Source organism: Bemisia tabaci, chromosome 7 (assembly GCF_918797505.1).
Source record: "Bemisia tabaci chromosome 7, PGI_BMITA_v3".
In the NCBI taxonomy this organism is placed as follows: domain Eukaryota; kingdom Metazoa; phylum Arthropoda; class Insecta; order Hemiptera; family Aleyrodidae; genus Bemisia; species Bemisia tabaci.
The window spans coordinates 6,502,316-7,314,361 of record NC_092799.1 but is presented as its reverse complement, the minus strand read 5'-3'; the positions used below and the strand labels follow the sequence as shown (position 1 = coordinate 7,314,361).

At 40.1% G+C, this 812,046-nt stretch overlaps 14 protein-coding genes and 1 long non-coding RNA gene across 21 annotated transcripts; 9 read left to right on the top strand and 6 right to left on the bottom strand.

The window, feature by feature from the left end:
- The first annotated feature begins 28,924 nt into the window (after positions 1-28,924).
- Positions 28,925-222,205, top strand: LOC109032661 (G-protein coupled receptor 158 smog). Its single transcript, XM_072302120.1, has 12 exons — positions 28,925-29,174; positions 78,722-79,183; positions 94,644-94,752; positions 109,712-109,836; positions 127,034-127,181; positions 137,456-137,524; positions 145,201-145,310; positions 149,834-150,069; positions 172,075-172,319; positions 189,351-189,506; positions 212,976-213,101; positions 216,505-222,205. The coding sequence occupies exons 2-12, from the start codon at positions 78,753-78,755 to the stop codon at positions 216,727-216,729; spliced, it is 1,980 nt and encodes a 659-aa protein (XP_072158221.1). The 5' UTR covers positions 28,925-29,174; positions 78,722-78,752; the 3' UTR covers positions 216,730-222,205.
- A 5,645-nt stretch (positions 222,206-227,850) lies between these two features.
- LOC109032719 (glutathione S-transferase) lies at positions 227,851-235,281 on the bottom strand. Of its 2 annotated transcripts, none has more exons than XM_019044987.2 (5): positions 235,078-235,281; positions 232,172-232,316; positions 230,964-231,131; positions 229,904-230,046; positions 227,851-228,445 (listed from the first exon to the last, which is right to left on the bottom strand). In XM_019044987.2, the coding sequence occupies exons 2-5, from the start codon at positions 232,302-232,304 to the stop codon at positions 228,278-228,280; spliced, it is 612 nt and encodes a 203-aa protein (XP_018900532.2). In that variant the 5' UTR covers positions 232,305-232,316; positions 235,078-235,281; the 3' UTR covers positions 227,851-228,277. The 2 variants fall into 2 exon arrangements, with proteins under 2 accessions (XP_018900532.2, XP_018900533.2); XM_019044988.2 differs by lacking the exon at positions 235,078-235,281 and adding an exon at positions 235,012-235,034.
- Positions 235,282-240,511: 5,230 nt separating this feature from the next.
- On the top strand, positions 240,512-281,756 carry LOC109032674 (lipase 1-like). The gene is made up of 9 exons (XM_072302504.1): positions 240,512-241,317; positions 246,774-246,957; positions 265,316-265,430; positions 272,936-273,189; positions 274,100-274,111; positions 275,037-275,212; positions 276,351-276,438; positions 277,770-277,912; positions 280,373-281,756. The coding sequence occupies exons 1-9, from the start codon at positions 241,126-241,128 to the stop codon at positions 280,523-280,525; spliced, it is 1,317 nt and encodes a 438-aa protein (XP_072158605.1). The 5' UTR covers positions 240,512-241,125; the 3' UTR covers positions 280,526-281,756.
- Positions 281,757-282,819: 1,063 nt separating this feature from the next.
- LOC109032672 (B-cell linker protein) lies at positions 282,820-309,068 on the top strand. The gene is made up of 5 exons (XM_019044916.2): positions 282,820-282,983; positions 284,011-284,281; positions 291,122-291,199; positions 303,032-303,180; positions 308,352-309,068. The coding sequence occupies exons 2-5, from the start codon at positions 284,221-284,223 to the stop codon at positions 308,478-308,480; spliced, it is 417 nt and encodes a 138-aa protein (XP_018900461.2). The 5' UTR covers positions 282,820-282,983; positions 284,011-284,220; the 3' UTR covers positions 308,481-309,068.
- Positions 308,962-526,125, bottom strand: Rab3GAP1 (RAB3 GTPase activating protein subunit 1). The gene is made up of 16 exons (XM_072303011.1): positions 525,708-526,125; positions 520,391-520,697; positions 519,595-519,731; positions 518,751-518,949; positions 514,304-514,539; positions 512,761-512,939; positions 511,201-511,263; positions 509,984-510,165; positions 348,412-348,466; positions 331,348-331,417; positions 322,516-322,730; positions 320,327-320,464; positions 317,729-317,828; positions 316,392-316,729; positions 314,621-314,851; positions 308,962-311,901 (listed from the first exon to the last, which is right to left on the bottom strand). The coding sequence occupies exons 1-16, from the start codon at positions 525,907-525,909 to the stop codon at positions 311,674-311,676; spliced, it is 2,880 nt and encodes a 959-aa protein (XP_072159112.1). The 5' UTR covers positions 525,910-526,125; the 3' UTR covers positions 308,962-311,673.
- On the top strand, positions 380,201-509,491 carry haf (leucine-rich repeat and fibronectin type-III domain-containing protein hattifattener). Of its 2 annotated transcripts, XM_072303012.1 has the most exons (12): positions 380,201-380,254; positions 456,658-456,922; positions 491,352-491,741; positions 492,502-492,837; positions 494,244-494,408; positions 495,305-495,620; positions 500,783-501,123; positions 503,683-503,934; positions 504,682-504,849; positions 505,414-505,660; positions 506,358-506,543; positions 507,306-509,491. In XM_072303012.1, the coding sequence occupies exons 3-12, from the start codon at positions 491,367-491,369 to the stop codon at positions 507,578-507,580; spliced, it is 2,661 nt and encodes an 886-aa protein (XP_072159113.1). In that variant the 5' UTR covers positions 380,201-380,254; positions 456,658-456,922; positions 491,352-491,366; the 3' UTR covers positions 507,581-509,491. The 2 variants fall into 2 exon arrangements, with proteins under 2 accessions (XP_072159113.1, XP_072159114.1); XM_072303013.1 differs by lacking the exons at positions 380,201-380,254; positions 456,658-456,922 and having other exon boundaries at positions 491,269-491,741.
- Positions 526,126-536,457: 10,332 nt separating the features above from the next.
- On the top strand, positions 536,458-635,728 carry LOC109032652 (uncharacterized). 2 transcript variants are annotated; one of them, XM_072302476.1, is made up of 8 exons: positions 536,458-536,721; positions 554,899-554,977; positions 582,848-582,990; positions 583,847-584,033; positions 595,412-595,742; positions 600,370-600,539; positions 624,192-624,311; positions 633,012-635,728. In XM_072302476.1, the coding sequence occupies exons 2-8, from the start codon at positions 554,902-554,904 to the stop codon at positions 633,311-633,313; spliced, it is 1,329 nt and encodes a 442-aa protein (XP_072158577.1). In that variant the 5' UTR covers positions 536,458-536,721; positions 554,899-554,901; the 3' UTR covers positions 633,314-635,728. The 2 variants fall into 2 exon arrangements, with proteins under 2 accessions (XP_072158577.1, XP_018900441.2); XM_019044896.2 differs by having other exon boundaries at positions 624,189-624,311.
- On the top strand, positions 616,443-619,593 carry LOC140225011 (uncharacterized). Its single transcript, XM_072302360.1, has one exon. The coding sequence runs from the start codon at positions 616,674-616,676 to the stop codon at positions 619,569-619,571; it is 2,898 nt and encodes a 965-aa protein (XP_072158461.1). The 5' UTR covers positions 616,443-616,673; the 3' UTR covers positions 619,572-619,593.
- A 2,106-nt stretch (positions 635,729-637,834) lies between the features above and the next one.
- LOC109032689 (protein phosphatase 1 regulatory subunit sds22) lies at positions 637,835-655,995 on the top strand. Its single transcript, XM_019044944.2, has 11 exons — positions 637,835-638,077; positions 640,398-640,461; positions 641,241-641,336; positions 642,901-642,969; positions 643,723-643,766; positions 644,702-644,898; positions 645,217-645,379; positions 648,940-649,056; positions 650,882-651,073; positions 653,071-653,240; positions 655,213-655,995. Exons 2-11 carry the CDS (start codon positions 640,446-640,448, stop codon positions 655,214-655,216), a joined length of 1,068 nt encoding a protein of 355 aa, XP_018900489.2. The 5' UTR covers positions 637,835-638,077; positions 640,398-640,445; the 3' UTR covers positions 655,217-655,995.
- Positions 655,996-656,837: 842 nt separating this feature from the next.
- LOC109032688 (tubulin beta-1 chain) lies at positions 656,838-729,739 on the bottom strand. 2 transcript variants are annotated; one of them, XM_019044943.2, is made up of 8 exons: positions 729,489-729,739; positions 679,108-679,216; positions 669,762-669,991; positions 663,150-663,278; positions 661,202-661,401; positions 660,337-660,567; positions 659,468-659,792; positions 656,838-658,698 (listed from the first exon to the last, which is right to left on the bottom strand). In XM_019044943.2, the coding sequence occupies exons 1-8, from the start codon at positions 729,543-729,545 to the stop codon at positions 658,612-658,614; spliced, it is 1,368 nt and encodes a 455-aa protein (XP_018900488.1). In that variant the 5' UTR covers positions 729,546-729,739; the 3' UTR covers positions 656,838-658,611. The 2 variants fall into 2 exon arrangements, with proteins under 2 accessions (XP_018900488.1, XP_018900486.1); XM_019044941.2 differs by having other exon boundaries at positions 669,762-670,006; positions 729,489-729,738.
- An 8,349-nt stretch (positions 729,740-738,088) lies between these two features.
- Positions 738,089-738,853, bottom strand: LOC140225049 (probable squalene--hopene cyclase). The gene has a single exon (XM_072302503.1). It carries the CDS (start codon positions 738,851-738,853, stop codon positions 738,089-738,091), a length of 765 nt encoding a protein of 254 aa, XP_072158604.1.
- Positions 738,601-742,816, bottom strand: LOC109032722 (squalene--hopene cyclase). The gene is made up of 2 exons (XM_019044993.2): positions 742,666-742,816; positions 738,601-740,081 (listed from the first exon to the last, which is right to left on the bottom strand). The coding sequence occupies exon 2, from the start codon at positions 739,994-739,996 to the stop codon at positions 738,947-738,949; it is 1,050 nt and encodes a 349-aa protein (XP_018900538.2). The 5' UTR covers positions 739,997-740,081; positions 742,666-742,816; the 3' UTR covers positions 738,601-738,946.
- A 3,713-nt stretch (positions 742,817-746,529) lies between these two features.
- On the top strand, positions 746,530-760,646 carry LOC109032673 (uncharacterized). The gene is made up of 4 exons (XR_002008950.2): positions 746,530-746,881; positions 747,169-747,280; positions 751,295-751,343; positions 755,894-760,646. It is a non-coding gene; the product is annotated as an uncharacterized lncRNA (long non-coding RNA).
- Positions 760,647-764,871: 4,225 nt separating this feature from the next.
- LOC109032693 (constitutive coactivator of peroxisome proliferator-activated receptor gamma) lies at positions 764,872-780,620 on the bottom strand. 3 transcript variants are annotated; one of them, XM_019044951.2, is made up of 11 exons: positions 780,453-780,620; positions 778,694-779,130; positions 777,408-777,574; positions 776,100-776,466; positions 775,068-775,337; positions 773,987-774,194; positions 771,932-772,258; positions 771,088-771,257; positions 770,386-770,592; positions 768,846-768,944; positions 764,872-766,827 (listed from the first exon to the last, which is right to left on the bottom strand). In XM_019044951.2, exons 3-11 carry the CDS (start codon positions 777,500-777,502, stop codon positions 766,747-766,749), a joined length of 1,824 nt encoding a protein of 607 aa, XP_018900496.2. In that variant the 5' UTR covers positions 777,503-777,574; positions 778,694-779,130; positions 780,453-780,620; the 3' UTR covers positions 764,872-766,746. The 3 variants fall into 3 exon arrangements, with proteins under 3 accessions (XP_018900496.2, XP_018900495.2, XP_018900494.2); XM_019044950.2 differs by having other exon boundaries at positions 780,464-780,620; XM_019044949.2 differs by having other exon boundaries at positions 778,827-779,130; positions 780,464-780,620.
- A 136-nt stretch (positions 780,621-780,756) lies between these two features.
- On the top strand, positions 780,757-789,399 carry LOC109032695 (formylglycine-generating enzyme). Its single transcript, XM_019044953.2, has 4 exons — positions 780,757-781,591; positions 783,000-783,171; positions 784,373-784,556; positions 787,606-789,399. Exons 1-4 carry the CDS (start codon positions 780,919-780,921, stop codon positions 787,765-787,767), a joined length of 1,191 nt encoding a protein of 396 aa, XP_018900498.2. The 5' UTR covers positions 780,757-780,918; the 3' UTR covers positions 787,768-789,399.
- Positions 789,400-812,046: the final 22,647 nt, after the last annotated feature.

The following is an 812,046-nucleotide window of genomic DNA, read 5'->3' as shown; positions in this document are numbered from 1 at the left end:
TCCCAGCGATCTGGAAAACCTGGAAAAGTCAGGGGAAAAAAATGGCCTGGAAAACATGGAAAAGTCAGGGAATTTGCTCCAAAAGTCTGGAATTTTTTCAAGTACTGAGAAAAAAAATTTAATAAGTAAACAAATAAAAATAAAAGAATTGTGTGTGTGTTACTACCAAACCAGTACATATTTTGTCGGCGTTTAGCCGAGGGTAAAACCCTCGTTTCCACCGTCCACCACGAGGAGGAACCGACATCAGACGGCACGCTTCCACCGTCCAACTTACAACTCCCATGGCATACGTTAATTTGAAATTCAAAATTTTGAAGAAATTTTGAAAAAATGGAGAAGAAATTTTGAAAAATGGAGAAGAAATTTAAAAGACAAAGGCATGGGGCTCATGCCTTTGTTGTTAGTGAGATTTAATAAGGATAACCTTATTTTTAAATTTTTTTTTTAAATTTAATAATTATTGAAGATCTCATGCCATGAAGAGTTGGGTTGGCGTTCTGGGCGCACCCTCACTCACAACAGTGAACAATTCGCCAATGACCGAATGCAGGGAACTCCTCTACCACCGTGCGATCCAGCAGTGAGACAACAAACTCGTAGCTGGATACTCTCTACAGAGATAGAGATTGCTGAAACTTTGTCCGGCTTGTTCGGCCCAGGAGAACAGAATACCCTGAGCCACGAGACCCCGGGACTCTCGTGAAGTATTCGGCTCGTCCTGCATCAAAACCTACTTCAATCTGCAACATCGCCCCAACCACCAGCCCGTTTGAGAGGTGTCCGACCCTCCGGTTCCGACTTTGCCTGGTCTAAAGTGTCCCGGGGGGGATGACGGCTTTAGACTTAATGCGCAAGCATCGGCAGATACCGGAGGTTGACCAGTACAGGATTGCCAGGCTTCGATCGGTCACCCCTGCAATTGGTCACTGGCGAATCGCGCAAAGTCGGTCACAGATCGGGATTTTCAGACCACTGTGTACCGGTTGATCCTTGCACCTCGCGGTTCAAGGATATGGCCTAACTACTATCAGTGGTCTTCTGAAGATCATCGTTCCCCTCATGTTCCTAAGGTTCCGCTTGATCTCTTCCGTAAGCCAGGGATATGGGCTAACAACCAAGGTAATAACGTACCAAGGTTCCGCTTGATCCAAGGCTGCAATGGATATGGCCTAACATCCAAGGTGTAAACAGCCCTGCTGCGCGCGAAGCAGGGCACCGAGGAAGTGGTTGATCCATGCCCGAGCGTATTAGGGATATGGGCTAACAACCAAGGTAATAACGTACCAAGGATGCGCTTGATCCTAAATTGCTCGTTACGATGTGTGAAGAGATATGGGCTAACAACCAGAGGCGAGGGAGGGTGCAGAATCACAACAGGTTTGCCGGCGTTTGGCACGGGTCAGAGACCCGCTCCAGGTCCACCACGAGGAGGCTCCGGCACCAGACCCTTTTCTCTCTCTTCTCACGTTTCCTCTCGCTTTTCCTCTCGATTTTCTTCTCACTTTTCTTCTCGCTTTTCCTCTTGCTTTCCTTCTCGCTTTCCTTCTCGCTTTCCTTCTCGCTTTCCTTCTCGCTTTCCTTCTCGCTTTCCTTCTCAATTTCCTTCTCGCTTTCCTTCTCGCTTTCCTTCTCAATTTCCTTCTCGCTTTCCTTCTCAATTTCCTTCTCGCTTTCCTTCTCGCTTTCCTTCTCGCGCTTTCCTTCTCAATTTCCTTCTCAATTTCCCTCTCACTGTTTTACTGTGTGCTTTCACTGTTTTATTCTCTTTTATGTTCTCTCTATTCTTCTCTTCTTCATCTCCCATGTCTCTTCTTTTCTCTCCTCTCTTCTCTCTTTTCTTCCTGTTCTTTCTCTTATCTTCTTCTTCCTCCTCTTTCTATTCTTCTCCCTCTCCTCAAACTTTGATTTTACCTTATACGAAGAGGTACTTTCACGAATGAGCCGTAAATAGTAGTTTTTTTTATCGTAGAATATAGTCTATTTGATCCCCAGGGAATCTAGTAGCCAGTAATAGACTTCTGACAGTGCTTCAGAAGACAAACGCACACTCCGTCACCGAGACAGAGAATTGACGAAGGAAGTGATTCGGTCACTTCATTCGAAGTTAGGAAAAGTCTCAAAATGGTGAGCAATAGAAAAATGTTGAACATCTTATTTATAATCAAGAATCTCATTCCTAGACAAAAGTCCTGAGGACAGAAGAACTTGCGATCCCAGTGGCGTGGCGTGAATTGCGATATATCGATTGTTATGCCATTTAAATCCATGGTAAAAAATCCAATTATTAAGGTGTTCGCTACGAACACCCTGTTTATCGATCCTTTTCCATAGGTTTAAATGGCCGATAAATCGATATATCGCAAAGCGCGCCACGCCACTGCACGAGCCGTCCATTTTTCATCATTTATTCCGGTAGAAATAACGTTGAATCAATAAGAAACTCAATGAAACACAACTACACCGAAACACACTCGTTCATCATATGTATGAACTGATATTAATCAAAATTAATCATTTATTGTCTCAAACTGTGTTTTTTGCTAAGTCCTGACGACGGCTGAGGCCGAAAAGCTTCGACTATTAAGTTCCTGAATTTCAAGTTAACGTGAGTTAACAGTTTATTTTAACCCATAGCACTGGCTACCCAACAAACCAAAAATTACACAAAAACTACTACCATAATGTTGTAAATCAACACTTTCAATACAAATTGTCATTGAAAGAGCAAAATTGACCAAGACGGATTATAAATATTAGTCGTAAAACAGTAACCTCAGGCGGAATTTTTTTCGTTTTGCAAAACAACCTCTAGTATAGCAATAATGAAAGTTTTGGTGGTTCACTTGCCTCGGCACAGTAAAACTAAACTTAAGAGAGCTCATCGTTTCCCGCATGAAAGAACGTAACTTCATTTCAATGTTGCCAAATGTCCCCTCGCAAATTGCATATTAAGTAGGAGGATCTTGAACTTTCCTAACTGGAAATTTCATTGATAATTTTCCCCGAGATTTCATGCAAAATTAAAATAAAAATTACACAGGCACATTTTCATTAATTTGTTTTACAAAGTTGTGCCTGAAAATTGCACAGGCATAACTTTGTAAAATAAATTAATTGTTTGAGTCAATTTGGTGACCTTGGAATGGAGTTACATTCCTTCGTACGGGAGACAAGTTTTACATTTAAACGTCTGGTCAGTTCTACTTATATGTGACAGACGAGGGTTAAATGGACTACATTTTGCAATTAGGAACTAAAATTTCTGGCTCATCCTTAAAAACACTTTTGTGCATCGGGAAACTAATGGCTCATAAGTTATTTCTAAACTGAGTCAGAAATTATAGTTCCCAATTGCAAAATGTGGTCCAAATGAGTCTGGAGGCTATTGGAGCGGAGGAAAACTTATTATTCATGTGGAAGCTACCTTTCATAACAATATGCCGGGCCCCTTTTACTAGTGACCAGATCTGTAAGAGGAGACCTATCTTTCTGGGGACAAAATTCCTTTACTCAGGAAATTTGATCCTAAATCTCAAAAACTGTCGTGAAGCTTGAAGACAAAAATTCCTAGGTTGTAGAAAAATGTTGTTCATGTGTTCGCAAAAAGTTAAGAACAATTTTCTCCCGGAGGAGAAGCTCTTTTTACACAGATCCACACACAAATGGACTGCATTTTGCAATTGAGCACTAAAATTTGTGTCTCAAGTTTAGAAACAACGTAAGTACCCATAGTATCATATGCACATAAGTGTTTTTATAGATGAGCCAGAAATTGTAGCTCCGAATTGCAAAATTTAGTTCAAATTAAGTAACGTTGACTCAGACCGCTCTCGGCGCTCTCTGCTCAATCTTCACCAGATTGAAGGCAAGAAGGAAGTAAAGCAGTCGATAACCTAACAAGGTTTAACAGTTAATTTCCACCACGACGCACTTTTAGACCCCGGCTCGTCAAAAATTCTTCCAAAGACACGAGGCACTCTGGAAATTCATGAATAATCATCCAAAATTGTTACATATTGTTACTTTGCTCTATGATGACCCATGTCTCCAGTAAAAATCTTAGCTTGAGGATACGTCTGGTTTTAGAAATACAGCGTTGACAAGTTTCCATATTTAAGCTTTAAAGATTATCGTATTATCAAGTATCTTACTTTCTGTAAACAACTGTCATTGGATGTTTCATGATATTTTAAGACATTTTATCAACAGTCAGTGTACATTTTTCTAAAAAAATACGTTAATAATAAATAATTTTTCTACGTTAATGCTGTTGATTCTGTTGATACAACGTTGCAAACTTGACATCACAGACCTATAAAAATGCTCATTTTGTTCCGTTTTTTAATTAAAAAACGAACTTATTGACCACCTAAAGGTATGATAATGTGGTTTAGCTGAAATTCTATGATAAGATTAGTCTTGTGTAAAAGTTTTACCGCGAGTGTAAGTATAGATTTAACGATACAGCGTTGCAAAGTTTATGTATATAAGCTTTAAAAATGTTTTTATTTTTAAGTTCAGTGTTTGTTTGTTTTTGTTTTTTTTTTTTTTTTTTTTTTTTTTTTTTTTTTTTTTTTTATGAAATAAACCATTTACGTTATCTGCAGGTGTAAGATTGATTTGTAGTGATACAGCGTTGCCAAGCTTACAATTTTAAACTCAACGAAATATGATTTTTTTCAAAATTTTTTTTCCAGTTTAAGATAAAATCAATGGGTGTCATCCCTCATATCAAGCCAAAATATCAAGGTCTGATGTCTGTTCCAAGTGACAATTGGTTTTTGCAATAATACTTTCGCCAAGTTTATTCACAATTCTCTCCAAGCAATAAATAATAGACGATTTTAAAATAAAGATGCTTCCAGTAGTTATTTGATTTTGCTTATTTTTTTATTTACATTGACATTTTTTTCTTTCAATTTTATATGACTTTCTACCGTACATTATTTTCCATTTTTTTTTTATTTTTGTATTTTTTATAGTTTTTTATCTTCTTCCTTCAAAATATTTTATTCATGTGATGCTTCAGTATCAGTCCTGTCTTGCCTTCAAATCTATAGAAAACGCCTCAACATGATGCCAATTTTAAACTTTCACCCTCCAAAAGTCATATTTAAATAATTTTAAAATTCTCTCTTAAGGAGGCGTCTGGGTTTTTTATACATTAACGCAACAGTGATTTAAATATTCTATTTAGGTTTTAAATTATATTTTATTGTTTTGTTGGTGTATTTATTATTTTTCGTTCATTTAATTTGCATTTTTTTTTTTTTTTTTTATTTCTTTAATATTTTCAAAATCTTCCATTCTTACGTTCAACATACTCAGTTTTTTAAGGCATAATGAATGTATCGTCTATATCAAGATTTATTTCTACTTAAAAAAACCCAAACGCCTCCATATTCTATGTTAGTTTCTTCATTACACCTAAAGAAGGTTGAATTTGCAACTTAGTCTAGGCAGAATATTTCAGATCTTGAAAGCAACACTGATGCTGAATCATCATTGTATTCCAAAAATCCTCTGGAATTACATTTTAAAGTAAAATAACTATTGGAAGAATCCTTACTTTTAACTAATTTTATACAATCGAATGTTAAAAGAAAAGCAGATAAAATTTGCAACGATGTTATTTTAATGCAATTGTCACTCAGGATCAACATAAAGCCTCCACATTTCGCTTCACACTATTAACCATTAACTCATATTGTATCTTGTCTCCAATACAATAACAAGAAAAAGTAGACATTTTCATCGATGAAAGATGTAAACTTTGCAACGCTGCATTGCCTAAAATTATCGTACACTGATATAAATTTTACTATGAGTCTGCGAGTATCTACAATATACAAAACTATAAAAAATGGGTATTTTTAAAGGGCAAGAATGTAATTTTTGCAACGTTATACTGCTATTAACGGCTCATCCACAATTTGAAACTTTTACTACGGATTTTCTTATAATTTTTCAATTACGCGTCATGTTTACTTGAAACTTACATTACTTGTTACTTACATTACTTTGAAATTGGCTTTTGGAAGAAATTCTTCAAAAATATGAAGATTTTTTAGACTCAAACATGCAAATTTTGCAACGCTGTAACTCCAAAACCAATGGCGTGGCGTGAATTGCGATATATCGATTGTCATGCCATTTAAACCTATGAAAAAGGATCGATAGACAGGGTGTTCGCAGCGAACACCTTAATAATCGATTCTTTACCATAGCTTTAAATGGCATGAGAATCGATACATCGCAATTCACGCCACGCCACTGTCCAAAACCAAACGTATCCTCAAGCTAAAATTTTTACCGGAGGCTTGTCTCATCATAAGGTTTCATTTCGGTCACGTACGAATGAAATCCCCGGGTTTCAAAAAAGGTCGCTCCTCTGACATAAGGACGTATCTCACTTTTCACATGAACCGCAGAAAGCATGGATTTGAATGTGACCCAGGGCTCACGAGGAAATTGAGATTCGCCCTTTCGTCAGAGGAGCGACGAAACGGGGCCACTCATTGGGAGGCTTTTTAATCTATTTTCCTCCCTCAATTGGACTGCATTTTGCAATTTGGAACTATAAATTCTGGCCCGGTTTAAAAAAAAACGCATGTGCCATTAGTATCCCTATGCACATAAGTGTTTTTTTCAGATGAGCCAGAATTTATAGTTCCAAATTGCAAAATGCAGTCCAATTCGTCGTTACCTCCCACGAAAGAACATAACTACATTTGGATTACATTTTGCAATAAGGAACCACTATTTCTGACTCTTCCATAAAACCACCGTTCTGCACAGGGAAACCAATGGCATATACGTTGTTTCTAAAATGAGCCAGAAATAGTGGTTCCTTTTTGCAAAATGTGGTCCATTTCATTGTTGCCAGATTTCGCCTCGTAAATTTGAATTTGTAAAGGAAAATGTTAGGTATTAATTGTACATTTCACTGATTTTCCGCTGATCTCATGAAAAACGAAAATAAATTTTGGATAAAGATTTCGCTTTCTCGTGTTTGTGAAAAATTGAATTCTTTGAATCAATTTGACAACCTTGGAATGGAGTTACGTTTCTTCGTCCGGGAAATGACAAAAAATGAAGCTGAATCCTGTCGTAGCGAATTCAGTGAATAGTTTATTCTGCAGAATCTTGGAAAAATAAGACAGTTTCAAGGCATTATGTTCCGTAGTTCTGCAGTATTACAGAAACAGAACATCAGGAAAAACTAAGCACCGTCAAATCGTCGCTCCTCTGACGTAAGGGCGTATCTAGATTTTTGCATGAGCCTTAGAAAGCATAGAGTTATACGGAGCACAGAGGTCACGTAGAAATCAAGTTACGCCCTTACGTCAGAGGAGCGACGAAATGTAGTTAAGTTGATTCTACCTAAAATCGCCCGAATGATGACAGCGGCGATGATCAGCGTTGAGGAAGAATGAGGGGCTTGTAGGACAAAGCGCGTAAGTGCAGTTTTTGCTACCTCGAGAAATATGTGTTTGAAGTTTTGAAATTACATCGATCCTTATGGCGGAAAGAAAGTTCAAACTGACTTTTTGAAGCTTAAAAATTGAAATTTGAGAGGGAATTTTTCACAAAATATGCACTAAGACTAGTTTTTTACTTGAAATCATTAAAATCTAAACTTTTTCCAAAACTGCACTTATGCGCCTTGTCCTCCAAGCCTCTCAAATATTTTAGCAGCCCATTTCAAAAATTGAAATTATTGACGGTAACCGATTCATTAGAAGTTGAGATGATTCGATGAACGCCATATTTTGTGCCAGAACGACATGCGAAATATCGCGTCGATTGGTTTCATTTTTTCAGCTACTCGTCATTTTTCTCGAATTTTGAGATCGCAATTCTGTTGTCAGGAGACTAAAGCACTCGCTTACCAATTTTAACAAAGAAATTCAACGTAATAAAGGCGTGGTTTTTTTTAGAGAGAAAATATCGCATTCAAGTGCAGTTTCGATATCAGTATCGAATGCGTGTTTTCTCTCTAAAAAAACCACGCCTTTAGTACGTTGAATTTCTTGTTAAAATTGGTAAGTGAGTGCTTTAGTCTCCTGACAACAGAATCGCATCTCAAAATTGAGAAAAAAATGACGAGTAGCTGAAAAAATGGAACAATTGATGCGATATATCGCATGCCGTTCTGACACAGAATATGGCGTTCCATCGAATCACCTAAGTGTAGAAACACGCGTTTCCGTCTGCTACTCAACAGATTTTCTGTCATACTTCATTTTTTCTCGGGGGAAACTGGTTTACCTAATTTCTTTAAAACTTCCGTGATTTTTTTTTTTTCAATGTTTGCAGAATACTACTACTGTAAAAAAACCACGCCTTTGTTACGTTGAATTTCATTGTTAAAATTGGTAAGCAAGTGCTTTAGTCTCCTGACAACAGAATTGCGATCTCAAAATTGGAGTAAAATGACGAGTAGCTGAAAAAATGGAACCATGATGCGATATATCGCATGCCATTCTGACTCAAAATATGGCGTCCATCGAATCACCTTAAGTTGATTTTACCTAAAATCGCCTGAATGATGACAGCGGCGATGATCAGCGTTGAGGAAGAATGAGGGGCTTGTAGGACAAAGCGCGTAAGTGCAGTTTTTGCTACCTGGAGAAATATGTGTTTGAAGTCTCGAAATTACATGGATCCTTATGGCGGAAAGAAAGTTCAAACTGACTTTTTGAAGCTTAAAAATTGAAATTTGAGAGGGAATTTTTCACAAAATATGCACTAAGACTAGTTTTACTTGAAATCATTATCGAGAAATATGTATTTGAAGTCTCAAAATTACACGGATCCTTATGGCGGAAAGAAAGTTCAAACTGACTTTTTGAAGCTTAAAAATTGAAATTTGAGAGGGAATTTTTCACAAAACATGCACTTAGACTAGTTTTACTTGAAATCATTAAAATCTCAACTTTTTCAAAAACTGCACTTATGCGCCTTGTCCTCCAAGCCCCTCAAATTTTTTAGCAGCCCATTTCAAAAATTGAAATTATTGACAGTAACCGATTCATTAGAAGTTGAGGTGATTCAATGAACGCCATATTTTGTGCCAGAACGACATGCGAAATATCGCGTCGATTGGTTTCATTTTTTCAGCTACTCGTCATTTTTCTCGAATTTTGAGATCGCAATTCTGTTGTCAGGAGACTAAAGAATTCACCTACCAAATTTTGACAAACAAATTCATCGTAATGAAGTCGTGGGTTTTTTTTATGAGACAAAATATTTCATTCGAATGCAGTATTTTTCCTCTATTTTCCTCACGCCTTTAATACTTTGAATTTGTTCATCAAAATTGGTAAGTGAATTATTTAGTCTCCTGACAATAGAATTGCGATCTCAAAATTCGAGAAAAATGACGAGTCGCCGGAAAAATGGAACTAATCGATGCTATATATCGCATGCCGTTCTGTCACAAAATATGGCGTTCATCGAATCACCTTAATTTTCGAAATAGGAGGAAGCTTGAGAGATCTTACCGTGAAGAAGCGATGATCTGCAAGGTCAGGAACAGCTCTGATGCGGAGGGTGAAGATTTCCATCCTCGTTCATCCCCTTCTCGAATGTTGGCTGCAAAGAAAAAAATTAAACCCTTTTAGAGATAAATTCAACGTAACGCATTGTTGCACATTGTCTAGTATATGGAACAGCTTAACAAATAAGTTGAAATAATGTTGAAAAATAATGGAATAAAACTGCTTTTTTTACCACAAAATTACAATATTCTCAAATAATGTATTCAATAATAATCAATTTTCAACGATAAAACATTTTCATATCGACGACTTAAGGAGATTTGATGGACGCCATATTTAGTGTCAGAAAGGCATGCGATATATCGCATCCATTGGTTTCATTTTTCCATCTACTCGTCATTTTTCTCGAATTTTGAGATCGCAATTCTGTTGTCGGGAGACTAAAGCACTCGCTTACCAATTTTAACAAAGAAATTCAACGTAATAAAGGCGTGGTTTTTTTAGAGAGAAAATATCGCATTCAAGTGCAGTTTCGATATCAGTATCGAATGCGATGTTTTCTCTCTAAAAAAACCACGCCTTTAGTACGTTGAATTTCTTTGTTAAAATTGGTAAGTGAGTGCTTTAGTCTCTTGACAACAGAATCGCAATCTCAAAATTGGAGAAAAATGACGAGTAGCTGAAAAAATGGAACCAATTGATGCGATATATCGCATGCCGTTCTGACACAAAGTATCGCGTCCATCGAATCACCTTAAGTGTAGAAACACGCGTTTCCGTCTGCTACTCAACAGATTTTCTGTCATACTTCATTTTTTCTCGGGGGAACTGGTCTACCTAATTTCTTTAAAACTTCCGTGATTTTTTTTCAATGTTTGCAGAATACTTTGTATAAATTTCAAGCTATGAAGTTTGCTTGTTTCTCTTCGAAAAAATAAAATAAAGTTGGAAAGTTTATGACACCACAATAGAAATGCATGATTTTCCACTTTGGCCATCGATTTATGAAGAAGTTAGGTACTTCGCAAATGCAAAAAATTGCAACACATTTCAATACGCTGAATACCTCGATAACTCCACTGATTGTGAAAAAAATCTCGAGAAAATCAAAAGATTATCGCCCACAGGGATTCTCAAATTATATATCGATGGCCGAAGTGCGAAACCACCTATCTCCGTCTGCGACGTCCCGGACCTCCTGTTACACTTTATTTTTTCTTGGTAAAACTAGTCAACTTATTCCTTGAAAACTACCTCGATTTTTCCTCTCTTTTAGCAAAATATTCACGGGAAAGAAAACACATTGGATCTAGAGTCCAGACTCTTAAAAAAACATCAACAAGAAAAAGTACTCTTGATTCAATCAGAATCTAACTTAAATTAAAAACCAAGCCTCTTAATTTAAGCGGATTTCGTTTTGATTCAAGCAAAAATCCGATTGAATCAAGAGTATTTTTTCTTGTCAATGTTTTCAAGAGTCTGGACTCTAAATGCAATGTGGTTTTTTTCCAGTGTTCTGTAAAGATATCAAGCCCAACCGTCGACTTGATTTTCCTCGAAAAAATAAAATGGTAGAATAAATTTTACTGGAAATACGTGGTTTCACACTTAAGTCATCGATATTAAATGTACCACACTTCTCTCGTAAAAAAAGAAAAAATGAAAAAAAAAAAACATTTTGTTGATGACATCAAGCGACTTACCGAATCAACGCTGAGGAATATACGTGAGCAAAATGACTTCCGAAACTATATCCTCAAATCAAATTTCACAGAAATATCGATGAAAAGACACTACCGAAAATTCGCACGATGACAACCGACACGAGTGACAAATACTACTTCCACTTATTGTAAAACACGGCAAACTATTACTCTGGACAGAAAAAGTAGAGGCTCGCTGACGAAAACTTTCGGCGGATAGAAATCTTTCGGAAAGTAAGGCTGCTCAACTATTCACTGCACCTTCTATATTCACGGAATAATTCACAGAGAAAAATTTTAATAATAAAGTACCGAACACGAAAATAAAGTACCGAACACGAAACTATAAAGTACCGAACACGAAACTAAAGTACCGAATACGAAACTACACTGATGGTAATACACTTGAAGCACACGACTATCACACGCGGTCCCGAGATGAATATATTTCCGATAAAATATACTTCCGATTAGATTATCCTCCTAGGGGTTGAGCTCAAGCTCAACCCCTACGGCTGCGCGACTTCGACTGACCAAAGTACCGAAAGTTCCGAGCCTTCGAGGTCTCCAACTTTTTCCTCGTTCTTCTCGAAAACAAAAGAGTGGCTTCGATTTCCAAAATATCCCTACATTTCGGGTTTCCCAGGTGAAAGGTCAGTGCAAGCACACAAAAGAAAATGTCTTCATTGAACTGAAAACTAATTGGATGTATTTCTATCAAACGGAAACTATGTGCGTTAAGACATTAGCCCTGAGACCCATACGAATATGTCCATAACAGGGCTCACGTCATAATGCACATAGTTCCGTTTGATAGAAATACGTCCAATTATTACAATAATTAATGAGGGTACCTGGATTTCCCGGATTAATTCATCTCTCACTTTTCACAACTTTCCTTTTTTTGCTGAAAAGTAGTGCGATTTCGTCCATGAATTACAGAACCCATTTTTCCCGACCTTTGACTTCTCCTTCTCCCTTTGTCCTAGATGTCACTTACCTCCACCCCCCCCCCCCCCCGAAAAATGTTTTCATTACAAGCGTGCCTCCCTCTTTTGCGTAAGTGTGGGTCGTCACGAACCCTTGCCACGGGTGCATCACATATGAATTCAAGTGTTTAAATGACTCAAAAACAACATAAATCACATAGGAAAAATCTAGAATCCACTCCTCCTTCAAGGCATTTCTTGATTGTAATCGACTCGGCTTGAATTCTGCCGTGCTAAGGAAGAACGCCGCATTAAAATTCGAGAGTTGCCAAGTTTCCATTTTTAAAGATTGTATTTTTTACGACATCCATGCATATTTTTCCTTTAAAATTACCGATATTTAGATTAAAGTGCGTGCAAAATCGTCTGAAAATTTCGGGGGAAAATATTCTGTATTTCGCGGTAAATAGGTCAGTCGCGTTGGTCACAAAATCGTGGTTTTATGCATGATCCTTGTAGTAGATCAGCTAAAAATAATAAGATCCGTCCAAACAGCAACTTGCTACGTTCAATATTAACCGAGATATCGCCCTTTGAAAAGTCTGGTTTTTGATGTCATCCATCGCGGTGGTGACACCCTTGGTTTTATTCACCTTGCTTTCATCCAAGTATCACGCTGAGTAAGCAGTGCATCACTGACTGATAAAAGCGAGGTGGAAGAAACCAAAGGTGTCACTACCGCGATGGATGACGTCAAAAACCGGACTTTTTAAAGGATGATACCTCGGTTAATATTGAACGTAGAAAGTTGCTGCTTGGACCGATCTTATTAATTTTAGGTGAACCGCAATAATCAAGCATCAAAACATGATTCTGTGACCATCGCAACTGAGCCAACACTGGAAAAAAAACCACATTGGATCTAGAGTCCAGACTCTTGAAAACATTGACAAGAAAAAATACTTTTGATTCAATCAGATTTAAGCTTGAATCAAAACTAAATCCGCTTAAATTAAGAGGCTTGGTTCTTGATTTAAGCTGGATTCTGATTGAATCAAGAGGACTTTTTCTTGTCGATGTTTTTAAGAGTCTGGACTCTAGATCCACTGTGTTTTTTTTCCAGTGAATCCGGTTTTTGTCAAAAGAAACTTGGCAACGTCTGAAGGCGCATACGGCGTTCTTCCTTAGCACGACAGAATTAGACACTAAGACTTGGATTTAATGTGCTATTGTCATGTTGCCTGGATTGTGCTTTGTAAAATCCTCTCGGACCCGAGCGTCCGATGCGTCTCAATCAAGATGATCAGGATGCATTTCCCCGAAAGGGCAATTGCGCCAACACGAATTCTCGAATGCATGATGCTATGACCGCCTCGATAAAGAGATGCTTTCACTTAAAGCCATTCATCTCATCCTCATCTCGTACGCAGCATCCTGGGCTCCCGCCTTGCCAGATCGTCATAGACGTCGACCGTCATTTCGTCGCTCCTTTGACGTATGGGCGTATAACAATTTCCGCATCAGTCTTGGAAGCATGGATTTGTATGGAAAATAAAGCTCACGTGGAAATTGAGATGTGTCTTTTCGTCGGAGGAGCGACGATTTGATGCGTGATAATGTCTTGATTCGTCGATCCTTTGATGGAGGGACGTAAGCTCGTTTCAAGGTTGGAAAATTGATCAAGGAATTCGATTTTTTATAGAAATATGACCGGCAATGGCCTGATCATTGCAATTGATCGACAAAGTTAAAGATAAAGAAGACTAAGAAAAAATATAGCGATCCTATTGATTGAAACGGCCGATTATTGAAGACTGCGGTCCGCTGTCTAAGACAGGGAAAAAGTAGGATTCGCCAGGGAATGACAAAATGAACGTATTTCTACCAAACGGAACTATGTGCATTAAGACATGAGTCCTGAGACCCATAAGTGTATGCGCATTACAGGGCTCACGGCATAAATTCAGGGTTCCCAGCGATCTGGAAAACCTGGAAAAGTCGGGGGAAAAAATGGCCTGGAAAACATGGAAAAGTCAAGGAATTTGCTCCAAAAGTCTGGAATTTTTTCAAGTACTAAGAAAAAAAAATTAATAAGTAAACAAATAAAAATAAAATAATTAAAATTGAAATTGCAATTCCTTCGTTATATATTGAATTTTCCGTCAACTCATCCTCTTCATCGGCATTAGGAACGAATCGGAACTACTCGGAAGTGTTCGGTGGCTCCCCCTGCAGGTCAGCCATAATGATGAGGGCATCTTGTGCGACCGCTTGCGTCTAATGAAAAAAGAGATCGCAGGAGCTAGCCACTCCTCTTCACTCCTCTTCGACAGAGGCGTAGGAAGAGGGGGCCTGCCCCCCCCCCCCCTAGAATTAGAAATAGTATCATCTGCCCCCCCCCCCAGAAATTCTGGATGTTGCAAAAAGACCTTCCTCAACGGTAAGTCTCTGTCGCCGTGGCCCGTGAGAGGATGCCTATAAATAGAAAAACCTGTTGAATGCAACAATTTCAAAGTATTTCAACCTTAAAATGTAAAAAACTGGGTGATTTTTAGGCAGAAATTGAAGGAAGATTAGCGCCACAAGTGCCTCGAGATGCGCTCAAGTAGAGTTAAAATTTCAAAAATTTTCCGGCGGAGGCCCCCCGAAGTCCCCCCCCTGAGGCTAGGTCATTTTGCTAGGGGGGCCAGGCCCCCCTAGCAAAATGACCTAGCTACGCCTATGCTCTTTGATCGGGTAACCCTCAATCTTCAATGTAAAAGTTTCAAGTACACTCACTAGGATATCTTGCGCTTAGCTGAGAACTATGTCTGCATGCTAAGGTAGAGGTTATTTTTTTTGTAACTCCGCCTCTTTTCCCTGGACAATACGCTCATTTAAAAAAATATATATGCATTTCTCAGTTTTTTTAAGAATAGTTCTTAATAGTCTGCAGAACGAAGACTGCAGGTTGGATTATTTTTTAAAAGAATCTGTTCAGTGCTCTTTTCCTTAGCATAGCAGCAATACCATGATGGGATTTATTTTTCAAATCCAATACTACTATGAGTAAATGAAACAAATTGAAAAATCATTTGCTTTCACCAATGCATATATCGTTTAAGAAGGCGTTTATATTTCGCCAATTTTTTTTCCAACACATTTTAAGTTTTTTTGTGATTTCATTCGTGTTATGATACTATCCTAGCCTGGTTCTTATAAAAAAAAAAAAGCTGAACCAGATCAAAAATTGATGAAAATAGAGGAGTTTTTACAAAAACCGAAAAATGCGCGCGCTGTCTCTTTTAGGGCAAATTATTTGAGTTTTTTCCACGGAAAAAGGCCTGGAAAAATTTTCATTTTGGCCTGGAAAACCTGGAAAAGTCAGGGATTTTTTTTCCGAAATTGGCTGGGAACCCTGGACATTCTCCGCATGGAAAATTTTCAAACCTTCTCTAGATACATTCAAGAAAAAAATGAAGATAGGAGTACAGAGAGATGGAGACGGGCGCGAGGGAAGAAGAGTCCAGGGATCTTTACTCAGGGATTAATCGATGAAAAGTAGTGCGCCTTCAATTTTGTAATTGATAACGGCACGCAACTATTCGCGCTCCACAGTTGTCCTCGTTGCATACGCAACAACTTGAAGGCGTTATGCCGCTCGCCGCGCGCTCCAGACTTAACAAGGCTAACTCATGAATTCTACTCCCTGTGCTCTATGCAGATCTTGTCCTTTCATTCTGGAACCGCCGATTATTGAGAAGGATGAGGTAATGAATTTGGTCGCTTTTCAAGTTTAAGGTAAAAGGAACTGAGTTGCACCCAAACCGTATATATGTTACGGTCAATGTGAGGGAATGGGGAAGTGTATGTCATTGGCCAGCGATTTTGGGAAATGTTTTCTTAACAATAAAACCGTCACATATTGACCGGCCTCTGATGTCATTGGCTGGCCAATGTACTGTTTGGCCAAGGGGTGACGGCCAATGTTGGATCTGTTATCATTTATCAATTGAACGTGAGAGAGTTGAGTGACCAAGCGGCAACCGCATCACCGTGTATCCTGCAATGCCGGGTGATGATATGTCTCAAAATTAAAACTCAACGTTGCTTCTTGATATAATTATTACAGCTGTGGGATAAAAAAAACAAAAACAAAAACAAAAACGAAAAAAATGCTCCAATTTTTAAAGTCGAAAGAAATGTAAAATAAATAAAAAAAAACCTTCTAAAAAATAAATCAAACAGCTGTAGTAATTACACATTCACTCGTTTGTTTCCTCTCATGTGGTATGTTTTAAGTTTTACGGTGTTTTATAATGTGAACGAACAATGGCCGTCAGTCATTGGCCACTGTCATCATCGGCCGGCCATTGTTCACCTCACGGTGAAAATGTTAACAGTGACCGGGCTTTTTGGCCGGCCAATCATGTCAATGGCCCTCAATTTCGGCCGATGCTATCATTGGCGGTCAGTGACAGCATCGGCCGGCCCCCTAACATTGACCGTAACATATACATAGTTTCTTTTGATTTAAATGAACACATCCATTTATGTGAGTGGTCACCTGAAAAGGTACTTGAAAACATGAAAATTTAAGATGAACTTTGTGAAAATAGAATACACGAGTGTTCTATTAATATTTTAAGACAAAAAATACTAAAGAACGTCAACTAGAACCGGGGCGATTTCGGTAGTTTTTAGAAAATGCTATAGAAAATGTCATTTATGTCCAGGATACAAAAATTCGGCTTCTGTTCAATCGGTCTCCATGAAGCTTGGTGTGGGCGGGCAGGGGGAAGGGTGTCGTCATTTTTGGAAGAGAAACTCGGATTTTTAGTTAACTTTGCAAAATTCGTAAATCCAAGATGGCGGGTGCACCCTAAAATGTTATCTCGCGGTTACAGTTCAACTGATTTTAGTGACACGTGGTAGCAAAGGCTGCAAATGGTGTTTTTGGACGAATCCTCAAATTGTCAGTTGAAGTTTAAAAATCAAAGGTACAAAAATTAGTCTATAATCCGCCTGCAATTTACATTCAAGATCACTAGAGAATTTCCTTCCTCCTGCTTCCATGGATTTGAATGTTGACAATTTTTTGGGCAATTTGTGTCCATTCTTTCCCAAATGTTTTTAATGTGTGCCGTCCTGAGTGAAGTTTACCTCCTTCCCCTTTGCGCCACTCCCTTATATTTGGACTAAACATTGCTTCGAGGAATATCGGGTCCTTTGAAGAAATTCGTGTGCCATTGTTTTCCCTATTCAGTTAGGTGCTTTTGTAGATGGACCAGAAAGAGCAATGCCATATTGCAAAATGTAGTCCACTGCAGCTGAAATTGCACTCAAAACGTAGCGAAAAGAACTCGCCAAGAATTTCCCTTATAATGTCTACATAACTACCGTGCTAGGGAAGAGCCTCGTGTGAACATTCGAGAGTTGCCAAATTTCACCGGTCAAAACGTGTATTTTTGAAGAAAGTCATGCATATTTTCCCTTGAAATTTTGAGATGTTTCACATTAAATTGCGAACCAGAATGTCCGAAAATCTTGAAGAGAAACATTCACAAATTACTCAATAAAATTATTGTTTATTAGACAAAATTTGGCAACGCCTGAAGGTTCATACGGCGTTTTTCTTTAGCACGGCAGATAAGTGCCTCGACATTTTATGGAAAACGTATCTCAGCCAGACGGCAGCGCGTTCACTCTCCCGTAGTGAAATTATCATGCAAAAATAAGTATCCATAACTCACGGGAGGACAGCGAAAAAATGCAAGCAAGCGCGGTCTAAGTCTCTCTTTTATTGACTCTATTTTTCTTGACCGCGCCATCAAATCGTCGGACTCCGGTGATTCTTCCGGGTTTTGCCACTGGTGGACCAGATTATTTATGCCAAGATCAACGTTGTCGTTTTTGCGGAGAAATCACGGATTTTCGCGGAAGAAATGAAATTATGAAAAGCAAATTTTAAAAATGAAACGCGTGATACCAATATCACCAGATGAAGAAGTTAGGCCTAAATCACGCGCTGAGTATGGGCACCTAAACTTAGCTGAGTGTAGGAGTCATCGGTCCGTTGTTGAGTGGTGCGGAACCGATGAGGATGGGGCTCGCAGCAGTTATCAGTTTGGCTGAACTATTTGGATAAGCTTAGCATAAAATAACTAGAGGCCTGTGGTCGCTACGCGGCCACCAACCATTGAAAAGAAAACTTCTTCTTCTTCTTCTTCTTCTACTAACGACTAGGGCATGGCCCTGTTTGTCAAGCCTTCGAGTGCCAAGCACAAAATATTAAAAATTTAATAATTATCTGTAAAGATTCGTCAAGTCAATAAAATAAATAGCAACAGGAACATTCAATCATCTTCAGGAGAAGAGAGCCAGCTTTGAAAAGAAAACTACACATGAAAAAATGTACAAGAACCATGTTTAAATGATTTAAAAGATGAATGGATTCAAAAACCGACGGGTGCACGCGAAAGAAAGCGTATTTATCTCTGATTCCAACATTATGCACAACGTTATGTTTTATTTTTAATCAGTGTTTTTAAAGCCGCACACAGTTTTTCTAAAAAGTTTCCGCGACTTTTCCTGAACGTTCTCAAATAAAAGCATCGAAAATCTTGACGCGATATTTTCGTGTGATCCATTTTCTTATTTACCACCTATATTATCTCTCTCTTCTCTATTTATCACCCGATATTAAATTGTTGCAGTATCTCTACTTCCTACAGATTTGTAGGCGCTAATATGCGTTTCACGCCGTATGACCGACAGCACTGCGTTTGGCGCAATGCAAGAAGTATTCATGCAGTCTTGTAGGCGCTAACATGCATTTGACGCCGACCGCACTGTTTGACGCATTGCGTGAAGTATTCCCCCAGTCTTGCAGGCGCTAATATACGCTGGCCGTACGGTGTATGGCGCGATCTTTCGAACTCGCGTTAGAATAATCCCAGCACTTTTTTCCTGCAAAATGTTTTACTGCTTTTTGTTAACTCATTTTTTTCAATTGTTTTAAATGAGACAGAAGCTAACTTTATGGCTTGAAATATATGCAGAATATTCTGCTGAAGGAGAAGAAAAATTAAGATAGTTTTCAAAGAAGAAATATGGTATGGCAAGGAGTCTGCAACATCGCAACAGGAGATTAGTTATCATAAGAAGAAATAAGGCATGGCAGGGAGTCTGCAAAGTCGCAAAAGGAGATACGTGGCTTCGCACTTTGTTCATCGATTTGTTAATATCTCGTTCAAAAGTTAATCTCCGAACTTCCCGTTGTGTGAACAGTTTTTCACGTAAAATTTTAAAGAGATGAATGTCTCACAAAAAGGACAACACTTGAAGAAATAAAAATGAACTTTGACCAACAGAGAAGTAGCGAATGCAGCACTAGTCTAATGTTCATTTCTTACTCTGTTCATTTTATACGCTCATGAAACTCAAAGTTTGTACTATTTATTTCTTAAAAGTGACGTATTAAGCAAATTATCTTCGAAACAGGCTAATATAAGCCTCGAGAAAACTTGAACAGTGATAGCCCCTGAAATTAATTATCTAAAAGCAATGGTGAGTAAGATCGGTAGCGACTGGGTATCATATCGTCCTATCAAGGAATAACAAATCTCCTGCATTGAATCATAGATTCACATTAGAAAGAGACAGAGTGAAACTCAGACCCAGAGTGAAAAAAGGGGGATGATGAATGGTACGGTCTTCGATACAATGGAAATAATAAAAGAGGAACCGCCCTCTTTTATTTCTATCGCGCATTCCGAATCGATGCAAGGAAGAGATGAATCCTCTGGCGCCTGAATTCGGTGAGAGAGTAACGGCCAATCACGGAACATGATGTATTTCTTCCTACGTGCACGTCGTGTTTTTGTATACCCGCAATTCTGCAGGGGTCTTTCTTAGTGAGCCAGTTTGGCGCTCTCCAACAAAAGGGCGTATCTCGATTCCCGCATGAGCTCCAGAAAGCGTGGACTTATATGTAAAACACGGCTCACGTGGAAATCGAAATACGCCCTTACGATTGAGGGGCGACGAATCGCCAGTGAAATATGACCGGGTGGTGAAAAATGAGCATGATGGGTTGGAATCAAAACAACTTGAGACGATCAAATCTTTGACGAAACGTCTGCAGAGCGCAAACAAAACAGTGCAGAGGACGTTGTTTGAAAGATGGATTTTCTCGCAAAAAGCAAGTTGGATGACGTCATCAATTGCGGTAATGCATACAGTAAAGTTTTTCGCAAATCCATAGAATTTTTCAATGAATGATGATTTTGAATGATTTTGACGTATTTTTTCTACTTTTTTTTCGCAAAACTCAAAAATAAAGTACACCCTACCCCTCCCCTCCTTCTTGAAACTTGGAATTTGCAGCTGGGGGCAACCCATAGGAAAACCCATTAACCCATAAGAAAATCCGGGCCTGACATAAATTATAATAACCAGCAGAAATCCGTGGGAAAATTTTCATTTTAACATAGAAAAGTCATTAAAATTATCCCTCAAGGAACACTGAAAAAGAGGAACGGTAGAATTTGCCATTCCTGCACGCTGTATTTCACACAGCGTCAATTCAGAGTAAATTCTGTCGGAAGAAAGGTAAACGTTACTATATACTGGCACGGGTACCAATTCCTCTGGCAGAATTTTGAATTAACTAATTCTGAAATTAATTTAATTTTGAATTTAATTTTTTAATTTTGTAAAATACAACGTGAAGGAATGGAAAATTCTACCGCTCTTTTTTTCAGCGAGCCCTTGATTCACCGAGCACCGTTTGACCACAATCGGGCCATCAGACGAATCACTCAAAGCAACCGGTACGAGGCAGGAACCAAAAGGTCCCCGGTGCTTGGGTCCAGGAGAGTAAACACTCGACAACTAAGTGGCGCCCGGAAGCTATACAACCATAAATATCTCTGAGACACGGGCCGAGTGTCAGCTTTTGGCCCCTGGAGACAGTATCGTCGCTTTTCTGGCGTAAGGGCGTATCTCCATTTTACACGAGCCCCAGAAAGCATGGATTTATACGGAGAGCACTTAATTCAAACTGCAATAACGTCTTTACGTGGAAGGAGCGACTGGTTCAGTGCGCCTCTTGCAGTGGCGTGGCGTGCTTTGCGATATATCGATTGTTATGCCGTTTAAACCTGTAGTAAAGGATCGATAAACAGGGTGGTCGCAGTAAACACCTTAATAATCGATTCTTTACCACAGGTTTAAATGACAGAACAATCGATACATCGCAATTTACGCCACGACACTGACCTCTTGGCTTCTTAACAATTTAACTCCAAGATGGACTCGTTGTTCTTCGCTTGTATTTTTCCGCACTTCGTTTACTCAGGAAGTACGGCGTAAGAAAAAGGACAGCCTCGCGGTGTTAAATTCGAGTTGTTTATTATTTAAAGAGGAATGAGCTTCAATCTCCGACCCGGTGTGAGTCTGTGAGTGGATCTCTAAATCGCTCCTGTAAAGAAAGCCGTATGAGCCACGAGATGTTGCCGAGTTACCGCTGATGCGTAATCCTATGAAAACAGTCCAATTTGCCCTCCCAAACATTAAAAATTTTACTTAATTTTTTAGATCGAGCGTTTGTTTATCATTGCATAGCATCATACCCTGCAATTTAATTTAATCTTCCGCGCTTTGTGAGTTTTAAACTCACACGTGCGTGATCTCGTCTCACATTACGCGCTCGACCAATTGGCCACGAATGCTGCACTTAGAATTTCAAAAAGCAAGTAACCGCACAACTTCCTCGCTTTTCGAGTTTTAAACTTAGAAATGAAAGAATCCGTCTCACATAATGCGTCACACCGATTAGCCGTGTTTGCAGCCTTAAAAAATTTCAAAAAGCACGTAATCGCACATCTTCCCTGCTTTGTGAGTTTTCGACTCATAAGTGAAATATCTCGTCTCTTATGATGCGTCCGACCGATCAGCCGTGTATGCAGCCATAAAAATCTCCAAAAGCACGTAACCGCACAACTTCTGCGCTTTTTGAGTTTGAAACTCACATACGGAAGATCTCGTCTCACATGATGTGTTTGACCGATTAGCCGTGTGTGAAGCCGTAATAATCTCCGAAGCCACGTAACCACACAACTTCTGCGCTATGTGAGTTTTAAACTCACAAATAGAAGATCTCGTCTCACATGTTGCGTTCGACCGATTAGCCGTGTATGCAGCCCTAAATATCTCCAAAACCACGTAACCGCACAACTTCTGCGCGTTGTGAGTTTTAAACTCACAACGCAAAAATCTCGTCCCGTAAGATGCAATCGACCGAATAGCCGTCTATACAGTCATTAGAATCTCCAACCGCACAACTTCTGCGCTTTGTGAGTTTTAAACTCACAAATGAAAGATCCTGTCTTACATGCTGTGTCCGACCGATTAGCCGTGTATGCAGCCTTAAGAATCTTCAAACGCATGTAATCGCACATCTTCGACGCTTTGTGAGTTTAGAACTCACAAGTGAAAGATCTCGTCTCACATGATTCGTCACACCGATTAGCCTTGTATGCAGCCTTAAAAATCTCCAAAAGCACGTAACCGCACATGTTCCGCGCTTTGTGAGTTTTAAACTCACAGGTGCAATATCTCGTCTCACATGATGCGCTCGACCAATTAGCCGGTGTATGCAGCCCTAAGAATCTCCAAAAGCACGTAACCACACAACATCCGCGCTTTGTGAATTTTAATCTCACACGTGCAAGATCTCGTCTCACATTATGCGCTCGACCAATTATTAGCCTTGTATGCAGCCCTAAGAATATCCAAAAGCACGTAACCATACAACTCCCCCGGTTCGTGAGTTTTAAACTTAGAAATGAAAGATCTCGATTCGCATGCGAATCGAGATCTTTCATTCATCATGCATTTTCACGCATCTTTCACGCATCTTTCACGCATCATGCATGATGCGTTCGACCGATTAGCCGTGTATGGAGCCCTAAGAACCTCTAAAACCACATAACTGCACAACTTTTGCGCTTTGTGAATTTTAAACTCACAAATGAAAGATCTCGACTCACATGATGCGTTTGACCGATTAGCCTTGTGTGAAGCCCTAAGAATCTACAATTCCACGTAACCGCAGAACTTCAGCGCTTTGTGAGTTTTAAACTTACAAATGAAAGATCTTGTCTTACATGCTGCGTCCGACCGATTAGCCGATAATGCAGCCTTAAAAATCTCCAGAAGCACGTAACTGCAAATCTTAGTCGCTTTGTGAGTTCTAAGCTCACAAGTGAAAGATAGCTAATCGCATAATGCGTTCGACCGAATAGCCGTGTATACAGCCCTTAGAATCTCGAAACGGACGTAATCGCACATCTTCCGCATGATTCGGGAGTGGACATAATCAGACCCGCGGCGAGAGCAGATGAACTCAGAAAAAGTTAAATATAATTGGCAACGCGTAAACCAAATTAGAAAAAAAAACCTTACCTCAATAAAATGCCGAAAGTATGCCCTACAAAATCCTTTTCGTGGACTTTCTTAATATATGCTCCTTTTTGAGAGATAAAATAGGGAACTTTACTATGGACATACCCTCGTAGTTTCCTCTGGATATCTACTCATCCGGTTCCCGTGATTCTTGCATCTGTTCCTCTGAATGATCCCCTTTAAACATTTGAAATTATTATTTCGCTATTACCCGGGAAGCTGCTCTTTGAGGGCGCAAAACGTTCTCCAGGGGCTAATTCGCTTAGCGACCATCAGGGGGCGTACCGCTGCGCCCCTTGGTAATTTATAAGTTCTCTCTTGTGTCAGATCCAAAACATTAAGCCACTCAAACGATTCAGAACTCAAATTTGCATGCCGCTTGCTTTGTCTCCAGGTCTCTTCCCCACTATCTTCGTTCCGTTTTGTTTATATCCTTGTAATTCGTTGTCCTTTCATTTAAACAGGACGATCCAAGATTAAACCACGGACTCCGAGGGCTTGTTCTATGGGTCAAAATAAGATTTTTTCTTCTCTCATGAAATTTTTCTCAAACTTTTTTTAGGGAGACTACAGCACCCTTCCCCCCAAAGTTCGGTTATAGGACATTTCGTCAACGGTTGTTTATCCACGCACCATGTTGTTTTCAGTAGTTTACGTCAACGCGTTTTTTCGGCAAGGGAGTTTGGTCCACGTACCAATGGAGATGTTGCATGTGTGAGGGATTTGCGATTTGACTGCTGTCTCTTATGTAAAAGTTCGCGAGAAACACGATGGTGCCACTGGTTTTCTCTGAAATCAACTCCCAAGCGCAAAAAAAGCTCTCAAAGTGAGGCCAAAATGGAGGGGATATCCCGCCCTACCCTGAGAGTCCACCTCTACATCAAAACAAACTATCCATGCAAAGATAGGGAGCAAATACATTAGCAGGGTTGCCGTGTTTTCAGTTTTGGAGTCCCCAAAGAAAGTGGCAGCCCTGTCAATGTTTTGCTCCCTATCTTTGCATGGAAAGATTGTTTTGCTGTAGAGGTGGACTCTCAGGGTGGTGCGGGATATCTCCTCCATTTTGGCCTCACTTTGAGAGCTTTTTTTGAGCTTGGGAGATGATTTCAGATAAAACCAGTGGCACCATCGTGTTTCTCGCGAACTTTTACATAAGAAACACTAGTCAAATCGCAAATCCCTTACACATGCAACATCTCCATTGAGACCCAAAGTTAATTAGTCCACTTGTAAATACAAAGGACAATTCTGCCGTGCTAAGGAAGAATGCCGTATGAACATTCGGGAGTTTCCAGATTTCCTCAATAAAAAAGAAAAATAACATCAAGCAGAAACCCGCTTTCATTCAGCGATTTGATTTTTTATTCAAAATAAAATCCTCTTGACGGCATACTGAAGAATGCTTCTGCCAAAATCGAGTCACCTTTTTCTCTAATGAAATTCAAAAATTATGCTAAACGTTATCAATGCGGATGTTAGAACTCATTAAGTTTTTGGACTACCTCTCTCTTTTTGTGCCGTAGTATCTTGATTTATTGTGCAAAAACTCTGTACTCTTAAAGGATGCCTGTCATTCTCAATATGATGGAGTGCCTTCAATTTCGTATGATACTGTGCAACACCTCTGTTGTGAAATAGTTGCTTGAGGCGCCGTGGCTGGCACACTGGCGCCTACAAACCTAAGGGGATACTTCAAGTATTGCGCAATGCGTGGAGTATCCCTTTAGGTTTGTAGGTGCGAGTGCTCTTTTCTCGCTGGCAGCACGCCGCTCCGCGTTAGGTTGAATACTTAAACTCGCGGAGTCAGCGTTTTTCAACTCTTCACTTTGAAATTTTTGTACCCCCTGCATAGATTATTCTCATTTAAATTGATGGGGAAAAATATGTATCAAAGGAAAATAAAATGTGTGTTCTGTAAATATGTATTAAGGTGGTTTCGTGTCAAATTTAATGATTTCCAAAGCACTTTAGATTTTTCTTTTTTTGTGCTTTTACTGTGCTGCAGCGTGAACGCGCAACCAAACGCTCAAAATTGGACGTATTTGACTCTAATAAATCGATCTACTTATAGGCTAAAACCAAAGATTGCGTGCCTCTGGTTTTTCTCTCTTTTATTCATTTTTGTATAGTTTCTTTCATCACAACTTTCCTTCACTTTCACTTTCAACTTTCACGTTTCCTTCAATAAAATTCGAATTTACTGGAAAATTAGTGAATATTTTCCCCCAAAATTTTCAGACAATTTTGTGCGAACTTAATCTACAATATCTGCAAATTACAATGAAAAATGTGCATGAATGCCGTTAAAAATTATTGTTTTATCAATGAAAATTTGGCAACTCTCAAATGTCCGTACGGTGTTTTTCCTTAGCATGGCAGTATAGGTACTCTAGACGAAGTCTGACGCTGAGTATCTGATTCTAGAGAAGCCCGTCCAATTTGGCAAGCACGCCACACCTACTCGTCCTTACAATTCTCTCCCCATTCATGACTCGGGAATGGAGCCCTGGCGCTGAGCGTCATTCATCCGTGGATGATTATGAATTGTACACGCACTCGATGTCAACTTTCCATTTTCGCGCGAAAAATCGCCCGACTCCGGAGGAAAAAAAACCCCGGAAACAAAAGCCCTGGATGAGCACACGAGCAGCATTGCAGAGGCTCATTGTTGAGCTGTAATCGTGCTGACATTTATCGTCGCTTCTCCGACTTAACGTCGCATGTCTGTTCCCGCATGAGCCCCGAAAAGCCTAGATTCATGCGAAGAGCAGGGCTCATGTGAAAATCGCAAAACGCCCTTACTTCGGAGCAGAGACGTTATAGCAGAGAAAATCCTGTGGCATTCTCGGAAGCCCTCTTTGAATACTTCCTTTTGTTCCCGGTTTTATTTTCCTGCAGTGAGCAAAAACGTTTTTCTGCTCTTTACTGATAAACGCCTCGACTTAAATACCAGGTAGACTTTGGAAAAGCTTTGTTTGGAGTTAAAGCCATCGATTCGGAAATCTCTCCGTCCAGCAGCTTCAGAATCGTATTTGCAGGTAATTGGGAGGGGGTGATTAATTCCGCCGGGAGGGGAGGGGCTAATCCTTTTGGTGAGCTGGAAAATCTTACGTTCGAGCTTAATCTCTTTCTACCTTGCAATATGAACGGAGGCTCATCTATTTCTGAACAAAATACTCGCAGCCAAGAAGCATAAAATCTCAGACTGAATGAAGGCGGAGAAAAAAGTTGATTCGTAATTTTTTTTCTCTTTTCAAAACTCAATACTTCTTATTATCTGATTTCATAACGATTAGCTCTCCGGAAATTTTGAAATACCGCCATCGAGATACGTGGTTTCGCACTTCAGCTTTCGGTATCTAAGACCGTTGTCATGGGCACTGAACCTTGCCTACGCCGTTGGTGACGAAAGACCATGATAAAAAGGCCCTGGTAAAAATTGGCAGTAGAATCTGTGTTCCAAAATACCATAGACCTAAAGCCAGCTGTAAGATCTCCAATAGCTTCTATAGCCGGCTACAAAATTTCTAATAGCCGTTTATAGCCGACGGCTACTAAGCAACAGTCAGGCGATAAAGTGTATGCTGAACTTTACTAATTACGGATGGTAGGACTTAGTGAGTTTTTGGACTACCGCTCTCTTTTCGGGCCACAGTATCTTGATTTAATTTGCGAGGAAAGTTCCGTACTTTTGAAGGATGCCAGTCATTCTTAATATGTTGGAGCGCCTTCAATTTCGTATGATACTACGCAATACCTCTGGTGTGAAATAGTTGCTTCCGGCGCCTCGCCGTGGCACGCTGCGGCGCGAGCGCGCATTGACGCCTACAAACCTAACAGGAATGCTTCACGCATTGCGCAATGCGTAAAGTATCCCTGTTAGGTTTGTAGGTGCCAGTGCGCCATGAAAAAAATATGTATTAAAGAAAAATACAATGTGTGTTTTGTAAATTTTAAGGTAATTCCGTACAAACTTAAGGATTTACAAAGCACACGAATTTCTACACAATTTCTTCTAGCCTTTTATAGCCGATGCATGACGATAAAGCAACAACCAGGCGATAGAGTGTAAAGCCCGGCGATAGGAACTATAGCCCGGCTCCATAATTTGTTATCGCTTCGTATAGCCAGGCCGTATGATTGTCTCCGCTTTCTACAGCCAGCTATATAATTTTCTATAGCCTTCTTTAGTCGGCTATAAGTACTCCTATGGTATTTTGAAACGCAGCTCCTATCGCCAATTTTTACCAGGGGGACTTCAGTCTACAATAACTGAAATCTAATCATTGACCCTACATGTAAAAAATTCAATGTCCAATTCAACTTTTGGCAATAACTGATGTGGCTTAGCTCCTTTCCGCTTAACGCCATGCAACCTCTGCTCTCCCCAAATAGATGGCCAAAGTTGGAAACCACGTACCTCCTATCACGACGTTGCAGACCTCCTGTCACACTTCATTTTGCTTCGAAAGATCAGTCAGCATAATTTATTTAAAAAATCCTTGATTTATTCCTCTCCGTCAGCAGAAAATCTCGTATAAATTACAAGCTCGAGAGTTAACTATTCTTTTTTTTCGAAAAACTAAAACAGGAGCTGGCATTTTGAAATACTGTGATGAAGATACGTGGTTTCGCTTCTTGGCCATCGAAATGTGACTCGGACCCTTCCTATTGAACCGAGTCCAAATTGATTATTCAATTAGAAATGGATCCCACTCTCTCTCTAAAGGTAACCTACGCGGGACAACCTTAAAAGCACGACCACTAGCCGCTCCTATAAAACACCCGACGCCGAAGGCCACAAATAAGTGAGGTGAGCACCCCCTGCAGCGCTCACGTGAGGGCACATCTCCAATTCCACAAGAGCCCCAAAAACCAAAGAGTAATTGGGAGAACGCAGCTCACGTGGAACTTTAGATTCGTCACAGGAGCGATTTATCGAGCAAGCTGTGACTTCCCAACACCGCGCTCCGGTGGCGCCCCCTGTCGGACGCACCGGATTCAACCGTCTACTCAGCCCCCATCAATGAGCCCGGAATTTCGGGGACGACGCCTTTTACGGCCCCGGCACCTGGGTCATCCGCCTGCATTTCGGATACAAGATAAAACGCCCGGAAAAACCGCATTTTAAAACACCCTCGAAACATCCCCCGAGCAGGGATGAAGAGGGGAGGAGTCGGGCGCGAGGGGGGGATACAAAGAAAATCCATGATAGCGCGGGAGGGGGATGCCCGGATAATTCAGGCAGGCGCCGAGACTCGGGTCTGGAGGGGGGGAGGGGTCTGGGGGTGGAGGGGTCGAAAATGCTCCGGCGCTCCCGAGTGAGAACAGTATCCTCGACCACTTTCGTTTGAGCTCACTGCGCCTGCATACCAGCGCGATACCTCAAGCGAAGCGTTCGTGCGTCGCGGGTGAAGGCGCTCCGTCGGTGGGAGTTTTTTTTGTCTCGATTTCGTGCGTGTCCTGTGCGGATTCCCACGGTGGTGTGTTTCGCGGTGTGTTTCCTTGGTTGTGCCTCGTGTTTGCTCGGAATTCGGAGTGACTGGTGACATGGAGTGATACGAGCGCCGTGACGGAGGAATAAACAGGTTTGTTTACAATTCATTATCCCGAGTTTCGGGAACTTGTTGGCTTCTGTTTTCCTTTTCGTTGTTTTAATATTGCTATGGTGATTCTCCCTCGCGAACATTATGTTTGGTCTTCGGCTGTATTTTTTGACGGTAAATGGTTTGCGATTTCTGCGATTCAATCATCGAAAAATTGAGACGACTAATGGTGGGAGAATCCTTTTTCTTTGTCAACACTGGGGAAAAAAACACATTGGATCTAGAGTCCAGACTTTTGAAAACATTTACAAGAAAAAATACTCTTGATTCAATCAGATTTTAGCTTAAATCAAAAGGAAATCCGCTCAAATTAAGAGGCTTGGTTCTTGATTTAAGCTCAAATCTGATTGAATCGAGAGTATTTTTTCTTGTCGATGTTTTTAAGAGTCTGGACTCTAGATCCAAGGTGTTTTTTTTCCAGTGAAACCAAAGTTAGCTTTGATACATTCTCTATCTTCTTCCAGAGGCGAAGTCCAAAATAATATTGTAACCTTTCTTATCCGTATTTTCATGCACTCATGTGATTTTGTTACTTTTACAAGCGAAAATAAAAAATGAAAACATTCTACGCATCAAAAGAGGATTATTTTAGTTTTTATCTGATTTAATTTTATATTTTATGTTTTTTTTTAAAAAAAATGGTAATAATTATTAAAAATCTATTTCAAAAACAAAAGCGTTTGTTTATGACTCAAAATATTTTAAGGAAAAACTCTTACAAGCCTTCAATACCCAAAGGGCTTTAATAATTTTGTATAAATTTCATTATTTAATTTATTAATTTTTTGAGCGTATTTTAGTATTAATTTACGAAGTTTATGTCTTTAGTGTAGTGTTTTTACTAGTTTTGCCGGTAGCTACAACATCTGATTTCCTTTGATTTTTTTTTCTCTAAAAAAGTTTCCTTGTAGATAAACGTAATTTTTGTATTATAATATCAGTACACCTGCTTCATTCAATCGCACATTTTGTAAATAATCGTTATTTGCTCAATAAATTTTCTGTGATTCACTTCGTATTTTAATATTATTACTTTAGTTCTATCACTCTAGTCTACATACTAGCATACTTACTTATAGTGCAACTTAGTGTAGTGTATATTATTTGCTCGCTTTTATGCTATTGTGCTAAGATTTAGTTACTCAAGATAATCAGAATGAATGACTCATAGTTATTAGTTGATAATTGGTTGAATTGATATTGAAACATTTTATTCCGTCAAAAAAAAAAAAAAAAAAAAAAAAAAAAAAAAATAAATCAAATACCACTTTTTTTAGCACTAACATGGTACCAGTTAACTAAGTCTTCTTGTGATAAAAAGTTTTTTTTTTTCATAGTATGGTTTATTTATTGAGATTCCAACGAATTGTAAAATGCGGTGCAACGGCGAAACCACCCACTGATTGAGGCTAATTTAATTTCAAATCTAAAAAGTGCCGAGCCATTGTAATTACACAACTGTAAGTTTAAGCTTCCGTCTCTATCAGGAAAGTTCAGGGAGAGCAATCTGCTATGCCAAGGAAAAAGGCCGTAGGAACGTTTTAGAGTCGCCAGATTTTCCCCACTAAAACGTTTATTTTTGAGGAAAGTTATAAATATTTTCTCTTGAAATTTTCAGATAATTTAGATCTAATTGCGAAGAAAATTCTATGAAAAATTGAACGGAAAATATTCACAAGTTTCCCCGAGAATTCGTTTTTAATCAAAGGAAACTTGGCAACTGACGAAGGTTCATCGTTTTTCCTTAGCACAGCAGAATTGCTGTGAATGGTTTGCTGTGATCGCTTGTGAGTGATTGAACGGTGTCTTAACAGACATATACATTGAAATAAAAAAATGCTTCGCTCAAACATAATGATTCTTGAATTTGACGTCATGGGCTATTGGTCAGTTGGCTTGTCCCTCCTCAAAATAATAAAATAGGAGGGGGAATTTTTGAACACCGCAACGGAGGTATGCGGTTTCAAACTTTAGGCATCGATATGAATATACTTCTGTGCTAAACGTCTTAAAGATATTTGAATGTAGCCGAGTGTCTGCTAATACGAATTGGATTTGCCTGAAAATGTACGTGCATTTTCCTTTCATTTTTAATAGTGTTTTTGACAATCTACAAAAATCAACAAGAGCACACCTTAAAATTTCAAGGTAAAATGCGCATACTTTTTGTCTAAAATGAATAGATTTGCCGGCGACATTTGGCAACCTCCAAATACTCATTTGACGTTCTTTCTTAGAGCGGCAGTATAGGCCCATCACTACCAACAGTGAGTTCCTTTTAATTTTTCTCTCGACCGTTATAAGATTGGATCCAGCTCCTTCCAGGCTCATTAGAGCCCCTGATAATCGCAAGGATAAAAACTTTTACATAAATTGCACTTTCCAACTTTAAAGGAGATTTTTCATGCCGTTCCCATTGTTTTTAAAGTTCGGTGCGAACCAGCCTGAGCTTCTCCGCGCGCGTTCCCCCTATTTTACTCGGGAAATATTTTCCCCAGGGACATAAAGCGTACAAATTGCTCCGCGCCGTGGCGGATATGCAACCCGCGAGGCGGTAGGTATTAATATCACGAAGCCGGGTACATATGCAGCTACCTATCTCTCTCGGCGGTCCCATTTTTCAATAGAAAGCGTCGAAAGTTGGGGAATGTCAGTGCTCAGGTCTACATTCAAAATTGCATTATTCATCCGGGGGCGAAAGCAAAAGGTAATATAAAACACGAGGTGACTGAATCTAGACAAGGCAATGGTAGCTCGTGTCACACTAGTGAAAATGCGCCTCTCATGCTACACTAGTTAAGCTTTAGATGGCGAGAAAAAAAAATAGAAAGAGAGAAAAACCCTGGGTTACACGGCAATTTGGACGGTATAACCAGAGATAGCCTTACTACATCGCACTTTTTCTGATTTAAATAAACTGCGTTAATAAAGACAAGGTTGCCACAGTCAGAAAATACTTGGGAAACCGGGAAATGTCAGGGAATTTTAAAAAAGTCAGGGTAAACCTGGAAATGTCAGGGAACATGACGAAAAAATCAGGGAAAAATTGTTAGGTCACTTTTTTTCCTTTCTAAAATAGCTCTGACGTTTCCAACGACAAATTTTGCCTGCAAACTATTTCAAATCATGTCTTCTGAAGCATTTGGTATATCCTCAATTGTTAGGAAACATGAAATGTCAGGGAATTTCATTCTCTAAATTCTGTGCCAACCCTGCAAAGAGTGAATAAACATGTCTAACCGTGGTCCGGCTTCTATTAATTACTTTTAGACTCTTGAAAAACCACGCAATATGCGACTCCGTACGTATTCCCTGATTTCTTGTCATGATTTATTTTATTGTTTCTGACAGAAAATTAAACAATGTGACGCCTAAAATTGGTTTGACAGTTTCTTTCAGAAAATAATGAATATACTCACAATATTTCAATTTCGAGTTTGGCTTAGCTTTCTGTCAATAAAATGAAATGAGAAGATATTAGACGACGTCGAATGTATTCAACGGTTCACTGAGAAAACAATTCCGGTTAATAATTCCTGAAGAGGATTCCATTGAATCAACTGAAAATCTCTTAAAAATGACAGAACGTCTCTTTGAAATAACAGAAATATTGTTCGAGGCGAGGGAATCTCCTCTTGACTCAGCGAGAATTTTCGAATAGGAGTTATTTATCGAACAAAATGAGCTTCGCTGCGAATAAGTTTTACTTTAACGCTGCTATGCCACGAAAAACGCCGTATGAACATCGGTATATTGCCAATGTTTTCTTCATAAAACATTCATTTTTGAGGAAATTTGTGGGTGTTTTTCTTTGAACTTTTCAGATATCTTAGACCAAATTACAAATTAAATTCTCCGAAGAATTGAAAGAAACTTATCCACAAAATACCTTGACAATTCGTGTTTTATCAGAGGAAATTTGGCAGCTTCTAAACACTTTTACGGCGTTTTTCCTAAGCTCGGCAGTATGGCTCAGCTCACAATCAGCCTTATAAATTAGAAACAGGTAAACAGTTGCAAGTTGCCTACCTCGCCTTTTCAAAAACGAACAGAAGGCAAACAAAACCATACAGATTGACTTTCCCGCCGCCTTGGCGTTCTGAGCAGTGCCCACAGTCGTGCGCGTTGCCTACCTGGCAGGCACGCTACATTAGCCCCCGAGTTTTTCCCTGAACAGAACCAGCTTTCACCGCGAATAAGTTTGGCTTCGGCGTCTGTCCCGGGCCCAATTTACATTAGGGATAATTCGATTCGGCGCAGGTGTGCCGCGGGCGAAGACTAAATTTATCTCGGGAGTGCCGGTAACGTGCTCTGCGCTCTCTCCCTCCCTCGGAAATACCGCCGTTAACCCCAACCTGATGCATATCGCGGCGGCGGCGCACAGTGGATCGAGTCAATCACAGAAGCCGGACATGAAATTTTTGACTAAAACTGCAAATTTTGATGTTTATTTCGTCACATTTTAAACTTTAAGGGGTGCTTTCTGTAGACAGATTTCGCGAGGAAACCAATGAAACCACTTTGAGAACCGCAAAGTATTGTATGAACAGAGTTATAAGCGTTTAAAGTTTCCAAATTTTGTCCGAACTCTCCTATTGACTCAACCCATTGTGCGGCGGCGGCGAGGGAACGCATTATTCAGGGGAAACCGCCCCCAACGCCGCGGGCGAAATGCGGGAGGCGGAAGATATTTAAAACATTTATGACGGACGCGGGAACACTCGGCGCCGTCCATCGGGGTGCTTCTTCGAACTCGGGGGGGGGGGGGGGTGTCCCGAAACGGGGAGGATTAATTTTGTCACCGGAGCAGCTAGGGGAGAGTGGAGGTTTCGCCTAGCGCTCTCGTCGCGTTTTAATAAGGGATGTCGTTCCGGCCGAATCTGAGATTCCGGTGGTTTCTTTTGAGATGTGTGATGGAGTTAGGCGAGATGAAATTTACGGCGGAAGCTCTCAATGTGCGACTACCAGAAGAGGCCTGAAAAAGAAAATTACGTCAAATGTTTCCTCTCTGGAATCGCACGTCGGAGACGATTGGACGAGATGGTCCCTTTCTGGCCAAAGTATCACAAGCGCCATGAGACATTTCAAAATTTTCGTCACTATTTTACTTTTTTTACAGAGAAATTGTTGGTTGAATCTGTTTCAAAATTTCGCTGAATATTATCGGCAGCCCAAAGAAAATTCCGTGAAATTTTCGGACGGCTTTATTGAACAATTTCTCTGCAAACAAATAAAATGACGGTGACAATTCTTAAACGTCGCATGGCGCTTGTGATACTTTGACCGAAAGGTGACGAGATATGAAAAGATTCTTTGGCATAGGTTATGCAAATGACTTATTTCTCCAATAATTGTTCAATTCATGCACCAAGACGACTCGTGTTCAGTTCACTCAGTAGTTTCCACTTAAACACAAAATTCATCAAATTTCAAACACTTGCAAATTCTCTATTGCGAATGAAAGTCTCTAAAAATGTCAAGGGAAGAAGTTCATGAGTTTTACAGAAAATTTATCGGAGGAAATTAGATAATCATCACGCCCCATGGTTCATACGCCGATTTACCTCAAGTAGAGATGGGAAAAGGCAAGGAAGCCTCCTTTTCAAGGTGAAAAATATTATCTCAACTCCAATCCCTCACGCCTCATGCCGATTCAGCTTCCATCGACGTTGCAGTCTGAAAGCGCCACGGCCCAAGTCGCAAAGGGTAGATGGTGTACGTAAAATGTTTCTCTTTAAAATAAATGAAGGGCTCGCATCTTTTAAACAGGGCGCAAAAGGGTCATTAAAAAGCGGATTCTGCACAGAGTCAACACGGAATCGGTGATTAAACAGGAAAGTTAAACAGACTTGCAAAAGAATCTCTAAGTTGGAGGTCTTAAAAGTTTCTTTCCGTCTCGGTTTCGTCACTGTCGGTCGAGTTTGCCCGATTGCGGGGTAAAATGTCAACTTTGAAGATCAAGACAGGGGGTACACCCCCTGGCCGCTTTGCAGTCCACCCCCCAACCCCTCCTTCCCCAAGAGCTTTACGCCTCAGACGTTACGAGTTACGCATTACACTTATGATTTCATACGATAGCATATGATTATTTGAAAAAAGGTGCCGATTTGGAAATACGATGTGGCAACCACGGTCTGACATCATCAAATTCAAAGCGGTGGGAGATTATTTGAGTTTTCAAGCCGGGTGTTATTTTAAGGAAAAAATGTAGTCTCTTCATTTTCCATCTTGAGTCCGAATTATACCGGGAATAACGCCACGTTATTCCTGGAATAAGTCACGCCGGGAGTAACCGTTAAATTGGTCTCTGGTTTTGATCCAGACGTGCAATTTATACTAGTTAAGGCAAACTAAAGTGCTTTGCGAGTTTTTTTTAAAACTTTTTTTTCATTGAATTAAATATTCTGAAAAGTGGGGAAAATCTCTCGCAGAAATAGAGCTGGGGAGTAAGTGATCTCTCTGTCTATAGGTTGTTGTCTAGTTGTTCCCTCTCTCTTTAGTTGTTTGTGTAGAATAGGCGATGAGAAAGGAGTGTATTTAAGTAATGAAGGGCCGTGAACAAAAAACCAGGCCTTAGGATACGAAAACCCAAAAATTGAGTTATTGTTACAACAAAATAAAGGAGGGCTCCATAAAAATTTTCGGAAAAAGCAATACCAAAAATATCAATCTAAATTGGAACCAATGAGAAAGATTGAAGTTCGCGATTCAGAGAAATATTCTGAAAGAAAGATATTTGAAGATAATCGTAATCTGATTTGTTTAAGGCAAGGTATTTCTGGATTGTAAACAAAATTCAGTACTTTTTTCGGCACAAAAATAAATTAAATCGCTCTCAATCTAGTTTTCAAAGCATTTGAGTGAGCACGGAAAAAAGTGTTGATTCGTCACTCCAGATATCGCGAGGAGAAGTGAACGGCAATTCAAGAGGTGCTATCGTATATCCACCGCAACAATCAATTTAGCATTCTAGGATGTAAAATTCTTTGATGTTTAACCCAGTAATGCGATTTTTTCTCCTCACGAAGTTCATTCATAAATTGAAGGCGAAATGGTGTGAGGCATAAACTCGCAATGCTCCGCTCTATGCTCTTAATGAGATTTCGCTCAAATTCGAGAGATAAGTTAAAAAACGAGGCCCGATTACATCTTTCCCATCTTCGACTGTGGCGTTCGCATGGCCTTGAAGCACTACTAAAAATGAGACACGAGCCAATACATGGTAAAAGAGCGAGGGAAATGACGCGCGTTGACGACGGCGCAGAGATACAACTATTCGTACTTGATGGATGTCCGTGTTGCGTCTGCAAATTTGAAGGCGCTTTGGCGCGTGACGTGAACTCGCAGTGCTCCGCTCTATGCTGCCGATGAGGTGTCGCTTAGATTCGGAGGAAAAGTTGAAAACGAGGCTCGATTACGTCCCTTCCATCTTCGGCTGAGCTCGCACTAGATTCATTTCTCTTCTTTTATTCAATTTGATGTCTGATTCTTTTCTAAGGAGTATTGTAGGCCTGTATCTAAAGCTTGCGTATGACGGCTTCAATACTCACCCAGAAAAGATAGTTGGTTCTACTCGACCCGGTTTGAGATTTCTAAGGGTAGTTGTCAAAAAAAAATTCTTGGCACTCGAATTTTTTCTTCTTTTCGATTTGATGGCTGATTCCTTTTTACAGTGTTTATTTTAAGACGCATGTCTAAATACCGTATGCACCAGCCTCATAACCCACGGGGCTTGTGCCTTTAGCAGTCTTCGGGTAAATTTGACGTGGCTTGGGAATCTGAGGGTTAAATATTAATTTAGAATCTTGAGAGTTCGACACAATTTTGCATCGAGAAACTACTATTTCGTGGCTCATTTCAGAAGTAATACACATATCGATGGTGAAACTACCAAACCACGTATATCACTGCGACATTTTAGACTTCGCATCACACTTTATTTTTTCAATGGAATACCACTCAACGTCAATTCTTGAAAATCACCGTGATTTTTCTTCTCTGTGCGAAGAACATACTCTGTGGAAACTGTAAGGAATGATATTGGTTCGTTCTCCTTCCAAAAATGAAATAAGTTGAGGCGGAGGTTTTTTATACACCGCAAACGAGGCATGTGGCCCAGCAGTTCCACCTTCGACATGTACATTATTAGATTTCCGATGCGGATAGGTGCTTATTTGATGGATGAACCAGAATTGAATGTGCCTAATTGCAAAATGTGATCAGTTGTCGTTCCCTTTTCAAATATTCAAGATGTAAAATCAAAATTTTTTCCGTCCATAAATTGGCCATCACAATCTGAAAGGCCGACTTTTCGACAGAACTCAAGGAAAGTCGTTCAACCGAAAAGTACTCTACAATGAGCTAATGTCCTTTTTCCTATGGACGCCGCAAACATTTATCCGTCACAGAAATACACAAGTCGAATTTTAACGACAAGAGCCGTCACGCGCTCTGCCTTTAAACGTTAGAAAATCAATCATTCCGCGAGGACGAAATACGAGTTTACGATGTCAAATTTAGCCGAAGGAACTCGACCTACCCTGTCTCCTCTCGTCAGCACTCATGGGAAAAAGACGGCTGAATTCCTCGCCCCCCTAACGTAAAAGCGTATCTCGATTTATACGTGAGCCCTATTTTACATGTGAATTCATGCTTACCAGGGCTCATGTGGATATGGTGTTACGTTTTAACGCCGGAGGAGCGGCGAATTGTGAGGGTATCTCGTATTCCAGAGGCGTTTGGGACAAAGCAGCGAATCGATGACTTCACCGGGAAACGACCGCACGTCGGTCGTCGCTCCTTTGACGTGAAGACGCGTCTTTATTACTGCATGAGCCCCGAAAAGCGTAGAGTTATACGGAGAGCAGGGCTCGTTTGGAAATCCATATACGTTTTTACGTCAGAGGAGCGATGATGATTGCCGAGCTAAGCAAAAAGTGTGGATTTACGTAAGGGGACCGCTTGAGTTGGGTGGTTTCTGCCCGTTAGACGTTACAGTGAAAATGTTTTCAGGATGCGGGTAAACTACCTTGTTCCGTTTTCTTTTACATGCAGGACTTGATTCATCCTTAAATTTGTGTGTTCTTGCGTGTTTTTTGGTGTAACGTTGGTGTGGTGAGCTGCCGTGCTGAGGAAAAACGCCGTATGAACCTTCAGGTGTTGCCAAATTTCCCTCGATAAATCACGAACTTCTGGTAAAATTTGTAAATATTTTTCCTCCAATTTTTCAGGTAATTCGGTTCGCAATTTCAACTAAAGTTCCTGAAAATTTCAAGGAGAAATATTCATGGCTTTCCTCGATTGTACAAATTTTATCGGAGAAAATTTGGCAACTCTTGAATGTTCATACGGCGTTTTTCTTTGGCACGGCAGTGCGAGTGATGGAGGATTTGACGAATTGGACCACATTTTGCAATTAGGACCTTTAATTTTCAATTTACTTCAGAAACAACGTTCGTGCCATTAGTTTCTGTATGCAGGCGAGTAATTTTACAAATGAGTCAGGAATTGTAATTTATAATTGCGAAATGAAGTTCAACTGATTCAACAGATTCAACCGCAATCGGCCTAATTGCATTACACGCCATTTGAAATTTTTGCCTGATATCCTAATTTTTGTCTCTCGCATTTTATTTTTTCAATAAAAAACCTAACACTCAATGGCTTTAAACTTTCCGTTTATTTAACCCGGATTATATAGTTACTATTCACAAAATTACAAGTTTCAGCCTCACTTTTACAGTGAGAAAAAGTAATACTCGTGTTAATAGGAGTAGAATGAGGAGTAACCTAAACGTGTGGTTGATAACTTATGGTTAGCTTTTCTTTGGGGGTTACATTGGATTAATTTTTGGGCTAAAAATTTGCCATCCCGTTAAAAATCAGTACGAGCGCCGAATGGCAAAGTGATAGTGCACTCGTCTATCATCGCCGCGACTCGAGTTCGAATCCATACTGCGGCAGTTCCGTTTTACGTTTGCCTGTCAGATTTTCACTCCCGCCAGAGCGCGAAATTTGCGCCGAGCTTATTTCGCGCCGGATCCATGCATTCAGAGTAACAGGTGGTCAAAATAGCAACTGAGTAAGCGTGAATTTCGCTCCGGGATTTTCAACAGTGTAGAAGTCCCAAGACTCGGCTGGGGTTAACGATACATCTCTTGCATGTGCAACAGATCCGTCTCGCATTCAAATCCTACGACATGAAAAAACCGGCTGACTGCACGTATATCTCCATGAAAACGCGATATCGAATGAATACTCATTTGGAGCCGAGCAAAACCCGGGAAACTGACGTTGCTGGAGGCTTAAACGCGCTTGAACGCCGACGCAACGCGCTGTCGGGACACGGCGCACGGTGGATCGCGTCAATGAAAGAGGCCGGACATCAATTTTGTTACTGAAATTGCAATTTTTTATGTTTATTTTGTCACATTTTGAAGTATAAATGGTGCTTCTGGAAGAAAATTTCACGAGGAAACTCATAGAACCACTTTTAGAACCTGAGAGTTTTGTAGAGACGGAGTTACAGGCGTTTAAAGTTTCCGAATTTTGTCCGAGCTCTCCTATTGACTCGATCCATTGTTCGGCGAGGATTTTCTAATTTCGTTCGTTTTCCCGCGTATTCGATTTCATTTTTCCCGGCGCCCTGCGGTGATTTTCACGCCCGGCCCGTTGCTTTGCGATGATTTGATTCATCTGTCATTTAAACCTATGAAAATTGATCGATTTTTTACTAATCGATTCTTTATCATAGTTTCGAATGAGAATAAATCGATTCACGCCGCGCCTTCAGCCTAGGCCCCGACTCCGGCCGAGAGACACCGATTAATCTGCAATTTAAACCTATGAAAAGGTTCGATTGTTCAATAATCGATTCTTCATCTAGCTTCAATGAGATAATCGACTCACGCCGCGCCTTTACCCTAGCCCGACTCAACTTGAAACTCGATTATCTGCAATTTAAACCTATGAAAAAGGATCGATTATTCAATAATCGATTCTTCATCATAGCTTCAATGAGAATAAATCGATTCACGCCGCGCCTTTAGCCTAGGTCCCGACTTCAGCTGAGAGACTCCGATTAATCTGCCATTTAAACCTATTAGAAAGGATCGATTATTCAATAATCGATTCTTTGTCATAGCTTCACATGAGAATAAATCGATTTACGCCTCGCTTCCAGCCTAAGCCTCGACTTCGGCTGTCGAACTCCCGCGACAGGTCAATACACCGCGAGTATTGTCTCGTGACTGGCTCCAGCGGCATCGAGCCTGGTCCCGCGTGGGTGCTCTAAAGAAAATTTCGTCGCCCTCCTGACGTAATTACACCACGCGATGAACCATGTACTCCATATCATTCAATGCTTTCCCGGGTTCATCTGTAAGTGTCGTTGTGTCCTTTTGACAGCCAAGCGACGATTTGTTGAGGGGAAATTGCCCTTCTTAACACTTGTCTGACAGGCTTGAATCTTGGGACTACTGGCGTTTGTCAGCTGAGGATGCAGTAGGAATTGAAACAAATGGAAGCAAGAAGAAGATGAAAAAAGAGCTAGGGAGGAGAATAGTAGGAGGAATAGAAAACAGAGAAAAAGATGGAGAGGAAAGCAAAGATGAAGAACAGGAAGGAAAAGACGATGAAGATGGAGGAAGAAGGAAAGAGATAATTCGAGGAATGGAAGAAGAGGAAATAAAGAGAAAGAAGGAAAGAGGACGAAAACGTAAGAGTTAGCATAATGATAAGCATGAATAGAAGAAGAAATGGAATGAGTGGAGTAGAACAGGAAAGGAAGGTAGAGGAAAAGTAGGCAGAAAAAAGAAAAAGAAGTATAATTCCTTTTTTCCGAATTTTTTCAGTTTTATTTTCTCCTTTTTCCTTCCTATCCTGCTTCTCAATCTTAATCCTATCATTTTTCTCGTTTCTCTTTTTTCCTGTTTGATCCGTTCTCTTTTCCCTCTTTTCTCGTTCTTCTTTTTCTTCTTTTTAAATAGATTTAACCGAAATTAGCCTAACTGCACATTTTTTTCACTACAAAATGCAACGAACAAAAGTCCTGAAAATATCTGTCAACTTGCTTTGGAACGGGAGGACATTCCTCACACAACACGCAGGAAAGAGGAAAGCGACAGCAGTGCGCCTTCTGTTTTGTCATTAACAGCGTGCACGCAACTATTCGTGCTTCACGGTTGTCTTTGTTGCATATCCAAACAGTTGAAGGCGTTTCGGAGTTTCCCGTGCTCTCAGCGCATCCTAAGATCGTTTTAATGGCTTTCTCTCTTCTTTTGACGGAGGTGCCTTTATCTTACGATAACTCCTGCTTGCCCTAACTGCACGTGCGTTGAGAGGCATACAATTTTGGACGCCTTTCGGCCGTTAGGAACGTTTGTTTACTGACGACCCTAATAGTTTTCAAGCAGAATGTTGCTCAGCTTCCTGTAAAAAAAAATTAGACACAGAGGAAGTCAGACATCATGTTGTGTGGTAACGTTACTTCTGTATTGAGCGAACCAATTCTCTTTTGAGATATATCGATGGCCAAAGTGTGAGACTATGTGCGTCTCCATTGCGCAGTTTCGAAATCTCCTCTCCTATTTTATTTTTTCGGAGAGGAACAAGCGAACTTCATAGTTTGGAGTTTACCCAGAATATTCCAATTACAGAGATGAATAATTAAGGAAGTTTTCAAGAAATTAAGTTGACTAGTTTTCCATGGAAAAAATAAAGTATGAAGGGAAGTCTACAACATCGCGAAAGTAGATTCCTGGTTTCGCACTCTAGCTAGCTATCAAAATAGAATTCTCGTAACAGCATACCGTTATTACTCATGAGCCTAAAGCAACCTTACTGCAGTAAATATTCATGGAATATTCACGGAATAAAATTTCATGTTGCTTCAGCATTCATGATGTTGAAAAAATGCGCAACAAGTATAAATGCTGACTTCGCAATAAAGAAAAATGCTACTTTAACTACGTCCACGATTAAATGATCAAACTAAATGTTGAGTTAGTATTTTTTATTGTAAAATCAGCATTTGATTCTTGAATCGCATTTAGCAAAAGGGACCAGCGCGATTACAGTATTTTCAAAATTGTGTAACTTTTTCTTCTCCTTAAAAAAACATAAAGCTCGAGAATATTTTCGCCTTAATCGAGTTACTTTTTTCTCTAATGAAATTCAAGAAATCTACCAAACGTTATTAAATACGGATGCTAGTACTGAGTGAGTATTTGGATTACCGATCTCTTTTTGTGCGGCATTAGATTTATTTTGCGAGGAAAGCTCCGCACTCTTAAGAATGCCTGTCGTTCTTGACATGTTGGAGCGTCTTCAATATCGTATGATACTGTGCATTGTGCAACACCTCTGTTGTGAAATAGTTGCTTGAAGCGCCGTGGCACGGCGTAACATGATGCCAGCGCGGAACGCGCTTTGGCGCCTACAAACCTAAAGGGATACTTCAAGCATTGCGTAATGCGTGAAGTATCCCTTTCGGTTTGTAGGCGCCGCTTGGTTAGGTTGTTCCGCGCTGGCATCATGCCGCGCCGCTCCGCTCTGTTATGCTCTAATATTTAAACTCGTGGAGTCAGCGTTTTTCAGCTCATGATTTTGAAATGTTTGCATACTCTGCATGGATTATTCTCAGTTGAATCGATAAAAAAAAAAAAAAAAAAAAAAAAAAAAAAAAAAAAAAAAAAAAACCATATAAAATATGTGCAGTAATAAAATTTAAAAAATTATTTCCCTTTGAAATGAATAATATTTTAGTGGGAGGAAAAAGCTATTTACTATTTTGATACATTTTTTGGAAAATTATGAAGAGACAAGAATTTTATAACAACGTAATCACGCTGGTTCCTTTTTGCTGAATGCGATCCACATGTCGCGCATTTTTTAAACATTATGAATGTTAAAATCAACAATCGATTTTTTCTCGTGTTCTCGTTGGATCCAAAGCAAAATCCGCGCACATTTTCCATCCGTCGGGCTTTGAGGAGAGGACGTGAAACAGAGATGGGGGGGGGGGGGGGGTAATTCTGAAAAGTTAGCGACAGACGTTTTCACTTTTCGAGTTTTGTTACTGCGGCGCGGCGTCTTTGTCTGACAAGGAAGCCAACGACCGCGGGTTCTGCCTCAGGACTGGGAGCAGTGGCGTGGCGTGAATTGCGATATATCGATTTTTATGCCATTTAAACCTATGGTAAAGAATCGATTATTAAGGTGTTCGCTGCGAACACCCTGTTTATCGATACTTTTCCACATGTTTAAATGGCAAAACAATCGATATATCGCAATTCACGCCACGCCACTGACTGGGAGCTTTATTGATGACTCGGAATTGGCTGTCAGTATATACTTTATCGACTCGCTGTCTGACACGTTCAGGCGACAGTCTGACAGCTCGGCCAGCTCACCTTTCCGGACGCTTTTGCACTCATTTATTTCCACCTGGACGCGCCCTTCTCTCTCTATTCCCACCCGCTTACATCCCAACTGGACTCGTGATGGTTTGGGTTTTGCGGTTGAAAAAACGCGGTTTTTGAGAAGCACCTATTTAAAACTTCTCTTTTCTATTCTAACCACTACCAGGGGGCACCGCCCCCTGGCCGCTACGCGCTCCCAGAAGTTGCATCGCGGCCAGCGAAATCGTCGAAGTCTCCAGGACAGACTAATTGAAATCGCCTAAGTTGGACTTTGAACTTCCCTTCCTCACCCCGTCCATCGAGCATCTTAAAAATGATTTTATTAGAATGGAGAGGATTTTAATTTGTCCTTTTTCACTGGTGTTTGCTCATAATGTTTTTCTGAAATGGGAAATTGTAGAAAAATAGGTTTATAAGTGAGAAAATATGCTGCCTTGTGACGTCATCTGGCGGTTTTTTCAATTTCAACCCATGTATCTTATCAGATTAGAGCATTTTGTCATATTTCCTCCAATAATTGTTCAATTTAGGAATCATAGATATCCTCGCGCTCAGTTCTCTCAGCAGTTCCATTTGAAATGTGAAATTTACAAAATTTCAGACACCTACCTATTCTACCATACTAAGGTAAAACCACGGATGGACATTTGAGAGTTGCCAAATTTCCCCTGATAAAACATATACTTTTGTCGAGTTTCATATGCATATTTTCCCGTGAAATTTCCAGATATTTTAGATTTAATCGCGCACAAAATTGTCTGAACATTATGGAAAAAAATATTCAAAATTTTATCAGTAAATTCGGTTTTTAATGGAGGAAATCTGGCAGCGTCTAACGGCTTATACGGCGTTCTTTCTTAGCACGGTAGTTTCTCCTGCCCCGTGCTAAGGAAAAACGCCGTATGAACATTCGAGAGTTGCCAAATTTCCCTTGATAAAACATGTTTTTTCACGGACATCTATGCACATTTTTCTTGACATTTCTCAGATATTTTAGATTCCAATTGAGTCACGAAATGTCCTGAAAAATCTAGAAAAAAAATATTTACAATTTTCCTGTAAATCCGTGTTTTATCGAAGGAAATTCGGCAACGCCAGAAGGCTCATACGGCGTTCTCCTTAGTACGGCAGCAAAGCCACTTGCAACCAGGGTTGCACGCGTGAAATGAAAAATATGAAAAATTGGAAATTTCCTTGGAATATTTCATGAAATTTCTCGAGGCTGTGAAATATTTCATATTTTGCAGGGGTTAGAGTATGCAACCCGCGCTCAAATACGGAAAAATAGGAGAAATTCGCAATTTTTACATTTTGCGAAACATGACAAGGAACCGGTATTTTCCAGTATTTTTCAGAAATTTCTGAAAAATTAAAATTTTATTTTTCATGAAAAATTGCAACCCTGCTTGCAACTCGATGTTTTTGCAGACGCGACCGAACGCCAAACAGCGTCCGATTTCTCAACCGCGCCGTCCCTCCGCCGAAAGTAAGCGTATGCTCTCGGACGAAATGAGCGTAATCTCGAAAGGGACAAGGGACAGGATTTCAGGAGCACCGAAACAATCCGCCAAGCTCGGGCTCCCCGAAGCGGAGCTCCGGAGGAAATTGTTTGTTATCCCGGAAACTTCGCCGGGTCACCAGGAGATTAGAGTCATTTATTTTGGACCCGCTCAGAATTTATGTGATTTTCACAACCTAATTCCTAAACACGCTTCCGTGATCCCTCCCCCCCCCCTCACCTAGCCGCACTTTTGTGTGTGCTTTTCTGATGGATGATTCAAAACACTGTGCGTGTCTAATTGATTCTTCCGAACGGGTCCCCGGTTCAAATCCCTGGAGATGCGAACTATTTTCACGAAACTGAATAGACATTTTTCGTAGATCTTGGGTATTTCTCATTGAAATAAAAGTTCTCCTACGTAGGAAAATAAGGGCTTTGAAGGCTGCACGCATAATTGGACTGCATGTTGCAATTTGGAACTATAAATTTTGGCTCTTCTGGAAAAACACTTATGTGCATAGGAAAACTAATGGCACATACGTTGTTTTTAAACCGGGCTAGAATCTATAGGTCCAAATTGCAAAATGTGGTCCAATTATGTGCGGAAAAAAGCTAACGAATATAAGTTTGCTGAAATGGAAATAAATATAATACTAATTTGTCTTAGGGTAGAGAGAGCTACGAGTTTTTTTCGTATCCATTTCTATTAATGAATTTAGACTAGCTATTGTCAATGTCAACTGAGTAGAACAGCCGAAACGAAATTCACTCGGATTTTGTCATTAAACGTTTTAAGAGCCTTAAAAATGGGTGCATTTTTGTCATTTCATGTAAAATGATGATGAATAATGTTCATCATGTTTATTAATAATCTCTCTATTTAATATTTCTTGGCGTGACTCCAACTGAATATAATAATGCTAACTGCCTGAGCTGAACACTCACTCCCCTCAGTTTCGTACTGGTACGCATTAGAGTTCAAAAAATTTAATTTTGACTCTAATTATAATTTTTGGGATTTTTTGGCTTTGTTTTCCCCGCGAAATAGTGTGGATCCAGCATTCCAGCACCATTTCTCTACCTTGTTTATTAACAAAGAAACAACTTAAAACGGGACTAAGGCCGCAAATAATAAAAAGAAACACATAAAATAAAATAAGAAACCCGGGACGTTTCGCAGAGATCACACCCGCATTTTCAACCGGCAAAACAAGAAAATTAAAAGAAGGACACTATGAGCCTCACCGTTGTTATTGCGAGACTCAAATGTTTTATTAATAATGCTCGTTCCGAGCGAATGTAAATTATCGAATGGACTGCATTTTGCAATTTGGAAGTGCGATTTCTGGCTCAGTCTAGAAACGACGCAAGTGGCATTAGTTTCCCTATGCACATGCATAATTTTATGAATGGGCCGGAAATTGTAGTTCCTTATTACAATATGTAGTCCAAGTCAGCTGAGTATAAATGGTTGAGAAGAATTGATCTCTCTGTGCTGTACAAATCGATCTCATGATTCTCTGCATGATGAGGTTCCCAACTTCCCATGTTGAATTGTGAGTCAAGTCTGCTTCAGAATTTTTCTGGGTAGTCCATTTATTTGATAGACACTGCAGACAAACATCAAGCGAAGCCTCTCTAAATACAAATCCATATCAATTACTAAATCAATTTATTGAATAGGAAGGAGGTTGAGGAAAAAAACTGGGATTAATTATTGTAATCGAGACTTTGAAATGAAGTGAAGGAGAAATATAAAAAACCTCATTTCAACTCCATAATGGTCCGATTGAAGAGGAAAACCCTCTCGGAGTCCTTCACGCTCATCCGCTCATCATTGTGCGGAAACACCATCCGGACAGACGCCCAGTCATACTGCCTTGCGATGAAAAAACGCCGTATGAGAGCTTAGATGTTGTCAAATTTCCTTTAATAAAATTTGATTTTTCGGGAGACTTGTGAGCAATGTTCCATTTTTTTAAAAACATTATACTAGCAATCAGCCACTAGGCAAGGCGTCAACTAGAAAAAAATCACATGTCCTCTTTTCAAAATTTTACATATGGAACTATTCACAGAATGGAAATTATGAAAAATAACTTCCGAGCGAGATATTAGCAAGTATTTCCAACACAGTTCAAATGAGAGTAATGATACAAAGGAAGTCGTTTATATTTTTGCCATTTAATCAGTGGATATTGTAAACGCCATGCAATTCTATTTTTTCTCCACGGAAAAAAACGAGCACGGGGTTGTTGGGTGATTTAGACATTTCCATTTAATTGCGGTAGTACCTCAATAAATTAGGTTTCGTATCCAAATGTTGCGGCACTACCCCTCTTGAGTCGCGGTACTACCACAATGAGCTGGAAATGCCCGTACACTCAAAAAAAGCTCCGGCCGTGGAGGCCAGAAGCCGCGGACCTGGAGCACGGAGTGGATGGGCTATATGGCACTACCGTTCGCCTACGCGCCTGACGGCCGGAGCGCTACGTGCAGGGACGACGCGGATTGCTACGGACATGAAAACCGTAAGTCGCGGCCTCGAGCGGCATAGGCAGCTTGCGCTCTCGGCGCTACTTACGGGCTGGACGGCCGGAGCTCTGCGCGCCGACGCTGTCCGCGACGTGGTGGATTTTTTCGGAACTACAGCTGAAAATTCACCATTAAAGTACATAGAAAAGAAAAACTTTCCAGCAAAGTTTTAAACATTGAGTGAATTATCTTGTGTCAATTTCTGAACAAGATTTTTTTTCTTTCCTTCTTTTTAAAATAGGTATATATTTCTTTGTTGATAGTTCATAACAATTTAGTTTCAGGAAAGTTATGGATAATTCACTGTCTAAGAAAGAAAAAGAGCATATGAACGTTAGCTTGTTGATCATGTTTCAGATATCAAGAGAGATTTGAACTCCTTGGCTGATAGTTCAGCAAGTCAATTTCAGAAAAGAGATGAATCTTAGAGAAGAGATGATGCTTATTGAGAAAGAAAATCAGCATATGAATGTTAGCTTATTCATCGTGTAGAGATATCAAGAGAAATTTTCAAAAACCTAACTTTAATGTTGCAAGCTTTCCTAGAAATAAATAAAGCACTGGGGAAGCACTGGAAGGAACAAATGTAGATAGATCAAAAATTCTTGCTACCTATTTTAAATGTAGAACAGACTGCACAAGGTATGATAAATTGCTAAAACTCATTGCAGCGAAAAATGTAAATTGAAAAATCATTTTTATCACTTGGCAGCCCGTTCTCAATAAATGTAATTACTTTCACTCAATGAGAATTCAGCATTTGTCAAAAACAAAACCTGGTTCATCCCTCAATAAAAAATACGAATGCAAAGTAGGAAATCACCTAAATGATTAACAAAGGAAAACCACAGGCGTAGGTCTGGGTACTTACAGATTTTTACTCCTTACGACCAGAAGAGCTTCAGAATCTTGAAAATGAGGTTGAGAATATTTCAAAGTGTAAATTCAGTAGTAAAAGTTGACAAAACTTCAAGATATAACTCTCCGCAATAACTACCGGATACAATTTCCACAAAATATTGGCGAAGAAATATACCACCGAAAATTGTCACACTCAAATTGTAGATCTTCCCTTCAGCAAACTGAAGCGCGATTCACACAAAATTTTACCACTATTACAGTACACTGAGCTCCCTAGAATTGGGATATGGAATCAGAGAGATTATTCACAGCAACAATGTTTGCACTGGCTCTTATCGGATAATCAACGCAGGCAAGATTGGCTTATAGCTTCCGCTGGCGGACAGCTATTTTGGCAACAGAGAAGGGAGGTGTTGGATGTCGGAGAGTGAAATACTACCTACTCTCAATTGAAAACATTTAAGTATAAGCCAGAGATTAGATTGAAATGGAATAAAAAATCAATCCAATCTTATGAGCAAGCAAAGGTGGCACAATGAAGTTGCAATCGGTAAATAGACATTCTCGTGTCTACATTATCAGTATTTTAGTGTGGCGGTAATTTACTCTGTGGGAAGATGCGTGGCAGGTAATTGATTGCTTTTCTTTGATTTAAGTTCTTTCCCTTAGTAGGGGGAAAATAAGTGAATTGCAAACGAACTTACAGGAGGAGAGGATATGAGCTCAGTGCGTAGGTAAAACTGACAATTTTCACTTAACTCTCGTCGCATTTCCGAAAGTATTTGACAAGCGTTATCACACAGAACTTTAGAATCAATCGTGCACCGCACAGAATCAAGAAAATATATCGAAAACCTCCAAAATTAAACGAAAAACGAACACACGTAATGAGCAATGACCAACAATGACAAGCAATTTACTAGATTCTAACCTCAATAAACAACGCTGAGTGGTGGCTGCGATCGCTCCCGAAAATGTTCAAGGCTGGCGGCAACTTTAAATTCACGCACTGAATAACATTGACGTAAAATATTATAATTTTCTGCGAATATACACGTAGCCGTCTCAATTTTAATCTGATGGTGACGCCATTTTCCGAAAACTGAATCTCACCTCACTGCCAACGGCCGTGGAAGCGGTTGGTTCCGATCCTGAAACCCGTAACTTACGCTCGGCTCCTAACCGGTCTTACGGCCACGAAGGCCGCGCGGATCCACGGGACATCGGCCGCTGGGTCCAGTACTAGCTGGCGCACGGCGCGTTAACGCCGGGATCACCAGTGTCCAGAGCAACCGGGTCACAGGGCCGTAGTTTTTTTTTTGAGTGTAGCATCCAACAAATTGGGTTAGTGCCACAATTTAAAGGGACAACCCCGAACACTTGTTTCCCATGTTTCTGTCTGATTTCTGAGAAAAAGGACGAAAATTTCTTTCTTTTTTTGTGATTCGTTTTCTTAAAGAAATTAGGCAGAATGAGAGATCAGAATTGCACTGTTAGTTGCACTGGTGAAGGTACATATATAACAAAAACCGATTCAACTTAATTAATGTCTTTTTAGAAGTTGTGATTTCAGTTTCAGTGTGTGATTCGTTTTCCTCTCAAAATTTTGAACAAAAATTTGAAAAAAATTGAAAAAAAATTGAAAAAAAATCATGTTTATTAGAGCTTTCATTTAGAATTTGTCTAGCGGTCCATTTAAACTGAAATATCGGAAGGCGGAATATTCACATCTTTCCTCGAAAATAATCATTTCGCTATAATAGATTTGGCAACGTCCGATTATTCATACGCCGTTTTCCTGTATACCAGTGCGGAAGCATAAAGCCAAGTCACGGAAGAGCGCTGAAACTCATCTCGGCGTAGTCGTAATATAGCGGTGAAAATGATCGGTTTCCCGGTTCGCCTGCCTCTGAAATCGTCATCATAAGGGCGCGTCTCTATTCCTACTTGAGCCCAGAAAAGCATTGAGTTTAATGGAGAGCAGGGATCAAGTGGGAATTAAGATGAGCCCTTACGTCAAAGGAACGACGAAATATGAGGATTTTCCATCGTGAGCGGCATTGCGCCATCGCTCGGCGCTTGCGATCGTCATTACTTTAAGCGAGTGAGGCTTCGAGCTTGTCGCTTTTTACAAACGCCGCACAATGGAGCTGGTCAATGGGAGAAGTCGGACAAAATTTGGAAACTTTAAAAGCTCGTAACTGTATTATTACAAAAAACGGAGGTCTTAAAAGTGGTTCCATTGTTTTTCAAATAAAAATTACTGTAGAGAGCACCCCTCAAACTTCAAAATTTCACGAAATTAACAACTATTTTTGCTGTTTTAGTAAGAAAAAATCATGTCCGACCTCTCCCATTGACTCGATCCGCTGTGCGCCGGGGATTCTTTTCCTCCGAGTAAGAGCCCATCAATAGAAAAATACGATCGTTGAAGCTCTTTAAGAAATATTGGATCATGAATAGCAGGACTCATGACAGCTTCTCAAAACTAAAACTAAGGACTTACGGAGCCTTTTCAAAGACTTCCGGAGAATTTTTCGAGTACCCTCGAGGATGTGCAGAAAAGTTTTAAAGGCCTCAAGAATGGCTTGAAAATAGAAGTTACCTATTTCTTCGTGTACTCTATTTTCATTTGCTCATAAATAAAACACCGAAAAAAAAAATGCTGTAGTAACATCCCGGATGTTACGGTTGTTAAAAAAATGTGCGTCAACTCTTGGATGTTGCTATTATCACTCTGGCAGTTAACGTAGCATTATAGGATGTAAAAGTAACATCTTAGGATGTTAGGTTTTGGTGGCCAGAGTGGTAATGACAACATCCAAGAGTTGTTGCACATTTTTTTAACACCCAGGATGTTACTACAGCACCTCTTTTTTTTCGGTGAAGGCACATGTTTGTATGAATAGCAGGACTCATGGCAGCTTCTCAAAACCAAAAGTCAGGACTTTCGGAGACACTCTAAGAGCTTCTGGAAAATTTGTTGAATATACCCTTAAGAACATGCAGAAAAGTTTTAAAGGCCTTAGTAATGATTTGAAAATAGAAATTACTTATACTTTTGTACCATTATTTTCAGTTGTTTGTACAGGAAGACGCTCACTTATGTAATAATATAGTTGTATAAAATAAGTGGGTACGTGAAAAATTTAAGTAAGGCTGTTGAATGAATTCATTTTTCAATTTTAGTACAATATCTTGCAATTTTCAACATTTTAAGGGTTTAATTCTTGCCTGACACTACTAATTTAAGTTTTGCTGATTTATTTTTGGACTAAATTTTGCAATTAGAAACTAAAATTTCCCGCCCAACCGTAAAAAAAAACTTATCTGCACAGGGTTCCGCACTATGCTGCGAATGAGGTGTCGCTCAAGTTCGTGAGAACTGGTAAAAACGAGGCCGAATACGTCTCTCTGATCTTCGGCTGTGTTCCTTGCATAGCCTTTGAACCACCACTACAAGTAAGTCAAACGAAACCAACACAAAATGGAGACATAGCAAGTGAAATGGCACGCGGTGATGACGGCGCAGAGATACAACTATTCGTACTTGATGGATGTCCGTGGTGCGTCTGCCAAATTGAAGGCGCGATGGAGCGAGACTTGAACTCGCAGTGCTCCGCTCTATGCTGCCGATGAAGTGTCGCTCCGATTCGGGAGAGACGTTAAAAAAGAGGCCCGGACACATCTCTCCTACCTTCGACTGTGGTACTCACGTAGTGCTCGAAGCACCGTTACGAATAAGACAAACGGAAACAAACGCAACATGGAAATAAAACGTGGGAAAGGACGCGCGTTTACGACGGCGCAGAGATACAACTATTCGTGCTTGATGGATGTCCGTGTTGCGTCTGCAAAATTGAAGGCGTTTTGGCGCGTGACGTGAACTCGCATAGTGCTCCGCTCTATGCTGCCGATGGGGTGTCGCTCAGATTCGGAGGAAAAGTTGAAAACGAGGCTCGCTTACGTCTCTCCCATCTTCGGCTGGGATCGCATTGCTCTTTCCTCTTACTTTATTCAATTTGAAGTCTGATTCTTTTGTCGGTTTTGTCCCTTTTCGTTTTGTCTATCCCTACACATTGAAATCTATGTCCCTATCTGCCCCGTTTTCTCAGGTTCTACCAAATGGATTCTTAAAAACTTTTTTTTGTTAGACAGGTCTAAATGTGTTCTTTCAATTCACATGTAATTATTTCGATTTTACTGAAAAATAAAATTTTGAGGTATTTTTGAAATTTTCATTTTATTTTTAATGATTTTTTCACTTCCAAGTCTTCTAAAAACTCTATTTAACAACATATCAGAGCAATCATGTGTCAGTTTAAAGAGGAAATTTAGAGCTGTCTAACAAAAAAAAATTTGAAAATCCAATCAGTAGATCCTCAGAAAAAAAGGGCAAACGTGTGCAAAAACTAAACTATTCAGTATCGCAAAGTGAAAAAGAAGAAATTACCTTTTTTTGACCTGACTTTGCGTGAAAATAACTGCTGTAACTCCTCCAATATTCTCTGGAATTTAAAAAACTAAAGCTTAAAATGATCCTGAGAAGAATGTGTGTAATTTATTAGGATGAAGAATAGAAAATCGAATTTTTGAAAAAAAAAAAAAAAAAAAAAAAATCAGGACCGACCGCACTTTTAAAGATGACGATAAAGCACAAAAACATAGCCCGAATATACGAATTAAGAATAAGGAGAGAATTAAAATATGGTAAATAAGGCTAAAACATTAAAAACACTAAAAGGCAGGACATTTCGAGCTGTTACTAGCTCATTTTCAGCTGCAAAAACACACTCAACTCACGCCACTCAATTTTTTACTTGTTTCTATATGTTTTGGTAGCTGAAAATGAGCTGGTAACAGCTCGAAGGTCCTACCCTTTAGTGTTTTTAATGTTTTAGCCTTGTTAACCCATATTTTAATTCTCTCCTTATTCTTTTAAAGATGTATTTATTGACCTATATCCAAAGCTCGCACGTTCCGGGCCCATAATATAACCCGCAGGACACGTATTTCTAGCAATCCTCGGGTCAATTTGACCCAGCTTGGGTATTTATGGGTTAACTGTGTGATTGCGTGGGTAACAATTTATTTTCGCCACGGCCTTGGTTGCTATTATCCCAGACAGAAACTGGGCTTGCACCCTTTTGATCCCTTACGCCTCAACTACAAAATGGACGTGTCAAGTCTCAAAAACATCTGCCACTGCAATACCACCACCCCCAACCCCTCGAGGCCAAGAGCAAGCGATTCACTTCACCCCTATTTACCCGGTCGGGTCGCTTGTCGAAACAAAAGCGGCGGCGATTCGCGGGGACCTATTCGGGGAAAAGAGTGGGAGATGAATAAATAACAGATTGGTCCCGGAATTCACTTGAGATCCCTTTGAGCGAGTCGATTCTTTTCCGGGAAACCCGCGCGAGATCCAGCCTCCGTCTCGGGGCCTTTCATCGACGGAATATATTCAGCTATGAATTTCTAAGCAGTCCGTTCCGGCCCGTTCCGCCGGGGATGAAATATCATGGGAATTTATCGGGGGTTGCGGAAAAACCGCGTATGACGCGAGGATTTGATGCCGCTGAGCATCCGTCCGGAAAATGTTTCTCTTCCACACGAGTTGTGAGGATTTTTTGTGGACACTTTTGGGTACAGTTAGAGTGCCTATATGATAACAGTGGAAAAACAATGAGTACCAACAGTACCCATATGAGGACTTATCGGTAGCAATAGCGGATGTGAAAAATTACCTTTTCGAAACACGCTTAAAAAACTGTTTTGTTCACACAAAAATTTAATATGTTTGGCTCTGGCATAATGTACAGATCTCGAAAGCCCTGACATATCGGTAATATTGGAGGTTAGGTCATAGAGCTCTTAGGGCTCGAAAGAGGAATCAACCTATGAACTCAAATTAGGCCGAATAATTCTATTATTACAATGGGTCAGTTGCGCTGGTTACAGAATTGTGTATTGACGCTTGATTCCTGCAGATCACCTAGAAATAATGCGATCTGTCCAAACAGCAACTTTCTACGTTCAGTATTAACCGAGGTATCGCCCTTTGAAAAGTCGGGTTTTTGACGTCATCCGCCGCGGTAGTGACACCCTTGGTTACTTCCACCTTGATTTCATAAGTCAGTGTGGCGCACATTTGCAAACAAACAATCTTTTTTACAAGAATGCACCAGTGCAATTTCTGTTTAGAATTAATGCGATTTTTGCATGAGATCCAAAGAAAAATCGGTGAAATTTCCAATCGGAAATGCCCAAGATACTCCTGGTGAAAATTAAATTTGTGAGGGGGGGTTTTGCAGCATTGAAACGCAGTTACGTTCTTTCGAGATAAAATTACGAAATTTGGCAACAATGGACGTTCACGCGACGTTTCTCCCGCGGCAAGACAGATTTGCATCGAGGGCTGGAAAAATATTCACCCCTGAGCTCGGTTTTGACGTTTACGCCTCATTGTCTTCCACGCGGGGGGCGGAAATTACGCAGTTTGGAAATCCGCGATACGTTACGCCAAGTTCCATTGAAGTTATGGTATTAAGGCTTTTGAGCATCTGAACGTAAGTGCCTCTCATACAACAGGAGCGTTTAGCACCCATCAAAGAACCCATCGCAAAGTTCCCGCATTTCCTGAGACAACATACGTGATGGAGCCGAGCCGAATGAAGTTTGAAACGAAAGCTCACGATTTTTGACACGGTGAAAGCAAACTTTGAAGCGCTCGTGCTCCGAGTTCGTTTGACACTTTTGGTTGTTTTTGTACTCAAATGTTCCTTAAAGACTTTTCTGTACAAGAGTGCAGGTAACTCGCTGAATTTGTCGGCATTTAACACGGAGAAAAAAACTTCGTGCATGGGACCCGAAGTTGAGGTCATAATGGATCTCTGAAGTTTTCTGATCACGCATCCGAAAACTTGAGGTCGAGCTGCCGAAGTTCGGGTCAGACATCGAGGCGCTTCGGTATGTACCGGAGTACTTCAGACGTGTGACCCGAACCCTTTGGTATATATCGAAGTACTTCAGATGTCTGACCCGAACTTCGGCAGCTCGACCTCAAGTTTTCGGATGCGTGATCAGAAAACTTCAGAGATCCATATGACTTCAACTTCGAGTCCTACGCATGAAGTTTTTTTCTCCGTGAAGTATATCCAATCCGAGGATGATCTTACATCGTTGGATCACATTTAGCCAAAAGGAACCAGCGCGATTCCAGTGTTTTTAGAATCGTACAACTTCTTATTTTCTTTTAAAAGTACTTAATATAGGTACAACATTAAAATTTACACAACTATTTGCCTATAAATTGACAATTTTTTGGTGAGGGGGGGGTGGCACAAACTGTTCGCTATTCTCGGAGATTTTTTAAAAAATCATGAAGGAGCAACATTTTTACAACGCTGTAATTGCGCTAGTTCCATTATGCTAAATCCAATCCAGTTGGCAATGCCCTAGTCATAGTGAGTTTCAATGAATTTTGATAAATAAAAATTCAATTTTAACGTAATTGCCTCTGTGATTGATAAAGTGCGAGTTTTAGCATTATTATACGTGTTTTCTGATACAAATTTTATATAGAACACGGTATGTGCTACAGAAATGGAGATGTTGCATGTGCGAGAAATTTGCGATTCGACTACTGATTTGTATGTAAAAGTTCGCGAGAAACACGATGGTGCCACTGGTTTTCTCTGAAATCATCTCCCAAGCTCAAAAAAAAGCTCTCAAGTTGAGGCCAAAATGGAGGGGATATCCCACGCTGTCCTGAGAGTCCACCTCTACATCAAGACAAACTCTCCATACGAAGATAGGGAGCCAATACATTGACAGGGCTGCCTCCTTATTTGGGGACTCTAAAACTGAAAACACATCATCACTGCCAATGTATCTGGCCTCAACTTGAGAGCTTTTTTTGAGCTTAAGAGATGATTTCAGAGAAAACCAGTGGCACCATCGTGTTTCTCGCGAACTTTTATACGAGAATCAACAGTCAAATCGCAAATTCCTCACACATGCAACATCTCCATTATGAATATTTTTCTTCAAATTTTTCAAACACTTTTGTACGCAATTTGACTAGAATATCTGAAAATTAAAAGAAAAATATCCATAACTTTCCTCAAAAATATATGTTTTGTCTGCGGAAATATGGCAACTCCCGAATGTTCATGCTGCGTTTTTACTTAGCACGGCAGCATACTGAATCGCAACGTCAGCGTTTTTGGGTAAAAGGGCAAGGAGACCGTCTGAAACTGACTGCTCTGAAAGCGACGCTGCTCTGAGCTGAGCGCATTTTGAGTTTGACCAAATGGTCAAAAATATTCCATGGTGCTATATCCACCGGTGTCATGGCATGCTTTGATATCGTCGATTGATCTGCCGTTTAAACCTGTGGAAAAGGATCGATAAACAGGGTGTTCGCAACGAACGCTTTAACAATCGATTCCATACCACAGCTTCAAATGGGAAAATATCTGTAATAGATCATTAACGCCTCGCCGCTTGTATCCACGGAATCGCCTCGTATAAAACCGAGAGTGGGCTCAACACGTCATCTCGTCGGTTTGACGAAATGACCGTCAAGACGTAACGACATAATTCAACTTAGAGTTGAACCCTACTATCCGTATATATCAATGCTTTCCAGGGTTCCGCGAAAATGAAGTTACGCTTTTTCGTCTGCGGAGGACGGAGCGATAACCTCACCCCCCTGCATGGGAATGGTGCCTATAGTTACGGAATTCTGAGATGTCGTAAAGCCTATCAATTCACAGAATACGGTTATTTCGGTAAACTTCCGCGGAGACAATAAAGAGATTTCCCTCACTCTTTTATGTATGAGGCAGATTTAAGCTGATAGTCGCGTCCCGTTTGTGTCTCTCACACACCCGGAAGTAAATTTGAATTCATATTTTTTTTATCGCTGCGATTGATGCCAACCATTCTGCCGTGCTGAGGAAAAACGCAGTATGAGCCTTCAGACGTTGCCATATTTCCTTCAAGAAACACCAAATTTACTGAGAAAATTATGAATATTTTTCCTTAAATTTTTCAGTCAATTTTGTTCACGATTTAATCTACAATTTCTGAAAATTTCAAGGAATAACATACACAACTTTCCTCAAAATTACGTGTTTTATTTGGAAAATTTGGCAACTCTCGAATGTTCATACGGTGTTTTTCCTTGGCACAGCAAGCATTGCCAACCATTGGAGAGAATAAAATCGTCATAATAACTCTAAAAAAACCTCAGATCTCAAAAACGCCTTTAAGCGCTGAGCTGTTAGCGTGCACTTTTTGCTTTCAACCCGGCTCGATGCGTTGGTTCCGAAACGAAACAACGTTACTGCATTTCAACGTTGCCAAAGTTCTCCTCAAAAATTTAATTTTTACCAAGATAATTTCTCACATTCTTAACTGTTAATTTCACCGATTTTCCCTCTGATCTCGTGCAAAAATCAGACAAATTTTCGACAGAAATAATTGCATAAGTATGTTTTTGAAAAAAATGAATTGGTTGAGTTATATTTGCAACCTTGGAATGAATTCTCTCGCCCAAGACGGGACAAATGAGCCACTAGATAGTTTGCTACTTGATATTGCTGAAAGATAGACTCTTCCTTGAAGATTAAACGCTGGAAAAAAGTACATTGGATCTAGAGTCCAGACTCTCAAAAGCATCGACAAGAAAAAATACTCTTGATTCAATCGGATTTTTGCTTAAATCAAGAACCAAGCCTCTTGATTTGAGTGGATTTCCTTTTGATTTACGAAAAAATCTAATTGAATCAAGCGTATTTTTCTTGTCAATGTTTTCGAGAGTCTGGACTCTAGATCCAATGTGTTTTTTTTCCAGTGGACGAATAGAAAAATAAAGAATGAAAATGAAGTCAAATTCGGCAACGGTTGATTTCGACGATTCTTTTCCCTTAAATTAGATTCGATTTAAACCTTGTCTACTCAGCTGACCTGTTTTCGTTGCATGTAGAACACGTTTTCTTGGGAGCGGGGCGCGGCGGTTCGGCGGAAAAAGCACAGCTCGAGGGTATCAAGGAACAGCATTTTCAGAGACACTGAAAAATTACCGGGCTGAAGCGACTTTGTCTTAAGAGGGGCTCGATCAAAATAACTCGTGTTAGGCCTAGCTTAAGGCCGTGGCTAAATCGAAGTCTCTTTCTCGACAGCTTCAAAGCCCTCTGTAGCCAAATCTACCGGGGATCGCGCCTTTTATTGCTGCATGTTTTTATGGTCCGAATGGTGAATCTCACGGAAAAAGATGGATTGCTAACTTAACAAATCAATTCTTAAAAAATGTGTCCGACATGTTTCAAATGTACATTTTAAAATAGAGAAAAACCCCTGAAGGGGTGGTTAAATTAGCATTTTTTTTCAATTGTAAAATCTATATTAAAACATGCAAGACACTTTTTTAAACGACAAAATTGTTAAATCAGCAATTTCATTTTTTCCGTGCCGTTATCTTAATATTCCTGAAAAAGACTGATTTAGTCATCATGACTGTAAACGTGAGCCTTCTGATCCTCAAAATGTTTTTTTTTTTCCTTGGGCTAATTTTGTTTTACTTTTGTGGCTATTGATGGCCCCAGATGAACCCGCTCCTTTCAAATTTTGGAAATATGTCCCAATTTTTGTATATAAACTATGGAAAAAAATAGTAAATTCTCCCATGTAAACAACGTCCATGTTTATTTTTTTCACAATCGTTTTCGACAGATCTGTAGTTCTACCGGGTTGATTTGCCAGATTTTTGCGGCTATCGGCAGGAGATGTTCCCTACATGAGCCCGCTCTATTTACTTGTAGGATCCTGCAATACGGGGCGCAAAGCATCTTTTAGGGGTTGTTGCACCCTTTGCATGTGTTTATTTGAAATTTTATGATTTCAATACATGGGCACAACGCATACATAGAGTTTTTCAAAAATATATTTGCGATTAGTATTGGTGATTGAACACGTGATTTTAGTCCATTAAAGGGACTTTGAAAGTTCCCAATCCGCAATGTGGAAAAAATCAAAGCTAATTGGAAAATTACTTTCCTTCTGAAGGCTACGTAGTATAGTGCCTTTTTGATCTTTCAAGTTACGACTCAATGTAGTCTGCGCCTCAAAAAAAGAGTCTGACCCAGGGAATTCTTTTTCTTTAAGGAAGTTTCCCTCTAAGAAATAAAGGAGGTATTCGAGAATACAAATCTTTTGAAAAGTTCGTGTTTTAGAGTGAATTGAGCTAGGTGTAAAGACAAGTTAGCTCTTTCAACACTTTCAACTCGATCTGAAGTATTGCGAGCAGCTGAGCGAAAATTTGGTTTATCTTGGTCAGTGTTCTCCTCTGCGATATAATTGATAATGGATCACATATAACCAATCATTTTTTTGAATGAAAATGTTACTTAATTTTAAAAAAATTCAAACTTTTTAAACGTGGCAAATATTTGCAAAATTTTTTCTAACAGATGGCATCGATATTAATCTCAATGAGCCGTACTTAGGTCGAAAGGAACTATACAAAAATGAATATAAGAGGGAAAAAACCAAGAAGCACGCAATCTTTGCGTTTAACCTATTGAGGGTTTGGTTGCGCTTATACCATGCTATAGCACAGTAAAAGCACAAAATATAAAAGAAAAAATTGAGGCTTAGGAAATTTTTAAATTTGACACGGAGATTTACATAACGATTTACATAACACACATTATGTCCCTTTAACACACCTCCTTCATAATTTTAATGAGAATAATCCATGCAGATTGTGCAATTATTTCACAATCATGAGACACTGACTTCGCGAGTTTAAGTATTAGAGCCTGACACAGAAGGGAGCGGCACTGCCGGCAAGAAACGCGCTTTGGCGCCTACAAACCTAACGGGATACTTCACGCATTGCGCAATGCTCGAAGTATCCCCTTAGGTTTGTAGGCGCCAAAGCGCGTTCCGCGCTGGCAGCACGGCGCTGGCAGCACGGCGCTTCAAGCAACTATTTCACAACAGAGGTGTTGCACAGTATCATACGAAATTGAAGGCGCTCCAACATATGAAGAATGACAGGCATCTTTTAAGAGTACAGATCTTTCCTCGCAAAAGAAATCAACATACTACGGTACAAAAAGCGAGCGGCAGTCCAAAAACTCACTGAGCCCTAGCATCCGTATTTAATAACGTTTAGCATAATTTAAAATTACAGTAGAGAAAAAAATGACTCGATTCAGGCAGAAACATTCTTGAGTATGCCGTCAAGAAGATTTTATCCTGAAACAAGAATAAAATAGCTGTATGAAAGCGGTGATGTAAGTGAGTTTTCTCTTAATATAAGCATATTTTCTTCGTTAAGCAAGCATTATTTTCTTTAAGTATTGATTCATAAGGAAATCTTCTCGGCGGTAAATTTGAGCGTATTTCTGCTTGAATTACGTCACTTTTTCCTATAAGGAAAATCAGTTAAAAAACCGTGCAGAACGTTATTGGATACGGATACTAGGACTTAGTAAGTTTTTCGACTACCGCTCTCATTTTGTCGTTGTTACTCGATTTAATTTGCGAGGAAACTTCCTGCTTTTGAAAGATGTCATCAATCATGATACGTTGGGGTGCCTACAATCTCGCATGACACTGAGCATCACCTCCGTGGCGAAATAATAGCTCAAAGCGCCGCGGAGTATCATACATAGGAACAATTTAAGAGCCCTTAGGTGAGGCAAATCAAAAGGTTTATCCGGTTCAGGTATAACAAGATGGGATTTGCTAAAAAGATAATTAATTCCTGTTGCAATGAAGACGTGTAGAGAGTTTTAGTGAATTTTTCCTCATGGAATTGACGCTCCCTCATTTTTACAAAAAATCTCGATTATAAATTTTTCTCCGCTGGACAAAAAAAAAAAAAAAAAACAAAAAAACAAAAAACATGCAAACCCTCAACCCCAACCCTCAATCACTCAATCAAACCCTCATTCTTCCAAGCCGCATCATATATTTTTCATCCAAAAACATTGTGAGCAATTGTCGTTTGTACTTACATGTGGACCAAAGAGCTTTGGGTCTCAATAATTGGTAAGACGACCAAAACTCCCCTGCCAAAAAAACGCGAGGACGTAAATTAATGGAAAAAACAGGTGTGCGGACAAGAAATCCTTGACAAAATGTCCTAAAACCATCTTACCAGAAGTGTCCGATCAAAATCGCCATTCGCACAAACTGCGTTTAATTCAGCATTTTTTTGACATTTCCAACTAAAAATTTCACTTAATTTTCTTCTGATCACATTCGAAAATCAACAAAATCTCAGAATAGAATCACAATCATACCCTTCTATAAAATCGAATCGTTTGAGTAAATCTTGCAACCTTGGAATGACATACGTTCTTTCGTCTGAAAAACTGACGAGCTCAGCCATAGCTATAGACATAACGCACAGTGGCGTGGCGTGCTTTGCGATATATCGATTGTTATGCCATTTAAACCTATGGAAAAGCATCGATAAACAGGGTGTTCGCAGCGAACACCTTAAGAATCGATTCTTTACCATAGGTTTAAACGGCATAACAATCAATACATCGCGGTTCACGCCACGCCACTGATAACGCACCGTGCGGAAAGCTAAGCGCGGACAGTTCTTCCGGGTTAAACGCCGCGCAATTTGCGGATAAATTATTCCCGACGTCAGCAAAAGCCCATCGAAATCAAGCGGGGCTCGGAGCCTTTGATGCGTCCCCCCTCTTTCCCCTCCCTCCCACGCCCCCTCCCACCCCCGCGCAGGGATCGAAGTCTGAATAAAACATGGCTCGAGCCCATCGATTGAGCTCCGGAAGAGCCGGACGCCACTGCCGGAAAATTTCGGGAGCGGGACACGGACAACTCGGTCCGGAACGGAGCCCGCGGCGAGGGAGAGGAAGGAGCGTATTAAATAAACAGTCGGAGCTCGAGCCGGGAGGAACGAGCAATTAAGTCTCATGGAGTTGTTTGTCGACTTGAAGTGACACGCGATTACTCCTTTTGACGTGTTATTGAGCTCGAGCCACGTGTCTTGCGTGCTGCGTCCCGCGCCGCGAGCTCGCTAGCCCGCCGAACGCTGAGGGAGATATTATACGAAGCGGTCGAAGAGGACCTCCGGGATTTTTATGCAACCAGCCGTGCTCGTATGAATTTTCGGGGAAACGTGATGGTACCACTGACTTTAAAGAAACAATTTAAAACGGGACTAAGGCCGCAAATAATAAAAAGAAACACATAAAATAAAATCAAAAGTCCGGGACGTTTCGCAGGGATCACACCCGCATTTTCAACCGGCAAAACAAGAAAATTAAAAGAAGAACACCGAGCCTCACCGATGTTATTGTGAGACAACACAGTTTATACAGGGTGTTTCAGACCACCCGTACCAGGCCTTTTTCTCGGTTGTTTTAGGTCGTACGAAGTCGGGGACCGCGAGGTTGAATAGGGAATCGACCCCAAGGAATCCGAATTTCGTGGTCCCGTCACGATGGGAAAGAGAAAGATGAAAAAGATGGTTTCCCAGGTCATCGACCCCGAGGACTCTGAATTTCATGGTCCCTGAGCTCTGCGGGGTCGATTACCTGGGAAACCATCTTTTTCTGGAGAATCGACGTCAATTTTGCGACCAAAGAGGAATCTTGAGACATTTTTGGAGGGGGCGAAGCCCCCCTCCTCAGGGGGTTACTCTCTGCTGTTCAGGGGGGTCAATTAGAACTCTTGGGGGTCACTTAAAATGTAAATGTGTTCTGCTCCTCAATTTGGATGCAATCGATTTGCGATTCGGAAAGGAGCCCCGATTTTTAAAATTGGGCCCCCCCGTTTACTCCCCAAGGGGGGCTAGAGGAGCTTCGGGACCATGAAATTTGGATTTCTCGGGGTCGATTACCTGGCAAACCGTCTTTTTCTGGAGAATCTACGTCAATTTTGAGACCAAAGAGAAATTCTGGAGGGGAGTACTGCCCCCCTCTTTAGGGGATCATTTTTGGGCCTTAGATGGGCCGATTTTGGATTTTTAGGGGTCAATTTCACGTGAAATTTTCCGTGCTTTTCAATTCTGATGCGATTTATTCGCAATTCGGGCGGGAACCGTGACTTTTAGCATCGTGACCCCCCCTTTATCCCTCAAGGGGGGGGGGTGGGGGGTTTCGGGACCACGAAATTCGGATTCCTTGGGGTCAATTCCCTATTCAACCCCGCGGTCCCAGACTTCGTGCGACCTAAAACAACCGAGAAAAAGGCCTGGTACGGGTGGTCTGAAACACCCTGTAGTGTTCTTCTTTTAATTTTCTTGTTTTACCGGTTGAAAATGCGGGTGTGATCCCTGCGAAACGTCCCGGGCTTTTTATTTTATTTTATGTGTTTCTTTTTATTATTTGCGGCCTTAGTCCCGTTTTAAGTTGTTTCTTTGTTAGTGTTCCGGGCCGATTAAGTTGTTTTTACTACCACTGAATTTACTGACGTGCCTCTACACAACTCTCTTGGAGGAATTTTTGAGGAAATGGGCTTTGTAGCGTCTGCGAGAAAAATCTCATTGAAAGAAGCCTTCATTGTCCGGGTTTTTTTTTTTTTTTTTTTTTTTTTTTTTTTTTTAAAAAAAAAATAGACGTCGTATTAATATTCAAGAATCATCAAATTTCTCTAGATGAACTAAATATTTTCTGGCAAACTTTTCACCTCCTTCGATTAGATCTTCCTACGGTTAGTTCGAAATTTTATGTAGTGTATCAAGAAAATTTCATAAAAATAAATTTTCCCCTTTTCTCTCAAAATTAAATACGTTACCTTGAGAATTTTGGGAACGGTCGTGTGTTTATTTGCTAGTCTTTCTGAGCACGGGAGAATAACCCACAGCCGCGAAATTCCCAACTTCCTTGCTAATAACGCCTCGATACCACTATTCGTACTTAAAGGATGTCCCTGTTGCATATCTAAAAAATGAAGGCGCTCTAGCTTAGGTGTAGGTGCAACGTTGCGGGGAACTCAACACGGGCGCCAACATTTGTAAGTCCCCTCTCTACTCTGTGCGTGCGTCGGGCTCCACCACTCCACTCCTTGTTTTATAAATGTCGCAGCAGTCTCCTCCTTGAAGAGCGAGCGGCTTTGCGAGGATTAAGAGAGCCCCTATTTCATCTGTAATTATCTTCGATGTTCCCGGCTCGAAATTGTTTCCCGGGACACATTTGTAAAAGCCCCGGCGGCGGCGGCCCCCACCCCTTTTTAAACCCTTTTTTCTTCGCGGTCAGCAGCTGCTCGGGAAATTCCCCCATCAGCCCCCCCTCCCCCCTCGAGCTGCAATTTAGCCGGCGTCACATCTAACTTATACAGTTTGATTGATATCTCCGTAATGAATTCTCGAGATTTCTCGCTCACGCCCATTAGTGGCGAGTTGACTTGATGGCGCGCCGCGAGAAAAAGGACGTAAATGCGCTCTGAGTTGAGCCTGTTCATCCGTATGACTCAATGCTCACATGAGCCCACGTAAAAATGGAGTTAGGGTTTTTTTTGAGTCATCTGATTCGGGCTCTCCTTTTTCATGGAAAAGAAGTTTCCGCCAGGGTCTGGATTTTCGATTAAACCGTCCGATCTTTGTGCAACACTACACAAAAAAGAAGACGGGGCTTTTCTTTTTTTTGATCAAACTGTTGAAACCGTACTAATGATCGTTCTCAAACAGCATTTTTCATCCGGAAGTCCCCGTTGGTTTACATTTTGATTGAGGGAGGTTCGAGATGATCTTTCACATACACCGGAAAAAAACACATTGGATCTAGAGTCCATAGACTCTTAAAAACATCGACAGTAAAAAACAAGCAGTGAACTCCAACACAATGTGTTGATAAGGCGCGTCATTAACTCACACATATCAACCCCTTTAGTTTTCATTAACAGAGATTTCAAAATAGGCAAGTAGCACAACAAGAGAATTCATACGATCCAACTCTTCGACGACGCACTTTGACGAGACCGTGTATTGTGAATGTAGAAAGCCATTCGAACGAGTTTAAGTTTTTTGATCTGCCCCCAGCAATATCTTATCAGATTCTTAAAGAAAAGTGCTACGGAATAATTTAAGCGAAGAAAGGAAAAATTCTGTCGAACTCCTGAAAGATACAGTCGATTTAAAGGTCTTTTTGGGGCTAAAATATCCAAATCACCGGTACCTATTATAAATCCCGATATATTATTGAAAAGAAATTGACTCGATATAAATGCAATTGCATTAAATATGTCTTGATTTTGTTATTTTGAACGTATTTCCATGCAAAGAAGTTCAACCATGTCCATGCTTTGTTCATTCATGAATTGAAAGTAAGCAATCTACATCCCAAAAATCTACCGATTTGCCGTAAAAAATTGCAGAAACTTGATATACCAGGTCGATGCACTCACTCATTGAATTTACCAACCAATTTCGTGGGTGCAAATAAATAAAAATCAATATGCTATAGTCATTTTGGGTGCATTTATTTTTCATGAAACAATCATAATTTCAATCCCGAAAAACCATCAATTTTCCGTATAAAATCGAAAAAATCGAGATGTGTCGACTCCCTGACGTGAAAATTAGATTCTACGTGTAAAAATACTTTCACATGGATATGCTGAACAGAAACCATGTGTGGACACAGTTAGGATACATAGCCCCAGAATACTTTTAAAGCGCCTTTACTTTCCAGAATCTTGACGGAATTTTTTTTTGGCTTAAACGACTCAAGAGACACTGTAGTTAAAAAATATTTAGAATTTTCGATTTTGACACAAAAAAAAACGTTCGTTCAGGCACACCCTGTATTGTATGGAGTATTGCGCTGGTATTCAATCCTTGCCTTCAGATCAAAATTCTTACAAGGAAGCCCCTTGCAAGAGGCGAATTTTTTGTAATTTCTCCCAATTTTTTCTCCGTTATATAGTTGAATTGCTTGCCAAATTCTGAGGTCAATTATATTTAATTGTAATTTATACATTTCTTCTTTCCCCTTCATTTTATTTTTTGTATGGAGAAGTTTCGTTGATTTCTTCGAATTTCGAATACTGCAACTTCTCTTCTATTCGGCCGATTTTTATGAATGAGACCTCTTTCAATTCGTCTTTGAACGGAGAGTAAGGAAAAAATTGTTAAGTACTCGCGAAACAATTTTTTCGAAAATTTGATGGATCCCAGCGTGACGGTGAAATGGGTAATCGAGTGAAAGTAATTAGGTCTGACTGTGACGAGGACCGCGAGGGTCGCCTTTTGTTCTTCAGCTGGGAAGCGACGCGGCGAACCGAGCCAGGACCGGGACACTACCTGGGTTTTGTGCCTTCCTGTGCACTGTTTTGGCCTGATAGGGGAGTGAATTTCTGTATGGGCCACGGTTAGCACATGGTCTAATGAGTCTCGAGGCTCATCACAGATTGCACTTACCACTATCCTGCTGGCCCCGGCTATCAGAGCAAGAGGTACCAAATTTTGAAAATCTTAACAGGGTTGTGGAGATCTGTCAAAGCAACGTTTTAAACAAAACGAAGAAGTGAAATTCTCATTCAACGAGTGCCGACCTGATCAGCCATCCTCGAATCAGTTCGCTTGCTTCTGCTTATATATGCATATTTTAAATCAGCGCGTCGCATTCTAAGGTTTTTTTAAGAAAAACCAAGTAACGTAGACTCTTGGTATTCATTACACATAAACTAGAGAGCCCCAGAATGAGAAACAACTTTAAATCATAATTATTGACGGATAAATAAACTTTTTACACGCTTTGGAAAATCTCAGAAGTTCGCGGTAGTCACTTTTCGGTAAGGAACTAAGGGACTCGGTTATTGTATCGAGTGGGGGGTCGAAACGATCGCAAAGGCGGTATACTACGTATACGCGCCAATACTCTTGATTCAATCGGATTTTTGCTTAAATCAAGAACCAAGCCTCTTAATATGAGCGGATTTCCTTTTGATTTAAGCAAAAATCTGATTGAATCAAGAGTATTTTTTCTTGTCAATGTTTTCAAGAGTCTGGACTCTAGATCCAATGTGTTTTTATTTCCAGTGTAACAGAGAAAGGACAGTTTAGGCAAGCCTTGGGTAAAAACAGCTGTATATTCTCGGAGATAAATCCATGTAAGTTATTACATGACTTTCCACAGCGGCGAGGCGTGTATGATCGACTATCGATATTTCTCCATTTGAAGCTAATGTAAGGAGTCGATTATTAAGGTGTTCGTTACGAATATCCTATTCATTGATCTTTTTCCATAAGTTTAAGTTGTATAAATCAATCGTTTTCACGAGGGAAACGGATCACTCGACGGAAAGTCTGGAAATCAACTTCTGAACAAGATGTAGGTGTTTGCAATCAATATTCATTCAACGTGACGTCATTTTCATAATTTAACTTTTCATTTTCCACGCATTTGCTCGTGTTAAAAATACTTATTATTTGTTCAGGAGTTGATTTCCAATATTTCCGTCGTATGAAACGTTTCATACAAATACGAGCCGTGGGCATGTATTTAGAGCCTTGTGGACAGGGCTCATGAGTTAAAGACCGCCCCGATCGTCGTTGCCGCTGACGTCACCGACGCTTTATATTCCCCATTCATTCTTATGGCCCGACCACTAACGAGCACACCCCATCTTTCCCTCTGCACATAGTTCTCTCTCATAGTTTGATTGGAATTGCGGCATTTTCGCCTAGGACGGCAGACATTCCTACTATTATTATTGGTGGTACGGTGATTTTCATTCCAATCATAGTGTTCGAAACTTACCTTTGAGTTTCAGGAGCCATGTGGCGCATCAAGCTCGAATTTTAGGGGCCATTGAAGATTTTTTGGGGGGCATTGAAGATATTTTAGGGGCCATATTGACTTTTTGCCTATATGTCACGGCGCATTTAGTGAAAAGTTAGACGCAAGATGGTTTAGTTACAGAACTAGTAGCTGTAACTTGGAAGAAACTTCGAAAAATCACCAAACAGAAAAATTAGGATTTTTTTTCGGGGGGGGGGGGGGTGGGGGGCAATTTTTAGGGGTCATGTTGGCGTAGAGCCTTCATTTAGGCTGGCGCCATGACCAATTTTTAGGTGCATTTGACGCGTTGGCGCCTGTGAGTTTCGAACACTGATTCCCATGTTCAAATAATATGAAATGTAGTGACGTTCTTTCGAGAGGAAGACGACGAACTGCGTGAAAAATGATCTATCATGTCCAGAGCAATATTTCCTGCAGTTGAAGAGCGTAAATGCACCGAGGCGTTGTTCCGGTGTAGCCGAGCCACGCCCTTGCCTGTCCGCGAAGCATTATATTTCCACTTTGCAAACAAGGAGGTTCTCGGAGGGCGCGAGCGGAAGAAAAGAGGGACGGCGACAAAGAAACAGTCGGGTTAATGTAGGAAAACAATTTCCCTGAAAGCCGAGGCAACAGAACAGAACACGGCCCCCCGATCTTACAAAGTCAATCTTATTAAACCGCCACGCAAACTAACTCTGAAAGAACCGAACGCAAAATCAAAAGTTGCACAAACTGCGTAATGAGACGCCCGCACCAGCAACGGCACCGGCACCGGTGCGGTCGCATTTGCATGGGAAAAGTCGTCGCTCCTCCAACATAAAACCGTATCTCGCTTTCCACTTGAGCTCTACTTGGCATGTAAATCCATGCTCTCTGGGGCCCATAGTGAAATCGAGATACGTGCTTACGTCAGAGGGGCGACGAAGTGAGACGGAAGGAGGAGCCGTGTTCCGGAAGACAACAGTAACTCCATTTTTTATTGGTCCGTCGTTAGTGTTTGTTCTTATACGCTCTCGGGTTCGGTCTAAAATGGAGTTACTGTTCTCTTCCGCAACGCGAAGGAAACACCCGACCGCGCTCGCGGATCAAAAGAAATTTGCTCGTCGAGGAAAGAAAAACAATGGCGATACAAAGCGACGCTCTCCTGATGTAACGGCGTAACTGCGCTTTACGATGAGCTCTGTTATTTGTAAAAATCGATGTTTTTGGGGGTTCGCGAGGAATTGGAGATACGGTTTTTTGCGTCAAGGAGCGACAAAAGGAATCGAACGGGTGGCCGGGGACCTGGAGCGAAAGGAACACCGGGCTGAAAGCATAGCACGGTTGCCGGATGGCTCACTACTAAGGAAAAACGCCGTACGAATCTTTGGACATTGCCAAATTTCCCTCGATAAAACACGAGTTTTGGGGGGAACTTGATAATATTTTTTTTTCAATTTTTCAATGAATTTTGATCTCAATTTGATCTAAATTCTATTGAGATTTCAAGAAAAAATACTCATAGCTTTCCTAAAAAAATGAATATTTTATCGTTGGAAATGTGGCAACATTTGACAACATTTGAATGTCTATACGGCGTTTTTTCTTTTCACAGCAGCATAATCAAACCCTGAATTTGAAAAAAGTTGCAATGACGTAGGTAATCATTTTCCCAGCTCCTAGTCTGGTTTATTTTTAAGACAAAAAATAAGAACTGTTGTTTTTACGCATATCTGCTTCATTTTCCAAGACCTCTCAACTCGGAAAAGACAAAAACGAAACGTAATGTTTGAAAAAATAGAATCAACCATAACTTTGTCAAAAATTGACCGATTTCTGCTCTGCTTTCACTAGTTCACCTCTCTGCCCTTTTGCCTCATCCGTGCGCTCAATTCGATCCTTGTTTTATTCCAATTGTTTAATCTTTCTGAACGTTCAGAACAATTTTCATGATGGTTTGTAACACTGTGAAAGTTTTAAATGCGATAAATAATCATATTTCGATTCATCTTTTCTTCATTCTCATTTAAAAGTTGCCCGAGAACTTACACCATGTTGAGCTTCCCGCTGCGCTGCTGAGCTGAGCTGTCACCAAAACTAGAGCGCCTTCAAATGAGTGTATATGCACACCGGACATCCTAAGAGTACGAATAGTTGTATCCAGGCGCCTTACGCGAGGAGCATTAAGATTTCGCGTCTGGGGGCTATACTATCGTGCTAAGGACCGTTGTATGAACTTTCGAGTATCACCAAGTTTCTCTCAGTACAGAATATATATTGGAGAGAAAATTTTCGTTTACTGAGGACGGTTATCATCACTTCCAATCTACGACTGAATTTATCGGGATTGTGAGTTTTCGTGATAATGAAACTGTAAAGGTCACTTCTCATAATACTTTCTTCTCTCGGGGTGCGAACATTTTTGTTGACATTAAAATATCTTCATTCCTGCCCCTGAAAATTTTAGAGGTCGTCTTTCGCATTAACAACGCGTTACTTCTGCAGGTGTGTAGTTTTCACACTTTTTTATCCACACTAAAATATTTGGACCGAAATTGTAAACTAAAAGCCAATTGACGGTTTCATCGGCGTCATTGAATATCTCCATCGATTCCAAAGCTTTTGCTATCAAAGTGAGTCTTCAAGCCTGAAAAAGGTGAAAGTCACTTGATGCCAGGTCTGGCAAGCACAGAGTGTTGGGAAAATTCGGCGCCATAAGGACATACCAAAACTTCCCCATGAACCATGTTGACTATGCAACTCAGTGCTTCCCTGGGCTCACCTCAAGAGTAATTTTTCCTTTTTATAGCCGAACGACGTGAAATATCCCATCTGAAGTACTTTGAGTGTCCTGGGTCTCGAGAAATTTGAGTGGTTCATGGGAAGTGAGGTCGTGTATTGCAGCGGATCATAAGGATTTGATCCGTCAGAGGTCCAGGGCGTTTTTTTTCTTAAAGTTTGTCCTAAGTTTAGGAAGAACTTCATCAAATAGAAATAACATGATCCTGCATCAAAACGCAAGGTTAATTTATCCAAACTTCTCTTTCGTTTATTTTTGTGTTCCTTTTTGTATACATTTTTGATCGAGTCGGTCGCGTGTGTTACTCCCGTTCACCTCGAAGTTTGGTTCACAAAAACAACGAAAAGAGTAAAATTAAACACACTACCGACTTACAGCGGGTGGCTGTATTAAGTTCCTCATCGCTGCTGAGCGACCAAAGTCCGAACGCCTTCAAACCAGTGAAAACGCAACGCGGACGTCATAAGAACGCGAATAGTTGTATCAAGGGGATTTTAACACGAATGGTTGGGACTAAAATGATAGGAGTTAGTCCAAGCTTGCCCAGTGGTCAGCGTTAGTGGTCTGGAACTAGGTCAGTAGGTTTCGTTCGAATCCCGGTAGTTTGCGATGGCGACATATTGTCTGGGCGGAAGAATGATCCATAGGAACAAATTCCACGCAGCCTCAATCCTTGAAATTTTGAAAAGTCTATGGCATGTGTCGTCGTTCCCGGGGCGAAAGAACGTAAATCAATTCCAATATTGCAAAATTTACTCAAAAATTTTTTTAGAAGAATGAAACCTAGCAATTTTTTATCGAAACATTGCCTGATTTTTGCGTGAGATCAAAAGAAAAAACAGAGAAAATTTCAAACAGAGATTCCCAAGATTCACGTGGTAGAATTCATTTTGCAAGGAGAGATTTGGACTGCATTTTGCAATCTGAAACTATAAATTCTGGCTCATCTGAGAAAAACACTTTTGTGCATGGGGAAACTAATGGCACATACGTTGTTTTTAAACCGGGCTAGAATTTATATTTCCAAATTGCAAAATGTAGTCCAAATGTAGTTGGGTTCTTTCGTGAAGAGAATGACGGTATGAATGTGCATATTCTCTGATGTCAAAGTGGAATAAAAAGAAACTTTAGATGCCTGCAGGCGCCTACCGGAATAAAATTCCATAGCCGAACTGAAAAAAAGACCAAACAAAATGTCGAAATTTCAAAATCGTCACCTCAACTCCGGTTCCACAGACAGCAAAAGCTCCAGCGTTTTCCTCGTATATTACGGAAGGTTTTCAACTTAGCTCTTGAAACCGACGGAAAGCTAAGAGAATCGACTTTTGTTGCGCGTAAGAATCTCGCCCCCATCTGAATGTCAAAAACCGTCCAAACATTTCGAGAGTGCTTTCTTTTCGCCGCTTATCTCCTTTCAAGTGGTTGATGAGATGAACTCAAGCGGATGGAACTCTCGATTTTTCGGAGACGGGTGTTAAGCAAACGCTGCGGTCCTACAGGCAGAGTGCGACGCGCACTTCGTCGTTCTCATTAAGAAAGAACGTACCTACATTTTAATGTTGCCAATTTTCCCCTCGCATTTTGCATTTATACCGGCATTTTTAATTAAAAATTTGATTTTTCCTCTAATCTCACACAATGATCAGAAAATTATGGACAAAAATAGCGCAAGTAATTTGTTCTGAAAAATTAAACTGTTTGAGTCAATTCTGCTACCTTGGAACTTGGAATTTTTCGTCCGGTAAATGACGAATTATTCTGCGATGTTAACGAAGAGAGCGCAGTAAGTCAAAAATTAAGTTTAGTGAGCTTGGATTTAGTAACGTTCAGTGGAACATGTTATCGAATAAGTTTTCCGCACAGTGGTCTCAAAGTAAAAAACAATGCGACAAACATGTAATCAAAAACGATTTGCAGAGGGTGAGTCTATGGTTCGTGTACACTTAAAATCGAGAAAAATCAAAATCTTGGCTGGTCCTATTTTCGAAATCATTTTTATTTATTTGTACATTGAATCGGTGTTGATCGATTCACGTTTCTATTTTTCGTTCGATTCATGTCGATCGAATAAATATCCTCTTGTCACACGCACAATTCCTTTCATACTCTTTTTTTTACCGAACAATTCGCCTTCTGCTGCGTCTGCAGCAACTGCTGTTACGAATATGTTGTGCGTGCTGGTTTCAGGTCATTACATACTCGACTTTCTGAAGGCGTTTCACGTGTCAAAGCAATTCGCCTTCAGCTGCATCTGCAGCAATTGTTGTTACGAATATGTTGTGCGTGCTGGTTTCAGGTCATTACATACTCGACTTTCTGAAGGCGTTTTATGTGCGCGAATAGCGCACCCTGTTGGAGAGCAACAGAAGTGGGATTGAAAAGATCGCTCAAACCCTACTTCGTTTGTTCTCCGACAGACTGCACCACTTGCGCACATAAAACGCCTTCAAAAAGTCGAGTATGTAATGACCTGAAACCAGAACGCACAACATATTCGTATCAACTATTGCTGCAGGCGCAGCAGAAGGCGAATTGTTCGATTAAAAAAAAGAATATGAAAGGAAGTGTGCGTGTAACGAGAGCGTATTTATTCAATCGACATGAATCGAGCGAAAAATAAAAACGTGAACCGATCAACACCGATTCAATGTACAAATAAATAAAAAAAGCTGATCAAAATCAGTGGAAAACTTCCAGTTACTATGAAAATTTCAAATCGCGATATTTTGAAAAAAGTATCAGCCAAGATTTTGATTTTCGGATATTTCGAATGTGCACGTACCATGGTCTCACCCCGTGCAAACCGTTTTTGGGCACATGTTTGTTGCATTTTTTTTTTTTTTTTGTTTTGTTTTTTGCTTCAAGACCACTGTGTCCGATGTCCGGGTTCCGTAAAACTTTCGCTGATCATCCAAAGGACCATTACCAGCCGTTTGAGAGGTAAAGAATCAACGATTATACATTTCACCACAAATATCCGTTCCTTTGGCGTAAGAGCGTATCTCAAGTTTCATGTGAGCACTGTTTTACATATGAATGTATGCTTTTTGGGGTTCATGTGAAACTCGAAGCACGCCCGTACGTCAGAGGAGCGACGAATCGAAGGACCCTTTTAAAGAGGCGATTATTCATTTTACTTTAGAAATGACAGCCGTGTGTGCAATACTCTGTGTGCTTGCTTGGCTATTCATTCAACAAATAACAAATACATGTAAATATTAGGCGTTAGTACAATACGGCTCAAGACAATTGCAAGAACAACATTTTCTGGGGGGTTATTTTTCGTACCACTGTCATATAGGGGATGGTGTCAATTTTCATGCCTTTCCTTATTGTTGACAACCAACGTATTTTACAAGGAGGGCGGATTGCACCGTTATTGCGTATCACATATAGTTGATTTAAATTAGATTGGTGGAATTTTGATGTGAACTCTTCTTCCTCTTTTTCTTAGGCTGTTCTTATTTTTCTGAAGTTTCTCTTCTTTTTCTTGAAGTTCTTCTTCTCTTTCTTAAGTTCTTCCTGTTCTCATGACTAAGGCTCGGGTACGGTTTTTCCAGCCATCATCATACCAAGCATGCATGAAAGCAGTTGGCGTGTATAAAGAAAATGTGTCTGTATCCCAAAGGACGGTCATAGAATATTAAAATGTAAATCACATCCATTCATCTTTCGAAAAAGAGAGCCGAGCTCTGCACTCATCTGTTGGGCAGTCGTCCAGGCGTCCTGTCCTCTCGTGATCGTTGAACTGTACAAATGAATAGCATCCCATCATCTATTTTGAAATTATTTCTGAGTCATGATTTTGAAAGATAGCACACAACTCTTTCCATTCGAATGAGAACCGATTTTTACTTGGTACGGAGTCGCGTTACCCATCGTTAGGAGAATTTGAGCGTGGAATTTCGATAAAAACTTTCACATTTTAGGGAAGATAGAAGTGCGAGTTCTTAAAATTGTGACCAGATTTGTGAAAAGGGATGGTATCCTTTTGTATATGCATAGTTGAGGAAATTTTATTTTAGTAAAGTTTGACCCTATAATCTCAAAATTGCACGAGATATTCCAGGCCTGAATTTTCAAGATTTGAATGCCGATGAGATTTTAGAGAAACGTGGTTTAAGTGTTCGAGGAAATTTCGGAAAATTGTCGCCCTGAAGTGAAAGTCCCTTTTCACAAATTCGGTCGCAAATATATTTTCGAAACGTGTTGGTAGAGGCTCAATACAAATTTAAGTAACAAAATAAGCAAGAGATCCGCAAGCCTTAATATTTTTCATTTTATCTTCGGAGAAACTGTTTACATGGTGCAAAGTTTTTCGGTTTCGCGATAGCGAAGCTTTTCGGCCCGTATCAGGCCATCAAAAACCGAAAAGCTTTGAACCATGTAAGTAGTTCCTCCGAAGATAAAATGAAAGGTACCGAGGCTACGCATACTTTTCTTCTTTTATTATAATTCACAAGTCGGTGGCCAAAGCGCTGAACCACGTATCGCCATTTGCGGCGTTGCAGACCTTCCATCATATTATGTTTTTTCTTTGGAAAAGTGATTCACTAATATCTTGGAGACTTCTTTGATTTTTCCTCTCGATCGGCAGAAAGTTTTGCATAAAATTCAAGCTAAAGTATTGGTTTTGTGTCTCTTCGAGAAAATAAAATAGGTGCGGAAATTTTGAAACACAGCAATGGAGATACCCGGCACCAAACTTTGGCCATTCTGCCGTGCTAAGGAAGAACGCTGCATGAACATTCGAGAGTTGCCAAATTTCCCTTGATACAAGATTTATTTTTGACGGCATTGATGCACATTCTTTTTCAGAAATTTCTGGCATTTTAGACTAAATTTCATATTAAATTGTCCGAAAATTTTGGAAAAAACATTCACAATTTTCCCTGTAAATTCGGTGTTTCTTGAAGGAAACTTGGCAACGTCTGACGGCTCATACGGCATTCTTCATTAGCACGGCAGTATTGTCTCGGGTAGCTTTTAAATCATTACGCGCGGTGGCGCGGTCGATTTTGCGCGGGCAAAGCCGCGCCGCGCACCGCCTGTGAAACCGTGGCTCAAAGCGCTCCCAGCTCGAGGAGTCGGAAGAGTTTTCCTGGATCCACGTAAGCTCTGGATAGAGAGGGAATGCGAGTCATCACTTTGACGACTCCTCCGCGGTTTTTTCCGTCACCTGTTTAATTGTAAGAGCTTCACTCAAATTCTCCGCGGCAAGCGTGGGCTCGCGGTGCCTCTTTCAATTATCGTTGTTCCATCAACGGAAGGGAGTATCTCCATTTTAACTTTAGCCCTGACAAGTGCGGAATTATACGGAAGACAGGGCCTATCTCGTTACGCTCTTACGTCAGAGGAGCGACCTTATGGGAGCGTCGTAAAACGGAGTGGGAAGGCTTTTACGGTGCGTGGCATTTTCCAAACACCTATTTTTTTCGAACGCATTCTCCTTTCAAACACCTTCGTTTCTCGAGCACCCACGCTTTTCGAACACCTCTGTTCCTCGAAGGTCTCCACTTCCTCTAAGTGTTGATAATTTCGAAAATGTAGGTATGCTTACACACCCGCCAAGGATGTTAACGTCAATTTTCCTCTGTCTTTTACATTCATTCATCGTGCATACTTACGTTTGTATTATACTAGCTTTTTATTGAGATTACATACGTTCAGGAACACACTATCTGATTGAGTCTGAAGTAGAAGCTTTTGGTTTTATCGTTGACACTCAAAGTCTTTCAAAGAACCATGTTTAAATTTCTACTATAGTCTTCGACACGAAAAGGGGCGGCTGAGAGGCAGAGTCAGATGAGCGGTACGATATATTATTGTCTGAGGATCAGAAGCGGATCCAGCAATTTGGCAACACCGGATTTAAACCTATGTTATATAATTGATTCTGGTCGGGGCACCAGGCCCCTACAAGAATCGATACATTTATATGGGTTTAAATGGAGAGAAAACGATGTTGCCAAATTACTGCTTCCGACAAAGGGTAATTTTGACCCCAAAAAAGCGCAGCTTCAGTTAAAACTTACATACACCAATATAAGTGTGCAAGAGGTAATTTATACTTTTTTTTTCATATATATCAAAATCAGATCACATTCAGAGATTACCGCAAAAATTATTTACTTCTAATAACTTCAACTCGCAAACGCCACAAATTCAAATCAATGCAAGCAATTTAAGGCGCACCCGCGCGCATATAGTATAGCGCCTTCAACATCGAAGAAATACTTCCAACGCTACACCGTTTTACCCATGCTATCTGATGTGCGAATTGCCTATACTACGTGCCGGAGTGTACATCGTGTTTCGAGGTGCACTTTATGCGAGACGCTATTGCGAGCCTTCCTGCAAGCTGTTGAGCGTCCTCAGTGCCGCCAAATTTAGCAAATTAATCGGTCTTTTAGACAATGAAGCTCTTGCATGTGTCTGGATTTGCGATTTAAGTACTTCTCCTTGATTTTTGCGCAAGAAACACGATGGTGTTTCCATGTGTTAAATTGAGAAAAACAATGTTGCCAATTTGCTGGATTCGCCAATGCTAAGGGTTGGTTGACTTCGGCGAGCCCGGGTCCATTGCATGTGTTAATGTACCTGCATTTCGACCCCTAAATGGACTGAGTTAAGCAGAAAGGAACCAACCCACAATTAGGAAAAAATTGAGTTATGAGTGGTTTTGAACTCAACCACTGCTCTACTATCTATCGCCAAAAATTCAAAGTTTTTGTTGGAGCAAATTTTGCAAAAATTGAACTTGAAGTTTAATTTTTACATTGAGTCTTATGCAGGAGCTAAACTTTAAGCCTCTTTTTTTCGGTTCGATCCCGATGTGGCTTGGTTCCTTTCTGTTTAACTCCGTCCAAATGATAATGAAATTGATAACTATTACTCCACCTTTTAGCCGCCATTTTTCATGTCGTGGGAGTCAACTACACGAAAAAAGATGGCTAAGGGGCGAAGTCAGTGACTAGCTTGCTGTGTTCTTTAAGGGCTGAAACTCAGGTACATTGGCACACTGAAAGGGTCCAGGCTCGTCGAAGCCAATCAAACTTTGGATAGTAGATCGAGCCGTCCCTTTTCATGTCGTAGACCTATCATTGTGGTGTCGCGTGTCGCGACGTTTTACCAACAAATATATTACCGACGTGACATTTGACCTACACCTTTTGACATACAGACTATTGACCTATACAATTTTTACCTGCAGTATTTTTAACCTAAAAGAAATTTGACCTACAAGTGACCTATACAGCTTGACCTATACCCACAAAACACCCTTTTAAGGTATTTAAAAACAGACCATCGAGGAAATCAAACGTAAATATTACAAAAAACACATCATCACTATTTCATCCATTTGCAGGTCAAATTTCCTCTGGGTCAGTTACTAGTAGGTCAAATTGCTTCTAGGTCAAAAAATCATCGTAGGCTCTATACTCCTAATACTCTACTTTTCTTCCGCCTTAGCCTAAATGGGTTGGGAATGGTTTGATTTGGCGATAAAGTCATTTAGTTAGCCTCCATTAGCTGCTTACCTCACGCTTAGCTCGTAGCGCTTCTTCTTCCGTTTGACGTGTGGTAGTTTTGGGTGGGTGACCACCTTACTCGGTCCGGCGGGGCTCTAATGGCTCCCGTTGGTGTGTTCACAGAGTCTGGAATGAGGACGCTCGGGCCGCTGGCATGTTTCTAGGGGGCGTGGCCCACCGGCGGCTCCTCCTCTGGCGGCTCCTCCTCCCGCTCCTGCAGCTCGTCTGGGTCTGGGCGCCCGGCGTGAGCGTCCTCCAGCCCCCGGCTCCGCCCTCGGCCACGCCCCCGGCCACGCCCACGTGCCTCCGGGTCCGCCTGCCCACCCTCGTCACGCCCCACCATGCGTCCTCGTCCACGCCCACCCAAGTGCCTCAGAACAAGTTCGTCTCCGTCGGGGTGGCCGGCGGCAACCGCTACGTCGTCGTCCTCCACCGGGTCCAGAACCTGACCAGCCTCTTCGTGCCCGCCCTCAACAGGTTCTCCTACTCCTCCAGCATCGCCGAGATCGGAGTCTGGCTCCCCCTTTCCGGATGCTACTCCAAAAGATGGATGTACCTCAATACCTTCGAGTCTCGCAATATTCCGTAAGTCCGCGCTTTTCATCATCTTAAGGTTCCGCCGTTGGGCAGCAGTCTCGGTAAAAACAACATGTAGCTCTTTCGTAAAAAGGGAGGGAGGTTTTAGAGGCAACAGAGATGGACTTCTGGCGTTGATCCGCTGGTATTTCCAGAAAGGATCGCGTCAGGAATGAGACGGTACGGGAGATCATGGATGCCAAGCAGACCATCGTGCATGACATTGTGACAAAACAACTCATTTGGTATGGTCATGTCCAGAGAATGGCAGGAGACAGGTTGCCGAAGAAGGTCCTTGATTGGGTTCCTCCTGGGAGAAGACGCAGAGGGCGCCCAATGAAAGGTTGGAGGGAGGGGATTGAAGCGGAAATGTTAAGGTGCCCCAAGATTTGTGGTTTGAAAGAGGGCAGTGGAGGTTAGAAGTCGTAGAGCGCGAGGGAGTGCTGTAAAGCAACTTATATGTATGTATCAGTGGCGTGCGGTGGGTTCAGAGACAGGGCAAGCTCTAGCATTCGTCATCCGGGGGGGGGGGGGGGGTGGTTTAACGTAGCCTCTTTTCCTTCCCCCTCCCCCCAGCCACCCTAGAAAATTCTTAAAATTTTACTCTATTTGCTCTATTTTTCGGATGAAATCTGATGGAACGTCTTGAAAAACTGTGGTTTTATTTCTCTCTCTCGTATTTATGATTTCATTTACTCAACTTGTTTCGAATGTTATTGATCATTGAAGGACGGCTCCATACTCTTAACTCCTAATTTTGCCACTTATTTGAGGTATTTTAGTCTTTATTCTACAGCATTTAGAATTTTTTGAGTTACTTCAATTTCCCACCCCCCAAAAAAGGGCTTTCTGCATTTAAAACAGGATTGAGAATTGTCTAATTCATCACCAATTTGATCCAAGTGAGCGAAATTTTATAGAATATAAAGGCATTTGCTCCGGAGGAGTAATTACAGCCGCGACGGAAAGAGGGAACAAGATAGCGCATCGGAGGCAGAAGCAGCGCGCTGCGGTGACGGGCCAAGAGGTGGCCAAGAGAAGCGAGCTGCGATCGCGCAGCGAAGGGCTCGGACTCGGATCGTACCGCACTCCCCGCCTGCCTTGATTCCGCCGCTGAGCAGTGGCGCTCCGCTCAGCTGATCGCAAGCGATTCTCCAGCGCATGAGTTGGCCCGTGTTCAGGCCGCGCAGCGCGCTGCGCCACCTCCATCCGCTCTGCCGCTTTCCTACTTCGGTGGCTTTATACGTATTTCTGTCTCCCTCTCTTTCTGTTTTTAATGCAATTTACTTACTGAGCACATTTTATAAATTATATTTGATAAAATGTAAAACATTTAATAGGTGTAATTTTCTTCTTTCTTTTGAAATCTTTGGGTAAGCAGTGCTTGCCTTGCTTATCCGGACCGCACGCCACTGGTATGTATGTATGTATGTATGTATGTAGCTCTTTCGTTTTGGAACAGCTCTGATACGGAAGTCGGTGCCAAATCAGTGACAGTAAGACTAAAACCAGTAAAAAAGACGCTGATGTCAGCCATGGACAGAACTAATTAAATGAGTTTTTTAAAAGCTCAGAAAGACACCTCGCCGAGAGGGGGTCTAAGGGAACTTGCCTAACTCAAAGAAGCAATTTAAGGGCCCCTGAAGATATATTGAAAATTGAGACACCTTTGGAGTAGTTTTAAGCTGTTCCTAATTGAAAATTTTAGTTGAGAAAAATGATGGTTTAGAAAATGATGTACCACGTAAAATCCTATAAATTTTTTGAATAAGGTCAATTTAGAATCGGGAGGGGGCGCGCCCCCGCGGCGTGCTGCCGAAGCGAAAAGCTTTCTGGCGCCTACAAACCTAAGGGGATACGTCACGCATTGCGCAATGCTTGGAGTATCCCGTTAGGTTTGCAGGCGCCAATGCGCTGGCCGGGCCGGCCGTCCGCCGCGCCACAGCGTGCCACGGCGTCTCAAGCAACTATTTCACAACAGAGGTGCTGCACAGTATCATACGAAATTGAAGGCGCTCCCGTCCGGGCGGGAGACCTCTCGCCGGCTCCAGCCCCTCGTTAAAAATCCGTCCATAATTTGGATTACATTCTGCAACAAGGAACCACTATCTCCGGTTCTCTTCCATAAAAGCACCTTTTTGCACAGAGAAATCAATGGCAATGGCATACATGTTGTTTCTAAAATGAGCCAGAAATAGTAGTTCCGTATTGCAAAATGTGGTCCATTTCATGTAATTTTGATCTGCTAGTGTCAGTCTTGTGCTCATGTATACTGACCCTGAGCCTAAACATACTTGGTCTGAGATCAATGCTTCGATATCGGCGCTGAAAATGCACCCATTACGCCTAATATCTGCTTCATTTTCATTGGTCTGAGTCTTCGGCCTACTCAAGTGTTACTTGGTGCAAAACTCAGTGTCAGATCTATTCAAAAGGCAGATGTTTTTACGGTTCTTTATGCACCCGAGACATTCTCAAAAGCTCATTTTTTTCAAATTATTTTTGAATTTGAAGTAGAATCCGACTACTTTAGGGGTCGTCTGTAAATTACGTAACGCCCCAGGGGCATGAAGAGCGTTACGGCATGTTTTTTACATGTTAAGGGATAGAGACCTACGTCATAAAAGTGCCACAAGGGGGGGGGAGGGTCAACAATGCCGAAAAGTTGCGATACGTAATTTATGAGCACTCCCCTATAAGAATTCAGGCAGCAATTAAAATTAAATTAATGATGAAATTGAGTACTCTGCTTTTACAGATAAACGTCTTCCAATTCTTGCTGAGTTACGACGTTCAAAATTACTTGAGAGGGGCCTGCATCATCACACGTTCCACTAAAAATATGGCTTTTTCAAACTCCTTTGAAAGAGCCAAGTTGCAACCCCAGCAACCGTTTCAGTCGACCTTCGATGTAATTCCTCGCTTTAATTTGAAAATACCTCAGTCGTGTGGATTCACTCCACTCCAATTTAATGATGCTTTCATCTCAAATCCCAAAGACCCAGAATGTTAATGAGCTAAACTCCGAAAACCTTATCAAAGACTTACTGTTACTTAACTCGTGACTGTAATCACAATAATTATGTCGCCATCCTAACGAGTCAAGATACACGTCATAGCCGCCGCCAAAGCAAACAGTCCTCTCATCCGTAAATAGTTTTGATTAGAGTTAAGAAGATACGTACAGAGATTGAGGGTGGAAAATGTAACATACTCTGGGAAAATAGCGGTCTTTCTGAAGGCGAGCCCACTTAACTACCTGAAAAAATTAAGGAAAATCTAACATACTCCGGGCGAATTTCGGTCTTTCTGAAGGCGAGCCCACTTAACTAGCTGAAAAACTTCAATTAAATTATCTAGAGGCAAATAATATAATAACAATAACTTCATAATCTTTTCTTATTAAAGTTTTTAATTTCATAAATAGTTGGACAGCTTTTATTAGAGTCAGTCACTCGCGTTATCTGATTTCGGTAGGCAATAGACTCAAAGTTTGCCCGAGTGGTTCTTAAGTTCATGTTCATGCTTAATGATTTTATAGAAAATTCATAGCACGTTCCTAGGGATCATGTTGAGTAGTTTTTGGTTATAAAATTGAAGATGAGAAAATTGGAAAACGTAAAATCGAGGAAGGCTGATGAAGTGGTTGAAGAGGTGCGACTACCTTTGATTTTTAAAAAAATCACGATAAATTTATCTTAAACCACAGTACAAAGGTACAGACATATATTTTAACGATGTTTTACGATAAACTGTCACCTGCCTAATACTGTAGACTCTTATTCTAAGAAGCTTTAAAATTTTTACTCTGAAACCCCGCTTACAGCCGAGCACTTCATCAGAGGTTCCCTCTTCCTTTTCCTTTTCAAATTCTTTCGATCGAAGAAGATAATTATTCAGGACAGAGTTCTTCTAAGAGTACTTTCAAGGGCTGAGCCGTCCGTTAAATAAATCGGGGAAAGTTAGGATATAAAGTAAGCGGCTTAAAGGCAACTCGACTCAATTTTAAAACGATCGCCTTATAATCGTGTTAAGTTATAAATCAACGATTTTCAGTATTTTTCCAGGCATCGTCGCGCGAAGTTCCGGGAGTACTCAACAAGAATTTTAAGTGGCACAGCCTCTGCGTTTGCGAAATAAATCAGGTCGTCTTGTTGTTCGGTATTAGAGTTTAAAGTAAAGTTTGACGTCGGATGTGTGCTAAGGAAGCACGTTGGATGAGATCCAAAATACTGCCAAATTATTCCCGATAAGATAATTTAATTTGGGGGGGAGGGGGGTAATGAATATTTTTCTTTTAAATTTTTATGTACCCAAGATAGAATTGCGAAATAAATGGGACTGATGCATGCAAGAGATACTCATTTAATTTTAATACATTATTATATTAAGGGATTTTCCATCGTTAGTTTTTGCGATTTTACTGATAGACAAGCAGCGAATTCCAACACTGAGTGTTGAGAGAGCGCGCCGTGAGAATAACATTAAGTTGTATGCTTTTGTTGTAGCGTGTCATATGCACGGCGCGCTTATAAGTCTATTCAATTGGCTGTATGATTATTTGCGTGCAACAGGCCTGTTGTGGTAGGAAAAATAATGACCTATTAGTCTTTTCGAGAAATGTACGAAAATTAAAGGAAATTTGACAATATCTGAACGCTCACAAGGCGGTTTTCCTTAGGAGGACAGAAACGTATGTGGCTATAGCTTGAAATGACGTACACCTTCATTATTCATATGGGGACACCCTCACTTTGCACCACCAACTTGAGAGGAAATTAGCTTTTGAACTATTCTCTGTCTGCTGAAGCTCACATTGGCAAACACTTTTGAGCTCTCTCACTTGTTTCATTCATAGAAGAATAATAAAATACACAATGTCTTTTTAAATAAATGCCCTTAACAGAGGTATTTTCTCCGACTTTGAAGTCTGTCACTACTTGAGCACAATGAGGATATAAATACATTCATTTTTTTGTTACAATAAGTGCGGATATTTTCATTTTGATGGCGTATTCACGAATCGTGCATCGTCAAAACTGTGCGGAAAAATCTTCTTTACGTCCTCAAAATTATTCCTAAAGTCGATAAAATACATTAGGACCAATAACCCCTTATTTAACGCGTATTGAAACACTAAAATCTGTGTGCGAGTATCTATTTCTGTGAATACGTTTATTTCGACTCGGAGGATTCTTTTTGTGCCGAATGAAGGATTACTATGCACATACATATAGTAATTTAAAATCGAGGCCTGTGATACTCCTTCAATTTTTACCGAGTAGGCAAAAACGGTTATAGGACATTTCGTCAACGATTATTCGTCTGCGAACCTGTTTTTTTCTGGTAGTTTACGCCCACGTGATACTGTGTAACATCTGTGATACTGTGTAACATCTGTGATACTGTGTAACATCTCTGTTGTGAAGTAGTTACTTGAAGCGCCGCGCCGCGCCATGGCGGGCGAGGTCGATCAGCGTGACACGTGCATTGGCGCCTACAAACCTAACAGGGATACTTCACGCATTGCGCAATGCGTGAAGTATCCATGTTAGGTTTGTAGGGGCCGGTGCGCGTGCCGCTCCGCTCTACGTATGGCGCGAATTTTGAAACTCGCGGAGTCAACGTTTCTCAATTCATGATTTTGAAATGTTTGCACACTCTGCATGGATTATTCTCATTTAAATTGATGGAAAAAAAATATGTATTAAAGGGAAATATAATGTGTGTTTTATAAATATTCAGGTAGTTTCGTATCAAACTTTATGATCTCCTAAGAACGTTTATTTTTTCTTTGATATTTTTTGCTTTTACTGTGCTACAGCGTGGTGCACGCGCAACCAAACTCTCAAAATTGGACTTATTTGACTATAAAAGATCGATGTAGAAGTGGGTTAAAACCAAAGATTGTGTGCTTCTTGGTTCTTCCCTGTTTTATTCATTTTTATATAGTTCGTTTATGTTATAGTCGTTTATGTTATATAGTTTTGAAACATCTGTTAGGTTTCGTTTTACCTGAATTTTATTTTAGAGATGAATCTAACTAATATGAACGGAGGATAACGCAGAGAGAACTAATAATATGAACTGATAAGTTTGTGCATAGGATAAGTTATGAGAGTTTTTTCCCGTTGCATCTAGCTGCTATCAAAGAAACAAGGCACAAAACTTTCACCCTTTGAAAACTCTTTCCGAGGTGCTAAATATGGATATCCTTTGATTGTTTTTCTTGAGCATGCACAACAATATTAATAAAAGACCAAGTTTCAATGAGAAGACGAAATCTTCCGAAACTTATCTTCGACCCTCTGCAAATATCCTTTACTCCATACAAAGCTTCTCTCTTCCAAATTTCGAAGGAAAGTTTTCTCAAGCCATCGAGAACTTACCGTTTCTATTACGCACATCTCTAAGAAAGGGACAAGAAAAGTTAGGCTGTCCTTACTCTCCTCTGCAAAGGCTATCTAGATCAGGTCAACAAGATTATTTTGAGGAAAGTGTGTGCTCAACTATATCAAAGCTCCTTATTATTTTGGGAGCATTCAAAACCTTTTGAAATTTTCATCCTTCAATTCCGCAAATTTCAACAACAGCATTATACTAAACTTGTTATTTGGGTCTTTATCATTGATATGATCAGACGAACAAATTTTGTCCCTAAAGAGTCGCGCATTTCATTGATTCTTTTCAAAATTTAAAATAAGAATTATCGATGTGGAAAAAATGCATATTAGCGGTTGCTAGATTTCTGATTTTACATTGATCTCTCGGGAATCGAGTAGCCAGCACTAAATTAATCAGTGCCTAGCACATAAATGGCCAACGATGACCAAATGCGTGATTAAATCTGTCAGGAATCTGGCAGTGCCTACTAAATTTCCGATGGATCCTGTAAGTACCTCGAAACTAAAACATTCCTAACTCACGTAATTGGAAAAATTGAGTTAATGGCGTTTTAAAAATCTTTAATAACGGTTCCATCTGTTTGGGAAATTCAGTAGCTCGACTTACGCTGGTTATGAGGTACAGATTTTTTCCCTTCTTACTTTTCAAAAGTTTCAAAAATTGCGATTTACATTGGAGTCAATGGGGGTAGACAAGCAGACACGCGGGTTTCCCGTGATATCTCAAAATAACTGAAATAGAAATAAGCACCCTCCAACTCTGATGTAATGATATTCAATCAGGAATTTAGGAACTTGTATTATTCTATTTCATCCGTGTATTGTACCTTTCAGTAACATTTAGAATTGAATTGATCCACCAAAATCAATAATAGCGGAACATTTGCAATGACACTAAGATTTACATGTTTACAATTTTACTATTAGTCAAGGAGATGTTTAGTAATAATCTCGAGAGACTTTTTTCGCATGAAAAACAACAACAATAAACGTGCCGTAATTTTTGTTTTGTATTCTTAATGAGAGCTCTTGATTTTTTCTATTTTAGCATAGTAATGCTCGTCTAAGCCCCGCGAAATCTGTTTTGAACGTTGCAAAAAATTGATGAGGGTGGATGCTGGAGGCAGCGCCTTGTGCCTAGCAGCACCAATTGGCTTTCTTTCGCCAATTGTTTATCCTTGTTCAATGACCGAGAAATGATCAGAAAATTTAAAGGAGGTAGAATTGAATGTCACGAGGGAAAAAGAGAGACAGTCAAACAAAGCAAAAAGAAGTAAAAAAGCTGCCAATAAAAGACTGGCAAAATCAAAAGGTTGCAAAACTTGCAAAATTACCGATATTTTTATATGTGAAAACGGGACCACTAAGAAACTGCATAAATTAAAATTAAAGATGGAACTCTAATCTTTTGCGGACAAAAAATGATCTTTAATACCGTACTCAGTATGTTAATTGATGACTCACCTACGTGTATTTGAATTATTTTTTTTACAAATAATTATCCTGGACTTTTAAGGATTTGTCAATCAAGGTCAATCGACAAGATGGAAATTGAATATTTATGATTGCTCTTAGGGCTCGTCTCTCTGTTCAATACTGTCTAGCAATATTTGCTGCAATATTGTTGCCATATTGCATCAATACATACTCGTGAATATTGTCACGCAGTATTTGAATGTATTGAAACTCCTCAAAAATATCGTGCCCTCGACGAGACAAGATATTTTCAGACGCTCTTGGCTCTCTCAGCGATGCGCTTTCTTTTATGCGTTTTTATTTTATATTTTCATTTTTGAATAAAAAATGAAAAAAAAATCCTATCTATCTAACTAGTGCACTCTCTATTTTTTAAAAAAGCAACAAGTAAAAATTGCAGGTCAAGCTTTATTAACTTAAAATTGTATGCCTATTCCAATCGGGAAGGCAATAAAATCGTCAAAAAATTGCTCATAATTATCTAGGGTTTTCTTTAAATTTGGTGACCGTGCTTCTCGCAAACGAGCTGACCGGGCGAAGTACTTCATTCGCGTAATTGCTCCGGGGGAGCCCAGCAAATGAGGGAGCCTCTCTAATGCAGCGTTTTTGTTCGAGGCGCGCGTAACAGCTCCTTTAAAGGATAATTAAGAAACGTAAGTGCGCATCTTAGTTTCCCGACTGGAGAGGTCCCTCGTCTCCTCCCTGCAGCACCCCCGTCCCTTCAGCTTAATCCGGATGCAATTTAGAACGTTAACAGCCTGCAATTTCATCTCATTTGAACCGTGAAAGCGCTTAAGGTTACATTCATCACAATTCAGAGGCAGTGAACTAATTTAGAAATATCCCTGCACGTGAATCCAAATTCCGTGATCACTCGGAAGGAACTAAGTAGGATCAGTCTGACTACATTTTACGCTAATTTCTCTCACTTATTTTTTTAAATTTGTATTTTTTTTTCTGGTAAATTAAACAACATAACACAGTAAGGGAAATGGAGAGGCTAATTATATAATGTTGTTCACGTAGTCTTTAAAGCACCACTAAATACACACAAACAGAATTAACATTAAAGTAAGGTAAGGCAGAGAACGCGCGTTGATGACGGCGCAGAGATACAACTATTCGTACTTGATGGATGTCCGTGTTGCGTCTGCAAAATTGAAGGCGCGATGGCGCCTGACGTGAACTCGCACGCTCCGCTCTTATGCAGCCAATGAGGTGTCCCTCAAATACGGGAGAAAAGTTGAAAATCGAGGCCCGACTACGTTTTTTTGATCTTCGGCTGCGTTCACTCTAGATATTTTTCTCTTTTTGGGCGCTTCTGGGTACCAGATGCGCCCTTTCCAGCCGTTCGACTCCCCCGATGTAACATGTACTATACTACATACCGTTTTGCCTCATGGGTAATGACGCCATTCTGGTACACCCGGGAAAATTTGATTTTCTTCTGCATCTGGTATTCGTAAAAGTTTTCGTGAAATGTTTTGCTTTTAAGCATAACAATCTCGCACGGACGTATTACCTGGTTAAACTATTTTGGGGCTTCGTTATGCTTAAATGCCTCATATTCGAGGTTGCAGTTTCAGATTGATTCGAAAAAATCACGAACAGTCACGTGATCTCTTCATTTTAGTGACGTATTACTGTGCTATTTTGTGATTGGTTCATTTTCTCGGCGCAGCATCGTCAAGCGTCAGCTGTTTGCGGCTCTGGGTTGAAGGTTTAAGGTTATGTCAGAGAGAATAGAAAGTTAGAGGCCCGACTCGATGCTAGGTAATTGAAACAGATGCGCTCGCAGCGCGCTCGCTGGCAACGTACGCAACTACTATTTTCTATTGTTTTCCAGAGACTAGCGGCGGGTATGTTGCTGCCGAACCACCTTCACGTAGGCAATTTGTTATACATCGTCCGTCCGCAATACTCTCGCTTGGCCGTATGAAAACGTTCCTCGCATGCGCAGTGTGAAAGAAGCGCCCTCCCAACGCTTTGGCGTTGGAACTGCTTGTTTTTCAATTTGACGTGTGAATATTTTTAAAAGATTTACTTGTAAACCTTTATCTAAAGCTCATGTGTAGCGGCCCCATAACTCCCCCAAATGAGACTATTGGGTCAATTTAACCCGGTTTGGGATTTCTGAGGGGTAGTTGCCAGAAAATATTCCCTGACACTCCATTTTTGCTTTTCGTCAACCTAATACCCCATTAATTTTCTACAATGTATATGTTGACTTATATCCAAACCTCGTATATACCAGTCTCTCATAACCCATGGAGCACGTATTTTTAAAAAAACTCATGTCAATTTGGCTCGGTTTGGGCACCTACGGGTTAAACGCCCCTTTTTCCCAGCTACATAACAATCAAATGGACTCAAGTTGTAATGGATGCAACTGCAATTTTTGGAACTACTATTTCTAGCTCATTTTAAAAATAAAGTATGTGTCTGTAGTAGCTCTATGCAGATAGGTGGCTTTAAACTTCGAAAAATAATCCGCTGGTGTACGTGAGAGGGATTATACGACATCAACCGAATCACGAAACCAAATCCTTTTACCCCTTTATTTGTCCTCGAACTTTGAAGTGTTTGATTTCCCCAACTGAAAGTTCTTCGTCGAATCTTCATCGCGCTATATTGCGCAGTAGAATTATCTCTTTAAGGTTTATTTTTCGGCATTTTATTCAGGGCGCATATTGTTGCCGTTGATCTCTCAGTTTTTCTATTTGCATTGACTTGAATTTATTAAACTCGAAATTGTTTTAGTTACTATTACTAAACCAAGTTATTTCAAAAGTACAGGGTAAGAATGATGAAACTTCATGGAAGCTCAGGAAAATGCATCGAAGTGTGTCTTGGTAAGCAAAAGGCCAGTGAGACGTATGCATGACCCATAGGGCCCTACTTTGACCCAAAAATTAGTCAATATTTCAAAATCGCACGAAAGAAGGTCAGGCAAAAATCCTATTTTCCATTATTGTTTGTTAGTGCTTCAAAGCTCTTGGTCATTGTTGAAGCTTTGATGCATGATAAAGGAAATTTTCGGTGTCCAAAGGATTTTGGTGCCTCAATCATGGAAGTACAATTTGCCACAAAGAGATAATTGGACTGCGTTTATCAGAAAGGGACCAAGCCACATTAGCTATCGCCTTTAACAAGGCTATTTAATTTTGTATGAGAGAACGTTTGTGTGAATTTCTATGAAAATTTCAAAATCGATGAAAATTTCAACAATCAGCTTCGTACTATGCAGAAAATTCACTGAAATTTGCACAAAAATCCGTGCAACTGTTTCCATGTAAAAAATTAAATTGCCCAATTAAAGGCAATAGCTGATGTGATTTGGTTCCTTTCTGCTCACCGCGGTCCAATTTATAACAATCTGAAGTAAGGTACCAAAGACGGCCCTTTTTGGCACCTTTCCATTCCCGGATTTTGCGATTGAGACCCCCCGACTTCTTGGATTCAGATTGGGAGTATCTCAGGCGCCCTTCCTTGTTACGGAACCATCATTTGCATCAGGAGCACATGAGAAAACTTTCGTCGGGGCGATGAGTATGCTGGCGCCATCCTCGCTAATGCACAGTGCAATTACGCCTTCCTCCGCTCAACAGGTGTCTTTCGCGGAGCTCAGTCGCAAAGTGTGTAACACCTCGTTGATTTGATCGTTGATGAATATCAACGGCAAAAGTTGCTGAACACGTATCTTGTCTCGCGGCGTTGCAGACTGTCTATCAAATCTTGGTTTTAAAGAAGCCAACTGATAAGAATACTGACTTTAAATTTTCACTGAATTAGCCACCACTGAAAAAAAAACTCTGGCTTCAGAAGACGCAATTACAGGCTATATAGCACCACCGTACGTTTCGGGTGAGGAGACCGTAAGTCCCGCATTCAGGAGCCAGAGCATCGGCCTCTGAGCCGGGACCTCTTAATGCTACGGGTTTAGAGGCTGTTTCTCCGACTCCTGAATACGGGACTTACGGTTTCCTCACCTGAAACACACGGTAATACTATATAGCCCGTAATTACGGCTTCTGGAGCCATTGTTTTTTTTCAGTGTGAAGTTGTGAACCTTGTGTTTTTTGTTTAATATTCTAAATTTACCAGATGAATAGATTACGTGGTGAATTAATCGTGTATTCTTGGAGCCAAAATCCTCGATAAGCCCACTTATAAAAAGTCTATAGACTCGAAGGAATTTTGAAAGCGCCGGATTGGCGGGAAAATGGTAGAAGTGATATACTATACGGAAGTCAAATCGCTATCTCCTAATATTTTCTATCTATGTTCGTTAAAATAAAACGTATTTCAATGTGGCATTGTTGCTTGTTTATTACAGATAGCATGCATTATATTCGAGTCTTTGATTCTGAACATATATATAGTTTTCATTTCCTTATTGTTTCCATATACTCGTAGTGGAAAGATATTTGACGGACGTCGTAAAAACCCTTGCTCGCTTTTGATTGGTGCCGGATGATATCACTCAGTTCGGCAGGAAACCGGGGAGTTTTAAATTTGCGGGGAAGTCGCGCTTTTTGGACTGCGCATTTTTCGGTTTCTACGTTACATTTTCGCATTTTTGACGTGCGCATCGTATTCAACGCGTCATTTACCTATAACAGACTGTATTAACAGGTCAAACAAAATTCGCTCATAGTTTAGTGACCAATTTTCTTCACGTTCCGAAGAATATTCTTAGCAAATTCCCAACGATTAATTCCATCAGCTTTTGTAAAGAAAAATAAAGTAACGGCGTGAATTTTGAAACATCGCAATCGGAAAACTTGCTTGGCAACTCTCGCCATCGATCTCGTAACCCCCCCTCCCCCTCGAAAATTTACGGCTTGCCCAGACAACCCGTAAATGGACCGTTCTGTTTTGAGCCAAAGTTCAACTTGCGATAGGGATGTTAACGCGATTTCCTGTTAACTTTGGAAGCTACATTGACCCAACTTGCGGCCTTTCGCTACCAACAATATTTGAACCGAGAAATTTAAATTAAATTTCCTCGCAGAGGAAAACTTTTCTAGTGGTCCTCAAATAAAATCTGGAATATTGAGGGTAAGCTATTACTCTGAGAATACCTGGAAATATTGTTGCATCTGTTCACCAAGCATTAAGCTTGACGCACAGTGGTCCCACTATACAGGATCAACACGAGTCTGGTAATAGAAAAGGTAATATATCGATGGTGAAAGACGATACATGTGTACATGTGTATATAGATTACGATGTTAAAAATCTTCTGTATTGTTTTAAAATCTATAAACGTTAATTTTTGAAATGTTTACAGAATATTTTGCTTGGGTAAAGGAAAAACAGTAAAAATTCCAATAATTTATTTTCACAGGTTTTCGTTAGAAAAAAGTAAAATGTGAAACAATTCTGTAGCATTGCAACTATTTTTGGACAAAAATCGCTCCAAAGGCCATTTGTGGGCACACTAACAGAAACACACCAAGTTCGATAAACATCCAACCAACGAAATGCGGTTTCAAGTTTCATCCCTTCGTGAAATCAATTAGTTTGACGAGCATTTTCGCGTTCGAAATATTGTTTCTAGACTTTGAATTTATTTTACAGAGGAGCGATTTACAAGCATTTAAATTCAAAGCTACTCCTAAATAACACCCCCCTCCCCCAAATACGACTCGGTGCGTCGTTGAGCCTGGATCACACGATCGAACTGAAGCCATCAACACAGCGAGGTCAACGCGCAGTAGGTTCTCGCTCGTCAACGAAAGATCTCCGATTTTTATTCGCAGAACCAATCAGAATCCTGACTTCGTAAGATTGATAGCTTAGTTCGATCGTGTGACCCAGGCTTCAGAGCCGATCGATCTTGCCTCCAAGCTCCTTCCTCCGTGATCGTTCTATCTCGCAACTCTTTCATCGTTGTAACGCACTCTCCGGCCCGTAAAACGATAAAGTTTTAAAAGCCTTTGTTCGTAATTCGTATCGCCGAACAAACCACGAGTGCAAGTGGCGGGAAATTTTTACTCCCTCTATAATAATCCGCCACGCTCGGTCGCCAGATCTCCAGGCGCTTTAAAAACCGCTCCGGCGCCCGCTCCACGCAAAATCGATCGCCCGATTTGGCAACCCGCGACGATAAAAAATTATGGGGTAACAGGGTTGGCGGAGGAGCCGAAGGAGCAGAAAAAAAACGAGACTCGGAGGGATTTGGGTGTCCGCGAAGGACGAGGGACAAGCTCGGAGCGGGGGGATTTGAGCGAGAACAGCACACTTTCATCACTTAAACGCGGTGACGGGACGTGAGGCCGCGGCTGTGAGTAGCCTCATCTTCCCGTGAACTACTTTTGTCAACCGGGAAGAGCGAGGAGGTTAAAAGCTCCCTTGGAGGGTAATTAAGAGACGTTTATGAATTCTTCCCCGCGAGGACGTAAACGCCCATCGCTGCCAGGAAGTGCTGAAAATCAGCGCATTTCTCCAGCTGAACCCATGTAAATGACCGAATTTTATCGCACAATCTGGCAACATTGTAAACGCCGCACCCTGGACCGAGTTAGTAGTAGAAGTCGGACGATATCTGGAAGCTTTGAAAGCTTGTATTTTCGAAAATATGAGACAAAAATGATCAAGCGTGGTTTCGTTGGCTTTTTTTGGTGGAATTTACATTTAAAAACACCCTCTGAAATCGACTTTGTGATGAAATGAGCATCGAAATTTAAAATCTTAGCCAAAAATTTCATGTCCGGCCTCTTCTATTAGCTCGTTACACAGTGCGCTGTTCTGATGGCCACCGATCGTCGAGCCCTTGCTCTACTCTTCCGTGCTGAGGAAAAACGCCGTATAAACCTTCAGGCGTTGCCAAATTTCTTTGATAACATACGAATTTTTAAGAGAGTATGTGAATATTTTTCCTCCAAATTTTCGAAGAAATTTTGTACGCAATTTAATCTAAATTATCTGAAAATTTCAAGGGAAACTATGCACAACATTCCTCAAAAATACATATTTTATCCGGTGAAATTTGGCAACTCTCGAATGTTCTCACGGCGTTCTTCCTTAGCACGGCAGTGACTGTTGGCCTGTCGTGCCAACTCTCCTAAAAACGATAATGTTCGTGAGTGAAACATGGTACCATGTTGACGCCAACATGTGCTATCAACGTGATGTCCAGATTGGGCAAGTGAGAAATATATGTCCTCTGTTAATGTGGAATATATTTGTGCGGCCTCCGACGGCGTGCTGCCAGCTCGAAACGCGCACTGACGCCTACGAACCTAAGGGGATACTTCAAGCATTGCGCAATACGTGAAGTATCCCCTTAGGTTTGTAGGCGTTGGTGCGCGTTCCTAGCTGGCAGCGCGTCGCGCTCCGTGGCGGGTCTACATCTTGTTACCAACATGATAACAACTTGGTCAAAGTAACCAATAGACCAAGGATAAAGTGACGAATATGGTACCAACATGGGGGCAAGGTTGCCACTGCCTCATCCGACGCAAAACATTGTTGCGGCTACGTTGCGCCATGCAAGATTTCAGGAACATGCACCATTGCACCCCAAATATGAAATTAAAAAAACTACATAATTAAGTATTTTTTGTTTTTTTGATTGATTTCAGGGGCTCCGCGGGTGTATTCTACTCTTTTGAGAATGTGGATCTGAATAAGTGCGATCAAAATTTTCGGGCCATCTTTGACAATTCCAGATGTGATTCAAATTACACTGCGGTAAGCTTTTTTCCTCGTCTCTCTCGATCCGATACATATTTCGTTGCTCCCCTGACGAAAGGGCGTATCTCTATTTTTGAGTGAACCTCGGAAAGCACGAATTTATATGTAAAACAGAGTTTATGTGGAACAAGAGACACGCCCTTATGTTAGAGGAGCGACCATTTTTACTGTGTTGCTAAGATAGGGCATGTTGTTCTTCACCGTAAAATAACTGAAATACCTCCACTGAAAAAAAAATGAAGTTAATTTAACGTTCTGGATGCAAAAAAAGTGTGCGAGAACTTACAAAATGCTGAATTAACTCCTACAGCAGTAATTTTAGCAATTTCAAGATGTAAAAGTAACTGCCGTAGCGGGTAGTTTAGCATTTTGTGAGTTCTCGCCAACGAACTACACCTCTAGAATGGCCGACCAGTGTTAGAGACCCGGTACGTTTTGAAGTTGATATAGGTTAGGTTTACTTGGGCTCACACAGCAGGCTGCCATCTAAACCCATGTCAGACGCTGCCCACATTTTGCCGAATATTGTTGAATAAAGTGATAGCAATGAAAAGATTGCATAATAATCGCACCTCCAAAGGTTTTCTTAACTCAAAAAATAGGAACTTTGAAAGCAAACCTAAAAAAAAATGAAAGTTTACATAGGTTGAAATTTTCACATGTAATCCTTATGGGCAAGACGCAGCAGAAATGGAGATTGAGGTTAGCTAACTTGGGCTCCCACCCCCCTCCTGCCTTCAAAAACCGGCCCTTGCGCGTTACGCAGGTTTGCTATCTCGCGGCCATTCTAGAGGTGTAGTTCGTTGGTTCTCGCACACTTTTTTTACATCCAGAATGTTAAATGGACCGTGTTAAACAGAAAGGAACCAAGCCACATCAGCTATTGCCAAATTTAATCCGGCAATTTAATTTTTTACATGAAAACGGTTGTGCGGATTTTCGTGCAAATTTCAGTGAAAATTCTCCATGGTGCGAAGCGAATTCCTTAACATTTTCAAAGAAATCCAAACAAATGTTCTCGCATAAAAAATTTAATCGTCCAGTTAAACTGATGTGGCTTGGTTTCTTTCTGTTAAACTCGGTCCAAATCAACTTCACTATATTTTTTTCGGTCCCGTTTTATTGATATTTTATGAGGGAATTTTCCCTGAATTTTGGTATTATTTTCATGACCGTACTTCGCATTCTGAGGTCACTGAATTCCCATTAAATGACATTAACAGCACACAACCTCAGCAACATCTGATTGATCTTACCAAGTTTTAAATTTCCACCTTTCATATCGTTGCTCCTCTGACGTAAAGGAGTATCTCAATTTCCTCTTGACCCCTATGGACCATACAATCTCATACTCTCCGGAGTTCATGAGGAAATCGAGTTACGCCATTACGTCAGAAAGTGTGTGAAAGGTTCAACGCATGGACCTGTCAACGTAAATTTCTGAGAAAGAAATTCGATCGGATGCCGTTTTTGGCATCCCTGTATGTGACTAACTTCGCGATGAAAATACAAAGTCGAGAGCGAAACCATGAGGATATGACTACCGTGAACCACGGATAAAGTACAAGAAATATTTTTCGTGGAAAAGTGTACAGCACTCCACCTTTGTTCTCGATTTTCTCAAAATCACGGAAAGTGTTCTTGACAGGTTCATACGTTGGATCTTTCATACCCGGCAAAACGAAAGCTCCAACTAAATTCCGGTCGAGGGATGAAAGAAACGAATGAATAAAGAATGAAGAGAGAAACAGGAAGGAAGGGGTATAGAGAAGGGGGGAGTTTCCTTGGGGAAACTTCGTGGTGCACGTCAAAACGACGCGTTTATGCACTTCCCACCGTCGCAACGCATGGCGGTGCGTCAATTCGTCGTTTTTCAGACGAAAAGAACGGAACTGAATTTGAACGTTGCAAAATTTTTACCCGCAAGTTTTACTCTTAAGCGCGGGCTTTTGGGCATTTCTAATGAAAAATTCGCTGATTTGTCTCTTAAAAGGATCGAGAATCAGCAGAAGAACAGGAATCGCGCAGTTGGATTAAAGCCAATTGCGCATTTTTGATGATGATTTGAATCGATTTATTAACACATACAAAAATTAACTTATTTAAGAGTCGATTCTTTGCTTTTTACATAAAATACTGTTTCGACTTCCGTATTGTTTTCACATGAGGGGAATAGAAATGCATTTCGTCACATTCCGGCCAGTGTATCAGAAGTGCCATGTGAAGTTTCAAAATTTCCGCCGCCATTTCATATTTTTTTAAAGAAATTTTTCAACTAAGCTGTCCGAAAATTTCACTGAATTTTCTCTTTGCTGCCGATGAAATTCAGTGAAAATTTCAAACACATTCAACCTACAATTTTTCTATACACAATTAAAATGGCGCGGCGGCAGAAAATATGAAACGTCACATGGCGCTTGTGATATTTTGACCGAGGGTGACATTTCAAGGAAGTCAGAGAAACCCGTGCTCGCTTCTGATTGGTGCCGGATGACAGCATTCGGTTCGGCAGAGAACTGGGGCATTTTAAATTTGCGGAAAAGTCGAGCCTCTCGGTGTCAGAGTTGTTTTTTCGAGTTTTTAATGTGCCCATCGTGTTTTACGCGTCATTTACCTTAGGATAAATGTATTCGCAGGTGAAAATGCGTTCATGGTTTTTTTCTTTTCTTTCTTTTTTTCTTTCTTCCTTTCTTTTCGTCCACCGTTCATGGTTTAGTGATCCATCGAGCTATGCCCTTCGTAATTGGGGCGACGAAATCAGACGGAAAATAGCCACCGACGAGGTCGGTGCACCGCAAGTTCTCGACGCGACGGTGCACGGTTGACGGATCGTGACGTAAAATTTGAATATTTAATGTGGGGTTGATGGGGAAAGTACACTATGTGGCAACGATGCAACGGTGCGATGACGGGGGCGAGTGTTTCCCTTTTTTTTCAAAAATAACGCGAAGTTCGGGAGAGAAAAAGTGGCGTGATTTATCTTGGTTGAGAGGGAGTCGCTAAAGTGACACTGTGGGTAACAACAGAAATCCCTGGACGGGGAACAGGAGCAGCCGGGCTGACGGGGTGCGCAAAAAATAAAAGGGTTGACGGGGCCGGGACTCGAACTTCACGTTGTCAGCGAAACAACCAAGTAGCAACTTCAACTTGACCGCTCATGCGAGACGCCCCCGCGAGCCACGCTGCAAGCTGTTGAGCGTCCCCGCTGCCGCCAAATTACGTTGATTAATCGACCTTTCAGACAATGGAGCTTTTGCGTGTGAGGGCAGTATGAGCCCACGGACCCTTTTGTCCGGATTTTAATCGAGATTTTAGAAACGATTACCCAGATAAATATGTGAAAATATGTCCCGGTCCCGGTCCTGCCGGAGGATTATTGAAACTTGTTAAAACTTTACAACACTGTATAGTTTTTAGTTGCTAAGTGATTTCTCCCTGCTGTTCTGTATATGCTGTTGATATATAAAAAGTTATTGCGATTCAGTTTGGTTTCCTCCGGTATTTGAGATTATTTATTTACTGATTAGTTTAGCTATTGAAAATAGCTCCATTTGGTGACCTCGACGTGATTATATACTCGAAATCTCTAGTCAAAGTGAAAAATAATAAGGAATTAGAGTGAAGATGAAATGTTTGTAATTGAGATAACCTAAAAAAAAATAAGAGAGTAAAAGTAGACGTTGCGTTTAACACTTTGACAAGAGCATTTCTTACTAATTTATTATTGAGGATGCAGTGAGCGGTTTTTCGCCTCCATCCGATAATAATATGAATGCAGTGAGCGGTTTTCGCCTCCATTCGATAATAATATGAATGCAGTGAGCGGTTTTCGCCTCCATTCGATAATAATATGAATGCAGTGAGCGGTTTTCGCCTCCATTCGATAATAATATAAATGCAGTAAGCGATATTGTCGCATACAAACTGAGAGCTTAAAAGCTACATCATAGAGAATGTAGTGAGCGATATTTTTCGCCTCCATTCCCGATGTGAACTCATGAATTAAGCTTGGATAGAAATAAGATTGCAGTGAGCGATATTTTCGCCTCCATTCTTATCCTTGCAATACTTGTGTAAGACCTGGGCCTAGGCTTCTCATTCGATCGGACAGAGGCGGTGTCTCGACACGAACGAAAATTCTAAAAAAAAAAAAAAACGCATTGCTAGGTACATTGTTGCCAGGCAAGCTTGATGATGGATTAATGTCATTTAGACTGCACAATTTGATAATTTGAAATTGTGTAAATCCATTTATTGATTTGTAATGCCGTTGAAAGCGGTAAAGTGCGGTTCTTAAAAAATAATAATGAAGAAATCAAGAACTGTCAAGGCATCGAAAGCTTCGCGAATCAGCCCAACGCTTCCCAATACTGATCATCATGAAAAGTTGAATGGATTATTAACCTCAAAAGAACAATTGGAGCGTCAGCTGTTGAATTTTAAGAAATCTGTGGAAGGTGATGTTTCCTCACTTTCAGCAATAAAAGCGCGGTATGATGAATCCGCGGCATTGTTGCCACATTATTTCAAAATTTTGCGTGAAATAAAAAGCATTGATATGCAATATGGAAATAATAGTCATGTTGATGAAGATAACTTTGATAAGTTTGAAAGCACTTACTATGAAACTGTTGGAAAAGCTAAAGAATTGTTGGAGACGCAACCAAGTGTGTTTCCAGTAGCCAAACCTACAACGGCTTTGAAAACTAAATTAAAACCACCAGAATTACCGACCTTTTTTTGGAGCTTATGAGCAATGGCCTTCGTTTTTCCAAATGTTCAATTCTTTAGTTCATTCAAACATGAACTTAACGGAGATCATCAAATTTCATTATTTACGGTCGTCTTTGTCAGGAAAAGCCCTCTCTTTGATCAGAAGCATCGACTTCACGGAAGAAAATTATTTAGTTGCGATTCAAACTTTGAGAGATGAATTCGAAAATGGTGGTTCATTTAGCAACTGCAAAATTCGATCAAAGCACACTGACGGAATGGGAAAAGATGGTGCCTACAAAAGATCCCCCAAGGCTTCAAGAGCTGCTTGAGTTTTTAAAGAAACGTTCATTTTTACTTGAGTCGGTAGAGCGCAGAAAGACGCAGTCAAAATCAAATCAAATCTTCTAAATAAATTTTCCAGCTTGAACAAGATACTACGAATTCTAGCATATCTATTAAGGTTTATTAACCGTTGCAAAAATGCAATCAAAGGCTCAAGAAAAGTAACATAAAAAAGAAGATGAATAAGAGATGAATAGAAAAGTCAAGAAACCTTTGCGTGCGCTATATTCAGAGAGAAGCATTTTCTCAAGAAATAATGTACCTGGCTAAAAAGTCTGGAATGGTTCTCCCTTCAAGCAGTGTTAGATCGCTGCACCCCTTTTTGGATGAAGCCGGAATTTTGAGAGTTGGAGGCCGTTTGATAAACTCTGAACTAACATTCTCACAAAAGCATCAAATTCTGCTGCCAGCAAAGCACAGGTTTACAAGGCTGTTATTTCATCAAGAACACCTCAAACTTTTACACTGTCCCCCGATGTTTTGGAAACTAGCAAGAATATCCTGATCTGATCCTTCACCCAGGATCAGATGGCATCACAAGAGTAGAAAACAGCAACATCCACACTAGTGAGAGCCATCACTGAAGTTTGTGTATTACCGTTAAGTGATGACTAATTTAAATTTAATGTGCTTAAAAAAACACACACACACAGCTTTTACTGATGAAATTTCAATTTCAAAATTTTCAAATTTTTAATGATATTCAATCTGTATACATTTTTTAAGGGGGGAGAATGTAAAAACTTTACAACACTGTATAGTTTTTAGTTGCTAAGTGATTTCTCCCTGCTGTTCTGTTTATGCTGTTGATATATAAAAGGTTATTGCGATTCAGTTTGGTTTCCTCCGGTATTTGAGATTATTTATTTACTGATTAGTTTAGCTATTGAAAATAGCTCCAAAACTGATAGACAAAGCTATGGACAAAAAAGACATAGAAATCAATCATATTTGTTGAAATGGTTGGTTCCTATTGACGAAGGGAGATAATGTTGGGATTAACTATAGGGTCTCTTGTGAGTTGCCGTTAATTGGATTGCATTTTGCAAAAAAGAACCAGGAGCATTGCAATGTTACTAAAATTGTGCAACTTCTTCTGTCTTGGAAGAAAACGCTGATTATTCATTGACAGTTTCTATTTTACTCGCAAAAATTGTAAATTTAAGACGATTTGAAAAAAAATTAACTAAGACAAAATTTAATTTTCCTCATGATATCAGTGATTTTATTGCAAAGTATGAAATTGCACAATCTTAGCATCATTGCAATGCTGCCTGCTCCTTTTTGCAAAATGCAATCCAATTAGTCTATTACTCGTACCTACCTCCTATGTCCATCGCATCCACCCGCTTCCACAGATAGGATCCCTCCGTATCTCTTTTGCCTCCTTTGTCTATATCTTTGTCTATCAGTTTCAATAATCGGTTCCCAGCTGTTCATTCGAACATTAGTCGGAACTTCCATGAGCCTAAATAAAGGGGCCTGGAGGACAAGGCGCATCTAGACAGTTTTCTAAAAAAAATTCGAGGCACTAATGATGTCAAATGATACAAGTCTTCATATATAGCCTGTGAAAAATTCAGTGCTAATATACAACTTCAAACATCGAAAAGTGAGTTTGAATTTGTTCCCACTATGAGGCTCCATGTAATTTAAAACTTTAAAACACGTGCATATTGAAGTAGCAAAACCTACACTCATGCGCCTTGACCTCCTAGCCCGTCATTTAACCAGGAGTGCAGAAATTTCTTTAATGCGCACTTTCATTAACAATCCGTGAATTTTTACTATATACACAGCGCGGTCGGTGTGATTTAAGCAGAGCGATTTCCGTAATCGAGGTAATTTCAGAGGTGGAGCCAGCAATTTGGCAACACCGAAGTTCCTCCATTTAAACCTATGTTAAATAATCGATTCCGGTCGGAGCACCAGGCCCCTCCAAGAAACGATACATTTCCATGGGTTTAAATGGAGAGAAAACGATGTTGCCAATTTACTGCATCCGATAACGGGTAATTTTGACCCAAAAAAAGCGCAGCTGCAGTTAAAACTTACTTACACCAATATAAGTGTGCGAGAGGTAATTTATACTTTTTTTTACATATATATCAAAATCAGATCACTTTCAGAGATTACCGCAAAATTAATTTACTTCTAATAACTTCAACTCGCAAACGCCGCAAATTCAAATCATTGCAAGCAATGTAAGGCGCGCCCGCACGCATATAATATAGCGCCTTCAACATTGAAGAAATACTGCCAACGCTACACCTTTTTACACATGCTATCTGATGTGCAAATTGCCTATACTACTTGCCGGAGTGTACATCGTGTTTCGAGGTGCTTTTCATGCGAGACGCTATTGCGAGCCTTCCTACAAGCTGTTGAGCGTCCTCAGTGCAGCCAAATTTCGCAGATTAATCGGTCTTTTAGACAATGAAGCTCTTGCATGTGTCTAGGATCTGCGATTTAAGTACTTCTTCTTGCTTTAAATTTCGCAAGAAACACGATGGTGCCACTGGTTTTCTCTGTAACGAACTGTAAAGCTTACAAGAAGCTCTCAGAGTTGAAGTTGTAATGGAACAAATGTATCAGCAGGGTTGCCGTGTTTTGAGTCTCCAAACAAGTGCCAACCCTTTTAGTTTATTTGCTTCCTATCTTTGCATGAAGAGTTTGAATTGATATGGAGGTAGACTCCCAGGATAGCGAGGGATATATCCCAGGCATTACGGCCTCAACTTTGAGAGCTTTTTTTGAGCTTAGGAGTTGATTTTAGAAAAAAAGAGTGGCACCATCGTGTTTCTCGCAAAACTTTACATATAAATCAGTACTAAAATTGCAAAATCCTGACACTTGCAAGAGCTCCATTGAGTTGCTCTTTCTCAAAAAGAGTTAAGCGCCAGAAATGAAAATATGAGGAAACCATTTAAGCTGTTTTAATCACTCCGTATACAATTTTAGATTAATTACAAATGCGATTAATTAGTTAATTGTTCAAATACTTTAGAGCTCTTGGGTCGAAGTTTTCTGTTTTTCTTGTAATTTAAATTCTGGTGCTTGAGTCGTTATAAGAATGACCGATTCAATCGGGCTAAATTTTGCAATTAGGAACTACTAATTTTAGTTCCCTTACAAATGCCCCTCTCTACACCGGAATACTAAGGACACAAACGTTGTGTGTTAAACGATCCAAAAATTGTAGTTCCCGTCGCAAAATTTAGTCAAATTTGCTCACAGAGGAAAATTTGTCATCTAAAACGGGTTCTTTCGAGTCGGGCTAACAGCCCTTTTAAGATCCCGACGCAAGACTCTTTCTAGTACCTGTAAAAAGGAGTTGAGAGGGTATCATTAATTAACTTTCCGTGTGAATTGAAAGCATGAAGTTGCATTATAATCCGATAAATTTTTCCTGTTTTCAATTATTATCTCGCTTGGGAAAAAAGGCAGAAAAAACTGTTGGATGATATGGACATTTCCAATTATCAATTGTGGTAGTACCCCAATAAATTAGGTTCCCAACCCAAATGTTGTGGTACTACCAAAATTAATTCGAAATGTCTGTATCGTTCAAGAAATTGGGGTAGTATCTCAATTTTAGGGGATAACCCCTATGACTTTTTTTTATGACTTTTTTTCCTGTGAAAACTTCATCTGTTCGCTACTGTCTTTCATTCATTATGTTTCAAAATCCTTTGATTTTTTTTTGCCACAGAGGTGTAAATAATCAAAGTCGCTGGAACATTGCTTGAAAATAAAAGTACCGCTCCGCGACTCTCCGTTTATTTTCCACTCGGAGTCTGAGATTGCATATTTATTCAAGTGATAGATTAATAAAGATACGGTTAAAGAGAACTCCTCCAGCACTTCAAAGCTAGAACTACAAGCTCGGAGCGCGTAGGCTTATCCGCTTTTAAATCGCGTACATATTTCATGCGCTTCCACTCCGAGATCCGGAGACAAAGGGATCGGTGGCGTGGCGTGCTTTGCGATGTATCGATTTTTCTGCCGTTCACAACTATGGAGAAGGATCGACAGGCAGGGTGTTCGCAACCAACACCTTAAAAATCGATTTTTTACCTCAGTTTCAAATGAGGAAATACCGATAATCGATCATTCACGCCTCGCCACTGAATGGGATAACGAGTGTGGCTTTGCGAATCCCAGTTCACAGAGGAACAAGCGGGGGGGGGGGGGCGAATATTTTCCGCTTCTACCTCGCGTGGCTCCTGCCTGGAAGCTTTTACTGTACTTAAATATCCATCCTAAAGACAACTTTTTCGGGGTGAAAAACACATGTATATCAACCGGAAATTTATCGAAAGAACTTTGAAGATTGCGATTCACGTTTCTGGGAGCTTAAGTTCCAGTGCGGCCGTGTTTTTAAGATACTTCAAGAGTTTTAGATGAAAAATATTGGGGCTTTTAAACTCGGTTTGGCTTCGAGATCATCTCATCACACTAATTTATAACTTTTTGTCAGGATTACATTTTTTATATATATGCGCTCCTTTCATTCAAATTGCCGGTGAAACTACCAGACCACGTATTTCGGTTTGAGATATAGCAGACTTCTCATTTTTTAAATGGAAAACTACTCAACGTCAATCATTGAAAACCTCAGTGATTTTCCCTCTCTGAGCGAAGAAAACTCTGTGAAACCTTCAGGTCGTGATACTGATTTCTTCTGGTTATAGGACATTTCGTCAACGATTTTTTGTCCGCGCACCTGTTTTTTCCAGTAGTTTACGTCCACGCGTTTTTTCGGAAGGGGAGTTTTGGTCCACTTACCACTTGAGACCCAAAGTTAATTGGTCCACATGTAAATACAAACGACAATTGCTTACGACGTTTTTGGATGAAAATGTTTAATGTCTTGGAAGAATGAGGGTTTGCTTGTTTTTTTTTTGTTTGTTTGCTCCAACGGAGAAAAATATATAATTGAGATTTTTGGTAAAAATGAGGGAGCGTCATTTCCATGAGAGAAAATTCACTAAAACTCTCTACACCTCTTTGGTGCAACAGGACTTAATTATCTTTCAAGAAAATCCCATATTTTTATACCTGAACTGGAAAACCTTTTGATTTGCCTCAGCTAAAGGATCTCATATTTTTCCTGTGCATGATAACTTCGCTTCGGCACTGGTTTGCCGCAGCGCTTCGAGCTACTATTTCGCCACGGAGGTGTTGCACAGTATCATATGAGATCGAAGGCACCCCAACGTATCATGATTGATGGCATCTTTCAAAAGCACGAAGTTCCCTCGCAAATTAAATCGAGTGACGACAACAAAAAGAGAGCGGTAGTCGAAAAACTTACTGTCCTAGTATCTGTATTTAATAACGTTTAGTATGATTTTTAACTTCATTAGAGGAACAAGTGACCTGATTTAAGGAGAAATATCCTCAAATTTACCGCCGAGAAGATTTCCTTATGAGTTAATAAAGAAAATAATGTTTTCTTAGAGAAGAAAAGATGCTTTTATAAAAAGGAAAGTCACTTACATCAGCAAAACCGCTTTGTTCACCTATTTTATTCTTGATTCAAAATAAAATCTTCTTGACGGCATACTCAAGAATGTTCCTTTATCTCTCTTATCTCGACTTATTTTGCAAGGAAAGTTCCGTACTCTTAAAGGATGCCTGTCATTCTTATTGTTGGTATGTTGGAGTGCCTTCAATTTCGTATAATACTGTACAACACCTCTATTGTGAAATAGTGAAGCGCCGCGGCACGTGGCACGCTGCGGCGCGGCGCAGCCAGTCAGCCAGCACGGAACGCGCATTGGCGCCTACAAACCTAAGGGATACCTCAAGCATTGCGCAATGCGTGAAGTATCTGCTTAGGTTTGTAGGCGCCAGTGCGCGTTTCGTGCTGGCAGCACGTCGCATCACTCCGCTTTATGCTAGGGCCTATTATTTAAACTCGCGGAGTCAGCGTTTTTCAACTCATGATTTTTATATGTTTGCACACTCTGCATGGATTACTTTAATTTAAATTGATAAAAAAAATATATCTATGAAAGGAAAATTTAATGTGTGTTTTGTAAATATTAAGGTGTTTCCTTGTCGTATTTAATGATTTTCAAGCACATTAATTTTTTCTTTTATATTTTGTGCTTTTACTGTGCTGCAGCGTGGTGTGAGCGCAACCAAACGCTCAAAATAGGACGTATTTGACTCTGAAAGATCGATGTACAAATGGGCTAAAACCGAAGATTGCGTGCTTCTCGGTTTTTTCCCTCTTTTATTCATTTGTGCATAGTTTCTTTCGACACAACTACTGCTCATTGACTTTAATATCGATGCCATCGCTTGGAAAAGGTTTTACAAATATTTGCCACGTTTTAAAATGTAAATGTTTTTAAAATAAAGTAATATTTTCATTTAAAAAAAGTATTTATAAGGTTTATTTTTCATCGAAAATTTTAAGGATGGAAATAAAACCAAATATTCACCCATGACAATTTAAAAAGATTGATCAAAAGAAGGAAATAACATTTCATTTAAAAAATGAGTTACCACAACAACTCTTCCGTCCCTCTCAATTTTCTCATTTCATTTTTGTCAATATAATTTTACATACGGACTAAAATATGACACTTGGACCAAGTCACTGTTGCTTATTTCACGCGTGGACGTAAACGTACTGGACAAAAAATCGTTGACGGAATGCCCTGAAACCATTTCTTCTCCTTCAAAAAAATAAAATAAGATCGGAGAATAACCCTCGCAAACGAGATATGTGGTCTAATAGTTTCACCGTCGAAATGTAACTTAACTATTGAGATTATTTTACTCGATTGATTTTCTATGATTTTGAGTGACAAATGTTAATGAAAGTACATAGCATAAACATATTGAGCAATATTTTCGTGTGGCATACGACGATTATTTTAATTATTTATTATTTAATAAAATTAATATATTAATAATATAATTAATATTAATATAATTAATTAACACGTGTTAAAAATTGAAAGTTGAAACTTCTTGGTCTCACAACATCAGTTTGAAATTTTTTCATGTCACGAGGTCCTTGTAATTTTTCATCTTCGAAAATGTTTTCCCTCCAAAACGCAAAAATGTTTATGAACTGGACCGTTCAAATGAAATTTGGAAATCTGTACCTCAGCTGCGTCAAAAAAAATGAAATATTTGGAATGACTTTGTAGTCTATATTTCGCCCCTTCCGCGCAATGACGCAACTATCTGTTTGTGGGTAAAGCATAAGACTTTGAATCGAAATTTAAGTTGAGCAAGTGTTGTAAATACATCATCAAAAGACAAAATCAACCGTGCAAATTGCACATAATTCGCGTGCCTCGAAGCGCATGCCGTTTTTACTGTGCTATACTCTTTATTGTAAACATTTGGTGCTGAAAATTTGCATTTTAATTACTCTCTCACGGCAAAGCTATTTGCCTTAAAGCATAAACTTTCTAAGAGAATTCCGCATTTTATTGGTGCTTTCACTCTATGAATTTCAAATATGTAATGGCGAAGACAACCGAGATTCGAATTTTTTCATTGTTTCAATAATCACACCTGCATAATTATCGACAATGGAACTACAAAAATACCGGCAATGCATGATTGCACGAAAGGTCTAAGAAAATAAATGAGGATTGCGCGAAAAAGGCGCAAAGATTGCACGAATAGAAACTTTAACATTTGATACAGGAATGCGCAAATTTAAAATGAAGTTAATGTAGGGTAGAAGTTTGGCAAAACAGAAAACAGTTGGAAAATTAGCGCATTTTTATTTTAACGCTAGTTTAGGTTACTTTGTTGACAAATCATCAATGTCTTACCTTCTGATGATAAATGAAGTAAAAAAAAAAATTGAAAAATGACCGTGGGTATAAACAACTTGCCTAACTTTTCTCCGAAAAAATATTTAATCGGGCGAAACGAGGCAACATCGGAATGCTCATACGGCGTCGAAACACAACATGGGCCTTTTAAGCTCTATTATTCGACCCGCGATTATTCTAACGCGAGTTCGAATCATCGCGCGGCCGGCGTTTAACGTATTATTAGTGCCTGCAAGACCGTAGGAATACTTCACGCATTGCGGTGGACGCACGGAGTCGTAAGACAGTATGTTGGCTTTTTAGCCAACGTGAGTTAAAAAGTCAGCATAAAGCTGAATATCTCAATGAGCTTTTTCCCTCTGTATTGAGATATCCAGCTTTACGCTAAATTTCAACGCACGTTGGCTAAAAAACCAACATACTAAAAAAATACGATGCGAATAAAAATTGTACTTCATCTGAAAAGAACCAACCCACATTAAGTTGAAACCAGGAAAAAGCTTTTAGACTGCCAGTTTTTGGCAGGAGAAAATAGACGGCTAGTGAAACTAAAAAACATTATTGACTCAATTTTTTTCGGAAATGTGGGTTGTTTCCTTTCTGATGAACTCGGTCCAAATTGCATCATAGAGAATACCACTGCACTGAAAAACATGTATGCACTCATGCCTCATAAATTATGGGTCGGGTCCACTTACGGACTGTGAAAAATTTGATGCCGACCTATGAATAGAGATAGAGTCTATTTTAGTATGAACAAATATTACATACGAAGAGTATGTACTCTGAGTCCATACCATACCTATGGACCCAGCGTCTATGCTGTATGAACCCAGCGTCCGTACCGCATGAACGGTAAGTTCATACACATGCTTTTCCATACACGACATGTTTATGGCACATATCTGCTCTAGTCGTGAGAGCCAGACCGTATGTGCGAGCAGTTCATACCTTAGATTTTTCAAGCACTAGAGGCTCTCACCACACAACCATTTTTTTCAGTGCGGCATCAGCGCTGGGCCCATTTCAGCTCAGGTGGACGGCACCAGCTGTTTGCTTTGGATGAGGGCAAGCAACGTGATGAATTATGATAATGTTTTTACAGTATGCATAAAACATAAAGGTATATTCAAGTTCACTGTGCAACCTCGGGGGTGTTTCATGATTTCCTTTTCACCCACACTGAAAAAGATCTTTTCACATGAACGTGTGGCAATTCAGAACTTTAACTACACGAATTCTCTGAAATCCTCGATTTCTACTTCTTGCGTGGGCTTTGAAAAGAAGGAGATATTTCGATTTGCATGGTGATTTTCTATAAAATACGGATCGTTATCATGTATCACACACTTCTTGAAGTGGCTTGATAGAATGCACGAAAAAAACAACTTAGCGCTGAGTGTACGGCTCAGGGCTCAGAATACTGCCTTTAGTTGGTGCTATTTTACCTAAAGTGTAAGAGCTGGGCCTGTTGCAAAGTTTTGCTAGAGCACAAAAAAGAGTTGTTCCTTATAAAAAATGTGTCAAAAATCTCGATGCGCGCATCGGCAAACTCTGAAATGCACTCCTAACTTAACAATCTGCGTAAGAAATTTGCGTTTTTTTTTTTTTAAAGATTCCCGCTTCAAAAACGATACCACGGCACAGGTGAATATTTCGCTAGGAATGTTCACGAATATTATGCTCTAGCAAAAGTTTGCAAGAGGCCCATTTAATCCAAAACATGTGAAAATTTCAAGGAAAAAGATGCGTCCTTTTTCTCAAAAATAAATATTAAGTTCCAAGAAATTCGGCACCATTTGAATGCTCATCTGGCGTTTCTCCTTAGCAAGACAGTACGGGAGACAACGAGTGAGTTTTTTCATAGTTTCAATTTCACTTATTCATTTATTCCCGTCCGTGGAGCTCACACCGCGGATGCTTATTTTGATCCGGTGGCGGACCGAGGGGGGGGGGGGGGGGGCGGCGCGGGGCCCCGCTTGTTGCTGTTTGAGTAATTGATTGAAAGTAAGCAGAGCTTCAATTAACTTTGGGTGTTTACTCTTCTCGCGGTGGGTGATTGGAAATTCTCTTGGTTGTTGCAGTGCATCAGTCTCCCCGGCGTGGGATTGAACCAGGAGGACTACCGATGCGAGTGTGTTCCCGGCTACCAGCCCTACGCCCTCGAGACCACCGCTAACCTCACTATCCAGCTCACCTCCTTCTACAGGTGAGCGCTCTCTCCAATGTTGTCACTCCAATATTTATGTCGCATGCAAATAGTCAAATCAGGTATTTTGTCAAAACTAGAGTACCCATGTAGGGAGAGTATGGACAACTCGAAATATGTACCTCTTAGGGCCCAAAAGGGTAGGTAACCTTTGAAAACGAAAAATGTTACTGTCAATCTTTAGGCTCCAAAATCAAACGGAAATGGACAAGAAAATTCATAAGTAAGCATTCTTCCGCAAAAATGAGTAAGTTTATGCAAGAACCAAGTCAAATGCGTGTTTTACCAACGACAGTTCCCAACAATTGTGATTATAAATCACTCTGGATATTTTGAATTCATCTAACCTCAAAATTTTCGACTTGTCCATACTCTCCCTATATAGGTACTCTAAGTCAAATCAGGTATTTTGTCAAAACTGCCTGTGCATGCGGGAAATTTGAAATGCGTGTCAAAAACTATATAGATTGCGAGTTTGCGAGAAAGAGTGGCAACATACACACACACACACACCCTTACAGACTTACGGACTTTACAAACGTTACAGACGTTACAGACTTTTTTCATGTGCTCAGCGTGCATTTCGTGCGATTTGGAAGAAAACGTTCTCATTTGGTTGGATCTCTTACGTGCATCAAACCTATTTCGATTGGTTCATTTTAACCAATAATCGATTTCCAATTCTTTCATAAAAATTTCATCAAATAATCCACTTGAAATTCAACAAAATTTCAATCTCTATGAAACTTAGCGAAATTATCTCTAATTTCACTGTCGAAGAGTAAAATTCGGTGCCGAAAGCTGTGCAGCACCCAAAAGCTCAGAGTAATATGAATGCGAAGTGAGATTAGCCCCATAATAAGCGTACGACACTCCCTAAAAAGAGTAGATTCCGCTCCGTAATAATGCAAGTCACTCCTTAAGGAGAATAAATTCCGTTCCATACTCATATCTTTCGGGATTTTTTTGGCGCCAGATAGGTCGGCACAGAATTTCACTCCAAAATTGTCAACGATTTAATTTCTTACGGAAGAAAATAGTAAGTAAATTTTGATGTACTCAATAAAAAATCAATTTCGTATCCTCCGTGAAGTTTCATCAAATATTTCAGGTGAGCTTTCACCTCTATATTCCTCATGAAATTTCATCAAATATTTCAGGTTAACTTTCACTACTTTACTCCTCATGAAAAAAGAAGGAGAGAAGTAAAACATGCATGGGTAAACAAGGCTAAAACATTAATAACACTAAGGTCGCCACTCAATTTTTTACTTGTTTTTTGTGTTTTTTGGCAGCTGGAAATGATCTGGTAACAGCTCGAAACGTCCTGCCTTTTAGTGTTTTTAATGTTTTAGCCTTGTTTACCCATGTTTTAATTCTCTCCTTCTTTATTCGTATATTCGGGCTATGTGTTTGCGCTTTATCCTCCTCATGAAATATATCAACAGCGCCCCCATCTACTCTCCAATGCAAGAAAATAGTGAGTCAATTTCGATAGGAGCCATGAAACCGCCAACCTTCGTGCTAACCGCGGTTTGCGCCGAGATGCACTCACTGGTGTTCACTTCGACGCACAATGGACCGAGTCAATGAAAGAGGTTGGACATGAATTTCGTTACTAAAATTGCAAATTCAGACTTTTTTTTGTAAAGTTTTAAAGTTTAAGGGGTGCTTTTTAATGTTAATTTTACGGAAAAACCAATGGAAATGTAGCATGTGTGAGGAATTTGCGATTTAATTGTTGATTCTTCTGTAATAGCTCGCGAGAAACACGATGGTGCCACTGGTTTTCTCTGAAATCAACTTCCAAGCTCAAAAAAAGTTCTTAAGTTGAGGCCAAAATGGAGGGGATATCCCACGCTATCCTAAGTGTCCACATCTACATCAAGACAAACTCTCCATGCAAAGATAGGGAGCAAATACATTGACAGGGCATGCCCATTTCATTTGGGGACTCCAAAACTGAAAACATGGCATCACTGCTAATGTATTTGCTCCCTATCTGTGCGTGGAGAGTTGGTCTTGATGTAGATGGGGACTCACAGGATAGCGTGGGATATCCCCTCCATTTCGGCCTCAACTTGAGAGTTTTTTTTGAGCTTGGGAGTTGATTTCAGGGAAAACCAGTGGCACCATCGTGTTTCTCGCGAACTTTTACATAAAAATCAACAATCAAATCGCAAATTCCTCACACATGCGACATATCCATTGGATCAGTTTTAAGCCATCCACGATTCTACGTTTTGTGATAATAAAGTTATAAGCTTTTAAAGTTTTCAAATTTTGTCTGGCTTTTCCCATTGACTCGTTCCCCAGTGCGACGTGGCCGAAAAGCGATTCCGCGAACCGCGAAACTTTGTTTACCCGCGTTCCGCAGCTCTTCAACAAGTGAGATGTCGTCTCGGAAGATGTCGTTGCTGCTACGGCGTATCTCAATCTCCACGTGAGCCCTGGCCTCCGTATAGCTCTATGCTTTTCAGGGCTCATGCGGGTGCAGACATACGCCCTTACGTCAGAAGAGCGATGATGTGTGCGCTCGCATTACAATTGCCGAATTTCGCGAGGAAATATGGATACTTTACATGGGTTCAAATGGGGGAAAGTGCGGATTTTTCAGCACCAACTGGCAACTATGGCTCAAATCTCCTTTACCTGGGGTAAATAGGAAATAGAGTGCGCTGGCTGTGAGACTAGAAAAACACGGGGACGTGAGGATGTGAGTGGAAACACGCGAACGCGTCCCGCGTTTCGAGGTTTTCGCTATCCGGTATGTTTTTACAAGAGGAGGATACCTTGTGCTCTCGCGTTAGATTTGAACAGAATTCTTTTTGACTGTTTAAAATACAGGAAGTGAAACTAAAGAAAATGAGCGTGCATAAATGTGTTTTAAAGTTTTCGACCTTTTTATATTTTTTTTAGAGGAGAGCAAAAGAATACCTCCGCATATTAGTTTTGGAGAGTATTTTCAGGTGTATTGTATTAGAAAAATTGGATAAAACAGAATAACGCGAACGCAAATGCGTTTCAAATTTATTCGTTTTTATTTTCATTCAATTCTATTTGTTCTTAAATGAAAACTAGTCCTGGCATGTAAGTTTGAAAGCATTAGGATATACGATTAGGTAATTTATAAGATTAGTCAGGAAAATAGTGATACGTTCAAAGGTACCAGAACTTTGACGTTTGCTTTATTCTGCAAATGAGAGGTAACTTACTTTTTCGTATGACATATTTGAGAATATTTGTTTTAATGATAAGGATAAGCAGGTAAAACATATATTTTTTATGGTTTTCTTGGATCATATGAACTGACAGAAAGTGTGAAACGTTTATCAAGAGTCCTCTAAGTTAAACAGTCGAACATGTAAGTCACCATGTAAGGGAAAGGAAGCATGACATAAAAATGAACATAATTTAATCCAAAACATTGAAGAGACTGCATGGTTTTTACCGCCGACTTTTTAAGTTCATCGAGTGTATTGTGAAAATTGAATGAATTCACCGAGAACTATTTTTCCTCAAAAATCGCCATCTTTTGCTCAGCGTCCACTTGCAATATTCTTCTTATTAAGCTCCTCAGCTTTAATCGAATAGCTACTCTAGCCAATCAGGCGGAAAGGATTATCCCACGGAGAGACAATTCCGTTCTAGGATTAACGAGATTGATCCTGGCAAACGCAATCTCCGAAACGATTTTTCCTTCCAATGTTCCTCAAATCAACTTTTCTCAAGGATGGTAAATTTCGTTAAACAAAAAAATTCCTTTTCAATACTCAGACATGCGTAGGTCAAAATCAAATTCTTGGTCACAAAACGAAAAACAAGTTCACTGAAAGCTATGAACAGCATTTCGTTGTTTACATAAAAATGCGGTGGCAATAATCACAATTTGGCAATGACGTTTTCCCCAACAGAAAGTTATTAAAGACAATCTACCGTAGATGAAGAAGCCTTTTTCTATAGATATCGATTGTTTTACGACCATCCAAATGGATGGAACCTTGTGTTGCCAAACTGAAAGAACTACCACCCAGCCATGAAAATGCAAAATCACCCCTTGACCCAAACCCCAAAACCCTCGGATGATTCTAGGGTTTCCCAATGGACCACTAGACAAGGCACGAATTCAAGCATTCTGATACATGTTTCTTAATCAGAATTTCACGTAGAACACAATTCGCGCAACGAAAATTACTGAAACTAACTCCTGACGAAGATCCTGACCTTTTTATTTCACATTGGTTACGCGGATTTTGAACTGCCCGCTCACAAGAAACTCAAAGCTCCACGTGAGTCAAAGCGCGCACTACAACAGTTTCAGCAAGCCTCTCAATCGAGCACTGTTCATTTCCCACCATGTGTTGTTCAAATGATAAGCAATTTGCTATAGCTGAGCCAAAGCGTCAAAATTTTGGTTGCCAGATCTCCATATCGCAGAGACTGTCACGATAATATTCAACGCGCGATGTGAATCACGTAGAGCATTGAGTTTTATTGAGCGGGCGGTTTGAATTCACGCATCAGGAATCATTAAGTATCTTCGTAAGGAGTTGATTTCGGTAATTTTTGTTGTGCGCATCGTGTTCTACGTGAAATTTTGGTTAAAAAACATGTATCAGAATGCTTAAATTCGTACCTTGTCTAGTGGTCCATTCCCAGTTTATCAATTTTTTCTGTGCTAAATTCAACGCAATCTGTACTGGAATCAATACAAACTTTAAGTTGGTTCGTTTTTCACTTCTTATTTAAAGCAAAAGTAAAACGAAAATTCAAGTTTTTTTCTCAATGTACGCGGCCTCCCTTTGGGTGGCATATCTCTAAAAATTATGAAATTCGGCACAGTAAATTTCCAGGAACGAATTAGGATGAAAAATCGACGTTTGGGGTGTCAAGGACCTTACCGGTGGCCAAAGTGTGAAACCACGTGTCTCCTATGCGATTGTTTCAAAATCTCCGCCCTAATTCAATTTTTTTTGATGAGATTAAGGAACCCAACATTACAGGTTGAAATCCATACAGAATATTCCTCTGACATGGAAAAAAATCTACGACAGTATTCAAAAAATTAGGTCGACATGTTTTCCGAAGGAGAAATGAAGTGAGACAGGAAGTCTGCAACGTCGCAAACGGACATACGTGGTTTCGCACTTTGGCCATCGTTAAGGATATAACTACTAAAGGGATTCAAACCGTTATCAATCTATATTGTAACAAGAAACGATGTCGGAAACACAAATATAGGTCCCAGGATTTGGCAACATTGCTAGATTAGGAGCTTGGGGCGCTTTTCTCACATTCCCCTGACACCCTCTCTTTGGCGAATGCGTAAATGCACTCACTGCTCACTGCCATTCTTGGAAGTCGCTGAGCGACGCACTCGCAATAATAAGATAAGCTATAATAACAATGCTCAAGGGGGTGAGGGCAGAGGAAGGAAGGAAGGAAGAGGGATTAATGAAGAGAAAGAGGAGAAGAAAGAGAAGAAGAGATAGGGATACCGTTGATTAAAAATTCGCCGAAGTCAATAATATTTTGGCGTGAACTTTTTGATTTACTCTGGCACTTCTCTCTCATCCAATATTCGATTATACCTCTCAGTCTCGCCTCTGAGTGCACAGCGCGTTGCAACATTTCCTCCTGTATATCATTGGGGGTTTTTTGGGAGGAAAATAAGCTCCGAGGTTAAACTTATTCCGATTTTCACTTCAAGATTTCTAACATTTTACTGGTCCATTCCGCTCTCTTTAAATTTTCAGTAAAAAATAACCATGGTTACCGCGAATCCTTGTGCATCTACGTTAGGGTTAAAAAGGGGGTGGCGGTGCGGGTATTTATTTGACCATCGGTCTGCAATCATACTGTCGCGTAAGAACTTGACAGAATTTTTTCTTTTTTGGCTTAAATTACTCAGTAGCCACTGTTCTTCAAGAAGCTGATACGTTTTTGCCTGTAGCAGATCAAAAAATCTAAACTCGTTCAAATACATTCACAATACACGACCTCGTCGAGGTATACGTGTTGACCTCACAGCGTCGGATCGTAAATTCCCTTCATATGCTGATTACTTACATTAAAATCTCTGTAAATGAAAAATCATCAGGCGGTTGATATATGGACCGCGTTCAACAGAAAGGAACTAAGCCACATCAGCTATTGCCCACTTTAACTGGGCAGTTAACTTTTTTACGAGAGAACGTTTGTGCCGATTCCTTCAAAAATGTTAAGGAATTTGCTTCGCATTGTAAAGCGAATTTACTGAAATTTTCACAAAAATACGTACAACCGTTTTCATGTATAAAATTAAATTGCCCAATGAAATTTGGCAATAGCTGATGTGGCTTGGCTCCTTTCTGTTCAACGCCCCTGGTAAAAATTGGCAGTAGAATGTGTGCTCCAAAATACTATAGACCTAAAGCCGGCTGTAAGATTTCCAATAGCTTCTGTAGCCGGCTGTACAATTTCTTATGGCCTTTTATAGCCGATGGCGATTAAGCAACAGCCAGACGATAAAGTTTATGCTAAACGTTACTAAATACGGATACTAGGACTTAGTTAGTTTTTGGACTACCGCTCTCTTTTTGTGCCGTAGTATTTTGATTTATTTTGCGAGGAAAGCTCCGTACTTTTGAAGGATATACCTGTCATTCTTAATATGTTGGAGCGCCTTCAATATCTTACGAGTATGATACTGTGCAATACCTCTGGTGTGAAATAGTTGCTTCAGACGCCGTGGCGCGCTGCGGCGCGGCGCATTAGCGCCTACAAACCTAACAGGAATATTTCACGCATTGCGCAATGCGTGAAGTATCCCTGTTAGGTTTGTAGGCGCCAGTGCGTCGCCGCTCCGTTTTGTGTTGGACTCTAATATTTAATCTCGCGGAGTCAGCGTTTTTTAACTCATGATTTTGAAATGTTTGCGTACTCTGTATGGATTATTCTCATTTTAATTGATGAAAAAAAATATGTTTTAAAGGAAAATATAATGTGTGTTTTGTAAATGTTAAGGTAGTTCCGTATTAAACTTAATGATTTCCAAAGCACACGAATTTCTACCCAATTTCTTATACCCTTTTATAACCAATGGCGATAAAGTGTAAAGCCCGGCGATAGGAACTTTAGCCCAACTGAATACTTTTTTATAGCTTCGCGTAGCCCAGCTATATGATTTGCTCCGCTTTCTACAGCCAGCTATATGGGTGGTTTCACGATAACTGGAATAGCTTTGTCGCCATAACAGACAACACATTTTTCGGTCATATTTTTAGAATAATGATAATCACTCGAATTTTTTTGCATTAATCTACACAAGGTTACGTGTTACAACGCTTTTCAAAGATTCGTTGCTCTACTTTTTAATTTCACTATATATAAATGGCCGAAAATGTGCTGTCTGTTCCGCTGACATTTACCGCGTAAACGACAGCACATTTTCGGAATTTACATAATATTAATTGAGAAGTGGAGCAACAAATCATTAGGAAGCGTTATAATACGCAACCCTTTCAAGATTAATGCGAAAAAATTTAAGTAATTTTCATTTCTACTAAAAATATGACCGAAAAATGTGTTAGCTGTTACGGCGACAAAACTATTCCAGTTATCGTAAAAACATCCATATGATTTTCAATAGCCTTCTTTAGTCGGCTATAAGAACTGCTATGGTATTTTAAAACGCATCTCCTATCGCCAATTTTTACCAGGGGCGGTCCATATACAAGTATGACGCGCCTTATCAACACACTGTGTTAGCGATCACAGCTTGTTTTTAAGATTTCTAACATTGTACTGGTCCATTCCGCTCTTATTAAAATTTCAGTAAAAAAAAACATGGTTACCGCGGGTCCCTGTGCATCTGCGTTAGAGATAAAAAGGGGTGGAGGTGCGGGTTTTATTTATTTGACCGTCGGTCTGCAATAATACCGTCGCGGCAGATAGCTCGCCCTTCATAAAAAAGAGCGAAAAACCGGGGCACAAAAACAACAGGAGGACGGACAGCGCTTCCAATCTGTACAGCGCTATCAATTTCAAATAAAAATAAATGCGATTCGACCGCAGAGCAACGCTTTCCGCGGCAATTCGCTTCGCTTTATGTCTATTTTATGTCCGCGGGCTAACTGCATGATTCCTGTCCCGCCGTGTTAAGTAGGAACGTTCTATGAGAGCTCAAATGTTGTCAAAGTTTCTCTCGAAAAGTGTTCTGTTTTAAGTTTGATCTACGGTTTTTTAAAGAACCATACGATATTCAATCAAACAATAGAGAATTTACAAGTGTCTGAAATTTGATGAATTTTGTGTTTAAGTGGAACCTACTGAGTGAACTGAACACGAGGATACCCTTGGTTCATGAATTGAACAATTGGACGTATTTCTATCAAACAGACCTATGTGGAGGTGAGAAATATGGGGTGTGCTCTAAGAAGCTGCATAAGAAACAATGTAAAAGTGGACGTGATTCCTTTTGAAGAATTGGCAAAGCGGGATTTTACATTCTACCAAACAGACCTATGTGCCAACTGAATGCGGAACTCATGAGCCGCGGGCATGGCAAGAGAGCGTTGTGGACAGGGCTCATGAGTTTATGCGGAGGCGGGCGGACGGGGGCGGCGGAGGCGGGCGGCTTCGTTGCCGCTAACGTCACTGGCGTTTTATTATTCTCATTCACTCTTACGCAAAGAGAACTAACGAGCACACCCCATATTTCTCACCTCCTTATAGGTCTGTTTGGTAGAAATACGTCCAATTATCGGAGAGGATACGTTAAAATTATGTACTCTGCTAAAATACATGTGTTTAAATGGGAAATACCGCCAGATGACGTCACTATTTTTTTACTATTTCCAATATCAGAAAAAAATCATAAAAAACTGTCAAATCAGCTCTAAGCACTTTCATATGAAGCAATACAAAATTTGCCTGCAAATTATCATTGGTAATTTTTGAATTTTAGGATTTCTTGAGATATTTCGATTATCTTATCACGCTGTAGTGCGTCAGGTATTAATACAAAAAATTTGAACAAGGAATATTGTGAAAAAGCTCAAAAAGTACGTCCCGATTGAAGGTCGGAAATCAAAGCGTCGACCAGTGGCGATTATCGATACTTCCCTGTTTAAAGCTATAGTAAAAAATCGATTATTAAGGTGTTCGTTGCGAACAGGCTGTTTATCGATCCTTTTCCATAGGTTTAAATGGCAGATCAATCGATATATCGCAAAGCACGTAACGCCACTGGCGTCGACTGTATAATTATAGGAGGTGCCGGGTTCGATTTCCAGGCAGTTAGATGTTTGATGTTGACCCGAGCTTGAGTACTTGAGCCCGTTGCCTGAGACTAGATGGACAGTAGGGACTAATAAATAAGGAGGTTTGAGCTTAAACTGAAAAATCATGTGTTTTATTTAAAGGAGAATGGTTGTGTGTGGTATTTGAAAATTTTAGGGAATTTTCTCTGTCATGAAAAGCAAATTCCCTTCAATTTTTAAGAGAATCCATAAAAAAAGATCTTTCGTCAACAACACAAAAAAGGCCCACATCAATCTGGTAACGTCAAATATCACCTGGTTCTTGCTCGAGAAACCCCTCCAATATGCTCGCCAAATTTCTACGTAATGCGCTACATTTAATTGCGAGTAAGATTGTCTAAAATTCAAAATTTGAGTTAATTCCTTCCAGTGCTTTAATTAAACGGATTTAATAAAAATCTGCATTTCAAATCTCGCAGCTTTCCCTCATACTTCATTTTATCAACAGGGAACTTTTCAGTTCTCATCTAGTTCTTTGATGTTGTCGGTACTACACACTTTCTAACTTTTTGTGCATTTCCCTAAATTATAGAGAATGTGCTCAGAACATGTCGAGTTTTAGAGTTTCTTAGTTTTACGCTCAAAAAATTAACTAACAAAGGAAATTAGGCAGCGTCGGGTGTAGTTAGGTTGATTTCGATTTAACACGTCCAATTCTTACCCCGAGTTTATCAATTTTTGGCGCGTTTATGTGGTATACCACCTTTTCGATCGTTCCGACCCCCGATCAGATACAATGTGTCGAGTACGTGAGATCCTTGCCGGAAAGTGACTGGCGGACTCGTTCTGCATTTTTGAACGCTTGTGAAAAAAGTTACCGATGCTTCAATCTTTTATCAATTTTTGGAGTCAAAGAGTGGATTTATCGACCTGGTATAACGGGTTCTTGCGATTTTTTACGGCAAATCGGTGGATTTTTGAGATGTGGATTGCTTACTTTCAATTCACGAATGAATAAAGCATTGACATTAGCTGAACTAATTTGCATGGAAAGATGCTGAAAAAAAAATCAAGACATATCGACGGCGTAAGTCAGCAAATAGAGTGAGTTTTTGGATTACCGCTCTCTTTTTGTGTCGTAGTTGATTTACTGTGCGAGGAAATATCTGTACTCTTAAAAGATGCCTGTCATTCTTCATGTGTTGGAGCGCCTTCAATTTCATATGATACTATGCAACACTTCTGTTGTGAAATAGTTGCTTGAAGCGCCGTGGCACGGCGTGGCATGATGGCAGCGCGGAACGCGCTTTCGCGCCTACAAACCTAAGCGGATACTTCAAGCATTGCGTAATGCGTGAAGTATCCCCTTAGGTTTGTAGGCGCCGGTTGGTTAGGTTGTTCCGCGCCGGCAGCATGCCGCGCCGCTCCGCTCTATTATGATCTAGTATTTAAACTCGCGGAGTCAGCGTTTTTCAGCTCATGATTTTGAATTGTTTCCATACTCTGCATGGATTATTCTCAGTTGAATCGATGAAAAAAAAACCCATATAAATCGACGGTGTATGTCGACAATCACATAACTCGGTTTGCGACGTCGCAGACTTCCTGTCATACTTTATTTTTTAAACGGAAAACTACTAAACGGTAATTCTTTAAAACTGCCGTGATTTTTCTTCTCTGTGCGAAAAAAATTCTGCAAAAACTTCAAAGAATGATGTCAATTTGTTCTCCTTTAAAAAAATAACATAGATGCGGAGATTTTTAGACACCGCAAACGAGATATGTGATTGCCGACTTACACCGTCGATATTTAATGAAATTCCTTTTATACCGTGTCAATTTCTTTTTCCCATAATATAACGGTATTTATTATTGGTGATTTGGCTATAGCCCCAAAATACCTTTGAATAGACTTCATTTTCCGCAAAAAATCGACAGAATTTTTTTCTTTTTTGGCTTAAATTACTCAGTAGCCGCTGTTCTTCAAGAGGCTGATAAGTTTTTGCTTGTAGCAGATCAAGAAATTTAAACTCGTTCGAATACATTCACAATACGCGGTCTCGTCGGGGTATGAGTGTTGACCTCGCAGAGTCGGATCGTAAATTTCCTTCATATGCTGATTACCTACATTACAATTTCTGTAAATGAAAACTCATCAGGTTGATATTTACAAGTCAATGACGCGCCTCATCAACACACTACGTTAGCGTTATTCACTGCTTGTTTTCCATGTAAAAAAAACACACACTTTTTTGACGAAAATTTGGCAAACTTCAAATTTTAGCACGCCGTTTTTTCTTGGCGCGGTAGTTTCGATCACATGGTTATCACTTTTTCTGTTCAAGTATGTCAATGTTCACATTTGGGAACAATCGCGTTCGTGTGGGATTGCTTTGTTTAGTGTTTACTGTGTAAACACTTCGACCCTATGAGCTGATCTGGTTCGCGCTACGTAATATAAAATGCAAATTACAAATGCTGAGTGTATCAGATGATCATTAAAACTTTTGTTCGAGGCGCATTTCCGATTAATTTTTGCGCTATTGACCGACAGACCGGATATTAAGCGACACAATCCTCGCGTCTACATCAAATTGTCATGTTCAATACGATGAGCGCGATGAAAATGTTCAGAGCCGATTCAGTGAGAAAAATCGTATTCATTACGAGATAAAACTGTCTCTTTGGCAGTTTTGTTGTGCTGAGGGGATATTACATGGCCCACACCCAGCGATTTGAAAGCACGAGAGGGTAATTGCACACTTCTCAATTTCGGTGGTTATGCAATTTGAACCATATGAAAGTCGAAAGAGTTGTATCGTGATCCTCGTTATTTTGGGGTCTATGAAACTGTTCGTTGCTGTCCAATTGCTGACAATTGTCCATTATGATAGGCCAAATGAGCCTGTTGCAAACTTCGGATAGAGCGAGGAGAAGTGTTGTTTCTCACGGGGAATGGCTAAATAGTCGGCTAAAAGATGAGCGCATTTGAAAAGTCTGAAATACACACCTAACTTCACTATTCGTGTTAAAAAAATGTTTGTTTTTTTTAAACGGTCCCTTTAGCAATTTTGTTGTGCCGAGGGAATGTTGCATGACCCACATCCGGAGATTTAAAAGCACGAGAGGGTAATAGGAGACTACTTCATTTCGGTGGTTAATTCGAGCTGTATGAAAGTCGTAATAGTTGTATCATGACCCTTGTTATTTTGGCGTTTATGAAACTGTTAGAGGCTGGAGATGTAAAAAATACGATAAAAAGAGTTTGCGTCAAGGACTGGACACATTCTTGAAAATAACAAGATCTTGATCTCATAAATTACGGCCCATTGGGAAAGTCTGAAGTACTAAAATACGCTAACTTCACAAGTTGCGTTAAAAATATGTGTTTTTTAAAGCTTTCCGTTTCAAAACGATCTACTACGGAACATTTCGTCGTTCCATCCAACCCCTGCGATATAGGATGCTACGAATTATTCAACATGTCTGAAACCAACCCGCCAAAATACACGTGGCAAGACGGGGTTTTATCAATCGGCGTGTGTATACTTACATCGTATGAGACCGTGGTGCCTCCTCACGATTTGCGCGCATAAAGCGTCAGCAACTTTGAATATTGTGCAGCATTCTTGTGCAGAATTTTTGGATGGAACCGACTCACAAAATGTTCACCCATGTTGTAGTATCGTTTTTACGTGGGAAGCTTAAAAACGCATAAAATTAACACATACTGTGAAGTTTGGAGTGTATTTCAGATTATTTCAATGCGCTCATCGTGATTTTGAGCCATTTTCTGTAAGAACGCAGCAACGGGTCCGTTGACTCAATCTGGCGTCCTTAATATAAGATCAAGATCTTGTTATTTTTTTCAATGCGTCCAGTCCTTGACGCAAACGCTTTTTATCGTATTTTGTATATCTCCAACCTCTAACAGTTTCATAAACGCCAAAATAACAAGGATCATGATACAACTATTTCGACTTTCATATAGCTCGAATTGCATAGCCACCAAAATAAAGAAGTGTCCAATTACCCTCTCGTGCTTTTAAATCTCTGGATGTGGGTCATGCAACATTCCCTCGGCAGAACAAAATTGCTGAAGGGACCGTTTAAAAAAAACATATTTTTAACGCGAATAATGAAGTTAGGTGTGTATTTCAGACTTTTCAAATGCGCTCATCTTTTAGCAGACTTTTTAGCCATTCCCCGTGAGATAAAACACTTCTCCTTGCCCTATCCGAAGTTTGCAACAGGCTCATTTCGACCTATCATAATGGACAATTGTCAAAAATTAAAACATGAAACATGCACAATGCACATTCATCCCCTAGCGAAAAGAATCAGCTCTGCGCCCATCCCTTGGGCGTTCGTCCTCGAGTCCTTCCCTCGCTTTCCTGAACGAAGCGCCGCCCGATGGATCGAGGCAATTAGGGGGGTCGGTCTTGAATTTTTTGACTAAAACTGCAAATTTTGATGTTTATTTCGTCACATTTTTTAATTAAACGGTTACCTCTGAAAGAAAATTTCACGAGAAAACCAATGGAGCCACTTTTAGCCACCTCGAAGTTTTGTATAAACGGATCGATTTATAAGCGTTTAAAGGTTCCAAAATTTGTCCAAACTCTCGTATTGACTCGATCCACTGTGCGCTGGGCGAAAAAATATTTTTGTTATCATTATTTCATGTACCAACCATTCTCTCCTTCAAATTTCTCGTTCAGGGAGCCAAACTCTCACCTTAATGACGCCCTAGCTCGTCTCTTGGAGTGAGTGTTCCATGGTAACGATTCTATTTTTTAAACTCACCCGGGAGAACCTGAATGGAACGAGTGCAATTTATCCCGATCATTATCCGTCTTTTCACGACTCCCGCAGAAACCCGTGAATGCGTCGAATTTCTCCGAGTCCGAACTTTAAAAAGGTTCGGAAGCTCAATCAATGCAGTTGTTAAAACCTAAGAAGCTTTTCAGTATAAAAAAGGGGCGAATAAAGAAGAAAAATTAAAAAGATTCTCATTCCTTTTTGCCGATCGAGAGGCAGCTGCAGTTGATCCGTTGACACTGAAAAATTCCTCCTTCTTTTCCTCTCCCTTAAAAAAAGGGAAGTATTCCTGAGGGGAAATTGATATCGGTGGAGTGGCGTGCTTTGCGATACATCGATTGATCTACCATTTGAACCTTTGAAAAAGGATCGGTAAATGGGGTGTTCGCAACGAACACTTTCATAATCGATTTTTTACCATGGTTTCAAATGGAGAAAATGCCGATAATCGACCATTCACGCTTCGTCACTGATTGATAGCAGAGGCGTGGCGTGCTTTGCGATATATCGATTGTTATGCCATTTAAACCTATGGTAAAGAATCGATTATTTAGGTGTTCGCTGCGAACACCCTGTTTATCGACCCTTTTCCATAGGTTTAAATGGCATGACAATCGATATATCGCAAAGCACGCCACGCCGCTGATTGATAGCTAGGAGGAAAAACTGACGCCTCAAAATCGTGCCCTTCCGCAAGTATGCTCGCGTTGAGAGGGTGCATTTTCGCGGTCATGCAGGGTTATTAATTTTTATACTTTCTCGTTGCATAATTAATGGTTTTCATCCGCTGAGGAAATTGCAACTCTTTGGAAAAAATTAAAGTGATTTTTAAATGAAAAGCTTCTGCTTTGAAGTGGGTTCCGTGTGGTTTTTGCTAATTTGTAAGGAATCTAACAATGCAGCACGTGAAAAAAAGGAGGTTTTGCAAATGGAGAATTTGCACGCACATTTTTTTTTTGCTTCGCATGTGAAAGTGCCTAAAGAGCTGATTTTGCAGTATTTTTTATACAATTTTTTTGCTGTGGGAAATGGTATAAAAATGGATTTAAAAGTGAGAAAATTCACCGTCAAGTGACGTCATGTGGCGAAATTTCCCATTTAAACACGTGTATTTTAGCAGATTGGGTTATTTTGTCATATATCTCCTCCAATAATTGTTCAATTTATGAACCAAGAATATCTTCTTGTGCAGCTCACTTGGTAACGTCCATTTAAACACGGCGGAATTCATTAAATTTCAGACACCTGCAAATTCTCCATTGGTGAATGGCTTCGCCACTCACCATACTGCCATTAAATCTTGTCACCCATAAAACGCGCGGCAAAGCGATCGATATCAAAACAATCCGTATGGACGGTGAAACTTCAAAACCGTGGATCTCGATTTGCGACTTGCAGACTTCCTGTCTTATTTTATTTTTTAAATGGAATACGATTCAACGGCAATTTTTAAAAACTACCGTGATTTTTCTTCTCTGCGCGGAGACAATTCTGTCAGAACTTCGTAAATGGTATAGATTTTGTTTGTAAACGGATTGTTGAGGTGAGGAAAGTTTAAAACACTGCAAACGAGGTACGTGTTTTGGTAGTTTCACCATCGATATGTTCCGGGTTGAATCATCAAACGCATCGAACAACAGTGTCACTGAATCAATTTATGCGCCATCCTCATTCCTCATAGGTGATTTTTGCAAGATGAGTACATTGTTTTTCTTTCAATTTATCCATCATTCACCTTGAAAATCTTAAAGTACTTTAAGCTCGAACTTTAAAACTTTAAAAATGGATAGATGCCAGCTTCCGGAGGATCTCTACCATGACAGATTCTTGTGGCGGGTAGGCGTCGCAGAGCGCCCTAGCGTGCCGAAAAAGCGGCTCATACATACATTTATACATTCACCTTGAACGTACGAGTACCTTGAACGTACGAGTACCTTGAAGCATACCGGATTTGAATCGGTCATTCTCCAAATGATTTAAGCGCCAAAAATGGATCTACGAGGAAAGCCTTAATCCCCATCTTAAATGACCCTTACCTCAGAGCTTTGAAATATTAAAGCAATGAATTAATTCATGACATTTTTAATTATTCTGCGACTTAAACATGGCGTTCAATGCGGTTTCTACTGATTTTCTTGTATTTTCATGTTTGGCGCTCAAGTCTTTTTGAGAATGACGGTTCAATTGGACTGCATTTTGCAATTTGGAGCTATAAATTCTGGCGCATCTGAAAAAACACTTATGTGCATAGGGAAACTAAAGGCACATACGTTGTTTTTTAACCGGGCCGGAATTTATAGTTCCTAATGGCAAAATTTAGTCCAATTATACCTCGGAGCATATCCTTGAACAGCAATGCCTAAATTCATGTTGCTATCGTAACAGTTATTCGGAAGTACATTAATTAAACTGCATTTTGAAATTAGGAGCTATAAATTCTGTCACATCTGAAAAAAACTGGCATGTTTATTGGGAAACTAACGGGACATACGTTTTTTTTAAACCGAGCCGGAATTTATAGTTCCTAATTGCAAAATGTAGTCCAATGGAGATGTTGCATGTGTGAGGAATTGGCGATTTGACCACTGATTTTTATGTAAAAGTTCGCGAGAAACACGATGGTGCTACTGGTTTTCTCTGAAATTAACTCCTAAGCTCAAAAAAAAACTCTCAAGTCGAGGCCAAAATGGAGGGAATATCCCACGCTATCCTGAGAGTCCCCATCTACATCAAGACAAACTCTCTATGCAAGGATAGGGAGCAAATACATTAGCAGTGATGCCGTGTTTTCAGTTTTAGAGTCCCGAAATAAAGGGCAGCCCCTGTCGATGTATTTGCTCCCTATCTTTGCATGGAGAGTTCATCTTGATGTCTCAGGATAGCGTGGGATATCCCCTCCATTTCGGCCTCAACTTGAGAGCTCTTTTTGAGCTTGGGAGTTAATTTCAGAGAAAACCAGTGGCACCATCGTATTTCTCGCGAACTTTTACATAAGTATCAGTAGTTAAATCGCAAATTCCTCACACATGCAACATCGCCAATTATGACATCTTCTGTTTTGGTATTTTTTCTCTACTCCTTATACAAAAAATGTGTGCTCAATCAGTGATCACCTCTTTCCTTTTTGTTTCCAGATGTGCTCCTGAATGCATGACCGACGAGCTATGCTCTTCGATGTTCTCAGAAACGCTGATTCGGGCACTAATCATCAGTGTTCAAGTAGGATGCATGTGTTTTACAGTTATCGTAGCAATAATCATCTTCAAGAAGCGAAAATGCAAGGTAAATCTCCTATTAAATTTTATCTTTACCGACACGGAAAAAAAAAAAAACACGGTTATTCGACGGTTACCACGGTAATAATGTCACACGAGATTCCACGGTAGTGGAACCGTGGATTTTGGTAATATTATTGATGAGCACAGTAGCATAACCATGGTCATAATAGTATGTCTGTGCCCACAGATAATATTACGGTGAACACGGTCATATCACCGTGCTCATCGTTACAAGAATCAAAATCCACGGTTCTACTACTGCGGAATCCCGTGTGACATTACTACCGTTGTAACGGTAGAGTAACTGTTTTTTTTTCTCGTGTGTATTTTTTTATGAATTTTTCAGTTGCAGAGACATTGTTTGCTCATTAAATATGACAATTAGTCTCGTTTTAGTTTTTGTTTGATTTGGAACATCTTACTCAAAAAATGTCAAATGTGTGTCCAAGAGATGATTTTAGGAATTTATATCAAGGGTTTTGAGCAAAATTTCCACCAAAACTTGAAGAATAAAAATCCCCCGAGGGTTATCAAAGTATTCTGACCCTCGTTAAGCATTTTAAAGTTTCCCCCAGCTACCACTCTGACGTGCTAAGAAAAAACGCCGTATGAACATTCAAGAGTTGCCAAATTTCCTCCGATGAAATGTTTATTTTTAAGGAAAGTTATGAACTTTTTCCTTACAATTTCCAAAAATGTAAGGTGAAATTGCGAACAAAATTATCTGAAAAATTGGAAGAAAAATGTACATAAGTTTACATTAAGTCTGAAGCATCAAATGTATGTATACTAGGGAATAAGCTATCTTAAAATAATAATTGCAAATGGACACAGATGCTACAAAAAAGGAAAAATTAAAGGAAAAGGAAATTAAATGAGGATATAAATACCTATGCAATCAGAGAGAATAAAACAAACACATTAGAGACATTTATATGCGATGAAAGTATTAAAAAAAACACACACACTCACCCTCATACCCCAGTGAGCTCATAGCGATTCTGAATTCAAACTTTAGTATCGTTGAGCAGTTTTTAGAGCCCTACGCCACCGATAATTTTCTCAGGAAGTAAAAATGAACTTTTGCTACTGCAGCGAGTCAAATCGCGCAAGGAGACCCACGGATTGTCACTTTCCTCCACCCGATGAGACTGACGTCCCAGGCAAATGTGTTTTTGAAGAAATGATCCCCATCGTTGCTTTATCTCCACATATCTATTCTTGTGCAAACGATGTCACTCTCCGGTAACAAGGTTCTGTGACAAAATCATTCTTGTCTTGAGAGTCTCCGAAATGTATACATCATAATGATCAAATGTCCAATCACTCAGAAAAATCGCTCGTGCCTCTCGCGTAGTGAGTGACTAGAGGTCCAAAAAAATACTTAAACTTTTAAAAAAATTTGCTTCCCTGCAAGTGCCCCCCTTCCACTCCTAATCGGAGATGGACTCATCCTACTTATGAGAGAATCGCTTATTTTTGCTTATTTTCGGCGACAGAAATGATCGGAAACTTATAAAACTGGCTACCTGTCATGCTTTTCTATACGTCGCGATAAATCTAGTCTAGAAATGGCTGTGCAGTGTGCATAGGTATTATCTAGTGGGATATAAGCCAATAAACTAGAAATAAGTAGTTAGAAATAGTTTAGTCGATTCAGTTGTTTTTTATTATTTTATTATTTTTTATGTATCTATAAACATATACATATATTGCCCTCAACACCTCATTATGGATCACAATTGGGGCACTTTTACTCGTCTTAGTAACTTAACAACAGAGTTATCATGAAAGTAACCTTGATGAATCGTTAGCTCCCCTATAAAGGCGAGAAAACTTATTAATAAACCTACAATGAGACCAATGAAGGCTGACTGTAGATCATTCAAATTGTACACCCTAGGCTCATTTTTATCCTTCATTTCAGAGAAATTAACAACATTCATGAAATCAGTCGGTAAATCATACAAAATTTTTTTAGCATGTCCACCTTCCAACAAACGAGCATAAACACGATTGAGCTCATCAAAAAAGAACGAGTTCCTCAGGATTTGGAAGATTATCGGGTACGTCAGAAAGCATTCTCTTACCAAGTGGTATTCTTTCGCTGTACGTAGGAAAACATTGTCTATGGTGACACTCTCTCTTGGGTTTGATGTGAAAGGTATTGTTAACAGCAGAGCGTCAGTTGCCATTATCGAACGCATGTTGTTTGAAACATTTTCATTGGCCGCAAAAAGGTCCCCAACATCAGTAGACGTCGAGGAATTCGTCGGTTCCTGATCAGACGAGTTTTGCTGTGAGTAGAGAAAAATCTCGGCAGCAATATCGAACCAGTAGAATTCATAATTGGGCTCTAGTTTTCTTCGCAATGATTCAGACATGTTTTGAAAACAAGCTCCACCTTTTGCAACGCTTCCTTCGCCCGGTAACAATTGAATGAAAAGATCGGATTCCTCCAAAGTCTTCAAAGAGTTAATTTCTGGGTATTGGACTCGTTTACTCAGCAATGTCGTCATACTACCCAGGAACGCTGTAGAAATTATGATTGTAGAGAAACTGAATATTGAGAAAAGGATGTTTCCCGTCAGTAGTCGGCCCAAGTTAAGAGAGGGCGGACTTCCGCAAACGAAATACGCGTAGATGGTCAATATCGATGATGTTCCTCTGATATGATCTTTTTGTGCTTCGGAGTAGAGGCATCCAAGCGATGCACACTGCGTGTACTGGAAAGCACATTGAATCAAGATAAAAGTAGAAATCGTAATTAAAGTCAAAATCCACACGATTGGTGTGAAACTTTTGAAAATTACAAGCCCTTGAGGCATGAAGCCACTGTGAGGCGTTGCGAAGCATAGAGCGCCGGTATCAATGCTCATCAAATAATCAACGCGCGGGTTATCAGATTCCCCTAAAATAATTGCATCACCAAATAAATACAAATCTATGCCATATTTTAAGCCACCCTCTACATCAAAGTTATACAGCTTGATTTTCTTTGGGTCTATCAAATGTTCGATTATACTACAGTTAACGGAGGAACCAAAGTGTTTAACAGCCATTTCGTGTAACGAAAACCATATCGGAGAGGACCCCGGCAGGAGAGATGAAAGTGTATCATCAGTGTTATAATAATCATAGAACACTTTCACCGGTTTTCCATGCATATCATCCCAAGAGAAGTCGAAAAAATTCTCATCAGTCTCACTCTGGAGTGAAATCAGGTTTTCTGTGAAAGAATCATACTTCTCACAACCTTGTGGATGACAGATAATCGCTTTCCGACCTTTGAAGAAGCGCCAGAAAAACTTGAAGCAAAAAGCTATTCTTCCATGCATATCTTGTGAATGCTTATTGATTGCTTGCCTCTCGAATTTTCGATCTTTCAAGATCTGTAGAGGAAAAGGTTCCGACGTATTGTGTTGGTGGGCGTTTTTCAAGAAAAAAATCAAATGATTTTTAGAGTTCCAAATTTTGTTGACGTACAGACCCTGAGTTGCATTAAAAACCTCATCACTTAAAATAGAGCCGTCTTCCAATTCTGCAGATTTTATTTCTATTATTTTACTGCAATTTTGTATCTCCTCAAACCAAAGAAAACGCTTATCAATTTTAAGACAGTGGCGTGGTAAGATCTCGGCTGAATGATTTAGACTATCTGTTTGGTTACATTCGGCATGTACGGACTTTTTACAGTTTAAGTCAAACGGTTCTGGTTCAGCAATTGTATGAAAAATCAAACTGAACAATTCATTCATATCATTGACGATGAATATGAAATTCTTGCTCTGATGGGTGAACACTGAGCTTGTCACTTTGCTGTGGTGGGAAATCACAATAGTTTGAATGGCCGCCGCATGTAAAAGTTGCACAAAATGCATAAAAAGAGGATCTGAATTGAGCTCTACCGTGTAAAACAACGTTTGCTCTGATTTTTTAACGACGCTCTGACATACGCTGAAAGCAAAAGAACTAAGAGACTCCCATTTATCGCTCGTGGCATGCTGAATATTAAAACAACTATGCAAACCGAATGCCATCAAGAATGTAAAATGAAAAATCACCCGGAAAAACTTAATCATCGTCACTGATTGATTGAATGATAGACTTACCCCTTTAAGGCTTTGATATTGAAATTCGATTCAGTAAGGTTCATCTCCTGTTAACTGAATAAGCTCATTTAGTTTCCATCATGGGCTCATATTTGGACGTATTTCTGCCAAACGGAACTATGTGCATTAAGACATGAGCCCTGAGACCCATAAGAATATAGGTATGCATGACAGGGCTCACGTTATAATGCACATAGTTCCGTTTGACAGATATACATCCATTTGATACCTAAATTAAATTGCGATCATTTAACATTGAAAAATTCCAAAAAATTGTTCTGAATAACATGAGCTATATAGGAGCAGACTGTACCTTTACAAATAATTCATCATGGGTAAATTACTGATTTGTCGAGTAATGTTAAGTTGCTGTCTTCTCCTTTAATTTTAAGTCTTTCAGATTTGAATTACACTGTATTTTATAAAATAGAGTTTATGAAGATTTAAGCATTCAAATATTTGCGCGATGGAAAAGTTTCCACTCAAGATTTTTAAAACTCACTGTTTTTTTATAACACGGTGTATACTAAACGACAATAAGCATTCAAAGAACTGCGCAATGAGAATACCTTTCTTGGGATTAAACTTTTATCCCCTTCCCTCTCAAAGAGAAACTGAAAAATGCTTTTACAAAGCATTTTGTTGGTTTATAGCTTGAAAAAGAACAAATACATATACGTTGCTTGTCTTACTTACATAAAATTTGGTACAGTTGGTCTAAATAACAGCATGAGGTACGCGGTAGCCGATTGTGTCTTAGATACTGCTCCACAATGAGAAAATCAATGCCACCAAAAGTTGTGTTTTTTCAATGTTATGTCGCTCAATAGATTAGTAACTATCTGTTTACTTTTAAAGACGATGTAGGTATGAAACAAAAAACACTCTAAGAACTGAGTTGAGAGAATACGTAATTCAGAATTAAAATTTGATATTTTTCTTTCGGAAAAAAACTGAAAAATGCGCGAGGCAAAACAATTTGTTTGCTGTGAAGCTTGGAAAACAACAAACACGTTACTTGTTGTAAACTTGAAAAGAAGCAAAGCTACATGTTGTTTTTCAGCCTTCTCCGATGGATTGAATGAATGCAATCTTGACGAAAGAAGGTTATAGTCAGTGAGCCTTGAATCCCATAAACACACGTGATACCAAGGCATCAGCGAATATTCGAAGAGTTTTGTTGCCGTATTTTTAAATCTAATCAGTACTGCAATGAGAGAGGTTTCCACGTGCAGTTCAAAAAGTTTTTGCTTGTCGAAAAGCCACGTGTAAGCATGAGTTGACCTACATTTTGCAATTAGGAGCTATACCATTTTCTGCTCATTTTCAGAACGACCTCCTACAGTTTCCTCATACAGAGAGGAGTTTTACGGTTGGGGTAGAAATAATAATTCCTTATTGCACGGTGTGCTACTATGTCACGAGAAGAGTTAGTATTTCAAAAGGAAAATGTGACGATTTACTTTTCTAGAATGACTCTGAATTATTGTTTTTGATTATGAAATAAGTATAAGAAAACAACAAAATATTCATTCTTGCAAGGCATCGATGACTGAATTTATCTATCAAAGTCTCATCGTGTGAAATGATTTGATTGAATTTTCGAGAATCTCTAGAGTTAGGGGTATTCTTTGCGAACGCCCTGCATATCGATCCTTTTCCTTTGATTTAAATGGCAGATCAATCGATAAATCGCAAAGCAGTATGCCACACCACTGGTAGGGAAACCAATGACTCGCACGCTGCGTATGAAGGGAGCCAAAAATTCTAGTTTCCTATGGCAAAATGTAGTCAATTTTATACAGGCGTTATTTCGTCACCTCCCAGCCAAAGTATCAGAAGCGCCATGCGACGTTTAAAAATTGTCGCCGCTATTTATCGTTTTGCAGAGAAATCGTTGGTTGAATCTGTTTGAAACTTTTACTGAATTTAATCGGCAGCACAAAAAAAATTCAGTGAAATTTTCGGACAGCTTCGTAGAGCAATTTCTCTGCAAAAAAATAAAATGGCGGCGGGAATTTTCAAACGTCACATGGCGACTTATGATACTTTTACTGGAAGATGACGATTTTGAAACAACATCGCGGCGGCTTGCTGCTTTGCAACTCGTTGAGAATTCAGCAAGAATGCTCATATTCCCATCTCAGATGGGCCCCTCTCATCCCACATCGCCTCTACATATCCCTTTACATCTGGATTCATTCTCTTTTCATACCCATTTATATCGAACTATCCCGATGTGTCCTCCTGCATCCCAAATTATCCGTACGCACCTGGGAGAAACGGGACCCTTTCGTGAGGAGAGGGCCAAATGGGCAACTCGTTGAGGGGAGTATGGGAAACACAGAAAGGCACCTCACTAAGGAGGCTCTGCAAGACAATCCAGTTTCAATGGAGGGTTTTGGGGAATTTCTCGGACAATTTAGAAAAATTTAGTCGTTTCAGAGGCATTGGACCACTAGATACGTTATTTGGACCGAGTGTATCAGAAAGGAACCAACCCTCATTTTCGAAAAAATTGAGTTGAGAATGTATTTGAGTTTCACTAGCCGTATATTCTTCTCCTGCCAAAAACTTGAATTCGAAAAATAGAAATTAGTTTGTGAAAAGATGGATTAAAGTTTACTTTATGCATTGAGCCTTATGCAGGAATAAAACTTCAAACCTCTTTCTCTCAGTTTCAACTTAATGTGGGTTGGTTCCTTTCTGATGAACACGGTCCATTTACACCTCGGTAAAATGACAAAAAAATGGCAGGATGTATAATGACCCTTTCCTCTGCTCTGCCGTTCCAAGGAAGAACGCCGTTTGAACATTCGAGAGTTGTCAAATTTCCTCCGATAAAATTTTCATTTTTGCGGAAGGTTACGAATATTTGTCCATGAAATTTTCAGGAACTTCAGGTAAAATTGCGAACAAAATTATCCGAAAAATTGGGAAAATAATCATAAGATTACCAGGAAATCCGTGTTCTATCAAAGAAAATTCGGCAACGCCTGAAGGTTCATACGGCGTTTTTCCTTAGCGCGGCAGTCCTGGGGTTCAGCCGGCGATCGGTCCTCTGTTATCCGCGAACCGATTAAGTGGCCGTTTCGGGCCGAACGCGGGCGTTTTAAGTGGAAACCCTCGGCGCAAATCAAGTTGGGGCACCCGCAACCGAGCGTTTTACATCAAAGGTAAATCAAGGATTTCAACGAGGCTCGTTTGTTACGTCGATGGCTCAACACTTGTGGTGCGGATTAGCTTAATTGCATCTTGTAGTGACGTAGTCCCGCCCTCCCCTCCCGCTCACCCCCCCCCCCCGCCCTAGAAACGGCCTTTACGACCCCTCGCTAATTAATTCCGAATGAATGGCCTCGTTGCGACTTTGCCGTGGATCGCTCTTCGTGGCATCGAGGCGTGATATCCGTGCCTGGAGTCGAGGAATGCGTATCTTCGGTGAGAGCGCTGGAAATGGTTTCCAGTTTAACTGAACACAAGAAATCGGGTAATCAAGGCCGAAAATAGTAACATGAGACGGAGCCCAAGCGCCTTCAAATCGGTGTGTATGCAACACGGGCATCCGATGAGTACCAATAATCGTATCAAGGTGTCAGTAAAAAATGTCGCGTTCTTTAAGCGGTTTATCGCTTTGTTTATTCCTTTCTATGATCAGTCATTGAACATTTAAATAATATTGGGGTAAAAAACGGAGCAATTGTAAAGTTAAACAATAATACACACAAATAGCTCGAATAATTCAACTAAAAATTACAAGAAACGGGTAATCAAGGCTGGAAATCCAGAAACACACAGCCTGAGACATTTCGGGGTGGTTTCAACCCTCTCCTTGACCAGGAAACAAAAATACATAAATAAGTATAAAAATCAAAATCTTTAAACCCCCATTCTTAGTAAGAAAAGAGGAGGCAACGCTTCATGTTTATTACGAATGGGGGTTTATCGATTTTGATTTTTATACTTATTTATGTTTTTTTGTTTCCTGGTCAAGGAGAGGGTTGAAACTACCCCGAAATGTTTCAAGCTGCGTGTTTCTGGATTTCCAGCCTTGATTACCCGTTTCTTGTATTTTTTAGTTGAATTATTCGAGCTATTTTTGTGTATTATTGTTTAACTTTACATTCGCTCCGTTTTTTACCCCAATATTATTGAAATGTTCAATGACTGATCATAGAAATGAATAAATAAAGCGATAAACCGCTTAAAGAACGCGACATTTTTTACTGACGCCTTGATACAATTATTCGTACTCATCGGATGCCCGTGTTGCATATACGCCGATTTGAAGGCGCTTGGGCTCTGTCTCGTGTCTCCCACGACCATTTCTTTGTCTATCAATTTCTAAACGCATCCCGTAGTATCTCGCTCTGAGATTTCTAACAACGGTGCTTATGTCACATGTAGGACAGTTCATGCGTTCAATTCATCGGCATCGCACTTTATCAACTCTATCAACCTGAAACATATCATCGAGAGCGAGCGGTTTTTTTAGAGAGGCTCTTTTCCCCGCACACACGATTATTTAAAAGGGGGAGAGCGGGAAGGCAGAAAAGTCGAGGTAACAAGGTAAACAGGCTCAACAAGTTTGTACAGGCGACCGAGATTTTCCGAGCGACGCACACTGGATTGAGTCAATGGGAGAGGTCGGACAAAATTTGGAGACTTTAAAAGCTTATATAACTCCGTTTATAAAAAACTTTGAGGTTTTAAAAGTGGTTTCATTGGTTTTCTCGTGAAATTTTCTTCTCGAAGCACCCCCTATATCTAAAATATGACATAAAAAACCATCAAAATTCGCAGTTTTCGTCAACAATTTCATGTCCGACCACTCTAATTGACTCGATCCACTGTGCGGCGCGTAGCGTACGCCTAAACGGATCACCGCCGACCCTACATGTATGCGGTCGCTTCGTCTCGTCATGTCGGTCCTGTCTCCATTGCTGGACTCGCACCAGTGGGGATTTCACAAGTTGGCAACACCGTTTTCCCTCCATTTAAATCCATTAAAAGTATCGATTCAGGTTGCCTCGCCAAGGATCGATTGGTTTAAATACATTTAAATGGATGGAAAACAGTGTCGCCAACCTATAAAACCGCCATTGACTCGCGAGCAGTCGCCATTCTCGTAGTTGCTAACACTGGACGTTACTCTTTTAGGTGTATGTGAGGCAATCAGCGAGAGTTTTTATTATCCAACAAAATATCTTACTCTAGTATATAAAATTATAAGAGTAACGCATAACTCACAACATAAACACATAATGCACAGCGTAAACGCATAACGCACAATGTAAACGCACAACGCACAACGTAAACGCATGACGCATTGACGCACAACCCAAACGCATGACGCACAACCCAAACGCATAACGCACAACCTAAACGCACCACAACGTAAACGCACAACGCACAACATAGACGCATAACGCACAACATAGATGCAAAAGTCCTGAGGCTCGTGTAGTGCTAAGAAGGGGGGCGGGGGGCGGGGGGTTGAAGTACTGTGCGGTTGCGGTTAGGCGGCGTACCCTCTACTCAAGAACAAATTTTCGTTGGAAGACACATTTTTGAGCACTCTAACGAGGGGGCAACTATTGGGTTGTCTTACCTAAAACAGGGAGAAAAATGAAAGGGTCACTGGAGTAAAATAGGTTTGTCGAGCAAAAGAGTTATTGTCTTGTGAGTCGACTTTTTAGGCGGGAAATGGCAAAGAAGTATCGATGGTAAATTATAAAATTCTTCATCATCAGGTGAAGTATAATCGATTCAATACTCAAAAAGTCGCTCATCAATCATTATCAGGCAAAGTTTGACTTTTTTCTCCGCATTTCTGCCGTGCTATAGAAGATACACCTTCCCAGTTTTGCTTTTATAAACAAAAAATTTGCAAGAAAAATTTTGAATGTTTTTCTACAATTTTTTTAGGGAAATTTCTTTGCAATTTAATCTAAAATATCTGAATACTCCAAGGGAGAACACGCAAAATTTTCCTTAATATATGTAATCCATTTTTTATCCGGGAAAATTCGGCAACTCTTGAATGTTTATACGGCGTTCTTCCCTGGCACGGCCAGCTTTGGCCTTACCCGATTACATCTCTCAGATTGTTAGTGCAGGGTCTCTAAAATGCATTGTGCTCTGACACAGCTTTTCTTTCTGTTTTCAGACGATAGCTACCGGTATGTGGACCGTCCTAGAAATGATCTTACTTGGAATATTTATCCTATATTTTTCTGTAAGTATGAATTTTTTCATCCGTACTTATTATGCAGCCTATTTTGATTTTTCCCACAGGAAGACCCATTATCAATAAACATAAATTTTTACGAAGTAGCCCGAGACAATGAACAATGAAATAAAAACAAGGAGGGGGGAGGCACAAGGCTAAAAATACAACACTAAAAACCCGAGGCGCTTTGACTCAAAACTGCGTTATTTTCAGTCGGAAAATGAGTTAAAATTAGAAAATATTGAAGAAAAACCCGAGACCTACATGTTACCTGATCTATAGTTTTTTCTCGGATCTCGGCCACTTAAATGTAGGTCTCAGGTTTTTCTTCGCTATTTTCTAATTTTTAATTTCATTTCCAACTGAAAATGACTCGGTTTTCAGTAAAAACGTCTCGGGTTTATAGTGTTACATTTTAAGCCTTGTTCCCGTTTTCCTTCCTTGTTTTTTCATATCATTAATGAATAGATAACAGTAAAAATGAGCTCATCAACCGCCATAGCAATAATTTGTTTTTCTTTTAAGTTTTTGTTAAAAAATATTCGTTTAAAGGAGCATCCGTACTGTTCTGCTTCCCATAGCTCAATTTTGTGGTCCCTTTGTCCATGGACGGTCACAAATCGTCACGCCTCTGACGTAAAGGCGCGTCTCTAAATTCCCACTTGAGCCCTGTTTCACATATGAATATACTTTCTGGGGCTCATGCGGAATTTTATATACGCTTTTACGTCAGAAGAGCGAAGAAATGTGTTCCTCGACAAAAATGTCCCAAACAGAAGATCGTTGGCCCTTGCAAACACGTCATTACAAAAACGCTCGCTCCCCTACGTTTTCGTCATATCCTTCAATGACTGTTGCTAAAGTTTTTGTGAGCTTTTACTCGCGGATTTCGGTCTAATCCTGTTTCCCGTGGCGCCTTTAGCGAAATTCCGCGCCGGGTGTTGTGTGCTCATCGCAAATCCCGATCTCACGGGGAAGCTCCATTCTGTCATGCTAAGGAAAAACAGCATGTGGACATCCAAATGTTGCCGAATTCTTCCGGATAAATTATTGATTTTTGAAGAAAGCTATGAATTTATTTCCTTGAAATGTTCACATGCTTTAGATTAAGGGCTGTATTCATAGTCGTTCCTTAAACAGCTCCTTTCCTTAAACCTCCCTTAGGATCGTATCCATTGTCGTTCCTTACTCATAGTTCCTTTCCTGAAGAAAACTCATATCGACGGTGTGAGTCGGCAATCACATAACTCAGTTTGCGAAAAACCATTGTAAGCAATTGTATTCCTTCTTTCGAGAGTGCTTTACGGGGTGAGTTCTTTGTATTTCTCAGAACTTTTTTCTAAAATGGGAAATTTCAGAAAAAAGATTTAGAATGTAGAAAACTCTCCGTTTTGTGACGTCATAACGAAAACTAACCACCTCAATTTAACGGCTAAAATTAACCACCGATACGATTTCATTTTGAATCAATAAAGAAAAGAATGCCTGTTTAAAGATGAAAAGATGCTTATATAAAAAGAAAAGTCACTTACATCAAGCAGAAATCTGCTTTCATTCAGCGATTGTATTCTTGATTCAAAATATAATCTTCTTGACGGCATGCTCAAGAATATTTCTGCCTTAATTGAGTCAATTTTTTCTCCCATGAAATTCAAGAAATCTACCAAACATTATTAAATATGGATGCTAGTACTGAGTGAGTTATTGGTTTACCGCTCTCTTTTTGTGCCGTAGTTGATTTATTTTGCAAGGAAAGATCTGTACTCTTAAAAGATGCCTGTCATTCTTCATATGTTGGAGTGCCTTCAATTTCGTATGATACTGTGCAACACCTCTGTTGTGAAATAGTTGCTTGAAGCGCCGTGGCACGCGCTTCGGCGCCTACAAACCTAAGGGGATACATCAAGCATTGCGCAATGCGTGAAGTGTCCCTTTAGGTTTGTAGGCGCTGAAGCGCGTTTAGTGCCGGCAGCACTCCGCTATTCCGCTCCGCTCTGATGTGTATAACATTCACTGCAGATTGATATTTCATCCGGGATTAAAATTTGGGGGTGTGCTTTCAAATGCAATTATTCTGACGTGGCAATACTCCATAAAAATATTGATCCCCAGTGGGGACTCGTACTCACAGATTTCGGGCCAGACCTAGTGAGCTCACTGCCCGCCCAACACGAAATATTGCAGCAATATTGCAGCAATATTGTCAATATTGAAACAATATTGTCATGTAAATATTTCCTTAAATACACTGCAGAAATATGTTGACAATATTGCTTAAATATTTCATGACAATATTGTAACAATATATTTATAAAAATGTTTTAAATATATTTACAAAATATATTTATGTAATTACTTTAAAAACAATTTGTAAAATATATTTACAAAATATTTTAAAATTATTTTAGAAATATTAGTTTAAAAATATTTGTTTAATATTATGTTAAAAATATTTTATAAATATTTCAGCAATATTTTTAAAATATTTCCGTGTTGGGCGGGGCGGCGGTTCGAGGGAGAGTGGCTGGCTTCTCGCCCCTTTGTTTCAGACCTCGTTGAGAGTGTTTGATCCTTCAAACGTGTTTAAGTACGATGATCGAGCATACCAGGACCATTGCGGAAAATTTTAAGACTACGTTATTTCCATTTTTATGAAATGCTGTCCAGAAGGGAAAAAAATAAATAACATAACATAAATACATCGACATAAATTCAAACTAGGAAAAAGCTCAAGTAATTAAAACTGGAAAAAGACGCAATTATAAAAAACAGTAATTTGGTAAAGAAAAAAATGAGAGAGAGTTAAAAAAAACGAAAATTTGTAATACATGAATAGGAATATGTTGAGTACAATTAATAAAGAATTTGAAACACAAATTACAGGATGAAATAAAAAATAATAAATAAATAATAAATAATAAATTCTGGTAAAATATTATAAGAATCCGTCAATAAACAAACATATTACGGACTCAGAGGCCTGCGATAGTTAAGAGATTGAATTTACGGGCCCATCTACATCAAGCCTGGCTGGTCTGGTGGTAAAGTACTGGACTTCGGATACCAACTCCACCCCGAGGCGTGGGTTCTAATCCCGACTAGGACGGCGCGGATTTTAAGGTCAGTAACAACTCTACGATCCACAACCTGGACGCATGTGTACATTAGAAAGAAAATTAGTACCAAAGACGTCTCCTAGAGTGCGCGCACACGGATATGGAATATGATAACCTCATGTAATGTACTGAAAACATTTTGAAAACATTCCATTGAAAACATTTTGAAAACATTCCATTGAAAACATTTTGAAAATATCTCCATGTAAATATTTTCAAAATATTTTCGGTAAATATTTTCAAAATATTTACACGGAGGGAACATTAAAATGTTTTTAAAATATTTTAAAAATATTTTTAAAACATTTTAAAAATATTGTCAAAATATTTTGACAATATTTTAAAAATATTTTAAAAATATTTTTGTGCTTTCTGGGTGTTAGGCTCTAATATTTAAACTTGCGGAGTCGGCGTTTTTCAACTCTCGATTTTGAAATGTTTGTACCGTCAGCATGGGATATTCTCAGTTTAATTGATGGGGGAAAAATCATAGAAATCAATGGTGTAAGTCGGCAATCACATAACTCGGTTTGTGACGCCGCAGACTTCCTGTCATACTTTATTTTTTAAACGGATAACTACTCAACGGCAATTCTTTAAAACTACTGTGATTTTTCTTCCCTGTGCGAAAAAAAATTATGCAAAAACTTCAAGGAATGGTATCAATTTGTTCTTTTTTTTAAAAAAAAACCTAGATGCGGATATTTTTAGACACCGCAAACGAGTTATGTGATTGTCGACTTTCGCCGTCGATATGGTTCACATGCTGAATAAGGAAGTTCTAAGGAGATCCTTAACGAAGCAGCATAAAGTGGAAAATTTTTACAAACATCGAGTAAAATTTAGGTGTAAAACTCTGTAAATGGATCCTAGAGGTATTATAATGATGTTTCAGTGCAAATCGTATGTTCGTATTAGAAAATAAAAAATTATTTGATTTTGACAAATTTTAACGGAGGTGCGAACCTAGCTTAAAATTTACACCACTTTTTTTCTGTGTTTTGTACTTTTTGCGATGGTAGATCATTGAAATTCATTCCCAGAGTCATGTGGCTGAATTTCACTCAAGGTTTGCAAAAATAGATATAAATTTTTAAGGGCAACCCAAGACATGATAACAGTGGAAAAAACAGGAGGAAAAACGGGAAACAAAGCTAAAAATACACAATTTATAAAACCAGAGACGTTTCGACTCATAACTGAGTCATTTTCAGTCGGAAACAATAAAAATTTAAAAGAATAAACGATAAAAAAAACTTTTGCCAGGTTTGCAAAAATTGGCCTCTTCATGATATTATGCTAAGGACTCCCTGAACCTTCCCTTTAGTTACAATGTAAAATAAATGGGACCTCTGAAGAAATGAGCCTTTTTATGAACGACTATGAGTACGGCCTTAAATGGATCACTAGACAAGGTATGAAGTTAAGGGTTCTGATACATGTTTCTCAGCCAAACTTCAACGTAGAGCACGATTCGTGCAACAAAATTTACTCAAATTGACTCCTAACCAAGATATTTAATGTTTCTTGACGCGTGAATTCAAACCTCCCGCTCATGAAAATACAATGGTCCACGTACTTCAGATCGCAAACGTTACCGTGGTAATCTCTGCGATGCAAAAATATTACAGTCTCAATCTTGACGCTATGGCTCAGGTATAGCAAATTATTTACCCTTTGAACAATAAAGGGTGGGAAATGAACAATCTTTGATTGAGAAGCCTGCCAAAACCGTCGGAGAGCGCGATTTGACTCACGTAGAGTATTGCGTTTCTTGTGACCGGGCAATTCTTTCCCGTAACCAATGTACAATTAAAACGCTCATATCCTACTTAGAAGTTGATTTTGGTAATTTTTGTCACGCGAATCGTGTTCTCCATGAAATTTTGAGGAGAAAACATGTATCACATTGCTTAATTATCCGTACCCAGTCTACTTGTAAAGCGCGTTCGCGCGCTCTCCAAGTAGCGCCTTCGAGTCGGAGAAATACTTCCAACGTTACACCGTTTTACACATGCTAAATGATATGCAAATTGCCTACTCTGCACTGACCGTACACTGTGTACACTGTGTTATAAGGCTTATTGTGAAACCTTCAAATATGTTTTCAATTTCAGTAGTTGCGAAAGTAACCCTATAAGTCTGGGAATAGTTTTTAAAGTAATTTACAATACCCAGGTCACTAATGTAGTGCATAGTCCGTTTGATGGGCACACAGTGGGCAGTTTAAATTTCCCGTAATCAATGCAAAATAAACACGTTATCATCTTAGTTGTTGTTGTTGTTTTTTTTTTTTTTTATTGTTTGAATTTGTGTTACCTTCTCAACGAGAAATATAAACAATTATTTTACATTATGAGGTAGTGTTACAGAATGCATCAACAGTTTAGAGGCATTTTTTCTTAAATCATCTTAGTTAGGAGTTGATTTCAGTAATTTTTACCGCACGAATCGTGTTTCACGTTATATTCGTGTTTTACGTTAAATGTTGGTTAAGAAACATGTATCAGAATGCTTAACTTCGATCCTTGTCCAGTGGTCCATTGTGAGTAAAATATTTTGAAAAATTGAGCAAGTATATTCATAAGATTTATTTTCATATGGGGAAATTTGGCAACATTTGAAGGCTCATACGGGGTTGTTCCTTAGCAGGGCTCTATTTTCAATAGGATCGCTGATCCCAAGTTCAGCGGAGGGATCGTCTGGGTCGCTCCCACGAGCCTCGAGGATGAGCGAGATTATCGCGAGCTGAACACACACAAAAATCGATCCCTCCGGATTCCGGGGGGCTTTTGTAACGGCCCGGAGTCGCTCTAATTCGGTCTATTAATTTTGATCCGGTCTGGGAGTGCCTTTTCCTTTCCCTTTTCTTGTCTTGCTTTTTTGAAACGCGTCCACGATTCATTCATCGTCGCTCCCCTTACGAAAGAACGTAAGCACTTTTCAATGTTGCCAAAGTTCCCTCGCAAATTGCATTATTACCAGGAGCGTCTTGGGCATTTTTAACTGAAAATTTCACTGATTTTTCTTTAGAATTCATGCAAAAATTAGAAACATTTTTGATAAAAATTGCAAGGATACATTTTTGTAAAATAAATTTATTGTTTGAGGCAATTTGGCACCCTTGGAATGGAGTTACGTTCCCTCGTCGGCATAACCGGCCGGTGGCGCGTGGGATCAACAAGTGGGAGAGCCTGTAATTGGAAAATTGATGACCTTCTCCCTCGCTCCTTCGTCTCTCTTCCTTTGCCCTCTTTCTCTCTCTCGTTCCCGATTTCCTCCCTCCTCTTTCCTGTCTCTGTCTGTTCCCTCTTTGTTTCTCTTTCCTTTCTCCTTCCCTCTGTTTCTTCCTCTACATTCTCTCTCTCTCCACATTTCGATCCCGTTTTCTGTCCTCCTTTGTTCGTCTCTGAAAAACATTTACCTATCATCGCCTTTTCCCTATTTCTTACTTTCCCTCTTTTTCTTCTTTTCTCCTTTTTATTCTCTTCGTCTGGGTCTTTTCTTTGGTTATTCCTTCTTACTCTCTTCTTATCACTCTCGGTTTTGTTATTTTTTTATTTCCTATTCTATAATTCAATTGTATAATTCTAGAGGATACAGTTCGTCGTCTCCCGGAGGAGGGAACGTAACTTATTTCCAAGGTTCCCTAATAGACTCAAACAATTCCATTTTTTACAAGATTGAATCTGCGCAAATTTTGTCTTAAATGTGTCTAATTTTGGCATCAGTCAGAGAAAAATTTGGTGAAATTTTAGTAAAAAATGCCCAAGATTCTTCGTGTAAAAGAGCGATTTGGAAGAGTAAATTTGGCAACATTGAAATTTAGTTGTTCTTTCGTGAGAGAAACAACTTTTAGAAATCAACCTAATTTAAATTTTCATTAAGAGAACACCTCTGTGCCACCCTTAGACAAGAGAATCAAGACACAGGAAAACGCAACCCCTCAAACATAGATATCTTGCAAGGAGTATGTTGATTTGCTTATCTCGGAATTGAAGGCGAAATAAGAAAGCACTTAACCGACGCACCCCAAACCCCGTCGCGTCAATTCAATTCTATCTAAACGTTCATTCAGAAAACTCCATTGTGCCAGAAAATACAGCCGTAATTTCGCCCCGTCAGTCCAAAAAACGAGGGCGCTGGACCTCTTACGCCCACGGCCTTTTACACGCGCAGCCTTTGACTCCAATTCCGTCTATTAATTTGAAGCCGGCCGAGAATGCCCTTTCCCTTTTCTTATCTCGCACGTCTCAGACGCGTCTTCTGTTCGACTCATTTCGCCTCCACGCAACTTCATTTCGAAATGAGCCGCGAAAGACCCGGAGTTATGTGAAGAATAAAGTTCATCTAAAAATGCACTTATGCTGTTTCGTTACGATTTGTGCTTCACTCATCTCGTGCCCCTCAGACGTAAGAACTTAACTTCATTCCGAGATGAGCCCTGAAAGACACGGAGTTATCAGGAAGATAGAGCTCATCCGAAATGCACTTACGTTCTTATGTGCGAGGGGCTTCTCGCCTTGTTCGCCTATCGATCGCCACTAAACTCTCTCCTATTTTTAGGTAATTGTTTACGTCTTCAAGCCTTCGACTGAGCGCTGTATCTTGGAGCCGTGGGGTCGAGAGCTCGGCTTCGTCGTCTGCTATGGTGCTATTGTTCTTAAGCTCTACAGGTAAGCGTCAGCCTTCATAAAAAGTGTCATGTTTTCATTGAGTCCTGTCAATTCGACTGATTGATGCCTCTGCCTCGATAGGATCTACCCGAAAATGCCGCGCTGACGCTGAGGAAAAACGCCGTATGGGCTTTCAGGCGTTGCCAGAATTTCCTTCGATAGAAAACGGATTTACTGGAAAAATTCTGCATATTTTTTTTTTCAATTTTTCGGACAATATTGTTCGGAATTTAATTTGAAATATCTGGAAATCTGAAAGGAAAATATGCGTAACTTTCTTCTAAAGTAAACATTTTGTTAGAGGAAATTTTGGCAATATTTGAATGCTCAGACGGCGTTCTTCCTCAGCACGGCAAAATAATTCCCCCATACTCTCATGAGAAGTAAAAACGCCGTATCTACATTTAAATGTTGTCAAATTTCCCCTGAGAAAATTCATAATTTTCGGAAAACTAGTGCAAATTTTTGTCTAACTTTTCGGATAATTTTATGAGTAATTATTATTGATATATCTTTAAAATTTCGAGGAGATAAATTCATAATTTTGCTCAAGAATTGATAATTTATCAGAATAATATGTGACAACATTCGAATGGTTATACTACGTTTTTCCTCAGGACGGCAAAATGAGTCTTTCGCTTCTTTCAGCTGTCCTCGTGTCGATTAATTTTACAGACTCATGACTCTGTAAATTGAGAGGTAGACCTTCGAAAATTGAGTGCTCATGAAACAGTTTTGAGTTCTATCAAATTTTATAATCGGTCGATCGGAGGTAGGGTTATAATAACTTGAGTGGTTGAGGAAAAAATTGTAAATTTGGTTCTAAAATGCTTCCACGTGTTCATGAAATTCCTCCTAATGAAATCAAAACACGTACTTTACTTACTTTTGTGAGGTAAGAGTTTAAGTTTGACATTATTCGTAGAACCTGATGCAACAACATATTTAAATTCTAATTAAAGCTGGAACTTCCAATTTTCTTTTTTACAGTTTGTGAAACCAAACTCTAGCTATACTTTTGAAGCTCTCAAAACTCATTATTCTATCCTTTATTTTAAAAAAATGATCAAATAAATAAATGTATCTTATTTAAAGATGATTCAATAATTAGTAGTACGTTACTCCAAGGTAATTTAAAATTTCAACTATTTGGCCTACGCTACAAGGTTTAGGAGGCATTTTTGTTATGATTTTAACATAATTTTCTCGAAAGGAGGCTCCGACACAAAATGAGAATTAAACCAGCTTAAGTTGAAAGTCGTCTAAGTTCTTTATTGGAAAAAGGTCATTTAAAACGAATCTTAAACGACTTGATGCAATTAGTTCTGACTTCAAAGGGGAAAATAAACAAACAGTAAAAAACGTTTTTAATTAAATGCATCGAGAAGTTTGTGATGGACAGTTCGCTGCAGCTCGCGAAACGGCGCGAAACAGGGAACAGGGATTGCATTTTAGTTTTGAACGAAGAAACTTTAAGTTTGATTAGGGAAGAAGCTTTGAATGAAGTTTCCGGAAATTAGAATTACACAAGAACTCTGTCACGATAAATTGAAAATTTGTCCTCATCGCCGTTCCCTCCCAAAAGAACTTAACTCCATTATATTGTTGCCAAATTTCCCCCCGCAATTTTACTCGGAGAATCTTGAGCATTTTCAACCGAAAACGTCTCCGATTTTTCTTAAGATTTGATGTCAAAAATTAGAAACATCTGAATAAAAATTTCATCGGTACATTTGGATTGCATTTTGCAAGAAGGAACCAGAAGAATTGCAATGATGCTAAGATTGTGCATTTTCATCCTCTGCAATGAAATTACTGAACCCATGAAAAAATATGAAATTTACAGGGTAATTTTTGTCTTGAATTTACAGTTTTTAGCGAGTAAAATAGAGTCTGTTAATGGATAATCAGGTTTTTCTTCCAAGACAAAAGAAGTTGCTCAGTCTTAGCAACATTGCAATGCTCCTGGTTCCTTTTCGCAAAATGCAATCCACTTTCGCAAAATAAATTAATTTTTTAGTCGATCTGACAACATAGGAACTGAGTTACGTTCCTTCGTCCTGCAGCCTGATTATTGAAATTTTTTGTTTGTCGGATCGACATAGATGCCATAGGTTAAAAGGCGGAGCGTGATTGGTCGGCTATGTCTTATCGCTGCTTTATCGTGCCTTTGTCAGGTGGAATGATCGACATACTGTCGGAAACTTAAGAGGTGCCGTTAGCTTGTCGATCATTCCACCTGACAAAGGCACGACAAAGCAGCGATAAGACATAGCCGACCAATCACGCTCCGCCTTTTAACCTATGTCATCTATGTCGATCCGACAAACAAAACATTTCAATAACGTTATTACGACATTAATCAGCGCGCATTCATCCTGAAGGGCGTGTTCTCGGAAACACGCGAAAACCGCTTCTTTTGAGATGCAATTCGTAGATTTACAACGCAAGTTAGGGCGTTCCGAAACTCGCGAGGTATCACCTGAAAAAATGACGTGGCTCCCTCGCGAACTTTAAGAAGACTCATAAGGATAAAAAACGAGCAAACATTTATTGGTCTTTTAACAATGAAGGTAAGAAGGGGGTGGGGGAGGGGGAGCGGCGCTACTAACGTTGCAGCAGTGTCTACGTTAATCTCATTTTAATGGCATCTTTTTCTGTCGTTTTATGAATTCAACAAGAGGCACTGCCAGCTTGGCGAAGCTCCGTAATAGTTGTGATCCCGAGACGCAGCGTGCGGATGCTTAAAAAACCATATTTTTTGCAGCCAACTCTTAGTCGCGCTTTTGTTTGGCAGTAAAATAGGAAGCTGTTGGAGAAGATAATTGAGCCTCTTGAAGCCGTAACCAGCGCAGCATCACAAGTGCAGGAAGAATGAATTGTCCTTGAGTGGTTCTTACCTACGTATGACGTTGTTCAGTGGACGTAAATATGGTTGTATTCCGAGACTCAAGACTTTCTCTCTTTACTTTCTTTCCACTCATGCAGTTTATTCAAGTTTTTTAAGGGCGATTTGGAGGAATTATTTTTATGTTTGAGGATAGATAAAACTTAGAAAAGTTGAAGTAAGATAGGTTCACCTAAATGTGTACAATATAGCTCGTTTTACGGGCTGTAAGAAGTTGTTTCGGTTATAAACTTGATGCAACAATTTTCAGGTATTTCTGAGGAAAGGTTTCAGAGCACTAACTGTACAAAAAACTTCATAGCATGATGATCTACGAATAATCTCAAATTAAAACTCTTACCTCTTGTAATTAGGTAGCATAGGTGTATTGGCCCCTTTATAAAGGAAAAATGCTGCTTTAACGTATACGTAAATTTGTTTTTCGTGACTTTTATCGTGACGTTTATCTTAAATCAACCGATTGTAAAATCTGATCGAACACTTAATATAAATTGCAAATAAATGTGGTAATTTATTCTCCTTTATGGAAAATTTAGTTTATTTCTATCAAATCTGACCGTGAAAAAGTGTATCAAAGTGTATCTCTCCACGTATCTCTGCTTGCGACGTAGTAGACTCTATCTGTCATGATTTTTTTGTCTTTGGAAAACTAGTCAATTTAATTTCTTGAAAATGTCTTTGATTTTTCTCCTGTGTTAGCAGAATATTCTGTATAAACTTTAAGTTATAAACTAGGCTTCTTTCTCTTAAAAAAATGAAATCGGAGCGGAAATTTCGAGACACCGTAATGGAGATACTTAGTTTTGCACTTTGGCCATTGATCTATTTTAAAAATATTTTCATTTTCGTGTTGGGCGAAACTTCTTCTGGAGTATTGAACTATATTTTGCAATTGAGAGACACAATACCTGGCTCGGCTTAGAAATAACGTAGCTACCATTAGTTCCCCTATGCAGAAAAGCGTTTTTACGGATGAGCCAGAAACCGTAGTTCCTAATTTGCAATTAAGAACTATAAATTTCGGCCTGGTTTAAAAACAACGTATGTGCCATTAATTTCCCCATGCACATTAGTGTTTTTTGCAGTGTTTTGAAAAATGCAGTCCAATTGGATAACATTTTGCAATAAGGAAACACAATCTCTAGCTCCTCTATAAATATACCTTTCTGCATAGGGAAACCGATGATTCATAAGTTGTTTCTAAAATGAGCCACACTGGGGGAAAAAAAAACACATTGGATCTAGAGTCCCGACTCTTAAAAACATCGACAAGAAAAAGTACTCTTGATTCAATCAGAATCTAGCTTAAATCAAGAACCAAGCCTCTTAATTTAAGCGGATTGCGTTTCTTGTCGTTCCTTTTCGATTTTCTTTTCAATGTTTTCAAGAGTCTGGACTCTAGATCCAATGTGTTTTTTTTCCCCCAGGGCAGAAATTGTAGTTCCCAATTGAAAAATGCCGTCCGATTTATCAAAAACTTCGGCAACGCCGCCTGAACTTCCCGTTGTATACATATTCATTCATTTTGGCGCGGGGTGGATGTGGCCGTAGCGCTCGGCGGAAGATGAATGATGGTGGCTGTCTTTTTTTTCTCGGTGACGGCGCCCCGGTGCAGGATTTTGATGGAATTCCGGACGCGGAAAGCCCGTCGATGGGTCGTCAGAGACAAAGACTTGCTGACCTACTTGCTGGGCATGGTCGTCGTCGTGGTGGCCTACCTCGCGGCGTGGACCGTTTCCGTCCTCAACTTCCTCCAAGAGGGCTTCTCTATCCTCATCCGAGTTCACGCCTTCCCCAACCCCGAGATCGTCGCCTGCAAACCGCTCTGGTGGGACCATGTAACTCAGATAGGTGAGTCCTCTATCATGTATCTAGCCCAAGTAAATAGTCAAATCAGGCATTTTGTCAAATGCCTGTGTGCGATAACTCCGCGATGGCACCGGCGTGCCGCGGCGCTTAGAGCTACTATTTTGCCACGCAGGTGTCGCAAAGTATCATGCGAGATTGAAGGCACCTTGACGTATCATGATTGATAGCATCTTTCAAAAGCACGAAGTTCCCTCGTAAATTAAATCGAGTGACGACGACAAATAGAGAGCGGTAGTCGAAAAACTTACTAAGTCCTAGAGTCCCTTTATACTGAGAGTCAAGACAATGTGAATCCATTTCTGATTGGTTCCCGTATTTTAGGCCTTCACAGTGCCACAAACGGGAATAAAGATTACAGTTTCACCGATTGCGAAGATTATAATCTGGAATGGATCGGGGAATTGCGGGTTCGGCAAGGAACAAACGGAATGAGGGAAGGAACGAAGAAAGGAATTAGAGAATGGGCCGATCAAAGATTACGAAAAACGTTCAATTTCTGTAATCTTTATTCCCGTTTGTGACTCCATGAGGGGTGTTGTCTTGACTCTCAGTATAAAGGGACTCTACTAAGTCCTACTATCGGTATTCAATTAAGTTTAGGATGCTTTTTGAACTTCATTAGAGGAAAGAGTGACTTGATTCAAACACAAATATGCTCAAATTGACCACCGAGAAGATTTCCTTTTGAATCAATAAAGAAGACAATGCTTGTTTAAAGAAGAAAAGATGGTTATGTAAGAAGAAAAGTCACTTACATCAAGCAGAAATCCGCTTTCATTCAGCGATTTTATTCTTGATTCAAAATATAATCTTCTTGACGGCATGCTCCAGAATATTTTTACCCTAATCGAGTCACTTTTTTCTCTAATGAAATTCAAGAAATCTACCAAACGTTATTAAATACGGATGCTGGTACTGAGTGAGTTTTTGGATTGCCGCTCTCTTTTTATGTCGTAGTTGATTTATTTTGCGAGGAAAGAACTGCACTCTTAAAAGATGCCTGTCATTCTTCATATGTTGGAGCGCCTTCAATTTCATATGATACTGTGAAACATCTCTGTTGTGAAATAGTTGCTTGGAGCGCCGTGGCGTGGCATGATGCTAGCGCCGAACGCGCTTTGGCGCCTAAAAACCTAAGGGGATACTTCAAGCGTTGCGCAATGCGTGAAGTATCCCCTTAGGTTTGTAGGCGCCGCTTGGTTAGGTTGTTCCGCGCTGCCATCATGCCACGCCGCTCCGCTCTGTTATGCTCTAATACTTAAACTCGCGGAGTCAGCGTTTTTCAGCTCATGATTTTGAAATGTTTGCTTACTCTGCATGGATTATTCTCAGTTGAATCGATAAAAAAAAAGAAAACCATATAAATCGACGGTGTAATTCGGCAATCACATAACTGGGTTTGCGACGTCGCAGACTTCCTGTCATACTTTATTTTTTAAACGGGAAACTACTCAACGGCAATTTTGTAAAACTGCCGTGATTTTTCTTCTCCGTGCGAAGAAAATTCTGCAAAGACTCCAAGGAATGATGTCAATTTGTTCTCCTTAAAGAAAATATCATAGAGGCAGAGATTTTCAATTACAGCAAACGAGATATGTGATTGCGGACTTACGCCGTCGCTATACACATTAGAAGAAAATATAATGTGTGTTTTGTAAACATTAAGGTGGCTCCATGTCAAATTTAATGATTCCAAAGCACTTTAATTTTCGTCTTGAATATTTTGTGCTTTTACTGTAGCTCTGCTGCAACGTGATGTGCGCGCGACCCAACTCACCCAAATTGGACGTATTTGACATTAAATTGACGTATTCGGGCATATGCGTAGAGTAATAATATCATACTTTACGCCGAAAAAACGAAACTGAAAGTTAAATGCGTTAACTTCCAAAAACCATACATAATCCAACGAAAATAAATAATTGGTAAATAACAGCTTTCTTGTATGCAAAGAAAAAAAATTAAAAATGTTAAAAAAGAGATGTCGACACAAAATTACATAGCCCCTTCAATTCTGAAGATACTACAAACGAACTGTACCTTAAAATGTTCATATCCCAGAAGCAAAAGTTCCCATGACGAATATTGCTATCGCTAGCGATTGCAAAAACCAACTTGTTAATTTTTTCCTCTCTTTTATAAATTTTTATATAGTTTTTTTCAACACAATACGTTACATTGAGATTGATATCGATGCCATCGCCTGGAGAAGGTTTTAAAAAGATTTGCCACATTTTTAAAAAAGAAAATGGCTCTAATGTGAAATAATATTTTCAAAAAACAAAAATAAAACCAAAACAAAAAAACAAAAGAAACAGCACGTGAGCGGACAAAAAATCTTCGACGGAATGTCCTAAAGCCGAAGAAAGGACCGCAACCACATTCTTTTATATTTTATCGGTAGAAGCGGGTGGTTGCATTGTTGAAGAACAATAAAAAAATTACCTTACTCAAACATGATAAAACAAACGAGGAGGTTGTTCTACCTACCGGCATTATTTCTCTGATCCCACCGTAGCACAATTAAGGACCATTTAAAGTTGCTACCAGGCAAAATCCACCCTCGACGCATTTTACGCCCTGCTCAAGATATCATAAAAATGCGCTCAACAGGATGAATAATTTTCTGCAATTCGCGTCGCGAATAATATCATAATAGTCGGGTGCACCGAAGTCTTTAATTGGATTCATTCTCTGCGAGATCCGAGCATTTACGGAGAACTGAAGCTTTGCCGTTTAAAGGGAAAACCACGTTTTCTCCCGTTGAAATACATCTATAGATGTAAGGTTTTTGCTGTGAACGACAGGGCTGGATTCGCACTGGGTATCTTTTCCCATTAATGTCTGTTATTTCGCTCCATCGAACAAAACTTCAAAGCATCCTGATTTTCACTCGAATTAATTTTAACGCGCACGGAGGAAAAAGTCGGAAGAATTCGCTCGTAGGTATTTCCGTCGCCCGTCTCTCGCAGTTCGGTTCTACGGGGTGTTCTCAGTTCATCGAGAGCAAATTCAAGGAAGTATTTGAAGCGTTTATTGTGAAAAAGTCCCAACTCTGACGAACGAAATTTTGCAACGGACGAGAAAAACTTCACAGGAGGTGGACCTGTTTGCATAACAGGTCTGTTGCAAGGAACACGGAGAAAAAAACTTTGTGCGTGGGGCCCGAAGTTGAGGTCATATGGATCTCTGAAGTTTTCGGATCACATATCTGAAAACTTGAGGTCCAGCTGCCGAAGTTCGGGTCAGACATCTGAAGTACTTCGACACATACCGAAAGGTTCGGGCCACACATCTGAAGTACTCCGGTACATATGCCGAAGTGCCTCGATGTCTGATCCGAATTTCGGCAGCTCGACCATAAGTTTTCGGACGCGTGACCAGAAAACTTCAGAGATCCATGTGACCTCAACTTCCGGTCCAATGTACGAAGTTTTTTTCTCCGTGAGGAGATATAGCCCACCGAATACACTCTCTGAGGGAGAATTTGCTCGAAAATCACGCTGGACACATTAAAAAAAGTCCGAAATCCACCCTTAAGTGGGCAATCTGCGTAGTTTGTGACACGCTTTTTGTCATGGGAACGGAGTTCCCCATGATATTAGAATCGTTCCGTTGCCTTCGCTATGGGATTCCCTATACCGCTGCGACCTTGAGCGTTTCGCCCAGTCTCCGATTTTTGGTTGATTTTCCGATGTATCAAAAACCGTTGTATTTTTTAGCCAATCATGTCTCTATGTCAAGTTGTGTTGATTGCTAAAATTCGCTTTCAGCGAGTTTTTTTTCTCCTGGAGATGTCGCGTCTGACTGGTAAATCTGCGCAGAACCACGAAGTTCCGTTTTTAGGCAAATTCTTTTTTTTGGGAGGTTCTGATTGGTTATTTTTCGCCATCAGTTTTCTGTTCGTTGGTGCAAAAGATCGCCTACCTCGGTGTTCTTGAGAAGCCGCCATTATCCCACCTCAAATTTGAAAAATAGAAGTAAAGAAATAATAACCATCGAACAAGGTGGAAAATTGTTCTGGAGGACTCGTTACGGATAAAGAAGTCAAAATCAGAGCTCGATTGATTGATTTAATTCATGGATACGCAAATATTGCCTTAGCTCAACTGCCGCGATCGGAATGCATAATGGGATGAACCTCGAGACGCATTAAAACAGTGCGAACCATGGCTCCTACAGCAATGCGCATCCCAAAAGCAGTCAAGGTCTCTTGTGATAAGTCCCGCCCATTGCCCGAGTCTTTTAAATGCTATTTTTACTCCCGCTCACGTGGATCCGTCATAGCCTAGTTGACCAAGCCGCCTCGTAATTGTGATTAGACGCGGGCGCCCGGCGATCGTGAATTCGATACCCGACGATGGGAACTACTTTTTAATGATTGTATTGAATGTTTTAGACTAATCATCAAAAAATAATTAATAGTAGATGATAAATGTACGAACATTTTCTCGTGAGTTAATATGTTAAACAAAAATACTGGAATATACCTCCTTCATATAATCAGCCACATGTTCCCCCAAATTAATGACGTTATTTTCTTTTTTCAATAAAGTTAATTTGCATTCAACGTTCGTAAGTTAAGCAAAAAGTACCTATTGATACAAATAGAAAGACATGAAAATAGTATGTCTAACATTTCAGTTTTTTTTTTTTTTTTTTTATTTATTTATTTTTTGTTTTTTTGTTTTTTCAATAAAACAAATTGACTGGGACTAGAATCATCGTATCTCTGAAGACAAAAGCTAAGTTTTTTGATACAGAAATACTAATATATTCATCCTTTATATAATCAGGGAGATGTTGACCCAAATATTGATGTATATTTTCTCTGTTCGCCCAAATTAATGATGGTATTTTCTTTTTTCAATAAAATTAATTTACATTCCACGTTCTTAAAGCAATATTTTCTCAAAAACTCAGCAAAAAATAACAATTTATACCTACGCAAAAAGTAAATAAATAAAAAAATAAATAAATAAAGCAATGACATGAAAGTAGTATAGGTAGTACACATCTAACATTTCGGTTACATCTATTTGAATGAAAAAAATGGCAACTTAGGAAGCACATAGGTCACTTATCGACGGTGAAACTACCAAACCACGTATCTCGGTTTGCGACGTCGCAGACTTCCTGTCATACTTTATTTTTTAAATGAAAAGCTACTTAACGTCCAGTCTTGAAAATTTCCGTGATTTTTCCTCTTCGTGCGGAGAAAATTCTGTGAAAATTTCAAGGAATGATATTGATTTGGTCTACTTCAAAAAAATAAAATGTGAGCGGAGATTTTTAAACACAGCAAACGAGATACGTGGTTTGGCAGTTTCACCGTCGTTATGATGCGTATTCGGGCATATGCGTAGAGTAAAAATATCATACTTTACGCCGAAAAAACGAAACTGAAAGTTAAATGCGTTAACTTCCTAAAACCATACATAATCCAACGAAAATAAATAATTGGTAAATAACAGCTTTCTTGTATGCAAAGAAAAAAAATTAAAAATGTTAAAAAAGAGATGTCGACACAAAATTACATAGCCCCTTCAATTCTGAAGATACTACAAACGAACTGTACCTTAAAATTTTCATATCCCAGAAGCAAAAGTTCCCATGACGAATATTGCTATCGCTAGCGATTGCAAAAACCAACTTGTTAATTTTTTCCTCTCTTTTATAAATTTTTATATAGTTTTTTTCAACACAATACGTTACATTGAGATTGATATCGATGCCATCGCCTGGAGAAGGTTTTAAAAAGATTTGCCACATTTTTAAAAAAGAAAATGGCTCTAATGTGAAATAATATTTTCAAAAAACAAAAATAAAACCAAAACAAAAAAACAAAAGAAACAGCACGTGAGCGGACAAAAAATCTTCGACGGAATGTCCTAAAGCCGAAGAAAGGACCGCAACCACATTCTTTTACATTTTATCGGTAGAAGCGGGTGGTTGCATTGTTGAAGAACAATAAAAAAATTACCTTACTCAAACATGATAAAACAAACGAGGAGGTTGTTCTACCTACCGGCATTATTTCTCTGATCCCACCGTAGCACAATTAAGGACCATTTAAAGTTGCTACCAGGCAAAATCCACCCTCGACGCATTTTACGCCCTGCTCAAGATATCATAAAAATGCGCTCAACAGGATGAATAATTTTCTGCAATTCGCGTCGCGAATAATATCATAATAGTCGGGTGCACCGAAGTCTTTAATTGGATTCATTCTCTGCGAGATCCGAGCATTTACGGAGAACTGAAGCTTTGCCGTTTAAAGGGAAAACCACGTTTTCTCCCGTTGAAATACATCTATAGATGTAAGGTTTTTGCTGTGAACGACAGGGCTGGATTCGCACTGGGTATCTTTTCCCATTAATGTCTGTTATTTCGCTCCATCGAACAAAACTTCAAAGCATCCTGATTTTCACTCGAATTAATTTTAACGCGCACGGAGGAAAAAGTCGGAAGAATTCGCTCGTAGGTATTTCCGTCGCCCGTCTCTCGCAGTTCGGTTCTACGGGGTGTTCTCAGTTCATCGAGAGCAAATTCAAGGAAGTATTTGAAGCGTTTATTGTGAAAAAGTCCCAACTCTGACGAACGAAATTTTGCAACGGACGAGAAAAACTTCACAGGAGGTGGACCTGTTTGCATAACAGGTCTGTTGCAAGGAACACGGAGAAAAAAACTTTGTGCGTGGGGCCCGAAGTTGAGGTCATATGGATCTCTGAAGTTTTCGGATCACATATCTGAAAACTTGAGGTCCAGCTGCCGAAGTTCGGGTCAGACATCTGAAGTACTTCGACACATACCGAAAGGTTCGGGCCACACATCTGAAGTACTCCGGTACATATGCCGAAGTGCCTCGATGTCTGATCCGAATTTCGGCAGCTCGACCATAAGTTTTCGGACGCGTGACCAGAAAACTTCAGAGATCCATGTGACCTCAACTTCCGGTCCAATGTACGAAGTTTTTTTCTCCGTGAGGAGATATAGCCCACCGAATACACTCTCTGAGGGAGAATTTGCTCGAAAATCACGCTGGACACATTAAAAAAAGTCCGAAATCCACCCTTAAGTGGGCAATCTGCGTAGTTTGTGACACGCTTTTTGTCATGGGAACGGAGTTCCCCATGATATTAGAATCGTTCCGTTGCCTTCGCTATGGGATTCCCTATACCGCTGCGACCTTGAGCGTTTCGCCCAGTCTCCGATTTTTGGTTGATTTTCCGATGTATCAAAAACCGTTGTATTTTTTAGCCAATCATGTCTCTATGTCAAGTTGTGTTGATTGCTAAAATTCGCTTTCAGCGAGTTTTTTTTCTCCTGGAGATGTCGCGTCTGACTGGTAAATCTGCGCAGAACCACGAAGTTCCGTTTTTAGGCAAATTCTTTTTTTTGGGAGGTTCTGATTGGTTATTTTTCGCCATCAGTTTTCTGTTCGTTGGTGCAAAAGATCGCCTACCTCGGTGTTCTTGAGAAGCCGCCATTATCCCACCTCAAATTTGAAAAATAGAAGTAAAGAAATAATAACCATCGAACAAGGTGGAAAATTGTTCTGGAGGACTCGTTACGGATAAAGAAGTCAAAATCAGAGCTCGATTGATTGATTTAATTCATGGATACGCAAATATTGCCTTAGCTCAACTGCCGCGATCGGAATGCATAATGGGATGAACCTCGAGACGCATTAAAACAGTGCGAACCATGGCTCCTACAGCAATGCGCATCCCAAAAGCAGTCAAGGTCTCTTGTGATAAGTCCCGCCCATTGCCCGAGTCTTTTAAATGCTATTTTTACTCCCGCTCACGTGGATCCGTCATAGCCTAGTTGACCAAGCCGCCTCGTAATTGTGATTAGACGCGGGCGCCCGGCGATCGTGAATTCGATACCCGACGATGGGAACTACTTTTTAATGATTGTATTGAATGTTTTAGACTAATCATCAAAAAATAATTAATAGTAGATGATAAATGTACGAACATTTTCTCGTGAGTTAATATGTTAAACAAAAATACTGGAATATACCTCCTTCATATAATCAGCCACATGTTCCCCCAAATTAATGACGTTATTTTCTTTTTTCAATAAAGTTAATTTGCATTCAACGTTCGTAAGTTAAGCAAAAAGTACCTATTGATACAAATAGAAAGACATGAAAATAGTATGTCTAACATTTCAGTTTTTTTTTTTTTTTTTTTATTTATTTATTTTTTGTTTTTTTGTTTTTTCAATAAAACAAATTGACTGGGACTAGAATCATCGTATCTCTGAAGACAAAAGCTAAGTTTTTTGATACAGAAATACTAATATATTCATCCTTTATATAATCAGGGAGATGTTGACCCAAATATTGATGTATATTTTCTCTGTTCGCCCAAATTAATGATGGTATTTTCTTTTTTCAATAAAATTAATTTACATTCCACGTTCTTAAAGCAATATTTTCTCAAAAACTCAGCAAAAAATAACAATTTATACCTACGCAAAAAGTAAATAAATAAAAAAATAAATAAATAAAGCAATGACATGAAAGTAGTATAGGTAGTACACATCTAACATTTCGGTTACATCTATTTGAATGAAAAAAATGGCAACTTAGGAAGCACATAGGTCACTTATCGACGGTGAAACTACCAAACCACGTATCTCGGTTTGCGACGTCGCAGACTTCCTGTCATACTTTATTTTTTAAATGAAAAGCTACTTAACGTCCAGTCTTGAAAATTTCCGTGATTTTTCCTCTTCGTGCGGAGAAAATTCTGTGAAAATTTCAAGGAATGATATTGATTTGGTCTACTTCAAAAAAATAAAATGTGAGCGGAGATTTTTAAACACAGCAAACGAGATACGTGGTTTGGCAGTTTCACCGTCGTTATGATGCGTATTCGGGCATATGCGTAGAGTAAAAATATCATACTTTACGCCGAAAAAACGAAACTGAAAGTTAAATGCGTTAACTTCCTAAAACCATACATAATCCAACGAAAATAAATAATTGGTAAATAACAGCTTTCTTGTATGCAAAGAAAAAAAATTAAAAATGTTAAAAAAGAGATGTCGACACAAAATTACATAGCCCCTTCAATTCTGAAGATACTACAAACGAACTGTACCTTAAAATTTTCATATCCCAGAAGCAAAAGTTCCCATGACGAATATTGCTATCGCTAGCGATTGCAAAAACCAACTTGTTAATTTTTTCCTCTCTTTTATAAATTTTTATATAGTTTTTTTCAACACAATACGTTACATTGAGATTGATATCGATGCCATCGCCTGGAGAAGGTTTTAAAAAGATTTGCCACATTTTTAAAAAAGAAAATGGCTCTAATGTGAAATAATATTTTCAAAAAACAAAAATAAAACCAAAACAAAAAAACAAAAGAAACAGCACGTGAGCGGACAAAAAATCTTCGACGGAATGTCCTAAAGCCGAAGAAAGGACCGCAACCACATTCTTTTACATTTTATCGGTAGAAGCGGGTGGTTGCATTGTTGAAGAACAATAAAAAAATTACCTTACTCAAACATGATAAAACAAACGAGGAGGTTGTTCTACCTACCGGCATTATTTCTCTGATCCCACCGTAGCACAATTAAGGACCATTTAAAGTTGCTACCAGGCAAAATCCACCCTCGACGCATTTTACGCCCTGCTCAAGATATCATAAAAATGCGCTCAACAGGATGAATAATTTTCTGCAATTCGCGTCGCGAATAATATCATAATAGTCGGGTGCACCGAAGTCTTTAATTGGATTCATTCTCTGCGAGATCCGAGCATTTACGGAGAACTGAAGCTTTGCCGTTTAAAGGGAAAACCACGTTTTCTCCCGTTGAAATACATCTATAGATGTAAGGTTTTTGCTGTGAACGACAGGGCTGGATTCGCACTGGGTATCTTTTCCCATTAATGTCTGTTATTTCGCTCCATCGAACAAAACTTCAAAGCATCCTGATTTTCACTCGAATTAATTTTAACGCGCACGGAGGAAAAAGTCGGAAGAATTCGCTCGTAGGTATTTCCGTCGCCCGTCTCTCGCAGTTCGGTTCTACGGGGTGTTCTCAGTTCATCGAGAGCAAATTCAAGGAAGTATTTGAAGCGTTTATTGTGAAAAAGTCCCAACTCTGACGAACGAAATTTTGCAACGGACGAGAAAAACTTCACAGGAGGTGGACCTGTTTGCATAACAGGTCTGTTGCAAGGAACACGGAGAAAAAAACTTTGTGCGTGGGGCCCGAAGTTGAGGTCATATGGATCTCTGAAGTTTTCGGATCACATATCTGAAAACTTGAGGTCCAGCTGCCGAAGTTCGGGTCAGACATCTGAAGTACTTCGACACATACCGAAAGGTTCGGGCCACACATCTGAAGTACTCCGGTACATATGCCGAAGTGCCTCGATGTCTGATCCGAATTTCGGCAGCTCGACCATAAGTTTTCGGACGCGTGACCAGAAAACTTCAGAGATCCATGTGACCTCAACTTCCGGTCCAATGTACGAAGTTTTTTTCTCCGTGAGGAGATATAGCCCACCGAATACACTCTCTGAGGGAGAATTTGCTCGAAAATCACGCTGGACACATTAAAAAAAGTCCGAAATCCACCCTTAAGTGGGCAATCTGCGTAGTTTGTGACACGCTTTTTGTCATGGGAACGGAGTTCCCCATGATATTAGAATCGTTCCGTTGCCTTCGCTATGGGATTCCCTATACCGCTGCGACCTTGAGCGTTTCGCCCAGTCTCCGATTTTTGGTTGATTTTCCGATGTATCAAAAACCGTTGTATTTTTTAGCCAATCATGTCTCTATGTCAAGTTGTGTTGATTGCTAAAATTCGCTTTCAGCGAGTTTTTTTTCTCCTGGAGATGTCGCGTCTGACTGGTAAATCTGCGCAGAACCACGAAGTTCCGTTTTTAGGCAAATTCTTTTTTTTGGGAGGTTCTGATTGGTTATTTTTCGCCATCAGTTTTCTGTTCGTTGGTGCAAAAGATCGCCTACCTCGGTGTTCTTGAGAAGCCGCCATTATCCCACCTCAAATTTGAAAAATAGAAGTAAAGAAATAATAACCATCGAACAAGGTGGAAAATTGTTCTGGAGGACTCGTTACGGATAAAGAAGTCAAAATCAGAGCTCGATTGATTGATTTAATTCATGGATACGCAAATATTGCCTTAGCTCAACTGCCGCGATCGGAATGCATAATGGGATGAACCTCGAGACGCATTAAAACAGTGCGAACCATGGCTCCTACAGCAATGCGCATCCCAAAAGCAGTCAAGGTCTCTTGTGATAAGTCCCGCCCATTGCCCGAGTCTTTTAAATGCTATTTTTACTCCCGCTCACGTGGATCCGTCATAGCCTAGTTGACCAAGCCGCCTCGTAATTGTGATTAGACGCGGGCGCCCGGCGATCGTGAATTCGATACCCGACGATGGGAACTACTTTTTAATGATTGTATTGAATGTTTTAGACTAATCATCAAAAAATAATTAATAGTAGATGATAAATGTACGAACATTTTCTCGTGAGTTAATATGTTAAACAAAAATACTGGAATATACCTCCTTCATATAATCAGCCACATGTTCCCCCAAATTAATGACGTTATTTTCTTTTTTCAATAAAGTTAATTTGCATTCAACGTTCGTAAGTTAAGCAAAAAGTACCTATTGATACAAATAGAAAGACATGAAAATAGTATGTCTAACATTTCAGTTTTTTTTTTTTTTTTTTTATTTATTTATTTTTTGTTTTTTTGTTTTTTCAATAAAACAAATTGACTGGGACTAGAATCATCGTATCTCTGAAGACAAAAGCTAAGTTTTTTGATACAGAAATACTAATATATTCATCCTTTATATAATCAGGGAGATGTTGACCCAAATATTGATGTATATTTTCTCTGTTCGCCCAAATTAATGATGGTATTTTCTTTTTTCAATAAAATTAATTTACATTCCACGTTCTTAAAGCAATATTTTCTCAAAAACTCAGCAAAAAATAACAATTTATACCTACGCAAAAAGTAAATAAATAAAAAAATAAATAAATAAAGCAATGACATGAAAGTAGTATAGGTAGTACACATCTAACATTTCGGTTACATCTATTTGAATGAAAAAAATGGCAACTTAGGAAGCACATAGGTCACTTATCGACGGTGAAACTACCAAACCACGTATCTCGGTTTGCGACGTCGCAGACTTCCTGTCATACTTTATTTTTTAAATGAAAAGCTACTTAACGTCCAGTCTTGAAAATTTCCGTGATTTTTCCTCTTCGTGCGGAGAAAATTCTGTGAAAATTTCAAGGAATGATATTGATTTGGTCTACTTCAAAAAAATAAAATGTGAGCGGAGATTTTTAAACACAGCAAACGAGATACGTGGTTTGGCAGTTTCACCGTCGTTATGATGCGTATTCGGGCATATGCGTAGAGTAAAAATATCATACTTTACGCCGAAAAAACGAAACTGAAAGTTAAATGCGTTAACTTCCTAAAACCATACATAATCCAACGAAAATAAATAATTGGTAAATAACAGCTTTCTTGTATGCAAAGAAAAAAAATTAAAAATGTTAAAAAAGAGATGTCGACACAAAATTACATAGCCCCTTCAATTCTGAAGATACTACAAACGAACTGTACCTTAAAATTTTCATATCCCAGAAGCAAAAGTTCCCATGACGAATATTGCTATCGCTAGCGATTGCAAAAACCAACTTGTTCAAAGGAGGAGTTGCGTTTTGGGCCTTTTCCGGCCCCACCTGGATTTTGCTAAATGTTTCATATTTTCAAAGTACTAGTTTTAGGTAGACCCTGTGCCAAATATTAGACCGAACGGAGCCCATGCAAGGGCGCAGCAGCGCCTCAAACCCAAAATCCTGGAATCGAAAAACAATTATTTTCGTCGACTTTTTCGACTGTTATCACTCTTCCAGCACATGATTCTTATGTATTTTTTTGCGTACTTTTCGTTTCTGGCCTTTTTAAAGGCCTCCGATCAATTTTAAGGGGCCTTATGGCCCATTGTTGCCATTTTTGGCCCATTTTTAGGGGTTTTTTCCATTTAACACATTCAAAACTCAACTTAATCCAAAAACTGTGTACATTTTTGAAAAGTACGTAAAAAAATGAATAAAAAATGTTCGTAAAATTTTTTCCTATGTTGCCAAATTTCCGAGAAAATTGGTCCCAAAGTGTCGAAAACGGCAAAAAATCGATAAATCGCCGCGTCTAAGGTTCAAGAAAGTGGAGTACATTTTTCATACTGTACCAGATAACAGCTCTTATCCATCCATACAACATACTAAAATATCATAGTTGTACCTGGATTCCCACGATGTGAAAATTGACCGAGATGTCGATTTTAGCGGCCTTTTTATACTTGAAGGCAGCTCTTTTGAATGTTTTTCGACCTTAGTCACCCTCTATGGGTGTGTACTATATGTATTTTTCTACGTACTTTTCATATCTGGCCATAAAAATGGCTTCCTGTGAGTTTTAAAAGGCCTAACGGTCCATTGTTGCCAATTTTCACCAATTTTTAGGGGTTTTTTCAAGTTTACGTGTTTGAAACTTAATTTAATCTAGAAACCGTGTACAATTTCGGAAAGAACGTAAAAAAATACATAGAAATGTGATTTGTACCTTTTCCCTACGTTGCCAAATTTTCGAGAAAAATCGTCCTGAAGCGTCAAAAATGCCAAAAATTGGATTAATCATCACGTCGGAGGTTCCAGGAAGTGAATTATGACATTCATGTGGATCGTGGGACACTTTCTCCACGCATTTTCTGTTCTTCGGTATATTTGGCCTGTAGCAAGCATCTTGAGAACCAAGGATTATCTCGAGGTTACAGGAATAAAGAGGTGAACTGGAGTGAAGGATAACGTAAAAGCACCTTGAGGGCCCGTTTTGTCACGTTCATCTGCGCCATTACATGTTCCTTGAGATGCATTGCAATTTTACATTTTCGATACGTTATTTGTAGTGAAAAAAAACTTGAAATTCACTTCCTGGAACCTCCGACGTGATGATTAATCCAATTTTTGGCATTTTTGACGCTTCAGGACGATTTTTCTCGAAAATTTGGCAACGTAGGGAAAAGGTACAAATCACATTTCTATGTATTTTTTTACGTTCTTTCCGAAATTGTACACGGTTTCTAGATTAAATTAAGTTTCACACACGTAAACTTGAAAAAACCCCTAAAAATTGGTGAAAATTGGCAACAATGGACCGTTAGGCCTTTTAAAACTCACAGGAAGCCATTTTTATGGCCAGATATGAAAAGTACGTAGAAAAATACATATAGTACACACCCATAGAGGGTGACTAAGGTCGAAAAACATTCAAAAGAGCTGCCTTCAAGTATAAAAAGGCCGCTTCACTAGGTCTGGCCCGAAATCTGTGAGTACGAGTCCCCACTGGGGATCAATATTTTTATGGAGTATTGCCACGTCAGAATAATTGCATTTGAAAGCACACCCCCAAATTTTAATCCCGGATGAAATATCAATCTGCAGTGAATGTTATACACGAATATTTATTTACAACTTAAATGGGGGTACCGTTTTTCTTTTCTTTTTCTTTTTTAATGTTTAAAAAATCAGCGTGAAATTTTTACAATTGAAAAATATTTTAAAAGCATTTGGCAGGCAACAAATATTTTTAAAATATTTCAAAAATATAAGCAGTAAACATTTTTAAAATAAAAGCTTACAAATATTTTAAAAATAATTTCAAAATATTTTCTGGGAATAATTTTACAATAATAATTTTAAAATATTTTAAAAATAGTTTTTAAGTAATATTTTGAAATTATTTACAGGCAATATTTTTGGATTATTTTAAAAATATTTTTTGTAAAAATTTTCAAAATGTTCCCCAAAAATGTTTTAAAAACATTTTAAAAATATTTTGAAAATATTTTCATGACAACATTGTTATGAAAATATTTTGATAAAGGTGACAATATTTTCAAAATATTTTCAAAATATTTTGTGCTATCTGGGCTAAAATCGACATCTCGGTCAATTTTCACATCGTGGGAATCCAGGTACAACTATGATATTTTAGTATGTTGTATGGATGGATAAGAGCTGTTATCTGGTACAGTATGAAAAATGTACTCCACTTTCTTGAACCTTAGACGCGGCGATTTATCGATTTTTTGCCGTTTTCGACACTTTGGGACCAATTTTCTCGGAAATTTGGCAACATAGGAAAAAATTTTACGAACATTTTTTATTCATTTTTTTACGTACTTTTCAAAAATGTACACAGTTTTTGGATTAAGTTGAGTTTTGAATGTGTTAAATGGAAAAAACCCCTAAAAATGGGCCAAAAATGGCAACAATGGGCCATAAGGCCCCTTAAAATTGATCGGAGGCCTTTAAAAAGGCCAGAAACGAAAAGTACGCAAAAAAATACATAAGAATCATGTGCTGGAAGAGTGATAACAGTCGAAAAAGTCGACGAAAATAATTGTTTTTCGATTCCAGGATTTTGGGTTTGAGGCGCTGCTGCGCCCTTGCATGGGCTCCGTTCGGTCTAATATTTGGCACAGAGTCTACCTAAAACTAGTGCTTTGAAAATATGAAACATTTAGCAAAATCCAGGTGGGGCCGGAAAAGGCCCAAAACGCAACTCCTCCTTTACCATCGATATGCATTCATAGGAGTTATGGCACATTTATGACTTTCAACTTTTTCCAAAATATTCCTAATTTTTTGCACGGGATCAGAGGAAAAATATAGAAATTTTCAATCAGAAAGGCCAAAGATTCTTTAATAGTAAAAATAGAATTTGCGAGGAAAAATTTACAGGGTGTCTACACTCTACAAGTCCGGAATTTTTGGAATGTCCGGAAATAGTACTGATTTTTTAAGGGCGGCCCGGTAGTACTGAAAAAGTGCGGAAATTCCGGAAGATGGTCCGGATTTTTTTTTTCATTTTTGTCGCAATTTGAGCGAGTAATTCAAATTTTTTAAACTTTTCGAATTTCGTAAATTGGAGGCCCAAAAAAGTACTGAATTTGCCCGCTGAGGAGGTACTGAATTTCGCGGGAATGTACTGAAAAAGTACTGTGAAAGTGCTGATTTTTTGCTAGCCTGTTTTAGTAGACACTAGACACCCTGATTTAGCAACATTGAAAGGGTATCCCGGGATAAGCATGTCAAAATGCCCTTGCGAATTGATTTTTATTTTAACCATTTTAAGTCATCAAGGGTGTCCTAAAACTTGGGTTTTGGGGGATTTTAGCCCCCCAACCCCCTCCGACCCCCTCACACCCCCAAAAACCGCTTTTTTGGGCTATTTTTGACTATGCTAACGTCATTTCCTCATAACTTTCGTAATTTTCGATAGAATTGAACCAAAATTTGTCAGAATCTACATTAATTAGCTTAGTTTTTGTAGAAAAAAATTCATTATCATCGGATAATATTTTAGCCTCCAAAAAAATTTGTAAAATTTTTGAAAAAAATCATTTTTTTTCCTTTTTTTGCGGCTAGGTGGCGTATGGAAACATGCACACAAACAAAAATTGTCTCCTTTCTTAATTTACACATCCAATAAGATACAGTAAAAATTTCGTGTTGATCGGAGTGGTGCGCCATACTTAAAAACGCAATTTTCTAACCTCAAAACGGCCTGAATGCCACCATTAGCCTCCTTTGATGACTAGGCGTGGAGAAATGTAGAGAGAAATATCCGGTTTTATCGTCTCACCTCTTAAGTGATCCACTTAAGTACCTTGAGTCAAAATTTCGAGTCGATCAGAGTGGTGCGCAACACCCAGGCACGCAATTTTCTAACCTCAAAACGCCGAAATTGCCCATTTCGGCACACATTATCACTCCGTGTGGAAAAATACGAAGAGGTACATCCGATATTATTGTCCTTCCTCATGAATTAGACACATAAGTGCATTTAGTCAAAATTTCGTGTCGATCAGAGTGGTGCGCAACACCAAAGCACGCAATTTTCTAACCTCAAAACGCCGAAATTGCCCATTTCGGCACCCATTATCACTCTGTGTAAAATGATAAGAAGAGATACATCCGATATTATAGTCCTACCTCATGAATTAGGCACTTAAGTGCATTTAGTCAAAATTTCGTGTCGATCAGAGTGGTGCGCAACACCCAAGCACGCAATTTTCTAACCTCAAAACGCCGAAATTGCCCATTTCGGCACCCATTATCACTCCGTGTAAAATGATAAGAAGAGATACATCCGATATTATAGTCCTACCTCATGAATTAGGCACTTAAGTGCATTTAGTCAAAATTTCGTGTCGATCAGAGTGGTGCGCAACACCCAAGCACGCAATTTTCTAACCTCAAAACGCCGAAATTGCCCATTTCGGCACCCATTATCACTCTGTGTAAAATGATAAGAAGAGATACATCCGATATTATAGTCCTACCTCATGAATTAGGCACTTAAGTGCATTTAGTCAAAATTTCGTGTCGATCAGAGTGGTGCGCAACACCCAAGCACGCAATTTTCTAACCTCAAAACGTCGAAATTGCCCATTTCGGCACCCATTATCACTCCGTGTAAACAAAAGAGAGGTGGGTACATTCGATTTTATAGTCCTACCTCATGAATCAGACACTTGAGTACCTCGAGTCAAAATTTCGTGTTGATCTGAGTGATGCGCAACACCCGAACACGCCGCTTTCTAACCTGAAACCTCCCAAAATTCCCATTTTGGCATTCATTATCACTGTATGTCAGCCAAGATCCCGCTTGAAAATTGCATGATGCACATTTCAAAGTTTATTTTGGCACCCTGCCGCGTAGCAGACCTGGTCACTCAGGGAAACCTCTCCTCATGAATTGAGCCGTGTTTGGTGGGATCACGGGGCGTGCCGGGCCTGGTGAAGTCCTTTCAGCGCCGTAGGGGAGATCTGGGTATTTCCGCAGAAATTTTTGGCGTCTTGCGGGGTTTTATTGCATCTGTCACGTAATACGTAGGACAATTAGTCGAATTTAACGCTTAAATAGCCGAATTTAACGGATTACAGTAGACGTATTTACCGAAATATAGTCGTATTTACCGTAATATGGTCGTATTTACCGTGGTCTAGCATTGGCCTCAGTATACCCTTCAGCTCTCCCAGAGGGATTCCCTTCATGAATCCCCAGACACACTACGTGAAGTCTGACCCACTTCAAAAAAAAAAAAAAAAAAAAACACACCTTCAATTTGTCTTTTGTTTTTGTTTTAACCTAATATACGTGCAAATTGTTTCAGAGGTAAACAAAAAAAAATTGTAACAAGCAAGTGTTTGTTGACAAAGTCTGTTAAAATGAACCTTCTTTGCCAAGAAAAAATCATACCAAATACCAACCAAATTAGATGAAATTTATCTCGTGCTTCTTAAAAAAAATCTATCCTGTAAATTCAAACGCAAAATTGCGATTGACACTAGCAAAATGGAGCAACTTAAAACCATTAATCACTCGTATTTATTTCTTGCAATTGATTTTTGTTTATTTTCCGATTTGCATATCATGTCTTACCTTAAGTAATAATTTTGTCATCTCTACAATTGTAAATGTTAATTATATTTAAAAAAAAAAAAAACCGTTTCTTTCACTCATAACAAAGTTTCTTTACTGAAAAAGTGTTTTCCTTTTACTTTAGGATTCTTTCTAACCTCTTGTTAATTTATTGACTTGAATTTGCCAGTACTCATTGCACCGCTACGTATTATGGAAGTTTGGACGAGGGAACGCTTCTTCGTGGGGGATGAGCGAGCCTCCCTACCGTCATATATATCCTAGGAGTTTAGAGGTTTCCTTGAGTGACCAGGTCTGCTACGCGGCAGGGTGCCAAAATAAACTTTGAAATGTGCATCATGCAATTTTCAAGCGGGATCTTGGCTGACATACAGTGATAATGAATGCCAAAATGGGAATTTTGGGAGGTTTCAGGTTAGAAAGCGGCGTGTTCGGGTGTTGCGCATCACTCAGATCGACACGAAATTTTGACTAAATGCACTTAAGGTTAATCTTCAGCTGTAGTTCCGAAAAAATCCACCACGTCGCGCTGCTAAAATCCGACTCCGAAATCAGTGATTATTTAAATATCACAATAGGTATCTTAAATTCTAAGACTCATAAGTTCTAGCAGCATACGTCTGGAATCCTTAGAAACAAACGCGAGCTTTGAAAGTCTAATAAGAAAAGCTGTAAATTGATCCCAGTTTCTCTTACGGGATATCTGTAAGTGCGAGAGAGACAGCTCACGGTGGGAGAGAGATATCTGCCAACTGCTGAGAGCGATCAAGCGCGATTGGTTGCATCAAGGTCATCATGCATGCTTAACCCTACTTTTTTCTGGGATCAAATTGCAGAGCTTCAGAAATGACTTTTCACGTTGTTTTTAGGGTCAATAGGAAGAAGAATGTTATGGCTAGAACTTATAACTCTTCGATTTAAACAGAAATTCCTTCAACTTTTATAAAAGCTCAAGGACTCACGTGGAGCTGTACGGACTCTAAAACACAGCGGTGGCGCCCCCTGCGCGGAGAAATTTCTTACTTCACGCAGTTGTAGATAAACCTTAAGTGCCTAATTCATGAGTTAGGACTATAATATCGGATGTATCTCTTCTTATCATTTTACACGGAGTGATAATGGGTGCCGAAATGGGCAATTTCGGCGTTTTGAGGTTAGAAAATTGCGTGCTTGGGTGTTGCGCACCACTCTGATCGACACGAAATTTTGATTAAATGCACTTAAGTGCCTAATTCATGAGGTAGGACTATAATATCGGATGTATCTCTTCTTATCATTTTACACAGAGTGATAATGGGTGCCGAAATGGGCAATTTCGGCGTTTTGAGGTTAGAAAATTGCGTGCTTTGGTGTTGCGCACCACTCTGATCGACACGAAATTTTGACTAAATGCACTTATGTGTCTAATTCATGAGGTAGGGCTATAATATCGGATGTATCTCTTCTTATCATTTTACACAGAGTGATAATGGGTGCCGAAATGGGCAATTTCGGCGTTTTGAGGTTAGAAAATTGCGTGCTTTGGTGTTGCGCACCACTCTGATCGACACGAAATTTTGACTAAATGCACTTATGTGTCTAATTCATGAGGAAGGACAATAATATCGGATGTACCTCTTCGTATTTTTCCACACGGAGTGATAATGTGTGCCGAAATGGGCAATTTCGGCGTTTTGAGGTTAGAAAATTGCGTGCCTGGGTGTTGCGCACCACTCTGATCGACTCGAAATTTTGACTCAAGGTACTTAAGTGGATCACTTAAGAGGTGAGACGATAAAACCGGATATTTCTCTCTACATTTCTCCACGCCTAGTCATCAAAGGAGGCTAATGGTGGCATTCAGGCCGTTTTGAGGTTAGAAAATTGCGTTTTTAAGTATGGCGCACCACTCCGATCAACACGAAATTTTTACTGTATCTTATTGGATGTGTAAATTAAGAAAAGAGACAATTTTTGTTTGTGTGCATGTTTCCATACGCCACCTAGCCGCAAAAAAAGGAAAAAAATGATTTTTTCAAAAATTTTACAAATTTTTTTGGAGGCTAAAATATTATCCGATGATAATGAATTTTTTTCTACAAAAACTAAGCTAATTAATGTAGATTCTGACAAATTTTGGTTCAATTCTATCGAAAATTACGAAAGTTATGAGGAAATGACGTTAGCATAGTCAAAAATAGCCCAAAAAAGCGGTTTTTGGGGGTGTGAGGGGGGTCGGAGGGGGTTGGGGGGCTAAAATCCCCCAAAACCTAAGTTTTAGGACACCCTTGATGACTTAAAATGGTTAAAATAAAAATCAATTCGCAAGGGCATTTTAACATGCTTATCCCGGGATACCCTTTAGTTACGTTTCTCTCTTAGAGTGATCCTACGAAAAACGTCCTTGGATTTTTTCTCTTTGAGCTCTGCACACTCTGTGCTGTTCCATCCCTCCGTTTTAAGAACGCGTGAATTAATATTATTATCTCATTTTGTGCTACGGATTTATTCATCGGGTTACGGTCCCCTTTCATCCGCCGCTGAAGTGAGAGTCTGCCGCACCGAAGCGCTATCTGACGATTGGTTCTGTCGTTTTGCTTTTACTGACAGAGGGAAAAGATGAAATGCATAATGAGATTTAACTCCTGCTTTCGACTTCGATCGAAACTGCAATATCTCACCGGTGAGTGATGCGTAAAAAAGCATGTTCCTGAACCATCCTCCGCTTCCGCGTGCTCCGATCAATACTGCGCGACTGTATTTACGACAATCGGTATCGGTACTATTTACATTGGAGTCCGAGTTTCCGACTGAAGCGGGAGAATTCACCGTTTTGATTATTGTATTTATTGGAAGTATTTCTGCCGAACAGAAGCAAAGGCAGGTAGGAAAGGGGGAGTGGGCTTGTTATTCGAGGGCTGTGAGAATCAATGGGAATTACAAGTCGCTAATGACGTCAGCAGCGACGAAACCGACGCCGTGGTTGCCATTGGGCGTCTTTAACTCATGAGCCAAAATCTATTATTTTTGAGCAATTTTCCAAAATCCGAGCTCATTTCAAGCTCATCTCATTTAAGTGTTGGGTAATTATTAATGAAGGAACAGTTTTTATATGCGTTCGAAGTTTTATACGTCGATTAATCGGTTACTCGATTGTGAGGTTATGAAAAATCTAAGAAGATAACTCAGCTCATTTAAGACGTATTAATTTTTGCTCTCACGGCATTGCCATATTTCAACTCGCCTCCGGTTGATTAAATTTAATATATAAACTATTCGAGGGAACTTTGAATCGCTTCCTTCTCCGGCACCCGAGGGCCGGAGATGTTAGCTTGTTTTTAAATGAAAAATTAGCATTTGATACTTGTCGCACATTTTTTTCCCAGTATGAATGCTGAATCAACATTCAATTTTTTCCGTTTATGAGTAACGCCTGTTGATTTCGAATGGGATTTCGGTTTTCAGCGGAGCTGATGTTCCTGCTATTTGGGCTGCAGTTGGGCTACGCGGCCCGCAACGCTTCGGTGCAGTTCAACGAGAGGACGTTCCTGAGCGGGGCCGTCTTCGTAGAGATCCTCTTCAGCTCGGTGTTCTACGTCATCCGGATCCTCTACTGGTCCGCCATGAGCCCCACCAACGTCCTCGTCGTTGCCTTCATCCGCTCCCAGCTCACCAACTCACTCGTCCTCCTTCTCATCTTCTCGCCCAAGGTAAGAACCTTCCTTCCGCCCCAATACATTTCTAATCCATGCTTTAATTGAAAAACTACGTATCTCTATCCCTGTAATCCAAAATTTTCGCACTTCGATTCTCGGTCAGGTGACCCGAGTCAGGGTTGGAGTCTGGGTCAAGGAATACCGGGAAAACCAGGGGATGTCGGGGAAAAATCGTCAAATCATCTTTATTTGCCTACAAAAAATTTTGCCTAAAAAGTATTTCTCGTGGAGGAGTCGGCTTAAATTTTGGAAGCCTATCAACCAATAGAAGTGTTTGTTTATTCACGGCTGTAAGGGCATCATGCTTGCTTATAAAACTTGTGGACTAATCAAAAAGCGGCACAACTTTTTTCTACTAAAGAGATAAGAATGACCATACTCTGTCGGCATAGGTACTCTATACGTGCACCCCATACGGTGCACGACGTTTGCGCACACTTTTCGTACCGATAACGTTTGCGCACAAAATTCCGAATTTTCATTTGCGCACAGTTTTACCGATAACGTTTGCGCACACTGCACTATGTGGCAACGCTGCATTATACGGAGCATATTTATACGCACGCATTGTTTAAAACCGAACAGAGGGGGCGAGTAAACGAGTGATGAAACAGAAGTGAGTGAGTTTGAGAGTGTGTGTGAGGTTCATTTAGATTTTCGGTTGCTTTTCTCTTCAGACTGGTTCTTATAAGCTGCAGCTCGATTTCTTTATCACTTGGTGGAGCATGTTGCGGTCTGTGTTCCTTGTTGGTCGTTTCAAGCAAAGTAGTCATCGGTACATCTGTTTTGATCGTAGCCCGGCACTCTTTTTTCGAACACCGCCAATGTATATTTTTTTTTTTAACGCGAAATTGTCGGAATTTATAGCCTTCGACTAGTATCATTGGTTTGCCTTTATTGCTTCTCATTATCTGAAAGCCCGTATCAGAACTCATTTTATTAAATTTTAACTGAAATACACTCACACACACTTGCGAATAAAGGAATAAAAACGGTTTAAAATATGCTGTCAAACAACTCACGATTATTAAAAACGATTATTATCATTAAAACTGTTTAAAACTCGAGCTAAAACACGTTAAAAAGTTGCACATTAAAACAATTTAAAATTCGGCACTGTGTTGACAGCAACGGTCCGCAGGTTACTGAGTTACTCCTTTCCAGACACACCTCTTCCTCCTTTTGTCGTGGACCTTCCTTATCACAACACGATAATGCACCTCGCCGACAATAACAAACCCGGGCCCGGTGTCCGGGTGATTCGCGTTGCGTAGGTGCAGCGTTGCCACATAGTGCAGTGTGCGCAAACGTTATCGGTAAAACTGTGCGCAAATGAAAATTCGGAATTTTGTGCGCAACCGTTATCGGTACGAAAAGTGTGCGCAAGTGTCGTGCAGCCATACAAGGCCACACGTCTCAGACGTCGGCGACAAATTTTTACGGTTCAAAAAATTTCATTTCATCGCCAAATTGTTAGATTTGCCTCAAGGGACTTAAATTTCCGCGACGTTACGGCAACATCAGACTTCCGTCTGTGTTTTTACTCCACCTTTGTTCGGAGTCCAGGGGGCCCATTCTATTTGTCAATCGGATTAATCCAGTCTCGGATAATCTATTTTATCCAAATGCATTTCGGAACAGGAACAGCAGGACTAGGTGACACCGTTGCGCTATCGTGATAAGTCACCTTTCCGCAAGGTATACGAGAAACAGGAATTTTCATGCGGTCCGGCAACGTTACAAGGAGAGTTTAGCGCGCTTCGTCACGCAAGGCACGTTGGGAGAAATGTATTGAATTACAGGAGATTCACTTATCAGCCCCCCTTTTTCCTCCCCCTTCGCATCCCCCACACGCTACCCCCCCCCCCCTTCCAGCGCGGAATTAGCAGATCGCTCTGATTAGCATTGATTACGGGAGGACAATGACAAAAATTGACCGTGACTCGCTACTGTCAAACGTTCGGAAGCAATATTACAGCGCATCATTCACTTCGTAAAAAAGTTCGGATCCTACGTGGAAAAAAACTATTTCGATACCTTTAATATCATCCGCTGTTCGAATTGGACGGCTTAGCTTCAATTAGTCCAACTGCATTTCTCGTTGTCTAGTTTATCCTCGCTCGTATATCGACGATGTAAGTCGGCAATCACATAATTCGGTTTGCGACGTCGCAGACTTCCTGTTACAGCGCCGTGATACGGCGCGGCATGATGCCAGCGCGGAACGCGCTTTGGCGCCTACAAACCTAAGGGGATACTTCAAACATTGCGTAATGCTTGAAGTATCCCCGTAGGTTTTGTAGGCGCCGCTTGGTTAGGTTGTTCTGCGCTGGCAGCATGCCGCGCCGCTCAGCTCTGTTATGCTCTAATATTTAAACTCGCGGAGTCAGCATTTTTCAGCTCATGCTTTTGAAATTTTTGTATTCTCTGCATGGATTAATCTCAGTTGAATCGATGAAAAAAAAACCCATATAAATCGACGATGTAAGTCGGCAATCACATAACTCGGTTTGCGACGTCGCAGACTTCCTGTCAGACTTTATTTTTTAAACGGAAAACCACTCAACGGCAATTTTTTAAAACTGCCGTGATTTTTCTTCTCCTCGCGAAGAAAATTCTGCAAAAACTTCAAGGAATGATGTCAATTTGTTCTCATTTAAAAAAATAACAGAGGCGGAGATTTTCGGACACTGCAAACGAGTTATGTTATTGCCGACTTACACCGTCGATATATTATTCAAACCAAAAACCAATCAGTATAATGGCTACTTTTCCATAAATTTCGCCGGAGGGTAGTAGATTTCAAAATGGGTATATAAATCTTTTACGTCAAAAAATACTTCCTTTCAGCTAGGGTGGCAAAATAAAATAAAATTCAATAATAAAAAAAAGAATGGTCCTTTATCATAGAAATGTAAACTTGCGAGAGCTCCACTTGAAAATAAATGTGTTACACCACTACCTTTACCCTTCTATCCCAGGCAGCCTTGACTTCAAGCATGTTGTCGCACCTCTGACGTGACCAAATGTTTACGCGAGCCCTGAAAAGTATTGAGTTGTATGGATAATGGGGCTCATCCCAAAATTAAGTGAAGCCTTTACGATGGGGGTCAAAGATGTGTGAAGAATTTTGTCAGGAGGAGAAACTTTTTATTCTGACATTCCAACCCTTCTTCCTTCCCCTCACATCCTCCAATGAAAACTTATCAGAGTGCCATCGCGTCACAGGTACTCATTTGCGTTGATTAGCACACCGCTAAACGCTGCCAGCGTCAGTGTTTGGTGATTGATGATGCCGAGTTACGCCGCACAGTAGAACGGACAATTGAGACAGGTGGGACGATATGAAATTGGTGACTAAAACTGCAAATGGACCATATGGGCGGGAAATTTCTACAAAACATGTTTTTATTTTTAAATCGAGAGTTACGTAATGCAAATCGAATTTATCGTAAACTTTCAAAATTCGCGGTTAACTCTAGCTTTCCACTGACGGAAAACCAGAATCAAAGCAGGGTAAATTGTCTACTTAATACAATTCTTTACATACCTAAGAGCCGCTCTCACAGCGCACCCTAGCGCTCTGCGACACCGATTTCATCCATTCAGCAAATAATTTGTGTTTGGTTCGACAAAATTTTGCCTATCATCTCATTTATAAGACTAAAAAAATTATCAAGAAACATCCAACGTACAGAAAAAGTTATCTGTTCCATTATAAAACGTGAAAAAGTTAGTTTAGTACGCGATTTGTCTCAAGTGTCTACTTGAGACACTTACAAGCAAAGTGTGGTAGGTTTTTATGTGAACGGCAGCTTTGATCCGATGCATACAAAATACACTATTTTAAACTTCTTGAATAGAATTTGGAATTTTTTCATGCATCCTACGTAAAAGTTTAAGTGAGGATACACGTGATTGCGGTTCTTAATTTCATACACTAACTGGCGGCTGATTTTTGAAATTGATGTACAAAGGTATGGACAAAAAATGCAAACGAAAAATGCAGCTATCTCATCGGCTACAACGGCTAGTTGTTATATACTAAGGAAGAAAACGATGGACTAGGTGTAGGATCTCATTCGTATTACCGTTAGTTTATCTATTCCTTACTTCCTTCGTTCATTGTAACCACCCGCTTCCACCGAAGGATCACTCAATTTCCCCGTTTTCTCTTTCTCTATCGCTTTGTCTATCAATCTTAATAATCAGCTAGCAGGCGAGGCTCAGAGTCATGGATCAAACGACTATAGTAATGAATTAGCAACGTCTCACGTCTTCGAGCGCCTTCAAACAGTCAAAGCGCCTTCAAACAGTTGTATATGCAACACAGACATCCCATGAGTACGAATAGTTGTATCCAAGGCGGCAGCAAGAAATGTTGCGCTCTTCCAGCAATTTCAATATTAACTATGAAACTTTCGGCATTAAGGAATCGCGGAAAACAGGCTTAGAAAGAAGACCATTAAATTTGAAGTTTTATACCTTCACAATGCTTGATATAATGAAAAAAACTTCAAGGTGTGAATCTATTTTCGCACATCACACATCGAGAAATGTTGCAAAGATGGGTCATTAAGCTATAAACGAATTTTGAATTGCGAATACCTTGTTCTCAAGGTAAATTGCGCGTATAACACGATGCGCACACTAAAAACGCGAAAAAGTAACTCAATAACTGAGAAATATGCAGTTCAAATCGCTCAACTTAAACGCAAATTTAAAACGCCCCGGTTTCGCGCCGAACCGAATGCTGTCATCCGGCAATAATCAGAAGCGAGCACAAATCTTTACGACTATCGTAAATTATCCATCGTATGTGAGAACACTATACTAAAGTCGAAATTATATCCTTAGAATTAAAGAATCGAATGCCACTTATGTTATCTGTGGTGAACAAGCAATAATTTCACATTGAGACACTTTTTATTTTAACAAACATCAGTGGGAAGTGAGAGAAGACTGCGATTTGACTACCACAGTACATTACCACCGTTAGTTTCCCGCCTTTCGGGTGCGATTGAAATGTCTTGTAGTTTTTGGATTTTTCAAAAGCGGTTTTCCTCGCGATTTCGGCTCCATAAAAATGCGAAAAAATCACCTTATTACGAGTATCTACTGACTTAGTACTTTCAGAATATCAAATAAAATGAACACGTTTTAGTGACCCATACTGACTTTTCCCCCAATACTTGTCCGAAAACGAATCCGTAATGCCTATTAGCACATTTTCGCTGTTTATTCCAAAAAAACTTTACTCATCGATTTCAGCAATCAACCCAATGGTGGTCCATCTTAATGGTTACTTCGTTACATTAAGAATATTAAGGGACGCTTCCCGGAGGAAATGCGTTAAAATCATTAGAAATCAGTTTTAAAACGTCTACCTTTTTTATTAATGTAAATACCATCTTTAAAAGTTTCCACGCCATGTTCAACTGCTCACATTAACTCGTTCCACTGTGCGCCGGGACGGTTTCCCATGAAATTCTGCATCAGAACATTAAACCGAACCTTGACGGCTGCGAAAGGATGAGGTTAAATACGCTGGGTAAATGTAAGCGAGACATTTTGGAAACTTTTGTTCGGGCATTAGATATGTAAAGGCTCCGCATCTTGGGCGCCCGCTTTCAGAACTAAGTTCACTTTTCATGCGGATATATGCACAACTTTCCCGTCGTAATTATACGGCATTGTACTTCTCAACTCCTGTGGCAACTTTTCGTCCTCCATGACTTTTTACACGATGAGATCATACCGAAAAGAATGCTCTCGATTTCCGACTCTTTCTCTACTCCTTCCATTTTTTCTACCGGATGAGCCTTTCTGCGTAATGGAGAATTTGCATGGGTCTGAAATTCAATGAATTTCATGTTTAAATGGAAACTACTGAGTGAAATGAACACGAGGATACCCTTGGTTCATGAATTAAAAGATCATTGGAGAAGATATGACAAAATGATCTAATTTGCTTGAATACATGTGTTTAAATGGAAAAAGCCGCCAGATGACGTCACTATGCAGTGCATTTTCTCACTTTTAAATCTATTTTTACACTATTTCCCGTATTAGAAACAAATTATAAAACATACTGTGAAATCAGCTCTTTAGGCACTTTCAGATGAAGCAATAAAACAATTTCATGCAAATTCTCCTGGTGACCGCTAAAAATGAGACAGCCACCAACAGGGTATCTCAAGTAAAAAGGAAGATTGGACGTATTTGGATTTTCACCGCAATAATGGGCCTGTTGCAAACTTTTGCTAGAGCAGAATGAAGAGTTGTTTCCTATAGATAATGCCTCAAAAATCACGATGAGCGCATCGGCAAAGTCTGAAATGCACTCATAAATTCACAATCTGCGTAAGAAATTTGCGTTATTTTGAGCGTCCCGCTTCAAAAACGATACTACTGCACAGGTGAACATTTTGTTAGAGGAGTCGCTCCATCGTCGGCAATATTCATCATGGCCGACGCTTGCGCAGTTTCTCGCGTAATTCGAGGAGAGTTCAAGGTCAATTAAGGTGGGCGAGGAAAATATGAACGTAAACACGCCGATTGTTATATAGTTTAATCCTGTTCAGGTGTTATCTCGTCCCATCACACGTGTTTTGGCGGACTGGCGTCGGCCATGATGAGTATTGTCGCCAATGGAACGACTCCTCTAACAAAATGTTCACCTGTACCGTAGTATCGTTTTCGAAGCGGGAAGCTCAAAGAACCGCAAATTTCTTACGCAGATTGTGAAGTTATGAGTGCATTTCAGACTTTGCCGATGCGCTCATCGTGATTTTTGAGGCATTATCTGCAGAAAACAACTCTTAGTTTTGCTCTAGCAAAAGTTTGCAACAGGCCCATTCAGGAGGATATCTACTTTCTTTTCAAATCTCCTTGCATTTCCTGACTTTCCCTCATATATTTTCTTTTAATTACATTGGCTTCTGCTGATTCCTTCTCCCAAAACTCCCTGAATTCTACTACAAGTTGAACTCCCTAACTCTCCCTGACCTTCCAGGTTATCCAGGTCGTCCGAATCCCCGTCTATACTTCATACAATTTTACAAAGTAGCATTATTGAATATTTCTATCAAAGTTGAACATTTCTCCCAAGAATCGGTTTTTTAAAAACATTGTATTACAGTTATTTTTCTCTCTTAACACAAGAACTAAAAGCATATATTTAAACACTTAAAGAGCTCTTCCAGAATCAAGAGTACCAAAGTTATTTTCTAAATGCGTAAAAAGTTTAGGTTGCTCAAAAGGTAATTTCTTTAGTACTTTTTGAAAATTCGTTTCTTTAAGTTAAAAAGATAAAAGATAAAAGTTAAACGTTTTTAGGTACAACAATATCCTTTTCCTATGCTATATTAGACTATAAGCGCGGTTAGCGGTAAAGGGCTGTTAGTAACTTTTTTCTTCTTCTTTTTTTTCGTGTCGGTAACTGGAACCGAGCCTGAAGCTCTCTGGCGGCGGTAGGTGTTGAAGTGACGTCAAGGAAGCGTTGTCGGCATTTTTTATCTAATAAAAGGCGCCGCGCGGCTTTCTAAGAGCGGAGCGCCGCGCCGTGAAAAGTGAAGGATCGTAAATTACGCCCCGCCGTTCGGAGCCATTTATTTCGGAAAAAATCCTAATGCCCTGAAAACTCTTTCAGGCTCTCACGCCACCCGAGGCCCGCCGGAGTTTTTCTAAATTTAACTTTATCTGAAATGCGAACGAGTTTTCCCTGAAAGGGAACATGTTCATTTTCAGATGAGCTCTATGTCACTAATGATACCAGGTAGCCCAGGGCTCCTCTGAAAATCTTCTCGGAAACAACTCGAGGGGACGTTTGTTTTCGGTGCCGCACAGTGGGGCAAGCCAATGGGAGAGGTTAAATTACCAGCGGGCTGATTATTGAAATTGTCAGACAAGGCTATGGACAAAAAAGATAAAAAGAAAATGGAGCTTTCCACAGTGGATCGAACCAATCAGGGAGGTCGGACAGGAAATGTTTGACTAAAACTACAAATTTTGACGTTTATCCCGCCAAATATTAAATTCTAAAAGGTGCCTATCGTAGAAAATACCACGAGGAAACCAACAGAACCACTTTTAGAACTTCAAAGTTTTGTGTAAACGGAGTTTTAAGCTTTTAAAGTTTCGAAATTTTGTCCGACCTCACCTACTGTCTCGGTCCACTGTGCGGCCCTGCGATCTTTTTGGTTGAAACGAGTGGCTGTCATAGACTAAGAGTGAAAATTATGTCTAACCTTTGGGGTCGCTCGTAGATTACCATTAGTAAGCTCTCACCTACCGATTTTGTCCAATGCAACCACTGGATTTCACACATTTGTCTATCAATATCAATATTCATTCCATTGAAGATTAATAAATTGGAACTCATTTATAAGTGGATCGCAGGAACTAGCGCGATTACAGTGTTGTAAAAATGTTGCTTCTCATAATTATCTAAAAAATCTCATATGAATAGCAAATAGTTCTGATTTCCCACCAAAAAATTGTTAATTTTAACGGGAAAGAATTGCGTACATTGTAATACTGTACATTTATTAAGTATTTTCAAAAGAAAAGGAGAAGTTGCACTATTTTGAAAACACTGCAATCGCGCTGGTTCTTTTTTGGGAAATGCGATCCAAGTTGGAAGCTAAATTTGATCAGCTAAATTTGAAGAGGTAGTGGAGCTCTTACGGACCCAAGGAGCCGCCAACATATGCACTCAAATTATTCCAAAATACTTATTATGACAATAATTACCGCTACGTTTCATTTTAAAAATTATTGAATCACAAATTAGACTTTGATTTTTGCGTGAACCCCCTCGATTTTGCGTTAAAACGCTCGTTTATAAACACTGTTGGCTATTTTCTTTTGACATTTGAATGTGAGGGTTGGTAGTGACAATGCAGTAGTTCGTCTCCTGTGGGAGGATTGGCTGCCTTTCTGGGCCCTGAGGGCTCTATATTTTGACATGATCACACTCTCTTTATCTAGCGGGCTGATTTTTGAAATTTATTGATAAAGAGAGAGACAAGGGGCAAATGGAGTGATCTCATTGGTAGGGAGGCGAGTAAAAGACTAACCAAGGGCAATCCGTGAGAGACCGTTTAGTTACTTTATCATTTCCCCCTTAGTGTTTAACAACCTGCCGTTTCAGTCAATAGGATTGCCCCATTTTCCCTTTGCCTAATACTCTATGTCTATCCAGTCTATCGCTTCGTCAATTATAGATTTGGTCCCTTCAACCCCAACATTTGGTCGATTTGACGCAGGAAAAGGTAACGCAGAAAAAGTTAGCCAAGAGTTTGCGTTACCTCGCGTTTCAATTTCCATATTAACACGAAATATGGCAATTATTTCTATCACACGAGTTAAAAGCCAAAAAAAGGGTTGTTTTTTACTTTTAGCTCGTTTGTTATACTTTACATACATACATACAGGGTGAGCGAAAAGTCCCCGACCCCCCCTCTAACTTTTGAACGAATTGAGCTAGGGAAATGAAACTTTGGGGATGTTCCTATCTCAAAGGGGACCATCTTTTGGGGGGGGTCAAAATTTTGGTCCCCCCCTCAGGGGGGGACGGGAGCCCCCCAACTTTTTTTTTTCAAATGGCAACCCCTATCTTGTGATACCTCATTCAAAAGAGCATGAAAAACTAAGAATTTTGGCGCAAACCGCAGATCAATATCTTAATTTTTGACCGAGTTATGATAGGTCAAAGGTCAACTTTGACCTATTTTCAAAAAATCATAACTCCGGTTCAAATTATCGTAAAGGAAAAAATAAAACGGGAAAATTTACCAAATTGTGTCCGCTTTTAAGTAAAAATTGCAAAAATCACTTTGATTTAATTTTAAGGGGGGGCTCGGACCCCCAAATACGTCAATTCAAAGGTCATTCAATTTTCCCGCGAAATAAGCCAATTTCCCCTGGATTTGCCTCCACATTATCTCAGTAAGGTCAAAATCAGTTCAACATTACGTTGGCAAGTCCCCAAATTTCTGGAAAAGTTAAAAAAAATTATATTTAAGGTAATTAAATTTGACCGTTTAAATATAATTTTTTTTAACTTTTCCAGAAATTTGGGGACTTGCCAACGTAATGTTGAACTGATTTTGACCTTACTGAGATAATGTGGAGGCAAATCCAGGGGAAATTGGCTTATTTCGCGGGAAAATTGAATGACCTTTGAATTGACGTATTTGGGGGTCCGAGCCCCCCCTTAAAATTAAATCAAAGTGATTTTTGCAATTTTTACTTAAAAGCGGACACAATTTGGTAAATTTTCCCGTTTTATTTTTTCCTTTACGATAATTTGAACCGGAGTTATGATTTTTTGAAAATAGGTCAAAGTTGACCTTTGACCTATCATAACTCGGTCAAAAATTAAGATATTGATCTGCGGTTTGCGCCAAAATTCTTAGTTTTTCATGCTCTTTTGAATGAGGTATCACAAGATAGGGGTTGCCATTTGAAAAAAAAAAGTTGGGGGGCTCCCGTCCCCCCCTGAGGGGGGGACCAAAATTTTGACCCCCCCCAAAAGATGGTCCCCTTTGAGATAGGAACATCCCCAAAGTTTCATTTCCCTAGCTCAATTCGTTCAAAAGTTAGAGGGGGGGTCGGGGACTTTTCGCTCACCCTGTATAAGTCGCTTTACAGCACTCCCTCGCGCTCTACGACTCCTAACCTCCACTGCTCTCTTTCAAACCACAAATCTTGGAGCATTGAGCACCATTGCTATCATTTACCATGTCTTTAATAGTTTAGCCAGCCTTTGGCATTAAATCATACTAACACAAAATTTTGGTTACATTTTCTTACTGTGATGGTTCCACTGTGCGACGGTTTGACCTCCACCCCTGTTGCTTCCGGGCTACCCGACACCTTCGCCTTGCTCATGAAGAACCGCATAACTCCAACATAAACTCTCTTCAGATATACGGTTTTGTTCGAAAACCAGGGGACCTGGGATTCGGACGCGCGGCTGGCATGGACGGGGACTAATTAACGACGAAAAAAAGCGAGGGCGAAAATGACGGGCGTTTAATTCGCAAACTAGGTACCGCGCAACTCTGCGGAAGGAGGAAGGGATTAAGAATTTTTTTTTAAAAAATGAGAGAGTGCCTGCCGGGCTGCTGCCAAGCGGGGGAGGGTTAGCAGGACGAAGGACGGACTTGGTGGGGGTTGTCAAATCCGTACTGCACGGAAAAATTGCAATCCATTAGGAGAGCGATCCGCTAGAGGCGAAATGCTAAACATCATAAATTGCTAATCACACGGAAAGTAGTGCATGTGCGGTTTTCTGGTGATATTTTTAAGTGAAAATTAAACAAATTAAGAGCGTTAAGTTACTGACACTATTTTTAGACTTCTTTTCGGCATAGAAAATATGAACGAAAATGAACTCCCAGTGATTTTTCCTATTTTTCCTCGTTTACAGTACGTACCAAAATCTTTCTCTTTTTTCCACCGAAAAAATGAAATTGCTGATATAACAATTAAATTGCTAAAAACCGTGTCCGACATGTTTCAAATGTACATTATTAAATAATGGAAAGCTAATTTAACCACGAAGGAGGTTAAATTAGCATTTATCTGTGTTAAATTTACACTGAAACATGTCGGTCACTTTATTTAACTACAAAATTGTTAAATCAGCAATTTCATTTATTCGGGTGGAAAAATTGAGGAGAGATTTTGGTACATACTATAAGCGAAGGAAAATAGGAAAATTCACGGTGATTTCATTTTTGTTCATATTTTTTTATGCCGAAAAGAAGTCTGCAAATAGTGTCAGTAGCTTAATGCTCTTAATTGGATCGTCTTTTCACTTCAAAATATCACCAGAGAACCGTCCATGCAGCAACCTGGCCCAGCCACTTTCCCTGTAATTAGCAGTTTATGATGTTTTGCATTTCGCCACTGGCATAGGATATCGGTACCAAATGGACCGCGTTAAACAGAGAGGAACCAAGCCACATCAGCTGTCGTCAACTTTAATTGGGCAATTTAATGTTTTACATGAAAACAGTTGTGCAGATATTCGTGCAAATTTCGGTGACTTTTCTCCATAGTACCAAGCAAATTCCTTAAAATTTTCAAAGAAATCACACAGACTTTCTGACGTAAAAAATTACATTGCCCGATTAAATTTGGCAATAGCTGATGTGGCCTGGTTCCTTTCTGTTAAACGCGGCCCACATGTTGTCAGCATATAGAGACTTTCTTCAGCATACCGAGGATGTGAGAAATTTTGAGTTTACCAAAAAATTTTGGTCACAGCCCTCTCACTATACCATAATGATATTAAGCTAGTAAATATAATTTTACTCACAGTTAATCTACACAGTGAGAGAACAATATGATATGGAACAAATTCTACTATACTAGTTTCATTTAAAAAATTTCACAACAATAGTTTTACAAAAGAGATTCATTCAAATAAAGAAGCGGAATATGCTTCTAAACGTGATGGGTTCGGGTGTTTTCGTTCTTGACAAAAACTTAGAAAGAAACCAGTGTTTTAGCAAAATGTATTTGAAATCCTGATTTTTGCGCACTCCTGCCACAGAAATCAACCTTGAAGTTTGTTTCTTTATACCAAGCATCCTTAATATGTAAGACTTCAAACTTATTATTCTCTTTTCTAAGTCCATTTTCCAGTATTATTTCCGTCCAAACGCTGCCTAGTGAGTGTAAAAATTCCTTTCAGAACGCGACACTCCTTTATAACTCCTTGATACAACTATTCGCGCTTATTGGATGCCCGTGTTGCATATACACTGATTTGAAGGCGCTTGGACCTTGCATGGGCGCTGGAAGGCGCAGTACGCTGCGGCAACTGTTGCTGATTCATTAGTTGAGTTTGACCCGTGATTGAATTTTTGACAGAATAATCTTCTTGAGGGTGAAAACATCTTATTGCTTCGCGGTTCTCCCAAATTCCTCTATAAACGGATTTTCTCAACACTTTAATATCTCTCTTAGTGGCGTACTTTTTGAGCCACCTCTCCCAGCGCAGGGTGCTTCCTAATGAAGCACATATAGCATTATTAGTATGGTCACAAACTATGATTTTTAACATTGTCATCGAATCCAAATGCTACTTTACTGTCATTATAGTGCTAAAAATAGTATCACTGAGCGGTTTTGCGCGGTTTAGTGTATCGCAACCAATATTTCAAAAATCTGAATTTCTTGCCCAACCTTCCACATGAGGCCGTGCTTTTATTGCAGAACGCTGTTAAAAATCGAGAAGTAAAATTCCGTGCCGGAGTCTATAAGTATATAGTGTCCAAAAGTCCTAAAAGATAAGAATATATAGTGAAACTAGCCCCATAAAAGCGTATTACATTCCGCAAAAGGATTAGATTCGACTTCTTACTAGGGGTCACTCCGGAACGAGAATATATTCCGCGTTCATTTATCTTTAGAGGTTTTTGGGCCCAGAATTTCACTCCAGAATTTTTAACAGTGGAGTTATTTGTTAATTTTCTCGAGCAAAAGTATGAAGAATTGACGAAAAGCTCAAGGTTTTCCGAGTTTTCTCAAGACTTGACTTTTAGCAGTTACAAATTTTTTAAATGGCCCGTTACTTTAACTTTTACCTCATTCGGTGACATTGGGTAGAGTGTTAGTGCAGGGTCGCTAAAATATATAGTCTCTCTATCTATCTCTACTATAAGCTCTGAAGCCTCCTAAATTTTCATTTCCGGTAAAGCGTTCTACCATGCCGATTTTCATGATTTTTAGGGCAATCTATATTTGCTAGGCCATAGATGAGCCTACTATATTTAAATTTTGGAAATTTGACCCAGGTTTTTTAATATTACGCGGTGAAGTTGCGAATTCTTCCATTTAAACAATGTAAATTCTTATTTTTTTCACAGTTCGTTCTAGCGTTCTACTGGGCCGATTGCCATGATTTTTGAGGGGATCGACAAGTAATAGTCCCTATAGGAGCCTGCTTAATTCAGATTTTGGATATGTAACCCAGGTTTTTTATACAGGGGTTGACTGGAGAGCTACACAATGTGTGTGGGGGGGGGGGGGGGGGGGCAATAAGCGAAATTTGAAATTTCCGCCAAAGCAAGAAGGCGAGAATTTCCAATTTGGCAGAAAATTGGACTAAACGAAAAATGTTGGAGGGCGCTAAGCATCCTTTGAGGGCTTGGCCACGTATCAGCCAGGAGCCTAGTAATATACTATCTCTCTCAATAGAGAAAAAAAGGAGGTGTTTGCATTTCGGGCATCTTAGATTTTTTTTGATAACGTAGGTCGGTACAGACGATTTTTATCATCGATTTTCTTGGGAACGGTGTAGTTTCTGGAAGAAAGTCATACTTTATAAAGTGTTTGAAATTATATCATGAGTTGATTTAAGCAAAAAAAATCGGACATTTTGGTCCGTTTTTCATACTTCGAATTCCGGATTTTGCTGACCAGGAAAAGAAATTCGTGCGTGGGACCCGAAGTTTTGGTCATATGGATCTCTGAAGTTTCCGGATTGAGCATCTGAACACTTTAGGTCCAGCTGCTGAGGTTTGGATCGCACATCTGAAACTTCAGTTCTTACATCTGAAGTACTTTGGTTTTCACATCCGAAAAACTTCGGTTCTCACAACTGAAGTACTTCAGATGTAAGAACTGAGGTTTCAGATGTGTGATCCGAACCTCGACAGCTAGACCTACAGTGTTCAGATGCTCAATCCGAAAACTTCAGAGATCCATATGACCTAAACTTCGGGTCCCACGCACGAATTTTTTTTCTCCGTGTACGTCATGAGGTAAACAATCCTCAAGATGCAAACACCTCCTTCTTTTCTCTGGGATCTCTCTCCGTTGTTAGAGCACTCGAGCCGGCAACGCTGCCGCGGAAAATAAAATCAAGCTCAACAACGGAGTGGGTGAAAAATTAAGTGCCCTCCGGGATGGCGGATCGGGGTAGGTGGCCCGGGCGAGCGCTAAACGCCGCGCAACTCTCGGTCCGTCTTTACGTGATATATTACTCCCCCTCCCCCCCTCTTTTTTTGCCCCGGCCCCGGCTCGGTTTTTCACTCGACCATTAGATTTTCACTTTTGCCCTTCGCTCCTCCGTTTTACCTCCGATTTTTCTCGCCGTCCACTCACTCTCCGACTTCCACTTCGTCGCTGGGCCGACACAACGTCGTGAATACACTTAGAGATGAGCCCGGGAAAGCATTGGATTATGTGTATTACGGGGCTCATCGCGCAAGTGTAGATACGTCGTTTTGTCCGGAGATGACGACTTCCCGCGGCGACACGCGCGAGTGGGGTCTCGAGGACCCGTTTCACTGGCACCTGACAGAGGTAGCCGACATCAATTCTAAAGGGGAAACGTCGTATGAGCAATCGGTGTTGCCAAATTTCTTCCCTTAAAGTATATTTTTTCGAGAACTCATTTTTGTTGAAGTTAACTCGCGGCTTAATCTTCCTCAGGAATTGATAAAATGGACGTATTTATTCTAAAAAGAACTCAAACACTGTGCACATAGTTCCTTTTAGCATAAATACGTCCAGAAAACGCTCTAGGGGAGAGACGGGTCGAGGAGATCGGTTCGCTATTTTGTTTTTACACGTCGAAGGATAGCTATGGCCAAAGTGCAAAACCACTTATCTTTATTCTGCCGTGCTAAGGTAAAACGCCGTATGAACTTTTAGGTGTTGCTAAAGTTCCTTTGATGAAACGCGAATTTTCTGGTAAATTTATGAATATTTTAATCCCAATTTTTCAAATAATTTAGTTCGCAATTTTACCCAAAGATTCTGACAATTTAAAGGAAAAATATTCATAATTTTCCTAAAAAATAGACATTTTATCGAAGGAAATTTTGCAACTCTCGATTCTGCAACTTCACAAACAGATTCGATAAAGTACGTGACACGGACTGGACAAGACAAAAATGATTCAATTTTTAAAAAAACTCTTAAAAACTCACTTGCACCCGATTTCATTTATTTTATGCAAGGAAGTTTTTAAAAGTTTGGTTTTAATAATTTTAATCATTAGTCACGAACAGGGATACGTGGTTTCGTACTTTGGCCATCAATATAGGGACCTACGCTACGTCACAAAATCGTTACGAGGGGGAAGGGAGGTCGAAAGATCCGAATTTTAGCGCTACGTATTTTCTCAACAGCCTCCTTTCTAAAAATATTGAAGAAAATTACGCTGAAAAGTATCGTTATTGAATGCAAGTGGTATGTTGCACGCAAGAAATACAGCCAAGAATTTTTTTCAAAACCATGGCTAGATGAGAGACATGTAGTACAAAGCGCATAAGTGCAGTTTTTTTTAAAAATCGAAAGATTAATTACTTCAACAAAAAATAGTTTTAAAATATAGTTTTTAGAAAAACTCCATTACAATAATCCAATTTTTCATCCCCAAAAAGTGAGTTTGACTTTTCTTCCCACTGCGCCGTGCGACTCTACGTAATTTTGAAACTTTAAACACATAATTCTTTGAATAGCAAAAACTGCACTTATGCGCTTAGTCTCCCAGGCCCCTCAGTTGATGGTTCTAACGCACTTCCTCTCAGTGATATCACAATTGAATCGGTTTCTGTCATACGGGCGTGAGTCCAAAAACTCATGAGCCCTAGCGTTCTGAGTGATCAGTGGGAGCCGGGGCTCATGATTTTTTAGACTTACGCCCGTGTAACAGAAAATGTTTCATTTGGATTGCATTTTGCAAAAAGGAACCAAGGGCATTCCAATGTTGCTAGGATTGTGCAACTTACGTCATTTGCAATAAAATTACTGGAATCCAGGAAAAACTTAAATTGATCAAGGTAATTTTCGTCTTGACTTTATAGTTTATTGTAAGTAAAGATAAAACTGTTTAGCTGTTCAGTTCATAATTGCAAGGTAAAATCATTTGCACAATCTTAGCGACAATGGAATGCTCTTAGTTCCTTTTTGCAAATCGCAATCCAATTATGTTACAAATTCTCATTTTTTTACCCATGCATCTTGACCATCACGATTTCGTTGGCTTGTCCCCAGTTTTGGTACCAGCAAAAGCAGACGCGGGACTTTCTGGAGCACTCGCTGAACCACGAGCTGTCTGACGTCATCAAGGCGGACAAAGACGGGATCCTATTCACGGAAGTGGAAGTGACGGAAATCAGCATATCGGAAATGAATCCGGATGATATAAAGGTCAGTCCAACTTCCAATTTCCAGCATTAACGCCCGCATCGATCCGAGACTCAGCTACGCTAAGAGCGGTTCCGGGTTGTCGTCTCACGAGACTCCCTCGAGTTTTTCTCATCGCGATTTACAAAAGTTGGAGCCCGCACTAGAGTCCCTTTATACTGAGAGTCAAGACAATGTGAATCCATTTCTGATTGGTTCCCGTATTTTAGGCCTTCACAGTGTCACAAACGGGAATAAAGATTACAGTTTCACCGATTGCAAAGATTATAATCTGGAATGGACCGGGGAATTACGGGTTCGGCAAGGAACAAACGGAATGAGAGAAGGAACGGAGAAAGGAATTTGAGAATGGGCCGATCAAAGATTACAAAAAACTGCCAATTTGTGTAATCTTTATTCCCGTTTGTGACTCCATGAGGGGGTATTGTCTTGACTCTCAGTATAAAGGGACTCTAGCCCGCACCAGGGCGATAGCTGCCGTGCTAAGAGAAAACGCCGTACGAGCCTTCAGATGTTGCCAAGTTTCCTCCGATGGAAACCGAATTTACCGGGAAAATTGTGAATATTATTTTCCTAAATTTTAAAACCATTTCATACGCAATTTGATCTAAAGTATCTGAAAATGTCAAGGAAAAATATACATGAATGTTGTCAAAAGTACATGTTTCATCAAGGGAAACATGACAACTCTCAAATGTTCATACGGCCTTTTTCCTTAGTATATCAGGATAGCCGCGGGATGATTATTGCTGTTGAAAGGCAAGGCCATAAATCTTTGCCTCAATTTCTATATTTACTTTTGTTTTATACTAAAAAAGTATCAATCGTGTTTAGTTACAATTTCTTAGTTTAATGTATCAAAGCTTTATAAACTTCATAGCTTGAAACTCGCTTGAAACAGATTTTTTGGCTAACATAGATGAAAATTCATGAAGGTTCCCTAGAAACTGTGTTAAGTACGTAGTTTTCCACAGAATAAATTGATTACATTTTGCAATAAGGAACCACTATTTCTGATCCATTTTAGAAACAACATACATGTCATTGGTTTTCGTATGCAGATGTGTGACTTTGTGGGAGAACAAGAGATAGTGGCTCCTCACTCCAAAATGTAATCCAAATGAAGTGTGACGGGAAGTCTACATCGTTGAAAACTCACTGGCAAAAAAGTCGCTTGGATCTAGAGTCCAGACTCTTAAAAACATTTACAAGAAAAATTACTCTTGATTTAATCGGACTTTTTATTTGAATTAGAAGGAAATCCGCCTAAATCAAAAGACTCGGCTCCTTTATTCAAGGAAAAATCGGATCGAATCAAGAGTATTATTTTTTGTCAATATTATTAGGAGTCCGGACTCTAGATCCAGGCGACTTTTTTTTCCAGTTCTGAGATGCGTGATTGCGCACTTTGGTCTTCGTTTTATTTGTGCAAAAAATGTGTGCACACACTCGGTAGCGCCGACTAAATCATGAAAGCTCTACACAAATTCGCTATCAAACGAATAAATGCCGTGCGAGTTCGAGTTCCCTCTAAATATTTAAAGTGAGATTATAAATCGGGTTCGTTCGGTTGCCTGAGAAAAACGAGTGCATAATCTTAACGCGACGTGACGCAGCACTTTTTATGGAGGACCCCCTTAATTCCCCAAGCCCCTTAATTCATGCGTGCGGGCCCACGGGGTTTACTGTCGTGCTCAGGGGAAACCCCGTATGAATATACGAACGTTGCCAAATTTCCTCTGGTTTGATATTTATTATTGAGGCAAATGTGACAGGATTTGTGAGAAGGAACTTTATATTCCGGGAGAAAAATTCTGCCGTCCATACCATAAATGTCGTAACTCCATTCTTGGTTTATTAAAATTTCCCCATAAAAATACAGTATTACGAAGAAACTAAAGAGCATTTACTCCTCATAATTTTAGAATAATTCGACGTGTAAGTCGGCAATCACATAACTCATTTGCGGTGTCTTAAAATCTCCGCCTCGATGTTATTTTTTTAAAGGAGAACAAATGACATCATTCCTTGAAGTTTTTGCAGAATTTTCTTCACACGGAGAAGAAAATTCACGGCAGTTTTAAAGAATTTCCGTTGAGTAGTTTCCCGTTTGAAAAATAAAGTATGACAGGAAGTCTGCGACGTCGAAAATCGAGTTATGTGATCGCTGACTTACACCGTTGATTTATATGATTTTTTTCCCCATCAATTTAACCGAGAATAATCCATGCATTTGTCGGTACAAACATTTCAAAATCAAGAGTTGAAAAACGCCGACTCCGCGAGTTTAAATATTAGAGCCTAACAGAGCGAAGCGGCAAGGCGGCGTGCTGCCGGCGCTAAACGCGCTTAGGCGCCTACAAACCTAAGGGATACTTCACGCATTACGCAATGCTTGAAGTATCTACTTAGGTTTGTAGGCGCCAAAGCGCGTTCCTCGCTGGCATCAGCACGGCGCTTCAAGCAACTATTTCACAACAGAGGTGTTGCACAGTATCATACGAAATTGAAGGCGCTCCAACATATGAAGAATGACAGGCATCTTTTAAGAGTACAGATCTTTCCTCGAAAAGTAAATCAACTACGGCACAAAAAGAGAGCGATAGTCCAAAAACTCACTCAGCACTAACATCCGTATTTATAACGTTTGGTAGATTTCTTGAATTTCATTAGAGAAAACAGTGACTTGATAAGGCAGAAATATTCTTGAGCATGCCGTCCAGAAGATTATATTTTGAACTGATTATATTCATATTCGGGTCGCTACCCGAGTTATGCGATTGCCGACTTACACCGTCGAATTACTAAAATGCCACTGAGAGCTCAAATTGACAAAATGAAGCACGTTGGTAATCAGGATGTATAAATCAATATTATGACGAGAGAATTGAAATTTTGATTGGAGTTACGGCGTTTTTGCTGTAGTCGGCAGAACTGTCCAGTATATCTTCATGTAGCGGAAAAAGTCAAAATTGGCGATTTTTAGTTTTCAAAGAGAAACGCTCTATCGAAGACTTGGAAACAAGCTACTCGCGGTTTTAGTCTGATTTCCCCGCCTGAGAGCTGTTTTTTGTGTGTATATGTTAACATTCCTAATCTAAAAACCTAATACTTTCACCAAAAACCTTTACCTGAAACTTAAACACTTTTGTTTTGGAACCTCATGTTGTCGCATCTCTCACATTTTTGAGCTTACAGGGTCAGCTTGCGTAAACCGTCCAGATTTTCTTACCCAAAGAAGTGATACCAGTAACTCAATTTTGAGTTTTTAGAAGAAGTCTCTTTTCACAGATCCTGTCAAAAAATATGTGTATTTTCCCTTGAGAATTTCAGTTATATTAGATTGTAATGCGTACATGGGCATTAATAATCTAAAAAAAAGTACTTAAAAAGATTTATAAAAAATTCGGTTTATATTAAGAAAATTTGGCGGCATCTGAAGGCTCATACACCGTTATTTCTTAGCACGTCAGTTCAGCTCCTCGGAGTCGGGATTTTTTCAAGGTTGTCGGATTAGATGATAAAATATGCACATTTTATATGGGGTCAAATGAGGGGGAAAAATTCTGATTTTTCAGCACTACCTGGCAAAAACGGTCGTTTTCAGATGGCTCCAACATTCATCTGGCGAGCTTAGCTTTTCTGCTCAACGGCTGATTCCGTGTCCGCCCACGATGCTACCTTTTGAATGACAAAGTAGGACAAGAGCGAAGTTGTCTCCCCGACCAATCTAACGACCAGCCCCGAGGCAAAACCGCCTTTGAGCATCGGATTTCAAGGCTCAGTCACGCGGTTTCTGCTCAGCGGGACGGAGTGGAGAAATGCAAAGTAGTCAAGCTTCGGGAACAGTTGCAATGGAAGAATCTGAGGAAGCATATTCTAAATGCTCTCCCGCGAGTAACAAGATACGGGCGATTCGTCGCTAACTTTTATTTTGTCCGCCGGGAGGACCGGATAAAGGAGGGGAAATGAAGAGGAAAATTATACGGGCTTTTTTTCTCTGTGAGAATGGGCTTTCAGCTCTTATTTCTTGATTTGTCGGAAGTGATGACTTTTTTGAACTTGATGAAATATTTATGATACGATAATTTTAACCCTTTTCATTCAAAGAAGTATTTCAATATCTGCAACCGTGGCTGTTTCTGTTTTCCCAATGAGGATTTTTGATCGGGAATGACGAAAATTTTTGAACTGGAATAACGAAAGGAGAAAAGTGATAGTTTTACGATTGACCCGTTTGTTTTTAAAAATGCTACCCTCGGATCGAATTTTTTAAGGAGACAGCAGTGGATCGCATTAAAAGGAATATGGACGAAGCCTTTTGAATGGAGACTTTAGCTGCAAGGGATTTATTTGGTTTGGGGTACATTAATATATTGCCTTTTTACCTACAAAACTGGCAACGCTGCCACGCGCTGCGTCAAAAGGGTAGCCTAACGACCCGGAGGATTCGCGATTAAGATCGCATTCATGCCTGAAGATAGGAGTCGGTGTTGTCATATCGTGCTTGTCATCGTCTCCGTTGCAAGAATCCACCAACCACGTGTATCTGTTGTCGAAGAGAGCGGTAATTAAAAAATTGACATTCTGATTTGAAATCTGGGAAAATAGACTTTTTACTATAGTTCACTGTAAAATTTTAATGATTGAGCTCGCCGTATTTTGTAAAATGTTCAAAAATGATCGAAAGAACTATTATCAATCATTCTAAACTAATTCTTCGGCAAAATGGTCGAATTATATTAATAATCTTTACATTTTAGACATTAACGCGAGCTGATAGTAACACTGATAGTCAGTCAGATTGTTTCGGCGCTTTTTCAACTCATCGGGCCCGTTTACTCACACGGCTATAAAATTTCGGATCCATTTTTGTTCCCTCAAAGGTTCCTATATACTCAGACCTCTTTTCCTTTTCTTTAGGAAAGCATACGCATAGACTTGAATGAACATTATATTTCTCGTCATATCTGGGCAAAATTACGACGGATTTCAAATGTTTCATACTCGTACACCTTACACCTGTAGAAGACAGGTAGTGTGAAACATGTAACGTCGCAAATCGAGCTATGCATTTTTTTTTATCTCATCGACGGTTTTCAGAAAATTTGTAACAGCGCACGCGCTACAGTGTAATACTGCCGTGCTAAGGAAAAATTGCCGTACGAACCTTCAGGCGTTGTCAAATTTCCTTTGATAAAACACGGATTTCCTGGTAAACTTATGAATATTTTCTTTCCAATTTTGTTGATAATTTTGTTCACAATTTCATCTGAAGTTCCTGAAAATTTCAAGGAGAAATATTCATAAGATTCCTCAAAAATAAACGTTTCGTCGGAGGAAATTTGGCAACTCTCGAATGTACACACGGCGTTCTTCCTTAGCACGGCAGAATATCATGCGGTAACCGTGATCTGCTGCCATCAAGTCGAAACGACACTTTAGAAGGCGCTCCAAGCAACTATTTCACCTTGGAAGTATTGCACAGTATCAGGCGAGATTGAAGGCGCACCAACGTTTGTAAATTGACCGGCGCCGTTTACCGCTGTGCAGAGTCTAACTGAAGACAGGAAATCTGCAACGTCGCAAATGGAGCTACTAAGTTTCAAACTTTTGCCATTGATGTATTGTTTCTGGGATGAGCTAGATATAGTGGTGCTTTATTGCAAAGTGTAGTTCTTATGAAGATGTAGGTATCCATGCCCCTCCCCGTAAAACCGCCCAAACGCGAAATGATGATTGCTCGTGGACGTAGAATTGGACCGTGTTTAGCAGTAAGGAAGTGAGCTACATTAGATGATGCCAAATTTAATTGTGCAATGTAATTTTTTATATTAAAATGGTTTTCCGAATTTTCAAGCAAATTTTAGTGAATTTTCTGCATAGTGAGAAGCAAATTTCTTCAAATTTTCAAAGAAATCCGTGCAAATGTTCTCTTGTAAAAAATTGAATTGCCCATTTAAATTTGGCAATAGATAATATAGCTTGGTTCCTTTCTGCTGAACGCGGTCTAAATGATGATTGCTCGTGGACGGAGAATTCGCTTTCCTCGCGGTGGAATTATTTTGCAGGGAACTGAATATTCGAAGAAACCAAGGACGTGCGACCGGAAGACGTGAAAAGAATCAAGACCAAGGAAGGAAATTGGGTTCGCAAATACTGTAAGTTCGTATTTTGATCCTTTCACAGGTCAAAGAATTCTCAAGGGACTTTATGTTAGTCGTTTACAAATGATCAAAGCTCCGTTTTTCCTACGATCTTTGAGTCCTCTCGGATTGGACCGCGGTTACTCGCTCAAGCAGTTCACTAATATTTTACTGGAATGGGTCTGAACGATATTAAAGTTTTGTATAAATCGCAGAAAAGTCTCATCAAACGCTTTTGGTCGAAGCCTCCTAGTTGAGGCGGAGTGTTTGAAGCTAATTTTGTCACAGTATTGCCAATCTTGTTAGGTATAATATTTTTGTGAAAAAATTATAGCATTGATTATATCGATTGAATTTTGTAATTTTGAACTAATATTTCCGGCTCATCTATAAAACCACATCCCTGAATAGAAAAAACTAATGGCGCATCCGTTGTTCCTAAGCAGAGCCAGAAATAGTATTTCTGAATTAAAAAATGCAGACCATTTTAAAAGATTCAACTGGAACCAGATTAACTACATCAGATATTGCCTAATTAGCACTAATGCTTGATTTTGCAGCACTAGAACTTGAGGTGTCGTTCAGATTCGGGGGAAAAGTAAAAAAAAAACAAGCAGTGAACTCCAACACAATGTGTTGATAAGGCGCGTCATTAACTTGCACATATTTAGTTTAGTTTTCATTTACAGAGATTTCAAAAAAGGCAAGCAGCACAACAAGAGAATTCACGATCCAACACTGCAAGGTCAACGACGCACCTTGACGAGACCGTGTATTGTGAATCTAGAAAGCTATTCGAACAAATTTAAGTTTTTTGATCTGCCTCAAGCAAAATCTTATCAGATTCTTGAAGAAAAGTGCTGCGGAAAAATTTAAGCGAAGAAAGGAAAAATTCTGTCGAACTCCTAGAAGATAAAGTCGATTTAAAGGTATTTTGGGGCTAAAATACCCAAATCACCAGTATTATAAATCCCGTTATATTATTGAAAAGAAATTGACTCGATATAAATGCAATTGTATTGAATATGTCTTGATTTTGTTATTTTAAACGTCTTTTCATGCAAAGAAGCTCAACCATGTCCATGCTTCATTCATTCATAAATTGAAAGTAAGCAATCCACATCCCGAAAATCTACCGCTTTGCCGTAAAAAATCGCAGAAACTTGATATACCAGGTCGCTGTACCCACTCTTTGAATTTACCAATCAATTTAGTGAGTGCACGTATGTGAAAGTCAAAATGCTATAGTCATTTTGGGTGCATTCATTTTTCATGAAACAATTGTAAGTAATTTCAATCCCGAAAAACCATAAATTTTCCGTATAAAATCGAAAAAATCAAAATATGTCGACTCCCTGACGTGAAAATTAAATTCTACGTGTGAAAATACTTATGTATCGATATGCTGAACAGAATGCCCGCCTCTCCTCGTAATTTACAAACCGTTCCTATACTCATCTTAAAATTTTTTTCAGAGCTTTGTGTTATTATCAGCTTCCATTTAAACCCCGGTTTGATGGCCGAATCGGCTGCCCAAAAAGCAAGCCATTTTTGAAGGGCTCTATGAGAAATTCGTGATATTATCAGCTCTCAGGAAATCACCCCATGGGTAAAATTGCTGGTATAAATTTTCGAGTGCTTAAAATAATCGTATTCAAGAAACTAAGGCATTAAACTATGGAGTCAATTTCGTTTTAATAATATAACGGGATTTACTTGTCTTCAGGTCAAAACTACAAGGAAGCCCCTTGCGAGAGGCTAATTTTTTGAAATTTCACTCAATTTTTTCTCCTTTTTATAATTGAATTGCTTGTCACATTCTGAGGTCAATCATATTAAATTGTAATTTATACATTTCTTTTTTTCCCCCTTCATTTTATTTTTTGTTTGGAGAAGTTTTGTTGATTTCTTCGGATTTCGAATACTGTAACTTCTCTTCTATTTGGCCGATTTTTATGAATGAGACCTCTTTCAATTCGTGTTTCAACGGAGAGTAAGGAAAAATTGCTAAAAACTCGCGAAACAATTTTTTTTTAAAATTGGGCGAATCCTAGCGTGACGGTGAAATGGTTAATGAAGCGTAAGTAATTGGGCGAGGGGCTGAGGATCCCGGCCTTGCTTGGCGACCGTCATTAGCTATTGTTCGTCGAGACGCCGACGCAGTGATTAGGAGCGTGGGGAAGAGAGGGGTAAGTGGATTCCTGTATGAGCCACGTTTAGCTAATGGTCTAATGAGTCTCGAGGCTCATCACAGATTGCACTTACACAGACTGCACTATCAGAGCACGGGTACCAACTTTTGAAAAGTATAACAGAGGTGTGGAGATCTGTCAAAGCAACGTTTTGAACAAAAAGGAGGAGTTATATTCCGAGAGTGCCGACCTGCTCAGCCATCCTCGAATCAGTTCGCTTGATTCTGCTTATATATGCATATTTTAAAGCAGCGCGTCGTACTCTTAGGCTTTTTTTAAGAAAACCAAGTAACGTAGACTCTTGGTATTCACTGCACATAAACTAGAGAGCCCCAGAATGAGAAACAACTTTAAATCATAGTTATTGACGGATAAATAAACTTTTTACACGCTTTGGAAAATCTCAGAAGTTCGCGGTAGTCACTTTTCGGTAAGGAACTAAGGGACTCGGTTATTGTATCGAGCAGGGTTCGAAACGATCGCAAAGGCGGTATACTACGTATACGCGCCAACAAGGTCGAAATACATCTCCCCTATGTGTTGCGCAAGTGTAGCCCTTGAAGCACCCCTACATAGTAAGACAAACAGAACCAAATTGAAATAAGTCAATGGAGAGAACACGCGTTGATGACGGCGCAGAGATACAACTATTCGTACTTGGTGGATGTCCGTGTTGCATCTATAAAATTGAAGGCGCGATGGCGCGAGTAGGAACTCGCAATGCTTGGCTCTGTGCTGCCAATGAGGTGTCGCACAGATTCAGGAGAAAAGTTGAAAAACGAGCCCTAACTACGTCTCTCCTATCTTCAGCTGTGTTAACGCTCGTTTTTCCTCTTTTTTCAATTTGAAGTCTAATTCTGCTTAAGGATGTGTTTGTAGACCTATATCTGAAGCTCGTCGGTACAGGCGCCATAATGGAGAATTTGCAAGCAAAAATTGTATTGCTTCATCTGAAAATACCTCATGGGCTGAGTTTGCAGTATTTTCCTTAATTTTTTTCTAAAGTTGGAGGAAAATATATTTCAAAGTGAGAAAATGTGCCGCCTTATGACGTCATCTGACAGCATTTCCTATTGAAACACAAGTATCTTAGTAAATGGAGAATTTGCAGGTGTCTGAAATATGATGAATTGAATTTTGGGTTTAAGCGGAAGCTACTGAGTGATATGAACACAAGCATACCCCTGGTTCATGAATTGAACAATTATTGGAGGGAATATGACAAAATAACCTAATCTTCCAAAGTACACGCGTTGAATGGGAAATGCCGCCAGATGACGTTACTAGGCGGTGCATTTTTCAACTTTTATATCTAATTTAATACTAATTTTCCTTATCAGAAAATAAGTTTAAAAATACTGCGAAATCAACTCTTTACGCACTTTCAGATAAAGCAATAAAACAATTATTGCGTGCAAATTTCCATTACCCCGGAAGAGATAGTCGGGTCAATTTGACACGATGTGGGTCGAGAAACACATTTTTTCAGTTTCAACGTCGAATTGTTTTCGTAGACTTACTATTGAAGAAAAGATTGACATCCAGGAACGAACGGTAGAGGAACTGAAGTCGCCAAAAACTCCATCAATTCCGAATCGCGACAGCAGCGCGGCGCGCGGCTTCGCCCGGCAGAAGAAAACACGAGTTGCAGCGGTCCAAGTGGTGACGCGTAAGACACAGCGCCCTTAACTTTTTATTGATAAATTGATTAATAAATTGAACAGTCTTGTTCCCTTTCGGAGGCGCCAGCACTGCCAGCAACGCCCCAACACAACAATTCGTTTAGAACCGTCATTATTCACTCGTAAAAACTGCCATGCTGAGGAAAAACGTCGTATGAGCCTTCAGGCGTTGCCAAGCTTCTCCTGATAAAAAACAAATTTTTAAGGAAACATGTGTACGTTTTCCTCCTCATTTTTCAGAGAATTTATCCCGCAATTTAATCTACAGTTTCTGAAAATTTCAATGAAAATAAGTCATACATTTTCTCAAAACCGAATATTTTACACACAGAAATTTGGCAACATTCGGATTTTCATACGGCGTTTTTCCTTAGAGTCCAGGATCAATAAACCCTGCTCTTTTATAATCTTTGTTTGACGTCCTGTTTTCGTTTGCGACCGGTCCGGTCCGGTTTTTTCCCTTATTTTTCGCTTCGTCATTTTTCCCTCCCTTTTGTCGGGGAGCCGTAAACGGGCGATCAAAAATAGATAAATAAATGGAAATGAGGAAGCGGGTGAATAAATACATACGTCGATGAGCGGAACTCGAGATAATAAATTTCCCGACGAAGGAACATCCGTTTGGGCGCGCGGGCTATCGGCTCCCCGATCAATCGTAAAGATGACGCGCTGGGTCCCCGAATGAGTCAATCAAGGAAACCGGGCTTCGACGCGCCTTTTACATTATTGCGTTATTAGAACGGGAAGTTGGACGCAGCTTAGGTTGTTGGAATTATGGGCCGTTATTGTCGAGCCGTTGAGAAAATTATTAAAACTAGTCGCGTCTAAAAATAAACTTTTGAAGTTAGTTTTAGATTATGTGCTGGTTACACGCTCAAATTCCCATCAATTTCCGATCAAATGGTGACTGGTGCGCACCATCTACCATCAAATTTCTGCGGCCTGCAAAAATTTGATGGTAGATGATGGAGCTGTGGGGCTCATCCTTCATCTGATTTCCACACAACCGTGCTTATTTCATGCTTATTTCAATCAACACGCTGTTTTAATTAATTTTACTCATCAATCTAGATAACTTTCGACCTCCATCTTGGTCATAATTTTGATCGGAATTTGACGGAAATTTAAGCGTGTAACCAGGCCATCAGTCAGTTCTTAGACAAAGGAACGTAACTCTATTCCAAGGTTGCAAAATTGACTAAGACAATTTAATTTTTCACAAAAATTTACCCACGTGATACTCGTTGAAAATTGTTCGGATTTTTGCAAGAGGTCAGAAGAAAAATCAGTTTACTTTTCAGTTCCAAATTCCCAGGATACCCCCTGTAAAAGAACAATAAGTGCAAGGAAATTTGGCGACATTGTAATGTAGTTACGTTTTTCGTCCGTGAAACGACGGATTAAGCTAGGATTTGGTTTGCGGCACTTTCAAGTGAAAGTTTCAGAGCTTTTCTTCGTATTTTTCATTCTTGGGGGTGGATTAATGGCACGTGCATCACCACAATAAAGACGGCAGGAGGTACAGCTCTCTCGTAGAATAATGTTAACTTACTACCATTTTGTCTGAAATGACATTAATTTTTGCGTACTCACTGTTTATGCATCTCGTTTTCATACAATTATGATGAATATTGGCTAAAATAGCTAGTTCATTCAAATTTGCCCGGTCAAATTGTGAAGGTAACTTGCTTTCGAAAACGAAGGCACAACGGACCTCGTTGGTAATACAGCAGACTTTTTTCCAACCATCATATTCTCATAAAGCGGGCTTATTTTCATAATAGTCGTACCTTAAAAAGTTCCTTTCCTATGGAGGTCCCATATGGTTTACATTGTAATCGGGGGAGGGGGGGGGAAGAGGCCCCTTAAAATAGCACCAAAAGGACAATGTTTGCCAATTCCGAGTGAAATTCAAGGACATAACTTTGGAAATGGGTCCTTTGCAGGGATCACAATGATTTACCACTGCAAAAAGCAAAAAATTCGGAAGAAAAAGTTCTACGATTTTGACACACTTTAAGATAGGTACAAACCTACCTTAAATTTAACCAAATGCGCCAGATATGTTCTTTTGTATTTTTTTAAGTGCCAAAACATTGTAATCACTTGCAGGGATCCATTTTCAAAATTGTACCGCTAAATTTGACTCGAGATTTGAAAAAAAGATTTTCCCTTTTATAATGCTGAACAGAGAGAAATTTCAACACAAAAAGTTGGTAAATACGGGAAGTAAAACACAAAATGACCCAAGCCTTCGGTTGACGGTTTTCAAAGTTTTGCAAGTTTTCTTAAAGAAATTAAATGAAAAAAGAGTTGTAAATACGAACGTCGTAATCGGAGGAATGCATTTTCCCAGTCTTTTCATGGTTTTTTGCTCTGAATTCACCGCAAACTGTCCCAAAATCAACACAAAATTTGTGATGGTTTGTGTTTCACTCCTTTATCGACCAAAAGTAACACAAGAACACAAATATTTTTATCGATGTCCTTAAGACCTTTTTAATACCTCCCTTAATCATAATGTAAACCATGGGTCCTCCAAAGGAAAAGAACAGTTTAAGGAACGACTAAAAATACGACCTTAAATGACGACGCTTTTTTGTGTATACGACGAGGACCGTTCTCATTCATATGAGGCATATTTACTAGTAACCTCACATCACATATTGATGGCCACGATACGCAAGAATGAGCAAAACAACAGCGGTGCGCCTTCAATTATATCATTAATAGCGTTAACGCAACTATTCGTGCTCCACGGTTGTCCTCGTTGCATATGTAAACAGTTGAAGGCGTTTCGGCGCTTCTCATGCTAGCTGCCCATTCCAAGTTTGTTATATTCTCATTCTTTAATTTTTTGACGTAGGTACTTCTATTATTCAATAGTTTCCAACTGCCCATGCGTCGAGAGGCATTAACTTTCTGAAGTCTATTGACCATTAGGTGCGTTTTTACTGATTGCCGTAATAGTTTCGTGAAAGCCTTGATTTCGAGCAGAATGTTGCTCAGATTTCTGGTTTTAAAAGAGAAAGTCAGGCATCGTATTATGTGGTTACGTTAATTCTGCATAAAGCCAACCAATTCCAAACTAAGCCAACCATTTTATCGGCAGCTCAAAGAAAATTCATGCCGCAATCACATGCTGAATGAGGGAGCTGAGAGTGGCTTGAATGTGGAAATCATCGGCTCGATGCCTGAATTTTGCGCGTGTCGCTCAAAATTCAGCAACAATTCTCAGCGACCGTCGGATAATGTCGGATTTGTCTGAACTATTCAAATAAATTTGATACACATCTGGATGAAAATAACTCAAATTTGCGAAATTTCAGCTGATGAGCGATGACTTAACTTCCATATTCAGCTGCAAAATTCTGCGTGTGATTCCGGCATCAGCGAAATTGTCGTTCGTTGAACAATGGACCACTACACAAGGTACGAATTTAAGAATTCTAATACATGTTTCCTAACCAGAATTTCACGTGGAACACGATTCGCGCAACGAAAATTACTGAAACCAACTCTCTAAGGAAGATATTATCGTTTTTATTTCACATTAGTTACGAGGAATTTGAAAGACCCGCTCACAAGAAACTCAAAGCTCTACGTGAGCATTGAGTTTTCGTGAGCGGGTGGTTTGAATTCACGCATCAAGAATCATTAAATATCTTCGTAAGGAGTCGATTTCGGTCATTTTTGTTGTGCGCATTGCATTTTACGTGAAATGGTTCAGAAACGTGTACTAGAATGCTGAAATTCGTACCTTGTCTAGTGGTCCATTCCTTCGTAAAAAAATGAAATGGCGGCGGAAATTCTGAAACATCGCATGGCGCTTGTGATACTTCGGCCGGATGGTGACGATTTCTCGTTAGCCGTGACACATCATTCAGCTCCAGCTCAATCCGGCAACAGTGGTTGGAAGCGCGGGCGGGCGCGGAGGCCGGGAGATTGGCTGGAGTGAGGAGTTGATACCTCTTGATGGTGCTCGAGCGATGAAAAATAATGGGACGGGGAGAAGTCCCGATCGTCATTTCGCTTACGCATCCCTGCGGCCCCTTCAAAGTTGCCAAGTCGTGCAATTAACGTAAGATATATAATATGGGTTTAAGTGGGGGGATAGTGCTGATTTTTCAGCACAGTCTGGCAACAATGGCCCTTTCGAGCCTCCGACTCGACTCCATCCCTGCGGCCCCTTCGGCGTTGCGCGTTCCCGAGTTCGGGGAGCTCGGCCGCGCGCCCCGGGAAAAAATACGCGGGTCTCTTTTTCCGCCCTGTGAGTCCCGCCCCCGCGTCCGTAGAACTTGGCCAAGGAAGTTCTGAAAGTTTCACATCGATGAATAGGGTTTTAAGGAAATAGGAGTGTCCTGCTCGGACAGCATGCATATCCTATGCTTCTCAACTATGCGTATCCATCGTAAAATAGAAAAAGAAACTCGTATTTATGTAGTGCAGTGTATTTTAATGGACCACTAGAAACGGTGCGAATTTAAGCATTCTGGTACGTGTTTTTTTACCAGAATTTTACGTAGAACACAATTCTTACATCAAAAATGACTGGAATCATCTCCTAACCAAGATATTAACTTTTTTATAACACAGTCTTATAACACAGTGTACCCTCCGGCCAGTGCAGAGTAGGCAATTTGCACATCAGTTAGCATGTGTAAAACGGTGTAACGTTGGAAGTATTTCTCCGATGTCCAAGGCGCTACTTGGAGAACGCGCGAGCGCACTTTACAGGTAGACTGGGTACGAATAATTAAGCAATGTGATACATGTTTCCTCCTCAAAATTTCATGGAGAACACGATTCGCGCGACAAAAATTACCAAAATCAACTTCTAAATAGGATATGAGCGTTTTAATTTTACATTGGTTACGGGAAATTTGAATTGCCAGCTCAAAAGAAACACAATACTGTATGTGAGTCAACTCGTGCACTACAAAGGTTTCGGCAGGCTTCTTAATCAAACATTGTTCATTTTCCACCCTTCATTGTTCAAAAAGTGGACAATTTGTTGTAGCTGAGCCAAAGCGTCAAGATTGAGATTGCCATCGCAGAGACTGCGACGGTAACGTTTAGTTTGCGATCTGACGCACGTAAACTATTGTGTGATCATGGGCGGAAGGTTTGAATTCACGCGTCAAGAAACATTTAATATCTTGGATAGGAGTCAATTTCAGTAATTTTCGTTGCACGAATCGTGTTTTACGTTCAATTTTGGGCAAGAAACACATATCTGAATGCTTAACTTTGTATCTTGTCTAGTGGTCCATTCCCCCCTTAATTCTTTCAAAAGCAATAATTTTGCTAGTAAAATAAAGAAGAGAGAAATCAAAACACGTATTTTGATATAAAATATTTTAATTCACATACTTTTATTAAAACTCATATGCATTTCGGGTGTCAGAGACTGATTATTGGAAATATAATAAATGAAAACATCGCAATAATTTTTCTCAATCAATCACTTCAAATCAAAAATTCGGATCTGATATACACACATAAGAGCCGCTTTCACAGCGCTTATTGTGGTGTGAATCCAATGGAACAGTAGACAGAGTACGAACTCATGCAATCTGATACATGATTTTAAACCGAAATCTTACATAGAATACAGTTTGCGTGAAAAAATTACAATAATCAACTCCTACCTCAGATATTATAACGTTTTCAGTTTACATTGGTTGCAAAAATTTTGAATTCCTCGCTCACATAAAAAAAATGGTCTATTTGAATTTATTAGCGCACTATAAACGGGTTCGGCAGGCTTCTAAATCGAGCAATGTTCTTTCCCCGCCTTGTGTCATTTTAAGTGTTGACGATATTCAACATAAATCATCCGAGGCAACCAAATCGAGGCTGCCGTCTCCTTATGCTGCAGAGACTGTCACGAGAACATTCAGTGCGCGATTTGACTCTCGTAAACTTTTGCTCCTTCATGAGTGGAAGGTTTCATCATGTATGCATCAAAAAACGTTAAATTGCTTAGTTAGGCGTTAGTTTCAGTAATTTCCGTTGGGCAAATTGTGTTTTTGAAATTTTGGTTAAGAAACTTGTGTCAGAATGCTTAAATTTGTACCTTGTCTAGCGGCCCATTCGAATGAGCTTAACCCCGACTTGAAAAGCCGTGAACTACTTCTATCGAATCTCGGACGCTCCGTCACTCCGGTCGCGTTAAAGTCATAAACAAGGATCTAAAATCCATTGAAACCAGAGAAATTGGTGAAACGTTCACCATGCGCGGTGTACCGCGCCCACAACGTATGCATTTTACAGCCGCACAGCGCATAAAGTGCGATACGCTATCGGCGCGGCAGCCGGTCTCAGTGGCTCAGTGCGCCTTCATTTTATTAGCTATGCCGTTCCACGACACGAGAGTTAATTAAGTCGCATCCCGCTCCGTTGTCCGGCGCCGCAAGCACAGCGCAATAGAAACAACAGCGTTGAGCTGCACCGGCGTGGGTGAGGATAGGGGAAGGGGGAGGTGGCTCATCGCAATCTCACCCTGCAGACGAGGTTCTCGGGGATAATGCACACTATCGTGTTGAGAAAGAACATCTTAAGAGTTCTCGGAGGTTGCCAAATTTTCTCCAATAGAATATTTGTTTTCGGGAAAAGTTATGAATATTTTTCGTTGACCTCCTTAGACGTATCACATTTAAGTGTGACTATAAAAATGGACGTATTTGAACGAAAGAAACCTGCCTCCACAAGAAGTTTTGAAAAAAGACACGCCTGCAAGTTTAGGAATGCAAACATACAAAATTGAATCAGTGAGAAAGAAAACACACCAACTCGAAAAAATGGAAACAATCAAGACGTACACAAAACTGCATAGTTGGTGAAGAAGTTAGTCTATGAAAACTATTTTTGGTGCCAAAAGGCAAGTACTTTCGGACATTTTAAAGGTCTCAGTTGGAACAAATGCGCTAACTTCAATGTCCTATATGAAAAGTGACTGTCTTTAACCAAAATTAAGCATTTTCGAGTTGCCGAGTTATTGGTGTGTTTTCGTTGTCACTGATTCGATTGAACGCCTAGGAGGCGCCATCGGGTGTTGCTAGGATTGTCAACGGTGTTACGCACTGGTAAAAGTGAGCTTAAGTGCATTCGCACAGTAAAACTTTTACTGGGATATTTAAGTAGAAAAAACAACCAAGGGTAACCAAGGTTAAAAAATAAACACAAAGCTCAGAAAATGTCGGGGTGGTTTCAAACGTTTCCTCGACCAAGGAACAAAAAATATATAGAACTCATGACCCTCAGGCTCCTTTTTGTAATCACGAATAGAGGTCTAAGGGTCTTGATTTCTATAATTGTATATATTTTTTGTTTCCTGGTCGAAGAGAGGGTTGAAACCACTCCGAAAAATCCCAGGCTTTATGTTCGGTTTTCAACCTTGGTTACCAATTTTCTTGTGTTTATAGTTGTATTAATGCTAAGAAATGTATATAACTCTGCAGTAATTCCGACTGCACATTATCACATGAGACTAATGCACCTATCAATAGCTGGTTTCTATCCAATTCTACGAGGTTTAGCCGTAAAATTCGTTTCTTAAAAAGTAGTCTAACAAGCATGTAGAATTACCCTGTTCCTTTTTTCCTTCTCTACATTTGACGGACTGGAAAATATTTCTTTAATATCGCTGATTTACAGAGACACCCTTTAGAGCTCTGTAGAATGAACTCAGTGCCTTGTTTAAAAAATGACGATTGAATATAGCTCGATTTCCAACGGGAAAATCGGATTCAAAAGCCTCATCGAGGAAATCCAATCGACTGAAAAAAAACTCGGCTTCAAATCCCTCCCGAGCCGCCGGCTCTCAGCGAAAAACCTAAGGATCCCTTACAGCTGACGATAGGCGGATTTTTTTTCCATCGTGCGCCCATCGGACGATCCCCGGATGGTTCAGTGGACTTATCCGCCGTTTTCAGCAAAAACTACGTACCTCCACACAGATTCAATCGAAGATACGTTGTTCTTGTTAAGAGCTGCAGTGATGCGGGCTTGATTGCTCCGGCCGATAGGCACTCATCGAATGTTATTCCGATGATCGCGTGTAGACACACGCGCATTGTTTGCCGACCGGAGTTTTCACATTGTGCGATAAAACATATCTATTTTGTATTATGTCGAATGGGAAAGTGCACAAATTGACGACCGTGTTTCCATTGTTGCCGCGGATTGCCATGGTGACGTCATTTTTAGCGCGGTTTAGTGGAATTCTTCTGCTCAACTGGTGTCTGTGCAGCGCCTCGTCGTGTTTGACGTCCGGATGATGTTTGCGTCAGTTCCAAAGATTGAATTAGTCGCAAACTGCCCCATCAGCGGGCCCTGCGCCCGACAAATTTAGCCAGCTAATAGGGGTGAGTGGTTTCGCGGGTGGGCTACCCGCCCGGCGCTGCTATGCGCTTGATGCTGCATATTGGCGCCGGCGTTGCCACAGTTACGACTAATAGAGCATTTATCGGTGACTGAAAATTTGTTTCGAGTCACTTTTGAACGTATTTATTGATTAAAGGAACTACTGACGTGTGGAAAGGTGAGGTGTGCTCGTTTGAGCTGGATGAGAAACAACGTAAAAGTGGACGTGATTCCTTATGTCAAAGTGGATGAGAGGGATTTGATTTTAAATCAAAAGGAACTAAGCGCCAAAATATTCTAACCCACGATCTTTGAGCATGCAACAACAGCGTTGTGGACAAGGCTCATGAGTTGGATCGCACTCAGCAAATTGGAGCCAGCGCGATTACAATGTTATAAAGATGTTGCTTCTTCATAATTATCAAAAAATTCTCCCAGAATGGCAAATAATTTTTGCTTCCTACAAAAAATTGTTAGTTTTCAAGGAAATCAATTGTGTAAATTTTGTACATATTTTGAGTATTTTTAAAAGAAAAGAAAAAGTTGCACGATTTTTAAAACACTGTAATCGCGATGGTTCCTTTTTGCTAAATGCGATCCAATTAAAGGGTGTTCCTGTCCTTGTGTGGGTTTCCGTCGTTGACGAAGGCGTCATTGACTATGTATAATTCCAATGGGCCTGTTGCAAACTTTTGCTAGAGCAAAACTAAGAGTTGTTTCTTATAGATAATGCCTCAAAAATCACGATGAGCGCATCGGCAAACTCTGAAATACACTCATAACTTCTCAATCTGCGTAAGAAATTTGCGGTTTTTTGAGCTTCCCGCTTCAAAAACGATACTACGGCACAGGTGAACATTTTGTAAGAGGAGTCGTTCCATCGTCGGCAATAATCATCATAGCCGACGCCAATCCGCCAAAACACGTTTGATGGGACGAGATAACACCTGAACTGGATTAGACCAGATAACAATCGGTGTGTTAACGTTCATATTTTCCACGCCCGAATGGATTGACCTTGAACTCTCCTTGAATTACGCGCGGAACTGCGTGCAAGCGTCGGCCATGATGAATATCGCCGACGATGGAGCGACTCCTCTAACAAAATGTTCACCTACGCCGTAGTATCGTTTTTGAAGCGGGAAGCTTAAAAAAACACAAATTTCTTACGCAGATTGTGAAGTTATGAGTGCATTTCAGACTTTGCCAATGCGCTCATCGTGATTTTTGAGGCATTATCTACAAGAAACAACTCTTATTTTTGCTCTAGCAAAAGTTTGCAACAGGCCCATTCCTCAACTAACGAGCACAGTGCACACTCCTTCCTGCCCACCTGTCTCTCGTTTTTTTAAGCATGAATACATCAAAATATGACTGTCTATAAAGGGGGCAAAATGCTCTGCATTTGCCCCTCTTTTGAGTATCTGGGGAACTAACTGGACTACATTTTGCAATTAGAAACAACTAACTTTGGCTCACCTATAAAAGCGCCTGTTTTCACAGGGAGACTGAAATGAGCCAAAAAGTGTAGTTCCCTAATGCAAAATGCAGTTTCCAACTGAAATGTGGTTAAAATGAAACGTAGGAATAGACCGCGCTCAGCTGAATGGAACCAAGCCACAGCAGCTATTGCCAAATTCAATTGAGCAATTTAATTTTTCACATGAAAACGGTTTCCGGATCGAAGTGAAAATTCAGTGAATTGTCTGCACAGTTGAAAGCCTTTCTCATAATAAACGCCGTCCAAATGGAAAAAATCTCTATACGATATTTGGTTTGAGTTCAAACCTGGTTTCGGCAATACACAGTTGGTAAGTTCACATCTATAATGCACAAAGACAATGCTGTAGCAACAATCCCATCTTTAAATTAGGCTAATACCATAGGCGTGTATTAGGTCATTTTAGACCATGTAGATAAAGTCCCTGAACTCCTCAAAAAGGGATACAAATTATTTAGGAATCTCATTCGACGGGAAAACCGAATGTTATTGAAGTAAGTCACGATTCGTTTAGATTATTTACTTGTTTTTCATTAGAAGGTGTGAATTTGCAATCCGAAAATGCCGTCCCCAGAACATGTCGGATTGTAATTTTAAACAACTTTATTTAGGAACTGTCTTTTAACACTGCAAAATTCAATTTCGCATAGCTTTAGTATTTGTTCCAACATTTGTGGAATTTTTTCGTGAGTATAAATGTTCGTAAAACATCTCTGTGCTTCAGAATGAATAATTCGATTTCAAATAATTAAATGTTGAAATGAAACCTTATGATTATACAATTTTTAATGTTTTAGATTTAGTTCAAAGACGGTATCACTGCTACAGATTTGCTAATTTTGCGTTCTTTAGCGTATTTCATTCATGTTGACCATAGATATGCACTCAGCACTCACCGAAATTAAGTTTGAAATTACGTACCATAGTTTGTGAGTTTGGTACGTGTTGCAGAGTTTCCGGTATGCTAAGGTCAAATCTATCTTTCATCCGCGCAAATAACGAAACTTTAATGGAAAATTTGCAACGTCACAACCCAAGAAAGCAATAACCTCTTCGCGCGTTACGTGGTCTTCGAGTTTAACTATCAATAGTTGTAAATTAAACAATTTGAGAGACAAAGACCAAAAACGTATCATTGGCGAGGCATGAATGATCGATTATCGATATTCCCCCATTTAAAGCTATGGTAAAGAATCGATTATTAAGGTGTTCGTTGGGAACACCCAGTTCGTCGATCTTTTTCCGTAGGTTTAAATGGGAGATTAATCGATAAATCGCAAAGCTCGCCACGCCGCGCCACCGAAACATATAATGGCAGCTCTACGAGTGGTAACCATTCCAAGTGGACGTATTTCTACCAAACAGAACTATGTGCATTAAGACATGAGCCCTGAGACCCATAAGAATGTATGCATAACAGGGCTCAAGTCATAATACACATAGTTCCGTTTGATAGAAATACGTCCAATTACAGTATTATTGGCAACGTTATTGCGCCCTCTGTTGCGGGACGTCTGGCAGTGGGCCAATCAACCAATATGGATATTTGCTCATATTGAGCGCTATTAGACTTTATGGCCAGATTGACAATATTCCCCCTTTGTATAGGTACTTAATCCCTTGTATATTTGCACAGCTCCAAACAGAAAAGGTTTATTCATTTCATGTCATGAGGTTCGGTAAAAAGGCGCTCGCCCATACAATTGAAAGTTCATACTGAAAAGGACTCTGGTTTTTGTCGCTAAACATCGACCATTTTATCGTGATTGAATTGAGAACGTGGGTTCGGAAAGTACTCTAGGCTAATTTTGAACTGATAAAAAGAAGTTATTGATCGGGTAATATCTTTCGGCCCATTTAACTTCGACAAAGATCATGGGAAAAAATGTTTCGTTCTCTATCTGTGTACGATTTCATTGGATTGTTGTTTTTTGTTTTCTCGCACAAGAAAACTGGCCCTCTCTTTGTGAAAATAGTGACTTGAGTTGGAGTTTATTTTGCAATTAGGAACTACCATTTTTGGCTGACCGTTTGCCTGCAAACTGACGATTTTACAGCACGAAGAAAAAACTTCGAAGTGTTTGTAATTTAAAGGTTTAATTTGCAATTTTTTATACATTGCAGCGTCGTTACAGCGCTTCGACGGAGAATTAGTAAAACTAAAAAAAACTTAAGCTTTTGTGTTTTATTCTGTAGAATGCGGCAACTTCTCTGATTCATTTCTGCTAAAATTCTCAGTTAGGCAGTATTATTCCTCTGGCATTGTTATCTGTAAAAGTACTTATCTGCACCGAAAAACTCATGCCGCATTTTTTTTTTTTTTTTTTTGATAAATAGCCAAAAATATTCGTTCCTTTTTGCATTTTGTTCGTCGGCCTTGTTACCCGCGTTATGTGATCGTGCAAAACCGTGGCCACTAAATCAAGCCAAGATCCCCGAACGTCCAAGATCTCGTGTCCGATAAAGGGACAGTATGACGTCAGTCTATATCGTAGCAACTGACAACGATGTGTCATTATTCACTGTGTAGCAATGAGCATCATGCTTCAAGTGGCATGGGAATGAGCGCCTATCACTCAAATCCTCCCTCCCCTCCGCCCACCCACATCCCTCGTCCCTTCTCGGACTTAACAGCTCGGGAGGAGGGGGTAGGGGGGGTAGGGACCATGTGTCGCGTCGGTGGAACAGTGATTTGCGGGTTGCCTACACGGATCCCAGGACGGCGCCGGGTTCAGTCGGGAACTTTTGTTGTCGGGAACACCTTCGTAAATCTACCCAAACATGAATTAATGCGCCCTGCGCTCAGTTTGTTGAATCTTTATCGATCGGAGCTTAATCGATTGAAAGGCTTGCTGAGATTCAGATTCATCGATCGAGGTCAATCGATAGCAAATCAACATGCGACCCGCTGAACTACCTTTTTGGCCGAGTTATTATCCGAGCAAGGGAAAAATTTATATTGCTAACTTTAGTTGGATTGCATTTTGCAACGAGGAACCATTATCTCTGGCTCATCTGTGAAAGCACCTTCCTACATAGGAAACCAATGGCATTTATGTTGTTTCTAAAATGAGCCAGAAATAGTGGTTCCGTACTGAAAAATTCTGTTCAATTCTACTATGCAACGGAATGCCAAATTCCCTCCAATGAAATATTGATTTTTTCAGGAAAGTTAGTTGAGGAAGTTTTGCTTCCAAATTACGAAATGGAATATCTAGAATTAATTAATAGAGAGGAATATTCTCTGAAAATTTAGACGAAAAATAGGGACTAGTTCTCCAGGAAATGTGCGTTTTTTGGCGACGGTCGAAGGTTCATACTGGGGGCTGAGGAACAATATAGCCTGACTGAAAATTTTGGCAAAAATGAGTCAGTGATTATAGCGCATTATGCTGGCTGATAATAATTTTAGTTTTTTTCCCCCTTCTCAAATTCTGTGTAGGGGAGCGCTTATTAAAGCGCTCCCCTACAACCTTCCTTCCGCGCTTTATCCTTCTTTCATCCGCTTATATTGGACTGAATTTCTGGTAATTTTTCGTAAAAATAAAACCAAATTTTACCCATTTTTGCTTTTTCTGTTTCAGACGGAGCTAAAAAGAGTCTACACGCAGCTGGAAGTATTGAAAAATAAAACCTTGCGCTACAACAATCCTCACATTTCGAAGAAACGTGGTGGCCGTAAAGTGGCCCATCGCAGATTTTCCTTGCAGGTAAGATCATGTGCAAAGTTTTAACACGACAGGTGTAGAATTGCAACTTTCATTTCAGATTCTTTAAAAGAATAAATAACGAAGTTTGAAATTAAAGAAAATATCAAAAATAAAACCTCGGCTAACGTAGAACACAATCATTGAAACCAATGGCAAAAGGTGGAGAGTGCAGCAGATATTTCTGAGGAAACAAATATGGATCCATAGAATTACTTGTCTCAAATTAAAATTTTCTAAGACAGATAACCTCAGAAATTTGATTTTTAGCTGCGTAAAAACAGTTTAAACTTTCCTGAGCCGAATCAGGTCAGAACGAATTTTTAAATTCTGAATTCAGTTTTATCGCAAGTTGGCACCACGGTTCTCTCATCATTTGAATCTATCATAAATAATCAATTCCAGGTGAAACAGCCTGCTTTTATATATTTAGATTTTTTACATATATTTAAAGGGACCGAACCCAGAGTTGCCAATCTGGGCAAGTAACACTGCTTACCTCTTCCATTGTGCTCCATCCTAGTGTTACACCAAACAGCATACCTCTTTGATGGAAAATTGTGCTCATATGAGCACAATTAATATGAGCATAATTTTTATGAAAACTATTATCGAAAAATTACTATAATAAAAACATATTCAATAATAATGTGTCTATTAATAATATGTATTTTGGAAATCAAATAAACTCTTTACATTAAAATAATGGGTGTCCCTCTGTATTGAGATTTTCAGCTTCACGTTAATTTTTAATGCACGTTGCCCACATTACCAACTTTTTATCTAAACGACCCGTGCGTCTACTGCAATTGGTTTGTGACATTTTTTAGTGTTTATTTCTTGTCTTTTTCCGAAAAAATGTGTCCATCACGCTGAACATTTTAAAATGTACACTGAAAAAAAGGTAAAGTTGATTCAACATTCAGGATGTAGAAAAAGTGTGCGAGAACTTAAAAACTGCTGAATTACCCGCTACGGCAGTTAGTTTTACATCTCGACGTTGCTAAAGTAACTGCTGCAGCAGTTAATTCAGCATTTTGTGAGTTCTCGCACACTTTTCTTACATCCGGAATGTTAAATCAGCTTCAGTTTTTTTTCAGTGTACGCGCATTTTGAATCGGTATTTTTCATATTTTACCGAGAACTGGCTGCAGCAACGAGCGTAGCCGCCCCCGTTGCCGTCACAATTTATGTGCAACTTTGGCTTAAGTTCAATAAATAATATCTCCCTGGTGCCGATTATTATGTTCCCGATCGCCTCCCCTGTCGAGAGGGAGGTAGATAATGATCAATACTCAGGGACTCATCCATCATGACGTAGCTAATGAAGCGGCGTTATCAAGTCGATTGAGCCCAGTGCCATATTTTTCTCCGGCATCGCGGGTGCCTCCCGAGGTGTTCGAGGCAAACACCAGCATGTACATCAACAGAGAGGAATTCACACAAAAGAAGATGAAGATGCATAGAGGGATGATTAAGGTGTCCGTTGCGAGCACCCTATCAATCGATCCTTTTTTATAGTTGTAAATGGCAGAGTAATCGATACTAGGGGGCCCTGCCCCCTGCCCGCTACGCGGCCCAACCCCCTGGAGGGCGCTTCGCGCCCTCAGGCCTGCTTCGCAGGCCCTTTACGCATATGTATAGTCAAAAATGTTCTTCCACTTTAATACACAATTTTGTGTTTGAGCTGCATCGATTTCAAAATTTTTAACGTAACACTCAGATTTGTAAATGATGAGGAACAGGTGGATGTACATAATGTGGTATTAATGGAGGCAGTATATTGACGGCTAAAGTCGGGAAACGTGTATCTCATTTTGCGACGTCCTATACTTCTCGTCATACTTTTTTTTAAATTTTTTTAATTTATTGGAAAACCAATCAACGTACTGAATGTTTTGAAAACGACTGTGATTTCACTTCTGCTCGAAGAATATTCTGTGAAAATTCAAAGCGATAAAATTGGCTCATTTCTCTTTGAAATCTTAAATTAGATGCGGAAATCTTGAAAACCGTGAGCAAGGTACGTGGTTTTCGACTTTAGCCATCGTTATGCAAAAAGAGCTCTTATGCTATGCAATATATCGCTAAAATTGTTGAATTCGGCATATATTTTTCGGCGAATCCAGTCCTCATGCATTTTTATACTTTGACAGAAAATGTGCGCTGAAATTTCAAAAAATGTATTTTTTGACATTCACATCCGCACGTTGAATTTAACTTTTCTTTTCTTCTTTTCCTTTGAGAAAGGAAAGGGATTTTAATTGGGCTGCGTTGAATAGACACGCATCAAGTCGCATGTAGATGAACTCGAGAAAAGGGAAAAGTGAAGAGTTAGTTGAGCTGAAAACTACTCTTAACTCAATTTTTTGGAAAATGCGACTTGGTGCGTTTTTGTAGAATGAGGAAAAATTGAGTAAAAAACTTATACTTTGGACCTTGAACTTTGAACCCTGAGCGATGCACCGTCCCTCAACTCTCGTAATGAGGAGTCCTACAAGAGCTTTTCTATTGTTCTATAGTTTATTCGAGTCACTCAGGTAGAATCCCACACCTCGACATTTCTAGCGGAAACGACATATCTCTCACGCTATTAACATTGGACATAAGTAACATGAGCTTTAAAAGCTCTAAAACATTAAAAGTTTGGGGTTTCATAATGTTTTGCACATCTACAGCTATTACAGATGACATACATGTAAAGATCATCCTTATCGGTCCGGTAGTTTGTCAGAAATAGTGCTTCCAAGATTTTGCTTGTAGCTGTATAATATAGATATCGCAAATCGCGCCACGCCGCTGCTATTCATCTTTCTCTCCTTGTATTTCTTCTCTTTCTTCCGATCTCTGATGCGGTTTCATCAAACATAAGTTCGGGGTTCTCCGATTTACATAAGGAATCAATCCCAAAAAATTAAAAAATATAATACAAAAAAATAAAGAATAAACAAAAATACTCTGACTTTTATTATATTATAAGAGTAAAAATTAATAAATTCTTTTGTGAAAAATATGATAGATACACTGGAAAAAAAACACATTGGATCTAGAGTCCAGACTCTTAAAAACATCGACAAGAAAAAATACTGTTGATTCAATCAGATTTAAGCTTAAGTCAAGAACCAAGCCTCTTAATTTAAGCGGATTTCGTTTTGATTCAAGCAAAAATCCGATTGAATCAAGAGTATTTTTTCTTGTCAATGTTTTCAAGAGTCTGGACTCTAGATCCAATGTTTTTTTTTTTTTTTTTTTTTTTTTTTTTTTTTTTTTCCCAGTGTGCTATTCCTCTTTCTCTTCTTGTATTTCTTCTCTTTCCTCCGATCTCTGATGCCGTTTCATCGCATAAGTTCGGGATCCTCCGATTCGTGACTGTCAGACTAGAATTAATGATTTCCGTTTGTTTCAGACCCTGTTACGGAACCGGTCGTTCCGGTTCGGACGTGGGGTAGGCGAGCACAGCGACGGCTGCGAGGTGGAGGTCTCGCGCACGCCCGAGGAGTCCGTGTGCAGCATCGAGGGCCAGTCCTGCGCCATCTACTACGACCCCCCGTCGGCGCTCAGCGAGGGCATGGCCTACTCCAACCCCAGGGAGCTCCCCAAACGAGCCAAGCAGCACGAACTCACCGTCTAGGTCCCGAGGCGCCCACTCCAATCTAACGCCCTCACGCCTCGATCCCAGCAACATTCTCGCACCATTGCATTGCAGTTGCGTCGTATGGAACTACAGGAGCTTTCTTGGGTCCGGGGCGAGGGATTCCATATTCAGCGTTCTTACGAAGCCCAGGATGAGTCGGAAGATTCTGAAGTACGAGGTACCCCGTTCGACAACCCTCACGCTTTGATGTTTTTTGCGGTATCACATTTTTTATGCTGAGTTGCCGGTTGCGTCGTTCGGATTTGCAGGCGTTATCTCCGATCCGAAGCAAGGAATTCCAAACTCAGCGTTCTTTCAAAGTCTGGAATAATTCAGCACATTTTGAAAGGCAAGAGACCCCTTTCAACCCTGACAGTTTGATCTGGGTAACGTGTTTTCTCCACTACGTTGATGGTTACTTCGGCTGGAACTGTCAGCGCTCTTTCAGATCCGGAGCAAGGTGTTCCTTCCTCGGGTGCAAAAAGAGCTATCTACGCTTAGCGTCCGTGGAAAATTCAGAACGTCTTGAAATGCAAGAAATTGTTTCTGAATGTTCTGAGGCTAATCCCGGGAACGTCTGCGCATCACTACGTTCTGAGTTGCGGATTCCGTGCTACGGAAAAACGCCGTATGAACATTCGAGAGTGGCCCAGTTCCCCCCGATGAAATGTTTATTTTTGAGGAAAACTATGAATATTTTTCTTTAAAATTTTCAGGAACTTTCGGCGAAATCGGAGACAAAATTATCTGGAAAATTGACGGAAAATATTTCTTAGTTTACCAAGAATTCGTGTCTTGGTAAAGGAAATTTCGCAGCATTTGAAGGTTCATACGGCATTTTTCCTTTGGACGGCAGCATAGGTTCTCATATTAGGACCCGGGGCATGAAAACTGAACTCGGGTGCAAATATAACCGAAAATCTACGCTCAGAATCCTTTCAAAATCTCAAAAAAGTCGGAAGATGTTGAAACCTAAGAAACCCATTTCAAGCAGCTGTCAACACGATTTTGTGTCATATTCATAGTCGTTCTTTAGACGTTACGACCTCCTTAAGCCATTACAATGACGCTGTTTGAGAACGTCTGAACGTTAAGTAACAACTATGAATATGACCCTTAGTTGAAAAGAACCTTTTTCATTTTTACGAGAAGTCCTTGAAATAAATGTAATTTGCAAGAAAGACACATGACTGACTTGACTGTAGTAGATAGCTCATCGTTGTTATTTATTGACCGAAATCATTGTATGTCGATGGTGAACCTCCCAAATCACGTATCTCGTTTGCAATGTCTTAAAATCTCCGCTCCTTTTTTAATTTTTTTAAGGTGAAGAAACCAACATATTTCTTTGAAGATTCCACAGAATTTTCCTCGCACGAAGAAGAAAATAATGACAGTTTTTTTAGAATTGCCGTACAGTGGCGTGGCGTTCTTTGCGATACATCGATTCATTTGCCATTAAAACCTATGGGAAAGGATCGATAAGCTGGGTTTTCACAACGAACAGCTTAATACTTGATTCTTTACCATATCTTCAAATGGGAAAATATCGATGATCGATCATTCACGCCTCGCCACTGTTGACAGCAACAGACTTTCAGACTTTCTGTCATACTTTATTCGATAACTACAGAGTTTTCCAATAAAGTATGACAGAAAGTCTGCATCGTCGCAGACCGAGACACGTGGCGTGGTTTGGAAGTTCCACCGACGATGCGTATTTTAATGTTGAAAAATCCTAAGTTGCGTTTTCATTTCCTTTCTTTTTCCAAAAGAAATCTGCTAGTTTATAGACTTGAAGGTGACGGTCCCATGTTCTGATGCTTAAGGAACTTTTTTGAGAACATCATAAAAAATTCCCTTCGCAGCTTTTTCATTGTACCTAGGTGAAATTTTTTTACGCGAATTTCTGACAAACATCTTTTGAATTATTAAGAAGGATCGTTTTCAAGAGCTTCAAACATCTGCGTTCATAATATTGTTTAGTGCCTTTAATGATACGAGTATTGATTACTGGTCTTGCAGGATTGCAATGTATGGTATGCCTTTGTATGGTTGCGTCGCAACAAAAGTTTTACTCATGAAATGCTATGCTTATTGTAAAAATAATCCTAGGTGAGAAAAAACTGTGAAAGTTTAGAATTTTCTCTGTTTTTAGTCATGAGAAAACGGAAGCTTACGGGTTCGTGGCTGCCGAGTCTGGAACTACTTACAAAAATTTTCCTTCAACACAAAAACTGAAAATTTACGTCCTCTCTTTTTGATTTTCATGGATAAGTTTAAATCTAAAATCTGGTTTTAAACCTTCATCAGGAATAAAATATAGCAGAATTTGGTTGAATATTTTCTTCAATGCTTTTGCCAAGTCAAAAACTTAAAACATACACAAAGCGCGCTTTAAAATGGAAAGAATAGGTTTCAAGGTTCTGTCTTTGCAGCCTGTGATATGTGAGGTTGAAAATTTACTGATATAAATTAGGAAATATGCTTGTTATCTTGTATAATACGTGTCTGCAAATTTTAAAATATGTACAGAAAACATGTGAGCAAAATTTCGAATTATATGCCACCCGAAATCCACTGAATATTTCCGGGTAATGATGTAAATAATAATTGTTTTATTTTCTGAATCAAATGTGTCTATGTATTTAATCCCGCGTGGAAATGAAACGGCATCTGGTTGAACAGGTTGTTTGAAGAAAAGCGTGACCGCCGAAAGCCTTACTTCGAGAAAACACGAAGGAAACTCGATTCCTCCGAAAATATTTCACATTTCTGTTCGCAAAAATTAACTAATGTTCTACATGTCATCGTAATAAGACTGCGGTCACTCGAGTAGGGAAAGAAATCCAATTTTTTAAAATTTTGGAAGATTCGTCCTTCTTCTACAAAAATTCTAATACTGCTCAGTGCTGCTATTTTTAGCAGTATTTTGACCTTGGTTCTTACCCTTACTCGTGGGTTTTTTCTTGAAGAAGCACCCTGTGCTCGGATAGGTGGCTCGGAACTAGCGTCCTCCTTCCACTAAAGCAGATATTCAAATGTGTATTAGACATTTCGAGAGCAATTTTGGTATTGTCCCTCGGCGTCCACTCTTCAAGAATAGCATCCCACCGAGAACTTAATTCCTGAAAATTTGGAGGTTATGCTCTTCTTCAAATAACCCCATCATTTACGTTATTTCTGATGTGTATAACAAGAGAATCCACAACACAACTGCCCTGAGTTTACACTGTCCTAGAATGAATTGTGATGGCGTGTTGAATGCAAAAAAAGTGTTCGAAATCAGCTGAGCGCTCGGAAGGCTCGAGTAAAAATAATGACGCGACAAAAACAAGACATCGCAGACAGCTTAGAGGGAGAGCCCTTTTTTGTGCTGGGGAGCAATAACTGAGACTCGACGCTTCATCAATCAACATATTGCGCGCACATCCAAAATAAGGAAATTTATGAGAGGCTTCGATCTCGAAACGCAAGTACCTTTTATACCTACCATTTATAACCCTGTCGCTCATCTTACGTCTACGTCACCGTCCCCTGCCGTCGAAATCCCGCACATCGATGACATTGATGACGTGCTGCGGCTGGTCGTTGCTTGTTCGTGCCAATCCGAATACTGCCGTAATAAGGAAAAACGCCGTATGAACCTTCAGGCGTTGCCAAATTTCCTTTGATAAAACGCGAATTTCCTGGTAAATTTATGAATAATTCCCTCCCAATTTTTCAGATAATTTTGTTCGCAATTTCACCTAAAGATTTTAAAAATTTAAAGGAAAAATATTCATAACCTTTCTAGAAAGTAAACATTTTATCGGAGAAAATTTGTTCGTGCCAGTCTGAATACTGCTGTAATGAGGAAAAACGCTGTATGAACCTTCAGGCGTTGCCAAATTTCCTTTGATAAAACGCGAATTTCCTGGTAAATTTATGAATAATTCCCTCCCAATTTTTCAGATAATTTTGTTCGCAATTTCACCTAAAGATTTTAAAAATTTAAAGGAAAAATATTCATAACCTTTCTAGAAAGTAAACATTTTATCGGAGAAAATTTGGCAACTCTCGAATGTTCATACTGCGTTCTTCCTCAACACGGCAGAATAATACTACGGATTTATTTCGTCTTCCTCTTTTTTTCTACGGATTTTACGGATGGACCGATTCGGCTGAAGGTGGAAGCAGATTGAGTCTTCAGTCGTCTCAGCTGCTCTTGTTAAAAATGGCACAACGGGCTGATTATTGAAATTGATAGACACAGAGATAGATAAACGAGAGAAAGGGAAAATGGAACAATCCTATTGGTGGAAACGTCGGTAGTTGTTACATGTTACAGACTGTAGAGGAAAATGATGGACAAATTGTGGAGTCTTTCGTCGGTTGCCATTAGTTAGTCGATTACCTAGCTCCTTCCTCTATTGCTAACACCGGCTTCCACCAATAGGATCGCCCCAATTTCTCTTTGTCTCTTTTGCCTATCGCTTTGCGAATCATCATCAATTTCAATAATTAGCCCACAGTAAACTGTTAGAAATCTGGAGATGGAATTCTGTGTGCATTTCACTGTTTCCTATTAGACGGAAAGAATTCCTACTAAGGACCCATAACATGCGACGAGCAGTATTCACAATTGGCAACACTATGGTGGCAATTAAAGAAGGGCATTTTCTACGATCTATTAGAACAACCGCACGTAAAACCTCAATGTTTTGTTTGGGAGATGGTTTATAGATGCTAGCGGGTAAAAAACTACGAATAAAGTTTTCTACACGAATTTTTGAAAAAAAAAACCCGTCTATCATAGCGATTTCGATAATTATTCGATTCTTGAGTTATTCAATGTTTGAGACGGGGTTTAAAGACGCACAACAAATGGCAGCCACCCTCACGGTAGGGATCGTGATTTTAATCATTTAACTTGCCCTTTGATCATAACTGGAATTGGTAAACTGTTATTCTTCCATTGAGTGTCACCGAAGCACGGTACACAGTGGATCGAGTTAATAGGAGAGGTCGGACAAAATTTGGCGACTTTAAACGCTTACAACTCCGTTCATCCACAACTTTGAAGTTCTAAAAATGGTTTCGTTGATTTCCTCGTAAAATTGTCTTCTAGGAGCACCCCTTGAAATGTAAAATACAACAAAATAAACATCAAAATTTGCAGTTTTAGTGAAAAATTTCATGACCGATCTCTCGAATTGACTCGATCTATTGCGCGGCATGCGGCGTCAAGGTAGACTCAGTTGTAATTTATTCGGTTCTGTTCTCGGTTTGAGCTTCCCATTGTCATTTGTTAAGCGTCACTTCTTGTTGTCTATGAAGATTCATTACAATATAGCAGTACCTAATTATTGTTTGTACATTCGATGTATTATTTAAATCAAAGGAGCTCGACCTGTCGAGTTTTATTGTCGTTTTTACATAAGTATAAATATATACTTCCATTTTAAAAAAAAATAAAAAAGTTTTCTCATAATTTGTTATTTTTCAATCCCAACTTTTCATTTCAATTGATTTTCTTTCATTCCTTCTCACCTATGCATATACTGATGATAGGTGAGGAGGTCAACAATACCAAAACTATGAAACCAAGCCTTCAATCAACTATAACTTCATCAAAATATTAGATACCTACTATAAAAAAAAAATATGGCTAGATAGCCATAATTTCGGGGAAAAGAGATTAAAAGATTGAATCATTCGTAAGTTTTTGCTTCGAAGATTCAGAACGATTCCGCCAGTCACCTTCCAGGGAACTCAAGCACTCGATACACTGTATCGAGTGAGAGATCAAAACGATCGCAAAGGCGGTATACGTACCAACGGGCACGCACCGAATTCGTGATTTTCAGCTCTGCTGGTAATCACACGCCTTTTGCCTAAAAAATTACAACCCAGAAACGAATTCAGTAGACATCTGAAACATGAGCTTAAGTTGACTTTAAAAAATTGAGTCTCGTAAATGAGAAAAACTTCTAACTTCCTCTTTATTCCACTTCAGTATTACTCGTTTCAGCCTCTCTGCTGATTTAGGTTAATATTTGACACCAGATTTCATATATTTGGACGTATTTCTGCTAAACGGAGCTATGTGCAGTGAGACATGAGCCCTGAGACCCATAAGAATACATGCATAACAGGGTTCACGACATAATGCACTAAGTTCCGTTCGGCAGAAATACGTCCATTTGAATTACGAAATTATTTAACATTTTGAACACAGTTTTCTTAAAAATGTTAGTGTTAAGAATCGAAAATCGAAAAACGATCTTCCTGACTAAGGATAGGAATTCTCGCTTTACAGAATAGTATAGGTTTTCACCTTAAGATGATTCGATGGACGCCATATTTTGTGCTAGAACAACATGCGAAACATCGCATAGCTTAGTCCTATGTTTTCAGCCACTTGCTAATTGTAATTTTTATCAAGTTTTGAGATCGCATTTCTGTTGTCACGACACTGGAGAGTTATCTTTCCACATTCGACAAACAAAAGCAAAGTAATAAAGGAAGGGTTTTTTAGAGGAAAAATATCGCATTCGAGTGCAGCTTCAACATCAGGATCGAGTGCGATGTTTTCCTCCAAAAAACCTTGCTTTTATGACGTTGGTTGAATCTGTTCGTCAAATTTGATAACTGAATTCACTAATCTCGTGACAACAGAAATGCGATCTCATAATTGGATAAAAAAGAAGAGTTGCTGAAAACGTGATCGATGCAATACATCGCATATGTCATTTGGCAAAAGAAAAGGCGTCCATCGAATCACCTTAACGACCCTTCCCTGGTAAAAATTGGCAGTAGAATGTGTGTTCCAAAATACTATAGACCTAAAGCCGGCTGAAAGATTTCAAATAGCTTCTGTAGCCGACTGTACAATTTCTTATAGCCTTTCACAGCCGATAGCGATTAAGCAACAGCCAGACGACAAAATTTATGCTAAACGTTACTAATTACGGATACTAGGATTTCGTTAGTTTTTGGACTACCGCTCTCTTTTTGTGCTGTAGTATCTTGATTTATTTTGCGAGGAAAGCCCCGTACTTTTGAAGGATGCTTGTCATTCTTAATATGTTGGAGCGCCTTCAATTTCTTATGATACTGTGCAATACCTCTGGTGTGAAATAGTTGCTTCAGACGCCGTGGCACGTTGCGGCGAAGCGGGCGGGCCGAGAGCGCGAAATGCGCATTGGCGCCTACAAACCTAACAGGGATACTTCACGCATTGCGCAATGCGTGAAGTATCCCTGTTAGATTTGTAGGCGCCAGAGCGTCTCCGCTCCGCTTTGTGTTAGGCTCTAATATTTAATCTTGCGGAGTCAGCGTTTTTCAACTCATGCTTTTGAAATGTTCTCTCACTCTGCATAGACTGGACTATTCTCATTTTAATTGACGAAAAAAAATATGTTTTAAAGGAAAATATAACGTGTGTTTTGTAAATATTAAGGTAGCTTCGTATCAAACTTAATGATTTCCAAAGCACACGAATTTCTACATAATTTCTTATAGTCTTTTATAGCCAATGGCAATAAAGTGTAAAGCCCGGCGATAGGAGCTATAGCCCGACTGTTTACTTTTTTATAGCTTCGTTTAGCCCGGCTATATGATTTGCTCCGCTTTCTACAGTCAGCTATATGATTTTCATTAGCCATCTTTAGTCGGCTATAAGAACTCCTATGGTATTTTTAAACGCAGCTCCTATCGCCAATTTTTACCAGGGTTTGGCTCGACTTTATCAAATACAAATATATTGATCTGCTTTCACTCACTTCACCGTAAACGTACGAATTATACGCAATCTCAGTAACATTGTAAAGTCAGTTGTAATTCCTCGTCGAAAGTTCGAGAGAGAAAACTTGCTGGCTAAAACGAGGAGTATCAAGGCACCACCGGGGTTTCCGTCTCAAAAGTTACACACCCCCAACTCTCGCAACGACTTACCTACCTAACGGATGGCGTAAGATTGATTGCCCAGAAAACCTGCACCTCCAGTGGTTCGGAGCGCACATCTAATTGGAAACTTTTGCCACACCGTGCGCTAATTTTTACCGAGTTGATTTTGACAAATCAAGATATCTGAATTAAGTTTGTCTAAAATCGATCGTCTGACCTCGACTGGCGGGAAACTTATCGGTGAGCTTTCAACACCTGAAAGGCGAAAATGATTGATCGAGGATTTTGCGCCCAAGTTTCGGAATTTAATAATGTAGTCATGGTTTTGAATTGTGGTGCGGTGTGATGCGAAACTTTATGATGCATAGATGCCATCCTGTTAAATGCATCTTTAGCAAACGGCGAAACATTTTCCGCGGGTGGTTCCAGAGGACTGGTTGTAGGGACGGAGGGGGGACGGGCACGGGACTAAAGCGCGAGGATTAGCTCTCGTGGGCTATTTGAAGTAGGTAAAAAAAAAAAAAAAAAAAAAAAAAAAAAAAAAAAAAAAAAAAGTATACGCTTATTCAAAATTTTCCCCGCGAGATTTTCTATGAGATGGCCGGAACTCCTTTTTTCCAAATGGAGCTTGACTGCTTGCATTTTTCAATTAAATAAGAGGGCGTTATTCTTCGTTATTGCATGCATGTTGGGTCATACGTTGGGTTTTTACGGACGAATTTTAAACTGCATTCATTTCAAATCATATGCCGTGCTTCCCATCCTGATCAATAAGCATAATGAAGACAGCTCTGGAGCACTCGGAAAAAAAATGACGAAACAAAATCTGGACTTTTCCAAAAAAATATTTGATGTCATGTGGATTTCCTCGAGAATTTTTAAACGTTTTTCCCAGATATTTTCACAGAAATCTACTCGAACTTGAAGGAATCCTATACAAAAATTTCAAGAACTAATTATCATGGAATGTGCAAGTTGATTGCATCATATTTTCCCGGAATGAAAAATTTATTTGGTCGGCCCGGGGAATGAGAGCGTAAACTCCACATAGCAACATTCAAATTAAGAGCGTTGCAACGACATCTATTTGGGATGAAGGATGATAAATTTCCTATCCAGAGAACGAGACGTCATTTGGGACATCACTGAACAATCGAAGCCCAATTTTGCAAGATTAAACATAACCTAATTTTATTAAAATTCACTGACTGATTGTGAATGGCTTCTTTTGGCTCCCCTTAAGAATCCAGAGTTTTTGGCGATCAAGGTGCTGTCATATTTTAAGGATATTTCCATTAACCCTTAAGATGCTGAAGCCCGGTCAAATTGACAGGAGGCTTGTTTAAAAAAACTAGCCACGCGAGTTGTGAGGGACCGCGGTACATACGAGCCGTAGATGTAGGTCTGTATAAATATTTGTGCATTAAAAAAAGAATCAAACCTTAAATTGAAAAGAGAATACGAAATAGTTGAGGAACAACAAAGTCGAGACGAAATCGGGCATTTTAAATTTTTCTCTCGAATCGGAGCGACACCTCACTCGCAGCATAGAAAGGAGCATTGCGAGTTCACGCATAGCGCCAGCGCGCCTTCAATTTTGCAGATGCGACACGGATCTCCATCATGTACGAATAGTTGTATCTCTGCGCCGTCATCAATGCGCCTCCTTTTACTTTGCTCTATTTCCATACTGTGTTTGTTTCAGTTTGTCCTATTTGTATTTTTAGCGGTGCTTTGAAGACTGTATGAGCAACACAGCCTTAAATAGGAAAGCCGTAATAATCGAGCCTCGTTTCTTAACTTCTCTCTCGACACCTCATTGGCAGCCTAAAGCGGAGCTGCGGAACATCGCGAATTCACAGCTCGCACCATCGCGCCTTCAATTTTTCAGATGCAACACTGACATCCATCAAGCACGAATAGTTGTATCTCTGCGCCGTCTTCCAATTAGCTCTATTTTCATATTGTGTTCTTTCCGTTTGTGACATTTGTAGTGGCGCTTCAAGGGCTATACGCGAGCAACACATGTCAAATGATGCAAATAAATGAAATTTAACTGACGTTCAACTGATTCAATGACACGGATTACTTAAAATCCAAGGTACATCATTGAAAAATATATCTGTGCGTCGGCCATTGCAAGATATCAACATTTTAAACTAGTTTTTTTTTATATTATTATTATTTCATTTTTCTTTCATTGGTCAATTCAAATACATTACATTATAAAAGAATATTAAACTACAAGTGACAAGGGTTAGAAATGTAAAATGGTGTGACCGTATTAAAGGAGACAGAGAGAGAGAAGAGAACCGGAAACGCAATGAAAGCATACCATCGGCACTCCTCTCCCGTCCTCCGGTAATTGGAGGACAAGATAACAAGACGACAGGGGACAAGATTAAAAAGAAAATGGGATGATGCACAGATTTAGGTGTGTTAGGTTAATCTAAAATCGATGGCAAATATAGTGCCTTAAAAACTGAAGATTTAACACTAATCACTTCTTTAGCAAACTTTTTAAACTAGTTGACACTCTTTGCTCCATTCGCAGACAAGAGGCTTGTTCTTATGCCACAACTTTTAGTGCGTTACGGAATAGAATTGCATACACAGATGAAGTAAGTCGTTTTGACGACCGCACATCATTCTACATATATTTTTAATTTAACTCCATTGAAAGTAGTCATACCTGCATCGATACGCTGACCGACTTACATAATTTAACAAATCCTGGATCGGCAAGTCACGAGCCCTTGAAAACGAAGATGTTGTTCAGACACAATGACACACTGACCAATTTTCCCCCGCATATCAAAAGAGGTCCGTCACCTCTAATTTCAATCTGCTTGATGACTTGCCGATGCGGCATTCCAAATCGGGACAAGCCACGCCGCACAGTGGATCCAGTCGATCGGAGAAGTCGGTCATGAAATTTTTGACTTAAACCGCAAATTTTGAAGTTTATTTTGCCACATTTTAATTTTTAAAGGATGCGTCCGGAACAAAATTTTACGAGGAAACCAATGGAACCACTTTTAAAACCTCAAAACTTTTTATGAACGGAGTTTTAAGCTTTTAAAGTTTCCATACTTTGTCCGACCTCTCCTATTGACCCGATGTTTGTATTCATTCATGAGATTTGTCCCTGGAAAAAACCTCACTTGCGAACTTGAGAAAAAGATTGACTATATCAAAAGGAATTGCAGTGCATTTGATTACAAATGGTGACTGTTGAAATGAATTTAATTGTGAAACGAACATATATAGAAATAATTGACACCGAAAGAATATCAAAGAGAAAAAATGGAGAATCGAATGAAAAAACACGCTATAGGGGAGCATGACTGAATCCAACCGAAAGTTTGAGCTCATGTTAATATATACAACAAAATGAAGATATAGCCTAAAATGTTGGCATAGTGAACATTTTAATGTATGATTTTCCGTTGAAATTATACATACGAGTAAACTGTAATTGCAGAAATATTACAGATGGAATTGAATGACTTGAGTTGCAAATAAAATAATGAAGGGGAAAGGAGAGGTTACGTAAGATGCTTTGATTATATTATCTCGAAAGTATTTTAACAAGGAATAAACCGCTGAAACTTGACAAGGTTGAGAACGGCTCATTGTAATGCTAAAACTGCAATCACCAGTCGGTTTTCGGCCTCTTTGCAATCCACGCTTTGATCGCTGGAAGGGCCTGCACTTTGTCCCTCAAAGCCCTGATGTGAGGGTGTTTTTCCTCCACGGTAAGTTTCGTATAATAATTCACAAGTTCCAGTAAAGAAACGACCCATAAGTCCGCCCAGGTCAACTGAAAATAATGTAAAAGGGAGATTATTCAGTAGAAGAATCGCAAAATCCAAGTACTCTCTTTTGAGAATGTATTCTTTTGACAGTTGATCATCTTAAATTGGCCGAACTTACACTGAAATTCTAGCACGTTCCTCAATATTTCCTTAAATTAGAGATGTTTGACAACCTTCTTGTCTCAAAATTTATTTATAATTGCAAATGATATTAATCTCAATCAATTTTTGAGATTTCATCCATCTTCACCGCGGATAAGACGCACGCGGGGATTTTGTGACCCCTAGGTTTTTAAATGAAACGTACTCACATTAAAACGTTAATTTGACCGCTTGCTTAATTCATCCTTTCCTAGCTATACACGCTATACAAGACATAAAACTGCGAAACTTGGAAAACAAATAATATAGGCAAATAAAAAGAAGTGTAGGAGTTGACCGCTTATACGCTCCCATGCACCCGTGTGGTATGAATAACAAATTTAGAGGTTCCGGGTTGTTCTATGTTCTCCCCAAGTGGAGAAATTATTTTTAGCGATTTTCAGATCTAAAATACAGAATTCAATTATTTTTATAATAAAATTATTTGGGCAAAGGAAAAGAGAAGTGCGTAAAATGTACAAAAAATATGTTTTGAAGACATTATATTTCGAACAGGATGCTCTGTGACTCAACCGCCTGACGTTTCGTATCCTTCTCCAAAAAAATACCTTTCTTTCTCGCATTAATGAAGAGTCATAGAGAGTAGGGCGGCATTACTAAGTTTTGCGGTTCTTTTTTCGATTTATACAATCTTAGGAGAATGAACTTAAGGGAGCCTTAACGGAAGAATGCTTTCAAGAATCGGAGAAAGGATTTGGAATTATTTACCATTTATAATATTTTGAAGATGAGGTATCATTTGAATGAATACAATTTATCTGTATACTATTCGTTATTTTAGTTTACTGGCTTCGAAGGTAAGGTACCTCTTTAAGGTATTAATCTAAACGTTCAGTCAATTCCCGGCGAACAGCACTGAAAAAAAATTCTCGGCGTTTTTACCAAGGTCCGTTGGTACCTTTACCATCTCACTCTTTTTACCAATTATTGGTAATTTTACCAAGACAGACTGATAAGCTTACCTGAAAACCCGTATTTTTACTATTTTTTGCAGGTAAGAATTTAACCACTTTTATTGGTAATCAATTCCCGGTAACTTTGCCATTTTATCTCAGTAATTTTACCACAGTCGATAAAAAATATTGGCTTTTTTACCAAGGTCCGGTAAAATTACCGAGAAAGTTCAATAATTTTACCGAGATTTCTCCGTAAAATTACCAATTCCATAAATGGTAATTTTGCCAAGAAAAAACTTGGATCAAATAGAACCCTGAATTATTGGTAATTTTACCCTTTTCTTAGTAAATACACCGAGATTTTTTAATTCAGTGAGGTAAACTTAACCACAAGCGAGCACTTACCCTCCCGTTCACAAAATATCCTCCGTTTTCTTTCACTTGCTTCTCCAGTCGCTCCATGTAGAACGGAATCGTGTCTTTGATCAATGGGTCGTACTTCCTCCTTTTAGATTCCTCATCAGGATCATAATAGTAGTTTGCAATTGCTGAGGAAAAAATTTATATTAAATTATTATAAATATAAAATAGTGCAGTGAGAGCTTTGCCTCAATTTAAATGAAATAGACTGCATTTTGCAATTTGGAACCATGAATTCTGGTCCGGTTTAAAAACAACGTATGTGCCATTAGTTTTTCTATGCACATACGTGTTTTCTCAGATGAACCAGAATTTATAGTTCCAAATTGCAAAATGCAGTCCAAATGATACTCGCTAAGAATCTTCCGTACGGTAAGTTTTTCAATAAGGATTACGAGTTCCGTGAAGAGACTGCTCATGAAGTGAGGATTTTGTCACAAAAATTAAGAATTTATATCCCTTCTTGCTGCAGGTTCTCTAATTGTGACCAAAGATAATTGGCAAAAACAGAAAAATTTGCAACATTGTTTTTCTCCATTTAAATCTATGGAAATGTATCGATTCCGAAAGGGGCCTGGTGCTCCGATAAGAATCGATTATTTGACATAGGTTCTAATGAAGTGAGTCTGGTGTTGCCAAATTGCTGGATCTGCCTCTGCCAAAGGTCGGCCTTAATATGCATTGCTTTCACCCATAGAGTACCAGTACCTAGAGTCGTAGTGCAAGTGGGAGAGCTGGCGCTACACTTAAGCATTTTCCAGGTCCCGAATTCCGAAATTCCTGTGCGGCGCCGGGTCTCTTTTTCGATACATAATCGATTGTATCCGATGCTTGTGGACCCGGCCATATTCTACACCGCCATTTTGGATCGAATATGTATCGAAAAAGTGACCGGGCACACCGGGCTGGGAACTCGTCGAGCGGAACATGACGCCAGCTCTCCCACTTACATTACTACTCTATGTACTCTATACTTTCACCTCAAAAATAAAATAGGATTTAAGCTTGAGGCTTGAAGCTTGAAGGATTTAGGATTGAAGCTTACCTTGTCGCATATCATCAAAAGTACCCACTGTGGCGTCGATCAGCAAGTCTTCCCAGTCATCTTTGCCATTGAGACCACACTTTTTGGCATAGTAACGGCAAATAGGAGAGGCTTGAGTCACAACTTTTCCGTCGATGTCCAAAACGGGCAGCTTCCCGAAAGGTGTTGCTGATGAAGTAAATGGATAAAACGAAGAGGTTATATAAAGTGTAAAGCATTTATGGGCTTTATCTTGCGCCAATTAATGAGCACAAATGATTGTCGAAGTATCACAGTACAACGAAAATATTGAAATTAAATTACGATTTGATTTCAATAAAATGTATTTTTTCCCATTAAATTGGAATATTTTGACAGCATTTAGTCGATTTATGCCGATTTTAAACAATCAACAAAACTAGCTCCATGTATCAGAAAGATAGGCGATATGCAATGCAATGACAATTTGCATCTCATTTCAATTGTATTACAATAAGTTTCAATGAATGGGACCCCTTCAAATAGGAGCTAGGCAACAAACACAACACTCAGTGGAGTTGAAATATTTTTATTACATAATTGCCACTTATTGCAATCTGTGCTTCTTGGGTGCTTAAGATTTGTTTTCATTGTCATCAAATTGGGCTTAAACTACTTCAGGTTAAGTTCAATAATGATGTAGGTATTCAATAAAAATTAATTGAGGCCAACAAAATGTCACCGTATATGCGGTTTTCCGTAAGTTGGAAAAATTGAAATTGTGCCCTTCTGATCCTAAATGCCTCATTTATGAATTAAATCAGAAAATGTTCAATGTGTTTAAAATAATATGGTCTCCGAGTGAAATTTTGATAAAATTACGTGTTTCAGTATGCTTGGTTCCTAATATTGAGTAGTGGTCCATGAAAGTAAAGCTACTTCTCAATCTCACTTAAATAATAACACAAAACTTTTTAACTCATATCTTTATTGTGTCTTATACATGTTTATAAATGTTTTATAAATTATCGTGTGCTTTCAGCCTCGTCCACGCCTTTTCTTGTCCCATTTTATATCTTTATTTGTATACATCATAAAATAATACTTAGAATGTACCAAATATTGTATAGTCCCTACATTTCCTCCTATCTAGAAAAACCAATGTAAATAGCATAGCAAAAATAGTGTAATTTCTATGTACACAAGATCAATAACTCTTAAATTGAAAAAAAAGAAGAAAAAAATCTTACTTGGTTTTATTGTTGGCCAGTTGTTAGCGTCGATTCTGTCATCGATAAATTCCTCATTGGCGTAAGCAAAGATGAAACGGATCGGTTCTGCAAGACCCTTGATGGGGAAGTACGTTAGCTTAGGTGGAGCCATTACGATTTATAGCTAGAATTTGAAATGAAAACATTCACTGACGAGCGCATGAGGATAGCGAATTATAGAATAATTATTTTAATAAATATACAATAATTGAATAAGCGTATTCAAGTAAGAATACATTCCATATGTATTCAGTCGTCCAAAATCGTGCTCTTGAAGCAACTATACGTGTTTTAGGTGTGCGTGGTTCCTGCTTTCCAAAAATTAATTTTACATTTGAGGGGCTTGGAAGACAAGGCGCATAAGTGCAACTTTCGAAAAAAATGAGATATTCATCAACTCGACTAAATCTAGTTTGGAAGTATACTTAGTGAAAAATTCACAACTAAAATACAAATTTAAAGCATCAAATACGCGCGCTTCGCGCGCGTATTGTAGACGCGCGCTTCGCGCCCGCTTTTTAGTTTGAGTGTCCATTCCAGTTGTTCTGTCTTCTTAAGCGACCCGCGCGTTCACCGCGGGAAGAGTGTATTTTCCGAAGGGGGGGGGGGGGGATCAATCTGTAAGGGAATGAATTAAGAATTGAAACAGAAGTTGAGTTGTGAGCAGGTGAGCACGTTGTGAGCAAGAAGTTGCGTACCTTGTCGCGAGAGTGCGCGGCGAGCGGGAATCCCACTACTGCGCTGATTGACCAGAGACGAGAGTTGCGGACGGACGATGTACGAGAAATTGCCTACGTGAAGGCGGTCCGGCAGCAACATACCCACCGGCAGTCACCCGGAAAGCAATAGCACAAAATAGTAGTTGCGTACGTTGCCAGCGAACGCGCTGCGAAAAGTTATGACGGTTAAATGGTGAGATTTTGTTCAAGAACAGATCATTTAACCTGACCCACTGTGCGACGAACAATTTATCCAGCATCTTCCTTCCCTTGACCCACTGTGCGACGATCAGCTTGTCCAAAAACTTTCTCCCCCGACCCACTGTGCGGCCCTGCTCCGGTCGGCTCCCCTCATGCCGCGCACCCCTCGCCTAAAACTTTCAAAGCTCGCCATTCTTAAACGGCTCGGCCGATTTAGCTCAAATTCAATACCAAACCAGTTCTAGGGGAGAACTACCACCTATAAAAATTTCAGCTCAAAATATTCATTTTCGCTCGAGTTATCGAGTGGACAAGATTTCACCTCCCCCCACTTTCGAGCCCCACCCCTCAAAATCTATTGCCTCAAATTTCAATTTTTTTTCGCAGAATAGTAGTCCTAATGAGTCTCTACAAAATGCAAAAAAATTGGTCAAAATATCTTTCAACGTAAGAAAGATATAACCACTCAAAAATCGAAAAATCTTCAAAAGGCGGAAATACATACATACATACATACATACATACATATATATATACACATGAATTTGAATAGCATATATTTTCGTGATCTACGACCCGTGATCGGTGCTCTTCACAATGTCTCAGGTCTGGGTCCGACATCATGGGAGAATGCAATAGTGTATTTCCTTCGGAAAATACACTAAAAGTGATTTTAAACTTCCTTTCCGCCATAAGACTCCATGTAATTTTAAAACTTTAAACACGTATGTCTTGAAATAGCAAAATATGCAATCATGCGCCTTGTCCTCCAATCCCCTCATTTCACACTAGAAACATAGTAATTTAAATTTTCGTTTCCTGCTGTAAAGAAGTCTTACCTGGCTGTATTTTCGGCTTAAATTATCTATTTTCATTGGGTTTACGTGCCAAAATAGTTCATTTTAGCATAAATACGCTCAATTGATCGTACATACGATTTCCGAGCAAAGAAGCTTCCAAAGTCTCCCTGATACTCCATTACCTATAACCTCTCGTAACGTTTGATTTCTCAGTTTATTATTTTTTTTTTTTTTTTAAATTTCGAACTGTTGACGGGAACGTAAGACATTGAAAGTAAAATAAAATTAAAAATTCTCCTCGGTTTTTTCTTTTTCTGAAATCGTAAAATTGTATTCTTTATTCTGCTACACAATCAGTATTCAGTATTCTTATTAGTCAGCGCTGATTGAATAGACTTAGCTATCCCCAAGGCGCTTATATAACGTCCAATCTATTTAGTCACCCGTAAATATCATTTTAAAAATGATTTAATATGCTCAATAAAAGGAACTTCGTATTAAAAGTTATTTACGTGTTTCATGGTGTTAATCAAAAAAATAGCTAGTTAGTTAGTTTGTTAGTAAGTTGAACGACGCTAATCAGCAAGGATATTTTCGTCAGGAGCACATCTTAGTCAGTCCTTAAGTATTTTAAGTTGAATTTTGAGGTTATGGTACACGATACGAGATTATTAAAATATATTGAAGCAAATGCCTCATGTAATATTCGTCACCATTGCAGGTAGCAGTGATCGCGATAAGTTGCGGTTTGATCGGAAAATGTGTAGAGATTTTATCGACATCGATTTATTGCAATAATATCAGGTACAAAATTGCTATTTCTTCGCATTTTCCAATAAATCGCGATTTTACTGGTGCATGACGATTTATCTCAATATTATCAAACGACATATCGTGGTAAATTGAGTTAAAATTTCGATTTTTTCAGACGCAATTTTATGGAGATAAAATTGCAACAAGATTGAGGATAATCGCTCAGACGCTGATGATCCTAGCGATTTCAAAATATCAAACAAAATTTCAAAATATCACGATTTCTCCATTTGAAAATGCTACTTGCGTATTGATAAACACAAAAATTTAAACAGTCAAACGTAACTATATTATTTTCTGCACGCAACGGAAAAATCCAAAGATAAATGAAAGAGCAGAGTGGCGTGCCTACCTTCGAGAAGAATACCAGGATGACGTTCAACGTGGCTGCACCTTTAAACGAAAATGACGAATGATAACTCACAAAGTTACACCTTCACTAGGCGAGGATAGCAGTATGACACTTAGAGCAGTGATAAGTTCGATGTTCTTCCAGTCACGATAAGATAGTGCAGTCATACAGCATACACCCACTTGCGTTCATATCCTATTATTAAACAGCTCGTTATTGTCCAGCTAGTTGGCCTTGGTAACCGTGCGAGTTGATGGCATGCACCGACCGACAGTTTGAGAGCTTTTAATTCCAGTCCTATACAATAGATCTTTATTAATGTTGATGCTCCCAAAGACCTTGAGCTTACAACTATTCTCGTCTTCTTCTATATTTCTTTCATTGCCTTTCTTACATTATTCAGTCCTTGCACATATTATATTCCTGAGGATAGAGTGAGATTTATTGTTAATTTTGCCACTATCGACATGATTTTCGCAGAATGTTACCGTCCTCGAGAGATTCGACCATCGTTTCGAACAACTCAAAAGTAGAGAACTTGTCACCATTGCTTACAGCAATTTTTTATCAGACAATTTTGGCTAGAGCACCTGTGTAGCGAGAGTATGGACCAAGTTACGTGGACCTGGTTTCATGGAGGGTTCAGGGCCCAAAAGAACAGGCAACTTGATAACACACAAAATAAGCGAATTTTCGCGGTCGAATATCATTCACCGTTGAATGATATTCGACGATTGTGCATTTTTTTTCAATGATATTCGACTTCTTCGTTGGTCTCACCAGAGACCGTTGAAATCCATCAATTTGAAATTTCGAATTCACCTCGGGACTTGAATTCGATTTTTGAATTGATGCAATCGATGTCAGAAACTTCATCTCTCACCAAAATTTTTGTTCTGTCATCTCTATCTGTTGTTGTGTTTTGTCAATTCAAGTCTGGTGTTTTCGCAATTTCTGTGTTTTAGTGTTTCGTGTTTTCTTATTTTCTTCTTAATTTCATTTAGGAAAAAAATCTGAGCTCTGATTGGCTCCTGACATCACCGATCATCGGCATCACTCAGCACTGATCAATTCGTTTGATGAATGACATTCGATCGCGAAAATTCGCTTAATTCCTCTGCCAATCTACGTACATATATGTATAAGCCGCTTTCGTAGCGCTGTCCGCGGTATTGACCGGATTATAAAATTTAAATCAATCCTTTCACAAAATAAGACCAATGTATAAAGAAAAATTACCCATGTGATTATCCATTTACTGCCCAAATGATTTTTCAAAAAACAATTGAACGTTTTTGCCTCGTATTTTCTAAATAAGTCAGAGAAAATGGACTAGACGAGAGAATCAAACGCACTTTGTGAGGATACAAGTGTCCGCAAATGTAGTGAATTTCAAACTGCGTGAAAGAGAGAATGTAAATGGATAGTTTCACGATAACTGGTATAGCTTTGTAGCCGTAACAGACAACACATTTTTCGGTCATATTTTTAGTAGTAATGATAATCACACGAATTTTTTTTGCATTAATCTACACAAGGTTACAGTTATAACGCTTTTCAAAGATTTATCGCTCTCCTTTTCAATTTTAATATATAAAAGGCCGAAAATGTGCTGTCTGTTACGCGGTAAAATGTCAGCGTAACACATTGTCGGAATGGACCACTAGATAAGGTACGAATTTCAGCATTCTGATACATGTTTCTTAACAAAAATTTTACGTAAAACACGATGCACACAACGAAAATTACCGAAATTAACTCCTTACGAAGATATTTAATGATTCTTAATGCGTGAATTCAAACCACCCGCTCATGAAAACTCAATGCTCTACGTGATTAACATCGCGCGCTAAACGTTATCATGACAGTCTCTGCGATATAAAAATCTGGCAACCTCAATCTTGACGCTTTGGCTCAGTTATAGCAAATTGCTAATAGTTTGAACAAGACATGATGGGAAATAAACATTGCTCGATTGAGAAGCTTGCTGAAACCGTTGTAGTGCGCGATTTGACTCACGTAGAGCTTTGAGTTTCTTGTGAGCGGGCAGTTCAAATTCCTCGTAACCAATGTGAAATAAAAACGTTAATATCTTCGTTAGGAGTTGGTTTCCGTAATTTTTGTTGTGTGAATCGTTTTCTACGTGAAATTCTGGTTAAGAAACATGTATCAGATCGCTTAAATTCGTACCTTGTCTAGTGGTCCATTTACATAATGTTAATTGAGAAGTATAGAGCGATAAAGCATTAGAAAGCGTTATAATACGTAACCCTTTAAAGACTAGTGCGAAAAAATCAAGTGATTATCATTTCTACTAAGATTATGACCGAAAAATGTGTTGTCTTTTACGACGACATTACTATTTCAGTTATCGTGAAATCACCCATATGGTGCGAAAAAGAGCAGATCATATGCATTTCTGTGTATATTTTCTCGATTTCTGTGGAATTTTACTCTCTTAAAGCCAACTTACTGTCAGTCGGCTATACCTTTTCGGTGCAACAGACCCGTTGATTTCACCCACTCTTTTTTATGACTACAATTCCCCCATCACATTCCTAAATTTCTACAGTGCATCAGGTTTTGATTCGCCACACTGTAATTGCGAGGCTCACGCTATGTTTGGGGGCGAGAACAGGGCAACGAAGATTTCCGGGACGGTCCTGGAGCTGAGTGGATATTAGATTGCATTTAATCGAGTTAGGCCTAATTCCCTCATCTACTCTCGATCAAGCTCCCATTAATATCGCTTGATAAGCCCCTCTACGAGACCCAATCCTCGAGAACTCCGGATGCTAGTGAGATGTTTCAAGACGCGCCTTCTGTTAAGGCCTAGATAAACACGGCGATTAATAGCCGCGATTGAAAGACGAAAGCCAATGGAGAGCCTTGATTTCGATACATCGGCGTCAATGGATCGAAATTCAGGCTCTCCATTGGCTTTCGTCTTTCAATCGCGGCGATTAATCGCCGTGTGTTCGCTTTTAAACGGGAAGAAATAATCGCGCTGAGCAAGAATCGCATATTTGCATAGCTGCACTCAGTGGCGGATCCAGAGTGAGTTGAGAGGGGGGGGATTTTCTGGTTCAGTGGAGGGTCGGGGTGGATTTTTCCAGGGGCGTCCAAGTTTTTAAAAATAGCAGTTCTCCGATCGAATTATAATCAGTTTTAGCACACAATTTGTGCATTATTCAGACTGCATTTTGCAACTAGGAACTACAATTTCTAACCCATCCGTAAGAACACGCATTTGTGTAGGGAAGCTAATGGCACATACGTCGTACTGAGCTAGATACTGTAGTTCCAAATTGCAATATACAGTCCAATTAAAATTTGAAAGTTGACGAAGAATACCTCTTTTAGCGTAATTTTGATGCAATTCGTATCGGTGCCGACGAAGCGCGTAAAGTTCTATTCTAAAGACTACCGCTCTCTTTTTGTGCCGTAGTTGATTTATTTTGCGAGGAAAGATCTGTGCTCTTAAAAGATGCCTATGATTCTTCATATGTTGGAGCTCCTTCAATTTCGTATGATACTGTGCAACACCTCTGTTGTGAAATAGTTGCTTGAAGCGCCGTGGCACGGCGCGGCGCGCTGCCAGCGAGGAACGCGCTTTGGCGCCTACAAACCTAAGGGGATACTTCAAGCATTGCGCAATGCGTGAAGTACCGCTTTAGGTTTGTAGGCGCCAAAACGCGTTTAGCGCCGGTAGCACGCCGGCCGCCGCGCCGCTTCGCTCCGTTAGGCTCTAATTTTTAAACTCGCGGAGTCAGCGTTTTTCAACTCTTAATTTTGAAATGTTTCTACCGACAAATGCATGGTTTATTCTCAGTTAAATTGATGAGGAAAAAAATCATATAAATTAACGGTGTAAGTCGGCAATCACATCAATCGGTTTGCGACTGCGCATACTTCCTTTCATACTTTATTGTTTAAACGGGAAACTACTCAGCGGCATTTCTTTAAAACTGACGTGATTTTTATTCTCTGTGCGGAGAAAATTCTGCAAAAACTTCAAGGAATGATGCCAATTTGTTCTCCTTTAAAAAATAACAAAGAGGCGGAGATTTTCAGACAGCGCAAACGAGATATGCGATTGCGGACTTACGCCACGCCGTCAAATTATAAGACCTGAACATGATAGATCAAAACAAAGATTATAAGCTTTGAAAGGAGCGATTGTGTGCCTTGTGAATGATTAGAACGTATATCGGAACAAGATGCCCTCGATTGGTGGCGGCATCACTGATCAAGTTTGAATGCAACTATTCGTATTCGGGGACTGCATGTATTGCATATACGAATAATTGAAGGCGCTTCGGATGGGTTCCCCTTACAACAATGCGCGTCGCGAGTTAGAATAATGCTCCAATGAGAGGGACCTGGGAAAAGTATAAAATTACCCCCCCCCCCTTCCTCGCCTTGGGCATCCTTTTATCATCAATGCACCAAAAATTTATCGTAAAATCTAGCTCTTGCGTTGGCACCTAAATAAGTTAAGTCGTCGCAAAAAAGTTTCGGAAAAGGAACTTTTCCAACAGTCGGATTTATCAGCACAGAAAAATCTCAGCTCAAAGATTGACAAGCAACAATAAATGCATAATAATTTTCAAGGAAAGTTCGTGCAGAGGCTGTTACAGGCAGATGTTTAAGAATTTTATATTCACCCATGATTTGCTTGGAGACCTGCATATTTATGGGACGGATTGGTCAAAATTAGAACAGTAATGACTTCAGAAATTGTTATAGAATAAAATAACAGAGCGAGTATCAGAAATAAAATCAAGAATGATGATGCCTGACATGCTACCAAAATTTAACAGACATTTATCCTCGAGGAAGAAAATTAGGAATCTTACAAACATTTGCACTATTTTTTTCCTGGCGGTGAAAAATGCGAAGAAATGTTTTCGAGATTAACTTGTAACCTCGGTGACACACACACGACTTTGAAGATGAATTGATATGTGTTCCGGTATTTTAATGAGTATTTTAATGAGGATCGCAATGTTATCTGAAAGCTTTGAATCATTTTGTCTTCAGTTTACTCAGATGTTTCTTGAATACGCAGCCCCGACTGTTAATAGGCGGGCAACGCACAGTTGCCACAAATTTAATTTTTGAACTTTTAAAATAGGTTATGTTTTCCTACAAACTCAAAAAAGGTTTGAAGAACAAATGTCCTCCAATCTCCAAAATTTTTGGTTTATTTTTCATCAAAGACTTCAAAAACATCACGCTATCAACTCGGTTTTTGACTGATATTTACTACATAACAGCTCGGAAAAATGTAGCCCTAAAAGTTCTAGAGGTATTCGCTCTCTCGAAAAAAAAAAATAAATGAGAAAATATGAGAGCAAATTTCAAACACTGCAAATGAGATCTGTTGTTTGGCTGTTTCACCATTCATGTGTGGTGAATCATTCCTCTTTATGCCTTATGAACATGGAAGTGTGAATTCTGAGCAATTGAATAATTGCTTTTCAGCATCAAAAATGATGAGAATTTTCCACCAATTATGAGGGCTAAATTGAACCGCGTTTAACAGAAAAGAACCAAGCCACATCATCTTTTGCCAAATTTAAATGGGCAATTCATTTTTTTACAGAACAGCGTTTTTGTTGATTCTTTTGAAAATTTTGAGGTATTTGTTTCGTACTATGCAGAAAATTCACTGAAATTTGCACAAAAATCCGCACAACCGTTTTCATGTAAAAAATTAAATTGCCCGATTCAATTTTTGCAATAGCTGATGTGGCTTGGTTCCTTTCTGCTTAACGCGATCCAATTGTAAAATTGATGCTCTGAGGTTCTGCTATTTTCATCGATAGGTACGTGAAATTTTCAGTTCTGATTTTAGAGATACACAGATAGTGCGAAATCCCATTTACTCTGTAATTTTCTTTAACTTTCCTGGTTGCAGACGTGATCATTTATTTGTTTTGAAACATCGAAACGCCAGTAGTGTGTCTTTTAAAATTTGAGTGTTTACATTTTTATTTTGGCGTTAATTTTAATCGGAGCGAAAGTTTGCTTGTGTGATCAAGCATGAGGGAAAAAGTTGAACTAACATTCATTCTGACGACACTCACATTGGGATGTTTAGACGCACGAGCTTCCTGGCCTTTTTCCTACACCTTCCCATCTCTCGACAGCATGGTAGCCAGTGCTCTGGGAGTCCGGCAACAATTAGAAGAATTAGGACTAGGAGCTACCTACCCTCTCGCCTACCTGCCAACCGTTAGTTACTTGTTTTCAATTCCGGTAACACTTTTTAAGCTCTCCGAGGTAATTTGTGAACCATCTATCCATTATTTATGTACCAGTGGCGTAACTAGGAATCTTTTCTTTACGCCCTCCGCCTTTCTAAAGCGCTGGGGGTTCTTTTTATCTCTCTTCTCAATGCTGATTTAGTGGCTTCGTCATTTGATATAATATCGAACCCTTGGTTCAAATGTAAACAAACACAGAACCTTGTTTCTGATTCGCGCCCATTCGTGCCTTTTGCAACATGGTGGTAATTGGCGTTCAAATGTTTCTTACAATCAAAAATTCTCGTGTTCAATGAGTCCTTAATTGGACGGAGTTGAACGGAAAGGAACTAAGCCACATCGGGATCGAACCGAGAAAAAGAGGTTTAAAGTTTGGCTCCTGCATAAGACTCAATGTAAAAGATAAACTTCAAGTTCAATTTCTGCAAAATTTGCTCCAACAAAAACTTTGAGTTTTTGGCGATAGATAGTAGAGCAGTGGTTGAGTTCAAAACCACTCATAACTCAATTTTTTTCTAAAATGTGGGTTGGTTCCTTTCTGCTTAACTCAGTCCAATCGATGTATGACCGGTCAATGACTAAATTTAAATAAATTGACACGATTACTTATGACGAATTTGCACATGAGGCTATGTTAGTTTGTTTTGGTTTGAACCAAGAGTTCGATATTATATCGAATGACGTCAGTCTACTCTCACTTGCCCCTTGCAACGCACATTATTCTACAGGGTGATCAACAAGTCGCGCACCTCAAGCACGCATCACCCTCGTAACTTCTGTACAAAGTGAGATACAGACTTGAAATTTGTGAGTGCACCTAGGTCAAAAGGAACTGCTTTTGGGAACTGCCAAAATTTTAAGGGGAGCATCCTTAAAGAAAACAAGAATGGACCACTGACCACAATCTGATATATCAACGGTGTAAGTCGGAAATCACATAACTCGATTTTTGGCGGTTTTGAGTTAGCTGCAGAAATGAAGTGTAGTAGATGCCCTTTACCTGCTGTCAAATATTTCAGTCCAAAAAATCTGGAAGTCACCTAAAAACGTAGAACTCAAAACACATATCTCGGCGTTAATTCCAATAACACATAACCGCGACGCGCCGCATTTTTACACAACGCGCGCTCTCCCGGGAAGAATCGTGAACACTTTAGGAGGGAAAATTAAAAGTTAGTACGTCACGGAATCTTCAAACAACAAAAACATTGTCATTGTTTTAACATTAAACATCTAATCCGACGGATAACTGAGTAATCGTCCGCTTATTAGCGGCTCTGGTGCTTGCACTAGAGCTGCTATTCCGGACGGTCCCAGCTGGGGAGTATCAATGCAGCATGTTACATTGTAGAGACCGCGCGTTGGTTGATGGGAATCGGCGCCATTTTCGGCTATGTTCCTTGTCATGACTTTATTTTATTGCATACTGTTTTATTGTTAGTCAATGCTATGTTGTGTATTGTATTTTTGGAATCATGGTGATACAGTCAATAATTCAAAACTTGTTTGTGCTTTTATCTCGTGATGGAAAAAATGTACTTTACGTTCAAAATTTGAAAATTTGAATTTTAAAGTTTTCGCGGTTAAGGAAGCTTTAACCACTGGGTTGGAGCTTCCTAGTTAATTACTCGATATCAGCTGATAGCAAACAAAGGTTACCAGGGAAACCGTAAACGTCTAACAACTATCGTGGCCATTGGGGCGATTATTGAAATGATATCGACTGTATGTCGCCGCTTACGACAGGACATAGCCCTATCTTAACTGTGTAATATATCGCAATTCGATATTGTTTTGATTTTTAAAAGGAGCAATTCATTCATACAGTTCCGATTAGTTTTGGCGAACGGGCCCTTAACCTACGGCACTCGGCTCATGGGAATTTTTTAACTTGTCCTGGACGGACTCGTCTGTAGCGCCTCGTTCTTCGTTGTGTGTGTGATTTCGTGAAGAAGTTTCTATGGCAATTTGCTTTTATTTGTGAGCTGTTTTTTCCATTCCGGGAACATATTTATTGAAAACGGCGACTTTTTCAACAGTCCTATTTTTATCTACAACATCTAAGTGGCCCTTCATAATCATTTAATTTTGGCCCCTGGCCAGAAAAAGGTTCGGAAATTGCAGTGATTTTGCCGAAAATGCTGAAGTAAGTAAATTTGGGCATTTTTTTTCCTTCTTCAAACTCTGTGGAGAAGCACTTCTCCTCCAGTACATCTATTTTTTTACTTATCTCTCGCAAGGTACATTTACAGAAGGTGTGTTCCAGTATTAACAGTTCAGATTCGTGGTTTTTTTATTATAACGCTTATTTCGGAAAGCAATTATTACATTGTTCAATTCTACTGACTTTCAACACTCGATTATACTCCCGGCAAATTCTGCAGCAGCGTTTCAAATGTTGACTCTAATGCTTCCAACAGCCATCCGATGTCTAAGGGTTTATCCCTAGATTTAGGGATTTTCCGGAATTTCCAGGGATTTAGGGATTTTTCAGGAAATCTAGGGATTTTTTTTTGATGAGGTAAAGTTACCAAAAATCAACTTTTTAACCTCAATTCTAGCTTCGACAATCGAAAACATTTTTTCATCTATATTTTGTAGGCCTTTTTGGCAACACTATTTTCCCCGCAAATAAGCCGGAAATTAAAACGATTGCGTCCTTCGATGTACTTGACATTCAACTGCATTCAACCTGTTAATAATAAGAAATCAACTAATATTCTTTCATTTTATTGGTCTGGATTAGCACTGCTTTCAGAGAGCGCCAAAATTCAAACGAGCCAATCAGATTTAAATATTGCAAATCGCTACATCGAATGACATCATGATTCTTCGTTAAAAATGGCGCTTTTTGCAAAATCTAGGGATTTTTTAAGTATATTTGAGCAAATCTGGGGATTTAGGGATTTTTAGCGAAATCTAGGCATTTTTTTTCTTCCCCGCTAGGGATTTAATATCGGAAGACTGGCTTCCAGTATCGTAGCGTTGATCGTCGCTGATGTCGAAATGGAACCTAATGCCGGACTTACTGTAACACCTCCATTCCTCAATTCCGGTGAGGAATACGTCTCTACCCTTAACTCAATATAAATATACAAATTGATAAGTGAGTGCTTTAGTCTCCTGAAAACAGAATTGCGAAACTTAAAATTGGAGAAAAATGATGAGTAAATGAAAAAATGGAACCAATTGATGGGATATGTCGCATGCCATTCTGACACAAAATATGGCGTCTATCGAATCACCTTAACTAAATAAAATAACCAAATTTTCAACTCTCAAACTATCAACTATCAACTATCAAATTTCAAACTATCAAAATTTCCAACAATGACAAAAATGATTGTAATATACCTATAATGTAATGAAATATACACGCTCTAATCATTTAATTTGTATTACCTTTATGTTATGTACCTACATGTTATACTATTTTTATAATAAATTTTGCCAACATGCTTTTCAATTCAGTCTACAACATTTCATTCCGACGTGGCAATAATGATTTATAATGCCCCTAATCCATTAAAATGAATTACAATAGTAATGCCGCATTATAATGTCGTATTATACATCGCAACGATTCATGTCCTACTGATTATTGATTATTGTAAGATGAATTCTGTTTTCTCTGATTGTATGTTTCATACGTGCGAAGCAAGTACGGGTCACTAGAAACGTGGTTCGTACGGGTGGCTGATGAAATTGATCTTCGAATACCTTTTGATGAGCTAGGGAAATGGAACCATCTGCATCTCATGGACAATAAATAGTTGCCGTAATTAAGGTCATCCCGTGATTAAGGTGCCGTGATTTAAGTCATAAATTCTTCATCTAATTCTTGATTCATCTCCAAAATGTCTGCTAAAGCTTTCATGCGCTTCTCCTTGTATGCATGAATGAGCAAATTGGGTATCGAACAAGCGGACACTTTTTGAAAATTCAGATGATTCTGGACAATATCGTACAGAAGTCCACGAGCTGCAGATAGAACCATTACCTCTAGCTCATCAAAAGTTATTCGAAGATCATTCAACAACCTCTTTGACAAGTTGCAAAAACTTTTCGTTAACAATAGTGTCACACGGTACTAGGAATATTTACTATTTAACGAACCTTATATTTCCCTGACTCAGTCCTAAATTATAGAAGTATGCGTTACTTTTCCAGCAATCCAAAAAAACAATTATACAAAAAACCAATACCTACACTTTCAGATATAAAAATGCAAATTTTTTGCAGCCTCGCTAAACGACTTATCAACCAGAGATTTTTTAGGAAGCGGACCTCCAAAGAGCTTTCAAAATTAAAAGTATACAACAAGTGATAATGCCATGTATTCGCCATATCAAAGCCCAATACACATTTATACACCGGCTACGTAAATCTGCTAAGTTACAAAACATGAATCGACAGTTGTCGGATTGTACATCAATGACAAAATGTGTCTAGGCCCTCATTCTTGACTACAACTACTGCCCCCAGAGCCGCTCTCCGACGCCAATGCGTTGGAGCTTCCTGCTTGTTTTTTTTATCTTCATTTCATTTTAATTCGTAATTCGACGGCGTAAGTCCGCAATCACATAATTATCTCGTTCACGGTGTCTGAAAATTTAAAGGAGAACCTCGACACATTTGACATCATTCCTTGCAGTTTATACAGACTTTTCTTCGCATAGAGAAGAAAACTCACGGCAGTTTTAAAGAATTGCCGTTGAGTAGTTCTCCGTTTAAAAAATGAAATATGACAGGAAGTCTGCCTCTGCGACGTCGTAAACCGAGTTATGTGATTGCCGACTTAGGTACGCCGCGCCGTCGAATTGTTTTCCGGTGTCGTTCTAAAGATTCGCAACCAATTAAAGTTTGTTAAAAGGAACTTTAGGTTACTTTTAAAGTGAGAGGAGTCTTATTTGGTCTTTATTCAGTAAACATCGGCAAAGAATAGGTTTGAATCAGTAATTCGCCAACCACGTATCTCGAAATTCGATGTTGGACCTTAGTTCCACAAACACATAACTCGGTTTTTCGGTCATTTCTCCTTACAGACGCGAATATTATTCAAAATGATAATAGAGTCTTATGAAGCATCTTATCCTTGCTGTCTCTAAGAATTATTTCTCCTCTACCTTCAAAGATGAGGAATGTAGAGAGTTTTTTCCCCTCTCCTGAAAAATCGCGTTTTCCGAGTTATGTGATTGCCGACTTACACCGTCGATATATTGCAATAAGTTTCAGTAAATGGGGCCCCTTCAAATAGGTGCTAGGCAACATACACAACACTCAGTTGAATAGCAATATTTACATTATGTACTTACTACGTATTGCAATCTGTGCTGATATTTGTACCTTGTCTAGTGGTCCATTCTGGGTTAAGGAAGTGGTGCGGGATTATTGGATCACCTTGTACATTTTTCCGCATTCCAGGACAAACTCATCGAGCACTGGGGGTTCAAAGCAGAGACTCACTACGTCACAACAGAAGACGGGTATATCTTGGGAGTGCATCGAATTGCAAACCCATACACAATGTATCCACCCGTCTACTTCCAGCATGGGCTTCTTGCCTCCTCTGATCTGTGGTTAATGCGTGGTCCGGAGGAAGAATTAGGTGAGTAAAAAGAGTCAAAAGTTTATTTTAAGGTTATTTTCTCACCAAAAAAACCATAAACTTATTTTCCGCAATTGAACTGAGTTTAAGATGAGGAAATCAAGTCGTATATTCACGAAAAATGAGTTATGAGTGACTTTAAGCTCAAATATTACACTCAGTTTTCCTACCAAAAAATCAAACCACGAATGATTAGTAGTGAATGATAGTATTTCCAAAATAAAAAAAAAATTCTTGTACATTGATATCTTTATATAAATATTTTAAATCATCGGCTCGAAATTGTTTCTTGGAATCATAAAAAACTGGAATTTTTCATTGGTGTCAGAAGGTAACGGTAATACCATATTTTTTTCATAATGGATAGAAATATGAGCATTCCTTTGACATTTTTGCAGTGATGAATGCATAGCTGAAGTGCGCTTCAGCTAGAATTGTATTTAGCAAATGGGTAATTTTTATACGAGGATTAATAATAAACAATGGGTACGGAACAAACCAAAAGAATATGAACTATATAATGGACCGTAGGTTGATTTAAATTTCTGACCGAACTGTTTTCTAACGCTTCCGTCAAATAAAACACAAATTTATTGAGTTGCATTAGCTCGTAAAATCAGTCATTCTATTGATTTTGTGCTCCAATTTCTTGCGAAACTACAAACCAGATATCGACACTTGGCTGTTTTGAAAACGCCTTCAAATGCGGCGTGATACCTCACGCATTCCGGAGAGTTCAAATAGTTGTATCATTGCGCCTTAGAAATGTGACGGAAGATTACAATTGAAATAGCCTCCATACACGCTGGGCTTGTCAATTTCCTTTGGCATTTTTGCAGTGGTGACTGCATAGCTAAAATGCGCTCCAGCCAGCAGTTTATTCACCAAATGAGTAGTTTTTATAGGATGATTGAAAACAAACAAATGGTAGGAAATCAAACATAATAATAAGAACATTGCAAAACGACAATCGGGTATCGAAACTTGGCTCTTTTGAAAACGCCTTCAAATGCGGCGTGATACCACACGCATTCCGAAGAGTTCAAATAGTTGTATCATTGCGCCTTACGAATGCGACGGAAGATTAAAATGGAAATAGCCTCCATGCACGCTGGGTTTGTCGATTTCCTTTGACATTTTTGCAGTGGTGAATGCATAGCTGAATTGCGCTCCAGCTAGAATTGTATTTAGCAAATGGGTGGTTTTTATACGAGGATTAAAAATAAACAAGTGGTACGAATATAACAAAAGAATATGAACTATGCAGAACGATAATCCGGGTATCGGAACTTGGCTCTTTTGAAAACGCCTTCAAATGCGGCGTGATACCTCACGCATTCCGGAGAGTTCAAATAGTTGTATCATTGCGCCGTAAGAATGTGATGGAAGATTACAAGTGAGGACACCGCACCTAGAACAGCCTATAGGCGTATATGTCGTTATTACGCCCATCTGCTTTTCGGATTCTACGTACCCTGGACTAGGCTGTGGTAGCAATAGAATATAGATAGGTAACGGCTTGAGGTCGAAAAACCTTTTTTTTTCCAAGTTAAGTCAGGCCTCTGGATCGATGGGTGCAAGAACGAACTCTACAAGGGCCTATAAACTTAAGGGACTATAAGGTGCTAGTTACCCCTTCCTATACTCACTATCGATATTCTTTAATTTTTGCGTTAATCATGCGTGATTAAATGATGTATACTTCATATTGCCACCAAAATGACTGTTGGGCGTAATAATGGCCTATAATCAGCTTTTTAACTTAAAAATATGAGAGTATAAACCTAAAATGTATCGCAAAATCTACCCGGCATCCTTCAAAAGAAGGGTTATATTAGGACACCCAAAAACACCAAAGCAGGGCACCGGGTACCTGCAAAGTTACAGTGACTTCTCAATTTGCGCGGTTGGCAGCAGTAATTCGGAATAAAGGAGAGTGTGTAGATACAGAGTGTTCCTGAAGGTATTCTCGATTTTCCAGGGATCCTTGTTGTCATCCCGGCAGCAGTCATCCCGAAAAAAGGAGAGTGCGTAGATACAGCGTGTTCCTAAAAGTGATCCAAATCTTCCACGGATCCTTCTTCCTAAGGAGCCCAGTATCAACTTGGTGAAATTTCAATTTTCACGGTTGGCAGCGGTCGTCCCCGTCGGAGGCGGAAAGCGCGGATACAGGGTGTTCCAAATAACCTACCTGCACGGCTCATCGATGCTTTGTTCGAATGGGGGCGGCAGTTTGTGATCGGGGAATTCCCAATTTGCACGGTTGGCATCTGTCAGCACTGATCGTGAAAAAAAGCGATGATACAGCGTGTTCCGAAAACTGATCCAGAAGATTCTTGGATGCTTGCTGCCAAGAGAGGCACGCTTTAGTTACAGTGACTTCTCAATTTGCGCGGTTGGCAGCAGTCATTCGGAATAAAGGAGAGTGTGTAGATACAGCGTGTTCCTAAAAGTTATCCCGATCTTCCACGGATCCTTGTTGCGAAGGAGCCCAGTATGAACTTGGTGAATTTTCAATTTTCACGGTTGGCAGCGGTCGTCCCCGTCGGAGGCGGAAAGCGCGGATACAGGGTGTTCCAAAGACCTGCCCTGCACGGCTCATCGATGCTTTGTTCGAATGGGGGCGGCAGTTTGTGATCGGGGAATTCCCAATTTGCACGGTTGGCATCGGTCAGCACTGATCGTGAAAGGAAGCGATGATACAGCGTGTTCCGAAAACTGATCCAGAAGATTCTTGGATGCTTGCTGCCAAGAGAGGCACGCTTTAGTTACAGTGACTTCTCAATTTGCGCGGTTGGCAGCAGTCATTCGGAATAAAGGAGAGTGTGTAGATACAGAGTGTTCCTAAAGGTGATCTCGATTTTCCAGGGATCCTTGTTGCCCAGGAGCCCAGTATTAACTTGGTGAATTTTCAATTTTCACGGTTGGCAGCGGTCGTCCCCGTCGGAGGCGGAAAGCGCGGATACAGGGTGTTCCAAATAACCGACCTGCACGGCTCATCGATGCTTTGTTCGAATGGGGGCGGCAGTTTGTGATCGGGGAATTCCCAATTTGCACGGTTGGCATCGGTCAGCACTGATCGTGAAGAGAAGCGATGATACAGCGTGTTCCGAAAACTGATCCAGAAGATTCTTGGATGCTTGCTGCCAAGAGAGGCACGCTTTAGTTACAGTGACTTCTCAATTTGCGCGGTTGGCAGCAGTCATTCGGAATAAAGGTGAGTGCGTAGATACAGAGTGTTCCTAAAGGTGATCTCGATTTTCCAGGGATCCTTTTTGCCCAGGAGCCCATTATGAACTCGGTGAAGTCTCAATTTTCATGGTTGGCAGCAGTCATCCCGAAAAAAGGAGAGTGCGTAGATACAGCGTGTTCCTAAAATTGATCCCCATCTTCCACGGATCCTTGTTGCTAAGGAGCCCAGTATCAACTTGGTGAATTTTCAATTTTCACGGTTGGCAGCGGTCGTCCCCGTCGGAGGCGGAAAGCGCGGATACAGGGTGTTCCAAAGACCTGCCCTGCACGGCTCATCGATGCTTTGTTCGAATGGGGGCGGCAGTTTGTGATCGGGGAATTCCCAATTTGCACGGTTGGCATCGGTCAGCACTGATCGTGAAAGGAAGCGATGATACAGCGTGTTCCGAAAACTGATCCAGAAGATTCTTGGATGCTTGCTGCCAAGAGAGGCACGCTTTAGTTACAGTGACTTCTCAATTTGCGCGGTTGGCAGCAGTCATTCGGAATAAAGGACAGTGTGTAGATACAGAGTGTTCCTAAAGGTGATCTCGATTTTCCAGGGATCCTTGTTGCCCAGGAGCCCAGTATTAACTTGGAGAATTTTCAATTTTCACGGTTGGCAGCGGTCGTCCCCGTCGGAGGCGGAAAGCGCGGATACAGGGTGTTCCATATAACCGACCTAGACGGCTCATCGATGCTTTGTTCGAATGGGGGCGGCAGTTTGTGATCGGGGAATTCCCAATTTGCACGGTTGGCATCGGTCAGCACTGATCGTGAAAGGAAGCGATGATACAGCGTGTTCCGAAAACTGATCCAGAAGATTCTTGGATGCTTGCTGCCAAGAGAGGCACGCTTTAGTTACAGTGACTTCTCAATTTGCGCGGTTGGCAGCAGTCATTCGGAATAAAGGTGAGTGCGTAGATACAGAGTGTTCCTAAAGGTGATCTCGATTTTCCAGGGATCCTTTTTGCCCAGGAGCCCATTATGAACTCGGTGAAGTCTCAATTTTCATGGTTGGCAGCAGTCATACCGAAAAAAGGAGAGTGCGTAGATACAGCGTGTTCCTAAAATTGATCCCCATCTTCCACGGATCCTTGTTGCTAAGGAGCCCAGTATCAACTTGGTGATTTTCAATTTTCACGGTTGGCAGCGGTCGTCCCCGTCGGAGGCGGACAGCGAGGATACAGGATGTTCCAAATAACCGTTCTGCATGGCTCATCCAGTGGCGTGCGGTCCGGATAAGCAAGGCAAGCACTGCTTGCCCAAAGACTTCTATAGAAAGAAGAAAATTACACCTATTAAATGTTTTACATTTTAGCAAATATAATTTATTAAATGCGTTCAGTAAGTAAATTGCATTAAAAACAGAAAGAGAGGGAGACAGAAATACGTATAGAGCCACCAAAGTAGGAAAGCAGAAGAGCGGACGGAGGTGGCGCAGCGCGCTGCGCGGCCTGAACACGGGCCAACTCATGCGCTGGAGAATCGCTTGCGATCAGCTGAGCGGAGCGCCACTGCTTGGCGGCGGAATCAAGGCAGGCGGGGAGCGCGGTACGTTCCGAGTCCGAGCCCTTCGCTGCGCGATCGCAGCTCGCTTCTCTTGGCCACCTCTTGGCCCGTCGCGTCGTCGCGTCGTCACCGCAGCGCGCTGCTTCTGCCTCCGATGCGCTATCTTGTTCCCTCTTTCCGTCGCGGTTGTATTGCTCCTCCGGAGCAAATGCCTTTATATTCTATAAAATTTCGCTCACTTGCATCTAATTGGTGATGAATTAGTCAATTCTCAATCATGTTTTAAATGCAGAAAGCCTTTTTATGGGGGTTTAAGTAACTCAAAAAATTCTAAATGCTGTAGAATAAAGACGATAATACCTCAAGTAAGTGGCAAAATTAGGAGTTATGAGTAAGGAGCCGTCCTCCAATGCTCAATAACATTCGAAACAAGTTGAGTAAACGAAATCATAAATAAGAGAGAAAAAAATAAAAATACAGTTTTTCAAGACGTTACGTTCCATCAGATTTCATCCGAAAAATAGAGCAAATAGAGTAAAATTTTTTAGAATTTTCTAGGGAGGCTAGGGGGAGGGGGAAGGGAAAGAGGCTACGTTAACCCCCCCACCCCCCCCCCCACCCCCGGATGGCGAACGCTAGAGCTTGCCCTGTCACTGAACCCACCGCACGCCACTGGGCTCATCGATGCTTTGTTCGAATGGGGGCGGCAGTTTGTGATCGGGGAATTCCCAATTTGCACGGTTGGCATCGGTCAGCACTGATCGTGAAAGAAAGCGATGATACAGCGTGGTCCAAAAACTGATCCAGAATATTCTTGGATACTTGCTGCCAAGAGATGGCACGCATTAGTTACTGTGACTTCTCAATTTGCGCGGTTGGCAGCAGTCATTCGGAATAAAGGAGAGAGTGTAGATACAGAGTGTTCCTAAAGGTGATCTCGATTTTTCAGGGATCCTTGTATCCCAGGAGCCCAGTATCAACTTGGTGTATTTTCAATTTTCACGGTTAGCAGCGGTCGTCCCCGTCGGAGGCGGACAGCGCAGATACAGGGTGTTCCAAATAACCGACCTGCATGGCTCATCGATGCTTTGTTCGAATGGGGGCGGCAGTTTGTGATCGGGGAATTCCCAATTTGCACGGTTGGCATCGGTCAGCACTGATCGTGAGAGAAGGCGATGATACAGCGTGTTCCGAAAAATGATCCATAAGATTCATGGATGCTTGCTGCCAAGAGAGGCACGCTTTAGTTGCAGTGACTTCTCAATTTGCGCGGTTGGCAGCAGTCATTCGGAATAAAGGTGAGTGCGTAGATACAGAGTGTTCCTAAAGGTGACCTCGATTATCCAGGCATCCTTTTTGCCCAGGAGCCCATTATGAACTCGGTGAAGTCTCAATTTTCACGGTTGGCAGCGGTCGTCCCCGTCGGAGGCGGAAAGCGCGGATGCAGGGTGTTCCAAAGACCTGCCCTGCACGGCTCATCGATGCTTTGTTCGAAAGGGGGCGGCAGTTCGAAGTTCGAAAGGGGGCAAAAACTGCTCCAGAAGATTCTTGGATGCTTGCTGCCAAGAGAGGCACGCTTTATTTACAGTGACTTCTGAATTTGCGCGGTTGGCAGCAGTCATTTGGAATAAAGGACAGTGTGTAGATACAGAGTGTTCCTAAAAGTGATCCCGATCTTCCACGGATCCTTGTTGCAAAGGAGCCCAGTATTAACTTGGAGAATTTTCAATTTTCACGGTTGGCAGCGGTCGTCCCCGTCGGGGGCGGAGAGCGCGGATACAAGGTGTTCCATATAACCGACCTAGACGGCTCATCGATGCTTTGTTCGAAGGGGGGCGGGAGATTGTGATCGGGGAATCCCCAATTTGCACGGTTGGCATCCGTCAGCACCGATCGAGAAAGGAAGCTATGATACAGCGTGTTTCGAAAACTGATCCAAGAGATTCATTGATGCTTGCAGCGAAGAGAGGCAAGCTTTAGTTACAGTCACTTCTCAATTTGCGCGGTTGGCAGCAGTCATTCGGAATAAAGGAGAGTGTGTAGATACAGAGTGTTCCTAAAGGTGATCTCGATTTTTCAGGGATCCTTGTATCCCAGGAGCCCAGTATCAACTTGGTGTTTTTTCAATTTTCACGGTTGGCAGCGGTCGTCCCCGTCGGAGGCGGACAGCGCGGATACAGGGTTTTCCAAATAACCGACCTGCGTGGCTCATCGATGCTTTGTTCGAATTGGGGCGGCAGTTTGTGATCGGGGAATTCCCAATTTGCACGGTTAGCATCGATCAGCACTGATCGTGAGAGAGGGCGATGATACAACGTGTTTCGAAAAATGATCCATAAGATTCATGGATGCTTGCTGCCAAGAGAGGCACGCTTTAGTTGCAGTGACTTCTCAATTTGCGCGGTTGGCAGCAGTCATTCGTAATAAAGGTGAGTGCGTAGATACAGAGTGTTCCTAATGGTGATCTCGATTTTCCAGGTATCCTTTTTGCACAGGAGCCCATTATGAACTCGGTGAAGTCTCAATTTTCATGGTTGGCAGCTGTCATCCCGAAAAAAGGAGAGTGCGTAGATACAGCGTGTTCCTAAAATTGATCCCCATCTTCCACGGATCCTTGTTGCTAAGGAGCCCAGTATCAACTTGGTGAATTTTCAATTTTCACGGTTGGCAGCGGTCGTCCCCGTCGGAGGCGGACAGCGCGGATACAGGGTGTTCCAAATAACCGACCTGCATGGCTAATCGATGCTGTGTTCGAAAGGGGGCGGCAGTTTGTGGTCGGGGAATTCCCAATTTGCACGGTTGGCATCCATCAGCACTGATCGTGAAAAAAAGCGATGATACAGCGTGTTCCGAAAACTGATCCAGAAGATTCTTGGATGCTTGCTGCCAACAGAGGCACGCTTTAGTTACAGTGACTTCTCAATTTGCGCGGTTGGCAGCTGTCATTCGGAATAAAGGTGAGTGCGTAGATACAGAGTGTTCCTAAAGGTGATCTCGATTTTCCAGGGATCCTTTTTGCCCAGGAGCCCATTATGAACTCGGTGAAGTCTGAATTTTCATGGTTGGCAGCAGTCACCCGAAAAAAGGAGAGTGCGTCGATACAGCGTGTTCCTAAAATTGATCCCCATCTTCCACGGATCCTTGTTGCTAAGGAGCCCAGTATAAACTTGGTGAATTTTCAATTTTCACGGTTGAATAAAGGTGAGTGCGTAGATACAGAGTGTTCCTAAAGGTGATCTCGATTTTCCAGGCATCCTTTTTGCCCAGGAGCCCATTATGAACTCGGTGAAGTCTCAATTTCATGGTTGGCAGCAGTCATCCCGAAAAAAGGAGAGTGCGTAGATACAGCGTGTTCCTAAAATTGATCCCCATCTTCCACGGATCCTTGTTGCTAAGGAGCCCAGTATAAACTTGGTGAATTTTCAATTTTCACGGTCGGCAGCGGTCGTCCCCGTCGGAGGCGGAAAGCGCGGATACAGGGTGTTCCAAAGACCTGCCCTGCACGGCTAATCGATGCTTTGTTCGAAAGGGGGCGGCAGTTTGTGATTGGGGAATTCCCAATTTGCACGGTTGGCATCTGTCAGCACTGATCGAGAAAAAAAGCGATGATACAGCGTGTTCCGAAAACTGGTCCAGATGATTCTTGGATGCTTGCTGCCAAGAGAGGCATGCTTTAGTTGCAGTGACTTCTCAATTTGCGCGGTTGGCTACAGTCATTCGGAATAAAGGAGAGTGTGTAGATACAAAGTGTTCCTACAGGTGATCTCGATTTTTCAGGGATCCTTGTTGCCCAGGAGCCCAGTATCAACTTGGTGTATTTTCAATTTTCACGGTTGGCAGCGGTCGTCCCCGTCGGAGGCGGAAAGCGCGGATACAGTGTGTTCCAAATAACCGACCTGCATGGCTCATCGCTGCTTTGTTCGAATGGGGGCGGCAGTTTGTGATCGGGGAATTCCCCATTTGCACGGTTGGCAACGGTCAGCACTGATCGTGAGAGAAGGCGATGATACAGCGTGTTCCGAAAAATGATCCATAAGATTCGTGGATGCTTGCTGCCAAGAGAGGCACGCTTTAGTTGCAGTGACTTCTCAATTCGCGCGGTTGGTAGCAGTCATTCGGAATAAAGGTGAGTGCGTAGATACAGAGTGTTCCTAAAGGTGATCTCGATTATCCAGGCATCCTTTTTGCCCAGGAGCCCATTATGAACTCGGTGAAGTCTCAATTTTCATGGTTGGCAGCAGTCATCCCGAAAAAAGGAGAGTGCGTAGATACAGCGTAATCCTAAAATTGATCCCCATCTTCTACGGATCCTTGTTGCGAAGGAGCCCAGTATCAACTTGGTGAATTTTCAATTTTCACGGTTGGCAGTGGTCGTCCCCGTCGGAGGCGGACAGCGCGGATACAGGGTGTTCCAAATAACCGACCTGCATGGCTCATCGATGCTTTGTTCGAATGGGGCGGCAGTTTGTGATCGGGGAATCCCGAATTTGCACGGTTGGCATCGGTCAGCACTGATCGTGAAAGGAAGCGATGATATAGCGTGTTCCGAAAACTGATCCAGAAGATTCTTGGATGCTTGCCACCATGAAGGCAGGCTTCAGTTATAGTGACTTCTCAATTTGCGTGGTTGGCAGCAGTCATTCGGAATAAAGGAGAGTGTGTAGATACAGAGTGTTCCTAAAAGTCATCCCGATCTTCCACGGATCCTTGTTGCTAAGGAGCCCAGTATCAACTTGGTGTATTTTCAATTTTCAAGGTTGGCAGCGGTCGTCCCCGTCGGAGGCGGACAGCGCGGATACAGGGTGTTCCAAATAACCGACCTGCATGGCTCATCGCTGCTTTGTTCGAATGGGGGCGGCAGTTTGTGATCGGGGAATCCCCAATTTGCACGGTTGGCATCGGTCAGCACTGATCGTGAATGAAAGCGATGATATAGCGTCCAAAACTTATCCAGAAGATTCTTGGATGCTTGCTGCCAAGAGAGGCACGCTTAAGTTACAGTGACTTCTCGATTTGCGCGGTTGGCAGCAGATATTCGGAATAAAGGACAGTGTGTAGATACAGAGTCTTCCTAAAAGTCATCCCGATCTTCCACGGATCCTTGTTGCTAAGGAGCCCAGTATCAACTTGGTGAATTTTCAATTTTCACGGTTGGCAGCGGTCGTCCCCGTCGGAGGCGGACAGCGCGGATACAGGGTGTTCCAAATAACCGACCTGCATGGCTCATCGATGCTTTGTTCGAATGGGGGCGGCAGTTTGTGATCGGGGAATCCCAATTTGCACGGTTGGCATCGGTCAGCACTGATCGTGAAAGGAAGCGATGATATAGCGTGTTCCGAAAACTGATCCAGAAGATTCTTTGATGCTTGCTGCCAAGAGAGGCACGCTTTAGTTACAGTGACTTCTCAATTTGCACGGTTGGCAGCAGTCATTCGGAATAAAGGAGAGAGTGTAGATACAGAGTGTTCCTAAGGGTGATCTCGATTTTTCAGGGATCCTTGTTTCCCAGGAGCCCAGTATCAACTTGGTGTATTTTCAATTTTCACGGTTGGCAGCGGTCGTCCTCGTCGGAGGCGGACAGCGCGGATACAGGATGTTCCAAATAACCGACCTGCATGGCTCATCGATGCTTTGTTCGAATGGGGGCGGCAGTTTGTGATCGGGGAATTCCCAATTTGCACGGTTGGAATCGGTCAGCACTATTCCTGAGAGAAGGCGATGATACAGCGTGTTCCGAAAAATGATCCGTAAGATTCATGGATGCTTGCTGCCAAGAGAGGCACGCTTTAGTTGCAGTGACTTCTCAAAGTGCGCGGTTGGCAGTAGTCATTCGGAATACAGGTGAGTGCGTAGATACATAGTGTTCCTAAAGGTGATCTCGATTATCCAGGCATCCTTTTTGCCCAGGAGCCCATTATGAACTCGGTGAAGTCTCAATTTTCATGGTTGGCAGCAGTCATCCCGAAAAAAGGAGAGTGCGTAGATACAGCGTGTTCCTAAAATTGATCCCCATCTTCCACGGATCCTTGTTGCGAAGGAGCCCAGTATCAACTTGGTGAATTTTCAATTTTCACGGTTGGCAGCGGTCGTCCTCGTCGGAGGCGGACAGCGCGGATACACGTTGTTCTAAAGACCTGCCCTGCACGGCTCATCGATCCTTTGTTCGAATGGGGGCGGCAGTTTGTGATCGGGGAATCCCCAATTTGCACGGTTGGCATCGGTCAGCACTGATCGTGAAAGGAAGCGATGATATAGCGTGTTCCGAAAACTGATCCAGAAGATTCTTGGATGCTTGCCACCAGGAAGGCAGCCTTCAGTTATATGGACTTCTCAATTTGCGCGGTTGGCAGCAGTAATTCGGAATAAAGGAGAGTGTGTAGATACAGAGTGTTCCAAAAAGTCATCCCGATCTTCCACGGATCCTTGTTGCTAAGGAGCCCAGTATCAACTTGGTGAATTTTCAATTTACACGGTTGGCAGCGGTCGTCCCCGTCGGAGGCGGACAGCGCGGATACAGGGTGTTCCAAATAACCGACTTGCATTGCTCATCGATGCTTTGGTCGAATGGGGGCGGTAGTTTGTGATCGGGGAATCCCCAATTTGCACGGTTGGCATCGGTCAGCACTGATCGTGAATGAAAGCGATGATATATCGTGTTCCGAAAACTGATCCAGAAGATTCTTTGATGCTTGCTGCCAAGAGAGGCACGCTTTAGTTACAGTGACTTCTCAATTTGCACGGTTGGCAGCAGTCATTCGGAATAAAGGAGAGAGTGTAGATACAGAGTGTTCCTAAGGGTGATCTCGATTTTTCAGGGATCCTTGTTTCCCAGGAGCCCAGTATCAACTTGGTGTATTTTCAATTTTCACGGTTGGCAGCGGTCGTCCCCGTCGGGGGCGGAAAGCGCGGATACAGGGTGTTCCAAATAACCAACCTGCATGGCTCATCGATGCTTTGTTCGAATGGGGGCGGCAGTTTGTGATCGGGGAATTCCCAATTTGCACGGTTGGCATCCATCAGCACTGATCGTGAAAAAAAGCGATGATACAGCGTGTTCCGAAAAATGATCCGTAAGATTCATGGATGCTTGCTTCCAAGAGAGGCACGCTTTAGTTGCAGTGACTTCTCAAAGTGCGCGGTTGGCAGTAGTCATTCGGAGTACAGGTGATTGCGTAGCTACAGAGTATTCCTAAAGGTGATCTCGATTTTCCAGGGATCCTTTTTGCCCAGGAGCCCATTATGAACTCGGTGAAGTCTCAATTTTCATGGTTGGCAGCAGTCATCCCGAAAAAAGGAGAGTGCGTAGATACAGCGTGTTCCTAAAATTGATCCCATCTTCCACGGATCCTTGTTGGTAAGGAGCCCAGTATCAACTTGGTGAATTTTCAATTTTCACGGTTGGCAGCGGTCGTCCTCGTCGGAGGCGGACAGCGCGGATACAGGATGTTCCAAATAACCGACCTGCATGGCTCATCGATTCTTTGTTCGAATGGGGGCGGCAGTTTGTGATCGGGGAATTCCCAATTTGCACGGTTGGCATCGGTCAGCACTGATCGTGAGAGAAGGCGTTGATACAGCGTGTTCCGAAAAATGATCCGTAAGATTCATGGATGCTTGCTGCCAAGAGAGGCACGCTTTAGTTGCAGTGACTTCTCAAAGTGCGCGGTTGGCAGTAGTCATTCGGAATACAGGTGAGTGCGTAGATACAGAGTGTTCCTAAAGGTGATCTCGATTTTCCAGGGATCCTTTTTGCCCAGGAGCCCATTATGAACTCGGTGAAGTCTCAATTTTCATGGTTGGCAGCAGTCATCCCGAAAAAAGGAGAGTGCGTAGATACAGCGTGTTCCTATAATTGATCTCATCTTCCACGGATCCTCGTTGCTAAGGAGCCCAGTATCAACTTGGTGAATTTTCAATTTTCACGGTTGGCAGCGGTCGTCCCCGTCGGAGGCGGACAGCGCGGATACAGGGTGTTCCAAATAACCGACCTGCATGGCTAATCGATGCTGTGTTCGAAAGGGGGCGGCAGTTTGTGGTCGGGGAATTCCCAATTTGCACGGTTGGCATCTGTCAGCACTGATCGTGAAAGGAAGCGATGATACAGCGTGTTCCGAAAAATGATCCATAAGATTCATGGATGCCCGGTGCCAAGAGAGGCACGCTTTAGTTGCAGTGACTTCTCAAAGTGCGCGGTTGGCAGTAGTCATTCGGAATACAGGTGAGTGCGTAGATACAGAGTGTTCCTAAAGGTGATCTCGATTTTCCAGGGATCTTTTTTGCCCAGGAGCCCATTATGAACTCGGTGAAGTCTCAATTTTCATGGTTGGCAGCAGTCATCCCGAAAAAAGGAGAGTGCGTAGATACAGCGTGTTCCTAAAATTGATCCCATCTTCCACGGATCCTTGTTGCAAAGGAGCCCAGTATCAACTTGGTGAATTTTCAATTTTCACGGTTGGCAGTGGTCGTCCCCGTCGGAGGCGGACAGCGCGGATACACGTTGTTCTAAAGACCTGCCCTGCACGGCTCATCGATCCTTTGTTCGAATGGGGGCGGCAGTTTGTGATCGGGGAATCCCAATTTGCACGGTTGGCATCGGTCAGCACTGATCTTGAATGAAAGCGATGATATAGCGTGTTCCGAAAACTGATCCAGAAGATTCTAGGATGCTTGCTGCCAAGAGAGACACGCTTTAGTTACAGTGACTTCTCAATTTGCGCGGTTGGCAGCAGTCATTCGGAATAAAGGTGAGTGCGTAGATACAGAGTGTTCCTAAAGGTGATCTCGATTTTCCAGGGATCCTTTTAGCCCAGGAGCCCATTATGAACTCGGTGAAGTCTCAATTTTCATGGTTGGCAGCAGTCATCCGAAAAAAGGAGAGTGCGTAGATACAGAGTGTTCCTTAATTGATCCCCATCTTCCACGGATCCTTGTTGGTAAGGAGCCCAGTATCAACTTGGTGAATTTTCAATTTTCACGGTTGGCAGCGGTCGTCCCCGTCGGAGGCGGACAGCGCGGATACAGAGTGTTCCAAATAACCGACCTGCATGGCTCATCGCTGCTTTGTTCGAATGGGGGCGGCAGTTTTTGATCGGGGAATTCCCGATTTGCACGGTTGGCAACGGTCAGCACTGATCGTGAGAGAAGGCGATGATACAGCGTGTTCCGAAAAATGATCCATAAGATTCATGGATGCTTGCTGCCAAGAAGGGCACGCTTTAGTTGCAGTGACTTCTCAATTTGCGCGGTTGGTAGCAGTCATTCGGAATAAAGGTGAGTGCGTAGATACAGAGTGTTCCTAAAGGTGATCTCGATTATCAGGCATCCTTTTTGCCCAGGATCCCATTATGAACTCGGTGAAGTCTCAATTTTCATGGTTGGCAGCAGTCATCCCGAAAAAAGGAGATTGCGTAGATACACCGTGTTCCTAAAATTGATCCCCATCTTCCACGGATCCTTGTTGCTAAGGAGCCCAGTATCAACTTGGTGAATTTTCAATTTTCACGGTTGGCAGCGGTCGTCCCCCTCGGAGGCGGAAAGCGCGGATACAGGTTGTTCCAAAGACCTGCCCGCCACGGCTAATCGATACTTTGTTCGAAAGAGGCCGCAGTTTATGATCGGGGAGTTCCTTATATGCACGGTTGGCATCGGTCAGCACTGAACGTGAAAGAAAGCGATGATACAGCGTGTTCCGAAAACTGATCCAGAATATTCTTGGATGCTTGCCACCAGGAAGGCAGGCTTCAGTTATAGTGACTTCTCAATTTGCGCGGTTGGCAGCAGTCATTCGGAATAAAGGACAGTGTGTAGATACAGAGTGTTCCTAAAAGTCATCCCGATCTTCCACGGATCCTTGTTGCTAAGGCGCCCAGTATCAACTTGGTGAATTTTCAATTTTCACGGTTGGCAGTGGTCGTCCCCGTCGGAGGCGGACAGCGCGGATACAGGATGTTCCAAATAACCGACCTGCATGGCTCATCGATGCTTTGTTCGAATGGGGGCGGCAGTTTGTGATCGGGGAATTCCCAATTTGCACGGTTGGCATCGGTCAGCACTGATCCTGAGAGAAGGCGATGATACAGCGTGTTCCGAAAAATGATCCGTAAGATTCATGGATGCTTGCTGCCAAGAGAGGCACGCTTTAGTTGCAGTGACTTCTCAAATTGCGCGGTTGGCAGTGGTCATTCGGAATACAGGTGAGTGCGTAGATACTGAGTGTTCCTAAAGGTGATCTCAATTTTCCAGGGATCCTTTTTGCCCAGGAGCCCATTATGAACTCGGTGAAGTCTCAATTTTCATGGTTGGCAGCAGTCATCCCGAAAAAAAGAGAGTGCGTAGATACAGCGTGTTCCTAAAATTGATCCCCATCTTCCACGGATCCTTGTTGCTAAGGAGCCTAGTATCAACTTGGTGAATTTTCAATTTTCACGGTTGGCAGCGGTTGTCCCCGTCGGAGGCAGAAAGCGCGGATACAGGGTGTTCCAAGGACCTGCCCTGCACGGCTCATCGATGCTTTGTTCGAAAGGGGGCGGCAGTTTGTGATCGGGGAATTCCCAATTTGCACGGTTGGCATCTCTCAGCACTGTTCGTGAAAAAAAGCGATGATACAGCGTGTTCCGAAAAATGATCCATAAGATTCATGGATGCTTGCTGCCAAGAGAGGCACGCTTTAGTTGCAGTGACTTCTCAATTTGCGCGGTTGGTAGCAGTCATTCGGAATAAAGGTGAGTGCGTAGATACAGAGTGTTCCTAAAGGTGATCTCGATTATCCAGGCATCCTTTTTGCCCAGGAGCCCATTATGAACTCGGTGAAGTCTCAATTTTTCATGGTTGGCAGCAGTCATCCCAAAAAAAGGAGAGTGCGTAGATACAGCGTGTTCCTAAAATTGATCCCCATCTTCCACGGATCCTTGTTGCGAAGGAGCCCAGTATCAACTTGGTGAATTTTCAATTTTCACGGTTGGCAGTGGTCGTCCCCGTCGGAGGCGGACAGCGCGGATACACGTTGTTCTAAAGACCTGCCCTGCACGGCTCATCGATCCTTTGTTCGAATGGGGGCGGCAGTTTGTGATCGGGGAATCCCCAATTTGCACGGTTGGCATCGGTCAGCACTGATCGTGAAAGGAAGCGATGATATAGCGTGTTCCGAAACTGATCCAGAAGATTCTTGGATGCTTGCCACCAGGAAGGCAGGCTTCAGTTATAGTGACTTCTCAATTTGCGCGGTTGGCAGCAGTCATTCGGAATAAAGGAGAGTGTGTAGATACAGAGTGTTCCTAAAAGTCATCCCGATCTTCCACGGATCCTTGTTGCTAAGGAGCCCAGTATCAACTTGGTGAATTTTCAATTTTCACGGTTGGCAGTGGTCGTCCCCGTCGGAGGCGGACAGCGCGGATACACGTTGTTCTAAAGACCTGCCCTGCACGGCTCATCGATCCTTTGTTCGAATGGGGGCGGCAGTTTGTGATCGGGGAATCCCCAATTTGCACGGTTGGCATCGGTCAGCACTGATCGTGAAAGGAAGCGATGATATAGCGTGTTCCGAAAACTGATCCAGAAGATTCTTGGATGCTTGCCACCAGGGAGGCAGGCTTCAGTTATAGTGACTTCTCAATTTGCGCGGTTGGCAGCAGTCATTCGGAATAAAGGAGAGTGTGTAGATACAGAGTGTTCCTAAAAGTCATCCCGATCTTCCACGGATCCTTGTTGCTAAGGAGCCCAGTATCAACTTGGTGAATTTTCAATTTTCACGGTTGGCAGCGGTCGTCCCCGTCGGAGGCAGAAAGCGCGGATACAGGGTGTTCCAAAGACCTGCCCTGCACGGCTTATCGATGCTTTGTTCGAAAGGGGGCGGTAGTTTGTGATCGGGGAATTCCCAATTTGCACGGTTGGCATCTGTCAGCACTGTTTGTGAAAAAAAGCGATGATACAGCGTGTTCCGAAAACTGATCCAGAAGATTCTTGGATGCTTGCTGCCAAGAGAGGCACGCTTTAGTTACAGTGACTTCTCAATTTGCGCGGTTGGCAGCAGTCATTCGGAATAAAGGACAGTGTGTAGATACAGAGTGTTCCTAAAGGTGATCTCGATTTTCCAGGGATCCTTTTTGCCCAGGAGCCCAGTATCAACTTGGTGAATTTTCAATTTTTACGGTTGGCAGCGGTCGTCCCCGTCGGAGGCGGAAAGCGCGGATACAGGGTGTCCCAAATAACCGACCTGCACGCTCATCGATGCTTTGTTCGAATGGGGGCGGCAGTTTGTGATCGGGGAATTCCCAATTTGCACGGTTGGCATCGGTCAGCACTGATCGTGAAAGGAAGCGATGATACGGCGTGTTCCGAAAACTGATCCAGAAGATTCTTGGATGCTTGCTGCCAAGAGAGGCACGCTTTAGTAACAGTGACTTCTCAATTTGCGCGGTTGGCAGCAGTCATTCGGAAAAAAGGAGAGTGTGTAGATACAGTGTGTGTGAAGTTTTGAATTATTGACTGTATCACCATGATTCCAAAAATACACTACCTAACATAGCAATGGCTAACAATAAAACAATATGCAATAAAATAAAGTCATGATAAGGTACATAGTTGAAAATGGCGCCGATTCCCATCAACCAACGCGTGTCTCTCCAATGTAACATGGTCCATTGATACTCCCCAGCTGGGACCGTCCGGAATAGCAGCTCTAGTGCAAGCACCAGAGCCGCTAAAAAGAAGAATATCTAGTGTAAACACAGCCGAAGACAAGAGAGACAGTTTTTTTTCACTATTCTCCCAAATCTGAGCAACGACGTACACCTCATTGGCAGCATAGAGCGGAGCACTGCAACACCTCGTGCCGTCCCACCTTCAATTTTGCAGATGCAACACGGACGAATAGTTGCACGTCTGCGCCGTCATCAACGCGCGTTGAAGTGTCTCTTATTTCTGATATTTGAGAATAATTAAGCGAAAGTTTGCTTAAAATATGCTATGATATGTATAATTATTAATTTACCTTAATAATTCTCAAAACTCAGAAATAAGAGACACCTCAACGCGCGTTGGTGACGGCGCAGAGATGCAACTATTCGGGATTGCTGTCCGTGTTCGTCTGCAAAATTGAAGGCGAGACGGCTCGAGGTGTAAATAATACTTGAAAAAATTTGCAAAATCAATGTTTTTAAATACGGGTCAAATCGACCCGACTTGAGACTAGGCGTAAAAAAATTTTGGGCCTCCAAGGTTTAAGAGGAATAATTGTTTTGAGACCAGTGGCGTCGCGTGAATTGCGATGTATCGATTGTTCTGGCTTTTAAACCTACGGTAAAGAATCGATTATTAAGGTATTCGCTGCGAACACCCTGTTTATCGATCCTTTCCCATAGGTTTAAATGGCAGAACAATCGATACATCGCAAAGCACGCCACGCAACTGTTTGAGACTTGTAACTTCAAAAAAATAGGACTGTTTGTTTTAGAAGAGTATCATACTAAAATAGAAATCGATCAGAGTTACGAGGAAATTAGGCCGTTTTTGCATGCGGTTTTTTTAAAATTCCCGATTTTTTTGGAAGGTATAGCATGGTTAAAATTCGTAATTAAAAAGCGCTGTAAATTAATGCACGTTTCCCTTAATTTCACAGCGTTCCAACTGGCACTTAAGGGATATGATATATGGCTGAGCAACGTGAGAGGCAGCACTTATTCCAGAAACCATACGACCTTGTCCCCGGACGAAGAGAAATTTTGGGATTTCAGGTAAGCCTCGGGCTTCTTTGCGTGTGCACATTCTGGTGAGGAGTTATGATAAATTCCATGTTACAACTACCTGTTTTTGAACTCAGGTGAGTTTTGGTAATTATCACCAAAGCCCTACGACTAATGGAGATGTTGCATGTGTTGCATTTGACCATTGATTCTTATGTAAAAGTTCGCGAGAAACACGATGTTGCCACTGGTTTTCTCTGAAATCATCTCCCAAGCTCAAAAAAAGCTCTCAAAGTGAGGCCAAAATGGAGGGGATATCCCACCCTACCCTGAGAGTCCACCTCTACATCAAAACAAACTCTCCATACATAGATGGGGAGCAAATAAATTAGCAGGGTTGCCATTTTATTTGGGCACTCCAAAACTGAAAACACGGCAACCCTGCTAATGCATTTCCTCCCTATCTTTGCATGGAGAGTTTGTCTTGATGTAGAGGTGGACTCTCAGGATAGAGTGGGATATCCCCTTCATTTTGGCCTCACTTTGAGAGCTTTTTTTGAGCTTGGGAGATGATTCCAGAGAAAACCAGTGGCAACATCGTGTTTCTCGCAAACTTTTACATAAGAATCAATGGTCAAATCGCAAATACCTCACACATGCAACATCTCCATTAGAACCGGCTTCACGATGCCAAAACTCAAACTTTCTCAATCTAAAAACTGCCGCAACTCATAATCAGGTAGATATGTGTGGCCGTTGAAGGGCGACGTACACCAAACTCGCCAGAACCTTAAGTCAAGGTTTGCAAAAATGGTGGAAGTTCAAGAACTCATGAGTCATGGCCTCCGTTGATAATAACGTCTAGTGTGGCGCTCAATTAGTGCGCCTTCATTTTTCGCACATGCAATTAGGCCGCAAGGCAGATGAAGTTGCATCGCCAGGGACTGGGCTACTATCGACAGTGCATCCGAGTTTTTCCGGAAAATTCCGATTTTTCGGGGCAATACCGGACTGATCGAGAATGACGCTGGTTATTTTTGGAATCAACGCCAAAAAGCGACCAGTTCTTTCTTATACGCGACAAACTGACCTGCGTTGACCAGCATAATTTAAAAATGCAATTTCTTTAAGCTCTACATTCAGGGCTCAAGTTAACAGACCATAGGAACAAACCTGGATGCATATTTTCTCCTCGTGCCCTAGATTTCTGTCAGCAACAAAAAGCACCGCTTAAAAACAAATAAACAGGAAGTTATTGCGCTTGCCAAGTGGCAGAAAGATAGGCGTTACAATATCACATGTAGGAGTATTTGAAATTCTTTATTCATGATGTTTAAGTTTTGTTGCCTATAAACATTCCCTGTTTACGTCTTTTTCGAGTTATCTTGATAAATATTCTGGCCTAGTTTTCCTCAGATAGTTTGGTTTGTTTTTGAGGTGATGTGTTGTATTGCCTAAAATGCGTGTAAAAGTGCGAGTATATGCAAACTGGGTGTAAAAATTTCCATCTCAATCTGTTATAAGATGAATATTAATAATTGCCCTTTTTTTGACAGTATCAATTATGCTTGCGTTACCAATATTCTCCTCTGAAATAAATTCTATGAGGGAATTGTTGTTTTGTTGTTTAATGTGTACGGTTCTACATAAATTTTGGTAAATCTCATGACGCATCAGACTCGATTTCAGGTTGAAATCATGATCCGCGAAAAACTGATCACACTGACACGGCAATTTTCCGTCATCGGATGTGTCGCGAATTCGCGAGGGTTGACGTAAAATCAGGAGGTAATTTTTTTACTTTCTAAGGCAATGTTTCGTTACAAGTTACGTAATCTCACAGTTTATACACTAGCCGTGACTCTAAGACGAAAAAGACTGAATTTTTTTCTTGAAAATTCCGGCACATCTCAACATGTTATACCCTCCTGAGTCTCGAAGATTAGACGCATTGCCATTTATCTTAGTGCCAATCTAGTGCTAGAGATCCTGTGGCAAATTGACGTTTTATTTCAAGTTCCTGTTCCAATCTCTAATATTCTGTTTTATGTTGCAAAAAAGATATTAATTATTTTGCGATTTTTAACGGTAAGAAAAGTAAAACTGCGAAAAGTTAGAGTGGACTCAGAACGGAAGCACTATTAAAATTTTGAAATCTCCGGGTCTTAGGAGAATGCTAGAACGATGTATACGCATACAAAAAATTTCTATCAAGAGTATCTCCCAAACAGCTCTTCCCATTCAGTGAAACAATTATTCTCTTTTGACATCGCAAACCTCAGAAAAAGACCAATTTTCACACTCCTCGCATTCAAAAAATGGTGGGTATACTTGGCTGCTTTAGAGATAATTTTCCCAAGTGCGGTTCAGTCATGCCAGGCGCCAAGGACGACTTTAGATCTGTTTTATCTGAAAGTCGTTCAACAAACCCTGAAAATCTCAAAAACAAGGAGTGTCCACATTTCCACCCACAACTCCGAGTATTCATCAACTCAACTGGTTTGCTTACTCCAAGAAAATCACATCCCAACGACCACGGAATCCTGGAGTCTTTCCTACCACCCGAGCGAAAAAGTGGTCATGTTGATGATAAGGAATTGTGCTGATGTGTTGAGGCTTATTCTTGGATCAGTCAAGGGTCTGCTCAATGCCACAGACATGAGTCTAAGACATGTGACTGAGTATTTGCCTACTCATAAAATCTCATTATCGAGCATTTGCATCGAGTACCAAATGAAGCAGCGAGTTTTACGCTACTGGGACCGGGATGAGAAGTGCGAGCATCTCGTGAAAATCAACGAGAAAGATCTACTGGTGGGTTCAATGGTACCGGAGCCACTCTTCCGGCAAACCCGTAAATTGTTTCATCATCCCTTCTGGAACGCAGAAAAACATATCATCTTTACTATCCGCAAATGTAAATCACCCAGACCGGACCGAGATTCACATTGTGTCGTTCCTCGCTACAATTTTCAACACAGGAATGAGTGTGTTGACAATAGAGACATTTGCAATCACGATTGTGGAAAAAATTTACATGATGATATTCATCAACACAATTTTCACGACAGGAATGCGTATTTTAATGGTAAAAACTTTCGCAATTGCGATTGCGACAAAAATTTACAAGATGACATTCCTCAACACAATTTTCACGGCAGGAATGGGTGTGTTAACAGGAATGACATTTGCTATCCCGATTGTGACACTAATTTACATTATAACATTTCTCAACACACTTTTCAAGGCAGAAACGGGTGTGTTAATAGTAAAGACATTTACCATCCCGATCGTGACACAAAACATGATAACACTTCTCATCTCAGTTCCCGCAAAACGAATAGATGTTCTGACATCCCATCCCATCATAACGTCTGCGACGACTTTGATTTGCTGATCACGTTCAGGTTCATCTGGCGCTTCTTCCGCAGTCGGAGAGTTGTTATTTGCATCGATGAGGAGTGCTTCAACTACGATCCCTCCAACGACATCATCAACGAGTACACCGATGACACCACCGCTTATTTCGACTTCTCACCGCCCGCCTTGCGCGGCAGGCCGTTCTCGGTTTTCGAATACTGGAGGTACGACCGATTCAGCTCTTTGGCCCAGCTGAGAGCATGGCCGGCGATCATTAGGTTCGTTACCGACACCGTATGTTATCATTTGAGAGGGTATTGTGATGCCTTGCCTCGCACAATCACCATCAACGACGGACTGGCCTCCAATGAGATCGACTTCGATGACGCGATCCGAGAGGACGCAGATGCGGTTGTTGTGGACGGGAGCTTACTCGACGAGGATTTTCGCGATTTTGACGTCATCTCGTTGATCGACCCTGACCATTTGAGCTTCGTCGTTCCGGAGAAAGGTCACATGCCATCGTACCTGATGCCGGCTAGATGTTTTTCAAAGACAGTTTGGTTATTTACATGTGGGACGGTGGTTCTGTTTATCGTCGTGCACGAGGCTTACAGACGAGTGGTCGTGAAGCTGCGATCTTCGGAGGACAACCCACACGTGGCAGAGAGAATTTCCACCGTATTCACAGTTTACTCTTACGTCATTTGCGTCAGCCGTTCCCGGCTACTGATCGACCTCTTCACAGGGAGGATTTTGTTCGGTATTTTCTCATTCTCATTTTTGATTTTATCATCGGTTTTTCTCAGCGTATTGGTAGAAAATATCGGCAAGAGAATACGGTACGTCCCGATTAATACAATTGAGGAGTTGAGAGAATCCGGACTGCCCATCCAGTGGACTGGAGCCCACTCTAACAAATTAATTTTCAAGGACGACCCTAAGTTTGCATGGACTGAAGATCGTTTGACCTACTCCTACGACTGGTACCAGGAGCAGTTCAGAAACTTCGCACTTTACCTGAACTTCAATGACTCTTATAGTGTCGGTTATGATTTTTGGAGTGCCCATGGTACAGAACTCTCAACGACGGCCATACAAAGCCTGTTAGAAGGGCTAACTGCGGCGATCAAAGACAGTATTTTTATCATATTCCTTCCCCATCTGGCCTGGAAAAAAGACCTGATGTCGGTGGAAAAAGTCATCCCTCCTTTTGAACATATTGATTTTCATATTGTAGATGAATATATCATGAGCTACCCTTACGACATCCGTTTGCTCTCTAACTCTGTGTATGGCCCTGCAATTAAAGCTATCGTAAGCCATCTTAAAGAGGGTGGGATTTTGTTGAAAAAATTTGAAACGGTCCTGGATGCCCTCTCAAATTTTCGGAATTACGAAGACGAATACGATAGAGAGCCGGTTAGAGCTTTCAGTATGGTGGACATGAAACTTGCGTTTGTCGCTTTAACCATCGGTTTAGTTTCGAGTTCACTCGTGTTTGTAGCCGAACTCCTCTATCACCAATAATTTAGGAAGTTCGGAATTTTGTGAGCCAACAGGTATTCCTTGAAAAAATTTACACGCATAAACCGGAAAAAAAGTCTTGGGCATAGTCTCCTGCGTAAAAAAAAAAATATTTTTTAATTTTTTAATTTTATGAGACATGCACTCATCTCCAAAAAAAGCCTCCTGTGAGAAAAATTTTTGACTTGATTCATCCAAACTTATGCCAATTCTACATTGCCGTTGAAGATGTAAATACTTCTTGAGCTGGAAAATAAATGTATCCTCGTTGTGCAATATTATTCTTAATTTTTTTTAATTTGCGCGAAATGGATAAAATTGCAAACAGGACATATTCGCATTCGACAGTTTGGGGAAAGGCGTTTGCTCTGTATAGCTTTGGACTGATTACAACATTAAAAAATCTCCGATCATTTAGTATGCATATTTTTTCTTTTAAAAAATAAATACCTCCTGGGCATTCTCCATGCATATTTATGAATTGGCGAAGAACAATTACAGAACATTTCAAGTAGAACATTTGAACTGAATTTTACAATAAGTAGTTACAATTTACGGCTCATATTAGTGACATTGTATGTACAATAGTTTTCTCATTCAAAAACGCGCTTTATGAGTGACTCAGAAATATTGGTTTTTTAATGTAAAATGTAGTCCAGTAGGTGAGTATAAGCTAAATCATTTTTCCGCTGTATGGATATATTTTTTGTTAGAAAAAAGGATCACTGAAGATAATTTCCTTTTGCTGATTCCAATCAAGCAGACTCATATATGCGAGAGGAGGCTACCTAAGTACTTTGGAACAATGAAGAAAGATCCTATCTTTTTAGGATTGGGTGAAATTTTAAAATCAGAGTCTCTAAGCCAGTTCAGAGCTAAATTTTTGCCCAATGACTCATTAACGGAGGACAAAATGGGTTGAAAATATGATTCAACCTTGAGAAGTTATGTAAAGGGTTTTCTCGAAGTTCTCATGTAGGTAGACTTTTTTTCAGTGAGACTGCTCCAAAAGGATATTACCTTCTATCTATTAGTCTTCTATTCCTCTAGTCTATTCTTTTATAAGTTTTTTTTGGACGAGGGTTAAAAACTCTTACATGCTCTTGGCTTTCAAACGATGGCCTTAGATTGTTTTTGCAAGTGAACTCCCAATACATGTTGCAATTAGGAACTACAATTTCTTACTTTAAAAACGGCTTATGTTACATCAGTATCCTCGGCAGAGATATGATTTTATACATGAGCCAGAAGCAGTAGTTCCTTATCGGAAAAGTGTAGAGAAAATGGTCGTTTGCTATCCTGTCGTAACACTGTGTATAACGAGTTAGTGTGAGGACACGATCCTAATGTGGAAGTCTTAGAGGCATACATGAATATCTTTGTTAATACGAATCTTAGAAAATTTACGGTGGTATACATGTTTTTTCTGTTCAATTTTATTTGAGATTCATTCCTTTTATAATGTAACAAAATGAACATAAAAATTTGCAGTTTTAGTCGAAAATTTCTTGTCTGACTTCCTCCAGAGGCTCTCTCTACCCGTCGCTCCTCTGACGATAGGGCGTATCTCGATTTCCGCGTGAACCCCAAGAAGCATTGACTTACATGTAAACCAGAGTTCACGTGAAAATCAAAATACGTTTTTACATTAGAACTCCTATCAACATAGGGAGTTGAACTGCACATACGTTGTTCCTTCAATTAGCCATAAATTGTAGTTCCTTATTGCAAAACGCAGTCCAACTAATCCTAAGATAACAATACCTATCACAAATATTGACGATGAAACTACCAGACCACGTATCTCGGTTTGCAACGTTGCAAACTTCCCGTGATATTTCATTTTTGAAGCAAAAACTTCTGAACGTCAGTTCTTGAAAAGTTTCGTGATTTTTCTTCTCCGTGCAGAGAAAACTCTGTGAAAATTTCAAGGAATGATATCGATCTGATCTCTTCCAAAAAAATTAAATGCGGTTGGAGATTTTTAAACACCGCAAACGAGATACGTGATCTGGTTGCTTCACCGTATAAATATAATATCGACGGTGTAAGTCGGCAATCACATAACTCGTTTGCGGTGTCTGAGAATCTCCCTCTCCAAGTTATCTTTTTAAAGGAGAACAAATTGACATCATTCCTTGAAGTTTTTGCAGAATTTTCTTTGCATAGAGAAGAAAAATCACGGCAGTTGAGTAGCTTAAAATATAAAGTATGACAGAAAGTAAGCGCAGTCGCAAACCAAGTTGTGTGATTGCCGACTTACACCGTCGATATTCATTTTTTTTCTTTCATCGATTCAACTGAGAATTATCCATGCAGAGTATGTACACATTTCAAAATCATGAGTTGAAAAACGGTGACTCCACGAGTTTAAATATTAGAGCCTAACAGAGCGGAGCAGCGTGCTGCCAGCGCTAAACGCGAACCGACGCCTACAAACCTAAGAGGATACTTCACGCATTACGCAATGCTTGAAGTATCCCCTTAGGTTTGTAGGCGCCTGTGTGCGTTTTGCGCTGGCAGCCACGGCGCTTCAAGCAACTATTTCACAACAGAAGTGTTGCACAGTATCATAAGAAATTGAAGTGTGACTGGTGCGACCAAAAAAAAAAATATATTTTTGTGGTGTTGTTTTTATCCCCAGTTACGGTTTGTGATTATCGTTGCAGCTGGCACGAGATGGGGACCCGTGACCTTCCGGCTGTTATAGACTTCATCTTGGCCAAAACGAGGCAGAAGAGACTGTTCTACATTGGCCATTCCATGGGCACCACACAGTTCTACGTGATGGCTTCTGCCCGACCCGAGTACAACGACAAGATCGCCGTCCATTTCAGTCTCGCGCCGATCTGCTTCATGGGTAACATGAGGGCGTTCGATCTCTTTCACCCCTTTGCCGTGGATTTTGACCTCTACAAAGTAGGTGATCGAGGAGATACATTTCCTATCAAACTGGATAAATAGTGTTGGTTGGTTTGGTCAAATTGAGTGTTGGTTTTGCAGTGTGCATCAAGTGCACATGGGGAAATAAGTCTCTCGGATCCAGAGTTTAGACTCTTCAGAAATTTGACAAGAAAAAGTACTTTTGATTCAATCGGAATCTCGCTTGAATCAAAAGAAAATCCGCGCAAAGTAAGAGGCCGGGCTCTCGATTCAAAGAAAAATCCGCGTAAATCAAGAGTCTGGTTTTCTTGTCAAACTCTTCAAGAATCTGGACTTTGCATCCAAGAGACTTTTTTCCAGTGTAGATGGACTACTATTGTTTAAGGTGATTGGATGAACGCTATATTTTGTGTCAGGACGACGTGCGATGCATTGCATCGATTAGTTTCATTTCTTAGATACTTGTCATTTTCTTCGAATTTTGAGATCGCAATTCTGTTGTCAAGAGACTAAAGAATTCACTCACCAATTTTGACCGACAAATGTTAAGTAATAAAGGCGTAATTTCTTTAGAGGAAATATGTCGCATTCGATACTGACATCGAAACTGCACTCGAATGCAATATTTTCTCTCTAAAAGAACCACGCCTACGTTTAATTTGTTTGTCAAAATTCGTGAGTGGATGTTTTAGTCTTCTTACAACAAAATTGCGATCTCAAAATTTGAGAAAAATGACGAGTATCTAAAAGAATAGAACCAATTACAAAACAGTCATGGCTAAGAGGTGAAAATGTAACTTCACATTTTACCATTTTCCTTAGGATCATTACAAATTTGGCATGACCTTAAAAATTTTATCGATCCTGTTATTTATATTGATAATTTTTTGTATTACTTTCATTTCAAAGTTCCTCGAAGTTCAACCAAGCATATTTTTTCTCTGTTTCAGTATGTGATCAAGGTAAATGTCCACGTATGAACATGCTGAAATTGAAAGAATTTGGACTAGCCAGCTTAACAACATTAATTATTTCAACGTGTCTCGCAAAATTTCTTGATCACACTGCAGTTAAGCTTTCATCTTTAAATTAACTCGTTTTCAACATTTACATTAATGTTACATCATTAAAACTTCAAATCGAAAAATATTCCACAGCTGCAGAAAAAAAACCATGGACAGTCCTAAAATATTTCTTGCTATTGCAGACGTGATATGCAGTGGCGTGGCGTGCTTTGTGATATATCGATTGATGTGTCATCTAAACCCATGTAAAAAGATCAATAAACAGGGTGTTCGCAACGAGCACCTTAATAATAGATTCTTTACCACAGCTTCAAATGGGGAAATCTTGATAATCCATCATTCACGTCTCGCCATTGGTAAAATGGACACCAAGTGAAATTACTGAAAAAAGCAGTACAGAACATAACTTACACTTCACAATCAGTATAGACAAAATTTAGAGATGTCTTCTGTAACCTTGCTATTTTGAGGGGAAGATTTTCATATCTTCGACAATTTTAGCCTCACAGGTATGTCAAGGGATTGCGCTATCTAGATTTGAATGTATGAACTCATCTGCAAAAACAGATGAGGAGAAAATATCGGATATCAAAGGATGAAATAGTGGAAATGTCTTTCACGAGGCTGTTACAAATTATCTGCTTCTGTGTCATTTTTCTAAGAAACACTGCTTCATAATTTTTTCGGAATTTTCATTGAATATGCTTCAAAGGGCAAAGAAGAATCACACACAACTTTTAAAGATCACAATTCTGAAGCTTCTTGCAAAAACATTTTCAAAGGAAAATATTAACTATTGTAACCAGAGAAATATGAATTCATAGTTTTGTCATTGATATCGAATGTGTATCATGAAATTCAGCACCATCTCTTTTCCAGCTGAATCCCCTAACAGCCAGGAATAACTTCGAATTACTGCCGCGAAATCCACAAGTTAGTGAAATTCTTTTTGGGATGCTGCAAAACCCACTCACCAATGCTACTTTTTGGCTGTCAATATTTTCTGCCGTGGGACCTGACCTGGAGCTAATAAACATGGTAAGACGCACTGAAAAATTGTTCATACCAAACCATTAGATTGAGTCACGTTACGTGCTCGTTGCACACGATGGACAATTTTCACGTGTCTGAAATTTGACGCATTTCGTGTGTACGTAGAACTACTGCGTGAACCGAACAAGAGAAAACCATTGGTTCATAAATTGAACAATTACTGAAGAATATATGACAAAAAGATATAATCTGCTAAAATACACGTGTTTAAATGGGACATGCAGATAGATGACGTCATTTTCTCACGATTGAATCGATTTTTAAACTATTTCTCTTATTGGGAACAAAATTGTAAGAAATACTATGCAGAATCAGCTCTTTAAGCACTCTCAGATGAAGCAACAAAGGATGTGCGTGCAAAATCTTTATTATATGAAAAAAATATTATGCTAAAAATGAATGAACAAAAATAAATCAAATTCCATTAGATCTTTAAGTTGCTTATTACCCTTTTGAAATACATAGTGAATTTCGTCATCCTCCGTGTTGGCGAAAACCAAGGTTTTGTCAATGGACCACTAAATAGGGTACGAAAGTAAGAACCACAATAAAGTCAAAATTTATTAAAATCAATCAAATTTCTCTATCAAAATTTTTTATAGAATACGATGGAAACATACTTTAAAACTCCTCATATTCAACCCATAAGCTTGTTTTACCATTCAAGATTGTTGATTAATTCTGCAGGCTACTGAGGTACCATAAGGTCAGAAAATAATTAAAAATCTATGCTCCTTTGCCACTCTTCCCGCATGACCATCCGAAGAGCGGAATTTTTAGTTTTTTCTTAGAGGATATTGTCACACCTTGCGAAATTTGTGTAATTTTGATTTGAGAAGGATGGAAACTCGCTATCAATAATGGAGCTCAAGGAACTGGTTGGAAAATAATGAAAAATTCATGAACCTCATTTGCCAGTTTTACTGGATGGTCATTTGAAGAGCAGATTTTTTAGTTTTTTCTTCAACGACTGTCTTGAACCATTGGGTAATTTGGAAATTTTTCCCTGATGACAATCAGGGACGCGGAATTTTGTGTTTCTTTCCCCCAACGATAAATGAGCGCTTATGGGACTTCGTGTAATTTCGATACAATACAAGTACGCAAAAATGTCATTTTTCAGGACACGGTAGCGCTGTTTTTGGGACATGGCCCCAACGGTGTCTCTGAGCGAACTTTGCAAGCATACGCTCAGTTACTACTTTGGGGAGGTAAGTCTTGCATCTGATTATCCCCTCCTCCCCTTTCAATAATCCAAGTTACGAAAATAAATCGTTACAACGTTGTTACCGAATTCCATCTAGAAACAACCACAATACCCTTGTGTGCTGGTTACACGCTTAAATTCCCATCAATTTCCGATCAAATGGTGACTGGTGCGCACCATCTACCATCAAATTTCTGCGGCCCGCAAAAATTTGATGGTAGATGATGGAACTGTGGGGCTCATCCTTCATCTGATTTCCACACAACCGTGCTTATTTCATGCTTATTTCAATCAACACGCTGTTTTAATTAATTTCTTTTCGTTTTTATTTCATTTCTAATTCGTTTTAATTAATGTATACTCATCAATCTAGATAACTCTCGACCGCCATCTTGGTCATCATTTTGATCAGAATTTGACGGAAATTTGAGCGTGTAACCAGGCCATACCAGATTTACTTCATTTTCTTCGGATGATAAAGCGTGCATAGATAAACAAAACGATTAAGGCTAATAAACTGTCTGCCCAAACATTCTTCTCAGGTTTGCTACATGGACATTTCTGCCGTCCACAGCAAAAATGCTGTAACTTCACTCAAAATTGAAAAGTACTCGGCTCAAACACGATAATTCTTGAGTATGCCACCAATTTTTTTTCTTTCATTTTTTTTCTTTTTTTATATAGATGTCGATTCAAATCAAATTTCTCTACGAACAAAATAAGAATGTATGGGTTGAGCAAGAGTAACGTTGCAATTCAAGGTAAACATTTTGTTTTATTTTGACTGTAAATACGGGTATTAGAGCTGTCGTTTCTTACATGTAGTAATTATTCCAAATAATTTCACATACATACATTACATTGCATACATTTATTTGCATAAATTCAAATTTTTGTGATTAAGGATGAAAATTTGCCCCTGATTTAATCGTAATTTTTCCAGATAATCAGGGACCAATTTAAAGTCTTTTATGAACCACATATCGACGGTGAAACTACCAAACCACGTATCTCGGTTTGCGACGTCGCAGACTTCCTGTCATACTTTATTTTTTAAATGAAAAACTACTTAACATCCAGTCTTGAAAATTTCTGTGATTTTTCCTCTTTGTGCGGAGAAAATTCCGTGAAAATTTCAAGGAATGATATTGATTTGGTCTACTTCAAAAAAATAAAATGTGAGCGTAGATTTTTAAACACCGCAAACGAGATACGTGGTTTGGTAGTTTCACCGTCGATATGCCTTTTCCGACATGAAAATTTTACTTGGGGCATTTTGCTATATTTTGTTGGCTGAAAAATATTCATTCGTAAACTGTTTAATTTTTGATACAGACAAATTCAATCGTTTTGACTATGGGCCTGAGGAAAATCTTCTGCGTTACGGTTTACGATATCCTCCAGCGTACAACTTGAGCGCCATCACAGCAAAAGTCGCCATTTACTTCGCAGATAATGATTATTTATCCCACCCAAAAGTAAGTCCTTCTACACGAAGAATACATTTTTATGTAATCTGTCATCGCTGCCATAAATATCAATTCCACGTGCAGAGTTTCAGGTGGAACAAAACAAAACTTTTGCTGTTTGAAATTACAACTCCTTGCTCAGTTTAGAGAAAACACATGTGCCGTTAGTTTCCCTATGCCCAGAAGTGCTTTCACGAGTGAGACAGAAGTTGTAGTTCCTAATTTCAAAATGCAGTCCAAATGAGCTGAGGCTCTTTTCTCCGCCCCAATAAGCTCGTTCAAGAATTTTCTAGTGCTCACATTTTTTAACATTAAGGGGAGCACTTAGTTCACAGGAATTTTCCCGGATTATTTGAACGGTATGAACCCACGGAGAACGAGCTCAAAGTTTCGTAGTTTGAGCTTTCATTCAAACGCATATCGTCGAGAATGCCAAGCTGTCACGTGACCCCTCTACTGTGATTTATGACCCATACAGCCGTTATCAATACACGACCGAAAAAATAATTCAATGGATCGTATTCGATACATCAATTAGGTGGTATTGTATCGGTATCGATTGGTTCAATGTGTAAACATTGCCTCAAAAGTCAATCGAGCAGTATGAAAGAACGGGTTTTTTGTGATAGATTTTTACTCTTATGAGTACAAAATGGCAATGAAAAGTGAAATTGTTTGGAATTTTCTCATTTTCTAGATTTTTATTCTTATGAGTACGAAATGGCAATGAAAAGTGAAATTGTCTGGAATTTTCTCATTTTCAGCTTTTCCAACCTAAATCCTAAAATTTTTGTTTGAGGTTCTGTTTTATTGTTTTGAAACAAACGATATGTCGAACCACCATCGAATGCGATCTATCGGCTCGAGAGGTCGGAAAAGTTCCTGAGGTTGGACGGAAATTTTCTAGGCCATCTTGACTTTCTCGGCGATGCGTGTATCAATGGTAGCGTAAATTACGTGATTTCGAACTCGTTTTTCATGTATCTTTCAAAAATCCGGTAAAATTCCCCTAAACCAGGGGCTATTTTTTTCCTTTTGTTAAGGCGAGAAAATCCGACGCGCCTTCAATTCTTGTATAGGCACCAAGCACACCCGGGAACACAAATAATTGCATCCAGGCGCCGTATTAAAACAGCACGGCGAGTCGCATTACTATGAGAGCAAGAACAACTGGAACTCCTTCAATTTTTGTGTAAGCAATACCGGTCATCTGAAGTGCACGAATAGTTGCATCCGGGCGTTATACTGAAACAGCGCAATGGACCACGCGAATCATAGACATAGAAGAACACGAGACGCGCCTCTAATTGAATCAGTGAGAACGAAAACACAACAACTCGGTGACTCAAAAATGCTCAATTTGTGTTAAAGAGAGTCAGATTTCGTAATGGTTATTGAAGTTACCGCATCTGTTCCAACTTGGACCCTTAAAGTGTCCTTAAGTACTTGTCTTGCGGCACCAAAAATCTTTTTCTTGTGTTAACATCTTCAACTACCGTGCAGTTTTGCGTGGGTCGTGATTATTTTCATTTGTTCGAGTTGTGTTTTTGTTCTCACTGATTCAATTTTATGAATGGGCAAAATTACGAGTTTCATCTTACCTTTTTTTTACGATGCCGTGAGAGTAAGGGAATGCGACGCGCCTTCAATTTTGTGAACAGGCAACATGGCATTCTACCTCATCTGGAATCAATTGTTTTAATACAATTTAAATGAAGGAATCCCAGTGTTGTCAAATATATGGAGTCTTCACTGCCCTAAATTATTTTCATTTTGATAAAAAAGAAATAAAAAATAAAAAGTAAAAAGATAAAAAAAAAACTGAAACTCGCGGACTACGCCAGATGATCGACGCGCAAAAATTTTGAAACCTTAATTGGATTGCATTTTGCAAAAAGGGACCACTAGCATTGCAATGTTGCTAAGATTGTGCAACTTCTTTTGTCTTGTAGGAAAAACCCGATTATCGATTAATAGTTTCTATTTTACTCGCTAAAAACTGTAAATTTAAGACAAAAATTACCATCTAAATTTCATAGTTTTTCACGATTTCTGCAATTTTATTTCAAAAGATGAAGCTGCACAATCTTAGCATCATTGCAATGCTAGTGGTTCCTTTTTGCAAAATGCAATCCAATTGAAGATCGGATTTTCTGAATTTTCATCGATATGTCTGAAGGAAATCAGATCTCTCAGCCTCCCCTGATATTAAAGATATGATAAACATGTTTAATCTCAGGGATATATCTGGATTTGCAAAAAACCAGTATCTTAATATAGCTGCTCTGCTGCGTTAGAGAGTAGATCAGCAAGTCAAAAAGTGAAGTTTTAAGGATCTAATATTGTCAATACGGCATTATTGAATGATTAAGTCGTCCATTTTTATTATATCTTTTAATAATTCTCAACAGGACTATGCGATAATACATAAACATTTGTAAATTTTAACATTGTCTTTTGTTAAATCAGGACGTACAGAAGTTGGCCGAGAAGCTGCCACGTTTGATCAGGTATAAGCTAATCAAGCATAAAAAATTTAATCACATGGACTACATATGGGGTACCGACTCGCAGAAACATTTTGCTGGTAATATCATAGACACGATCAGGAAGTACTCCTAACATTTATATAAGAACCTCTTGGAGGAACGAAAGAGAGGATGTCTTCCGGATAGGACAGGTCTACCAGTCCTGATTATCGCTTAACCAGCCCTGATCCATGAGAAATTCGTGACACTTATCATCAAGAACAAAATTAACGTGAAAAATTGGTGTTTCTGTGAATTCTGTGAGCGTTTAGATTACTGTGTTACTTTATTCCGGTGAGAAAAATGTCTACCTATTTTTGGAGAAAACTTGTTAGCTACAACCGAACGAGTTACAACCATTTTATTCATTACGCGTACATTGAAGCGTGGTTTTTTACTACAGTGTAATAAGCTGCACAAATATTTCTTTTATTTATTGACACGTATGAGTTATTTCCTTCATTTTTTTGAGCATTAATTTGATCGAAATAATCAATAAGCTCCAAGCTCAAGTCAATTTTCTTATGGAACAAGTTGAAAAATTAGTCTAATCAATCCAAGCAGACATAGAAAGTCGGTCCTTCAAATGCGATTATCTCCAACCAAAGACATTTGTTTAAGACTGTTGATCAACAACCGTTTTCTTTAGGTCCCTTTATTCCTACTCTATTCTATTACCTACTGGTTTTTTACTCATTGAGCTTATTCCATGTATGTTAACACGTCTATGTAAATAGGTCACTTGTCATCTCTCTATTCTCTCATCTTAAGAATTTGCTGTCCTTCATGTTTTAAAGAGATCTTTAGCAAGGTCTGATTAAACTAGTTCTTATTAGTATATTATACGGAGGGGTAAGTGTACTCCTTTTATGTATACGTTTGTATTTCATAAATAAAAAAGTCCTTACCTATTGAAAAAAAAATAATTAATTTGACAGGAAAGATCAAGATTCCCGACATCTGAATGCCGACCGTGGAAAAAAAAATTTTTTTGTCAAGAAATTGACGTAAATATTGGACCGCGCTAAACAGAAAGGAAGTAAGCCAAATCAGTTATTGCCAAATTCAATTTGGCAATTTAATTTTTACGTGAAAATGGTTATACGAATTTTGGTGCAACTTTCAGTGAAACTTCTGCTCAGTGCGAAGCAAATTCTTGAGAATTCTCAAAGGAATCCGCACAAACGTTCTCTCGTAAAAAATTAGATTGCCAAGCTTTTGGAAATAGCTAATGTGGCTTGGTTCCGTTCTGGAAAACGCGGTCCATATAATAACAAATGAAAAATGTGATTGTAAAATTTTGGGAGTAAAATGTTTCTGTCCAAATTTCGGAGGGCTGGATTGTATTTACGAGCTTTTCCGTCTGCCAATTCAACCTGTACCTTCTCAATCATCAATTCGTATTGGAAATAAAGAAAAAAATAAATTTGCGTCTTGTTCACTTTCCTACCCAGTTTTTTTTGAGGAGCTTGTGAAACATTCCCAGGTTGAACCATCTTCGAGGACTCATTGTCAAAGCTCAGCCCTTTCCTCAAATTTAGGAGGAAAGTATCGCATCTCAAAATGTTTTATTTCTGTATTCGTGACCACCCACGGTAAAGAGATCTTCAGTGTCAAAAACCTCAAGTATTGGGTATTCAGTTTCAGACTTATCACTCTTATCTGCGGCTTAAAATTGCGAGCACAATTTCTCATTTGTACTTATTTATTTTGGACGATTGCGTATGACTCTTGTCGGAAACAGAGTTTGCTATTTTCTCGCATAATTCGACAAAAATCACTCTCCTTGAAAAACTAAAATATGTTTTCTTGTACATCAGTTTCAACAGTTTTTTTTATTTATTTCTGAAAAGCGCTTATCAACTGTATACATAGTCGCTTTGAGGATAACTGCTAAATTTTGTCGAAGCGGCAACACAGCTGTAGATATGTAGCAAACTTCGAAACGAACAGGGTTCGTTCATTCCTTTCCGTTCTTTTAAATCGTGTAAACGGTGCGAGTGTGAATTCCTCCAGAAATCCGCAACAGTGGCATGGCGCGTTTTGCGATATATTGACTGATCTGCCTTTAAACCTATAGAATAGGATCGATAAATAGGATGTTCGCAGCGAACACCCTAATAATCGATTCTTTACCATAACTTCAAATGAGGAAATATCGATAATCGATCACTCACGCCTCGCCGCTGATCTGCAAGCCCTGGTGGGAAGATTCTTCCCCTGCTGCCGCGTCTGGAAATGGGGAACTGGGGCAGGGCCCAGTTCGCGGTTCATATGCAAAACATGTGTCACCCCTCGACACCCCCCTCCCCCTATACACCCCCTCCCCCTCCTCACGAATAAAGTGCCGCATCTTCAGCCGAAGTGCGATCCCGAGAATGATGTCAAAAGATCGGCGAGTGTGAAGTGATATCGTCAAAGGTGCGGTGCTCCTCATGAAAAGTGATTGAGATTAAAGTGAATTGGTCGCACAGGAGTTTGAGTGCGGTTGTGTGAGAGGGTAAGAGCAATGGCAACAGACATTCTGATTTCGAGGAGCTTTAAGTGATCGAGTAAGTACCCGGATTTGCATGCTTGTCATTGTTCATCACGCAGGTTATGGACATGAGAAAAGAATGTTGAGCGGCTATGCTTCTCAGGATTTTAGCGTTGAAACCGATCATGTCGTCCGTTTGCACTCCAATTAGGTGAGAAATTGCCAAAAAATCAAAGTCTCACCAAGTTACTAGTTTTTCCGGGGAATATTCAATCTTTCAAAAAATTGCTGGATTTTGGGATAAACGAGTTCTATTTTCGAATTCAGCGGCCAAAAATTTATCGAGTTTTGTAAGGCATCCCTCAGGACATTTTTTGCTTTCCCAGATAATAGATTTTCACTCCAGCATATCGATGGCGAAAGTGTGTAACCACGTATCTGCGTTTAGGATGTTGCAAACTTCCGATCATACATTATTTTTTCTTCGGAAAACTGGTCAACTTAATTTCTTGAAAACTTTCTTGATGTATCCCTCTACTAGCACAGTATTCCGTAGAGATTTCAAGCTATATACACCGAAAAAAAATTTCCTGTAGTAACATCCCGAATGTTACCACAGCAACTTTTTTTTCAGTGTAATTGACTTGTTCCTCTCAGGAATAAGAAAGTAGGAGGGGAAATTCGGAAACATCGCGACGGAGACACGCCCGTCGTTTCGCACTTGAGCCATCGATTTTAAAAGCTTACTTTACACTGAAAAAAAGAATCTTAAATTTGCCGCCAAGAAGTATTTTTTTCTTAGATCAAGAATTTTGCTGCTCAATATAATCTACTTTTTTGCTTAAACCAAGTCTTATTTTCCTTGCATCAAGAAAAATTCAGCTTAAATCAAGATGAAACAATTCTTGGCGGCAAATTCAAGAATCTTCATGCTTGAGCCAAGCACCTATTTTTTCAGTGTAAGCTTGGGACTTAATTTCAGAGGAAACTAGTGGCGCATCGTGTTTTTCGCGAAACTTAAAGAAAGGAAGTAATTAAATCGCAAATCCTTGGCATCCAGTTGGCGAAAACTTTCCGTTAGACTATATCTTTGTTGGTTTCAGGTGGAATCCTTGGTGGAGGAGATGAAGTGGACGGAGGGTAGGAGAGGGTGGCATTATTTCCGGACGAGCTTATCGGCGCAACGAATGGCGAGATGAACAGATGGTTCTACTTACGCTTGTCCGGCGCGCTCCTTATCAACCTGGGAAGACGGATCCTCCACGAGGCGGGCCGACTGGTTCGCCAGCGTCCGCAAAACGATTTTTTACGCCATGCACTCGCCCTTCACCCGCTCCAGAGCTCGCCCTCCGAGCTCCCCCGCTCCGTTGCCCAGTAAGTTCACTAAAACGTAACGTAGTAAGTTTCAACTAAAAGCCGAAGAGAAAATGCACTGAAAAAAAAAAATCTCGGTGTATTTACTAAGAAAAGAGTAAAATTACCGGTACAATTACCATTTATGGAATTGGTAATTTTACCGAGATATTTTTTTTTTTTTTTTTTTTTTGTAGTTCTACCGGGAGAAAAAGTGGCGAATCTTCTCGAAGATATGACAATTTAAGCATCTTACTTCACCGGCTGTGTTACACAAAGTCGGGAATTTCGATTTCCACCTGTTTCGCACTACCACTCCCAACATGGGGTGGGTTTCGGCCAGGTGGTCATCTAGATGGTTAAACTATCATATGTTGGTTTGGCTCTGAAGTTAAGACAAAAACTCTGATCAGGAGTTGGCAAAGGGTGATCGGGGGCCGAAGGGCGAGCCGACCAACTAAACCAAACTCACGGCTGCATGTCTGCCCGGATAGTGCCGGAATCATCCCTGTTGGGGGACGGTAAAATTATTGACTTTCTCGGTAATTTTACTGGACCCCGGTAAAAACGCCAATATTTTTCATCGACTGTGGTAGAATTATCGAGATAAAATGGCAAAGTTACTGGGAATTGATTACCCATAAAAGTGGTATTCTTACCTGAGAAAAACAGTAAAAATGCGGGTTTTTAGGTAAGCTTACCAGTCTGTCTTGGTAAAATGACTAATAATTGGTAAAAAAAAAATTGAGATGGTATAATTACCAACGGACCTTAGTAAAGACACCGAGAATTTTTTTTCAGTGTAGCTATTGCCAAATTTAATAGGGCAATCTAATTTTGTACACGGGGGAACGTTTGTGTGGATTCCTTCGAAAATTTTAAGTAATTTGCTTCGTGCTATGCAGAAAGTTCACTGGAACATAGCGTAACGTAGTAGGTTTAAACTAAAGGCCAAAGAGAAAGTGAACCGCGTTAAGCAGAAAGGAAAGAAGCCACATCAGCTATTGCCAAATTTAATCGGGCAATTTAATTTTGTACACGGGGGAACGTTTATGCGGATTCCTTTGAAAATTTTCAGAAATTTGCTTCGGACTGTGCAGAAAGTTCACTGAAAGGGTATCCCAGGATAAGGGCACCAAAATGCCCCTCCTCACGGATTTTGAATTCAATGGTCTAAACCCTTAAGGAGGTCCTAAAAACATGGTTTTGGGCAATTTTAACCTCCTGACCCCAACCACCCCCCCTCCAGCCCCGAAAAACCCATTTTTCGGGGAATCTTGGGGTATTTTCACGTTTTATTTCATATCTCCCGCGTTTTTCAATGAAAATGCACCAAAATTTCACCAAATGTACATCAAGGGCATTCACATTCTTGGGTAAAAAAATCAAATTTATCGAAATATATTTAGACTCCGAAAAAAATTCGTGAAAATCGTAAATTTTCAATTTTTTTCAGATTTTAGCGGTTTTAAAAAAAATGAGGACACATACATTTTTTTTATTGCCTTAAAATGTAGGTATATACCCAGTTGTTACCAAAAAAAATTTCAAGCCTTCACGCGTGGTGCGTCCCACCGAAAAAATAGTTTTTTTGGCGCCAAAACGGTCAAAATGGCTCTTTTGGCAACGGTTTACTCGCACGCTATCAAGATAGTAACACTTAAATCTCTAATTTTTGGTTTCAATGTTTCAAGAAGCATGCCCTAGTATCGTCAGAAAAGGTTTCAAAGTCGATCGAGTCCTTACGCCCCACGTAAAGTACCGGTTTTTGGCGCCAAAATGGTCAACATTCTATTTCAGAAGAGGTTACTCGCCGTAGGGTGGCCCTTATTTTTGACTTTACGGAATTTAAAGTGCAGAGCCCTGCAAATGGTTTCATTTGATGAGAAAATAACTGGGGAAAAAAAATAACAATGGAGAAAAAAATATTTTAAAACGCGCCTCAAAGAGCCTAAAGTTCCGAGCGTGGCGTGCGAAGAGCGTTTTTTTTTCGTCATTTTGCGAATTTTTTTTCTCCCGTTGAAAAGTTTCTACGGCTTTGAAATTTTTGTAGGTAACATACTTTTTAGAGTACTTACGAGAAAAATAATGAAATTTACCTCGCCCATCACAATCATGCGATTTCGTCCGATTGTTCATAAACATTCTCCCGGCACAGTTTGCCCTGAACGAGTTTTGGCAGCCAAACGAGGCCACTTTGAAGGGGAAATGGGGTATTTTAAAAGTAGCGAGGTAAATGTTGTTACTTTTTTCGTGAACTACTATAAAATATGTGATACCTACTTCAGAAAATTTCAAAAACCGAAGCAACAATTTAAAGGTGGAAAAAACAGACACGCCGCGCGCCGTGCGGGTAGACATTGTAAGGAAAATCGGCAAAATCGCACGACATGGCCTCTTTGATGAGGTAAAAAGGGCATTTTAAATTGGGCGAGGTAAATTTCATTATTTTTCTCGTAAAGTACTCTAAAAAGTATGTTACCTACAAAAATTTCAAAGCCGTAGAAACATTTCAACGGGAGAAAAAAAATTCGCAAAATGACGAAAAAAAAAACGCGTCTTCGCACGCCACGCTCGGAACTTTAGGCTCTTTGAGGCGCGTTTTAAAATATTTTTTTCTCCATTGTTATTTTTTCCCAGTTATTTTCTCATCAAATGAAACCATTTGCAGGGCTCTGCACTTTAAATTCCGTAAAGTCAAAAATAGGGCCACCCTACGGCGAGTAACCTCTTCTGAAATAGGAATGTTGACCATTTTGGCGCCAAAAACCGGTACTTTACGTGGGGCGTAAGGACTCGATCGACTTGAAACCTTTTCTGACGATACTAGGGCATGCTTCTTGAAACATTGAAACCAAAAATTAGAGATTTTAGTGTTACTATCTTGATAGCGTGCGAGTAAACCGTTGCCAAAAGAGCCATTTTGACCGTTTTGGCGCCAAAAAAACTATTTTTTCGGTGGGACGCACCACGCGTGAAGGCTTGAAATTTTTTTTGGTAACAACTGGGTATATTACCTACATTTTAAGGCAATAAAAAAAAAATGTATGTGTCCTCATTTTTTTTAAAACCGCTAAAATCTGAAAAAAATTGAAAATTTACGATTTTCACGAATTTTTTTCGGAGTCTAAATATATTTCGATAAATTTGATTTTTTTTACCCAAGAATGTGAATGCCTTGATGTACATTTGGTGAAATTTTGGTGCATTTTCATTGAAAAACGCGGGAGATATGAAATAAAACGTGAAAATACCCCAAGATTCCCGAAAAATGGGTTTTTCGGGGCTGGAGGGGGGTGGTTGGGGTCAGGAGGTTAAAATTGCCCAAAACCATGTTTTTAGGACCTCCTTAAGGGGTTTAGACCATTGAATTCAAAATCCGTGAGGAGGGGCATTTTGGTGCCCTTATCCTGGGATACCCTTTGCGCCTGAATACGCAAAACCATTTTCACGTAAAAAAGTAATTTTCCCAATTAAATATGGCAATAGCTGATGTGGCTTAGTTCCTTTCTGCTTCACGCGGCCATTGTTTCTTCGTTTCCCCCGTTCATAGCTTTGTCTATCAATTTCTTTGCGCATCTCGCAGTTTTGCGTTCCGCGATTTCTAACGGTTGTGCGGATTTTTGTACAAATTTTTGTGAATTTTTTGCATAGTACGAAGCAAATACTTCAACATTTTCAAAGGATTCTGCACAAAGGTTTTCTTGTAAGAAATTAGATTGCTCGGTCAAATTTGGCAATAGCTGATGTGACTTGGTTCCTTTCTGCTAGACGCGGTCCACCAGACACCTAAAACGGGGGGGGGGGCGTAAGGGGGATGTTGGGGCCTCCCCCAAAAATTTTTTGAATTTTGAAGCATCTAATATGCAGTCTGAGTCAATTTCGCGATGAATAATTATATCAAATGTAAGCGTCTTTCATCCTTATTTCCTCCGTTCCTTCCTTCTTTCCATCTTTTTTCCTTCTATTCTTCCTCCTTTTTTTCGAGCCAACGCCAGGAGGCGTACGCCCCCTAACCCGCCCTCTAACTCCCCCTCCCCCTTCCCCTGGATATGCCCATGGCTCGCTTTGAATAGCAGTATTACGTGACCGTCTGATCTTCTCGCGCTTGCATTTCAGCCAATCAGACACCCGACTACCACTTTTGAATTCCTTATGGAAAATAGTCCAGGCGCCTGGTAGCTAAAAATGAGGCTACCTGGAATTTCGGGTACAGCGGGTACAGCGATTATTTTGGCTTACATTATGTTTTTTGGGTCGCTGAATCTGAATCTGAAGTTTCCTACCGCGTATCTGGTGAGCATTTTCCGTCATATTGAAAAAATTGCCTAAAAATGCCTTTTTTGCGGTTTTATGGATATTGCGGCCACGCATGAGAAAAAGTCCCGGATTTAGTTAATGTTTTGAATAGCTGACATAATTTGGAAGAAAATGGTATATGAGTATGCTAAGTTTGCTCAAAATTGAGGAAGATACAGCATCGTGAACTTCGCGCCCATTCACGGTTTCGCGGCGCACCCGTCAACGCGCGATCCGGCTCGCCGCGGTCAGCCAAGTTCCGAAGCGCTCCTAAGTTCCGAGATCCGAGGTTCCTCAAATGTGAGCAAACCTAGAATATTCATATACAATTTCCTTCCAAATTATGTCAGCTATTCAAAACATTAACTAAATCCGGGACTTTTTCTCATGCGTAGCCGCTATATTTAAAAAAAAAAAAAAAAAAAAAAAAAAAAAAACCCAAAAAAGGCCTTTTTAGGCAATTTTTTCAATATGGCGGAAAATGCTCACCAGATACGCGGTAGAAAACTTCAGATTCGAATTCAGCGACCCAAAAAACATAAAGTACGCCAAAAAAATCGCTGAGTACCCGAAATTCCAGGTAGCCTCATTTTCAGCTACCAGGCGCCTGGACTACTACTTCAATATTGAGCTTCCATCGCCTTGCTAAGGCGCAGGGATACAACTCTTTGAACTCTCCAGAACGCGTGAGGTATCACACCTCAATTGAAGGTGTTTTCGAATCTTCTGTATTTACATGACGGGATTTTCCGCCATTTTGAAAAAATGGCCTGAAAACGCCTTTTTACGCAATTTTTTCAATATGGCGGAAAATGCTCACCAGGTACGCGGTAGGAAACTTCAGATTCGGATTCAGCGACCCAAAAAACATAAAGTAAGCCAAAATAATCGCTGTATACCCAAAATTCCAGGTAGACTTACCAGGCGCCTGGACTATGGTGTCACCGCTTGGTTTCTCGGTTTTCCTGTGCCGCTACTGCAGTTTCGACCGTTTAGGCAGTAGTTTAAGGGCGCTAAAGCCAGGATTGTATTTCGCAAATTGATAATTTTTGAAGAAAAATAATAAAATAAGAAGCAGGATAAATTTAACTAAATAATAAAGGGTAATCAAATCAAAAATATAATACAAAACGATTTGGAAAATTTCGTCATGTAAATACAGAAGATTCAAAAACGCCTTCAATTGAGGTGTGATACCTCCCGCGTTCCGGAGAGTTCAAATAGTTGTATCCCTGCGCCTTACTAAGATGGAAGATTGATATTGAAGTACGTATCCCGCGTGGTTTCTCGGTTTTCCTGTGCCGCTACTGCAGTTTCGACCGTTTAGGCAGTAGTTTAAGGGCGCTAAAGCCAGGATTATATTTCGCAAATTGATAATTTTTGAAGAAAAATAATAAAATAAGAAGCAGGAGAAATTTAACTGAATAATAAAGGGTAATCAAATCAAAAATATAATACAAAACGATTTGGAAAATCTCGTCATGTAAATACAGAAGATTCAAAAACGCCTTCAATTGAGGTGTGATACCTCCCGCGTTCTGGAGAGTTCAAAGAGTTGTATCCCTGCGCCTTAGCAACGCGATGGAAGCTTAATATTGAAGTAGTAGTCCAGGCGCCTGGTAGCTGAAAATGAGGCTACCTGGAATTTCGGGTACTCAGCGATGTTTTTGGCATACTTTACGTTTTTTGGGTCGCTGAATTCGAATCTGAAGTTTCCTACCGCGTATCTGGTGAGCATTTTCCGCCATTTTGAAAAAATGGCCTGAAAACGCCTTTTTACGCAATTTTTTCAATATGGTGGAAAATGCTCACCAGATACGCGTTAGGAAACTTCAGATTCGAATTCAGCGACCCAAAAAACATAAAGTAAGCCAATAAAATCGCTGTGTACCCAAAATTCCGGGTAGACTTACCAGGCGCCTGGACTAAAATGACATGGGAAATCAAAACCAAACATTTTTTCGAATTCAGCCAATTTTTCAGTAAAAAGATGTCCATGGTTGATTTCTCGATGATTTGGTTTTCTTTTGATGTAAAATACATTGCTCATTCTAAAAAAAAAAAAAACACCTAAAATATTGATTTTTAAAATTTTAATTATTTTCTTCCATTGGAGTAAGCGGGACTAATACAAACACCGACCCATGTGACAGAAAATTAAAATTTCAAAAATCAAGATCTTTCTTGTTTTTTGGAGAAAATTATTTATTATACATGAAGAAGAAAGCTAAATCATCAAAAAATCAGTGTCAGTCTAGTTCCAAACTATGCAAATTGCGCACTAGGAGTGGATTTCAGAATTTTTAATGTAAATATTGTGATTTTCGCAAACATATTCTACTATGCTGTCAATTTTACCAAAATTGATTCAAATGATTGATTTTATTCAAATCCCATCCATTGCAATTTTTGTTTTGTTTTTTTGGATGTCTCAGTCCTTGATTACTCGCGAAAATCCGAGAAATGATTTAAAGATTAAAGTTTGTTAAGCACACGCTTTAATAAACTCAAGGTTAAATTGTTAATACTTAAATTGACTCAGGTTAATTTCTTTATTTTCAGGTAGGACACCAGAGATTCAACGGATGTATTTCTACCACTCTGTTGATAGATTACGCGCTGTACAGCTTGTCTCTAAAGGTTAGTGTTGAGATTTTTAGTGACAGTCATTACTGAAAGAGAATATTGTAAAAGCGACATAAGTAAAGCATCAAACGATCTGTCTTGCCGATTCATAAGTCTTTTTCTATGAAGGTGAGCCTTTATAATATAAGCTTAGATTGATTTAAAAAAAAAAAAAAAAAAAAAAAAAAAAAAAAAAAAAAAAAAGTGTACTTCAGTAACGAAACAGCTCTGCAGTAATGCGGTAACATACATATACAGTAATAAGATATTATTCTCGGTGAACACCTCTGCGAGACCCTTTTCTTGGAAGAGGAAAAATCAACAATAATATTTTACAACACGTGCAACACTACAACATGCTACCAACTTCAATTGTAATACATGCATGTGCCAATCTGCATGACCTCCAATGAGTGCAAGTATTTTGCCGATCATGTTTTTGACAAGCGTACCAGGAAAATATTTCTGTTATTTGTAAGTGAAAAAAGACAGAAAGAAAGAAATTATATTCCTCCCGCTATAGTTGTAATGCCGATAGTATTTTCCCGCCCGTCACTCGTTTGGAACAAATAAGTTTTTTGAATAAACGTCTGACAAAAAACACGAGTGAAAATTTGCACGACGAAATTATTTTAGGTAAGAGATAATTGTTTATTGAAAAAATAATATTAGAAAATATCAACATTGAATTGATTTGAAACTCAAATTGGATTGTAGAATAATGAAAGATAATGATGATAATGATTGATCGATATCGGAAGATTAGAAAAAAAACATTGAAAACCATAAAAATTAAGTACGAACTGCATATTCACACGGTATGTATCCGGTGGTCTAAAAAGTGTGTAGAACCGCTCCAGTTTGTAGTTTTTGACGCGAAACGATATGATATTTCCCACGCCTCGTACGGCCGAAACAAATTCATTGAAGAAAAAAACTAGAAATCCCCCTCGAGAATATAATTACATATTAGTTGCTGTAAGCTAAAAGGTGATCGCTACTTTTACCACATTGTTACGTATCATCACGAGTGAGGTTTCCGAATGATCATAATTAAACCAAAAGCACAATAAGTTGAATCAGACTGCTCTCAAAAATGTCGAAAAAGTTCATGCGCGCTGACTTTGATCAATTTTCGTCTCTAGTTTGTATTGTTTTGACCACCTTCTTTTTCCGAGGGATTATGACTTTGAAGTTTGAACAGGCATCGCCAGATGATAGCAGTCTGAACAATTTGGTCTCACTATGTACACGCACCGCTGAACTTTCAAAACAGCAATTTTTTTACATCATTAATCTGGTACCAGCTTTTTCTCCGGCACCCCTCATAAAAATTCTGCACGAGAATCTACTCGCAACAGCTGTAATAAATCCTTTCGGCGATTTCTTCTCATCCTCGGGCAGGGCGAAGAAAAACATGCTCTTCTTCCTGGAAAGTCTCGACGATATTTTAAGTTTAATCCTGGGGACTGCCAACGATGGGTCTCGTCAGAGGATGGACAAAAAAAATGGTGGTTCGGCATTCATGAACTTTACAGGTCATGGGCTCGGGAGAAAAATTGAGGGAACGACCACTCGAAAATTACCACGCTACTGCGTTCAGCTCGATGCAAAATTACATCCAACCTGTGGAAAAGCTTGTAACATAACATGCGATTTTGTTGTGAATATGACGTCGGTAGATATATTCGTCGCCCCTGATGCAGATAGTGATATTTTTCCATCAGACCACGTTCTTACTTACAGCCACGGGCTTTACGTACACAATATTTGGAGCCCTGATAACTATTTGATATTCGTGGTGGCAGAGAAAATAATCGAGACGGTCACCTCGGAGGCATACCTTGATCGGTTGAAATTATCGTTTGCATTCATGTGGCGATTTTTCAAAGGGCGCAAAACAATTATCTGCATTGGTCACGAGTGCTTTAAGTATGACCCATTTCAAGAGCAACTTTCGCGGTATACCATTCCACAAAATGATAAAAACGATGACTTTAAGCTGAATTTTAACCACATGAGAATAAATTATGTATTCGAACATAAGGTTGACGGTACAACTGACGATTTATTATCACAACAAGCATGGTATGATATTCTGCATCTTGCCTTATTCGAAATTGGAGCTAGGAATGGTGAAGGTTTGCCTGTATCTATCGTGATAAAAGGATTAAAGAATTCTACGCTTTGCTCTAATGACTTTGAACTCTTACAGAAGAGCAATGCAGACATCTACCTTACCGACGGTATCTCGGTTCTCGAAGGAGATGACATCTCTGATTTTCACTTCACCACGGGAATTGAAACCAATGCGTTGTGCTTTGTGACCCCGCCGAGTGATTACGTGCCTCAGTATTTGGTGGTGTTTAAAGTCTTTTCGGTCTTACTCTGGAGCCTCATTCTAATGACAGTGATATTGTTTATCGGGTTACAATCCTTTTTCCAGTATTCGCAATATAGAACATTCCGGCATCTTCACACTGAAAAAACAGCACACACGTACGAAGTGACTTCTTCACTGATAATTGTATGGTCATACTTTATGAATGGTAGCCCTTATCGTCTTTTACTCGGGAAAATGTACTCGGGAAAGTTAGTATTTATCCTACTAACTATTTTCAGCTTCGTCATCGGAATCGTTTATCAGAGTGAGATGTTCAACATGCTCAGTGGGTACACTCGTTACCCAGAGATAAAAACTGTAGCGGAATTGAAAGATTCGGACATAATAATTCAAGTTCCCTCAAAGACAGTGCATGAACAAAGGTTTAATGATTTAAGTATCTCGTCTCCAGATTTTATGAATAAATTTACCAATAGCTTCTCCTATTACGTGGATCTGGCGATCACAACTCTTTTCGAAGATGCAGATGACAACGGAAATATTGAATTTGATTTACAGAGAAACGAATCAAAAATGAGCCCAAAAGAAGCAAAATTCATGCGGATGACACACCCAATCCGAAAACAACTAATCTCAATCGTGGAGACCGATGCGTTTTTGCTTAGTATTCCAAGGGTGTTTGGGGCAACGAAATACTTCTTCTTAAACACCAAACTGATGGATCGGGATGTTGAAGTCCACAAAACTGATGAATGCATCCTCACTTATCCCTACATGTACCGGATTCTGAGAAGTACCCCTTATTTTGATGAGATAAACGGCATGATTCAATCATTCATAGAAAATGGAAGAGCGCTAAAAATCTTACAAAGCATGGTGACTTCCAGTCGCGCTCAAAATTCACCAGAATCCAAAAGTGCGCCAAATCTTCCAAGAATATTTAATATGAGTGATCTGCAAGCTGCGTTCTTCGGTCTCTTGATAGGGCTTTTTTTGAGTTGTCTAATCTTTTCGATCGAACTTTTGACAAATTCAATTCGCGAGATGATAACCTACAGAAAATTAAACCGGCGTAAGAAGTAGGTCTTGGAGATCACCGCTTGCCACGTGGACTGTATAAATATGATGAAAAAGTTGATAGCCGCACAAACTTTTGTTGAATAAATTTTTCAAATAAAGTTAGCATGTCTCTTAGAATTTGATGCTAGTTCCTAATACCACCCTTTCATTTGAAGTAGAGAGAGGGTCATGCCAAAACTGCTTCCTTTGATGCAGTACCTCAAATAATGGGTCAGTTGCGCTGGTCACGAAATCGTGTTTTGATGGTTGATCATTGTAGATTAGCGAAAAAAAAACCATCTGTCCAAACCGCAACTTTCTGCGTTCAATATTAACAAAGATATCGTCCTTTGAAAAGTTAGGTTTTTGACGTCATCCACCGCGGCACTGACACCCTTGGTTTTTTCCTCTTTTGCTTGATCAGTGATGCAGAGGGTGCAACGCGAAACTTCAACGACGTTAAACGTAAACAAGATTCAAGATTCAAGATACAGGATTCAAGATTTGCACTTTAAAGTCTTCCTGACAGGAGATAATGTACTCACCGCGATCCGCGAAAAAATTAGGCGATCAGTCAGTTTAACTCAGTTTGTTTACGATTAACGTCGTTGAAGTTTCGCGTTGCACCCTCTGCATCACTGATCGAACACAAGAGGAAGAAACCAAGGGTGTCATTGCCGCGGTGGATGACGACAAAAATCTGACATTTCAAAGGCCGATATCTCGGTTAATATTATAATAATATCTATGAAGACATTGTCGCTCTTAAATACTATAAATCGAAATATTTTTTTCTGAAATTTTAAGGAAGTATCTTAATAAAATATGTATTTCAATAAATGAAAGTATTCCAGTAAATCATCACCAAATTAAATTCAGTATGCGTCTTTAAGCTTGAGTAATTAGCACAGTAGAAAATGTTTTTATGACCAATGGTCATAGAAGATTCCTGATCCCACCTACTGTTCTAGTCCTATTGATATGATAATGTTACTATTGTGGTAACAACGTCACAATTTAACATTATCATTGGTACACTGGAAAAAAAATCTCGGTGCATTTACTAAGAAAAGGATAAAATTACCAAGAATTCAGGGGTCTATTTGATCCCAGTTTTTTCTTGGTAAAATTACCATTTATGGAATTGGTAATTTTACCGAGAAATCCCGGTAAAATTTTTGAACTTTCTTGGTAATTTTACTGGATTTTGGTAAAAACGCCAATATTTTTAGTCGACTGTGGTAGAATTACCGAGATAAAATGGCAAAGTTACCGGGAATTGATTACCAACAAAAGTGGTATTCTTACCAGAAAAAATCAGTGAAAATACCGGTTTTTAGGTGAGCTTACCAGCCTGTCTTGGTGAAATTACCAATAATTGGTAAAAAATGTGAGATGGTAAAGGTACCAACGGACCTTGGTAAAAACGCCGAGAATTTTTTTTCAGTGTATGGAGGAAGAAAAGAGCCGTCTCCGCGGCGCACAGTGGATCAGAGAGGTCGGACATGAAATTTTTGACAAGAACTGCAAATTTTTATGTTTATTTCGTCACATTTTAAACTTTAAGGGGTGCTTCTTGAAGAAAATTTCACGAGGAAACCAATGGAACCATTTTTAAAATCTCAAGGTTTAAATTTAACGGAGTTATAAGCTTTTAAAGTTTCCAAGTTATGTCCGACCTCTCCTATTGACTCGATCCACTGTGCGGCGGCAACATTGCAACTACGACTTGAAATGTAGGAGGAATCTAGAATCCTCCATGAACTTTCCAACAGGAAAGATTCTTTTTTCCTACGTTTTTTACATTCGATAATTTCACCTATCACCACCGTGCAGGACATGATCACAGTGACAACAAGAGGTTTCCTCTAAAAAGTTCCTTTCAATTTGAGAGCGGTAACTATTCGAACACGACCGGCGTGTGGTTGCATACTTATCTATTTGAAGGCGATTTTTGCACGCGCGCCGTAGAGATGAATAATTACTTGGACTTGAATACTTGGCGAGGGAATGGAATCCCACATTGATTTTCTTACGAAGCTTTGTTATATATGATGCCGGGAAAACATTATTCCGTGTGAGGAGGATAATGTCCTCTGGCTGCTTCACACTCAAGTCCTCTGTTAATATCCTCTGTTAATGTCCTAGGTTATTATTGTTGTAGAATCTCACCGTAATGACCAATCTCATACTTAAAGAGAGAAGGATCGTTGACCTTGCAATGCTCATTGTGGATCCCCGACCCCATCCTAGTTCCCTAGTTATAGTTACGATGTTACTGTTATGGTTACAATTATCTTGGTCTCAGTCACAATTAAGTGGCTGGAAGGGCAAGGCGCATAGGCGTAAATTTTTGATATTTCTAGAAACAGGTGTTTGAAGTTTCGAAATTACGTGGATCCTTGTGGCGGAAAGAGAGTTCAAACTGACTGTTTGATGCTTAAAAATTGGAATTTGGGAACGAACCTTTCTCAAAATATGCATTAAGATTAGTTTCACTTAAAATCATTAATCCTTCGATTTTTTAAAAAAACTGCACTTATGCGCCTACTCCTCCAAGTCCCTCAATTTAGCACTGCTATCTCGACCGAAATAATTCTTACCGCGTGAGTAACATTGAAAATACAACATGAAAAGTAAGTGTGGCTTGGAATCAACTTTTGAGCATTAGGGCAGGAAAGATTATTTTTTCTCATTGCACATTTCTGCATTCAATAATTATTTCACTTGTCAACGCCATATACGCTGAAGTTATGCGCTATGTATTTTTGAAAGGCAATATTTCCGTTCATATTGGACGTGAAAACTTGGTGTTTGAACACATATCGTTATTTTTTTCTGGTTTCTGACCTAAATTTATGAAAACACGATCCAACAATTACCGCAACTGTCCCAGTGACCCACTAGATATCCATGGACTTGCTTTTGTAATTGCATAGGCAAGAGTTTGAGAAAGAGAAAATTGAAGATATAAATAAACCGTATTCTTGAAATAACCATGAAAGCAACTTGAATGGCGTTTCGAGATAGGTACGTGTTTTCACTCACGTTTTTCCTGTCCTAGAAAATTGAAGAGGCAAAACCTTGAAAACCGCTGAAAAAGGTTTTTTTACCATTCTAGTCACTAGAAAAAATTTACAGCTAACGGTGTGTTATTTCGTGATGAGCATAGATTAGGAGTATTTTATTGTGCGTAGACTCTTTTCCCCCAGAACTCAGCGCTTGGAACCAATTGCAGCAACCCATACGTAATGGCTAAGGTCTTGCAAAGACGGGAGTGTCGTGTTGCTACTAATTATTCTTTGCTCCGTATAATTTTAATAACGTATCTCTCTCAAGAGGCAATTACGGGCATGTTGATTTACGAAAAAATCGATCAAAATTTCACCAATTTCGTCGCAAACCTGTGCAAGCATACTGTTCAGTTCTCAATGCAAAGATCGTTTCACATTGTAAATTTATCACACAATTTTTCTACCACACATCTCGAAGAAACTCTGCATCAAAATTCAATTTCGACGACTACAGTCAATAATGTCGGTGATTTTGTTGCCTCATCAAGTGGAGCTCAACAGAGGAATGTAATGTTTTTCTTGGAAAAGTTGGACGATGTTTTAAGTCTAATTTTGAGCACTGCTTTTTACGGTGCCTACCCGAAAATCAATACGAACGAATCTGCTCCACCGTTTGAATTTTCGACAGGCCTCCAAAATGGGGCGAATTTCGTCACAGGATCCTCTAAATCGTTACCACGTTACTGCGTCTTGTTGGATTCGCTGCCTCCAATAGGTCGAGGGGCTCTCAACGAAACCTGCGATATTCAAATGAACGCAGCTGCAAATGAAATAGATATTGATTACTATGAGGATGAAAGTTTCTTATCAGACCAAGTCTCTTCCTATACCCGCGGTCTTTACGTGCACAGAATTTGGAATCCGAAAAATCGCCTGATTTTTATGATCGTTGGAAAATTCGACGGAGAACCTATGGGAGGTCAAGAGACGAATCCTGGGATTATCGACTATATTTTAAACTTAAATTTTGCCTTCATGTGGCGTTTCTTCAGAGGTCTCAGAGCTATTATCTGCCTGAGAAGGAAGTGTTTCAAATACGATCCGTTCAAGAAACTGATCTCTCATCACGTGACGACAGGTGAGAATCTGCTTTCCGGATCGCTGCCGAACTTAGATTTCACGACGGTCAGATACATATATGATCACAACGAAGATGGGGCAGGAGATGAACTCTTACTTAATCGAATCACGGTTACTATCCTGAACGACGCATTGACTGAATTTGGAAAAAAATATAATGGTATGCCCGTGTTTTCCAAGCTCTTAAACATATCCCATTATTCCTCGTTTTCTTCAAACGATTATGAAATCCTGCGAAGAAACAACATAGACGCATTCATTTCAGATGGTATATTCTCATTCAATATTGATGAGTTTTCTAACTATTATTACACCATCAGCGTTGGAAGCAATTCTCTGTGTTTCGTTACACCACCAAGTGCGTGCGTACCTCAATACTTGGTAATTTTCAAAGTTTTTTCACTTCTGCTCTGGACTCTGATTCTAATAACGATCGCGATGTTTGTTACACTTCAGTTTTTATTTCAACTTTCACAATACAAAGCGTTGCGCGATCTTTATACCGATCAGGAGCTGCTTGCATTTGAGGAAACGTCAGTATCCATGGCAGTTTGGTCGTATTTAATGTGCGGTAGTCCTTCCCGCGTGTTGCTCGGTAAGCTCTTCACAGGCAAGATAATCTTCATCCTCCTAACCTTCTTCACTTTGATAATTGCGACGGTTTATCAGAGTGTGATGTTCACGATGCTCAGCGAATACATCCGATACCCAGAGATAGAAACGCTTGAGGAGCTAGAGCGCTCGGATCTGCTTTTGCAAGTGCGCGATTACAACTTACTATTTCGCAATGTGGACTTCTCTGAAACTTTAATAACTAAATTTACCGACACCTTCTATTATTATGAGGATGTTATTTACGATCTCTGTGACAATGAGGACAATTCTCAAACAGGCCTTCAGCGTCATGGACTAGCGCTGGGGAAAACGTTTCTTGAAATGAACGGCACAATGACGTACAATACCTTTGAAATGGTTCTTGCCCAAAAGCTAATCGCGGCTCAGAAAAATTTACGCTCCACAGTCGAGACCAGCGCATTTCTATTGAGCGTCCCGCAGGAATTTGCGTCCCTGAGATACCTATTACTACAAACCGACTGGATGGACAAGCCTGTGCAGGTCTATCAGACCAAGGAATGTATCTTGACCTACCCGCTCATGTACCGGGTCCTGAAGAACACCCCGTATTTCGACGAGTTGAACAGTATCCTCACTTCGCTTGTGGAGAGCGGCGCGGTACAGAGGATGATGGACACTTTGGCGGCTCCCAATCGCAATCTTGTACCGGGATTCGAGATGGAAGTGGATCTTCCCAGGGCTTTCAGCATGGTGGACCTACAGGCTGCGTTTCTGGGTCTCTTGATCGGGTTATTTTCGAGTTGTCTCGTTTTCGGGTTAGAGCTTCTGACAAATCTAATCAAAGAAATGATGGAGTCGAAAAAATTGAACAGACGCAAAAAGTGAGAATGCGTTTCTGGCACCCATTATTTTTTATTTTTTTTTTTTAATTCATTTTTTGAGAGAATGGAGGGAACTGAGCTTCTGAGAATGTTTTTGGGTTTTTTTTTAACCCTAAATGGCAAAGTAACATCGTTTTATGGAAATGATGAAGTGGGACCAGTTTGAAAGGAAAATTTGGGTGGTGTCTGATAACGGAACCTGAGGAAAACTACACTACAACCTTGTAAAAAAGATGTCTTGCCTCTGTCCTATTCTTTGCAGTACTCGAAACATTTTTGTGTGAAAAAAACCGTTTGCCCTTTCACATTTTGTAGCTCAACAGAAAATAAAGCCTCATTGTAGATAACCGTTTCCTTTATTAACCACCCTGGCAGCGGACTGAAATTGATTTACGAAGCAATAGACAAAAAGACAAGAAGAGAATGGAGAAATCTTTTTGGTGGCAGTGGGTTGCCGTTACCTAGTTTTCTTTCTTGCTCCTTATTTGTCCATTGCGATCACCCGCTTCCACCGATAGGATTGCTACATTTTCCCTGTGTCTCCACTGTCTATAGTTTTGTCTACCAATTTCAATAATCAGCCCGCAGAGGTATTTCGTAGAAAAAAAAGGTATGCTCGTTTAAGAGCGAACACGTACTAAGAAATAGCGCCTACGTAATGTATACAGACGCTCTGTGCTTCACTTGGAAGTAGTATTTCTTGGAGACTCAAACGCAAAGCAAAGAAAATAGGAGGCTTAGCGTGGTCGACCGAGAGCGCTGGACGCTGGCCATGCGTACAGCAGGGTGATCGCTGAAATTGATAGACTCAGCAATAGACATGGAAGAGGACAGGTAAATGCTGCGATCCTATTGGTGGAGGTGAGTGGTTGTATTTAAAAAAGGGCCTCGGCGATAGACTAAATAAGAGCAACCCTAAAATTAAACCCGAGTACCCTAAACAATCATTTTCCCTATTAGTCTATGACAACCACTCGTTTCATTCGAAAGGATCGCGTCATTTTCCCCTCACTGCAAAAAAAAGTAGCTTGGATCTAGAGTCCAGACCCTTGAAAACATTGACAAGAAAATATACTCTTGATTCAATCGGATTTTTGCTTAAATCGAGAGCCAAGCCTCTAAATTTAAGCCGATTTCCTTTTGATTCAAGCAACAATCCGATTGAATCAAGAGTATTTTTTCTTGTCAATGTTTTCAAGAGTTTGGACTCTAGATCCAAGCTACTTTTTTTCCAGTGCTTGTCCTCTTCCAAGCATCCAGGTATCCGATGATTTTGAGCTCCGATGAGCTCGTGGAGCTTTTCCAACCGGGAAATCTGACTCAAAGGATCATTTGAACGTATTTATGCTAAATGGAACTATGTGCAAGTGTAAAGATGGGGTGTGCTCGTGGAAGCTGCATAAGAAACAATGTAAAAGTGGCTATAGTTCCTTTTGATAAAACGGAAAAGCGGGATTTGACATTCAATCAAAAGGAACTGAGCGCTAACTCGTGAGCCGTGGACATGTGACAAAAGCCCTGTGGACAGGGCTCATGAGTTAAAGAGTCCCGCCACCGATCTCCCCCCTCGTGCCCGGTCTCACCGATTGCCGCGGACGCCTTTAGCGCTTTTAAAGCCCCATTCATTCGTATGGCCCGCAACTAACGAGCACATTCCATCTTTCAAATTAATCGCTCATAGTTCCACGTAGCATAAATACGTCCTTTTCCAAGAGAACTAGCACGCTTTGAGCCCGATCAAAGAACTTTCGATTTTGATACGGAAAATTTAGTCCATATAGGGCCTTGTCTCCACGGGACATTTTCATGGGATTTGTCCCAAGTTCGAATCGCAGGAATGAAACTTCTGGGATTTTTCCCAGTTACCGTCTCCACGGGACGGGGCTCATACAGTCCTGCGACAAGTTTGCGCGGGAAGATAAATTAGAGTCGAGTATTTAACCGGGATTAAAATAATAATTGCACTCAATTGACAATTAGACACATTATTTTAACTAAAGAAACATTAACTATGTAGTAATGAATAAAATATCGCACAATTTGTTTTCACTTCTTCTTCTTCTCTCAGTGGGTCCTAGGGGTACAAGTACCATACTTGGTACTGGGAAAAATATTGATTAACTCAACATTTTTCCCAACTTCGTAAGTGGGATTTTTCCCTGGGACAAATCTCGTGAAACGGCTCGTGGAGACAAGGCCTAGCCCCTGTCGATTTTTCTCGATTTTGGACGAGAAAAAGAAATTCGAGATTAGTGTCGAATCCTACGGAATCGGGAGCGGGAAATCGATTGCGCCCTATCCTGAGATTCGCCGGAGCTTCCTGAGCCGAAAAACGAGCATATTTGACAGCCTTGCTCGTTTTCAAGGATTCGTTCTTTTATTTGCGGGTTACGAATTCTGATGAGCTCGTGGAGCATTTGTAAATCCATAGTTCTTCCAGTTTTTCCGAATTTTTCTCGTTTTGTTAACGCTCTGTTTTAAGATTCCATGAAAAAGTGGTATCTTCCAGCGCGCGTAAGGAAAGGAGGAAATCCGAGAAGTCGATTGTGAAGTTTTTGACTAGAACTGGAAATTTTCATGTGCATTTTGTTACATTTTAAAGTTCGAATGGTGATTCTTGAAGGAAATCTCACGAAAAAAGTTTTGAAGCCCCTCCTAAACTTTTACATTTCGTATTTATAAAAAATATGAATTTTTTAAAGTTTCCATCTAATCGCTCCATTGCGTCGTGTTTGTTGATCGAAAAGGTTCAATGATCAAAATACAACTCATTTGCCAACATATGATGCTTGAATTCGCAAGTTTACTCTTTTTAATCGTACGTTCTATTCAGGTGAGGATGGCTGTTATTTGGTTCGGCCATCTTCCAGCCCATCATCATTGACGCTGACACTATGGAACTCTGGTCAGGCATACAACATACCTATTCGATCGCGGCCGGATAGACTATATGCTCTAGGAACTCGGAAACCAAGAGAGCTGGTGAGTTAGAAATAATTATTTTCCCCTGCTTTCGGATTTAGAGATCTCCTTAAATTACCGAGGGTGAAAAATGCAACATTGAAATTAAGTTTTAAATCTTATGGTTTCAGGACATTCCGTCAACGATTTTTTGTCCGCGCATCTGTTTCGTCCAGTAGTTTACGTCCGCACGTAAAATAAGCAATAGTTACTTGGTCCAAGCGCTATATTTTAGTCCATGTAAAATTATACTTGACAATATCGAATGAGGAAATTGAGAGAGGAGGAGGTCACTATGGTGACTCATTTTTTAAATGAAAGGTTACTTTCTTCTTTTGATTCATCCTTTCAAATTGTCATTGGTGAATATTTGGTTTTATTTCTATCCTTCAAATTTTTTATTAAAAATATACCTTGCAGGCACCTTTTTTTTGATGAAAATATTACTTCATTTTAAAAATATTTACATCTTTAAAAAGATGGGAACTATTTGTAAAACCTTTTCCAAGGGATGGCATCGATATTAATTTCAATAAGCCATAATTGTGTTGAAAGAAACTACAAAAAGAATGAAAGAGGGAAAGAATCAAGAAGCACAGAATCTTTGGTTTTAACCCATTTGTACATCGATCCTTTAGAGTCAAATAGTCCAATTTTGAGTGTTTGGTTGCGCGTACACTACGCTGTAGCGCAGTAAAAGCACAATATATAAAAGAACAAATTAATGTGCTTTGGAAATCATTAACTTTGACACGGAACCACCTTGATATTTACAAAACACATTTTCCTTTGAAACATTTTTTTGTCATCGATTTAAATGAGAATAATCCACACTGAAAAAAAACTTGTCCTAAATTTAAGGAAACATGTATCCTTAAAAAGTTTCCTAATTTCAACACGGTGTTAGCTTGGAACAAGCCAACAGTTATCTCGATCCAAGGTAACAAAATTGTGTTGAGTGAAGAAAACCATGCTTTCTTGAACCACGTATACGTTTTCTTGAAACAGACTAACGGATACTTGAAACGGGAAAACTGTTTCCTTAAAATTAGGAAACGAGGGAATCGCCTCTGTGTCCTAAATTTAAGGATCCATGTGGTGTTGATCGAAGAACCCTGTTTCCTTAGAATTAGGAAACGGAGAGAGGCAAAGCAGTTTCCTGAATTGAAGAATCCATGGAGTGTCGTTTGAAGAGATCAGTTTCCTTAAAATTAGGAAACGGGCATAGCATTTCCTGTTTCCTCAATTTAAGGATCTATGTGATGTTGATCGAAGAAACCCATTTCCTTAAAATTAGGAAACAAAAAAATTACCAAACGCCTACTGAGGAGGTGGATGCAACGTGCCGTACACCACCATGTATTCGGCGAGTTGCTCAAGAGGGGCCTTCCAAATATACCGTCGCTCCTTTGGCGGAAGGGCGCATCTACACTTTGAGATGATGAGCCCTTCCGTCCGTATACCACCATGCTCTCTACGGCTTACCTACGTGAAAATTTCGATGCACCCTTACGCCCATGAGTGACATCACGCTCATAAAAAACGTAACGCTAAATCTCCAATTTTTGGAACCCCACTCACTTCTTCCCTCGTAACACTTTTGCGACGTAGGTCCCTATTCTTTCACACGTAAAAACAAAACGGCGTAACTCTCTCCTTGACCATTTCTCTCCGTTAGAGCGTTGCATATTATTTGAACGGTCCTTTACAGAAATCCGACCGAAGCGCTTGGATGGCGTTATTCGTAAGATCCACTCCACTCCAAACAAATTCAGTATGTTTAAATTTAATCAATTTATCTCTTGTTCGTAAGGGATTTACGCGTCGGAAAGTTGGAGGTTTTGAAAAAACGCAATTTTTGTGCCTTATCAAAAATATTGTTTTCGGTCCAAAATGTCAGAATGCTTTCTAGAAATGCACGGATCAGAGCCAAAGTTCCTTTAATATTTTTCGGTGAATTTTCTGATTCGACGAAAATTTCTTTAAATTTTCTAAACAAAAGCGTGCGTTCGTTTATGTAGGTAAAAATAAATAATGTGAAGCTTTTCAACATTTTACTGCAAGTACACTCTTTGAATCTGGTCGTAGCTTCGAACATTTTTAAGTGTCTTCAAATCCCAGAAAGCTTGACTCGGCCCGATATGTGCTCAATAAAGTATTACCTATACATGCCTTTATCACCACATCTTTACCGCTATTCCGAGTACATTTTGAAAACTCCATAAAGATCATTAATCTTTTATGTGCCAATTTTATAACCAGCATTAAATAATCTTGGATTATTTTGTCTATACCTACTTTATTGGAATTTTAAATCATATTTACTTTCAGTATGAGCAGAAGCGGTTCTCACACGAGCCTCTTTGATTGACGCATTAACCTTAATGATATGGGCGTCAGATTGGATAATCGAATGAGTGATAATTTACCTTTGAGAGGCACGTATGAAAATCTGTCCTTTAACCAGACTTAAATAAAAAAATAATTTACTCCATGATCATACTATTTCCGAATGAAAAAGAAAGGGGAATTGGTTAAGTTATGGCGGCGATGGCCCACGGTCTTTAAATAATATCTGAGAACCGGCTAATAAACAGAAAGAAAAGGGAAATATGTGGATATTTAATATATTTAAATGATAATTGAGGTAGTATTTGCTAGATAAACCCAAGTGCTATTGAACGGTAGCAGGTGGGCATCTGTGTAGCCAAAGAGATAGATGCGAATAGGTTTAACATAGGAAAATAACTCCTCATCGCTCGCGAGGGTAGGATGGCCGAGTGGACTACGTTGTCGGAATTTCACTCTTCCCGGGACAATGTCGAAGGTTACCGGATCAAATCTCAGCCAGGGCGAAACGGAGTTCTTCATCAGGATACCAGAGGGAGCGCGAAGCGCGTCAACTACGTGAAGGAAATCATCCCCGGCAGTACCAACGATAGAGGTATGCGCTTCAACGGGTATGGATAGGGACACTAGGCGGGGAGCCGATTCCCAAGGCAGCGACGCGGCGGGACCGGCTGTTTCCTAATTTTAAGGAAACGCTTGCAGGTACTGTTACCTTTTTTTTTTTCGAGGAAACGTTTCCTGAAAACAACACAACACTTACTTACTTTTAGGAAACTCTTCGCGCGGCGGTGTTTCCTAATTTGAAGGAAACGTTTTCGTGCTTCAATGTAACAGGAGTTTTGGTTCAAGAAATCGCGTTTTCGTCGACCAAGGCAATACCGTTTTCTTCATTCAAGACTTCGTTTCTTGTCCACTTTTTTCAAGTATCCAATTTTCTTAGGTCAACACGGCGTCGCCTTGAATTTAGGAAACGTTTTTTTCAGTGCATGCAGAGTGCGCGAACAATTAAAAATCATGAGCTGAAAAATACTGACTCCGCGAATTTTAATATTAGAACCAAACACAGCGGAGCGGTGTGCTGCTAGCGCGAAATGTGCATTAGCGCCTACAAACCTAAAGGGATACTTCACGCATTGCGCAATGCTTGAAGTATCCCTGTTAGGTTTGTAGGCGCCAATGCGCTGGTCGGTCGTCCGCCGCGCCGCAGCGTGCCACGGCGCTTCAAGCAACTATTTCACAACAGAGGTGTTGCACAGTATCATACGAAATTGAAGGCGCTCCAACTTATTAAGAATGACTGGTATCCTTTAAGAGAACGGAGCTTTCCTCGCAAAATAAATCAAGATACTACGGCACTAAAAGAGATCGGTAGTCCAAAAACTCACTCTGTTCTGGCATCCGTATTTAATAACATTTAGCATAACTTTTGAATTGCATCAGAGAAGAAAGTGACTCAATTTAGGCAAAAACATTCTTGAGTATGCCGTCAAGAAGATTTTATTGTGAATGAAGAAAAAAATAGTTGAGTGAAAGCGGATATTTGCTTGATGTAAGTGAGTTTTCTTTTAATATAAGTATATTTTGTACTTCAAACAAGCATTATTTTCTTTAAGTATTGATTCATAAGGATATCTTTCCGGCGGTAAATTTGAGCGTATTTCTGCTTGAATCAAGTCACCTTTTCCTCTAATGAAGTTCAGACATCACGCTAAACGTTACTGAATACAGATACTAGGACTTAGTAAGTTTTTCGACTGCCACTCTCTTTTCATCGTCGTTACTCAATTTAATTTGCGAGGGAACTTCGCACTTATGAAAGATGCCATCAATCATGATACGTTGAGGTGCCTTCAATCTTGTATGATACTGTGCAACACCTCTGTGTCAAAATAGTAGCTCGAAGCGCCGCGACATGCCGCGCCGGTACCGTCAGGAAGTTATTGTACACAGGAAAAATCTTAAGCCTATAGCTGAGGCAAGTGAATTTTCCCTCATGGAATAGACGCTCCTCCATTTTTACCAAAAAACTCAATCACATATTTTTCTCCGTTGAACCAAACAAACAAAAACTACAAGCTTCTTCCGAGACATAATACATTTTCATCCAAAAACGTTGTGAGCAATTGTCGTTTGTATTTGCATGGAGACCAATTAACTTTGCGTCTCAATTGGTAAGTGGACCAAAACTTCCTTGCCGAAAACATGCATGGACATAAACTACTAGAAAAAACAGGTGCGAGGACAAAAAATCTTTGACGAAATATCCTGTAAAACCAATCTGCTTAGTGCTGTGAAGAAAGTGTCCCGTTCTGAAAATGGAGGCGTTTCTTAAGCGAATGCTTATTCATGGTGAATACCTTGCATGTTTTTTCCTCTATCCAGAATTTACATGTTCGTCACAGAAGAAAGAGTAAATCATTGCGGATCATCTTTAGAAGCCTGGCCAAACACATAGGTTTTCCTTGAAAACTTGGATTTGATGAGATTATGGTGAAAGTGCAGAAGTGCTTATCTCGGAAAACATGCTGGCCTAAAAGAGTTTATTTCGATAAATTTTTCAGTACGCACAGCTTTATAGTTCTCTATAGGCAGTTTTCAAAATTTTCCCCTTCCCCCTCCTTGATAGGAGATAGACCCTCCCTTGGTGGGATTCCCTTCTAAGCTCTACCAAAAGAAAATCCTGGTTTGGCCCATCAAGGACAACATTTTGATATGACCTGAGTCCATTCCTCTCTTAAATTGACATAGTATTTCATTGCATAAAGTGAAAATTTTAACGTAAATGTTTCCGTATCGGTTTTGGCAGTGATGGTTATTGTTGGTTTATTTTCTATTTTTTCCAGTGCTTTCCCTCAATTTTGGACCTGATCAAATATTACGAAAAAAATCCTATCATTGTAGCGGATGGAGGATCCTGTCGAGCACTACGGGAGGTGAAACTTACAAAATCGCCACCAAAACAGGATTTCTAATGAATACTTGTCGGCAAAATTCGTTTCAGCACTTTACTCCACGTTCAAAAGAGAAAGAGATCCAAAGCTACATCCACGTCACACAAAGTTTAAGTGCTGATGGCCATAATATAATACAAATATAATGGCCAAAGGGCCAAGGGCTACTATGGGCTGGTCTTCCACACAAAGAAGCACATCCTGATGGCGCTGTTTTGATATTTCTACAAAGATTGAATTTTTTCAAGGGAGAACCGATGCATGTATTTGTCTAACAATTTAAAATCTTCTCCTACTAAAAGGAGGAAAAATTACGACAAATTTTAGAAAATTTATGTTACAATTTTTCTCTAAAACGATAAAATGTCAGTGTGAAATTAGAAACATCACATAGAGATTTGTTCCTTCGTGCGAGAGATGACAACTGTGGTATCTTTTGAATTTTAAAATAAGGATACACAACTTTTTACAGCCTAGTGAAGGAGGAGAGAGGATACACACATTTCAACAGTTTTTTCTTCCCTTCATTTTATTTTAAATGTTAGCAATTCATTTTTTTATGTTAGCAGTTGCACAATAAATTGAATGAAATCATAGATAAATAACAAATCTGAAATACCTATATACTTAAGAAAATAAAAGTATAAAATAAATACATAACAGAATGTAGCATTTCTGGAAGATTAAATTATTTCAGAGCTCTTAAGTTCACATACAATATTCATAGAGCTGCCGGAACAACGGGAAATATTTGACCTGAATCAATCCAAAAATTTCAATCTAATCTTCTATCTTCAATCAATCTAAATCTTTCAAAACATTTCTTGCAGCCTGATTTCATCTCAAGTCCGCATTTATTAACAGAAACCAAACGATATACCACCTTGAAACTTGCTGTATATTTCTCCTGGATTATGAGGAGCATTCTCAAAAAAGTTTAAGTTAAAATATCGGTTTGTTTTCTATTGAAAAAATAAAACATGAGAGGAAATTAAGCAACGTCTAATGTAACTACCTAGGTTGTTTCAGGTTAAATATGACTGAGTGCGTGAAAATCTACTTTATCAATCTTGTCAAGCATTCAACAGAGATTAGGAAATGTTCGATTAAATTTGTGCGCTTGTACACTTAAAAAATATTTTAAAAAATATTTGTGACCTGATGTGTGAAACCTTATTTAAAATTAAAATAAGCCACCCAGATAAGCTGAATAAGATATGATGTTGGTCAAAATTTAATTGACCTTATCTTCCGGTAGAACCTTTTTCTTGACTTTTTGCGAAAGTATGGAGGAAGATAGTCAGAAAACTTGCGTACAAGTTTGACCTTAAAAGCTCACGAATTGAGGGAGATACGAGTCCTTGTAGTTCGAAGACAAAAATTCATAGGTTCTTAAAAAAAAGGCGGTCTATGTTTTTAAAAAAATTTGAGGAAAATTTTCTCCTGAAATATAAGTTCTCCTTCACAAATCCGGTCACTGTTACAGAGTAAATTATTTGAAATACAAACTATTAAATGCAAGAAAGTAAACAAGCTGACATTCTAGACAAAGAATTTGGGGGAAATATGAACCATACAACTAAACTAAGCTGAAAGTTTGATAATTTTGAACTCAGGTGTACATAGCACTGATGATAGATTTTTTTGTTCATATACTTTCATCCTAATATCACATTGCAACTATGAAAACTATGTAAATAAATAAAACTTAACAATAATTCCTAAAAATAAGACAGACAAAAGGCTCCACTAAAGATCCACTGTAGTTTTTGAAAAATTTTACAAGACGTTGCCTTGATGATTAATATAATGTTCTATTATTTGAAATCGAATGAGCCAATGATTTTATAAAAATTAAGGGGATGTTGCAGTAGCAATATTTTGTATGGTAGAGAGCAGCTTTGAAGAAAAGTCGGTTTCAAGATACATAAAAAAAAATGATGAGGAAAACTATTTTGAATTTTTGAAAATGGTGTCAACACTGCCTCTTGCCATTCCTACTCTGGTAAAGACAAGAAATGACTTTACCCAAAATTAAAGCAACCAAAGAGAATATTTTATGATTTAAAGTAAATTTCAAACCATAATTTGAAAAAAACCATGCTTTTACATAAATAGTAAAGGTTAAAAACTGCTGAGAAAGTCTCTTCTCCACGGTTGAAATGCAGATGGATAATTTTTTTGTGGATAAGCTTAAACTTTTAAAGGGTAGTTACACTACCCTTGATAATGATATAAACTGAGCTTCGGAATCAGATCTCAGGAAGACAATCGCAGGAATTACGTTTCATTTCTTCAGGTATGCAAATCCTTTTAAAGGAAACTAAGGTACCAGAAATTTACGACTGAAATTCCCAAAATTTTGACTAACTTCCTCTAAAAATACTGAAAAACTTTGAGGCAGGAACAAAACAAAAAATTGATGCACTAAGACTGGTAAAAGCCTATGGTTAATTTTTTTCATTTAAATAATATTTCTATGCTTATTTTACTCAATTGAATGCCTCACAGCCAACTTTAAAATTAGCAGGCTTTAAAATTGAGCAGGCTTGTGAGCTCTTGTCATTTAGACACCATTGATTTTTTGGCTGATGTGTGCTAGAATTCAATTTAAAACTGAAATTCACATTATGGAGGGAAAACATTCATGGAAGCAAAATTTCAAACAAAAAGATATACTGCTAGGCACTTATCTCTCTGAGGGAAATGCGTGTGTGAATTTTTTCTCTCTATATTCAGTTTTGATTCGGAATTCTGGCGCATATTGGCCAAAAATCTAACGGTGTCTAAACTTTCAAGTTTTCTTGCTGAATGTATTTGCAATAAAAGAGGCTACCAGCCACAGATGGCCTGTGTAGATAAATTTTTTGTTACACAAATATGCACCCTGGCATGTGAAAAACTTTCAGGGAGTTGAGTTGTGGATACCCTGTTTCAAAAAAAAATAGGGCAAATAACTTGACACTTAAACTGATGAACCACTGTGAAAAGAGGAATACAATTACTTCCTTAAAAATAGTAAACTCTGATTCATATGAAACAATTAATGATAAAACTCAGGATAGCACTGTGACTTGTGTTTTTTTGAGCACAAGAAATGGGCAGCATCAATAAAATTGACAAAATTTAGGAATAAGTAAACCTAATATAATTAAACATCACAGTTAAAACAAGGCCAGTGCAGAAAAAAGCCTAAAGTTTGTGATGGGCTAATTCACTGAAAAGTAGTATCTTGAGTCCAGCACCCAGCCATGGCAAACTGCTCTTTGCTGACGTGGACAGTGAGCCTCTGAGGAGTTAGCGCGGAACACGATGCAGGGCGAAAAGCTGTTGAGCGAAGAATAAATTCCTTCTCATGCTCTGCATTAGCCCACATGGATGAACTCATTGAATCCCACGGCTCGCCAGCAACTGGCTCTGGATCTGATATCATTTCTGCCACCTAGAAAGAGAGATAAAATTTACAGTAAAATGTTTGACACCAGTTCGATGTAGAATTATTGCAATAGGGAAGGTATCATTTTGAAATTGAGTTGCAGAGTTATGAAGTTACACTCTTCAGATTAAGGAAAACTAAAAAGACTTGAGCCACTTTATTTAAGTGATTTTGAAAGTACCCTAGTAGCACAAAGACGTAAAATTTTCCAAAAAAAAATTCGTAAAAAAAGACGTAAAATAGACCAAAAATGAAATGCCGATGTAGTCTTTTTTACAAGAATAATTCGGAAAGAGTACAAGATTTTTTACGTAAAAAGATCGAGTTTCTTTACGTAAAAAGTTATGCGCAAAAAAACTCTTGCTTCCTAAAATTGATTAAAATGATAAATCGTAAAGAAAAAAATATACTTTTTACCTATCTGAATCTGTAGTCAATTAATTCTCCTTGAAATCAACTTTCAAATTATTATCTACCTGTCGGGAATTGAACCTGCGACCTGCCTATCAGGAATCGAATGCGCTACCTACTGAGCAAATGAGGCTTCTGTATTAGAGGGGCGAATTTGCGCTGTATAAGTGAATATTTTTATTGTTGAATATGCGTGAGAACGAATTGCGGAATATTTTTTGAATTTGGAAAAACTGGATAAGGGCAAAAACTAATATTTATCATGGATATTTTAAAGATGGTATACCTACTTTCAAAAGTACCTTTGTTGTTCAGGAATATGTGAAAAAAATTATGTACATTTTAATAATATGTCCCCCTTTTTTCTTTTTCTTTTCTTAAATATTATTAACATGCATCAATTTTTTATAAGAATGTCTTAACTATTTTAATAAAGATAAGTTATTAAAATCTTCTCGAACTTTTAAAAACTTTGGCTTATTCGTTCAGAACAATGTGTTTTTGTATCCAGTTTTCTATACTTTGAGGCTATACTTTTTTTTTACAAACAATCTTTAGGGGACATTAGAATTTTTTGCTTAATTTCCTTGTCATAAAAATTACAAAGGTATTTCCTGTTCGGTCAATTCAGCGAATTTTCCATTTAGACATTTTTTTCCTGACTTTCTACATGTAAAAAATCGCGAATTTTTTACGTACAGATTTCAGTTCAATCCCCCAGTTTTTTTTACGTCTTTGATCACAAATTTTTTACGTTAAGTTCTCAGACTCTGATTTTTTACGAGTTCTTTTACGTACATCATTCGTACTCGTAAAATTTACCAGTTTTAATTTTGTTTTCACGAATTATATTACAAGATGTGCTACTAGGGTAAAGAAGACTCTCCGCAACTTAATCTCAAGTGGCACGGATTGCAATAAGTTGCAACTACATGGTAAAATTAAAACTATTGCTACTGCATAGGAGTGTTGTGTATCTGTAATGCCTATCTACTGACTGAAGGACCATTTTTTATCGAATTTTGTCGCAATAAACTTTAAATAAGTTGCAAGTCTTCATTGAACTTGAAGTTTACTATCTTTCCAGTACACAGAGCTCATCTTATTGATAATTTGAAACAGATATTTATTGACAAAATGATGTAAAAATATTGTAATCATATGATAAAAAAAAATCAATTGTATTGCATTTAAGGTGATTCGATGGAAGCCATATTTTGTGTCAGAACGGCATGCGAAATATCGCATCAATTGGCTCCATTTTTTCAGCGACTCATCATTTTTCTCCAATTTTGAGATCGCAATTCTGTTGTCAGGAGATTAAAGCACTCACTTATCAATTTTAACAAAGAAAATCAAAGTAATAAAGGCGTGGTTTTTTTAGAGGGAAAACATCGCATCCGATACTGATATGGAAACTGCACTCGAATGCAATGTTTTCCCTCTAAAAAAAACCACGCCTTTATTACGTTGAATTTCTTTGTTAAAATCGGTAAGTGAGTGCTTTAGTCTCCTGACAACAGAATTGCGATCTCAAAATTGGAGAAAAATGACGAGTAGCTGAAAAAATGGAACCAATTGATGCGATATATCGCATGCCGTTCTGACACAAAATATGGCGTCCATCGAATTACCTTAATCGCAGTTTCATTTCAATATTTTCATTGCACAGTTCTTCTTGGGTTTGCGTCCATCCCTTAGATTCTGTGCAAACATTTTTGTAATGAATCTTTGATCACACTCTAGCAACTTGCGAACGTACTTGAAAAACATTCTGGAAGTAGATGAGGTGGTTATCGGATTAATTCAAATAGTAATTTTATAAAATTGCGATTATACGGATAGATTTAACAAGTAGGTATTATAAGCATGAGCCAAAACTTACAGAAAAAACTCTGAGAGATATTTTGGTGAATTTAGAGTGACACGCGATCAAACAATGGAGGTGACAAGAAATAAATGAATTCATGATGGTACTACTTGCTTCATGAAACTCTAACTAGTCTGAGTATTAATATTCTATTTTGCCAACATCCACATTATTAACCTTCGTGGCCCCAGCGCAAACTGCATATTCATCCAGAACATTCAACACTAGAACATTTCAATTTTTCTTTGAATATTTTCTCCACCTAGATAACAATTTGAATCTATTCTGTAAGTTTCTTTTTACTATGAGGAAAGTCATGGAAAAATTGATGCAGACAATTTCTACTGAAAATGAATGATTAGGCATAAATACATGCCAGTCTCTCTCTTTCAAATGATACAAGTTAAGTGACTGAAGAAAAATCAAGAAGAGCAAAATGAATACCTTATGTGCTTCCGTGAACATTGTGACAATTCTAGATCCGATTTCTCCTCTTGAGCCACTGGGAATGACAGTTTCCGGTTTGAAAAGCAAACTGGATAGACATTTCTTAACTTCATCTCCTGGAGGGTCCTCTTCGTTGCACGATTGGAACACATTGGGGCAAAATTTGAATTGTAGGGAGAGAGATTGTGATATGACAGTTTCAACATTTGCCATTTGGTTGACTAGGTCCTAAAGAGCAAGAAAAAGAGGAATTAGATAATACAAAATCTCCTCAAAGTAAATGATTTCTTTATTTTTTCATTTTACTTCATTTTATAAAAGAAATAATTAATACGGAAGGTTTTAGCTGACAAAAGTTTTAAGGCGTATAAAAATTTAAAGAGACAGCCTCTTTTAAATTTTTGACAACAAGTTCCTGTTTGCCTTTAATTCAAAGAAAGTTCCTTTTTGTTTTCAGGTATATCGATGACAGGCACACAAAATTACTCAATTTCTGAACTCAAACAAAACATGATTGAAAAAATACAAGTACAATACAAGTACATACAAGTGTATACAAGTACAATACAAGTACATACAAGTGTATACAAGTACATACAAGTATATTTTCATGAGAACAGCTCATTAATTTCAAAGATAAGACTTTTGGAAAAGATCATCTGAGCAGCTGAGAAACAATAATTTCCTTTTAGAGGAATCATTGCTACAGCAGAAACAAGTCAATTTACAAAATAACACTGCTTCGTCCAGTTGTATGAGTAATTAGATGTACAGAAAAAGTAGATGATTTTTTAAAAAGAATATTCTTTTTCACTTTTCGCAGAGACAGACGGTAAGAAATTTTGACACTTTTTGCACTACTACCCTGAATGCATGGTTTCAATATACAGCTACGGTGAAATCGGATATTGTAACATCATCATTCATAGCAACATTTGTCATAACAACGTAATTTGGTTGGTCCTGTGGCTGAAGTTTTATTGATTCAATGTATTTATGTATTAGTTATAACAACAACTGGCTATTAAGAGCACAAAAGGCTTGTCTCTAAAACCTTGTTATGTCTGATTTTAATTGTATTTCTAACAATACAGAATTCGCGCAAGAAATGTCATTAATTTATAAGAGAACGCTTGATAAACTAATTTCACATAATTTTGCACAATTTTTGGGGGATTTCGGAGAGAAATTCATTTCAAAGTGAAAAATATTATCTCTTTATGATATCATAGGGCACTTATAAACATTTGTATACTTGTACTATGGTAGATAAGATATTCCTATCATAATACCTTCATTCCTCCAAGAATTGCTCGATTCAGATGTTGAGGATACTACTGTACTCACTTCATTCACGATCAGTACTTTCTATAAAGAAAATTGATCAAATTTCAAACACCTGCAAGTCCTCCTTCTAAATGTGGATTTTGGAATACAAGATAAAAACCAAAAATAATGTGGATTGCATTTTGCAAAAAAGAACCAAGAGGGCTCCAATGTCGCTAAGATCATGCAACTTTTTTTACCGTGCAAATATAAACTGATTATCTTGACAAGTTTTATCTTGACTCCAAATAAACTATAAATTCAAGATGAAAGTTACCGTTGCAAATTTAATTTTTTTCATGATTTCAGTAATTTCATTGCAGCCACATAAAATGCACAGTCCTGGCAACATTGGAATGCCCTTGGTACCTTTTTGCAAAATGCAATCCATGTAGGATGGGATAGAAAAACTGGGGTAGACTGCTGAAAGATAGAAAAATACCTGATATCTTTTCAAATCAACATTTCCACTTCTAGACAGAGCAACTGCTTTTTTTGAGACACCACGCAAACTGGTATTGAGCTCTTCGATATGGCTTTTTTTGGAGTGTGCCAGAAGTTGCGACAAGGCAACATGAGAGAGGGTTGGTAGTAGAAGTTGAGCAAAATTTGCGAGAGGTCGAGAGTCCAGGATGTGCGAATCCAGAAAGTGCAGCACTTTCTCAGCCTCTCTCGCATCATCGAAGAGTTGCTTCTGTCTTCTTGCAGGAATTGCTTTTGCTGTTTGCCACACTTCCAGCCAAGTGTTGCCGGGCAGTTGCATCCGTGCGCTTAGTTGACCTGGAAAAAATTGGAATCGGATGATATTGCCTTTCATTTAAAACTGACTCTTGGGACCTTATAAAAATAAAAAGCTGACAAAATTGGAAGACATGCATATTTTCCCCCAACACAAAAAGGCTTTTAGAGTGAGGAATTCTGGACAGTGAGGAGAGGACTGAAGGAGAGGCATGTTGTCACCGGAACACACAACTCAGAGGAACTTGACCACACTGCAACAGTATACAGTTATAAATTATTTAGCTTTTCAAAAACGGTTGCTTTTACTTTATTTTTTTGTGAATATGTATCTCAATTTTACCTCGAGTTTCCAACAATTTTACCACCTTTTTGACCTTGGTTCCATTGATAATACAGAAAATTGCGCACTCACAGGAGGGAATTTTAATAAATTCATCATTTTTCTACATTGTGGTTTACTGATTACAAAAAGAGTTACAATTTTTTACTTTAAAAAAGCCCTGCCGACTGCTGAGCACTAATAAATGAGCTTTGGAGCATGTCACTTGATGTTTTACTCTCGGAAGGTAACGAAAATCAAAAAGAAAATCAAAATCAACAAAGCAAAAGGTCCGTAAAAAAAATTGGCCTCTAAAAATGGTTCGTAAATTTCGAAGCAGTCATCGAACGTTTTGTAATGGCGCGGAAAGGATGGATGAACATAAGCGGCGAGCTCTACCAAAGCGAATGAGGCATCATGCACGAAATGTTGCATCTTGATTAAATGAAGGAACTTTATACTCGAATTCTAACGGTTGAGAGGGCGATACCAGGTGCGTCATTGATCACGAGCCACTGATAGTGCACTCTGGCCGTATTTTCGTTCCGGATCGGGTAAAGTAGAGCTTCAACATACAAATTGTGCAGGCAAAAACTTTTATGCTTTCTTTCTTGCATCTGAGGTTCCAGAGCAAAAAAAAAATGCATTTGCTAGAATGAAATGTTTATTGCAAATGCTGTGCTTTAAATTTCAATTGCTAAGAATTGAGAGGTGGGTACCTTTCTTTTGACCGAACTCGTCGATTTCATCGCTCTCTATCCAATCTCTTGGAGAATACCAACGTATGAAATCTTCAATCACTGCACCAGGGTTGGCTGCCTGTAAAATAACCGAGAAAAATGAATCTTGATTACGGAAAAATAATAAAAAATTGAAATCTCGGAGACCCCGGAATGGCATGCCATGCCGGCCTGCCCCCCCCCCCTTCCCTTCCACCTGAATGTGTCTGGCTCCTTTGCGGAAAACTTTAACACGGGTAGCAATTTATTTTCGCTAGATCCATGAAAAATATATGAGGCGGTAAAACAAATTTCGTGATCGTCCCGGGCAAAAATACTTAAGTCCACATGCGGAATATTTCTACTTTGTTGTTGCATATTGCACATTTTTTTAAAATTTTATCGGCACTACACAAATTATTTGATAAACTTAAAACTTTTTTGAAAACCGATTATATAGCACTTACTTTTTTATTGTTCTCTACGCACTATGGCCATTTCGAGCGGGCAGGCTGCCCATCTTCTATAAGAAAGTAAGTGCGCTGTATAATCGGTTTTCAAAAAAGTTTTAAGTTTATCAAATAATAGGAACATTTCTAGTTCTCCGAGATGGGTCGAAAAATCGGATTTTAAGATTTGCGAGAAATAAACGTTCTCTAGTGCCCGAGAAAATAAGGTGAAGGCTATTTAGTACATTTTAAACGTAAAGAGGGCGTAGCGATGCATTTTTATGCGGCAGTATTGTGCCTTGGCCATGCAATTTGGGATTTTGAACGGTTTTTTCTTAAAACTAAGTATTCTGAGCGGCAACGTCACTCCTCTGGCGTCGGGCGGTATTTTAATCTCCACGTGAGCCCTGTGCTGCGTTTAATTCTATGCTTTCCGCGGCTCATGAAGAAGCAGAAATACTCACACTTTTGCGTCATGAAAGCGACGCGACGATATCCCTCTCCCCCTCTCTGTTTTGGTTTGACGCTTTTTGCTATTTTCCTTCATCAAAAAATTTAAGTCTAACACACCTCTGAACTCACGTATCAGTTTTCCCCGGTAAAAATTGGCGATAGGAGCTGCGTTTCAAAATACCATAGAAGTTCTTATAGCCGACTGAAGAAGGCGATAGAAAATCATATAGCTGGCTGTAGAAAGTGGAAAAAATCATACGGCCGGGCTACACGAAGCGATAAAAAATTATACAGCCGGGCTATAGTTCCAATCGCCGGGCTTTACACTTTATCGCCTGGCTGTTGCTTTCTCGCCATCGGCTATAAAAGGCTATAAGAAATTGTGTAGAAATTCGTGTGCTTTGTAAATCCTTTTATATTTTCCTTTAGTACATATTTTTTTTCATCAATTAAAATGAGAATCATCCATACAGAGTGTGCAAACATTTCAAAGTCATGAGCTGAAAAACGCTGACTCCACGAGACTAAATATTAGAGCCTAACACAAAGCGGAACGGCGGTGCACTGGCGCCTTCAAACCTAACAGGGATACTTCACGCATTGCGCAATGCGTGAAGTATCCCTGTTAGGTTTGAAGGCGCCAAAGCGCGTTTTGCGCTGGCTGCCCGCCCGCCGCGCCGCGCCGCAGCGTACCACGGCGCTTGAAGCAACTATTTCACACCAGAGGTATTGCACAGTATCATACGAAACTGAAGGCGCTCTAATATGTTTGTAATGGCAGGCATTCAGGCATCCATCAAAAGTACGGAGCTTTCCTCCCAAAATAAATCAAGATCCTACGGCCCAAAAAGAGAGCAGTGGTCCAAAAACTCACTAAGTCCTAGCATCCGTAATTAGTAACGTTTAGCATACACTTTATCGCCTGGCTGTTGCTTAGTCGCCATCGGCTAAAAAAGGCTATAAGAAATTGTGTTGCCGGCTATGGAAGCTATTGGAAATCTTACAGCCGGCTGTAGGTATTTTGGAACACAGATTCTACTGCCAATTTTTACCAGGGTTGATTTGACAAAAACAGTCAAACCTAGAGGTCCATTTACAAAATGGACTCAACTGCGCAGTTATCAACTAGTATTTCTGGCTTATATGTAAAGGCACCTATCCGCACAGGGAGACTAGAGAAACAGGTCAACGATGAAACAACCGGACCACGTATTTTGTTTTGCTGTGCTTATAAATCCGACTTTGTTCGTACTTTGATCTGGTAAGTCTGAGAGTTTGAAGCAAAAATATTCACAACATTTTTCAAAAATAGATATTTTCAAAGGAAACATTTGGCAACTTTTGAATGCGTATTAGTCTGAGAGTTTGAAGCAAAAATATTCACAAAATTCTTCAAAAATAGATATTTTCAAAGAAAACATTTGGCAACTTTTGAATGCGTATAAGTCTGAGAGTTTGAAGCAAAAATATTCACAACATTCTCCATAAATAAATATTTTCAAGGAAGAAATTTGGTAACTTTTAAATGCGTATACAGCGTTTTTACTTAGTACGGGAGAGATGCTCCCTACCCCGAATTTGAGGATGCGCCATGGCAGGCGGGAGCGTTTTCTCACGACTTGAGTGGATAATTAGCCGGACATGACTGGTAAAGGTTCCCGTTGAGTGAGCTAATCTGGAGGAAAGTGGTGTTTACCTTAAACGCCTCCATATCCGAGAGCAGCGACGCACTCATGATCCGGGCTCGCAGTTCGGCGCCCATCTTGTCCGTTCCCAGCGCCGTCAGCAGCGCCGCGTCCTCCTCCAACTGGTCCTCCGATTTCGGGATCGGCTCCTGCATGAGAAGTTTAGAGAGAAAAGAATAAATTACAAGTCCTGTTCAGGAAGATATAGATATAGGGTTGGTAAGGGTACGATCCAATTAAAACCTGGTTGCAAAGCAGCATAAGTTTACGCTATTTTCAGGTTCAAAGTTTATTAATCGTACAGAGTAAAAATTGTAAAATTGAACGTATTGAAGTGACCGACAGATTTCTGAAATTAAAGAAAAAAAAAAAGAAAAATAAAGCCACTAGACGCATCCAAGCACCATTATTTCCATAAGAACCGTGTCAGTGCTGCGGTTCACACGAGCTTAAGGCGTGGGTCTAATAATCCATCCTAAAAAGAATCAGGCAAGAACCTGAAAAAAGAAGAAAGAACGAGTATCAACACAGCTGACGACAAGAGAGACGTATTCGGGCCTTCTTTTTAACTTTTCTCCCGAATCTGAACGACACCTCATTGGAAGGATATTGCAGGGCGTTGAGAAGTTGAGAACTCACGCTTCGCGTCATCGCGCCTTCAATTTTTCAAATGCAGCACGGACGTCCATCAAGTACGAATAGTTGTATCTCTGCGCCGTCGTTAACGCGCATCCTTTCCCTCCCTCTATTTCCATGTTGTGTTTGTTTCCGTTTGTCTTATTTGTAATGTTGCTTTAAACTAGAGCAAGGCATTGCGAGTTCACGACTCACGCCATCGCGTCTTACATTTTTCATATGCAATGTGGACATCCATCTTGCGAGAATAGTTGTATCGCGTTTACACTTTATATGTCTCTTACTTTTGAATTTCGAAATAAATTAAGGTTAAGATTGCCCGAGATATGCTATGATATGTCCAAATCAATAGTCATTTTGAAAAGAAAGAAATATGTTTAAAGATCTCTCAAGAAGGTCTATAAAGCGTGCGTATGTCTAAAAATCGAACCGGCTATCGCTTCTACGAAAGTTACACATAGAGAATGAAGGAAGGGGATGATAAAGCGCCTGTGTATCAACAAAAAGGTGACAATTTCACAAAAAAGGGTTTACGCTTCAGAATGTAGTTCTTGGACCTTTGTTCACCACAATGCGTAAAAGCACCTCTCTTCACTCCTAACTCTCAATTCTTCCGTTCATTTAAATAATTTTCCGCATATATTCTCGGTCGTAATTTTTTTCTTCTTAAGAAGAAAAAAATTCTTCTTCTTTCTTCTTTTTTTCTCTGTAAGAGGGGCGCGTTTCCGGCGCGCAAAGGGGGCGTATCAGCCAATGGTAGATTGGCCATATGGCCAGTCCAAGCCTGTACAACGCGGAACTCTTTTTCAAATTTTTGTACATGTTTTTATCCGTCTGAAGAAGGTTTGTGCTGCCGTCCAAATTAAAAACACTATAGCACCATTCAACACTTTTCCAACTTTTTTCTAACAAAATTCTGTTCCACAAGAAACCTGACAAATATTCAGCCTTCATTTTTTCAATAAAACTCCGCCACATCATAAGGAACTAAAAATGAGCAAATGAAGTCTCGTGGCAATTGCATTTTCTTGTAATATAGCAGTATGTGCTGGGAAAAAGGAAACAATTTTGAGTGGAGTTACGGCATTTTTGCTGTGGACAGTGGTGTGGTGTTCCCAACCGAAACGTCTTGATATAGGGTGTCTACTAAAATAGGCTTGCCAAAAAGTAGTACTTTTGCAGTACTTTTTCAGCACATTATCAAAAAAATCAGTACGTAACAGGAAAATTCAGTACTTTTTCAGTACCTCCAATTGACGAAATTCGAAAAAGTTCAAAGATTTGAATATCTATCTTAAAATGCGACAAAAATGACATATAAATGAAACAAATTCCGGACCTTCTTGTGGAATTTCCGCACTTTCTCAGTACTTCCGGACCGCCCTTAAAAAATCAGTACTATTTCCGGACTTTCCGGAAATTCCGAACTTGTAGACACCCTGTGGTAACTGTGTTACTTTTCAGCTTTGCTACCCCCAGTTGTATTTCTTACAAGTTTATGTAATCTACTCACTGGTACTTCCAGAGTATTAAATAATAAACATGCGGTTTAGTGAGTCATTACCTGTGTGACGGGGACGTAGAGGGGATCCCCGGTGGCGATGAGCTTGAGTTCCCCGTGACGGGAGAGGCGTCCCGCTGGTTGAGCCGGGCTCACTGAAACCTTGCGCCGTAGTGACCGCCGAGTCCCGGATTCACCTATGTCCGATCCTGTGTCGCACTCGAAAAACTCTTCTTCTTCCTCCTCTTCTTGCGTCTCCACCGAATCCTCAAATTCCTCTGTAAAAGATAAAGTTAAATTTAAAGATAAAGGTGAATTTTTAAGACGACTCTTGATTAAGCGCCCATGAGAATATTTGGGTGCTTTCTAGCGCACACGCAGAAAGTGTTACCCGTTTGGTCAGACAGGGTGTCTACTAAAATATAAACTGACCGAAAATCAGTACTTTCACAGTGCTTTTTGAGTACATTCCCGAGAAATTCAGTACCTCCTCAACGGAAAAATTCAGTCATTTCTAAGTACCTCCATTTGACGAAATTCGAAAAATTTCAAAAATTATAATTTCTCTCTCAGATTGCGACAAAAATGAAAAATTACGGACCTTCTGACGGAATTGCCGCACTCTTCCAGTACTTCCAGACCGCCCTTAAAAAATCAGAACTATTTCCGAACTTTCCGGAAATTCCGGACTTGCAGACACCCTGTCAGATCCCTCTGCGCTCCATACGCAGTGGAAATAATTGTATCCTGTCTTACACGGAGAAAAAAACTTCGTGCGTGGGACCCGAAGTTTAGGTCATATGGATCTCTGAAGTTTCCGGATTGAGCATCTGAACACTTTAGGTCCAGCTGTTGAGGTTTAGATCACACATCTGAAACCTCAGTTCTTACATCTGAAGTACTTCGGTTATCACATCCGAAAAATCTTCGGTTCTCACATCTGAAGTACTTCAGATTTAAGAACTGAAGTTTCAGATGTGTGATCCGAACCTCGACAGCTAGACCTACAGTGTTCAGATGCCCAATCCGAAAACCTCAGAGATCCATATGACCTAAACTTCGGGTCCCGCGCACGAGGTTTTTTTCTCCGTGTATGTAATGACTTAAGACGCGGTATTTTCACGCCCGATTTTGCCACCCGAATTTCGGGGGCTCCACGCCACCGCTCGATGGGGAAGATTGATGGGCCGGTGGTCTTTGAGCCTTCTCTCCTACTTATCGCGATGACTTTCTCGCACAAGTCAGTCGAGGATGATGAATAACGGAGACATCGTCGCGCGTCGGGCACCCGAATGATCAGAGATCAAGTCACTCGCTCGGTCAAAAAACAAAAAAAAATCGATGTAGGAAGAGAAATCGGAGCTATTCGCAGCGAATTTTCGCAGGAGTCGAGAGCATGTTGCATACGCTCCTGTTTCCTGTTCTCCTCTCGCAGGATTAAGAGATGTAAGTCATTAATCCTGTCTCGAATCGTGAAATAGACGACGTCATCAGAATCAGTCTAACTACTTCAAGCGTTGTCTAGTTTCCTTTCATGCTATTATTTTTTACCAAGAAACTGATCATAGTTCATCTGGAGTTTTCCTTCGATTTCACCGCGAAGCAACAAGCATACCAGGGAACGCGCAAATTCATAACCATCCATGACCACGCACCGTCCGCAAAGCGTGCTGATTGTTAAAATCTCTGGACACATCAATAGACAAAAAAGTCAAAGAGTAAATGGAGAAATCCTATTCTATTGGTGAAAGCGGGTGGTTGAAATGGACAAAGGAGGTAAGTGATGGTAACTCATGGCAATTTACAAGAGACCCTGAAGTTGGATTGCATTTTGCAAAAAGGAACTAAGAGCATTTCAATGTTTTACTCTCGATAAACTATAAATTCAAGACGGAAGCTACCTTAGTGAGGTCTGTGCAAAAACGGCAAAATCCGCCCACCCTCAGATTTCAACCAAACTTCGGATTTTGATAGGCCTATATGCCAATAGTAATCCCTGAAAATTTCAGCCCCCAAAAATAATTACAAGAGGGGGGGCGGGGGGTCAAAGTTGGAAAATCGTGCAAAATTCAAACTGCTATATCTCGGCAACGGTTACAGCTTTTTGAATGCGGTTTGGACCAAAAAACGCAGAATTGTATGTAGTTTCTATTTCATGTATCGTTTGTTACAAAATTTCAACGCAACGTTGCCATTTTTGCAATTTTTTCAATTCTTATCAAATTTTGACCCCTTAAATTTGGCAACATTGTAAATAGCAAAAAACGTCATCTCGCGATTTTGACCAAAATAAGATATGTTGTTCTCAATGCAATTCCCTACAAAACAGCACAAGTCGCATACTGGGGAAACGATTGGTTCGCAAGTTACAGCTTCTCAAAGTTGCGCACCTCGAGGTTGTTGCGCGCTGCGCATGGTATTAGCGCGCCTTGCCTCGAACTACAGCGACTTATTCACGGTTTAAAAACGCTTAGACGCTTTCATATGTTCTATTCTACTGTATTTTTCATTAGAAAACGAGAAAAGGTCCACGGGTACCAAAAGAAGGGGGGGGGGAGCCGTAAATGATAGCCTTTTTTTACGCTTTTCGCAATATTTTTAACTCAAACGAGCGGAATTAGGGCTCCTTGCACCCCCCCCCCCTTTTTAACTCACGCGTTCTCTTTTCTCAGTTTTCTAAGGCAAAAATGATGTATAATTAAATGCAACATCTGAAAATAGAAAGGTGTACCCGCTTGGCGACCGAACCCAGCACCAAAAATAACAAATACACAACCAAAAATTGATGGTAATTGTTCCATGACGAAACGAAATAACATAACTATGTTTATAGTTTGGCTTACCTAAACATCTTACTCGTCATCTTCTTCCTCATCAGTTTCTACAGATGATGGTTTTCCTAGAGGGAAACATCTATTCAGAAAATCCGATGGGCCTTTAAAATTCTGTTGATATCTGCCGTATCCAAGATACCAAATGATAGCGATGATATGAGCGCATGTACCAATAGTGCGAGCACCGTTTTTGCACGTACAGTAGTTACCGATAATCGATTCTGACGAACGTTTTTTTAAATCAATTAAAATAAATATAGAATAAACTTTATTCGATTTATGGCGAGACAGCAGTTTACACTTCAAAAATTGTGATTTTTTCACTGTAAATCCGTAATTAGAAAAACTAGGCATGTAAGAGTCTTTGCACACTTGAAATTCATATTTTCCCGAGTATAAATGATCCCCGATGTAAGAGCGTGCTAATGAAAGCTGATAAGTTCCACAGAATGGTTTAAAGTCACTGCTTTCCCAGATCGGAAAATCTTGAAGATGGGCCTCTGATAATTTCTCGAAGTTCTTGTACTTCCTCACCAATGATTCACATTCGACGACCTTTTGGAGAATATTTTCTTTTTCCAAATTCGCTAACATGCAAGTAGCCACAGAAGAATCATCTTCGTCGCTGTAAAGCCTTTGGAAAAAATTATTGTGGATAGCTGCTGCGATTCGAACATCCGTGTATAGATATGGATATGATTGAGAGGGAATCACCGAACGCAAGTACTTAAACCGCTTTAAACTACTATTTACAACCTCTACAACCCACCGCTGCTTTGTACAAACTCGACTCTGGTTAGCTTCTAAGTAGTGAGCTGAGAATTATCCCTTTTTAGGCAAGGGATCGTTACTTTGAATCCTAGTGCTTCAAGGTCATCTTTTACTCGCTCAAAACCACGATCTAAAATAAAGATATCACCTGGCTTGAAGAGTTTCTTAAAAAAGTCAGTCTTTATAATGTTTTTCAAAATATCTGCATCGGAGACATTTCCTGCATACAATTCATCAGGACCTAGTACTTCAAGAATCAACCCATTTGTTGTTGTCACTATCATGGGTTTTACATAATTTCTCTTTTTTTGGCCCCCGAAAGTCTGACGCTGAAACCTAAAGTTTAAACTTTTATGTAAAAACAAATAAGTACCGTCCCAAATAGTGATTAAAGTGTCATCTCCTTCCTTCACACAATTTAAAACACGAGATATATTAGATTGTTCGGCTCGAATTTGTTCGCGCAAAAAATTCCCTAAGTACACCGGTACAAAACTATCGTTTAAATGTTGCCTGCATTCAGTAATTTTACGGCTAACTGTGCTTCGTGATATGTTTAAAATTGTTGCTATTTGCTCTTGAGTAATTCCAGCGTACAAGTACATCAAATAAGCACCCAAAACACAGTCATCTTTTTCAGGTATATACTCGAGTAGAGTCTCGAACTGCAATTTATTTAGGCCGGTCCATACCTGAATGTCATGGTCGGAAAGTTTTAAAAAAAACCCTGTCGCACTATCACTTGACTTCCGGAGGATGAATTGTGGTATTTGCACGTTATTGACAATAACTCCTCAATTTCACCTGCACTAAAAGAAGAAGACTCAGAGCATTTATCAATGAAACCGGATAGAAATAAAGGATCCAAAACACCGTTTGTGAAATGATGAGCACAACACCGACTGCCCTCTCGTATAATGAACTTATACTCAAAAAAAATTGCACTTCTCAGCTGTTTGTTCAAAAAAATTAAATTACCTGAATCTAATGAATCTGAGCAATCAAAAATACATTTACGGTGAGTTTTAACGGAGGGAGACTTAAAGCCAATTGTCACTTTTTCAGGGGGTTTTCCGCGACTTCCGACGATTTCCTGAGAAATTCCGCACTACATTTAAACAAAACCACTGTCCACTTCGGCAAACTTTGTCTTTACGACTTTTTTTCTCTAACGAGACTTTACACTCAACGCATGTTTGTACATTACCACTCATCGTAAAAGAAAAATGACAGGATTTAAGAAAATAACCCGGCTCGATCGAAAGATAGAGGTCAACTAATTGATCAGTTTAAACAGGTGTTATTACAATTTGCAATGTGCATGTTATCATCGGTGTTGTGCTAATCTATCTTCACGATTGATTAAAATAATACCCATAGATCAGATAAGGATTCGCAATCTCCTAACTCCGCGGTCCATCAATGATCGCGCGCCCTATGCAGTGTAAGGTAGCCAATCCTACCAAATCGTTCAGTGTTCACAGAAAAATACAATACTGCGATATTGTCGAAAATCGATGAATCGATATAGTTTAAAAATTTTAAAAATACTTCAGAAATAGCTCCTGAAGAAAATAAGAATTTCAAGTGTGTCCATTCATGCAAATTCTACTGTTTGTGCAGGGTTCGGTCGCCAAGCGGGTACACCTTTCTATTTTCAGATGTTGCATTTAATTATACATCATTTTTGCCTTAGAAAACTGAGAAAAGAGAACGCGTGAGTTAAAAAGGGGGGGGGGTGCAAGGAGCCCTAATTCCGCTCGTTTGAGTTAAAAATATGCGAAAAGCGTAAAAAAAGGCTATCATTTACGGCTCCCTCCCCCCTTCTTTGGTACCCGTGGACCTTTTCTCGTTTTCTAATGAAAAATACAGTAGAATAGAACATATGAAAGCGTCTAAGCGTTTTTAAACCGTGAATAAGTCGCTGTAGTTCGAGGCAAGGCGCGCTAATACCATGCGCAGCGCGCAACAACCTCGAGGTGCGCAACTTTGAGAAGCTGTAACTTGCGAACCAATCGTTTCCCCAGTATGCGACTTGTGCTGTTTTGTAGGGAATTGCATTGAGAACAACATATCTTATTTTGGTCAAAATCGCGAGATGACGTTTTTTTGCTATTTACAATGTTGCCAAATTTAAGGGGTCAAAATTTGATAAGAATTGAAAAAATTGCAAAAATGGCAACGTTGCGTTGAAATTTTGTAACAAACGATACATGAAATAGAAACTACATACAATTCTGCGTTTTTTGGTCCAAACCGCATTCAAAAAGCTGTAACCGTTGCCGAGATATAGCAGTTTGAATTTTGCACGATTTTCCAACTTTGACCCCCCGCCCCCCCTCTTGTAATTATTTTTGGGGGCTGAAATTTTCAGGGATTACTATTGGCATATAGGCCTATCAAAATCCGAAGTTTGGTTGAAATCTGAGGGTGGGCGGATTTTGCCGTTTTTGCACAGACCTCTTTACTTTTTTGCATGATTTCAGTAATTGTATTGCAAAGAATAATTTGCACAATCCTAGCAACATTGGAATGCTCTTGGTTTCTTTTTTGAGAAATGCAATCTAGTTCCCCATTAGTCTATAAAATAGAACTACCCGCCTCAACCAAAAGGATCGCTATATTTTCTCTGTATAGCCTCTGTCTATAGTTTTGTCTATCAATTTCAATAATCAGCCCGCCGAGGTATTGCGGAGGAAAAAGGTATGTCCACTTTAAAGAGATCACGTGCGAAGAAACGACGCCTACAGAATGTCTACAGACTTCCCGTGCCTCACGTCCATGTCGTATTACCATGGGAAAATTGTAGGAGAAGATGAAGACTATAAATGGGATCGTTCCATTTTATCTCGATTTTCTTTAACTATCCCTTTGTCTATCAACTTCAATAATCAGCGCTCAGATGAGATATTTAGGGGCAGGCCCGCCACATCTCATCTTGGGCCCTGGTACCAGTTTTAAGGCCCGGGCCCCAAAGCACGGGGGGAGGGGTCCGAGGGGCATCCCCCGAGAAATTTTTGAATTTGTAAATCTATTCGGACGCATTTTGAAGCTTCCATGACGAAGAGATGTAATAAGAACGGAAATTTTGAAACACCGCAATGGAGATACGTGGTTTCGCACTTCAGTCGGTGCGATACGGACATCCATCAAGTTTAAATAGTTGCATCAAGTCCCCGTCACCGCCGACCAACGCGTCTGTCGATCGAATCAACTACAGGTAGTATGAGCAGGGAGTCAAAACGCCTTCAATTTTTTGAACGCAATACGGACATCCGTCGAGGTTGTATAGTTGTATCAAGGCGCCGTAGCAAACGCGTCCCATTGTTTATCGTTACAGACGAATATAAGTTGAGAGAGGAAAGTCATAATGCCTTCAATTTTATACATACATATTTTTGGGCAAAATGAGAGACGACGTTTCTCCATTTGCGACGTTGCAGACTTCCTTAGAAATTTTATTTTTTTTCGAGAAGCTGGTCAACATGAAACTTAAATTCTCCATGATTTTTCGTATTCGATAGCAGAAGATTTGGTTCAAAATTTAAAGTCGTAAATTTGGATTGTTTCTCATGGAAGAGATGAAATAAGAACGGAAATTTTGAAACACCGCAATGGAGATACGTGGTTTCGCACTTCAGTCGGTGCGATACGGACATCCATCAAGTTTAAATAGTTGCATCAAGTCCCCGTCACCGCCGACCAACGCGTCTGTCGATCGAATCAACTACAGGTAGTATGAGCAGGGAGTCAAAACGCCTTCAATTTTTTGAACGCAATACGGACATCCGTCGAGGTTGTATAGTTGTATCAAGGCGCCGTAGCAAACGCGTCCCATTGTTTATCGTTACAGACGAATATAAGTTGAGAGAGGAAAGTCATAATGCTTTCAATTTTATGCATACATATTTTTGGGCAAAATGAGAGACGACGTTTCTCCATTTGCGACGTTGCAGACTTCCTTAGAAATTTTATTTTTTTTTCGAGAAGCTGGTCAACATGAAACTTAAATTCTCCATGATTTTTCGTATTCGATAGCAGAAGATTTGGTTCAAAATTTAAAGTCGTAAATTTGGATTGGAGACTCTTAGCATCTGCCGAAGGAAGAAAATGAAACGCAGATACTAAAAATATCCTTCTGCACTGAAAATCTTGAAAGTAGATAGAAATTTTCCAAGAAGTATACTTCTTTGAAAATTTAAGAAGAATTCTATCTACAGTGCCCCAGCGTTTTTTTGAAAATTTATTCACCTTTTGCGAAATTTTTAGGGTAAATTTTTCACTTTTTCTTACGAAACAAGGGTTGCATGTGAATTCGGGGTGGTTTTTCACGGGCAGCACGGGCCCCCTCCGGGGCCCGGGCCCCGGTACCAGGGACCCAGTATCCCCCCCTTTGTGGCGGGCCTGTTTAGGGGGAAAGGGTATGTTTGCTTTGAAGCAACCAAGTACTGAAAAACGGCACCTGAGGCATGCCTTCAGACTCTCCGTGCTTCATTTCTAAGTCATATTCCTTGGAGACTCAAACGAAAGGTAAAGAAAATAGGCGGCTTGGCGTGGCCGCCCGATCGCGCTGGAAGCTGGGTATGCGTTCAGCAGGGTGATTAGAATTACTAGCATATAGATAGACTAAGCAATAGACAAACAAGACAAGAGGGATACGGAGGGATCATACCGGTGAAAGAGGTTGGTTGCGATGGACGAAGGAGGTAAGTAATGGACTAACTAACGGCAACCCACGGAAGGGCCTATAGTTAGTTAATCATTTCCTCCTAGTCTATGAGAGCCACCTTTGTCAACCAATAGGACAGCTACATTTCCCCTGTATCTATGGCTTTGTCTATCAATTTCAATAATCCGCCCGCGATGTTGCCAACTTGCAGAATCGCCCTTGCGATCAGGAAACCGACCTATAAATTGAGCACCGCACGCAATCAAAGCGGACAAGTCAAGATGCATTGCTAGCTGCGCCTCACAGTGGATCGAGTCAATTAGAGAGGTCGGACATGAAATTTTTACTAAAACTGCAAATTTTCATGTTTATTTTGTCACATTTTAAATTTCAAGGGGTGCTTAAAGAAGAAAATTTTACGAGGAAACCAATAAAACCACTTTTAGAACCTCAAAGTGTGGTATAAACGGAGTTAAAAGCGTTTAAAGTTTCCAAATTTTGTCCGACCTCTCCTATTGGCTCGATCCACTGTGCGCCTGCGCGCTGTTTCGGCGGCGAAATAGCCGAGATGCGATGAGCCGGAGGAGCATTAATCATAATAAAAGGAGTAAATGGTCTTACCTTTAAGTTCTTGAGGTTGGCTCACACTCTTCTCGCGGGCCTCGCGCCGCCGCATACAGCAGTTCAACATCTGAAACCGAATAACCATAAATCATAGTTGTTAGTCGTTGCCGGCTTTCCACATTTTCCGGGATCATTTGAAAAATAATCATTCTAAATATAAAAAAGTTGTCGCATACTTTGGACATCGTTCTGTAGCGAGTTGCACAGATTTTTGAGGCATTAACTACAAAAAAAGACTCTTATTTTTGCCCCAGCTGAAGTTTGGGACCGGCCTATTTTCAATTGGACTTTCATTTTACTATTCGGAACAACAATATCTGACACAGTTTAAAAACGACGTACGTACCATTAGTTTTCCTGTGCACTTGAGTGTTTTTACGGACGGGCTGGAAATCGTAGTTCCTCATTGCAAAATGATGTCCATTCAATCGTTTATTTCTATGTTAATTTTTGCGAGAAACACAATAGTGATATCAATGGCGAAACTCGCAAGCCACGCGTTTCGGTTTGCGGCTTTCCTGATGCACTGAAAAAAAGTTCCGGGCGTAGCACCCGGAGCAATCGAAACTACGGCTCCAGCACCCGGAACTTTCGGCCTCTGAGCCCGCAACGGACGGTATGTCCACACAGCCCGTAACTTTTTTTCAGTGCGTAAACTTACCATCACATACTTCATTTTTTAGATGGTGAACTACTAAACGTGAATCCTAAAGACTTTCGCGATATTTCTCTCTGTGCGAAGCGAATTCTAAGGAAACTTAAGGAATGATGTTGAATTATTTTCCTTTAAAAAAATAAAACAGGAGCGGGAATTTTTAATTACCGCAAACGAACTACGTTGTTTGGGAGTTGTCGTTATTCTTCTAGACTGCACTCCAAGCTCAAAAAATATCGGCGCTTTTTCCAGCATATGGCAGCCTTGGGCAGAATGAACTTTATTCATCTCTTGATCTCTCTTCCCCATTTCTCTCTCCTCCTTCTTCCCCCTTCCCTCCCCCCTTCTCCCGTCTCCATCCATGCAGCGAAAGAAAAGTGCGTGGTCTTGGACTGCAAAAACTTTGAAAAATACAATTTTCTGCGGTGTACAAGATTTGCAGTTCAACTTTATTTTGCAGCGAGAACGCACTTTCTTTGGCTGATCCACAAAATCACCGCATCTGCACGAAGAAATTAATAACACATAGCGTTATTTCTAAGCTGCGCTAGAGGTAAGTACTCCCTTTTGCAAAACACAGCCAAGTTGAAACTACTGATCTGAAAAATATGAATGTAAAAATCCCTGTTGAGTGATGAATATTTCAGCCGTCCTTGGGTGGGTGGGCACGTAGCCAAAGTGCTAAAAAATGTTCAAGAATTAAGTTACATAAAAACTGTTTTATTCAATTATAACAGTTTTTATGTAATTTAATTCTTGCAGATTTTATTGCACTTTGAGTACATACCCACCTATCGAATTAAGTAAGTGCTACTACCAGTGTGTTACAAATAAATAAAATAGGCGCTTTCTTAGTGCTCCTTAGCGCTCTGCGACGCCGAATGAATGCGATATGCGGGATACCAGTGGGAGGAGGGGAGTAATAAATAATCATAACTATTTCCCGCAAAATAAACATTTTCTCGAAAGAAATTTGGCAACCTTCGAGCGTTCATACGGCGAATTTCCTCGGCACAGTAGAAGTGAGAAAGGTCAAACAAAGGCAAAACTCTAAACCCGCGGTACTGTGTCTGTGTTCCGACTGTTATAACGACGTCCCATTCGAGAGACTGATTTTTTCCCGCACCAATTACACGGCGCTGCATTCTGTTCCCTAATTACGTTCCCCTAATTACGCCGCCGATAACCGAGTCAACGGGGCTGAATAGTAAATCATCGCTGATACGTTGCCGTTCCGTCCCTTGCGGACGACACCCGGGCTACGTCACAGAAAAACTGATGTATTCACCGAAATCGGTCGAGAGGGCTCCGAAGGAGCGCACTCAAACTCTTCCGTAGGACACAAACTGAAACAAGCAGGAAAGCAGCTGTAATACGTTCGTATTAGAGAGGCACTCAGCTGTTTTCTATGGCCTTGTCTCCACGAGACGTTTTCATGGGATTTGTCCCAAGTTCGAATCGCAGGAACGAAACTTCTGGGATTTTTCCCAGTTACCGTCTCCACGGGACGAGGCTCATGCGGTCCTGCGACTAGTTTGCGCGGGAAGATAAATTGGATAAAGTCGAGTATTATTATTATTATTATTAAAGTCGCTTTACAACGCACTCTGGCGTTCTACGACCCCCAAACGCCACATATGCCTGTCTTCCCAGAGGTTATCGGCAACTGACACCGCAACATCTCTTCGTCAACGCCCTGCCGCCAACCCTTTACGGGACGTCCCCGTCGCCTCTTCCCAGGTGGTACCCAATCCAAAACTTGTTTGGGCAACCTCTCCTCCGACATTCTTTGCACATGTCCATACCAGCATAACTGCCTGGACATGACGTCGTGCACGATATCTTTCTCAACCTTCATCACCTGGCGAATTCTCTCATTACGGACACGGTCCCGTCTCGAAATGCCGGCAGATCGCCGCCAAAAATCCATTTCAGTTGCCCTCAACATTTCTTGCGTTCTTTTCGTCAAAGGCCACACTTCACTACCATAGAGCACGATAAGTCGAGTATTTGACCGAAATTAAAATAATAATTGCACTCAATTGACAATTAGACATATTACTTTAACGAAACAAATATGAACATTGGAGTAATCAACAAAATATCGCACAATTCGTTTTCACTTCTTCTTCCTCTCTCGGTGGTCCCTAGGGGTACAAGAACCATACTTGGTACTGGGAAAAATATTGATTAACTCAATATTTTTCCCTGATTCGTAAGTGGAATTGTTTCCTAGGACAAATCCCGTGACACGGTCCGTGAAGACACGGCCTTAGTAGGACCGTTTTTATATGTTCCCCGAAGTAGATGAGCATCGTTGAGATAAAAGAAATCGCTCACCAAAATTTCAACAACAAATTGGCCGTTTTTCTGCTAAACGGAACCGTAGATGAGTGGGAAAGATGGGGTATATACTCTAGGGAGCTAGATAAGAATCAATATAAAAGTGGGCGTGGTTCCCTTTGGAGAAATGGAAAGGCAGGATTTTACATTCTTCCAAACGGAACTAAGCGCCAACTGTGTGCGGCACTCATGAGCCGTGGAAATGGGAAAAGAGCGTTGTGGACAGGGCTCATCACTGGAAAAAACACATTAGATCTAGAGTCCAGACTCTTAAAAACATCGACAAGAAAAATACTCTTAATTCAATCAGATTTAAGCTTGAATCAAGAACCAAGCCTTTTAATTCGAGCGGATTTCCTTTTGATTTAGGCTTAAATCTGATTGAATCAAGAGTCCTATTTCTTGTCAATGTTTTCAAGAGTCTGGACTCTAGATCCAATGTGTTTTTTTTCAGTGATGAGTTAAAGATCACGTTGCTGGGCGTTGGCGCTCCCGTCGTCGCCTCTGACGTCATTGGCGCTTTGTAATTCACAATTTCAACCCAGAGATTCGGTTAATGTGTTTCCAAAAAAACGGACCAGAAAATATTAACTGCGATGTATGTTACTTTGTGTTTTACTTTTTATGTCATACTCCATGACGTGAAATCATAAGAGTGACGAGTAACGCATAGCATCTGAGGCGCGAAGCTCTTCAGAAGGTTGGACCGCGAAGCGGTCAGAAGGCATAGTCTAGTTAACACAAAATACCAGTTACTTTTTCTCACTATGTGCGACGTTTTTCCTCACGATGACAAGAGCATCTGCGGAAAAATTGAATTAATTGGTCTCTCTTGCGACGGCAACATTGTCGTAGAACCGCGAGTTTTCGGAAAATCTCACCGTAGAAAAAGGCGAACTGAGTGTGGTGTAGATATGACGGCAAAGAACAGTTACACAAACTGGATTTAAAAGTGAGCGCTCTCGTAATCAAGGGCTCGAAAACGGTCTGGAAACTCATTAAAATTCAGAAGTAATTTTCTAATTCTATCCCACGGCAATGGCGATGCAGCAAGCAGGTGTAGGGCAACAGTTGTTTGTTGTTTCGGGGAGAATAAAAAACAGTGAGTGAGACTTCGAGTGCTTTTCTTGGCAGCGCGGTTCCCTGGTCCGGAAGTGACGGAACAGAGGTAAAGATTGAAGATAGCTTTGAATAGATCTATGACCCTCTGCGTACCCAAACGTTACGCGGAAAAGAATGGTAACGCCATAATGTTTGATTTTGAGATTTATTTCAAAAGGCCACATTCACACTAACAAACTGAGGATAATGAGCAATGGGCAAATAGAGAAGGTCTGAAGTAGAGAAAGACGCGTGTTTCCTCTTCAAAATTAATGTACAGAATGAGTCATACGACGGGAGGTTCGAAAAACAACTTCTGAACGTGACATAAACAAGGACTTGAAAAACATATGAAATGGAAGTTGGATTAAACAAACGGTGACATTTTAGAGTATTTTCCGAGGGAAACACACTATTTGTTCAGGCAATTTTACCAGTACTATTTGTAAACACATGTCTTGAAGGAAAGTTGATTTCAAAAATGAGGTTTGAGGAAAAACGAAGTCATGAAGAGTCATTGAGAGAGGCCAAGCAAACGGGAAAACTTCGTGACAGTTATTCATGGTCATGTGCGAAAGCTCATTCGTTGACCGTCACAGGTAGTGAGCATAATGATTCATCAAACCAATTTTCCTCAAATAAGTTGATGACGGTTTTGAGTTAACATCAGTCTGTTTAGGGCTTTTCTGGTGAAAACAAAATGATACGGACCATTTCATTATTTTTAAAATTCTTGTAATGATTCACAGGCCATTACTTTCAATATTTGTCAGGGGATGCAACAATGCGTAGGGTGAGTCAAATTACGCCAATCCTTTTTCGAGTAATTGATAATCGAAAGTTTAAAAAAAAAAAAAAAAAAAAAAAAACTTGTTCTCATAATATTTCACATTTTTCGAGAAAATTCTTCAGCAGCATTTTTAGAGTAACAACGAGCTGACTCCTTGATAACCTGCCACTTTTGATTTCTGTTTCTCTTCTATTAGCTATTTTATGGCGAGCATTTTTCTTCAAATGATAGAATATCGACGGTGCAAGGTCAGCAATCACATATATCGTTTGCAGTGTCTAAAAATCTCCGCCTCTATGTTATTTTTTTAAAGATGAACAATTTGACATCATTTCTTGAAGTTTTTGCAGAATTTTCCTTGCACAGAGAAGAAAAATCATGGCAGTATCAAAGAATGGACCACTAGACAAGGTACGAATTTAAGCATTCTGATACATGTTTCCTTGTCAGAATTTCACGTAGAGCACGATTCGCACAACGAAAATTACTTAAACCAACTCCTAACGAAGATATTAACGTTTTTATTTCACATTGGTTACGAGGAATTTGAACTGCCCGCTCACAAGAAACTCAAAGCTCTACGTGAATCAAATCGCGCACTACAACGGTTTCAGCAAGCTTTTCAGTCGAACAATGTTCATGTCCCACCATGTGTTGTTTAAACTACATATAAGCAGTTTGCTATAGCTGAGCCAAAGCGTCAAGATTGAGGTTGCCAGATTTGTATATCGTGGAGACTGTCATGATAACGTTTAGCGCGCGATGTGAATCACGTAGAGCAATGAGTTTTCATGATCGGGTGGTTTGAATTTACGCATCAAGAATCATTAAATATCTTCGTAAGGAGTTGATTTCGGTGATTTTCGTTGTGTGCATCGTGTTTTACGTGAAATTTTGGTGAAGAAACATGTATCAGAATGCTGAAATTTGTACCTTATCTAGTGGTCCATTGCCGTTGAGTAGTTTTCCGTTTAAAAAATAAAGTATGACAGGAAATCTGCGACGTCGCAAACTGAGTTATGTGATTGCTGACTGACACCGTCGATTTATATGGGTTTTTTTTTTCATCGATTCAACTGAAAATAATCCATGCAGAGTATGCAAACATTTCAAAATCATGAGCTGAAAAACGCTGACTCCGCGAGCTCAAATATTAGAGCATAACAGAGCGGAGCCGCGCGGCATGATGCCATCGCGGAACAACCTAACCAAGCGGCGCCTACAAACCTAAATGGATACTTCACGCATTACGCAATGCTTGAAGTATCCCCTTAGGTTTGTAGGCGCCAAAGCGCGTTCCGCGCTGGCATCATGCCGCGCCGTACCACGGCGCTTCAAGCAACTATTTCACAACAGAGGTGTTGCACAGTATCATATGAAATTGAAGGCGCTCCAACAAATGAAGAATAACAGGCATCTTTTAAGATATATATATCTCGTCAATATGTATTAAGAAGATAAACATAGTTCCAGCAAACTGACATAACGACAGAAATTCCAAAGTCGCAGCGGCCGATTACAAAAGCGTTTTCAGTTACAACTTGTGAATATAAAACTCGCTTAGCCGTTCATACGAGTCAATCTCGGGTTTAGATCATTCATGCACAAGCCCGTTTTTCACAAAAAAGGCAAAACAAGGCAAAGTTGAGTCTTAACTGACGTTCTCAAAAGATTGACATGAGAATCAAACAAGAAAAAATTGTTCATTGCCGGGTTAGTTTTCGTAAACGTAGAATTGTCTTACCTTTAAAGTTTTCCAAAAACACATTGCATGCAGTATTAAGGTGGCCCAATTTTTGCAATGTCGGAACTTTTTGGGTCGTACCCCTTGAAACTGATCCATTTGATCAAAAGACACTCTCCGCTAAGTTTTAGCCAAATCGGATAATAATTGTATTAACCCGTGCCGACGGATGGGATTTTACATTGAACAACACTTCTTTTCCGAAAAACCTATTTCCAGGAAAGTGTTTCCAGGAAACATCTCAGGTCATATTCGGCTTTAGCAAGAAACATTGATTGGGAAAGTTGCATTGGACACCTCGAAACATTTTTTTTTACCCCTCGTTATAGCGGTGAAACAACTGAAACATCTAGAAAACGCTAAAAAAGGGCAAAATGAAGGTATTAAACCTCAAATAATTACCTAGGTCTGCATCTGAAAACAAATGCTCAACATATGGTAGATTTTTAACACGTACTTTTTTACGCTTAGTCCGAAAATGCTATCCATTTTTCTCTATTCCATCAGGAATTTCCAGTAAATCGATTTTCTTGTATAAAAAGAGGGTTTTCCGGGGTAAAACTCAATTTTCAGGAGATAAACCTCAACATGTGATAGATGATTTTGATGTGCACATTCACGTTGAGTCCGAAAATGCAATCCATTTTTCTCTATTCAATCAGGATTTCCCGGAAAATCGATTTTCTTGTAAAACAGACGGTTTTCAGGAAATAAACCTCAACATTTGACGGATGTTCATTGCCTGCTTTTTAACACTGAGTCCAAAAATGATGACAAAGTTGCACCATTGTATGAAGATTTTCCGCAAAATCGATTTTCTCGTAGAAACAGGGTTTTCCGGGGAAAACTCAATTTTTAGGAAAAAACGATCGACTTTTAATTGATGTTTTCTATGTGATTTATGACGTTGAATTTGAAAATGACGACCATTTCCCTCTATTCTATTAGGAGTTTCTAAGGAACTAAAGGTCCTTGCTTTTTCCTCGATATTCAAAAGTTTTCCAGGGTACCGAGTTTTCTCAGGAGAATCCTCTTTTTACGGGAAGCATCTAGTTCCTCAGAAACTCATGATGGAATAGAGAAAAATGGATACCATTCCCGGACTCAGCGTACTCTGTACGCGTGAAATATCTACCATATTTTGAGCTTTGTTTTCGGATGCAGACCTAGGTAACTATTTGAGGTACCGTCATTTGCCCTTTTTTGGCGTTTTCTAGATGTTTCAATTGGTTCACCGCTATGACGAGGGGTGGAAAAAATGTTTTGAGGCATCTACATCTAATACAACTTTCCCAATCGATTTTTCCTGCTAAAGCCGAATATGACCTCTTATGTTTTCTTGAAATTGCGCATGATGCGGGAAATTAATTTTTCGATAAAGAAGTGTTTTTCAGTGTAAAATCCCATATAAAAAAGATGGCTCTGTTGGCACGGGTTAATAATATCCGATTGGCCTAAAACTTGGCAGAGAGGGTTTTTGGATCAAATGGATCAGTTTCTTCGGTAAGACCGAAAAAATTCGCAAAATAAATGTTGCCCTGTATAATTGGGCCACGCAGAAGCATGTTCAATTTGTTTTGCTATTATAATATTTTCTTAACTTGACATGTACTATTGTACTGCAAGGGTACAAACCCTGCAAATTAAGAATACATCCATTGCGCGGTTTTTCTGAAATTTTGAAGATATGAAACGAAAATTTTATTCAAACTACGTGAAATATCTCTACATATAGTGAGGATGAAGATGTTATTCATTCATGAAAAGAAACAACGAAAAGGGCAAAAGAACGAAATTGAAACCAATAAAATTGAGGTGCGAATATTTCCTTAATTCCAACATTCATCATCGTCAGATCAACAATCATAACCGAATTTGAAATGACTAAAACTAAAGAGAGACGGGGAAAGAGAGGATTTGTAAACTCAGAGAGGCAGGAACTTCTACGATACAAGTATGATCCAACTGCAGTTTCTTCCAAAAGCTAATCCTAAGGGCTCAGTGTTTCGGGTCGATTTTGAACCGTCTGCGGGCCGATTATTGAAATTGATAGACAAAGCGATAGACAAAGAAGACATAGGGAGTATAGAGCGATCCCATTGGTTGACGTGGTTGGTTCCTATAGACTAAGGAAGAAAATGATGGACTAACTGTCAGGTTTCTCGTGGGTTGCCGTTAGTGAGTCCATTGCCTACCTCCTATGTCCATTTGCCACCACCCGCTTCCACTAATAGAATCCCTCCAAATCCTTTTTATCGTCTTTGTCTATAGCTTTGTCTATCAGTTTCAATAATCGGCCCGCTGCTTTGGAAATTTCAGATTATCTACGTTTCTGACTAACCGCAATTTCACTGATCCTAGTTGCTGCGCATGATCCAGACTTCCTAAAATGGAATACTGCTGGTATTTCACTGCTTGGGCACTGGCGTTTTTGGGCTCGCTCCGGTGCACCCTCATCAGCAATGTCAAGATCGAGGGAGAAATCATGGAAGATGATCCTTTCCTTCTGAGAGTCGTTCAGAACACCATGCGAATTTCTAGAGCGCCCACGGTCCACGTCTCGAACCACGCATCTCATCGTTCCGCAACCTCGCTGCTTCGGTCATTCCACGAAAGTCACATTCCAACAACGATCGGCTACAAAAGTATTCGAGCCGAACAGAGCCCGAAGACCATCATGTTCTTGCTCGATGGCTGTCACGATATTTTGAGTCTTATATTCGGTTCCGTTTTGGAACGCAATATTTCGGTTGTGGAATCAGAGATCTCAGTTGTGGAATCGACGGATGCCGTTATTGAATCAACGCACCCTTATACAGAATCTGAGTGTTCGCCTGATCATTCAAACCGCACAAAAATGATATTGAAGAGCTCAATCGTCGAAACGAGGAATGCCAGTATTCTTCCGAGAAGCTTAACTATTGCATCGGAGAAACCGAATGCTGATTTGAAGAGATCGGTTATCGTGTTGAAAAGCTCGGATATTGAGTCAAAGGATTCAGTTATCGAGCCGATGGGATCAAATCTTGATCTACTGAAGTCGGTTACTGAACTCAGGACCTCGACCGCCAAAAAAAGTAATTCGGTCAGAGAGTTGAGGAGTTTGCCTACCGAATCGAAAAGCTATACTAATGAGTCGAAGAATTTGACTATCCAACCAAGGAACTTGATCGCCGGATCGATGAGCTCATCTTTTGAATTGAGGAACACGGCTTATAAAACAAAACGTAATGTTGTTCCGCCGAAGAGAACAACAGTCGGATTGAGGAGCACAAATTTAAAGAGCAAAGGGGAGCGCTACATCCCAAGGAGGATTCATGATACTCCGGAGGAGTTTTCACTACAAAATATTTGCTTTGATTACCACAATTCTGAACGAACCGTTCGGTATGGAGACCCCTCCAAAACGTGCGACCATCTTGTTCAAATCAGCGAAGAGGATTTCCACGCAGGATCAGAATTTCCGACAACACTCTTACGGCAAACGCGAGACCTCTTCCATCATCCGGTCTGGAACTCTGCGAACTACCTGATTTTCAGAGTTCAGAATCGTAGACCGGAGCGAATGTGTCTGGATGTGGACGGTTCACAACACCACGAATTCGACTTACTGCTCTCATTCAAAATCATGTGGCGCTTCTTCCGAAGCTTCAAGACCGTCATGTGCTTCGCCGAACAGTGTTTCAACTACCGACCTTTCGACGAGCTCATCGTCGCGTACACCATGGCAAGCGGTGACTACTTCGACTTCTCGTGGTCGAACGTGCAAAGCAAACGTCTATTGGTACAAATCTACTCGCGTGATGATGCGGACATTTACTTAGGCCTCAGTCACAGGCCCGAAGTCGGGATGTTCGTGTTGGAAACCGTGGCAGAAAAATTAAATACGACGGTGATCTTCCATACGCCCTCGGAACTCGACGAGGCCACCTTAGACAACGACGACTCGGATGGCGACGTCTTCGACGTTGCCGTCCGAGAGGACGCGGATGTGGTTATCCTTGAAGCCAGCCTCCGCGACAACTAGTCTGTTCTCATATGTACATCCGTGTGCAACTTTCTGAAAAAAGTTGGTGAGTGGTATCAATCTCTTCGTTATGATGTCTAGAATCAGAATTTGGATGGTGATAACCTTGAAAATCGTGCAGGAAGCGCCTAAAGCCCAAAAACAAAATGGCGGCCGCTCGGTAGGCCTTATTTTTGAAAATTCCGTATTATGGCATGTGAGGTATCGATTCCTATGTTTTTTGGGTCGTAAAATCCGAATATGATGTTTAAAATACCCTCCGATCAAAAAAAATGTCGCAAATCCAACATGGCGGCTGAAAATACCCACCCGGCGCGAAAATCGCTGAGTTCTCATTTGGCCGTCTAGTAAGGCGGCCAATGATTGTATTGTGTGGTCCCAGGTTTCAAAACAGAGTTACAACTCACTGTACGGCCCATAAAAAAAAACCAAAATCCAATATGGCGGCCAAAATGGCCGCCGATCGAAACCTGTATTTTTGGTATCGGCGTATGGCGTCGAGTGGGGTATCGTTTCTGATGTATTTTGGGTCGCACATTACGAATATGAAGTCAAAAATTACTCTTGGCCAATATTGAAGCTCGTAAATTCATCATGGCGGCTAAAATGGCAGGCATGGATAGAATAAAAGCAATTACACACAGCGGTAGTCCTGATTTAATACATTTGTGGGGCCTCTCAAACCAAATTCAAAGTTAAAATTCATCTGATCACACGTATACGCCTTTGCCATCCACTTTGACACTATAAATGGCTGCTACAATAGCCGATCTTAAATGATAAAATAACCACGTAAAATGTGGATGTCGAGGTAAGTAGTGAAACCATGCATCCTCGGGACGGCTATCAAATTTTAGGGTGTACTTACCTTTTGCGAAGTTTCTTATCGGAGTATCCAGGAGAATTTGTCTGCAAAGTCTGCTAATCGGCCGCGAATAAAAATAAAAGTACAAAATACTCACAAAAGTCTAAAACTGGACCCGACAAGCGAGTAAGACTTAACACTGTTAGAAGATTTTATGTGTGTTTGGGCAAATAAATAATAAGCAAAGTAGATGAATCATGTTTTTCGATGTATTTCCTTCAATGATTACAAAAATGTATTTTCAATTTAAAAGTTGTGTTATATAGATTTTGCCTCAAATTACCCAAAATCATTAAATACCTTCACATATTACCATGCCATACCGTCTTACCTTACAATATTACCATGCCATACAATATTACCTTACCATAGTACCATGCCACACTATATGACCATGCCATACCCTAGTACCTTACCAATTACCATGTTACCTTGCCAATTTTTCCTTAACATATTAACATTTTAAGTATAGAAGCTCTGAGAAAATATCTTGAGTTCTGATTGATTTACTCATCACAACTGTCGCTGGATTCATCAATGGCCTCTTCGTCTTCTCCCTCATCATCGGAGGATTCTATGTTGTCACAATTTGAAGCATCACCTTCACATTTGCACATTTCTGTGCATTTTAACCCTTGTGACCTACAGACGCAAGGTAAAGTGCAGCGCTTTTTAACACAGTTGCATCGGCAAAGTTCCCAGACCAAGTCTGGAATGCAAGGAATAGTTGAGGTTATCGGCTCATATTTGTCCTCAACTTTTTGCCATCCAAAATTGATAGGTGAAGGGGTTTCAGGGAATTGAACCAGATCCTGATTCCAAACTAAAGCTTGTAAGTGTGCTCTCAGAAGAGCTGGATTTAAGGCTGCTTTTGTGGGAGGCAGATTTTCATCTTGGCATTGCTTTTTGGAGAACAGCCACCATCTTACATCGCCTATATCTGTTAATGTGGTCTTTGGAAGGTACAGCTGACAAACACATTTCTCTAGCTGTGCTCTAACGTCTTCAGGTAGGAGCGATGTTTTCCCAAGCTGTACTAATGCTTCCAATAATTCATTATCTGCGGACTGAAAGGTTTTCCACCATTTTGGTTTCCCCTTATGTGCAAAGGATCCTGTAATGTCAGCGCCTGACAGCGCATGCAAGCCTACAAGAGCAGATGCTTTAAGAGGTCCAAGGGCGTTGTAAATTGGAAGTAGGTCAATAAACTTTTTCATACCCTGCCCTATAAACATTCCAACTTCAGCGGTGAGCATGGGGATGCGTCGCAAAGCTAAAATTACCACATCTGTATCAGGTGAATATATGTGTGTGCTAATTACTCCTTTTGTAGCGACAAAAACACCGTGTAGAATCATTTTTGTGTCAGCTTCCTCTTGCGTTGTTTGAAGGCACTGCACATCGGTGCCATCCGAAGATTGCACGTTGTTTCTCCAACTCACAATAAATTTCAACTTCTTAATCTTTGCTGACTTCAAAATTTGAATAGAAAGGAAGTTAGTCAAATCATCCTTCGTTTTGTCATGGGCCAGAAGTTTTCCCATTGAAATAGATGCAATTTTCATGTCTGCTGATATTTTGTAATGAATTGGTTCATTACCTTGCTGACGGCGTACTCTTGTGTCATTTTTCAGAGAATTAGCTTGGTAAGTATCAAAAACAATATGAGTTTCATCGTAACAGCTGAATTTTTTAATCAACCAGTTGGAAAAATCCTTTGCGAGATCCTCGCACGTCTTGAGCCCTGCTGGCTTGAAGTAGCAGTGTAAAAGAGCCATACCGTCTATTATGGCTGCTTTTTTTCCACTCAAGTCTGGCGATTCATTAGTGACTGATGAGGAATTTCCTTCATCTGCTTGTTGTATTGAAGTTCCTGGTAGAGATTCCAAAATGGACAGGAGTTTCGATTTATTTGTGCAGTGAAGCATTCTGCCGTCGGGACCAAATAATGATTTAGGCAACGCGGAGAACTCGTATGTGCTGATGTTAAATTTTACATCGACATCAGGCCGACGTCGCGATGCAATTAACAATCTTGAAATTAAAGAAAAATCCGTTTTCATGACAATTAGACGGTCTTTGTGGCATACTTTTATCTTTTTTGATGCCGATGCAAATGAATTATCTTTAATTTTTGTCATACGAGACCAAAACGGAGTGGTTTTTTTTTTCAATTCTTTCAGAAAAAAATTGTTTCTCAGCAGTTTTGCCAATTTCTGCAACATTATTGACAAAATTGCAGACCTCTTTCGGAAAAACGCGATTCGTGAGAATATGGGTTAGCTCTGAATTCTTGCACTGGAAAGGATTCGTCGTATTCTCAAATTCTGCTTTAATCTTTAGGACGTTTTCATCCTGGCGCTTTTGAATTTTTGTAGAAAGCTCGTGATGCTTCGACGAAAGTTGATTTTCTCTCCCTAGTAACTTTTCCGTCTCGCTCGCAATTCTATCTAATTCAGGATACACAAGGAAAAATCTGTTTCGAGCATTATCATTCAGCGTGATTCCGATGAGACCGCCGAGTACTTTCAGTTTCTTGTTTATGTGTTCAAGTGCTTCATCGGCTCCCAATGCGCAAAACGGAATTTCGTTTCGATTGACGACCCATTTGCCAAGCATAAATTGTTCCCAAATTTCTGGGTCTGTAAATTTCAAGTGATCAACTTCAGACAAATATAAACTGATCATTTTGGCATAATTTAATCTATTAAAAGAGAAAAAAAACTTCAAAAAATCATGAAGAGAAGCCAAGCATAAGTTCCAGTTTGCTGAGGTTAATTCATTTCTTCTATGTGAAAAAAACCGGGAATGTTTGATTTTTGCAATATCTAATTATCGATTACAGAGATACCAGTAAAATATGTGTAATCCGACGAAAAGAAAACATGATTTTTCAGTCATTATATCTAGTTTGCACGCCTAACAGAGTGCTTCCTAGATTCAAGACTGCTTTAAGAGCAGTCATTCATTGTGTCAAAATGGATGGCAAAGGCGTATACGTGTGATCAGATGAATTTTAACTTTGAATTTGGTTTGAGAGGCCCCACAAATGTATTAAATCAGGACTACCGCTGTGTGTAATTGCTTTTATTCTATCCATGCCTGCCATTTTAGCCGCCATGATGAATTTACGAGCTTCAATATTGGTCAAGAGTAATTTTTGACTTCATATTCGTAATGTGCGACCCAAAATACATCAGAAACGATACCCCACTCGACGCCATACGCCGATACCAAAAATACAGGTTTCGATCGGCGGCCATTTTGGCCGCCATATTGGATTTTGGTTTTTTTTTATGGGCCGTACAGTGAGTTGTAACTCTGTTTTGAAACCTGGGACCACACAATACAATCATTGGCCGCCTTACTAGACGGCCAAATGAGAACTCAGCGATTTTCGCGCCGGGTGGGTATTTTCAGCCGCCATGTTGGATTTGCGACATTTTTTTTGATCGGAGGGTATTTTAAACATCATATTCGGATTTTACGACCCAAAAAACATAGGAATCGATACCTCACATGCCATAATACGGAATTTTCAAAAATAAGGCCTACCGAGCGGCCGCCATTTTGTTTTTGGGCTTTAGGCGCTTCCTGCACGATTTTCAAGGTTATCACCATCCAAATTCTGATTCTAGACATCATAACGAAGAGATTGATACCACTCGCCAACTTTTTTCAGAAAGTTGCACACGGGACTGGATCTTTGTACATATGAGAACAGACTAAACGACTTCCGTCACCTTGACGTCGTCCCTGTATTCATCCCCGGACTGATCACATTAGCCGTACCTGAGAGAGGATACATGCCTTCCTACTTGATACCGGCGAAGTGCTTCACCCCAATAGTGTGGCTTTTTATCCTGGGGTCGATCTCTCTTTGTGCCTTCGTGCACGAGGCATACCGAAGAATCAGTGGGGAGGAAGCGTCGACAATTTTCACTATCTATTCCTACGTCCTCTGCGTGGGACATTCCCGCTTATTGATCGGCACTGCCACTGGGAAGATCCTCTTCGTTATCCTATCGTTCACCTGTTTGATTCTTTCCTCTGTGTTCCTGAGCCGGATGACGGAATCCATTAGCAAGAAACTGCGCTATGACCCTATAGATACGGCGGCACAGTTGGAGGCGTCGGACCTGCTGTTTCAGATGGAACCGGATTTGGGTGAGTACCTCTTCACGAGTGATCCGAAATACGTGTGGATCAACAACAGATCGATCGATTCCTGGAGGTTCTACAGGGACGTTCGAAGGGTATTCGCAGCTTATCCCGATCCTTTTGAGTGGGGCAGGAGTAGAAGTCTGTTGGATCTAAACATGTCGGAAGTGGCTTCGCGAAGCCTAGCGAGGGCGGAAACGGAGATTCTCAATAACGACGGGTTCATCCTTTTCGTGCCTTTGCTGACGAAATGGAAAGACCTCTTCTATGCCCCTGATTATAGGGTCATTTTCGGCACAACGGAGTTCCATATTGTAAAGGAACCCGTCATGACGTACCCTTTCGATCTGCGATTGTTATCGAATTCCGTGTACGGTCCGAAAATAAAGTCCATAGCGATCCGATTGGCCGAGGCTGGGATAATGACAAATGCGTACGAGAAGATTCTCGGGAGAGATTGGCTTGAAATGTTTCGACAGTACGAGGAGGTTTACGCGAACGAGCCTTTGAGACCATTCGGCATGGTCGACTTGCAGATCGGATTCATCGTTCTGATTGTTGGTTGGACGATCAGTGCGTTCGTGTTTATAGCTGAGCTCTTCTATACGAGATAGATCCGTGGATGTACTGACACTGAATACTCTTAACACTGCTAAGGTGGAAAAAGTAATGGCGCATGGAGAACCTTTCTCGACAGGGTGGTATCATTTCCACCGGGTCACTAAAGAAAGCAGTAATGACAAATTATTGAAATTAAAGGTCACATTGTTTTGCAGTATAGGCCCTGATTTTGAGCTCTTCTGTATTGTAAGGGAAGCCTCAAAGTAGGCATTTTAATGAGCAATTTCTCTCTTTTACCTGTCCCCTTTGGTTAAAATTTGTATTTTTCATGATGTAAATAAACCACTTCGTGTTGATGCTTCAAGTTATGAAGTTTCAAGTTCCTGATACTACATGAAAAAAAGAATGATTTCTGAAGATGCCGCATCTTCATTTCTTTCAGAGGTAGACAGGTTAAATGAGACATTTTAACGCCCACTTCTGCTTCTTACACTTGCAGTATGTGTATGTATGAACAAATGGGAAACAAAGTTGATTCATGCAACGTGAAGGAGGAGAACAATGCCTCTCTTTCTCAAATATTCTTGAATCACAACACTTCTGTGAAACTTAGCCATGATTAACTAAAAGAGGTTTTATATCTCCGATCACTGAAGGTATACTTACATCATAAAAAATAGCTTAACTGTCTTCATCGTCTATGCTTGTAGGAATGAGGAGTCATTTTAATAACATTTTGTGGAATGGAAAAAAGGGAAAAGAAGAAAAACACATTTGATGGCTGCTGGGGCGCAGAACAAAGCTAGGGGCTCACCTGTAACTTCTGATTTAGGAGACATGTTTTCATATCAGGAAACGAAGAAGCCACCCTGCAATAGAAAAAATTAATCATCATTAGATATTACGTCAAATGTCGAGGATGAAAGGGTTTACCATTAAATATAGAAATCTAAGGTGCCGATTCATTATCAACGCTATACAAACAAAACTAGAGTAGCAATTTCCTTTAAACTTGGCAAGAATGAAGCTGAGAACTATACGAGCATGTCTCCACAAGGCTCCGAAGGGACAAAGTGTCTTTAATTTTTCGTTAATACTACAAATAAATTTCTTAGGCACAACTATTCGCTCTTGGAATCATACTCAACACATCGCGATTCCAAAACTGGAGCACAAATGATACTCATATCCTACTTCTTTGTGCAACTATTCATGCCTGAGAGATGTTTCTGCAGTATGAACGAGGGATTGTAGCCACTCTGTCATTTTGGATCCTCGCAGTTCAGATCCTCCACCACGCCGCAGCACACTGGATCGAGTCAATCAGAGAGCTCGGACATAAAATGTTTGACTAAAACTGCAAATGTTGATGTTTATTTCGTCACATTTATAATTTTATTGGTGCTTCCAGGAAAATTTCACGAGGAAACCATCAATGGAGCCACTTTGAAAACCTCAACGTTCTGTACGTACGAAGTTATGAGCTTTAAAAGTTTCCAAATTTTGTCCGACCTCTCCCATTAACTCGATCCACTGTGCGCGGGTGAAGCGGCGAGTGCCTAGAGAGTCTAATGCCTTCAACTCCGTGAGTATGCAACACCGACATCCGTAGAGGTCGAATAGTTGCATCCAGGCGATATGGTTGAATTCGTACTCTGTCCATCGTATGCGATAATAACTATGCTGTGCCAAGAAAGAACGCCGTATGCGTCTTCAGACGATATTTTTACAAGTTCAAATTTTCAGAGAAATCTGGGAATTTTCTCCGATTTTCCAGATTACTTTTTTCACAATGGAGAATTTGCAAGGGTCTGAAATTTGATGAATTTCCTGTTTAAGTGAAATCCTCTGAGTTAACTGAACACGAAGATACCCTTGAGTCATAAATTGAGCAACTATTAGAGGAGATATGACAAAATAACCGATTCTGCTAAAATACATGTGTTTAAATGGGAAATGCCGCCAGATGACGTCACAAGGCGGCACATTTTCTCACTTTTAAATCAATTTTTCTCCAATTTCCCATGTCAGAAAAAAATTATGAAAAATATTGCGAACTCAGCTCATTAGGCACTTTCAGATGAAGCAATAAAAAAATTGCGTGCAAATTCTCCATTAGATCTAAATTGGTTAAGCCCTATAGGAGCTCGCGAACCTCCGAGTCTTAACCAATAGGCATGGCTTTCTATTATTCATAATTTTAAAGAAGACACGAACTACTCGGTCGCTTGTAATTTCTCTTAAATTTAACTCTATTGTAAAATGTGTTTATTTCTCATGTGGAGGAAGCTCACAATAAAACCTAAATTTTCTAAAAATTCGAGAGAATAAGTTCGTTACTTTCCTTAAAAATAAACATTGTATCGGAGGCAATTTAGCAACTATCGAATTTTCGCACGGCGTTTTCTCTCACCACGGCGGCGGTATTGATAGGTCTCGTTTTTTGGCAGGAAATTTTGACGTGCGTGCTGAACTTAAGATCATTCATGGCTCGTCTTCCCGAATAATGAGGGTTTGGTTCCTTACTGTTGAACTCATTTCATGTCTGCCAGGACGGCACCGATCTTAAAACTGTCTCATGAGACTCGCCTGCATGAAACATGAACATTGATCCTTGAGACGAGTCCCAAGGAATAAGATTTACTTTCGGAGAGTTCGAGCCTGCACTCACAAGCCTACTTCAGCAAACATCAGACCTTGCTTAATGGCTTCGACTAGCCATAACTGAGAGGCAACCCACCGTGCTGAGGACAAACATCTAATGCACATTGGAATGTTGTCAAATCTCTCGATTTAAGTGTTTCTTGGGAAGAAGAGCTTTGAATATTTTTCCTTGACATTTATTGAAACTTAAAATTCAATATAAAATTCTCTAAGAGGATTCAAGTACGTACAAAGGGGGGGGGGGGGCTTCCTAATACGGGGATGTTACCGAAGCACTTTGCTACAGACGAGCTTTCAAAGCAACAATGGACCACTAGACAAGGTGCGAATTTAAGCAATCTGATACATGTTTTTTAACCAGAATTTCACGTAAAACACGATTAGCGCAACGATAATTACTGAAACTAACTCCTAACGCAGATATTAACGTTTTCATTTCACATTGGTAACGAGGAGTTTGAACTGCCCGCTCACAAGAAACTCAAAGCTCTACGTGAGTCAAATCGCGCAGCACAACGGTTTCAGCAAGCTTCTCAATCTAGCAATGTTCATTTCCCACCATGTGTTGTTCAAACTGTAAGCAATTTGCTAAAGCTGAGCCAAAGCGTCAAAATTGAGGTTGCCAGATTCTTAAATCGCAGATACTGTCATGATAACGTTTAGCGCGCGATGCGAATCACGTAGAGCATTGAGTTTTCATGAGCGGGTGGTTTGAATTTACGCATCAAGAATCATTAAATATCTTCGTAAGGAGTAGATTTCGGTAATTTTCGTTGTGCGCATCGTATTTTACGTGAAATTTTGGTTAAGAAACATGTATTAGAATGCTGAAATTCGTACCTTGTCTAGTGGTCCATTGTAAACTTTTCTGTAATCAGAAAGCTTCGAAAAAGGAAGAACGTGAAGCTACGAAAGCAGGCAATTTGGACCATCACGACCACCAAAACTCCTAGGAGCGCAAATTTTTCCCGACTGTCACCACCTTAGTTTTGATCAGAATAAATCCGGCAACAGCCAAAAGTACATAGGATGTTCCGCCACAGGGCGGCAATACGCAAGGGAAGACGGGTGAGCCCCTCCTATTGTTAGAGGTATTTTATGGGTGAGCCCTGTTGAGCCCATAGCGGGGACCGGGGCATTTACATAGCGTCCCGGGCATACTAATCTCAATTTCATACCGGGGTTGCCCGGGCTAAAAGACCTTTGGAAAAACGATCGACGTCTTACTATTGTGCGGCTTCTTTATGGGGGAGGCTCAGAGCATTTACATAAATGCTCCGGCTATTAGTAATCTTGACTTCGTGGAAGCGCCGCACGGTGTGTTTCCATCTTCGATCATACTGGGCAAAGATGTACGGTTAAAATATTCACTGAAAAAAAATCTCGGTGTATTTACAAAGAAAAGGGTAAAATTACCAAGAATTCAGGGTTCTATTGGATCCCAGTTTTTTCTCGGTAAAATTACCATTTATGGAATTGGTAATTTTACCGAGAAATCTCGGTAAAATTATCGAACTTTCTCGGTAATTTTACTGAACCTTGGTAAAAACGCCAATATTTTTCATCGACTGTGGTAGAATTACCGAGATAAAATGGCGAAGTTACCGGGAATTGATTACCAATAAAAGTGGTATTTTTACCTGAAACAAACAGAAAAAATACCGGTTTTTAGGTAAGCTTACCAGTCTGTCTTGGTAAAATTACCAATAATTCGTAGACAAAGGGAGATGGTAAAGGTACCAACGGACCGTGGTAAAAACGCCGGGAATTTTTTTACAGTGTTGTTGGAGAAGCAGCAAAATTGGACATAATAAAAATAACATAGGGGCAACTTGCACCATTATTTTGCAAAAATTGTTTAGTCCCGTGGTGTTTTACTAGGACTGCATTTTGCAATTAAAAACTACGATTTATGGCTCATCCGTAGAAACTCGCACGGGCATGAGGAAACTGACGATGCATACGTTGTTTCTAAACTAGGCCAAAAATCGTAGATCCTAATGACAAAATGTTATCAAATTGGACGTTATTTCACAATAATTAGGAACTACAAATTCTAGCTCAGTTTAGAAACAACCATAGCACATAAAAAAATTATGAAAAATACCGCGAAGTCAGTTCTTTAAGTACCTAACAAGATGGTGAAATGGTGCTAGGTCAACACCATTTTGCGGGGAAAACAAAGCCAAAAAGTTCCAAAAATTTCAATAAGAGTCAACATTTTTGACAATTTTACCACCTTGTTACATCCAGTTCGGGTCATTTTTAGTGTTTTTTTCTCCGCTCTTTCGACACTCTCGGATAGAGCAATAAAAAAATCCTACATTTTCAGGGAAAAGTTCAAAGCTATCTGGACCGCGTTAAACAGAAAGGAACCAAGCCACATCAGCTATTGCCAAATTTAATTGGGCGAATTAATTTTTTACATGAAAACGGCAGCGCGGATTTTGGTGCAAATTTCAGTGAATTTTCTCCATAATACGAAGCAAATTCCTCAAAATTTTCAAAGGAATCCGCACAAACGTTCTCTCGTAAAAAATTGACTTGCCCAGTTAAATTTGGCAATAGCCGATGTGGCTTGGTTCCTTTCTGTTAAACGCGGTCCATCTGGCATTCACTTGACACGAGAGAAGTGCGGAGATGAAGTAAAGGTGGAGAAAAAAAAGGCTGACGTTCTTATTTCACGGACAGGCCTGTGCGACGGATTTGAATTTCTCGGTGCACGAAAAGAAGCAGTCTATGACGACGATGACTGCCTCGAAGAACGAAGATCTCTTGGATCGGCGGTGACCCTGAATCCAGGGAGGATCCCACTGTGCCGCGGGGGCGCAGGTCCACGAGACGGCGGCGGCGGCGGCCGACAGGGACGGTGCGTGCCGGCGCGGCGCGGGCGCTTGGAGTGTCCAAGAGCAAGCTCGCGACTACCCAGCAACCCGAGGATTGATACGGGCGGCGCGCCGCACAATGGAACGAAAAAACAGGAGACGTCGGACATGAAATAAATACATAATCTTCACACACTTAAAATCTTAGAATCATTTTTTTCGTGTTTTGTACTTTTTTTAAGGAAAAACGCCGTGTGTGGCTTCCGCTGTTGCCAAATTTCCTTTCTCTAATCATGAATTTTTGGGGATGTTTTAAGTATGTATCGTCCGATTTTTCAGAGGATTTTGTTTATAATTTGATTTGAAAAATCTGAACATTTCAAGGAAAAGTATGCATCAGTTCATCCCAAAATAAAAATTTGTATCGGAGGAAATTTTGGAACTCTCAAATGTTTGCACGCCGTTTTCCTCAAGCGGCACACCTGCGAGTTACAAGTGATTGTCGAAAGTTAAATACCCCTAGGGAATCCTTCCTGCCTATTCTGCCGTGATAGCGAAGAGAGCAGTAAGTGCAAAAATGAAGTTTTGAGAAAATGGGCCTAGAAGCTTTTGAGTGAAACATTTTATTGAAAGAAGCCCCGTTCTTTGTCAAATCACAACCAATCATTCGATAGACTCTTGGAAATCATTTGGGGGATTCAAACTCGACCGATTTTATTTTAAAGCACATGAAAAAGGTAAAATTCAGTTCCATGTTAGGTTAGAATTTGGCAAGACAGCAGTACGTGCTATTTTCTGCGTACTTTTGTGGTATAGTGTGTTGGACACACAACAAACACATTTTCAGGTTAGAAATCGGCAGATGAGGGCAGCATTCCTCTTGAAAGCACTGTTTTCATTGGCTCTCATGCACCTACGGCTGTCTTAAAAAAAACTATGTCATTTTTTGTGCACTTACAGCTTTTTCATACGTCTCGCTTTCATTAAATGGGATGAATTTTGCTCCTTTAGCTGTCTCAGTAATTTCATCTAAAAGAGTTTAGGCAAATTTTGAAGAAAACTCGATTTCGAAAATATTGCACTTACAGCTCTCTTCCCTACACTGGAAAAAAAAACACATTGGATCTTGAGTCCAGACTCTTAAAAACATCGACAAGAAAAAATACTCTTGATGCTTAAATCAAGAACCAAGCCTCTTAATTTGAACGGATTTCCTTTTGATTTAAGCAGAAATCTGATTGAATCAAGAGTCCTTTTTCTTGTCATTATTTTCAAGAGTCTAGACTCTAGATCCAATGTTTTTTTTTTTTCTTTTCTTTTTTTTTTCCAGTGTACCACGGCAGTATTGGTGTTCCACTTTCAACAAGCGCTTGTATCTCGCATGTGTATCTGGGCCTTTGGCAGAGCAGAATTACGGATCCCTGTAATCCCTCAGGAAAGGAGTTGTTTCAAGGAAGACTATGGACACGGCCCATGAGCTTTGAACGTCTCCACATGGTGTCCAATTTCTCGAACGTCTGGTTCACTGTGCGGCGCGGCGTGGCGGCGGCGGCGGACGCGGAGCGTTGACCCCGGCCGGGCCGCCGCGCGGCGTGGTGGAGTCCTCCGGAGCCCTCGGTATCCGCGCTGGAGATCCTCAGTCTTCGAGGAAACCTCGGCGAGCCCGCGTCCGTCACCGACTTAACCGCGACCCCGCCAACGATCGTGAGCCGCTTGTGTCCGAAACCCCGATTCGCCCCCACCCCCCGCCCCCTCTGTGAATCTGTGCAGTGTCAGTGAATTACCGCCCCCAAGAGGGATTTACCGTCTTCGACCCTGTGTTAACTGGATTCTTTGGATATTCCCATTATAAAGTAAGTCTCTTCTCTACTCGGCCTGATCCCTGAAAATTTGAAAAGCCTGGAGCTGTATGTGTCAGAATCCCTCGATGTCTCCGGACAAGACTGAAAAAATAAGTTGCTCGGCTCAAGCATGATGATTCTTGAATTTGCCGCCAAGAATTTTGTTTATCTTGCTTTAGCTGAATTTTCTTGATACAAGAAAAATAATGCTCGGGCTAGGCAAAAAAGTAGTTTATAATAACCAGCAAAATGTGGCAATGTATTGTGGCAAATGACAATTGCCACAGCGTTATTTCAGAGGAGGGTTGGGAGGAGGAAGAACAATTTTTTGAGGGAGAAAGTAGAATATAACTACTTGTATAGAAATGGGTGGGGGGAAGTTTTCAAAAAGTTATCCCTAAAACTGACCAAAATGAGATGAATTTACCTGAAATTAAGCCAGGTGCAAAAAACTGAATTCCAAATGATGCTAGCATAAAAGTCCGGTGGCAATATTTTCATAGTATAAAATTATTTCAGAAATTCTAAAACATCGTATTCGTAGTCCGTAGTACAAGTTTTCGTTATTTCATCGTCAATACGGTTCTGGGGCTGAGGGAGATGCATATAAGGGAGATGTTTTCTTTACTAGAAAAAAAATCATCGAATTATGAAGGATATTTGCAACGTTACACTTTCAGATATGAGTTTTCTTAGTTACATCGTTCGGAAGTTCCGTTAAATGCACTACTCACCCATTAAGGGCTTTGTGGTTACCTGCGGGTGCGATGACCCGCGCGCGGAGCACATGCGCTACTTAAACCATTCTTGGCACGCGTTAAGATAAAAGTTGAGCCGCGTATAACCTAAGTACGAGTGGCGATGAGCAAATTTAATGGCGATCGACGCTCAACTCCTGAAAATAAAATTGTTCTGCATGACTTGAAACTTATCGTTAACCTTTCATCCCCCTACCGTGTCCATGAAAAATCATCTCTTTCCTTCCAGTTCGTCGTTCTCCAACTCTATTCGACTCAATTCCAACTCTAGTCGTAACTCTACTTCGAAAATGCAAAATTTAAAAGAAAATTATTTTTCACAGGAGTATGATGAATCACAGTTTTCGTCTGAGCTTTTGCTGATTTTCGGTCTGCAATCAGAGGAGAAATCAGAGAAATTTTCAGTCAGAAATGATCAATAGTCAATAGTTTTCCAGTAATAATGTGATTCACGACTAGGAATTTTAAACATTTTAAAATTTACTTGACGCGTAAATATGACGCTACAGTCTCAATTCACCCTAAGTACATTTATATTTCTAACCGTTCGTTTAAGTCTCTCGATTTACCATTATGAGATCCTTTTGTTGATAAAAATCAGGATGGATTGATACACATTGAATATTTGATTCCTAAACATGCGACAGAAGTCTGAATTCATCCAAGCTACGTTTATATTCCTAACCGCTCGTTAAAGTCTCTCAATTTACTATGAGAGCACTACCTTTGAATGGTTGTATTCGGATAAACAAATTTTGGTATTCGTTTCACATTCTCTTTCTCATTTGTTTTACGCTCATGATTGTCACATCGCGTACTAACAATAAAAGTCCCACTACAATTATTTAAGTCAATTTAGGCATTTTCATGCCATGAAAAAAAGTAGAGGACTTTTTTGATGCTCTTAATCACCGTTCCTGAAAGATTTTTGCTGCTAGGATTCTTTTTAACTATATATCAATAAAATAGGCAATGAAGTTCCGGAAGAAAAATATGTATCATAGCCGAGTTATTGCTCCAAAAAATGTTAAACTCTTAGAAAGGAATTTTAATCAAGGTAACGTGAGATTAAGCAAGACATTTTAAAAATCATCGGTGAGTTGTAGAAAGAGAAACTGGAGAAAAAACATTCCAGTGCTTTCAAAATTTCATCAACGCACTTTTTGAACGATTTTATGGAAAGAAATTACAAAGTTGTTATTTTATGTCGCATGGTTCAATAAAAATGTTAAAATCAAAGGCCTGCAAAGCCGACAATCCAATGGAGAACTTAAAATAATACCCACGAATGCAAATTATTATAATATCTCATTTAAAATGTTGTAGAAGATGGGAATTTTTTTTTTCGTCAAATTACTCATTTCAAAAACCCGAAGTTGATATGAACATCAGGCGTGGGATACCCTTGAACTACACCCGCCTGTTGGAAACATGAGTTGGGGCTAAGGTGTGATCATTATGAGTTTTCTTTGTGGACATAGCGGACACTGAGCGTGGATTGTGTCATTGGACTCTCAAGATAGTCTTTACGACCACGATTACTTACTATGACTCGACAGCGTTGCCAATTTAGCGTGCTTTTATAGTCATACGATCGAGATAAAGCCTTAAAAACTGTCTTTTAATGAAAATATTTACCTTTATGGAGTTAAAAAGTCTGATTAGCTGTCCCTGAATTGCGTTACGCAATACCGTACGATTTGCTGCGATTTTTTGATACCCTCAATCATTTGTGACACTTACGCTGCGCCTTATCAAGTTGTTGATCCCAGACGCGGCCCGCAAGTTATAAAAAGTTCCGTATTCTTAGCTACATGAGATTTTTATTGAATTTTGAGATTGCATCTCTATTGTCACGAAACTAAAGAATTCACAAAATCAACGTGATAAACGTAGGAGATTTATTAAAGGAAAAATATCGTATTCGAATGCAGTTTCAATACTAGCATTGAATGCGTTATTTCTCCTCTAAAAAGTTCTGCCTTTATTAGGTTGACTTCGTTTGTAAAATTTGGTAAGTGCATTCTTCAGTCTCGCAACAACAGAAATGCGATCTCAAAATTCGTTAAAAATGACAGGCACCTGAAAACACGGAACTAAGCGATGCGATTATATAGCACTTCGTTCTCACACTGGAAAAAAAAACACATTGGATCTAGTGTCCAGACTCTTAAAAACATCGACAAGAAAAAGTACTCTTGATTCAATCAGGATCTAGCTTAAATCAAGAGCCAATTTTAAGCGGATTTCGTTATGATTCAAGCAAAAATCCGATTGAATCAAGAGTATTTTTTTTGTCAATGTTTTCAAGAGTCTGGACTCGAGATCCAATGTATTTTTTTTCCAGTGCACTTAAAATATGGCGTTTATCGAATCACCATAATGTTCCAAATCAAAAACGCTGAAATGAGGACTTCTTGGGGGCGCGACGCGTTTTCCGGGGGTTGAGCCGCGAAGCAGCCGTTCAAATACACGAATTCCCGGTGTTGCCAACTTGCGAGAATTACCATTATCAGGGATGAAAGAAAGAGGGATACGTTTCCATCTGTTGGCGCAGGGTTAGATGAAGGTTTCTATGCGTCTATTCACTGAAAAAAATTCTCGGCGTTTTACCAAGGTCCGTTGGTACCTTTACCATCTCTTTTTTTTTACCAAGTATTGGTAATTTTACCAGGACAGACTAGTAAGCTTACCTAAAAACCGGTATTTTTACTGTTTGTTTCAGGTAAGAATACCACTTTTATTGGCAATCAATTCCCGGTAACTTTGCCATTTTATCTCGGTAATTCTATCACAGTCGATAAAAAATATTGGCGTTTTTACCAAGGTCCAGTAATATTACCGATTCCATAAATGGTAATTTTACCAAGGAAAAACTGGGCTCAAATAGAACCCTGAATTATTGGTAATTTTACCATTTTCTTAGTAAATACACCGAGATTTTTTTTTCAGTGTTCTATTCTTCTATGCGGCAACAGCGGTAAACACTTCACCTCCCACTCAACCACTCGGAGCGTAGGCAGGCAAGCACAGCGCTAAAGGTGGAAACTCAAATTTATTACTAAGTATTTTTTAAGTGCACCACATACGCCTGCCTTTCTGGGCGCCCCGTCCCGTGCACGAGGGCTTTGTTCGATCTTTGAACTTCGGATTTATTTTCTTATCTTTTCTTCCTTTTATTTTTCGCCATTATATCTATTCGCGCACGAGGCCGATCGCCCACACTCCCCCGAACCTTACTACGATGGCTACTTCAGTGGTGGAATGAGGGTTTTTGCTCGGACACGGTGATGTATGTCACCTATTGGCCTATTTGACCGTGGTAAGGAAAAACGGCGTGTACACCTCAGAGCCTTGCCAAATTTCATCGGTTCAACCTAAGTTCTTCCGATACCAGTGCGGCTCATTTCTGCAATCTGCCTCTTTTGTATGTTATTCTGAATATTTTGGCGAAGAAATGCACAGAGTAAGTGCCTTTGGACACCTATAAAGAAAGAAAAAAAAAGAGTTGTAAAATCATAGCTATGCTCATTTGCTTTTATACCATCAAGTTAGGCGGGTCCGCAAATGTAGATAAAATAACTTTTAAGTTACCTCTGGGATCAACTATGATTGATTTCGGAGTTTAGGCACTAAAAGAACATTCATCTCAAAATTGATCGATGTTTCATTAAACACGGATTATTTATAAGTTTGACTGTATAACATGATAGGAAAAACTTCCATGGGTCAAATTTGAGCAAAATTGGTATTTTGATAAAGTGCTCTTTTTTAAAATAAGAAAAATTCAACAATCTGCTTGAAAAACATGCAAAACATACAAAGTCTTAACTCTCTACCCAGGCACTTGACAAAATGCTTGATTCGACAAGTAACCTACAACATATATATTTGTCTTAAGCATTTCCACATAATTTCATCCGTAATTCAATATGCAGTGCCAGAGAATTTTAAAGAAAAGAATCTATGATACTATTTGAGAATATACAATATTTTCGAGGAAGTTTGGCAACTTCCGAACAATCATGCATCGTTTCTCCTTAAGACGACAGTACTGGATATTACTGACCAATGAGACACCCTAACTGGGAAACGGATGTCTCGTTAGAAGATAACGCGGTGCAAAGTTATTGGATATTGTCTTCCTTTTCCATGGTTATTGCTTTTCTTCGGAAGAAACGACGTGGGCCAGTAGAGCGGCCATGAAGTAATGTGCTGTGGGTATATTTTCTTGTCGAAATTTTATGGAGAAATTATAAAAGCCATCTGGACGACATATTGCAATTTGAGGCTACTATTTCTAGCTCGTTAGACTCCAAAGGATTAAGAATACGATAAAATTTAACTGTTATGAAGTCATGGCAACATTACCAACGTTTTGGTCCTGGATTTGGAGAAAATGAACAGCTCAAATCCAAATACGATGCCAAACCATGAGAAAACAACCTCTCACTCACGGAGTACATCCAATTTAACGATAAAGAATGGATCACTAGACAAGGTACGAATTTTGGCATTATATGATACTTGTTTCTGAGCCAAAAATTCACGTAAAACACGATGTGCACAACGAAAATTACCAAAATCAACTCTTTACGAGGATATTTAATGATTCTTTATGCATGAATTCAAACCACCCGATCATGAAAACTCAATGCTCTACGTTATTCACATCGCGCGCTAAACGTTATCATGACAGTCTCTGCGATATAAAAATCTGGCAACCTCAATCTTGACGCTTTGGCTCAGCTGTAGCAACTTGCTTATAGTTTGAACAACACATGGTGGGAAATGAACATTACTCGATTGAGAAGCTTGTTGAGACCGTTGTAGTGCGCGATTTTACTAACTTAGAGCTTTGAGTTTCTTGTCAGCGGGCAGTTCAAATTCCTCGTAACCAATGTGAAATAAAAATGTTAATATCTTCGTTAGGAGTTGGTTTCAGTAATTTTCGTTGTGCGAATCGTGTTTTGCGTGAAATTCTGGTTAAGAAGCATGTATCAGAATGCTTAAATCTGTACCTTGTCTAGTGGTCCATTTTACAAATGCCCAATTTTAACCCGAGCTCACTCATTGTCAGTCACTTTTGCCCACTCAGTTTTCTTCATTCTATTTTGTTCGTGTAAGTGACTTCAGTAGGTTCGAATCCACGGAGGCCTTGTGGCGTTGCCCACAGTCTCTTGCTTTTCTCACAAGCCTTTCAAAAATCTCTGCAATTTGTAATACCCACGGACATGTAAACTATGTTAATCCCACCGGCACCAGCAACAATAACAAATACCTAGGTGCTCCTCTTCAAGTATGACACAGATTTATGTTGCCTTTACTCATAGGCCACTCGGTCGGCTACGCTAATCTGCGTAGGATCCGGTCGTTACGAGCGCAGTTGCTAGATCGTGCGAAAAATCGACAATTTCCTCTATAAATCAATGTAAACCATGTCTATTTTGTCACATCACCCGGCAACGTCGATACAGAGCTTTTCAATCTTAGCATCGGCTCTGGGATGCCCCGCAGAAGTCTCGCGGAATGTGCGTCCCAGGAATTATTAGCATTTCAAAGCAGGGAGGGTGCTGCTCCTTAAAACGGTTCCAATCTCGACTGTCATCAGTCATCTAGAGTTGCTCGTAAAATTTATCGCCGACAAAGAAGAAAAAATCTTCCCGAGGTGGTGGCGATCGGTTGTAGTGCCATGGACTCGTTCGGTGTGCCCCGAATTTGTTTTTTTACGAACGTAGTTGTTAACACGGACCGCTTTGTCAATATTAACGGGACCTAATGGAAATTACTGTAAGGTGATTTTTCTCGGTTCATCCGCAGAACTTTTGACGGCCGCTCATAATAATTGCAAGAATACCCATAGGAGTAGGTCAGGTGAAGTTCAGTTATTCTGTACTTTATTTTCTGCTTTCGGAGGATTTAAGTTCAAAATATTTCATTTGTTGCGGTAAAATTAGAGTATTCATGCGTTCAACTGTTCCAGGATTAAGTTTTCTGTGTTGATTGTTTGCGCCTCCAATTTTCGTCATACTCAAAGGATCCTGGTATATCATAGTTTAATTCTGTTTGAAAGGACTTAAATGACGCTGTGCAATCGTAATTATTTTTCGTTGCCTGATTTTGATTCCGGAGTTGAAGTAACCTCAAATGGCCCTCAGGTATCTTGTTGTTTGTCAGCCATGGATACGCACTTCTTCGCAGTTTTGTTTTTTTTTAATCGTAATGACTATAATGATAACTTTGATCTCTTCCAAACATTACAGTTTTCCTAAGTTTATAAAATTTTCAGGATTGCGGTGTAGACTTTTGTTTTCAGTTTTTTACTTTTATGAGATTTTAAGAGGCTTTTCGCTTCGAATGCGCCCTTGAGGAAAGGGGAACTTTCCAGCTCTTGTCATATACCATCAAATTATCACGGAGCTCCAACTTGTGGCACGCACAACTGAATCAGTTGTTTTCAAAAAGGAACATATCCATTTCTTGATGAGTCTTAGTTAGTATGTCTTTTTATGCAACTCAAGGCCCATGCAAAAAAGTCATTATTCCCTTTTGAAAACAACTCAACTGACCCATTTCGAAAGCTGGCTCTCGACACTAGCCCGACAGGAAGCACTTTTCTCGAGGCCGAGCGAACAAGAAAAAAGCACTCATCCTCGTGATCTCTCTACCCCGCGATTAATAACCGCTTAACTGCAGCGGGTACCCGAGACGCATGCGTGGTTTTTGCCAAGTCGACGGAGCATTCCGGGGCAGGACAGCGGGCAAGCTCACTGCTAATCTTCCTGAGTTATGATCGTCTTGTTAGAAAAGTAATTTTACGCGGGCCACGTTCGGCGCATAACGGGAACGAATTCCGCTGTCGAACGAGCGAACCTCGCACACCGCGCGCCGCGATCTCCGGCGAGCACGACAGTCAAATTATTCTCAGAGAGAAAAAGAAGGAAAAATTAAACAACCTGATGCCCCGGTGTTGGTCCGGGCGGATCAGGTGCTTCTCCGGCCAGGACCACCTACCATTGCCAAATTCTTGGCGCGATCGTAAATTTTACGCGCCGCAGTCGCAGGTCGATGGCTTGAGCGCAAAACTAGAGTACCTTTGTAGGGAGAGTATGGACAACTCGCAAATTTGGAGGTCAGATTTGATTAGGTCACGTAGCTCTCAGGGCCCAAAAAGGCAGCCAACCTATGAACTCGAAAATTCCAGTGGTACTAATTTTCAAATTTCAACTATTTACACTGATCAAAAATGATAAAAGCACGTATAAAACTTTAATTTCGCTTACACTTTTTTAGTTTCAAAGTTTTAATTCTTGAAGACAAGCTTGTTTGTAATGCGCTGTCGGCCACATTGAGTGATCTTGCAAATGCATGTGTTGGCAGCGGCACTTTTCTAGTGATTTTCGTTTTTCACGTTGTCGCCCTTTTGGGCCCTAGGAGCTACATGAATCGAGTTGTCCATACTCTCCCTATAATGATACTGAACCACCTGATTCCTGATGGAAACCACGTATCTTTGATTGCGACGTTGCAGACTTCCTGGTGCACTTTATTTCTTCTGTGCTAGACTAGTCAACGCACAGGCGTATCTCGTTATAACGTTTCTCCAAGTAACGTTCCAGTTCTGAATCCCCTTCGAAAACGTTCCATCAAGAAACGACAGTATTTTCTTTAAAAAAAGAAGAAGAAGAAGAAGAAATAAATAGTCCAGAAGTAGGAACTACAGAGATTCTTGGTTTTTCAATCTGATTTCCAAGCAAATTCCTTGCTTTCTCCTCTCCAAAAAATAAAGTATAGAAATAGAAATTTTGAAACTCCGCAATGGACACACGTTCACCTTCCGGCCAAAGTATCACAAGCGCCATACGACGTTTAAAAATTTCGCTGCCAATGTATTCTTTTCACAGCGAAATTGCTCGACGAAGCTGTCCAACAGTTTCACTGAATTTTCTTTGTGCTACCGATAAAATTTAATGAAATTTTCAAACAACTTCAACCAACAATGTTTCTGTAAAAATATACAACGGCGGAAATTTTGAAACGTCGCATGGCGCTCGTGATACTTCGAACGGAAGGTGACGATACGTGGTTTTGTAATTTAGGCATCGAAAAACTCCAAAAATACCCTAAAATTGATCAAACTTGACCAAAACCCCTAATTGACGCCCTAGATCTTCATTTCCTGATGAGTCCGGCCCTGGAAACCGTGCTGGAAACTCTCCCATAGTCCCATCCGTCCGAATCACCCACACCGCTGAGTTTTCTGACTTTCTTCCAGGGACCAGTTTCCAGGCTTTCTTTAAAAAAAAAATGTAGAATCAGAAATTTTTAAACACCGCAATTAACATACGCGATTTTGTAATTTGGACATCAAAAATCTCCAAAAGTACTCCAAAATTGATAAAACTTGACCAAAACTCCTTAACGACGCCCTAGATCTTCATTTCCTGATGAGTCCGGTCCTGGAAACCGTGCTGGAAACTCTCCCATAGTCCCATCCGTCGGAATCACCCACACCGCGGACCAGGACGGGAAGAAACTCTGGCGACGCACAATAGAGCTTTAAATATGAGCCGTCGAGCCGGACGACAGCCCTCTCACACGCATGCGCCGTCGCCGTGGGGCATGGGCCCTCGGCGGACGCATGAATAGGCCCCTGTGAGAACCGAGTTAATTGTCCGAATGCCGTAACTCGAGTACTAACCTATCATGTGCCCGGGCCCGGCTCCCAACTCCCGACTCCCGATTGACGTCGTACGTGACCGCCGCCGCACGGTGGATTCGGTCAATAGGAGAGCTCGGACAAAATTTAGAAACTTTAAAAGCTTATAACTCCGTTTTTACGAAACTTTGAGATTCTGAAAGTGGTTCCATTCGTTTCCTCGTGAAATTTTCTAATGGAAATATCCTCTTGAAATTTCGCAGGTGATGAAATAAACATCAAAACGGAGATGTTGCATGTGTGAGGAATTTGCGATTTGACTATCGATTATTATAAGTTCGCGAGAAACACGATAAGGGCACTGGTTTTCCCTGAAATCAACTTCTAAGCTCATAAAAAGCTCTCAAAGTTGAGGCAAAATGGAGGGGATATCCCACGCTATCCTGAGAGTCCACGTCTAGATCAAGACAAACTCTCCATGCCAAGATAGGGAGCAAATACATTAGCAGGGTTGCCATTTTTTAGTTTTAGATTCCCCAAATAAAGTGGCAGCCTTGTCAATGTATTTGCACCCTATATTTGCATGGAGACTCTGTCTTGATGTAGAGGTGGACTCTCAGGATAGCGTGGGATATCCCCTCCATTTTGCCTCAACTTTGAGAGCTTTTTATGAGCTCAGGAGTTGATTTCAGGGAAAACCAGTGGCACTATCGTGTTCCTCGTGAACTTTCACATGAGAATCAAAAGTCAAATCGCAAATTCCTCACACATGCAACATCTCCATTTACAGTTTTAGTAAAAAATTGCATGTCCGACCTTTCTGATTGACTCGATTTACTGTGCGCCGGTGACGTGTCGCAAGCATGCCCGTGTCCGTCACGCGTCTCCCCGATTTCAGCGGGGGGTTGGGGGTGGAGGGGAGGATGGAGACGGAGGCGGAGGGGGCGAGAGAGACGATTTTACCCGCCCCCGAGGGGAGTTTCGAGAAGTCGGGTGGTCGAGGTTTTTCACTCCCTCTCTCCCTTTCCCTTTCGTCACGACGTTTCTGGATGGAGTAGTTGGAGCCATAATTTTAAGAAGGTACCTCGTCACCCCCCGGCCAAAGTATCACAAGCGTCATGCAGCGTCACAAAAATTCTGCCGCCATTTAAATTTTTCTGTAGAAAAATTGTTCAACAAAGCTGTCCGAAAATACCGCTGAATCTTTTTTGTGCTGCCGATAAAATTCATCGAGAAATTCAAGGAGATACAACCAAAAATTTCTCTGTAAAAAAATAAAATGGCAGCGGAAATTTTTAAACGCCGCATAGCGATTGTGATGCTTTGCCCAGAAGGTGACGATTTCCGTTTTGAAGAGGAAAACGTCGTATTATTATGAGTATACTTTCGAGCGTCACCAAATTTCCTCCGTTCGGATATTTTAAGGGTAGTTAGGGACATTTTTTTTTTAAATTTTCGATCAAATTAGATTAAATTGTAAATAAAACGTCCTGGAAAATTTTAGGAAAAGGTTTCAAAAAATTCCCTGAAAATTCGGGTTTGTCAAAGGAAAATTGGCAACACCCATAGGTTTATCTGTGATGCTGCAATGGACAAAATAAGTTGAATGAAGTCTATAAAACCACCGAGGAGATCACTACATTTTCTCGTTGTCTCTATTATCTATAGCTTTGTCTATAAATTTCTATGATTGGCCCGCAGACTGAATCAGTTAAGGAAAAATGGTAAATGAAATTTCGAAATTAATGGCATCATTCACCATTTTTCTCAAAACATAAAGACAGCTCTCTCATTGAAACTGAGCGAATCATAATTCTTAAACATGGCTAAGATCCGAAGAAAAATCTATGCACAAAATTCATTTCAGATTTTCGCTCTGTTCCCTTATTTTGTTTCATTCCGTTTTGTCCGAGTTTTTTTATGGGTTGCTTACATATCTTAGTCAATATTGACCACAGAATTCTGAAGCTCAGGCTGATCTCGTATTTTTTGCTGATTTATGGTTTGCCAACACCCAACATGGATTTTGAGATGAAAGTAACCGAGTCATTTGTCATGATTGTTATCTAGACAAGATTTTTTGCAACGATTATTTGAAATGCAGTTTATCTAAGCGTAGAGCAAATCCTGTCTCATCAGAGATCCTTCGTGATAATTTTTGAGGTCCGTGGGAATTCTGTATTACTGGATGCAAGTCTTTACTCGGTGCTCTAGTTGGAGGCTCGAAGCGATGACCGCCGAAATGTCGAGCTGTTGATAAACGCAGCTCTTCGGCGATGAGCGTTTAAGATAGTGTTATGAGAGCGTGGACGCTTGCGTTTTTAAGCGAGCGATTACGTCATTTTAACCTTTGAAATTATTTGCGGTACATCTAACGCGCGGCCGGTTAAATGGAACAATTTTAATGGTGTGCAAGATGGACCAGTCACGGGAGTCCTTTCACATTTAACAGTCAAAAGCCACGTCCATGAACTGGTGAGATCGATTCATTCGATTGAGTTTTTGATTGAAAAGTAGTTTTAGCGTTAGAGTATTGCACAAGATTCAACAATGAATATGATCACAGAATTTAGGTCTTACGAAACGATTAAATTTACGATATTTTTATTTTTCACGAGCATACGAATCCTGGGCCACAAACACTCAAGATTAAATAAGCGACACCCAAAACTATTATGGAATACCGAGTACGTAACGAAAATTTTTGAGCTAATCACCCCCCACCCCACCCCGAGCAACGGAAACAGTTTTGTATCAGATTAAAGTTATTTTATTTTGTGCTCGCAAGCACTATAAAATTAAGGAAATCCGACGCGCCTTCAATTTTTGAATTGGCAACACGCACGTCCAAAGAACACGAATAGTTGTATCCGCAGGTTCCAGGAGCTGCATCAAAACAGGGCAGTAAATCGTCTACTTAGTTTTAGGAGTAAGAAAATTCGAAACGCCTTCAATGTTTTGTATAGGCAATACTGGACATCCGAAGAGTTTGAATAGTTGCATCCAGGAATTCCAGGCGCTCCATTATTTTGACATATTATTAGACAATGTTACAACGCAAAGTACTACGGCACCAAATTCATTTACAGACACCTTTGACACAATTTATTTAGGATTTTACAGGGTGTCTACTTAAAGTTTAATTTGAATTTTTCTGATATTTGAAATGAAACCTGATTCTTTGCGCGGATAAAGAGCCACTTGTTTGGTTTTACAAATCAACATTTTTGATAAATCGAACTAAACGTTTCATTTCTGCATGCTCTAAACTGCATGTAAATGAGAAATGATTGACGCACTTGCAATTTCCTGATCCATGCCCGAGTTTCAATACATTTTCCTGATGACATCGCGTTTCTTCATATTTTGCGGTTTTTCCTGGCGGTATTTATTATCATCCTTCTGATTAATTCATTACTGATTATTGAAATATATAGACAAAGAAAGCAAAGGGGAAAAGCGTTCCTACTGCGTTAATATATGTTGTCGTTAAAACCGAAGGGGAAAGATTATTGACTAACTGGATCGCATTTAGCAAAAAGGAACCAGCGCGATTACAGTGTTTTCAAAATCGTGCAATTTCTTTTTTTCTTTTAAAAATACTAAATACATAAATGCACAGTATTGAAATTTACACAATTATTTTCCTTTAAAATTAACACTTTTTGATGGGAAGCAGAGACTATTTGCTATACTGGGAGATTTTTAAGATAATTGTAAGGACAGTAATCTCGCTGGTTCCTTTTTACTAAATAGACTGGAAAAAAAGACATTGGATCCTGAGTCCAAACTCTTAAAAACATCCACAAGAAAAAATACTCTAGATTCAATCGGATTTTTGCTTAAATCAAGAACCAAGTCTCTTAATTTGAGCGGATTTCCTTTTGATTGAAGCTTAAATCTGATTGAATCAAGAATATTTTTTCTTGTCAATATTTTCAAGAGTCTGGACTCTAGATCCAATGTGTTTTTTTTTCAGTGGATCTAACTGTAGGGTCTCTTGTGAGTTGCAGTTAGTTAGTCAACCACTTACTTTCTTCGTCCATTGCGATCACCATCTACCATCAATAGGATCCATTTCTTCTTCGTCTTTTTGGCTATAGCTGCGTCTATCAACTTCAATGATCAACCAGCTAGGCAAGAAGAGCTATACTCTTCCTTTCATGCAGCGAAGCGATCGGAAGATCGCCTCGTGTTGTGCCCTTGAAGGAGCTCTCGGCGCAAGCTCGCAACGATGTTCCACTTCCAGCGGTGGAGCTTGGAGACCATTGTTCCGAGAGGACGCTGCAAGTGCAGCGACTCTCATTGAGAGGAAACCGGTGCCGGGACCGGTAACTGGTAACTACTAAAAGTCGGTAACCCCTTCTCGAGCCGGGGCCGGGCCCCGATCCCCCGAGTCGCACGCGTTTTCTCACAACGCACTCGGCTTTTTTCTCCGGCTCCGTCGTTGAAATGGTAGATCCAGCGAATTGGCAACACTGTTTTTTCTCCATTTAAACCTATGGAAATATATCGAATCTTGAAGGGGCCAGGTGCTCCGACAAGAATCGATTATTCAACATAGGTTTGAATGGAGGAAATCATGTGCTGCCAAATTGCCGGATCCGCTCCTGCGTCACTGTGGAGTGTGGATGTTCCCCTGCTCCGAGGGCGGCGACGCCGAGTTGCCGTTTGCGAAAATTGAATTAGTCTATGTTAAAACCTGCAGGCTGATTATTGAAAGTGATAGACAAAGCTATAGACAAAGAGCAGAAGGAGAGAACCCAGAATTTACGAAAATATGAGAAAAGACGAAAGAGAATTTCACCCTAATTCACGAAATATCTAACGATAGTCCAAGGGATACCCTATCGTGAGTGAATCATTTTCCCTTTTAGTCTATAAAAACCACATGTTTCAACCAATAGGTTTGCTCCATTTTCTTTTGTCTACTTTGCCTATCGCTTTATCTGTCCATTTCAATTATCAACCTGCTGAATTGATCAAAAAGTCAAATTTTACAGGAGATGATAAAAAAAAGGATAGCTTTAGCTCCTTTTGATCTCATTTGTCTATGGCTTCTTCTATGAAATTCAATGATCAGCTCGCAGAGGTATTCAGAGGAAAAAATATATGATCGCTTTCAAACGATAACGGACTGATAAACGACGCCTACGGAACTTCTACAGACCCATCGTGCTTCAATTCCAAGTCGCGAGACTCAAACGCAAGGCAAAGAAAATAGGCCGCTTGGCATAGCCATCCAATTAAGCTGGACACTGACCATTCTACCAGCTTAGCGGGTTGATTATTGAACTCGATAGACTAAGCAATAGACAAAGTATGTAATGAATACAATTTTGTTAAAAAAGACTCACTTGCACGTCAAATTAATTTAGTTGCGGACGCGTTTCGCTCCCACCCGTGGAGCATCATCAACGCGACTTTCGTCAAATTTTCATTGAAATTGACTCGAACATTTGTCAAAACTTGATAAACTGCCGTGTAATTTCAGCCACGTGACAGAATCCCGGCTTCATATTGGAATTCCACAGACCGTAGGGGAGCCTCGAGGAGCGAAAATACAAAATAGAGAGTCACATCTAGTTTTCATCAAAATTGAATCAAATTTGTATCAAAACTTGATCAAATTGAAACCACGTGACAAAACCCCAGCTTTTGATTAGAATTATACAGACCTTGGACGAGCTTCGAGGAGCGAAAGTACAAAATAGAAAGTTACATCAAATTTTCATCAAAATTAAATCAAATTTGTGACAAAACTTGATCAAAGTGAAACCACGTGACAAAACCCCAGCTTTTGATTGGAATTCCACAGACCTTGGACGAGCTTCGAGGAGCAAAAGCAGAAAATAGAAAGTTACATCAAATTTCCATCAAAATGAAATCAAATTTGTACCAAAACTTGATCAAATTCTAACCACGTGACAAAACCCCCGCTTCCGATTGGCCCGGCAACCTTGGCCAGTGGATGCGAACCGGCGGCGCTCAAACAGGAAGTAGGATTCTGCCGTTAAAGCGGGCTGGAACCGGAGCAACCGGCCGCCCGGTGCCGGATCGGGACATAAAACCTCGTTTTTTGATTCGGAATCCTCGTTCCCAACGGCGAAATGGCGACGTGGCGGCGGCGATGTTGGATCGGACGTCGACACGCGGCGTCGCGAGGAGCCGAGCGGATGGGGCTGGACCAAGACCAAGGTTGGGAGCGAAGCGCGGATGGGAATAGAAGCCGCTGCTCCTGACACCAGTCGACCCGACTCCAGCTCGGATTCACTCTCTTGTTCCGTTCCGAGATCCGAGATGTCTGCCTCTGCTCTTCTTCGCTTCCGACCCTGTTGCCGTCGCCGTCCGCTTCCCACCCCGCCAACCGCGGCCCTTGACACCGGGGAGCGCTCCCGTGTCGATGACCACCTGTCGATGCCGATGTAGGGTTCGGTCTTCTGCCGGGTAACCCAAGAGGCCTCAACCCGTGGTATCTGGAATTAGTGGCCTTCTTCATTCCCTGATTTGTAGAGTACCTATATTGAGAGAGTATGGCCACTGGGTCCCATGGAGAGGCTTAGGACCCAAAAATGGCGGTGCTTTGTTTTGGTTTTTGTGGATGGGAGGGGGGTCATTGCCAACTTTTGACGGTTTTCACCAACCGCACTTGCTGCCAACCTTACTACATCTGAGATAATTTTTCTCAAAAATTGCACACGATTAGCCTTAAAAATATGTAAAGATGTCGCAATAGTGCATTTGAGTGAATTTCTCGTTACGATAAGCAAAGAAAACTACATTTTGAGTCATTTTGCATTACATTAATTTATGGCGTCCGCCATTTTTGGGTCCTAAGGGCTCCATTTAACCTAAGATGGCTTAGTCAATCAGAGGTGGTAACCCCAGTGGCCATACTCTCTCAATATAGGTCCTCTACCTGATTTGGACGTATTTATGCTAAAAGGAACTATGTGCAAGTGAAAAGATGGGGTGTGCTCGTGGTAAGGTGAATAAGAAACAATGTAAAAATGGATATAGTTCCTTTTGAGAAAATGGAAAAGCGGGATTTTACATCAAATCAATAGGGGCTGAGCGCTAACTCGCGAGCCATGGACATGTGACAAAAGCCTTGTGGACAGGGTTCATGAGTAAAAGAGTCCCGCCACCGATCTCCGCGTCGTGCCTCTTCATGCGTTGCCGCTGACGTCACTGGCGCTTTTAAAGCCCCATTCATTCTTATGGCCCGAGCACTAACGAGCACACCCCATCTTTCCACTTGCACATAGTTCCATTTAGCATAAATATGTCAATTTTTTCCCGATTTCCAGAAGCTAATGGGTCAGCTGCGCTCGTCACAGAATCGTGTTACAATGTTTTTGGTTACAATGCGTTCTTTTTGTAGATCAGCTGAATATAATAAGATTTGTCCAAGCAACAACTTTCTACATTCAATATTAACCGAGATAGCGCTTAGAAAAATTCGGTTTATCACGTCATCCACCAAGGTTTGAGTTGGAGCTACAAAATGGAAAACAAATAGAAGGTGTTTGGCAATCTAAAAGTGTTACTTATCCCTGTTACTTAAGGGTTAAGTTAAGTGTTGTATCAATTTTATAGATCCCTGATATGGTAGGCCAAAAGAAGAGGAAGAATCAGTAGGGAGAAAGAATCAATAAAGAGGAAAAAGAAGGAAAAGACAAAAATGGAGTTATGACCGGGTCGTGATTCGTAATTCTTTTGCCTGATAATTAGAAATGTAAAAACATACACTGTGCTCGAATGAGCTTTTTCCCTCTGAATTGAGATTTCCAGTTTTCTGGATTTTAACGCACGTTGGCTATACATTTCCAACTTACTGGGATCAGAAATAAACCAGCAGCAACTGAGGATAATCGTGCCAATGAAGAGAAGTTAGGACCACTCAAGTTCCAACTATAGAAAGAGGAACCTATATCATTCTTCCTTGGGAATCATAAATGTTTTATACTTTGACTCATATTAAAATGTACTAGCTTTCCGCCTTCCTACTTCCAAGTAAATTTTAACAAGCTATAAAATCACCCCAAATCACAACTGGACATAGTTTAACAGACAGGAGCCAAGCCACATCAGCTATTGCCAAGTTTAACTGGGAAATTACATTTTTGACGAAAGAACGATTGTTCAGATTTCTTTGAAAATTTTAAGGAATTTGCTTCGTACTGTGCAGAATTTTCACTGAAAGTTGCACGAAAATCCGCACAACCGTTTTCATGTAAAAATAAAATTGCCCGATTAAATTTGGCCATAGCTGATGTGGCTTGAATCCTTTCTGTTTAACGCGGTCCAATTGTCTTCATGAGAGTCGATGTTAGTTCTTCCTCCCGATGCAACTGTAATTGGCTCCGCAGTGAAAATGATCGAACACCCGCTACTATCGCTGCAATCGCGGAAATAAAACCAAGATAAACACCTCCCCGACTCAAAACAGACGGCGATTAATCCGATTCGGAGCGGAGGAAAACAGGTGGATAATCAGCCCGGGAGAGGCGAAACAGCCCGAGTTTTCCTGCGGGTACCGCGGGTACCTCGAGGTGTACTTACGGTGGCCGTATTCCTTCCGGGTAGAGTATCGGCTGTCGAAAATGCGCCTGGTGCCAGGAAGGTGACAAATGTTCGGTGTCAGTTGCCGAAAGGGAGATTAACTGCACTCCGTACTACTACGAAAGATTTACACACCATTAAATCCAGTGACGTAAACGGTTCCGTCGTTGTCAGTTCATTGGTCGAATCTCTGATTCGTTCACTAAGGAAAAATGACTCGAATTTGAATTAGTCCCGCCAAAGTATCGCAAGCGCCATGCGACGTTTAAAAATTTCCGCCGCCATTTAATTTTTTACAGAGAAATTGTTGGTCGGATCTGTTTGAAAATAGTTGAAAATATCACTGATTTTTATCAGCAGCACAGAGAAAATTCGGTGAAATTTTCTGTAAAAAAATAGAAATGGTGGCAGAAATTTTTAAACGTCGCATGGCGCTTGTGATACACCGGCCGGAGGGTGACGAATTGGCCACTCTCGAAATTACATGAGCAACAGAAATTAAATTACAAGGCACGCAGTGGAAACTGTAATAATCGACCCTTTTTAAATACGCTTTTAATTAAGAATGTGATTAACTTGATAAAAATACTAAAAATGTGGACCAAACTGAGTGTGAAAAGGTGGTAATGCAGCACTAGGTCCACACTATTTTGCGGGGAAAACAAGGCCAAGAAATTCCGTGACAACAAAAAAAAACATTTCAATTGGAGTCAAAAAGTTGAGCTCTAAAATGTACATTTGGAACATGTTGGACGTATCTTTTAACGCTTCAATTCTTTAATCACCAATCCATTTTTTCCATTTGGAAATTTTCATTGCGCCCGTGATATTTTTCATCGAAAGAGGAGGAAACGTACACTGAAAAAAAAAAAAAAAAAAAAAAAAAAAAAAAAAAAAAAAAAAACACATTGGATCTAGAATCCAGACTCTTGAAAACATTGACAAGGAAAAATACTCTTGATTCAATCGGATTTTTGCTTGAATCAAAACGAAATCCGCTTAAATTAAGAGGCTTGGTTCTTGATTTAAGCTAGATTCTGACTGAATCAAGAGTATTTTCGATAATTGTCGATGTTTTTAAAAGTCTGGACTCTAAATCCAATGTGTTTTTTTTTTTTCTTCCAGTGTACACGTTGATATTTGCTTTTGAAGCGTGTATCGAGGCTCATTCAGCCGGACGATACGATAAAACCGGGAACCGCGCCGCAACACCGATCGATGGCCTATGCACCTCGATCGCCATCGATCCGGTGGAGGGGGGGGGGGGGGGGCACGAGCGCAGATCGTTCACAATGGCGCAACTCACGCGTCTAATGGTCCGTTTTCATTTTCCGCCGGATATTTATTTTCCATTACGAGAAAGGGCCGTGTGCCGCGGTGTGCGTGGCCGTGTGCCGCGGTGTGCGTGGCCGTGTGCCGCGGTGTGCGTGGCCGTATCACGAGTAAAAGCGGCCCGGGCACAGAGCGCAGAGCACACACCCGCGCCGCCCGCATTTTCGCGATTAGAAAGAAGAAAACCGCGCTATCATCCGCGCCGACGTGCGTTGTCGAGTGTCGAGTGCTGGGAGCGGCTGGTGCCGCGCCGGTGGAAAAGTAAGAACTATGCGGGTGCGGCGAGTGGCACTTCACCCGGGCGAAATTTCATCGAGAGGTGATTCTTACGGGTCGATGTGTCACCGCGATCAACGAGGAATTTGTCGAAAATTTTCGCGGGTTTGAAAATATCTGCCGAAGAAATTCTTCGGACTTTAAATTACTTGATATTATTCACTGGGAAAAAAACACATTGGATCTAAAGTTCCGACTCTTAAAAACATCGACAAGAAAAAGTACTCTTGATTCAATCAGAATCTAGCTTAAATCAAGAACCAAGCCTCTTAATTAAAGCGGATTTCGTTTTGATTCAAGCAAAAATCCGACTGAATCAAGAGTATTTTTTCTTTTCAATGTTTTCAAGAGTCTGGACTCGAAGCCCGATGTGTTTTTTTTTTCCAGTGTTAAACAAAACAAAAAAGGGGGGCCCGATTTTTTAAAACCCGAGAAATGTATTAGAATATGCTTTAAATACAACCTAGCGAAAGTGTGAATCATTCCCACAATCTTTCTTCGAGAAGAGACCGGAATACAAACCGTCTCTAAAGTTCATGTTTCTGTTCTGTTGAAATAGCATGGTTTTTACGTCTAAGGACAAACTCTGACAAAAGATTGACCAAATTTCGTAAAAATTCATCGCGCGCTCAAATAGTTTGGAATCTGAACTAGAATCAATCAAGAGATCTAATTAGATTTTCAACAAAGAAGGGAAAATTCAAAGATTTCAAAAATTAAGAAAGATTAGATGAAGATAATGAGTATGTAGAAGTACAGACCTGAAGATTAAATGAGCAAGAGAAAACTAATAAGTCACCAGCAAGAAACCTAATGAGCAATATAATTACACCCGCGGACAAGTCATTATTCACAACTCTTTGATTTAAGACTGTAAGCATGATCCACTTTCATCCCGAACAACCCACGGATTCATGTTTTCTAGACTCATCAAAATCTCCCTCAGAAAATTCCTCTCAATTTCTCCGGGTGCGCACCGCTTCGCAAACAGACCTACCGCAAAAAGAGAGAGAGAAAAAAAAAACCGCACACAAAACCTGCCAAAACTCCGAGAGTTTCTAAACCCCGCGACCGGAAATGACGAAACGACAAAGCGATGCGAAATGAGTTATTATTTTACATAACTCCGATGATTTCATTCGGGGACTTGAACGCCCGTTTAAGCACGAACGCGGGGAGATGCGCTCGCTTTAATTGTGTGAGATTTGAATACGCGGGGTGCTATGTACACGCGAGCCCGCAATTAGAGGAAACAACTGCCTCGCTAATAATCAAACCACTTGATTCAAGTGAGAAAGCCGATTTAGATACGCGGGTTTCGCGAAGGACGGGCTGCGAGAGGCGAGAGAACTCGCGCGACGAAAGCGAAGAAGAAACTTGGCGGAAGGGGAGAGCCGGCGGATTTTTTCCTGCACTTTCGTTTTGTGCTTCACTTCTTGATTGAGTTATTAATTCAGCGATGTTATCATAACGAGGGAAATTACAAACGTCTTATCCTGGCGGTCCTCTCTCCGAACTGTTCGAGCGTTATTCGGACCGCATTTTACAATTAGGAACTACAATTTCTGGCTCAGCTTAGAAATGACGTATGTACCATTAGTTTCCCTACACTGGAAAAAAAACACATTGGATCTAGAGTCCAAACTCTTGAAAATATCGACAAGAAAAAATACTCTTTATTCAATCGGATTTTTGCTTAATCAAGAACCAAGCCTCTTAATTAAAGCGGATTTCGTTTTGATTCAAGCAAAAATCCGATTGAATTAAGAGTATTTTTTCTTGTCAATGTTTTCAAGAGTCTGGACTCTAGATCCAGTGTGTTTTTTTCCAGTGTAAGAACTTAAAAGTTTCTACGGATGAGCTAGAGATTATAGCTCCTAAAAATTGCAAAATACAGTCTATTCCATTTCGGCTTCGCGACGATCTCGTTTGCTTCACGCATCATCGGGCGTGGAAAATCGAGCGAAACTGACTTTGGGATTTTATCCTTTTCTGAAAAAAATGAACAATTACGCTAGGGAAAATATAAATGATAGCCCTGAACCAAACTTTATGATCAGACAATCCTCGAGAGAAAATTTTAGCTTAAGTTCTAAGCTCATTTTGGCAATACAGCGCTGCAAATTTTACGTTGTTTACCGATGAAAATTGCTACAATTTTTAAGTTCCTCGGTTGAAAGGACAACTTAAATGAATCCTTTTTTACACTTTGGGATTAAGTGATAATACTGTGCCTCATAATTTAGAAAATAAAATGACTAAAGTTATTGACTGAAGTTATTTTTTTAACTGAGAAACTCCAAAATATTAGCACGGTAATTATATGTAGAAAAATGTAAAATTCATAGCCCTGATTTGCCAAAACGAGCTTTAAAAACAAGTCATGCCTCCATACACTTACAATTTTGCTTTCTTTCACGGCGAGCTAAAAGTTTTCATTTGCGAATTAGAAAACCGCTAGTTGTCTACATTTCACTTTCGGAACTTTCCAATGTGTCCGTAGTTTCAGGAATATTTTCAACGAAAAATTACGAATTAATATGCACGGTTTCCGACTTATCCTAGTCAGATATCGATCGATGCAAACCGTCGGATAACCTTCACCTGGAATGGAGAAAGCATTCGCGTTTGCGTAGTGGGCTAATAATAGAGGAAACGTGAAAACTATCGAAGGATCATAATGTGAAAAGTGACAACTGATAGATGAGCATCGTGTGATAAGCAGGAGATGCGCTATATGCTTGTTCTTGACGGTGCTTATTACTATTAAGTGACCCGCGAATAACTAGTGAGTATCTATCGGTGCACTAGAAATGACTTCGACGACGTTGTACGTGACTTTCGGGTCTCGAAGTTGGTTGCGCGGATCATTAACTTTAATTTGGGTTGGCATCTTCAACGATCATTTTCACTTCTTTCGTTGCTGAATAATTGAGGAGTATGTTTTCCACCAACAATTTGGAACTGCATGGCTACACGCGGGGGAGGAATGAAATCAGAGACTTACTTTCTTTGTTTTCACTTTCAATCGTTTGAAAGGGATTTAGTTCGAGTTTAGATTTTATAAAAAGGATTTATGGCTTTTGTTTTACAATTAGTCGCAGGATATGTGTAATTTTTCAAATCTCGTGGAAAAAAGTCTTATGCACAAGTAAGTATGAATAAAGAGCAGGATATCTAAAACTTTATTTTTTCATTCTCACATACGATATTTATTCTATATTTCCCCTAATGAACAGGTAAGGTGTCCTTTTAATTCCTTTCAGATTTTCTTGGAAAATAGTTTTATTTTACCTCGGGGCGGAAAAGATACGAAAAATCGATTTTTTTATTCTAATGTAATTCTTCAAACCCGAGAAACTGTCAATTGAAAGTAATATGATTTCAGGGCAAAAAGATAGAGAATTCCCGGGTTTTGACACAAGTTCACTGACAACTCATTACTAACTTTTAACTATAACTTTCCCAGATAGTTTCCCCCTTTTTGGGTACCCGGTCCTAAGTTCCAGTTTGGTTTTACAAGTCCTGGTGGCCATAATTAAAGGAGGAAACGATTTTGAAAGTATCGTTTCGTTGTGTCCGTACGTTTTTTTCCTCCTCTTTTTACAACGTAGAAGTTTCACGATCTTAGCTACATTGACATCGCAGCGTAATTGGTTCTGTCCACTAAACTCGGCCTATATTGCCACACTAAGGAAGAACGCTGTGTAAACATTCGTGCGATGCCAAACTTTCTCCGATTAAAAATTTATCTTTTTCGAGTGGACTCTGGTTTTTCATGTGAGCGAGGAATTTAAATTTTTTGTAGCACACGCTAAATAATATAACGTTAATATCTAACAAAATCTGAGAATTAATTTTAGTAATTTTCTGTTCTACGTGAAATTTTAGAGTAAAAACAAGTATAATTAAGACTGCTGAAACTCTTATCTTGTCTCCATCATCAATGCTACAATGATTATACTTGAACAAAAGAACTGAGAGACTTAAACCCTGGGCTACGAAAAACAACCATTTGGATTCCACAGTTTCTGCGGGCACAAAATAAAAAACAAAATTCAAGATTCAAGTTCATTCAAGCATTTCAAAACACTATTCCTACAAAATTGACTTGAAAAGGGGGGGGGGGGTAAGAATTCTGAAAGAAATTCGGCAATGACTGAAAGTATCTACAGCGTTTTTCCTGAACACTGCAGCCAGCATAGGCATAGATCGTTGCTCCTCTGGTGTAAAGACGTATCTTTACTCTGGAATGAGCTCCAAAAAACATAGAGATACATGGAGAGCAGGGTTCGCGTGAAAATCAAGGTACGTCCTTGCGTGTACGTCAGCGAAGCAACGAGGTGACGCAGCGGAGCCTGTAAATCAGTCAATCGCCGCGGTTTTCGTAACAGTTTATTTACGAGCAAACGACATCTCAATATGTAGCGCAAAAGCGTGTCCGCTCCGGGAACACGGATCGACGCGGGACACGAGACGCGGGGCAGTTTCGCAATGGATTTCTAATTTTTACCGCGCGGCGTTTCCTGGTAAAATGCGCTGGAAAAGTTCATGCATAATGTGTCTGCGCTGATAAAATAGTGCGTCGGATACTCGGATGTGAACGCACCTCGAGCTGAGCTCTACCGCTCGTACAACTCCACGCTTCCCGGGGGTCAAGAGGAGGACGGAGTCGGGGTTTTACATTTGCGGAGCGAGGAGTGGTGCGTTTGACCCCGGTGCGGCCGGCGGGGGGCGTGCGGTCCGGTCCGGTGCCACATTCCTTGGCTCGGAGTGGTCACTGCGGCCTGAAAGTTCTTGGCTCGGACTCGTTTGAATGTCTGATTGTCCGCTCCGCGGCTCGCTGCGTCGCGTCGGTCGCGACGCTGGATGCTGCCCTAGGCGGGTGATGTTCGTTGCTTGTCGGGTGTTGCGGAGTCCGAGACCTTTGTTCCAAGATCAAACTCCACTCCGTTTCCTCAATTTTATTTACATGGTGTCTAGTATTTTTTGAATTTGAAAAATCCTAATATTCTCCTGATTTTTCCTGATATTTTATAAAAAGTCCCTGATTTTTCCTGATATTTTATAACAAATTTCTGATTTTTTCATTTTGAAAATTCCTGATATTTTCCTGATCTTTCTACAAAGACGGCGCGACGACTCCTTGCACGGTAGGCAAAAAGCAGTAAGACTTCTCCGCTGAGGAGATTCGCGTAGGACAATTCCTGATAAAACGTCCGATTTTACAGATTTTGCTGATATTTTCCTGATTTTTCCTGATCGACCAAAATTCCTGATATTTCCCGATTTTTCCTGATGCTACACTGAGAAAAAACTATGGCTTATAAACCTATTAGAGGTAAATATGGAACACCACTAATAGTAGTACCTCTACATATAATAATAGCACATATACCTTAGTTATGGTACCTGTACCTCAATTAGGTACAGAGACCTTAGTATGGTTCACAGACCGAGAATCATTAGTTTATTTACGACTATTATAGGTGTTCCATATTTACCTCTAATAGGTTTATAAACCATAGTTTTTTCTCAGTGTAGACACCCTGATTTAGTAAAGCTCGATGAAAACACCGGATGAGACATAATTTTCTAGCATAGCTCCGCGTTGAAAATGTTTCAAAATTTGCTTGTATCAACTATTTCTAAGGTGCACTCATCTTCTGGTTTTTGTGTTGCAGATTTATCTACTGAGCGGCTGGATTGAACACCTTCTCGCATGCAAATGAGCTCGGTAAGTTCCAATAACTGTCTTCAGGATTGCCGCATAATTTAGAAAATGAAATTCCTTGACCTTCTACTGATTTCCCTAACAAATTTTGGTAAAATTCCCTGACAATTACGGATATGCCACATAATTCAAAAGACATAATTTGAAATAGTTATCATGCGAAACAGGTCGTTCACTGGAAAAAAACACATTGGATATAGAGTCCAGACTCTTAAAAACATCGACAAGAAAAAATACTCTCGATTAAATCACATTTAAGCTTAAATCGAGAACGAAGCCTCTTAATTTGAGCGGATTTCCTTTAGATTTAGCTTAAATCTGATTGAATCAAGAGTCCTTTTTCTTGTCAATGTTGTCATGAGTCTGGATTCTAGATCCAATGTTTTTTTTTTTCCAGTGTTTGAAGTATCAAACCCATATTATCGAAAGCAAATAAAGGTGACTTAACAATTTTTCCCTTACACTTGCGTCATTTTCCCTGACATTTCCAGGTTTCCCCTGGCTTTTTAAGTATCCTAACATTTCCCAGTTTTCCCGGTATTCCTTGACCGTGACAACCCTATGTCTAACGTCTCATTGATGAACTTCAATAAAAGATAGTCGAGATCTTCTTCTCGTTCGAATGGCAATCAAATCTGCACTTGACATTCCATTCCAGGTTTCCCGGGAGGGCAAGACTTCTTGTCTACAAGACAGACGCGCGCAGATCTAACGGAACGCACCGGCTCGATCGACTCGAGTTGTTTTCGGGAGGGAAATTAGCGGAGCCCTCGCAGAGGCAAATGACCCGTGACACGATCTAATTGAATTAAATGTAAACGCCCCCGCCCGCTCGCTGCGTGACGCAGCATGACGCAACGGAATATTTCCGCGTAGACTTCCTCCTACGCTACAACAACACTGCGCAGACTCCTCTTCCTACAGCTAGCATAATTAGTCTCCCTCTAATTTTGTTTGAACTCGGAGGTTGGGGTTAGAACGGACGGACCTGATGTCGATAGGAGATGATTGTCGGCTGGAAAAATCTCGGTCTGGTGCTGACGTTGAATTACGTGCACTACGCTGATGGGACGCGAAAGTTTGGTTTTATCACGATGATTATTCGGAATGTTTGTGGAAGTTCCGCTACTTGGCGAGGAAGAATTTTCGGCCACACAGTTGAGAGCCAGGAGTTCATTTCCTTGGTGCTCCTAGTTTACATGTCGACGCACAATGGATCGAGTGAATAGGAGGGTCGGACAAAATTTGGATACTTTAAACGCTCATAACTCCGTTTATACAAGCGTTAGTGTTCCAGCATTGACACCATTGGTTTTCTCGTAAAATTTTCATTTAGTAGCAGTCCTAAAAATTTGAAATTTGGCAGAATAAACATCAAAATTTGCTGTTTTATTAAAAAATTTCATGTCCGACGTCTCTGATTGACTTGATCCACTGAGCGACGGTGAAACTCCTAAACCACGTAAATTGTTCGTGGTGTCTAAAAATCTTCGCTCCTACTTTATTTTTTTAGAGACGAGCAAATAAACATCACTCTCTAAAGTTTTTTTAAGAATTTACTTCGCACAGAAAGGAAAAATCACGGAAGCTTTTGAGGATTGACGATGAGTTGCATTGGAAAAGTTCTCCATTTGAAAAATAAATTAAAACTGGTAATTAAATCTCTAAATATAATGGATGAAACAAAGATCAACAAAGATTTTGAGACACCGCAACCAAGAAAAGCCTTTTTTGCACCCAGTGCTTCAAATTTGGCAACGCTTGAAGGTTCATACAGCGTTCTTCCTTGGTACGGCGGTCTAGTTGTCATCCACGCAAGAAGACTGAGTTCTCCGTGCGTACGAAACTAGGCAACACCGAATCCGCGGTGATTTTTCAAGCTTATCCCTGAGTCTTTTTCTCACGTCTGGAGCCGGCTAAATCTGATTTATTATGCACCGAAAGAATGGATTTTGTTTCATTACCCTTTCGACTCCGCGCGGTCGCAGGAGCTCGGTGCTCGGTGCAAGCTCTAATGAGAGCCACTTACGCTTTCTCCGCAACCAAGCTCCCGACATGAGCGCATGATTTAAAATTTGGAGGATGAATTTTTCATCCTCAGTGCACTTGGTAGGCAGTCTGAAGAGATCATGAAGCTTCAGCTTTGTCACATATTCGGTATAACGGCACTTACTACTGCCAGATTGCGCACCTGTATACACGATGTGTGTCATTTGGACGTATTTCTATCAAACAGAACTATGTTCAGGTGAGAAATATGGGGCAGTGGCGTGGCGTAAAGTGCGATATGTCGATTATTATGCCATTTAAACCTATGGAAAAGGATCGATAAACGAGGTGTTCGCAACAAACACCTAAATAATCGATTCTTTAACATAGATTTAAATGGCATAACAATCGATACATCGCAATTCATGCCATGCCACTGATATGGGGTGTACTTTAGAAAGCTGGATAAGAAAGAATGTGGTCAGTGGGCGTGATTTCTTTTGAAGAATTGGAAAAGCGGGATTTTTAATTGGACGTATTTCTATCAAACGGACCTGACCGCCATAGGGTGAGGAAGGTGGGTTTTAAGGGTAGTTCCTACAATAGCCTTCTTCAGTGAAGAAAACGTTCGCGCACACTGAAAAAAAAAACACCTTGGATCTAGAGTCCAGACTCTTGAAAACATCGACAAAGAAAACATACTCTTGATTCAGTCAGATTTTAGCTTAAATCAAGAACCCCGCTCAAATTAAGAGGCTCTTAATTTCAGCGGATTTCCTTTTAATTTAAGCTTAAATCTGATTGAATCAAGAGTCCTCTTTCTTGTCAATGTTTTCAAGAGTCTGGACTCTAGATCCAATCTGTTTTTTTTCCAGTGCACGAATTTAAAAGGGAAATTCCGATGCGGCAACAGTGCGAAAGCGGCTAAGGACCTAATCGTATTATGATCGTGCGATGAGCCGTCGATGCTCAAAAAGTTACCGCAATTACGCGGCTGCGACGAATCCGAGGAGAGGGGGGGGGGCGGTTCGACTTGGGAGAAAAACTTTCATTTTTTATGGTAATTAATTATTGGATCGTCCTCAGCGCCTCTTCGTCGCTCATCAAAGCGCTCCTCCGCTCTTTCGAGCTTGCCCCCCATACGATTCGCTAGCTCTCGCGCAGTAGTGGAGATTGCAAACGCTACTGTGCTATGTAAGAACGCCTTATGAGCCCCAAGATGTTGCCAAATTACCTTTGATAAAATACAAATTTCCAAGGAAACCTGTAAATAATTTTCCTCCGATTTTTCAAGGAATTGGAGAAATTGGAGCAATTGGAGGAAGGAAGCTATCAGATCTAAATTACCTGAAAATTTCAAGAGCAAATATTCATAATTATCCTTGAAAATGGACTTTTAATTCGAGGAAATTTGGCAACTCTCGAATGTTCATGCGGCGTTTTTCCGCGACACAGCAGAAGATAACAGTGCCGTGGCGCACTCTGCGATATGTCTTGCGCAGATCGGCCATTCAGACCTATGAAAAATAATCTATGAACAGCGTGTTCGCAACGAACACCTTAATAATCGATTCTTTACCACGACTTGAAATGGGAAGATATCAATAATCAATCATTCACGGCTCGCCTCTGAACACACAAAACACGAAGCGAAATCTGCTGCATGTTTTTCACACTTTTGAACACACAGGATGGACGAAAGAATTTCTTATTGATAAGATGTTTGCAAAAACCATTGAGCGTTATGAATCAAGTAGACTCTGGCAATAAATGTAAACGAGACATTTAAAATTTCCGTAGCGAGCGCTGAATAATATCGTTGATGTCTTGGGAATTGATTTCAGTAATATCAAGTTCTTCGTGTTTCACAGAGAAAACATGTATCATACTCTTAAACTAGCACCATGTCATCAATGGTACAATGCTTATGCTTGAACAAAAAGACTGAGAGACTTAAACGCTCGACTAATAAGAAAAACAACCATTCGAATTCTGTATGTCTAGCGGGCAGGCAATAAAAACAAATTCATGATTTAAGTTCATTCGAGTACATGCAAACACTATTACTGCATAATTAACTTGCAGGGGGGGGGGGGAGGAATTAAGTATTTTCAAGTGCGTCTTTTTTTCCGCTCGAAAAAGTTAGATAAAGTTTCGAAGATAACAAATCAGAGGACTTCGCACTTTGAAAAAAAAAAAGTTCGGTCATATTAACCGAACGTTCGGTGTTCCATACCATCCCAACTATTCGGTTTGGCAAACTGAACTTTCGGTTCGTGTAACCAACATACGGTTCATATGATCGGACTTCCTTCCTCAGTTCATTGTACCATTGTAGTTTACCGAACGTTCGGTGTTCCATACCATCCCAACTATTCGGTTTGGCAAACTGAACTTTCGGTTCGTGTAACCAACATACGGTTCATATGATCGGACTTCCTTCCTCAGTTCATTATACCATTGTAGTTCGGATACACGACCCGAAAGTTTGGTTTGACGAACCGGAAATTCGGTTTGACGAACCGGAAATTCGGTTTGACGAACCGAAAGTTTTGTTTGAAGAACCGAAAGTTTGGTTTGACGAACCGAAAATTCAGTTTGACAAACCGAATTACTCGGTATAAAATGAAACACTGAACTTTGGTTCATATGCCCGAACTTTTTCCTCAGTGCTTTTGTTGGCACTTTGTCCAGTGGTCCATTTCAGCCTATTCTTCTTCCGGTAAAGCACACACGCGGGGCGTCTGAGGCTAGACCCGGCGCGAGCTCATCCTGATGGGCGAGCGAACCGGTGCGCTGGCCGCCGCTATGCGCCACGGAACGGTTTTCCGGTCGGACCGCAAGCCGCGGGCCGGCATTGAACTTGAAGCTCCACCGCCGCGCCGCACCGGCTCCGCGCAACGCGACCGCCTCGCGTCCGTCGCGCATGCTCGCGCGAAATCCAAGCGCGCTCAGACCGGCTCCAGACGGCCACGAATGCTCCTCATGCGTTTGCTCGTGTCACGCCGGACCGGACGAAGATAGAGCCAGATGCAACATACAGGGTGTCCGGATGTTAACGTACTTAACTTTTAGGATCCATTTTTCGGCTCAAAATGTAAGACGCGATGCCGTGAGTCGTGAACTCGCAATGATCTGCTCTAGTTTGAAGCAACATTACAAATAAGACAAACGCAAACAAACACAATATGGAAATAAAGCGAGGGAAAGGATGCGCGTTAACGACGGCGCAGAGATACAACTATTCGTACTTGATGGACATCCGTGCTGCATCTGAAAAATTGAAGGCGCGATGACGCGAACCGAGAGCTCTCAATGCTCTACGTTATGCTGTCAATGAAGCGTCGCTCTGATTCGGGACAAAAGTTTAAAAAAGGCCTGAAGACATCTCTCCTACCTTCGGCTGTGCTACTCACGTAGTGCTTGAAGCACCATTACGAATAAGACAAACAGAAACAAACACAATATGGAAAAAGAGGGAGGGAAAGGATGCGTGTTTACGACGGCGCAGAGATACAACTATTCGTACTTGATGGACGTCCGTGCTGCATCTGAAAAATTGAAGGCGCGATGACGCGAAGCGTGAGCTCTCAATGCTGTGCTTCACGTTCAATTTTGCAATTTTTACTCCGTGCGATCAATAAACTTTGAGCCTAAAAATAGTGTAAACTTGTGCTGATTTGCCAAAATTTTCTGAACCCCTCTCCACGTAGGGAATGCCCTACCAGGAAATATCACATTACGCCCCTTTAACCAGCCCAGGGTCTACGCCCTCAGATGCGAGCCAGTCGGACCCTGACATAGAAATGTTCTTGGTTCCTTTCTGGAAAATGCGATCCAATCAAAGAATGGTTTTTAGTTAGTTTAGCGGATTAAAAAAAAGATTGCATTTTGAAAACAGGAACCAAGATTATTCGAATGTCACTATAAGATTGTTCAACTTTTTTCACCTCGCCAATATAGACTGATCACCTAAATAAGTTTTATCTTTACTCCCAACAAACTATAAATTATAGCCTAAAATTACCTTTGTAAATTTAATTTTTTGCACGATTTCAGTGATTAAATGGCGAAGAATGCAAGTTGCACACTCCTAGCAACATTGGAATATTCTCAATTCCTTTTTTTAAAATGCAATCTAATTTCAGAATGTTTTTTATACAGTTCGGCCGATCAAAAACTGATCATTCGCCTCGCATCTGACCCATTTATTCGGATTTCACTCCTCTCGGAGCCGAATGTCCAAAAACTGGTGGCGCGACCAGTGGCTCCGGGTTCCAACCGACACGTCCATCCCGATGTCGCGGCACGTCCTTTGTTTCTGGCTGTCGTCTTCGTTTTCCTTTCCTTTTTCCGCGCTGATTCACACAGCGCATGCGCAAGCTCGGACCGTGTCACTATTTTGACTGCCCTCCCTCCCCTCCTGCCCCCCTAATTGCCGGATTAAAAAACAAATTAAGCGGTGGAACATCCTCGGCGGCCCTGCTCACGATGCTCGATTTCAGATTAATTGAGGCCTGACCCCCAGGAAGAAGGGAGAGGAAGGGCTTCCGCCACACTGCCGCGCTCAGGAAAAACGCCGTATGAACATCCGGTGTTGCCAAATCTTCCCCTAAGAGACGTTCATTTTTGAGGTAATTTATGAACAGGGTATCTACTAAAACAGGCTAGCCAAAAATCAGTACTTCTACAGTAATTTTTCAGTACATTCCCACAAAATTCAGGACAACCTCAACAGGGAAATTCAGTACTTTTTCAGTACCTCCATTTGACGAGATTCTAAAAATTTCAATAATTTGAATTTCTGGCTCAAATTGCGACAAAAATGACGAAAAATGAAAAAAAATTCCGGACCTTCTTCCAGAATTTCCACACATTTTCAGTAATTCCGGATCGTCCTTAAAACATCAGTACTATTTCTGGTCTTTCCGGAAATTCTGGATCTTCTTCCAAAATTTCCGCAGTTTTTCAGTAATTCCGGACCGTCCTTAAAACACCAGTACTATTTCCGGTCTTTCCGGAAATTCCGGACTTGCAGACACCTTGATGAATATCTTTTCTTAAAATTGTCACATACTGTAACTTAAAATGGGAGTCAAATTCTCTGAAAAATTAGGAGAAAAATACTTAGTACATAGTTTCCTTGTGAATTCACATTTTATTGAAGAGAATTTGGCAACGTCTGAAGGCGGATACGGCGTTTTTTCTTAGCGGAGCAGCACACTTTCCTGATTCGCCCACCCGCGCCAAGGATGAATCGACCGACGCTTTTGTCCGAGTGACCCACTGACTAGCGCTGCCGTTCTAATGAAAAACGCTGTATGAGTCTTCAGGCATTGCCAAATTTTCTTTGATAAAATAAGAATGCACCGGAAAAGTTGTCAGTTTTTCCTTCCAAATTTTCAGACAGCAATGCTCGCACTGAAAATATCTGAAAACTTCAAGGAAAAATATGAACAGCTTTCTTACAAAATAAACATTTTATTGGAGGAAATTTGGCAACTTCTGTAAGCTCACACGGCGTTTTTCCTTAGCACGGCTCTTCCTTCCTTCATTTCTTGGTCAAGGTGAGGTTTTTTTTTTCTTCTTCAGCGATTTCATGTTCAGACCATAGATTTGATTTTAGAGACTCCGCACTGACAATTTAAGAGATGTAATTGGGAAGGGCAATGGTTAAATTTGCAAGCTGGTCTGAGCTGATGGTCAAAACTGTTTTTCGTTTGATGATGAATAATGAACAACCTCTTGAGAAAAACATAAAATGAAATTCAATCAAATAAAGAAACGCGATTACAGTACTGTAAAAAGGTTACCTCCTCTTAATTATCTAAAAAATCTCTTAAATAGCAAATAGTTTCAGCTTCCCACAGGAAAATAATTAATCTAAAAGCAAAAATTTAAAAAAAAGTTTAGATTTTAATTTTGTACATATATTAAGTATTTTTAAAAGAAGAGGAGCAGTTGCACGATTTTGAAAGCCTTGTAATCGCGCTGGTTCCTTTTTGCCAAATGCGACCATTTGTAACTCAAAAGTGGGACAAGGAATTGAATAAAAATTATTATTACAAATTCTCTATTGAATCTAGGACAAGATTTTGACAACAACATCTCTCAATTATTTTGGCAAGAGGAACATTTTGAAATGCGAGGAATGGGCCTTGACACTCGTTTAAAGTTTTCCTGGGCTCAGTCAGAGTCATTGTCTCGGGGCGACGAACTGTTGAATCTTCTTTTGAATTAGGCTTCATGACTTCATTATTCTTGTGCACTGACTGCAAAATAGTTAACCTTGACGTTGTGGCTATGTTTTCAGAGTGTTTTCGGCGCTAGCCACTGTGGCGAACTCTTCCCTTTTCACTGTCACTTTTCTTTTGTCTCGCCTCGACGGCACTTTCATGAGCAAAGCGTTTCAAAAACCGAGCATGAAATATTGAGACATCTCGTCTGAGCTTAAATTTCAGTGAGCTGAATATTTAACTTGATAGACAATGCGACAGACAGAGAGGACCAACAAAAAGTGAAGCCGGAATGGAGTTAATGAAACGGATTTTCCTCCAAAATTATATCGCATATATTCGCATCGTATCGATGGCCAAACACTGGAGGAAAAAAAAAAACACATTGGATCTAGAGTCCAGACTCTTAAAAACATCGACCAAAAACATACTCTTGATTCAATCAGATTTAAGCTTAAATCAAGAACCAAGCCTCTTAATTTGAGCGGATTTCCTTTTAATTTAAGCTTAAATCTGATTGAATCAAGAATCCCTTTTCTTGTTAATGTTTTCAAGAGTCTGGACTCTAGATCCAATGTGCTTTTTTTTCCAGTGAAGTCCAAAACCACGTATCTTCATAAACCAACTTTTCAGTTTACAATGTGTACAGAATATCATGCTAACAGGGAAAAAAATCAAGGAAGTTTTCAAGCAAATACGTTGATTAGTTTCCGAATCAAAAAATAATGTATGATAGGTAAGGTGCAACGTCGCAAATGGATATACGTGGTTTCGCTCTTTGGCCGTCTGTAAGTGCACTATTTTCTCTCCGTGCATCACAAATAAAAACGATGGTTGAGAAAGCCATTGAGATCATTATGCGCACCATACTGGCGGATACTCAAATCATTGAAAGCAATAACAGTCACAAGCCGTCCTCAAAAGCTTCCTACAAACGGCTGCTCGAGCACCTGCATAATTGTGCAATTAAACGTAGGGCAGTGCAACAGTCGCTTGAACAGGCTCTTTCCGAGTGCAATTTCTTCATTCACCGACCGATCGAAAAAAAACCAGGAAAGGTGCTTTACTCATTCTCTCATTCAGATCCGCAGAAAGTGCAAAAAACCGCAGCATGATCTGATGCAGTTACTAAGGTCCGGGGATATTGTTACGATTCTTAACACCATCGCCATTTCACCTGCAGGGGTGAAATCGTGCAAAAATATGCGGAGACAAAAAACTGGTGACCGTAATAAAGGGAGTCGAAGACTAGTTTTTAAAGGTTGCCTAATTGGTCATGCACTTACTGCAACTTTTTTTCATTCCTGAATGCGTTGGAACCTTAGCTCTCAGCGAAAAAATGTTTGGTAAAAGATTCTTGAAAAGATAAAAAAATCAGATTTTGAGAGTTCCAAGGAAAACTCTCTCTTGACTGAAAAAAAGGGTTCGATTATTTTGACTTAGCTAACACAAGTTGGTGTCGGACACCAACTTATTGGGTTAAGGAACCACTCATTAGTCTCATTAGTATTGTGCAAAAAACTCATGGGCGTTGTACTCAAACTTATTGGAGCAGCACAAATTATTTGATTTTAACCTCCTTCAATCACAATGTGAACCTAAACCTTCAGTCCTGTACACCGTAAAGGGCTTACTGGATTTGTCAGTTAGCATACTTAAGATATTTTCTTACGAGTGTGTACTAACGTAGTTTGCAGTACTGAAGTATTCCGGATGAAATGATAATTACATCCGTATAATTGAGATTTTTTTTTCTCGGTGCACCTTCACATAAGTTGAAGTTCTGAAGTTTTCCAGAGGAAACGATAATCAAGTCCGTATAATTGAGATTTTTTCCCTCGGTGCGCACTCAAGTAAGTTGAATGTTTTGAGTTTTCCGGGAGAAACAATGATTAAGTCCGTATAATGAGATTTTTTTTCTCGGTGCACATTCACATATGTTGAAGTTCTGAAGTTTTCCGGAGGAAACGATAATCAAGTCCGTACGATTGAGATTTTTTCTCTGGGTGCGCACTCACGTAAGTTGAATGTTTTGAGTTTTCCGGGAGAAACGATGATCAAATCCGTGGATAAGATTTTGATTTTCTCATTCCCAGAGCCTGTGATTAAGCGGCAACGGAGGTCTAGTTAGCGGGCGTTAAGCGTTAACGCCGTCGGAAACAAATTGTAGGCGATGAAAAGCGGAGGACAATGCGAAGTGGACTCGGAGACGGAGTTAGGGATCCTGTTCGGTAGTTGCAACTCGAGAGTCGTGGAATAATTCGGCATTATACTCTCTTTAATCGGCTGTCACGCTGCAGCGCGCGGGTGGGTGGCGGCGTGCCGTACCGCCGCGTTGGTTTTAGCACTTTTAGCGCCCGCGATTGTTTGAAGTACCCTCGGCCACGTTGCCAACCCAGAAAATTAAGATAATCGAAATATGTATGCGATTATTTTGGAAGACTCACTCCAGAACTAAGGGGTGGTTCCCAAACATAGGGTGTCTACTAAAACTTTTTCTTTACTTTTTCTGTACATTCCATAAAAATTCAGTACCTCTTTAACAGAAAAATTCAGTCCTTTTTCGGTACCTACATTTGACGAAATTCGAAAAATGTCAAAAATTGGAATTTCTCGCTCTAATTGCGACTAAAATGACAAAAATTCTGGACCTCCTTGCGAAATTTCCGTATTTTTTTAGTATTTCCGGACCATTCTTAAAAAATCAGTACTATTTCCGAAAATGAAGAAGAGGAAGAAATAGAATTTCCATGAAGCTCCTGAGGCTAGGAGCAGTTTGAGGAATTACTATACTGCCATGCTAAGGAAGAACGCCGTATGAGCCATCAGGCGTTGCCAAATTTCCTTCGACAAATCCCGAATTATCAGGAAATTTTTACACAGTCACACTTCCAATTATTCAGAGGATTTCATTCGTAATTTGATCCAAAAAGTCTGAAAATTTCGAGGGAAAACATTCGTAACTTTCCTCGATAATAAATATTCTCCTAGAAGAAACTTGGCAACGTTCGAATGCTCATACGGCGTTTTTACTTAACGCAGCAGTATAATTCCTAGCGATACGGCCCATATCATGCTTCATTTCCTACCATACCTAGCGCTACATCGACTCATTAATTTCCAGCCAATTTGACAGCCAGCGCTGTCAACTAAAAGTCACAGACTTCCTCGTAGCGGGAGGCGGCTCTGGACCAACGTCTCATCGGGCCTGCGGTTTTGCCTGCCGGGGGGGGGGGGGGGGGGCAGCGGGCAATGGGGAAAGAAACCGAGAGTCACCGTATCCAAGTGACACCAAAGCTCCCTTTTTTCCTCCCCCCACTCCCCCTCTCCCCCTCAGTCCCCCCCCCATCATTCGCCTCACGATCGAGTAAGTCACAGTCACGCGAACGCGGCGGCGGCGTCGCGGATTCGGGTCTGTTTCCCTCGGAAGCTGCGCCCGCGGGAGGGAGGGGGGAGGGGGGGAGACGAGCGTTTTTTTATCCGTTTTTAATTAGTCCGGAAACTCTTCGACGCGGGTTAGTTATGAGAAGAAAGTTATGATCGAGGATCGGGCCGCCGAGGAAAGTTGACTAATTAAGGGGAGAGGGGCGCGCGAGCGGTCGCCCCGTGGTCAAGCGCTTCCGACGCGACGGTGAGATATGGGCGCCGCAAAGTGCGAGAGACTGTCCGGTTTTGACGGGAGTTCGGGGAGGATTTTCAGCGCGGGAAATTTGCGGGGACGAGAGGAAAACTGGGGTTTAAAATTGGGATGTGTCAGAACTGCCGGTGATAGCGAAGAGAGCAGTAAGTGCATGCTGCACAGAGAGAAAAACCTCGTGCGTGGGACCCGAAGTTTAAGTCATATGGATCTCTGAAGTTTTCAGATTGAGCATCTGAACACTTAAGATCTAGCTGTCGAGGTTCGGATCACACATCTGATGTCAGATGTCAGACCTGAACTTCGGCAACTAGACCTTAAGTGTTCAGATGCTCAATCCGAAAACGTCAGAGATCCATAATGACCTAAACTTCGGGTCCCACGCACGTAGTTTTTTTTTCCGTGCAGCATGCACTTACTGCTCTCTTCGCTATCACGGCAGAGAATCTATGACCTTTCGCGGGAAAGGGAGCCTTACTGCTGCCATGCTAAGGAAGAGCGCCGTATAAGCCTTCAGGCGTTGCCATGGTTCCCCCAATACAAAACGAATTCACTGGAGGAATTGAGAATATTTTTTTAAACAATTTTGTCCGCAATTCAGTCTGCAGTATCTGAGAATTTCGAGGGAAAATATTCATAACTTTCCTCAAAAGTGCATGTTTCATCCGGTTTGCTATAACTCTCAAATGCTCATACAGCGATTCTCTTTAGTATGGCAGAATGGCAGGCTTCTTTTCCCTCAGTTTTTCTTACACCGTTGAAAATAATTCGGTTCCCACAGCTTACTTTAAAATATAAAATCATAGGAGTAGTGTCACAAATCACACACAACACCTCAGTCGCGAAGCGCTTTGAAAGGTTTGACTACGAATAGGTGGGGAGACGTACCCCCTAGTTGAGGTTAAGAATGGGTGAAATATGACTCATTTTGGGGTAAAATTTGTTTGAATTTTGACATATTCGACTGTGACTCTAGGTAACTCATGTTGAATCTGAAATTCCTCTAATTTGATGTATTTATGCTAAAAGAAACTACATTGCACGTTAACCTTATATGCACACACTTTTTTAGCATAAATACATTCAATTGGTGCTACTTTAGCTGCCACCAAATAAGAGTCTTATTTCACTGAATCTACGGGTCAATTAAACATATTTATGCTAAAAGGAAGTAAATTTTACAAAGAACTCTCTGCACATAATTCCTCTCAGCAGTAATACGTTGGCAGAGCCGAACATTGCGGTTAATGAAGTGATTTTTCTCCTCCGTGTTGTTAGGTGAGCCACAGCTAGGTCTCTACTTTTGTTCCTGAGAGCCTGAGCTTTTGATGAAAAGAAGACCGGGTCATCATGCACCTGAGGGCTCAACTATCTGCATCGCAAAAAACAATGAATTTTGTTTTGCTCTAGATTCAGCAGCTCGAAAAAAGGTGGAAGTGGTAGAAGCTCCAGAACCTCTTTTACTCCGTGACTGCGAAAGTAGACAGACCAATTTTCACCTTGCGACATAGCCCGACAAAACACCGATAAATAATCAGTCTGATAGGTCTTCGGGCTGTTCAATAAAAAGTGCGGTCGTTCACGACTTCGCCGCACAACTGGTTACGGAACAGACTGATCTACTGACTACGTGGTTCGATATTTGACGCGTTCGATGATTCCACTCAGAAACCAATGGAACAAAGTTTGTCCATTGCGACCACCCCCTTTCCTCAATTCGATCGCTCCATTTTCCATTTGTCTATTTTGTCTATAGCTTTGTCGATCAATTTTGATGATCAGCCTGCGGCGCTCCAAAGACGTGAAATTTCCTATCGACGGTGAAACTACCAAACCACGTATCTCGGTTTGCGACGTCGCAGACTTCCTGTCATACTCTATTTTTTAAATGAAAAACTACTTAACGTCCACTCTTGAAAAGTTCTGTGATTTTTCCTCTTCGTGCGGAGAAAATTCTGTGAAAATTTCAAGGAATGATATTGATTTGGTCTACTTCAAAAAAATAAAATGTGAGCGTAGATTTTTAAACACCGCAAACGAGATACGTGGTTTGGTAGTTTCACCGTCGCTATGCTCTAGCGACCGAAATCCGGCCAAATCCGAGGAAGTTAAGCTGAAAATGCCTGCAGGTCATGATACAGATTTGCACGTGATATCATAAGTTGACTTAAACCCTAAAGTATAAGTTAGTGCAGCTTACATGTCATCAATCGTCATTGGAATAGAGGAGGATTAGAAATATAGAAGGTCTAATTCGACCGTTCTACCATGGAACGATCTGTTACAGAGACGCAAGTCGTAATTTGAGACGCTTATTACTAGGCCTCTCCTTTTGGTAATTGACTTCTTGAACTTGAAATCAACTAAGATATGGTTTAAGATTAAAATAAAAGAATGGAAAATGGAAAGAACTTCACTGTAGAGAAAAATACAACAAAAAAATTTTTCGTGGAGAAAAAAAAAAAGAAGAAGAAGAAGAAGAAGAAGATGAGTTAGGTATATTTAGGCTCTAGGTATATTTAGGCTCTAGGGTGCCAATATGTAGTTTCAGAAAATCTCTTCTCCGGGATTGGCCGTTCTACTCCTAATTCCTCCATTTACTCCGGACAAATTGCCAAAACCGCACTGGAAAAAAACCACATTGGATCTAGAGTCCAGACTCTTAAAAACATTGACGAGAAAAAGGACTCTTGGTTTCAATCAGATTTAAGCTTAAATCAAAAGGAAATCCGCTCAAATTAAGAGGGTTGGTTCTTGATTTAAGCAAAAATCCGATTGAATCAAGAGTATTTTTTCTTGACGGTGTTTTTAAGAGTCTGAACTCTAGATCCAATGTGTTTTTTTTTTTTCCAGTGTACATACAGATTCCTCAAGAACCTAAATTTTCGCGATGCAAAAACACGGGGATTCGGACCAGGGTGCGGCGTGAACTTTCACAAATCATCCGCGAATTCGAGCAGGCGCCCGGGTGAATGACGGTCCGTCTCGGGGCGCTCATTCATGATTTTACAGTCGATTTTCGAAGCTGGATCCTTCGCTCGGGCTCGGATTTCGTAACCGCCTTATTGGTTTTCTGTCTCCCCCGCCGGCCCGCCAGAGCGCGCTGGTGACTTGACACATTTTACATATTTCGTGGGAACCGAATTAGCGGCGTCAATGACGTATCATCACGCGAGCGCGGTGCCGATGCCTCCACCGACGCCAGAGAAACCATCCGCAGCTATTGTGTGCTTATAGGGTGCCCCGCAGAGAAAATGATGTATTATTGAGGATGTGTACAGATATCCCTGAGAACAAGCATTCGGTTACAGATCGAAATTCGGTTCGAGTTGAATACCAGGGATTTTTCGGATTCGCGAGCTGATTATTCAAATCTATAGAGAAAGAAGACTGGGAGAAAATTAAGCAACCCTATTGGTTTAAACGGTCGGTTGTTATAGACTACAGGGGAAAATTATGGATTAACCCTAGGGCCCCTTACGGCATGGTCCTACTTATGGCCGGCGTCCGGCGTGATCGGATGGCCTTGCCAAGCCGCCTTTTTTCTTGGCCTTGCGTTTGAGTCTCCAAGAAAAATGATTTTGAGGTGAAGCGCGGGGAGTATGAAGACATTCTAGGGGCGCCGTTTCTCAGTACGCGGTCGCTTTAAAGCGAACACGCCTTTTTTTCTCCATATATCTCTGCGGGCTGATTATTAAAATTGACAGATAAAGCTATAGACAAAGAAGGCCAATAAAAAATGAAGTAATCCTATTGGTGGAAGCGGGTGGTTGCAATGGACAAAGGAGGTACGTAATCAACTGGGAAATGAGAGACCTAATACGGTCCGTCAGTTTCCCTTTAGTCTATGAAAATCATCCTCTCCAGCCGTTACCCTTATGTCTCCTTTATCGATTGCTTTGTCTATCAATGTCAATAATCCACCCTATGATGACCGAAGTTTTTGGTCATAGGAACCAACCATGCTCAAACTTATGAGACCCTGCTTTTTCAGCTGGAACCGAGTTGAAACCATCGCTGTCTGCTCTTAGGTTGCTGCACAGCATAGGTTTAAAAGACTCAGGTTTTTTCTTCATGTGTCCTATCGATAATGTATGCCACTTATTTAGAGAGGTTTTAAACCACCCGAAGTAATAGGTAAGAAATGCATTTTCCTTGGATTTTCGCACAGAGTCCTGCATGCTTGAAAGCCTTTTTCTCGTGCTCATTCCAAAAAAGCTTAATTTTTTTTTTTCGGTTTGTTTCAGGTAAGTTCTTGCTGCTTTGATCAGAGCGTTACTTTTTCCACCCAGCCAAGTGAGTAAGTCTCGATAATTCGCTCTTTGATTATATTGGCCGTTGGCGCAATCCATAATCAGAGTTCTACCAAATTTACTTCATTTTCTTTAGATTATAAAGCGTACATGGATGGATAGACGAGACGATAAAGGCTAATAAACTGTCTGGCCAAACATTCTTTTCAGGTTTAGCACATGAACATTTCTGCCATCCATAGCAAAAACGCCGGAACTCCTCTCAAAATTGTTTCCTTTTTCCAGCACACACTGCTCTATTACAAGAAAATTCAATTGCCACAAGCTTCATTTTTTTCATTTTTAGTTCCGAATGGTGTGACAGAGTTGTATTGAAAAAATGAAGGATTAATTTTTCTTAAGGTGATTCGTCAAGCTCAAGTGACGTGGTCGAACTGGCATGCGATATATCGCATCTTATAGGTCAAAAATCTCGGCAGATTTTGAATTTTCAGCAAAAAAAAGGACGATAGCCCCTGCGCATGAGCCTGAAGAATCATTCTAAACCCAAAAATCGGCAAAATTCAGAGAAATGAAAGCAGGATAGTGTTTGGAAAAAAACCTCGCATTCGATACCGAAATCGATAGCTGAATCGAATGCGAGGTTTTTTTCCAAACACTATCCTGCTTTCATTTCTCTGAATTTTGCCGATTTTTGGGTTTAGAATGATTCTTCAGGCTCATGCGCAGGGGCTATCGTCCTTTTTTTTGCTGAAAATTCAAAATCTGCCGAGATTTTTGACCTATAAGATGCGATATATCGCATGCCAGTTCGACCACGTCACTTGAGCTTGACGAATCACCTTAAAATTTTTGTGAATCGCAGCATTTTGTCAGAAAAACTGTTGCTGAAATTCAAAAAGTTGAAAAAGCGACGACTGGAGTTACAGCGTTTTTACTTTTGACGGCAGATGTGGACATTTTTTTAGACTTATGCTGTCGGTAAGCTTTCAACCATTGTGAAATACAAGTAAATATGATATTTTGTGCTTTACGTGTGATTTTTTCGCCAACTTACTAATGTTTCCAAACCCCTCCCCTCCCCCCAAAAAAAAAAGTTATGATTCTTTTTAAATTCCGAGTAATTTATGTACCTATTTCCTCTCTCTTCGCACTTCAAAGACCCCTGCCATGTTTCTACCGAGCTCACCCTTATAAACAGTTACGCCAGCACAATTTCAGTCAGTAATGCAATTAAGAACGAAAATATGAACTTATAGCTCAACACGCCCGATAGAAAAGGACAAGAGCTTTGACATATAGAACACCTTGAGACGTGATACAAAGAACCCATTCTATCACATACACACATTCTTGGATAAGACAATTCAATTACACCCAACATGACAGTAAGTCCAACGCATGAGAACGACTGAACGAAAGTCACTAATTTAAAAAACCCACAAGAGAGCGCTGACATCACATTCTGCGAGCTATACGATTCACCAGCTCGTTAACTTGAGGTATTCGCGGTTTTTCTTGGGCACCTTGTGTCTCGATTCATGCACCATATCAATCCATCACGGCTACCTACTCGGTGTAATCACATCCAATCGCGAGGTTTCACTTTCATTGTGACCGCTCTTTGACAAAATCAAAAACAGCTTGTTCGCTGAAATGTCAGAAGTATCATTACACCTAAACGTTCCTCAAGTATCTGGCGTTTTCTCACACACCTTCATACTTTGTAAATGGCTTTTTGCTCGATCGAATCCGTCTATTATGTTCTCAGAGTTTGCGTTGACAATGAACCTAATGCCATATGAAATAGTTAGTTTTTGACGCCCGAACGCCATACCGATGGCCAAAGTTGGAAAGCACGTATTTCAATTATGCTGTTTCAAAAGTTCCGCTTCTGTTTTATTTCATTGAGGAAAAACAAGGCAACTTTACAGCTTGAGATCTAAAAAAATTATTCTATTGACAGAAAAGAGAAATCAAGGCAGTTTTCAAGAAATTACGCTAAGTAGTTTTTTAAAGAGAAAACTATGTATGACAGGAAGTCTGCAACATCTCATACACTGGAAAAAAAACACATTGGATCTAAAGTCCTGACTCTTAAAAACATCAACGAGAAAAAATACTCTTGATTCAATCGGATTTTTGCTTAAATACAGAGCCAAGCCTCTTAATTTGAGCGGAATTCCTCTTGATTTAAGCTTAAATCTGATTGAATCAAGAGTATTTTTTCTTGTCAATGTTTTCAAGAGTTTGGATTCTAGATCCAATGTGTTTTTTAGCGGCTCTGGTGCTTGCACTAGAGCTGCTATTCCGGACGGTCCCAGCTGGGGAGTATCAATGCAGCATGTTACATTGTAGAGACCGCGCGTTGGTTGATGGGAATCGGCGCCATTTTCGGCTATGTTCCTTGTCATGACTTTATTTTATTGCATACTGTTTTATTGTTAGTCAATGCTATGTTGTGTATTGTATTTTTGGAATCATGGTGATACAGTCAACAATTCAAAACTTGTTTGTGCTTTTATCTCGTGATGGAAAAAATGTACTTTACGTTCAAAATTTGAAAATTTGAATTTTAAAGTTTTCGCGGTTAAGGAAGCTTTAACCACTGGGTTGGAGCTTCCTAGTCATATTACTTGATATCAGCTGATAGCAAACAAAGGTTACCAGGGAAACCGTAAACGTCTAACAACTATCGTGGCCATTGGGGCGATTATTGAAATGATATCGACTGTATGTCGCCGCTTACGACAGGACATAGCCCTATCTTAACTGTGTAATATATCGCAATTCGATATTGTTTTGATTTTTAAAAGGAGCAATTCATTCATACAGTTCCGATTAGTTTTTGCGAACGGGCCCTTAACCTACGGCACTCGGCTACAAAAGTTACAAAACATGAATCGACAGTTGTCGAATCCGACAACTGTCGATTGACAAAATGTGTCTAGGCCCTCATTCTTGACTACAACTACTGCCCCCAGAGCCGCTCTCCGACGCCAATGCGTTGGAGCTTCCTGCTTGTTTTCCAGTGCACAAGGTTTTCCATTTTTTGCATCGATGAACAAAATAGATGATGGGTAAAAGTAAGATAAAGGAAGCAAAAGTAAGAGAATACGAAGAAAGACGTAAGAGATTTACAACAAATATTTCGAGAAGTACCTTTCATAAATCTTTCATTCTTAGAAAAACCGGCAACATTTTGATTCGCATAATTTACTAGTCACTATGATCACGCTCTTCCTTCACATACGGAAATGAGTTATGTCTACCATAAATATTTAACGTCAAAGCGATCAATCTGAATTGTGAAGTTTGCGCACAGAAAATCAATTTTAAATTTTTCCGCGCAATTGTTTCATCCATTGTCTCGCTCGCTGATCGGTCACCGGACAAGCAGATTTCACTGCTGTTCCGTTCGATACTTTGCGAATGCGGTTTCGTACTTTCTGTCTAACACGAAAGTATTAGCTGAATAAGTATGCCTCTTTATGATGGACAATCGACCGATTGTGGGGAAAAGTACTCATTTAAAAAAAACTGATTTGCCTCTAGAGTGATTCCGAAGAATGTCAATAAAATCAAAACGATGAAGAGAGCAAGAAGAGAGAAACCCAACGGAAGGAAAGTGCTCGGCAGGTGCCGAGGGACACAAATTATAAGCAAGAACAATCAAATAGAATCTATGACATATTTAAACACTGACCAATCATGACTATGTAAAATTGCATGCATGCCTTTTTGTGAGCAGTTAATGGAATCCACGTTAGCTCCCAACGATCATCAAGTTAGGGACGCAAGAGATATGGAAGAGGGACTAACCGAACCATTTAACCATGTCAGATTTTCGCCAAAAATATAAAATTTTCAACAAAATAAAATTGAGGCATTATATAAGCCACAGGTAGTAATCGTCAGCAACTGGCAAGTAGCATAAATCGCCCAAAAATCTGCATCTACATAGTTTCATCGGATAAGAACTTCAAACCACGATCTCACCTAACAGCGCCTTCAGTTTTTCGTGCTACTTTTCGCTTTGCCTAGAAATTAGTTTAGTTGCTTGTCAGAACTAATCCCAACTAAGGTTAATGATTTCACATTGCATACACGTGGCCATGCATTTTTCGGTGCTGGACAGCTATAACAAGTCGTCGTTTTCGGACAAAGGAACGTAACATAACAGCATTCCAAGGTTGCAAAATTGACTCAAAAGCGTGAATTTTTAACAGAAATGAACCTGTGAAATTTGCGTTTTAAATTCGTTTGATTTTTGCATAAGGTTCAGAAAAAATCAATGAAATTTTTAGCTAGCGATGCCCAAGATTCTCCCGGTAAACATGCAATTCTTGAGGCGAAATTTGGCAAAATGAAATATATATGTAGTTATGTCGTTCTTCCTTGAGGAAAACAACGAAGAGCGAGCAATTCAACGGTTGAAAGGTGATTTTGATGTTGAAAAGTTTTCACTACCATAAGTTTTCTGGAAGTTGCAAAAAAAAGTTCGCACTCACAAGGAGAGGTCTTCACTAGAGTCCCTTTATACTGAGAGCTAAGACAACACCCCCTCATGAAGTCACAAACAGGAATAAAGATTACACAAATTGAACATTTTTCGTAATCTTTGATTGGCCCATTCTCAAATTCCTTTCTCCGTTCCTTCTCTAATTCCGTTTTTTCATTGTTGAGCCCTTGTTGTAAATCTCGGGTGAGAAAGTTTTTGACAAAGATTTTGGCATTTGCCAAAAGCCGATGACTTTTGGAATCGGATCAGAGTCGAAGTCTGCGTCTGTTGTTTCCACCTGCACGAACTCAAAAGACGAGGCGGGCTCCGCCCCAGTCAGACAGCGACGCCTCTCCCAACAATGCCGAGGATCTTAACCTCAAAGCGGGTGAATAGAGGAGACGGATGGCGATGTTGGTCCTCTAGGTGTGCGATGAATATGCACCGGCCGAGAATTAATTGCAGCCTCCCTCCAGTCATTAACTGTAACCGATCCGATCCCATCGCGCAGAATCATCGCGACGCCTGAATCGTCGGCTATCGACTTTTTCCCATTTGAAGCTACGGAGAACAATTGATCATAATCGATGTATCGATAATCGATCATTCTTCATAGGTATGAATGGCAGATCGATCGATTTATCGCACGCAAATGCATCGCAGATGTGGGCGGTCTTCGGGACCAGATTAATCTCGCAACAAAAAATGTCGGGTAATTAAGGGCGCTCCGTGTTTCGCCTCCCGGCTCGGGTGCTTTTGGGCTTTTGTCTCCGTTTTTCGCGAGCCTCGTCGCGCGTTGTTGCCATTATTGTAAAAATTGCGGGATAAGCTTGTTCAGTAATTCGTAATTCTTGCATTTTTGGAAGCTAGAGAGTGCACATAGTTCACAGGAATGGACCACTAGACAAGGTACGAATTTAAGCATTCTGATACATGTTCTTAACCAGAATTTCACGTAGAACACGACTCGCGCAATGAAAATTACTAAAACCAACTCCTAACCAAGATATTAACGTTTTAATTTCAAATTGGTTACGAGGAATTTGAACTGCCCGCTCACAAGAAACTCAAAGCTCTGCGCGAGTCAAATCTCGCACTACAACGGTTTCGGCAATCTTCTCCATCGAGCAATGTTCATTTCCCACCATGTGTTGTTCAAACTATAAGCAATTTGCTACAGCTGAGCCAAAGCGTCAAGATCAAGGTTGCCAGATTATTATATCGCAGAGACTGTCATGATAACGTTTAACGCGCGATGTGAATCACGTAGAGCATTGAGTTTTCATAAGCGGATGGTTTGAATTCACGCACTAAGAATCATTAAATATCTTCATGAGGTATTGATTTCGGTAATTTTCGTTGTGCGCATCGTGTTCTACGTAACATTTTAGTTAAGAAACATGAATCAAAATGCTAAAATTCGTATCTTGTCTGGTGGTCTATTCTTGCATTTTTGGAAACTGGAGAGTGCACATACTTAGTTCACATGAATTTTCTCCGATTTTTTTGAGCATTATTAACCCACGAAATACGAGTTCAAAATTCCGTATTTTGAGCTCCCATTTAGACGCGCGCCGCTTGGGCCATCTCAAAATGGCGTCCATTCTATTTTTACACTTTGAACAAGAAAGGGTGGGACAACAATGTTTGATAGAGAAGCCTGACAAAACCGTTGTAGTGCGCGATTTGACTCACGTAGCGTATTGCGTCTCTTGTGACCGGGCAATTCTTCCCGTAACCAATGTACAATTAAAACGCTCATATCTTAGTTAGAGGTTGATTTCGGTAATTTTTGTCGCGCGAATCGTGTTCTCCATGAAATTTTGAGGAGGAAACATGTATCACATTGCTCAATTATTCGTACCCAGTCTACTTGTAAAGCGCGTTCTCCAAGTAGCGCCTTCGACTCGGAGAAATGCTTCCAACGTTACACCGTTTTACACATGATAACTGATGTGCAAATTGCCTACTCTGCACCGGCCGGAGGGTGCACTGTGTTATAAGGCTTATTGTTAAACCTTCACCTATGTTTTCAATTTTAGTATAGTTGCAAAAGTAACCCTATAAGTCTGAGAATAGTTTTTAAAGTAATTAACAATACTTAGGTCACTAATGTAGTGCATAGTCCGTTTGAAGGGCACACAGTGGTCAAGCTTTTCCATTTTAGCGACTTCAATCAGTGAACTTCAACTGCTCGAAATTCTTTAGAGATATAACTGGTTCAGCTAAAATGAGTGTTTCTCAATGTTTTAGGGTTTGAACTAAAAGGCTGGCATGCTTAGACCCTCAAACCTTTTGGGCTAAAAAACCCCCTAAATGGGACACATCCTTTAACTTAATAAAGGCGTGGTTTTTTTTTGGCGTGGAAAAATATCGCATTCGATACTGATATCGAAACTGCACTCGGATGCGATATCTTCTCTCTAAAAAAACCACTCCTATAATATGTTGAATCTTTTTGTCAACATGGATAAGTGATAAATTTCCTTGATTTTCTTTGGATCTTATGCAAATATCAAACGAATTTAAAACGCAAATTTCAAAGGTTCATTTCTGTTAAAAATTCACTATTTTTAGTCTATTTTGCAACCTTGGAATATTGTTATGTTACATTCCTTTGTCCGGAAAAAGACGACTTGTTAAAGCCGTCCGGCTTACCGAAAAATGCATGGCCACGAGTATGCAAAGTGAAATTAGTAACCTTATTTGGTTTAGTTCTGATAAGCAACTAAACTAACTTCTAGGCAAAGCGGAAAGTAGCACCAAAATATGAAAGCGCGGTGAGGTGCGATCGTGGTTTGAAGTTCTTACCCGATGAAACTATGTAGATGCAGATTTTTGCAATTCGGTGATCTATGCCGCTTGACAGTTGCTGACGATTACTACCTGCGACTTATATAATGCCCCAAACTTTTTTGAAAATTGCATTTTTTTGGCGAAAATCTTGGGTTATGGATAAATGGTTAGGTTAGTTCCCCTTCCACATCGCTTGCGTCCCTAGCTTTGATGATCGTGCACTGGAAAAAAAAAACACATTGGATCTAGAGTCCAGACTCTTAAAAACATCGACAAGAAAAAGTACTGTTGATTCAATCAGAGTCTAGTTGAAATCAAGAACCAAGTCTGTTAATTGAAGCGGATTTCGTTTTGATTCAAGCAGATTTCGTGTTGATTCAATCAAAAATCCGATTGAATCAAGAGTATTTTTTCTTGTCAATGTTTTCAAGAGTCTGGACTCCAGATCCAATGTGTTTTTTTCCAAAGTGTTGGGAACTAATGCGGAACCCCTTAAAATTGAATTTGTGACGGAATAAACAAAAAAATTTCTTGTCCGACCTCTTCTAATAGCTCGTTCTTGTGCGTCATCATCACACTCATGCACCGCTGAAAATCCATTACAAATCACCCTCTGAGATCCTTCTCTCACGTTAGCCGTAAACTCGTGTAATCCGACAAATCACAAACTGTTCAAAGATCAGCACGGTCGAACCAATCACCGAGGGACTGGCGATTGGCGAACAACCTCGAGACATCGACTTAATGCGATTAAACCATTATTGAGCAAGCAAGCAATCAAATATCAACTCCTGGATCCATTGATCTTATTAAACCGTTCAGTTATTAAAACAATTAAGGAATCACTTTACCTTAAGGCAGAAAAAGGCACAGTGGGCAGGCACAGACACTTACCTGGAACAAAGAAACAATCAACAACGCAAATTAAAATACTTTCCACGAAAGACATCATTGCCGAGTAGGGCTGTATTGAATTACACATCAAAACGTGACAGTGTTGATAGATTTCTGCGGTCAAATTGGCAACATCTCAACGACGTGCAGACAAAATAAAGCGATATTGATTATCGGAATTTGATTGGGTTAACGATAAGGAGTGGCCGAAGGATTACGTCATTAGAAATAATGAAATCATAACGCCCCGTGCTGAGGAAGAACGCCGTATGAGCCTTCTGGCGTTGCCAAGTTTCTTTTAATAAAATACATATTTTCTTAATTTCTTGCGGGAATCGTTTAGCCAATTTTTCGGAGAATTTTATTCGCAGTTTGATCTACAGTATCCGAAAATATCAAGAGAAAATATTAATGACTTTTCTTGAAAACAGATATTTCATCCGGGGAAAATCGGCTGTATCAGATTATTCATTTGCCGTTTTTTCTTTGTCTAGCAGAATGACGAGGGACACCGTGTGAGGAAAGGGAAATTAAAGGGGATTAACCGAAGGGATTATTTGGCGGCTGGTCGTAATTGCGCACTTGTCGAAGGCGGAAATTTATGACGACCGCGTGATAAATTGGTGCGCGTTCGTTGATGAATCGCTCCCCAATGAAATGAGAAGCGATCTATAATGATGGGGAACAGCGTGGGGGGACATAAATATTGGAAGAGTGCATTAATTTATTCATGGTGTGGAAATTAAAAACTCGGTAGGGTGGGGGATGGAAAGAGCTGTGCGTGAAGATTTGCTGCTCTGCGGGAAATTGGATTTACCCCGATAAAGAAAACCGCGTTTCTTTTGCAGTTTCATACTGTGCTCGGAAAAATACTCCCTGCGTCGTCAAAACAGCAATTAGTTGAGTCGATTAAAATTATACCTGGGAAAACGAAAGTTTCATTGGTGTAAAAAATGATTACGCCTATCAAAACAACTTCATGGTGACGATTTTGAAAAATTGGCACGGTGGTGAAAAATTTGCACTGGATGTCTCTGGACGTGAGAATTCGCTTTTCCTTGAAACAAAAAATGTTTCCCTCAGCGCAACAAGGGACTGCCAAGGAAACCGGTTTCTTTGCTGAAAGGTGACAAATTTTTTTAGTGAATTTTCTTTCTCCAAAAAACATTTTTCTCTCTTTGAATTGTAGAAAAAGACGGTTTTAAAAGTTTGCATTAAGTCAAGGAAAATTTTTGCCCGGAAGACAAGGTCCCTTTTCACAGATTCGGTCACATATCCTCACCTTCCGACCAAAGTATCAAAAGCGCCATATGCAACGTTTTAAAATTTCAGCCATCATCTTATTTTTTTACAGAAAAATCGTTGGTTGGATCCGTTTGCAAATTTCACTGAATTTTCTTTGCGCTGCCGGCAAAACTCAGTGAAATTTTTTAACAGATTCAACCAACAATTTCTCTGTGAAACAATCAAATGGCAGCGGAAATTTTTAAACGTCGCATGGCGCTTGTGATACTTTGGCCGGAAGGTGACGATATAGTTCTTTGATGAAACTAAGAAAAATTATCAATTCCGCCCACTTCACGACCGTCACTCTATTTAAAGAGAGTAAAACACGGGAGAAGTATGAAGTAGAAAAATTGATGATACGAGCCGTGCACGCATGCCGCACGACACGCTCACAAATGCTCGCGGCGCGGTTCCGCCTCTAAACGCCTGCGTCGGTACTCTTTGGCGGAAAATTTCAGCGTGCATCTTATTTTTCGAGATCGGACCGATTGTTTTGCACTGAAAAGCACAGAATTGCTCGTAATCGAGGCGGAGGATGAAGCGGCCAACGGCTCCGCATGCAAAACGAGCCATTATTTACACAGACAGGGCAGTAAACTGCCCGCTTCGGGTAAGCCACGCACGCCGTAAGTAGTGCAGCGATGACGTTTAAACTCAAAATAACCTAATGAAAGCTACACGGAGAAAAAAACTTCGTGCGTGGGACCCGAAGTTTAGGTCATATGGATCTCTGAAGTTTTCGGATTGAGCATCTGAACTCTTTAGGTCCAGCTGCTGAGGTTTCGATCACACATCTGAAACTTCTGATGTGTACAAGTACTTCAGATGTGAGAACCGAAATTTTTCGGATGTGAAAACCGAAGTACTTAAGATGTAAGAACTGAAGTTTCAGGTGTGTGATCCGGACCTCAGCAGCTGGACCTAAAGTGTTCGGATGCTCAATCCGAAAACTTCAGAGATCCATACGACCTAAACTTCGGGTCCCACGCACGCGGTTTTTTTCTCCGTGTAGAAAGGATCAGAGATTATACATTTGGACCGCGTTAAGCAGAGAGGATCCAAGCCACATCGGCTACTGCCAAATTTAATGGGCCAATTTAATGTTTTACGTGAAAACGGTTGTGCAGATTTTGGTGCAACTTTCAGTCAATTTTCTGCATCATAGCACGAAGCAAATTCCTTAGAATTTTCACAGGAATCTTCACAAACGTTCTCTTGTAAAAAATTAAACTGCCCGATTAAATGGTAATAGCTGATGTAGCTTGGTTCCTTTTTGATAAACGCGGTCCATTTCAGTGACTGCTCTGACAATCTACGTGACATACTCGAATGAGGCGCAAGTTAAATTTAGAGGTCAACGCTATGCTTTGCCTTATGATGGACAATGAGCACACTTGTTGAGCATAGAATATTCCTAGTCTAGCAAGGATGTCGCATTTTTCTAACTGAAAATTTAAGAAAGGAGAAGAGACCAGTGGACGATCTATGAATTGAAGTACCAAGTTATATTAAGTAGCAGTCAATACGCAATTGCCGGCAAATTAATAATTGTTGAATAAAGAAAAATGTTAACAATGTAAAGTAAAGAAACTAAATAGAGGGTATATTGATCAGGATACTTGGAGTTCAAACAGACGTTTCTTCTGCTTAAATGCACGGTACCATCGAACATGATCACAATTTCTTGTGATGATGAAACCAATCACATGAGTTAGGCTTGATTCGGATAGGCAACTAAACTAACTGCCTGGCAAAGCTGAGTGTATCACCTACACTTGAAGGCGCTCCACTCCGAGGCCATGGTAATGAGGTGTTTTTACCAATAAGACTTTTACTGGTGTCATCACGGATAGTTAAAATTTGATTAGCAAACACGTATGTCACTTATGGCGATTGCTGAGTGCCTGCGACATGCATTTCCTTTTCAAAAGTGTACGCATAAAGTCAGTGGCGTGGCGTGCTTTGCGATACATCGATTGATCGGCCATTTAAACCTATGGAAAAGGATTGATAAACAGGGTGTTCGCAGCGGACACCTTAATAATCGATTCTTTACCATGGGTTTAAATAGCATAACAATCGATAATTCGCAATTCGTGCCACGCCACTGCATGAAGTGCCATGCGCAACTGGGAGCTATCACAAGTAGAGCAACGATCTCGATATTAAAGTCGACATGATTCGAGGTTTTTGCTCAGAAAAAGTAAATCGATAGTCTAGTGCGAAACTTCGTATCTCCGTTTGCAACGTTGCAGAATTCCTGCCATAATTTATTGTTTCATTGGAAAACTAGTTGGCTGATATCTAGAAAACTACCCTTTATTTATCTTCTCCGTTCGCAAAATATTCCCTAGATATTTTAAGCTATAAAGTTGCTTTGTTTTTCTTCGGAAAAATAATACTGGAGCCGAGATTTTTAAACAACACAATTACGTCACGTGGTTTCGCACTTTGGCCATCGATATTTCCGTACTGGGATTTTCAAAGGAAAGTTTAAATACGAATGCTACAGGATGCACCTTTCAACGAGGCATTGATGCCTCACCGATCACTATTTAAACTTTTCAACAATCGGATTCCGACTTTCGAGGTAAAGTCGTAAAAGAGTTGAATGTGCGGAAGCGAGGGGAGTTATGCAAAACGAGAGCCATTGCAACTCTGCCAAATTCCACTTGACCATCAGAGCTTCACTTCTGCGAATAGAAACTCCTCCACTTTCATAGTATTGAGTGACTAGTATTGGTGAGAGGTGGAACAGGATTCTTCGTCAAGTTGTAGGGATGCCAAATCGCCATTAACATGCATCCGGATTTGCGAATGCATTAGGAGATCGGTGCAATCGCATCAGGATGAACTTTTACTCATCCTTTTACTTTCTTGCTCCTTACGGGAGTGCTCAACAGGTTCCATTAAAACATGGCATTGATGGACCATGTAGAGTGTTGGGAGGAATCTGTTTCCTGTTGCATCGTGGTTGAACGCTTTAGTTGTCTGTGCAGTCGTCGAATGATGAAACGCTCATTTCCATCAAGCATCAAAGTGGGTAGCTGCGATGGACAAAGAGGATAAGCAATAGACTAACGGCAACCCAAGAGCGACCCTACAGTTAGTACATTCTCGATCTTAGTCTATTACAATTACCGATTCCAACCAATAAGAGCGCTCCATTTCCTCTTCGTCTTATGACTTTGTCAGATCAATTGGCCAATCTATTCAATAACCAGCCCACTGGGCTTCAAATCCGCAACTCGGGAAGAATTATACTCTGCTTCCGTCTCAAAAAAGCGAGACCCTACCCTGCAATGCTACGTAAAAACGCCGTATAAGTACAGTAAAAGCTCGCTAAGTCGAACCACGGTTAAGACGAAATACCGATTGAGTCGAAGTTTTTTTCGGTCCCTAGAAACGTCCATAAGTTTGGTGGAGTATCGGTTAAGACGAATTGTCGCTTATGTCAAATTTTTCGTCTGTCCCTACACAATTCGACTTAGCGAGCTTTCACTGTATTTCAATGTTCCAAATTTCCACTTAGAAAGTAATAAATTTTGAAAAAAAGTTATGAATATTTTTCCTTGAGATTTTTAGACTTTTTAGACTAGATTACGAACAAAATCCTTTGAAAAATCGATGAAGGAATATGCATCAATTTCCCCGAAAATTCGTGATTTTTTAAAGGAAATTTGGCAATGCTTGATGGCTTGTACGGCGTTCTTGCTTAGCACGGCAGAAGTGCTTTCCATGAACGTAACTAACACGGTGTAATAGACAAATAATCACGAAATTAAGGTCAGATAGAATAAGGAGCACGGTTAAAAAAATAATCCGAGCAAACGCTGTTTCGACACATCACACACGATCGATAAGAACTAACGACTAAAAATTAGTCCGTCCGCAGCTCCGCACATATTTTGATAGGGTTTACGGCTGTGGAAAGAGCCTGATTCGAAAATCCCGTGACCGAAAAAACAATTAGGGAGGCGCCCGGGTACGATTCCGGCGGGTGCAGGAGAAATCTGGATGATTAAAACAACAGGACCGGCCTCCCTGTCGATGGCTCGGACTCGGAATCGAAGCGAAAGGAAAGGGCGATCACGATTGTATCCGAAAACAAACTCCGCCCGCCCTCGAATAAATCCTCACGCAACACAGTCGAACGGGTGAATCGGAGAGATCGGACGTGATACGGAAACTTTAAAAGCTTATGGGCCATATCCCTGGGGCTGGCTGTGTGCGTTGTCAATCCTTTGCCAGGGTTGCACACGTAAGATGAAAGTATATGAAGTATTGAAAATTTCCGCGAAATATTTCATGAAATTTCAAAGTTGTGAATAATATGAAACATTTTCAGGGGCTGGGTATGCAACACACGGTAAAAACACCACAAAGCAAAAACAAGCCACCTTTCATTTAATTTTGCATTTAATTTCGAAAAATACTTTTCAATATTCTTCACATTTTTTTGAAACGTCACGAGGTGCTTGTGATACTTTGGTCGGAAGGTGACAAAATGTAACCACTTAAAAAGAAAACGGGTATACGAAATCATCCACCACGGTAATGCACACCACGAATTTTATGACTTATTCTTAAAAATGAAAAATAACTTTTGTTTCTTACTTGGATATTTTTTTTTTCTTGTCCAATTTTCCTTGATTTCTGAGTTGTGATTTCTAGACTATGTAGACTGGAAGAAAAACCGCTTGGATCTAGAGTCCAGAATCTTAAAAACATTGACAAGAAAAAATACTCTTGATTCAATCGGATTTTTGCTTAAATCAAGAACCAAGTCTCTTGATTTAAGTGGATTTCCTTTTGATTCAATCAAAAATCCGATTGAATCAAGAGTATATTTTTCCTTGTCAATATTTTTAAGAGTTTGGATTCTAGATCCAAGCGACTTTTTTTTCCAGTGTACTCTTGTTTCCATAATATTTGTTTGTGTTAATAGTAGGGATTAGTTTAGTGAGGTAATTCAAAGCTATCGCTCTACATTCGTGGAACAATGCGCCCGAATTCCACGCAAGATCCAGCGACGCTGGGAACATTGCCCCACCCAGCCGAACGCACTCGGGTGCTCCAGAAAGCACCAGACCCCCCCCCCCCCCCGCCCCGTCTATCCACTCCCCCAAAATCTCACCGGGATATTTCGGAGGGCCGCTTGCCCAATTTTGAGTTCGACAATCGTAGGATAGATCTAACTTCGCTCGCGCCTGTGATTCGAGACAAAGGAATACCGCGGTGTAGCTGTGAGGTACACGATTCATCTGGTTGTATTGTTTTCGGGCCAACAGTTATAACGCTTCGAACTCATAGGCCCGGATCGTTGCGATACGTTTGACCGGTTTTGGAAACAGCAGTGATTGGTATTTCAGCTCGATATTGATTTTGGTTGAGCTTTATTTATGGAGAAACTCGGGCAAGGCTGGAGATTCGACAGTTGCAGTATGATAGCTATAATATCCATAGCGTATCCACTAATTATAATTCGTTGCTTCCCGCATGAAGAAACGTAATTCAATTGCAAGGTTGCAAAATTAACTCAAATAATTCGATGTTTTACCACTGGGGAAAAAAGGCGCTTGGATCTACAGTCCAGAATCTTAAAAACATAGACAAGAAAAAATATTCTTGATTCAATCGGACTTTTTGCTTGAATCAAAAGGGTATCCGCCTAAATCAAGAGGCTTGGTTCTTCGATTCAAGGAAAAATCGGATTGAATCAAGAGTATTTTTTCTGGTCAATGTTATTAAGAGTCTGTACACTAGATCCAGACTTTTTTCCAGTGATACGTGCAATTGTTGTCCAAAATTTGTCGATTTTTGTACCAGATCAGTAGAGAAATTAGAGATATTTTCAATTAGAAATTCCGAAAATTCTCCCGGTGAAAGTGCAATTTGCACGAGCACCATTGGAATAAAGTTACGCTTTTTCGTGGAAGAACCTACGTACTGTAAATACATTCTTAAATCTTCTAATGGTACTTATGTTAATTCTGAACTGAGCCAGAAATTTCAGTTCGTAAATGCAGAATGTAGTCCATTTGAGAGACAGTGGTGGGAACTTTTAACACCTCCATTGCGACATATTTGTAAAAATACAATCAAACTGAAACATGCGGTACCGCTCAAAAAAGAGGGGGAAAAATATATGAACATTAGACCAAAGTAACGCCTCCCAGTAAACGAACACTCCGCATAATCCGCAAAACTCCTTCAGTTTGTTTGACTCCTCTGCAATTATTTCCCCGCAACGAGCCAGGAGTTAGAAGATGCGGTTAGCGTGACATAATCCGCCAATTTTTTGCATCACTGTAAGGACTTCAATCATCAATTAAAAAACATCAATTATTGTGACAACACTTCCACACCCCATCGGTTTGCCGGTGCATTTGATGTGACATGAATGCTGTCTCCTACTTTCACGATTGCGGCTGGACAATCACACCTTTGCTATTAGGTTGCACAACGGTTGGGTACTTTGGGTAATGAGGTCGCATTTGTGGGGAGATGAATCGGAGAGGAGCTTTCACAATGATAATTTCACACAGAGAATGTTTTTGTAAGTGCGTGAATGTTGAGCTTTTTAAAACCAATGCTGTCTCAGAGGTGTTGTAAACTTTAGGGGCAAAAATGAACTTTGCCTTTATTGCAAGGTTCCTGAGTTGACATTTTTTTTCAACTTAAGTAGATGGATTTACGCAAAAGAGGTCTATCTACCTAAGAAATATATTACCGATACAATTTTTCTGCAAACATGCTTCAAAGGCATGACATTCCCACCTCAAAAACCCAATGTACAATTTGCTCGCAAATTTTTCATTGCTTCATCTGAGAACGCTTAAAGAGCTGAATACGCAGTATTTTTTCTAATTTTTTTCTGAAATGGGAAACAGTATAAAAATAGCTTTCAAAATAAAATGAGAAAATGTACCGCCTAGTGATGACATCCGGCGGCTTTCCTCGTTGAACCCCATGTATTTCAGCAGATTGGATTATTTTGTCTTATCTTCTCCAATAATTGCTCAATTTTTGAGCCGAGGGTATCCTCGTATTCAGTTCACTCGGCAGTTTCCAATTAAACACAAAATTCTTCAAATTTCAGACACTTGCAAATGCTCCAACATTGGGGGAAAAAAACACATTGGCTCTAGAGTCCAGACTCTTGAAAACATTGACAAGAAAAAGGACTCTTGATTCAATCAGATTTTTGCTTAAATCAAAAGGAAATCCGCTCAAATTAAGAGGCCTGGTTCTTGATTGAAGCAAAAAGTCCGATTGAATCAAGAGTATTTTTTCTTGTCGATGTTTTAGAGCGTCTGGACTCTAGATCAAATGTGTTTTTTTTCCAGTGAATGGAGCATTCATTCGCAGAGGGAATACCTAAAATATGGGAGCCGATTTGAAATGGACTCCTCGTGTCTCAACTCTTAGCAGGAGCATTGGGATCCGATTTTGAGCGTGTGAAAACGGCCGAAAATCGGCGTCGAAAATGACGGCAACGACGAGGAGGATCCATCCGCTGACGCAACGGAGAGACGCCTCGCTCGGCGCTCGAAATTCGCATGGTTCGGCTCTCGAAATCTTGAATATCCCCGGCTAATTGTTCTTTGTCGCGGACATTTGGGCTCTAACAATCCAGATACGCATCTGGACCGCGGTGGCGCGGCGGCGTAGCTGTGAAACGATCCCGTTTTAGTGCCGCTAACCGGGCTCATAAACGTCATTAACGAGCGCAAATTGCGCCGAGAGCCGCTCAAACACGCTCGCCGTCCGCGCTAAACGCTTCTGCCCGGAATTTAAATCTCCGCAACTCGCACTCCCCTCCCGTGACACGCTGAGACGCCGTATGAACCTTTGCATCTTGCAAAAAATCCTCTGCAGGAATATATGTCGCAGGCAAAAATTCAAATCAGGCATTCGGATATTTTATGCCTAGGCCAATAGTCAAATATTTTTACGTAGACTGAAATTCCGATTATTTTGATAACTGTAGACAAAATAATTCTCTGACTACGTGAGAAGGAATTCTTTGTAAAAATTTGCTTCATACAAAGAGATGAGTAAGTTTTTTCTAGCCCTCTTAAATGCGCAGTTACCTCAAAATATACAGCATTTTAGAAAATAAGTACTTTTCACAGTTTGGACGGTTGAATAAATATGAGTAGCACTTTGGAACTGAAAATGGACAGTCTTGGTAGTTTTGGCAGTCTGTTCTTTTATGGATGTTTACGCTTAAAATATTGGAAATTAGAGAGGTCTTTGTAGAAAAAAAAACCCTTGTAAACTCGGAAAATATGACCATCTGCCTAGGTATTTGATAAAATGCCTGGTTTGACAATTATATGAATTTCAGTCGTAACGAGTTTATCAGAAAGGAACCAACCCACATTTTCGAAAAAAATTAGTTAAGAATGTTTTTGAGTTCCACCAGTCGTACCAAAATCGGAAAGTCGAAAAAAAGAAATTGGTTTGTGGAAAGAGAGATTAAAATTCATTTTCTGCATTGAGCTTCATGCAGGAGCAAAACTTTAAACCTCTTTTCCTCAGTTTCAACTTAATGTGGGTTGGTTCTGTTTTGATGAACTCGGTCCCATTACAGCTAGTAAAAGTTTTTTCATTTGAACGGAGGGGTATCGACAAGAGCCGCTTTTGGACCATTTTTGGCTGAATTTTCTCAAATCTACGATTTTTTGCTGTTACAATGTCTATTATTTACGCACTGCTTCATGATTTGGTCATTATCGGGCTCATTTCAGGTCTGATTCCAGCCCTAACATGACTCTGCGGACCGATATTGGCGGAAAATAAGGATTTTTTTATTTTGCGATCTAATGCCAAAGAATCCGAATTTTCCGGCTCGATATTTAGGCCAGTATTAGACGCAGAAAGAGATTGCAAATGACCAAATCATTATTCATGCCGTGAAATATAGACCCTCAATGGACAAAAATCGTAGAGTTTCAGTTAATCAAAGAGGGTTAGCCAAAGTTAAAGTGAATAAAAATTTAGATTCATTTTCTCGATGATACGTCAATGAACCAAATTATTTTAATTCATTCACAGTAAGTAGCAACATTCACAAACTCAGCACCTAATGGCCCTAAATAAGTTTTGGATTTCCACTCTTTAATTATGTAAAATGCGGGGAAATTAAGCGCTTGGAATATTTGCAAATGAAGCGGTGCTCCCAACAGTAAACGAAATGATGAATTACATAATGCGTTTCCCCAGAGATTTTTGTACTCCAAGTGAAAATACAAATTCAGGATTAACGCACTTATTCAAATGAAAGTTACGATTAATTATCGTCATCAAATGCCATGTAAGAAGTGAAAGTATTCATTTCACGATTCATAAACGAGAAAAGGGCGTATAATTTTATGGTAGGATTCCCTTCACTAAATTCGCGACGCATTTTTAATTATAATTAGATGACCTTGATTATTATAAAACGGCAGATCCGTCAACTCATACTAAAGAACAAGGCTCTCAAATCTGATCGAGATAATCGACGATTTCATATATCTTTTAAAACCTGAGAAATTTTTATGCGTTAATTGTTCAAGGAATTGATCAGAATGAATCAGTTAAATTTATTTTTATTATTCTTATTACCTTCTGATCAGGGTCCTAATATGTGATCCAATTTAAAAAACTGCGTAAAGTAAGCTTCCTCTCAATATTGGAAGAAGTTTGCATATTCCCAAAATAACTCATTTTCACACCGATAAAGGCTCATTAATTGTGATCATTTTCGAAAGAAGAGACTTTTAAGCCGTCGAAGTCAAAATTTAGATATTGGGACCGTTAATCGGAGGGAGTCTTTTGGTCTCTCGGAAGATGTTCTGGTGGATACGACTTTCTTCGACATAACTGCTCATAACTGCAGCCATTTTACGAAGCAATATTTCAGTCAAGTAGCACGCGTGTTTGATGATATTATTTAAGGTAATATCATAGATTGTGCCCTCACTCATAGTTCTTATCACAAGGAAGCACCCTCCGATGGGAGAAATGGCTCAGAACTCACGCCCTTTCCCCACTGAAGCAAATTTTCGGTTATAGGACATTTGGACTGCATTTTGCAATTTGGACCTATAAATTCCGGCCCGGTTTAAAAACAACGTATGCTCCATTAGTTTTCCTATGCACATAAGTGTTTTTTCAGATGAGTCAGAATTTATAGGTCCAAATTGCAAAATGCAGTCCATTTCGTCAACGATTTTTTGTCCGCGCACTTGTTTTTTCCAGTAATTTACGTCCACACGTTTCTTCGGCACGGGAGTTTTGGTCCACGTGCCAGTTAAGACTCAAAGTTAATTGGCCCACATGCAAATACAAACGACAATTGCTCACGACGTTTTTGGATGAAAATGTAAAATGTCTTGGAAGAATGAGGGTTTGTTCGTTTTTTTGTTTTGTCTGTTTGGTCCAACGGAGAATAATATATAGTTGAGAGTTTTGGTAAAATGGGGGAGCGTTAATTCCATGAGACAAAATTCACTAAAACTCTCTCCACCTCTTTGGTGTAACAGGACTTAATTATCTTTCAAGATTTTCTCACCTTGTTATACCTGAACCGGATAAACCTCTTGATTTGCCTCAGCTAAAGGTTCTTAGATATTTCCAGTGTACGATAAGTATCTTGATTTATTTTGCGAGGTAAGGTCTGTACTTTTAAAGGATGCCTGTCGTTCTTAATACGTTCCATTTCGTAAAATACTGTGCAACACCTTCGTTGTGAAATAGTTGCTTCAGGCGCCGCCGCACGGCGGGTGTGCTGCCAGCGCGAGAGGCTCACTGGTGCCTACAAACCTAAGTGGATACTTCAAGCATTGTGCAATGCGTGAAGTATCCACTTAGGTTTGTAGGCACCAGTGAGCCTCTCGCGCTGGCAGCACGCCGCGCCGCGCGCCGCTCTGCTAGCCTTTAATATTTATGCTCGCATAGTCAGCGTTTTTTAACTCATGATTTTGAGATGTTTGCACACTCTGCATTGATTATTCTCAGTTAAATTGATGGGGGGAAAATATGTATCAATTTATCAAAGGAGAATAATAATATAATGTGTGGTTTTTAAATATTGGTGGTTCCGTGTCAAATTTAATGATTTTCAAAGCACTTTAATTTTTTCTTTTACATGATGTGCTTCTATTGTGCTGCAGCGAGGTGTACGCGCAACCAAACGCTCAAAATTTGACGTATTTGACTATAAAAGATCGATGTACAAATGGGTTAAAACTAAAGATTGCGCGCTTCTTGGTTTTTTTCCTCTTTTATTAATTTTTGTAGTTTCTGTTGGCACAACTGCAGCTTATTGAGATTAATGTCACTTGGAAAAGGTTTTCCAAATATTTGTCACGTTTTAAAAATATAAATGTTTTCAAAATGAAGAAATAATTTCGTAAAGAAAAAATTAAAAAAATAAAAAAAAAGTACCTATACATATATAGGTATATTGTGCATCGAATATTTTAAGGATAGAAATAAAACCGAATATTCATCAATGACAATTTAAAAAGATGATTCAAAAGGAGAAAGTAATAACATTTCATTTAGAAAATGAGCAACCATAACAACACCTCCTCCCCTCGCAATTTCTCATTTCCATATTGTCAATATAATTTTACATATCTACTAAAATATAACGCTTGGACCAAGGCACTGTTGCTTATTTTACGTGTGGGCGTAAACTATTGGACAAAAAAGGTGCGCGGACAAAAACTCGTTGACAAAATGTCCTGAAACCAAATGTTCAAAGGTTGAAAAAAGACGTCTATAGCGCAATTTTGGTAGAATCGCTCGGTAGTATTCTCCGTCACTCCTTAAATAATGACTGAAAATTTTTAGAGTGAAATTCTTTACATGTAGGAGTCTGTATAGCGCCAAAAAACTCAGGGTGATATATGAATGCGGAACAGAATCTACTTCTCTTGTGGAGTGTCATACACTTTTATAAATTTCACTTTGCATTCATATCACTCGGGATTTTTATGCGCAATATAGACTCCGGCACCGAATTCCACTCCTCAATTTTTAACAGAGACAGTGCTCTATCAAAAACTCAATTTCTAAAAACTTGGCGGTTACGCCCTTCTTCAAACAACCCGCTCAACTTCCTAAGACACGATTTGCATCGGTAAACAGAGCAATTGAGAAAGTTCCCGAAAATTAAGCTGTTACGGCCACTCAACCGCGGCTCGAAGTTCAAGACAGAGATGGTCAAGGCCGGGATAAATTATGCACAATCAGAACGGTAGCCAGGTGATCAGCGGGGGAGAAAAAAATAGCAATCAGTCCCAAAAACAAAGAACAATCGACTTTGACCCGCGGCTCGTGGCGCAACCCGGCGGGTAATATGCCTAATCCACCGTCCTGGAGAAAAACCGCGCATTTTCTATTAAAACCCCGAGGAGATACGCGGTTTCCGCTCAGCGCGACGGTAATTTTGAGCAAATTCGATTCCATTTTTTCCGCGCCTGGGTGTATTCAAAGCGCACGGTGCAAGTCGTGATGGATGTTATGACACATCGCTGATGAAACGGACCGCGCGTTGCCACATTTCTTGCAAAGATAATATAAATTAGGGGGAATATTGTCTTGCTGTCGAGGAAAGCGGCGACGAACAAAATTTCGGAATCGAGTTTCCTTCAAAATTCCACTGATATAATTTCAGTGAAACTCAGGATTCCCTTAAAACAGCAAAATTCATCGTTAAAGATGACAGATAATCATCGTCGAACGCTCGGGCAGTCGAACGTCGAAGCAGGGGACTTATTTCGTAAAATTTTTTAATCATTTTATTTCTATCAGTTTGTGTAAACATTTTGCTGAAACAGTACCAGGCCCATTTTCTCCAACTCTATTTCCCCTCCCCCCCTCTCTCCCTCTCTTTTACTTCCTTTTCCCTCTTTCGACTCTGTTTAATTCCATTCTTTCTCATTGCTTCCATCCCTTTTTGCAAAGAGGTCAACCATATTAAAAATTTTCAGGAAAATCATAAAATGTCATAGGCTGACAATGTACATAGACTAATTTCGAAATCTGCGTTTGTAATTGTATTGTATTTTACTTGTACATAATATTCAATGGGGGAAAAAAAAACTTCCTTTTGGAGGAACTGATCTCTTCGATAACACGATTGACATTGATAACAGATATGCGTATTTTCGGACGGAACGGCAACGCTGCTTGGTGATTATAGTGGGAGAAAGGAAAAGTCGAGTGCGGAGCACGCGCGGACAGGAGCGACCGGGGCGCCAATCAAGGCCGACGATTTTTACGCGATTAAAAAGCGATCGCCGATAACTGATCGGGAAAAGAGCGAGGGATCTGGATAGAAATTGGATTAGACGGCGATCATTCGCAGTGTAAATAGAGGAATATAAGTTCAAGGGTAGAGGAGAGTCGAATCGTCGCGGTGACATTTCAATTTTATCGTGGGTTGGCGAGTGGACATTGGGTAGGGTCTGAATTATAGCTCGCGTTCTTGGATTTTAGAGCTTGTCTCCGTGGAAAATGGTTATATCGTCGTAGCAATGGTCGAGAAATTGATTGATAGCGATTAATACAAGTATGTCAAAATACAAGGGTTCTGTTTTGACAAATAATACGCGTCTACTAAGTATTGTGATGTATGCAGGGATAGTTCGATTTGATGAGATGTCAACAATTGGACTGCATTTTGCAATTCGGAACTATAAATTCTGGCTCTTCTGGAAAAACACTTATGTGCATAGGGAAACTAATGTCACATACATTGTTTTGAAACCGGGCTGGAATCTATAGGTCCAAATTGCAAAATGTAGTCCAATTGGGGTACTTCATACACGTATGAATTATTGAAGCACCTATGATACAATTGAAATCTCCGTGACTAAACTTACTAGTAACTCTGCCGTGACAGCGAAGAGAGCAGTAAGTACAAAAATGAAGTTTAGAGAAAACGGGCTCAGAAGCGTCAGACCGGAAAATGTACTTGACAGAAGCATCCGGTTTTTTTCAAATTCCCAATAATCGTCCGAAAGACTCCTAAAAATCGTTTGGATGATTGAAAATCGACTGACTTTATTTTAATTACTTCAAAAGGGTATACTTCATTTTCATGCCAGGCTATTTTTCGGCAAGATAGCCAAAAGTGCTACCTTCTGCATGCTTTCGTGGTTGCGCTTAGGATACACAACAAACACATTTTCGGGTAAAAAAATTGGCAGGAGGGGGCGGCACCGTACTTGAAAGCATTGTTTTCATTGGCTCTCTGGAGGAATAATGTCACTTACTGCTGTCTTGCCTGAAGCTACGTCAATTTTTAGCTCACTTGCGGGTTTTTTCATACGTCACGTTTTTATACAATTAAGATGAAATTTGCTGTTATAACTATTTCAGTGCTTTCGAGAATCCTGAAGAGATTTGCTGAATCCACCAATGCGGCTCTTTCCGCTACCACGGCAGAGGCGTACGTCACATTTTGGGTTACGAGCGACTTTCAAGATTCGAGCTTTCCATCTCGCAGATGGATATTTAGATGGACGGATACGTTGTGGTTTTTATGAATGGACCGGACCGGACCGCGCGCGGCTACAACTGCGCATGCGCGCCACAATTTGGGTGTGTAACGACGCGACGAATGCAGCCATGCGCCACGCCGCGCGATGCTGCGCTCCAGCCTACGCTGCATCGATGCCGCCGTGAACTTAAAAATAAGCGCATGTTTCGAGTTGAAAATAAGCGCATGTTCTGAGCCAAAAATAAGCGCATGTTCTCAGCTCCGTGCTTTTAACCATTCCAGACTGAGTAACGTTTCTAGATAAGAATGATCGATTTATTACGCTGGTTGGAGAAAAGGGGGAAAAATCCGGATTTAGAATTCTGCTAAAAAAGCTCGATTTTTAGGGAAAATTCGAATTTTTCCGCGGGGAACTTGGACTGATTCGGAAAACGAACTGGTGGTTATTACAGACTGATAGGGAAAATGATGCCTTAACTATTGGTTGTCGTTGGATGCCGTTAGTTATAGTCTCTGACTTACCTATCCATCCATTGCAACCACGCGCTTCCTCCAGTAGGGTCGCCTTTCTTTCTTGGGCATATTTGTCTATAGCTTTGTCTACCACTTCAATAATCAGACCGCAGAGGTATTTTGGGGAAAAAGATCGCTTTAAAGCGAACACGTGCTGAGAAACGGCGACCGCAGAATGTTTACAGCCTCCCTGTGCTTTACCTCTCTTGCATTTTTCCTGGAGACCCAAACGCAAGGTAAAGAAAATAGGCGGCTCGGCGACGCCGCGCCGTCTGATTGCGTCGTCTTCTTGGTGTATCAATTTCAATATTTAGCCCGCAGGTGAAAATTACCAATAGAGCTACTTCTGTGAAATTGGGTCGAAAAATCAGATGTTTCAAAAATTTAAAGGTGTTCGTTCAGGTGTTCAAACAATTTCAAAAATCAGCCTGCTGTTTCAGGGAAAAACTACAAAAAAACACTGGAAAAAAAAACACATTGGATCTAGAGTCCAGCCTCTTGAAAACATTGACAAGAAAAAATACTCTTGATTCAATCGGATTTAAGCTTAAATCAAAAGGAAATCCGCTCAAATTAAGAGGCATGGTTCTTGATTTAAGCTTAAACCTGATTGAATCAAGAGTATTTTTTCTCGTCGATGTTTTTAAGAGTCTGGACTCTAGATCCAATGTGTTTTTTTTCCCAGTGATCTTTGAGAATGTTAGACCCTTGACCAGGATACGTAGGATAGGGCCTCCTAAAAAAAATAATAAAAAGAGAAAAATGTTTTTGAACTGGAGCGAAGAGATTCCCGAATTTCGGGCAGATTCGGCGTCGGAGCGTCGCGAGCCGAGATAATGGCCGTAATTAAATATTAAACCGTCCATTGTTTGAATTAAAAAGTGCGGCCGCGCGCGCTATCGAGAGATGCCCGGTCTCGGAGCGTGACCACACATGGACGTATTTCTGTCAAACGACACTATGTGCAACATGACGTGAGCCCAGTTATGCATACATTCTTATGGGTCTCAGGGCTCATGTCTTAATGCACATAGTTCCGTTTGATAGAAATACGTCCACATGAAAGTCGCCACCGACGCAAGCGCGCAGAGGCAGACCGCTCCAATTTTCGTACATAATCATGCATGTCGCAATTCTCGAAAAGCCCGAGCATCGATTTTCCCTCGTTCGCCCGTTCAAAGCTCGATTGTCTTTCGCGGTCTCGTCCATGACGTCACCATCTGATTGTTGAGTATGAGATCAGCATCCCTTCACGATGAGATGCATGAGACATTCGTTTCTTTATCGGTCTTCGGATCGGAAAACTGGGTATCGGCAGGCGAAAGGATCAATGGCAGTTCCAGCAAATTGATGACATTGTCTTTTCTCCATTTAAGCTTAGGGAAATGTATCGATTGTTGGAGGGAGCAGGTGCTCTAACAAGAATCGATTATTTAGCATGGATTCAAATGGAGGAAAGCCGGTGTTGCCAAATTACTGGATCTACCTCTGGAAAGGATTCTACTAGCTGCTGATGCGTCCGTTCCATACAAAAGATACAGATAGAGGAATTGTAATTTTAGAAGGTATAAACTACGACAAGCGCGTCAAAAAGTCTGAAATCCACTCATTAACGCACAATGTGCGTAATTTGGGTCTGGTAACTGCTAAAGACCTGCCAAAAAAGTGTCCCTCTTCGGGGAAACTCAGGAATTTCGTTTAGATAAGGTGTGAAGGAAACCTATGATGAGACAGTCCTCCACTGAAAGTTTTAAATGGACGGAGTTAAACAGAAAGGAACCAAGCCACATAGGGATCGAACCGAGAAAAAGAGGTTTGAAGTTTGGCTCCTGCATAAGTCTCAATGTAAAAGATAAACTTCAAGTTGAATTTCTGCAAAATTTGCTCCAACAAAAACTTTGAATTTTTGGCGATAGATAGTAGAGCAGTGGTTGAGTTCAAAACCACTCATAACTCAATTTTTTCCAAAATGTGGGTTGGTTCCTTTCTGCTTAACTCAGTCCAAATTTAGTTCAAAGCTCTTTTTGGCAATGCAGCGTTGTAACATTTTTTACCACTGAAAAATGCTAATATTTTAGAGTTCCTCAGTCAAAAAAACAACATCAGTTCATCCCATTCTAATATTTACGGCACAGTATCATCAGCTGATGTTGGAAAGAGGAAAAACAGAGCTTTTTTTCTTTTTTACCTCCTTAAGACTTTTCCCGAAAAATAATCAGGAAAAAGCTAACTGTTCTAATTCTCTTTATTTGTTGGCAATCTAATTAGAGATAGGTAAAAGAAATGAAACAAGGTGGCACGATAGTGCTGGATCCACACTATTTTGCAGGAAAACGAGGCCAAAAGTTGGTTTTTTCTCGGTTGAAAGAAATGAATAAGTGATGGTGGTATTAAATTTTACAATTTAATACCATGTAGACACACCCGTTATTCCCGACGTATGAAAAAGTTAATTCATGAACGCAACGTTTGCTGGAAGCGTTTCTTTGGAAGCACTTGGGAACGCAGATCTTGCGTCGTCGAAAGTCCGCTGGGCATACAGACCACCGGATTCCTTCGAAAATGATTTCGATTGAAAAAATGCCCACAAACGCGTGAAATTATAGGTTTCAGTAGGATCTAGGAGAGATTCCGGCAATTGGGCTGCGGATCTAATTTTCAATTTACAGACCTCCGGGGGCCACATACCTTTACATTTAGACTCTTTCATTATCCGTCGGAATCGGGTAATAACTCCTACGACAAGCACTTTGGACACCTTACACGGGAAATAATTACAGAGGTCCCGCGCATGGAGGGTAAATACTGCCGTGCTTAGGAGGAGCACTGTATGTGCATTCTATAGTTGTCAAATTACCCCGATAAAATACGTATTTTTCCAGAAAAGTCGTCAATATTTTTCCTTGAAATTTGTGGGCACTGTAGAGTAAATTACGAGTAAAATTCTCTGAAATTTTGAGGAAAAAATATTATTAAGTTTTCCAGAAAATTTCCATTGTATCAAAAGATATTTGGCAACATTTGAATGCGCACGGATTAGTTTTCCTTACAGTGTGGTATCTGCCTGGAATATCATCACGCAAGAATCGTGCACGTAGGTTAGAGGTACCCACGTTTATTTTGTGTTTTATCTTGTACATACTCGTGCGAGGCATTGTTCAAAATCATAGTAAGAAACGGGATCGATAGGATGAATGATGAATGTTCATACCGAAAGGTGCATGTTATTTGTAAGCCGGTCCGATGAACATCCAACATTGACCTTGAAAAAAATACCGAGGGTCCTTAAAAATTCCCAAAATTGAGATTATTTGTTTCTGAAATTTTATAGGCACTATCTGGTGCGGTTTGTTTTATTTCATTCATGTCGCCCATTTAAGGCAGTACCAATACTAAATAGTAAGCGAAATGAAATGAAAAGTTTCTCATATTTATTCGGAAAATAGCGCTTACGATGTGTACCGAATTGTTCCGAAAGAAGATATGTTAAAGAAAGAAATGTTGAAATGTTGTTGTTGTTTGAAAAGATTTGTCATGAGGTTTACTCTTATTTATTTTTTTTCATTACTGACTAGGAGACTCCCTGGCTGCTTTCCGGCCTGATACCTCGAAAAGCTTCAGGCGTTATGCGTTATGCATTACTCTTATGATTTTATATCATCGAGTTATGTATGTGACATTCAATTTTAATTTTTTCAAGCTTGCATGGCATGGCTCAAGTTGATTAACTTTTATTTTTTACTTCAAACAAACAAGAATGCCAATTTTTCAGTAAATGTATTTTTCACGGCAAAGCTCCATGAAAATAAATAAATAATTTGATACTTTAGAAACTGCGGAGAAAAATCCCTTTCAATATTGAATTATGTTATACAAGATATCTACACTTTAAATATACTTCAGAGCTCATCGAATATGCTGAAAATTTTGAAAATATTGACAAAATTGTTTGTGCTCTAACTTGCACTTTCAACAGCTGGTGCTGTGGAGAGGGTTTGCCCCAGAACATTTCACCCTCGAAATTCCGATTTTGATCTCAGAAGAACTGCTCTGATAAGCAGACACAGTCGCGGATTCGAGGCAATTACTTCTTTGCTATTTTACAGTTTTGCTATAGCACAGTTTTTTGTTCTTTCCCTTTTTGGAGGAGGTAAACATCAAACTAGGGCGTTTACAGTCATTAACCTAAAAAGTTAACACACAAAAGTACAACCTTGAACTTGAACGAGAGGAAAATGACTACGCACAAATTTACGCGAGCTCGCGAAGTGATGAAACATCGACGGATGGAGAAATAATGAGTATAACACGACGGGTAATCAGTAAAGCGAAGCCACCGTTGCCAGGTGCAATTTTGCAGGCAACAATTCACAACTTCAAGAGACATTATGAATAAAAACGGCAATTAAATTGCAAAAAATACCTCACTTTCCTTCATTTATTTTGAAGGGCTTCGAGGACAAAGTGAAGGAGTGCAGTTTTCAAAAATGCAAGCATTAAAAATTACTGAGCAAGCTAATTTGACTTTGAAATGTCAACTGATTTCAAGCAAAGGGATTCTCTGGATTTTCCAGATTTTCCTTCACTATGCTGCCGTGCTAAGGAAAAACGCAGTATGAACAACGGAGAGTTGCCAAATTCCTTCGATAAAATGCTTATTTTTGAGACAAGTTATGAATATTTTTCCTTGGAATTTTCAGGAAGCTAACGTAAAATTGCGAGCAAAATTATATCAACAATTGAAAGACAAATATTCATTTATGTTTACCAGGAAATTCGTGTTTTATCAAAGGATATTTGGCAACGCCTAAACGTTCATGCGGCGTTTTCCCTTAGCATGGCAGGATGGTGCCTAGAATTTTTGGCTATGCTCATTGCTCAGTCCCTGATTTTCAGGAGCTCATTCCCTGATGAGACACCTTAATTATCTCCTACTTCTCGGAATTTGCTTCGGAAAACTATCAAAAACTCCGGAGTTTCCAATGTGAATATCAATTTTTCTTCATCATTCAGCTGATCTTTTGGTGTACATTAGAATTTTCGATTTCAAAGACGTTCTTGATGTTTATGGATGCTTATTGTTCACTCCCTGATTTATTCCCTCCTGCCTTATTCCCTCAATCCACGATTTGGCAGGACGTCCTCTACGTTTTCTACCAGGGGGGACCCAATCCAGAACCTTCTTAGACAACCTATCATCTGGCATCCTTTGCACATGCCCATACCAGACAAGCTGTTTTGTGAAAATGACGTTAAAAAAAAACTACCGCATGCTACTGCCATGCTAAGATATTTCATTCCCCGATGAATGCCAATTCGTCGCCTACCTGACATAAGGACGTAACTACACTCTGCCATATGAACCCTGTCTTCCATACATTTCAATGCTTTCCCGGGCTCATCTTAATGTGTAGTTACGCCCTTATGTCAGCCAAGCGACGAATTATTCCCGGTCCTACACACCAGGTCTTTCACAGGGACGATACAAAACCCAGACTAATTCAATCGTCCAATTAAATGCATAGTCTCCCTGATTTGTTCCGGTTTTCCAAGTTCTACAACCCAGTCGATCCAATGGAGCAATCTTCGCTCCTGGTCGATGGCAACCCCGCTCCGATGCCATTTCAGATGATTACTGGTTACTGGTTAGGCCTGCGGTCTGGTCCTTAACTTGCAAGCCGCAGAGGTAGAAGCCGTCCAGTGGCGGTGCGGAACACGGAAGAAAGTTGTTATCGCCAAGATGGACTTGGACGACCGTCCGAAATGAAGTCCGCATGACGGCCGGCACTCCGTTTCCCACCGCTCGGGCTGTGTTCTTTCACAACGGCGGTAACAATGTAATGGGCAATGGCTGTGCTTGAGACCCTAATTGTGTAAAATGTCTACCAAGTCATTCAACTATTACTTGATGTACATTGAGAATAAAAGTTCGGTCATATGAACCGAGTGTACGGTGTTAAATATCGGCCGTAGTGTTCGGTTCATGCGACCGCTCTCTTTGTTCTGAGCACCGTATCTCTGTTCATGCAACCGAGCTTTTTCGTTAGTTCTGTTCGGTTTGAATGATCGGTTGTATGAACCGAGGATACGGTTCCCAGAACCGAGAGTGCGATCGCATGAAGATACAGCACTTATTACTTTTCTTCCCCTTGACTTCCGCCTGTGTTTTTTTATAACTTTGCCAAGAGACAAGATTCGAGAAAACATTAAAAATTTTGGACTTATTAGAGAATTCTCCATACAGTGCTTTCTCTCTGTAACACCTATCGCTATAACGAGAATCTCTCTGTATCGAGGAAATCGGCCAGTCCCTTGAGTTCTCGTTACACACGGAGAAAGAACTTCGTGCGTGGGACCCGAAGTTTAGGTCATATGGATCTCTGAAGTTTTCGGATTGAGCATCTGAATACTTTGGATCTAGCTGTCGAGGTTTGGATCACACATCTGAAACTTCAGTTCTTACAACTGAAGTACTTCGGTTTTCACATCCGAAAAACTTCGGTTCTGACGTCTGAAGTACTTCAGATGAAAGAACTGAAGTTTCAGATGTGTGATCCGAACCTTGACAGCTAGATCTAAAGTGTTCAGAAGCTCAATCTGAAAACGTCAGAGATCTATATGACCTAAACTTCGGATCCCACGCACGAGGTTTTTTTCTCCGTGCAGAGAGAAATCACTATATTTCGGTTCGAAAAATGTAGCCAATGTTCCACATACCATCCGTGATAAGACCACGGCCAAGGGGTTACGGGGTTCAGGAAAATTGACCGAGGAATACCCTATAAAGGTACTCTATTCCACAACCTAGCTTTTTCCCCCATGGGTAATTCAGTAAACTGAGCAACGGTGTTAAAACCCGAGCACCGTGGATAATACTACCGCCGCGCCATCTCAGGCAAATTGTAGGAGGCCGAAATGATGGAGAGCTAAACGCACACACGGATCCGGGCGGCGTCTGCGCCTCGTCCTAACCCTGATTAAACGGCGAAGCATCGGGTAATTACCGGCTAACGGAGACCCCCAATTAGCCGGCTCACCACTCGCTACTGTTGGTTTTTGCCCATACCCAGAGCGCCCGCCCCCTTTTTTACGCGCCAACTACCTGTCCGGCTCCTGTCTGCTCCTCCTCTGCCATGCTAAGGAGAAACAGCGTATAAGCATTCAGATGTTGAAAAATTCTTCTGAAAAAAATACAAATTTCCGAGGCAACTGGTGGATATTTTTCTCCCGATGGAGATGTTGCATGTGTGAGGAATTTGCAATTTGATTATTGATTCTCGTGTAAGAGTTCGCGAGATTCACGATGGTGCCACTGGTTTTCTCTGAAATCATCTCCCAAGCTCAAAAAAAGCTCTCATGTTGAGGCCAAAATGGAGGGGATATCCCACGCTATCCTGAGAGTCCACCTCTACATCAAGACAAACTCTCCATGCAAAGATAGGGAGCAAATACATTGACAGGGCTGCCACTTTATTTGGGGACTCTAAAACAGAAATTACGGCAACCCTGTCAATGTATTTGCTCCCTATCTTTACATGGAGAGTTTGTTTTGATGTAGAGGAGGACTCTCAGGATAGCGTGGGATATCCCCTCCATTTTGGCCTCAACTTGAGAGCTTTTTTTGAGCTTGGGAGTTGATTTCAGAGAAAACCAGTGGCGCCATCGTGTTTCTCGCAAACTTTTACATAGGAATCGATAATCAAATCGCTCATTCCTCACACATGCAACATTTCCATTCTTTAAAGAAATACTCTCACTATGTTACCATTGTTACCTACAGAATCTGAAAATTTCGATGAAGCATATTCATAAATTCCCTAAAAAGATGAATGTTTCAGAGAGGGGAATTTGACAACATTTTGATGTTTGCACGGTGTTTTTCCTTAGCATGATGGCACTGCCGTAGAATGTCAGAATTATTGGGGAGGGTCAGTAGCGCGAGAAGAACCGCTCGGCGAAATTGCAAATAGGATTCGCGGACGCACTCACGTGTCGAGATCTCCGTGAGCGGCGAAAAGCAGTTAGGAGAATAACTGTAGATCCCTCCGGCGGTGATGGTTTTTTTGGATAGTTTGTGCTTTGACGATAAGTACTGTAATCCTTCGAAGATGCGTGTGTCACCGGGCTGATTATTGAAATAGATAGACAGAGCGGTAGACCAAGAGGAAAGTCTTCTTCGGATATTATTTTGGTTCGGCGATAAGTGCTTGAATGAATTGAGGCGGTGTGTGTCGGCGGCTGATTATATACATTGATAGACAAAAGATATGGAGAAGATATGGATAAGATATGGAGAGAAAAGTGACGGTTTTCCGTCAAAATCTTATTATCAACTTATTTTTAAATTAATACATTTTCCTTTATTTTCTTTGCCTCGCGTTTGAGTCTCCAGGAAATATAACTTTGAAAGTGAAGCACGCGGAGTCGGTAGACATTCGGTGGGCGCCCTTTCTGAGTGGTTGTTTGGGTACCAATAAAACCTCTGGGGGAGTAATGTTTTCTCCTAGAACCACTTGTCGCAGAGCCCAAGCCTCCCCCTTTCATTAAATTTGAGAAGAAATATAATTTTTTAACGATTATGACAGAGTTTATATGAAAATTCAGAGGAACATCGGTACCTGCCAAGGTTTAATTTTAAGCGCCGCGCTCTACTAACGAGTTGCATAAAGTTTCAAAAATATATTTTTGTGGAGGGTTTGGGGAGCTTAAATTTTACATAAATTCATTTGGGCCTATTATTATTTGTTACGAGTTACTTTCAAGAGTTGTCGTAACACAAATCGTGTTCTCACTGAAATTTGTATCAGAAAACTTACATCATAATGCTCAAATTGTTACTTTTGTAGTAATCCCTCATCATTATTTTTTTCCGTGTCGTTTAAACTCAAAAGTTAAAATTACGTTTTATAATTGCTATTAGAGTTCTCATTGGAACAAAGCTCAATTTGCGCTGATAAGCCGCCACCCAGGAGTGCTTAACCTTTTCCTCTTAGCGGCGCCATAAGAATCATCCATCAATCGGGTTTCTCAAGCCTCATTGTCAAAGAATCAAAAGGGAATTGAAGTCAAGGACCACTAAAAGCACTCGGTCTTGAAGTAAATTAAACACCTCGCTCTCAAAAGGCACTGAGAGCTACGGGCTCCTTGCGGTGCGTACGTCTTTTTTCCAGCGAGCCGTTCAATTATCAGCGAGACCATTTGCTGCGATGATCGATAAGGGCCCGAGACAATAGCCAAGCGTGACGCCGCTGAGAAAATCTTCCAGGTGCGAATCTCTCAAATCGGGGGCCCGAACCCCCCCCCCCCCCCCCCCCCCCTCGATAGAAGTTGGTACTGGGCTAAACTTGCGGGGGAGTATACTGCCGTGCTGAGGAAGAACACCGTATGAACCTTCAGGTGTTGCCGAATTTCCGCCGATAAAAAATGAATTTCCTGGTAAACTTATGAATATTTTTCTTCTAATTTTTCAGATAATTTTGTTCGCAATTTCATCTAAAGGTCCGGAAAATTTTTTGGAAAAACATTCATAACTTACCCCAAAAATAGACATTTTGTCAAAGGAAATTTGGCAACTCCCGAATGTTCATACGGCGTTCGTCCTTAGCACGGCAGAATGATCCGCGGTCTAATTGAACCATTCTTTTCAAAAACAACGTATGAGTTTTGCGTGGCGTCCAAACTATGCAATTCAGTGGCGCGGCGTGAATGATCGATTCATCGATATTTTCCCTTTTAAAGCTGGGATAAAGAGTCGATTATTAAGGATTCTTTGCAAAAAGGGTGTTCATCGATCTTTTTCCATAGGTTTATACGGCGAATCAATCGAGATACCGCAAAGCACACCACGCTTCTGATGCGATTATTTGCTTAATTTGCGACTGAGCCATAAGAGGGTTTTTCCGAAATTTTTAAGTGAGAAATCTACCGCATTTTCGTTAATTCGCATATGTATTATTTGACCCATTTGACATGAAAGACTATGTTATACATACATCGATAACGGCAAGAATTCAGCATGGGCGTTCTCTTCGCGACTAGCGCGTCGCGATGAAGGAATAAGTTCTTTTTCAAAACGGCACAAGTCAATTTCTTATGAGCCTTGGAGTACATAAGAATACGTGCAAACTAGGGCTCATCTGCTAATTCGTTCTTGAGAACGACCATAAAGCGCACATCCCGCGAACCGCGAACGAGTGGCGCTTCGCACGGAACGGATCAAACACCTCGTTGCATCACGGTCAACTCCCGCCACGGTTGCAAAATCGTACAAAATTATTTGGGTTTTCAGAGGAAAGACGCCGTACAAATATTGGGACGTTGCCAAATTTATTTCGATAAAATACAGCATTCCTGAGGAGCGAACGATTATTTTCCTTTGAAATTTTCACGGAATCTCTTTCGCAATTCATCATAATGCGTGTGAAAATTTCAAAGGAAAAGCCTCATAAATATTCTCAGAAAAAAATATTTTACCCGCGGAAATTGGGCAGCATTTCAATTTTCATACGACGTTGTTCCTGGCACGGCAGTGGTGAGGATCAACATTGGATCAAACCGTTTTATTTTGAAGTTTGGCATCGACGTTATTAGTGTTCACACCCACCGCTCATTGCCTCTTCTTCTTCGGCGCATGCTGAATAAAAAGCTGATTTACAGTAACGGGTCCGTGTAGTGCAGGGTTGAATAAATAAGGTATGCACGAGTGCATAAGATCTAACCAACCAACTGTTTCAAAGAAAAGCTGTCGAGGAAAACAGTTGTATGTTTGAACACGATTTCAGCTTATTTTGATGAAGAACGCATAGCAAGTGCTATTTTTTATATGTTTTTCCATCTCTGCAGTGATTTTTCGTCCTCTGTCATTTTCCTCTGAAATGAATGAATTGCACAATTCACAAAATATAATTTTGATGGTTGAAATTTAAGATTGATAGACAGTAACGATAACGTCAAAACCTCAATTTTTAACGTCAACGGATCGTCAAAACAGTTAGAGTGGCAAAATGTATAAAAAAACCATCAACAAAAGAAGAAAAAAGCCACGGAAAGTCAACAGAGAGTGTGTTAATTTTCTAATAAATATAAAAAACCAGATTCTGCTTAAATATAGCACAGACAAGGTGCGAGTTTAAGCATTATGATTTCTGTTTTCTCAGCAAAATTTCACAGAGAGCATGATATGTATGACGAAAATTACCGCACGTAACTCCTGACAAAGATATTACCGTTTTTGGGTGCACAGATTCGAGCTCCTCACTCATTAAAAAACCATAATATACTTGAGTAATATCGCACACACAATATAGTATTTGCAGCGAAAAAATATGATTATCCCAACATCGGCATAGCTATTGTACGATAGTTGCACAATGAACATCACAAGGCGGGGAAGGATCACCGCTGACTGAAAAGCCTGTCAAAATCGTTCAGAAACATGCGTTTTGATTAGTATATAGACTCGCGTTTTTCCAGTGGGAGGAAAATTCAATTTAGCCGTGACCAATGCTGAATGAAAACTTTATCATCTTGGAGTGAGTTCGAGATATCAGTTATTTTCGTTGCGCTGATAGTGTTCTACGTGAAACTTTGATGAGAAAACGTAGATCACAATGCTTAAATTCACAAAATTGTCAAACGTCCCTTTTCAATTACTTCCTACGTCAGTCGACCACGAAAATCAACACGTGCCCTTCTCGCTGTCCGAGAATCGTACACAAGCGCGAGCTTATCGCGCGGCGACGCACAGTGGATCGAGTCAATTAGAGAGGTCGGATATAACATTTTTAACTAAAATTGCAAATTGTGATGATTATTTCGTCTCATTTTAAATTTTGAGTAGTGCTTCTAGAAGAAAATTTCACAAGGAAACCAATAGAACCTTTTTTAAAATCTCAAAGTTTTGTATAAACGGAGTTATAAGCGTTTAAAGTTTCAACATTTTGTCCGACCTCTCCTATCGACTCGATCCACTGTGCGAACTAACCTAAAAATCCGTCGAGTAACGCCAAGTAACGAATCGGGATCAGCGATCTCGCGAGGGCGAGGATGGACAAGCGAGAACCATGTTATACGGAAAAAAGCAGTAACTCCACTTGAACGTGAGCCACGGTTAGCACATATTCTTATCCTTATCATTTCTTTCTTTGAAGCTCACTCCATTTTGGACTTACTGCTCTTTTACTCGACATGACAGGAGTAAAATTGCACGCGAACCCGGGGCCGCGTCTTGCGTGCAGCTCGCACCTTGGCCGGTCGGGTCCGGTCGGACGGCGGACTTTACCGCGAGAAGTGTTCGCATGACACCGCCGAGAATTGCTGAGGAAGAACGCCGTATGAGCCTTCGGACGTTGCCAAATTTCCTTAAACAGAAGATGGATTCACATGAGGAACCGTGAATATTTTTCTTTCAATTTTTGAAAAAATTATATTCCAACTGAGATCTAAATTATCTGAAACTTTCAAAGGATATGTATCGTTTTTAACATCTTGATTAGGAGTTTATTTTAGTACTTTACAAATCGTGTTCTACGTGAAATTTTGGCGAGGAAACATGTATAAGAATTATTAAAGTCGTAGCTTGTGATGTCTATTGTTACAATGACGAGCGGAGACTTCATCAGAGACTTGAACGCAAGGATATAAAAGATAACCAAACCCTGTTTTACATTTTCAACGGTTTGAAACGACACAACCATGGTGACTTTGCACTGCAAAGCAAAATTCATATAAGTCCACACAAAAAATGCATGGATTATTCAAATTAGGGGGCCTTTTCTTTAGGGATAAACATTTTACTGAAGGAAGTTTGACAACTCTCGAATTTCATACGGCGTTTTTTCTAAGTATAGCGTTTTATTTCTGCCGGCCTCCGACCTGGCGAATGCTACAGTAACCTCCTGTGGGCCGAACTTTACGTGAAGTATAAGAAATGGGTTTTTAAGAGAATCCTTGCAAATGGTTAGAATAACTCCTGACACTGATGCATTTCTCATGACTTGACCGGGTTATACCTCGATTTTTTTTTATCTCATGTCTTTTAAACAAATTTGATTGTCAGCAAGGAAAAAACCTCAGATTGCAAAACTCAAAATGTGTTATTAGGATCGCTTTTCAATAACTCAATTTTGAGCTCTAAACATTTTCTAAATACTTCAATTTGATTTGAATACTTTTACTTAACCTCCGGTGCATCATTTTGAAAAATATTTGCCATCTTTCTGTTGCAGGTAAGGAAGACTTGCACAGTCTACAACTTGTCATATCTCACATACATGGATACCTCTTGAAAAGTAAGTAGTGAGTACTTAACGTTGTCATACATTTTTTTGAATACTACGCACTGCATTGAATCTGATTCATCCGTAAAATGATCATTGATGATACGTTTCAATATAGTTCTTCTATATCATCAGGGCAGATGCGACTTTAGCAATTCGGCACTACCGGATTTCCTCCATTTAAACCTATGCTAAATAATCGATTCTTGTAGGAGCACCTAGCCTCTCCAAGAAGCGGTACATTTTCATAGATTTAAACGTAGAAAATACGATATTACTACTTTCCTGGATCCGCCAATGTTTCAGGGATACCACACTTCCCTAGTGAACTGAAGAGAGAAACACACAAGCACTTGCACAAAAACAGTATACATTTACTGTATGAAGACCAAGAGCCTACAGGAGTGCAGGAATGCTTCACGCATTGCGCCAAACACAGTGCGTTCGCTGGTCGGCGCGAAAAGCATATTAGCGCCTACAAGAGTGCAGGGATACTTCACGCATTGCACCTAACACAGAGTGGTCGCTGGTCGGTGCAAAACGCATATTGGCGCCTACAAGAGTGCAGGAATACTTCACGCATTGCGCCAAACACAGTGCGGTCGCAGGTCGGCGTGAGAAGCATATGAGGTGCGTTCGTTGTAGACAACAGAAAAAACACTGTTGAGCTTTCCGTTGAGTTACCCGCTGTTCAACTGTTTGTCACGTAAATGTCATGACGGCGGCAGAACACTCAGTTTGATTGTCGTAAACGCATTTTTTCGATTGCTTTTCCCTTTTAATTTAAATGCATTCATATCTATTAAGGCATGATTTCGCAAATATTCGCTGCTAAAAATTATGGCCGAATTCCAACCCTTGGGACCGGTCAAAATAAATAATGAAAGGCTCCCAACTTGCTTTGACGAGGTTGACACCCTTTAGACTCCATAAATTGATAGAGCGGAGGGCTACCTCTCTTGCCTTTAAACCATAAACAATAAACTCGGGAGGAGAATAAAAAATAAAAAAATTGGCAACGGAGAAGATTCGACCACCTGTCGGTTGCGCCTCAGTAACGGCATCCGAGTGAGATAATCGGCCACGCGCAACAGGGAAACCGACACCGGACGGTGTCCACCATCCACCGTCCACCGTCCATCGTCCACGATCCGCGATCCGCGGGACACTCAAGGATATTCCGTATTCCGTTACATCGATGCGAGGGGCCAAAAGCTGACACAAAATCTGCCTCGCTAAGGAAGAACACCGTATGAGCCTTTGGACATTGCCAAGTTTCCCTCGATAAAAACTGAATTTACTGGGGAAAATTGTGAATATTTTTTCCAAAAGTTTCAGACAATTTTTCACGCGATTTAGTCTAAAACATCTGAAAATTTCAAAGAAAAAGCTGCATGAATGTCGTCAAAAATACATGTTCCATCAAGGGAAATTTGGCGATTCTCGAATGTTCATACGGCGTTCTTCCTTAGCACGGCAGTGTTCCCCTCCTCCCGGTGGAAGGGGGGGGGGGGGTGGGATCCGTGACACAACTCGACGCACAATGGAACGAGTGTAATTGGGGATGTCAAACAAAATTTGGAAACTTTAAAAGCTCATAACTCCATTATCACGAAACGTAGCTGTCTTAGGAATGATTCCGTTGGCATTCTCGTAAAATTTACTTTGCACAGCACCCCTTAAACTTTAAAAGTTGAAGAAATAAACATCCAAATTTGCAGTTTTAGTATGAAAATACATGTCCGACTTCTTTCATTGACTCGATCCACTGTGCGACGGCCGCGGTTCCGAAGCGGCCGAATTGAGATGAGGCCCCGGAAACGCCCGGCTGTCGAGGAGGTGTTTCATCGGCTCTACGTGGCGACGTCGGTTTCGGGATTGTGGGAACGATTTATTCACCGACTGACCAGATTCTGCCGGCCAAACCGCGCTCGCGTTGCCAGCTCCCCGGAAAAGTGGCCGAGGATACGGGAAAACATTGAGTGCACTGGAAAAAAAATCATTGGATGTAGAGTCCAGACTCTTGAAAACATTGACAAGAAAAAGAACTCTTGATCCAATCAGATTTAAGCTTAAATCAAAAGGAAATCCGCTCAAATTAAGAGGCTTGGTTCTTGATTTAAGCTTAAATCTTATTGAATTAAGAGTATTTTTTCTTGTCAATGTTTTTAAGAGTTTGGGCTCTAGATCCAATAGGTTTTTTTCCAGTGAGGGAAAATTTGGCAACATTGAAAAGTAGCTAGTTCTTTCGTGCACTGAGAAAAAACTATGGCTTATAAACCTATTAGAGGTAAATATGGAACACCACTAATAGTAGTACCTCTACATATAATAATAGCACATATACCTTAGTTATGGTACGGGGTACCTTAATTAGGTACAGAGACCTTAGTATGGTTCACAGACCGAGAATCATTAGTTTATTTACGACTATTATAGGTGTTCCATATTTACCTCTAATAGGTTTATAAACCATAGTTTTTTCTCAGTGTGGGTAGAACGATAAATTTTCGATTTGCCAAAAATTAGTTCCCATTGACCTATGAATGGTCCTGAAGTTCCTATTTCTGGGCCGTTTTTTTTCTTGTCAGCGTTTTTAAGAGTCTGGACTCTAGATCCAATGTGTTTTTTTCCAGTGTACGAAAAAGAAGAAACCACTGAAAAATGTGCCCCGAACTGTCATGTCCGTTACACGGGGGTATAGCACTTATAGTAGTCTTAAACTGATTTCGGTAGACGCACAAGTCGTATAGACAGTAATTTGTACAGTAAGTATGATGTTGTAAGTTGTAAGTTGACAGAAAGTATTGAGATTTCCAGTTTTCTTGATTTTTAACGCACACTGGAAAAAAACCACATTGGATCTAGAGTCCAGACTCTTAAAAACATCGACAAGAAAAAGTACTCTTGATTCAATCAGAATCTAGCTTAAATCAAGAACCAAGCCTCTTAATTTAAGCGGTTTTCGATTTGATTCAAGCAAAAATCCGATTGAATCAAGAGTATTTTTTCTTGTCAATGTTTTCAAGAGTCTGGACTCTAGATCCAATGTGTTTTTTTTTCCCCAGTGCTAAGTACGAGACCCATTTTCCTGCACATACGAGTATACTTGTTTTGCAGATCAAGTGGTGTAGTATCGGACATTAAATTCGGCAACACAGCGGTTGAATAACGGAAAGAAATGACAGAAGCAACGACAGACACTTACTATAACCACCTCATTAAAATGCAGCATCCCAAAAAAATCCTGTCCGTGCGATAACCCCGTTTCTTCATTCCTTTTTTTTTCTTTTCTTTAATCTTCTGACGGGGAAAAACACGTCTCGTCTCTCTCCGAACCGCTTCGGGCTTACATCACGTGAGTGAGATGATGCGACTGAGTGTGAGGTTGGATAATAATTATGATAAATTGGTAACAGGACAAATTGAGCGTTTATTCTTCGCTGGGTTTGGCTAAAAATATGCAGGTGAGCAGTTCTAGTTATTAAGGTCAAGTCCAAGGTCTTTGCCGGCGACACAATCTGCGTGAGTAGTACGGCACCGTTTAGAGGTCATTGTTTTTTGTCTTCGTTCGTTCATTCATTCATTCATTTATTCATTCATTTCGCGTGTTTTTAAAAGGGGGAATTTAACTGATAAACGTATGCAAGGTGCGGACGGATATGTATCATGCGTAACCAATCATGAGCCACCCCATGCTTCACTTGAAAGATTGTATTTCTCGGAGACTCAAACGCAAGGCAAAGAAAATAGGCGGCATGGCGTGGCCGTCCGCACTGCCTCGTAAGGCATAGACGGCGTATGAACAATCGGACGTTGTCACATTTCTAGTGATAAAACACGAATTTTTCGTTAACATCGTAAATTGATGACCAAATTGAGGTCATTGTTTTTTTGTCTTCGTTTGTTCATTCATTCATTCATTTATTCATTTCGCGTGTTTTTAAAAGGGGGAATTCAACTGATAAATGTATGCAAGGTGCGGACGGATGTGTATCATGAGTAACCAATCATGAGCCACCCCATGCTTCACTTTAAAAATTGTATTTCTCGGAGACTCAAACGCAAGGCAAAGAAAATAGGCGGCATGGCGTGGCCGTCCGCACTGCCTCGTAAGGCATAAACAGCGTATGAACAATCGGACGTTCTCACATTTCTAATGATAGAACACGAATTTTTCGTTAACATCGTAAATTGATGACCAAAATACAAAACCACGTACCTCCATTTACAACACCGCAGACTTCCTGACATCTTTTACTCTTTATCCAGAAAACTAGTCCACGTAATTTCGTGAAAACTTTCTTCATGTTTCCTCCCTATTAACTAAATATTCTGTCTCAATTTCAATCTGAGAGGTTGGTTTGTTACCCTTTGAAAAAACATATAATTGCAGAAATTTTGAAACACTGTAATTGAGTTACGAAGGTTTCGCACTTAGGCCACTGAAATGTTTTCGTTGTAATTTTCCGGGGAAACATTCACACATTATCACCTACACTGGAAAAAAACACATGGATCAAGAGTCCAGACTCTTGAAAACATGGACAAGAAAAAGGACTCTTGATTCAATCAGATTTAAGCTTGAATCAAAAGGAAATCCGCTCAAATTAAGAGGCTTGGTTCTTGATTTAAGTTTAAATCTGATTGAATCAAGAGTATTTTTTCTTGTCGATGTTTTTGAGAGTTTACACTCTAGATCCAATGTGTTTTTTTTTTCCAGTGTACTGCATCTCAAAATTTCAAGGGAGAATCTTCCTACTTTTTTTGAAAATTCACAATGTGAATCGCATTTAGCGAAAACAAACCCGCGCGATTACAGTGCTCTCAAAATTGTGCAATTTCTACTTTTCTTTTAAAAATATAATCAATATATGTGAAGTATTAAAATGTACACAATTACACTGGTAAAAAAAGTAGCTTGGATCTAGAGTCCAGTCTCTTAAAAACATTGACAAGAAAAAATAATCTTGATTCAATCGGATTTTTCCTTGAATCGAAGAGCCAAGCCTCTTGATTTAAGCGGATTTCCATTTGAATCAAGAGCATTTTTTCTTGTCAATGTTTTTAAGAGTCTGGACTCTAGATCCAAGCTACTTTTTTTACCAGTGTATTTTCCTTTAATATCAAGTATTTTTTGGTGGGAAGCCAAAACTATTTGCTATTCTGGGAGATTTTTTAGATAATAATGAAGAGGCAACATTTTTACAAAACTGTAATCAAGCTGGTTCCTTCTTGCTAAATGCGATCCACTTATCGGTAGAAATTTGGCGAGATTTAAATGTTCCCCGCAGATCTTCCTCAGGACGGCCGTATACTGGCACAGCAAATCGGACGGCACATTCGTTGGCCGGTGCTCGTCTGCTGGTCTGTTTGCGCGCAGCTCCACGCGCATCGCATTCACTTCGCGAGTTCGTCAGCGGATGAGCTGCCCAGTCAAGAGCGATGACCTACCTAATACCCAGAAACTCCTTCCTCGTCGCAGCCTCTCTCCTCTCCTGTGTTTCACTCTCTCGGCAAGTCCATTCCCTCTTTCTCGCCGCTTTATTTTCTCCTCTTCGCTAGCGTCATCGTCATCGGAGAACGCAGAACGGCCCGTTAGAACTCGTTTCAGCCAGATATCGAAGCGTTTAGCATCCTCGACCCATTCGCGGATTTTCAGCGGAATGCACAGGGAATGTTGAGCTAAATTGGGCCAAAATTTTGAAGCATGCCTAATGACGTCGTGCCCTTAAAATCTATTCAAAATGTCTTTTGGCGGGCTGATTGTTAAAATTGATAGACAAAGCGATAGACAAAGAGGACATTATGAGTATGGAGCGATTTTAGATCGAACTGCGACAAAATTGCCTGACAAATTTGAAGAAAAATATTCAAAATTTACCAGTAAATTCGGATTTTAGTGAAGAAAATCTGGCAACGTTTAACGGCATTTTTCCTTAACACGGTAATAAAGCTGACTAGCTTGAGTATTAAACGCGGGTTTTGTCCTCCAGATTCCCAGTCACACGCTTTGCGAATCAAATTTAGCTTCTTCATATTACGATCGGTTTCATTTGGTATAACTGAATTTTTGTAGTGGAGGTCCCCTGTATTTCTCTATCGCTATACATATCAATATTGAAAAAAAAATTTACTGTTCCTCAAATTTGGGGGATTTCAACTTTAAGAGGAAACGGTTGCGGTTTTGAGATAGAATCATAATCGATACAAATTGAGTGAAAACGTAAGGCAAGGATACGGTGAACCGAAGCATCAACTCTGGAAATCTTCCAACCTGATGTTAAATCGCCTTGAATAGCCTGATTCAAACCTTGATCTCATGAAGATATCAAATATTCCATTTCATTTCCGAGGATACCAGTCGAATCCCCTCGGTAGACTTTCCACTTTACTATCACTATTACTATCACAAGAAATTACACATACACAACTACTCATCTTCTCGATGTAAGTCGTCAGCACAGCACAGCAGGTCCGTGTCAAACTCGCCGGCAGTCATTCATTATCCATTACCAAGGTTGCCAGGTTCCGCAATATTTTACAGGCGTCTAAATAGGGGATATGGTGTTTTGAGCACTATCTTGCAACGATGTCCATTGCTCCCTGAACCTACTCATTCCACACGTCAGTTCCGCGATGCTGCCGTTGACCGGTGGATCTCCCTGACCTTGACTTAATTGCGTAAGTCGGGTGCGTCCCGGAGTGCATCATGGCGGGGCGTTGGATTCTCCGGTGCGAGGCGAACGTTTGTTTTTGCTCCTCACTTTTGCTTGGAGCGGGAGCAGTGATCATTTCACGGTTCATAGGACCGTAAGTCGCCGGGCGCTGCACCGGAGCGTGGAGGTGACCTTGGGTGAGTTCGTTTCTCCGCCAATCGGCGTCCGCCGTTCGCCCGGTTACAGTAGAGTCCCTTTATACGGAGATTTGAGACAACGCGGCTCATGGATGTCACGAACGGTACACGTAAACAATTAAGTGCTGATTTAGCCTTTAAAATGTTAAAAAAAAGGCCTTCAAGTTTCAAATGCTGGTTTTACAATGCAAAAATGCTGACGCAACATTTGCATTTGTTCGTTTTACAGTGGGCGTAGTTAAGTTAGCATTTCTTTAGATGTAAAATCAGCATTTGAAACTTGTCGGACATGTTTTTAACAATATAAATGCTAAATCAAAATTTAATTTTTTTTCGTGTAATGAAGATTACACAAATTGAACGTTTTTTGTAATATTTGATCAACCCATTCCCGCATCTTTGTCTCCGTTCCTTCTCTCATTCCGTTTGTTCCTTGCCGTGCCCCTAACTCCCCGGTCCATTCAAGTTTATAATCTTGCAATGGAGATTTTGCATGCAAATTTTTTATTGCTTCATCTGAAAGTGCTTAAAGAGCTGATTTTACAGCGTTTTTCATGATTTTTTTCTGACACGGGAAAAAGTATAAAAACAGATTTGAAAGTGAGAAAATGCACCGCCTAGTGACGTCATCTGGCGGCATTTCCCATTCAAACACACGTATTTTAGCAGATTAGATCATTTTTTCATATCTTCTTCAATAGTTGTTCAATTCAGCAACCAAGGTTATCCTCGTGACCCATTTACTCAGTAGTTTCTACTTAAACACGAAATTCGTCAAATTTCAGACACCTGCAAATTCTCTATCAGTGAAAATGTAATCTTTATTCCCGTTTGTGACACCATGGAGGCCTAAAATACGGGAACCAATCAAAAATGGATTCGGATTGTCTTTACTCTCAGTATAATGGGAATGTACTCTCGATAAGTATCTTAACGAGCAGACGCAAGACGACATCGGCAATAACGCCTTGAAGCAACTATTCGAGCTTCGCGGATGTCCGCGTTGCATACGCAAAAATTGAAGGCATTTTACTTTACTTGGTTTCTCAGCACCGGCGCACTACGCCGCGTGCTGGCAGCACGAAACGAGCGTTGGCGCCTTCAAACCTAACAGGGATACTTCACGCATTGCGCAATGCGTGAAGTATCCATGTTAGGTTTGTAGGCGCATATGCGCGTGTCACGCTGGTTGCCCGCCGCGCTGTAGAGTGCCACGGCGCGCCGCGCCACGCCGCCGAGGCATTTGGCTTGTGCAATATGCATACTCTCAGTATAAAGGGACTCTAGGTTACAGCGGAAGAGTGACGAGGATAAATCCTAGGGAACGGGCCTAAGACATCCAAAATTGAGCATTGAACCGGTTATTTTCCAAATCGCGTAAGCGCCAAAATTGCGAATGCGAGAAAAACAAGAAAACCCGTTTTATTAGTTTTGTTGACAATCTGTGAATTCCAAAAAATGTATGTTCCTTTAGGAGGCTATTTGAAAATCAGACATGATTGCTTGTACCAGAAAAAACAAACCAAAAAAAACCCTCTACCACCAAAATAAATATTGGCACATACGTGATTTGGATAATAATCGGTTCAATTTCATCGGTTGTAAAATCTACGTTGAAACATTGCAGTCACTTTTTGTAGCAATGAGCTTGTTAACCTGTTTCTAATTCTTGCATTTTCAGAAACTGCATTGTCTCCTGATCACGCAGTAATTTTTTCAGATTTTTTCGAGCCGTTTTTCCCTCCGAAATCGTCTTTTGAAGTTCGAAATTTTAAAATGCCGCGTTTGCCCGCGCTTTAGCGGCAATTCAATATGGCGCCGGAATTACCCCCTGGCTTTCTTGCCACACATTCGACCGGGCGCCGTCAGCGGGACCTCTACGCGTTCGAATATCGAGGCTAATCAAAACAACCAACTGGCTGTTATCAATTTCATATTTTGACAAAGATTTCTCTAGTTTTTGGCATATTTTCTGAACTGTTATTCGTTCAACTAAAATATCTAACCCTGCTTTACGAATATCTCGACCTGCAATCTCCTTGGAACGTTGGAAAATCCGAAAATATTGACCAAATTTGTGCTAGTTTACTTAGTCATTTCAGTACACTGAGATACTGAGTTTCCATGGTAGTGAAGTGAATTTGGGAATAATTCTTCTTGAAAATGTTGAGTGCATATATTTTTGCAATAGTTTTTGTTTAAACTTCAGAAACAACAACAGATCGGCCGGTCAAATCCTGACACAGTTACTGACCATGCCGAAGCTTCATGATGCGAAGCCTCGTGCTTTGTTTCGGGAAGTAAATATTTTGGAGAAAACTTCCTACTTCTCATTTACAGCAATCTAAATAGAATCAGTAATCGAATGTCCTTCCCTCAATGGCTCTCTTTAAAGAAATATCCACAATATATTACATGTAGGTATCACTTGTTTACTCTTAGGAAGCCACCCAAGAATAAATGGACTGCATTTTGCAAAAAGGAACCAAGAGCATTGCAATGTTGCTAAGATTGTGCAACTTATTTTGTCTTGGAAGAAAACCACCTATAAACATTTTCTATTTCACACGCTAAAAACTGTAAACTTGAGACAAAAATTACCATGTAAATTTCATATTATTGCATGATTACAGTAGTTTAATTGCAAAGGGTGAAGTCGCTCAATTCTAGCAACATGGCAAAGCTCCTGGTTCCTTTTTGCAAAATGCAATCCAAATAGCCTTCGACAATTTTCTATTCTGGGACCGTAAACTTATTAAACTGTTCAGTGTTCCATAATTATTAACAGGTATATTGTGAATTGCTAGTGTGTGCCATTCTTTGATAGTTTGTCTCAATGCGAGATATAACATCCGTGATTTAATCTCAATTTCTCATCCACTCATTTTCTACGTAATCACATCCTCCACATGACTTTGATTCACTTTGAACCTGATTTTTTTTTGGTAAATAATGGCTTACTATGCTGAGCGTTTTACCAGAAAGTCAGCTTTAAGTTACATTCTTCGACATGGAACTACATACAAGTTTTGTGAAGATGCATGCCCTGACTCTGAATAAATGGATGTTATTAAAAATCCTGAAGATGAAAGGTGAGTAGCTAACTACTTTGTAAGTTCCCTTCTCAATTTCGATTACCTAAGTATATGGTTTCTAATGGCGGATAGTAAGAGTCGTCCAGAAAGTAAGTTTACCTGTTAAATACTTCCTAAACGAAGATAGGTAGAGACAATCTGTAATAAGCTTTGAAAAGTCACTACCCTGGTTCTCTAATACGCTGTAGATTTTTAAATTTGGCTTGATAGAACTCTAGAAAAGTGGGATTTTCTGAACCCAGGTCTGCACGGGTTCAAAATTAGCGATAGACACAGTGGCTAATTTGCGAATGAGGCTCTGTAAAATTTTGGACCTGTGCGGAGAGGAGGTGGATTCAGAAAAAGCCACTTTTCTAGAGTTCTATCAAGCCAAATTTAAAAATCTATGGCGCGTTAGAGAACCCAGAGTGGTGGCTTTTCTAAAGTTTATTACAGATTTTCTCGAAGTACCTATCTCAGTTTAGGAGATATTGAACAGGTAAACTCATCTCTGGACAATCCTCGTAGTTGTTCTTCCCTCTTTCTTGCAAATTATTTATTGAAATGAAATACATAAAGGCTCTTTATCATTGAAATATCACTATGGAAAAGCAACTGAGTTTAAAGACTGAGACAAAAAAAGATAATGGTGACAGTAAAATGAGGTGAGAAAATCTACCAACTGGAGGCATCCACTTCAAAATATTGCTATCACATGAATTTGTTGGCTGGAGTCTAGCGCATCCATCTGCGCATAATTGATTTTAAGGGTTTCCATGGGTGTACTGAAGGAAAATCTAGACAAATTTTCTTCGACTTATAATTTGATCAGTACCTAGACATTTCTGCTGTGAAATGGAGACCTCAGGTTTCCATGTCAATCCAGTGATAAGAGAATACCTTGGTGTGCCTTCGAAATAACACTTGCTACATTTTTTGTGATTTTCAATTACTGGATATTACATTCATTGCACACCGCAAACATTTTTTATGAGAAAACTACATATGTTCCAAAGAATTTAAAACAAGTCATGTGCACGTTGGAGCAAATTTACTTCTGTTCTAGTTTGAACATTATTGGTACGTACCTTTCAATTTCAGGATTTAACGGCTTTTGCCGAAGGGTCTGTTGGTGCCGGCACACACAGTTCCAGGGTAGAGTGGAGATCCATGTCGAAGAAAATTCCTTTGAACTGATTTTTTAGTAAATAAATGCTCAGATAACTGAAGCATAATTTACTACACTATCAGACTTCAAAGGGAGTTGGTCATGAGGAAGTATTCACAACAGCAAAGGAAAGAATATGTGGATATACAAGTAGAAGTACTTAATGAGCAAATATACAGATTACTGACTTTAACACTCGCAAGAAAGGAGGAAAAATCTTAGAGTAAGTGCTTGGTATCAGATGTTCTAGCAGCATAAAGCCCGTCCAATGTGAAGATTGTTTGATTACCCAATGGTTGCAAGTGCAAGAATCTATGTATGACCGCAGAAAATGTATCATTAGAAGAACACTTATAAGTATATTTTGACTAACACAAACACTGTAAAAATCGTGTGCAATGTTAACCCCAACACCGAAAACACGGTGATTTCAACTGAAAAACCAAGCCTTTAGATACTTAAGTGATAGGGACACACACATATAACTAACACAGTTTTGGAAGCTATTTCCGGATTTTCCAACGTTCCAAGGAGATTGCAGGTCGAGATATTCGTAAAGCAGGGTTAGATATTTTAGTTGAACGAATAACAGTTCAGAAAATATGCCAAAAACTAGAGAAATCTTTGTCAAAAGATGAAATTGATAACAGCCAGTTGGTTGTTTTGATTAGCCTCGATATTCGAACGCGTAGAGGTCCCGCTGACGGCGCCCGGTCGAATGTGTGGCAAGAAAGCCAGGGGGTAATTCCGGCGCCATATTGAATTGCCGCTAAAGCGCGGGCAAACGCGGCATTTTAAAATTTCGAACTTCAAAAGTCGATTTCGGAGGGAAAAACGGCTCGAAAAAATCTGAAAAAATTACTGCGTGATCAGGAGACAATGCAGTTTCTGAAAATGCAAGAATTAGAAACAGGTTAACAAGCTCATTGAATTGTTAAATCAGTAATTTAATTTTTTCCGTGTGAGTGTCCTCCATTCTTTTTCTATGATCTATTCCTCTCCGTACGACTTGGGCTAATTTCCCCACAATGTGAAGTGGCATCTACATATGCGGTTCGGCGCATGGGCCTGCGCCGCGCCTGATGGGAAACGAAAGTTAAATCGATCTCATAGATCACCGTGCGCGCATGCAGATTCGGCACACCCGAAATCAGGAATGCGCCCGCGCGGCTCCAACGAATCGAATTAGAATAATACCCTTGATTGATAGGAAATCTATCGAAGTAATCGAGACATCGCACCGACAAATCGAATCAGAATATCACCCTTGATTGACGCGGGATCCATCGAAGAAATCGATCGATCGCGTTCCGAATCGGGAGGTGAGGTGTGAACGATGGCGCGTATGAAAACGACGTGGGCTCTACTCCTTCCCGTTAGCGGCGGCGCGGTGGTGGCATGGGAAGAAGGAACTTGTTTGATTACCGGAAATCGGGTTGTGTAACGTCGTGAGTGCGAACACTTATCGATTTCTACGTTCGGCGCGACGGACGCTCTTGATGACTGCTGAAAATTCGAATCATCGCGTTCGTTCCTGAGACGGGGTTGTGGTGGGCGGGAATAGAGAGCCTGATTTCTGGTTTAATATGTCTGTAGTGTGTAGCCACTACGTCGTTGTTTTTCTCTTTGACCGAGCATATCAAGTCTCAATAACGTTCGTTCGAAATTGTGGGCTTCAAATGCAATTTGATGTAGATCCCTTTGCAACTTCACCTTGACCTGCCGAAGTATCTGGAGCTTTTCTCTGCACTGAAAAAAGTTTATGTACTCACGCTGTATAAATTATGGGTCGGGCCACATACAGACTGTGAAAAATTTGATGCCGACCTATGAATAGAGATGTAATCGATTTTAGTATGAACAAATATTACATACGAAGAGTATGTACCCTGAGTCCAAACCGTATGAATGGTAAGTTCATCATACACATGCTTTTCCATACACGATATGTTTACGGCACATCTCTGCTCTAGTCGTGAAAGCTAGACCGTACGTACGAGCAGATCATACCTTGGATTTTCCAATCAGCATAGACTCTCACTGAGTGACCATTTTTTTCAGTGTGCATTCTTCAAAATTTTCACTGAATTTGACTGAACACATTTTCTTGAAAACTTTGCCTCTAGGCTCTAAGCTTTTCCCCTTTGTCGGGGTGCTAGGTTTAATGGCGAAGAAATGAAAGATTGGAAATTTCAGTTAAATATTGCATGGAATTTCACGAGGCTGTGAAATATTGCATATTTCACGGGCTAGAGTATTCAAACCGAACTCAAGCACACAAAAATAGAAGAAAATCACAATTTTTACATCGGAACATGAAAGAGAACCGGTATTTTTCAATATCTTTCAAAAATTTCTGAAATTCAAAATTAAATCAAATATTTCAAGAGAAATTACAAGATTTTTTTTTTCATGTTTTGCCACCCTGGGTCAACTGGTCTACCCTGACCTAACGCAAGGTTAGGCTAGGTTGATTTCCATTTTTGCACCATTGGACGACTACACGTGTTTGAAATTTGCGCTTTCGGTTTGTGAAGTTTTGCGCTTTGGGTGTGTGCATTATTGTGCTTTCGGTTTGTGCATTTTGGCACTAACCGCTTGTGCCGATTTTGCGTTTCTGGTTTTTCGCGCTTTTAAATAGTCTAATCCGGTTTGTGCATTATTGCGTTCTCGGTTTGTGCATTTTTGCATTTTCGATCTGTGCATTTTCGCGTTTTCGGTTTGGGCGAAATTTTTGCGCTTTCGGTCTGTGCATTTTTGAGTTTTCGGTGTGTGCATTATTGCGCTTTCGGTTTGTGCGTTTCCACGCTAGCTGCCTACCGTTTTTGCGTCTCTGGTTTTTTGCGCTCACTGGAAAAAAAACACATTGGATCTCGAGTCCACACTCTTAAAAACATGGACAAGAAAAAATACTCTTGATTCAAACAGATTTAAGCTTAAATCAAGAACCCAGCCTCTTAATTTGAGCGAATTTCCATTTGATTTAAGCTTAAATCTGATTGAATCAAGAGTCCTTTTTCTTGTCAATGTTTTCAAGAGTCTGGACTCTAGATTCCATGTGTTTTTTTCCAGTGCTCTCGGAGGTTTGCGCTTTTAGATGTTCAAATCTGGTAGGACGTCAGAACCGTCAAACGAGAAAGTGAGCATGGGACGCATTTCACGGCTCCGTCATCGACGCGCGCAACGTCATCGCCGTCGCCGTCACCGTCGATTCCGTCGTTTCGACGCTTGTCCGCCCCGCGTCGAGCAAATATTGACACTCACTTTCGTAGGAGCCGAAATCCAATATCCGGCACCCAATATCTCCGCGCCCGATTGTGCGCGCTTCGGTGGCTTTGTGATCGCTCATCGTCGCGTCGGACGTTGATCGGCGATCGTTGATCGATTCCACCTCCGCTCGTCGTCTATCAATTTCGTCAAGGGTCGTCACGTTGTCAAATCGGAGTTGTCTCCACCGAGCGACAAACATCGTGAATGACGAGGAAACAATCCGAACAGAAATTGGGTGGCTTCATGCAAAAAACAACCAGTGGGCTGATTATTAACATTGATACGAGAATCGATAGACAAAGAAGACCAAGAGACAATGGAGCGATCATATTGGTGAAAGCAGGTAGTTGCAATGGGCAAAGGAGGGAAGTAATGGACGAACTAACAGTAACCCTCTAGAGACCCATCATCTTTCAGTTTACAATACTGGAAAAAGAAAAACACATTGGATCTAGAGTCCTGGTTGAAAACATTGACAAGAAAAAATACTCTTGATTACATCAGATTTAAGCTTAAATCAAAAGGAAATCCGCTCAAATTAAGAGGCTTGGTTCTTGATTTAAGAAAAAATCCGATTGAATCAAGAATATTTTTCCTTGTCGATGTTTTTAAGAGTCTGGACTCTAGAGCCAATGTGTTTTTTTTTTTCCAGTGCATATTTCTCCTTAGTCTACAACACAACTACCACCCGTATCGATCAATTCTGTATCATATTGCCTATCATTTTCGGTGATCAGCCCAACTAAGAGTCAAATGCAAAATTGAGCAATCCTATTGGTTAAATGGAGTGGTTGTTACAAACCAAGGGAGAAAATGAAAGACTAACTATGGGGTATTTAGAGGGTTGCTGTTAGTTCTTCCTTCCTGTGTCCTTTTGTAACCACCCGCATTCACCAATGTGGTCGCTCCATCGTTTCTTCGTATCCTTTGTCTATCACTGTGTCCAACGATTTCAATAATCAGCCCGCAGAAGTTTTGGAGGGTAGAGGTTGCTTTAAAGCGACCACACACTGAGACACGGCGCCTACAGAATGTCTACACACTCCCTGTGCTTCACTTCGAAGTCGATTTCCTGGATACTCAAACGCAACGCCAAGAAAATAGGCGGCTTGGCACGGCCGTCCGATCCCGCCGGATGCTGGCTATGCGTGGTGATCATTGCTGAATTCGGAGGACTAAGCAATGGACAAAGAGGACGACGGAAAAACGGAGCGATCTTATTGATGGAAGTGGTTAGTTGCAATCGACAAAGGAGATAAGTAGTAGACTTGGTGACAGCAACCCACAAGAATTCCTACAATTAGTCCACCATTTTTCCTCTTAGTCTATGGTCTACACCCATTTCGAACTTTAGGACCGCTAAATTTCCCCTTGAACTTTTTTTTCCATCGCTTACTCTATTAGTTTTAATGATCAGCCCGTCAGTATTTCAGTAAGGGACCAGGATCGACTTCCCTTGAGGTCCGAAATCGGCCTCACTCTGGATTTCTAAAACCTCAGCGTTTTGAGCTCACAATCAGTAGAAGTACTAAAGTATTGGCTCTCTGCGGCCTCTCAAAATGATAGCACACAACTCTACTCGAACAAACACGAATCTGGACATGAATTGCAAAGGCGTTGGTATTTACAACGTATTCCAAACCCTACCACGCTTGTCATTTGACAGGGATTTGCCATCGTAATTTACCCAGCATTGGCTACATGCCCGTCCGAGGTTCAGTTTGATCTTTGAGACAATGCTCTTGGTCGGTGAAGAACGAGTGTTGGTCTATATTTAAGTTGTTTGGTACGACGCTTTTACAAGAACACGAGATTTCACATGATTTCTGATTGTCAGAGGTGTTACCCGGAGGGAGAGGTCCGTAGGAGTTTGCCTTGCCCTACAAAGGGGTCTCGACTTTTTAAGGCAATTTTAGTGAACATTGGAGAATTTTCAGAGATTTTTTATAAATATTACAAAACGTTGTTTCATGAAAACTTTGATGATTTGTTTTTTCTGCTTGCAAGATACTCTGTAAAAATTCCAAGCCGTGATAATGGATCAGTCTCCTTCCAACGGAACGAAATAAGATTTTGAGGCAACACAATCGAGATACGTGCTTTTGCAATTTTACCGTCAAATATTTTACGTACATATGTACTCTAGTAAGCAATAGAATCAATTTATATTGAGAGTTAAGACACAAGGAATCCATTTCTCATTGGCTCCTGTATTTTAGGCCTCCACCGTGTCGAAAAAAGTAAAACGAATACATTCTCGCCGATAGTAGCCTGGGATAGACCGGGGGATTATAAGTTCGTCAGGGAATAAATGGAATGAGAGAGGGATCGGAGAAAAGGAATTTGGGAGCGAGTTGGTCAAAGATTAAGAAAAGTTTGAACTGTGTGTTTTTAACTTTTTGAGGCATCCATGAATTGACTTGTCTTAACTCTCCTTATAGAGTCTACTTCAACTCATCGGTACAATTGGCAATGCCATAATCACGTTTAATTAACTAGAAAAGTGTTCTTCGTCATTGTTCCATGAGACGAACACTGAAGAAACATTATAACGCCTGGATACAACTATTCGAGCTCCACGGATGCCCATGTTGCATAGTCACGGAAGTTAAGGCGTTTTGAGTCTCCAGGCACTCACTGCGGGGTTTCCAGAATTTAAAAAAATGAATTTGCCTGACACTTCCCTGCTTTCCCTAACGCATTTTGCTCAAATTCCCTGACAATTGAGGTTACAGCAGATGGTTAAGAAGCGGTATAATTGAAACATAGTTTTCAGGCAAAATTTGTTACTTATAACGCCAAGCAATTTTAGAGATCAAATAAAGGGCACTTGATATTTTTCCTTGCCACTTCCATCATTTTCCCTGACTTTTAAAATTCCCTGGCATTTCCCGCGATTTCCCCGTCAGTTTTCCCTGACTGTGGCAATCATGTCACCGTTCAACTCTTCAGGGTGTCTACTGAAACAGGCCGGCCAAAAATAAGTACTTTTACAGTACTTTTCCAGTACATTCCCAAAAAATTCAGTACTTCCTCAAAAGAAAAATTCAGTACTTTTTCAGTACCTAAATTTGACGAAATTCAAAAAATTTCAAAAATTTGAAAATCTCGCTCAAATTGAGACAAAAATTACCAAAAAATGAAACAAATTCCAAACCTCTTGCGGAATTTCCGCACTTTTTCAGTAGTTCCGAACCCCTCTTGAAAAATCAGTACTATTACCGAACTTTCCGGACTTGTAGACACCCTGCTCTTTCTAGAAAGGGACTCAAGGAACTCTGGAACGCAAAAACATCGAAAGAAGTAATAGAATAGCTTCATATTGGTATCATAAGAATAAATAAGAATAAGAAGAATAAATATAAGAATAAAATAAAAACAATGTTAAATTTGCCCCCAGAGTGTACAACCTTAGTAAAATTTCGTATAACAAGGTATCAAGGCTACTATTTATTCTTATTATTCTTATCGAAAGAAATGTGTATTTATCGCCAATAAATTGGCAACAATCGCTGCAGCGGACATGATGGCAGTTTCATGGGCGCGCGCCTCGCTCCACGCCCCCAATCACCCGACTGTCAGCTCCTCGACGGCGATAAACCCGTCGAGTTGCCGATCGTGGATGGAAACCACGAAACAGATCGACTGTCAGAGGAGGCTGAGGTGTATTTCCTGCCCCGGACAACAGCGCGGCTCGTCAAATCACCCTGACACTCAAACGGGACGTCATCGGAACAAAATCGAAACCGCTCCGGATTTGTCTCGCTGCAGAAACGCCTCTGATCCGGAAAATTGCCGGGATTGCGTTCGCGAGTCCATCGCTTTTCGGAATGACCCGTCATCGTCAGCGCGTTGACAAACACCGAGAATTACGCGGATTAAAAAACGGAATGGGTTATGAAAACGGATTGCTTCTCGGTGATGTAAGGCTGTTTTCTTGACAGTGCACTTCGGGTGCGTTCTCTTAGAGTACCTATATTGAGAGAGTATGGCCACTGGTGTTACCACTTCTGATTGGCTCAGCCATCTCAAGGCTGAATGGAGCCCTTAGGACCCAAAAATGGCGGACGCCATAAATTAATGTAATGCAAAATGACTCAGAATGTAGTTTTCTTTATGCTTATCGTAACGAGAAATTTACCCAAATGCACTATTGCGACTTCTTTACATATTTTTAAGGCTAATCGGGTGTAATTTTTGAAAAAAATTATCTTAGATGTAGTAAGGTTGGCAGCAAGTGCGGTTAGTGAAAACCGTCAAAAGTTGGCAATGACCCCCCTCCCATCCACAAAAACCGAAACAAAGCACCGCCATTTTTGGGTCCTAAGCCTCTCCATGGGGCCCAGTGGTCATACTCTCTCAATATAGGTACTCTACGTTCTCTTTGGCAGCGCGTGGATTGTATTTAAATGGACAGTTACTTACTTTTTAGCAATGGTGGACTGTTGTTCGAATGAAGATAAATTATCTTACCTGAAACAAACAATGAAAATAGTACATTAATGCTTATTTGTAAACGAATATTACATCGAAATGAACAAGTACTAAAGTTAGAAATGGACACAGTGAACGCTTGGTTATATTTTAATACAGAGAGAGAAAACTCAACACAAAAGTTTGGTTAATGCGGGAAGTAAAACACAAAATGACCCAGCCTTCGGCTGACTCTGAGTTTTCCCTTCCTCTTCATTATTTTCTGTGCTAATTTTACCCCAAACTATACAAAAATCGAGACACAATTTGGGTTCGTTTGCGTTTCACTTCTTATTTTTTGTGTTATTTTTAACCAAAAGAAACACAAGGACACCAATATTTTCATAAGTATATACCGTTTTACAGAGGGTTGCCCCAGAAATTATCGAACTTTTCCAAGGTTTCACTGAAATATCTTGAGAAAATAAAACTAATAATTGGCAGAAAACTCATGATATCCCGGATTTCGATGTCGAGCAAAATAGAATATTTAAAACCATTAATATTTACAGGGAATTTTAAAATAAACTGGAATATGGGTCCAGCTAAACGAGCCGAAAGTTTGATTGGAGGGACAGAAAAGTTCAGGCAACATTAAGAACTGAAATTAGACGTATTTGAATCAAAAGGACCTATATCCATAGTGAGATGAGCCCTTTCATGCAGGTATTCTTGTAGATATCACTGATATCAGGGCTCATGTCAGAATGGATATAGCTCGATCCTCTTGATTTAACTACATTCAATTCTGATTTCTGATACCATTTTGCCCGGCTTTGCTAACCGGACAGCATTCGCACAGAAATTCGTTCTACGGAACTTACGCAATCCGCGAGTTACTACGGGCCGACCACTTTCGGTCTCCTCATTTCCGAATGCAATCGGAAAACCGATTGGATGGTCAGTGCACTTTCGATGATTTTCGCCGGGAGTTGCAGCTCCGACGGATACCGACATAAATTAACTGCAACTCTTTTCCGTCCCGTGGCTATGAGATCACTCTTCAAAGAGAGTGAAAACTCATTCCTAGCTCTTCAGCTTCGAATCATTGCGGCCGAGTCTGCGGGTTTTCACATCGAGTATCATCACTCGGGAAGTTTTCTTCCGCGATGAAAATTCTTGGGATTCTTGCTACTAAGTGAATCGCTTTTTTGGCCATTGACAGGAGAGAGGTTTTCGACAGCTATGGAGATACCGCCTATGTGCAAACTGACGAGTTTGCAGCACAAAGAAGAAACTTCGACGTTCTTTGTAATTTTGAGGTTTTTGAATTTTTTTCTATACCGTGCAGAATCTTTACAACACTCCCATACGGGAGTAACTTCAGAAAAAAACCTCAGTTCATACGGCGTATAACATTTCTGGTCAAAATAACAAAATCATACAAACCGAATTTCGGCTTAAGGAACAACACTTTTGCTAGACATTCTTGATTAGATTACCTGAGCCAGGTTCCAGTTTCTCGGACCAAAAACTTCAGTTTCTCGGACCAAAAACTTCAATTTCTCGGACCAAAAACTTCAGTTTCTCGGACCAAAAACTTCAGTTTTAAGAGTTAAAAACTTGGATTTACCTCATAAACAAAAGTTTGGTCTCTGTAACCATAGTCTCTATCTTCACGTGCCTAATAATCATAAATTTTTCAAACCACATCCACGCGGCATAAGAAATAGAAAATTGGATTCTGCGGGTTCAGCGAGTGTAGCAATCCTCGGTCTGAAGCGCGCGCACTCGCACACTCAAGGTTTCACGTTTCCTGTCAATAATTGTAACTCCGAGTAAATAACGGTCCTCGTCGTGAAAAAATCCACATTTCGGAGCCACGATAATGTACATACCTCCGACCTCCGGAGCTTTTTTATCTAGTCGGCGCTGAAACCGCAAACCAGTTCATTTCGGAGGCGGTTTCGTTTCTTTCGTTGGCAGCCTGTCAACCAGTGGCGAGGCGTAAATCGAAATTTTCTCATCTGAGGCTATGGTTCAAAATCGATACACCCTCCGAATCGATGATTTTCCATAGGTTTAAAAGGAAGAAAAATCCAATGGCATTTATCAATTTATCGATAATTCCTTATTTGAAGCTACGGTAAAGAATCGATCATTAAGGCGTTTGTTGCAAACACCCTGTGTATCGATACTTTCCCATAGGTTTAAATGGTACATCAATCGATATATCGCAAGGCACGCCACGCCACCGGATAAATCGATTCATCGCAAAGCACAACACGCCGCCGCTGTCAACGGCATCGCGCCTCGTGCGTGCAGGGTACGTTATGATGGAACAATCGAGTCCCATTTTCCAGAGCCGGCCACGCGCCCCAATAACGAAACCGCGTACAACCCCGAGCGAGAGTATGAGCAGTTACGTGGTTTTAGCGCGACGCGGCGCGGCGGCAGAAAAACGGAATCGGGTATGGGAACGCGGCTATCTTTATTGTCCATCGGTGGCGGGTTTACGCAAGAGTTGGATATATTCGTGCTAAAAGACACTATGTTGCACGATAACCCTATGCACAAAGATCTTTTTAGCACGAATACGTCCAGTTGAACTGTTTACGCCCGGTTCGGTGATAATTGCTGAGCAGGGCGCCAAGAACGAGGCGCGCGCTGGAACTGGAGTAAACATACGGCCACCGCCCGGTCCGCGGTTGCTTTTTCTCCTTCTTCTTTCTTTTTTTTTCGTTGCATCATCAAAGGCCTCGGACACCATCCTTTACATATTTTTAAAGTTCGTTCGAGTGAAGTTGACCGAGAGGCGAGACGGCATTTGCACGGAGAAAAAGTTCATTCCTGCACGGTTTGGGAAATCGGGCAAGAAGTGAGGAACTGTGAAATTGTGGCAGATATGTCCTTCCTCCTCAAAACAGCTTGGACTGCTATTTTTAGCGGTATCATGACGGTCGGTTTGCATGCGTTTTTGTTTGCTTCTCCATTGTTCAGTTAAATTTGGCAATAGCTGATAAGGCTTGGTTCCTCTCTAGTTATAACGCGGTCTAATGGAGATGTTGCATGTGTGAGGAATTTGCGATTTGGCTGTTAATTCTTGCGTAAAAGTTCGAGTATCGAGAGACACGATGGTGCCACTGGTTTTCTCTGAAATCAACTCCCAAGTTCAAAAAAAGCTCAAAAAAGCAAAGAGGCCAAAATGGAGGGGATGTCCCACGCTATCCTGAGAGTCCACCTCTAGATCAAGACAAACTCTCCATGCAAAGATAAGGATAACATTCGCAGTGATTCCGTGTTTTCAGTTTTAGAGTCCCGAAATAAAGTGGCAGCCCTGTCAATGTATTTGCTCTCTATCTTTGCATGGAGAGTTTGTCTTGATCTAGAGGTGGACTCTCAGGATAGCGTGGGATATCCCCTCCATTTTGGCCTCAACTTCCGAGCTTTGTTTTCAGAGCTACGGTGTTGATTTCAGAGAAAACCAGTGGCACCATCCGTGTTTCTCGCGAACTTTCACATGAAAATCAACAGTCAAACCGCAAATTCCTCACACATGCAACATCTTCATTGGAAGTATCCACATCATCCAACAGCCCCCTGCTTTTTTCCGCGTTCGACTTATCGTCAGAAGTCCAAGGGAGGGTCTCCAATTGTCACTTCCCTTACTCTACCTCCACCACTATATGATATTCTGTTTACAGCATGTAATTGACAACATATGTTGATGTTTCAGACCCTGCGCTCTGCGGCGATTCCATTCCCACCTCCACGACTAAGGAGCCCCGGCGACTGTTGGAGCTCGGTGGCCCGCTGAGCGGTGGCCGGTGCACGTTCGACGGCCGACACTCCTGCCACAGAGACGTCACGTCGGAATGAGGCCGGGGGCAACGTCACAGCGCGACGTCTGAACGCGCATGAGCCCCGATTATACCTCAAACCGCCCCCGCCCCCACCCCGCCGCGAGACACACCGCTCCGCATCTCTACCCTCAGTCCTAGGTAAGCGCCTCAACTCTTCAACGAGGAATTGGACTACATTTTCCAATTAACTCATTTCTAGTCCATCCGTAAAAATACTCGTATGAATATGGAGAGTAAAACTGCCATGCTAAGGAGGAACGCCGTATGAGCCTCCAGACGGTGCCAAGTTTCCTTCGAAAAAAATCGTATTTACTGGGAAAATTGTAAATATTTTTCCCCAAAATTTTCAGCCAATTTTGTAGGCAATTTAATCTAAACTATCTGAAAGTTTGATAGGAAAATGTGCATAAATGTCGTCAAAAATAAATGTCTTATCAAAAGAAATTTGACAACTCTCGAATGTTCATACGGCGTTCTTCCTTATCACGGCAGAATAGCACATACGTCGCTTTTAAACTGAGCCACTCGGAGAAAAAAACTTCGTGCGTGGGGCCCGAAGTTGAGGTCATATGGATCTCTGAAGTTTGCGGATCACGTATCGAAAAACTTGAGGTCGAGCTGCCGAAGTTCGGGTCAGACAACGAGGCACTTTGGTATGTACCGGAGTACTTCAGATGTGTTACCCGAACCCTTCGGTACATATCGAAGTACTTCAGATGTCTGACCCGAACGAAGAGCTGGGCCTCAAGTTTTTAGATACGTGATCCGAAAACTTCAGAGATCCATATGACCTCAATTTCGGGTCCCATGCACGAAATGTTTTTCTCCGTGCAGATACTGTAGCTCCAAATTGCAAAATGGACCGATTGGACCGCGTTGAACAGAAAGAAACCACGCCACATTAGCTACTGTCAAAAATTGGGTACTTCAATTTTTTACATGAAAACGGTTGTGAAGATTCCTTTGAATGTTTAAAGGTATTTAAAAGAGTTACTGTAAAAACTATTCGAAGTGTAGATGCGCCCTTGCGTTAGTGGAGCAACAACATAGCCATAGCCACAGCCACAACAGCTAATTATTGTAATCTTCCGTCGCATTCCTAAGGCGCAATGATACAACTATTTAAACTCTCCGGAATGCGTGAGGTATCACGCCGCATTTGAAGGCGTTTTCAAAACAGCCAAGTTCCGCTATCCGGATTATCGTTTTGCATAGTTCATATTTGTCGCGTCCGTAGACGGAGTGAAAAAGAGGGTTCGGAGGACCGTGAAAAAGAGAAGGAGAAAACGAGAAAAAATAACTAAAAAGAAAGAAAGAGGATCATCTCGGGGACAGAACCCAAGGCAACTAGGCGTACCGCGTACCTAGGCATCCCACCACGAGAAGAAGAAAGGAAAATACTGAGACGATGATATAGACAGGAGAGCAAACAACGAATAATGATAACTAAAGGGCAAAGAGGAAAATAAACTTCCCAGGGAAAACCGTCCTGGGGAAATGAGCTTCCCAGGGAAAACCGTCCTGGGGCAAATAGGGGAATGTGCGTCCCTAGGGTCTTCTCAGGGTATGTGCTTCCTGAGGAAAATAGAAATCATACCACGGAAAAACGTCGTGGCGAAAAGATACCTACAATGAGAAATGACGTCGAGCGTACCGCGGGAGAGACGAGATCTGCTGCGCCGGCTGGAAGCTGAGTGCTGGCCCACTCGTCCGCGGGCTGCGGTCCGGCCACCGCGAGGCATGGTTGCGCAGAAAAGCTGCGCCGATGTCGGCGCGCGCACTGCGAAAAGCTAAGGCGGCGCGGGTGACAACGCGGGGAGAGAGGAGAAGGTGGGCAGCGCGGTAGAAATAACGGGAAGAATGAACTGAAAATATATCCACTAAAAAATGACAAATAAAACTATCCTTTGGGTCTGAAAACCCAACAATATTCTTTTGTTATATTTCGTACCACTTGTTTATTTTTAATCCTCGTATAAAAACCACCCATTTGCTAAATACAATTCCAGCTGGAGCGCACTTCAGCTATGTATTCACCACTGCAAAAGTGTCAAAGGAAATCGACAAGCATGAAGGCTATTTCAATGTATTGTAAGCTCTGTAGCGATAGCATGATAGCGCCTGGATGCAACTATTCGTGTCCAAGAGGTGTGCGTGCTACATATTCTGAGAATTGAAGGCGTTTTAGTTTAGTTGGCTCTTACAACGTTGAATAAGACCATTACACCTTAAACAGTCCCTATTCGTCTTTGAAAGGACTTTCTTCTGGAAAGTTTGACGTATTTATGCTAAAAGGAACTATATTGCACGCAAACTCTATGCACATAGTTCCTTTCAGCATACATGTGTCCAGTTAATCAGGGGCCAAGAAAACCCAAAGGAAAATTTCGAAAGACATTCGAGAAATGAACACATTTATGCCAAAAGGAACTATGGGGGATAGGATTCACGTGCAATATAGTTCCTTTTCGCATCAATACGTCCAAATGTGAGACGTGTTCTTGACGAGGTAATGCCCTACGTAAGTCTCAATATTCTCCATGCGCAGTTTAACGACCGCGCCCAATCGTCAATGCTCATGAGATATCTTTAGATTCCTTTGATAGTCCACTTGACGATGAGTTTTATTTAACGAGGGACCTGGGGCACCTGAGACACGAATAGAGCAGTTCGATGGTGTGGGCAATTTGAAAGAATGACAAAAGAACTCATAAGTAAAATTGAAGCATCTATTGCCAAATTAAGCGAGAATGATAAAGAATTGTTGGTTGGATGGTGCGCCGGGTTGCCATCGCCGTTGAACGAAAGAAAATGATAGCGTATTAAGATTTTTTTCGAGTGCGTAGAAATCTAGTTACTCGATAATTTTGAAAAATTTAATATAAGGCCCAAGTTTTTCGATTCGAATACCGATTTAAATACAAAAACTGCTTATTTATTCCCGGTTCGGACTGATTTACGACTGAATTTTTACAAGACAAAAGAAAAAATCCATCTGGTTATACTTAACCCAACCTTGCCACTATTCGAAATCGCAGTTAAGATCATTAATACATACATATAAAGCTGTGCTTAAAAGTCCCCACTCCTATTTTATTTTTATGAAGGAGAACAAATCGACATCATTCCCGGAAGTTTTACAGAGTCGAAGTTTTATACTTCGTACAGAGAGGAAAATTTACGGAAGTTTCGAAGAATTCACGTGCGTTGAGTAAGTCTTTATTTAAAAAATTAAGTATGACAGGAAGTCTGCATCGTCGCAAAGCAAGACACCTACGTGGTTCGGGAGTTTCATGATCAAAATGTGAAGTATGCACGTAACCTAATTTATCGATTTTTTTTTTTTTTTTTTTTTTTTTTTTTTTTTTTTTTTTTTTTTTTTTTTTTTTTTTGTTTGGAGGAATAAAATGCAAAAAATCTTGCAAATTTTTCACCTAGATCTGATTCCAGGATTCAGAGAGGTAAAAATCCTAACTTAAGAGGGAAAAAAAACTCGATTCTAATTTTCTGACTCAACTTTCAGACTTTTTCGCGTGAAACACAAAAACTAGAAAGCTACCGCCCACGCTACTTCGAATATAAGTGTACATTCGGACGGCAAAGACACGATAGTTTTTCATACCTTACTCATCCCGGAGCCGAGAAATTAGATGATTGCGTGCACAACTTTGCAAGTGTGTACAAAAAAACTACAAACGGAAAACCAGCCATTCAATACTTTTTATTCTTCCTTTGTCCCCTGTTATCGGGTCCAATAAAAGTTTGAATGGGACGGATAGAGGATGCACAACTGGACGTATTTCTGCCAAACGGAACTATGTGCATTAAGACATGAGCCCTGAGACCCATTAGAATATGTGCATAACAGGGCTCAAGTCATAATGCACATAGTTCCGTTTGGCAGAAATACGTCCAACTGACTTATTCATGCTAAAAGGAACTATGTGCATAGAGATTGCATGTAACAAAGTTCCTTTTAGCATAAACACGTCCAACTGCATGAAAGGACCCGTGAAGCTTGAATCGTACACGCTGAGCAACACTTGTTTGACTTATCTCTTAAAGGAAATTCGTGAATGTTTATCGAGCGTTGAGGAGGTCCTTAACCTCTTTCCGACACGAATCCGTTACAGACAGCTCTGCCTGGAGGAGAGGTGCCTTTCCTTGTGCCATTATGAGAGCCATTCGTTTTTCGCTTCTTTCAGCCGTAGAACTCGATTTACGAAATGCAATAATGGACCACTAGACGAGGTATGAAGTTAGGCATTCTGATACGTGTTTCTCAACCAAAAACGTAGAACACGATTGGAGCAACGAAAATTACTGAAATTGACTCCTAACCAAGATAATCAATTTTTCTGTGTTTTGTCATTTCCTATCGGCACAACGAGAAAAAGTTTCAAAGATACGCTCACTGGTGATGAGAATACCCTGGAAAAAAAAAAAAAAAAAAAAAAAAAAAAAAAAAAAAAAAAAACACATTGGATCTAGAGTCTACACTCTTAAAAACATCGACAGGAAAAAATACTCTTGATTCGATCAGATTTAAGCTTAAATCAAGAACCAAGCCTCTTAATTTGAGCGGATTTCCTTTTGATTTAAACTTAAATCTGATTGATCAAGAGTCCTTTTTCTTGTCAATGTTTTCAAGAGTCTGGACTCTAGATCCAATGTGTTTTTTTCCCAGTGTAGGTCAATGATATCGTAGGTTTACTGCCCTCTTGGGTCCTACCTTCTTTACAAAGGCATCTCTGTGGGGGCTTGATAGATAATCAGACTTGTGGACTTGTGGACTCTCTCAGCAGAGGTATAAGAACGTAGTTGCGGCTATATCGTCAGCCCCCTGACGTCGGAACGTGTCTCGATTTCCACATGAGCCCTGGCCTCCATATAACTTCATGCTTTCTGGGGCTCACGTGCGAAAGGAAATACACCCTTACACCAGTGGCACGACGATATAGGGCAATTTTACGCACTGAAACGCATGAGAATCACAGTTAAGTTTTTCCCACGTGGATCTTCATCCGACGGTTGCACCGTAATTGCGTCACGATAAATTAATATGAACTAGTTACTCAAAGTCAAATCCAGAGTCACATAACGAGGTTTGAGTACTACGATAGGAATTGCATTCTAGCATGCTAAAGAAAAACGGCGTAAGAACATTCGAACGTTGCCGAATTCCCCGCAATAAAATATTCAGTTCTGAGAAGTCATTCATATTTTTCCTTGGAATTTTCAGATACCTTACATAAAATTATGAATAAAAGTCTCTTGAAAATTAAAACGGAAACATTCGCAAGTTTCCTCCGAATTTATTTTATTTATGAAAGGAGATTTGCCAATGTCCGAAGGCTCATACGGCGTTCTTTCAAAATACGGCAGCACTGCCGTGCTAAGAAAGAACGCCGTATGAGCCTTCAGACGTTGCCAAATTTCCTTCGATGAAAACCGAATTTACTGAGAGGAACACATGGAACAGAGGAACGTGCACTGGAAAAAAAAACACATTGGATCTAGAGTCCAGACTCCTGAAAACATTGACACGAAAAAGGACTCTTGATTCAATCGGAATTTTGTTTGAATCAAAAGGAAATCCGCTTAAATTAAGAGGCTTGGTTCTTGATTTAAGCCAGATTCTGATTGAATTAAGAGTACTTTTTCTTGTCGATGTTTTCAAGAGTCTAGACTCTAGATCCAATGTTTATTTTTTCCAGTGTGAATATTTTTTTTCGAAACTTTCTGACAATTTTTTACGCAATTGAATCTAAAATGTTGAAAATTTTAAGGAGAAATATACATGAATTTCGTCAAACATACATATTTTATCAAGGGAAATTAGGCAACTCTCGAATGTTCATACGGCGTTCCTCCTTAGCACGTCAGAGCATTCCTCCTCGTGCCACTCTGGGAGTGCTCTCACTGGACATGAGAACTCATTTGGTGACTCTAACGGTGCAGATCCTTATCAGTGCTTCGCCGCACCGGGCGCATCGAAAGCCCGAATTCGACGCTCTTTTTACCTAGGAGCCCACCTCGACTGCCGTATGAGCCCCTGAAAGCATGAGTTCATACGAGAAACAGGGCTCACAAAGAAATTAAGATACGCCCTTGCGTCAGCGGGCGACGAATTTTGAGAGGTCATGCCTTCACGTCCACAACCTCCGATGGAAAATGTCGGGTGCTGTCAAAGCGCAGGCAGGGTTGCCGGTCTATCGATTAAGTCCCGCTTCATAGACTGGGGGAAAAAAAACACATTGGATCTAGAGTCCAGACTCTTGAAAACATTGACAAGAAAAAAATACCCTTGATTCAATCAGATTTAAGCTTAAATCAAAAGGAAATCTGCTCAAATTAAGAGGCTTGGTTCTTAATTTAAGCAAAAATCCGATTGAATCAAGAGTATTTTTTCTTGTCGATGTTTTTAGGAGTCTGGACTCTAGATCCAATGTGTTTTTTTTTCCAGTGTATGTTTTAAATGAACGAATATTATGCACCATTAGATACAGTTAGAACATTAAACATCGCAATATGCTTTTAGCATGAAACCTCGGTATGGAATACGATATGCACAAAAAATTTCAAAAAAAGAAAAATTACGGTTTTCATTTGCATGTATGCTGATTCAAACTTCCTACTTGCCAAGTAACTAAAGTCTACTTAACTCAAATTAGGCTCATGGCGGGATTCACGATGAAATCTTTCTCTGCGTCTCCTGAAGTCTCTTTAAATATGATGCAGCACCGCAAAGCATTTTCCTCATCACACTTCGAGGAAGAATACAAGAGGCACGGTGCACGGTATTTCCACCGGTGGAAATCGTTCGGTAGATTTGTATGCAAATGCAGACTTTCCTCTCGCAAAAGAACCATAGTCGACGTATTTTTAATTGGGCATTGAAATTTCAGAGTGTTTCAAGTTTAGATATATTTTTGGGTCTGCTGAATTTATCTTGACAATTTTACCAATGTCGGGCGTTACAGGAGAGAGCAACAGAGGAGGGTTAATAGAGGATTATTAGATTGAATGATCTAGAAATTAAGGATGGAAGTTTAGCAAAATATATAAGTTGCAACTATAAGACAAATCAAATAGTTTTTATCTTAAAACTGTGAAGAAGTATAATTTACATTTAATTTCGACTGAAAAATTAGGAGCGTGTATCTTTTTTCTTGTTCTTTTTTTTCAAATCCAATTCTGTCGATTTTCTGGACGATGAATTTGTTTCCGATACACGATTTAAGTCACGTTGATTTTGGTTTCGGTTTTTCCGTCCGCGGGAAGTTCATATTGCCTGATTCAAACGGAACCAAAGAATGCCAATCTCACTTCCGGTAGTTGATTTTGGAAATTTTCGATGTGAGTTAGGTGCGCCCTGGTAAAAATTGGCGATAGGAGCTGCGTTTCAAAATACCATAGGAGTTCTTATAGCCGACTAAAGAAGGCTATTGAAAATCATAGCTGGCTGTAGAAAGCGGAGCAAATCATATAGCCGAGGCTGGACGAAGCTATAAAAAAGTATATAGTCGGGCTGTAGTTCCTATCGCCGGGCTTTACACTTTATCGCCATTGGCTATAAGAGGCTATAAGAAATTGTGTAGAAATTTGTGTGCTTTGGAAATCATTAAGTTTGATACGGAACTACCTTAATATTTACAAAACACACATTATATTTTCCTTTAAAACGTATTTTTTTTTCATCAATTAAAATGAGAATAGTCCATACAGAGTGTGCAAACATTTCAAAATCATAAGTTGGATAACGCTGACTCCGCGAGATTAAATATTAGAGCCTAACACACAGCGGAGCGGCGACGCACTGGCGCCTACAAATCTAATAGGGATACTTCACGCATTGCGCAATGCGTGAAGTATCCCTGTTAGGTTTGTAGGCGCCAATGCGTTTTTCGCGCTCTCTGCCCGCCCGCCGCGCCGCAGCGTGCCACGGCGTCTGAAGCAACTGTTTCACACCAGAGGTATTGCACAGTATCATACGAAACTGAAGGCACTTCAACATATTGAGAATGACAGACATTCTTCAAAAGCACGGAGCTTTCCTCGCAAAATAAATCAAGATACTACGGCACAAAAAGAGAACGGTAGTCCAAAAACTAACTAAGTCCTAGTATCCGTATTTAGTAACCTTTAGCATAAACTTTATCTTCTGGCTGTTGCTTAATCGCCATCGGCTATAAAAGGCTATAAGAAATTGTACAGCCGGCTACAGAAGCTATTGGAAATCTTGCAGCCGGCTTTAGGTCTATAGTACTTGGGAACACACATTCTACTGCCAATTTTTACCAGGGCGTTGCATGACACTTCGATGAAGAGACAATCCTTGGGATACGTTCAAATCCAGCTTTGACAATGATATTTTTATATTATAGCATACATTTTTGTCAAATTTGGCAACGTTGCTTGGGGCACGAGGTGCCCAAGTGCCGAGGGTGCCCGGTGCCGTTAGCTCAAGTGCCCGCAGTGATCGCTTGGTCCGCGGTTGGAATCGTCAATATGGTAATAAAAGATAGCGAAGCGTTGTTGTCACTGCTCCAGTCGATGAAATGTTTTTTTCTTTTTTTTTAAAAAAAAAAAAAAAAAAAAAAAAAAAAAAAAAAACTATTGTTCTATGGTAAACCATTCCTTTTGAATGATGTTGATGGACGAATATCACTCCCATTAAAGAATTTGTCGATCAAAGCGATTTAACGAAAAAGTGAAAATTTTTGAAATACCAAACGCTGTTTCGTCACACAATTCTGGGAAATTGCTCCAACGAAGCATACTTTAGTTACTTTAACTCTTGGATACATCGCAACTGCCACGCCACGCCACTGTTCTGCCGTGCTAAGGAAGAACGCCGTATGAACAGTCGGGAGTTGCCAAATTTCCTTCGATAAAATGTTTATTTTTGAGGAAAATTATGAATATTTATCTTTGAAATTTTCAGAAGTTTTAGATCAAATCACGAACAAAACTATCTAAGAAATTGGTAGACAAATTTACAACTATTTGACTGAAAATTAGTGATTTACCGGGGGAAATTTGGCAACGCCTGAAGGCTCATACGGCGTTTTTCCTTAGCACGGCAGTGTTGCAGCTTTCTCAAGGAATTTACACTTGCACCGTTTATACGATTTAAAAGAACGAAAAGGAATAACCATGTAACCCTGTTCGTTTCAACAGAGGTTATCGGGCAACTGACATCGCAACATCTCTTCGTCAACGCCCTGCCGGCATCTCCTTAAGGGACGTCCCCGTCGCCTCTTCTCAGGTGGTGCCGAATCAAAAACTTGTCTCCAGAACATTTAGAAACTTCATTGGAAATCATATTACGTCTTGTTTAACCCTATGAGCTTCCGCACCATATCGGAAACCAGCAATGAAACTTTTCACCACCACCCTCATCAAACACCATCGACACCGATCCGTATCCCCGAACACAGTCTTTCTCCCGCCGAGGCGTTCGCCTAACGGTAGCCCATCGGTGCAGGTCCGCGGGTCCGTGCGGGCGTGCGGGGCGCAATATGCAAACGGCCGACGGACGCGACGACGTGACGACGCCGATGCAGGTTATTAAAACGATCCGGCGAGGGGGGCGGGGGGGAGCAAGGGGGGGGGGGGGTAACCAGCGACCTGAAACGGGGAGCGCGTGCGACCCAGAATCGTCTTCGGACTCGGCCTTGGTAATGGCTCGCTTCTTCCGATTCCCCGTTCTCCGCGAGCGAGCCCCACCCCCCCCCCCCCGGCCTCCGGGTCCCGCGATGACGGGAGTTCACGTTCACCTACCCGACTGACGTCATCGCGATCCGTCCGACGACGGTGTTCCCGTAAGAACGGTCCTTTTATTGGGGCTATCCCGCGGATCCGAAGTGATGGGTTGGGTTCGGCTGGGGTGGGTTTTTTTTTTTTTTTTTTTTTTTTTTTTTTTTTTTTACATAACATACATGAAGCCACCATATGGGGCTATTGTACTAGTCAACATGGTATTTAGTTACAAAAAAGACGTTAAAACAAATTTATCTTATAATAAATTTATAACCTGCAATAACAGCAAGTTGGAAAACAGAGAGAGTGAATACCGTGAGTTGTCAATACTAGAACATTAAGTTGTTGTTATGTTGTATGTTGTTATGTTGTTAAGTTGTTGTATGGGTTGTTTCTGGACCTCGGGAACTTGATTTTACGGACGGAAATGATCGAGACTTTTCAATCCTATTGATCATTGGGTCGTATTCGCACCGCGTTTAGCGGCAAGGAGCCAAAGCACATCCGCTATTGCCATTTGACTGGGCAATTTAATATTTTACCAGAGCCCCTTTGTACCCAGAGTTACGATAGCTCACACGGAAAAAAATAGGGTAGTCGACACAACCAGCGGGTAGTTAAAACTGCGCCAGCTACTGTGCGGTAGTTACAATAATCTACCGCGGTGGAGGTCACAACTAACCCGATAGTTGCATCAACAACCATGAATGTTGATGTAACTACCGGGTTAGTAGTGACCTTCACTGCGGTAGTTATCGTAACTACCGCACGGTAGCTGGCGCATTTTTAACTACCCGCTGGTTGTGTCGACTACCCTATTTTTTTCCGTGCAATTCTGGTCTGACTTGGTTGGGCTCAAACAGAGACAACTGGAAGGGGCCTGAAGTCACTGAAGAGTGCACCAAGATGGCGGTGGCTCGAATGTGAACAAAAATAATGAGAATATAACCTAATTGTGATTTATCAAGAGTAAATTGTTACTTTCATCGCACCAAAATGGAAATGGATTAAGAAATTATTCACAAATCAATCTCATTTTATTTTATTGAAATTTCTTTGGTTAGGTTTTGGTCAGTTTTGTTGATGGTCAGAGACAATTGGAAGGGGCCTGAAGTCACTGAAGAGTGCACGAAGATGGCGGTGGCTCGAATGTGAACAAAAATAATGAGAATATAACCTAATTGAGATTTATCAAGAGTAAATTGTTACTTTCATCGCACCAAAATGAAAATGGATTAAGAAATTATTCACAAATCAATCTCATTTTATTTTATTGAAATTTCTTTGGTTAGGTTTTGGTCAGTTTTGTTGATGGTCAGAGACAATTGGAAGGGGCCTGAAGTCACTGAAGAGTGCACCAAGATGGCGGTGGCTCGAATGTGAACAAAAATAATGAGAATATAACCTAATTGTGATTTATCAAGAGTAAATTGTTACTTTCATCGCACCAAAATGAAAATGGATTAAGAAATTAGTCACAAATTAATCTCATTTTATTTTATTGCAATTTCTTTGGTTAGGTTTTGGTCAGTTTTGTTGATGGTGCTGTTTTTGAATGGTGGATATCGCAGGATTCCTTATCCTTATCCCTCAATATCGTTCGTTCGGGTACACACTTTTGTGACACCATAGCCAGCCAAGGCCACCTGATAGTAACGCTTAGGTTAACGCTTGGTATAAAGAAGGGACTATATTATGAAAACCTATGCTACACCCATCAAAATTAAGAATTACCTTCCTCCAAACACCCATCCTTTAAGCTTTGATGATCCAAAATAAACCACCGAAATTTCAAAGCTCTTAAGACATGTGAATCTCAAAATATGAAGCAAATTCCTGGTATCCGACGTAAATTGCCTGATTGCTGATCGTCGTATCAATTAACCAACTAACTATTTTGTGAGGCAGTAACTATATATTGTGAAAGCGCCTTTAATTAACCAACTAACACTATTATATGATAGATAAAACTATGCAAGGTGTTTTTGCGCGAGGCCGACGTTGGTTGATATTCCCTTTGCCTCGTCTCGGTGTCAACGGCGATTGGCTAGGAAGGCGGGCTTGGGCTACGCTGCCGTGCTAAGGAAAAACGCAGTATAAACCTTCAGGCGTTGCCAAATTTACTTTGATAAAACGCGAATTTCCTGGTAAACTCATGAATATTTTCTTCCCGATTTTTCAGATAATTTTATTCACAATTTCACCTAAAGATTCTGAAAATTGAAAGGAAAAATATTGATAACTTTTCTCGAAAATTAACATTTTATCGGGGGAAATTTGGCAACTCTCAAATGTTCATACGGCGTTCTTCCTTAGCAAAACAGTGCGGTCCGGTTGATCGACCTGCGCATGCGCTTGCCCATCTTGAAGCGACCGCTGTCGTCGCGTCTTCGTGGAAACGGTGGGGGGAGGGGGGGCAGCGGGGCAGCGGGGCAGCGGGGCAGCGGGGAGGCAAATGGCAGAGCACTGACATTCCTGCTCGTGAGTCTCGCGACCCAGCTCCTACTTCCGATCCCCGCTGTTGCCATACACCTCGAGTACTCACGTACGAGATGCCGGACGCTCCCTCGGGATCACGGCAACAGCGGGCTAAGTATTGAAACCGATAGACAAAGCGATGGATAAAGCGATAGACAAAGCGATAGACAAAACGATAGACGAAGGATGCGAGACCCTCGGGGTTACGGCGACAGCGGGCTCAGTGTTGAAACTTATAGACAAAGCGATAGACAAAGGATGCGAGACCCTAAAGGTTACGGCAGCGGCGGGCTCTGTGTTGAAACCGATAGACAAAGCGATAGACAAAGCGATAGAAGAAGGATGCGAGACCCTCGGGGTTACGGCAACAGCGGGCTCAGTGTTGAAACTTATAGACAAAGCGATAGACAAAGGATGCGAGACCCTAAAGGTTACGGCAGCAGCGGGCTCTGTGTTGAAACCGATAGACAAAGCGATAGACAAAGCGATAGAAGAAGGATGCGAGACCCTCGGGGTTACGGCAACAGCGCGGGCTCAGCATTGAAACTAATAGACAGAGCGATAGACAAAGGATGCGAGACCCTCGAGGTTACGGCAACAGCGGGCTCAGTGTTGAAACTTATAGACAAAGCGATAGACAAAGGATGCGAGACCCTAAAGGTTACGGCAGCAGCGGGCTCTGTGTTGATACCGATAGACAAAGCAATAGACAAAGCGATAGAAGAAGGATGCGAGACTCTCGGGGTTACGGCAACAGAGGGCTCAGCATTGAAACTCATAGACAGAGCGATAGACAAAGGATGCGAGACCCTCGAGGTTACGGCAACAGCGGGCTCAGTGTTGAAACTTATAGACAAAGCGATAGACAAAGGATGCAAGACCCTAAAGGTTACGGCAACGGATGGCTCATTATTGAAACTCATAGACAATGCTATAGACAAAGGATGCGAGACCCCTCGAGGTTACGGCATCAGCGGGCTCAGTATTGAAACTGATAGACGAAGCGATAGACATGGAAGATCAAGAGGAAATTGAGCGATCCTATTGGTGGAAGTGGGTCATTGCAATGGACAAAGGAGGAAAGAGATGGATCAGCTGACGGCAACTCATGAGAGATCATCTAATTAATCTATTATTTTCCCCCATTAGTTTTAAACATTATCCGTTTCAACCGATTGTATCCCTCCATCTTTACTTTGCATCTTTATCTGTTGTCTAGACAAAGCTAGAGACAAAAAAAAAAAAATCGAGAGCAAATGGAGCGATCCTATACGTGAAAACGCTTGGTTGCAATGGACAAAGGATAATTTTCTCACTTAGTTTATGAAGACTGCCCGTTTCAACCGATTGGATCACTCCATTTCCACTTTGTCTACAACTTTATCTATCAATTTCAATAATCGGCGGGCCGTCCGCATGACGAGTGTCCAGCGCGATCGGACGGTTACGCCAAGCCGCCAATTTTCTTTACCTTGCGTTTGAGTCTCCAGGAAATACGACTTCGAGGTGAAACACAGGAAATTTGTGAACATTGTCTATCCCTGTCTTCTTTGTCTATCACTGTCTTCTTTGTTTATCGCTGTGTCTATCAATTTCAATAATCAGCTCGCGGTGTTTCTAATGTCCCTCTTCAACCGCACAGCATTTAATACGCAAAGGGTCCTTTACAAAACTGTCATTTCGGTTGCACGGTTTTGATTAGCCTTCAATTTTTCGGTTATGCAAAAAAATACTTTCGTGCTCGAATAGTTGCTCTTCGGAAATTGACATAACTACTGAAATATTAGGACGTGCTAAAGAAAGACGCGCGGCGTCGCGCCGTGTAAATAATAGATTTCTGTCGACAGTTTTTTTTTTTTTTTTTTTTTTTTTTTTTTTTTAATATATAATTTATGTATATTTTTCTTTGATAATTAATTTCAAAGAATTTCATGTAAAATTTAATCTACCGTATCTGAAAATTCCAGGGAAAAATATAGCCTGCTGGGCTACTTTTTCACATTACATATTACACATTTTCGAGGCACACACGATGCTTCGTGTGTGCCTCGAAAATGTGTAGTTTATTCGTGAGATAAGTGCTAGGAGTGCAAAATGTATCGAATTGTTTAAAAGTCTACAAGAATTCGTCCTTATTATTTTGCATCGACTTGAAAAATAACTGATGAAATTGCGTGGTTAATACCTCAGTGAGAATCTTTAAAGCAGCTAACTTCATGATATTTCATGGCATTCTCAAATTATGAAATAAACAATGTTTCTTCAAGCAGATATATAGCAATGGCTTTTTTCTCATTTAGGTTAGTTCAATAAAAGGAGTGGATACAAAATAAAACAAAGTAATTGACCTTGTTAGGTAAAACGTAAGAATCGAAAAAACTGTTGTAAACAATTCCCCCTTTTTATATAGATGTAGGTAAGTTAGTGTGACACTCTCATGATATAAATCTGAATCGATTTCAAGCACACTTAATACTATGCGCTATGTTAACTATAAATACGGCAGTCACGTGCATTTAATAAAATTTGGAGTGAAATAAGGAAGTTACTGCTATGGTTTCGCCAAGGTTGATCGAGAAAATACGTTTACAAAGCTTACAAAGCTATTAGCTTACAAAGGCTTTAGGGAACCTATAAAGCAGCTTAATTGAAAAGCAGTAATAGAGTGTTTCCAGCACACGGTGTAGTCATTGTTGGGTTTTTTTTTCTCCGGAAATCGGGTGGGAAAGGAATTATTGCAAGAATTATTTTCGAAAAAGCTTAAGCTAAATGATTGTTTGATATAATTTAAAAAATTAAGTGAATCACATGGCGCTTTTTCCTATACCTCTCATCAAGTAAGTTTTCCAACTTTAATTATCCTCCTCTTAATTGCCAGACAGGACTTCAAGACTCGAAAAAGTCCAATTATTATCAATTTTGTGAGGTTTATCTAATTGATACTAACATTAGAATAAGTATATCTTTGTCGAATTAATCTCTTGTTAAATTAAAGCATTTAAAACTGCAGACAAAAACACAAAGATACGCGACTGAACAATATCACACCATTTTCTCATTACCTGGCTTACGTTCCTCTCCAAACAATGAATCTAAGTTTCAAGCTACACGTAATTTGGCGTCTAACGCTTTATTGTAGCGTCTTAGCGTTTGAAACGAATGAACCAACCGATAACCAGGACATGGAGAAGCTCGTTTCGGCTGCTTTGGCGGTAAGCAGTAAGACTGTGGAGTTATCTGGGAAGTCTCTCCTTTATGTTTTATGTGAGAATCCATCCTTTCCCGTCCACACATTCATTCAAAATTTGCACGAATCTATGATCAATTCTGTTTTTATAACCCACCGCGGTTTATTAAAACACTCGATCATCGGAAGTTCCGCGAAGAATATAATTATAATGCTCAAGAATCTAGACGCGATTCCGAGTTTGATTCTAGACTCAGCGCGAATTGCTAACGAAACATTTGATGTTGCGACGCAGAGACTGCCGAAACTAAATCACTATTGCGTTCAGAACGAATTATTCAACTCCAACTTCAACGAGACGTGCGATTTTAAGTTGGAAATCGGGCCATCGGAGCTAAACGGCGATTCCGGACTGACAGATTCACAATGCGAGCATACTAAGGGTCTGTTCGCGAACAAAATTTGGAACTCCAACAACTACATCATCTTCATGCTACCTAAAAGCGAAACCGACGTCACTCGCTTGGGCGGAATTGCAAGCGATGGACGACTGAAGTTCCTCTTCAAATTTTTCTGGCGCTTTTTTAGGGGTCTCCGAACCATCATTTGCCTGGAGTACATTTGCGACGGATACGACCCTTTCACCGAATCCATCGAGCAAATCGACACGGCCAATGAGAGTTATTTCACTTTCGTCTCGACTTTGCGAGGCGGAGCTTTCAAAGTCGGGTTCGTTTTGAAGGCACAAGTTTACCGGCACGGGGGTGATTTTGCTTGCAATTCGCTCGACATAATTACCGCAGCCAACGTTGATCTGACGCAGGAGCTCCAGTGCAGCAGTCTAATTCTTTACGTATTTTGGACAGAGCTGAATGCGTTCGCCGAGAAGGATTTTAAGAAAGAGGCCCAGAGGTTAAATTACGATATGCTTATCTTTGACGGGAGCATTTTTTCGGACGAGGACTTCACAATGTTCGACTTTTCGGCCGCCCTTCAGTCGAAAGCACTCTGTTTCGCAACCCCTCGAAGCAATTTCATACCGCAGTCCCTCCTGCCTTTCATGTGCTTCTCGCTCGAGACTTGGCTGTTGATCCTTGCAACGCTTCTGTCGCTCTACGCAGCTCTGTTCGTTTTTCACCTTTCCCAATATACAATATTCCATCGACTGTATACTGAAGAAGAGCGACGCGCTTTTGCAAATACATCGGTGCTTTTTTACCTTTTCTCATATTTGATGTTTGGGAGTCCTTCCAGGCTTCTCCTGGGACGAGTTATCGCCGGAAAGACCATGTTTTTAATCGTTTCTTTCTTCGTTTTGATCATTATCACAGTTTACCAGAGTATAATGACGACCCTCCTCTCCAAATTTGTCCGGTACCCAGACATAGATACTTTAGAAGATTTAAGTAACTCTGATTTTTTAATACAAACGTCGGAGTTGGGAACATCCTCTGAGATCCTTCAGGATTATCCGTTTTATGACACGCTCAAGAGCAAATTAACGGATGCCCATTTTTACCATCAACGCATGTTGAGCGAAGGCTGCGGACTCGATGAGAATTTCACCTATTATTTAGATTACCTTTTGATTTCCGATGTACTTCCAAATTCTAGCTTTACATTAAGGCGAATTGCCGAGTTGAAATCGAATTTTCAATCGATGATGGAATCGGACGCGTTTGAACTGACTGTTACTGACTGGCACTCCAAGCACCTGACTAACTTCTTGGCGAGAGAGCTGTTTATGAATGACGTAACGAGAGAGTTTCATTTGATACGAGAGTGCGTGCTTACTTATCCGGTCACATTTCAAGTGCAAAAAAACTCCTACCTTTCGGATTTTTACTTGCAAAAACTAAATACGTACGTAGAGATGGGCTTGGCTCTGAAAGAATCAAGCGATGCCTCTTTCCTTTTTGAATACTCCGATAAAGTCAGTAGTAATACTCAGAGTATCATTACTGATGAGGATTCTGAGCCTGAGGTTTTATCGATGCAGCATTTGCAGCCGGCATTTGCTAGTCTTGTATTAGGCTTGATTTTGAGTGGAATCGTGTTTGCTGTTGAGCTTACGGTTGACGTCTCCAAAGGAAATGGGGAATCGAAATTTACAAGATTTTTCGAGCGACTCGTTTGTCCATCAAGTCTTCGGGCTTATTGACTTCTAAGTATCAGCTTGAATGAATATACTCCAGAAAACCCGATACAAAACCATAATTGGATCGCATTGATCGCTAATCACCTACATAGCTAAATCATACGTTGTCTTACGTTTCCTTTCATTTTTCTAAAAGAAATTCATCTTACAGACTTAAGAGTAAAATGATATCATCCTTCAATTTAAATTAAAACAGTCAATGGTAAATTATGTAAATATGAGCACTCAAAAATGTTTTTAAAGAAATATCATAAATTGTAATCTATAACCTCTGATAAGTTCGTTAATTAAGCTAAAACTACATTGTTAATAAACTTCATCTTGACTGATACTGTTTATATACGTGTTTTCCGAGATTAACCCTCGATAACATCGTGACCACGGATCGTCGAGGAGAAACGCCTTCAAATTTTCGTCTGGCAAAAAGTATTACATCCAAGCTCTAATAGTTTCCTCGGTTGAGTTTACCCTTCCCAAAGCACGCGAAAAAACGAGCTTAGCAACCGAGAACAAGAGCAACAAGCGGGTAACAGATCTAATAGACCTCACAATCATTGGAAAAAGAAAGCGCCTTCAAATTTTTGACTAGGCAAAAACTAACACATTCCGAGTAGTGGAGTAGATGCCTAGGATAATTTTATTTTCCTCAAAATATGAGAAAAACAGGGCTTAACAATCGGCAACAGGGGATAAAATGCGGCTGATTAAGGCGAGTAACAGCACTAACAGGCCTTACACTACTGCCGTGCTCGGGAAAAATGACGTATCTGCAGTAGGGTTACAACGCGCATTTAAGCGTTTCATGCGCGCCACGGTAGTCTTGTTATCCGTCGAGCTGCGACTGCGCTCAGCCTCCTTATGCTTAATCATAATTGCGCGCCTGACACTAACGCGCAGGCGCGACCGACAACCTCATTGCCATTCCGCACTGGAATAATGCAGTTTTCTTCCTTCACCTCTTTTGGAAATGTTCTTATCATACTTTCATCGTTCAACACTACAAGTCATAATACGTCCAAAATAAATTGTTCAGTAATGAGAGAACCAGTGGCAATGGCGATTTGGAGTCGCAGAGCGCTCTGGTGCACTCAGGTTGCGGCTTGATATGTAGACATATACACATATATGAGTACCAGTATGTTAAGGTTCAATTAAAGGGGGAGAAAAGAGAAGGAGAAGGAGATTACGGGAGGGGGGGGGAGAGAGAGATAGAGAAAAAAATTAAAATTAAAATCGACGTGGCAAGTTTTGGAAAATCTCCTCTAGCAAAGAGGTCGAAAATTAAAAAATGTCACAAAAAAACTGTGAAAATTTGTAATTTCGTAAGGTATTCTTGGATAATATCTCCTTCCCCGAGAAAATTTGACAGGAAAACACAGACATATCACTCATATGTGGAAGAGTCAACAGAGACGTTCGAGAACCCTTTCTCGGTACTCGACCTACCAGCGGACGTACCGACATACGACACGGGGTAAACAATCCTCACTGAGTGTCTATTAAAACAGGCTGGTCAAAAATCAGTACCCTTATAGTACTTTTTCAGTACATTCACGAGAGATTCAGTACCCTCTCGACGGAAAAATGCAGCACTTTTTCGCTCCACTTGACGAAATTCAAAAAATTTCAAAAATTTAAATTTCCCTCTTAAATTGCGACAAAAATGAAAAATTCCGGACCTTCTAAAAGAATTTCCGTACTTTTTCAGTACTTCCGGACGGCCCTTAAAAAATCAGTACTATTGATGGACTTTCCGGAAACTCCAGACTTGTAGACACCCTGCCTCAAGATGCAAACATCTCATTTTTTTTCTCTAGGCAAAAAGTGGAGTGGTTCGGCAACATTGAGGCGGTACGCACCACCGCACCACCTCACGTAGGCGGCCAAGCCGCGGCTCATTATATTCAATAATCGAGGGTCGAGCAGTGCTCATGCTTGTGCGTACTAACTCCCCCATTACGGGGCTAATTATTCAAACACAATTGAGGTATTACGATTCCCGGCTCCGCGCATGCGTGGTATGGCATGAGCTCCCAAGTGCTCCCGCCGGGAGTGAAATGACACGCAGACCGGACGCGAGAGTGGGTCGCTTATGTATTACGTCCATGTTACGAATGGCAAAGATAATCGATGATTCTTGGATCCAAGTTCCAGGTCGAAATTGGTGAACTCTAGAGTACCTTTATAGGGAGAGTATGGACAACTCGAAAAGGAGGTTAGGTTTGATCAGGGCACGTAGCTCTTGGGGCCCAGAAAGGCTGTGAACCTATGAACTCGAATCATCTAGAGGTACTAATTTTCATAATTCTTTCTAACCGTCGTTTCATAAATGATTAAAAATTATAAAAGCGTGTATAAAACTTCGATTCCGCATACATTTTCCCAGTTTCAAAGTCTTAATCCTTAAAGACGCTGGTTTACAATATGCGCTGTCGGCCGTATTGATTAATATTTCAAATGCATAGGTTGGCAGCGGCACTTTTCCAGTGACTTTCGTTTTACACGTTGCCGCCCTTTAAGGCCCTAGGAGCTAAATAAATCGAGTTGTCCAAACTCACCATGTAAAGGTACTCTAATCTAAATTTCAGGTCGAAATTAGTGAACACGCCTTCAAATTCGGCCGGTGGCCATTCTGCATGTCTGCGGGAAAGCACCGCTCTTTTAACGAAATTCTAGAGGAAATTATTAATTTTCTCTTATATCATGTAAATCGTGTTTTTCCGGACGAAGGGACGTGACTACATTTCAATGTTACAAAGTTTCCATTCACATATTTTATTAGCTTCTACTAGGAAACTGCACGGAGTTTCTAAATAAAAATGTAACGCCTTCAATTGAGGAGTAGGCAAAACAGCATCCCTCACGCTTGAATTGTGGTATCATCTGTTATGCGTACATATACTCATTAGCTAGGCTCATATATCGTGGCACATGCATCGTCCCCAAGATTGTCCTCGTCGATTTTCTCTTCTCATTAGTACAGGCAAGAGTCAGCAAAATTTGAAATGGCACGGAATTTTGCTGCGGAAGAAATGACACGCTCGTACTTTCATTCCACTTTCATGGTATCTTTGAATATTAAAGTGTATGAGTCGAGTTTGCGATTTTGAGTTGGATTAACGCTCTTTCAATTAAGAAACCACGAAATTAACTCAAATTTTTCACATTTTATCTTCTCTCGTCCAATCGAATCAACCTCTCTCTATGCCGTAGCGTGTATTTTTTTATAATAGGGATTCTGCTTCATTTTGACTTTGAAATTCCATGCATTTCCTCTGTATTTTTCCTGATTGATTGCATAAAATACCTCTTCACAACTCACACGGAGGGGTAACACGATCACTCTCCTGAAGTTCTGATGGCTGACGACTTAAAAAGGCTGCCTCTGTCTTTTAAATTTCTTGTCCAACTTCTCTACCACACAATCCTATTTTAAAACAAGATTAGGCTTAATGTTCAAAAATATAAATTTTCCACTTGAAAGAACAAAAATTCCAGAGTCAACGTCAAATTCCTCGGGCTTTCCCTGAATTTTCTCTCAAAATTATATCCTCTGGGTTTTCCTGGTTTATCTGGTTTCTCCGGTGGTCAAAACCCTGAAATTTAATTATTTTAAAATAATAAAAATTATGCATTTTCATGATGTTCCATAAACTTCGACTACCCGTTCTATCTCACGTTAACAAGGTCTCGAGCTGCTCTCGTTAGCCCAGAAAACTCGGATAGCGAAACAAAACACCATCAACAAAGCCGGGTGCAAGTCATTCACCGGCCTGCTTCCCGCGCGTCGTCCGTTTCATCAACGGGCCATGCCGTGCCTCATCAGAGCGTTGCCGTTGACGAGCTAAAATCCGCCCTCTTTACACGGGCTCTTATGAGGAAATTTCAACGAAGCTCCAACTCCGCCTCATCGCGTTGCCCAAACAAACGGAACGTCACCCTTACGTCACTGTAATTAGATTACGCTGCCGGGTATGATACCCCAAAACACGTAACTCCTATTGGAGCTCCGCGGATTTACGCGGTTTCAAAGCAGACTGCCCTCGGGCTAAGTTTTAAGTTCGGGAAAGTAGACTGACGACCGGTCCCCGAAAAATTAGCCCCCCTCTCGGTGACTGGTCGATTAAACTACCGTGTTAATGAAGACCGTCGTATGGGCATTTAAGTGTTGCCTAATTTCTCCCTGATAAATATTAATTTTTTGGGAAAGTTACGCATATTTTTATTCGAAATTTTTAGATATTTTAAATTAAATTGCGAAAATCTGAAAAATTGGAAGAAAAAAATTCACAAGTTCCTCGGGAATACATATTTTATTGAAAGAAATTTGGCAACGTCAAAAGGCTCATACGGCGTTTTTCCTCAGCAAGGCAGTATTATTAAAGCGACGGTCAATTAATATCTGCGCGTTTGCGGAGCGACTATACAGATGACGCCATCGTGTTGAGAAACAACCGCGTTTTCATGCGTGCGATTAGGACGCTATGTATCGAGCTCGATGATGTTGTAGCGAAGTCGGCCTGTGGGTCGATTATTGAATGGTTATCGAACGATCTCGATCGATTCCCCCTTAGTCGATCACAACCACCCATTTCAACCAACAAGTTCGCTCCATATACACTTTATGTCTTCTTCGCCTATCGATTTCAACAATCAGCCGGCAGAAATGACTAAATCATGATGCATACTATAGAGTATGCACTCTGAATGAACTGAACATTGTACAGTTGAGGAAATTGAGCTAGGAAGGGCCCAAAAATGGCACCCCTCCTTTTCCGAGCATTCCATGACAAAATATTTTCCAGGTTATTTGTAATACTGAAAAGTAATCTAAATACATGTGATTATGACCAAACAGCTTGTCTGATATGGTCATGATCAACGAATGGCGGATGACAGATTGCCTAAGAAGGTACTAGATTGGGTTCCTCCTGGGAGGAGACGTAGGGGACGTCCAACAAAATCGTGGATAGGTGACATTCAAGATGAAATTACAAGATACCATTTACCAGATGAGCTCTGGATCGATAGACAAGAATGGCGAGTAGGTGTCGCAGAGCGCCCAAGCACGCTGTAAAAGCAATTTGAATGTATGTATGCATGTATAAAAATAATCTAACGATTCCTTGGGTTTCTCAAGTTACTAGACACCCTGAGAGCGCCAACGTCACTGCTCTTTTCCATTCTTCCTTCGATAGTAAAAAGCGAATAATCGCTTCCGATTTCAAAGATCAATGGATGTATTCCCATCGAAGCGAAGAGGCGGGGAGAGGGGGGGGGGGTGCGCGAGAAACGCTTGAACCATCACAATCAGAACAGTTTCTCTCGGTGAGTGGACAAGCGCCGCGCCGCAGGTGAAAAGAGGAAAATCAAAACAAACATAATAGGCGGCGATCCTACAATGGGAGATCGGGAGACGAACAGAGCTAAGCCGCCGTCGGCGACGGTGTTAAGCAAGTTGCTAATGGGTAAGTAAGTTGTTTTACATAATTCAGCCGGGAACAATGGCCGATCTTGCCCACGTTGAGCAACCGCTTCCCACACGATGAGTCTACGGTGGAAAGCCGATGAGGACGTTGCCGAAATTACCGGGGAAAGCCTCAATTTTCCGCGACAATGGAGAATTTGCATGGAAACGTTTTATTGCTTCATCTGAAAGTGCTTAAAGCGCTTATTTCATAGCTAGTATTTTTCATAATTTTTTTTCTGATATGGGAAAAAGTATAAAAATAGATTTAAAAGTGAGAAAATGCACCGCTTAGTGACGTCATCTGGCGGCATTTCCCATTTAAACACACGTATTTCAGCAGATTGGATTATTTATCTTTAAACTTATACTTATCTTAAACTTATCTTTTTTACTAATCTAAATCCATGAAATTATGACCAAACAGCTTGTCTGATATGGTCATGTTCAACGAATGTCGGATGACAGATTGCCTAAGAAGGTACTAGATTGGGTTCCTCCTGGGAGATGACGTATTGATTAGATTATTTTGTCATATCTTCTTCAATAAGTGTTCAATTCATCAACCAAGGTTATCCTCGTGTCTTGTTTACTCAGTAGTTTCCACTTAAACACGAAATTCATCAAATTTCAGACCCCTGCAAATTCTCAATTGGTGAAAATGTAATGTTTATTCCCGTTTGTGACACCGCGGAGGCCTAAAATACGGGAACCAATCAGAAATGGATTCGGATTGTCTTCACTCTCAGTATAATGGGAATGTACTCTCGATAAGTATCTTAACGAGCAGACGCAAGACGACATCGGTAATAACGCCTCGAAGCAACTATTCGAGCTTCGCGGGTGTCCGTGTTGCATACGCAAAAATTGAAGGCATTTTACTTTACTTGGTTTCTCACCACCGGCGCACCATACGCCGCGTGCTGGCAGCACGAAACGAGCGCTGGCGCCTTCAAACCTAACAGGGATACTTCACGCATTGCGCAATGCGTGAAGTATCCATGTTAAGTTTATAGACGCTTATGCGCGTGTCACGCTGGTTGCTCGCCGCACTGTAGAATGTCCACAAGGATTCGTTTTTTCTACTTAGTGACGGCGTTATAAGTCGTGCAGGTTGTTCTTCAATTTAATTAGAGGAAGGAAGGGGTCAACATGCTCAAAAAAAGACATTTTCTGTCTTTTTTTTTTTTTTTTTTTTTTTTTTTTTTTTTTTTTAATATTTTCCCTAGTTGAGTGATAAAATTATAAACCGACTCCTTTTACCAAAAATTTATGAGAATGCTTTAAAAATACGCTGACAGACCCTCAACATAGCACTTAGCTTGTAGATTCCGGATTACTTCAACCCAACGCAGTACGTTCTGACGGTAGCATAGTAATCTCGAAGACTTTAACGCAAACGCAGAAAAGTAAGCGTCGAACAAAAAGTTTTATCTCTGCGCCTGCTTCACCGATTGTGATGAAACATGGTACCAGCGTATACTTTTTTTTACGGAGACTCGAATTTTTAATCAAATTTTTAAAATTCTAAATTCCAAGATGGCAAACGTGGCCTACAATGCTACCTCGACCCCTGTTCGATCGATTTTTTTGAAACTTGGTGTGTTGATATGATGGAACTGTAATTGGATAAAACTGGTTCGCTTAACAACATCCAAAATCTATACTGTTCAGCGTTTTACTGTAGTTAATTTTAATTTCCAACTTAGCATACCTAATTGCCGAAACCTACCAATGCATGGAGTTTGTTTGAATGTTGTTTGCCTGCTGATACTACTGATGATGGTTCCTAGAGCCGAAATGCAACTAAAAATGTAATAAACCACTTTTATACCTACTCGGTCTAATCACTAATCAAAATATAATTGGGCTATATTTTGCGATTAGGAACTACAATTTCTAGCTCGGTTAAGAAACAACGTATGTGCCATCAGTTTTCCTATACGCATATTACGGAATACATTTTTTTACAGATGAACCGGAAATTTTAGTTCCTAATAGCAAATCGCAGTCCAATTGATAGATTGAATATGCAATCCTTTAAAACTTAACCCTTATAATAATTTCCACGAATTCCTCAAGCAAATTTTATTTAGTGTTCCGAGCCTCTTTGGGAAGTTCTGTCCCGGTTTGTCTCATCAATCACCAACACCAGTGGACACCGTTGTTACCAGATTCGACCAATCACACCCGTTGGTTTTCGATAGGTTGAGCCTTTTTTAAGCCGCAATCAAACGCTGAATGTGGCAGTCAACAGTCAGCGCTCAACAGCTGAAATTTCACTAATTCGAATTATTTTCATCCAAATGTGTATCAAATCTATTCGAATAGTTCAGACAAATCCGACATTATCCGACGGTCGCTGAGAATCGTTGCGCGTCACGCGGAAAATTCAGGCATCGGGCCGATGACTTCCACATTCAGCACTGGAAAAAAAAACAAATTGGATCTAGAGTCCAGACTCTTAAAAACATCGACAAGAAAAAATACTCTTGATTCAATCGGATTTTTGCTTAAATGAAGAACCAAGCCTCTTAATTTGAGCGGATTTCCTTTTGATTTAAGCTTAAATCTGCTTGAATCAAGAGTATTTTTTCTCGTCAATGTTTTCAAGAGTCTGGACTCTAGATCCAATGTGTTTTTTTTCCTAGGAAGCGTGTGATTGCGGCATTAGAACCACCTCGCAAGGTGGTACTAAAATCACGCATCAACGTTGCGATTCGATAGTCACCGAATCGGAAGTTCTGAACTCAAATGGAACGGCCGCTCGGAGGTTCGGACACAAAAGTGGTACCGGACCTCTAAATCAAATTCGCTTCTTGGTTCCAACTCCGGTTGAATCGGCAACTTAGGGCCACCTCACACCCCACCGCGTGGCGGTGGGAACCGAAACTGACGCTCGGCGCGGCGGCCAGTTCACACATGGGGCGGCTGGAAGCCGCAGAGGCCCCCGGGGCTCCGGGTTGGGATCTAAAATCGGACAATGCTATCGGGAGATCTGGTCTATGGCCCGGAGTCCGAAGTCCGGAGTCCCCGGGTGGCGAAACCGCAGCTACAGCCACTCTCCGCACCCGAATCTCCACTCAGCCACGCGGCCACGCACGCCTCGAATCGTGCGTGAGTTGATTAAACGTAACCTCAATGGTCATGTCGGCACGCGCATGGGTTAGGTCAATATTGAGAGCGGTTTGAACCGCGCGCAGCCCGGGTCACAGAGCGGATACGGCTACTGAATCAATCATAAGCTCCACCGGGTGACCTGGATATCAAAATAATACTTTTTTCGGTGAAAACGACCTACACAGTTAAAAATTTCCGAGTTCGATGTTACTTTGTGTTACTCTTTTGTGTCAAATCCAGGGTGGCATGAAACGTGAGAGAGAAAAGAAGGATTGGCAATTTCACGGGGCTGAGAAATGGACTGCGTTTAGCAAAAAGGAACCAAGCCACATCAGTTACTGCCAAATTTAACCGAGCAATTCAATTTTTTACAAGAGAACGTTTGAGCGGATTCTTTCGAAAAGCTTGCGGAATTTACTTAGTACTACACAGAAAATTCACTGAAAATTGCAATAAAATCCGCACAACCATTGTCAAGTATAGAAAATTAAATTTCCCGGCTAAATTTGGCAATGGCTGGTGTGACTTGGTTCCTTACTGTTCAACGCGGTCCAAATATTAACTCGCACTCAAACACACAAAACTAGAAGAAAAACACAATTTTTACATTTTGCGAAACATGAAAAGGAACCGGTATATTTCAATATCGTTCAAACTTTTCATGAAATATTTCACGTTAAAGTTCAAGATTGAATTTTTCATGAAATTTTGCCACCCTGGATAGATCAACACAAAGGACTTGGTTTTGACAACACAAAGGACTTGGTTTTGACAACACAAAGGATTTGGTCAACACAAAGGACTTGGTTTCTCAACACAATTTTGTGTTGAATGGACCCATGTCGTAGGTTACTCTGAGACATTGGATCATGAAGAAAGTGTCCTGCCAAACTTATGTACTCTTTTTTTCCTCCCCGCAATCAATGGTCGCGACCTGCGAGTGGCTGGCGCACTGCATCGATTTGATTTGAGGAGTGGTTGAAAAAACAATTATTTATGCGACCCTTAGTGTATTGTTTACAACTGAATAATATGAATATTCTACTGGATTTTTTATTGCAAAAATCTAGAGTATTTTTACCCATTTTTCCATGAAAATTATCAGCGTGTGAATGAAAAAGTCTCACTAGCTGAGTACCAAGGACAAGTTCATACGCCGCTACTACAAAGAATGACTCAATAATTGAGGCTAGCAGCTTATTCGGGATATCAGACTAGGGCTGATCTGGACGTGTGTTCAAGTTCAATTGAATCAAGTCACATTCTCAAGGCAATTGTCCAACGAGTTCAAATTCGAACTTTACTTGGGATAACATTCGTTTCATTTTCGAGATCGATAATTCCTAAGGCCCCCTCTCCATCATTTTTCCACATCTTTCATCGTTCACGTGATAAGAAATTTTTCTAGACAAAAGTGAACTTTTTACTACTATGCTTTTTCTCTACGTGGGTCGAAAAATCGCATACATATACCGGAAATGGCTGCCCAATCGATCATGCATTGTGCTGAGCTGACCCAGATCCAAAATTGAGGCTTGCAGCTTTACGCGGGAAATTGGACCAGGACTAATTTGAACGTGTTAAGGGGTCAAACCGCAGATCGAAGTTGCATTACTGTCGGTTTCAGACTCGAGGTTTTGATTTGAATGGCATTATTATGTTTACTTTCGAAATGGAAGTGCACTGTTGTTTGCATTCTTGCCCTAGTCCAGATTCAACTCCCAAACTCACATTATTAATACACGAGTATAAAGACAAATAAAAGCAAAGCTTTGACACGTGGCTCGTATATGCTTTACAACAGTCAACTGAGAATAAAATTGATACTTTAAAAAATACTGAATTTGATTTTTGTTCATTTCAAATTATCTGAATTATAAAGTCACAAACCGTCAAGCAAAGATATAATTATTTCACCATCGTACGATACAACTGAAAGCTTCTCACTTACTGTTCATGCCCTAGCGAAGGTTTTAAATATTCTAAGGTAACCTAAAATTAAGAGAGAAAATTGATGAACGATTTGAACCATTTTGTAAATTAGTAAGAACCCAAAAATACTATTAAAGAGTAATGACTCACTGATTAAAGAATAAGATCGACATAAACACCTAGGCTGCCGTGTTGAGCAAGAACGCCGTAAAAGTCACCAGGTGTTGCCAAATTTCTTCTGACAAATCACGAATTTTCAGCAAAATTTGTGATTATTTATTTTCCGATTTTCAAAGAATTTGGTTCGTCATTTGGTCTTAAATGTCTGAACATTTCAAGGCAGAATATTTATAACTTTCTTCGGAAATCAATTTTTCCTGAGAGGAAATTTGGCAACATTCTAAGGCTCATACGGTGCTCTTACTTAGCACGGCAGTAGGAGTAACCGGATTCAACTCCCGGACCTCCTGAATCATAGCTCGAGCCCTAAGGATCTGAATAATGATACTACTTAATACGCATTAAGCGGCTCAACGAACACGGGGCTATTAACCTGAGCAGGCAACCATATTGACCGCCGGGCCGATTATTAAAGTTCAATCGACAGCCTCTCTATTCACTTTGATCTTCCAAAACATTGCAAGTTAAGGATTTCCTCACCTTCCAGCCAAAGTATTACAAGCGCCATGCTACGTTTCCAAATTTCCGCCACCATTTCATTTTTTTACTGACAAATTTTTCAACGAAGCTGTCCGAAAATTTCACTAAATTTTCCTCATACTGCCGATCAAATTCAGTGAAATTTTCAAACAGATTTAACCAACGATTGCTCTGTAAAAGAATAAAATGGCGACGGAAATTTTGAAACGTCGCATGGCGCTCGTGATACTTTGACCGAAAGGTGACGATTTGTCGAGCAGGAACATTCGACAGAGTAGCGAAGATTTTTTTCTGTAATCAACTTGTTGTAAATAAATAATCATGTAAGTCCAGTGGAAATTTTGGGTAGACTTCAGTTTTATGCTGTGAGCACGGCGGCGGGTTGACTCCAAATCAGTTCGCCTTTCAGTCAAAATTTGGGTCAAAAAATAGTCAATTAATTTCTGTACAGTTAAAACTTTTTCGACAACCGATTATAGTTAGATGACTTACTTTCTTTATTATTCTTTGCGCACAATGGCCATTTCGGGCAGGCCGCCCATCTTCAGGTGACTGAGCTGGTATGGAAAAGTTAAAAATTCGGCATGAAGATAGCCGCGCCGGCGCAGTTATTATCACGACTCTCGTTCCCTCGATCAGCTAAGATAATAACTGCGCCGGCGCGGCTATCTTCACGCCAAATTTTTAACTTTTCCATACCAGCTCATTCACTTGAAGATGGGCGGCCCGCCCGAAATGGCCATTGTGCGTAAAGAATAATAAAAAAAGTAAGTCATCTAACTATAATCGGTCGTCGATAAAGTTTTATCTGTACATAAATTAATTGTTGATAGTGCCGATAATGTGTCAAAACTGTGCAGTATGCTACAACATAGTGAAAAGTGAGTCAAACACCGCACTGCCTCGCCCCAAGACGCAACCCGCCCGACACCGCGCCGCCCCAGGACGCAACCCGCTCGACGCAGCGCGTGGGATCGTGCGCGGCTCGAGACACGCTCGGCCCCGCCTACGCGTCGCCTCGCGTCTCCTGGCTGGAAACTAATCCCCGTGATCGGGCGGCATGCAAATCCGGCGTAAGACGAGCTCGGGTGTTAATTAGAAATAGAGCGGCGCTTTTACACTTTCTAGCGACGCGGTCGCGGGTGCGGCCCCGAGGGACTTTCTCCGCCGCGCCGCGTCGCGACGCCCCAGACGCCTCCCGGCTCCCGATTTCGGAGCAAAGCTCGGCACGGGCGTGCGTCCCTAGAATGAGGTGTCGTTAATTACGAGGCCAGCCGAGTTACGGAAATTCAGACTGGAGGAGTGGTGCCTTCGGAGATGAACTGTAGCCTGGAGACCACGTATTAACGGGGAAAATTGATTGTGCCCACCTTAAAGGAGGGGGCTTAACCTCCACGCCTCCATTTTTCCGGCAAATAAGAGGGCCGTCGTCAAAATAGTGTTCCATTGTTGATGAGAAGGGGCACCGGTAAGGGCCGCTTTTGGGCCCACCCTCACGAAACCTCATCTATATAATTTTTGCTCATTGAAGGTCTATATTTTAAGATAAGTGTTATGATTCGATAATGGGATTTGAATTTAGCAAAAAAGCGAACCAGCGTGATTACAGTGTTCACGGAAAAAATTAAATTGCTGATTTAACAATTTAATTGTTAAAAGAAGTGACTGCAATGTTTCAATGTAGATTTTACCAAAAAAAAAAAAAAAAAAAAAAAAAAAAAATGCTACTTTAACCACTATTGTGAGCTAATTTAACGACGGGGGTGGTTAAAGTAGCATTTTTTGATCGTAAAATCTACATTGAAACATCACGTTCCCTTTTTTTAGCAATGGAATTGTTAAATCAGCATGTAATTTTTTCCGCGTTGTGAGAATTTTCCTTCTTCATAATATTCTAAAATATATCTCAGAATAGCACATAGTTTTGGCTCCCCTCGAAAAACTTGATAATTTTAAAGGAAAATATTTGTGAAAAATTTAATACTGTACATATTTCAAGTACTCGTTTAAAAAAAGGAGAAGTTTTACAATTTTGAAAACACTGTAATCGCGCTGGTTCCTATTTGCTCAATTTGATCCAATTTTCCGTCTCTTTTCGGGCCTCCTTCCCCTATACAGAGTTGCCACAGAATTAAGAAAATGAAATTCCCTGACATTACCCTGATTTCCCTGACAGATTTTGGTAAAATTCCCTAACAATAGAAGATATGCTAGATGGTGAAAAGGACATAATTAGAAATAGTTGCCCAGCAAATTTGTTCTTCGAAACGTCAAACCTTTTCTAGAAAGCAAAAAAAGGTGACTCGAGGATTTTTCCCTGACATTTCCGTCATTTTTCCTGACATTTCCAGGTTTTTCTTGACTTTTGAAAATTCCCTAACATTTCCCGGTATTCCCTGGCGGTGGCAACCCTGTCTATGATCCACCGGCAGTTTGGCAAACTCGGTCCGTATTTCAGTAAACTAATTACCCGGGCGATGCCACTCGACAAACAAGCGGTCGGTCCGACCTGCACCTTAAAATCCTCGCCCAGAACAAAAGCGGCCGAATCCCGGGGAGGAGGCCCCCGGAGGGGGGGGGGGCTGCACCGTGGAAAAGTAACAATCAGTTTTGGGAGATCGGAGCCTGATTCGAGCATGTTGCAACCAGGATCGAGGATTAGGCGTCCAGCTGGGGGGCTCTACGTAATCCCGGGGTCCGCGGCTCCTCGCCGAGATCATTCGGGACTCGCTTCGGGGGGACCCGAAAAACCCGCGTATCTGCCTTCAGTTAACGTAGGGTTTGCGCGGTTTTTATTCGATATGGTAGATGTTGCGGGATTTTGTAATCGGGTGACGGATTGGCCGAGGAGTCGGCGGGAAAATTGATGGTGACGCTGAGGTAGAAGCGGTCCATTTTATTTTCAAAGCGAGCTGCGATACTGGGTCTCCGGACACAACTTGATTGATTCTTTTGCAAAATGTGTTGATTGCGCTGGCCACAGAGTTCGTAATTTTTCCGGACGGAGGAATGTAACTCAATTCTAAACCTACGAAATTTACTTAAACAATTTGATTTTTTACAAGAATGAACCTGTGCAATTCTCCCTAAAATGTTTCCAATTTTCACGAAAGATCAAAGGAAAGAATTGGTGAAATAGTTAGAAATGCCCAAGATTCTCCTGATACATACATACATCCTGCATAAGTCACTTTATAGCACTCCCTGGCGCTCTGCGACACCTAACCTCCATTGCTCCCTGTCGAACCACAACCCTTCGGGCACCGAGCACCTTAACATTTCCACTTCAACCCCATCCTTCCAACCTCTCATTGAGCGCTCTCTGCGCCCTCTTCCGGAAGGAACCCAATAGAAGGCCTGCCTTGGCAACTGTCTCTTACCACGAGCATGACCATACCAAATAAGTTGTCTTGTCATAATATTATGGCAAGGTTAATAATATTCGGTCTGTTTGGCATCCATGATTCTCCGTACCGATTCTCCTGATAAAAATGCAATTTGTGAGGGATAATTTGGCAACATTGAAATGTAGTTACGTTCTTTTGTGGGGAAAAGGACGATTTGTGCATTGATAGCGGAATCCTGAATGATAAGCACAAAAAATATTAAGATTCGTTCTGAGACAGAATTCGCAGAACTTCCCTCTACATGCGTTTTTAATTGCAAAATTCTGTCTCCGCTGACAAGGCATCTTAGTTGGGAATTATTGTAATACAGTCGTACACCAAAAACACGATGTTGGCGTAAGATATGTTTATGCATTCTCCAAAAATATTCATTTCGACCTTCAAGATGGAGGCGGAGAGCTGTTGAAACGCAATGAGGTGGTTCAGAGTCACGATTTCATTTATCGATGCAAGATAGCGGTGCAGCCATTTCGAGACTTACACATTCCGTAGGACACCGAATTTTTTGAGTCTTTCACAAGTTTGAACGTCATCTGGAATATGCATCCATGGAGAACGTTTAAAGCACTAGATTTCAGTTCAAAGTATAGAATTAGACCTTGAAAAAGCGTAAAATTAAAAATGTAAGCTCAGAGTTCGCATTTTTTGTTATCTGCGCTATCATTGATGTAAGGATTTAAAAAATAATACTCGCAAGGACAAATTGGGTTACATGACTAAAAGCTGTAGTACACGGTAAAACTCGGGGCTAGGATCATTTTTAAGACAGCAAAAATAGTAATATTTTCGGTTGAGCTGATTTTAAATGTAATGTAGTAAATTTGGACGAACAATATTAATAATTGTTCTCAAAATGAACATTTCATTGAGGAAAATTTGGCATCTTTAAAATGCTTATACGGAGTTTTTCCTTAGCACGGTAACGCAGTCATAATAGACCTGACAACAACTACAATAATCCGACTCATCCTTGATGATCCTCCGAACAACACCGTTCAACCGTCTGAAAAAACGACGAAATTAAAAACTACTTTCGGGAGACCTCGAGAGAACAAAACCAGAAAACCACAAGCGACACGGAAAACCGAAAGCTTTGTCAGTGCCACCGAAAAATCCTTGGCCAAGCGACGGATGCTGCTCGGGATAGAGTCATGAAGAAGGAACCGTCATAAACTTTCAATCAAAAGGACGTTAATGGAGTCGCACGCGAAGCTTCAAAACTATTGCGGAATCCCTAATGCGTATCGGTTACCCCGATAACGCCCCCCCCTCCCCCCTTCGATAACGCCCCCGATACAGTCGCGTTGTGACGATATGGTCATTATCTTAATGATACCACGTTACGGTTATGATGCTTTTGTGACGTTTGACTATTTACTTGTATGGACTCGTACGTGACGTAACGAAAGGGGTGTTCTCGCAATGTGTGGCCGGTTCGCGTAACCGGTTATTTCGGACGGTGAGATTCTCTCGGTCACAAAAATTGCTCGGTACGACCATTCATTGCACCTTCAACTTGAAATCACTTCGATGGGCCTTATATCGTCACCTTCTGGCCAGAGTATCGCAAGCACCATGCGATGTTTTGAAATTTCTGCCGCCATTTCATTTTTTCGCAGATACAAGGCTGTCCGAAAACTTCACTGAATTTTCTTTGTGCTACCGATCAAATTCAGTGAAATTTTCAAACCGCTTCAACCAAAAATTGCTCTGTGGAAAATAAACTGACGTCGGAAATTTTGAAAGATCGCATGGCATTTGTGATTCTTTGGCCGGAAGGTGATGATATATAAACCATAAGAATTATTCTCCCCAGGACTGATTCATTCTAACGACTGGATTTTGTATCAACTTTATGAAACTGCTCTTCAGGATGATTTTAATGGAAAAATCACATCTAGATCGTTCAATATTCGCTGTAGATTTGCGGTTAAAAAACTTGAAATTTTCATTTCCAGCCACACTCAATCACAAGAGAGTCAACTAAATGACCCATTAAGAAACTTTGAGATGCTCCGGATACTTAAAAGTATGAGATGTATCGAAATGGCCTTTCCTGGAGACTCAAACGCATGGATAGGAACATTAACAATGTATGAATCTAACGATTTGATCCGATCTGTCATTCAAATCTATGGGAAAGGATCGATACACAGGGTGTTCGCAGCGAAAATCTTAATAATCGATCTTTTACCATAGCTTCAAATGAGGAAATATCGATAGTCGATCATTCACGCTTCGCCACAGTTGCAACCTCCCACTACCACCAAATGTGTTGCTCCATTTCTACTTTGACTTCTTTCACTAATCAATTTCAATAATGAGTCCGCTGGGTGATTCTCGTCATCTTGGTCTATAGCATAAACTATAACTGGTATTTTGGCGTGTTTCAGGAGGCGTGAGGCGTGATGGCATGGCTGCTTGAGGCGGTGGCGACGCTGTTGGTGCTGCGGGTGGGGCTGGCGGCGGCGCAATGCCCGTGGCAGCGGGAGCTCTCGGAGCTCCAGTCGGCCTGCATCTGCGCCTACAACCTCGGCCAACAGCTGAGCGTCCAGTGCGACATGGTCGACTTCCCGCTCCTGCTGAAAGCCCTCGACAAGTACGCCCGCTCGGTTCCGCTCGACTTCCTCTACGTCAACAACAGCTCCGTCAAGCTCCTCCAGGAGAACGCCTTCCTCAACATCCACGTGCTCAGCCTCCAGCTCTCCGGCTGCAGGATCCGCTCCATCGCCCCCGGGGCCTTCAACGGCCTCGAGCATACCCTCAAAAACCTCAACTTACAGGTAATTCCCTATAAACCTCCAAAAATTCTACATTTTCAAATTTCACTTTTTTTTAAAAAAAAAAACACCCAATTTAAAGTGCTCTCGAGATTTAAAACTGAAAATATTAAGAATCTGTAACATATAAGGAGTGTTTTCAGACAAACTGCGCGATTCATTGTCTCAATTAGGCGATGAGATAGAGAGGTTCAAAAAGAGGGGTAATTTTCGCACTTTAGGGGTGGTGGGGGGGGGGGTTAAGCGGAGGGGGTAAAAAATTTTTCCCCGACAATTCCGTAATATTCCCTGACATTTCCAGGTTTTCCCTAACTTTTTGAAATTACCTGACGATAAAGAATTTGCAGGTGTCTGAAATTTGATGAATTTCGTGTTTAAGTGGAAACTACTGAGTGAACTGAACGCGAGAATACCCTTTGTTTATGAGTTGAACATTTTTTGGAGAAGGTATGACAAAATTTGGTAAAATACGTTCATTTAAATGGGAAATGCCGCCAGACGACGTTACTAGGCGGTGCATTTCCTCACTTTTAAATCTATTTTTATACTATTTCCCATATCAGAAAAAAATTGTGGGAAATACTGTGAAATCGGCTCTTTACGCACTTTCAGATGATTCAATAAAAATTTTGCGTGCAAACTCTCCATTCTCGATTGTTCCGGTATTCCGTAACTGTGTCAACCCTGAATACAGTTCTACTACAAAATAAGGAAAGACACTTTCAAATTCAAGTTCTAATTTTATGTTTTTTGCGTCCACAAGGACAACGAGCTTGAGGACATCCCAGTAGAATCGCTGAAAGCGCTGAAGAACCTGACCCTGCTGGACCTGTCGCGGAACAAACTGACGCAGGTGCCGGACGATGCCTTCGCGTGGCTCACGAACCTGGGGACCCTGAAGTTGGCCGACAACAACGTCACGTTGTCCCGCCACGCTTTCCGCGGCCTCGAGACCTCCCTCAAGAACCTCAACCTCAAGGCCACCCGCCAGAAGGTCATCCCTGAGGCCATCCGAGGACTTAGCGCCCTAGCTTTTCTCGACCTCGCACACAACATCCTATCCGAGCTGCCAGGAACCGGTAGTTCTGGTGTCTTCCAGGTAAGAATTCAACTTCCTTCAGGAATGCTTGAATGCAACTTGCGATAAGGAAACGATTGCATTCTAATAATTTAGGACCAAATTTTAGGAATGGGTCAGTTGTGCTGGTCACCGGTTGTATCTCTAAAGAATTGCGAACAGTTGAAGTTCACTGATTGAAGTCGCTAAAATGGAAAAGCTTGACCACTGCGTGCCCATCAAATGGACTATGCACTACATTAGTGACCTAAGTATTGTTAATTACTTCAAAAACTATTCTCAGACTTATAGGCTTACTTTTGCAACTACTGAAATTGAAAATATAGGTGAAGGTTTAACAATAAGCCTTATAACACAGTGTATCCTCCGGCCAGTGCAGAGTAGGCAATTTGCACATCAGTTAGCATGTGTAAAACGGTGTAACGTGGGAAGTACTTCTCCGGTGTCGAAGGCGCTACTTAGAGAACGCGCGGGCGCGCTTCACAAGTAGACTGGGTTCGAATAATTAAGCAATGTGATACATGTTTCCACCTCAAATTTTCATGGGGAACACGATTCGCGCGACAAAAATTACCAAAATCAACTTCTAACTAGGATATGAGCGTTTTAATTGTACATTGGTTACGGGAAAGAATTGCCCGGTCACAAGAAACGCAATACTCTACGTGAGTCAAATCGCGCACTACAACGGTTTTGGCAGACTTCTCTATCAAACATTGTTGTCCCACCCTTTGTTGTTCAAAGTGTAAACAATTTGCTATAGCTGAGCCAAAGTGTCACGATTTAGATTGCCATAATTCCGTATCCCAAAGAGCGCCACGGTAACGTTCAGTTTGCGATCTGACGTACGTGGACCATTGTGTTTTCACGAGCGGGAGGTTTGGACAGATCTTATTATTTTAGCCAATCTAGAAGAATCAAACATCACAACACAATTCTATGACCAGCGTAACTGACCCATTCCCAGGATTTCTTGCCGAAAATATGATAAGAAAACGATTGCATTCTAATGATTTAAGACAAAATTTTAAGAATTTCCTGGATTTCTTGCCGAGAAATAACTGTAGAGTTGACTTTTTGCACGGGGATTTCAACGTACACGTAGAGCTCACAAAGAGGTTACAATGTGTGTCTAAAGTTTCCGGTCTTAAAGTCTCGTATTTTCATTCTGAGAGGTTCAGAGACAAATGTGGCGCCGTCAAGGAAAAGATACGTAAGGATGAAAGCTTAAAAAGCTCTTAGAGTGCTACTTCGCGATATTTCAATGTTGTTTTGAGCTGAATGCTGCAAAAAAAAACCTCTAGATGCATGGATTTTGCTTCATATTCAGAAGAAAATTCACCCAATTTCGTTACTTTAAGCCTTCTATATATTCTCATGCTTCCAAAAACATGAATAAATGAAACATTACTACATTTTTGTTACAGGGTCTAGACTCTCTCACCGCGCTGAACCTGGAGAGAAATGTTATCCAAGCAGTTGGGCCTACCACTTTTGTCGGCGTCAAGAATACGCTCAGCTCCCTCAGTTTGCTCAATAATCTCCTCACTGAATTCCCGTCCGCTGCCATAAACACGCTCTCCGAGCTTAGGGTAAGGGACAACGTCTGCACTCTGAGAGGAATTTTCGAGTAAAAATGTTTACTTCCAAGAACTTAAGTTTCTTGCCCTGGTTTTCTATGTTCAGCTGATTCTAATTGGAGCTTGATACTACGAATATGTCCTAGAAAGCTTTGTCAATCAAAAGAAATCGGTGAAAAAAGGTGCTGGGTGTCTACTAAAACCGACTAGCCGAAAATCAGAACTTTTACAGTGCATTCCCAAGAAATTCAGTACCTCCTCGACAGAAAAATTCAGTTCTTTTTCAGTACCTTTGACGAATTGACGAAATTCGAAAATTTTCAGAAATTTGAATTTCTCGCTCAAATTGCGACAAAAATGAACAAAATTCCGGACCTTCTTGCGGATTTTCGGCACTTTTTCAGTACTTCCGGACCGCCGTTAAAAAATCAGGGCTAATTCCGGACTTGTGGACACCCTGAGATGCAATTTTGCACGAGGCAGCAAAATACTGCTCTTTGGAGGGATAATGTCGACTTAAGTAGTGAGCGGTTACGGCGTTTTTGCGTTTCACGGCAGTTCTTTATCCATCCAGCAGTGTTCGAAACTCACCGTCGGGTTTCAGGGAGCCATGTGGCTCATCAAGCTCGATTTTTAGGGGCTAAATTGACATTTTGCCTGTATATCACGGCGCACTCCGTGAAAATTCAGAATCCAGTGCCGTGCGCCGACATTTTAAAAAAATCGTCAAAAAGAAAAATTGGGATTTTCATTCAGAGGAAGGGGGGGCATTTTTAAGGGCCACGTTGGCGCAGAGCCTTCATTTTTTAGGAGCCATGGCCGAGTTATTAGGCGCATTTGCCGCCTGTGAGTTTCGAGCACTGACATGGAGATTAGGATGATTCTAAGTTTGGTTGATTGGGTTGCAGGTCCTGGATATCGGTTTCAACCTGATAACGACGCTGCCCTCGGAGGCGTTCTCCGGGAACCCGTCGCTGACCCTCCTCGCCCTGGACGGGAACCCGATCGCCACGATCCCGGTCAACACCCTGGCCCACCTCAACGACACGCTCAGGGGTCTGAGCCTCGGCGGGCACTTCCTCCAGTGCGACTGCCGCCTCAAGTGGGTCATCGAGTGGATCAAGCACGGCGACCTCCAGGTCACCAGCCGCGAGCGCAACCCCCAGTTCTGCGCCGCCCCCGCACATCTCCGGGACAAGAGCTTCTACAACATCAAGGCCGACGGTAAGCAAAACAGTCCCTGTTTGGGTTCAGTACAGACATGTCTAGATATGGAGCTCTTCGGGCCAAGAGTCCCTTAATGGTCCCTAAAACAGTCCCTGTATGGGTTCAGAACAGACTTGTCCAGATATGGAGCTCTTCGGGCCAAGAGCTCCTTTATAGTCCCTAAAACAGTCCCTGTATGGGTTCAGAACAGACTTGTCCAGATATGGAGCTCTTCAGGCCAAGAGTCCCTTTATGGTCCCTAAAACAGTCCCTGTATGGGTTCAGAACAGACTTGTCCAGATATGGAGCTCTTCGGGCCAAGAGTCCCTTTATGGTCCCTAAAACAGTCCCTGTATGGGTTCAGAACAGACTTGTCCAGATATGGAGCTCTTCGGGCCAAGAGTCCCTTTTATGGTCCCTAAAACAGTCCCTGTGTGCCTTCAGTACAGACATGTCCAAATATGGAGCTCTTCGGGCCTAGAGTCCCTTTATGGTCCCTGTATGTGTTTGAAGTTTCGAAATTACATGGATCCTTTCGGCGGGGAAAAAGTTCAAACTGACTTCTTGATGGTTAAAAATTGGAATTTGGGAGCGAATTTTTTAAACAATTTGCATTATGACTAGTTTCACATGATAGAATTAATATCTCGCACTGGAAAAAAAAAAACACATTGGATCTAGAGTCCAGACTCTTAAAAACATCGACAAGAAAAAGTACTCTTGTTTCAATCAGCTTTAAGCTTAAATCATGAATCAAGCCTCTTAATTTGAGCGGATTTTCTTTAAATTTAAGCTTAAATCTGATTGAATCAAGAGTCCTTTTTCTTGTCAATGTTTTCAAGAGTCTGGACTCTAGATCCAATGTTTTTTTTTTTTTTCCAGTGAAGTTTCGAAATTACATGGATCTTTTTGGCGGAAAGAAAGTTCAAACAGACTTTTTGATGCTTAAAAATGGGAATTTGGGAGCAAATTTTTCGTACGATTTGCATTAAGACTAGTTTTACATGATAGCATTAATATCTCGATTTTTTAAAAAACTGCACTTATGCGCCTTGTCCTCCAAGGGCCTCATATAACACAAGAGGTAATTCGGCAATAACGCAAGATGCAGTTATGCTGATTCTGATTAAAGCCGTCCAAATCGCAGATTTTAGAGTCGGAGTTGGAGGTTCGGTACTTTCCTTTTTTCTGGAGACCGAAGCTGAAGATCCACCTCGACTCTCGCTGAAAAAGGACCTTAAACTGACCCGCAGCTGCCTGCAGAGCGCGAAATCCACGAAGCGAAGCAGCGGCGCCTGGCGGAGTCGCGGTTCGGCGCGCGACGGGTCACGGGCGACGCACCCGGCCCGGGCGTCGCGACGCCGGGCGTCCACCGCGACGACGACGCCACGCCACGGACGGCGACGATTGTTCCGCGATAACGCCTACTCTCGATTTCGGGCGGGTAATTGAAGGTGGATACAGCCACCGGAACACTAAGGAAAAACGCCCTATGAGCCTTCAGACGTTGCCATGTTTCCTTCGACAAAGAACGAATTTCATGGGAAAATTGTGGCTATTTTTCTTCCAAGTTTTCAGACGATTTTGTTCGGGATATAATCTAAACTATTCACTGGAAAAAAAACACATTGGATCTAGAGTCCAGACTCCTAAAAACATCGACAAGAAAAAGTACTCGTGATTCAATCAGAATCTAGCTTAAATCAAGGACCAAGCTTCTTAGTTTAGGCGGATTTCGTTTTGATTCAAGCAAAAATCCGATTGAATCAAGAGTATTTTTTCTTGTCAATGTTTTCAAGAGTCTCGACTCTAGATCCGATGTGTTTTTTTTTTCCAGTGTTTGAAAATGTCAAGGAAAACTGTGCAAAATTTCCACACCAATACTGCCGTGGTAAGGAAGAACGCCGTCCGAGCTTTCAGACGTTGTCAAGTTTCCTTCGATAAAAACCGAATTTACTGGAAAAAGGGGGAATATTTTTTCCCAAAAATTTCAGACAATTTTGTACGCAATTTAATCTAAAACATCTGAAAATTTCAAGGAAAAGTATGCACGAATGTTGTAAAAAATACATGTTTTATCGAGGGAAATTTGGCAACTCTCGAATGTTCATACGGCGTTCTTCCTCAGCACGGCAGAACAGGGGCACCGAACCGCGGGTTATCGCAGCGTTTTCATCTGACCCAAAAATAAGTGGCCCACACGAGCCCGTGCTCCCGCGTCGACGATAACAAACGCCCCCCCCCCCCCGGACTCATTAGAATGCGCGTAAGACAATCGATATGTATCGAAGCAGGTGGCCTCGGCTAGGATCGATATATTGCAATTTGTGAATTCAAAAAGAGGAAAAACAGAGGTGTTGTCGACTTTTCAAAATCGCGACTGCCGGCTGTATGTTGAATTTGATACACGAAACGATAGACAAAGAAGACATCGGGAACATGGAGCGATCCTATTAGTTGGAATGGGCGGTTGTTATAGACTAAGGTGGAATATGATAGACTAACTATAGGGTCTCTCTCGGGTTGCCGTTGTTTAGTCTATTACTTACCTCCTTTGTCTATTGCAACCACCCGCTTCCGCCGATACGATCGCTCCGTTTTCAGTTTATCTTCTTTGCCGATGGCTTTGGATATCAATTTCTACAATCGGCCCGCTTTCCTCTCCTGAGAAATGTGCACTTATACGTCAAAGTTAGCGCTGCTGTGCGTATCAACGGTGTAAGTCGGCAATCACATAACTCGGTTTGCGAAGTCGCAGACTTCCTGCCATACTTTATTTTTTAAACGGAAAACTCCTCAACAGCAATTCTTTAAAACTGCCGTGATTTTTCTTCTCTGTGCAAATAAAATTCTGCGTAAACTTCAAAGCATGATGCCAATTTGTTTTCCTTTAAAAAAAATAACATAGAGGCGGAGATTTTCAGACACCGCAAACGAATTATGTGATTGTCGACTTACACCGTCGATATCCTTCATAATGCTACAATATTTTAATCATGGAGTAAAGTTTTATCGCATCCGTTGAAAAAACCTTACGACTAATTTGAAGAAAACAAGGACGTAATTTTTCTGTTTTTGAAACGGAGTGAAAGAAAACAAATACGAGCATTGACAAACATTTTTGGAGAAAATTATTGGCAGTAAATGTACACGACAAAATTTAAATAGTGAATGAGGTGCACGAAGAAAAAATAATGAAAAAATAGGAAAAATAAGAAAAAATAAAGCGACAGGGGTGGGGGAGGGGGGCCTCACAATTCCAACAGCCTCCAGAGAAAATTCCTTGTGCGTTCATGAGAAAAGATTTTTCGTGGAAACGCGGCAACGCAAATGGCCGACTAATTGCAACGAAACTGAAAACGGAGTCAACGAACAAAACGCACGAGTTTATAAGGAGACGGATCAGTGTTCTACGTCTATTATTCCTGTTGAAGACTGAAAGGAAAACAACGCGCAATTGAAAACCGTTTTGGGGACACTTTTTAGTCGAATTGAAAACTCGGGCCAACAAGAGCGAGAAAGTATTAGATCTGACCCCATGCCTCTAATTACGACTGATATTGTTACAACTGATTATTCTGCCGTGCTAAGGAAAAACGCCGTATGGGCCTTCAGGCGTTGCCAAATTTCCTTTAATAAATCATGAATTTTCAGGAAAATTTTTGAATATTTGTCAACCAATTTCTCAGATAATTTTGTTTGTAATTTGATCTAAAACTTCTGAAAATTTCAAGGAAAAATGTTCAACATTTTCCTCAAAAATAAACATTTTATCGAAGGAAATTTGGCAACTCTCGAATGTTCATACGGCGTTCTTCCTTAGCACGGCAGTATTGTTGACTGTCACGATAGGCCGGGGAAAATATAGTGAAACTAAAGTCATTGGCGCAAACGTCAGCACGGAGCTCGAATTTTGAACTTAGGGAGTAAGAATGAATAAATGATGAGCATTACCATTTCGGAGGAGTGATCAACTGATCATTCTCACCTCATCGAACTGAAGAAAATTGAAATTTTTGTTACGGAGAGAATTCCCTTCATACATAATCAAAATAATAGAGGGTTGATTTGTAAGGAAGTAAGAGTAGGTTTAAAACCAATACATTGGTTTTTAGGGTGACCAGAAAGGGTCTGGGGGAGGAGCACAAAAAGGCATTCCAACAAACAGGACCGGATTTACCTACTTGCCGCCCCCTATACATTCGTTTTGAAACATCAATAAAAGCCATCGAAAGAACGTGCCGGAGGGGGAGGGGTGTATAAGACGCGTTTACTCGTTGGACTTATTTTTTGCGAAAGCCCTGTCAACACTACTGGTAACAGTCCACGGAACTTTGCACGAAAGTTAAGTTCCGTAAACTTATCTCTATGTGGTCAAGGCCTTCCATTTGTAAGAAATGAACGAAAGAAGTATGAAAAAACAAACATAAATGTGGTTTAATTATCTTAACTTCCACCGCCGCGCCGCGCTGATCGCACTGTGTTTGGCGCAATGCGTGAGGTATTCCTGCAGTCTTGTAGGCGCTACGCGTTTCACGCCGACCGCTGCTGCACGCACTGTGTTTGACGTAATGCGTGAAGTATTCATGCAGTCTTGGAGGCGCTAATATGTGTTACATGCCGACCACCGGGCCGATGACTTCTCTTTTTTATCTCAAGTCCTCGTCATCATTGCTCTCTGCGCCGCGCCGTTCCAGGCCAAATTGCGTGTTTGGTTTCTCTCTTAACTCAACTAATTAAAAGTTCTGTCTCTTGTATCACTGAAAGACGACAAAATTAGAAATCACTTTACTCTTAGGAAATGAGAGATTTTGTCGCCTTTTCTTGGTTGTGATTTTTTTTCCGAGTCCAAATTTTTTTATAAATCTACATTTAAAAAAATTGGAAATTCCGGACTTGTAGACACACTGGAAAAAAACCACATTGGATCTAGAGTTCAAATTCTTGAAAACATTGACAAGAAAAAGGACTCTTGATTCAATCAGATTTAAGCTTAAATCAAAAGGAAATCCGCTCAAATTAAGAGGCTTGGTTCTTGATTTAAGCTTAAATCTGATTGAATCAATAGTATTTTTTCTTGTCGATGTTTTTAAGAGTATGAACTCTAGATCCAATGTGTTTTTTTTCCAGTGCACCCTGCCCTGTCATAACCACCCTCCACGTGTTATTTCTGATTACAGATCTTGTTTGCAAGGGGAAGACAGAGCCAGTGGGCGTGGCCTCGGTCTCAACTGCGGCCATAGACGACGCCATCAGTCCGACGCTGGAGCTGGGCGCCGGAGTGGGCTACGCGGAGGTGGCCAAGGCGTCGCCGGTGCCGCCCCTGGCGCCCACCGCGCGCCCCTCGCCCGCCGTCAAGCAATACCGCACCACGACCAGAACCACGACCACAACTACAACCCCCGCGCCCACGACGACGACGACGACCACCACCACCACCACAGAGGCGCCCACCACCTCTACCACCACCCCCAGGCCCACCACCACTAAGAGGGGTAGTGTCCTCGTGTCCAAGGCAACGGTGAGTCGTCGCTTTTGCATCCAACTTCATAGCCCTGGATAGACAATCAAATTCCCGAACCAATTCCGATCAAAGTAGCATCAAAGTGTCGGGAGTCGTCAGTCTTAAACTCATTAATTTGCTTCATTTATAAATGAAAACTTGGCAAAAATGTTTCCTGTGGCAGGAAATGATGAATGGTGGCACTCCGTTCTGATCTTACTTTTAACAAAAAAGTGCGGCCCGTCAAAATTTGATGGTAGATGGTGATCACCAGTCATCAGCATGTCTACTTTGATCGGAATGGACCACTAGACAAGGTGCAAATTTCAGCATTTTGATACATGTTTCTTAACCAAAATTTCACGTAAAACACGATGCCTACGACAAAAATTACCGAAATCACATCCTTACGAAGATATTCAATAATTCTTGATGCGTGAATTCAAACCACCCACTGATGAAAACTCAATGCTCTACGTGATGCACATCGCGCGCTAAACGTTTATTATGACAGTCTCTGAGATATAAAAATCTGGCAGCCTCAATCTTGACGCTTTGGCTCAGCTGTAGCAAATTGCTTATAGTTTGACCAACACATGGTGGGAAATGAACACTGCTCGATTGAGAAGATTGCTGAAACCGTTGTAGTGCGCGATTTGACTCACGTAGAGCTTTGAGTTTCTTGTGAGCGGGCAGTTCAAATTCCTCGTAACCAATGTGAAATAAAAACGTTAATATCTTTGTTAGAAGTTGGTTTCAGTAATATTCGTTGCGCGAATCGTGTTCCACGTAAAATTCTGGTTATGAAATACGTATCAGATTGCTTTAATTCGTACCTTGTCTAGTGATCCATTGGTTCGGAATTTGATCGTCTATCCAGGGCTTACCAGATGAAAACTGAGATGACATCGTCACCTTCCGGCCTAAGTATCACATTATTGAAAATGACACAAATTGAAAATGACATGCCTCAAACATTCAAGTCGATTTAAAAATAAGGAAAAAGCAAGAACATTCTTTTTGTATGAATGTTTTTCCAACTAGTGGATCACGAAAACTGGAAAAAAAACACATTGGATCTAGAGTCCAGACTCTTGAAAACATTGACAAGAAAAAATACTCCTGATTCAATCGGATTTTTGCTTGAATCAAACGGAATCCGCTTAAATTAAGAGGCTTGGTTCTTGATTTAAGCTAGATTCTGATTGAATCAAGAGTACTTTTTTTTGTCGATGTTTTTAAGAGTCTGGACTCCAAATCCAATGTGTTTTTTTTTTTTCAGTGAATGTGGTCATACAGAAGAGGCTCTAAACTTTAGGTTCTCGAATGTTGGAGTTATTTTTTTATTTCATGGACTGAAGTGTCAAAAATTCGGCTTGAAAAGCATTTTCACTCTTCGCAAGTCAACAGCTTTGGAAATCCAGAAAGTGGTCAGAAAATCTCATGATTAAAAAGCTTTGAAAATCAGAAAATTTTGACTTCCAAGAAAACATGGCGTCACTTCCGGCCACAGTATCAAGATCACCATGCGACATTTCAAAATTTCCGCCGCCATTTTATTTTTTTACAGAAAGATTGTTGGTTGAATCCGTTTGAATATTTTACTGAATTTGATCGGCAGCACAAAGAAAATTCAGTGAAATTTTCGGACAACTTCGTTGTGCAATTTCTGTGTAAAAAATAAAATGGCGGCGGAAATTTTTAAACGTCGCATGGTGATTGTGATACCCTGGCCGGAAGGTGACGACATGATTTCTTGGAAGTCAAAATTTTCTGATTTTTCAAGTTTTTTAATCATGAGATTTTCTGACCACTCTCTGGATTTTCAAAGCTGTTGACTTGCGAAGAGTGAAAATGCGTTTCAAGCCTAATTTTTGACACTGCAGTCCATGAAATAAAAAAATAAATCCAATATTCGAGACATTGAGGTTAAGAGCCTCTTCTGTGTGATCACATTCATGATCCACTAGTTGGAAAAATATTCATACAAGAAGAATGTTCTTGTTTTTCCTTATTTTTAATCGACTTAAATATTTAAGGCATGTCATGTTCAATTGTTATGAATGAATATATTTGTTAAATTATGGAAGAAAAAACTAAAAAAAAGGGTAAAATTTTGAAAAAAGAGGGTAAGCAACGAATTTTTGTAACTCTTTGTGACTATACGCATTTAAGTATTACTTCTTGACCTTCCAAGAACTTGTAATCCCGGATACAACTTCAAAGTCACTCCCAGGATATCTTTATATTCAATTAAAAAGACAATGGCATACAAAGAACTGTCAAAATATTTCAGAATTGCATATTTTGAAGAGTTCCAATCAATGATAAATTAGTGTTATAATTTTACCGGGTAGTACTCATGCGAAAATTCGTTTTAATAAAAAAAGTTTTAATAAAAAAAAGGGGGGAGGGAATTGCGTTAATTTTTCAGCGTAAACCGTGGATATACTTTTTTAGTGTTGTTCACCGAAATATTTTATAACTCAAAACAAGATCTGTGACTAACTTAACTAACCCATTCATCCATACTTGTGAGTGATAAACTTTGAATCAAGATAATGATTGTCTTTTCAGTTACCTCCATGGCAACAACAGCACAGACCGAACTTGGTATTGGGACACCAACCGGCATCTTCTCAACAAGAGGTTGTTGTTAAAAATGCTCTCAGGCAAGACAACTCTGTCATCATTCAGTGGGACTCAGACACAGCAAATATTCTTGGTTTCCGAGTCATCTACCGGCTTTTTGGTGATAAAAGTTTCAAACAAGGCCCACCACTTGAGGCCAGTGAGCGAGAGTTCAAAATCAAAAATGTTCCATCTCAGGTAATAGATTTATTTCAAATTTTCTTAGCAATGTCACTTCTCAATTTGTTTTTTGAATCTCTACATCTCAATTTCCTACTATACACGTAGAAGGACAAAGGATGATTGACTTACGAGCCTACATTCAACAGAACATTTAGAATCTTCGAAAATGAAATCTCTTGCACAAATAGTTTTTGGGATGAAGTTTTCAAACTTTTTTCAACTGTCTCATGCAAGAAGGGGCAAGACTGATTGCATGTTACTTGGTGTCCCTTAAATATGGGCAATCCTAAACTTTTGTTTAAATAGATAGGCAATAAGTTATTTTATCAAAAAACGGAGAGCTCTCCTCAAAGAATTTTTGAATTTTTGCATTACAAAAAAATAATTTTAGACCATTGCAGTTCACTACATTTGGAGAGTTTCAGTATGTGGTGAAGTTAAAAGTTTCAAGTCACAAGTGATCGATTAAAATAAGGATTTTTGTGTTACAGCTTCCCAAAAATTGAAGCATTTCTCTTGTTTCTATTAATTACTTTTCAGTTGAATCTATTTTTTTCTCTTGCAAATTAATGGAGATACTTCCCTCTAAATGCCATAGTATAGTACCTAACTGACCTTTCTTAAATTTACAACTGAGGTAGGATATCCAAAAAATTGTTTACCCCTAGACATAAAATATATCAAACATGAATAAATTTTATCAAACATATTCTTGAAAATTTAACTCGCTTTTGAAATAATTATGTCTGTTTTTGCTGCTAGGAATGCATTATTGTGTGCGTCATTTCTTTGGAAGACAACAACGTCACTCCTGAAACAGTACCATACAACCAATGCAAGGAAGTGAGGACTGTTGCATCAGCTACTAACAATATGGACAAAATTACCATCGCAGCAAGTGCTGCGATCGTTGGCACCATTGTCATAGCGGTGAGGGACACATTATGATTTTCATTAAAAAAGCATTCAATTGCAGATCACTACTCTTGATTATCTTGTCTTCCATTTTATTTTTTCTCCATAAAAGAGTATGAGAAAAATACTACTATTTCACTGAATATTCAACTGATTGAAAAGGTTACTAAAAGACTACACATTGTAATTAATTTGCTGCCTTAGCATGTTTATTAATTCCTTTCTTTCTTGTGTTTTCCCCTTGGTTTTCTTCTAATAAAATTTAGTTGGCAAAAGTTAACTGGAAAAAAAGCTATCTTCTGATTTCAATTTGCAAGAGTACCAATATTGCCTGAATTTCTTACTTTTGCATACTGAGTATGGTATTTATGGTCATGGTTTTTTTATTTTACTGAGAATGGTTACATCTTTCATCAAATCTAAACAGAGAGAAATTTTGCGTTTACAGATTTAAATACCAAAATAGTCAGTGTTCATTGTTCAGTGTTTTTTTTTTTAAATTGGAGCTTAGTTTCATTTAAAAGTAGACTTTTGACTGAATTTTCCATGCAGTAATGACGTTTTGATGAATTTTTCCAGGCTGTAATATTTGCAGTGACATGCAAACGCCGATCGAGAAAAATGGCAACGATACCATCGCATGGTGGTAAACTTGGTATACCAGTGGGTGGAATACCAGTTCCCTGCTGTCCTGCATCTAGTCCCGGACCAATGTCATCATTGGCAACTCTTAGTGCCTTCGCATCACATAAGGATTGGGACCAGACATCCGTTTATAGTAATAAAAGCATCAATAGGCCTAGAATGCACTATGTAGATAGACAAGGTAAGATTTTTGAAGATTTTGTTCAAGAACCTGAGTGCCAACTTAAGCTTCTCTCATAAGTACAACTTTTCAGCATTTTTGGCTCTATAGATAACATTTTAGATTTTATTTCCAAAAAGACACCTGATAGAATAAACCTTCATTTTTTCCTTAAGGATATAAAAACGTTGCTTATTAAGCCAAGAAAAATGCATACATTTACGTCTCTTATTATAATTGGATGTTACTTTTAATTCTCCTTGAAGCAAGTCTTTTTATTAAAGCTCTCCTTGAAGCTCAAAAGAAAGCTTAAGCATTTTTCACACCAAATGATCTAAACAAATATAGTAAAAAAGAGAGGAAATGAATGATCTGGGGAATTTATGCATGTATAAAAGAAAAATAGCTTTTCGATTTGCCAAGAGTCTTGCAAAATTTACGCAGGATTGTGGATTTTGCTTTCCCTGCACCTTTGACAAAACCATATCAAAATTATTTCCTTCTGGAATGTAATTAAGTATTTTGAAGACTCATAAGACTCTATGTAACAGGAGGCAGTAATTTGTATCCAGATGTTCGACTCATCGACGACGTCATCGTCGAAGACAATCATTAAAAATATGAGGAACTGTGTAAACTTGTTTCCACCCTTGACGGTAATTTTCCTCGCAGTTAAAAAAAGTTTACTGGCTGATTTTAAACTATGTTCATACCCTAGGTACATTGACACGAGGGTGTGCAACAGATGAACTACATTCACACATGTCACAATTTGGTGGTTCAAAGCCATCGAAAACTCGCTCAATTGCTGATGGTCAGTCACAACACAGCTTCTCAAATCATTCGGCAAGATATTTAACTGGTGGCAACAGTTTTGCTTCAGGATTAGTTAACACAAGACCAGGTAAAATTGATGTCACTTCATTACGAACTCTAATTTGACTTAAGTTTTGGTGGAACGTTAGAGAAAGTTGAGCACAAATGTGAAATAAGAATTCCTGTTGAAAGTTAAAAGAATGGAAGAACATAATGTATCATTCACGATCAAAATGTGGTATTCTAAATAGAGAAATTATTCAAATTTTGTTTTTGGATTTGATCGGTATTCGATTTAAAAATCTGCTACTGTGCTTCACATCAATGGAGGACCTCTAAAACTAGTAGAAAAATGGTTCATTTTAACAACAATAAGCTAATTCAGGATGTCTAAAAAAATTTCATTTAGGATTCCTCTGATTTTTCCTGCTATTTTACATTAAATTTCCTGAATTTTTGCGCGAAATAATTGATACTTGTTTGATTTTAAAAGCTTACATATTTAATAAATTAAATCAAATTTTAGAAATATGTTTGAAACGCTCAAAATTTCCTGATCCGACCTACTTTCCTAATAACATCGAATTTTCTGATTTTACTGATGGTAGACATTCTGTAATTTCTTTCTTTTACTACATTAATTAGAGTGTGTCCTTATCTCTGAGGAGATATTAAAAACTGATGTGATCGTGAAAACCACAAAAAAATACAATGCCGTGGATAAGTTTACGTCCAAAATCTGTGCCACTCAAAATAACCTAAATTCCGTAGCAGCAGTTTGTCTATTCATCAAATTAAGAATAAATAAATTTTCATGCTTTAAAGGAATAAAATGTGTGTTTGTCAACAGAGTTACGACAAAGCCGTCAATCACTAGCAGTATCCGACCGCATGTCTCGCGCAAGTTACCCTGCCGCATCACACCACCACCAAGCCCGGCGACAGAGACCCAGGTCACGAACAAAAGAGATGGGCACCAGACCTGGCAGTCGCTACAGTATGGCAGGCAGCACGCACACGCTCAACAACTACTGCGGAGATACGTCCGATAACTGGACCGACCATGACATGGACATTTACATGACAAGAAACCCAACAGCCAGAGGGGGCCTCATACCTCTATGATGAGAACTGACCTTTTAGTGTGAGTTTGATAGATTTAAATGAAGGATCCCATGACGTTGGCTATCAGTTTTGATTTGTTTCACTTGAAAATGCAAATACTGATTAGATTGATAAAACAGAGCATAAAAATGAAGGTTGATATTGAAATACAAAAATCAAAGCTCACAGAGTGAAATAAATGGATAAATTTCTGTGATGTCTGTTACCTTCTTCGAATAGTTAAGAAGGAGATAGAGGTGCCCGAAATACTTACTTCATTTAATTTCATTATTTGAGTTTTGAGTTTTTCATTTCAAGTGAAATTTATGTTCTTGCATTCTGATTCATCAGTTTTGTACTTGAAGTTCATTACCTTGGATTTCTTGGTTTCCTAATTGTTCTTTAGCTTATTAAAACATAAGATGGGAGAATTATTGCCAAAATTAAGATAAATGAACAAGGAAATATCAATGGATACAGTCATTTAAGAAAGAAACTCCTGAAGGCACTTTTCCTATTTTTCCCTGTCTAACCAAGGGAAAAAGAAAATATCTCATTTGAATCAAATTTGCATTTTCCTAGTGAAACTTGCCAAAACTTGGACCAAAGGTACAAGTCCAATGCAAAAACTCTTGCGACTCAATGCAGAAGCAAGATATTAAAGCTTTCCTTTCACAGACAGTGATAGAAAATAACCGATCAGGTTTTCATAATGTGCCTTAATATATGTTACTCTGAGGCTTCAAAGGAAATTGCGTCTACAAGAATCAGAATATCTTTCAACCCTCTGAATTTAGCCCAGAACTAGTGAGCATAACAGAAAGGAGGCAGGTATTTTCTTTCTATTCTTTCAAAACGAGGGTGCTAAATCGGACAGCATGCTCAGAGCTGTCAGAGTAGATAATTTTTCCCCCATTATGAGATCTCTTCCCTTGTAATATACTTTCTTTAAATTAATTTTTTTTTTTCCAAAAAGGCAACATGAACCTTACCAACTGAAGATACTGCTAAAAATATTATCTCTAATAAAAGATATTTCTCTAAGTTAAGTTCTTAGACAAGCGATTACCAATTGTATCGATTAGCACCTGTATACATTGCTGCTATGTAGACTTTTCATCTTAATTTTGGATTATGATTGTAAATAATTTGTAATTAACAGAACTTTTACAGAACTTCTCCCTTTTTTGAATATAAATTTAAATTAATTTAATCACAGTTAACGATCATACCTCAAAGAAAGTGGTATGATGCATGCAAATCAAAATACACAATGAAAAATACCATTAAAAAATTGTAAATATAATACGATCACGAGATGCAACAAGAAGCAGACACTTGAGTCTTTTCTGTCTTAAAACAATTTACCTTCAAACTTTTCCAACGCAAGTAAGTTTCTAAGAACTTGATTACCATTGTTTAAGCTACTCACTAAATCTAGTCAATAGTTTGGTTGACTTCAAAGAATATTACCTCAGAGTGACAGAAATATTTGCTGGAAAGGACAATTTTTACTCTCTTTGTTAAAGGTCTTAAACGATAATACTGAACTTGGTAATGTGACATGTAAATTACCACAATGTAGAAAAAAAAAAGGATCACTCAGTCCTTAATTTCCTATTCTTAATACTTGACTAATGACTTTTAAAACTGTTCTCATCTATGAAAGTTTCAAATGCTTGAAAATTTAAACAATTAACGAGAAAATTAACGGAAATTCCTTGTAGATACAAGTATTTTTTCCCAATTGATAAAGAAATGCAGCTTCAAGTATCTTTAGTTTATGATTCTTGATTATTGTAATTATTCTGTTGTGATAGCTCATACTTTCATCACTGATAATTGTTCATATTTTTTTACGAATCATTAGTTTGTTGTAAATAATATTAATTATTAATTAATGATATAAAAAAATAAATACTGGCGTAAATATTTCGTATACATCATTTTTAGAGGTCCTCTTTCCTTCCGTTAGTTATTGGTTTCATATTTGTGCCAATAACATGTTAAAAAGCATTGCAGTTGCAATTATCAGGACAACGATCATCCAAATTATGGTTATATAGTAATAGATTACCTTGTCGATGATTTTTCAGCCGATAAGTCAAGTACAATAAATGTGAAATTCCGGAATGAAGTCAAATTCCGAAAGACTTCAAACAAAAGCAAGGAAACATTCTAAAAACAGGATAATAAAGAAAACCCACACTTGAGAAAAACCTTTCACAGTCATATGCCCCTCACAAATGTACTTGCTTCTTATTGTCCTTGAGCATGGTTCCATGTTTTGTCCATTCAAATCTGCTTCGCTTCCGTCAACCCACATAAACAGAACGCTATCATATAAGATTTAGGAGGGCAAAAACTCTAAAACCCACTCAAAGGAATAGATCAATTACTAACTTCGAAAAAAAATTCACTTACCCTGGTATGAAGATGCACCGCTCCCACCGGAATCTCAGTTCTTGGGTAAACTCATACCATAAATGTGCAACAGCTTTTGCGCCTCCAAGCGAATGGGCTGCATGGCACATAACCGTGGCTAATCGCCAGACTAAACTATCACTCGGTGCTGACTTAAAACCATTCAGCCACGTTGCCTCGGTCTGTTGGTAAAAATTTAAAAGACTGTTCATACTGACAAAAAAGGTGCCATTCAAAGAGTTGAGACAAAACATCATTAGAATTTTTTTAAAAATTAAAAAAAGTGAGAGAGACAAAGACTCAAAATGCATGAAAGAATTAAAATAGTTGAGGCATTTTACAGAACATAGCTCTATGAAACTTTCTGAATGCGGCAACAAATTATCTCAAGTCAGTGTTCAGAAGTTACCTTCAAGGAAAAGGACATTTTCAATGCCTTGTATTTATTCAGATTTAATCAATGATGTATAAAATTTTCTAAAATACTTTCCACTTCATTTAACAAGAACTGATCCTTTTGGTGCAGTAGATTTAATGCCTACATACTTGAAAATACCACACATTTTCTACACTCATTTGTTGGTCAACAAATATTTAACCCTTTGAATCCAAAATGTTGTTTTTTAACAATAACGACAGCACAGCCTGACAACAACTATGCAAATCTTTAATTAGTCTCGCTACCAATAAGTAAGAGCCAGGCTGATCAGCGAGGCGCCCTCACGGGGCCAAGGCAATGAGCAACTGCCGTCGTGCACCCCCAAGTTGGACCGTGCTCCTTAACTTTGTACCATTGACATACTCACTGCCAATAGATAGCACTGCACATTTACTTTTTATGATTAACTGTGCTCTCACTAGAGCGAGAAATGTGATAAAAAGTTAGGGGGTTGAGAATTCGTGTCTATCGGTTGTGCAAGCACTGGTTTGAATCTCAGTCGTAGAACTTAATTAGCTAAAGACTTCATCAACAAGACATCAGCTCAAGGATGTCTCTTCAATCCCCTGATCAAACTTGAGGGTCATTACACAAAAATAAGTAAACTCTCCTATTTCACTTATTAAAGCGCCTATCTACAATTCTACACGGGGAAATCAATGATGAGTATTCTTTCCTGAAATGATAAATGAACAAGTCGCTTTTTCACTTGTGATGCCTTGAAATTCAATAGAAGAGTTAAATTAGGGGCACTAAGAGGAAAAAGAAACACACTCACACTAGATTCCGAAGTGTCTTCTTTCCCGCAGATGGTAGGAAAACTTTCCGGGTAGGGATGTTTCTGCAGATGAAAAAAAAAAAAGATAAAGAATAGCTCGGTTAAATGAAATTTACAAACTAATTAATAATGAATAAAATTTTTAAAACAACTGAGAAAATAACACAGCTAGGTCTTTCTTCGAAAATAAGGCACTGGAGTTCAAGTTATAATAATGGACCACTAGACAAGCTACGAATTTAAGCAATCTGATACTAGTTTCTTAACTAAAATTTCACGTAGAACACAATTCGCGCAACAAAAATTACTGAGATCAACTCCTTACGAAGATATAAATGCTTTTATTTCACATTGGTTACGAGGAATTTGAACTGCTCGCTCACAAGAAACTCAAAGCTCTACATGAGTCAAAGCGAGCACTACAACGGTTTCAGCAAGCTTTTTAAACGAGCAATGTTCATTTCCCACTGTGTGTTGTTCAAACTGTAAGCAATTTGCTACAGCTGAGCCAAAGCGTCAAGACTGAGGTTGCTAAATTTTTATATCGCAGAGACTGTCATGATAAAGTTTAGCACACGATGTGAATCACGCAGAGCATTGAGTTTTCATGGGCGGGTGGTTTGAATTCATGCATCAAGAATCATTAAATATCTTTGGAAGGAGTTGATTTTGGTAATTTTCGTTGTACGCGTCGTATTCTAAGTGAAATTTTAGTTAAAAATCATGTATCAAAATGCTGAAATTCGTACCTTGTCTAGTGGTCCATTACATTTGTCAGGCTCCGCTTACTCATTCACAGCTTCACTTCATTATTTCTTCACTAATTTCTCCATGAGCACATTCATATGCTAAGAAATCATCATAAACGGACCGAGGTTTATAAAAAAAACGTACCAAATCACATTTTTGGAGGGAAATGATTCAGGAGTGGTTTCGAGCTCATCAAATAATCAAAAATTTAAAAAAATCGGTCCAAAGCATTAGTTGAATGGATCAATCTTGATTTCTTAAACAGAGACAAGTTCTACCAGACAAGGGAGGCGGCCTTAAACACGTTAAAAAAAGACACTCAGTATGTTTCATGGTAATATTCTCCCAAATTTTATATTGAAATGACCAAGGATCTTGAAGATAAAAGGATCATACATTAGGAAGCAGTGAGGTAAATCCCTTACACGTTGTTCTATTTTATAAATACTGCATTTATGGAACTCGTCCATATCTTAAAATCTCTTTTAATTTTTTTTTTCCCCCATCGAGATTTGACAGCAAAGTAGATGTTGGTTTGATAGTAATTTTGAGATGTAGGAGTTAACGTCAATTACTAACAAAAAGTTCTCGGTTTTTCGTTTCATTTAAAACTCGGTTGAGGTAGTCTTTTGCAAGCCAATTTCTTGTGACTTTGACTCATTCTCTTGGAATGTCTAACTTAAAAAAAAAAAAAAAAAACAGTTTGCAGATGGTATCTAACATCTGCCAGTTGATTGAAAATAACCTCCTTCTTTTTCCTCGGGAAAGAGCAGTTCTCATTCAAAGAATAGAAAAGATGATATAAAATACCTGCTCATTCTCTGCGTCTGGGAAGAGGTAGTACAAAATTCGAATGAGCAATTCTTCTGAGATTGGCCCTTCTTTACTCCTTGCATAATCTATAGTGCTGGCAGCTTGTTTTAGTATTTTTGAAAAAGTGGGCACTTTTGACTCCGATAACACAGATAAGGGGATGCTAGGATCTAGGGCTGAAAATGTAACAGAAAAATGTTTGAAAAACAGGGGTATAAAGGGAAAAGCTGAGCAAAATTGAGAAATAAGTACATGGAAATAACATCAAAAACTATTAATATAACAATAAGAAAATAAATAATAAGAGAATACTGCAAAAATGCTGAGTACCTAAATAATCTGGCATTCACAGTTCTCAAAAAAATGCAAATCTGATGAAGGATGTCACTGACAGAGGAGTCAATCAAAATTATCTGGGGAAAATGAGATGGTTAAATTTCGATGGGTCAGTTGAGCTGGTCACAGAATCGTGTTTTGATGCTTGATTCTTGTAGATTAGCTGAAAATAATACGATCTGTCCTAACCGCAACTTTCTACGTTCAATATTAACCGAGATATCGTCCTTTGAAAACTCAGGTTTTTGACATCATCCACCGCGGCAGTGACACCCTTGGTTTTTTCCTCTTTTATTCGATCAGTGATGCAGAGGGTGCAACGCAAAACTTCAACGACATTAAACGTAAACAAACTCAAGAAACAGACGGATTCGCACTTTAAAGATCTTATCAGGAGATAACACTTTCGCCGTGAAGAGATTAGTTAGAAGAGGAAGAAACCAAAGGTGTCACTGCCGCGGTGGATGACGTCAAAAACCCGACTTTTCAAAGGGTCTTTAATAACAAGAATTAAGCATCAAAACATGATTCCGTGACCAGCGCAACTGACCCATTATTCCAAGTAAAACATCTCTCCTTTGTCAGGAAAGTCCTTTGCAGTGTTTTTTTTTTTTTTTTCTCATTTGTCAGGAAATTGAGCTCGATATACATCATTTTTTTTTTTGCCTCAATGTATCATTTTAAAAATCACTTGCATCAAAAGCAACCATGCTCCTCTTCAAATTTAATTATTTGTCTCTTAAAATCACCCAACTCCTTCACCTATGATGCCCTTCATATTGACGGTGTAAGTCGGCAATCACATAACTCGGTTTGCGACACCGCAGACTTCCTGTCATACTTTATTTTTGTAACAGAAAACTACTCAACAGCAATTCTTTAAAACTGCCTTGACTTATCTTCCCAGTGTGAAGAAAATTCGCGGAGATTTTCAGACACCGCCAACGAGATAGGTGATTGCGGACTTATGCCGTTGATAAGTTACATAATAAATTGTAGGATAAAAAAAAAAAAAAAAAAAAAAAAATTGAGCGTCTGTATAAATTGACGAAATTCTTCATGAGATAAACTCATTTCTTCATTTCATAGAAATATTGGCTACATTTAAAGAAAATGATACACCAAACAAATTTCATAAGTACTTGGTCTGGAATAATAGCTTGGGAGAGCAAAAATAAAGAAAAACCAGACAAAAAGATAATACCTTGGGCTTGATTCCTCTGAATAATATCACCAATCAATTCCTGTACAGTTCTAGTTCCAGAGCAAACTCCTAAAAATTCAGTCAAGGCATCAGACAGTAAGCAAGAAGGGTTCTCATAATATTTAACGCTGACAGACCAATCTTTTGCCTGTAGAGGCTCCAAGTCGGTGTAACTTTCACTGTCTACCACAGAAGTTTCAAACAGTTCAGGCCAAGAGACGTACAACATCAACTTACTGAAAACAAAGAAAGCAAATTACTAAGATCTGATATACGATTCTTCTTCCGTGTCCGGAGTAACAGACATATACAAAAAAAATCATTAATAAAATGTATTTAAAACCTTGTTATAAAATGTATTAAAAGAAATTTAAAGAGCCTCCAAAAAAGAGGCTGATTTTGCCCCTTTTTAGTATTCGATTCGACCATCGGACCAAGGTTTAAATGGAAGCTTATATTAACAGAAAACTCAGGAAAAAATTTCAAGATGAGTATAGGAACCGTTTTCGAGTTACGGGGGGGCAAAGGGGTCACAATCCGGCCTAATTTTTTGCTGTTTTCTTGTAGAATTGATGTATCGGCGGGGTTCTTATCGTTGTTTACGCATGTGTAGCACATGGATTCCTACGTGTTTTTACACGTAGAATCGATTTTTAACGTTGCCGAATCGATATACTGATCAGTTAAATCGATTTTGAACGATTTATTAAGGAAAATCGATGATTTTTCAGGATCGAAATTGTTTATTTTCGATTCATGAATGAATAAATGCATCTGAAATGACTGAAGCACACGTAACCCTATGTATTTTGATACGTAGAATTGATTTTTAACGTTGACGAATCGATTTATCTATCGTTTGTATCGAATTTTTGCGATTTTTTACGGAAAATCGATGACTTTTCGGAATTAGAATCGGGTTTGCTCCATCCGAGATCGGAGATATGTACCCAACATGATTGGAGCACATCGACTCTTACGTATTTTTATACGTGGAATCGATCTATAACCTCGATAAGTCGATATATCGATCAATTGTATTGAATTTTTTCGATTTTTTGCGGAAAATCGATGGTTTATCGGGATTGAGATAGGTGTCTCTCCATCCAAGATCGGAGAAATGTACCCTTTATGATTGGAGCACATCAATTCTTACGTATTTCTACACGTAGAATCAATTTTAAACGTCGACGAGTCGATATATCGATCTGACATACACAACTCTTGCGATTTTTTACGGATATTCGATGGTTCTTTTGGACTGGCATTGGAAACATCTACCAGACATGACTGGAGCACATCGATTCGTTTGTGATTATTCTCGCAAAATCAATTTTTAAGAAGTCGACGAGTCGATACATTGACTGGTCATATTGATTTCTTGTGATTTTTATGGAAAATCGATTTTTTGAACAGGAATGAAATTGGTTACTAACGGTCCGAGGGTGGAGATATGCACCTGACACGGTCGGAGCACGCCGTTTCCACGTACTTTTACACGTAGAATCATCTCGTGTTGGGTGCATTCCTCCATTCCCATTTTGATAAAAATCAAAATTATTTTAACTTCAAGAAACCATGGGATATCCGTTAATCACAAAAAATTGATTTGTCAGATCGCCAAACCGACTCGTCAACCTTAAAAATGAGTCTCCGTGTAAAAGTACGTGGAAACGGCGTGCTCCGACCGTGTCAGGTGCATATCTCCACCCTCGGACCGTTAGTAACCAATTTCATTCCTGTTCAAAAAATCGATTTTCCATAAAAATCACAAGAAATCAATATGACCAGTCAATGTATCGACTCGTCGACTTCTTAAAAATTGATTTTGCGAGAATAATCACAAACGAATCGATGTGCTCCAGTCATGTCTGGTAGATGTTTCCAATGCCAGTCCAAAAGAACCATCGAATATCCGTAAAAAATCGCAAGAGTTGTGTATGTCAGATCGATATATCGACTCGTCGACGTTTAAAATTGATTCTACGTGTAGAAATACGTAAGAATTGATGTGCTCCAATCATAAAGGGTACATTTCTCCGATCTTGGATGGAGAGACACCTATCTCAATCCCGATAAACCATCGATTTTCCGCAAAAAATCGAAAAAATTCAATACAATTGATCGATATATCGACTTATCGAGGTTATAGATCGATTCCACGTATAAAAATACGTAAGAGTCGATGTGCTCCAATCATGTTGGGTACATATCTCCGATCTCGGATGGAGCAAACCCGATTCTAATTCCGAAAAGTCATCGATTTTCCGTAAAAAATCGCAAAAATTCGATACAAACGATAGATAAATCGATTCGTCAACGTTAAAAATCAATTCTACGTATCAAAATACATAGGGTTACGTGTGCTTCAGTCATTTCAGATGCATTTATTCATTCATGAATCGAAAATAAACAATTTCGATCCTGAAAAATCATCGATTTTCCTTAATAAATCGTTCAAAATCGATTTAACTGATCAGTATATCGATTCGGCAACGTTAAAAATCGATTCTACGTGTAAAAACACGTAGGAATCCATGTGCTACACATGCGTAAACAACGATAAGAACCCCGCCGATACATCAATTCTACAAGAAAACAGCAAAAAATTAGGCCGGATTGTGACCCCTTTGCCCCCCCGTAACTCGAAAACGGTTCCTATACTCATCTTGAAATTTTTTCCTGAGTTTTCTGTTAATATAAGCTTCCATTTAAACCTTGGTCCGATGGTCGAATCGAATACCTAAAAAGGGGCCAAATTTTGGGAGGCTCTTTAAATCTGGGAGCTCCAGTGATTAGCAACATTAGTTGCAGCGTCATTTGCTAAAATTAGGTCATCCCTAGTGCAGACTGATTTCATTCGAGGACATCCTAGGAGATGTTCAAAATCCTGGATCTCTCCACATTCACATCTGTCGTCGGTGCCATATCCCCATTTCACCATGTTCGATTTACAGCGGGTTGTTTCTGTCCGTAGTCTGTTCAGATTCTTCCATGTGCCAAACGGCAAATGGAAACCTGCGGATCCTTCTTCTCTCAATTCTACGATGGGGTTTGGGGTTTTCTGCATCCACAATTCTATTCGACGTTCAGTGGGAGTGGTTGCGAGCTGAGCAGTTGTTTGTATGAAGCTTTTACGGGACTTTAGTCTTGACGGTTGCACTTGGTGTTGAGACATAGGGTGTCGATCATCTAGAGCCTGCTTTTTCCTTTCAATCTCGGCTGCTACGTCTCTTCTGATGGCTGGTGGTGCTACTGCAATCAGTGGGTAGACTTTGTCGATAGGAGTTGGTTTCAGGCAGCCGGATATGATACGCGCGGCTTCATTAACTGCTGCATCCACATGCTTTGCATGGCTTGAATTTCTCCAAACAGGCGCAGCATATTCTGCAGCAGAGATACTAAGTGCAAGGCCTGTCGTGCGCAGAACGTGTGGCTCGGCTCCCCAGTTTGTTCCCGTTAGCTTCCTCAATATGTTATTTCTGGCACATACTTTTTTCTTGGTGTCGTGACAGTGATGTTTAAATGTGAGATATACGATAGAAAGCGTCAAAAGAATTTCTCACTTTAGATGTATTTTCAGATTATAAGACTTGAAATGGAATGAAAGAACATGTTTAGTTTTTCATAAAAATGATAAGGACGATAAAAATAAAAGAAATTGTTCAGGCTTTCAATAAAATTTCAATTGCGAAAGTTGCAAAACACCTATTTCAATTTGTGGCATTGCAGATTTGTCGTCAAATTTGATTTTTTCAAAAGGAAACTACGATGCAACATCACAAGGAACTTGTCTGGGTTTTTTTTTATTCTGTACAAAATATTCTATGAAAATGCTGGAAAATAGCGTTCTTATGTTTTCCTTTAAGGAGAGAAAAAACACAAGAGATTTTGAAACAGTGGAATTGGGATACGTGTTGGGTAACTTTCACCATTGATATGAACTCGACTTGAAGAAATAGGGATTTTTTTCTTTTTTTGGACTAAACTTATCTTAAAGCAGTCTTAGCAAGATATCATCCTGATGGATGTTCAAATGAAGAGTTGAGCCCACTAAAGTACGTATTGAAGGACTTTTCTGGAATCATTCAGTTATCAATAGTTTAAAAAGTTATTAAGGATACGCGTTGAAAAAATTGATGGATTGCCAAAGTTCATAAAAGGGAACTGTTGATGAAAACTGCAAATGATGTTCCTGAAACAATAATTCCACATTATTTTAAACCTTGTTTTTATTTTCAACATTTTTCATCTTGTAGCAATTTGACAAAATTCTTGAACATTGCATTATTTGCATGTTCCAAATGGTGATGATGAAATTAGAAATTCTGAAGAATCTTTTCTAAAGGAAATTATTTTGAGCATTTTTTTCTTTAGGAGAGAGTTGAGTGTCTTGCAGCTGTCTACATTTCAAGTCTGCTTTAAGAATTAGAAAATGACAAATTACCTGACAGGGTCGAAAGTGGTACCAAAAGGTAATTGACTCAATAGTTGTGCATCGTTATAACTTGAATCAAAATCTGGAGGTTCTATTTGCCAGACAAAACTCGTCCAATTGTGCAAAGAGTACGAGAATCTAGCAGATATTATCGTTGAGTTTAAGGGAATTGGACTGCCAATCTTCGACTTGAAAACGTGTAAAATTCCTGGAAAATACAAAATAAGGTTTGAAAATATGCCGACATTGACGATTTTAGTTTTCTTTGAAATAGGTCTGTTGTACTGGTTGCAATATAGCATTTTGATGTTAGTATTTTGAAGGCCGATCATAGTTGGCCTTTTTGACCTGTTTCATTTTTGCTCCAAGATATGTTTCTTCATTAACATTTCAGAGGAAACAGGAGATTAAATGAATATTTCCAAAAAAAGTTCATACATGGAAAATTAAGAGTTATACTTGACATAAGACTCCGTCAATTTAAAAATCCCATTCAAAAATAAAACACAAATTTGATCATGAAAATACAGAAAACTGTTTGAGTAAAATAAATTCATATGAGAAGAGATATGATTTTCCAGAGACATATCAAATCTGCTTGTCAGCACTGAATCAACACATTATTCATTTTAAATTCATCATATAAGTAAACTTGAAATTCGAGTAAAAAAAGAATAGAATCCATAGATTAAAGCAGACATCCTCTAATGTATTTGTACATTACACTTATTATTCATGAATCTATTTGTACTGAATGCTTCCTGATGAATTTTCCAAGTTGTAAGTCGATTCAAGACAAACTTCAATGGCTTATGATTAGATGGATATTTTAAATAGATCAAAATATACAGACCTGTTAGATGTTTACAGCCTTGTGGAATATGCCTTAAATGCGCCATTTCATACTCTGCTCGAATTCCTTTTCCCTCGCAGATCCCTAAGTAGAAGTTCTGCCACGGTTCATTTGCTTGAATGAACAAAGGAATTTTGCTGAGAAAGAAAAAGAAAACAGAGGTAATCTCTATGAAGTAAGAAACTAATACAAATTGAAGTGATGAATAAACGCGCCACTTTTAAGAGTTCCTGGTAATTTGAAAACTTTCATGGTGCCTTTCCTTACATAGCCACAAGTTTCTGACTTGGAATATAAGAGAAAAAGAAATTGAAACTTGCCGAAACGTTATTCAGAATTTTGACTCCCTTGCTCAAGCCACGAAATTTTTAGATTATAGTACGATTTTACATTCTTCATAAACACAAAAATGCACTAAAGCGCTTAAAACTTATTATTTAGGACACATGGAGCGTTTCTTGTCGAGACCAAAAATTCGATTTTCCAACCTGACTCAACTACAATCACTGCACGGAAGATTTTGCTTCCAAAGACTAAGGCCCCACTCCCTGCAGACAGTCACTTGAGTGTTATTCTACGATCACAAGTACGGACAAAATTTACTTAACAAACAGATCGTCGAAATAAAACACCCTGATTGCACTAGATCTTTTCAATATTTTTCACAATCAATATGATTATTCTATCTGGTCGAACGGGAAGGGACAACCGACTTTCGATTTCTGCTTACCAGATGTAAATCCCTCCTTTCCACCCTTAAAAAGCTAAAGATCAAACAAGTAAAAAAATGTCTCACCATTCACTATTATTAAGAGCAATGCAGAAAGAACTGAGCAGCATTTTTATGCGGCCTTCATTGCATACTGGCTGATTGGACGGAGGAACAATGGTAATGAAGTCTCGTAGACCATACCATCTGACGAGAGGGTGCGGCCTCATAACATTCTCTTCATAAACTACTGGTAAGAAGTCGTTCTCTGGAGACATCATGTCTTCAAGAGCTTGCAGCTTGATCACACCTGAATCTGTCCCTGTAAATTGAGGGTCTTCAGAGTCGGTGCTATCTAATTTCAGGAAGTGACGGGTGACTGTATACTCGACATCTGTAAAAACAAAAAATAAGGAAAATTAAAGTTAACGACTTGGAAGTGCCAACTTCGCTGATTTTACAAGCTCCTTCTCTCTCTTTTTTTTTTTTTTTTTTTTTTTTTTTTTTTTTTTTTTTTTAAATTTAACAAAATTTAAACTTAATCCAAAATAATGTAGTCAGGTTCTCTTGCAATCAATGCAATAAAAGTCAGAGTGCAGTATGAATTGTCGTAATTCCCTAAAGGAGAAAATCTACAGCGTCAACCACCGTCCTGCATCTTGTAGAACCCAATTTGAATTTTTAATGAGAATTTCCTCTAAATAGAAAAGTAAAGTGCCCAAGTAACGTTATTTAAGTGTTAACACGATCATCAGACCAATATTCAGTTTTTGGTATCAAACGGACATCAATTAATCAGACAATGGATTCGTAAAGTACCAACACAAGTTTCCGTCAAGAAGTCAAATTGCTAGTTAGTGATAAAAACTAAGACATTGCAAAAGCAAAAGTTAAACTTGAGGGATACTGCCGCACTTGGATACTGCGTAGTCTCGCGAATTCGCAACGTATGTTAAGTTGCATCTATGGCTAATGAAGGCGCTTCTGGCGGCCTAATCATAAGTGTAAAAAGATAAAAATTCCGCGTACTCAATTGCTATATAGGGGACGCGTTTCGGAGCTAATGGAGCCCCATCATCAGGGTTCGCTGCAGGCTGTGTTCCCGAAAATTAATATACATTGCATGAGTACACGAAATGTTTACCGTTTTACATATTTGACTTGTGGCTCTCTCCTCACAAAGTTTCTAAACATTAGTGCCGTAGACTTTTAAGAAAGACCTTAAATGAACAATCTGTGAGTAATTGTTGCGTGGATTCAGGATAACAATCAACTTTAACCAGAATCAGTCTGCTTACAAAATCAGATACTGTCTAATTTACTCTCATCTTCATTTATTTTAACGGTGACAGTAGGCAACATATGACTAAAGACTGTGAAAGGAGATTCTACACAATGCAAGGAAACTTCAAAGAAAGTATCAAACCGTTGTGTTGTTTAGTTTTATATTTACAACAAATAAAACATGAGAGGTAATAAAGCAATGTGAGACACAGTTATGCGCTTTTTGGTTTAATCGGCTGCAAGTTTAAATCTTTTTAAATCTTGCGTAGAGTTTTTCTTGTGCTTGGATCACGACATTTTCCCCGCGTAATGTCTTGCTCTTTTCTTTGAGTCATTTCGAAAGCGTGCCGTCGTACAGAAATATATTTTTAAAGATGGAGCCCAGAATATTGATGAGAAATTGTATGATGCGGGGCTACCTAAAAAACAAAGTTAGGGGCATTTAAGTAGAAAAGGCACATTTATGCGGGGGGGGGGGGGGGGCAGAAAAGGTTATAGGACATTTCGTCAACGATTTTTTGTCCGCGCACCTGTTTTTTCCAGTAATTTACGTCCACGCGTTTTTTCGGCACGGGAGTTTTGGTCCACGTGCCAGTTGACACCCAAAGTTAATTGGCCCACATGTAAATGCAAACGACCATTGCTCACGACGTTTTTGGATGAAAATGTATAATGTCTTGGAAGAATGAGGGTTTGCTTTTTTTTTGTTTTGTCTGTTTGGTCCACCGGAGAATAATATATAGTTGAAAGTTTTGGTAAAAATGGGGAGGCGTCAATTCCATGAGAAAAAATTCACTAAAACTCTCTAGACCTCTTTGGTGTAACAGGACTTAATTATCTTTCAAGAAATTCCCACCTTGTTATACCTGAACCGGATAAACCTCGATATTTGCCTCAGCTAAAGGATCTTAGATTTTTCTTGTGTGCGATAAGTTTCTTGATTTATTTTGCGAGGAAAGATCTGTACTTTTAGAGGATGCCTGTAAATTCTAGATACGTTCAATTTTGTAGAATACTGTGCAACACCTCTGTTGCGAAATAGTTGCTTCAGGCGCCGCCACACGGCGGGCGGGCAGCCAGCGCGAAACGCGCATTGGCGCCTACAAACCTAAGTGGATACTTCAAGCATTGTGCAATGCGTGAAGTATCCACTTAGGTTTGTAGGCGCCGGTGAGCCTCTCGCGCTGGCAGCACGCCGCGCCGCTTCGCTCTGTTAGGCTTTAATATTACTCGCACAGTCAGCGTTTTTTAACACATGATTTTGAAATGTTTGCACACTCTGCATTGATTACTCTCATTTAAATTGATGGGGAAAAAATACGTATCGATTTATCAAAGAAGATTAATGACATATATAATGTGTGTTTTTTAAATATTGGTGGTTCCGTGTCAAATTTAATGATTTCCAAAGCACTTTAATTTTTTCTTTAACGTTTTGTGCTTTGATTGTGCTGCAGCGAGAAGTACGCGCAACTAAACGCTCAAAATTTGACGTATTTGACTCTAAAAGATCGATGTACAAATGGGTTAAAACTAAAGATTGCATACTTCTTGGTTTTTTTTACTTTGTTTATTCATTTTTGCAGTTTCTGTGGGCACAACTGCGGCTCATTGAGAAATATGTCGCTTGGAAAAGGTCTTACAAATATTTGCCATGTTTAAAAAATATAAATGTTTTCAAAATGAAGTAATAATTTCGTAAAGAAAAAATTTAAAAAAATAAAAGTAAAATTACCTATACATGTATAAGGTATATTTTACATTCAATATTTTAAGGATAGAAATAAAACCAAAATATTCACCAATGACAATTTAAAGGCATTATGACTGGCCTCTCTCAACTTATACTCGTCTGTAACGATAAACAAAGGGACGCGCTTGCTACGGCGCCTTGATACAACTATACAACCTCGACGGATGTCCGTATTGCGTTCAAAAAGTTGAAGGCGTTTTGACTTCCTACGCATAATGCCTGTAGTTGATTCGATCGACAAACGCGTTGGTCGGCGGTGACGGGGACTTGATGCAACTATTTAAGCTTGTTGGATGTCCGGATCGGTCCATAGTACGATAAACGATAAATATGGGCGCTAATAGCAGCTCTGAGGGAGACTGAATAATTAGGGATGCTCCAGGGAACACGAGTGTTAGGTGCCCGGGAAAAAAGCTGCCGCCGAGTTTCCCGGGAGAGGGAAACCTCTGGAACGTGATTCCTCTTCCATTTCATGGATCGATATCTCGTTTCCGTCTTTTCATTGGTCAACTATCGAATTGCGAATCGTTACTCAGATGGGTGGAGGGGGGGGGGGGGGGGTTAACTCACGGCACGGACTTTCACGCTCAGCTTCCCGCGCTTTTTAAAAGCTCCCTTGAATTTATTTATCCTCACTCTGGCGGCTGAATTTATGAAGTCTTGGATGGAAAACAAAAGGCGTGTTTACTGTCCGGGAAAACTATCGTTAATTTCCTTTTCTGCCAGTTGCATGAACCGAGCTCTTTAAAAAACGACTTAAATTTGCATTCCTCCCCCCCCCCCCCTACATCAAATGACGCATATGTGTGGTAGTGCGTTTTCAGTTAGAGCTTCCTAAGGCAACTGCAGCTTGAAACCATCAAACTCAGGTCGCTGAGCAGGGAATTGAACCCGCGACCTCCTGGTTATAGATCCAGCGCTGCAAATGCTATACCGAAGAGAGGTCGACATTGAAATAGACATGGGGAAAAGAGAAGCAAATTTCTTGACCAAAAGCCCTACTTGGAAGAAAGTATCCAATGGAGGGCCATCAATTTTTTCGGATGGTTCAATGTTTGAAAAAGAGAGAAAAAAGAAAAAAAACCTAAACTTTTCAATGAAAGATATCCTTTTCTGATAAATGTAATAAAACTAATCTATTCAAATGCTTTGCCTCTGTTTTGACCGCATAAAAGTTTTCAGGAATAGTTATTTACAGAAACAAAGTTGACTCGAGTCCTCACCGAGTGCGTTTACACACTTTTAGACTGGGATATAAGCTCCGTCACTTTGATTCTTGCATCTATTTTTCATGCAAAATTGACATGAGACAATCTTCTATCAATGTCTAAAAGTGCATTAACTTATTTGACGCAGACTTTACAGGCATTAAAATAAATAAAATGCAGGTCTTGGTAGGAGCGATGTACGTTTTCAGAGCTTAGTTCAGCATGCAAGGGATAGCCAACAATATCAAGATGGCTGCAGGATTGAATGCTGAACTTTTGCCACAGTACTTCAACAGAATCGCGTTCTGGTTCTATGACTTACAATATTTATTCAAAATGATTCGTTGAAAAATCAGGAAGAATGATGCTCCAAAACCACACTTTTGGCATTACGTAAATTGAATTCCAAAATTGCAGTGATGCTGACATTGAAATAGTAAAATGTTGAGATATGTTAATTTAAAATTATGAATCAACATTAACTCACAACAAGAATTCAGTTCTATTTGCTGCCTCTCAAGACCGTTTACATAGTATACTCAGCATACTGGCTTTCTTGTTTACTGAAATTACTCTACACGCTACGATATGATGGTACACATCAAGATGGATACACTTCTGGTGGGTACATCTCGTACCCTCTTTACGTCACATCGTGTCGGGTACATCAATCACAAGGCAAAACTTGTACCCTCTGCGAGATACAAGTCTCTAAAGCGTCAGTGCAGATCGAAATGCGACCACCATGGTGTATCCACCTTGTCAATTCATAAACGGTTGCCTTAGGGCTTTTTTTTATGCGGATCGCAGTGGATCACGATGAATATTGGTATTTTTTTAATTCGTTCCTCAGCCGTGATCAAAGCGTTCCAGGTGGATCAGGATGGAACACTGGATCGCTCTTCCGAGGTGGGGCGAGCTTGCGATCCACTGTGATCCTAACCTGATGTGAAGAAGTTGCCGTCCCCAACAAATCAAAACAATGACAAATCCAACCAAATTCTAAGTTTGGATTTTTTTATCACTTGGAACACTTTGGATCGGCCCGGATCGCTCAGGATTCCGATTCAGTGCATTCCACTGCAATCCACCCTGTTCCGCGATAAAAAAAAAGCCCTCTTGAGAGAAAATATGTTCTCAAAACGAATGAAAATCTCACCTGAAAATTTTATTGTGTCGCTCTGCTGCTCCCAAGGACCATCGAACAGTTGATTTCTTGTGAGCGGAATGCCACTGATTTTGACCTCGGAAAGCTTCCATTCAAAAAATATTTCTTCCAAGCGAGCAATAAATATTTCCCATTCAGATGCAGTGGTGAAATCCTGGTGGTAAAATTCACTGCTGGAGCTATCTTGAATCATGGTCACTGAACTGATTTGAACATTACACAAAGAGAATAAAACGACGCACTCAAATAAACACACACCAAAAAGCAGGAGAGTAAAGGAAGTTGTTTCTTTATTCAAATATCTGATGTCTTGTTATGCTGGTATTACAAATTAATTTACAGAAATTGAACTTTCACTATCACTGCACTCGACTGCATCCTTTGTTTACGTTATCAAACATAACCAAAGAAAGTTTACTTTTTGCAGGGAAGAACCCCCTTGCATGAGTCGCTCACTGGCGGAGAAGTCGGGACCCTGCTCATTCGCTGCTTCTCTTTTGGCGCCAAATACAATTTGACGGACCTCGAACAAGGGAGCGGTTCATCTTTGCGGGCTAATCCCTCTAATCGAGGAATAATCCATGCAATGCGGACACATGATGAGTTCTTCGGATCAATTCAATGCAAGACGATGTATGGTTTACTCATTTATTCGAAACAAAAATATGCCCCTTTTTGAAACTTTAATTAGTAAGAGTATATTTCTGCAAAAACACGTGTGGGCTAAGAAGCTATGTAAATGTGAAGTTTCCGTTTTGCAAAGAAGTTTCTGTAGAATCTCATAAAAATGAAGGTAATTATAGATTATTTGAACGTGCTGTTCCATTTTTTCCATTTTTTTAAATGTAAGATAATAATAAAAAAGTAGGCGACAATTGCTTCACATTATTTCAGTTTGTAAGAATAGAGTGTTCCCTCCGGTCGATTAAATTTAATAGATAAAATATTGGAGGGAACATTGAATCGCTTCTTTATCCGGCACCCGTTTGCCGGAGGTGTCAGCTTGTTTCAGTTGGCAAAACTCTTCACCTTCTTAGCACAGGCATTTTTACCATTTTTTGTTTAAAGTTTGATGGGTCAGTTTTTAAGACTTTGCTCCTATTTTGTGTTCCCACCTCATATTATTTTAGTTTAATAAAATGTCATACCTCTTTTCTTTTAAACGATTTTTTATTTTAAAATATGATTGTACTGTGATTAATTAAAAGTCTAATTTCATTAATGGACTGGTCAGTACATACCTACCGAAGATGAAACTACGGAGAGGTCTTTCTCGGTTTGCAGTCTTGCAAACTTCTTGTTATACTTTATTTTCTAAAGAGAAAACTACTCGACGCCATTTCTTGAAAATTTGATGGTTTTTATTCCCGTTGTGAAGAATATTCTGAGAAAATTTCAAGTCATGACTTAGGTTTGGCCTCGTTTCAAAAGATCAAATGGGAGCAGAGATTGTGAAACACTAATCGACTGCTATGGGAACTAAGTGACTCTTCAATATTCAATTTTTGTCGGATTCGGATCCTCCATGACACAAAATACTCAGAAATGTGTAAATTTTCCAAAGAAATGCGTCTCTCGAGTTCTTGCAGTTTCACAATCGATGTATACTTTTTTTTTTATGTATGTGCGTGTATTCACTTTTCATCTGTACGCTACCTCTCCACACCAGGGTGTCAATAGTTCTGTAAAACTGGGAATTGTTAGGGAATTGTATCAGGTCAGGGAAAAGTCAGAAAATTCTATGAAAAAGACAAGACCTTAAAAAAATATTGAAAACTGAGGAACATCGCCCTAGTAGCCAAAATATGATTTATAATAACTATCAAGATATCTAAAAAATACCTTTCCCACTTTAACACATGTATATCTTCCTAAATTAGGTATTTCGGTCATATCTCCTCCAAGTAACCCGATCTGCTGAGGTATAAGTTTTTAAATGGGAAATTTTACCTGCTGACGCCACCAGGCAGCACATTTGTTTCATTTTTAAATATTTTTCTTTACAGTTTCCAATAATTTCAGATTTTTTTTTTTTTTTTTTTTTTTTTTTTTTTTTTTTTTTTTTTTTTTTTTTAAATAAAAAATACCGCAAACTCAGCTAATTAAGTACTCTCATATGAAGCAATACACATTTTTAGGGCAAATTCTCAATTTTCTGAAACCACTCCTGATTTTTCTGGAAGTAGCTGAGAAAATGAAACTAAATATCGCACGTCGTTCTGACACAAAATATGGCGTCCATCGAACCACCTTAAGCAGAACTGGTCTATTGTAAACAAGAGCTACAGCCGACTGAATATATTTTTATGGGAAAATTCGCTCGAAAATCACGCTTGGCACATCAAAAAAGCCTGCAATCAACTCCTTAGCGCGCAATTTGCTTCGTTTGTAACACGATTTTTCAAATTTATCGCATACGCGGGGCAGTATAACACACTGTACCCTCCGGCCAGTGCAGAGTAGGCAATTTGCACATCAGTTAGCATGTGTAAAACGGTGTAACGTTGGAAGTTTTCTCCGGTGTCGAAGGCGCTACTTGGAGAACGCGCGGGCGCGCTCCACAAGTAGACTAGGTACGAATAATTAAGCAATGTGATACATGTTTCCCACTCAAAATTTCATGGCGAACACGATTCGCGCGACAAAAGGTACCAAAATCAACCTCTAACTAAGATATAAGCGTTTTAATTGTAAATTGGTTACGGGAAATAATTGCTCGGTCAAAAGAAACGCAATACTCTACGTGGGTCAAATCGCGCACTACAACGGTTTTGGCAGGCTTCTCTATCAAACATTGTTGTCCCACCCTTTGTTGTTCAAAGTGTAAACAATTTGCTATAGCTGAGCCAAAGTTTCACGATTGAGATTGCCATATTTTCGTATCCCAAAGAGCGTAACGAGCGTAAGAGGTAACGTTCAGTTTGCGATCTGACGTACGTGGACCATTGTGTTTTCACGAGCGGAAGGTTTGAATTTACGCGTCAAGAAACATTAAACATTTTGGTTAGGAGTCAATTTGGTAATTTTCGTTGCACGAATCGTGTTCTAAATTAAATTTTGGTTAAGAAACATGAATCAGAATACTCAACTTCGCACCGTGTCTAGCGGTCCATGCGGTCTGTTTCAAGAGGTGAAGAACTTTGTGGGTATGAATCAGCCAGCTCCATCCAAACATCTTTCTCTGCGTCATATCGTGTCAGTTCTTGGCGGAAGTACAAACAAATTTAAATTTAAGTCATTGATACCAGTAGGCTGCTTATTGAAATTTATAGACAAAGCTATGGACAAAGACGGCGACGGGAAAACAGAGCGATCCTATAGTTGGAAGTGGGTAGTTGCTATGCACTAGGCAGGTAAGTAATGGACTAATTAACGGCAGCGCACGAGAGAGCCATTTTTAGTCCATCATTTTTATTTTTAGTTTTAATAACCACCCATTTCAATCACTTGGATTGCTCCATTTTCAATTTGTCTTTTTTCTCTATAGCTTTGTCTATCAATTCTAAAAATCAGCCTTCTGATGTTTCATGGATACGGGCAACATGTGCCAAAACTACTAATATATTTCGTGCACAAAATTATTTCTCTTTAAATGAACAATATTTTGGTGGGAGGAAAAAGATTTTTACTATTTTGAGACATTTTTTTTGGAAAATTATGAAGAAACGAGATCTTCACAACAATGTAATCACGTTGGTTACTTTTTGCTAAACGCGATCCAAATACAAATACGCTGAAATGCCGCCTTCTCCGGTCCGCGGCGCCCCCGGGCGCCGCGGCCCCCGGGGGCGCCGCCCGCAGGGGGGCCCCCGGCGTGCGGGCGGCCCGCGGGCGGGCGGACGACCACCGGCCCCCCCCCACAGCCCCGTCTCACCCCGCAGCCCGTCCCCCGGCCCGCTCTCCCGACGGGCCCCACGGCCAGGGCGCGAGGGGGCCTCGTGGTCCACGGCCCCCGCTTCGGGCCGGCCCCGCCGCGCCCCTACTCCCCCCCCCCCGGGGGGGCCCCCCCCCTACGCCCGCCCCGGGGGGCCCCCGCGTTGGGGGCCGCGCGTTCCGGTCCCCCCCCCACGCGGCCCCGCCTTCGGGCGGGGGCCCCCCGGCCCTCCCGGCCCTCGGCCGCGGGTACCCCCCGGGGACGGGGGGGGCCGCCCCGCGCCCCCGCGGGACGCCCCCCCCGCGGGGTTAGCCAGGCCCGCCGCGCCCCCCCCGCCGGCCCGGCCGGCCGGACCGGGGGGCTCCGACCGGGCCCGGCCCGGCGGGCCGGGCCCGCCGCCAGCCGCCCCGCAGCCGGAGTCCCGGCGCCTACCCGCCGGCCTTACCCCCCCGGCGCGGCCGCCGGGCCCCCGTCGCCGGGGCCGCGGCCGGGCACCCCCGCGGCACCGCGGCCGGGTCCCGCCCCCGCCCGCCCCGGGCGCGGGGGTCACCGCTCGGGCGGCTTCGGGGGGTGGGAGGCCCCCCCCCTACTCCCCCCGCCGCGGCCTTCGTTGACCCGCCCCGGCCCCGCGCCGCCCCCGGCCCGGGGGCCGGGAGCGCCGCCGCACCAGGCCGCGCCCTCCACCCGCCGGGGCGGGGCGGCCCGTCGCCACCCGCCCCTGGCGCCCGGGGCCGAGCGGCCGTCTCCGGGCCCCACGACCCCCCGCCCGCCGGCCGGGCCTCCCCCCCCCCGCGCCCGACGGGGCCCCCGGTCCGCCCCCCCCGGGACCGGGGGCGCCGGCTCGGCGCAGGTTCCCACGGCCCCGCGTGCGGCCCGGGGGGCCGGCGGCAGCGGGCACACGGGGGGGCCCGCCGGGCGGGGGGGGGCGGGCCGAGGGGGCCCCAGCAGCCCACCCCCCGCACCCGCGCAACCGCTTCCACCCCCCCCGACCCCCCTCCCCCCGCCCCTTTTGGGGGGCCCGGGCCGTGCCCAGGCCGGCGCGCCATCGCGCGCCCCGGGCGCCCCGGGTGCCCCCACGGCGGGGCGGGCACCGCCCTCGGGGCATCCCCCGATCAAGCGTCCGCGGCCCCCCGCCGTCCGGCGCCCCTGGCCTCACGGCGTCTCCCACTCACCCCCCTGGAAGGCCGGGTCGGGGGGCATAGGGGGGTCGCACTCCCCACACCCACCAAACGGGGCTTGCTGGCGTGGCTAGGGGGGGACAGCTGCCCCGTCCACTCAACCCCCCGCCGGCCGCCCACCCGCCCCCCCCTCTCGCAACGCCACTGAGGCAACATCATTTGGCTTCGCAACTCAAATCCTGTTCATACCGGTCTATTGTGCATTTCCACGCCTAAGTGCCGATTCTGGGTCTTTTATTGGGCGATTGTAATCCTCCCCCTCCCCTTCATCCACTACCCGCGTCTTTTGCAGTTAATTATGTTTTAACCGTTCCCTGGCGACCGTAAAGCTCCTGTTGGCGGAGGCGACACATTTCCATTCCGGATTAGGCCGGAATATCGACGCACGTCACGGGGTACACCGAAAGAAATAATTTGCTGTTTTAGCATCTAGGATGTCAAAAATGTGTCTGGTGATCTCAAGATGCTGCCTTTTCTGCCCCCGCAGTTAATTTTACATCCTGCGAATACAAATTCAACTGCGGAGGCAGTAAAGGCAGCATCTTGAGATCACCAGACACATTTTTGACATCCTAGATGCTAAAACAGCATATTATTTTTTTCGGTGTAAACAATCCTCAAGATGCAAACACCTCCTTTTTTTCCCCTCTATGCTCATAGATTCGTGGATATTTGTAAAATAATTAGGAATTTCCCTAGTAAATTTGGCAAGGCGGTGGAGATTCTAAGTGGCGCTGGGGCGGGCGAAGAGTGGCTGCTAATCGGAGCGCCACGCCGCCGTCGCTCGCGGCCGCAGTATTTGGGACGACCACGACAGCCAACGACTCTCAACACACACCGAGTGCATCCTCGACCATTACCACCCCCAAACCGGAAACCGCGCAACTCCTCCGAACATCGCACTGAACATGAGCGGTTTTCCGTCGGCGCGGATACGGATGGATTCCACCGACAACGCCGAGTTCAGTATATCAGCACGCTTTGCATAGGGACTCCGCGGAGACGGTGGCGAAACGTGAATCATCGACTATACACAGGGTCCTCAAAAAGTCCGGCTCCCATCTGCTAAAGCCTTGGATAGACGATCAAATTCCCGAACCAATTCCGATCAAAGTAGCATCAAAGTTTCGGGAGTCATCAGTCCTAAACTCATTAATTTGCTTCATTTTAAAATGAAAACTTGGCAGAAATGTTTCCTGTGGCAGGAAATGATGAATGGTGGCACTCCACTCTGATCTTACTTTGAACAAATAAGTGCGGCCCGTCAAAATTTGATGGTAGATGGTGACCATCAGTCATCAGCATTCTACTTTGATCGGAATTTGTTCGGAATTTGATCGGCTATCTAGGGCTAAACTTTTGAACGGCCTCAACAGCCCCGAGATAGGAACTCCATGAACATTCCTAGGTCAATGGGAAGTAATTTTTGGCATATCGAAAATTCATCGTTCTCCCCACGAAAGAACGTAACTACATTTCAATGTTGCCAAATTTTCCCTCGCAAATTGAATTTTTATCGAGAGAAATTTTGATTGAAAATTCCATTGATTTTTCTTCTGATCTCATGCGGAAATCAGAAAAAAATTTAGACAACGATTGCATACGTATATTCTTGTAGAAAATTGATTCGCTTGAGTCAATTTTGCTACTTTGAAACAGAGGTGCGTTCCTTCTTCCGGAAAACGACGAATTTTTAGGGAGCTCTACAAGGCATCTACGCGGACCCTAGCTCAACATGTTTCTTCTTAGACAATTTCTTAGGTTCTCTCTTCATAGACAATTAAAAAGAATGTGAAGGAAGGAAGAATTTTGGCAAGACCGGATGTCTGTAGCAGTCACCGTTCGAAAATGGTATCGAGTACCCCCAAATGAATTATTTTTTAAATTCAATTTTGAATGATGCATCATTCGAAAGAAGATGTAGAATGAAGACTCCTAGCGCAATTCATCACCAATTCAAAATGGTGGTCCTTGCAAACCTTTGACCACGCGCTATTTTGAATCGGAGGTGTTACTAGAGAATTCCAGTCTCTGTCAAAATTCCTTCATTTTTACGTTCTTCTCAATGGCGTATCAAAAAAGGGGGTTTTTCCTTGAAAAACTTGAGTCAGGGTCCACTTAGGCGCCGGTGAGTGGCCTCGCACATTTTTGGTATGCCAAAAAGTAGCCCTTTGACCTAGGAATACCCCCGGAGTTTCGTGTTTCTAGGTGCAACCGTTCGAAAGTTAGCAGGGGGAAGCTGAACTTTTCAAAGACCCTGTAGATATTTTTCCATTTGTAGCTATGATAAAGAATCGATTGTTAAGGTACACCCCGACAATCGATCCTTTCCCATAGATTTGAATGACAGAGCAATCGATTCATCGCAAAGCACGGCAGTCTTGGACGACCTTTGACCTGGTCGCGACGACGAGTCGCCTCGGCCAACAGGAGCTTTACGGTCGCCGGGGAACGGTTAAAACATAATTAACTGCAAAAGACGCGGGTAGTGGATGAGGGGGAGGGGGAGGATTACAATCGCCCAATAAAAGACCCAGTATCGGCACTTAGGCGTGGAAATGCACAATAGACCGGTATGAACAGGATTTGAGTTGCGATGCCAAATGATGTTGCCTCAGTGGCGTTGCGAGAGGCGAAGACGGCATTTCAGCGTATTTGTATTTGGATCGCGTTTAGCAAAAAGGAACCAGCGTGATTACATTGTTGTGAAGATCTCGTTTCTTCATAATTTTCCAAAAAATGTCTCAAAATAGTAAAAAGCTTTTTCCTCCCACCAAAATATTGTTCATTTTAAAGGGAAATAATTTTGTACACACAATATATTTTGTAGTTTTGGCACATATTGCCCTTATCCATGAAACTTCAGAAGGCTGATTATTGGAATTGATAGACAAAGCTATAGAGAAAAAAGACAAATTGGAAAATGGAGCGATCCAAGTGATTGAAATGGGTGGTTATTATAAACTAAAGGTGAAAATGATGAACTAAATGAAGGTTCTCTCATCGGATGCCGTTAGTTGGTACATTACTTACCTGCCTAGTCCATGGCAACTACCTACTTCCAACTATAGGATCGCTCCGTTTTCTCATCGTCATCTTTGTCCATAGCTTTATCTATAAATTTCGGTAATCAGCCTACTGGTATCAATAACTTAAATTTAAATTTGTCTGTACTTCCGCCAAGAACTGACACGATATGACGCAGAGAAAGATGATTGGATGGAGCTAGCTGATTCATACCCACAAAGTTCTTCACGTCTTGAAACAGACCGAATGGACCGCTGGACACGGTTTCGAAGTTGAGCATTCTGATTCATGGTTCTTCAACAAAAATTACTAAAGAAAATTACTAAATTGACTCTTAACTAAAATGTTTAATGTTTCTTGACGCGTAAATTCAAACCTTCCGCTCGTGAAAACACAATGGTCCACGTACGTCAGATCGCAAACTGAACGTTACCGTGACGCTCTTTGGGATACGAAAATATAGCAATCTCAATCGTGAAAGTTTTGCTCAGCTATAGCAAATTGTTTACCCTTTGAACAATAAAGGGTGGGAAATGAACAATCTTTGATAGAGAAGCATGCCAAAATCGTTGTGGTGCGCGATTTGACCCACGTAGAGTATTGCGTTTCTTGTGACCGGGCAATTCTTTCCCGTAACCAATGTACAATTAAAACGCTCATATCCTAGTTGGTAGTTGATTTTGGTAATTTTTGTCGCGCGAATCGTGTTCTCCATGAAATTTTGAGGAGGAAACATGTATCACGTTGATTAATTATTCGTACCCAGTCTAATTGTAAAGCGCGATCGCGCGTTCTCCAAGTAGCGCCTTTGACATCGGAGAAATACTTCCAACGTTACACCGTTTTACACACACTGATGTGCAAATTGCCTACTCTGCACTGGCCGGAGGGTACACTGTGTTATAAGGCTTATTGTTTAAACCTTCACCTATGTTTTCAATTTCAGTAGTTGCAAAAGTAACCCTTTAAGTCTGAGAATAGTTTTTGAAGTAATTAACAATACTTAGGTCACCAATGTAGTTCACAGTCCGTTTGATGGGCATACAGTGGTCAAGCTTTTCCACTTTAGCGACTTCAATCAGTGAACTTCAACTGCTCGCAATTCTTAGAGATACTACCGGTTCAGCTAAAATGAGTGTTTCTCAATGTTTTAGGGTCTAAACTAAAAGGCTAGCATGCTTAGAGCCTCAAACCTTTTGGGCCAAAAAACCTCCCTTAATGGGACACATCCTTTAACGTAATAAAGGCATGGTTTTTTTTAGAGGAAAAATATCGCATTCGATACTGATATCGAAACTGCACTCAAATGCGATATTTTCTCTCTAATAAAACCACGCCTATATTACGTTGAATCTTTTTGTCAAAATGGGTAAGTGAATTCTTTAGTCTCCTGACAACAGAATTGCGATCTCAAAATTCGATAAAAAAGACGAGTAGATTAAAAAATGTAACTAATCAATGCGATATATCGCATGTCGTTTTGAAACAAAATATGGCGTCCATCAAATCACCTTAAATTCGGAGAGTCCCTTTATACTGTGAGTTAAGACAATTGGAATCCATTTCTGATTGGTTCCCGTATTTTAGGCCTCCAGAGTGTCACAAACGGGAATATAAAGATAACATTTTCTTCGATTGCAAATAGATTATAATCTGGAATAGACCGAGGAATTAGGCACGGGTTCGACAAGGAACAAACGGAATCAGAGAAGGCACGGAGAAAGGAATTTGAGAATGAGCCGATCAAAGATTACAAAAACGTTCAATTTGTGAAATCTTTATTCCCGTTTGTGACTCCACGAGGGGCTGTTGTCCTAACTCTCAGTATGAGGGGACTCTAGATGATACATCATTATTATGGATGACCACTTTATCACTCGGGTTAGGCTCAGGGTCAGTTAATAGTTCAGGGGAGAAAAAAATAGAGCTCTTTATAAAGTAAAGAGCTTTTTTTACCCTGCCAATTTGACCTGCATTAACTATTCCCTCTGTAATAAAGTTTTAACCAGAAAGACGTGTGAATAACTTTCACTGCAGGTGTCTCCATTATTTAGACTGCATTTTGCAATTGGAGCTATAAATTCTGGCTCTTCTAGAAAAACACTTCTGTGCATAGGGAAACTAATGTCGCATACGTCGCTTTCAAACCGGGCTAGAATTCATAGCTCCAACTTGCATAATGCAGTCCATTTAAATATGAATTTTTTCTCACAGCTTCACATAGTTCATGAAATCATGATGTCGGAGATCAGCTTATGGATCAGTAATTTTTGCGCTTTATATGTAGTCGATTAGTTGATTTTTTATTTATTTTTTCTTGTTAATTTATTGTCATAAAGGCAATACAACTATGTCACTACGACTATGCTAAACTAAGTATCTATTGACTTATTACTAACACTGACTTATAAGTTATAATAATAGTTAGAACGGATAATAAGTATTCCTACTTATTATAAAATTATTGGTATGTAATACCATAATTATTGCTTAAAAAGTGTAGATTTTTTATGTAGTCTACAAATTCGTAGCTTGCCTTGTTGGTCCATTTTGAGGGGTATCATCGGATGGTGGCTCATTAGCACTTTGCTGGACGCTGCGCGATACGGCGCCGGGCGTCGGGGCGTCGGGGCGTCGGGGCGCCGATCGTGTACCACCACCGCAGCGCACGGCGATCCTCCACCACGGCGACGCCGACGCCGGCATCAGTCTCATCCTCGCATCCTCGGATCCTGGCGATGCAGCTTCTGTGTCTGTGACTCCAGTGTGCTCTGCGCTCACGTCCTCGTCGCCCGCGCCGTCCGCATCTCGTCCTGTGCTCGCGCCGCGCTCCTCTTCGTGTTCGTGTGTGTTTGTGCCCCCGCCCGCTCCCTCCCGCAGTGACGCTCGTCGATGCTCCTCCGACGCTCGCGCCCTTGTCGATCAGGTCCGTAATCAGCTGCTTTGCATCTGAAAAAACTTGTATATTTTTTTAAAAAATTTTGTATTTGAGGCCTTATATGTGACAATGACGGATGTGAAAAATCACCTTTTAGAAGCACGCTTAAAAAACTGTGTTGTTCACACAGAAATTTAATATCGACGGTGAAACTACCAGACCACGTATCTCGTTTGCGGTGTTTAAAAATCTCTACTCACGTTTTATTTTTTTGATCGAGATCAAATCAATATCATTCCTTACAATTTTCACAGATATTTCTCCGCACAAAGAGGAAAAATCTCGGAAGTTTTCACGAACTGACGTTGAGTAGTTCTCTATTTAAAAAATAAAGTATGACAGGAAGTCTGCGACGTCGCAAACCGAGATACGTGGTTTGGCAGTTTCACCGTCGATATGTTAGGCTCTGGCATAATGTACAGATCTCGAAGATCACATCTCAAGTATTTTCTCAAAATTTTCTCGATGCCAAAACGGTTTTTTGAATGTGTTTCGAAAAGGTAATTTTTCACATCCGCTATTGTTACAGATAAGTCCTCATTTGTCGAAGGCAATTAGTCAAATCGTAGCTTCCCTGACGAAGGAACGTAACTCCATTCCAAGGTTGCAAAGTCAACACAAACAATTTGATTTTTTACAAGAATGTACCAGTGCAATTTTCGTCCAGAATTTGTCTGATTTTTGCATGAGATCAGAGGCAAAATCAGTGAAATTTGCAGTTAGAAATACCCATTATTCTCTAGATGAAAGTGCAATTTGTGAAGGGAAATTGGCAATATTGCAATGTAGTTACGTTTATTAGTGAGGGAGACGACGAAATCAGGCATTTTATCAAATGCCCAGGCAGAAAGTTAAATTTTGACAGTTTCTACGAAATAATATTGTAAATGTATGGCAAAGTGTTCACGGGTTTTCAATACGTTGGGAAGAATAACTCTTCAAATCCGAGAACTCTCCTTGCTCCTTCCTTTTTATATGTCTTTGACATTTAAATGTTAAAAATTTAAAAACTCCAGGTTTTATGACGAGCTGAAAATATCATGAGAAATGTGCATTCAGGATCTTAAAATCGTTTTAAAGTACTATTCTGCGCTGCATATTTTTACAGATAATTCTTTTTTACAGGAGCAATGAATTATTTTGTCTAGAATTAAGGTAGAAATTCAGAATTTCCATCTAACTAAGAATATTTAACTATTTGCCTAGGCATTTATTTTTGGAAAAAAAATTGGAATATCCAATATGTACATACGGCGTTTTTCCTTAGCACGGCAGAGTATATGACCAGATCCGTGGAGAAGGGCCTTCTCTTTCGGGATAAAATTGTTCTTAACGTTTTGAATTCCATCTCAGGTTAATGAGAAGCTGCACTGGGAAAAACAAGTTTCTTGGATCTAGATTCTGGACTTTTAAAAAATTTGACAAGAAAAAACACTCTTGATTCGGTCGGATTTTTGCTTGAATTGAGCGCTAAGAAGCTTAATTAAGCGGATTTTTCTTTGATTCAAGCAAAAATCCGATTGAATCAAAACTATTTTTTCATTTCAAATTTTTAAGAGTCTAGACTCTGAATCTAGGAGACTTTTTCCTCCAGTGAGCGGATTTTTAAGTTTATCAGACGATTATTACGGAGAAATAAAGATACTGCAATTTCCTTCGAACAGATCTTACTTTGTCTCACATTAGAATATCAAATTTCTGAGAAAGTTATAATTACAATGAGTGAAAATCAAAATAAATATAAATTATTGTGGCAGATACTTAGAATATATGTGACCAGATCTGTGAAACCTTATCTCTTGAGAGTAATTTTCCTCTACTTTTTGCAAATCCTTAAACAACGTTTTCCTACAACCTCAGAATTTGGTCTTGGAACTTCGGGATCAATATTCTCTTCAATTTTCGATATTTTAGAGTCAATTTTGCGCAAAATTTCCAGATTTTTTTCATACGTGCATTTGCAAATAGTCACGGAAGAGATTCGCCCGAAAGAAAATACCCCTTTTCACAGATCCGGTCACAAATATTTTTTGGGGAAAAATCCTTAAAAATTTTTGAACATATTTTAACTTCATCTAGATAAGGCCCGAACAAGCTTCAGGAGGGGAAATACTGACGATTTAGGAATATTCTGAAAGTATTCACAAGACTGGCGTTTATGCAAAACATGCCACTGCCCACTTCTTGACAATTTCGAGTTTGTCTGCATACATGACGTTAGTGGGTACACATTTTTGACCGACCATTTAGACTCCAAATGCGAATATATTGGTGGCCGAAGTGCGGAACCACGTATTTCCATTGCGTTTTCTTAACGTACGGCAGTATGGGTCGTATTCATAGTCGTTCCTCAACCAGCACCTCTTCTCAGGAGACTTCGTTTGGTTTACATTCTGATTAAAGGAGGTTCACAGAGAACCTTTGTTATGCATCATAAGAAGAAAATTCTTTGTAAACCTCTAGTAAAATTTAGGACCATACGGTGAAAATAGAGGACAATAATCTGCCTTCAAAAAAAGTACAAACTGTCGGAGAAAAATCCTAACATTAAGATGAACTATAAGGTAGGTGTGAACCTACAAAAATTAAAAACTTAAAAAAAATCATTAAAATTTAAATTAAAATTTACCAGAAATTTTAACATTTGCAAATTCACAATATAGTTTCCTCTGTGTGTTATATTATTTGATTGTATCGGCAAATGATTGTAATCCCTTCTGAAGATCCATTATTGGTAATGATACTAGTTTTTACTCGAGGTTTACAAAAATTGTCTATTTTAAAATCGATGTTCAAAGCCTCCTGAATTCTCTCTTAATTACTGTGTGAACCCTAAGGAAATAATTAAGTAAGGCAGGAAATCTGCAACGTCGCAAACAGAGATACGTGCGGTTTGGCTATCGATAATGGTCTCCTAAGGAGAGGAGCTGTTAAGGGATGTCAATGAATACGACACTTGGGGCCGTCCCTTAATTACGTAACGCTCTTGTTGGGAGGGATGGGTTGAGGAGAGCACTAGGCCATTTTGTTTTTACGTGTTAAAGGTTCGGTACCAACGTAAAAGTGTCACTAAGGGGGGAAGGGGGGTCAAAAATGCCGAAAAATTTCGTTACGAAAAGGGACGATCCCTTAGATTGTTGATGCGGGGCCCTTAAAATGGACGTATTTCTGCCAAACGAAACTATGTGCATTGAGGCATGAGCCCTGAGACCAATAAGAATATATGCATAACAGGGCTCACGTCATAATGCACATAGCTCCGTTTGGCAGAAATACGTCCAAATATATTGTCTCCGCTGTTATGACCACCTGTATTTTCTCCATGACCTCTTGATGACTCTTTCGCATTCTGTTTTTTTCCCCGCGACCCCGTACCCCTCTCCCTGCTCTATATCCCCCCTCCAACAAAGCGTCCACGCCTGAACGCTGAATCAGCCAAAACACATAATTCGAGCTCGAATCTAGAATACAACGCCCATTACAAACAACCATTGATGTGGAACCACGGCCAAAGGATCGCCAGAGGGCAGCACCCGAGAAAAAAAACACCGGGTAATGACTCAGTTTAAATCCACTCCGTATGCTGCCGTGTTAGGGAAAAACACCGTATGAACCTTCAGGCGTTGCCAAATTTCCTTTTGTAAAACACTAATTTCCTGGTAAACTTATGAATATTTCCCTCCCGATTTTTCAGATAATTTTGTTCGCAATTTATCCTAAAGTTCCTGATAATTTCAAAGAAAAACATTCATAACTTCCCCAAAAAATAAACGTTTTATCGAAGGAAATTTGGCAACCCTCGAATGTTCATACGTGGTTTTTCCTTAGCACGGCAGTATGGTGGTCAAGACCATAACACACTGCACCATTTAATGGACGGGGATTATCTCCCGGGGTGAAAAGCGAGACTCATCCCAAGACAAAAACCGCCCGGGGGCCCGCTAGTATTTAGTCTTTTCGTCGCCATTCTGACATAAAGACTCAACTGCACTTCGCGATGAGCCTTGTCGTCCGTAAGGCTCAATGCTTTTCCGGGCTCATCTGGAGTTGCAGTTACGTGGTTTTCATCAGCCGAGCCGAGTTTTTTCCGTGTAGTTAGTGCTTCGGATCTAATTATCCGTTACGCCTCGCGGTGGTGTACGGGAAAACGCAACAAGTCCAGATCAATTACCGGACCGTTTAGATCACGTTAGGACCATTTCGTGGGGCACTAAATTTCTGGGATAACTGTCATCGAAATTGTTTCTGCGACCTCCGGTGATGGTAGTTGCCGGTAGTCTTGTCGATAGCCAGGTCGTTAAATTAGGCCGTTTGTCAAAGAGGCACTTCGGCATCGATAAAAAATACATCTGTTTTCCCTATTAGCTGAACTATGAAACTAAAATTGAACTGGTTTTGCGAAGAGGAGCGTGACAGCCATCAGTCATGTTTCGAGAAAACTTGGAAAAAGTTTGGTTTTCTCAAAATTCTTCATAATTCTGTTCACAAAATTGAACTAATGTTCTACCATACACACCATCCGTAATATGACCTCGGTCACACGAGTACCCTGGTAAAAATTGGCGATAAGAGCTGCGTTTCAAAATACCATAGGAATTCTTATAGCCGGCTAAAGAAGGCTACCGAAAATCATATAGCTGGCTGTAGAATGCGGAGAAAATCATACGGCCGGGCTATACGAAGCGATAAAAAATTATGCAGCCGGGCTATAGTTCCTATCGCCGGGCTTTACACTTTATCGCCTGGCTGTTGCTTTTTCGCCATCGATTATAAAAGGCTATAAGAAATTGTGTAGAAATTCGTGTGCTTTGGAAATCATTAAGTTTGATACGGAACCACCTTAATATTTACAAAACACACATTATATTTTCCTTTAATACATATTTTTTTTCATCAATTAAAATGAGAATAATCCATACAGGATGTGCAAACATTTCAAAATCATGAGTTGAATAACGCTGACTCCGCCAGATTAAATATTAGAGCCTAACACAAAGCGGAGCGGCGACGCACTGGCGCCTACAAACCTAACAGGGATACTTCACGCATTGCGCAACGCGTGAAGTATCCCTGTTAGGTTTGTAGGCGCCAATGCGTGTTTCGCGCTGGCTGCCGCTGCCCGCCTGCCACGGCGCTTGAAGCAACTATTTCACACCAGAGGTATTGCACAGTATCATACGAAACTGAAGGCGCTCTAATATATTAGTAATGGCAGGCATCCATCAAAAGTACGGAGCTTTCCTCGCAAAATAAATCAAGATACTACGGCCCAAAAAGAGAGCAGTATTCCAAAAACTCACTAAGTCCTAGCATCCGTAATTAGTAACGTTTAGCATACACTTTATCGCCTGGCTGTTGCTTAATCGCCATCGGCTATAAAAGGCTATAAGAAATTGTGTAGCCGGCTATAGAAGCTATTGGAAATCTTACAGCCGGCTGTAGGTCTATGGTATTTTGGAACACAGATTCTACTGCCAATTTTTACCAGGGTAGGATCGAAGAAATTGAGCAAGAAATGAAGAAAAATCGAGGGGCCTTGGAGGACGAGTGGGATAAGTGCAGTTTTTGCTAATTTCAGAAGTATGTGTTTAAAGTTTCAAAATTACATGGAGCCTTACGGTGGAAACAAAGCTCCAGCTCACTATTTGATGCTTGAAAATTAGATTTCGGTGGTGAATTTTTCACAAAATATACTGTAGGATTGGATTTAGTTGAAATCATGAATATCTCAATTTTTCAAAAACTACACCTTGTCCCACTTGTCTCCCATGCCTCTCAGTCGTAACATTTTGGCAGATATGCCCTTCTTGCAGAAAACACCTATCGTCAGACTACTATTTTTAGCAAGTATTATGACAGCCAAATAGTATGCATGTTCGATGACACTTTTAAAACTCATAGTTAGTGTCTTACTCGTGGTTTTTTATGATTGGGAAGCACCTTGCGCTGTAAGAGGTGGCGCGGAGCTTACATCCTTTTTCCACCGATCAAATCTTAAAAAAGACTTTGGAACGCCAATTTTGGTAGAATTGCCCGGTATAGTAAGGTGTGTCCATCCTCGAGGAAGAATATTTTTGTCGAATACTCAATTTCTGAAAAGTTGGCAGTTACACTGTTAAAAATCGAGGAGTGAAATTCGGTACCGGACTCTACATAGCCCATAACCCCGAGTGATATGAATGCAAAGCGGAATTAGCTCCATAAAAGCGTATGCCACTCCCCGAAAAAAGAAGATCCCGCTCGTATTGACTGCATTTTGCAATTTGGAACTATAAATTCTGGCTCCTCTGGAAAACAGTTATGTGCATAGGGAAACTAATGGCATTATACGTTTGTTTTTAAACCGTCTAGAATTTCTACTTTCAAATTGCAAATGTAGTCCAATTGGGTAAGTCACTCGGTGCGGAAAGTGGATTCCGCTCCGCATTCATTTCGCTCGAAGTTTTTGAACGTTAAATTGACTCCGGCACAGAATATCACTCCAAAATTGTCGACAGTGTACGCCCTTCTTCAGATAACCCAATTAATTTGAAAAACTCCTGTGCATGGAAGAAAAAAGTTCGGTTCGCAATGAACATCAAAATCAATCGAGGTTCTCAGCCACAGAAACCAAAATTTGGTTCTCGAAATTTGCCGTTTCTGCGTCCGAATAATTCGAAGCCAGGGGTGCAGAATCTCCGAAACTTCCACATTTCCACGCGCCAACCCGTCGGTTTTCCACATTTTTTTCATCGGTTTTCCACAAAATTTCCCATTATTTAAAAAGGACGACCATTCTTTCTGTTTTTCGCTGACTTTCGACTATTGAACCTTCAGAATTTCACCTCCTTCCACACTTTTGGGGGCTTTTCCATACTATCACGCGGCCGCCCAGGGGCGTGCATTTTCTACACCTTCGGGTCACCTGAACCGAAAAATTTCGGTATCCAATATGAACGTGTCGTATTTAAGTCTTCAGCAGAGACAAGAGACCCTCCACTAGTATCTTGGCAATGGTAGAAGCTTTTACTTTCGGGACTTCATCATTCACTGTTGACCTACCTACATGGTTGATGGTTGGTAAAACGTGTTGGCAGTTTCGTTTGCAAACAAGCCAAAGTTAAGGGACCCTATATGGCTCATGACGTCACCCGAAGCTCATCCACCTATCCACCATACAGGTAGGTCAACAGCCGAAGTGACAGTTGTGACTGTTGCTTCCTTATAATTGTCCATGAGGAATTTTTGAGTCCTCGGAAGTAAAAGCTTCCACTTGTCGCCAAGAGGCCAGTGTTCTAGAGATATTGTGATAGTTTATTTGATTTCCAAAATACACATTACACTGTGCAACAAAAAAAAATGACAAAAATGTCTCCCGGACGAGATAAGGTGATCCTTATGTATTTTGAGGCGCTGAATCCGAATATGACCTCCGTTTTTTCCCATCACCCTCCAGTTTTCCGGAAAAGTCGATTTTACCCGGAAAAATGGCCATTTTTGGGCATTTTTGGTGTTTTTGCGACTATTACCCCCTGCAGAATGTAGGTAAAATTTTTCTCCGGTACGAGAAACGACTAATCCGATGTATTTTGAGCCGCTGAGTCCGAAAATGACCTCCGTTTTTTCCCATCACCCTCCAGTTTTCCGGAAAAGCGACTTTTCCCCCGGAAAATGAGCAAATTTGAAGTATATTTGTCATGCATGCAATTTATTTGTATAAATTTTTCTGGACCCGTGGTGCAGTCATTCTTATGTATTTTAAGCCGCTGAATCCGAATATGACCTCGGTTTTTTTCCATCACCCCCCAATTTTCCGGTAAAGTCGATTTTTCCGAGCCTAAATTTGTGTATAAGCTTTCCCGGACTCAAAGGGGATCAAAAATATATTTTAAACGTGTCCGCGACGTGCGATACATCGATTCTTATGTATTTTGACTCGCTGAACCCGAATATGATCTTGGATTTTTCCGATCACCCACGATTTTCCCGGAAAATCGATTTTCCTTGGAAAAGTACCTTTTTCGGTGTTTTTTGGACGATTTTCCTGTTGTGAGGAGTCTAAGAAATTTTCTGAGATCCTCTCTAGGTCTCTTCTGCTATATTAAGAGCAGCTGAATCCAAATTTGACCTCTATTCATCTCTGACAACCCCCCGTTTTCTAGAAAGTCCGATTTTTCAGGGAAAAAAGCTTTTCCGAACCGTCCCCACCTCCAGGGAAATTTGAAAATTTTTCCACACGTGTGATACATCGATTCTTATGTAATTTGAGCTGGAAAACCCGAATATGACCTTAGAAATTCGTTATCACCCACCATTTTTACGAAAAACTCGATCTTTTGGGAAAAATGGGTATTTTTGACCATTTACGGTGTTTTTGCGACTGTTGCTCCTTGTGGAATGTGCGTAAGATTGTTCTTAGCTACAAATTAGATTGTGCATTAGGTATTGTGAGTCCCTGAGTACGGAAATGGCCTCTATTTTTTTCTATGAGCCCTCAGTTTTGTAAAAAAGACACTTTTTGCAGGGAGACTGAGTAAAATTGACTTATTTTAGTCAGGCATGCAATTCTTTATTTAAATAATTATCCTGGATCCGTGAAGGGGGGATTCCTATGTAGTTTTAGATGCTAAATCAGAATATGACCTCAAATTTTTCCCATCACCCTCCATTTTGTCGGAAAAGTAGATTTTTCTTGGAGAACGTGTTTTTTGGTATATTTCCGAAATTTTCCCAGAAAATCGAGTTTTTCGTAAAAATGGTGGGTGATAACGAATTTCTAAGGTCATATTCGGGTTTTCCAGCTCAAATTACATAAGAATCGATGTATCACACGTGTGGAAAAATTTTCAAATTTCCCTGGAGGTGGGGACGGTTCGGAAAAGCTTTTTTCCCTGAAAAATCGGACTTTCTAGAAAACGGGGGGTTGTCAGAGATGAATAGAGGTCAAATTTGGATTCAGCTGCTCTTAATATAGCAGAAGAGACCTAGAGAGGATCTCAGAAAATTTCTTAGACTCCTCACAACAGGAAAATCGTCCAAAAAACACCGAAAAAGGTACTTTTCCAAGGAAAATCGATTTTCCGGGAAAATCGTGGGTGATCGGAAAAATCCAAGATCATATTCGGGTTCAGCGAGTCAAAATACATAAGAATCGATGTATCGCACGTCGCGGACACGTTTAAAATATATTTTTGATCCCCTTTGAGTCCGGGAAAGCTTATACACAAATTTAGGCTCGGAAAAATCGACTTTACCGGAAAATTGGGGGGTGATGGAAAAAAACCGAGGTCATATTCGGATTCAGCGGCTTAAAATACATAAGAATGACTGCACCACGGGTCCAGAAAAATTTATACAAATAAATTGCATGCATGACAAATATACTTCAAATTTGCTCATTTTCCGGGGGAAAAGTCGCTTTTCCGGAAAACTGGAGGGTGATGGGAAAAAACGGAGGTCATTTTCGGACTCAGCGGCTCAAAATACATCGGATTAGTTGTTTCTCGTACCGGAGAAAAATTTTACCTACATTCTGCAGGGGGTAATAGTCGCAAAAACACCAAAAATGCCCAAAAATGGCCATTTTTCCGGGTAAAATCGACTTTTCCGGAAAACTGGAGGGTGATGGGAAAAAACGGAGGTCATATTCGGATTCAGCGCCTCAAAATACATAAGGATCACCTTATCTCGTCCGGGAGACATTTTTGTCATTTTTTTTTTGGTTGCACAGTGTTATTTAATAGGACTAATCATCATTGAATATATCTCCATTATAGTTATTGTTCCAATACTAGTTTTCATAAATTAAGATTGTAAATTTGGAAAACCATAACGTACTGTATTTTCATAATTTTACTGATTACAGGAAGAGTTCTCCACTGGAAAAAAAAACACATTGAATCTTGAATCGAGACTCTTGAAAACATTGACAAGAAAAAATATTCTTGATTCGATCGGATTTTTGCTTGAATCAAAACGAAATCCGCTTAAATTAAGAGGCTTGGTTCTTGATTTAAGCTAGATTCTAATTGAATCAAGAGTACTTTTTCTTGTCGATGTTTTTAAGAGTCTGGACTCTAGATTCCGATGTGTTTTTTTCCAGTGTTGGATGATCTATTTTAATCAAAATGATCCGGACTCATGGAAATGATTTTATAAAAGTATCAGTAGTATTGGAATTATACAAATTTTAACAGTAATTACAATAATAATTGTAATTAAAAAAACTAAGAAATCAATTTTTAACTATTCACTCATCGTACTGTTATTCAACTTAAATTTGCGTAAGAGAGTCAATGAAGAAATTGAGAGTTTGTGTCAGAGTTCTATGGTGTCTCTTGTCACTGGTCTTTCGAAAAAATGCCTCATTTGCCACACTGGTAAAAAAACCACATTGGATCTAGAGTCCAGACTCTTGAAAACATTGAAAAGAAAAAGGACTCTTGATTCAAGCAGATTTAAGCTTAAATCAAAAAGAAATCCGCTCAAATTAAGAGGCTTGGTTCTTGATTTAAGCTTAAATCTGATTGAATCAAGAATAATTTATCTTGTCGATATTTTTAAGAGTCTGGACTCAAGATCCAATATGGTTTTTTTCCAGTGCACCCTACTTGATAGATGATTTAATGTGGGCGCGATCACCAATCCACTAATTCAGTTAGGATAAAAGAGTAGCGAAACACGAGGCCCTCAAAGCTAATGATCCATGGTGACGTCTCACTCGATCAGCCCGATCTCTCGGTCGATGGTTCGTGCCGGCGGGCGTTTTAATCGGCTGCTTTCAATATCTCACCTCTTTCCCCAGTTTTTTTGGTCCACTCCCCCGAAAAACGGCGCGCGGCCCGCGATTATCGCGGGTAATGACGCGATCATATTTTAGCATAATTAGCCGTCTGTTCTGGTGCATCCCGAATCAGCTTCAAACAGCTTATCGCATCACTGTTATCCGACCGCGGCGTCAGATTTTCGTGTTTTACGCTGAGTTGGACGGGGGAAGGGTGGTTTTATGGTGCGATCCGGCAACCCTGGGGCGGAAGTTGCCGGATGTCCGGAAAACCTGCGCGTTTCCGGTTCGGGCCGTCGCGGGCCCGCGGACGCCCGGCAAGCCTGGCGTTTTTCGAGCGCGCTCGCGGATAAAAACTGTAGCCCGGAGAATGTGGCACAAGAATTAAACTAACCTCAAATAATCTGTCCGTCATCCCGGGCAGACTGGAGCGCAGCCGGCTCGGCGTTGCCGAATCTGTCGTCTTATCGGGGAGAACAGGGGACTGATTATTGAAATTGATAGACAAAGCGATGGACGAAGAAGATAAAAGGGATATGGAGGGATCCTGTCGGTGGAAGTGATTGGTGGGGATGGACAATGGAGGTGAGTAATACACTAACTAACGGCAAGTCACGGAAGACCCGATAGTTAGTCCATCATTTTCTCCCTTAGTCTATACAAACCACCCAAACTAACCAAACGGATTGCTCCATACTTCCTAAGTCATCTTTGTCTATCGTTTTGTCTATTAATTTCAACAATCAGCCCGCTGTTCCATAGAAACAAAGGGGTGTTTGTGTCGCAGGCAAATAGTTAAATCGGGCATTTTGTCAAATGCCTGGGCAGATAGTCATATTTTAACGGTCTACAAAATTTTGTGAATTTATGGCGAAGAGCTCACGATTTTTCACTATTTTTGGAAGATTAACTCATCAAACCTACGAACTCTTTTGGTCTCTTCCTCTTCAATTGCTTCTCATATCATTAAATGTTGGAACTCCAAAAATTCCGTATTTTACGACCAGCTGAAAATTTCAAGATCAGTGTCTCTTCAGGAGCTAAAAATTGTTTAAAATACTATTGTGTGTGCACATTTTTACTGAGAATTTTTTCTTGCAGGAGCAATGAATTATTTTGTCTGAAATTAGGAAAAGAATCAAAGTTTCAATCTAAGTTAGAATATTTGACTATTCGCCTAGGCATTTGACAAAATGCCTAATTTTACTATTTGCCTGCGACATTTGCATCTTGAGGATTTTTTACCCTTTGACGTAGGTTGTTACAACCTGGCCAGCAAAATCCGGAATTCGGAGTATGAAAAATTGACCATAAAGTCCGATTTTTTTGCTTGAATCAACTCATAATATAATTTTAAGGTGATTCGATGGACGCCATATTTTGTGTTAGAACGGCGTGCGATATATCGCATCGATTGGCTCTATTTTTTCAGCTACTAATCATTTTTCTCGAATTTTGAGATCGCGATTCTGTTTTCAGGAGACTATTACACTCACCAATTTTTACAAACGAATTCAACGTAATAAAGGCGTGGTTTTTTTTAGAAAGAAAGCATTGCATTCGATACTGATATCGAAACTGCACTTTTCGTCTTTGTTTAGCATAACTGAACCATTTTCAATTGTTATATTTCCACATGAGATGGCAACCATGTTGCTCCTGCTTTTCTTTCACCTTTCGCCTCGCCTAAATCACTTCATCACCTGGCTCTGAACGAAAAGATGAGACTTCGTTTCTCCCCAGAAATCGGGCTGCTTAATATTTGGCTAAACGCGCTCTGCCAAGCGCAAAATCCAAAATCATCGACAATCGTTCCACCAGCCTGTCCTACCTCAAGCATCTATCTTATTCGCAAAAAATGGCCCCATTCTGATACTAACTAAATCATCCCAGTACCGCCTTTTCATCTTATCCGCTTAGCATGAAATAAGCTAGAAAACTCGACCTAAGCAATTTCAAATAAATATCTAATATGTTATTTTTTAGCGTGTTCAGCCAGAACTCCTTCAGGGGCCCCCAAAAACTTACAAAACTCACATGAAAGAGGATTATAGGTTTATCAGGGCGGACCACTCGAATAGAGGGGCCCCGAAAATGTTTATCAGCACCCCAGGAAATTCCAAACCATAAAACAAAACTGGTAATTATAATCTAATTGAATCTCAAAAGCTTCAATTTCATGAAAGTTCAAGTTTTAAAGAATTTCCTCAACGATCTATAGCGTTTCAGATACATGACTATTGGAGGTATGTCGTGTCCCCTCATTTATTCGCTGTGATAAAGAGCTTTTAACAGAAACTGGCTGCTCGATCAAGTTTAATGACCCATTTATGGTATCGGAATTATCACAAGTCTAAATTTGAAACCATCCACTTTACATATCCTAAATATCAAGACAATTGTTTTAATGAATTGTTACCTTTAAGCATTTACATGACTTTGCACAATATATTATGTCCTGTCGATAACGCTCTTTCAACGTTATACCTTTCATTTTAAATTTCAAAGCAAAAGCGTATACGCACGTATACTTTCATAAAATATTGGCGATTATCTGATCCCTCCGAGGGAAGCAGGTTGGCGGAGACCTCACATTAAGATCAATATTCTGCGTTCGAATCGGTATTTTCCTCGAATTATCTGCAATCTATATAGAGTGAAAGATTGAAACATGACGCACCAACTTATTATCGTCGTCCCACGACTTAAAGGCGTAAGTTCAATTTCACGTAAACCCTGATAACCAGTGCATTATACGGACGATGGGACTCATCTAAAAGCGCAGTTACGCTTTTAGATCAGCGTATTAATAAGTTATGGGGCCTCATAAGCTTTCCAGGGCTTTCCTCCCATTACGCAACCACAACAAAGGCATGATGTTGCCGCGCCAAAGAAAAACGCCGTATGATCGTTTAAGCGTTGCGAGATTTCTTCCAATAATACAACATATTTTTATAGTACTTGTAAATTCCCTCCTGCAAGTTTCACAGAGTGATAGGTCTGTTGCTCCCAAGAAATACAGCCGACGAAGTAGATATTTTAAATGTAATATCACATGACTCATCTTGGGCGTATCGAAAAATGCCAAAAAATTGCGTTTGTACTCCACATCAAATTTTTACCAAATATACTACCTGATTTGCAAAATTTGAATTTGCGATTTGACTATTGATTCTTACGTAAAAGTTCGCGAGAAACACGATGGTCCCAATGGTTTCCTCTGAAATCAACTCCCAAACTCAAAAAAAGCTCTCAACTTGAGGCCAAAATGGAGGGGATATCCCACGCTATCCTGAGAGTCCACGTCTACATCAAGACAAACTCTCCATGCAAAGATAGGGAGCCGATACATTAGCTGGGTTGCCGTGTTTTCAGTTTGGAGTCCCCAAATAAAATGTGCAGCCCTGTTAATGTATTTGCTCCCTATCTTTGCATAGAGAGTTTGTCTTAATCCCTCCATTTTGGCCTCAACTTGAGAGCTTTTTTTGAGCTTTGGAGATGATTTCAGAGAAAACCAGTGGCGCCATCGTGTTTCTCGCGAACTTTTACATTAGAACCAACAGTCAAATCGCAAATTCCTCACACATGCAACATCTCCATTATTAGACAGTTTTAGCCGTTTGAAATTTTCAGGAAAATTGCACTTGGCGAGGGAAATCTCGCAACTCCAAAAGGTTCATCGGACGTTCCTCCTCGGAAGAGAAGAGTGGCCCGGGGCAGAATCCTGAAATCTGCCTCAAAGGCATCGTCCGATCGGTATCGACCCTAAGCGCCGTCGGACGGCGGTCGCGGGTTCAGTAAACTGATAAATGCTCGATTTTGACGAGTTATTGGTACTACGCGAAGATGTAGTGGCAGGCGGCTCGCTTTATGGATTCCGCGAGAGGTCACTGACAGAAACATACGGTGCATCCCAGTTGGTTTTCTCCTCCCCCCCTCCCCACGCCGCCCGCTCCCCGCTCCTGCCGCGACTTCCTCTCGTTTTTCTCCTTTACACGCCGTGAGCAGACGTGTTTTTTCTTTCTTTGTTGCTTTTCCCCCTTTTTTCGCTCATGCTCTAACGACCCCACTTTGTTGGTCGACCTTATCCTCGTTAATCGGTTCAGACGCGGCGCAGACTGGGATTAAAGACGGTTACACTCCAGCCCTCCGAATGCCTTGCTCCATCGCTGCCAACTGGTTTCATGCCGGCTCCTTGACATTGTGATAAGAGAAACGCAACACACAAGCTGAATTCAACAATACAAGAAACCTGCATAAAAAATGGACATGACGAGGTTAAAATTGTGAACGAGCACAGCCTTTTGTCTTCTTTATCTAAAGCTTTGTCTATCGAAATAAATAATCAGCTTGCTGCGGTCTGATTGTTGAAATTGACAGACAAAGCAGAAATAGGGAGTATTAAGCGATCCTATTGGTTGAAATTGTTGGTTCGCACAGACTACACTGGAAAAAAAAAACACATTGGATCTGGAGTCCAGACTCTTAAAAACATCGACAAAAAAAGTACTCTTGATTCAATCAGAATCTAGCTTAAATCAAGAACTAAGCCCCTTAATTTAAGCGGATTTCATTTCTATTCAAGCAAAAATCCGATTGAATCAAGAGTATTTTTTCTTGTCAACGTTTTCAAGAGTCTGGACTCTAGATCCAATGTGTTTTTTTTCCAGTGTAAGAAATGGAGGACTAACCATAGGGTCTTTCGTGAGTGGTCTATTACCTACCTATTCTGTCCATTGCAACCACCCGCTTCCTCCAACAAGATCCCTCAACTGTACAACACCATGTCACCAATTTCGAGAAAAAACACTTTCCAGTTGGCTGATTCACGTATATCGTTGATTCAAGGTGATAGGGAGACCAAAGAAAGTATTTTACGATTGTGGATGTCTCCATGTCAAATATTTTTAAAAAGTTCTTTGATATTAAATGTGAAACTCAAAATTTAAAAATAGTTTATTCATTTGTGCTCATCTGTAGGTTTCAAATACCAAACAATGATTTTTCGATCCGTTGGCACGGCCTGGAACCAAACTGAAAATGCTCCTTTTTGGAGACTTAAACGCATGGGTAAGAAAGTAAGCAAGAATACCCTGCAGATTTGGTCCGATCGACCGGTTGGTTTACGTATAATTTCCTGATTTACCCACAGGGGCGTAAGTAGAAAAGAATGTAGAGGGCTGATTATTGAAATCGATCGACAAAACTTTGGACAAAGGATACAAAGGGAAGATGGAGCGATCCCTTCGGCGGCAAAGGTAGTTTGGAATGAACAGAGCGAATAGGCAATAGACTGACGAACGACAACCCAAGAGGAACTCTATAGTTAGTCCATCGTTTCCCCGGCTGTGTCTAACTATCATCCGTTTCAAACAATAGGGTGGCTCCATTTTCCATTTGAATCGACTCATGCGAAAACTTCCGTCGCACAATACAGGTAGGGTTTCATAGTTGCAATGGTTTTTTTTGCCCCACGACGCTGATTAATAAAGTAAATCTCTGTTGTAAACCTTTAATTATACTTACGGGATTATTCATAAAATTGATGTACATTCCTGACGTCTTAAACCATCATGTACCTTTAAGTTACAGCGGGATCGTCTACTCAAATTCTGAAACACTGCGTTGGACATCGGACGTTTTCGCATACGCCGATTCATTTGTCCTCTTTATCTATAGTCTTGTCACTTTTTTATAGAGAAATTGTTGGTTGAATCCGTCCGAAAATTTCACCGAATTTTATCGGCAGCACGAAGAAAATTCATTGAAATTTTCGGACAGCTTTGTTGAACAATTTCTCTGTAAAAAAATAAAATGGCGGCGGAAATCTACACGTCACATGGCGCTTGTGATACTTTGGCCGGAGGGTGACGACGTTTTCTCAACAACAAATTGTTCGTGATTTTCATCCATCATAATTTTTTTCGTGAACATTTCCACGGAATGCTGGCAACGGAGGTTAGCGCATCCTCCGCCAGATCGCGTCGCGTCGCCGCAGTGGCGCGGCTCACACTCGTCCGATTTCCATTCGGAGCGAGGAAGAATCATAGAGTACATAGAGTCGTAAAGTAAATGGGAGAGCTGGCGCCATGTTCTGCTCGACGAGTTCCGAGCCCGGTGTGCGCCGAGTTCGGGTCACTTTTTCGATACATTTTCGATCCAAAATGGCGGTGTGGAATACATGGTGATTCCTATCTCCTTCGTTGTTGTTGTTGTTGTCATCGGATGGCCGGGTACCCGTGTATCGCAAACAATCGATTATGTATCGAAAAAGTGACCCGGCGTCACACAGGAGTCTCGGAATTCGGGACATGGAAAATGCTTAAAAGTGGCGCCAGCTCTCCCAATTACATTACGACTCTATGTACTCTATGGGAAGAATCGATACAGCGAAACGCGGCGCATGTTTTATTGTGTGTTTACACTTTACACGGGCCCGTATTTCAGAGACCGCTGCTCTTTTCATTACGGGCGGCCGCGCTGCGCTACGTAGCGCGTTGCGTACCGTTCGAATTTACCGGTAGGCCCGACACCGCCGTCGAGTAGATCATAGAGGCCGCTTACAGAGTAACTTGGGGGAAATCTGGGCGCAGAGTGCAGCATTGAAGTCGTCGCGTCGCCACGGAGGTTCACTGACGGAACGGCAAAAGGCGAGGACCGTTTTTCTCATGATTCCTCCCTGAGTTCTTCATGTGCAGCATACGCTCTCTGCACTTTGTGTCTAATGTGGAAGTCGATAGATTAATTCCATTTTTTCCTTTGTTTTTTTCAAATCATGGCAATACTACTGTGCTGTGCTCTGCCGTCCAGTGGCGTGGCGTGCTTTGCGATATATCGATTGTTACTGTTCTATTATAAGGAAATTCTCGAGTATTCTTGAGTAGCGAACGAGTATCTCGCTTTGTATCGTTGCAGACTATCTGTCGTTCTTCACTCAATAAACGATGATTCTATTATCCTACGCCACAATCGAAGACAGTGTTGAAAATGCTCCTTTCTGGAGACTTAAACGCATGGGTAGAAAAGTAAGCAAATCTGGCCTGCAGATTATGCCTTTATTTAGTACATCTAAGAGTATCCACGTTATTTCTTGGAAACTTCGGTAATTTTTCCTCTGAATGTGAAAAATATTCTGTGAAACTTTTAAGCTACGATTTTGATTCGTCTCCTTTTAAGAAATTAAATCAGGAATTAAAATGGAGATTTTGAAACGCCGCACCCAAGATACGCATTTTTGCAGTTTCACCGTCGATATACACGAAAAGGAGCCTTAGTTCGTAAATACTCAAAATGGAGTCACTAGCTGCTACCTACCAGAGCATGCGCCCTACGAATATTTTGGGTTGAACTTCGAAAGAGTTTCTAATCCCTACATACTCATGAAAGTATTTTTAAACTTGCAGGTCATGTCAACCGGTGTTCATGTGGCGCTAGAATTGCTGACATTAGCGTTTGTCGTGGTTGGCACCCCTGGACTTAGCGGTGAGTGCTCATTTACACTCATTTATACTCATTTATACTACTTATATGGATTTAGTTGCAGCCACCTCGTAAACGGTGACATTTATCTAAAACATCAATGAAATCAAGTATACTGGGGAAAAAAACACATTGGATCTGGAGTCCAGACTCTTGAAAACATTGACAAGAAAAAGGACTCTTGATTCAATCAGATTTAAGCTTAAATCAAAAGGAATTCCGCTTAAATTAAGAGGCTTGGTTCTTGATTTAAGCAAAAATGCGATTGAATCAAGAGTATTTTTTCTTGTCGATGTTTTTAAGAGTCTGGACTCTAGATCCAATGTGTTTTTTTTTCCAGTGTAGCTCTTATCTCTTTTTCCGACGATTCTAAAAAAAAATTATCTATTTTAATCAAGAACTGAATTTTTAAAATCAGATTTTAATGTCTTTTTACCTCCAAAATAAATGGCAAGAAGCATCGAACCTTTCCTCGGGGCCAAAAACTAGGCCAATTCGGAGCTGGAAAGAAAGAACCGTTGCCGCGGATCGACCCAGAGCCGCATCAACGAGACGAGCATAGAAATCGGCGATCGGCGGGAACAATATCGGCAGAGGCGATGACGTCATAAATAAAGATCCCCGAAACAAATCGTGCGGACTGTCCATAAAATCGGCGCTATTAATGGCGTCTCAACGTCTCATCCAACCTACATTCCGCCTCGCCGATATCAAACCGCGTATCTGCACGAGGTCCACGGATGAAGTCGTGCGGTTTTACGGAGGTGTCCGTTCCGCAGCCCGGCGCACGGCTATTATTTTACGGCTGGAAAATGAATTAACAGTTCTTGTTTGCTCGGATGTGGGTAATCAGTGCACTTGATTTATGAACGGTGCTCGGCTTTTTCCAAGCGCGGCGCGGCGCGCGGCGTTCGTGCAGCGTGAAAATCGGTGCGGTAATTTTTGAAGCGTCTTCTCCTTCAGGGTCCTTCTTCGAGCACCGCCGCCGGGAGAGATGCAATGATGCCGCCTGCCTATTTTGAAACGTCCTTTTCCGAGATGTTTCCTTACCCCTATGTAATCATACTGGACAAAGATTTTACATTAGACCGGAGGTATGCTGCCGTGGCACACTGGGGAAAAAAACACATGAGATCTAGAGTCCAGACTCTTGAAAACATTGATAAGAAAAAATACTCTTGAATCAATCGGATTTTTGCTTGAATCAAAACGAAATCCGCTTAAATTAAGAAGCTTCGTTCTTGATTTAAGCTAGATTCTGATTGAATCAAGAGTACTTTTTCTTGTCGATATTTTTAAGAGTCTGGACTCTAGATCCAATGTGTTTTTTTCCCAGTGTAAGGAAAAACGCCTTATGAACATTCGAGAGTTGCCGCATTTCCTTCGAAAAAATGTTTATTTTTGAGGAAAGTTATGAATATTTCTCCTTGAAATTTTCAAGAACTTTAGGTGAAATTGTGAACAGTATTATTTAAAAAAAATTTGAAGAAAATATTCGTCGGTTAACCAGGAAATTTGTGAATTATCAATTAATTCTGGCAACTTCTGAAGGTTTATACGGCGTTTTTGTTTAGCACGGCAGTATGGTGCTCCGATGTTTGCAGTCAACTAAATGTAGTGTCGAGAAAAAGTTCCGTTCTGGGCAGGAAATTTGACAACGTCCTAATGTGCATACGATGTTTCCCCCGAGACCGCTATAGCGGTTCGTTGCAGTGTGCACACATTATTTGACGGTCCCGTGAACAATGTGACCATCTAAGTGACCATTTGGTAATTGTAACGGAAGTAGTAATTTGTGAGACACTCTCAGTTTAGACCAGTCGTGAGACACTCTTCTTGTTTGGAATTTTGTTCTTCCCAAAAGAGAGGTAAACCTTGAAATTAAGTGACGTTCCTGCGCCCGGGAAGTGACGAATTGGGCCCTTTATTTTAAAGTTCAAAAATATAAAATTTATCTCAAAGGCTCCAACACCCAAAGAGACTTGAGGACTATTATGATACAAATTCAAAAGAGAAGATGTATATGATTAATATCCTCGTCTTCATCTCGGAAGAATAACTAGTTAAGAGTCCGTTGACCTATAGAACTGTGACGTTCAAGCGTGACGCAATGCATGTTTGCACTCTTTCGGTAAATTTATCAACTGTTCCGAGTTAGGAATTTCTTTAAGAGTAACCTGGCTACATTCTTAAAACAAATAATAATTAGTCATTCCATCGTTTCACAACAGGATCTCTAAATTGTTGCACGAAATTTTTCCTGAAATCGCTTTATCTGACGTCATGTTTTCTTATCCATCTGTTACTCGACGGGAAAATCTCTAATTAGTCAACTCTCTTTAACAATCTATTTTTTCGCCAAAGAGCAGGAAAAAGTTGAAAAATCCTATGTGAAAGAGAATATGAAAGGTGTCATTTAAATGATAATGACGGGTGACAATTATTTAGACATTTAATAAAAACAACTTTTTCGATTTATTTCAGAAACAAAATATCCTCTATTGATTTATCCATGCATTCCGAAAAGCTTGCACGTTAAGTTACGATTTCCAATCCCAGCGGTCGAAATGTAGTAATTCTGTCAAAAACTTGGATTGCTCCTCCGAACTTCCGGTATTTTCCCCCAAATTTTGATCCCTAGAAACGAGAATTTCGGTTTCAGCTGCCGAGTTATAGATGGTGCGGACACTACCGCAACAATGTTTACCGAGTAATTTTGATCTCCGTCGTGTTCTCATGAATTTTCAAAAGTAATACAATTTTCCACTTAAGGCAGATACAATTCTCTCCCCTTTTATGGTCACTCCCGAAACGACAACAAAGAAAACGGAAGCAGGTCAATAATACCGTCAATCGCAAGTACCTCGATACCCTCGGACCAGGAAGAGCCCCCCCACCAATCACCCCCTCGCATTTGACGGCGAGTTAACTTGGATGTCAAAATGCAAGTTTCGCTATCGGCATCAACATCTGCACGACCCTCTCGTTCTGGTTTTGAGCGGCGGTTTTTATTGCAGCATCGGGCAGTGGCAATCGTCCGGCCCTAAGATCTAAAGGCGTAATTGCACATCGAGACAACTCGTATAATTCCGTGCTTTCTGGGGCTTTTGAGAAAACCAAGTCAAGTCGTTTTGTCCGAGTTGTTTCAGGTGGTGTCATTACGCCTGTGATTGCCGGCAATTTATTCCGCGTGGATCCCCGGCCGAAGGAACTTTTGGATCTGATGGCGAAATTTGAGCGTGAAAATGACCCATTGTGTCCGCTCCTTGTACGGAGTACCGATCATGATACTCCCTTGCGAAGGAAAAACGTCGTATACACATCCGCGAGTTGCCAAATTTCCTCCGGTGATTTGTCTATTTCCGAGGAGAGTTATGAATATTTCCTCTTGAAATTGACAGATAACGAGGGACGAGGAACAACACAGCTTGACCGACGATTTGATGAAAATTAGTTGGCAACCCTCCCTCATTCTACAGTATAAAATACGATGCTGTACGATGCAAGCTGATGTTGTAATGTTCTCTACTTCCGTGTGAAAGCTCCGTAATGATACTGTGATTAATACAACTTTTGCAAACCTATAACCTCATCATTAACAAAAATGTTTTTTTCCCCCTTCATTCTGTAAAACCGTCGCTTTGCAGATGAACGATATTGTTTCTTACCTATCGATAATGGAGATGTTGCATGTGTGAGGAATTTGCAATTTGACTATTGATTCTTATGTAAAAGTTCGCGAGAAACACGATGGTCCCACTGGTTTCCTCTAGAATCGACTCCCAAGCTCAAAAAAAGCTCTCAAAGTTGAGGCTGTAATGGAGGGGATATTCCACGCTATCCTGAGAGTTCACCTCTACACCAAGACACACTCTTCATGCAAAGACAGGGAGCAAATACATTGACAGGGCTGCCACTTTATTTGGGGACTCTAAAACTGAAAACACGGCAACACTGCTAATGTATTTGCTCACTATTTTTGCATGGAGAGTCTGTCTTGATGTAGAGGCGGACTCTCAGGATAGCGTGGGATAATCCCTCCATTCTGGCCTCATTTTGAGAGCTTTTTTTGAGCTTGGGAGTTGATTTCAGAGAAAACCAGTGGCACCATCGTGTTTCTTGCGAACTTTTACATATGAATCGATAGTCAAATCGCAAATTCCTCACACTTACAACATCTCCATTTACCCCTATAAAATATATTCAGTTGGCTGTATCTCTTGGATGCAACAGACACGTTTCACGTAGAACACGATTCGCTTTCACACCACTCATCGGTTAGTTGGAATCACCCCTCGCCTTGATGGACGATCAAAGTCCGGAACTAATTTCCATCCAAGTGTCGGGAGTTATCAGTTTTAAATTCGTAACTTGGCAATATTTTGAAATATGGAAGCTTAGCAGAAATGTTCCATGCGGCTAGAAATTATGAATAGTGGCACTCCAAAGAATTATGTTGCATGGTGACCAACAGTCGTTAAATAATCCACTTTGATCGGAATTTGATTTGTGAGCGATTTTTTGTTCGATGTTCGGGAGTGCAGGCGTGCTGAATACGCCCGATCGCCCAATCCGTGGATTGCGGGTGAAGGTTTGACAATAAGCCGTATAATACAGTGTACCTTTCGGCCAGTGCGGAGTAGGCAATTTGCACATCAGTTAGCATGTGTAAAACGGTGTATCGTTGGAAGTATTTCCCGGAGTCGAAGGCGCTACTTGGAGAACGCGCGAGCGCGCTTAACAAGTAGACTGGGTACGAATAATTAAGCTATGAGATACATGTTTCCTCCTCAAAATTTCATGGAGAATACGATTCGCGCGACAAAAAATACCAAAAGCAACTTCTAACTAGGATATGAGCGTTTTAATTGAACATTGGTTACGGGATAGAATTGCGCGGTCACAAGAAACGCAATACTCTCCATTCTGGCCTCAACTTGAGAGCTTTTTTTGAGCTTGAGAGTTGATTTCAGAGAAAGCCAGTGGCACCATCGTGTTTCTTGCGAACTTTTACACAAGAATCTATGGTCAAATCGCACTTCTTCACACATGCAACATCTCCATTCTTGAAAAGATTGGAGGAAACGTACTCAGAGATTTCCCTAAAAATTGTTTTATATGGAAATAAATTTAGCAACGTCTGAATGCTCATACGGCGTTTCTCCTTAGCCCACTTCCTTATCTCCTCCTTCCGCGCGGCGGCGCCGGCGATACCGACGTCGGCAGACGAGATGACGCGCTTGACCGCGGCGCCGGATTCGAGACTCTTGGTTTTCCGCCGAGCGGATTTGGATGTTTTCTTAAGCTCGGGTCGAATACCCGTATCGCCGGGTTCTTCATGTTGCAGAATCGAGTTTTGTTGCTCGAGATTGGACTGCATTCAGCAGCAGGCTGATTGTTGAAACCGAGACAAAGCGATAGACAAAGATGGTGACGGAAAAATTGAGCGATTCTGTTGATGGAGTCAGGTTATTGCAATGGACAAAGGAGGTTAAAATAGAGTAACTAAGGGTATAGTCGGCTCTTATAGGGAATATAAAGGATGCACGCTCTCCTGCTGTTTAAATTCGCAATTTGGGTACGGGCCCATTAGGAGCATGATCATACATTGACAGAAAGCTTGAGAGACTTAAACGCACTGCTATGAAAAACAACCAATCGGATACCGAATATAGGTACAGCTTGAAAAGGTATTCAGGAAGGTATGAAGATACTCAGGAGCGTTTCAATGTCAGCAAAACTGTGCAACTTCTTTCACCATGCAAATATAAATTGATCACTTAAATACGTTTTATCTTTAAGCCCAATCTGTTATATTTGTAAAACCTTTTCGCTTGATTTCAGTGATTTTATTGCATAGTATGTTAGTTGCACAATTCTAGCAACATTGGAATGCTCTTGATTCTTTTTTGCAAAATGCAATCCAAATGGACTGCGTTAAGCAGAAAGTAATCAAGTCACATCAGCTATTGCCAAATTTAACTGGGCAACTTAATTTTTTTCATGACAACGGTTGTGCGGATTGTTGTGCTTTCTGTGAATTTTTTGCATAGCACGAGGCAAATTCCTCAACATTATCAAAGGAAACACTGGAAAAAAAAACACATTGGATCTAGAGTCCAGACTTTTAAAAACATCGACTGGAAAAAGTACTCTTGATTCAATCAGAATCTAGCTTAAATCAAGAACCAAGTCTCTTAATTTAAGCGAATTTCGTTTTGATTCAAGCAAAAATCCAATTGAATCGAGAGTATTTTTCTTGTCAATGTTTTCAAGAGTCTGGACTCTAGATCCAACGTGTTCTTTTTCCCAGTGCGCACAAACTTTCTGACACAAAAAATTAAATTTCCCTGTTAAATTTGGCAATGGCTGACGTGGCTTGGTTCCTCTCTCCTAAACGCGGTCCAAATAGTAGTTCCTTATTGCAAAATGTGCTCCAATTCCTTTCCACTCGCAGTTGCGGAAATGGCCGTTTGGACAAGACCCAGTAGCGCCCCGATTTTTATAGATAGAGCTTTTACAGCTGTAGTCCCACGGTAGCTCGGATCGGGGTTCCGGACGACGCGGGAAATTCGCCGGACGATTACGTTCGGGAGCGATATCGGACGAGCGAGTGCGGTGGCGCTCTGGATATCGGTAAAGTATCACGGGCGGCACAGTTCCGATTTCGCCGTGGTCGACGCTGACGCGAAGCGACGTCCGCGCGCATCCCGCCGCGCCCGCCCCGGCCCGTCCAGCGTCGCTGCAAATTGGCAGTAGCAGCCCCGACCGAGCGAGTTCCCGCGGCCGATGGCTATCGCTCTGGCTTCTGCTCCTGCGCTCCGCTCGGGCCCCCGTCCATCCGCTCTTGCCATGTCGCGTCGGGAATATCCGTGGGGTAAAGCGGTAGTCAGGTTTAGTGAGGACAGCATGAAATGTAAGATAGGAATGAAAGATTGGAAATTTCAGTGAAATATTTTACGAAATTTCATGAAGCTGTGAAATATTTCATGAAATTTCATGATGCTGTGAAATATTTAATGAAACATGATGCTGTGAAATATTTAATGAAATTTCATGACGCTGTGTAGTATTTCATATATTTCAACAGGGGCTAGAGTATGCAATCCGCACTCAAACACATAAAAATAGAGGAGAGTCACAATTTTTACATTTTGCGAACATAAAAAGGAACCGGTATCTTTCAATGCCTCTCATAAATTTCTGAAATTTTATGAAATATTTCACGTGAAATTTCAAGATTTTATTTTTCATGAAACCTTGCCACCCTGGGACAGAGACTATACGCGATAGTGTCAAGCAAAACCCAAAAAAACGGAAAGAAGAGAGGCTGCTGAGGAAGATGCTTGATTGGGTTCCTCGTGCGGGCTGATTGTTGAAATTGATATAAAAAAGCGATAGACAAACAGGACATAATGAGTATGAAACGATCCTATTGGTTCATTTAGGTGGTTTTTATAGACTAAGGGAGAAAATGATGAACTAACTAAAAGGTTGAGTTGCCGTTAGTTAGTTTATTACATACCTCCTTTGTCCATTGTAACCACTCGCTTCTATCAATAGGATCCCTCCATACTCATTATGCCTTATTTATCTTTAGCTTTGTCTATATCAATTCCAACGATCAGCCCGCTGGGAGGAGGTAAAGCAGATGATCAGTGAAAGAGTGGCGATAGTGGGTTCTAGAGGAGATGAGGGAATGTCCTATGTCCACTCTCTGAAGGGCTTTGGGAGAATTGGGGACTTGGGCGGCCCCACAAAAATTGGAAAATTGGAAAATTTGCGGGGAATTTTCCCCTCAAATCGTCTAAAATTATTCAATTTCTTCAAAATTCCGAATTTCAAAGTTTGTTCCTCCCCTATTTGGCATCTCTGCTCTACTTCGGGGAGCTATCAGCAATCACACAAATCGCGCTCGACTTCTCCCTCCTACCGCAGTGCATCACGTTGAAATGCACTGTTGCCACCTTGCCACCAATGTGTAATGGGCTGACTTTGAAATTAATGACTGCGAAGCTTAAGGTAGATCTGAGCGGTTGCTTTTATCAGCCTCAGTATGGCAGTCCCTCGCTATTCGCGAGGGTTCTATTCCGCGAAAACCTCGCAAATAACGTGACCCTACGGACGGAAAAATAGTGTTAGGGGTTATCCCCTAAAATTGAAATACTACCCCAATTTGTTTGATGATATGGGCATTTCCGATTAATTGTGGTAGTGCCGCAAAATTTAGATTAGGAACCTAATTTGAAGTTGAGGCTGTTTTTATCGGAATGCATTGTGGCTGATAATTTTACCCTTGTTGTACCTGCCCTAATAACACAAGTGGTGTCACAAAATTGGGAGAGGTTTCTAAAATGTTTCGGTAAGTGTCTATATCGGATCTTTCAATTGATACATTTCTAACACAGTTTTAAAATGTTTCAATGAGAGGAAAGTTTTCCCGTATCATTAACACATTTTATAAATGTATTAAAAATATTTTTACGACACATATTAGAAACGTTTTATTGATAGGTTCAGGGACAGTTTTCAAAACGTGTAAGTTATGTCTCATGCTCCGGCATTCGGCAAGAAAATAGAGAGTTGCAGGAAACGTTTCAAAAACGTGTCAAACACCTTCCCCACGTGTTTCGTTGTTACATTTCTTACGCCTATCTAAAATGTTTTTTTGCGTTTCAACATTTTTGGACCACAGATCAGCTTCGTTTTAGACCCGTTTCAGACCCGTTTCAGACACATGGGAACGAATCATCGGCATGAAAATAGAAACTTGCAGGAAACGTTTCAAAAACGTGTCAAACACCTTCCCTACGTGTTTCGTTGTTACATTTTTAACGCCTGTCTAAAATGTTTTTCTGCGTTTCAACCTTTTTTCGACAACAGATCAGATTCGTATCAGACTCGTTTCAGACACATGGGAACGAATCATCGGCATGAAAATAGAAACTTGCAGGAAACGTTTCAAAAACGTGTCAAACACCTTCCCTACGTGTTTCGTTGTTACATTTTTAACGCCTGTCTAAAATGTTTTTCTGCGTTTCAACCTTTTTTCGACAACAGATCAGATTCGTATCAGACTCGTTTCAGACACATGGGAACGAATCATCGGCATGAAAATAGAAACTTGCAGGAAACGTTTCAAAAACGTGTCAAACACCTTCCCTACGTGTTTCGTTGTTACATTTTTAACGCCTGTCTAAAATGTTTTTCTGCGGTTCAACCTTTCTTCGACAACAGATCAGATTCGCATCAGACTCGTTTCAGACACATGGGAACGACTCATCGGCATGGATATTAGCACATACAGGAAACGTTTCGAAAACGTGTCAATCACCTTTCCTACGTGTTTCGTTGTTACATTCTTTACGCCTGTCTTAAATGTTTTTCCTCATATGCAATTTCTTCCCGTGTGCTTTCGAAAAATAATATTTTTTTCCTTCTTCTTTGTTTTTGCCTCGGTTTGGCCTATGTTATCAGCAAAATTTCTATTAATTGAACGTAAGTTCTTCTCACATTTCTGTCTTTCAGAAAATTTTTTACTCTAATGGAAATTGTTGGAACTTTCTCTGGCCTTGATTTCCCTGCAAAATATTATCCCAGGACTATTCCACCAACTTGTTACTCACAGTCAGGGCCACATTTTTAGTGACTTTTTCTCTTCTAGTTTTTAAGTTTACTAATCAATAGTTACCTATTTTGAATACTTTTTTTCAAAGTGTACTAATGGTATTGTCTAGTTTCTTAATTCCTTTTGTTTCATTTCATTAAAGTTTTTCTTTGTCTTTTCAATAATTAGCATTTGTCTATTGGAAAATGAACTTTCAACACGGACCTTTGAAGCTTTTAAAAACTACGTACCTAGTAAAGTAGTGAAAGAAATTAAAACTAACCTTTAGTTCTTTCCTCCTATGGAATCTTTTGAGAACATACAATTTTTAGCCTTTGTACAGCCTTAAAGAGATAGTTAACGTTTTAAGCATTTTTTTAAGCCATCCTTTTGGGAGCAAAATTATTAGATTACGGAGAGATATAATGCTCAATAGTAATATTCTGGATATTTTTTGTGTTCACTAAATTTAAAAATATTGAAGCAATTCACATTCAGTATTATGTCAGAAACTTTGCTCTGATCTATAATGCGGTCTGTTGTAATGTTTGCTGAGAATGTTTCATAGATGTTCCCATGTAGCATTTGGATTTCAAGATTAAGTAAGGAAAGAGTAAATATTACCTAATCATTAGATCAATTTAATGATTATATAAACATTAGTTAACGATTAGGTAATCATTAAATAAAAAATTTTTGAAATTTTTCTTTACTTAATGATTAGGTAATCATTATTTAAACTTTATTTAATGAAGAAGTAAACATTAATTTATTTTATTACTTCAAAATGAATTAATCATTAGCTAATGATTACTTGTTCCTTACCTAATAAAGAAGTAAACATTATGTTATTTTATTACCTAAAGATGAAAATATGTATTAAATAATTATTACTTGTTTATTACGTAATGAAGAAGTAATGGTCAAGATATTTAATTACTTCAACATTAATTAATAATTAAATAATGATTACTTGTTCATTACCTAATAGAAAAGTAATTTTTCAAGATATTTTATTACTTCAGGATTAAATAATGATTAAATAATGATTTCTTGTTCTTTACCTAAAGAACAAGTAAATGTTAGAGATATTTTATTACTTTGAGATTAAATCATGTTTAAATAATTATTACGTTTTCATTACCTAAGGAGGAAGTAAATTTTAAAGAAATTGTATTACTTTAAGATTAATTAATCATTAAAGCATCATTACTTGTTCTTTACCTAACGAAAAATAATTTTTTTTTTTTTTTTTTTTTCTTTTTTTTTTTAAGGTTCATTTGAACGCGTTATCATACATAAGGGTGGTTTTTCCATTTGGACGCAAAATGTTGGGGTCTGTTGCCCCCAAGGAGTCCCCCTGCATAGTTAGGGGGCGCGGCCTTGACTAAGGAAAGGCCCCGAACGTTTAAATTTTTACCTCAACTAAGTACAAAGTTAGAAGGGGGGAGGGGGCTTTCCAGGTTGCTGTTAAGAATGTTTCTAATCACCACCCTGTATATGTTATGCTTCTTCAGTGTTAAATCATCAGCTGGAAAAACTCCTAGTTGCTTCATCTATTTAACTCTCTTCAAACACAGTTTCTTCTCAAAACAGAGACAGAACACAAAATACAGTGGTGTGAGCTGAAGTGTTGCTTCTCATTTGCGCTTTAGATTGCTGACCCTTGAACCCATGCGACAGAGAGGAAAGAGACAAAATGCTGATTACCTCATCTCTTTTTGCCACACTTGAGGCTTCCAAGGTAACTCACAATCAGGGAAACAGCCAGTGAGATACAAAATGTCAGCTCGCGCTCGCACCACTGATACATGCAGATATACACATTGTTGTCAGCTCCTCATCGTTTTAGAGGCCATCAAAACCAAATTTGGAGGCATAATACACATGTGACAGTAGGTAACAAATTTACTCATGCACCGGCACAACCACCCAAAAACTCAGATTTTGTTGAGCGTCAAATCATGATAAAATAGAATTATCAACGTTTCTCTTCTTAAGATTTGCCCACTGCTTGCTGAGACTAATATTGGAGATAACCGTGTAGAATAAGTGGATGACATTGATCAAAACATGGCCAAGTACATTGGGGCATTTACAGAAGCACCTATCCTGCGTGAAGAAATTAATTGCAGGTAATGTTATGTCTGAAATAAGCCAGAAATGTTGGTTCTCTTTCGACACGTAAACTCTGCGCAGACTATCTATGCACATACGCTTAGATTATTCTTTCCTGACAAGACTTCTCATTGTAAGTAAAATCAGGTATCAAGTTAGGGAATTAATTGAGGGATTACTATCCACCGATTGCATGAAAATTGAAGTCTCTGCAAATATAAGTACAAAGGGTCAATATAATGTCAGCTGTCACAGCCCTCCAGAAGAAAAAAAGAGAAATTATTCACATGGCAAATTACTCACTGGCAGCAGGTAAAGGATGTTTCAATTGCCAATCGTAGACATTTCCGTTTGAACTCATACGAAGAACTGTAATAATAAAATTCCGTGGGGATTTGCTAGCTGTTCACACTGATAATAGGAAGAAATGTATTCAGGAAACGAAGTGTAACACTTCGACTGGTAACGCCTTAAAGCCTCGGTAAATAACTCGGGAAAGCCCCAAACGTGCATTTGAGGTGATACACGAAACCATTTCTTTCTCATTCTCATATTTCCTTCGTGAAAACTAGAGTGTGAAAACTGTAGTGGTCTGGTGAAAAATTGTGGTTTGATTTGTTTACGAATTGTTATCACGAGTTCTCAGTTCAGTTCAGTTCGTGTTCCGGGAACGAAATTCCCTTTTGGTCCGATGATCCGCGTCCGCGTTCCGCGTACATCGTTGAGGAATTTTCAGGATGCAACTTGAAGGAGCCGTTAGCCGTTACCTCGTTGTTACAGCCTGAGACGATGTTGGTCTATTTTTCCAGTCTCTCTTCAAATGCAGCCTCAAAAATAAATGTAAGTACTTAAAGTTTGTTAGTATATCATTCAGGAAATGTAGATCGACAGATCCTACCCAAAATTAATGATCTAAATCAACTGAGATCTTCCTCCCTCCAGCAACGAAATTTCTGTTCTCACTTCCTCACATGAGTCACATGAAATGACATACCTGTCACAGTGTCATTATTATGAGAAGAAAAGTCGTTCTGGAAAACATGGAGAGGGCAGGTATCGTTTAGGACTCACTGGAAACCATGAAATACTTTTGTCTCACAAGTTGTAAGTGGTAAGTCTCCATTACTCTCATGAGACTACACTGCAGTGATAGCGAAGAGAGCGATAAGTGCAAACTAGGATGAACCTCAAAACAAAGAAAATCATGTGCTAATCATGGCTCATGCAGAAATGCGCTTATGGCTCTCTTCGCCATCACGGCAGAAAGGTGTGCAAATTTAGACCTTCGTCCCGATTTGACCAATGTCCCACTCAACAAGTTGGGCCAAGCTCATCTCGCCATCAAAACATCTCATCACTTCTTAATTATTAGGTCATACCTCCATTTTCACACGAGCCCTGCAAGTACGCACCAAGCTATATGAACATTATGTCTCAGTACAATACAAAGTTGCGTCCATTTGTCCTAGGAGTGATGATATGTCCCGTTCTCTATTATTTTTATTACCCACACTACCTGGTACGTTTTCATTAGGTTGATCCAACACATAACCTCTTCTAATTCTCTCAGTGAATGTAAAACGATACCTCTTGAATATTCAATACATCACTTGCGTGACTCAGCACTGTCAGTGTAAAGGACCTGCAACTATCATAATTTGTTTCTGTGACATATACAACTGACCCATTTTACTTTTCTTAAAACTGAGCTTCTGCATGTTAGAATATCCAATAGGGATTAAAGAGAAACGATGTTCCTGTGAGCCCTACCTCCGGCTCTTTGTCCCTTGATTATTTACTACCACCAAGGCAACGTAGACTGCCGTAGAAATTAAGCATGAGCAATCATCACATCGGAATAGCATTTCATTAAACTGCGTGTAAGGACCAAGATATGAAAGGACCCAAGCGTTCAGAGCGAACCAGTTTATCGTCTCTCAGGCTCCGTTTTACTTGTACTGAATGCTAGAGCATTATTACACAAATGAACTAGAGTGCGGTAAACAGAATGTTTGTTTTTTCCAAGAGCACAATAAATGAGAAAAATCATGTTACATTGCACTAACCTAAATTTTGGGAACGTTGTAAGGTAAATTTTCAAAGAAATATGTGTTAATGATGTAACAATTTCAATTGTTGCGTTTGATTGGAGGGGGAGAAAAGAAGATAATTAAAGTCCGATTTCGGATGCCTACTTTTTCTCAGTTTAAATATTTGCCGAGACTGGTTGAAAATAAATTGTTGGCAACTCGATTTTGGTAAGTGTTCCTTACCTCACCTTAACTGTACCTCACTTAGGTACCTGTTTTCTACTTTAGACAGGGCAAAATATTAAAATCCTCAGTTTCAAGAGAGTTCTGAAAAAAATCTAATTTTTAAGAAAAATTCTTTGGTATCAACAATTGAGAAGTTACACCGATTTTTAGTTTTTGAAAGAACTGCAATTTTATGATTATTTTAAAATATCATTCTAGGTACTTAAATGAAACAGCTTGAGATCTAGGTAATTTTTTTTTCAACGGATAAAATTTGCACTTCAATTATGAGTAAAATCTAAGAGCTAAACAGTCACAAGTCACCTCATTGAACTGTCACCATGCCTTGTATAATGCTGTTTATTTGTCTGTTTTTCAGGTTTTTGAAGGGCTTTCTGCACTTCAGCTTGCTCCCTCTTTCTGGATTTCTTGCATTCTGGATTAAGAAAGCGGCTACTATTCTATGACATGGCTGTCAGTTTCTCACCTGAGCAGTCATCCGATAGGAAATTAGCAGCGACTAAAAATCATCTGGTTTTGAGAAATTCACCATGAATCGCCTCAAAACAACATCATCAAAAGAAATTGCAGTGTGTTCAGAGAAAATAAACATAAGTAGCAGCTATAGTTTTCCTAAAAATTTTATGTCTGACCGGAAATTTCTTAAGAAATTTGAAGTGGTGTGAAGTTCGATTAGTTACCTTAATTATTAATTATACCTTAATATTCATTGCTCTAATCTAAAGGAGAAAATAAATGAAAGTGAAAGTGCTGTGTTCCAAGTATCATGAATAGCATCATTGGTGTTTTTCTTCAGGTTTTATTTTTGATGAAGGATCAGTTGAATTTGGTGAGTCAAATCTATTATATTTTCCTTTTGCATGCTATTTTGCCACAGGAAACTGTCAATAAATAAAATAAAATTACCTAATGCCCTTGTAATTGAATCAATTCTGCCTTTTTCCCTTCAGTTTGTTGGCTCCTTGAGTCTGAAGGATGTACGAATTTATTCTGAGAAACAAGCCTGAAACGGGTGGTGTATATCACCCTGTTAAATTTCACCATAAAGTACTGCAGCTAACAGGCCTCGTTCCGACACTGAAGCTGCAGTAATATTACTTAAGAAAAAAAAGATAAGGAAGGAGCAAATGGAAATTTTCAGCTCTGAAGTGATGTAAGCTTCAATTGACAATCAATGCATGAATAAATCGTCACCTTTCGGCCAAAGTATCACAAGATCCATGCGACGTTCAAAAATTTCCGCCAACATTTCATTTTTTTACAGAGAAATTTTCCGACAAAGCTGTCCAAAAATTTCACTAAATTTTCTTAGTGCTGCTGATAAAAATCAGTGAAATTTTCAAACAGATTCAACAATTTCTCTATAAAAAAATTAAATGGCAGCAGAAATTTTTAAACCTTGCATGGAGCTTGCGAAACTTTGGCCGGAAAGTGGCGATATAAACATTAGCTAAAATTTTGATCCAGAAATGGACACCTCAGAATTATATCAGTGTTACTTAATGCATAGTAAATCGTTAGGTAATCATTTGGTAAAACTGATTTTTAACCTCAAGTAACGATTACTTAAAATCCTTCTCAAAAAAAGTGACAGTTTTACTCAAAATTGATTAAGTATTACTTTATCGTGAAGTAAACGTGAATTCACCATTACTTTAAGCTTACTTCAAGCTTACTGCACGTTTATTACTCCCTTACTTAATCTTGAAATCCAAAATGCTACATGGGAATTGTTGTTGATTTGTTGATACATGGTTACATCACATTTTTTGCCACTCAATCATTGTTTCCAAGAGTTTGAAACGCTTGTAGAACCTAGATATAGACTTCAAAAGGATAACAACTTTTTTGAAACATGCGTTCAAAACTTTGAGATAAGGCACCAAAAATAATAAAAAAAAAAAAACCATGTATTCTGACTGCTGGGGCAACAACTCAGTATGAAAATATTTGTACTCTAAATTTTGCTGACATGTTTCCAAGTGATGATATATGGGACGTTTCTAAGATGGTGTGGACGATTAAAAATTTCTAAAACAATTTCTATGTAAAAAATATTTATTTGTCAGAAAATAACAGAAAAGACAAGTTGAGATTTGAAATGAAATAAAACCTTAAATGTTTTCAGGATACGTCTCTAGAACATGTCCCCGCAACCTTTAAACCAGTTGCATAGAGAGGTGTCAATCATGGTTGACCCCTGTCTATGCAACTGGTTTAGAGGTTGCGGGGACACGTTCTAGAGAGGTATCCTGAAAACATTCAGTTTTTCATTTTTTGATACGTTCTTTAAACTTTTGAAACTCATGTCTGAAACATTTCTGAAACGATTTTAGATTTTGTGACCATTAAAAAGTATGTGTCACAAATGAGTCAAAAACAAATTTGAAAGGTTTTCAGGATAGATCTCTGAAAGGTGTCACCTGACACCTTTAAAAGGGTGACATAGAAAGGTTTCAGGCACGTTTCTGAAACGTGATTTAAACTTTTTCAGGCGGAAGTCATGTCTGAAACATTTCTGAAACATTTCTGAAACAATTTAAGATTTTGCGATCTGTTTTAAGGAGGTGTCAAAAATGTGTCAAAGAGGTACAGCCTTCCCTGACCTGAGTCTGAAATAAATTGAAAACGAATCTGAAAGGTTTTAAGGACACATCTCTGAAAGGTGTCACTTGACACCTTTAAAAGGGTGACATAGAAAGGTTTCAGGCACGTTTCTGAAACGTGATTTAAACTTTCTAAGTATCTAAAATGTTTCAGTGAAACATTTTATAAATGTTCAAAGGTTTCATTGACACCTTTTAAAAACGTTTTTAAAACCAGATGTGCTATTAGGGTGTGTTGTGTCACCTAATGATGATCTCGTCCGGATCGAAATAGCTATCGTCAAGATCGTCAAAATCTAAAATCAACGTGCTCGGGGGAAAAACAAAGGTAAAATTATATCAGTAACCTAATTTATTGGGATGCTACCACCATTAAATGGAGCGCTTCCATACAATTAATTGGAAATGTCCATATCATCCAACAACCCCGTGCTCTTTTTATTCCGTCCACCTATAGCAAAATGAGGGTTCGGGAAAAATTTAGTAAAGCATGCAGAATGGCGTTACCTAGTCTTTCGTCGAGAAGAATGATAAGGGATCGATTGTTTCATGTGTCTTCGTAGGTCTGAATGTAGCTCAAAATACGGCGCCAAGAGGGGTTAAGCCCCTCTTAAATGTTTTAATTTTCTGGAGCCATGATATACTTTTTGAATTAGAGGGATGTAAATTTTGCACATATTTTTCAAGGATCGTCTAGAATACGAATTTTGCTACTACAGTCGTCTTGAATTTTGAGCAATTTCCAATAAAAGACAATTCTCGTTTTTGTTCTAGTTAAAATTTGCAACAGACCCGCTTTTATTCCGGTGAGAAAGTTCATCATTCCTCTAATTTTAAGCCGCCTATAAGTCGGAGAAACGGAAGACGGCGGAAATTTTCCTCGTGATTTTGAGGGGAATTGCAGTGTTCGCGAATATGTAATGTGGCAACGCGGAAAATCTTCCACGTAGCGGAGCAGGCTCCTTTTGGCAGTGCAATCATGCAAATTACAACGATTTTTACTTGTCCTACTGCCTCGTATTGTCTGAGAGTTCTTCAGATACTGAAATTGGGTCTTTGTTGTATTCGGTGCGCCACCACTGGTCTTACTTTCAGAATCTATACAGTCGAGTGGCCGTCTTCTTTTGTTGAGTGATTTCACGCGTTCGGTGATATTTTGCGTGTTTGTGATTTTAATAACTCGCCTCTCTCTTCTCCGAATCCTAACCCGAATTACGATTCTTCTCTGTAATTATTAAATGAATGGAAGGCAATGAACGGGACCTCTGAGTGTCCAAAATATTGCTGCAAGTTTTTTGAGCCCGTGGTGAAATTAACTTGCGGGTGGTCCGTAATTTAATCTTATTGATATCCCGCGAAATCGGAGAATGATAAAAACGAAGTAGAAATGAATGAAAAGGGATCATCACGGTTAGAAATTATCATGAAATTTTTTTCATCGATGGTTACTTTTTGTGTAGGATTTAGGTCTCTTCTATTTCTTCTCATTTGTAATTCATATCGTTTTCTTCTTTCATTTTGTTATTTTTTTTTCATTTATATTTTATTTGCTTTTCATTTTTGGTTTTTTGTTCATTTCCCTCCATTTTTTGCTTGAGCTTTTAGTTACCAAGAAAAAAAATCAGTAATAAATGCAGCTGAAATTCGGTTTGTATTGAATATCGAACTTTTTAGGTTTAGTCGACTCATTATTAAAATCGATAGACAAAGCGATGAGCTAAGAAGATGAAAGGTAAAATAGATAGTTACCCAGTCCATCGCAATCCCCTTTAGTCCATTACAACCACCCGCTTCCTTCGATAGAATCGCTGCATTTTCGCTTTGTCTTGCTTATCTATTACTTTGTCTATCAGTTTCAATGATCAGTTCGCAGACATACACAATTCAACGGCTGTAGCAGCATGTGCCTAGAAAATAACAATTATTAATATGAATTATTAAGCGAACCGGACAATTTTCAGTTTATTTTATTTTATTTCCTTCATTTTTTTCCCTCCACGAGAGAAAAATGAGATTGAAAAATTTCCCAAAATTATCCATACGACAGTGATAAAAGCTCATAAGAACAAAGAACACAAAAAATAATTTCTAATTAAGTTCGCCAATCTTTAATCTTTTTCATTCGTGTAAGTCAAAAGTCAAGTTCTGGCCCTTCGTCTGCGGCGATTTCCCTCGAGCTGGAAACGCTGTGATTTGTAAATTAAAATGTATGAAAAACAATCGACATGTTTCAAAAGAGGCTGCCTAATATAGAACCGATTTTTAAAAATGGTCAAAAATTGAAGCATAACACTGTTAGCAACTTGCGTGCGAGAATTTTTACATGCTCTATCTTTCTATCCGCGCATTGAAGTCACTGAGGTATGTTCCATTGGTGCCCTCTTCCAGTATCGTGTGATGAGACAGTATCTACTGGTATCGAATGTTTTTCGAGCACGCCATTTCTCCTTTTTCTTCTTTGTCCACTGTTTTATCTATTAGTTTCAATAATCAGCCCCCTTAACCCAAAAATTCCAGTGTCCGTCACCAAACTTTTTTTCTCAGTGAGGGAGATTCAACCCATTCACAAGAATTTCTAACATGCTATATTTGGTGCATATCTGTGATAACATGGTGACGTATATTTTATGCCGTTAGACACTTTATTGCAAATAAACGAAGTTTTAGGGTTGGAAACTCAAAAATATTATACACCCATACCCAAAAGCAGATCCAACAATTTGGCACTACCGAATTCCCTTTATTTAAACCTATGTTAAATAATCAATTCTTGTAGTAGCGCCTGGTTCCTACAAGAATCAATACAATTCCATATAGGTTTAAATGGGGGAAAAACAATGTTGCCAATTTACTGGATCCCCTAATGCCCAGACCTGAACCGAAGATTAGTCGTATAAAATCATTACATAATGCACTATATCCCGATTTTATGGCCAGTCACATTTGAAATGATGGTCTTTACTGGCATACAGGCAGTTTTTGACGTTATTATAACTTTTACTAAGCCGAGACGCTCTAAAAATCGTGATTCCATCCGGAATAGTGGAAGTCTGGTTCTTGGGTGGCCTCTCTGTTAAATTTCTCACAAGTAGTCATTAAAATCAGGAACGCTTTACACTAATCAGATTTCATAGAGACTGCGTAAACTTTTTTATCCGCGTTATATCTCTTTTATGATGCTCAGCTGCATTGATTCTTCCGATTCCAAATTTTATATTGGATATCTTGTGCGGCAAAAACGCAAGATTTTATTAATAATTCACTCCGTGAAGTAACTTATCCGACAAATCTGCTAAGAAATGTTCCCCGAGTCTGCTCCGCGTTTTTCTTATCTATCGCACGGAGGTTGACTGTGAGTAAATTTCATCTACCACAAACACCATAAAAAAGAGCGCAACCTGAGCACCATTGCAAGCCTTATAAGCCTTTTTACCGAAAAAGTCCTCGATTCTTGCTTCCATCAAAAACTGCACTCAAATCTCAAGGCTGTTACTGAAATACAAAATAAAAAAAAATTGGAAAAAGGGGGAAACAAACAAATAAACAAACAAACCGCAGGTACTTTGTTTTACATACACAATATACTAACGTAAGTAATTTGCAATAATACATACACGTGGAAGTTGTATCAAGTAACAGCTAAACAAAATTTTTCGGTTTTCGGCTATACTCATGTTGCGAAAACAAAAGTTGAACTATTAGCCGACTATTTTTTCCACTATTTATTTACTTTTTTATTCTTTTTCATGTACTTCCCTTTGCACTGATGAAGTGTTGGTCGAAACGTTTGCATGTCCACCATGTTATAGCAAAATTGTAAATATAATAACATCATCTTGTTCATTGTTTTTTGTATTAAAGCATGACCCGAGTCGCAATCATTGCATAGTTTTGTAAAGCCGGCTAATAGCTCAACTTTTGTTTTCGTAACAGCTAAAACTCGACGAAAATGTACAGGTGCCTTTTTTCCGCATGTCTCTTAAGATGAGTCGTTATTATACCATACAATCAATCCATTTCGACGATGAATTCCGCGGGAATTATGACAAATTGGATCGAATCCATCAAATCACTACGTGCTTGTCGAGGGTCTAATTTTGGATATTTCCTCTTCCCTGAAAACCAAAATCGAGCAATTCATCACCAAAAATACCTCGCGGAACCATCAATAATGCGCTCTAAAAATATCAGCCGTCATTCGTCACCCCTCTAACGCTAAAAGGCGTAACTGCATTCCAAGACGAGATCTGGTGTCCGCATGACTCAATGATCCCGGGAGCTCACTTGGGAATGGGAATACGTCCTTGGGATAGATGAGCGACGTGCTAGGGTCACGGGCGCCTTCACAATGCTGCCGAGCTAATGAAAAACGCTGTATAAACCACCAGGCGTTGCCAAATTTTCATTAATATAACACGAATTTCCTGGTAAACTTATCAATAATTTCCTTAGAATTTTTTAGATAATTTTATTCGCAATTTCAGCTAAAGTTCCTGAAAATTTCAATGAAAAATATCCAAAACTTATCGCAAAAATGAACATTTTACTGAAGGAAATTTGGCAACTCTCGAATGTTCATACGGCGTTCTTTCTTAGCGCAGCAGAATGGAGGGGTCTGCGGTTCAGTGATATATGAAGACCACAGCCTCATGGAGGCTCCTGTTTTTCCGGAGCCTTGCTCGGCTAATAGCTCGCTGCTCCAGTGGCGTGGCGTGATTTGCGATATATCGATTGATACGCCACTCAAACCTATGAAAAAAAATCGATTATCAGGGTGTTCGCAGCGAACACCTTAAAAATCGATTCTTTACCATAGCTTCAAATGGCGAGATATCGATAATCGATCATTCACGCCACGCCACTGCGCTGCTCCCATTGGTTCGTCGATAGAAATTGAGTCATTAACACTCTCCGAAAAAAAGTTTGTGTCATCCGGCCATCATGCACGTCTACCTCCCTTTCGGGCTCCGATGTTGTCGTCATTCCACGACGCACAATTTACGGATTTTTTATATGTTGGATTATCAAATTTTCCGCCTCAGGGAGCACTTGTAATTACATCGCTGACCATTGTCAGATCCAGCAAATAGGCAACATTGTTTTTCTCCATTTAAACCTATGGAAACGTATCGATTGTAGAAGGAGCCAGGTGCCACGACAAGAATCGATTATTTAGCATAGACTCAAATGAAATGAATCCGGTGTTGCCAAATTGCTTGGATCCGCCCCTGATCGCCGGCTCCAGGGTTGCTCAACGAGAGAGGTAACAAGTGAGTACGTGGTCGAGCACGTGTTTATTAATCTTTCTCAAGATCAATTTCAATCGAAATTTTAATTTGATTCTCGAATTTCCCGCCTGAACAGGTGTTTCTTTCTTGGTCGCCAGCAGTCAAAGAAAGATGTTAAAAATCAGTCACTCGCTTACACAATATGCTACCAATCTTTCTCACGCATAATTACAATCATTTTAAAGGTTTATTTTGTCGTCCATCTGCTCAAAGAAAAATTAATGCAAACAGCACAATGCGTGAGGTATTCATGCAGTCTTGTAGGCGCCATGCGTTTCACGCCGACCGCTGCCGACCAAGTGACCACACTGTTTGGCGCAATGCGTGAAGTATCCATGCAGTCTTGTAGGCGCTATGCGTTTCAAGTCGACTGCTGCTGACCGCAGTGCGTTTGACGCAATGCAGAAAGTATTCATCAGTCTTGTAGGCGCTATGCGTTTCATGCCGACCACCGCGCCGCTCCGCTCCAGGTCAAATTGCGTGTTTGGTTCCTCTCTTAACTCTACCAATTAAAGGTTTAGTCTCTTGTATCACCGAGAGACGACAAAATTAGAAATTACTGTACTTTAACTCTCAGGAAATGAGAGATTTTGTCGCCTTTTCTCGTTGGTAATTTATTTTCTGAATCTGATTTTTTTCTCTCTTTTTTTGATACCTACATTCAAAAAGATTGCAAAATTTGCCACCCCCTATATTTTGCCGCCATGCATGGGCCGCGGCCCATGTGGCCACCCCCTTAATCCGGCCTTAGTGCTCACGGCAATTAGGAAAATGACTAACGTAGGCACTGTAATGAGGCGTAATGACACTTACGTGTCGCATATTATAATGAGAAATGCGGTTTGGGGTAAATTTTGAGTGTTTCTAATGTGCTCAATGTGATTTTTGTGCAATCACAAAAAATTTCAACTCAAGTTAGTTGCATTTTGTGTGTGTGACTACAATCACTAATTGTAAACCGTTCGCATATTTTTATTGGACGCAACAGAAAGTTGTCCTCGAAAATATTAAAATCTTACTTTTTCACTAGAATCGAAGCAAGAAAAACAAAAATTCGTTCTGCTACTAGGGTTCGTTCCTCTTCTTCCTCTATCTTTCTAGTTCCTAGTTCCCTTTCATACTTTCTGAGCCTTTGTCTCTGTCGACGAAGATCTCTTTTCCCGTGTACTGTGTGCACTGTAACGGTCACGGTCACATATTATGGTAATTTTTTCCTCAGCGTCGAGAACGTGGCAACACGGGTGTGCAGTACTATTTCCAGGTGTCACGCTCGGGGCCCGCGCGAAAAATACACTAGCACAGAAACAGAAAGAGCGTCCCGACGCTCGCTCGGCGGGCAGAAGAAAATGATGGCCCCGCGTCGTCGCGTCAGCGCGTCGGGACGGCCGAGGCCCCATCGCGTCGCGTCGCGCCACGCCGTCTCAAAATTGATCCCAATTAATTGCTTTGAGGAGCCGTAGCGCATTGTTGCGCGCTTATTATTTATGTGATCGCCGGTACTGCAGCTCTGACTTTTCAGCGTGCTGCATGCCTCAATGACTCATTTTCAGGGATCAAGGTGATTCGGTGGTTGCCATTTTTTGTGTCAGAGTGACGTGCGATATATCGCATCGATTCGTCCCGTAATTTCAGGTACTAGTCATTTTTTTCGAATTTTGAGATCGCACTTCCGTTGTCATGAGATCAAAGAATTCATGTACCACCGTTCACAAAGAAAGTCAATGAAATGAAGGCGTGGTTTTTTTAAAGGAAAAATATCACATTCTACACTGATATCGAAACTGCACTTGAATGCGATATTTTCAGCTTCTTAAAAAAACACGCATTTATTACGTTGAATTTCTTTGTCAAATTTGGTACATGAATTATTCAGTCTTATGACAACAGGAGTGCGATCTCGAAATTCGAAACAAATGACAAGTGGCTGAAATTATGGAACAAATCGATGCGATATATCGCACGTCGCTCTGACACAAAAAATGACGTCCGTCGAATCACCTTAAGGCACATACTTCCTCCAAGCAATTAAATCGTATTCGATAGTGGTTTGATGGATCGTTTGGTTCATAACCTCAAACAAAACTCTTAGGATATGAGTTAGAAAACTTAGGATGTGAGTTAGAAAACTTAGGATCTGAGTTAGAAAAGCTGCACTGGAAAAAAAAACACATTGGATTTAGGGTCCAGACTCTTGAAAACATTGACAAGAAAAAGGTTTTTTGATTCAATCAGATTTAAGCTTAAATCAAAAGGAAATCCGCTCAAATTTAGAGGCTTGGTTCTTAATTTAAGTTTAAATCTAATTGAATCAAGAATATTTTTTCTTGTCGATGTTTTTAAGAGTCTGGACTCTACATCCAATGTGTTTATTTTCCAGTGTGGAAAAGAGGAATTCCTAACAACTCCACATTTCATTGCCATGCAGCACTCTTGAGAATCAAAAATCTTCACATAAACCCGTTAATATTCCCACGAGTTACTCGATTGCCTTTAGAGGCTGCGCATACATGTTAAATCAATCGATATCGATACAATCTCAGCGCCAGATTGCCTGTTTGACGTATCGAATGCGATCCATAGCATAATTAATGGGCTAAGTGCGAAATGCAACATTGTATGATGATTGATGAGTAACTTATGAGCATGTTTTGCACTTAATAGCAAGTAATAAAATGTGGTTTTATAGCAAGTTCGTCAAACTAGATCTTGTTCGTGAGACAGATCTTGGCTATCGAGGTCTTGTTGGCTAAATACTCCGGTCATTTGTCATTATTCTAGTCTTCGTCTTTGATTCCGGAATTAGCTTTTAGACTATAACGGAGAAAAAGCACTGCGGGGTCTCGGAAATTCTTTTTCTTGCCTTGAACCTACGGGCTACATTATAGCATTCAAATTAAGCTCAAAATTTCGGGAACGTTTGGTAGAGAAAAGCCAACTTGAAAGCTGCTCGTTGAAAGAGATTGATAGGGTCTCATTTTTAGTGTTTCGCATAAATACTCGTATCAATCTTGAGGCCCGTGTCGGAAAGATTTACTTCAAGCAATGCAATTTCCCCTCGATTGGTCGATAGGTTTATATACTTATGATTTCGATAAAATTGTACACTTAAGTATTCATCAATATTGTATTTTCTTTTTAGGTACCCAAACCAATGGTTTTCCAACGCAATTTCCACTCAATTGCCTGATAGTTATACATATTTGGCCGGTTCATAGTTATAATTTCAATAAGATTCTATGCATAAGTATTTATCAATTTGTGACTTTCTTTTTGGTACCCAAATCGACAGTTTTTGCGCTAGGAATACAATTTGGTCAAAGCAGCCACTAGTGCGGATTTCAATAAGAGCTACACTATTTGCTTTGTCAAAACGAACATTCGTTTATCTGAATTTGCAAAAGCACGTTCGGTGCGAGTGAATGAAAATATGACGTATTTCTATCAAACGGAACTATGTGCATTGAGACATGAGCCCTGAGACCCAAAAGGCTATGTGCATAACAGGGCTCACGTCATAATGCACATAGTTCCGTTTGATACGTCCAATTTTGAAATTCGATGAGCTCGGGAGAGAATGTCAAATACAGCGAAAGCACGGGCACACAGTGGATCGAGGCAATTTGAGAGGTCGGACATGAAATTTTTAACTAAAACTGCAAATTTTGATGTTTATACCGTCACAATCAAAATTTTAAGGGGTGTTTAGAGCGGACAATTGCTCGAGAGAACCAATGGAACCACTTTCACGGTTTTGTATAAACGGAGTTACAAGCGATCCACTGCACTGTGACAGGAGCCCTGAAAAGAGCCCTCCCTTTTGACAGAGCGCGGCCGATAAAATCGCCTGCACTGAAAAAAATATGCCGGTAGATTTTACCATCTCTGACACAGTGATACGAATATGGTAATAAACACCAGACTCTATGGTGGCATTTACCATACTATGGTAAGAATCACCAGAGTTCTGGCGAATACTACTATAATTCTGGTTATTTCCACTAAATAGTATCACTGTGTAAAAAATCAAGTAGACTCATAGTAAATGTCACCATACTTTTTTTTCAGTGTGGCCCTCAAGGTATTTCACGACTAAACTATCTCCGCTTTTCTAACTAGAACTGGACTCAAGAGAGGCTGCAAGATCCAAATATGAAAAGGCAGGATGACTATTTTGCATGGCACTGACTCCTTGGCAACCGCGCTGAGAGTCGAAGAAAAGAAAACACGGCGAAAACAGTTACGAGCCGATTCTCATTTTTTTTGAATGGGGCACACTCTCCCCCCCCCCCTCCGCTCCCCCGGCCCGCGACACGCAGTAGGAACGCCGTGTATCTCGGATGCGCTCTCTCACTTCGTCTCCATTCATCTCTTTGTTGTGAGGATTTTTGACCTATATCGCACTATCACGAGTTTACGCACGCGGAAAATGGAGGAAAGAAGAAGACAGAGCATGAACTAATTGGCAAGCTCCCCCAACTTCGGTGCTTGAAGAAAAGATTCGCGCTTTGATCACGTAGGTCTCCTTGCTCCAGATGAAAATAAAAGTTCGTCGCAGAGTTCCCGGATGCACACATGAAGTTTTGTGTCATACTTTCGCCTATTTTTTCCCCTCATAAAAAGACTTATGAACACGTACATGTACGCACGCATGATCTTTTGCACATGGATCGATAAACAGGAAACGTGCGTACTGCCTGCTTTAGACGCACTTCTTTCTCAGGAGGATATTTGGAGACTTGAACGCGGGGTATGAAAGTTGGCCTTGTATAAAATAATTAAATGGCTGAAGTGCAAAATCGCGTATCTCCATTGGCGACGTTGTAAACTTCCTGCCATCTTTTTTTCCCCCTTGAAAAAATAGTCAACGAAATTTTTTGAAAACTTCACTAATTTTTCCTCTCTATTAGCGGAACATTCAACTGAAATTCCAAGGGATGAAATTGGCTCGTTTCTCTTCGAAAAAAGGAAATAGGAGTAGAAATTTAAAGATACCACATTGGAGATACCTGGTTTCGCACTTAAACCATCGAACTAAATAATATAAGAATTAAATTTACAAAATAATTATTTAAGTATACACAGGGAAAAAGAGACAGGGGTTGTTGGATGATATAGGCATTTCCAACTAATTTTGGTAGTACTCCTAATTTATTAATTGTGGTGATACCCCAACTTGAATTGCGGCACTGCCATAAGTAATTGAAGATTTCCTTATCATCAAACTAATTAGGGTAGTGCCATAAGATAAGGAGATAACCCCTAACACTTTTTTTTCAATGTAAAAATATAACTTCCGCATAGATCGTGCTCCTTCATTGCATTGTTGCCTATTCAGCAAAATTGAAGGCGAGATTTAAATGGTTGATACCAAAAACTATCTGTCCTGTGAAGCGTTTTTCACGCAGGATTGTGAAGAGAGAACTTGACTGTTTATTCCAGTTCAGACCTAGAGTACTTACCTTTATAGGAAGAGTATGGACAACTCGCTTTATGTAGCTCTCAGGGCTCAAAAGGGTGACAACGTGAAAAACGAAAATCCTTAGAAAAGTGCCGCTGCCAACCTAAGCATTAGGAAGATCACTCAATATGGTCGACAGCGCATGACAAACAAGTGTTTTTAAGGATCAAAACTTTGAAACTGAGAAAATGTAAGCAAAATCAAAGTTGTATACGTGCTTCTATAATCTTTGATCCGTGTAAATAGTTGAAATGTGAAAATTAATACCACTAGATAATTCGGGTTCATCGGTTGGCTCCTCTTTTGGGCCCCAAAAGCTACATGACCTGATCGAACCTAACCTTCATATTTTCGAGCTGTCCATACTCTCCCTATAAAGGTACTCCATTCAGACCTTGCGTCTGATGGCCCATTTTTGAATTGAAATAGCAGAACAAAGCACCGTGTATAATCTTGAAATAATGATGTCATAGTTGATGAAGGATGACTGTCTTTAAATGTTTTTTTCATTATGTTTCAGATATCGTGCAATTAACTGCGGAGCCAGATTTCAAGTCCGTGACGCTGCGATGGGAGTATGCACGGAGCGTCCCCATTTTGTACGGATTTCAAATAAACTATTGCGAAATGCAGGCATGGGGGCCGAATAGGTGTCGTTCGAAGGTGTGTATCAGTGATCTAACTCAATTGCCGTGATTATTTGCCGTGCTCCTCCCCGTTCAATTGAATAAACTCATCACGTCCCTGTCACGGGAACGAATTGAGATTGTTTTTAACTCTATCGAATTTCTGTCAGATAAAAATAAAGCGCGAAATAAGAAAATAACTTTTGCAAGTGTTCGCTGGTGGTTAGCGTCAAGTGCTCCCACTGCGACAACGCGCGATGACTACAACGGGAAAGCGACGCTCTCTCGATCTGTCAAGATTTTAATTAAAATTTAGTTGTTAAAAATGGTCTAGCTTTGCTGTCCTTTCTCCTCAGATTTGGAGGACAACTGACAGGAGATTGATACGACTTTATATCAGTGCAGCAAAATTGTACCGTTCTGGAAATGAGCTAGAACGGTGAAATTTTGCAAGGAATTGTCTTTTTCCGTATTAGTAATTTACTGCGAGGGGATATTACTGTGGCGAGTGGCCGCTAAGCGGCCCAGCCCCTGGACTTCCTAAAGGCGCTTCGCGCCCCCTAAGGCACTCTTTGAGGACACTCGGGAGTTCATATACACAGAACTGGCTCATCTAAGGACTAAATAAATTTGAAAATCGTCCGTCAGTTTTTTTTTTAAATTGTGTATTTCAGCCTTGTTCCCCGGTTCTTCCCCCTTGCTTTTCTACTGTAAAATACGAAAGGTGATAAAGCAACATGAAATGCAGTTAGACTGATGCAGGTTGAATCCTTCCAATTCGTCTTTTCATCCGGCCGCTAAATTCATCGGCCAAGAATTGTCTCGAGAACTTTACTTTCCTCGTGTAACGGAGGTTAATGAGGAGGTTTTAAAATTGTTGAAATTGTTAACAGGTCGTAGACAAGACTCGGGATGAGATGCAGGCAGGCGGCAGTAAGCGGGACCACCAACTGCACACGGCCACGGTCAACGGTCTGCGCATGTCCACCAACTACACATTCGAGGTTCGACCTCTCGAGGAGAAGAAACAGACAGACTCCAAGATCCATTCCAAACGCATTGTAGTCCCTACCAAAGGCTGTAAGTTTAAAAAATCATTGTAACTGAACTTCCCCACCTTCCGGCCAAAGCATCACAAGCGCCATACGACGTTTCAAAATTTCCGCCAACATATTATTTTTTTACAGAGAAATTTTTGGACGAAGCTGTCCGAAAATTTCACTGAACTCTCTTTGTGCTGCCGATAAAATTCATTGAAATTTTCAAGCAGATTCAAACAACAATTTCTCTGTTAAAAAAAAAAAAAAAAAAAAAAAAAAAAAAAAAAAAAAAAAACGGCGGCAGAAATTTTTAAACCGTGCATGACACATGTGATGCTTTGGCCGGAGGGTGACGACTTGTCGATTTTAAGGGGAGTCATGATTCATCCTTGGTCATTTTTTTCTTCTTCTTCACACATTGAGTAGGTAATGCAATTCGGTACCCTTATATCGTCATTCTAATGTGTATCCAAAAATTAAATCATATTTTTCTTGAAACAGCGTTTTTTGACTTTAAGGTACACTTTTCTCAGAATCAACTGAATGGACTTCCGAAAAAAAATATTCTCCAACATGCTTCTATAAGTACAGAGGAGAGGAGAGAGTGTTTGCTCTGATCATTCTTTAAGGAAAAAAATTACGCTGAAAGGCCTTTTACCTGCAATTATATTGACTTTTTTTTTTTAAAATTCAAGAAAATTTCAATTTTTTATTTTCCAAAAATCCTCTCGTATAAGGCCAGAAGAGAGTCTAAGGAATCAAGAAAAAAAAAAAGGTTTTTGGAATTCTTTTGAATAGAACTTGAAAAAGGTGTCAGCATCAGTTAATTTTACATTGTCAGGATGGGAACGCTTGACTTCCCTTTAAACCTAACATATCCGAAAAATTAAATTTCACCGGAGAAGAAAAAACTTATTTTTGCATGGAATGAAATAATACTGTGATTTCTATTTTAAAAAGAACGTATCACATTTTCGGAGATTTAGAGTAAACATCACACGGGTGATTCTCTCGAAGAAACTTTAAAAAAATAAAAATAAATAATAATCATTTTCCGATCGTTAGATTTGTAATAAGTTCCTTTGAGCTTATATAGGCATTTTTTTTCATTATTTAGTGACAAATTATACTAATTCAACCTATCGATGCGGTGGTGCAGCTACAAGTTGATAATAAATTTAAAAACTTGTGATTTTACTTATTCATTTATGAGTCAGAATGAGACTGAACCATGTTTTGATTATTATAAACGAGTAAAAAAAAGTATGAATCCCTGAATTCAATATCGTCAACTTGTAAGTGTAGCTACACAGCTTTTGTTCTTTACAAAATGTACATCAATTGAGCATAACTGAATGGTGTAGTTAAAGCATTTATTTCAATGCTCACCTAAAGCTCCCACTTCCCTGATTCAATAACATTTATAGAATTGTCGTGACTTACCTTTTAATGGTGGTCCGTGGAGACTTAACACATTTTTAAATGTTCAGTAAATTTAACGTCTTGTTAATTGTTCGTAATGAATCTGACCGTCGCTTCAAAGCAATTTTCAGTCCTCCTTGTCTCGCCTCACAATTTATGGTTTTAACCGTTTAGCACAACTCAATTACAAGCGCGGTTTTCGGCTCGTAAAAGTAAACTTCCAGGCAGTGAAGCTCGCAGAAATTGGTGTCGGTCAACTTTAACCGCGGAACTTTTTACCGTTCGTCTCGCCTACAGTCTCTTCCAATTTTAGCACGTAGTTCAGCGAATGAGACGACCATTTTCCGTCTACTTTTTACTTAAGTCTTTTTACTACTTTTTATTCTACGTCTTACTTAAGTATTGTGAGAGCATCTATTGTGTTGATTATTACATCATGATTTTATTGGTATTAGGTTGGCTTTTCCGCCAACCAAGTTTAAATAGGAGTATTCTACGCTCCATAATATTGAAATAGTCTTGAGTTATTTTATCGAACTATATGCGAAGTAAAATCAGCAATAACATGCATCATAATTTTCCTTGCTTGCATAAATATTCCAAACAAGAGTATATAAAAAAGGAGCAATAATAAATGTCTCGTGTGAAACAACATCCGATTCATTCGCAGATATATTTCATTCGTATTTTCATGATTAAAATGATTTGCAAGTCCGTAATAATTTGGAGCGATTAAATTGCAGCTAGGAGTAGCTGCCGATACTATCCTCACCGCGCATTTTAATTATTGAATACCCACATCATCCTTCCTCTCCCTGTCAAAAAAATTCTATGGAATTGGCCATCAAGCTCACCAAAACTCGTCAATTTGACGAATTATTATAATCCCAGTCTCAAGTCCCCCCAAAACGTAGGTACTTTAAAGTCTCAATTCGCACGTCACCCGCAAATTGCACTGTTTTTCAGGAGTGTTATCGTACTTCGGCGTATACCCTTTATAGCTGTTACATTATTAATCGCAGTTTACGGCCTCAGTTTATCGTTTCACTACATTGTGGCGGGGCGCTGGTCCCTTAGTGGGCAATCAACGGAGAAGATGACCGTTTGGGTTCGTTTATAGCCCTGCTTGCCAGTTCGGAGGAGAGGGCATTCCGACAGTACAGTCCCGCCTTCCGAGTAATGTAGCTGAGTTTGTGGTGATTAGTTCCTTGATTTAATTTTGACGGAGCTGGATTAATACGTTGTTTATTATGATGAGAGTCTTTGTTTCGACGATTCTAAAAATTAACTCCATCAAGCAGATGAGCGGTGATTGCAGTAATCAGTATCAGACGCAGTATATCTGGCCAGCTTGGCGTCGTTCCTCTGACGTAAGGGTGTATCTCGATTTCCACGTGATATCTCTTTTACGTGTAAAGTCATGCTTTCTAGGGCTCATGCTGAAATGAAGGTGTACCCCTACGTTAAATATCCCTATCCACATTCTCCCCTTCTTTTTTCATCAAGTTGAAAATGAATACACGGAAGGCAGCAAATTTTTCGTGTGTTTCCTCTTGAAATCCTTCGACGGTTTCGAGACGAGAAGCAATCGAATGACAAGAAGCAATGGCTTCTTTTAGACATGACAACGGTGTTTTCCTCTTTTAAATATGTTTCATAGGTAATCGATTCTAGATGAAGCTTTCTACGTGCTAATCATTGAGATTGATAACACTGGGAAAAAAAACACATTGGATCTAGAATCCAGACTCGTGAAAACATTGACAAGAAAAAATACTCTTGATTCAATCGGATTTTTGCTTGAATCAAAACGGAATCCACTTAAATTAAGAGGCTTGGTTCTTGATTTAAGCTAGATTCCAATTGAATCAAGAGTACTTTTTCTTTTCGATGTTTTTAAGGGTCTGGACTCAAGATCCAATGTGTTTTTTTTTTTTTTTTTTTTTTTTTTTCTTTTTTTTTCAGTGGAGCTTAGCGCTGTACAAAGGAGACAAAGGGAAAATGGAGCGATCATATTGGTTGGAACGGGTGGTTCTTATGGACCAAAGAAGAAATTAAGACTGACGTAGGGTTTGACTACAATGCTTACATTTAAATGTATGATACTAACAGCAAGTGCAGTCGATTTGCGAGAATCACTCATGTTTATTATGAGTCAGCGGGCTGATTGTTGAAATTGGTCAACAAAGCTATAGACAAAGTGGACAAAAAGGATATAGTGGGATCCTATTCCCTAGTTTTATCCCTAGCGGGTGGTTGTGATGGACCAAAGATTTAGGTGATAGACTAAATAACATCAATGCATTAGTGACCTTTTAGCTTCTCCATTATTTTTTCTCTTTTTACAAGTAAAGAACCATTCATTTCAATTCACGGAAAAAAGGTGCTAGGGGTTATATCCTAAAATTGTGGTACTATCACTATTTGTTGGATGATACGGACATTTCTAATTAAGTGCGGTAGAACCGCAACTCAAGTTAGGGTAGTACCGAAACATTTGGGTTAGTAACCTTCACTGGAAAAAAATACATTGAATATAGAGTCCAGACTCTTAAAAACATCGACAAGAAAAAATACTCTTGATTCAATCGGATTTTTACTTATATCAAGAACCAAGCCTCTTAACTTGAGCGGATTTCCTCTTGATTTAAGCAAAAATCTGATTGAATCAAGAGTATTTTTTCTTGTCAATATTTTCAAGAGTCTGGACTCTAGATCCAATGTGTTTTTTTCCAGTGTAATTTATTGGGGTACGGCCACGACTAATTCGTGTACTACCACGATTAATTGGAAATGTCCATAACACACAACATACTCGGGCTTTTTTCATCCGTGGACCTATAGGATCGCTCCATGCTCCTTCCGTCTTCTTTCTCTATCGCTTTGTCTATCAATTTCAACAATCAGCCAGCGGTTGTGCTGGTTATAGACTCATCCAACGTCTTCTCGATTACAAAATTAGTAAAGGGCATGTAGGTGCCGGGCCCACCGAGTAGCCAGGGGGTCGGGGTCCGAGGTCCCTACACGGGAGCCAAGGTCGTTGTCATGTAGCTTGGTTCTGCGTCGATTGTCCCGTGTACCCGTCCACTCGGCCCCCGCCTCCCACGATAAATCGAATCGCGATGGATCGAGATTCGATTTTTTGTGCCTATTCAGATGGAGGTGCATCGGGAGGGATATCGATTGTATCGCATGTATCGCATCGTTATCTCTGCATGCAATTTCCACGAGTTCCGCGACTCGGGTCCAAGCTCGATGCGCATCGGTGGCTTCGGGAGACGGGACAATCGGGAACATGCAGGGTTGCCAACTCGGCGAAAAAAAACAATAAAAATACCATCCTTGAAAAGTAATTAATCCGTTCCACCAGACTGATCGATATATCTTGGAAAGTGAAGTTTATTTCCCGCTCGGCCGATGATGAAGATAATTTGGACGATATTTTGCGATGCGGAGCCACTGTTTCTGCACTAGAAAAAAAAAAACACATTGGATCTAGAGTCCACACTCTTAAAAACATTGACAAGAAAAAATATTCTTGATTTAATCAGATTTAAGCTTAAATCAAGAACCAAACCTCTTAATTTGAGCGGATTTCCTTTTGATTTAAGCTTAAATCTGATTGAATCAAGAGTATTTTCTCTTGTCAATGTTTTCAAGAGTCTGGACTCTAGATCCAATATGTTTTTTTTCCAGTGTTTCTCGTTCATTTTAGAAACAATATAAATGCCATTGGTTTCCCTATGCTGAGAGGTGCTTTCATGCAGAAACCAGAGATACTGGTTCCTTCTTGCGAAATGTAATCCATTTATTGCGACATTCAATAGAGCTAGGATTCCTAAAAATATGAGACAATATTCAAGAGAAATAGTTGAAAAGGGGCGTAATTTCTGAGCCATCTCTTCCAGCGGGCTGATTTTTGAAATTGATAGAGGAATCTATAGACAAAGATGAAAAAAGGGAAATAGAACGATCCTCGAGTGTAATTTCAATGGACGAAGGAGGGAAGCAATAGACAAACTAACGACAACCCAAGAGAGACCCTGTGATTAGTCCATCATTTCCCTCGTTAGTCTACTACAACCACCCGTTTCAGCCAATAGGATAGTTCCATTTCTCCGTCGTTTTCTTCACCTGTCGCTTTGTCTATCAATTTCAATAATCAGCCCGTAAATCAGGGGGTTTCCTGACGAAAAAAACTACGAGTAAGGACACTAATTATGCGTTTTAATATTGTCACCGAACAAGCATGCAACTTGACTGTCATGACTCTAAACCACCTTAAAAATGGTAGTATTCAGCGGTTTTGTGTAAGAGGGTGTATCCACCAAAATTTTTAAAAAAATGTTTTTCTGGCCGAATTTCTCCAACCCTGCTCTCGCGACTGTGATCTCATTACAGACGGCACGTAGACCATGGAATCCTTTTTTCTGAAAAGGGTTAGGTATGAAGGCTTTTTGAAGAAATAATCGTTTTATGTTTCCTCAAACGCTTGTGACGGTTGGCTTTTTATTCGAAGGTTACGCCTTTAAAGCAGTTCAACTGACCTCACGGAGAAAAAAAACTTTGCGAGAGGGACTCGAGGTTCAGGTCCTATATTGAACGCTGAAGTCGCCGGATCTTGCATTCGAAAACTTGAGATCCAGCTGCCGAAGTTCGGGTCGTTAGGCTGAAAGTCAACCAAAGTACCGAAGTACTTTGGATGTATGACCGGAGCTTCGGCAGCTGGACCTCAAATTTTCGGATGCAAAATCTGGAGACTTCAGAGATCCATATGACCTGAACTTCTCCTGTGGAAACTCCTATAGAGTCATCCAAATTACCTCAGATGTGTGACCCAAACTTCGGCAGCTTGACCTCAAGTTTTCGAACATACGATCCGAACACTTCGGGGATCCATTTGACTTTAACACAGATACACATTCGTTAGAAACAGCCCGTGGCAATGGTAACATGAAGAAAACAAGGGGGAAAACGGGAAGCAGGGCTAAAACACAGCACTAAAAACCCGAGACGTTTCGACTCAAAACTGAGTCATTTTCAGTCGGAAAATAACCGAAAATGTCACAAAAAAAACCACAGGTTTTTTCGTCGATATGTTTTAATTTGCAATTTATTTTCCACCTAAAAATGACTCAGTTTTGAGTCGAAACGTCTCAGGTTTTTAGTGTTATATTATTAGCCTCGTACCCGATTTTTCCCCTTGTTTTTTCCAGGTCACCTTTTACTTGAACTGTACGTCCCATGTGCGAAGTTTGTTTTTCTCAATTCAACGTTCCGAAGACGAATTCCTCTTGAAAAAATGGCAAAACCGACATCATGGGTAGTGGGTGCATGCGAGCAAGTCATTACCATCCGAGCGGACTGAGATGCCGGCTTGGCGGAGACGACGGCAGTGGCGGACTGGACACTGCTGGGCTACTTGGCTAGAAACCCAGTCAGGCTTGAATTGGGGGAGTCTTAACTCTGGACGTCACTGGACGTCGTGTCGCGTCGGGTTTGAGGAAGTCACTCCTCGCCCCGCACTCGGTGGCTCCGGAACCCGCCTCGCGTGATCACGTGTTATGCGTGTCAGTGTACCCGTACCTCCGTCACACAGTGGATCGAGTCAATAAGAGAGGTCGGACATAATTTGGAAACTTTAAAAGCTTAAAACTCCGTTTATACTAAACTTTGAGGTTTTAAAAGGGGTTCCATTGGTTTTCTCGTGAAATTTTCTTCTCGAAGCACCCCTAAACATTTAAAATATGACGAAAAAAACGTCAAAATTTGCAGTTTTAGTCAAAAATTTCATGTCCGACCTCTCCAATTGACTCGATCCACTGTGCGTCAGGGCCAATGTCGGCTCCAATCCTAGTGCAAGGCGACTCGACTATATACGACCCGTGCGTTGAAGTCACTCACAATCACGTCGACGCTCCACTTATTTCAGGGCGCATCGGCGACGTTAGGGGGTTTGAGAGGTGAATATTGAAACACTGAAAACGAAGTTACGGGCTAAATAGACGTACCGTTCGTTCCGGTTCCGAAACCGAAAGTTCCAGGTGCTGGAACCGTAGTATCGACTGCTCCGGATGCTACGCCCAGAAATTTCGGCCTCTGAGCCCGGAACGCGAACGGTATACCTATCAGTGGCGTGGCGTGAATGATCGATTATCGAAACTTCCCCATTTGATGAAGCTATGGTAAAGAATCGATTATTAAGGCGTTTGCTGCGAACACCCTGTTTATCGATCCTAAGCCGTGGGTTTAAATAGCAGATCAATCGATACATCGCAAAGCACGCCACGCCAATGATGTCTATATAGCCCGTAAGTACGGCTTCCATGGCTGGAGTATTTTTTTTTCCACTGTAGGCAAAGCTATAGATAAAGGTGACAAAAGGAAAATGGAGGGATCCTGTTGGTAGAAGCGGGTGGTTTTAATGAGCAAAGGACTGGCTAATGAACTAATTTTAAGTCGTAGACTAACGAACAGCAACTGGCGGGAGACCCAATAGTTCGCTCGTCATTTTCTCTCTTAACTCTGTAAGCACCACCTGTTTCAATCTATAGGATCTCTCCATTTCTCTTTTGTCTCCTGTGTATATGGCTTTGTCTATCAAGTTTCATAATTAGCCTGCAGAAGTTCTGGCTCCCTCCTTCTCGAAATCTACTTGGTCCTCCTCAGAGAGTGATGTGCCTTTCTGTGTCACGACCCCTTTAGACACACTAGATGTTAAAATCAGCAAATTAAGGTTTTACAATGAAAAATCTAAAATGCTCATCTCTCCTATGTGCCATTTTTAAATTTATTAATTTTTCCTCTCGCAGAATGGAATGGTTAAACTTCATAACCAAGTTATTTTTGTAAAACGATGAGCTAAATGAAAATAAACCAACGATAAAAATTACGGAACAAGCAGTAAAATTACTAAACCGTTACGTTAGCGCGATGGGGAAAATCTTCGGTGATGATATCACAGTTTTAAAAAAGCAGGGCTTTACGCACAAAGGGACAATTAACTGTTTACATTCATGATGCGAGTTTCGTGTAAAAAATACTGTTTTTACACTGGAAATCCATTACAGATAGGCGGCTTTCGGTCAGCAGGGCGGTGCATTTCAGTTGTGCTCATTAATTGGCGTGTGAATTTTTTTTAGAACAATATACGCATTAGCATCATAATATGATGCTAATTCAGTTGCGTGAACGAGGGCAATATGCTCTAAACGCAGTTACACGCTTCAGCTACGACTGGGAATGACGCCCAGTTAGAATCTCAGTTATGATTTGCGGTCACCGACGCGAAAGTGTTGCGTTTAGCGCACGCGTCCCCCTCCCCCCTCCCACCGATTGATGTGTCCCCATTTCTCCATCTCTCCTACCTGCCACCCAAGGCTTTGTTTTGAAAATCAAAAATATTGGCGAATCATATTATATTTTTTGGGCTCTACACTCAATTCGAACAGGAATAATACACAAAAATAGCCGGAGTGATTCAATTAAACATACGAATAAAATGGGTATATAACCAAGGCTGAAAGAGATGAGCCCGCTGTAATCAGATTTTGGAAATAGTATGGGTACTACCTTGGGCCTTGAGGGATACTAACCTGGTTTTTTTTTTTCATATGAGAGTAGATCAGGGAGCTTAGAATGGGGGACAAAATTGAACAAAGCGCGACAGAGCACAGGGGAGGATTTCATGAGCCGCCCTGTGCCGTTCGCAGCAGCGCGCATGGCGCATGACCCGCCTTTCATTATTACACTTCATCAAGCGTTGAGAGTTCACTAATTACTTCGCACGGCCAATGTGTAATTTTAAAAGTCGAAAATTTAAAAAAAAAAAAAAAAATATGCGATTTACGAGTTTCTCCACCAGGGAGCTTTCCCCGCGAGAAATCTTTCACCACGCGCCCGCCGTGAGCGCCTACAAACCTACAGGGATACTACACGCATTGTGCAATGCTTGAAGTATCCCTTTAGGTTTTCAGGCGTCAGTGCGCGTTTCAAGCTGGCAGCGGCAGCACGCCGAGCCACAGCGTGCCATAAACTTGCCCACAATTAATAGGTCCGGGTGTTAATATCTGGGCTATTTGACATCAAATTCGAAATTAGCGACTCAAAAACCATTGAAAACGAAAATTTCGTGATCTTTCAGTCATTATTCTACTTATTTCTTCCCATTCTTGAGTTTTGGACTCTAGTGCACCGCAGGCAGCGGCTCATGAAATTTTCCTCTGTGCTCGATCGAACAAAGCGGGAAATGTTGAATGTTGGTCTGTCAATAGGGTACAGTAAGTGATTCGAAGGTACGCTCTTTTGCAACAGACTATATATCCAAAAGAAACGGAACGATCTATTCCGTTTGTTCCGTTCCATTTTAGTCATGACGTGAAGTTTGACATAAATGACGATTTAGAATTTGAACAACAGTAATGTCGCTGAAGTCAGGGAAGATCAGGGCAAATTCAAGGAATTTGAAATTGCACCGATCCTATAATCCTGATCTGGGGTATACCTGATGATTAGATTTTTCGTAATGCAATATTGTCCCCGCTTTCGTAAGGAACACAGAGAGAGGATACAAATTGAGTGATAATTAGTGTAAAAAGTGGATGAAAGTGATTTTACAGCCTCTTCCCACATAAATATTCCACAAGTCGGGAGGATCCATCCTAGTCAGTGTAATTGAGAGTAAATTATTAGTTTCGGTTCGATCTTGAAACGCATACTTCATCAATGCTCTGAAGATGAGCTCGGGCAGCCGCACCATCATTTATTAAAAAATTCTTTCAATTCTGAGGAATTTTTCCCATATCTTTAAGTACTTTGCTCCTCTCCGAGATGACAAGATAACTCTTGGAGTGCCCCACCGCGGCAAGTCCTCGCGGGGCAATTAATCCTGCAAACTGCATTTTTTATCTTTCATTTGTATCGCGCAATGTCACCGCATACGCGGGCAGACTTCATCTTGTTTGTGTTCTCGGAATAACGAGGCTCGCTCGGAAATAGACTGTGCCTGAATACTAACTAAACTGAGGTGAGGATTATATTGATAATGTGCCCAAGGCTTACCTGAAAGTTCAATTTCTTTAAACTTATGTAAGATTGAAAATTCCCGCTAAAAAATATAAAATTCAAAAAGCTGCTTTCATCAAAAAATGAAACTTCCATATTCCATTAGCTGGTATGCAACCGCACTGAAACCACCTTACATTGTAGAGACCATTAATTCTTTTTTTCGCTCACTCAATTTTGGAATGTCCTATTTTTTCTCTCATGTCCAAAACATGCATGTATTAGTCAATTTTACAGCGCACTGGGATGCTCTGAGACGCTTACCCGCCACTGGAATCTGTCATGGGAGATTTCTTCCGAGAGCTGAGCAACTCTTCATCTCCTCCATGGACTTCCCTACGTGGGAAACATTCAATTGGGAAAATAAATTAAATAATACTTTCATTAGTCCTCATGCTATGCTTCCATGATATTTACCGTTGGGCTAATAAACGACGGTTCGAAAAGAATATCTCCTAAATTTCGGAAATTTACGAAAAAATTCACGTATTTTTAATATTTCAAAATTTTGTCACCCTACTGATGCTGGTGCCAATTCAACATCAAGGTAGCGCCATCTGAATTGTGTTTTGCAATGTGGAGCTCCTATTTCTGGCTCATTTATAAAAGTACCCATCTAAATGGGAAAACCACTGGCACATGGTTTGCTTCCAAAAACTGCCAGGCGCACTGACGAGGCTGTTTCTTTGACCCATCTTTTATTGAGTGGTTACGTGATAATGGCGGGGGTCAGGTCGCCACTCAATTTTTAACTTGTTTTTTGTGTGTTTCTTGCGGCTGAAAATGAGCTGGTAACAGCTCGAAACGTCCTGCCTTTTAGTGTTTTCAATGTTTTAGCCTTGTTTACTCATGTTTCAATTCTCTCCTTCTTTAGTACTTGCTGCTCTCCTCGATACCACGGCAATATTGATATCTTTTCGATTTTGTTTCCAGTTTCAGCGAAAGCGAGCCTGTGCCTGCCGGACGTCTCAGAGGTGGAGGTCTCGACGGGCCCGCACTTCGGGGGCCGGATCTCGGTGGAGCCGGTCGGCGGGAAGGAGGACCCCTCGAAAGAGGACCTGTGCGCCATCAAAGGCGAGGCGGACAGCGCCCGGGACTCCTACATCCTGCGCATCGACCACAAGCTCTGCGGGAGCAAGGTCAACCGCACCACCGTCCAGACGTTCATCCTCGTCCAGGAGAACCTCCCCATCCTCACGCACAGCACGCGCCGCTTCCTCGTCCTCTGCACCTTCCAGCCGGAGACCCTCACCGTCAGGGCCGGGTAAGCTGTCCAGATTCCAGGTTCCAGATGTCATGCTCCGCGCATGTCGTGTGTCGTGTCCTCCCCGCTGCGCTTCTGTATATTGCCGGACTGTAGCCTCATTCTTTACACTTTTGTGCTCGTCCATTGGACAAGACAAGACTAAGGAGGAATGGAGTAATGCGATAGGAAATCAAAATTTGAAGGCTATACAGTCATAATTTCCGTTCCGGACTCATGGGCCAAAAGATCAGGGTGCTGCAGCCGTAGCTTTGATTGCTTCAGGCGCTACGCCCAGTATTTTTGGCATCTGAGCCCGAAACGCGGACGGTATGTCTATGTAGCCCGTAAGTACGGCTTCAACGGCCGGAGTTTTTTTATTTTTTTGGTATGCTCAGTAGGTGAATTTCCGCGAGTTACTTTGGTCGAATTCTTTCATTCATGAAAAAATTTGGATGTGGTCGTCATTGCTGCCAACATGACATCGAATATTGTAGGCGAATCGTCGCTCTGAGGGATTTTCGTTTTGTTCCAAGGGAGGTTGGCAGTGAACAAAAAAGTTAAACAAAACCACTTGCAGAAATTCGCCTATAGGTATGACAAAGAGGATGACTGTTTAAGCCGACCAATCACGTGATTCCATTCTTCCTCGGTCTTGTCTCCCAGACAAACACAACATTTTAACAATCAGGCTGGAATTTAAAAAAAAAGGCATAGTTGCAGATGTAAAATAAAATTTCTATCCGCTTAAGAATGCTTCAGCAAATATGTAAAAAAGTGTGCGAGAACTCACAAAACACTGAATTAACTGCCACAGCAGTTAGTTTTACATGTTGACATTGCTAAAGTAACTGCAGCGGTTAATTCAGCGTTTTGTGAGTTCTTGCACATTTTTTTACTCGTACATACAGATTGTTCAATCAACATCAATTTTTTTTTTTCGGTGAAGTCATACACAAAACTTGGTTGAGACTGCGATGTGCCATTGATGAGGTTTGGAATGTGACGAAGGAGTTATCTTTGATGATACCTCAAGAAAATCCAGGGAGAACTTTGAAAATATTGGCTTTGTAATTCTAAATGGAGACGTTGCATGTGTGAGGAATTTGCGAATAGCCTGCTGATTCTTATGTAAAAGTTCGAGAGAAACACGATGGTACCACTGGTTTTCTCTGAAATCATCTCCCAAGCTCAAAAAAAGTTCTCAAGTTGAGGCCAAAATGGAGGGGATATCCCACGCTATCCTGAGAGTCCACCTCTACATCAAAACAAACTCTCCATGCGACGATAGGGAGCAAATACATTGACATGGCTGCCATTTTATTTGGGGACTCCAGTACTGAAAACACGGCATCACTGCTAATGTATTTGCTCCCTATCGTTGCATGGAGAGTTTGTCTTCATGTAGAGGTGGACTCTATAGCGTGGGATATCCCTTCCATTTTGGCCTCAAGTTGAGAGCTTTTTTTGAGCTTAGGAGTTAATTTTAGAGAAAACCAGAGGCACCATCGTGTTTCTCGCAAACTTTTACATAAGAATCAACAGTCAAATCGGAAATTCCTCACACATGCAACATCTCCATTCACTCTAGAATTCCTCGTGAGCAGCTTGGCATCACAGCTATTCTCTATAGCAGCTAATGCAGCTCATGATAGCTGCCTGGGAGTTCACTCATGGGGCGCAGCCGTAATTACCTAAAGACAGGTAACCGCAAATGCACGACCAACATACAGTCAGTACAAACAGCAACATGTTTTAAGCCTAACTTTTGATTAGCCCAGCACATGCGTACATTAAAGAATCGTGCGGAACAATAGACACTACAGGTGAAGTCAGTGAGTCTGACTCTGGTGCTGATGTAAAGACACGTATAACTTGGACTAAATTTTACAATCGGAAACAACTAATTTTGGCTCATTTTACAGCCAACATATCGATGGTCCTAATGTAAAACCACGTCACTTCATTAAGCTGTTTGAAAATTTCCGCTCCGATTTTATTTTTTAGGGACGAAACAAGCCAATTTTATAACTTGAAATTTACGCATCAGAATATCCTGCTAACAGGAAAGAGAAATTAAGGAGATTTTCGAGAAATTACGCGTCGACTGGTTTTCTAAACATAAAATGGATCGCATCAAGCAAAAAGGAACCAGCGCGATCACAAAGTTTTTAAAATCGTGCAACTTCTTTTTTTCTTTTAAAAATAGTTAACATAGATGTATATCATACCATCATCATGTAACGCCATGCTGGTTTCCTTTGATTTTAATTTCTCTTTTATTTCACTTTACTGTTTTTAGCGGTTGATAATGATGTCGCGAGACGTCGAAACGTCCCGAATAATTTTTTGTATTTTAGCCTTGTCCCCGCTGTTTCCTTGTTTTCCCTGGTAAAAATTGGCGATAAGAGCTGCGTTTCAAAATACCATAGGAATTCTTATAGCCGGCTAAAGAAGGCTACAGAAAATCATATAGCTGGCTGTAGAATGCGGAGAAAATCATACGGCCGGGCTATACGAAGCGATAAAAAATTATGCAGCCGGGCTATAGTTCCTATCGCCGGGCTTTACACTTTATCGTCTGGCTGTCGCTTTTTCACCATCGATTATAAAAGGCTATAAGAAATTGTGTAGAAATTCGTGTGCTTTGGAAATCATTAAGTTTGATACCGGAACCACCTTAATATTTACAAAACACACATTATATTTTCCTTTAACACTTATTTCTTTTCATCAATTAAAATGAGAATAATCCATACAGGACGTGCAAACATTTCAAAATCATGAGTTGAATAACGCTGACTCCGCCAGATTTAATATTAGAGCCTAACACAAAGCGGAGCGGCGACGCACTGGCGCCTACAAACCTAACAGGGATACTTCACGCATTGCGCAACGCGGGAAGTATCCCTGTTAGGTTTGTAGGCGCCAATGCGTGTTTCGCGCTAGCTGCCCGCCTGCCACGGCGCTTGAAGCAACTATTTCACACCAGAGGTATTGCACAGTATCATACGAAACTGAAAGCGCTCTAATATATTAGTAATGACAGGCATCCATCAAAAGTACGGAGCTTTCCTCGCAAAATAAATCAAGATACTACGGCCCAAAAAGAGAGCAGTATTCCAAAAACTCACTAAGTCCTAGCATCCGTAATTAGTAACGTTTAGCATACACTTTATCGCCTGGCTGTTGCTTAGTCGTCATCGGCTATAAAAGGCTACATGAAATTGTGTAGCCGGCTATAGAAGCTATTGGAAATCTTACAGCCGGCTCTAGGTCTATGGTATTTTGGAACACAGATTCTACTGCCAATTTTTACCAGGGTTCGTTTCTCTGTTTCTGTTTTGGGCTCCTGTGTGTGTCTTGGTTTCTACTGTACGTCTATGTACAGTATTAAAATTTACACAATTTTTTTTTCCTTTTTACTTCACAATTTTTTGGTGGGAAGCCAAAAGTATTTGCTATTCTGGGAGTTTTTTCAGATAATTATGAAGGAGCAACATTTTCACAGCACTACAACCGCGCTGGTTCCTTTTTGCTAAATGCGATCCAAATAGAGTATGACACGAAGTCTGCAAGGCCACAAACGGAGATGCGAGGTTTCGCTTTTTTGTCATCTATATGTGCCATTATTTCTGATGCAGATAGATGCTTTTGCGAGTGAGTCAGAAATCGTAGTTCCTAAATGGCAAAATGTAGTACATTTGTACTGATGATAAAAATTGATTACATTTTGCGATAAGGAGTCACTAGCTCTTGCTCTTTCGTACATGCACATACTTTCATAGGGAAACCAATGGCATGTATGTTGTTTCTAAAATGGGCCAGGAAAAATGGTTCCTTATTGCAAAATGTAATCCAAATATCAGTCGAAACTCAGCTAAGTACGCACCTCTTTTTTTTCTTTCATTCCGATGATGAAAACGACCAACCACATAACTTGATTCAATTTCAGAATTCAAAACAGTCTGATTCTCTTTTTCCCTCGCGAAAGAACCTAACTATATTTCAATGTTGCCTCATTTGTCCTCGCAAATCACGCTTTTACTAGGAGAATCTTGCACTGAAAAAAAAACACATTGGATCCAGAGTCCAGACTCTTGAAAACATTGACAAGAAAAAATACTCTTGATTTAATCGGATTTTTGCTTGAATCAAAACGAAATCCGCTTAAATTAAGAGGCTTGGTTCTTGATTTAGTCTAGATTCTGATTGAATTAAGAGTACTTTTTCTTGTCGATATTTTTAAGAGTCTGGACTCTAGATCCAATGTGTTTTTTTCCCACTGTGGGCAAATCCATCCGAGAACTTTCCTGATTTTTCTTCTGATCTCATGCACAAAGTAGAGACATTTTGAACAAAAATTGCACAAGTACATTTTTGTAAAAAATTGGATTGTTTGAGTCAATTGATCAACCTCGCGATGCAGTTACGTTTCTTCGTCCGGGAAACGACCGATTGACATTACGAGTCCGTGGAGGCTCCTTGATCAAGTTGGGATTTAATTTCAACGTTGCCAAGTTTCAATGTCAAAAAATGCGCACTCACATCCTTGTAAAAAATCGGATTGTTTGAGTCAATTTTGCAAGCTTGTAATGGAGTTACGATACCAAACTTTACTTTCTATGTTTTGCTTTCTTTCTTTCAGGATCAACTTACCTCACCACCATGGAAATTATCACCACAGAGAGCCTCCGTCAAACTTCGGATCTTATCATTTGAACGATGTCAACGGCAACGAATTGTCTGGAAATGACGTTCACGCGGCTGCCCTGCAGCAAAGTCTGGACCCCCAGTCGGCGAGACATTATAATCCAGGTAAGAGAGCATAACGTATTCATTGTGGCCTGTGTCACACTATCAACATACTCCTTGAAAATGTCAAGGTAAAGTGCTGTGATTGGTCCAAGTCATCGAATAAGCCAATCACAACACCTGACCTTGATATTTAGATGGCTAGTTTTGATAGTGTGACACAAGCAGTGTTCGAAACTCACGAGCGCCAACGCGCCGAATGCGCCTAAGAAATCGGTCATGGCGCCTAAAAAATGAAGACTCTGCGCCAACCTGGCCCCTAAAAAATTACCCCCCCCCCCCCCCAAAAAAAAAAGAAAAATCCCAATTTTTTTGTTAAGTGATTTTTCGAAATCCCTCTCAAGCTACTAGTTCCTGTAGCTAAAACATCTCGTGGCTAGGTGTGTCACAGGCTATGGTTGGTACACATCCGTACTCCAGGATTTTCAATTTTTACAAGGAGTAAGGCCGTGTGGGATCTGTTTCAGCAGATCTATTCGTTATTTCCGAAAAAGTTTGACAACAATACTAAGATACGAACCCGAAACCTATTGACCTATGGTCAGACGCGCTGACCACTAGGCCAACCTAACGGTCTTCAGATTCTTCTCAGAATTTTCAGTGAACTAGTTCGATTCACCATTGAAAATGAAAAGTGTGCTTGGAGTGTGCCTGACCACGAAGGCAAGACATTTCGGATTCCTTTTTTGTAATCGATCAATAAACTCGAATAAGGTTTATCTTGCTCCATAGTATGAATTCAAATGAGTAACGTTTAACACGTAACGCTTAAGGCGCGAAACGCTTCGGGGAGCTGGGCCGCAATGCGGTTAGGGGGCGCACCCTCCAGCCTTTGTCGACAAGTTAATACATTTCCATTCCCACACATCTACGAAAAAAATGAGACGATTGTCAGGAATGACGATGCCACGTGCATTTTTAAGATGCATTTTGATTAGATGAGAGGATGTTTTAGTTGGACTGGGATAACTTCCTTATCAGGGAAGGCGGGCAAGTTTTCAGGCGTTTTCTTGCATTCCTTTTCAATAAGTCCGAAAATTACACTCGTGCTTTCGTAGCAAGCAATGTCTCCCGGAAAATTCCGTATTTCCACAAGTAATCGAATTACCGGGAAAGCCTTATGTAAAGGGGGAAAACGGATATAATACTTTAAATCTGCGCAGAAAATCCACCGAGAATCTGTTTTCCTTATTCTCGCATAGTTCACCCAAAAGTGTTTACAATAAGCTGAGGTTATATTGGTTCGTTTGTTTTTCCTCCTCTTATCTTTCATCCAAATAAACGTGACGAGAATATTTCCTTGAAATTTTGTTTGAATATTTTTGAATGGGTGGGGACTTACTACGCAGCAATTGGAATTACGCATTTGTCGTCTTTAGATATTGATATATTCGCACAACTTACGGCCATACACGGTACACGAATGGTCGCAAGTTGCATCTATAAGAGAGCGAGGATAGAGGAGGAGATTCTGGCCCTCCTTCAGTTTTTCGTGTATGCAACCCAGATATCCACCGAACACGAATAGTTGCATCTAAGAGGAGGAGTAGGAGAGGTCAACGTCTGACGCGCCTTCAGTTCTTCGTGTATGCAACCCGGATATCCATGGAACACGAATTGTTGCATCCTGGCGTTTTCATAGTTGTGACTGTTCAGCCGAGGCGTCGAATGGGCTGAGTTAAAGAGGAAGGAACCAATAATGCTTAGGAATTACAATTAGTTAAAATCAGTTTTGAGCGTGAACAGTCGCACATTTTTTATAATTAAAAATTTAAAGCCAAGAAAGATATTTTTATGTGAAAACAGGCGCTGAACTTTGTTTTTGAGATTAAGTCTTCGGAAGAAGTACGATTTTAAGATTTGTTCTCCTTTGAGTTTAATCTCAATCAGACTTGTTTCTTCTTCGTTTTTTTTTTTTTTTTTTTTTTTTTTTTTTTTTTTTTTTTTTTTACATAGCTTTGAACCTTGTACCTTAACCAGCAAGATCGTTAAAGGAGAAAGACAAATTGATGTACTGGAAAAAAAGTAGTATGTAGAGCGATCCTATTGGACGAAGAAAGCAAGTAATATATGTCGACCAACTGGATTGCATTTTACAAAAAGGAACCAAGAGCATTTCAATGTCGCTAGGATTGTGCAACTTACGCCCTTTACGATGAAATCACTGAAATGATGCACAAAATCAAACTTACAAAGGTAATTTTCATCTTGAATTTATAGCTTATTGAAAGTAAAGATAAAACTCATTTGGGTAATCAGTTTATATTTGCAAAAAAAGAGTTGGACAATCTTAACGACATTGGAATGCTCGTGGTTCTTTTTTGCAAAATGCAATCCAACTAACGATAACCCACGAGAGACCTTATCCATCATTTTCCTCCTTGATTTGTGACACCTACCCGTTTCAACCAATAGGATCGCTCAATTTCCTCTTTGTCCTCTTCGCCTATCCCTTTGCCTAGCAATCTCGATAATCAACCTGTTGGTTCCTTTCTGTTAAATTCGGTCCAGTCCGTTGGTTCAACGTTGGTGCAGGCCGTTGGATGGATATGGAATATTATGATACCATTTCGCGCGATATGACGCGGACACGGTCAAGGCGAGCGCACAGGCACACGCGAAAGCGGACGCTGTTTTGACGCGAAATTTCGCACGGTGTGCACCGGGTCTGAGTCAGTAATGAAGATCTATTTTTCACCGGTTTCTTGCTCCAGACCCCCTCACGTAACGGTGAGAAGTGCCCTCACCATGTGGCTCCATTGTCACGGACGTCCATCGTTGCCGAATTTGGAAATTATCCGAGATAGTTTATTTAATGCCCTCAGCGGGCTGATTGTCGACATTGATAGACAAAGAGATAGACAAAGAAGACATAGGAAGTATGGAGCGATCTTATGAAAGACCTAATCCTATGGCTATGGCTGGATCCTATGGGCTATCCTAAGAAAATGATGGACTAACTGTCGGGTCTTCAGTGGGTTGCCGTTAGTTAGTCTATTACCTACCTCCTATGTCCATTGCCACCACCTGTTTCCATCAATAGGATCCCTCCAAGTCCCTTTTGTCGTCTTTGTCTATAGCTTTGTCTATAAGTTTCAATAATCGGCCCGCAGCGGGCTGATCGTTAAAATTGATAGACAAAGAGATAGACGAAGAAGACGAAAAGGATATGGAGGGATCCTATCGATGGAAGCGGGAGGTTGCAATAGACAAAGGACGTAAATAATAGACGAACTAATGGCAACCCGCACGAGCGACTCGATAGTTAGTCCACCATTTACCCCCTTAATCTATAGAACCAATCATTTCAACCAATAGAATCGCTCTATACTCCTTATGTCTCCTTTGTCTATCGCTTTGCCTATCAATTTCGACAATCAGCCCGCTGGAAATAGAGTACCTAGATAGGGAGAGCACGGACAATCGGACATGTCAATAATTTTGGAGGCTAAGTCACGGAGCTCTTAGAGCTCTCACGTAGCATAGTGTCAACGATCTTGGTGTCAACAAATAGTTTTTCTAAGTTTTTGTTGACACCATGATCATCCAAAAATAAAAAATTCTGCCTTCTATGAAGGACGATCACGGTGTAAACGAAACTTAAAACTTCCCGCTGTAACATCTTTCGAACTGTAAGTCTTGTTTTCCTTGTGTATAATTTACTCTTACCTAACCTAATCCAAACGAAACTTACCGAACTTTATGCATTGAGAACTCTGAGAATTTAAGGTCCGAAAGGGAATTACGGAAATTAGAAATTTTGGAAAAATTCCAAGAAGCCAAAAAAAACTGTTAATTTAAAAAAAGAGCAACGGTTAGATGATCTACGACCTTCCAGAAAACAAAAATTGTGGCATTCGTCGTGAAAATTATAGAAAATTGATTCTTCAAATCGTGACATTCTTCATTTACGGGCATTCATTGTCAGGCCACAAAACCTACATATTGAGTATTTATTTAGAATGAAAAAACTATGTAATGGGAACTTTAAATCAAATATATTTGCATTTTATAATTTTTATCAGAATTTTTGTAACTAAAGCAACGTATTAAGAATTATTTAAAGATGTTTTGATTACAAACGCCCAAGTGGCCCTGGGGTTTTATGAGATCTCCGGTGGTTTCTTCATGCTCCGTGTTCTTTTCAAATTTGCCGTTGTAATCCTTCCCCTGTTCCAATGTTGTATCGATTCTTGTCCAAAATTTGTTATAGGTATCCTGAATTACGGCAGATCCTTTTTTTCCCTTTTCTTTTTTATCTCTCGAAATGTAAAAAGCTCATTGCTTATTATCATTAAGTGATCTATTAAACCCTGGAAAATTCTTCAATGCTATAACATCATAGCGCTCCAGAGTCGGGCAGCTGAGCGTGCGACTCACGTTAAAACCCACGGCGTCCAGGAAGGTCAGAAACGTGCGATCCACTAAAGCAAACACGATGAAGCCGAGAGTCTCGAGGAAATTCGGAGCCGCTTGGAAAAACTGAAACGCGAAACACGCGAAATTGTTACCCTTCCTCAAATTTCGGGTGTTGTAAGCCCCGAACGTGAGGTTACCCACGTCAGCGAGGGTAAACGAATTGATCTGACCTGTATTTCCACCAATGGCGACGATATTGGGGTTCCTTCTGGCCGCTGTGCTAAAATCCTCCAGGAGGTTGAGCAGAGTGTATGGTGCGAGGAGACTGCGCCTGTACCAGTTGTCCGGAATCCGCTCATGACCTTCTTTGTACTTGAAATCACCCTCCGCTCCGGAAACGGCGAAAAACGACTTAAGTACCTCGCCGTAGAGCCTGCCATCAGGGTGTTCTGCGGAGTGGTTGGCCATCAACCGAGGGGAGAAACTGTAAGCTCCGGCCGTGGCTATCAAATTGAAGGGACAGGAGAAATAGAACGGATTCGTGAAGATGCTATTATTTCGGCGTGCCTTATAGTGATCGAAGAAGACGTTGATGTCATAACCTGCGTCGGAATTTTTCGCCTTTCTGTTGTAAAGAGCGATGAAGTATTCAAGTCGAAGGAGGAAAGCTTCCTCGCATAGGTAGAGGTCGCAGCGGGTTGGCGAGGCGTCTCCCTCGTAGTTGTTGTGGGAGTTCGAGAGGCCTTTGGCTGTGTTGAAGGGACTCGGTCCGGTTTTCACGAGCGGTGTTTCGCCGCCGATACTGTAATATGTTCCATTTCCATCAAATAACGCACCGTAAATGGCTAGAAGATTGGCTATGTCTTCTCCCAATCCGAAAACGCGGATACAAGCCGCGGCGCTTTCCCTGAAGGAGACAACCCCGTTTCGGGACATGTAGCCGTGGTTGGAGAGGGAGTTCAGGGCTGGACAGGGGCCTCGCTGGTCCCCGTTCGTGAAATTCGGGGCTATGAATTTGTGATCGCCAGAAGTGCTGATTCCTTGGCGCTCCGCGTCGAAAGAGAGTGAGGACACACGGCTGATTATCGCTAAGATTACGATCGTCACTGTCCTTGAGCACTGCATATCGAGTGACGATTATAGCTCGAGCCCGGCACGGAGAGCTGAAACACTAGATTCAGGGTCGTTTTTATAGTCGATCCTTAAACGATCCTACCCTTAGAATTTGCAACTTGGTGAATATTCACTGGAAAAAAAACACATTGTATCTAGAGTCCAGACTCTTGAAAACATTGACAGGAAAAAATACTCTTGGTTCAATCAGATTTAAGCTTAAATCAAAAGGAAATCCTCTCAAATTAAGAGGGTTGGTTTTGATTTCAGCAAAAATCCGATTTAATCAAGAGTATTTTTTCTTGTCCATGGTTTTAAGAGTCTGGACTCTAGATCCAATGTGAGTTTTTTTTCCAGTGTTGTAAATAAGAAGGAGGAGAAATGGTGCTGGGTCCACATAATTTCGCGGGGAAATCAAATCCAAGAAGTTCCGAAAATTGTAATTAGAGTCAAAAATAAATTTCAATTAAAATTTATATAAAAGAAAAGTTGGAGTCAGGGCTAGGGATCTATACTGGTTTGGATCTTTGTAGCCGACACACTCGTCAGTGCTTTTTTTATTCTAATTACAATTTTTGGAACTTCTTGGCTTTGATTTCCCCGCTAAATAGTGTGGACCCATCACCATTTCTCGATCTTGTTACATACGGTATTCGGGCCACTTGTTAGTTTTTTTTTTCTAATTTATATTGTATGTAAGGGAGTCTTAAGGAGGCCTTCAAAATAGTATTTAAATGAAATTAAATTTATATTAATTTATGTAAAATTTTCAATAATTATAGTACTACTTACAATTGCTTCTTTTACTTTCTTAGGACGGAAGATAATTGGTTATTCTAAATCACGAAAAGGTCTAAATAAGATTTTAATTTTAGGAGAGATGGATATAAATTACAATTCAAATTTTATTATTTATTCAATAGCAGCAATGATGAATATTATTTGTTACGAGGACAATTTTCGCCAACCTTGTAATATTCAGAAGTAACTCTCAGAAAATGGATCCTTCCATGGGATTACGATGATATGCAACTGGAAATCGTGGAAAATATGGAAGGGAAAATTCTGTGATTTTGACAAACTTTAAGTTAGGTGCGAATCTACCTTAAATTTTACAGAACTCGCAGAATATTTCTTTTTCTCAAATGTGAGTGGAGTTAATGTGGCCCGCATAATGTCTGATACGCGGCGCTTTTTTCTTTCCTTTCTTATCTCTACTGTTTTCAATATTCGAAAATTGTCCTGGAATGGTATCATGTCTTATATACTTGAACACACGTATGCAAAAAAGTCCATCTACATTGAAAGTTTCAAGAAAAAACCAATCTGCAAGGGACCGATCAGGGTTTAGGATGGTATTTCAAAGGCCGGTTCAGGGATAGGTTTTTACCCAGAAGGCAGCGTAAATGTAGGATTTTGCGGTGAAACAACATGCCTCAACTCTCAGTAGTCAAAGGGGTTCTCTTGATTGCTATGTTACTTAATAATGTGAATTATTTAAAAGAGGTGTGCAAGAAGAGTGTTTTCACTAAAGAAGGTTGTAAGTCAGATCTTTTCTCGGATTCCGCATCAATCAAGTGTGAACGCCTCACACTGTGTCCTTTGAGTCTCTCAAAGCTTCAAATAACTTCGTTAATTATCCTTACAGAAAAACAATTTAATGAACCCCTCTTAAAACCATAATTATTTGTTTTACTTTAAAAAGTCACATGACTTACCTAAAGAAAGAAAACCAGAACGCACTAAAAATATAACTGAAAAACGAGTTTGAGCTGTTGACTAGGTATACCAGATATTCCGATGTTTTTGATAAAAAAAACCAATCTTTTCCGCCAATCTGTGAACGTGTTAATGCCGTTAATTTTTCCGTTTCACATCAAAACCAGGTTACAGGTTACACCTTGTATAAGAGAATAAAATATCTTTCCTTCGTGAAACATAATTCAAACAAGCTGCCGAGAAAAATAGTTTTGACAAAAACCTCAATATGAGTCGGAAAATTACGGAAAAATTCTGGCATTGTTTAAATACAGAGAACTGTGCAGGTGAATCTTTGCCTCTGAATTTTCCTCTTCATTTACATAATTATTCATTATTGTGCAAGGTCACTGTTTCGCCACACCAGTTTTCCGGAAATGATGACACAATATGGGTCAATGTATGTATGTTGGTTTTAAACAAGCCTCAAAATTCTTTTTACCATATATTTTACCTCATGAACCGACAGACGGAATATAACAGAAGTTTCGCAAATATCTATCCAAGAGACGATTTTGTATCTCAATCAGCATTAAACCAGACTTATACGAATTTATGTCCACGAATTTTTCCCAACCTCAACGGGCAAACAATCAGAGCGTGTCAACATTTATCGGGTGTCAATTTTTTTTTGTTTTTGTTTTTTTTTCCCAACCTCAACGGGCAAACAATCAGAGCGTGTCAACATTTATCGGGTGTCAATTTTTTTTTGTTTTTTTTTTTTTTTCCAAAATTTTCTCGGAGGAAAAAAGTCCTGTAAAACCCCTATTAAAATAATCACCTTCTAAAATCCCACTCGGGAAGCCTTGGACACCTTGCAATAGATGAATTATTTTTTCTCCTTAAAATCTATCAATTCCTTATTGTGTCGTGGAGCTTACAATTCCTTTTTTTACTTTGTTAATCATTGGTCATTCTCAATCACGAAAGGGCCCAAAAAGGAGTTTCATTATAAAAATTACACAACCAATTTCCTCCTTAACCAGGTCTGACTAACGCATATCACAAAGTAGGACAGGTAAAATGGTCCACGGAAATCCCCTTTTCATGCAAAAAAGGCAACACTGGGACCGATTTTACTGTGAGCAGAATGTCAACGTCACAGCCGCGTCTGAGGCGGCAATTTTGCAGCAAAACACTCACTTATTACCGAGAGCATCGTTTTGCATTGTAACGTTCTTATATAGAGCCCGACCGTTATTCCTTGCTCTGGCCCGCATCAACGTATTACCGCTCAAAATGCACTCACCGGTGCGGTGTGTTGCTACCTCCGTAGTTGATGAGTCATTTTCAGATATCGCCTTTTTCATTTTTTTTTCGCACTTACTGACGAGATTTCTGCATTATTTTCATTATATTCACTGCAGTTTTTTTCCTCCGAGATTTGAACGAGCCAATTTAAAAAGAAAATTTCTTTTGGACTCATTAAATGGCTCTACTCTTTGCCAGGATATGTGTCGAAGGCAATTAGTCAAATCAGACATTTTATCAAATGCCTAGGCCGATAGGCAAACTTTGACACTTTACGGAATTCTGTACATTAATGGTGAGGAGTTCACGGGTTTTCAATATTTTGGGAAGAATAACTCTTCGAATCCGTGAACTCTCCTTTTTCTTCCCCCTTTTACTTGCCTTTAGTACATGTAAATGTTAAAATTTTAAAAATTCTATGTTTTATGACGTGCTGAAAATGTTATGAGAAATATGCATCCAGGATCTTAAAATCGTTTAAAATACTATTGTATACTGCATATTTGTACAAAGAATTCTTTTTTTAAGGAGCAACTAATCATTTGGTCTAAAATTAGGTTAAAAAATCAAAATTTCAATCGAAGTAAGAATATTTGACTGTTTGCCTAGGCATGACTATTTGCCTTCGACATTAAGTCCCTTTTACGGCGCGCTAGGACGCTCTGCGACGCCTACCCGCCACAGGAATCTGTTATGGTAGAGATCCTCTGGAAGCTGTTCAGCTTCATCTTTTTGCCTACAGGTTGTCAATCGTCCTGCTAGGTTATAGGACATTTCGTCAACGATTTTTTGTCCGCGCACCTGTTTTTTCCAGTAATTTACGTCCACGCGTTTTTTCGGCACGGGAGTTTTGGTCCACGTGCCAGTTGAGACCCAAAGTTAATTGGCCCACTTGTAAATACAAACGACAATTGCTCACGACGTTTTTTGATGAAAATATATAATGTCTTGGAAGAATGAGGGTTTGCATGTTTTTTTGTTTTGTCTGTTTGGTCCAATGGAGAATAATATATAGTTGAGAGTTTTTGTAAAAATGGGGGAGCGTCAATTCCATGAGACAAAATTCACTAAAACTCTCTACACCTCTTTGGTGTAACAGGACTTAATTATCTTTCAAGAAATTCCCACCTTGTTATACCTGAACCGGATAAACCTCTATATTTGCCTTATGCTCAGCTAAAGGCTCTTAGATTTTTCCTGTGTACGATAAGTATCTTGATTTATTTTGCGAGGAAAGATCTGTACTTTTAAAGGATGCCTGTCATTCTCGTATAATACTGTGCAACACCTCTGTTGTGAAATAGTTGCTTCAGGCGCCGCCGCACGGCGGGCGGGAGGCCAGCGCGAAAAGCGCATTGGCGCCTACAAACCTAAGTGGATACCTCAAGCATTGTGCAATGCGTGAAGTATCCACTTAGGTTTGTAGGCGCCAGCGAGCCTCTCGCGCTGGCAGCACGCCGCTCCGCTCGGTTAGGCTTTAATATTTATACTCGCATAGTCAGCGTTTTTTAACTCATGATTTTGAAATGTTAGCACACTCTGCATTGATTACTCTCACTTAAATTGATGGGGAAAAATATGTATCAATTTATCAAAGGAGAATAATAATATAATGTGTGTTTTTTTAAATATTGGTGGTTCCGTGTCAAATGTAATGATTTCCAAAGCACTATAATTTTTTCTTTTACATTTTTTGCTTTTATTGTGCTGCAGCGAGGTGTACGCGCAACGAAACGCTCAAAATTTGACGTATTTGACTCTATAAGATCGATGTATAAATGGGTTAAAACTAAAGATTACGTGCTTCTTGGTTTTTGTTTCCTCTTTTATTCATTTTTGCAGTTTTTGTCGGCACAACTGCGACTCATTGAGATTAATGTCACTTGGATAAGGTTTTACAAATATTTGTCACGTCTTAAAAATATAAATGTTTTCAAAATGAAATAATAATTTCGTAAAGAAAAATAAAAAAAGTACCCATACATATATAAGGTATATTGTACATCGAATATTTTAAGGATAGAAATAAAACCAAATATTCACCAATGACAATTTAAAACGATGATTCAAAAGGAGAAAGTAATAACATTTCATTTAGAAAATGAGCAACCATAACAACACCTCCTTCCCTCTCAATTTCTCATTTCCATATTGTCAATATAATTTTACATACCGACTAAAATATAACGCTTGGACCAAGTCACTGTTGCTTATTTTACGTGTGGGCGTAAACAACTGGACAAAAAAGGTGCGCGGACAAAAAGTCGTTGACAAAATGTCCTGAAACCGTCCTGCTATCCAAGCTCTCCTAGAATTTGTCTTAAGTCTGTTTCCTTCAAAGTATAAAATCACAGTCTACAGACGAGAATAGGATTAGTGTAAATAGAAAGCTTATTAGAATGATTCCTCTAAATCTCGATAGTGAATTAAAAACGTCTTACTGAACAATTAGAGGGCCATACTGCCGTTTAATGGAAGAACTCCGTAAAAGCCACCAGGCGTTGCCAAATTTCCTTTGACAAATCGCGAAATTTCTGGAAATTTAATGAATATTTCTCTTGCTGTGTCTAAAAGGATTTCTTCCGTGTTTTGATCTTCAAAGTATGAAAATTCCAAGGAAAAATATTCATAACTTTCTTCAAAAATAAATATATTCTGGGAGGAAATTTGGCAACATACGGATACTCCTACGGCGTTTTTACGCAGCACGAGGGCGAGAGCTAAGCAGATTACATCGAGCGCCTGAATGAATTGGACATTGCTAAAGTTCGGATTAACAGTTCACGATCTCTACCGAGGATTTTTGGCGTTCCAGCAACCGGTTCTCGGCAAAGCTAATCTCAGTCCGTCGAGAAAATTGGAATAACTCACAGACATGCGTAAATAAAAGCGTTAACTGTTTTGAGAAACCACTCAGTCGTAAACTTGCCCGTCCCGATCCTTTTTCTATTTGTGATTACCTACAATGTCCGTGAAGTTTGTTTTACTCGCAGTTCTTCCAATAATTGTTCAGTTCGCCGTTTGCTCGCCGAAAAGTGAAATATGGGGCGGGTCGAGAGCTCGTCGTGATCATGGCCACCCTTACCAGAACTATTCAGATTTCGAAAATCGACACACGGATGATTTTCTCTGGGCCAAAGACATTCCCGGTGACCCGGAAGTCCAAAAAGTGTTCGAAGCGTATTACGCATGTATCGATGGCTACCTCTACGAGTTCGATAAGCTCGGAAGCCGGAGGAGCGGGGAGCTTTTTCACGACCCTGAGTATCGAGTCGACGACGCGCTCAAATGTTTCAATTGTTTAGCAATTTCGGTGATTCTTCGGGCTCCTATCGCCGGCCTTGTATTCGGTGCATGGTGCAGGCCGAACGATTACTCGGTCCCGATAAAGAGCTACCGCGGACGAAGCACCGTGGACGAGAAAGAACTGAGCAGAAGGTTCGTAACAGCGAAAGCGGCGGTCGTGAGAAACGAGGGAAACCTGACTCAAGAAGGTTTGACTCCCGAGTACGAGAAGAGTGTCACGGAAACGGTCGAGACTCGAATGGCGGTAGGGTCCAAAATGTCGTCTAAAGTGTCGGTGGAGGTGCCGTTAGTAGCATCGGCCGAGGTCGGCATGGAACTTTCCGAAGAGTGGTCCAAGACGAACACCAAAAGTTGGACGGAGACGATTAGAGCGCCGGCGCAAAAAGTGATTGTGGGACCAGAATCCCAAGTGCACGCTAAATGGTCGCTTTACGAATTCACTCGAGTCTACACGTATGGCGTTAGTTTTGAGATTGATGAGGGTTTAAGTGATAACGTCCTTAGCGGGACGTATAAGCGCCTTGCGGAATGGAAACGGAGAGGTTTACTGAAGGCGAATTTTAACGATGGAAATGGAATTTGGCTTGAACTTACGGACGATGAGAGAGCTATCCTCCATAATATTCCTATGACGGAGGTGGCTACCGGTCATGAGGTTGACTACGAAATCGGCAGGACTGAACCCCTAAACTCACCTCTGCCCAGCGATGTTTTCGTCTATAACTTAAAGCCTATTCATTAGGCTCTCTTAAGTCGGTTAAGTTTCTTTTTTAATATTTCAAGATGAAAAAAAAAATGTAAATGCATTGTGGGTTACGAGATTTGTTTGTGAACGGAATTACATTTTTCTCAACAGGTACATTGTTTGGTGAATTCGGTATTTTACCACCTAATGCAGTTTTCTTTTTGTAAGAAAGAAATTCAGGAAGTTCCTGTTCAATTATTTTGGATACTTTCATAGGAAATTTTTTCCAGCTCAATTGCCAGTTTTTCAATTGTCTTTAAATGTTTCAGATGAAAAATAAAAACATCATACCAAAAAATTATTCCACTTCCTTCTTCTTTTTAAATAACTTTGTTTAACCCAGTTAGCGCGAAAAAACACGTTCTAGAAAATTCAGCATTGGTTTTCTATAAATCAAAAGAATTAAGCAATATTTCGCGAAAGTCAAATTTAATTGAAATGGCATAATTTTGCTTCACTTTATTACCTGGAAACGGATTTTTTCTGGTCCCCAAGGAGAATCAGAAAAAAATGTGCTGTACGATCAAAAAATGTTCTTCTTGTGCTTACCCTAGTAGCACAACCCGTTTCACTAATATTTTAGAAACATCTCATAGGTGTCTAACTTGTGTCATCTCACTGACACGTTTCAGAAATATTTTTGAAATATATAATTGACACGAAGCTTTGCAGAGGTTTCATTGATACAAATTTGAACCGTTTTAAAAACATTTTTTTTTTAAAATTAAAAAAATTAAAATCAAAATATATTAGAAAGAAATTTGAAATAAATTGCGGCTGTAAAAAATGAATCAAAATAGAAATGTTTCAGAACTATCTTGGAAACATTATTCCGAAACCTACGTCCAAATTTTGTACCTAAAAAATATATTGGAAATAAATTTGAAATGTTTTACGTTCAGTTTTTTGATGCGTGATTACCAAAATTTTGAATTGTTTTGAAAACAAATTTAAAAAAAAAATTTTCGCGATTATTCAGAAATATTTCTTAAACATATCAGAAATATTTCGTATGAATTTAGAAAAATACCATTTCATCTGAAAAATTTTTAAAACAAATTTAAAACATTTTGACCTAGTTTGATCTTTGTTACGTTGAACTGAGTCAAAATTATTTTCCAAACATTTCTTCTTCATCTCATTAATCTTTGTTAAAACGTTTCCAAAACAAATTATAAATGTCATCTGAAATGGGTGGTTTTAGTTGAAATATTTGGAACACATTTTGAAAATGTTTCAACAAATCCTTTTCAAAACATTTTCAAAATGTCTCTAAAACCTTTTTGAATATTTTGTTTGAATTTATACGTCACTTAAAAATGTTTTTGACACGTTTTAGAAATGTTTCATTGATTAACATAGAAACATTTCTAGGACCTTTCTAAAACTTTTCCTGGTTCAAACTGAATCCACCAGAGGGCGTTAACGTTTAGTTTCTCAATTTTACCAAATTTCAGCTTAATTTTTCGTCTCAAGCTATACTTTTTGGACATTTAATTATGTGAAGGTTATAAACACGTTTAATTCCTTGTATGAATCGAGTTCATCTCCATAAAAGCTCATAAGTTATGGATTATCTAGAATATTGAATCCGTACATCGTGCTTTACGTATACTTTTCTAAAGTGAAGGTGTTCTAATCCCTCTGATAGGTTGATAATGATGAAGTGTAACGATTCAGCCTTCAGGCATGGTTGGTATCAAGGGATTCCTGTTGTGATGGTTCTAATTCCACAGCGACATTAGTTATTAAAACAAATGTCTGAAAATTTTTGATACTTAACCTCTAGTTAACCCCCGAAGAAACAAATTTCTGAAAAACATTTCTAAAACATTTCATAGTGAACAGTCAGAACCTAATTTTCTCAAACACATGTTACAGAAATGTTGCTGAAACGATTCAGTGAAACTTTGAAACATCCTCAATAGGTTTCAGAAACATCTTCCCACGGTGTAGGCGACACAAGAATTTGGGGTGACATAGAGAAGTGTCTGAAACGTGTTAAAAACTGAATGAACACATTCTGAACGTGTTTAATATGTTTCGATGAAACGTAAGAAATATTTTGAAAACCATCGAAATGTTTTGGAAACGTTTCTGAAACAATTTTGTGAGAGCATCAATCACCTTTCCTTTCAAAAATATGTTTCAGAAATGTTCCTGAAACGTATCAGTGAAACTTTGCTACATCCTCAATAGGTATCAGAAACATCTGCATAGGGTGTCAGTTTGACAAAAATTTGGGGTGACATAGAGAAGTGTCTGAAACGTGTTAAAAACTGAATGAAAACATTTTGAACGTGTTTAAAATGTTTCGATGAAATGTGTTGACAATGTTTTTTGATTTCAGTGACACATTTTTGAAACATTTTAAACACTAATTGTGCTACTAGGGAAATTTGAAAATGAAATTCTAATAATTCGCAAACGTACACGTTTCTTGTCAACTCTAATGTATTTGTATACATTAGAATTGGCAACGAACGAGCTGGACTGTAAAATATATAGTTTCTGCATTCAGGGTTATCCAAAAGTCCCTTACCACCCCTGTAACTTGTTTCCTGATTGAGAGAGAAATTTGAAACTGTAGGAAGTTTCCTAGGTCCAAAGCAGAAAGTTTCTTGCCCTACCAAACCACCCGGACCGTCTCCTAAAAGGGACGAGGAAACTGTTTTTTTTAGTAATTGGCAACCCGTCCCCCTCTTTTTTGTACCGAGAGTATGTGTTTATCACCATGACCACTTTTTTACGGTAAGGAAGCAACATTCACGACTGGAAACATTTGAAAGTAGTTGTGTTTGGAGAACAAAGACAGAGTTTGACCCAGAGAGAGGCAAGTTCTCACACTGTCATCAGCAATCCCTCTCGAGCCACGCATAATGAGAAGGCGTCACCAGCCGTGTAATTTTCTACTTAAGCGCGAGTCTCTTTCCTGATTAAATTATGAAGTGCGTTTATCCTGGGGCAGTTAAATCCATCCCGCCCAGACAATGAAGATTTATTACGCACGGAGGGAAGGAGTCAACCCACATTTATCCACTCAGCAGATTCTCGGAAGTAGGCAACACTGTTTAAAGTTGTTCCTTTGCACTACGGAGGACGGTTCGAAGTAGTCGATTGATCGATTGATAATTTCTAGATTTTAGGACGATTCTTAAAAATTTCCAAGCATCATATCACGCCAGCTGTAGTATTTTGACGCAAAATTTGGCCATGAAACATTTTGAAATGACTTTGAAAGAACATTCCGAGTGAATATTCCGTGTTTTGCCTTTCGATTTGTGATATTCACTCAGACGCAGTAGTGATTCTTGCATGTTGGCAACACGCTGTTAATCCTCCATTTAAATGTATGTAAAACAATCGATTCAACTCCGCCTAGAGGAGAGTTGTTTTTCTCTTGCTGGTCCCAAGCCCAGGAAAAGGAGGAGGGTTGTGCGTAGGGCTAGCAACCCTACCACGTAAAAAAAAACAAAGCTACGAAAACCAAGACAAAGCCTCGGTACCCAGAAAACCCACGGATAAAGCGACCTAAAGAGTATGGATCACGGAAAAAACCCCAAAAAACCAAGGACATTATACTAGCCACATGGAATGTAAGAACGATGAAGAAGGCAGGGAAAATGATGGAAGTGGCCAAAGAACTGCAGAAATATGCCATTGACGCCATAGCCGTCCAAGAGATCAGATGGCAAGGAGAAGGAAGAATAGACAAGAAAGAATTCAGCATGATATACAGTGGAACAAGTGAAAATACAGGGCAATTTGGCACAGGATTCCTACTATCCAAAGCAGCAAGAAATACTCTCCTAGAATATGAAAATATCAACCACAGAATCTGCCGAATAAGAATAAAAGGAAAATTTAGGAATATCACCATTGTGTCAGTGCATGCACCAACAGAGGAGAAAGAAGAAACGGAAAAGGAAAGTTTCTACGATGCACTCGAAAAAGTGTGTACAAAAGTAAGCCAGCATGACATGCTGATAGTCTTGGGAGACTTCAATGCAAAAGTTGGAAAAAACGAAGACCAAAAACAAGTAGCTGGTATTCACACGCTACATGAGAAAAACAATGATAATGGTAACATGATGGTACAATTCGCAGCAAGAAATAAACTTTATGTCAAAAGCACAGCATTCGATCACAAAAGAATCCATCTTGGAACCTGGAAGATCCCAGGAAGTGAAGAAGTGAATCAAATCGATCACGTACTAGTATCCTCAAGACATATGTCATCAGTAATTGATGTAAAGAGCTGCAGAGGGCCTAACTGCGACTCAGACCATTTCCTTGTAAAAGTTAAAGTTAGAGAAAGAATCGCAAATGTAATGAAAGGGCCCAAACATGAAGTGAAGCGCTGGGCCACAGAAAACTTAAGCAAGAATAAAGAATTACAAAAGAAGTATGTGGATGTCTTGAACAGCAAGCTAACGCAAGAAACAGATGGAATGGAAGGAAGGGATCAAACGCCTGAAGAGATTTGGACAGTAACTGAGAAAGCAATTTTAGAAGCAGCAAAAGAAACAATTGGAGAAAAACGAAAAACCAGAAATGAAGAATGGTTCGATGAAGAATGCATGAACATCATAGATCAAAAAAACGACGCAAGAAAAAAGATGCTGCAAAGAAACACAAGAGGAAATGAAGAAAGATATCACAAAGCAAGAAAAGAAGCTAATAAGCTTCTTAGAAAAAAGAAAAAAGAAGCAATGATACAACAAATGGAAGAAATAGAACAATTAAGCAAGCAAAATGAAAGTAGAAAATTCTATGCTGCCGTTAATAGAATGAGAAAAGGATTTCAACCGAAAACAAGCGGGTGCAGAAGTAAAGATGGTCAGTTACTAGGAGAAGAAAAGGACATAATGGAGAGATGGGCAGAACATTTCGAAGAGCTGCTAAATGAAAAGGAAAGGATGATACTAAACGACAAAGAAACAATGGAAAAAGAAGACCACACAAATGAGGATGATTTATCACAAACACCAACTATAGAAGAAGTTGCGGAAAGAATCAGAAGAATGAAAAATAACAAAGCTCCAGGCGAAGATGGAATTACAGCAGAGCTCCTTAAAAATGGAGGACAAATGTTAATCAAAGAAATACATGAATTAATAAAAGCAATATGGAAATCTGAAAAAATGCCATCAAAATGGAATATCGGAACAATTTGTCCAATATTCAAAAAAGGAGACAAATTAGAATGCAAGAATTATAGAGGCATTACACTCTTAAGCACGGCATATAAAATAATGTCATCAATTTTAAATGAAAGACTGAAGAAGGTAGTCGAAAAGGAGATAGGTGAATACCAATGCGGCTTCCGAACAGGAAGAGGCACAGCCGATCAATTATTTGTGATCAGACAAACCATGGAAAAATGTCATGAGTACGGAATCGATTTACACATGCTCTTCGTAGACTTCAAGGAAGCATTCGACAGTGTCAATAGAAAGGCACTCATAAAGGCCCTGGATGAAATGAATGTACCAAGAAAGCTCATCAAACTTATAACAATGACCATGAGTAGCACCAAAGCCAAGGTTAAAATAGGAAATAAAGTGAGCAATGTTTTCGACTTTAACAAGGGCGTGAAGCAAGGGGATGGATTGTCAAGTACGCTATTTATAATAGCGCTGCACATGGCGGTCAAACATGTCGACCAAAGAGGGACAATATTCACGAAATCTAGTCAAACATGTGCCTATGCAGATGACATTGCCCTAATTGCGAGAACTAAAGAAAAATTAATAGAGATCTACAAAGAATTGGAAAAAAGAGCAAGAGATTTAGGACTAGTGGTAAATGTAATTAAAACCAAGTACATGATATTATCATCCTCAGAGTCAAGAAGAAAACCGCAAAACTTAATAATTGATGGCAAAGAATTTGAAGGAGTCAAAAAGTTCAAGTATCTGGGAAACCTAATCGATAATGAAGCCAGAACAACTACGTCAATTAAAGATAGAATACAAACAGGTAATGCAGCATATTATGCCAACTTGAAGCTAATCAAAAGCAGACTGATATCTCGGAAGACCAAGTTACAAATATATAAGACCCTTATTAGACCAATTGTTACATATGGCGGAGAAACATGGACTATGACAGAGAATGACAAGAGCATGCTGCGAAGATTTGAGAGAAAAATCATAAGAAGGATCTTTGGAGCCATCAAAGAAAATGGAGAATGGAGAATTCGAAACAACGGCGAAATCGACAAGATACTGGAACAAGAAGATATAGTTCGATTCATCAAATCGCAAAGAATTCAATGGCTAGGGCACGTTAGCAGAATGAAGGAGGAAAGAATGCCAAAGAGAATCATGAAAGCCAAAGTTCTATCGAAAAGAAAGAGAGGAAGGCCAGGGCTGAGATGGCAAGATGAAGTAGAGAAAGATCTTAGAGTAATGAACGTATCAGGATGGAAGGAAAAGACCATGGACAGAACAGGATGGAGGCGCGTTGTCTTGGAGGCCAAAGCCCACCCCGGGCTGTAGCGCCAGTAGTAAGTAAGTAAGTAAAACAATCGATTCAGTGAGAAAGCTTGTCTCGGCTAAGTCGATATTTTTAATGGATTTAAATGGAGGAAAAACATTGTTAACAACTTTCAAAAGTGTAACTGTCAGGACGTACTTTTGAAGCCTTTTATTTTTTTTGGCGCGTATACGTAGTATACCGCCTTTGCGATCGTTTCGACCCCCCCCCCCCCTCGATACAATAACCGAGTCCCCTAGTTCCTTACCGAAAAGTGACTACCGCGAACTTCTGAGATTTTCCAAAGCGTGTAAAAAGTTTACTAATCCGTCAATAATAATGATTAAAATTTGTTTCTCATTCTGGGGCTCGCTAGTTTATGTGTAATGAATACCAAGAGTCTACGTTTCTTGGTTTTTTTTAAAAAAACCTTAGAATGGGGCGCGCTGATTTAAAATATGCATATATAAGCGGAAGCAAGCGAACTGATTCGAGGATGGCTGACCAGTTCGGCACTCCTTGAATGAGAATTTCACTCACTCCGTTTTGTTCACAACGTTGCTTTGACATATCTCCACAACACTGTTATCCTTTTCAAAAGTTGGTACTCCTTGCTCTGATAGCCGGGGCCACCAGGATAGTGGTAAGTGCAATCTGTGATGAGCCTCGAGACTCATTAGACCATTTGCTAAACGTGGCTCATACAGGAGTCCACTAAGCCCTCTCGTCCCCACGCTCCTGATCACTGCGTCGGCGTCACGAAGAACAATGGGCCTTGGGTCCCAACGCGGCCGATACCCGTACCCCAATTACTCACGCTTCATTAACCATTTCACCGTCACGCTAGGATTCATCCAATTTTCAAAAAAAATTGTTTCGCATGTATTTAGCAATTTTTTCCTTACTCTCCGTTAAAACACAAATAAAAAGAGACCTCATTCATAAAAATCGGCCGAATAGAAGAGAAGTTACAGTAATCGAAATCCGAAGAAATCAACAAAACCTCGACTCCTCGATACGAAAAATAAAATGAAGGGGAAAAAAAGAAAGTATAAATTACAATTAAATATAATTGACCTCAAAAGAGGGTTATTCATATAGGCGAAAAATGTACCCAGCCCGGAATGTACGAAACTTTGTGGGCTGATAGTACTAGTTGAGAGAGGCTTATCCCTAGCTCCGTTTTTGCAGGAACCCCAGGGAAACAGCGTTGCCATTTTTTAAAGTCGTAACCTTCAAACATCCATAACTTTCGGAGAAATGCAGTTACAGAGCTCGTATTTATACCAAAAGATGCAAAAAATTACGTTCTATCGACCTATGCCAAAGAAATTTTAATTTGACTCCGTTGTTGCCACGTTTTGGCCATTTTATTAATTTTCGTAATTATTTAAAATCACGTTACCGCCTAAAAAAGTGTTTGCGGTTGGTGAGGATTGAATAAAAACATGTCAGAATTATTGTTCGTTTGATTCCGCATCCATCGATATATTATACTTTTCTGAGAGACTTAGGGAACACGAGTTATAGCGATTTGAAAATTCGGCAACACGCCCGATACCCCGATATTGACGCTCGTTTAGGTACGTTTCGCAACTCCGTGTTAAAGCAAAACGCCTAGACCAAACAAAATTCGAAAAGTCAGTTCATGTTTTGCGCTTTTTTGAAACTTTCACATGATTTTTAGGAATTTAAGTAGCGGCGGTGTTGCCGGTTTTCAATGAAAACCACCGCTGCGATCACAATTTAAAGCAGTACTCATTTAATCTTATCCAGCTACATTTGTTAACCTAAACTGACCATTTGCGACATGGTGTTGACAACATTGCCTAATTTCCGTCGGAATTCGCGTAGAGGCGGGGTTGCCAGTTTTCATAGAAACCGCCACCGCAATCACAAAAAAAAAAAGGTATTACTTCTTTGATCACGTTCAGCCTTATTCTGTAGTTGGAATTGTTTATTTATCGAATCGATGGTTTCCTCTATCTCTCAGCAACGGCAGTGGTGCCTGACAGTGCCGAGATATCGATATTGTATAGAGATCAAGAGCAATGGATCTAGGCCCCTCGCCAAAACTACTCATCGGACCGCTTGAGTGATTCGGTAGCTTTAAATTTCGATATCTCGTTACTGTCGGCCACCACTGCCGTTGCGGAGAGATAGAGGAAACCATCGATTCGATAAATAAACAATTCCAACTACAGAATAAGGCTGAACGTGATCAAAGAAGTAATACCTTTTTTTTTTTTGTGATTGCGGTGGCGGTTTCTATGAAAACTGGCAACCCCGCCTCTACGCGAATTCCGACGGAAATTAGGCAATGTTGTCAACACCATGTCGCAAATGGTCAGTTTAGGTTAACAAATGTAGCTGGATAAGATTAAATGAGTACTGCTTTAAATTGTGATCGCAGCGGTGGTTTTCATTGAAAACCGGCAACACCGCCGCTACTTAAATTCCTAAAAATCATGTGAAAGTTTCAAAAAAGCGCAAAACATGAACTGACTTTTCGAATTTTGTTTGGTCTAGGCGTTTTGCTTTAACACGGAGTTGCGAAACGTACCTAAACGAGCGTCAATATCGGGGTATCGGGCGTGTTGCCGAATTTTCAAATCGCTATAACTCGTGTTCCCTAAGTCTCTCAGAAAAGTATAATATATCGATGGATGCGGAATCAAACGAACAATAATTCTGACATGTTTTTATTCAATCCTCACCAACCGCAAACACTTTTTTAGGCGGTAACGTGATTTTAAATAATTACGAAAATTAATAAAATGGCCAAAACGTGGCAACAACGGAGTCAAATTAAAATTTCTTTGGCATAGGTCGATAGAACGTAATTTTTTGCATCTTTTGGTATAAATATGAGCTCTGTAACTGCATTTCTCCGAAAGTTATGGATGTTTGAAGGTTACGACTTTAAAAAATGGCAACGCTGTTTCCCTGGGGTTCCTGCAAAAACGGAGCTAGGGATAAGCCTCTCTCAACTAGTACTATCAGCCCACAAAGTTTCGTACATTCCGGGCTGGGTACATTTTTCGCCTATATGAATAACCCTCTTTGACAAACAATTCATTTATATACCTAACGCTGAAAAAACTGGGAGAAATTACAAAAAATTTGCCTCTTGCAAGGGGCTTCTTTGTAAGAATTTTGACCTGAAGACAACGGTCGAATAACAGCAGTACTCCATACAATACACGGTGTGCCTGAACGAGTTAAACATTTTTCATACGTCCAAATCGAAAAATCTTTATATTTTTAACTACAATGTTTCTTGAATCGTTTAAGCAAAAAAAAAAAAAAAAAAAAAAAAATCCGTCGAGATTCTGGAACGCAAAGGCGCTTTAAAAGTATTCTGGGGCTATAATAGCTAAATCACCGGTAGTAAATTCGTTATATTATTAAAAAGAAATTGACTCCATAGTTTAATTCCTTAGTTTCTTGAATACGATTATTTTAAGCACTTAAACATTTATACCACCAATTTTAGCCATGGGGTGATTTCCTGAGAGCCGATAATATCACGAATTTCTCATAGAACCCCTCAACAGTGGCTTGCTTTTTTGGCAGCCGATTCGGCCATCGAACCGGAGTTTAAATGGAAGTGATAATAACCCAAAGCTCTGAGAAAAATTTTGAGATGAGTATAAGAACGGTTTGTTGTAAGTAGCGAGGAGAGGCGGGCAAAGCGGCTAAAATCCTATCTAATTTTTACAGTTTTTCTGTTGAATTAATGTTGCCGCGGGCTTCTGACTGTCCACACATAGTTCTGTTCAGCATATCGATACATAAGTATTTACATTTTACATACGTAGAATCTAATTTTCACGTCGGGGAGTTGACATATTTTGATTTTTTCGATTTTATACGGAAAATTGATGGTTTTTCGGGATTGAAATTATTATTGTTTCATGAAAAATAAATGCACCCAAAATGACTATAGCATATTGATTCTTACACATTTGCACTCACAAAATTGGTTGGTAAATTCAACGAGTGGGTGCATCGACCTGGTATATCAAGTTTCTGCAATTTTTTACGGCAAATCAGTAGATTTTCGGGATGTAGATTGCTTACTTTCAATTCATGAATGAATAAAGCAACGACATGGTTGAACTTCTTTGCATGGAAAGACGTTTAAAATAACAAAATCAAGACGTATTTAATGCAATTGCATTTATATCGAGTCAATTTCTTTTCAATAATATAACGGGATTTTTACTACCGGTGATTTGGGTATTTTAGCCCCAAAATACCTTTAAATCGACTTTATCTTCTAGGAGTTCGACAGAATTTTTCCTTTCTTCGCTTAAATTATTCCGTAGCACTTTTCTTCAAGAATCTGATAAGATTTTGCTTGAGGCAGATCAAAAAACTTAAATTCGATCGAATAGCTTTCTACTTTCACAATACACGGTCTCGTCAAGGTGCGTCTTTGACCTCGCAGTGTTGGATCGTGAATTCTCTTTTTATGCTGTTTGCCTATTTTGAAATCTCTGTAAATGAAAACTAAAGGGGTTGATATGTGCGAGTTAATGACGCGCCTTATCAACACATTGTGTTGGAGTTCACTGCTTGTTTTATTTTATAAATTTATGCATTTCACGAGTCTATAATTTTGTATTTTGTTTCAGAAGAATCAGAAGCTCGGATCGTGTTGATGCTAATGCTCGTTATGATGAGTTCAGCTGGTCTTGGTCTGGTGGTATGGTGGTTCTTCCCAAAATTAAAGCCTGCGTCCAGATTCCAACCATCCAGTAAGTATTAACCCTGGAATGAACCAATAGATAAGGTTGAAGTACTTTCTCATCGTCTCTCCTCTAAGGTGAGGCCGTATCTCTGTTGGTTCAGTTACACGATCAAATTGAGCCATCAAACTACAGCTCTGATTGGTGGAAAAAGACCTGAGGTGAGGATGCGACCAATGAGAGGCCCAATTTGATGGCTCAATTTGATCGTGTAACTGGACCTTGTTTCGACATGAGCCCCGGAAGCATAGAGTTATGCGGAGGACAGGGCCCACGTGGAAACTCAGGTATGTCTTTACGTCAAAGAAGCGACGATATGACAGGATCCATTTCTGATTGGCTCATTTTCAGCCATTTTCGGCGCCTTATATGAAGCTCATAGGTTAAACAAAAATGGCACACATTGCATACAGGTAAAACTGCAGAAAAGGAGGCTTTATTGTATTTGGACTTTCTCACTCAGGAATGAAACCGATTTTGAGTATTACATTTCTTATACCCTGTGTAGTGTTTCATCGACTATGAGGGTTTTTTTCCAAATTCAGCCTGATTACAACAGTTTATGCAACCTGCTTGTCTTCCCTTCACTTATTGCTTAAATTGTTTCCTTCCTGCTTAGAAGTAAGTATGTAAGTAAAGGCCGGGCAGATCGGCTGAGGCGCCCCTCAGGGACCAATTATGGCAACTGTCAGCTGCCGTCGGCACAACTGTTTAGTGAGGTGACGGACCTTGAAGAATAAAAAACTTATTATAAGGGGTTCTTCAACGAAAATGCAAATGAGGCTTGCAATGCTGCTTTCATAGTTTTTTATCTATGAATGATCCATTCAAAAGCACTACAATGCATTTTCTTGTGTTCGCTGTTTTGTTTTTCAATTTTTTCTTCGTGAAAATTATTTGACTACGAATAAATTTCGCTCGCTGCAATCTAAGTTCACGCATAATGGAACTATGCTGCAAGCTTTGCAAGCCGCACACACCCTTTCATCGAAGAGGTCTCGTTCAATAAACGAGAGAAGAATATCTGATGGCGCATGCAGTTACCAGGCCCCTTCGGCCCAGCCTAAGATGACCGGAGTGAATTTCAATTTTAACCGAGTTTCCAGCGCGCATGTAACCTGTGTAGAAAGCGCTTTCATTTTTTATGTCATTGGCAATTAAAATCGAAAAATTGGCGCAGCCGGGAGAAAAATGAGCCGTGGAACTTTCACGGTTACTTGCACTTTCGGCGATTACCAAAACCCCGTCCGAGAAGAGCGGACGCCGACCGAGCAATTACATCTCAAACCTGTTCGGATTTTATAGCAGCAGTTATTTAGAACAGTTTCGTTTTAGCGGCGCGTTAATTATTTCGCATCATTTCGTGTTTATAGTGTACGCAGTGGCGGTTCTAGAAGAAGGGTCCCCCCCCCCCTCCTTGGTTAAAACAAACAAAAGAGAGAAAGGAAATACGGTAAAGAGAGAATCACGAGAAAAGGAATAACGGAAAGGAGGAAACATTCATTAATTTTAGTCTTGATAAGATGTCAAGTTTGTGCAAAAATATTCTTACCATTACCGATACGATAATGATTTGGCTTTAATATTTTAGTCAATTCTTTTCAGGTCAAAATTATTTGGCGATCAATCTCTGCTGCCTTTTCGTCCTTGTTTGACTTTTTGCGCTGCTGTTTTTCCAAAGCGAAGGACGTTAAAACATATGGCAAACAAAGTGAGGTTTTTTTAATTCCACGAGATGAATTCCTTGTTCTACATGGCAAAGTTCCAAAAATTTCGATCCGCAGGGATTCATCTTGAAAATTTACCGGAGGGGCCGGGGCTTTCAAACCGGCCCACTGCGCCTGGAGCGAGGGAGGGGGGGCTGGAAATACTAACCAAGGGTTTAAAAGGGACAATTTCAACGAATTTCGAGTACAGTTCAACAGAATAACTTCGGTAAAAGATCCTTGCAGAGGATACAAAGGATCTGGCGCTGTAAAAAATGGAACATCTAGGGGGAAACGCTTCGTTATTTAGAAACTGCAAAAAGATTGAGGAGTCAATAAGGACGCATTTTACAAAGTACCAACCTTTCCTGAAATTTTCAAATCTACGAAAAAATTTTATATGGTACTCTAAATTTTCTGTGGAGACAAATCATCGTAACCATTTGCAAGGATCTATTTTCAAATTCATGCTGTTGGATTTTGCTTGGGATTCGCTAAAATTTTCGTTTTATATGATGCTATGTTAAGGATCTCCATAAAATTTCCATACTCACAACATAAACCGCTCAGCGGACTGATTATTGAAATTGATAGACGAAGCAATAGACAAAGAAAACAAAAAGGATATGGATGGATCCTATTGGTGGAAGCGGGTAGTCGCAATGGACAAAGGGCGTAGGCAATAGACTGACTAACGGCAACCCACGAGAGACCCGATAGTTAGTCCATCATTTACCCCCTTAGTCTATGTATAAGAACCACCCATTCCAACCAATAGGATAGCTCTATACACCTTACGTCTTCCGTGTCTATAGCTTTGTCTATAAATTTCAATAATCGGCCCGTTGGGCATTCTAAAGAGAAGAGCTGCATAAGGAACGACAATGTTCTTTTTTTTTTTTTTTTTTTTTTTTAGTGAGATAGGTAACTACAGAGTATTAATGCTAATTATGCTAGCTATAATGTATGTACAATATTGAATGGGAATGGACAATGAATTCCTAGACCCTTAAGACCCTCAGACAGAAGCAATGGCCCCCGTTGGAAGTCTCCGTCTCCAACGCATTCCGTATTCGCGAGCGAGAGTGCCACTTAAGCCTAGAGCGAGACTTGCAAGAAGATTATGAGCTGCACGATGGTCACGAAATGCATTATCACGGCCCGACTCAGCATAGATTCGCTTATCGTTCGCATCGACAATTAACCCAATTTGATGGAAAAATCAACGAAAATTCCAATTAGGTCCCTTTATATTGTCTCAGTATTTGGTCAACGGAACCGTTTTTCGATGCGCTATCCGGGGTTGCCGATCTGTGATTGAAATTGTCTAGTTTTAATTTCACGTGGTCACCATCCACGAGGGAAGAGACCACGGCATACGAGAGAAACTTCTTCAGGAGGGAGATCTCTTTTATGGATGGTCGACAAACTGGAATTTCACTCTCTGACAAATGATTCTGCTAGCTGTTCATTTTTCTGTCTTCGGTGTCTTTTCTTTTCGAGCGTTAAAGTCTCTTGAAATGGACGTATTTCTGTCAAGCGGATCTATCTGCATTAAGACGTAAGCCCTGAGATCCACAAGAATGTATACATAACAGGGCTCGCGTCTTAATGCACGTAGTTCCGTTTGACAGAAATACGTCCAAATGAGAGCCGTGGTACGCACCTTCTAAAATTGTAAAAGAGTTTTGTGCACATCAAAATAATAGAATTGTTCTATTTCCTGAGAGTAACTCCCGAGCTAAGATATTGGACTAGGAAACTGAGTGACCAAATCTGTCAATTTGAAAATGCCATAAGTTTTCCTCTCAAGAAAATCAATGGAATCTGTGGCCAATCCACAGAGCTTTCTCAATTGAAATTTTCAATTGAATGCACTCGTCGCATAGTAATAATCAAGTAATTAGCATTCGCCGGCAAATGTCTATCTATTTTTGATAATTAACAAAATGCAAAAAATAACATAAAAAGTACTAATTATTATGCTTGGAATTCAAACAGACGTTTTCTCCTCTCAAATGCATGGTGCCATCTGGCACGCTGGTAAGTGCCTATGGTTAAACCCTCAGTTAGGTTCCGCGGTTCGGATGGGCCACTAAACTAACTATCCGACAAAGCGGGGGGTATCGCGGGGATTTGAAGGCGCTTCAATTTGAGGACGTGCTTCTAAAGTTCTTCACCGACGTAACCTTTCCTATGTCGATGCGAACTTCTGCAACTTGACAAGTTATCACGCATGCCGCTTGTAAGTTGCCGGCGGCTGCTGAATACTTGCGACATATTTATACTTGAGGTATCTGTAACTCGAGAAAAACATAAGATTAAAAATAACAAAAAATATCAGTGGAAAGATTGCTTTTTTTAAAGCAAATTTATAGAAACCCCATTCCACCCTTCCTCCAAAAAAAAGTCTGAACTCTTAAAAACCCAGTTATATGGGATAGAAAAGGTCATAAATGGAAAGAACGCAAACTGTTAAATGTGTATGCCATTAAATTGCTGGTTGGTGAAAAACTACCGAATAGTGCAGTTCCTCCTTTCAACCTCTTTCCGTACGTCAAAGAAGAAAGGAAGTTCTTTTTAAAACTCAATTTAAGTTTGCTGAACATAAAATATGTTATCAATGGCCGCCTCAATATATTCTATTTTTGTTCTTCCCAGAGCAGAAAGTTTCAATTTGTTTACATTAATGTAAGAGCTATACACTAATCTCTTAAATTTAGGTTAATTTCAGAATTTTTCAACATGTTTAACGAAATAATAAGTAATGATTAATGGGATTGTCCATTGTCGGCATTGGCCGCCTTTAGTGCGACAAAAAGTATTGAAGAGAAGAAAGTTCTCAATATCTTGAAATCTGATACAAAAAAATTCGAACTTCATCACGAGAAGTCCACCTTCTTCAAATCCCTTCAAAATGGCAACAGCGCGTTATCTCCCTGAAATCTCGCACGATCCAGTCTTGTCATAATTTGCTAAACATGTAAGGTCAAAGGGCCCTCGTTGTAGTCGGGTCGCCGCGGCGCATAAGCGACACGTACGCCATTTTGCCACGTATCGAGAAAACCCGACCATTTTGCCCATGAACACGCGAAATATTTTCAGCTGCCGGGTCCGATTTGCCAACCCTGATAGATGCACACTCATTTTAGTAAAGTTGATTATTATTGGTCAACTCCTTTACGTAGGAGTAATGAATGATGATGAGTTTATAATGATACTAGTCGTGATTAGCTCGCTTTGCGAGCTGACACGCCTAGCCGGGGAGTGCCCCTGGACCCCAGTTCTACGCTTCGCGACGAACTTGCGACTCGCTCCGCGAGTCGCCACCGCCCCACACGGTTTTTAACATTGATGAGGAGACAACATCTATGTCTTAATCTTCTTTTTCACCAATTTTTACAGAAATTGATGTTCTAGGAGTCCGGACCGCGTTTTCGTGCAGGGCCGCCATCTTGGATTTGGAAATGTTGAAAATCTGACCAAAAATGCGAGTTTTCCGTCGAAATACACCTCCTAATACCGAATTTCATAAAAATCGATCGATATCAGGAAGCGATATAGCATTTTAGGCCACGGCCGCCATCTTGGATTTTGAAATTTTGAAAATCTAACCAAAAATTCGAGTTTCCCGTCGAAAAGTACCCCCGGATACCGAGTTTCACGAAAATCGATCGAACAGGAGCCGACTTAGCATTTTAGGCCACGGCCGCCATCTTGGATTTGGAAATGTTGAAAATCTGACCAAAAATGCGAGTTTTCCGTCGAAATACACCTCCTAATACCGAATTTCATAAAAATCGATCGATATCAGGAAGCGATATAGCATTTTAGGCCACGGCCGCCATCTTGGATCTTGAAATTTTGAAAATCTAACCAAAAATTCGAGTTTCCCGTCGAAAAGTACCCCGGATACCGAGTTTCACGAAAATCGATCGAACAGGAGCCGACTTAGCATTTTAGGCCACGGCCGCCATCTTGGATTTGGAAATGTTGAAAATCTGACCAAAAATGCGAGTTTCCCGTCAAAATACACCTCCTAATACCGAATTTCACAAAAATCGATGGATCGGAAGCCAAGATAACAACTTAGACCACGATCGCCATTTTGATTTTTGAATTTTGAAAATCAGACCTAAAATTCTAATTTCCCGTCGAAAAGTACCCCCGGATACCGAGTTTCACGAAAATCGATCGAACAGGAGCCGACTTAGCATTTTAGGCCACGGCCGCCATCTTGGATTATGAGATTTTGAAAATCCGACCAAAAATTCGAGATTCCCGTCGAAAAGTACCCCGGATACCGAGTTTCACGAAAATCGATCGAACAGGAGCCGACTTAGCATTTTAGGCCACGGCCGCCATCTTGGATTTTGAAATTTTGAAAATCTAACCAAAAATTCGAGTTTCCCGTCGAAAAGTACCCCGGATACCGAGTTTCACGAAAATCGATCGAACAGGAGCCGACTTAGCATTTTAGGCCACGGCCGCCATCTTGGATTTTGACATTTTGTAAATCCGACAACAAATTCGAGATCCCCGTCGAAAAGTACCCTAGATCTCCGAGTTTCACAAAAAACGATCAAACAGGAGCCGACTTAGCAATTTAGGCCACGGCCGCCATCTTGGATTTGGAAATTTTGAAAATGTAACCAAAAATTCGAGTTTCTCGTCGAAAAATACCTGTAGATACCGAGTTTCACGAAAATCGATATATCAGGAGCCGACTTAGCATTTTAGGCCACGGCCGCCATCTTGGATTTGGAAATTTTGAAAATCTGACCAAAAATCCGAGTTTCTCGTCGAAAAATACCTGCGGATACCGAGTTTCACGAAAATCGATATAACAGGAGCCGACTTAGCATTTTAGGCCACGGCCGCCATCTTGGATTTTGAGATTTTGAAAATCCGACCAAAAATTCGAGTTTCTCGTCGAAAAATACCCTGGATACCGAGTTTCACGAAAATCGATCAAACAGGAGCCGACTTAGCATTTTAGGCCACGGCCGCCATCTTGGATTTTGAGATTTTGAAAATCCGACCAAAAATTCGAGATCCCCGTTGAAAAATACCCCCGCTAACCAATTTCCACAAAAATCCGTTGAAAAATACCGCCTAAAACCTTATATTTCGTCTATAAGGCAGTGACGTCACGCAACAGGATTGAACCTGTTCGGCGCGATGCGCGTAAACAACCGCGTATCTCCAATGTAATGCTATATGGAGAAACAACTTTTCGCTCTTGCGGGCGTCCTAAGCAGCGGATTTGAACGGGAATAATTTTAATCAACTCCTCGTTACAATAGCTAAGCGTGTACCAATTTTAAAGGAAATCGCTTCGGCCAATTTTTATCTAGGGGGGGCAGAGTGAGTGGGAACAGCAGCTTTATATAGAGTAATAATAATAATAATAATAATAATAATAATGATGTGTGAGCGGGTTGAAGCACTCCGCGCGCTGCCACTTCGAGCCAAGTCGGCATCGCCCCGCCCCTTAGTCCACGGAGTTACGCGGTCGCTATGGCAACCACGGAACGGCTGCTTCATTCCCCGTGCGCTGCGCTCCGCCGCGTTCCCTATGCTTTCTTATGGGGAAAACAACTTATCGCTCTTGCGGGCGTCCTAGGCAGCGGATTTGAACGGGAATAATTTTAATCAACTCCTCATTACAATAGCTAAGCGTGTACCAATTTTAAAGGAAATCGCTTCGGCCAATTTTTATCTAGGGGGGGCAGAGTGAGTGGTAACGGCAGCTTTATATAGAGTAATATGGGGAAATGGGTAAAATCCTCAACGGCACCATGAAAAATTACGAGGGAACTTGCATCGGTAGAAAAAATCTTTGTTACAATAAATTACAGCTTGATCAAGGGATGGGGCTTAGATATTATGCGATGTCAAAATGTTAGGTCACAGTTTTTCTGGATATGCATCTTTCAAAGAGAAGATTTGCAATTGTAATAGAATCATGCTTTAGTTTTTAAATAAATCGTTTCGCAAAAATTATAGGTTAGAGCCGTCCAAACACGTTTTTCTAGATCCAGATGTCAAAGAAGAGTATGCTTGTATTTGATCTTATCAAGTGTTATTATTACGTGTAAGTTGGAATTTTTGGTTTTGTGTTCCCCACGAAATGGTGTAGATCCAGCCACTGGTGTGGCGTGAATGATTGACTATCGATATCTCTCCATTTGAAGCTATGGTTGAAAATTGATTATTAAGGATTTCCTTGCGAACACCCTGTCTACCGATCCTGTTCAATTGGTTTAAATGGCAGATGAATTTATACATCGCAAAGCACGCCACGCCACTGCCCAGCACCATTCCTCCACCTTGTTACTTATCCGTCTAATCTAGACTAATCTAAGTAATGTAGTTCTGGCAGGGTGGCAAAATTTCATGAAAAATAAAATCTTGAAATTTCACGTGAAGTATTTCACGAAATTTCAGAAATTTATGAAAGATATTGAAAAATACAAGTTCCTTTTTATGTTTCGAGGGTTGTAAAAATCGTGATTTTCTTCTATTTTTGGGTGTTTGAGGGCGGGTTGCATACTCTGGCCCCTGAAAAATATGAAATATTTCACAGCCTCGTGAAATTTCATCAAATATTTCACTGGAATTTCCAATCTTTCATTTCTTTCGTGCGTTTCATGCCACATTTTCTGGTATCCTCTCCCCCCCCCCCCCCCCCGTTGTCTATTATCAACCAACATAGATACACATTTTTAAGAGCAGCCCAAGACAATGAGATCCCGGAGACTCTCAGATCCCGGCCGCCACCATGTAAGGCTCAGGTTTTCGTCGTTTTTTCTTTTAAATTTTATTGTTTCCGACTGAAAATGACTCAGTTTTGAGTCGAAACGTCTCGGGTTTCATTATTTGTGTATTTTTAGCCCTGTTTCCCGTTTTTTTAATCCTTGTTTTTCCACTGTTATCATTGTCTTGGGCTGCTCTTAAAAATGTATGTATTTATCAACCAACTCGATTTCCTTTTTTCCAGGTTCCTCGATATCCTCGGACGACACAGTCTCCTGCTTCGACAACGACGCCTACTTCCTCCGCGAGCGGGACGACCTGTCCATCGCCGAGTCCAACTTCGCGGCGGCCCTCGAGGACGACAACCCCGGCCCGGCCCCCCCGCCTCCACCCCCGCCCATCGCCGGGGCCCACCCCCGCCATCACGCCCTCCGGCAAGGGGTCTGCAACGAGGTGCTCATCCACCAGATCCTCGCCTCCCCCCGGCCCGCCACCCTCAACCAGACCAAGATATCCATCGGAGAGCCCTCCCAGTCCGAGGCTTGAGATCATTTCGCAAATTGAAAATGAGATGATTTTTATCACATTTTATAAAATCCTTCAGCATGATTATTGAAATTGATAGATAAAGCTATAGACAAAGAAGACGAGAGGGGTATGGAGGGATCTTATCGGTAGAAGAGGGTGGTTGCAATAGGCAAAGGAGGCACACCGAAATAAATGGTATGCTGTTCTGGCACCTAGGATGTCAAAAATGTGTCTGGTCATCCTAAGATGCTACCTTGATTGCCCACGCAGTTGAATTTGCATTCGTAGGATGTAAAGTTAACTGCGAGGACAGTAAAGGCGGCATTTTGGGATCACCAGACACATTTTTGACATCCTAGGTGCTAAAACAGCATACTATTTTTTTCAGTGTAGGTAATAGACTAACTAACGGCAACCCACGAGAGACCCTATAGTTAGTTGATCACTTTCTAACCAATAGGATCGATCGATACTCCCTATGTCTTCTTTGTCTATCGCTTTGTCTATCAATTTCAATGATCAGCCCGCCGTCCTCCATTTGAACGCATTGTTGAAATTGATAGGCAAAGCGATGGACAAGGAGGGAGGTCCCGGATTCGATTCTCGGGCATGTGACCCGAGTTTGATAGTCTCGAACAACGGTTACTTGGGACTGGCATGAATAGGGACTTGGAGGGGGGGACTTTAGGGACTGCAAGTGCAAATTTTTGAAGTGAAAAGGAAGAGGACAAAGAGAACACGGAGTGATCCTATTCAAGGTTGCGATTTTTCATGAAAAAGAAAATATTAAAATTTTGTGTGAGATATTTCATGAAATTGCAGAAAAATATGAAAGCTATTGAAAAATATTTTTCGAAATTGAATGCAGAATTGGACGTATTCCTATCAAACGGACCTAAGCGCCATAGGTTGAGGAAGGTAGAGGGGGGCTTGGATTGGCGGCGGAATCGGGCGTCCGGCTTTTTCCGTCCCATGCTCGCAATGCTTTTCCATGGCGCTTAGGTCCGTTTGACAGAACGCGCTATTCGGCATTCTAAATTCCTCAAAAGGAACTCAAATTGGCGCTTAGTTCCGTTTGATAGAAATACGTCCAATTACATGAAAGCCGGGCGGTTTTTGCCTTGTGGAGTTTTTTAATGCGTTTTGCATATCCAGCTCCTTAAAGTACGTTCATGTGTTTAACAACTTTGTGAAATTTCATGAATTTACACCATGAAAATTCCAATCTTTCATATATTTTATTTAACTTGAGCAACACTGATCCTATCGGTGGAAGCGGGCGGTTGCAATGGTCAAAGATGGTAGGAATTAGACTAACCAACTCCAACCCACGAGAGACCCTTTATTTATTGGCATTAACCCCTTTAGACTAATGGCCCGTGTCAAGCGATAAGATTGCTCCATTTCCCCTTTGTCTATCAATTTCAATAATCAGCCTACAGGGTTTGAAATTGCTGGATAACGATGCAACTTTACATCTTCAATTCAGAAATTTTTTCACCGAACTCTCAGAACACGAGTTTCAACAAAGATTGTTCTACTGAATATTTTGCCGCCGTAAAACGAGGGTAATTTTCCCCGTAGACAATCATTTTCGAAGCTGCTTTGCCGCCGATTTCTGGATATTATGGAAATCTGTTCGAAAAATCTCTAAAACCAACTTGGTAAGCAAATACAATTTTAAGGAGACTAGTGAGAGGACAAAATCTCTCTTGTTGATCAATGTCGATGCCGAAGTGCTTTTATGGACCATTCATGGAATTAAATGAAACATGCAAACCCTACATAACCGAAGTTCCTTTTGATTCAGTTCAATTGCATGTGTCGTAATTTGCAATCTTCTTGTGCTGAAAAATTTAAAATTCAGATGTATAGTAAGAAGATAGAATGTACTGATTATTGTGCTTATTTGTGTTTCAAAGACTCCTCGTTGATCAAATGATGCATCTCCTTTATTATTTCACTGAGAACTTTTTTCTGTTTCCAATTTGAATTCGATGCGATAATTCCTGCATTCCTCACAAATTGTGGAAAAAAGGTTACAATATAAGCGAGCAACAATTTTTTAAAAACAAATATCGATTAATTGAGCTGGGCGATTATTTGTAGTTTAATTCTTAAAGGTGATATTTTAGGTTTAAGTATTCTATTCGTATCAAGATACTGTTCACAAACCTCTACTACTGATAGATTTAATTGAGGTTTTCTTACTTTTATGCGTCCTAGCTTCTAAAATACGACTAATGGCACGCGTAAGTGCGTAAGTGTTCACAAATTAAACAACAAATCAACATGTTGTGATGACTATTTTTTAAATTGTTGATGTAGCTGTTCAACGGTCATGTTTCTCAATTTATTTGTTTCAATTTAATAATAGGTAATCGTCTGATAATGACAAACACGTGTATATTCTATTGTAAATAAATTTATGTATTGAAACCTGGTGTTTTCTTCTCTACCGACACATATCTCCAAAGTTTTAAACAGAAAATGTTGACATATGACAATATGAAATGTCTTTTTGGTAGAATTGAAGTTGGATGTGTGAGGATTAAGAAAATGTCAACCACCCAGAGCATTATGCTTTTCAAGCGAGAAATCTTCATTTGGAGTTGACGTCTTTTTCCCGTATATTTCTTATGGACGAATGATTCTCGACCCATTTCCCACCCACTTTGTACCCAACTTTGAAGTAGTTTTGAGAAAAAATTTGAAAATAACCATCATTGTGAGTCAGAAATATGTTTAAGATGACAAACTCCAAAAAAAGAAATATTCAGATGTCGAGTTGTGAATTTTTTTATTTTTGTCCAAAGAGGGCCGCAGGCCACACTGTGCGCGTGCCGACCCGGGCGCGGGTGGTACCGGCTTGACCGTCCCGGTTTCCTGATCGCGCGGATCGCACGGCGAACGATGGATTGAGTCAATAGGAGAGGTCGGACAAAATTTTGAAACTTCAAACCCTCATAACTCTGTTAATACACAACTTTGAGGTTCTAAAAGTGGCTCCATTGGTTTCCTCGTGAAATTCCCTTCCCGAAGTTTCCCTCAAAATTTATAATGTGAGACGAAGTAAACATCTTCCCCGTGATTTCAATTAAAGTCGTTCGAAAAGTTCTTGTAAATTTTTAAAGAAAATCTGTGCGTATCTTTTAAAATATATTGATTAAAATTGAAGCATTAACCGTGGTTTGCAACGTTGCAATCGAGGTAAATAAGCTCTTTTTCGCGAGGAAGCATCGATATTGAAGTTCGTTTACGCTAGGCGTGACATACATCTATTTGACCACGGGTGTAAACATGTTGCAGCCCCGCCGGATTGAAGGCGCGTCAAACTGCTAAGATCTCTTCACCGCTCTGCCGAACCTCGCTGGCGGGACGAACGCTAAAATCGCTGCGACACTTAGACGACGTCATTATTTATGACTCCCTTCTAATTTTCACCGTAACAAACAAAAAAAAACAATCCTAATAGCTACGATATAAAATCAGGGACAAGGGTTTTTTTTTCGGTAAAAAAAAAAAAGGAACTAGGACTAAATATAAAGTCGTAACGTAATTTCCCGTGATTTCAATTAAAATCGTTCGAAAAATGCTTGAAAATTTTTCAGCGAATCTGTGCGTATCTTTTAAAAAATATTGATTGAAATTAAAGCATTAACCGTGGTTTGCAACGTTGCAATCGAGGTAAATAAGCTCCTTTTCGCGAGGATGCATCGATATTGAAGTTCGTTTACGCTAGGCGTGACATACATCTATTTGACCACGGGTGTAAACATGTTGCAGCTCCGCCGGATTGAAGGCGCGTCAAGCTGCGAAGATGTCTTCACCGCCCAGCCGACCCTCGCTGGAGGAACGAACGATAAAATCGCTGGGACACTTAAACGATGCGTCATTATTTATGACTTCCTTCATGTTCCCCATTAAAAATCAAAATAACTATCCTAATAGCTACGATTTAGTATCAGATACCAGGGTTTTTTTTTAAATTTCATCAAAATCATCACGAAAACTGAGCATTTACTTTGTTTAAATGGAAGAACGTTTAACTTTATCACTTAATATTAGAAAAAAATCTGGTTAATATTACCCAAATCTGAGGTTACCCAGGTTATTTTAATGAAGTGTGCAAAAATAGAGAAAAATAGACAATCATCTGAATCATTATTAGCTTGTCTAGGGCCTATCACCTCCCGTTAGCCGAAAAAAATCATGGAAAAAATCGGTCCAGCAGAGCGGTAGAACGAATTGTGACAAAAAATAAACAGTTAAGGGGTCAGAGACCTTAAAATAATGATAAATACTGTCATAACACTTCAATTCAATTTCACAATGATGCTTGTGTCGCTAATGTTTTGTCTGAAAGCGTAACTACTCGCTTAACGTTGGCGATTGGATGTCGCGCGTCGAGAAAAAAGAGCGACGTTTTAAATTATCGCGCCAAAATTCATAATCCACCAGAACCGCGCCCTGAATTAGCGCGCGAACGGATTTGATTGGTCGTACGCACCTGGTGAAAAAGCTCAAAGCTGTTGTTGTTTTTCTCGAGACTTTGAGGTTAGATGTCTAGTTCGTTGATAAAGAAAAACGCCTGTACAACTAATAATTGATTGTTCTAATAAATATTTTATCAGTTTTCGATTTCATTCACCCCGCTTCTGATTTCGCACGCCATCAGTTTCCGTCAATCTGGAAGGTTGATCCTTGAGTGGGATGTGATTTATTTCGATCCGGGTCCGTTGCCAGCCATCCCGTCCTTTTGATTTGAATTCTTTTTCTACGGTAAGAATTTTCTAGCTACTGACGGTTTCTCAGTACAAAACTGTCTGATGTTCTTTCGATGAACACAAAATGATATTCTGAGCTTCGTTACATTATGGTTCTGTCTAGATCCTAGACTATTACCACTTGGGACTCTGATTCTTCATTTAGTGTGATCAATAGCGGACGAAGGTGCAGTACCCCGTACTTTCACCTCAGAATTGATTGATTCCCTTTCAATCAGATTATTTTTAAAACACTAAAGACAGTGGAATGTATAATTACTGTAAAGTAGTATTGGATCATCATAATTGGATGATGGAACATTCTAGAACACCACTGAGTGCAGGCCTGCTATATCTAGTAGATGACATGCTAGTTCCGAACATTGACGTAAATGCAATCTAGACCGCACATTAGGAAATTTCGGCAAGGAGACAGGCAACCCGAATTGCAATACGTACTGAGACAATGGAAATGCCAGTCTTGACTGTGCTGTTGCCTGGTATGCTTCGTATATCCGGCTGTATCAACTAATCTGAAGGTGCGTCTAAACCCTGATATACCCCCCTAGCTGTCTTACCTTCCCTGCCTAAAGTCGGCACTATTTACATACACGTCAGATCAGTTTGCCAACCTTTAAAGTTCCAGAAAATATTCCAGACGATACACCTCAACATTATGTCAATTCTTATACATCCTCTATTCTTATGTCTGTTGTTCACCCAAATCTCCCCATCCGGCAATGATCTCAGCATAAGGTGTAACACTCATACGGTGCCCATGTACTCTTGCAGACTGAAGTAAAATTTTTCGGTCGGTACACAAGGATATTATCCAGGTAAATATATGTGATTCTTGGAAAATTTTACTGAATACTCCGTATGATTTTACAATGCTCTAAACCAACTATGTCCGAAAATTTACTCAAATGGCTCCTCTCTAAAATGTGAATGACGAGTGTAGATTCTGAGCGACGGCAAGATGTTCTCTCACTTACTGCACCCAACGCCTCAATTTCAGTGGACTCATTAATATCCCTTTTATGATTAAAACAATGAACGAAACTAAAAAACAGCGAACCGATTAAATCAACTAAGGCTAAAATCAAACTAAAAAACTCAAATTCGCTTACGTCTAATTGTCAGACTAGTTTCGGGAGCCTCAATCGTCTCCCATCTTCAGTGGTTGTTGACTGATTCGGAATTCGTGGTCGTATCGCATGCATGTGGCCGAACTTTGGACTCCAATGCTCGGAACAGGATGTTGTCTAGTCCGTCCAAATCCTCATTTAAAACGTTCGCGCGGTGTTTGAAAATATATAACTTTTCTGCTGTGTTTAGTTGACTGGCTTTGGTGACTGATTTGAGTAATTCAGGTTTTAATTCTATGCTGTATTTTGCCTCCCAAAAATGCTTTGCCACTGCTGATTTTGTTGTTTCTTCGTTTTTTATGTTCCTAGCGTGCTCTTTAGCTCTTGTTTCGATATCTCTTTTCGTTTGTCCGATGTACACTTTCTCGCATCCAGAACAATTTATTTTATAAATTCCCGATTTTTTTAAAACGGGTGTCTCATCTTTTAAATTCCTCATTCCAATATTTCTAAGGTTGTATTTATTTTTGGGAGCTACGCATAGACTATAATTTTTAAAAACTTTTTTCAGGTCTGAATAGATTGCAGGATGATAGTTTACTGAAACCCATTTTCTTTCTTCACAGTCCTTTGGGAGGGTGGTAATATTCCTGATTCGTCGTTTGTATTTTGCTGTGTTAATTATCCTGTTGATTTCTGATTCCTCAAAGCCATTTTTTTGCCCTATTTCAACAATTCTTGTCCTTTCCCTATTCAGTCTTTCTGGTGTCAAGGGGATTTTGATCATTCTTTGTATTAAACTTCTAAATGCGGCTAATTTGTGCTCACGTGGGTTATACGCTTTTTCATTGATGTATACGTCAACATGTGTGGGTTTTCGATAGATATCGAATTCAAGCCTATCATTTACCCTGATTACTTTCAAATCTAAAAATGGGAGAGTCCCCTCTTTTTCTATTTCCACTGTGAAATTGATGGTATCTTCTATTGAATTCAGTAATTGCAATCCCAAAATTTCTGTAATCCCTTTTATGGTACAGTTGAATCCAGGAGACCTGCGGAAAAGGAACAATGCTCTGAAATTTTGGCTTCATCCCCTTGCATTTTGATAGTCAATCGTGATAGTTTGATAGGCGGATGATCATATGATATAATCTGTATCCTCTAGTCAGGTACTGTCATTTTTTTTAATTGTTCAGCCGCAAATAATTTCTTTAAAATATCTTATCATTTTTCTTTCTGTTTCAGACTTCAGTGACCAAAGGGCTTCAAAGCATCGCGAGCAGACTATATAAAATGGCAGAAGTTGAAGGTAAATCACTTGTCACTGCTTCAATATCTTCGAGACCTATTCTTAGCATCGTTTTCCTTATTTACTTTAAACGTGACTATCTGCAGGAAAAAAGCATGAGAGCAGAATTTTCAGTAGCAATTTGTGTTACTTAAGTTGAAGTGGGTTGAAAAATCGGATTTTGAGACACAGGCAGAGTTTTCTGTTTATTGCAAGAGAGAGTTAACTGCGAGCAGGAAATTTTTTTTTTGCCTGTAGAGATCATAAAGTTGCATTTTAAATTGGCAATTTTGTGCCTCTAGCATGGCAGGTTGTCAAGTGCCGATGTTTGTACCTTGTATGTACTATGATTTTACAATTTATGCTGAAATCTGAAAAAAAATTACTGATCAACTAAAATATGTACTAAATTTTAATCAGCATGTTAATTTGATCCTTTTGTCGAAATCCAAAGCATTTTGGAAAATTATGGAAGCCTTGTCGAAAATTGTGGAGGCCTAAAGCTATTCGGCCCCTTGTGTTTTTACATTACATTTTCCATAACTTTATCCTAGAGTGTAATAGCCCCTTATAAAGCCCTGCTTTCCTTAAACCTGAAAAAGATTGCAAGTAGATCTTGATGAATAGTTATGAATTTTAATCAGACCTACGTACCTAGATCATGTAAGTTTCAGTTACCGTATATTGTTAGGCTCTTAAATAATTTGTGAAGTAAATTTTTTTAGCCTGTAAAAATTGTTTGCCTCTGATCCCTTATTACTTTATTAATTTCTCCCTTACATCTCATTTTTTACATCTAGCTCGAGAACGTAAAAAATCTGTCACAGTAGAGTCCCCTGTCTTAGATAAAGTAGTGAAGATGGAAACTGCGGACTCAGATGACACCAAAGGACCAGGTACCTAATATTATTTTTATATTATTATAAGTATTTATACCTTTTCTTTCTTTAAACTCGGAAGAGGGAATACTTCCAGTATAAGTATTACTGATAGGCCACAGGCCAAAGTCAGTAATATGTACACACTATCTTGCTTGAATGGAAAGTTCCATTCAAGCAAGATAGTGTGTATTATGACGACGGATTTCTGCATTTTATGAAGCAAGTAACTCTCTACTCCAAGGTCTCGAATATGTTTAAGTAAACTTTTTGGAACCATTCCTGTTACTGACTAGGGGCTTGATGCAAACAATGTTCAGGTTCCATAATTGCTTCATTTCCGCCGCTAAGGGCAGATATTTTGCCATCTTTTCCTGATACTTTAGCTCCAAATTATGATTATCAGGGATGCTAATATCGATGATGTAAGGGGTGCGATCTCACTTATCAACAAGCACTATGTCCGGCCTGTTAACCATGATGGTTTTATCAGTTAAGATTGGGTTGTCCCAATAAAGTCGGAATTGCTGATGCTCCAGGACTGTGGCAGGGCAATATTTGTAGTAGGGTTCAGCACTTTCACAGAGTTCTTGATCCTTGGCCAGCGCTAGGTGTATAATTTTAGGCGTGTTATTATGCCGCTCGGTATATTCCTTCCCTGCAAGCAATGCACAACTAGATGTAATGTGATCTATTGTCTCTGATGCAGCGTTACTTTTTTTACACTTATCACTCTCGATCTTCTACTTTAGGAACCTATTATTTTTATATCATATCTATTATTATTAGTATACTTATCATCATTGGTATTTATTTTCTTCTCCAACTTTAAGCCAAACTGGTTCAAATAAGGTTTGGGAATGCTAATGGCTTTGAATCTTGCTTTGTATATTCAAGTCATGCCATTTTCCAGAGAAAAATTGAAAATACCTGAGCTTTAGAAATTTTAGAGTGCTTTTAGGAACACTTTTCCCCTCTTAAGATCTCAACGAAGTAAGTCGGCAATCACATATCTTGTTTGCGGTGTCTGAAAATCTCCGCCTCCAGAACAAATTGACATCATTTCTTGAAGTTTTTGCAGAATTTTCCTCACACAGAGGAGAAAAATCACGGCAGTTTTAAAGAATTGCCATTCAGTAGTTTTCCGTTTAAGAAATAAAGTATGACAGGAAGCCTGCGACATCGCAAACCGAGTTATGTGATTGCCAACTTACACCGTTGATAAGTTCTTTTTGCAAATGCTGTAAAGTTGGATTTGTTGCACAATCAACAGAATTGTGACTTTGTAGTCAAGTAATTATTTCAGATTGATCGGTATTAAGAATTTGTTAGTTTTGTGTGTGCACCAAGTTTCCACATCATCTTTCGAGAAATAAGGCAGTTGATGTCTTCTACTCATTTAATGCATAGTGCAGTTTTGTCCATCTCCGTTTCCCTAATCAGTAAAAAATTGATGACTTAGTTGTACCAGTAGTATGCAAGTGCCATATCTTTTACAGAAGCCTTTGATGTCGCTTTGTCATAAATTGACCTTTTTTTTAAAGTAGCTTTGAGTTTCAAAATTTTACCTCTCACATTTCAGAACAAAGCAATACCTTTGAAATCATTCGTGAAAAGGAACCTGCTGCTGAAGGATCTGCCGAGCAGTCAAGTAAGTTTTTCAGTGTTTAAAAAGTCCGTCAAATGAAATCACTTCTGATATGCAAGGGAAATTCTATCTCCAGCTTAAAATTTCTCGCCATCTGAATTTCAAGTATGATTGTTTAAAATTTGAAGAAATGAGTCTGTTGGGCCCGAGGACTACAGCCAATTGAGTTGAATTTTTTCTAGGTAAAATTGCACAAAAATAAAGTTGAGAAATGTCTAAAGACACTCCAAAATTCTTACCTTGAGCAGTCCCTATAGTACATTCTCAAATTTTGCATGTACTCAGACTCAAAATGACTCTGTCTCTGAGGCAAAAATGGGAAGCTGTTTGTTCTTAACTGAGATGACTCTGTGTCTTTCTTCCTGACCAGCACAAGACAAGGAAAGAGGAGCTAGGTCTTTGATCATCTACATTTGTCTACTTGATAATGCAAGTCACTCTGCCGCAAGATGCACTTTTTATGCCCAATTTTCTCTAGATTGGCATGTAGAAAGCTCATAAGCTCAAAAGCATATTTTACTCGAGAGAGAGTGAAGAACATCATTTCACAAAATCTCGAAATTTAGCCAGCACCGAATTTTTTATTACCTCATGCCTATTCCTCTTTCATTTTGGTGCTTTCATTTCTGACTCTTCACGTCCCAAATTATCAAATTTTTACAAAGGCTTCAATTTTGTTGTATTCATACCTTTACTTTTTGAGAATATCTTATTTTATGATTATTGATCACAAATGAATTTTACTTCTTTTTTTAGACTCAGCCGAAGATGAAACAATTACCATTGACATTGACACAGAAGTAAGTTTCTTTTTATTTTTATTAATGTCCGTTTGAATGATATTCATAGATACACATCATAGTTTCACACATTAATTTATTGCAATAAAAATACATAGGTTCTGTAATTCTCACATCATTGAAAATGTAGGACTATAAAATGACTCATTTTAATGTACATATGTATTCATAGCAATGGAAAGAGTAAAAAAAACACAGATTTTATTTGACAAGAAAACAATGAAAAACCTTTATCTTGGAATTTGGGTTAAAAACCTTGAAAAAACATTAATTTGGGGGCAAAACCCCCTTGAAACTGAAGAAGGTTTGGTGTGTTACGGAAATGACCCACGAATGTGTCAAGTTTTCGCTCTGAACACAGGGAACTTGCGTGAAAAATTAAATGAAATGTCAAGTGTGAATCTATGAACCTTGAATTTGAATTATGTTTTTGAATTCGTATTTGAGTTTGCCAGAAGTACTATAATGACAATTTTAAACTTTTACTCACCTATTGCCATTTAACCATCCAAAATTGTTCGAATGGGATATCAGACAAGACCTTAACGAATAGAAGACATCAAATATTTTCTCTGCAAATACAAAAAAAAGGATTCACACATCAGGAAGTTTGGAAGGCAACTCCTAAACAAAATACACATTATCAAGTATTTTTAATGTAGATAAAATTTAAGTTAGATTATACAAACAGCATGGCGTCATTTGTATTTTGTTATTAGACCAATTTTTATCGCAAATACTTAAAAGTACAAATATCTTGTTGAAAGTTGACTTCTCGACTTTTTGTTGCATGATTTGTTTTCCTCCTGAAATATTTAAGGAAAAATATGTTGCATAGTACTTTAATTCGTACCTTGTCTAGAGGCCATTGATTAATTGTTTGTACCTCATCATTCGTCTGTCTATTATGGTGGTTTTTGTGTTGTATCACTTAGGAGCTTGATTTGAATCACAATCGTTTGCGGAACATGGATGGACTGCATCAACTACGGAGAATTGAAAGACTGTACTTGCGTTGGAATTTGATCAAGAAGATCGAAAACTTAGAATCATTGACCACTCTTGTAGAACTTGAGCTGTATGACAACCAGATCACCGTCATTGAAAACCTTGACACTTTAGTAAATTTAGAGTAAGTGTATCTTTTTACTCGCCTTAATCAGAAATAGATCTGTCTGTTAATGGATTCAACTTTTTTACTGATTTTATTGCAGACATTTTTTCCTTTTTCAAAGAAATATTACAGTCCCAGGCTTTCAAAATTAAAATCAGAATGAATCCATTATGACAGTGTTTAAATGATAAATGTGCCTGTAAGCCAATGTAAAACGAAAACCGCTGTTCAATAATTTATTTTTATTTTCAGTGTTTGCTTTACTACTTGATTTACACATTCTTACCGCACATAGCAGTGAATCACTAGTTTTCATTATTCCTAATTTTTTTTCAGAATCCTAGATCTATCATTCAACCGTATTACTGAAATTCAAGGGCTTGACAAGTTGCTTAAACTGAAGAAGCTTTATCTATGTGCTAACAGAATCAGCAAAGTTCAAAACCTCTCTCACCTAGTCAATCTAACCATGCTGGAACTAGGAGACAACAAAATCCGAGTGAGTAACCGAAATTTTAGCACCCTTGATCTTTAAGGAAAATGACTTTTTTACAAGTGTTAAAATGCGTGAATACCGAAGGACTTCTAACATCAGTTCTGATTTGGTTTAAATTCAGTTAAAGGGTATCTAAGTTCTATAACTGGACACAAATTTTCAAATAACCCGTTATAAATTGGGGAACAGTGAATGTGCGTTCAGACAGCATGTCAAGCTTTACAACATCAATGCAATCTGTGCTAGCTGCGTGCGGAATTTTAGGGAAACAACTACATGTTTTAGTGGGGCCGATAAGTGGAAAATATCATAACAATCGTGCACTTCTGGGAGAAAGCATGAAAATTTCAGGGATTCATCTCTACCCTATAGACATTCGATTTAGACATAGACCCCAAAAATCTGAGCCCCCTGGGGGGGCCCCAAATTTTGAATTTTGAATAACTACTGAACGGCTAATGTTAGCGTAATTTTTCTTTAACAGGACGATGGGAAATTTTATTAGGAACAAAAATGATTCTTATGAATTTTTCTGTGGGATCGATATTTAAGGCTCCAGACGGGAAAAACCATCGGGGGACGGGGAGTCGGCCCTTCTGATGCAGATCTGCACGCTACGCTGCCTGCCCGGGACGCGTGCCGTGGCGCAGTACGGTGTTACCGACGACACAGCCGCTTGTATTGGTTTAATCTCAACGATGCGTGGTTTTAAAAATATTATGATTTTACCGTAATGCCTAAATACTTTGCCTTAGTATATGTAATATAAGCCCCACTTTTTATCAGTAACACATGAAAACAAGCAAAAGGCGAAATACTCCAATGTGAGAGCGCCGAGTCAATAGGAGGGGTCGGTTATCGCGCATCACGCGTCTTGTTTTCTCTGAATACAGAGCTTTTCCGACCTCAGTACAGAGTAAATTACCTCTTCCTCACGTAAGATTTGTAAAAAATTACATTTTTTCAAGATACTAGAGCAACATAACAAGTTTTAATACGATTTTGACCCACTTTTTCATGACTATTGGAAATGGCGGATCCTTGATAACTTATTTTTAGCTTATTTTTCATGTTACTTTCGGCGAATGGGACCATGAGCTGCTTACGTAAGCAAGGATTTCGAAAAAGATGATGCAAAGGCATTACTTGAGGAGTGTGGAGAGGGTGGGGGGGCTTCACAGTCCCTTCGCCACTAAGGTTACCAGATTTCCCTCACTTTCCTCTAATATCGTTTTTCGTCCATGTTAAATGGTTTCTCGCAATTGCATAGGTACTGATACATACGGAACATTCCGACAATGTTCTTTTCTCCTCTTCTCCCTCCAACCAGTCAATAGAAGTTTTTATTTTCATGAACTCCCCACTCTTTCAGTCATTCAACAAATATGCATTTTTCAAAAAATAGAAAAAATATATTAAATGAATTAAAAAAAGAAAATATCTGAATACTATCGCTTCTTTTTATCGAGTCACCCTTGAAGATATTATTGGTCCTTACCACTAGACATAAAAAATGGAATGAGCAGTACAAAAAATCCATGTATGTTATCTTTTATTTTGTTCTTTGGAGTTTGGAGTGGAGTTGATAACATTTGTATTGAAAAAAATATTAATATGGGAGGAAATTTATTTATCATGCAGGTTCTGATCCTTTAAAGAACCTCTGAGAAGGACCAGTACCTCAGGAAGAAATTAATTGCATTTCTTTTTTTTCAACCCGCAAATCTCGTACTGATTTTTGATTTGTATGGAGCTCATGGAAGAGTTATAGGTAAGTAAGATGGAGACAATTGTCAAGAAACGGGACTTGCAAAATATGCAATGCAGAAAACGTACACCTTAAACTTTATCGTAAAGTATAGCACTGATCGAATTAGATTCAGAGATTATCAAAAGGTTTATTTCTGGTCAAAATATCAACAAATCAGTCAAAATCAATAATCAGTAATCAGTTGCAAAATTACCGAGATTACGGGATATCGTTTGATGCGCAATTTAATTGATGACATAAGAGCAGGATAGGTTCCCAGTAGGCGCGACTTCCTATCACTCAAATGGACCATCTTTACAGATTAGCGGATATTGGCGGCTAATTATTACTTAATAATATTCTTTGTACTGTACAAGAAACAGTCCAACAAAGGTTTTATAGGGGTCTTTTATCCGTATCAAGCTTTCTCAAGATTCTTTTGACGTTTTTTTGGAGCAAGTTTTGAAGGTGGTTTTGGTCCTCTTAAAAAAATGCCTAAACGTAGCAATGATGTACCAAAATGTTCCTTAAAGAGAGGAGAATAAGCATGTTCTTATGTATGCTCATTTTTTACAAAATTAGGTTCCCCGTCTTCAAAGTCTGGCTGGAAGCCGTCTCCCAGGAACTTTAGGGTATGTAAGCATATTTAGATACCATTCTGGTGGCGCAGCACCGAGAAAAAGAAAAAAAAACACTTTAAAATCATTTTTCAGGTCATCGTGGTATACAAATAAGATTTGTGATTTTTAGCCCGCCCCCCCCCCCCCCTTCGCGAGACAACTGTGCGTCAGATTTTATTCCGTTCAACTGATGTCTGATACAGTTATTTCGGATGCTGTAATAAAACTTGACAAACCCATACAACAAAACAGTCCGGAACTCCAGCACATAACCCCATTCTCCTTCTGTTGCCGTGCGCTTTGCTTGTATACCTATATTACCTGCAAAAGTTAAGCCCTATTTTAAGGTATTTAGGCATTATGGTAAATTCATAATATTTTTAAAACTACGCATCGTTGAGATTAAACCAATACAAGCGGCTGTGTCGTCGGTAACACCGTACTGCGCCGCGGCGCGCGTCCCGGGCAGGCAGCGTAGCGCGCGGATCTGCATCAGAAGGGCCGACTCCCCGTCCCCCGATGGTTTTTCCCGTCTGGAGCCTTAAATATCGATCCCACAGAAAAATTCATAAGAATCATTTTTGTTCCTAATAAAATTTCCCATCGTCCTGTTAAAGAAAAATTACGCTAACATTAGCCGTTCAGTAGTTATTCAAAATTCAAAATTAAGGGCCCCCCCTGCCCCCCCCAGGGGGCTCAGATTTTTGGGGTCTATGTCTAAATCGAATGTCTATAGGGTAGAGATGAATCCCTGAAATTTTCATGCTTTCTTCCAGAAGTGCACGATTGTTATGCTTATCGGCCCCACTATTTGCAATGTAGCTTGTCAAGGGGCTTGCCGAGCAGCTTGCTGAGTTGTCTAAACGATGAAAGTTTGCTCATGCAGAAAAAGCATTGTATAGGTCAGTGCTGTTTTAACCAAGACCAATCCACACAGGTCAGTCATTGCGCAGCTTTTTTGAAATCCACTCCCCCGCCCGACCCTAACTCGCAGCACTCAATGCTATGTCACAATGGGTGCTCCCATGAGAAATACATTGCAGGCACTCAATACTACGTCTTTGCGCAGTAGAGTACCAAAACTCGTCCTCGGGAATGACTGACCTGTATGAATTGGTCTTGGTTTTAACATGCTTTGATCCTGAAACTCCTGAAATTACACTGCTAACGTTTTTAATTTTATATTTTTGCAGGAAATCGAAAATATTGAAACCTTGGTCAACTTAGAGCAGCTTTATTTTGGAAAGAACAAAATAAATAAAATTCAAAATTTAGGCACCCTAAAAAATCTGCAGATACTAAGTTTACAGGTGAGTACAGAGTAAGTCTTTCTGTCTGTGGAGTGTGAAGGAGGGGTTGCGATTTGGTCCGAAATCGGCCCCTCCACGGAATTGAGAAATTTTTGGATGTATGGCAGTTGACAGTGCATATTTGACGGAAATAATCGAGTTTAGCTTTTACTCATGTTTTTTGGCTGCAAAACTGGGGCCTTAACATGGCTCCGGAGCCGAAAATAGCTGAAATTTCACGTTTTTCTAGGTTCTACCTCAGATTTTGCCCTGGGCCCAAAGGCGACGGGTGATGAGCTTCAAATATGGTGTCTTGGACACCTAGAGACGTAACATACTTGAATATGATCAACCGTCGCCTTTGGGCCCAACTTCAAAATCGGACTTTTCCAACTTTAAGCCCAAAATAGTTGAAAAGTCCTGTTTGTCTAACGTTCTATTCAGGTTCTGGACTGAACCCAGAACTTGCCTTTGAATAAAGACAATGGGTTCATATAGTCTTGCTATATTGACTGTCACCAGTTACTTGAATGACTGCTAAAAAATGAGTTTTGTACTATTTCACGTAGAGGTAAACTTGTCAACTCCAGATTCCTTGATTGCTTCTTTGCGCTCTCTAGTGCTTGGTTATGTTACCTTCATAAAAAGCTCAGTGTAATTGAACAGCATACAGGTTTGTATTTGATGACTATCCCAGGTGAGAGATATGTGTTGATAGGAACCTCTAAACAGGTTCTTTTCGACGGAAGGCAGTTTTCACCAAATGTAACTCTGCAGTGCTTATCATGGCCTCATGAGGTCAGAGTAGTTTGCTCTGTGGGAAATTTGGAAAAGTTCGATTTTGAAGTTGGGCCCAAAGGCGACTGTTGATCATATTCAAGTATGTTACATATCTAGGTGTCCCAGACACCATATTCGAAGCTCATCACCCGTCGCCTTTGGGCCCAGGTCGAATTCTGAGGTAGAACCGCGAAAAACATGGATTTTCAGCCATTTCGGGCTAAAAAGTTGGAAAAATTCGATTTAGAAGTTGGGCTCAAAGGCGACGGTTGATCATATTCAAGTATGTTACGTGTCTAGGTGTTCCAGACACCATATTTGAAGCTCATCATCCGTCGCCTTTGGGCCCAGGGCAAAATCTGAGGTAGAACCACAAAAAACGCAAAATTTCAGCCATTTCCGGCTCCGAAGTTATGTTTAGGCCCCAGTTTCACAGCCCAAAAACGTGAGTAAAGGCAAAACTCGATTATTTCCGTCAAATATGCACCGTCAACTGCCAAATATCCAAAAAAATTTCAATTCCGTGGGGTGGCCGATTTCGGCGCAAATCGCAACCCCTCTTTAGCTGCAATGAAATGAAAAAGTTTCCAGGAGATTTGCCTTTAAATGTAGGAAATTCATTTCTAAATTCGGCCTTATATAAATGACTAGGCAGCAATCACCTCATATACATTACCCTTGTCCAAGTAGCGATTGTTTGGAGAAGCAAACATACTAGCACTATCATGGGCCCATTCACTCACTGAAAACTTTTCCCTGAAAAACGCTGTCATTCCTGATTGTCAGGAATTTTTTGTGAGCTCATCCCCTCTATGTTAAATTTTTTATTTATAGATCTATGATTAGTTTCTGGCCATGCCACTAAATACTGGTGTATCAGCATTTTATCATCTCCCTCACAGCAGATGAGAAGCATTTTCAGCTAATGAATGATCCAAATTTTGCACATGGCTCACTCAAATAGAAAAAAATAAAACAAAATAATGAACACCCTCCTTCTATCGTTAATTTCCTCTGATGCCATCTCTCAGAATTTCTTTAATAATCTTCGTTTGTTTTATTTTAGAGAAATCGTTTAACCAAAATTGAAAATTTAGAAGAGCTGACAGAGCTGGACCAACTTTTCCTATCTGAAAACGGGTTAACAGAAATCGACGGATTGACCAAAAATCTAAACCTGACAACACTTGACTTGGCTCAGAACAAAATCACCAAAATCTCAAATGTGTCCCACCTTGACAAGCTCGAAGAACTTTGGGTAAGTCAATTTCATCAGTGACCTTTGATTTGAGTCTACCTTTAATTTGTGACGGGATCTATGAAAATCGACCTTATCTTCCAGGAGAAAACTTTCCTTGACTTTTTACAAAAGCATGCAGGAAGAGAAGTTGGAAACTTTGGTGCAAGTTTGACCCTAAAATCTCAGAAATTGAAGGGGGTATGAGTCCTGAAGTCCCAAGCCGAAAACTCTAGTCGTAGAAAAATGTGTTTATTTCTTTTAGAAGATGAGGTCACTTTTCATAGACCTGGTCACATTTATTCTGTAGATTCGCCGTGCTAATTGAAGCACTGAGTGCAGAAAGGACATTTCTTGGTCACAGTGTTGCAGAATCTCTATTGACGTTTCATCCATTATAATTAAAGCAAAAGTATGGAATCCGTTGAGACTTTTACTGCGGTTTCTTTATGATTTTACAACACTGAAACTGAAAAATTTCAGAGCTCTCATCCGATAGTTTCCTCTCTAAAATATAAGTTAGCAGTGGAGATTCCAAAACACCGCAACCAGGAAATGCCTTTTCTGCACCCAAGGCGCCTCAACTTATATTTATTTTGATACTCATTTCTGATAATCATAACTTTCTCAGGAAATTTGGTAGTTTTACTGAAAAACAAAGCATGATCTGTCCAAAGGAAATTGCGGTACGTTTATTTCTTAAAAATAATAAATAATAGCAAATTAAATAATCTGCAGCTTCCTGTAAAGCTGAGATTTTGACCCTAAAAAGTGGATTCAACTGGTTTGGACTTAGGTGTATAAAGGGTACTTTTCAGTTACAGTGTCTCAGAATTTCCTTTTATATGTTTATTCTTAACAAGAAAAGTAAATACTCTCAGAGGTATAAAAATTTAACTAATCTTTCTTCATAATTTAATGATATCTTCAGCTTAGATCACAAGTTTAACAATCAAGGAGTTTCCTCGCAAAAAAAAGAGTCGTCGATGGCGATTCTGAAGCACTGTAACGGAGGAGTGCCGTTTCTGGAGCCAAATATATAGGAATATATTTGGAATATTTAAGAGCCATCAACAATTTGAGGTGGTCTTAATCACGGACTTTGTGACTACTCTCGATGATTTAGCACGAAATTTAGCAAGAAGCGAGGATATATTTGCAATCAGGATTACACAGTATTTTAGGTTTCATAGATTGTGATGGGCTGCCTTTTTTCTCGGCAGTAAAACCTGCTATCCAGGTATATTTTTCTATGTCTCCGTGAAATTAGGACACTAACTCATTCGTACAACTGTCAACATCGAATAAACAAAAATAATCTACAGTACATATTAAATGAACCTTGGCACATGATATTATTTTAATAGATGGATTTTTTAGGTTACTTGTGCTCATTTTTCCAATTCTCAGACGAAAACTTGTAACTAAATTTTAATATTGCTGAATTTCTACTTGCAAATTGTGTTTTTATCAAGAGATCCTCAAACATTTTTTACCGATAATTTCCCTGATTTCTCTTCTGACGATGCTCAAAAGTTAGTCAGATTTTAGGCAAAACTTGCACTGTCGTGTTTTTGGTAGCAATTGTATTGTTCGAGTAAATAATGCAACCTTGGAATGGAGTTGCGTCTTTTCACTCAATAAGCAACCGCTTTGGTGTTTTGTAAACAACCACTATAGTTTTAGGCATTGCATTTCAATCGTGAAACTGTAGGAATGCTTATCCCAGTTTGGTCGTTGTATCCCTACAAACAGCGTGTAATTTTTATTTTTAAATGAGAAAATAATCAACTTCATTGCTTGAAAATTACTCTGTGATTCTTCTTCACTCTGTAAAGAATAAGCTGTGAAAATATCAAGCGATATTGTTGGTTTGTCCTCCCTTGATGCAATAAATTAAGAGTTGAGATTACTAAACACCGAAAACTGAATATGCGTTGTGTTGTGTCACAGTTGATATTTATTCTCTTCATCATCCCAGACTTTTAATCGTAATTTTTTTTTATTTTTATCATCAGTTAAATGACAATTGCATCGCTGATTGGGCCTGTGTTGATGAGTTGGCAAAGAACAAAAACCTGCAAACGATTTACCTGGAAAGAAATCCACTCGCCAGCGACGTTAATTACAGGCGCAAAATCAAGCTTGCTGTACCATGGATCACTCAAATAGACGCCACCTCTGCTAGGTAAGTATTTGTTTTGTTTTTTTTTCCAAGTAAATTAAATGTTCCAAGTGTGAAGTAATTGCGTATCGACAGCCAAAGTGTAGAACCACTTGTCTTTGTTTGCAAGACAGTTTATAGATCTCATGTCTTACATCATTTTTCTCTTGAAACCTAGTCAATGTAACTTCATGAAAACTTCCTCCATTTGTCTTGTCTGTCAGCAGAACATTCAGTTTATATTTCAAAGTAAAGCGTTTGCTTGTTTCTCATGGAAAAAATAAAGTAGGTACGAAAATTTTGAAACATTGTAATCCAAATGTATGATTTTCCATACTGGCCATCCATATTCAGTTCAAAAAAATTCATGATCTTTTAGTAAATGAAGGGCTCAAACTGAGCTCAAATGCAGATAAAAAAATACACCAATTACAAGGGTAATCCCAAAAGTCTGGCGCGTTTTGCTCTCATTTCAAAACTAATAAAGATAGAGAACATTCAATTTAGTGCACATATGAGGCATACTCTCAGCTTTAATATAAGCCCAAGTTTTTAAAATTCAAATGAACAGGACACCCAGGAGGTCATTTCTCCTGCGTCGCCTTCGATGCATTTCCCGCCACCTCCAGGCGTGCGATGAGCCAGCATTTTCAGAACCCACTCGGCACGAATTCTTATACAACAATATATTTTACCAGGTTTAACCCGGTAAAATATATTGTTGAGGCTTTAAATACGATCGGATCAGGTTTGCCGCAATCGCCCGCACATCTTACTTATCACTGATACCAAGGACCTAGAGGTGGCAGGAAACGCATCAAAGTTGGCGCGGGAGAAATGACCTCCTAGGCGTCCTGTTCATCCGACTTTTTAAAACTTGGGCTTAAATTAAAGGTGAAAGTATGCCTCATATGCGCATCTAATTGGATTTTCTTTATCTTCAATAATTTTGAAATAAGAGCAAAACGCGCAAGACTTTTGAGATTACCCTCGTAGCTCCAATAATTACCCTATTTTCAATTATTATTTTGGCAGCAGCACACAGAATCAAGCACAGTAATTACAATTCATATATTTTACTTTATTTTCTAACATATTACAAGGTACAGGTCAGATGCCCCCTAATCTTTAGAAGCTTTGCTTCGAGTTTGTCAATCCAAATGTCAAAATTTGTTTATTTCGATGAGTTAGGATTTGCAATGCCGGTAGCTTTACTCCCCTCGCCCTCCAGATATGGGTCAAAAGTGCAATTTCCTCATCCACAAATGGCTTTAAGATGCTTCAACCCTGTTACTTTTTCTTTTCCAGGCTTCATTTTATACCAAAAAAACTCATTTCTGTTGTACAACACAGTTTTCCCGTATGTTGTTGAACGTCAATATTTATCCTGAAAAACCGATTGCTTTGCATTTTATCAAAACATGCTTTTATAGGGCTAATATTGTAGGAAGTTTTCTTTTTCATGTATTGAGTCAATTTATAGGAGTATCTAGTTTGATTTTCAAAAGTACCTGAAGAAAGTTTCACTCTGAGGCGGTTTACCATGCGGAAAAGTCCATTTAATGTGCTACTGTGCTGACTTTGAACAACTGTAGCTGAGTTGGAAATAATTTCCGGGGCATGATCTTCAGCTTTTTTTAAAACTTAGGAAGTCTAGTTTTTGGGAACAGAGGAAAGAAAAAAAAAGTTGGCAGTTTAGTTCACCCAAAATTAGTAGAACATTGGTGATTTTGCCAAAGTGCTTTAAAATTCAGTGCACAAGTGAAATTCTGATTACAGAGAGGAATAAGCTTATTGGAACACAATATTCCCTTTTACAAAAATATGCTGTAATGAGAATTTCAGGTGTGTACTGAATTTTAAAGCACTCTGGCAAAATCACCAACACTCTGTAATCTGTTCATTCAAAGTTAGTAGTTCCAGTTTAGTTTAGTTTTAGCTTTATTGTTAGTCGGAGTTATTTGCACCTCTTAATTGATTGGCATTTTTTTTTAAGGTGATTTGCCTGAATAGCTGTGCTGCGCATCCGGGAAGCATAAGCAAATCCTACCGATCAGTTCCAGGGTCTGCTCAAGCAAAATACAATAAAGTGTTTTTCAGTTTTTGCAAGGAAATGTGTAAGACTCGATTTGTGTCTCCTTAATAACTGCACTTTCTATGAAGAGCCTGGTAAGTCTTGCGCTACATTTCTGGATCATCTACAGGCTGAGTTTTTGTGCATTCAGTAGGGATTCAGAACTCACACTTAAACTTAGCACCATTCAAATGCATATGCAAGCTGTGCTTATCGGATTATTTTTTTTCTTTTATCTTCCAAATCTTTTTTCCTTTTTTTCTCTTGTTTTGATACTGATGTATTGTCATGGATAAATACTCAAATGATTTGAAACAAGGAAGTAGAGTCTGTATCTTGTTAGACTTAAATCCTCTCTCGCACATAACACCAAATATTGTAATCGTTACCTAAAAATATTCTTGAAAAATTAACTGATACCACTTTGGAATTAACTAATTTATGGCACGTTCTTTCTTGACAAAAAATAACTTATGCGTGGAGCATATGCCTTGAATTCCTATGAAATCAAACCGGTGAGTCAAAACTGCCTTTCTCTACGACTTTAAAGTCAAATAAACCCATGGAGTACATTCTTCTGCTTCAGGTATTCACGTATATTTTCATGAAAAAATGAAGGAAATAATTAATGAAATACGAAAATAGAAGGAACTGTCAATTTCACGTGTATTTTGCTTCTTTGACAAATAAATATTCCTGTTGACATATGGGTGTTTGTTTTTTCCGTCTGTCGCTAGGCTTCAATTTTGTTGATCTACCAAATATCAGTTACCACCAGCTTCAGCAGCTCATAAGCCTGAGCCTTCTGATTTTAGGTTGCATACACTCGATTTTCAGCGGACGCTAAGTCCACAAATTTGTCCCTTGGCCTTTAATAAGGCTACCTAAAGGTAATAAATTGCTCTCTCACAAGGCGAAAATCCTAGGTAATGTAACAAAAAAAATAACGTCCTCAACAGAGCAATTTTGGCTACTACACCGATTCTTGTAGATACTTAGTAGAAATTTCGCAGACAGCACAGTATACATACAGCCTTCAATTCACACCTGGGCAGCAACTAGCTGAAGATAAAGCCTCGACTACACATTATTAAGATAGTTCCTCAGCAATTTAGAGAGTGACGAGTCAGTCATAGATCAGTCGATAATGTCTGAATTTTAGGATATTTCTTGAGAGTTGACAGATATATCATATCACGCTGTAGTGCGTCAGGTATATGCCAACAAAATTCGACCAAGAAACGCTGTGTAATGATGCCAAAAGTATAGTCCGAGGGAATATCACAGATCGCTCTGCCTCTCAATTTGGAGTAATTTTAAAGTGTCTCTCAGTCAAATTTTGTGCAATAGTGTCTGACGTTTTAGTGTGATGTGATACTCAAAAATTCTCAAGAAATGTCCTAAAATTTGGAAATAACCAACTTATCAATCGACTGTTCAACTGCTCTCTTAAGTGCTGAAGAACCACCTTGAAGATCCTGATTTTTTTAAGATTCAAAAATGTCCTCAAACCTGATGGGCTATGTTTTGAAAAAAATACTCTGACATTTCAAGAAAAAACTGTTTATTTTGTGACAATTGAATGCTATTCAAAACATTGAATACCTCTAAACTAACGTCTGTTATGAAAGTATGAAAGTAGAAAATAAATATCTTAACAATATAAGAAACTGAAACTAAAAAGTATCTCTAATTGTAAGCAAAAGGTATCCCACAAGTAAGATTGCATCATGGTTGATTTTGAAAATGACAAATTTTTCAGCAGAAAAAATTATAACTATCATTGAGCTCAATTAAGAGGGTACTTTCTCCCAAGTTGAAGTTTGTCATTTGATGGTAACATTCTTTTCGATTTCTTCTTCGAATTAGCTCTTAGGTATTTTCTGGCATAGAACCACTCATGGGATTTTCATTATTCGTTGAAAATAAAAGTAAAAAAAAAAAAAAAAATCTGTCAAAAGTTCCAAGGTATACTTAACAGCCTATTAAATATTTATAATTAAAGAGTCAACATTGAAGGTAGTTCTGCTGAACTTAAATCTTCCGGTGAACCACTAGACAGAGCTTGAAAATATGCATTATGTTATATGTATTCTTATCAGAATTTTGCTCTGGTGACAGTATTCAAGGGATAATAATTCCATACATCAGCTCTGAAATGAAATGAAGCTCCAATCAGTTTAGTTAACAGTTTTCTACCTCGGCGAAGTGTTCTCAGAGCAAAACTTGGACGAGGAAACATGTAACATAAAATATAAATGCATCCTGTATAAAGGTCTAAAGTCTTGTTCGCTTGAGTTTTTAGCATATCAATCGCTTTTTACAAATTCAAACACTTAATTTTTTTTTTATTCAAATGATTGTCTCTTCCCAACTTTAAAGTTAATAATTAAATAATCTTGTACGTGGCAACAGAGACGGAGAGCTTAAAATAAATGTACGGTATAAACTTAAATCTAATAGACACTTACAAATTAACAAAAAATTACAGAGGAAAATAAGAGATAAAGTATACTTAAGTAAGGCACTCTTCGTGACTTCGTATCAATCATGATAAGGGTCATTTAGTTCTTTGTAAATTACTCAAAAAATTAGTCATCTTTGCAAAGGGAACCGAAAGAAACAAAAATAAACTCAAAACGATGGGAAAAACCTAGGCAGAAAGTGAGAGGGGAAAAAGGCGTCCCAAAAAAGTCAGCATTTCACAGTTATAGTTCGAAATTTGATTTTTTTACATTCATTTTGTAATTCTTTATCGTCTATCTTTGCAAAAATATATTTTTCTAAGTGCATAAGACTGCATCGTTTCATGCAAGTAATAATAATCTTTGGATTTTAGGTTTTAGCCTTGTTAATCAGCAAAAAGTCAAAGACAGTTGAATCATAGTTAGACGTTTTCAAGGTTGAAATAGGAATCTGGAGCGAAAACAATTGATGGAAATAGCAAATCTAAAATTGTCCTAAGCTTGCTCGTGGCAACAAATTTATCGTGTAGCTAGAAACATGTACTAAGTTTTGAACACAGCATAACTGTAAACAATTTTGAAGGTGTTTCTCTTCGGTGCTGCCAATACAACTATGTACCTGCAGAGGCCTGCACAATATATATTGTATTTAAGATTCTTTCTGACTTTGATTTTGAAAAGACTCTTCCAAACTATGTGAGGTTTTAGTCGTTGAAGAATAGACGCAGCCTGATCATTCTCCCGGGTTGAACCTTGTCTTTGTCTTTTGACTTCCTTGCTGATTAATTTCGGAACCAACAGTCACATTTCAGTTCAATGGTCATCATGACAGCCACATTTATTACACCTTTTGAACTCACGCCATCATCGTTGAATCGTTAGGATCGTACTCTTCCCGCTCTTCGTGTTCTTCGTCAATGTATTCCTCATCTGCCGCAGCCTCCTACAAACACAATAATGAGTCGTTGGTTTAGAGGACATCTTCAAGAATATTCACAATTTAATCGATGAAAAATAGTTTTCAAATATGTTTCATTACGGGTTTTATATCTGGAGTATTATTCCGGTTGTAAAAGGGAAAATGGCTGAAGTTTCCGCTAATGAAGGAGGAATAATGAAAACTAACAGCATTTACCTAGGAGGTTCAATTAGAGGAGACATAATTATCATACAAAGACAGGAACTGGTCTAGAAAGCAACCTGGATGCACAAACTTTATAAAGAAACTTTTTTCAATGTATATAATCAGAGACCGTGTGGAGAATATGTTAAATAGTTGTGATTAATAAAAATTTGAGTGGATTTTGAAAAACCAAATTGCAGTTACTATCATGATATTGCAAGGCTTAACTGACTGTGAAAGCAGAGATAGTAAAAATTGTTAAGAATAGACCCTTTGATTCCATGATCAGAAGCGATTTCCCTAGAAGCAAGGCGCTCCTAATAATTTTGTCAGGCTATTGATTAGAATACGGTTTGCAGAAACTTGTTGCTTATTTTATTAGTACTCTAAGAGGTCTTGTTAAGCTCATTTTATGAATTATTCGCATTTCAATGTTTAGCTTTTGCTAACGTGTAAAAAAACCCCCTGGAATTTTGGAGTCATTTTTCTCTTTCCTCCCACTCAAAAAAAAAAAAAAACCCCTTTTTTAAATCAGTGCCGTTGTCTTTAAACCATCTTTTGCAAAAAATAATGAGAAAGTGAGTCTTACTTGATACTGCTGGTATTCAGAAACTAAATCGTTCAAATTGGAGTCAGCTTCTGTGAATTCCATCTCATCCATACCCTCACCAGTGTACCAATGTAAGAAAGCCTTCCGTCTAAACATGGCACTGAACTGTTCATTGATTCGCTTGAATAGTTCCTGGATCGCTGTCGTGTTTCCGATGAATGTTGAAGACATTTTCAGGCCGCATGGTGGGATATCACAAACGGCGGTTTTGACATTGTTTGGGATCCATTCGACAAAGTAAGCTGAGTTCTTGTTCTGTACATTCATCATTTGTTCATCGACTTCCTTCATGGACATCCTACCTCTGAAAGGACATATTTAAAACGGAGTTAGTAAATTCTCAAAATCCTCCATCGATAATACTAGTTGTGGTAACTTTCCCACGAAGTAAGATATTAAGCCGTATGGTTAGATGCAAAACGGAAATCAAAAGTTCGACTGTTTTTTTTTTTTTTTTTTTTTTAAAAAAATTAAAGAAACTTGACATCGGGAACAGTGTTCTGTCCCAAAAGTCGAGTTGTAAAATTGTCTGAATAATTTTGCATCCTTAACATGGTTGATCAGAATTTTAAAAAGCTGTTCTTGGAATTACTTTTTTTGAACTGCAAACTTCAAACCATCATAACGCTGACCTGAATTGACATTCTTGTCCTTGCCATCTTGACTTTAGTCCCAAAATGTTTGTAGAATACTCTCTTGTGCTCTGGTAATTTTAAGTAGGTATTTTGTGGAACATGTTTCCTTTATTGCTGGCTGGTCCTAAATGTACCCACAATTTTTTCAACTAATGAAACATTTTTTATTGTAAGCCTGCTGTCATAAATCAACAGATTTGACGGTACACTGACCTGAAAATGGCAGCAACTGTCAAATAACGTCCATGTCGAGGGTCACACGCAACCATCATATTTTTGGTGTCAAACATCTGCTGAGTCAGTTCAGGAACTGTCAAAGCTCTGTATTGTGAGCTGTCTCTTGAAGTCAAAGGTGCAAATCCAGGCATAAAGAAGTGAAGTCGTGGGAATGGAACCATGTTCACTGCCAGTTTCCTCAAGTCAGCGTTGAGTTGACCAGGGAACCTAGAAACATCATTTTAAGGATAAAATTACCATTAAAGACCTTGACTTTTTCAAACATCAGCCTATATTTGTGTTTACTGTGGGACTTAGAGGGCCCAAATCCAGTGTTTAAGGTTCCCTGCTGTAAAAATCTACGGTGTAGTCTTTGGTGGATCAATGTTTATAGTCAGAAACATCCTCAACTTGTTAAAATTTCCAATATATAGAGAATTAGAGATCTTTAAACGGACCATAAAAATTTTGCATGAGCTATTTGTAAATTTTTTACACTCTGAGTGTCTAAACTTGGCTTGGAGCTCTTTCTGTTTGTTACCCTGAAGTGTGAATTTTAGTGTAAAAGCACAAAAAAAGTTTCAATTTACAACTTTCAATTGTGTACTTTTGAGGATGATGTCTATTTGATGTATTCTCATCAGGCTTTCATTGTTTCACATCTTTGGCTTTACACTCGGTAAGTATTGACACCATAATGTGTGTGTTACATTCAAAGATTCTAATGTAACAACTGAATTTGTTTTTCTTTTCATCCTTTCGATTTTTAATAGTGATCGAGCAAAACCAATTTTATAAGCAGTAATAGTAGCAATTTAAGAACGTACTCATCATTTCCAAAAAGCATAGTAAAATCTTATACCTCAAGCATGTGGTGACCCCAGACATGGTAAGAGAGACGAGGTGGTTCAGATCTCCGTAAGCAGGAGTTTGAAGTTTCAGAGTGCGGAAACAGATATCGTACAAAGCCTCATTATCGATGCAGTAGGTTTCATCTGTGTTCTCCAGCAGCTGGTGGATAGATAAGGTTGCATTGTACGGCTCCACAACGGTGTCCGAGACCTGAGCATTATTTGAGGGGAGAAAAAGAAATATTTTAATTTATCTCTCATGACAAAAAAAAATATCCCTTGGATGTCTAAGTCAGGCTCGGACTGGCCATAAGACCAATCTGCCATTGGCAGATACGCCCCCTTGGCGCGCCGGAAAAGCGCCCCTCTGACATAAAGCGAAATAAGAAGAGAAAACAATTACGACCGAGAATATATATGGAAAATTTCATAAATGAACGGAAGAAGAGAGAGTTAGGAGTAAAGAAAGGTGCTTTTACGCATGATAGTGTCGAACCGAGGTCTAAGAATTACTTTCTAAAGCGTGAACAATTTCCTCTGAAATTTTACTTTTTATTGACGTACAAGCGCTTTATCATCCCCCTCCTTCATTCGCTATGTGTAACTCCCTTAGAAGCGATAGTAGATCCGATTTTTAGACGTACGCACCCTTTATAGACCTCTTGAGAGACCTTTAAACAAATGTCTTCCTTTTCAAAAGGACTATTGATTTGGACACACCATAACTATTGAAACAAGCAAAACATGGAAATAAAGCGAGGGAAAGGATGCGCGTTACCGACGGCGCAGTGATACCACTATTCGTACTTGATGGACGTCCGTGCTGTATCTGAAAAATTGAAGGCGCAATGACGCGAAGCGTGAGCTCTCAATGCTCTGCTATATGCTGCCAATGAGGTGTCGCTCCGATTCGGGAGAGAAGTTACAAAAGAGGCCCGGACACATCTCTCCTACCTTCGGCTGTGTTGATACTCGTTCTCTCTTCTTTTTTCAGGTTCTTGTCTGATTTTTTTTAGGGTGGATTTGCAGACCCTCGTCTTAAGCTTGTGTAAGCCGTAGCGCTGGCTCGGTTCTCTCTGAAATAATGGTGCTTGGACGCGTCTAGTGGCCATAATTTTTTATTATGTTTTCCTTAATTTCAGAAGTCTGTCGGTTACTTCCATACGTTCAATTTCACAATTTTTACTCTGTACGATTAATAAACTTTGAACCTAAAAATAGCGTAAACTTGTGCTGCTTTGCCAAACTTTTCTGAACCCCCTCTCCGCGTAAGGGATGCTCTACCAGGAAATATCACGTTCCGCCCCTTCAACCAGCCAAGGATCTACGCCCTCAGATGCGAGCCAGTCCGACCCTGGTCCAAGTTATCAAAATAAAAACAAGACTTCGTAGTAAATAATACCAATTGTAAGGCCAAGTAGTTGAGACTTTCTCACTGCCGTGCCAAGGAAAAATGCCCTATAAGCTTTTAGACGTTGCCGAATTTCCTTGGATAAAATACGAATTTCGAGGGAAATCTGTTAATATTTTTCCTTGAATTTTTCAAAAAATGTATTCAAAGTCAAGTCTGAATTATCTGACAATGTCCAGAGAAAATATTCTTATTCTCCTCGAAAATAAAAAGTTTATCGGCGAAAATTTGGCAACGTCTGATGGCTTATGCGGTGTTCATCCTAAACATAGCAGCTCAGCAAAGTTGAAACATCTTTTTACTCAACAACATAAAACTCCTTCAAATATGGAGTATGCAACAATACATACACGAACAAGCTGTGTACGCATAGTATGCGAGGGTTCTCGCTTTCCTCCTCTCCTTGCATCCGTGCTGTGGTGGTTCTTCCAGTCAGTTAGGAGATGCATCCGTGGTAAAACTGAGTCAAGTCTCTTATCATACGACGATGCAAATTTTCAAAATTACAAAGTTGCAAAAAAATCGAATTAACACTTTTGAAAACTTACTTTTGGCGAGGGCATAACTGAGTACGTGTTCATGATCCTGTCGGGATACTCTTCCCGGATTTTGGAAATTAGGAGCGTCCCTAGGCCGGAACCAGTGCCGCCACCCAAAGAATGAGTCAGCTGGAATCCCTGAAAGTTGAAAAAAAAAAATTATCATCGATTCGCATTGTTTTCAAAATCTGTCATTAAGGGTCGTTTCGTAGTTGTTCTTGAGACAACTTCTTGTCGAAGGGCCTTCCTTTTAGTCATTCCAAACAAATTTCTTTCCTTAGGAAGTCCTTTAGTAGCGAGGGTTTTGCTTTGGACGGCACACGGTGGATCGAGCCAATCGGAGAGGTCGGACATGCAATGTTTGAATGAAACTGCAAATTGAATCAGTGAGTTCGAAAACACACCAACTCGGGAAAAAAAAATTGTTCAGGAAACACCTAAAGCTGCGCAGCGGGCAAAGAAGTTAGTTTAAGAAAAACCTTTTTGGTGCCAAAGGACAAAGTACTTAGAGACTTCGTATAGCACCAAGTTGAAATCGATACACCATGTTCTATGACAGAGAATTAAGCGTTTAAAAATTTCCGAGTTGGTGTGTTTTCGTTCTCACCGACTTTCAGATACTGATTTTTCATAGTCTGCCAGAAAAATTTATATTTTTGGACCTGAATAGCGCTTGAATAGTTATATAACTTGTTGGTGCAAGGTATACTGAACCGAAAAAAGAAAACCGCAAAATCGGATGGTCACCCGTTTCCCTTGAAATGGCCTTACATTGGTATTTTCGATGAAATACTTCGATTTTTTCCTTTTCCCGTCGCTGTTTCGAGCTCTTCCGATTGCAATTTTGAAATTTCCTTTTGCGTGCAGATGCTCCTGTCCATAAGTGCTACTAAACCGTAAAAAAGTGAAAATCGAAAAAAACCCGAGTTGGTGTGTTTTCGAACTAAATGATTCAATTTTCATGTTCATTTCGTTACAATATCAAACTTCAAGGGGTGTTCCTGGATGAAAATACGAGGAAATGAACAGAGACACTTTTAAAACCTCAAAATTATTTGTATTCACGGAGTTATAAGCGTTTAAAGATTCCAAATTTTGTTCGACCACTCCTATCAACTCGATCCTCTGTGCGGCAGAGCATGAGTTAGATAGCTGATGAAGGGGGTCAGCGACCAGAGCGGCCTTGGGTCTCGACAGGCGCCCAAGGCCGTGGAAAACGGCGAAAATAGGTGAGGCAGACGCAGGCGATTAGATATCAAGTCCGGCTCCCGGTCCGGTCACCGAATCGGGGGCAATGAGATCATGAAGAATGATTGCGCTCGTGGAATTCATGCCTGTACTTCGTTGTCAGGACTCACCGGAAACATCCTCCGATCCTTATTAAGGGGGATCTTCAGCTGTAGTTCCGAAAAAATTCCACCACGTCGCGCTGCTAAAATCCGGTTCCGAAGTCACTTATTATTTATATACCACAATCGATATATTAAATTCTAGGAGTCATAAGTTCTAGCAGCATACGCCTGGGGCCGAATTTTGTCGGCTTTTTCACACGGAGTGCAACATCCATCGATGAGTTCAAACCGCACCACCGGCCAATCAGAAGCGCTAAGCCAGACTTAAGTGCAGTCGAGGCCTGTCCTAATGCCGCAATCACACGCTGAATGTGGCTTGAATGTGGAAGTCATCACCCAGATGCCTGAATTTTGCGCGTGACGCGCAAAATTCAGCAACGATTCTCAGCAACCATCGGACTAATGTTGGATTTGTCTGAACTATTCGAGTGGATTTGATACACATCTGGATGAAAATGACTCGGATTTACGAAATTTCAGCCGTTGGGCGATGACTGTTGACTTCCACATTCAGCTGCTAAATTCAGCGTGTGATAAGTATAAGGCATAAGTATATTTAAGTACGGTGGGAGGACCGACAAAATTCGGTCCCTGGAATGCAACGACAGGAAGTCTGCAACTTTTCACGTGGAGATACGCGGGTATTCGCACTTCGGCCATCGACACAGTGTTCGAAACTCACAGGCGCCAACGCGCCGAATATGTCTAAAAGATCAACCATGGCGCCTAAAAGATGTAGGTTCTGCGCCAACGTGGCCCCTAAAAGTTGCCCTCTAAAAATCTGGATTTTCATAGGAAGTCACATAAAGAAAGAAAAACAAATCCATTTGCATTAAAAAAAACTCAGAATTTTCGGCACTACAAGTGAAAGCTTTTTCTATTCTTCACGATTTCATTCTTAACGCTTTTGTCTTCCCCAAGTTACAGCTACTTACTAGTTCTGTTACGGAAACGTCTTGCGTCTGAATTTTCACTGAATGCGCCGTAATATATAGGCAAAAAGTCAATTTGGCCTTTAAAAAATCTTCAACGGCGCCTAAAAATCGACCTTGATGCGCCACATGGCTCCTAAAACTCAAAGGTGAGTTTCGAACACTGCATCGACACCTAACCATATTGCACACATCAATCAGAAAACCGGCACAGTCTAGCAACGTCGCTTGCAGTCTCACCTGACGGATCGAGTGCGCTTGCGTGCGGATGCGAGCGCGGTGGAGCACAGTTTTTTAATTGAAATAATCTCCGGGTCATAAAATAATAGCGCCCGACCCGGCGATGCGTCTAGCAACACCCCGTTCCGCCGGGCGAAAACCCCCCAACTCCCACGGAAATCCATCGCAGAACCGTCGTTTCTACTCAGCGCCGAGTAAAAGTGAATTCCGCGGGGCTGCGGCGCCGCCGTTTCTCCGAAATAGTTTTCGGCCCGGCCGACCCCCCCCCCCCCCCCTACCATCGAGCCCCGGGGGTCACTGACCCCCGCAATATTAGCTCAAGCCCGGGTAATTACGGAAGTATAGTTATTTATAAGGCCATTCTTCCCCGTCGATTCGTCGCTCCTCCGACAAAAATGCGTATCTCAATTTCAACATGAACCCTGTTCTCCGTATAACCCCATGAATTCTGGGGTTCATAGGTAGATGGAGATACGTTCTTACGTTTCAGGAGCGACGATTTTCTTGAGTTTCGCGATCTCATCCTTCGTCTCTTCTTGTTCTCTTCTTTGTCTCCGGTGATCCGAGGGTGTTTATTCGGCGGATTGTATGTCACCTCTTCTGAAATTCTCGAATCGTCTCCGGGTGTCACATTTCTGCGGCTATTTTCATTTGGCATTTCATTTTTTTAATTCGGGGGAAGGGAGTGTTACGTTGGGCGTCGTCGTTGACAAATTCCAACGGAGATGGCGATGTGTTGCAATTTTTATGATCCATCCCTCCACATCTTGCATGGAGAGTGTTGAGCAGAAATTATATTTACATTTGTATATGAACTGGGTTAAGCTAAAAAAATAGCGGTCTGATTTTTTTTTTTAATTTTTTTATATTTAATTAGTATTAAAAAGACTGACAACACGAGATCTGCACTGAGGAAAATATTCCTTTTAGTTGAATATGTATGCCACGACGGAAATTCTGTTCTAGGAGTCATTTTGGGAGAACATGCAGAAATGCCGTTTGAATCGCGGAGATTTGTGTCTTACCGAGAAATTCCTCCGAAATTCCGATAGTTCTTTGTATCAAGAATTCATGTTGATCAAACAGAGCATTTTTTTAATAAGCGATTTGAGCTTGATTCATGACTGGATTCAGGATTTTTGGGATCCGCGACCGGCGCACAGTGAATCGAGTCAATAGGAGAGTTCGAACAAAATTTGGAAACTGTGAACGTTTTTAACTTCGTTCATACAAACCTTTAAGGTTCTAAAAGTCATCGGTTTCCTCGTAGAATTTTCTACTGTTAGCACCCCTTGAAATTTAAAATGTGACAAAGTAAACATCAAAATTTGCAGTTTTAGTCAAAAATTTCATTTTCGACCTCTCTAATTGACTCGATCCACTGTGAGGCGCAGTCGCTGTGTGGTCTGGTTTGCCATGCATTTTCCACTGTTTTTCTTAGTCACCATTTCAGTTCTCATAAAATATCAACTATATTCCTGGGAGATTTTATGAGTTTGATGTGGACAGAGAACGGCATGGAGCGCTTTGCTCTGAAAGCGGATTTACCTTTTATCGGTCATAATCATACTCACTTTAATGTTAAACCCTGCATGTTACGTTTATGTTAAGTAAGTCGTAATAAACACCGAAGTTTTCTTGGGTTTCCAGATTACTACCGTCGTAAAGGCTGTTAATGCACTCTCGGCCGAATATAATTCTTGATACTGTCGTCGCCCAGGCCTTGAAGGAACGCGATTACATTTCAAAGCTGCAAGATCTACTCGCACGATTTTGTTTAAACGAAAACTGATATCACAAATTGCATTGCTCATTTTTTACAGAAGTTACGCCGTGTGAAAACCTGTGAAGTTTTCCATGAAAACTGCCCAATAGTTATAGAGTGAAATTAACAATTGTGAATAGAAATTTGGCAAGGATGGAATGAAGTTACGTTCTTTCGTCTATAGTAAATGACGAGATGCCTACGTAATATAAAACTTCAATAAAAGATGCACCGTGTATAGGGAAGAATTATTTTGATGGGGGGGGGGGGGGGTGGGGGAACAAACTAACAAAATGATTCAGAATTCAACAAGGGCTATTTAAAATTTCACTCAATAATATTTCAGCCTCTTGGGCGGAGTTCATAGACCTTTTTGGAGGTTGAGTTACTCACGTCGCGGCTGTTTCTTCTTCAATGTGTCATAGTGCGGAAGTCGAAAGATTTACGGGTACAATGACCTGACCATAACCCACCATGGACCCTCCTCAGTGTGGCTAATTTTTGCTATTTTAAAGCATAGATTTGGTCGGTCGTGCGGATCGCAGAATAAAATTTTGACTCTTGAATCTCGTACTTCAGCTACAGAAAATACGATTTCTCTAAACGCTACATTTTGGGAAATTTTGACGAGAAATCTCATCCTGTTGTACTTTAATCTTAAGATCTGTCTCATGGTTCATTTTGTCGCTTGACTGACACAAGAGCGTAACTACACCAGTGGCGTGGCGTGTTTTGCGATATATCGATTGATCTGTCATTTAAACCTATGGAAAAGGATCGATAAACAGGATGTTCGCAAGAAACACCTTAATAATCGATTCTTTACCATGACTTCAAATGGGAAAATATCGATAATCGATCATTCACGCCTCGCCACTTAACTATACTAAAAGATGAACCTGGGAGAGCACTTGGGTTAAATGGACAACAGGGTTCATCGCGAGGTGTAGTTACGCTTTTTGTCGGGAGGGCGACGATTTGTGACCGGATCTGTGGAAAGAGATTCAGAGGCGCAAATCTTTAAAACAACATATTTCCGACTCTACGGCAGCTACAGACCTCATCTTCAGCTCACTTTACAGCTCTTAATTTGATCTTTTGATTGATAGTCTCTTTCTCAAATAGCATAGATTTCAATAAGTAGCAATTACATTGTAAAATATTGCAATTCCACTGAGTGTTGTGTGCGTTGCCTAGCTCATATCTGAAGGGACTTCATTTATTGAAACTTATTGCAATAAAATTGAAATAAGTTGCAATTTTTCATTGCATTGCATATTGCCTATCTTTTTGACACGTGGAGCCAATTTTGTTGATTGTTTAAAACTGAATGATGTTAAAATATTGCAAAATGAAATTTGACGGTAAAAAAATTAAATATCGAAATCAAATTGCAATTTAATTTCAATATTTTCGTTACGCTACTTGGGAAGTACGTCAATTAATTCACGAAATTCCATCAAAATCCAAAACGGTCGAGTTAAATTTTAAAACATTATCGTCGATTTGACTGGAATGACCTATGCTGCCGTGCTAAGGAAAAACGTTGTTCGGGCCTTCAGGCGTTGCGACATTTCCTCCGGTAAAAACCAATTTTACCGGGAAATTTCTGAATATTTTTCTTCCACTTTTTCGGACAATTTTGTTCGCATTTTACATTGTGGATACGCTCTCTTCTTGAGATGCCAGCAGACCGCCGCCAAAAGTCCATCTCAGTTGCCCGAAGCATGTCTTCAGTCCTTTTTTTGAGTTGCCGAACCTCACTCCCGTAAGTTACGATACTCTTCACGATGACGTTGTAAATTTTTTCGCATTTTAATTTATGATATCTGAAAATTTCAAGGATAAATATACATGACTTTCTTCCAAAACAAATATTTTATTAGGGAAGATTGGGCAACGTCTAAAAGTTCATATGGCCTTTTTGCTCAGGGCGGCAGTATACCAGTTAAACTTTAGATGTAACTCACCGGAAAAAATAAAACACATTATATCTAGAGTCTAGACTTCTGAAAACATTGACAAGAAAAAATACTCTTGATTCGATCGGATTTTCGCTTGAATCCAAACGAAATCCGCTTAAATTAAGAGGCATGGTTCTTGATTTGAACGTATTTATGCTAAAAGGAACTGTGTACATAGGGGTTGTGTGCGACATAGTTCCTTTTAGTATAAATACGTCCATTTGAGCTAGATTCTGATCGAATCAAGAGTACTTTTTCTTGTCAATGTTTTTAAGAGTCTGGACTCTAGATCCAATGTTTTTTTTTTTTTTTTGTTTTTTGTTTTTTGTTTTTTGTTTTTTCGAGTGCTTGGTGTAAAGTTAACGTACCTGCAAGCAATCGCAGTTCTCGGACTCCTTGCGGACGACGTCGAGGACAGCGTCGACGAGTTCGGCACCCTCGGTGTAGTGACCCTTGGCCCAGTTGTTCCCGGCTCCGGATTGGCCGAAGACGAAGTTGTCCGGACGGAAAAGCCGACCGTACTCGCCGGAGCGCACAGAGTCCATCGTACCCGGCTCCAAGTCCAGGAGCACCGCTCGGGGAACGTACTTCCCGCCACCTGAATGCATAGCACCTGACAAATAAGTAAACCGGAATCAAACACACATACAGAACCGTCAACCCATGCTCACAAACATGAACAACATGAAATATGAACGTGAAAACACGAATGGAACATGGAGATACACAAAATAACAGCTCGAACAAGGACATATGATTCTACAACTATTTGTGGTTTCAGGTGTGGCTTCTTGCCTATCCTACGATTTGAAGGGAATCCCACATTAAAAGAAAATACTACATTATATCAATCAGCCTCTCCGTGCATGGCATCTGACAACTAAGAGACCCGAAATCAAAACACATATTAGCACTGTCAACTCATGCTCAGTGCTCACAAACATGCTAAAATTAAAAAAAACATAAAAAATTAAAGCCACCAGACGCACTCAAGCACCATTATTTCCATAAGAACCGCGTCAAAGCTGCGGTTTACACGAGCTTAAGACGTGGGTCTAAAAATCCATCCTAAAAAAGAATCAGACAAGAACCTGAAAAAAGAAGAAAGAACGAGTATCAACGCAAAACCGACGACAAGGAAGACGTATTCGGGCCTCTTTTTTAACTTTTCTCCCGAATCTGAGCGACACCTCATTGGCAGCATACAGCAGGGCATTGACAGCTCACGCTTCGCGTCATCGCGCCTTCAATTTTTCGGATGCAGCACGGACGTCCATCAAGTACGAATAGTTGTATCTCTGCGCCGTCGTTAACGCGCATCCTTGCCCTCCCTCTATTTCCATGTTGTGTTTGTTTCCGTTTGTCTTATTTGTAATGTTGCTTTAAACTAGAGCAGGACATTGCGAATTCACGACTCACGCCATCGCGTCTTACATTTTTCATATGCAATACATCTTGCGAGAATAGTCGCATCGCGTTTACACTTTGGATATCTCTTCTTGAATTTCGAAATAAATTAAGGTTAAGTTTGCCCGACATATGCTAGGATATGTCCAAATCAATAGTCATTTTGAAAAGGAAGAAATATGTTTAAAGGTCTCTTAAGAGGTCTTTAAAGTCAGTTATAGGTCAAGCAAACTTAACCTTAATTTATTTCGAAATTCCAAAGGAAGATACATCCAAAGTGTAAACGCGATACAACTATTCTCGCAAGATGGATTGCATATGAAAAATGTAAGACGCGATGGCGTGAGTCGTGAACTCGCAATGCCCTGCTCTAGTTTGAAGCAACATTACAAATAAGACAAACGGAAACAAACACAACATGGAAATAGAGGGAGGGAAAGGATGCGCGTTAACGACGGCGCAGAGATACAACTATTCGTACTTGATGAACGTCCGTGCTGCATCTGAAAAATTGAAGGCGCGATGACGCGAAGCGTGAGCTTTCAATGCCCTGCTGTATGCTGCCAATGAGGTGTCGTTCAGATTTGGGAGAAAAGTTAAAAAAGAGGCCCGAATACGTCTTCCTTGTCGTCGGCTGTGTTGATACTCGTTCTTTCTTCTTTTTTCAGGTTCTTGTCTGATTCTTTTTTAAGATGGATTTTTAGATCCACGTCTTAAGCGACTGGTTTTTGCTTTTTGGTGTTATTTAGTGCGTGTTGCATACCCAGCCCCTGAAAATATGGATCATATCATCATATTTTTCACAATTTTGTGAAATTTCATGAAGTATTTCACGGAAATTTTCATATTTCATGTTTTTCATTTGACCCGTACAATCCTGGTCCAGACACGGCGTCGCGATGCCTTGAGCTGGCGGCGGCCTTGTCCGTGACAATGCGATCGCGAATTACGAGCCGCGAGTTCATTCGCCGCGAATTGCGAATTGCGAATGCGAATGCAACGGAGACGCTCGGCGCTCCAAGACGTATCGGAGAGGGTCCGCCGTCGCAAATAGGGCTTAATTGATTTCTTTGTCGCGGGCTCGCCGTTCGCGGTCTCGGCGGCGGCTGCTGCTTGGACGAGACGGCCCCGGTTTAATTAGATTAATGAGAGGATCCAAGGGCCCGCGCTGCAGCGGCAAGAAATCGCCCACGCGGGGAGCGAGGAACCCTCGCGATATCCACCACGATTCCGAGAAAATGACCAAGGAGGGGTTATGATCTGTGCTCGATCGGTAATTGAAGGGTCCAGTGGGCTAGACTGTTGAATATTATAGACAACACTGGAAAAAAGTACTCTTGATTTCGAGCTTAAAATAAGAACAAAGCCTCTTAATATAAGCGGATTTTGTTTTGATTCAAGCGAAAATCCGATTGAATCAAGAGTATTTTTTCTTGTCAATGTTTTCAAGAGTCTGGGCTCTAGATCCAATGTGTTCTTTTTCCCAGTGAAAGCTACAGACAAAAAAGACATGCGCATAGCGCCTACAAGACTGTCTGAATACTTCACGCTTTGCGCCAAACATGGAAGGCCTTGTCCACACAGAGATAGATTTACGAAACTTAGCTTTCGCGCAAAGTTCCGTGAAATTTTGCTAGTAGTGTTGACAGGGCTTTCCCAAAAAATGTGTCCAACACAAGTAAACGCGTCTTCTGCATCCTTCCCCCGCTGGCACGTTCACTTGATGGTTTTTATTGATGTTTCAAAACGAATGTGAAGGGGGCGGCAAAATACAGGCGGCCCATGGGCGGCAAGTAGGTAAATCCGGCCCTGAGCCGTTGAGCACACTTCTGGAACCTCAAAGTTTTGTACAAACGGAGTTATAAGCTTTTAAAGTTTCCAAATTTTGTGAGACATTTCCTATTGACTGGATCTACTGTGCGGCGGCGCGGCGCTATAGTCGGTGACGTGGCGCGTTTTGTCCCCGTCTTGGGGCGTCGGAGTTATCCCTGCGTCTCATTAAGCCCTCGAGGAGTCCACGTCCAGCGCAGCGTCGCGACGCGCATCGGGGCACAGGCTCACGCCTTGACACTATTTATAAGCCGGCTAAGTTTAGTCAACGCTGCCCGCTCCAGCTTCCATCCACCCGGAGAGCTCCCATGGCCTCTGTCAGCAAAGGCTCACAGGAGGGATTCCAAAGTTTAGGTGTCACCTCTGCTCTGTAAGCAACAAAAATTTGACAGTTCTAGAGGGCTGCTTAGTGACAAGAGAGCAGTAAGTGCAAAAATGAAGTTTTGAGAAAGCGGGCTCAGAAGCGTCCGACCGAAACATTTTATTGAAAGAAGCCTCCGTTTTTCGTCAAATTGCCACTAATCATCCGGAAGACTCCCAAGGTCTCGATAGACGATCAAATTCCCGAACCAATTACCATCAAAAGGTCGGGAGTCATCAGTCTTAAACTCATTAATTTGCTTAATTTTAAAATGAAAACTTGGCAGAAATGTTTCCTGAGGCAGGAAATGATCAATGGTGGCACTCCATTTTGATCTTACTTTGAACAAAATAGTGCGGCCCGTCAAAATTTGATGGTAGATGGTGACCATCAGTCATCAGCATGTCTACTTTGATCGGAATTGGTTCGGAATTTGATCGTCTATCCAGGGCTCTAGAAATCGTTTGGATGATTAAAAATCGACCGATTTTATTTCCATTACATAAATGGGCATTTTTCATTTTCATGCTAGGCTAGTGTTAGGCAAGACAGCCGTAAGTGCTATCCTCTGCATGCTTTCGAGGGTGCGTTTCGGACATACAACAAACACATTTTCAGAATAGAAATCGGCAGAAGAGGCCGGCATTTTACTTGAAAGCATTGTTTTCATTGGCTCTCTGGAGGAATAACGTCACTTACGGCTGTTTTGCCTGAAACTACGTCATTTTCGGCGCACTTACGGCTTTCTTATATGTCTCGTTATCATTCAATGAACACTGGAAAAAAACACATTGTATATCTAGAGTCCAGATTCTTAAAAACATCGACAAGAAAAAATACTCTTGATTCAATCAGATTTAAGCTTAAATCAAGAACCAAGCCTCTTAATTTGAGCGGATTTCCGTTTGATCTAAGCTTAAATCTGATCGAACCAAGAGTCCTTTTTCTTGTCAATAGGTATTTTCAAGAGTTTGGACTCTAGATCCAATGTGTTTTTTTTCCAGTGAAGATAAATTTTGCTGTTTTAGTAATTTCAAAGATTTCATCAAAAAAAGATTACGCGGACTTTGAAGGTAACTCGATTTCGAAAAACGGACTTTTACTGCTCTCTCGACCATCACGGCAGTGCCCTCCTGTGGCGTGGAATTTTGTCGCGTCATCGGTCTATTTATTCCGAGCTCTTTTCTGTCTTTCCTCCTCCTCTTCCGCGATTCTCGTGTCCGCGGCTTTCGGGTCCTGTCCGCCGGGATCCGGGATTCTGTCTAAAAACGGAGCTGGAGCGGGTCCCAGCCCTGGAAACCGAGCCCTGGCCCATTTCCAATCCTCGCTCCGCCGCACAGTGGACCGAGTCAAAAGGAGAGCTCGGACAAAATCCGGAAACTTCAAACGCTTATAACCCCGTTTATATACAATTTTGAGGTTTTGAAAGTGATTCTATCGGTTTCCTCGTAAAATTGTCTTCTTGATACACCCCTTAAAATTTAAAATGTGACGAAATAAACATGAGCCGTTCTAGTCGAAAATTTTGTGTCCGACCTCTCTGATCGACTCGATCCTCTGTGCGGCTGTCCGTCTCGACGTCACGTGACACACGCCGCGCTTCCGCGAAAATCCCGCCTCCAACATTGTAAAATCCGAGCAAGGACGCGGTCAAAAAGACCACGTTGCGAACAGTAGAGTACCTTTATAGACAGAGTATGGCCATTTCTGTTCCGGTTTTTCATTGGTCGCGAGCGAATAGGCTGACACGATGCTCTTAAGGCCGTAAATAAACAAACAAGATGGCTGTTATCAGCAAGGAAGTTTGAGGTTATGCACATCTTACATCCTCCTGTGATAAAAGTGAAAGGCGATTTAACAATGTTTTCATGTGTTTTTCGTGTGTTATTCGTAGATATGCTAGTTTAAATTGTTACTGCCGTATAATTGATATTTTTTTCAAATTTAGCCTCTTATCAATGATACAGAGAGTCGCCATCTTGTTTGTTTATTTACGGCCCTAAGAGCATCATGAAGCCTAAAAACTCGTTGACCAATCAAAAAGCGGAACAGTTTTCCTGTAGTAAAAAGATACGAATGGCCATACTCTGTCTATAAAGGTACTCTAGCGAACAGTGGCGTGGCGTGCTTTGCGATATATCGATTGATCGGCCATATAAACCTATGGAGAAATATCGATAAATAGGGTGTTCGCAGCGAACACCTTAATAATCGATTATTTACCACAGCTTCAAATGGGGAAATATCGATAGATCGCAAAGCACGCCACGCCACTGGTTGCGACGGATACTTCGTCAAGATTCATCGCGGGAGGGTTTTTTTGGTGGTTTTTTTTTGTGGACTTCTCGGATGAGTGGCAACGTGTGCACGTGGGAGGTGTACTAATGCATCATAAAGTAACTGTATGTTTCGACTACATTTGGATCGCGTTGAGGAAAAAGGAACCAAGCCGTATCAGCTACTGCCACATTTAATCGGGTAATTTAATTTTTTACGAAAACGGCTGCGTGAATTTTCTGCATCGTAAGAGGCGAATTTCCTGACAGTTTTACGGGAATCCGCACAAACGTCCTCTAGTAAAAAATGGAATGCCCGGTTAAATTTGGCGAGAGCTGGTGTGGCTTGGTTCCTTTCTGCTGAACGCGGTCCATTTTGCAATTCGGAACTACCGTTTTTTACTCATTTTTTATCAGCGTTAGAGCCATTGGTTACCCATTCAGAGTGGTGTTTTTATGAGTATGCCAGAACCTCTGATCATTTTAATTTAAATCTACTTTAATTGTCTTATTTGACAATTTAAATTGTCTTTTAGGCAGGCCGGATTAAGGAAGTGGTCACATGGGCCGCGGCCCATGGCGGCAAATCTAAGGGGCAGCAAAAATTTACAATTTTTTTAAGTGTAAGTATAAAAAAATCGGATTTAGAAAAAAAAATTACAAACGAGAAAAGGCGACAAAATCTCTCATTTACTGAGAGTATAGTAATTTCTAATTTTGTCGTCTTTCAGTGATACAAGAGACAGCACCTTTAATAAGTCGAGTTAAGAGAGAAACCAAACGCACGCAATTTGGCCTGAAACGTCGCAACTTAGAGAGAAATGATGACGAGGACTTGAGATGAAAAGGAGAAGCCCTCGGCGCGGCAGTCGGCATGTAACACATATTAGCGCCTACAAGACTGCACGAATACTTCTCGCGGTGCATCAAACACAGTGCGGTCATTGCGGTCAGCGAGAAACGGATAGCGCCTACAAGAATGCATGAATGCCTCACGCATTGCGCCAAACACAGTGCGCGGTCAGCGTGGAACGCATAGCGCCTACAAGACTGTCGGAATACTTCACTTATTGCGTCCAACACAGTGCGTTCAGCAGCGGTCGGCGTGAAACGCATAGCGCCTATTAGACTGTCTGAATACTTCACACTTTGCGCCAAACATGGAAGGCCTTGTCCACACAGAGATAGGTTTACGAAACTTAACTTTCGCGCAAAGTTCCGTGAACTTTTCTAGTAGTGTTGACAGGACTTTTCCAAGAAATGTGTTCAACACGAGTAAATGCGTCTTATGCACCCCTCCTCCGCTGGCACGTTCACTTGATGGTTTTTTTCGAGTTTCAAAACGAATGAGAAGGGGCGGCAAAATACAGGCGGCTCATGGGCGACAAGTAGGTGAATCCGGCCCTGCTTTTAGGTTACCTATAAAAAAAGATGCTTTGATAAGAGTGCTGCCATCCCCAGTAAAAACGTCGCAACTCCAGTCTAGGTTTTGAAAATGTTTTCCGGACTAAGTATTCCGTCTCGAAAAGACCTAATTACCGCCATGCTTGATATTTTCATTACAACTTCACAATCAATGGTGTGACACAGTTATTCTGAACATACATAGTATGGATTTTTGCAGCTTTTATCGCAGTAGAACTGTATTTCTGAGAGAAACGTGCCAAATCTACATAGGCTGTCCAAAAAGTACCGAGACTGGTTCCATAACTCAAAAACCAAGATAGCTAGAGGCTTGATCTTGGTCTCATTTGAAAGATAAACTCAATATCTATCGATTGAGATCAAGATCAAAACTTTCGGTCAAGTATTTCAAAAGTTACGACACTGTTTGTAAAAAAAATATCTGCACGGAAAAAACGAGTTTAGGGCTGGTACCTGCACCGAAGGTCCCAGCCCTAACCAGGTAGGTAAAATTGCTTCACCTCCACCGCCATAGGGGCAGGCCCGGCGCGCGTAGAGCCCAAATCTACCTGCTTCAGGGTTCAGCCCTACCTGGTAAGAGGTAGACCCTGTCCAGGTAGGGCTGGGCCTTACCCACGCAGGGCCTGCCCCTGTGGCGGTGGAGGTGAAGCAATTCTAGGGCCCAGCCCTAATCTCGTTTTTTCAGTGTGGACCCCCTACCGTTTTTAATGACTATTTTCTCTTGCCGAGAACACTCTCTAAATTATTAATGATCAGTGCACGGTTCTTTTGCACCTAATCATGGCAAAACCTAATTGATTTGGAAACACTGTCAAGCCGTCGTCGTCCGACTACGAGTATAAGGGTACAAAGTCCGCGGGGAAAGAATCAACCGTCGGTCAGCCACCCCTAAAAAACCCGGGAAATTTTCGGCAGTTGTTGACAGTTCACAGTGCGTGCATGGTCTACGCTGCAGATAGTGAGTGATTTTGTTTCTGTGGTCGAAATTTTTGATACCACTGCTTTATCTCTTTCCATGATGGTATCAACAATTTCGAACACAGAAACAAAATCACTCACTATCTGCAGCGTAGACCACGCACGCACTATGAACTGTCAACAACTGCCGAAAATTTCCCGGGTTTTTTAGGGGTGACTGACCGACGGTTGATTCTTTCCCCGTGGACTTTGAACCCTTATACTCGTAGTCGGACGACGACGGCTTGACTGTGTTTCCAAATCAATTAGGTTTTGCGATGATTAGTTGCAACAGAACCGTACACTGATCATTAATAATTTAGAGAGTGTTCTCGACAAGAGAAAATAGTCATTGAAAACGGTAGGGGGTCCAGATATTTTTTTTACAAACAGTGTCGTAACTTTTGAAATGCTTAACCAAAAGTTTTGATCTTGGTCTCAATCGATAGATATTGAGTTTATCTTTCAAATGAGACCAAGATCAAGCCTCTAGCTATCTTGGTTTTTGAGTTATGGAACCAGTCTCGGTACTTTTTGGACAGCCTATGTAGAATGAAGATAAGGTGTTTTTGCTGTGTGCGGCGGGGTAGAAATAGTGGGTCCAAATTGCAAAAATGTATTTAGTTTCCCTCCTGGTAGATGTCATTCCTGACTTGGACGGCACTTGGACTACATTTTGCGGTAAGGAACAACTATTTCCGGCTCACCTTATCTGCCATTAGTTTCCATGTGCAGATAAGTGCTTTTAAAAAGTCGCCAAGTATAGTAGTTCCTTGAGTGTCTCTTGCACCGAGTTTAACTGAGAAGCACCGAAACTTGATAATTTCATGTCAAGGCCATTTCTTGAAAGGAGGATCTACTCCTGGAGTTATTTTGTTGAGTTTCGATCCAGATAATGAAGAAGAGAGATTGTGTTTTGGTGGAAAAATATTACCGTTGCATGCAAAACTATCTGCGCTTTTTCAACCCGACCGACATGACCCAAAAAGCAGGCAAACGACCCCACGTTCCAAAGTTTGAGACAAAATAGAAAGATCGGTGAAAGTAAAATCAGGCATGCTGTGCAGATTAACGACATTAAAATACATATACATGAAGGAACTTGGATTCTTCAGGAAACCAGATAGGAATTTTTTCAGAGAGCACATCGTCACCGACACCGCAAAAATGTGGAATACTCGTGCATTTCTTTAAATCTCTTTTTTTTATTAAGTACATCGCAGTTTTCATCAAGCCTCAACTAAACATAAGATGGAGCTGAAAGAATCGAAAATCGTAATATCATGCGCATTGAGATAGGGAATAAGGGGGGAGGTAGCTACAGGGTAATGGCTAATTCAAAGAAACATTCATTCATACTTTGAGATTATAAAAAAAGAAATGGCGGTGAAAGTTAACTCAATTTTTTTTTAAATGTTTAGGAACGTAAAGAAAGTAACCAACTATGATAATATTTACCTGATGCTTCATTGTAATAGACATTTATCCTTTCTAGCTGGAGATCAGATGCTCCTTGATATGTTCCAGAACTGTGGATACCATGTTCTTCGGAGATGATTTCCCAAAACTGGAACAGATAAAAAGTACAAAAATAAGAACATCTCTGCAAATTGTGGAAACATTAAACTTCTTCGAAATTCTCGGCCAGAAAACGCCAATAGCCATCAATTACAGGATGGCGCAGAGTTCGCAAGAGATTTTAACACCCAAGTTCAGCCCTCGTCGTTCTTTCCCCCACCCCCCAGTTCACTCGGACGTCACTGCGAGCGTGAGCCTTGGTCACTGACCCAGGCAACCGCGTCGGAGGAGTCTTCTGCGGTCAATTCATCGCGGTGCATATTTTGACCGATCGAGCCGCGAATCGATGCACCGCGCCGCACAGTGGACCAAGTCAATTATAGAGGTCGGACTTGAAATTTTTGACTCAAACTGCGAATTTTGATGTTCATTTCATTACACTTTAAATCTCAAGGAGTGCACACTGAAAACAAATTCTCGGCGTTTTTGCTAAGGTCAGTTGGTACCTTCACCATTTCACTTTTTTTACCAATTATTAGTAATTTTACCAAGACAGACTGGTAAACTTACCTAAAAACCGGTATTTTTACTGTTTTTTCAGGTAAGAATACCACTTTTACTGGTAATCAATTCCCGGTAACTTTGCCATTTTATCTCTGTAATTCTACCACAGTCGATAAAAAATATTGGCGTTTTTACCAAGGTCCAGTAAAATTACCGAGAAAGTTCAATGATTTTACCGAGATTTCTCGGTAAAATTACCAATTCCATAAATGGTAATTTTACAGAGAAAAAACTGAGATCAAATAGAACCCTGAATTCTTGGTAATTTTACCCCTTTCTTAGTAAATACACCGAGATTTGTTTCAGTGAGGAGTGCTTTTAGTAGAAAATTTCACGAGGAAACCAACGGAACCACTTTCAGAGCCTCAAAGTTTTATATAAATGGAGTTATAAGCTTTTAATGTTTCGAAATTTTGTCCGACCTCTCCTATCGACTCGACCCCTGGTGCGCCGCGGCATTGCATTGTGCAGCGCGTCGGGCATTTTCCGCGCATTTTCACGTCGCGTCCTCGCCAGCGTCGCCATCGCCGATCGGAACACTGCCCTTCTGGGTAAGAACCGCGCAAGTCAGGATGGTGAGTTCGCGGAGATATGCTGTTTTAACTGATGCGATGGCAAGGCCGATTACCTCCGCGCGGCGACGTTCGACGGTTCGTTGCGGTGACGTGACGGCACGAGATTCCCTCGTTACTTTCTCACCGATGTCGATGTCGCCCTCGCTATATTTGCATTCCGTCGATTCTACTCGTTGTTCCGATCGCTCATTGTGAGGCGCTGCGTTTTCTTCGTTTGTTTGCCTGTACGTGCGTAGAGTTGCGGATGATTGTCGGGAAAATGAGGAAAAGACAAGGGTTTTTATCATAATGGAGAATTCGCAGGTGCCTGAGATTGAATCAGTGAGAACGACAACACACCAACTCGAAAAAATGAAAATATTTAAGACACACTCAAAATTGTACAGTAGGTGAAGAAGGTGAGAAGAAGATTTTTGGTGCCAAAAGACAAGTACTTCAGGGCATTTTAAAGGTCCTGGTTGGAAGAGATGCGCTAACTCTAATGACCTTTATGAAAATTAACTGTCTCAAATGATAATTGAGCATTTTTAAGTTACCGAGCCGGTGTGTTTCACTGGAAAAAAAAAATACATTGGATCTAGAGTCCAGACTCTTAAAAACATCGACAAGAAAAAATACTCTTGATTCAATCAGATTTTTGCTTAAATCAAAAGGAAATCCGCTTAAATTAAGAGGCGTGGTTCTTAATTCAAGCAAAAATCCGATTGAATCAAGGGTATTTTTTCTTGTCGATGTTTTTAAGAGTCTGGACTCTAGATCCAATGTGTTTTTTTTCCAGTGTTCCGTTCTCACTGATTCAATTGTGTGAATGGGTCTGTTGCAAGCAAGAGGCACAGCCACCTGAACACACTTCTAATGGGTAAAATCGCTTGAAAATTACGTTGGGCACATAGACAAAGTTTGAAATCAACTCCTTTGCGCGCAACCGGCGTAGTTTGGGACAAGCTTTTTTAAAAACCGTGTTTGCGAGCAGTTTTTCATGAGGAAGCACTTTGCGCTAGGAGAAGTGCCTCCGAAATAATTACGCCTCTTTTTCACCAAAGTGTAGATATTCAAATGTTTAAAAAACACGCTTATAGAGCAATTTTGGGGGAATCGCTTGGAGGTAAGATTTAACCATCATCAGAGAAAGGTATGTTGTCGAAAACCCAATTTTGTCGCTCCCCGCGGACGGTGGAACGTAATTGCAAGGCTGCAAAATTGGCTCAAACAATTCAATTTTTTACAAATCTGTGCCTGTGCAATTTTATGTTCAAAATTTTTCTGATTTTTCCTGAAATGTGGGAAAAATCAGAGAAATTTTCAGTCAGAGTTGCCCAAGATTCTCATTCTAAAAATGCACTAAGCTAGGGGGAATTCGGCAAAATTGACATGAGGTACGTTATTTCGTAAGGGAACGACGATTTCTGAAGACTTGGCTGTTACGCCTTTCTTCAAATAACCTTACGCCTCCTTTTCAGGTGATAAGTCAGTGTGTGTATCGAGATCGAAAGCAAAACTCAAGGAGAGCACTTCGAGGCCAACAAAAAGAATCGAATGAAAAATCAACCGTGACGTAACGCTGGGGTAGGAGAAAGACGCGACTTTGTTTGGGAAGCGACTGTATTTACACGTTCACCGGCAGCCATGAGCGCTGCCGTGCTGAGGAAAAACGTCGTATGAGCCATCAAACGTTGCCAAATATCCTTCGATAAAACACGAATTCCCTGGTCGACTTATGACTATTTTCCTCCGAATTTTTTTGATAATTTTTTTCGTGATTTCACCTAAAGTTCCTGAAAATTTCAAGGAAAAGTATTCATCACTTTCCTCAAATATACACTTTTTATCGAAGAAAATCTGGCAACTCTCGAATGTTCATACGGCGTTCTTCCTCAACACGGCAAAGCGGGAGTGCGAATTTATTCGCACGCGAACGGAGCTGTTTATTCGGGCGCTTAATTTAGCCGAAAAAGCAGCTATCGATGGGAGCCGTTTCCGCTAGGATCTGAGACTAAGTTTACGGCTTCTGATGGTCGGGTTTACGGCCGCGTCGAGATGAAAAATGTTCCAAATTTTAAAGCCTCTAAAATCGACCCGGGCAGATCAAAGCAGCGTGCCAATCACGCGGGTGCAAATCATAGCGGGCCGTTCGCACGTTTGAACTTGGAGATGCAGAGTCGTAACTCCGCGGAGAACCGTAGGGAAACAGCCGTAAGTCCACCTCGCGGCGTGGGCCGCGGTTGGCGCGGATGCTTGAGGACTTCGAGGCTCACGGAGAATCGTACTTACTGCTGTTTTCCGTCGCACGGCGGGTTTTATTGCGATAGAAGTGATTCCGGAAGGAAAACGCTGAGTTCGAGCGGCGATCCAGGGGCCATAAAATAATAGGAAAGGCTGTTTATGGCGTATTTACGGTCGGAACATTCACTCGGCTATTGATGATTCGCGTTGACTTTGAACTTCCAGGTGTGCTAACGGGTTGGATGCACGATGTTGCCGTGGGGATGTCTGAAAGTCGATCCGTATAAATACATTCACTGAAGAAAATTAAAACGAAAAATTCATGGAAAGCAAACCTAGATACTCAGGACAAGCAACCGAGGCAATGGAAATTTTGGAAGAGAAAAACAATATTGCAGATTTCCTTTTAGTAGGTCACGGCTGCACGCGTGAGATTTGACGAAAAAGTCAAAATTTCTCAAAAAAGATCATTATTTGGAAATTTCACACTAACAAATTGCTGATTTTCAAGCAAAAAAAAATTTGAAAATTTTCTTCCAATTTCTCAGATATTTTTGCTTGCAATTTTATCTAAAAATTCTGAAAATTCCAAGGAAAAATATCCTTAATTTTCCTCAAAAATAAACACTTTATCTGTGAAAATTTGGCAACTCTCGAATGTTCATACGGCGTTTTTCCTTAGCACGGCAGTGTTACATGTCTCAATTTTTGAGGTTGTTCCACGCAAATCATCCCAACTCGCTCAGCTTAGTGATTTGGATATACGTTTGAAAAGTTAAGCGAGACAACTACAAGACGCGAACGCGACGTCAAGAAACACATCGCTCGCGACGTAAAAAGGAGGAAAAGAGGAGGGACGGAAGAAAAAAATTGAGTGAAAATGAGCTGACAAAGCCGGGTAATTAATAGAGAGTTGAAGAATTCGTCCAGCTCCTTTGACGCGAGGACTCAAACGAACTCCAGACGAAATGCATCAGACGTCATTCGTCTACGTTGCTTTACCCGCTTGCCAGATGGTTGCGGAAAAGGGGTAAATCTGCCATGCTAAAGAAGAACGCCGTATGAACCTTCAGACGTTGCCGCATCTCATTCAATAAAACCTTAATTTACCGGGAAATTTGTGAATTTTTTTATTCGATGTATTCAGACAATTGTGTTCGCATTTTTGTCTAAAATGCCTGGAAGTTTCAAGGAAAAGCACGCATAATAATCTCTCTCAAAAATACATGTTTTTCCGGCGCAATATGGCAACTTTCAAATTTTTGTACGGCGTTCTCCCTAAGCACGGAGGAAATGGTATCTGGAACCATGCGCGAAAAATTATTATTAACTCTGCTGCGAGGATTCCAAATCCTCATGTACATACGCCTCATGTATGATGTCTCATAATCAGTGTACAAAAATGCAGTCCATTTGTAAGCTTTGCAGTCGATTTCGTCGATTATTAGCATGAGAATTGAGGGGCTTGGAGGACAAGGCGCATAAGTGCAGTTTTAGAAAACATTTAGTTATTACTGATATCAAGTAAAACTAGTCTTAATGCATATTCTGTGAAAAATTCGCTCCTAAATTCCAATTTTTAAGCATTTAAAAGTCAGTTCGAACTTTCTTTCCACCGTGAGGGTCCATGCAATTTCGAAACTTGAAACACGCATTTCTCGACGTAACAAAAACTGCACTTGTTTTTCCTTGTCCTTCAAGCCCCTTAATTGTTAGTTTCATCAAACTGCAATAGCCACGCTCCTCCGGTTTGATCAAACCGAACTAACCTAACGTAACTCGAAGAACTGAACTCAAACTGTAGGTCTATTCTGATCGATTTGATTTAAATTGACTTTATTTTAGTTTAATTCAGGACTTTAATTTAATTAATAAGAACTCAAAGATTTGCTCTTGCGAACATGAACAAGGTGTGCAATGTATTGTGGGTAATAGATATTTCAGAGTGACAACTTGACAAAACAAGATTTAACTAGAATAGACGTAGTACCAACATAGGAGTTTATGATTAACATGGAACATACCCCCTTAATCATAAACTATTTAAGAGAAAATTTTTAACTTAAACAAAATACGTAGTGGAAAAATATAAAGGGAAATTTCCGTAACATTTACGATCAAAAGAGGGTGCGCGCAAAAAGAAAATAACATTACATTTTTTTTTTTTTTTTTTTGAGTAATATTTAGCGCAAACTAAGAAAAATTACATGGAGCGAATTCAAAGGATGCTTAAAGGAAAAATTGGCAATTTAAATAATACAAAGGAGATGAGGCTCAGAGCTTCAAAAAGAAAATCGGGTGGAAAGAGTGAGTTATATTTTATGATTCTAGAAAGGAGAGATCAGTGAAATAATTAATTTGATTCGATAATCTGAAAAAAAAAAAATTAAGAGAAATACATTTACTCAATAGCCGTCATTATTGTGTCTCTGAAATTTTCGAATTTAACACAAGTTAAGGGTTTTGTAAGAAAATCAGCTAACTGATGCTCTGTTGGAATATACTCAATGGAGAAAACTCCATCTTTAAATTGCTCACTGATATAATGATACCTGACTTCTATATGCTTACTACCTCGTCCCATCTGAGCAGTTTCAATGAGTCGAATAGCATTCTGGTTGTCAGCGTACAGAGTTGCGGGTACAGTTTTATCACAAAGCTCTTCTGTGAGAGTCTTCAAATATTTAAGTTCTTTGCAACATTCTGCGGATGCAATGTATTCAGCTTCCATCGACGATAAGGCTGTTACACTTTGAAGATGAGAGTTCCATGCTACGAGACCTCCTTTGAAGAAAATCAAGTAGCCCGTTGTGCTTTTACGTTTGACCAAATCGCCTGCGTAGTCCGAGTCTGCATACGCTTTAATTTCACATTCTGGAGTAGCCGGATAAAAAAGACCATAATTTAAGGTACCTTTGAGGTATCGTAAAGTTCGTTTTACGTTCTGAATATCTTGATGAGTAGGGTTTTCCATCGATCGGCTTTCAAAATTAACACTGTGAGCTAAGTCCGGTCGAGTTTTACAAGAAAGATAGAGTAGGCTACCAATCGCTTCTCGGTAAGGAAAGTTTCTGACGACTTCTTCAGTTTGATTGTTGCTGTCAGGTTGAATCGGTGTTCTAACTGGTTTACAATTTTGCATATTAAAACGTTTAAGCACTTGGTTAGCATAGCTTAATTGCGAAACAAAAATACCTTTTTCATTCTTTTCAATTTCCATTCCTAAGTAGGAGCTGGCATTTTCTGATACCGTCATTTCAAATTCTTCATTCAAAGCTTTAAGTACTTTATTGATTTTGTCTGTATCTTGACCAGTTACTAAACCGTCATCTACATGGATGGCTAAATAAATGTCGGATTCAGCGTTATGGAAAATGCACTGATCCGTTTTTAAAGGCATGAAACCTAATTTACGGAGAGTTGTGATGAAACGTTTATTCCAATTGTTGGATGCTTGACGCAATCCATAGATGGATTTTTTTAAGTAGACAGAAATTGTTCCCTTCTTCAAAACCTTCGGGTAGTCGCATGTAAATTTCAGTTCCAAGTTCTCCATACAAGAATGCAGTTTTTACGTCAAAGAAGACTAACTTATTTCTCTTTTCTGCAGCAATAGCAAAAAGAATACGAAGAGAATTACTTTCAACTACTGGACTAAAAATTTCTTTGTAAGCAAGGTTTTCACTGCATTGCTGAAAGCCTCGGGCAACTAAACGAGCCTTATATTTACCGTTGTCTTTAATTTTAAAAACCCACTTACTTGTAATGAGTTCTTTGCCGTGAGCTTCTTCAGGATTCACTAATACCCATGTGTTGTTTTTGGCTAAAGATGCTTTTTCTTCTTGGATTGCCTTTTCCCATTTTTCTTTATCAGGAGACTGAATCACATCACTATATGTTAGCAGGGCTTCACCGTTGTTTTCGAGTTGATTTGTCACACGATGTCTCTTGTCAAGTTCATAGTCTTTAAGTTTCTGTGGTAGGACAATTTTCCTTTTTGGTTTGAGATTTGGCATTTCAGGAATCGGCTGGTTTTCTTCATCTTGCTGCTCTTCATTTACAACAATTTCATTTTCGTCTTCATGTTGGTCTATATTATCTAAAATTTCATTTTCTTCTTCATTTTCATCATTTATTTTAATCGCAGTGTGACGTACCTCATCTTGTTTCGATGAATTAACAAATTCATTTGTGAAAATCACATCTCTGGATTTGTAAACTTTCCCTGTTTCTGGGTCAAGTATTCTGTAGCTGGGTGAATTCAAATAAGGGTCAAATTCCAGGTTCAATTTCCTCCCAAAATTTTTTTGTGAATTTTTGGGCAAACCAAACTTTATTTTGACTATCATTAGGTGTAGACTTAGGAAATATAGCTCGTCGAGCTTAATAGTTGGGCTTAAACCCGAATTTCCACCGTCAAGTGTATCACTTCCCAAAATTTGCTCTAATTTTGCCTGATTTCCCAAATTTTCGTCCCAGAGGTGACATATGATACTTTTAATTGAAAATTGAACACAATTGTCATAAAAGCATCATCGAGCACTAAATTAAAGCATAATTGAAAACATGTAACCCTTTCATATCTTGCAGAACCAAAAAAATTGAGGAAAAATCATCCGTCATGAAAGATATCTGGAGCTTATTCTGCTTGTCTTTTAGACAGTTCCGTCTGTTTACTAAAATGCGCACTGTTTTCCTTTAACACGAGAAGAAGCTTTTATTTCTTGGAATTTTGCAATACAAAATGGATCAAAAACACCGAATTTTAAAACTTCGAGTGGGCGTGTACCCGCTGAAAAGGAGATAAAGCCAGGAAAAGTTTGAGGACTAACACCGGTCAACATTTTTTTATTTTTTTATTTATTTTTTTTTTATTTTCCGAAGATTTGCCAATGGTTTTGGAGTAGATTTTTGGCGCTGATTCTGAAGAACACCTCCATTTAACTGTATCAGTGCGATTTATTCTGGGAAAGTTCGGAATTTTTCCGGAGAAATTGGAATTTTCCTTAAAAATCTAGCTTTTCCAGTAGAGTCAATTTTCCGGAAGAATCTATGCACGATGGAAAAAACCCAGGAATTTTTCGATTTCGTAGCTTAAGATACATAAGAAATCCTATTGCACCCCTATTAAAATTTCCTTTCTTTTCCTAATAACAAGGTTTTCCGGTCCAGTTTCATTAAAATCAATTAGTTAGTCACCGAGATAGTGTTTTAAGCCACGGCCACCATCTTAGATTTTCGAATCTTAGCAATTTGACTAAAATTCGAGTTCCCCATTCAAAAATACCCGCGGGTACCAATTTTCGCGTAAATCGCTTGATTAGGCGCTGAGGTAGCATTTTAGGCTATGTTCGCCATCTTGGATTTTCGAATTTTGAAATTTCGACTAAAAATTCAAGTTCCCCATTGAAAAATACCCCCGGGTACCAAATTTCACTTTAATCGACTGATTAGGTGCTAAAATAACATTTTAGGCCACGTCCGCCATCTTGGATTTTCGAATTTTGAAAATTCGACTAAAAATTCGAGTTTCCCATTTCAAAATACCCCCGGGTACCAAGTTTCGCGTAAATCGATTGATTAGGCGCTGAGATAGCATTTTAGGTCAAGTCCGCCATCTTGGATTTTCGAATTTTGAAAATTCGACTTAAAATTCAAGTTCCCCATCAAAAAATACCCCCGTATACCAAGTTCCACTTAAATCGGTCGAAAAGAGCGCCTACAGGGCTTAAACAAACAAGTCTCAGTTGATTAGGCGCTGCGATAGCATTTTAGGTCATGTCCGCCATCTTGGATTTTCGAATTTTCAAAATTCGACTAAAAATTCGAGTTCCCCGTTGAAAAATACCACCGGATACCAAGTTTCACTTAAATCGGTAGAAAAGAGCGCCTACAGGGCTTAAACAAGCAAGTCTCAGTTGTAACAGTTTTCCACTCTGTCCCACTTAACTGGGACATGGGACAGGATGGAAACATATGGGACAGGATGGAACGGGACAAGATGGAACGGGACAGGATGGAATAAGCTGTTTTTCAAGCTTATCTCTAACAGTAAAGACAATTTTGGTGTTTTTTTTCACGGAATATTTAGTAGCACATCCTAGAGGATCGGAATAAGAGAAAATTTTCCCTAACGCACACTTCGAAAGTATTTTACGAGCTTATATTAGTGTGTGTGTGTATGCTTGACGCCCTGTTAGTTATCGTGTATAGAATTCTGTTTGGCATCGTTAATGGCGTTAATCTTGCAGAAAAATTTGCGAATTTCAGAATTTTTGCCATCTACGACGTGTGAACTATTCAATCAAAACAAAAAAAGTCGTTTTTGGAAAAACCTCAACGTCACGGCAATCATTTAGAGCTTATTACATCGTTGCCATGTCTCTCCTGACTGTTGCTGACTGTTGCTCGGGACAATGATTCTAGGGCGTGAAAAAGTTATTGATCGAGCAAAAAAGAAATTGACATATTTTTTTTCTCAAATTCAAAAGCATTACCTATCATCTCCGATAAAGTTTTCTCAAATAATCACTCTGGTTATGCTGCAACATCGATTTAAAGTCAAGAACCAGGCATGGGGGACACGCAAATTTGGGACAAATATAGGCAATTTGCACATTCAAAGTTCTCCTAAATTTTTATTTCAGTCCAAATAAAGTGGGAAATAGCATGTAATAGTCAACAATAGTGTGGAAAATGAGAAAAAAATTTGATTTGCCCATGTTTCTCAGATTATGACGATTAAAACAGCTCGGGACACCAGATTAGACGCTTATTTGAACTCACCCAGCTGTTCGTGTTATAACCAATAAAGACACCCTTTTTACTTCGTTTATCAAGTTTCCGTAATGGACCTAAAACTTTAGTGTAAACAACACAACCAAAAATTCTAAGATTTGATAAATCTGGTTTTCGGCCATACCAAAGTTCAGCTGGTGTTCTGTTCACAGTTTCGGATGGACATCGGTTTAATAAATAGGCCGCTGTTAGAACAGCATGGCCCCACATTTCACTGTTTAGACCAGAATCAAATAGGAGAGCTCGGGTCTTTTCCATTAAGCTGCGATTTAATCTTTCAGCTTTACCGTTATGCTGTGGTGTGTGTGGTACACTGTAATCGGGTTTAATACCTCTCTTTTTGAGCCAGGATTTAAAATTATCAGAGATATATTCCCCGCCATTATCACATCTTAATCTGCTTGTCTTCGTCATGAATTTAGCTTCTGCTTCATAAACATATTCTTTGATAAAATCTTCTGCTTCATTTTTATGGGACATTAAATACACTTTGCAGAAATGCGTATAGTCGTCTAATATGGTCAAGAAATATTGCTTGCCATCAGGCGTGTGAGGATTGCTTGGTTTACAGACGTCACTATGAATTAGCTCTAATGGACGAACAGCACGTTCTCGAACAGTTTTAAAGGGCAGTCGGGTTTGTTTTGCTTCCGCACACACAGAGCAAACACTATCATCAGCTTTTAAAATATTATGAGGAATACCATCGGCTAGATCGGGCAGCTTCCTTAGATAAGCTTCATTTAAATGGCCCATTTTACGATGCCATTCATTGTAGACACTATCATGATGAGATTGAGCTACAAGAACTTCTCGCTCAGGAATTAGATCAACGGTGTACAAACCATTATTTGTTTTATGACCTTCTATAATTACGCGGTTGTCAACTAAGATCTGCACTTTATTTTTGTCAAACACTACCTTGCCTTTATTTTTTTGTAATTGCACTGACAGATAAAAGATTTCTGGACAAATCTGGCACGTGATATACATTATTTAAATTAAATGCTTTGGATACAATCGAGCCAACATCCGACGTCGAAATGGTTGCGCTCTTTTTGGCCGTTTTGATGTCGAATTTGCATGGGTCTGACGTGGAAAAGAGACGTTTATCATTGATAAGGTGATTGGTCGAACCACTGTCAAGAATGAAATTTACTTTATCACAGTTGTCTGAGAACTCACTTTTAGTTTCATTTTCAGTTAAGAATATTTCAGTTTCAGCAAAAAAGGCTGCTTTATTATCATCATTATCATTATTGTGAGAGTTACTCTTACCTGTATTGTTATTTCTTTTCCCTTGATTTTCACGTCGAAAGAAACAATTTATCGCTAGATGATTGTCGTTTCTCCTGCATGCTTCTGTCAGAGTACAATTTGTCTGCAAGTTGGGACAGTTTCGTTTCAGATGACCTCGCTTGTTGCATTCATAACACGTTACATTATTACTGAAGTTAGATTTAAATTTGACGGCAGCGTGAAAAGTTGCGCCTTCAGTATCTTCATCCGATAGTTTCAATTTAGCTTCCTCTTGAACTAATCTGCCAACTAGATTGTTGAGGGTTCTGTCTTTCTCACTAGTAGAATCTCATGCACTGCTAAAGTGTTTATAGCTTTCGGGTAAAACTGACAAAATTTTTGTCATGAGCATGGTATCGTCGATATTTTGGTTTAAGCGATTTAACTTGTAGGTTATGTCCTTAAGTGCGGAGATGTTATCAATAACACTTTGCTTGGATTTAAATTTGAAGTTGTAAAACTCGGTTAGGAGTGTGCATTTTTGCTGGTTATTGTCTCTCTCATAGATTATTTTGAGTGAATCAAACATTTGCTTACTTGTAGTACACGTAATTATGTGGGGAATCACAGATTTATCCAGTGTTGAAACGATGTAATGCTGAGCTTTAGCATCTCTTGAGTTCCAATCCTTTTGGGTTGCTGCTGTAGTTGCATCTTCCAATTTCTCCGTACCGTCTACGATGCCAATCAGATCTCTTGCCTTAAATAAAATTTGAATTTGAAAATACCAAATACTGTACGTTTCGGGATCCTTTAAGTTTTGAATATGCAGGACATCTTCTCTGTCACTTTTTGCCATTTTGGCACAGTCACTCAGGCATGCACGTGCACGATCAACCGGCACCAACCACGAATTTACGCGAAACTTTTCGAACGACGTTTTACACTTTAACTTTGAAGGAACTGCGGCCCATAACCTGATCGATTTGATTTAAATTGACTTTATTTTAGTTTAATTCAGGACTTTAATTTAATTAATAAGAACTCAAAGATTTGCTCTTGCGAACATGAACAAGGTGTGCAATGTATTGTGGGTAATAGATATTTCAGAGTGACAACTTGACAAAACAAGATTTAACTAGAATAGACGTAGTACCAACATAGGAGTTTATGATTAACATGGAACATATTCCATCGCCTAGAAAAAAAAAACAAGACGACGGTTCCAACGTTAAGACGTTGGAGAGCGTTCACCGTAGCACCTCGTCAATATGTAAAAGTGGTTTTGCGCGGACGGAAGAGAGCGCTGCAAGACGCTGTTGAACTAAACGTGGAGCGTAACCTAGGAAACATACATGTATACAAGACATGTCTTGTCATTATAGAGTAAAATATAGAGGTCATTAGTGAAAGGGTACTTTGTACCCAAAGATTTTTCTAGAACTACGACGACAAAAAATTTGAACGATCCTTGAAAGAGTCATTAAATAAAAGTACGTTGCAGAGTTTTAAAACGTAAAGATATTAATTTCTCAAAGACCATCCTACAGGCATTACATAAATTGGACAAAATAGGAGAAAAAAAGTTGGAGATGATACTTAAAAAAAATTGAGAAATTAGGTATTGCTTCCCACCACGAAAAAGGGCGCCGATTCCCATGGAGCAGTGCGGGCCTTTACCAATGGATACATTAGTAACATACCCGATGCAAAACGACGGGAAAGAGGTTCACTACTAACGTGGTGAACGCTCAAAATCAATTCTGATTCAAAGAGGCCCGCATGAGATCGTTGCAACCATGTCACGAAGTGCATTAGCGCAGATGTCTGGATCCGTGGACAAGATCGAGTGCACAGTGAGTCATTAGTTTACAGCAGGAGCCGCTACCAGCCTCCTCGCAGCCCATTTCTCAAGCACCTCTTGATCGAGGCTCTCCACGTCGAGTGGACGAAATCGAGAACATTTGTTTGCAATTTGCAGCCCCCCCCCCCCCCCCCCCCCCGGGCTCGAGAGCTGAGGATGTAACGAGGCGACAAACTGCAGACGGGACTCCTGTACGTCACTGTCCTACGTCATCTCCAACAGGATCCGCCGGGCCAGGAAGTGGCACGTGGGATCCAAAGATATTCCATATTTCCCAGGGCAGCCTCTGTTTTTGATCGTGGAATCGCGAAATCGAATACCCCTTTCTTATGCTCCGAATTCCCTGCTGCATTTCATTTTCAGCATTAACCGAGAAATGTTTAAGGATTGTGGCCGTTCATTGAACAGCCCCTTTCCTCAGGACGCACCATATCGAGGTCCAAAGTGCGAAACCGCGTGCATCCGCTTGCAACGTTGCATACTTTCTGTCATATTCTACTTATCGCAGGGCCGGATTTAGGGGGTGGCCACATGGGCCGCGGCCCATGGCGGCAAATTTAGGGGGCGGCAAATGTTGTAATTTTTTCAAATGTAGGTATCAAGAAAAAAATCTGATTTAGAAAAAAAATTACAAACGAGAAAAGGCGAAAAAATCTCTCATTTCCTGAGAGTTGAAGTATAGTAATTTCTAATATGTTCGTCTTTCGGTTATGCGAGAGACAGAAGTTGAGAGAGGAACCAAACACGAAATTTGGCCCGGAGCGGCGCGGCGTAGAGAGCAATGATGACGACGGCTTGAAATGGATGGAAAGGAGAAGCCCTCGGCGCGCCGGTCAGCATGAAACACATATTAGCGCCTACAAGACTCCACGAATACTTCACGCATTGCGTCAAACGTAGTGCGGTCAGCAGCGGTTGGCGTGAAACTCATAGTGCCTACAAGACTGCATGAATACTTCACGCATTGCGTCAAAAATAGTGTGGTCAGCAGCGGTCGGCGCGTGAAACGCATAGCGCCTACAAGACTGTAGGGATACTTCACGCATTGCGCCAAACACACCGCGGTTGGCGCGGTGGCGGAAATTAAAATCATTAAACGCCATTCATGTTTTTATTCTTTCATAATTTTTTATTTCTTTTCTCATTAATGAAAGGCCTTGTCCACACAGGGATAGGTTTACGGAACTTAATTTTCGCGCAAAGTTCCGTGAACTTTTGCTAGTGGTGACAGGGTTTTCACAAAAAATGTGCCCAACGCGAGTAAACCCATCTTATGCACCCCTCCTCCTCTGGCACGTTCACCTGATGGTTTGTATCGATGTTTCAAAACGAGAATGAGAAGGGGCGGCAAAATACAGGCGGCCCATGGGCGGGAAGTAGGTAAATCCGGCCCTGACTTATTGTCCCTCTTTATATAATCTATGAGAGAGGTTGTTATTTTATCGATTTACGTATGTAGTGTTATTATTATCGAAGATATTATAAGCACTGATAAGATTAATTTAAGTTTTGTTTGTTTGATTTTTATTTCATCAATTATCAAACATATTAATTTTACGTGCATCTCGTGCGTCACAAAAACGTTACGAGGAAGACAGGTTTGAAAAATTCTAAATTCAGCGATACGTATTTTATGAACGGCCACTATTCTGCAAAGGAAAAACGCCGTACGAACATGCGAGAGTTGCCAAATTTCCCGGTGTACCGTATGTATTTTTGACGCGAACTAAGCATATATCCCTTGAAATTTTCAGAGATTTTAGAATAAATTGCGTACGAAATCGGCTGAATATTTACAAGTTTCCTACTAAGTTCTGTTTTTATTGAAGCAAATCTGGCAACGTCTGAAGGCTCATACGGCGTTCTCCCTTGGCAAGGCAGTATATTCTGGGAAACTCTATGAGTCATTTCCTTCGACGAACTCAATTACACGAGAGTATCCCACATCCTCAGCCGTGGATTACCAGTGCGGAACAAGCATAATAACCCCGATGGAATCCAAGAGCATCGGTGACTCATCGGGAACGAGTCAGGGGGATGATACCCCGGGAAACCAGCAATGTGCTCGCCGATATTTTTGCGACTTCACCACCCTGGAGTAGAGGGGACCTGGGGGGAGGGGTGCCGGCTAGTCTGCGCGTGCAGTGCCAATACCGCGAGCGTCCGGGCCTAAGCGTAATCGAGTCCCGGAGCCCGGGGAAGAGGGGGTGGGCAAAAAAGGTGGTAGAAAGGGGGGGAGGTGGCAGAGCCGCAGGAGACGAAATTGAGATGCGCTCGCCATCGCTCGAGCACCGCAAGTCGACTTCCGTTTCCAAAATAAAACGCGCCTGGACCTGGACACCGTGTTGACAAAGTTCTCGACTTCTCGCAGGTGCACTGGGAAAAAAACACATTGGATCTAGAGTCTAGACTCTTGAAAACATTGAGAAGAAAAAATACTCTCGATTCAATCGGATTTTTGCTTAAATGAAGAACCAAGGCTTTTAATTTAAGCGGATTTCGTTTTGATTCAAGCAAAAATCTGATTGAATCAAGAGTATTTTTTCATGTCAATGTTTTTAAGAGTCTGGACTCTAGATCCAATGTGTTTTTTTCCAGAGTGGGACCCAAGACGAGATAGCTCTTCGTTGCCCGTACAAAAAAACGTAACCCCATTCAGAGGTTGAAAAATTGACCCGAACAATCCAATTTTTTTAAAAAAAATATACCTGCGCAATTTTGGAATTTTTCTAACTTTTGCACGGGATCAGAAGGAAAATCAGTGACACATTCAGTTATAAATGCTTAAGATTCTCCCGGTAAAAATGAAATTTATGGGTGAAATTTGGCAACACTGAAATGTAGTTAGATTCTCTCTTAAGGAAAACGAAGATTTTAGAACCTGCACCATGAGCATTCGTCTTGCCGCATTGTGGAGGAGCACGAAATTTTCAATTTTGAGGTTGGAGTAAGGTGCTCTCTCGTCTATTGGAGCGAAAAACATCTCCGTACAGCGAGCTGATTATTGAAATAACTGTCCAAATCTGTAGACAAAGAGGATGAAGGGAAACTGGAGCGATCTTATTGGTGAAAGCGGGTGTCTGCAATGGATAATGGGGGTAAGTAATCAACCAACTAACGGCAACCCACGGATAGTCCATTATTTTTCCCTATGGTCCATCATAACCGCCTAATTCTCCTCTACTTTATCTATCGCTCTGTCTATAAGTTTTAATAATCAGTGCTTTGTCTATCTTTGCCACAGTCATAAAACTCCTCGGGGGTCGCGTATTAATTACGCGTCAAGAGACGTAAGAGCCGAAAGAGGCTCTGAGTATGCAATGGGACGAGATTGATCATAGCGCCTGGACGCAACTATTCGTGCTCGACGGATGTCCGTATTGCATATCCCAAAAATTGAAGGCAATTTGTTCGAGGTTGATAATGCATCATATTCTCCCTTACAGCCACCCGCTTCAACCGATAGGATCCCTCCGGAATCCCTCTATCGTCTTTGCTATCAATTTCAATAATCAGCCGGCTGTCTACCTTTATCACAATCAGAAAACTCCTTGGGGGTCTTGCGTGTTCATTACATCACGACAGAAGGGACTCTAAGTATGCTTGACGAGATGAGATTGATCATAGCGCCTGGATGCAACTATTCGTGTTCGATGGATGTCGGTGTCGCATACCCTAAAAATTGAAGGCGAACTGATCGGGAGACTCGGTAGTTAGGCTTTCATTTTCAGCCGTGCTCTATGAGAACCACCCGTTTCAACTCATTGGAGCCCTCTATGCCCTCTAACCTAAAATTTTCCTTTGAAAATTTTAGGAAATTTGTTTCGTAATAAGCAGAAAATTCACTGGTTTTTTCACAAAAATCCGCTCAACCGTTTTCCTGTAAAAATATAAAGTGCCCGATTAAAAGCAATAGCTGATGTGACTTGGTTCCTTTCTGCTTCATTTGGTCAATTTTAGATTAACCCAAAATTAAGTTAGCCTCGTTACGATCCGCAAGGCTCCAAATCAACTCAACCACATGTTTTGACTGACCAACAATTAGCGCCAACCTCAGCCTACTGATGATCATACCCTCTACTCATCGCGATTGCTATTTTCCGTGCATCGATGAACACTGCGATGACCTGATGAGTTATGAGTCCCGTAGCCCCGTGTCGGACAATATTTCATTCATTCATCAAAGCACAGGCTCCGATTTGAGAGACCGGGGGAGGGGGAGGAGAGAGAAAATATAATTGTTCAGTCGAGTCAGTCACAAAAAGGTACGACAATAAAACCAACGAACTATGACTTTATGAGGAGGGGATCGGTCAGGTGAACGTAAAACTAGACGGATGACTATGAGGGGTTTAGCGAATGACCACGGCGGTCAGGATGGCAGTTTTACCATTCTGAAAGAGTTCTTCGACGGGATTTGACCTTTGAGGCAAAGTTTTGAGGATGAAAACTTAACTACAGCGCGACGTATAATGCATTCTAGCAGATGAAGGAATTTTTAAGTTCGATTCAGACATTAAAAAAAGTTTAGAGTGTTTAAATGTTTTTCTTTAAACCGTACCGTGCTGCGAACTATTTTACCTTTGCTTTGTCGATTTTGTTCGAGCATGACCTTTCGGCTCTGAGTCCCGTGAAGAGGTATATGACCTCCGCAATCCGTAAAGAATTCGTTTGTTCCTCTTCTTCTCCTTCTCTCTTTGAGAACTTTGGGTTTTCTCTATTCACATAGAAAACTCAAATACCTCAAAATAATCACAAATTCAACTTTCTCAAAGATTTCACGAATTCTAGGGTCTTCTGGTAAAAGTAAACACATCTAAAAGTGAAGCTCAAAAATCACTTTAAAGTAAGAAATTGATTTGTATTTTCTTAAATTTTCATCTGATGAACAACACACTATAAAATAGGTGGTAGTGAGTCGGCAGGGATTCAGAGGCGTTTCTGAAACTCATTTCAATCCGCACAGCAGAAATCTGCTTAAAATCTTGAGGAAAAATTTCGTATACCGTTGAGCTTTAATTTATGAGTCTTCCGCTATCATATTCGTACAGAAAACTTCCTCAAGTACTGAACGGCAGCACCATATATCATCTCACGATGAACAGAAGATAAAGCAACGGCATATGAAAGATCCGGAATATATTTGTGCCGCCTGCTGTCCTTAGTAGAGCCCAAAATTCATCCCAAGAGCTGAAGCCAACCTGAGGGGGGCTGAGGAGCTCTAATCGGGCTGTGGATGAGAGCCAATTTCGAGGCGTTCTTGCATAAACACGCTGGCGCGACTTAAAATTAATATGAGCACCTGCTCAGTCGGTTGTCAGCCTCTTCTTTTATCCCTTCTTCCAAGGAACGGATTCCGTAGAAAAGACTCCTGCCCTAATTTCCAAAATTATACCTGCACAATCAACTGAATGTATGAGGTGTATCAAATGTTTCCAAGGTGATAAAATAGTGCTGGGTACACACAATTTTGCTGGGAAAGCGCGAAAAATGTCCCCACGCGAGAATATTGCGGAACTGCATTTTGCAATGAGAAACTACATACACTGGAAAAAACGCATTGGATCTAGAATCCAGACTCTTAAAAACATCGACAAGAAAAAGTACTCTTGATTCAATCAGAATCTAGCTTAAATCAAGAACCAAACCTCTTAATTTAAGCGGATTTCGTTTTGATTCAAGCAAAAATCAGATTGAATCAAGAGTATTTTTCCTTGTCAATGTTTTCAAGAGTCTGGACTCTAGATCAATTTTTTTCCAGTGTACTTCGCTAACATTTGCCAGTGAAAAATCGAAAATTTTAGGAAAGTGCAGATGAAGGTTTTCCATAATTTTTTATTTATCTGCTCAAAAGGTGGCCAAAATCGATAGAATAAAGTCGATCTTTTGACTTTTAAGACAAATGAGGGTATGGATGAGGGCTATTTTTGGTGGCTATCCTGATTTTCCTCAACTCTAAAATTTTTAAATCATTGATGGTCTATATCTAACAGAATGCATCATATTTTGGTCATTTCCGGGCTTATTTCGAGTCTAATACTGGCCTAAATATGGCTCGGTTTTCGCGAAAAATGCAGGTTTGCGGTCGAGTGCCGCAAAATTTCGCATTTTTTGCCTAAATCAGCCCGCACGCCCATGCTTGGGTCAGTATTGGACGCAACTGAGCCAAGAAATTACCAAAGCATGATGCGTTACGTAAAATATAGAGCTTCAAAATATCGTACAGTTGAGGATGTTCAGCTGGGATGGGCCCGAAAATGGCACTTATCGATACCCCTCCTTTGTCACCGTTTGGACGAATTTCAGATTTCAGTGTGTATTTTTTTCCCCAACTCCAACATCCTTTGTTTTCCTCCTGGATACTTCTTAAGTTTCTTACCTCAGTGGCTGACTTACGAGGGACAATTAAGAGGATATCTTCGGAGCCCCTCGCAGCCCTCCGCTGTGAAACCCATCGGATTTTTTGGAACAAAGCCATGCGTGGCTCCTTACGGAGTCCCTCGATAATGACTGACATCACTCACAAAAATGAGGGCGAAGTTTTATAAATCACCGAAGAAGAGGGGAATCATTTTAAGGGTTCGTCCGGACAGCTTTAAGAGCTGTCGAAAGACGGTATTGGGTAAGCTGATCCATATGTTCGCCGGCGGCACGGAAATATCTCCCGGTGAAATGGTTTACACTGCGAAGCCCCTCCTCACAAGTTTACAGCTGTAAATTTAATCTATGAGGAGAGTTGGACATCTTGAAGGCGTCGTTGCCTCGAGGCAGGGACCGTAGCCACACCCGTAGGATAAGGGGAATTTTCTGGAATGGGATCGGATCGCGCCTGACACGTTAAGATAAGTTTTTCTTGGGGATGAGAAAAGGGATTATGGATATGTCAAATGGTTGTCTTTCATATTTACTCCTTACAAATCAATAATACTTACCTATATTGCTGGTGAAACTCCGAAACCACGGATCTCGGTTTGCAACGTTGCATAGATTTTCTGTCATACTTCATTTTTTTTAATGGTAGTATTTCTATCAAACAGATTTATGTGCAGGTGAGAAATATGGGGTGTGCTCGTCAGTTCTCTGGCCGTAAGAGTGAATGAGAATAATAAAGCGCCAGTGACGTCAGCGGCAATGATGGAGCCGTGGCCGCGAGACGGAGATTATCGTTGGGGCACTTTAACTCATGAGCCCTGTCTACAACGCTCTCTTGCCATGCTCGCGGCTCATACATCCCGCATTCAGTTGGCACATAGTTCTGTTTGCTGAATTTAAAATTCCGTTTTTCCAATTCTTCAAAAGGAATCACGCCCACTGACCACATTGTTTTTATGCAGCTTTCTAGAGCTCACCCCATATTTCTCACCTCCACATAGTTCTGTTTGATAGAAACACGTCCAAATGGAGAACTACTCGGTGTCAATTCTTTAAAACCTCCTTGATTTTTCTTCGCTGAGTGAAGAAAATTCTGCGGAAACCTCAAGGAATAATGCTGCTTTTTCTCCTGTATAAAAATAAAATGGGAGTTGAGATATTTAAACACCGCAAACGAGAAACGTGGTTCCGGACTTACACCATCGATGTGGATCCTCCATAGGAAAGGAGTTGTCTAAGGAACGAATATGAATAAAGCCCTAAATATCTACAGCCCGAAGCATAAACCAAAGAGAGGCAAAATCTCTGAGTTGCGTTCTTCTCACCAGGAGGATAAACCAAAACTATTACGCGATCCAGCAGACTGGAACAGTGTGGATACCGCACCAACTTCCTTGTTCTTCGCCATTTGCCACAGAACCAGCAATCACACTAGAGAAGAGTGCATCAAACTCCTTCAGTCATGCTTGCCATCACTCCGTGGTAGAAATGCTCGGCCATGACCGATTGTCAGATAAACTGTTCGGTGTCTGCGCTCTAAATACGTTCATTATCTGACAAAATCTTTCTGATTAATTATTATAAGCCATCACTTCTTCCCGTTGCTATTTCTCGTGAGTCATGAGTCATCGAGAGTATAACCAACTTTGAAGTTTGAACCCAAGATAAAAATTATAATTGAAGTTACTAGGTTTCATTAACTACATTTTGATGGTTGATGCATCCTATAGAATCCCGAAAAAGAGGCTTTTGGGAGGGCTCTACCTTTGGAGAAGCTGCAACATGCGTAAATGCATATGTCACGGGCAAACAGTATTCATCATTGACACTAGCAAATCAGTCGTTTCGTCAAATGTCTAAGCAATCAGCAAAAAGTCAAATATTCTTACTTAGATTAATTTTTGTATTATTGTTCTAATTAAAACAAAAAAAAAACAAAAAAAATATTGTTACTGAAAGAAAGAATTCTCCATAATAAAGTGCATCTGGTATTTGAAACAACTTTTAGTGTCTGAACGAACATTTATCTTGAAACTCTCAGCAAGTCTTAAGATAAAAAAAATTTTAATAATTAAATTAATGAAAAGCATTAGAAACGAAGAAACGAGGAGAATTCGCAGATTTGATCAGTCATTTTTTCCAAAACATCGAAAACTCGTTGGCTCTTCGTCATAAATTTACATTTCGTAAACTTTCCACTGACCAACTGTCTTGGTATTAGATGAAATGCCTAGTTTCAGTATTTGACTGTGACACATATCATCAACTTATGGCCAAAGTGTCACAAGCGCCATGCTACAATCCAAAATTTTCCCTGTCATTTTATTTTTTTACAGAGAAGTTGTCGTTTGAATCTGTTTGAAAATTTTACCGAATTTTGTAGGCAGCACAACGAACATTCAGTGAAATTTTTAAACAGCGCTAGGGAAGACATGAACCGCTTACGCATCAAGAAAACGTAATCGACATTTTGAGTCAGAGCACTTAGGTGTGAAATTCGGTACCGGAGTCTACATGTGCACGGTAAGAAAAAGGAACCAAAATTTTGTGTTAAAGGGGAGTTAAAATACGAAGTAACACATCGTCACCTTCCGGCCAAAGCATCACAAGCGCCATGTAACGTTTACAAATTTCCGCCGCCACTTTATATTTTTCCCAGAGAAATTGTTGTTTGAATCTGTTTGAAACTTTTACCGAATTTTATAGGCAGCACAAAGAACATTCAGTGCAATTTTTAGACAGCTTCGTCGAAAAATTTCTCCGTAAAGAAATAAAATGGCGGCCGAAATTTTGGAACGTCCCATGGCGCTTGTGATACTTGGGCCAGAAGGTGACGATATACAGAGTATGCGACAGTGATAATAATTGGGTCATCAAAACGGTCACACGCTAAGAGCGAAATCACACTCAGGAAAAGTGAGTGAGGTTCTTGAAGCAGGAGGAAAGAAGATTAATGGAGCAGCGATGGAACGGCATTACAATAACGCCATTTACCGTGGGCCAGGAATGCCCGCGCCGGTCGACGGTGAAATCCTCGCCGTCTAGAAATGCGACGGATATCTAGTATATTCTGACTAGAAAACTGCAGACAAGGCTCGAGATCCCGAATCCGAGCAGCTTTCCTCCCGGCTGAGTTAAAGGTCGCTCTTCGCGGGTCACATTCTCCCAGATATTTATGTGTCTGAGCTTCTTCGGAGAAAATCCCGGGACGTTCGCGAAATCCACCGAGTTTCGGAGCGCTGCGCTTGGTAACAAGGAGTTCGACAGGGTGATTGGCTATTTTAGAGAGACAGAAAGTTCGTAACGCAGCCAACGCGTGTTAAAAATCAGCGTTAAGCTGCGAACATGGAGGGATACAGAGGGAAAAAGCTCATATGAGCACAATAGAAAATTTGCATGCAATTTTTTTTATTGCTTCATCTGAAGGTGCTTAAATGATTTTGCAGTATTTTTTATGATTTTTTTCTGTTGTGGAAAATAGTATACAAATGTATTTAAAAGTGACAAAATGCACCGTCCAGTGACGTCATCTGGCAGCATCCATTTAAACACATGCATTTTGGCAAATTAGGTTATTTTGTTGTATCTCCGCTAATAATTGTTCAATTTATGAAACAAGGGTATTTTTGTGTTCAGCTCACCTGATAGCGTCCACTTAAACACGGAATTTATCTTTCAGGCGCCTGCAAATTCTCCATTTTCCCTCAAATAGATGCCGACGGTGTAAGTCGGCAATCACATAACTCGGTTTGCGACGTCGCAGACTTCCTGTTATACTTATACGGTCTCTGTATGATTATGGTTTACTTGGATATGTCTGTTCTGGACTATTGGCATAGATGCAACGGAGAATTTTCCCTTGTAAGACCAGAAAGAACCGGCAGGAAGTCAAGGACTTTTGGCGGTCAAGAAAAAATTGCAGATTGCACCGCTGTGTTTGACATTACTCTATCAGTTCAAAGAGTTATAGTTCTTTGAAATAGTGCAAAACCAAATTTCTCCTTCCTCTAAGTGAGACACAGGTCCGCTCTTTGTAGAGTAAGCCATTCGTGCAAGCATATAACATGTATCTCGATTGAGGCATGCTGCACTCACTTTTTCAAACGAATACTTGTCCATTGGCCCTAACAAGTATGTCTGTTTTAAATGGGACGGTTTTTCCCCCTTTACAGGTCTGAGGACAAATTAAGTTGGCGATGCACATGAATAGTGCATTAGGTTATGCAAATGAATGCAACGACGCGTCGTTTCAACAAAGCTCGGATGCACGCGCATTGCCTCTTAACGACTCATTTGGTATAAGCTTCTTCAAACAACTTGTTTATCACAAGAATTGCTCAAAAAATTTTGCACAAAAACTTGCAAATATGGGATCGTATGAAAGCAATTTAGGCTGGGCTTAGCTCAACGTTTCCTTTTGTTGTCGCTCTCGTAAGCCTTATAACAACAAGAAACAAACCGGACGGACTTAGGATCGAGGTTGTACGATAAGTGCACGAACAGGATATCTAGCACTTTCCAAGAAAAAATTCTAGGAATATCAGCATACTAATAAGAAAAAACATTCTCGGATATGCATCCATGATTTTCCTGAGTAAAGTACCTAAACTTCCCAATAATCAGGAAAATTTAATGAGAAGCAAATTCTGTCAGCTGCATGATTTTTGGAGCATCTTCAGGTCTGAATGTTCACTAGAAAACACTAAAAAAAGGATTTGAACGCGCTTCTTTGTTAATTTATTTGAAATGAAAGCAACAACAAAATTGATCAACTTCTTTATAGTTTAAAGAAAAATGCCTTTTACACTCAGGATTTGTTTTAAAGTGAGATGATGATCTTAATTCGAATGAAAGTGTTTTTTTTTTCAAATTTATAGTAGTTTGCCCTTGTCATCGACGAAAAAAATAAATAAAATAAAATAAGTATGACGAAAACAGTCGACCGCAACAAAACTTGTAGGCTAGCAAATTGTTTTTGAACACAATTATTTTTTTTAAAAGTTTTTTAACGATTTTTTAATGAATGGTCGAGTAACACCTGAAATTACAGAATTACACAATATTAGCATTTTTTTGACTTCCCCTGGTAACAAAAAAAGTATTTTCGGATGATTCCGGTTTTCTGGTTAATAAACACACTGACTAACTAATTTATCAAGTATTTTTCGTCGTTCTGCGGCCATTTAAAAAAGAGAGCAAAAAGCGGTACATGTGTCAGGTGAGAATCTATAAAGTACACAGTAATGTTGAATAGCGCGTGTGAAATTCGAGACTCGTGGCCAAACGTATTTGTTTGCTCATTCCACCTCTTGTACGAGGTGTGAAAGTTCAATGCGACGCAGGGCAAAGCCGCTAAAGCATTTGATAATTTTTCAAGTAAACTAAATAGAAAGTGATCAAAACTATGTTGACATTGTTAACTTGCAAAGTGAAAAGAACGTGTTGTTAAATATTAGTCAGTCGATTTTAATGACCAGTAAGTTATCCATTATTTCCATTGCACTGACTAGTCCAGTCGTGTAAGTTCCTCCCCCTGTGCCCCCTCCCCCCAGAAAGTTCCTATGGTTCCGCCCATGCATCGATTTTTCAGTTCGTTATGAACACCCTGTTTATCGATCCTTTTCCATAGGTTTAAACCGAAGAAAAATCGATAGATCGCAAACCACGCTACGCCACTGAATCCCCCTCACTTTATTTTTTCAAAATTCGCCCCCAACTTTTCAGCCCCCGTGTCGCTGTAGGAAATCTCCACCAGAAATCAAATCGATGTCTCTCTCAGTGCAGGAGGTCAGATGGACTTCAGAAATTACAATTTCGGGCTCATCCGTAAAATCACTTATGTGAATGGGAAAACTAATGGTGCAAACGTTGTTTCTATCTGAGCCAGGAGTTGGACGTATTTCTACCAAACAGACCTATGTGGGGGTATGAGAAATATGGGGTGTGCTCTAGAAAGCTGCATAAGAAGCAATGTAAAAGTGGGCGTGATTCCTCTTGAAGAATTGGAAAAGCGGGATTTTACATTCTATCAAACAGACCTATGTGCCAACTGAATGCGGAACTCATGAGCCGCGGGCATGGCAAGAGAGCGTTGTAGACAGGGCTCATGAGTTAAAGTGCCCCAACGATAATCTCCGTCTCGCGGCCACGGCTCCATCATTGCCGCTGACGTCACTGGCGCTTTATTATTCTCATTCTCTCCTACGGCCAGAGAACTAACGAGCACACCCCATATTTCTCACCTTCACATAGGTCTGTTTGGTAGAAATACGTCCAATTGTAATTCCTAATTGCAAAATGTTGTCCAGATCCTTCAGCGACCGTGATTTGCCGAGTCGATACGTGCCTCGAGTGTGGAAGATCGCGATGATTCAACTCTGTTTCCGAACACACCACGGTTCCCGAGCTGAGCAGAGAGCGATGATGTGATGCGGTGATGCCCCTCCGAAAGAGGGCATTTACCTCGCAAAACAATATTCCGCCAACAATTTCGCAATCACCCGCGTTCAAGGTTACCGTAAACAATACTTTTCACCGCGGGCTTTCCTAACGCCGCCAAGTTTACGCTCTTCAATCGCGAGCGTGAAAATTGGGTAATAAATCAGCTCGTTAATTTATTCCGGGTGTTTGATCTTGCTCCTGGTGTTTTGCTTTATTAATTGTATTTTGGCTGGAGGGGGTGTCAACGACCTTAATCGTGCATAAGAAGAACAGTGAGTGTGGTGAGCGAGCATTGGATATTCGGTCGGAGTATTTTTTATTTCTATGGTTAGAGTGATATGCTATTTTCTGTTAGAATGGAGACAGTTTTGCTTAATCTATTGCCTGCGGACTGATTATTGTTTACATCCAAAGCGAAAGACAAAGGAGACCTATCGAAAGTATGGAGCGACCCTATTGGTTGAAATGGGTGGTTCTTATTGACTAGCGGAGATGGACTAACCAGGGTTTCTCGTTGGTTGCCGTTCGATAGTATATTGCCTAACTCCTTCATCCATTGCGACCACCCGCTTTCACCCATAATATCCCTCCTAATCCCTTTTGTCTTCTTTATCTGTAGCTTTGTCTATCGATTTCAATAATCGGCGCGCTGGATTGAATCAAAGTAAAGTTGACATCTGATATCGGAAAATTCACCGAATCCAACATAAAAAGAAAGCCATGAAATTTCTAATGGGACAATTTTGCAATGCTAAGGAAAAACGCCGTATGAGCCTTCAGCCGTTGCTAAATTTCCTCCAATAAAATATTAACTATCTGGGTTTATGAATATTTTCCTTCGAATTCTTACGGGAATTGTATTTGTAATAACCAGATCTCATTTACCTAAAAATTTGGAAAAAAAAATATTCATGACACTCTTCAAAACTAAGCATTTTAAGGGAGGAAATTTGGCAACTCTCGAATGTTCATACGGCGTTCTTTCTAAGTACGGCAGAATTCCACTCCATGTAATGTCACTTTGTATCCATGAAGATCCCGGGAAACATCATCACAAGATGCACGTCCATTCTGACAACGTGATTTCGTAACAGTGTTTCAAAATAGATAAAAACCGAAAAGAATGCGCAATAAGCGACCGACACACAATGGAACGCGTCAATCGGAGAAGTCAGACAAAATTTGGAAACTTTAAAAGCTCGTAACTCCATTATTACAAAGCGTAGAGGTCTTAAAAATGATCCCATTGGTTTTCCGTGAAATTTACTTTAGTTAACACCCCTCAAACTTTAAAATTTCATAAAATAAACATCTACATTTGCAGTTATCGTCAAAAAGAACATGGCCGATTTTTCACATCGACTCGATCCACAGTGCGACACTGACATCGGGGACCATCTTGGGAACGACGAAAAAAAGCAGAAAACGCAACCGGGCCAGTGGCGTGGCGTGCTTTGCGATATATCGATCAGTCTTCCATTTAAACCTATAGAAAAAAATCGATAAAGAGGGTGTTCGCAACGAACACCTTAATAATCGATTCTTCACCACTGCTTTAAATGGGGAACTATCGATAATCGATCATTCTCGCCGCGCCACCGAACACTCAGGGCCCAGGGAGCAAGGAATGATACACGGAGTGAATACTCAAGAGTGTAGCAAAAGAAACGACCAGCCTATCGATTATCGAATCGATATTGAAGGACCTCGATCGATATAAAGCATTGCTAACATAGGGAGTTATCGATCAGGATCATTCGATATCGATTCAAGAATCGACCCGCAGGAGCAGGAGCTGGAGGAAGGGCCGGCCGGTGAAGTAAAAACGTGGAATTGATAAGAGTATTGTGTTTACGGGAGCGGGCCCCGTCCATGGTCCACGGTATAATGCACGAGTGTATTGACAGGAGGAGTATAATAGAGGTAATTTCAAGGTTTAAAACGATGCTGCGGGCTGGGATAAGTGCCCGCCGACGATTCGACGTCCACGCAGACGAACAGACGAACTGGACGCCGACAAGACGCAACGCACCGCGCAGTGGACACCAATGTGTGTTCCTGATCATCCCGCGGGAACTTTGAGCTTTATTGAGCTTTCAGAATGAAAAAATGAAGGACGTATGGTAAGGAAGGGAATTGCTTGTGCTACTGTGATTATTATGAATATTAAATTAATTAATTTATAAATTACAAAATTTGATCGAAATACTTGCTGAAGATCATCCCTTGGGAACTTTGAGCTTTATGGAGCTTTCAGAATGAAAAAAATGGCGGACGTGTAGTAAGGAAGGGAATTGCTTGCGCTACTATGATTATTATGAATATTAAATTGATTAATTTAAAAATTACAAAATTTAATAGAAATACTCCCTCAAGATCATCCCTTGGTAATGACTTCCCTTGGTACTGATTCGATTCCTCAGGGTTTCTCCTCATTCATGCACATCCGCTACCCAAGATGTAGCTTGAGACGCTAGATTTTGGATTTTATCTCCATGTGTAAGAAGGGAAAAAGGGTGAGAATCCTCATTTAAAACTACTTCCTCCTCGCGATAGATAGTAAAAGAGGGATCCATGTTCTAGGCGTGGGAGGCGGGATCAGAGAGGGCACCGCATCGTCAAGGCGATTGAAAAATCACTTATTTGACACTTGGGGTGCTCACTGCTCACACACAAACTGTAAATTCTGCTCATGTATTCGGGTCTATCTCGTTCCTATCATAGTGCATGGCCCAACTGTCTCTAGAGCTTTTCTTAATTAGTGTTTGGAGATGGACTCCAGAAGTATCCGATTTTTGACCGTTTTGACTCGTAATTTTGTGAACTGTGCGTCGGTGAGTCGTGATTTCGCCGGCCGGCCGGCCGGACCAAACTACACCCAACCGGCATGAGCTGCGCTGCTGAAAGCCAAAGTTGCAGCGTGCGGATACTGCGAAAGACCATTCGGGAAAATTGTAGGGAAGTTGTAGCTTAGTTGCAACAAGATTTATGCAAAATATAGATTTGGAAGCTCAAAAGATTGTAACTTAACGGGAAGAAGCTTTTTTACCTTCTGGTTACTCACGCGTTTCGAGTTGAGGAGTTTCGAAGAGGTCCAAGTATTAGTGAGAATCCACATTTTCAGTATTTTTTTCATGGTTCCTCAGTTTATGTGACCTCACACCCCTCCTCCTACACTAATGGACAGTCACATTCTAAATATTTGATTCGGAAATACTTTGAGGTAACTCTGAGAGTAAACGAAAAGACAAAATGATAGCAGGAAAATTGCGACGAATTCAATATTCTTTTTTATGTCTCCATTCATTGGAGCGGTAATTTAAATAAAAAAGAGGCAGTTAGAGCGGAATCGTGGATCGGACGGAAATAACCAAGTTCTATCCTACCCACAGATCTACAAGTGTGCACCGCGTACTTGCATTTTATTTATTTATATCCACTTTGAAGTATGTTGAAGGGCTGTCAGGATGATTTCTCCGCATTCCCCACCACTGCCGCCCCCCTCCCTCCCTGGAAGAGGCTCCTAACGAGCCCATGCACCATTCCGCTCTCGATGCAAGACATCAAATTGATAACGCGATCGAGACCGACGCGGAAAGGAAGCTGCGCCGTTGCCAATCTTCTCACAAAAAATACATACCCCCTCCCCCTTTTCAGTGACTGCTCTAGCGGCAATGACTTTACAAAAGAAATCGTTAAAAATCTTGGAAAAATTGTCGAAATGTTCGTTGTAAGAAATCCTTTATGGGTATTTTTTAGTGAAATTTCAGAGAAATAAAGTTTGAAGAAAAAAACTTCTGAAAACATTAACGGTATTTTTTCAAACCTGCATTTTTTTAAAAAAAGATGTTAAAAAACTTAAAAACCTTGTCTTTTTTTAAACATAAGAAATTTTTACAAAATCTGGGAAATAAGTGTCTTACTGCTTGTTTTAGAAAACCTTTTTTTGGACAATTTTTTAAAGTAAAATTAAACTTTTCGTGAAATCTAGGTAAAAAAGTTTTTTTTTTAAAAAAAAATGGCCACATTTTCAAGAGTTTAAAAAAAAATGTATAATGTTCAATTTTGAAAAACTACAATTAATATGTTACGAGTTTTTCGGAATATTTTTTTTTTTTTTTCAAATTTTATCTTCCCCACATTAAACTTAAAAAAATACCCAAAAATGGTTTCCCAAAACGAACATTCAACAATTTTCTCAGATGATTTCTGTTTTAAAGCAAGAGACAACATCGGTCTCTCATCAGGAAATGAGCTCCTGAAAATCAGGGAACGCATCCAATACATATAAATTTAAATTTGCGCCACTAAAAGATGAAAAAAATATGTGTCCATGCCGAAAACTCCTCAGAATTACACAGTTTTCCCCAAGAAAATCCCTGGTAAGTGGGAGACAACTTCAATCTCCCATCAGGGAATAAGCAGAGCATGGTCAAAAGTTCCAGACACCAGGGATCATTCAGCCCGTTTCAACAACAGTTCCTCATTTTGTTGCCTCTCTAGCGTAAGGCCGTATTTCGACTTCCACATGAGCCCCAGAAAACATGGATTTATATGCAAAACAGGGCTCACGTGGAAAACGAGATACGCCCTCACGCCAGGAGCGCGACGATTTTTGTGTCTTTCTCCCGATTTTTGGCAACGGTGGATACGGGATCCATCCGGGATCCGCGATCGTCGGGAAAGGGGTGCAGTCTTGGGGCCCCAGACTTGGAAGCCCTTGGAGTGCAACCACGTGAGGTCGGCTCTCCCGGGGGAGGAGGGGGGAGGATGATGGGAGGCGGGGCGGGAGTGCCGGGGAGGGAAAGACAAGAATAAACAAACATGCATATCCGATGTCACACGGGCCGCTGTCCTCGCGAAGATGTCGCCTCTCCGGCCGCGGCCCGGGATCGCTGGAGCGTGCTCCTGCGCGGATATTGGGTGCACCTGGAGTCGAGAGCCCCGGACGAAGCGAAAGTTTTCGCGTTCGCTGTTGGGATGCTCGGTTCGAGGAGATTTGTGTCATTTACAATGAAATAAAAATAAAATGCCTTATAGACATACCTACCGTCCGTTCTGGGCTCAGAGGCCGAAAGTTACGGGTGCTGAAGCCGTAGCTTCGATTGCTCCGGGGGCAACGCCCGGAACTTTCGGCCTCTGAGCCCGTAACGCGGACGGTTGAAAAAATGCTGATGAACCTCAAAAACACATTTTCTGTACTAAAATGGATTTTCTATTTTTTCCAAGTTTAGCACTTTTCGAAACAAACGATTCTATTTCAAGGATTGCAAACGCTAGACGTGATAATTAATGGGGGGGGGGGGGGTGAAAAACACGTACATTTTACAATTCGTTCAGTGACATTGGATTCTATTTTAAATAAGTATAAGTCTTTTGTCCGAAAAAAATGTTTGTAACTCCAAGGAACAAAAAAAAATTATGACAACACTTAAATCCTTCTAATCCAAGCTAATCAGATACATGAAAGTGTTTTATTGGATGAAAAAACGGTCCGACAAGTTCAATTAGGTTCATTCAAATTAGACTTATCGTAGACTTCGACAACATTATCATCGCCAGCGAGCGATGAGGGGGAAAATAACCTTCGTGAGTTCACTTAAAAAAGAAGAAATTAAATTGTACAATTGCAGTGAGGTTACCGAATCTCATTAGATGGAGGAAGATGAATGACCTCTATGTCCGGCGCGGCACCGGCTATCTAATAGCGGAGAGATAAAAGTTAAAAGCTCGCGGTTGACAATAAAACGCAATCATGCTTACTGCTGCAGCGCGAATTTTAGCCTATGGCAATGGTTTAAGGGGCCACTTATCTGATCAGGCCTAGTTTCAGCACTCCACAGTTGTAGACGCATTCATGACACCGTGTGTTGCTACAATTATAAGCCTCTCTATTTAGTTTCATATGGTTCGAGGAGCCTCTGTCAGAATTATCTGAAACTAGATACTGTAATACCCCGGTATCCGCGAGGGTCGCGTTCCGCGAAAACCCCGCGGATACCGAATTCGCGGATACGGGGGTACTGGCCTTATGGAAAATTAAGGGTTAGGGGACATGTCAAATGAAAAATGCTTACATTCACCTATGGTGTGCGGAAGAAAGTCACTAGAGTTGGCTGTTTCATTTTACGCCGTAGATCTTTTTGTATTTCAATGTGTGGAAGAAGTAGACTGCTGAGGCCTCGTTGGAAATTGAGTGGCCTTTCCATGTGCGGATCGATAGGAAGTGCTTCTTCACCAACGTTTTGGACGATGTCAAACCAACCCAGTTGCAAGAAAACAAATGAATTTGAATGATTTAAAATAAAATAATTAAGTAAGGTTAGGAACAGGAAAAATTTACCAATTGCTGCTTAACTTCCATGACAGCCTTCCCACAGTCATTTCATTCATGATTAAGCGAGTCACGGAGTCGCGGATACCGGGGTAATGCCGCAAAAATTCGATCGCGTATAAGTGAATCCGCGGATGGTGAGGTCGCGGACAGTACTTTGTCGGAGACAATGATAACGACGATCTGTTACACCAGTTTAATCATCGTAATTAAAAGGAACATATTATCTTGAGATCTCATAACTCAGTTTCAAAATTTTAGGAGAGAGAGGGCCAAAAAGTATAATTTTTCAGTGTCATTGAAAACTCATCAGGGGACGTCCAGATTGTCGATAATAAAGCAAGACATTCTGCATGCAGAACGTAAATTAAGGTTGCACCAATCTTTAGGCATTGCACCACGCCGCGCAGACCGCACCATGTTTAGCGCAATGCGTGAAGTATTCCGACAATCTTGTAGGCGCCGCACCATGTTTAGCGCAATGCGTGAAGTATTCCGAAAATCTTGTAGGCGCTATGCATTTCTCGCTGACTGCACTGTGTTTGGCGCAATGCGTGAAGTATTCATGCATTCTTGAAGGCGCTATCCGTTTCACGCTGACCGCCGCAGTGACCGCACTGTGTTTGATGCGAAGTATTCGTGCAGTCTTGTAGGCGCTAATATGTGTTACATGCCGACCGCCGCGCCGCGCCGAGGGCCTCTCCTTTTCATCTCAAGTCCTCGTTATCATTTCTCTCTAAGTCGCGCCGTTCCAGGCCAAATTGCGTGTTTGGTTTCTCTCTTAACTCGACCAATTAAAGATGCTGTCTTTTGTATCACTGAAAGACTACAAAATTAGAAATTACTATACTATCAGGAAATGAGAGATTTTGTTGCCTTTTCTCGTTTGTAACTGTATGATTCACTTTACATTGAAAAAAAACCTCCGGCCGTGAAAGCCGTGCTTACGGGCTATATAGACATATCGTCCACGTTCCGGGCTCAGAGGCCGAAAGTTCCGGGCGCAGCACCCGGAGAAATCAAAGCTGCAGCTCCAGCACCCGGAAGTTTCGGCCTCTGAGCTCGGACCGGTCGATACGTCTAAATAGCCAGTGACTTTTTTGATCAGCGTAAAAGTATCATGTCGTGTCAGTGTCGACGTGTGGTATCACGGAAAATTGAAGGCAGTTTTCCCCGCAAGCTTAGCGTTCAAGCTCGCACTGACTCAACTTCTGGGGCGCAGCGCTGCATGGCATTGACAATGAGCCGATGACATTGCACTTGAGGCATCGAAGTTCACCGCCTCGGTGCGGCGGGGTCGGCGGCGCACAGTGGATCGAGTCAATTGGAGAGGCCGGTCATGAAATGTTTCACTAAAACTGCGAATTTTGATGTTTATTTCGTCGCTATTTAAGTTTCAAGGGGTGTTTTTAGAAGGAAATTTTACGAGAACACCAATGGAACCACTTTTAAAACCTCAAAATTTTGTATGAACGGTGTTATGAGCTTTTAAAGTTTCCAATCTTCATCCGACCTCTCCCATTAACTCGATCCACTGTGCGGCGGCGGTGGATCGAAGCTCCGGAGATCGCGGAAGCGGGGTTCGGCGCGGAAGATTCGAAATTCTCCTCACGCAACGGCACGCCGGGGAACGCCGCGGCGGCCCCCGTCACGCCGAACAATGGGTGAATAACAGTAGATGGAACGCCGGAGCATCGGGGCGCATTTGAATCATTCATCACGTCACGGTATCATGACGCCAAGGAGCCCGTGCCTCTCAATGCACAACTGACTTTTGATGGAAGTCCAGGAAACGTAGGAAAATGGAGGGTTGTAATGTGACTTCATTTTTCGCACTGAAAAAAAATCTCGGTGTATTTACTAAGAAAAGGGTAAAATTACCAAGAATTCAGGGTTCTATTTGATCCCAGTTTTTTCTCGGTAAAATTACCATTTATGAAATTGGTAATTTTACCGAGAAATCTCGGTAAAATTATTGAACTTTCTCGGTAATTTTACTGGACCCTAGAAAAAACGCCGATATTTTTTATTGACTGTGGTAGAATTACCGAGATAAAATGACAAAGTTACCGGGAATTGTTTTTCAATAAAAGTGGTATTCTTACCTGAAAAAAACAGTAAAAATACCGGTTTTTAGGTAAGCTTACCAGTCTGTCTAGGTAAAATTACCAATAATTGGCAAAAAAAGTGAGATAGTAAGGGCACCAACGGACCTTGGTAAAAACGCCGAGAATTTTTTTTCAGAGCGCGAGTTATCTGATAAAGGACCGTTCAAATACTACGTAACACACTTAGGGAGGAGGGGGAGCTTTGAGTCAGCGTTATGGTGCGGTACAAGGGGGAAGGGGGTCAAGCCCTGCGTTACGTAATAAATCCGAGCTGTTGTGGGGGGGGGGGGGTTGAACAAAATGTGCAAAAAATTTAAAATCCCGTCCTGCCCGAATGAATCTTTACGGCGCATGAGACCCAGCTGTTTATGAAATTTACGAAGCTATGAAATGTTCGATAAATGAAGCAATCATCTCAGGGGTGGGATATGCAACCCGCGCTAAAAAAGCAAACATTTTGTATTCTTTCATTTTAACACCGGATTTTGATATCTTTTTCTTGTAAGGGAAACATGAGTGATAAACGCAAGTCAAACAATGCCTCTGAGCAATTTTGCCTATAAAATGAATAATAACACGAAAGGGAATCATTATTTTCGTTCAAAATCTGTACCAGGGACCATGAAGTCATCTCAATTATTGACCTAAAGCGTGACTGACTAACTTTTAATAAAAAAAACGCTGCCAAGTGGATTGATAATTTTTCATCGTATCGCTTTACTTTTAAAATTAAGTAATTTTGATCTGAACCGACAGCACTGTTTTCACTTATATTTTAATCACAGACCTTGATAATGAGCCCGCAGAATTGGAACCAATACGGCGGGGGAAAAAACTTGATAGATTGTTACAAGACGAACTCATGCGTCGCTTACAACGATTGGCCCTGTGACCCCCCCCCCCCCCCCGGTCTCGCGTCGATATGTGTAGCTTCGGCTCAATGAGTCTTTAGTGATGGTAGGTTCAAAAACTGAAATTTAAGTCTAGGGGTCGTGTTAAGGGAGGTTTAAAGGACCCCTGTGTCAAGGACAATTGTTACCATCCAAGTGTAAAATTCAGCAGTATTTTGTAGGAAATGGGTCCGCGAAAGGGATTACAGTGATTCGCTACTCCAAAAAGTACAAAATCTGGAGGAAAAAATTATTTGATTTGGACAAAATTTAAGAAAGATGCGAACCTACATCCAAAATTTTAAGAAACTTAAAAAAAGACTTCGTCGTTTTTAGTAGCGGCATGGTTTACATACCTTTTGTTAATTTCTACGCAAAAATATACTCAAGATTTAAGGTGGAATTTCAGTCATTGCGCAATGCATTCCGAGTACGATCGATGTATTTCAATTTTTAACCTCTCGGTGCACTATTCTGGGAAAACTTTTTCAGTCTGTAGCTAAATCACTGAGGAATTTTCGTGCCGAAAATCATCTTTCAAAGTCTTAAAATAAAGTCAAAAGTGCTGCTTTCAATATATTAACCATCAGCACCCATGCATTGAAATCGGTTGCCAGGTAGAAACAGCACTCCCAATTTCATTTTAAGATTTCAGAAGATGATTTTCAGCACGAGTATTCCTGAAAGATTGATCTAGAGTCTGAAATTTCGATTTCCCAAAAATGATCCACCGAATGGCTAGAATCGAAAATATATTGATCATACCCATAATGGAGAATTTGCATGCACATTTTTTGTTGCCTCGTCTGAAAGTGTTTAAAGAGCTGATTTCGCAGTGTTTTTTATAATTTTTTTTTTGATATGAGAAATAGTATGAAAATAGATTTAAAAGTGAGAAAATGCACCGCCTAGTGACGTCATCTGGCGGCATTTCCCATTTAAGCACATGTATTTTAGCAGATTTGATCATTTTGTCATACATTCTCCAATAATTGTTCAATTCATGAACCAAGGGCATCCTCGTGTTCAGCATTCACTCAGTAGTTTCCACTTAAACACGAAATATCAAATTTCAGATATCTGCAAATTCTCTATTCGTTGCGGAAAAACTGAAGATCCTTCTTAAAATCAGGTTCTTGCTTCGGTCGAATGTACACCAACCAAACCTCGCGAATATGCGGTCAGGGCACCTCTGCAATATTTTCGCCGGTCGCATCACGCTTTATTATCTCGTTATTTAAGACCAGCGTCGTTCATCATACCAGGATAACTGTTGTACAACCAAGTAGTAAATTATCGAATACCAGTCCTTTGCGGTCATAAAATCAGTGTATTCTGGAAGTCTGGAGCGCGAGAGCAATAAATTTCCTTTGAGGAAATTTTACTGGGAAAAGAGTGGACGAGTACTAGCCCTTGTACCTGCCTCGCCTTCATTCCTACTCATCGTAAAATATGACCCTTGTGGGGCGGAGAATTGAATTATCCGTTCCGAAATCTGGTTTGATGGGTCGACACGCTGCCCGTCCGTGAGGAATTTTCTGGATGATTCAGTATACGAACGCGTCGTCATAACTGCCGTGCTACGGAAGACAGCAGTGACTGCACTTCTGTACGAGCCATAGTTAGCACATGCTATTATTTGCCTCGAGGCTCATCCCAGAATGAACTTATTGGTAGTTCCCGAAATACGGTAGATAGGACGAGATCTTAGATAATTCAGTCAGAGGCATAAGTCATTTGTTTCTTTTTTCACTGTTGCAGTTTGGTCGAATTGAGTCGTACCTAAATATTACGGCTGTGTTGTGTAGCGTTCTGCCGTGCTCAGGAAGAACGCCGTATGACCTTTCAGACGTTGCCAAATTGCCGCAGGTAAAATGTTTAATTTCGAGGAGAAATATGAATAGTTATATTGAAATTTTAAGATAATTTAGGTCTGATAGCGGAAAAAATTCTTCAAAAAATTCGAGGGAAACTTTTGCAAGAACAAAGTTCCCTAGAAATTCATATTTTATGCAAGGAAATTTAGCATAAGTAACGGCAACTTACGAGAAACCCCACAGTTAGTCCATCATATTCTTCCTTAGTCTATAAGAACCACCCATCTCAACCAGTAATATCGTACCATACTTCCTATGTCCTCTTTGTCTCGGGCTGGTTATTGATATTGAATAACGAAGAATACAAAGGAAAAATGTATTGATCCTATTGGCTGAAACGGATGGTTCTTATAGACTAAAAGGGAAAACGATAGACTAAGATCTCTCGTGGGTTTTCATTAGTTAGTCTATTACATACTTCCTTTGTCTATTGCAACCACCCGGTCGCTCACCTATAGAACGACTCCATTTCCCTTTAGTCTTTTCTGTCTTAATCGCTTTCTCTACAAACTCCAATAATCAGCGCGCAGGATAGAGATAGTTCCTTATTACATAAATACGAGTCGGAAGTCTGGCAATGTAGCATTTAGAAATGGAAAGTCAGCGAGAGAGGATCCATTCCCGCGATTAAAATCATCGGAAGTCAGTGGGGCGCGACATCTGCTAAGCGTCTATTAATAAGAAGCACTCTAAGTATACTAAGTAGTCGAAGCCCATGAGCCGGAACGCTGGCTCTGACTCACGAGGGAAATGAAAAGCTTCGTTTGAGTCAGCTTGAAGCACGCTTTCCGCGGGCTGACTCAAACGCGATGACAGCCCCGCTTCCTCTCGCGATAACCTATACGTCTTCGCGGTTTTTGTTTTTACCTAAAAGTATCATAACAAACCGTGCGGTACTTTACAGTGCTGCCATTTCTCGGCATTTACTCCGAATTTCAGAAATTTTCGATTTTTTCGGAACTCTCTCGGAACGATATATATTTCCGGAATTTTTCTCACATTTTGGAAGTTCTCGGATTACCCCCTTTTCCTTACTGTTTTCAGCTAATGCCAAATTTAATTTGGTACCAAACGTGCGGTACTTTACAGTGCTGCCATTTCTCGGCATTTACTCGGAATTTTAGAAATTTTCGATGCCTTCGGAACTTCCTCGGAACAATACATATTTCCGGAATTTTTCTCATATTTTGGCAGTTCTCCGACTTCCCCCCCACCCCCCTTTCATAATAGTGTTCTGCTGTTGCAAAATCTAATCAGGCAATTTAATTTTTTACATAAAAACGGTTGTGCAGATAATTGTGTAAATTTCAGTGAATTATCTGCATATTACCTAGCAAATTCTTTAAATTTTTCGAAGGAATCCGCACAAAGTTATTTCGCAGAAAATTGAATTGTTCAGTTAAATTTGGCAGTAGCTGATGTGACTTTGTTCCTTCCTGCCAAACGCGGTCCATTTAAGCGTTGCACCTTGGATCGAGTCAATGCGACTGGTCGGACATGACATTTTTGACTAAAACTGCATATTTTGATGTTTATTTCATCACATTTTAAATCTTAAGGGGTGTTTCTGAGAGAAAATTTTACGAGGAAACCAATGGAACCTCTTTTAGGACCTCACCGTTTTGTATAAACGGAGTTATAAGCGTATAAAGTTTCCAAATTTTGTCCGAACTTTCCTGATGACTCGATCCATTGTGCGTTGGTCCGATAGCCGGAGTAACTGCCTAAAAACGACTAATCTTTAGAAGCAGTGGCGTGGCGTGAATTGCGATGTATCGATTGTTATGCCATTTAAACCTATGGTAAAGAATCGATTATTAAGGTGTTCGCTGCGAACACCCTTTTTATCGGTCCTTTTCCAAAGGTTTAAATGGCATAACAATCGATATATCGCAAAGCGCGCCACGCCACTGTCTTTAAGAGAAAATAAAAATCTGGAAAAATTTCGGAATCCCGGATTCCTCGGTTGAACCAGACCGGCAGCACTGACGGTAAAAGTAGATGAACCATATCCACTCCCCGATAAGCTTGCTTCCCGTAATGCTCTTTCCTTCTCGTTCCCCGCAGAGCTTCAGGGCGAGGTCGACAAATATTGCCGCCGTTATTAATGACACTTGAATTTACTGGATCCAATTTCGTGCGAATCCGTGTAGGAATTTCGATAAGTATCAATATTGAGCACTTAAGTGCTCACTTAGAAGTCGTGTGAAAGCAGTTCTCTTTGTTTTTAAAAAGCGACTCGCGTAAACAGATCATGTTTGCAATTCGCTCTCGATTCGTAGAAACGATGCTGTTGCGTCTTCATTCAAGAAGTATACTGCCGTGCTATGGAAAAACGCCGTATAAACCTATAGGCGTTGCCAAATTTCCTTTGATGAAACACGAATTTCCTGGTAAACTTATGAATATTTTCCTTCCGATTTTCAGGTAATTTTGTCGGAGATTTTATCGCAGGAAATTTGAAAACTCTCGAATTTTCATACGACGTTCTTCCTCAGCTCGGCAGTATCAGAGTCAAGATCTGGCCAGAACCGTTACAGTAACAGAATGGCATAATCAAATGTCGTAAAGAAAATTGCCCGTTATGGAAGCTCGATATGAGGGTCGGTTTATTGATAAGATGATTTAGAGTCTGATAATGGATAAATCGTAATATTTTCGCGGGTTTTTTGTACTATTAGACACGTGGACTCGATTAAACATAAAATAAACACGTCATATTTAGAAAATAATTAGTTAGGAGTAATTTTGAGCATAACTAGCTGCACATCCCTTTTGGAAAAAAAATCGAGATTTAAGAACAAATATTTTATTTGTGGAGAAGGGTATTGACAATCACCTCTAAAATTGAGGAATTTATGAAACAATAAAACTCCAAACCTATTTTTCTCGGTTTAAACATATTGGGACTTAGTTATTATTTCATCATATTCGATCCATGCAGAGTGATTTTGATTAATGTCAAGAGAAGTATCCGTAAATCGAGGAAAATCCAAAAATTGCGTGACAAATGGCAAGATTTTTTATTATTATCTCGATATTATTGTCTCACTTCTTATTCTCAGTTTGAACACCAATATATAACACAACGCTGCAAGCGTATCAAAGCTATAGACGAAAGGTCTATAAAATAATCGCACATTTATTAATATAGTATCACAATAGTGACAGTCCAGAAAACGTGTTCCTTTGTCCTTATTTTTACGAGAAGGAATGCATCTATAACGGCTGCACCGGAGGGAAACGAGAGTATAAAAATTTTCTGATCTGACATCGCATCACGGTTATAATCGAAAGAATATATTTCAGTTATGGTTCATCGTTCCTCAGAACGTCGTCTACGTGATAGTGAAGTGCAATAAAAAACGCAGCACGCCATGCAGTCAAATGAGACCGAAAACCCTTCGTATTTTCATTCGCTCACTCACGTTTTGTGCTCCCGTTTTCAGCCGAAAAAGGTAAAAAAATTGTGTAATGGGGGGAGAGAGGGTCAAATTTTTAAAGCACTTCCAAGAATAATCAAATATGGCTCAAAATTGACCAAAATTTCTCTGAGAAAAGTTTAAGTGTCAAATGTAGAGGGCCAACTATTTCTCTCCTATGGGGCGTGCCAGCGTGCCTCCGCGGGTCGTTTCACGGGATTTGTCCCAGGGAAAAATCCCACTTACAAAGTCGAGAAAAATATTGAATCAATTAATATTTTTTCCAGTAACAAGTATGGTCCTTCTACCCCTTGGACCGACTGAGAGAGGAAGAGGAAGTGACAGCGAACGATACGATATTTTGTTGGCTACTCCACTGTTCATGTTTGTTCAGTTAGAATTAGGTGTCTAATTGTCAATCGTGTTCAATTATTATTTTAATCCCGGTTGAACACACGATTTTTACTAACTTATCAAGAATTACAACGGGAGGGGGGGATGAAGGTGGGAGGTAAACTATTCCTGAAAATCATGAAGGATTACATTTTTTGGGACAATTTTCCAATCATGCGGGCGGGTTCAAACCCTCTGCCCCCCCCCCCTCTCCCACGGCTACGCTACTGCAAAGGGGTTTAATTCACCACGAGGCGTTTCTTTCCCTTTTTTTAAGTTGGCAACATGCGATGCGTCATGAGTCGCTTGGGTCGGGAGTCGTAAAGCTTAATTGCTTAAATTGTTACCTTTGCGCATACCGTTGGATGTCTCACTCGACGGCCGTCTCGAACCGACAATAATTGAGGGAGAGGGGGGGGGGGCAAAAAGGGGGAAAAAGGAGGGAGGAACGAATCCCGCAACTCTGATTGTGAATCCTGTCAGTGAAGCGGTAAGTGTAGGATTGCTGCTCTACATGAGCGTCATCGCGACGGTGAGAGGAAGAAAGTTCTGCTGGGTAATTAAGAAACGGTATGCAGAATTTTGATGGAGGTGCGCTGGAGCGCTTAAATTCACAAAAGCATGAGTGGACTTTCTTTCTCACACCTTTAACTTTGGACGGGGAGGGTGCTCGGCTGTGGAATTTTTGCAACCGTGACGAGCGTACATACATCAGACATGTAGAGCATACATCATGTCTAATTAGCTCTTGTGAATGATTTTTTTTTTTTTTGGGGGGGGGGGGAAGGCAGAATTTTGTTGAATTCTCACCTCGTATTATCGCCTCTCTGGCGTAACTGCGTGTCGCTATTTCCACATGATTCCCAGAGAGGATAGAATTTTACGGGAATCATGGCTTACGTAGCAATTGAGATACGCCCTTTTTCGTCGTTTCTATCGAAGTTTTGATTATTCGAAACCACGGCATTTTCGCGAGCATCCGAAAGCAATGCTATTGTACGTTTCTCTGCCAAAATATTCAGAGTGCTCGGGCGAAAATTTAAAGAAAATTGTAGAACATAGTGTCTATGAAAACTGTCTTATTTATTCACCACTATCGAACTGCGAAAAGATCGAGTATTTCGATGGATAAAGTGCGAGACCACGTATCTTCATGCGGTATTTCTGAATTTCCACTCCTTTAATTTTTCCGCGGAGAAACAAGCCAACTCATAGGTAAAAAAATTCATGGCAGTTTTCAAAAAAATTACGTTGACTAGTTTTCCAAAAAAAAATTTAAAAAAAGTATGCCAGGGAATTAGATAATGGAGTAAACTGAGTTATGTGGTTTCGCACTTCGGCCATCGACACGCCACCTGTTGGAACGATCCGAAGATCGTCCTCATGGTTCAAATGTTTTCCACCGAAATAATAGTGAAGTTGATTTAACATTCTGGATGTAAGCAATGTGTGCATGTGCAGGAACAGCAATCAGTTGTGCATCTTGGCATTGCTAAAGTAACTGCTACAGCGGGTATTTTAGCATTTCATAAGGTCTCGCACACTTTTATTACATTTAGAATGTTAAATCAACTTCACTCTTTTTCCGGTGTTTTTTTTTTTTTTTTTTTTTTTTTTTTTTTTTTTTTTTTAATTTCTGTCAAAATATTGCCTTGGTATCGTTCCCATTCATAGTGCGATACTTGAAAATAAAACGACTCAGTGTAAAAACTCATTTTTACACATAACACTGATTTTTCTCGTAGTATTTCACATTGCATGGACGCATGGAAAGAGTACCGGTAAAGAGCATGACTCTATCAAGGCACGGCTGGAATCGTGAACTCATGGGTTTCTCTGCTTTCATGCTCTGATAGCCTCCAGTCGAATCATGTCTCGTTGGTTCATTCTCTCCCGTGGCCCGTTGCATCCTCAATCCCTCACCTGCCTCTTTATCACAGGCCGCACAGCAGCACCCGAGGTGATATCTGATGAGACTGCCTCTCCTTAATCATGTGTCAATAGAACACAATGTTATCCGATCTACGTTGTCGGCTCGAGGATTGGTCGGTGACCTAATCGACATCCTTGTCGCGACTCACGAGGAAGAAACGAAACTTGCTCCTACAATTTCACCACTCTGTATAGCTTTGGAGTGGAACTTTAAATCAAACTGAAAACATGCCACAAAAGTCGCCATTTCTCTCTCCTGCGGGCTGAACTTTGAAATCGATGGACAAAGCTATAGACAAAGAGGACAACAGGAATTAGGAGGGATCCTATTGGTGAAAGCGGGTGGCTGCAATCGACAAAGAAAGTAGGTAATAGACTAACAAACGGCAACCCACGAGATACGTCTGTAGTTAGCCAAGTCCATAATTTTCTTCCTTAGTCTATAAGAACCACCCATTTCAACCAATAGGAACGCTCCATACTCCATATGTCTTCTTTGTCTATCGCTTATGCTATTACTTTCAACAATCAGCCTGATGAAAAAAAAACACCCGGTTCGAAATCGATCCGACTTTTGTAAACGTACTGGATAGAATCGTTTTCTTAGTCGCTCCATTAACGCCTTTTTGCCACAAGGAGGCTCATTGAGTCAATACTGTGAATAAAAATTTACCGTATCGGTAATAAAACACCAACCAACGTATCTTGTTTTCAGAGCTCTGTATCATCCCTTCGTAGTTTATTTTTTAAAAAGGGACTGCTAAAAATTTTTGGGCGAAATTTCCAAGATAATTTTTGAATGTACGAAGGAAAATCGCACGGAATTGTTTGCAAAGTTAGTGACAATGCCCTTTTCAAAAAAGCAAAAAAGACCCCCGCAACGTCGCGAACCGAGATACTTGGTTTGTGAATTTCACCTAATAATAAACGTTCTATCTAACATTGATTTTAAAACATAGCATTTTTCAAAAAGAATAAAAATGTATATGTCTTGATATGGGTGCTCCGTGAGCAATTTTGAAAACCAGCTCGAACGACGACACCAAAAAAAAGCAAAATATAAACCTTCCGGCAACTCTGGAGACCGCTGGTAATTACTCTCTCTTTTCTTTCCTCGACCTCTGTCCTGGTCCTCGGTTCCCAAGAAAGATTTTATAATTCCTACTTTTTTGTCTCCTCGTCATTTTTACCGGAGCAAATTGCCTTTTTCTTCCGCGAATGCCGCGGTGTAAAGTTCGAGGTAGCGATGCAAGCACCGTAATTACACCTTCGGAGGTAATTCGTCTTCGGAGCTGCAGTTCGTCGCTCCTCCGGTGTAAGGACGCATCCTCATTCCTACGTGAGTCTTGAGATTCGTATAGCCCCATGCTTTTCAGGGTTCACGTAGGAATAGAGATACGACCTTTTGCGGAGGAGTCTGTCGTCGAGTCTCCACTTTCGCGTCCCAAACTCCTCTTGACGTTGCCGCACAATTTTTTCTGCTCGTCGATAAAATGTATTTTAAAAAAAATTGTTTGATCAGTCACGAAGTTCACGACGATCGACCGGGAATATGCCAAGAGGTGATAGGTAAATCCCTGAGAAAAAGTCAGAGCAGGAGGTCAAAGATATCGCAACATTACTCAATTCAGTGTTTAAAACCAACACTATGTACAGTTCAGCCGTGCTAAGGAAGAACGCCGTATGAGCCTTCAGGCGTTGCCAAATCTCCGTTGAGAAATCTCGAATTTTCGGGAAGATTTGTTATCTTTTGTCCTCCAGTTGTTTTAAGAATTTTGTTCGTGATTTGATCTAAAGTTTCTGAAAATTGTAAGGAAATTAATATGCATGACCATCTTCAGAAATCATTATTTCCTGAAAGGCAAACTGGCAACATTCTAATGCTCATACGGCGTTTTTCTTTAGCACGGCAGAGCTTCAAACTCCGACTTTTCCCTGCAGGCTTATTATTAAACTTGATAGGCAGAAAGATTGTGAAAAATCGACATAAAAGTGGTAAAAGACCACTGCATTTCATGAAATCTTACGATATTCCTATGAGTATATTTTGTCCGGACTCTTTTTTCCTGACTTTCTCACGTCTCCTATTCTGTATAGCAACCTTGCTTGCTTTGAAAAAAGTTATATTCAACCAGGAACTTTTAAACTTTGCAGCCAAATCAGGCGTTTCTCTATCTAGATAATTTTAATGTAGGCCAACGCAGCTTCCTAAAAAATCGTGTACTGACTCGAAGTCATGGGAAAACTCTGCCGCATCTTTCGGTTCCCAAAAATACAGGTAAGGAGGTTATACATACATCGTGAGGATAACGAGTCTCTAAAACTTGCCTCGGCGGCTGAGTTACAACTCGCGTATTTACACCAAAAACTGGAACCGAAAACCAATCAAATCGTCTTAATGATCCGCAAGAACACGCCCCCCAAGCGCTACTAACTGCTGACCCTTTCACAGTGTTGCCGACTCTTTATCGGCTTCATGTGAACCAGTGGCGTGGCGTGCTTTGCGATATATCGATTGATCTGCCTTTAAAACCTACGGAAACTGATCGGTAAACAGGGTGTTCGCGACGAATACCTTAATAATCGATTCTTTACGATGTTTTCGAATGAGGAAATGTCGATGGTCGATCATTCACGCCTCATCGCCACTGATGTGAACGAATGCTTACACGAATTTTATGTACGAAGAATGTAGAATGTATGAGTTGTTGACACAATTTATTGTGAGTTTCTCGAGACACGAATTCTCGAAGAGATAACTATTGCTGCATGGGGGTATTCTTTGGCCTACCTCGAAAAATGAAGGCGATAAAAGGACGTACAGAACCTCTAGACATCGATATCCATGTCAATGGGTACGGCTCCTCTTAAAGTTTTTAGTCAAAAACCGCCACTGACTTTGGAAGAAAAACCACGAAATTTTCCCGTTTAAAAGATAAAAGTATGACAAGGAGTTTACAACCTTGCAATCGGTATAGTTTGTTTGTTTTTTTTTTTTTTTTTTTTTTTTTTTTACCACGGACGTTTCTTATGAATCTAGAATTTTCCTTCAGATTATCGTAATATCCAAATTTATTCTTCCTAGTTCAGAGCGTGCACTAGTTTCAAAATTTGTGATTCTTATAGCAAGTTCTCAATTTTCCCGGCCACAAAATTCTAGCTGGGTAAAAAATGTAGGTCTCAAAATTGACGCAAACTGTGTTCTTCATGCATCGATATGATGTCCAGTTGGGCAACATTTGCGAGCAGAAGAGGCGTAAGATTACACTCCAGATACATAAGATCAATTAGGGCCGAACATTGAGGCCAAATCATCATCATCAGACCTTCATTTGCTTACGCGCATAAATGATAGGAAATTCAGGAAAATTCCCTAAAATTGACAACGACGGAGGTAGAGTTTGCTTATAAATAAAAGTAATTTTACCTCAATTTAAAGAAAATATTTTCCACCGCTTTTTCAGTGAATTCCCCCAAATGTTAAGGTGCTTTTGATCAAAATCGCGTCAATTGAATTCTCCGATGTGATATTCACAAAGCTCCCAGAAAATTCGTGTTTTATCAAAGGAAATCTGACAACGTCGTGAGGCCCAAGTGGCGTTCTTTCTCAGCGCGGCAGGATTGCAATTTTTCATGAAAAACCTTGAAATTTCATGTGAAATATTTCAAGAGATTTCATAAAAACATGAAAGATATTGAAAATTATATTTCGAAATCAAATGCAAAGTTAAATAAAAGGCACAAGGTTTTTGCTTTTTGGTATTTTTTAGTGCGTGTAGCATACCCAGCCCCTGAAAAAATGTGCAACTCCGCAGCGCAGGAGTTCCGTAATCAACTGAAGAGGAAACTATGTTGTAGCATACTGCACAATTTTTCTAACACTTTATCGGCACTTTGATCACTTTTTTCTTTACAAATTAATTTTTTTTTCACAAACCGATTATACTTAATATAATCGGTTGATAAGTTTAATCGGTTTTTGAATTTTTTTTAATTTGTATAGAATAAGGAGGAAACGGCAACACCGCGCTCCGGAGCAGGACTCTGGATCCGATCGGTGTAATTGCAGAAGCCGGAATGGGAGCTGCGTAACGGGACCGGCCACAATTAAAGGGGGGACCGGGGGGAGGGGGGGGTGAAGCCCTGAAAGTGATCGCGGCGTGAAAGCAGAGCGAAAGAGTTACAGGGTCACGAAAACGGGCCCGGGACCCGGGCCTATTGAAACGCCATCAAGGCATCAAGGCCGACGGACAAAAAAAAGCGTCGAATACAAAGAAAGTTGAGGGGAAAAGTGTCCAGTGCATCGGGACCCACAGCGCGGTTGCCGCGGAGACGGCGAGGAAAATTAACCGGGAGTTCCGGCTGGGAAACCTGTGGGAAAGTGTCTGGGGACTCATATGAGAGAGAACATGCACTGAGAAAATAACTCCGGCCGTGGAAGCCGTACTTACGGGCTAGCTATATTGGACTGCATTTTGCAATTTGGACCTATAAATTCTGGCTCATCTGAAAAAACACTTATGTGCATAGGGAAACTAATGGCACATACGTTGTTTTAAACCGGGCCTGAATTTATAGTTCCTAATTGCAAAATGCAGTCCTATTCATATACTGTCCGCGTTCCGGGCCTTGCACCCGGAGCAATCGAAGCTACAGCTCCAACATCCGGATGTTTCGGCCTCTGAGCCCGGAACGGACGGTATGTCCATATAGCCCGTAAATGTGTTTCCATTAATGGTAAAAACGATCGATTTCTGGGGTGAATTTAAGGCTTTCGTTCAAATGCGGCGTAAACGAAACCATATCAAGGTGCGACAATCCTCGACTGAAAGTCATACCATGAGTTAAAAGGTCGTTTTGGCAACAAAGCGTTGCGAAGTTTACATGTTTACCATTGAAAAATGCCAATATTTTGATGTTCCTCGGTTGAAAAAAACAAAGGAGAGGGGAATAACCGAAAATAAGGACCGTTTTTAAGCCCATCATTAAGGAATTCTTAAATCTAAATTTTTTTGCTCATTGAAGGTCTATATTTTAAGGAATGCATCATAATTTGGTCATGGTCGGCCACGGGTCTAATACTGGCCTAAACATGGGTCTGAGGGGCCTGTGGTCGAATGTCGAAAAAGTTGCATTTCGCCAAAATCGGCCTTCAGACTCATATTGAGGACGGTAATAGGCTCAAAGAGAGGCCGAAAATGACCAAATATTATGCATTCCTTAAAATATAGACTTCAATGAGTAAAACTCGTAGAGTGGAGGGAATTCAGGGTGGGCCCAAAAATGGCCCGGATCGATACCCCTTCTTTAAAGTTGATCCCATTTTATTTTCTGAGGCACAGTATATCATTAATCGATGTTACTGTCACTTTCATTTCCATCCTGGGGAATCAATCGGGCTTTACTGATTTTAGCCCGTGCTATCGGAGAGTGAGCTGTCCGCATTTCCCTGTGTTTTTCGTTGATAAGAGATATCGCACAGTGAATCCCGCTTGGAACTAGCACTGCCGCCGCCGATCATCGCCGTCTCAAAACCTGGTTTTGAGTTGCGGTGCTACCTTGCAAGCGGAAAACATCTATCCTCTCCTGCATTAATTATCCTGTCGGAAAATTCTGGGAGCATTGTTTCAGCTGAACCCTCTAAATTCAGAGTGGAAACCTCACTAATTTAAATTTTCGATCCGCTATCCTCCCCTCCCCCCAACAACTCTGTATTTAAATTTACAAATTATAATGAGGAAGTAAGAAGTGACAGGTTTCCCACCGAAGGCCTACGAATATATGCTAACTAATTAGAAGACAAGAAAACAAAAGTAATGAAAGAAAGGTGGATAAACGGTATTTCCTTAAAGTCGTGCTCACTGGCGATACGGTCAAAATATCGAAATTAGTCCGACGATTGTAATTTTCAATATGTAAAATAAGCAAAAGAGTGGCCAAATTTAAATTTTGTAGCTGTTTAATTATTTCGTCTCGTGCAGACCGTTGTACGTTCCTATCGACTACTTCCTTAACCAAGAAAATTTCCACTTTTTTTAAAAGCTCCAGAAGAAACATTTTGAACTTGCAGCCGAATGCTGCGATATTAACTGATGAGCTTAAACACGAATTGCATTGCTTATTGCAGAGAGCCGAAGCAATCGTCTCTTTTACCACTTTTTTTCTGAAAATATGAAATAACTAGGTGGCTCTGCACCCTGGCCGCTACGCGGCCCAACTCCCGGAGGGCTGCGCGCCCCCAAAGGCTCCATCTTCACCAAGAAAAAAAATTGGTAGAATTTTCCATTCCTTCGCGCTGTACTTCACACAGCGTCAGTTCAGAGCCAATTCTGCCAGAAAAAAGTTAAACGTTACTATACACTGGTACAGTTAACCATTCCTCTGGCACAATCGACTTTGAATTCACGCAGTGCGAAATACATCGTGAAGGAATGGCAAATTCTACCAATCTTTTTTCTCGGTGATACTCTTCTCACTCCTCTTCCTCGCCCCGACCATCGAGAGTCTTGGAAATGATTTCATTAGAATAGAGAGGATGTGGCTTTTTTTTCTCTCTTTCTCACTCTCAACTTGAGGTGAAGTCTTCAAAATTTTAAATTAGATGAAGCAGGAAAAAATCGAGCATGTTACAATAAAGACGGAAAATTCTTTCTTTCTAAAAATTGAATGCAGACTTTGGATATGCTAATCGCCGAAGTTATCTAATGGGAAATTAGGTAACTTTGTTTATTAGTTTTAACTCTATTCTTTCATATTTTGGCTCAAGTAAAATCAAATTCTGAAATTTTGCTCGACAAGACGCTTTTGACTAGAGGTGATAGAACCGGCTGACCCTAGGACCGTGCTCGATTTCTTTCCGGCTAATTGTAAGCGCGAGTCTTATATCCTCCGGACCAAAGCTTGATACTTCGAGTACCTAATAAAGTTGATTCAAAATTTTTAGCTCCAAAAATTTACAAACTGATTGCGGTAGACGCAAGGGTCGTGAGACAGTATGTTGGAGTCTTTCGCCAATGCGCGTTAAAAATTCAGCATGAAGTTGAAAATCTTAATGTAGAGGGAAAAAGCCCATAGGAGCACAGTTTCCCCTCAAAGAAATATGCTGTTTGGTGCAATTCTAGTTACGTCCATTTTGGAAATTAAGGAATTTTTAACGCACGTTGGCATAAAAACTCCAATATACCGTCCGAAAATTTCTTTACCTATTGAAGTTGAAAATGTAGTTCGAGCCGGTAGTAGAACCGGCCTTTTCGACCATGCAAACCACGAGAAAAAAAAACGGAACAAACCTTGGCTCCGATCTGGTTTCCGCACTGTCCGGCTTGGAGATGCACTATTTCTCTCATGGTTGAAGAGGGGTGGCGTGGATTTGGCACTGAAAGGAAGACGTGGAGTTTGGCACAACGGGAGACGCTACGGCGGAGTCACTCGGGTGACGGTGGCGAAGGACTGAGACCCTACTGACGGAGGACGAAGTGCGCGGACGACGGGGAGATTGATACTGAATACTGATACGACGCGGCGGCGGAGAACGCGGAACGGCCCGGCGGCGCGGCTGGAGAGGAGCTGGAACTGCACTTGCCACTTGCTGTCCGACTTCCAACTTCGACTTCCCCGCCGCCACCGTCATCGCCGACGTCGCGTCCCCGGCCGCGGCCGTCGCGCTCCATGCCCCAAGATTCGGCCCTCCTTCGAGCACCCCAAGCGAGGTTGCCTAATTCTGCCGTCGTAGCGAAAAGAGCAGTGAGTATCAAATTTTCACAAAAAAAAAAAAAAAAAAAAAAAAAAAAAATCCGGCCGCGGAAGCCGTAGTTAAGGGCTATATCGACGGTGTGAAGTCGGCAATCACATAACTCGTTTGCGGTGTCTGAAAATCTCCGCCTCTATGTTATTTTTTTAAAGGAGAACAAATTGACATAATTCCTTGGTGTTTTTGCAGAATTTTCTTTGCACAGAGAAGAATAATCACAGCAGTTTTGAAGAATTGCCGTTGAGTAGTTTTCGGTGTAAAAAAATAAAGTATGGCAGGAAGTCTGCGACGTCGCAAACCCAGTTATGTGATTGCCGACTTGCACCGTCGATGTAGACTTAAACACTGGGAAAAAAAAACACATTGGATCTAGAGTCCAGACTCTTGAAAACATTGACAAGAAAACGGACTCATGATTCAATCAGATTTAGCTTAAATCAAAAGAGAATCTTCTCAAATAAAGAGGCGTGGTTCTTGATTTCCCTGGTAAAAATTGGCGATAAGAGCTGCGTTTCAAAATACCATAGGAAATCTTATAGCCGGCTAAAGAAGGCTACAGAAAATCATATAGCTGGCTGTAGAATGCGGAGAAAATCATACGGCCGGGCTATACGAAGCGATAAAAAATTATGCAGCCGGGCTATAGTTCCTATCGCCGGGCTTTACACTTTATCGCCATCGATTATAAAAGGCTATAAGAAATTGTGTAGAAATTCGTGTGCTTTGGAAATCATTAAGTTTGATACGGAACCACCTTAATATTTACAAAACACACGTTATATTTTCCTTTAATACATATTTTTTTTTCATCAATTAAAACGAGAATAATCCATACAGGATGTGCAAACATTTCAAAATCATGAGTTGAATAACGCTGACTCCGCCAGATTAAATATTAGAGCCTAACACAAAGCGGAGCGGCGACGCACTGGCGCCTACAAACCTAACAGGGATACTTCACGCATTGCGCAACGCGTGAAGTATCCCTGTTAGGTTTGTAGGCGCCAATGCGCGTTTCGCGCTGGCTGCCCGCTGCGCACCGCAGCGTGCCACGGCGCTTGAAGCAACTATTTCACACCAGAGGTATTGCACAGTATCATACGAAACTGAAGGCGCTCTAATATATTAGGAAGATGGCAGGCATCCATCAAAAGTACGGAGCTTTCCTCGCAAAATAAATCAAGATACTACGGCCCAAAAAGAGAGCAGTGGTCCAAAAACTCACTAAGTCCTAGCATCCGTAATTAGTGACGTTTAGTATACACTTTATCGCCTGGCTGTGAGTTGCTTAATCGCCATCGGCTATAAAAGGCTATAAGAAATTGTGTAGCCGGCTATAGAAGCTATTGGAAATCTTACAGCCGGCCGTAGGTCTATGGTATTTTGGAACACAGATTCTACTGTCAATTTTTACCTGGGTTAAGCTTGTATTTTTTCTTGTCGATGTTTTTAAGAGTCTGGACTCTAGATCCAATGTGTTTTTTTTTCCAGTGAAGTCTGCGTTTCAGGGGCCGAATTTTATCGGTCCTACTACCGTGCTTATATATACTTAGGACGGGTCTCGACTGCACTTAAGTCCGGCTTAGCGCTGCTGATTGGCCGGTGGTGCGGTTTGAACTCATCTATGGCTGTTGCACTCGTGTGAAAAAGCCGACAAAATTCGGCCCCTGGGCTCAGAGGCATCAAGTCCCGGGCGTAGCATCCGGAGCAATCGAAGCTAACAGCTCTAGCACCCGAAACTTTCGGCTTCTAAGCCCGAAACTGACGGTGAGTCTATACAGCCCGTGACTTTTCTTTCGCCTGTTCGAAATCGAGCTCCATTCAATATTCCTTTAATCTCATTTAGATGAAATCACTGAAACAGATAAAACAGCTGAATTCATCTTAATTGTATAAAAACAAGGGATACATATGGGAAAGCCGCAATTACGCAAAAAATGACGTAGTTTCAGGCAAAACAGCTGTAAATGACATTATTCCTCCAGAGAGCCAATGAAGACGGTGCTTTCAAGTAACGTGTCACCCGCCCTCTTCTGCTAATCGCTAACCTGAAATTGCGATTTTGAGGACCGACATTCAAACATTGAATCGTTTTTTCAGAAAATTGACAATGTCGCGATGAAAATCATTGATATTTATCTTTATCGGCACAATAGGCAATTCGGGACTCAGTTAAAATTTATGGCAAACAAGCAAATCGCCATCAGTTAGTATCGCAAGTGATGAATTCCATTCTAGCTCCTGGATGCAACTATTCGAGCTCGACGGATGTCCGTGTTGCATATGCTCAGAAGTGAAGGCGTTTTGACACTTCAGGTTTTCTCCACATCCGTGGCGGACACTACTGCTGGGGGTGTTAGGATCCAAAATGGCAAAGCACCTTTAATTCTTTGCAGTTTGTGCTAAGAAATACTTCTCTAGGGCTTGAGTAGTTGCACGCAGGCGTGGAAAGTGGTTTCAGAGGTAAAATTTCTTCTAATTTAATTGAAATGTGCATAATTTTATTGTTCATAATGCGTTATTTAATATATTTAATTTCCTATCACCACGGAAGGGGAAATTTGTTATTCAAGACATTTTGTTTCCTACACCTCAACAGGGAAAATAATATCATTTTTCTAACTTTTCGGTCTTTTTTTTTGTAATTAACTTAATTGCAATTGATAACTTTGCTATCTATAGTGCATCAGTTTTGATATCGCGATGTGCGAAAAACCTTCCGCGCCGAAGAGATGTCTTTCCGTACAAACGAATAATGAAAGTTGCTTTACCATTTTTGATCCTAGCAGTGCTGTCTGCCGTGCCGCGGATGAAGAGATGGGTGCCTGGAGCGTCAAAACGCCTTCTTTTCCGTGCATATGCAACCCGGACATCTGTAGGAGCTCGAATAGTTGCGTCCAGGCGTTATAATGAAATCTTTTCAAAGTACTCGCGGGCGATACTAAGTGAGGGCTTTCTGCTCGTTTCTCGTACACTTTATCTTACTTCTAGCTTTGTCTATGAACCGATGACGTACAGATTTACCAATGAAGTAAACCATTACTGATTTTTATCGCGACATCGTCAAATTTCAGCAAACTGCTTTGATTGTTGAAATGTATTACAACGTTGCCCTCCTGGTATTTGAGCTGTGCACAGTTACCGACCTAAGAACGACGAAACGCGGCAGAGTCGTTTCAAGGATCCTCCAGAAAACAATGTTCGAGCGCGCATCCGAATATATTTCGTCACCTTCCAGGCAAAGTATCACAAGCGCCATGCGACGTTTAAAAATTTCCGCCGCCATTTTATTTCTTTACTGAGAAATTGTTGGTTGAATCTGTTTGGAAATTTCACTAAATTTTATCGGCAGCACAAAGAAAATTCAGTGAAATTTTCGGACAGCTTCGTTGAACAATTTCTCTGTAAAAAAATAAAATGGCGGCGGAAATTTTTAAACGTCGCATGGCGCTTGTGATACTTTGCCTGGAAGGTGACGATTTGTTTTTGCAGAAGAGTTAAAAAGAAGTCCAGTCAGAGTTGAAAATCAACCCACGTTTAATGCAGAACCCGGTGAAGCGGGACCTAAAGCTTGAGGAGAAGGCTCGACATTCTTCATTTTCTATATCGAAAACTACTAAACGTCGTGCCTTGAAAACTTCCGTCATTTTTCTTCTCTGTGTTAAGAATATTCTGTGAAAATTGCAAACCATGATGTTGTTTCGGTTTTATTTTAAAAAATAAAATATTGAGCGAACATTTTGAATGAGCACAACTGAGATAGTCATTTTTACAGTTTCACCATCGATATAATGATGTGCCACAAATATTGGTGTGCTTGAAATGCCACATGAGAGACTTTATATTTTTAAAATTTCTCTTAAATTCTCCCCAGGGTCCCTCTTTCGCTTTAGGATGCCGCTCAAATTGGTCTTTATAGAGCGCCTGGATCAATCTCGCTCAGGCCAAAAATTCATAAATCCGGTGATCTTGGAACAATATGACAAGAGTTCCATGTTCCTAGTGCTGATGTCATTTTTCCTTGCCCATTTCCGTTTATTTTTGCCGCACCCCCAGACCCCAGACACTCCCGATGAATCACGGATGAAAATGTTCCAATCGTGCTAAGTTTTTTCCGGACCATCATTTAGTGAAATAGAGCGGGTTGGACTGCGGAGCGACATGATCTGGAAGTTTATATTTATTCAGGTATAAAAATGGACCACCCTTCTAACGAGGTGAATTTTTTCGAGATGTTGAAATGAGGAAAACGAACGGATTTTGCGTGTAATTAATTTTATTGGAGCCTGAGACTCAAGTTTTTGTGACATTAAACATATGGTGACGGTGTGAGAGAGACGGAGACTTTATCAGCTCACGGACTTTAGTCTGATTCCCTCTTTTAAAAATTGGTTTTCCATCCTTCGCCGCAAAAATTACTCCAACACGTTAAACCGTTTATTATTTTATTGCAAAATTGTACAGTGATTTTTGTGGCAAACTATGTGGTGATAGTTTTTTTCGACAACGAAGTATAGTTAAGTCACAATGAATCATCTATCCTTCGATCCTCTCACCCTTAATTTTATGACATACCGTAAATCTCTAGATGACATTGCAGAGGAGGGATCCGAATATAATATTCAGAGAAAAAGCTTTTGGTACATACTATTAAACCATGTAAACGCAAGTTAAGAAAGTTCTATGAAAAATAAACCTAATATAACTTAATTCAATTTTTTAAAAAAAAAAAAAAAAAAAAAAAAAAAAAAAAAACTCTATTAAATCTTTCTCTGTGAAAAAAAAAATTTTGAAAGTAAACTTCTTAAAATACTTCGTCTTCTCCATTTCTTTCTGATTAATCCAGAATTTTCTCGTGAGCTAATCACTCAGCCGAAGTTCATTTTGTTTCAAAAGAAATTTTTCTCTGAGTACACGAGATTTCTTATGAGATTGGGATTTTTTGTCCTCTTGTGGATCCACTCGGGAGACCGAAAAGAACATTCTCAGAGATCTAAGTAGGCTAACTGTCTGGGGTACAGGTGCAGAGTGTATCTACTCACACGCTACACCAGCCATCCATAACTGAGGAAATCATTTCATTTTTGCGAGTTGCAGGTGGCTCCTAATTGAACCATTAGTAAAGGCCGGTCGCGCTCTTCAGTTCAGCGGCCAAAACGCGTTGCTCCTCTGCTGCAAGGGCGTACCTCAATTTCCACGTGACCCATGTTTCACATTTTAGCCCTTACTATCTAGGGCTCATGTGAAAATCGAGATACTCCCTTGCACCAGAGGAGCAACAATTTATGCTCGTTCCCTGAACTTGCGGTTCATTTTACCTTTCTTTCATTTCGATCTTATTTATTTCCTCTTTTCCTCATGTATTTCGCTTCCATTTGTCTGCCAAATACCGGAGCATCAAACCTATCATGTGCCAAACCCAATGTCCAACTGAAAAAAGCTCGGATCTACATGATTTTGTGTCCAGATTTCTTGTTTTGTTCTTCTTCTTCTTTTAAATTAGCAGAGATTCTTCCAAACCTTCAGATATTGACAAAAGAAATTCATAAAAAGTAGATATTTCAGCATCAAATCAGGAAAATTTCTCAATTCACGCGATTCAGTATCAAACATAAACAAAGTGAAAAATCACTGAAAGATCTGACAGGATTTTTTTTCTTTTTCTACGCGTCTGTAAAACTTGTTGATTGCAGTGAATTATTGATAAAAAGGAACTCTTTCTCGGCATCTTGAATGAATTAAAGTGACCCACAATTAACCGCATTTTGATAGCTTGCACAAAATTTACCCAAATTTCCACAGCTGCAATACTCAGACGCGGAGTCTCAAAAAAATATTGTCTCTGGTTATACAGAATGAAGTTGCGAGGTTATGCGATAGTTTCAATTTTCATCACCTATAAGTAGATAGGAAAAATTTAAGGAAATTACTCTCAAATAAACTCCCATCAATTCCTCCAAATTCCATTGTATTGCTGGATTAATGAAATACAATAACAGTCAGCATGAAAAAATATAATCTTTTTGCACAATAACTCAACCTATACCTTTATTTGGTATCATTTGTTTAAAAATGCGACTTATAAAACTAAAACAACACTAATTTTCCCGGCAAATTGGGAGTATCAATCAGGCTCCTAGATCAGACTTACAAGTTAATGAATGGGCAGCACTAATGTAAAACTAAAATGGTATTGGAAACTTTCCTACTTACTAGATTTATTTTCTACGTAACAGTCACGATAATTGCATTTCTAACGCAGTTTAAAGCTGTTTTACCGACTATCCTCAATTTTACCTATTTTTTAATACATTTGTTCGTTTAATTGAAGTTATTATTTCACTCGATGTCGATTGGTTTAGTTTTAACATCGGGCGTGATCTTCCATGACATTGTATTCAAACGCAAAACTTCCGAAACTAACAATGACTGGCTTTGTCAGAAGACAAAATTCTGGCTATATAATTCGGAGTTCTTATTCCTTCGTGATTAATTAGAGTGTAATGGTTTGAAAAAGGTAGGAGAGAACGGTGTACGTAATATCTACATCAAAAAAAATATGGGCTCATTTTAAACGATTGAAAATCATGTAGCGCCTTCAATTACAACCTTGTTTTACACTCATAACGTCGAATACAACTAAACCTGCTTGAAGGCTAGCTATGTTGCATATTCAAAAAAACTAAGGCGCACTAAGAAGCTTAACGTTTACCGCGCGGCAGTGCTGCCGTGCCAAGGAAGAACGCCGGATGAACCTTAAGGCGTTGCCAAACTTCCTCTGATAAAGTACAAATTTACTTGGAATGTTGTGAATATTTTTCTTCCAAGTTTGTGGACAATATTGTTTGCACTTTAATCTAAAACATCTGAAAATTTCAAGGAAAATTATGCATAACTTTCTTCAAAAATGAACATTTTATCGGCAGAAATTTGACAAAACTAATCGAATGTTTAAACGGCGTTTTTTCCTTAGCACGGCAGAATGAAACGTGGGCACAGGCAGTGCCAGCGGTAATGACGTAAAAAGGAGCCCACAAGCCCTCTGCTGTGGTAAGGAAGAACGCCGTTTTAACATTCGAGAGTTGCCACATTTCCTTCCATAAAAGTTTATTTTTCAGGAAAGTCATGAATACTTTCCTTGATATTTTCAGGAACTTTAGGTGCACTTGCGAGAAAATTACACGAAAAATTGGATGGAAATATTCAAAAGTTACCGATAATTTGTGGATATCAAAGGAAATCTGCAACACTTGAAGTTCATGCGGCTTTTTCCTTGGCACGGCAGCCTGCTCGCGTTGGGGACGAGGCGACTAAAACCCCTGGACGAAACACAGATGGACGAAATGATAGAAGAAAAATCTCTCTCTGGCTTTAAATTTAAACACAGGCTTAATTGGACTTACGTTTTAAAAGTTAAGAAACTTTTGGACGGTTTCATAGTTTTCTTATTAAATGCCTCGGGTTTAATCACCAAAGAAATAGTGCAGTAGCCTTCAATGCGTTTCAATCGGTGATATTCGGATTTATTTAAAAGGAATGGCTAATTTTTTTTTTGTTTAATATCAGAAAAAAACAACTTTGGAACATCATTAAATGCATATCAGGCGAGCTAAATTCTACAAATTTTAGAGGGGAGCATCTCCAAACTTATAATTGGGAGGAGGCGAGAGGCTTGTACTAAGTGGACTGGAAAACCAACTTCGTCGACCGACAACCTTGCGATTTGGAGGAATCCTGAAAATGGACGTCATTTTGAAATTAGGAACTACAGTCTCTGCCTCATCCGTAAAAACACTGATTGAAAAGTTGTTTCTTAAGTGAGTCAGAAATTTTAGTTCCGAATTGCAAAATTCAGTCCAGATATTGCTTCTAATCGGGTCCGCTCTTAGCACATCATGGCAACGCAATGGCTAGCCAGCGCGGGCGGTAAGATAACAACAATTTTGTCGAGTGTTGCTAAAACTTCGTTACGATAAACGGACTGCATTTTGCAATTTGGAGCTATAAAATCCGGCTCTTCTGGGAAAACACTCGTGTGCTTAGGGAAGCTAATGGCACATACGTTGTTTTTAAACCAAACTAGAATTTATAGTTCCAAATCGCAAAATGTAGTCCAAATGAGAGGTCTCAGAGGCCATTTCACATCCCAAACGGAACTGTAACCGAATTATCACCCATTAGGTTACGATACCTGGCCAGCGCCATCAGCGGAAAATACTTCGAGTACCCATGATAAAGGCTATACATTACCCGCGGAAACCCAGTCCCAGTATAATGCTCCTCTTCCCATAACCCATGGTCCTCCTGCGTCCGCTGAAGATAAGCCACCCCTTTCACCACCCCCGCATGCCTTACCTCACCCGCTGCCATCAACCCCAAAAGAGCCCACGCAGTCTGCGACGCAGTGCTCGGGGCGGGCTCCCACGAGGTGTAGTCCAACCTGTAGCTAGACGGATCCTCGCCCCATCCCCCATCCCCATTCTGGATGGACAAGAGCCACTTTACTGCCCGTTGTATCCTTGCGTCACCATGCGCCAACCCAACCGCGTTCAGCGCGCTCAATACTCCCCACGTTCCGAAAATGTAGTTGACACCCCATCGACCAAACCAACTCCCATCTTTTTCTTTTTCCTTGAGCAAAAATCTATAGGCTCTTCGGACTGTCTCACTCTCGCTTTCGCCTAACTGCGCCAGCATGGACAAGCACCTCGCGGTGACGTCAGCTGTGGGTTGGTCGAGCATCGCACCATGATCCGCGAACGGGATGTCGTTCATATATGCGTGCCTGTTCTCCGCATCGAAGGCCCCCCAGCCACCGTTACCACTCTGCATGCCGACCACCCATTCCCGCCCGCGGGCGATCTGCTCCGCGAAAGCCGCGGGGTCGCACCGCTGCATCGCCATGACGATGACCGCGGTGTCGTCTACGTCTGGGTAGTGCGGGCAGGCGTAGAAGAAGGCCCAGCCGCCAGGTCGGAGGTCAGGCCGTTGTATGGCTCAATCACCGTGCACGTCTAGGACCTGCCGCGGACGTAGCCATTCCAAGCCACGGCGAGCCGCGGTCAGGGCGTGTTGGTCGCGGGTTTCCAAGAGTGCTTGCGCTGCGAGAACCGTATCCCAGACTGGCGATAGGCACGATTGACAATGCACTTCGTCGATGCGGTTGAAGAGAAGTTTGTCGAGTGCACTACGGGCGATGTCGCGGGAAGAGTGATTACCCAGTACGTCGTACATTATCATGGAGTAGAGGATTGGTGGGAAGGCAGCGCCAAGGCCGTCCTCACCGTTGAGTCGTTCGTCGACAAACTTCACCGCGGTGTCGATTGCCCGCTGTCGGAGAAACTTCGGCGAGAAGGGATCCAACACGCGCAAAAAAGCGTCCGCGAAGCGGAAGAAGGTAAACCAACCTAAACTTTGATGTGGACGGCGGGGAAGTAACCCGACGGTGCTGGGTGGGGTGATGAAGATCTCATCGATGCGAACACCGCGAGGGTTACGCGCGAGCGGTCGCTTAGCGCACAAAACTAGGAGTGGGACTATTGTCGCACGTGCCCAGTACGACATCTTTGAGAGGTGGAAGGGAAACCACTGGGGTAAGAGTATGATTTCGACGGGCATCATGGGTACAGCGTCCCAGGCGACGATGCCGAAGAGAGCGAATAAAATTCGCGAGAAGACGTTTCCGGCCTCGGCACGGCCAGCGCGGAGGATGGCGTCCCGGGCGAGGGTCATGTGCTGGGCGTCTGGAGGGTCGCCGGCCATCTTGAGGGCGAAGTAGGCTTGGGCGCTGGGGCGGATGTCCATCGGGCCGTCTGTGTGGAGCGCCCAGCCGCCGGTTGGGAGTTGGGTGCGGCGGAGGTAGTTGGCGAGGTTTTGTTCGAGGATGGGGTCGGGCGTCTCGCCGAAGTAGTGGAAGTATAGGAGGTATTGAGCTGTGATGGCTGCGTCGGTTTCTAGTTCGTAGATCCAATGGCCATCGGGTTTCTGGTCGTGCAGAAGCGCTTCTGTCGCGCGCGTGATGGTTCTGTTTAAAGAGTCGGTATCCATTGCGGCCGTCGGTGGGTCGGTACAATGGGCTGTAGGAGGATTTTACGTAGGAGCTTCAGGCAAAGTTTCCACGCATACAATTAATCTGCAACATAAGTCTCCGGCAATAGAAGTTTCTGTTTTGTGCATGAAAAATTGGACGTATTTCTATCAAACAGAACTATCCTTTCCCTCTGCACATAGTTCTGTTTGATAGAAACACGTTAGATTATCGGCACGAGACCGGCCACCAGCGGGCCGATTATTGAAACTGATAGACAAAGCGATGGACAAAGAAGACATGGGGAGTATAGAGCGATCCTATTGGTTGACATGGTTGGTTCCTATAGACTAAGGAAGAATATGATGGACTAACTGTCGGGTCTTTGGTGGGTTGCCGTTAGTTAGTCCATTACCTATACCTCCTGTGTTCATTGCCACCACCCGTGTCCACCAATAGGATCCCTCCAAATCCCTTTTGTCGTCTTTGTCTATAGCTTTGTCTATCAGTTCCAATAATCGGCCTGCTGGGCCGTGTTCATAGTAGTTCCTTGAACAGCGCTTTTCCTTAGAAGACCGTTTGTCGATGACCAAAGTGTAAAACCACGTGTCTCCATTGAAATGTTTCAAAGTTCTTCCTCGCAGAGAGATTAACCGAGTTCACAGCTTAAAATTTACACAGAATACTCTACCATTAGAGAAGAAAAATCAAAGAAGTTATCAAAAAATTATGTTCAATAGCTTTTCAAATAAAAAATGAAGTATGATGGCAGGAAGTCTGCAACGTCACAAACGGGGATACGTAGTTTCGCACTTTGGGCATCGATATGGTTTGCGTGGTGATTAAGAAAGAACTGAAGAGATCCTCAATAATGACATCATAAAAAGGACAAACTTAACGATCCTGGGCATTCGGAGATGGGGCGGGCGGTCTGACCCCCCTAGAATTTAAGCTAGTATTAACTGCCCCCCCTCCCACCTGAAATTCTGGGTGGTGGGAAAAAACTATCGTCGAGGATATTTATCCCTTCATAGTCTTAAATGAAAATACCGTGTTCATTCAGTTAATTTTTTCTAAATGTTTCGTCAGCCTTGAACCAAATGAATTACAATTAAAAATATAATTAAAAACGGAAAAATGAAATGAAATGAGAAAAATCGATTAAGAGTGGCATTATTAACAGAAAATCCAGAGGTAAAATTTCAAAAAATTTCCGGGTCTATTGAATGCAACATTTCGAAAGGATTTTGTGCTAAAAGTAAATGAAGAAACGTAGCGTAGCGTCAGCGTGCATGAAGGCTATATCCATTTAAATCTTCCGTCACATTCTTACGGCGCAATGATACAACTATTTGAACTCTCCGGAATGCGTGAGGTATCACGCCGCATTTGAAGGCGTTTTCAAAACAGCCAAGTTCCGTTATCGGAATGATCTTTTTGCATAGTTCATATTATTTTGTTTCCATTTCTAACCACTTGTTTAATTATAATCCTCCTATAAAAACCAGCCATTTGCTAAATACAATTCTAGCTGAAGCGCACTTCAGCGCATTCATGACTGCAAAAATGTTAACGGAAATCGAAAAGGCCAGCGTGGGTGAAGGCTATTTCCATTGTAATCTTCCGTCGCATTTCTGAGGCGCAATGATACAACTATTTGAACTCTCCGGAATGCGTGAGGTATCACGCCGCATTTGAAAGCGTTTTCAAATCAGCCAAGTTCCGATACCCGGATTATCGTTTTGCATAGTTCATATTCTTTTGTTATATTCCGTACCACTCGTTTATTTTTAATCATCGTAGAAAAACCACCCATTTGCTATATACAATTCTAGCTGGAGCGCACTTCAGCTATGCATTCACCACTGGAAAAATGTCAAAGGAAATCGACACGCCTAGCGTGCCTGGAGGCTATCTCCATTTAAATCTTCCGTCACATTCTTACGGCGCAATGATACAACTATTTGAACTCTCCGGAATGCGTGAGGTACCACGCCGCATTTGAAGGCCCGGACCTTAAAACTGGTACCAGGGCCCGAGGTGGGATGTGGCGGGCCTGTAGAGATCACAATGATTTTTCTCCCCCAAATAATTAAAAATATTTATAAAGATATTTTAAGATTTCGACAAACGGTAAGGCAAGTATGGGCTTACCTCAAAATGTTCACAACATGAAACTTTTTTCCCTCTTTATTTTTATTTTTTCAGAGGCAAATCATCGTAATCACTTGCAAGAATCTATTTTCAAAGCTTCACTGCTAAGTTTAGTCGAAATATGGATGTATTTCAATATACGCGTACCCACGCAGCAGAGGCTGCATTAAATCGCAATATCATGGTGAAATTATTGCTGATAATACGGAATGAATGTTCTACATGTTGTTTTCTCACCAATGAAAGGGGCCCCTCTTTTTGAAATTCATAGCATTAAAATTGAAAAAAGTCGATCGCAGTTTTTTGGGTATTTTTTTTTGCTTTAAAAATTGCTGATTTTTCTTACACATAAAACTCATATTTTCATTAAAAATCATCATTAAAAATTAACATTTATCGACCAAATGTTGTAAAAATATTGCAATTTAACGGCAAAAAATTATAATCGTCTTTCATTTAATTTCAAAATTCTCTTGATATTTTCGTTGCGTTGTACTATTTAACCGTAACCTTTTAAGATATCAATAAAGTTTACCTTTCAGACGACTATTGAAAAAGGGCAGTGGGCTGTGGTGTAACTATGAGAGTAAAAGTATGGGACTAGATCGAAGAAAGGGCGCTCTTTAATCCACTATCAAAGCAAAACTAAACTGAACAATAATACGACCGACGAATGTTACGATTATCACAGGTCAAGTCCAGTGCATCCACATGCAGCCATGCAAACTCAGCAATACTGAAAATCTCCGTATGGACGTAAATCATGCTACAGTCATGAAAGGGAATTTTACAGTCATCAACCTGCTTATCCAGCAAAATCAAGAACTTAAAATGGGTCCAAGGCCGCAAAATAAAAAACCGGGACGTTTTGCAGTGCTCACACTTGCATTTACAACCGGAAATACACTAGAAAAATTGAAAAGAAACACGAATTTACACCGGGCCTTTTGTTGTCTATTCAGGCTCAGTGTAGGTTCATGTTCCTTTTAATTTTTAATCTTTGAATTTCCGATTGAAATGCAGGTGTGAGAACTATGCAATGCCCTGGTTTTTTATGTTTTATGTTGCGGTCCTCCTATTTAAATGCATAAATCGGGCAATAGTGTAAATTGATATTTCAACTAGAAACATGTAAGTATTTATCCGAAAATTTGAACCGCTCCGGGGGCTATGATAAGTCAAAAATTTTCGAGGACGATAGATTGTGGGTCGAAATCTGGTCAAAATCCATTTTTCTTCTTCTTTTTCTCTCCCCCCCCCCCCTCTGCATTCCGGAGAGGAGTTAGAGAATGAGAGAAGTATCCTATGAGTAACATGGAAATTAATTTCTTTACTTGTTTTTGCATCATGAACTACGCCTCAAAAATCACAAATCATGTAACAGTGATTACCTCTACCGACAAAATTTCCACCACATATCTCCATCTGTGCACTCTGCATCGTTTTAAACTTGTATTATTTGAATTATAAACATGGAAAGCTCCTAAGTCCATATGCCAAAAGGTGCCCAATTCTATTTTAGTCTGTTTGAGATAACAAGGAAAAACCGCGCGTCAGCCCCATTGATTCTAATGTAAATCGAATTTTTTGAAACTCCGTATCTCATAACCGGCGTAAGAAAGGGTTACCGAATTTTCCACACACACACATAGAGCCGTCAGTGAGGATTTTCAATACACCGCAAGTTCGATTTTTCCAAAAATGTGAGTTAGATACCTTTTGGGTTTGGGTAACTGACTTAACCCACGGATTTATTTTCTCCCATCCCGAAAATATGACTCCCTATTTTCACTTTAAATCTTAATTCCCCTCCTTTCATACAATCCTATAATTATTTTCTTTTTGGTTTTATTTTTCAGATTTTCCAGCTTCCTACCTTGTCTGCTATGAACTTACGAGTCTTCGAAAGGTAAGTAGTTGTATTTTTTTGACATTGCCGTATGTTCGGAAAACCTAGTTTCTTTCCCATTTTGATGACATTTCAATGATGCAGAGACTCAACTTTTTTTTTCTACAACACTTAGTCCTCGTCAAGAATATAACGATCAACCTCATTCAAATTCATTGCTTTAATTTCTCATTTTATTTGCTCGTTTCCCTTGTTGTCACAGTTTTTCTTGACATTTTTTCTTATTCCTTGATGTTTTAAATTTTCCCTGCCTCATTTTTTATGTGACATTTGCAGAATCTTAATCTGTGTATTTACTGTCCGTTCACTTTCCTCCTTTCCGTCAATTGGACGTGTCTCTCACAAAAGAGAAAAATCGCGTATGTTCTTAGGAATTCGTTTCAAGTTGCAATTCACCTAAAAAATAAAATACCACGCGAAGTCATCAAAGTCGCAAACCGACATACGAGGTTTGGGGGTTTTACCATCGAGGTGAGGATTAATTCTGCATCTGTTAAAATGATTGTCCCTTGCCCCTTCATCGACCTTTATAAAATCGCTGCGGGAGGAAGCATGCAACTTATCGAGCTTCTGCGTGAGCTGCGGTATCACTCGCAATTGAAGGCACTCTCTTATTTGTGCGAGCCTATCGTTGTCGTCACGCTGAATGTTTCAGTATCTATGAGTACTCAAACTAAGATAAGTTGCAGTTTTCCCTCGCATTGCATTGTAAAATGTGTAATTTTTTTGATACATAAATCTAACCCTAAAGGTAAAAAATTGTTTGAGAAAAAAGTTATTTAAGTAAGACTTTTTTAAAGGATTTTGTTGTACATCTCACCGGACTTAAATTTTGATTCAAAAATCACCGTAAAGGGTTCTTGAGCAATTTTTTAAGAGTTTTTGGAAATTGGTTTTTTAAAGTTATTGCTACAAGAGTTGGACTACATTCGGAGCTACAATTTTTAGCTCATCTGTGAAAGCACTCATATGCATAGAGAAACGAATGGTACATGTGTTGTTTCTACACTGATACAGAGATTATGGTTCCTAATTGCTAAATGTAGTCCAGTTAAAACAAGCCTTAGTCTTGATCTCTTTCTTGTAAATCTCGTATTTTCCATGCTCTGTTTCATTATTAAAATGAGAGAAACAGATATCATTTTTACATCATTCCCATATATTCCAATATTTAAAGGACCGTCTTACCAGACCCCCCCCCCCTTCTAAAATCCTTGATTTTCACTAAAAATAAATATTATTGGAGGAGGTTTGGCGACAATCGAATCTTTTCACTGCATTCCTCCGCTAGCAAGGCAGATTGAACAGAGGCGGACACCCCCCCCCCCCCCAACTGAGATTAAAAGTATCTCCGTTTTATTGAAAGAAAATTTGAATAATTTGACGACCATTTTGCAGATTTCAACAAATCTGCAAAATGGTCGTCAAACTATTCAAATTTTCTTTTACTCCCGGCCAAAGTTACCTCTTTCCGTGCTTTTACCTTCACCCCCTCTTAAGATTCAGTTGCAGAATCTCTGTTTTTTCATTCAATATTATTATGTTTTTTCATTCAATATTATTAAAGAACTGCATGATATTCGGCATAACTTCTACTGAAGTTTCTTTTTGATTTTTCAATGCGGAAAATTAAACATTTCAGAAAATTCACGCAATAGTTTCCTCTCTAACCAAAATATGAATTAGCAGTTGAGATTCTGAAACACCGCAACCAAGAAATATCCTTTTTGCCCCCAACGCCTCAATTGCGTACTTGCTGTATGTACTTTGTCCTTCGTAGCATAGGAGCTGGAGATTCGTGTTTCGGGCAGGTGTGACTACTGTCTCATTTTGACAAAACCCAGGCACTATCTCTTTTACACTACCGATTTCCTTTTTCATCCGAGTCGCGATAAGAGAATTTTCTCAGACACCGGCCGGCCGGTGCCTGTCGCCAAACGGCCAGACAGAAGGCAGATCTGACCACCCATAGCCCCCTGATTCGAAGGAGTCCTTTTTTGCCGTTTCCAAGGGACCATTTATTGCCGATTTGAAGAGGCCTTGATGCGGTTTTATACCGCCTCTAAGGACCTTCAAGGCACCGGGCTCTTTATCGCCGATTCGACAAAAGGGTCCTTTTTGCCGGGGGCCCTTTGGTACTGATTCAGAGAGGCCTCGAGGGCGCATTTCTATGCAATTTTGAACTTTGGAGGCCCCTAGTAGGGATTTTTGTCAATTTTTTGTTTGTATTTTTATTTTCATTTTTATTTTTATTTCGATGGCTAAATTCTGAAAACACGTATCTCGGAATCCGCATCATTAACTCATGAACCCTGAGACTCATAAGGATACACGCAAAACATGAGCATCCTTACGAGTCTCAGGGTTCATGATGCGGATTCCGAGTTACGTGTTTTCAGAATTTAACCATCGATTTATTCATTCATTACGCGTCATTTAACTAGTAAACGGCACTGATTTTTCTATGAGCAGAGCGAAGAAAAGCCCTACCCCTACCCCCTTATACTGATCGGAGACGTCACGAGAAACGTCTTGCGGCAGTCTGGTGCGTGAGATCGAAGATGAAGGTTCAGTCCGTTACATTGGCTTGTGATTTTGAGAACTAATATTTCTGTCATGTTCAGTAGTTTCCCGCCCCGCTATTAATTATTTTGAAACATAACTTATTCTTTCCAATTCGATTGCTTGCTGAGTTTCTTCTGAGTCGAATGAAAACACTTGTATCCGTTGTTATTGTATGAGTTTTCGGTAGCCGTTCTTCCGTGACGTTTACATGATATATTTGGTTTGAAGATATCGTTTTGGAAGTCAGTTTGTTCATCAGTCATTTTGTTTTAATTTGGTAAGTCACTTGCTTTTATCGTTAAAAATTGAGGGGTTGGGTGCAGAAAGGGCATTTCTTGGTTGCGATGTTTTAGAAGCTCCATTGTCAATTTATATTTTAGAGAGGAAACTACTGGGCGAATTTTCTGAACCCTTAAATTTTTTATTTTTAATTTTCAGCATTGTAAATTAGGAAAATTGTAAATTGTGATTGTAAATTATACATTAAGGTATATTATGTTAAAAAATGCAAGACAATATTGTGTCGGATTTTTCTCTTAACGCATTTTATTCTTTCTTTTACAGTCAATATTTATTGGTCTCTCCAACAACATTCGACAAGGCGATGCACGAAGACGGAAAACGGTTACTCTGCACCAGAGCTGTTCCTAACTTCACAGATCATCCCTTCGTCATGGTAAGATATCCTCCCACTCCTTCTTCCTTTCAGAATTAAGGTGATTCGATGGACGCTATATTTTGTGTCAGAACGGCATGCGATATATCGCATCAATTGGTTCCATCTTTTCAGCTACTCGTCATTTTTCTCCAATTTTGAGATCGCACTTCTGTTGTCAGGAGACTAAAGCACTCACTTACCAATTTTAACAAAGAAATTCAACGTAATAAAGGCGTGGTTTTTTTTAGAGAGAAAATATAGCAATCGATACTGACATCGAAACTGCACTCGAATGCGATATTTTCTCTCTAAAAAAACCATGCCTTTATTACGTTGAATTTCCTTGTAAAAATTGGTGAGTGCTGAAAACAGAATTGCGATCTCAAAATTGGAGAAAAATGACGAGTAGCTGAAAAAATGGAACCAATTGATGCAATTTATCGCGTGCCGTTCTGACACAAAATATGGCGTCCATCGAATCACCTTAATCACGAATGAATAAAGCATTGTCAATTTTTTCAATTTTTGAAATGAGCTGTCGAAGTATTCCTAAGGGGCCGTCCATAAGTTCCATTCCGAATATATTTCTTTGGCATTTTTGACTCCCCCCCCCCCCCCGCACTCTGCAACGCATTTTTGAAGTAGGTCCTTATTCCCTATCCTTTAACATGTAAAAACAAACGGCGCAACTCTTTCCTTAATCAACGATGATGTAACCGGATCTTTGTGATGAGTTCATTCATAAAATTGGACTACATTTTGCAATTTGGAACTATAAATTCTAGCCCGGTTTAAAAAAAAAAAAAGTATGTGCCATTAGTTTCCCTATGCAGATAAGTGATTTTTCAGAGGAGTCAGAATTTATAGTCCCAAATTGCAAAATGCAGTCCAATTAACGCAACACTGCAGAGGGTGTAGGATCTTTGCAAACGTTGTGCGGAGTTGCACGAGGAGGGGGGGGGGGCATTGAGCGAAAGGACGATACGCCGTCGCCTTTCGGCCAAAGTATCACGAGCTCCACGCGACGTTTCAAAATTTCCGCCGCCACTTTATTTTTTACATAGAAATTGTTAGTTGAATCTGTTTGAAAATTTGACTGAATTCAGTGAAATTTTCGGACAGCTTCGTCGAACAATTTCTCTGTAAAAAATAAAATGGCGACGGAAATGTTTGAACGTCGCATGCAGCTTGTGATACTTTGGTCGGAAGGTGACGACGCAACGATTTTGAGAGATTTTATTTCTTAAAGGACGTCAAAAGTGCTTCACAGCTTCGTGTCTATAGTTCGGAGGGGTTCTGATGGACTGGGGCTTGATTAGGTTGCATCGAATGAATCTCAGTGAAGAGTAAATGTTAATATTGTTGTTAGTGTATCAACTGCTACACTTTTGGAATTTTCCCGGGAAGAGGTACACGAAATTTCGAGGTGCGGTTCCTCGGTGGGGGGAAACCATAGAGAAAAAAAGGAGGTGTTTGCATCTTGAGGTTCGTTTACCCTGTGACGTAGGTCGGTACAACCTGGCCAGCGAAATCCGTAATTTGAAGTATGAAAAATGGACCATAATGTCCCACTTTTTTGCTTAAATCAACTCATGATATAATTTCAAGCACTTTTTATAGAATTTCTTTTTTCCCATAAATTACACCATTTCCAAGAAAATCGATGATAAAAGTCGTTGTGCCGACCTACGTCATCAAACAAATTCCAAGATGCCCGAAATGCAAACACCTCCTTTTTTTCTCTATGGGGGGGGGGGGGGGGGCTGGCAAAGGAGCATGAATTGCACAGTAAATTGAATTTCCTTTGAGAAAGCTTGTCTTGCGTAAAAATATCACGATGGGTATTGAGAAAGACTCAGGTCATTTTCGGACTCAGCGCTGAAGATTGCGTAAGATTCAACTATCGATATCCCAAAAATTTTTCTTTCTGCAGACCTGTGTAATTTTTTGAACCAAGATACGGTGCCAAAAATAATTTTCACCGAGAATAAAGTTTTAATGAAAACAATAGCCGATTTTCATTTTACCGGATATGCTTTCTTCAAGTTTTCCATGGTATTCTCCCGCTGTAAGATTTTGGGATCGCGGGTTTTTGTAGACTTCGTCAAAGCCACTCACCCGTGCTGTAGGAGAGGTTTTTCTAGGTTCCTTTCAGCCCCCTCCCCCTCCCCTCCTTCCCTCCTTTGCTTCGCTGGCTAGGGGAGAAAATCAGGTCTTCAGGTCCGGCTCGTCGGCGTTGGCAAAAAGAGAGCCAGACAGCTTGCTTCGATTGACAGGAAATCTGACAGACTACAGAGTCGAGACTGTCTAGACAGGGTAACGATGGAATCGGCCAAAAAAGACCGATGGAACAGCCAAATCGGTTTCTCGAAACTTCGGAACGATTACATAAGAGGTAGTGGCAAAGAGACCTATTCTGCCCTGCTAAGGAAAAACGCCGTATGAACCTTCAGGCGTTGCCAAATTTCCTTTCAGAAAACGCGAATTTTCTGGTAAACTTATTAACATTTCCCTCCCAATTTTTCAGATAATTTTGTTCACAATCTCACCTAAAGATTTTGAAAATTTTGAGGGAAAATATCGATAACTTTTCTCAAAAATAAACATTTTATCGAAGGAAATTTGGCAACTCTCGAATGTTCATCCTCGGTACGGCAGTATTGGTCTCCCGTCCGGGGAAATTCCTCTGAAACTCTGAAACGAAAATGGTAGGAGGAGGGCTGGGCGCGCACACACACGCACATGTCGCTACACCAAAAGTCCCGATGGGTTCAGACCGTCCGAGTACACGTGCGGAAACCCCCCCCCCCTCCCACCTCTCTCACTCTCTCTTTTCTAACGACGCCCAGCCTTCAGCATTTTCTTTTGCCAGTTGTCTGTCTAATCTAGTTCAGAGATCGCTTCCCTCTTGCGCGCACCAGCCGTTCGGTGGCAAGTAGCCTCCCTTAAAATCTTAAATCCGGGAATCTAACTCAACAAATTCTCGATCTGATCAGTTTACCCCTGGTTTACCCGTGTATGAAAGTCCAGTTTACACCGTGCAGTTTGTGGTTTTGTGGACTTTCAGGAGCGTGTCCGAAGGCTTCGTTCGCGTTCGTGAAATTCATTAGTGACTCCAATTGTGCTTTTACTCTCGCCTAATCGTGATTTAGCAGCTTTAGCGATACCTAGTTCAGAGTGAGTCTGTCTAAATTAATTTTTCTATGAACAGTTGGATTGTGTTTTTTTTATTTTGTCCTCTTAAAATGGGTCTTTAATATTCTATTCGCTTCTTTATTATTTTCTCCAAGTTTTCAATCTATGCAAAATTTTTCAATGATGAAAATAATCATATTAGGGTGTGATATAATTTAAATGCTTAAATTGGGCATTACCCAAGATTTAAATTAATATTTCAATTAGAAACAAGTACAAACTGATTGCGGTAGACGCACTCAACGACAGAATGTTTGATTGAGATTTTCAGCTTTACGCTAAATTTTTTAACGCACGTTGGCAAAAAAACTCCAACATTCTAGAAACAAGTACCTAAGTTTCTATCCGAAAAGAACCGTTTTGGGGGTGAGCAATCAAATTTTGCTAATTTGCTATTCGAGGACAGAAGATACCTAGCGGGCGGAAAGAATTTTTATTTTTTTAATATTTCGCATTCCGGAGAGGAGATGTAGGTATGAGAGAAGTATCCTCTGAATAAGATGAAAATGCATTTCTTCACTTGTTTTTGCATCTCAAAAATCACAATCATGATTTACGAGTACCGGGTTGCTATTTTTGTCTAAGACGATTTCTAATATAAATCACAGTGATTTCTTCTACCGACAAAAATTCCACCTCATACCTCCTTCTGCGCACTCTGCATGGTTTCTCGTGTTATTTAAATTATAAACCAAAAAAGCTCCGAATACTACATCTAATTCACAAACTTATCCTCGCCCGTCCCGAAAATAAGACTCTCTATTTTAACTGTAAATCATAAGTCTCATCCCTTTGATACATTTCGATTATTATTTTTCTTTTTGTTTTATGTTTCAGATTTCCCAGCTTCACATCTTGTCTGTTATGAGCTTACGCGTCGTTGAAGGTATGTGGTCGTAATTTTTGACATTTATTGCCGGACATTTAGAAAATTCAGCTTCTCTCCCATTTTGTTGACGTTCCAATGATGCATATTTTCAAATTTTTTCTTCCACAGCACTCAAGTCTTCCGTCAGGAATACCGTTATCAACTTCATTCAAATTCGCTGCTTTAAGGTGATTCGATGGACGCCATATTTTGTGTCAGAACGGCATGCGATATATCGCATCAATTGGTTCCATTTTTTCAGCTACTCGTCATTTTTCTCCAATTTTGAGATCGCAATTCTGTTGTCAGGAGACTAAAGCACTCACTTACCAATTTTAACAAAGAAATTCAACGTAATAAAGGCGTGGTTTTTTAAGAGAGAAAACATCGCATTCGATACTGATATCGCAAACTGCACTCGAATGCGATATTTTCTCTCTGAAAAAAACCACGCCTTTATTACGTTGAATTTCTTTGTTAAAATTGGTAAGTGAGTGCTGTAGTCTCCTGACAACAGAATTGCGATCTCAAAATTGGAGAAAAATGACGAGTAGCTGAAAAAATGGAACCAATTGATGCGATATATCGTATGCCGTGTCTGACACAAAATATGGCGTCCATCGAATCACCTTAATTTCCCATGTTATTTACTCATTTTCCTCGAATTTACAGTTTTTCCCAGACAATATTTCATTTTCCTAATTTTTTCAATTCTCTCTGGATAATTATTTTCTCCTCCTGCCTCATTTTCACGTGGCATTTGCAGAGAATCTAAATTCTTGTATCTACTGGCCAGTTACGGTGATTCGATGGACGCCATTTTTTGTGTCAGAGCGACGTGCGATACATCGCATCGATTTGTTCCATAATTTCAGCTACTCGTCATTTGTGTCGAATTTTGAGATCGCACTTCTGTTGTCAGGAGACTAAAGCCATGAGACTGAAGAATTCATGTACCTTTGACAAACAAATTCAACGTAATACAGGCGTGGTTTTTTCAGAGGAAAAATATCGCATTCGATACTGATATCGAAACTGCACTCGAATGCGATATTTTTCCTCTGAAAAAACCGCGCTTATATTACGTTGAATTTCTTGATCAAATCTGGTACATGAATTCTTCAGTCTCATGACAATAGATGTGCGATCTCAAAATTCGAAACAAAATGTAAAGTAGCTAAAATTATGGAACCAATCGATGATACATATCGAACGTCGCTCTGACACAAATAATAGCGTCCATCGAATCACCTTAATTTTCCTCATCTCCGTCAATTTGACCTCTTTCTCACGAAGGAAAAAATCACAGATGTCTTTAAGAATTTATTTCAAGTAGCATTTCACCGAAAAAATAAATATTGACAAGAAATCTGCAACGTCGCCAACTGAGCGACGAGGTTTGAAGGTTTCGCCTTCAATATAAGAGCTAATACTCCATTAAATAAAATGTTCGTCCCTTGCCCCTTCATCGGCTTCAATGAAACCGTTGGGTGAATGAAGCATGCAACTTATCGAGCTTCTGCGTGTGCGGTGGTATCTTTCGAAATTGAAGGGACTCTCATTCGTGTGAGCTGATCGTCGCCGCAGTGGATCGAGTCTGTAGGAGAGGTCGGACACAACTTGAAAACTTTAAACGCTTATAACTCCGTTTGTAATACAAAATTTTGAGGGTCTAAAAATGATTCAATTGGTTTTCTCGTAAATTTTTTTTATAATAACACTCTTTAAAATTTAAAATGTGACGAAATAAACATCAACACGGAAAAAAATTAAATGCTGATTTAGCATTTTAATTTTTTAAAAAAGCCCGTCAAGTTTCAAATGCTGATTTTACAATACAAAAATGGTAACACAGCAGTTGAATTTGTTCATTTTACAGTGGGCGTGGTTATGTTAGCATTTCTCCAAATGTAAAATCAGCATTTGAAACTTGTCGGACATGTTTTTAACAATATCAATGCTAAATCAACATTTAATTTTTTTCCGTGAAAATTTTCAGTTTTTGTCAACAATTTCATGTCTAACCTCGTTAATTGACTCGATCCACTGTGCGCCGCGTCTCGCTGAATGTCTCTGCCTGTCTCGTCGTAGTCATGCCGGACTTAAACTTTTCATCTGACTTCTCTCGCAAATTTTAATCGGTCACTGTAGAATAGGTTTAGCTTGAAGCACTTTTGCACCCGTTTCCTACAAGGGGAGGGGAGGGGAGGGGATAAATTATTCTGCCAAAATGGCTTATACTTAATTTTTGGACGGTCCCTCTTTTCAAGCAGGGAAAAGCGCGTATCGAAGTATCGACGCAATGAGAGAGAATTTTTTCCCGCTGACGTAGAGACTTCAAGGCAGGAGTTCAAAAGTTGGAGAGACTTCAAGGCAGGAGTTCAAAAATTGGTTGGGGCGAAGTGCGTAATGCAACTATTTCGACTTTAAAGATGATAAAATTACATATCGAAAAAAGAGGGACTCTTTTCGGCCGACTTACAATCGGTGACATTAACGCAGGAGTAGAAAAGTTGGATAGGGCAAAACGCGCATTATAACTAGGGGGCCATTCAAGTATTATACAGTAGGGGGCTACGCCCCCTGGCCGCTTCGCAGCCCTATTTTAACCCTCCTATCATTGTTTGTTTTATTTTTCCCCTAAAAAATTAAGATATGAGGTATACTTTACTATTAGAATGAAATGATTTTTGTTTTTGATGAATAAAGGGGAAAAAACATTTTGAAGTCGAAAGGACGCGTTTTGCAAGGATTGATTAATGAATCATTGCAGTAAAACGACGAATGATGATAGTCAGGTCTTAAGGTGATTCGATGGACGCCATATTTTGTGTCAGAACGGCATCTGATATATCGCATCAATTGATCCCTTTTTTCAGCTACTCGTCATTTTTCTCCAATTTTGAGATCGCACTTCTGTTGCCATGAGACTGAAGAATTCATGTTCCTTTGACAAAGAAATTCAACGTAATACAGGCGTGGTTTTTTTAGAGGAAAAATATCGCATTCGATACTGATATCGAAACTGCACTCGAATGCGATATTTTCTCTCTAAAAAAACCACGCCTTTATTACGTTGAATTTCTTTGTTAAAATTGGTGAGTGAGTGCTTTAGTCTTCTGAAAACAGAATTGCGATCTCAAAATTGGAGAAAAATGACGAGTAGCTGAAAAAATGGAACCCATTGATGCGATTTATTGCATGCCGTTCTGACACAAAATATGGCGTCCATCGAAGCGCTCATCTTATAGTGACAGGGGCGAATCTTGTGTTGATAAGTAGAGCTGTTGCGCAGGCTACTCAGCCACTGCGCAGCCTCCTCGGCCACTGCATAACCTTTTGCGCAGGTTGCGGAGCATTCTGTACATTTGCTCACTTTTATAACTTGATTGTAAAAAAACCTAGGTCCTATTTCTAAAATCTGTTAAAGGCGGGCTCATCTAGGGCCCGCTCATCCTGTCGATAACCGCAAAAATCATGGAAATCATGGTAGAACGCTCAAACGAACTATGACATAAAACATAAATTTACATTGTTTAAATGGGAAAATTCACAACTTTACCACATATTATAAATAAACCTGGATCATATTTTGAAAATCTGAATAAAGCGCCGAAAATCGGTCCGGTAGAACGCTGAAACTAAGCGTTACCAGTTACGCAAAATTAGGAGGTCTCGGAGCTTATAGTATAAAATAAAAGAAGAGAGAAGAAGAAGATGATGGTATACTTAGGAGGGAGGGGTTCCGAGCTTTTCTTACGGAGTCTTACGAAGGGGGAAGGGGGGGGGGGATCAAGCCGAGTCTTACGTAAGCTTTCCGCTGTAAAGAAAAGAAAAAATTACCGGATTTTCTTGGAAAAACACCCTTGAAAGTCCCCAATTTTGGTTTTTTATAATTGGTAACACCCTGTCAATTAAATTTCAGTGATTTGCTTCTTTTTTTCAAATGGTGACCCCTCCTTTGTGATACATTATTAGAAGGGACATTAAAAATTAAGAATTTTGGCGCAAACTGTAGATCAATATCTTGATTTTGACGAGTTATGATATTTCAAAGGTGAAATTAGACCTATTTTCAAAAAATCATAACTCCGGTTCAAACAATCGTAAAGGAAAAAATAAAACGGAGAAAATTTACAAATTGTGAGCACTTTAATTTAAAAATCGTAGAAATCACTTCAAACTAATGTTAAGGGGGGGGGGGGGGTCGGATCCCCAAATATGTCAGTTCTAAGGTCATACGACCCGCAAAATGAGCCAATTTCCCCAAACTTTGCCTCAACATTATCTCAGTGAGTTCAAAACTAGTTCAACATTACGTTTTCAAGTCCTCGTAATTCGAGAAAAGTTTAAAAAAAAAGCGAAATTTAAACGGTCAAATTTAAGCACAATAAATTTCGTTTTTTGTTTGTTTGTTTGTTTTAAATTAAAGTTTCGTTTTTCTATCTCTAGCCGTTCATAAATTAGAGAGGAGGGAGAGCGGGACTCTTGGAACACCCTGTATATCTATGACAATTTAATGTTGGATTTATCTATTAATGCACTCATTTCTTTTTTTTCTTTTGCAGTCAATATTTTATGGTCCCTCCATCATCGTTGAGGCGGTGCACAAAGACGAGACATTTTCGCTTTGCATCAGAGATGTTCCTGAATTACGGGTCTTCGCTTCATCACGGGTCTTCGCTTCATCACGGGTCTTCGCTTCATCACGGTTCTTCGCTTCATCACGGTTCTTCGCTTCATCACGGGTCTTCGCTTCATCACGGTTCTTCGCTTCATCACGGTCTTCGCTTCATCACGGGTCTTCGCTTCATCACGGGTCTTCGCTTCATCACGGTAAAATCTCTCCAACTCCTTCCTGCTCTCAGAATTAATTGCGGACGACTCGACCATTTGTCTATATTCTCTCAATTTTCAAAGTAAGCTATCGCAGTATTCTCCCTCTTCGCTGACAGTGGCCGTCACCATTTAGGCGGTATATTTAGTTATCTGTCTAACTTCAGATACTAAAATCACAATTTTGAAATAGGTTGTTGGAGCTCCTGGAGAAATAATCGCGATTTTATAGATTTTTTAACCTTTTTTTTAAAAAAAAAGGCTCACGTAGGCAACTGAGGTCTCCCCTGCCCCGTTTCGCAAAACGGACACTTGAGAAAAGTGATGTTTTTACTATTTCAAGAAATACATGTTTAACTGTTCAAAATTACTTGGAGCTTCGTGCCGAAAAGAGAGTTCAAACTCATTTTCATATGCTTAAAAATTAGATTTTAGTAATGAATTTTTCACGGAGTATATTTTAAGATATTTTTTAGTTGAAATCATTAATAATTTAATTTTTTCAAAAACTGCACATATCCCGCTTGTCTTCCACGCTCTGAAATTAACGTTCTCGTTTAAAAAAAACTGTTTCATAGACTACCTAGAGCTTAATATTTGAATATTGCGCAGTTTCAATAATCGACATGAGATATGTTTCTCTACCGCAACAAACTTGATAAACTTAGAATGTTACAATTGAAGACCGTCTAAATGTCGCGAACTTTTGGCTCCTGCATGGATTGCCTGTTTTTCTACAACGCCGAGTGCTAATCATACATTTGCTTACATACTTATACTAGCTGCGTGAAAACCAATGTCAGAAGTTTATTACCGGCTACCATATTTCCTGGGGATCATAATACTAAATCGTGCAATAAGGAACGAATATTTCTGGCTCACTCATGAAAGCATCCATCTGTATAGGGAAAATCAAAGTGGTCATACACTTGTAAAGAAGGAGAAGAGGAAAAATAATAAAAAGAGGAGTAAGAAAAAGAGAGACACAAGGAAAGAAAGAAGAGAGAGAAGAATAGGAAGAAAAAAAGAGGAAGAGAAAAGAAAGAAAAACATGGAGAAAAGAGGAGAGGAAAGAGAACAGGGAGAGAAGAGAAGAGGGAAGAGAACAGGGAGAAAAGAGAGGAGGAAGGAGAACATGGAGAACTGAGAGAACTGAGTCTAGAGAGTAGAAAGCAGATAGAGAGGAAACGGAAGAGAGTGAAGAAGCAGATGAAGGGAGGGGGAGGGAAGGAGAATAGAAGGCAGAGAAGAAAAGGAAGAGAAGAAAAGGAAGAGAAGAAAAGAAAGAGAAAAGAAAGAGGTGGAGAGGCGAAAAGAAGAGAAGACGAATATAAGAATAAAGAGGACCTAGAGGATGAGAAAAGAGAGATGAGGAAAGAGAGATGAGAAAAGAGAGATGAGAATAGAAAGATGAGAATAGAGAGATGAGAATAGAAAGATGAGAATACAGAGATGAGAATACAGAGATGGAAGAATAGGGGGAAAAGAAGAAGAAGGTCAAAGAGAGGAAGAAGGGAAAGTAAAATAAGGAAAAGAAGAAGAGGAAGAACGAAAAACGAAAGAAGGAGCATAACAAGAGTAAGAAAAGAAAAAGAGGTGGAAAAAGTAGAGATTTAAGAGGAGGAAATTGAAGAGAAACGAGGAAAAATATAAATAGCACGGAGAGGGAAGACGGGGTAAAAAGGACGATAAAGAGGAAGAAGAAGGAACCTTTCTGCTTCCTGCATAGGAACGGAACTCAAATGACATACGTGCGCTGTTTTAAAAATGAGCCTTTAATATATTCGTTCCTCATTGCAAAATATAGTTTTACACAATCCGGAGTGAAGTAATCTCACGAACTTTGGCCCAGAGCGCGGAGCGCGACGCGGCGTATTAAGCAATGATGACGAGGACTTGAGATGGATGGAAAGAAGAAGCCTTCGGCGCGCCCGTCAGCATGAACACATATTAGCGCCTACAAGACTGCATGAATACTTCACGCATTGCGTCAAAAATAGTGTGGTCAGCAGCGGTCGGCGGCGCGTGGGAAACATAGCGCCTACAAGACTGTAGGGATACTTCACGCATTGCGCCAAACACACCGCGGTTGGCGCGGTGGCGGAAATTAAAATCATTGAACCACATTCATGTTTTTATTCTTTCATTATTTTTCGTTCTTTTCTCATTAATGAAAGGCCATGTCCACACAGGGATAGGTTTACGGAACTTAATTTTCGCGCAAAGTACCGTGAACTTTTGCTAGTGGTGACAGGGTTTTCACAAAAAATGTGTCCAACGCGAGTAAACGCGTCTTATGCACCCCTCCTCCTTTGGCACGTTTACTTGATGGTTTGTACCGATGTTTCAAAACGAATGAGAAGGGGCGGCAAAATACAGGCGGCCAATGGGCGGCAAGTGGGTAAATCCGGCCCTGCTTGTCTTCTTGCTTCGTTACGCATTTTCGTGGGGGTTTGTTTCGCTTGCTAAACGACAATGAGGAAAGAACCACTTAAGTCACGTTGAATTTGCGTTCTCATTTAAGTAACCCGCGTGGCCTCCCACGTCTAAAGTAAATTCATTTCTCCCTCTCTCTTAATTTTTTTACAATTTCATTCTTTTTTTTTCTTTTCTTTTTTTTAATCAAAAAATTTAAATTACTTTAAAAATTCAGTTAACTTTCATACTTTTATTTTAGCCCCCCCCCCCCCTCTTCCTAAACAAAGAGTGGGTTTAGAGATTTTAAATATTCTAGCGCCCAGTGAAATTAGAACGGGGGGCGTACTTTACCGTAGCTTTTGGTTCGAGGTCGCAGTTGTGCACTGCTCGCACTTCCGTTGGACGGTCGGCGGCCATGGCATCCGTTGAAGGCTGAAAGCAATGACCTAGGACCCGTGTTCATTGGGCAGGCCTAAGGGCGGTAGAGGAAACCCCTTCGGCAATATAAAAGTGTCTCCGAGATGGCAGAAAGGGTCCAAAATTGGGGGCGTATCCTTAAAACCTCTTCATCCCTCTTTGTTTCGTTTTTCTTTCCAGTAAATAGTGTCATAGAGTGGATTGGCATATCTAATGGGCAACTGCCAGTTTTCTTTTGAAATTTTCTTGATTTTCCAAACGTGCAACACTCACGAAAACTCTATTCGCCCCTATTTCACCAATAACTCCCATTCATTCAGATGACTTTCGATGAGTATCTTCATTTCGTTCCTGTTCCTCTTAATTAATGAGTAATGATAGTTGCCTCCTTATTAAATATCTGTCACAACAATAAATTAGAGCATCTCACTTTTAGAATTTTCATCGATAAGATTTTTGTTTTGGGGCTGAAATCCTCGCCTCTAAAACGAAATATAGAATTTTTGCAGCGCTGGGCGTCCCAAGATTTGCCGTTGATTTTGCATCTTCTTACATCAAAATTCTCTATCTGTTAAGTGAGATTTATTTTGCTACAGAATAGAAGGAAGAAAAAAAGAGATAGAAGAATAGAGAAAGTTCTATTCCTTTTGATTAGTAATGATAGTTGCATAATTGGTAGATGTTTTTCACAGCAATAAATTAGAGCTACTTTTACCCCTCTTTTTCATCAATGCGATTTTTGTTTTGAGGCTGAAATGCTCCTTTCTCAGGCATTCATTCATAATTAAATAGAATAAAGTAAGGAAATAAGTGACTTGCGAAAGAAAAAAGAAAAGAAAAAAAAATCGGATGTAGAGAGTGAAAATGAGATTTAAAAATAAGAGTTAGATGCCATTGAACAAGTCAGTTTGCTTACCCCTGTAACGTCAACTAAGCAGACCCGTGAAATTGTTACCTAAGTACCTATGCATGTCGGCAGAGCTCTCAAATTCGCGTGTTGCCTCGGATATGTTAGATTACTTTCGGCGATAAAAAAATTGAAGAAATGGCAAGCCGCCTGCATTACTTTAATTATTGAATTCACCTGGAGATTTGTTAGAAACATTTTTTTTCGAATCAAAGGAAAGTATACTGTAAGTTCAACTGTACAAATTTAGAGTTGCAATGCACGTCCAGTGCTCTTATTTGTTACCTATGTCCTAGCCTGACTGATCATCGGAGCAAGCTACGCTTTTTAGCACCTCAAAAGCAATATCAACTTCATTATGAATACTTGTGGGTAAGACGTGATGGGGATATACAGATGAGACAGACTGACTCCATTACCTGAAGTTATTTTCATTCGAAATTTATTTGATTTGCTATCATTACAACTTGCAGCCCCTGATAATGTGAAGTCGAATCCTACAGCAGATAACGCCACTGTTTTTCCCAAAGTTAATGTATCATCTTTAAACTAATCCATTTGGTTAAATTTTATCGGTGACTGTTTATTAGAGCAAGTATCTAGATTTTTTAGAGATATCTGTCCTTTCCTTTTAGGATGAAAAAGGGATGAAATGGAGATGAATATGGGATGAAATGGTGATGAAAAGGGGATGAAATGGGGATGAAAAGGTGATGAAATGGGGATGAAATGGGGATGAAATGGGGATGAAATGGGGATGAAATGGGGATGAAATGGGGATGAAATGGGGATGAAATGGGGATGAAATGGGGATGAAATGGGGATGAAATGGGGATGAAATGGGGATGAAATGGGGATGAAATGGGATGAAATGGGATGAAATGGGGATGAAATGGAGATGAAATGGAGATGAAATGGAGATGAAATGGAGATGAAATGGAGATGAAATGGAGATGAAATGGAGATGAAATAAAGGGGATGAAATGGAAAATGAGATTTGAGATGAAATGGAAAAGAGATGAAAAGGAGATGAATTGGAAAAGAGATGAAAAGGAGACGGAATGGAAAAGAGATGAAAAGGAGATGAAGAAAAGATGAAAAGGAGATGAAAAGGAGATGAAAAGGGGATGAAAAGGAGATGAAAAGGAGATGAAAAGGGGATGAAAAGGGGATGAAAAGGAGATGAAAAGGAGATGAAAATGAGATGAAAATGAGATGAAAATGAGATGAAAATGAGATGAAAATGAGATGAAAATGAGATGAAAATGAGATGAAAATGAGATGATAATGAGATGATAATGAGATGATAATGAGATGATAATGAGATGATAATGAGATGAAAAGGGGTTGATAATGAGATGAAAAGGGTTGATAATGAGATGAAAAGGGGATGTTAATGAGATGAAAAGGGGATGATAATGAGATGAAATGATGATGAGATGAAATGATGATGAGATGAAATGATGATGAGATGAAATGATGATGAGATGAAATGATGATGAGTTGAAATGATGATGAGATGAAATGATGATGAGATGAAATGATGATGAGATGAAATGATAATGAGATGAAATGAAAATGAGATGAAAATGAGAGAGCGGAGGGTCTGGTGCCGGAGCCTCCTCGTGGTGGACCTGGGGCGGGTCTCCGACCCGTGCCAAACGCCGGCAAACCTGTTGTGATTCTGCACCCTCCCTCGCCTCAGGTTGTTAGCCCATATCTCTTGCACACATCGTATAGAGCGATTTAGGATCAAGCGCATCCTTGGTACGTTATTACCTTGGTTGTTAGCCCATATCCCTAATACGCTCGGGCATGGATCAACCGCTTCCTTGGTGCCCTGCTTCGCGCAAGGCTGTTTACACCTTGGATGTTAGGCCATATCCATTGCAGCCTTGGATCAAGCGGAACCTTGGTACGTTATTACCTTGGTTTAGCCCATATCCCTGGCTTACGGAAGAGATCAAGCGGAACCTGAGGAACATGAGGGGAACGATGATCTTCAGAGGACCACTGATAGTAGTTAGGCCATATCCTTGAACCGCGAGGTGCAAGGATCAACCGGTACACAGTGGTCTGAAAATCCCGATCTGTGACCGACTTTGCGCGATTCGTCAGCGACCAAATGCAGGGGTGACCGATCGAAGCCTGGCAATCCTGTTCTGGTCAACCTCCGGTATCTGCCGATGCTTGCGCATTAAGTCTAAAGCCGTCATCCCCCCGGGACACTTTAGACCAGGCAAAGTCGGAACCGGAGGGTCGGACGCCTCTCAAACGGGCTGGTGGTTGGGGCGATGTTGCAGATTGAAGTAGGTTTTGATGCAGGAGAGCCGAATACTTCACGAGGGTTCCGGGGCCTCGTGGCTCAGGGTATTCTGTTCTCCTGGGCCGAACAAGCCGGACAAAGTTTCAGCAATCTCTATCTCTGTAGAGAGTATCCAGCTACGAGTTTGTTGTCTCACTGCTGGATCGCACGGTGGTAGAGGAGTTCCCTGCATTCGGTCATTGGCGAATTGTTCACTGTTGTGAGTGAGGGTGCGCGACCTCGAGGCGACCCAACTCTTCATGGCATGAGATCTTGAAGAGGTCACTGGTCATCCTTACTAAATCTCACTCGACTAAACCTCTGATCTCGTAGGAACTGAGTAGATCCGTTGTGCTTCGTTCGCGCGGGAGTCCGTGTGAAAAAAGCAGAACGGAGAAGAGATCTTAAGGAGGAAACTGGTCGGTCCGGACCGGCTATAGGGCATCCGATCTCGAGTGAAACAAAGGCATGAGCCCCATGCCTTTGTCTTTTAAAATTTCTTCTCAATTTCTTCAAAATTTCTTCAAAATTTTGAATTTCAAATTAACGTAATGCCATGGGAGTTGTAAGTTGGACGATGGAAGCGTTGCCGTCTGATGTCGGTTCCTCCTCGTGGTGGACGGTGGAAACGAGGGTTTTACCCTCGGCTAATCGCCGACAAATAGGTGCTGGTTTTGGTAGTAATACACAGGGACCAATAATTTATTCAAATTATAATGTCTCATGACCCTATCTCTAGCACCTTTTTTATGCATCAATAGAACTTTAACTGCAATAGTTTTTGACCATTCTCACGCATGAAATGAAAATCTTTGTCTGCGCTCCTCTTTCTCCTCCCATTTGTGTTCATCTCCCGCAGGTACCTAATCTTCATGAACAAAAATTGCGTTCGTTTTTGCGAGTTCTGAATCATAAAACTAGAAACAACGCATTTGCAACCATTCAAAAATGTCATCACTGAGATAAATATTAGGTCTGAGACTTTAAGTACTTTTTTAAAAAATTCCTTAAGAAATCTCAGCTCAATTTCTTCATTTTTTTCGTCGAATCCATGAATGTCGACAAGTTTGAAAGAAGCAAACTACGTTATTTTTTTTTCTTTTTTTTTTAATCGAACTTTCTCCAACATCCAATTAAAATACAATAATTTTGATAATATTTGCAACTCACAAAGTTTTTCTATGCATCAAAACTTTCTAGAGTTTAAAAGAAATTATAGACATCATTAATACAAGAATATTTTTGTATGTACCTTCGGGGTACCTATTTTAATGATAGTACTGATGATTCATCACGGATAGGTACAGAGTATTAAATTGTGTGTTCTCTTTACTTGAGTTGATTATTTTATACTTAAATTCCTAATTTATATGTTTTATTGTCTGTAGAAAAGTATATAACATTGTTAATTGTGTTATTAGCGCTCTTTTGAAATAAAGTTGTTTTTTCTAAAAAAGTGTAAAATTGAATAAACATTTGCTGATGATAGAATTGTGTAAAAACAGAAATTTAAAATGAGTGTGGAATGGAAAAATTATTCTATGAAATAAACGAAATTTGAAGCACGATTTTTGTTACTTTATTTGACTTATTTAGTGTGATGTCACGCCTGAATCCGTCAAGATACAATTCAATGGTTTCTCTCCTGACGTATTATGTCAACTTCCTGATAAATATTTTCTTCTTTTTTTTATCTACTTCAAATACCACAAAAGTGGTAATCCTGTGCTTCCCGTTAGAGCCCCCCCCCCCCCCCCCCCAAAGTCCGTATTTTGTGCCAGCCCAAGGCAACCGTTGTTTGAGATCATCAAACTTGGGTCGCCTAGCCAGGAATCGAATCTGGGACCTCCTGATTATAGAGCCAGCGCTACAACCACTACACCACAGGAGGCTGACAAATAATACATAATGCCGAGCATAATCATAAGGTTGGTTACCTATTATACACTGTAGCTCAGGTTACCGCATAGCTACTGAGCAAATTCCAAGAAATAGAAGAAAAATGCTGTCCAAAGTCTTATGACTTTTCAGCTTGTAAACAAAAATAATTTAAGGGTTCTGAAAGTCTGAAGCATTCTACAAGGCAATGATCTGAAGCAAGCTACTTAAAAAGCTGTGCTCTAATGCAGTCGCAACTCTTCCTTCAATCTTAATTTTTTTTCACTAGCTCTGAAAATTAACTTTCGATCAGATATAACCAAGGAATCCTTTGGTAAAAGGGCATATGAGGCTTCCACTGCTGCTGAGGTTGTGTGACATGGTTCTGTAATTACAAGTGACCCACCTGAAAGCTCCTGCTATGAACTTTTCCCTGAATTCACTCAGAATTTTTCGTCAATTTTGTGGAGGTAAATCGACTGTGAATGAATTTCACTTGCTGCAAATGCAAATAAGAATTGCGCAATCCTAGCAGCATTGCAAGCCTCATACGCCTTTTATCAAAGAATTCCCCAATTAATGATGAAGACAACATTTTCGCATCAACATTTTTTAAAATAGATTAAGAGCTGCATTAGTCTAAGTATATTCGTACTTGGAGTGTGACTTAAAAAAAAAAAAAAAAAGAAGAGAAGAGAAGAGAAAAGAAAAGAATGGAGGAAAAGAAAAGAACAATTTTACTTTAGAGGATGAATTGATTCAATGAATGTAAAATGCGAAGAAAATAAAATGAATTTGTTTTTAATTTGTAACTAAACGAAAATGCATAATATGTAAACGAAATTGAGAAGATTTTATAATAAAAATAAAGCCAATCCATTAAACAACTTGCATGATTGATTTTACAGACGGGAAGGGTTTTAATCAAGTCTTCTCTCGTTTGATACAAAGAAGAGGATTGTCCTTTCAATTATTATTTGGGTGGATTGACCTTTTTCAATTTGATAAAAACAATTATGCAGTGCGATATTGAAGTGTTCAACACATCTGAGCAAGAATTGACAAAATAGCTTCAAAATTAAAGACAGGAAAATAACCACAAAATAAAGCTGCAATAAATAAGAATTTATGAAACTCAATAACTTGAAAGTGTTCGCACAGAATGTCAGTTATTATAAATGTTAAATGAAATTTTACAAAAAATATAATCTCTGGAAAACAAAATTTACTGCACTATACATTGATTGATAGTGTTGATATTGAAATGATTGAAATATTGCTGTAAATTGTCAACACTGGCTGAAAACTACTGAATTAGAAAATTGAACAAATTTTGCTGTAAGAAAAAAAGAATGAAGCAGAAACTATGCTACTTTAACTTTGTAATTTTAGAAAGACTTTGAAAAGTGTTATTAGGAGTTTATTACTCGTGTTTCTGTCGTGAGATCAGCTTAGTTGAATGAAAGAGAAAAAGTAATAAAAACCTAGACTAAAGAAAACTTAAATCAAGAACAAAAATCATTGATTATCAATTGGACTACATTTTGCAATTTGGAACTATAAATTTTAGCCCGGTTTAAAAACAACGTATGTGCCATTAGTTTCTCTATGCACAAAAGTGTTTTTCCAAAAGAGCCAGAATTTATAGTTCCAAATTGCAAAATGCAGTCCAATTAATAGTTGTTAATAGGAAATAATGGATACATAATAATGAAGGAATACATAATGAAAAGAAAGGAGAGAGCATAACAAGTATAAATGCATTGAAAATAAAAAAAAAAATTAAACCATCAATGATTGTAGGATGACTAAAGTGCCAAAAATGAGAATATGAGAGGAACAGTACCTAAAAACTGTAGTAACACACCCGTTCTATATCTCTAGAGCTCCATAATATTTAAGTGATGAATCAATTAATTAATCTACCATTCGAAACAGGTCAATTAGTAAAGTTTCTACTTTTTTTCTTGTATATTTTACATGGCACTAAAGTTTTTTGAGAATCAATGATTCAATTACTCCCTAGTATCATTTTTGTACTAAAACAAAGAACCTTAACTGTAGAAGAAAGGTAAAAATTGAACGAATCAAAATATAAATAGTAAAAACTCAATGAAATAGAAAGAAAATGGATACCTATGATATCACAGTCAAATATTTGATCAGTAGTTAAGTTTAAAAGCCTTCAGGTATGGACCTTCATTATACGATCATTAGAAGCTTTGCTGCACGTGCTACACCCTTGCACAGAATTCAAATTGAGCCGTCAAACTCTGAAATAATTGATGTACTATTTCTAACAAATCGATGACCAAAGTGCAAAACTACATATCTCCATTGCAGAGTTTCAAAATTGTCCCTCCTATTTTATTTTTTCAAAGAGAAACAAGCCATTTGTTCAGTTCGAAATCTATACAAAATATTTTGCTGACAGTGAAGAAAAGTCATAAAGTTTTCAATAAACTACGTTCGCTAGTTTTCCAGAGAAAAAATAAAGTAGGTCCGTATGACGGGAAGTCTGCTACGTTGCAAACAGAGATGCGTGGTTTCGCACTTCAGCCATCAAAATATTTGTTTACTTTCTCACTTGAGATCAATCTAACATGATCGAAGTACAAATTGGAAGTTTTCAAATATGGGCCCAACCTGCAGTAATCAAATTACGATGATAGGAACACTCTTGCTTTAATCTGAGAAAAAAGTGAAAGCTGACGATTTCTCTCCAGATCATCACCCAAGTCCTGAAACAGAATCCAAAAATAAAATAAAATAAATATACAGTGAATTAGACAATGAGTCAGCGGTACCATTTTTTTTTTTTTTTTTTTTTTTTTTTTTTTAAACTCATTTTCTGTGAGTAAAAAGTGAACTAAACTCATAGGAATTTTCTCAGATTTTTTTCAAACCTATATGACAAAAAAACCAATTTTGAAAATTCCTAAAACGGGACCTGTTTGAAACAATATTTCTGGTGAGCACTGATTACAACGGGGAAAACGGTATTCACTGATTGGCTGCACTTATATTTAGGCGTTGCCTTGCTATGTCAACTCGACTGGCAGCTTTTGATTGGTCTGATTCTGATTACAAGGTTGCCACAAAATTTAGGAAATAAAATTCCCTGACATTTTCCTGACACATGAGTAAAATTCCCTGACAATTGAAAATATGCCAGATGGTTAAAGAGCCACAATTTGAAATAGTTTCTTGGCGAAATTTGTTGTTCACAACGTCAAACCCATTCTAGAAAGCAAATAAAGGTGGCTTAACAATTATTCCTTGATTCTTTCATCTTTCCCTGACATTTTCCGGTTTTTCTGTCATTCCCTGACTATGACAACCCTGTAAGATTAGCTTTTTTGCCTTGTGGAAATAATTTTTTGAATTTTTTGATGAACTTTGTGGTTTTTTCACTAAATTATATATGAAAAACTATACTACAATCCTTCAAAAATTCCTTGCCATCAACACATTGACGTATGGACAGAACAGGCGGTTGATTATAAATGGCGTATGAAGGAGGTGAGGGTGTTTGAAGTTTTGTTACCAGCCCACTTACAGGTAGAGGCAGGAGTTGCTCAACTTCAGACACTCCACCGTGCACTGAAGTCTACTTTTACATCCTTAATTTTTAATTGGATCAGCAAAGATATAAAAACACTTCTGAAACCAAAATTGTCTGATATTCCCTGAGTTTTTGATACCAAAAGATCAAAATTTTCCTGACTATTTCAATAGCAAATTCAACAACTTGTGTCTGAAAAATAAACAATTCTGGAGTTTATTTGGAGTACATTTCGCATTTCAGAACTACAATTTCAAACTCATTCGTAAAAACACTCATTTGCATAGGGAAATGAATTGTACATACATTGTTCCTAAACTTAGCCTGAAATTGTAGTTCATTAATACTTCACTTAAAAGATCTCTTTTCTTCATCAAAGTCATGATTTTCTAAAATCTTTGATTGGATAATCATGAACTTTCAAAATACAGAGCAAAATGGAGAGAGAAAAAAAAAAACTCCAGTCCAATACATGAAATCCTTTGCCCTTTTCTATGTTTTCAACATGAATTTTGAGTCAAAAGTATTCTCTTGACTTTTGCTCGTTTTCCTTGACATTTGAGAGTAAATTTTCTTTCCCTAACAAGCGATGCCAATGAATGCTCCGATGGTGTCAGAAATTTTAGCACTGAAGGGAGTTGAAGATCACTCCTCACATTTTAAGGTGATTCAATGGACGCCATATTTTGTGTCAGAACGGCATGCGATATATCGCATCAATTGGTTCCATATTTTCAGCTACTCGTCATTTTTCTCCTATTTTGAGATCGCAATTCTGTTGTCAGGAGACTACAGCACTCACTTACCAATTTTAACAAAGAAATTCAACGTAATAAAGGCATGGTTTTTTCAGAGAGAAAATATCGCATTCGAGTGCAGTTTCGATATCAGTATCGAATGCGATGTTTTCTCTCTGAAAAAACCACGCCTTTATTAAGTTGAATTTCTTTGTTAAAATTGGGAAGCGAGTGCTTTAGACTCCTGACAACAGAAGTGCGATCTCAAAATAGGAGAAAAATGACGAGTAGCTGAAAATATGGAACCAATTGATGCGATATATCGCATGCCGTTCTGACATAAAATATGGCGTCCATCGAATCACCTTAAGAGTACTCTCTCAGTTCAGCATGAAGTGAAGCAAAACGAAAGTTTTATCAAGGAAGACTAACCTAGAGGAAAGGATAATTTTATTACCTGATCAGGATCCATCAAACTATAAGGAAATGTATTCTTCTCAAATTTGGAATACATTTTTTGATGTAATTTTCCATCAAAATACGGATGAATGAACACCTGAAAAAAAATGAGAAAAAATAAGACTCAAGAATAAACGTTTTATTACTAGCAGGGTGACTGACGGTAAGTATAAATGAAATTAAGAGAGAGTTATATGATTTTCAAGATGTAGAATGGTCTTCAAACAGTGACTCTTCCTTGATAAAATTTCTAGTTTAATACATATGAAAATTAGAGAAATACCATATGAAGTAGAACTAAAAACAAAAAATGATTCACGGACGAGGATCAGTTCCGTGTCTATTGATGGATTCAGTTGTTTTTCATTTTTTCTAAAAAAACAGAAAAACCTTGCTTTTCATCAATCATTCTATTTTGTAAAAAAATTAAAATCTATTTTGACTTCTTTGGGAGGCATACCTACTCATTTTTATACACCAATGTCATACATATCGATGACTACAATGCAAAAGGACAGATCTCTATTGCAGTATTCCAAAATTTTCACTCTTATTTAATTTTTCTGAAGAGAAACAAGTCAAATTCATGACTTGAAATTTAGAGAAAAAATGCTGCTAATGGAGGAGAAAAATCAAAGAAGTTTCAAGAAATCACATTAACTACTTTTCTCAAGAAAAACTGAAGTCTGCAACGTCGCAAGCAGAGATACAAGGTTTAAAATTTTGGCCATGGACACGATTCTATTTACAGTAACCATTTCTTTCCTGTAACTTTAGAATATGTAAAGATAAAGGTCTAATCTTCATTGCACGATCAAGCAATAATATCTTAAATTAAGTACAAAGTTTTCTTAAAGAATGGACCTCTAGATAAGGCATGAATTAAATCACTATGTAATAAATTATTCTTTATATTTTATTTTCTTTACTATTGTTATATAATTTTACAAGGAAAATGAATCACAAGACATAAAGTACGGGAATAAACTCCTAGACATGATATAAAAGTTTCAAATTATGTGCTATTGATCAAATGGAAAAGATGACATCATTTATATTATCTGCTTTCCATTTTAACTGTATTTTACGATTTGGAACTATAATTTCTGGCTCAGTTTAAAAACAACGTATGTACCATCAGTTTCCCTATGTACATACATGTTTTTACAGATAAGCTGAAAGTTGTAGTTTCTAATTGCAAAATGAAGTCCATTAGATCTATATTTAAATGTTCAGTAAAAATCTATATTTAAATGATATATATTTATATATTTATATTTCTTTTATTTTTGTTTAAATCTATATTTAAATGTTTAATGTTATAATTTAAATGTTGAATTTGGTTTCGTGATTTTTCCTCTTTTGTGAAGAATAATATGCAAAAAGTAAAGCAATGGCGATGATATTCTCTTTTTTGACAAAATAAAATGGTGCAGAGATTTTGAAAAGATGCACACGCATTCCTGCAGTTTTATCGTTGAAATGTTGCTCACCACAGCAAAAATGTTTGGAAAATTTGCTTCGAGATGTAAACTTACTTGTGATGCCGGAAGAGGATACCCACACGCACTGAAAACAAGTATTGAAATAAATATCGCTTGCATATAAATTGTTCCTATTTGGACCGCTCGCAAGTTCACAGGATTTGCAGGAAGACTGGCAAGTTTTTCAGTCGGCACTGATGGTAATGCAACGACTGTAGCAATTAAGGATTCAATTTCCCACTCCTCAAGGAAATTTTTTTTCTGTAAAAAGAAAATGGCAATGAATTTTGATAACAAAATTATATGTCTCTAATTTTCGCATTTATAGGAAGTCATTTCAGTGACTTTCTTTCAATATCCAGAAATTTGTAAGATTCTTGCAAAAACAACCGATGAAACGATTTCTTCAACCTTACGTAGGTAATTTGTTGAAAAACAGATCTCAAGGCAAAACTGACTGAACAGTCTTCAAGGAATGAATTAAGCTACCCAAAAACACCAAACATAGATTCCCTTCTTGCTTGGTCTTTGCCGGAAAACAAAAATAAAATTTCAAATCCTCGTCTCTCAAAACTTCAAAACACCTTTTTTGGCTGTAGGTCGTTAGTCCAGCAATCCTTGCAATTGGATTCTCTTAAGTAAATAAGAGCAATACACTTACAGGATACCAAGATGAGATCAATTTTAGATTTTTCATAGGACAGAATGTCATAAGATGGCATTTGGAGGGAAAGACGAGGAGCGAAGTAAACTTACTTGCAAGAAGAAAAAAACGGCTGTAGGTAGAATCAAATTATCAGGCAAATCTGTTAATACTCCGAAGTCTAAGTCTGGAGATAGGCTGTGAGCAAACAATTGCCAGCGGGCAGTCTGCATCTCTCTTGTTCTGTCATCACTCCACAATGCGAGTAAGCCTGGGTGAGCATCTAGAACATAAATAAAAAGTTGCAGCGTTAATTGAAAACAAAACCCCAAAAAAGCATAAAGCAATGAAGATATTCGGATCGACATATATTTTTTCAAACGATGAAGATTCAGAAAAAAAAGGAATGCATCAAAATTCTGAAAAAATATTTAGAACAGAAAATTTATGGTAATTCGCTTTACAGTGGACATTGAAAATACACTGTAACTATGTTCTAATTTTTAACAGCAAAATCTCTTTCTGTCAATCAGTAGGATTCCAAAAAAACTAAATAGGTCAATAGGTGGAGATAGGTGAAAAGGTAGATAGGCTTAAATAGATAAAAATTTAAATATCATTGACAAATTAACATTTAAAAGTTTAAATAAATAAATATTTAGATTTGATACATAAAACCATGTTTTAGATGTCTAGCTATTAAATAAAATGATGTAATCAAAGATTACTTTCTTAAATTACACCACCTAAATTTTTTATTTTAAGTAATTCAAATTTTTAGAAGTTGAGTACTAAAAATAAAAGAATAAACTGTTAAGTATTTTAATCTTGTGTAACTATATTTTGGGAGATATTGACAGATTTTTACACGTGCCTAACTCAAAGCAATCGGGACAAATAAAATTAACAATCTTAATGAAAAAAAAATAGACTAGCATAGAAACATTATTCAGTTACCGATGGGAGGAATAGGTTTCACTCGAAAATCTGCTTCCAAGCTATTCAAGCTCTCCATGGACCACTCGTGCACCAAAATGGGATCAAGTTTCGGAGGTTTTTCGTGGAGTAGAATGCCATATAATCGCATGCGGATAGGTCGTAACAGACAACCACTTTTTGGAAGTTCCTCTTTACGGAAATCCTCAAAACTGTACCCATACTCAAACGGCTCACCACTCAATACGTTTAAAATCATATTTGGTTGAAGGCTATGATGGAATCTATGAAGCTCCTCAGCTCTTTGCAAAATATCATTCCAATGAGGGTGGTCAGTCGATGGAATTGCTAGAAAACATACAAAGGAGGGTTCAGATTTGGTAGATTCAAATTAGTTTGTCCTTGCGAACTGGAAAAAAAAATGAATAGATTTTCAGAAAAATTGAATTGTTGCTCGTTTTGAGATATGTACCAAGGATCATTCTCAATCTTAGGTACTTCAAGTTCCGAAAGTTCCTTAATTTTGCGATCATTTTCTATACATTCTCATAAAAAGTCCCTTTTTTCTAAAAGCATCTTTTCCATGCGGGGGAAAAAATGTCCGATATTCGATACATATTTAATTGAAGCAGTAGAAATACAAGGGGAAAAAAACAGAAAACAAGGCTAAAAAAGCCTTGTTTCCTGTTTTTTCCCCTTGCTTTTATAGTTATCATTGTCTCCGGCTGCTCCATACAAATTTCAGGGTGTCTATAAAAGAAGCTGGCCAAAAATGAGTACTTTTACAGTACTTTTTCAGTGCATTCCCGAGAAATTCAGTACCTCCTCAATGGAAAAATTCAGTACTTTTTCAGTACCTCCATTTAACAAAATTAAAACAATTTCAAACATTTGAATTTCCCTCTCAAATTGCAACAAAAATGAAAAACTCTGGACCTTCTGACGGAATTTCCGCACTTTTTCAGTACTTTCGGACCGCCCTTCAAAAATCAGTACTATTTCCGAACTTTCCGGAAATTCCAGACTTGTTGACACCCTGAATTTGTATCTTTAATTGAAACTTGAGACATACAGAAAATTATACTGTGGATATAATAGATTTAATCTTAAAATCCATTTTTTCAACATATAAGATCAAAAAATTCAAATTGGCTGCACATTAGGTACTTTAGAAATCATGATATAAATAAAACAGAAATAGATTAAACTTATTCTAAATGTCTCTAAAGAACCCCGCACAGAGCATGGAGTCAGTGGCTCTCTATGAAAGTCGATGAAACTTTAATAGATTGATATAAAGTTCATAATTAAGGGAAAGCCAAAAAATTGGCTCGTTTTTGCGAGTAGAAGCCGAGATATTCACAATTGAATCCGGACTATTTTCTATCATGCCGCAGAATGGCGGAATAATTCCGAGTCCCCTCTTCTCTCGTTGTTCGGCGTTCTCGATCAGACCTTACGTCACTCACGTGAAGATAGGTGCTTCTGCGCTCGGCCAGTACGAATGCCGTACTCCCTCCCCCTCCCTGCATCTGTCAATTCTGTTTCAGCAACTACATTTCAGATTAAACCGGCCGGCGGCGCCGGCACGGAAGAGATGCGAGAAAAAGGGAACTCCATATCACACAGCCCAAACGGAGCGTCCTAATGAAAGAAGTGAGTGTAAACAATGCGACATCGTAGTTACCTGGTGGGGAGAGGGGGTTTCCTGGCCGAAGTGCTAAAGCAAGGTAAGGCGACACGGAGAATTTACCTTCGCTGAACAGAAAATAGTCCAGGTTCAATCGCGAATATCTCTGCTTCTACTCGCAAAAGTGAGCTAATTTTTTGGCTTTCCCTTAATTATGAACTTTATATCAATCTATTAAAGTTTCATCGACTTTCATAGAGAGCCGCTGACCCCATGCTCTGTGCGGGGTTCTATAGATAAATTCATGAATTTGCTGTTTTGCATTTAAAAAATACATTGAAAGGGGGGAAATCATACATGCTGTAAAGCACCCAGAAAATAATTTTATCTGATGAAATTAAACTTGTTTAAAAGTCTGAGGATTAAATTAGGATTAAAAGACTCACTATATAATGGAGTGCTTGACATGTAGCACCTTATGCTGATTTCTAAAACATTCCTAGCCTCGGGATCGTTCAAGGCTTCTTTGGCAATGAGTGTTAGGCTGTCAAAAATACTTTCTTCACTATTGAATCCGTAGCGCTTTATATACTCTGCTACAGCTACAAACTGATTAGGCTTATTGAATTCAAATTTGATACGTCTGTGAAACGGCTGCAAATAAATACAACACAAAAATTTAAATATTCCTGGGTTTCAAATTGATATTTCTAGAGCAGTTTTGCATGATGCAATGTGTGCAGCCTTCAGAAAAAAATGTCTGGGCCTTTTTGGACGCATCTTATCCAAATATATAATAAATTATCTGAAATGTTCTAAACGTTCAAACATTTTAAGTTCACGATCTTCGAATAAAAAGGAGCAATACTGTTTTATTCAAAGGAGTAATAACTTGAGGAAATTATAGAGTTGTAAGAACTAAAATAGAGTATTAAACTTCACAAGCTGTTTATTTTCCTCGTGATTTCTTGTTTTTAACATTTCTTTGAAATCTTCAAATTTTTTTCAGGGTGTAATTTGAGATTATTGTTCTTTATTAAAGTATAGCTTCTTCCGTATTTCCTTTTCTTTTTGGGCTCGTGACAAATGCTCTTAAAGTTGATGATTTCAATTTCTCATTTTTCTTTTCCATGAGATTCTGCATTTAATTTTAAAAATGGATTCTTTTCGTTTTCCTTGCCAAATTTTAAACTAAAGAATTCTCAGTTTTGATGATGATGAAAGCTGAAGGTATAATAAAAAATTTAGGGGGGGGGGGGGCAAAAAAAGTTTTAGCTTTGCTGACACTGTGATTAATGATTATACATTTACATTAACTCAGAAATAAAAGTAGCATGCTGAAATTTTCCACGAATTAATTTCTTATATTGGAATTTGAGTGTAAGGATCACAACACATTTTCAATGAATTAAGAGCAATAATTTGTTTGTCTCATCGACAAAATGTTTCCACTGTACATTAGCAACATAGTTCAGGTGTGCCTCTTTCTTTAAGGGGGGAATGTGAGCGAGAGCTTTCAAAACTTACTTTGAGATCTTCAAAGCTCACACGATCACATCCAGCGAGAGATGCAAATAGTGGCATGTGAAAGGTCTCTAGGCCAAGGTGAATCATCAGCTTTTTTCGATCGTAAACATAACTGCTCATTGATGTCAGGTTCAAATGCAGAGCAGAGATATAATATGGTGCCCCTTCATAAATAAGATAGTCTGTATCTTGAGCTAAAATTGCAAAACATTGATTTTTCCGGGCGTAATGCGCTATCTCCGTATCGTCTTCATCTACTGAAACATGGACCTGAAAAAAATGAGCATAAATGAATTTTGATAACAACACAGAAAGAAACTTTGTAGTGGATAAAATTTCAGAGGAACGATTGCTGGTATGTTGGGAAATATCATATTTTGAGATTTTGAGGAAAAATTCTGTTGTGCCTTTAAGTATAATTTGAGAGCATTTTAGTTCATTTTTGTGCTAGAAGAGGGCAGAAGTTTGCATTAAAATATGACATTTTCATTCCTAGAACATTGCAAATGAAAATTATTAAGAGGTTTTTCTTGAAACTTTTTCCTGCTGCGAACATTCAACTGTCCTAACTTTCATTTGGTTTGACACTTGTGCTAAAATGTTTGTATAACATTCCTTACTGCTCAGATATCGATAACTTGATTTTAAATTCTTCTGAACTAAGACACTTTCATGGCTGGTCACAGTTAGAAAAATTCTTTCACATGACATTGATTTCAAAATTCAACACTAGCCTCACATTAGACAGAATTTACAAATCAATGGCTGTGGTCGAAAAATGGGTATCTCAGATTGCAATGTTGTAAGACTCTGCTTGGATTTAATTTTTTAAAAAGAGAACCAATAAATAGTTTCTGGCAAGCTTTTCTGTGAATTTCCTTCACTCATTCAGAAAAAATCCCACAAAATTTCAAGAGGAAATTTGGCTGAGTTATCTTTGAAGAAAATATATTGTATTCAAAAATGTTGCACTTAAGGTAAGCATTTTTTTACTTTTGATTTTAAAATAGGAAATTGAACAGTTCACATCACCTCACACTGCAGAATGTATTGAAAAAAGAACCGGTCATAAGAACCAACGCCTGTCGGGAGCATATGCCATTTCTCTAATTCTTCAACTTGCCAACCCTTTGCAAGTTTGTCAAATATCATGTGAATCTCGTCCTGTTTTTGATAACTGCGCTCTATCCATTTTCTGCGTTTGGGGCCTACAGTTCCTCCTGTGAAGAAGAAAACCAGGCGCACACCGATTCTCTTGAAAGATTTGATGAAAGCATCCAATTTCTCAAAAAGTTGCTTGAATTGCCCTCCTGCAGCCCAATCCAGGCCTTTGTAAATGAAACCGATGCATGAGGAACCATCAACAACGATTACTGGTTCATAGCCACCTGTCTGCTCCCTGAAAAATATAAAAAAACCATCATTTGTAGCTAACTGAAATAAAAGAGAAAATTTTTAGTGTCTTACATTTTACTTAACCCTTTGAGCCCTAGGTTTTCGCGCAGCCGCCCGCGACCCGATTTTTTTTCACCAGACGACACTGCACTCTATCGGAAGAAGTCTAAAGTTGTAGTTCAGATCCTCCCTGACAGAATGCATTACATGACTTGATAAACCAATTATAGAGTGAGTTAGAGGAGAATTTCTGGCTAGCGGTCGCAACATGAGATAACTCATGCGAAGGCCAGGGCGTGCGGCCCGCGCTGCACAAGATATGTTGTGCGTAGGCCCCATAGGATTAAAATGTACTTGACTAATTTAGAGCTCAGAGAGGCTTTCACAAAGGAGGCTCAAATCACAAATCAACGGTGTTACCTAACTTGGTCCATAAAAAATGATAGAGGAATGAGACACTAGGCACATTACATACTACAACTTGTAGTTATCAGTTTTCTCTTCTTTGCGTATAAAAATATGATTCCTTCGATGGGAGGTTCGAAAATCTACCCCTTGAGAAGACGTAAATACCTGTAACTAACATTAGTCAAAGGTCAAGAATACAAATGATGTCAAGTGTCTTACAATGTTTCACTGCATCAGTGTTACATGTCATTGTTGACATCTTGCAAAGGAGTTGATTTCCAGACTTCTTATTGGATTGAACTCTTTCAGAGTAAAACTTTAAGGAGGGAACAAAGAGAGAAGAAGAAAGAGGTGTTTTAGTTCATGCCGTGGGTCAAGACTTCCTAGTGTTAAAGTTCTGCTGCTTCCTAAATTTGAGAGTTTTAAGGGGGAGAAAAATAGAAAAATAAAATCCCATGAATGTAACTCTTCATGGAATAAAAATTTCCATTACCCTCATCACGTTAGTTGTCAACAAGGTCATTTTAAAAAACTTACCTGTAATTTTTGGCTAGTTGCTCGATGTTTACTTTATAGAAGCAGTCTGAGGGGCATGCCTTCTCAATGTAAGATTGTAACTGGGGTATACCCATGATTGTGGATTAAGAATTGATGAAAATGCACCAGGAACTTGTTAATCTGCTGTTAAGTTTCTCGCCGGAGGTCTAAAAAATAAGAAGGCAAAAACTCATTGGAATAATGTTTACCAAATTACCTAGTTGAGTATGTCAATATACTTGGAGTTGGAGTTAAAGGTAGGTACCAGGATTTATTTGTAACACCGAAAGCCCTCCGTTTCAACAGCTGTAGAACATTGTTGAAATTGAGGGCTTTTAATGTTACAAATGAGTCCTGGTATTAATAGCTAAAATTCGAAACCACAGATTTCCGTTTCCTACGTAGAGCACTTCTTTTCATGCTTCATTTTTTCTTTAAAAACTAGTCAACATAATTTCTGGAGAGCTGCCTTAATTTTTCCTTTCTGTATTGGTTATTCTTACTCTAAATATATTTCAAGCTGTGAAGTTGGTTTGTTTTCCCTTGAATAAATAAAATAGGAGCCAACATTTTGAAACATTACAATGGAGATGCTTGGTTCCGCACTTTGGACATCCATTTAAGTAAGAGTTTATGTTTGACATTGGTCAGATGCAAATCATGTCATTTTTATAGTTTATATATGTAACTTCCAATTGATCCGTGTTAAAAATATTTGTTGATGATGTCTTCTGCAAAATTCTGATTTCCAAACTTTCTAATGTGTGAATCACTTTGTGCATGACGGTTTGAGGGGAAAATATGTTGAGTTTTCTTTTAGTTCAAACTTTGTCGGAACTAATGCCCATTAGAGAGAAAGTAGATGGCTTCATAGGGAAATGTTTAAAAATTAAAATATCAGAAGGAATGTGGTGTGCAAACTTATGCTTGCCTTCGATCTCTAGAGTAACCCAATATAAATTGCAATGTTGACATGACAGAGGCTACCAAGCCTAAAATTTTAATTTAAAGTTAAATGTCTATAAGTGGCAATTCACTTCGGAAGTTTGAAATCAAACCCTAACTGGTGACTGATACTTCACCTATATATGGAGATCTTAAGAGTTTAGGTCAAATAAGTTTAAGTATGTACTTTTGAAGCACAACAAAAGATCAGCTGTCTTCCGTTCAGCATTGAAAAAAAATACAGGAATAGACAAGATGTTGAGTTTCCGCCCCTCTGTAAAAGTGTGTGAACTTATTTATTATTCCTCGACAATTGTCGAGTGGCAAGGAGTATTACTTACACAAATAACATGCAATTGTGTGCTGAGAAAGGGTCGATAAGTGAGCAAAAGATGAAAGCTGACTAGAGTGTTGTTTGTTTAAGAGAAAAACTTGAAAAAGTTTTTAAAAAAAGCACGGATTGTTAGTTCTTACTTAAGTAAGATTTTTGATACTGTTCTGTTCTTCAGTTGAATGTTTAATCACTTTGTTTCAGATTATTTCTCCGACAGAAGTTTGCCATAACAGCCGTTACAGATGACTTGGTTCCAGTCTTGATTTTGAGTTGCGATGAGTTTCGCTTTTTTTTTCTGTTGACATCGATTGCAAGTAAACTCAGATGCAGAGACAAGACGATACAACTGCAAGGAACCTTGGGCTGGGTATGATGTTTGAATATCAAATTGAGAAGACATTTCTCAGAGAGCCGTATGCTTGATAAAACTGCGACACTCTGAAACTGAGAAAATTGGTACATTCAGTATTATAAACAATCATGAGATGATGATGAAACTTTTTCTCCTCTTTTCCCATTACCACCCTTTCAAGAATCATCTATCTTTTTGAAGGCAACACTTCAAGTACCCCTGCGTACAATCTCCTTAATGAGACTGTTGTCAATCATATCCTGAATCATTTTCGAGTTTAAGGAAAAGAGTGGTGAATTATTTTCTCAATTAAAGGCATGTGCGCTGTCTTTCTGCAGAGTACCATGAGATAGGTATTGAATATAGAAAGAACCTTCATTTCTGCTGCAACGCACCTCTTTAGATCAGTCTTGCCATAAGTGTGGTACCCAGCAAGTGCAACTATATGTTCACCAGGAACAACTATAGGTGTACCATCAGTTATAATGGCGCTATTAAAGCGGCTCCATAAAAAACAGTAACAAGGAGGCAACCCTTGCCTGCAGCTATTGGAGTATTACAGCTAGCAAAAATGAGCTGTTGCTGCCTTAGTAAGTTTACAGCAGTAGGTAAGTTAGGGATGTCGATACTCAGGGAAGTATCGATACTCGGTATCGATACTGGTATCGACTCTAAGCATCGATACCGGTATCGATCATCGAGCTGAAGTATCGATACTTATGAGGTATCGATACCATCGATACTATTTCTGAATTATGCCGTGATTCTGAGTGTGCATGTGTCTGTCGGCCGTTAAATTCCGCCAGATTTACGCCTCTCTCGAAAAAGCCCTGTTCGCGTCCTTAGTCAACTATTTTGAGCCCTTAACTACAGTTATCGAACTGAGCTTTTACCATTTTTATTGAAGTATAATCATCTTGAGAAACTTGATTACTTCGTCGTTTGTCACAGTGCATCATGAAGGTGAAATAGTGGGGAGAGAATTTTTTAAAAAAGAAAAAGAGGCCTTCTTCATGGCCAAATCAGATTAAGTATCGATACCGTCGATACTGGGGTCTTGGCATCGATACTGCATGGTATCGATATCGTGGAGTATCGATGCCGAGTATCGTTAAGTATCGATCGAAAGTATCGATACTTTGCAAGTATCGGATAAGTATCGACATCCCTAAGGTAAGTCAGTGTTGCGGAGCAAAGTGTAGGTACCAATAGGACCTGGTACCAACTAGGGTTTCGTTTGAACTAGTTTGAACACTCCTAAAAAAAACAGTATCAAATAAGACCTACGATAGGAGGCTGAAAAATGTGAAAAACAGTATGATATTGCTTTAGCATTTCTATTATCAAATTGATCGTTTAATTAGTCTGACAAAAAATACTAAGCCATCACAAACGAAAGAGCATTACTTAATACCTTCTTTATACCTGTGTTTTATAGTGTGCGAGGGATGACTTCAACACTTTTATTATTAGAAACACTTGGAAAAAGTATCTATGAGTACAAATATACAAAATTAGGGCAATAATTGTGCAAGTTAGTCCAAAAGTCCAAAATTTGAAAACTGTGATAAGATAACTGATAAGATAACCTTAAAAAATCACGCCGGAAACGGCGGAAATCTCAAATTAAAGCGGATATCCTGTTCACTAGCGCGTTTCCGGTGAAGGAAACAACAAAAGTTTGTTTTGGTTTTGGTTTTCCTAACCTAGCTTTTCCAATGTGCGTGCGAAAAAAATAAGTTTGCGGTTTTTTAAATTTTATACAACCCAAATGATAACATTCTTTTGTTAATTTACGGTCTTTAACAGTGATAACGTCATAGCAGTAGTTTATAAAATTAAATTTTCTCTTCTCACAACTCAAAGCATGTAAAGTATGAATGAAAGACCAGCCAGTCCTCAGCTTTACAGTCTGGGGTGGCCTTAAATTCCATTCGATTTGTCATCTTATCCCGGAAAATACTTCAACTATCAGGATGAAGATTCTGAAAAGTAACTTCGTAAGTTTCCTTTTTTTGACCAATGTTCACCTGCTTCAATTCACTCAAGGATCTCAATCGCCTGAGCAAGGATGTGGATGTTCTTCAACGAGTCGAGGCACCTCAGATTTCCCTGAAACGAGTGAAGACTCATGCGCTTCGACAACTTTCAAAAATTCATTGCAAGATTTCAATGCCTTGGGCAAGTATCTCAAGCCTAAAGAGGCAACTATGGTTTTTCCCGATATGGTGCTGATACAGAAAGGCACTTTTGTCATGGGCTCCGACTCGCCGATTATCCCGGCTGATGGAGAAGGACCTGCCCGGGAAGTCACAGTAGATGGCTTTTTACTCGACAAGTATGAAACTAGTAACTCTGAATTTTCAGCTTTTGTTGAAGCAACAGGCCATGTAACAGAAGCTGAGAAATTTGGGGATTCATTCGTCTTTGATCCTCTAATTTCAGAGAAAGTGAAGGAGGGGATTTCCCAGGCAGTGGCGGCAGCTCCATGGTGGTTACCTGTCAAAGGAGCTTCTTGGAAACATCCTGAAGGATTAGATTCTAATATTGATGGTAAGCGGTCCATTTAGAAATCTCAGTTGTTATCGAAGATAGTTAAAGTGATATCTCGCCCTTTATTCACTCGCCACCAGGAGAAGTTGGTACTGAAAGTGGCATGGTTCTTTCAACTACAGAGAATATTGACAAATATATCTCAGGAGCTTGAAGTATCATTCTTCCAATCTAAAGATTTATTGATTAGTAACAAGGTGGTGAAATGGTGCAGGGTCCACACCATTTCGTTGGGAAAACAAAGCCAAAAATTTAAATTAGAGTCAAAAATTTTGAGCTCTAATGAGTAATTACCAGTACAAAATTGACTCTAATTAAAATTTTTGAACTTTTCGGCTTTTTTCCCCCTGCGAAATGGTGTGGACCCAGCACCAATTCACCATCTTCATACTTACAGTTCGGGCCATTTTTTATTATTTTTTTTCATTCATGTAAGTTTAGCTAAAAGACAAAGGAGTGAGATGAGTATATATCAAATCCATGGTTGAAAGAATGGAAGTTAGGAAATTTTGATTTCAGTAACAGACTCATGAACACTGCTCCATTCAAACTACTTATAAAGAATATCAACGGTGAAAGTCGGCAATCACATAACTCGGTTTGCGACGTCGCAGACTTCCTGTCATACTTTATTTTTTAAACCGAAAACTACTCATTGGTAATTCTTTAAAACTTCCGTGATTTTTCTTCTATGTGCGAGGAAAATTCTGCAAAAACTTCAAGGGATCATGTCCATTTGTTCTCCTTTAAAAAAATAACATAGTTGCGGAGATTTTCAGACACCGCAAACGAGTTATGTGATTGCCGACTTGCACCGTCGATATGCATCATCAAGCCCCTACTTACTTCTTTCTTTCAGTGATAAATTAAATGCATATTGATACGCCCATATAAGCATCAACGCAGTCGATCAGTTCTAATAATAGACGAGTGATGAGTTCTGATGGTTTTTAGTTTCATGTTCTGACTATGTATGTTTCTCTTATTGCTAAACCTTTTTACATCATAGTGGAGAAATCTTTGAGACGTAAGGAAGGACAATCACATTCCAGTTTGTCAACAAGTGTGGAATGGACTTTTATTCCACCGGCTTTATCAGTGTAAAATTTTAGCTTATGAATGTTCCAAAACTCAAGAGATAAGTATCGGATCGGTTACCAGAATTTTGGTAATATTTTCTACTTCTTTGGTACTAAGCTCAAACAAGCTGAAGAAGTCACTATTTTGGACCATTGTTCAAAAAAATTTTGATAAGCAGACACAATTTTCAGTCTCTAATCGGAAGGAATCCTGTTAAGATTCCTTATATTTAAACCTCTACACATTTGCTGTAACTGACTGCTCAGGATAGTGTCTCTTTTATCCATTGTTTTCATTCTGAATGAGTCAAATTCTCTCTTTTTTCCAGACCGAATGAATCATCCTGTTATTCATGTGTCGTGGAACGATGCTGTAAAATTTTGCAAATGGAAAGGCAAAAGGTTACCTACCGAAGCAGAATGGGAGTTTGCCTGTCGAACATCCCTCAAAAACAGATTATTTCCATGGGGAAGCAATATAATGCCCAAAGGTGAACACCGGTGAGTTGATCTCCATCTCTCTCTTTACATATTTGTAAGGAGGGAATTGATTTTTTGCTATGTTGCAAACTTCCTGTCATGCTCTATTTTTTCTATGGAAAACTGGTCCAAATAGTTTCTCGAAAACTTCTTCATGTTTCTTCTGTATTAGCAGAATATTCTGTATTTATTTCAAGCTATAAAGTTGGCTTGTTTTTCTTTGAAAAGATAAAATAGGAGCGGAAATTTTGAACCACTGCAATGGAGGTACAAGGTTTCGCATTTTGGCCATCAGTATGCTACTTTTGAAATGTGCGCTAAATTGTGCACAAATTTATGCGTGAAATAAAACACAGCACAAACCCATGAAAAGTCGGGTAGAAAATTTTTGTTAAAAAATCTGGAGAATTTTATCATTAAAACAGTAATTTTTCACACTCACCTCATTTGCCTCCATCTTGCAACAATACCTGACCATCTGAATGAAGATTCCAGGAAATAATAACGTTGGAAAGGAAAATCAAGAACTTTAAGCACATTGTGAAAAGCACCAGTTAAAATTGTTCTTCTTTCATTCTTATCGGTAAATCATTGATTTAAAAAATTCGAACTTTTTCATTCAGGTTTGAATCTTTCGTGCTCAAATTTTTTTTCCACTGGCCTATAGACATTCTAAATGACTCATTATTTTAAAATATTTTTTTTTTCGCCATTTATTGAATTGGCTTGTTAAAATGAACTTGATTTTATGAAAAGCCAGAACCACAATTCCTAAAGATTCTGTCATAACAGGGGTTTTTAATCATGTAAGATCTCTTGGATCCTGTCTGAATCTAAATCTTAGGAAACTCATTTATAGGATCCGTCAAGAATTGAAAGAGGAAAATTATTCGCTCTTTCCTTCAAACTAAAACCTGAAATTTAACAGTTTAAGGGATTGAACAGCCCCATCAAAAAATGGCACTTTACTGTCCATTTCATACCCAGTGATTCTTTTGTTCACCTGACTGTGATATGTAGGTTTTAGCTTCTGTTCCTTTTTCAAAATATCTACTCTCTTCATCTGGTTGATAATAGGGTTGGCAAGACCCTGAAATACATATATTTTTCAAATCATCTAATTACACTTTGTTCACCCATATTTTCTTTGTTTATTGTTGTTTTTATCCTTAAATGAATGTTATTATACTGTTTCACTCTTGTCTGTCTCCGTCCTGTGCAGAATGAATATTTGGCAAGGCGAGTTTCCTCTCAACAATACCAAAGATGATGGATTTTTGGCGACTGCTCCTGTCGATTCATTCCTCCAGAATGACATCGGGCTGTACAACATGGTCGGAAATGTTTGGGAGTGGACCTCAGATTGGTGGAGCACCTCCCACTTGCGAGACCCTTTGATCAATCCTGTAAGTTTCTGATTTGTCTCCAATTATATTTCTCTGCTTCGTGCTACTTTTGCGAGGAAGAATATTCAGAGTTTTGGTACGCACAAGCTACAGAAAAAGTTTCTCAACCTTCAAAAAATCAAAATCAGAATAATGATAAAATTGCTTGGAAGAAATAATTGGGAACATTTCAAGCCGTAGTCTTGCGCCTAAAAATTTGGCTTTAGCATCTATAAAATAAGAGAAGCTGGGCCATTGTGGTGATTAAAAAAATCCATGCACCTCATCAGGTTTTTCAAATTTGCAGAAGCCCTAATGCATTCGCAAAAAGTTAATTTGGCTATCAAAAATTGTAGACGACTCCTAAAAACTGGGCTTTTCTGCCAAGGTGGATCTCAAAATTTCGGGGAAAAGCAGAACACTGAATTTTTTAAAAGCTCTTTGCAGTGGTTAAAAGAAGTATAAGATGTCAGGGGACACCAGTTTTTGGTTCTGAATCCAAAATCAGCTGCCCGAGTCTTTTTAGAGTTTTATATTTAAAGCAGATTTGCCGGATTCAACCAGAATATGTTACCGAATTGCATTTCTTGTTGCATGATTCCCTGCTCAGTTTACTGCTTCGAAAGTAAAAAATTAGAGAAAATTAGGCAATGTCCGTTGTTGGCAGGCCGATTTTCATGTATACGATCAAATCATGAGCCAAATTTTTTTTATTTAGTCGTTTAAAAAAACGCACAAACATTTATTCATGGTTGGAAATAGAAATTCGGTTGCTTGGCCAAAATTTCTATCATTCTGTGCCTTTTAAAAGTTAAGGAGCTTTTTCTAGTTAGCAATCATCAATTTTAAGGGTGAATTCTTCAAATGACTAATGAGTAGCACTAAGTATCTGAATGCCATCAATACTAAAATCCGTAAACCTGGTGCGTGTTTTACACCTCCAAAATTGCACAGCTTCAGGAATGTGAGAAAATTATCTCTAGGGGCATGCAGTGCTTCATATTTAATATCCAAGAAAAATGTGCTCAAGTAAATCATTTCATGATGTAGAAGTTTTTAATTTTCACCTGTTTTTCCCGATTTTTCCTCTTGTAATTTTCTCATGTGCAATGGCCATTTCGATCGAATTATGATCATCAACAGGCAACCAAAATACGCACTTGTGAGGCACACAAACGTGGTCATTTTGTTAAAACCCACACGACACTTGAATTTTCCGGACTCAAAGTCTAATTTGAGGTTTGGTTTTGCAACTTGCACTTGACCATAGCCAACGAAACTTGGGTCCAGTAGGTTTGTCAAGTCGTGTTGCTTTTGAAAAAAAAAATAATTTCATTTTGGTGTTATTTTGAGAAGATCTTGAATTCAGGAATTTATTCTGCAATATTTTTTATGAAGTGGCACCGTTACTTTTGTTGTGGTTTTTCATTTCATCTTGATTAGGTGCTTGGCTATTATACTTCATTTTGTTTGTTTGGTTGTTTTTGGTAAGTGTGTATTTGTGAATTTGAGTTTGTGTTATTTTCTTTGAAGGGGTGTTTTTTTTTTTGCTTTTGCACTCTTTGCTTGCCTCTTTCTTTCACATTGTGCTTTATTCTCTGGTAATACTGTTGCACTCATCAAGAATCATCTTCGCATTGGAATGTAACCGCCTCCCTATGGTTTGGATTGTTTTGAACATTTGCTATGGTATGTTTCAGTTTTTTATTCACTTAATCCGATTTATAATACATACTGTCATGCTCAGAATAAATGCTGTATGTTGATTCAAATGTTGTCAAATTTTTCTTGATAAAATAATGATTTTTGAGGAATGACATGAATATTTTTCTTTGAAATTTTCAGATACTTTAGATGAAATTGCAAGAATAATAATCTGTAAAATTGAAAGAAAAATGTTCACAAGCCTCTCAGAAAATTTGCATTTTACCAAAAGAAATTTGGCAATGGCTGATGGTTCATATTGCGTTCTTCCTACGCAGAGCAGATAAGCTGTACAGAAGTTATGTAATGGTTTAGGACAAGGGAAATCTAACGGTGTCTATGTATTAGTGTGTTATTAGAAAAGAAGGCTAAATCTAGTGTTTTGCAACACTTCCTAAAACGGATGTCTGAAAATGTCATTTTGAAAATTTGATCCATATATCGAGCAAAAGGAAATTTTCCTCAAAGAAATCAACAATTACATTTTTTATTTTTTTAGAGTTCGCTAGATTGTTATTTTTCCTTTTCATATTTTTTTCTCAAACTAAAAATGAAAGAGATTTATGTTTGTAATTCGTAAATTATTCCCAAGTAAACCAGTCATTCTCAAATAGACTCAAAAGCTGGAAATGAAAATATGTGAAATATGGTAAAGACCATTTTAATCAATTCACTGTAAAATATGAAAGTGTTCAATTCATTGCTTACATTATTACTCAATTTTAATTTTAAATTGGGTCAATTTTTACAGTTTTTACTGTTTTTCTTGAACTTCATTTTCTTGTCTAAGTCTTTTTGAGGATGACCGATTCAACTGTGTTTTGATGATCCCATCAATGAGGGCTACTAAGCATAATTGTACTTTAATTGAATTTTAAGAGGCTGTGCACCTTTATGTCTGTACTATTTTATTCTGAGGTTATCAGGGAAGATATAATATCATTCACACATAAATATTTGTAAAAATTTAACTCTATATTGACAAAATGAGGTAATGAGAAAAGAAACACTAAGAAGTAGCCCGAACTGTATGTAATGTAACATATGTAAATGGTGTGGACCTAGCACCATTTCTCCACCTTGTTACAAAATGAGGTACTATTATGACTGAAAAGCATCAGTTTTTGAAGCTATCCGAAAAATCTCCTTATTAAAAGGGCCATACGTGCCCGGGGAGGATGGCTGTAAAATTGTTGCACCAACGTCATTCAATGAAAATACTGATGTGGCAATGTTTTTGCAACAATACTGCGCCGGTAGGTTACATTTACAACTCTGATTAGTCTAAATCTTCACCAAAAAAGTTAATTGATAATAAATAAAAGTACATACAGGTTGTCATTTTACTCCTTTTTTTTCTTTTCAGCAAGGACCTCCATCAGGCACTGATAAAGTAAAAAAGGGAGGCTCTTACATGTGTCATAAGAAGTACTGTTACCGATATCGATGCGGGGCTCGGAGTCAAAACACTCCAGACAGCTCAGCCAGCAATCTTGGGTTCCGATGTGCGAAATCGGTTACCTCATAATTTAAGTCAACCTCTCCATCTGTAGATTGAATCTACATCCTTAATTATCGGCTGTGATTTAAATCCATCTCTGTGTACGATGCAATCATTCCATAATTTGACTACCTTTCCTTGACAGAGATCAAAGCCGGGTAGTCTGGTTTGTGGGAAATTCAACTTAGAAAATGCGTTGTCATGATCGATTTTTTTGCAAATGATAAAATTAGATTTAAGTTCGAGTCATGACTGTAGTTTGTAAGGAAAAGATTTAAGGCATTATAAAATGTAAATGCACCTATGAAAAGGGACCTAATCATCTGAGATACAATTTTCCACAACTTTTTGTAAATGCACTGAAAAGAAAATCAGGAAATTTTGGCGGCAGTTTTACCCTGAAATCTCAACAATTGAAGGATATATTAGTCCTAAAGTTCCAAGACAAAAGTTCTTTGGTTTTAGAAAATTGTGGTTTTAGTGTTGGTAACAATTTAAGGAAACGATAAGGTCCTTTTTCATACATTTGGTTATCATGTAGCATTTTCTCTATCATGAAGGCTTTCTTGTCATGAAATTAATCAAAAAGACCATTATATGAGACAGGGGATTTTTCCAAAGATTTTTCAGTTCGCCACAAAACTTTTCTTAGAAACGTTGATCCCTTTTTTAGACACAGTGAAATATTTCTATGGAAACAAACAAAGCCACCTCTTTTTTGAGAAGCAAAGCCTCTTTTGCTGAGCAAAAAAATTCAATTTTATCAGAGGTATTGCTTTTATGTAAAAAAAAATGTGAACTACTTTTTACATATACAAAATTTATCAGAGTCAGTGTTGCGTTAAAATACATCATTCTACAAATTTATCAAAAGCGCTGTGTACTGTTCCTTTTTGAAAGATCATTTTAGAAGGTGTAGAAATTTTCCCCCTTTACTTTAATACAGTTTTCTTCGATTTTTTTTTATAAAGCTGTGATTTTTTCTGCATGAAAAGCTCATTTTTATGCATTTTGTGATTTTTTTTAAAGCAAAATCTTCATTTCCAAAGACAAATTGAATGTGATGCCCCTCTGATGTCATTTTTCTCCTCAACGAAGTACCTTAATCATTTGCATATTAATAACTAAGTAGAAGTAGGCGTGAAATTTTGGAATTTTCTCGTAAGCAATGTGTTCACAATGAAATAGTAAATTTTATTAAACCATTTTTCGTCCAATACTTAATTTTAATTCATAGAAGAGGAAAATTGTGATTCACGAGTACCTTAAAAGTTTTTGAAGGGAGTGTTACAAGCTCCATCTAACAACTAATTTAGCTTCAAAAGTCCGTCTATATGTAGTATTTCATTCTATTCATATAAATATGTTTTTAATCTAATTTGAAGTTTGCTCCTCCTGCTGGGTACACATCAGTCTCATGGAAAATGGCCTTATATTGGCCCTCCTGTAAAATACCTGTATTTAGACCTTTCTGAGAAATATTATTTTCTTTAACTTTCAGAAATTCTGATATTTTAACGAAATCGTTCAACAAGCCTTTCATACCTTTGATCCAAGTTTTTGTATTTTCTTAGCAAATATCGATATTTTTCTTTGTATCTACTTTTATATACACTTTACTGAACTTTGTTATGGCACCATAAAACATTTTTAATTGTTTCTAAAATGTCTTTTCATTCATAGCCACCTAAACCATATTCTCGTACCCATCAAGGTAATTGAATCGACGTATGCGAAAACGTCCGTTGTCCAATACAGGGTTTCATAATTGCGGTGGATTTCTTTTGTCCCACGACACTTATGAATAGAATCTATCTCTTTTGTAAACGGTTAATTACACCTACGGGATTTTTTTTAAAATTGTTATACATTCCTAACGTCTTAAACCATCTTGTGTCGTTAAGTTACAACGAAATTGTCCACTCCAATTCTGAAACACTGTCTTGGACATCGGACGATTTCGCATACGTCGATTCAATTTTAAATACCTCAAAGGGCTGTAATACTGCTGTGCTAAAGAAAACGCTGCGTGAAATTTCAAAAGTTGCTAAACTTCCCCCGATAAAATTTGTATTTTCTGATGTGAATAATGAAAATTGTTCCTTGAAATTCGCACGTACTTAAAGTCAAATGTCAAGTTAAGTTCTCTGAATAATAAAAAGAAAAATATTTTCAGTTTCCCTGAAATTCGTTTTTTATGATAGGTGCTCGTTCAAGTATCACGTAACGCACTTAGGGGGGGGGGGAGAAAGGTTTGAGTCAGCGTTACGGTGCGTTACAAGAAAGGGTGGGAGGAGGGAGAGTCAAGCCTAGCGTTACGTAACAAATCCAAGCTGGGAAAAATGTACGGAAAAACTTTGAAAAATACGTGCAAAAAATTGTAAATCCCGTCCTTCACGAACGAATGTTTTCAAATCTTTTTTGAGATTGGAGGGGGGGGGGGGGTCATGTCACTGTTACGTAATTCAAAAGGGAGATTGTAGGGCTACGTTACGGGTGCGTTACAAAGGGAAGGGAGGTAAAAAAATTCGGGAAAAGTTGGACGGTCCCAAAGATGCTTTGGTAATGTCTGAAAACTCATAAGTTCTTCCTTAGTACGACAAAATATTCCTGACGGCTCCGTTGTCAGTAGGGAATTTGCTTCTCCTCTCATTTTTGCTTAGTGTTCGATTGATGAGCGACACAGCCACAATCAACGTTGCATTAGATCGCACGGCTTGTTGCGTGCCTCAAAAATGAAGGAGTTTTATCTTCAGTGCACACTCACTGCGGTGAGGGAGGGGCCGGGTCCCTGCTCTGCCATGCTAAGGAAGAACGCCGTATGCACATTCGAGAGTTGCCAACTTTCCCCGGATAAAACACGTATTTTGGAGGAAAGTTATGCATTTTTTCCCTTGAAATGCTCATATGTTGTAGATGAAAGTGCGGACAAAATTGTCTGAAAAATTAGAAGAAAAATATCAGCAACATTCCTAGTAAATTCGTAAAGTCAGAGGCTTACAGCAAAGTCTAGACGACGTACTTCTTTCGCTCATCCCGCACTTGCGCCCACAGTATTGTTCTCCCACGAATGCATGAAACCTTTTGATCATTTTTTTCGGCTGAGAATTTCCCTCGCTTTATTTCCATATTGAGTTTGTTTGCGTTTGTCTCATTCGTAATGGCGCTTCAAGCACTACGTGAATAACACAACCGAGGGTAGGAGAGATGTGTTCGGGCCTCTTTTTTAACTTTTCTTCCGAATCTGAGCGACACCTCATTGGCAGCATATAGCAAGGCATTAAAAACTCACGCTTCGCGTCATTGCGCCTTCAATTTTTTAGATGCAGCACGGACGTCCATCAAGTACGAATAGTTGTATCTCTGCGCCGTCGTTAACGCGCATCCTTTCCCTCGCTTTATTTCCATATCGTGTTTGTTTGCGTTTGTCTTATTCGTAATGGTGCTTCAAGCACTACGTGAGTAACACAACCGAGGGTAGGAGAGATGTGTTCGGGTCTCTTTTTTAACTTTTCTTCCGAATCGGAGCGACACCTCATTGGCAGCATACAGCAGGGCATTGAGAACTCACGCTTCGCGTCATCGCGCCTTCAATTTTTTAGATACAGCGCGGACGTCCATCAAGTACGAATAGTTGTATCTCTGCGCCGTCGTTAACGCTCATCCTTTCCCTCGCTTTATTTCCATATTGTGTTTGTTTCCGTTTGTCTTATTTGTAATGTTGGTTTAAACTAGAGCAGAGCATTGGGAGTTTGCGACTCACACCATCGCGTCTTACATTTTTCATATGCAATGTGGACATCCATCTTACGAGAATAGTTGTATCGCGTTTACACTTTAGATGTCTCTAACTTTTGAATTTCGAAATCAATTAAGGCTAAGTTTGCCCGAGATATGCTATGATATGTCCAAATCAATAGTCATTTTGAAAAGGAAGAAATATGTTTAAAGGTCTCTCAAGAGGTCTATAAAGTGTGCTTATGTCTAAAAATCAAACCGGTTATCGCTTCTACGCAATGCCCAACGTTCTCAATGCCCTGTTATATGCTGCCAATGAGGTGTCGCTCAGAATCGGGAGGAAAGTTAAAAAAGAGGCCCGAACACATCTCTCCTACCTTCGGTTGTGTTATTCACGTAGTGCTTGAAGCACCATTACAAATAAGACAAACGCAAACAAACACAATATGGAAATAAAGCGAAGGAAAGGATGCGCGTTAACGACGGCGCAGAGATACAACTATTCGTACTTGGTGGACGTCCGTGCTGCATCTGAAAAATTGAAGGCGCGATGACGCGAAGCGTGAGTTCTCAATGCCCTGCTATATGCTGTAAATGAGGTGTCGCTCAGATTCGGAAGTAAAGTTAAAAAGAGGCCCGAATACGTCTTCCTTGTCGTCGGCTGTGTTCGCACTCTTTCTTTCTTCTTCTTTCAGGTTCTTGCCTGATTCTTTTTTAGGATGGATTTTTAGACCCACGACTTAAGCTCGTGTAATCCGCAGCACTGACACGGTTCTTATGGAAATAATGGTGCTTGGACGCGTCTAGTGGCTTTAATTTTTTTTGTTTTCTTTAATTTCAGAAGTCTGTCGGTCACTTCAATACGTTCAATTTTGCAATTTTTACTCTGGGCGATTAATAAACTTTGAACCTGAAAATAGCCTAAACTTGTGCTGCTTTGCCAAAATTTTCTGAACCCCTCTCCACGAAGGGGATGCCCCATCAGGAAATATCACATTACTCCCCTTTAACTAGCCAAGGGTCTACGACCTCCGATGCGAGCCAGTCCGACCCTGTCCCATAACCTGTTTTCCAGACTCTTTACCTCATTTACATCATTAAACATTGCACTTCTACGAATCATCCTTCTCACAGACCTGGTGACTAATATCATCAGCTTGATTCTGTTTAGGCGCGCTCGGCTCACGAATGGACGTGTGAATTTTTTCTTATTGGTCGCTGATTTTCCAAAAGCGTAATTGCCTAGTAGTACACGAAAATCACTCCGGTCGTATTCAGTTTGACGTCGGATCTAAAGTATCATACGGAATGATCCGAAAGTCTCGCAGTGCCCAGCACCAGGCATCACTCCTGTAACTTTCAAACAACTTGAGGTGGAAGCTTTAAATCTCTCGAGTGCTCCCAAAATTTTAGGGGTGCTACTGTGAAAAGGGGAAAAATCTCAGAGATTAAAGGGACAGTGGCAATATTGCAAGTTGGCAACACTGTTTTTCCTCCGTTTAAATCCATTGAAAATATCGATTGCGCGCGAGGGTATGGATTCGATCGACATGAATGGATCGAAAAATGAAAACGTGAACCAATCGACCTACGATTCCGTCGACGAAATTCGATCAATTCACGGGCTTGTCGATCGACTCACGGGTTTGTCGACCGACTCACGGGTTTGTCGATCGACTCACGGGTTTGTCGATCGATTCACAGGTTTGTCGATCGACGCACGTTTTCATTTTTCGATCCATTTATGTCCATCGAATCGACACGGGTGTTTTTAAATTAAATGTCGATCGAATCGGTGCCGATTGATTCATGTCGATCGAATCGACACCGGTTTTTTTAATCATTTGTCGATCGAATCCATACCCTCCGATTGCGGGATGGTGCGGACTTCTTGATCGACCTGCGTGAAGTTGTTTATTGAAGTACCGAAAGTAAAAGCTTCCATCATTTCCGAGATACCACTGGAGGGTCCCTTTTCTCTGAGTTTACATTTAACCGTGACGTCAGAAGTTAAGCATTAAAATGGAGATAGTGCATTTCAATTTAAATACGTTCATTTCAGATAAATTCCAACCACTTCTTGGCCGGCGATTTTTTGCCTTTGCGAGAGAAAACCTCGGCGGGTGATTTTCCACAGGCCGGCGCGTAATCATGGCACGACTTGCATGAATCAGGCTCGTAACTCTCGATTGCGTCTCAATCTAGATCAATCGCTTTTCCGTCTGCTACGTCTTGTCTTGACGGGAGGAATGCTCCCATCAAGCCACCCTGCACCGCACAGTAGATCCAATCAACCGCAGAGGTCGGACATGAAATATTTGACCTGAACTGCAAATTTCGATGTTAATTCCAGGGTTGCCAAGGTCAAAGAATACCGGGAAAACCGGGAAACGTCAGGGAATTTTAAAAATTCAGGGAAAACCGGGAAATGTCAGGAAAAATGACGAATATGTCGAAAATGTGAGGGAAAATTTATTAAATCTCCTTTATTTGTGCTCTAAAATGGATTTAAGGTTTCGAACCACAAATTCTGCCGGAAGAATATTTTCAATTATGTCTTCTCAACCATTTGCCGTAGCTTCAATTGTCAGGGAATTTCACAAAAATGTGTTAGGGAAATCGGGGAAATGTCAGGGAATTTAATTTTCCAAATTCTGTGGCAACCCTGCAATTCCGTCTTGTGATACATTTTGAGGGGTGCTTCCAGAAGAAAATCGAACCAAGGAAACCGATAGAACCTCTTTCAAAACCTCGAAGTTTTTAATAAATACTTTGTACGACGCAGCCTGAGACAATGGTAACAAGAGAGAAACAAGAGGGGAAAACGGAAAACCGTTCTGAAATACAATAATAAAACATCCGAGACGTTTCGACTCAAAACTGAGTCATTTTCAGGCGGAAAATAAATTAAAAATATCGACGAAAGGGTCGACGGAGGTCTCGGGGTTTTTCATCGATATTTTTAATATTTAATTTATTTTCCGACTGAAAATGACTCCGTTTTGAGTCGCAACTTCTCGGGTGTTTAATTTTTGTATTTTAGCATTGTATCCGTTTTCTCCTTGTTTTTCTCTTTTTCTGTATAAACGGAGTCATAAGCTATTAAAGATTCCATTTTGTCCGACCTCTCCCATCGACTCGATCCACGGTGCGCCGCACAGTGGATTGAATCAATCAGTGATGTCGGACACGAAATTTTTGACTCGAATTGCAAATTTGGATGTTTATTTCGTCACATTTTAAATTTCAAGGGGTGCTACCAGCAGAAAATTTCACGAGGAAACCAACGGAACCACTTTTAGAACCCCAGGATTTTTTATGAACGGAGTTATAAGTGTTTAAAGTTTCCAAATTTTGTCCGACCTCTCCCATCGACTCGATCCACGGTGCGCTGGCCGGCAAGCTTCTCATCCGGTGGAAATTCGCACCCACTCCCTGCGTTATTTCGTCGCTCCTCTGACATAAGGGCGTAGATGAATTCCCACGTGATCTCTGTTCTCCGTAAAACACTATGCTTTCCAGGGCTCATCTGGGAATATAGATACGCCCATGATAGATCCTCAGAGACCGCAACTGTCCGTGTCGTTGCCAGTTTTTCCGCGTGGATCAGGAGACATTTTTTTGATTAGTTGATTAACCAATCAATCGATTATTAAATGATTAAAAATGCAGATTTAAATGGGATTGAAGCGGAAATGTCAAGGTGCTCAATCCCCCAAGATTTGTGGTTTGAAAGAGAGCAGTGGAGGTTAGGAGTCGTAGAGCGCGAGAAAGTGCTGTAAAGCGAATTACACGTATGTAAAAATGCAGTAATCGATTAGTAATATGGTGCCCAAACATTTCGACAAAGTTAATCGATTAATGTGCATATTTTGAAACGGTGAATTTTCAAAATGAGGACCTGTACCCTGCGACCCCTGTACCTAAGGTGTCTATCAGCATCAGCTCAGCGCTTGTGAGGACAACGAGAATCAAAGATCATGTGGGCCGAACATACTCAATGAGAATTCAAAAAATGTTGGATTTGAATCATTAACTTTTTCCCCATTTTTCATGCTTGCACGAACTGAGGAATCCGAGGGGTTGTTTTTCTTAGTATAGCGTTTAAGTCTCTTTGCTCATGTATGACCATTGCTCATTGATGACGTCAGGATGAATTTAAATCTTGAATTTGTTGTATATTAACAAAAATCATGGAATCCGAATGGTTGTTTTTCCTAGCACGGCGTTTAAGTCTCTCGGTCTATGTACATAATTGTACAAGTTACGCCTCGTTGGCGAAATTTCCCGGTCTGCGGGATCAAATTGTTTGCTCCTTTGGCCATCCTCGCTACTTTATCTATGCATTGGGCAGCCAGCTCACGGACTGGCCGGTCATCAGTCTGGAAACTTCGCAAACGGCGAAAAATGGGGTTTTTTTGGTTTATGCGCTCTTAATCCACTTTTCCGCCAAAATCGACCCTCAGATATATGTTTAGGTCAGTATTAGGCATGAAAAGAGACTAGAAATGATCAAATTATGATGTATTCCGCAAAATATAGGCAGTCAATGGAGCTATAATCGTATAGTTGAGGATATTCAGCTAAGGTGGGCCCAAAAACAACCATTATCGACACGCCTCCTTTAAACGTTTCGAATTTTCTTTTTATACTGGTCTGGTCATCATGAAACTCAAAGAAGACCTTAATGAATCAACAGGGTTGGATGTAGGGGTGCAACAAGTTCTTAGCCTTCCCTAATTGGTAATTTGCCTTCCCCAAAATTTGATATATTCTGCAATCACTATATACGCTTTTACATATGTAGAACAACGTGCCCCTGATAGTTTCCTTTCCCAACGTGCTCTTGATAGTTTCCTTTCCCAAAAGCAGCGTGCATGAAAGGTTACTGGCATAAAAAACAATGCTGTCTCATAGTTCTCTTCTCAAAATCAATCGAGATGAGTGAAAAAAGGGGGAAAAAAGGCTTCTCCGATTCCCACGCGAGCGGCCATGCAATCATGATTGCGTGATCGAGAACCCTCGGCACCCCTGATTGGATATCAATCTGGAAAACGCAGACACGAGGGAGATTTTTTGAAGGTATCTATCAAAACCTGAAAACGTTTGAATAATCAAGATTTCTTCAAAAACTTACGTACGGAAAGAACGTGAGATCCCTTTCCTATAGATGATTTAAAGGTGTTGGATTTCTCCCGTCATTTCATGATTTGTGTTCATGACACTCATAACTGAGCGCTATTCTGCCGTGGTGAGGAAAAAAAACCGTATGAACATTCGAGAGTTTTCGAATTGCCTTCAAAAAATGTTTGTTTTTGAGGGAGGTTATGAATATTTTTCCTTGAAATTTTCAGTACCTTTGGATAAAATTGCGAAAAAAATTATCTGCAAAATTGGATGAAAAATATTGACAAATTTTACCGAAAATTCGTGATTTACCAAAGGGAATTTGGCAACGCTTGAAGGTTCATACGGCGTTTTTCCTCAGCACGGGAGTATTGAAATGGCAATTTATCTAATTCGTCGCTTCCCGGACGAAGGAACGTAACTTCATTCCAAGGTTGCAAAATTGCCCAAGAAATTCAATTTTTTATAAGAATGTACCTGTTCAATTTTCGTCCAAAATTTGCCTGATTTTTACATGGAATCAAAAGAAAAATCGGTAGAATTCCCAGTTAGAAATGCCCGAAATTCTCCTCGTAAAATTACGATTTGCGAAGGGAAATTTGGCAACGCTGAAATTTAGTTACGTTCTTTCGTTGGGGAAACGACGAATTGTGAAATTGGTTCCTTTATACTGCCGTGCCAAGGAAAAACGCCGTATAAACCTCCAGGCGTTGCCGAATTTCCTTTGATGAAACGCGAATTTTCAGGTAAACTTATGAATATTTCTCTCCCAATTTTTCAGATAATTTTGTTCGCAATTTCACCTAAGATTCTAATCATTTAAAGGATAAATATTCATAACTTTCCTCGAAAATAAACATTTTATCGAAGGAAATTTGGCAACTCTCGAATGTTGATACGGCGTTTTGCCTTAGCACGGCAGTATACGAGTTGACAACCTCGTTGTTAACCCTAGGAGGTTTTCTCCACCAGCTCCCCCGCCTACCCCAGCCATTGTCCTGCTCCCCTGGCAATTTACATTTTTCTCGACATATTTATGCATTTCGTCGGGAAGTTATGGAATGCCACAAAACGAAACACGCGAATGCACAAATTAGCGCGCCGACGGTTTTCTCAGCCGCACCAACTCCGGCCTTTCTAAACGCTGATTGCTGGGACTTTTCCTCCTTTTCCCGAGATGCAGTCGGCGCTGAATGTCATTCGGACATTGACGCGCTCCACCGTCAAAATTTACGGTACCATTCCGCGGCGAGTAAGTAACGATGCAACCGTTTTCGTCTGACTGACAGCATCTGCTCTACATCTATCCAATTAGCGTCTGGGTTCGATTCCTGGAAAATCTGAAACGCCTCCGGCGTGGAAGTCGGAATGAACTAATAGTTCGCATTTGATTGTGGTTTAGATTGAACTGAATTTTTTTTTTCTGAAACGGACGCGTCGTATTTTACTGAAAATAGCGGCGGAAAAACTTTTTCTCTTAAATTGAACGAAACAATTCTCCTCGGTGTAAAGGAAAGTTTTCCTGCCTTAAAGAAGCTTCTTTGATTTGGAAGAAAGTTTTTCTACTACTACACTGAAAAAAAAGTACGAGGTTGATGGATGATATGGACATTTCCAATTAATTGTGGTAGTACCCCGATTAATTATGGTAGTACCCGAATAAATCAGGTAACTAACCCAAATGTTGCGAGACTACCCTAACTTGAGTTGCGGTACTAATACAATTAATTAGAAATGTCCTTATCATCCAACAAATTGGGGTAGTACCACAATTTTAAGGGATAACCCCTGACACTTTTTCTTCCGTGTCACTAAACTGCAAAAACGCGTAACTTGTTTACAGGGTTTCTAAATATTTTCGCTCCCAGATAATATCAAACTGAGAAAAAATAAGAGTCCGTATTGAAAAGAGAAAGTGCGTGACCACCAGACTGCCGTGCTAAGGAAAAACACCGTATGAGCCTTCAGGCGTTGCCAAATTTCCCTTGACAAATCACTAATTTTCAGGAAACTTTTTGAATATTTTTCTAGCAATTTCTCAGAATTTTTTTTTTGTAATTTGATCTAGAGTGTCTGAAAATTTCAAGGAAAAATATTCATAACTTTCCTAAAAAATGAACATTTTATCGAGGGAATTTTGGCAACTCTCGAATGTTCATACGGCGTTCCTCCTTAGCACGGCAGCAGATCTCTCCGCGCTTTTTTTCCAGTCGATCAGACACCCGACATCGCTGTTTCTTTCCCTATGAAAAATAACCAAGACCGTATACTTTTTTCGAATTTAGTAATATTTTTAGCAAAAATATGTTCACGGCTGACTTCTCGAGGATTTGGCGTTTCTTTCGGTGTACATATAATACAATCCCTTTTTACTTCAAAAAATGCCAAAGATCTTGATTTTTAAAATTTCAATATTCTTCTTTTTGCGGGTCGATTTGTTTTACCAGAGAGTTCACGAGACAGTCAAAAACATCGACCTGAGTGGAAGAAAATTGACGTTTCAAAAATCAAGATCTTTGGCGGGTTTTTTTTGCGGTAACTGGAACGTGTTATACATCAATATTATAGAAACGCCAAATCCTATAGAATTCAGTTTAAAAACAGCGTATGTACCATTAGTTTCACTATACACATGAGTGTTTTGGCGGATGAGCCAGACATTGTAGTTCCTAATTGCAAAATGAAGCCCATTTAGTCCTAATTTCGAAACTAAATATAGGCAGGAAGTTGTTAGCTTCAGAGATTCAGACAGAGATTATCGTTTTTGCAGTTGCATCGTCGTTGTGATTAATGTTTTCCAAAGATAAAGCGAATTGCATTTTTGTCGAAATATTTCCCTACAGTTTTCTTTTGTTCCAAACGAATGGAGCCTCCAACACGTCGCAACACAGGTTTAAGTACAAATACTGAGCTCGCTATGGGTCTGAACAGCTCCGCCCCCATCAACTTAACAATCTTCTCCCCAAAGATATCGGGCAACCCATCAAGCAGCGCGCCCCTTATCCACCCAGTTACGCCCTTACGCGATGCCCTTTGTTGCTTCATGCATGAAGATAAATAACATTAACATTAATAGATGAGAGAAAAAATTAATCGTGCGCAGTATTTTTTTTTCGCTGGGTTGTTTATCTTGTCTAAAAGTCGTGGAATCTTCAAATGCGAAGGCATGCGGCTAATTACCAGTATTGCCTCGCTGAGGAAAAACGCTGTACAGACATTCGGACTCTGATGCCAAAGTTACCTTGGAAAACATGGGATTCTTTTCTCTAGATTTTCAGGGAATTTTCATCGCATTTTGTTTCAGTGTGTGTGAAAATATTAGGCCTGAATATGAATACAGGGTTGCTACAGTCAGAGGAAACCGGAAAATGTTAAGGAGTTCTAAAAAGTCGGGGAATTTGACGAAAGTGTCCGGGGAAAATTATTAAATCACTTTTATTAGCTTTCTGGAATGGATTTGACGTTTCGAACAATAAATTTTGCTCAAAAACTGTTTCTAATTGTCACCAAGTCCAACCAAGTCCAAAGTGTTGTGTTCCAAAGTCACCTTTACTTGCTTTCTCGAGGGGTTTTGACGTGTTGAACAATTTTGCCTGAAAACTTTATTTCTAACTAAGACTTTTTAACGATCTGGCATTTTTTTCTGTTGTCAGGGAAATTTGCCAAAATAAGTCACGGAAATCCGGAAAATGTCAGGGAATTCAATTTTCTAAATTTCTTGGCAACCCTGACCATGTCCAAAACATGCAGAAAGATCCGTGAGGATCCCTGCAAACTCTTTCCATATTAATATTTGGACGTATTTCTGTCAAACGGAACTATGTGAATTATGACATGAACCCTGTTATGCATATATTCTTATGGGTCCCAGGGCTCATGTCTCAATGCACATAGTTCCGTTCGATAGAAATTCGTCCTATCGCAAGTAGTCTCCTGAAGCCGCGGCTTTACAATGATTACAGAGGATTTGGTTGTTTTTTCTACCTCTGCGTTAAAGTCTCCGAACGTCAGTGTGTAACAACGTGAGCCCTGTTATGCATATATTCTTATGGGTCCCAGGGCTCATGTCTCAATGCACATACTTCCGTTTGACAGGAATACGTCCATTTCAGCGAGGAAAATTCGGCAACTTGGAAAGGCCCTTACGTGGTTTTCATCCAAAGCACGGTAGAGGACTCGGGCGGGCGTTCGTCATAGAATCGACCTTGGTCGTGGTCGTTTCCTAGGATTCGGAGGGCGTGCGAACGGCCATTGTTCCGCGCGGAGTGCGAGATGGTATCAACCGCGGCGCGGTCGGCCTTCGTCGAAACGCGACGAGGTGGGAGCCGAAGACGACGCGACGTCGACGAGAACGTTGATGCGTCAGCGCCGGGAAAAGTTACTGGGTCACAATTTCGCATCAAAGTCCCGCAATGGCACAAGTGTCGGCGTCGACCATCATTACCGCAAGTTTTCAGGCTCTCCCGCTCAAGAAGAGAGCCTGAGTAGGTGTGATGCCAATGCAGCCGTGCTAAGGAAAAACGCCGTATGAACCTTCAGCAGGGTTGCCACAGGCAGGGAAAACCGGGAAATGTCGGGGAATTTTGAAAAGTCAGGGAAAATGACGAAAATTTCAGGCTCTCCCGCTCCAGAAGAGAGCCTGAGTAGGTGTAATGCCAATGCAGCCGTGCTAAGGAAAAACGTCGTATGAACCTTCAGCAGGGTTGCCATAGTCAGGGAAAACCGGGAAATGTCAGGGAATTTTGAAAAGTCAGGGAAAACTAGGAAATGTCAGGGAAAATGACGAAAATATCAGGGAAAATTTGTTAAGTCACCTTCATTTGCTTTCTAGAATGGATTTGAGGTTTCGAACAACAAATTTTGCCTGAAAACTATTTTCAATTATGCCTTCTCAACCATCCCTCACAGCTTCAATTGTTAGGGATTCTAAACCACATGTGACCAAACGGGGTTTTATCAACCGGAGTGTTTATATTTACATTTTCCCTGCGTTGATAAAGACCACGGTGTTTCCTCACGATTTGCGCGCGGAAGCGTAAACGATTTTGAATATTGTGTAGCACCTTAAAGCGCAAGGGTTGGGTGGAACGAATCCTCTTACAAAATGTTCACCTGTGTCGTAGTATTGTTTTTGAAGCAGGAAGCTCAAAAAAAAAAAAAAAAAAAAAAAAAAAAAAAAAAACCGCTTATTGCTTACGCAGATTGTAAAGTTAGGAGTATATTTCCCGATGCGCTTATCGTGATTTTTGAACCATTTTATCGGCGCGGAACAACCCTCCTTTTTGCTCTAGCTGAAGTTTTTAAACATTCGTATCAGTGGCGTGGCGTGCTTTGCGATATATCGATCGATTTGCCATTTAAACCTACGGGAAAGGATCGATAGACAGGGTGTTCGCAGCGAACACCTTAGTAATCAATTATTTACCATAGCTTTAAATGGAGAAATATCGATAATCGATCATTCACGCCTCGCCACTGATTCGCATTGGCTAGGGAAAATTTGCGTTCGCGAATTTTGCGATGCTTACCTTTTTGTCAAAATTGTTTGTAGAACGATTCGCGTCTCTTTTATGGCTTCGATTTCCAGCGTCATTTCCCCGTTTTTGTATTTGTAAAGATCTTCATTGGAACACATTACACCTACGTTAACAAAACATATACCCGATCTCTACAGTGTAGGTTATTTATACATGTTTATGGTTTGGTCCAACAACGCCAATTTTCAAAGGAATAAAAGAAATTCACTCGCGTTCCGAGGAGCCGATTACATTCTTCCTCCTTCAAGAGTTCCCACTTTCTTATGCTACCCCTTTAAAATGAAGGAAAATGGAAAAGGGAAATGTTCCATTGGAGAAAACACGAGAAGAACAAAAAGGTTACATTTCGTCACCTTCCGGCCAAAGTATCACAAGCGCCATGCGACGTTTAAAAATTTCCGTCATTTCATTTTTTTACAGTAAAATTGTTGGTTGAATCTATTTGAAAAATTTCTGTGAATTTTATCGTCAGTAGAAAGAAAATACAGTGAAATTTTCGGAACATTCGTTGAGCAATTTCTCTATACACAGGAAAAAAACATATTGGATCTAAAGTCCGGACTCTTAAAAACATCGACAAGAAAAAATACGCTTGATTCAATCAGATTTTTGCTTAAATTAAGTACCAAGCCTCTTAATTTGAGCGGATTTCCTTTTGATTTAAGCTTAAATCTGATTGAATCGAGAGTATTTTTTCTTGTCAATGTTTTCAAGAGTCCATGACTCTAGATCCAATGCGTTTTTTTTTCTAGTGTAGAAAAATAAAATGGCGGCGGAAATTTTGAAACGTCGCATGGCGCTTGTGATACACTTTGGCCGGAAGGTGACGATATGTAGGAGTGAGAACGAATATTCTGTAGCGAGGAATCGCCAAGTTTGGCCGGAATTCTCGCGGTTTCGCATGCATCTCTTTCCAACAATCAGACGCATTAATGCTGAAAAGAACTACAAGCATATGATTTGCATGGAACTTAGTTCCTTTTAGCATAAGTGCGTCAAATTTTCCCGCTCAGTTTAGCAACAAACCTGATTCACATGTCAGGAGCAAGAGTCCCCTGGGTTGATAGTGATTTAAACAGAGCTTATTTTCGGTATAATTTATGACGTGGAGACCATCGCGTGTATAATGTTGCCTTTGGTAACAAAACAACTTAAATGAAGTCTAAAATAATTCCTGATCCGTGTGATGATACATTACAACGTCTCAGCCAGATTCTTAGTTATGTTCTTCGGTCAAAATAGCGAAGCCGGGAGCGCGTGCAAAAAATTTTATGAGCACCGTTTTTTTTCGGATATTGCAGATATTCTTCAAATAAAATCGGCCGTAAAAAAGCAATAAAAATCTTATGAATAATTGAAGGTCAGGCTGGGAGGCTGTACTCGTCTGCGGTTACGGAAATTCGGCGCGTTTAGGCTGGTGAAATTTTATGAAACCGATCCTGATGTGCCCCGACGAATAAATCTCGGTTTGGACGAGGTTCTTCCCCTTTAGGTTCTGCTCCGCCCCGTCTAGGCTCCTTCGGAAGAGGGAATTAAACTGCCGTTTTGTCCGTCTTAAAATTATTGCATAATCACGTCATCGTTATGTCATTCTTTATCGTCTATTTTGTGGTTTCAGATGCTGAGCCGAGTGGGTGGCTGAAACCCTACCGCTGAGAAAGAAAGGAAACTCCGACGTGAGGTCAGAGATGAGAAATGACACGAGCTGAACACGTTCGAACGCAGAAAATCGTAAGTGATATCCTTAAGAGTTTTTCAAAAATATATCGTGAGGATTCTGTGATTCAAAATACAAATACATTGTATCTAAAGTACCATCAAGTGTTGCTGAAAGTGTTTAGCTGACCGTGTTTATGGTAGACCATACTGCCTTAAAATGGATTATCTCTCAAGCACGGAAATCGTATGCACAAAGTTTCTCTTTGCACCATCATTTCTCTAACTGTAGGGGGATATAAAGGTCGTATTTCTTGTTGTTTCTTTGACAGCTCTTTTCATAAGTTCAATAAAAAGCAAGGAAATTAGGCAACTTTTGATACTGTTCACTTTCTTTTTCCATGAGTACGCAACTTACTCTGCGACACAGCACTCGTCGACAGTGAGCGCTGAGTGAGAGAAAAAGTAAAACGCCTTCATATCTGAGCGTATGCAACGAGGATTGCCATGGAGCCCGAATAGTTGCATCCATCCAAGATTCCAGGGGTTGTACTGAGAGCTCTTGGATGCGGTCATTCTATTAACGTCAATATATTACTTTATGCTTCCTACTCTCATAGGAGCCCCCTCCCTCATATCGTATATCGTTACTTGGATCAAATTGGAACTAAAGTTTTGGCCGACAAATTTTCATTTGAAAATTGCACTAAGTGTACCTTGTATCTCGAGGATATTCACAAATGCATACTCGCGCATTCAGAGACTGCTTCGGCGATCACCTAATGAAACCGGAAATGCCCAATACTTTCGGGAAATAATGAGTGTTTCCGGTTCTCACCGGAAGTAACCAGGAATGCTGAAAATTTCCGGCAATTATTCATTTCAATCACACCGCAAATCGCACGCCGCAATCACACGCTGAATTTGGCAAGTGAATATGGAAGTCAACAGTCAGCATTCAACAGCTAAAATTCGTGTTGTTTTCATCCATATGTGTATCAAATGTATTCGGAACCAATCGATGAGATATATGCCGTTTTGACAAAAAATATAGCGTCCATCGAATCACCTTGAATGAAAAAATTCCCAGGTTTTGATATTATTCATTTATTATTTCCATTGTCGCTAGTAGGCATAATCCACAATTCGGAAGAAAAATGGGGAAATACCTTCAGACAAGCTCGTTTCCACACCACCTTAGGAGAGCCCGATCAGGTACTGCTCCCGGAGGTAGAGCTTTCGGCGCGTTTTTTTTAACGTGGTATCGCCAAGAGCCCTAATCCACGGGGGAGGGGAGAGGAGGGGAAGAGGGGAGAGGAAGGGAAGAGGAAAGGGAAGGAAAGAAAGGAGAGGGATGGAAGAGAGAAAACAAAATAAAACACTTACCAACGCTGCCGTAGCTCCATCCACTGCTGCATGTCGTTTTTGACACTGCCAAAAAAAAAGGTGTGCCCGCGGGAAACGGGAGTAGTGCCCTCCACAATTGATTAACGTGAATAATCATAACGGTATCTTACCTTCGGTTGCGGGAACCAGCGTCCAGCAGCAGCAGCACCTGAAACAGAGAATACAAAAAAGAAAAGAAAGGAAAGAAAGAAAAAAAAAAAAAAATTCGACGATCCCGGTACGATGGCGTCCAGCAGCAGCACCTGAAACAGAGAATACAAAAAAGAAAAGAAAGGAAAGAAAGAAAGAAAAAAAAATTCGACGATCCCGGTACGATGGCGTCCAGCAGCAGCACCTGAAACAGAGAATACAAAAAAGAAAGGAAAGAAGAAGAAAAAAAAAAAAAATTCGACGATCCCGGTACGATGGCATCCAGCAGCCCCAACCCCGGCTTCCGGCGTCCAGGTTCCTTTCCCACCTCCTCCCTTTTTTTTTTTTTTTTTTTTTTCTGTTCGTGGCTTGCTGAGATCCTCCGGGGCGCAACGCCCCGGAGCCGCCGTCGCCGGCAGGGGCGCCCGCCGGGACCCCATAAGGGTCCGCTGGGCGCCCCCACCCCCGACCCCCCGCGAGGGGGGTCAAAAAGCCCCCCCTTGCGGGGGGGCAAAGTGACCCCCCTCGCGGGGGGTCGGGGGCAGGGGACGCCCAACGGACCCACGGGGTCCCGGCGGGCGCCCCTGCCGGCGACGGCAGACCCCGGGACGTAACGCCCCGGAGGATCTCAGCAAGCCAGTCGCAGAAAAAAAAAAAAAAAAAAAAAATCCTACTCCTCCCCCCGTGATCCTAATCCGCGGCCCCTCCCCCCTTAGGAACCCTTCTCCGCGATCCTACATGAATCCCACGGACCCCCCTCTCCCCGGGAAAACCCCCCTTGGGAGACCCTATTCCGCGACCCCGCAACGAACCCCACGGACCCCCCTTTCCCCGGGAGCCGCCCCCTGGGAAACCTTACACCGCGATCCTTCCCAACCCCGACGACCCCCCTTTCCCCGGGAACCTCCTCCCTTAGCGAGCCACCCTCCTCCCCCCGAGCCCGCTTCTTCTGGAACAAACAAAAACATCAAGAAATATTAGTATGATTTGTAACAGGGGACAAGACTGGCTACTGGACTTCTAATTATTAAGCCCTCAGTATAGTTAAGAAACTGTTCCATCATCATCCATTAGAGACGTATTCTTCCTAAAAGGAATCATGTACATGGGATTCGCATGAAGTTCGTGAAGTTCGAAGCATGAAACATAGTTCATTTCAGCATAAATACGTCCAGTACTCACTTGTCAAAATTGTTGTGAGGACAACATGCCATGATTGGACGTATTTCTGTCAAACGGAACCATGTGCATTAAGACATGAGCCCTGAGACCCATAAGTATATGTGCATAACAGGGTTCACGTCATAATGCACATAGTTCCGTTTGATAGAGATACGTCCAATTAATGAAATTTACGTCTTATTTTCCCAAAATTTAATTTGAATTACAGTTACCTACTGTCTTTGGACTACACCATGTAGCTTCAACTACAATTTTGCATTCAGTTGTAGTAACTCAACCGCATAACGCAAAAAAACTAACTTTTCTGGTCCTTTTAAAAATCACCTATTTCGTCATCCCCCTCACGAAAGAACGTAACTATATTTCTATGTTGTCAAATTTTCCGTCAGATCTTGCACACGGTGCTGTAGGCGCTCTCATAGACTTAGTTTCTTGCCAATCTAAAAAAAAAAAAGAAAAATCAAGAAAGCAAAGCTAGTGAAGGAACATCTATTGTAAATTGGACGTGTTTCTGCGACACGGAGCTATGTGTATTGTGAGCCCTGTTATGCATATATTCTTATGAGTCTCAGGGCTCATGTCTTAATGCACATAACTTCATTTAGCAGAAATACGTCCAATTAACAGTCGAGCTCATGTGCAATTTTTTTATTTATTAAACATTTTTTTTGGCTGTCTGTGACGTTTCAAATCGTTGTTCATGTCTAATTTTTCATTTGCAAAAACCAAGCAGCAATTTTTCACGAAATTTTTGAGAATTGTCTTCTCTTTTTTGGAAATATTCATGGAGAATGAATCGAAGATACGTCGGCTAATTTTCTCGGAAAAAGTACAACACTATTGAGTATTTAAAAATTTTCAAACGATTTAATAGTGCTACGCATTCATTAAGTACAGCCATTTAATTTGATGTCATTCTCAATGCAAAACAATGACCTGAAGAGGGGTAAAAACATTACTCTCAGACTAGAACAATTGTAAAAATAATATGAATCATCGTTGATTTCATTGATGATTTCTTTCTTTGAAGAATAAAAGTACTCTACTGATTCATAATATTTTGAAATAGGCACGACCGTGAAATAGGAGAGGAAAATAATAGGATGGACCTAATAAAATTCAAACTTTCAAAACAAAATATTCACGGATAATTTACGATAACTTTACGATTCCAAAGAAGACATTGAAATTAGAAAAATTAAAGAGCGACGCCAAGAATAGCACAATGTGGGTCAGCGGGGATTTTTCTGAAACCGGGCCCAAACGATACCTTATGATACCCTAAAACTCTGGTAAAAATTTTAGCTTGAGTATACACACACGGTTTTTAAGAAATGAGGGGACAAAGTTGCCAAATCGCCAGCATTCTGGACTGCATTTTTACAGCAAAAAGACGGAGAAAAAGGACGAAAAAGTTTCACCTTTGACGGGTTTTGGCTGTAAATGTTCTTATTGGGCTCCTGTGCATATAGCTGTGTTCAGTTCCAAAAATTTCGGTCGTACAGTGATCCGAAATAGGGAGAAATCGTGGACAATTCAGGATTCTTTGTCAAATTTTTAAAAATGGAAGTAAAATTGACGGTTTCCTGCAGTTTTCATGGCTATCAAGGTTCTTATCGGTCCTCAATTTGTGTTCAGCTTTACAAATTTTCATCGCACAGTGGTTCAAAATGGGCGAATTAGTGGATAAATTAAGATCCTCTGTCAAACTTTTTAAAAATGATGTAAAACTGTTGGTCCCCTGCAGAGTTCAGATTCCGAACAAATTCATGTATTTAATTTTTTTTTAATTATTACTGTATGTCAGACCGTATTGTTTATAAAACTTTGTTAGAGATTAGATTATCAGATTTGTTATTATTAGGTGCTACAAAATCTAATCTCTAACAAAGTTTTATAAACAATGCGGTCTGACATACAGTAATAATTAAAAAAAATTAAATACATGAATTTTTCCGGAATCTGAACTCTGCAGGGGACCAACAGTTTTACATCATTTTTAAAAGTTTGACAGAGGATCTTAATTTATCCACTAATTTGCCCATTTTGGACCACTATGCGATGAAAATTTGTAAAGCTGAACCCAAATTGAGGACCGATAAGAACATTGATAGCCATGAAAACTGCAGGAAACCGTCAATTTTACTTTCATTTTTAAAAATTTGACAAAGAATCCTGAATTGTCCACGATTTCTCCCCATTTCGGATCACTGTACGACCGAAATTTTTGGAACTGAACATAGCTATATGCACAGGAGCCCAATAAGAACATTTACAGCCAAAACCCGTCAAAGGTGTAACTTTTTCGTCCTCTTTCTCCGTCTTTTTGCTGTAAAAATGCAGTCCAGAATTACCCCCTCATTTCTCAAAAACCGTGCGTATACTCAAGCTAAAATTTTTACCAGAGTTTTAGGGTATCATAAGGTATCGTTTGGGGCCGGTTTCAGAAAATCCCCGCTGACCCAAATTGTGCCAAAAAACGGTCATTGTTGGCGTCGCTCTTTTAAAATTTGAAAAATAAAAATTTCAAAATTGAAAAAATAAAATATTCAAAGATTAAAAATTTTAAGACTCAAAAGTGGGACTTGAAAATTTAAAAAAATAAATTTTAAAATATGAAAAATAAAAAGTTTCAGAAATGAAAAGTATACAGTTTAAATATAATGAAGATAGAAGGTGTGATAAATCTATTATCTGCTATACTCACATACAAGGAGCTTAACTCATGTCGCGATTCCGCTTGCTAATTGCACTGCACCACTAAACCACCGCACCATGAAACTACTGTACCACTAATCCACTTAACCACTGACCCACTAATCCACAGACCTGATCACCCATTGAGCCACTTCGCTCCCTGAATCCACACTGATTGAACTTTAGAGGTGGGGTTGCTCTTTTATAATCTTGGTCTGTAGCCACCACAAGCAACCCCAACCTCCCCCCCCCCCCCTGCTGACCACTCTTGCAATTAGGATGTCATTTAGAAACTATTTTCTTGTTTTCCAGTGCCGGGAAATCCGAACTTTTTGGAACAAAGGAAGGAAGGGACATTCCTTCTAGAACACCATTAGCCAGGAGTGCGCAAGAGCCTTTTGTTTTATTGAGAAGACGGCACCTCACGTGTCCAAAACAATGAAAGGGAACTGCCCTGCGAGTATTTTTTTTTTTTTTTCGGTCCATCATATCCCCGTGCTAAGGGAGAAGAACGGCGTATGGACATTCAAGCGTTGCCAAACATTCCTTTATAAAATACTAATTTATTTTTTAGGAAAGCTACGGATATTTTTCCTTGAAATATTGAGGTGTAGCGTTATTTTACGATCATAGGCGGATCCAAGGGGGGGGGGGCGTAGGAGTTCTACGCCCCATCCCCGATCGCTCGATTGTAGTGATATTAAAATTAATGATTGACTCAAGTACGTCTCGAAGACACGATCGTCACACTAAGCATCCGATGCGGTGCGACGGTCGTGACTGTGACGGTCGTGACAAATTTTAAACAAAAAAAACACAAACAAAATTTTAAAAATGTTAACTTCCACCGCCGCGCCGACCGCACTGTGTTGACGCAATGCGTGAAGTATTCATGCAGTCTTGTAGGCGCTATGCGTTTCATGCCGACTGCCGCGCCGCTCCGTTCCAGGTCAAATTGCGTGTTTGGTTTCTCTCTTATAACTCTACTAATTAAAGGTGTTGTCTCTTATAACACCGAAAGACGACAAAATTAGAAATTACTATACTTTTACTCTCAGAAAATGAGAGAGTTTGTCGCCTTTTCTCGTTTGTAATTTATTTTCTGAATCCGATTTTTCTCTCTCTTTTTTTGATACTTGCACTCAAAAAGATTGCAAAATTTGCCGCCCCCTTCATTTTGCCGCCATGGTTCGCGGCCCATGTGGCCACCCCTTAATCCGGCCCTGACCTCGCATGTTTCTCGCTTTCTCGCAAGCAAGAGCTCTCATTACAACCCCTGGAATCCTGGATGGATGCAACTATTCGTGCTCCGTGGTTGTCCTCGTTGCATACGCTCAAATATGAAGGTGTTTTTTCTTTCTCTTGCTCAGTGGTGACGAGTGCTATGCCGCTGACTGCGTTGCGCGCCCATGAAAAAGAATACAGAAGAAGTGGGAGGCATTTAACAGACCGCCTCCCTTGCCTACTTTCCTTGCGTCTTTTATTTATTTATCTTTACAAGAAACGTAAAAATAATTATGCCGTGTAATTTTCCAGATATGTTCCCGTATTTCTAGGGGTAACGTAAAAAAATTTCAAAAGCGTTTTGTTGCCTCGTTTTTCTATTAAGAAATGAAAAACAAGAATGATTCACTGTGAATCGTAGCCTTTCGTTCTTTTTCAAATTGAAAGTATAACACGCACTATGAGATTAACACGTAGCTCGATGTTGTTTATTTAAAAATTGTCGCTTTCATTCTATTTCTCAAGAGAATATCGAACGTTTTTCTTGATATTTCAGAGAAAATTCCTACAAGTATGAAGAAGAATTACACTGAATATCGTGCATCGTCGATGATTATTGATCAACCGTCTCTCGGGACAGTACAATACAACTAGAAATCTGCATCGTCTCAAACCAATGCAAGGTAAGGGTTTTCTATAGTTTCTATATCGGTGGTAGTAATAGGTACCTCATCACGTGGAAATGGTGGCATCTGCATTTTGTAATCAGGATCGCTTTCAATTTTTCGCATATGCAACAAGAGCAGAAGTTAATTTGTTTAATTGTTGATCTTGGCGTGTGCGGATGAATCGCCTTCAATTTCTGTGCACGCAACGAGGATAGCAACAAAGCAGGAATATTTCCGAGTATGCATTTCCATAAGTATCGTGTTGGGCAGGATGAAGGCGTCTTCTTCATTTCCGTCCTTTAGCATGCGAAGTTATTTGATCTGAGGCGTGCGTATTCTCTTCTCTTCTTTCTTTTCTTTTTTTCGTGTAGAGATAATAGCATCATCATTTTTTTTTTTTTTTTTTGCATGGCAGTGATGATATGTTTAAAAGAAAATATGCTAACTCCCGGACAAACCACAGTCGATTCTACCCAGGTTCTTGCCGTGGTCAAACTGATGTACAATATGTTGCATAAATGTAAAAAATCTCGGCAGATTTTGACTTTTTAGCCAAAGGAATACGACAGCCCCTGCCTATGAGCCTAAAGAAACATTTACTCCTAAAAATTTAGAAAAATGAAAACTGAATCTTTCTTGAAACTACGTTGCGCTTGATATAGTGATCGACCTCTATTGTATCGAATGGGACGATTCTCCCAAGAAAAATCCTTAATTTCTCTGAATTCGTCGCTCTTCTCGCGAAAGAACGTTATCTCACCTCAATTTTGCCAAATTTTACTTTACTCAGAGAATTTTGGGCACTTCTCACTGAAAATGTCACTGATTTATCTTCCGACTGGCAAAAATTAGCCTAACTTTAGACAGACATCGCAGGGGTATACTCTTGCAAGAAAATGAACAGGATGTCTAGCATCAGGATTTTCCCGATTCTATCAAGA

Coding starts and splice junctions, on each gene's coding strand:
- LOC109032693 (XM_019044951.2), bottom strand. CDS start 777,502: ATGGGTATACCCCAGTTACAATCTTACATTGAGAAGGCATGCCCCTCA. Junction 776,467..777,407: donor CAACTAGCCAAAAATTACAG/GTAAGTTTTTTA, acceptor TATATTTTTCAG/GGAGCAGACAGGTGGCTATG. Junction 766,828..768,845: donor GTTTGATGGATCCTGATCAG/GTAATAAAATTA, acceptor ATTCTGTTTCAG/GACTTGGGTGATGATCTGGA.
- LOC109032695 (XM_019044953.2), top strand. CDS start 780,919: ATGAAAGACCAGCCAGTCCTCAGCTTTACAGTCTGGGGTGGCCTTAAA. Junction 783,172..784,372: donor ATGCCCAAAGGTGAACACCG/GTGAGTTGATCT, acceptor CGTCCTGTGCAG/AATGAATATTTGGCAAGGCG. Junction 784,557..787,605: donor GAGACCCTTTGATCAATCCT/GTAAGTTTCTGA, acceptor TTTTCTTTTCAG/CAAGGACCTCCATCAGGCAC.
- LOC140225011 (XM_072302360.1), top strand. CDS start 616,674: ATGAAGAAGGCAGGGAAAATGATGGAAGTGGCCAAAGAACTGCAGAAA.
- LOC109032652 (XM_019044896.2), top strand. CDS start 554,902: ATGTCAACCGGTGTTCATGTGGCGCTAGAATTGCTGACATTAGCGTTT. Junction 582,991..583,846: donor CGAATAGGTGTCGTTCGAAG/GTGTGTATCAGT, acceptor AATTGTTAACAG/GTCGTAGACAAGACTCGGGA. Junction 600,540..624,188: donor GGCGAGACATTATAATCCAG/GTAAGAGAGCAT, acceptor ATTTTGTTTCAG/AAGAATCAGAAGCTCGGATC.
- LOC109032672 (XM_019044916.2), top strand. CDS start 284,221: ATGCACTCGCCCTTCACCCGCTCCAGAGCTCGCCCTCCGAGCTCCCCC. Junction 291,200..303,031: donor TGTACAGCTTGTCTCTAAAG/GTTAGTGTTGAG, acceptor CGTTCTATTCAG/GTGAGGATGGCTGTTATTTG. Junction 303,181..308,351: donor CTCGGAAACCAAGAGAGCTG/GTGAGTTAGAAA, acceptor TATTTTTTCCAG/TGCTTTCCCTCAATTTTGGA.
- LOC109032719 (XM_019044987.2), bottom strand. CDS start 232,304: ATGGCTCCACCTAAGCTAACGTACTTCCCCATCAAGGGTCTTGCAGAA. Junction 231,132..232,171: donor CTGGCCAACAATAAAACCAA/GTAAGATTTTTT, acceptor TTACTTCATCAG/CAACACCTTTCGGGAAGCTG. Junction 228,446..229,903: donor GATATTTTGTGAACGGGAGG/GTAAGTGCTCGC, acceptor CATTATTTTCAG/TTGACCTGGGCGGACTTATG.
- LOC109032661 (XM_072302120.1), top strand. CDS start 78,753: ATGTTTCTAGGGGGCGTGGCCCACCGGCGGCTCCTCCTCTGGCGGCTC. Junction 127,182..137,455: donor TCAAGAAGCGAAAATGCAAG/GTAAATCTCCTA, acceptor TTCTGTTTTCAG/ACGATAGCTACCGGTATGTG. Junction 172,320..189,350: donor TTCTCATCTTCTCGCCCAAG/GTAAGAACCTTC, acceptor GCTTGTCCCCAG/TTTTGGTACCAGCAAAAGCA.
- LOC140225049 (XM_072302503.1), bottom strand. CDS start 738,853: ATGGCGATGCAGCGGTGCGACCCCGCGGCTTTCGCGGAGCAGATCGCC.
- LOC109032722 (XM_019044993.2), bottom strand. CDS start 739,996: ATGGATACCGACTCTTTAAACAGAACCATCACGCGCGCGACAGAAGCG.
- LOC109032688 (XM_019044941.2), bottom strand. CDS start 729,545: ATGAGAGAAATAGTGCATCTCCAAGCCGGACAGTGCGGAAACCAGATC. Junction 661,402..663,149: donor CAGTTATGCCCTCGCCAAAA/GTAAGTTTTCAA, acceptor AATAATGCTCAG/GTCTCGGACACCGTTGTGGA. Junction 660,568..661,201: donor GGGGTCACCACATGCTTGAG/GTATAAGATTTT, acceptor TGATGTTTCTAG/GTTCCCTGGTCAACTCAACG.
- haf (XM_072303012.1), top strand. CDS start 491,367: ATGGCATGGCTGCTTGAGGCGGTGGCGACGCTGTTGGTGCTGCGGGTG. Junction 494,409..495,304: donor ACACGCTCTCCGAGCTTAGG/GTAAGGGACAAC, acceptor ATTGGGTTGCAG/GTCCTGGATATCGGTTTCAA. Junction 506,544..507,305: donor ATTAGTTAACACAAGACCAG/GTAAAATTGATG, acceptor GTTTGTCAACAG/AGTTACGACAAAGCCGTCAA.
- Rab3GAP1 (XM_072303011.1), bottom strand. CDS start 525,909: ATGATTCAAGATAGCTCCAGCAGTGAATTTTACCACCAGGATTTCACC. Junction 520,698..525,707: donor CGACACAATAAAATTTTCAG/GTGAGATTTTCA, acceptor TTGTTTTTACAG/ATGTCGAGTATACAGTCACC. Junction 314,852..316,391: donor TTGATTTGAAAAGATATCAG/GTATTTTTCTAT, acceptor CTTGCTCTTTAG/GACCTAGTCAACCAAATGGC.
- LOC109032674 (XM_072302504.1), top strand. CDS start 241,126: ATGAGGGAAAAAGTTGAACTAACATTCATTCTGACGACACTCACATTG. Junction 241,318..246,773: donor CTCTCGCCTACCTGCCAACC/GTTAGTTACTTG, acceptor TCCGCATTCCAG/GACAAACTCATCGAGCACTG. Junction 275,213..276,350: donor ACCTGGAGCTAATAAACATG/GTAAGACGCACT, acceptor GTCATTTTTCAG/GACACGGTAGCGCTGTTTTT.
- LOC109032689 (XM_019044944.2), top strand. Junction 641,337..642,900: donor AGATGACACCAAAGGACCAG/GTACCTAATATT, acceptor CTCACATTTCAG/AACAAAGCAATACCTTTGAA. Junction 649,057..650,881: donor TGCAGATACTAAGTTTACAG/GTGAGTACAGAG, acceptor GTTTTATTTTAG/AGAAATCGTTTAACCAAAAT.